At 46.9% G+C, this 1,030,546-nt stretch overlaps 3 protein-coding genes and 1 non-coding gene across 13 annotated transcripts; 3 read left to right on the top strand and 1 right to left on the bottom strand.

Moving 5' to 3' along the window:
• The first annotated feature begins 5,387 nt into the window (after positions 1-5,387).
• LOC119969614 (myosin regulatory light polypeptide 9) lies at positions 5,388-62,126 on the top strand. 2 transcript variants are annotated; one of them, XM_038803481.1, is made up of 4 exons: positions 5,388-5,574; positions 50,582-50,782; positions 52,071-52,232; positions 61,520-62,126. In XM_038803481.1, the coding sequence occupies exons 2-4, from the start codon at positions 50,599-50,601 to the stop codon at positions 61,690-61,692; spliced, it is 519 nt and encodes a 172-aa protein (XP_038659409.1). In that variant the 5' UTR covers positions 5,388-5,574; positions 50,582-50,598; the 3' UTR covers positions 61,693-62,126. The 2 variants fall into 2 exon arrangements, with proteins under 2 accessions (XP_038659409.1, XP_038659408.1); XM_038803480.1 differs by lacking the exon at positions 5,388-5,574 and adding an exon at positions 15,196-15,342.
• A 76,475-nt stretch (positions 62,127-138,601) lies between these two features.
• LOC119969613 (homeobox protein TGIF2-like) lies at positions 138,602-158,454 on the top strand. Of its 5 annotated transcripts, none has more exons than XM_038803477.1 (3): positions 138,602-138,693; positions 140,127-140,368; positions 156,318-158,454. In XM_038803477.1, the coding sequence occupies exons 2-3, from the start codon at positions 140,159-140,161 to the stop codon at positions 156,840-156,842; spliced, it is 735 nt and encodes a 244-aa protein (XP_038659405.1). In that variant the 5' UTR covers positions 138,602-138,693; positions 140,127-140,158; the 3' UTR covers positions 156,843-158,454. The 5 variants fall into 5 exon arrangements, with proteins under 5 accessions (XP_038659405.1, XP_038659407.1, XP_038659403.1 ...); XM_038803479.1 differs by lacking the exon at positions 138,602-138,693 and adding an exon at positions 138,703-138,962 and having other exon boundaries at positions 140,137-140,368; XM_038803475.1 differs by lacking the exon at positions 138,602-138,693 and adding an exon at positions 138,703-138,962.
• Positions 158,455-174,775: 16,321 nt separating this feature from the next.
• LOC119969612 (disks large-associated protein 4-like) lies at positions 174,776-1,022,742 on the bottom strand. Of its 5 annotated transcripts, XM_038803470.1 has the most exons (16): positions 1,022,516-1,022,742; positions 955,002-955,072; positions 871,977-872,072; positions 815,783-815,885; positions 653,669-653,808; positions 524,285-525,301; positions 457,591-457,811; positions 401,967-402,114; positions 386,511-386,751; positions 212,944-212,997; positions 203,136-203,506; positions 201,215-201,306; positions 197,674-198,092; positions 188,599-188,690; positions 183,372-183,524; positions 174,776-176,469 (listed from the first exon to the last, which is right to left on the bottom strand). In XM_038803470.1, exons 6-16 carry the CDS (start codon positions 525,236-525,238, stop codon positions 176,251-176,253), a joined length of 2,964 nt encoding a protein of 987 aa, XP_038659398.1. In that variant the 5' UTR covers positions 525,239-525,301; positions 653,669-653,808; positions 815,783-815,885; positions 871,977-872,072; positions 955,002-955,072; positions 1,022,516-1,022,742; the 3' UTR covers positions 174,776-176,250. The 5 variants fall into 5 exon arrangements, with proteins under 5 accessions (XP_038659398.1, XP_038659397.1, XP_038659400.1 ...); XM_038803469.1 differs by lacking the exon at positions 871,977-872,072; XM_038803472.1 differs by lacking the exons at positions 871,977-872,072; positions 955,002-955,072.
• Positions 890,838-890,940, top strand: LOC119969812. Its single transcript, XR_005461481.1, has one exon. It is a non-coding gene; the product is annotated as a U6 spliceosomal RNA (small nuclear RNA).
• Positions 1,022,743-1,030,546: the final 7,804 nt, after the last annotated feature.

The raw sequence follows: 1,030,546 nt of genomic DNA, 5'->3' as shown, positions 1-1,030,546 counted from the left end.
GAACATAGAACAGTACAGCACAGAACAGGCCCTTCGGCCCTCGACGTTGTGCCGAGCAATGATCACCCTACTCAAGTCAACGTATCCACCCTATACCAGTAAGTAACCCAACAGCCCCCCCCCCCACCCCCATTAACCTTAAAAAAAAATTTTTTTTTTTTTAATTTAAAAAAAAATTTTTTTTTTAATGACTTGGTGGGCCGCAGAAATACCTTTGGCGGGCCGCATGCGGCCCGCAGGCCGTAGTTTGCCCACCCCTGGTCTACCCCTATGTCCCACATTCCCATCAGACCCCAGTCATAAAATTTACCCCCTGTCATTGCAAAACAATCCAGTTTGGTTTTATGCTCCAGAGTCCCAAAACTATGCTCACTTTTACTATGTGCTACTCGAGTGCCTACAGGTTACTTAACTGTGGAGGAGATAACAGTGAAACCAATCTTGCCTTCATCCTAACAACACTGTAGATATACCTACATACACTGCATGGACTACAGTGGTTCAAAAGGTGGATCACCATCACTTCCTGAAGGGCAATTACAGATGGGCATGGACTTAGTGAGCCAAACGGCCTCCTGTCCCATAGTAATGGCTCTGAAAGCTGGATTTTCTGGCCCTTCCTGCTGGCGGGATCTTCCATTCCTGCTGAAGGTGATACCCAGGGCAGGCAAGGCACACAGAACGGCGTAGACTTTGGCAGGTCCAGAATATCCCATGGTGGCAAATGGTGAGCTGCCTCCAACAGAAAAAACGCTTGGGGGGGGGGGGGGGGGGGGGGGGGGAGGTGGGCGGGGGGGAGTGGAAAATCCCAGCCTATGACTCTAAATGCTGACCTTACCAAGACGCTCACAACCAACAAACAAATACCTTGCTACAATATATTTTAGATACCCATTAACTGCAATTGTCCATGATGCATATGTGAGTCTTGAGTGACAATAGACATCATGGCCAAGGCAACAGTGTACTCAGACTTCTTCCAGACTTGTGCACTTTAGCAGAAGTGAATAGATGATGGTCAGAATTTATCTCTTGATTTTATCTCTTCAACATTGGTGTGCTGCGGGTGATTGACACAGTTTGCGAACTCCGGTTGAGATTTTTGTGCTTAACCCGAGATTCTTTCATCAACGCAGCAGAGCTATTTCTTGGATAAATCTATTGAGTGGCAAGCGAAGCCGATGGGCGCAATTCCCCGGAAAATTTCTAAGTGTTGTAGAGAGCACGAACAGCCATGAGCTTCCCAACGAAAAGCCTAGCCTAGCCAGGCCGGCCACGCTATTCAACACCAATTGGTCCACTTTATGAGGCCTCACGGGCTTCTCGCCACAAATGAAAGCTCGCCAGCTGTTCACCGGCACCATGCGCGCCAGCCCCCTGCTAACAAGGTCAAGCAGCACTTAGGCAGTACTTGCTCAGCCAACCCCAGCCAGCTCGCAACAGTGGCGCTGAGGAGACCGGCCCCAAGATTCGAGGACGCAGACCTGGGGAGGCTGCTGGACGCTGTGGAGGCCAGGAGGGATGTCCTGTTCCCCCGAGGGTCCAGGAGGGTCTGCCACAGGGCAGCCAGTGCTGCTTTGGACAAGTTGGTGGCAGCTGTGAGCGCCGAGAGTGTGACCAGGAGCACTAGACTCCAGTGCAGAAAAAAGTCAATGACCTTCACCGGGCAGCAGGAGTGAATAGGCACCAATGTACACCCCCCCCCCCCCCCCCCCCCCCCCCCCCCCCCCCCACCCCCCCCCCTCCCTCCCTCCATCTCTCCCACCGAGACCTTTCCGGCCCCACGGGAGCATTCACCCACCCCAACTATGAATGCGACCCAACCCTCCCTCCACCCCCTCCCCCTTCAACCCTTCCCAACCCTTCCTTCACACCCCCTCGCCCCACCACCACGAATCACTTATGTGGCTAACAATGCCCTCTCTGCGTCTCGTCGGGAAAAGCTCTCCCACAATCGCCGGCAGAGGGCCCAGACTGGCGGTGGTGTGCCTGACACCAGAATTCTCACCACGTTCGATGAGCGTGCCCTGGAGGTGACCATTGTGGCCGAGGACAGGTCGGTGACCAGAGCAGAGTTGGCAGACGCTGCAGAGGTGAGGGACCACTGGGACCCACTCAAGGGACCTGTCAAACATGAGTTGTTATTGCCTTACTGACTGACCCATCCCTTCCACTGACCACATCTCCCGCAGATTCTCCAGCCAACGGCGCCGGCCCATCCCAGGTGGTCCCCTCCCCAGCCTCCCATGAGACTACCTCGGAGATCTCCGAGGATGCCACCGTAATAGTCGCGTCACAGTCTGTCATCCCCACCCTCCACCAGTGCAGATACCCTCACCTCAGTGGAAAATGTTAGTGGTCAGGCTTCTTGGGCACAATCTGGTGAGCACCACACAGCTGCTGACGTACATCAGGTGGAGGAAGGAACCCCCAGGCGAGACACCATGTCGGAGGTCTGCTGAATCCCAGGACTGATCCCAGCCTGATGCTGAGCCTGTGGAAGAGGTCACCCCGGAGCTGATGGAGATGTTAGGGTGTGGCTGGGAAATTCAAAGGAAGATGTCAGCATCACTCTAGCAGATTGGAGGAGTCCCAGAGGCTACGGGTGCTGGAGCTGACACCGACAATGCGTTGTACATAGGCCAACACTGCTAGGGTGACAACTACAGTGGAGAGCCTGGTGCACAACATTGGCACCATTAGTGACGGTGTCGAAGGCGCCGCACAGTCGGTGACGGCCATGGCTGAGGGTCTCGGCAGAATGTGTAACTCGCTGGGGGATGTGACCCAGGCTGATCTTGAAGAGGTGCTGTGAGACATGTCCTGCTCTCAGATGGAAATGGCCGAGGCGTTGGGGAGCTTGTCCCAGTCGGAGGTGGGCATTGCTGAGGCACTGCAGAGCATGTCACAGTTACTGAGGAGCATCGCCAAGAGTGCCAACACGAAATGTAGACCATGGCGACCTGCCAAGGCTGGCAGAGCCAGATGATGCAGGGGCAGCTGGGGCTCAAACCAACTACCCCTCTGTCCCAAGGCGAACCCCAGGGCCCTATGGGCACCGAGCAGGAGGTGGGGCCCATTACATGGAGTGGCAATAGTGGCCTCCAGCTCCCCCACATTCCACCCCACTGATGAGGCCACATCTCACAGCCAGCACACGGGCAGTGCAGCGTGGCTGTCCGTGTGCTGCCGACAAGTGAGCTGGGGCCCTCCAGCCTCAGAGCCCCCAGTGGATGTCCACTAGGGGCAACAAAGGCCACGGGAGGTGGCCAGCAGCTGGCTGCCTCCACCTCAGATGTGCATCCTGGGGACACACCTGGACGTAGTGGTAGAGATAGGAAGCAATGCACATTGAGGATCACTGAGGGCACCGGGGGAGGGGGGGGGGAGGGGAAGGGGGGTGGGCCGTAGGTGGAGGTGAGGGGCTGGGTGTATGGGAAAGGCAGCACCATCGTGGGGGGGAATTGTAAAACACAATAAACACCTTTGTGCACAACTAGTATGATGCCTCTGTCATTTTCTTCCGAAATGCGCGCTGACCTCCAAACTCTTGACCCATCTCTCCAACATCCCCCCCCCCCCCCTCCCCCTCCCCATCCCATAGCACTCACCCATCCTCTGCCTGTGGACATGTACCGGAGCTGTGTCCCATCCCCTGTGTATTCAGATGTTGGCTGAGTATGTGTGGAGTTGCTTCCCGCAGTGTTCAAGCACAGTGTCCAGGCATCATGGTGCTAGGCAATGACTCCCACATGCTACAAGACCCGCCCACCCACAGGAATCCATTTGGATTGTGTGAAGTGCTTGTCGTGTTGTTCACCCTGGGGTAACACGGACTGCACACAATGCAGTTAAATGATCAAGCATACACCAAACATAGGCATTGGCTCAATAAGATTTACCGAGCCTCAGTAATGAAGCACACAGCTGCCTATGGGTTGACTCTCTATCACTCTAAGTAAACTTCCATTAACTATCTAGACCAGGCTAGCTCTGATCCACGTGTAGAAGGTGTTGAATGATTTGTACACCCTGCCTGTCACTACAGCTATCACCAGTGGAAAGAGGCAGAGTGCTGATGCCTCGTGTGTTTTATAGTTAGAAGCCCCCCTCTGGTGTTCTGTCTGGTGATTGGTCGTGTTCTGTTCTGTATGTTGATTGGCTCACCTGGGTGTCTATCACTGCCTGCTTTTACCTCATGATGTGCATGGGTGCATATTAGGACAGTGCTCACTTTAATTTTTTTAAATAATCTTTATTGTCACAAGTAGGCTTACATTAACATTGCAATGAAGTTTCTGTGAAAAGCCCCTGGTCGCCACATCCCCCGCGCCTGTTCGGGTACACAGAGGGAGTATTCAGAATGTCCAAATTACCTAGTAACACATCTTTCGAGACATGTGGGTGGAAACTGGAGTGCCCAGAGGAAACCTATGCATAGATAGTGACGCAAGCCGGGTATCAAACATGGGACCCTGGCGCTGTGAAGCCATAGTGCTAACCACTGTGCTACCATGCCGCCTTTAAGCACGATTGCCAATTTCCTATTAGCAACAGCCTTTAGGCGCATGCCCAGAGCCCTCAGTAGTCAGTGGGGTTTATGGGTGGTCAGTGGGGCTCACGGGCAGGGATGTGAGTTGCCCCTGGAATGGGTACATACGATCCAATGGTCGGCATCGTGGTGCCACGCGCAGTTGCCCTCGGTTAACCCTCGAGAGCCTCCCCCCCACCCTCCCAATGCGGCCCACCACTGCGGTGAGTCCCCCTCTCCCTGCTGAGCACTGGGGTGGCAAGCCCAGTGCCCCCGGGCTCTTTGCCTGTGAGCAAAGATGGCTCCTCACCTCCTCGGCTCCCCCACAGAAGCCCTTCCGCCAGGTTCAGGATTTTGAAAAGGAGTACTAATCGGCGCATTGTGACCACTTGCTGGGGAGCATGCTGAATGACTGTTTGGCGCCTGCCGCCCTTCTAGTTTTCTGCCTCTTCTGCAATTCATTGACCTCGTTTCACTTGAGCGAGAACGTAACAAGGCCGGAGAATCGCGCCCTGTGCTTCCATTTTAATCATATGTTACAGCACAATCATTCCATATAGTTTGGAAACCAAATCTGGATCATTTTGACCAAACATTTAAAAATGAAGTGAGGTTGGTTTGTAGCAATTTGGTAATCGTGAAAATCATGCAAATGTGCTTTCAAAAAAGTCCTATCAATTCCTTTTGTACATACTGTACTTTGTAGGTTATAACAAAGATATTGCCAATGGGTGATTCTAAAAGCACCTTTCTCAAAGCATGTTTAATTGCAGCATGTCATAATGTTTCCTGGCTTGTTAAATTTGAAGTTGAAAGTCTGAGAGGGCAAAGCTCACTGAGATGGCGGTTGATTGCTTCTGCTCTGATGCTGTGCCGGAAAGGGTGGAAACGTCGTTCCACTTTCGGTTACTCAACCTACCAAATTAGTCCATCATTGTAACCTCCGGCTGGCTGAGAGACTGGGTTGTAACATCAAGATTTGAGAAGGGAATCCGGCCTTCTGCGCTGTTCAGTGGAGGCGAAAGTGTAGTCGACTCTTCACAGTAAGTCTTTGAACATGGCTTTTTGAACGTCCAGCAGTTAGCAGCAGAACTGCCCCGCTCGATCCATTCCTGTCAGTCGCTGCGAGCTCAATGCTGCACGGTGGGCTTTACCAGTCTGTGTGTGTCTGCGTATGCACAGATCAGCTTCTAGGCTCCCGCTAGACAAGGGATCTGTCAATCAGACAGCGTTATTCTGTATTTTGGGAATATCAAGGGGCACATATTCTAGTTGGATCATCCAGTCTGAATCGCACAAGGTAGTTTGAGATTGAGAGAGGAATGGGGTGATTTTAAGACAAAACTCAAGTCCATTCAGTGATGAGAAGCTTTGAGTGTGCACTCGTTTGATGTCAAGAAAGGGCGAATCTCAATGCTTTCATGTCATAGTTTCCCCCGTTATTTCCATTCCTTAAATGGAATCACATGTCACTTTTTATTCATATGTATTTAAATTCACTTAGCATAGGGGAAGAGAAATTCATGTTCCCTGAACTGGTATTTTTAAACTTTTCAGCCCATAAACTTGAGTTTGAACAAATTAATATATTATAGTAAAAGTACTCCTCTGAAATCAGCTTTAACCCTGCACAAAAAGTAAACATAATCGAATTTTAAATTTTTATTTTAGTCCACAGATGTACAGGCTAGGTGGATTGGCCATACTAAATTGTCCCTATAGGTTCAGCAGGGTTTACAGGGATAGGGAGGGGGCATGGGCCTAGCTTGGGTGCTCTTTTGGGGGATGGTCCCAACTTGATGGGCCAAATGGCCTCCTTCTGCAGTGTAGGGATTCTATTAAATTCCTCTCATAGAATCAGAGAATCACAATAGTACAAAAAGAGGCCATTTGGGACTTCCAGTGGTGGCTATGAGGGAGTAGGTCGTACATTTGGTGGCTCCCGTCTAGGTTGGACTTTTGGACCTTTTCTCCTGACTTTTTTGCTCTTTTGAGTGCGGAACTGGAAAGCAATAGTACTCAGACACAGGACCCATACAGAATTGTATGGACCTAAGAAGCCGGAGGGACCGTAAACAGCAGAAGAAGTGGTCGAGTAAGGGCACAGTGGAGGCTGTGAGAGGGACCAGCATGGCTGGTGCTCAGAGCAAGGAGCCGACAGCCCAGCCCACAATGGAGCAGCTGCTGCAGACTATGCAGGAGGGCTTTTTGGCTCTGATGCGTGACAACTTGGAGCCGCTACAGAAGTCAATTGACCGGATGGGAAAAAGGCTATATGATCAGGCTGAGAAGCTCCAGCAGCTGGAGAAGTCAGTGGAGGAGCAGTCTGACTTTCAAACGGTGGCGGATGTGGAGATTCGGAGGTTGAGGGACCAGCAGAAAGTGCTTCTGGAAAGGCTGGAGGACCTGGACAACAGATCTCGCCGGCAGAAAGTGAGAATCGTGGGCCTCCCAGAGGGGGCAGAGGGGCTGGATGCTGCCACGTATGTGGAGGGTTGTTTCAGAAGTTGCTGGGGAACGAGGTGTTCCCGTGCCCGCCGGTGGTGGACAGGGCACACAGAGTGCAGGTGAGGCAGCCGCGACGAAGGGGTCCCCCACGGGCGATGGTGGTACGCTTTCACAGGTACCTGGACAAGGAACGGGTGCTGCAATGGGCAAAGAGCACACAAAGCTTTACTTGGGAAAATACCACCCTGCGAGTTCAGCAAGATTTGAGCGCTGAGGTGACCAGGAGGAGGTGACACTACAAGCAGGTGAAGGGGATACTGTATAAAAACAAGGTGAAATTTTGGCTGCTTTTCCGGTGCGACTGTGGGTTACGTATAAGAGTCGGCACCACTATTTCGAGGAACCCGAAGAGGTGATGGACTTCGTTAAGAAGCAAGGGCTGGCCCTGAGCTGAGGATGTTTGGACTCATGTTAGAGCTTTTAAGTATATGTGGTGTCTCTCCCGTTTTGAAAATAGTCTGTATGTTTGGGTCTGTTTTTGTCGTTTCTTTTTTCAACCTTTTTAGGGGGTTGGAAGGTGGTAGGGATGTGTTTTTTTTGCGTGGTTTACCTGAATGTTTCCGTTTTGGGCTCTTTGCTTAGTAGGCGCTTGGCTGGGGGGAAAATAATAAAGAAAACAGTTAAAAGGGTTGGGTTAAGATGGATGCTTCAGGCGCACTTTGTGCAATCTTTTTCTCTGTCTGTATGGGAAGGACTGAGAGTGCCTGTTACTTTTTATCTCTTTCTTTTTTTGTCTTGTTTAACTTGAATTGTGCTATTGTGCTGTTGTTTATGACTTGTATAGAGTGTTTGCTTAAGTAGGGCTGATCTGGGGAAGTGGTATGGATGGTTCGAGGGAGGGGTGACTGGGAACAATGGGTGGGAGACGCGCTGGTGCCTAGGCTGGGAGCCCCAGGCTAGCTGAGTGGGACTAGTCAACGGAAGCCGAGGTGGAGGATATAGTTAGATTAGAGCAGGGGTTAGGTGATAGGATGGTGTTGCTAGGGGGGGGAGTCGTACTCCTGATGGGGATGGAAACTGGGCATGGCAACAGTGAGGAGGTCATGGGTGGAGCCGGTCAGGAGGCGGCCCAGATGAGGCGCGACACATGGCTGGGGGCTGGCTAAGGAAAGGGGATGGCTGATTGGCAAAGAGGGGGGGGGGGGCAAAGTGCCCTCCAACCAGGCTGATCACCTGGAATGTTAGAGGGTTAAAAGGGCCAGTGAAGAGGGCGCGTGTGTTTGCGCATTTGCGGGTTCTGAAGGTGGACATAGTCATGCTGCAGGAGATGCACCAGAAAGTGGCAGACCAGGTTAGGTTAAGGAAGGGCTGGGTCAGTCAGATCTTTCATTCGGGGCTTGATTCTAAGACGAGGGGGGTTGCCATCCTGATTAATAAAAGAGTACAATTTGAGGCGGAGGGCACAGTCATGGATGGGGGTGGCAAGTTCGTTATGGTGAGGGGTAAGTTCGAAGGGGTGAGAGTAGTCCTGGTCAGTGTGTATGCCCCTAATTGGGATGATGTGGAATTTATTAGGAGGACGCTAGGGAAGATCCCCAACTTGGACTCGCGTAAGCTGATCAAAGGCGGGGACTTTAATACAGTCCTGGACCCGAGCCTGGACCGGTCATGTTCAAGAACGGGCAGGTTGCCAGCTATGGCAAAGGAACTGAGAGAGTTCATGGAACAAATGGGGGGGGGAGCAGACCCATGGAGATTTAGCCAGCCGACGGCGAGGGAGTTCTCGTATTGCTCCCACGTCCACAAGGTGTATTCCCGAATTGACTACTTTGTTGTGAGTAGGGACCTGCTGGCTGGAATGGTAGGGGCAGAATACTCGGCAATTGCCATATCGGACCATGCTCCGTACTGGGTAGACCTGCAGTTTTGTAAGGACAGCTTTCAGCGCCCACCATGGAGGCTGGAAGTTGGATTACTCGCGGACGAGGCGGTGTGTGAGAGGCTGAGGAAATGCATGCAGAATTACCTGCAGGTGAACGATACTGGAGATGTCTCAGCAGCGGTGCTCTGGGAGGCACTGAAGGCAGTGGTGAGAGGGGAGCTGATTTCAATCCAGGCTTACAGGGACAAGACAGACAGGGCAGAGACGGACCGACTGATTAAGGAAATTCTACGGACGGACAGGAGTTACACGGAGTCCCTGAGGCCAGAGTTACTCAGGAAACGACAGGCTGCAGGCCGAATTTGGGGTGCTGACTACAGGCAAGGCTGTAGAGCAGCTTAGAAAGGTAAAAGGCGCGATTTATGAGCATGGGGAGAAGGCCAGTAGAATGCTTGCACAACAACTAAGGAAGAGGGAAGCGGCTAGGGAAATAGGGAGGGTATTGGATGGGGAGGGTAATCTAGTGGGTGATCCGGCAGGGCTGAACAAGGTCTTTAGAGACTTTTATAGGAAGCTGTACACTTCGGAACCCCCTCAGGGGGACCGGGGGGAGGGATGAGGCGATTCCTGGACAGACTGGCCTTCCCAAGAGTGGAGAGGGGGTTGGTGGACAGACTGGGGGCCCTGGTCAGGATCAAAGAGGTATTGGGGGGCCTGAAGGTCATGCAGTCGGGTAAAGCCCCGGGGCCGGATGGGTATCCGGTGGAGTTTTACAAAAAATTTGCCGGGATAGTGGGGCCAGTGCTGGTCAGAGTCTTTAACGAGGCAAGAGACAGAGGAGTTTACCCCCGACGATGTCGCAGGCCACCATCTCGCTTATTCTGAAACGGGATAAGGACCCGGAGGCTTGTGGATCATAAAGGCCGATCTCTTTGATCAACGTAGATGCCAAGTTACTGGCCAAGATCTTGGCGACCAGAATTGAGGACTGTGTAGCAGATGTATTTGTGGAGGACCAAACCGGGTTTGTAAAGGGGAGGCAGCTGGTGGCCAACCTAAGAAGGCTGCTCAACGTGATTATGATGCCCCAGAGAGTAGGGAGGTAGAGATAGTGGTAGCCATGGATGCCGAAAAGGCTTTTGACCGGGTCGAGTGGGATTATCTGTGGGAGGTATTAGGACGATTCTGGTTTGGGGCGGTGTTCATCGACTGGGTTAGGCTATTATATCAGGCCCCGGAGGCGAGTGTAAGGATGAACAGGATGACATCGGACTACTTTAGACTGCACCGTGGGACACGACAGGGCGGCTCTCTCTCCCCACTGTTGTTTGCGCTGGCAATAGGGGCTGGAAAGGGCTCGTCCGGGGGGGGAATGGAACACAGAGTCTCGTTATACGCAGACGATCTGCTATTGTATATATCGGACCCAATGGTGGGGATGGACGATATTATGGAAATCCTGAGGGAATTTGGCCGGTTCTCAGGATATAAATTGAAAATGGCTAAGAGCGAGATGTTTGTAATTCAGGCGAGGGTGCAGGAGAGTAGGCTGAAGGGGTTGCCGTTCAGGCTAGTGGTGGAGAGTTTCTGATATTTGGGGATTCAGGTGGCACGGGACTGGGGCAAGTTGCATAAGCTCAACCTGTCCCGACTGGTGGAACAAGTGAGGGAGGAGGTCCGGAGGTGGGATGCGCTCTCGCTGTCATTGGCAGGGAGGGTGCAGACTGTTAAGATGACGATTCTCCCGCGGTTCTCGTTTGTTTTTCAGTGTCTCCCCATCTTTATCCCGCGGTCCTTCTTTAAGAGGCTGAATAAAATTATTCTGGGATTTGTATGGGCAGGGACATCCCCGGGGGTGAAGAGGGTGATGCTTGAAAGGAACAGAGGAGAAGGGGGGCTGGCGTTGCTGAACTTCAGCAACTATTACAGGGCGGCCAACATAGCGATGATAAGGAAATGGATGGTGGGTGCGGGGTCGGTTTGGGAGCGGATGGAGGCTGCTTTGTGCAGGGGCACTAGCTTAGCAGCCCTGGTCACAGCACCTCTGCCGCTTCCGCCGGCACGGTACTCCACCAGCCCAATAGTGGTGGCGGTTCTTCGGATCTGGGGCCAGTGGAGGAGACATGTAGGGGAGGTAAGAGCATCAGTGTGGACCCCAATCTGCAGCAACCACCAATTTGCCCTGGGGAACATGGATGGGGGGTATCGACTGTGGAGGAGGATGGGGATTGTGAGGATGGGGGATCTGTTCCTGAAAGGGAGCTTTCCGAGCATGAGGGCGCTGGAGGAGAAGTTTGGGCTGGCGAGAGGGAACGACTTTAGATACGTACAGTTGCGCGATTTTGTACGTAGACTGGTGCCATCCTTCCCACGTCTCCCGTCGAAGGGGAGGCAGGACAGGGTAGTTTCTAGGGGAGAGGTGGGAGAGGGTAGAGTCTCAGACGTCTACAAGGAACTAATGGGAGCTGAGGATACGCAGACCGAGGACCTGAAGCTTAAGTGGTAAGAAGATCTCGGGGGAGGAGATGGAGGATGGTATCTGGGCTGAAGCCCTGAGCAGAGTAAACACGACCGCAACATGCGCCAGGATCAGCCTGATCCAGTTTAAGGTCGTGCACTGGGTGGCCCACATGATGGGGGTCCGGATGAGCAGATTCTTCGGGCTGGAGGACAAGTGTGCTCGATGCGCCGGAGGGCCGGCTAACCATGTACACATGTTCTGGTTGTGCCCTAAACTCAGGGGGTATTGGCAGGGATTCGCAGATGTCATGTCCCGGGTATTGAAAACTGGGATGGTAGTGAGCCCTGAGGTGGCAATCTTTGGGGTTTCGGAGGACCCAGGAGTCCAGGAAGAGAGAGAGGCCAACGTTCTGGCCTTTGCTTCCCTGGTAGCCCGGCGACGAATACTGTTAGCATGGAGGGACTCAAAGCTCCCGAGGGCTGAGGTAAGGCTATCGGACATGGCGAGCTTTCTTGGCCTGGAGAAAGCCAAGTTCCCCTTGAGAGGTTCGCTATTAGGGTTCGCCCTAAGGTGGCAGCCATTTATTGACTTCTTCGCAGAGAAGTAAGCATCAGGTGGGGGGAGAGTAGAGTAAAGTAGGGGGATATTAAGGCAGGTCTGTGCGTGAACAGACCCGTGGTTTGCACTATGTTTAATTTGTGTCTTGACTTCTTTTTTGTGTACTGCGCAATGTCACTTTTTCTATATGCCTAAAATACCTCAATAAAATTGTTTGTTTTTAAGAAAAGGCCATTCGGCCCATCGGGTTTCAGTCTGCACCCAGCCTGTGAAAGACCACCCTACCTCCTACCCTGTAACCTCACCCTAAGTGGCAATTTAGCATGTATAATCCTTATTAGTGTCACAAGTAGGCTTATATTAACACTGCAATGTAGTTACTGTTAAATGCCCAGTCCACCTAACCCGCACATCTTTGAACTGCGGGAGGAAACTGGAGCACCCGGAGGAAACCCACACAGACAAGGGGAGAAATTGCAAACTCCACACAGTCACCCGAGGTGGGAATCAAAACCAGGTGCTGTGAGGCGGCAGTGCTAACCACTGTGCCACCGTGCCGTCCCCTATTTGGAAATTAGCAATTTTGAAATTTGTCTTGGAAAAGTCAGAGCAATGTGTTAATGTGTAATATGTTAGTGTGTAGGCATCCTACTAACATCAGTATAAGATGGGATTTGATTAATTAAAATGGTATTTGATTGCACACTGAGGATACACAGCACAAAAATGGGTTATTTGTCCCAATTACTCTATGTTGGCTTTCATGCTCTGCCCCCTCTCATCCGTCCTCATTTATCTGTTTCAGCATAAATTACTATTCTCTTCTCCTTTATATGCCCCATTGCTTCCCCAAATCTATTCACCTCAACCACCCCTATGGTAATAAGTTCCACATTGTCACCACTTTTTAAGTAAAGACGTTCATTGGTTGGTCAAAAACTAGCTACAAAACATTTTCGGCTAATGCAAATCTATAAGAGTCGGAATCGATTAAGCACGTAAATAATCATGAACAACTTTGACTTTAAAAATGATCACTGCTGAATGTCCTCATTGATGGCACTTGCAACCAAACATATCCTGAAGAATTAACACGGCGTAACTTCCCCTTCGCAGTTCAAAGATTAAGAAATGTAATACAAGTACTGCCAACATTTCTTAAATTTCAGATGCTAAAAAAAAGTTACAAAAGGTTTGAATAGCAAGCACTCTCAGTTGTGTGAATTAGACGTTATTGAACATGTTTTAATCTGTGGACGCATCTTGTTTAAATGGGAAATGGGAGAAGTGAATTGCCTAAAAATATCTGGTGACTATTTCTGTTGGTGAATATAAACAATTTGTAACTTTTTGGTGAGAGCTATGATTATTCTGAGTGTACAAGATTGCGAGCTCATAGTTGCCAATGGTAAGTAATTAAACATTTTCCCACTTTCTGGGCCCAATATTACCATTAAGCCTGGTGAAATGTAGCATGTGTCAGATAGAAAGTAAAAAGCATTTAATTCTGCATAACACAATAGTTATCCCGACTTCAAGAATCATCTATCCAGCTGCGTGTTGCATTTCTGACGTTAACTCCATGTTGACCTAATACCAGGTATTGAAATCAAAATGTGCTGTCTGTATTGTGACTTAAATTGCCATAGTCATGCCACAAGGTGTGCACTACGGACGGAGACAAAAACATACTTGGCATGTACGCTGCAGACCCGCACAGCGTATGAATTTCCTTTATTTCTTACTTCATCATAAATTTCCTTGCTAATAAGGATGCAGACCCAAACAACAATTGTGATCATTGGAAAATGGATACATGGCTACTAACAGCCAGGTTACAGTGGTTTTACTTTGTAGCCTCACGTCATTATAGCGAGGATATATTTTTTTCATCCATAGATTCCCGACTGTGCAGAAGGAGGCCATTCTGCCCATCGGATCTGCACCGTCCCTCTGAAACAGTACCCTACCTCAGCTCACGTCCCCCTCCTATCTCAGTAACCCCACCAATTGCATTACTCTTAATGGGATTCAACAACCACTCCGGAGGTCAGAGGGCAGCATCCTAATGCATTGCACTATGAAATTATCTTTAATCTCATAGGTAGAGGACAGTTTATAGCTTTATAAAATATTTTATCTGGCATTTCAATTGCAAGTACTTTCACACTTGCACAGAATAATGTTTGTTTTGTCTTTTTTCAGACAGAAGGAAATTAGTTTGATTATTCAGCATTCAGTCACAGATTCAGTCATCAATGATCCATCTAATACTTTCAATTCACCTAATCTTTTTGAAATGGAAAAGGAAGGTTTTCTGCCCTTTATTATAGTTTTATTAGATATTGAGTACTTGCATGGAATCATGAGGAATTGGGCCTTTACTGTTGATCAAAGTGTGGAGGTAAAAGATTAGATGTTGCATCTCCTGCATTTACATGGGAAGGTGCCGTGAGAAGGGGAAGTGATTGAGGACTGCACCAGGGTGTTGCGGAAGGAATGGTCCCTTCAGAATGCTGGAGCGGGAAATGAAGGTGTGTTAAGTAGTGGCAAAATTCTGGAAATGGCAGAAATGGTGAGGGATGATCCATTGAATGTGGAGGCTGGTAGAGTGGAATGTGAGGACAAGTATTGTGGATCTGGGAGGGAGGGGAAGATGTAAGAGCAGAATTGTGGGAATTGGGACTGACACGGTCGAGGGACATGTCAACCGTGGTGGAGGGGAATCCTTGGTTGATAAAGAGGAAGATGGTATCGGAAAGAATGGTATGTAAGATGGCAAAATCAAAACATTAGTGACTGGGAATGTGACATGGATGCATCTGATTAGGAGTTTGCAAGTCCACCCCGTGCCTGTGTGGGTTTTCTCCCACAGTCCAAAGTTTTGCAGCTTAGGTGGATTGGCTATGACCAATGCGCGGGGAAGTGGGCCTAGGTAGAGTGCTCTTTCGGAGGGTCGGTGTTGACTCGATGGGCTGAATGGCCACCTGCACTGTTCTATGATTTCTAGCATTTCATGTTTTTATTTCAGATATCCAGCATCCAGTTTGTGTTTATAATCAATCCATATCCTTTTAAAGCAAATAAAATACTTTGGTATTATGATAGTCTGCGAAACATAACTGTCTCGGTGGTACATTTCTAGGTTACAAGTGCTGATTTGGCTTTACTGAATAGTTTCAACTATATAAGGCATCTTATCTATTTGTGTGGATTTCCTTGTGCTAATAAGCCAAAATCCATTGTACAACAAGCTATTTGGCAGCAATCCAGTCAGCATTTTATTGCCTTGTATGGACAAATGCCTGGAATGGGAGGGGAGGGAACTTAAACAGCTGTCAGTAGACATTGGATGGTGTGAACACATGATCTGGACATCAGCTTAGACAGAGCATATACTGGCATAGCTCTGAGACTTTATACTGAAGAAAATTCGGTATTTCTCATCCTTTTTGAATAGAGGTAAGATTTATACATATATATATATAGTGTCAATGTATATAGTTGTAAATGAACACATAAAACTTTATAGCCATTAGAGTGAATCGGGAGAATGTTTAACTTTAGGAACTGCAGTCCTCTTCTGTCAGTTCGCCAAAAATGTATCTTTAGAGGAAGTAATACCAAAAGTTAACTTTACAGGACAGCACATAGCCATAAGAAAGGACTATAGCAGCAAGGATACATATAGAGAGATGAATAAAGAAATAAAATGGCAGAAGTCAAATATTTTTGCTGCACCACCAGATAACTGGTTTACACTTTAAAAATGCTTGGAAATCTATTCACTGCTTTTGGCAAAGGTTTAAAAAGTACAAATGATTGAGAAGTTTGAATATCTTTTAAAACTGTTCATCGGAGTAAACTGTGCATGAATTCAGATTGATTATTAACATCTGCTTTCCACTCTGTGAAAGCTATTCATTTTAGAGAAACATTCCGCTCCTCCTTATATTGTTGACATCATAAAGACAGCAGGAAGATTTTTCTTGTGATAAATGGTTAACTTGTCTCTGATCATGTTAGAAACTATTACCAAATACCCTTTCTCCATTGTTTACAAAGTTATTGACTTTTTTCCCCCCATTGAAGACTGCAGATTTTTTTTTAATGAAAAAAAACCAAAAGGTTAATAACTGCTTTTGACATGGTATCGACCCCTACTGCCTAAATACTGGAAAACTTTGGTGTGTAGCCCCATGAGCCTGCTCCATGTAGTCAGTAATCACTACATTCTTCTCTATATAAAAACTCTCCACATTTGACAACGATTACAGCAATGTTATCTGGAGGCACTGGTCTGGTAATCAGTTTAAAGCCAGAGACTATTGCTTGCATTCCTGAGCTTCTGAGTAGCGTAAAGACTTCATTGCAAAACTGGTTAGCTTGTCAAATGAACGGTGAACATTTGGGCAAATAGGGCCGGGCTGGGATGGTTTGCATACTGGGTAAACAAGATTTCAAAGTGGCGAAAAAGTGTAAAAGCTTTCCTGGATCTGACTAAAAACCTACTAACTTTACTTAAACATGGTGATTTGAGCAAAGGTTCAGATGAGAATGTTAGCTGAACAAAATGGAGTCGGTGGGATTTGGTTTAAAATGCTTGAGTCAGAATAATAACAACAACCTACACTTGGACTGATGTTGTTTTCGAGCAATTAAAGCAGCAATGTTCTACAATTTAAAAGATTCCACAAGTAACCAGAAACGCGAAAGATCGAAAGATGTCCTACCATGGTCTTTTTTCACCACAACTCCCAATTTTTTCTACAAAAGCAAAATATTGTGGATGCCGGAGGTCTGAAATAAAGACAGAAAATGCCAGAAATACTCAGCAGGTTCGACAGGATCTGTGAAAACAGAAACAGCATTAACCTTCCAAATTGATGGCCTTCTCTTTGAAAGTGCTGGATTGTGCTAAGCTGCAGTTTCACAGACGCCAGCCATGCTCAAGTACTTTACCCAAGTGACCATTCCCAATGTGTGGAGCTATCCACCTGGGTATTTGGCTAAAAGAGGCCATTCGGCCAAACCCAATCATGATGTCCATGCAAACTCTGTAGCACAAGGCATTTAAATCTTTACCCCATTCATAAAATTACAAAGCCAGTCCACAAAATGGACAGGGCAAGCCCTTCATCTATCTCGTTACTTTCTCCAAAAACAAATTCAAGTTCTAATTGAAACCAGTTCATGGTCTCCACAACAGAGACACAAGATCCAAGCTGACAGGAAAAGGCATTGCACCTCATCTTAGGCTTGATCTGACGCTTGATCTTAGACAAAAGGTCGTAGCATTCAGGTCTGATGGGTCGTTTTTATTTCCCTTTTCTCTTGCCTGCATTTCTGTCAAGATTAGCACGTGTGTTATAGATTGCATTTCAAACCTTAAACCTGGTCTATATGGTTCAGTTTCAATGGCGTATTTTCAAACCGAGCAATTGGGAGGCTGTCAGACCCTCTTTTTTCCTTTATTCTTCCATGGGATGTTAGCGTTGTTGGCAAACCCCATCTCCAATTTTCTGGAGATGGTAGTGGTGAGCCACCTCCCTGAATGGTTGCAGTCCATATCGCGTTCGTACATCCACAATGTTGCTTGAAAGTGAGTTCCAGGTTTTTGAAGCAGTGACAGAGACAATGGCACTATTCCAAGTCAAGATGTTGTGTGGCCTAGAAGAGAACTTGAAGGTAGTGGTATCCCCGTGGATCTGCCGCCCTTATCCTTCTACACAGTGGCAGTCATGTGTTTTGAAGATGTTGTCGAAGGGGGCTTGGCGGGTTTCTGCAGTGCATCTTGTAGATGGTTTTAAATCAGTTTTAGTGTTGGATGCTTTTTTGTATGTGTGACACTCATTCCTTATTTTGGATGAAATGCAAATGCATACCTAACATATAAGGACTCATAGTGTCGCCGACTTGTCTCCACCTTCGTAACTTTGCCTAACTTCACCCGGCTTCAGCAAATCTACTGCTGAAACCCCTTTGTTGCCTCAAGGCTTGACTATTTAAATGCTCTGCTGGCTAGCTTTCCATGTTCCACCTTCTGTAAATTTGAGCTAGTCCGTAACCCTGCTGTCTGGATCCAACCCCTAAGTCTCATTCACCTGTTACCCCTGTGCATGTTGACCTGCACTGACTCCCAGTCCAGCAATAGTTTAATTCTAAAATTCTTAGGGCAGGATTCTCTGTTTCTGAGACTAAGGTGTTGACTCCGATGCAGGATTTGTGGACTTTCGCGACAGCAAAACTGTCGCCAAACCTGGATCGATTTAGCAATTGTTGAGGGGCTAGCACAGGCGCCACGTGGAACACAATCGATTCCAATGGAAAACAGTGCAGGATTTGCCGGGTCCGTGATTGACACTTGGGAGGCTGACAAGTTGCAGACGCATATATACTCTTCACTCCCCACACACACCATCCCAGCCAACAAGATGGCACTGGTTGTGCTGGAGCATGTCCATACAGCTGATGAGCCAGATGCCATCCATATGACCTGTGGCCCTAAGTTCACAGTGTGCGCAGCTGCATAGCTGTCTAGCCAGCCACGGCAATGGTGTTCCGCTCCTGTCCACCCTGATCCCACAGCCCATCTCCTGGCCACCCCCCAGCCCTGGCAGAAGCCCCCCTGTCAGCAAACTATGGCAACATTGGACACTTTCCGTATGCCCTCTCTCCCTCAGCAGCCACGATACCGGTTTCACAATATTTTTAAAGAGAACTGAGCCATCGGGAACTTGGCCCATCAGAGGAGGAGCATCGCGGAGGCCCCGGAGAATACAGGGTTGGGCCCACTAATGACATGCAAACATGTTTGCTGTACGTGCGTTCCAGACTGCATTGACGCCTCTTTCGAGGTGTCGGAGAATTGGGATTTGGCATCACATCGGCAGCCACTGCGATTTTGGCATCGGAATCTATTTTCCTCCCAATCGTGCTTCACGATTTCGGCGTCAGCTAACGGAGAATCCCGCCCTTATTCTTTCAAATCCTGCTGTGGTCACACCCCTCCCTAGTTCTGTTATGTCCTCCATCCCTACAACCCTTTCAAGATTTCTGAGCTCCTCCAATTTTAGCTTCTTGTGCATCCCTGATTTTCATCACTCCACCATTTACAACAATGCCTTCAACTTTCTAAATTCTGCAACTACCTCCCTAAACCTCACCAACTCAGAAATGTTCTTCTCTTTAAACTCTGCATCTTTGACCAAGCTTTTTGGTGACCTGTCCCAATATCTCCTTCCTGCGGTGGTACTACATTTTGTTTGATAATGCTTCCATGTACTGTCTTGGGACTTTTTACTACTTTAAGGGACTAAATATATGTGAGTTGTTGCACTACATTTATACCCTCATTAGTATCGCTCCAACCTAATTAGCATATATTGAAAGTGAAAGTTGCCAGATCATCAGCTGCTCTTCCCTTTGAGAGAAATAGTTAACCGCTGGTGATTTAACCTAGCAAGGGGCAAGGTTGAGAAGGCAAGGCCTTCATGGATAATCTCAATCGGTACAGGAATTGAAGCCATGCTGTTGACATCACTCCACATCATAAACCAGCCATGCAGTCAACTGAGCTACTTGTTGAATACACACTGGGTAAATCTGTAGAGACCACATCCTCTCTTATTATGAAACTGTATTTGCTATAAGTACCTGTATTTGCTATAAATTTTCCTATATAAGAATATAATTCCTTTAATTGAATGCCATAATAAAAACAGTACTGGAACAACTTAACAGGTCTGGTAGAGTCTGTGGAGAGGGAAACAAGAATTAACTGGACTCGAAATGTTAACTCTCTTTCTCTCTCATAGAATCCCTACAGTGCAGAAGGAGGCTGTTCAGCCTATCAATTCTGCCCCAATCCTTCAAAGGACCACCCTACCTAGACCCAATGCCCCTCCCTGTAACTCCAGCCGAAGGGGCAATTTAGCATGTCCAATCCACCTAACCTTTGGTTGCTGCCAGGCCTGCTGTGTTTTTCCAGCACTTCTGTTTTTAATTCAAATCTCCATTATCCACATTATGTTGCTTTTATTTAATTGCATGCCATAATTATTTATGAGTTAGAGAAACCCACAAGTTACTCTTGTGAAATTTAGTACAGGTACTGAACATATTGGTAAAAGTTATGATCCTGAGTAGATTTCTTGAACTACATACAGTTCTACGTAAGTTAATGTAGACTTTCCTATAAATTGCTGAAACCTATTTCTTCAAGAGTAATTGGAGAAAATACTTCTTGAAAAAAAAATGACAGAATGCATTGAGGAACCGTATACAGTGCAATGGTACGAACAGTACACGTTCAATTTTCTCTCCTTCCCACTGTGTTCCAGATTTCAAATCTGCTACGGTGGGAAGGCAACAATGATGCTTTAAGACCATTGACAGTGAAGCGAGAGATTCAAAGGGAGAGTCATGCCCAATTTATCCCCTTACTCATCTCCCAAGCGACCTTAAATTAGATTGATTGCTTGTTTTCCTTGCTAGGCTTGATATGTGACTTGAGGAGTAGGGGAGGGAGAAGATAGAGAAAAAAATTGAAGGATTTTGGTGCAGTCTGAAAAGTGCAATTCTGGACTTCCGGTGGCGGCTATGAAGGAGTAAGTCACACATTTGGTGGCTCCCACTCTGGTCGGACTTCTGGACGTTTTCCCTGTTTTTCTACCACACTTGAATTGTAAAACGGATGTTAGTGGCAATTGTTTACTGAATTCCCACTTCGATGCATGGAGAGAAGGACTAGGAGTGTTCGTAAGGGCAGAAACAAAAACATAGAGAAGGCTTGGGCTGTAGCTGCAACAGAAGACAGCATGGCGGAGGTTCGGACCTCTGGCTTGTCGACTCAGCAGTCTATAGAGCAGCTGATGCAAGTCATTCAGGAAGGCTTTGGTATGCAGAAACGGGACTGCTTGGACCCGATAAAAGAGTTGATTGAGGGATTGGAGCTTAGATTGGACACCCAGGATCAGGCGATCCAGAAGGTGGAGAAGGCGCTGGCTGAGCAGGCGGAACAGCAGACTGCGGTAGAGCTGGAGGTGGGGATGCTGAGGGACCAGCAGAAGAAGCTCCTGGAGAAGGTGGAGGACCTAGAAAATAGGTCCCGCCGGCAGAACGTAAGAATCGTCGGGCTCCGGAGGGGTCAAAGGAATGGACGCTGGGGCACACATCGTGGACATGTTTGTGAAGCTGCTGGGGGATGGGGCATTCTCCCGACCCTTGGAGGTGGATAGGGCTCACAGAGCACTCGCGAGGAAGCCGCGAATGGGAGACCCCCCGAGGGCGATGGTGGTGACATTCCACAGGTTCTCGGATAAAGGAGCGCATTCTACAGTGGGACAAGCAGACACACATCTGTAAATGGGACAATAGCATTCTGCGGATTTCCCAGGGCCTGAGTGTAGAGGAGGTCAGGAGGAGAGCAGGCTTCAACCAGATCAGGTCGATCCTTTTTAAGAAAAAGGTGAAGTTTGGACTGTTATGCCCATTCCTGGGTCAAGCATGAGGATCAGCATTTCTACTTCGAGTCACCTGAGGACGCGTTGGACTTTGCGAAAAAGAAAGGGCTGGTGATGGATTGAGAACTTGGCTGCAACATTCATGTTTTTGCTTTTTCTTTTTGTTTCTCTGTTTTTGTAAAAAGTTTCCTGTTTAATGGAAGATGTTTGTGATGCAGTTTGCATTGATTTGGAACCAGCAGTAGAGCTGAGTGAGTTAAGGTTTTCATTTGCACTGTTGGGGGATGGAGGGGTGTTTGTTTTGGGGCAATTGTGTGGGGATTGTTTGATGTTGGAGTTTGTTTGTATGAGCGGGGTGGAGGGTGGGGAGGGAACAATAGGTCGGAGACTATCTTGCGCCGGGGATGGGGCCCACCAAGCTAGCTGGGTGAGCTAGCTCTTGGAAGCGCAGGGGAGGAGGGGGTGTGTGCATATGTTTGGTTTAGTAAAGGGGTAGGGTTACAGGGTGTTGTTACTGGGGGGGAGGGGGGTGAATGTCCTGCTGACGAGGGAAGGACTTGGGCTGAGGGACAGAGAGGTGGTTGGGGGCGGGGCTGCCTGGGGATGGACCGGTGGAGGCACGGAGCACGGGCTGGAGGCGGGCCTAAAAAGGGGGATGGCTGATCCGCGGAGGGAGGGGGGCAATGAGCCCCCCCAACTAGGCTGATCACCTGGAATGCTCGAGGGTTAAATGGGCCGGTCAAAACAGCACGTGTGTTCGCGCATCTTAAGGAATTGAAGGCGGATGTGGTAGTGTTGCAGGAGACGCACCTTAGAGTTACGAACCAAGTTAGACTGAGGAAAGGCTGGGTCAGTCAGGTCTTTCACTCGGGACTAGATTCAAAGACTAGAGGGGTCGCAATCCTGATCAATAAGCGGGTGGTGTTTGAGTCGGGTAGAATAGTCTCGGACGTGGGAGGTCGGTACATTATGGTCAGTGGGAAGCTAGAGGGGGTGCAGGTGGTATTAGTAAATGTGTATGAGTTTATAAAGAGGATGCTGGGGAAGATACCGGACCTGGACTCGTACAGGTTGGTCATGGGAGGGGACATCAAGACAGTTATTGACCCTGGTTTGGACCGGTGAAGCTCGAAAACAGGCAAGGTGCCAGCAATGGCAAGGGAACTGAAAGGGTTCCTGGAGCGGATGGGGGGGGGGGGGGGGGGGGGGGGTGGATCCATGGAGATTTGGGCAGCCGAGGGTGAAGGAGTTCTCCTTCTACTCACATGTGCATAATGTACATAGTGTATTCCCGGATTGATTTTTTTATTTTGAGCAGTGCCTTGCTGGCTGGGGCGGTGGACACGGAGTACTCGGCGATTACAATCTCAGACCATTCTCCGCACTGGGTTGACCTGCAGATTAGTAAAGACAGTAACCAGCTCCCGCACTGGAGGTTAGATGTGGGACTTTTAGCTGACGAAGGGGTGTGCGAGCGGCTGAGGGAATGTATTCAGAACTACCTGCAGGTCAACGACACGGGGGAAATTTCAGCAGCGGTGGTCTGGGAATCACGGAAGGCGGTGGTCAGGGGGAGCTGATCACGATCCGGGCCCATAGGGAGAAGGTGGACAGGGCAGAGACGGACCGACTGGTAAAGGATTACTACAGATTGATAGGAGGTATGCGGAGACCCCAGAGGCAGGGCTTTTAAGGAAATGGCGGAGGTTACAGGTGGAGTTTAGCTTGCTGACCACAGGCAGGGCGGTGGAGCAGCTGAAAAAGTGAGGGGGACGATCTATGAACATGGAGAGAAGGCCAGTGGAATGCTTGTACAGCAGCTGAGGAAGAGGGAGGCAGCTAGGGAGATAGGGAAAGTAAAGGACGGAGATGGGAACCTGGTTGGTGATTCAGTAGGGGTGAATAAGGCATTTAGGGATGTTTACAGCAGACTGTACAGGTCGGAACTCCCTACGGGGCCAGAGGGGATGAAGCACTTCTTGGAGGGGCTGAATTTCCCAAAGGTGGACGGGGAGCGGGTAGAAGGGCTGGGGGCCCCAATCGTGCTGGAGGAGATAGTGGAGGGCTTGAAGACCATGCAGGTGGGTAAGGCCCCTGGTCCGGACGTGTACCCAATGGAGTTTTATAAAAAGGTTTTTGGGGATATTGGGGCCGGTGTTGTTGAGGATGTTCAATGAGGCAAGGGAAAGAGGGGCGTCGCCCCGACAATGTCACAGGCAACGATTAAGCGGGACAAGAACCCGCAGCTGTATGAGTCCTACAGGCCAATCTCCCTGTTGAAGGTAGATGCCAAGTTGCTGTCCAAATTCTTGTCCTCCAGGATTGAGGATTGTATTCCGGACGTTATTGGGGAGGACCAGACGAGGTTTGTTAAGGGCAGGCAGTTGGTGGCCAATGTAAGAAGGCTGTTCAATCTGATCATGATGCCCCCTGAAAGTAGGGAGGTGGAGGTAGTGATCGCAATGGATGCAGAAAAGGCTTTGATCGGGTAGAATGGGACTATCTGTGGGAGATACTGGGACGGTTCGGATTCAGGTGGGGCATTATTGACTGGGTCAGGTTACTGTATCAGGCTCCTGTGGCAAGTGTACGGACGGATAGGACAACATCGGACTATTTTAGACTGTATCGGGGGAGGAGACAGGGATGCCCCCTTTCCCCACTGTTGTTTGCGTTGGCTATAGAGCCGTTGACAATTGCTCTGAGAGCCTCAAGGGGCTGGAGAGGACTGGTCTGGGGGGGTTGGAGCACAGGGTGTTGCTCTATGTGGATGACCTGCTTCTGTATGTTTTGGACCCAATAGAGGGGATGGAAGAAATCATGAGGATTCTAGGGGAATTTGGCCAGTTTTTGAGGTATAACTAAATGTGGGAAAGAGTGAGATGTTTGTGGTCCAGGTGAGGGGACAGGAGAGGCGACTGGAGAGCTGCCGTTTTGGTTAGTAAAGGGAAGCTTTAGGTACCGAGGTATCCAAGTGGTGTGGGAATGGGACCGGCTGCATAAATTGAATCTGGCCCGGCTCGTGGACCAAATGAAGGACGATTTTCAGAGATGGGACACGCTTCCGTTGTCTCTGGCTGGGAGGGTGCAAATGGTGAAGATGAAGGTCCTCCCAAGATTCCTATTTGTATTTCAGTGTCTCCCCATTTTTATTCCACGCTCCTTTTTTAAGCGGGTCAACAGAGTGATCACGGGCTTCGTCTGGGCAGGCAAGACCACGTGAGTAAGGAAGGTAATGCTTGAGTGGAGTCGGGGAGAGGGCGAGCTAACGCTGCCAAATTTTAGCAACTCTTACTGGGTGGCTAATATAGCCATGATCAGGGAGTGGGCGATGGGGGAGGGGTCGGCTTGGGTGCGTATGGAGGCGGCTTCATGTAAGGGCACCAGTTTGGGGTCATTGGTAACTGCCTCTGCCCGTTCCCGCCGGCATGGTACTCCACCAGTCCAGTGGTGGTGGCGCCCCTGAGAGTTTGGGGCCAGTGGAGGCGGCATAGAATATAGAACAGTACAGCACAGAACAGGCCCTTCGGCCCTCGATGTTGTGCCGAGCAATGATCACCCTACTTAAACCCACGCAACCCGTATACCCGTAACCCAACAATCCCCCCATTAACCTTACACTACGGGCAATTTAGCATGGCCAATCCACCTAACCCGCACATCTTTGGACTGTGGGAGGAAACCGGAGCACCCGGAGGAAACCCACGCACACACGGGGAGGACGTGCAGACTCCACACAGACAGTGACCCAGCCGGGAATCGAACCTGGGACCCTGGAGCTGTGAAGCATTGATGCTAACCACCATGCTACCGTGAGGCATCTGGGAGCAGTGGGAGCATCGGTCTGGGCCCCAATTTTTGATAATCACCGGTTTGCCCCAGGGAGCATGGACGGGGGGTTCCGGTTATGGCGGAGAGCAGGGATTGAGAGGATGGGGGATATGTTCATAGAGGGGAGCTTTCCGAGTATGAGGGCGCTGGAGGAGAAGTTTGGGTTGGTGAGGGAAAGTGAATTCAGGTATCTGCAGGTGCAGGACTTCCTTCGTAAACAGGTGTCAACCTTCCCATTCCTACCGCCAAGGGGGATTCAGAACAGGCTAGTTTCCAGACGGTGATTAGGAGAAGGGAGCATCTCGGACATTTATAAGGAACTTATGGGGTCGTAGGAGACGCAGACCGAGGAGCACAAGTGAGAGGAGGAGCTGGGAGGTGAGATGGAGGATGGTCTATGGGCAGACGCATTGAGTAGAGTCAACACGTCTGCAACATGTGCCAGGCTCAGCCTGATACAATTTAAGGTTGTTCACCGGGCTCACATGACAGTGGCCGGATGAGCAGATTCTTTGGGGTGGAAGACAGGTGCGCAAAATGTGCAGGAGGACCAGCGAACCATGTCCACATGTTTTGGACACGTCCAAAGCTTAGGGAATTTTGGCAGGAGTTTGCGGACGTCATGCCCATGGTGTTAAAAACCAGGGTGGCGCTGAGTCCAGAGGTGGCGATTTTTGGTGTGTTAGAAGACCCGGGAGTCCAGGAGAAGAAAGAGACAGACGTTCTGGCCTTTGCTTCCCTGGCAGCCCAGAGACGGATACTATTAGCTTGGAGGGACTCAAAGCCCCCGAAGTCGGAGACCTGGCTATCGGATATGGCTAGCTTTCTCTGTTTGGAGAAAATCAAGTTCGCCTTGAGAGGTTAATTGTTAGGGTTCTCCCGGAAGTGGCAACCGCTCGTCGACTTCTTTGCGGGAAATTAATCGTCAGCAGACGGGGGGAGTAGTTTAGATTCTAGTAGGGGGTCAATAAGGGTGGGACCTGTACAAAAGGTAAATGGCTTTTGCACTAAGTTTATGGTTTCATGTATATTGTTTATTTTCTTGTTGCTACTATACCAAAAATACCTCAATAAAATGTTTATTTTAAAAAAAAATTAAAAGTGCAATTCTGGTCAGAGGGTGAGATTTAAATACTTTGAGACACTAATTCCCATTGCTCAAAGGTATGCTTTAGCAGATGTTTATATTGCAGGCCACAGGTACATTCTTCACCCATCTCTATCCCAACAATGCAACCAGTTTATTGTATTTTAGCTGCAGTGGTATTTTGTGAATGCAGAGACTGGCTGTGATAGTTTGGCCATTTCGATGTGTGTAATGCAACGGCATCACGATATGCCCCAAATATGGCATCACCATATCAAAACCAAACTGGATTATTCTGGTGCTGTCAGAGCGGTGTGGCCGCAGGCCTCAGTTACATTCGGTTTGAGTTTAACTGCTCGTTGTAAAAAACTTGTACGTTGGCAGCGCAGAAACCTATAAAAGCAGCTGAATTGAGATTAGATTTTGCCATGGCAGGTAATAATTGATATTAATTTATTTAGTTTGAAAGTAAATGAGGCAAATTTTATATATTAAATAATAGACAGCAGGATTATGCAGGCATGCAATACAGAGGTTAGTTGGGGATAACATTCAGAACTTAAAACCAATTAGGATATGGAGACTCTTTTTGTAATTAACCTAAATGTACGCCTCATTAATTCCAACCAATGCGGACATGCATGCGTAGTATCACAGTTTGTGTATAATAATATGGAAGTTGATGGTTGCGATTTAATGGATTCAGTGGGAGTGGTGGTAGCATACTGCACTGTTAAGATTTTTTTTTAAATTTAGAGTACCCAATTCATTTTTCCAATTAAGGGGCTATTTAGCGTGGCCAATCCACCTAGCCTGCACATTTTTTGGGTTGTGGGGGGGAAACCCATGCAAACTAGGGGAGAATGTGCAAACTCCACACGGACAGTGACCCACAGCCGGGATCAAACCTGGGAATTCGGTGCCGTGATGCAGCAGTGCTAACCACTGTGCCACCGTGCTGCCCTCTGTACTGTTGGTAAAAATGAAATGATAAATCATAGGTTCCCCTGTATAATTCCCCACATAATAAGTGAAAATCTGTGAAACTAGGCCTGAACATATATATGCCAGATTATTCCCAGTGGAGGAAGATCCTGGATTGAATCTACTGTGGAATGTACTCTATGTCCTTGTAGCAGATACAATATTCAACGACAATTTAAGATTGTAAAGCATCCCCAGATGCTTCACAAATGATTATCAAGCCAAGTTTAACATTGAGGCATATAAAAAGATATTAGGACAGATGGCCAAATGCTTGGTGTTCAAGGAGAGTCTTAAAGAATGAAAGGGAAAAAAAGCGGCGGAGAAGTTTATAAGAGGAATTCCAGAACTTAGGCCCTCAGTAGCTGAACGCATGGCCATTAATAATGGATCAATTAAACCTGACTAAAATTTGAAGCGTGCAGCTATCTCATTGGATTGTAGGACTGGTGGAGATAATGGATACAGGGAGAGGCAAGGTCATAGATAGACTTGAAAACAAAGATGATGATGACTTTGTGGAGCCAGGAGCCAAAGTAGTCAGAAAGGTTGATGGGTGAACAGGACTTGGTGTGACTCAGGAAATGAGAGTAGGGTTTTGGATGACCTCAGGTTTATGGAGGATATAATGTGGAAGTCCAGCCAGGAGTGCATTGGAATAGTCTAAGTCTCGAGATAAACAAAAGAATGGATGCGTGTTTTAGCAGCAGTTGAGATGGGACAGGATGAAGTTAAGTGCTGTTATAAAAGTGGAAATAGGCAGTCTTAGTGATGGTTCAGATATGTGTTCAAAAGCTCATCTGAAAATTAATATGACACCAAAGCTGCGAGCAGTTTGATTCAACATCAGATAGTATGAGGTATTTATGTAGAAGGGGTCTTCATGAATCCATGGCACAGGAAAATCTAAAATCAAGAATATTTTAAAAACAATAGGATACAATAACTTGGTTTGTTGAATTTCATTGTCTATCCATTTTACAGTTGTCCTGCCACCATGTTCCAAACTCGAATCTCCTTCTAAGCCCATAATTGAATATTGGGAAGACCAAAGCTCTTGCCCTTTGCTACAAACTTTGCATCCTCAACAATGATTCAATTCCCCCCCCCCCCCCCCCCCCCCCAGTGATTATCTCAGATTGAGTCTGCCTGTCTTTAATTTGGCATTCTATTTTATCCTAATATGAGACTCTGACCCAATCAATTCTCAATTTCAAAAGCCAGATCCTTCCAATTCCATAACCGCCCATATCTGCCTCTGTCTTGAGCCATTTGTTGTCAAAATCTTCATCTGTGCCTTTGTCACCTTCAGACCTGATTGTTTCAATGCTCTCTTTATTGGTCTTCTATTCTTTTCCCTCCATAAACATCAACTCAGATAAAACTCACAAACCAGACCAGGTCCCAGGGTAGCACGTTGGTTAGCACTGTTGCTTCACAGCGCCAGGGACCCGGGTTCGATTCCCGACTTAGGTCACTGTCTGTGCGGAGTCTGTAATCTGCACATTCTCCCCGGGTCTGCGTGGGTTTCATCCGGGTGCTCCAGTTTCCTCCCACAAGTCCCGAAAGATATCCTTGTTATGTGACTTGGGCATTCTGAATTCTCCCTCCGTGTACCCGAACAGGCGCCGGAGTGTGGGGAAAAGGGGGTCTTCACAGCAACTTCATTGCAGTGTTAATGTAAGCCTATTTGTGACACTAATAAAGATTATTATTATTACTTGCCCTCTAACCCAGTGCACGCTAATCCACGTTGCCTCTTGGTCCACGAACACGTCCAATATTGTATTCCAACCCTTTGTGTTCAGATCCTTCACAGCCTCATCCATCCATATCTCAGTAACCTCCTCCAGCATTATAAACCCTCAAGAACACTGTGTTCTTCCAATACTGGTCTCTTGCGCATTTCTAACTCTTCTACCCACCTTTAGTGGACTCATTAAAGTGAATTGTTATTATTGTTCATGTATGAATTCAAATTGTATAAATTGTTTTTTTTGTTAGAGCAGGCACGAACATGATAGATAGCATATATTGTAAGAAAATGTGAAGTTATCCACTTTGGTGGAAAAAATAGAAAAGCAGTGTATTTCTTAAATGGGCTGAGACTGGGAAGTGTTGATGTCCAAAGAGACCTGGGCGTCTTGTTCACAGGTTACTGAAAGCTAATAAGCAGGTGCAGCAAGCAATTAGTAAGGCAAATAGTATAGTGCACTTATTTGTAAGAAGATTATATAGAGCCTCGGTGAGACTGCACCTGGCATTTTAATGGGCGCAATTTAACGGGTCAGAAACAGAGTCCCGTTTTGGGTGCGTTAAGCGGGGTGTTTCTTGGCACCTGCGGTACAGAGAATGACGCCGCTATTTAGCGGCATTTTGCCAGCTTTTTGGGTCTCTGTGAGGAACTGCTCACTGAGGCCGCACTTACATCCTTTCCTGCACTGGCGAGCTGATCTCCTGAGCTCACCAGTGCAGAATCAGTGCCCTGATCTTTCGGCAACCCCATTACGGTCTCTGGACCCCTCCACTGCACCCAATGTACCTCTTACGCGGTCCTTGAGTCCCCCCCCCCCCTCCTCACCCTTCCTCTTAAGGGCAAGGCACCCCCAGGCCTGACCCCTGGCACCCAGGCACCTTGACACTGCCAGCCTGGCACTGTGGCAATGCGCCAGCCAGCCTGGCAGTGCCAGCCAGACACCCTGACAGTTCCAGGGTGGCACTACTAAGGTGCCCGCGTGTCAGCGGAAGTACAAGGGTACCACCCTTCCCAGTGTTAGTCCACCCAGGGGTCCCTAATGGCTTGGGAGACCCCCCCCCCCCTCAGGTGCCATTACACTGGTCCACGTTTGTGGAAACCAGTGCTAAATGCTCATGATGAGGTCTCCCAAGCGAGGCCGTTAGTTCCCGGACCTGGAGGAATCTGGCGTAGACATACTTATGTGAGTCTAATGGGTCCTCGGCGCCATGAAGATAATCCCTGTGATGGCCAGAAGGGCAGCACGGTAGCATAGTGGTTAGCACAATTGCTTCACAGCTCCAGGGTCCCAGGTTCGATTCCCGGCTTGGGTCACTGTCTGTGCGGGGTCTGCGTGTTCTCCCCGTGTGTGCGTGGGTTTCCTCTGGGTGCTTCGGTTTCCTCCCACAGTCCAAAGATGTGCAGGTTAGGTGGATTGATCATGCTAAATTGCCCTTAGTGTCCAAAATTGCCCCTAGTGTTGGGTGGGATTACTGAGTTATGGGGATGGGGGGAGGTGTGGGCTTGGGTAGGGTGCTCTTTCCAAGAGCTGGTACAGACTCGATGGACCGAATGACCTCCTTCTGCACTGTAAATTCTATGATTCCTACGAGGAGAGATTGAAGAAACTGGGCCTCTTCAGAAGAATGAGAGGTAGGGGGCAATCGAGCAGATCGCGTTGCGCCTGAAAAGCAGTGCGTCCCGGCGCAACATAACCGATAGAAGCTGGAAGACGCAGCTCCAGGGATCTACCTGGCTCGCAATGCCTTGCGTGCTCTAAAGCGATCTCGCAAGCTGGTGTGATGTGAATCCCACCCAGTGTGGGCAGGATTTCGTTTTGGCAAAGCTGCATATTAGAGCAAGACCGCTAGTCTCACGTTAATATGCAGTTTCCCGAGGCATTGGGATCTTATCCTTCACCTTGGAGACCTCGGGCGAGTACCGTTCAATACTGGTCTCCACAAAGAGGGGCCAGGTGGAATGGGACTCCTGGGAGTCTCCCAGGGGATCAAAGGCCCCGAGGTGCAAGCCCTTTGGGCAGTGTAGTACCCTGGAACTGCTGTTGCCACTGCCAGCTTGGCATTGCCCAGGTGGCAGTGCCAGGGTACTAGGGTAGCAGTGCCAAGCTGGCATTTTTTTGCGTAGCGGTGATTGGGCCCTGGGGGGGATCTGTGGACCCTGTCATAGCGAATTGGGTCTTGGGCAGATGGGGAGGAGGGGGGTGGGGGGGGAGGTTGCAAAGGGATCTTGAGAGGTATGGGCGTCCGGAGCTCCTCAGTCCAGAAAATAGGGTTATGTGCGGCCGCTGAGGTCCCCTATCTAACCTGAGTGACATTTGATAGCCTTGTGTTTCTCGGCGCTGCAAGTGCTAAACACGCTCGATATGGGAGTTTGTTCCCATTTAGTTAAATCGCGCACGTCATCTCATTAATGTGTACCCAATTCTTACAGGGCTTGACAGGTCAGATGCAGGAAGGATGTGACTTCTGGTTGGTGGGTCTCGAACCAAGAGGACACACTCTCAGAATAAGTGGTTGGCCATTTAGGACCTAGGTGAGGAGGGGTTTCTTCAGTCGGGAAGTGGTAACTCTTTGGCTTTCCCTACCCCGGAGCGCTATGGAGGCTCAGTCATTATGTATGTTCAAAGCAGAGGTCAATACATTTCTAGATACCAATGATATCAAGGGAAACGGGGATAGTGCGGGAAGGTGGCATTGAGGCAGAAGATCAGCCACGATCCAGTTCAAATGCAGAGCAGGTTTCAGGGGCCGAATGGCCTATTCCTGTTCTCATGTTCCTCTGATACATGTTCCATAATTATCCATCTGGCACTTTGTTATTTCTATGGTTTAATATTACAATATGAAGTATGTTGGAACTGGGTGCAAATAGCTCATTTAAGCATTGCTTGATTCAGGGGCACACATACTAGGACTTTTGCAGCAAAGACCAAACAAACCACTTTTAATAACACGTGTGGTAAGTTATAATAGCTGTTACAAGCTCATCTATCATGTGATTTAATTATTCTGGACTTCATGTAAGCAGGATTTTACCGTGTTCATTAACTACTCTCAGATTCATCTTGATCAATACAAGTATGAATGTCCTGTTGTGTAAGAATTAATTATTTTCATAAACTACAGAATGTTATAAGTCACAAGAAATAAATTGTGGTTTACTCTCATAGCAGCAGAATGTAAAAATGGAGGGCTATTGATTAACCAGTTGTTTTAAATCATTCGCAGTTCATAACGGTCTAAGTGTTCCTTTAAGCACAAGGTTCAATGAACAGAAGAGCAGAATTGCACTTTCCGGCAGCGGAATGATTATTGCCTGGCCACCTTATGGCTCAATGAGCTTAACAACTGAACAACTCAGCTAAGCAGACCATGGGAGGCCTAAATTAGTTCATCTCAGCCTGGATATCAGTAGAGGGACAGATATCAGGAGAGGGACAATGTCCAGAATTCCAATTCCTGACCAATGTCCGCTGATAAATTCTGGATCTAGTCTAGTGTACAGCTCAGAATTAAAAATAAATAAATTTAGAGCACCCAATTCATTTTTTCCAATTAAGGAGCAATTTAGCATAGACAATCCATCTATCCTGCAGATCTGTGGGTTGTGGGGCGAACCCACGCAAACACGGGGAGAATGTGCAAACTCCACATGGACAGTGACCCAGGGCCAGGATTCGAAGCCGGGTCCTCAGTGCTGTAGTCCCAGTGCTAACCACTGTGCCACGTGCCACCCAATGTAGATATTTATGAGTTCATTGTATAGTCCTCTATGATGAGGATGGGACAGTGGTGCAGTCGTTAGCATTGCTGCCTCACAGCCTCAGGGACCCAGATTCAATTCCAGCCTTGGGTGACTGTCTCTATGGAGTTTGTACATTCTCCCCGTGTCTGTGTGGTTTTCCTCCCACAGCTGAAAGAAGTGCAGGTTAAGGGTTTTGCCATGATCAATTGCCCCTAAATGTCCAAACGTTGGGTGGGTTTACAGGGATAGGGGTAGGGTGCTCTTTCGAGGGGTCAGTGCAGACCTCCTTCAGCACTGTAGGCATTTTCATCTATCATTTAATGACAATGATGTCCACAGGGCAGTAATGGAACCTAGATATTTGTATCCAACGCTGTGACACCTTGGAGGCTGGATTAAATTTAAGGAAGCATCTTAGGTTGGGAAACTATGCTTTATTTACCCTGAGCTGATTTTGCAGTTTTGAAGATTTCGATATATTAGTGGAAGCAAAGCACTCTGTTGTCCAGCACAATTATCTTAATGACTGTGGTTTTCAGGCAGCCAGTACACAGCTTGAGAACTACAATTGGAGAAGCAATGTAAAGGAATGCTTCTCAATGATTCTTTAATTAACTCTTACCAACAGTGTAAGAATGAGATGTACAGACTTAACTACATCATGGCACTGCTACAGTAAGGATGAGACTGTTGAACGAGTCAAGCAGCTGAAATTGTCACAGATAAGTTTTCATGTTTTTAATACTCATAGAATGCCAGCTACACTTCCTGTTGGAGGCTTTCGTTATCATTCAACATTGCTTATTACATGATAAAGACTGATTCTGAGCTGTAACTGTTTGTAGATTAGGCGTAATGCCATAGGAATTCCAAAATGCAGCATTTCCTATTTCACTCCAAGATACTAAAACTCGAGACATATCTACATGTTGGTTATTCAATAAGAAAATGCATTCAGGTTTTGCTTTACATTCTCTTTAATTTTAGATTGACTCTGCTTTACGGTGCAAAATAATGTAAGAGAAATATTCAAACAAGGATAAGGGGAAATAACATACAAATAAATGGGTTTTCCTCATAAACCTTTCACTCAAAAATAAGCGGACAAGTATGATTGCGACCTTTGTGCCGTTAAGAATCAGGGAAGGAGATAGTTTGGCCCATGATCATTGTGTTGGTATTAGCGCTACAACAAAGGTAGGAGCTGGCTACTTTCAGGGCTGGATTCTCACATCCCGCCCGCTGCAAGATCACCACGGCAGGACGCGGACCATGCAACGGTCCATCAACCTCGGGCGGGAATTTCCTGTCGCCGATGGGCACAGCCGGAGAATCCCGCCCTCGGTCTCTTTGTACTTTGTTTGGACCCTTTGAAATATTTTTTTCCAAGAGTTTATATTATTTCCTCAAGTACACTCTTAATGGCCCTAATAACCTCAAACTGAAATCTCTATTTTCCATCAGCCACTATATTGTTATCTTAAAATAAAACCGTGCCAAAGAAAGCAGTACATACGTTCCCCAACAGGAAACCATGGCTCAATCGCGAGATTGACTCCCTACTGAAGGACAGGTCTGAGGCGTTCAAGGCAGACGACGCTGACCTATACAAGAAATCCAGGTACGACCTCCGCAAAGCCATCCGAGATGCCAAGAGAGATTATCAAACCAAGCTAGAGTCACAGACAGACTCTCGGCGGTTGTGGCAAGGACTAAACAACATAACGGGCTACAAAGCAAATCCGAGCAGTATCTCTGGCAGCACTGCACCCCTCCCCGATGAACTCAATGCATTCTATGCTCTGTTCGAGAAGGTAACCAACAATCCGCTGTCGAGTGCCCCAGCAGCCCATAATTCACCATACCCACCATCACAGCTTCCGAAGTCAGATCGGCCTTCCTGAAAGTGAATCCTCGGAAGGCGATGGGCCCGGACGGGATCCCTGGTCGTGCACTCCGAGCCTGCGCGGACCAGCTGGCAGAGGTGTTCGCGGACATCTTTAACCTGTCCCTACTCCACTCCGCAGTCCCCACCTGCTTCAAGACGACCACCAAAGAAAACCACAAAGAAAAAACAGGCAACGTGCCTCAATGACTAACATCCGGTGGCCCTGACTTCGGTCGTAATGAAGTGCTTCGAGAGATTAATCATGAAGTGCAGCACCTCCATACTCCCGGAACGCTTTGATCCACTGCAATTTGCATACCGTTGCAACCAGTCCATATCAGATGCCATTTCCCTGGCCCTACACTCATCCCTAGAGCATCTTGAAAACAAAGACTCCTACATCAGACTCCTATTTATTGACTACAGCTCCGCCTTCAACACCATAATCCCAGTCAAGCTCATATCAAAGCTCCAAAACCTAGGACTTGGCCCCCCACTCTGCAACTGGATCCTCGATTTTCTGACCAACAGACCACAATCAGTAAGAATGAACAACAACACCTCCTCCACAATAGTCCTCAATATCGGGGCCCCGCAAGGCTGCGTACTCTACTCCCTGTACACACACGACTGCGTGGCAAAATTTGGTTCCAACTCCATCTACAAGTTTGCTGACGATATGTCCATAGTGGGCCGGATCTCAAATAACGACGAGTCAGAATACAGGAGGGAGATAGAGAACCTAGTCGAGTGGTGTAGCGACAACAATCTCTCCCTCAATGCCAGTAAAACTAAAGAGCTGGTCATTGACTTCAGGAAGCAAAGTACTGTACACACCCCTGCCAGCATCAACGGGGCCGGGGTGGAGATGGTTAGCAGTTTCAAATTCCTAGGGGTGCATATCTCCAAAAATCTGTCGTGGTCCACCCACGTTGATGCTACCACCAAGAAAGCACAACAGCGCCTATACTTCCTCAGGAAACTAAGGAAATTCGGCATGTCCACATTAACCCTTACCAACTTTTACAGATGCACCATAGAAAGCATCCTATCGAGCTGCATCACAGCCTGGTATGGCAACTGCTCGGCCCAGGACCGCGAGAAACGTCAGAGTCATAAACACAGCCCAGTCCATCACACGAACCTGCCTCCCATCCATTGACTCCATCTACACCTCCCGCTGCCTGGGGAAAGCGGGCAGCATAATCAAAGATCCCTCCCACCCGGCTTACTCACTCTTCCAACTTCTTCCATCGGGCAGGGTATACAGAAGTCTGAGAACACGCACGAACAGAGTCAAAAACAGCTTCTTCCCCACTGTCACCAGACTCCTAAATGACCCTCTTATGGACTGACCTCATTAACACTACACCCAGTATGCTTCATCCGATGCCAGTGCTCATGTAGTTACATTGTATATCCTGTGTTGCCCTATTATGTATTTTCTTTTATTCCCTTTTCTTCCCATGTACTTAATGATCTGTTGAGCTGCTCGCAGAAAGATACTTTTCATTTGTTAATTTGTGGCAGGTTTTTCAGGGAGTTTCTGGGCTCTGCTGGCGAGTTCTCCACCGATATGTGATGACATTTAGTCACTTTGGGCCATGAGGAGTTTCTCACCGGTTTAGCCCACACTTAGAATTTTTTTCAGCACTGGGGCGCTGAACTCCGAGATCAGGCCGCTATTTTCAAAGGGTGTCCTGATCTCGAAGTAAGCTTGTGGGTCCCCCACACCCACAAGTGAGCACATCCTACTATGGGGCCCCTGAGCGCCCCCCCCCCCCCCCCCTCAAGCCCATTTACAGCACCTCCTCCCTTCCAGGACCCCCACCATTCACCCCTCCAACCTCCCAGAGGCCTCTACGTGCCTGCCCTGCACTCCCCCAAACCCACCCCCTCCACCCTCATTTCATGGGCATGGCCCCCTCTCATCCCCTGGCCCTTGGCATTGCCACCCTGGCACCCAGGCAGTGCTCCTGTTGGCTTGGCAGTGTCATACGGGCACCTTGGCTGTGCCAGGATGGCAGTGCCAAATTGCCAGCTGGGCAGTGCCAAGGTGCCCACGTTCTGGGGGAGGGGTGCAGAGGGCCACCCTGTACTTACCCTGACCACCCAGGGGTCTCCGATGGCCCGGGAGATCCCCTGGGAGCCGTTCCGCCTGATTGACATTTGGGCGGACCAGCACGTATTGCAGCCTCCCTGGGGAGGCCGGTGAATCAATGGGGGGTGGTGGATCCCGGGTGAGTAGGTCGGAAGTAGGTTTACGACCTACTTCCGGGAGTGGCATTTGGTCATGCCCATTTGGGGCGAGGCGCGGAAACTGTCGGGAGGCTCGCTGCAGGCCTCACCCGGCATTTTTAGGCCACATTGTGCTCTCGCTTGAGCACAACGCGGCCAGAGATTCGCGCCCTGAGTCGTAATCTGAAACTTTCTTCATAAGCAGATAAAGAGAGTCTCCTTTCTTGAGAAGCAAGCCCTGAACTCTGAAAATGAAATTGGGGGTGTGTGTCAAAGGGGATTTCTTTGTTTTCCTGGGACCAGGCAGGGGGGAGGGGATGGGAGGGGAAGGAGACCTGGGCAGTGGCCTCCACACTGGCTGGTTTAAACCGGCCAGTGAAAGGGATTGAGGTGGGGGAGGGGCTGCAGCCATCAGAGCCTGGTAGAACAGGTTTCGATGAGTTTAGTCGGGGTGAAAAGTTGGGGGAAGTGATCGATACTGGGTGAGGTGTTTTCGAGAGGAGGTGGAGGGAATGAGTCTGGGAGAGGGGGTAGTGGGGTTTTACAATTCATGGGTGTCATGCATTGTGCACTTTCGGGGAATGGACGGCCTTGAATATTAGCGGGATGGGGTGGACTATATATATTAATGGTGACTCTGGGCGGTTCCTGATTCCTTTTTGTTTTTTTATTTGATGTTTATATTGTCATGCGGGCTGTTGTTTGAGGGTTGTTGAGAGGATGGGATCGTTGTTGTTCAGAAGGGGATTGATATTGTATTCGTTACCATTTACTATTTGTTGGTGGGTGTAAATTTTGAAGAAAATGTGAAAAAGGAGAATCAAAATATTTTTTTTAAAAACAAAAAAAAGCTGGAAAGGAGCAAACTAGGTTATATCCAGACTCCAGGCTTCTCCAGGGTTCAGGGTGCCATAGACTGCACTCACGTTGCCTTGGATGTTCCCATCTCAAGTTTGAGAACCCCATTAATAGAAAAGACTACCACTCTGTCAACATGTACGTTGTTTGTGAGCACAAGCGACCCACCATGCTAGTCTATGCCTGGGTCCTTGGGAGCAGGCGCAATTCATTTATCCAGCACCACCTTCATGTCAGCTTCACTCCAACGGAGCCAAACATCTGGGCACAGATACACAGCTGACAGATGAGAGCCATGCCGCCACCAGACAGCCCATTGCCAATCATCATTGGGTCGGTGAAATGTTTCCATTTTAACCATATGATTGGAATTTTAGCAGAATTAAGATCGAAATGTCAAAGCGTAAAGGCAATAAAGAACTCCGCAAAAGTTTACACTTGCAGGAGGAATGGGAGGAATTGAATGGTTGTGGCTGCGAGCCTGTCGACTGGCTGGAGAGCCAGTGGCAACCTCCTGCCAGCCACCTCCATGAGCGTCATCAAGATTCATTCCCGGGGAAGGCACAGTGGTGCAGTGATTAGCACTGCTGCCTCATGGCGGCGAGGAGCCGGGTTCGACCCCGCATCACTGTCCGTGTAGTGTTTCCACATTCTCCCCATGTCTGCGTGGGTCTCACCCTGACAACCCAAAGATGTGCAGTGTAGGTGGGTTGGCCATGCTAAATTGCCACTTAATTGGAAACATTTTTAAAAAATGATTGATTCCCAATTAGGCCACCCGCTGGCTACCATTGGGGTTCACATTTTCTGATGCGGGTGTCCCACCTCAGCAGCTCTCCAGTGCAGGCAGTGGCACAGGGAGCAGGGACCATGCCAGAACTGCAGGAGTACCCAATTCATTTTTTACAATTACAGGGCAATTTAGCGTGACTAATCCACCTAGCTTGCCCATTTTTGGGGGGTGGGGGGGGAAACCTACACAAATACGGGGAGAATGTGCAAACTCTACACGGACAGTGATCCAGAGCCGGGATCGAAACTTGGACCTCAGCGCCATGAGGCCGCAGTGCTAACCCACTGCGCAACCGTGCTGCCCGGAGGCCCGTAGTTGAAGATTGCCACCGTAGCCACTTAAGGGCCTTTAGGCAGGAAGTCTATCTTTGACTCTTCCTGCCCTGGCCCTAATTGAAATGAAATGAATGAAAATCGCTTATTGTCACGAGTGGGCTTCAATGAAGTTACTGTGAAAAGCCCCTAGTCGCCACATTCCGGCGCCTGTCCGGGGAGGCTGGTACGGGAAGGCGCTGGAATGTGGCGACTAGGGGCTTTTCACAGTAACTTCATTGAAGCCTACTCGTGACAATAAGCGATTTTCATTCATTTCATTTCATTCATAATTGAGGGGAGTCAGGAAGTGATGGTGTCTTCACCCTGTCCCATAATATAGTCCCTCCATCCCCTTTCAGGAGAACATTAAATTCTGTCCTATAATTACAAGTGGAAGCATACAACCAGATGATTTTTGTTTGAACATTTCCCATCACCACATGGTGTCTCGAGACAGACATTGAAATAAATTTGATGGGCTAAATGATCTCCTTTGTGCTGTAACCGTTCTATGATTCTGTGACATACTTAGTGAAAAACATTCCATTTGGCTCGAGGATCAAACAACAGTTTGGTTACTTGTTGTATAGAGTATTGTGATAACATCAAGCCATAATTTGAAACAATAACAAAGCCCTTGAATGTAGTATTTTTCAGTAGGATTAGTTGCTTGCATAATTATAATAATTCCTAGGGAGCTGTATCCTTATGCTGACTTTGCATAGAGTGCGCACAAAATAACAAGATTGGGTTTTTTTCCTGAATCAATTTTTGGTTCGCAAATGAAGGCCTTTTTTCACAGATGGTTTCACCTTCACCAGGTGCTTTTTGATAGCTTGCTCAAGTGGTTGCTCTTCACATGTGAGACCAAACAATGAGAGTCATCAGGATGTCCAACTATATAAGGTGCATCACAGCCAGATTTGACATTGTTTCTACCTGTTTTCCACACAAGTACACTTCCAGCAGAGATTAGCAGAGAATGTTTCAGAACAGAAGCTGTGCCCAATTATTATTTGATTTATTTTTCCTCCTCCCTAGCCAAGTGAGACTGAGACTAATTGAAGCATTCTACTGGGCGGCACGTGGCACCGTGGTTAGCACGAGGACTGCGGCATTGAGGACCCGGGTTCGAATCCCGGCGCTGGGTCACTGTCCATATGGGGTTTGCACATTCTCCCCGTGTCTGCGTGGGTTTCACCCCCACAACCCAAAGATGTGCAGGTTGGATGGATTGGCCATGCTAAACTGCCCTTTAATTGTGAAAAAAATAATTGGGTACTCTAAATTTTTTTTAAATTGATGCATTCTACTGCTATCCTCCTTCAGATCAACGTACACGTCATGCACTAAATATGGGTGGTATATCTGAGTACCGCACCATGTGATACCCACTTAACCATCAAGGGAATGTCAGAGGCTGTTTATACTAAATTTAGAAAAAGCGTTGAAGATTTTGGTAATAAGGTTATAGTTTTTATTTAAAAGCTGACACTTGATTTAATTTGGCAAAGTAAGTATGTCATTTTTTAAATATAAATTTAGAGAACCCAATTCATTTTTTTCCAATTAAGGGGCAATTTAGCGTGGCCAATCCACCTACCTTGCACATCTTTGGGTTGTGGGGGCGGCACCCACGCAAACACGGGGAGAATGTGCACACTCCACACAGACAGTGACCCAGAGCCGGGATTGAACCTGGGACCTCGGCGCCATGAGGCAGCAGGGCTAACCCTCTGCGCCAACGTGCTGCCAAGTACATCATTGTTAACAGAACTTAGGGCAGCACGGCGCCAAGGTCCCAGTTTCGATCCCGGCTCTGGGTCTCTGTCCATATGGGGTTTGCACATTCTCCCCATGTTTGCGTGGGTTTCGCCCCCACAACCCAAAGATGTGCAGGATAGGTGGATTGGCCACGCTAAATTGCCCCTTAATTGTAAAAAATGAATTGGGTACTCTTTAAAAAAAAAATTTTAATTGTTACCAGAACTTTTGAAATCCGACTTGTTCAGTTTGGGGGTTTCAAAATTCAGTTACGCTATAGTAAAAAAAAATGTATTTATGTTTTATCATTTATAATGGACGTTTTCAATCATGAAGAATGAAGAAAGATTAAGTGAATAAGAGTTTCTTTCTGTTTTTCTTTCTGTCTGCCTTTCTTTCTGGTGCAGAGATAGCTGATTAATGTTTGATCCTTCTAGACAAGAGAGAAGCCACTCTTTCAAAGCCTCTTGTAATGGGAGACAGCTGTAGAATTGCAGTGAAACTAATGCTGTAATAAATAATCCCGGCAATTTCATTTGAAACAAATTACTGTTAATGAAATGTGCAATTGAGTATGATTGAAAATGGAACTCATACTCATTCAGGGTCCAGAGCTGTTGCCTCACTTGACATTCACAATGAATGTTCTTCTTTTGCATTTTGAACAACTTAAAGAGGGGGGGGGGAGAATTCATTTTTAATTCATTGAATATAAATTTAACAGCAGCAAAGTAGACTTGGGAAGCATCCATAAATGGCTGAGATGTAATGTAATGTGATGATGTATATTTTTCAGTTCTCTAACTGCTTTGGCCAACACAGACCAGGCAGTCCCATGTTCAGTCCCAAGTTCAATGTGGTGGGAGACCACAATGTCCCAAGCCTAGAACGAAACAAAGGACCAGATATCCTACCTTGAATGTTTCCCACTCAAACTGGACATATGAAGGATTGGATTAAGCTCATCCAGGTTGGCATCTCAACCTATAGTTTGCTGGCACTTGAGTCCAGATGGACATGGGAGGGAGGGAGGGATAGTAAAGGGTAGATGAGAGCTGCTGTGAGCCATAGGACCACATTTCAGTCTGGTCACTGTTGTGATATCATGGTTGTGTTGTAATTCACAGACTGACCATTAGGCGTCTCATTTGTATATAAATGAATGATAGAATCAGGTGACCTTAAACTGACCAGGAAGCTGGGAGAGAGGTTGCTTGTGGATGTTCATACTGTTATTCATCTGTTGTTTTGTATATATTTTACCCACAGTTAATGTTAATAAATCGTTTATAGCTTTAGCTACAAATGTGCTTGTAATATAAATCAGGTTAGGCAATCCAACAAGAACATTACAGTCATTAATTTCAAAAGAACTCAAAAAAACAAAAATGGGAGAAAGAGGAAAAATTCAAAACATCACAACTGAATTCTTTATTTTTTTTCTCTCCTGGAGAGAGTGGGGCAAGGAGGATATTTTGTCATAACATTACAGATGACCGCAAAGTGAAATGGGTTCCTTCCATAACCACTATTAGAAATCAGTTGGAAGAGCATGGTGGCACAGTGGTTAACACTGCTGCCTCACGGCACGGAGGTCCCAGGTTCGATCCTGGCTCTGGGTCACTGTCCATGTGGAGTTTGCACATTCTCCCCGTGTTTGCGTGAGTTTCGCCCCCATAGCCCAAAGATGTGCAGGGCAGGTGGATTGGCCGCGCTAAATTGCCCCTTAATTGGAAAAAAGTGAATTGGGTTCTCTAAAATCTAGCTGCAAGAGAGTGCTAAAGTAACAAAGCATTAAAGCAGATAAGGACCTGTCAGCGTAATACAGCCCAAGTCTTGTTCCTTTCCTGTGCTGTCAAACATCATCTAATTAAAAACAGAGCCAAATTATATGAAGTGTATGAACTGTTCTATTTCCTGTGAGTTGCTATTTAAAACATATTATAATATTTCCTGAACAGACCAACTCCAGGAGGCAAAGCAACTGTACTTTATATAATGGACATAAATTTTCACAAATATGACACGAAAATGGACACCAATCCTCTTGCAATAAATGTATCCTTTTGCCCACTTCCAATTTTCTTATTTTCCCTTCCTTTCCTGAATGTGTTAAACTCCTTCCAGGCATCTAGTTCCAGAGGGAGCAGTCACCTTTCAGTGTCTCACCTATGTTGCCTTTTATGCATGCATCATGATGACATGTGACAGCAGGTTATTTGACTGTGGCAGGGAGGAGTCAAACCTGTTCCTGTTCTCACCTGATACCTACCTGGAGTTATTGCATGAACCCAATAATCTATATATTTTTTAATTTAAAGTACCCAATTTATGGGCAGCATGGTGGCGCAGAGGTTAGCACTACAGCGCCAAGGTCCAAGGTTCGATCCCGGCCCTGGGCCACTGTCCGTGTGGAGTTTGCACATTCTCCCCTTGTTTGCGTGAGTTTTGCCCCCACAACTCAAAGATGTGCAGGGTAGGTGGATTGGCCACGCTAAATTGACCCTCAATTGGAAAAAACGAATTGGGCACTCTAAATTTATTTTTTTTAATTACCCAATTAATGTTTTTCTAATTAAAGGGCAATTTAGCGTGGCCAATCCACCTACCCTGTACATCTTTGGGTTGTGGGGGTGAGACTCACGCAGATACGGGGAGAATGTGCAAACTTCACACAGTGATCACATTGATGTCCAAACTCGGATCGAACTCGGGCCCTCGGTGCTGTGAGGCAGCAGTGCTAACCACTGCGCCACTGTGTCTTCTGTTTACCCCAATAATCTAGATGCACTGGAGAGTTCCTCCTTCCCTCGGCCAGGGGGCTGCAGCCAGCTGTCTGGCATCTTCCACTGCCCAGCTGACATCAGCTAACAAAGCAAAGCCTAGCGATCAAATCTGGAACCGCGTTGGGAAGCGTCACTCAGACTTCAGCTCAGGGCACTCCAGGAAGCACAAGTGTACAACTGAATGTGTCTCCTGTGAATATTAAAACCTACGGGAAACTGATTGTAGAGAAATAGCCCACCTCCGAATTTCAGACAATGCTAGTTATTATAAAACTACAAATTCTGGTGATGAAGTAGATAAAGACAATTGAAGTAATTCCAATATTATTCTCAACTATAAAAATGTAGCATGAAAAGTTCCAGTAATGTAACATTAGTCCTCAGGAGAGTTATCTTGTACTCATCCATATTGTAATTGTGGTGAGCCACGTATGACTATTGTATACTCACTGTTGTTCTAGTATTACTATTGTCGGCAGCACGGTGGCCTAGTGGTTAGCACAACCGCCTCACGGCGCTGAGGTCCCAGGTTCGATCCCGGCTCTGGGTCACTGTCCATGTGGAGTTTGCACGTTCTCCCCGTGTCTGCGTGGGTTTCGCCCCCACAACCCAAAAATGTGCAGAGTAGGTGGATTGGCCATGCTAAATTGCCCCTTAATTGGAAAAAATAATTGGCTAATCTAAATTTATTTAAAAAAAAGAAAAAAGTATTACTATTGTCATCGACATCCACTATTGTATATACTTACTGTTGCTGTTGAATTATTGTGTTGATGCTGCTGTTGGCTCCGCCTGTGGCTCCGCCCCTCTGAGGGGGTATATAACCGGCTGATCTGAGACAGGCTCTCAGTGCGGGAGAAGCTACAGGTTGGCACACATCTAGTTGATTAAAGCCACTGTTCTTTGGTACAAACTGTCTTGACTGAATTGATGGTCATCAATTTAATCAACTAGTTTTTTTTCATAATGGACGCCGCTCTGAAACCTGATCGTCTTGAACTCGAGCCGCAGTCAGCTGAAGCTACGGCTACCTTCAAGCATTGGCTCAGTTGCTTCAAGGCTGACCTCGACTCCTCAGCCGCTGTGGTATCCTCGGTACTCAAGCAGCGTCTCCTCAATGCCCGAGTGAGCCACAGGATTTTTCGGCTAATCAGGGACGCGGCCTCATACAAGGAGGCAGTGGAGCTGTTCAAAGGACAGTTTGTGAGGCCAGTGAGCGAGGTACTCACTCGACACCTCCTGACCACGCGGCGTCAGCGCCAGGGTGAGTCGCTGGCTGAATATCTGCGCGAACTGAGGGTACTCGTCCAGAGATGTAACTGCCAGACGGTCACGGCAGTACAGCACGCAGAGCTTTTTTTTAATAAATGTTTTTATTCAGTTTTCATATTTTATATTGAACAAATGACAAATTGTTAGGAGAGAGAAAAAAAAACAAACACGCAAAAATTAACATACATATTTACAGGTAAGCATCTTCGTAGTAGTAACTGCGCCGCCCCCCCCCCCCCCCCCCCCCCCCTCTCAACATGTTTATTTAGTTTGGTTTTGGGCCTTAGCTAGCCATCGAACCCCCGTACCGAACCTGTAGCCCCCCACCCCCTCCCGCTACCTTCCCCCGACTATTCTTCCTCTTGTACATTGGCCACAAATAGGTCCCGGAACAGTTGCATGAATGGCTCCCACGTTCTGTGGAAGCCGTCGTCCGACCCTCGGATGGCAAATTTGATTTTCTCCATTTGGAGAGATTCCGAGAGGTCGGACAGCCAGTCCGCAGCTCTGGGCGGTGCTGCTGACCGCCAGCCAAACAGGATTCTACGGCGGGCGATCAGGGAGGCAAAGGCAAGGGCGTCCGCCCTCCTCCCCAGGAATAGATCTGGCTGTTCTGAAACCCCGAAGACCGCCACTATCGGGCATGGCTCCACCCTCACTCCCACCACTTTGGACATAACCTCGAAGAAGGCTGTCCAGTACTCCACGAGTCTGGGGCAAGACCAGAACATGTGGGCGTGGTTGGCCGGGCCTCTTTGGCACCGTTCACATCTGTCTTCCACCTCCGGGAAGAACCTACTCATACGGGTTCTTGTTAAGTGGGCTCTATGTACCACTTTTAGTTGCGTCAGGCTGAGCCTTGCGCACGTGGAGGTGGAGTTGACCCTATGCAGTGCTTCGCTCCAGAGTCCCCACCCTATCTCCATCCCCAGGTCGTCCTCCCATTTCCTTCTTGTTGCGTCCAGTACGGTGTCGTCCCTATCTACCAGTCGGTCATACATGTCACTACAGTTCCCTTTCTCTAGGATACTTGCGTCCAGTAGGTCTTCCAGTAGTGTCTGTCGTGGCGGTTGTGGGTACGTCCTTGTCTCCTTTCGTAGGAAGTTTTTGAGCTGCAGGTACCGTAGCTCGTTCCCCCCAGCTAGCTGAAATTTCTCTGTCAGTTCGTCCAGTGTTGCGATCCTGTCGTCCGTGTATAGGTCCCTGACTGTCAGCAGCACGCAGAGCTGATGATCCGGGACACCTATGTGGCAGGAGTCAGGTCCAGTTACATCCTGCAGCGGCTCCTTGAGAAAGGGTCCCTCGACCGCGAGGAGACGGTGAAACTATCTACTTTGCTGGAAGTGGCCTTCCAGAGCCTGGAGGCCTTTCCATCCGACCACGCGGCATCCTGGAGGGCGTCGGAGGCGCAGCCATCACCTGACCCGGGCGTGTCCCATACCTGCGCCTCGCAGCAGCTCTGGAGGGCCGTATTGTTACCTCTGCGGGCAGGGCCAGCACCCCAAGCAGCGTTGCCCAGCTCAAAAAGCAACCTGCAACGAGTGGCAAGAAAGGGCACTTTGTTAAGGTATGCCTTTCCCGACCTAAAGTCCAAAAATCAAAAGCCTGCCAGGCCCGGCCTGAGGCTCACAGACCCCGCAGCGTGGCATCGTGCCTGCCGTGCCCGCCCTCTTCTGACGCGTCATCCGCCTCATGCGACCAGTGGGGGAGCCACCTTGGTCGCCATCTTTGACGCCGCCCGCCACGTGCGTCTCATCGGGGCCGCCATGTTGGGACCATCCCACCACAGCCGCTACCAGTCGCCCGCAACTCGGCTCGATTCAACTCAACCAGTCCCGGCCTTATCACCTTCAAACCTTCATGACCGTCCAACTCAATGGACAGGAGATATCCTACCTCTTCGACTCCGGGAGCACAGATATCTTCGTCCACCCGGATATGGTAAGGCGCTGCTCCCTCCGGGTCCTTCCTGTCTCACAAACCGTCTCCCTTGCTTCCGGATTACACTCCGTGCAGATCGGGGGTATTGAAATGAAATGAAAATGAAAATCGCTTATTGTCATGAGTAGGCTTCAATGAAGTTACTGTGAAAAGCCCCTAGTCGCCACATTCCAGCGCCTGTCCAGGGAGGCTGGTACGGGAATCGAACCGTGCTGCTGGTCTGCTTGGTCTGCTTTAAAAGTCAACGATTTAGCCCAGTGAGCTAAACCAGCCCTTATTGCATCGTTAACCTAGTGATACAGGGCGTTGAGTATGCCGATTTCAAGCTTTACGTCCTCCCCCATCTCTGCACCCCGTTGCTAATAGGTTTAGACTTTCAGTGCAACCTCCGAAACCTGACCTTAACGTTCGGGGAACCCCTGCCCCTTCTCACCGTCTGTGGCCTCACGACCCTGAAGGTCACCTCTCCCTCGCTCTTCGCGAACCTCACCTTATATTGTAAGCCCGTCGCCACCCGGTGCAGACGGTACAGTGCTCAAGACAAGGCCTTCATCAGGTCAGAGGTCCAGCCGCTCCTGAAGGAAGGGATCATTGAGGCCAGTAACAGCCCCTGGAGAGCACAAGTGATGGTCGTCAGGACCGGGGAGAAGAACTGGATGGTAGTGGACTAGAGTCAGACGATCAACCGGTACACACAGCTAGATGCGTACCCTCTCCCCCGCATATCTGACATGGTCAATCAGATTGCACACTATCGAGTCTTTTCCACGGTAGACTTGAAGTCTGCGTACCACCAGCTCCCTATCCGCCCGGAGGACCGCCAATGCACTGCTTTTGAGGCAGACGGCCGCCTCTTCCATTTCCTCAGGGTTCCCTTCGTCGTCACCAATAGGGTTTCGGTCTTCCAACAAACGATGGACCGAATGGTCGACCAGTAGGGACTGCGGGCCATGTTCCCGCACTTGGATAATGTCACCATCTGCGGCCATGACCTGCAGGACCACGACGCCAATCTTAGAAAATTCCTCCGCAGGGCAGCACGGTGGCACAGTGGTAGCACTGCAGTCTAAAGGCGCCAAGGTCCCAGATTCGATCCCGGCTCTGGGTCACTGTCCGAGTGGAGTTTGCACATTCTCCCCGTTTTTGCGTGGGATTCGCCCCCACAACCCAAAGATGTGCAAGGTAGGTGGATTGAACACGCTAAATTGCCCCTTAATTGAAAGAATTAATTGGGTACTCTAAGAAAAGGGAAAGAAAATTCCTCCACACTGCCGATTCCTTAACTTGACGTACGATAAGGAGAAATGCGTTTTCCGCACAATCCGGCTAGCCATCCTCAGCTATGTCGTGGAAAACGGAGTCCTAGGGCCTGACCCCGATCGCATGCGCCCCCTCCTGCAGCTCCCCCTTCCCCACTGCCACAAGGCCCTGAAGGGATGCCTATGGTTCCTTTCTTGCTATGCCTAGTGGGTCCCCAATTACGCGGACAAAGCCCACCCACTTATTAAATCTACTACTTTTCCCCTGATGGCTGATGCCCGCCTGGCCTTCAACCGTATCAGACCCAACATTGCCAAGGCCACGATGCACGCTGTGGACGAATCCATCCTGTTCCAAGTAGAGAGTGATGCGTCAGACTTTGCCTTGGCAGCCACTCTTAACCGGGCAGGGAGGCCGGTCGCCTTTTTCTCCGGTACCCTCCATGCCTCTGAGATTCGACACTCCTCTGTTAAAAAGGAGGCGCAAGCCATTGTGGAAGCTGTGCGACACTGGAGGCATTACCTGGCCGGCAGGAGATTCACTCTCCTCACAGACCAATGGTCAGTTGCTTTCATGTTTAACAACACACAGCGGGGCAAAATTAAGAACAAGATTTGTGGTGGAGGATCGAGCTCTATGAGATCTTGTATCGTCCTGGGAAGCTCAGTGAGCCCCCAGATGCCCTGTCCACAATGACTATGATCCGGGGGTCACCCGGCTTCTCCAATTCGTCAAGGCCCGCAACCTGCCCTACTCCACTGAGGAGGTCAGGGCCATGACCAAGGACTGCCAAATCTGCGCAGAGTGTAAACCACACTTCTATCGGCCAGACCTGGTGTAGGCCTTCCGCCCCTTTGAACGCCTCAGCATGGATTTCAAAGGGACCCTCCCCTCCACTGATCGTAACGTGTACTTTCTCAACGTTGTTGATGAGTACTCACGTTTTCCCTTTGCTATCCCATGCCCCGACATGACCTCTGTCACTGTCATCAAGGCCCTGCGCAGCATCTTCACCCTGTTCGTCTTCCCTACCTACATACATAGTGATCGGGGCGCCTCTTTTATGAGTGATGAGCTGCGTCAGTACCTGCTCAGTAAGGTCATCGCCTTGAGCAGGACTACCAGCTACAACCCCCGGGGAAACAGGCAGGTGGAGAGGGAGAATGCTATGGTCTGGAAGGCCGTCCTTCTGGCCCTACGGTCTAGAAGTCTCCCAGTCTCCCACTGGCAGGAGGTCCTCCCCGATGCGCTGAACTCCATCCAGTTTCTCTTGTGTACTGCAACATATGAGACCCCTCACGACCGGCTATTCGTCTTTCACAGGACGTCAAACTCCGGGGTCTCGCTTCCGTCCTGGCTAACCAGACCTGGGCCTGTCCGCCTCCAGAAGAACATGAGTAGCCATAAGGCCGTCCCCATGGTCGAGAGGGTCCAGCTCCTCCATGCGAACCCTCAGTATGCCTACGTGGCACACTGCGACGGACGGCAGGACACAGTCTCCATCCGGGACCTGGCTCCCGCGGATACCCCCGTGCCCACTATCACCGCACTCCTTCTGTCTACCTCCCCATTTACACCAACATCCCTCCCTGGATCCATTAGCTCCGCCCCTGCGCCATTGCTCTGTCCGGGACCCTGTTGTGAGGACGACATGCTCCCGGAACCGAAGGTCTCGGCACCAGTGCCCACACCGCAGCCGGGGCTGCAGCGTTCGCAGCGGACGATATGGGCTCCTGTGAGACTTAACCTATGAGCCCGCTTCACCCCCGCCAGACTTTTTTTTCTTAACAGGGGATGAATGTGGTGAGCCACGTATGGCTATTGTATATACTCACTGTTGTTCTATTATTACTATTGTCATCGACATCCACTATTGTATATATTTACAGTTGTTGCTGTCACTGTTGCTGTTGAATTGTTGTGTTGATGCTGCTGTTAGCTCCGCCTGTGGCTCCGCCCCTCTGAGGAGGTATATAACTGGCCGATCTGAGACAGGCTCTCAGTGCGGGAGAAGCTTCAGGTTTGGCACACATCTAGTTGATTAAAGCCACTGTTCTTTGGTACAAACTGTCTCGACTGAATTGATGGTCATCAGTAATCTTTTGAAACTACGCCAACAAAAGGCCAGAAAATAAATTAACTTTTTGATCAGAATCACCTATCTGCACTTCAGTAAAGCTGAGACAAAGGTAACAACAGAAACATTTTTTAAAGAAGAAATGTGCTCTTGCTTCAAATATTCTGGCATAATTTAGTTTTCCAAAAACAATTGGTGACCGATTTAGCTGCAAAAAAGTTTTTTTTTAAAAAGTGAACGTTTCCTCTGATAACACAGGAGCTTAACAATGAATCTAAAACGAAACAGCTTCACTACCTTCAGTAAAATCTTTAGTTTCCGAGGGAGATAAAAAGCTATTTATGGTATTTTGCAATGTCCTGATTTTAATATGGTGTGTTTCACCTTATCCATGCTGTAGGATTTGCCTAATTAAGAGATTAATCCGAGTAATTACCTTCCGGGGAATGATGCTGAAAAAGATATGAGCATGTTTAACTCCTTTCTGGGTTCAATGACTCGGTGGCATTCACAAATTAACTCTCTTCTACTTGTCAGATGGGCCCAGACTTGCTAAACATGAGTCAGACGTGTCTCGCAGCCTGCCTGCTACTTGTGGTGCAGTTCTTAAAATAAAGCTTTTAACTTGTGCCCTTTTTGTTTAGGCCCCTAAGACACCAACATGTCCAGCAAAAGAGCAAAGGCAAAGACCGCAAAGAAGCGCCCTCAGCGCGCAACTTCCAATGTGTTCGCAATGTTTGATCAGTCTCAGATCCAGGAGTTCAAAGAGGCTTTCAACATGATAGACCAAAACCGAGATGGCTTCATTGACAAGGAAGATCTGCATGACATGTTGGCTTCTCTCGGTAAAACCATAAAATATCTACTCAAACGTACAGCACTTCCATGAGGGTTATGGGCCACATTTTATTAGTTAATGTTTTCATACAAGAATGTTTTTAAAAAGCATAACTAGTCATTTAGAATTCCGCCTGTGCTCGTTCTTGCAGCACATTATCAAGAGCTCAGTGGTATAAAATAGTTGTCAAATGAAGAGGTCAAATATATTTATTCTGGTGTTAGTCACAACCACCTCAATGAAATTGGCGGCACGGTAGCACAGTGAATTGAAATGAAATGAAAATCGCTTATAGTCACAAGTAGGCTTCAAATGAAGTTACTGTGAAAAGCCCCTAGTCACCACATTCCGGCGCCTGTTCGGGAAGGCTGGTACGGGAATTGAACCGTGCTGCTGGCCTGCCTTGGTCTGCTTTCAAAGCCAGCGATTTAGCCGTGTGCTAAACCAGCCCCAGTGGTTAGCACTGTTGCTTCACAGCTCCAGGGACCCGGGTTCGATTTCTGGCTTGGCTCACTGTCTGTGCGGAGTCTGCACGCTCTCCCCGTGTCTGTGTGGGTTTCCTGCAGGTGCTACGATTTTATAGAACAGTACAGCACAGATCAGGCCCTCGATGTTGTGCCGAGCAATGATCACCCTACTCAAACCCACGTATCCACCCTATATCCGTAACCCAACAACTCCCCCCCTTAACCTTACTATTAGGACACTACGGGCAATTTAGCATGGCCAATCCACCTAACCCGCACATCTTTGGACTGTGGGAGGAAACCGGACACACGGGGAGGACGTGCAGACTCCACACAGACAGTGACCCAGCCGGGAATCGAACCTGGGGCCCTGGAGCTGTGAAGCATTTATGCTAACCACCATGCTACCGTGCTGCCCCCTCCCACAAGTCCCGAAAGACGTGCTTGTTAGGTGAATTGGACATTCTGAATTCCCCCTCTGTGTACCCGAACAGGCACCGGAATGTGGCGACTAGGGGCTTTTCACAGTAACTTCAATGCAGTGTTAATGTAAGCCTACTTGTGACAATAATAAAGATTATTGTTAAATGTAAAATATATAATTACATGTTACAAATATATAGTTTCCTCAAATGTTAATTTTTCTTTTAAAAGATGCTTAGAAAAAAGACTGTTTTGCTACGTTAAGCTGTGTATTTTTCACCATTAATGCTGCAAAGCCTCTTAAAGAATGACTCAGTCACGACATAATCAGCTACTCTCTACTGTACAGAGCATTCGATGAAATAATGTAGGCTGCTCACTTTAAACTTTAACCCTTGTGAACAGGAAAGAACCCTACAGATGAGTACCTAGAAGGGATGATGAATGAAGCTCCTGGTCCCATTAACTTCACCATGTTCCTGACCATGTTTGGTGAGAAGCTAAATGGCACGGATCCAGAGGATGTCATTCGAAATGCTTTTGCTTGCTTTGATGAAGAAGGAACAGGTAAACCCGCTTTTAATAAGAGGCAGTAATCTCCGGAATCTATCCTAAATACATAAAGAGAAAGAAGCCCAGTGCTGCCAGGAGTTCTGACTGATTTGGATTAGTGAGCATCACTGGGCTCACAGCAGATTGCACACAATTTGATTAATGTTCAGGTTGTATTTTAAGTCCGTTCAGCTGGACGACATCGTACTCGTATTGCATTATGACATTTGCTAGATTCTCCACACTTCACGCTTCGCATGGGGAGGCAGTGGCACAGTGGTATTGTCACTGGCCCAGAGACCCAGGGCGAGATCTGGGGACCTGGGTTCAAATCCCACAATGGCAGGCACAGTGGTTAGCATTACTGCCTCACGGCTCCGAGGTACCAGGTTTGATCCCGGCTCTAGGTCACTGTCCGTGTGGAGTTTGCACATTCTCCCCATGTTTGCGTGGGTTTCGCCACCACAACCCAAAGATGTGCAGGGTACATGGATTGGCTATGCTAAATTGCCCCTTAATGGAAAAAATGAATTGGGTACACTAAATTTATTTTTTAAAACGCATCTGGCTAGGGGTGGCGCAGTGGTTAGCACTGCTACTTCACATCGCCAAGGACCTGGGTTCGTTTCCGGTCACTGTCCATGTGGAATTTGCACATTATCCCTGTGACTGAGTGGGTTTCAGCCCCCCCCCCCCCCCCCCCCCCCCAAAGATGTGCAGGGTAGATGGATTGGCCATGCTAAATTGCCCCTTAATTGGAAAAAAGAATTGGATACTCTAAATTTATTTTTAAAAAACAACCCAAAGATGTGTAGGTAGGTGAATTGGCCACTCTAAATTGCCCCTTAATTGGAAAAAAAAATAGAATTGGGTACTCTAAATTTAAAAAAAACCCATCTGGTTCAATAATGTCCTTTAGGAAAATCTGCGTTTGTTACCTGGTCTGGGCCGACATATGACTCCAGGTCCACAGCAATGTGAAAATGGACGGCTGATAAGGATGTACAATAAATGCTGGCCCAGCCAGCGATGCTCACGTCCTTATCACTATCACGACTATCACTGTTTTAAAAGCTGCTTAAGTATTCACCCCAGTTCGAGAATACTCTAATTAATTGCTTCCCAGAGTTCTGCTAACTCACGTGAATAAAAAAAAGTGCAGATATGATTCAGCAGCTATGTATGATTGCAATGATGACTAAATGCTGGGAAGTTCACATTGGGAAACAATATCCCTGATAATAAGCACCCCAATATGGTCAAAAGAAGGTCGGAGGAGCAGTTAAAGGCTTAAACGCAAGACTGTGCGGCCAACACACTGTGCTCACCCCCCCCCCCCCCCCCCGCCCTTCGTATGATAGCAGTTATTGGGTATTCTCATGTCCCACATGGAAAGGCACGACACTTTGTTAGCATATTTAAATTGGGCTGCCCCAGTGCATTTGGGAGCCTAATGTGAAATTCACGGCCTCTGCGCGGGTTTCTCAGGGGTTGGGAAACCCAACAATGCAGTTAAAGTGGGTGCTGCAGTCCCAAAAGGCTATTGCATGTCCTTCACACCCCGTTCCCATTGTCAGCCTCCAGGCCAATACCGGGCCCCATATAATTCCTGTTTGAGATGGTTTAAAAAGAATACCTTACTAGTTAAAAGATTTGGAAGCTGTGTTTACCGTGGCCTTGGACAGGCAATCAAGTCACTCATTTGCAGAGCAGCACAGTGGAGACATGATTCTTTGAGAACCTATTGAATAAACCTACGATGTTACAATAGATTAACTCAATACGGTATCCTTTGTGATCGCGTTATGTATGTCAGCCTCCTGAACTGTGCTCCTGGATTCATAAATTACATGCATTAACTGAATTGGTTCAGAAACGTGGAATTACTAATACTCTGTCCCTTACCCTACTCCTAACACATCATCAGAATGAAAAATGGGCTCCCTGGATTCTGTGGGAGACAACCAAATTTCTATTTTTCTAACTCTCTGCATTTAACCTATCACGGGGGTTATTATTTACTGCCATTTTCTTCTGCAATCATAATATGTTTTTTTTATCAGATAGCACACATCGTCATTAGAAAGTGTTGGAGAGTACTTGCACATTTGGGAATCCTTCTTGCAAAAATTATTGAAAACCACTCGCAGAATGTAGATCATAGAATTTACAGTGCAGAAGGAGGCCATTTGGCCCATCGAGTCCGCACGGGCTCCTGGAAAGAGCACCCTACCCAAGGTCAACACCTCCACCTTATCCCCATAACCCAGTAACCCCACCCAACACTAAGGGCAATTTTGGACACTAAGGGCAATTTATCATGGCCAATCCACCTAACCTGCACATCTTTGGACTGTGGGTGGAAACCGGAGCACCCGGAGGAAACCCACGCACACACGGGGAGGATGTGCAGCTGGAATCGAACCTGGGACCCTGGAGCTGTGAAGCAATTGTGCTATCCACAATGCTATCGTGCTGCCCACATATAAATGCATAAAACAAAGCTATTTTGCTATTGTCCATATCGTTCAGACTTTTCCAATTTAAAAATTGTAATGGTTTGGATATTATAAAACAGGAGTGGTGCATCCCCATTCATCCAATTTTTAATTTTTCAGGGGATGTGGGCGTCGCTGGCTCGGTCAGCATTTATTGTCCATCCCTAATTGCCCTTGAGAAGGTGATGGTGAGCTAGCTATTTTGAACCACTGCATTCCACGTGGTGTAGTTACACCCACAGAGCTGTGAGGGAGGTATATCCAAGAAATTGGCCAAGCGACGGTGAAGGAATGGTGATATATTTCCATGTCAGGATGCAAATGTGCACGTGGTGGTGTTCTTTGCATCTTCTGCCTTTGCACTTTTAGTCATGGGTTTGGAGGTTCTGTCGAAGGAGCCCTGGTGAGCTTCTGCAGTGCATCTTGTTGATGCAATATAATGTGGCTAAATGTGAGGTTATCCACTTTGACAAAAACAGGAAGGCAGATTATTATCTGAATGGTGGCAGTTTAGGAAAAGGGGAAGTGTAACGAGACCTGCGGGTCACGGTGGAACAGTCGCTGAAGGTTGGCATGCAGGTACAGCAGGCGGTGAGGAAAGCTAATGGCCTGCTGGCCTTCATAGTGAATGGATTTGAGTGTAGGAGTAGGGATGTCTTGCTGCAGATATACAGGGCCTTAGTGAGATCACACCTTGATTATTGTGCGCATTTCTGGTCTCCTAGTTTGAGGAAAGATATTCTTGCTATCGAGAGTGTCCAGCGAAGGTTCACTAGACTAATTCCCGGGATGGCAGGACTGACATGTAAAGAAAGACTGGATCGACTGCGCTTGTACTCCGAGGAGTTCAGAAGAATGAGAGGGGATAACATAGAACCGTATAAAATCCTGTTGGGACTGGACAGGCTAGTTGGGGGAAGAATGTTCTTGATATTGGGGACGTCCAGAACTAGTCACAGCCTAAGAATAAGGGGTAAGTGATTCAAGACTGAGATGTGGAAGAACATCTTCTCTCAGAGAGTTGTGTACTTGTGGAATTCTCCACCGCAAAAAGCTGTTGAGGGCCAGTTTGTTGGATATATTTAAGAGGGAGCTGGACGTGGACCTTGTGCCTAAAGGAATAAGGGGTATGGAGAGAAAGTGGGAGTGGGATACCAAATAGGTATGATCAGCCATGATCATAATGAATGGTGGTGCAGGCACAGAGGGCCAAATGGCCTACTCCTGCACCTATTTTCTATGTTTCTATGGTGCACACAGCTGCCATGCGTCAGTGGTGGAGGGAGTGAATCTTGAAGGTGGTGGATAGGGTGCCAATCAAACCCTTGCAGCCACGGTATTTATTTATTTGTTTATTTTTTATAAATTTAGAGTACCCAATTATTTTTTCCAATTAAGGGGCAATTTAGCGTAGCCAATCCACCTATCCTGCACATCTTTGGGTTGTGGGGGTGAAACCCACGCAGACACGGGGAGAATGTGCAAACTCCTCACGGACAGTGACCCAGGGCCGGGATTCGAACCCGGGTCCTCAGCGCCGAGCCACGGTATTTATATGGCTCATTTCTTTTGGTTACTGATCAATGGTCACCCCCAAGAACTTAATAGTGGTAGATGCAGTGATGGTAATGCCATTGAAATCATTGAAATCAACCCAAGAAGGTTATATTCTTTCTTGACAGAGAGGCCATTGCCTGGCACTTGTGTGGCGTGGATGTTATTTGAGACTAGTCGCCCAAGTCTGGATATGGTCTGAGTCTTGCTGCATGTGGGCACAGACTCTTTCAGTATCTGAGGAGTCGTGCGTGAGTGGTGTTGAACATTGTGCAGTCATGAGCAAACATTCCCAGTTCTGACCTTATGATGGAAGGAAGATCATTGATGAAGCAGCTGAAGATGGTTGGGCCGAGGCCATGACCCTGGGGAACTCTTGCGATGATGACCTGATTGAGATGATTGACCATCAACAAACAGCATCACCTTTGTGCTCGGTATGACCTCAACCCGTGGAGAGTTTTCACCCTGATTCCAATTGACTCCAGTTTTGAAAGAGCTCCTTGATGCCATACTCGGTCAAATGCTGCCTTGATGTCAAGGACGGTCACTCTTGCCTTAACTCTTGAGTTGAGCTCTTTCGTTCAAAGTTGTAATGTGGTCAGGTGCTAAGTGGCCGTTGTGAAACCCAAACTGAGTGTCCATGAGCAGGTTATCGCTGAGCAGGTGCTGCTTGACATCACTATCATTGACACCTCTAATGACTTTACTGATGATCGAAGGTAGACTGGAAGGTTAATAATTGACCAGGTTGGAGTCGTCCTGTGTTTTGTGGTCAGGACATATCTGAGAAAGTTTCCACATTGCCTCATAGATGCCAACGTTGTAGCTGTACTGGAACAGCTTAGATAGAAGCACAATTACCTCTGGAGCTCAGGTCTTCCGTACTATTGCCAGAATGTTGTCAGGGCCTATAGCCTTTGCAGTCTTCAGTACCTTCAGCCATTTCTTGATATCACTTGGAGTGAATCAAATTGGCTGAAGACCAGGCATCCATGATGCTGGGGAACACGTGGAGAGGCCCAAGATGGATCATCCACTTCCATTTCTTCTATTGATATGTTTTCCCTCACCATTGTCCCCCCTCCTCTCCCCCACCCCACTTGGGCCATCTGTTCCCTGTTCCTCGTTGCACTTTGACACACTGTTCACCTTTGTTCTGCCACCCACACGTTCTAATCTCTTTATGAGCTACTATCAGCAGCCTTCTTAGTCTTAATTACCTCCATTTACATTCCTTTTGTTTTTCTGTCGATCTCCACCTATCGCTGACCCTCTATCCAGCCACACTCCCCACAACAATCTAAATCTGACCATATTTCCAATTCTCGTCAGTTTTGGCAAAGAGTCATCTAGACTTGAAACGTTAGCTCCCTTCTCTCTCCACTAATTCTGTGAGACGTGCAGAGATTGTCCAGTATGTTCTGTTTTTGGATCATCCGTTTGATGCTTCTGGCTGGAGATTGTTGCAAATGCCTTGTCTTTTGCACGGATATGATGGGCACCCCCCATTATTAAGCGTGGGGATATTGTGGAGCCTCCTCCTGCAGTTTGTTATTTAATTGTCCACCACCATTCAGAATGGATGTAGCAGGACTACAGAACTTAGGTCTGATCTGTTAATTGTGGAATTGCTTAGCCCTGGCTATCACATGCTGCTTCTGCTGTTTGGCATGCAAGTAGTCCTGTGTTGTAACTTCACCAGGTTGACACCTTAGGAACGCCTGGTGCTGCTCCTGGCATTCCCTCCTGCATGATTCATTGAACCAAAGTTGATCCCCTGGCTTGGTGGTAATGGTGGAATGGGGGATATGCTGGGCCATGAGTTTACAGGTTGTGGTTGGACACAATTCTGCCGCTGCTGTTGGCCCACAGCGCCTCATGGATGCCCAGTTTTGAGTTGCTAGATCTGTACAAAATCAATCCCGTTTAACACAGTGGTAGTGCCACATAACGCAATTGAGGATATTCTCAATGTGAAGACAGGACTTTGTCTTCACGAAGATTATGTGGTCAATCCAAATGCTGTGCTATTTAGCCTGTAATGTACTTCTACCTAAACCTGATTGAGCCAAAGCAGTGTAGCCTCTTGTTTTCTGTGCAACTAAATATGCATCACCTAGTTCTGCTATTGTTTTGTTTGTCTGTTGAGGTAATGTTCAGTAGGAAGAAGCATTGTACCAATAATCTGTGAATCACGGAAAAAAATGAAGGGAGCGGTGCATTTGTAAGCTCAGGACTATGGTCTCACCGTCTGCCCTGAAGAGGGAGTGGTGTATTAATACAGTTAAGGAGTGACTTCCGGTGACGGCAGGCGGGAGGCAGCCGCATATTGGAGGGGTCCCGCTCGGGAACGGCATTTTCCGGATCTAACGACTGGTCCCAGCAGTAACAGAGGCGGCAAAAGCAGGGAGAAGGCACAGGGAAGAAGGATGTCGAGAACAAGTGAAAAAAACAGCTGAAAGTCCGGCGGGGAGTGGAAAGGTCACCGCGGGGACGGCAAGGAAAATGGAGGCTGGGGCATCAGGGGAGGTTGCATTGCCCATGGCTGAAGAAATGACTAAGGTGATGGCCGCGGAATTCGAAAGGCAGTTTACAAAACACATGGAGGCAATGAGGAAGGAGATGGCAGCGGTATTGAAAGTGCTGGTGGAGGAGGCGATTGCCCCGGTGAGGGCGGCGGTATTGAACGCAGTGGCAGAGGTACAGGAGCAAGGCGAGGCGCTGAAGGAAGTGGAAGAGTGTTACAGCACAGCGATCAACTTACCTCGATGGGGAAGGAGATGTGGAAGGTGATAGAGATCAACGAGGGTCTGCGAGCCAAAATGGACGACTTGGAAAACAGATCCAGGCGACAGAATCTGAGGATTGTGGGTCTTCCGAAGGAGTGGAAGGCCCGAGGCCGACTGAGTATTTTGCCACGATGTTGGCGAAGCTATTGGGGAGGGTGATGACCCCTCCCGATATGAACTGGATCGGGCTCATCGGTCGTGGAGACCTGTACCAAAGGAGAGTGAGCTGCCAAGAGTAGTAACTCTGTGTTTTCGTAGGTAGTGTGAAGGAGAAGATCCTGTGCTGGGCAAAGCAGAAGCGGGTGGTGCAGTGGGCTGGAGCTGGTATCGCATATATCAGGACTTTACGATGGAGCTGGCGAGGAGGCGGGCTGCCTTCAGCCGGGTGAAGAAGGCACTGTACATTGTAGAATTTACAGTGCAGAAGGAGGCCACTCGGCCCATCGAGTCTGCACCAGCCCTTGGAAAGAGCATCCTACCCAAGGTCAACACCTCCACCCTATCCCCATAACCCAGTAACCCCACCCAACACTAAGGGCAATTTATCATGGCCAATCCACCTAACCTGCACATCTTTGGACTGTGGGAGGAAACCGGAGCACCCGGAGGAAACCCACGCACACACGGGGAGGATGTGCAGACTCCACACAGACAGTGCCCCAAGCCGGGAATCGAACCTGGGACCCTGGAGCTGTGAAGCAATTGTGCTATCCACAATGCTACCATGCTGCCCCCAAAGGAAAGGTGCGGTGCTGCATAGTATACCCAGCTTAGTTGAGGGTGACCTACAAATCCAAGGACTTTTATTTCGGGACGGCGGAAGCAGCGGAAGAGTTTGCGAAGGCAGAAGGACTGTGGCTGAATTGAGAAGTGGTCATGTACTGATGTAGCCTCATGTAACTGTATTTTTTCACTGTGGCGGGTGTATGTGCTAAATGAGTATGGCAGGTTGGTGGTCCAAAATCAGGGAACATCCAAAATCTGGCACGGCCTCAGTCCGAAGGGTGCTGGATTTGGGGTATTGTACCACCTAGTAACTTCTACACCAAATATAGACTAATTTGGACAAAGCAGTACCAATGATATGCCATTTTCATTTATTCATGGGGAAAAATATATTTGCCCCAATAAATTATTAATTTGGTTGCTATTCCAATCGTTCAGTAAGTTTCTGAGATGAACAACTGAGAAATATTGGGCAAGGAGGATGTGGTTTGATTTCCAGTCTGCTGACTGACCTGATATCTGCTAGAAAGGAAGAAAGAGACTTCCTCTAGCAAGGGTGCTACAATTAGCCATCATTACAAAAGGGGAAGAATAGCCTGGTCCTGTTAGTATCTGACATCATTCAGTGGAAGGGCAGCATGTAGATCGATGAGAGGCGATGGTGAGGAGCAGATTGGGGCCTCAACTATAATACCCTTCACAGCTGATTAACCTGTTTATACTACAAAGAATCACTCAAGAATAGGGTATTCTGAACAAAGTGAACAGAGCTTCACTGTAGCAAGGACTCCACGGGGAAAGGACTGAAAATAGAAAAATTGGCCCAAGAAAAAGGAGGAGAATAAATTGTCATGGTTACATTTGGAAGGTTTTGTAGATCGCCCTCTCTCTGGTAGGGTGAGCAAGGCATGTCGGCAGCGATCGAGAATCTAAATCTTTTCAAAATCTATTTGCACTTTATTACGTGGCCTGAAGATTAACATATGCCTGTCTAGCAGTAACCTGTTTGCTGAATCAGATATGATCTAATGCTATGCCGCAACACACTCGGGGCGGGATTCTCCGTCGGCAGGATTCTCCATTTTGCCGGCGTCTGGGGTTTTCCCGACGTCGTGGGGCTGCCCCACAATGGGAAACCCCATTGACCGGCCAGTGTAACAAAGAATTCCACCAGCGGGTCGGGGCAGAAATGTGGCGTGGCGGGGCGGAGAATCCAGCCCTCTGAACTTGGAGTTTTTATTTATTCTTTGCTGTGATGTGGGCATTGCTGGCAAGGCCAGTATGCCTCGCCCTTCCCTAACTACCCTTGAATTTAGACGGCAGTTAAGAGTGAACCACATTGCTGTGGATCTGGACCTAGCATCACAGGTAGGCCAGAGCAGTTAAGGATGGAACATTTCTTTCCAGAAAGGGCACTAATGAACCTGGGTTTTTAACAATGATAATTGATGAGTTTCATGGTCACAATTACTGAGGCTAGCTTCCAACTCCAAATTTTGTTAATTGAATTTAAATTCCACCAGTTGTAACTTGGGATTCATGTCTCCAGAGCATTAGCCTCTCTGGATTACTAGTGACAATGCCACCATCTTCCCTCCAATGTTGTTCAATCGAGACTGGGTTTTTCACATAATGCAAGCGTAACAGTTTTCTGTGATTAAATATAATGTGACACTCAAACGTTGAGCAAATAATACAACTACGATATATAAACAAGTTCAATTTCCTGTAGGATTCATCCATGAGGACCACCTCCGGGAGCTGCTGACCACGATGGGAGATAGGTTCACAGATGAGGAAGTCGATGAACTTTTCCGGGAAGCACCAATTGACAAGAAAAGCAATTTCAACTATGTGGAATTCACCCGCATTCTGAAACATGGTGCCAAGGATAAGGACGATTAAAAATACATATTGTGTCTGCTTCTAATTTCACGACATTTCACTTGCAGCGCACACCATTCGCCACTGATGCGTTTAATTTACTCTTAGCAGCAACTTTGTTTCCCAAATGTTCTGGATGAAGTTTTACATTTGTTTAGGCTAGTATCACGTTGTATGGATGTAGGAAAAGGTGGCAACCCAAATAGGATGAAAATCCAAAAAAGGTGGTGAACATTCCAGTAACTTCACATATACATTGCATTTAAATTGATTACTCTGTCATGACAATAATTATGAAAACTCCTGCAAAGGAATAGAGCAAAAAGTGCTAAATGCACAACTTTTATAGTGGAAAGCAAGAACAGTATCTTCTATAGGATTTGGTGCTTGCGTTTTATATGGAACTTTGTACTTCTGAGTATTATGTGACTAAATAAAGTCCCCATTACACTTGACGTGACTCCGTATTCTGTAATTATGTATTTCAAAATGGGATGGTCATGGATGGATCCATTTAGTTATCTTATTGTTAGTGGTGTTACCCAATACCTAATATTTACTGAGAACTTGGGTTATTTGGGCTTTCCCAAACTCCTCTGAGTAGCTGGTCTTAAAACCATATGAAGCAGAATTATATTAAAAACAGACAAAATGTTATGGACAGGAGAGAGAGTGACAGGCAAACAGAACCTCTTTCCTCTCACCAGCTGACCGTAAAGAGTACCTGGTGGTGTATTTTCCAGCTGTAAGGAACTTGTTAAATCCTTGCCTTTTCCGGGTTTCTCTTTTTTAATTCCTGTCCTGCGCAATATTACAGACTTTTGGTTTTGAGCCGCTTTTTGGACTAATCCGGCGGATCCCTTTGATTCAGTATGCTTTGTGGCATAGCCCGTGATGTCATTCTGATGGACTTGGCTAGCAGCCAATCAGCTCTATTGCAATTCCAGGGCTAAGCAGATCCCCAATGCAGGTTCGTTTTCTTTCTTCTGGAATCCCCTGCTGGGTAATTCTGAGTTTTTGGTTTCAGTTTTCTTTTGGAGCTGCAGAGCTAAGCGGGTTCCTTTTGAATCTCTCTCCTGGGAGGGGTGAAATTCTCGCTCAAATCTTAGATGGAACTCCAGTCAACCACACAGATCAGTTGATGAGCATTCAAAACCTGAAGATAGAGCTGGGTTTGGGGAACTTTGCGGTTTTGTCATCCATTAAAGTTACTAGACCACTCAAAGGCCCCATGAAAACTGCTGCTCTGATACTCTGTTTAATGGAAACAAGCTGTTGCTGAGTTTGCTGAAGCTGACCACATATCGGAAACTGAGCAGATCTGGTGCATCTTCCGAGGGGCCAAGGGTAAGGCTCAGCCCAACACAAGTTAAAGTGTGTCTCTGGAGGGTATTCCCACAGCCTGAAAATCCGGCCTGTGTGGCCCAGCTGGACGATCCGAATCAACCGATGGTTCAACACCTCATATTCTGAGACTGCCTTCAAAGACCTCAACCTCAGCAGTGAAGATCCTCAAATCTCTCATACCTCTTAATCCCTGTTATTTTTTAACCTTTCCGACCCCTTTACTGTGTGTCTATCATGTGTGTTTGTGTCTGGTTGGAAGGTGGGACGGGATTTTTGGAAGAGTTAGACTAGTAGGCCATTGTTCTAGGGATGGTAATAGGGACGGAGGGGGCTGCTGTGGCATGGAGACTTAATCTTTCTTTGTAAAGCCTCGGTGGAAGCTTCCTGCTCCTCTTGGCCCCACAAGAGAAGTTTAAAAGTAAATTAATAAGCCTCTTTATAATCCCAACCTTTCTTTCTGGGAAACCTGCAATGGTTTCCCCATTTATGCCACTAGTTAAAATAGCATTTGACTCCTGATAATGTAATTGGGGCTCAATCTGCATATTAAAAGAACACGACTGGTTTTCATCAGCGGTTCAGAAGAGCGTAAATCGAAGACTGCAGGAAGGGAGCATAATGTTGGCAGGTCAGCCTTCCAGCCAATTTTAATTGCTAGCCGACCCAGTTTCTGCCAGCAGGGCAGGATTAAAATCATCCCAGTCTTCCGAGATTATGTTGGGGCTTTACTATGTACTGGTATAAACTTCACTTGCACTGTCATACACCAGTCCTGGTCACTATACTCCAAAAAGCAACACCAGATCCATTCGCATGTTGCCCTCTGTAATTGTTCTGTATTTGTTTCCCCGGTGTCCAAATGTATATGTAGCTACCCTACCAGTTATTTTATTCTAACTTTTTTTTGTTGTTGTTTGTTTTGTTTTTTGTGCATGTTCCCTTCTATGTATATATCTGTATTCTATTTTGTGTACATAACAGTAAATGTACTTTATTCCAAAACCCAATAAAAAACATTTATAAAAAAAAACATACTCCAAAAAGAATAGGCATGTACTTGAGCATGTTAAAAGAAGATCAAGATGTGAATGTACAGGCCTGAAGATTAGTGAGGTATAGTTTAGAGGGAATGTTAAAGGTACTACCTCAGAGGTATATGATGTCCTAAACTGGAGAGATAAGCTGGACCTACAATGTCCCTGCAAGGTAAGTCAGGCCAGTTCTCTACTGACAATTTCTTTGAATTCTTTAATATCCCTTTACTCAAAGAGAAGTAGATATTTTGAATAATGCATTAGGTAAAACAGTGAAAATAAATGCAACAAAGGGAGTTCAGAATGTAGTTGGACATTAGGCAGAGTAAATTGTAATTACAATGCTCTAAGAACAAGTTTCATGTCTACATGGCCCCTCTTATCCTTGACCTAGAGTTCAGCTAATACCTTTCAGTTTGGCAATGTTACACAAGATGGCCTTTCTTCTTTGTTGGAAGCTAAGTGTGTGTCCCTATGCTGAATAAATAATAATAATAATGAGTTGTTTCATGTTATTTTTGCAGAAAGCATCAAATTCTTAACCATTTTCTTTGCTGCATATTCAAGTAAAGTACCAGAAAACCCTTGCTGATTGCAATTCTTTGGTTGTTCCCTCAATGGCTATGTTTGCCAATCAGTTGAAAAAGTCACGAACGTCTATCTCTCTATAAAGTTTTCACACTGCGGCCATTTTAATTTGAACTGTGAATCTAGGAATCAACTACCATCCTTACTGATGCTAAATCTGGCTCTCGTATAGCCAAAAAAATGAGGGTCAAATTGAGCCAGGTACTGCCTCCTTTATTTTAGAATTAGAACAGTACAGCACAGAACAGGCCCTTCGGCCCTCAATGTTGTGCCGAGCAATGATCACCCTACTCAAGCCCACGTATCCACCCTATACCAGTAACCCAACAACCCCATTAACCTTATTTTTTTTAGGACACTAAGGGCAATTTAGCCTCGCCAATCCACCTAACCCGCACATCTTTGGACTGTGGGAGGAAACCGGAGCACCCGGAGGAAACCCACGCACACACGGGGAGGACGTGCAGACTCCGCAGAGACAGTGACCCAGCCGGGAATCGAACCTGGGACCCTGGAGCTGTGAAGCATTTATGCTAACCACCATGCTACCGTGCTGCCCACTACTTTTGGCACTACTCAAATGACAAAGACACAGAAAAGAGGCTGAAGATAGATGTGCACCTTTCTGGTTGTGCTTTGTTCTACATACTGGTAAAGAGATTGGTAGGTGTTGGAACCATCAATTCAGTGAACACGTGTAGTTAGATCTGAACAGAGGCTTTAATACACTTTCAATAGAGCCAGCCTATTCGTCGTTGAACTTCAGGTGAACTGGCAGGCTGGCTCTAAGGCACTGATCTTTATACATCGGTCCCAAGGGGAGGAGTCCTGGGCGGAGCCAAGGGAGGAGCCCAGTACAAACTCTTGCGTACTCCCAGAGCGACTCCCCCTGGTGGTCGGATAGTGCAACTGCACTTACAATGGGTAGATAACGAACATATATACATGGAGTGATATTGGCAACTATATATAGTGTGCACCACATTCACCCCCTGTTAAAAAAATCAAGTCCGGCGGGGGTGATGGCTCAAGGAGTCAGTCTGTCCGGTGGACGAATTGTCCGTTTTAATCTGCGGAGCACCGGGGTTGCAGCCTCTTGCGGTGGCTGGGCGGGCGTCGAGTTCTGGGGTACGGTTGCCGGCTCCGGGGCGAGTCTTGTCCGAGCCTCATACACCTCCTGGTCGAATGGAGACTGGGGGCATGGGGGGCGGGCTGGTGCTGGCGCTCGGGACTGGTGGGTGAGCTCGCAGAATCGGGGGCGCAAGGGGGTGGCCGCATAGGGAACAGGGAAAGGCGTTCCTTGGTGGGGGTAGATGGGGGGCTGGATCCAGCGGGTGCCAGGTCCCAGAGGGATACTGTGTCCTGGCGACCGTCCGGGAACCCAACAAATGCGTACTGTGGGTTGGAATGAAGCAGGCGCACCTTTTCAACAATGGGGTCGGTCTTATGCGCCCTGACGTGCTTCCTTAGGAGAACCGGGCCTGGCGTCTTCAGCCACGCCGGAAGTGTGACCCCTGTGGTAGTGCCCCTGGAAAAAATGAAGAGCCGCTCGTGGGGGGTTTGGTTGGTAGCTGTGCACAGGAGGGATCTAATTGCGTGGAGCGCGTCAGGGAGGACTTCCTGCCATTGGGAAACTTGGAGCTTCCTGGACCTGAGTGTCAGTAGGACGGTCTTCCAGACCGTCGCGTTCTCCCTCTCCACCTGTACGTTCCCCCTGGTGTTGTAACTGGTAGTCCAGCTCGAGGCGATGCCCTTGTCGAGCAGGTACTGACGCAGCTCATCACTCATAAAGGATGCACCCCTCTACGAGGAACTGTACCGGTCGGAGCCACCGATGGTGGGGGTGGGGGGGGGGGGGGGGGGGGGGGGGGGGATGGAGAGCTTCATGAACAAGCTACGTTTCCCAAAGGTGCAAGAGGAGTGGTGGAGGGGCTGGATGGAGGCGCCGATAGAATTGGAGGAGCTCATCAGGGGGATTGGTCAAATGCAGTCAGGTAAGGCGCCGGGGCCGGATGGGTTCCCGGTGGAATTTTATAAAAAGTATGCAGATCTGGTGGGCCCCCTGTTGGTGCGAGCCTTTAATGAGGCATGGGAGGGCTGGGCTTTGCCCCCGACGATGTCACGGGCGCTGATCTCTCTGATCCTGAAGCGGGATAAGGACCCCTTGCAGTGTGGATCATACAGGCCAATCTCGCTCCTCAATGTTGATGCTAAGTTGCTGGCGAAGATCCTGGCCACCAGGATAGAGGACTGTGTGCCAGGGGTGATACACGAGGATCAGACAGGATTTGTCAAGGGAAGGCAGCTCAACACGAATGTGCGGAGATTGTTAAATGTGATTATGATGCCGGCGGTGGAGGGGGAGGCGGAGATAGTGGTGGCGCTGGATGCAGAGAAGACGTTTGATAGAGTTGAGTGGGGGTACCTGTGGGAGGTGCTGGAGCGGTTCGGATTCGGGGAGGGGTTCATCAAATGGGTGAGGTTGCTTTATGAAGCCCCGATGGCGAGTGTAGTTACCAATAGAAGGAGATCAGAGTACTTCAGGCTCTACCGTGGGACCAGGCAGGGGTGCCCCCTGTCCCCCTTGCTTTTTGCACTGGCGATAGAACCTTTGGCTTTGGCGCTGAGGGAGTCGGGGAGGTGGAGGGGCCTGGTGCGGTGTGGGGAAGAACATAGGGTATCGCTGTATGCGGACGACCCGCTGTTGTTTGTGGCATACCCAGAGGGGGGAATGCCGGGGGTGATGGAGCTGTTGGCTGAGTTTGGGAGCTTGTCGGGCTATAAGTTAAATCTAGGCAAGAGTGAGGTATTTGTAGTACACCCAGGTGATCAGGAGGAGGGAATTGGGAGGCTCCCATTTAAGAGGGCAGTGAAGAGTTTCAGATACCTGGGGGTGCAGGTGGCCAGGAGTTGGGGGACTCTCCATAAGCTTAATTTTACCAGGCTGGTGGAGCAGATGGAGGAGGAATTCAAAAGGTGGGACATGGTGCCGCTATCGCAGGCGGGTAGAGTGCAGTCAGTCAAAATGACGGTTCTCCCGAGGTTCTTGTTCCTCTTTCAGTGTTTGCCCATCTTTATCCCTAGGGCCTTTTTTAGGAGGGTGCCTAGCAGCATTATGAGCTTTATTTGGGCGTATGGGACCCCGAGGGTGAAGAGGGTCTTCTTGGAGTGGGGTAGAGATGGTGGGGGGCTGGCGTTACCCAATCTCTCGGGGTATTATTGGGCGGCCAATGTGTCGATGGTGCGCAAGTGGGTGATGGAGGGGGAGGGGGCAGCATGGAAACGGATGGAGAGGGCGTCCTGTGGAGATACAAGCCTGGGGGCCCTGGTAATGGCGCCGTGGCCGCTCCCTCCTACGAGGTATACCACGAGTCCGGTGGTGGCGGCTACCCTCAAGATTTGGGGGCAGTGGAGGCGACATAGGGGGGAAGTGGGGGGCTCGATGGAGGGTCCGTTAAGGGGGAACCATAGGTTCGTCCCGGGGAACATTGATGGGCGGTTCCAGGGTTGGCACAGAGCGGGCATCAGACAGCTGAGGGACCTGTTCATTGATGGGAGGTTTGCGAGCCTGGGGGAGTTGGAGGAGAAATTTGGGCTCCCCCCGGGAACATGTTCAGGTATCTGCAGGTAAAGGCGTTTGCTAGGCGGCGCGGCAGGTGGAAGGATTCCCTTCGCTTCCCGCGAGGGGGGTGAGTGACAGGGTGCTTTCGGGGGTCTGGGTCGGGGAGGGGAAGATATCTGATATCTACAAGGTAATGCAGGAGGTGGAGGAGGCGTCAGTAGAGGAGCTGAAAACTAAGCGGGAGGGGGAACTGGGGGAACAGATCGAAGATGGGACATGGGCTGATGCCCTGGAGAGGGTTAACTCTTCCTCCTCATGTGCACGGCTTAGCCTCATCCAATTCAAGGTGCTGCACCGGGCCCACATGTCTGGGTCTAGGATGAGTAAGTTCTTTGGGGGCGAAGACAGGTGTGTCAGGTGTTCGGGGAGTCCAGCGAACCATGCCCATATGTTCTGGGCATGCCCGGCACTGGAGGAGTTCTGGAAGGGGGTGGCGAGGACGGTGTCGAGGGTGGTAGGATCCAGGGTCAAGCCAGGCTGGGGACTCGCGATATCTGGGGTTGGGATGGAGCCGGGAGTGCAGGAGGCGAAAGAGGCCGGTGTGCTGGCCTTTGCGTCCCTAGTAGCCCGGCGGAGGATCTTGCTACAGTGGAAGGATGCGAGGCCCCCAAGCGTGGAGACCTGGATCAATGACATGGCTGGTTTTATTAAGCTAGAGAAGGTCAAATGCGCCCTGAGAGGATCGGTACAAGGGTTCTTTAGGCGGTGGCAGCCCTTCCTCGACTTTCTGGCTCAACGATAGTGTACTGGGTCAGCAGCAGCAGCAGCAACCCGGGGGGGAGGGGGGGGACTTGACTATGTTTGCTTATTTAATTTTAAGTTATTCTTAAGTTCTCTTGTTGTTTACTGGGTTTGGGGGGTGTGATACATGCGTTGATACAGTCTTGGGGGTGTTACAGTTATAATGGTGTTTCATTGTTGCTTTTTATTGTTTGTTGTTATATTTTCTGTAAAAAATTCCAATAAAAATTATTTTAAAAAAAAATAAAGGATGCACACTGGTCGCTGTGCACGTGGCTGAGGAAACTGAACAGGGTGAAGACACTATGCAGGGCCCTAATGACTGTGTGGGAGGTCATTTCGGGGCATGAGGAATCGGCGGAGGGGAATCGGGAGAACTCGTCAATAATGTTAAGGAAGTAAATGTTTTTGTTAGTGGAGGGGAGTGGCCCTTTGAAATTGATTGCAAGGCGTTCAAAGGGCCTAGAAGCCTTGACCAGGTGGGCCCTGTCTGGTCTAAAGAAGTGCGGTTTGCTCTCCGCACAGATCGGGCAGTCCCTGGTGACCGCTTTTACCTCCTCGTTGGAGAAAGGCAGGTTTCAGGCTCTGATGTAGTGGGCGAGCCGGGTGACTCCTGGGTGGCAGAGGTCATCGTGGATGGCTTTTAGGCGGCTGATTTGCGCGCTGGCGCATGTCCCGCGGGATAGGGCATCCGAGGGCTTGGTGATCTTCCCCGGTCGATATTTGATATCGTAATTGTAGGTGGAGAGTTCAATCCTCCACCGAAGAATTTTAGTCATTTTTAATTTTGCCCCTTTGCGAGTTGTCGAACATGAAGGTGACCGACCGTTGGTCGGTAATGAGGGTGAATCTCCTACCTGCGAGGTAGTGCCTCCAGTGTCGGACAGCCTCCACGATGGCTTGTGCTTCCTTCTCGACTGAGGAGTGTCGGAGTTCTGAAGCGGATAGGGTACGGGAGAAAAATGCAACGGGCCGCCCTGCTTGGTTTAAAGTGGCTGCTAGCTCTACCTCTGAGGCGTCGCTCTCAACCTGAAAAGGAGTGGATTCATCCACCGCCCGCATGGCTGCTTTGGCGATGTCGTCCCTGATGCAGCTGAAGGCCTGGCGCGCCTCAGCAGATAGGGGAAATAGTGTGGCCTTGAAGAGTGGGCGGGCTTTGTCCGCATATTGGGGGACCCACTGGGCGTAGTACGAAAAGAGCCCCAAGCACCGTTTGAGGGCCTTGGGGCCATGGGGGAGGGGGAGTTCTAAGAGGGGGCACATGCGGTCCGGGTCTGGACCCAGGACTCCGTTCTCCACGACGTAGCCGAGGAGGGCTAGTCTGTTTGTGCGGAACACGCATTTCTCCTTGTTATATATGTAAGGTTTAATTTTTGGGCCGTCTGGAGAAAACGGTGGAGGTTGGCGTCGTGGTCCTGCTGGTCATAGCCGCAGATGGTAACATGATCCAAATACGGAAACGTGGCCCGCAGCCCATACTGGTCTACCATTCGGTCCATTGCTCATTGGAACACCGAAACCCTGTTAGTGACGCCGAAGGGAACCCGGAGGAAATGGAAGAGGCGGCTATCGGCCTCGAATGCCGTGTAGTGGCGGTCCTCCGGGCGGATTGGGAGCTGGTGGTATGCAGACTTCAGATCCTCCGTGGAAAATACCCGATATTGGGCGATCTGGTTTGCCATGTCTGCAATTCTGGGGAGGGCATACGCGTCTAGGAGCGTCAAGCGAATGATGGTCTGGCTATAATCGACGACCATGCGGAATTTTTCCCCGGTCTTGACGACCACCACCTGAGCTCTCCAGGGACTGTTACTGGCCTCTATGATCCCCTCACTGAGCGGTCTTCGGACCTCCGTTCTGATAAATACCCTATCCTGCAGGCTGTACCGCCTGCTGCGGGTGGCTACCGGTTTGCAATCCGGGGTGAGGTTGGTGAAGAGAGGAGGGGGGGCGATGCGCAGCGTGGCGAGGCTGCAGATAGTGAGTGGGGGCAGGGGCCCGCTGAGGGTGAGACTCTTGAGGTTATGTTGGAAATCCAAACCTAAGAGGAGTGGCGCGCAGACGTCGGGCAAGACATACAGTTGAAATTTGGAATAGCTAGCGCCTCGAATCGTTAGCGTTGCTGTAGTGCGGCCTTGCATTTGGATGGAATGGGAGCCCGAAGCGAGGGCGATAGTTTGGTTGACGGGATAAATAGGGAGGGAACAGCGTCTTACCAGCTCTGGGTGTATGAAGCTCTCTGAGCTCCCGGAGTCGAAGAGGCACGACGTGTTGTACCCGTTGATCTGGACCTCCGTCATCGAATTGCTCAGATGCTTGGGGCGAGATTGGTCGAGGGTGACCGCGTTGAGTTGCAGGCCGCGAGGTGGGTGCCCAGGGGAGTCGAATTCTTCCGATCGGGCGTCCTGTCGAGTAGATGCCGCTGTGTTCTGGCGAGCTTGATGCAGGAACATGGCGCTGAGTTGCGGGCCATGTGGTGACTGCCCGGGGAGGTTGTACTCCTCCGATGAGCTGTTTGAGTCTGGGGATGCAGCTAGGGCCCGTGGATCGCACGTGGGGGGTGGTGATGAAGATGGCGTCCAAGATGGCGGCCCCCATGAATCGCACGTGGCCGGCCGCATGGTGGAGTTTTGCCAAGATGGCGGCCCCCATGGATCGCACATGGCGGGAGGGGGCGAAGCCTGAGCGTAGGCCGCAGCGTTTCGGGCCCCGCGGGCCTGCTGGTGCTGGGGACGATATTTTTGGACTGTTGGGGTGTTGAGGGCTGGGACCCTTCTGCCGAGGCACACTTTAGCATAGTGGCCTTTCTTCCCGCAGCTGCTGCATGTCGCGGATCGGGCTGAGCAGTGCTGCCGCGGGTGCTGGCTTTGTCCACAGAAGTGGCAGGCTGGAGCAGTTGAATAACTGGTTTGGGGAGCTGAATAGTGGCAGGCTGGAGCAGTTGAATAACTGGTTTGGCGAGCTGAGTAGCTGGCTGGGGAAGCTGAGTAATTAGCTGGAGCAGCTGAATAGCTTGAGTATTTGACTGGGACAGTAGGGCGACCGGCTGTGGCAGCGCGATAGCTGGAGGGCCTTGCGGCACAGGCTTGGGGGGTCCTCAGGTCGGGGTCCCATGCGGGGTTAGCGGGGTCCGCGGGAAACGAGTTGAGGCTGCGGAAGGAAACTTCCATTGTGATAGCAGCCTCTATGGTAGTCTCTAAGCCCTGGGCCCCATTTTCTAATAGTCTCTGGCGTACATAGTTAGATCGAAGGCCCGCTACAAAAATATCCCGCACAGCAAGCTCCCTATGTTCGGCCGCGGTTACGGCCTGGTAATTGCAGTCATTTCAGAGATTGGTCAACTCGTCTGCAAATTCAGCTAAAGTTTCAGTAGCCCGTTGTCGGCGAGTCGTGAGCACATGGCGGGCAAAGACCTCGTTCATGGGCCTAATATACATTTTGTCCAAAATCGCCAGCGCTATGGTGTAGGAATTGGCTGGATTTAGTTGTGTAGAAATTCTGTGGCTTACCCTCGCGTGCAGTAGGCTGAGCTTTTGTTCCTCCGTAGTTTCAGCGGTGCTGATTTCGGCCAGGTCGGCCTTAAAACATTTCAGTCAGTGGCAGAAGGTTTCTTTCGCCTCTGCATCCTGCGGATCAAGTTCTAGACGTCCTGGTTTTAGAGCGGACACGTGTAGTTGGATCTGAACAGAGGCTTTAATACACTTATAATAGAGCCAGCCTATTCGTCATTGAACTTCAGGTGAACTGGCAGGCTGGCTCTAAGGCACTGATCTTTATACATCGGTCCCAGGGGGAGGAATTCTGGGCGGAGCCAAGGGAGGAGCCCAGTACAAACTCTCGCTACTCCCAGAGCGACTCCCCCCTGGTGGTCGGATAGTGCAACTGCACTTACAATGGGTAGATAACGAACATATATACGTGGAGTGATATTGGCAACTATATATAGTGTGAATCACATTCACCACAGTAGGCACATATCTAACCATCAAGAATGGCATGTAGATTCGTGAGTCAGTATGCAACACTGATTTGATGTCCTCACTACCATTTTGAAATTTCACGTTCCAACTATCATAATCTTCCTTATGCAGCTGAACTCAAATGTTAAATGGCATAAACCCCACCATTCCAACCAGTGCAGTTTAAAGAGACCATGATGATATTACAGATTAATTACATGATCAGTTCCTTTACTGGTGCAATTGTACATGTTTTTCAAGGACTAACGTTAGTAATCTACAGGGAGCTGTTTAGTTGGTCAGTACTACAGTCATTTAGCATTTTGTTGCCTCCAAACATAGTTGGCCGAGTAAACTTTCCTCTGGGAATTGAACGTGACTGGGAAAATGAAGAGAGGACCACACATTGCTTCCCCATGGCGGAGGGTGCCTTTGACTGCACACAGACTACCCAGTATGTTCTTCATCTAAACTCGACCATATTCATCAACTGAAAGAGATTTCAATCCCACAAAGCAGCTGTCTGTGGTCGCACACCATTCCAAAGAGTGTGGCATTGCAGACTCCGAGCTGGTGGCTGCCATGATATGCAGACATGCACATAATGAGATACAGACAGGCAGCTAATGAACACAGAGAACAGGACCTAACCAATCAGCAGGCAGTACACTTGGGGGTGGTTTCCCACTATAAAAGGCACGAGGCACTCACATTCTGCCTCTTTCTACTAAGGACATCCAAAGAGTGAGTCCAGCGTATATGTCACGTAACACCTACAGCACGTGGCTAAGAGCTAGTCTGGTTCAGTCAGAGTAATCGCACTTAAGTTAGCAAAGAGTCGAACTCACAGAGAACTGTGCTAACTGTGTGATAGGACCCGGATTCGGATCCCGGCCCTGGGACACTGTCCGTGTGGAGTTTGCACATTCTCCCCGTGTCTGCATGGGTTTCGCCCCCACACCCTAAAGATGTGCAGGTTAGGTGAATTGGCCATGCCAAATTGCCCCTTAATTGGAAAAAATAATTGGGTACTCTAAATTTATTAAAAAAAAGAAAACAAAAAACTGTGTGATAGGTTCAATAAATCAAATTGAACTAACCTCAAGGTCTGGAGCCTATTTCAGTTACAGCTGCATCCAGTTGCAGCCCGTGTTATCTCAGTGTGCTTAACAAGACAGTGGCTACAAGCGAAAGACCGAATAATGGGGTCTCTTCATTATTGCTGTCGTCTTTCTCTTCCTTCCGTGACGGGAAAGGTTCCAATGCTTGAGTATTTGAAGTAGAAAATGGGCAAGGATTGGGTGAGGGAGAGAAAAAAGTGCATGCTTACACTATTTCCAGCTTATGATTCAGAAGAGAGTGTGGAGTGGAGGGAAGAAGAAAGCAAGGAGGAGGACTTGGTGTGCAAAGTCCAATAGCAGCACGGTAGCATAGTGGTTAGCACTGTGGCTTCACAGTGCCAGGGTCGCAGGTTCGATTCCCTCCTGGGTCACTGTCTGTGCGGAGTCTGCACGTTCTCCCTGTGTCTGCGTGGGTTTCCTCCGGGTACTCCGGTTTCCCCCCACAGTCCAAAGACGTGCAGGTTAGGTAGATTGGGCATGCTAAATTGCCCTTAGTGTCCAAAAAAGGTTGGGAGGGGTTGTTGGGTTAAGGGGTTGGGGTGGAAATGAGGGCTTAAGTGGTTCGGTGCAGACACGATGGACCGAATGGCCTCCTTCTGCACTGTCTGTTCTATGTTCTACAACAACCCGTATTTGTGTAACGCCATTAATGAAATAAAATATCATAAGAACATAAGAACATAAGAACTAGGAGCAGGAGTAGGCCATCTGGCCCCTCGAGCCTGCTCCGCCATTCAATTAGATCATGGCTGATCTTTTGTGGACTCAGCTCCACTTTCCGGCCCGAACACCATAACCCTTAATCCCTTTATTCTTCAAAAAACTATCTATCTTTACCTTAAAAACATGTAATGAAGGAGCCTCAACTGCTTCACTGGGCAAGGAATTCCATAGATTCACAACCCTTTGGGTGAAGAAGTTCTTCCTAAACTCAGTCCTAAATCTACTTCCCCTTATTTTGAGGCTATGCCCCCTAGTTCTGCTGTCATCCGCCAGTGGAAACAACCTGCCCACATCTATCCTATCTATTCCCTTCATAATTTTAAATGTTTCTATAAGATCCCCCCTCATCCTTCTAAATTCCAACGAGTACAGTCCCAGTCTACTCAACCTCTCCTCATAATCCAACCCCTTCAGCTCTGGGATTAACCTAGTGAATCTCCTCTGCACACCCTCCAGTGCCAGTACGTCCTTTCTCAAGTAAGGAGACCAAAACTGAACACAATACTCCAGGTGTGGCCACACTAACACCTTATACAATTGCAACATAACCTCCCTAGTCTTAAACTCCATCCCTCTAGCAATGAAGGACAAAATTCCATTTGCCTTCTTAATCACCTGTTGCACTTGTAAACCAACCTTCTGTGACTCATGCACTAGCACACCCAAGTCTCTCTGAACAGCGGCATGCTTTAATATTTTATCGTTTAAATAATAATCCCGTTTGCTGTTATTCCTACCAAAATGGATAACCTCACATTTGTCAACATTGTATTCCATCTGCCAGACCCGAGCCCATTCACTTAACCTATCCAAATCCCTCTGCAGACTTCCAGTATCCTCTGCACTTTTCGCTTTACCACTCATCTTAGTGTCATCTGCAAACTTGGACACATTGCACTTGGTCCCCAACTCCAAATCATCAATGTAAATTGTGAACAATTGTGGGCCCAACACGGATCCCTGAGGGACACCACTAGCTACTGATTGCCAACCAGAGAAACACCCATTTATCCCAACTCTTTGCTTTCTATTAATTAACCAATCCTCTATCCATGCTACTACTTTACCCTTAATGCCATGCATCTTTATCTTATGCAGCAACCTTTTGTGTGGCACCTTGTCAAAGGCTTTCTGGAAATCCAGATATACCACATCCATCGGCTCCCCGTTATCTACTGCACTGGTAATGTCCTCAAAAAATTCCACTAAATTAGTTAGGCATGACCTGCCTTTAACGAACCCATGCTGCGTCTGCCCAATGGGACAATTTCTATCCAGATGCCTCGCAATTTCTTCCTTGATGATAGATTCCAGCATCTTCCCTATTACCGAAGTTAAACTCACTGGCCTATAATTTCCTGCTTTCTGCCTACCTCCTTTTTTAAACAGTGGCGTCACGTTTGCTAATTTCCAATCCACCGGGACCACCCCAGAGTCTAGTGAATTTCGGTAAATTATCACTAGTGCATCTGCAATTTCCCTAGCCATCTCTTTTAGCACTCTGGGATGCATTCCATCAGGGCCAGGAGACTTGTCTACCTTTAGCCCCATTAGCTTGCCCATCACTCCCTCCTTAGTGATAACAATCCTCTCAAGGTCCTCACCTGTCATAGCCTCATTTCTATCAGTCGCTGGCATGTTATTTGTGTCTTCCACTGTGAAGACCGACCCAAAAAACCTGTTCAGTTCCTCAGCCATTTCCTCATTTCCCATTATTAAAACTCCCTTCTCATCCTCTAAAGGACCAATATTTACCTTAGCCACTCTTTTTTGTCTTATATATTTGTAAAAACTTTTACTGTCTGTTTTTATATTCTGAGCAAGTTTACTCTCATACTCTATCGTACTCTTCTTTATAGCTTTTTTAGTAGCTTTCTGTTGCCCCCTAAAGATTTCCCAGTCCTCTAATCTCCCAGCACTCTTTGCCACTTTATATGCTTTTTCCTTCAATTTGATACTCTCCCTTATTTCCTTAGATATCCACGGTCGATTTTCCCTCTTTCTTCCGTCCTTCCTTTTTGTTGGTATAAACCTTTGCTGAGCACTGTGAAAAATCGCTTGGAAGGTTCTCCACTGTTCCTCAACTGTTCCACCATAAAGTCTTAGCTCCCAGTCTACCTTAGCTAGTTCTTCTCTCATCCCCTTGTAATCTCCTTTGTTTAAACACAAAACACTAGTATTTGATTTTACTTTCTCACCCTCCATCTGTATTTTAAATTCCACCATATTGTGATCGCTCCTTCCGAGAGGATCCCTAACTATGAGATCATGAATCAATCCTGTCTCATTACACAGGACAAGATCTAGGACCGCTTGTTCCCTCGTAGGTTCCATTACATACTGTTCTAGGAAACTATCGCGGATACATTCTATAAACTCCTCCTCACGGTTGCCTTGACCGACCTGGTTAAACCAATCGACATGTAGATTAAAATCCCCCATGATAACTGCTGTACCATTTCTACATGCATCAGTTATTTCTTTGTTTATTGCCTGCCCCACCATATCGTTACTATTTGGTGGCCCATAGACTACTCCTATCAGTGACTTTTTCGCCTTACTATTCCTGATTTCCACCCAAATGGATTCAACCTTATCCTCCATAGCACCGATGTCATCCCTTACTATTGCCCGGATGTAGGGCAGCACGGTGGCCTAGTGGTTAGCACAACCGCCTCACGGCGCTGAGGTCCCAGGTTCGATCCCGGCTCTGGGTCACTGTCCGTGTGGAGTTTGCACATTCTCCCCGTGTCTGCGTGGGTTTCGCCCCCACAACCCAAAAATGTGCAGAGTAGGTGTATTGGCCACGCTAAATTGCCCCTTAATTGGAAAAAATAATTGGGTAATCTAAATTTATAAAAAAAAAAAAAAAAAAACTATTGCCCGGATGTCATCCTTAAATAACAGAGCAACACCACCTCCCTTACCATCCACTCTGTCCTTCCGAATAGTTTGATACCCTCGGATATTTAACTCCCAGTCGTGACCATCCTTTAACCATGTTTCAGTAATGGCCACTAAATCATAGTCATTTACGATGATTTGTGCCACCAACTCATTTACTTTATTCCGAATACTACGAGCATTCAGGTAGAGTACACTTATGTTGGTTTTTTTACCTCTGTTTTGAATCTTAACATCTCCAGTTTTATTCCTTTTGTTATTACTGGGCCTATTCACTGTGCTCCCCTCAGTCACTGTACCTTGTACTGTCGCCCTTATGGATTTCTGACAATGTCTTCTCTGCCTTGCACTTTTCCCCTTACTTCCTTTTGTTTCTGTCCCTGTTTTACTACCTTCCAACTTCCAGCATTGGTTCCCATCCCCCTGCCACATTAGTTTAAACCCTCCCCAACAGCTCTAGCAAACACCCCCCCTAGGACATCGGTTCCAGTCCTGCCCAAGTGCAGACCGTCCGGTTTGTACTGGTCCCACCTCCCCCAGAACCGGTCCCAATGCCCCAGGAATTTGAATCCCTCCCTCTTGCACCATCTCTCGAGCCACGCATTCATCCTATCTATCCTAACATTCCTACTCTGACTAGCTCGTGGCACTGGTAGCAATCCTGAGATTACTACCTTTGAGGTCCTACTTTTTAGTTTAACTCCTAACTCCCTGAATTCCGCTTGTAGGACCTCATCCCGTTTTTTACCTATATCGTTGGTGCCTATGTGCACCACGACAGCTGGCTGTTCACCCTCCCCCCCCAGAATGTCCTGCAGCCGCTCAGAGACATCCTTGACCCTTGCACCAGGGAGGCAACATACCATCCTGGAGTCTCGATTGCATCCACAGAACCGCCTGTCTATTCCCCTTACGATCGAGTCCCCTATCACTATAGCCCTGCCATTTTTCTTCCTGCCCTGCTGTGCAGCAGAGCCAGCCACAGTGCCATGAACCTGGCTGCTGCTGCCTTCCCCTGGTGAGCCATCTCCCTCAACAGTATCCAAAGCGGTATATCTGTTTTGCAGGGAGATGACCGCAGGGGACACCTGCACTGCCTTCCTACTCTTGCTCTTTCTTTTGGTCACCCATTTTCTATCTCCCTCAGTAACCTTCACCTGCGGTGTGACCAACTCGCTAAACGTGCTATCCACGACCTCCTCAGCATCGCGGATGCTCCAAAGTGAGTCCATCCGCAGCTCCAGAGCCGTCAAGCGGTCTAACAAGAGCTGCAACTGAACACACTTCTTGCACGTGAAGGAGCCAGGGACAGTGGACGTGTCCCTGAGCTCCCACATTGCACACGAGGAGCATGACATGGGTCTGGGATCTCCTGCCATGTCTTAAACCCTTGGTAAACTTAAACAACTAGAATTTCAAAATAAAAATAAATAAATTAGACAATGAAAAGAAAAAGAGAGACTACTTACCAGTCACTTACCAGGGTTAAAAAGCACCTCCTCACACTCTGCACCGAATTACCTCACTGCACCAAATTACCAAGTTTAAATCTCTCACTCTGTATGAGTCTCACTCCGGATGTGTCTCCTGGAAAAGTGCTCGCTTACTGTGTGCGCTCTCTGTCTGTCTTTTATACAGACCTCAGCTAACCGATGACTCAAAAAAAACCTTACCTTCAAAGAGAATAATACAATGTGCCCCTAAACAGGCCTCAACAGGCCTCAGGTGATTGACAGATAACTGCCTCTCAGCAATTAGGGTGGGGGCAGCTTCAACCAATCAGACACTAAGCTCCACACTGCACTTTTAACTGAAAAACAGCAGAATTAGATTTTCCACTTACCTTTGCTGATTTACCTCACTGCACCAAATTACCAAGTTTAAATCTCTCACTCTGTATGAGTCTCACTCCGGATGTGTCTCCTGGAAAAGTGCTCGCTTACTGTGTGCGCTCTCTGTCTGTCTTTTATACAGACCTCAGCTAACCGATGACTCAAAAAAAACCTTACCTTCAAAGAGAATAATACAATGTGCCCCTAAACAGGCCTCAACAGGCCTCAGGTGATTGACAGATAACTGCCTCTCAGCAATTAGGGTGGGGGCAGCTTCAACCAATCAGACACTAAGCTCCACACTGCACTTTTAACTGAAAAACAGCAGAATTAGATTTTCCACTTACCTTTGCTGATTTACCTCACTGCACCAAATTACCAAGTTTAAATCTCTCACTCTGTATGAGTCTCACTCCGGATGTGTCTCCTGGAAAAGTGCTCGCTTACTGTGTGCGCTCTCTGTCTGTCTTTTATACAGACCTCAGCTAACCGATGACTCAAAAAAAACCTTACCTTCAAAGAGAATAATACAATGTGCCCCTAAACAGGCCTCAACAGGCCTCAGGTGATTGACAGATAACTGCCTCTCAGCAATTAGGGTGGGGGCAGCTTCAACCAATCAGACACTAAGCTCCACACTGCACTTTTAACTGAAAAACAGCAGAATTAGATTTTCCACTTACCTTTGCTGATTTACCTCACTGCACCAAATTACCAAGTTTAAATCTCTCACTCTGTATGAGTCTCACTCCGGATGTGTCTCCTGGAAAAGTGCTCGCTTACTGTGTGCGCTCTCTGTCTATCTTTTATACAGACCTCAGCTAACCGATGACTCAAAAAAAACCTTACCTTCAAAGAGAATAATACAATGTGCCCCTAAACAGGCCTCAACAGGCCTCAGGTGATTGACAGATAACTGCCTCTCAGCAATTAGGGTGGGGGCAGCTTCAACCAATCAGACACTAAGCTCCACACTGCACTTTTAACTGAAAAACAGCAGAATTAGATTTTCCACTTACCTTTGCTGATTTACCTCACTGCACCAAATTACCAAGTTTAAATCTCTCACTCTGTATGAGTCTCACTCCGGATTTGTCTCCTGGAAAAGTGCTCGCTTACTGTGTGCGCTCTCTGTCTGTCTTTTATACAGACCTCAGCTAACCGATGACTCAAAAAAAAACCTTACCTTCAAAGAGAATAACACAATGTGCCCCTAAACAGGCCTCAACAGGCCTCAGGTGATTGACAGATAACTGCCTCTCAGCAATTATCACTAGGCTCTTTACAGTAACGGTATCAAACAAAACACAACATCATGTCATAAGGAGCTATTAAGGGAGATGAACAAAATGTTGATCAAATAAGTAATTTTAAGAAATGTTTTTTTGAATAAATTTAGAGTACCCAATTCATTTTTTCCAATTAAGGGCAATTTAGTGTGGTCAATTCACCTACCCTGCACATCTTTATGTTGTGGGGGCGAAACCCACGCAAACATGGGGAGAATGTGCAAACTCCACACGGACAGTGACCCAGAGCCGGGATTGAACCTGGGACCTCGGCACCGTGAAGCGGAAGTGCTAACCACTGTGTCACCGTGCTGCCCAAGAAAGGTTTTAATAGAGGTTGAGAGATGGAGAGAGGAAATTCCAGAGTTTAAGCCCCAAGCAGCTGAAACTGCGGCAACCAATAAAAAGCAAGGATTCTCAAGGGGCAAGAATTAGAGGAAAACACGGATTTTGGATGGTTGTGGGGCTGGAGGAGTTTGCAGAGATAGTGAGGGTGAAGCCATGGGGAAATTTGAAAACAAGGATGAGAATTTTAAAATGCAGCATTTCTTAACCGGGAGTCAATTTAGATCAGCAAGTATGGTATGATGAGTGAACAAATGTGTTGAGAGTTAAGACAAAGGCAACAGACTTTTGAATTACTTCAAGGTTACGGACCCTCCTAAATTGTCCTTCCAGAGACGGCACGGTGGCGCAGTGCTGCCTCACGGCACTGAGGACCCGGGTTCAATCCCGGCCCCGGGTCACTGTCCGTGTGACGTTTGCACATTCTCCCGATGACTGCGTGGGTTTCACCCCCACAACACAAAAAGATGAGCAGAGTAGGTGAATTGGCCACGCTAAATTGCCCCTTCATTGGAAAACACACAAAAAAAATGTTTTTAAAAATAAGTAAATAAATTGTCCTTCCAGCACTGCAATGGCGAGCATCGTCTCCTCCATGGGGTTAAAACATGCAGGTGCACTTGTCCCGTCTCTTATTGCTGGCTCCTGTTACACACTATGTTATCCATTAAAACAAAAGCAAAGTGTGACTGTTGGTGTCGTTTGGGTAAAGTGGCTGCCATGGTTGAATAGTTGCCATGTGAACCGTGAGATAGGGATGTGAGGCTCGTAACTGCTAAATGTGTACGAGTGAGGAAAACGGTGTGAATTGAACGGGTGTGTGCTGATTGAGATTGTTGATAGGTGGATGATGAGGGCACAGTGAATTGATAAGATCAGACATGCAGTTGGCAGGATGTACCTTTTCAGAATTGTACTTACAGATCTTCATAGCTTGTGTCATATCATTAAAGCTCTTCTGTACTGGACCCATGATTATGGAGGTACACTCTGGCAATGTCCTCCTGCACTACCTTTCCTGCCCTCTGAGCACATGTATCAAGCCGTTGCTGCCTTTCTTTCTCCCCGGAGTGTTATCAGAAAACCTCGCCGCACTCTTTCTGACCAGTTGAGCTTGACCTTGTTATGAACCCTGTTGATGTTATCTTAAGAGTGTCTCAAAACCCCGAAGGATAAATTGAAACAACTTGAAACTATTGGTTTGGAATAATGTGAGGAACTAGACCAGTCGTTGTGTAACCAATTAATAAACAATATTTCTTAAAGTATCGGGTGGCACGGAGGCACAGTGGTTAGCACTATTGCTTTACAGCTCCAGGGTCCCAAATTCGAATCCTGGCTTGGGTCATTGTCTCTGCGAAGTCTGCATGTTCTGCCCGTGTCTGCGTGGGTTTCCTCCGGGGGCTCTGGTTTCCTCCCACAGTCCAAAGATGTGCTGGTTAGGTGGATTGGCCATGCTAAATTGCCCTTTAGTGTCCAAAAAGGTTAGGTGGGGTTACTGGGTTATGGGTATCGAGTGGAGGTGTGGGTTTAAGTAGGGTGCTCTTTCCAAGGGCCGGTGCAGACTCGATGGGCCGAATGGCCTCCTTCTGCACTGTAAATTCTGTGATGTTCTATGATATCTATGAAAAGAAAAGAAAAAAACACAGAACAAAAGACTAATAAACATTATGACACTTAAGTAGATTAATAACTAAATGCAGTTTTATCTGAAAATACCTCAACATTCAATTTTTAGTGACCCTGTATATAATTCAGCTAACAGTTACCACACAATACTGCTCAGATGACCAGATCTGGGAAAGCATCTCCTGGTTCAGCGAAGGCACAAAACTGTGTCTTTTAAGGGGGACTGTCTGCAATCTGCTGTGGCTCTAAATCTTAGATGGAACAAGCCTCTGTGGCTCAGATCATAGATAGAATTGGCCTGTTGGATGGCCTGACTGTTGGATAGAGAACTAGCCTACTTTCCCAATAAGGGTGCTAGCAGTTATACTGTTCAGTCTCTTAGAAATCCCACCCTGTTTCCGACCTTGGAGGCACCAGAGGAGTAGTTTGAGTTGCCGGGTTGGAACAGATTCCGGTACCTTCAGGCGCGGGACTTTGGACGGAGGCAGGTTCCAAGCTTTCTTCGCCTCCCCCTGAAGGGACTACAGGACAAGGTGATGTCAAAAACAGGGGTTAGAGAGGGGAGGGTTTCAGAGATATACAAGGAGTTGATGGAGTGGGAAGGGGCCCCTATCAGAGAGGTGAAGAGGAAGTGGGAAGAGGAGCTGAGAGGAGAGCAGGAAATTGAACTGTGGGAAAAAGTCTTGAAGAGTCAACTCATCCTTGTCGTGTGCCAGACTTAGCTTGATCCAGTTTAGGGTGGTCCCCAGGGCCCACATGACGGCGGCCCGGATGAGCCGGTTATTTGAGGAGGTGGAGGACAGATGTGGGCGGTGTGGGGTTAGCCCGGCGAACCATGTACATATTTTTTGGGCATGTCAGAAATTGAGGGGGTTCTGGCAGGGATTTGCGGATGTTATGTAAAAAGTCCTGGAAGGGAGAGTGACTCTAAGTCCAGAACTGGCAATATTTGGTTTATCGGAAGTTCCGGGGGACAAGGGGGGAGGGAAGGCCGATGTCCTTGCCTTCTCCTCCCTGGTGGCCCGGAGACGGATGTTGCTGGGATGGAGGGACTTGGAGCCCCCGAAGTCAGGAGTGTGGGTCAGCGATATGGCGGGGTTTCTCAGTCTGGAAAAAAATCAAGTTCGCCTTGAAAGGATCAATTCAGGGGTTCGTCCCGAGAAGGCGACCATTCATCGATTTCTTCAAGGGAAATTGAACATCAGCAGTACGTGGGGGGGAGAGGAAAAGGAAGGGGGAAGAAAACAGTAGGCATGGCAATGTTAGATAAGGAGAGAAAATTTAATATACGGGTAATTCAGGAACAGGGCGGGGGTAGTAGGGGACATTGTTTTCTGTTTTTTGTTCGTTAAGATGTTTTGCGTGTGTCGGCCCACGCGGTTGTTTAAGAAATGTTAATGTGTTAAACTGTGAAAATTACAAATGCTTCAATAAAATATTTTTCAAAAAAAAGAAATCCCATCCTGTGGATTCGGCTGTCTACGTCTCTCAAATTCCTTGCCTTTGGAAGTTATCAATTGTATAGGCTAACTGTTTCTGATATGACCATTTGTACCTCAACGGGGGCGATCTTTCCAAAAAGGAACAAGATTCCCTCGCAAGCACATTTAGCCGCGGTTTTCCCAGCACTCGCAGTGCCGAGAAAATTGTGGTTATTCAACGCTGCTCATGTTGAATAAGGGGCCTGAACGGGGAACGCGTGGCCGAGGCTACACATAGCCCCGGTTTTTACAATGGGGAGCTCCGTTTGTCGGAACTTCCCGTTGTAGCGAGATCGTACGCCATTTTTAAATGCCGCCCCATCCCCGACCTGCCCCCAGCCTCAATGCAACAAGGCCATATCCCCTGTTGAATCTCGCGAGGCTTTGCAAGCCCGGTGGATCCTGGGAGCGGGGTCTCCAGGTCACGCTGCACCGCAGTGAGCTGCTTTTCCGGAGCAGTGTGGCCGGAAGATCACACCCAATGTCTCTAGACACCTGCTAATCTTGTCACTGGGCAAATCACATCTCATTATTCTGCTTGGCATCTGCTCGTCATGTTACTTGTCTGTTATTCTGTTTTCATCTCAACTTCAACTGTTAACCTCGTTAACTTCCCAAATTCCTAACCAGCTTGACTGAAATGCTTCAAAATCCATTCACTTCCTGACACCACTTCCAGCAGCCACAATTAGCTTTCCTTTTGAGGTGCAGACTACCTTTGAATAACTCCAATCAAAGGTGCCAATGGGCACCCAGTTGATTTGTGCAGCCAATGAAATGAATGCATTGTATTGACTGCACACAGAAATCAGGGAAATCAGCTGGCAGAACAAATTTAACATGCTGTTTGCAGTGTAATGAATGGATGCAGATTAATTGCAGACTGCCATTCCTACCCCCATTTTTGGCTTATTCAATTTAACTCCCATAGCCACTAATGTTTTGAGGATCTGCAAATCTACAATTGGGATATGCAAACCAGATGTTGCAATGTTTAAGAAGAGAGAGCTGCTTCACTGCTGCACGTTCTCTGGAATCCAAATTAAACAGTCAGTGTACAAGGAGCTTAAGAACGGCTACAGTTATAGCTCTGGCTTGATATAATTTAAGACAGAGATGAGATGAGGGGGAATTTTCTCTCTCAAAAGGGTTGAGAGTCTTTGGAACTCTTCATTAAAAAGAGGACAGTAAGAAGTCTTACAACACCAGGTTAAAGTCCAACAGGTTTGTTTGGAATCACTAGCTTTCGGAGCACAGCTCCTTCACCTGAGGAAGGAGCTGCGCTCTGAAAGCTAGTGATTCCAAACAAACCTGTTGGACTTTAACCTGGTGCTGTAAGACTTCTTACTGTGCCCACCCCAGTCCAACCCGGCATCCCCACATCATGGCTTAAAAAGAGGAAGCAGTGTTTTTGAATATTTTTAATATAAATTTTGAGTACCCAATTATTATCACTTTTGTTTCCAATTAAGGGACAATTTAGCGTGGCCAATCCACCCAGACACGGGGCGAATGCGCAAACTCTGTGGTGATATTCATCACTGTAAATACACTAGGGGTTAATGTAAGTACACGTAGACTAGCTAGACACTGAGGGAGCACCAGAGACATGACACACAGACACTCAACCAATAGGTCAGTTAGATAGGACACGACCAATGGGCATTCATGATACACACAGAGGTGACAGTACCACAGTGGGGCATTACACCGAGCCATATATAAAGGACACAACACACATGATCTTCCTCTTTCCAGTGGAGACACTTAGTGAGTACAGACCCAGGGTTGATCACACCCACCACGTGGATTGTAGCAGACTGGTTTGTCAGTCTGAGTAGCTATAGAAGGATTAATAGCCGTGGTGAACCCGAGTAGGAGAATTGTAAATAGTTTAATAAATGTGTTGAAGTTATCTCCACGTCTGAACCTTTGTCAGAGTGAACATCAAGGAAGCAGCTTATGCTACGCCAAGAGCATAACAAGACAAACTCCACACGGACAGTGACCCAGGGCTGGGATATAGTTTTGAATATTTTTAAGGCGGGGTAGAGGAGCCAAGGGGTGAAAGGTTATCGTGGGTAGGCAGGAGTGTGGATTTGAGGTTACTATAAGATCAACCATAATCTTATTGAATGACAGAACAAGCTTGAGGGGCCAAATGGCCCACTCCTGCTCATAATCCACATGCTTGTATGATCCTGAAGGAATGATTAGAACATAGAACATACAGTGCAGAAGGAGGCCATTCGTCCCATTGAGCCTGCACCGACCCACTTAAGCCCTCACTTCCTCCCTATCCCTGTAACCCAATAACCCCTCCTAACCTTTTTGGTCACGAAGGGCAATTTATCATGGCCAATCCACCTAACCTGCACATCTGTGGACTGTGGGAGAAAACAGGAGCACCCGGAGGAAACCCACGCAGACACGGGGAGAACGTGCAGACTCCACACAGACAGTGACCCAGCGGGGAATCAAACCTGGGACCCTGGCGCTGTGAAGCCACAGTGCTAGCCACTTGTGCCACCGTGCTGCCCATAGATTCTGGCCCCATAGTGTGAATAAGTTATTCCATTTAATTCCACATAAATGTTGGGTCTTCCTTAGTTGAGTGGCTTTACCTTCTCTGAGCTGAAAGAATGTTTCCGCTCTCACTGGAGGCCGAACTGGAAATCAGAAAATTCCCCGAGTGTCCCCACGAAATGGCTCTCCTTTGCCCCTGGAAATTGAGTTGTTAACTCAAGTTGAGTTGAACGGAGGTGGAGCTCCCACAGCCGCACTGTCATCCTGCAGCAACCAGATAGGAGCATTCCCGAAACCACCAACACCCTGATTGATGAGCTCTGTGCTCTCTCACTACTTTGAGAAATCAAAGCCGGTCAATTCTTGAAAACTACAAACAAAGGCAGAAAATACTTGAACCATTCAGCAAATTGGGCAGCATCTGTACTCCAGAAGGATCGGCAAGTCTGCCACACACAGAGTTACACACAAGCACTGGGAAATGAAGAGTGAGGATTTGGATTCCATTTCACCCACCACCCTAATGAAAAATTACAACAGGGGGGAAACAAATATTCACAGAGAATAAGAAAGCCCAGCAGTAAATTCCAATTAGTCAGTTCCCAGACTCGTAGTAATAATTTTTTTTTTTTTTTTTTTTAATTTAGATTACCCAATTATTTTTTCCAATTAAGGGGCAATTTAGTGTGGCCAATCCACCTACTCTGCACATTTTTGTGTTGTGGGGGCGAAACCCACGCAGACACGGGGAGAATGTGCAAACTCCACACGGACAGTGACCCAGAGCCGGGATCGAACCTGGGACCTCAGCGCCGTGAGGCGATTGTGCTAACCACTAGGCCACCATGCTGCCCCGACTCGTAGTAATAATAATAATTGTCACAAGTAGGCTTACTTAGAACTGCAATGAAGCCACTGTGAAAATCCCCTAGTCGCCACACTCCGCGTCTGTTCAGGTACACTGAGGGAGAATTCAGAATGTCCAAATTACCTAACAGCACATCTTTCGGGAGGAAACCACGCAGACATAGGAAGAATGTGCAGATTCCGCATAGTGACGCAAGGATCTAGCATAGAAAGGGTTAATGTGGAACAGGGCACAGTACCAGTGATGTAAAGGAACACATGGGCCAGGAATCTCCCCTGCCCAGCAGAAGGGGAGTCCCGGTGTGTTGGAGTGGCATGAACCACTCCGGCGTCGGCTGGCCCAAATGTGAGGAAGTCTCCGCCCGTTTAGGGGCCAAGCCCTCACATTGAGGGGCGAGGCCCGCGCCGGAGTGGTTCCTGCTCCGCCGGCTGGCATGAATGGCCTTTGGTGCCATGCTAGCCAGGGCCGAAAGGACTTCGCCGGCCGGCGTAAGTCCACGCATGCGCCGGAGCGCAGCGGCTGCTGACGTCATACCGGTGCATGCGCAGGGGAGGGGGTCTCTTCCGCATCCGCCATGGTGAAGACCATGGCGAAGGCGGAAGAAAAAGCGTGCCCCCACAGCACAGGTCCGCCCGCCGATCGGAGGGCCCCGATCGTGGGCTAGGCCACCGTGGGAGCACCCCCCGGGGTCAGATCGCCCCACGCCCCCCCTCAGGACCCCGGCGCCCCCCGTGCCGCCAATCCCGCCATTAAGAGAGGTGGTTTAATCCACGCTGGCGGGAGAGGCTTGTCAGCGGCGGGACTTCGGCCCATCGCGGGCCAGAGAATCGCCGCGGGGGGCCCACCGACCGGTGCGGCACGATTCCCGCCCCCGCTGAATCTTGGGTGGCGGAGAATTCGGGACACGGCGGGGGCAGGATGGACGCCGCCCCCGGGCGATTCTCCGACCTGGCGGGGGATCGGAGAATCCCGCCCATGATCCGGGGAAGAGAGCTGATGCCTTTACTTGTGCTTCCTTAATCGCCCGCCGGAGAATCCTGCTCCGGCTGGCGATCAGCAGCGCCACCACCCACAGCTGCAGACAGGCTGGCAGTCCTGTCAGAATTTCTCCACCTGGAGAAGATCAAATTCACTATCCGAGGGTTAGAGGATGGCTTCCAGAAAGCGTGGAGGCCATTCACCAATTTGTTCCAGGACCTGTTCAAGGCCTAGAGCCAATAGAGCGAGGGGCGAGTGGGAGGACACACGGGAGCCAAAGAGACTGCAGGGAACAGACAGGAAAGGGAGGTGGGCTGGGAGATGTCAGAGAGACAGGAGGGGTAGGCTGGAAAACGGTTGGTGCAGAATCAGAGGGCCGAGAATAAGGCCACAATAAACGGAATGCCCAAAGAAGCGGGGAATACAAGATGGGGGGAGGAGAAGGTGGGTGATGCCAATCGACAAGATGGGGTAGGGAAGGGGAAAACACGCACAAATGCAAATAGAAGATAACAGCCCATTGTATAATAAGCGGCCCAGTAAAGGACCCTGAAGCAACAAAATCAGGGAGCTGCGGGTGATGAAGGGGGGTGGGTGGATGGATACAGAAGGAAATGACTGGTATAATGTAACCAACGCATATACCCTCATTGAATGTACAGTGTATAAAATGTTAAAACTTAAATAAAGACATTTGTTTTAAAAAGGAACACATGACCCCAGTCTAGAGGGTGGTCTTGGACGTGTGTAGAAGCAAGCATGGAGCCATCTCCTAGCCTAGACCTATAAACACAGGGTGAGATTTTCCAGCAGCTGCAGCAGTGCATGTGGTTCTCCATTGGCCGCCAGCAGGATCTTCTGGGCCCGTCAATGTGTACAGTATTTTGCATGCATCGCCCTTCCTGTTGCCTGAGAACCCTTCAGTGTAGCCACCTGGGGTGACCACTGCCCAAACACAAAATGGAAGATTGCAAGGAATGCAGGGAAAATGGACATGTTGTAAAAAGCAAGCAGCTTCCAGAGCGCTTGTATATGGACTGCTGCAGAAACCAGTTTGGTTGTTGCAGAAACCAGACAGCACTATGAAAAGAAACAGTTAGCATATTAATGAGGCGATACCGGGCGATCCCCAGGCACAAAAGAAACAAGTTAACACTAATCGATACATTGAATGAAAGGCCAGACTTTTCGGCGCCAAAGAAGCCCAAAACAATAAGTCCCAAGAACCGCCCCAGTGATCGAGCAACTGCCCCGCTATTGGGGAATTCAAATCAATCGATTGGGAAGAGACCCAATCGATTGCGAGAGTATAGAGGGTCCGCCCAGGTGGACGCAAGACCCTGAGAGGAGTATAAAACCGAGACCTCGACCCCAGCTCGTTCTCTCTGTCAGCCTCTCCTTGACCAGCCAGCCCTCCCAGCAGAACACCGTTGCAGCAGAAGAACCTTGTGCAGGAGAGGTCTGGACAGAAGCCGCCAGCAAGTAAGTCACAACGCATGCTACGGGAATAGACACTCCTGACCCCTTTAGACCATAACCACTGGAAGCCTGCGGACCCTGGACAAAGCTAGAAGCCGTTGTTCCCTGATCCAGCAGTCCCCTTATCCAGATAAGTATTTGGCCTAGTAGTGGTAAGATTAGCCCAGTCTTATAGTTTATATGCATGATTAGTAGATTACTGTAATATAATAAACGTGTCTTGTTTGAACTTACTAATTGGTGTATGGTTTTATTGCTTTGAACTTGACCTTGAAACTTGTGGCGGTATCGTTATTCGGCAACACCAGATGGTCCTGCCAGCAGGAAGTGCTCAAAAAACCCACCCTGGTGTTAAACTACAGAAGACTCAGAATCTCTTCATGGCCCAACTACACACAACATCTTACAACATGGTGGCAGCTATCGGAACAACCCAGAAAGCCTCACAAGCTGGAGAAGAAATTCAAAATCTGGAAGATTGAAAAAGCAGCATTCTGACCTGACGAAAAGCACCAGAAGCCAAGGCGCAGAAGGAGATTGCCAGAGAAACGCTCCAAAGCTGGTCTGGAAGCAGAAGGCAGAAATAAATCTCCACACTGCAGCAGAAGACTCCATTGAATCCCATGGAAGCCCTGCTTCAATACTCTGAGAGTGCAGTCAGAAGGCCTAGCAGGGTGAGCTAAAAAGAAACTTCAGTTCTTCGCCTGAAAAGATTTTACAAAGCTTTTAAGTCACCAAGTCAGAATTGCTGTTTTAAAAAGGACCACGAACAATCCCAAGTTGCCTGAACACATGGCGACCGAACTTTTTCCAAAGGAATTTCCTTTTTAAATATCGGCATTTCAGGCCTCAGCAAAAGCTGGGAATTGACAGTTTCAAGATCTGAGCACCCTCAGATGGTGTGGGGAAGACCCAGAACAGTCAACCTAGGGAGTCATTGCTGAAAATCTAAAACATAGAAGTCACAAATGCCATTACTGATGGGTGGCTGGGCAAGAGGCAGGTGAATGGATAAAATAACCGATTGGAATGACAAAATTACTTATCTAAAGGGTGGTTTATCTAAAGGGTGTTTTAACCAACAGTCGTTAGCACTGCTGCCTCATAGGGCATGGGACCTGGGTTCAATTCCAGCCTTGGAAGGCTGTGTGGAGTTTGCACTTCCTCCTTCTGTCTGCGTGAGCTTGCTCCGGATGCTCCAGTTTCCTCCCACATTCCAAAGAAATGCAGGTTAGGTGAATTGGCAATGCTAAATTGCTCCTTAGTGTCCAAAGATGTGCAGGTTAGGTGGGGTTATGGGGTTACAGACGGGGGGGTGGGCAGAGGTAGGTGCACTTTCAGAGAGTCCGTGCAGATTCGATGGGATGAATGGCCTCCTTCTGCACTGTAGATATTCTATGATTCTATGACAACAAAAATACAGATTCTAGGAAGGAGATAATAGAACCATAGTTAGCCAAGGAAGTGAAGGATAGTATTAAACTAAAAGAAAAAACATATAGGTGGCAAAGATTAGTGGTAAACCAGAGGATTTGGAAAGTTTTAAAAACAAACAAAAGATGACCAAAAAAATCAATAAAGAGGGAGAAGATAAACTATGAGGGTAAACTAGAAAGTAATATAAAAATGGACAGCAAGAGCTTCTTTAAATATATAAAAAGGAAGAGAGAGGTCAAAGTGAACATCGGCCCATTATAGAATGAGACTGGTGAATTATAATGAGGAACAAGGAAATGGCAGAGGAGTTAAACAAATATTTTGTGTCAGTCATAACACTCAAAAATAAATAATCAAGGGGCAGAAAGTGGGGAATAAATAATACAATAACAATCACGAGAGAAAATTACCAGGGAAACTAATGGAGCTGAAGGCCAATACGTCCCCTGGACCTGATGGGATGCACCCCAGAATATTAAAGGAAGTAGCTACAGAGTTAGTGGATGCACTGGTCCAAGTGTCCTCAAATTCTGAAAAAGTTCCAGAGGATTGGAAAACTGCCAATGTAGCACCTTTATTCAAAAAAAGGAGGGAGACAAAACACAAGTAACTATAGGCCAGTTAGTTTAACTTATGTCTTTGGGGAAATGTTAGAGTCCATTATAAAAGATTTAAAGCAGAGCATTTTGAAATGCACAATATAATCAAGCAGAGTCAGCATGGTTTCATGAAGGGGAAATCATGCCTGCAAATTTATTAGAATTTTTCGAGGTGGTAACAAGCAGGGTAGATGAAGGGAAACCAGTAGATGTAATATACTTGGATTTCCAACAAGCATTCGATAAGATACCACACAAAAGGTTACTCAATAATTATGAGCCCATTGTGTTGGGATTAGTACATTAACATGGATAGAGGAGGACTTCTGGTTGCGGCTATGCGGAGCTAAGCCGCACGTTCGGCAGCTCCCGCTACTTAAGGACTTTTGGGCCGATTTGAGGGCCCCAAACGGCGCTGTTTCGACGAATCCCGGTGGGGGAAGGTGTCTAGAGGAGCATTCCCCATAATTTATGGTGCTCACCCGGAGTGGGGCAAAGGAAAAAGCTGCAGCAGCTCCCCAAGAAAAGCGGGGGAAGAAGGACAAAATGGCGGCCGGCGGAACACCCGAGGACTGGTGGAAGTGGGCGCAGGAGCAGCAGGCCTCTCTTCTGCGCTGTTTTGCGGAGCTGAAGGCTGAGCTGCTGGACTCCCTGAATGCGACTACCAACAAGCTGCTTGGGACCCAGGCGGCCCAGGAGGCGTCCATTCGGGAGTTGCAGCAGCAGGCCGCTGAGAGGGAGGATGAGGCCGTGGTCCTCGTGGGGAAAGTGGAGTTGCACGAGGCACTTCACAAAAAGTGGCAAGACCGCTTGGAGGAGCTGGACGAGGCGAAAGAATTTGAGGATCCTGGGCCTGGCGGAGGGGCTGGAGGGGTCGGATCTCCCGGCATATGTGACCGCGATGTTGAGCTCGTTGATGGGGGCGGGGTCTTTCCATTTGCCCCTGGAGCTTGAGGGAGCTCACAGAGTGCTGGCCAGGAGGCCTAAGGCAAATGAGCCCCCGCGGGCGGTGCTGGTGCGGTTCCATCGATTTAGTGACCGGGAGTGTGTGCTGCGCTGGGCCAAGAAAGAGAGGAGCAGCAAGTGGGAGAATTCGGTAGTGAGAATCTACCAGGACTGGAGTGCGGAGATGGCTAAGCGGCGGGCCGGGTTCAACCGGGCGAAGGCGGTGCTGCATGCCAAGCAGGTCAGATTTGGAAAGCTGCAGCCTGCGCGCCTGTGGGTGACATATAAGGACCGGCACCACTACTTCGCGTCCCCGGAGGAGGCGTGGGCCTTTGTACAGGCGGAGAACCTGGACTCGAACTAGGGTCTGGGGACACACTATGGCCGTTGCTGTTTTCGCTGTTGCTGTTCTTCAACTTTGACATGTGTGTTTTTTATGCTAGTTTTCTTTTTGCTCTGTTTCCGGGTGGGTCTGTCTGTTGGGTATGGGTGTGGGGTATGTGGGGAATGTTGGGGGTTTGTATTTAATATGTTCTCTTCTGTACGGGGCTGGGGGTTGGGGTGAAACTGGATTTTGGGGAGCTGCGTCAGAAGGGTGGGGTGTGGCAGTATGAAAGCGCGGGCTTTCCTCTGGTTTCCCGCGCTGCGGGGCAGGGGCGGCGGAGCTGGCGGTGGGGGCGTGGCCTCTACTGGTTTTCTTTCCCGCGCTGAAGCGGTGCCAAGTAGGTGTGGCAAGAGGGGGATGACCCCATGCCGGGAGGGGATGGGTTTTGGCGGGAGCTGCCGGGGTCAGCAGAAGTCAGCTGACTCACGGAAGTACCATGGAGGGTGCGTCGCGGCTAGGAGGGGTCCTAGCCTGGGGGGGGGGATACCAGGTTGCTGCTGGAATGGCCAGGAAGGAGCTGGTGTGGGCCGGGGGGTAGAGGAGAGGCGTTATCGCCATGGGGAACGGGTCGGGCGGGGCGAGCTGGCCTGGGGCGAGCAGTCGATAAGCTATGGCTAGCCGGCGGGGGAGGGGGGGGGCGGGTTGCCCTCTGATCCGGCTGATTACCTGGAACGTGAGGGGGTTGAATGGGCCGGTTAAGAGAACTAGGGTATTTTCTCATCTGAAGGGGTTGAAGGCGGACGTGGCTATGCTCCAGGAGACCCACTTGAAGGTGGCGGACCAGTTTCGTCTGAGGAAGGGGTGGGTGGGGCAGGTTTTTCACTCAGGATTGGACGCGAAGAACCGGGGGGTGGCGATTCTGGTGGGGAAGAGGGTGGCGTTCGAGGCAGCTGAGGTGGTGTCGGACAAGGAGGGCAGATATATTATGGTGAAGGGTAGGCTGCAGGGAGAGAAGGTGGTGCTGGTTAATGTATATGCCCCGAATTGGGATGATGCTGGCTTTATGAGGCGCTTGTTGGGCCGCATTCCGGACCCGGAGGCAGGGGGCCTGATCATGGGGAGAGACTTTAACATGGTGCTGGATCCGGTTCAAGGACGGGTAGGAGACCAGCGGCGGCCAAAGTACTGAGGGGATTCATGGACCAGATGGGAGGGGTGGATCCCTGGAGGTTTGGGAGACCGAGAGCGCGGGAGTATTCCTTTTTCTCTCATGTCCATAGGGTTTATTCCCGAATAGATTTTTTCATCCTGAGCAGGGGATTGATCCCGAGGGTGCAGGAAGCCGAGGATTCGGCCATAGCGATTTCAGACCATGCTCCGCACTGGGTTGATCTGGAGATGGGGGAGGCGCGGGACCAGCGCCCGCTCTGGCGCCTGGATGTGGGGATGCTGGCTGATGAGGAGGTGTGTAGGAGGGTCCGGAGAAGCATTGAGGGGTATCTTGATACCAATGACACGGGGGAGGTGGGGATGGTCTGGGAGGCTCTGAAAGCAGTGATCCGGGGGGGAGCTGATCTCCATCCGGGCCCATAGGGAAAGGAGGGAAAGGAAGGAGAGGGAGAGACTGGTGGGGGAGCTCCTGGATGTGGACAGGAGATACGAGGAGGCACCGGAGGAGGGGTTGCTGGGGGAACGGCGTAGTTTGCAGGCCAAATTTGACTTGTTGACCACCAGAAAGGCGAAGACACAGTGGAGGAGGGCGCAGGTCGCGGTATATGAGTATGGGGAGAAGGCGAGCAGAATGTTGGCGCATCAGCTCCGCAGGCGAGCTGCGGCTAGGGAAATTGGTGGAGTGACGGATGGGGGTGGGAATGTAGTGCAGAAGGGGACAGAAGTAAATGGGGTCTTTAGGGACTTCTACGAGGAACTGTACCGGTCGGAACCTCCGATGGGGAGAGGGGGAGATGGAGAGCTTCATGAACAGGCTATGTTTCCCAAGGGTTCAAGAGGAGCTGGTAGAGGGGCTGGGAGCGCCGATAGAGCTGGAGGAGCTAGTCAGGGGGATTGGACAAATGCAGTCAGGTAAGGCCCCGGGGCCGGACGGGTTCCCGGTGGAATTTTATAAAAAGTATGCGGATCTGGTGGGCCCCCTGTTGGTGCGAGCCTTCAATGAGGCATGGGAGGGGGGGGCTTAGCCCCCGACGATGTCGCGGGCACTGATCTCTCTGATCCTAAAGAAGGATAAGGACCCCTTGCAGTGTGGATCATACAGGCCTATCTCGCTCCTCAATGTTGACGCCAAGTTGCTGGCGAAGATCCTGGCCACCAGGATAGAGGATTGTGTGCCAGGGGTAATACACGAGAATCAGACAGGATTTGTCAAGGGACGGCAGCTCAACACAAATGTGCGGAGACTGATAAATGTTATTATGATGCCGGCAGTGGAGGGGGAGGCGGAGATAGTGGTGACGCTGGATGCAGAGAAAGCGTTTGATAGAGTTGAGTGGGGGTACCTGTGGGAGGTGCTGGAGCGGTTCGGATTTGGGGAGTGATTCATTAAATGGGTGAGGCTGCTCTACGCGGCTCCGATGGCGAGTGTAGTCACAAATGGAAGGAGATCGGAGTACTTTAGGCTCTGCCGTGGGACCAGGCATGGGTGCCCTCTGTCCCCCTTGCTCTTTGCACTGGTGATTGAACCTCTGGCTATGGCATTGAGGGAGTCAGGGAGATGGCGGGGTCTGGTGCGGGGTGGGGAGGAACATCGGGTATCGCTGTATGCGGACAACCTGCTGTTGTATGTGGCGGACCCAGAAGGGGGAATGCCGGGGGTGATGGAGCTGTTAGCTGAATTTGGGGGCTTCTCGGGCTATAAGTTAAATTTAGGCAAGAGCGAGGTATTTGTAGTACACCCGGGAGATCAGGAGGAGGGAATTGGGAGGCTCCCGTTTAAGAGGGCAGTGAAGAGTTTCAGATACCTGGGGGTGCAGGTGGCCAGGAGTTGGGGGACTCTCCATAAGCTTAAGTTAACCAGGCTGGTGGAGCAGGTGGAGGAGGAATTTAAAAGGTGGGACATGGTGCCGCTATCGTTGGCGGGTAGAGTGCAGTCCATCAAAATGACAGTTCTCCCGAGGTTCTTGTTCCTCTTCCAGTGTTTGCCCATCTTTATCCCTAGGGCCTTTTTTAGAAGGGTGACCAGCAGCATCATGAGCTTTGTTTGGGCGCATGGGACCCCGAGGGTGAAGAGGGTCTTCTTGGAGCGGGGTAGAGATGGGGCTGGCGCTACCCAATCTCTCGGGGTACTACTGGGCGGCCAATGTGTCGATGGTGCGCAAGTGGGTGATGGAGGGGGAGGGGGCAGCATGGAAACGGATGGAGAGGGCGTCCTGTGGAGATACAAGCCTGGGGGCCCTGGTAATGGCGCCGTGGCCGCTCCCTCCCATGAGGTATACCATGAGTCCGGTGGTGGCGGCTACCCTCAAGATTTGGGGGCAGTGGAGGCGACATAGGGGAGAAGTGGGGGGCTCGATGGAGGCTCCGTTAAGGGGGAACCATAGGTTTGTCCCGGGGAACATTGATGGGGGATTTCAGGGTTGGCACAGAGCGGGCATCAGACAGCTGAGGGACCTGTTTATTGATGGGAGGTTTGCGAGCTTGGGGGAGTTGGAGGAGAAATTTGGGCTCCCCCGGGAAACATGTTCAGGTATCTGCAGGTAAAGGCATTTGCTAGACGGCAGGTGGAGGGATTCCCTTCGCTTCCCGCGAGGGGGGTGAGTGACAGGGTGCTTTCGGGGGTCTGGGTCGGAAGGGGGAAGATATCTGATATCTACAAGGTTATGCAGGAGGTGGAGGAGGCATCAGTAGAGGAGCTGAAAACTAAGTGGGAGGGGGAACTGGGGGAACAGATCGAAGACGGGACATGGGCTGATGCCCTGGAGAGGGTTAATTCTTCCTCCTCGTGTGCGCGGCTTAGCCTCATCCAATTCAAGGTGCTGCACCGGGCCCACATGACTGGGACGAGGATGAGTAGGTTCTTTGGGGGTGAAGACAGATGTGTCAGGTGCTCGGGGAGTCCAGCGAACCATGCCCATATGTTCTGGGCATGCCCGGCACTGGAGGAGTTCTGGAAGGGGGTGGCGAGGACGGTGTCAAGGGTGGTGGGATCTAGGGTCAAGCCAGGCTGGGGACTCGCGATTTTTGGGGTTGGGGTGGAGCCGGGAGTGCAGGAGGCGAAAGAGGCCAGTGTGCTGGCCTTTGCGTCCCTAGTAGCCCGGCGAAGGATTTTGCTACAATGGAAGGATGCGAGGCCCCCAAGCGTGGAGACCTGGATCAACGACATGGCGGGGTTTATTAAGCTAGAGAAGGTCAAATTCGCCCTGAGAGGATCGGTGCAAGGGTTCTTTAGGCGGTGGCAACCTTTCCTCGACTTTCTGGCTCAACGATAGGGTACTGGGACAGTAGCAGCAGCAACCCGGGGGGGAGGGGGGGAAAGGGGGAGGGAAAAGGAGGGGGGGGATGATGACTATGTTTGTTTATTTAATTTTAATTTATTTTTAAGTTCTCTTGTTGGGGTTGGGGGTGTGGGGGGGTGTGGGGGGATGTGATACATGCGTTGATACGGTCTGGGGAGTGTTACAGTTTTATGGGTTATTTTGTTGCATTTCATTGTTTGTTGTTATATTTTATATTTTCTGTAAAAAATTCCAATAAAAATTATTTTAAAAAAAAACATGGATAGAGGATTGGCTAACAGAGAATTGGGAGAAGAGAGGCATTTTCAGGATGGTAACCCGTAACTGGTGGAGTGCCAGAGGGATCTGCGCAGGGGTCACAATTATTCATAATATATATGAATGACTTGGACAAGGGAAGTGAATGCGCTATTGCCAAATTTGCAGATGACAGAAAGGCTGGTGGGAAGGCAAGTGCTAAGGATAACACAGAGTCTACAGAGGGATACAAACACGTTAGGTGTTTGGGCAAAAACTTGGCAGATGGAATATAATGTAGGAAAATGTGAAGTTCTGCACTTTGGCAGGAAGAATAAAGGAGCTGAATATTATTTAAATGGAGAAAGACTACAGAAGACTGTAGCACAGGGAGATTTGGGGGTCTTTGTGCATAAATCACAAGAAGGTATCATGCAAGTTCAACAGGTAATTGGGAAGGTAAATGGAATGTTGGCCTTTATTTCAAAGAAAATCGAGTACAAAAATAGGGACGTCCTGCTGAAACTATATAATACACTAGTTAGGCCACACCTGGAACACTGTGAACAGTTTTGGTCCCTTTATATAAAGAAAGAAAGACTGGCATTGGAGGCAGTTCCAAGTAGGTTCGCTAGGTTGATCCCGTGTATGGAGGGATCTTCTTATGAGGGAGGTTAAGTAGATTGAGCCTGAACACATTTGAGTTCAGAAGAATGAGAGGCGACCTTATTGAGACATCATGGGCGGGATTCTCCAATAATGAGGCTATGTGCCCACGCCGGCGTGAAAAGCGGTGCCAACCACTCCAGCGTCAATGGCCCCCGAAAGTGAGGAATTCTCCACTGTCTAGAGGGCTAGGTTGATGCTGATTTGGTTCCCTCAACTCCAGCTGGTGACAAAGGGCCGGCGCGAGTTCGCACATGCGTGGAACGGGTGCTGTATTTCTGCGCATGCGCGGAACGGGCGGCGTATTTCCACACATGCGCGGGGTGTCCCTTCTCCGCACCGGCCCCCGGGCAATTTGGCGGAGCCCTATAGGGGCTCGGCGCAGAGGAAAGAAGGCCCACACGGAACCAGCCCGCCCAACGATCGGTGGGCTTCGATCGCGGGCCAGGCCACCGTGGGGGCCCCCCCAGGGTCAGATCCCCCAGCCCCCTCCCCCCACCCCCCAGGATGGCCCCCGCACACTTAACTGCCAGGTCCCGCCGTGTGTGAGTTGAGTAATTCACACCGGCGGGACTGGGCAAAACTTGTCGGCCACTCGGCCCATCGGGGGCCGGAGAATCGGCAGAGGGGCCGCTGTCAACGGCCCCCGTCCAACGTGGCAGGAATCCCGCTGGCGCCCAAAAAATGGTGCCGGAGAATAGGGAAGCCGGCATCGGGCCGGGGAGGCGGGATTCGTGCCTCCCCCCGGGGATTCTCCGATCCGGCGCAGGGTCAGAGAATACCGGCCATAAGATTCTCAAGGGTGGAGGGATGTGGGGGGGGGGGGGGGGGGGGGGGGGGGGGGGGGAGGGGGGGGGAAGGGGGGGCTGCAGTGGTGTCAGGGTAGATGCTAGAGGTTGTGGGAGCATCTCGGACCAGGTGGGATAATCAAAACATAAGAGGTCGCCCATTTATACAGAGATGAGGAGGAATTTCTTCTCTCAGAGGGTAGTGAATGTGCAGAATTTTTTGCCACAAAGAGCTGTAGAGGTTAGTTCATTAGGTTTGTTCAATGCTGGGCAGCACGGTGGTGCAGTATTCAGCATTGCTGCCTCACGGCGCCGAGGTCCCAGGTTCGATCCCGGCTCTGGGTCACAGTCCATGTGGAGTTTGCACATTCTCCCCGTGTTTGCGTGGATTTCGCCTCCACAACCCAAAGATGTGCAGGGTAGGTGGATTGGCCATGTTAAATTGCCCCTTAATTTGAAAAAATGAATTGGGTATTCTAAATTTTTTAAAAAAGGGACCATCACCCCAACACAAAACATAGAGCTTCCCCACCCAAGCACATGGGTCATAAATAATACTTGGAAAGTGATCAGGAATAAGAACATGCTGATTACGATTCATCCAATTTGGACCAGGGCAATGAGGCCAATAGCAACATCTAAACTACTACTACACTATTTCAACATAGAAAAGATCAAACCTTGTACCTGTCCCTCTTTAACTTGTAAACTTAGAAACCCTAACCTAGGCCTGTATTAAGAAGGTGGAAATTGGGCAGCACGGCGGCGCAGTGGGTGAGCACTGCGGCCTCACGGCGCCAAGGTCCCAGGTTCGATCCCGGCTCTGGGTCACTGTCCATGTGGAGTTTGCACATTCTCCCTGTGTTTGCGTGGGTTTCACCCCCACAACCCAAAAGATGTGCAGGGTGGGTTGATTGGCCATGCTAAATTGCCCCTTAATTAAAATCTATAAAAAAAAGAAGATGGTAATCAGAAAGGGTTCCCATTTCTGATTAATGTCCGGCACATGTCGACAGCAGGTAAGAACAGGATCAGTTTTTTAAAATAAATTTAGAATACCCAATTTTTTTTTCCAATTAAGGGGCAATTTAGCATGGCCAATCCACGGAACTTGCACATCTTTGGGTTGTGGGGGTGAAACCCATGCAGACATGGGGGAAATGTGCAAACTCCACAAGGACAGTGGGCCAGGGCCGGGATTCGGACCCGTGTCCTCAGCGCCGCAGCCCCAGTGCTAACCGCTGCGCAACATGCCGCCATAGAACAGGATCAGATTTAGCTGTGGTGTCCCAGAGGTTGAATAGCTGACGGAGGTAACAGGTAAAAGGAATGTTCTAGTTGTTTATATTGACAATTCTTTAGGTTAAAAGTTGCCTCCTGTTTGACTTTGTTAATAGCAAAAATTCCATGTCAGGTTGCTATCAAATATCCAGTCTGACTGTTTTCATCAATTTTTACAGAACGTCACCCCCACGTGGTGGATATTTAATCTCCCTTGGCAGATGAATGCCACCAGGCAATTTCAGTGTACAGCTCAGCCTGGCCAGGAGATCGCATTAACTTCAGGTCATCCTGGTGTGATGTGAAGTGACTTCGCTCTCAATAAGGACTCCATGTTCTCGAACCATCTCCGGTAAGGCCAAGTGCTTCACTCAACCAGCTCCAAGCCCCAGTGGTTTAATATCCGATTAAATGTGAGAGTGGGAGAATAATTTGTAATGTTAATCTGACTCCGGAGATTTACCGTGATTGAACTGTGCCTCCCTTTAGAACAGATTAACATGAGAAATTCTCTTCAATGATATTTTGAAGTAAATTGGTACAGATTCTATTTTGGAGTGAACCCTTCACAGCAGTGTGAGGCCAGTGCAGGAAGTTACTGGTCTGGCTGCGGAAATCTTGTTCTTTTGACAGACACGAGGGCTGGCGGATCATAAATCTGGCCCTGACAGTGTTTTTACTTTAGAAATTATGTGTTTGTTTTAAACTGTAAAATATAAAAGATGAGAGGATTTCACCGATTTGCCAATCTCACCATTTTGGTACATTGAGTTTCTAATGACCACCTGAGCCAATAGTGCGGCTAGGGTGAAACACGTAAACAAACGTTTTTGTTTCTGCAGCTTCATTTGACAAAGCATAACCTTGAATCCATACATTACAACAAAATCGAAAATGTATTGTCCCTTTCCCTTTATCCTTTGTGAGCCAACTCAGCACGGTAGCATGGTGGTTAGCATAAATGCTTCACAGCTCCAGGGTCCCTGGTTCGATTCCCGGCTGGGTCACTGTCTGTGCGGAGTCTGCACGTCCTCCCCGTGTGTGCGTGGGTTTCCTCCGGGTGCTCCGGTTTCCTCCCACAGTCCAAAGATGTGCGGGTTAGGTGGATTGGCCATGCTAAATTGCCCTTAGTGTCCTAAAAAGTAAGGTTAAGGGGGGGTTGTTGGGTTACGGGTATAGGGTGGATACGTGGGTTTGAGTAGGGTGATCATTGCTCGGCACAACATTGAGGGCTGAAGGGCCTGTACTGTTCTATCTTCTAACTGCAGTGGACTGTGTTTGGCAAACTTTTTTGATTTGCTTATAAATACAAGGTGCAAAAACAGAAACTGCTGAACTGGATCATCCTGTCACTTGCATATGATGTGGCGTTGACAACAAAGACAGACAAGCCTTTGGTTCTTGCCCTTGTCTGATCACAGAAATGTTGATGACAGTGCCCCTTTAAGTGTTAAAAGTGCTTTTGTACTTAAACAGCAGTTCCTAGGACTCTCTGTTTCTGGACAATGATTCCATCGTTCTCCTGAAACTGGATCCTAGAGGCACTCTACTCTCCCCCTTTTACATTTCACATGGGAGCTGGTTGTTGTCAGCGCCTTAGGCCCCAGTGCTCATGCAGGAGCTTAGACAGCAAATATGTGGGACTGGCTCCCTGCGCTCGCTTTATTTCAGGAGGCAGCCTAAACCTAAGGACAGAATCAAAGACCCATATTTAAGTGGATTTATGACATTTCCTGGAATGCAGCCTTGTTTACACAACGGAGTACAACTGACAGAGAAAGACCCGCCCACCTGTGTTTGGCTGCACTTCTGCTAAAGTGCTTTAACCCTCAGTGTTCCCACTTTAGTCCAGATGAAATGGCAAAGTTGGCCTTTGTCTTACAGTGAAGGAGTGTAGCTAACTACAGACAGGAAAATGTGCCTCCACTGACATGCTCCCGAACTTTAATCCAAAATAATGCTTTGCCGTGCTGAACAAGTGCAGCACTGCCACTACATCTGTTTAACATCCACATTTACAGTAAATTCTTTAAAATTCCATTATTTGTAGGGCACGAATATGGCATAGGACTACAATGTGCAGAAATGGTGACAGAATCAGAAATGTTGGTATTCAGCATTTGAAGGGGTCTGGCCCTTGCATACAAAGCAGAGAAAGTTAACAGACAAGTGCAGCAAGTAATTAGGAAAGCAAATGGTGTTTAAGTAAGTCGTTATGAAAAGAGATTGGAATTTAAGAGTGAAACGGTATTGTGAGACATATCGAAGCTTTTTGTCTTGCAGTCATCAGGACACTTGCAAGAGTACCAAAATGAGGGGGAAACAACAATTTATGTTGTATGAGAGTGCTGCTTGATTGACGAGCCACTGCAGACAGAAAGATCGCATACACACATTGCACCTGTTTCAGCTAAACAAAACAAGTGACAGCCATTTGCTGCCTCATTTCTCAGGTCAATGCCTTGACCAATCAGGTTTGAATTTCAACCAAATCTTGGCAGTTAACTGTTAGTCATCATTAACTGGTGCATTCTTTATGCCGCTACCAATCAGAGTCCACTTGCCAACCATTCAGCAGTGTCTCATCTCATACAGTATAAACTGTTGTTTTTTTGGCCTTTTTATTCTATACTTGCTTCAATTATATGGAATCTTGGTGAAGTCACAACCTGGAGTACTAGTTACAGTTTTGGTCTCCTTACCAAAGGTAGGATGCGTTACCTCAGAGGAAATGCAATGAATGTTCGCGAGACTGATTCCTGAGATGAGGGGGTTGTCCTGTGAGGAGAGATTGAGTAAAACTAGGCCTATAATCCCTTGAGTTTAGGAAAGTAAGAAGTGATAGCATTGAAATATATAAATTCTTAAAGGGGCTTGGCAGAATAGAGAATAATACCCCTGACTGGGGAATTAAGAATTACAGTCTTAGAATAAAAGGTTGGCCATTTATTCCGGAGATAAGAAGAAAAGGACCTTTGGAATTTTATGCAGGAGTGGGCTGTAGATGGCAGCACGGTGGCGCAGTGTGTTAGCCTTGCAGCCTCACGGCGCCGAGGTCCCAGGTTCGATCCCGGCTCTGGGTCACTGTCCATGTGGAGTTTGCACATTCACCCCGTGTTTGCGTGGGTTTCGCCCCCACAACCCAAAAATGTGCAGGATAGGTGGATTGGCCACACTAAATTGCCCCTTAATTGTAAAAGAAAAGAATTGGGTACACTAAATTTTTTAAAAAAGGAGTGGGCTGTAGATGCTCAGTTGTTGGGTATATTCAAGTCAAAGATCAACAGATTTTTGGATGCTAATGGAATCTAAGGCTAGTGTGGGAAGGTATAGCTGAGATTGAAGATGCTTGAAAGGTGAAGCAAGTTCAAGGGGCCAAAAGGCGTCCTCCTGCTTCTGGGGTAATTTGTGCAATGGTGACAGAGGTCACAAATACTGTGCCTGCCTCTAGTTGGGGCAATTTTTGGTGTGATACACATTGCACTTGAATGAATGTCAGACTAGATTACAAACAGGACAATAACATATCTGGGGAAAAAGGAACATTTAAACCAAAGTAATGTTTTGCACTGCAAAATAAACATGGATCAGAGCAATACTCCCTTTCAGCCCCCCCCCCCCCCCCCCCCCCCCCCCCCCCCCCCATAAACAGACTAAAACTTGGTCATCACTTTTCCCTGATGATGATTTTCATAGAGTTTACAGTGCAGGATGATTGATTCCTTGTCAGGATATGAGCAAGAGCTTGCCCTCTGATATCACGCTAAATTGTCCATTCTTGGTCTTCTGTGAAACTTAGTGATTGTTGGCAAATGATATGACCATGGGGGCGCCACAACCAAATCTGATCCTCTGGCTGTTCACACAGGCGCGCGCACATTTTGGGATTTCCAAAGGCTTCAACCCATCATGAACACTGAAGCAAACTGGATCACCCAATCCGAGATCAGCAAACACCAGGGTTTAAAAAAAAAACACGAGACATTCCTGGTCTGTGCGCTCAGATACTCATTGGACAATCCTCTTGAGCCATCAGTGAGGTTTGAAATGTTTTTTTAAAACATAATTTATGTGTTAGTTTTTAAACTGTGTTTGGGGTATGGGGCGGCCTCTGTGCTGGAAGTGCTCTGCTTGACAGGTCGGCGGGGGAGGGGCAATTGAAACCAGCCTGTTGTCTTTACAGCAATTTGAAGGAACACAATTAAAATGTGAATACTCTGTCTATTTGGCCTCTTCATTTCGCTCTGTCTAAAATCAGACTTCCCGGCCTGAGCTCCAGGTTCTTTTGCCTTCAGACCTACGTTGCAACCTGCCTATCAAAGGTGCTTTTCAATCATGCTGTTTTTTTTTGAAGCTTCCATTTTCATTAGCTGCTGGTGCTATTGATTCTGTATACTTTTAACACTAATGCCCTATTTATAGTCTCCTACCTTGTCTCACATAGGGTTTGTTTCATCATCTGCTACTCCTTTTAGCATTGGTGTTCACAGCAGGAATTCGCACCATGTTATCTGCAATCTGTACATGCCCAGAAAATCATCTAATCGCACGTGCATTTTCCAAAATAAATAGCATTCAGATATTTTATCCTTTTGCCATTCTAAATGGCTTTAAGCTTCTGCTAAACTCGCCGAGCAAAGAATGTAATATGGACATAACGAATTTGCTGGAAGTACTCAGCAGGTCAGGCAGCATGTATGGAGAGTAAACAGTTAATGTTTCCGGTCAATTTCCTTTTGCCAGAACTGGGGAAAGTTGGAAATTTAATAGTTTTGAGCAACTACAAGCAGGAGAAATGTGGGCGAAGGGAGAGAACAAAAGGGGAATTCTGTGTTGAGTGGAAGGCATGAGAGATTAAATGACAGAAGGGATAATGGTGCAAAGCAAAAGGAAATGATAATAGAACAAGTAAAGAAACAATAGATGGACCTAGAGGAGGGCCAGATGGGACAGCAGATACCATTGCAACTCCTGCTGTCCAAAATCAGTGGGTTCAGAGGTTCGGTCTGGTAAGTTGTAGAGTGTCTAATTGAAAGATCATGTGCTGTTCCTTCGTTGAGGGCTCAATAGCAAGGGACAGGGGGGCATAATTTTAAGGCCAGGGGCAGGAGGCTTAGAGAGGATTTGAGGGAAAAACATTTCAGCCAGAAGGTGTTGGGAGTCTGGAATGTATTGCCTGGGAGGGTAATAGAGGCAGGAATCCTCACAACCTTTAAAAAGTACATGGATGAGCATCTGAAATGTCATAATATTCAAGGCTATGGGCCAAATGCTAGAAAGTGGGATTAGTGTAGATTTTTGTAGTTTTGTCGGGGCAGACTCGATGGGCCAAAGGGCCTCTTCTGCACTGTATGTCTCAATATAACAGCGTAGGAGACTGAGATCACAGTTGGAGTGAACATAAGAATTAAAATGATGAGTCAATTGTTGGAGGATAGAACCGGAGCCAATCTTTGCACATTTTTATATTTATTTTGAGTTACACATAAGAAGCAAATAGCTTGCAAATTCACAACCAGAATTTTATTCTGTGGAAAGGGTGCTTGGAGCTCTGGGCCTGGTCAAATGGGAGGAGGACAAAGGCACAAGTTGTATCTCCTACGTCTGTGCAGAAAAATGTGATGATGAGCGGTTGTCGGCAATGATTTGAAGAGTGGAGCAGGGTGTCGTGGAGAGGATGGTCCCTTCGAAGAGCTGAATTGGAAGGAGAAGGGAAGAGGTGTTTGGTATTGGGAGCATGCTGGAAATGGCAGAGGATATTGGGATGGAAGCTGAGAAAAAGTGGGATCTTATTGTGACTCTGGGAGGGTGGGAAAAGAGAGCGTGCAGGAATGCAGGAAATGGAACAGACACAGTCAAAGACCCTGTTGACCACAATGAAGGGGAATCTTCAATACTATGGAAACAGTGATATGGAAGGTGTTATTGTTAGAACAGATTTGACAGAGAATGCAATTGTGTAGTCAAGGCAGCTGTGGCAGTCCGTGAGGTGAGAGTCGAATTTGTTGGATCACACTGAATATGAAGCAGCAATATTCTGCTTTCATAAAATATTCCTCACAATATTTCCTGGCTCTACTTCACATGAATTTCAATTTCCCCAGAACTCCACAAATTTTATCGCAACTTGTACAATATCCCAGGTTCGATCCCGGCTCTGGGTCACTGACCCTGTGTCTGCGTGAGTTTCGCCCCCACAATCCAAAAATGTGCAGAGTAGGTGGATTGATCGCACTAAATTGCCCCTTAATTGGAAAAAATAATTGGGTAATCTAAATTTATAAAAAAACAACTTATACAATATCCTGGACTGCACTCTTCCCCAACATTGCTGTGTTCCATTGGCTCCCTCACTGTGTCTGTGCAAAAATATTGGGGACGATTCTCTGAGCCCCGTGCCAGGCCGGAGAATCGCCGCGACCGTGCCACAACGCCCCGACGCCGGCGCGCGATTCTCCGAGGTGCGGTGAATCAGCGTCATTTGCACCGGCGCGTTTGCCGCGGCAGCGGCCGCTGGAATCGGCAGGGCCGCCGATTCCCTGGCCCGAATGGGCTGAGCGGCCGCGCCAAGACGACAGAGCCCCGCTGGCGCCGTTCACCTTTGGTGGCTGCCGGCGGGAACTCTGCGGGAACGGTCGGGGGCGGCCTGTGGGGTGGGGTGGGGGGGGGAGGCTCCTTCACTGGGGGGGGGCCTCCGATTAGGTCTGGCCCGCGATCGGGGCCCACCAATTGGCGGGCCGGCCTCTCTCTCTCTCTCTCCCCCCCCCCCCCCCCCGGCCTACTTCCTGGCGCGGCCGGCCCCTGAACACGACCCCATGTTGGGTCGGTGCCGGCACGCAAAGAGGTCCCTCGCGCATGCGCATGTTGGCGTGGCCCAACTGCACATGCGCAGGTAGGCACAGCGCCCATTTGCCGCCGTGAAGGGCAGCACGGTAGCATGGTGGTTAGCATAAATGCTTCACAGCTCCAGGGTCCCAGGTTCGATTCCCGGCTGGGTCACTGTCTGTACGGAGTCTGCACGTCCTCCCCCTGTGTGCGTGGGTTTCCTCTGGGTGCTCCGGTTTCCTCCCACAGTCCAAAGATGTGCGGGTTAGGTGGATTGGCCATGCTAAATTGCCCGTAGTGTCCTAAAAAGTAAGGTTAAGGGGGGGTTGTTGGGTTACGGGTATAGGGTGGATACGTGGGTTTGAGTAGGGTGATCATGGCTTGGCACAACATTGAGGGCCGAAGGGCCTGTTCTGTGCTGTACTGTTCTATGTTCTATGTTCTATAAAGGAGGCTGGAGCGGCATGAACCACTCCAGCGCTGTGCTGGCCACCTGTGGGGGCCAAAATTGGTCGTACCAGGGCCCTGTTCGCACCGTCGTGAAAAGCGACGGCGTTCACACTTGAGTTTCATATTGGAGAATCGCCCCCATTAATCTTCACTCTCAAATGCACCTGCAACTTCACTTCTTATCCCTATCGCCGCAACCTCCACCAGCATGTGTTAAAGTCTGCATTGCCTGCTGTCATTTACTGAGTATTCTTTCTTTTCTCCCTCTTTCCCCACCCTGCAGACATCCTCTTCCTCCCTCCCTCCCAACCATCTTGCCCTGGCACTCTGGAGCTTCCTTCTATAGTCCTACCCTCTTGCTTTGTAACTTCTCTCCCCATCGGGAAAGGTAAACCTATCACTTTATTTGGCACTTTCCTAGTCCCCCTTACTGTTGTGCAGGACTGACCCCAATTGTGAAGTATCTTGGATATTTTGCCACATGAAAAGCACTTTAAATCAAAATTGCTCTTTGGATGAATTGTTCAGAGATCACTGGTTTTAAGCTTTATTTGGCTTTTACACTATAATGCCAGTTGGATAATGAACTGGCTAACCGATAGAAGTCAGAGAGTGGTGGTGGATGGCAAATATTCAGCCTGGAGCCCAGTTACCAGTGGCATACCACAGGGATCAGTTCTGGATCCTCTGCTGTTTGTGATTTTCATTAATGACTTGGATGAGGGAGTTGAAGGGTGGGTCAGTAAATTTGCAGATGATACAAAGATTTGTGGAGTTGTGGATAGTGAGGAGAGCTGTTGTCAGCTGCAAAGAGACATAGATAGGATGCAGAGCTGGGCTGAGAAGTGCCAGATGGAGTTTAACCCTGACAAGTGTGAGGTTGTCCATTTTGGAAGGACAAATATGAATGCGGAATACAGGGTTCACGGTAGGGTTCTTGGCAATGTAGAGGAGCAGAGAGATCTTGGGGTCTATGTTCATAGATCTTTGAAAGTTGCCACTCAAGTGGATAGAGCTGTGAAGAAGGCCTGTGGTGTGCTAGCGTTCATTAGCAGAGGGATTAAATTTAAGAGCCGTGAGGTGAAGATGCAGCTGTACAAAACCTTGGTAAGGCCACATTTGGAGTACTGTGTGCAGTTCTGGTCACCTCATTTTAGGAAGGATGTGGAAGCTTTGGAAAAGGTGCAAAGGAGATTTACCAGGATGTTGCCTGGAATGGAGAGTAGGTCTTACGAGGAAAGGTTGAGGGTGCTCGGCCTTTTCTCGTTAGAACGGAGAAGGATGAGGGGCGACTTGATAGAGGTTTATAAGATGATCAGGGGAATAGATAGAGTAGACAGTCAGAGACTTTTTCCCCGGGTGGAACAAACCATTACAAGGGGACATAAATTTAAGGTGAATGGTGGAAGATATAGGGGGGATGTCAGAGGTATGTTCTTTACCCAGAGAGTAGTGGGGGCATGGAATGCACTGCCTGTGGAAGTAGTTGAGTCGGAAACATTAAGGACCTTCAAGCTGCTATTGGATAGGTACATGGATTATGGTAGAATAATGGAGTGTAGATTAATTTGTTCTTAAGGGCAGCACAGTAGCATTGTGGATAGCACAATTGCTTCACAGCTCCAGGGTCCCAGGTTTGATTCCGGCTTGGGTCACTGTCTGTGTGGAGTCTACACATCCTCCCCGTGTGTGCGTGGGTTTCCTTCGGGTGCTCCGGTTTCCTCCCACAGTCCAAAGATGTGCAGGTTGGGTGGATTGGCCATGCTAAATTGCCCTTAGTGTCCAAAATTCTATGATAATCTATGATTAACCACGGACAAAAGTTCGGCACAACATCGTGGGCTGAAGGGCCTGTTCTGTTCTGTATTTTTCTATGTTCTATGTTCTAATGCAAGGCTATTAAATAGCACAAACTTTGTCAACAGAGGTATTTTTCTTGATAATCAGCTTCAGATTCCCCTCAATTGCACATGGGACATGCTAGCTTGGTTTGTGTTTCTCTGAATTTATAAACACAGCCTCTGCTTCCTTGTTCCAGATTCTACACAATGAACTTGTCTACTTCTACAAGTTAAAGAGCACTTACCACTGGTACCAATGAACTGTTGAGCTTTTTTCTTATTGTTATTCAAATTTACCTTTCAGGAGCATGGCATCCAGACTACCGAAAGTGATTTAGCAACATGTATACCAAAATTAGGCTCTGTGAATCCTAATTAGCTATTGTGTCAACACATTCCATGTATGATATCACAACCTCAAATTATCCCAAGAATAACAGCAGGTCTGTAACCACCGGTACTTAATCCTAGCATTATAACGTTTGCAACTCTTGCACTCTCTTTCTCTCTCCAGACAACTCTATAATTGTACTCCCGATAGTCCTTCACAAGTGGACATCACATGGGAAATCCGCATGCTTGCTATTCTGAAATTCTAGTGACAGCACTTATTTCTTCATCTTCAGGGTGGAATGTTTGGGTGGCATGGTAGCACAATGGTCAGCACTGGTGCTTCACAGCACCAGGGTCCCGGGTTCAATTCCCGGCTTGGGTCACTATCTATGCGGAGTCTGCAAGTTCTCCCTGTGGTCGGTATGGGTTTCCTCCGGGTGTTCCGGTTCCTCCCACAAGTCCCGAGAGATGTGCATGTTAGGTGAATTGGACATTCTGAATTCTCCATCTGTGTACCTGAACAAAGCTGGGGTATGGCGACTAGGGGCTTTTCACAGTAACTTCAGTGCAGTGTACAAGTAAGCCTACTTGTGACAATAATAAAGATTGTTGCTATTATTATTGCGGCAAAATTAAGCATATTGGTCTGAAGTTTAGTTGGGGTCGGCTTTGTTAAATTTGTCACTGTGAACAAAGAGTTAAAGACGAGCTCCACTCTCAAGATTTCTGTCAAACGCCTAACTTGCTACAATTGTTTGTAAGATTGGCAAAACAAGGTCCAGCTTCTACCCCACTCAGTCTAGGTTACCACATTGCCTTTGGTATATGACGTGACCATCAATTCACAGGACACGTGGTTGGAAGTGAACAGTGGTTTTAATAGTCTTACAACTGAGCCTGCCTGCGACGAGATGAACTGGCAGTAGGCTCACAACTACAGGTCTTTATACTTCCAGTTAGTGGGAGGAGCCATGGGCAGAACCATGGGCGGAGCCAAGGGTGGAGCCCAGTACCAACTCCTGATCTCCCCCTATGGGCAGAGCCTCGCAACTACTCGTATACCGAGCTTACAGAGACACAACACATACAATATAACACAGTGTGAATTACTAGGATTGTGATTCACCACATTCACCCCCTGTAAAAAAATCAAGTCCGGCGGGGGTGATGGGTCTACAAATTCAGTCGGTCCGGCGGTCGAGTCGTTCTCTGAGATCTACGAAGCACTGGGGTTGCAGCCTCTTCTGGTGGCTGGGTGGTAGTGGTCGGCGAGGGTACCATGGCGGACTCCGGGGGTGATTCGGTCCGAGCTTCGTACCCGACTGGTTCGACTGGTGACGGGCAGTGCCGGAAATCCGTAGGCGCGGGGGCGCGGAGCACGGGCAGTGGACCTGCAGGCGTGGGGGGCGCGGGCGCGGGGGGTTGGGTGGGGTGTAGTGTGAGGGGCGCCTCGGCGGTAGTAGTGTTGGAGTTGGATCCTGCAGGCGTCAGGTCCCGGAGGGAAACAGTGTCCTGACAGCCGTCAGGGTATTCGATGAACACATATTGGGGGTGCGAGTGGAGTAGGAGCACTCTCTCCATGAGTGGGTCAATTTTGTGGGTCCGGACGTGCTTCCGGAGGAGAACCGGGCCCGGTGTCTTCAACCATGCTGGGAGCGAAACCCCCATGGTAGTGCCCCTGGAAAAAACAAATAGCCGCTCGTGAGGGGTCTGATTGGTGGCAGTACATAGGAGGAACCTAATAGCATGGAGTGCGTCGGAGAGGACCTCCTGCCAATGGGAGGTCGGGAGCTTCCTGGACCTGAGGGTCAGTAGGACGGTCTTCCAGACCGTCGCGTTCTCCCTCTCCACCTGCCCATTCCCCCTGGGGTTGTAGCTGGTAGTCCTGCTCGAAGCAATGCCCTTGTCGAGCAGGTACTGACGCAGCTCGTCGCTCATAAAGGACAAACCCCTGTCGCTGTGCATGAAGCTGGGGAAACCAAACAGAGTGAAGATGCTGTGCAGGGCCCTAATGACTGTGTGGGAGGTCATATTGGGGCACGAGATAGCAAAGGGGAAGCGGGAGAACTCGTCTATGACGTTTAGGAAGTACACATTCCGATTGGTCAAGGGGAGTGGCCCTTTGAAATCGATGCTCAGGCGTTCAAAGGGCCGGGAGGCCTTTACCAGGTGGGCTCTGTCTGGTCTATAGAAGTGCGGTTTGCACTCCGCACAGATCGGGCAATCCCTGGTGATGGCTTTTACCTCCTTGGTGGAGAAAGGCAGATTTCGGGCTTTGACGTAGTGGGCGAGCCGGGTGACCCCCGGGTGGCAAAGGTCATTGTGGATAGCTTTTAGGCGGTCGTCTTGCGTGCTGGCGCACGTGCCGCGAGACAGGGCATCTGGGGGCTCGTTGAGCTTCCTCGGTCGGTACATGATATCGTACCTGTAGGTGGAGAGTTCGATCCTCCACCATAGGATCTTATCGTTTTTTATTTTGCCCCTTTGTGAGTTGTCAAACATAAAGGCAACTGATCTTTGGTCGGTGATGAGGGTGAACCTCCTACCTGCAAGGTAGTGCCTCCAGTGACGTATAGCTTCCACGATGGCTTGTGCTTCCTTTTCGACCGAGGAGTGTCGAAGTTCCGAAGTGGAGAGGGTTCGGGAGAAAAAGGCGACTGGTTTCCCTGCCTGATTTAGAGTGGCTGTGAGAGCGACCTCTGAGGCATCGTTCTCTACTTGTAAAGGGACGGATTCATCCACCGCCCGCATGGCCGCTTTGGCGATGTCCTCCTTGATGCAGGCTCCCTGGCGAGCCTCATCTGATAGAGGAAAGAGTGTGGCCTTAAATAGTGGGCGGGCTTTGTCCGCATACTGGGACCCACTGGGCATAATATGAGAAAAACCCCAGGCACCTTTTGAGGGCCCTGGGACAATGAGGGAGGGGGAGTTGTAAGTTGCATACGGTCCGGGTCGGGGCCCAGGACCCCGTTTTCCACGACATAACCAAGGATGGCTAGCCTGGGCGGAGCCAAGGGTGGAGCCCAGTACAAACTCCTGATCTCCCCCTATGGGTAGAGCCGCGCAACTGCTCGTATACTGAGCTTGCAGAGACACAACACATACAATATAACACAGTGTGAATTACTAGGATTGTGATTCACCACAGTATAAAACAACACTGCTGAGGTAAACCCTGCCTCATTCTATATATGGCTTTCACATTGTGAAAATGCATTCCCTTTGGGAGCAGGTGACTCACTGTAAACACTGTTCTTGGCTTCAGCTGATTTCTGTTTTTCTACAGGCAAGCTTTTTTCACTGTGAACACAGAATCTGCAGACTGGAAACCTTTTCACGTCTTATTGAACATGAGGAAGCACAGTTTCATAGCTCAAGTTTTTTAAAAATCTGTCAGCGAAAACCTGCAGGACAGTTCATTTCCAGCAGTCGGGATATCACATTCCGGAAGAACTCAAACTCTTTAGACAAGTGGAATCACGATCCCTTTACTTCCATATACATTGTGGATTTAAAAAAAATAAATTTAGAGTAGCCAATTCATTTTTTTCCAATTATGGGACAATTTTAGCAAGGCCAATCCACCTACCGTGCACATCTTTGGGTTGTGGGGATGAGATTCACACAGGCACAGAGAGAATGTGCAAACTTCACATGGACAGTGACCCAGGGCCGGGATCGAACCTGGGTCCTCAGCGCCGTAAGCAGCAGCGCACCACATGCCGGCCCGATATTGTGGATTTTTAAGATAGTTATCATATTGCATTACACATGATAAGTGCAAGTATAATAGCACTACTCCAAAGTGTACAGTATTACTAAGGGCAATGCAGAGCCTGGGGGCTTCCATTAATAGAGGCATGTGTCTGTGTGGAGTTTGCACATTCTCCCCGTGTTTGCATGGGTTTCACCCCCACAACCCAAAAGATGTGCAGGATAGGTGGATTGGCCACACTAAATTGCCCCTTAATTGGAAAAAATTGGGCACTCTAAATTTATATTTAAAAAAAAATTAATAGAGGCATGCACTTGTTTATAAACAAAGGACACACCACAAAGTATTAGAGATTCCTCACTGGCAGTTTGCATTTACTTGTGAAAATGTGATACTCTTGGGTATTGTGTATGTTTTTACTTATGGTGAAGGCATCATAAGATTAGTCACCGGTGGTTGTGTATTGTAAAATTTGCACTAAGCCTAATATTAAAATTATTATATTCAGATCTAACGTTACAAATCAGAGTTTTTTTACCATTCCAATGCTCTCCCGGTTGACCCCCACTTTACATTCTTCTTAAGCTTGAGCTCACCCAGAATTCTGGTGCCAATCTTAACTACATACCCACAGGCATACCATGGTCAGGTACCGCACCCATTTTAGCATTCATTAGCTGGTTTTTATATCTCAGATTTTTATGTCTCTCCACGGCCTCATCCCTCACTCTCTCTTTGAGGTTGTATGGGCGGCAGAGATAAAAGATCTCTGCTCTTCTCCAGTTCCCATGTCCCGTGCATCCCTGGTTATCACATCTCCACTGTTCTTAGCTGTGCCAATTTGACTCCCTAGACTCTTAAGATCGGTAATTCCTAAATCTCTCTCTGCCTTCCTACCTCCACTCTTCTTTCGCCTCTCTGCTCAAAAGCTACATCTTTGACCAAGCTTTTGGTTGCCCGTCCTAATGAGGGTCGGTCAGCTCAATCGGCATGGACGACTGGTTCGTGATGCAGAGGGATGCCAACTTTGGAGATTCAATTCCTGTAACAGCTGAGGTTATCCATGAAAGTCTGGCATTCTCAACACTGCCCTCGCCTGAGGTGTGGTGACCCTGTCACCAGTCATCCTCTCTCAAAAGGGGAGAGCAACCTATGGTTGCCGGGGACTATGGTGACTTTCATTCCATGCCTCAGCGTCCAATTTTGTTTGATAGCTATCCTGTGATATACCTTGATATATTTTGCTAATTCAAAGGTTCGATATAAATGCAAGTGGATGCTTTTCCCTTAATATTTCTGCAACTAGAGATAGAAATGTGGGGAGGGGGATGGGCTAGTGGTATTGTCACTAGACTGGTAATCCAGAGTCTCAGGGTAATGTTCTGGGGACCTGGGTACGAATCCCACCACGGCAGATCGTGAAATTTGAAGTGAATAAAATCTGGAATAAAAGACTATGATGACCATGAAACCATTGGCGATTGCCATAAAATCCATGTGGTGCACTAATGTCCTTTAAGGGGAGGAAATCTGTCTACCTTACCTGGTCTGGCCAAAATGTGACTGCAGATTCACAGCAGTGATTGACTCTTAAATTCCTAGTAAGCCTGTCGTTCAGGGCCAATTAGGGGTGGGCAACAAATGCTGGCCCAGCCAGCGACACCCACATCCCATGAATAAATGTTTAAAAACCTCCGTTGCCACTGAAATAAAATTTGATATTCTCCTGCAAATGTTTTTCTTCCCTGCTCCTTTGAGTAACCCTGAAAGGGTAAAACCTCTGAGAACGTTTAAAAACAGATTGAATGGAAGAGAGCAAACGATTATTACTCTGCCACCTATATTTTATCTGTTTGATAATGTGCGGGGCCTGCAGCAGTCCCCTAACAGCAATGGCACGCATGTAACACTCCCTCAACAAGGATTTTCCTGATCTGTATGGCTCACTATGTTTTCTCAAGTAAGTGCAACACAGGATCAGGAAGATTCTTACTTAGAACTGTGATGTGTCACGCTGCTCATGCGGCGAGCCAGCACAGATATGGTAGGCCAAATGGTAGCGATTCAGTGTCACGTTAGCTCATTGCAGCACAGTGGTGATTGAAACAATACCTTTATCCTCAGTTTAAAGCTAAGTATCAGCCCAAATTCCTTCTCTTAATCAAGACTGCGACGCCAAGCTTGAAAATTTTACATGCGAATGTCAGATCCAGACTCGAATGCAGAACACAAGTCAAAGTGCCTGCAAACAAGCACTGTTGTTTAGCTCACACGTGAAGAGTAAGTACCCCTTTCGACAAAAGAGTATCAGGGCTCAGCGAGAATAATCAAGAGGAGTTGAGAGAAAAATAAGTTTTAGACTTTTTCTTCGCTATTCATGGTGTGTAAATAGTGTTCACTTTTACTGTAGTTTACGCCATTTGACAATGTTCATTTTCCTCTTTGCAGTGGGCGGCAGACTTATTTAGCTGAGGACTGACTAAAATAGACTTTTTTTTAATATCAATTTAGAGTACCCAATTATTTTTTCTTTCCAATTAAGGGGCAATTTAGCACAGCCAATCCACCTACCCTGCACATGGGGAGAATGTGCAAACTACAATAGACTTCACCACTATTTCTATAAATTGGATCAAACAGGCAGTTACAATAGAGCATATATATTTGATGAGTAAGAAATCCTGAAGTATTTTGCATTTTTATTTTGAAATGCATTTATTTGGAGGTGGTGGCATAGTGGTATTGTCGTTGGACTAGTATTCCAGAGACCCAGGATAATGCTCTGGGACATGAGTTTGAAATCTGCCACGACATTTGGTGAAATTTAAATCCAATAAAAACCTGGAAGTAAATGTTTGCTAACTATGAACCATTGCCAATGTCATAAAAACCCATGTGGTGGTTCACTAATGTCCTTTTTAAGGAAGGAAATCTGCCATCTTTACCTGGTCTGGCCTACATGTGACTCTAATTCTTCAACAATGCAATTGACTCTTAAATGCCCTCTGAAAGAGAGCAATTAGGAATGGGCAATAAATGTTGGCACAGCCAGCATGCCCACATTCCATGAATGAATTATAAAAGATAATGGGACCAAGTTTAACAATCAGCGACTGACCATTGAAGTTCAACGTACCAGTCACCTGAACCTGCTTATGGGAAGCCATTTTGCGAGCTGAACATCATTACCATGCTGCCATTGAGCTGAAAATGCCAGAGGGGTATCAGATTGCAGCTTGTCGTATCATGCCAAGCACCAACCTTCGCCCACATTCCCTTAAGGAAGCAACGGTGGCGCAGTGGTTAGCACTGCTGCCTCACGGCGCCGAGGTCCCAGGTTCGATCCCGGCTCTGGGTCACTGAGTCGAGTTTGCACATTCTCCCCGTGTTTGTGCGGGTTTCGCCCCCACAACACAAAGATGTGCAGGGTAGTGGATTGGACACGCTAAATTGCCCCTTAATTGGAAAAAAATGAATTGGGTACTCTAAATTTAAAAAAAAGAAAACAAAAGGAAGCAACTCAGCTGTTGTAGCACTAACTGGTGTGCCACCAGTAAAAGGGAACAATGTAGCTATGGTGTGCATGCCTCCTTGTACCAATGCTGCTGGAAAATACACATGGTTCTGATACCACCCCTTCCTGACCAAATAACTGCTGAATCCTCACTGTCTAGGCTCTCAAGTATGAAGAATGGTAATTTGGACAAAGTACAGGAGAGCAGACAATAGGGGTAATTCATATGTAGCCTGAGTCAGCACCTACTGGCAATAGGGAGAAAACTGGAAATTATTAACATCACTCGATTATTGATTAAAATTGTATTTTCGTCTCTGAAGATGCTGACTGAGAGAAGGGGATTATTTTCACATCATTGCAGAAATGAGCATTTCACTGCTTCCAAGTGTTTCAGCAATGCTTTGTTCAATCATTGAATTTGGAAATAGCAAGTTGTTTTTACCTTCAGTAACGCAACACATGGCATGCAATCAAACTAGTTTTTTTTAGGAATTTCGAGTACCCAATTATTATTTTTCCAATTAAGTGTCAATGTAGTGTGGCCAATCCACCTAAGCTACACATCTTTGGATTGTGGGGGTGAAACCCGCGCAGACACGGGGCAGCAGGGTAGCATGGTGGTTAGCATAAATGCTTCACAGCTCCAGGGTCCCAGGTTCGATTCCCGGCTGGGTCACTGTCTGTGTGGAGTCTGCACGTCCTCCCCCTGTGTGCGTGGGTTTCCTCCGGGTGCTCTGGTTTCCTCCCACAGTCCAAAGATGTGCGGGTTAGGTGGATTGGCCATGCTAAATTGCCCGTAGTGTCCTAATAAAAGTAAGGTTAGGGGGGGGGGGGGGTTGTTGGGTTACGGGTATATGGTGGATACGTGGGTTTGAGTAGGGTGATCATGGCTCGGCACAACATTGAGGGCCGAAGGGCCTGTTCTGTGCTGTACTGTTCTATGAATGTGCAAACACCACACAGACAGTGACCCAGAGCCGGGATCGAACCCGGGTCCTCAGCGCCGCAGTCCCAGTTCTAACCACTGCGCCATGTTTTTAAAAAATTAATTTAGAGTACCCAATTCTCTCCCTCCAATTAAGGGGCAATTCAGCGTGGCCAATCGACCCACCCTGCACATCCTCGGGCCGTGGGACGGGATCCACGCAGACATGGGGAGAATGCCCGAACTCCACACACACACTGACCGGGGAGGGGGCTGGGATCGAACCCGGGCTCCCGGCGCTGTGAGGCAGGAGTGCCAACCACCCCGCCACCGTACAGCCCCAATCAAACTAGTTTTAATTAAATACACACAAATCTGATTCTGCATTACTGAGGTTTGAAACGAATAGGACTGTTTCCTGGTGTCCTTTAATAAAATGTAAATATTATGTTAATATTTCTCCAGGGTTTCAAATTCTATCAGTATTGATTATTTACTTCCCATTATGCTAATGATTCACATGTTAGGATATATTGGTGTACATACAGTAATAAAATGTTTTCTGTAAAGACGACACTGACACTCTTTTGGAATAAAAAGACAATACTGAAAATACACCGATCTGTAATGAGAGAAGGCAGAGGAACATTTCGGAAGATGTTTGATCGGAAATAAAGGCAGGGATGTTACTAGCCCACCTGATACGGAATATGTGAAAGAGTCTTCCAGCTTCATTGAGGCAGGCTCCAAGTGGCTGCCCAGGGCGAGGGGTTGGGGGGGGGGGGGGGGGGGGGGGATAGCTTCCTTTCTGCATGTTCAATAGCCCACAAAGGCAGTGCCCTGCTTGCAATGGCAATGGCGCCCTGCTCAAAGGTTCACCCTTCTGATCGCCAGGGCCTGCTTGCCTGACCCCAGCATATTTTTTTTAATCCTTCCAGCCTTTTGAAGGCTCTTCAACATGGAGGCCTCCTCTCCTTCCCCTGTACCTCACCAGGGGTCACTTCTCTTGACGAGGCTGCAGAGCTACTAAAACTCCAATTAGTATGGTTGCTTTGGAGAAGCAGGCCGCCATCCTTCATTGGATGGCAATCCCGGCGATTGCCTCTTAATTGGTCTCCGCTCTTCAAACCTCTTCCGTGGTCCTAGCATTCACTTGTGCAGGCTCTCGGGCTCCCACATATCATTCCAGTGACGGGATCCAACTTGCCAAATTCCGGACAAAATTCCTGTTAAGGTATTTTTTTAACCTGAAATCTCGATACATTTTCCCCTCGCAGGTGTTGTATTTTCTGTTCTTATTTCAGGTTTTACAGCATTTGCTGTTTTTTAAAAAAAATTACCTATACAATCTCTTCCAAGTTAGGATATGTATGTCCAGTCATGTGTCAATAGATGCAGGTGTTCTCTGCAAACAGAAAATCCTGAAAGCTACAGTTTCAAAGGGATGATCCTGATTAGTCAAACTCCAGAATGTAGCAAATTCTATCCAAACAATGTCCATTGTGTTTTATGACCTTGATAGAAGATACTGCAATTGAAAAGGAAATGGATCCAAACAATTGATGAGCAACTGTTTAAATGAGAATTGCCAAATGATGCAATTGTATGCAAAAATCAGGAGACCAGATTATATTTTTACAACTCAATAGGATGAACAGACTCATAAAGGCTATTGGATAATTACTTGTGGACTGACTCTTGAAGCTGCCACATAAAGTTACTGTGATAAGATCTTAGGTAGATACAAGCTTTTGTCGCCTCCGATCTCTTCATTAAGTGAAAAGGCTAAAGAAAAGGAAATGAAGAAAGATTTGAAGAAAGTGGGTTTCTTGTTTCCCCACTTCTCCATGATTGTTGAATTGACCCAGAATTAGCTGAAGATCTAACATGATAAATTTGATTGGATTATTGTCATTGGGCTGTCCCACTCAGGTCCTCTACTGTTGTTAGAAAGCCAGTAAAAATGGGAGACAGATTCTTTCACTCTTTTGTATAGCAATAATATGACACCCCAGGAATTGATACCTTCGGGCTGCTTCACAAACAATATGATAGTTGCAGTCAGAACATGGAGAACAGTCGCATAGTGGTTAGCACTGCTGACTCACAGCGCCAGGGTCTCGGGTTCGCTACCAGCCTTGAGTGACTGTGTGGAGTTTGCACATTCTCTAATGTTTAGAGATGTGCAGGTTAAGTTACGCGGATGAGTGGAGTGGGAAATGGACCTGGGTAGAGTGCTCTTTCAGAGGGTTGATGCAGACTCGATGGGCCGAATGGCCTTCTTCTGCCCTGTAGAGATTCTATGAAATGTTTGTGTATTTACTTTTTTTGAATAAATTTAGAGTACCCAATTTTCCTTTCACAATTAAGGCGCAATTTAGCGTGGTCAGTCCACCTACCCTGCACATCTTTGGGTTGTGGGGGTGAGACCCACGCAGACACGGAGAGAATGTGCAAACTCCACATGGGCAGTGACCCGGGGCCAGGATTGAACCCGGGTCCTTGGCGCTATGAGGCAGCAGTGCTAATCATTGCGTAACAGTGCTACCCTTGTTTGTATATTTACATGGACATTTCTAGAAGTCCAAATAAGAATTGATAATGCAATAAATATGAAATATTCCAAATATGAAAACAAATGTGGAAATTCTTGACTAACAACCAAAATAGAAAAATCGAGATGGTCTCCAGTAATGAACACACGTCACTAATTAATGATACTGAGTCTGAGCAATTTATGTTGCATTATGTTTTTTTTAAATAATTTTTATTGAAATTTTTACAAAATATAAACAACTCAACTCTATTAACAAAGCAACCACGGTAACACCCCAAGAACAATTCCCACCCAACTTCAAAAGCAACTACAAACAAAAAAAAAACAAAAAAACAAAAGAAAACCCAACAACAAAAGGGGAAGAGATAGCACCCGCCACATCCCACAGACCCATGTACACAGTTCTCCCTCCCCCTGGTCCTACCCCCCCACCCCCGGATTGCTGCTGCTGCCGGTCTATTTCCCTACCGTTCCGCCAGCAAGTCCAGGAAAGGCTGCCACCGCCTAAAGAACCCTTGTACTGATCCCCTCAGGGCAAATTTTGCCCTCTCCAATTTAATGACCCCCGCCATATCATTGATCCAGGCCTCCACGCTTGGGGGCCTCTCATCCTTCCATTGGAGCAAGATCCTCCGCCGGGCTACTAGGGACGCAAAGGCCAGAACACCAGCCTCTTTCGCCTCCTGCACTCCCGGCTCCACTGCAACCCCAAAAACTGCGAGTCCCCAGCCTGGCTTGACCCTGGATCCCACCACCCTTGACACCGTCCTTGCTACCTCCTTCTAAAACTCCCCCAGCGGTGGGCATGCCCAAAACATATGGACGTGGTTCGCTGGGCTCCCCGAGCACCTAGCACACCTGTCCTCGCCCCCAAAAAACCTACTCATCCTCGTCCCAGTCATGTGGGCCCTATGCAGCACCTTGAACTGTATGAGGCTAAGCCTCGCACAGGAAGAGGAGGAATTCACTCTCTCGAGGGCATCCGCCCACGTCCCCTCCTCAATCTCCTCACCCAGCTCCTCTTCCCATTTACCCTTCAGTTCCTCCACCGAGGCCTCGTCTACCTCCTGCATTACCCGGTATATGTCCGAAATCCTCCCTCCTCCAACGCACACCCCCGAGAGCAACCGATCCCGCACCCCTCGTGGGGACAGCAAGGGGAACCCCTCCACCTGCTGCCTGGCAAACACCCTCACCTGCATGTACCTAAACATGTTCCCGGGGGGAGCCCAAACTTCCCCTCTAACTCCCCCAAGCTCGCGAACCTCCCCTCCACAAACAGGTCCCTCAACCTCCTAACCCCTGCCCTGTGCCAGCCCAGAAATCCGCCATCAATTCTCCCTGGGACAAACCGATGGTTCCCCCGTATCGGGGCCTCCATCGAGCCCCCCACTTCTCCCTGTGCCGTCTCCATTGCCCCCAAATTTTGAGGGTAGCCGCCACCACCGGGCTCGTGGTATACCTCGTTGGAGGGAGCGGCAACGGCGCCGTTACCAGTGCCTCCAGGCTCGTGCCCACACATGACGCCACCTCCATCCTCTTCCATGCTGCCCCTTCCTCGTTCATTACCCACTTATGCACCATCGCTGCGTTGGCAGCCCAATAGTACCCACAGAGTTGGGCAATGCCAGCTCCCCCCTATCCCTGCCCCATTCCAGGAACACTCTTCTCACCCTCGGAGTCCCATGCGCCCACACAAATCCCGTGATACTCCTGTTGACCCTCCTAAAAAAGGCCTTCGGGATAAGGATGGGGAGGCACTGGAACAGGAACAAAAATCTCGGGAGCACCGTCATCTTAACGGACTGCACCCTCCCCGCCAGTGACAGCGGTAACATATCCCACCTCTTAAACTCCTCCTCCATCTGCTCCACCAACCTTGTGAGGTTGAGCTTGTGCAGGGCCCCCCCAGCTCCCAGCCACCTGGACCCCTAGGTACCTGAAGCTCTTCCCTGCCTGTTTCAATGGGAGCCTACCAATCCCCTCCTCTTGATCCCCCGGATGTACCACAAACAACTCACTCTTGCCCAGGTTCAACTTATACCCCGAGAAACCCCCGAATTCACTAATAATCCTCATCACCTCCGGCATCCCCCCCACCGGGTCCGCCACATACAGCAACAGGTCGTCTGCATACAGCGACACTCGATGCTCCTCCCCACCCCGCACCAGGCCCCTCCAGTTCCCTGACTCCCTCAATGCCATGGCCAGGGGCTCAATCGCCAACGCGAAGAGCAAGGAGGACAGGGGGCACCCCTGTCTCGTCCCCCGATGCAGCCGAAAGTACTCCAACCTCCTCCTATTCGTGGCTACACTTGCCATCGGGGCCTTGTAGAGCAGCCTCAACCACCGGATAAATCCCTCCCCAAACCCAAACCTCTCCAACACCTCCCACAAATACTCCCACTCAACCCTATCAAAGGCCTTCTCCGCATCCAATGCCACCACTATCTCCGCCTCCCCTTCCATGGCCGGCATCATAATGACATTGAGGAGCCTTCGCACGTTCGTATTCAACTGCCTTCCCTTCACAAACCCCGTCTGGTCCTCATGAAAGACCCCGGGCACACAATCCTCTATTCTAGTGGCCAGGATCTTTGCCAGCAGCTTAGCGTCGGTGTTCAGAAGCGAAATCGGCCTATATGACCCGCACTGCAGAGGGTCCTTGTCCCGCTTCAGGATCAAGGAAATCAGCGTCCGTGACATAGTTGGGGGCAAAGCCCCCCCCCCCCCCCCTCCCTTGCCTCGTTAAAGGTCCGGACCAACAGGGGGCCCAACAGGTCCAAATACCTTTTATAAAATTCCGCCGGAAACCCGTCCGGCCCCGGCGCCTTCCCCGACTGCATGCTCCCTATCCCTTTGACCACCTCCTCCAGTTCGATCGGCGCCCCCAGTCCTTCCACCTGCTCCTCCTCCACCCTCGGGAATTGCAGCTTGTCCAAGAAGCGCCCCATTCCACCCCCCTCCACCGGGGGCTCCGACCGGTACAGCTCCCCATAGAAGTCTCTGAAGACCCCATTAACATCGACTCCCCTCCGCACCACCTTCCCAGCCTTATCCGTCACTCCCCCAATCTCCCTGGCCGCGTTCCGCTTTCGGAGCTGGTGTGCCAGCATCCTGCTCGCCTTCTCCCCGTATTCATACACCGACCCCTGTGCTTTCCTCCACTGAGCTTCCGCCTTTCTGGTAGTCAATAGGTCGAATCTGGCCTGAAGGCTACGCCTCTCCCCCAGCAATCCGTCCTCTAGAGCCTCCGTATATCTCCTATCCACCCGCACCATCTCCCCTATCAGTCTCTCCCTCTGCTCCCCCCTCTCCCTCTGGGTTCGGATGGAGATTAATTCCCCCCTCATCACCGCCTTCAATGCCTCCCAGACCGTCCCCACTCGGACCTCCCCGTTGTCATTGGCCTCAAGGTACCTCTCGATACACCCCCGAACCCTCTTGGCCACCTCCTCATCTGCCAGCAGCCCCACCTCCAAGCGCCAGAGTGGACGTTGGTCCATCTCTTCCCCCAGCCCGAGGTCCACCCAGTGCGGGGCATGATCTGAAATGGCAATGGCGGAGTATTCCGCATCCTCCACCCTCGAAACCAACCCCCTACTCAGGGCAAAAAAAATCAATCCTCGAGTAGGCCTCATTTACGTGGGAGAAAAACGAGTATTCCCTGGCCCTATGCCTTGCAAACCTCCAGGGATCCCCCCCCCCCCCCCCCCCCCCCCCCCCAATCTGGTCCATAAATCCACTCAGCACCTTAGCTGCCGCCGGCCTCCTACCCGTCCGGGACTTGGATCGATCCAATGGGGGATCCAGTACTGTGTTGAAGTCCCCCCCCCCCATGATCAGGCCCCCCACCTCCAGGTCCAGAATGCGGCCCAACATACGCCGCATAAACCCCGCATCGTCCAAATTTGGGGTATAAACATTCACCAACACCATGGCCACATCCGCCTTCAGCCCCTTCAGGTGCGCAAATACCCAGGCCCGTTTGACCGGCCCATTCAGCCCCCTCACATTCCAGGTTATCAGCCGGATCAGAGGGCTCCCTGCCCCCCTCCCCTGCCGATTAGCCATACCCCATCCCTTGCCCACCCCCGGCCAGCGTCCCCCGCTCTGCCAGTTTCCCACGGCGGCGACTCCCCCCCTCCAGCATCCCCTGCGTCCTCCAGCTCCTTCCTGACCGTTTCAGCAGCAACCCGGATACCACCCCCCCCCCCCCCACCCCCCGGCTAGGACCCCTCCTAGCCGCGCCGCTCCCTCCATAGCACTCCCATGAGCCAGCTAACTTCTGCTGACCCCGGCGACTCCCGCCCTACCTCCGACTCCTCCCCATGTGGGACTACCCCTCCTCCATCGTGCCCGTCAGCGGGTCCTCCCTCCCCCCCCCCTCCGGCTCTTGCGCGGGAAAAGAAAACAGCCAGCAACGACCCGTGCTTCTCCGCCCCGACCCCGCCCCCACCATCTCCCAGCGCGGGAAACCCGCAGAAAGCCCACGCTTTCGCCCTGCCCGGCCCCGCCTCCTCCAGGACTACTCCCATTGTCAGTCCCCCCCCCCCCCCACCAGCTCCCCAAACTCCCTGTTTACCCCTCTGCCCGAACCCATCCACCCGACCCCTGCAGAAAGACCCATACAAAAAAGACAAATCGACATCACCCCACCCACCCTAAGGCCAACACACACCTTACATTAAACCAGGAAAATACAAATGCAGTATTATACAGCATTCCCCCCTCTTAGACCCTCAGTTTGAGTCCAATGTCTCGGCCTGCACAAAGGCCTATGCCTCCTCCGGGGACTCAAAATAATGGTGCCGATCCTTATAAGTGACCCACAGACGCACCGGCTGCAACATGCCGAACTTCACACTCCGTCTATGGAGCACCGCCTTCGTCCGGTTAAACCCGGGCCTCTGCCTCGCCACCTCCGCACTCCAGTCCTGGAAGATCCGCACCTCCGTGTTCTCCCACTTGCTGCTCCGCTCCTTCTTGGCCCACCGGAGCACACACTCACGATCCACGAACCGATGGAACCGCACCAACACCGCCCGCGGCGGCTCGTTCGGCTTGGGCCTCCTAGCCAGAATTCTGTGGGCTCCCTCTAACTCCAGGGGCCCCTGGAGGGACCTAGCCCCCATCAGCGAGTTTAACATAGTCACCACATAGGCCGCTAGGTCCGACCCCTCCAGCCCCTCCGTGAGGCCCAGGATCCGCAAATTCTTCCTCCTCGACCGGTTGTCCAGCTCCTCGAACCGCTCCTGTCATCTTTTGTGGAACGCCTCGTGCATCTCCACCATCCCCGCCACGGCCACGACCTCATCCTCCCTTTCGGAGGCCTGCTGCTGCAGCTCCCGGATCGCAGCCCCCTGGGCTGTCTGGGTCTCCATCAGCTTCCTGTTGGTTACTTTACTTCAGCGACTCCAGCAGCTCCAACTTAAGCTCCTGGAAGCAGCGCAGCAGAGTCGCCTGCTGCTCCTGAGCCCACTGCCTCCAGTCCTCCGGATCTCTGCCGGCCGCCATTTTGTCTTCCTTCCCCCGCTTTTTCAGGGGTGCTTTCTCCGGTTTTCTCCTTACCCCACTCCTGGTCCGGACTATAGGACCATTGGGGTCGACTCCTGACCTCTTCCCATGTCGGGATTTTCCGCCACAGCTCCTTGGGGGCCATGAAAAGAGCCCCAAAGTCCGTTCTCAGCGGGAGCTGCCGAATGTGCGGCTTAGCTCCTCATTGCCGTCACCGGAAGTCACCTATGTTGCATTATGTTAATGGCAGGGCACTTTGAAAACAGTTACAGGATCAGATCTAGTCAGCATGGATTTACAATAGGGAAATCATGCTTGACAAATGTACTGGAATTCTGGAAGGATGCACCCAGTAGAGTTTACAAAAAAAATGACAGGACCCAAATTTTTTTTTTCCCAAATAAGGGTCAATTTAGCGTGACCAATTCACCTACCGGGCACATCTTTGAGTTGTGAGGTGAGACCCACGCAAACACGGGGAGAATGTGCAAACTCCACACGGACAGTAATCCAGGGCCGGGATGAAACTGGGACCTCGGTGCTTTGAGGCAGCAGTGCTAACCACTGCACCACTGTGCCACCTTGTACCTAGTAGAGTTGACAAGGGGGTGCTAGTGGATGTGGTTTATTAGGACTTTCAGAAGTCTTTTGACAAAGTCCCATATAAGAGATTAGTGTGTAAAATTAAAGAGGGTCGGATTGGGGGTAATGTATTGAGATGGATAGAAAACTGGTTGGCAGACAGGAAACAAAGATCAGTAATAAATAGGTCTTTTTCCAAATGGCAGGCAGTGACTAGTAGGGTACCGCAGGGATCGGTGCTGGGACCCCAGCTATTCACAATATATATTAAAGATTTAGATGAGAGAACTAAATGTAATATCTCCAAATCTGCAGATGGCACAATCACACTGAAGATCTCTGTAGCCTCCTCACAGCTCAACCTCCCACAAAGCTTTGTGGGAGGTTGAGCTGTGAGGAGGCTACAGAGATCTTCAGTGTGATTTTGACAAATTGAGTGAGTGGGTAAATGCATGGCAGATGCAGTATAATGTGGGCAAATGTTAGGTTATCCAATTTGGTAGCAAAAGAAGGCGGATTGTTATCTGAGTTACTTTAAATTGAGAGAGTGGAATGTGCAATGAGACCTGGATGTCCTTGTACACCAGTTGCTAAAAGCATGCAGTTACAGCCGATGGTAAATAAGGCAAATGGTATGTTGGCCTTCACAGCAAGAGAATTCAAGTGCAGGAGCAGTGGTGTGATGGATATCACACTAACCACAGAATTGAAATTAGAATAAAGTTGTAAGGACCAGAAACTAATATAAAATTTGCTTTAATCCAACTAAAGTAAAATCACTAGAGCAGACATGTCTTTTTAGAAGCCATTAGGCACATGAAAGAAAATTAGCTCACCATTAGATCAATTAAGTCACCTTTGACAAACAAAGTGCCTGCGTTAAAGATTCTTGGTTTGAAAGAACATAAATCCCTTTTAATTACTGCAGTTGTAGTTAGAAGCCGAAACGAAGGAAGCTATATCAGAGATAACGAACAGAACTAATGAAACAAATTCCTGTCCAACTGTATGACTTTTGACATACGATAGTGACACTTGTAATAGAAACTACCTGACCAACTATATATTTAAAATCTTGACATACAAGAAATAAACAAAATATAGAGCTATTCGCATAATGGCTTTCTGTCCGACTATATATTTAAGAAGTCTGACTGACAGAACTAATATCAAAACCATTGGTTACAGATTATCAATAAACCACAAACGTAGCTGTTTAACTCAAAGAAATCACTTAGTAATGAAGATAAGACACAAAACGGCCATTCACGGAATAGGAGTAAATATGTATAAAACAGGAGACAGATTCACAGGATCAGCACAGTGGTTAGCACAGTTGCTTAATTGCTCCAGGGTCCCAGGTTCGATTCCCGGCTTGGGTCACTGTCTGTGTGGAATCTGCACGTTCTCCCCGTGTCTGCGTGGGTTTCCTCCAGGTGCTCCGGTTTTCTCTCACAGTCCAAAGATGTGCAGGTTAGATGGATTGACCATGCTAAATTGCCCTTAGTGTCCAAAAAAGGTTACGTGGGGTTACGGGGATAGGGTGGAGGCATGGGCTTAAGCAGGATACTCTGAGGGCAGCACGGTGGCGCAGTGGGTTAGCCCTGTTGCCTCACGGCACTGAGGTCCCAGGTTCGATCCAGCTCTGGGTCACTGTCCATGTGGAGTTTGCACATTCTCCCTGTGTTTGCGTGGGTTTCGCCCCCACAACCCAAAGATGTGCAAGTAGGTGGATTGGCCACGCTAAATTGTCCCTTGATTGGAAAAAAAAAGTAGGGTGCTCTTTCCAAGGGCTGGTGCAGACACGATGGGCCAAATGTTTTATAAATAAAATTACCACAAAAAAATAAACTGTGTAGTTTTACTTTAAATAAGTTTTAGATCCTAGACACTCATTTCGGAAGTCTTAAATGACAAAGGATCCACGACCAAAAGAGGTAGGCGGTTTAGGTATGAGTGACTTATTCGAAAATTTCCCATTAGGAGGTAATTGAAATCTGGTTAACTGTATAAGAAATTAGATCAGTAATCGCCCTCTAGTGAGAGTTGATTCTGTGACTTGCAGGAAGATAGTTTTCCCTCCTCTAATGGCTTAGCCAAAAATAGGCTAGCAAGCTTAATCATCCGGGTCTGGGAATTCCTAAATCAACCGCAAGGATGTCTTGCCACAATTATACAGGGTCTTGGTGAGACCACAGCTGGAATATTGTGTGCAGTTTTGGTTTCTTTGTCTGAGAAAGCAACCTTTTGCTATAGAAGGAGTGCAGCAAATGTTTACCAGACTAAATACTGGAACGGTGGGGACTGGTGCGATTGAGTCAGGTAGGATTATATTCCCTGGAGTTTAGAAGAGTGAGGGAGGATCTCCTAGAAACCTATAAAAATTCTAACAAGACTAAACGCGGTAGTTGCAGGAAGTATGTTCCCGATGGTGGGGGAGTCCAGAACCAGAGGTCACAGCCCGAGGATGCGGGGTAGGCCATTTAGGACAGAGAAGAGGAGAAATCTCTTCACCCAGAGAGTGGTGAGTCTGTGGAATTCACTGCCACGGAAAGCAGTTGAGGCCAAAACATTGCATGCTTTCAAGAATGGTTAAAGGGATCAAAGGATCTGGGGGGAAAGCAGGGGAACAAGTTACCGAGTTGGATGATCAGCCATGATCATAATGAATGGCAGAGCAGGCTTGAAGGGCCAAATGGCCTCCTCCTGCTCCTATTTTCGATGTTGCTATAATTTCTCATACAGAAAAAGGGACAAAAAGAATTATGTCAGTGAACAACAGGAATTAAAGCATACCTTGACATAGTGCATAAATTATATATTTAATTATCACCATCTTATATAAGACTGAAATCTAATATATTGCAGTACATCATTCCCTGAACATTACCCACGCCTTCGGTGCATTCTAAATATAGCAATTGTAGGTTTTGAGTAACAGGCAGCAAGGCAATTTTGCAATTAACCCAATTTGCATAGGCAAATCAGGTCTCATTATCCTATCCCATTAATACATTAGTCTCATGATTCCACCATTCAGGTTCATAACGGTAAAAATTATGGATTATGTGTTTTTAATGGAGACGTGAAGTCGTTTACATTGTCAATTCTTTCTCCTTGTAACCTCTGCTTTTGTTCTGTTACACTATAAGTATGAAATATGCTGGGCATACATTGATCCTGCCATGTAGATTTTTTTCTTTCTATGTCAATAGTTTTTCTCATTGCCCAAATGGAGAGAATGTAACAGTTAATGTGAAAAATTCTGAAGCTCGTCAAGGCCTTAAAAATGCATTTTTTTCCTGACTAAACGTTCTATTGAACATAAAGCCACAAATTCCACCTGTAAATCTGGGGCCGCATTTTCTGCCCCTCACAAAGATGCACTCTCGACTCTGGTCAGGTTTCTGGCCTTGGCGTCATTTTTATAATTAGAGCATATTCCCCACTTTCTGTGGTGAATCGACCTGGAGGGGCATTGAAAATTTCTCCAGCAGTCCTCAGTAGTTTCAAAGACAATTGATATCTATGGCACCTTTACCATGGTAAAACATCCCAAAGTCTTTCACAGGAGCAGTATCAGACAAGGGCAGCACGGTAGCATAGTGGTTAGCACTATAGCTTCACAGGGCCAGGGTTTCCTCCGGGTGCTCCGGTTTCCTCCCACAAGTCCCGAAAGATGTACTGTTAGGTTGGATATTGGACGTTCTGAATTCTCCCTCTGTGTACCGAACAGGCGCTGGAATGTAGCAACTAGGGGCTTTTCACAGTAACTACATTGCAGTTAATGTAAGACTACTTGTGACAATAAAGATTATTATAATAATAATAATAATTATTATTATTATTAAAGCATTTGAACCAGAGAAGACATTTTCTTGCTCATGTGGGTAGGTTTTAAGGAGTGTCCCCACGCAGCAGAGAGCTGGTGATGTGTAAAAGGTTTAGGGAGGGAGTTCCAGAGTTGGGGACCCAGACGGCTAAAGCCACACTCCCAATTGTGGGACGAAGGAAGCGAGGTCTCCTGCAGCATTGTGTTCCAGGCGGCTGAGGAGACCTTTCTTATCATGAAACATGCATCAGATTCTGGATCATTTTAACTTCACCAGGTCCCTCTCCCACCCATAGCAATGCCAGATACCTGGGGACAAACGCCCCTCCTGAGGCCCAGCATTGCTATTTTGTAAATTATGAAAATTGCATTTGATTTCGCATTCTAAATTCTCCGTCAGTGTATCCGAACAGGCGCCGGAGTGTGGTGACTCGGGCACTTTCACAATAACTTCATTGCAGTGTTAATGTAAGCCTACTTGTGACACTAATAAAGATTATTATTATTATTGTTACTGTAATTTCAGAATGTCTGCCTTTGTATAAATGGACATGGTGAAGCTACTCTTCACATCCAATAGAAATGCAGAGGGGTTTTAAATGGATCAGGACACAGCAAAGAAAACATCTCTCGGGTTGGATTCTCCATTTGGGAGACTAAGGTCATGATTTAATGGAAACGTTTTGTTGTGTGGTAGCGAGTGGGAACTGTTGCGAGGATCCCGATGCTCGACCTGCCGAGGCTGCCACCGGTATCAAACGTTAATTGGACAACTTAATGAGGCCCCACGGGCTTCACGCCGCAAATGATGTCCCGCCTGCTGATTTGCCGGGACTGCACCCAACAGCTCTCCACCAACAAGGGGAAGCAGCACTTAAACCGATCCTGCCAGACAAATCCCACACAGCTCACAGCCATGACACCGAAGAGACTAACTCCACCATTCGGGGGTGCCGACCTGGCCAGATTGTTGGACGTGGTCGAGTGCAGATGGGATGCCCTGTTCCCCAATGGGCTCAGAGGGTCAGCCACAGGGCAGCCAGCGTCGCCTGGGAGGATGTGGCACTGGCTGTCACCTCGGGTAGCGTCACCAGGGGGACCGGCACCCAGTGTTGTAAGACGATCAACAACCTCTACCAGGCCACACGGGTGGGATGGCACTGGCCCCCTGGCATCATCCGCCGCTTGCCACCCCATTACCCCCACCACCAACAACCAATGCACCTGGCAGCGCCCCTGTCCAGCTCCATACTGTGCCCAGGCCCACCCATGCGCAGCAGAGCCGCCCAAGCCGACTCTCAACCCCCATTCCCCCCTCCCTCCACCCACGAAGTATGAAGCATGCGGCTCATGATGCCCCCTCTGTATCCCTGCAGGAGAATTTGGCCCACAACAGATACTGGACATCAGAGTCCTCACCTCCTACGAGGAACTGGCCCAGGAGTTCACGGGGATGGCCGAGGACAGATTGATCACCGATGTAGAGGTTTGCATACGGCGCAGAGGTGAAAATCCACCGGATCCCACCCTGCTGACCTGTCACACGTGAGTTGTTAATGTCATATAGACTGAGCCGTTCCTTTCATTGACTACATGTCCATAATCCAGCAGGATCTCTATCCGATGCTGCTGGTCCAACCCAAGTTGTGTCCCCCCCCCCCCCCCCACCACCCTGGTGGACCCACATGCGCTGAGATACCTACACCCCCCCCCCCACCCAGCCCAGGGCAAGCCCCCCATCGATGGCATCCCCCCCCCCCCCCCCCCCCCACACGGACGAGGCCACCTCCGCCCCTGAGCACTGGGCCCTGTGCCCCTGGGCTCATTGCCTGGGAGTGAAGATGGGTACTCACCTCCTCAGATCCCCACAGCAGCCCTTCCACCAGCCTCACGATTTAAAAAAAAATGTACTATTCGGCACCCACATAACCACTTGCTGGGGAGGCGGTTGGATCATGGGAGGCTGTTCCTGTTAATTGTATGGAAATTGGCTTTAAATGGTAATTTTTGGTTTCTAGCCATGGCGGAACCCTAATTACGCCAATGGGAGCGGGTCGGTTAGATCGAAGACTGAGCGCAGTTCTCGATTTTGGCCTCTCCCCACAATCTAACAGTAACGTCGCACTCAGGCTCAAGCGTGATGTGGCCTTAAAATCGTTCCCTAAATGTTCCCGCCAGAGCTGAATCGCATGCAAATTGCGTTCCCATTGGGGACAGTGTTAGAATCAAATTCAGGAAATTCAAACAGACCAGCACTCTGCGAATGTGAAATGTCAGCAATTCCATCTCCACTGGCATTGGACTTGCTGGGGCTGGAATTTGCGTTAAAGAGCCTGACAAACTGGATAAAAACAAATGACTGTGGATGCTTTAATCCGAAACAAAGACAGAAAATACGAGACAACCTCAGCAGATCTGACAGCATCTGAGGAGAGAGAAGGGAACAAACATTTCGAGTCTGGTTGACGTTTTCTCAAAGCTGGAGAGAACTAGAAACAGGGTCAGATTTATTTTATGGGGGGGGGAGCGTAGAGCAGTGGGGCTGAATAGAGGGCCAAAGATAGGGGGAAATTGTCAAAGATGCCATGGACAGAAAGACAAAGGGAATGTAAATGGAGGTGATAATGATGAAGAAGGGTGCTGATAGTGGCACAAAAAGAGATTAGAATGTGTTAATGGCAGAACAAAGGTGAGCAGTGTGTCAAAGGACAACCTGGAACAGATGGCACAAGTGGGGTGGGGTGGGGGAGGGGGACAATGGTGAGGGGAAAACAGATCGATGAAAGGAATGGAAATAAATTGATAGAAATGGAAAATGGGGTGAAGGTGCAGGATAGAGTTCACAGTCTGAAGTTGTTGAACTCAATGTTAAGTCTGGAAGGCTGTAATGTGTTAAATTGGAGGTGTTGCTCCTCCAGTTTGCACTGGGCGTCACTGGAACATTGCAGCAGACCAAGGACAGACATGTTGTCATGACAGCAGGATGGTGAGTTGAAATGGCAGTGACAGGTCTGGATCCTGCTTGTGGACAGACGGAAGGTGTCTGCAAAGGAGTCACCCAGTCTGCGTTTAGCCTCTCTAATATAGACTGGACCGCATTGGGAGCAACAAATGTAATAAGCCAGATTGAAGGAGGTGCACGTGAAGCGCTGCCTAACATGAAAAGTGTATTTAGGCCCTTGGATGCTGAGCAGTGAGGAGGTAAAGGAGCAGGTGTTACACATTCTGCAATTGCACAGCAAGGTGCCATGGGAAGAGGGTGAGGTGTTGGGGGTGATGGAGGAGTGGACCAGGGTATCCTGGAGGGAATGGTCCCTGCGCAACGCTGACAGGGGTCGTGAGGAGAAGATGTGTTTGGTGGTGGATTCATGCTGGTGGTTGGCAGAACTGGCAGAGGACGATTCTTTGAATGCGGAAGCTGGTGGGGTGAAAAGTGAGGGCCCTATCCTGGATCTGGGAGGGAGGGAGGGTAAGGGGTGAGTGCAGAGGTGCAGGAGATGGTTCTGACACGGTTGAGAGCCCTGTCAACCACAGTGGGTGGGAACCATGATGAAAATGAATGAAGACATGTCAGCAGCACCATTTTGGAAAGTGCCATCACCAGAACAGATGCGACGGAGGCAAAGCTGTCAAGCTGGAGCTGCTTATAGTCACTCCACTCACCACAAGGCGGCACGGAGGCGCTGCTGCCTCACAGCGCCAGAAACCTGGGTTTGATTCCCACCTCGGGTGACTGCCTATGTGGAGTTTGCACATTCTCCCCGTATGTGCGTGGGTTTCCTCCAGGCACTCCAGTTTCCACCCATAGTCCAAAGATCTGGAGGTTTGGTAGATTGGCCATGTTAAATTGCCCCCTAAGTGTCCAAAGGTTGGGTGGGGTTACGAGGATAGAGTGGTCTTTCGGAAGGCCGGTGCAAATCTGATGGACCGAATGGCCTCCTTCTGCACTGTAGGGATTCTATGATTCACGCAGTCTCATTCCAGCCAAAATGATGGTTTGAGAAGATCAACCTCCTGATTTCCCTGGGGTCTGAAGTGGACCGACTGCTCAACTGCATTGAGTAATGGAGGGCTACCCTCTTTCCCTGGGTGGGCCACAGACTGAAGCCCACCCTCTTAAACAGCACCTGGGTTGCAGGAGCAGCGTCAGTCAGTGTCGTCAGCCACACCAGGAGGATTACACGGAATGCCAGAAGGAAATGAATAACCTCCTTCGCCCGGGCATTCTAGTGGACCTGGTCCAGGTTGAAGGTGATGTAGCCTGATGCCCAGGCACAAGAGGGCATCCAACACAGTAAGGATGCAGGCCACGTTTGTGAGATCCCACACAAATCCCCGCTCGAGCCCTGAATGAGCCAGAGGCATAAAGGTTCAGGGCCATTGTCACCTTGACAGCAGGTGCCTTCCTCCACACCCCCGCGGTATCAAGTGCGCCCCATCTGGCACAGGTGGCTCATGGTCTCCCTGGTGAGTTGGAGTCGACATTCGAACTGCCACAGGCGGCCCGGCAGCTCCTCGAAGGACAAGTGCAGAAGGTATATATATATGTGCCCTGATGCAGTGGCTCCTTCACACTTTCTCCTCGGCCATTGAACAGCTGGCACTTGAGCCTCACTGACTGGCCCCTGCTCTTCTGGGATAGGCTTCTCTTGTGCAGGGTCCTCCTAGGGCTGGCCCTGACACTCTAACCTCCATGCATCTGCAAATACAGCAGTGGCCAGGTAGATAGCGAACATAGCTGGCTGTACTCCAAAATCATGTCTCTGCTGGGATATGGAGACATATTGGGGGGTGGGGGGTGGGAAGAGACAGAATGTTAGCAAGATGAGGATTCCCTTGACCATCAAAAACCACTACTGCTACACCACCCTCATCAATTCCCTCCCCCCACCCAGCCCCTTCGATATGTTGTCGTCCGCACTGCACCCCTGTCCCCATCAGAGTGGCATCTGGCATGCGCCGTGGGGAGCCTCTATCCTCACCACCCATCCCTGTCAACAGAGGTACCGGTGGCAACCCAACCCGTGTCAGCGATAGGCTCTGTGGCCACTGTCCTGTTTCCCCCAGTGGGGTTTACTTTGGGTCTCTTCACTGGTGGGTCGTGAGTTTTACCGCCAGCAGGTTGGCAACTGGTTGTGTGGTGGAGACGGTCAACGTGTGCTGCTCGTTGCTTAGAGGCTTGTGTAAGGGCAGGTCCTACAAATGGGGGTGACTGAGGGAAGTGGTGTTTGCTGGGACCTTAGCTGCAGTGGAGCATGGGTGCACAGGTTGTGACAGAGAGCTGGTCAGGTTTTGTGGCCGGGGCAGGCTGGATGGGAACAGGGGCATGGTGGACAGGCAGTGCTTGGAGACATCTCGCGATCCTGAGGGGTGGGCTAGCTGATCATGTCACTGGTGCTTTGAGAGGGGCAGTGCGCCAGGGAGGGTGCCAAAGTCCACGGTGCATGTTTGTTTGGAGTGAGCTCTGCTAATATCCTGCTTCCTCTGCAGTGGGGCTGTGCATCTGAGGAGTGCCAGCACCTGGTGGGCCAGTGATTGAGCATAGCCACACCCATCTGTTGATCCGGTCTCCCCTGATTGAAGGAGCAACAGTCCCAGTCATTCCAAATAAAGCTGTTGGACTTTAACCTGGTGTTGTAAGATTTCTTACTGAGCTCACCCCCGTCCAATGCCGGCATCTCCACATCCTGTGTAGATGACACTGCTGGGAACTGAGGGTTTCCAGAGGGGCTGGCTGGGTGGGGTCACATGCCCAGAGGCTCTCTGAGCATATACAGGATACAGTGAGCAGTTAGCAGTGTGACCAACCAGGAGCCTGTAAGTTCTACCAAAGGGGTGGATTTAAATAACATACTGCAGCGATGTTGGGTGGTCTGAGCCAGGCCAACCTGATCCTGAGGGGAGATACCCTGAGTGCACGGACTTGGCACCAAGTTCATCTCCGCCACTGCCTGAGGCCCAGACAGCCACCCCCCAGCAGGCCCGACAAGTTTAGAAAGTTTTCTTACCATCTTGCTCCCCTCAGCAGACATGGCGCCCAGGCCCCGCTTGTAAATACTTGCACCAATTTACGCCCGCATGACTCCCGCCTCAGAGGGGTGAAGCATTGCAGAGGGGTTGAGCATTGCAGAGGGGTAAGCATGCAGTATCCAACCTGCTAATGACATTCAAATTCATGCAAATGACAGACATGCATGGGCTCGCCGGCTTGGGACGTGAACCTCACTAATGTCGCCAGGAGCATCATGTCGGAAACGGCATCAGGCGCAAATTCCGATTATTGCTTGACACAGTATTCTCCGCCCGGTCGTGATTCTCGCTGTCGGCAGCAGCAGTGGCGAATCCAGACCCTGGTCTATTTACTGTTGCTGCCCCTGTAATTCTGCCAAAATTGCCAGAGAGGGCGGGAAGTCCAGCCTTAATACATTGTGGTAAAATACAATACAAATGAGGAGCCTGAGTAGGCCATTCAGCCCTCTGAGCCTGCTCTGGCCAGAGCAGTTATTTATACTCTCCTACACAACAGTGTTACAGAAATGGGGTCAGTGGTTCAATCGCCCAAATCACCGAGGTCTCAGCTTTACTACCGCAGAAAGAAGGTGGGGGTGTGGGGAAAACTAAGAGAATAAAATCTGCAGCAAGCTAATCATCCTGACACACAACTGCCAGGAGGGAGGAATCGGAGGCACCGTTGGAGGTCTTGAAGCTCAGCTACTGCAGGACATGTGGATAACTTTAAATAAAACATACATTTTAATTGAAAAAAAGAAGTTTACTGCTGGGGAGAGCGAAAGTTTGTTCGTTATTTTAATCAAAATGACACCATGTGCAAGTGATAACAAACACTCCCGCACTGCTTGTTGCAATAGCATATACCAAATTCATTAACACGGCGTTGACCCCTTTATTTTAAATGCTCGATTTTTGAAATATCACACACGTTAAGCATTCATCAACCATCCTTTTCTATGTTATCATTTGGAAATACAGTATGCACCATGTGTATCATGGTAAACATTTTTAATGAAGACTTTACTCCTTTCAAAGGCGCATACATCATTCGAGGCTTACGTTAAGCTGCGATTTAGACAAATTTCTTTAAAAAAAATATTTTATTAAGGCATTTATGATTTTATAACAACAAATACAAATGTAAACATAACTCAGACTCCCCGTGTTTGCGTGGGTTTCGCCCCCACAACCCAAAGATGTGCAGGCTAGGTGGATTGGCCACGCTAAATTGCCCCTTAATTGGAAAAAATGAATTGGGTACTCTAAATTTATTTTAAAATAAACATAACTCAGTAAATAGCACCCCCCAACCAACAACCATACCCAACCAACATGTCTTGTACACACAATTCGCCAGTCCTTCCATTTCGACGAATTTCTAACATATTTGGTCTGCAGAACAAGCCACCCTCAGTTCCCTGAATCGTTCCAAAGAGGATTCGGCGTGCAACAGTGGCCAGACATGATTTAATAATGGTTGCAAATGATTGCCGCTCGCAGTGACGAGGGAACTGCGTGGAAGTTGTGACAGAGCTGGAGCCCTGTGTGTGTATGTGTGAGTGAGTGTGTGTCACATTACTGTTTGTTGGGTTGCAGCTCCAGAGCGGGTTGTGATTTGAGGTGACGTCAGTGTCAGGTCGTTTCCGGGGTGAGCTGTCAGGAGTTGTCAGGAGTGGGGGAGTCAGCAGCATTACAAGCAGCAGGTACAGAGAGAGAGAGAGAGGAGCTTTGTTTAACTGCGCCACGCTGTCCTCGCAGGGGGAAGACGAGAGCACCAGCAGCGTTAGCAGCAGCAGCGCCCCACACACACACACACACCAGACAACACAGAGACAGACGCAACGTGCTCTTTCCACCCCCTCCCCCTCTCCTTTTTACACTTTTATATGAAGCTGCAAAATCCAAACTCCATCGTCCGGCACAAACGCTAAAAAAAAACAAAAGTGGGAGAGGATGAAAGCTGCAAAGAAAGGTAAGTTAGGTGTGACCTTGCTGCAGTCTTAACTGGCACGTTGTCAAAGCGCAGGCGTCCTGAACAATAGGAGAGAGCTGGAGGTTGCTGTTAGGTGTGTTTCCACCACCAACAACCCCTCTTTTTATAAAAAAAAAAAATTTGCTAGTTGCATTGAGGATTATTAATCCCCCCCCCCCTCCTTTCCCTCCGGCCCGGCTGTGAATCTGGTAGGGAACCGTTTAAATCTTTTGTGTGTGTTGGGGAAATGCATCAAGTCCCATCTGTGTGAATGAGTGAGTGGCCTTGTTATGCGGAATGGTTCACTCCAGATGCCCTGGCTTGTTATATTTATATATTTTTAAAAAACGGTGGGGTGAGCATGGCCTCTTTCTCAAGCCGGCGTGGGTTCGGCTCCTTTTGTTAGACGAAGCACGCGTCCCAAAATCTATTGTGTGTGTGTGTTTCATGATCAGAAACAGAAGAGTTTGTAAACTGGGATTTCTTCACACGAGGGCGAAACTTTCTTTTTTTTCCCTCCTTCTCTTGCAGACTTACCCCCCCCCCCCCATCCCCCCCGCCACCAACACACAAAAAAGTTTATTTTAAGTTAGCCAACTTCCTCTTGGGAATGCGGGTCTGACAGATTGGGGGGGGGGGGGGGGGGGGGAGTTTGAGCTGGGAATACCCTCGCCAGTTCCTGTTTCACATCAACAAAAGGGACAGTATTCAGCCACTTGTCAATGGCGGCAAAGTTTGTTCCCAAGTTTTTATTGTCCTGTTTTCCCCTCCATCTACGTAGATTTTTAAAAAAATGTGTTCTGTCGTTGGAAAGAGTGTTTTTTTTTTTGAAACGGGTTATTTTGAGTTCATTGAAGTTTTTTTTTCTCTCTTCCCCCTGTGATCAAAGAAAGGAGCATGTTTCTGACTTTCTTTTTGTTTAAGGGAAAAATTGTGGTTTGAATGAGGGACTTCGTTCCGCTTCACTGCCCTGCCTGCAACTTCTAAACTTGTTTTTCTCCTCCCCTCCCCCCTATTTTGTGTTTTTTTAAATGGGGTTTGGGGTTTGTGATCTGCCCGAGTGGCTTTTGTGTTGCAGTTTGTGATGTGTGAGTAATGCCTGGTAACTAACGCTCTGCTGTTGACGTTGCTCCCTCCCTCCCTGTGTGTGTGTGTCTCTCTCAGCCTTCACCAGTAGCCAGAGGAGACCAGGGGACATGACCATGTCAGACAGCGAGACGGGAGAAGACGACGGCAGCTTGTCTTCCGACATGGCCCATTCCAAGAAGAGGAAACGACATGTGATTTTTTCCAAAGAGTCGGTGAAGATCCTGCGGGACTGGCTGTACGAGCACCGGCTGAACGCCTATCCATCCGAGCAGGAGAAGCTCAGCCTGTCTGGACAGGCGAATCTAACAGTATTGCAGGTGAGGGAAATGGTTCAGTGTGGCCTTGAGGCTCCTGACTGGTTTCAGTGGCAATTCGTCGCCTTTACAAACCCTGGTGTGTGTGTGTGTGTGTGTGTCTGTCTGTGGGTTTAGCTAAACCAACAGAGCAGTGGTCAGAGTTTGGCTGCTTTGCTTGCTGGCTCCATTTAAGTTCCTAACCCTAGCATGTGCCATGGAGGCAAAGCCAAGAGGAGTGTAATCCTCAGATTGCTCTTGTGTATCTCCTTGGCGGTCAGCTTTTAGAGTGGCAGAGAGAGAGGGGGAGGCCTGGAAGCAGCCTGTCTGTCATGGATGACATGCCACACAGGAGAAACGAATTCTGGGGGTTGGGGAAAGATGAGTAGAAGTAGTGTTAGAGATTTTAAGTGCATTAAGAAGCCTGAAAGTTAGGATTTGTGCAGGATATTTGGAATATGCCTGAACCTTGGGGGATGACATTAAAAAATTTAGATCCAGGTTTACCTAATTTGCATGTAGCTCAAGTAGTGGAAACCAACAGATTTCAATGTTACGGTTTTGGAGTTATTTGCCGATTAAACCACCCCTTTACAGTCCTGCCGCTCCATGAAATTCTATCAGGGCAAATAAGAAATCGGAATGCAGATGGGGTTAGGTTACCTGGCCTTCAAGAGTCAGCCTGAGCGCCTCAAGGGTAACAGTTTGGACATCCCTGCTGTATGATCATGTGCTCTGAAGGACATGTTGGCTGGGGAAGAGATTAGTTTAAATCGTTCAAGCAAGGGTGACACAGTGGTTAGCTCTGTTGCTTCACAGCTGCAGGGTCCTGGGTTAAATTTCGGCCTCGGGTGACTCTCTGTGTGGAGTTTGCACTTTCTCCCCCTGTCTGCGTGGGTTTCCTCCGGGTGCTCCGGTTTCTTCCCACAGTCCAAAGATTTGCAGGTTAGGTGGATTGGCCACACTAAATTGCCCCTTAGTGTCCTAAAGGTTAGGTTGGATTATGGGGATAGGGTGGAAGTGTGGGCTTAAGTGGGATGCTCTTTCCAAGGGCTGGTAGAGACTCGATGGGCCAAATGGCCCCCTGCACTGTAAATTCTATAATTCAATGTATCATGAATCACCACAGTCAGGGCAGCATGGTGACACAGTGATAGCATTGCAGTCTCTTGGCGCCGAGGTCCCAGGTTTGATCCCGGCTCTGGGTCACTGCCCGTGTGGAGTTTGCACTTTCTACCCGTGTTTGCGTGGGTTTCACCCCCATAACCAAAAGATGTGCAGGTTAGGTGGATTGAACACGCTAAATTGCCCCTTAATTGGAAAATGAATTGGGTACTCTAAATTTAAAAAAAAAGAATAACCAGTCTAAAGCTTGCTTAATTGCCTTAAGGATGGGAGACGTTTCCTGAGCCCATTTTAAAAATCTTCCCCACAGTTAGTTTTACTAAGAGGAGACGCGCGTAGTTGTGCATTGCAGTCGGGTCGCACCTTTGTTTTGTGTTCACATCTATGTAACGAGGGGAAATTTAATTTAAAGAAAAAAACCTCCAAACGTTTGTCGGGTTTGGGGTATAACCTCCTCTTTTGTCACACCATTGACAGATCTTAGCCATTGAGGTACATGCTCTGAATAACCCCAGCCCGTCCACATTATCTACTCTGCACCTCACTCGTAGATCTTGCTTAAAATCTCCTCTTTGAACTGGGACTCTCTCTTTACTTTTTAATGACATCTCACTTAGCTTGGGGTGCATTTTTTTCCTTTATCCCTCTGCAAATGAACTTGAGATGTTTTCTTGTGTTAAAGCTGCACTATAAATGTTGCAAGTTTTTTTTGAAGCTGTGGTAGTTTTTACATATATTAATGTGGCTTGGATTAGATTTTATTCACTCGAGTGTTTTCTAACATGAGTTTCTTTTAAAGAGAGGTATTGTAATATGGTCCTGGCTGAGCTCCAGCCACTAAGTGTGACTGTGTTAGGGTAGTTTGGGGACATACAGCTGATTGTTGAAGCTGTTAGTAAAAGTGAAACCAACCAGTTCCTACATGGAGTTCTGTCGCATGGCCATAGTCTTTGTGATTTTTTTTTTGTAATCGATCTGAGCTTTTTTCTTTCATGTGGTCCTATTAACTTTACAGAGAGCTGTGACTGAGACTTAATGGACATTTTATTACAGACGAAAGCAGTAAAATAGATCTTTAACCTTGTTTGGAGGCATGTTTATAACCAATTGACTGAAAAGCATGGGATAAAAGCAAGCGATTTGTACTCTCATGTTGTTTCTGACAGTCAGTGTACAGCAGTCAAAATAGTCAACATGCCCATCTTGGTCTGGAACCTTGTTATGAAACCCATTTCCTGTCCGTGTTTCTTGCCTGTGGTCTTATCTGTCTCACAGGAGTTAGGACGAGTAACTCCTTTTGTGATTTTTGCTCTCGGCTTCAGTTGTCTGGAAAAGTATTTGCGTTTCAAGATATAAAATCCAAACAGCATTTTAAATTTCAACATTTAGTTGCCTAAACTTGTTAAGGGTCCATTTCACTGGTGAATTTATGAGTTAGGCACCCTTGACAGGCATTGCCAAAATATTAATTACATTGTACTGGGGATTGAAGGGTAGATTCATCGGTGAGATTGTCTTTTTGTACTTAGCTTGTAGATTAACAAGCATCATTTTCACCTCTTAAAAACAGTGTATATTCCTGTGGAAACAGTAAAAACCAACTGCATCAAATTCCTGCAGTATGTCCAGTGTGTGCAGATTCCAAGAGCCATACTGAATGCAAATGTTATAATCGAAGGCTGACTCCCTAAGTAAATGAGTTGTGAGTGGCAGATGTTGGGTTTGGGTATCTAGTATTTCCTTGTAATTAATGAAGAACTAAGCCCTTACATTCACCACATGTCCTGGTTACAAAGGGCTCATTTTAATCAAGCCCAACTTTCCATTGGGTACATCTCTAAAGTATGTAAACAAAAATGACTGCACATGTAGTAAATGCCAGATAGATGTTTGGTTTAAAAATAGTAGATTACTGCCTTTTATAGGGTTGCAAAGCAACAAGCAATCGACCTTTAAACCAGTGTATCAGTTTGCCTTTCATGATGATGTCAGTTAACACAATTGATGCTGTTGTAAGTGGAGTCGGCCTTGTTAATCGCCATAGAACCTCTACAGTGCAGAAGGAGGCCACTCGGCCCATCGAGTCCACACCAACCCTCGGAAAGAGCACCATACCTAGGCCCACGCCCCTGCCGTTTCACCATAACCCCACCGTCCTGCACATCTTTAGACTGTGGGAGGAAACCGGAGCACCCAGAGGAAACCCACGCAGACTCTGGGAGAACGTGCAAACTCCACACAGTCACCCTGCCGTAATATTTTCAGATGGACCTAGTAGATTCTGAGTACGTTTTTAATAGTCTTGCGTTGAAATCATGTCTGTATCTCAAAACATTGAAGTAACTTGTGTAGACAAACATTTTATATTTTATCAAAAGCTCTTGGGTCTATTTTGTGCCAGTTGCACATCAGAGTTGTAGATGCCTTTATACAATAGGAAGAAAAGAGCAAGTGTGGCAGCTGTTTCTCTGACCTTGATACACTACCCTTCCTTGATCAGCAGGAGCTGGGAATTTACAAGTAGTTGTTAAACAGCAAAAAAATTAGACCAGTTCACCACAAACAGTACCTAGGCAGTGCCTTAAAATGGACAGGCAAGTTTAAACATGACTGCATCTTAGCAAGTTCACATTTGTGTTCCAGACTTAACCTTGAGCCATGTTTCGGCTCCGCGAGTGTTCTTGTGAAAAATAATTACTTTGCCTCTGTTCATGTTGTAACATTGTTTAGTGTGCAGCGCTATTATCTTCTTGCAGACACCTAATGTAAGTGGCAGCAGCCACACCCCTGAGTCAACATAAAAGAAAATCATTCATGGGACTTGGACATCGCTAGCTGAGCCAGCATATGTTGTCCGTCCCTAACTGTCCTTGTACCGAGTAGGCCACTTCAGAGGACCCGATTCTCCCCCCCCCCCCCCCCCCCCCCAATTAAGGGGCAATTTAGTGTGGCCAATCCACCTACCCTGCACATCTTTGGGTTGTGGGAGTGAGACCCACGCAGACACGGGGAGAATGTGCAAACTCCACACGCAAAGTGACCCGAGCTGGGATCGAACCTGGGCCCTTGGTGCTGTGAGCAGCAGTGCTAACCACTGCACCACCATGCTGCCCCCTTTCAGATGACATTTAAGGGACAACCACATTACTGTGAATCTGGAATCGCATCTAGGCCAGACCAGGTGAGGGCAGTAGATTTCCTTCCATTAAGGACATTGTCATTACAAAAAAATCAGATTCACCAATGGACAATGGTTTCATGGCCATCATTAGACCTTTTAATTCCAGATACTAATTGACTTCAAATTTCACCATCGGCTGTGGTAAGATTTGAACCTGGGTTCCCTTGGCATTACCCTGGGTGTTCGGATCATTAGTTCAATGACAATGCCACTACGCCACGACCTAGGCTAGGTGCAGAATTATGGGAATGCTGCACTGTCAGAGGTGGTGTCGTTCTGATGAGGCAACAACAAAAAGTTAGATTGAGATGGTGCTTTTAACATAGTGAAACATCCCAAGCCACTCGTGGGCTGGTTATGAAACTAAATTTGACACCAAGCTACATAAGGAGACAAAATAGGAACAGAGATTTTTAGGAGGATCAGAAAAGCAGGTAGAGACATGGGGGGAGCAGGGAAGGAATTTCCGAGCTTTGGGTAAGGCAGCTGAAGGCATCGCTGCCAATAGTGGGTGGAGCATTTAAAGTCAGGCGTGCACAAAAGGGCAGTATTAGAGGAGTGCAGGGATTTCTGAGGGTTGTGGGGCTGGAAAAGGTTACCAAAATAGGAGGCGATGGAGCGACTTGGAAAATAAGGTTGAGAATTTTAAAATTGAGGCACTGCTGTCCTGGAAGTCAATGTAAGTCAGCGAGCACAGGAATGTTGGATGGACAGAATTTGGTGTGGGTTAGGATGTAGGCAACAGGTGTTTGGTGGTGCTAGGGTTTATGGCGGCTAGAAGGTGGGAGGGTTGCGCCTTAATTGGAAAAAAAATGAATTGGTTACTCTGAATTAGGGCTAGAGCTTTTTTAAAAAATAAATTTAGAGTAACCAATTCATTTTTTTTCCAATTAAGGCGCAATTCAGAGTGGCCAATCCACCTAGCCTGCACATCTTTGGGTTGTGGGTCGAAACCCATGCAAACACGGTGGGAATGTGCAAACTCCACATGGACAGTGACCCAGAACCAGGATTGAACCTGGAACCTCAGCGCTGTGAGACAGCAGGGCTAACCCACTGCGCCACCGTGCTGCCCTAAATAGGGCTAGAGTTAACAAATAGTGTGACGTATCAGAGACAGTGAAGCAGCCGAGAGGTGGTGGTTAGGGAGAGCTCAGTGTCCTCCACATACATGTGGAACTTGATCTGTTGTCACCAAGTGTAGCATGTGGATGAGACGTAGGAGACGAGCCATGGAGCGTGCCCCCGCGGGGACTCCAAAGGTAACAGTACTTATATTTACCCAGCTTACCTGGATAAATAAGAACAAAACCAGTCGAAGGCAGGCTCACCCAGCTGCACAATGAAGGAATGGTGTTACAGCAGGAATAACATGGTCAGCTGTGACTGAGGCTGCACACAAATGGCGGACCGGAGGCGCAGTGCTTAGCACTGCTGCTGCATGGCGTCGAGGACCCAGGTTCGATCCTGGCCCTGGGACACTGTCCATATGGAGTTTGCAAATTCTCCCCGTGTCTGCGTGGATCGCACCCCCACAACCCAAAGATGTGCAGGGTAGGTGGATTGGCCATGCTAAATCGCCCTTAATTAGGGGGAAAAAAAGAATTGGGCACGTTAAATTTATGAGCACAGTTTGAGAGGGATGAGGAGAGTTATTAATAAAATCAGTAAGTTGCCATTTTGTTAAACTGATGCCATGTCTGCCATCTCGGGTAGTTGTAAAAGGCCCCAGGGCTTAATTGAAGAACAGCAAGAGTTCTTAGTTTATCACAACTAAAACTTAAAAACCAGGTGATCTGGTAACTTATTTAATTGCTAGAAGTTTGTGCGCATCTTGACTGATATGTTTCCTACATTACAATATCAACTAAAATTCAGAAGTCCTTAATTGGCTATAAAACGCTGAAGAGCCACCTGAGTGTTTGAAAGGCGCTGTATCAATGTAAGGCTGTCTTCTAGACCTGATTTTCTTGCCTGTCACGCTTCCAGTGACAACATACATAGTGGGTTGTACAGCTGGTCTCTCTCAAAATTTGAAATGGAGCATAAAGTGTCTTTTTAAAAAAAAAAAGATTTCTTAAGTGTGAATTTTAATTTTAATTTCTGACTGTTCTTAAAGTCCCGTTCATTGTTGTTATGTCATGGAGTCACCTCACCTCTTTGTCCCCACAATCATGATGATCTACATACAACTTAAAATTTGTATTGTTTGCCTTTCTTCCCTATTCTTTGTCTGTTCTCCAAATGCAAAATATATCACACGGGGCTGTTTTAAAGTTGTAACAAAGTCACTGCAATACAAATTGTGACCAGTGGTCAAAAAGTGACCGTTTGGTGGGGAAGCATTTGCGCCTAAGACAAGTGCAAATACTATACATACCTTGTGTCAAGCCTAGTTTCCCAATACCTGGCCTGCAGTGCCTTCTATTGGAAAATGTAGCATTTTGAATTCAGGATACAAACTGATTTTATAGCTGTGGTTGCTTTTTTAAATACCTCACATGTGACGGTGCTGCAAAGATTGGCTTCCAAACATACTTGACCCGAAAATCAAAATTTAAAGTGGCTTAGAAAGAACTCTGCCTTCGCGTGGATTCATGCATGGGCATGAAAATGGTGTCTCTGATATCGTGGGGAAATAAATTGAGTATATTTGCTCACTGTAGTTTATGCATAAACATCCAAACCCTTATTAGCTCTCACTGATGAAATAGGTATGTGAACCAGCCTAAATTTCAACGTTTGCTCTCTGTAGAGTCAGCACTAATCTCTGTTTGGGGTGTAGTGGTACAGACAATACGAAGGGCCTCGATGAGTCCACACGAGGGAGGGGAAAGAAAGTAAGCTGGGGTCTCCATTAGTGATTGCTATCCCCAGTGATTTACTTCTGGAAAGTGCACATCTGGGGGTCGTCGTGCTAAGACAGAATTGTCCTGGGTAGTGTTGTCCCCCCCGCCCCCTCCACTCCCCCCAATTCCCTTGATTTGAGTTTGCATGTCAGTACCACCTTCTTTACTTATGAAGGAAAAGTCATTTGCAGCCAAGATACGAAAGAGCTGATCTGGGAAAGAGAAAACTCTTTTAAGCGTTCTTGTGCAAATCTTTTTTAACCAATATACAAGAGTTAGGGCAGTGTGTCAGTCACTACAATTAGGCATGTAGAAGTAAGGGACGCGGTGAAGGTGATCTGCCGGTTGTCTCTTTTTCTCCCCTCTCTTTCTAAAACAGCATTAAACATAAAAGGGCAGTTTCACCAATGGGAAGGAGGAACTGCAAATCCTCAGAGCCACTTTTTCAAAGAAGTCCGTTATATAAAAAACAGTGCGATTGGAGGATCTCAGCAGGGTGGCTGTTCTGCTGTCCAGATGGGTCTGTTCTTTTGACGTATATTTCTATGTGTGCACACACACACACACTGCAGCCTGCTATGCATCTGTGTCCCTGTGATAGATTACTTCAGACAAAAAGTAAGCTGCTGGGAAGTAGACGTCAGAGGTGAATCCACATCCTGTTTACCCTACAATTCCCAAAATTCATTCTCGCACAAATCCTGCCCTTGATGGCGTATCCGTTCCTGTTTGGATGCATTTAAAACGGAGAATCGTAACGTGGATCGTATCAGAGGTCCACTTAATTTCAGCGTCTGGTCAACGTAGCAAAGTGCACACCACACTGGACCTCCTTCAAATACAGGAGTTCAGACGTGAGTTTGAGTTTTATGGTGGATTAGGGCTCTAGCGTGCACTCACCTGAAAATCCTAATCCTAAATGGGAGGCTGACTCACTCAGTCTAATCCAGTGAGTGAGACTGATTCCTAATCCAGTGTTTTATGTTGTTGGAAACTGAAGTTGATTCATGTTTGAAAAATAGTCGTTTTGAGTAGGTTTGTTCATGGGTATTCCTAAAGATGGCAGCAATTTAAATAGAAAAAGGAAGTTAGGAAAATGGGTTGAAACAGTAAATGATTGGTGCAGTTTAAACCAGCCTAGTTTGCAGCACATTATTTTTAGAATGTGCTGATGGAGTATCCTTCTTCGACAGAAATCGTTTGGGCCCTTACAGCAGGTATAGGAGTCAAATATTTGTCCCTCAGTGTGACCACTGGGCGGGGGTGGAGGGCACAAGGCCACCAGATTTACACACTGGATGACTCAGTGGTACTTTGTTGTTCCTGCATATATACTCATTGAAGGTGTTTTCTGGAATGAAAGCACTGTTTCCATTTTGAGGCCCCTGTCTCTGTCTGTCAAAATTTGACGAGGTCCACTGGGAGGGTATAAGTCATAAGGGGGGGGGGGGGGGGATCCCCACGCAAGCATAAAATTACTGCCTTTGTGACCTGTGCCATCCCACACACTCATCACAACGTAAGTGCTTAAAAATAGCGTGAAAAGAGGTACTTTCCTTCTTGACACCTATTTCCCCAGTTTGCTACCAGGGTTTGTGTGACTCTAGACAGTGACTGTTGGCAGGCTGTTCTCCTCTGGGGTGCGTCACAACCGAGTCCTGTCACCAGATAATGGTCAGGAAGGGGTGTTCTTTATTTATTCATTCACCATTTTTCAATTCTCTGCCTGAGATCACAACGTGGACTGTAGAATCATGGAATGGTTCCTTTCTAAGCTCTGATATTTTAAATTATAGCAACTGCACCAGTACTCTTTTTTCCTCCACCGGCCCAAAAGCTACCAAATCCTACTCTACTTGTTTTGCATGTACTCTATGAGGGTTTTTTTTTTCCAAGCCACCATCTAGTTGACTTTAGAAGATAGAAGCAAGAAAATTGCATGTGCTGGAAATTGAAACGCTTCTGACGGAAGGATCTATATTGGAAACAACAACAACAACTTATATTTATGCAGTGCCTTTAACATAACGTTGAGACTGCACAGGAGAATTTTAAAACAAAGCATGAAACCGAACCATGCAAGGAGATATTAGGTCAGATGGTCAAAGCGAGACGTTTTAATCAGTGTCCTGAAGGAGGACAGCGGAGTGGGTTAAATGTCGGGAGGGAATTCCTTGTGGCTTGTTTCAAAGTTGATCGTTTTCACTTACTTGACAATAGTAGTTAACTGCTTTGTGTGAGACTTATTTGCATCCATTTGTGGAGAGTCAGAGATGTCTGACAGTTTGCAGCTATTGTTCAAAGCTGCTTTTGGATTGAGCAAGATGCCACTGGAACTAGCTCCACCCAGCGGCAAAACCAACGTAAAAGGCCAGAAACCAGTAGTGATATTAAGTGTTAGAAATTTGAAGTCCTTTGTGTATGAAACCAAGTCTCTAAATTCAATTTTGTAATTTTAGAGAAAAAAACAACTTGTACAATGTATTGTGTCCAGTGCTAGACAGCACACTTGAGGAAGGATGTGATTGCAGTGGAGAGGATGCAGAATAGATGTTCCAGAATGGTTCCAGTGATGAGAAGCATTAGTTACGTGGATAAATTGGAGACAACGGGGTTGTTCTCCTCCCAACATTCTTTCCTCTGAAGAAAATTTGATAGAGATGTTCAAAAACACGAGGGTCGTAGACCGAGGTAGATAGGGAGAAACTGTTCCCATGGTGGAAGTTTCGAAAACCAGAGGACATAAGTAAGAAAAAGCAAATTACTGCAGATGCTGGAACCTGACACAAAAACAGAAAGCACTGGGCAACATCAGCAGATCTGACCGATTTTGTGGAGAGGAGAACGGAGCTAACGTTTTAGGTCTGGATGACTGTTTGGATTGGCCCTGCTAAATTGCCTCTTTGTGTCCAAAGATGTGCAGGTTAGGTGGATAGGCCATGATCAATGCACGGGATAGGGTGGGGAGAGTGGTTCTCGGTCGGGTGGTCTTTCGGATGGTTGGTGCAGACTCGATGGGCTGAAAATCCTCCTGTAGAGATTCTGTCGATTGTTTTTGCAGATTGTTGATGCATATTTGATGGCCTGAACAGCTTCCTCCGGTGCTGTAACCAATTCTGTAAATATTGGGAACACTCTGCAAGTGGGATACCAACTATATACAAGTGTTGACATTTCAGACCTTGATCAAAACAAGGGTATTTCGAGGTGGCACGGTGACGCAGTGATTAACACTGTTGCCTCACGGCGCTAAGGACCCACGTTCGATCCCAGTCCCGGGTCGCTGTCTGTGTGGAGTTTGCATATTGTCCCCGTGTTTGCGTGGGTTTCAACCCCACAACCCAAGGATGTGCAATGTAGATGGGTTGGCCACGCTAAATTGCCTTTTTAATTGGAAAAAAAGATAATGGGTACTCTAAATTTATATTAAAAAAAACAAGGGTATTTCTCTTGAAGGCTACATTGAAAAATCATTGAATTATAGAATGATACAGCACAGAAAGAGGCAATCAGCTCATCATGCCTCCGGCTGCTCTGTTGTAGAGTTAGCCAATTGATCCTATGTCCTGCTCTTTCCCTATTGCCCTATGTTGTTTTCCCTCCTAATTACCTCTTTGAATGTTTTTTTCCCCCTTTCTTTGCATGCGCTGCTTGACTTGCTGAGTCTTTCCAGCATATCCTGTTTTTGTTTGCAAATATAAAGGCTGCCAGGATCCAGCTGCTAAATGTACTAAACAAAGAAAATGTACACCTGCCGTTCACGCTGTCACTTAGTACTGCTGGCAAGTTTTATCTTATCACATTTCCTTTCATTGTGAAATCAAAGGGTTGGGCAAGGTTAGAAAGAACGCATATATTAATACCTGTCTGTCAGAATACAGACAGAAACAATAAGTATGGGGCAGCACAGTGGCGCAGCGGTTAGTACTGCTGCCTCACGGTGCCGAGGACCTGGGTTCAATCCCAGCCCCGGGTCACGGTCTGTGTGGAGTTTGCACATTCTCCCCGTGTCTGCATGGGTCTCACCCCCACAACCCAAAGATTTGCAGGTGGATTGGCCACACTAAATTGCCCCTTAATGGGAAAAAAATGAATTGGGCACTCTAAATTTATAATAAAAGAAAAAAAAACTATTAGTATGTGGACCAAGTTAGAAACAGACCCACTCTCCACTCTTGGTATTACTTAGAAAGTGGATTTAAAGAAAGTGATTGGTGTAATATGTTGGATGTTAGCTCTCCATCTCTAGATTCAAATCCAGAGCAGAATAAATTGTTGAAAGTCTTCTTGGTCTGTTAACTGCAAAGATCATATGTGAAGTTGGTTTTCTTAATGTGTTTCGTAAAGGTCATGGCCTGCAAGAATTAAACTGTATGCAATTTTGTATCTAACAGAAAATCTAATTTAGAAGCTCAGACTTTCAGGTTAAGGAATGGAAAAATGGCACATTGACTGTGAGCAGTTTTGGTCCCCTTATTTCGGGAAAGATATGCAGGCGGCTAAGAGAAGGTTCACTAGGATGATCCCCGGTATGGAGGGATTGTCTTATGATTGGCACCCCTTAGTTCTGTGCCCTCTGGTCCCAGACTCTCCCATGTGGTTGAGATTCTACTCATTGGAATTTAGAAGAATGAGAGGTGATCTCATTGAAATCTATAGGATTCTTACGGGGTTTGAGAGGGTAAATGCCTCATGGGAGTGTCTAGGACCAGAGGGCATAGTCTCCGAATAAAGGGATGCCAATTGAGATGAGGAGCAATTTCATCTCCCAGAGGGTTGAGTGCTATTGGAACCCTTTGCCACAGAGAGCTGTGGGGGCAGAGGTCTTGTATATTTACGGCTGAGATGGACAGATTCTTGATCAGCAAGGGAATCTAGGGTTGCGGGGAAAGGGCAGGAAAGTGGATGTGAGGAATGTCGGATCAGTAATGATGCTAATGAGTGGCGGAGTCGGCTTGAGATGCCGAACGCCCTACTCCTGTTATTTTTATGGACCCTCCCGTCCAATGTCTACCATTGGCAATGCAGGTCCTAAGCTGTGGAATTCCCTCTCTTAACCTCGCTACCTTTTCCCCCTTTTAAAACCTACTTCTTTGGCCAAGCTTTTGGTCAACTGTCCTCATATCCCCTAGTTTGGCTCAGTGTACACGGTCCTCTGAAGTACCGTGAGATGCTTAACTATGTTAAATGTGCTATATAAATGCAGGTTGTTTTTGCTGCAATTAACTATATTTTTGGGAGGGAAGAGGAAGACATTTACTCTACACTCCAAACATACTGGGCGGGATTCTCTGATCCTGAGGCTAAGTGTTGACGATGTCGTAAACGGCGTTGTGTTTCATGACAGCATCAACATGCCCCCAGGATCAGTGATTCTGACCCCTACAATGGGGCCAGCAGGGCACTGGAGTGACCCACGCTGCTCCATCTGCCGATACTGACGTCAAATGGGCGCCGCGGGTCTGCGCATGCGCGCTGCAACCGGCACGTATGCGCACATGCGAGATGGCTCCCCTCCGCGCCAGCCCCGACGCAATAGGCGTATGGCTACAGGGGCCGGCGTGGAGCAAAACAGGCCCCCAGCCCGAGAGGCCGGCCTGCCGATCGGTAGGCCCCGATCATGGGCCAGACCACAGCGGAGGGCCCCCCCACTCCACCAGGCCGCCACGGATGGATGGAGAATCTGCGGACCGGCATCAGGGCGGCGTCACACGATTTGCGCCCGGCGTAAGCTGAGAGAATCCTGCTCACTATACCCGACCTAGGAGTAATTGATATTGGCACTAAGTGATCAAAATGGCAGCTCAGGCACGGATTTAGGAGGTAAAAGCATCCTGCGGGGGATGCTGGAAACCTGAAGTAAAGCAAAGCGCTGGCAGCATCTGTGGAGAGAAACAATTAATGTTTTGAGTCAAATATGATTTCTCCAGAACACAAACTGGGTTCTGAAGCTGAGTCACATTCGGCTCAAATTGTTAATTCTGTTTCTATCTCCACAGATGCTGCCAGACCTGTTAAATATTACCAGCGGTTTCTGTTTTTATTTATGGTTTTGGAGGTACAGATTTGCTTAGCATGTGGACCACCTTCCACCCCCTCGCGGGGGGGGGGGGGGGGGGGGGGGGGGGGATGAAAGCCTGGACCTTTAGTTGCAGGATTTGTCGGAAGGTGTTTTCTTTAAGGAAACACCAAACCCCCAGCCACCTAAAGCGACTCCACTCCCAAAAATCAAAATGGAAGGAAACTGTTTCTCCAATAGTAAAATCCCATCAGTACGTTTGGAAATAAAAGCCACTTTTTTTTTTAATATGGGAGATTGGGGGTGGAGGGGTAAAAGGGAAAGACTTCATCTCTTCCATTGAAGCCACTTTGTTTTGTTCGCTTTTGTTGATGAATCTGTCCCACGGTTAAAAAGGGCTGTTTCAACAGCAGGAAGTGCTGTTTTCAAAAGGCAAGGCCTGCTGAATGCATAGGTTTGGTGTTAAATTTCCCTCTAATTCCAGCACTAACTGTAATCAATACTGTTAATTATGCCTCTGCTGCTGGGCTGAAAAGTAAGAGGAACCCCCACAAACTTGCAGGGAATGTATCAAAGTAAACATTTCAAAAATTCACCTTTCAAATAGGAGGTCGGATGGACAGAATTCAAATGTATAGAACCATGCTTAACATTAGATTTTCTTTGTCTCTGTAAAATCAGTAATGGGAGTTAGTAGTGGACTCCTTTTGCCTTTTTTATACGATTCAGTGGATTTTAAATACTGCTTTTCTCAGCTGCAATCAACACAATGGTAAATATCTGTTTAAGTGCCTGGAACTGGAGGTTAACAAGTAAAAGGGTTCCCCACGTGTTAAATCAAGCGGTGATCAAAGCCTGAATCTTCCTGTTACCGTTTCTGGTTGGCAACTGGGGCCAGCATCCAGTTTTGGCCAGTAAACTAGAATCCACTTTAGTTGCCTTCTACGTTGCAATTCGGATTCCAAGTCTTGGTTTCTCCTGCCAAATCAGCTTTCTGTAGCCCAGCAGCAGACTTGATGGCCCAGTTTGGATCTGTGAGCCTGCCATTGGAAAAACAGCTCCCAGAATCTAACTGAACGGAACAATCTGAAAGCAACTAAAATGGTGCCCCTGAAGGCAGAAACATCCCTGCCCCCACAGCCACTGCTGCTTATCTTTGACGTGTACCCATTCTGTCTAATTGCATGTTGGAAAAAAATCCACTCTCTTGATTTCCAAGTTTCAAGCACAATATCTCATGCTGTGCACAATTTCTTTTTGTTTGACTTCCAAATATATTCAGACGTTAGGTGCTCAGATATCCGATTGCAAACTTTTCATGAGGATCTCTACAATGACATAGACTTACGAGAATTATAAAAGAAGGCTGAATATTCAAGCAAAAATCAAGGATTTCTTCAAGAAAATCAACGAGGCTGGCCATTTCTTTAAAAAAAATGAAGAAAAGATTTACTTGTTTTAAGTCATTTCAAAATGTTCAATTCTCTGAAGCAGTACGCTTTAATGGCACAGCCTCGAAACTATAATTTGGTGCCTTGGATCGCTTGCATACTTTAGGCAGTCTTGTATTCAGTTTCCACTCATTCTGCCTTTTCTATTTGTGTTTGGATTCCTTACAAATGCCTACTCTAGCCAACCCCCCCTCTCCCCACACTACTAACTGAGTGTGCTTTGTGCTGCACATTTAAGTTGCTCAGTGCACATTCGAAAGACCATAGCAGCAATTCCTTCAGCACTGGTTTCAAGTTACACAACTTGATCAATGTGTAGTATGCACCCATGCTGTCATGTGTTCTGGGGTAGGCAAACTGCTTTCACATCAGTGCTTGTTTACAAAGGCTTTGTCCTGGCTACAGCAAATGGCATTCGAGCACTCTCGAATTGCCGTTCCACTCCTCAAACTTTCTGCACCTTTTTAATCCAAACCGTTGCAACTCATTTTGTAAATGGAGCTTCCTCATCTGTATGATCTCCCTCCAAACACTCCGATACAAAGCCCGCCTGATCAATTCTGTCAGCAAATAAAAGCAGGGGCTTCAAACTGCAGCAGTATTAAGCCAGCAGGGAATAGAAAACCTCGGAGGGCACACGAAGGAAAGGGAAATCAGGCTGATGAAGAATGACTCTCCACAGTGAGGCCTCAAAATGGATTGACTTTTAATATTCGCCTTTTAAATAAAAAAAATTCCAACTGAGGGGCAATTCAGTGTCTACTATGTGCGTACTGTGTACGTTCCTCGGTCGCAGAAAAATACTTTTCACTGTACTTCGGTACGTATGACAATAAATAAAATCAAAATCAAATTCAGCGTGGCCAATCCGCCTACCCAGCACATCTTTGGGTTGTAGGGTACAAGGGGAGAAGCCTTTTCAATTTAAACTAGTTCATGGGCAACACACAATTAGGAACTTCTAAAGTGACGGTTAGTCATCAGGTGTCCAGATAGGTTCTGTAAATGAGAAAGCTGAAGTGAGAGCAGTAAACAGCCTCCATGTCTGTGTGTGTGTGAGACTAGATTAAGTGAGTGAAGGTTTCAGGGTTGCTCAACTTTACAAAGAATGTTCTTTTTTTTAAAAAAAAATCCGGAACACTACATTAATTCATATGGTGTTAGGCTGCAGAAGCTTGTGGTATTGTCTGAGGGTTTCCAACTAGCTGGACTTCATAGCATGGAAAAGTCTGATTTTTAAATTTTCACATTGCTGGCGGGAATTTTCTTGTGTGTTAATGATTGTGCTGTTGTGAGAAATCGGAAGAAATGTGTTAAATAACTGCTTGCTCTTGTTTTAAAATTTAAGGTTTCCAACTGGTTCATCAATGCAAGGAGAAGACTTTTACCAGACATGCTGCGGAAGGATGGCAAAGACCCTCTTAAATTCACCATTTCTCGCAAAAGCAAGTCCTCTGAATTAAACCCATCTCGAAGCGTGGGTGGGCCAAACCCATTGCAGAATTCCGCTTTGGCTACAAGCTCCACTCTTTTGTCTGCATCTGTTCGGCCTTCTGTCATCTGCCATGCTACAACATCGATGGTTAAAGATATGCCTTTACTATTCTGCCCAGACTCTGGCATTGACAGTAAGAAAACCTCAAAACTGATTGACCAAGAGGTAGTTCGACCCCTGATTAACACTAATAACCCCACTACTTTGGTGACGTGCACAGATTCAATTAGTCCTAACAATGGACTGTTCAACACACCACCTCCCACTCCACCAGAACTCCATCAGGACTTCAGTGGTTTCCAGTTGCTGGTGGACGTTGCACTCCAGCGGGCTGCTGAACTGGAATCTCAGAAACAGAATATTAAGATTTCATCTTAGACACACACACACCAAGGAGTTTGGTGAATGGGAGTAGAAGTGTAGATATCTGAGAAACCTTTCGGTTGGTTCCAGTCTGTGAATGGGCAGTAGCGCATTACTTAAAATCCACTCTGGAGAAATGATTATCAAAATGCATTTCTTCTGGCTGGAGAAACACCTTAAAAGTCTGTCCACTTGAACTTGAGGTTAATCTCTCATGGCTGTCCGATTGATTGTAGACCCTTGGAATTGGAGGGTTGCAATAATTATTTCTAGTAGTATTCTCAGAAACTCCATTGTAGCTTTGCACTCTGCAAACTGTAGGTTCTGGGACTGCAACGTAGTAAGCATTATAGCATTCTGTACTTTTGACAGCAAACATAAATGAGCTGTAATCGTAATTCAAGGAACTGCAGATTACCTAATTCGTTCAGGTTTCATGTTGACTGACCAATGTGTCTTTGAAGATTTGGTCTCATAGTTGTTTTGCTTAAGTGACGCTGCTCTGCTGTTGTTGAAACAGATGTATTGAGTACAAATCAAAAGTGCAGTGTCAAGGTAACCCAAAGTAGTGTGGATAACCGGGACGGGAAATTCTCTTGCACATTCTTTAGTCCTCAATATGTGCAAAGTGTCTCAATCATAAAATATTAGGAGAATATTTTTTCATTTGTATATAATGGATCTTTACTACTGAGCTGAAGAAATGTAACTTTAAATTGTGGTTATGTTAGAGGCAAATTATAAGATAAAAGTGGAACATCCTCTAATCACTACTCAATAGATTGATATAGCAATGTGACATTAGCTCTGAGGTATTCATTTGTAACTTGAGTACAGAACAATTAAAAAGGTAAACTAATTTCTATTTGTTAGTTCTATTTGTGAATGTAGCTATCTGATTTTTAATTTTTTTTTAAAAGTGTACATTGTTAAAGGTGATGTGAAACTTCCTTTTTAAACAGTAGTGCTAAGATCATTATCTGAGGCTGGGATTCACAAGTTTTCAGATTCTAAAACTTATTTGATAGATGACATTCAGGACGGTTACATTAGAAAATGTATTGTTGGGGGGAATCTGATTTAGGAAATGATGACCCTGAAATAACCAAAATACTGCTTGCTTCCAGTGTGTGGCAGTGGTACAATGCAAGATTGGGACTGAAACCAGTAACTTGAACTGTCTTTCAAACAAGCCATTCCTGCAAACTGCATTTGGGATAATGCATGGATTTGTTTTCAGACCATTTACTTTTGTCCTTTCAGCTGTTTCGTACATCAGCCCTTTATTGTAAATCTTATACATGACCAAACTCTACCTGGGGTTTTACAATGGAGTTTTACATAAACGCTACTTGTGTTGGAAGCTTTAAACAATTTGGTTCAGTGTTAATGCAAAAAGGGGCTTTGCAGATCATGTATATAAGTGAGATAAATGCAAATGTGCCTTATATGACGGTGGTTTTTTTTGTTATTTGAAGGGACCACCCAACTATTCAAGTCTTCAATTTCAATCTGTGCAATATTTAAAGGAGTTTTTTCAACTCCATTCTTTTGTCTTACAGGAACATTGATCACATCTGTGAATTTTTTTTAATACCACTCTAATAAAATTCTTGACGTTTGATAATTTTGAGTTATGTAATTATTTAACCTTAAATTGGTAACAGAATATTCAGTTTTTGATGTGTGACATAATTTATTGAACTAATAACTGCACTTTTATGATGAACAGAAGTGACCTCCTGGTCATGACTTCATTATGATCAAGTCATACAGGTTCCCTCGGCATCAGCTGATTGGCAATTTCCCTGTGAGTCACCATGGCTGAACAGATCACCTTGTGTAAATACTCAGTGCCGTTACCAGACTTATTTAGTGAACTGATACCAGTTTGCTAAAATCAAAATCATATTTGAGCCAAGATGCTTTAGTGCAGCATCCATATGCTGCGATACTTATAAGCTGCTATTAGAATAGATTTGCAAAGGCTGTAAACAGGAAGACCTGTTTCCACATCAGGCCTTCTTGGTAGCTTGCCTTAGTGAATCTGACAAGCTTACCTTCAGGTTAGAGCTTGCAATGCAAGCCACATGCATTGGAACTGGCAGCCTCGGTGTGAAAAGAGCTTTCCTTTGTCACCTCTATTTGCAGTTGCCAACAGTAATAAAGCGGCAATAGTTGTGTTGTATAGATGAAAATGTTCTGTCCAGAAACCACCCAATTTGGAAGACAATGGGGGTTAAATTGATCTACGTCAGCGGTGCTATATCGTAATGAATTAGCCCCTTATTTTTTTAGGGTGCTCGGTAGCACAGTGGTTAGCACTGGTGCTTCGCAGCTTCAGGGTCCCAGGTTCAATTCCCGGCTTGGGTCACTGTCTGCGGAGTCTGCACGTTCTTGCCGTGTCTGCGTGGGTTTCCTCCCACAAGTCCCGAAAGACGCGCATGTTAGGTAATTTGGACATTCTGATTTCTCTCTCTGTGTACCCGAACAGGCACCGAAATGTGGCGACTAGGGGCTTTTCACAGTAACTTCATTGCAATGTTAATGTAAGACTACTTGAGACAAAGATTATTATTATTTTTTTTTCCATTGAATTGGATGAGTCCAAAAATCACTCTGTTGCACTTCAGTGGAAAGAAGGTTGTGCTTGGTGAGAAATTAGCTGCTGAATCTGCATTGTAGGAATTCTATGTTTTATGAATTACGTCTAGTTCCTTTTCATTTGCTGACACACAGACACGGGGAGAATGAGCAACCTCCACACGGACAGTGACCTGGGGCCGGGATCGAGCCCGGATCCTCAGCGCCATGAGGCAGCAGTGCTAACCACTGTGCCACCATGCCACCCAAAAAATAACCCCAAGCTAAAATGAATGTGCCCATTTTGATGTACTTTGTTTTCACAAGAACCTTTTTTAAAAAAAAAAAACCTGGGTATAAAGATACTCAATAAAGGCAGTGTTAAGAAAGATGCAGCACTATAATGGAAAGTCAACAGTTCTGGCAGCTTTACTTATATACATGAGAAATCTTCAACAAAATAATTAATCTTCAATACTTAACTAGTATTCATACAGAAATTAGAGATGGTAACACATTTTGTACATTAAACTTTCCTTGTTAATTTAAATTTATCAATGATAGGATATAGTTGAAATAAGATTTGGCAAATTAATTTTACATTTTAAAAAATATATATTTTTGTCTGATGTAAGCCGATATCTCTGGTAATGTGATCAGGACTGTAACATAGAACATAGAACATAGAACATAGAACGATACAGCGCAGTACAGGCCCTTCGGCCCTCGATGTTGCACCGACATGGAAAAAATCTAAAGGCTATCTAACCTACACTATGCCATTATCATCCATATGCTTATCCAATAAATTTTTAAATGCCCTCAATGTTGGCGAGTTCACTACTGTTGCAGGTAGGGCATTCCATGGCCTCACCACTCTTTGCGTAAAAAACCCACCTCTGACCTCTGTCCTATATCTATTACCCCTCAATTTAAGGCTATGTCCCCTCGTGCTAGCCACCTCCATCCGCGGGAGAAGGCTCTCGCTGTCCACCCTATCTAACCCTCTGATCATTTTGTATGCCACTATTAAGTCACCTCTTAACCTTCTTCTCTCTAACGAAAACAACCTCAAGTCCATCAGCCTTTCCTCATAAGATTTTCCCTCCATACCAGGCAACATCCTGGTAAATCTCCTCTGCACCCGTTCCAAAGCTTCCACGTCCTTCCTATAATGAGGCGACCAGAACTGTACGCAATACTCCAAATGCGGCCGTACTAGAGTTTTGTACAACTGCAACATGACCTCATGGCTCCGGAACTCAATCCCTCTACCAATAAAGGCCAACACACCATAGGCCTTCTTCACAACCCTATCAACCTGGGTGGCAACTTTCAGGGATCTATGTACATGGACACCGAGATCCCTCTGCTCATCCACACTACCAAGAATTTTACCATTAGCCAAATATTCTGCATTTCTGTTATTCTTTCCAAAGTGAATCACCTCACACTTCTCCACATTAAACTCCATTTGCCACCTCTCAGCCCAGCTCTGCAGCTTATCTATGTCCCTCTGTAACCTGCAACATCCTTCCGCACTGTCTACAACTCCACCGACTTTAGTGTCGTCTGCAAATTTACTCACCCATCCTTCTGCGCCCTCCTCTAGGTCATTTATAAAAATGACAAACAGCAACGGCCCCAGAACAGATCCTTGTGGTACGCCACTCGTAACTGAACTCCATTCTGAACATTTCCCATCAACTACCACTCTCTGTCTTCTTTCAACTAGCCAATTTCTGATCCACATCTCTAAATAACAAAGCTCTATTATTCCCTTAGGATTAAAACTTTGTCTTATTTTTCAGTCAGTGGAGGGTCAATGCTCACATAAACAATGCTCTTTTTAGACCAAAAATTAAAAACAGCAAGCATTTGCACTTGTACATATCCAATTGGGTTTTGTTAACAGTCCAATTAAGGCATTAATAAATTTTAAAAGGAACACCACAAACAATCAAATCCTTTCGAAGGGGTGGCTAATGATGGGGAGGGAAGAAAGAGAAGAGAATCTAAGCATATTGTTAATTACAAGTGTAACAGGCTTTTGTTGTAATTTGATTATTTAAATGTTTTATCATGGTAATCTTTCTCTCTTCCGCCCAGCCTTCCAACAGCTGAAATATGATTGTGGATTCCTGATGCAGCTGTCACTTAACTCTATGTATGCCCGATGGAGTAAGGGATATGCTTTGGTAGATTGACACGCTGCTAAAAATGATGTAATGGCAGCAGTTAGCGGCATTTAAACCATCTGACAGACGTTTATTTTAAATCTCATAGCAGGAAGTAATGGCTCAGGCAACAAATTGCTTTTGAGAGTTTAAAGGTCTAGGTGTGTTGAAGGACGAGATTTCCAACGGTCAAGCATTGGTCGGTAAAGATTTTGGTTAAAGGAGGAATGCTGACTCTATGTCAAGTCTGATAACTAATGAATCAGCAACAACTATATGATGCACATTTTGGTTAGTGAATTTACAGACGAGGTATGTGTTCTGTAACACAACTCCACTCGCAGCCAGCAAGAGTGCTGAAGCAGTTGTAAATATTTTTTCCCCCAGTAGATTGAAAGCTCGTCAATTTGGTGCTAATGTTCTTTCAAATAATTTTGTTACTTATACAATTTATAAAGGTCATTAAAAAAAAAAAATCAATTCTCTTTTATGTTATTTGCTTTTTTCCCCCCTATTTCAGCAGGCTTGTCATCCAGCTATGGTAGTATGTGTTTCACGTATAAATTTCTAAAATGCAAATCGAGCATGAAAGGTCTGCCGTTCCAACTTGTATGTTGTTGCTGCCTCCTGGAAGCGCATATTAGGAAACTTCAGGCCTATTTCCTGTAATGTTCCATAGTAATTATAGAACAGAAAATCACAGAGACTGTACACATGTGGGAAGGTTGCCTCTTATGACCTGAGGGGCTTCCAGCAAAATGTTTTACTGATACCTTGTGTATAAGGCAATTTAGTGGTCTGATAACTGGGACGATTTGAGTGCAACACCGCAATAAAACAATAACTCGTGCCACCATAATGCTCTTCCCTGCTCCAGCTCTATATCCTGCCCAAGGTTTTCAACTTAGTGGCCTCAATTCAGAGACTGGGGGAGAATAAAATAATGAAATGTTTTGCCTATGATGGATTATTTGTCATTATCAGTGCACCCAGAATTACAATTCATTTGTTTCTGCAAATTGAAAAGGAAACATGCTGGAGACTGGTTGATTTGGCTGGACTGGTTCTTGCCATCTCCCTTAGATGAGGATCCGTTTCAAACAACATTCACAACCATCTGGGGAAATCACACATCCCTTTTTTTAAGGATAGATCAACAACAAAAAAGTGCTATAGAATTCCAGGTGACCTCTCTCTCTCATGCTGGACGAAAGGGTACATTGAAACTCACCGTGCATAAGGTGGCTATAAATGGACCGTATCAACCATCTGTTGTATTATGACATTTCTTCATTCAGACTAGGTCTTCTGTTTGGAAAAAGGGCACTGAAATTGTGGAAGTTACATGATTAAATCATTTTTGCAGTTTGCTTTTTTGCAGAGAATTAGTTCCACTGAAAGCTATCAAATTAGCTGCAATTCATCCAAGCAGCTGTGGTAATAAACAGCAATACCCATAACCGAGAGCAGGACCCCCAAACTGTTCCAGTCAAAGTTCACCTGAGAACCAACCTTCTAGAAATTAGACATGATCCTTGCCTTGCCAATCCCTCACTTCAACTTCAAAGTGTTGAGACCATCCAAGAACCTCTATGCCTGCCTGGTGGGGCACATATTAGTGAGTGATAATTAAAATTTATAACAGTATATTACCTGCATCTGTATCTAATCTTTATGCGAGAGAGAGATACATCAAATTACAGGTAAGTGTGATAATACCTTCCTTTATTTTTAAACTCACAAAAAGCTTGTTGCTGAATTATATAATTGGGCACACTCCAAGAGTAAGAATAACACCCCCTTCCCCCTCTTACACATGGGTGAAACCAAACAAATTCTATCCATGACAATATGCATTGGAATGGGTGGAAGACATGTTAGATGTATTTGAGACCAAATACCATTTTGGATCAGTAAATAATGGATTAACAGAAAAACAAATAGCATTGATATAGCACTTCAAAAATAAATTCCAATTTGGGGGCAATTTAGCATAGCCAATCCATCTACCTTGCACATCATGGGGGTGAGATCCACGCGGATACGGGGAGAATGCAAACTCCACACGGAGTGACTTGGGGCTGTGAAGCAGCAGTGCTAACCACTGCGCCACCCTTATATGGTACTCTACTGTTGTAAAATGTTTCAATGCACTTTATAGAAGTGTGATTGGACAAAAGCAGATATTAGGACAGGTGACCAAACATTTCCTCAGAGAAGCGCCGAGGCAAAGAGGTTGATGGAGGCAATTTCTGGGCCCACTGCCTGGACAGCTAAAGGCACAACCACAAATGGTGAGGTAGAGGAAATGGGGAATGCAAATGAGCATGAGTTGAAGAAATGTAGGGCTAAAGAGGTTATGGAAGCAGGGTGGTGCGGCCAATGGAAGAGCACAAAATGAGAATTGTTACGTCAAGGCATTGTTGGTCTGGAAGCCACAGTTGATCAGCAAGCATAGAATCATTTCATATCATTGAATCATGGTGTTAGGTGCATTACTTGCAACCTGGGTTCCTGGAGAAAGGCATAATTCTATGAATATAACAATGTTTATCATAGAATTTACAGTGCCGAAGGTGGCCATTCGGCCCAGAGTCTGCACCGGCCCTTGGAAAGAGCAGCCCACTGAAGCCCACATCTCCACCCAGAGTAGCACTGGGCGGATAGATGGAAGTATATTTTAGTTCAACCATAATGCAGCTTTCATGTATGAGAGTGGCTACTACTGTACAACTCTAGAAACAACAGAGGCGTAGCCAAATTAAAAAGTTAGGCCGGTAGCTCTGCCTCTGAGGCTGTCTGAAATTTCTGTCAGTAAGAAATGGGTCTGAATTATCCTGGTTACCCACCAGCTTTCAGCTTTATTTTGTTTAATGGAATTCTCTTGGAAAGACTCTAATCCAAAACACTGGTTGACAATTAATATATAAATTTGGAGTACCCAATTATTCTTTTCCAATTAAGGGTCAATTAAGCGTGTCCAATCCACCTACCCTGCACATCTTTTGGATAGCTGGGGCGAGACCCACGCAGGCATAGGGAGAATGTGCAAATGCCACATGGAGAGTGAACTGGGGCCGTGATTGAACCCGGTTCCCCAGCACTTTGAGGCAGCAGGGCTAGCCACTGTGACACCATGCTGCCCACTGATCAACAAATTTAGGTTTTACACACAAGTAATACCTGGGTTTTTATTCTCGATCAACCGTGACATGACTGCAGGCATTAATGTTATTTTCAACAATTTGTCAACTACCATTTCTGTGTCTCTGTTAAGTTCACACAAAACCTGATGTTATCAGCAGCCACATGTAGGGATTTTGCCGCAGCGAACTGTAAAATGGGATGGAGCTTCCTTTGCTCTGCACAGTGTGATACAGCCAACAACACATCAAGTCAAGGTTGTGACACCAGGGCAGCACGGTGGCCTAGTGGTTAGCACAACCGCCTCACGGCGCTGAGATCCCAGTATCGATCCCGGCTCAGGGTCACTGTCCGTGTGGAGTTTGCACATTCTCCCCGTGTCTGCGTGGGTTTCGCCCCCACAACCCAAAAATGTGCAGAGTAGGTGGATTGGCCACGCTAAATTGCCCCTTAATTGGAAAAAATAATTGGGTAATCTAAATTTATTAATATAAAAAAAAGTTTGTGGCACCATGGAACGTAACAGATACACTAGTCTTCCTCTTCCCTATCGCCTCCAATGGTATTGGATATTTGCCAAAATCGATAACCGGGTGGCACGGCAGCGCAGTGGTTAGCACTGTTGCTTCGGAGCACCAGGGTCCCAGACTCGATTCCCGGCTTGGGTCAGTCTGTGCGGATTCTGCATGTTCTCCCTATGCCTGAGTGGGTTTCCTCTCACAAGTCCTGAAAGACGTGCTCTTAGGTAACTTGGGCATTCTGAATTCTCCCTCCGTGTACCCGAACAGGCGCTGGTATGTGGTGACTAGGGGCTTTTCACAGTAACTTCATTGCACTGTTAATGTTAGCTGATTTGTGACAATAAAGATTATAATTATATTATAATTAAGACCCACAGACAGGTTATATGTTTGTACCCATTGAGTACAGAATGCCATCAAGTTGCCTAAATTTGGTTAAAAAAATTACAGGGGCAGCACGGTAGCAGAGTGGTGAGCACAATTGCTTCACAGCTCCAGGGTCCCAGGTTCGATTCCCGGCTGGGTCACTGTCTGTGCGGAGTCTGCACGCTCTCCCCGTGTGTGCGTGGGTTTCCTCCGGGTGCTCCGGTTTCCTCCCACAGTCCAAAGATGTGCAGGTTTGGTGGACTGGCCATGCTAAATTGCCCTTAGTGTTGGTTGAGTGGGTTATGGGGATAGGGTGGTGTGGGCTTGGGTAGGGTGCTCTTTCCAAGAGCCGGTGCAGACTCGATGGGCCGAATGACCTCCTTCTGCACTGTAAATTCGATGTAAATGTCTAGTAATAAGAAACAAACACAGCTCAAGTATTGTTAAATAATTTGTTTTCATTCTTTTTGATCACAACTGTCAGCCCCCAAATTTTTCCAATGCTGACAGTTCTGCTTAACAAAACCTAGTTAAGTTTTAGTACTGGGTGCACAATGAAATGCAGTACTGTACTAAAAAGTTAAATATAACAGCTTGAACTGCCAAGTAACCACCAGGAAATAGAATTGCAATAGAGTCAGCAGGATAATAGTATATAGCGGTTGCGGAGCATCACCAAACTGATTTTGCACCTCATTTGGATGAAAGATACTGCAAAGGGCAGCACGTTAGCACAGTTGCTTCACAGTCCCAGGTTCGATTCCTGGCTTGGGTCACTGTCTGTGCGGAGTCTGTACATTCATCCCGTGTCTGCGTGGGTTTTCTCTAGGTGCTTCGGTTTCCTCCACAGTCCAAAAATGTGCAGGTTAGGTGAATTGGCCATGATAAATTTCCCTTAGTGTACAAAAAGATTAGGTGGGGTTATTGGTTACGGTGATAGGGTGGAGGTGTGGGCTTAAGTGGGGTGGTCTTTCTAAGGGCCGGTGCAGACTCAATGGGCTAAATAGCCTCCTTCTGCATTGCACACCACCAGAACATGATCGCATAAAGCCACCCTTTCATTAAAACATTATGTCTTTGATGTGTGCAATAATAGGTGCATTCTTGGAATATCAAAACAACCTAACAAGTGATACTAGATGACCTTTCATCAACAATGCAAGCTTAAAAATGATCTTAGACTTATCTACGCTCAAACAAGAATTCAACATCATGGTCACTGTGTATGTGGAGTTTGCACATTCGCCCCGTGTCTGCATGGGTCTCACCCCCACAACCCAAAGATGTGCTGTGTAGGTGGACTGGCCAAGCTAAATTGCCCCTTACTTGGAAAAAAAAAGAATTAGGTACATTAAATTCAATTTGACATTTTTATTTCTGCAATTGTTGTAGGTTGTTCTTCGTTTGCACCAAATACTATTATTATTCCCATCAATGGTTCTTAATTCAAAAACACTAACATGTCCAAAATTGATGTTACTTTCATATCTAGAATCAGCAAAGTAACACCTGTTTCTCTACCTCTTGAATGGGATACAGGAAATTGTTTGTTTCCAGACTTGCGCTCATGTACCCAACTCTTCCCAGTCTAAGCTTTTCTTGACTCTACGTTTTAAGTATTCCTCTGATCATGGAATCATGCAGCATTGATGGAGGCTCATTCAGCTTATCAAGCAGTATGCGGCTCATTGTTAGAACAAATTAGTTAGTCCTATTCTCCGTAGCCCTGCAAACGTTTTCCATTCAAATTTTGATCTATTTTCTTATTGAAACTTGCTACTGAATCTGCTTTCGCCACCCTTTCAGGCAGTGCATTGCAGATCACATTCTTGTTAAGAAAATATAAATTCCTCTTGTTGCCTTTGGCACTTTTCCCAATCACCTTAAACCTGTGTCTTCTGGTTACTGAACCTTCTACCACGGCGTGTGGTGAGGGCAGGTTCAATTGAAGCATTCAAAAGAGATTTAAGATTGTTAACTGAAAAGGAAGAAAGTAGGATTTATGGGGAGAAGGTGAGAGAATTACACTCAGTAATTACCCATTGAGAGCTGTACAGATATGATGGGCCGAATTGCCTTCTTCTGTACTGTACAATTAGGTGCTAGTGTAATTCCTTAGAAAATGCAACTGCCTCAGTTGCAGAACAAAAAACTACAATAAACTCAAGATTCCAAGTTTTTTTTCTTTTTTTAAAATTTAGAGTATCCAATAATATTTATTCCCAATTAAGGGGCAATTCAAAATAGAAAATCCACCTACCCTGCACATCTTTGGCTCACTCAAGATTCCACATTGAGAGTAGCCAAAGATATAACTTTTCTGCAATTACAAAAATGGACAATTAAGTACAAATACCAATTAGATGTCTTCACACCAATTTATACTACATCCTGTCCCTTTAATTTGGATATCCGGTGTCACAATATAGTTCTACCTGGAGTTGAAACTAAGTGAGTGCAGCACTTTGTTCAAGTATTGTTTGGAGCCATTGATTTTTCTGGGCTGTACCTTTCCTCTCTGTTCCAGCATATTGACTTGGCCACCCACAGCACACATTGAAAGCCCAGCGATTGAGCCGCAGCCGCTGCTGTACACAAACTCTGGGGGCAGTAACACCCGGTGCAAAATCCAGTTCCTTACCTCACGAGCTGGTATTAAAGCTTTCTGGTTGAATAAACTGTGATGAGCATTATTTATTGACGGCAAGACCGCTTTTTGTCAGATTTAAGACCCAAGGCAGAACTGCTTTGAGTGCACTTTGAACAAACGGAATACCAGATGAAAAGCAATTGCGCAAACAGCTTTCTGGTACAGTATTACACATTCACAGAAAAATACAGTGCAGAAAAGGTCCTTCGGCCCATCAGGTCTGCACCACTACATGAAAGGCACCTGATCTGCCAATCTTAATCCCATTTGCTAGCATTTGGTCCATTGCCTCGACTGTTAAGACATGCCAAGTGCTCATCCAGGTGCTTTTTAAAGGATGTGAGGCAACCTGCCACCCTCCCAAACTGTGTATTCCAGACCATCACCACCCTCTGGCTAAAAATGATTTTCCTCAAATTCCTCCTGAACTTTGAACTTGTGTCCCCTCGTAACGGACCCTTCAACTAAGGGGAACCAGCTGTTCCCTATCCACCATGTCCATGCCCCTCATACTCCTGGACACCTCAATCAGGTCACCCTTCAGTCTTCCTGCTCCAGCAGAAAGAACCCAAGCCTATCCAACCTATCTTCGTAACTAAAATGTTCCATCTCAGGCAACTTCCTGGTGAATCCCCTCTGCACCCACTCCAGTGTAATCACATCCTTCCTTTAATGTGGTGACCAGAACTGCACACAGTACTCCAGGTGTGGCCTCACCAATGTTCTATATAACTCCAACATGTCTTCTTTGCTTTTATAATCTATACCACAATTGATAAAAGGCAAGTGTACCATATGCCTTTTTCACCACCCTATTGACCTGTCCTTCTGCCTAAACAGGCCAAGGTCTCTTTGTCCCTCAGGACTTCCCAGTGGGGAGCCATTCATTGACTGTTTCCTCGTCAAATTGCTCCTTCCAAAGTGTAACACCTCACACTTTTCAGGATTAAATTCCATCTCCCACTTTTCTGACCATTTCATCATTCTGTCTATATCTTCCTGTAACGCAAGACTCTCAGCTTCACTGTTAACCACCCGGCCTATCATTGTGTCATCTGCAAACTTACTGATCCTACCCCCCACATGGTCATCTAAGTCACTTATATAAATGGCAAATAATAGGGGACCCAGCACAGATCCCTGTGGGACTACACCACTGGACACTGGCTTCCAGTCATTAAAGCAGCCGGCTGTCATCACCCTCTGTCTCCTACAGCTAAGCTAGCTTTGAACCACCTTATCAAGTTCCCCTGTATCCCATGTGCATTTGCCTTCTTTATGTCTCCCACGTGGGACCTTGTCGAATGCTTTGCAGAAATCCATGTAAACTACATCAACTGCTCTACCTTCATCTACACACTCAGTCACGTGCTCCAAAAATTAAATCAAATCCCTCTGACAAAGCTATGCTGACTATCCCTGATCAAATCTTGCCTCTCCAAGTGGAGATCAATTCTCTCCTTCAGAATTTTCTTCAATAGTTTCCCCACCACTGACTTGAGATTCACTGGCCTGTAGTTCCCTGGCTTATCCCTAGCCTTTCTTAAATTGTGGGATCACATTCGCGGTTCTCCAGTCCTCTGGCACCTCTCCCAGAGAAGAATTAAAAATTGGATCAGGACCCCTGCAATCACCTCCCTCACTTCTCACAGAAGCCTGGGACACAATTTGTCCAGACCTGGAGATTTTACCACTTTTAAGCCTGCCAACACCTCCAATACCTTGACAACTTTGCTTAATTATTTCATAGTCTCTCGCCCAGAGTTCCATATCTGCCTCCTCATTCTGTTCGGTGAAGAGACGGATATGAAATATTCATTTAATACCTCACCTCCACCCACAGTCTCCTCAGTATTAGAGCATAAACAATGACCCAGCCCTATCAATAGTGACAACTTGTATTTAATTCCCTGGCGGAGGCATTATTAGACAAAAAGGGTTTCTGGAGGAAACTCCAGAATGCAGGGCCTGAAAGCATTGCTATCTATGGTAAAGCAGTGATGTGGAGATGTCAGCATTGGACTGGGGTGAGCACAGTAAGGTCTTACAACACCAGGTTAAAGTCCAACAGGTTTGTTTCAAACACTAGCTTTTGGAGCACTGCTCCTTCCTCAGGTGAATGATTCACCTGAGGAGCAGTGCTCCGAAAGCTAGTGTTTGAAACAAACCTGTTGGACTTTAACCTGGTGTTGTAAGACTTCTTACTATGGTAAAGCAGGACGCACAACACTGACAAAACAGAACTCTACAAAAGGAGTGAGATTTGTAAACTGGAGAAGGCTTGAGGTGTTATTTTAAATTAAAACTGTTGGGAGAGGCAACAATGAGTCAGGCTAAGAGTGATAGGTCAGCAGAACTTGGTGCAGAACAAAATACAGGCAGATTTGGATGAGCTAAAGCTTTGGGCATAGAAGATGAGAATTCAAGGCATAGACAAAATTTTCAGCTGCTGATGAGACAAAAACAATGTTGGAAGAGCAAGTGCAATTCTTGAGAAACAGAGGCTTAAGGGGTTAGATGCTCATCTCAGGGCTGAATTAAAGAGGTTAACAAGTTCATCCTGAGACAGTAGCTGAGAAGAGGAATGGTATTGCTGCGAAGGGTACACAACAGCAGGGTCAAAAATGATGGCTTCAGTCCTCTTGATGCTTTAGCTGGTGGAACCTGTGAATTCATCGAAGTCTAGATGTCAGGTAAGTGCTGGAGCTGGGGATCATCAGTGTGCATGTGGAAACTTCAAAACAGAGATGATTACAGCTATATTCAAAGTGTGGCATATAACAAGAGATGACTTATAGGAGACAATTACAGAGGTGTTACCAAAGATAGTGTCAGTGCTATCTGGGACAGAAAAATGGAGACCAAGTTCAGAAACAGACAAAAGACAGAGGAATAGACAAAGAATTAGGGTAAACCAAGTAGATTATGTGAAGAGAGATGATACACAAATTTTTATTTTATTTTTGTTTATGAGCAATGCCACAGAAGAACAAATAATTTTTATAAAAAAGGTTTCCAGTAGTTAATATTTCATGTATTATGGGTACAGAATATAAAACTTTCCTCAAAATATGTTAATTAAATCATAATTATTTGATTAAAGTTAATAATTGGTTAAATTAGTGTACAACTAAGTGGAAACCGATTGGCATTCAAAATGTTCAATCTATTTCAAATCATGGTGTCTCCTATTAAATGGCCCATTATGCATATTGCTGAAACTCCACATTGCTATACAGGAGTGCACACCTGTCTTAATATGGTAATGTTTACCATATTTATAGAAGGTCACTGTCAAAAACTGCTTGTGTAGCTGATGTTAAAATTGATTCAATTACCATCTTATCCAGTGATTACTTGCAGAAGTTGCTGGTTAAGGATGGGGGAAAAGGGAACAATCACTTTAAAGATTACAATTTATTACACTGGGGTGAATTTGATGAGAACTATTTCTTAATTTATGAAGGGGATGTCAATTTTTCAGTAATGAGTAAATACCAACACTGAACTAATCAGTGAAAGTATGTATTTGATGTACAAACTAACCATTAGATTTCCCCTCGAAAAATCCAGGTACACTATTGTTTTCTCTAACCCCAAGAAGTTGTACAAGAGCAGCAACAGTTCTAACAAATCCTAATCAAGGTGCATCAGCTCTAAATATATTATACCCGCAAGTCCTTACTTGGGAGATAAATTCATTAATTGTTCAGATCTGACTGTTTACCTTTCAACATGAAATTATATTGAGCAGTTGATTCTGCATGCATTACAGATAAGTAACTCGCATCTCTAATTGGCCACTTTATAAACAGAAACTCACCAAAGTAGGAATTTGCAACAGATCAACTGCTTGAAAATGAAATGTTACGTGGCAATTAACATGGTAACAGATGATTAACAGACAATAATGTAGCAAAATAAAAATTGCAGACTATGCCAAAATCAAATTTCTATGGACCATAAAATTTTATAGAAATTTTACTATGATACAGGGATTTGCTTCTTATGCGTCGATAGAAAAATCAAAATGGTACCTTCGTCTGGGAATGCTGATGTCATGCTCTTACAGTTTGAAGTATAATAAATTTTAGTAGTGTGATATTCAGTATTGAAACTTTAAAGTGTGCTGCAAACTATGGTCCTCAAAATCTAATACACAGCGCTTATCAATATTATTTACAAACACTTTCATAAAAACATATTCAGAGCAATTCATCAGTTAGCCCTTACTGTGGATCTTGTTGAGAATGTACAGCAGAACACTTAAAAAAAACTGTGAACTGCCTAAGCTTGATACTGTTGACTAGTTGCATTACAATAATGTTGCATTTGCAGGAATGATTGTCAAATTAAAATAAAGTGCCTATGCTGAACATACAATGGTTATTCACTAACACAAAGGCTGAGATTACACAAGCATTTTTTGCTTGCATTGAATCTAAATACATCGAAAAATATGAAGCAAATCAGGGGTGGCATGGTGGTTAGCACTGCTGTCTCACAGCTCCAGGAACCCAGGTTCGATTCCGATCTTGGGTGACTGTCTGTGAGAAGTTTGCACATTCTCCTGTGTTTGCGTGGATTTCCTCCGGGTGCTCTAGTTTCCTACCAGTGTAACGATGAGCAGGTTAGGTGAATTGGCCATGCTTAATTGTCCCTTAGTGCCCAAAGGTTAAGTGGGGTCATGGACCTGGATGGAGTGCTCCGAGGGTTGATGGAAGCTTTTATTTTTATAAATTTAGTGTACCCAATCCATTTTATTTTCAATTAAGGGGCAATTTAGCGCGACCAATACTCCTACCCTGCACATCTTTGGGATGTGGGGGCGAAACCCACGCAACCACGAGAAGAATGTGTAAACTCCACACGGACCGTGTCCCAGAGCCGGGATCTAACCTGGGACCTCGGCGCCGTGAGGCAGCAATGCTAATCACTGTGCCACCGTGCTGCCCTGGGTTGATGCAAACTCGATGTGCCGAATGGCCTCCTTCTGCACAGGGATTCTATGATAGCATCGGGACTTTGATAACACCCATTATTCAAATTTTATCCCAAGTCTGATTGGAGGCATGTTGGTGGCTTTTCATCGGTCAAATAATTTTAATTTTGAAATCATTCATTGGTGTTGGTGGCATCACAGGCGAGGGCAATATTTATTGCTCAACCCTAATACCCTTGAGACGCCTGCCTCTTTGAACTGCCACATTTCATGTGCTATATATGAGTATCATGTGAATTTTTTTTCCATTCTGCTGCGGGGAAGTGGGTGATTGGAAAACAAAGTACCAGATAAAAAAAAGTGGAGTAGTGGAGTATAGGTCACCTTTACTCTTTTTGTTGGTCTACTAAAACTGTACTAATTAGAGGCATCTACAAACATTGCAACTTTTTGTGCTCAAACTCAGGCAGTGTTGCTGGGGAATGGAAGACTTTCAGATTTTGTAATTCAGCTGTAGCATCAGGCAATCCCAGATCAGAGAGTAGTGCAGTGCCTTTTACTTTGTCCTAATGGTATGCAAGACCCAAAACTTAAACAAGTACTGTACTTCAACTTCTTCAATGTGCATTCTTCTTTCCTTAGTACTTCCTGGTGGCCATTAGTAGGAAACAACAGATTAGATATTATTTTACAGAATTTCCTTAATTCATTGTCACCTTATTAGCACATTAAAGACACCAATTAAATTGGTGTAAATCTAAGATTAATTTTCATCCCAACAAAACCAGCCAAACATTTTTTAGAGCCCTTAATAATGGTTAAAATAGACCAGACTGTTATCCCAGTATTCTGGGTAGAAGTAAAAACAAAAAGCAGTGACTCAACCAACATCCATCACCCAGTACCCACAATCTCAGTTGCCAAAGTCTTTACGAAAAGTTAATCTAGGTTATAGTTTTTCAAATAAAGATGTCAGTTACTAGCATTGCGATCTTCTAATTATACACAATGTTTGAGTATCACATACTTCTATTAAATACAATTAAAGCAGACCAACAAAAATATTACCTTGATAGTACAGTTTCATAAATTAGGAATGATTTGTATTTAATCATTTTCATCCACATCCCCTATGTATTGTGGAATGTGAAGCATCTGTTCTAAAATGATTAACGGCCCCCACTCCTTTGGTATTCTTCAATCCCAGCAAAATGGCAGCTGTTTAGTTTCTTCTGCACAATTGTAGGTTTGTACAAATTGGGTATATGTAAGGTTTTGAAAATTAGTTGACTTAAAAGAGCAGAGATGAGGAATGTGATTGAGAATTGGCAGAACAGTTGTCTTGATTTTAGAGACATCAGAGTCAGGAGTCAGAGAGCTACATACTGCATTCTGGGGATTTCTTTCGTAGATAGAAAATTATAGTGAGCGTTATCTATGTAAAATTATGGTGTTCTATGGGTGTATAGTGAGCGTTATCTTTGTAAAATTATGGTATTCTATGGGTGTATATTTTATCTGAAAGTACCATCACTCCTATAAAAGAAAGACCATCACAAAGAAACTCAAGCTAGAAGGCAACTTTGCCTCCAGACATCTCTTTATGGAAAATATTGTTTTTTAAAAAACAGTTCACCAATGATAGTTCAGTGATGAGTAACAAATCTCATCCATCTCTAATAAAATGTGATCTTGTCCTAATGCATTTAAACTTGGGCACAAGTGCAGATAATCAATTCTTCAGATGGAAAAATGCATAAGTAATCGTTCAAAGCAACAAATACAGATTTACCATAGTTGCATCATAACCAAACAAGATTTTAAATAGTGAATCTTTGAAATTAAAATCTTTTGTTCACAGGTTTAATGTTTAAGTAATGGCATCTTGAATGCTCAAAAAGTAATTATTTCTTCTATTAAAAGCCATTGAAAGAAACAGAATGAGAACATGGTTGACAAACATTTGGCAATCCTCTAAACACGACACTGTGCAACACGAAGATGAAATAATGGCGACGACTACACAATAGAAAGTATATTTGGACAAAAGCTATTAGGTAGTGCTTCTTTCATGTTTTTATGAATGTTTACCAACTTTTTTTGAACAGGACACTTGCACCTAACAGGATTCTTAAGTCAATCAAAACACTCAATGGTTCTCTCCATAATTTATCTTCATTTGAATGCTTAAAATCTTAACTAGTTATCTACATATAAACAACCACTTAAAGCTACTACTAGATTCAGGAAGTAACCATAACAAATGAGACAAATACTTTAAAATTTTGGCTGCAAAATCCAAGAACACATCTGAAAAGGTTATTACCAGATCGGTTTCGATAAAACCTTTTTTTGTTGTATGTGCTTCTTTCATAAAATGATTCTATGGTTCTGAATTTCTTTTGCGTCACTTCTGTACATTTGAAAAAATGAGAACATTGAAATGCTCTATTGCTTTGCTCTACTGAATGGTAGAGGGGTTTTACATCATTTTACAGCAGCACTCCAAATTTACAGAGCCAATGGAAGCATATTCTGAAAAGCTATCATTTCTGCAGATGAACTACTTGAACACATTCCTTAGAACAAAAGTAGCAACAACCCAATAAAATTGAGCTCAGGTTTGTTATTCAAAGAAACTTCATCTTCCTTCAAATGTTCAACAGTTAAATTAATGAAGAATTTATGATGTACTTTTTCTAGTCCTTTTCCTGTATACACTAGAGAAAACACCATTTTCTATTGAGGCGTGAATAATACACAAAGCAATTTGCTTACTGTACAGAAAAAATTGACTTGTGATGGATAAGACAAAGCCATGCAAATGATAGAGAAGCATGGCAACCAATATACACACTGATGAGATCAGGTTTAACATTTAGAAAGAAAGGATTTTAATAGACTGCTGTTGAATAGCAATGCTATATATACTAATAAACATTGCATTGTATTACTTGATGCTAAACGTTGCTTGTAGAATAGCACAGATTGCTGAAGTTTTAAAATTAGCCCAAAATGTATACAAAAGATCTACTCCAATTCACAGCCGGGTCTGTGCTTCAGGAACATATATCTCAATACTATCTGCGCTCTCTGTTGCAGAGTTCTGTCGTACAGATGCAGCTCGCTTAGCTGCCATTAATCGCTTGCGAGCTTCCTGTCGTTGCTTGTCTGCTGAATCGGATAGTTTCTCACGATTTAAAGGAGTCTTAGCCTTTGCTGGTTTCTTTGGCACAGGAGGGGGCAGCTTTTTCTCTTCCTTATGGAGGTAAACAAAACACAAATATTAGAATAGATGCTATTAACCAAATCAACCGTAGGGTTTTCTGTAGTAAAGTTATGTACCAAAAGATTAACCAGGATTTTGCATTATTCTCAATTCTATTAGAAACAATGAAATCAGGAGCAATTCTATAATATAAAAGATCAGTGCCAAGGGCTGAAGCAGCAAGCACTACCAAAGTTGGCCATTTCAAAATGTACATCACACTGTAATGTCCTCCAACCTCACTGCCAATACCAGAGGCAAAGGCAGAAAATAAACAATGCCATCACCAGGTAAGACTATGTTGTGAAATTGCTTTTGCTACCACTTATCTACAGAGTTTCACCAGCAAAATTGTAGAAAATATCCAATCAAAGAAATGGAACTTCACAATTTGCACATGAGAAAAACTGATGTTGTCGCATCAATTATATAGTGGTATTGTCGCTGGGCTAGTAATCCAGAGACCCAGGATAATGATCTGGCGACCTGGGTTCGAATCCTGCCACGACAGGTGATGGGAATTTAAACTCAATAAAATATCTGGGGTTAAAAGTCTAATGATGACCGTGGAGCCATTGTTGTTTAAAGGGGCAGCACGGTAGCATTGTGGATAGAACAAATGCTTCACAGCTCCAGGGTCCCAGGTTCGAATCCCGGCTTGGGTCACTGTCTGTGTGGAGTCTGCACGTTCTCCCCGTGTGTGTGGGGGTTTCCTCCGGGTGCTCCGGTTTCCTCCCACAGTCCAAAGATGTGCAGATTAGGTGGATTGGCCATGATAAATTTCCCTTAGTGTTAGGTGGGGTTACTGGGTTATGGGGATAGAGTGGAGGTATGGGTTTGGGAAGGGTGCTCTTTCCAAGAGCCGATGCAGACTCGATGGGCCGAATGGCCTCCTTCTGCACTGTAAATTCTATGTATCTATGTAAAAAAAAACCCACTGCTCCCCCCTTGGAAATGGCTGGGTTTGAGAGTGGGACTTCAGGATTCAGACCTCTGGAGCCATTTTCGAAAGGAAAGAGAGCCTTTTCGTCTGTGCAAAAACTCTGGCTGTAATTCTTGCCAGGGAGGTGGATGGAACTGGTCGTAGGCAACACACTTTGGAACAGGCACTGAAAACAATGGCTTCAGTGTTCCCAATATTTAACTGGAGGAAATCTATGCTCATTCAGAACTGGGTATAACTGTAATGTCCATGTCTTGAGATTAAGTGCCTAGTATTGAAATAAAAACAAAAATGCTGGAAACATTTCAGGTTGATGCCTTTTATTGGCCTGAAATATTGTATTCCACAGATGCTGCATTTTTTGTTTTTAATAAATAGAATATTTGTCTTTCAAAGAAATTTGAAAGTATAAAAATCAGGTGTATGGGATTAATTGCGACAATTTTATCAGCTGTATTGTTAAAAATAATTATTCAATGGATATTATGCCATACGTCTGGAAACCAGATGCCAGATCCCTACTATGAGACTTCTGTACAGACAAGATGAAAAATCATGCTTTTTATATCAACCTAACTATTGGTTTTCAAATTTACAAACAGGTTAAAAACGCAGAATGAGAAACTAAATGGAGATATTTATTTCAGAACTCCAGATGTAAACTATTTTGCTACAAGTATCCAGCCAGTAGTTATTCAAATAAAAAAAAAAGAAACCTTGCATTTAAAAAGCACCTTTCGCAAACCCGGAAATGTCTCAGTGCTTTGCTGCAGTCACTGTTGTAATGTAAAAAATGAAGTCAATTTGCACATAGCAAGCTTCCACAAACACAACATGCTAATGGTAAGCTATTCTATATTAATAATACTCTTACTGCTGCTTAAGGGGGTGCTTGCTAAAAAAAGGGTGATAGCTAGTTGGTGGTTGGGGGGGGAGCCCCCGTCCAGGCTGATGACGTGGAACGCGAGAGGTCTGAATGGGACAGTTAAGAGAGCACGCATTTTCGCGCATTTAAAGGGACTAAAGGCAGACGTGGCAATGCTTCAGGAGACACATCTAAAAGGTCACAGACCAGAGATTAAGGAAGGGTTGGGTTAGTCAAGTGTTCCACTCAGGGCTGGACTCGAAGACCGGGGGGGGGGGGGGGGGGGGGGGTGGCATTTGAGGCTGGGAGAATTGTGGCTGATAATGTGGGTAGGTATATAATGGTGAGTGGGAAGCTGGAGGGTGTCCGAGTGGTGCTCGTGAACTTCTATGTCCCGGACTGGGACGACATGGATGTTATGAGGCGCGTGTTAGGCAAAATCCCGGACCTTGAGCCTCGAGTCACACAACTTGATCATGGGGCAGCGTCCGCTGTGGAGACTGGATGTGGGGTTGTTAGCTGATGAGGCGGTTTGCGGACGGGTAAATAAGAGTATCCAGAACTACCTGGAAACAAATGACACGGGAGAGGTATCGGCAGCGACGGTCTGGGAAGCCTGAAGGCAGTTGTTAGAGGGGAACTAATATCGATCCGATCTCATAGAGAAAAGAGGGAAAGGGCAGAGATGGAGAGATTAGTGGAGGAGATACTTCAGGTGGATAGGAGTTATGCGGAGGCCCGGACGAGGGGCTTCTGAGGGAGCGGCGTAAGCTACAGACGGAGTTTGAATTGTTGACCACAGGGAAAGCGGTAGAACAGCTGAGAAAGGCTAAGGGGGCGGTCTATGAGTATGGGGAGAAAGCGAGCAGGATGCTGGCTCACCAGCTTAGGAAGAGAGAGGTGGCCAGGGAGATTGGTGGAGTAAAGAACAAGCAGGGTAACTTGGTCTTGGACCCAGAGGGGGTGAATTAAGTTTTTAAGGAATTCTACAGCAAATTATGAGTCAGAACCCCCGGCAGGAGTGGAAGGGATGAGGCAATTTCTGGACCAGTTGAGGTTCCAGAGGGTGGAGGAGGGCCTGGGGGCCCCGATCGAGATAGAAAAAATCATTAAGAGGGTAGAGGGCATGCAGTCGGGCAAGGCTCCGAGGCCGGATGGCTATCCGGTGGAATTTTAAAATAAATTTTCAGAGCCATTGAACCCACTGCTGATGAGGACATTTAATGAGGCTAGAGAGAAGGGAATCCTCCTCCCTACAATGACGCAGACCTCGATCTCACTCTTTCTTAAACAGGAGAAGGACCCTGAACAGTGTGGGTCTTACAGGCCAATCTCGCTTCTAAATGTGGATGCCAAGCTATTGGGTAAGACCTGTAGCCACCGAAGTTGGCTCAATACAAAATGGAGGAACGCAAAGCTTGCAGGGTAAAATGAACAAAGTTTGCAGCACAAGCAGACTCCACCAAGCCACTGTGTATTCTGTCTGCTAAGAGAGCAGACAGCACCGAAACGAACATTCTGCATACTAATGAGGCAATCTCCGGGACAGTTAACATAGTAATGGAACGATCCCAGGGACAATGGACACAAATAGGGAAGTGATTGCAACATTGTATAGGATACCAGACACTCCGGCACCAGCGGGGTTCGAAGACAAAGCACCTGAAGGCCCGCCCAGTAGCCGAGGGACAGCCTCAGTATTGGGGGGGATTCAAACAAATCGACTGGGAAGAGACCCAATCGATCCCCAGCAGATAGAGGGTCCGCCCAAAAGGGCGCGAAGCCTTGGGACCTATAAAAGACAGGTCCCAAATTCAGTTCGTTCTTCTTGACCAGCCCTCTCGACCAGCTTTTTACCGAAGAAGACCTTGACCGAGAGAGGAGAGGTTTGGGACAGCAGCCGCCAGCAAGTAAGTGTTTCACAACGATCGCTACCAGAGATAGACACTCCTGACCCCTTTTAACCCGTACCAACCTGAAGTCTGCGGACCCAGTGCAGAGCAAGAGGCCTTGTCCCCTGATCCGGCAGTTCCCTTTAAGATAAGTATTGGTTTATTTAGTGGTAGGAATAGTTTAGTCATCTTAGCGTGTGCATGAGTAGATTATAATTGTATTATAATAAACTCATTTGTTTGAACTTACTAATTGGTGTATGGTTTTATTGCTTTGAACTTGACCTTGAAACTTGTGGCGGTATCTTTTTTAAAAAATAAATTTAGATTACCCAATTATTTTTTCCAATTAAGGGGCAATTTTAGCATGGCCAATCCACCTAATCTGCACATTTTTGGGTTGTGGGGGCGAAACACACGCAGACACGGGGAGAATGTGCAAACTCCATACGGATAGTGACCCAGAGCTGGGATCGAACCTTGGACCTGAGTGCCGTGAGGCGGTTGTGCTAACCACTAGGTCACCGTGCTGCCCTTGTGGCGGTATCTTAACGATACCTGTCGACCCCAGAGCTAAGTAACGAAACAGAGCCAAATCGAGTGTTAAGCACACTCACCCAGAACGAGAAACAGACCTTGGCCACAAGGATAGAGGATTGTGTCCCGGGGGTGATAGGGGAAGGACCAGACTGGATTTGTTAAGTGCAGGCAACTTCATGCCAATGTGCCCTCGGAACGAGGGGGAGCAGAGGTTGTGGCAGGGATGGATGCAGAGAAAACTTTCGATCGGGTGGAGTGGGAGTACCTGTGGGAGGCGCTGGGTAGGTTTGGGTTTGGTGAGGACTTTATTTGGTGGGTGCGAATGTTGTACCAGGCGCCTGTGGCTAGCGTGCGTACAAACCGGCTTAGGTTGGGGTATTTTAAATTGCACCGGGGGACGAGGCAAGGATGCCCCCTCTCCCTGCTATTATTTGCTCTAGCCATTGAGCCGCTGGCCATGGCTTTGAGAGCCTCAAGGAACTGGCAGGGGCTGGTCCGGGGAGGGAGGGAGGGGGGGGGGGGCGTGTGGAGCACCGGGTCTCGCTCTACACGGATGATCTCCTCCTGAATATTTCTGACCCACTGGAGGGGATGGGGGACGTCATGCGGATCTTTAAGGAATTTGGCAGTTTTTTGGGGTTTAAACTGAACATGGGGAAGAGCGAGCTGTTTGTGATCCAGGCTAAAGGGCAGGAGAAGAGACAGAGTGAGCTGCCGCTTAGAAGGATAGAGAAGAGCTTTCGCTACCTGGGAATACAGGTGGCTCGGAAGTGGGATTCGTTGCATAAGCTTAATTTGACCCGGCTGATGGAACTAATAGAAGGGGACTTTAAAAGATGGGTCATGCTCATGCTGTCACTGGCAGGGAGTGTACAGACCGTGAAAATTACGGTCCTCCCCAGATTTCTATTTGTATTTCAGTGCTGTCCCATCTTCATCCCTAAGGACTTTTTCAAGTGGGTGAATAAGATCATCTCGGGATCTGTGTGGGCAAATAAGACCTCGCGAATAAAGAGAGTGCTGCTGGAACGCAGTCAGGGGGAGGGTTGGCTGGCGTTGCCGAACTTTTGCAATTACTACTGGGCGGCCAATATAGCCATGATTAGGAAGTCGGTATTGGGGAAGGGGTCGGCTTGGGAGCGGTTGGAGGCGACGTCATGTAAAGGCACCAGTTTGGGAGCGCTGGTAACGGCACCTCTGCTGTTCTCGCCAGCCTGTTACTCCACAAGTCCGGTGGTGGTGGCGGGACTGAAGATCTGGGGCAGTGGAGGAGACACAAGAGGGTGGAAGGCACGTTGGTCTGGACCCCGATATGGATCATGTGCTAGGCTCAGTTTAATCCAGTTTAAGGTGGCCCACCGGGCACACATGACGGCAGCGAGGATGAGCAAGATTTTCAGGGTACAAGACAGATGTGAAAGGTGTGCGGGAAGCCCAGCAAACCGTGTCCATATGTTCTGGGCATGCCCGAAGCTTGGAGGGTTCTGGCAGGGGTTTGCCAAGGCAATGTCCACGGTGCTAGGTGGTGCCGAGTCCAGAGATGGTGATCTTTGAGTGTCAGAAAACCCGGGAGTTCAGGGAGTGAAAGAGGCTGACGTTCTGGCCTTTACGTCCCTGGTAGCCCGGAGATGGATCCTTTTAACGTGGAGGGACTCGAAGCCCCCGAGTGTAGAGACTTAGGTCAATGACATGGCTGGGTTTCTCAGCCTCGAGAAAATAAAGTTTTCCTTAAAAGGATCAATGCCAGGGTTCTCCCGAAGGTGGCAGTCATTCGCCGACTTTCTTGGAAAAAATTAAAATGTTGGCAGTAGCAGCTTTCCGAGAGTGGGGGGTGGGGGTAAGTTTTATTTTATGTTATTTCATGTAGTTTGTGAAGATAGAGCCGATTGGGGAAATGTCTATTTTTTTACCATGTTTATGTTTAATGTTTACTGGTCTTTTTCTGTTATTGTTATAAAATTTTACAAATAATTCAATAAAAAGATTTAGAAAAAAAAAAATCTTTATTAATGTCACAAGTAGGCTTACATTAACACTGCAATGAAGTTACTGTGCAAATCCCTAGTCGCTACACTATGGCACCTATTCGGGTACACCGAGGGAGAATTCAGAATGTCCAATTCACCTAACAAGCACGTATTTTGAGTGATGTTGATTGAAGGATAAACATTAACCAGGAGACCAGGGATATCTATCCAGCTCTTCTTTGAACTGACGACAAGTAGCTTAGGCCTGACATCTGGTAATGAAAAGGACATTGCTCTTTTTAATTGCTAGTTGACAAGCCCAGTACTTGCTGCGCATGAACAGACCTCATTGCAACCTAAAGAGACAATTCTTCTGTGTGTTACAGTATGATATTCTGCAAGTCAATATACAACCAATAATGTCTGGTCATTTAGTGCAAACTAAGCCAATTCCAAGACAAACCACAAGTTTCAGTAAACCCTCCCCCCACCTTCACCTGAAATTAGAGGGACATACAGGCCAAGTTAAACTCAAGTGTACAAATTCATTTGCAGTTCTTTTCATCTATTAAAACATATTATAAAACTATTTATACACTGCTAGAATATTGCTTCTCACAGAAATATTATCGCAGTCTTCCATTACTTTCTCATTCACCGAATTTTTAGATAAAACTAAAACGTACCTTCTTTTCCTGCATTTCAACTAGTTGCCAGTCATTTGTTTTAAGATGATAAAGTTCATCAAACTTCAAGCTAATGTCTTCAATGGAAAGTTGCAGCATGTCCCAAAAGCCAGCTAAATCTTGTGCAGTCGGTCGTGGATTTGTATTTTGGTTCTACAAAAGCATAAACAGCATAAGAGACAATCAGAATTATTAAGTGAGAGGCTGCTTCTCTCCCCCTTTGATTAATTTCACTCATTCTTTCCTGACTAATGCTGTAGTGCAGCGCCAAGAGCTCTATCTCCAAACCTTGCCTCAATGCATCTTTATGACATGCCTCGGAGTGGGTAAATAGAATTTGATTGTGCGTGTTTTGCACTCGAGTCAAATCTATACTCAACATATATTCATACTTGTGCTTCAGCAGCAGAGGGAACTGCACAGCATTCAAGAGAAGTCATAAAAGCTGATTTCCCCCTCTGTAGCCAGTGATTTATGGTCGAAAATTTAAAACTATTAGAAAGAGGGAGGATTTGTTGGAGCATGGAATGTTTTGTTATAGGATGTGGTTGAGGCAGCAACCATTGCATTTTAAATTTTAACATTTGAGGTTAGCAATAGCAACCGTACTATTGCCATGACTGAAGTCAGGAATCAGAGGATCCGCCTTCATCTCCCCAACTCTCAGAATCACAGAATCCCTACAATACAAAAAGAGTCCATCTGGCCCATCGAGTCTGCACTGACCCTTCAAAAGACCACATGACCTAAGCCCCACCCCTCACCCTGTAACCTTACCCTAAGGGGCAATTTAGCATGTCCAATCCACCTCACCTGCACATCTTTAGACTGTGGAGGAAATTGGATCACCCGGAGGAAACCCATGCAGACACAGGAAGAATGTGCAAACTCCACCAGACAGTCATCCAAGGTGGGAATTGAACCCAGGTCCCTGGCACTGTGAGGCGGCAGTGCTAACCTCTGAGCCACTCAGGATCAGGTCAGATACTGAATTTGTCTACTATGCACTGATGCAGCTGGGTTTGTTGGTTTTAATCACTCTGCATATACAATACTTAAAACCTCTTGGAATAACATTTCTCTCTTCAAATTAAGAGATCTTTGACTCATCATAGACAACTTAATAATCTCATGGGTAGAGTCAAAACAAAAATTAAATCGCCCTTTCTGACGACAGAGAAAATCCTCCACAGAATTGGTGTCCAGTTTTCTAACTAAAATTACTGTAGTTTGAATGTGTAATACACAATCTTAACAGAGAACATTTTATGCTTAGCAAAAACCCCCGAAGTTGGAAAAACTAACAAAGAACTTCAAAATTAAACCATGAGGAACCAATACATCTAAAGATCTACCTTAATTCATTCTCAAAATGTCACAAACAACATTCCCACATAGGGCTATTCAGGAAGATGAGAGATCATTCAAATGGTCATTGGATAGACATATGGACGATAAGGGAATAGTGTAGATGGGCTTTAGAGGAGTTTCACAGGTCGGCGCAACATCGAGGGCCGAAGGGCCTGTACTGCGCTGTAATGTTCTATGTTCTATCTAGTCACTTGGGTATTAAGGAAGCTTGGTTTGACCAAAGTGTTGTTAAGTACCACAAATATCCTGCAGGGGGTGCTACCTAACATATTTGCAATTCAGTCACAGAAAGGCTGTTACTGTACAAAAGACATTGCAGAGGGGAAAGAAAGATGTGAATGCAAAGATCATTCACTGTAGCAATGTGAAGAAAAGTTCATTAACTTCAGTAATCCTTCTGCTCAAAGTCTGTACATTGGTTCCAAGAGTTTTTCAGAATTAGGAATAGTGAGCCTGCTTCACAGGAACATAAAATGCCATTGAAAAGTGGAATAGTGCAGCACAGGAGGCCAGTGAGCCCATCCAACTGTACCAGTCATTGTCATTACTGTATACCTCTTGTACCTCTCAGTAATTTCTTTGCAAATCTTTTCCTCTACATTCTCCCCACTATTTGGTAGCCTATAAAATATACCAAGAAGTGCAATAACTCCTTTATTGTTTCTTAATTCCAACTAAATGGTTTCTCTCTTTTGGGCACTCATTCTACTTACTAAATATATGTTAATTTCATGATGCATTTACACAGAGCAGGAAGGGGAAAAAAGGTGCTGGATTCCAGAACTGCTCTTCATTGCAGAACAGGCAGTGGACAAAATAATTAGAATATCACCACTGTCTATATCTGTAACTTCATATTAATTACAGGCACAAAGTGAACATTCTCAATGCCAGATTCAGGTTCTATATTGAGATGGCCTACATGGTCAAGGTTCATAGAAGTCACTGGCAGCATTATATCAGCCACTTATTGCACATCCTGTCCAAGTACATCGAGTTCCCTTCTCAAACATGAGAAAAGAGGAGTGCGTTTGTAATGAGCCATTAACCTAAACAAAAAAATCTGGAAATATATAGCATAAATTGGCAGAAACCAACCATATGGTCCTTTGATATGGAAAGGGCATTAACGTGGTTGGGAGATAATTTGTTTGTCTATCCACTGGATTATTTGAACAAAGAACAATGCAGCACAGGAACAGGCCCTGCTGCCCTCCAAGCCTGTACCGGTTTGATTCATGCATTGCCTGTCAAGGCCGTTGATTTAAATAAAATACACTGTTTAATTTTTTTTCAATTGCACAAATATTTCTGCACTCCCCCAAATAGATTTCCTGCCCAAGCTTCCAAAATTTGTGACGTCATCCAAGTAGCCATTTATCCTGCACAATAAACCCAAATAAGAATTAATGCATTCCTGTCCTCGCCCAAAAACTATCATAGAATGATTAAAGTACAGAAGGCACGCTACTCAGACCATTGCGTCTGTACTGGCTCTGAAACAGCAAATTCACATATAACTAGTTCACCACCTTCTCCTGTTTCCCGGCACATTTTTCCCTTTCAGATGTACTGCCCACTATGTCCCTGCTTGTGCATATGTACTGCTCCCAAAGCCTTTCCAGTCAGCAGCAGGAGTTTGGATCCAGGAAACAAAAATAATGCAGGCCCAAAATGCATCGGAACCTGCAATGTAAGCATTTCCAACGGGATTTCCAATGTTAAAATTCAATACTTCTAGGTGTGCATGATGCCAGTAATACCACAAGTGCCATTTTGTTTTCTTTTTAAAATTTTAGAGTACCCATTAATTTTTCCAATTAAGGGGAAATTTAGCGTGGGCAATCCACCTATCCTGCACATCTTTTTGGGTTGTGGGGGCGAAACCCACGCTGACACAGGAAGAATGTGCAAACTCCACACGGACAGTCACCCAGGGCCGGGATTCGAACCGGGGTCCTCAGCGCCGTAGGCAGCAATGCTAACCACTGTGCCACCGTACTGCCCCACAAGTGCCATTATAATGGAAATTCCATTGTAGCATTTCAGGTAGCTCTGTAGCACATAGAAAAACAATCAGCCAGCAACAATCCATCACAGTTTTCATCAAAATACTTGATTTTTACCAAAAAGCTTTCTTAACTTAATTATCACAATCAATTCTCCACATTGGAAGTTGAGAATCTCATTTTTTTTTTAAAGTTGGAGATGTATCTTCATCAAATATTGAAATGGCAGAAACATGTTAACAAAGGGAGCAGTTGATAATTGATAGCAGGATTAGATGTTGCAATTGGTTAAGGACGGCAGAGACCTAAAAAGTGGTTAACTTGAAATTTCCAGGGCAGCACAGTGGTTAGCACTGCTGCCTCATGGCACCGAGGTCCCAGGTTCGATCCTGACTCTGGGTCACTGTCCGTGCGGAGTTTGCACATCCTCCCTGTGATTGCGTGGGTTTCGCCCCCACAACCTAAAGATGTGCAGGCTAGGTGGATTGGCCACGCTAAATTGCCCCTTAATTTGAAAAAAATGAATTGGGAACTCTAAATTTATTTTAAAAAACTTGAACTATACAGATAGTGTGTGAAGCCAACTTATTTGTATTAATGCACATAGATGGCATTCTGACACTATGACTGCAACTACGCATGTCCTGTAAATGCTCTCCCTAGTGTTGCTGCACAAATAAACACAGCCTTTCAGATAAGAAATTCCCTCTTGACTGCCTCGCTCAAACCTGCCTTCAACCACAGTAAGGCAGTGCATTCCAGATCCCGAACACTTGTCATCATTGCTTCTTTTGACAATTACCTTAAATCTGTTCCCTCTGGTCCTCGATCTTTCCACCACTGGAAACAGTTTCTCCCCAAGTACTCTGTCCATGCTCATGATTTTGAATACCTGTTTCAAATCTCTTCTTAACTTTTTCATCCCCAAGGAAAAGAGTCTCAAATTCTCCAATCTGCATCCCTAGAACCATTCGCGTGAATCATGCACCCTCTTTAATGCATTCATCTAATTCCTAAAGTATGGTGCCTGAACTACACACACAGTTCAGTTGATGCTGAACCAGTATTTTATGCAGGTTTCACAAAATGTCCTTGCTTATGTACTACATGCCCCTATTGATAAAGCCTAGGATACATGCACTTACTTTGTAGCAGGTTTCACTGATTGACAAGTTACAGTGGGAATCTTTACTGATTTTTCCCTCTGCCAACCTAGACATGAGGCAGAAATTTCCTTCTCTCCCCAACCCTCTGCCGAGACAGAATAACATAATTCCTACAGTGAAGGAGGCCATTTGGCCCATCTAGGCATACTCCACCGCCACTCTATCCCGTAACCCCACCTAACCGACACATCTTTGGACACTCGGGCAATTTAGCATGGTCAATCCACCTAACTTGCACTTCTTTGGACTGTGGGAGGAAACCCACGCAGACACGGGGAGAAAATGCAAATTCCACACAGATGGTCACCCAAGGCCGGAACTGAACCCGGGTCTCTGGCACTGTAAGGCTGCAGTGCTAATCACTGTGCCACCTTGCCGCCCTTTAGTCAATACAGATTAGTCAATACAGTAGAGAACAAAGATTCTCTTGCTCGGTATTGCTCAGTACTATGATGGGTGTGGGATTTACCTCCTGAGCCAATGCAAAAGCCTATAAAGAATGTTACTAGATTATTGAAGTTTGGCACTTGCCATTATTGCCACTGTACTCCGACTTAGATATTGTAAATGACAAGTTATTTTGCATTCTATCCTATTTCATTTCATTTTTCATTACCTCCAATTGAAAACGCATGCTAATAATTACTATAAAGTTGTTCCTGATAAGCAAGATGTATATACCAGATTTTGTTCGCACAGACCATGGAACTGCTGTAATTTCTGATTCATCAAAAGCTGTGCACTTCCTACTGCACTCCGGATTTTTCCTAGGACTAAAGAAAGGAACAAATGAACATTTTCCATGTGCAGCATCAAATACATTCTGAACTATAATGAAATAATTTATCCTAGACAATGAATAAAGGATAAAATGAAAAATTTGAAGGATAAGGCAAGAAAACAGTGGGCAAGTTAAAAGGAATTAAAATTATTTCCGTGAGTTACATAGCTGTAGCAAAATACAACTCCCTCACTTGAAGTTTTCTACTTTTTCCCTTCAACATCTGAAGACTAGTCAGCAAATTCTGCTGTTCTACCTACCTTCCATTCTACATAGCTTCCTGTTATGTTCTTTTCAAATGTACATTAAAATACTAAACATCTTCCTGTCACTTTCTGCAATGTGTTAGAGGATGAGAACAGCTATGAAGTAGTTCCAGAAATACTCTTCATTCCTTCAGCCCTATGCTTAGACCTGAAGACATCACCTACTCAAAGGTAGTTGGGGTGACACTGATCCAGGTTCCTTCTAGAGAAAGTGAACACAGTTGTAAGTAATCTGAACCTGAGTGCTTAATAATATAATGTAATAGTGGTAAAAACAAACAGTAATATATCAAAATTGAACTGGTAGCAAACTAATACCATCTGCAAATTATTTTCTTGCCACTTGTACAGTCAAGATCAAATCCGTAATTTAAAAAAAAAAGTCTAAATTAAAAACATTAGTATCAGCTGTGAAGAATGTCCAGACAAAGGTCTGGATTCTCTGGTCTCTCGGCCACGTGTTTCTCGGCAGTGGGAGGTGTGCGCTGTTCGCTGGGATTCTCTATTCCTGCCACTGTCGATGGGAATTCCCATTGAAGCAACCCCACACCTTTGGGAAACCTACAGGCGGGGATGCACCGCCAGCAGGACCAGAGAATCCCGCTGCCAGCAAACGGCCAGAGAATTTATGCCAAAATCCAGCATGCAGTTATCCCAATATATTTGTGTTGTTCATCTCTTCTCAAATCCAAATTCTGGCTGCGGGCAACAGGGTTCTAGAATACAGAACAAGTTTACAGTGTAGGTACACAGTACACTTAATTTTGATCTTTACCATGGGGAAAACTATACCTTTGCACTGATCGTAACATGACATACAAGTTAATTGCTTTATTTAATCGATAAGATATGAATATATAATTAATATATAATACTGAATGTGAACTAGGATGTCTAGCTTCCATTTTTTTTGTTTTGTCAGACTAATACAAATGAATACTGTATTATAGCATTTGAAAGAAAATTCTAAAGGAATAAAATTCCAATAATAAAAACGTTACTTGCAACAACTTCACACCTGCAGAAAAATACAGCAGTGCTACATTACATGAAAGGTTTCAGACATACCTGTCTTTTCTGTGACCAGCATTATAACCTGACAAAAAGATCAAAAGGAATTCTGCAGTTCCATACAGTGAGGTGTGCAAAATCACAGAGCTCCTACAAATAGCAAAATTTGTTGGACAGGGGGTCAAACATGTTAATAGAAATTTTCCAATTGGTGCTATTTTGATGCCAGAGTAAACAATTTACAGTGCTGCTGACATTTCTTCATTCTTCCTCAATTGTGGTTTCCCATCCAGTGGTCGACAGGGCTCTTAACCATGTCTGACCCATCTCCTGCACCTCTGCTCTCACCCCTTCCCCTCCATCCCAGAACCAGTATAGGGTCCTTCTTGTCCTCTTTTACCTCACCAGCTTCTGCATTCAAAGAAAGATCCTCTGCCAGTTCCGCCAACTCCAGCAAACCACTACCAAACATATCTGTGCTCACTCGCCATCAGCATTTCACAGGGACCATTCCCTCTGGGATACCCTGGTCCACTCCTCCATCCCCAAACACCTCACCCTCTCCTATGGCACCTTCTCAAGCAATTGCAGACGGTCTAACTCCTGCTCCTTTACTTCCTCCCTGCTCATCATCCAAGGGCCTAAACACTCTTTTCAAGTGAGGCGGCGCTTCACATGCATCTCCTTCAATCTGGTCCATTGCATTTGTTGCTCTCAATGCTGTCCAATCTATATTGGAGAGACTAAACGCAGACTGGGTGATTGTTTTGCAGAACACCTTCCTTTCAGTCTGTCCACAAGCTGGAACCAGACGTTCCTGTCGCTTGCCATTTCAACTCACCATTCTGTTCTCATGTCCGTCCTCGTTCTGCTGCAATGTTCTAGTAAAGCCCAACTCAAACTGGAGGAATAGCACCTCATCTTCCGATTCGGCACAATACAGCCTTCTGGACTAAAATGGAGTTGAACAACATCCGACTGTGAACTCTCTTCCACCTTCATCCCATTTTTATTAATTTTCTTTTTGAAAACATTTTAATTAAATTTACAACATTTTATACATAAACCCAAGGCAAAAGAACCCCAAAAATACAAAAAGCAACCTCCCTCTCACCAACACCCAGAAACCAGAAACTAAACCCCCGCCCCCCAACAGCAGCTGATGGAGGCCAGTTCCTTAAAGTGAGAAATAAACAGGTGCCATCTCTCACAAAACCCTTCCACATTCCCTCTCAAGGCAAACTTAACCTTCTCCAAATACAGAAACTCCATTAATCCCCCAACCACACTGAGGCACTATGTGGAGAAGCTGACCTCCACCTCAACAGGAGCTGCCTACTAGCCACCATTTTTATTTCTATCAATTTATTTTCACTTCTTCCATCAATCGGTTTTTCTCACCATTGCCCCCCTCTTGCCCGACTCCCCTCAGGCCATCTTTTCCCTGTTGTCCTCAACACATGGCTTAGCTTTGTACTGCCATTAACATATTCTAATCTCTGAATGTGTCACTATCAGTCCCTTTGCTCATAAGATATGAATATATAATGAATATATAATACTAAATGCGAACTACAACTCATAGAACATAGAACATAGAACAGTACAGCACAGAACAGGCCCTTCAGCCCTCGATGTTGTGCCGAGCCATGATCACCCTACTCAAACCCACGTATCCACCCTATACCCGTAACCCAATAAACCCCCCCCAACCTTACCTTTAAGGACACTACGGGCAATTTAGCATGGACAATCCACCTAACCCGCACATCTTTGGACTGTGGGAGGAAACCGGAGCACCCGGAGGAAACCCACGCACACACAGGGAGGACGTGCAGACTCCGCACAGACAGTGACCCAGCCGGGAATCGAACCTGGGACCCTGGAGCTGTGAAGCATTTATGCTAACCACCATGCTACCGTGCTTAACCATAGCCTTGCTCACCTTCATTTACATTCCTTTTGACTTTCTATCCCTGACATATTTGTCAATCACTACCTATCACTGGCCCTCTATCCAGCCCCACTGCTCCCCCCACCCACAACAGTAACAATCTAACCCTATTTCTAATTCTCTCCAGCTTTGACAAAGTGTCATCCAGACTCAAAACGTTGGTTCCCTTCTCTCTCCACAGATGCTGTCAGACCTGCTGAGATAATATTTTCTGCTTTTGACACAATTTACCGATAGCATTTAAATAGTTTAGAAAATCCAGTCCATTGATTCACAAAATCCCGTCCAAGATCCAGAGTGTCGGCAATCCTGGAACTCCCTTTCGAACAGCACCGTGTGTATATCTACACCAAACGGGCTGCAATGTTTCAAGAAGGTAGCTCACCACCACCTTCTCAACAGCAATTAGGGATTGGCATAATACGCTGGTTTAGATACCAATGCCCACATCAGAAGGATAGTTTTTTAAATATACATCAGATATTTACCTCATCTTTCCCAAAGTGTATACACCCTGGAATGAATATCAGCAGAAAAGAAGCTTTAAGGAACTAAAAGCCACTGAGTTCCAAGGATCTGACGGACTGAAAAAGATTGTGTATGATCAGAAAAGTCAACATAGAACTTCTGGTGGTGGCTGTGGTGTGAGTGGTCGCACATTTGGCAGCTCCCGCTCGAGGCGGTTTCTTTGGTCCTTTTCCCCAGTTGTCTAGTGGATGTTTTGGAGGAAAAAAGGGGCAGAGGTGGTGGAGAAAAGCTATACTCCACTGCTAAGGTCAGTGGATGGGTCCTCAGACCAGAAGTGGTCCGACAGAGCAGTTGGTTGACTTTCTTAATGAAAGGTTCAGCCAGAGGAGGGAGGCTCTGGAGGACCGGTCAAAGGTGGTGGCCCGCCGAAAGCTGGGATCGACCTTCTGGCTCTGGAGACCCAGAGCCAGATGATCCAGAAGGTGGAGGAGGCGGTGGGGGAGCACGGGGAGCAGCTTACCTTGTTGGCAGCCGAAGTTGGGATGCTGAAGGAGACTCGGAAGCGGCTCAAGGAGAAAGTGGAGGATTTGGAGAACCGGTCTCGGAGGCAGAATCTGAGGATAGTGGGGATGCCAGAGAGCATCGAGGGAGTGGACACAGGCTCTTATGTCGCCAAGATGTTGGAGAAGCTAATGGGGAAGGGGGCCTTTGAAGATTGGGGACCAGATTCGGGTGAGGAAGGAGTGGGCTAAACAGGTTTTCATTCGGAGTTGGATTTGAAGATGTAGGCAGTGGCGGTGCTAATAAATAAGCGGGTAGCTTTTGAGGTGGGGAAGGTTTGTGATGGCGAGTGGGAAATTGGAGGGGATACCAGTGGTCTTGGTGATTGTCGAATTTATGAGGCAGGTTTTGGAGACGATCCCGAACCTGGACTCGGAACCTCTGATTATGGGGTTGTGGGGTGGGGGAGAAAGACGAGGACTTTCTGAAAGGGTTCATGGAGCGCATGGGCGGTGGACCCATGGAGGTTTGGAAAGCTGTGGGCGAAGGAATTTTCATACTTCTCCCATGTGCACATGCTGTATTCGCGAATTGATTACTTTGTGGTGGATAAGACTTCGCTGGAGGGGGTGGTCGACTTGGGGTATTCATCGATTGTAGTTTCTGATCACGCGCATTGGGTGGACTTGCAAGCGGACGGGGAGGGGGCGTATTGGATCTTCCAAACAGTGCATCACCTCACACTTGTCCGGATTGAACTCCATCGCCGCCCAAGACTCCAACCACAGTCTATATCCTGTTGTATCCTCTGACAATCTTCTTCACTATCTACAACTCCACCAATTTTTGTGTCGTCTGTGAACTTACTAATCAGACCAGTTATATTTTCTTCCAAATCATTTATATACACCAAGAACAAAGGAGCCAGAACTGATCCTTGTGGAACTCCGCGAGTCACAGCCTTCCATTCAGAAAAGCACCCTCTACTGCCACCCTCAGTCTTGTGCTCAAGTCAGTTCTGCATCCAACTTGCCAGCTCTCCTCTGATCCCATGTGACTTCAATTTTTGTACCAGTCTAAAGCCTTTGTCAAAGGCTTTACTGACGTCCATATACACATCTACTGCCTTTCCCTCATCTATCATCTTTGTCACTTTCTCGAAAAACCCGATCAAATTAGTGAGGCACAACCTTCCCTTCGCAAAACCTGACCTAATTTTAGGGCATGAAGCCGGGCAGGTCGAAGTGCCCGTCGGGAATATTTCAGTGATCATGACTGTAACTCAGTACGATTTAAGGCAGTGATGGAAAAGGACAAAGATGGACCGGAAATAAAAGTTCTGAACTGACGGGGGTTTGGGGGGGACCCTTTTAACGGGATAAGACTGGCCAAAGTGGACTGGGAGCAGCTACTTTAGAAAAATCCACAAGATGAAATAGAGAGAGTACAAGGCCAACAGGCTCCCATAATGAAATGAAAATCGCTTATTGTCATAAGTAGGCGTCAAATGAAGTTACTGTGAAAAGCCCCGAGTCGCCACATTCCGGTGCCTGTTCGGGGAGGCCGGTACGGGAATTGAACCGTGCTGCTGGCCTGCCGTGTTCTGCTTTAAAAGCCAGCTATTTAGCCGTGTGCTAACGGTAGTGTGGCATCAAAATGTCCAGAGAACCCTGGATTGTCAAAGAAAATACAGGCTTAGATAAGGAAAAAAAGATGTTTATGCTCATTAGGGAAGAAAGCAGCAACCCGAGTGTGGAACCAAAAAATGTAGGTGAGGTTAATTATTGGCAAAGAGGATGAAGGAATGGAAATCAGGGTGGGGGACTGTCATATAATTGAACACATTAGCATTGAGAGGGAAGTGTTAGCGGTTTTAGCAGGATTAAAAATTGATAATTCCCCAGGCCCAGATGAGATGTATCATAGACTGCTGTGTGAGACAAGAGGGGAGATTGCAGGGACTGACATTAATTTTCAAATCCTCTCTTGCGGTGAGTTGCGAGAGGACTGGAGGACAGCTAACGTGGTATGTTTATTCAAGATGGGAAATAAGGGAAAAAACGGGTCATTACAAGTCAGTGAATCTAACATCAGTGGTATGGAAATTATTAGAAAAATTCTGAGAGACAGAATTAATCTCCAATTGGAGAGGCAAGGATTAATCGATGATAGTCAGCATGGCTTTGTCAGGGGGAGATCCTGTCTAATAAATCTGACTGAATTTTTCGAGGAGGTGGCTCGGAGTGTAAATGAGAGCAGTGCAGTTGATGTAGTCTACATGGACTTCAGTAAGGCTTGCAACAAGGCACCACAAGGTCCCGCATCAGTGCTGGGTCCCTTGTTGTTTGCAGCATACATTAATGATCTCAACGGGAATGTGGTGGATACGATCAGTAAGTTTGCAGACGACAAAAATTATAGGTGTGATATACAGTGAAGAGGAAAGGCTTAGATTACAGGGCATAACCAGGCTGGTAAAATGTGAGGAGTCGCATTTTGGAAGGACTAACAAATCAAGGGAATACACAATGAACAGTTGGATGCTAGGAAGTACAGAGGACCAGAGGGACCTTGGGGTGCATGTCCCCAGGTCCCTGAAGGCAGCAGGATAGTTGATAAGATAGGTTAAAAAGGCATATCTGATATTTGACTTTATTTGCCGAGGCAGGGAGGTTATATAAGAGCAGGGAGGTTATGATGAAGCTGCACAAAACTCTCATGAGGCTACAGTGAGAGTGCGGTGTGCAATTTTGGTCACCGCACTATAGGAAGAATGCAATTTCACCAGAAAGGTATCAGAGATTCACCAGAATGGGCTGCAGCGTTTCACCTACGAAGTGAAGCTGTTTTGGCTGGGGTTGTTCTCCTCACAGATAGCGCAGATAGGAAGGAATCTTTCTCCGACTAGAGGGATCAATAATCATGGGCATAGATTTAAGGTAATGGACAAAAATTTAGAGGGGATCAGAGAAAAAAAACTTTCACCCAGAAGGTGGTGGGAATCTGGAACTCACTGCATGAAGGGGTGGTAGAGGGAGGAACCTGCAACATTTAAGCACCATTTAGGTGACACTTGAAACACTGTAGAATATAAAATTATGGACCAAGTGCTGGAAAATGGGATTAGAGTAGATAGGTGCTTGATGGCCAGTGCAGACACAATGGGCCAAAGGTGCTGTGCTGTAAAACTTCTATTGCAAAGTGAACATGCAGGTAACAGCCTGCAATTAGGAAGGCAAGCAGCAGGCTGGTTTTAATTGCAAGCGGATCAGAATACACAAATATGGAAGTTTTGCCCCAGTCTCATAGGCTACAGTAAGACTGTACTTGGAATACTGTGTGCAGTTTTGATCTCCATGTTGGAGGAAAGATATACATGCCTTTATAGTCAAGGTTCACTAGATCAGTTCCTAGAATGAGAGGGTTGCCCCATGATGAGAGGCTGTGTAGATTGGGCCTGAACTCTCCAGAGTATAGAAGAATGAGAGGTGATCTTATTGAAATGTACAAATTTCCAAAGATAACGGACAGGGTGGACAGAGTTGTTTCCCCTAGCTGGGAAACCTAGAACTTGGGGGCACAGTCCGGATAAAAGCTTGATCATTTTGGACTGAGATGAGAAGAAATACGTTCTCTGAAATGGTTATGCATTTTTGGAATTGTTTAGCCGAGCTGATTGTGGACACTCCATCGTTGAATATATATACGTTCAAGACACAGATTGATGGATTTTTGATCTCGGAGGGAATCCAATGATGTGGAGTAGGTGGGAGAGCTATGCTGTACTGAATAGTGGATTGGGTTGTGAAGCTGAATGGTCCATTTCTGCTCCTATTTCTTATGTTTCCATATTCAATTGTCTGGAGTGTCATGAGACTGTCTACTTACAGGGGGTATCATAGCTGAACTCATCCAACCCAATGCCCAATATTGACAATTAATTTGGGGCAAAAGTGGGAAGCTGAGTTATTGATCAACAGTGGAAATTGTGGTTCATGTTTCCCTTTCACCCAGGATTGAGGCCATCTATAGTGCTTCTTTTGACGACTAAGCTGTGATTAACTCAGCACAGATCAAACCTTGGACTTTCCTCATCTGTATCACGTAGATATGTACTGTGCTGAAGAGGGCTGACAAAGCTTCAGAAAAATCCCATTTAAAATTTTGCTCACTTGAAACATACCATTAAAAAAAAACTGAGCAGATCTTTGTTTCCACTACCTCATGTTCAACTGTCAAGAAACATAATTGGATATGTAGAATTGTTTGAGGGGAGGAAGTGGCAGCAATTTAATGGAGTTATCAAAGTTCAATGCACGACATGCCCTAACCTTTCCGAGTCTCATGTTCCAACCCTAGAATCCCAGTTAGAGATACAGTTCTGCAGGATAGTTAAAACAAAATAATGGAGTCACTTTTGTCTCATGCACCCAAGAATAAGGATCTTAATTTTTATTGTGAAAAATGGTAACTGATATCCTTTTAACGATGTTATTTGTTCCTTGAACAAAACACTGGTTAGAAACTGCATCCACTGAGTGATGGTCCGTATCATTTCTAAACCATCTCATCACATCTTGCTGATAATTAATATTTACTATTTAAATATATTAATAGTTAATAAAAATCAGAAGTGAACTTCAAAGGCAGTTAAAAAAAACATGGGCTATAAAATGGAATTTGATGACAGGACTATATAAACATTTTTATTTAATTTAGTAAATTCTAATAATAATGGTATTTGGAGGGTAAGTATTATTTTCTTGTCAATGTACCTTCTTCAGATAGGTTATTTTCTTTGGTTTCTTTCTCCATTTGATGGCACCATCCTTCCATTCTTTCTTTCTCTGCTTGCAACAGTTTCAAGAACCAGTAACCATCCCGGCGACATGAAGTAGCATGCACTGGTTCAACAGGAAGATTGTTAGTAGATTCTAACCATGGCTCCGGCGGTGGTAAAGAGGATGGATCTAGGGCTGGATCTAAGTTATCTCCATAAGAAGAAGCTTTATTTTTTGTCTGGGAGCTTTTCGTATGCTGCCGTACTGCAGGATCAGGGTTTGAGGTGTTGTGATGCTGAGTTGAATCCAAAAGCTGACTGCTTTTGTCCTGGGATCCAACAGTAGAATTACTACATTCCTGCGTATCAGAGTCAGTTTCTTGTTTTGACGTCATGCTGCTGGAGCGGCTTATGCTGTTTTAAACGAGACAATGTTTAGAATTAATTTGGTCCTCCTTTTAAGTGAACCAACTGTAAAATGCAATGCAAGTTGATCTCAAGCAAATGCGTCATAAAGGATATAAGCAAATGCGTCATAAAAGGGTATAACATCCGTGAAACACAGTCTCACAAAAATATCTGGAAATAGATTACTTGTTAATCACTGCAATAGAAATTATGCACAGATCCTAGCCGACTACAGATCAAAAGTTGGCATTTATTTTCTTTAAAATGAACATAAAACTCCTTGAAACATCGAAGAATGCATCCATGCTAATCTTCCTCATTTTTTAGAAAAAGTTCAACTTTCACAAACAAACAGGTTATTGCCACGTTTAGACTATGCCCTGATCAGGTCAGTAATCGTCTCTCAGCACTGCCATTTGATCATGTAATTTTTCACTCTATTGCACAATGGACCCATTTTGAACTGTAGACCTAATCATTTGAGAAAGATAAACCTGACAGGTTAAAAAGCAATAACAACAAACTAAAATATTCTTTCAGTCTTCACGTAATAATCAAAATTGGCAATGGTACTCTCAGGCCAGCTTCAAGAGGAGAATGCATGTGTAGTTCCAAACTGTCAGGTCAGGGCAATAACACTTTTTGAAAAGATGATGGCTTAAGCAACCTGTGCAATATGCACCTTCAAGAGAAATTCTCTGTTTCCCCAAAAAGTGGCCACTGCACTAAATTTCAATTTCTGGATTTACTTTCTCAGGCTCTAACACATACAGATACGCTTTATCCATTTGGTAGTTTTTATTTAGTGGTGGACTTATCTGAGCTTTTTAAATTTATAATACTTTTGATGTAGAGGGAAATGTATTTTTGTGAAAGCTCTGTGCACACAGGATACTGAACAAAAACTCTTAAATTATATATTTTTTCCACACATTGCTCCAACTTGAGATGATATCCTATTTATATGTGAAAGTTAAATGTTCTGATTCAATAAAAGGTGGCATCCAAGCTATAGTGCCTCACCAGAATAGCCAGACCATCTTGTGTTAGTGAATATTCAATAGGCAAGCAAAAGGTGAGGCTTATTATGAGCACACTGAATACCAAGACATGCATATTTCCAATGAGATACATCAATTAGAAATCAATGAGCGCATTTACCAATTATTACCCTTCCTATTCCTCAGGTTGCTTAACATCAGTTGCAACAGTGGCCCATTAGCTGTTTAGCACACTGGACTAAATCGCTGGCTTTGAAAGCAGGCCAGCAGCACGGTTCGATTCCCATAACAGCCTTCCTGAACAGGCGCCGGAATGTGGCGACTAGGGGCTTTTCACAGTAACTTCATTGAAGCCTACTCGTGACAATAAGCGATTTTCATTCATTTCATCTCATTATCCTGACGAAAGTGAGTTAATTCAGTGTAGAAGTGACTGAGTTTAGAATTTTCTGATCTACTGGCCACGGTGAATTTCAACATTCTGGTGCTCCCTTGGTATTGCCCAGAATTGCGCTATACAAATGCAGTCAACATATTCCGTTAACATATTTAGTTTTGAAAAAAACACATAATGGAATAGAGTTGCAATTTAAAGGCTAGTCCTCCTTCTGGCTGTTTAACATTATCCTTCCAATTTTTTATCTTCATTGCTTCTTGTTTTTGCTGATGCTATTTGAAAGCTGACTGAAACTAGATGGGGAGAAAGGCATACAAATAATCATCCTGCAATTTTCAGAGCTTGTTTTTTGCCTCAGAATCTTAAGCAAGGAACACTTTCAACAACCCACTGTCCACATGCCAATATTATAAATTTAGAGTACTCAATTTATTTTTTCCACTTAAGGGGCAATTTAGCGTGGTCAATCCCCCTACCCTGCACATCTTTGGGTTTTGGAGCGAAACCCACGCAAACACGAGGAGGAAAGGCAAACTCCACACGGACAGTGACCCAGAGCCGGGATCAAACCTGGGACCTTGGCGCCATGAGGCAGCAATGCTAATTATTGTGCCACAGTGCTGCCACCAATAATATTGTTGAACTGCTTGAAATATCTATGTATTAGTGAATATTTACTGTGACAGTTTTCATTCAATCTAATATAACCATGTCACAATTAAAGCATTGAAAAAGCAAGTTCACTTGGCATCAGTCTGAGATTAAGCCAGTCTATTTGTAACCTTGATGTCACATTTAAGTTTGAGATGAGCAGCCAACCTCATATTTGTGTCATCATGAAACTTGTCATTTCCACCTCTGCAACATCACCTGACTTTGACCCTGTTTCAGCTCATCTGCTGTTGAAATCCCCATGCCTTTTGTTCCAGAATCAGAATCACAGAAACCCTACAGTGCAGAAGGAGGCCATTTGGCCCATCGAGTCTGCACCTACTCTCCATTAAGAGCACTATACCCAGATCCATTGTCCCGTCTAGCTGGCCCTATGCCCGTAACCCGATAATCTAACCTGCACATCCTTGGACATTACCTCGAGACGCGAGTATTCCAGTGCACTCCTGGCTGGTCACTTATATTCTACCTTCTGGAATCTTGGTCACCCAAAACTCGGCTGCCCGCCTCAACCTGCCGCAAGAACTGTTGCCCCATCAGTCCTGCGCTCGCCGACCCCATTGGCTTCTGGACAATCCCTCCCTGGCCCATGTGTAATTTCCTTATGCTCCATAACCTTATGAGTTAATCACGCTTCTCTAAATCTGGCCTCTTGCGAATTCTCAATTTTCATCACTCCTGGTGGCTGAGTTTTCAGTTGCCTGGGTCCCAAGTTCTAGAATACCATCCCTACATCTCTCTACCTTGCTTTTCTCCTTTAAGGCACTCCTTAAAACATGCCTCATGGACCACATTTTTGGTCATCTGGCTATGGTGTCATACTTTATTTATAATGTTCATGAAGTTCTTTGGGATGTTGCTGTATAAATAAAGTTCTTGTTCATTATTCCAGATGTCAAAAAGGAAAGATCAGACAAGCGCGCTCAAAAGGCAAACACGGCATATTTCCAGGAAGTAGGTACCTAGGAGAAGGTTAATCAGCAAATGGGGTGGGGTGTGCAAAAATGTGAAGTTTAAGAGATTAAATCTATTCATTTGGTTGAATTAATTGCACTCACTGCCACTCGTCTTCCACTTGTATTCCAATAGATTGGAATTTGTTGATAAGTTGAGAATCTTGTTCCTTAATTAAGTTCTGCGAACAGTCAACCTAAAAAGAAAGAAATCTCTACAAGTCAATGATAACATTTGGCAATTGTCTATTCCAATTTTCCTGCAATTCTGTCCGAAGCATTAAAACAACGCAACTAAATGAACCACACTTAAATTAGTCCCATAAATCACCTAAAAATCTATTCAGGAATGAATACAATGGCCCTCTTAGGAAAAGCGCTAAACTGGTATAGCCATCTTTATACAATTACCACTAGTCAGTACCGTACTGAACTAATCGACAAAGAAAGTTTCCTAATTTCCAGCACAAATTAACGCACTAACAGTTGAGAAGGCTACAGATTTCCCTTATTTTATATATCTTAATTTGAACTTCATAGAAAAATGTACTACTGCAACTGTTTTGATGGAACTGCACTGAATGCTGACTGACGAGCAATATGACACATTGGCGGAAGGAATACCAACTCAAAGTACACCTCAAAGAGATTGCACACAAGAGAAAGCACACTCTCAAACTTGCTTACTGGAGGCATAGAATTGTAAAGCTATAACATAATGGTAACAATAAGTATTCAGACAGTCAAAGGGGGACGGTCAAAGGAAAATATGAACACAGAATTATTGAAGGAAAAAGCGAATACTAAGCTAAAGAACGTTTCCCCAGGATAAACAATAGGACAATTGCTTTTGATAGGAGTTTTTTTTGAGGTACATAGTCATAAGGTAAGTCCTTACAGAGTCCAGGCAAGGAATTGGGGCAGGGAGGATAGAAGGGAAAAGTATTGGGGCATCACATAGGTTGCTTGGTCTCTCTAAAGATGAAAGCTGTTGAACAATAACCCACCCATATTTCCCACTTTTGGGTGATTTTGAGGAATACAATTAATAATAACAACGAAGGAACAATCCAAGATAAAACAGGAACGGTAAAAATTGCAAGATTTTATAGACCTTTAATTCTTTGAAGTACAGCAAAGTACATGGTACATTAGACAGCTGAACAGTAAAAAAAGGTCATATTTTGCAAATAGCAAACAAATCAACATGTGTAGAGAGAACCCTGCAAATATGATCACTGTCAAGGCGTGCTAACTTGTGAAAGGCACAACTACCCAAAGTAATTATGTGTTTTCAGAAAGCATTATTAATATGCATGAGAAATAATTTGACAATATATCAATTACAGAAACTAAAATATTATCCTAGCGTGGAATAAAATAAGTTCTGAGAATAAATTTGGGAATCTTTCCAAAATCACAGGGAAACTGGCACTTTGATTTGGTATTTGCACTGGCAGAAATGCAAGTTAAAGAGTAATTATTTGAAGTTTTGAGGCAGGCTGGGGTTATAATGCTCTTAGATAAATTCAAGCTCATGAGGAAATAGTTTTTTTTTAAAAAAGGGTTCTCCCAGAAAAGGAATTTAATGTTCTTGTTAATTCCGCGGAATGGAACCGCTATTTTTACAATGATGCAAATTTAAAAGCACTTCGTACTGTTAGCATTGCTGCATTCTTACAAAAACAGAGCAGCACATTGTTAACTAAATCCAAACTTGCTTGTAGCATTCTAAAAAGATAGTCCTTGACCAACAGGGTGCAATGACAATACTGTCTTCATGCCACCACTGAAAGCATGATTTGCCCTCACATTTGTTTTTCACGCATCGACAATTAGAATCCAAACTTTATAGAGTTTAGATGGTTTTCCCACACCATCTATCAAAGTTTTAACATTCCTGTTAAATCTTCCAACTGACATCAAGACCTAAGACACAATAGGCTGCTTGAAAACTGCACAAGTCTGAATTTTCTGAATACCATGTAACACACTTTTAACCTACAAAATATCTGGCAGAAATTACCTGTATGCCTATAGAAGAGAGCTTCCTTTTTGGGGGAGGTTCCACCTTTGGGTCCTCAGTAACAAGTGGTCCCTTCTCAGTTGTCACTGTAGCATTTCGGTGTTGGTTTTGGTTGTCTAACTGTTCTCGAACTGGAGCACCAATGCTTCCTGTTATAGTAGTATTCAGAGCCCTGGCACTATCCAAGCTGTCTGAAGAATTGCTGAGACCAGACTGACTGTTTAGATCACTCTTGTGGTCCTGATTGTCGAGGTACGTATCTTGTGCCGATTCTGTGCTGCTCTGGACTGTAACTGAAATAAATGGTTTAGATGTGGTTCGCGGTGGAACTGGTGGAGGAGTCTTCTTATAAGTGGTTATACACGATGACACTAGAGAGTGGAAAAGAGGAAAAAACAAATAAAATTTAACAAATTTTTATAATAAAATTTTCGAATTTGCTAAAAAATGTTCATTCTGGAGAATTCCTTTTCATGCTCCATTTCTATACTTTGATATGATGGCATATTTTGAATTATACTGGAACTAAGTGGACAGAGTTGGTAGTAACCTTATCAGATGGGTTGGTAATTTGTTAGGAGGCCAGAAACAGTAATGGAACATTATTTTATTAGTGAAATGAGAAAAGTGGTGCTCCCTAGAGGCAATGGTGCTGGAAACTCAGTTCTAACTTGGATGAGAATTGAATATCAAAGTTTGCAGATAGCATTCTGTTGGGAGATACTAAGCTGTTTAGATGGCCAGATGACATCACGTTAGGAGGTACACTAAGTTGTGTAAATGGGAATAGGAAGTTATAAAAGGACACAGGCAAATTAAGCAAATAAGCAAAAAGGAGTGGCAGGTGGAATGAATGAGGTCACACAATTTGGAATAGAGAAAAACAAATATTTTCATAGCATGGAAAGACAAGAATTGTGAAGGAGCAAAGGGATTTTGGTATCCATGTGCATACATGAGGAACAGGTAGTAGACAGGTACAAGAATAAAGACAACTGATGTGCAAGGAAGAGGGTTGGGCGGAGTTCTAAAGTGAGCATATAAAGATATCCTGCTTACCCCCAATAACCTATCACCCCCTCGCTTATTCAAGAATCTACCTACTTCTCCCTTAAAAATATTCAAAGACTCTGCTTTCGCCACCCTTTGAGGAAGAGCTCCAAAGGCCCACCTGAGAAACAAATTCTCATTTGTCTATATTGGGTGACGTCTTATTTTTGAACAGTGACCCTTGTACTAGATTCTCCCACAAGAGGAAACATCCTCTCCACATCCACCTTATTAAGACCCTCCAGGATCTTGTGATTCAATCAAATCACCTCAATCAAATCAAATCATGGGCAGCATGGTAGCAATGGGCAGCATGGTAGCATTGTGGATAGCACAATGGCTTCACAGCTCCAGGGTCCCAGGTTCGATTCCAGCTTGGATCACTGTCTGTGCGGAGTCTGCACATCCTCCCCGTGTGTGCGTGGGTTTCCTCCGGGTGCTCCGGTTTCCTCCCACAGTCCAAAAATGTGCAGGTTAGGTGGATTGGCCATGATAAATTGCCCTTAGTGTCCAAAATTGCCCTTAGTGTTGGGTGGAGTTACTGGGTTATTGGGATAGGGGGAGGTGTTGGGTAGGGTGCTCTTTCCAAGAGCCGGTGCAGACTCGATGGGCCGAATGGCCTCCTTCTGCACTGTAAATTCTATGATATCTATGATATCATCACCTCTAAACTCCAGCAGATACAAACCTTGCCTATCCAAACCATTCCAGGTATTAATCTGGTAGACCTGCTCAGAACTGCTTCCAATGCATTTCTACCCTTCCTTAAATAAGGAAACCCGTACCTTACATATAAATTAAGATGTGGTCTTCACCATACTTCTGCATTCAATTCCCCTTGCAATGAACAATATCAATCTGTTCACTTCCCTAATTACTTTCTGTACCTGCATTCCAACTCTTTGTGATTCATGCACTAAGACACCCAGGTATGCTTCTTTTTTATTTTTCCTGCCAAAAATGTATAATTTCCCATTTGCCCATATTATACCCTATTATCCGGATCCTTGGCTATCTATTACCTGCTGTAGCTTCCCTATGCTCTTAGGAAGTGTTAATCAAGGTTTACATAGATCTGATCAGAACCACATTCGAACAATGCATTCCATTTTGGGCACTAAACCGTAGGAAGCATATATTGGCCTTGGAGAATGCGCAGTGCAGATTCACAAGAAAAAAATCAGGCCTAAAAGAACACAAATTGTGATGAAGGGGCAGCACGGCGGCAGTGGTTAGCATTGCTGCCTATGGCGCTGAGGACCCGGGTTCGAATCCCGGCCCTGGGTCACTGTGTGTGGAGTTTGCACATTCTCCCCGTGTCTGCGTGGGTTTCACCCCCATACCCCAAAGATGTGCAAATTAGGTGGATTGGCCACTCTAAATTAACCCTCAATTGGAAAAAATAATTGGGTACTCTAAATTTTAGCTCACTGGGCTAAATCGCTGGCTTTTAAAAGCAGACCAAGCAGGCCAGCAGCACGGTTCGATTCCCGTACCAGCCTCCCCGGACAGGCGCCGGAATGTGGCGACAGTAATGTGGCGACTTTTCACAGTAATTTCATTGAAGCCTACTCGTGACAATAAGCGATTTTCATTTTCATTTCATTTTTTAAAAAATAATAAATTGTGATGAAAGGAATGCAAGCTATAAACTTGGTTTGTATTCTCGGGTGTTACATGGATTAGGGGCAAATTAAATTAATAAAGAACGTTGACAGGACAGATGCAGAAACTGTTTCTACTGGTGGAAAATCCAGAACTGGAGTGAACAATCTTAAACTAGAGCTAGGTCATTTAAGACTGAAACAAGGAGCTCCTTTCCATAAAAAGAGTCGTAGAGATCTGGGAACATTTCCACTGTGGATGTGGATGCCGGGTCAACTTAAAATTTCAAGACTGAAAGAGTTTTCTTTTAGGCAAATCAAGAAAATGCAAATAAATGAGGTTGAGGTATAGATCTGTCATAATCCAGCGGAATGGCAGAATAGGTTTAAGTGGCTAAATGGTCTCCTTTTGATCCTGCAATTTCAAAGTAAAACTTGAGCCTCCAGGATAAACATGTTGTGGATTTTTAAAAAAAAATCTTGATCGACAGATTTCAGGACAGTACAACTTGCATGAAGCATCAACCACCTCGGCATGACGAGCAAGAGTTATACAAGTGAACAGTTACAGCAACATAAATCACTTAATCAGTTTAACAGCTGTTATATTTAGGAATGTTTTATCATGCTAGTTTCATAAATAAATACATTTATTGTATTGACTCACATATGGGTCTTTGTTTTATAGACTATGTCAATGCTTAGGGGAATGACCTTGATACAAACTCATTAATACCAGCTGCACCCCTCAGGGTGAAGTACTCTCTTTATATACAGATGGTCCATATGTAAATCAACAGATGAGAAAATAATCCTGTCAGGTGAGAAATCTCAAGTACTGTCAACCAAGCACAGATTGCTGAACCATAGCTGCAGATCATCACAAAATCAATGTCAATTAATTACCAAAAAACCTTGTTACTGAAATAAGGTCACCACCAAATTTAAGGCACATTATAGTTAGGAACTTGTCCAATTGGACAAGTTTATTTTGCTACACATGGTTGTCGCAGCTTAACACAGTGTAATTAATTACTTGGGTAATACCATATCAGTATAAAACCACTGATTAAAGGGACTGACAAAAGTTCAGTCGGTGGCCACTTCATCAAGGATCTCAGCAGAGCGAGTAATTTCATAATGGTGTATTTTTATGTATTTCCTGAAATATACCCAAGTATAAAATAGGCTATATAAATTATAAGCTATAATTCCAAGTGATTTTTGAAGTGCTATATTCACAATTTTTCATAAACTAAGGACCAAATGTGAGCTCCATTGCACTTTATAATCTATATGAATATCAAGAGAAATTTCCAGCTACTTAGTTTCTTAATTGCATATCTCCTCAAATAGTCACCGTCTCCATAAACTCCACAGAAAGCCACGAGTTGATTCACAGAATAATGGGCATAAAACTGGTTGCTTCTTGCCAGCCGATGATAAAAGCTAATTCCAGAACAGATCTATGACCTGGGGGAAAAACGGCCTGACGTATCAACTGACCTGAACCCATCCAAAATCTCAACTTCACAGAACATTATTTTAAAATATTTGTTTATGGGATGAATGCGGGCATCGCTGGCTAAGCAAGCATTTATTGCCCATCCCTAACTGCACTTGAGAAGGTGGTGGTGTGCTGTCTTCTTGAAGCACTGCAGCTAATGTGTTGTAGGAACACCACAATTCTGTTACTAAGAGAATTCCATGATTTTCACCCAGCGAGTGAAGGAATGGCAATTTAGCTCCAAGTCAGGATGGTGTATGGCTTGAAGGGGAACTTGCAGGTTGTTCTCGTGCATCTTCTGCCCTTATACTTCCAGCTGGTAAAGGTCATAGGTTTGGACTTTGGTGTAGGTACCTCAGTGAGTTGCCACAGTACACACTGCTGCACTGCTACAATCAAGCAGGCTGCTTTATTCTGGATGATGTCAAGCTAGTGGAGTGCTTTTAGAGCTGCACATCTAGGTAAGTGGAGTATATGCCATCACACCCCTGATTTGTAGATAGTGGACAGGGTTTGGGGAGTCAGGAGGTCAGTTACTCACTGCAGCATTGCAAGCCTCTGACCTGCTCTTGTAGCCACAGTATTTAAATGGCTGGTCTAGTTAAATGTCTGGTCAATGGGAACCCCCAGGAGATATCTGGGCAATTTTCTATATTGCTGGGTAGATGTCAGTGTTGTTGCTGTTTTGGAACAGCTTGGTCAGGGACATGGTTAGTCTTTGCAGTATTTTGCGCCTTCAGTCATTTATGAGGAGTGATTCAAATTTTCCGAAGATGCTGGGAACCTTAGCAGGAGGCGGCAATAGATTGTCACTTCTAGCTGAAGGTGGCCTCAAATGGTTCAGCCTTATGCTTTGCACTGATGTGCTGGCTTCTCCATAATTGAAGATGTGGACACCCTGCTGAGGTCCCAGGTTCAATCGAGGCTCTGGGTCACTGTCAATGTGGAGTTTGCACATTCTCCTCGTGTTTGCATAGGTTTTGCCGCCACAACTCAAAGATGTGCAGGGTAGGTGGATTGGCCACGCTAAATTGCCCTTTAATTGGAAAAATTGAATTGGGCACTCTAAATTTATTAAAGTAAAGATGGTGACATTTGTGGAGCCTCCGCCTGCAGAGAGATGTTTAATTGTTCACCACCATTCACAACTGGATGTGGCCAAAATTCAGAGCTTAGATCTGATCCTCTGGTTGCGAGATTGCTTAGCTCCAGCTATCGGATGCTATTTCTGCTACTTGGCATGCAAGTAGTCGTAGCTTCACCAGGTTGACAACAAATTTTTAAGTATACCTGATGCTGCTCCTGGCACACCTTCCTGTATTCCTTGATTGGAATGGGAGAGTGAGGGATATGCTGGGCCATGAGATTACATATTGTGGTTGAATATATCTATGCTGATGGCCCAGTGTTTTTTGGGCACCACCCAGTTTTAAGTTGCTAGATCTTTTTTGAGATAGATTTAGACTACCCAATTCTTTTTTCTTCCAATTGAGGGGCAATTTAGCTTGGCCAATCCACACAACCTGCACACCTTTGTATTGTGGGGGTGAGACCCACATCGTCATGGGGAGAATGTGCAAACCCCACATGGAAAGTGACCCGGGGCCGGGATTTAACTCGGGTCCTCGGCGCTGTGAGGCAGCAGTGCTAACCAGTGCCCCACCGTGCCGCCCCTGTAAGTTGCTAGATCTGTTCAAATCTATCCCATTTACACAGTGGTAGTGCCACACAACACAAATGGAGGGAAGCCACAATGTTAAGAAAGGACTTCATCTCCACAGGATTGTGCGGTGGTCATGCCAACACAGTCATAGACAGATGCATCTGCGACAGGTAGGTTTGTGAGGATGAAGTCAACACAAGCAGGTTTTCCTTCTGGTTTATTCCCTCACTACATGCCAAAGACCCAGTCTAGCATCTATGGCCTTGAGGACATGGCCAGTTCAGTAGTAGCGGTGCTATCGAGCCACTTTTGGTGATGGACATTCAAATCCCCTAACCAGAATACCTTCTGTGCCATTGCCACCTTCAGTGTTTCCTGCAGGTGGTGTTCAACATGGAGGTGTACTGATTCATAGGTCAGAATAACCAGTGGGAGGTTTCCTTGCCCATGTTTGACCTGTGCCATGAGACTTCATGACATCCGGAGTCAATGTCTGAGACATTGCCCAGGGCAACTCCCTACCAACTGTACACCAGTGTCCCACCACTTCTGGTGGGCCTGTCCTGTTGGTGGACAGTCATGACTCTGGCATTGTCAGATATGATGCCGTGAGTATGGCTATGCCTGGGCTGTTGCAGGACTGGCCTGTGGAACAAATCTCCCAATTTTGATACAAGCTCCGATAGGTTGTTAAAGAGGACTTTGCAGGGCCAAGAGGGCAGGTGTGCCATTGTCGCTTCTGGTGCATTGGTCAATGCTGGGTTGCATTCTTTTTAGACTTTGTCACAATATGACACAACTGAGTGGCCTGCCAGGCCATTTCAAAGGATATCACCCACATTTCTGTGGGTCTGGTGTCACATATAGGCCAAAGCAGGCTAGGACATTAGATTTCCTTCCCAAAAGTACATTAGTGAATCAGATTGGTTTTTACAACAATTCAGAATGGTTTCATGGTCACCATTAGACTAGCTTTTAATTCCAGATTGATTAATTAAATTACACCAGATAGTATGGTGGAATTTGAACCAGTGCCCCATGAGCATTGGTTCATATTACTTATCCAGTAACATCACCATCATACTACCATCTCCCTTACGTACGAGTGTTTGAACGGCTCAAACACGCACCATTGCCAAACATGATAGGTTACAGAGGGACATAGATAAGCTGCAGAGCTGGGCTGAGAGGTGACAAATGGAGTTTAATGCAGAAAAGTGTGAGGTGATTCATTTTGGAAGGAGTAACAGGAAGACAGAGTACTGGCCCAATGTAAGATTTTTGATAGTGTGGATGAGGAGAGAGATCTCGGTGTCCATGTACATAGATCCCTGAAAGTTGCTACCCAGGTTGATAGGGTTGTTAAAAAGGCATACGGTGTGTTAGCTTTTATTGGCAGAGGGATTGATTTTCGGAGCCATGAGGTCATGTTACAGGTGTACAAAACTCTGGTGCGGTCGCATTTGGAGTATTGCGTGCAGTTCTGGTCGCTGCATTATAGGCAGGATGTGGAAGCATTGGAAAGGGCACAAGAGGAGATTTACCAGGAAGTTGCCTGGTATGGAGGAAAGATCTTATGAGGAAAGGTTGAGGGACTTAAGGCTGTTTTCGTTCGAGAGAAGAAGGTTAAGAGGTGACTTAATTGAGGCATGCAAAAGATCAGAGGATTAAATAGGGTGGACAGTGAGAGCCTTTTTCCTCGGATGGTGATGGCTAGTACGAGGGGACATAGCTTTAAATTGAGGGAAGATAGATATAGGACATATGTCAGAGGTAGATTCTTTACACAGAGTAGTAAGGGCGTGGAGTGCCTTGCCTGCAACAGTAGTGGACTCACCAACATTAAGGGCATTTACATGGTCATTGGATAAACATATGGATGATAAAGGAATAGTGTAGATGGGCTTTAGATTGGTTTCACAGGTCGGCGTAACATCAAGGGCCAAAGGGCCTGTAAGTTCTATGTTCTATGATTCATCTAAACAAAAACTGAGATTCCAGACTGAAACAAACAGACTTGTCTGATTTGCAGCCTGGTCCAATTTATTTGTATGATTAAGTGATGATAGAGTAGATAGATATGTTGTTTTCTCTGATGGACAAATCCAGAAAATGGAAATTATCTTAAAAATTGGAGCTCGACCACTGAGTTGTGAAATCAGGAGGAATATTTTCAAATGGACTGTAGAAGAAATATGTAATTGTATTCCACCAAAAGTCTGTCGTTGCTCTGGTTAAATGCAATAGGTTCTTGGAATGGAAAAGCATGCTCCTGTACTTAATTCAGTGGGTGTAATCCAGAATGGCTCGACTAAGTAACAACACTCAATACAAAGATAAATACGTTACAACGGTTAATTCATACTTAATTTTGTTAACTGCTGGCTAGGTCCAAGATAAGTGGTCACTAGATGCAATTAAGTGCAAGTATACATTTAAACTACGTTAAATACTTACACATTACATATCAACAATCGAGTCATCTGCACAGCTTTAATCTGTAACAGCAAATTTGTCATCTTCGAAGCATGAATTTCTTTTGACTTAAATTGGATGGCGACAGGAATGGTAACAGTAATTTCATTTTGAATTTCTGACTGACAGTACAACCAGTTACACAGAGAACAGTATCAGATTGAAACAAAATCAATGTTGAACAAACAATTTTTTTGGAAAAAACACAAAGCAAGCTATTGGAATAAGATTAAATGATGAAACTAAAAATGCAACGCCACCAGAAAATTCAGTTAGTATAAATAAAAATCCAACACATGATGTTTTACAGTGCATGTGCAACACTGAATTGCATTTACTGAACATGTAACAATTATTCCAACGAGAAAACCAACAGTTTTAGTAAATATTTAGCAGATTTCAGTATATTAGCTATTGTAGATACAGTAAGTACACAGAACAGGATGTCCTCTGCTGCCATTGAAACACAGCGAAACTGAGTCAAATTATATACATGTATAACATAGTTATGTATACGTACAGTTCATAAACAAACTTACAGCGAACTAGTGCACTTGCACACAAATGCAGAAAACAGGCTAGCTTTAACACTTCCCTCCCCGTCAATTAAACACTTCAGAAAAATATTTCTTCCAATGCAAATTCCACCCTTTTGGCTATTATGGGTAGGGAATGTTAAAGTACAAATAATCTTGAAGTTTCTGCTTTAACTGCACGTAACTGTGCCCTGTTCCCTGAGCAGACAGTAGGATGAAACTAGTGAAATAGATGACTCTATGCACTAAATTCTGTCAGAAAGTACAGCAAATAAAATGCTGTAAAAACATTTAGGATCGACTTGCTGAAGAACACTTTGCTTGTTGCTGAAGCTGCATTTATTAAATTGTACCAATTTTCTCCAGGCAAAAAGCATAACTATTTCCTGAACATCACATCATAGCAGCGCAATGTACAGTACAGGGTGCATGCACAAGCAGAGTACCCAGAAAACAAAATTTGCATTATGTGCCTGCATCATGATGCAAATGCACGTTTCCAAGATACGTCATGGGCCAATTGGACAGGTATTCCATTAGTGCAATGAGGAAACATGAACACTGCCAACATTCTGTTTAAAAATTAAGTGCTACACTGCAGCTGTGCTGTTATGACCATTTCACACTGGAAACATTTTTGGCACAGTTGCACTGGAATAAAGCATCCAGTGTAAACAGGGCATCAGTGAAGAAAATACAAGTCAGCAAGGACAGAATTAAATAAAGACAACACAGATAGCATAAATTGGAAGGAATCAAAGAAAAAATTAGGTAAGACAGAAAAGAGTGGTGGGTACAAAAAAAGGACAACGAAACTTGATTTTTTTTTAAAATTTACAAAGCAGCATATTTTTCACATTCAAAAGCCCAATCATCAGACGAAGCACCTGCTGCATTCTTGCAGCCAAGAATAAGTTGGTTCTGAAGCTCTCGTACGTATTACATCGTACATCACAAACACAGTATATCTTACCAGTAGACTCAGAATAGTTCCTCTTCAGCACATAGTTTGTGGCCGGGTTTTTATCTGTGTGCAAAACGAAAATTTTTTAGGCAGCTGTTTCCAGGGGTGGAATAATTTGGAAATGTGCACCAATATCCCTTGGCCTGGTATGAGAAATCATCACTGGTTCAAGTTCTCGGCAGCAAATTATGGAGTCAACCGCACAGGCATATGGACATCCCTTCACATCCAACTTGATTGCAGCACTTGGTTTTTGTGGCATACAGATTCCAAACACAAGTCTGGGCTTAACACAACGAAGAGAGACAGACAAGAAGAAATCTAGCCTCATCTAAATTGGATTTGAATCACTTAAGTTCCCAGTTTTCTCTGCAGAAAATCAACTCCATAGAATACTACACATTAGATCTATACCAGAATTTAACAGTGGATCAAAGGCCCTTGCAACTGAATATATTGTGTGGAGTGCAAGCTTAAATAGAATCTTCTTTCTGATAAAGACAGGCGTTATATATTCTGCAACATACAACAAATACTTTCAAGGCTGAAGTGAAAAGAACATGCTGAATGACAAGTTTATTGTGCACCTCCTATTAAAACCATCCCTTGGGCACCACTATCCCAAATTAAGTCTGGCCTACAACTGTATTTCAATTACAAAGAAGCATTCTCTCATATGTGGAAGAGAACAGGAATAAGTAATCACAGCTGGAATCCAGTCAAATCACAATTCATTTCACTAAATGTCTGGGTTTAAAACCCAGTCTTGTAATTTCCCACTTTTGTAGTCATCTATCACTCATATTTCTTTATTTTGAGAAAAATAGGCTCCCAAAACACAATACCACTGACCTTGGACTAATACAAAAAATGCGCTCAAAATTATGTGCACGCAGTAATTTGCTTTTATTATGTGCACGACGACTGTCTAAAGAATGTAATCAATGGTTTAGCAAGTTGATCTAGTAACTGTCACAATCCTCAGCTTGTGATCCATTAGTTGATCACCAACAGGGTATGGCAAGAGTGCTACAATTCGGCTTCCTAGTGCCAAGGAGGGGGAAACAAAATCACGGTGTTTCTTTTCCTGAGAGCTATTAAAGAACTCCCGGTTGAAAAAGTACATGTTCACAGATTCAAGTGAGGCCAGCAACAGGCTCATTGTACAATTACTAAATCCCCCTACCTCCTCACTGCCACCCCAAACAAGTAAACAGCACTGAAACCATCAACAAGGCTCACATAGGATAGATAGCGATTTCGTTGAAGTTCTGAACAGGACCAAGCACTCAGAACCCAAATGACAGCAAGGAGTCAATACCTGCAGCTGAGATGAGGGGAGAAATCAGGCAAAAATAAGGTGATGAATTAAGTAATCTTTCAGCAGATCAGCGCTCACTGTGGATTATAAAATGTAATAAATGGGCAGAAATCCAGTTTACCAATGTTAAAATTGGCTTCAGCTTAAAAATTGACTCAACATTATTTCAGGTACTTTTTTTTTATTGAATAGTGCACACAGACCATGTTTTGCAGAAATAACTGTGATGGCGGTAAGCGTTAAGTAACCACTAATAAGAGGCATTGATAAATACTTACAACTGAATGAGTAACCTCAAATCTTTTTTGGTGTGGCAAGTCCTGTAAATTGCATTCTTCTATGTATATGAATAGAGTCTCTCGGCGAGATGTTGTTGGAGCAAAGCTTCTGGAGCAGCTGAACACAACTTTTACACCAGCCTCCTGATATCCACTTTGCACGATGCATGTGTGAGCTCCAGACATTAATGCTCAATCAGCTCCTTAATAGGGGTGAATGCTTATAGCCTTCACAAATATTTCTATTGAAAAATATGGTCTCTGTAATTTATACCACATTTGCAGTATTTAAAATGAGTTTGAAAATTACATTTCAAAAACTATCAGTACGCAACTATCATTTACTTTTCAGTTTTGGGACAAATAATAATACAGACAATTTACAATGTTTGCAGTCTGCATTTCGAACAAATGTATGATTTTCATTTCTGTAATTACTTCAGAATTTCCATTTATACAGAACTTTTCACAATCTCAGGAGTTCCCAAAGCATTTATAGTTACTGAAGTGTAATCACTGCTGTAATTTAGGAAGCATGTAGCCATGATAGCAATATTTCAAAAATGGTGATGAAGTAAGAATTCATATTTTGTGGAGGACATTGGGATAGATACCCTTTCTTCTTTGAATAGTGCCATAGGATCCTTTGGGTCCAAGTCAGAGGTAAGATGTTTAATGTTTCACCAAAATGAAGGCACCTCAAACAGTGCAAATATCCCTCAGTAATGAACTGAAGCATTAGGTTGGAACACAGACTTAAGCCCATTCTGATTCAGAAGAGGGCGTGCTACCACCGAGCTAAGGCTAATGCCTGATCATATTTCATCACTGTTTCAAATCCAAAAATTGAAGGTGTAGCATGTTAAGCTCTGATGACAGAAGTTTATTACCCTGTGGATATATTTTATAAGCAAAGCAACAGCTGGGTACTCCACCCAAATTTTCAAATGATTTTGTATGGCAAACAAACACCAACTTCCATATAACAAACTTTTACATCTTATTCAAATGCAGGTAAACTATTTTTAACAAGCCTTCAACAATTCTGAAATTATCACTCATTTTTGTACGTTTATGTACTTAGTTATTTGATTCATTTAAAAAAAGACAAATGCACAAAAAGATTTCTGTAGTCTTCATATGTGTGCATACCAACAACTTGCATTTTTATAAGTGTACTTAAAATAGTATTACAAAGCCATGCTTTACACTGCAAATAAATGAATTGGGCTGAAATCACTGGGCGAAGACTGCATTTTAGTTTCTCACGACTGAGCCGAGTCTGAAACCATCCAAGGTATCATTCTACCAAATCAGTGCAGAACTGACTTTTCTAGACTTCTAAAAACGGTTTAATCCAACCTTTCACTTGGTAATTTACGTGAGTGTGTAATTGCGTGCATTTGAGTGTCAGTGCTTTATGATTTCTGTTTCGTTTTAAAAATTAATTTAATTTAATTTAATCCTTGGGGCGGCAGCGGCATAAGTGTCATTGTTGCTGGACTAGTGATCCAGAGACCCAGGGTAATGAATGCGCTGGGGATCTGGGTTCAAATCCCACCAGGACAGATGATGGAATTTGAATTCAATTAAAAGTCTAATGATGACCATGAAACCACCGCTGTCAATTGTCGTTAGAAACCTATCTGGTTCACTATGTCCTTTAGGGAAGAAAATCTGTCATTCTTACCTGGTCTCATCTACATGTGACTCCAGACCCATGGCAATGTGGTTGACTCTTAAATATCCTCAGGGATGAGCAATAAATGTGATACCAACATCCCATGAACAAATAAAGAAGAAAAAAAACACTATTCTCTTTGAAAAAACTTACAAGAAAACTTGTGCCTTTTGCAGTCACAGTATCTAGACAACAAAACATTCACTGAACTAGCAAGCGCACTCTTTAATAAAGAAAAGCCTGTTGTGGCCAAATGACAAGTGGGAAAGGAGCAGAGCTAGCCTACCTCTTCTTTTGGGCAGGGGTGGTGGGTGAGGTGCGCAGACTGTGCCAAACACCGGACCCGAGGGCCAGGGGGCTGGCACATGCTTGGTGTTTTAAACCGATTTCAAACTGAGCAGCAGACCTAAAAATAAATCGGATGAAAAATCAAAACCACCAACCTGACTGTTCGGATTTTTTTTAAAAAGTGTCTTTCAGGAGAGTTTCATCGACAGCAGTTGTGAATAGAAACCGCCGCTTCCAACATTTGGGCCGGTTAGTGGTTCGCTTTGAAAAGCCCGCCAGAAAATCACAGAGCCGGTCTAAACGTCAGCATCAGGAGTTTCTATTTGCAGCTACCGTCAGGCGAGTGCTCTTGGTTGAATATCTGCTTGAAAAATGGAATGTCCCTGTAATAATTTTAAGGATAATTTGATGGGGGCGGGTGGAGGGAAGAGATGAGTGGTTAGATGCTGGGATGCAGGGAGGATCACTAAGGTTCAGTATCACTAATGTTACGATCCCATTTGATGTTATAACTGAATGGGAAGATCCCAGGATGGCAACTGGACTCACGAGACCGTAATTTTTATTTAAAAATGTGGAAGAGTCACAGGAGCGCTAATGAGTTTTAGCAAGAAAAAACATTTTATTTTCATTTTCCAATTAAGGAGCAATTTAGGCGTGGCCAATTCACCTACTCTGCTCATATTTTTGGGTTGTGGGGGTGAGACTCACGCAGACATGGGAAGAACATGTAAACTCCACACAGACAGTGACTCGGTCAGGTATTGAACCCAGGTCCTCGACGCCATGAGGCAGCAGTGCTAACCACTGAGAAAAAAAAACATTGAATATGAAAAGCAGGATGATACAATACTCCTTTATTCCCTCCTATACTCCCCCTTTAGCTTAACAAATAGACACAGATTTAAATAATTAACATGGATTACAAAGTACATCTTAAACTACAATGGTCTCATTAACATAAAGTCCCTTTTAAGCACACAAGATGTCTGTGGCCAAATACAGAGTACAATCTGAACCTCAAGTTAGCGTATGTGGTTTTCTCCTCAGAAAACTACTGATTATCACATGAGAGTTTCCAAAATAAGTACTAAAATCGACTCTCCTAATAATGCTTTCCCTTGGCGGGTTGCATTCTGAAATCCAGTCCAGGTTTTAGAAATTATACTTTCAAATAAAGCTTCCGCTCCACTTTTAACAATGAATCCTGTCCAGGATTTCACACCAACCCATTTTCGATTTGTCGATTTGCTGTGCAAACTGCTCACAAAATTGTTTTGATTTTCGATTCCCAGACGGTTTTAAAATTACATCAAATGTTTCATGTAGCTTTGAAGTCTGCTGTCAAACTTGCAATCAACAACTGTCTCTTTAACTCAGAGCATTTTGTTGATTCTTCCTTGGATTCTCTGAACAATACCCTGGTCTCTGTTCAGTTAACTCCAGACTTCTCAGACACTTTCTATCCCAATTCCCTGGTTATCAGGACTGCAACATGTACTTTAGGAAGCCTGTTTCTTTGCAGCTCCCGTCCTGACCAGTCTTTCGTCTGACAGAGTTGAGATGCTCCCTCCCAATTGTAACTCTAACTACTCTTAAATTACCAAAAGTAAAACTTAAAACCAAGAACAAAGAAAGCTTTCTCTCTCTGGGAAGTGGCCGCCTCATAGAATCATTGAATTTACAGTGCAGGAGGCCATTCGGCCCATTAAAACTGCACTGGCCCTTGGAAAGAGTGCCCTACTTAAGCCCATACCTCCACCCCCTTGGAAAGAGTACCCTACTTAAACCGATATCTTCACCCTGCCCCCATAACCCAGTAACCCCACCCAACCTTTTCTGGACGCCAAGGGCAATTTAGCATGGCCAATCCACCTAATCTGCACATTTTTGGACTATGGAGGGAGCCGGAGCACCCGGAAGAAACCCACGCAGGCACGGTGAAAACACAGTGTGAAACACTGTACTGGCATGCCACCCCCCCACATTTCGAACGTTTACCCATACAAATATAAATCCCTTAAAACTACCCTTTTTTAGGGCAGCACGGTGGCCTAGTGGTTAGCACAACTGCCTCACGGCGCTGAGGTCTCAGGTTTGATCCCGGCTCTGGGTCACTGTCCGTGTGGAGTTTGCACATTCTCCCCGTGTCTGCGTGGGTTTCGCCCCCACAACCCAAAAATGTGCAGAGTAGGTGGATTGGACACGCTAAATTGCCCCTTAATTGGAAAAAATAATTGGGTAATCTAAATTTATTTTAAAAAACTACCCTTTTTTCCTAATACTAAATTAAATTCTGCACACTTGTCAAAATTCTGTTGAACTTAAACTAGCATATAAATACCAGCCTAAATTTTCATTATATCCAAAAGTAGACAAAAGTTTGATGACATGCTGTGTTAATGTACCAGAAGTTGAAGAATGTTGGGACTCATCAAAATAAGTGTAAGAAAATAAAAACTACGAGTAATGCAAAACAGATGTTGACTCACTTTAGTCCATTTTATGACTCTTTCACAGTATGGGAATTAAATCCCTATTTGTCACTTGGCGTTTGCTTAAAGAAACACCATTCTAGGGCAGCACGGTGGTGTAGTGGGTTAGCCCTGCTACCTCACGGCGCCGAGGTCCCAGGTTCGATCCCGGCTCTGAGTCACTGTCTGTGTGGAGTTTGCACATTCTCCCCGTGTTTGCGTGGGTTTCGCCCCCACAACCCAAAGATGGGAAGGCTAGGCGGATTGGCTACGCTAAATTATCCTTAATTGGAAAAAATGAATTGGGTACTCTAAATTTACATGAAAAACAGAAACACCATTCTCGGTTCACCCCAGATAGTCTTTAAATTCGCAGCATACAACACAATTTGTATGGCAGTTACTAGGGGTAGGGGGAAAAAATCCAGTTGAGTTAAGGCCATACCGAATTTTTGTACCATGTACTCGCCTCTGAAAAATTCACAATAACAATTTGATCTACATTTTCCCCATCAAGCTGCTGGTAGATGCCTGACATGACAAATTTGGGGATAATGTCTTTTTATAATTTGTTTAAAAGTAGCAGGTATAATTGATGGTATATTGTTGGTTGGCGCCAGATAAGTCATGACAGGAGTGCATTTATAGGCTCATAATGTATCAGTTAACCTGTTTTATATTGCACTTAATTCTCAAGAATATTTTCCATCAACTTTAATCTTGTCCTTTTGTCTGGTTACCCATTATCGCACTCTTCAGTTTTTCTTTTAGGTATTGAAATATTGTGATTACGTTATGCTGCATAGTAGATATATGAAAAAATATAGAGAAACATCAATCAGCAGAGCTTCAGAATAGCTGATAAAGAAAACACAGATTACAATGGTGAACCATTCAGTCTTTATCCTCTGGCCTTTCCTGCTCAGAAATTATTTGATCTTTCTATCCTATATTATTGATAAAATAGAATCCAATTACACCCTTTGCATGAAATAAAAATATTGAATATCATATATCCAGGCAGGACACTGTCAAGTGAGAGTACCTTGAAGAAATGGGTGTTTAGCACAGGGCTAAATCGCTGGCTTTGAAAGCAGACCAAGCAGTCCAGCAGCAAGGTTCGATTCCCGTAACAGCCTCCCCAAACAGGTGCCGGAATGTGGCGACTCGGGGCTTTTAACAGTAACTTCATTTGAAGCCTACTCATGACAATAAGCGATTTTCATTTCATTATAGATTGGTGTGTATAGAAATATCTGTAGTGAGAGTACCTTTAAGAAATGGGTGTTTACTACTGCAGTGATATCAGAGAGTGGGTGGAGCTGGGGTGTCTGTCAGCTTTTACTTTCGTTTTAGGCTGTTTGCTGCAAGGTGTGTTTTAGTTTTGTTTTCAGTGTTGGAGTTGAAGCCAGACCAAGCAGGTGTACTGCTGTTCTCTCTGCCATCAAAAGACTATCTCTGGATCATTTGGTAAATTCAGAATTATAAATGTTCTCAGTGGTGAAGTTAAGCCTGATGTCTTTCTGTTTTGAAGGTTTTTTTAAAAGTCTTATGGATGTTAAAAGTACAGCTTAATCATTACTTAGTGTTGTATTCTTTGGGGGTTGTATTTGAATTGATGGTTGCTAAGATACCCACTGTATGTTTCAAAAAGGTTAACTTGAGTTCATAGAATAAACATTGTTTTGATTTGAAAATTACTTTTCCATTTCTGCTGTACCACACCTGTAGAGTGGGTTGTGTGCTCCCCATACCACAATCTATTAAACGTTGTGGGTCAGGTGAACTCCATGATATACTTTGGGGTTCTCTAAACCCTGGCCCATAACAAATTAGGGGCTTGTCCGGGATAAAAGTCTATATACTGGATTGGCTTAGTGAACTTAAAGACAGTGAGGGGTGAGCATATTGTGGTTGCTTTTCAGGTGTGGTATTTTAGTTTGTTGTGGACAATAGCTCTTTCAGAGGCTCTGAAATATTTGGGGGTGGAGATGGTCACACGCAGTACCTTACGGACAGAGACTAAAAGCAGACTGTTAGATTTGGCAAAAACATTGCAGTTAACATTACCTGACACAATGCAAAAAGGTGAGGTAATTATGGCGGTGGCTAAGCATTTAAAGATGCCTGAGATACAGTTTGACCCATTGGAAATGGCAAAAATTCAGCTACAAATTAAACAAATGGAACAGGAGAATGCATTAAAGCAGCTTGAATACAAAAGAGAAAGAGGCAAGAGAGAGAGAGAGGAAAAAGAGAGAGAAGAAAGGAAAACAGAAAGAATAGCCTGAGCAGAACAAAAAGAAAAAGGGAGATACAGATCAGGGAAAAAGATAAAGAGAGAGTTTGAACTTCAGAAAATGGCCATGAAATATGACAGTCAGTTAAAATTGGCAGACGTAAAGGGAAATGTACAGTTGGTTGATAGTGATGAGGATATTGAGAAAGAGCATCAAAGTCGAAGGCTTGGTGGGAATCTATTTAATTATGTCCAAGCATTGCTAAGGTTTGACGAGAAAGAGGTGGAACCCTTTTTCATTTCATTTGAGAAGGTAGCGAAACAAATGAAATGGCCACAGGACATGTGGGTATTACTGATTCAAACAAAGCTCATAGGTCGGGCTAGTGAAGTGTTTGCATCACGACCGGAGAAGGTATTTGGGTATATGAGGAAGTGATAAAATCCATCTTAGGTGCCTATTAAATAGTGCCCGAAAACCTACAGACAAAGGTTTAGAAATTTAAGGAAAGAACATGGTCAAACATACATGGCGTTTGAAAGGATCAAACAGAGTAATTTTGAAGGTGGATAAGGGCTTTGAAAATAGACCAAACCTATGAAGCTCTCAGAGAAATTATACTTTTGGAAGAGTTTAAAAATTAAATTCCTGATGTAGTGAAAACTCATGTGGCAGAACAGAGGATTAAAACTGCAAGGTTAGCATCAGAAATGGCAGATGATTATGAATTAGTTCATAAATTAAAGCTTGGTTTCCGACTTCAGTTTCAGCCTGTGAGGGATAGCAACTGGGGACATGAGAAATACTCAAATGGTAAAGGTGATCTGATGGGAGATAATAATAAGAGTGTACCTCAGATTAAAAAAGAAATCCAGCAGGGTGGAAAAGAAATGTAAAATTTCAAATGTTTTCACTGTAATAAACTAGGCCATGTAAAGTCAGAGTGTTGGTGGTTGAAGAAAAGCACTGGGAAGGCTGATGTGTTAAAACAGGATAAGACAGTGGGGTTTGTTAAAGTGGTAAAGGAAAGCCCAAGTGAAGCGAAGGAGGTGCAAAAGATTGTACAGCCTGATCAAGAGGTGATTGATAAGAAGGTGCCAGATCTCTTTAAAGAATTTACTTGTGTGGGTAAAGTTTATTCATTTGTATCAGGAGCAGGTAAAGAAGTCACAATTTTAAGAGATACAGGAGCTAGTCAATCTTTAATAGTAAGAGATAAGGAGTCATGTAGTTTGGGAAGAATATTGCCAGAAAAGGTGGTAATATGTGGAATTCAGGATGAGAGGAATAGTGTTCAATTATATAAGGTAAGGTTGGAAAGTCCAGTGAAGAGTGGTGAAGTGGTAGTAGGAGTAATAGAGAAAGTATCTTGTCCAGGAATAGAGTTTATCTTGGGTAATGATATTGCTGGAACGTAGGTGGGAGTAATGCCTGTGATTGATAAGCTAGTGGAAAATCAGACAACTGAAGTGTTGAAGGACGAATATCCTGGGATTTTTCCGGATTGTGTAGTAACAAGGTTGCAAAGTCACAGGTTAAGACAAGAGGAGAAATCAAAGAGTGAAGATGAAGTGGAAGTACCATTATCAGAAACGGTTTTTGATCAGGTGGTTGAAAAAGAACAAGAACAGGTGGAGGATAAGGTGGATATTTTTAGTTCAGGAAAATTGGCGGAGTTACAACACAAAGATGTAGAAATAAAACGGATGCATCAGAAAGCATACACGGAAGAGGAATCTGAGTCGCTACCAGAGTGTTATTACCGTAAAAATTATGTCTTGATGAGAAAATGGGAGATCTTTACATATGCAGGCGGATGAAAAGCAGTATTGCCAGTAGGGTACAGAAAGGAGGTGTTGCAAGTTGCACGAGGTACCAGTGGGAGGTCATTTGGGAATAAGGAAAACTCAAGCTAAAATACAAAAACATTTTTATTGGCCTGGACTACATAAAGATGTAGTAAAAAATTTGTCAATCATGTCACACATGTCAAGTGATAGGGAAATCTCAAGCAGTGATAAAAACAGCGCCCTTAATACCCATTCCAGCATTTGAGGAACCTTTTACACGGGTCCTAATTGATTGCGTAGGACCGCTTCCTACAACGAAAAGTGGAAATCAATATCTTTTGACTATAATGGATGTGTCTACTAGGTCAGGCATTGTCAAACTCAGGCATGCGACCTGCGGGTGGGTCGTGGAGCCGTCCGTCGCAGCGCTCCCGATCGCGCAAATCTATGTGCAACAGCCACAGCAGCCGGTTGTTAAAAATGCCAGCTGCAAGCGGCCTTCAAAATGGCCACGAACATATAAAGAAAATGCAGCCACACTGCACGGCACGCATGAGCAAAACTATGCGTGCCGATGATCAGGCATGCATGCGCAGTGTGCCCATTTTTCTTTTAAATGGTCGCAGCTTTTTGTTTTACAAGTTCGGGGGGGGGGGGGCTTTATTCATTTTATTCCTTAAATTTTTTTTCCCATTTATTTTATTCAGTTTTTTTTACAAGTTTGGGGGGGGGGGGTTTTGAAAAAATGTTACCTGAAAAAAATGCAGAACTTTGGACAGATGGAGACTCTATACTTTCCGACATCGGAAGGCTTCACCTTCATCCAACAGGTTCCATTGCAGGAACGTGTACGAGGGTCAAAGGGACCCAAAACATTTTTCATTTTTGTCAGCAGCAAACAAGCTAAGAGAAAATGGTGGGTCGCGCAGGTCGGGCCGGCGCGGGTCGCGCAGGTCGGCCGGCGCGGGTCGCGCAGGTCGGCCGGCGCGGGTCGCGCAGGTCGGCCGGCGCGGGCCGCAAAGGTCGGCCGGCGCGGGCCGCAACGGTCGGCCGGCGCGGGTCGCAACGGTCGGCCGGCGCGGGTCGCAACGGTCGGCCGGCGCGGGTCGCAACGGTCGGCCGGCGCGGGTCGCAACGGTCGGCCGGCGCGGGTCGCAACGGTCGGCCGGCGCGGGCCGCAACGGTCGGCCGGCGCGGGCCGCAAAGGTCGGCCGGCGCGGGCCGCAAAGGTCGGCCGGCGCGGGCCGCAAAGGTCGGCCGGCGCGGGTCGCAACGGTCGGCCGGCGCGGGTCGCAACGGTCGGCCGGCGCGGGCCGCAAAGGTCGGCCGGCGCGGGCCGCAAAGGTCGGCCGGCGCGGGTCGCAAATGTCGGCCGGCGCGGGTCGCAAAGGTCGGCCGGCGCGGGTCGCAAAGGTTGTGGAGGAGTTCCTCAAATTCTTTACTAGATATGGACTACCAACAGAAATACAATCGGATCAAGGATCAAATTTTACCTCAAGGTAATTCAAAGGAGGTATGGATAGCTTCGGAGTAAAACAATTTAAATCAACTGCATACCATTCAGAATCGCAGGGAGCGTTAGAAAGGTGGCATCAGACATTAAAGAGAATGTTGAGGGCTTATTGTCACGATTATCCAGAGGATTGGGATGAAGGAATTCCAGTCGTACTGTTTGCAATTAGGGATGCACCTAATGAGTCAACCAAATTTAGTCCTTTTGAACTAATTTTTGGTCATGAGGTAAGAGAACAACTTAAATTGATTAAAGAAAAATTGGTGAGTGAGAAATCGGAAATTCCATTATTGGATTACGTGTCAAATTTTAGGGAATGATTAAATAGAGCAGGTGAATTGGCTAGACAACATTTAAAAGTTGCACAAAATGTGATGAAACGGGTAGCAGACAGAAATCCAAAGTTCGTAGTTTTGCCAGTGGAGATAAAGTTTTAGAATTGTTACCAGTGGAAGGGGAACCTTTAAAAACTAGGTTTTGTGGACCTTATCAGATTGAAAGGAAATTAAGTGAGGTGAATTATGTGGTAAAAACACCAGATAGATGGAAGACTCACCAAGTGTGTCATGTGAATATGCTTAAAAGGTACTTCGAAAGGGAAGGAGAGAAAAAGGAGGTTTTAATGATTCTAACTCAAAGTGACGAATCAAATCCAGATGACTGTGAATTTGTTGGAAAATGAGGATGTTCTTAAAAATTGGGATAAATTGTTGAGTTACCTTCCAGATGAAAAGCGGACTGACCTGAAAGAGTTATTGATTTCACAGGGGCAAGTTTGTAGAGATAAATTGGGAGGTACTAAAATGGCTATACATGATGTAGATGTGGGAAATGCTGTTCCGATCAAACATCTATATAGACTTAACCCTTTAAAATTGGCACAGGTTAACAAAGAGATTGAGAGTATGCTTACAAATGGCATAATTGAAGTGGGTTGCGGCCAATGGAGCTCACCCATAGTGATGGTACCTAAACCAGACGGTACCCAATGGTTGTGTGTGGACTATAGAAAGGTTAATAGTTACAAGAACAGACTCTTATCCTATCCCACGTTTGGAGGATTGCATTGAGAAAGTGGGACTTTATTCTTTATAAAATCCAAACTGGATTTACTTAAAAGTTACTGGCAGTTATCTTTATCCGAAAGGACGAAGGAGATTTCAGCTTTTATGACTCCAGATGGTATATACAGATTCAAAGTTATGCCATTTGGCATGAAAAACGCCCCAGCCACATTTCATCAGTTAACTAACAAAGTCTTTTCAGGATTACCCAATTGTGCGGTATTCATCGACGATCTGGTAATTTTCAGCGAGACATGGAAAGAGCATTTAAAACATCTGATGGAGTTATTCAATTGACATCAGGAGGTGGGTATGGTGGTTAACCTAGCTAAAATAGAATTTGGAAAAGCCCAAGTCACTTTCCTCGAGGAGTTTTCGATACCCTCGAGACGAAGGGAAATAATGTGATTTCTTGGCATAAGTGAATTTAATCAAACACTTGTGCAATGTTTTGTAGCGTGGTGGCTCCACTGATGGACTTGCTAAAGAAACATCGAAAATTTCAGTGGACAGCGGACTTTCAACAGGAATTTGATTGCCTGAAAGCTGTGATAACTAATGCTCTTGAGTTGGAGAATTACAAGGCACTCTGTGATCAGATAGAACGGAAGTATTTGACTTTAAAGAGAAATGCCGATGCGTGGAGAAATGGACAGATCATGCAGAGACCTTCTTGTTCAAAGAGACTGTCAATCGAGAAGGATTCCAGTTGGAGGAAAAACAAAATGGACAATATTGGTCTACCTGTTTGCATGTGTTGTTTTTTTTTAAACTGAAAAGTATATTTACTGTGTGCATTTCTGAAAGGATAATGAAAAGGTGAAAAATTAAGCCATCTTCAAGTTGATGGTTTATTTTTTTCTTGGCGGGAGGTGTCATGTGAGAACACCTTTAAGAAATGGGCGTTTATAAATGGGTGTGTATATAAATATCTGTAGTGAGTGTACCTTTAAAAAATGGGTGTTTACTACTGCAGTGATATCAGAGAGTGGGTGGAGCTGGAGTGTCTGTCAGCTTTTTACTTTCGTTTTAGGTTGTTTGCTGCAAGGTGTGTTTTAGTTTCGTTTTCAGTGTTGGAGTTGAAGCCAGACCAAGCAGGTGTACTGCTGTTCTCTTTGCCATCAAAAGACTATCTCTGGATCATTTGGTGAATTCAGAATTATAAATGTTCTCAGTAGTGAAGTTAAGCCTGATGTCTTTCTGTTTTGAAGGTTTTTTAAAGTCTTATGGATGTTAAAAGTACAGCTTAATCATTACTTAGTGTTGTATTCTTTGGGGGTTGTATTTGATTTGAAGGTTGCTAAGATACTCACTGTATGTTTCAAAAAGGTTAACTTGAGTTCATAGAATAAACATTGTTTTGCTTTGAAAATTACTTTTCCATTTCTGCTGTACCACACCTGTAGAGTGGGTTGTGTGCTCCCCATACCACAATCTATTAAAGGTTGTGGGTCAGGTGAACTCCATGATGCACTTTGGGGTTCTCTAAACCCTGGCCCATAACAAAGCCAAGTTTTCCACTTGTTCTGCAGAATGGAAAATATCTTGTGCAGTTTATCTGGATTGCAAGCACTGAATCTTTCTCCCAAACGGGAATTTACTGTCACCGTGTCCATATGGTGCAATGTGCAGAACTTGTTAATGAGGGCTGAGGCAATCACCAAAATCAGCGTTATCATCTGTGCAGTTTTATAAATAATTAATGGGATATTTTCCTGCCAAATTAACAATACTGCTGAAGTAAAATTTGTACTCTAGTTTATTTAGTAATCGCAATGGGATCACACCTAAAGGGGGCACACAAACTAACACTATCACATCACAGATTAAAGAATAATAGTGCAGCAAAAGGCCCTTTGGCCATCGAGTCTGCACCGATGCATGAAAAACATCTTACCGGCCTGCCTAATCCCATTTGCCAGCACTTGATACGCCAAGTGCTCATCCAGGTACTTTTTAAAAGGATGAGAGGCAACCGCGTCTATCACCCTCCCAGGCAGTGCCTTCCAGACTATTAACACCTCCTGGGAAAAGGATTTTCCTCATTTCTCCCCTAAACCTCCTGCCCCGCACCTTGAACCTGTGCCCCCTCGTAACTGACGCTTCAACTAAGGGGAACAGCTTCTCCCTATCTATCCTGTCCATGCCCCTCATAATCTTGCACACCTCGATCAGGTCGCCCCTGTCTTCTCTGCTCTAGCAAAAACAACCCAAGCCTATCCAACCTCTCTGCATAATTAAATGTTCCATCCCAGGCAACATTCTGGTGAATCACTTCTGCACCCCTTCTAGTGCAATCACAACCTTCCTATAATGTGGCGACCAGAATTGCTCACAGCATTCGAGCTGTGGCCTCACCAAAGTTCTATACAACTCCAACATGGCCTCCATGCTTTCGTAATCTATGCCTCGATTGATAAAGGCAAGTACCCCATATGCCCTTTTCACCACCCTATCAACCTGCCCTGCTGCCTTCAAACATCTATGGACAAACACGCCCTTTGTTCTTCAGAACTTCCCAACGTAAGGATATTCATTGAATACGTCCTTGCCACATTACTCCTTCCAAAGTGCATCACCTCACTTTTCAGGGTTAAATTCCATCTGCCACCTTTTTGTCCATTTAACCATCCATCTATATCTTCCAGTGACCCGAGCCACTCAACCTCACTGTTAACCACCCAGCAAATCTGTGTGTTATCCGCAACTTTACTGATCCAACCTCCCCAAATAGTCATCTACATCATTTATATAAATGACTAACAATAGGAGACCCTGATGTGGAGATGCCGGCGTTGGACTGGGGTGAGCACAGTAAGAAGTCTTACAACACCAGGTTAAAGTCCAACAGGTTTGTTTCAAACACGAGCTTTCGGAGCACGGCTCCTTCTTCAGGTGAATGGAAAGGCTTGTTCCAGAAATGTTTATATAGACACAGTCAGAGATGCCCCGGAATGCGAGCACCTGCAGGCAATCAAATCATCAAAGATGCAGAGAGAGAGGTAACTCCAGGTTAAAGAGGTGTGAATTGTCCCAAGCCAGTTCAGTCGGTAGGCCTCTGCAAGTCCAGGCTTGTTGGTGGGGGCCGAATGTAATGCGACATGAATCCCAGATCCCGGTTGAGTCCGCATTCATGCGTGCGGAACTTAGCTATAAGTTTTTGCTCAGCAATTTTGCGTTGTCGCGTCTCCTGAAGGCCTCCTTGTAGAATGCTGACCCGGAGATCAGAGGCTGAATGTCCTTGACTGCTGAAGTGTTCCCCAACTGGAAGGGAACAGTCCTGCCTGTTGATAGTCGCACGATGCCCGTTTATTCGTTGTCGCAGTGTCTGCATGGTCTCGCCAATGTACCACGCTTCGGGACATCCTTTCCTGCAGCGTATGAGGTAGACTACATTGGTCGAGTCGCACAAGTATGCGCCGCGTACCTGGTGGGTGGTGTTTCCACGTGTAATGGTGGTGTCCATGTCGATGATCTGGCATGTCTTGCAGAGATTACCCTGGCAGGGTTTTGTGGTGTTGTGGTTGCTGTTCTGAAGGCTGGGTAATTTGCTGCAAACAATGGTTTGTTTGAGGTTGCACGGTTGTTTGAAGGCCAGTAGTGGGGGTGTGGGGATGACCTTGGCAAGATGTCCATCCTCGCTGATGATGTGTTGGAGGCTGCGAAGAAGATGTCGTAGTTTCTCCGCCCCAGGAAAGTACTGGACGACGAAGGGTACTCTGTCATCTGCTTTTTTGCATCTTTGTAGAAACTGAATGTCAGTGTCTATATGCGCGATCTTCCTGGAGATCCTCTCTGGACATGCCAGATCATCGACATGGACACCACCATTACACGTGGAAACACCACCCACCAGGTACGCGGCGCATACTCGTGCGACTCGACCAATGTAGTCTACCTCATACGCTGCAGGAAAGGATGTCCCGAAGCGTGGTACATTGGCGAGACCATGCAGACACTGCGACAACGAATAAACGGGCATCGTGCGACTATCAACAGGCAGGACTGTTCCCTTCCAGTTGGGGAACACTTCAGCAGTCAAGGACATTCAGCCTCTGATCTCCGGGTCAGCATTCTACAAGGAGGCCTTCAGGAGACGCGACAACGCAAAATTGCTGAGCAAAAACTTATAGCTAAGTTCCGCACGCATGAATGCGGACTCAACCGGGATCTGGGATTCATGTCGCATTACATTCGGCCCCCACCAACAAGCCTGGACTTGCAGAGGCCTACCGACTGAACTGGCTTGGGACAATTCACACCTCTTTAACCTGGAGTTACCTCTCTCTCTGCATCTTTGATGATTTGATTGCCTGCAGGTGCTCGCATTCCGGGGCATCTCTGACTGTGTCTATATAAACATTTCTGGAACAAGCCTTTCCATTCACCTGAAGAAGGAGCCGTGCTCCGAAAGCTCGTGTTTGAAACAAACCTGTTGGACTTTAACCTGGTGTTGTAAGACTTCTTAATAGGAGACCCAGCATAGATGCCTGTTGTACGCCACCGGACACTGGCTTCCAGTCACTAAAGCAGCCGTCTGTCATCATCCTACAGCTGTCTCCTCTAGCTAAGGCAATTTTGAATCCACCTCAAGTTTCCCATGTGGGACGTTGTCAAAGGCTTTGCTGAAATCCATGTAAACTACATCATCTGCTTACCCTCATCGGCACACCTGATCACATGCTCAAAGAATTCAATCAAATTTATTGGGCACGACCTCCCTCTGAAAAGCTATGCTGACTATTCCTGATGAAACCTTGCCTCTACAAGTAGAGATAAATTCTCTCCTTCAGAATTTTCTCCAATAGTTTCCCGAGCACTGATGCGAGGCTCACTGGTCTGTAGCTCACTGGCTTATCTCTACAACCTTTCTTACAGCATCCTGGGACAATTCATCCATACCTGGAGATTTGCCCACTTTTAAGCCAGCTAACACCTCCGGTACAGTGTCACTCCCTATGACAATTTGCTCAAGAACCTCAGTCTCTCTCCCAGAGTTCTATATCTACCTCCTCATTCTCTCATGTAAAGACAGATATGAAGTATTTATTCAACACCCTATCAATGTTCTTTGGCTCCACCTACAGATTTCCCATTGGTCCCTAATGGGTTATTCCCTGGTCATCCTCTTCCCATTGATATCTTTATAGAATATCTTGAGATCTTCCCTACTTTTACCAGCCAGAGCTTTCTCATATTCCCTCTTAATTGCTTTCTTAAGCTCCATCCTGCACTTTCTTTACTCCTCCAATGCCTCTGTTGATTTGCTCCCCTTGTACTTGCTAAAAACCTCTCCTTTCCTTACCATCATATCCTGAACATCTCTGGTCATCCATGGTTCTCTGGGCTTGTTACTCCTTCCTATTTCGCTAGAGGGACCTTGTTGGGCCTGTACTCTCCCCATTTCCTTTTTGAACATTCACCTCCCCCCACCGCACTCCTTGTTGCTGCTCTTAATATTAATGGCCCCTGCTGCATATATTATCAGACAATATATGTACATAGATGGCGACAATGGGCATTATCATTTTATTAGGGCCCGTGATTATTTGCTGAATCTTAAAAGGGGAAACAATATCATGCATGATTGAGGGGATGAATGGGGAATAATGGACCCGGAAACAAGAGAAGCACCAGGTCAAATGATTTTGCTCCCTGGTCCCGACTGCAACAATACATAATATTTTTTTTAAATAATACCTCGGAATCAGTTATTGGTTTGTAAGCCACAAATAGAACTAATTTTGTATGCAGAATGAGAAGACTCCACCTGCCTATCTCAATGCAAGCATTTTGGGTAATCATACACCAGTGAGTAGGAAGTGTATATTTTATTTTAATACAGAAATACTTCAAAATATCACTCCCCCACCACCTCTCCCGAAAGAGAAAGTGAACTTCATTTTTATGTCAAAATCAAAAGTACACAAGATACATATTTTCTAAATATTTTTATTTTAGGATAAAAGATTTTTTTCAAAATGAAACACATCAGACTCGAGCACAAACCATTAAGAGAAGAAACAGTGGTAGAAACGTCACACCAATATTGTTTATCATTTGTTTAAGTTCTAAAATTATACAAGAGAACACAGTCACACCAACTTTGGATAGTTTGTAATTAAATAAATTTACTGAGGAAATTAACTGAGGCTACAAATTATCTGTGGAAGCATAAATGCATAGTACAAAGTGGGTGTATAATAATATCCCTTATAGAGCTCACTGTTAAAAACACAAGCTGCCCAGTTTCCATTTCTAGTCAGTCCCAAATACTGTACATTTAAAAGGGGAAAAAAGGATAAAAAGCGATGTATTAACTTCTGAAGTGAAATGTCAAAGTCTGCAGAGATGGCAACCATAATCGTGATGTCTCCCTTTCTAAAGAATGGTTAAATGCTTATTGCAGTAAATGCCACTTCTAAACTCTGCTTCTTATACTACAGAACTGATAGCACTGAGGGGCTGGTTTAGCTCACCGAGCTAAATCGCTGGCTTTTAAAGCAGGCCAGCAGCACGGTTCGATTCCCGTACCAGCCTCCCCGGAGGCGCGCCGGAATGTGGCGACTAGGGGCTTTTCACAGTAGTTTCATTGAAGCCTACTCGTGACAATAAGCGGTTTTCATTTCATTTCAATTGCTTCGAATATTCTTTGGATACTTAAATTCTAAGTATGTTCACCATTTAAGTGGCTAGTAAGGTAAAATGCTAGCTATTGATGGATGGGGGCTGTGAGGCAGAAGAGGAACAGTTTGGCATTTGGGGTAGGGGCCAAACATTTAAATTCCAAGCTGATGAGGTGGGTGGTACAGTGGTTAGCATTCTTGCCTCCCAGAACCAGGGTCCTGGGTTCAATTCTGGCCTTGGGCGACTTGTCTGCGTGTAGTTTGTACTTCCTCTCTGTGTCTGCGTGGGTTTCTACCGGGTGCTCCGGTTTTCTCCCACAATTCAAAGATGTGCAGGTTAGATGGATTGGTCACGCTAAATTGCCCTGTGTCCAAAAGGTTAGGTGGGGTTATGGGGATAGGGTGGAGGGATGGACTTAAGTAGGGCGCTCTTTCCAAGGGCCGGTGCAGACTCAATGGGCCGAATTGACTTCTTCTGCACTGTAAATTCTATGATCCAAGTCAATCTCCTTTATTCCTTTGCTAAGCTGCTGCAACATACTCCATTTTGCCAGTTTTTTGTGCTTCAATTTTTATCTGCCTCATCCCCACATCTTTCAGCTATTCACACATTTCCATCTTAGATTTTTTTCATGCCGCCCATGTCTTACTTTTGCCATTTAACTATTTCATGTTTTCTATGAAAATACTTTTTCCAAAAAAATACAACCTTTTTTGTGCATATGCTGATTCCTTCCCATAATTCTGATTTTTTTTTAAAAAATGCTCAGAAAACAATATAGTGGAAATCAAAAAAGTATCACAAAGTACTGGAAACATTCAATGGATCAGACAGAATTTCTGTTATGAACGGGTATTTTGAATATGAATTTTTCAGACCATTTAACACATGGCTTAGACGTGATCTTTCAACTTTGACAAAGGTCGAATGCCCTCATCTCTGTCCTCCCTGAAGCCAAGGTGTGTTTCCAATATTGTGTGTTATTTCAGATTTCTAGTTTCGGTAAATGCAGCTGTGGAGAAGTGGAAGAGAACTCTTTGGGATTCCAATCACTGAAGAAACAGCTGTTATTAAGTGTCGTCAATAAGGAAGGTTAAGCTGTGATAAACCCGAAAAACGATACTGCCCAAGGAAAATGAAACAATTTGAGTTGTCATATGCATGTTTCTGCATCAAGTGTACATTACCATTATTGCATAAAATTCATATAGAATGAATCAAATACATCCAGTACCAACATGCTGATGCATGGTAACTGGTAAAACAAATGTTGATAGAAACCTCAATAATGTTAGGATTCCCAGCAAGAGGCAGTTACTGCAACGTATCTAAAAATCACATAAGCCACAATGACAAATCAAAGAGCAACCTTTAAGTGGCATAATGGAATCAGGTGAAATATAATTATTGCTGGAATCCAATTTTATGTATAAAACATCATAAAACAGTGTAAAGCACAGAAGGGACATGGCGCTGGAGGAATTGTGATGTTAGTGGAAATTCTAGCTTCTACCACCCCTATATTAAAAGCATTACTTACCTAATGATGTTCTGAACAAGTTCAGAGCCTGAACAAGAAAGCCAGTGAGCAATAACAATGGAATTTACTCACACTCAGCTCTTGCATGCAATTCACCATACAGCTAGGAAAGGAGGGACATTATATCACAATAATTCAGAAATCAAAAAACATGAGTACAGCAGCATAAACAAAAGGATTGAAATCTTATTGTGTCACAGCAAGGTTATAATCCAGTTGTGGATTTTAGAAGAATGCAAATCCTAGTTGCCCACGCAGATGCGAACATTATTTGAACTCTTAACGTTATCCAGTTTTACAGGATAGAGGCTAAACAAATAGGGAAGTGCATAGCTTTGAAGGAATTGAAACACAAGGATGAGCATTTTAAATCGTAGCAGTTGGGGACTGGAAGCAAAATCAGATAAGCGAAGAGGAAGGTGAGCAGTGAGTGGGACTTGGTGCAAGAAAAGTACAAGTCGTAGAGTTTTGCACGAGTGGAAGACTGGCCTCGGCATGTAGTGGAATATTCATTCGGGAGATTTTGTCACTGCGGTATCAGCAGCAGATGCATGTAGGTAGTGATGCTACAGGTGGAAGGAACTGGTCTTGTGATGGACGCTCTATGTCAGAATTACAGCTCAGGCTTGAATAGACGGCAAGACTTCAAACAGTCTGAAATAACAACAGAAAACACTGGAAATCCTCAGCTGATTCATTGGGGAGGAACAGTTATGTTTCAAGCCATTTTGTCAGAACTCACCTACTTGCACAACATGTTCGGTTTTTATTCCAGATTTCCAGCATTTGAGGGATTTTTTTTCTGCAGTCAGAATCAACACGAGACGGTGGCTAAGCAGGTGAATAAAACTGGTGGAAAAGGTATGGATTCCATGTTGGGAGCCGAGGTGGATGGTTTTGGCCTTATGAAGGTCTAACTTTAAAAAAAAAGCTAATTTAAAACTGGATGTCGGACAAGTAGCCTGACAGCAGTTAAGATTTGTACGGGGTGTTGGTGATGTACAGCTGTTGGCTGTGAAGAGTGCACTGATGTCACTGGGCCAGCATGTAAATAAGGATTATGCGGCCACGGTTAGATCCATGGGGACTTCAGGGGTAATGGCACAAAGGAAAAAGAAAAGAAAACCATTGCTGCAGCTACTCTTGCTACAATCAGCTAGACAAAAGTGGACCAAGCAAGGGCTTCCTCGGAACTGGACAATGAGTTGCACTGTTGAATGAGTGGCTTGGTTACTTTATCAAAGGAGGAAATATAGAAGTCAATCACAAAGGATATCATATGTGATTTTCATTCAGACATTGAATTTGAACTGAGGCAGGACAAAAAAGAAACAATCAGAGAAATCAAACAGATTTGCAGGAAGGATTCAGTTTGGGGTGGTTTTGGGCACGAGTTGGCAGGAGAAAGCAGTTGAGGCTGCTGAATGGATTATCCAAGATTTAGTGACAAAAAGTCAATAAGTTTCTCAAAGTGCAAAAGAAAAGGAGAAAAATAGAATAAACTAGCCAGGAATATAAAAACAAATTGCAGGAGTTTATGCAAGTTCAAAAAAGTAGCTGAAGTAAATGCTGGTCCTTTAGAAACAGGGAAAGGAGAATTTTTCATGGAGAATGAGGAAGCGACAAAGATATTGAACAAATTTTGTTTCTGTCGTCACAATAGAAGACACAAATAACATACCAGGAATAGACGGTAATCTAGGGTTAAATGGGAAAGTTATGACAATTAATATGAGAAAAAGTAGTGGAGAAATCCAAGACTATAATGCGACAAAACCCAAGGACCTGATGGCCTATATCCTAGGGTTCTAAAGGAGTTAATTGCACAGATAATGAATGCATTTGTTAGGATTTTCCAAAATTCAAGATTCTGGAACAATTCCAGCAGATTACAGGTCAGAAAATCTAAAATGTAACACTGCAAAACAGGGAACTACAGGTCAGTTAGTCTGACATCAGTAAAGTGCTGCAACTTATTAAGGAAATATTAAGAAGGCATTTAGAAAATCATAGTACGATCAAAGTCAACATGATTTATAAAAAGGAAAAACCTTATTGTTCGATAAAGCTATTCAAATCTTTTGAGGCTGTAACTAGAGGGTAGATGTAGTATATTTGGATTTTCAAAAGATATTCGATAAGATGCCACAGTTGGTTATATATTGGCATGGATAGAGTTTTGGTTCACAGACAGGAAGCAAGAACAGGTGGCGAAAAAATGGGGCATTTTCAAGCTGGCAGGCTGTTAATGGAATAGTGCAAGGATTGGTGCCGGGGCCTCAGCTATTTACTATCCATATTAATGACACAGACAAAGAGACAGAATATCCAGGTTTGCTAACTATACAAAACTCGGTGCAAATGCAGGCTGTAAGGAGGACATAGAGACTGCAAAGAATTATTTTTTTTTTTTATATAACTTTTATTGGAATTTTTTACAGAAAATATAAAACATAACGACAAACAATGAAATGCAACAAAATAACCCATAATAACTGTGACACCCCCAGACCGTATCGGCGCATGTATCACATCCCCCCACCCCCCCAACCCTAATGAACAACAAAAGAACTTAAAAAATATTAAAATTAAATAAACAAACATAGTCATTGTCGGCCCCCCCCCTTTTCCCTTCCCGGGTTGCTGCTGCTGCTGTCCCCGTACCCTATCGTTGAGCCAGAAAGTCGAGAAAAGGCTGCCACCGCCTAAAGAACCCTTGTACCGACCCTCTCAGGGCGAATTTGACCTTCTCTAGCTTAATGAAACCCGCCATGTCATTGATCCAGGTCTCCACGCTTGGGGGCCTCGCATCCTTCCATTGTAGCAAGATCCTTCGCCGGGCTACTAGGGACGCAAAGGCCAGCACACCGGCCTCTTTCGCCTCCTGCACTCCCGGCTCCACCCCAACCCCAAAAATCGCAAGTCCCCATCCTGGCTTGACCCTGGATCCCACCACCCTCGACACCGTCCTCGCCACCCCCTTCCAGAACTCCTCCAGTGCCGGGCATGCCCAGAACATATGGGCATGGTTCGCTGGACTCCCCGAGCACCTGACACACCTGTCCTCACCCCCAAAGAACCTACTCATCCTCGTCCCAGTCATGTGGGCCCGGTGCAGCACCTTGAATTGGATGAGGCTAAGCCGCGCACACGAGGAGGAAGAATTAACCCTCTCCAGGGCATCAGCCCATGTCCCGTCTTCGATCTGTTCCCCCAGTTCCCCCTCCCACTTCGTTTTCAGCTCCTCTACTGACGCCTCCTCCGCCTCCTGCATAACCTTGTAGATATCAGATATCTTCCCCTCTCAGACCCAGACCCCCGAAAGCACCCTGTCGCTCACCCCCCTCGCGGGAAGCGAAGGGAATCCCTCCACCTGCCGCCTAGCAAATGCCTTTACCTGCAGATACCTGAACATGTTCCCCGGGGGGAGCCCAAATTTCTCCTCCAACTCCCCCAGGCTCGCAAACCTCCCATCAATAAACAGGTCCCTCAGCTGTCTGATGCCCGCTCTGTGCCAACCCTGAAATCCCCCATCAATGTTCCCCGGGACGAACCTATGGTTCCCCATTAACGGAGCCTCCATCGAGCCCCCCACTTCTCCCCTATGTCGCCTCCACTGCCCCCAAATCTTGAGGGTAGCCGCCACCACCGGACTCGTGGTATACCTCGTAGGAGGGAACGGCCACGGCGCCGTTACCAGGGCCCCCAGGCTTGTATCGCCACAGGACGCCCTCTCCATCCGTTTCCATGCTGCCCCCTCCCCCTCCATTACCCACTTGCGCACCATCGACACATTGGCCGCCCAATAATACCCTGAGAGATTGGGTAATGCCAGCCCCCCACCATCTCTACCCCGCTCCAAGAAGACCCTCTTCACCCTCGGGGTCCCATGCGCCCAAACAAAGCTCATGATGCTGCTAGTCACCCTTCTAAAAAAGGCCCTAGGGATAAAGATGGGCAAACACTGAAAAAGGAACAAGAACCTCGGGAGAACCGTCATTTTGACGGACTGCACTCTACCCGCCAACGATAGCGGCACCATGTCCCACCTTTTAAATTCCTCTTCCATCTGCTCCACCAGCCTGGTAAAATTAAGCTTCTGGAGAGTCCCCCAACTCCTGGCCACCTGCACCCCCAGGTATCTGAAACTCTTCACTGCCCTCTTAAATGGGAGTCTCCCGATTCCCTCCTCCTGATCACCCGGGTGTACTACAAATACCTCACTCTTGCCTAAATTTAACTTATAGCCCGAGAAGCCCCCAAATTCCGCTAACAGCTCCATCACCCCCGGCATTCCCCCTTCTGGATCCGCCACATACAACAGCAGGTCGTCCGCATACAGCGATACACGATGTTCCTCCCCACCCCGCACCAGACCCCTCCATCTCCCTGACTCCCTCAACGCCATAGCCAAAGGTTCAATCGCCAGTGCAAAGAGCAAGGGGGACAGGGGGCACCCCTGCCTGGTCCCACGGTAGAGCCTAAAGTACTCCGATCTCCTTCCATTAGTAACTACACTCGCCATCGAGCCGCGTAGAGCAGCCTCACCCATTTGATGAATCCCTCCCCGAATCCGAACCGCTCCAGCACCTCCCACAGGTACCCCCACTCAACTCTATCAAATGCTTTCTCCGCATCCAGCGCCACCACTATCTCAGCCTCCCCCTCCACTGCCGGCATCATAATAACATTTAGTAGTCTCCGCACATTCGTGTTGAGCTGCCGTCCCTTGACAAATCCTGTCTGATCCTCATGTATCACCCCTGGCACACAGTCCTCTATCCTGGTGGCCAGGATCTTCGCCAGCAACTTAGCGTCAACATTGAGGAGCGAGATAGGCCTGTATGATCCACACTGCAAGGGGTCCTTATCCCGCTTCAGGATCAGAGAGATCAGTGCCCGCGACATCGTCGGGGGCAAAGCCCCCCCCTCCCATGCCTCATTGAAGGCTCGCACCAACAGGGGGCCCACCAGATCTGCATACTTTTTATAAAATTCCACCGGGAACCCGTCCGGCCCCGGCGCCTTACCTGACTGCATTTGCCCGATCCCCCTGACTAGCTCCTCCAACTCTATCGGCGCCCCCAGCCCCTCTACCAGCTCCTCTTGAACCCTTGGGAAGCATAGCCTGTTCATGAAGCTCTCCATCCCCCCTCTCCCCATCGGAGGTTCTGACCGGTACAGTTCCTCGTAGAAGTCCCGAAAGACCCCATTTACTTCTGTCCCCTTCTGCATTACATTCCCACCCCTATCCGTCACTCCACCAATTTCCCTAGCCGCATCCCGCCTGCGGAGCTGATGCGCCAACATCCTGCTCGCCTTCTCCCCATACTCATATACCGCGCCCTGCGACCTCCTCCACTGTGTCTCTGCCTTTCTGGTGGTCAACAAGTCAAATTTGGCCTGCAAACTACGCCGTTCCCCCAGCAACCCCTCCTCCGGTGCCTCCGCGTATCTCCTGTCCACATCCAGGAGCTCCCCCACCAGTCTCTCCCTCTCCTTCCTCTCCCTCCTTTCCCTATGGGTCCGTATGGAGATCAGCTCCCCCCGGATCACTGCTTTCAGAGCCTCCCAGACCATCCCCACCCGGACCTCCCCCGTGTCGTTGGTATCAAGATACCCCTCAATACTTCCCCGGACCCTCCTACACACCTCCTCATCAGCCAGCAGCCCCACATCCAGTCGCCAGAGCGGGCGCTGGTCCCGCGCCTCCCCCATCTCCAGATCAACCCAGTGCGGAGCATGGTCTGAAATTGCTATGGCCGAATACTCTGCATCCTGCACCTTCGGGATCAATCCCCTGCTCAGGATGAAGAAATCTATTCGGGAATAGACCCTATGGACATGGGAGAAAAAGGAATACTCCCGCGCTCTCGGCCTCCCAAACCTCCAGGGATCCACCCCTCCCATCTGGTCCATAAACCCCCTCAGTACTTTGGCCGCCGCCGGTCTCCTACCCGTCCTTGAACTGGACCGGTCCAGTGTGGGATCCAGCACTGTGTTAAAGTCTCCCCCCATGATCAGGCCCCCTGCCTCTAGGTCCGGAATGCGGCCCAACAAGCGCCTCATGAAGCCGGCATCATCCCAATTCGGGGCATATACATTAACCAGCACCACCTTCTCTCCCTGCAGCCTACCCTTCACCATAATATATCTGCCCTCCTTGTCCGACACCACCTCAGCCGCCTCGAACGCCACCCTCTTCCCCACCAGAATCGCCACCCCCCGGTTCTTCGCGTCCAATCCTGAGTGAAAAACCTGTCCCACCCACCCCTTCCTCAGACGAACCTGGTCCGCCACCTTCAAGTGGGTCTCCTGGAGCATAGCCACGTCCGCATTCAGCCCCTTCAGATGAGAAATTACCCTAGTTCTCTTAACCGGCCCATTCAGCCCCCTCACGTTCCAGGTAATCAGACGGATCAGAGGGCAACCCGCCCCTCTCCCCCGCCGGCTAGCCATAGCTTATCGACTGCTCGCCCCAGGCCAGCTCGCCCCGCCTGACCCGTTCCCCATGGCGATAACGCCTCTCCTCTATCCCCCCGGCCCATGCCAGCTCCTTCCTGGCCATTCCAGCAACAACCCGGTATCCCCCCCCACCCCCCCAGGCTAGGACCCCTCCTAGCCGCGACGCACCCTCCATGGTACTTCCGTGAGTCAGCTGACTTCTGCTGACCCGGCTGCTCCTGCCAAAACCCATCTCCTCCCAGCATGGGGTCACCCCCCTCTTGCCACACCTCCTTGGCCCCGCTTCAGCGTGGGAAAGAAAACCAGTAGAGGCCACGCCCCCACCTCCAGCTCCGCCCCCCCTGCCCCGCAGCGCGGACAACCAGAGGAAAGCCCGCGCTTTCACCCCAACCCCCAGCCCCGTACCGAAGAGAACATATAAAGCACATGCCCCCAACGTTCCCCACTTACCCCACACCCATACCCAACAGACAAACCCACCTGGAAACAGAGCAAAAAGAAAACCAGCATAAAAAAAGCACGTGTCAAAATTGAAGAACAGCAACAGCAAAAACAGCAACGGCCATAGCATGTCCCCAGACCCTAGTTCGAGTCCAGCTTCTCCGCCTGTACAAAGGCCCACGCCTCCTCCGGGGACTCGAAGTAGTGGTGCCGGTCCTTATATGTCACCCACAGACGCGCAGGCTGCAGCATTCCAAATCTGACCTGCTTGGCATGCAGCACCGCCTTCGTCCGGTTGAACCCGGCCCGCCGCTTTGCTACCTCCGCACTCCAGTCCTGGTAGATTCGCACTATCGAATTCTCCCACTTGCTGCTCCTCTCTTTCTTGGCCCAGCGCAGCACACACTCCCGGTCACTAAATCGATGGAACCGCACCAGCACCGCCCGCGGGGGTTCATTTGCCTTAGGCCTCCTGGCCAGCACTCTGTGGGCTCCCTCAAGCTCCAGGGGCAAATGGAAGGACCCCGCTCCCATCAACGAGCTCAACATCGTGGTCACGTACGACGGGAGATCCGACCCTTCCAGCCCCTCCGCCAGGCCCAGGATCCTCAAATTCTTTCGCCTCATGCGAACGTCCAGCTCCTCTAAGCGGTCTTGCCACTTTTTGTGAAGTGCCTCGTGCAACTCCACTTTCCCCACGAGGACAACGGCCTCCTCCTCCCGCTCAGCGGCCTGCTGCTGCAATTCCCGAATAGACGCCTCCTGGGCCGCCTGGGTCCCAAGCAGCTTGTTGGTAGTCGCATTCAGGGAGTCCAGCAACTCAGCCTTCAGCTCCGCAAAACAGCGCAGAAGAGAGGCCTGCTGCTCCTGCGCCCACTTCCACCAGTCCTCGGGTGTTCCGCCGGCCGCCATTTTGTCCTGCTTCCTCCGCTTTTCTTGGGGAGCTGCTGCAGCTTTTTCCTTTGCCCCACTCCGGGTGAGCACCATAAATTATGGGGAATGCGCCTCTAGACACCTTCCCCCACCGGGATTCGTTGAGACAGCGCCGTTTGAGGCCCTCAAATCGGCCCAAAATTCCTTAAGTAGCGGGAGCTGCGGTGCCGCACCTACAAAGCCGATTTTCTGACCGCTCCACTCCTAGTCCAGGCCATCCACCGGTGGAGAATCTGAGAAGGAGTGTTCCCACACGGGGAAAAGCCCAAACAGCACCACTGCGAGCCCTTAAAAGAGCCCCAAAGTCCGAAAATAGTGGGAGCCACTGAACGTGCGGCTTAGCTCCGCATCACCACTACCGGAAGTCCGTCTCCGCTTCTTCAATGGCCTTGGTGAGATCTTTTCACAGTTCTTCCCTCTGCTGCTGGAATTCAGCTTTCATAAAGGCCCTCAGGTCAGCTTGAGACCTATAAACTGGCCCTTCCCCCGCTAGCATGCTTGCTTTTGTTTGTTGCTGTTCAGACAAATCCTGCACTGTTTCTAAGGGTCTGATAACCAAGAAACATCCTATTCCTGGGGGAAAATACTCCTTGAACCTTCACCCACGCCTTTTCATCGAAATTCCAACCCGTGCTGCCCAAAAAAGAGCTCTTTTCTGCAATATTAGGCAGGAGCTGCCTCTGTGTGCACACTCACTCCATAATGCACACCCGGAAGTCGACTGCAAAGAATTATAAGACAGGTTAAGTGAGTGGGCAACAAAGTGGCAGATGCACTATGACATGGGGAAGTGTGCTGTTATTCACTTTGGTCAGACGAATAGAAAAGCAGAGTTTTTTTTTTAAAAAGGTGCGAGATCAGAGGGTCCCATACAAGGAACATAAAGTTCCAGGTACAGCAAGCAATCAGAACAAAGAACACAGCACAGCAACAGGCCCTGCAGCCCTCCAAGCCAGTACCGGTCATGATACCAACCTTGCCAAAACCCTCAGCGCTTCCCTGTGCCATGTCCCTCTATACTCATCCTATCCACTTGTTTGTCAAGATGCCTTTTGAACGCCGTTCATGTATCTGCTTCCACAATTTCCCCAGGCAATGCGTTCCAGGCACTCACCACTCTGCGTAAAAATCTGCCTCGCACATCTCCTCTAAACCTATACCCACTGGTGAACCCCTCCACGCCGGGAAAGGGTGCCTGCCCATCCACTCTATCCATGTCCCTCATAATATTGCAGACCTCTATCAGGTCACCCTTCAACCTTAGTCTTTCTAATGAAAACAGCAGTCCAAGTCTATTCGGCCTCTCCACATCGCTACCCTCCAGACCAGGCAACATCCTGGTAAACCTTCTCTGCACTCTCTCCAAAGCGTCCACATCCTTCTGGTAGTGTGGCGACCAGAATTGTGCACAATATTCCAAGTGCGACCGTACCAAAGTTCCATACAGCCTTGGTTGTATAAAAAGGCAAATAGTAAGAGGATTAAAGTATAAGAATAAATAAATTTTACTACAATTGTACTAGACTTTTGTGAACCCACTGCACGCAGTTTTTGTCTCCATATTTAAAAAACAATATATTTGCATTGGAAGCAATGCAGCACGGCATGGCGACCGGTATAGACCAAGGTCCATGAGCGCAGTGGGCATAGCAGCAACAGGAGTTCCTTACGGGGGCCGCTTTGCTGATCTTAAAAAGGACATGCTGGCCCCGATAAAGGCATCAATAGACCAAATGATCGCAACTCAGGCAACACAAGAGAAAGCGATTAAGGAGATGGAGGAAAAACTATCCGACCATGAGGATGAGTTGGTTGCATTGGCCCTTAAGGTGGAGATGCAGGATGACCTCCACAAGTGACAGGAGAGACTCGAGGATTTAGAAAACAGGTCCAGGAGACAGAACTTGAGAATTGTGGGCCTCCCCGAAGGTGTGGAGGGGTCGGATGCGGGAGCATTTGTATCTAAGATGCTGGAGACGCTGATAGGGACGGGGGGTATTCCCGCGACCCCTGGAGCTGGACAGGGCGCATAGAGCCCTCGCAAGGAAGCCCAAGGCGAATGAACCGCCGAGGGTCATGGTGGTGAGATTTCATCGCTTCTCGGACAAGGAACTTGTCTTGCGGGGTGCAAAAAAAAAGAATGGACCAGCAGGTGGGAGAACAGCGTGATACGCATCTACCAGGACCTGGGTGCGGAGTTGGCCAAGAGGCGTGCTGGATTCAACCAGGTGTAGGCGACCCTCTTCAGCAAGGCCGTGAAATTTGGGATGCTACACCCAGCGAGGCTATGGGTCAAGTACAAGGAACGGCATCACTATTTTGAGACGCCAGACAAGGCGTCGTCATTCGTCAAACAAGAAAAGCTGGACTTGAAATAAAGAACAGTTAAGCTTTGGTGGAATGCGGCGGTGGGCTGGGTAAGACGGTACCGTTTCTAATATAAGATTGTGCACAATGTTGGGTGCATGTAAGGGCTGTGGTGGTGGCTGGTGGGTGCAGTGTTTTCGGCAAAGTTGAGATACGGAGGGGAGAGGGGGCCCTGTACTGAGTGCGAATTTTCACAAGTTGGAGCCTTGGTTCAACGAGTGTCTCCTCACGGGGCAATGTTAGTGTCTTCTGTTTATTTTTTGTTTTGTATTACTATTTACTCACTGGGGCTATAGAGGTAGTTTAATTGGTTTATTCATGTGGGGAGAAGGGTCCCAACAATGAGGCGACAGTCTGATCGGCGCCAGGGGCGGGAGCTGCCAGGGTCAGCTGACTCTCGGGAGCGTAGTCGGGGATGAGCAAGTGCCCAGCTGGTACTTGGCGGGGTGTTTGGGTCATGGGGCTGTTGGGGAGCAGAGGGGGGGAATGCTGCTTTGCTGACAGAGAAGGTATCAATTGAGGGGTACCAATTGAGGGTCGGGGGCGACGGCTCCCTGTGGGGGTGCGCGAGGAAGCCAAGGGAGTGGGCTCGAGGTTGGCCAAGAAAGGACGATGGCTAGTCGGCGGAGAGAGGGGGGGGGGGGGGTTTGTAGCCACCTGGGTTGGCCACTTCCTCACACAAAATGGAAGAACGCAAAGGTTACAGGGAAAAATGGACAGTTGCAAACAGACAAGCAGTTTGCAGAATCCCCTGTGTATTCTAGCTGCCAAAGAAACCAGACAGCATTGTAACTAACGAGCTGCGCATATTAAGTGAGCGATTCCCGGTGATTCCCAGGCACAATGGACACAACAATTAGAAGAGATTCAAACATTCTATAGAAGGTGAAACAAAGGACACAAATAAGGTGGAAAGAACCGCCCAGTGATCGAGGAACAGCCCCGTTATTGGGGAAATTCAAATCAATCGATTGGGAAGAGACCCAATCGATTGCAAGTTTATAGAGGGTCCGCCCAGATGGGCGCGAAACCCAAAACAATATAAGACAGAGACCCCGACCCCAGCTCGCTCTCTTAGCCAGCCTCTCTCAGCCAGCACTCCGCTCTCTCAGCCGGCCCTCCCAGCAGAACACCTGTGCAGCAACTCTCCAGGACCGTGAACATGAGACAGAGGCCAGGCCAATTGCTACACCAACAAGTAAGTGTCATACAACGCACGCTACGAGAGTAGACACTCCTGACCCCTTTAGTCCACACCAACTGGAAGCCTGCGGACCCAGGACAAAGCAAGAGGCCACTGTTCCCTGATCCGGCAGTTCCCTTATTCCAGATAAGTATTGGCCTGTTAGTGGTAGGAATAGCCTAGTCTTTTAGTGTTATATGTATGAGTAGTAAATAACTGTGTAATAATAAACGTGTCTTGTTTGAACTTACTAACTGGTGTATTGAGTTATTGATCTGAACATGAAAATGAATCTTGTGGCGGTATCATAAGGATACCTGGCGACTCTAGAGCTAAGGAATAAAACAGAGCCATTTGAGTGTAAAGCACACTCACCCAGAACGAGCAACAGGTTAGCCCCCCTGTCCAGGCTGATCATGTGGAATGTGAGGGGCTTGAATGGGCCGGTCAAAAGAGCGCGTGTGTTCGCGCAACTAAAGGGGTTAAAGGCAGACGTAGCAATGCTTCAGGAGACACATTTAAAGCTCGCAGATCACACAAGATTGAGAAAGGGATGGGTAGGCCAGGTGTTCCATTCAGGGCTGGACACGAAGACCAGGGGGGTAGCAATTCTGATCCGCAAGGGTGTGGCATTCGAGGCTGGGAGAATTGTGGGAGATAAGGGGGGCAGGTATATAATGGTGAGTGGAAAGTGGGAGGGGGTCGGGGTGGTGTTTGTGAACGTCTATGCTCTGAATTGGGATGATGTGGAATTTATAAGACGCATGCTAGGCAAAATCCCAGACTTAAGAGTCACACCACCTGATCATGGGGGGGGGGGGGGGGCTTTAGCACAGTCATGAACCCGAACTGGACCAGGCGAAGTCCAGGACAGGGAAGCAACCAGCAGTGGCTAAGGAACTGAAGGGTTTATGGAGCAGATGGGGGAGGTGGATCCCTGGAGGTTCCCGCAGCTGAGAGCAAAGGAGTTCTCTTTTTTCTCCCACGTTCATAAGGTTTATTCCCGCATGGATTTCTTTGTCTTGAGCAGGGCGTTAATAACAAAGGTGGCGGGGACAGAATACTCAGCAATCAGTGTCAGACCATGCCCCGCACTGGGTGGACCTGCGGCTTGGTGAGGAGAGAGGGCAGCACCCACTCTGGAGACTGGATGTGGGGCTGCTGGTGGACGAAGAGGTTTGCGGGCGGATTAGCAGGAACATCCAGGATTACCTGGAAACAAACGATACGGGTGATGTAGCAGCGGCAATGGTCTGGGAGGCTCTGAAGGCAGTTTTCAGAGGGGAACTCATCTCAATTCGATCCCAGAGGGAAAAGAGAGAAAGAGCCGAGAGGGAAAAACTGGTGGAAGAGATATTCTGAGTGGACAGGAGATACGCGGAGGCCCCCGAGGCGGGGCTACTGAGGGAGCGGCGGAGTCTGCAGGTGCAGCGGCGGAGTCTGCAGGTGGAGTTTGAACTACTGACCACAGGGAAAGTGGTAGCACAGCTGAGGAAGGCAAGCGGGGGCAGTGAATGAGTATGGGGAGAAAGCGAGTAAAATGCTGGCACACCATCTGCGAAAGAGGGACGGCCAGGGAAATCGGGGGAGTAAAGAATAAGGAGGGTAACACAGTCTTGGATCCGGAGGGGGGGGGGAATGAAGTCTTTAAGGAATTCTATAGTAAACTATACAAGTCGGAGCCCCCAACGGGAGCGGAAGGGATGAGGCAATTTTTGGACCAGTTGAGGTTTCCAAAGGTGGAAGAGGACCTGGTGGAGGAGCTGGGGACCCCGATTGAATTGGAGGAGATTGTCACGGGTATAGAGGGCAAACAATCAGGTAAAGCCCCGGGGCCCGACGGTTACCAGGTAGAATTCTATAAGAAATTTTCGGAAATATTGAGCCCACTCCTGATGAGGACCTTCTATGAGGCTAGAGAGAAAGGAACTCTCCCCCCAACAATGTCACAGGCTTTGATTTCACTCATTCTTAAACGAGAGAAGGACCCGGAACATTGCGGGTCATACAGGCCGATTTCGCTTTAAAACATGGATGCCAAATTGCTAGCTAAGATTCTGGCCACGAAAATTGACGATTGCGTCCCAGGGGTGATAGAGGAAGACCAGACTGGGTTTGTTAAAGGCAGACAACTCAATACCAATGTCCAGAGACTTTTGAATATTATGATGCCCTCAGAGGGAGAGGAGGCGGAGGTGGTAACAGCGATGGACGCAGAGAAAGCCTTTGACCGGGTGGAGTGGGAGTACCTCTGGGAAACGCTGGGGAGGTTCGGGTTTGGTGAGGGCTTTATTGGCTGGGTGAAATTGCTGTACCAGGCGCTTGTAGCAAGTGTATGTACAAACCGGCTGAGGTCGGGGTACTTTGAGCTTCACCGGGTAACGAGGTAGGGGTGTCCCTGTTTTTGATATTTGTGAAAATCTCAATAAAAATTTTTTTTTTTTTTTTTTTAAAAAGAGGCCCTCTCCCAGTTACTGTTTGCCCTAGCTATAGAACCACTAGCTATGGCACTAAGAGCCTAGAGGAACTGGCGGGGACTGGGTGGAACATCGGGTCTTGCTATACGCAGATGATTTGCTCCTGTACATTTCGGACCCGGTGGAGGGGATAGGTGAGGTTCTGCGGATCCTGAGGGATTTTGGTAGTTTTTCAGGGTACAAACCGAACATGGGAAAGAGTGAGTTGTTTGTGATCCAGGCCAAGGGGCAGGAGGAGAGACTGAAAGAGCTGCCGCTCAGGATGGTAAAGAAACGTTTTTGTTACCTGGGTATGCAGGTGGCCAGGAAATGGGATGCCCTGCACAGGCTCAACCTGACAAGGTTGGTGGAGCAAATGGAAGGGGACTTTAAAAGGTGGGACATGCTCCCGCTGTCACTGGCAGGGAGGGTGCAGACTGTGAAAATGACTGTCCTCCCCAGATTTTTGTTCGTCTCTCAGTGCCTCCCCATCTTCATCCCTAAGCCGAAGAGTAGGATCATTAAGGGCTTTGTGTAGGTGAATAAGACCCCGCGAGTAAGGAGGTCGCTGTGGGCACAGTCGGGAGGGGGGGGGGGGGGGGGGGGGGTTAAGAGAGAGAGAGAGAGAGAGAGAGAGGAGAGAGAGAGAGAGAGAGAGAGAGAGAGAGAGAGAGAGAGAGAGTGTTGCCGCTGCCGAACTGTCGCAACTACTACTGGGCGGTCAATATAGCTATGATTAGGAAGTGGCCGATGGGGTGGGGGAGCAGCGTGGGAGAAACTGGAGGTGGCGTCATGTAAAGGTACTAGTCTGGGAACTTTGATTACGGCTCCTTTGCCATTCTCACCGACCCGTTACTGCACAAGTCTGGTGGTGGTGGCGACACTGCGGATCTGGGGACAGTGGAGGAGGTACAAGAGGGTGGGGGGAGCGTCGGCCTGGACCCCGATATACAACAATCACAGGTTTGTCCCGGGTAGGATGGATGGTGGTTTCCAGAGCTGGCAGAGGGCAGGCATCAGAAGGATGGGAGATCTGTTCATAGACGGAAGCTTTCCCAGTTTGAAGGTGCTAGAGGACAAATTTAATCTGCTGCCAGGAAACGCCTTAAAATATCTGCAAGTCGAGCCTTCCTGAAAAAACAGGTAGTGGCCTTTCCGACGCTGCCGCCACTGAGGATACAGGACAGGGTGGTCTCCAGCACCTGGGTGGGGGAGGGGAGGGTGTCAGATATCTACCAGGGACTACGGGAAGCGGAGGAAACCCCGGTGAAGGAGCTCACGGGCAAATGGGAGGAGGAGCTAGGTGAGGAGTTGGAAGCGGGTCTGTGGGCAGAGGTCCTGGGCAGGGTTAATTCCTCATGTGCCAGGCTCAGTCTAATTCAATTTAAGGTGGTCCACCGGGCACACATGACGGCAGCGAGAATTAGCAAATTTTTTGGGGTAGAAGTATGAGGTCCAAGGGCAGCCCTGCAAACCATGTCCACATGTTTTGGGCATGCCTGGAGCTTAGTATTCTGGCAAGGGTTCGCGAGGGCAATGTTCAAGGTACTTAACACACGGGTGGTGCAGAGTCCAGAGATAGCGATCTTTGGAGTGTCAGAGGAGTGTCAGGGGGCGAAAGAGGCCGACATCTTGGCCTTTGCCTCCCTAGTAGCCCAGAGACAGATTCTATTAATCTGGAGGGACTCGAAGCCCCCGAGTGTAAAGACTTGGGTTACCGACAAGGCTGGGTTTCTCCGTCTCGAGAAAATAAAGTTTGCCTTAAGAGGGTCTACGCTCGGGTTCTCTCGGAGGTGGCAGCTGTTCGTCGACTTTCTCGGGGAAAATTAAAATGTCAGCAGCAGCAGCAATCCGTGGGGGTGAGTGCTTCATTGGGATGGTGTGGGAAGACTGGGTCACCTGGGGTAATGTCTATTTAATTGTCATTGTATATTCTCTTTTTGCACTATGTTAATGTTCACTCGTTTGTTTTGTTATTATGGTTACTACTGTTTTATTATGAAAAATTCTGCAAAGCCATAATAAAAATACTTTTAAAACAAAAGCACTTTCAGCTTGCTCTGCCATTCAATGTGATCAGTTTTCGTTGAGTTGCACATTTATCTACCCCCAATAAGCTTTGATTCCTTGGCCAACAAAAATCTATCTGGCTCTGCCTTAAAAATATTCAGTGACCCCGCTTCCATTGCTCGAGGCAGGGAGTTCCAAAAACGCACAATCGTTGGAGAGAAAAACATCCCCTCACTCCTAGAAGGGTGATCCTTAATTTTAAAACAGTGCCCCTTTAGTTCTGGACTCACCCACAAGAGGGAACATAATTTCTGCAATTATCTTGTCATTAACATTCAGGATCCTATATACTTTCATCAAGTCACCCCTCACTCTTTTAAACTATTGTGGAAACAAGCACAGCCTTTCCAGCCAATCTTCCTCAGTCAATCTGCTTATTTCATGTATCAATCTAATAAACCTCCTTTGAACCGCTTCCAGTCCATTTACATCCATTATCAAGAGATTGTTCTGGAAAACACCTTCACACTAGGAAATTGCAATCAAGTTGGTTGCTGCAGCCCTGTGGTCTCCACTGGGTATCTTGTGTATGATAATGTGCCTCTGCTGAGACTTGGGTGCATTGAAGCAGAATCACTAAACAGCAAACATTAAATATGCACTAAACACAGATGCATGTGGTTAGGCAACAACTGCCATTAATACTTCTAATTCATGAATGAAAGCAGGGAGCAGGGGCTGAGCTCAGAGGGGGTAGCATGCACGTGGAGGCTCTACTACTATCAAAACTACCTTTACATGCAACAATTGAAATATTTTGGAAAGTCCAGAACTTGGCAGAAGGCGGCCCTTACCAGAGTACTGGAAAAAAAAGAGGACTATTGGGTGAACGGCTAAAGAATTGTAAGGGAAGACAGTGCCAGACGTGCGCGGCCCGACTTTGCGAGTGGAGGGCGGCTTGGAGTAACAGCATCGTGGGTGGCTCCTGCAATGGTGCCAGAAGTTCGGACTTATCAGCCCGATCGAAGGAGAATCCAGTCTTTTTGGAGGTTTTTTTTCTCTTTTGTTTCCTCGCGTGGGTCTTTTCTCTCTCTCTCGTGAGGTCTTTCTTCCCTTGGTCTTTTTTTCCCCTCTCATTTTCGTTTATTTTTCCTTTTTTTGCCTCATGGGTCTTTCTCGGGTTTTCTTCTTTTTTAGCTTTTCTCGCTCTCTCGGTGGTTAGGGTGAGTGACGGCTGCATCATGGGTGCCACCAGCGCAGGTGCCAGCACTTTGGGCTTAGCAACCCGATCAAAGGTGAACTCCAGTTTTTTTCCTCTTCCTTGTTTTTTTTTATAAAGACACTGTTTTTTTTTAAAGAGGGGTGTTGTTTTCTCAGTTCTCTTCTTTTCCTTTTTTTTCCCCTCTCTCCCTGGGGGTCCTTTTTTTCCTTCTCTTTTTCTCGCTCTCCTCCCACAGAACCGTGAAACGATCACCGATCTGTTCCCCGAACATGAAGGACACAGGAGACGAAAGAAGGAGAAAGAAAACGACAGGAAAAGGCTACGCCAGGAGCCGCACGGGGGCCAGACGTGGAAAGGGTCTAGAGCGGAGGCAATCGGACGAGCGGACCAGTGCACGAGGCAGTGGAGCGCAAGTCTCGCTGGAGCGAAAAGGGCAGACCAGCCAAGTACAAAACTCTCCCTCACCAGGAGGGAACTGGACAGCGGCTTCCAACTCGGAGGCACTGAAAGAGCACCACCAAGAAATTAAAACAGACATACAGGCCACGATGAAAGATGCGGTTGCTGAAACTCTGGTGCAAATACACATTGCTCCGAGCATGGCCGATAAGAAACAGGAGGGGAGTGCCAGGAAGCGACCATCAAAGATGTTGAAAGAGCTGCAATCAGCCAAAGTGACCGGATCGTGGCACTGGAAAAGGAGGTGGAGAGACTGGTCACGACGCAGGGTATTTTGAGCGGGAAGCTCGAGGATCAGGAAGTTCAATCATGGAGGCAGAACCTGCGGATCGTGGGCCTACCAGAAGAAACCGAAGGCAGAGACCCCATGAACGACATGACCGAAATGCTGGGCAACCTGGTGGGAAGGGTGCCCTTCCCATACCCACTAGAAATCGACAGGGCTCACTAGTCGCTGCGACCAAAATTCAAGGCCGGGGAACAACCAAGGGCCATCAGAGCCAAATTATACCTGTACCAGGACCAGGAAATCATCCTGCGCTGGGCCAGTTGGGAAGGACACAGACTCCGAATTTATCAGGACATTGGGGCTGACCACAGGGCAAAAGCAGTCCTGTACGAAAGTGGCATACGCTTCTGAATGTTGTACCCAGCCAAGGTCTGGGTCACATACCAGGGCAAAGAACTGTTTTTTACGGCCCCGGCTGAAGAAAATAAGTTTGTCGCAGAGTGCGGGCTGGGATAGCAACAACAGGAGAGGTGGGGAAGGCCCAGACAAAGAGTGGCAGCATGGTAGCAAACCAACAAGGGGGGGGGGGGGGGGGGGACGAGCAGCGGGGTCAGAGAAGCAAAAGTGGAAAAAGAGCTGCCGCAAGGGGGAAAGGGACAGGAACGGAGCGAAACGGACAATATGGCTACATAGAACCGCAACCAGGGGCTCGGAACAAAGAACCACGGCAGACAACCACCCAGGGCGATCCTAAAGTACAGAGGCCTACCTACGTAGTGGACGCACTGTTGACAGCCGTGTTGGGTGCTCCTGGACAAAGGGACACCCCGGGGAGCAGGGACCCGACCACATGGGGAAAGCAGTGACAGTGGCCATCTTGGATGGCCCCCTAACAAAGGGAAACCCCGGAATGCAGGGGCACGACCACCACGTAAGTATGGTTAATCCCACAGGAGGAGCAGGGGGACAAAACCAACCCACCAGGATAATCACCTGGAATGTCAGAGGACTTAACAGCACAGTGAAAAGATCCAGTGTCTTCACCTACCTAAGAAACATGAGAGCCGACATAGTCTTCCTCCAAGAGAAATACCTGAGACAGTGGATAAGGAAGGGCTGGGTGGGATAGACTTACCATTCCTGCCACGGGACGAAGTGGTCGCGATTTTGTTAAATAAGAGGACGATGTTTAAGCTGACAAAGACGGTAATGGACACAGGAGGACGGTACGTCATGGTCAGCGGTGTCCTAGACGGGGCACCGGTTCTACTTGTCAACATGTACGCTCCCAACTGGGACGACATGAAATTCATTGAAAAGACCATGGCGGAAATCACCGACATGGCGACATAACTGCATACAGGACACACAGAGAGACAGGTCGAACCCCAGAATGGGGAAGACCTCGAACATGTGAGAAAGAACTCGATCGCTTCATGGGGCAGATGGGGGCATTGGACCTATGAAGAATCACAAACCCAGGGGAGAAGGAGATCTCTTTCTTCTTCCCAATACACAACGTATACTCGAGGATTGACGTTTTCGTTGTCAGGAAATCGGCGCTCCCAGGGCTGGTCAAGGCGGAGTACTCTGCAATCATAATCTCCAACCATGCTCCACATTATATGGATGCAAGGTTGGAGACAGGGAGTACCAAATGCCCCACATCAAGGTTGGACACCGCCCTACTGGCCGACAAGGCTTTCTGTGAGAGGGTATCACTGGCCAAAGCGGAGTATATGACAAACAACCAAAACGGGGAGGTGTCATCCTCACGTTCTGGGAGGTGCTAAAGGCCGTGATTAGAGGGGAAATTATTCCTTTAAAGCATGAAGGGATAGAGAGGAGAGCGCGGCTCGGCAGCTGCTGGTCGACTACTGGAGGTAGACTTAAGTACTTCGAAGCCCCGACCATAGAGCTCTTAGCGGAGAGGAAAAAGCTACAAATGGATTCTGACCTGCTCTCCACGAGGAAAGCAGTTCATCAACTCCACCAGGCACGGCGGGGCCCTATGCGAACAAGGAGAAAAAGCCAGCAGCAGACAGCTACCAGGGAGATCGCGCAAATTAGGGACAACAGAGGCATGCTAGAAACAGACCTGGACAAGGTTAACACAACCTTTGAGGACTTTTACCAGGGGCTGTACACCTCAGAGCCCCCAACAGGGGACTCAGGGTGAAACAGTTCCTCGATGGACTGTACATGCCAGTTGTGCGGAAAGGACAGAAAACGGGGCCTAGGAGCACCGCTAGAACTGGGAGAGATCATGGAGAGTAAAAGCTCCATGCAGGCAGGGAAGACGCCGGGATCAGACGGGTTCCCGGACTTCTACAAAACATTCGTGGTAGCACTGGCCTGGCACCAGCGGGAGATGTTCACAGAACATTGAACATCAGGTGCCCGCTGAACATGATCATGACCCCATTCGGGGACAGAGCACCTGAGGGTTATTGGCTCCCTGGACGCAGAAAAGGCCTTCGACAGAGTCAGTGGAAGTACCTCACAGAGGTGCTGGAGCGGCTCGGGCTCGGAAAAGGATTCACCTCATGGGTGAAGTTCTTGTCCAATGCTCCCATGGCAATCGCACATTCAAACCACCACCAGCTCCGAGTACTTTCAGCACCAGGCAGGGATGCCCGCTGTCCCTGCTGCTGTTTGTCCTCGTGATCGAACCATTAGCGATCGCGCTCAGAACAGCAAGTACTGGAGGGGATCCAAAGAGGTGGCAGAGAGCATAGAGTCTTGCTCAAAGCGGATGACTTGCTCCTCTACATCTCGAACCCACAAAGCAGCATGGAAGAAATCGTTGTGCTCCTGAAAGAGAGAGTTTGGTGCCTTCTTGGGCTACAAACTCAACATGAGTAAAAGCAAGATTTTCCTAGTGAACCCACAAGGGGGAGTGGCAGCACTGGTGGGACTGCCCTTTAAACAAGCCCAACACAAATTCTGCTACCTGGGGATCCAAATCGCTTATGACTGGACGGGGATCCACAAATGGAACCTGACCAGTCTGACAGAGGAAGTCAAAAAGATACAGAGATGGAACACTTTCCTACGTGTGGAGAGTACAGACAATCAAAATGAACATACTGCCCCAGGGTATCTCTTCCTCCGAAGATCTATCCTGATCTATATCGCCAAGACCTTTTTAAACTCACTGGACAAGTTAATCATGACGTTTGTATGGGGGGGGGGGGGGGGGGGGGGGGGGGGGGAAATAGAGGAGAGGAATGCTAGGATCACAAAGAAGGTCCGACAGAAAACAAAATCCAGGGGAGCGCTAGCCCTCCCAAACCTGCAATTCTACCACTGGGCGGAAAGAGTGATCGGATGGATAAAGGAGCCAGAAGCCGAGTAGGTGCGCGCGGAGGCCTTCTGCAAGGGGACCTCTCTCCGGGCCCTCGCCACGGCGGCACTCCCACCCACGCCCAAGAAACACTCCAGCAGCCCAGTGGTGATACCCATCCTCCAGACGTGGAACCAACTAGGGCAGCAATGCGGACTGACCAAAATGTCCGACAATAATCACAGGTTCACACCAGCACTCACCGATGCCACCTTCATAAGGTGGATACAGGAGTGGGGCACATTGACAGTCAGGGACCTATACACTGATGGTAGGGTCACAAACACTGAACGAACTGACAGAGATTCCAACTAGCTAAAGACAACAAACTCAGATACCTGCAGCTTAAAAACTTTGTACGGAAGGAGACAAGCACATACCCCCCAACCACCACAACAGACATTATTAGAAGAGCTATTGGAGGGCAGCACGGTGGCCTAGTGGTTAGCACAACCGCCTCACGGCGCTGAGGTCCCAGGTTCGATCCCGGCTCTGGGTCACTGTCCGTGTGGAGTTTGCACATTCTCCCCGTGTCTGCGTGGGTTTTGCCCCCACAACCCAAAAATGTGCAGAGTAGGTGGATTGGCCACGCTAAATTGCCCCTTAATTGGAAAAAATAATTGGGTAATCTAAATTTTTTAAAAAAAAGAAGAGCTATTGGACGCAGACATCCCAGGCAGAGGGAACTGTAGTGACATGTACGAGCGACTGCTAGAGAGGGCACCGGACTGGACACCAGAAGGAGGAAATTGGAGGAAGATTTGGGGTTCAAATAGGATGGGATTCTGGAGCGAAGCACTGCACAGGGTCAACTCTACTTCAACCTAACGCAGCTCAAAGTGGTACATAGAGCCCACTTGACCAGAATCCAAACGAGTAGGTTCTTCCTGGAGCTGGAGAATAGATGTGAACAGTGCCAACGAGGCCCGGCCAACCATGCCCACATGTTCTGTCTTGCCCCAGACTTGCTGGCTACTGGACAGCCTTCTTCGAGGCAATGTCCAAAGTGGTGGGGATGAGGGTGGAACCATGCCCGAAAGTGGCGATTTTCAGGGTGTCAGACCAGCCAGATTTCTTCATGGGGAGGAGGGCGGGCGCCCTTGCCTTTGCCTCTCTGATCGTCCGCCGTAAAATCCTGCTCAGCTAGCAGTCAGCAGCATCGCCGAAAGCTGCAGGCTGGCTGTCCGACCTATCGGAATTTCTGCAAATGGAGAAAATCAAATTTGTCATCTGTGGGTCGGCAGAGAGCTTCCACAAAACATGGAAGCCATTCACCCAACTGTTCCGAGACGTGTTTGTGGCCAACACATAAATAAATAAGTAGCCAGAGAGAAATAGTCAGGACAAGAAAGAAAGAGGAAAGTGAGAGAGGACCAGGGTGGGGGAGAAGCAAGGTTAGGTAGCAAAACCCAGCAAGAAAGAAGGGGGGGGGGGGGGGGGGCGGGCGGCGCAGCAGTGAAGGAGTGAGGCGGGGGGGACAAAACAGGGGAAACAGGTAAGAGAACAAAAATGGGGGGAGCAGAGCACAGGGGAAGACAACAGTGGCAGCAACACGGCACGACAAGGAAAAGCGGGAAGGGGAAACGAGCAATGGCCCAGTTAGATGATTGGTAAAAAAGGAAAGAAGAGATGAGAGGGGAGGAAAGACACCTCCCGTCTGGGTATATTTCCTACAGCCTATGTGTTTTGCTTTGCAAGGTATACACCTGTATCCATAACTTGTACATAACTGTATTTTAAAACATTTATTCAAAAAAAGGTTTGAAAATGCCAATAAATTTTTTTAAAAAGTGAATGAAAGAAGCAATTCTAAATTGTATTTTAGTCTGCATTGGTATTTCTACGGTGATTCAACAATATCCATGGATTCCAAGCAAAACTCTTGAATAGGGCAGCACGGTAGCATTGTGGATAGCACAATGGCTTCACAGCTCCAGGGTCCCAGGTTCGATTCCGACTTGGGTCACTGTCTGTGCGGAGTCTGCACATCCGCTCCGTGTGTGCGTGGGTTTCCTCCGGGTGCTCCGGTTTCCTCCCACAGTCCAAAGATGTGCAGGTTAGGTGGATTGGCCATGATAAATTGCCCTTAGTGTCAAAAATTGCCCCGAGTGTTGGGTGGGGTTACTGGGTTATGCGGATAGGGTGGGGGTGTTGACCTCGGGTAGGGTGCTCTTTCCAAGAGCCGGTGCAGACTCGATGGGCCGAATGGCCTCCTTCTGCACTGTAAATTCTATGATAATCTATGATATTGTTAATTCTTTTTTTTTTTTTTTTAAATTTTAGAGTGCCCAATTATTTTTTCCAATTAAGGGGCAATGTAGCATGGCCGATGCACCTATCCTGCACATCTTTGGGTTGTGGGGGCGAAACCCACGCAGACACGGGGAGAATGTGCAAACTCCACACGGACAGTGACCCAGGGTCGGGATTCGAACCCGGGTCCTCAGCGCCGTAGGCAGCAATGCTAACCACTGTGCCATCGTGCTGCCCTTGATATTGTTAATTCTTTAAGGATTTACCAGTTCAGAGAAGTTATTTGAATTAAGATGTTGAAAGAAAAAAAAATCCAGAAGTATCTTCAAGTGAAGCAGTCCCGGCTTCTATTTTTGAATACGACATGTTCTTATGGGATGGGGCCAGAGGAATACGGACCCCGGAAGTGTAGAAGATTTTAGTTTAGACGGGCAGCATGGTCGGCGCAGGCTTGGAGGGCCAAAGGGCCTGTTCCTGTGCTGTTCTTTGTTCTCAGCATATCACAACCAATACCTATAATGTTTTATTACAATGTCTTACTATGTTAAAGGCAATATATATGTTGCATGTTACTTTTTAATCACAGTTGCACTGGAATGGTGAGCACATATTAAACCTATGCAATGTCTATGGTTCTACATAAGGACAATTAGACCATCAAACCAGCATCAAGATGAAACAGTTTGTTTCACAACAATGGAAAAGTGCCAGCATAACTCTGGAACCTGGTGTCAATTTGATGCCAAGCGCAATAATGTGAGGTGGGAGAGAGGGTCTCGCACCTTATGCGCTTGACATAATATAGAACATAGAACATAGAACATAGAACGATACAGCGCAGTACAGGCCCTTCGGCCCTCGATGTTGCACCGACATGGAAAAAAAAACTAAAGGCCATCTAACCTACACTATGCCCTTATCATCCATATGCTTATCCAATAAATTTTTAAATGCCCTCAATGTTGGCGAGTTCACTACTGTTGCAGGTAGGGCATTCCACGGCCTCACCACTCTTTGCGTAAAAACCCACCTCTGACCTCTGTCCTATATCTATTACCCCTCAATTTAAGGCTATGTCCCCTCGTGCTAGCCACCTCCATCCGCGGGAGAAGCCTCTCGCTGTCCACCCTATCTAACCCTCTGATCATTTTGTATGCCTCTATTAAGTCACCTCTTAACCTTCTTCTCTCTAACGAAAACAACCTCAAGTCCATCAGCCTTTCCTCATAAGATTTTCCCTCCATACCAGGCAACATCCTGGTAAATCTCCTCTGCACCCGTTCCAAAGCTTCCACGTCCTTCCTATAATGAGGCGACCAGAACTGTACGCAATACTCCAAATGCGGCCGTACAAGAGTTTGGTACAGCTGCATCATGACCTCATGGCTCCGGAACTCAATCCCTCTACCAATAAAGGCCAACACACCATAGGCCTTCTTCACAACCCTATCAACCTGGGTGGCAACTTTCAGGGATCTATGTACATGGACACCGAGATCCCTCTGCTCATCCACACTACCAAGAATTTTACCATTAGCCAAATATTCCGCTTTCCTGTTATTCTTTCCAAAGTGAATCACCTCACACTTCTCCACATTAAACTCCATTTGCCACCTCTCAGCCCAGCTCTGCAGCTTATCTATGTCCCTCTGTAACCTGCAACATCCTTCCGCACTGTCTACAACTCCACCGACTTTAGTGTCGTCTGCAAATTTACTCACCCATCCTTCTGCGCCCTCCTCTAGGTCATTTATAAAAATGACAAACAGCAACGGCCCCAGAACAGATCCTTGTGGTACGCCACTCGTAACTGAACTCCATTCTGAACATTTCCCATCAACTACCACTCTCTGTCTTCTTTCAACTAGCCAATTTCTGATCCACATCTCTAAATCACCCTCAATCCCCAGCCTCCGTATTTTCTGCAATAGCCGACCGTGGGGAAACCTTATCAAACGCTTTACTGAAATCCATATACACCACATCAACTGCTCTACCCTCGTCTACCTGTTCAGTCACCTTCTCAAAGAACTCGATAAGGTTTGTGAGGCATGACCTACCCTTCACAAAACCATGCTGACTATCCCTAATCATATTATTCCTATCTAGATGATTATAAATCGTATCTTTTATAATCCTCTCCAAGACTTTACCCACCACAGACGTTAGGCTCACCGGCCTATAGTTACCGGGGTTATCTCTACTCCCCTTCTTGAACAAAGGGACCACATTTGCTATCCTCCAGTCCTCTGGCACTATTCCTGTAGCCAATGATGACCTAAAAATCAAAGCCAAAGGCTCAGCAATCTCTTCCCTGGCTTCCCAGAGAATCCTAGGATAAATCCCATCCGGCCCCGGGGACTTATCTATTTTCACCTTGTCCAGAATTGCCAACACTTCTTCCCTACGCACCTCAATGCCATCTATTCTAATAGCCTGGGTCTCAGCATTCTCCTCCACAATATTATCTTTTTCTTGAGTGAATACTGACGAAAAGTATTCATTTAGTATCTCGCTTATCTCCTCAGCCTCCACACACAACTTCCCACCACTGTCCTTGACTGGCCCTACTCTTACCCTAGTCATTCTTTTATTCCTGACATACCTATAGAAAGCTTTTGGGTTTTCCTTGATCCTACCTGCCAAAGACTTCTCATGTCCCCTCCTTGCTCGTCTCAGCTCTCTCTTTAGATCCTTCCTCGCTTCCTTGTAACTATCAAGCGTCCCAACTGAAACTTCACGCCTCATCTTCACATAGGCCTCCTTCTTCCTCTTAACAAGAGATTCCACTTCTTTGGTAAACCACGGTTCCCTCGCTCGACCCCCTTCCTCCCTGCCTGACTGGTACGTACTTATCAAGAACATGCAATAGCTGTTCCTTGAACAAGCTCCACATATCCAGTGTGCCCAACCCTTGCAGCCTACTTCTCCAACCAACACATCCTAAGTCATGTCTAATGGCATCATAATTGCCCTTCCCCCAGCTATAACTCTTGCCCTGCGGGGTATACTTATCCCTTTCCATCACTAACGTAAAGGTCACCGAATTGTGGTCACTGTCTCCAAAGTGTTCACCTACCTCCAGATCTAACACCTGGCCTGGTTCATTACCCAAAACCAAATCCAAAGTGGCCTCACCTCGTGTTGGCCTGTCAACATATTGTGTCAGAAAACCCTCCTGCACACATTGTACAAAGAACGACCCATCCACTGTACTCGAACTATATCTTTTCCAGTCAATATTAGGAAAGTTAAAGTCTCCCATAACAACTACCCTGTTACTTTCGCTCTTTTCCAGAATCATCTTCGCCATCCTTTCCTCTACATCTCTAGAACTATTAGGTGGCCTATAGAAAACTCCCAACAGGGTGACCTCTCCTTTCCTGTTTCTAACCTCAGCCCATACTACCTCGGAAGAAGAGTCCCCATCTTGCATCCTTTCTACCACCGTAATACTGTCCTTGACTAGCAGCGCCACACCTCCCCCTCTTTTGCCCCCTTCTCTGACCTTACTAAAGCACCTAAACCCCGGAACCTGCAACAACCATTCCTGTCCCTGCTCTATCCATGTCTCTGAAATGGCCACAACATCGAAGTCCCAGGTACCAACCCATGCTGCCAGTTCCCCTACCTTATTTCGTATACTCCTGGCATTGAAATAGACACACTTCAAACCACAGACCTGAACACTGCCGCCCTCCTGCGAAGTCAAAACTGTGCTCCTGACCTCTCTACTCTCAATCTCTCGCACCCCAAAACTACAATCCAGGTTCCCATGCCCCTGCTGAATTAGTTTAAACCCCCCCAAAGAGTACTAACAAATCTCCCCCCCAGGATATTGGTGCCCCTCAGGTTCAGATGTAGACCATCCTGTCTATAGAGGTCCCACCTTCCCCAGAAAGAGCCCCAGTTATCCAGAAATCTGAATCCCTCCCGCCTGCACCATCCCTGTAGCCACGTGTTTAATTGCTCTCTCTCCCTATTCCTCATCTCACTATCACGTGGCACGGGCAACAACCCAGAGATAACAACTCTGTTTGTTCTCGCTCTGAGCTTCCATCCTAACTCCCTAAAGGCCTGCCTGACATCCTTGTCCCCTTTCCTACCTATGTCGTTAGTGCCAATGTGGACTACGACTTGGGGCTGCTCCCCCTCCCCCTTAAGGACCCGGAAAACACGATCCGAGACATCACGTACCCTTGCACCTGGGAGGCAACATACCAAACGTGAGTCTCTCTCGCTCCCACAAAATCTCCTATCTGTGCCCCTGACTATTGAGTCCCCAATTACTAATGTTCTACTCCTTTCCCCCCTTCCCTTCTGAGCAACAGGGACAGACTCCGTGCCAGAGGCCCGTACCCCATGGCTTACCCCTGGTAAGTCGTCCCCCCCACAAGTATCCAAAACGGTATACTTGTTACTCAGGGAACGACCGCAGGGGGTCCCTGCACTGACTGCTTCTTCCCAGTCCCTCTTACAGTTACCCATCTATCTCCAGTCTTTGGTGTAACTACTTCCCTGAAGCTCCTATCTATGACCCCCTCTGCCTCCCGAATGATCCGAAGTTCATCCAGCTCAAGCTCCAGGTCCCTAACACGGTTTTTGAGGAGCTGGAGTTGGGTGCACTTCCCACAGATGAAATCAGCAGGGACACTGACGGCGTCCCTCACCTCAAACATTCTGCAGGAGGAGCATTGTACTGCCTTCCCTGACATCCCCTCTAGATTAAAAAACAAACAAGAAAAAGAAAAAGAAAGGAAGAGCTTACCTGATATTACCTCAAACCCTGCTCCCGCTGAAAGGTAAGCAAATTTAAAGGCACTCACTCACCTTCACGACAGGCCCCTGCTCCCGCTTCCCAACCACCGTGGGGTGGGGGGGTTGGTTAGAGGAGGAGGTAGGGTGGGAAACACTCACAAAGTGTTTTGGGTTTAACTGTCACTTGCCAACAGCCCCTCCACTAACCACCTTCAACTTAGGCTGACCGCACTGCACGTATGCAAATTTCCCCAGAACAGCTGATCAGTAGCTCTGCTCCCCTCTGCTGGTTGCTTGCCTTTACTCAAACTCCTTGGGTCTTCTTCGCAGGTTCACCTTCAACTTAGGCTGACCGCACTGCACGTATGCAAATTTCCCCAGAACAGCTGATCAGTAGCTCTGCTCTGCTGCCCTCTGCTGGTTGCTTGCCTTTACTCAAACTCCTTGGGTCTTCTTCGCAGGTTCACCTTCAACTTAGGCTGACCGCACTGCACGTATGCAAATTTCCCCAGAACAGCTGATCAGTAGCTCTGCTCTGCTGCCCTCTGCTGGTTGCTTGCCTTTACTCAAGCTCCTTGGGTCTTCTTCGCAGGTTCACCTTCAACTTAGGCTGACCGCACTGCACGTATGCAAATTTCCCCAGAACAGCTGATCAGTAGCTCTGCTCTGCTGCCCTCTGCTGGTTCTATATTATAGAACATAATACCACAGCAATGCCACGCTGCCTGAAAAAAAAGGTCACAGGGCCCACTCAACTGACTGGCGCAAAGCTAAAATACGGTGCTCAAATGATTATGAACCATTCACAAAAGCTTTCAAACAGAGATGCCGTATAAAAGGAGCAACAGACTTTGATTCTAGATTTGCACTGGACTTTCAGCAGAATTTAAACTAGAAAACATTACTTTCACTGTAGTCTGGAATAAGATAGCCACTGTGGAATGATTATTCAATGAAAAAGGTTACTTCTCATGTGCATATGTTCTGGGCATGTCTGAAGTTGAGGAGATTCGCAGATGTCATGTCAGAGGTCCTGGATTGGAGGGTGGTCAGAGGTCCTGGATTGGAGGGTGACAAGAGTCCCGAAATGGCAATATTTGGGGTATCGGAAGATCCGGGCCTGGGGCCGATGTCCTTGCCTTCTCCTCCTTGGTGGCCCGGAGACTGATTTTGCTGGGATGGAGGGTCTCGGAGCCTCCAAAATCAGGCGTATGGGTTAGCGACATGGCAGAGTTTCTCAGTCTGGAAAAAAATCAAGTTTGCCTTGAGAGGTTCAACCCAGGGGTTCGCCCGGAGGTGGCAGCCGTTCATCGACTTCTTTAGGGGGGGGGGGGGGGGGGGGGGGGTAGCAAAATGGGAGGCATGGTAGTGTAAAACAAGGACAGGGATATATACGGGTCATCAGGAGGTAGGGCAGGGGGTAGTAGGGTATGTTACTTTAACGTTGTTGCGCTTGTCGGCCCACTCGGTTGTTTAAGAAATGTTAAATTGTTAAACTTAAAATTACAAATGCTTCAATAAAATATTTTCTACAAAAAAGAAAAAGGTTACTTCCATTACCTAGCATCACAAGAACTGATAGGAAAGAGGATCTATTATGTTCTAATTACAGTAAAATTGCTATAAGGATCTGTTCAAGTCACTTCCCTGCTGATAGTTTTTATATTCACCACAGTTCATTAACACCTCCATAAGACGTTCATAAAAAGCTCATCATTAACAAAGAACAATGGTATCCCACAAATAGTTTTTTCTCCCACACACAAATGATAAAAAAGCCCAAACATTCACTGCAGATTTATAGGAAAGAAGCAAGGTTTTAAACCTAAAAATATTTTGGCTCTTGATCTTGATACAAATGCAGTATTTACAAATACAATAAGCTGGGGCACGTCAAGCTCATCTTCAGAATTAAAATCTTTTTTAAACATCTGTACTGAAAAAGAACTCTCAAGAATTACAAAATCGTCATTTAGAATGCAGAGGAGAGTTGTCATTGATCTTTACCAATATAGAGTATTTTAGGTACCAAATACTAACTAAAAAGAGATGGATTAATAAATAACATCCCACATGGATATATGAAAAGCAAATCATGCCTGGCAACCTCATTTACCAAAAAATGAAAACGTTTTGATACAAGAAATATCATGTACCTTAATTTTGAAGATTTTGATTTGGAGTTTAATGAAATATGGCCAAGGAGGCTTGCTTGAAATCTTAGGGTGCATGGTGCAAAGGAAACATAGGAGCATTATTTAAGGTTGGCTAAAGAACAGAAATAGATATGGGGAACATAAATGGTGGTGTATCCCAGAGATCAGTGCCGGGACCACTCTTTTATGCATATATCAGCCTGAAATTCAGCATAATACACAATAGGGAACACATCACTGAAAATGATTGAAAGCAATGCCATCGACAAGGTAAAAGACTCAATCCTTACCGTATGTATACTGTCTAAAAAAGTAAGATAGGACTCAAAGATCAACAGTTAATAACAGAGCAAATGTTCCTTGCCCCGACAATAGCCTGACTGTTGCCCTGTGCTCAGTAACAAGCTGTGTCTCTAATGAAACTATTCCAGTACAGCTACATTAATATTTATATAATGTACAAAATTGCTCAGGTATGACCTACGCAGACGAACAACAGTGTAAACCCAATCCAGGTTACCCTATAAATGAAAGAAATCGCCTGGCCATTTATGTTGTTTGAGGGACAATTAGTCAAGCCAGAGCAAAATCTTTCTTGCAATTAAATATCCAACCCTATGTACACTCCCGCACAAGTTACAAAGTAGAAACCACGATTTGAAAACACAGCCGATTTCCACGTGTCTCAACCACTGAGCCCAATTATAGCAGACCCCTCTGTTTATTTACTAAACCAGTCTATGCTGAACCTTTTCAAGGGTCAAACATGAAATAATTCTAGAATATAACTCAACACCATGTCAAGCAATGAATTAACCCAACAATCAATCAGAACAGGTGAAAGCTCAAAAGTTTTCAAATAGTAATTTGCCACTTCAAGCGATGCTGCTTTTATGAGTAGCTGTGCAAGTTCTTTAATAAGATGAGATATTGGGAGGTGAGGCACAGGGCCAGAAATCATTCGTGCCTTTCTGGTGTCATCATGAACCAGAACTCAACCATTTATAAATGCAGAACTCAGATTGAATTACAGATTTTGAACTAACTGCTAGTTGTTGTAAATTTAACAAGATTAAAGTTTCATTTAAAATATACAACATACAAGACCTAAAGCTACCATGGAGCTTAGGGATTTTGGTGGGCAGATACCAGTAAATTGTGCAGTTGGTTTCTCAGACCTGCAGTTAAATAGCCAGTCATCAAGAAGCTTTTAAAAATGTATTTATTCATGGGATGTGATGTCACTGGCTAGGTCAGCGTCTACTACCCATCACTAATTGCCTGCGGAATAAGGTGCGGGCCTTCCTAATCCACTATAGTCCCTGTAATGTATGTGTACCCAGTATAGTGAGCTCCACTATTTTGGCCCAGTAACAGTGAAAGAACGACAATATATTTCCAAGTCAGGATGGTGAGTGGCTAGGAGGGGAATTTGCAGGTGCCGATGCTCCCATATGTCTTCTGCCCTTGTCCTTTTAGGTGGCGAGGGGCTGCGGATTTGACAGATGCTGTGGAAGGAGGTTTGAGGAGTAGTTACAATGCATTTGGTAATAGTGCACACTGTGGCCATTGTGCATCAATGGTGGTGGTGGACTGGATGTCAATCAAACGGGCTTTGTCCCAGATGGTTTGTGCTTCTTCTCGAATATAGGTGGCGATATACTCATCCAAACAAGTAGAGAGTATCCACCACACTCCCATTTGTGCCTTGTAGATCAATCATTTAGTCTCAGGTCATCACTGCAGTACTTCCTCAGGATAGTGTCCTTAGCCCAACCATCCTCAGCTGCTTCATCAATTACTTTCCTACCATAAGGTCAGAAATAAGGGCAGCATGGTGGTTCGCACAATTGGCCTCACAGCTCCAGGGTCCCAGGTTTGATTCCCGGTTTGGTTCACTTGTCTGTGCGGAGTCTGCACGTTCTCCCCATGTGTGTGTGGGTTTCTTCCGGGTGCTCCGGTTTCCTCCCACAGTCCAAAGATGTGCAGGTTAGGTGGATTGGTCATGCTAAATTGCCCTCAAGTGTCCAAAATTTCCCTTAGTGTTGGGTCGGGTTACTAGGTTATGGGGATAGGGTGGAGGTGTGGACTAGGGTAGGGTGCTCTTTCAAAGAGCCGGTGCAGACTTGATGGGCCGAATACACTGTAAATTCTATGAAATGGTTATGTTCATTGATGATTGCACAATGTTCAGCAACATTCACAATTCCTCAGATACTGAAGCAATATGCGTTCATATACAACAAGACCTAGACAATTTTCAGGCTTGGACTGATACATGCTGCAGGCAATTCACCTCCAGACTCCTACAAAGCACATCCACCATCTACAGATGGAATACTCTCCACTTGCCTGGATGGATGCAGCTCCAACACCATCATCTTGGACAAAGCAGCTTACTTGATTGGCACAATAAACATTCACTCCCTACACCATCGATGAGCACCATCCACTAAATGTAGTGTAACATATTCAAATTGTAACAGATGGATTAAATGATTAATAATAGCCCTTTTAATTAAAAAGTAGTGAGAAATTGGAACTTTTAAAAACACACAAAAGTTGGACCATGATGTTATACCACTGTGAATTCATGCCCAATTATACATCTCATTTATGTGACAACAGCATGAATAAAACATTAACATGAAAACAGATTGGAACTCTACATTCAGATCTGAAATAACTGGTGTAATACAGCGTGTCACTGGGGTTTACAAAAATGGTTTGAACATTGTAAATAATATTTTAACAAGTAGTCAATATTATTTCTCACAGTAACAGTACTTATGTGATAGGCTAGAGTGGAGTATAAACACCACCGTGCACTGGTTGGGCCAAATGGCCAAAGTCTGTGCAGTACGTGCTATGTAATTTTAAGTGATATACACTGGAGATTAAAAACTAGAGAATGTTTATGCTGGAAACACAACAGGGTCAGCCAGCAGCTGCAGAAAAGGAGATTAAACTGGTGATCCACATCGCTTGGACTGGTACACGCAGCCTAATCAAAGGTGTTCAACTAATCATTGTTTCGCCAAATGTTGCTCATGGTAGAGTCACCTCTGCAAATACTATTAGATTAAAAGCATACAGAAATTGTTGTCTGAAGCAAGAATATTTGGGTCTCTAAAGTGTGGTAGAGGAAAAGGTGAATAGGATATAAACAGAAAATGCTCAGGAAGACTGGCAGCATCTTTGGCAAGAGAACACCGAGTTAACACTGCAGGTTGATTACTGCTCATAAGAACGGGTAAAGTTTAGAAATATAATCTCCAAGTAAAAATGTTTGGGTATGGGCTGAAAAAAAAAAGAAAAAGGAAAAGTCTGCCAATGGGCGGCCAAGCAGGAGAGATTAATGACAAAAAAGAGTTGATACTGCAAGGCCAAAGTGGGTGGTAATGGGTCAAGTGTCCAGAGGAGAGTCCTCATAGGAAGCAGCACATGAGCAAGTGCAGTCAAGGTAGCTGAATGTTAACTCTTTCTTCACAGATGCTGCCAGGCCTACTAAGCATTTGCAACAGTTTCTGCTTTTATTTCAGATTTCCAGCATATGTAGTAATTTTGCTTTTTTGAGTAGGAAGATGTTGTATGCTAAGCATTTGAACGTGAAGGTGCAGAGTAATGGCTGGCGGAAGTTGGGATGAAAGCGCCATGGTTAAAGAACTCTGGGGACAAGGGTTCAAATCCCACTACTGCGCTGGTCGAATTTAATTCAATCAATAGAATTTGGAGTGAAAGGCTCGCCTCAGTAATAATGACTAGAAACTATCATTGTTGTAAAACCCCATTTGGTTTACTAGAGGTCCTGAAGGGAAGGAAATCTCCCATCCTCTCTTCTACAGTGGGAAGACCAAACACGCCAGGGTGATTGGTTTGCTGAACATCCCTGTTCAAACTGCAAGCTTCTAATTCTCCTTACTCCCATACTGACCTTTCTGTCCGTGTTATAGTGTCCAATGAAGCTTGAGGAGCAGCTCCTTACTTTTTGACTCAGTACTCTACAGCCTTTTGGACTTAACATTAAGTTCAATAACTTTAGACCATTACTTCTGCGTCCAACTTGTTTTGTGTTTTTTCTCTCTTTTTGTTTTGCTAGGTTGGCCTTGTCTCTTTAACCCTTCAGGTTAATAGGGGCTGGTTTAGCACACTGGGCTAAATCGCTGGCTTTGAAAGCAGACCAAGGCAGGCCAGCAGCATGGTTCAATTCCCATACCAGCCTCCCCGAACAGGCGCCGGAATGTGGCGACTAGGGGTTTTCACAGTAACTTCATTTGAAGCCTACTTGCGATAATAAGCGATTTTCATTTTTTTTCAGGTGTTTTTTATGTAGCCATTCACGCCTTATTCAGACACAACCTTTGTTTCTTTCCTATATCCATCACTGCTCTTGTTGGCTGTCGCATGATCAAATCTTTTACTTAATTTCTCCTACTCTCCACCCAATCACGATATTTTTTGCTCTTCCTGCCACCTGCACCCTACTACTGGCTTAAAAACTTTTGCATTTCTATTTTACTCCAATTCTGATGATATTGACCTGGATGCTAACTCATTCTATCCACAGGTGCCTCACCTACTGAGTTTTTCCAATAATTTCCAATCAGGTTTCCATGATATTTTGAATCTGCCGTCCTTACATGGTCTGTCCACATGTGACTCCAATGTGGTTGATGGTCATAGAATCATTACAGTGCAGAAGGTGGCCATTTGGCCCATCAAGTCCACACTGAATACCCAAAAGAGTGCCCTATCCCTGCAACCTCATAAACCCACATATCCTTCGGACACCAAGGGCAATTTAGAATGGCCAATCCACCTGCACATCTTTGGACTGTGGGAGGAAATAGAGTGCTGGGAGGTAACCCATGCAGACACGGGGAGAATGTGCAAACTCCACACACAGTCACCCAAGGTCGGAATCAAACTTGGGTCCCTGATGCTGGTGATGCAGCGGTGCGAACCACTGTCACCGTGCCACCCCAGTTACCACCACCCGTGTCTTTTGCAATGGTCTCACAAACCACTCAGTTCAAGGGTAATTCGGGATGAGCAATAAATGCTGGCCACGCCACGACACCCACATTCCATGAAAGAATAAACAAAAAAGGTGAGGTTGCAAATGGTCTGTTTCAGCCTCAGTTACAAGGGAGATGAATGAAGGGATGGCTAGGGAACTGAGTTTGTGGCAGGGGACCCAAGACAATCACTTGCTTCTCTTTCCTGATACTGTGTCAGAGGAAATTTCTGCTCATCAAGTACTGCAAGCAGTGGGACAAATCAGAGCGGGATTGAGAAGCACTGTAAATTAAAACGGTCAACAATGTACATGTGGAACCTGATGTGTTTTCAGTTTATGTCACGGAGGCCAGCATGTAGATGATAAATAGGAGCCAGCCAAGAATAAATCCTTGGGGGATCCAGAGGCAACAGTGCAGAAAAAGGAAGAGAATTCATTGCAGGTTATTCTCTGGCTACAGCTGAGGAGATAAGAAAGGAGGGAGTATGGATGAAAAAGGCATAGGTAACAAAACTCTCAAGATTAGTGTGAAGGCAAGAGGTTGAAGGCAAGCACAAGTTCAGCTAAGTGGTGGAGGTGCTGGTTGACAATAACTGGTTGGGCTGCTGTTCAAACAAAAAAGTGGAATATTTATAGGGTGCTCAGGATTAAAATAGAGGGAATGCACTTAATATTTTTAAAACTTGTTTTGACTGTGATATTCACAAAGTGGCCCAAGACAACCTTGCATTCATACCCCTCACACATCAAAACCTCCCAAGACCCACTGCTCAGACAGCATGTATTCAGCAAATGATTCAGACATTAATCACATTTAAGACAAAAGACTACTCGCAATCATATTTAGGGCAGCACAGTAGCATAGTTGTTAGCACAATTGCTTCACAGCTCCAGGGTCCCAGGTTCGATTCCCGGCTTGGGTCACTGTCTGTGTGGAGTCTGCACGTTTTCCCCATGTGTGCGTTGGTTTTCTCCGGGTACTCCGGTTTCCGCCCACAGTCCAAAGATGTGCAGGTTAGGTGGATTGACCATGCTAAATTGCCCTTCGTGTTGGGTGGGGTTACGGGGATATGGTGGAGGTGTGGGCTTGGGTAGGGTGCTCTTTCAAAGAGCCGATGCAGACTCGATGGGCTGAATGGCCTCCTTCTGCACTGTAAATTCTATGAAATCTATACCACAACCGCATTTTGTCACAGTTCATTGTTTTGCAGCATTGGCTTTTGTTGATTCATCTTTTCCAAAGCTATGACTTATATGCACTGACTTGGCCAGTTGTTGAGAATCACAATGTTACCCATGGCATTTGGCTGTATTGTCCAATTACCAGAATCATAGTCTATTGTTTCAGCAAATCAAAGAATTGGGCCATTTATTTACATAAATCAACTGTGAACAAATTGCTAGATTTCGTGCCCACCTTGAAACACATTAAATTAATCTGTATTTACAACTAACTGAGGTAGAGCTACTTGCTGCTCAATGTCCAATCTGCCTCACCACATCCACCCTTGAGCACTGATGCTCTCCTTCTTCCTGCCCCCATTACCACAGGAAGTTCTTTAAAAGGTGCTCTACTGAGTGAGCAAGAGAAAATGCTCTTAATACACAGCAATCAGTTGGTGTTTCACTATCAATACTGAAATAGTGGCACAGAATCCGAGGCATCTCAAAGGAACAGTATACAAAAATCTGGGATGATGAGGTTCCTCTGCGTAATCAAATCTGGACCTATCCAAAACTGAAACCAATGTATTACATACAGAAACATGCAACCACAATACTCCTACTGCTTCATTATCATTTCAGCAAAAATGTTTGGACCATGACTTCAGGCTGCTGGTGCACACTGCACCTCATTGTTCACAGGAAAAGTACAACAAATGCTGAAGGCCTAAAACCTTACAAACGATTACCACCACCCTTTCATGGTCACCACCCTGCATTACAATGAAAAGGGTGGAAAAGCATGAAGTTTTTTTTAAAAGTTGGCCATGGATGAAGTTACATGTTCAACCCGCTGCCAACAGTAAATTGCCACCATGAATTTACAAGCAAATTCATCACTCCCCCCCCCCCCCCACAAAAAAAATCCCCCGTGAAGTTATTCCCTAAGCAAGGATTACACGGTAACGAAAAAATGTTAACGGTGGAAGAGGGTGGGGGAGGGGGGGGGGGGGGAGAGAGAGGAGGGAAAAAAATCAGAAAAATTAACACTCAAACCTGGCGGATGTTCTTGCAAATCAATCACATCGACAACTTGGCCGGGTGAACAGAATAAGGGGCGGTCAAGAAAGATAAGGAGAGGATCGGAGAGAGGAAAGGAGTGAGAGAAGAGGAGAGGGAGGAAAGGGGTGGGATAGGAGAGGGAGAACAGGAGAGGGAGGGATTCAAGCCACGTAAGTGGTCATGAAACAACTTGACAACTACAAAGAGAGAGTGAGAGATGCAGACAAGGCAAAGTGGGAGTTGACAACATCGCGTCCAGTAGTTTCCCGTCTCTTCAGCGCCTTCACTGAAGTTGGCCCGATTTAAAGGGGTTTGTGGTGAGGAAAGGAGGGGAACTCGGAGCACCCTGAGGCCGGGGTGACTGAACACACGGGGCTGGGGTGGGAACGGTCTCGCCGGTTGGCTCAGGAGGATCATCATCAGTGCACCGGGGACGGTGCGTTAATCCGAACCCGCCCCTGTTCACATTTCAAAGATGCATCTGAAACCACCCCCACTCCCCAAAACAAAAACACACAAAAGGAGCGGGTCAGAGGCGGCCGCCGCCACCGGGAGTAAAGAGCAGCGGCGACGGCAGCCGGAACGCCCCATTCACTCACACACACACACACACACACACACACGGTGCTGAGACAGGCAGGCCGCGGTTTAAAGGCACTCCGGGCTGAGGGGTCATGTTCTCTCTCTCACTCACTCACCTGCCGGCGCCGTCCGTCTCCCAGGGGGGGTCCCGCCGTCTCGTGCGCGTCCGTTACACTGAAAATTCCGCCCAGCCGCGAGCCCGCCATGGCCCCCGCGCGTGCACACACAGACAGACAGACCGGAAGTGACGCGAGGCCGGGGAGGACCCTCCCCTCCCCTCACACAGCAGCCAGGAGGGCGGGGCTCGCTGGGCGGCACGAGCCCGCTGGGCAACAAAAGCCGCGCGTATCAGCTACTCCAGCCGGCGTTCCGGGGAAGGGGCACCCTGCAGCCAAACAAACGCACCCCTGTCCCATCGGACCTGCAATTCAGCTAAACTCACCCACCCCCCCCCCCGAAGGGAAATTCAGCAAACTTTCAATCTTCCGATCTCCCCCATCCAGTCAGTCCTGACCAAAGCGCCCCCCCTCCCCTCCCCCGTATAACTCGTTCCGATTCACCCCTCTGCCCGTCGCTCCTGTCCAAAGCCACCCTCCCGCCTGTGTTCGTGAGCTGACCAACCGGGGAAACACCACAGGCGTGGTTGGTAGTACTCGGGATCTCAGTTACTACGATTTTAAAGCACAGTCAGCATGTCATGTGGAGCCCCAGGCACTGGAATTTAACCATGAAGTGGAGATGCCGGCGTTGGACTGGGGTGAGCACAGTAAGAAGTCTTACAACACCAGGTTAAAGTCCAACAGGTTTGATTCAAACACGAGCTTTCGGAGCGCGGCTCCTGAGGTGAATATACCTCGCCATTCACCTGAGGAAGGAGCCGCGCTCCGAAAGCTCGTGTTTGAATCAAACCTGTTGGACTTTAACCTGGTGTTGTAAGACTTCTTACTGGAATTTAAAGCAAGAGAGACAGACAGCAGCCAGGAGCAAATGCACGCACAGGCTCCGATGTCAGAGTTTTAAAACACAGCACAGGTGAGCAACACAATCCCCAAGTCGCGAGTGCCGAACCCCAATCAACGTTCAAGGCGCAGGTAACAACAACTTGCATTTAAATAGCTCCTTCAGCAGGATGAAGGGCTGCAGGGTATTTCACCGGCCTCGTGTTAGAACCAGTCAATGATACCCTGAGGTCCTATATGGCCCAGTGAATCCCTACAGTGCTGAAGGAGGCTATTCAGGGACTCCCTGAAAGAGTATCCTGCCCAAGTACTCTTCTCTCTCTCTCTCCCCCCCCATTCATTCCTAACCTTTGGGCACTAAGGACCAATCTAGCATAGCCAACCCACCCAGCCTGCACATCTTTCGTCCGTGGGAGAAAACCCACACAGAAGCAAGAACATGCAGGCTGATTTAAAAACAATTATATCTTAGAAACAGAAACACTCCCAAAGTCCATATCCAAAACATTGTGGGCAGCACAGTAGCACAAGTAGATAGCACTGTGGCTTCACAGCGTTAGGGTCCCAGGTTCGATTCCCTGCTGGGTCACTGTCGGTGCTGAGTTTGCACGTTCTTCCCGTGGGTTTCCTCCAGGTGCTCCGGTTTCCTCCCACAGTCCAAAGACGTGCAACTTGGGTCGATTGGCCATGATAAATTGCCCTTAGTGACCCAAAAACGGTTAGTAGGGGTTATTGGGTTACAGGGATCGGGTGGAAGTGAGGGATTAAATGGGTCGGTGCACTCAATGGACCGAATGGCCTCCTGCACCATATGTTCTATGTTCTATATGGGACTTGTATCCAGATGGAATTGCTGATTAGCTGTTATATAGACTCCAACTCAATTGTGGTGGTTTCCTGGCTTTGGCAGGGAGTGCTGCTGCATCCTCAAGGATGGAGGGAAGAGTAGTAGATGGTGTGTCCACAAGTTTGGGAGATGCAGTTTCATACCTCTGGGTTTATAGAATGGAGCAGAGGGTGCAGAGAGGATACAGTTTATACAACGCCCTCTGCCAAATTAGTCATACAGCACAGAAAAGCCCCTTCGGCCCATTGAGTTTGGGCTGGTCAAAAAACAACCGAACGATTCTAATCCCTAATCCCATTTCCCAGCAGTTGACCCAAAGCTTTGTTTGCTGTGGCATTGGAAGTGCACGTCTAAATACTTCTCAAATGATATGATAGTCTCTGCCTCCACCACCATTTCAGGCAGCGAGTTCCAGACTACCACCACCATCTGAGTTAAAACGTTTTTCCTAATTTTGTACATCTCAATCATTCCTCCTCCCCCTCCCCCATCTGCTCTGAGGAAAACAATCCAAATCTATCCAATCTCTCTTCATAGCTAAAACTCTCCAGCCCAGGCAACATCCTGGTAAATCTCCTCTGCACCCTTTCAAGTGCTATCACATGCCTCCTATAATGTGGACTCCAGAACTGCACATAATACTCTAGCTATGGCCTAACCAATGTTTTATCCAATTTAACAGCAAGAACCAGTGAGAACAAGGGTGGACAGGAATTTATTTGAGTTAGGATAAGGCAACAGAGTTTTGGACGAGCTCAAAGAATGGGTCAGAATGTGTGCTCACAGTTCCAGTTAACAGAGTTTGCACATCCCCAAATATTACTAATTGCAATTCTACACCAGCTGACCGATAGGTAAAGAAAGCAGTGAAACAGGATATTGCACAGAAACAACATGTGCAAAGCTCAGGTACACAATAAACCCTAAATGCTGCTATTGAAGAGCACACAGAAAGCTGTACAACAGACATTGTTTGTGTCGAGACTCCATTACGAACTTTACACACGCACAGACAACAATGCAACAGATACCAACTTGCATTTATACAGTGTCTTTATCAGAGAGGAACAAAGGAGTGGGTGTTAAGGCTTAAGGCAAGATGATCACACACGGTTGAAGAAACAGGCTTTGAGGAAACCTATAAGTTAGCAGGGAGGGAGAAGGAATTGGGTAAGGAGTTCTGAAAAATAAGATTAAGGCGACAAAAAGATCTGCCACCAAAATTAGATCGGAGGGAAGGTAATGTGAAGGAACCAAGACCAGATGACACAGATAATAATTTACAATGGAAGAGATTACAGTGGTAAAATGGGGCAAGATCACACAGACTCAATCAAAAGCCATTCGCTTCCACAGAGTTTAAAATTACACCAATGTGTAATTCCCGTACCAGCCTCCCCGGACAGGCGCCGGAATGTGGCGACTAGGGGCTTTTCACAGTAACTTCATTGAAGCCTACTCGTGACAATAAGCGATTTTCATTTTTCATTTCATTTTCATGTTTTCTCCCTGGGGGAACTGGGAGCCAATTTAAATCGATTAAGGTGGGGTGACAGATGAGTGGTTAGTGCAGAACAGAATATTGGATGATTTGAAGCTTCTGAATGGCACAGCCTGTGTATACAAAAGCCTAGAAAATATGACTTAAATCAAATAGTGACACAGGTTCACTGGATAAAGTGTGTCCAACCATTAAAAAAAAGTAAATTAATAAAAATGACCAGAGTGTGGGAGGGTCAGAGTGTATGTGCCAAGCTCACTCCCAGACTCAGGGCGCTCTCTCTCTCACCCTCACCTAATGTGAGAGTGGGTGTGTGAATGTGTTGGTCTGTGGTGGTGAATGAGTGAGAAACCTGAGACTGGGAGTATCCCTCACTCCACTCACAGTTTGTACCTGTGAAGACTCGCATTCCAATCATTCCACACATTTCAATTTGCAATTATCTTTCAATGTCTCTGCCTATATATGCTGTGTTTGAGAACCTACCTCCACCTCATCTGATGAAGGAGCAGTGCTCCGAAAGCTTGCGATGTCAAATAAACCTGTTGGACTTTAAGCTGGTGTTGTGAGACTTCTTACTGTGCCCATCCCAGTCCAATGCCGGAACCTCCAAATCATCGGGAGTAAGGCAGACACACACTCACTGGGTGAGATTTCTTGGCCCTGCCCACCATGTGAACAGTAGCGGACAAGACTGGCCGATTTTTGTTGGAAATTCCTGTCCACATTCCCATGCCCACATACACACAGACTTACTCGCTCCCATGCACTTGCTCACTCCCACATATGCATGTACTCACTCTCTCATTCCCACACATGTACACACTCTCACTCCCACACATGTACACACTCTCACTCTCACACATGCACTCAGTCTCACTCCCGCGCATGCATTAACTTTCATTCCCATGCATGCACTCACTCTCTTATTCCCACACACATTCACTCTCTCACTCCCACACATGCATGCACTCACTCTCTCACTCCTACACACATGCGCACTCTCACTATCACACATTCACATACTCTCTCATACATGCCAATCAGCCTGTCCACCATCACCGACCCAGGGCTCTGCTGTGACTCACTCCTGAGATTCGCAAACGGCCGCCACTCCTTCCCGGGGCCTCTGGCGCTCTCACTGCCCACCACATCTGAACAATCTGACATTGATTCAGCCTTTATAAAAGTTCATAAACAATCAATACTAATCTGACTTCAGATGGTGTAATTTGGAATGAGAATGATTGCAGATCATTAAAAATCTCAAATAAATGTTCAAAGATCACAAAAAATGTTCTTTTTAATGAGTATAGATCATAGTTCACATGATCCTACCCTGCAGGATTCATCAAGTGTACTCAAAAATGCTTGAGGCTGTTGACACTTGTCAAGGTGGTGGAAGTGATTTTCCTTCAGAGGTGGCCATTAGTGATTGGAAGCATTTGGGAATTCAAGGGATAAATGGGCGGAATTCTCTGAAAATGGGGCTATGTCCCCACGCCTGCAAGAAAACGGGCGCGAATCACTCTGGACTTTGATTCTCCGTTTTGAAGGGGGCTTGCAGGGCCCCGGAGTAGTGTCTGGAGTACCCGCACACGTGTCTGGCGGCGATTCTCCAGTCCGCGGAGAATCGTGAGAAGGCATCGGACCCGATCGTTGGTCTGACGCCCCATTCTCCGCCCCCGCGCTAAGCGCGATTTCGCTGCAGAGGCTCGGAGAATCCTGCCCAATGTCTTTACCAGCTCCGGGGGGAAACATGGACACTTTGCAGAATGAGGAAGATGGCAGGGTAAAGAAACAGTCAACAATACAAACAACAAAGTAAATGTGGCACCATTGAGAAGTAACAGTGCAGTGGAATTACATTTAGAAGTATATAATGAAATAAGAAAGCTAGCAATTTACCAAGGCTTCTCAACAGCACCTTCCAAACGCACAACCTTTACCACCTAGAAGGACAAGGGCAGCAGATGCATGGGAACACTAACACTTGCAAGTTCCTCTGCAAGCTACACACTGCCCTGAATCACTATTCCTTCACTGACACTGTCAAAAATCCTGGAACCCCCCTTCCTAACAGCCCTGCCTATTTGGTCACTGTTCTTGAGTACATGATTGCTGAGATCCAGGAGCTGACGGGCATTGTGGCCCGGGACAAGAAGATGCTCATTATCCTCCGCCAACTGAAGCTCCAACAATGGCAAGGAGCTCAACAAGCTGCCGGGAATAGTCACCATAGCCAAGGGGTCCCTCCCCAACATCTAGGGCATGCTCTCCCTCGGAGAAGGGGGGTGGGGTGGGGAAAAGGGGTGGGGAGTAATGGGGGTTTGGGGTTGGGATAGGTTCCAAGATGGGTGGGGATACTGTAGTAGGTATTGAATCAGGGTCAGGGGCTGTGAAAAGGTTTTGCAGTGAGAAGAGGAGTTAAAGGGGGTGATGAATAGAGGGATGGGGGTAAAGGAGGGGTTTGGGAAGATAGGGGACAGGGGTGTTAGGTGTAGGTGGCAGGGTGTGGGGTCCCACTAGTCTTTAGTCTAATCCGTGTCTGAAAAAAGCTTTTTAAAATTCAAGTTTAATTCAAAACACATGAAATACTGCCTTTAATTACATTCGGCGCTGTTCCGATCAAAAGGATTTTAGCCTTGTCCTGTCTGTAAACAAATTGTTACCATTTATTCAATTTTAAAGTATAAAGATCCTACTTACATATGAATTGTACCTAATATCAATATTCCGCCTTACTGTATCTCTATATTCCATGATACTGGAAATTGGGAAGTGGATGTGTTCACTATCAGGCTGCTCTATATTCCATGATACCGGAAATTGGGAAGTGGATGTGTTCCCTACTAGGCTGACCCAAAGTAATTACTGGTACGCACACTTAACTACACTGCAGGGACACATTTCCAAGTATGGGCTGCAATTGTTAATTTCCAACAATTTCCAACTGAGCATTTAAACAGGCCAATGTCCTTGCTGTAAGCACACTTGAATCTAATCACTAATTCAATATCATTCCATGTCAGTTCAACATCAAGATATCAGCTGAACGGTTGCTGTTTACAATTGATGTGGTTTCACTGCTTGCAGGCAAATAAATGTTTGCAATTGATATGGTTTCAGGTCAGTTCCTTCATTTGATCACTTTCAGATGTCAAATGATCACTTAAAAATGGCTTCTGAATGTCGAGTATCGCACCCAAATGCAAGTTAACACTGTTGCGTGCAGAATTCGGCCAAGTTTTCAGTTAGGGACAGCTCTCATTCCTCTGTAACACCTCCCTCCCCCAACGAAAACTTATTTCTCCGTAGCAAACTCACTGCCGCTGGTATTCGCTCCTCCTCCAATCGCAGACCGTTTCTCTCCTGCGTTTGCTATTGATAGGCTTACTTAAGCAAACTCCTTGCAGAATCTTCCACTATACTTAACTGTTTGGCCAACATTTTGGAAACTGGCACCAGAGGCCACAGGGAGGGGCTACGGGAGACCGATACGACCTGTGGGCAGTGGGTTAGACAAGCAAACGGATAGGAGTACAATGGAATGTAATGAGAGCAGGGTTGAACATGCATGTGCAGAATTAGGCAACCAGGCCAGTACTCAATACACGTGTATTCAGAGTCACAGCAAGCTTATAGAAACAGTAGAACTGTTCTATAACATTGTGAAATAAGGTCTGAAGGAAAGGATTCTCCACTGTTAATTGTAAAGTAATTGAGTATTTAACTGCGCTCAGGTGATGGTCGAAGGGCTGAATTGCCTACTTCTGCTCCTAATTCCTATGTTCCTATTAACTGAGATTCAATTGTGTCCCTATATACAGGAGTAGACTTAAACTATGATTGTTGTGTTAGAAGGTGCATGTCTGTAACGGATATCTCTGTAAATAAAAGCTTACATAGTATGTAAAAATTACACACCAGTTCTATCCTTAATTACCTGCTTTTGTGGATTACATCATCTTTTATTCTGCCTGGTGTTATTTCTATTTGCAGTTATACTAACATTGGTGGCCAGTCTAAAGAAAGAAGTCTTACAACACCAGGTTAAAGCCCAACAGGTTTGTTTCGAATCACTAGCTTTCAGAGCACTGCTCCTTCCTCAGGTGAAGGAGCAGTGCTCTGAAAGCTAGTGATTCGAAACAAACCTGGTGTTGTAAAACTTCTTGCTGTGCTCACCCCAGTCCAACGCCGGCATCTCCACATCAAGTCTAGAGAAAAGTCAGTGACCAGTTAGTCTTAAAAAGTAGAGGCAGACTTCTCAGGAATCAAATTAAGAAATACTTCTACACACAATGGGCAAGATTGGAACTCTCTTCTGCAAATAGCAATTATTGTTGGATCAACTGTTAGTTTTAAGTCTGAAAGATTTTTCTTAATCAAAGCTATTATTAAGGGATATAGGACCTGGGATCGTATATGGAGTTGGGTTGCAGATAAGCCATTATCCCATTGAATGGTGAAACAGGCTTGAGGAGCTAAATTACCAACTTCTGTTCCTCTTCTCTTTTGTTTTGCACTTGACAGCTTCAATCTTGAATTAAAAACCACATCTTAACTTATGACAAAATGTATGTCTTGTATTGGAATTCTCTCTACTAAAGAACAATCATTCCATATGGCTTCAGCAAAGATTCTGGGAGTGAGTGAGAGACGATTTAAAAAAGTGAGCAACAAAGTTTGTGAAAGTGCGAAAAAGTTAGATCTGTACATCTTGACCATGCACATGCACCCAGTCCTTTGTTCTGCTATCTGTGTGTGCTGTTAAGCTGTGCAGACTTGATAGGTCCTTTGCATGGGAATGTCTGTTAATTAAGACCCTGTACACATATATTTTTGTGCATAAAGTATGACAATTGAATGGTGAGATACTCACTGGGATATTTTGAGAGGGGGGAGCAAGAAAACCAGAAAGCTAGATTTTATAAATTGAAGCTCCCAGCAAAAACATAAAGAGAATTTTATACGGCCTGCTGACCTCCATACCTGAATATCTAATTGATGATATTTGCACGTGATGTTTCACACTGTGAATGGAACACCGTAAAGCGTACCCCGTATCACTGTTCACAACCACACAGTGTAGTCTATTCATCTACAGACCATATATTAAAAAATAATTTTCATAATTAGATGCAAAATTGCAGATCTCATTTCCTCTCGCGTCTCAGTTAATATTGTCAACATAGAACTGAGCCAAACAAACCAGAACGTCTTTTGATCGATGGTGAGTTGGTTGATTGCAGCTGGGCCAGCGAATAGTACCATTCGCTTCTACAGCATTCAAGCTGGAAAGATGACTTCACGCTCCTCACAATCAAATTAACCTCATGAAAACATGATGGCCAGGCAAGAACAGTTTTGGCATCAGCTGCAATCCCCTGAAGTCTGCCAGAATTCACTGTCTGGGCTCACAGAAGCATAATGGCAGATTGCGGAGGCACTGGACAATGGTCAGCACCCATGGAACCCATATGCCAGCAGGGTCAAAACCTGGGAGATTGCATGAAATAAATTGGCAAGAAATACCTGTGGGATATCTCACCGCTCGGATGTTGTTGTAGTCACAAACTACACTACTCCTAAGAACCCGACAACCTGTGAGTGTTTTTTGACTCCCTTAATCATTGTTTGTGGCTCTATTTCCGAATTCTGTCTGATGATAATGTTCTTGGGATCATGTGTAGTTTGGTTCCTAGCAGGGCTGTGTCTGTATTTTTTTCCTTACCCATACTGTGAAGCTACTGACATTTGATGATCTTGAAGTAGATAGCGGGTGAAGGAAAGAAGGAAGCTGAATACAGTGGAAGAGAGACGGCAGTGCGAAAGTTAGGAGATAAATTTGTGCAGTTAAGCAGGTAAGAATGATTACCCAGCTGTCCTTGGAAAATTGAACTTGCAAAAGAGTGTAAAAAGTGCCACACTCCTGAAAAGAATCAGGGCAGCTGGTCGCTGAGATTAAAGATGGCAATTATTGCACAGCCCGATTAAATTAGGAAGCATTTTCATCTGCATCACCAATTTGTCTGACAATCTCATTCTTAATCTAACCTCTGTAACTAGGCAAATAAGAATTTGGGCCCTGCCCAGCGCACAAAGTGTTATCAGTGTAACAGGTCCTGGCATCTTGCAAACAATATTTTACTTTTCCCAAACAAAGCCCGAGGACAGTGGCAGGGAGGCCTGGCCAACCACACACACGTGTTCCAGGCCTGCCCCAGACTTGTCAGGTTCTGGACAGCCTTCTTTGAGGGGATGTCCAAGGTTGTGGGGGTGAGTGTGGAGCCGTGCCCAAAAGTGTCAGTCTTCGGGGTAACGGACCAATCAGAACTATTCATGGGGAAGAAGACCGACGGCCTTGCCTTTGCTTCTCTAATAGCACGCTGGAGAATCCTGCTCGACTGCCGATTAGCAGCACCACCCACAGCTGCAGACTGGCTGGCAGACCTGTTAGAATTCCTCCCCTGGAGAAGATCAGTTTCACCATCTGAGGGTCAGAGGATGGCTTCCACAAAACTTGTTCCAGGACCAGGTTGTAGCCAACAGTCACTAGAACAGGGGGAGGGGCGCATGGGAAACAATGGGACCATTGGGAACAGACAGGACATGGAAGGGGAGGGGAAAGTGGGGTGGAGGCTACCGGGAAAAGGAGGAGGAGGCCAGAAAACAAATGACGCAGAGGCCAGAGAGCCGAGAACTCACAAGAAAAGGAACCCCTGACGGAAGGCCGAAAAACAGATGGGGGAGGGGGAAGGCCCAACAACAAAGGGGGGCACCGCCCACTTGTAAATAACGGATAACTACCCATTGTACAGTGAAGGGCCCAGGAAAGGACCCTGAAAAAACAAGTGAAGGGGGTGGGGCAGGACGGGGCAGGGGAGACGAGGAGGGAGGGGTGGGGAGGGGAAGCGAGGAGGGGAGGGGGTGCCGACACAAATTAAATGGATATGTATATTGTAATCAGCACAGTTGAAATGGATATATACATTGTAATCAGCACTTATTGCCTTCATGGTGTATAATATGTAAAAAAGAATCTTCAATAAAACCATTAAAAAAAAATCAAAGCCTGAGGAACTTTGGCAAAGCACCTCCAGATCTAGCTACAGTTTATTTACTACCTGTATCTCTTACTTTCTGGAGGAAAGCTGCTAAACAGCTAAACTTTTTGTACAAATTAAACTCTTATTTCCTTTGTCCCCCAGTAGTTATATAATACGATAACAAACTCATGGAACAATATAAAACTATTTGGCTTACCGGAGGAAAATAATAGATTTGATTATATGCAGGTTATTGAGCCCATCTGTTTTTTTTTATAAATTTAGAGTACAAAATTCATTTTTTCCAATTAAGGGCCAATTTAGCGTGGCCAATCCACCTGCCCTGCACATCTTTGGGTTGAGGGGGCGAAACCCACGCAAACATGGGGAGAATGTGCAAACTCCACAGGGACAGTGACCCAGAGCCAGGATCGAACCTGGGACCTCGGTGCAGTGAGGCAGCAGTGCTAACCCACTGCGCCACCGTGCTGCCCGTGCCCATCTGTTTTATTGTTTTTACAATCGCCATTCCAATTATACAAATTGTGACTTCATAAATTAATATAACAGCATGTCCTGAATAATGCTGGCAAACTAGTGATCCCAGATAATATGATAGTGATCTATGTAGAAGGATTAGATGAATTACCAATAGCAACTGCTTAAATGCCCCTCCCTTAACGGCCTTCATCCACCTTGTCTCCCTGCCAACATCCCTGGCAATATCAGTCTCTCAATCTCTTGGTTCACCTTCATGATTTATCAACCATCTGAACTTGAGTGCACTTCCAAACCTTGCAAAATAGCCAGGTTCAACGTGATAGTAAGAGTATATTTTGTTTCCATTGGAATTTTATACGCTGTCATCAATAGGTAGTATGCCTTAATGCTTCAGCAAGTGTTTATGCTGTGGAAATGCAGGAACCTGAAGACAAATGCATTGCATGATCTGTCACAGTTGGCTCTGTGCGCAGTAAGAAAATACATAGTCCAGCTGGAGCACATCCAACTCTTGCCACCATGTAACAAAGACAGAGGGTGCAATTTAACGGAAATGAACCAGAGTCCTGTAGCGGGTGCATTTCGACGGATGTTTCCCGTTGCTTGAAGTGCCGAAAACAACCCCACTATTAAACGGAACTCTGTTTCATTTCTGGGCCTCGGCGCGGAACGCCTGCTGAGGCCACACTTAGTCCCATTTCCTGCACAAATGAGCTCGGCTCGTTTTTAAATGGCGGCCCAATCTCTAGACATTCCACTGTGGCCTTCTGACTCCCCAAACACCCCAACTCACCAATTAGAGGGTCATTGAGCCTCCTACACCCCACCTCATAAGGGCAGGGCATTCCTGGGTTTGATCACTGGCATGGACAAAATGGCACCTAGGGTAGCGCCTAGGCAGCGCTGCCAGGGTGCCAGGCTGGCAGTGTCATGGTGCCAGGATAGCACCGAGGGTGCCAGGGTACCATTCTTCCCAGAGCCCAAACTCCCAGGGGCTCCCGATTGCCTTAGTGCCTGTATGCCTGATCCACGTTTGTGGAAGCTAGTGCTAAATGGCGGCCATTCGATCCCGGGCACTGGGTAGACATATTCAAGTGAGGCTAAGTGCTCAGTTGAAAATGTAAATCCGGACACTGACCTCAAATGGGCGGGATTCAGATCATGACGCCTCGCGAGATTTTGTTAGATTTTGCGAGGCGCGACAAGGCCGATAGGTGTGACAAGGCCAATAGTGCCCAGAGACAATAACTGTGGGTCATCTGATCATTGAGTGAGCATCGCAAAGGTTGCACCTGAAGTGGAGAATCACCACAATGTTTGAGCCTCTGCATCTTGACTTCCCTTTCTTCCAATTAATTTCACCCTCCACTTTTACAACAGCACAATTCAACCTTAAGAGAATCAATAAAAGTAGTCAACAACTTGACATTTCCCTTCAATATGTTAATAAATACCCAAAGCCAACTCCTTACTGTTTCCAACTATTTTGATCAACATAAATAACCAAGTTAACTAAATCAAATAAACTGAGGGACAAATGAAAGGGACGGTGTCTTAGAGGGAAACTGCCTTCACGAAAAAGCAAATCACAAATGAGACTTAAGAAACAGCCTGGGGCGTTTGCGAGCGGGTCGGCCGCATCGAGAGGAACTCCCGCTGGTGGCCACTATTTGCAGTGCTTTCGGGGGTTTCCACGATTCTTCGTTCCCCCCCCCCTGATTATTGTCGGCCTTTGGGGCCGTCCCGGGCGTCAAGCGGAACCAGTTCGAAAACCGGCGAGGAACCCCGTGTGGGTGTGGGCGGCTGGTGCTGAGGCTTTGGGCCCAGCGCGCGTGGAGATCAGAGCAGCAGGGGCGGAGCCAAACGGAGGTCGAGGTGGCAGGCTCGAAGCCAGGGCGCAATGTAGGTGAGATGTCCCACATCGGGTGGCTCTCGCCTAGAATGTTGTAAGAAGACTGAAGTCCGGTCCCAGGGAAATTCTGGAGGAATACAAAAAAGAAGAGAAAGAAGTTTTAAAGAAACTTGGTGAAAGTTTTTTTTTCTTTTTTTTGAAGGAAGAATTTTTTGTTTTTCTATAAAAGAAAGATTGAAGAAGGAAAGAAGGGTGAAAAAAAAGGACAAAAAATAAGTCGTTAAAGGATGCGAAAAGCAGCGTAGAAGAAGGGAGGAAACGCGGGCTCGCCATTGAATGAGAGGACCAGCAAGAGTGCTGACAAAATGGTGGATGCCAAACTGCATGGTGGGGCCGCACTGCTTACGGTGGAGAAGATGACCGAGGTGATGGCGGTGGAGCTGGAAAAGCCACAGAAGAGGGGAAGACAATCCGTTTGGTCGACCCCCTCAATTGGCTGCTGCCTGGACCTGTTGATGGCAAGTTTGGCCAGGTCCAGGAGCAAGTTCACAAGGAGGTCCTCCTCCTTCCCCGCCCCTCTCCGCACCAGGTGTCCATAGATCAGGAGCATGGGGCTGAAGTGCAAACAACATTGCAACAAAAGTTTTTCAAACAACTGAAAACAACAAGCGCAGCCTCCTATGATCACATGACAACAATCAATGTCACTCCAATTTCCACTTGATTTTTTTTCTGTCCTTACTGTTGAGTGATGTCACCTCAATTATGTCATGACTCATTCATAATGAAATTCGCCAACAGGTAGCAAAGCTGATCCAACCCTGTTGAAATGGAGTAAGAACAATTCAGTTCCTTGATTTAAAATTTCTCTGCAAGAGTGGGGAACATTAACAAGGGTGGTGATGTGTTATCTGTGTTGGTCTAACATCGACTGCAACTGGAAGCAGTAAAACGAGAACAGGATTCTGACACAGGAGATGGTCCAACACTGTTTTATTGAACCTGTTGATTGCTGTACATAATCTGCTGTGGGTTGACACTCTATTAACCTAACTGATAACCTCCTACTGGCTTGACCAGACTAGCTCTCTATCACACGGTGATGATGTTCATTGGCCTGTGCACTGTGCCTATCTCCCTGGCCGTGTCCTGTGAGAGAGGGCGAGTCTTAATGCCCTGTGGGCTTTATAGTGGTGGTGTCCTGTCTGGTGATTGGTTGTTTTGTGTCGTGTGTGTTCTTTGGTTATCCTGTGTGTCAATCACTGCCTGTCTGCATCTCATGATATACATGAGTGGATATTATGACATCTCCCCTTTTGAAAATAAGTTTTGGAACGTGGCTGTATATATATATGCATAACTATGTACAAGTGGAGAATGAATGAACATATGTACATGGGAAGGTGACTATCGTGCAGATACAGAGCAAACTGAACAAAATTTACAAGATTTAAGTCTATAGATTCAGTCTTTGTGGCGGGCGACGAATTCTCGACGATCGCCGCAGAGGTGGAGGGGGGGACGCCGGCACCTGGACAGGCAGGATGGCTGCCATCTCGGTCGCCTTGTGGACAGGTGGGATCGCTGCCAGATCGGTGGCCTCGTGGTGCAAGACGTCCGGAGGAGGCATGATGACATGCGGAGAAGTGCGGTCAGGTGATGGGCAGGGAACTTTACGCAGCGCCCTCCTGTTGTGCCATAAAATGGAGCCATCAGCCATTTGGACAACGAAAGACCTGGGAGCAGCCTGTCTGACGACAACAGCTGGGGCTGACCAACCTCCCTCAGGCAGCTGAACGCGAACATCGTCTGGAGTCAGCGCAGGCAGATCTGTGGCATGAGCATCATACGTGATCTTTTGCTGGTCCCTGGATCGCTGCACTTTCTGTAGCACCGTGAGGTGGTCAAGGTGTGGAACATGGACGGCTGGAACAGTCGTCCTCAGGTTGCGGTTCATGAACAACTGCGCCGGAGACAAACCAGTTGACAGAGGGGTTGCTCTGTATGCCAATAGCACAAGGTTGAAATCAGAGGCTGAGTTTGCAGCCTTGCACAGCAACCGCTTGACAATATGGACCCCTTTCTCGGCCTTCCCGTTTGATTGCGGGTAATGGGGACTGGATGTGATATGACTAAAGTGGTACGATCGTGCAAAGACGGACCACTCTTGGCTGTAGAAACATGGACCATTGTCACTCATTACCGTGAGTGGTATCCCAATGCCTAGCAAATGTCTCCTTGCAGGCTTTGATGATGGACTTGGACATGAGGTCCGACAGTTTCACCAATTCCGGGTAGCTGGAGAAGTAGTTGACCAGGAGCACCTAATCACGCCCATTGGCGTGAAAGAGGTCTATCCCCACCTTGGACCACGGAGAGATCACGATCTCGTGCTGTTGCAGCGTTTCCTTGGGCTGAGCTGGTTGAAACTTCTGGCATGTTGTGCAGTTGAGGACTGTGTTGGCAATGTCCTGGCTGATGCCAGGCCAGTAAATGGCCTGCCGAGCTCTGCGTTGACATTTCCCAACCCCCAGGTGACCCTCATGGATCGATCTGAGCACCATGTTTTGCATGCTTTGGGGAATGACGATTCTATCTAGTTTGAGAAGGATCCCCTCAACAACCGTCAGCTCGTCCTTAATGTGGAAGAACTGGGGGCACTGCCCCTTTTGCCAGCCATGGGCAAGGTGCTTCATCACACACTGCAGTAGGGGATCTTTGGCAGTTTCTTCGCGTATTTGTATAACTCGTTCATCAGTGGCTGGGAGGTTGCTGGCACACAACTGCACCTGTGCTTCAATGTGGCGAATGAAGTCGCCCTGTTCTCACGGTGTGGTGACTGACCGGGATAGGGCATCCGCGACGATCAGCTCCTTACCCGGTGTGTAGACGAGTTCGAAGTCATATTGGCGGAGACAAAGAAGAATACGCTGCAGCCGAGGTGTCATGTCATTTAAATCCTTTTGGATTATGTGGACTAAAGGCCTTGGTCTGTTTCCACCGTGAACATTGGCAGGCCGTATACGTAGTCATGAAACTTGACTATTCCTGTCAAGAGATCCAAGCACTCCTTTTCGATCTGGGCATACCGTTGTTTGGTCGGAGTCATGGCCCTGGAGGTGTATGCCACTGGAGCCCAGGATGAGGAGTCGTCTCGCTGGAGGAGCACCGCCCCAATGCCATCCTGGTTTGCGTCTATGGATATCTTGGTATCCTTGGATGGGTCAAAGAACGGCAGCAATGGGGCTGTGGTGAGCTTCGCCTTCAGCTCAAGCCACTCCGCTTGATGTGCGGGAAGCCACTGGAACACTGTCGACTTTTTTACGAGATGCCGGAGGGCTGTGGTGTGGGATGCCATGTTGGGAATGAATTTCCCGAGAAAATTCACCATCCCGAAGAAACGGAGGTCCGCCTTTTTGTCCTCTGGGGTCTTCATGGCATTGATTGCCAGCACCTTGTCAGCGTCAGGTTGCACACCCTGCTGTGAAATGTGGTCACCCAGAAACTTGATAGCGGACCTACCAAATGAGCATTTGGCCCTGTTGAGCTGGAGGCCGTTTTCATGAATCCTCTGGAAAACTTGTTTGAGGCGAGCGATGTGATCCTCGGGCGTCGTGGACCAGATGATCACGTCGTCCACATAGACTCGCACCCCCTCGATGCCCTTCATCATTTGCTCTATTATGCGATGAAATACTTTGGAAGCTGATATGATACCGAAAGGCATGCAGTTGTAGCAATACCTGCTGAACGGAGTGTTAAATGTGGACAGCTTCCGACTGGACTCATCCAGCTGTATCTGCCAGAACCCACGGGAGGTGTCCAGCTTGGTAAAGAATTTGGCATGAGCCATCTCACAGGTTAACTCTTCACGCTTTGGGATCGGGTAGCGCTCGCGCATGATGTTGCAATTTTGGTCTTTGGGATCAATGCAAATGCGGAGTTCACCAGAGGGCTTCCTGACGCAGACCATGGAGCTGACCCAGTCTGTTGGTTCCGTGACCTTTGAGATGATACCCTGGTCTTGGAGCTCTCGTAGCTGCGTTTTCAGGCGATCTTTGAGAGGGGCCGGCACTAGGCGCGGTGCGTGGATGACTGGGATGGCATTCGGTTTGAGCAATATTTTGTAACGATATGGGAGCTTGCCCATTCCATCAAACACATTGTGGTATTGCTTGAGAATGTCGTCTATCTCAGCCTGGAGATTTACATTGGGCGAGGCAGTCGCCGGTGTCGAGGACATGGCATGGACGCGCGGGGCCAGATTTAGGAGTTTGCATGCGCGACCCCCACGGGGAGGAGGGTCGGAGAATTCCGCCCAGGCTTCCGACACAGGAGATGGTCCAACACTGTTTTATTGAGCCTGTTGATTGCTGTACATAATCTGCTGTGGGTTGACATTCTATTAACCTAACTGATAACCTCCTACTGGCTTGACCAGACTAGCTCTCTATCACATGGTGATGATCATTGGCCTGTGCACTGTGCCTATTTCCCTGGCCGTGTCTTGGGAGAGAGGGAGAGTCTTAATGCCCTGTGGGATTTATAGTGGTGGTGTCCTGTCTGGTGATTGGTAGTTCTGTGTCGTATGTGTTCATTGGTTATCCTGTGTGCCAATCACTGCCTGTCTGCATCTCATGATATACACGAGTGGATATTATGACAAAGGGTTCATATTCCTGACAAATATCCAGCAAGCACCAATGCAAGCTGGTGCGTGCATGGGTGGATACACACTCACATATATGCGTGGATAGCAAATGGGGAAAAGATCAGGTTGATGTTTCCCTTTTGATTGAATCATAGAATCACAGAATCATAGAATTTGCAGTGCAGAAGCAGGCCATTCAGCTCATCGAGTCTGCACCAGCCCTTGGAAAGAGCACCCTACTCAAGCCCACACCTCCACCCTATTCCCCGTAACCCAGTAACCCCACCTATATAGATCATTGCTCTTCATTGTCCTGTCTTAAAGCACTTTTATGTTTATGTTCAAGTCCCAGGTGATCAATGCTCAGAGACGTCCACACCGACTGTGCACTTTTACAATTTTCACACCAGTACTAGATCCACGCATCTTTATGCATGACGGAGAAATGTCAAGCATGTGGAAAGATGAGGGAAATTTTCACAGGCAAGGGTTTTGGTGCAAGTCGAGAGTTCACTACCCTAAAAGTGAAGCTGGGTCGGGATCCCATCATCATCCCACCCATGTCTGGATTTCACCCAGTTGGGTTGCAGGCAAGGGGAAGTCCCTTTTGAATTGTCAGGAAGGTAATTGGATTATGCAAGCAGGCAATTAAAGCCTCTTTAACTTAGCATTTAAAAAACACATTCCGCTCTTAAACTTATTGGGCACGATTCAGCAGACTCAAGTTAGAACAAAAGTAATCTCTCGGTGTAACAGTTCCGTGATACTTAAATGAATGTTATTTGTGAGAGGAACTAGGGTGGCATGGTAGCACAGCAGTTAGCACTGTTGCTTCACAGCACCAGGAACCTGGGTTCAATTCCCGGCTTGGGTCACTGTCTGTGCGGAGGCTGCACGTTCCCCCCGTGTCTGCGTGGGTTCCCTCCGGGTGCTCCGGTTTCCTCACAAGTCCGAAAGACGTGCTTGTTAGGTGAATTGGACATTCTGAATTCGCCCTCAGTGTACCCGAACTGGTGCTGTAATGTGGTGGGTAGGAGATTTTCACAGCAACTTCATTGCAGTGTTAATGTAAACCTACTTGCGACACTAATAAATATTATTATCATCATTGTCAGTGGAACAATACCCCAGTCTGATTCACCGTCTGCATGTGAGGAGTAATAAGATTAAATGAAAGAAAAAAATGAACAAGGAAACAGTATAGAATGAAGAACCCTTTTGTTTCTAAGTTAAATCTATTGCATATTTTGTACAAGTTCTCTATTTCCAAGTGCCTGAGATTTACCTGTCTGAATGCTTTTGAGGATACATTTTTAAGGGCACGTAGCAATATTAGAAGTGGTAAAGGTGGGCAGTCAGCCTGTCAAAATCCACAAGTAGACAAAAAGCATGTAGCCACCTAAAAAATCCCAAGAACAAGAATGCGGACAGCACAAACTGAATCCGCAGCCACCGCCTACCGTTACCGACAGGCAAAATGTGGTTAAAATCACGCCGTCGGGAACTCGGCCAGTTTTCTTTGGTGAATCGAGGGGATCCTCTGTCAATTGCCCCCTACCAGTGCTGCGTGGACCGCGTGAGTGAGATTCGCGCCAATTCTCCGGGGACTGGAGAATCGCAGGAGCGGAATATCACCGTTTTCAGCATCAACGCCCATTCTCCGCCCCTGCACCGATCGTGATTTCGACACGGAGGCTCGGATAACTCTGCACCAGGTTCTTATGGAGGATAACTGGGCTGGATTCTTCCCAAATGGAACTATGTACCCATGCCAGCATAAAAACACTGGAGTTTTACTCTGGAGATTCCTCAAAAATGAGAAGCTGATTCAATGACCTGCAGGGGGCTAGCAGGGACTCGGAGTAATTTAGGCAGCTTTAGCTGCGGGTATAAATCCCCGCACTTCCGTTTTTGAGTCCGCGCATGCACACGGCGGCGGCCTTCAGCGGCCGCGCTGAGCGTCATGGCAGACCCGGACCGCGGAGCCACACATAGAAACTAGATTCCCCGATTGGCCACGCAGATCTGTCTCTCGGCCGCCTATACAGCCCCCTGGTGTCCGATCCCCCCGCGCCCCCCCACCAGGGTGGCCGCGGACAGAGTCTGCAGCTGCCACGCGAGCATACCGATCGGCAATAACAGGTTAGTTCCACGCCGTCGGGAACTCGGGCGGTCGGGAGCGGAGGATCGCTGGGCGGGCCTTTGTCAATGGGCCCCCCGCCACGTGGCGTACTCCGCGATCAAGCTGATTCTCGGGTCCTGGAGAATTGCCGGACCGGCGCCGGGCCCGATTTCGGCGTGAAATTGGATTCTCTGCCCCTGCGCCGAACGCGATTTCGGATTGGGGCTGCGGAGAATCCTGCCCCTAAAATATAAACTTGTTTTTATTATCTCTTTATAGATGCTGACTGCCGTGCTCTTTACTTCCATCAAGCTCTGTTACTTCAGATTTCTAATGTTTACAGTTTTTGTTTGCTTCACCTACAGGTTTTAGCTGAGTACTTTTTGTCCAATCAAAGGAAAACTCATACGTTCCTGAGCGAGCAGGCTTTAAGAAAATCAATTTCTCACTTACTCTCGGCAGGTGTCGGTATCAGGTGTTAGTAGGCCAGGATTGCATGCTTTTCTGTCTTCCTCAGTGTATTTATTGTCAATATAAGCTGTTTCATTTCCCTTGTCACAGCACAAGAACTAAAGCAGGTGACACTGACAATAAAGTGCCTCTCAGTGCAAGCAATAAAATATAAACAGAGGTTTTTCCATTTTTCAGCATTTAGCAATAGAAAGGAAGAACCACATTGTTGGCCAGCCCCTAATCAAGCAGTATCAATCAGGGCCCATTGTTGCACATTTCTCTCTCCCGGCACCCCTTCCACCTCCACACACTTTTCTAATCTTAACCTTCCTCTTCTCAGGCAGTGAATAATAGCGGGGATCGGTTCTGTGCACAGATGTTCCCTTTCATCCCTCACCCAAATAGCTATCATTTACTGTTTCCTGTTTTAATAAGCATCACATTTATTTGCGCTGAAAGCTATTGGTCATTCCTGGGCCAAGTGACTTAATTATTTCTGATCTTTGTGACTGCTGTTCATGTTGCGTCGATTTGTCAGCTGCAAGTTCATGTGCAAAAGTGGACAGCGAGTTATAGTAAGCTGTTTAGTAGAGTAGCAGTGCCTGGTCATATTCTCATATGCACGCAGACACACACACACACTCGTAAATAGATAGGCATAGGAAGACTGACTAGCATTTCGCAGTAGCTCAGGCATGCTGAGATGGAACATTGCAACAGTAGCTCAGATCAACCACCACAGCATATGGTAAGGATTTGAGAAGAGCCCTTCTGACTTGCACAATTCAGTCCCATTCTACACAATGGACCCGACTTCCACCCAGTGCTTTGCCAGCCTATGAACCCCTATCCAAATTCTCAGGGACAGAATCATTTTAATATTTGGTGTATGAATCTGTCAACGTTATGAAAGGCATATATCCCACCTTGTCGTTATTGGGGAGAGCCAGAGGCCATTATTGGCCAAAGGTTAAATTGGGCCAAATTCTTAACTGTTTACAGGAAACCAAGAATTGTTCTCGCCTTACTGTCTTGGGCTTTGAGGAGGTTAAGAACAGGAACCAAGGTGGAATTTTGCAGACTTAATCCTTGGCCAAACCGTGCAAACATTTGTGTGTTAGGACCCTGAATGGTGAAGGACGTTTCCATGTCCCTTTAACTGAATCGTGGCATTATCAACCTTTCCCTGGGTTCCCTATGCAATTAGGCAGAGCAGGCAAGATGATCTGTCAATTCTGTAAAATAAACGCTTTTTAATTAAAGGGACACCAGCATGGGTTGCAATGGATTTTTGAGGCTACAGTAATCACAGAAATGGAAAGGAGACCTGGGGAGGCTGCTCTTTCACTCTTAGTTGGAGGTCCTATTGAGGTTTCTGAGGGGCTGCAGTGAGCTGAGCTCTCCTAACGATGAGAGAAACCAGGCATGTTGTGGTGATATCTACCACTGTATATATGTGTGTGCTTGCATTAGGGGATGTATGACAGTACCTGTATTACAGGTTTTCCAGTAAGCCCCTGCCGGCTAGCTCCGCCCACAGGGAGCAGTATAAATATTCATAAGTTTCCCTGAGATGCCATTCTACAGCTGCAGATGAAGGAATAGCATCTCACTGTAATAAAGCCTCTCTTGTACCGTATCGAGTCTTTTGTGTGCAATTGTTAGCGCCGCAATTTATTACAGTGAGATTGTCCAACATCATGGACATCAGAATTAAGCCCGATCACCTACAGCTGGATCCGCAGTCGCCGCACGCCAGGAAAGACTTTAACCACTGGCTGGCTGTTTTCGAGGCCTACATCTCCTCAGCGGACCCTACACCATCGGAGGCTCAGAAGGTACAACTCCTATACTCAAGGCTGAGCTCCAACGTGTTCCCGCTGATTCAGGATGCGCCTACCTACGCCCAGGCCATGGAACTGCTCAAAGAGAATTACGCTAAGTCGACGAACACTCTGTTTGCGAGACATGTACTCGCCACTCGTGTTCAACAACCGGGTGAGTCAATTGAGGACTTCTGGTGGGCCCTTATCCCTCTAGTACGGGAATGCGACTGCCAGGCCGTCTCGGCCATGGAACATTCGAATCTACTCATGCGGGATGCATTTGTAACGGGTATTGCATCGGACCCCATCTGGCAACGACTGCTGGAAGGGGCCACTCTCGATCTTGCGGCAACAAAGACCTTAGCGCTCTAAATGACGGCCTCTTCCCGTAATGTGCAATCCTACCCCGCCAGCCGCATGGCCCACCCATCCTAACCCTCGTGGACCCTGCAACCCACCCCGCCAACTGGGGCTGCTCCCGCGCAGTATGCCTGCGCTGCTCGCCGCACCAAGCACCCTGGGGATCCCCGCTGCTACTTCTGCGGTCAACAGAAGCACCCCCGCCAGTGCTGCCCGGCCCGAACCGCGACCTGCAAATCTTGTGGCAAGAAAGGCCACTTTGCAGCGGTGTGTCAGTCCTGCGCAGTTGCCGCTATCGTGCCCGAACTCCCCCCCCCTCGCCACAGCCGATCGCGCAACGGGCCCTGCCATCCGCTGCCGGACGGCAGGGAATGGCATGTATGGAAGCGCCTGAGGAAGTTAGCAGTAGGGAGGTCACAGGAAGTGCTCAGAGCACTCTACCTGGCTTTTACCTGGCCATGGTTGCAGCCCTTTGTATTCACAAAACCTGATCCAGTGTCCCTTTTAGGGCGCTTAACTCCCTGCACTCACCCAACCCCACCTCCCTTTGTTTGGGAAAATTACCCTTCCATGTCCGCATCCAACAGGCAAGGAATCCACTAAATATCTTTTTTAAATTTTGAGTACTCAATTCTGCTTTTTCCAATTAAGGGGCAATTTAGCGTGGCCAATCCACCTACCCTGCACATCTTTGGGTTGTGGGGCCGAAACCCATGCAAACACAGGGAGAATGTGCAAACTCCACATGGACAGTGACCCAGAGCCGGAATCGAACCTGGGACCTCAGCGCCGTGAGGCAGCAGTGATATCCGCTGCGCCACCGGGCCGCCCCTGGGATCCATTAAGTATAAACGGGGCAAACTAGGCTAAATGACTGAAGTAGAATCGGAACATGCCCAAAATCAGTGCAGGTTGGAAAGGGGGAAAGCTTAAGAAGGCAATTGTGCAATTCCCAGGGACAGATTCATGGAATGGAAACCTGGTAGATCTATGTTCCATCTCCAATTGCAACCCCTTGGCAGGATTTATAGAACCTTCTCATTCTTCCAGAATTTCTGATCCAGTCCATCGAACAATAGGGAAAACTTGCCCACATCCATATTCCCAGCACACTTATCTGGTCCATTTAGTAAATCTGACTGAAAGGACATAATTATTTTTCACACCAATCATTCAGTAAACTCAGCTACAGTTATTTTATATGCAAGAACTGTAGATAACATTTAACAGTGCTGTACTGGCGTGATGTGTACCAGCTGTTTCTCCACACTAGGGAGAATCTTTTTTTTAAATTGCAACCTTGGATAGATAGTGAACAAAATTCTTAAAATGTGCAATCTATTCTCTCTCCAAAATTACATCAATTCACACAAATGCTGAGAGGTTTCATGTAAATGAATGACCTACAAATATTTATTGTGCACATTTGATCACAATGACCTCTTACTTTCTAGAGTCTACATCACAAGAGCACCGCTGCACCTTTCAGTATGCAAGTGGTCTCAAACATTTCAACAAATAAGCTATATAAATACAATACTGTCTAATGCTCTTTAAGATTTAAATTCTTCAATTTCCTGATCATTATTTGGAATTAAGAGTGAAGAGACACAATCAGTTTTCCACATACCTCTGTTCTTATTTTGAGTTGCAGGAAATCTGAACCTAAATAAAATACTTCACCAAATAAATGCCTCAGTTTATTCTGTTGTTCAGTTGTCTGGTCTGTCACTTGACTGGTACCAGGTACCCCCACTGCTTTCCCAGAATCCAGTCTTAATCATTGACAATTTTGTCCAATAGAACCCAGAATCTGGCAACAACCCCAACCTCCTTATTCTGCTCTATGGAACACATGATCTGGCAGCAATCCCAATTTGCACAATTAAAGAGTAATGCAGATCAGACAGGAACTCGGAGACAAAGAACAGATCAAAGATGGATTTAACTTCCTGTTGTAACTGTTAAATATGCACATATCTTGCCAGATAATTGCTTTTGTTGTCTTGTCCATCTTATCCTCTCATAAATGTGTGCACGTCCAGAATAAAAATTTGAGATTCATTTCAAACAAAATTTAGAACGCTACTTATTGGGTGTAAGTGCACCTGAAGTTTTCTTTCAAAATTTAGAATTTAAAATTTTTTATCACTTCATAAATTTAATTAGCTGCAACCATCACAGATCAAGTCTGTGATTCTTATTTGTGGCTTTCCTCTCGTGAGTGAAAATATGCAAAGTCTGATTGCAGCCAATGCTGTTTCCATAGCAGCGAGATTATACATATGGTCTATTCCAGTCAAACCCTGTGGTGTGTTGATTCCTGGGGAGAGGCATCACTGATGGAATAAATTACATATGTACACAAAGAGACAACCAAACAAGTGCAGGCAATAGCTAAAAAAAGACAGACAAGATTGTAAAGCCTGGAAGCTAAAAAAAAACAAGAAGAAAATAGCATGAGAAAGTTGGAAAAAGCAAAGATGTACCATCTGTCATTAAATCTATTTTTGTTCCCACATTTTATGCTTTAAAGTGCTTTATATGGTTGAATCATACAATCGTGGAATTTACAGTGCCGAAGGATTCGGACCATCGGGTCTACACCGGCCCTTAGGAAAGAGCACCCTACTTAAGCCCAGGCCTCCACCATATCCCCGTAACCCAGTAACCCCACCTAACCTTTTTTGGACACTAAGGGCAATTTATCATCACCAATCCACCTAATCTGCACATTTTTGGACTGTGGGAGGAAACCGGAGCACCCGGAGGAAATCCATGCAGACACGGGGAGAACGTGCAGACTCCGCACAGACAGTGACCCAAGCCAGGAATCTAACCTGAGAACCTGGAGCTGTGAAGCAACTGTGCTAACCACCGTGCTACCCTGCTGCCCTTACCTCCAGTCATATTATGAGTAAAGATCATTGACTGTGGGCAAGAATTTTGTTGGCTCAGGGTTTTTCTGGTAAAACAGGTACCTGATTAGGAGATGGCGGGCACAATTCAGCGGCCTTGTTGCGCGCAACTTGGTGTTGGGGCAAGACCGTGAATCTCGCAAGGGGTTGTGATCTGGATCTCGCCCTCACTGGCCGTGACCCAGATCAATATATTTAAATGAGCCGAACATATGTTTGCTGGATTCTCCCGGTGTCAGGCACTCAAATGTTGTACGTCTGAGATGCGTCTAGCACTGGTCCACACAAACATGGACCAGGTGTAATGTCACCTGGGGGTGTGGGGGGGGGGGGGGGGGAATCTCACCATTAGAGACCCCCAGCTGGTCGGGGACAGGGCAGGGTGCCAACCTGGACACCTTGACACTGGCATCCTGGCAGTATCACCCCGGTACTGCGAGCGTGCCCAGGTGGCACTACTAGGCATTTCCAGGGTGCCATGCTGGCAGTGCCTGCGTGTCCAGGTTGGCATTGCCAGGGTTCGTGCCCAGAAGGCCTTACCAGATAGAGGAGGGGTGAGTGGGGGTTCCTTGGGGCCTCCCCAAGGTTGGATGGTGAAGGGCGGTCAAAGGAGCTCATCAGCAGGAAATCCCTCTGAGTGCTGTCTCAGTGGAGGGAAACTTACCCTTTGTGAAAGCCCTTGGCAAGCCATTTGATGGTCACTCCTTAGGTCAAGTGCCATCCACCAAAATACCATGCAGCATCCTTAATGAACGTGGGCAGGTAATTTAAGTGGCAATCAGCCCCACAACAATGTTCTAGCAGGTTGTTGCTGTCAGAAGCTTCAACTCCTTTACCAAGGTGGCGCCTTGCACTAAATGTTTGCGAAACGGATAGCCACACCAGCTTTTCAGTGCCCAATGTATCTGGGGAAAATTTCACCCTGAAGGTTTCATCAGAAGGTAGTATTGGCAGAGAACAGGAAAAGGAAGTGGCTTCGAGATAATGAGCGATAAAAACACAATCAGCACAGAGAAAGGCATACCAAAAGAGTAAATGAGAAAATAATGAAAAATTAAAATGGGGAATGAAATGAGCGAAGAATTGGAGTCAGCTTTGAATGGTTTGTGTCATGTTCTCTAAACAGGCTGAAGTAAATGATAAATTACAGAACATTTAATTTAAACAATTTATAATTTAACAACTATATGATTAAGATAACTAAGATAAATAAAATAATGAACTATTAACACTAATTAACTATTGTTGAGCTACTGCAAAATGCGTCTGTCTCCCAGCTCGACCTGCTCCCACCTCCGTGAACCAGAGTCACATGGTGGGTTAACACTGCCACCTCATGGTCGGAGGTCGTGCATAACATTATGTACATAACTGCTTTCTGCATATCATCATAGTTTGTATCCAAATGAGAAAACATCCTTAAAAAGCTGGCAAGTTGGAAAAGAAGCCCCATTGATGTAGTGGTTATAGAAGAGACGTGGCGTACTTTTAGACAGGACTGGAAAACTTAAAACTTATTACTGATAATATTTCCAGGAGCAACAAAAATGGAATATATGAGATGGGGTAGCATCTGTAAAAATACTGTTGGAGGTAGTGTGAAGACAGAATACATACGGATAGAATTACAAAATAGGGCACAGATAGGGTACAATCCTTGGTGTGCATTATAGGCATTATAGATCAGCGGACCTTATAAAAATTATGAAGAGTTTTAACACACTGGACAGAGAGGGACATAATAGAATCATAGAATATACACTGCAGAAGGAGGCCATTTGGCCCATCGAGTCCACACCGGCCTTTAGAAAAAGCACCCTACCTAAGCCTATGCCTCCATCTTATCCCCGTAACCCAGCAACCCCACCTACCCTTTTTGGACACAAAGAGCAATTTATCATGGCCAATCCACCTAACCGCACATCTTTGGACTGTGGGAGATCATTCTATAATCCATCTTCAAAAATATACATTGTGGAAAATTATTGGGAAATCTTCTATCTCAATATAATGGACTTGGCAAAAGAATAGCAATACCAGAGGATTTAGCAGAAGATTATGCGATCAACCAAGTAGAAACCGGGGGCTGAATTTTTAAATCCTCAGCCAGACGTGCTTTCGGCGGGGGTGCACATCAAATATTTTGGGTGGCTAGGCTACCACCCTCCCATCCACCCAGACCCAGTTTCCATAATACGGTGGAATGGAAAAGGCACCCACTTACTCGCCCGTCCTTAGGCCATTTGATGGCTTCAAGTGGCCATTTTAGGCCCACAATCTCCAGTGCCATAATATGCTGGGTAGTGACAAGTGGGTGAGAGTGGGACGGCCATTTTTAAAACAACTTTGGTGAAAAGGCAGGAAACTTTGGGGTTAGCACCTCTCATCCCCCAAAGATGTGGGGCGCGATTCTCCCATATGGGGAGAAATCGTAAGGCTGGCGTCAAATCCGGGTGGGTTTGACGCCAGCCCCCCCCTTCCCGACCAGGAACCGATTCTGGTCCCCAGTCGGGGCTAGCATCCCGACGCCGTAAACTCCGGCATCGCGGGCTTAACGAATTTCGTTAAGCCCGTTTGCCAGAGTTAGCGCCGGCTGACGCGTCATATGACGTCAGCCGCGCATGCGCGGATTGGAAGACTCCAACCCGCGCATGCGCGGATGACGTCATCGCGCATTTGCGCGAAACCCGCGCATGCGCGGGCCGGGATGCCCCTCAGCCGCCCCGCGAATGGATACTGCGGGGCGGCGGAAGGACAAAGAGTGCGCGGGCATCGGGCCCGCTGCCCGCGATCGGTGGGCACCGATCGCGGGCCCATGGCACCCTTGGCACGGCCGTGGTACTGCTGTGCCAATCGGTGCCATGGTTTTAAAAATCGACAGTTTACGGCCGTTTTTACAAACGGCCAGACCAGGTGTGTTTGCCGTTCGTAAAAACAGCCGTAAAGGGCTGGGAACTCGGCCCATCCATCAGCTGAGAATCGCTGCCGGCCGTAAAAAAACGGCGGCAGCGATTCGTATTGGGAGTCGGGCGTGGGGGGGGGGGGGGGAGAATAGCGGGAGGGCGTCGGAACAGCGTGGCCGTAAAATTTTACGAGCCACGCTATTCTCCGCACCGTCGGGAGTGCGGAGAATCACGCCCGTTGTTTAACCATTGTGCCATCCTGCCTAGCCTCTAAATTCCGCCACTCCCGACCTGTTAATAGTTTCGTGATTATGTTCTGAAGGTAGTGGGCATTGTTTGGTTAAGGACTGGGATAACATATAAAAACAATCAGCCAGGACACATGGGTGCTAGCTAGGAGGTAGAGAGCCATAAGGCTGCATCCTGTAAACAAACGTACCATCAAGGAAAATAATTGTGTCTTGTTTTGTACTTCACCATCTGACTGGGATCCATTTAACACAACACCCTTGGCCCCTCCTCCCCCACCATCCAGGGCACTTCATCCCGCCCCACCCTAAAAGCCTGGGATTTACCTTGTGAAATCCAGCCCAGGAAAGAAACAGAAACAGCCTCAACTGCAAGTATGATGCATTTTTAAATGTCATATAAATGAATTTTAAAATTACTGATCACAGATGCAACCATTCAAAACTGAAATAGAACATTTGACAAGACTCTAATTAGATGGAAATTGGGAAACATTTGAATAATTTTTCGAATGAATCCATTTCTGCCTTTTAATTGACTAGTCATTTGGTAGCACAGACCCTGAGTTTTGCTGAAAAAAATCACTCTGTCAAAGATTTCAGCTTGCATATGTTAGGACAGTCCCAAGAAAACCAATGTCAGGGAAACAACAGCTTGGTATTGAATGGGAAGAGGGTGCTGATTGGTTGGAAGGTGGACTCTGACTGGTAGAGGAATTGCCATGAATATTGCACCAGTTAACTGCAAAGCATTGTTTGAAAATTTAAACCAGGCAGCCTGACTCTGATTGGAGTGTGAGTAATGACTATTGCTTAATTTGGTTAGTTGAAACAGGGCCCTGTGTATTAATATATGTAGTCTCCAGTACATGCAAATGCGCAAACTCCAAGCCCGACCGACAAGCTTAAATTGATTGTCAGCGCAATTTTTAACACACTGAGGATTATTTAGCAAATGTTGTCCCATCATGCAATCACATCTAATGTTGGACACTGTGCTTTGAGTTTTGCAAGCACGCCCTGGTACAGCCTGCACCTTACCCTTTGCAAACAGCGGAAGGGACATGCTATTGATATGATCTGCCATTTATTGGTACGTCAGGCCTACATATGTAGCATCTCACTGACACTGAAAGGGTGGCACGGTAGCACAGTGGTTAGCACTGTTGTTTCACAGTACCATGGTCCCAGGTTCGATTCCCGGCTTGGGTCACTGTCTATGCGGAGTCTGCACGTTCTCCCTGTATCCACGTGGGTTTCCTCCGGGTGCTCTGGTTTCCTCCCACAAGTCCCAAAAGACGTGCTGTTAGGTAATTTGGACATTCTGAATTCTCCCTCAAGGTACCCAAACAGGTGCCGGAGTGTGGCGACTCGGGACTTTTCACAGTATCTTCATTGCAGTGTTAACGTGAGCCTATTTGTGATAATAGTAAAGACGATTAACCACCTTTTTGGCTTTTCGGCAGCATCCTGTTAGTGGGAAAGTCACTCGTTTAGCTCCTGCACAGTAGCAGCGTGAAACAGCTAGCTTTACCTGTTGTTCAAATTTAGAGCTATCTTGCCCTCCAGAGTAATCTGAGGTAAACTGGGCACTTTTCAGGACCAAAATTGACAGTCTGAAGTCTGTTCATGAGATTGCCGGATGTACAGCACAAAAGTGATCTGATCAGGGTAGCATTATCCTGCAGGATGTGCCAGAAATTATGCTGACAGCCAATTTAAGACTGTCAGTGAAGCTTACAGTGTGGCACATTTGCCTGTACTGGAAGCCATATATATTAACACATAGGGCCCTGTTGTGATCCAGTCATTTTCAGATATGGAAAAGCAATCTAGATGATTTTTCTCCATATTGGGAAGCTGCTAAACTCAACAGAGACTTAAAATTGCACTCTTCACTCAGAAATGAAGGTTGGAAGGAAATGAATTATGGGTTGCAGCAGCATTTTACGAGTTAGGTTGTAAATCAATATGAGACCATTCACACGTTTTATAAAAGTAATCAACTGAATACTTCTTCTGTAATGGAGGGAGAACATCTAAAAGGGATAATAAAATGTTCTGTATCTAGGTTGACTATCTTTTCATGATATTACCTATTCAGGAAACTTCTATCAAAAACTATTTCATTCTGCATCATAGCAGCAACAGATACATTAATTGGACTATAGTCATAATATGCTCAAATACCAGTTTAATTAGTTTAATTTCCTTCAAAATAATTATGTTACGAAATACGCAACAAATAAATAATTGCACTGAAACCTTCCTCTAGATATTCAGTAAAAATGATCTTGAATTTCATTTTGTAACAAGTGAGATGAACTACAGATTGAAGATTAGAGTAGCTGTTTATTGTGGGTTGCAGATGTTTCACAATTTCTATCGGGGAAAGTTTCCCGAAGTCCTGCTGCCCTTCTACTATAGTTACAACGGAAAACCATTATAATCCCAAGAAAACAGCGTAAACCAGATTTAAGCCTGGTAACAGGGCAGCACATGAGGAGAACATCCACGCGAATCCATCTCCTTCCCTCATCAAAAGGGTTGTGGCAGGTGACAGCTAAGAACGTGTAATATACTTTCGGAAATGCTTGAAAGTCTTTGCAACATACTTAACCGAAATCAATCAATTCACATGACTATTGTGATTATTTCTGAATTGTACATTAGCAAAGCAAGTTTGCACAGAGCAAATCTGAAACAGCTTTCAATGCATTATCCAAGCACACAGATGGGCTGGCTTGATAAGATGATTAACAATAATCACTGCAATATTGATGGAACCAATCCTTTTGTTATTTTCCACCTTCATTCATGTAAAAACCATCGCTTCTCGGCCTTTTGGCTAAGATTGAGCGTAGATTGAGCCTTTTGGCTCAGATCTGGTACGTCTCCTTTATGGGGATCATGAATTGGATTCAATTTGAATTGATTTTTGGAGCAGGCAAGGAGCTGGATTAGGGGTTTGCCTCTGTCCACACACTGAGCCCTGGCTTTGTAACTCAGATAAAGTAATTGTAAAAACCTTGTGCACTTCATGGCAAAGTTACTTGACAGGCAGCGTCACTGTCTTGTTTTTTTTTGCCTTTAGAACATAGAACATAGAACAGTACAGCACAGAACAGGCCCTTCGGCCCTCGATGTTGTGCCGAGCCATGATCACCCTACTCAAACCCACGTATCCACCCTATACCCGTAACCCAACAAATCCCCCCCCCCTAACCTTACTTTTTAGGACACTATGGGCAATTTAGCATGGCCAATCCACCTAACCCGCACATCTTTGGACTGGGGAGGAAACCGGAGCACCCGGAGGAAACCCACGCAGACACGGGGAGGACGTGCAGACTCCGCACAGACAGTGACCCAGCCGGGAATCGAACCTGGGACCCTGGAGCTGTGAAGCATTTATGCTAACCACCATGCTACCGTGCTGCCCCACGGCTAACACTAGTTAACACTGAATAATAATAATCTTTATTAGTGTCACAAATAGGCTTACATTAACACTGCAGTGAAGTTATTGTTAAAATACCCTAGTTGCCACACTCCGGCGCCTGTTTGGGTACACAGAGGGAAAGTACAGAATGTCCAATTCACCTAACAGCACGTCTTTTGGGACTCGTGGGAGGAAATCGGAGCACCCGGAGAAATCCCACGCAGACACGAGAAGAACGTGGAGACTCCGCACAGACAGTGACCTAAGCCGGCATTCGAACCCGGGTCCCTGGTGCTGCGAAGCAACAGTGCTTACCACTGTGCTACCGTGATGCAAGCTAAATTTTCAAACAAATCAAAGATTCATTCTTTTATGCATTAGGTTAATTCCCATCACTTTACTCTGCTCGGTTTTGATGAATCTGGCATTAAGGTCCTAAAATCAGTCCCTGGTTAGCATATTGGTAGGGTCATAATTTGCAGGACGTTTGATGGCAAATTGTCAGTGTCTGCCACCATGCCCTCTCAAAATCTAACCATAACTTTAGCACGAGTGTAGATTTATGTAGAAACCCTGAAGTGTTTGTTTGTCATTCACTGCTTTGCCACACTGGGAACATCTACAGGGCCTGGAATCAGTTAAATTAATTATTATCCCCATAAAGAATAAATAAATAACCTTTATTGTCACAAGTAGGCTTACATTAACACTGCAATGAAGTTACAGTGAAAAGCCCCTAGTCGTCACATTCTGGCGCCTGTTCGGGTACGCAGAGGAAGAATTCAGAATTCTCAGCTGGTAAGGGAATTGAACCCGCGCTGCTGGCCTTGTTCTGCATCACAAACCAGCTGTCTAGCCCACTGAGCTAAACCAGCCTCATTCATGGAGGTGTCACTGGGTTTTTAATGGCGACTGGAGTAATAACTACTGTTAATAATCAATCTGGACTTCCAGTGGCGGCCATGGAGGGAGCGGGAGCCGGGTCTCTTTTGGTCTTTCCCCTGCCCGGAAGGCAAAGTTTTTGATGGCAAGAGGTGCGGGAGACCCAGGAGAGGCTGAAGGAGAAGGTGGATCATCTGGAGAATCGTTCTAGAAGATCAATATTTGAGGATCGTGGGGATGCCCGAAGGCATCGAAGGTGCAGAGGCCGGCACGTACGTGGCCAAAATATTGTAGCAGTTGATGGGGGAGGGAGCCTTTGACCGGCCCTGGAGCTTGACCGAGCGCACAGGGTGCTGTTGAGGAGCCTGCACGCGGGGTGCCGCCAAGGGCGATGATAGTGTATTGCACCGCTTTCTGGGTAAGAAGATCCTTCAGTGGTCGAGGCAGATGATGAAGTGCACTTGGGAAGGGAATGAGCCGCGGGCGTATCAGGACTTGGGCGCAGAACTGGCGAAGAGGAGGGCCGGGTTTAACCGGGTCAAGGCTGCCCTCTTCAAGGAGGGGGTGAAGTTCGGAGTGCTGTACCTGGCCTGTCTCTGGGTGAATTTCAGAAGCATAGGTACTATTCTGGCATGCCAGAAGAAGCGTGGGACAATGGTCTGGGAGGAGAGCGAGGACATTGAACTGTGGAGGGGTTTCTGTGAGTGCCTCTCTGTTTTTGGAATTTTTTTTCCCTTTGAAGTTTTCCTTTTGTGGTGATGGCACGGTTTCTGGCGGGCAGGCCTTCAATGGGGGAATATCGAGGGTGAGTGCACCTTTTGCTGCTTTTTGGGGGAGTGTAGATGGGGGAGGGGAATTGGGGGGGGGGACGAAGGTTGGAGGCCTTTGGCGGGGGCCACGATGCTAGGTGGGCGGGCTAGTTGTGAGTGGAGAGGGGAGTTGTCAGGAGCTAGGCACAGGGGAGGGGGATGGGGTTGATATTTTGTTTAAGGGTGGGGAGGAAAGGAGAGGGTTGCTGACAAGGGTGAGGTTGATGTGGCGCAGTTGGAAAAGGATCGATGACGGTGGACATCCGAGGATGGGCCTGGACGGTCGTGTGATGCGGGCCGGGGGCTGCCCCAAACCCACCCCCCTCCCCCCTCGGCCAACCTGGCTGGTCAAACGGTCATATGTGTTCGCGCACCTGAGGAGTCTGAAGGCGGATGTGACGTTTTTGCAGGAGACGCACTGAAGGATAGGGGACAAGGTTTAGGAAAGGATGTGTGGAGCAGGTGTTCTATTCGGGACTGGACATGAAGGTGAGGGGGGTGGCGGTGTGGTGATAAGCGGGTACCGTTCGAGGTGGGGAACATTGTGGCAGATCCGGGGGGGGGGAGGTTCGTAATGGTGAGTGGGAAGCTGGAGGGGATGTGGTTGCTTTGGTAAATATTTATTCCCCAAATTGGGATGATGTAAACTTCGTAAGGCAGGTGCTGGGAAAGATTCCTGACCTGAACTCACACCAGTTGATCATGCGGGGGTGTGGATTTAAACACAAATTTTCAGCCAAGTTTGGACCGGTCGAGCCCGAGGTCGGTGAAAGTGCCATTGGTGGCGAAGGAACGGAAGGGGTTTATGGAGCACATGGGTGGGCGGGGGAAGGGGGGGGGGGGGGGGGGGGGGGGGGGGGACCTGTGGCGTTTTGGGAGGCCGAGGGTAAAGGAATTTTCATACTTTTCCCACGTGCACCGGGTGTACTCCCGGATTTACTTTTTTGTGATGGATAAGGCGTTGCTGGCGGGAGTGGTGGACCACATGCCTCATTGGGTGGATTTGCAAGTGGACGGGGGGGGTTGCCCAGCGCCTGCAGTGAAATGAAAATCACTTATTGTCACAAGTAGGCTTCAAATGAAGTTACTGTGAAAACCCCCTTGTTGCCACATTCCGGCGCCTGTTCGGGGAGGCTGGCACGGGAATTGAGCTGTGCTGCTGGCCTGCGTTGGTCTGCTTTCAAAGCCAGCGATTTAGCCCTGGTGAGGCTGGATGTGCGGCTGTTGGTGGATGAGGAGGTCTGCAAGTAAGTGAGGCCAGCCATTCAGGGGTCGGTCGAGCTAAATGACACGGGGGAGGTCACGGCCGCCACGCTGTGGGAGGCACTCAAGGCGGTGGTCAGGGGGAGTCTATCTCAATTCGGGCACATAGGGAGAAGGCAGAATGGGTGGACTTGGCAAGGTTAGCGGATGAGATCCTGAGGGTGAGACCCCTGAGGCAGGATTGTTGAAGGACGGGCAGAAGCTCCAGATGAAATTCGGATTATTGTCCACAGGGAAGGCTGTGGGGCAGCGATGGAGGGCCAGAATATGAATACGATGAGAAGGTGAGTAGGATGCTGGCCCATCAGTTGAGGGAGCAAGAGGCGATGAGGGAGAATGGCAGGAGGAGATGGGTTGGGCGGTGTTGGACCCGGAGGGGGGGTGAATGGAGTTTCTGAGGTGTTTTATAGGAGATTATATGAGTCGGAGCCCCCTGCTGGGTGGGGGGAGGGAATGCGGCGGTTCTGGACGGGCTGGAGTTTCTCAGGGTGGACGAGGAGTTGGTGCAGGGTTTGGGGCTCCCACTTGGGCTGAGGGAGGTGATGGAGAGTATGGGGGTGATGCAGGCAGGGTGGGCCCCAGGTCCGGACAGGTTTCTGGTGGAGTTTTATAAAACGTTTGGAGGGGAACCTGGGGCCACTGCTGGTGAGGGCACACAACGAGACTAGGGAGAGGGGGAAACTCTCCCCTACACTATCTCAGGCTTCCATCTCCCTAATATTGAAAAAAGGACAGAGCAGTGCGGGTTGTACTGCCCACATCGTTATTGAACATAGACGCCAAGTTAATAGATCATAGAATTTACAGTGCTGAAAGAGGTCATTCGGCCCATCAAGTCTGCACTGGCCCTTGGAAAGGTCACCCTACCCAATCCCACAGCTTCACCCGTTTCCCGTTACCCCATTTAACCTTTTTGGACACTCAGGGCAATTTAGCATGGCCAATCCACCTAACCCGCACATCTTTGGACTGTGGGAGGAAACCGGAGCACCCAGAGGAAATCCACGCACACACGGGAAGAACGTGCAGACTCCGCACAGACAGTGACCCAAGCCGGGAATCGAACCTGGGACCCTGGAGCTGCAAAGCAACTGTGCTAACCACTATGCTACCGTGGTGGTAGCGATGGACGTGGAGAAAGTGTTTGACTGGGTGGACTGGGAATATCTGTGGGAGGTGCTGGGGTGGTTTGGGTTCGGGCAGGGATTTGTGGAGTGGGTCCGTTTGCTGTACAAGGTACCGGAGTGAGTTTGGGTATATTGAGCTGGATGGGGACAAGGCAGGGGTGCCCGCTCTCCCCATTGCTCTTTGCTTTGGCAATAGCGTCACTGGTAATGGCGCTTAGGGCGTCGAGGGATTGCAGAGGGATTGTGTGGGGGGGCACCGAGCATAGAGTTTCGCTGTACCTGCCGTTAAACATTTCGGACCTATTAGGTGGTATTAGAGGCATTATGGGGATTTTGGCTGGTTCGCTGGGTATAAGTTGACCATGGGAAAGAGCGAGGTGTTCCTGATTGAGGCTAGAGGGCAGGAGAGGTGATTAGGGGAGCTGCCATTTAAAGTAGTGGGGGCGAGTTTTAGATATCTGGGCATCCAGGTGACGCGGGGTTGGGTGCAGTTGCACAACTTGAACTTGACGTGGTTGTTGGAGCAGATGAAGGGGGACTTTAAGAGGTGGGATGCGCTGCCATTGTCGCTGGCGGGATGGTTGCAGACAGTAAAAACGACAGTGCTGCCAAGGTTTCTGTTTGTGTTTCAGAACATCCCAATCTTTGTCGCGAAGGCGCTCTTTAAAAAGGTCAATGCACTGATTTCTGGATTTGTGTGGGTGGGGAAGACCCCGTGTGTCAGGAGGGATTTTCTGGAATGGGGGGGCGAGGAAGGAATGGGGGGGGGGGCTAGCGTTGCCGAATAAAATGAACTACTACTGGGCGGTGAACATTGCTATGGTCAGAAAATGGGTAGTGGGGAGGGGTCGGCGTGGGGGCGGATGGAAGTGGCTCCGTGTAGAAGAACGGGTTTAAGGGCATTGCTAACAGTGTCTCTGCTGTTCTCGCCAGCCAGATACTCCGTGTGCTCAGTGGTTGTGTTGGCCTTAAGGGTGTGGGGGGCGGTGGAGGCAGCATTTGGGATGGAGGGTGCCTCGGTGTGGGCACCGATTTGTGACAACCATAGGTTGGGGAGGGGCTGGATGCGAGGATCTTGCTTGGATGGAGGGACTCAGAGCTGCCAAAAGCGGGGGTGTGGGTAAGTAATCTTGCAGAATTCTGGAGGCTGGAGAAGGTCAAGTTCACCCTGAGGGGGTCAGTTGATGGGTTTGTTCAGAGGTGGAAACCGTTTATTGACTCCTTTTAGGAGGATTGAGGGGTCAGCAAAGGTGGGAAGGGAAGAGGGGAAGATGATTAAAATGGGAAGGCAGGATGGGAGAAGGGGGCGATGGTGGGGAGCAGGGGGTGAGTGGGTGTTGGTTATTTATAATATATAATTTTTCTTCTGCTTTGTTTTTATGAAAATGCCTGAATAAAATATTTTAAAAAAAATTCAATCTGGCCATGAAAAATAATTCTTGGAATGTTGTTAAATATCTGCCTTATGATTGATTACAAGATTTTTAAAAAGCAATTAGTTTTGATTAATGTTTGATTTCAGCTTCCATGTTAACTCCTTACGTATGTCCCAATCTCTGTTTCGCTCACTATAATTCTTGAAAAAAGTGATTTGATTATTCGTGCATTCCATTTCCTTGTTGGCTGTTTGTGACGATTCTTTAAAGGGACTGGCTGCTTGGTGTGGTAGTCACCACTGATGTATATATTAGGTGATTTGTGGTAAGGCCCTGTACTACAGGTACGGGGGTAGTTCCCTGTCTGCTGGCTCCGCCCAGTAGGCAGAGTATAAATATGTGTGCTCCCTGTACAGCAGCCATTTCACCAGATGCTGTAGGAGGCCACACATCTTAGTGTAATAAAGCCTCGATTGCATTCAACTCTCGCCTTTGTGTAATTGATCGTGCATCAATTTAATCCACTAAAGTTTTCAGAATATGGACCTCCGCGTCAAGCCGGATCACCTGCAGCTGGATCCGCAATCAGGCAACGCCAAAAAGGACTTTGAACATTGGCTAGCCTGTTTAGAAGCTTACATCAGGTCTGCACCAGACCCTATCCCGGAAGCTCAGAAGATTCAAATCCTCTACACACGGCTGAGCTCCAATGTCTTTCCGCTTATCCAGGACGCGCCGAAACCATGGCGCTACTGAAAGAAAACTATGCTCAGAGGACTAACACGCTTTACGCCAGACACATCCTCTCCACCCGTAGTCAACTCCCTGGTGAGTCAGTGGAAGATTTCTGGCGTGCTCTAATTCCCCTAGTCAGAGACTGAGACTGTCAGGCCATCACGGCCACGGAACACTCAAACTTGCTTATGAGGGATGCTTTTGTTACGGGGATAAGGTCAGATTAAATCCGGCAGCACCTCTTAGAAGGGGCCACGCTCGACCTCGCGGCAACCAAAAAGCTTGCGCTCTCACTGACGGTCGCCTCACGCAACATCCAGGCCTACACCCCCGGCCAAGCGGCCCCCTCCTACGCATCTTGGACTCCGCAGACGCCGCCCCATCGGGGACCCCACTCAGCGAACCCCACGCCCGACCAACCCCGGGCACCCCAGATGTTACTTCTGTGGGCAGCCAAAACACCCCAAACAATGCTGCCCAGCATGGAGCGCCCTTTGTAAGGCCTATGGCAAGAAGGGGCACTTCGCTGCGGTGTGTCAGGCCTGCTCAGTTGCTGCTATTGTTCCGAACCCCCGATCCTACGGCCAGTGGGCGCCGCCATCTTCCCTTCCGCGGACCACGCACGGCCAGTGGACGCCGCTATCTTCCCCTCCTCGGACCACATGCGGCCCGTGGGCGCCGCCATCTTGTTCAACCCCCACCACGTGCGGCCCGTGGGCGCTGCCATCTTGTCCTCCCCAGGAGCATCAAGCGCCGCCATCTTGTCTTCCCCATGACACGTGCGGCCCGTCGGCGCCGCCATCATACCAGGACCCATGCCCCCCGGGCAGCCCATCGCCTTCCACCATCGACGACCAGCCGCATCTCGCCTTGGTCACGATTGACCAGTCTCGCCCACACAACCGCCTCTACAAATGTGAAAATCGATGGGCACAGGATAGAACATAGAACATAGAACAGTACAGCACAGAACAGACCCTTCGGCCCTCGATGTTGTGCCGAGCAATGATCACCCTACTCAAACCCACGTATCCACCCTATTCCCGTAACCCAACAACCCCCCCCTTAACCTTTTTTTTTAGGACACTACGGGCAATTTAGCATGGCCAATCCACATAACCCGCACATCTTTGGACTGTGGGAGGAAACCGGAGCACCCGGAGGAAACCCACGCACACACGGGGAGGACGTGCAGACTCCACACAGACAGTGACCCAGCCGGGAATCGAACCTGGGACCCTGGAGCTGTGAAGCATTTATGCTAACCACTATGCTACCGTGCTGTCCATATCTCTTATCTGCTGGACTCAGGGAGCACCGAGAGCTTCATTCATCCTGATACGGTAAGGCGCTGCTCCCTCGCGGTACACCCTGGCAATCAGAGAATCTCCCTGGCCTCCGGGTCCCACTCCGTGGCGATCTTGGGGTACTGCACAGTCACTCTCACTGTCCAAGGCGTGGAGTTTACCGGTTTCCGCCTCCACGTCCTCCCCAACCTCTGCGCTGCCCTGCTACTCGGCCTGGACTTCCAGTGTAACCTCCAGAGCCTAACAGTGAAATTCGGCAGGCCCCTACCACCCCTCACTGTGTGCAGCCTCGCGACCCTAAAGGTCGACCCACCTTCCCTGTTTGCAAACTTAACCCCAGATTGCAAACCTGTCGCCACCAGGAGCAGACGGTACAATGCCCAGGGCAGGACCTTCATCAGGTCCGAATTCCAACGACTGCTCCGGGAAGGCATCATCGAGGCCAGCAACAGCCCCTGGAGAGCCCAAGTGGTAGTGGTGAAAACTGGGGAGAAACACAGAATGGTCGTGGACTACAGCCAGACCATCAATCGGTACACGCAGCTCGACGCGCACCCCCTCCCACGCATATCTGATATGGTCAATCAGATTGCACAGTACCGGGTCTTCTCAACTGTGGACCTAAAATCCGCCTACCGCCAGCTCCCCATCCGTAAGGCGGACCGCCCATACACTGCTTCGAGGCAGATGACCGCCTTTACCACTTTCTCAGGATTCCCAACAGGGTCTCGGTTTTCCAACGGGAAATGGACCGAATGGTCGACCGGTATGGGCTGCGGCCCACCTTCCTGTACCTTGACAATGTCACCATCTGCGGCCACATCAGCAGGACCATGACGCCAACCTTGCCAAATTTCTCCGCACCGCCGCTCTCCTCAACCTAACTTACAACAAGGAGAAGTGTGTGTTCAGCATGAACCACTTAGCCATCCTCTGCTATGTGGTCCAGAACGGAGTTTTGGGACCCGATCCCGACCGCATGCGTCCCCTCATGGAACTCCCCCTCTCCCACTGCCCCAAGGCCCTCAATCGTTAACTGGGGTTCTTTTCTTACTACGCCCAGTGGATCCCAAATTATACGGGCAAGGCCCGCCCACTCACCCAATCCACTCTTTTTCCCCTAACGGCCGAGGCTCACCAGGCCTTCAACCGTATTAAGGCCGACATCGCCAAGGCCGTGATTCACGCAGTCGACGAGACGGTACCAGTTCAAGTCGAGAGCGACGCATCAGACGTGGCTCTAGCCGCCACCCTCAACCAGGCAGGCAGGCCCGTGGCATTCTTCTCACAAACCCTTCATGCCTTCGAAATTCGACACTCCTCCGTCGAAAAAGAGGCCCAAGCCATCGTTGAAGCTGTGCAGCATTGGAGGCATTACCTGTCCGGCAGGAGATTCACTCTCCTCACTGACCAACGGCGGTAGCTTTCATGTTTAACAACACACAGCGGGGCAAGATCAAAAACGATAAAATCTTGAGGTGGAGGATCGAGCTCTCTACCTACACTACGAGATTTTGTATCACCCCAGTAAGCTCAACGAGCCCCCCCCCCCCCCCTCCCCGATGCCCTATCCCGAGGTACATGTGCCAGCGCACAGGTGGACCGACTCCGGACTCTGCACGGCAATCTTTGTCACCCGGGAGTCACACGTTTGTACCACTTCATCAAGGCCCGCAATCTGCTCTACTCCGTCGAGGAAGGCAGGGCAATCACCAGAGACTGCCAGGTCTGTGCGGAGTGCAAACCGCACTTCTACCAGCCAGACCGTGCGTGCCTGGTGAAGGCCTCCCGCCCCTTCGAACGCCTCAGCGTGGTCTTCAAAGGGCCCCTCCCCTCCACCGACCGTAACACGTACTTCCTCAGTGTGGTCGATGAGTCCTCCAGATTCCCCTTCGCCATCCCATGCCCTGATATGATGTCTGCCACCGTTATCAAAGCCCTCAACACCATCTTCGCTCTGTTCGGTTTCCCTGCCTACGTCCACAGTGACAGGGGATCCTCATTCATGAGCAATGAGCTGCGTCAGTTTCTGCTCAACAAGGGTATCGCCTCGAGCAGGACGACCAGCTACAACCCCAGGAGCAACGGGCAGGTGGAGAGGGAGAATGGAACGGTCTGAAGGGCCGTCCAGCTGGCCCTATGGTCCAGAAATCTCCCGGCTTCTTGCTGGCAGGAAGTCCTCCCCGTAGCACTGCACTCCATTTGGTCGCTCCTATGCACCGCGACTAATGACACACCCCATGAACGTCACTTTTCCTTCCCCAGGAAGTCCACCTCCAGGGTGTCGCTCTCGACTTGGCTTGCAGCTCCAGGACCCGTACTCCTCCGTAAGCACGTACGACTCCACAAGGCAGACCCGTTGGTTCAAAGGGGACAGCTACTCCATGCCAACCCACAGTACGCCTACGTAGCGTACCCCGACGGCTGCCAAGATACTGTCTCCCTCAGGGTCCTGGCGCCAGCAGGTTCCCCACACACACACCCCTCTGGCCCGGCGCCACCCTCCCCTTCCCCGGCGCACCCAGCTGCAACTCCCGCCCCAGGACAATCCATCCTCCCCCTGCCCACGCCCGAGGATGACGAGAAATCCGGCACGCTCCCGGAGTCACCGAGGACCAGACTGACATCGGAATCGCCGCCACCACTGCGGTGCTCCCAGCGGCAGATCAGGGCTCTGGACCGACTGAACCTGTAACTTGATCGGGACTCTTGAAACATCATCCTTCTGTATAATTCTCCTCCACCCCGCTGGACTCAATTTTATTCTCTCTGTATTTTGAAACATGTACTTGTATATAATTCTCCACCACCCCCGCCGGACTCAATTTTAACAGAGGGTGAATGTGGTAGTCACCACTGATGTATATATTAGGTGATTTGTGGTAAGGCTCTGTACTACAGGTACGGGGGTAGTTCCCTGTCTGCTGGCTCCGCCCAGTAGGCGGAGTATAAATATGTGTGCTCCCTGTACAGCAGCCATTTCACCAGCTGCTGTAGAAGGCCACACATCTTAGTGTAATAAAGCCTCGATTGCATTCAACTCTCGTCTTTGTGTAATTGATCATGCATCACTTGGACAGCTTGATGACAACACCGTAATTCCACACTGGGAATTCCCAATAAACTGCACGACAATCAATTACATGTTGAGAAAGCTAAAGGTCTCACCACAGAGATCATCCGATCTCTCACTGTAGCTTTCTTTGAGGTCAGCGGCAAGTGCTCCTGTTTTGTCGATGACCCAGAGTCTGGGGCCATTGGAAATGAAAAGTTCCCTGCTGCCAATTTGCATTTCTGCATTCTACAAATGCACCTGAAGATTGATCCTCTTGAATGTGAATGTTACACCCCAAAATACATACAAATACAAATTTGTTCTTAATTCTCTTGTGGATGACCTAAATGCCTGCCTGTTTGATATGAACAAAAACATCATTAACGGTTTGTAATTTACAGAACAGTTGGTTGAAGTCTGGAAAACAGAGTATTGCACGGAGTGTAATGACTGATTTTTATTATGATTAAGGCCGAGTATTGGAACCTTGTTAAATGTCTTCCTTAATATTCATCACCCGACAAGAAATTTAAACGCAGACTTTGACAACCTTATGGGAATGGATAGTGGAGACACCAAAGCAGGGAACTCACATCGAAAACCTGCAAATAAGATAGATTCAGCAACATCGAACTGGAAGAGTTAAATAAAATCTGTGCGAGTGCGTTAAAAATCTGCAACATATTGGAAGGGTTGAAATGACATTTACAAATTGTTGAAGCTTCCCACTACCAGCCATATGTTATTCTCTGTATAATTGTTTACTTAAAGGTCATCGGAGTGTTTAAATAATTATTTCACTGATTTATTTCCAATATGCATACTCAAAATATTAACTGTTCTGGAATGAATAAATTCAGCATTTTAATTAAAAATCTGTATACATAGTCAAGACTAATTCTGGCAGCTTCCACTACCCTTCTGAAATTTGAATAATGAGTAATTAATCTTCAATTAATTGACCTATTTGTTGTTTTTACTAATACATGGAAAACTCCAAGTTTTGAAAAGTATCCTGTGTCAGAAAAATCAGCTTTGCTCTGCTCGGAACTGTTCACTAGTTCTTTTGGTGTTGAGCACTTATATTGCAGTATCAGAAAGCTGGACTGCGGGGGTGGTGGACATGGGAACAATGGAACCCGCTTTGATCCTTGATGGGCCACATGACTTTATCTTATCTGTGCCTTATCTTCTTGGACTACCCTTTCAATATGCTAAGAACTGTGGATCTTTTCTTTTGCACACTCTTCAAAACTCACAGAACGCAGATATGCAAAGTCACAATGGTGAAATGTAGTAAAACAGCATGTTTTGTTCTCGAGGAAGATGATTGAATTAGATTAGATTAGGAAGTTGCACAAAACAGCTTTTGACAATTCCTGTGTGGTGAAAATGTGTGCAGGCTGAATTACATTCCCAATGGACTGTGTTTATAATACTTCTGAAATGAGAAACAAAGTAACCGTCCTGGACTGATAAGTGGTGCACAAATGACACTGCAGCATTGAGTGCTGGATTCGGCATTTTGGGATGAATTTTCTCAGGCCTTTGGTGGCAGAAGCAAGCAATTCCTGGAAAATAAGTGCCAACAGTTTGCCAATGTGTCCATGTCTCCAACAGGCTGAATTTTCTTTCCTTATTCTTTGAGGAGATATGGGCATCAGTGGCAAGGCTAACACTTATTGCCCATCCCCAATTGTCCTTGAACTGAGTGGCTTGCTAGGCTATTTCAGAAGACAGTTACGAGTCAACCATATTACTCTACACGCAAGGTCACATGTAGGCCAGACCAGGCAAGGATGACAGATTTCTTTCCCGAACGGAGATTAGTGAACCAGATGGGTTTTTACAACAATAAATGATGGCTAACCTGGTCACGGAGATTAACTTTCATTGAATTTAGGCTCCACCATCTGCCATGGTGAGGTTTGAAGCCCTGCTCCCAGAGCATTTGCCTGGGCCTCTGGATGACTAATCCATTGACATTGCCACCACGGTACCACCTCCCCTGCCAGGATGATGTCAGGAATCAGCACGTCTGCGACGGGATGCCAATTAAGGTTGCTGAATAACTAACCATCATCAACTTTCACACCACACTCTAATTCTATCAGCACCATGTGGGTCTGCTGCACCACGGCAACTAAGAGGAGGTGGCTTAAGTAGGAGGATGGACCTGTTTAAGAGCTGAAATAGTTTTAATAGGTACGGGCAGAAACTGGCAAGGCTGTCCATGCCACAGCTTTACCATTGACTAGGATTTCATTGAGAAGGATGTCTCTAATCTTTATGGATTTAATGAGATTTTACTTGTTCCCCTGATATAATGGGTGCCTACAGTGCTACCCTGGCACTCCTGCTATTTGGACTCCATCAGCACTCCCGCTAGTCACACGGAGGGCGCCAGCCTACCTCGCAGTGGGTCACAGTGTCCTGAGCACCTGTCTCTCAAACCCACCTGCAGTCCCTAATTGGGCGGTGAATGCAGAAGAGCCAACGAATTGGCCACTTCCCATAAAATGCAGCGGGAATGCCGATGTTTGAGTAGGTTAATGATCCAGAAATGATCCTGATGTCGGATTTGTGATGCTCATGGCAAGGTTCAGCCCAACAATGAAAATCATGTGACATCTGGGGCGCAATTCTGCCATCCCTTGCGCCCGGCGCACCTCCCGCTATTCTTGGAGAATAATGGGAGAGTCGCTAAATGGGGTTCGCGCCTGGCGGCGAAAGGTGCACAATGCTCCTGGCCTGCAGCACCTGACAAGATCTGGTTCATGACCTTGCTGAGCGTGAGCTAGACTTGTATACCTAAATGAGTTTTTAAACTCATTTAAATATGCTCAGCCCATTCGAAGCCAAAGTCTCCCAGCTCTGGAGATTCTCTTCTCTCACTGGCGCAGCATGAGGCTGGCGTGAATCACTATTGGTGCTGGATTCTCCTTTCTGGAGGCTAAGTGTAGAATCACGGGAACTGTGAGCGCTGACCAGGAGAAATTAAGGTCATGCAAGTGGCGTAGCACGCAGCCCACGTCCAGCCCGCAGGATTCCCGGCCCGACTGGCATCGGGATTCTCATTCAGAGCCTGACAAGCTGGAGCAGCTTTTAAGCGCTTCATTCAGCACTGACTGTCATTTCAGCCAAGAAGGTGGCTGCTAAAAAACCTGCTCCAAAGTTCCTGGAGTCAAAGATTGACCAAATGCTGGATGCCATTGAGGAGAGGAGGGGCCTCACCTTCCCCAGGGTGGAAAGGAGGCCCAAGCCTGCTATTCTGAACAAGGCTTGATATGAGGTGGCCAAGGCAGTGAGTACTGCCAGCTGTTAAGAGGACCGGCATGCAATGCTAAAAGATGATGAATGACCTCCATAGAGCAGCTTGGGTGGCAAGCCAGCTCTGTGCCCCTGGCATCAACTCTTGTCCCTCATTTCTCACATATGCCCCAATCCCCGAGAGGCTCACAACACCCCACCTGCATGCATCTCCCTTACAGCCCACCTTCCATGAACCCCCCAAAGCATGTATTGCTTCTTTGGCCAGGAGCCTTGCACACACCTGCCACCAGTTACAAAACACCCACAAAACCCGCATCCCAACATCTCACTGTGTCCTTTCTGTGTCTCCAAGGATAAAGCGACCCATAATCGCCAGGAGCTCTAGAGCCTGGGAGGGGGCTTCCCAGATATTGGGTCCACACTCCCTATGATGAAAGAGCCTTGCAACTCGCAGGAGAGGTCGAGGAGAGGGCAGTGGCTGTAACTGAGTGAGAGTCTAATGCAACGCAGATGTTGCTGTAGCTGGTGAGTCACCCCTCTCCCACGGACCAGTCCTTCCCAAGATCTCACCGCATGTCTTTTGTGTTGCAGGATCACCATCGGGTGAAACCAGCCGTCTGGCTTCACAGCTCCCCGTCAAGACCCTCAGAACATTCCAGATCACCACTCCGGGAATGACACAATCATCTCGACATTGCTTTCGCTTGAACCATCCACCATCGCAGAGATTATCACCTCAGTGGGTAATGTTAGAGATCAGGCTCCTGGGCCACCCTCTGGTGAGCACCACAGGCATGCTGCAGCATATCATGGGGAGCCAGGGACTCCCCAGGGAACGGTTGCTTCGAGAGCGTCCCGATCCCAGGGAACAGCTGTCACCCAGACAGATGTTGCGCTTCTGGAAAAGATGATCCCATTACTAGTGCAGAAGCAGAACAGGAGCAGGTGTCAGCAACATTTCTGTGCCGGCAAGTACAACTGTAGGAGCCCAATCATCTTCAGGCGCAGGAGATGGTGCCGGCAATGTAGCAGCCAGGCCAACACAGAAAGGGTGGGGATCACCCAGGCGGACAGCGGTGTGTTATCTTAAAGACACGAGTCAGACTTTGAAGGACACAGAGGAGCAGCACAGCTCATCTCACAGTGAGTCTGCCTCATCCTCCGCCTTATGGACAAGACTCGCTGATCCTGCAAACCCAGGACCAACACTCTGTGTGATGCTGGGATGATGCTCGGAGGGGGGAGAAGGAGCTGTGGTAGTGGGAAGGGGTGGAAGGCTAGCGGGAAGGTGGAGTGATGGACTAAGGGAGAGGGAAGGGGCAAATGGATGAAAGGAGAGGGAAGGGGTGGATAGATTAAATGAGAGGGAAGGGGTGGATGGACTAAAGGGGAGGAAGGGTTTTACTTTGAGAAGGGCTGAGTGCCAGGAGGGCGTTTGAACTGCCATGGTGCATGTGTCCTTTGGGGTGAACTCTGCTAATCCCCTGCTTCCTCTGCTGTGGGGCTGCACTTCTGAGGAGTGCACTGGGGAGTGCAAACGCCTGTTGGACTGGTGATTGAACATGGCCACACCCATCCCCTTGATGACACTGTTGGGGTATGAGGGTTTCCCGATGGGTGGGCTGGGTGGATTTCCACATGACTAGAAATTCTCAGAGCATTTGTAGGGTATTGCAAGCCAGCAGTCAACACTCTCAACAGCCAGGAGCCTGTAATTTGCAGCTAGGGGGTGGGTTTAAATGATTTTATGCAGCAATGGGAATCTAAGAAGGGCACCGCAATCCCATGGAGAACATCCTGAGTCCTCATTCTTGTCACCCAATCTTCCCGAGGTCCATGTTTACAGCCCCCAGAAAGCCTGAAAAGTTTGGTCACCTATTTGCTCCCCCTCAATGGCCATGGTTCCTGGTACCGCCTGTAAACACTTGCACCAATTCATGCCTGCATGACTCCTGCCTGAGAGGTCAGGAGCATCATGGGGTGTGGAGATTCGGGCTTCCAGCCCGTTAATCAGATGAAAATAGTGTAAATCACCGATTTGCGTGGTGCCACCGCCGTGGGGCGCATAGCTCGCTGCTGCCAACGGGCAACTGGAGCCGCGGATCTGGGTGCCATTCCTGTTTTTTGGCCGGATCGGGAAACCCGCTACTGGCGTCGGGCAATGAAGAATCCAACCCCTGGTTCCACAATGGAAACCAGTTGTGATAGTCATGCTATGGGCTTGGACGTCAATAGAGCCCCAGAAGGTCAGGCAAAGGGCAGGGCAGCCCTGGCACTACCCTCTGGCACCCTTGCAGTGCCAAAAATACCAGGGGGTAGTGCAAAGACGTGTGGCCTGAAATGGGTCATAGCCACGAAGGGGGGGAGGGGTTGAGGGGGGCGCATGGAAGAGGGTGGCTTGAAAAGGGGGGCCTGAAAGGGGACGCCATTGATTTCCTGATAGCGGGCTATCACTCACTTGTAGTGGGGGAAGGCCCAGTGCACCAAGACTGGCAAGGATTGACAGGGGAGGAGTCACCCTCATGCCTGCGTGATATGGGAGCAGGGTGGGGGGAAGGTAGCCCAGATATTTACTGATGGGGTGGAGGTTGCTACTCCGGGGCCAAGGGTTGTGGGTGTTGCCCATGTCTGCGGGGTGGGGGGGGGGGGGGGGCATGTGGCGCGGTGGTTAGCACTGGGATTATGGCGCTGAGGACCCGGGTTTGAATCCTGGCCCTGGGTCACTGTCCATGTGGAGTTTGCACATTCTCCCCATGTCTGCGTGGGTTTCACCCCCACAGCCCAAAGATATGCAGGTTAGGTGGATTGGCCATGCTATATTGCCCCTTAATTGGGGACAAAAATAACAATTGGGTACTCTAAATTTATTTATTTATTTATTTTTAAAATAGATTTCGAGTCCCCAATTCTTTTTTCCAATTAAGGGGCGATTTAGCGTGGCCAATCTACCTAGCCTGCACATTCTTTTGGGTTGTGGGGGTGAAACCCACGCAAACACGGGGAGAATGTGCAAACTCCACACGGACAGTGACCCAGAGCCGGGATCGAAACTGGGAACTTGGCGCCCTGAGGCAGCAATGCTAACCACTGCACCACTGTGCTGCTTCTGGGTACTCTAAATGTATTTATTTAAAAAAAATGCCTGCAGGGTGGGAGGGAGGGGGTTTGTGATGTCCGTCCAGGGGGGACCGTCAACTTAACTTTGGAGGAGCCGCCTTTGCCGGCGTCTTTATGTCCACACTCCAAAAAAATTCTAAGTGCGGGAGAATTCATTGAGAATTTCCCCAAGCTCCAAAGAGAATCACGCCGGAGCAGTCAGCAGGATTCTCACCTGTTTCCCGCCCCCAAATGTCACTTTCGGGGGGGGGGGGGAATTTTCCGGCCTCCCAGCTGCGTGTTTCTCGGCAATGGGAGGCGGTGCACCGTTCGCTGGCGGCGGGATTCCCTGTTCCTGCCGCTGTCAATGGGAATTCTCATTGAAGCCACCCCATATTGCCGGGAATCCCATCAGCGGGAGTGCGCTGGTGGTGGAATTCCAGCCTAGTTGTTTTTTTGGGAGAATCGTCTCCTCTAATCTTTGATGGCCTGCAATAATCATGAGCGGGTTTCTCCGTCCCCCACACCATCGGGATTCTCCGTTTCGTCATTTGGTCAATTGGGAATGGGGTTTCCCATTGTGGGGCAGCCCCGCACCGTCAGGAAACCCCGGGCTGCCGGCAAAACGGAGAATCCCGACGGCAGAGAATTCAGTCCCATGTTCTTGACAACTTAACTCCACTCTCAAGTTTACGAATGGCAACTGTTTCTATTGTTAGCACTGAAAATTAATCAATTTGTGCAGCTTTGTTGGAAATGTTAAAGTTTGAAATGTAATTAAACCGGGTTACTTTAACAAGGACACGGGGAGTTCAATCCGAGTAAAATAAAGAACTTAGGTTTATTTATAATAACGGTATTTACTCCACCAGGTAGATCCCAATCGGGGGCGAAAATCTCCGCGGACCGACGTGACGCCCATTTCCGGCGGGAAAAAGCGGTGTGCATGACTCCGGCGTCCGGGCCTTCTTTTAAGCTGGCAATCTCCGTTCCCGGAAGGGCCAGCAGCGGACTGACGCGATAGGCGTCAGTTTCACCAGCTGCGGAAGTGGCGAGTCCCGGCGTTTGTGTGGTGGGGAGAGAGAGAGACCCAGTGGGGTGGGGGGGGGGGAGAGAGAGAGACCCAGTGGGGTGGGGGGTGGGGGAAGAAGAGAGACCCAGTGGGGTGGGGGGAGAAGAGCGACCCGGCATGGGGGGGGGGGGGAGGAGAAGAGCGACCCGGCATGGGGGGGGAGGGAGAAGAGCGACCCGGCATGGGGGGGGGGGGGGGGAGAAGAGCGACCCGGCATGGGGGGGGGGGGAGAAGAGCGACCCGGCATGGGGGGGGGGGAGAAGAGCGACCCGGCATGGGGGGGGGGGAGAAGAGCGACCCGGCATGGGGGGGGGGGGAGAAGAGCGACCCGGCATGGGGGGGGGGGAGGAGAAGAGCGACCCGGCATGGGGGGGGGGGGGGAGAGGCGAAGAGCGACCCGGCATGTGGGGGGGGGGGGAGGAGAAGAGCGACCCGGCATGAATGGGGGGGGGAGGAGAAGAGCGACCCCGGCATGGGGGGGGTGGGGGAGAAGAGCGACCCGGCATGGGGGGGGGGGGGAGGAGAAGAGCGACCCGGCATGGGGGGGGGGGGGGAGAAGAGCGACCCGGCATGGGGGGGGGGGAGGAGAAGAGCGACCCGGCATGGGGGGGGGGGGGAGAAGAGCGACCTGGCATGGGGGGGGGGGGGGAGAAGAGCGACCCGGCATGGGGGGGGGGGGAGAAGAGCGGCCCGGCATAGGGGGGGGGGGGGAAGAGCGACCCGGCATTGGGGGGGGGGGGGGGGGGGGGAGAAAGAGCGACCCGGCATGGGGGGGGGGAAGAAGAGCGACCCGGCATGGGGGGGGGGGGGAGGAGAAGAGCGACCCGGCATTGGGGGGGGGGGGAGGAGAAGAGCGACCCGGCATGTGGGGGGGGGGGGGAGGAGAAGAGCGACCCGGCATGTGGGGGGGGGGGAGGAGGAGAAGAGCGACCCGGCATGGGGGGGGGGAGGAGGAGAAGAGCGACCCGGCATGGGGGGGGGAGGAGAAGAGCGACCCGGCATGATGGGGGGGAGGAGGGGGGTAGGGGCGTTGGAGGGAGGTAGGGGTGGTGAGGGGGGGGTGGTTGGGGTAGGGGGTAGCGGCGTACAGAGGGGGGGGGGCGACGGTGCGTTGGCCCCGGGCATCCGTCGCGCCCCCTCTCTGCACGCTGCTGCCCCCAAACCCCCCCGATGCCGCAACCCCCCCCCCCCCCGATGCCGCAACCCCCCCGATGCCGCAACCCCCCCGATGCCGCAACCCCCCCCCCGATGCCGCAACCCACCCCCCCTGATGCGCAACCCCCCCCCCCCCCCCCCCCCCGGTGCCGCAACCCCCCCCCCCGAGTGCCGCAACCCCCCCCCCCGGATGCCGCAACCCCCCCCTCCCCCGATGCCGCAACCCCCCCCCGATGCCGCAACCCACCCCCCCGATGCCGCAACCCACCCCCCCATGCCGCAACCCACCCCCCCCGATGCCACAACCCACCCCCCCGATGCCGCAACCCACCCCCCCCGATGCCGCAACCCACCCCCCCCCCCCGATGCCGCAACCCACCCCCCCCCCCGACACTGAACGGCGTCAACCATCATCAATGGTTGACGACGTTTTAAAGCAACTGTGATTTCGCCGACGTGACCCGTGGCCACGTCGGCGGGACTTCGGCCCATTCGGGCCGGAGATTTGTGGACACTAAAAAAAAAATGAAATCCCGCCGGCGCCAGCTGTTTTCAGAGGCTGCCGGCGGGATTTGCACAACGCCGGTTTTTGGCCGGTGGGAGATTTAAAACCCTGCGGGAGCGGAAATAACGCCGCTGCCCGCCGATTCTCCGACCCTGCGTGGGGTCGGAGAATCCCGCCCCGGGTTTCTTTTGTTTGTCGGTGCCTTATTGGCCGACCTTTTATACTGAGGTTAGTAAGGTTCCCCCCGGCCCTAGCGGGAGGGCTCGTACTCCGCAAGGGCCACGGGGCAGATAAGCATTCCCACCCCATAGGTCCCGTGAGGGATATTCATTTTGTTTCATTTCTACATTGCCCGGCATGTGAAAAAAGAAACATAATGACTTGATTTACAAAATCTGTCCTCGCCGTAACACTTCCTGCCCTACCCAGTTGCTCTGAGGTTGTAACATCCCATCCATGCACTCCCATGGCTGCAATAGTGACTCACATTTCCAAACTTCTAAAGCTGGCTTGAGTACTGTTTCTCTTCTCCAGGCAGCCTGACTTGATTGTAGAAACTGCCTGGGCTGTCACTCCTTCCCCCCAGGCCATCATAAGATCTCCTTTATCTGTCATCCACCTACCTCAATTACAAAAGGGGAAATACACACCAATCATAACAGGGAGGAGGAATTGTTATTTTGAAATGCTTCAATAAAGCGTGCCCTTGATAGCTCAGTGAGTTAATTGTATAGTATGGTGTGGCATTTAGCCAAATAATCCAGGAAATGCACTTAATCAAATAGACCAGGTTTAATGCTTGAACTGTATTGATTACAGATATTCACACATGCACACTTCCCAGCAGATCATCACCAGATTGCATCGGGTGGCAGGAACCCTGGCTGAATTTTCCCTTTTGTCAGTTCAAGTTCACTGGCATCAAGAGCTTAACGCTCAAAACCAATGACTCTTCAGCACGGGGTGACCAACCGTATCGTATTTTACAGGATTGTCCCACAGTTTCACCTTTTCTCCCATGTCCTTTCGTCTACATGTTTCAAAATAACTGTTCCTCCTCCGTTTGCCATTTGTCTTGTATCGCTCAGGCAGCGACTGGGAAACAGCTGCGGAGTCGCCTCTGAGCCCCTACTCTTGTGTGCTTGCTTTTTGTGTCTGCACTGCCGTCGGCCCACTTGGCCATGATGTGGAGAGAAAGTAGAAGGAGAGATCGAGTCAGTGTCTGAGAGAGAGCAGAGCAACAAGCATAAGCGAGAGAGACACACGGGGAGTATATTACAGCTGCAGACAAGAACACACAGGACAGGGGTGAGCAACTCCAGCTCCTTTGTCCAACATAATGGAGAGCGACTATGTGTGATAGTGTATAAAGGATGACGGCGAGTTGTCAACCAGTTTGACACATCTGCCAATTTTTATTTCCACTGCTACAACATCAAGACAGTTGACATAGCAATATTGAATGGGAAACGTTTACACAGAACTTTAAACATCAGAAGTTGGCAGCAAAGACTGACACAAGCACACATCAGGATTTATGTCCACGATCCAATTGTGCAGAAAGGCAATCAAAACCTGTTGTTATATTCTTTGTTGTAGCCGCAAAGTGAAAGAATCAGAGATGGCTCACGTTGAGGTTGTAAAACATAGTGCAAGGGGTTTATTTTACAAGATGCTGCTCAAACAGGGTACAATGGTGAACCCCACAAATGCCCATGAGGGTCTGATGAGGTCTTTGCATAACACATGACATTACAACAGCCAATGGTGTTATTCTGATACAATACACTCCTCCCTCTTTACTTCTTTAGTGTCCCTGGTGCTTTTACTTCAGCAAACATTTTAACACAGATCTGCTGCATTATGCCATAACTAACATTGTTATGTTACGGATACATATGCACATTTATAGAATCACAGAATCCCGACAGCATAGACGGAGACCATTCGGCCCATCAGGTCTGCACCGGCCCTCTCAAAGAGCAATCTACCTAGGCCCCCACTCCCTCGCCCTATCCCTACAATCTCTTAACCCCACCTTTGCACATCTTTGCATACTAAGGAGCAATTTTAGCATGGTTAATCCACCTAAACTGCACATCTTTGGACATTAAGGGGCAATTTAACATGTCCAGTCCACCTAATCTGAACATCTTTGCACAATAAGGGACAATTTAATATGGCCAATCCGCCTAACCTGCACATCTTTGGACTTTGGGAGGAAACCCACGCAGACTTGGGGAGAAAATGCAAACTCCTCACAGTTACCCGAGGCTGCAATTGAACCCGGGTCCATGGCGCTGTGAAGCAGCAGTGCTAACCACTGTGCCATCGTACTGCCCCTGAGTAAGACAGTCTCTTGGGTGGACGTCTGTCTTGTTTTGGCAGAATACGGAGTTTAGGAACTTGACTGTTAGGGGTGCTCGGAATGTATTTCTCTACACTGGTTGGTGTTACATCTGGCAAAACCAACAGGAACTGTTGTAACAGATTCTGAAATTTTAACAGTTGTAGTCCTCAAATCTGCATGATATTTTCCAAAAGTAAGCGAAAGATACTGAAACCGACCCTTGTGTGTTACTATGGTCAGTAACGGATGAGACTCAATAGTTACGTTCATTTGCAGATAGGCTCGGGAGAGATCAATGTTTCTAGATTTTTGATGACTTGAGAGTCCTGCAAAAAGATCTCCGATAAGTGGTAAAGTGTGTTACATAGATACATAGAAGATAGGTACAGGAGAAGGCCTTTTGGCCGTTTGAGCCTGCTCCACCATTCATCACGATCATGGCTGATGATCCAACTTAATAGCCTAATCCTGTTTTTTCCCCATAGCCTTTGATCCCATTCTCCCCAAGTGCTATATCTAGTCGTCTTTTGAATGTATTCAAAGTTTTAGCAGCAACTACTTTGTGTGGCAATGAATTCCACAGGCTCACCATTCTTTGGGTGAAGAAATGTCTCCTTATCTCTGTCCGAAATGGTTTACCCTGAATCCTCAGACTGTGACCCCTGGTTCTGGACACATCCATCATTGATAACATCTTCCCTGCATCTACCCTGTCTAGTCCTGTTAGAATTTTATAAGTCTCTATGAGATCCTCCCTCATTCTTCTGAACTCCAACGAGAACAATCCCAACCTAGTCAATCTCTCCTCATATGACAGTCCCACCATCTCTGGAATCAGTTTGGTAAAACTTGGCTGCACTCCCTCGAGAACATAAAACATCCTTCCTCAGAGAAGGAGACCATAACTGCACACAATACTCCAAGTGTGGCCTCATCAGAGCTGGGCTGAGAGGTGGAAAATGGAGTTTAATGCAGAAAAGTGTGAAGTGATTCATTTTGGAAGGAATAATAGGAAGACAGAGTACTGGGCAAATGGTAAGATTCTTGGTAGTGTGGATGAGCAGAGAGATCTCGGTGTCCATGTACATAGATCCCTGAAAGTTGCCACCCAGGTTGAAAGCGTTGTTAAGAAGGCGTACGGTGTGTTAGCTTTTATTGGTAGAGGGATTGAGTTTCAGAGCCATGAGGTCATGTTGCAGCTGTACAAAACTCTGGTGCGGCCGCATTTGGAGTATTGCATGCAATTCTGGTCGCTGCATTATAGGAAGGATGTGGAAGCATCGGAAAGGGTGCAGAGGAGATTTACCAGGATGTTGCCTGGTATGGAGGGAAGATCTTATGAGGGAAGGCTGAGGGACTTGAGGCTGTTTTCATTAGAGAGAAGAAGGTTAAGAGGTGACTTAATTGAGGCATACAAGATGATCAGAGGATTAGATAGGGTGGACAGTGAGAGCCTTTTTCCTCAGATGGTGATGTCTAACACGAGGGGACATAGCTTTAAATTGAGGGGAGATAGATATAGGACAGATGTCAGAGGTAGATTCTTTACTCAGAGAGTAGTAAGGGCGTGGAATGCCCTGCTGCAACAGTAGTGGACTCGCCAACATTAAGGGCATTCAAATGGTCATTGGATAGACATATGGATGATAAGGGAATAGTGTAGATGGGCTTTAGAGTGGTTTCACAGGTCGGCGCAACATCAAGGGCCGAAGGGCCTGTACTGCGCTGTAATGTTCTATGTTCTATGTTCAAGGCCCTGTACAATTGCAGCAACCACATCCCTGCTTCGATACTTAAAACCTCTCGCAATGAAGGCCAACATAACATTAGCCTTCTTTACCGCCTGCTGCACCTGCGTGCTTACCTTCAGCGACTAGTGCACAAGGACACCCAGGTCCCAGCTACACACTCCCTTCTCCCAATTTACAACCATTCAGGTAGTAATCTGCCTTCCTGTTTTTGCTTCCAAAGTGAGTAACCTCACACTTATCCAAATTATACTGCATCTGCCATTGATTTGCCCACTCGCCCAGCCTGTCCAGATCATGCTGTAGGATCCCTGCATCCACATCACAATTCATCCTTCCACCTAACTTGGTATCATCTGCAAACTTTGAGATGTTACATTTTGTTCCCTCATCCAAACCATTTAATATATATATTGTGAATAGCTGGGGTCCCAGCACCGATCCCTGTGGTACCCCACTAGTTACCGCCTGCCAATTTGAAAAGGACCCATTAATCCCTACTCTTTGTTTCCTCTCTGCCAACCAGTTTTCTATCCACCTCAATACATTTCCCCCAATCCCATGCGCTTTAATTTTGCACAATAATCTCTTATGCGTGACTTTGTCAAACGCCTTCTGAAAGTCCAAATATACCACATCGACTGGCTCCCCCTTTGTCAACTGTACTGGTTACATCTTCAAAGAATTCCAACAAATTTGTCAAGTATGATTTTCCCTTCATAAATCCATGCTGACTCTGACTGATCCTGCCATTGCTTTCTAACTGTTCTGCTATAAAGTCCTTGATAATGGATTCAAGCATTTTCCCCACTACCGATGTTAGGCTTACTGGGTTATAACTCCCTGCTTTCTCTCTACCTCTCTTTTTGAATATCGGAGTGACATGAGCTACCCTCCAATCTGCAGGGACAGTTCCAGTGTCTATAGAATCCCGGAAAATTACCACCAATGCATCCACTATTTCCAGAGCCGCCTCCTTAAGCACTCTGGGATGCAGATTCTCAGGCCCTGTGGATTTATTCGCCTTCAATCCAATCAATTTTCACAGCACCATTTCTCTACTAATATCGATCTCCCTCAGTTTTTCCCTCTCACTAAAGCTTTCATTCTCCAACATTTCTGGTATCTGATTTGTGTCCTATTTTGTGAAGACAGAACCAAAGTATGTATTCAATTGCTTAGCTATTTCTTTGTCCCTTATTATGCAGTCCCCTGTTTCTGTCTGTAGGGGGGCCTACATTTCTCTTTACCAATCTCTTTCTCTTCACATATCTACTCGAAACTCAGTGTCAGTCTTTATATTCCCTGCAAGCTTCCTTTCGTACTGTACTTTCCCCTTCTTAATCAATCCCTTAGTCCTTCTTTGCTGAATTCTAAACTGCTCTCAATCCTCAGATGGCCAATCCATGGCTTATAAATTTCTAATTTCCTTTGTAAGCCATGGATTGGCCCTCTTACCCCCTTTTCTTTTGTGCCAGACAGGACTGAACAGTTTCTGTAGCTCTCCCATGCATTTCTTGAATGTTTGCCATTGTCTATCCACTGTCATCCCTTTAAGTAACTCTCCCCAATCTATCAAGGTCAACTCACGCCTCATATCTTCATAGTTCCCTTTAGTAAAATTCAGCATCCTAGTCTCCGAATCAACTACTTCACTCTCCATCTTGATAAAAAAATTCTATCGTGTTACGGTTGCTCACCCCCAAGGGGTCTCGTACAACCAGATTGGCAATGATTCCCTTCTCATTACACAGTACCCAGTCTACGATGGCCTGCTCTCTAGTTGGTTCCTCCACATATTGGTCAAGAAAACCATCCCGTATACACTCCAGGAATTCCTCCTCTACGGCATTGTGGCTAATTTGATTTGCCCAATCTATGTGAAGATTAAAATCACCCATGATCACCGATATTCCCTTGTTTCATGCATCTCTAATTTTTTGTTTAACGCCATTCCCAACCTCCCCACTGCAGTTTGGAGGGGGTCTATATGACACCTACTAATGTTTTTTGTCCCTTGGTATTTCTCAACTCTACCCATACAGATTCCACATGGTTCTCACTATTGTGTTAATTTCCTCTTTAACCAGCAGTGCCGCACCACCACCCTTTCTTTTATGCCTGTCCTTCCTAAATACTCAAAACCCTGGAAATTCAGTTCCCATCCCTGTTCACCCTGCAGCCATGTCTCCGTAATCCCAGTTATATCATACCCGTTTATATCTATCGGCGCGATTAGTTCATCCACTTACTACAAAATCATCCGTGCATTAAGGCATAGAGCCTTTAAGTTTTTCTTTTTCACAATGTTTGTCTTGCTCCCAATATTTTTCTCTATTGCCCTGTTTGAATTTTGCCCTAGGTTTCTCCACTTATCACTTTTCTTCTTCACTTTTCTACCTTTTGCTTTTGGCCTTGCTCCCTCTTTCTCTGACTCCTTGCATAGGTTCCCATCCCCCTGGCATATTAGTTTAAACCCTCTCCAACCGCTCTGGCAAATAGCCCCCCTCAGACATCAGTTCCAGTCCTGTCCAGGTGTAACCCGTCCATTGATCAGCATGTAATACAGTAATTTCATTGCAGTGTTAATGTACTTGTGACATTAATAAATATTATTATTATTATCATTATAGTTGTTTTGAAATCCCTGCATATTTGTACTGAATCATCCTTCTTTAAGATTGGCATGATTGGGGTTGCCCAATCACTGGTGGTAACAGGCTCAGTGATTCCTGTCCTCAGTAACCTCTTGAATTCTTTTTCCACTTTAGGTCGAATGGCATAGGGTATGGTACTCACTTTCAAACACATAGGCACGCTGCCTGCCTTTATCTTGAGTTTCACTTTGACCCCAGTCATGGATCCAAGTGACTCCCCGAATACCTTTGCATACTTTCCTAGAAGTGATTGAAGATCATTTGTAGAACCAAGAAGTTGGTTAACGACAGCCCGGTTTAGCAGATTTTAATGCACTTTCAGTCAACAATTTTGTTTAGGTGGCTTTATTCCAGAGGCCACAAACTAATCGGTCGCGAATTGTATCATCCAAAGCCTGGCCAAATTCGCAGTAGTTTACTAGCTTTTGCTATGATGCAACAAATTGTGAAATGTTTTCCACTTCCTCCTTTGCACGATGATGAAAGCGGAATCTTTCAGCTGTTAATAGAGGATGGGAGAGAAATTTCTTGCAAAATAGTCATGGCTCCAGGTTTAGCTGGGTGCATTAAATTCTGTAGCAACATTAATACTTTCCTCCCAATTGAGCTGATAAAGGTCGTAGTATGCAGGTCTGCTGGCGTCTGATTGGTTTTAAGGAACCACTGGAACCTTTTTTCATCAGAGTTCCATGTCTCCTCCTCCTCATCAAATGTATCCATGGTGTCTTTTCTTCATGCTATTTTTGGATTGCAGCTCCCTAATCTGTGCTACTCAATCTTCAGCTGTCTTCCCTGCTGCTTATTTTCTCTCTGTTTAAAGCAAACTCACAGCGCACAAGCAGTATGGCTGTGTCTGTGCCCCGCTATCAATTCCTGGGCAGGAGTTTGCAGAGTTGCAGCCCCATAGGTTCGCGTTCCCGTGATCTGTATCAGTGCCTCGTGTGTGGTCTCCGCAGTTCTATCCACTATAATGGTAAATGTACTGAAAACTTCCATCCTCTGTTTGCAGTAAGCCCCCAGTAACACAGTTGTCCGATAGGTTTTTTAAAAAAAACCCTTTTACTTGCATTTGCGGCTGTAGCAGTCGACTGGATGATTCGCCAACCCCCCGCTCCAAACAGTACAAAGTCCAAATGTTTACTTCAGAGTTGTTTTTGCTTGCCACAATGATGATTTTGCCTTGGAAGCCGATGATATTTCTCCCGGTTTAATGCCCGTGGTGTATGATATACCATTAATTGAACGCGAGACGAGTTGCTGAACAAAAGTATGGCTTTAATCTACTAGATGTTAGCCCTGCGGTCGATTACAGTAGACGGACGACCGCCGGGCGTACTGGGTATTTATACCCCACCCTGGAGGCGGGGTTAACTCAGCCTCTCGACCAACCGGTTGAGAGGCACATGACCGACCAGGGCCAATGGTAAGCCGGTGTTCTGCACCAATGGCAGGCAGCTATGCTAATCATACCACCACAGTGTATAAGCCTGAATCTGCGTCGATGATTCCTTCTTCTGGCTCACAAAATCATTGTTGAAAGTTGTTTTATTCCCTTTTATTTTATGGCCTAGATCTCACCGCCACTTTCTCTTCAGTTATATTGTTATATTCTTCATTGTAGCCGCAAAGGGAAAGAATCAGACATGGCACACGTCGCGTCCGTACAACATAGTGCAAGGGGTTTAATTTACAAGATGCTGCTCAAACAGGGTACCATGGTGAACTGGTGTTACTCTGATACATAACGCTTGTAAAACATTTTCCTTGTTTCTGCTGTTTAAAAACTGGAGGCAAGACTTTTCACACACCGTCCGCCCTCCCCCGCCTCCTCCCCTCTTCCCACCCCAACCGCACAGCATGTTTTCCGGTGGCAGAGGCGGCTCACCATTGGCCGCTGGGGGGATCTTCTGATCCCGTTTATGTCTATGGCGTTTTGCATGGCTTATCCGCACTACTGCCGGGGAACTCGCCGTGGGAGGGGGAGTCGTCTTCGACGGGACCGAATGAATTGGCGGGAAAGGCCGGAAAATCCATCTTACAATGTTGTGCAATTTGGAACTTTTGAACTTTCGCAAAAGCAAAATATCTAACAAACCTCACCCCAGAAATCTATAAATTATGTTCCCAAAAGATACTGGCATCATTGTCGGAATTCAAAAGAACTTTCCGACTACAATCAAGAGCAGGTTGTTTTTCGATTCCTTAAAATGGACTGTGGCTACTTGCTTCTGAATCTTCTTAAAGCTTTTTATCAGTTACAAGGACAATGCTTTTCTATTAGCCTACTTAAGATGCAATAACATTTAGCATTCAACAGCGAGTACCAATACCTTAAATACTCTTTAAAATGCTATTTAAATTAGCTTGCAGTAATAGTGAAATCTGGAGTTCAGCAAACTTCAAAATAAATATCTCCATCTCTTTGCGGCTGTAATTCAATACTTGTTTACTTTATTCAAAAGAATTTCATTGGAAATGGTTTCGACTGAGTAAATAAGAAGGAACTGTTTCTCGTTATAGAAGGGTTGGTGACGAGAGGGCACAGATTTAAGGTGATTGGCAAACAAACCATAGACCCATAGAATGGTTACAGCACAGATGGAGGCCGTTCAACCCGTTGATTCCATGCTGGCTCACTGCAAGGGCAGCTCAGCTAGATCGACTACTCCATCCGTTCCATGTGGCCCTGCAATTTATTCTCCATTCAGGTGCTTAACCAATTGCCTTTTGAAAGCTCTGATTCAAAATGCCTTCACCCCCCCCCCCCCCCCCCCCCCCCCCCCCCCCCCCCCCCCTCAGCAGTGCATTCCAGATCCTCGCCACCTGTGGTGTAAAAAAGATATTCCGCGTGCCATTGTTGGTTCTTTTCCTAATCACTTTAAATCTGTTGTGACTAGTTCAGGACCCTTCTACCAATAGGCACAGTTCTAACTACTCTCTCCAGACCCCCTTGGTTGTGAACATCTCCTCTTACCCTCTCTCGGCCAGTGGGAATCCCATTTCTCCAATCTATCCACCCAACTGGAGTCCCTGGAACAATTTTCGGAAATCGATCCTACACCCTCTCTGAAGCCTTCACAGCCGACTAATAGTATGACTTCCAGAATCGGACACAGTGGGTGCAATCTAGAGTGCGAGGGGTGCCTCTGTCACCTGCTTGAACAGACAGCGGTTGGCAGCCTGACCGGGAACAGTGGTCACTGCCGATACAACATTCAGGCCTGTAGGAGGGATTGGCCATGGCTTCCCAGACAGAGGCGAGTGTGGGCAGGATGAGGGTTGCTGGCAGGGTTGACAGTGGGGTTGAGGGGGGGGGGGGGGGGGGGGAGGGTGGTTGGAAGCAAGGGCAGGGGACTGCCTTTCAGCAAGTTAATTCCTTCCTGACGCTGGGTCCATTTTTATATAGAGTGCCTCTGAATGAGGTAATCTGCACCCCTCTATGCTGGGCAGCCTCCATGGGTGGTGAGCCCCCAGCCCCCCAAAAAATGGAAGGTGGCCTTCCTGCTTGCCAGCCAGTTGAGGGCCTTATCCGTCCATTGGTTGAATACCAGCAATGGTGGGATCAAGCCCTAAACCGGCTGCAAGCAGGAAGGCCACCTTCCATTTTTTTTGCCTGGAGCTTGATTGTGTTGGGGAAAGGCAGTGGAGTTCCTGTTCCCAACTGATCAAATGACATCGCCATCTCCAAACTCACTTTGGCCGAGGGGCACATTGACCTCAATCCAATAGTCCAGTTGAGGATAAACCAATGCTTTATATGGGTACATCATAACATTCCTGCTTTTGTACTCTTATGCTTCTAATTATAAGGTCTAAGAGTTTTTATGGCTTTTTAAGCACTTTCTCAACTTGCCCTTCTACCTACACGTGCCCCCCCCCCCCTCCAGGTCTCTCTGTTGCTATACTCCCTCTTGAATTATATTGTTTATATTGCCTTTATCGTTCTTCCCAACAAAATTTTTCACTTCACACTTCATGACATAAAATTTAGTCTGACACTTATCTGCTCATTCTACGTCCTCTCTATGTGCTCTTGAGGTTTCTCACTATCATCCTCACAGTTTACAATGTGTTGTGCCATTTGCACATTTTGAAATTATGTCCTTTACACCCAAATCTAAGTGAATAGTGTTTGTCACGATAAAAGTGATCCAAAAAGTCCTGGGAAGCCATGGCATATATTCCTCCAGTCCGCAAAACAACCATTCACGTTCATTCTCTTTCTTGACACAAAAGCAACCTCCTCTCCATGCTCTCACTGACCATTTTATTCCATGGACTTTAACTTTGCTGGAAAGCCCATTTTGTGGCACTTTATCAAAAAACCACATCAACCGCATTAGACATAGAATTTACATAGATATAGAATTTACTGAGCAGAAGGAGGCCATTCGGCCTATCGAGTCTGCACCGGCCCTTGGAAAGAGCATCCCACTTAAGTCCAGGTCTGCTCTATACCCGTAACCCAGCAACCCCACCAAACCCCTTTGAACACTAAGGGCAATGTAGCATGGCCAATCCACCTAATCTGCACAGTGGGTAGCACTGTCGCTAACCCAATCAATTCTCACAATTGATTAACTAATCCATGATGGCTTTTGTTAATTAATCTGCATTTGCCAAGGAACTTCATCTCATCCCAGGTTATTATTGCTAAAGTTTTTCCCATCACTTCTTGTCTGTAGCGGCTGGCTTTACCCTTGACTGAATAAGGGTGCAAAATTTGCAATTCTCCAGTCCTCTGGCACAACCCTGTATCTAAGGAAGGTTGTAAGATTATTGCCAGTACCTCACAACATTATCTTTTACACAGCAAGTCATAGTAATGTAAAATGCACAACCTGAAAGTGTGGTGAATACAGGTTTCATATTAACATTCAGAAGAAAATTGAAATTTGAAGGGAAAACAATTCATCGGGCTGCAGAGAAGATGTAGGTGAGTGGGATTAATTGGAGGTCTGTACCAAAGAGCCAGCACATGCATGATGGTACAGACTCCATGTGCTGTGTTTTACACTGGGAGTGGGATCCCCATGTCAAATGTAAATGTCAGGGGCAAGGCGTTCATTGGCTTGAGGTGGGTCATATGATAATATTCTTTATTAGTGTCACAAGTAGGGTTACATTAACACTGCAATGAAGTTACTGTGAAAAGCCCCTAGTTGTCACATTCCGCCGCCTGTTCGGGTACACGGAGGGAGAATTCAGAATGTTCAATTCACCTAACAAGCACGACTTTCGGGACTTGTGGGTGGAAACTGGAGCACCCGGAGGAAACCCACGCAGACACGGGGAGAACGTGCAGACTCCGCACACACAATGACTCAAGCAGGAATTGAGGAATAGGGGCTGGTTTAGCTCACCAGGCTAAATCGCTGGCTTTTAAAGCAGACCAAGCAGGCCAGCAGCACGGTTCGATTCCCGTACCAGCCTCCCCGGACAGGCGCCGGAATGTGGCGACTAGGGGCTTTTCACAGTAACTTCATTGAAGCCTACTCGTGACAATAAGCGATTTTCATTTCAATTGAACCTGGGACCCTGGGGCTAACCACTGTGCTACTGTGCCGCCCTCCCCATTAGGGAGGAAATGCTGCTTCTGAGAGCTGGCAGCCAATCAAATGTCTGGGAGGCGGTGGCTAGGGAGATTGTGTGGATGAATGATTCAGCAGGGTAGGGTGGTCACTGAGTCAGGGCAGGTGAATGGGGTATTTGAGGACTTCTACCTGGGGATGTTCAGGTTGGAACCCCGTGGGGTGGGGGTTTGGGGGGGGGGGGGTGGGAATCAGGCATGAGGTGGTTCTTGGATGACCTAGATTTTCCAGATGTGGATAAGGGGAAGATGCAGGAGTTGGGTGTCCCAACTGGCCTTCCCAGAAGTGAAAGGGTGTTCAATGCAGTCTGGGAAGCCACGGATCCAGACGGGTTCCCAGCTTAATTCCATAAAAAAAATTGTTATAGAATTCATGCCCATTTTAGTGGAGATGTTCAACGAGTTGGCTGGTAAGGGCAATTTGAAGGAGCAATCCCACCCAATTTGACACAGGCGTCAATTTTGCTTCTTTTGAAGAAGGATAAGGACTCAGAGGAGGGCAGATCTTTTCCGATTTTGTTGTTAAATGTGGACGCGAAGCTATTGGCTAAGGAGGTGGTGATGCGCGTGAAGGGTTGTGTGTCGAGGGTGATAGATGAGGACCAAGCGGGGTTAGTGAAGAGGCGGCAGTTGTTGTCTAACATTGAGTTGGGATAAAAGGTTCTTTTTCGGAATGGCAGCCGGTGACCAGCGGTGTCCCACAGGGTTCAGTGTTGGGGCCGCAGCTGTTCACCATATATATTAATGATCTGGATGAAGGGACTGGGGGCATTCTAGCGAAGTTTGCTGATGATACGAAGTTAGGTGGTCAGGCAGGTAGTGCTGAGGAAGTGGGGAGGCTGCAGAAGGATCTAGACAGTTTGGGAGAGTGGTGCAGGAAATGGCTGATGCATTTCAACGTGAGAAAATGTGAGGTCTTGCACTTTGGAAAAAAGAATCCAAGCATAGACTACTTTCTAAACGGTGAGAAAATTCATAATGCCAAAGTACAAAGGGATCTGGGAGTGCTAGTCGAGGATTCCCTAAAGGTAAACATGCAGGTTGAATCCGTGATTAAGAAAGCGAATGCTATGTTGTCATTTATCTCAAGAGGGTTGGAATATAAAAGCAGCGATGTGCTACTGAGCCTTTATAAGGCTCTGGTTAGGCCCCATTTGGAGTACTGTGTCCAGTTTTGGGCCCCACATCTCAGGAAGGACATACTGGCACTGGAGCGTGTCCAGCGGAGATTCACACGGATGATCCCTGGAATGGCGGGTCTAGCATATGAGGAACGGCTGGCGTTCCTGGGATTGTATTCATTGGAGTTCAGAAGGTTAAGGGGAGATCTAATAGAAACTTACAAGATAATACATGGCTTAGAAAGGATGGACGCAAAGAAACTGTTTCCGTTAGGCGAGGAGTCGAGGACCCATGGGCACAGCCTTAGAATTAGAGGGGGTAAATTCAAAACAGAAATGCGGAGACATTTCTTCAGCCAGAGAGTGGTGGGCCTGTGGAATTCATTGCCGCAGAGTGCAGTGGAGGCCGGGACGCTAAATGGCTTCAAGGCAGAGATAGATAAATTCTTGATGTCGCGAGGAATTAAGGGCTATGGGGAGAATGCTGGGAGGTGGAGTTGAAATGCCCATCAGCCATGATTGAATGGCGGAGTGGACTCGATGGGCCGAATGGCCTTACTTCCACTCCTATGTCTTATGGTCTTATGTCTTATTAGGAGGCTGTTAACTGTGATTATGATACACCTTGAGGGTCAGGCAACAGAGGTGATAGTGTCGATGGACGCGGAGGTGTTTTTGACCGGATTGAGTGGGAATATTTGTTTGAAATACTAGGAAGTTTTGGATTCAGGCAGAGGTGTCCGCTGTCTCCGTTGCTTTTTACTTTGGTGATGGAGTGGTTGGCAATGTTGCTTAGGGCTCCAGGGGGGTGGAGGGGTAGTGTGGGGTGGGGGGGCTCGAGCATCGAGTTTCTCTGTATCCGGATGATCAGTTGTTGCATGTTTTGGTCCCGGTGGAGAGTATGCAGAGGATAATGGGGATTTTGATGGAGTTTGGGTCCTTCTCAGGGTATAAGCTCAATGTGGAAAAGAGCGAGGTATTCCCGGTGAACTTTCGGGTGTAGGGGAGGGGCTTGGAAAAGTTCAATTTCGGCTGGTCAAGTCGAGTTTTCGATATTTGGGTGGCGCATTGTTGGGCCCAGCAGCATAAGTTGAATTTGGTTAACTTGGTGGAGGGGGTGAAGGAGGACTTTAAGAGGTGGGTTGTCTGACTGCTTTTGCTGGCTGGGAGGGTCTAAACAGTAAAGATGATGGTACTGTTTATTTTTCAGAATCTCCTGATTTTGTGCCCAGATCTTTATTTTGGAAGGATGTATAGGGTGATTTCTGAGTTTAAATGGGGGGTAAAGCTAGGAGGGGGTTTTTGGAAGGGGACAGACGGAGTTGGTGTTGTCGAGCATGTTGAATTATTACTGGATGGCGAATGCTGAGAAGGTCAGGAGTTAGACGGTGGAGGAGGGGTCGGTGTGGGGGTAGATGGAGGAGGCCTCGTGTAGGGGGAAGAGTTTGAGGGAACTGTTATTGGCACCTCGTCCATTCACGCCTGTGAAGTACTCCACAAGCCCGGTGGTGGTTGCATCGCTCAGAGTGTGGAATCAGTGCAGGCAACACTTTCAGATGGAGGATGGGTCATAGTGGGTGCCAATCAGATTTGTCCTGACAGGGCAGGACTCTACTTTAGGGTTTAGAAGGGGGCGGAGATAGAGCGTTTTAGGGAGTAGATCATGGGGGGTAGATATGTTGAGGTGGGAGTGTTGGAGGAGGAGTTCCAGTTGCCGAGGGGTAACGGATTCCATTATCTGCAGGTTGGGGCCTTTATTAGAAAGGAGGTAGCGACATTTCCCAGGTCTGAAAAAAATCCTGTCTGAGGACGAGATAAGAGGGGTAGGTTCTCAGACACAAATGGGAGCTAATGAAAAGGGAGCGGGCATCGGTGGAGGACGTAAAGTGAAATTGGGAGGATGACCTGGGGATATTTGAGGCCGTGTTATGGAGTGAGGCCCTGCGTAGGGTAAATTCCACCTCCTCATGTGTGAGGCTGAGTCTCATTCAGTTTAAAGTGGTACGTAGAATGCACATGACAGTGGCATGGATGAGTTGTTTTTTTCAGGGGGTAGAAGATAGATGTGGATGGTTCTTAGGGGGCCCGGCCAAACACACCCATATGTTCAGGGTGTGCCCAAAGTTGGGGGAGCTCTGGAAGTGATTTGCGGGGACTGTGTCAGAAGTTCTGGGGGTGAGGCAGGCTCTGAGCCCGTGGGTGGTTATATTTGGGGTGTTGGAGCATGCAGGAGTGCAGGTGGGGGGAGAGGCCGATGTATTGGCCTTTGCCTCCCTGATAGCCCGGATCTTGTTAGGATGAAGGGATCTGGAGCCATCTAAAGTGGCAGGGTGAATGAGTGACTTGGCGGAATTCTTCTATTTGGAGAAAATTAAATTTGCCGTGTGGGGATTAGGGGAGGGGTTCCTTTCGAGCTGGAGGCCGTTCATTGCCTTCTTTAAGGAATCGTAAATATCAGTGGGGGCCGCGGGTGTTGGGTTGTTGTTTTTACTGTACTGTGGGTACTTCTTTGTATGTTTTGGTTTAAATGGGTGCTTTGTGTTTGGTAAAAAATCTGGAAATGCTTTGAATAAAAACTTTTAAAAAAAAATCTATTTTCTCTCTAGCGACCACACACACTTTGCACAACTTTACTGACTGATCAGCTATCAACCCCACGGCTGCAATTCTCCAGCCATTGGGATTCTGTTTTCCTGATGGCAGCACAACCCCACCCGTGGGTTTCCTGGCGGCATGGGATGGCTTTAATGGGAAACCCCTTTGACAAGCGATGGGAAGAGAGAATCCCGTCGCCAGCGAACGGCGCACCGCTGAGGAACACGAGGCTGGGGATCCAGAGAATCCCACCCCAGGTCTCTTTCTTTATACCTTCAGGTCTCTCTGCAGTACAAATATACCTGGAGTTTGCTAACGCTAAATGTGTGCTTGTGTTTTTGTTCACAATAAAGGACTTCAAGCAGACATGGGCATATTCTCTTCAATTGTCTAAATCAGCCTGCAATTCATCGATTTAGTACAAATGATTGACACCTGTGGACTGATTTATATCATTAGTAAAATTAAGAATGATTCAATTACTGCCCACACTCAGATTATTGATGAAAATAATGAACTGCAATGTTCCTGTTCCAAAGCAGGAGTGAATAACACACATTGTGACTGGATGTTCAGGATCACTCTCCGGGATAGATCCAACAACATCATCAGCTTTAAATCCGAGCTAAAATGATTGCTGCAGTTATTTCTATTGAACAATTTTAGTTGTGCATCTGTCTGTAATGCAGGGACAGATATAATAGATTACTGAGGGCACCTTTTTCTTGCCCCAGAATAAGAAAACTTCTGTGCTGTAAGTTTTTATGATCCAATGGCTTATATGGGAAGGGAATTTAAACAAAAATAGAACTGAGCAAAGACCATTCAGAAACGCCCCAGTGAAACACATGGAAGAGTGCATTATTGTTGTACCTACATGATAGACACCCACCAAACTTGGCAGAATGGGTTATGGCCATCCAGGACAATGTAAGATAAAAGCAAATTATTGCGGACGCTGGAATCTGAAACCAAAGAGAAAATGCTGGAAAATCTGAGCAGGTCTGGCAGCATCTGTAGGGAGAGAAAAGAGATAATGTTTCGAGTCCAGATGACCCTTTGTCAAAGCTGATAAAGGGTCATCTGGACTCGAAACGTTAGCTCTTTTCTCTCCCTACATATGCTGCCAGACCTCATGAGATTTTCCAGTATTTTCTCTTTGGTTTCAGGACAATGTAAGCATAATTTTAATGGTGTGGTATGACTTAAGTATTGCCCCAACAACTTCTCTGGCACTGAAAATTACTTTTTACAAGTCTGGAGTTTCATTCTTTCAGATTTTAATGACTTCTGGAAATGTAAAAATGTAAATATTTAAAAATGTTCTTTTCATAGAATTTACAGTGCAGAAGGAGACCATTCGGCCCATCGAGTCTGCACTGGCTCTTGGAAAGAGCACTTTACCCAAGGTCAACACCTCCACCCTATCCCCCAAACCCAGTAACCCCACTCAACACTAAGGGCAATTTTGGACACTAAGGGCAATTTATCATGGCCAATCCACCTAACCTGCACATCTTTGGACTGTGGGAGGAAACCAGAGCACCCGGAGGAAACCCATGCACACACGGGGAGGATGTGCAGACTTCGCACAGACAGTGACCAAAGCCGGAATCAAACCGGGGATCCTGGATCTGTGAAGCAATTGTGCTATCCACAATGCTACCGTGCTGCCCATCTCCCTTTATGAATTCTGTTTTTCTTTTACTCTCTTTATTTCACTTTCTGCTTTTGATTTGGCATATTCCTTTCCACCAACTTCCATTTCGGTCAACATGGGGGCACGACATATTTGATTAAGTCAGGTGTAGAAAGCGGATTTATTTAACAGCCTAAAATATGTCTAATAGCAATCATAGCATCATCAAGTTCAATGCTGTGCTTGAAAGGGCAAACATGAAACAGCTCATCAGATTCTAGATTTAGGTCAGGCTGAATTCAATGGGATGAGGCCGAGATTACCCAGAGTAAACTGGGCAAATCTGGAAATGAGTTAAATGATATAGATCAGTGGGAAGTAATTAAAGAAGAATTTGTGATACAGAACCAGTTTCTACCACTAAACACCAAATTCTACTTGCTAGAAAAGACAGAAATGGACAATTAAAGATGTAAGAGAGAACATGAAATCAAGAGAAAAAGCAAACGGAAATGCAAAAACACAAAACACAGATCCTGGGGGGTTGACAGGATACAAACAAAGGTAAGGGGTGACAAACAATAAGAGGAACAAAAAGGAAGCAGAAAGAGAAAATTGCAAGTGTTATCAAAATCAACACAAGCCATTCTTTCAATTACATTCGTTTATAGAAAGGCCAGGACCAATGTGGACCCCTTTATAAACTGAAAGCAGAGGTGGAATCTTTTTTAAAATAAATTTAGTGTACCCAATTCATTTTTTTTTTTACCAATTAAGGGACAATTTAGTGTGACCAATCCACCTAGACTGCACATCTTTAGGTTGTGGGGACGAAACCCATGCAAACACGCGGAGAATGTGCAAACACCACACGGACAATGACCCAAAGCCAGGATCGAACCTGGTGTGGTGATATGCATCACTGTAGATACACAAGGGGTTACTGTAAGTAACATAGACTAGCTAGACACTAGAGGGAGCACCAGAGACATGACACACAGACACTCAACCAATAGGTCAGTAATATAGGACACGACCAATGGGCATTCACGATGCACACACAGGTGACATTACCACAGGGGGGCATTACACCAACCCATATATAAAGGACACAGCACACATGATCTTCCCCTTTTCAGTGGAGACACTCAGTGAGTACAGAAACAGGGTTGATTCAAGATCACACCCACCACGTGGATTGCAGCAGACTGGTTCGTCAGTCTGAGTAGCTATAGAAGGATTAACAGTAGAGGTGAATCCGAGTAGGAGAATTGTAAGTAGTTCAATAAACGTGTTGAAGTTATCTCCACGTCTGAACCTTCCTTTGTCAGAGTGAACATCAAGGAAGCAGCTAATGCTACGCCAAGAGCATAACAAGACACCTGGGACCTCGGCGCTGTGAGGCAGCAAGGCTAACCCACTGAGCCACTGTGCTTGAGAAAGTGTCAGGCTCAAACTGAAAGCTGGTGTGTAACTCTCCAGTCACACAGACTAGTTTTCTCTCCAGACACTGAGCCTCTAAAAGAAAAAGGATTGAGTGGGCGTGATTTACGCTGTTATTCTGGCAAGATGGGGCAGGGCCTGTTCGAGCCGGCAACCAGCTCCACAGAGATCGGGGCACCCTGATCAGCAATGAAACCTAACTGGTATTTCCATCCTGACAATCATCTCCAGCACCAACCCCCCCCCCCCCCCCCCCCACCCCCCCCCCCCCCCCCCCCATGACAACCACCACGCAGGTTTTGCTGGCACTCCCCCCCCCCCCCCACCCACCACTAGTGCTGCTCTCCACCCCTACCAGGCATAAATGAATCCTCCCCATGGGGCTCCCATGAGGGCCTGCCCCGTCACTCTCCTGGCACTTCCAGCCTCTGTCCCCCCCCCCCCCCCCCGGCTATACCTCTGTGTCACCGGAGGGAACCCCCCCCCCCCGATTCTTCTCACTTGGACAAAGCTGTTGTAAACCAGGACGAGGTTTGAATATTTAGTGAGGGGCGATCATATGGCAGGGGCCCATTAATCATACCATTACAATCAATTTAAATGAGCTTCCCGCCCATTGTGGGTGCGAACCTTGTAATGTCACTGGTGAGAGGTGGGAAAAATCAGGAAACCCGATCTCTCCGGGCAGAATCACATTTTCCAGATTTTGCGTCCGCAATGCCGATCTTAACGCACAGCTATTGTGGGCTCAACATCACCCCCAATGTCAACGCCACACAAATGCCAGTGTTGTCTGTAAATTATCAGACACTTCGAGCAGTTTATTATGAAACCGTTTTACCCAGGTGTCCTTATTTGCAAGATAAACAGAGGACAAAATACAGGTCATGATTCAACTCAAATTTATTCACAAGCACAATAAAACAATATTATCTGTCCAAGAGTTTAATACCATCCGTGCAGATGAACTTGATTAAGCTGCGGTCCAACCACCTGAGTTCCGTTGTCTCGAAGGTGGTTCTCGCACGCCTCGTTCGGGAAGGTGGTTCTCCCACGCCTCTTCCAACCATCTCTGGTTCGCCGCTGAGTCTAGTCGAAGTCTCTATGTTGAGCCTTTGCTGGGGAGGGTTTCTGGGTGGCCCTTCTTATCCCTCTCTTCGCACCCTTCCAGAGATTTCTCTGGCCCTCAGTCAATGAGGCCATTGGGCGGGGCTCACAACACCCAATGGAGTTCCAAATTCCAACTCTGCTGGACACCAAGAACTCCTCTCGTAGATCCATCCTGAGGTGCATTGTTGGCACGGAAACATATCCCATATAAGGTAATGGTAGGAAATCAAGGTGCCAGAAAGTCTGGCTCATCTGGGTTATCCACGACAATCGATTGATCTAAACAGGACCGATTATCTCCAATCTCCTGTTTACAGGACAAGTCCAGACATGCCCTCGCTTGCCTGTCTCTGACCAATTTATTCAAATTTGGCTGTATGAATTCTCCTCAGGCCTGTCTGTGGATCTAACCGTGGTTTGATTTAAAGTGTCCAATTTTGTTTGGGCCTAAGATTCAGGCATTGGACATTTTACCACACCAACAATGACCATCTTCAACAAGAAAGAATCTAACAATCTCCCCTTGACACTCAATGAGATTACCGTCACTGAATCCGCCACAATCAACATCCTGGGGGTTACCATTGACCAGAAACAACTGGATTAGCCATATAAAGACTGTGGAAATAAGAGAAGGTCAGAGGTTAGGAATCCTGCAGCAAGTAATTCACCTCCTGACTCCCCAGTGTCCGCCCACCATCTACAAAGCACAAGTTAGGGGTGTTATAGAATATTCTCCATTTCCCTGGATGAGTGCAGCTCCAACAAGCCTCAAGAGGTCGACACCATCCAGGTCATAGCAGCCTATTTGATTGGCAACCCTTCCAGAAAAATTCATTCTCTCCACCACTGACGAAGTGGCACATGTGTGTACCATCTACAAGATGCACTGCAGGAATTCACCATGGCTCCTCAGGCAGGACCTTCCAAACTCACCACTATCATTTAGAAGGACTAGGTTGGAAGACAATTGGGAACACCACCACCTGGAATTTTCCCTCCAAGCAATTTACCATCCTGGCTTGGAGCTATATAGCCGTTCATTCACTTTCACTGTGTCAAAATCCAAGAACTCCCTCCCTAATAGCACTGTGGGTGTACCTACACCACAGGGATGTAGAGGCTCAAGAAGGCAGCTCACCATCATCTTCCCAAGGGCAACTAGGGATGGCCTGACCAGTGATGCCCACATCCCGGAAATTAATTTTTAAATATCTGTATTTACAGGAAAGTTTTGCATGCCAAATAAACTATTAGTTGAAGGTCAGGGTCCAGCCAAAGTTAACATAAAGAAAATAGATCATGACTTCCATTCACGAATCCAATGGAAGTAAGTGAGAAGTTGCCAATGTCCCAACTCTAATCTTCCAACATTCTCTCTATTCAGGAACTGTTCCTTTATATTGGAAATTTACACAAGTCACTCTGCTCCTCAAGAAAGGTGAGGGGAAGCCAAGGAATTACAGACCAATTGGCCCAATGTCTACCGTTGGCAAATTATTAGAATTTATAACAAGAGTAGGTGACTGAACACCTTGAAATTTTTCAGCTAATCAGAGAGAGCTCGCATGCATTTGTAAAGTTAGGGAATGCTTGACAATTCTGAATGAAATTTTTGAAAAGACTGCTCGCTAAATTTGACGCTCATGTAATTAAAGGCAAATTGTTAAGCTGTTTCTGAAATTGGCTGAGTAGCAAAGAGATTGGGGGTTAAGGGCAGGTATTCAAATTGGGAGGATATGACTAGTGGTGTCCCACAAAGATCTGTACTGGGGCCGTGACTATTGGTGCTGTAAACACAGATTTAAAGCTTTGGCTTTCTAGCCCTGTCCAGTGTCTTTGACCCTAATAGGACCAACCCACATCTCTTACTATCCATTTACTATTTACGTGTCTTACAACCCAGTCGATGATTTTTGTGATCTCGTTTATGTTGACCACCATTCTACTCTCGTATTCTCTCTGCCAGTCTTATTTTTCTGTTCACTTACTCTCTCAACTTATCACATTTGATCTCTTCTTGCATGAATAGTTCACATGACATGCATCTCTTTTTTGTTTCATCATATTCTTTATCTCCCTTGTCATCCTGGCTTTGGCTCTCCTACCATTCACCCAGGAATGTACTTGGCCTATCTCTGAAACATCTCCTTAACGGACGGGATTCTCCGTCCCACCAGCCCCATTTTCTGGCGCGGCATGCGGGATTCCCATTGGCAGCGGGATTCTCCATTCCCGCAGCCGACCAATGGGGTTTCCCATTGTGGGCTACCCCTAAGCTGTCGGGAAACGCGCGGGCGAGGGTGGGCTGCCAGTGTGGCGGAGGATCCCGCCGACGGAGAATCCCGCTGCGCATTTTGTCTGAGACAGATTTTCCTCTCAGACTTCAGTTCAGTTTTACCCTGTGAGATACCCTCAATTACGACACAGGAGAGAAGATTGGTAATTCAAAGGCTTTAATCATCAGAGAGCTGAACAGCCCGCGAGAAGTGTGCTCACCACATGCTGCCGAGGGAGCCTCATCTTATATACCGTTACCTGGGACCGGAGCCAGAGACGGAGTCCCCCAGGGTGATCGGTGCCGGCGCCGGATGGGGGGCAGGGGTTGCTATGGGGGGGGCGCTGTCGGGGTCGGCAGTCAGTGCGGGGAGGGGAGCGTCGGTAGGAGGGGGGGGGGGGGTGGTGGGAAAACCGGCGGGGTCGGTGGGCGAGCCAGTGGGTGCCAGATCTCGCAGGGAGATGGTGTCCTGCCTACCGTCAGGGTGCTCGACGTAGGCGTATTGAGGGTTCGCATGCAGCAGTTGGACCCTCTCGACTATTGGATCTGTTTTATGGTCCTCACGTGTCTCCGGAGCAGGACTGGTCCCGGAGTCGTCAGCCAGGGTGGAAGCGAGACCCCAGAGGTGGACATCCTGGGGAAGACAAACAAGCGATTGTGAGGGGTCTCGTTCGTGGCCGTACAGAGGAGCGACCTAATGGAATGTAGGGCATCGGGTAGGACCTCCTGCCAGAGGGCGATTGGGAGACTCCTTGACCGTAGGGCTAGAAGGACAGCCTTCCAAACTGTCGCGTTCGCCCTCTCCATGCGGGTTATAGCTCGTTGTTCTGCTCGAGGTGATGCCCTTGCTGAGCGGATATCGACGCAGCTCATCGCTCATGAACGATGTACCCCGGTCGCTGTGGATATAAGCGGGGAAACCAAACAGTGTGAAGATACTGTGCAGTGTCTTGATCACGGAGGCCGAGGTCATATCGGTGCAGGGGACAGCAAAAGGAACGCGGGAGAACTCATCGAAAACGGTGAGGAAATAGATGTTGCGGTTGGTGGACGGGAGGGGCCCTTTGAAGTCCACACTTAGTCGCTCAAAGGGCCCAGTGGCCTTTATCAGGTGAGCCCTGTCTGGTCGATAGAATTGCGGTTTGCATTCCGCACAGATCTGGCATGCCTTAGTCATGGCCTTGACCTCCTCTGTGGAGTAGGGTAGGTTGCGGGACTTGATGAAGTGGGCAAGCTGGGTGACCCCCGGGTGGCAGAGGTCATCGTGGATGGCTTTCAGGTGGTCCTTTTGCGCGTTGGCGCACATGCCGCGGGACAGGGCATCCGGGGGTTCGTTGAGCTTCCCCGGGCGACATTTAATATTGTACGTATAGGTGGAGAGCTCTATCCTCCACCTCAGGATTTTGTCATTCTTTATTTTGCCCCGTTGTGCGTTATTGAACATAAAGGCGACCGACCATTGGTCGGTGACGAGGGTGAACCTCCTACTGGCTAGGTAGTGCCTCCAGTGCCACACGGCCTCCACTATGGCTTGTGCCTCCTTCTCGACTGCAGAGTGCTGAATTTCTGAGGCGGTGATGGTTCGGGAGAAGGACGCTACTGGTCTGCCCGCCTGGTTGAGGGCAGCAGCCAGGGCGACATCTCATGCGTCACTTTCTATTTGGAAGGGAATGGCTTTGTCCACCGCGTGCATGGCGGCCTTGATGATGCTGGCCTTGATACGGTTGAAAGCTGACTGGGCCTCAGCCGTCAGGGGAAAAACCGTGGTCTTAATGAGTGGTCGGGCTTTGTCCGCATATCTGGGGACCCACTTGGCATAATAGGAGAAAAGCCCCAAGCACCGTTTGAGTGTCTTGAGGCTACGGGGGAGGGGGAGTTCCTTAAGGGGACGCATGCGGTCGGGGTCTGGGCCTCGGACCCCGTTTTCCACGACGTAGCCGAGGATGGCTAGATGGGTTGTGTGGAACACGCATTTCTCTTTGTTGTACGTGAGGTTGAGGGCCCGGGCAGTCTGGAGGAACTTCCTCAGGTTTGTGTAGTGGTCCTGCTGGTCATGGCCGCAGATGGTGACGTTGTTCAAGTACGGGAAGGTAGCCCGTAAGCCGTACTGGTCCACCATTTGATCCATCGCCCTCTGGAAAATGGAGACTCTGTTTGTAACACCAAAAGGGACCCTGAGGAAGTGAAACAGCCGACCGGCTGCTTCGAAAGCCGTGTAGGGGCGGTCCTCTGGGCGGATAGGGAGTTGATGATAGGCCGATTTTAGGTCAACCGTGGAGAATACCCAATACTGGGCGATTTGAGTCACCATTTCCGCTATGCGGGGAAGTGGGTACGCATCGAGTTGCGTAAAGCGGTTTATGGTCTGGCTATAATGCACTACCATTCATGGCTTTTCCCCGGAGTGAACTACCAATACTTGAGCCCTCCAAGGGCTGTTGCTGACCTCTATGATCCCCTCTTTTAGTAGCCGCTGAACCTCTGACTTGATAAAAGTCATGTCTTGGGCACTGTACCGGCGACTCCTGGTGGTGACGGGCTTACAGTCGGGAGTGAGGTTCGCGAAGAGGGGAGGTGGCGCAACTTTGAGTGTCGCCAGGCTGCATACCGTAAGTGGGGGCAGGGGTCCGCCGAACTTCAGTGTCAGGCTCCGGTGGCTGCACTGAAAGTCCAGACCGAGCAGCAGGGGGGCGCAGAGGTGAGAGAGAATATAGAGTTTAAAACGGGCGTATTCAGCGCCTTGAATTGCGAGGTCAGCGACACAATAACCCCTGATTTGTACCGAATGGGACCCAGAGGCGAGGGAGATAGTTTGGGAGGCGGGGTGGGTGCGCAGAGCACAGCGATTTACCGTATCTGGATGGATAAAGCTCTCCATGCTCTCGGAGTCGAATAGGCAGGGAGTGTAGTGGCCGTTGATTCGCACCCGCATCATCGAGTTACGCAGGTGTTTCGGCCGCGATTGATCGAGCGTGATCGCTCCTAGGTGCGGGTAGTCAGAGTCCTCGGTTAAGTCGGACTCACAAAATGGCCGCCTGGAGTCACAGAATGGCCGCCGCCGTCGGTCGCACATGTCGGGTTTCGAAGATGGCCACCGCCAAGATGGCTGCTCCCATAACTCGCACGAGGTCGATGATGCGGGGAAGTGGGCGTGTCCGGCCGCCGCACGGCTGTGTTGCGAGGCCTGTGAGGCCGGGAGCTTGATTTCTGGGCCTGGTGAAGATTTTGTTTGTCGCCTTTGGGCCTAGCCAGGCAGACTTTAGCGAAGTGCTCTTTCTTCCCGCAGTCGTTACAGATCGCAGAGCGGGCCGGCCAATGTTGACGTGGGTGCTGACCTTGCCCACAGAAATAGCATGGGGAACCCCCGAGTGAGCGGATCGCCGCGCAGCGCACGCCTGTAGCGTGGCTGAGTCTGGAGGGGATCGAGAGGGGTTTGCAAGGTCCGCGGAGTATGTACGGAGGTTACGGTGGGCCGTTTCTAGAGAAGAGGCGAGCATTACCGTGCCTTGGAGGTCCTTTGCCCCGTCTTCTAGGAGCTGTTGCCGGATGTACGAGGACCTGATACCGGACACAAAGGCATCGCGAATATGCAAGTTCATGTGGGCTTCTGCCGTCACTGCTTTATGGTTGCAGTTCCTCGCGAGCGCAGTGACTCTCTCCACGTATTCGTCCAGAGTTTCCCCGGAACGCTGGCTGCAGGTTGAGAGCAAATGTCTGGCGTGTACCTCGTTAATTGGCTTTACGAAGCGTTTCTTCAGTATCTCAACCGCAGTTTCGTAGGTTGTAGCGTTCCCGATCACAGAGGAGAGTCGGTGGCCCACCCGGGCATGTAGTAATCTCAGCTTGCGAGCGCCGTCGACATCAGTTGATGAGGAGATAGTCCTCAAAGCGCAGGAGCCAATATTTAAAGATTTCCGAGGCTTCCAGCGACCGAGCGTCCAGGTTGAGTTTCTCCGGCTTTAGAGCGCTGTCCATCTTGATGCATCTGATGATTAAATTGAGATACCCTCAATTACGACACAGGAGAGAAGATTGGTCATTCAAAGGCTTTAATCATCAGAGAACTGAACAGCAGCCGAGAGGTGTGCTCACCACATGCTGCCGAGTGTGCCTCATCTTATATACCGTTTCCTGGGGGCGGAGCCAGAGGTGGAGTCCCCTAGGGTTCCAAGCCCGGTCTTAAAGGGCCAATGTATTAAAGGTAAGGTACAGTTACAGCAGCTACTGATACCATTCATCACACCCTGGCTATGTCTCCTCTCATCCTATTTATTGAAGGTAGCCCTCTTCCAATTTAGAACATCTACTTTGAATTCTTTCTTGCTCTTCTCCATTATTAATCTTATGATAGGATGATGACTCTTATCCAAGTGTTCGCCCACAGACACTTGCTCCACCTGTCCAATTTCATTCCCCATACCAAATCCAGTAATATCTCCTTCCCAGTTAGACCAAGAATAGACTAGCCAAGGAAGTTCTCCTGAAGACATTTCAGTAACACCTCCCCCTTCTTTGCATTTACTCCCACATGATCCTAATCAATATTTGGGTAATTAAAGATCCAATGTCACCTCTCTATGTTCCTTGCACATCAGTGTGATTTTTGGCAAATTTGTTCCTCCATCTCCCTCATTATTTGGAGGCATTGTAATATTACATAATAATAATCATTATTATGTAATATTACAATAATATATGTGGAGTCTGCACGTCTCCCCGTGTGTGCGTGGGTTTCCTCCGGGTGCTCCGGTTTCCTCCCACAGTCCAAAGATGTGCAGTTTAGGTAGATTGGCCATGATAAATTGCCCGTAGTGTAAGGTTAATAGGGGGATTGTTGGGTTACGGGTATACGGGTTACGTAGGTTTAAGTAGGGTGATCATTGCTCGGCACAACATCGAGGGCCGAAGGGCCTGTTCTGTGCTGTACTGTTCTAATTCTAATTCTAATTGTCACAAGTAGGCTTACATTAACACTGCAATGAAGTTACTGTGAAAAGCCCCTAGTCGCCACATTCCGGCAACTGTTCGGGTACACTGAGGGAGAATTCAGAATGTCCAAATTACCTCATCGCATGTCTTTCGGGACCTGTGGGAGGAAACCGGAGCACCCAGACTCTGCACAGTGACCCAAGAGGGATTCGAACTGGGACCCTGGCACTGTGAAGCCACAGTGCTAACCACTGTGCTGCCGTGCCGCCCAAGCTACCGTGCTGCTACGTGTCATCTACACTGTTTACAAAGAAATATTGATAGGATATGTGGATGGGCAAAAGTCTGGCTAATGGATTTCAATGCAGACAAATATGAGATCATCTGTTATTGAGCTAAAAGGAATAAAAAAGCATACTTTCTAAATGGTGGAAAGCTAAAAAGACAGTGAAGGTCCGAAGATATATGGGAGTTCAGGTACATCAATCATTAAAATGTCATGAACAGGTACAACAGATAATAAAAAAGGCTAATGGAATCCTGGCATTTCTGTCTCGAGGATGAGAATACAAAAGAGTAGAAGTCATGCTTTTCTTCGATACTGCCTTGGTTTGACTACACTGGGGGACTGTACACAATTCAGGATTCTACTCATCAGAAAGGACACACTGACCTTGTAGAGTGTACAGCACAGATTTCCCAGAACGATACCTAACTCCAAAGGTTAAATTACAGAGATATTTACACAAAATAAGGTTGTATCCCCAGAATCTAGGAGGTTAAAGAGTGACTTCATCTCAGTTTTCAATTTAGTAAGGGGGACAGATAAGGGCCTGGATTCTCTGACCCCACACCGAATGGGAGAATCGCCGGTGACACCGAAAATTCCCGCCATGCCACTCTGATGCCGGGAAGTGATTCTCCGGCGACTGGAGAATCGGCGGCAGTCGCGGACGCGCGGTGCCGGTCGGGGTCAGTTCAAACAGGCCCCCGCGGCGATTCTCCGCGATCGACCAGCTGAGTACCCGGCGGGAACTCGGACCCGCGGCCATGGTGGCTGTCCTGGTGGGGGGGCAGGTGGGTGGGGGGATCAGACTCGCCACCTGCGAGCCCTCCTGCTCTCCCAGCCACCTGTATATAACCCCAATCCTACCCTCCCCTTCCACATCCGGGAGCAGCAGCCACTGCAATAAGACCCCGGGCATCAAACCGTGCGGATCTAACCCTCGGCTGCTTGTAAGCAACCCCCCCCCCCAACCTTCCCGGTGTCTAATTCTTCCGCCCCCGACCAGGTTGCCACGGACTGAGTCCGCAGCTGCCACGCCAGCATCCCGACCGGTGGTTAGTTCCACTCCGTCGGGAACTAGGCTGGCTGAGACCAGAGGTTTGCTGGGTGGGCCTCTGTCAATGGGGCCCCAGCCGCAGAGCATACTCTGCGGTCCCGCCGATTTTCAGGTCCCGGAGAACCGCCGGACAGGCGCCGGGCCCGAATACGGCGTGAAAGTGGATTCTCCGCCCCAGCGCCGGCCGCGATTTGGGAGTGGGGCTGTGGAGAATACAGCCCAAAATATTTCTGCCTGTGGGGAACTCGAGGACTCAAGGGCACTGTTTGAAATTTAGAGCCAGACCTTTTCGGAGGGAAATTAGGAAATATTTCTAAATACATTGGCTGGAATTCTCATCCGCAGAAGGCAATTGATGCTCGATCAATTGCTAATTTTAAAACTGAGATTTATAGATTTTTGGTAACCAAAGGTATCAAGAGATATGTGCAAAGCTGGGCAAATGCAATTGAATCACAGATGAGTCATGATCTTATTGAATGGCAGAACAGACTTGAGGGGGTTAGATGGCTTATTCCCCTTCGCATCTCCTTTAATGTGAATTTTGTGGCGTGCTTTGAAGTAATAATCGAGATTTACATTATCGGTACCATTTAGTAATTCTGTATATATTACAGTGAGATTCCCCTTTCAACTGCTTTCTTTCTGGATTATAAAGTGATTGCTTCCCTGCTATTTCTTTGCAGCTCGTTCCTTATATTTGGAATCAGTTTGTTTCTCCCTATCATTAAGTGACAGTGAAATCTGACCTAAGACCCAGTTGAATTGGCATTATTTCCCCCTATTGACTTCCGGTTGCGGCTATGACCAGCTAAGTCGCACATTTGGCAGCTCCTGCGACAAAGGTGTTTAAGGGCCGATTGGAGGGCCCCGACGGTACTGTAAAGACGAATCCCGGTGGGGGAAGGCTCCCTGAGGAGAGTGAGACCAACTTTATGGTCGGTACTCGGAGTGGGGCGACAAAAAAAGCGGCAGCAGCTCCCCGAAAAAAGCGGGGGAAGAGGACCAAAATGGCGGCCGGTGGCGCACTAGAAGATTGGAGAAAATGGGCGGAGGAGCAGCAGGCTGCTCTCCTCCAGTGTTTTACGGAGCTGAAAGTGGAACTCTTAGAGTCCATGAACGCGACGACCACAAGGCTGATGGGGGCCCAGGCGACCCAAGAGGCGTCGATAAGAGAGCTGCAGCAGGAGATGACTGCAAGGGAGGAGGAGGCCACGGTCCTCGTGGGAAAGGTGGAGGTGCACGAGGCACTCCACCTGAAATGGCAGAGCCGCTTTGAGGAGCTGGACACTCGAATGAGGCGGAAGAACTTGAGGATCCTGGGCCTAGCAGAAGGCCTGGAGGGGCCTGATCTCCCGAAATATGTAGCGGAGATGCTGAGCTCCCTGATGGGAGAGGGGGCCGGTCCATCGCCTCTGGAGCTGGAAGAAGCATATCGGGTCATGGCTAGGCGGCCTAGGGCGAACGAGCCCCCGAGGGCGGTGCTGGTGCGATTCCAGCGTTTCTGTGATCGGGAGAAAGTGCTGAGGTGGGCCAAGAGGGAGAAAAGCAGCAAATGGGAGAATTCGACGGTGCGGATATATCAGGACTGGAGTGCGGAGGTGGCAAAGCGGCGGGCCCGGTTTAACCGGACGAAGGCGGTGCTGCACGCAAAGAGGATCAAGTTCAGAATGCTGCAGCCAGCGCGCTTGTGGGTCACCTACAAGGACCAGCACCATTACTTTGAGACCCCAGAGGAGGCATGGACTTTTGTTCGGGAGGAAAAGCTGGACCTGAACTAGAACTTGGGAACGCCGGCGGTCGAGGCCGCCCGAGTACCCTTGACTGATCAAGTGGCCCATGTCTTTCTTAGGCCAGGTCGGAACTTGGTTAAAGTTGATGGATCGTTTGGTTTCTTTGAAACTTGTGTTATGGGGGGTTTCTTTGTTCCTTTTTGTGTGTCTCTTCCCGTTGCCAACTTCCCTTAATTATTGTTGTTGTAGGGGGGGCTTTTTTTAACTGTTTTTTGATCTGTTCTTTAAGGGTTATGGTTACTGTTCTGTTCGATGGAGGGTGATGGTTAAATACGTTATTATTGGGTAGTTATTTAGTTATGCAGGCATAGTTATGTATTTATGTATTTATTTGAGATTTGTTATTTATATTGTTATATTGTTAAGTTGGGGAGGCGGGACGGGGGGGGTGCAAGTTGGTTATGCGGGTTTTCTTTTTCTCTTTTTTCTTCCTCTCGTTTAAGGGGGCTTTTTTATGGGCTTGGATGGGGACGGGGGTGGAATTGAAGATGGCGGGGTAGGGTGTGGCCGGGCAAAAGCGCGGGCTTTCCCCTGTTTCCCGCGCGCGGGACGGAGGAAGGGGGAGGAGAGAAGAGTGGGGTGTGGCCAGCAATGGCGGCTTTTCCCGCGCTGAAGCGGGGTCAGAGAGGGATGGCAAGGGGGGGGGGGGAGGCCCCTCCCCCCCCACATCGGGAGGAGTCGGAATGTGGCAGGGGCAGCCGGGTCAGCGAAAATCAGCTGACTCTCGGGAGTACGATGGTGGATACACCGCGGCTAGGAGGGGTCCTAGCCAGGGGGGGTGGGGGGGGGGGGGGGGGGAAGGGGGGTTAGGGGGGGATACCGGGTTGCTGCTGGAAAGGCCGAGGACGGGAAGGGAAGAACGGGAGGAGAGAGGGGGGGGGCCATCGCCATGGGGAACGGGTCAGAAGGGGAGGGTCGACCCGGGGCGAACAGGGGGACAGGACATGGCTAATAGACAGGGGAAAGGGACAGGTCGCTCCGCGACCCGGTTGGTTACTTGGAACGTGAGGGGGCTGAATGGGCCGGTCAAGAGAGCAAGGGTTTTTTTCACACCTAAAGGGACTGCAGGCGGATGTGGCAATGTTGCAGGAGACTCACTTGAGAGTAGTAGACCAGGTACGCCTGAGAAGGGGGTGGGTGGGACAGGTGTTCCACTCAGGCTTGGACGCAAAGAACCGGGGGGTGGCGATTTTGGTGGGAAAGAGGGTGTCGTTCGTGGCGGCGCAGGTGGTAGCAGATAAGGAGGGTAGGTACGTGATGGTGAAGGGTAGGCTGCAGGGAGAGAATGTGGTGCTGGTGAATGTGTATGCCCCGAATTGGGATGACGCGGGTTTATGAGGCGCCTGTTGGGCCTCATTCCGGGTCTGGAGGCAGGGGCCTGATCATGGGGGGGGACTTCAATACAGTGCTCGACCCTGGGCTGGACAGATCGAGTTCCAGGACGAATAGGAGGCCGGCAGCGGCAGAGGTGCTAAGGGGGTTCATGGAGCAGATGGGGGGGGGGGGGTAGACCCTTGGAGATTTGGCAGGCCAAGGGCGAGAGAGTATTCTTTTTTCTCCCACGTCCACAGGGTGTACTCCAGAATAGACTTTTTTGTACTGAGCAGGGGGCTGATTTCGAGAGTGCAGGACACGGAGTACTCGGCCATTGCGATTTCGGACCATGCACCACACTGGGTAGAGGTAGAACTGGGGGAAGCACGGGACCAGCGCCCGTTGTGGCGCCTGGATGTGGGGCTGCTGGCGGACGATGAGGTGTGTGGAAGGGTCCGGAAGGGCATTGAGAGATATCTGGGCACGAACGACACGGGCGAGGTGAAGGTGGGGGTAGTCTGGAGGCCCTGAAAGCAGTGATCAGAGGAGAGCTGATCTCCATAAGGGCACACAGAGAAAGGAAGGAGAGGCAGGAGAGGGAGAGACTGGTGGGGGAACTTATAGAAGTGGACAGGAGATATGCGGAGACACCAGAGGAGGGGCTGTTGAGGGAGCGGCGCAGTTTACAGGCCCAGTTTGACCTACTGACCACTAGGAAGGCGGAGACGCAATGGAGAAGGGCACAGGGCGCGGTTTATGAGTACGGGGAAAAGGCGAGCAGGATGCTAGCACACCAGCTGCGCAAGCGAGATGCAGCCAGAGAGATTGGGGGAGTGAGAGAGAAGGGAGGGAACGTAGTGCAGAAGGGGCAAGAGGTGAACGGGGTCTTCAGGGATTTCTACAGGGAATTGTACCGGTCTGAGCCGCCCAGGAGGAGGGGGGGAATGGAGAACTTCCTCGATAGATTGAGGTTCCCAAAGGTCCAGGAGGAACGGGTGGAGGGGCTGGGGGCGCCGATAGAGCTGCAGGAGCTAGTTAAAGGGATAGGCCAGATGCAGGCGGGGAAGGCGCCGGGGCCGGATGGGTTCCCGGTGGAATTTTATAAGAAGTATGTGGACTTGGTGGGTCCAGTGCTGGTGCGAGCCTTCAATGAGGCGCGAGAGGGGGGGGTTCTGCCCCCGACAATGTCACAGGCCCTGATCTCCTTGATCCTGAAGCGGGACAAAGACCCTGTACAGTGCGGGTCCTACAGGCCTATCTCCCTCTTGAATGTAGATGCCAAACTGTTGGCAAAGGTCCTGGCAACCAGAATAGAGGATTGTGTGCCAGGGGTAATCCATGAGGACCAGACGGGGTTCGTAAAGGGACGACAACTTAACACAAATGTCCGGAGACTGTTGAATGTGATTATGATGCCAGCAGTGGAGGGGGAGGCTGAGATAGTGGTAGCACTGGATGCGGAGAAGGCATTCGATAGGGTGGAGTGGGAATACCTGTGGGAGACGCTGGAACGGTTTGGGTTTGGGGAGGGATTTATCAAGTGGGTGAAGCTGCTGTATTCGGCCCCGATGGCGAGTGTGGTTACAAACGGGAGGAGGTCAGAGTATTTTGGGCTCCATCGAGGGTACCAGGCAGGGATGCCCCCTATCCCCCTTACTATTTGCATTAGCGATCGAACCGTTGGCGATGGCACTGAGGGGTTCAGGGGGGTGGAGAGGACTGACAAGGGGAGGGGAGGAACATCGGGTATCACTCTATGCGGATGATTTGTTGTTATATGTGGCGGACCCGGAAGGGGGAATGCCGGAGGTAATGGAAATACTAGCGGAGTTTGGGGACTTTTCGGGATATAAATTAAATGTGGGTAAAAGTGAGGTCTTTGTGATACACCCGGGAGATCAGGGGGAGGGAATTGGGCGGCTCCCCTTTAAGAGAGCAGTAAAGAGCTTCAGGTACTTGGGGGTGCAGGTGGCAAGGAACTGGGGGACCCTCCACAAGCTGAACTTTTCAAGGCTGGTGGAGCAGATGGAGGAGGAGTTCAAGAGGTGGGACATGGTACCGCTGTCGCTAGCAGGGAGGGTGCAGTCAGTCAAAATGACGGTCCTCCCGAGGTTCTTGTTTCTGTTTCAGTGCTTGCCCATCTTTCTCCCCAGGGCCTTCTTCAAGAAGGTAACTAGCAGCATTATGGGCTATGTGTGGGCACATGGCACCCCTAGAGTGAGAAGGATTTTCTTGGAACGGAGTAGGGACAGGGGAGGATTAGCGCTACCCAATCTTTCCGGATACTACTGGGCGGCGAACGCATCGATGGTGCGCAAGTGGGTGATGGAGGGGGAGGGGGCAGCTTGGAAACGTATGGAGAGGGCGTCCTGCGGCAATACAAGCCTGGGGGCGCTAGTAACGGCACCATGGCCGCTCCCCCCCACAAGGTATACCACGAGTCCGGTAGTGGCGGCCACCCTGAAAATCTGGGGGCAGTGGAGACGACACAGGGGGGAAGTGGGGGGTCTGATGGCGGCGCCACTGAGAGGGAACCATAGATTTGTCCCGGGGAACACTGGCGGGGGATTCCAGAGCTGGCACAGGGCGGGCATCAGGCAACTGAGGGACATGTTCATAGAGGGGAGGTTTGCGAGCCTGGGAGAGCTGGAGGAGAAATTTGAGCTCCCCCCGGGGAACACGTTTAGATACCTGCAGGTGAAGGCATTTGCCAGACGACAGGTGGAAGGATTTCCCTTGCTTCCCGATAGAGGGGTGAGTGATAGGGTGCTGTCAGGGGTCTGGGTCGGAGAAGGGAAGGTCTCGGACATCTACAAAATAATGCAGGAGGTGGAGGAAGGTATCGATAGAGGAGCTGAAAGACAAGTGGGAAGCGGAGCTGGGAGAGCAGATAGAAGATGGGACATGGGCGGATGCCTTAGAGAGGGTCAATTCGTCGTCGTCGTGCGCAAGGTGGGCCTCATCCAATTTAAGGTGCTGCACAGAGCCCATATGACGGGGACTAGGATGAGTCGGTTCTTCGGGGGTGAGGACAGGTGTGTTAGGTGTTCGGGAAGCCCTGCGAACCATGTACATATGTTCTGGATGTGCCCGGCACTGGAAGAGTTCTGGGAGGGGGGTGGCGGGGACGGTATCGAGAGTGGTGGGAACCAGGGTCAAACCAGGGTGGGGGCTAGCGATTTTTGGGGTTGGGGTGGAGCCAGGAGTACAGGAGGCAGGGGAGGCCGGAATATTGGCCTTTGCGTCCTTGGTAGCTCGGAGAAGGATCTTGATTCAGTGGAGGGACACAAGGCCACCAAGTGTTAACACCTGGTTAAACGACATGGCAAGCTTCATCCAATTGGAAAGAATCAAATTCGCCCTGAGAGGGTCGGTACAGGGGTTCTTCCGGCGGTGGCAGCCCTTCCTTGACTTTCTGGATCAGAGATAGGAACTGGAGGCCGAAACAGCAGCAACCCGGGGAGAAAGGGGGGGGGGAAAGGGAGGGGGGGGGATAGCAACGAAGGGAGCACGTCAGCGGGGGGTCGCGGGCAATGACTGCCCGAGGCCATCGGCAGAAAGGGAAAAACGGTTTGGTTGCTAGACTGGTAGCGCGGGGGGGGGGGGGGGGGGGGGGGGAGGGTGGGGGGGTGCGCGCGGGGGAGGGCGTGGGGAGGATTTTCCAGGGGGGATTTGTTGTGTTATAATTTAAAATGTAGTAGGGGTAAATGTTTGTATCGAAAAATTTCAATAAAAATTATTTAAAAAAAAAAAAAAAAAAAAATTATTTCCCCCTATTTGGATGACTTGGAGAGCTTCCTCCAATGCAGGACTCCTAAGAAATCATATTGGACTCCAAAGGTTAACTCTCTCCACAGATACTATAAGAGCTGCTGGGTTTTTCTGGAAGTTTCTTTTTCTTTAGATTTCCCACGTCAGCAGTATTTTGCTTTTATTATCCCTCCATTGGCAATTTTCATCATTATGATAATAGCTAGAAGATGTGCAGGTTAGGTGGATTGGCCATGATAAATTGCCCTTAGTGTCCAAAATTGCCCTTAGTGTTGGGGTTACTGGGTTATGGGGATAGGGTGGAGGTGTTGACCTTGGGTAGGGTGCTCTTTCCAAGAGCCGGTGCAGACTCGATGGGCCGAATGGCCTCCTTCTGCATTGTAAATTCCATGAAGTCCAACACGTTATCCGTTGCGCCATAAAGCTCTTGGCAACTTCCATCATAATAAATTCAACACCTTTGATAGTCTGTGTGTCCACTGATTTGCAAAACTGAATAAAAAACCTCTGTACTTGACTCTTAAAATAGGAAATCTTGTTGTGTATTTCTTTGCATTCAGCACTGGAAATTCATAACTCTTTTTAGAACTTATCAGTTTCTATCCAGCCTGCTCCTAACAACTTACTTATTCAGTGATGTGATTGTTTCAGATTTATTAATAGTTGTTGAGGCCTTGTAGCAGACATTAATGATCTATTTTTAAAAATATATTTTATTCCAAACATATTCAAAGGTTTCAAAGGTACAAAATATAAATAAATCAAAGAGCATTCTCCACTCCTCACAGTTTGTGCAAGTTTTCCCCCAATTTTCATCCCCCCCTCCACGCCAAATAGTTCCTCAAAATGGTCATGAACAGTCCCCATTGTGTCTCAAAGCCCTCCCCCTGTACCCCACAATTCAAACTTAATATTTTCCAGCTGGAGAAAGTCGTCCAGGTCCCCCAGCCAGGCCGCCACCCCCAGTGACGTTGCCGACAGCCGTTCCAACAAAATCCTTTGCTGGCCAATTAGAGAGCTGAAGGCCACAATGTCGGACTTCCTCCCCTCCATCAGCTCCGACATTTCCGATACCCCAAAAAGTGCCACCATTGGGTCTGGCTCGGCCCCTAGCCCCACTCTCTTCGATAATGTCTCAAACACCCCTCCCAGTATCTCTCCAACTTCTCAAAGTCCGACAACCTAGAACATATGCGCATGATTTGCTGGCCTACCACTCCCTGGAAGAACCCACTAATTCTAGCCCGAGTTATATGCACCCTGTGCACCACCTTGAACTGAATCAAACTCATCCGCACACATGAGGAGGTTGAATTCACCCGACGCATCATCTTACTCCACACTCCCCATCCTATCTCCACCCTCCCCCCCGCTTCTCCTTCCATCTCTCCATAATCCTCACCACCTGCGCTCCCTCTTGCTCTCCCAGCCACCTGTATATAACCCCAATCCCACCCTCCCCTTCCACATCCGGGAGCAGCAACCACTGCAATACGGTATACTTCAGCAACTTGGGAAACCCTCTCCATACCTTCCGCGCACAGTCCCTCACTTGCATATACCTGAATTTTCTTCCCTTCCGACGCTCCACTCTGTCCCGCAGCTCTTCCAGACTTGCAAAACTCTCCTCCAGATATAAATCCCTTGCCCTCACCAGACCCACCTCTCTTCACCTCTTATACTATTATGCTATCCGTCTCCCCCACTTGAACCCATGGTTCCACATGGCGGTGTTCGCACCAACATCCCCGCCATCCTAAAATGTCTCCTCAACTCGTTCCACACCCTAATTGTGGACTGTACCACCGGACTCTCCGTGTACTTCCTCAGTGTCTGTGGAAGCACCACTGTCACTATGGCACTCAGGCTGGACCCCCTACAGGACTCCTCTTGCATCCAAACCCATTCTAACCCCTCACCTACCCACCACCACCTTACCTTCTCCACATTCGCCGCCCAATAGTAATGCAACAAATTTGGTAACATCAACCACCTTTCTGTCTCTGTAGCAGGGCCCTCTTCACCCTCTTCCCCGCCGATATAAACTCTGAAATTGCGGCAACCAGTTTCTGGAAAAAGACCTTTGGAGTGAAGATTGGGTCTGGAGTACAATCAGGAACCTTGGCAGAACGTTCCTTTTTACATCTGGACCCTTCCCGCCAGTGTCAGGTGTAATGTATCCTACCTCCTAAAATCCTCCCTAACCTCCTCCATCAACTTTGTTAGGTTCCACTTGCACATCGTCACTCACTCCTCACTCACCTGAACCCCCAAATACCTAAACTTGTCCCTGGCAACCCTAAATGGCAACACCCCGAGATTGGCTCCCCGACCCACCGCATTCACCAGAAAGAAGTCACTCTTTCCGACATCCAGCTTATAGCTCAAGAAGGTTCCGGACCGCCCAGGAATGTCCATAATTCTCCCCATACTCTCCAATGGGTCCGATACAAACAGCTGCAGGTCATCCACCTACAGCGACACCCGGTGTTCCCTACTCCCCCTCACAATCCCATGCCATTCTACTGCCCTCTAAGGGCCATCGCCAAGGACCCTATTGCCAACACTAACAACAGTGGTGACAGCAAGGACCCCTGCTTCGTTCTCCTGAAGCTCCGTGACTAATCTTGTTTTTACGTACACTCTCCACCGGGGCCATGTACAGCAGATGCACCCACACCACAAACTTCGGCCCGAATACAAACCTTCCCTGAACCTCAAACAGGTACCGCCACTCCACCCGGTTGAAGCCTTCTCCGCGTCCACAGAAACCACTCCCTCCGGTAGCCATCCCTTTGACGGAGCCATGATCTCATTTAATAATGTTCCCAGAAAGTTGCTTGCCTTTCATGAAAACCGTGGTCCCCCAGAACACATCATTTCGTCCTCCTTGCCACTAACTTAGCCAACACTTTCACATCCATGTTTAACAATGATCCGGGCCTGTATGACCCACACTCCAACGGTTCCTTTCTCTTCTTTGGGATTAACATGATCGACGCCTGGGTCAGTGTTTCCAGCAGCTCCCCCTTTGCCTGCGCCTCGGTAAACATCCCCAATAAATGTGGTGCCAACTTTGTCGCAAACGCTTTATAGAACTCTGCCGGGTAACCCTCCGGCTCCTCTCTAATAAGCGGCATCAATTGCTCCATCTGGAGTTTTCCAACTTATGACAACCCTTCCCCCTCCGCTATCTTTCTACCACAGGTCTACTCCAGTTCCTTGGCCAGGTCTTTAACCTTCTTCTGCCGGGTCTGATAACCAGCAAACATGCCGCTCCTGTGGGGACGTCCTCCTCCACAACTTCAGCTACACTTTCCTGCCGGAATTCACCCGCTTTCGGTTAAAAATAGCTCAAATTAACACCCTCGAACCGGAGCCGCTCTGTGTGCGACCACTCACTCCATGGCCGCCACCGAAAGTCCAGATAATGCTGAGGGAGACATAAGAGGATATTTGTGGGGCACTGGCATTAAGAAGGTACATACACCTAATGAAGATAACTGGCCTGAAGTTATCTGGATCAGGCGTATCAAAACATAACTACTATATATTCATAATTCTAGTTCTGTTGAACTTCAGTAAATGCTCAGTGATTCTGACATAACGATAGCCACAAATCTCCTGCCTTGTTTTCACAGGGTTCTCTTTAACAAAATGTAATGGACCTAGAACAATATAATTATTTTCAAAGAGGTCTGAAGGTCAAATCAAAAAGATTCCATTAGCATTTCTTTAATTGACCTACCACCATGAATAGGTAATAGACTTCAAAATGAGCTTCGTGCTGTTAATAAAATATTAAAAACACTGAATTTTCCACCCCTCATTTGCTGTCAAAACTACTTTGGCTGGAATTCAAGGTCTAGACATTAGTTTAAAAAAAAATAAGAGTAACCAATTCTAATTTTGCAACTAAGGGGCAATATGGTGTGGTCAATCCACCTATCCTGCACATCTTTGGGTTGTGGGGGCGAAACCCATGCAAATATGGGGAGAATGTGGAAACTCCACATGTACAGTGACCCGCGGCCGGGATCGAACCCGGATCCTCGGCACCGTGAGACAGAAGTGGTAACCACTAAGCCATAGTGCCGCCCTAGATCTAGACATTAGTAGCAAGATCTTGAAGTTTGGTAAATAAAATGGTCTACCGATTTTGCCAATCATTGGATTGGATTGGATTTGTTTATTGTCACGTGTACCGAGGTACAGTGAAAAGTATTTTTCTGCAAGCAGCTCAACAGATCATTCAGTACATGGGAAGAAAAGGGAATTGAACAGAATTCAAGAAAATACATGAGAATACATAATAGGGCAACACAATATATACAATGTACTACATAAGCATTGGCATCGGATGAAGCAGACATGGGTGTAGTGTTAATGAGGACAGTCCATAAGAGGGTCATTTAGGAGTCTGGTGACAGTGGGGAAGAAGCTGTTTTTGAGTCTGTTCGTCCGTGTTCTCAGACTTCTGAATCTCCTGCCCGATGGAAGAAGTTGGAAAAGTGAGTAAGCCGGGTGGGAGGGATCCTTGATTATGCTGCCTGCTTTCCCCCGGCAGCGGGAGGTGTAGATGGAATCAATGGATGGGAGGCAGGTTCGTGTGATGGACTGGGCGGTATTCACGACTCTCTGAAGTTCCTTGCGGTCCTGGGCCGAGCAGTTGCCATACCAGCTGTGATGCAGCCCGAGAGGATGCTCTCTATAGTGCATCTGTAAAAGTTGGTAAGGGTTAATGTGGACATGCCAAATTTCCTTAGTTTCCTGAGGAAGTAAAGGCGCTGTTGTGCTTTCTTGGTGATAGCGTCGACATGAGTGGACCAGGATAGATTTTGGTGATGTGCACCCCTAGGAATTTGAAACTGCTCACCATCTCTACCTCGGCTCTGTTGATGCTGACAGGGGTGTGTACCAATCATCAGTATCTCAGAATGACTTTTCATAGAATTTAGGTGATTTTCGAAGTTAGGCCGCTATAAAACTTACATGTAAATTCGCAAAAAAACCAATCTCATTGAAATAGAAGACTTTGATACCTTATCAGAGCAAGAGACGGCTTTTTGGCCTTTTGCACCTGCTCCATGTTATCACAGAATATTTTTTCCCCTTTGCATATTGTTGAAAACGTGGCTTGCTTCCTTACATTACTTTTAGCAAATTACAGAAGTATACAAGTATTAAACAACATGGTAAGGTACATCCGGAGCATGACTTTTAAATAGATAAGGAAGCTAGGACAAATTTGGTGAATTTTGGGCAGACAGAAAGATTATTTTTCCGAGTCAACACTTCCGGATTGGACAATGGAGAAAAAAAAAAGGTAGGTATATTTCAGAGAGATGGTACGGTGGGGCAGAGCAATCTTCTTAAAAATTCTGAATTCTAATGACCTGAATGTCCTTCCTCAATTGTGCCAATATATCACCTGCGACTGTGCACCAAAAAGTAAAATACTCGGGTGATCCTGAAAACAATAATGAGCAATCATGAATGCAAGTGTGTTCTTTCTTTCTTCATTTGCTTGTTCTATTAAACTGGAAAATTTGGTTTGCACCATGGCTTGGTTCATGCCTGCAAACATGTTTACCGTTACTCCATGTTCTGGGCACCATTCAACGGTTTATCAAACAAAAAACTGTCTGTGGAGTTTGTATGTTCTCCCTGTGCCTGCGTGGGTTTCCTCTGGGTGCTCCGGTTTCCTCCCACAGTCCAGTAGGGTACCCTTTCAGAGGGTCGGTGCAGACTTGATGGGCCGAATGGCCTCCTTCTGCACTGTCCTGGTTCTATGATTCTATTCTATTAAAATGATGAATATTGCATTAATGGCATCTCTGTGGGATGTTATTGGGAGAGAATAACTGCTTCTTTGGCCAGTAACAAATGTCTTAGCATCCCAAAACGAGAAATTAATTTTGCAAAGCACTTCGACACATTTCAACAGTGGAATGAGTCCCCATAAAATTGTGATATTTTTTCTCTTTCAAAAACAGGGTTGTGTCATTAATCAAGCCATGATTTAAGTCACATATATAATAATAATAATCTTTATTAGTGTCACAAGTAGGCTTACATTAACACTGCAATGAAGTTACTGTGAAAAGCCCCTAATCGCCACAGTACGGCGCCTGTTCGGGTACACTGAGAGAGAATTCAGAATGTCCAAATTACCTAACAAGCATGTCTTTTGGGACTTGTGGGAGGAAACCAGACAAGGACCAGTATTGTGTTGATACTGAACAACTTTATTGTTGTGGCGGCATTTCAGTGAAATATATGAACATGATATTTTGATATGCTGTGGACTGGGGTGAAATTCAGACACCATGCTCAGCAGCCCAAGCTGTATTGTAGGCCAACATTGAGCACTTCCATGGTTGGGTGTGAATGGAGCTGATCTCCGTGGAGCTTTGCTTGTTTCAGCCTTGTTGCTACTAGCGTCACCATCTCAGGGTACAGTATTCTCCTTCTCAGGCTGTTTGGAATGACCACCAAAATATTCACCAATCCCTTTCTGCCACTTTGGAGTAGGTCTTGGACACACTGGGTTCCCGCCAGCATGTTTGCCTTCCTTTCTCCCAGAGATGTTAGAGAGATGTTGGCTGTACATCCAAGTGTCTTCCTTGATGCTCTAACAGCCACATCCATCTTATAGGAATCGGTGGAAAAGGACAGGCCATCAATGTTAGTGTGAACCATGTTTGTCAATGAGGCTTTGGGATTTCAGTCACATAAAAGCACCAGCTAATGCAGTAACAAATATCTTTATATGAGTATGTTTACCAATGCATGTGGTTGCACAGGCCAGGCAAAGAGGACCGAATAAGACGCTACATTTTTTGCACTATCCCAATGGAATAATCTGGCTATCACTGAAACGCATGCCAGATAGGGAACAAAAAAAGTTAGAAATCATATTTTGCAACTGCCTGTGCATTTTTTGTGGGATGGAGTCCTTGTCTGGGCTCAATGTAGCTACACAGCGGCCAATGTAAAGCTTCAGGGACATGTGGTTGGTCACTGAAACAGAGGCCTCAATGTAAATGAAGTCACCCAGGTAGCAGACTGTTTGTCAAATGACAAACTATCCAAATATACCCGTTTCCACAAATCTAACATTGCGTTAAAGCTATATCAAAAAGGTATACCACCTTCCAACTTCAGGTCACAAAAGCTGTGGAAAAGTTGTTGACACCTTATAGCAAATAGCCGGCCAACACTGCTCCCCTCCCACCCTCCCTCCAGCTCTGAGGGGAACCCAAGAGGTGGTGCAAGTGCCTAGGTGCTTCCAGTTACCTGTAAATAAGGAACCCTCCTGCTGACCCTTTGTACGTAGTGGGGTATTTGTAGAAGCTTCAACTGCAGTCAAGCAGAAGGGCCCTGTGGAGGGATTCCCTCACCACAGTGGCACAGTGGCGGCCTGGCTGCGAATGCCTTTTTAAATTCAAGATTTAAAACAAGTCGGAGAGACTTTTGCCACACTTACCTGTAGGGCGTCCTGCTGCTGTTTGCCAGCTATTGGTTGGCCAACTCAGAGGTGAGTGACTGCTCTCCTCACAGTGCCAGTTTCTGACCCGCATTTACCCCAAGGTGGGATCCTGAAGGTCACTAGACAAACCCTGCCCGATGATTATTCACTTGAAGCAGACACCCAAAATATATCAATATCAAAAATATTTATATCAAAATATTAACTTTATTTCTGTTAAGTCTCATGGAACTCTATTGGCTGTGTTTATTAGGTTGTGTGTTAGTTCAATAATTACCTCATGCAATGTCATGCTGCAACAACTATTTAAGCTTAACATAGAACATAGAACATAGAACAGTACAGCACAGAACAGGCCCTTCAGCCCTCAATGTTGTGCCGAACAATGATCACCCTACTTTAAACCCACGTAACCCGTATACCCGTAACCCAAACAATCTCCCCCATTAACCTTACACTACGGGCAATTTAGCATGGCCAATCACCTAAACCCGCACATCTTTGGACTGTGGGAGGAAACCGGAGCACCCGGAGGAAACCCACGCACACACAGGGAGGACGTGCAGACTCCACACAGACAGTGACCCAGCCGGGAATCGAACCTGGGACCCTGGAGCTGTGAAGCATTGATGCTAACCACCATGCTACCGTGAGGCCCCTTGTTGACGGCACCATGCTACCGTGAGGCCTACTGCTTGTTGGTGATAAGCTCACCAAACTACACTGAAGTTATTTGATTGTTCTAATTTACTTAATATCATCTGTTACCCACATTTAAAAAAGTTTAGTCCATGGTGAATCCATAAACGTTCACAGAGCTCACGCCTAAAATAACATCAAAGCAAAAACCTTACCAGATTCACCATAGATTTCTGTCAGCGTGAAAGTATAACCAGAGCAACACAAACATGCATGTACTGGTGGTTCTGAAGTTGCCTGGCAACAGAAGAGCTAATGGAGCTTCAGCAGTAACTGATATAATTTTCTTAGTTCCCTTTATACCCTCAAACTGTATGGGTAGGCATAACCTGTTCACAGTAATCAAAGATACTTCAAAAAGCATGTAGCATAAACAAAGCAGTGATAGACATTAAAAGTGGACTTAAATACATGTGTTGATGGTGGCATAATGCCACACACTACAATATTTGTGTCCATGCATAGAATCACACAGCAGAGAATGAGGCTATTCAGCCCATTGTGCCTGTCCTGGCCCTTTGAACTTATTACCCGATTAGTCCCTGCTCCTTCCCCTTAGATCTGCGAACGTTCCTTTTCAATTGTATATCCCATTCCATTAGGAGAGTTAATATTGGGCACAATCTAATGGAAATGAAACAGAGACCTGTGTCGGGCGTGTTTAGCCAGATGTTTTCTGGTGCTTGCAGCCTAAGAAAGACTCTAACGGGACTCTTTTATTTTGGGGCCTCAGTGGGGAATGCCCAGCTGAGGCTGCACTTAGTATTAATTCCTGCACTGAGGTGCTCTGCTTGTCAGTGCAGGAAGAGATCTGGGCACCATTTGTAAATGGCGAGCCTCCGTAACATTATCCCCCAACCCCCCCCCGCAATGTTCCAACTCACCTATAAGGGTGTCATCGACCCCACCCCCCCCCCCCCCCCCCCCCCCCAAACCCCACCTAATAAGGGCAGGGCACTCCCAGCCTGGCACTTTGGCAGTGCCCCTGCCAGCCTGATCCCATTGTGGATGGGATCCATATCGCAACATCAAGCGAGATCCCGTTAGATCTCGCAAGGCGCGTCGAGCCAAGTAAATCCCAGAAGATGCCTCTCCCGTGATCTCCCAGGCACATTGCATCCCGATTCAATCTGCAGCTGGTAGATTGCGCCCTTTGAGTCTGTTTCCACCTTTATTTATACAGTGCTCTTAACATAATAAAACACGTCAGGCCACTTAACAGGGGCATTATAAAACAAAATATGACACTGAACCTTGGCCGGGATTCTCCCCTACCCGGCTGGACGGGGGGGTCCCGGCGTGTCGGAGTGGCGTGAACCACTCCGACGTCGGGCCGCCCCAAATGTGCGGACTTCGCCGCACTGTTAGGGGCCAAGCCCTCACATTGAGGGGCTGGGCCTGCGCCGGAGTGGTTCCCACTCTGCCAGCTGACGTGAACGGCCTTTGGCGCCAAGCCAGCCAGGGCTGAAAGGACCTTGCCGGCCGCCGCAAGTCCGCGCATGCGCTGGTGCGTCACCGGCTGCTGATGTCATACCGGCGCATGCGCAGGGGAGGGGTCTCTTCCGCCTCCGCCATGGTGAAGGCCATGACGGGGGCGGAAGAAAAAGAGTGCCCCCACGGCACAGGCCCGCCTGCCGATCAGTGGGCCCCGATCGGGGGCTAGGCCACCGTGGGGGCACCCCCCGGGATCAGATCGCCCCGCGCTCCCCCCAAGGATCCTGGAGCCCGCCCACGCCGCCAATCCCGCCGGTCAGGTAGGTGGTTTAAACCACGCCGGTGGGAGAGGCCTGTCAGGGAAGTGAGAGAGAGAGGAGGAGAGATGTAGGAAGAAAATTCCAGAGGTTAGGATCTGAGGCAGCTGAGAGAATAGCCAGCAATGGTGGAGCGGTTAAAATCAGGGATGCTCATGAAAAGAGAATTGGATGAGGACAGATACAGCAGAGGACCATGGTGCTAAAGGAGATGAAACGGATAGGGATGGGTGAGGCCATGAAGGGATTAGAAAAGATAGCTGACAAGTTTACGATCAAAAGTCACGATTTAGTGGTCACGCTAGCTGCAGGCGCAAATATCGAAATGACCGCTATATCTCACGAGAGGCAAGAAGTGGGATATGTGCCGGCAAGATTTCTATTTGGAATCAGCCGCATTATCCTGAATGATGCACCCTTGCCGGCAGCGGGACCCTCCATTCCGGCAGCTGGCCAATGGGATTTCCCATTGTGGCAACACCACGCGGACAGGATACCTCTGCGGAGCTGTTACTGGACAGCTAAACCTAAGAGAAAAGAAAGGCGAACCACAGGAGAAAGCGAGGGGGGAGGGGAGAAGGGGGCAGAAGGGGGGGGGGGGAGAAGAGGGAGGAGACAGGGAACAATAGAGGGGAACCAGAGAGGTGGGGGGGGGGGGGGGGAGGCAAGGGAATGATAGCCGGAAGGAGGGTGTCATGATATGCACTCATACACATAATGAGATACAGACATGCAGCGACAGACACCCAGTACAGCCACTCAACATACAGGACAGAACACAACCAATCACCAGGCAGAACACTGGAAGGTGGTTTCCCACTATAAAACACATGAGGCATCAACACTCTGCCTACTTTCAAGTAAAACTGCATCCAGTTGCAGTGTGTGTTGCCCCAGGGTGATTAGCACGACATGGTAACAGTAGTCTACTATCTCGAAGTGGTTTACCTCGAGTGATTCCGTGACGACCAGCAAGTGCCTTCCAACGGCATGGAGAAGATCGAGGCCCCTCCACAGCTACGGATCTCTGGCAATCTCGGCGCCAACTAGCGGGTCTTCAAGCAAAGGTTCCTTCTCTACATTGAGGCCTCCGACCTCTAGGATGCGTCTGATGCCAGAAAAATTGCGCTGCTCCTATCAACAGCAGGGGGACCAAGCCATCCAAATTTTCAACTCGCTTAATTTTGCGACGGCCAGGACAAGACCAAATTCAAGACCGTTTTGGAGAAGTTCGATAGTCACTGTGAAGTCGAAACAAACGAGAGCTTTGAGCACTATATCTTCCAGCAACGCCTTCAGGGTAAGGGTGAACCTTTCCAATCCTTTCTAACTCATCTCCGTATATTAGCGAAGTCCTGCAATTATTGTGCAACCGCTGATTCCATCATCAGGGATCAGATCGTGTTTGGGGTGCACGCCGATTCCTTGCGGGAGCAACTCCTCAAAATTAAGCACATGACCCTGCCAGTCGCAATCGAGACGTGTATAGTGCATGAGCATGCGAGAAATCGATACTCACGTTTCAAACCGGCAGAATACGAAAAACCTGCCTCCCACGAGACAGAGTGTACAGGTCATCGCCCGGATGCAGTGCCTCAGTATCGATGAAAGCGGCCATTTCGAGCGCTTTCCCCGGGGCCCCACGCATGCGCAACACGAACGGGAGAACGAAGCGGCCGAAAACCAAACTGCGCAGGTGCGAATGTCGGCTGACTGCACTGCGCATGTGCGACAACGCATGGAGCGTACCGACGTCAATGTCATGATGTGCCCGAACTGCGGCACCGCCCACTTAAAGCGGCAATGCCCTGCAAAAGGCAGGTGATGTTTAAATTGCGGGAAGCCCGGATCATTGTGCAGCCTTGTGCAGGGCTGCACCACCAGTCAAGGGCCAGTGATCCCAATTCCAATGCAAGCGTATTCGATGTGTACAGCAAGGCTTACTTGATTCTGATCCTGGTAGCACTACGGATCCAGAGGACAACAGCCTGGAGTCCCCCTATCGTGTGGGCATCATAACTACATGCGTGTATGCCTCCTCAAATTCAGCAAGGCGCCTATCTATCCTCAATGTGGATTCCGCGGACGAATGGCGTGCTGTCATACAAGTAAATCAATGCAGTTCAAGCTGGACACTAGTGCTTCTGCCAATCTCATCTTTCAAGCTAGATCGTATCATTATTCCTCACAGTCTGCAGAGCCTAGTGCTCAAACAAATCCATGAGGGACACCTAGGTGTCGAAAAGTGTAGGCGCAGGGCTCAGCAGCTGTCTATTGGCCGGAATCAGCCAGGACATATCCAACATGGTCCTCAATTGTGGCGACCTGCCAGCGTTTCCACCTGCTCAACAAAAGAAGCACTTCAGCAACACAAGATGTGACCTCTCCATGGTCCCAAGGTGGGAATCGACCCTTTTCACGCCACTGGGCGTGACTATGTGCTCATAATAGATACTTTTCAAATTACCGGAAGTTGTGAAGCTGTCAGACCTCACATCAAGGACAGTCCCAACGCTCCCATGGCGAGTGTACAGACCAACAATACCAACTCCCAATACTTCCAGCTGCACAGGGGCACCAGACAAGGATGCCCACTGTCCCCGCTGCTGTTCGCACTAGCAATCGAACCGCTAGCAATCGCGCTCAGGGCAGCAAAAAATTGGAGGGGGATCCGAAGGGGAGGTAGAGACAGAGTCTCACTCTATGCGGATGATCTGCTCCTCTATATCTCGGACCCACAAAGCAGCATGGACGGGATCATCGCGCTCCTGAAAGAGTTTGGAGCCTTCTCGGGCTACAAACTCAACATGAGCAAAAGTGAGATCTTCCCATTACACCCGCAAGGGGGGGGGGGGGCAGCACTAAAGGGGCTGCCGTTCAAACAAGCCCGACATAAATTCCGCTACCTGGGGATCCAAATAGCCCATGACTGGAAAGGGATCCACAAATGGAACCTCACCAGCCTGACGGAGGAAGTTAAAAAGGACCTGCAAAGATGGAACACACTCCCGCTCTCCCTCGCGGGGAGAGTTCAGACGATCAAAATGAACGTACTGCCCAGGTTCCTCTTCCTGTTTAGATCCATTCCGATCTACATCCCCAAGGCCTTTTTCAAAGCGCTGGACAAACTCATCATGGCGTTCGTATGGGGGGGTAAAATGCTAGGATCCCAAAGAAGGTCTTACAAAAAACAAAAACCAGGGGAGGGTTAGCCCTCCCGAATCTACAACTCTACCACTGGGCAGCAACAGCCGAGCGAGTAAGGGGATGGATCCAGGAGCCAGAAGCTGAGTGGGTGCGTGCGGAGGAGGCCTCCTGCATGGGAACCTCCCTCCGGGCCCTCGCCACGGCAGCACTCCCATCCCCACCCAAAAAACACTCCAGCAGCCCAGTGGTGACAGCCACCCTCCAATCCTGGAACCAACTGCGGCAGCAACTTGGCCTGACCAAAATGTCGAACAGGGCTCCCATCTGCAACAACCATAGGTTCAAACCAGCACTGACCGACGCCACCTTCAAAAGGTGGAGGCAGGACGGGGGGACACTGACAGTCAGGGACCTGTACACGGACGACAGGATCGCAACACTGGACGAACTGACAGAGAAATTTCAGCTAGCTGGGGGAACGAGCTACGGTACCTGCAGCTCAAAAACTTCCTACGAAAGGAGACAAGGACGTACCCACAACCGCCACGACAGACACTACTGGAAGACCTACTGGACGCAAGTATCCTAGAGAAAGGGAACTGTAGTGACATGTATGACCGACTGGTAGATAGGGACGACACCGTACTGGACGCAACAAGGAGGAAATGGGAGGACGACCTGGGGATGGAGATCGGGTGGGGACTCTGGAGCGAAGCACTGCATAGGGTCAACTCCACCTCCACGTGCGCAAGGCTCAGCCTGACGCAACTAAAAGTGGTACATAGAGCCCACTTAACAAGAACCCGTATGAGTAGGTTCTTCCCGGAGGTGGAAGACAGATGTGAACGGTGCCAAAGAGGCCCGGCCAACCACGCCCACATGTTCTGGTCCTGCCCCAGACTCGTGGAGTACTGGACAGCCTTCTTCGAGGTAATGTCCAAAGTGGTGGGAGTGAGGGTGGAGCCATGCCCGATAGTGGCGGTCTTCGGGTTTCAGAACAGCCAGATCTATTCCTGGGGAGGAGGGCGGATGCCCTTGCCTTTGCCTCCCTGATCGCCCGCCGTAGAATCCTGTTTGGCTGGCGGTCAGCAGCACCGCCCAGAGCTGCGGACTGGCTGTCCGACCTCTCGGAATCTCTCCAAATGGAGAAAATCAAATTTGCCATCCGAGGGTCGGACGACGGCTTCCACAGAACGTGGGAGCCATTCATGCGACTGTTCCGGGACCTATTTGTGGCCAATGTACAAGAGGAAGAATAGTCGGGGAAGGTAGCGGGAGGGGGGGGGGGGCTACAGGTTCGTTACGGGGGTTCGATGGCTAGCTAAGGCCCAAAACCAAGCTAAATAAACATGTTGAGGGGGGGGGGGGGGGGGGGGGCGCAGTTACTACGAAGATGCTTACCTGTAAATATGTGTGTTAATTTTTGCGTGTTTGTTTTTGTTTGTTTTTTTTTTTTCTCTCTCCTAACAATTTGTAATTTGTTCAATAAAATACGAAAACTGAATAAAAACATTTATAAAAAAAAAAACAAGGCCTGCAAGGAGACATTTGCCAGGCATGGTATTCCACTCACTGTCATGAGTGACAATGGTCCCTGCTTCCACAGTCAAGAGTGGTCCAATTTCGCCAAGTCGTACCAATTCAACCACATTACCTCAAGCCCACAGTACCCGCAGTCCAATGGGAAGGTTGAGAAATGGGTCCAAATAGTGAAGCAACTGCTCTGCAAGGCTGCGGACTCTGCTTCTGACTTCAACCATGCACTTTTGGTGTACAGGGCAACCCCTCTGTCCACCGGTATGTCTCCGGCTCAACTCCTCATGAATAGAGACCTGCGGACGACTGTTCCAGCCTTATACTTACCAGACCTGGATCACCTCCCAGTGCTGCAAAAGGTGCAGCAACTCAGGAACCGGCAAAAGCTGACATACGATGCTCATGCTACCGATTTGCCTGTGCTATCTCTGGAAGATGCTGTTCAGATCCAGCCACCTGATGGAGGTTGGTCAGCTCCAGCTGTTGTTGTTCAACAGGCTGGTCCCAAATCGTTTGTAGTTCGTATGGCTGATGGTTCCATTGTCAGGCGCAACAGAAGGACACTGCGCAAAGTTGCCTGCCCACCACCAGATCCTACTTTTCTATATGCTGTTATGCCTCCTCTGGACACCTCGCACCACGAGGCCACCAATCTGGCAGCAATCTCACCTGTCAAGGCGCCGTCGTCCCCACCTCCACCTCTCAGGTGGTCGACAAGGATCAGACGCAAGCCGCAAAGATTGGACTTACAGGCATTTATCTTGTAAATTTTGTTCTGATCTGCATGCTAGACACCTCTTATATATATATTCATCCACTCGCTTTCATCCACTCGCCATTTAATGTAAATAGTTCTACATGTCAATACAATTGCATATGCTCCAAGCAACCAAAATTTTTTATAAAAAGGGGAGATGTCATGATATGCACTTATGCACATAATGATACAGACAGGCAGTGACAGACACCCAGTACAGCCAATCAACACACAGGACAGAACACAACCAATCACCAGGCAGAACACTATAAAACACACGAGGCATCAACACTCTGCCTCTTTCCACTGGTGACAACTGTAGTGACAGTCAGGGTGTATATATCAGTTAGGACCTTTTCGACGTGGCTCAGAGCTAGTCTGGTCTAGTTAGTTATAGTAAGCACTCATAGATTTGTAGAGTGTCAACCCACAGCAAACTGTGTGCATTGCTTAACAATTCGATAAAGCGTATTGAACAAACATCAAAGTTTGGAGTCTACTTTCAAGTACAACTGCATCCACTTGCATCCATGTTACCCCAGGGTGATTAACACGACAGAGGGCACGGGAAACAATATCAAACTTGGCAAATACAGGAACAGAGAGCAAGGAAAATACGGGCAAAAGACGGGATGAACGGCTGAAGTGGAGGTGAACGCGAGACAACGGCAGCGAAAACCGTCCGGAGAAGCAAGTAACAACACTAACACCAGATCCATTCCCATATTGCCCTCTCTGTATTGGACACAACTAATGTAAGGGTTTCTCCAACACCCAAACTCATATGTACCTCAGTTTTACACCCCCTCCCCCAACCAACAGGTGCCTACTTACATGTTAAAAACAATACTGCCAACTGTACGGAGTTGCTGTTGTTGCGCTAGTGCACAATATCATACCTGTCTTTTTTTGTGTTTTCTTCTCTTCTATATATATATATATATTATACTGTGTACATAACTGAAAGTACACTTTGTTCAAAAACCCGATAAAAAACATTTATAAAACAAGATATTTATTTGGAATTATGAATAATAACCTATGAAGTACTGTTTGTGATTATAATCACAAAAAAATTATACCACATTTGCATGAGATTCCTTTTGTCTTCTGCTTCAACAAAGAGATTAATCCATTTAATGTATAATGGTTAATACCTTTCTTACAATTATGACAAAGACTATTCATAACTAATATAAATTTGTCATAATTGATATCACGGAACTTGCTAGGTTAGTATGCAGTAAAACACTAAAATTCAAATGAAAATAACATTTGACAATACAATAGTAAAGTGTTAATGAATGTTCATAAAGTTAATGACAAAGCTGTGGAAATGCTAACTGAAGACACATAGTGTGCGATCTAGTGGCCCTGTTGCCCAAGCGAGGGCATGGACCCAATTTCCATAGATCTAAATAAATGTTAATACAATTAAAGGGTTGACGCTGTAGTGCCCGCCAAGGATGTAACCTCTCCCTTGGCGTTGTGACTTTACACCAGCGCCAATTACTACTGGTTTTTAAAAGTGAAAACCAGTTGTGATGACCATGCTGGGGGCACCGAGGTGTCTCTAGGCCCCGTAGGTTGAGGGACAAGGTTGGGCATTGCCGCTGGTACCCTGGCAGTGATCTCTGACAGTGCCTCCTGGCATTACCCAAACGCTGCAGTGCCAACGGGGAGTGTCCAAAGGACAGTGCCAAGGGGGTAGTGCCACGGGGCCTTGGCAGGGGGTGATCGCTCTCATCCTTTGGGGGAGGGTTCCCCTTTTATGTGGTATTAGGGAGAGACCTGATGTCTGCAAAGGGGTGGGAGGAAAGAGAAGAGAGTCCCAATGCCTGTATAGATAGTGGTGGGTGGGGGGGTGGTACAAGGTGCCCCAATGTTTGGGGAGGGTCCCGATCTCTGTGAGGGGTGTTCCGATGTCTGTGAACGGGATGGGGGGGGGGGGGGGGCCTTAATTTGAACTTTGAGACCTTTAAAAATGGTGCCCTCATCTTAGAAACCCGGCTTTGCTCCCGACATTAAACCCCCCTTCCACTCCCCAAGCTGGCTATGTGATCCTCACCAGCACTTAGGAATTACAAGAGTGTTGTTAAATCAGACGAGTAAAGGTGTCTATGAAGCTGTCGTGTTTCACAAAGTTTTTCACACCTGATCTAACACATGGCAATTTTGGGACAATTGCCCAGAGTGTTGGATCGGGCGTGCTTTTAGAAAAATTGCACCCTTAAATGCCAATGTCTGTGGCTAAATATCCAAATTTCCTTGGCTCAACTTATTTCTAAGTTTTATTCAAGAACGCAAATAAACATGCTTGGTTTATTTGTATCTTTATCTCAGGTCTGAAAGACATTTACAGATACTAAAAGTAGGGTTAACGTCAATGAATGACACAAGGAAAAGGGCTTGATGAATCTTATATGGTAAGGCTGTCAGAACACATTAAGTAGTACATTAGGAATGTAATTGGTAATGTCACCATGAATCTCATCAATTCTTCAGCTTTAAAAATAAAGATTTGATGTGACTCCTGGTTCAGATAATCAGTATTAAACCCGTAGCAAGGAGCATCGACAGATCTAATGAGAATTGTTAAGGATGAATTAATTGCATTCTGTCTGCCACCAATTTAGAAATTGTAAAATTAGTTCAAGAATTTAACATTGCTGAGAGCTACAAGAACACCTGGGGCCCAGCCATAATGGACATGATATTTCACGATAAATTGTACAGGAAAAATAAGAACTGTCAGATCTCATGCTTCTTGTAATCTGTGACATTGTTCAACTCAAATGTCATTTTTACAGTGTAACGCTTTCAGCTTTATTTTGATGTGCAATCCATGCAGAATGTAACTGCTACACCAATCAGCACTTATTGACAAGCTTGCCTGAGGGAACGAATACCAACTTTTTACAATGAACTCATCCATTTGCTCCTTAAATTGGAATCTTAATGTAGCATGGAGAAATGATGAATTACGACTGATCAGTTCTTCAGCGTCTCCAGTATCTCACTGGTATTATTCATTTCATTTTTACACAAAGGGCTGATCATGTTTATCTCCAGCCTGTTCGATGAAGACTCGCTTAACACTAACATGTTTAAGTAACTTTCTTGTCTGTCAGAACTATCGCCCTTTAACCAAACACTGCTAGGATTGTGTTAACATTTCAGTGCAATGCTGATAGAGTACTGTTCTGCCAGAGTTGCTGTGTTGTGCCGAAAGGCAGCTGGTCAATGCTGAACATCCCTCTTCAGGAATCTACTCTGCTCGCCACGACTCGCGAGATCTTGCGAGACGTCGCGATGTGAATCCCGTCAATTGTGGGGGGAATCACTTTTCTTTAGCAAATCTTCATATTAGAGTGAAACAGCTAGTCTCACTCTAATATACAGTCCATCATCTCACCAAGGCGTTGATCTAATCCCTTTGCTGTGGAGACCTTGGGCGAGGACTGTTCAGTGCTGGTTTCCATAAATGGGGACCAGATGGAACGGGGGTCGCCCAGGGGATTGGAAGCCCCCAGGTGCTTGCCATTTAGGTAGGGTGGTACCCTGGAACTGCTGGTGCCACCTGGGTACCCTGGCACTGCCAACCTGGCAGTGCTATAGGGTGCCAGCTTGGCACTGCCAAGGTGCTCAGGTGACACTGCCAGCTGGAAGGGGCACTGCAGGCTGGCAGTGTCAAGATGCCAAGCTGGCAATTTTCCCACAATGGCAATCGGATACGGGGGGGGGGGTGCCCTGTGTGGGTGCAGGGAGGCCCGAAGACATCTTTATAGGTGAGTTGAGACATAGGGGTTTTCGGGGCCGCATCCGCGGGTGGGGGGGGGGGGGGGGGGGGTTGGGGGGGGGGGTGGCATTGAGAGATCAGGATGCTATTTAAAAATGGTGCCCCGATCTCCTCCTACACTGAGGAGTTCTGGCGAACGGATCTCCTCGGTGCAAGAAACGGGACTAAGAGTGGCGTAGTTGGGGAGTTCCCCGCTGTGGCCCCAAATCTATCCAAATGGGTACAGAGTCTCATTTGCTAACGTAGGGTTTTTCAGTGGTCTGAGTGCCAGGAATCACCTGGCTAAACATGCTCATTATTAGACTGTGATCCCATTTAGTTAGATAGCGGCTGCTGTCTTTCAAGTGTGATATCAAACCAAAAGCCAATTTAAACAGACATTAATAATCCTTCAGCATTATTTGAAGAAGTCAGGGACTTGTGTTTTGGCCAGCGATCCTTCTTCAACCAAAACCCTAGAAACAAATCATCACACTCCTATTTGGAGGGCCTTGATGGAGCTTCTTCGACCGTGTTGCTCCCAGCGCAAATTCTGCTATGTCAGGGGCAGCACGGTGGTGCAGTGGTTAGCTCTGCTGCCTCACGGCGCCGAGGTCCCAGGTTCAATCCCGGCTCTGGGTCACTGTCAGTGTGGAGTTTGCACATTCTGCCCATGTCTGCGTGGGTTTCACCCCCACAACCCAAAGATGTTCAGGGAAGGTGGATTGGCCACGCTAAATTGCCCCTTAATTGGAAAAAAAAAATGAATTGGGTAGTCTAAATTTACAAAAAGAAAATTCTGCTATGTCGGGAGAATGCAATAAGAGGCCCAAAATGAGATTTGTTCCGGGCACTAAACAGTTTCCGATGCTCCTGTGCTCTCCCAGCAGATTTAATTTGGCTCACACCCTCACTGGCTGTGAACCAGATTAGCAGCACGGTAGCACAGTGGTTAGCACAGTTGCTTCACAGCTCCAGGGTCTCAGGTTCGATTCCCGGGTTGGGTCACTGACTGTTTGGTGTCTGCATGTTCTCCCTGTGTCTGCGTGGGTTTCCTCCGGGTGCTCCGATTTCCTCCCACAGTCCAAAGTTGTGCAGGTTAGGTAGATTGGCCATGATAAATTGACCTTGGTGTCCAAAAAAGGTTAGATGGGGTTACTGGGATAGGGTGGAGACGTGGCCTTAAGTAGGGTGCTCTTTCCAAGGGCCGGTGCAGACTCGATGGGCCGAATGACCTCCACCTGCATTGTAAATTCTATGATGCTATGATATTAAAATTTGCATTTAAATATGCAGGATCGGCTTTAAGCCGAATTCTCCTGAAGTTCTCTCCCCGACCGGCACAACATAAAGCCAGCACGAATCACTACAGGTCTCTCCAAATGGAGACCTGGCATGATGACCATGCCAGAGGGCAGGGAAGCCATTGTAGACCCCAGGTGGTAGGGAGAACATGGGGGGGTCGGGTCACCCTGATGCCTGTATGGTGTGGGGGTGGGGTGGTTGGGGGAATCGGAACACTTAGTTGTGGGGGTAGGTTGCCCCTTTGTGATCAAGAGTTTGGGATGTTCCCCTTGTATGCGGGGATCATGATGTCCATGGGGGGGGGAGGGGGCATGCGGGAGGGTAAGGAGGCGTAGCACCATCGGGCACCATGATCTCTGAGAAGCCGGGCTTGCCGGTGGCTTTCGGACCAGCACACCTCATTCATGGTACAAATCACGGCAACCTCCAAAACAATGTCTGCGTGTGGGTGGATTGTGATTGAACTGCCGGAGACCACACTTAGAAAATGATAGATTTGCATCCCTTATGTGGAAAATGGCTATCTAATTTAGAAATAAAATAAACGACTGCAATACTTATATAAATCTATGACGTGCTTCAGAATGTTTCTGAGGCACCTAATAAAGGACAATTCTTCCACTTGGAGATAATGTAAATAAATACAGTGGGCGGAATTAGCGGGCCTGTTCGCCATGGCTGCAAATCCTGTTATGACTGCTAAATCCTGCAAGAGGGCTATAATGGGATTTGTACCGGCGAGATTATGGTTTGAGAATTCCCCCCCCCCCCCCCCCCCCCCACCAGTAATGTGATCAGGTTCATACTGATTTCCATGAATTTTAATAAATTTAAATATACTTAAACGGCTTTAGGCCATAGCATCCGCTCACGCTGAATCCTCTCCACACTCCCCCCCCCCCCCCCCCCCCCCCCTCCGGAGGCATGACGTCCTGCTGGCATGAACCATTATTGCTTTTCAACAGGGAAAACCAGTCGTGGTGACCATGCCAATGGCGCAGAGGTGAGTATAGCTCTTGAGCGGTGAAGGACGTGGCTGGGTAGTGCCTGGCACCCTGGAACCGCTAACCTGGCACTGTCATTTGGCATGCCCAGATGGCACGTTCACGTTGGCACAGCCAGAGTGCGGGGAAGTGCCAGGCTGGCAATGCCGGGGGCAGGCCGTCTGGAGAGCGCCACTGGGGCGTTTGCTGTATGTGCAAGGGTGGCTGTGCATGCATTGGGGTGGGGAGGCAGAGTCTGTGGAAGGGGGTGAGGACGGTGCAAGTGACAGGGAGAGGGGGTGATGCCAGTGACGGGATAGAGCCCCGATCCTGGTGGGAGCTATCGGGTCTCCCAATGCTTGTGTGGTGTGGGGGAGTGTCATTAACTTTACATGGTGGTGGAGAGTGCGGGGGGGGGGGGGCTGATGTTTGCCCTTCTGCGTGTGGAGGTTGTGAGGTGTTTCTCTTATCTGCTGTGGGCAGGTGGTGGGGTGGGGTCCCGGTCTCCGTGGTGGCGGGGTGTGTTCCAAGCTCTGTTGTTGGGGAGGGCAGGAGGTTTTTATATAACTTAGAAATTGTGTGTTAAAAGTTGTGCCCCAATCTCAAAATCCTGACTTTGTCAGCGTGTTTAAGCCATGGCCCGCAGCACTCACCTTGCCAACACTTTGAAATTGCACAGAGTGCTGGTTCATCAAGCAAGAAAAGGCACCTTTGAAGCCAGCTTTTCCTGCCTGATCCAGCACTCTGTGCAATTTTGGGAAAATTCTGCCCAAAGTATTTTGCACATCTCATTTTTGACCACCTGCGCCTCTTGTCAGGTGCACAGGCCTGATTGTCCTCCATGTTACAAAAGAATGTGTGGACATGTGGGCACAACTGACGGGGGTGAGAAAATTGGCAGACAGTAAACACATCGAACGGTTTATACAGATAGGTGAAAAAAAATGACATTTATGAAAAAGCTATTTCACATTAAGATATTAAAATCTACCCAAATCCTTTATCTGACTCTCAGAATTGAACATGAAGAAAAGAGATGATGGGAGGGTCTCAGGTAATGTTGTCTTGCAGTGCCATACCATAATGTTATTGAGGAGACTCACCTGCGGAATATTGACTTTAGACAAGATAAGAGGCATTGTGAGATGACTGAACAATTAAGAAGCTACTCAGGCCAAACGGTCTCTTCTTAGATCTTTCCCACAGGAACATTTGTCAGCTACTGGGTCATAAAAGAGCAACAAACAAAACGACAACAACGGCCTCGAGGAGGATTGAGGTGGACTAGCTTAAACCGATTTGGATAGTGTTTTTCTAAAATGGAAGATTGGAAAACAGCGGTTGGATGTCAAAATCCTGCATCTCATAATCCAGCTTTAACTGCTGCGACACTGCCTCGCCAACACCGAGATGGTGCTGGTGCTAGTAAGGCCCAAGGAAGAATCGGATTCCCATTAGTGCTAATTTGTTTGCCTGCCAGGAATACTGAATTCCCCATCATGTCTCCTCATGATACCACATGCGGCAATCACTCACGGTCCTGCCACTGACACACCAATTAATGCTCAGGATACCTTTTTTGTTTGATGAAATTGAACTGTGAACACTTAAGAAGCTCATACTGCATTCCGTGTCCACTCTATTAGCCAGGCACTCACTATTGCATTGTAAATAATACAAAAACGAGTGTAACACAAGTGCAGTAAATGTTAACGTGTGACCTTCAGCAACAGAGAAATAAAAATCATTCAATGTGAATTTTTTTGATCGACAGTTTTAACTGCGAGTGAGCACAGTAGCCATTCATTTTCAAAGTACTGACTTTGTGTTCATCAGCTGGAGCCACTATTTTCATTGTGCAACAACAAGCTTACAAAAGATTTTTTGAATGATTTGGGGTTATTACCAAGTCATACTTGGCAAGGACATGTAAGGCGTGGACACACTTAGATTATAGAACTGAGACAGTTCATTGACTCAGACCTGTTTCGGAGTATGGTTAAATATCTGGTTACGCAAGTGAACCACCCACAGTCAAAAATTCTACTGCATTTCATTAACAACGGCAATACATAATTGCAGAAACATTCGAGGCATTTAGCTTGTATTGCACTTCCTACAAACTTAAATTAAACCGACAACGTTTAACATTTGAATGCAGAAAAACACACACGACCTGCTATTCAACCCCAGCTCTATGCCGAAGTAGATTGGAGTGCACTGGCGATTAAGTTAGGAGCAGAGTGGGTACTTCTCCATTTGTGTCAAACTCATGTTTGGCTATCCTTCCGAGTCCAATGCCATTTTAACTCTGGACCACGTGAGGTCTGTACAGTATTAATCATATGGGACAAAGCTGACAGCAGATCAGTCCATGACCAGAGGAGGCCCCAGAATTAAGATTTTGTTGCTTTCCTTGCAAGCCAGGAGGATTAGCATGTTGCTCTGGGCTCCATAGAGAAGCTGTCAGTAACTCTTTACCCAAGTATTCCTCCTGCCCATCTCTTCCAAAACCACACTGACTTGGATTAGTGTGGGGGCCGTGCATTCAGCTTCCTCCTGTCTAAAATCCTGCTCCCACTCATCAGCCAGATAGTGATCCCTGTAGATTCAGGCCAGAGACTTGGTTCCAGATGAGGCCTTAGACTGCCTAACAGTTTTAATAGATTTGTCAACACTCCTGAATTGACCTGGAATCTCCCAAAATTAAAAATCTAACTCCTCAACACTGCTGAGAGCAACTTGGGAGAAACATTATTGGGGTATTTTCTTCCCTCATTTCACTTCAGACAACCTCACAAAGAATAGGGCCACGATGAGCACAGCATGCACCATAGCCCTGAGCTGTGCATAGAGCAGTTTCTGGAGCACAGTGGATGGTGAGTACTGTAGCTGTTCTAATTGTTTGGTTAGTATGAGTATTGATCTGACGGGTGACCACTACAAGGACTCTGGAGGCGCTGCCATTGGAGGTGGAGATTATGTTACAAAACTGTCTGGTATCCAGGCGAACCAGAGTTGGCAAAGTTAGATTAGAATATCCCAGCCTCACATCAGCGTAACCACATGAATTTGTCCCCTATGCCTCACTCACACCTCCAGTTAAAATTGGACCTGTAGTCAAATTCTACATTGAGAGGGTTTTTTTTTTCTGATTCTTTAAATGTACTCGTGGTTCTCCCATGTTGATGCACATTAAGTAGATGACGCACGGGAGCAATATACCATATCAACAATATCAATATGTTTGTATGTGTACAGACGGAAACCTCTTTTGTCAAAATTTCCTATTCTCAGCTCATGGCATATTAAACATGCATAAATCTCAAAGTTATATATTTTAACACAATCCTAGCAAACACGTTGAGCGTCTAACACAGTCATTTCAATATAACTAATTTAGTTCCAGTGGGAGACTCAACATTTTCTTTTCTTGACTTCGACTTGGTGAATGTGATGTTGTTCTCAATGATCTCCCTTTTCCCATCTTGCCAGGAATAAGTGATTCCTAAATGTTATTGTGCTTAGAGTACATGTAATCAGAGTAAGATCTTTTAAAAAAAGTAAATATTGAATACATTACAATCGCAATGATGGAAGTTGTTGTGAATAAACTCCATTTGTTACCAGAAGCAGTGCATAGTCAGCAATTTAATGACAGGGTTGGCAGCTTTTGCTAATTTAAGAGGGCTATTTCCTGCTTGTGGTGACGTTTTGGAATGCAACTCAACGTACACAGACTACTCGATAAAGTATTACCTAGTACTACAATTCACAGTTATTATTCATGCTGAACTGTGCAATATGATCCTTGTCCCATAAGTAAGATGAATCATTTAAACTTATGGGCAACTCAGATATAAATAAGTTGGGTCACATGTAAATTAATGCTGCATTTCATAGTTTGGCTGCAACAAGTATTGGCCCTGGAAATCTTCAATGGGAGTCCACCACATTGGCTGAAAATGACCGTGGGTAGGAGGTGGCTGAGTTCTAAACCCTCATTACCTACAGCCAAGGAACAGAAGTGGACACCGGGGATTCCAGGTGATGGTGAGAGTCAATAATATATTTTGTTTGGGCCTCTCAACACTCCACTTGGATGTGCCACCCTTAATATTTTTCCGAAACCTCTATTACGATTGGCAAGCAATCAGGGGACTTCTCTCTGACCACAGAAACGTCAGGCTCAGTGGCTGAGGATCAAATGCCAAAATATGCCCATTTTGGATTTTGAGAACCACTATTTTCAAATGACAATTGTTTTGATCATCAAGGTGAGGGCCATTGGTACTGAATTGTATTTGGGCATCCACTATCAGCATCAAGCATTTTCATCTATGCATTAGATGCTAAAGAAAATCCCTCATCTTATTCCAGCAAAGTGCTCTTTGTAAGCCCTCTACTGTGGCAGTTCCCTTTACCACACCAACCATCCTAGACTGATATTTAATGCAAACAAGTGACAATTACAGCAATTTTATCGAGTGGGACCAATGTCCAACAGGAACTGGTTGAGTACTTCCCAACTAATTTCACATATGGTGCTTATAACCTCCAGAAAGAGATTTGAGTCCATCTGTCTGGCTGAATTCAGATGCAGGTCCCGCAAAGGTAAAGGCAGGGGGTTTGACTTTTGTCTTCATCACCCTGGCAATAATCTGACAAGAGTGGATTGCCTGTCCATTATACAACTTGCCGAGTCAAATCAGGCGGGTCCATAAAAGGTTGGTGAGCTGCTCTACCAGAATACCAGCCACGCATGTTAACCCACTGCTCCATTGTTGAGTGCAGTTTCACAACACAGTTGTAACAGTGTTTAGCTGGAATTATGCCAAGATCAACATTTGTTCATATTATTTTTGGACCTTTGATTGGTGCTTAGGCAATAAAAAGACACACTAGCGCTGACATCAAAATAATGGCCCAGGCTGACACATCCAATGATATTCCAGATCTCTTTGTAGGAAAGTAGCTGGTATCCACTTGGTACTTCTGTCCGATGGCATGGGTGAGGTCGAAAACTTGCGTGATTCATCATCCATCGTCGCCACTACCCCATCACCTTTCAAACATGAAGCTTTTGTTGTGATATGTCATGACAACTTTTTGTATTTTGCTATAACAAATAATATGCAAATATATTGTCCAATAGAAAAACAATAACTTACTCTCCGATACAAATAGAAATTCCACACGATTAGCATTATAAGTTCCACAAAAACAGAATTTGAGTAAAGCAGAGTGGATGATATTAATGGCCACTATGTATAACATTTTAATCACTGATTTCAGGAGATCAAAAGAAAAATATATTTAAAACACTTTTCTCATCTTTAAAAAAAAACATTTTCTTCACGAAAAATGAAATGTTATTATGTCACAAAATCAGTCTCACATTTTACATGTGACCACACAAACCATTGATTGCACTTTGCAATGCAGCAAGTGACTACCATCTCCAGCATTATTCAAGCACTTTTAAACCACTACCAAACTTAAGACCCAATGACTTGCAACACAATCTCTTCAAAACCCAATTGACATGGCACATTCAATGGCAGCACAGAGGGCAAATCATCATGCACAACTGTAACATTTTCTCTGCCGTGACCTACATCCATATTAAAATAGAGCATCAGAAATTTAAATTATTTTTTATACCACAAAATCAGTACTGCATTTTCAGCTTTCTTTCACTGATACAAATGTTTAAAAATGAAAATGCATTTTCTTGGTACGTGCATTATATAACTAGAGTTGTGCAAGTACTATATTCAGATTTTATATTCACCTCAGACTATCTGAATGACCACAACAAACATTCTAAACCCTCAGGCACAGAAAATAACATTTTAACATTTGCACAATTTCCATTTTCAGTGGAACTAAACCATAGACATTATTAAAAACCACTTTTTAAAAAAACCTTGACCTCATTAATTTTTAAAAAGATATAGGCATAAATTAAATGAATCATGGATGCTCTTAGATATGATTTATAATCTTTTGGTGATGCTGGCCATAACTCACTACAAACTATACCTCATCATTGAAGGATCAGGTCAGCTCACTATTATGGTGTAAAGATACACCAAGGACCTTCCTAACGTAATAATCTCTATCTGACGGCATAAAATGTTTTCTTTGCAAGATGCCTTTAAGCAGCTTTTTTCTGCCCCTTCAAAGTACCATTGCTTACAGAATGGGAATTAGAGACTGTTTCTGTGGTACTTACTGGTGTTGGTTTGCATGGTTCTAACGGTGGTTGCTATAGGTGGAGGAGACACCGAGCGGATGGATACATTGTCCTCGTCCTGAGAACAGCCAGCCTGGATAGCTCTTAGGTAGCTGTGACTTCTTGAACGGAAACAGCCGGGTATGGGCAGGTCCAGTGCATCCACTGCTTGCGAGTCCACCTCGTTGAAGACCGACTCACAGATATTTTCATACTGGTTGCTGAAATCCATTTCTCTCTCCTTTGAACGGAATAAAGAAAAGTGATATTGAGCATGGATTGACCAATGAAAGAATTACTGAGGCCAGTTGTTTTACATCACAGTTACAGTTGTGCAGCCGTTAGAAATTTAGTTAAATCATGGGCACACTTCTGTTGGAATAATAATACAACATCACTGAAGATATTGGGCGGGATTCTGTGATCCTGAGGCTAAGTGCGATGCCGTCGGAAACGCCGTCGCGTTTCTCGACGGCATCAACATGGCCTCAAGGTCAGCAATTCTGGCCGCTCCAGCTGCTGATCCTGGCATAAAGGGTGCCTTTATGGGTGCCACGGGTCCTCACAAGTGCAGTGGCACCGGCGCCAACGCACGCATGCGCAGTGGCACCCTTGAACGCGCAAGCCCCGTCGCAACATGGCGCAGGGCTACAGGGGCCGGCGCGGAAGAAAGGAGCCCCCAGCCAGAGAGGCCGGACCGCTGATCGGTGGGCCTCGATCGTGGGCCAGGCCACATCAGAGCCCCCTCCCCCCTCCCACAGGCCGTCCCCGGACCCTTCAACGCTGAGGTACCGCCGGCTGAGAGCAGGTGTGAACGGCGTCGGCGGGACTTGGGTTTTTTATGACGGCTGCTCGGCCTATCCCGGGCCGAGAATTGACGCGCGGCCCCCGACCGGCGCCATGTCATCCATCCCGGCGCCAATGGTGCCGAATCTCCGCTCTGCATTAGGAGGGATGATCAAAAGCTTGCTCAAAGAAACACATTTTAAGGAGATTCTTAAAGAGGACAGATAGATGCTGAAGAGTTTTGTGTGGGGTAATTTCAGAATGTAAAGCCCAGGTGGCTAATAGGAGGCTTCCAATGATGGACTGAAGAGGAACTAAAAGATCAGTGAGGATGGGGCAGGGACGGGGGCAGGGAGGGTGGTGGTGGAGCATTGGAAGAAGTTCTCAAAATAGAGAGGGCCAAGGCCACGCAAGAATTTACGCACAAGAATTTGTTTTTAAAATTTCAGGCTTTGGGAGACCAGGAACCAATAAAGATTGGTGTCGACAGGCGATGGGTAATTGGTCAGAATAGAATATGGGCAGCAGAGTTTTGGGTGAGTTGAAGCCGGCAGAAGGTGGAAGATGAGAGTTTGGCCAGGAGAGCATTGGTGACTTTGCTTCTCTACTCCTTCACACCAATGGGATTCTCCATTCCCATTGCAGTGAATGGAGATTTGGCTGAGTGCCAAATTCTCCATCCATGCTGGCAGCAGCAGCGAGGCAGACACACAGTGGAGAATCCCGCCCGGTATTACTACCGAGTACGCTGCAATCAACATTTTTTTAGCCAGAGTCACCTTTAGCCAGAATTTTAACAGGAATATCAACACTGTGGCTACAAAGGCTTAGCAGAGACTGGGTCCATTGGGAAAAAGTGGCTCACTTTCTGATCATAAAGGGCCATCTGTCACCTACAAGGCTCAAGTCAAGAAGGCGATTGATTATTGACTATAAACCTGGATGGATGTAATCACATTTGAGGAGCTCGGCGATATCCAAGTCAGAGCACTTTGCTTGATTTGCACCAGGTTCAATATAATTATCCTGCTATTGAAAGATGATAGTGTGAGATGAAGAGAGGTGAGGGCAGATTTTTAAAAATTCCTTCATGGGACATGAGCATCGCAGGCTGAGCCAGCATTTATTGCCCATCCCTAATTGCCCTTGATGGGGCTGTTAAGAGTCAACCACATTGCTGTGGATTTTGTGTCACATGGAGACCAGACCAGGTAAGGACAGCAGATTTCCTTCCCTAAAGTGCATTTGTGAATCAAATGGGTTTTTAACGACAATCGACATGGTCATTATTAGACCTTTGATTCCAGATTTTATTGAATTCAAATTTCACCATCTGCAGTGGTGGGATTTGAACCTGGGACCCCAGAGCTTTACTCTGGGTCTCTGGTTTACTAGTCTAGTGACAATACCACTATGACACCACTTCCCCGGGTGAAGCATAAATGTTGGCATACATCAATATAGCCTATTGGCCTGCTCCTGTGTGGTAGATTCCATGGCCTGAATTTTCAGAAAGACAGAAGGGCTCTGCGGGCTAACCAAATTGGCACTAGAGTCAGGATCATGAAGCCCCACCAACACTGCGCCTCCCCGCAACCACCGTGCCTGACATCCACTATTTTTCTCGGGTAGGAGGAATGTTAGGGGAAGAGGAAAATGGGTATTTCACACATGTACAGTTTATGGAGACAACAGCATATTTTAAAATGTCTTTGCTCCATTTTTAAAAAATAATATTGTGAAGTCTGCAACAGATATTTTGGCTGGAACTCTTCAGCAGGTGGAGATTCACTTTTACCACCAGCAGCAGACCCCTGCCTATGGGTTTCCTCATGGCATGGGGTGGCTTCAAAGGGAAATTCAATTGATAAACAGCAGGAGTATAGAATCCCTTGGCCAGCAAACAGCAGGTGGCCAAGAAACACACGGCTGGGAGACCAGAGAATCCCGAATGAATAGATGAACACTAAAAGTTGTTTATTCCTACTTGGCGCAAGAGTAGAAAGGGAACTGGGGCCAAACCATGGCTTACAAAGGAAATTAGAGATAGTATTAAGTTCAAAGAAGAGGCATACAAATTAGCAAGAAAAAGCAATAGACCTGAGGATTGTGAACAGTTTAAAATTCAGCAAAGGGAGACCAAGGGATTGACTAAGAAGGGAAAAATGCAATTTGAAAGTAAACTAGTGGGGAAAATAAAAACTCTGTAAAGTTTCTATCGGTACGTAAAGAGTAAAAGATGGTCAGAAAGAGGGGAATTTATAACAGGAAACAAATAAATGGTCGAGGAACTAAATTTGTACTTTGTTTCTGTCTTCACAAAGGAAGACATGAATAATGTACTTGAAATTGTGAGAAATACAAGTTTTAGTGAGGAGCTGAAGAAATTAGTATGAGTAAAGAAATGGGGCGGAATTCTCCGCTCCCGGGAAAAATCCGGAGGGCCGTCGTGAACTCAGCCGAGTTTCACGATGGCCTCGGAGGCTGCTCCTCGCCCCCTATTCTTCCCTCCCGGCGGGGCTAGGAGCGGCGCTCCGTAAATCTTGGCCGCGGGGGCGTTGCGCCGAGAATGACGCGGCCGGCGTGCCTAATGACATCAGCACCGCATGCGCAGGTTGGCCAGTTCCAACCCGCGCATGCGCGGCTGACGTCATGACGCTAACAGCACGAACCCGCGCATGCGCGGTTGCCGTCTTTCCCCTCAGCCGCCCCGCAAGACGTGGCGGCTTGATCTTGCGGGGCGGCGGAGGGGAAATAGTGCATCCGATTTGGATGCCGGCCCGACGATCAGTGGGCACCGATCGTGGGCCTGTCCCCTCCCGAGCACAATCGCAGTGCTCTTTCCTTTCTAGGCCACCTACAAGCCCCAAACAGGCTTCTCACTCCCGTTTCACGATGGCAGCGACCAGGTGTGTTTGCTGCCGTCGTGAAACGGTCGCAAACGGGCTCGGCCCGTCCGGGTCGGAGAATCACCGTTCACCATGAAAAACGGCTAGCGGCAATTCTTCCGAGCGGTGGGGGGGGGGGGGGAGAATCGCGGGGGGGGCGCGAATTTTGTCGGGGGGCCCACCCGCGATTCTCCCACGCCGCGTGGGAAGCGGAGAATCGCGCCCATGGTTTTGGGGAAATTAATAGAATTGAAGGTGGACAAATCTCCAGGGTCTGATAATCCCAGAGTACTTAAGGAAGTGGCCCTGGAAATAGTAGATTCATTGGTAGTCATTTTCCATAATTCTTTCGACTCTGGAATGGTTCCTACAGATTGGAGGGTAGCGAATATAACCCCACTATTCAAAAAGTGAAAACATTGAACTATAGACCAGTGTGCCTAACGTCGGCAGGAGGAAAGTTGCTGGAGTCCATTATCAAGAATTTCATAGCGCAGCATTTGGAAAGCAGTGGTGTAATCAAACAAAGTCAGCAAGGATTTACAAAAGCAAAATCATGCTTGGCAAATCTACTACAAATATTTGAAGATATAACTGTTAGAGTTGACCAAAAAGAACCAGTGGATGCGATTTATTTAGACTTTCAGAAGGCTTTCGACAAGATCTCACATAGCAGGTTGCTATGTAACGTTAAAGCACATGGGATTACGGGTAGTGTCTTGAGACAGATAGAAAGCTGATCAGCAGACAGGAAGCACAAAATTGGAGTAAATGGGTCATGTTCTGATTGGCAGGCAGTGACTAGTGGGGTACCGCAGGGATCTGTGCTAGGATCCATCTGTTCACATTATATATTAGTGATTTGAATGAGGGAACTAAATGTATCATCTCCAAATTTGCAGACGATACAAAGTTGGGTGGGAGGGTGAGCTGTGAGGAGGATGCAGAGATGTTTCAGCAGGATTTGAACAGGCTGAGTGAGTGGGCACAAGCATAGCAGATGCAATATAATGTGGATAAATGTGTGGTTATCTGCTTTGGTAGCAAAAATAGGAAGGCAGATTATTATTTGAATGGGTGTGAATTGGGAGAGGTGGATACTCAGCGAGAGCTTGGTGTTTATGTGCATCAGTAGATGAATTTAAGTGTGCAGGTACAGCACAGGTACAGCAGGCAGTAAAGAAGGCAAATGTTATGTTGGCCTTCATAGCGAGAGGATTTGAGTATCATAGAATCATAGAATTTAGTGCTGAAGGACGCCATTCGGCCCATCGAGTCTGCACCGCTCTTGGAAAGAGCACCCTACTTAAGACCATGCCCCCACCCTATCCCTGTAACCCAGTAACCCCACCTCACCATTTTGGACACTAAGGGCAATTTATCATGGCCAATCCACCTAACCTGCACATCTTTGGACTGTGGGAGGAAACCGGTGCACCCGGAGGAAACCCACACAGACACGAGGAGAACGTGCAGACTCCGCACAGACAATGACACAAGCCGGCAATCGAACCTGGGACCCTGGAGCTGCGAAGAAACTGTGCTAACCACTGTGCTACCGTGCTGCCCCACAGTATAGGAATAGAGATGTTTTACTGCAATTGTATAGGGTATTGGTGAGGCTACACCTGGAGTATTGTGTGCAGCTTTTGTGACCTTTTCTGAGGAAGGATGTTCTTGCTATGGAGGGAGTGCAGCGAAGGTTTACCAGGCTGATTCCTGGGATGGCGGGACTGTCTTTTGAGGAGAGACCAAGTCGGTTAGGATTATATTTATTGGAGTTCAGAAGAGTGAGAGGAGATCTCATAGAAACTTTCAAAATTCTAACAGGATTAGACAGGGTAGATTTAGAAAGAATGTTCCTGATGGTGGGGGAATCCAGAACTAGGGATTTGAGTTTGAGGATAAGGGGTAAACCTTTTAGAACTCAACTGAGGAGAAATGTCTTTACTCAGAGAGTGGTGAATCTGTGGAATTCGCCACCATAGAAGGTAGTTGAGACCAAAACGTTGAGTAATTTCGGGAAGGAATTAGATATAGATTATATGTAAGGATGAGAAAACAAAGTTCAGTTGGGTCGCTTGAGGGTTACAAGGTAGCAAGGAATGAGCTAAAAAAAAAAGGGCTCAAGAGAGCTAGGAGGGGGCATGAGAAGTCCTTGGCGGGTCGTATCAAGGAAAACCCCAAGGATTTTCACTCTTATGTGAGAAATAAAAGAATGACCAGGGTGAGGGTAGGGACGGTCAAGGACAGTAGTGGGAACTTGTGCATGGAGTCAGAAGAAATAGGAGAGGCGTTGAATGAATACTTTTCTTCAGTGTCCACCAAGGAGAGGGGCCATGTTTTTGAGGATGAGGTTGTGATGCAGGCGGGTTGGCTGGAGGAGGTAGATGTTCTGGGGAAGGATGTATTAGCAATTTTGGAAAACCTGAGGGTTGAAAAGTCCCCTGGCCCAGATGGGATATATCCAAGGATTCTTTGGGAGGCAAGGGATTGCAGAGCCTTTGATCTTTGAGTTCTCACTGTCCACTGGGATAGTGCCAGAGGACTGGAGAGTGGCGAATGTTGTTCCTCTATTCAAAAAAGGGAATAGGAATGACTCTGGTAATTATAGGCCAGTTAGTCTTACTTCGGTGGGTAAGTTAATGGAAAAGGTCCTGAAGGATAGGATTTATGACCATTTGGAAAGATGCAGCTTAATCCGGGATAGTCAACACAGATTCGTGAAGGGTAAGTCTTGCCTCACAAATTTGATTGAATTCTTTGAGGAGGTAACTAAGTGTGTAGATGAAGGTAAAGCAGTTGATGTCGTAGACATGGATTTTAGTATGGCGTTTGATGAGGTTCCCCATAGTCGGCTCATGGTGAAAGTAAGAAGGGTGGGATAGAGGGAAATTTGGCCAATTGGATAAGTAACTGGCTATCACAAAGAAGACAGAGGGTGGTGGTGGTTGGAAAATGTTCAGACTGGAGACCAGTTACCAGCGGTGTACCACAGGAATCAGTGCTGGGTCCTCTGCTATTTGTGATTTTTATCAATGTCTTGGAGGAGGGGGCTGAAGGGTGGGTCAGTAAATTTGCTGATGACGCCAAGATTGGTGGAGTAGTGGATGAGGTGGAGGGCTGTTGTAGGCTGCAAAGAGACATTGATAGGATGCAGAGCTGGGCTGTAAAATGGCAGATGGAGTTTAACCCTGATAAGTGCGAGGTGATTCATTTTGGTTGAAAAAATTTGAATGCGGATTACAGGGTCAACGGCAGGGTTCTGAGGAATGTGGAGGAACAGAGAGAATTTGGGGTTCATGTCCACAGATCTCTGAAGTTTGCCACTCAAGTGGATAGAGCAATGAAAAAGGCTTATAGTGTGTTAGCGTTTATTAACAGAGGGCTTGAGTTTAAGAGCCGCGGGGTTATGCTGCAACTATGCATGACCCTGGTGAGACCACATTTGGAGTATTGTGTGCAGTTCTGGTCACCTTATTATAGGAAGGATGTGGAAGCATTGGAAAGGGTGCAAAGGAGATTTACCAGGATGCTGCCTGGTTTGCAGGATAGGTCTTAGGAGGAAAGGTTGAGGGAGCTAGGGCTTTTCTCTTTGAAGCGGAGGAGGATGAGAGGTGACTTAATAGAGGTTTATAAGTTGATGAGGGGGATAGATAGAGTGGACGTTCAGAGACTATTTCCTCGGGTGGATGTAGCTGTTACAAGGGGGCATAACTATAAGGTTCAGGGTGGGAGATATAGGAGGGATGTCCGAGGTAGGTTCTTTGCTCAGAGAGTGCTTAGGGTGTGGAATGGGCTGCCTACTGTGATAGTGGAGTTGGACACTTTAGGAACTTTCAGGCGGTTATTGGATAGGCACATGGAGCACACCAGAATGACAGGGAGTGGGATAGCTTGATCTTGGTTTCGGACAATGCTCGGCACAACATCGAGGGCCGAAGGACCTGTTCTGTGCTGTACTGTTCTATGTTCTATATAGATTTTGGGACAGAAGGAATCAATGGATATGGGGACAAGGCAGGATCAGGGTATTGTACTTGATGATCAGCCATGATCATAATGAATGGTGGAGCAGGCTCGAAGGGCTGAATGGCCTCCTCCTGCTTCTATTTTCTATGTTTCTATACTTGGTGACAGAATTAAATATTACAGCCACATGGCACTCAACACTCATTCCTGTTGATTTGATTTCAGCAGCCATTGAAATATGATGATCTGCATTTTGATTTGTTGACTTTGAATCCTTTCACCCTGTCAGTTCTAATTGATGTCTTACGTCTCCCACAGGTCCTTCAAGCATCACACGGAGCTTTAATGGAAGAGGACAAAGAATCCTCAGAGGATGTCACGCTCTCGAAGGAAACAGTCATACGCATCCTCCACCAGCTCAGATACACAAACCTTGGTGGGGCCTCCAGGCAGGTAATTGAGTTGTCACATGGTGAACCACGCGTCACAAGTGAACAGGAGCAGGTGTTGGAGACAAAGCCTGCAGTGAAGATTCCCTATCAGAAGGAACAGGACCTTCGAGCTCTGCTCAGCTGGATGTAGGTGGGTCTTAATAATAGTAATAAAATAATAATCTTTCATTGTCACAAGTATGAAGTTGCTGTGAAAAGCCCCTAGTCGCCACGTTCCGGCGCCTGTTCGGGTAAGCTGGTATGGGAATTGAACCCGCGCTGCTAGCCTTGTTCTGCGTTACAAACCAGCTGTCTAGTCCACTGAGCTAAACCAGCCCTCCACTGAGGTAAACCATCTCTTGGGAAATTCACTGGCAAAGGGGACTATTCTTTAGCAGCAGCAACAGAAATTGTGTGAAGTTCCATCAGCATTTCCCGTGGCACAGCACATGATTGGAGAGAGATTGGAAAAGTCCATCTCCACCATGACCGGCATGATGTCTCAGCCTTTTTCACTGGTGTCTGCCTCCATGGAAAGAGTGATCATCTCCTTGGTGCATCATACTGTCCCTGATGAATGGCCTGAGCACTCAGTCTGTCAGTTTAAGTAGGATGGAGGAAAGCCTCAATCTGGTAATTCAGTGCCTCACTGAAGTGCAACAAAGTGCTCTCCAGTTCTTGACAAACAGGTAAGTGCAAGCAGACCATGAGAGCGAAGATGGAAAATCGGAATCCTGATAGCTGATTCCGCCCCTGTGCTGGTGGGGCAGTCTTTGGGAGGGCCCTCAGAGGCTCCAAAACCCAGTGGACATCAGCCACAAGTATCTCAGGAGTTGGAGCAGGGGAATGATCTGTCTGCCTCTAGCTCTGCAAAACAAAAAGCAAGAAAAATAACTTTCACAAGGGAAATCCCTGGAGTAGCACGCATTGGCCTGAGTAGCAGGCATGTTCGGCACTACCTCTTGTCCCTGCAGCCATTGCACTCCTCCAACTGCCCCTGCAGGTGCTGGATGGTTACAGACAACCCCTCACATGGTCTCCGGCTCTTTGTCTGCACCTCCAGCATTGATGGGACCGCCATTTCCAGAAATCGGGACGGCAGCTAGTCCCTGGGGTCAGGCCGCCCTCCTTACGTCTGCCCCTTCGGGGGTTCCTACCTGCACCTGCTATACCGCTGCGTGTATGTAGTGCCCACCAGACAGTGACCCAGGAGCCTCTTCACTAATGTGCCATAGGGTCACTGCAACTCAGTGGGGGCTCACTTGTTTGCCCTATGCCGACCTCTGCCTTGGCGATTGCCTTCTCTCTCTGGGCCCACGGACTAGGTCCAGTGCCTGCTGCTTCACAACAATGAGGGGTCGCAGGTCTGGCAATCCTTCTCCAGTCTTCTCTCTCTCCCTGCGGTTATGTGCCGCCTTCTCCGATTGGGGGGGGGGGGGGAGAAAGTGCAAAATATTAGGCAGTCAGATGCATGCGGCACAGGGGGTGGGCAACTGGTGTCCTTTGTGGCCAGGCACCCAGCCATCTCAGGACTTCTGCTTTCTTTCAGGTGTTGCAGTTTAAACAGGGAATGACTTGGGAAATGGCTCTTTCAGTTGCAAGGAATTCCTGGGTTGTGGAAGAGGTCACTCTGGTTGGTTTACAAAGGGTGGCTCAAACAAAGCTTTTAGATTTAGCAGTCAAGCTGCAGTTGACTTTACCTGAAGGGGTGAGGAAGGTGGAGATAACTCAAGTGATAGCTCAGCATTTAAATCTGCTGGAGACACAGCCTGAATCATTAGAATTAGTTAGAATTCAATTAGAAATTAAACAAATATAAATGTGGGAAAAGAAAGAAATATAACTGAAGAAATTAGAAATGCAAGTAACTGAGAGAATGGCAATAGCAGAGGCAAAAGAAAGAAAGAGAGAAAGAGAGGCAATGGAAAAGTGCACAGAGTGAGAATTTGAACTTCACAAAATCGGAAGTAGGAGAGGACCTTGGAAAGGAAAAGAGAACATCAACATAAAATGTTGGAGTTAAAGGCAGAAGCTGAGGAAGTCCAGAGGAAGGATTAACACCACCTGGTCAGAAGCTTAGTGGGGGATATGTTTAAATATATTCAAGCACTGCCAATGAGAAAGAAGCATAACTCTTTTTTAAAAAGTCCCTTATGGGAAAGTTGCTAAACAATTGAATTGGCCAAACATCATGTGGGCATTGTTGTTTCAAACATAGTTGGTGGGTAGAACTATTGGAGTGTTTGCATCACTACCAGAGGAGGTATCGAGGGATTATGATGAAGTGAGAAAGCTATTTTAAGTGCAGATGAACTAGTGTCAGAAGCCTGCACACAGAAGTTTCGACATATATAGAATTTGAAAGAATTAAACAAAATAATTTTGATAAGCGGATAGACCAAACATATGGGGCGGGATTCTATCGCATTTCACACGATGGCCCAATGCCTGCGCCAATAACGGCGCGAACCACTCCGGTGTCAGGCCACGCGGAAGTTGCGGAATCCTCCGCACGTCCGGGGGCTCGGCCGGCGCCAGAGGGGTTGGTGCTGCGCCAACCGGCGGTGAAGGGCCGCCGTGGTCCCGCGCATACTTTCTTTCTCCGAGCCAGCCATGGCGGAGCCCTACAGTGCCCTCACGGCACAGGCCCGCCTGTAGATCGGTGGGCCCCGATTGCGGGCCAGGCCCCTGTGGGGGTGCCCCCTGGGAACGGATCCTCCCGTGCACCCCCGAGGACTCTGGTAGATGGCCTACCAGCCAGATCCTGCCGTGATGGACCATTTACATTTCACGCCGGTGGAATTGGCCGAAAATGGGCGGCCGCTCGGACCATTGGGGCCTGGAGAGTTGCCAGGGGGCCCGCTGCCAATGGCCCCGACTGGTGGGGCGTGAGCCCCGCCAAAAAAACGGCGCCGGAGAATTTGGCAGCTGGCGTCGGAGCAGCGGGGCAGGATTCACGTAGTCCCCCGGCGATTCTCCGACCCAGTGGGGAGTCGGAGAATCCCGCCCAAGATGTTCTTAGGGAAACAATTATTTTGGAGGAATTGAAAGATTCACTTCCTGCGGTATTGAGAACTGGGGCGATATTCTCCGACCCCACGCAGGATCAGAGAATCGCCCGGGGCCGCCGAAAATCCCGCCCCCGCCAATTCCCGGGTGGCGGAGAATTTCTGCGAGAATCCCCCAGCGCGCATGCGCCGGTGGTGATGTCAGCGGCAGCTGCCGCTGACGTCACCACCGGCGCATGCGCGAACCGGCAAAGGCCTTTCGGCCAGCCCCGGCGCCGGGCGGCGGACGTGAAAGGCCACTGGTGCCGGTTTTGGCGCCAGTCGGTGTGGTGCCAACCGCTCCAGCGCAGAGCATTCCGCACCTTTGGGGAGGCCCGACGCCGGAGTGGTTGGCGCCACTCCCTTACGCCGGGACCCCACGCCCCGCCGGGTAGGGGAGAATCCCGCCCCTGATGTGAAGAGCACATGGTTAAAACTGCTAGACTGGCAGCAGAATAGGAGATGATTTTGAATTAGTTCATAAATCAAGGTCTGGTTTTCATTTCAATATCAATTTCAATCTGTGCAGGATAGAAACTGGAGAAATGAGAAATCCACACGTGGGCCAGGCAAAGAAAGTCTAGTTGCAGATATTAAGGAGAACTTGCCTCAGGTTAAAAAGGAAACCTATGATATTGGAAGAGAAATAAGAAAACTTACTGTTTTCATTGTAATAAAGTTGGGCACTGGGGCGACATGTGGCGCAGAGGTTAGCACTAGAACTGCGGGGCTGAGGACACGAGCTCAAATCCTGGCCCTGGGTCACTGTCCATGTGGGGTTTGCACATTCTCCCCATGTCTGCATGGGTTTAACCCTCACAACCCAAAGATGTGCTAGTTAGGAGGATTGGCCTTGCTAAATTGCCCCTTAATTGGAAAAAGAAAAAGAATTGGTCCATTCAGGTCAGACTGGGAGGGACGGTTGGGTCAGACTGGGTGCCAGGGGTGGGGGGGGGGGGGGGGGGGGGGGGGGGGGGGGGCGCATGTCAGACTGGGGAGCAGGGAGAGAATCAGACTGGGGGGTGTTGCTTGAGTCAGATCAGGAGTTGGGATGGTTCTGGCGGACAGGAAAGGGGGTAGGTGGGGGAGGGGGTGGCGGGAGACATTGCATTGGACTGGGGGGCAGGGGAAGGATCAGACCGGGGTTGGGGGAGGTGGGGGGGTGGGGGGCTCTGTCCGGGGGGCGAAAGGTCGGACCAAAGGAGGGGGAAGAGGGTATATTTCAGATGGGAGGGGGAGGGGGGGGGGTGGTCAAGTCAGACTGCGGATGGGGGGTGGGGGGGATGGTGGTAGACCAGACGGGGAGGTCAGACCTGAGTGTGGAGGAGGTGGGGGACGAGGGGATCAGGTTAAACCGGGAGGGGGTTTGGACTGGAGGAGGGAGTCAGTCCAAAGTGAGGGGGGGGGAGGGGTCTGTGGAAGGGTTGGGGGGAGTAGGGGTCAGACTGGGAGGGTCAGGTCATCTTCACAATGCGTTTTTGACTTCTTTAAGCTCCCACACACCATCACTCATTTCCCTGTCAGGTTAAAATGGCACCCCTCCTCCCACCACCCCGCACCATAATCACTTTTTAATGCATTATGGTAATATTTTTTCAACAGTTACTAATTGCATTCATTCTGTATATTTAATAATAGATATATTAATCTGCTCTCACCCTAGATTTTCTAAAGTTCTACCTCCAGGCTTGTGACCACTATATATTACTCAACCAGGCAGTCTCAGCTCAGGTCAAGCACAGTTTAATTGCAAATAAGAGTACGCTGCACTGTCCCATCAAACAACCAGGTCTGAACAATAAGTAAAGGTCCCTCCACAGTACCTCAGTTAGTGTTATCAGGCCAGGACAGCACAGATTAAATGCAGAGTAAATACCTTACTACAGTATTCAATCAAGCACTCCCATGACTACGGCACGGGAGGCTATTTGAAAAATGCACCAGAGCTTGCAGACTGTCAGAATAAAATAAGAATATAATAATACTTGAGAACTTAAGAATAAAATTGTTATGATGGAAAGTGCCTAGGTTCAAGGCAGTAGAAGTAGCTGGAATTTATTATGTTTCAGAAAACGATAACATAAAACATGAAAGCTTCAAAATTTTCCTGAAGTAATTTTCTTGTAAATACAATTTAGATCACAGTTTTGAAGGCAGGGCCAATATAATTTTAAACAGCCAAATTTCAAATGATCTTTCATGTATTGTGTTATATTTTGGTTTCATAGAACATACAGTGCAGAAAGAGGCCATCGAGTCTGCACCGACCCACTCAAGCCCTCACCTCCATCCCATCCTCGTAACCCAATAACCCCATCTAACCTTTTTTGGTCACTAAGGGCAATTTAGCATGGCCAATCTACCTAACCTGCATGTCTTTGGACTGTGGCAGGAAACCGGAGTACCCTGAGGAAACCCACGCAGACATGAGGAGAACGTGCAGACTCCACACAGACAGTGATCCAGCGGGGAATCGAACCTGGGACCCTGGCGCTGTGAGGCCACAGTGCTATCCACTTGTGCTACCGTGCTGCCCCATTGGTTTGGTGGCTGGCATTCTTTTGCTTGTTTGTATGAAAAACAAATGGTGTTCATGATTCAGGGTTGAAGGGATGTTTTGAATAGAAGTCTGAACATAAAATACTTACGGATGCTAAATACTGATTTATTTAAGTAACCATGTCATTCACCCATTATCACAATACCTATGTAACAGATATCTACAATAAATAAGAAAAACATTATTCATCTAATTTTCAAGATGCAATCAAAAAACACTGGCTGTGAGGCACATTACTTATTCATTTTATTGAATAAAGATGCTCTTTGTTCTCTGACCGCCACATCTTTGCCACAGCATATCCTCTGAGTCAGTGTGAACAATGTCACAGGGGATTTCCAGAATACTTCAATAATTAACTGGAAAATCAGTTGATTATTTCTGTTTTTTAATTCAATTTTTTAATGCAATATGGGCATCGCTGGCTAGGCTTGCACTTATTGCCCATCTCTGGTGTCCCTTGAGATAGTGGTGTTGCGCTGCCTTCTTGAACCGCTGCAGTCTCTGAGCTGTAGGTACACCCATGGTGCTGTTAGGGAGGGAGTTCCAGGACTTTGACCTAGTGAGAGTGAATATGATGTTCAATTCTGGTCGCCACGCTACCAGAAGGATGTGGAGGCTTTGGTGAGAATACAGAAGAAGTTTACCAGGATATTGCCTGGTATGAAGGACATTAGCTATGAGGAGAGGATGGACAAACTCAGTTTGTTCTCACTGGAAAGATGGAGGTTGAGGGACGACCTGATAGAAATCTACAAAATTATGAGGGGCATGGACAGAGTGGATAGCCAGAAGCTTTTTCCCAGGGTGGAAGAATCAATTACTAGGGCGCATAGGTTTAAGGTGGGAGGGGCAAAGTTTAGAGATGATGTGTGAGGGAAGTTTTTTTACACAGAGAGTAGTAGGCGCCTCGAACTCACTGCCAGAGATGGTGGTGGAAACAGGTACGATAGTGACATTTAAGGGGGACTTGCCAAATACATGCATTGGATCGGAATAGAGGGTTACGGGCCCCAGAAGTGTCCAAAGTTTTAGGTTAGACAGCATGGTCAGCAAGGCTTGGAGGGCCGAAGGGCCTTTTCCTGTGCTGTACTTTTCTTTGCTCTTTGAAGGAGTGGCAATATATTTCCAAGTCAGGATGATGAGTGGCTTGGAGGGCAATGTCCAGGTGGTGGTGTTCCCAGGTATCTGCTGCTCTTGTCCTTCTAGATCAGGGGTGGGCAAACTATGGCCCGCGGGCCACATGCGGCCTGCCAAAGGTCTTTATGCGGCCCACCAAGTCATAAAAATTTTTTTTAAAAAAAATAATTTTTTTTTAAGGTTAATTGGGGGGGGGGCTGTTGGGTTACTTACTGGTATAGGGTGGATACATTGACTTGAGTAGGGTGATCATTGCTCGGCACAACATCGAGGGCCGAAGGGCCTGTTCTGTGCTGTACTGTTCTATGTCTATATGAGGCGCCCAGAATCATAACCGGGTGAAGTAATTATTTTACTTAATATACTATGCGGCCCTTTAAAATTGTGAATTTCTGAATGTGGCCCTTGCACGGAAAAATTTGCCCACCCCTGTTCTAGATGGTAGGGTTTGTGGATTAGGAAGGTGCTGCTGGAGGAATCTTGGGGAGTTCTTGCAGTGCATTTTGTAGATGGTCTACCCAGTTGCCACAGCTCATCATTAATGGAGGGATTGTGGTTCTGTTTGTTTTAAGATATTTGACGACAGCTTCAAAAGGGCATTGTTTATGTCAAAAGATGAAAATTATACACACCTGGTTAATCGGGTTGGACTTGAGGGTATCTGAGCTTCCCATGTAGTCCTCATTCCATCCATGAAAGCTGGGTGAGTTCAGTTCCATGGTATCCAGGCAATCAAGACTCCTGTGGATGGATTCACTCACTGATGCAAGGTAGCTGTGGCTGTACAATATGAAATATTGAAGATTATTAACTAAAACATCTTTGAATTCAGTCTGCTGATTCACATTTTAAAATCTTTTTTTCAGAATGAAATATTTTAAGAATTACATCAAATGTACAGCAGCTTAGAAATACTGAAACAGACCAGCGAACCCACCGTTCCGTGTTGGTATTTCTCGTTAACTTTATCCTTTCCTACTCATCTTCATTTTAATCTATAGTATTAGTTCAAGTGTATGTTTGTGATTGGAACTTAACAAAAAGCAATTTTCAAATTGTTTTTTCAGGCAACTTTTTCAGGCAACAAAATGTTGATTCTAACAGACGCATTTAGAATGCATTAGGATCACACATAAGGCACAGTTTATGTCATTTTGTATATATTCAGGGTTGTACAATTAACTCAACACCCAAACATTAGCAACATATGTTTAAATTCTAATTCAAGCAACATACAGCACATCCGCTTCACAAAATCGTGGAGCAAAAATGCTTCAAAACTGAAATTGATATTTTTGTAAAATGCAGTATAGCTACAGAAACAAACACCAGTTGCCTGTGGTACATCTCATTTTGAACGAAACGGATTTTACACTCCCCGCTGGCAGGGTTTGAAGGCAGGGGATGGGGGAGGCTCATAAAATACAGTGGGTGACCATCCTGCCCTTTGGCCTATCAATGACCTTAAGTGGTCAATTATTGGCTAATTAAAATCCTCATCCTGCCCATCAATGGGGAGGTCCCTACCACATAGGTAGCCTGGCAGCTTGAGCTGCGCAGGCTGCTATTGGGCCAGGGGCAGGTAGCACCTCCTTTGTGGGTCCCTGGGCCCATTGGAGGCACGCTGTTGAAGTGGGTTTCCTGGGGCAGAGGCACCTGTGATTAATATTACGTAACTCACAAGTATTTCTGTATAAAATGTAAATATTCATATCTAACAGTTTGTATGCCATCAGGGAACATGGGAATGTCGCTAACCGACTTAACCACATTCCTTATATGGGCTGCCTCACACAGATACACCCAAAGGCTCACTCAGCAGAATACACCCTCTCAGGTAGATGTTCTTGTGGAATGCTGATGACGCCAACCTGTACAAGGTTAAGATAAGGGAGCTACGTATGCCTGAGACCCAAGGGCGGCAGATAAGGTGGTCTGGAAGATGGCCTTAAGGCCATGAGTAACCCCTCCTAGTTGTTCATGAGCCGAACATACAGTCCCCTGATGTCCAGTAATCAATTTCATTGATTCGAAAAGGTCAATTGATGTAATCTATAATCATTATGGTTGCATTATGTCCAGCCAGGATGGGCTGAGTAACTCTTTGAAAAGGTCTAAATATTGATGAATTTCCTTGTTTGGTGGAGGAGTATTTGGATCACCCAGATCACCTCTTCCCGCCGGTGTAACTTCAATAAACCGATGATTGGAATAGACCCGATTGTCGAGTGATGCTTTCGGATTCATTCTCGCTAACAGACGGGAAGATTATAACCCCTCTCCCCTTTATCCTCACCCTGGCCTCTCCAGCGAGGCTCCCATGCCCCTCACCTCCCTTGCAAGAGCCTGGCGATAAGTCAGACTTATGTTTGAGTCCAAGCTCCTCTTCATTGGGACTGGCTAGTTCCAGGGGTAGCCACCACCCCTGCCTGGCGCTGCTTGTACTACCGAGCTGCTGATTTTTCTGATTAGCTTGCAGCTTTGTAAGGTGGGGTTTCCTCCCGAGGTAGGGGTGGATTTCTCGTCTTGGTGCAATTACCGCTGCTCCCCCCATTAAATTGGTGCAAAGCAGCCAGTGGAATTGTGGGCACAGTTGCCACTAAATTTCTCGCGGGGTGTGGGGTCACGTGCGGAGTAAATTCAAGCCCGTTATTATTGCGAATCGTGTGCATTTGAACTTTTTTTGTGCATCATACAAATAATAATGAAATGATGATGCTGTTGTAGTACAATCAATAGGTTCACATATAAAGCACAAAGAAGCATAAAAGCATTATTATGCCCTAAGGCACACATACAGCACATACAGGAGTGGATTTTCCACCCTCTTTTTGTGTCAAGCAGATGGAGAATCGAGGGCGGGGTTCCCCGTTCGATTGTCCCTGCACCCCCCCCCCCCCCCCCCCCCTCCATCAGTGACGCAATGATGGGAACCTTCATTTACATACATTTCAAAATACAATTTGCAGGCCTCCTTGCTGTAACATACTCCCATGTAGGAAAGTCCCTACCCGGCGATGTGACTTCACGTCAACTGGGTTTAAAACAGGTTTATAAAAATGGGGAACTGGCGTACAGAACCCACTGGGGGTGCACAGATAAGGACTGCCCCCAGGAGGAAGAGGGTCATGTCCGGGAGGTACCCTGGCACTGCCCACTGGCACTGCTCGGGAAGTGCTGGTGTATGGGGGGGAGGGGACAGTGGAGGAGGTGTCAGGGGCTCTGCGTGTCCGTGGGGTGATGAGTTTTACCATTTTTTCAGAGTGCTCTTCGATTTTTCGGAAACAAAGGATGCTGGCAGGGAGGGCTCATACAGAGCCGGTTCTGCCAGCATGATGTCATGGGACCCGCCTCCTTGATTTCTTTTGGCAATGTGTCACAAGATATGGCAGAAAAGGCCGGCAGTGCAGCTGGCAGCCTTCGACCCATATTTCCTGCTGAATTTACATATTGTTAAAAAATGAGAAAATTCCACTCATGGATTACATTAAAAAAGTTCCCAGGTTTTAACTGGACAAATTTAAAAATTGTGTTTGCACCACGATCAGACTATAGCTGTTGTGGAACAAACTATTGGCACTTCAAGTGCACTTCAAGTTGATTTGTTCACGAACTGGCTGCCTAGTTCAATTATTGCAAAATGGAAGATGCTACTCATTGACCACATTGTATAATCTGAACCCTGTAATTAGGATGAAGATTTCCACAAAGTTTTCCACAAAGCATGAGAGTCTATCACTTGTTCCATTGGTCTTGAGGAGCCCAATGACCAAGATCTACATACCTAACATGATGTCAGGAGTATTATTGTTGAAATGCGATTCATTGCTCATGCACCCCTAAAATGATGGCAGCAGGGGCAATTTGAACTTTTATCAACAATTTAAAATGGTGCCTCATCCAATTTTCCTTTCCATGAAGTTAATGAATTGGAAAACGAGACAAAATGTGTATTGGACAGCTTTTCTAAATTTGTCCATTTGCCACTATAACCAGTAGTTACATCACCCCTCCCCTCGCCCCAGTGTACTGCCTCACAGCGTTTTAATCTTTACTGCAGTATTTCGCAAAAGTTTGAATCTTGATTTTGACAGAAATTCCTATTTGCGTCTATTGTAACAGTTCCCAAACTGTGGTTTTGGGGTTCGCAAAATGTTTCAGGGGATTTGTTGAAAAAAATCCAGTAATGGTGGAAGTAGAAGCGTTTGTGTGCCAAACTTACAGGAAAAGGACAGCTGTCAGAGCCCGGAGTCCTGTGGCCCTGGCCTTGGCCCTTCTCGATTTCTTGTCTAAATCCTGAAGGAAGACTTCAGGATTTAGAGATGGAGTGGGGAGGAGAAGGGCCCTGAGTCACAGAAAGATACCACGTCTGTGGCCCAAGACCCTTCCCCTCTCTGAATCCTCCCCCAGTTCCTCGATGCATTGTTGAGGGACTGGGGGAAGATGTCTGTACATCGGAATGGTCGGGTGCTGCTTTTCTCGCCGGTAGAAAATCACATCGAATTTGTGTCAGGTAGCTATCCTTCAATCATTGCACTTTGCTGCAGAAATAATCCTGCTGCACACTGCTTCTTTATTTAAGAACGGAGAATCTCCCAGGATGTGCACTGCCTCAAATTTGCAAGCTGGCAGAGTGAATATTCTCTTTGAATATTAACATAATCGCGTCCCTGTGTTTTTGGATGTGGTCAACAGCCCGGACACCTGGCAGACAGGTTTCTCCCCTTCTCACTTCTTGTGGCAGAGTGGTACCCAGCAGGAATGGGCACATACTCAAAGGTACAATACTGCTCTTTTCTCAACAGTGCACCCAACAATATGTTTCAACTTCCGATTTAATGACAATTTTAGGCTCAGTCAAAACTATATGAGTTATGAAAGTGAAATTGTGGAAGAGCGCAGCTGTTTTCATCATGTAATACATTCAATAATGTAATAAATAATGTAATTATTAATAGTGTGCAATAATGTGTCACAAAAAATGATTTTTTAATTTCCAAGATTACTGCTTTTATCGTTTATACTCATATAAGGGAGAAACTCTCTGGAAAATATTTAGTTTTAGGAGGGAATTTGCAAGGTATGGCATTTTCATGAGGGGTTCATGGGATGTTAAAGTTTGGGAATCACTTGTCTATTGGAATGGACAAGAGTGAGTGTGGCATACGGAAAATGATTTTGGGTGTTTTTCACTTGGTTCATGTTTCTTCTTTGTTCAGCATTGTCCATTCAGATAAGAGTAGAAAGGAAGAAGGAGATTCAGGTGGAGGATTGCCTTGTAGCAGCTCTTTAACACCCACAGAGAGGATGGATTTGCCAAATGTTATGTTTAGGGAAGTCAACAGATCCCACAGCAGTGCTTCATGGATGTGAGAGGATTACTCCTAAGAACAGCCTTGCAAATTAGCCCAATGGACAATGGATGAAGGGAAACCCAGAACATGACATCTGGGACTGGATTCCACAAGTCAGTACTCATGAAGAATGCACTGTATCATGGGTTTAGCTGTCCTAGTTTACTTCACATTCGTTAACTTAATGTTTTACTTCCATGGGAAATTAAATCTCCCATGATTAATGGAAATGTTCTGCGCATTTGAAATAATTTATAAAGCTCTGTAAGTAGCTAGGTAATGGATAAAATGTGTTGAGGTGGAGGAATAACATCACAAATCCAAAATGAAAGTGAGAGTTTACATTGTGTGATAAAGCAGGTAGGGTCGTAAGCATGAACCAGACAACAGTCATGTTGAAACAAGTGCAATTAGTTTTCAGGGAAGGAAATTAAATTGCAGGAACTCTTAGATTTAGATGAGTCAATCGTTATTGCTGTAAAATTACATATTTGCAAGTAAATGAAGGCCAGATATCCTGAGTGAAATGGGAAACCGACAAATGATCCCTCAATGAACTGGAATATAAGGGTTTATGACAACGTAAACTTTACTAGAAATGAGCTTCAGTTCAACCACAAACAAAATGCCAATACAAAATAAACATCACATGAAAATATGGTAAACAGATTATCTATAACATCAAAACACAAAACCTTTGAGCTTGTTGTTATAAACTTAGGAAGTAGGCGGTTGGTGAAGAATGGAAGTGATGATAGAAGTGTTGAAAGGGACAGGGGAAAAAAAATGTAAAATATCTGCTGGCCAAGTGAGTAATAATAATAATAATCTTTATTAATGGAGTCAAGGATACATTTTTTGAAACAATATCAGGGATTCTGGGTGTTGAGCTGGAGCCGTGCCCGTTCGAGGCCATTTTTGGAGTGTCGCCGATGCTGCAGGCAGAGACACAGGCAGATGTCTTACCCTTCGCTTTGTTAATAGCCCGAAGGCCAGTCTTGCTCAGTTGGAGGTCTCTGGTGCCTCCTGAGGCTTCGGCCTAGTTAGGGGATCTAATAGAATGTCTGTACCTTGAGAAGATCAACTATTGCCTTTTTCCCGGAGCTAATTACTGTAATTTGTTAGGGCGAAAGGAGCGGGGCGGGGGTTGAAGTGCATGTTTGAGGAAAGTCAGGGCCATATCAATATTTAAGATAAGTCAGATAGGTAGATGAAGGGAATAAAATAATACAGGGATATTGGAACAAGATGAGTGCTTGGAATCAGGGAATACATGGAGGAGAAACCCTGGGTCAAAAGGCTTAATTCCAGGTTGTGTAATTTCTATTTAATTCGACAACAGCAGCAATGAGCTGATTTGAAGAATCTTTCCACTCACGTTTGCCAGAAGGAAGCAATGCGTTAACATTCGCTGAACAGTGAGTGAACGTTGTTAGCAAGTGGAGAGCATTCACTTTAAAACCTGTTTTTAAAATGTATTATGCAAGTGAGAAATGAAAACATGAAGTTGTTTGGCACTAGTCAATAAAGGGTGTCCTTTGTATTAAATATACATTGCCAGAGCCCAGTGTTTTTCCTTTAAGGTGCCATTGGATGCCGAGTAATAGCTTTATGAAAGCTCATTACAGTGGCTTTTCGGAGCCATTGAAAAACAGCTGTTAAAGGAAAATCGATCGTCATTGATTATAATTAATAAATGGCCTACAACAGAGGTAACAAAATAGTCACAAATTAAAATTTGACCCGTGTAAATGCATTTATGATAAGCACCACTTCCTCGACCTAAAGTACATAATTGGATGCTGCAGCATGATGGATGTCTGTGTGAGGTGGTTCCTAATAACAGATTTGAAGAGTCTGCAGAATGTGATACTGAGAGGCATCAAATGAAGCATTCGTAGCATTGCATATTTTATTAATCTAATTGAGTTCCATTTCCAGACTCTTAAGATTTGTAAATGACTGAAATGGAACCTTCAGAAAGGAAGGAAATAAAAACAGAAAATTAATTACCAGGAGCAGACCTCCTAAATGCCCTACTCAAATCATTAATTCAGGAAATGCACGGCACGATAGCACAGTAGTTAGCACTGCTGCTTCACAGCGCCAGGGCCCCAGCTTCAATTCCCAGCTTAGGTCACTGTGTGCGGAGTCTGCACATTCTCACTGTGTCTGCGTGGGTTTCCTCCGGATGCTCCGGTTCCCTCCCACCAGTTCTGAAAGAATTGCTTATTAGGTGAATTGGCCATTCTGAATCCTCCCTCCGTGTAGCCGAACAGGCGCCGGAGTGTGGTGACTAGTGTTTTTTCACAATAACTTCATTGCAGTGTTAATGTAAGCCACTTGTGATAATAAAGATTATTATTATAAATGCTGACAGACCTTTCGTGAGAATTTTAAAAAATGGGGATTTTCCACATCAAACCCTCAACAATTTCAATAACTAGATCTGCTTACAAACTGGAGGCTAACTTTGGACTGAACTTAAGACAATGCCTAGTTTTAGATATTTGATGGAATCGTATATTTCGGCTTCAATGGAGGAAGTATTGGCAACCTCGTCTGTTGTTGGCTGGAAGGAAGATTCATGGAAAATATTATGAGAGATAAATATTGGATTGTTAATATTAGCTATTTACCTAGATGGCTTAGAACGTATGTGTAATGAAGAGTCAGACTGCGTTACACCGTAAGAGTAAAATCAAAATTATTTTCAAATGTTATATGAATGCCAGGCTCACATCGCAGTCCATTTTTTTTCTTTCTTTTAAAAAAAATTTTTTTTTTAATAAATTTAGAGTACCCAATTATTTTTTCCAATTAAGGGGCAATTTAGAATGGCCAATCTACCTATCCTGCACATCTTTGGGTTGTGGGGGTGAAACCCACGCAGACACGGGGAGAATGTGCAAACTCCACACGGGCAGTGACCCAGGGCCGGGATTCGAACCCGGGTCCTCAGCGCCGTAGGCAGCAATGCTAACCACTGTGCCACCGTGCTGCCCTTTCTTTCTTTTTTTTAAGTAGATTTAGAGTACCCAATTCATTTTTCTCCAATTAAGGGGCAATTTAGCGTGGCCAATCCACCTACCCTGCGCATCTTTGGGTTGTGGGGGTGAAACCCACGCAAACACGGAGAGAATGTGCAAACTCCACACGGACAGTGACCCAGAGCCGGGATCGAACCTGGGACCTCAGCAGGGCTAACCCTCTGCGCCACCGTGCTGCCCCATTGCAGTCCATTGTTAAATGATATCACAGATCTTATTATTTTTAATGGTGAGACATTTGCTTTCTCGTTTTGAGTAGGTGTTAATGTTTTGTGGTATTTGGATGGATTTCTGTGAGACTGAATGACATTCAGGAAAAGATTTGGTATTCTTTTGTGACATTATTAATGCAATCTTAAAGGAAAATTTAGAATACAGACACCTGGGAATGTCCTTGTCCATGTCACAACTGCATTCCCCACACCGGCTCTTTTCAGTTTTATCATTTTCAGTCAGTACCACCTGTGAGAACAGATGAGAACCTCAATGTGGGGCTAAATCTGCACTTGAAAGCTGACAATGTGAATCAGAGTTGGCCTCATGGGTGGCAATATGTTACTGCTGGCTGTGACACTTGCTTAAGATGTTGAACTGTGAACAAATTTACATTTTCTTACTTCAATTTGATGGAATATTTTAGAGCAATGTAACACATTAAATTGTGTAATCAGTTGCTCAGCTCTCTCTGGGGGGGGTCACAGAATTATAGAATCCCTACAGTGCAGTAGGCCATTCAGCCCATCGAGTCTGCACCGGCCCTCAGAAAGAGCACCCTACCCAGGCCCACTCCCCCACTCTATCGCCGTAAATCCACCTAACCTTTTGGAGGTGACTACTTGACTTATATGGTATTAACTCTCAAATTGGATAGAACTTCAGCATTGGTCTCCACTAAATTACTATTTTCTTGTGGACTGGGTAGGATGCTACAAATAGCATCAGTTTCCCTCGGCTGGGGAAGGAAAACATTGACTCGTCTTCCCAGTTCTGCTAGTTGTACAGATACTTGCTGGAATTATACAAGCTGATATTGGCCTTGGCTTTCAGGTTTGATTGATTTGATTTATTGTCACGTGTACCGCGGTACAGTGAAACGTATTGTTGTGCGTACAATCCAGACAGATCGTTCCATACATGAAAAAAAAGGACATACACAAATACACAATGTAAACACACAGACACAGGCATCGGGTGAAACATACGGAGTGTAGTACTATTCAGTCCACATAATTGAGTCACTTGTTAATTTCACTGCCCACAATAACAAGGGAAAATAGTCACTGGGCCACCACAATTCCCTGTTGAATTGGTTCCCAGCATTAGCTACTCCTTCACAAGAATCTCTGCCTCACCACCCTAAGTACGCTGCTGGAGGTATGTAATGGGATCTCGAACAGTTGTTCTGCTATTGTTGATTTGGATAGAGCATTCAGGGAGAAAAGGCTGAAGCTTGTCGCACAGGCTATCTAATAATTGTAGGGAATTTGAATCTTCATATGGACTGTATAATCAAATGGGCAAAGATAGTTTGGAAGATGAGTTTGCAGAATGCAATAATGACAGCTTCCTAGAACAATATATTGTGGAAGCAACTAGGAACAAAGATATTTTAGATCTAGAATTGTGTAATGAGGCAGGAATAATTAGTAATCTCACAACAAAAGATTCCCTGGGGAAATAAATTATCATAATACAATTGAATTCCATATTAAGTTTGATGCTGGTCAAAATCCTGGAACTCCCTCCCTGACAGCACAGTGGATGTACCTGCACCACACAGATCCCAGCAGTTCAAGAAGGAAGCTTGTCATAATATCCACTCATGTATATAATGAGGTGCAGACTAGCAGTAATTGACACACAGGATGACCTGTAAGCACACAGCACTGTGCAGCCAATCACCAGACAGGACACTACCACTATAAAGCCAGAGGGCACTAGGTTTCCCGCTCTCTCGGGACCCAGCTACTGAGACAGTCAGAGTCCACGAGCTAGCAAGTGCAAACACCATGCAGTAGCTAGTAAATCTGGTCAGGCTACTACTAGGTCTCCAGTCAGTTCAGTATAGTGACGACCCACAGCTGAATATGTTTATGTTATAACCCTACCTGCTTACCACTGGCTGGGGACTAATGTCAATGAAAAAATGAAAATGAAAATCGCTTATTGTCACAAGTAGGCTTCAATGAAGTTACTGTGAAAAGCCCCTAGTCGCCACATTCCGGCGCCTGTCCAGGGAGGCTGGTACGGGAATCGAACCGTGCTGCTGGCCTGCTTGGTCTGCTTTAAAAGCCAGCGATTTAGCCCAGTGAGCTAAACCAGCCCCTAATGACAATCCCACAATTTTATGGGAGTATGAGCTTCCCCAATGAGGGGGAGGGGGGGGGGGGGGGCGGAGAAATTATTAACAGACTCCCTGCATAAATAGAGCTGGCCAGTTTGGAACCAGCAGAGAGAGAGAGGAGCGAGCAGCAAGGGATGTTGCTGCTGCTGCTGCTGCAGCTGCATAATAAATGTCCTTTCTTTGTATCCTGAAAACTCGTGCTGGATTCTTCGTGGCCCTCACAAAAGTTTATCAGTTCTATCGTTGAATAAAACAGTGTTGGATCTTCTCCAGCGTTTGTTTCTAGTTTCCCTGCAGCAGTCCACTTCAAACCAACCTGCCTAACACATCAAAGCTCACCACTATTTTACTCAAGGGCAATTAGGGATGGGCAATGAATGGTGGTCAAACCAGCGATGCTCATATCCCGTGAAAGATTAAAAACAAAATGGCCTACTCAGTTCAAAACACGTATCTTAAACTTCAACAATGCCACAGCATAGGTAGGAGGGGAGAGCTGGCTAAGGTTGATGGCTAAAGAAACAAAAAGGTATCCTGGTAATTAAATATTTCAAGAAATGATTCCAAATGTTGAAAAAAAGACATTGCATTATGAAACAAAGGCCGGAATTCTCTGGCCATTCGCGGGAGGCGGGATTCTCTGGTACCAGCGACAACGCACCCCCGCCTGCGGGTTTCCCGGTGATGTGGGGTGGCTTGAATGGGAAATCTTCGGCTCGTCTTCAGGTTACCTCCAAGGACAGAGACTATTATTTTGATGCCGAAGGAAGCAAGTAACCTCGTTAAGAGATACAGTTTGGGGGGAACTGAAGTGCTTGAGGACTATGATCTTTGCTGTTTGTTCTTTGTTAAGTTCTTCTGTATTTGTATTTTTGTGTGGGATTGTTGTAAAGTGGGGGAGGGTGCAGTGTTGTTTTGGGACATGTAGGTGGGGGTTGTATCTGGGTGCTTTTGGGGGTCGTTTATTGTATTGTTGGAGATGCCTGGGGGAGGGATTTGGGTGTGGTTCTCTTTTCTTTTCTTCCTATGATCATATGGTATTAAAGTTGGGTATGGGTAGAGGGGCTGATTGTTGATTCAATGTTTGAAAGACTTTGAATTTCACCCTGGAAAGGGGTCACCCTTCTAGCAGTATAACTAGTTAATGGGAGTGGAGAGGGGGAAATGGCTGCAGCTGGTTACCTATGGGGTGGGGGGGGGGGGGTTATTTTATTCTAGGTAATGATCTTAAGTTTTTTTCTTTTTGTTTCATTTGGGGCGAGAGGGAGGGGGCTTTTGGCTCTCAGTGGGTTGTTTGTCTAGTGGGGGTGGGGGCGGGCAGCTTGCTGTCAGTGACGGTGCCTTTGTTTTCGAACTGGCCAGATGGGGGTGATGACGGCCATCTTGGGTGGGCCTGGAGGTGGTGCAGGTTGGGGCCCAGCTGGAATACCTCATGGGGGTTTATGATTGATCCTAGGCGGCGGAGGGGGGAGATGGCCAGAGGCCCCCTGTGCAGTTGGTTACGTAGAATGTGAGGGGGTTAGATTGCCCAGTTAAAAGGTCCCGGTGCTTTTCCACCTAAAAAGTTTGAAAGCGTATGTGATGTTTCTACAGGAGACCCATTTGAGAGTCTAGGCATCAATCAAGGCTGTGGAAAGGATGGGTGGGGCAAGTGTATCACTCGAGTTTTAATGTTAGGACACGGGGACCACTGTACTGATTAACAAGAGAATGGATTTTTCTGCGGTTAACGTCTTCGCAGACTCAGGAGGGAGCTACATAATAGTTGGCCGTTAGTGGGTACGTCGGTGGTTTTGGTCAACGTGTATTCACCAAATTGGGATGACATTGAGAAGGTGCTCTCTTTATGCGGGGGGGGGGGGGGGGAATTCAACTCTGTCTGGATGTTAGGCTAGATAGACCGAGTCCCAAGTCCTTCACTACATCGGGGTTGGCAAAGGAGTCGTTGATGTTCATAGAACAGATGCGGAGGGCAGACCCGTGGAGATTTTGGTATTCGAGCGATAAGGAGTTTTCTTTTTTTCCCATGTTTATTGGATTTACTCCTAGGTTGCTTTTTTGGGGGTGTGTAGGTCTCTACTCCCTGGGGTTAGCAGGGCTGGGCACTCGGTGATCATTATATTGGATCATGGCCCACATCATGTGGACCTGTTGTTGGAGCTGGGCGGATAAGACCCTTGGGGTTCATAGGGCATTTCTGCAAAGGGATAGACAATCAGGAAAGGTGGGGGGTGGTGGTCAGGGTGTAAATCCAATCCCCGAACCACCCCGCAAGCCACAACTCACTATAAGGGGTCTCCCGGCCTCCCCACGCTTGCGCAGGGCACACCCTGGCCCAATCACTGCCATGCAAAAAATTCCAGCTTGGCACCTTGGCAGTGGCAGCCTGGTACCTTGGCAGTGCCCCTGCCAGCTGGCAGTGCCACCTGGGTACCAGATTGTAAGTAGCCGAGTCCACAGCACTGATCCGCACTCTAATACTTACAGCCTGGTAACTTGAAAATGTCCCCTTTGTCCCCACACTGTGCTTCTTGTCCAGTAACCATCCTTCATAGAAAGCAAAGAGTGGGGATTAATGGGTGTTTCTCTGGTTGGCAATCAGTAGCTAGTGGTGTCCCTCAGGGATCAGTGTTGGGCCCACAATTGTTCACAATTTACATTGATGATTTGAAGTTGGGGACCAAGGGCAATGTGTCCAAGTTTGCAGATGACACTAAGATGAGTGGTACAGCAAATAGTATAGAGGATACCGGAAGTCTGCAGAGGGATTTGGAAAGGTTAAGTGAATGGGCTAGGGTCTGGCAGATGGAATACAATGTTGATAAATGTGAGGTTATCCATTTTGGTAGGAATAACAGCAAAAGGGATTATTATTTAAATGATAAAATATTAAAACATGCTGCTGTGCAGAGAGACCTGGGTGTGCTATTGCATGAGTCACAAAAAGTTGGTTTACAGGTGCAACAGGTGATTAAGAAGGCAAATGAATTTTGTCCTTCATTGCTAGAGGGATGGAGTTTAAGACTAGAGAGGTTATGTTGCAATTGTATAAGGTGTTAGTGAGGCCCCACCTGGAGTATTGTGTTCAGTTTTGGTCACCTTACCTGATAAAGGACGTACTGGCGCTGGAGGGTATGCAGAGGAGATTCACTAGGTGAATCCCAGAGCTGAAGGGTTGGATTACGAGGAGAGGTTGAGTAGACTGGGACTGTACTCGTTGGAATTTAGAAGGATGAGGGGGGATCTTATAGAAACATATAAAATTATGAAGGGAATAGATAGGATAGATGCGGGCAGGTTGTTTCCACTGGCGGGTGAAAGCAGAACTAGGGGGCATAGCCTCAAAATAAGGGGAAGTAGATTTAGGACTGAGTTAAGGAGGGGGCTGGTTTAGCTCACCAGGCTAAATCGCTGGCTTTAAAAGCAGACCAAGCTGGCCAGCAGCACGGTTCAATTCCCGTACCAGCCTTCCCAGACAGGCGCCGGAATGTGGCTACTAGGGGGTTTTCACAGTAACTTCATTGAAGCCTACTCGTGAAAATAAGCGACTTTCATTTCATTTCATTTCAACTTCTTCACCCAAAGGGTTGTGAATCTATGGAATTCCTTGCCCAGTGAAGCAGTTGAGGCTCCTTCATTAAATGTTTTTAAGACAGTGATAAATAGTTTTTTTAAGAATAAAGGGATTAAGGGTTACGGTGTTCGGGCGGGAAAGTGGAGCTGAGTCCACAAAAGATCAGCCATGATCTCACTGAATGGCAGGCTCGATGGGCCAGATGGAATATAAAATGACGAAGTATTGGTCGGGATTCTTCATTGGCAGGGTCCTCTGCTTCGCCAGCATCCCACTGCGCCTGTGGATTTCCCGATGGGGTGGGGGTTACCACAATGGGCATCCTTATTGGCCAGCTGCCAGGATGGTGGATCCCGCTGCCGGAGGGACTGCCCTGCACCGCAGGGCTGGTGGGATGGAGAATCTCGACCAAGGTTATTCTCTTTGCTCAGAACAGAAAAGCAGAATTTGTTTTTAAAAAAAACGTGAACATTTTAAATATTATCGTCCAGGAAGACGTGGTTGCACTTGTACAAGGAGCACCAAATTATTATGAGATTACAACAATGAATTTGGAAGGTAAATGGCATGTTGGTTTTCACTGCAAGAGGATAATGTCCAAGAACAAGGAAATCTTGCTACAACTGTGTAAGGTTTCGGTGTGCAGTTTTGTGTCTGTTATGAGCTCAAAGCTCGACAGTCTTTCTAGTGAAGTGTCTTTATTGAACTAAATCTATCATGTCTGCCTGTACAGAGTTCGTTGTGACAGAGATCACACGACCATGCCAAGCCACGTAGGACAAGTAATAATGATGCCATTTTAAAACCCAAAGAGTCTCCCTATTTATGGAAGGAAATACTTGCAGTAGAAACAGTATAGCAAAGATTTGCCAAATTGGTCTGTGGGTTGAGAGGGTTTTCCTGTGATGAGATGCTGAGTAAATTGGACCTAGACTCTCTGGAGTCTCGAAGAATGAGAGGTAACCTACTGAATCGTACCTGATTCTAGTGGGGTTTGTCAGGGTAGACACTGACAGGTTGGTGCCACGGCGGGTGAATCCAGAACACAGGGGCACAGCCCCAATATAGAGGGGCGATCATTTGGGATTGCGATGAGGAGAAATTTCTTCCTTGAGATTGTTGTGAATCTTCACAATTCTCTATCTCCAAGGGTTGTAAAGACTCCATTGTTGAATACATTCAAAGTCGGGATGGATAGAGCTTTTTGTCCAGGGAATCACAGAATATGGGGTGCAGGTAAGACAGAAGATGAACCATGATGGTGGTGAATGGTGAAGCAGGCTTGAGGGACTTTATGGTCCATTCCTGAACCTAAACGTTACATTCACATGTTCTCAAGTAAAACAAGTTCGCTTGCAAAATAGAGCTCGGGGTGACACGAAGACTGCAAATGAACGTCACTTTTGTGTTTCTGCTACAGAAATACCAACCAGTACCCAAATCAGGGGAACTCTGCTGCAAACAAACAGTTGCAGAATTACTCTCTATACAAACATCCATGTCCTTTAAGTGAACCACAATGGGAATGAACTTTGCTCCTCATAGTTCCATGACCCCTGGTGGTAGCCTCTGCTCAGTGCATGAATGCCTTTGTTAAATGCATTTATTCACGCATTTGGTCGACTGCCCACTTAATTTACAACGTGAAGGATTGATATCTAACTTTACAAGTGATCTCACCACAGTGCAAAACACAGTATTAATTCTTTGTCCGTCAACTTAAATAAAGATCTACATTTCACCAGGACTATACCACTTTAAGTAAAACGATCGACTTCATATTAAAATCAATTGAGGGGCCCAGAGCAAGAAAATCCTTTTAAGACCATAAGACCATAAGACATAGGAGTGGAAGTAAGGCCATTCGGCCCATCGAGTCCACTCCGCCATTCAATCATGGCTGATGGGCATTTCAACTCCACCTACCAGCATTCTCCCCGTAGCCCTTAATTCCTCGCGACAGCAAGAATTTATCTATCTCTGCCTTGAAGCCATTTAGCGTCCCGGCCTCCACTGCACTCCGCGGCAATGAATTCCACAGGCCCACCACTCTCTGGCTGAAGAAATGTCTCCGCATTTCTGTTCTGAATTTACCCCCTCTAATTCTAAGGCTGTGCCCACGGGTCCTCGTCTCCTCGCCTAACGGAAACAGTTTCTTTGCGTCCACCCTTTCTAAGCCATGTATTATCTTGTAAGTTTCTATTAGATCTCCCCTTAATCTTCTAAACTCCAATGAATACAATCCCAGGATCCTCAGCCGTTCATCATATGTTAGACCCGCCATTCCAGGGATCATCCGTGTGAATCTCCGCTGGACACGCTCCAGTGCCAGTATGTCCTTCCTGAGATGTGGGGCCCAAAACTGGACACACTCCAGTGCCAGTATGTCCTTCCTGAGATGTGGGGCCCAAAACTGGACACAGTACTCCAAATGGGGCCTAACCAGAGCCTTATAAAGGCTCAGTAGCACATCACTGCTTTTATATTCCAACCCTCTTAAGATAAATGACAACATTGCATTCGCTTTCTTAATCACAGATTCAACCTGCATGTTTACCTTTAGGGAATCCTCGACTAGCACTCCCAGATCCCTTTGTACTTTGGCATTATGAATTTTCTCACCGTTTAGAAAGTAGTCTATGCTTGGATTCTTTTTTCCAAAGTGCAAGACCTCACATTTTCTCACGTTGAATTGCATCAGCCATTTCCTGCACCACTCTCCCAAACTGTCTAGATCCTTCTGCAGCCTCCCCACTTCCTCAGCACTACCTGCCTGACCACCTAACTTCGTATCATCGGCAAACTTCGCTAGAATGCCCCCAGTCCCTTCATCCAGATCATTAATATATATGGTGAACAGCTGTGGCCCCAACACTGAACCCTGTGGGACACCGCTGGTCACCGGCTGCCATTCCGAAAAAGAACCTTTTATCCCAACTCTCTGCCTTCTGTCAGACAGCCAATCCTCAACCCATGCCAGTAGCTCACCTCGAACACCATGGGCCCTCACCTTACTCAGCAGCCTCCTGTGTGGCACCTTATCAAAGGCCTTTTGGAAATCTAGATAGACCACATCCACTGGGTTTCCCTGGTCTAACCTACTTGTCACCTCCTCAAAGAATTCTAACAGGTTCGTCAGGCACGACCTCCCCTTACTAAATCCATGTTGACTTGTTCTAATCCGACCCTGCTCTTCCAAGAATTTAGAAATCTCATCCTTAACGATCGATTCTAGAATTTTACCAACAACCGAGGTTAGGCTAATTGGCCTATAATTTTCCATCTTTTGTCTTGATCCTTTCTTGAATAAGGGGGTTACAACAGCGATCTTCCAATTGTCCGGGACTTTCCCTGACTCCAGTGATTTTTGAAAGATCTCAACCAACGCTTCCGCTATTTCTTCAGCCACCTCTCTCAGAACTCTAGGGTGTAGCCCATCGGGGCCAGGAGATTTGTCAATTTTAATGTTAATGTTAGCGACACTCCCGTTCAGAATTTAGGAAGGTTACGGATGTGATCAATGTGAAATACTGGGATTCTTTTATTCTGAATCATGACTCGCACACACTGTATTGTCAAATGCTTGTTCATAGTGTGTGGGAAGCTAAGATAATTAAGGAGGCAATTAATGCAAGGGATGGTTGTGGCACTGAGGTAAAACTGGATCAACTCTTTTTCAAAAATATTTTAATTCGGGTTTCAATTTCATAACATACTTAATACAACAAGGCAAAATCAATGCTTGTATCGACAAGAACTTACAACCACTATCATTCAGGAAATAATTTACAAACAAACTGAGAAAAACAGAAGAGAAAAAAGGAAGCTATTGAGCGCTTGCTGGGCCAGGCGATGGCCTGAGGTGTGCCCACACTCTCCCCCTCCCACCTTTACTGGGCGCTGGCTATGAACAAGTCTTTGAACAGGTTGATGTGTTGGATGCTCTGGATCCGTGGAACATATACAGGCTACCAACACTTAAAATAGTACAACACTATTTTATTAAGCTAGAAACTGTTGAACATACTTTTACTGTGGGTTAACATGATGTTAGATTAAACTAAAGACCTATGCCTATCCTAACCAGTCTCTGCACTCAGCACATGGTGAAGATCTGTGCCGTAAGCTGTAAGCTCTGTCTTTCTGAGAGGCTGCGTCCTGAATGAGCGGGAAAACTGATGCCCTCTGTCTTTATAGTGAGTGTGCTCTAACTGATGATTGGCTGCGGTGTTGTGCGTGTTGATTGGTCCTACTGTGTGTCCATCAGTGTGTGTCTGCACCATGATATACTGGTGTATATTATGACACAGGTTGGTGAACAGCCTCCACATTTTGTGGAAGCCTTCCTCCGATGCACGGATGGCATACTTTATTTTCTCTAGCCTGAGAAATTCTGCCAGGTGGGACAGCCAGTCTGCAGCCTTGGGTGGTGCTTCTGGTCGCCAGCCAAGCAGGAGCCTCTGGCAGGCGATCAGGGAGGCAAAGGCTCGGGTGTCCGCCCCCCCTTCCCATGAATAGCTCTGGCCACTCTGATAGCCCGAACACCGCCACGAGTGAGTGGACACGGCTCTAACCTCACTCCCACAACCTTGGACATGGTCTCAAAGAAGGACAGATTTGGGGTACGACCAGAACATGTGGGTGTGGTTGTCTGGGCCAGGCCTCCCAGGCACCGTTCACACTTGTCCTCCACCTCCGGGAAGAATCCGTTCATTCTAGTTCTAGTTAGGTGTGCACTGTGCACCACCTTTAGCTGCATTAGGCTCAGCCCTGCACACGTGGGAGGTGACGTTTTCCCTGTGCGGTGCTTTGATCCAGAGTCCTCCCCCTATTTCACTGCCTAGTTCTTCCTCCCATGTCTTTCTTGTCTCGTCCAGGGGTGAGCATATCTCTTCTAATAGTTGTCCATACATGCCTGCACAATTCCCCTCCCCTCGTTCACCTGCATTCAGTAATCTGTCCAGAAATGAATGTCCTGGTATCTGGGGGAATGTTGTCGTTTGCTTGCGGAGTAAGGTTTTGATCTGTACATACCTTAGTTCATTCCCTTTCGGGAGTTGGAACTTGCCCGTGAGATCCCCCAGGGTCGCTGCTCTGCTGTCCATGTCCCTAACCGTCAGTATCCCCTCATCCTGTCGCCACCATTTGAAGGTGGCATCCACTGTTGCGGGGATGAACCTGTTGCAGATGGGGCCCATGGTGGACATCGTGGTCAGTCTGAATCACTGTTGCATTTGGTTCCAAGTTCAAACTGTGGCCATCACCACTGGGCTTTTTAAGTATCTGGCTTGGGGGGGGGGATGAGAGTGCAGGTATGGCCAGCATTCAGAGTCCCTATGCAAGCATGGTCCTCCATTCTGACCCACTGCTCCCGTTTCCTTGACAAATCCCTGTACCCTTTCTAGGGTAGCCGCCCAGTGGTAGAGCTGGAGGCTCGGGAGGGCCAGTCTTCCAGCATTTCACCTTCTCTGTAGGATCTTCGTCCTGCTCCCCGGGCTTGCCCCCACCACACAAGCGTCATCATTCGTTTGTCGACTGTGGTGAAAAAGGCTTAGGAGGGATCTGAACAGGAAGAGGAATCTGGGCAGCACGTTCATCTTGATCATCTGCACTCTCCCTGCCAGGGAGAGCGGGTTAGAGTCCCATCCCTGCAGGTCCGTTTTAACTTCTTCCACCAGACTTGCTAGGTTCCATTTGTGGATCTGTGTGCAGTCGTGGGCTATTTAGATCCCCAGGTAGCGGTATTTAGCCAGGGCCGGTTTGAACGGCAACCTCTCCAGCTCTGCTTCTTCAACCTGCGGGTGCATAGGGAAGATCTCACTCCGACTCAGGTTATGTTTGTAACCGAAGAAGGCTCCAGACTCCTTCAGGAGTTCCATTATCTCTTCCATGCTGGCCAGGGGGTTTGAGATGTAGAGGAGCAGATTTTCCACATAGAGCGAGACTCTATGGTCTCTGTCCGCCGCTTTGGATAAATCTCCATATCTTCGCCGCTCTGAGGGTGATCGCTAGTGGTTCAACTACCAGAGCGAACAGTAGCGGGGACGCCTTGTTGGCAAGGAGGGCCACATCCAGCCTCCATGGGGGGCATTGGGCCTGGCCCGTCTCCAATCCCACATCTACGTAGTAGAAGCGTGGGTGGAGATTATGATGGCGGAGTACTCCACTCCTACTATCCCTGGAAACAGGGCCGGCCCAAGGCACCGGCAACTCGGGCAGTCGCCCGGGGCGCCATGTGCTAGGGGGCGCCAGAGACTCGGGTCCCGTGCATGCGCAGTTGGACCGGTGCCAAATGCGCATGCGCGGTGGCCGCCCTCCCCAGGGCGGCCCCCTCCGCCCCCGCGCCTCGGGCCCGCCCCCCTCGCCTTGGGCCCGCCCCGGGCCCGACCCCCCGCCTCGGGCCCGCCCACTCCGCCTCAGCCCCCCCCCCCCCCCGCGACCCCGCCCCCCCGCGACCCCCGACCCCCCCCTCGACCTCCCTGGCCCCGCCCCGCCCCGAAGGGCGCCGAAGTTCAGCTTGCCCGGGGCGCCAGCAACCCTAGGGCCGGCGCTGCCTGGAAACACTGATTTCCGCACTACGAAGAAGTCAATACTAGCGTAGATCCTGTGGAACTGGGAGAAGAGGGAGAACCCCTTCTCCCTTGAGTGTGTGAGTCCACTGCCCCCATCTGGCCCATAAAGGCATTTAGTTTTCTCGCCATGTTTGACTGTTTCGGTGTCTCTGGGTCCTGTATGGAGTTAAAGTCCGCCCTCATAATGAGTCAGTGAGAGTCTATGTCAGGGGTTTCTGTCGTTTTCTTTATGAGGTCAGCATCTGATGCGACCATCAATTCAACCAGAGACACGAGATGGAGTAAACTGTGGCTTTAATCGGTTTACAACTGAGCCTGCCTGCGACTGTGCTGAACTGGAGGCGGACTCGCAGGACCGCTGCACTTATACTTCCTGAAGGAGGCGGAGCCCTGTACATGCTCCTCATCTCCCCCTGTGGGCAGAGCTGCGCAACGACTCACAGATGAAGCCCACAGAGACACAGTAATGTACAGTGTGAATTATAGTGGTTACACATTCACCACAGCATCATCTCAGTTGGAACCGTATACATTAACAAGCATCACTGGTGCTTCTTCCAGGACACGGCTATCCATGACATACTGTGGGTGGGATTCACTGACCCCGCGCCGGTCAGAGAATCGCCGGTGGGCCGCGCGCATCGTGCCACGCCGGCGGCATGCGATTCTCCGCAGAAACGGCACCACTGGTGCCGGCGTAGTTGCCGTGGCGCCGGTCGCTGGCTATTCAAAGCGGCTGGTCCGCCGATTCGCCGGCCTGTAAGAAAAGAGCTGAGTCCTGCCGGTGCCGTTCTAACCTGCTCTGGGCCGGCGGGATTTCTGCGTGTAAGGGTCGGGAGGCGGCCTTTGGGGGGGGCCCTCCGATGTGGCCTGGCCCACGATCGGGACCCACCGATCGGCGGGCCGGCCTCTGTGGCTGGGGGATTTCTTTCCTACGCGCCGGCCCCTGTAGTCCTGCACTATGTTGTGTCGGGGCCAACACGTTGAAGGAGGCCACTGCACATGTGCGCGTTGGTGCCGGTGCCACTGCGCATGTCCTTGTTGGCACCGGTGCAACTGCGCATTCGTGGATCCTGCGGCGCACAGTTTGCGCTGGGATCTGCAGTTGGAGCGGCGCGAACTGCTCCAGCGCCATGCTGGCCCTGGGGCCAGAATTAGTCCTGGGAGCGGCCCTTTCACGCCGTCGTAAAACGCAATGGCATTTACGACGGCGTGGACACTCTGCCGCGGGAGGGAGAATCCCGCCCTGTGTGTCCCCCCTCTCCCGCCAACCCCGGGTCCGGAACCGTCTTTGTCACGGTGAATGCTGTCCTCATATTGAGCAGTATGGTCACCCTCCTAGCCCTTGTCCTGTAACATGATTGGTATGTCTGTCCAGCTCTTTCTTGCCCTCAGTTGGTCCTTCTCCCTGAGGTGCGTTTCTTGGAGGAAGATTACATCGGCCCTCAGGCTTTTCAGATGGATAGGGGAAGAGATGGATGACATGGTGGCACTGTGGTTAGCACTGTTGCCTCAGAGTGCCAGGGACCCGGTTTCAATTCAAGCCATGGGTGACTGTCTGGGTGGAGTTTGCACTTTCTCCCTGTGTCTGCGTGGGTTTCCTCCCACAGTCCAAAGATGTGGTAGGTGGATTGGCCGTGCTAAATTGCAATGTCCAACGGTTGAGTGGGGTTACTGGGTTATGGGGATAGGTTTGGGTCAGGGTCTGGGTCGGAGTAGGGTACTCTTTCCAAAAGGCAGGGCCGGCTCAAGGCACCGGCAACTCGGGCAGTCGCCCGGGGCGCCATGTGCTCGGGGGCGCCAGACTCGGGTCCCGCGCATGCGCAGTTGGGCCGGTGCCAACCAGCGCATGCGCGGTGGCCGCCCTCCCCCAGGGCGGCCCCGCCCCTCCGCTCGGTCCGCTCCCCCCGCCCCCCTCCTCGGGTCCGCCCCCCCCTCGGGTCCGCCCCCCCCTCGGGTCCGCCCCCCCGCCCCGCCCTCGGGTCCGCCCCGCCCTCGGGTCCGCCCCCCCAGGCCCCCATTCGGGTCCGCCCCCCCTCGGGTCCGCCCCCTTCGGGTCCGCCCCCCCCTCGGGCCCGCCCCCCCCTCGGGTCCGCCCCCCCTTCGGGTCCGGCCCCCCCCCGCCCCGTCCTCGGGTCCGCCCCCCCCTCGGGTCCGCCCCCCCTTGGCCCCCCCCTCCTCGGCCCCCCCCCCCCCCCCCCCCATGGCCCCGCCCCCCCCCAAGGGCGCCGAAGTTCAGCTTGCCCGGGGCGCCAGCAACCCTAGGGCCGGCGCTGCCAAAAGGGTCGGAAGGCTCAATAGTTTATGCTTTATTAGCTGCTCTCTGTATCTGTCCTGCTATTTTCAATTATATATTTATTGTTAAAACAATAAAAAAAATTGAGGAAGACCCTGTGTCTGGCATATTAAGTGATTAAGGCAATCAATTGGTACAATCATACTCCTGACTGGAAAAGTTGTCTGTACAGTTTGTAGTGGTGCTGACCTGAAGCCTGAGATCTTTGTGTGGGCAGCATGGTAGCACAGTGGTTAGCACTATGGCTTCACAGTGCCAGGGTTCCCGGTTCAATTCCCGGCTTGGGTCACTGTCTGTGCGGAGTCTGCAGGTTCTCCCCGTGTCTGCGTGGATTTCCTCCGGGTGCACCAGTTTCCTCCCAGAAGTCCCGAAAGATGTGCTGTTAGGTAATTTGGACATACTGAATCCTCCCTCTGTGTATCCGAACAGGCACCTTAATGTGGTGACTAGGGGCTTTTCACAGCAACTTCATTGCAGTGTTAATGTAAGTCTACTTGTGACAATAAAGATTATTATTATTATATTTGAATTCAGAAACTACCTTCGTCTTTGGCAATTACTCATTAACGAGTATAATTGCCTGCATAAGAAACTCAGTGTTATTGATCATGGATTCTGTGGGTTCTTGTAAGACCGATGAATCCGATCCTTGTGCCGCAACTTTGACTGCACTTGGCTGGTGATTCCGGACGGTAGGATCAATCCTTGAACTCTAGATCGCAGGTATTCCTTTCTCAGGCTCCTTTTCCGGGCCTCCTCTTGCCGTTGGGTGTCCTCAAAGAATTGTGTTCCTTCAATCAGGAGGTTTCTTCAAGTAGGTCTCTAAGCAAGGGTCTTCCAGGTGTTGATATCGATGTTGCATTTCTTGAAGTAAGCCTGCAGGGTGTCTTTGAGGCATTTCCTTTGTCCCCCTCTTGTTCGGATGCCTTCTTTGAGTTGGACAAAGAAGATCTGCTTTGGCAGTCAGGACTCTGACATCATATGCACATGGAGGGTGCCAGCGGAGTTAATTTTGATGCTGGTGATCCTGGCATATTCAAGGACACTGATGTTAGTACCTCTGTCCTCCCAGCTAATTGGAGAATCATCTCCAGATACCTCTCTAGGGCCTTAAGGTGATATCTGTACATAGTCCACGTTTCTGAGCCATATAGAAGAGTTGGGATGAGGACCGCCTTTTACACTCATATCTTGGTGTCAGCATGGATATGACACCAAGATATGAGTCCGAAGGAAGCACTCGTAGATTGGAAACGATGTTGGATCGCTGCATCAATGTCGGCCTTAGATGAGAGGTGGCTCCCCAGGTGTGGGAAATGTTCCACGGTTGGTAGGGTTTTTCTGGTGATCTCGATGGAGGGAGAGACTGGATCTTGCCCTGTGGTGGGTTGGTAAAGTTCTTGAGTCTTCTTGAGGATGAGGCCGAGAGCGATTCTTTGGTACGCTTCTGCAAAGGTGTCAAGCATGTCTGGGAGATTTTCTTTTCAGAGAGAGTGGAGATGGCGATGTCCTCTGCGTACTTGGGTTCCATGAGCAATGTCAATGTCATTTTCTTCCTGGATTTCAACCGATTGAGGTCGACAACTTTTCAGTCCATCCTGTAGATAATGTCCACTCCACTGGGAAGCTTATTCTTGACAAGATAGCAGCAGTGAAGATGGAGAAAAGGGTGGGGGTGACTCCAGTCTTGACCTCAAAGGTTTCAGTCTTATTTCCATCGGTGAGGACTGTCCGTGATATCTTGTAATGGAGAATGTTGATGAATTTCTCTGGGCAGCCGGCCTATGACAGAGTTTTCCATATCACTTCCCGATTGACTGAGTCAAAAGCCTTGGTCAGATTGCTTAAGACCATGGAGAGTGGTTTGATGTTTCTCCTGTCATTTCTCTTGAAGTTGTCGAACAGTGAAAATCATGTCTGCTGCTCCACGGTTTGGTGGAAGTGGAAATATTTCTTCAGAGATTGGGAGAAGGCGGTGAGTAAGGATTCGAGCGATAATCTTCCTAGTGATGGAAAGTAGGAAGATTCCTCAGTAGTTCCCACAGTCCACTTTGTTTTCTTTCTTAATGATGGTGGCGATGACGGCATCCGGGAGGTCGGCTGGAATTTCTTCTCTGTCCCAGATTTTCTGCAACAGTTGATGGGTGATCTCTTCTCCTCCAAGTTTGAAAATCTCCGCTGGGATCCTGTCCGCTCCTGCGGCTTTTGTGTTTAATGGCAGCTTTGACTTTGCGCATGTTTTATGGGAGTCCAGGATCAGATTAGATGGGGAGTTGGGGGATTTTCTCAAACATGTCATCATCTATTGATGTATCAGAGTTTTGGAGTTCTCTGAAGTGTTCCCTCCATTGAAGGCCGATGTTTTCTCTGTCTCTCATGAAGTTTCGTTCTCACTCTGCACCGGTTTAAGGCCGAGGGTATTAGGTCCATATATTGCGTTGGTGGCACTGAAGAAACCCCAGGTGTCATGCTTGTCAGCGAGGACTTCCAGCTCCTTAGCTTTCTCAGTCCACTATTGGTTCTTGATTTACATAGTTCTTCTTTGTACCTCTGCCTTGGCTAACTGATGAATTCTCCATTTTGCGTTGCTGGTTATGCCATTTTGCCAGGTGCGGAGAGCTTTCCTCTTGTTGATGAGGTCATAGATGGTATAATCATTCTCATTGAACCAGTCTTGGTGTTTCCTGATCTTCCAGCCGATCGTACTTCACAGCTCGAGATGATGACTGTCTTCAGCTCTTTCCAGTTTTTCTCCATTCCATTAGAATGGATGCTGGAGATTTTGGAGAAGGCATTGTTGGAAGTTCACTAGCATGCTTGGCTCTTGAAGCTGCTCAACGTCTATCTTTTTTCAGAGCTGTTTTTTCATCTTCCGCTGCTTGTGGGGGAGTTTGATGGACATAAGAGGAGTGGATAGCGGAACAGTGTGTTAGTGATGACAAGCTGGTGTTCTATGGATTTGGCGAGTAGGAGTAGGGCAGCACAATAGCACAGTGGTTAGCACAAGTTGTTTCACAGCTCCAGGGTCACAGGTTTGATTCCCGGCTAGGGTCACCGTGCGGAGTCTGCACGTTCCCCCGTAGCTGCGTGAGTTTCCTCTGGGTGCTCCGGTTTCCTCCCACTGTCCAAAGATGTGCGGGATGGATGGATTGGCCATGCTAAATTGCCCTTAGTGTCCAAAACGGTTAAGTGGGGGTTACTAGTTTACAGGGATAGGGTAGAGACATGGGCTCAAGTGGGGTGCTCTTTGTAAGGGCTAGCGCAGACTCGATGGGCCAAATGGCGTCCTTCTGCACTGTAAATTCTATGATTCTATGAACCCCGTTGAAATTGCAATTCCAATTCCTTTTCCAATGATTCCTTTCCAGATTTGTGAGTCATTACCGAGCTTGGGTTGAAGTCCCCAAGGAGGATGATCTTGTCTTCCTTAGGAATGTTGCAGAGTATGACCTCCAGGGTGGAATAGAAGCCTTCCTTGGACTCATTATTGGCAACAAGGAATGGGCATACGCACTCATGACTGTTGCCTGCTGGTTCTTGGTATGTTGCAGATGGAGGGTCATGAGGTACTCTTTGATGCTGACAGGGAGTTCCGAGAGTCAGTTGACAAGTTCGTACCTGTTGGCAAAATGAATTCCCTGCATCCTGGGCCGATCCTCGGGTTTTCCTCTCCAGAAGAAAGTGTAACCACCGCCATCTTCCCTCAGTTGCATTTTGGCTGTTCTCGTGGTCCCTTGCAGGGCAGCGATGTCAATGTTGAAGTGCCCGAGTTCACGGGCAAAAAGTCAGTTCTCCATTCTGGTTGATTGTTTTGATCATTAATCAGTGAGGGTTGGTACATTCCAGGTTCTGAAATGGAGTTTCACTTTGATTTTCTGACATCAGGTAGATGAACCTGCCGGATGCGGTTTTCCAGCCAGATTGGGGATGGAACAGAGTATTTTTAGGACACCGTTTCTAGCTCTTGCCCTATGCAGGGTGAGCAGAATATATCCTGAAGAGGGATGCTCAGTTGTGATGAATGCTGCCGAAACGCTCTCCTGTTCTTATTCCAAGAGCGAGACGACTGAATCAAACTCCACCTCCTACCTGCTGGTCCGAAGCTGGAGACTTCCAGATCTCACGGTCCTGTCCCCGTCACCTCTCACCGATCACTGCAGGGCTGGTCTGTGTTGGAGGGTGTGCTGGTTTTCTCTAGGTAGACGGTTAGTGAAGGACATGCTTTAACGTGGGTATTCCATTGTGCATCAGCAGACACACGGTCCTTGGCAGAGGGTAGGTCCAGTTCCAGTGGCAAGGGAACAGTGACAACTGGGGATTTCCCCACTGCTGCAGCCTTCATCCACGATCCCAGCCATTGATACCATACGAGTATCATCCGCCTGATCCTCCGTTGAGGGTTTGTTTTGGATTGTTCCTCCTCTCCAACCTTATCATCATGGGTGACCCTGCCAGGAGTTTAAGACTCCTGATTGCATTGCTCTCGGGATCAATGGAATGTGCAAGCCTCTCCACCACAGTAAAGTGGCAATTCAAGGAAACGAGGTAAATAAGACTGATAATTGGAGATAAAGGCTTTATAGTAAATATCATGTTATTGTCTTGTATTGTGTCCTTACTGTTGTTCGAAATCAGTTTTAACAATGTGATCTCTATTTCAGCCTGTTTCACTCAGTGTTTTAAGGATCACAAACGTCAGGTCTATACATGGGGGTAGAGCAAATGCACACTGTAATATATTGAGCAACATGGAGTTATTGCAGATGATAAATGGGTAGCAGTTTTTGCTCCCATTTTATGTTTAAGTAATGGCTTTTGAAAAGTAATAAAAGAAACAGGGCTTGCCTTTATGTTTTAAAATCTCATTTGATCGGCTCTGGTCAGTCAGCATGGTACTTAACTACCAAAGTGAGTGCATATGTAGCTGATATTTCCAGTTTTAAAGAAGAAAAATGGACAAGAGAGCTTTGTTACTGAAGAAGAATGGGGACAAAGAAATACTTAATCCATATAACGGCACTGTGTTTTTTATCTATGCAATTGCCTCACGTCAATAGCACTGAAGCACCCCAGAGGCGATGCCAAAAAGTCTTGGGATCACAAATTGGTGTCAGAACGTGAAGCAGGTATAATGCTTCCACAGTGGCAGTCCCATTAATCCATCTATGCAGAAAGTGCAGAAATGGTGCTCCTGCAGGCAAGACAACATGCTGGGAAGTGTAAGATTTTGATAACACTGCTAACTTTTAGGGTTGGTCTGTCATATCTATGAATTTTACTGTTAACCTCTTTTTAAATCGTTCAGTTTGAATTTCTGCTTGTTATAGTCATAGACGTTTACAGCTTGGGGGTCAGGGAGGCTGTTGCTAGTGAGAATTTATACTTAGTGTTTTTTTAATGATTTTTAAGTTGCTTTATTCAACAGCTGTGTGTGAAGAAACGGTTGAGAAGTAACTTGAACCTGGGATGACACTGTCGTTAAACAAAACCCATGCATCGATTTAATTGATTAACTATATTTGTAGGGCAGAACATTTATATTCGAGAGAAACTTTTCTTATTTTTCTGACATTATGATAGGAAGTTTATTAACATTTGTGCTTTATTTTTTTAGTATTTGTGGCAATGGGCTAGACAGAGTATGCTTACGATAGGTAAAGGAAATGTAGCATTTGTTCACTATGGGATGCAAACTCTGGGGGCCCAGGGGAAAAAGATGGACATGTCTTTAGTCTACTTGGCTCTAGTCACAGAGGTGGGGTGACACCAGATGTGCTGCACCCTAAGCCAGTGGAAGCGGTGAATTTGGACTGTTTTCAAATAAGGGATTCTGAAATAGTAGGGAATGGGGATAAACATTGGAATCTTTGTTGGCGCAATGTTACCATGGCTTCTGTGGTATGATTCTTCAGTTCAACATCACCTCAGAGGCAAAAGAAGGGAAAGGCATCACCTGTGCTGGTAAACCTCAAGGAAATCGAGGAATCTGAGGGATAAGGAACTTCCATGTTGTCTTCACTGTTATTTTTTTGTTCAGTATATGTAAAATCTTGCTTGAAAAATTCTACTTGGTTCATGAACACCAATTATTCATACCCTGTTAGGTCAGGCATAACTGATGCTCCTCGTATTAAAAATTAAGAATTCGGAACTTGGAGATTTTAATTATACAATAAAATCTTGAAATGTACACAAGGTAGCGAAACCATTTGAAACCACTTTGAATTAGTCCCAATAGTAGTCCTGCACATTTCCTTGTGCTGGCGCTCAAAATATCATCAATACCAGTAAGGACAAATAAAAGGCAACGTGCATTTATATAATGATTTTAACATAGAATAATATCCCAGGGTGTTTCAAAGGGTGAAGCAAAAGTAGATGCCAAGCCAAAGAAGGAACTTATAGATGGGGTGACAAACAAAAATGGGTTGAAGAGGTGGATACATGGTGAAGATGCACAAGAGGAAAAAGTTAGATCAGCATCAAGTTTGGAGGTGGACCTATGGGTCAAAGAGAACTATGGAAGTGTGGAGTGGGGGGTTGGAGGGGGGAGGGGGTGAAAGAATACAAAACCACCAATGAGAATTTTAAAATCGAAATGCCTGGTGACCCAGCAGCCAATGTAGGTTGGTAAGGATAATGTGCAGGGGGAGTAGAAATGACTGGAGGATAGGGCAGTAGAGATTTGGAAGAAGACATAGAATTTACAATGCAGAAGGAGGCCATTTGGCCCATCGAGTCTGCACCGGCTCTTGGAAAGAGCACCCTATTTAAGCCCACACCTCTATGCTATCCCCGTAACCCGGCAACCCCATCTAACCTAAGGGCAATTTAGCGTGGCCAATCCACCTAACCTGCACACTTTTGGACTGTGGGAGGAAGCCGGAGCACCCGGAAGAAACCCACGCAGTCATGAGTATGGAATGTAGGGGATGGGTAACAGTCAGATGAACATTGGAACAGTCGAGTCACGAGCTAATGAAGGCATCAATAAGGAATCAGCAGCAATCGGGCTGAGAAAGATGTTGCTATGGAGGTGGAAGTCAGCAGTCTTTGTGATAGGGAGGATATAGAGTTGGAAGATCAGCTTGGGGTCAACTAGGAGTTGCAAACAGTGAGGTTCTTTTTTGAGACAGTAGCCAGGAAGGGGAATGGAATTAATGGTAAGGATATGAAGTTTGTGATGAGGTTGAAGACAGTAACTGTGGTCTTTCCAATGTTTACATGGTGGAAATTGTGAATCATCCAAGTTTGGATGTCAGGCAAACAATCTCACAAATACAGGCAGTCGTACAGGGTCGAGTGAGGTCATGGAAAAGTAGAGTTGGATGTCACGAGTGTATCATATGGAAATCTACATCTGTGGCTAATGCTGTCAAAGGGCAGTACGTAAATGTAAAAGAACATGAATTAGGGAAAGATCCCTTCGTGACTTTCCCAGAAATGGTGCAAGGGAGGGAAGAGAAGCCATTACTGAGAGTGCTTTGGTTGCAATTGGATTGGTGGAGTTGAACCAAGGAAGAGCAATCCCACTGAACTGCAGAATGGAAATGAGGCATTTGAGGATGTCAACAGCGGTCAAGAAAGGTGAGCAGATATACAACATCCTGGGTACAGTTCCAAAAGCTATTAAATGTGAATTAACCCCCCCCCCCCCCCCCCCCCCCACAGTGCCCCCAGTCCCGAACAATGCCCCTCCCTGTCCACGGATCAGCACTCCCCCACCTGTGGCGGTGAGTCCGCAGCCGTCACGCTGAGTTCCCGATGGGTGAAACCACATGTGTCCCATGTCGTCAGGACCTCGGCTGGTCAGGGACGGAACATCGCGGGGCGGGCCTCAGGGAATGGCCTGAGGCTGTGGATGTGGCGTGCGGCATACTCTAAGAGTACGCCGCTTTTCAGGGGGTGGAGCATTGCGAAAGCGGCGCTGCCCCTGAATCTGTCATCATTGGGGATTCTCCGCCTCGTTGCCAAACGCGATTTTAGTGTCGGGGCTCGGAGAATCCAGGCCCTTGTCTAGAACCTGAACACATGACAAAACAGAAACCAGGGGCTGAATCTTTCAATAATTGTTTCAGAGTGTCGTCTTCAGCGGGAAAACCGCGTGTAGCTCCCGAGCAGCCCAGCCAAGTTTTCTCACCAGATCCTCTGGCACTCTGTGCACAGAGAATCTGGGGCATTGGTTTCCGTTGTCATTCTGGCAGGGTAGGTGCTGATAAAACTGGCAATGCCAGCTCTACAGAGATTGGGGCACCATCTTTAAAGGTCGTCCTAATTAGCATCTGAAACAAACTCCATAATTCCCGCCTTCGGATATGGGGGAGGCTACTCTCCCAAACAGGCATCGGGATGACACCCTCACCACTCTACAAGTATCAGGCAACCCACCCCACACATGAGGGGAACACCTTTGATGGATTCCCTGTGACTGCTTCAAGTTTTAAAAAGCCTGTTGTAAACCTCACTGATGTGACTTATGAATATTCAGTGATGGGGAAACATATTGTGGGGAAGCCCTTTAATTATATTAAAATTTAGTGAAGCGGGAACTTTGTTACGCCATCAGCAAGGGGTGGAAAATTGGAAAACAAGATCTGACCGGCAAGATTCTTGTTTTCTGACTCTTGAGATTTGGGGTCTCCGTCGCCATTTAAGCTGATGGCGATATGTGGGCTCAAAACTAGCCTCCAGGAGTAATCACTGAAGTCTGAGATTATCCGTGAGAATTGAATGGTGCTTGACATGTTCCAACTAACTCCGGTGATGGATGACTAAAACAGTTGTTTATGCCTCTTTGATTTCAGGGAATAAAGATGGAATATGTAGGAGGAGGCTGGACCAGAAAATGACTGAACAGATTTTCTAGTGTAAACAAGGACATCAAAAATGACTAAAACAATTGAACAAATTGATAGCTGCTCAGCTATAGTGGCAAAATTAGGTCTAAATAATAGCAGGAAAATGCCATTGTAAATGGCTTGGAGAACTATTTCTTGTTGAGGTGGATACTCAGGGAAGTGGATTGGGACTTGTGGATGCGGAAGGATAGAAGGAAGTTGTTGGAGATTGCCTTGCCTTTGATAAAGGCCATATCTTGAGAGGGGCCACTTAATTGCAAGGCTGAAAGGGTGGCTATGAATCTGGATGGAGGGATTCCATATGAAAGGAGGGGTTTAAATAAGACAGAAGGGCAGTGAATCATAGGAGAGATTGCAAGGCGAGTTGAATTGGAGATTTAAACGACCAAAATAAGTTTATATGCTGAGAGGAAAGGAGTGATATCGATCTTCCTGATAATTCCAGGTGGGGTGATAAAGAATAAACATTTTAAGGAAATTAGGAGCAGGTTTGACATTTGTCAGTGATAAAGGCTATGCAATCACTCTGATAGTTTGGGTGGAGCAACATACCAGGACAGAGAGGCGTAAATAAGGGACAAGATGTCACCCCATGAGTCCAGCTGGTGAAAGCTAGGATGTTAATGTAACCATTGACAATAATATCATGGATGGCAAGGACCTTGGTTGTGAGGAGGGACAGTGATTGTTAATTTGTTAGCAGAGTCTGAGGGGAGGGCCGGCGGTGGATAGGATGAATGAAATGTGAAGTAGGTTAACGAGACCGTGTGCTTCAGCTGCTTCTCTCACACAAAGGCAACAACAGGTGTCTCAATTGTCTCTTTGGAGAATGCTGAGGAAGGCACAGATTGCAGCTGTGAGCATATCAAAGGTGTTACATATAATGCACATATGTCCAGAATGCCCGACATATGTTTTTGATTTATGTTCATGTATGATAACATTGGTGCTGTGAGGTTCAGAGGGAGCCAGATGATATAAAATGGGGCACCATTATACGCTTGCCAGGGTACATTCAGACATGACCCAATGAAACAGATTTCTGCCAATGGATAAGTAGTTGTCATTAAGGCATGACACAAAACTCAGTGGCTTCTGGCCAGCCTATCAATTTTTTATAACCTGGATTGAAAATTCATCTATTGCCAAACCACCAGCTTGTGAAGACATTGCCCTGATTGGCACAGTGAAAAATGTCCTTCCATCTGCTGGCCTATCCTTCAATTTTAATGTCACATTTAACATCAAAGGGACCTTATTGTCACAGCAAATCAGACATAATGAGTATTGCAAAAGGCGGCAGTGGTCCAGTGTCATTTTTGGGTCCCTGATTTTCAAGCAGGTAATCAGGAACTGAACAGTTATATTATAATTCATGAGATATAGGATTTCTTAGACCAATATGCAAAATAGACCCCAGCCGCCCTGTGCACAGGCCTATTGACCTTCGAAACAGCCTTACCTCAATATTGACTGATAATGAAAGTGTTTTAAACATGGGTGACATGGTGGCACAGTGATTTAGCACCAGGGACCCGGGGTCGATTCCGACCTTGAGTGACTGTGTGGAGTTTGTACATTCTCCCCATGTCTTTTTTTTTCCTGTTTTTTAAATAAATTTAGAGTGCCCACTTAATTTTTTCCAATTAAGGGGCAATTTAGCGTGGCCAATCCACCTACCCTGCACATCTTTGGGTTGTGGGAGCGAAACCCACGCAGGCACGGGGAGAATGTGCAAACTTCACACAGACAATGACCCAGAGCCGGGATCGAACCTGGGACCTTGGCACTGTGAGGCAGCAGTGCTAACCACTATGCCACTGTGCGTTCTCCCTGGGCGGGATTCTCCTATCCCGCGGCAGAGTGTCCACCCCGTCGTAAACGCCGTCGCTACAAGGGGCCAGCATGGCGCTAGAGCGGTTCGTGCTGCTCCAGCTGCAGATCCCGGAGCGAACTGGGTGCCACGGGAGCCGGTGCCAACAAGGACATGCGCAGTGTCGCCGGTGCCAATGCATGCATGAGCAGTGGCCTCCTTCAACGTGCCGGCCCCGACGCAACATGGCGCAGGGCTACAGAGGCCATGCATAGGAAAGGAGGCCCCCAGCCACAGAGGCTGGCCCGCCAATCGGTGGGTCCCATTCGCGAGGATTCTCTGGCCTGGTGCGGGGCTGGGAGAATGCCGCCCCCCATCTCTGTGTGAGTTTCCTCTGGGTGCTCTGGTTTCCTCCCAAAGTGCAAAGGTATGCAGGTTAGGTGGATTGGCCAAGCTAGGGTATATTTCAGAGGGTTGGTGGAGGCTCGATGGGCCCAATGGCCTCCTTCTGTTCTGTAAGGATTCTAAGATGCAGAATACAACATACAGGAGGGTGGCCAAGTTAGCAACACAGAGGTTGAGATGAGATTAGAGGTTAGGACTTCTGATGATCAGAACACTTAACACATCAATATTATAAGCTTGTTTGTATCATTTAATCATAGGCACTAACCTAGGCTTCCTGAATGAAGTGTGTATGGTGAGAGGCTCTGCCCTTATGAGGTTACGGTAACCCTTGATTGTGCATTGCAACAGTACAGATTCTGTCACCCACTCTGTAACAGAGTGAATAGAGCAGTGGCTGTGCTGTATGAAGACTCCACTCAATTATTCAACTTAAATCCACCAGAGGGCAACCAACTTCATAATTGTTGATGAGGAACAGGAGATGTACTCCCAGTATCGCGTAATAAAATATAAAAGTTCGGAATTTGTTCAAATTTCTGCCTGTTTCCAGATTTAAATATAACACTTCTTATGAAGAGAAAGAAAAAACACTTGAATGAGAATTTTTCCTTTGACCATTTTCTGCAGCATCTTGTGCTATTGAACCCAGGGAGAGTGCAGATTCTGTCATCCTATCTGTAACAGGCAGAACACAGCAGTAGACCGAGGGACAAAATCCATTCTACTGTCCCTTGTGTGCTGCAGGAAACTGCAACATATTACTTACAAAGAGAGTGTTTTACTCCAGAGAAGCATTTGTGTTCCGTTGGTGCTGGAGAGAACGACATTCTTGCTCAGAGGAACTGTGTTCATTTTTTTAAAAGTGCAAAGATTTTGACTATGTTTGTGGAGGGGAAAGAGCTGTATTTCACTTGTCACGTATAAAGGATCTGGGGCTGGACGCACCGGACCCCCGGCTACGTTTTGTGGCAGTGCGCCATTTGAAAAATGAAATGAAATGAAAATCGCTTATTGTCACTAGTAGGCTTCAATTAAGTTACTGTGAAAAGCCCCTAGTCACCACATTCCAGCACCTGTTCGGGGAGGCTGTTACGGGAATTGAACCGTGCTGCTGGCCTGCCTTGGTCTGCTTTAAAAGCCAGCGATTTAGCCCAGTGTGCTAAACCAGCCCCTGTGGTGACATTTGCTGGCGGGATTCTCTATTCTTGCCGCTCGTCAATGGGATTTCCCATTGAAGCCACCCCACGCCGTCGGGAAACCCATGGGCAGGGATGCTCTGTCAGCGGGAAACGAGAATCGTGACGGCCGGAGAATTCTGGCCCTGATATGTTTTTAGACTATTTAACTCGGTGTCATCTGCCTGTAGATAAAGACAACTAAGTTTTTAATAAATCCAATCGGCTGGATCCTCCATTTCGCCGGCAGCGCACTCACGGCCGCGGATTTCCCGAAGGTGTGGGGGTGCCCACAATGGGAAACCCCATTGGCCGGCTGCTGGGGCGGAGGATCCCGTTGCCGGTGGGAGCGTGGGGCGGAGAATCCTGCCCAAGGTCTCTTTAGGAAAGCTACTGTCACAGTAGTCTGCTGAAGCACATGTTTGGCTCTGCATTTGTAGGTTTAGGTGAAAGAATAATCTCCTTTACCAGGAGGCCATTCCATTGGTGGGAGTAATATTGATTATGCTCTCTGGTTACCTTAGGTAGCCTTTTTCAGTTCTAATTGTGACTACAGGTGAGATGCAGAAAATGGCCTTTAGTAATTGATGGCAGGTCCACTGATGTCAAACATTAATGACTACTTTGTGAATGGACCTTTCATACCTTGGTTTGTCTGGAAATCAAAGTTGGCATTCAAATGTGAATCAGCTGCCCTTTCCCCAGTGGCCATGAAACTGCTGTTAGTACCAAAGGTTGCTGGTTAGGAAGACAGAGTGAAGGAAAATGACCCACTGGTTTAATTGCCCACATCCTCTTATCAACAGCTCCCCATATTGTGCAGCATTTCTCTCTCTCTCTCTCTCTCTTCCATCACAAACCCCAGCCAAGTGCTCGGGGGTTGTCTGAATAACTTATGGAAGAAGCTTACATTATTATAGTACCTTGTCAAATCTTCAAATGTCCTGAACTTATTCCCAATCCAATTAATTTTTTTTGAAGTAAAGCTGCTGTCATTCGCTAGGCAAACACAATTAGCACAAAGCGAGGTCGCACAAACGGAGGATGAATGAATGACCAAACAATGAGTTCTTTGTGGAGCGTGCTGAGGGTGCAGCCTAGCCCAGGGCATCAAGTGAACTATGTTGTTGTTTGAAATGTGCCATGGTCAGGCTCGGCAACCTTTTTTTTAAAAAACCTGAAGAGCCTTTTGAAAAAACATTTCCTGAAATAAAATCTATTGGGAGCCACAAAACGAAAATTTGGCATTTCTAAACCAAATACTTGGCAAATTGCCAACTGTCGATGGTAGAATGCATAATTTGCATATATAAATAAAACAATTTGTTTTTAAAAAAAATTTTTTTAATATTTTTTTTATAAGGTTAATGGGGGGGGGGGCTGTTGGGTTACTGGTATAGGGTGGATACGTTGACTTGAGTAGGGTGATCATTGCTCGGCACAACATCGAGGGCCGAAGGGCCTGTTCTGTGCTGTACTGTTCTATGTTCTATATGAGGCGCCCAGAATCATAACTGGGTGAAGCGCCATTTTTGAAAAGTAGAGAAAAAGAGGGCTAAAGGCAGGATGCCGCCGGGGGAAGCGCTGAGGTATATGTCGCACGCTAATTGGTTACAACCGGGACTATTAATTAATATACTATGCGGCCCTTTAAAATTGTGAATTTCTGAATGTGGCCCTTGCACGGAAAAGTTGCCCACCCCTGGATTATGGAGTGCCACTTCAATTGCATGGAGGGCCCACTGACCGACAGATCAAACCCCAGAACAGGGAGAAAGACTGGCATGGCTAGGGAACTGGGAGCATTTATGGAGCAGATGGGGGCGGTGGAGACATGGAGGTTCCTGCACCCAGGAGAAAAATAATACTCACACTTCTCACAAATGCACAAGGTGCACACCCGTATTGACTTCTTTGCAGTCGGGATATCGGTGCTTCCAAGAGCCACGGGGGCGAAATACACCTCGATCGTCATCTCCAACCACGCTCCACATTATATGGAATGGTTTGGGCTAGGAGCGGGGTTCTCTGCCTGGGTGAGACTCCTGCACAAAGCGAGCGTTTGAACTAGCACCACCAGCACTGAATACTTCCAGCTACAGAGAGGAACAAGACAGGGCTGCCCGCTGTCTCCACTCTTGTTCGTGCGATCAATCGAACCGCTGGCCCTGTGGGATGCGTATAGCTGGAGGTGCATCCGGAGGGCAGACAGAGAGCACAGAATTTCACTCCATGCAGATGGCCTGCTCTTCTATGTCTCAAAGCCACAGGAAGGACTGAAGGCAATACTGCAGATCGTGAGAGTTTGAACCTTGTCAGGCTACAAACTTAACCTGGGCAGAAGTGAGGCATTCCCAGTGAACCCAAAAGGGGGAGGGACAGAGCTGGAGGGGCTCCCGTTTAAAACAGCCCAGAACAGATTCCGATACCTGGGGATCCAGATAGCCAGAGACTGGACACAGATCCACAAGTGGAACCTGACCAGCCTGGTGGAGAAAGTTCAAAAGATCCTGTAGAGGTGGGGCCCACTCCCACTCTCCCTGGCGGGGAGAGTGCAGACGAACAAGATGAACGTACTGCCAAGGTTTCTCTTCCCATTTGGATCCATACCGATCGTCATCCCCAAGGCCTTTTGCCAAAATGTACATGGTTTAATCATGGTGTTTGTGTGTGGGGGAACCCGAGAATTCCCAAACCGACACAGCAAAGAAGGAAAATCTGTACCGAACCTACAACACTATCACTGGGCAGCAACGGCAGAAAGAGTGAGGGGATGGGTACACAAACCCGACTGAGAGTGGGTACAAATAGAGGCTACCTGTAAAGGAACGACCGTCCAGGCCTTGGCTACAGCAGCACTCCCATCCTCCTCAACAAGAATCACAACGAGCCCAGTTGGAGCGGCCACACTGAGAACATGGGCCCAACTGAGACAGCACTTCGGGCTAACCAAGATATCCCCCATGGCCCCCATCCGCGGCAATCACAGACTCCCCACAGCCATGCTGGACACCACCTTCAAAAGGTGGAGACGCGACAGAGGCACACTGACGGTCAGGGACTTTTATGTAGGGCATAGACTGGCGACACTGGATGAACTGACGAAGAAGTGGAAACTACCAAGAGGACAAGAAAGGAGGCACCTTCAAATAAAATACTTCCTGCGCAAGGAGACAGTAGGGTACCCCGGGACCAGAGAAACCACACTGGAGAACCTGATAGGCACAAGCAGCAAGGAGGGGGTGCTATGTGGGAAAATATACGGGCAGTTACTGGACAGAGCTCAGACACCACTGGACGAGACTAGACGAAAATGGGAGGACGAGCTGGGGACAGAAGTGTGGTGCGGACTTTGGAGCGAAGCACTGAGCAGAGCTATCTCCACCTCCTCCTGTGCAAGGCTAAGCCTAATGCAGCTCAAAGTGGTGCACAGAGCGCACCTGACCAGAACCCGAATGAGCACGTCCTTCCCGGAGGTGGAGGACAAATGTAAGCAGTGCCAGAGGAGCCCAGCCAACCACACCCACATGTTTTGGGCCTGCCCCAAACTTGCTGGGTTCTGGACAGCCTTCTCCAAGGCAATGTCCAAGGTTGTGGGGGTGAGAGTGAGGCCATGCCCAATAGTGGCAATCTTCGGCGTATCGGAGCAGCCAGAGCTACATATGGGGAAGGGGGCCAACACCCTTGCTTTCGCTTCCCTAATCGCACGCCGGAGAATCCTGCTTGGCTGGCGATCGCCAATACCACCCAAGGCTGCAGACTGGCTCGCTAACCTTTCAGAATTTCTCTACCTGGAGAAGATTAAGGACGCCATCCGAAGGTCGGAGGAAAGCTTCCTAAATACAGCTTGTCGGCCTGTTCCAAAACCTGTTCAAGGCCAGCAACGAGGAGCAAGATAAGAAAACGGGAAAGAGAGAAAGAAAGCTGGCTTTGACAAAGTGTCATCTGAACTCGAAAATTGAGCTCTTTTCTTTCCCTACAGATGCTGCCAGACCTGCTGAGATTTTCCAGCATTTTCTCTTTGGTTCTACATCTTAATCCTATCTTACCAATGCAGTGATTTTGTCCTTTAGTAAGAGTGCTACTCCACCTCATTTTCCTTTCCGTCCACCCCTGCTAAATGCTGAATATGCATGGATATTCAGTTCCCAATCTTGGTCACCTTGTTGCCATGCCACAGTAATAGCAATTAAATCAAACCCACTTACCTCAATTTGGGCATTCAAATCACCAATTCCTTTGCAAATACTACATGCATTCAGATAAAGGGCCTTCAATTCTGATCTGATTTGATGCTTCCCTATGCTTTATCTGTCTTCTATTTTTGCTTTCTATTTCCTTTCACCAGTTTTACTTCCATCAAATCTGAGCAGCCTCTCAGGTTCTTACCCTACTGCCATTCTAGTTTAATAATCCTCAACAGCATTAGCCAATCTCCTTGAGAGGATATTAGTCCTGGTCCTGTGAAAATGCAGCCCAACCGTCTTGCACAGGTCTCATCTGCTCCAGAACAAGTCCCAATGTCTCAGAAATCTGATGCCCACTGTCCTACGCCAGTTCTTCAGTCATGTGTTCAATCGCTTAATTCTCCTATTTCTATGCTCACTAGCACGTGGGACTGGGTGTAATCCTGAGAGTATTGCATTAGCTGTTCACTCTCCTCCAGAAGAATGTTCTGCATCCGCTCCTTGATCCTGGCATCAGGGAGGCAACATGCTATCCTGGAGTCAAGTCTACAGCCACAGAAACACCTATCTGTTCCTCTAATTAATGAATACCCTATCACTGATGCTTTTCCCCTATTCTTCCTGCCCTCCTGAGCTTCCCAATCCCCAAGTCACTCTACCTTCCATTCTCACCAGTATCCAAAACAGAAAACCAATTCGTGAGCAGGATCTTACGGGACGTCTGTACTACTTGTCTTGTTCTCTTGGACTGCCCGGCAGTCAACCATTCCCTTTCTGCCTGCCTGATCCGAGCCTGCAGTGTGACCATCTCTTTTGAATGTGCTAACCATGTGCCTCTCAGCCTTCCGCATGTGTCACAGTGACTCCAATCACCCTTCGAACTTTGAGTTCAGGTTTCTGACCTGGTAACACTTTCTGAACACATAATCGTCTAGGCCACAGGTTGCATTCGCAATTTCCCACATACTACAGGACATGCATTCCACATAATCGAGCTGCCCTGCAGTGACATGGGAGAGTGTGAAAAGGGAGGTGGCCAATGCAGGATTGAGGGTGTTGTACTTAAATGTGTGCAGTATACGGAACAAGGTAAATGAGCTTGTTGCACACATTGAAATTGGACGGTACGGTGTTGTGGGCTTCACAGAGACGTGGCTGCAAGGGGATCAGGGCTGGGATCTAAATATCCAAGGATATATGTCCTATCGAAAGGAGAGGCAGATGGGCAAAGGGGGTGGGGTTGCATTATTCGTAAGGAATGACGTTAAATTGATAGCAAGGAACGATATAGGATCAGAAGGCATATAATGTCTGTGGGTAGAGTTGAGGGATTGCAAAGGTAAAAAGACCCTGATAGGAGTTATGTACAGGCCCCCTAGCAGTAGTCAGGATGTGGGGCAGAAAATAAATCAGGAGATAGAAAAGGCATGTAAAAAAGGCAATATTACAATAATCATGGGGGACTTCAATATGCAGGTGGACTGGAAAAATCAGGTTGGTAGTGGATACCAATAAATAGAATTTGTGGAATGTCTAAGAGATGTTTCTTTGGAGCAGTTTGTGACAGAGCCTACTCTGTCAGGCAATTCTGGATTTGGTAATGTGTAATGCGGCAGACTTGATTAGGGCACTTAAGGTAAAGGAACCCTTAGGCAGCAGTGATCACAATATGATGGAATTTACCCTGCAGTTTGAGAGTGAGAAGCTGCAATCAGATGCAACGGTTTTACAATTAAATAAGGGTAACTACAAAGACATGAGGGAGGAGCTGGCCAGAGTTAATTGGAAAAGGAGCCTAGCAAGGAAGACAGTGGGGGTTATTAGGGAGGCACAACAGAAATTCATCCTAAGGAGGAGGAAACATACTAAGGGGAGGACAAGGCATCCATGGCTGACGAGGGATGTCAAGAATAGCATAAAGGCTAAAGAAAAAGCATACAAAGTGGCGAGGATTAGTGGGAAACCAGAGGATTGGGAAGCCTTTAAAAGTGAGCAGAAGGCAACTAAAAAAAGCAATAAGGGGGGAGAAGATGAAGTATGAGTGTAAGATAGCTAGTAATATAAAGGAAGATAGGAAGAGATTTTTTCAATATATAAAAGGTGAGAGAAAGGCAAAAATAGACATTGGACCACTAGAAAATGTGGCTGGAGAAGTAATAATAGGAAACAAAGAAATGGCAGACAAACTGAATAGTTACTTTGCATCAGTCTTCACAGCGGAAGACACCAGTGGGGTGCCAGAGCTCCAGGAGAACCAGGGGACAGAGGTAAGTGCAGTGACAATCACTAAGGAGATGGTTCTGGGGAAACTGAAAGGTCTGAAGGTGGATAAATCACCTGGACCAGATGGACTACACCCTAGGATCCTAAAAGAGATAGCTGAGGAAATTGTGGCGGCATTAGTGATGATCTTTCAGGAATCACTGGAGGCAGAAAGGGTCCCAGAGGACTGGAAGGTAGCTAATGTAACACCACTATTTAAGAAGGGAGGGAGGCAGAAGACGGAAATTATAGGCCGGTTAGCCTGACTTCGATCATTGGTAAGATTTTAGAGTCTGTTATTAAAGATGAGATCGCGAAGTACTTGGAAGTTCATGGTAAAATAGAACTGTGTCGGCACAGCTTTGTCAAAGGGAGGTCGTGTCTGACAAATCTGTTAGAGTTCTTTGAGGAGGTAACAAGGAAGGTAGACAAAGGAGAACCAGTGGACGTGATTTATTTAGATTTCCAGAAAGCCTTTGACATGGTGCCACATAGGAGGCTGTTAAATAAGTTAAGAGCTCATGGTGTTCAGGGTAAGATCCTGGCATGGATAGAGGATTGGCTGACTGGCAGAAGGCAGATAGTCAGGATAAAGGGGTCTTTTTCAGGATGACAGCCGGTGACTAGTGGTGTGCCTCAGGGGTCTGTGCTGGGACCACAACTTTTTACAATATACATTAATGACCTGGAAGAAGATACAGAAGGCACAGTTGCTAAGCTGGCAGATGATAGAAAGATCCGTAGAGGGCCAGGTAGTATTGAGGAAGCAAGAGGGCTACATAAGGACTTGGATAAGCTTGGAGAGTGGGCAGTGAAGTGGCAAATTAAATACAATGTGGAAAAATGTGAAGAAGGAATTTAAGCACAGTCTATTTTCTCAATGGGGAAATGCTTCGGAAAGAAGAAGCACAAAAGGACTTGGGAGTCCTTGTTCAGAATTCTCTTAAGGTTAATGTGCAGGTTCAGTCAGCAGTTAAGGAGGCAAAAGCAATGTTAGCATTCATGTCAAGTGGGCTAGAATACAAGACCAGGGATGTACTTCTGAGGCTGTACAAGGCTATGGTCAGACCCCATTTGGAGTATTGTGAGCAGTTTTGGGCCCCGCATCTAAGGAAGGATGTGCTGAGGATTTTGAGGACTCTGGGTCTGTACTCGTTGGAGTTTAGAAGGATGAGTGGGGATCTTATTGAAACTTACAAGATACTGCGAAACCTGGATAGAGTGGACGCGAGAGGATGAACCAGAGGATACCATCTCAGACTAAAGGGACGATCCTTTAAAACAGAGATGAGGAGGAATTTCTTCAACCAGAGGGTGGTGAATCTGTGGAACTCTTTGCTGCAGAAGGCTGTGGAGCCTAATTCACTGAGTGTCTTTAAGACAGAGATAGATAGGTTCTTGATTGATAAGGGGATCAGGGGTTATGGGGAGAAGGCAGGAGAATGGGGATGAGAAAATATCAGCCATGATTGAATGGTGGAGCAGACTCGATGGGCCGAGTAGCCTAATTCTGCTCCTATGTTTTATGGTCTTATTTTTACTTCATTTATGCTAGTTTTATTTTACTTTGGTTTAATTACATTAATTATTCTTGGCCTTAACCTAATAAACCTTCCAACTATTGATAAACCTTACTAGTTACTGTTGTTCATGGTGACTAATACTTAAACAACCTAAAAGTTGAAATAAAGTTTACTAAAAGCACTGTTTTCCCCCCCCATGATCGATTTCCCACAAGATCACCATTTGTTACTCTCTCGGTTTATGTCCCTCTGACACTTATTTAACAAGGTGGTCTAACTTTTTTATTAATAATAACCATAATAATCTTTGTTGCCACAAGTAGGCTTACATTATTGTCACAAGTAGGCTTACAGGGGCTGGTTTAGCACAGTGGGCTAAACACTGGCTTGTAATGCAGAAAAAGGCCTGCAGCGCGGGTTCAATTCTCGTACCGGCCTCCCCGAACAGGTGCCAGAATATGGTGACTAGGAGGTTTTCACAGTAACTTCATTGAAGCCTACTTGTGACAATAAGTGATCATTATTACATTAACACTGCAATGAAGTTACCGTGAAAACCCCCTAGTCGCCACACTCCGATGCCTGCTCGGGTACACTGAGGGAGAATTCAGAATGTCCAATTCACCTAACAAGCATGTCTTTCGGGACTTGTGGAAGGAAACCAGAGTACCCAGAGGAAACCCACGCAGACACGGGGAGAACGTGCAGACACCGCACAGACAGTGACCTGAGTTGGGAATCAAACCCGGGACCCTAAGCAGGGTCCTATTTAGAGGTTGTTGGTTCTAAGTCAGAGACTGACTCTTATTCCATATTTAAACCTGAAAAAGACTTACCAGAACTTACCACGTGAACTTAATTTGCTAATCACTCGGTCTATGTCTCACTCAGGCATAGTCTCCTGTCTGTGCATCCCTGACTGGCCATGAGGTTTGAAAAGGCTGTTTCTTACATAGACTCTCTGATGAGTCATTATCTAGTTTAGAGGTGCTGTTAGAAGAGTTTTGTGGGACCAGAAGGGTTACAGTTATTAATACTAATTGAACCAACTACTTTCAGCTGATTGACAGGTAACTGCCTCTACCAGGCAGTTCCCTGTTTAACAAAGTAGTCTACCTTGAAGTTTTTTGTTCTGTGTTACAGCTTGATTCTTAATCTATATTCAAACCTAAAGAAGACTTACCAGGTGAACCTAATTCACTACTCACTTGGTCTATGTCTCGCTCAGGTGTAGTCTGCTGACCATGCTTCCTTTACTGACCTTACTCTGAGAAAAACTTTGAAATAAATGAGTTTGTGGGACCGGTAGAGCATGACTGCCCCTTCTGGTCCCACAAAACTCTTCTAACGGCCCCTCTGCACCCCTCCTCTAACTGTCTTTAACCTCATCACTTCCTGCTCTGCTCCGTGAATGGGAGTTGCTGGAATTCCTGCCTGGTGCGTTGATCTTTCCTGAATGGTGAACTGCCTGTGACACTGGTCCAGCTCTCACAGTTCACTGTGACGATTGAAACAAGGCCCAACCATTGAAATGGTTCAGGTTTCCAGCAAGGACATTGGGCCGGCAACGTGAGCACACAACCTGCCCACTTGCCTAATGGTTCCCAAAGTTAAAATTGACCCCACTGTATCGGGGACAAACATACAGTGCACTTTGGCATGGCATTTTATTACTGAATCAAAGAGCCAAATTTTCCTGTAAATGGCAATACCCAAAACTTGGAATTTTATATTTAGGCCCCGGTGGGGGCAGAAGTGTGGGTGGACTCGCAAAGTAGCCCCACTGACCAGTGTGCCAGTTCCGCTGCTCCATCCCACTCAGGGGTCATTTTGTGGAGGTGGGATAGCCACTTAAGGCTAAGTCAACGAAGCTGACTGGGATTTTTCAGTTGATTCCCAGATCCACATGGGCACCAAGGGCCTGATTTATCTGCTTGGAGGCCTAAATGCCGGCTGTAGTAGCAGCAGCAGGCCGGCTTGTCGAGCTGCTCCCCCAATACTTCCACTCTCCCCAACCAAACAGTGGTGGCCCAGGCACAAAATAAATTTTCAATGTTAATTTACGAATTTGGAGAGAGGCTGCCTCCATTTTGCAATGCCCTCTTGTAATTTCTTTTTCTTCAATTTTTAAAAAATAAATTTAGAGTACCCAATTATTATTATTTTTCTCTAATTAAGGGGCAATTTAGCATGGCCAATCCACCTAACCTGCACATCTTTGGGTTGTGATGGTGAAACCCATGCAGACATGGAGAGAATGTGCAAACTCCACACGGACAGTGACTCAGGGCCGGGATTTGAACCCGGGTCCTCAGCACCACAGTCCCAGTGCTAACCACTGCGCCACACGCCGCCCCGCCCTCTTGTAATTTCAATTGCAGTTCACTGCTCAATCCAAGCTGGAAGGCCTCTCGTTGGTCCTCCAGCTTGGAGAGCCTGCCCACCAACTTAATTGGATGGCATTAAGCCCCGCCGTCTGACTATTAATTGGCTGTCTCGTTGAAACTCAGTTTCCCAAACAATGTTGCACATAAAGAGCCGGACAGCAGGGCTCAGAAGCTTGGAGGGAAAATGCTGCCGTCGCACCATCTTGTCATTAGCTTTGAGAAAACTGCTTCTTACCCACTGCATCATCATTGAAATGCTCTAAAGTGTGAAGTTTCAGTATTTGCTTGGTAGATGCAAACCACAAAAAATCACCACAGAAAGTTAAATCTTGTTAGTACAATCACAAGTAATTGCTAAGTTTGCAATAAGTGCCAATGCACCTGTTGTTGGAGATATTAAAAAAACGGTTTTAAAATGTTTAATAATTACTCTTTCTTTCCGTCTTTTTTTCTCCCTCAATCCAATCTTTCCCTCTCATTCTCTGTTTCTCTTTTTGTACCGGATTTAATTTACCCCTTTACCCTGTCATTCTGCTTGTTTCCCCTCAATCCTTCATTTTGATTGGTTAAGGAGATACCCTGTTGACTCCGGTCTCAGATGTTCTGTGTCCGCCACTTTCAGCTCACATTTTCAGCAAATTTGCGGGAAAAATGCTTTGAGCTGAAGCGTACGGGGCCAAATTTAACTAATGGCAGATGCTGTTAGGTGCCCAGTCACAGCAACATCTGACATAATGTACCTTAGAGGTAGGGGGCAAGAGCTTCTGGCTGGTCAGGCCGGTGGGATCTGCCGGTCCGGCCGATAGCCCATCCCCATCGCGGGTTTTCCGGCAGCGTGGGGTGGATTCAATGGGAAATCCCATTGACAGTGGCAGGACCAGAAATCCCCCCCCCCCCCCACCGGCGAAACAAGCTGCTGAGAGGCCAGAGAATCTCGCCCAGGAACGTTGTATAAGTGAGGGAAAGACGGATTGCTTCTTAGCAATATATGAACCAGCAGGTGGCAACATCTCCTATGGTCAGGACAGTGGTTGCATAGCTCCATTGTTATTGATGTCCAGTTATTTGTTTTTCCAGCTTCATCATGTGCAAATCTTTGAAATTTATATATGTATTTATATAAATTTCAAATTGTAATGGGAAACTTAGCTGTAGGCTTCTGTTGTTCAATAGAATAGTGTTCTTTAAAATACATTGTAAAAGAATATTTCCAACCAGCTAATGAGAAAATAATCAGATTAAAACACTTCTGAAGGAAATTGAAAGTAACTATAACTTGTATTTTTTCATAGAATTTACAGTGCAGAAGGAGGCCATTCGGCCCATCGAGTCTGCACCGGCTCTTGGAAAGAGCACCCTACCCAAGCCCATACCTCCACCCTATCCGCATAACCCAGTAACCCCACCTAACACTAAGGGCAATTTGGACCCTGAGGGCAATTTAGCCTGGCCAATTCACCTAACCTGCACATCTTTGGACTGTGGGAGGAAACCGGAGCACCCGGAGGAAACCGACGCACATACGGGGAGAACGTGCAGACTCCACACAGACAGTGACCCAAGCCGGGATTCGAGCCTGGGACCCTGGAGCTGTGAAGCATTTGTGCTAACCACTATGCTCTGCTCCGAAAGCTAGTGATTCGAAACAAACCTGTTGGACTTTAACCTGGTGTTGTAAGACTTCTTACTGTGCTCCAACGCCGGCATCTCCACATCTTATATTTATATAGCACATTTAATGCAACAAAATAACCCAAGGCACTTTCAAGAGTGTTATCAGTAAGGAATTTTGATGAAGAGCAGATGGCCGAAACCTTTGTCAATGAGGTAGGGTTTAAGGAACATCTTAAAGGGGCGGAGAGGTTTAGCGAGGGAATTTCAGAGTTTACGGCGAACGGAGCTAAGCACATGGATAAAAACAAATTATTGCGGATGCTGGAATCTGGAACAAAAACAGAAAAATGCAGGAAAATCCCAGCAGGTCTGACAGCATCTGTGGAGAGAGAAGGGAGTTATCGTTTCGAGTCTGGATGACTCTTTATTAAAGTTTTGAAAACAAGGATGAAAATTGTAAATGGGGCCATTGTCTAACTGTGAGCTGGTAAAGGTCAGCAATCACAGGGGTGATGGTTGAACAAGATTTGGCGTGAGCTAGAATATGAAGAGTAGTGTTTTGGATGGGCTCACGTTTTTTAGATTGGAAGTGGGAGGCTGGCCAAGAGAGCATTTAAAAAAATTTAATGTACCCAATTCATTTTTTCCAATTAAGGACAATTTAGTGTGGCCAATCCACCTACCCTGCACATCTTTGGATTGTGGGGGCGAAACCCACGCAAACACAGAGAGAATGTGCAAACTCCACATGGACAGTGACCCAGAGCTCGGGTCAAACCTGAGACCTTGGCACCATGAGGCAGCAGTGCTAACCACTGTGCCACCGTGCCGCCCTCAAGAGAGCTTTTTAATAAATCCAGAGGTAGCAAGTTTAGGGGTGATGGCTTCAGCACTAAATGAGCTGAGGCAGGGCCGGAGTTCAGTGACGTTACAGAGGTAGAAGTAGGCAGTCTTGGTGATGGGGCAGATATGTGGTTGGAATTTCATCTTGGGTTCAAACACAACATGGATGTTGGAATGGTCTGGCTCAACTTCAGAGAGTTGTCAGGACGAAGGCTGGGAATAGTTGTCAGGGAACAGAGTCTTGAGCAGGGACTAAAGACAATGGCTTCAGCTTTCCTAATATTTAAAGTGAGGATATTTCTGCTTATCTGATATTGGATGTTGGACAAACAACGGGTCAATGGAGAGGGTCAATCAGATAGAGGAGATGATGGCATAGTGATATTGTCACTGAACTAATAAAACCAAAGACCCAGAGTAATGCTCTGGGGACCCTGGTTCAAATCCTGCCAATGCAGATAGTGAAATTTGAATTCAGTAAAAAAAATCCAATGATGACCATGAAACCATGGTCGATTGTTGTAAAAACCCATTTGGCTCATAAATGTCCTTTAGGGAAAATAATCTGCTGTCCTTACCTGGTCTGACCTGCATGTGACTCCAGACTCACAACAATGTGGTTGACTCTTAACTGCCCCATCAAGGGAAATTAGGGATGGGCAATAAATGCAGGCACAGCCTGCGATGCTCATGTCCCATGAACGAATAAAACAAAAGGTGAGTGTCATCAACACACACATGGAACTTGATCTGTATCCAGTCAATGCTGCTGAGGGACAGCACTTCGAGGAAAGGGTCAAGGATAGGACCTAGGGGATCTCCAGTTGTAACGGTGCAGGGACAGGAAGAGAAAACATGGTATGTTATTCTCTGATAAACTGATGCCATGCATTCAGATGATGTCACTGAGGGGCAGCATGCAGCATGCAATTGAGAAATTGGAGGGGGCCAAGGAAAGATCATAGTCAGAAAGCAAGTAGGCGTAATGCTCTTATTAGCTTCCCGAGCTACCAGCATTTTAAATGTTGGCCGTTTGAGTTCACACAACTGCACAATTGTCGCTCTCCTGCAGCCTGACTCGGTTTCCTCGCCTGTTTGACATTGACGGATGCTTGTTATTGAAATGAAAAAAAATGCAATGAAAATCGCTTATTGTCACAAGTAGGCTTCAAATGAAGTCCCTAGTCGCCACATTCCAGCGCCTGTTGGGGGAGGCTGTTATGGGAATTGAACTGTGCTGCTGGCTTGCCTTGATCTGCTTTCAAAGCCAGCGATTTAGCCCTGTGCTAAACAGCCTCTTCTGTTGTGTCTGCCCCTGCAGTTGACTTGGAGGTGTTCTATTAGAGGGGTTGGGCCAGCTGAATTATGAAGTCAATTTCCAATTATTTAAAAAAAAACTTTTAAATTAACCAAAGAATGTCTTCTTTAAAATAAGGCAATTGTGAACTTATCGATTTTAGAAGAGGGCAAAGCCGAGAAGTCAATTCGAGACGGGTAACAGAAAAATATTCACAAAAAGATTGATCAATGTATCTATTGATTCAACTTGCTGGAACAAAATTCTCAACTTCATTCAAGATCCAGCTATAGATTCTGACTCACGTGTGAAAAACATATGCCAGAAATACATTACATTTACATGATATTCAGCAGCATTAAGGTTTTGTAATTTTGTCACAATGGCAGCTGAAAACATGCTCTTAATCTAAAAAGCGTCATCTTGCTTTGTTTGGATTGAAATAAAGAACTTTATTACATGAAGGCTGAAACTGTCTAAAACCATCAATCGGCTATATTTTAAAATACATGGAAATATTGAATACTAGGTTGTGGAATGTCTGTTTAGCTTACCTGTGTTTATTCTACATTGGTAATTTAACTATTGTCTATGGGGTACAAACCTATTGTTCTTGCTTGTTATCACCTCCACAAGGAAACCATTGTTGATCTCACTGTGGGACTCATGGCGGCACAGTGGCATAGTGGTTAACACTGCTGCCACACAGCGGCAGGGATCCGGGTTCGATACCAGCCTTGGTATCGAACACAGATACTGTCTGTGTGGACTTTGTACGTTCTCTCCGTGGGTTTCCTCCTGGTGCTCCAGTTTCCTCCCACAGTCCAAAGATGTTCAGGTTAGGTTGATTGGCCATGCTAAATTTCCCCAATATGGTTAGGTGAGGTTACGCGGTTAGGGTGGGAGATTGGGCCAAGATAGAGTGCTCTTTCAGTTGGTCAGTGCAGACTCGGTGGGCCAAATGGCCTCCTTCTGCTCTGTAGTGATTGTAAGTATGAGCTTCCCAGGTAAGGGGCAGAGGCCACCAATCTGGTGCTTGTTACAGACTTACATAAAAGCCAGCCTAAAGCAAGGCCTGGTGTGGTTAGTTCTCCCTGTGAGACCTGGATTGGGAGCGAGTTACTGCCTTGAGCAGAATATTGTATATAGTTAAATATCTGTTCCACTACCGATGGCTTCCTCGGGTTACTAAATTGTCATAACCATAGACAAACAATGGCCCTGAGTGTTAATTATGAGTTCTGTATTGCTTTGTTTTGTGAGTGAAATAGAAAATGAAGCAAACTCCAAACAAAATTTTCATCCTATTGATGTGGATGCTGTACTGGTGCCCAGTTGATAATGAGGGTTAGTCTAATCAAATTGTTTCATCAATACCAGGAGTTTATAGTCTCTGAAAATAAATGAAAGAGGTTTTCCTATCCAGGCTCCTTGTGTCCTCTGCAGTTTCTTAGTGGGCAGCCACAGATTTGCAAAGGAGCTGCAAGGGGCGATTGCCTGGTCGATGGGATGCGACTAATTAAGATTGAGCTGAGCTGGCATTGTCCTATTCAAGGCAATGTTCTATTGGATTGCCAAGCGATAGTGTTCTGGTTTCTCTTATTGTTGTGTCTGCAGTGTGATGTAACAGATGTGTTAAAATTCAGGCTTTCTCAAATGCATTTGAAAAGAAAGGCTTGTATTTATAGAATACATTTCACTGCCTCAAAGATGTCCCAAAGTGCTTGACAGCCGAGGAATAATGCTGTAATGTGGAAAGACAGCTGCCGATGTTTGCAAGGCAAGCTCCAGCAAATATAAGCAACCAGGTAATTTGTTCTTGTGATGGTGATGGAGGGATGATGTTCGGCCAGGACACTTGGGATAACTCCCTTGCTCCTCTTTGAAATAGAGCCATGGGATTTTTTTTTTACATTGAGGACCTCAGTTTAGCTCCCTTTTACAGGCCTTCAAGCCGGCGGGATATTCCAGTCGCGCTGAAGCCGACTCCCACTCCCCGCCTCCCTGGCAGGTTTCCTGGCAGCGGGATGGGCGAGCCACACAAAACATTGTGGACAACGGCGAGACCGGAATATCCTGCCAGCGGCCAATAGCGAGCCGCCTCCCACGGGGGAAACTGGAAAACCACGTCCAAAAGATTTCCATGTTGCAACAAATTGGAGGCAAGAAAATAACAAGCAGTTGGTATGCTGATGGCACAGCACTACTCGCAGAATCCAAAAAAGCCAACAAAATATCTTAGATCAAGTAAAGTCTAGAAGTTTTGAATATGCCTTGAGTATGAACACTAAAAAGACAATGGTGGGAAGGGGGAGGGGGGGAGGATTTTCCACACACCGTGTGGCGTCCGGTGGCCCGCTATTGGAGGGATATTTTGGTCCCAACGCAGGCAATGGAATTATCCATTGAATCCACCCCATTCCGCTGGGAAACCCGCAGTGGGGATTCATTGTCGGCAGGACTGGAAAATCCTGCTGGTGAGAACGGACTGAAATCTTCCCCCAAAAAAAGGTGGTAGTGAGGAGCAATACATTAGAAGAAAGTAGAGTGAAGGTTAAAGTGGATGGTGTCACACTGGAACAAGTAGATAAGTTTGTTGATTTAGGGCAAGTGATAACAGAAGATGGGAGATATGATGCCAAAATTAAGAGAAGGATAGAAACAATTTTGAGAATGAGAAGGATGTGTCAACAACAATAACACTCAACCTTGTAACAAGGAAAAACTCATAAGTTGCCATACTCTTTACAGGCTAGTGAGTGGGCCACATGAGTGACCCTCCTTCATCTCAGTGGGCCACAAGATGGCAATCAGGCTTTTTCACGAACCGTAAGCATTTGAATAAGATTAAAGACATTTAATACACTAAATATTTCATAACGAGTTATGGAAAATGCTTTAATCATTTATTCATTAACAGAACCGTCATCAACTTCAAATGTTAAGAACAAAATAAATAGTTATACTTTGGAAGCACAGGGAGTGCATGGCTCCCACAGTCAATGCTCTGAGCAATCAGCAAGTACCTCACGTAATTTGCCCTTGCTTTATGTGCGTATCACGTTTGTCATACCGGTGGGGAAAAAAATTGCACGGACGGAATTGAGCAGAATGGGACAACCCTGCACATGGGGAGTGAACCCAGATGCACTGCATGTGGCCCCCGCGTCGTTGCTTTCCCATCCCTGTTTCATACACTTTCCTGTATGCGTTTGAAACATGGGCAATAAATAAACATCTGTGGAAGAAAATAGAGCCCTTTGAAATGTGGATGCTAAGACTTATGATAAAAAGCCCATACAGACCAAAGGACTAAGGAAATGGCAAGGACAAATATAACTCTTAAAATGTGACATCCAGCAAGGAAAATGTCAGTATTTTAGACGCTTATTCAGAGGTGAAAAGCTGCAGAGTTCTCTCCTGGAGAGCAAAGTGGAGGGCGGCAGAATGTGAAGACGACCTCGGCGTAGTCGAATGACGGGCATTATAGATGTGCTACAGTGGATGAGTGAGGATGGCACAAGACTGACAAGCGTGACTTACCATGACAGCACATCTCCTGCTGGGAGCAGCGACGAGCCGCAACAACAAATCTTGAATTGATTAAATCTAAAGTAGCCCTGACTGTGTCTTCTACACCAGGACTTGCTGAGGAGCTGACACGAGGACCAATATACCATTGTGTGTCAAAATATCATGACTTGCATAAACATAGCTTTTTAAAATCTATCTGTTTGCACAAGACAAGCACTTCAGGTTAACAGGGGATGTGCCAAATGTGCCACACCTCTTATGGATTTGATCGTCTGGTTGCCTTTAAATGTCAGAGAAATCGTAGCTGGTAAATTTAAATGACAGAATAATTCAATTATGTTCTGCAAACAGATGCCGCCTTTGAATTATTGATAGTATAAATGTTTACAGATGCGTTATTGATGTTGGTCCCAGAAAATCATCCCTGCCTTCGACGGGAAGGTTTGCAGTTCTGAAAGAAGCCTACGCTGTTACCAGAGGAGCATTTTTCCAGATCACCATCCCTTCGGTAGGCCACCAGCAACCTGGACTCAGCATTGGCTGGTATGAAATGCGAGGGAAGCAGGATTCAGGTGAAGGGAAACCTGAGTAGCCAGCGCAAATACCAGTATAATTTGGCACGTGTAATCGAGGTGACCTAACTCAATATGCACATTCAGAGTTGGGACTCAGAGCGACAGACTGAACAATGCAGTTATAACTAGGGAAGAACTCGGAACTAAACGTAAAATCCAAATCAAATTTAATTGGGAGGATTTTAATTTGGGCAAATTTGAAGGAGTTGGACAATTTCCTCCACACGTGGTCAAGTTGCCATCTTTTGCTGTGGCGTATTTAGCACACATAATGTGTGCTAGGGGCAGCACGGTAGCATTGTGGACAGCTCCAGGGTCCCAGGTTCGATTCCGGCTTGGGTCACTGTCTGTGCGGAGTCCGCACATCCTCCCCGTGTTTGCATGGGTTTCCTGCGGGTGCTCCGGTTTCCTCCCACAGTCTAAAGATGTGCAGGTTAGGTGGATTGGCCATGATAAATTGCCCTTAGTGTCCAAAATTGCCCTTAGTGTTGGGTGGGGTTACTGGGTTATGGGGATAGGGTGGAGGTGTTGACCTTGGGTAGGGTGCTCTTTCCAAGAGCCGGTGCAGACTCGATGGGCCGAATGGCCTCCTTCTGCACGGTAAATTCTATAATAATAACAATAATAGCTTCTGGCAAGTGAAGGGCTGGAGCATTCGAAAATCTTACAAGTTGAGAAGGATCATAATTAGAATAAACTACCTGACATTTAAGTGTTCCTGATATGTGCTCTTGCGGCCAACACAATCACCTTATCCAATATGGTGGGTAGCATGCTTTTAGCTGGGAATGTCAATGCACTGTCTGCTGAGCATGTTTGAAGTTTAGGAGGACAGTTAGCATCTGTTAAACATGCACTGTGTGGCTAATTGTCGAGGCACCAGTTTTATGAGTAACCTCCAGATCTAATGTTGATTTTTCATGGAAACATGAGCCTTGCTATCGGAGCCATGTGCCAACGGTGATGAATGCAGAAATGATTATATATTATATTTCTTATTTGTGGTAGTAATGTTATTAATAAACCTGGTTTAAAATACATACAGACAGTGTCTACTAAAGCTGTAATTATGGAGTTGTAAAAGTTGAGGTAATGATTGATTTTAACCATTTACTTGTTTACAGAGGAATGGCTAATGGGATATTGTTTTGATTGCTGGAGATTTCAAGGAGAGTAGATAATTTACGAGGGATTGTATTTAGTCCTAGCTAAGCAAGTGATAGGACATCTTAGTGGGATACAAATGAAGTAATTAATGGAAGGAGCCAGGTCTGTCTGTAGTTTGTAATATTTCCAAATGCTGTCAGGTTGAGCAAAAGAAACTGACAAGACAGAAGGTTGCCTTGGTGCTTGTGGGGAAGAGGTAGGGTGGGGGAGGGGGTGTTGCCCTGTTGCTTGTGGGGAGGTCCCCTGTGTCTGTGTGTTTTTTTGTTATAACGCAGATTGGAACTCCTCAATCTCTGTTGAGCAAGTGTTGCTAGCTCTATCAGCCCCCACCCCACCAGTGTGATGGCAGAAACCATGCCCCCAGATTTTCTGTACATAAGAGTGCCTGGGAATCTGGAGAGAAAACTCATTATCTGCATGCCGCTTTTCTTGATAATCCAGCACTCTGCATAGAGTGCAAAATTCAACCGTCTGTGTGTATCTGTGAGAGAAAGTGTATGTGTGTATTTATGTGAGAGAGAATGTGAGTGTGATTGTGTGAGATAGAGAATCTGTGTGTGTTTGTGTGAGAGAGAGAATGCCAGTGTATGTTTGTGTGAGAGAATTTGTATGTGTGCGTACTTGTGTGTGAGAGAGAATGTGAGTGTAGGTTTGTGTGAGAGAGAGAATATGTGTGTGTTTGTGTGAGAGAGAATGTGTGTGTGTTTGTGTGAGAGAGAATGTGTGTGTATTTGTGTGAGAGAGAATGTGTGTGTATTTGTGTGAGAATGTGTGTTTGTTTGTGTGAGAGAGAGATTGCGTGTGTGTTCCCTTTTTATGCCCACTTGCTAGTAAAATTTTAGAATTACTCAGGCAGCAACTTACATTATCGCATCATGTCACACATTTCAAATTGTTACCCTGGGTTATGGATCCTCGCTGCACAATGCTTTTTTAAAATCAATGTTACGGTTGTCATAGTAGAAATATCACAATCTATTGTCCACTGAAACGTGTCAACATCTTAAATGGGCAGGCGGCCAGCAAGATGTGACATGCCATTTAAGAAAGATGTTGATGTAATTCTCTATTTCTGAGCTGGTTTCCAACTGAAATCTCTTGATGGAAAGGACAGCAATTTGATTTATTTGAACTATTAAACCATGAGTTCCACTATGAAAGGATCTTTGAATGAAGAAGATCTCTCTTGCACTAAGCATGTTTTCCTAAAGATCACTTTGTGGTTGTTGGTAACAGTTGATTTCTTGAATCCAGCACAGCAATTCACAAATCCTGGATTATAAAAGCTACTTAATCATTTAATGATTTCCAAACGGAATATGAAAGTGGTGATAATGAAACACTGTCTACCATAAAATAATAACAATCCATTTTCTGCAACAAAACAGCAGGACGTACAGGAGAAATGAGCATGGAAACTTACTTCCGCTGACTGATCTGCTCACTGAGTGACTGTTGTGTGGCCTTGAGATAGCTTTGACGTCTTGCTGCAGTCTTTGGGGATGGTTTAGGGCTCATTTCAGAGTCCTCGCTGTCATCATCGCCCATCGCCTTTATGTAGCTGCCACTCCGCATGCGTCGACAGGGAATTTCTCCCACTTTTCCACGGGAAAGAGTGCTAGTCCAGTCATCATGGAGAGGGACCTGCTCAAGATGGAGTAACCTTCATTAGACTAAAAGTTTTTCCACTTCATTTGTTTCAATGATGGTGAAAGAATAACAGCATTGTATTGTTCCATGGAGATTAGATATGCATCTTGATAAAATATACTGGTGGTTTCAACATCCATTTATGACAGAATTATTGTTGGCCCTGTCATATGACATATTGCACCTGTGGACCATTCATCTTATTTGTTATTATACTCATTTGTCCCTCACCTGGCATTACAACCACCGTTACTCTCAAAAAACTATCATGGAGCAAAATAATTGTTTTATTCTTTCCTGGTATGTGGGCGTCTCTGGCAAGGCCAGCATTTGTCACCCATCCCTAACTGCCCTTGATATCATAGAATCATAGAATTTACAGTGCAGAAGCAGGCCATTCGGCCCATTGAATCTGCACTGGCCCTTGGAAAGAGCACCCTAACTAAGCCCACACCTCCACCCTATCCCTGTAACCCAGTAACCCCACCTAACCTTTTGTTTTTGGACACTAAGGGCAATTTAGCATGGCCAATCCACCCAACCTGCATATCTTTGGACTATGGGAGGAAAGTGAGAATCGTGCTGTTTTGATATAATTTCAAGGTTCAGATCACATTTATCAATATACTAACCTATTATTTTGTAAGTCTTCTTTATCGCCTGTCATATATATATTGCATTATATGCATCAATATAGTGACACCATAGCTCTTGAAGTTTTATAAGCTGCTTACATCTGGGATGAAAGACAAGTTTCAAACTTCAGATATGTAAATTTTTTTCCTTTACTTCATCAATATTCAGAGCTTTAAGGGACAAGCAATATTTCAGGATGCTATTGCCAATGGACCATGTTCTGCACAAAAACGCCTTCAGCTTATCTATAGATATCTCCAATGTCCAGCTTGCAGTTTAAAAACATAATTAATAGCTTCACCAATCAAAGGGCAATTTTCAGACTCTAGTTTGAGTTTTTCTGAAGAAATTTGAATATAATTTATAAAGGAAATCATTGTTAACCATTGAATTTGCAAACTGCGTGCATTAGAAAATTGCCTTTTCTGCAAGCGTGATTCGTATAATCATCCAACACCGAAAAGACCATTTGGCCCATTGTGCTGGAGTTAGACCTTTGAAAGAAAGATTTAGTTTTCCCCACTCCCCTGCCAACACTGCGTAGCCATGTCAATTTTTCCCTTTGTCTCTGTACGGGTTTAAATCAGCATCTCAGCTTCAAAAACTCAGTCCTTACTGCAGCAATTACTTTTTGAAGATTCTACAAATGCCAGATTGCAAACGAAAGCGCCCCCATCAATATCAGCCAATGTTGGCACCACCTCATTGTGAACTAATTTTGGTACATTCAGGATGCTACTCTGAGCATTTGGACACTCCTGTGCAATATGATGGCCTGACATATTCATGTATGATAATGAGCTCCCAGCAGCTTTGTCACTCACTCAGATATTTCAGACCTGACGAGAAATGGCAGCACAGCTATCACAGCCCAAAAACCTGTGGAAATTGGATTTATCCTAATTTGCAGACCACAAAACTCATTTGAATGCCAAAGAGCCGTTGAAAATATTGAGCAAATTTGGCATCATGCATGTCTCTATTCCATGCTGTTGATTTTGAATATTAATAGTTAAAGCCATTTGTCACATCCAGCAGAAATAAAGTATTCTGATTTTTTTTTGCTTTTCTAATGCATACCAATGCTATATCATTTTATTCTCTTGAATACTTTGAGCTAATAAGACCATAAGACTATAAGACATAGGAGCAGAATTAGGCCGCTCGGCCCATCGAGCCTGTTCCGCCATTCAATCATGGCTGATATTTTTCTCATCCCCATTCTCCTGCCTTCCATAACCGTGCCTCCCCATGCTGCTCTTGCTCATGTATTTGCTTTGTTTGGCCCCTTATTCTGCACTGTAACCAATCACTGTTTGTCGATGTACCATTTGTCAATGTATTCTTTTGTCTACTATGTACGCACTGTGTACGTTCCCTCAACCGCAGAAAAATACTTTTCACTGTACTTTGGTACATGTGACAATAAATCAAATCAATCAAACAACCCCTGATCCCCTTATTGATCAAAAACCTATGTTTTAAGACACTCAGTGATTTGGACTATCCCAATGGAATAATCTGGCTATCACTGAAACACATGCCAGATAAGACTATTAAGACATAAGACATAGGAGCAGAATTAGGCCACTAGGCCTATCGAGTCTGCTCTGCCATTCAATCATGGCTGATATTTTTCTCATCCCCATTCTCTTGCCTTCTTCCCATAACCCCCTGATCCCCTTATTGATCAAAAACCTATCTATTTCTGTTTTAGACACTCAGTGATTTGGTTCCACAGTCTTCAGTGGCAAAGAGTTCCACAGATTCACCGCCCTCTGGCTGAAGAAATTCCCCCTCATCTCTGTTTTAAAGGATTGTCCCTTTAGTCGGAGATTGTGACCGCTGCTTCTAGTTTTTCCTACAAGTGGAAACATTCTCTCCACGTCCACTCTAACCAGGCCATGCAGTATCCTGCAAGTTTCAATAAGATCCCCCCTTAACCTTCTCAAGTCCAACGAGTACAGACCCAGAGTCCTCAACCGTTCCTCATACGACAAGTTCTTCATTCCAGGGATCATTCTTGTGAACCTCCTCTGGACTCTTTCCAAGGCCAGCACATCCTTCCTTAGATACGGGGCCCAAAACTGCTCACAATACTTCAAATGGGGTCTGACCAGAGTCTAATATAGCCTCAGGAGTACATCCCTGGTCTTGTATTCTAGCCCTCTCGACATGAATGCTAACATTGTATTTCCCTTCCTAACTGCCGACTGTACCTGCACGTTAACCTTAGGAGAATCATGAACAAGGACTCCCAAGTCCCTTTGTGCTTCTGATTTCCCGAGCATCTTCCCATTTAGAAAATAGTCTATGCCTCCATTTCTCCTTCCAAAGTGCATTACCTCACACCTTTCCACATTGTATTCCATTTGCCACATCTTTGCCCACTCTCCTAGCTTGTCCAAGTCCTTCTGTAGCCCGCCTGCTTCCTCAATACTACCTGCCCCTCTACAGATCTTTGTACCATCTGTAAACTTAGCAACCGTGCCTTCAGTTCCTTCCTGCAGATCATTAACGCATATTGTGAAAAGTTGTGATCCCAGCACCGCCACCTGAGGTACACCGCTAGTCACCGGCTACCAACTTGAAAAAGACCTCTTTATCCCCACTCTCTGCCTTCTGCCAGTCAGCTAATCCTCTATCCATGCCAGGATCTTACCCGTAACACTATGGGCTCTTAACTTATATAACAGTCTCCAATGCGGCACCTGGTCAAAGGCCTTCTGGAAATTTAAATAAATCACGTCCACTGGTTCTCCTTTGTCTAACTTGCTTGTTACTTCCTCAAAGAACTCTAACAGATTTGTCAGACATGACGTCCCCTTGACGAAACCAAGCTGACTCAGTCCTATTTTATCATGCACTTCCGAGTACTCCGCGATCACATCTTTAATAATGGACTCTAAAATCTTACCAATGAGCGAAGTCAGGCTAACCGGCCTATAATTTCCCGTCTTCTGCCTCCCTCCTTCCTTAAACAGTGCTGTTACATTAGCCACTTTCCAGTCCTCTGGGACCCTTCCTGCCTCCAGTGATTCCTGAAAGATCATCACCAATGCCTCCAAAATCTCCTCAGCCATCTCTTTTAGAACCCTGGGATGTAGTCCATCCAGTCCAGCTGATTTATCCACCTTCAGACCTTTCAGTTTCCCCAGAACGTTCTCCTCAGTAATGGTCACTGCACTCACCTCTGCCCCCTGGTTCCTCACCTCTGCTCCTGGAGTTCTGGCATCCCACTGGTGTCTTTAATCAATGTGCTATTGATTAAATAATGACAGTTTTATAGTATGGGGGAATAGTGATGCAAGATCACCCCAAACCTGATCAAGGTGATGCATACATGGAGATGTATTGTTGACTTCTTGTCCCCTTGAATGCAGCATGCAGCCCAGTGCTGAACTCACCGCTATCTGGTTTCATGTTCAGCAGCGGCTCCAGGTGTATGTATGGCTATCTTGCACTTCTTAAAGGCAACCTGTATTTTCTAAAAGGGATGTAGGTGGTAAAACTGTCTCCAAAGGTGTTTGAGAAGGATGGACCAGAGACACGGGGCAAGATCTTCCAGCTGTTCACCCTGGCGGGGTCTTACAGTCCCACCTATGGTGCATTCCCGCCACTGGTTTTCCATTGACAGTGGTGGAAACAGAGGATCCTGCCGCCGGCCAACGTTGGGTCGCTTCCCACCACCGAGAAACACACCACAGGGAGGCCAGAGAATCTTGCCCAGGTCCCCCAGGTTCTATGATGTGGTGCTGAAGGCCTTAGTTGGCTCAGAGCTTGGAAAGGAGGAGAGACACCATGTTTCTGAATGTTGCTGCATCGCAAAACGAATGGGAGCTGGTAGCCACCAAGGTCAATTCAAGGATTCTGGCCTTGAGGAGCTGGCTGCAATTCTGCAAAAAAGTTCAATGACCTCTCACAAGTGGTCAAGGTCAGCAGATACATCTTCAAATGCTATCGCCCAGCAACCACACTAACCTCGCTTTTTGCTCAATGCACCACACCTCCATCATTGATTCTTGTGTAACCATCATCTCCAGCTCAAACTGACACACTTACCAATGCTGCAAGCCTCATATCCACATTTCACAGCTTCCACATACTTTTAGCTATTCTATCATTGGCACATCACTCAACAAACTTACTGCCACTCTCTCTTGCACATTATTAATAGGAGAGAGGAGCAGAGCACTGGCAGGGGGCAGATATCTCTTGGGCCCTTTGGAGGGGACAGTGTTATGAATCGTTTTGTCAGCAGCCACTGGGACAATCTTTGATAACATCCGGGTTGATGGTTTGTTCCTGTCCATGTCCCATCCAAATCCCCCAACCCCCCTCTTCTGCATTTATGCTTTCAGATACCCGGGACTACTTGCTGCTTAGCCAGCTAGTGGTGCCTTTCCATGAAGGGTGAGGGCAAGAGCAGACGTCAAAGGAAGAAGTGGAATCCATAGAATAGAATCCCTACAGTGCAGAAGGAGGCCATCTGGTCCATCTAGACGGCACTGAGGGTGTAGGCTGCTTGCCAGCTGCCAGGAGGGTTAGGACAAGTAAAGTTCTGTTGCAGAGGACATATTTTTCAGTGTAGAAATGGTGGCCGATTCCATGAAAGCAACTTGTGAACTCAACGTGATGTAAGCTGGTGGTTGATGTTTCAGCTTCCTTTGCAGCACCAAGTCTGAGTGTATATGTAATTTGGGAAATGTTTATGTATAAAGTTGTCATAGATTTTTCTTCTGGTGGTGTTTTGGCTGATAGTCCGTGGCAGAGGGATTGTAAGATAAGGAATTGTGCAGCAACAGTGATGTGGTCGGGAAAGCTACACTCTGATCAGATAGACAGGGACAGCAATATTGTCCCCCATGCTTCCTCCTTTCCTCTGTTCATCATCTCAAGGTGCTCACTGTAGGACTGGTAGACCACCATGAACTTCGAAATATGTTCCGGCAAATATTGTAGAGTTCCTCAGGTTGTCCGAGTAGCAGAGCTGTTGCCACCACTGTGAGAATTTTCTCCCTGAGGCGTGGTAATTGAGGGCAACTGTGATCTCCTTGGTCTCTCGTCACACCACCCACGCCCTGTTCTTTGGCTGTAGGTCAGGTTGGAGGAACTGGCAATGTTTTGTGACAATCTCATTGTGGATTATAGTTGCCTCAGACTCTGTCCCTGTCTGAAGCGAAGGTAGACCTGCTGTCTGAGAGCCCTGAGTGGGTATGGCCGTTTATTTGGAAAACTCCTCCTCTTCTCTTCAAGCACAGGTTTTCCCTCTTTCTGCCACATGCTCCATCTTCCTGTGGAGCCACAGCCCAAGAGGGATTGAAACTATCGCCTTATGAGTGAGAGTAAGCTTTCTGTTCAGGAGCCTTTAACTTCCACTGAACTCTTTGTGCAAGCCCAGCACTGCTCCCCTCTGACTCTGAATTCAGAGCTCCACAGGACACAGTACTTCCATTAATATTGCAGCAACAAAAGCAAGTCAGAGGCATCTCTCCCAAATGTCTCCTGCTGATGCCTTTAAATGGCGCGAGTCAGGAGACCATTACCTGCCTCTGTATGGACAACATAGGAGATTAGCCCAAGTCAGCATTAGACACTGGGTGACATCATAACCTGTCCATTCTGTGTGGTTCTTGTGCACATCAGGCATGTCCGCACTTGCACTGTTCCAAGCATGGGGTACTAGAGTGGCCAAACCAGAAGTTGATCATCCACCGGCATGGATGCACAGTGGTTAGCACTGTTGTCTCACAGCCCAGGGACCTGGATTCAATTCTAGCCTTGGGTGACTGTCTGTGTGGAGTTTACACATTCTCCTCTGCCCGCGTGGGTTTCCTCTGGGAGCTCCGTTTTCCTTCCACAGCCTTCCTTCAAAGTCGAGGATTTCCGCCATGGTCTTTCTTCTGTGTCATCCCAGTTGGGCACGTACACATTTACCAGAACTACCGGTGCCCTGTCAAGCTACCTCGACCTGCTCTTTACCTGCCAAAGCCAATCGAGTGCAACTCTTTTTTCTCATCCTGTTTCCTACGTATCCCTTGTTCCCCCCGGGCACCCCCATCCTCCCTCCCTGTATTCCCCCCGGGCACCTCCATCCTTCCTCCCTGTCTCCCCCTCCCCGCCTCCCCTGCATTCCCCCTCCATACCACTGTGATCCCCCCTCCTCTGGCTAAGCACTCCTCCCTCCTTCGGCCCCACTTCCTGCCTGTCTTCCCGTGCTAGCCCTCCCTTCTAGGACGGTGGTTCTCCTCCCAGGGCTGGTCTAGCCCTTTGCCTATGCCCGCTGACTGTCCATTTTCTCTGCCTGCCCCCTCAACTGCATTTCCCTGTCATCGCTCTCTCCTGTGACACGGTCCCTCGAGCCTGTTCCGCCATTCAATGAGATCATGGCTGATCTTTTGTGGACTCAGCTCCACTTTCCCGCTCGAACACCATAACTTTTTAATCCTTTATTCTTCAAAAAACTATCTATCTTAACTTGAAAACATTTAATGAAGGAGCCTCAACTGATTCACTGGGCAAGGAATTCCATAGATTCACAACCCTTTGGGTGAAGATGTTCTCCCAAGCACAGTCCTAAATCTACTTCCCCATATTTTGAGGCTATACCCCCTAATTCCGCTTTCACCCACCACGTGCCTGCATCTATCCTATCTATTCCCTTCATAATGTTATATGTTTCTATAAGAACCCCCCACATCCTTCTAAATTTCAACGAGTACAGTCCCAGTCTACTCAACCTCTCCTCGTAATCCAACCCCTCAACTCTGGGATTAACCTACTGAATCTCCACTGCACTCCCTCCAGCACCTTTCTCAGGAAAGGACTCAGTGGAGACCAAAACTGAACACAATACTCCAGGTGTGGCCTCACTAACACCTTATACAATTGCAGCATAACCTCTCTGGTCTTAAACTCCATCCCTCTAGCAATGAAGGACAAAATTCCACTTGCCTTCTTAATCACCTGTTGCACCTGTAAACCAACTTTTTGCGACTCATGCACTCGTACACCCAGGTCCCTCTGCACAGAAGCATGTTTTAGTATTTTATCATGTAAATAATAATCCCTTTTGCTGTTATTCCTACCAAAATGGATAACCTCACATTTGTCAACATTATATTACATCTGCCAGACCCTAGCCCATTCACTTAAACTATCCAAATCCCTCTGCAGCCTTCCAATATCCTCTGCATTTTTTGCTTTACCACAGAACAAGGCAGTATTGTCCCATGCGAACATGTTAAATTGTTCTCAGAGTCTCTGTTTCTTTTGGCAATCTTCCTCTGACCCACCTTTAAAACTGCCTCGCTTGCCCTTCGCCCAGGTCGTTGGCCCATACAAAGTCATTTGCCTCCACTTTGATATTGAAACAATACTCTTTGCTCTGGTGTGTGACCCAGAGACTAGCTGGGACTAACATGCCAAATTGCACCCCGTTTTTATAAAGCGCTGATTAAACTCGGGCCTTCTTTTTGCCAGGTCTGCCCTAATGTCTTGATAAATACAGATGCTGTGTCCTTCCCATGTGCTCGCTTTTGTTTGCCTTGCCCACTGCAGGATCCTCTCACGGTCCCGGTATCAGTGCAGCTTCGGGATGATCACTCTCGGCTGCTCTCCTGCCTTCGGTTTCGGTGTGAGCAACCTGTGTGCTCTGTTGAGTTCTGGGGGGGTTCGGTCGGGAAGCTGTCCCTCCCAACTAAGTTGCCCAGCATTTGGGCGATGTAGCCTGTCGCGTCTCTACCCTCGATGCCTTCTGGCAGGCTCATATTCCGCATGTTCTGTCATCGGGACCTATTTTCCTGATCCTCGACCTTCCCCTTCAAGCTCCCTTAGGCCGCTACCAACATTTTCACCTCTGCTTCCAGAGCGACAATCCTGTTGTCCTCTCCTGCGCCTCCACTTTCTTCCTCAGTCCATCAATCGTCTTTTGTAGGGTGACCATTGCCTCCGTCACCACCACCTTAACCGCCACCTGGATGTCAAATCTGATCATCTCTTTCATGGCGGCCAGCTCTTTCCTGAGTGGGAGGCTGAGGCTCAGGTCGATGGTCTCCCCCTCTCTTGGGCGGCCCCCCTCGTCTCGTGAGTCTGCCGGTTTGTCCGCTCGCTGTTCGTGGCCCTATCCACCACTTCTGCCATCCCTTCGGCTCCTTGAGCTCCCGTTTGTTGCCATTATTTTCCAGTTGCTCTCTGTCTTCTGCTGGGGTTATTTTGTTCTTGATTTTTCGTGCAAAATTGGCCTAAAAGTGCCTTTTTGATTCTGGTTGGGAGGAGAGCCACCTGATGTGCGTTTTCTTTGCATGTCACCGTCACATGAACATCTGATTTTTTTTATGGGCAGCTGCCTCAACAAAACAAAGGAGATTATCATCGCCTTTAGGAAGTGTAGTAGAGAACATGCCCCTGTCTACATCAATGGGAACGAAGTAGAAAGGGTGGAGAGCTTCAAGTTTTTAGGTGTACAGATCACCAACAACCCGTCCTGGTCCCCCCATGCCGACACTATAGTTAAGAAAGCCCACCAACGACTCTACTTACTCAGAAGACTGAGGAAATTTGGCATGTCAGCTACGCCCTCACCAACTTCTACAGATGCACCTTAGAAAGCATTCTTTCTGGTTGTATCACAGCTTGGTATGGATCCTGCTCTACCCAAGACCGCAGGAAACTACAAAAGGTCGTGAATGTAGTCCAGTCCATCACGCAAACCAGCCTCCCATCCATTGACTCTATCTATAATTCCCGCTGCCTTGGAAAGGCAGCCAGCATAATTAAGGACCCCACGCACCCCGGACATACTCTCTTCCACCTTCTTCCGTCAGGAAAAAGATACCAAAGTTTGAGATCACGTACAAACCGACTCAAGAACAGCTTCTTCCCTATTGCCATCAGACTTTTGAATGGACCTACCTCGTATTAAGTTGATCTTTTCTCTACACCTTGCTATAACTATAACATTATATTCTGCAGTCTCTCCTTCCTTCCTTATGTACGATATGCATTGTTTGTACAGCATGCGAGAAACAATACTTTTCACTGTATACTAATACATGTGACAATAATAAATCAAATCAAATCAAATCCATGAACCACAGCATGAAATTTGGCATCTTCCCCCATTCTTCACCCCACTCCCACCTCCGACAAGCGCTGTGAAACTATTCATTAATGTGTTTGGTGCAGGACGTCTCAATCCAGGCCTCTGCAGCCATTTTCATAATGATGGAGAGGCTCTCCGTCTTTATAAATATTTGGGCCCAGATCCCTGGGCAAGGTAGATTTCATGGTGGATATGGATTCTTGCATTATCAAGGCTATTATTTTGTAAGGTTGCAGTTATTGCTATTGTGATATTGCTATGTTTGGATTTGTTTTTATTGTCACGTCTACTGAGGCACAGTAAAAAGTATTGTTCCGCGTACAATCCAGCAGATCATTCCATACATGGAAAAAAAACATAGGACATACATAGACACAATGTAAATACATATACACAGGCAATGGTAAGCAGATGGAGTGCAGTTCTACGCAGTGGAGAAGATGTGTGAAGAGATCAGTCCAGTCCAGAAGAGGGTCATTCAGGAGTCTGGTAACAGTGGGGAAGAAGCTGTTTTGTAAACCTGTTAGTGTGTGTTCTCAGACTTCTTTCTCTCCTGCCCGATCGAAGAAGTTGGAAGAGTGAATAACTCGGATGGGAGGTGTCTTTGATTATGCTGCTCATTTTCCCAAGGCAGTGGGAGGTGTAGACAGAGTCAATGGATGGGAGGCAGGTTCGCGAGATGGACTGGGCTGTGTTTATGACTCTCAGTAATTTCTTGCAGTCTTGGGCCGAGCAGTTGCCATACCAGGCTGTGATGCAGTCAGATAGGATGCTTTCTGTGGTGCATCTGTAAAAATTGGTAAAAGTCAATTTGGACATGCCGAATTTTCTTAGTTTCCTGAGGATGTATAGGCGCTGTTGTGCTTTCTTGGTCGTAGCATCGACGTGCGTGGACCAGGACACAATGTTGGTGATGTGCAAACCTAGGAATTTGAAGCTGTCAACCATTTCCACCTTGGCACCATTGATGCAGTTAGGGATGTGTATGATACTTTGCTTCTTGAAGTCAATGACCAACTATTTAGTTTTGCTGACATTGAGGGATAGATTGTTGTCTTTACACCATTCCACGAGGTTCTCTACCTCCCTCCTGTACTCTGACGTAGCGTTGTTTGAGATCTGACCCACTAAGGTCGTGTCATCAACAAACTTGTAGATGGAGTTGGAGCCAAATTTTGCCACACAGTCATGTGTGTACAGCGAGTATAGTAGGGGGCTAAGCGTGTAGCCTTGCGGGACCAGTTTTGAGGACTATCGTGGAGGAAGCGTTGTTTATCCTTATTGATTGTGGTCTATGGATCAGGAATTTGAGGCTCCACTTGCAGAGGAAGGGACCAAGTCTTGGATTTTGGAGCTTTGTATGAGCTTGGCTGGGATTTGGTGTTGAAGGCGGAGATGTTGTTAATGAATAGGAGTCTGATGTAGGAGTCCTTATTGTTGAAATGCTCCAGGGATGAGTGTAGGGCCGGGGGGTAGTGTCTGCTGTGGACTGGTTGTGGCGGTATGTGAATTGCAGTAGATCAAGGCATTCTGGGAGTATGGAGTTGATCTGTCTCATGACCAATCACTCAAAGCACTTCATAATGATCAATGTCAAGGCCACCAGATGATAGTCATTGAGGCACATTGCCCGTTCCTTCTTTGGCACTGGTATGGCGGTAGTCTTCTTGAAGCAGGTGGGGACCTCGGATGGAGCAGGGAGAGGTTGAAGACGTCCTCGAACACATCCGTCAGCTGGTCCGCACAGGATCTGAGTGCCAGTCCATGGACCCTGTCAGGACCCGTCGCTTTCTGAGGGTTCACTTTCAAGAAGGATGATCTGACTTTGGAAGCTGTGACTGTAGGTATGGGTGTGTCCGGCGCTACTGGGGCAGTTGACAACTGGTTTCCTGCTTGAACCATCAGGGAGGAGTGCGCTGCTGCCAGAGATTCTACTTGGCGTTGCTCTATAGCCCATTATGTTGTTTAAGCCTTGCCACAACCCACGAGAGTCCGTGATTTTAATACAGATTTTAATACAGAGTCTGTGATGTTAGTCGGCGATTCGTTTCATACAGATTTATAAAGTCTCATGCACTTGTGCAACTGCCATGCACTGATGAAATGCTTTCATAAGATCATAAATATAATCTTTCAGCCATTTACATCTACTTAGTTGCTCTTGCATTCAAAATTTGTTGTATCACACTGGGTCGCTGTTAGATGCTGCTGTGCAGCCTTACAATAAATGCTCAGGGAAGTTGAGGGAAAGGAAGCCACTTTGGAATCACGCTCTTGATTAATGTTTCCCACTTTTCATCATTAAAAGGCTCACTCAGGTAGTTCGACAAGCAGCGTGTTCACATCCCTACAAGGGACCACTTAGATGAGTTAAATGTGCACATGCAGCGCGGGATCAGTAATTGCAATACGATAAGGTTCAAGGTCCAAGCTGAAAGGGTAATGCTGGTACAAGAACAAGATTAGAAAATGACTGATGAGGAATGAGCTAACTGAGGTGAGGTGGAACGACAAAGTGGCAAACAAGTTTGCTGGTCAGCGAAGGGATCTTTTTTAAAGGAGATTGCAAAGCTGTGGAATGAATATTCATTTAAGAGCGAATCTATTTTAAGTTTCTGACTACTATGGGTACATTAGATTCAAACTAAAATTGAAGAAGAGGAGATATTTGGTCTTTTTTTAGTCAATAGCTACAGTGTCAATACAGATATAATAAAATAAATAAAAATAAGATGAAGAGAAAATTGTAAGAGTCATTAGATAGGCAGCCAGAGTACTCGCCAGGTTGGTAATAATAATCAAATTGAGTTCCCATGACAAACATAAAACTTTGATTTCAATTTAAGGTACAAATGGCAAGAATGTGTACATTCTGTCCAACCGGCATTTGGTGGCCTAGCTAGCAATCGTTAATTAATGCATGGTGATTGTACAAACGTGTAGACTTCATTGAATCTGCATGCAACATATGGATAAAAAGTCCCAAAGGCAAGTATAAAAAGACACAGGAGTAGGATTAGACCACATGACTTGTTAAACCTGCTCCGCCGTTCAATACGATCATGACTGATTATCAACTTCAACTATGCTTTCTTGCATAATCCCCATATCTCTTGATTCCACGAGAAACAAAAAACCTGTATATCTCAACCTTAAATATATTCCATAATCAAACATCCACAACCCCCGGGGTAATGAGTTCCAAAGATTCACAACCCTTTGAGTCAAGAAATTTCTCATCTCGGTCTTAAATGACCAGACCCTTCTTTTCAGACTTTAGATTTATGGACCAGAGGAAACAACATCTTCCCTGTCACAATTAAATCATCTCTCATTCTTCAGAGACTATAGGCCCAATTTACTCACCCTCTTCATTGGATAACACCTTCAACCCAGGTACCAATCTAGTGAACCTTTGTTGCACTACCTCCAATGCAAGTACATCCTTGTTTAAACATGGAGGCCAACACAGCATACGGTCCTCCAAGTGTGGTCTCACCAAAGCCTTGTGCAATTGCGGAAGGAATTTTAGCACTCCAGTCCCCTTGAAATAATGGTCAACGTGCCATTTACTTTCCTGTTGGTTTTCTGTATCTGCACACTAACTTTTATTGTTCAGTGCACGTATATATCTGAGTTCCTCAAAACATCAACATTTACAAGTTTCATGTCTTTTCAAGAGTATTCTGCTTTCCTATTCTTAATACCAAAGTGAATAACTTCACACTTTCCATATTATACTCCAAACTTCTTGCCCACTCACTTAACCTGTCTATATCTCTTTGTGTCCTCTTCACAGCTTGCATTCCCACCTGATTTTTTATCATCAGTAAACTTAGATCCAATGTCTCTGTCTAAATTATTAATATAGATTGTAGATAGTTGGATTAAAAGATCATAAAAAAATAAATAAAATTATAGACCCAGCACTGATCCTTGCGGATCTCCACTAGTCACACACTGTCAACTTGACAATGTCCCATTTTTCCTTCGGGGAAGAACCTCCATTGTCCGACACCAGTATTGGGATTCATTTAAAAAAAAATAAATTTAGATTACCCAATTATTTTTTCCAATTAAGGGGCAATTTAGCGTGGTCAAACCACCTACTCTGCACATTTTTGGGTTGTGGGGGCGAAACCCACGCAGACACGGGGAGAATGTGCAAACTCCACACGGACAGTGACCCAGAGCCGGGATCGAACCTGGGACCTCGGCGCCGTGAGGCGGTTGTGCTAACCACTAGGCCACCGTGCTGCCCCAGTATTGGGATTCCTGATCGCGTGGTCAATGGCGGTCATCCGAAAAACGGGATCGGCGCCCGGCCGCCAAACCCATTGCAATGCTCCGCAAAGATTTGCATGTATTTTAATCTGATTAACCGGCTGGAAGTTCGACTCTCCACCTGCCCCCGCATTATGCACCATTCCTCATAGCTAGCAATCAGACTGGGCGTGATTTGGTACAAATATTTACAAGTGGGGCCCAGGTGCCATGGCCATTGAGGAGGAGCAAGGAATTAAGCAAACATTTAAAACTCTTCGGGCTTGTTGGGAGGTGTTTGTCTTGACCTCTGGGAATAGCCGGAAAGATTGGGTGACATATACGTGAATTGGGGGTGTCCCCTTTGGTATCAGAGTTCCCCGAGACCCCAATGTTGCATAAATTCATGTAAACCTACCCCCTGGCTGCAACTTACAGGCTCCTGGTTGTTGAGAGTGTTGACTGCTGACAGTACCCTGTGAATGCTCGAATGCTTCTGGTCATATAGCAATCCACCCGGCCTGCCCATCTGGACACCTTCAGTCTCCAGCAGCATCATCGAAGGGGTGGATGTGGCCAAGCTCCATCGCCGGCCAAACAGGTGTTGGAACTCATCAGTACACTCCTCGGAAGCACAGTCCCACAGCAGAGGAAACATGCCTTTCTTGAATAGCAACATTACATTCATTAATTTTCAATCTGTTGGGAATGTCTGAGAAGATAGCGAATTTTGGGAAAGCATAACCAGCCCATGCGCTATCTCTACAGCTACCTCTTTTAACAGCCTAGGATGTAGGCCAACAGGTCCTGGGGATTTGCCGGATTTTAATTCCACAACTTTCTCCAGTACTTTTTCTCTGCTGATATTAAGGACCCTCAATTCCCCACAATCTTATTAGCTCCTAGTTTAACCTCCATTTCAGATGTGTGACTTGTGTCTTTTACTGTGAATTAACATCCAAGCTTTTATACGACAAAATAAAGCCTAGAAAATGTGAGACTCCCCTTCCAGAATGGAGAGGGCCTCATCTGAAAATTGGTTGTGAAATTCATCAAGAGGTGATTTGTGGTTCACATTTCAGGTCGCTTTCATCATGAAGGAGAGAGCTTGTGCCAGGTGTCTCAATTTTAGAACTGTAATATGCACATCCTGACCACTGGAGACCACAGTAAAGAAATGCCACAAAAGCGTTCCTGAATTTTAATTCTGCGGAGGCGGGAGGATCTTTCCTGCTCCTCTTGCCTGCATAAAAAAATACTCTCGCCCTTCCTCTGGATTACTCTTTCCAGAACTGGATGCTGTTGAAGATTCAGGGGTTTGTAATTAGGTAAGGAATAGTCGATTTAAAATGTCTTAAAAAAAAAATCCTATTGCTTGTCAACAACTTTGTGCAAAATTGGTCTTTTCATTTCATGTCTCCTCATGTTATATTTCAAACTCATTACTTTCCCCATCTGTTTGGACCTTGACGTTTATGCTGTTGCAGGTACTGCTCCAGAACTGCTCGCCTAGGTATAACTCATCCACCTGGCCAACAAAATAAATGCAATAATTGTACTTTGAATGGTGAAAGGAAAGAAAGTTTTGGGGGTTTATGTTCACAGACATTTAAATAATGATTTAAAAAAAGTAAATAGAGCCACAAAATGGCTGTGGAATAACAGGTCTTATTGCAAATGACATGGGTAGCAGTTGAGATTTTCCGCTCCCAATTTTTTTGGAGGGGGGTGTGGGAACATCTTGCCCATAGGTTTAAATTGTATACAGTATGGGTTGGATCACTCCCCTTCACGCTTGAGTGGTCTTGAAGTGCTGAGCTGGAAAGTGACAGCACTTAACTCTCTTTGATGTGGTTGATGTTTGTAAATATTGTGGTTACAACACTTAGAGTTACTTATCCATGATGGAAGATGAATGAAGCAAGGCTGGCACCTGTGTTTGTGAAAGCTGTTAATCACAGCCCACTAAGGGAAATGAATGAATGGTTTGCATCAATAGGATCTGAGGGGTTTAAAAACAGATCAATGCTTTTCTCTTTCCAGGAATTAACACATGTTGCTTCATCTATCTGAGCCAGCAGGTGTATGTCCAAGTGACAACAGTGATTATTTTTTGGTGGGGGGGGGGGGGGGGGGGGTGGGGGGGGGGGGGGGGGTGGGGGGGGGGAATCTGGGGGGTCTCTTTAGTTAGGGCATCTCTGGGGGTCATTTAGTTGGGGGTCTCTGTGGAGGGTATCACTATTTGGGGAGTCTCTGTGGGGTCTCCCTATTTATCTGGGGGAGTGGTGGGGGGCATCTGGTAGGAGTGGGGTGGGCAGGCCGTGTATTGTGGGGAGGAGGGTGGCCCTCAGATGAACTTTGGGGGCAACTCCCTTGAGGAGTTACCCCTCGGCCACTGCGAGGTCCACCACGTCAGGTATAATTGTTGTTGCGAATCCTGCCCACTTGATTCGCAGCCCAGAGGACCGGAGTATTACAGGGGCCCAGAGACTCTGGTGCCTGGCCTGCTAAGTGGGTGCAAATGGGTTATCTGTCAACCTTACCTGGTCTGGCCTACATGTGACTCCAGATCCACAACAATGTGGTTGTCTCTTAACTGCCCTCTGAAAAGTCGCTCAGTTGAAGGGCAATTAGGGATGGGCAGTAACTGCTGGCCCAGTCAGCGCCACTCACATCCCATGAATGAATAAAAACAAAAGATTTGGATGGACACCAGCCCACACTTGTCTGGGATCAGGTAGAGTTCCACTGTTCATGTTTGGCCATTTCACAAGGTTAAATGCTATCATAGATAGACTTACTACGGGAATTTGAAGGATTTAAGTCGTTTCTAACCTTATAATTTGTGGTTTTAACTGTTAACTTGATTAACAAGATGCGCTGAAAAGTTGGCAGATGAAGAGGTGAAAGTACATGGGCACTTTCTAACCTTCCAGCAGTACAATCAAGATGGCAATGGAAGAGGAGGCATCTGCCCTTTAGGCTCATTAGACAAATGCAATATGAAATGACAGATCGCAGTCTGCTTATCTTTCGAAACATTAGAACACTAATGCTATTGGCAAATGACCATTGCTATGGTATCCTGTTGAGTTACAACAGCCCCAGAGGGTTTGCTTTTTATCGACCATAAACTATGGAGGTGGTAATATCCCTTGATTTTGTTGAGGAAGAGTACTTTACTTTATTCACAGTGCTCACAAAGTCATTACTCACCATGTTAAAGAAGATTAGTGATTAATCAGTGACAACGTGGTTTCATAATATTGTATCTAATTACTTCCATTTTCTCAGGAAGTCGTAATATGAGATTTCATTAGTTATGCAGAGCTCAGTAATGTGCCTTTGAAAAAAAGCCACCGTGAATTATAACGGTTGTTGGTTTTAGTTATGAAGAAAGATTGGAGCAGAGGAGACTGAGGGGGCATGATTGGGATGCATAGAATTATGAGGAGCATTGATAGAATAAAGAAGAAACCTTTCCCCTGGATGGAGGGATCAATGACAGGGGTGATAGATTTAAGGTGAGGGGCAGGTGGTTTAGAGGGGATGTGAGGAAAAGCCTTTTCACCCAGAGGATGGTGGGAGTCTGGAACTCACTGTCTGAACGAATGGTGGAAACAGAGACCCTCATAACATTTAAAAAGTATTTAGATGTGCACTTGTGATACCAAGGTATACAAGGCTATGGACCAAGTGCTGGAAAATGGGATTAGAATAGTTAGTTGTTTTTTTTAACCAGTGCAGACATGATGGGCTGAATGGCCTTTTCTGTGCTGTAGAACTCTATCACTCTAAATAATAAGCTAGAGGGTTAATTTTTAAAATTCATTCCTATTGCTTGCATTGATTGAAGTAGGATTTGGGAGGGGAGAGAAACAGTTATGAACAGTATTAATCACAATAAATCTGTAATTTGGAATATCTGATTAACATGGCCCCACGTCTTCTGAGCAGTGGCAGTGATGGTCAGATTGCCTCTGTGCTCCTGAATTCCCCCGGTTTGACACTGCTTCACATTTCTTCAGGACTTTCTGATCCCCGCTTTCACCCAAACGCTGATTGCATTGTCCCTCAGGGAACTTTATCGGAGCACAGTAAAGTTGGAGTTTGGGGGGAGAGGAGAAGGGGGGGGGGGGGGGGGGGGGAGGAGGAAGGGGAACAGGAAATGTCCCGTTCTTATGGCATAAGCTGCCTTAAAGTGCAGTGTTTGAATGTTAGTGAGTGGATGGGTTAGTGTGTGAGTGGGTGAATGGGTAGGTAGGTGAGTGAAGTGGCTCAGTGGGTGAAGTGGTAAGTGGTTGAGTTGGTTAGGGTGGGTGGGTAGGCAGATGGGTGAGGTGGTAAGATGGTTGAGGTGGGTGAGTGGGTTTCAGATCGGAGGGTAGTGGGGTCAGGGATGGGCCGTCTCGCAGGTTGGTCTGTAGTTACCCGGATGTTACCTGTTTAACATTCTCTGGTTAACTATTCGTCTCGATAACGTGGAACTTTTGCAAGTCTCCGAATTGGAGCCATTCACGCAGGATCCCGGGGAACAAGGGGAATTGTCATCAGGGGTTTAAACTTTCCAGGAAATTCTCACATAGGTCTGCGTGTCAGGACTTCCACATAGTCCCAACGCTGATCATCAGTCATACAGGTCTCCGATGATCCGGATAAACTGAGGTTTTGGTGATCAATGTACGATCAAATGAACCCCAAAGCTATGTAGGACAGCAATGTAAATGATATGCGTAAACAAATGGATCTCATTGTCACAAAAATATTCCTATTGTTCTTAGAGCTGAAACCCAAAGGAGGTAGCAGTACGTATACGGAAAGGCTGTCCACTGATCGGCTCATTAGCAGGTCCCAGCATTGATTGCCCTCATTTACTGCACTGATATCTAAATTTCAAACCGGGCCTGTGAATCACTACTCAGATAAATGCTGTTTCGAGCTGAGGCGGCCTTGAGTTCTGCACCCAAGTTAGGACGATGGAACTATTTCAGCAGGCTAAACTCGGGAAGAGGGTCTGGAGTCAGAGGTGTAGATTTTAATTTTCATTAACAGTCAGAAAACTGGAGGTAGTGGATCAGCCACCCATCATAGACCCTTCATCAGATTTCTTCCCATTATTTTAGTAGTTGTTACAACCCCCATGGGGAAACCATTGTCGACCTCCCCATGGGACCTGTGGAGTATGAGCTTCGCAGGTAGGGGGCAGAGGCCACCCAGTTGGAGCTCGTTAAAGACTATACATAAAAGCCACCCCGAGCTGAGCCCGGTGTGGTTGGTTCTTCCATTAAGTACTGGATTGGGAGAGAGTTACTGCCGTGGGCAGGATATTGTACATAGTTTAATAAATCTTTGTTCTCCTTCCTCTGGCTTCCTCAAATTACTAAAGGAGTGAAACTATTTTTAAAATTTAAAGTGTCCAGTTCATTTTTTTTCCAATTAAGGGGCAATTTAGCGTGGCCAATCCACCTTCCCTGTACATCATTGGGTTGTGGGGGTGAGACCCACGCAGACACGGGGAGAATGTGCAAACTCCTCACGGACAGTGACCCGGGGCTGGGATCGAACCTGGGACTTCGGCGCCATGAGGTAGCAGTGCTAACCACTGCACCACTGTGCCACTCAAAGTGAAACTATTTTGTCACTATCAAGCAAATTTAGAACGACTTCCGGTTGCGGCTATGCGGAGCTAAGCCGCACATTCGGCAGCTCCCGCTTTAATAGGACTTGTGGGCTCTTTTAAGGGCCCCAAACGGCGCTGATTCAACGATTCCCGGTGGATAAAGGGGTCTGTGGCAAAACCCCCCGGGATTTATGGTGCGGACTCGAAGTGGGGCGAGGAGAAAAATGGCAGCAGCTCCCCTGGAAAAGCGGGGGAAGGTGGACAAAATGGCGACCGGTGGAGCCCCTGAGGAGTTGAGGCAGTGGGCTGAGCAGCAGCAGGCGGCCCTTCTGCGCTATTTCACGGAGCTGAAAGGGGAGTTGTTGGAATCCCTGAAGGTGACGACGAGTAAGCTGCTGAAGACCCAGACAACCCAGGGTGCAGCGATACTTGAGTTGCAGCAGCAGGCCTCTGAGCGCGAGGAGGAGGTTTCGGTCCTCGTGGGGAAGGTGGAGATACACGAGGCGCTTCATAAAAAGTGGCAAGATCGGTTCGAGGAGATGGAGCTTCGGTCACGGAGGAAGAACCTGCGGATCCTGGGCCTCGAGGAGGGGCTGGAGGGGTCGGACCTGCCGGCCTATGTGGCCGTGATGTTGAACTCGCTGGTGGGGGCAGGATCCTTCCATCTGCCCCTGGAGCTGGAGGGGGCCCAAAGAGTACTGGCCAGGCGGCCTAAGGCGAATGAACCCCCACGGGCGGTGCTGGTGCGGTTCCATCGATTCAGTGACCGGGAGTGTGTTCTCCGATAGGCCAAGAAGGTGAGGAGTAGTAAGTGGGAGAATTCGGTAGTGCGTGTCTACCAGGACTGGAGGGCGGAGGTGGCCAAGCGGAGAGCCGGGTTTAACCGTATGAAGGCAGTGCTCCATGGAAAGCAGGTGAAGTTCGGCATGTTGCCGCCTGTGCACCTGTGGGTCACCTACAAGGACCGGCATCACTATTTTGAGTCCCCGGAGGAAGCGCGGGCCTTTGTGCAGGCTGAAAGGTTGGACTCGAACTAGAGATTGGGGGCTGTGGGAGTTTTTTTATTTCTGTACCATTGTTTATGCTGTAGCGGGTTATTCTGTTTGTTTCTGTTTTTTCTCTCGCTTTCGGACGATGTGGGTTATGGTTTTGTGTTCTAAGTGGGGTACTGGGGTTTGTGGTTGATCTGTGTAGGTGTTGGTGGTTGGGTTGGGACTGCTGTTTGGGAGCTGCGTTGGTGGGGTGGGGCAATGTGAAATCGCGGGCTTTTCTCTGGTTTCCCGCGCAGCGGGAGGGGGTGGAGCTGGCGGTGAGGGGCGGTGGCAGAGGAAGCTGAAGCGGTACCAAGGAGCTGATGCAGGAGCGGAGGGGGGACCTCATATCGGGAGGGGTCGGAGTTAGAGCGGGAGCTGCCGGGGTCGGCAGAAGTCAGCTGGCTCACGGGAGTACAGCGGAGGGAGAGTCGCGGCAAGGAGGGGTCCTAGCCTGGTTGGGGGGGGGGGGGGGATGGGGGATACCGGGTTGCTGCTGGATTGGCCAGGGAGGAGTTGGTGCGGGTCAGGGGGGTCGGGGTGAGGTTCAATCGCCATGGGAAACGGGCCGAATGGGTGCTGGCCAGGGGGCGAGCAGGTCGATGGGCTATGGCTAGTCGACGGGGGAGGGGGGGGCGGGGTGCCCCCTGATCCGGCTGATTACGTGGAATGTGAGGGGGTTGAATGGGCCGGTTAAGCGGGCCCGGGTGTTTTCACATCTGAAGGGGCTGAAGGCGGACGTGGCCATGCTCCAGGAGACCCACCTGAAGGTGGCGGACCAGGTCCGTCTGAGGAAGGGGTGGGTGGGGCAGATTTTCCACTCAGGGCTCGACACGAAGAACCGGGGGGTGGCGATCCTGGGGGGGAAGAGGGTAGTGTTTGAGGCGTCTGAGGTTGTGGCTGATAGTGGCGGCAGATATGTGATGGTGAGCGGTAAGGTGCAGGGGGAGAGGGTGGTGTTGGTTAATGTGTACGCCCCAAATTGGGATGATGCTGGTTTCATGAGGCGTATGTTGGGCCGCATTCCTGGCCTGGAGGTGGGCGGCTTGATCATGGGGGTGGACTTCAATATGGTGCTGGATCCCCTACTGGATCGTTCTAGTTCAAGGACAGGCAGGAGGCCGGCGGCGGCCAAGGTGTTGAGGAGGTTTATGGACCAGATGGGAGGAGTGGATCCCTGGAGGTTCGGGAGGCCGAGGGCTTGGGAGTACTCTTTTTTTCTCCCATGTGCACAGGGTTTATTCCCGCATTGATTTCTTTGTTTTGAGTAGGGGACTGGTCCCGAAGGTGGAGGAGGCCGAGTATTCGGCTATTGCGATTTCGGACCATGCTCCGCATTGGGTGGATCTGGAGATGGGGCAGGTGCGGGACCAGCGCCTGCTTTGGCGTCTGGACGTGGGGTTGTTGGCTGATGAGGAGGTGTGTAGGAGGGTTCGGGGATGTATCGAGAGGTACCTCGAGGTCAATGATACTGGGGAGGTCCAGGTGGGGATGGTGTGGGAGGCTCTGAAGGCAGTGATTAGGGGGGAGCTGATTTCCATCCAAGCCCATAGGGAGAGGGGGGAGAGGAGGGAGAGGGAGAGACTGGTGGAGGAGCTGTTGAGTGTGGATAGGAGGTACGCGGAGGCCCCGGAGGAGGGATTTCTGGTGGAGCGGCGTAGCTTGTAGGCCAAGTTTGATTTATTGACCACCAGAAAGGCGGAGACACAGTGGAGGAAGGTGCAGGGAGCGGTCTACGAGTGTGGAGAGAAGGCGAGCAGGATGCTGGCGCATCAGCTTCGTAAGTGGGACGCGGCTAGGGAGATTGGTGGAGTGAAGGATAGGGGTGGGAATGTGGTGCGGCAGGGGGCAGAGGTCAATGAGGTCTTTAGGGACTTTTATAGGGAACTGTACCGGTCGGAGCCGCTGGTGATGGGAGGGGGAATGGAGAGTTTTTTGGACAGGCTTCGATTTCCAAGGGGGCAGGAGGAGCAGGTGGAGGGACTGGGAGCGCCGATCGAGTTGGAGGAGCTGGTCAGTGGGATTAGCCACATGCAGTCGGGGAAGGCACCGGGACCAGATGGGTTCCCGGTTGAATTTTATAAGAAATATGCGGACCTGCTGGGCCCCCTGTTGGTTAGGACCTTCAACGAGGCATGGGAAGGGGGTGTTCTGCCCCCGACGATGTCTCGGGCGTGAATCTCCCTGATCCTGAAGCGTGATAAGGACCCCTTGCAGTGCGGATCATACAGGCCAATTTAACTGCTGAATGTAGACGCCAAGTTGCTGGTGAAGATCTTGGCCACTAGAATAGAGGACTGGGTGCCGGGGGTGGTACATGAAGATCAGACGGGTTTTGTGAAGGGGAGGCAGCTGAACACTAACGTGCGAAGGCTGCTAAATGTGATAATGATGCGGGCAGCAGAAGGAGAGGCGGAGATTGTGGTGGCATTGGATGCGGAGAAGGCCTTTGACAGGGTTGAGTGGGGGTAGTTGTGGGAGGTGTTGGAGAGGTTCAGGTTTGGGCTGGGGTTTATTAAATGGGTGAGATTGCTGTACGAGGCCCCGATGGCGAGTGTAGCGACAAATGGTAGGAGGTCCGAGTACTTCAGGCTCCACCGTGGGATGAGGCAGGGGGTGCCCCTGTCCCCCTTGCTTTTTGCATTGGCAATTGAGCCTCTTGCCATGGCTCTCAGGGAGTCGAGGAGGTGGAGGGGTTTGGTGCGAGGTGGGGAGGAGCACCGAGTGTCGCTGTATGCGGACGACTTGCTGCTGTATGTAGCAGACCCGGTGGGGGGAATGCCCGAGGTGATGGAGATTCTTGCTGAGTTCGGGAGTTTCTCGGGATATAAATTGAACCTGGGCAAGAGTGAGCTGTTTGTCGTACACCCGGGAGATCAGGAGGAGGGGATTGGTAGGCTCCTGCTAAAAAGGGCAGTGGGAAGTTTTAGGTATCTGGGGGTTCAGGTGGCTAGGAGCTGGGGGACTCTGCACAAGCTCAATTTTACTAGGTTGGTGGAGCAGATGGAGGAGGAATTTAAAAGGTGGGACATGCTGCCGTTGTCGTTGGCGGGTAGAGTACAGTCCATTAAAATGACGGTGCTCCCGAGGTCTTTGTTTTTGTTTCAGTGCCTCCCCATTTTCGTTCCGAGGGCCTTTTTTAGGAGGGTGAACAGCAGCATTCTGGGATTTGTTTGGGCGCACGGGACTCCGAGGGTAAGGGGGGTCTTTTTGGAGTGGGGCAGGGATAGAGAGGGGTTGGCGCTGCCCAACCTCTCTGGGTACTATTGGGCGGCTAACGTCTCGATGGTACGTAAGTGGGTAATGGATGGGGAGAGGGCAGCATGGAAATGGATGGAGATGGCGTCCTGTGGAGGCACAAGCCTGAAGGCACTGGTAACGGCGCCGCTGCCGCTCCCTCCAACGAGGTACGCTACGAGCCCGGTGGTGGCGGCTACCCTCAAAATTTGGGGGTAGTGGAGGCGACACAGGGAGGAAGTGGGGGGCTCGGTGGAGGCCCCGCTCGGGGGGAACCACCGGTTTGTCCCAGGGAACATGGATGGCGGGTTCCTGGGGTGGCACAGGGCGGGCGTTAGGAAGTTGGGAGACCTGTTCATTGACGGGAGGTTTACGAGCCTGGGTGAACTGGAGGAGAAGTTTGAGCTCCCCCCGGGGAATATGTTCAGGTACCTTCAGGTCAAGGCGTTTGCTAGGCGACAGGTGGAGGGGTTCCCTTTGCTGTCCCCGCGGGGGGTAAGGGATAGGGTGCTTTCGGGGGTGTGGGTCAGGGATGGGAAGGTGTCTGACATCTACCAGGTAATGCAGGAGGTGGGGGAGGCGTCGGTAGAGGAGCTGAAGGCTAAGTGGGAGGTGGAGCTGGGGGAGCAGATTGAGGAGGGGACATGGGCGGACGCCCTGGAGAGGGTGAACCCCTCCTCTTCATGTGCGAGGCTTAGTCTCATCTACTTCAAGGTGCTGCACCGGGCCCACATGTCCGGATCTAGGATGAGTAGGTTGTTTGGGGGCGAAGACACGTGCGTCAGGTGTTCAGGGAGTCCAGCGAACCATGCCCATATGTTCTGGGCATGCCCGGCACTGGAGGAGTTCTGGAAGGGGGTGGCGAGGACGGTGTCGAGGGTGGTGGGATCCAGGGTCAAGCCAGGCTGGGGACTCACGATATTTGGGGTTGGGGTGGAGCCGGGAGTGCAGGAGGCGAAAGAGGCCGATGGTTTGGCCTTTGTGTCCCTAGTAGCCCGGCGGAGGATCTTGCTGCAGTGGAAAGATGCGAGACCTCCGAGCGTGGAGACCTGGATTAATGACATGGCGGGATTCATTCAGCTGGAGAGGGTCAAATTCGCCCTGAGGGGGTCGGTACAAGGGTTCTTTAGGAGGTGGCAGCCTTTCCTCGACTTTCTGGCTCAACGATAAGGTACTAGGTCAGCAGCAGCAGCGACCCGGGGGGGGGGGGGAGGGGGGGGAAGGGGGGGGGGGTTTAGGGGGATAGTGTTTAAATTAATTTGCTTATTGTTAATTTATTTTGTTGTTTATTGGGGTTGGGGGGGTGGGGGGGTTTGTTATATGCGTTGTTACGGGTGCCAGGGGGTGTTTATTACTATTATTGTTATTGTTATTATTGTTCTGTTGATATATGTTTTTCAAAACATTCCAATAAAAATTATTTTTAAAAAAAAGCAAATTTAGAACTAAATTCATTATTTCGTAACATAGGCCAGAATTTTATGGAGCTTGAACAGGGCGCTTGCCCAACCTCAACCCGCATGAAATCTTGTCAAGAGATGTCATGGCACTCTCCCGCGATATTTCGGTCGGTGATCGCATGCAAGAGTTGGAAGCGGCCTGCCGACAATTGAACGGGCAATTAAGCCCATTAAGCATGCATTTGGCTCCTGTACACAGGCTAATCTGCCAGGCGATTCTCATGCTTCTTTTACCAAACCTGATCCAAGGCGGGTTAAAATGTCCTTTATGAAACAAAATGAAAGAAAATGTTTGAGGCTATGTGTTGCGCTGCCAGTTGCTTGATTCTGCATGACAGAGAGAGTTTACAGCAATGCTTTGGCAAAAATGTCTTTGGAAATACTGCCGCTCCCCGAGGCAGCTGCCAGTCTTCAGGGGTCTCCTTGGAAACGCCTGCTTGCACCGTCACCTCTCTGTGCACTCTTCCTGCCCTCCCCGACAGCGCCCAGTCGTTCAGAGTGTGTGTGTTAGACTGGCTTGCCATTGATTGGCTAGCCAGCATGAAATTGAGTTCTGGAAGCGCATTTCGCACCCGCTTTGGACCCACCGAGTGCACGTGCCCGACCAGTGAAAGATTCAGGCCATAGAAATACCAAAATGCAGGAGAACTATTCACTGGCAGCAAATTATCTCCATAAAATGAATTTGGAGGTGACAAGTTGATCAAATTTCCACCATTTCACAATGTCCATCACATGTCAGACCGAGCAACGTTTTCATACATATGAAATTCAAAACAAAGCTCCAAGCATCTGATAGCAGAAAAATACATTTCATCTTGAATATAACATGACATTCGGAATAAATTGCATAGATCTTTTTTGTTGCAAATCACTGCAGGGTAAAGTAGTGATTTATATACATTGGTTCCCATACTGTATAAAGTAACAGATATATAGCATGCCAACATTGTACATCTTTGTACAATGCCGTGACAAGTAGTATGAAAATAATTGTGCAATGATGCAATCCACATCACTTCCTTCATTGATCTACAAATCAAGGAAGAGCCTTTCAAATGTTAAGGGATTTGAAAATCTACATTTGGCAGCTGTAGACCAGCATGCTGTGCTAAATTGGGGTTCAGATATAACAGGTATTGTAAATGTGATGAAAATGTATTGAGATCAAATGCAAATCACAGGACAGCGGCTGAATTTTTGCCTGGGTGCGGAGGTCCATTTCGGTGTGCGAATGTCCGCAGTTTGTTTTTGGAAGAAATCCAATTTTCCTCTGCATTCCTGACGCCGTGCTACTTTCCTCATGACCTTTTTTGCAGGTCTGCAATGCCGAGTGTGCAAAACGGATATCAGCCCCCGCCTCTGTCCCTGCTGAGACCATGTTCCCCCATTTTAAATGGGGGACAAAAATCAAACTTCCTCCTGCATACCACTTTCACCTGATGGTGAAGGGTTTTGAAAACCCATTAAAAGCACACCAGGTTTGAGAGCTTGTGAAGAAATTTGAAAGCTTACTGTGGAATCAGGAACATTCTGAAAGATAAGTGGAAAGTGTTTTCACACCTTCAGTGTCACTGTGCTATATTATAATGTAGACTTGTTTTAATACAGGGATTCATCATGGAGATCTGTCCTTTAAAAGTAAATTGACCCTCACATTGACCAGCCTTGTGCATTTGTTCCCCTGCATTACATTGTCTTTCAAGGAGAAATAAGTATAATGCAGTGAAACATTTACAAAATATCCTGAGTCGATATGGGAATTGAACCCACGCTATTGGCAGCGGTGCAGATCGCAGCCAACTGAGCTAACCAACCCCGACGTAGCTATTAGATGCTCCAATGACCAACTAATGGTTAAGGGACCAACACTCGTCACATAGGACTATTCAGTTATAAAAGGACTTTGCAGACATAATATATTAGGAGACATTGTGGTAACAGCCTGGAAAAAAGGGATTGGCATAGAGCAGCAAGGATGGGGAATCAAAGGCACTGGTGATGAGAATGGCTGAGAGGTTTCGTAGAGTGGGTGGTGGCAGGATAGGTGAAATGTGGTTGAAGATTTCAGAGAGCAGGAACATTGTGCATAAACAAGTGCTTAATGGTGAATTCGAGGAAGTCAGAGATGAGGACATAGATAGGGAAGAACAATATGGGGAGTGGGGTTGCAGCCACCCCAGAAACCAAATCAGCATGGGGCCGAAACGCTCCACTCTGACCTGCCCTACAGCCATAAAGCACTGTAGGGTGGAGGGTGGAGTGGGACTTCTGCCAGTCGTCGGGGTGGAAGTCCCACCCTCTGGAGCTGCTGGCCAATCTGAAGGCGTCAGTGGCAGCTTCTGGGACTGCAGCTGAAGAGAGGAGCCCAAGCATAGGATCCCTGAACCAGGTAAGTATGAGTTCTTGGGCCAGTTGGGCATGGGTATGTAAGGGAGAGGAGCAGTGGGAGGGTAGGAGATAAGTTTAAGGAGGGAGAGAGCGTGTATGAAGGAAAGAGGAGCTCAGCCTATGGGAGGCTGCCCCTTATTATGGGGTTGAGCTCAGGGGTGTTCAGGGGGGTGGTGAGATGCACTCTTACCCCATTTTATGTATTCCCCCATCTACACCAGGAAGTATAAAATGAATGCAATATAAAAATAGGGAAGTCCTGCTAAAACCAAGGCAATGGTTAGACCACATCTGGAAAACTCTGAACAGGTTTGGTCCCTAATCGAAGGAAAAATATACTGGCATTGGAGGCAGTCCAGAGAAGGTTCACTAGGTTGATCCTGGGTATGGAGGGATTTTCTTATGCAGAGATGTCGAATAGGTTGAGACTGTACCCATTGGCGTTTAGAAGGATGAGGGGTGAAACATAATAATTCTCAGGGGGTTTGACAGGGTCGATGCTGAGAGGTTCTTTCCCCTTATGGGAGAGTCTAGGACCGGAAGGCATAATCTCAGAGTAAGGGGTTACCCATTTAAGACAGAGGTATCGAGGAATTTATACTCTCAGAGGGTATTGAGTCTGTGGAATTCTTTTGCCGCAGGGAGCTGTAGAGGCTGGAACATTAAGTATGTTCAAGATTGACAGAGACAACAGAGACAGAATTTTAATAAGTAAAGGAATCAAGGTTTATGGGATAAAGCGGGAAAGTGGAGTTAAAGATTATCACACCAGATCAGTCATCTCATTGAATGGCAGAACAGACTCTACGGGCTGAATGGCCTATCTCTGTTCCTAAGTCTTATGGTGTTGTGATCTTTTGGATAAGTAAAATTCAGTCCCTAGTGTCTGAGGACCAGACGGTGCATGCAGTGTTAAAAGGCAGACGCAGATCACCAAGGTGACTCCTTTCTCATTTGAAAATGGTGCAACCATTACACCAAACACCTGTTTGGTGTATGTTTACCTCTCAATTTTGCCTAGTAGGAGAAATCGTGGGCCTCCATCCCGGCAGCTGGCCAGTGGGATTTCCCATTGTGGCCATCCCACGCCGACGGGAAACCCGTGGGCATGGGTTCGCCTCCGGCGGAGCGGAGGATTCCGCTGACGGAGAATTCCGCCACGTTTCTCTGATGATACATCCAGGTGCATAAATGAGACCACATTTTGTACCAGATTTTCTTCTTTTCCTTCAAGGATAGCAATAATTTTTCTTTTCTGGGCAGGTGGCTGTGTAGTTACACTTCAGCTATTTAAAAAATATAATAATTTTTTCTATGGACTGAACTAGACATTTTCCTTGTGCCTTTCCATCCACTCTGTTATTTACTTACCGGGAAAAAAAAACATTATAATAGCATCAGCTGAATATTAAATTAAAATGAAAAGAGAAGTCCGTTAAAGAGAAAGTCAAATCCATTACAGGGACTTGTAGCATCACACAGTGAAGACAGTGATGAAGAAGAGCAAGAGACAGTTCAAGATATAGGAGAAAAGCTGACAGTGCAGAACAAAATAGGCCTTTTGCTGTGCAGAAGATCGTTTCGCAATAGAGAAACATTTACGAAGCAGAAGCAACTCCCTGAGCTGCATAGGACAAATTTGTAGATTTGTAGAAGGTCAAGAGTGTCTGGTTGAGAGCTCAAGGCATTAGGAAACACAGAAAATGAAATAGTGAGCTTGCCACCAAAATGTCAAAACTTTCTATTGGAATTAATATAATTATTGCTGCCAAAGTAAGCTCTTATTGTCCAGCTCCTACAAACTGCAGCCCACTATACCAGTGACAATGACATTCTAACCTTCATCTTTAGACAGATTCCAAGGTATGCCGGTAAATTTTAGATGCACCATGTTGAATAAGCGCAGCTCCAAGCTATTAAAATTATTTTGCTGAAAAGAATAACAGTGAGTTTCAAGGTTAAACTGTATGAGAAAGTATAAAATAAATTTAATTTTGTGGTGTGAAAGTGCGTTGAAAATCTCTGTTCAGTTTTCCAGCAGTATTCTTGTCAGTTCCTTCATTTTTCATTCAATTCCTTTCATCCCAGAATCTCAACTCATTTATTTGACAGATTTTGAGAAAAGCTGCATTGTCTCATGAAACTTAACTGCGAATGGATATTTATTTGATTTACTGAATGCTGAAGAGTTTCTCTGACAGTTGTCCCATTATGAATGCACAATCATGTACATTCAAATGATAGAAGGACTTCAGCTCATAAATCAGCAAGAAATGCAGGTCAGCAATGGAAAATTGAACATTTTCCGTTGTCTGACAACATTCTCAGTACAGTTCATCTACATGTCACTTGTCAAATTCAATTTGGCTCGAAGGATTGTATTTTTTTAGAAGAGGGAGAGTGAGGTGTACGATTGCTCAGGAGTGTAAGCTGTATAATGTGATAAGCTGCTTTTCGGCAGAATAAACTATTACATTTTCACTCTTTGAATCATTTAAAATGTTCTACTTCTTTTGGCTCTGTTATCCAACCTAACGCCCGTAAGATATGGGGTGGAATTCTCCCAAGAATTCCTGATGTGTCTGTTGGAAGTCGCAGTGGGAGAATATGGCGGGAGGACCAGAAATTGGTTTCACGCCAGCGTGAATTTACCGCGGGATCTTCCACATAACTGACAAGCAGGTGATTTATTTGGTAAGAATTGGCAGGCATTTTGTTTCTGTTGTACAACAGACTCCAATTTCTTTGTAACTGGAGATGAAACGTTAATGTTTTTCGATACTGAAATGGGTTCAGAATGTAACAGCATCCAAAAGCAACACTACCTGAATCACAAAGGAGTTGAGTAATTGAAGATAAGTAACTAGGTAAAGACATAACTATTGCAGAAATTTCTGGAGTGGACTGGCATGTTGGCTGTAACGAGCAGTGCCACAGAAGGTTCGAATGTGGACCGAGGAATCAATTCGTACCTATGGCTCCTTATTCTAATTTCCCATGTAACCTCAGTAGCTTCTGAGTTCAGAATTATGTAAGATGTAAGGCTGCCATGTTGCAGTTTCTAGCACAAAGCATAAACCTCTTCAATTCCTTACCAAGTGCAATTGGTGTAAAGGCACACCAGTAAAACTTAACATGCAATAGTTACAGAAATAAATCAGCATTTCCTTCATTTAAAAAAAAAATTTTTTATTCTCCATTTTCACATTTTCTTCAGAATTTACACCCCACCAACAAACAGTAAACGGTAACGTATACAATGTCAATCCCCTTATCAACAACAACGAGCCTATCCTCCCACCCCCCAAACAACGACCCACCTGACAATATAAGCATCAAATAAAACAAACCCTCCCAAGGTGGAAAAAAAGTAAAAGGAATCGGGAATCGCCTATGGTCACTATTGACATATAAAGTCCACCCCCCAACCTCCACCCCTCTAATATTCAATGCCATCCAGTCCCCGAAAGAGTACCGTGAATGACACCCATGAATTGTAGACACCCCCCCCCCCCACCCCCCACCCCCAGACACCTCCCCTCCACTTCCTCTTGTAAACTCGTCCCCCCAACCTTGGTTCCTTTCCCCAACTTTTCACCCCAGCTAGACACACCAAAACCTGTTCTACCAGGCTCCGATGGCGGCAGCCCCTCCCGCCACCTCACTCCCGTTCACTGGCCAGCATAAACCGGCCAGTGAGGAGGCCCCCGCCTGGGTTTCCTTCCCCCTTGCCCGGTCCCATGAAAACCAAGAAATCCCCTTTAGCACACAACCGCCGCATACACACCCAAGCCACAAAGAACCACCATTGCAATTGAAAGTCCCATCTCTTCCATTGTCCAAATATATACAGTGTCGACTCATTTAGTACATACACCAACACGCAGTGATAAAATTAAGTTACATGAGGCTACATCGGTACACGACTATTTCTCAATTCTGCCACAGTCCTTCTGCCTTCGCAAACTCCTCCGATGGTTCCGCTGTCCCAAAATAAAAGTCCTTGGATTTGTAGGTCACCCTCAACTTAGCTGGATATACTATGCCGCACTGCACCTTGCTGATGTACAGTGCCTTCTTCACCCGGCTGAAGGCAGGCCACTTCCTCGCCAGCTCCACCGTAAAGTCCTGGTGTAAGCGTATACCAGCTCCAGCCCATATCTGTCATCTGGATCTGTTTTCCAGGTCTTCCATTTTGGCTCGCAGACCCCTGTTAGTCTCTGTCACCCTCTGCAACTCCTTCCCCATCGAGGTAAGTTGATGACTGTGCTGTGATAATGCCTCTTCCACTCCCTTCAGTGTCTCACCTTGTTCCCGCACCTCCGCCGCTGCGCTTGATACCGCCGCGCTCACCGAGGCAATCGCCTCCTCCACCAGCACTTTCAATACCGCCCCCATCTCCTTCTTCATCGCTTCCATGTGTTTTGTGAACTGTTTTTCAAGTTCCACAGCCATCACCTTGGTCATTTCTTCTGCTGTGAGCGATGTGGCCACTCATGGTGCTCCAGCCTCCGCTTTCCTTACAGTTCCTGTGCTGACTTTCTCACTCTCTGGTGGACTTCCGTTAACCCCCTTTTTCACGGTCGTTTTTCTCCCAAACTTGGAAATTTCTCCTCCCTGTGCCTTCTTACAGCCTTTTCAGCCTCCGTTGCCCCCAGGACCGAGCGTTAAAACTCCAAAATTCCTATTCCCGAGTGGGAGCCCTCCAGTGTGCGGCTGCCTCCCGCCCGCCGTCACCGGAAGTCAGCATTTCCTTCATGTTTAAGTTTCTATTGTTTTCTCGTCATATGTTCCCTTGTTTGCTGCCATTTGCTACATTTTACAGGAACCATTAAAAAAATGTCACTGCCGATGATGTTTTTGGCACTTACTTAGAACTGGAAACAGAACAAAGAAAATCTATATTCCCAATTCGGAGGAAAATCCAGCATTGGCCAAAAAGTAGGTTCGGCACCTGTTCCAATGCTCTGGTCCTCTGTTGGCGGCGGCATTGAGGTTTTCTCCCTCCTATCCCACCCCAGCGGGTGGGTGCGAATGTCAAGAAGGCATACGGCATGCTTGCCTTCATTGGTTGGGCATTGAGTATAAAAATTGGTGAGTCATGCTGCAGCTATACAGAGCCTTGGTTGGGCCACATTTGGAATATAGATTTTTAAAATTCATTTATGGGATGTGGGCATCACAGGCTATGCCAGCATTTATTGCCTGTCTCTAGTTGCCCTTCAGAAGGTGGTGGTGAGTTGTCTTCTTGAACCTCTGCAGTCCCTGAGATGTAAGTACACCCACTGTGCTGTTAGGGAAAAGGTTCTAGGATTTTAACTCCGTGACAGTGAAGGAACGACAATATATATCCAAGTCAGTGTGGTGAGGGACTTGGAGGGGAACCTCCAGGTGGTGGGGTTCCCAGGTATCTGCTGCTCTTGTCCTTCTAGATGGGTTTGGAGGGTGCTGTCTAAGGAACCTTGACGAGTTACTGTTCGTCGGTGGTGGCGGTTATGAGTGTTTGTGGAAGGGGGAGCAATTAAGCAGGCTGCTTTGTTAGGATGGTGTTGAGCTTCTTGAGTGTTGTTGGAGCAGCACTCATCCAGGCAAGTGGGGAGTATTCCTTTACACTCCTGATTTGTGCCTTGTAGATGGTGGACAGACTTTGGTAGGCCAGGAGGTGAGTTACTTGCCGTAGGATTCCTAGTCTTTGACCTGTCCTGGTAACCATAGCATTAATATGGCTAGTCCAGTTCAATTTCTCATCAATGGTAACCCCCAGGATGTTGATTATGGGGGATTCAGCGACGGTGATACCATTGATGTCAAGGGTGATGGTTAGGTCCTCTCTTGTGGGAGATGGCCTTTGCCTCGTATTTGTGTGGCGCAAATGTAACTTGCCACTTGCCAGCCCAAGCCTGGATATTGTCCAGACCTTGCTGCATTTGGACATGGGCTGCTTCATTGCGTGCAATTTTGGTCGCCACACTACCAGAAGGATGTGGATGCTTTGGAGAGGGCACAGAATATGAAGTATACCAGGATGTTGCACGGTCAGGAGAGCATTAGCTATGAGGAGAAGTTGGATAAAGTTGGATTCTTTTCACTGGAATTTGAGGGGTGACCTAACAGAGGTTTACAAAATTATGTATGACATGGACAGAGCGGATAATCAGACGCTTTTTTACAGGGTGGAAAAGTCAATTGCTAGGGTCATAGGTTTAAGGTGCGAGGGGGAAAGTTTAGAGGAGATGTGAGAGTAAAGTTTTTTCACACAGAGGGTGGTGAGTGCCTGGAAGGTGGTGGAAGCAGGATTAGGAGTTATGGGGAGAAGGCAGGATGAGAAACATATCAGCCATGAATCGATGGGACAAATGGCCTAATTCTGCTCCCTTATGGTCTTATATGATAGCGCCGTGGCATCTTGACCAATACATGAATAGGATGGGACTAGAGGGATATGGGCCCCAGAAGTGCATAAGGTTTTAGTTTAGACAGGCACAGGCTTGGAAGGCCGAAGGGCCTGTTCCTGCACTTTACTGTTCTATGGGTCAAATTGTCCCATTTGCATCCTATTAACCGGCTGGGAACCGGATTCTCCACACCCATGTGAATCTCCAGTCCTCTGAGCCAGGATTCAAGTGGATGAGAATTGGTGTAGTGGACCTCACAGTGGGCCAAAGGGCTAACACTTTTAGGGAGTTGCCACAAGATCCATGGGAGGGCCACCTTCACTCCCACAATGCAAATCCTGCCCACCCCACCAGAACCCCCCCATAAGAGATATCCATCCACCAGAGAGACCCTGATCAGAGTCCCCTCTTAAGAAAGAACCCCATCAGAGACCTCCCCATTACAGAGACCACTGCCTCGAAACCCCCCCAATTACCGAGATCCCTGCTGGGAAGTCTCCCATTATCTCCAAATTTGTAGACGACAAAGTTGGGTGAGATGTTTACCAGACTGATTCCTGGGATGGTAGGATGAATGTATGAGGAGCAATTGAGTCGTTTAGGAATGTATTCGCTGGAGTTCAGCAGAATGAGGGTGAAAATCTCATGGAAACCTATAAAACTCTAACAAGGCTGGGCAGGGCAAATGCAAGAAATATGTTTCCGATGGTGGGGCTGTCCAGAACCTGGGCCGGGATTCTCCCCTACCTGATGGAGCGGGGGGTCCCGGCGGGACGGAGTGGCGTGAATCACTCCGGCGTCGGGCCTCCCCAAAGGTGTGGAATTCTCCGCACCTTTAGGGGCTAGGCCCGCGATGGAGTGGCTCCCACTCCGCCGGCCGGCGCGAACGGCCTTTGGCGCCCGGCCAGCTGGGGCCGAAAGGCCTTTGCCGGCCGGCGGAAGTCCGCGCATGCGCCGGTGCATCAGTGGCTGCTGACGTCATATCTGCGCATGTGCAGGGGAGGGGGTCTCTTCCGCCCCCGCCATGGTGGACCCCGAACGTGGGCCAGGCCGCCGTGGGGGCACCCCCCGGGGCCAGATCACCCCGCGCCCTCCCAGGACCCCGGCACCTGCCCGCGCCGCCAATCCCGCCGGCACCAGACGTGCTTTGATTCCCGCCGGCGGGAACGGCCTGTCAGCAGCGGGACTTCAGCCCATCGCGGGCTGGAAAATCGCCGCGGGGGGCCCGCCGACCGGCGCGGCGCGATTCCCGCCCCTGCTGATTCCCTGGTGGCAGAGAATTCGGGCCACAGCGAGGGCGGGATTGAAGCCGGCCCCGGGCGATTCTCCGACCCCCGGGAGGTCGGAGAATTCCGCCCCAGGTGTCACAGTCTGAGGATATAGAGTAGATCATTTAAGACAGATATGAGGACAAATGTCTTCACCCAGAAAGTGGTGAGCCTGTGGAATCCGTTACCAGAGGAAGTAATTGAGGCCAAAACATTGTGGGGTGCGATCTTGTGTGTTTAGCCGGTTGTTTCTCGGCATTCGCAGCGCCAAGAAACATCACGCTATGCACCACGACTCTCAGCTTCATTGCAGGAACTCCTCAGTGCAGGAGGAGATTGGGGCACCATTTTTAAATCGTGTCCCAATCTCTCGGCCCCCCAGTGCAACCCCCTGAAACCCCAACCCACCTATAAGGGGGTCCTCAGGCCCCTGCGCACCCCACCACACCCGCACCTGGGCCCCCTCCCCAAGACGTGAAAAATGCCAGCTTGGCATCTTGGCACTGCAACTGCCAGTTCCAATTGGGCACCTTGGTACTGCTAGGCTCGCAATTGGGTGGCATTTCCAGGGTGCCAGGCTGGCAGTGCCAAGGTGCCCGGGTGCCACCATATGTGCCAGTGTGCCAGCCTGCCCAGAGGGCAACCACCGAGGGTCTACAACCCCCTGGGAGACTTTCACAAATGCTGTTCCGTCTGATCCCTGTTCACTGAATATCTCCGAGGCAATTAGGCCACACTGGGGGGGGGGTTCAGATTGTGACATCTCACAAGATCGTGTTAGATCTCACTAAATTTGACGGGTTGATCCCAGAAGAGGGATCCCCCGGCATTTACTGTCCACACCGCGCTGCCCTTTGGACGCAACACGGGTGGTAGATCGTGTCCTGTATGTTTTCACGAAGCCGTTAGATATAACACTGGGCGAAGAAGGTCAAAGAATATGGGGGGAAGGCAGGATTAGGCTATTGATTTGGATGATCAGCCATCGTCATAATAAATGGTGGAGCAGGCTCAAAGGGCAAAATGGGCCTGGATTCTCCCCTACCCGGTGGGTCGGGGCGGTCCCGGCATGTTGGAGTGGCGTGAACCACTCCGGCGTCGGGCCGCCCCAAAGGTGCGGAATTCTCTTCCAATCAGGATCCTCTGTAATGGAGGGCTTCGAGGCAGAGGCCTCTCTTATGGGAGGGGTCTCAGGTGGGGGTCTCTGGCGGTAGTCTCTCTTATGGAAGTGTTTCTGGTCAGGGTCTCTCTTTTGGAGGGGTCTCTCTTATGGGGGTTTCTGGTGCGTGTGTCTCTCTTATGGGATGCCAGGGTGGGATTTCTGTAATTGAGGGGGGGGGGGGGGGGGTTCTGCTGAGGGGCTCTCTTACAGGGGTCTCTGTTGGGGGATGTCAGGTCACCCTTATACTGTGGGGGGAGGATGACCCAGAAAACCCCATGGTGACGGGGGGGGTTGCTGATTGTGTTGTGTTGCGGGGGGGGGGGGGGGGGGGGGGGGGAGGGGGGGGGGGGGGGGTGGAAAGGGGCAGGGGGACCAGCCACCAAATTTCACCATCGGGCTGCCCATTGAAGATGGCGGCCTGATGACAGGATTTGCGATGGAATCCCTCACAATCCCCACTTTGCATAAATTTGCATGGCAAGGTTTGATGAATCGCCTCTGATTTGCACTCCCAGCACAAGCGCAAATCAGAGGTGATTAATCTCCGATCGGAGAACATAATCCCCCAAAATGGAGAGTTCCGGCCTTGTTGTTTGTGCTTGGCAGAGGGGCAAATGATGTGAAGCTACCATCTGTGGGATTATGACTAATTGCCTCCAAGCAAGAATCCCTCCTAACGGCCATGGGTCTGTTCCCAGTGTGACTGGCGACCAGGGTGCGCTGTCCTCAATGCCCCAGCTGTGTCTTGCCACTGAGTTGAAAGGGTCACAAGCTAAATCATCCAATCAAAGAAATCTTAGCATTTCGGCTTGCCAAATGGTGGCAAACTACTGTTACTTGTCAAATGATACTGGGCGAGATTCTCTCGCCTTCCCCCGATGTGTGTCTCGGAGGGAGAAGGTGGCTCCCCCGGTGGCGGGATCTTCTGGTCCTGCCACTGTCAATGGGATTTCCCATTGAATCTATCCCGTACCACGGTGGCGTGACAGCGGATGTTCTCACCCAGGTAATCAATTCCAGGAATCTCTGTTCACTGTTTCATCTCATGATAGTTCAACGTGACTTCCGGTGACGGGGACGTGCTGAGAAGTCCCAAGTACCTGAAAAATAGGCTCTTTACGCCTGAAAAAGCCCGCTGACACAAAAATAACATCCCCACACCACTACCACAACATGACAAGACAGAAAAATGCCAATGGGGAGGTCTCACCCTGCACGTTCTGGGAGGTGATGAAGTCTGTGATCAGGGGTGAAATTAGTGCTTACAAAGCACAAAGAGAGAGGGACGAGAGGGTGGTTAGGCAACAGGTAGTTGACTCCATACTGGAGGTATTCCGGTGATACTCCGAGGCCCCGACCGGAGAGTTCTTGGCGGAGAGGAGAAAGCTACAGATGGACTTTCACCTGCTCTTCACGAGGAAAGCTTTGCACCAACTCTGCCAGGCACAGGGGACCCTGTACGAGCACGGAGACAAGGCTAGCCACCTGCTGGCTCATCAGCTGAGAAAGCAGGTAGCCACAAGGGAAATAGCCTAGATTAGGGACAGCAAAGGCAACTTATTAGCAGAGCAGCTTAAGATCAACTAGGCATTCGGGGGGGGGGCTGTACACCTCTAAGCCCCCAGCAGGGGACTTGAGGATGAAGCAGTTCCTCGATGGAATGGACATGCCAGTCGTGGGGGAGGAGAGGAGACGGGGTCTGAAAGCAATGCTAGAACTGGGAGAAGTCATGGAGAGCATTAGATCCATGCAGGCAGAGAAGGCGCCGGGACCAGACGGTTTCCCAGTGGACTTCTACAAAAGATTTGCGACAGCACTGGCCCCGCACCTGCAGGTGGTATTCAGAGACTCCCTGGCGAGGGGCACACTGCCGCCTACGTTAGCACAAGCCTCAATCTTACTGATACCTAAAAAAGGACAAAGACCCAACAGAATGCGGGTCCCACAGATCCTTCTTGCTGCTAAAAGTAGACGTGAAAATACTGGCCAAGATCCTTGCCAAAATGTTGGAGGACTGCGTACCATAGGTGGCAGCAGAAGACCAGATGGGCTTTGTCAAGGGTAGTCAACTAACATTGAACATCAGGCCAGAGGTGATTGTCTCCTAGGATACAGAAAAGGCCTTCAACAGAGTCGAATAGAAGTATCTCATATAGATGTACTGGAGCGGTTCAGGCTTGGAACAGAGTTCACCGCCTAAGTGAAACTCCTGTACAATGCTCCCACGGCGGGCATACGGACAAATACCACCAGCTCTAAGTATCTCCAGCTGCACAGAGGCACAAGGCAGGGATGCCCGTTGTCCCCACTGCTGTTCGCCCTGGCCAGCAAACTGTTGCCGATTGCGCTTCAGGTGGAAAAGAACAGGAAGGGGATCCGGAGAGGAGACGGAGAGTACAGAGTCTTGCTCTGTGTGGATGACCTGCACCTCTACATCTCAGACCCATGAAGCAGCATAGAAGTATCCATGGCACTCTTCATAGAGTTCGGAGCCTTCTCCGGCTACAAACTTAACCTGAGCAAAAGCAAGATCTTCCCAGTGAACCCGCAAGGGGAAGGGGCAGAGCCTGAAGAATTGCGATTTCAATAGGCCGAACACAAAATCCACTATCTGGGGATCCAAATCTCTCATGACTGGAGAGGATTCACAAATGGAACCTGACCGAAGAAGTAGAAAAGGACCTGCAGCGATGGAACACACTCCAGGGAGAGTTCAGTTGATCAAAATGAACGTACTGCCCAGGTTCCTTTTCCTGTTTAGATCCACCCGATCTACATTTTCAAGGCCTTTTTCAACTCACCAGATAAATTGATTATGGTGTTTGTATGAGGGTGAATGGGGGGCGGGGGGGGGGGGGGGGGGGGGGGGGGGGGGGGGGGGGGGTGGAGGGGCAGAAGATGCAAGGATCCCAAAGAGAGTCCTGCAGAGAATGAGGTCCATAGGTGGCCCAGCCCTCCCGAACCTGCAATATTACCACTGGGCGGCAACCGCGGAAAGGGTAAAGGGGTGGATAAATGAATCAAACTCCAAGTGGGTGCTTATGGAGAAGGGCTCCTGCACAGGGACCTCCCTCCGGACCCTCGCCATGGCGGCACTCCCATCCCCACCTACCAAATATTCAACAAGCCCAGTGGTGGCAGCAACACTGGCCGTGGAACCAACTGCGTCGGCCTTTCGGGTTAACGAAAATGTCCAACAAGTCCCCCATCTGCAGCAACCATATGTTCACGCCTGCGACTATGGATGCCACCTTCAAAAGGGGGACACTGACAGTTAGGGCCCAACAACAGACTGACAATGCTCGAGGAACTGACAAGAAAATTCCCATTGAAGGGGAGGAGCGAACTAAGGTACCGATAGATCAAAAACTTCCTACAAAGGGAAAAGAGGACGTATCCATGACCACAACAATCACTGCTGGAGGACCTGCTGGACGCGGACATCCTCTGGAAATGGAACTGTGCAGACATTTATAGGCGACTACTAAGGGGGGTGGGGCAACGCCCAACTGGACGAGAGGAGGGAGAGGTGTGGGGAGGACTTGGGGTTTGAAACAGGGTGGGGACTCTGGAGCGAAGCACGGCACAGGGTCAACTCCACCTCCACATGTCCAAGGCTAAGCCTAATGCAGTTAAAAGTGGTACGCAGAGCCCACTTAACCAGAATCCAAATGAACAGATTCTTCCTGGAGGTGAAGGGTAAATGTGAATGGTGCCAAGGAGGCCCAACCAACCACACCCACATGTCCTGGTCCTGCCTCAGACTTGCTGGGTTCTGGACAGCCTTCTTCAAAGCAATGTCCAAAGTGGTGGGATGAGGGTGGAACCTTGCCGAAGAGTGGCAGTCTTCGGGGTATCAGAACAGCCAGATCTCTTCATGGGGAGGAGGGCAACGCCCTTGTGTTTGCCTCCCAGATCGCCCGCCATAGAATCCTGGTCGGCTGGTGGTCAGCAGCACCATCCAAATCTGCAGACTGGCTCCATGACCTATCGGAATTTCTCCAAATGGAGAAAATCAAATTCGCCATCCGAGGGTCAGAGGAGGCCTTCCACAAAACGTGGGAGCCATTCACTCGGTTGTTCCAAGCTGTAGTGAACAGCTAAAAAGTCAACGAACAGGAGAGGGTAGTCACGACACAGCAAGGAAGAGGGCAGGGTGGGGGGGGAGGAGGAAGGGCCAGTGGTGGGGAGGCAGGGGGACATGGAACCCAACCATGCCTAACAAAAGCAGCATGAGAAGCAGTATCACACCAACAAAACAGAGGAGAGTACAAGAAAAGATGAGGGAAGAAGGGAAGATAAGTGACCAAGGGGGGGCGGGGGCGGGAGAAGGGGGGAGGGTCGGGAAAGCATAAGGGGAGGGGGAGACAGAGGAAACAGCCAGAATCGAAAAACTACTGGGGAACGAAAAACAGGAAATTGTAACCACCATTATAAGTAATGCAAGAAGAAGAACAACGATGTATGTATGTGAATAATAGAACCCGACTGATGTGTAAATACTTTTCTTTATCCTCTGTCTCCTAATGTTTGTCCACGCTTATCCTTGCTATGTATGCCACACAAAACGCAATAAAAACATTAAAAAAAAAATGATGGTTCATTGCATGATGATAGAGGAACAGGGACGGGATTCTCCTGTCGCCGATGCCGAAGTCGCATTCGCAGATCGGCCGGAGAATACCTGTTTGCGACCAAATTAGGGGCAGCACCGCTTTCACGATACGCCACCCCCTCCAAAGTGACCGATTCTCAGAGTACGCTGCGCGTCGTATCGACGTTGCTTGAGGCCCACCCCCGATACTCCGCCCCCGACTGGCCGAGTCCCCGACACCGTCGGTCACGTGTGCTATCATCTGCCAGGAACTCTGGGCGGCCGCTGCGGATTCAGTCCATCGCCGGCACAGGCAAGGGAGGGCCGATCCGAGGGTAGGGGGGACTTTGTCAGGGGCTGGGGGCATTGTTGGGGGATGGTACGGGGCTCGTGAGCCGGCCAAAGGGGGGGGCACTATTTTTCAGGCCGGGTCCGTGAGCGACCGGCGCCATGTTGCACGGCGTGGCCACTGCAGGCCGCCGCCGTGCGCATGCGCGGCCACGGACCCGGCAATTCTCTGGGCCGTATCGGCAGCTACAGCTGGGTGCTCCACGCTGCTCGGCTGCTAGCCCCCAGCCAAACGGAGGATCGATGGCTGTTTTGCCCCAAATTTCGGCTGTAAAACGCCACCGTTCCCACGTTGGTGTGAGGACGTAGCCTCAGAATTGGAGAATCCAGCCCCAGGTCTCAGACTGATTTAATGTTGATAAACCCCTTGGGTTTCACACTCCTCATTAAAAGGTATCATCTTAACCATGTGATATATTACAGCCTTTCAACACATTACTGACTGTGCTTTGCACTGTACTTCCTTCATTTTACCTTTGTACACTGTCGCCAGTGTTTTGTTGAACAGACAAATTCAGAAAATGCTGCTGGACGTCAATTCCGAAACATGATGGGTTGATTTTGTTATCTGCTGTCATTGGCATGCAGCAGGGACATGCAACAGGAACCATGCTGACTGATGCACCATTTAACTTCTCTGTATAGATGGCCTACAGTTAAAGATAGATTCTGTTCTAAACTATAACTGGCAGATGATAAATTTAGAGGAGAATAATATGGATCAAAGCAATTTAACCAGATTGTAGAGTCACAGATCCTAGACACAAAAGTCAGGGTGGAAGAAATAATTGGGAAGACGTAATTAGTTTGTGACACTTATCATTGATAATTCATTTAAAAATGCACAATGAAGCAATGAACCAAATGACTGCGCTCTTTATTTGTTTAAAAATACACTTTCAGGAGGCTTCAAATAGAGCAACAGATCAGTAAAGTCAGATGATCAATGACTTTGCAAGAGCACTTGTAGCTATTTTGCGATGTGTGTGTGATATTTACAAATTGGATGACATTTTAATTTCAAATTAACATCTATCTTTCAAGTTGTTCGTGCTCATCTCATTACACATTTCTTTGAAGATCGAAGTAGGAAAGAACAGACAATTTAAATATGAAGAATTCTAGTATTCAGACTTCTGCTTCGCCCTCTGAAGCCACTCTACCCCCATCTGGGCTCCTGACAGGATTTGTATCTACAAGACGGAGCCCACCGTTGCAAAGGTAGAGAATCCTGTTTTGCTGCAGTGGAATTGCCAATTCAGCACCAGACCATCAAGGGAGCTCTTCAAAGGGGCTGGAGCACCGTGAAGAACTGAACCCAAATATTCTGAAGTCTTCAGGGCCTTTCAAAGGGAGGGTATTTGGCATGTACTGGACGAAGAGGAATCTTCTAAAAGGTCCACCCTTAGGGTATCTCAGAATAACTCCCACCACTAACTGGGAGCTGGACACAACTTAGGCAGCTGTAATATGGAAGGGGGAGGGGGGGGGGGGGAAGAGAAAGAAAATTCAACAAGACCCAGCTCCTTCCCCTGGCCACCACTGCAGGCAATGAGAGGGGAAGAAGCCAGGCAGCGATGGTGCTGGCAGAGACAATGGGAGGAACTTGTGGATGCAAATAAATGCAGAGCACTCTTGATGACAAGAGAGATAGAGGTCAAGATGAAAAGAAGAAGTGCACTTTCAAGAAAGGTAAAGAATAGAACGGAGAATCAGGCCGAATATAAAAAGATCAGAGGGAACATGAAAAATTAATAAGAAAAGCAAGGAGAGAGCATGAATAGAGACTGGCAACTAACACAAAAGGATATAGCATATGCATAACAAAAGGGTGGTAAAAGAAAGAGTAGGGGAGATTAGGGGCTTGCACGTGGAGGCAATAGAAATAGTGAAAGTATTAAAGGAATACTTTGCACCTGTCTTTACAATGGAAGAAGGTGCTACTCAGGCAGAATTGAGAGGGAAGTTAACTGGTACACTAGGAAAATGTACAATTGGGAAGGAGGAGGTGTTAGAAAAGCTAAAAATAGAAAAGGTACCAAAACCGGATAAGATGCACCCAAGGGCGTTGCGGAGGATATTGCAGAGGCATTAGTGATGATCTTTCAGTCTTCCTTAGACATAATGTGGAGATGCCAGCGTTGGACTGGGGTGAGCACAGTAAGAAGTCTTACAACACCAGGTTAAAGTCCAACAGGTTTGTTTCAAACACGAGCTTTCGGAGCACGGCTCCTTCTTCAGGTGAATGGAAAGGCTTGTTCCAGAAATGTTTATATAGACACAGTCAGAGATGCCCCGGAATGCGAGCACCTGCAGGCAATCAAATCATCAAAGATGCAGAGAGAGAGGTAACTCCAGGTTAAAGAGGTGTGAATTGTCCCAAGCCAGTTCAGTCGGTAGGCCTCTGCAAGTCCAGGCTTGTTGGTGGGGGCCGAATGTAATGCGACATGAATCCCAGATCCCGGTTGAGTCCGCATTCATGCGTGCGGAACTTAGCTATAAGTTTTTGCTCAGCAATTTTGCGTTGTCGCGTCTCCTGAAGGCCTCCTTGTAGAATGCTGACCCGGAGATCAGAGGCTGAATGTCCTTGACTGCTGAAGTGTTCCCCAACTGGAAGGGAACAGTCCTTCCAGTTGGGGAACACTTCAGCAGTCAAGGACATTCAGCCTCTGATCTCCGGGTCAGCATTCTACAAGGAGGCCTTCAGGAGACGCGACAACGCAAAATTGCTGAGCAAAAACTTATAGCTAAGTTCCGCACGCATGAATGCGGACTCAACCGGGATCTGGGATTCATGTCGCATTACATTCGGCCCCCACCAACAAGCCTGGACTTGCAGAGGCCTACCGACTGAACTGGCTTGGGACAATTCACACCTCTTTAACCTGGAGTTACCTCTCTCTCTGCATCTTTGATGATTTGATTGCCTGCAGGTGCTCGCATTCCGGGGCATCTCTGACTGTGTCTATATAAACATTTCTGGAACAAGCCTTTCCATTCACCTGAAGAAGGAGCCGTGCTCCGAAAGCTCGTGTTTGAAACAAACCTGTTGGACTTTAACCTGGTGTTGTAAGACTTCTTACTGTCCTTAGACATAGACATAGAATTTACAGTGCAAAAGGAGGCCAATGGCCTATTGAGTCCGCACCAGAAAGGCCAACCCATTTCAGCCCACACCTTCACCCTACCCCACAATCCAGTAACCCCACCTAACCTCTTTGAACTCTATGGGCAATTTAGTATGGCCAATCCACCTAACCTGCACATCTTTGGACTGTGGGAGGAAACTGGAGCACCCGGAGGAAACCCACACAGACACAGGGAGAGAGTGTAAACTCCACACATTCAGTCACCTGAGGCTAGAATTGAACCCCGGTGCCTGGGCTGTGAAGCAGCAGCGCTAACCACTGTGCTACCGTGCCGTCAACCCCCTCCCAGCCTCCCAGAATCCCCTCCCCCTTCCTCTTGTAAACACCTCATCAGGTATCGATCCCCCACACCCCCAATTTACATCTCCCAGGTCCATCAAAACCTGCATGATCAGACTCCAACGACCATGGCCCCTCCCCATCACACTCAAAATTTCAAAATGATGCGATGATTGGAAATGTTGTCATGTGTGGCGAGGATAGTCTTGAACTTCAAAAGGACAGAGGCTTGTTATTGGATTAGGCACTCAGGTGGCAGACAAGGTTCAATGCAGAGAAATGTGAGGTGATTCATTTTAGAACGACAGAGCCGTAGGATCCTTACAATGCAGAAGGAGGCCATTCGGTCCACAGAGTCTCCACCAACCCTCTGAAAGAGCACCTGATCTAGGCCCTATCCCCATAACCCACATAATCTGCACATCTTTGGACACTGAGGGGCAATTTATCATAGTCAATCCACCTAACCTGCACATCTTTCGACTGTGGGAGGAAACCGGAACACCCGGAGGAAACCCACGCAGACACAGGGGGAGAGTGTAAACTCCACACAGACAGTCACCCAAGGCTGGAACTGAACCCAGGCCCTTGGGAGCTATGAGGCTGCAGTGCTAACCACTGTACCACTGTGACAGGAAGAACATGGTGATATAGTATAAAATAATAGGGTAAACTCTAAAGAAGGTGCAGGAACAAATGGAGCTTTGTGTATATGTACAGAAAGAGGGGCTGATTTAGCACAGTGGGCTAAATAGCTGGCTTGCAATGCAGAACAATGCCAGCAGCGCAGGTTCAATTCCCGTACCGGCCTCCCTGAACAGGCGCTGGAATGTGGCGACTCGGGGCTTTTCACAGTAACTTCATTCAAGCCTACTTGTGACAATAAGCGATTATTATTATTATTATTTTAAGTCACTGAAGGTGGCAGGGCATGGTCAGAGAACAGTTAATAAAGTATATAGGATGGGATTCACCGTCTCAGAAACTAAGTGCTGACGGCGGGACTGAATTGGTGAATTTTTATGACAGTTAAATTGGCGCAGGTCCTGAATCAATTCATGATCCATTAGTGTGCTAGCAACGGCGCCCCGTGGAATTCGATTGATTCCAATAAAAAATGGCGTCCTATTTGGTGGAGTCGGGATTGGCACTCGAGATGCTGACAAGCTGCAGCTGCATATTAGCACTCCATTCCCCATACACTCATCCCAGCCAACAAGGTGGCAGCCCGTGCTGGTGACCCCCGCAGGGGAGGAGTCGAAACACCTCAGCGCCTCGGCTTCGCCCCTCTCCTATCACTGGCGCATCCAGTGGGCAACAGATAGAACAGAGAGGCACCACGCTACCTAGGACACCTCAGCAACTGTTGGGCCCATCCAGACCTGGTCACTCCAGAGGACGGCTGCCAAAGGGGACACAGGTCACAGGGCGAGAATCTCATTCCGCCTCCACCCTTGATGTACCGCTCGGGCATCCACCTAGACATAGCCCTCAGGCCCAGAAGGACAGAAAGATAGACCAGATAAATTGGCATGGGTGTATCTTAGGCTTTATTAATAGGGGCATTGAGTACAGAAGTAAGGAGGTTATGCTGAACTTGTATAAGCTACTAGTTAGGCCTCCTCTGGAGCACTGCATTCAGTTCTGGGCACCACACGTGAGGAAGGATGTGAAGGCATTGGAGAGAGTACAGAGGAGATTCATAAGAATGATTCCAGGGATAAAGAACTGTCGCTATGAGATTGAAGAGGTTGGGACTGACTGACTGGCCAGTCTCAGGATAAGGGGTAGACCATTTAGGAGTGGGAGGAGGAAAACGTTCTTCGCTCAGAGGGTAGTGAACCTGTAGAATTCTCTACCATAGAAGGCTGTGGAGGCCAAGTCATTGACTGTATTCAAGAAAGAGATAGATAATTTTAGCATCAAGGCGTATGGAGAGAAAGCAGGAATATGGCATTAAGATAGAGGCAGTGCGGGCTCAAAGGGCGAATGCCCTCCTCCTGCTCCTAGTTTCTATGTTTTCCTTGGAGAAAATGCTGAAAGGATAACTGATAGAGATATTCAAGATTCTGAGGGGTACATAGTGAGAAACTGTTTCCACTCAAGGGAGCATCAAGAACTAAAGGGTGCTGAACTTTAAAAAATTGACAAGATGAGTAAAAGTGAGGAATTTATTTTTCATCCAGAGGGTGGTTGAGGTCTGGAACAAACTTCCTGAGCAGGTGGTGGAGGCAGGTTCAATCAAGGTATACAAAAGGAAATTGGATGGCTATCTGAAAAGGTTTATGGGGATAAGGCAGGAAAGTGGGACTAAGTAGAATGCTCTTTCACAGAGCTAGCACAGACTTGATGGACCAGATGGCCCCCTTCTGGACTGTGAAGATTATGTGATTCAGTAATGAGGTAGCAGGATGCTTTGCTGCCTTACTTTCTTGCTATTTCCAATATAGTCCCACCAGAGAAGATTTCAGAGGAAAAGCCATCCAATAGAAAGATGAGAAGAAGAAAAGGCCTTTTCCGAGAATAGAGTTCAGCCTATCATGCACTGCAGCAGTGAGCTTCCTCAGCTTATTTTCATTTTCCTCTTGCCTTGATTTGATTTGATTTGATTTATTGTCACATGTACAGATGTACAGTGAAAAGTATTTATCTGCAGCCGAGCAACGAATACAGTAGGTGCACAGTAGACAAAAGAATAATCAACAGAGAACATTGACAAATGGTACATCGACCAACAGTTATTGGTTACAGTGCGGAACAAGGGGCCAAACAAAGCAAATACATGATGCAAAGTCTATAGGGCGCGATTCTCCACAAATGCAGAGAGTCGTGAAGGCTGCCGTGAAACTGGCCGTGTTTCACGGCAGCCTCCGCGCCCCCTCCCGGGACCCGATTCTGCTCCCCGGTCGGGGCTAGCAGCGGGCCCCCGTGAACCTCGGCATCGCAGGCTTAGCGAACTTCGCTAAGCTCGCGCGCCAAGGTTAACGGAGGCTGACGCAAACGATGACGTCATCACGCATATGCGTGAAACCTGTGCATGCGCGGGCCATTATGCCCCTCAGCCGCCCTGCGGACTGATCCAGCGGGGTGGTGGAGGAACAAAGAGTGCGCGGGGTTCGGACCCGCTGCCCTCGATCGGTGCCCACCGATCGCGGGCCCACGGCCGTGCCAATCGGTGACATGGTTCTCCAGAACGGCAATTTGCGGCCGTTTTCACGAACTGTGAGAGCAGGTGTGTTGGAGTTCGTGAAAACGGCTGTAAAGGCCTGGGAACTCGGCCCATCGGCCAGGGGAGAATCGCTGCTCGCCGTAAAAAACAGTGAGCAGCGATTCGTGTCGTAGGGCGCCCGTGGGGGTGGGGAGAATAGCGGGAGGTCGGGAAAAATGTCGGGAAGGCCCTCCCGCTATTCTCCGACCCGTTGTGGGGGGTGGAGAATCGCGCCCATTCTTCTATTCTCTATCAAGTTTGAACTTGATTTTTTTCCCCACAATTTTACAATATTTCCAGTTGCAAATTTAAAAATGTTGCAGCACAGATGTTGGCCGTTCGGGTTTCTTCCATAAGTTAATAGTTCTATACATCCACCTCAACTGAGAACAGTTATATTTAAATGCAGTGTAAGTGTAGTTGTTATCTGAGTTATATTTAATTTTTTTTCCAGATTCCCCGTGAAACGTTTCCACCAATCATCCATCAATTTGTAGTTACCTGAATTGATGGCGAACTCACCACAGGCCTGCGACCACTGATTGATTCAGCCTGTGATTATCCTGACCTTTTTGGCTCAGCGCTACACCACAATTCATTGGCAGGATTCCAGTCAAGATGATATTTGCCATTTTTAACCTTGTTGACCTTTACTCTGTTGTTGATTGAGCATATACAGTTAGTAAACACACACGTAAGTCTACCACAGTCATTTCTCCCCTCTTCTTGGAGGAGAAGGTCATGGGGTCCATGGGGAGGCACCCGTTTTTTGGGAGAAAGTATCAGTACCAGTAACTGACTGAGCCTCTTCACTGATGTCCTGTTTGAAACACCACTCAGGCACAATCTTTGCCTATGATGTTCACCTATACTTGCTGCCTTTTCTGCAGGTCCACAGCTGTCCAGGCCAGACCTTCAGCTGTCCTCTGGTAACACTAAATCAGTGGCATGGGAGAGGCAACACTAAAGCTGCCAAGGGTAAAGTTGCCATGAGACAAAGTCCAACGCAATCCCACAAGTATTTTGCAGACAGTGATTAAAACAATCACCTCTCAGGATCCGGGCCTTAAAAAGGCCTCTCGAAGAAGCACAAGAACAGAAGGAAACTATAGAAGACACATGTCGGCACTTGGGAGAAGCTCAATGTTAAGATTACTCTTTGGAATTCATCATCATAAAATGGAATGAGCAGCAACATAGTGCTTTGTTACTGAGATATTCACTTCAGTGATGATGATCAGCTTGGATGTAGGGGCAAAGAGGGGTGGTGTCTTCTCATGTAGTAAGGCTGAAGGAATATTCCTTAATTCAAAAGTGAGGGAGAAAGAACAAATGTTGTGGCATCTAAGCTAGATTTTCTTCCACAGAAAAAAAGTTCCAGTGATGATATGCACTAAGAGTTCTCTTTCAATAAACATTGTTGGAATCTCCTATGGAGGGTAGGCCTGACCCCATGAGAGACAAGTCCAGGTGTTGGTCGGCAGAATAGCAAAACAAACCTTTACCGATTCCTGCAGCTATGTGCGTTTGAAGATCATCAGACTCTTGTGTGTCAGGAACTTTTCATTTCCGCTTTGATCAGCTGGTGCATCGCAGAGAACTGAATGTAACTTACCTGAATGTGCAGCTGTGGTCAAAACCCTGGGAACGTGGAGCTGCTTCACCACTGAATCTCATTTCAATGTTTGCCAATGAGGCCAGTGGCTGCTCAGCAGTGGATCAATCGTTAGGGAGTCGGTGAAGAGCAAGGAAGCCTGCGGGAGGCCTTCGAAAGGCTGAAATTGCTGCTTCCGTGTGAAATTCCATAAATAAAGAATAATCCTGTCATTGCTGAAATTGAAAGAACATAGAACATACATTGCAGTAGGAGGCCATACGGCTCATCGAGTCTGCACCGACCCACTTAAGCCCTCACTTCCACTTTATCCTCATAACCCAATAACCCCTCCTGACCTTTTTGGTCACTATGGGCCATTTATCGTGGCCAATCCACCTAACCTGCACATCTTTGGACTGTGGGAGGAAACCTGAGCACCCGAAGGAAACCCACGCAGACACGGGGAGAACGTACAGACTCCGCACAGACAGTGACCCAGCGGGGAATCGAACCTGGGACCCTGGCGCTGTGAAGCCACAGTGCTATCCACTTGGGCTACCGTGCTGCCCTTGTGCTACCGTGCTGTCCTCGTCGGAATCAAAGAATCAAATCAAATCAAAAGAAAAGTAATTGAAAAAGCCTTTCTGATTGGCTTTAGACTGAAGTTTGTCCCCTTGCTCATATTAGCTGATTCTCATGAACTCAAATCAACATGCAACGCCTGTACCATTGGGCTGACTTTTATTAGGACCAAGCTCATTAATAAATAAATTACTGCAATTTAAATTATGTTCACATCCTCAAGCAGATTGTATTAAGTGCATCATATGCAAAGATGTTCTCGTACTGGCCTTAGCTGTTAATGGTTCAACAAGCATAAATGCCTGACTGCCTCATAACATTAAACTTATTCCCATTTAACCTATAAAAGGAAAGGTAAAACATTTACACAATGAAAACAGAGGCAATTCTGGAAAGAAAACTAGTTGGTTTCCTGTGCCACTGGTGCGTGGAGTCAAGAGGGTGAGGGTGGAAAGGATAAGTGGAGGGAGGGGGAACGAATGGCAACTCACATACATACATGAGAGAGGAGAAAGGGAGGCAGACAAAATATGGAAAGGGGAAAGGTATCAAGAAGAGGCTAAGGAGAGTGAAGAAAGGGAAAGGATAGAAGGAGGGAAAGAGCAGAAAAATAGTGCAGGAGAAGCTGAAGAGAAGCAGGGTAAAGACGGTGAGTGTAAATGAGAGAGATCAGTGTTGCTGAGAGGCCAGAAAGATGCTCAGTACAAGCCACTGAAGGGCAAAGATGTTGTTCAGTGAATTGGTCCTTGGAAGGATGTCATGCTCCTTAATGAGTTGGGATGTTGGGTCTTTGTGATAAGATTGATTCTCTGTTTGCATTAGAGGCTTTCTAAAGATAGAATGCTGTTTTTATATGTATGGAAGTGGTTCAAGGCTCAATGTAGCGATAGAATCATAGAATTCCTACAGTGCGGAAGGAGGCCATTTGGTCCATCAGGCCCACACCCATCCCTAAAAGAGCATCCTACCGAGGCCCACTCCCTGCCCAATCCCTGTAACCCCCATAACCCCTCTTAACCTTTGGACACCAAGGGGCAATTTAGCATGGCCAATCTACCTAATCTGCACATCTTTGGACTGTGGGAGGAAACCAGAGCACCCGGAGGAGACCCACGCAGACACAGGGAAAATGAACAAACTCCACACAGTCTCCAAGGTCAGAATTGAAGCTGGATCCCTGACGATGTGAGGCAGCAGTGCTAACTACTGTGCCACTGTGCTGTCCCCAGTGATCAGTGCTGGTGCAAGAATGAATGCTCGTTATGATGAGAGCGGAATCAGTGACAGTAATGTGTTGAGTTCCAATGAAATGGGAAGAAATCCAACACTGCGCGTTCAAAACTTTATCCATATTGATATTTTTTTTAATGGATTTCCTAATGAGCTAAAAAGATGGCTGTTACAAGTCATCTGACCACAGGGTTAGTCCTTTGTCTGGAAGCTAACCCCAGAAGTTACAAGAACAAAATATGTCTCTGCTCAGCTTTTGGAATCTCATAAGACATTGTACAGATCCCTTTCAATCGCAAAAGAGTAGGAACATTGGAATGCATTATTCCTCCTGAACTGCTAACAGACTCACATCACACCTGAGACCAACCAGGCCCATTTTCAAAAGGGATTTAATTTGCAACTGATAACCTCAACTTGCTGGTGGTGTCAGTGGGACTGCCAAAGCAAAAGCCTGCCAACATCACACCCTCAGTATGGATGGTAGCTCTTTCAACCAGAAATAAGTGTGACATTACCAGTCCTGAAGTCAAAGCTAATTCCAGATTATGGGTAAACATCCCTTTGAAGTCAATGTGGAGAAGGAAGATCTCATGACTCAAATGACCATTTTGAACTCCCTATATTCCTTTACGAACTGCAAAATAGTCAGGCTTCTGTTTTGACATCCAACTGCTGAGGCACCAAGAAGCAAGTCCCTCCAGACCGAACAACAGCCTGTACCTTGAAGCCTGTCTCTGCTGGGAGAATTTGTACTGTCGTCTACAGAACTGGCCCAGTCCCTGCACCTATGTTATCTTGCAGTATCAGCCCCAACCGAAAAGCAAACACGACAACGAAAATTCCTCATTGGGCATCTGGAAATCTTGTGAACTAATATTAATTTCTGGACTCTTGTACCATTAAACACCTTTTTTTTCGAACCCCCATTACTACATGCGAATGTGTGTGTTTGGAGTGGGACATTTGCGAACACCCCTTTCCCCGGGATTTTGAATGTGAAAATAAAGTAACCTTCTGAATTAATCCCAAACTGAATTTGCTGTCGACTATTAGAAAATTGGATCACGAAAACTGATGGATTGGAAAAGAAATGTCACCGCATATTTTACAAAAATAATTCGAAACACCTTCTGCTTACGGATACGTGGTGATGGAAAATCAGTCTGTTGCTGTCCTGTCAGTAACAACTGTCACAAATGTCAGTACCGAGATTCAAAATGCTGAGTCACCATTCACAATTTTAAATGTACAATGGGTATTAATCTTGGTGTGGAGATGCCGGCGTTGGACTGGGGTGGGCACAGTAAGACATCTTACAACACCAGTTTAAAGTCCAACATGTTTGTTTCAAACACTAGCTTTCGGAGCACTGCTCCTTCCTTTGGTGATTCACCTGAGAAGGAACAGTGCTCCGAAAGCTAGTGTTTGAAACAAACATGTTGGACTTTAACCTGGTGTTGTAAGACTTATCATAGAATTATCATAGAATTTACAGTGCAGAAGGAGGCCATTCGGCCCATCGAGTCTGTACCGGCTCTTGGAAAGAGCACCCTAACCAAGGTCAACACCTCCACCCTATCCCCACAACCCAGTAACCCCACCCAATACTAAGGGCAATTTTGGACACTAAGGGCAATTTATCATGGCCAATCCACCTAACCTGCTCATCTTTGGACTGTGGGTGGAAACCGGAGCACCCAGAGGAAACCCACGCACACACGGGGAGGATGTGCAGACTCCGCACAGACAGTGACCCAAGCCGGAATCGAACCTGGGACCCTGGAGCTGTGAAGCAATTGTGCTATCCACAATGCTACCGTGCTGCCCCTTCTTACTATTAATTTTGGCTCAGTGGTAACTCTGTTGATGTTGGGCCAGAAGGTTGTTGGCTCAAGTCCTATTTGAGCACATGATGTTCACCGCACCCCAGTGCAGGCCTGAGGGAGTGCTGCACAGCCAGCGTTGCCATCTGTTGCTTGAGACATTAAACTGAGGTCCTGTCTTCTCTGTTGGACTATTCAAACAAGACTGCCAGGCAACATTTACCTCTTCACCAACCTCATTGCAAGCACAAGTTCAGTTGTTCATTAATCTCATTGCTGTTTATCTGGAGCACTTTCCTGCATTACAACAATGACTACACTTTAAAAGCACTCACTGACTCTAAAGTGCTTTTGATATCCCCGAACCTGTGAAAGATGCTACATAAATATAATTTATTTCTTCTTATAATACACAAGATTGCAGAAAAATCAGGTAAAGTGGAGCATCAAATTAATCAAGCTGCTTGATGATGAATGTTATTGAAATTCTTTATTATTATTGTTTCTCTAGCATATCTTGTAGTTAAAGCTAGGTTTGATACAGGAATTATTTATGTGCAAAGGGGACTTACTAATCAACTGTTAAAAATGGAAATCTTAATATCAGGTAATGTCAGCAAAAAAATTCCAAATGCAATATACGTCACTAAAGCATATTGTTAGAAAAATAGGACTTATGTTTTATTTACAAAGCACCACCTGGAGACAAGTACCCTCATTTTAATTCAGGGAATTTATTCCACTCAATTGATCAAGGGGCTCCAATGCACTGTTTATGTTGCCGCTGTGGAGTAAGAGGGAAAGGAAATCAGTATATATCAACCCAAATGGACCGCGCAACTCATGCACCCAAGTGACCTTCTTTTGCTTTCAGAGAGCCAAGACAAATGGCCAACTAACGTGACAGAATGTTCAATGAACTGTGACTCCAGCTGAATATGTTCTTCGAAATGCCACACTGTGGGAGGAAAATGATCAAGTATTATTGAAGTATTATTTTCGGCTTGATTTTGCCATCTCCTCCCTCATCATAACCATTGTTAGAATGGAAGAGTTTAAAATTGAGATTGTAATGGAGTAATTTGGGTTCTCTGTTGATTTAACTTTGGATTATAGAACAGAAATTGAAGCCTTAAAGAGAGTCCAGTACAGGATTTAATGTTTTTCTAAGTGTTAAAATTCAGGCATTTGGACTTGTTTTCTTTTGTAAATTGGGCTGGTTTAGCTCACTGGCTGAATCGCTGGCTTTGAAAGCAGACCAAGCAGGCCAGCAGCACGGTTCAATTCCCGTACCAGCCTCCCCAGACAGGCGCCGGAATGTGGCGACTAGGGGCTTTTCACAGTAACTTCATTGAAGCCTACTCGTGACAATAAGCAATTTTCATTTAGGGGCTGTTTAGCACAGGGCTAAATCGCTGACTTTGAAAGTAGACCAAGCAGGCCAGTAGCACGGTTCGATTCCCATAACAGCCTCCCCGAATAGGCGCCGGAATGTGGCTTTTCACAGTAACTTCATTTGAAGCCTACTCGTGACAATAAGCGATTTTCATTTTTTTCATTTTCATTAATAGTGCCTGTATGCCAATTAGCTTACAGTTGACCTATATATGCATGCATTTGTGAAGGACTCATTGCTCACACATCTTTTGTGTTATTTCAAGTGTGAAGCATAATTCACAGCAACAGGAATGGTTTCAAGGAGGTGGTGAAGAAAATGTATCATATCATCGTCAGTAAAAGAACTGTTTTCCTCCTGCCTATCATTGGGCGATAATTTGATTATTTTCGTCCCTCATTACAGAATACTTGGCTGAGAGGCAAAGAGTACGACATGCATGTTGTGTTAAAGCTTAATAAACACTGGCTAGGCCACAGTTGGAGTACTTTGACCAATTCTGGACATCACACTATTGGAGAGGGCCTTGCAGGGGAGAAGCGGGTTATGAGTATTGTTAAAGTTGTTGTGGAATACATTATTTAATTGCAGACTGTTAAACTGATAATTGCAGTGGTCTTTCAGTGAGTGGGTAGTGTAAGAAACTCCAGGTTTAAGTTCCACTTTAGGACTCTTTGACCGCAGCAGAAGCACTCATGACGAGATCAAACATGTTGATCCAGCTGCACGTCCATGGCAGGTGGTTAGTTTCCTGAGGACGTATAGGCGCTGTTGTGCTTTCTTGGTGGTAGCCTCAACATGGGTGGATCAGGACAGATTATTAGTGATGTGTACCACTAGGAATTTGAAGCTGCTAACCATCTCCACCTCGGCCCCGTTGATGCTGACAGGGGTGTGTACAGTATTTTGCTTCCTGAAGTCAATGACCAGCTCTTTAGTTTTGCTGGCATTAAGGGATAGATTGTTGTCGCTGAACCACTCCACTAGGTTCTCTATCTTACTCCTGTATTCTGGCTCGTCGTTATTCGAGTACCTTCCCACTATGGACATATCATCGGCAAACTTGTAGATGGAGTTGGACCCAAATTTTGCCATGCAGTCATGTGTGCGCAGGGAGTATAGTATTGTGGTTTGTTGGTGAGAAAGTCGAGGATCCAGTTACAGGGTGAGGAGCCAAGTCCTAGGTTTTAGAGCTTTGATATAAGCTTGGCTGGGATTATGGTGTTGAAGGCGGAGCTGTAGTCAATAAATACGGAGTTTGATGTAGGAGTCCTTGTTGTCGAGATGCTCTAGGGATAAGTGTAGAGCCAGGGAGATGGTGTCTGCTGTGGACCGGTTTCAGTGGTATGCGAATTGCAGTGGATCAAGGCATTCTGGGAGGATGGAGGTGATGCGCTTCATGACCAACCTCTCGAAAGCAATTCATTACGACTGACGTCAGGGCCACCAGATGGTAGTCATTGAGGCATGTCGCCTGGTTCTTCTTTGGCACCAGTATGATGGTGGTCTTCTTGAAGCAGGTGGGGACCTCGGAGTGGAGTGGGAACAAGTTAAAATTGTCCGCGAAAACATCTGCCAGCAGGTCTGCGCAGGCTCTGAGTGAACAACCAGGGATCCCATCCGGACCCGTTGCCTTCCGAGGGTTCACTTTCAGGCAGACTGATCTGACTTCAGAGGCTGTTTGGTGGATTTGAGTGTGCTTTGGGCTGCTGGGGCACTCGACAGCGGATCGTTGGTTTCCTGCTCGAACTGAGCACAGAATGCATTGAGTTCATTAGGGAGGGGTGCGCTGCTGCTGGAAATACTGCTCGGCTTCACTTTGTAGCCTGCCACTTTAGGCAATTAGGCCTTGCCATGATTGCCGAGAGTCTGTGACGTTATTCTGTGACTCTAGCTTGGTCTGATATTCTCTCTTGGCATCTCGGATGGCTTTGTGGAGTTTGTATCTGGATTTCTTGTATAGGTCAGGGTCGCTTGACTTGAACGCCTCACTCCTGTCCTTCAGTAGGGAGTCAAACACGTGATTGAGCCATGGTTTCTGGTTGGGGAATGTATGTACTGCTTTTTTGCAACTTCTATGTGCCTTATCATTTTCCAATGTTCGCTGAGGGAACTAAAAAAAAATTTTAAAAATGGAGAATTACCACTAAAAATGTCTAAATCTGAGCACCTCAAGGAATTCCAAGTATTTTTTTCTAAAACACTCATATCGCTGGTTTCCATTCTGTGCTTATTGAGGGGTTCTGTGGATTTCTAGGTAACAGAATGGCAACTAATAAACCCAGACTTTGAGTGAATTTGAACAAAGAACGTTATGATTTGTACTGGCAGCTGTACAGATTAGTTCACAATATGTCACAATCTGTAAGTTGACATGGATATGTTTCTGAACAGTTATTGGTCACTGATCATTTATTTTACTTTTTAATTGCCTTAACAATATTGTCCATAAGGTGTATGTGGTGATTAAGGATGGACATTTTGGCTCTTGGTGTTTTATGCTATAATACTCTTGAGGTAGTAATTTTAATTCCACCTCAAAAACTATGCTATGAAACTTTGACAATTCTAGAATTGCACCGCAGTAAATACTCTCCATGAATAAGAGAAGAATTTAGGATTTAATAGATCCACATATGAAGCAGTTTAATGATGATAAAGTCTGCTGTCAAGCAGAGGATTTGCAATGTGAGCATACTGGAAAAATCAGGATTCAGCATAGTAATGCACAGGAATCTCTCTACTCCAGCCCTGAACCAGAATCTGTTGGAGTGGGACAGCTCATGACATGCACATTATTCAGATTAATTTGCCTCACCTTCAGCTTGAAACATTTGTGCAATGCAATGTGCTGGAATTTGTGAGTTGTTAACAGTATGGTAAGGGCAATGGAGCATCTAGGACCTTGGTGAACGATGAGACCAACAGTGTATTCTCTTTAACCATTGCGATTTAAGGATTAGGAAATAGAGGATGGGACTTTAGGGCACAGAAGTGGAGAGCAATGCAGGCAGTGGAGATCGGGGTGCCAGAAAATTGCGTGGGATGGCGTTGGATTGTGCCCACAACATCAGCATGCTGGGTTGCAATTTTACAAGTGGCACATGGCAACCGCTTGGGGAAGCCACTCATGATTCCAAATTGAGAGGCAATTGTTTTAAAGAGGTCACCAAACCCGATCTTACCAGAAACTCTTCAATTCCTTATATGTAAGAAGTCCAACAGCATTCAAAGCATTGTCTTGCATCTTTGACTTTGTCTATGTTTCTGGAACCTACCTCTTCCTTCACCTGCGGAAGGAGCTGTGCTCCGAAAGCTAGTGATTCGAAACAAACCTGTTGGACTTTAACCTGGTACTGTAGGACTTCTTATTGTGCTCACCCCAGTCCAACGCTGGCATCCCCACATCATTCCTTATATGTGCATGGGTGACACCGGGGGAGTGGAGAAGATGGGGGCTCAGAGCCTAGCGTGCTTTTAAGGGGCAATGCCATGGTGGCAGCTATTGGTATTGCTGCACTTGGCAGCTGTGATATGAGGCTTTTTGCTTTCTTTCCCAGGAAGGAGATTGGTCTTCTGAATGTTGGGGGAGCTGGCTGGATCCTTGGTGTTGGAGTTGGTCATGGGCAGCTGGATACTTGCTGGCCTGGTATTCTCTATTGGGCTGCAAGTAGGATTGCTGAGGTAAAGATTATTTGGGCCAGGGCTCGGGTGCTGGCAGCCTCCACAATTCTGGCGGTTCCTGCATGGGCTGGAGAGATTGAGTGGCATTACAGGATCATAATTCATACCAGCGAAAGCGTCTTCATGTTGTTTAGCAAGGCGAAAGTTGGAGCAGCACAATTCATCCGGCAATTTGTAGTGTTCTTCAACTATCTCTACCTCGCCCCAAATTTTAGCACAAGTAACAGTGTTTCAGTTTTTGGATGAGCAGCATTGGGGGCCTGGGGAGGATGTCTTGAGCATGAGAGTATTGACACCATTGTGTCAGGCACCAAGGTTACACTTTGTCAGCTCATGAATTGGAGGCAGAATTATGGCAGCTATCAAATAGTCCAACAGAAAACAGGAAAATAAGTAAAATGCCGCAGATGCCGGAATCTGGAGCTAGAAAAGCGAATGCCGGAAAAATGCAGTAAGTAGGTCCAGCAGCATCCGAAGGGATCGAAAACAAGAGTTAACGCTCCAAATCTGTTTGACTCCTCGTCAGAACGGAAAACTGAGCCTGTTTAGACAGCGTCTTAGCAAACAGTCCATGCGTTTTTTACAAAACCAGAACTACAATCTCCTTGATTAAAAACAGGGTGATTTATTTCTCCATCAAACTACAGTCAACAGAGAACAGTTACTTAATCCCAGTAAATTACACCAATGTGGACTCCAGACATGATTTACAGATGAATGACCCAGAAATTTTCCATTCTGGCCAGGAATAGTGAGGTCACTGTCTGTAGCTACTGCAAATTAACTCCAGCTTCAATGGTGGCTCCTTTGGAAGCATACTTTCCTCTGAATCACAAAGGTTCAAGGTTCAAATTCCACTTCAGGCTTGTGCAAATAAAATAGGACTGATACTCCAAGCGGGGAACATCCAGGTGTTGGAAATGTAAGCACCTGGAGTTCCCTCTCTAGGCTACCCACCATCCTGACTTGGAACTTTGGGTGGAATTTTAGCAGAATTTGGCAAAGTGTCAGGCAGTGATTGAAAACTGTTGAATAACTCTCCAGTCACACAGACCCGTTTCCTCATCAGATCTTGAGCCTCTTTAAAGAGTAGGCATGATTTACGCTATCAGTATGGCAGGGCAGGGCCTAATAGAACTGGCAACCTGCTCCACAAGGATTGGGATGCCATCTCTAAAGGGCACCCCGATCATCAGCACTGAAACCTAATGACCTCAGGCCCCCACCACTGAGGTAGTAGGGGATCTCATCCCTGATATTCTTGCCACCCTGCATCCTTGAAAATCATCACCGTCAATCCCTCCCCACATCAACCCTGATAACCATCGCAGGAATTTCCTTTCCCCTCCCCAGACAATCATCGCTGGCATTTCCTTCCCCCTTCCCTGACAATCATTGCTGGCATTGCGATGTAAATCATACCAACTGTGGGCGGGATCGCCTTTGAACAAATCTGCATATTAAAGCGAGACAGCCAGTCTCACTTTAATGTGCAGATTCCCGAGGTACCGGAGGCGTGGGATCTATCTCCTTCGCCTCGGAGACCTCGGGCGAATGACGTTCAATTCTGATCTCCACAAATGGGGACAAGACAGAATGGCACTCTTGGGGTCCCAGGGGATTGCTGGTGCCAGCTGGGCACCCTGGCATTGCAAGGTTGGCACTGCCAATGTGTCAAGCTGGCATTTTTTGCATGGTGGAGATTTGGCCGGGGGTACCGTGGATGGGTGTTGGGGTGGGTGGTGGGGGTTAGGGTTAGGGTGAGTGTTGGGGGGGGGGTGAAGCAACCCCTCCCCCTCCCATAGTGCGTTGGGGCTTGGAGGAGGGAGGGATTGCTTCAGGGGCTCCAGAGTTCAGGATGTCGTTTGAAAATGGCGACCCGACCTTTTGCTACACTGAGGAGTTCCGGAAAATGAAGCTCCTCAGTGCACAAAACGGAGCTATGTGCGATTCTTTCCGGATTTTGTGCCCATGAAGCTGATCCCACGCATGGCTAGGATAGGCTCAAAATCACCCCCTGTATCGCAGGTCCTTCACTGTCACAGGATCTAAGTCCTGGAATCCTCGCCCTAACAGCACCGTGTACCTACAGCAGATGGACTGCAGTGATTCAAGAATGTGGCTTCTCAAGGGCAATTGCGGATGGGTAATAAATACTGGCGACACCCACATCCCTTGAATAATTTTTTAAAAAGCTGTGCAGTGATCATGGAAGGAATTATATAAATGCAAGCCTTTCTTTCTTTCACCTGTACCGCCTGCAGGGTTGGTACAGTGTTGTGTCTGCAATGTAGATTTCAAACCTCTGGATAACCTTAACATGTTTTTATTCAGTTTTGTTTCAAGGCAGAGGTTGCTTTTGTTTAAGATAACAAAGGAGGTATGGAATGGAAATATATGTTTCAGGAAAAATGAAAAAAAGAAGTTATTTTTGGGCCGTTTGAGTGGAAATAAACTTAATAGTTAAATGAAAGCCTCTGCTCACAAAATCAGATCACATAAACCATGTTATTAATTTTAAAGAGTAGTTCGGGTTACTTGCATATATTTAAAAAAAGTTTTGCATGAAATGAAACCTAATCAGTACTTTTTCTCCAAATAGTGCTTCATGGACTACACTCCATTTCTTTTTCAGATTTTAAATACCTTTTAATTTAATGATTTCGGAAAGAAGGTTTAAGGTGGACAGTCAGGAAATTTGTATCACTTCAAAAAAAGCTTAAAACTCAAAAACCACCTGGTTCATTTTCCATTTGGGTATTTAACCTAATTTCAAAATGCATGTTTCAGCCCAAACAGCTTGTTAATTTATTCAGCTACAAACGCAGTGATGCAAATGGGAATGTTTGTAAAAATCCCAGGCTGGGCCTCTTGCTTTTTTAATTGTTGCCGACTTGCCAGCAACTGCATGACTGTTTGAGAGAACAGGTTGCGGAAAGTGTTGACTCCAACTTTGCCATGTTTTTATTCACTTTTGGGAAAAATTGGAACCGTGCTTCCATTTTCTTTTTCAAATGCAGACGCAGAAACCTGATTTTTTAAAAATGTTATTCCATAACCGGATGCAGATTCATTTTTATGTGACATAATATTGGGATTGGCATGGAGCTGCAACCTTATTTTCATTCTGGAAACCCTGAACACCAGCAATGTTTCTCATCCTTGGGGCTGGATTTTTATGGTCCCAATTGGGCCCAAAAAGAGGCAGGGCCAGGGAAAATGGCTGCCTGTTCAGTCCTGCCCCTGTTTTTGCCTCAGCCATTTTCACAAGGTTGGGTAGACCCCGGAACCCTCCTGTTGCTATCCATCAGGCAAGTGATAGTATTTTAGGCCCATTAAGAGCCAGCCCCAGATACATTTTTACATTTTCCTGGAGGTGGCCGGACTTAATCTTCTTAACATCTTAAGAACAGCTGTTGGGGTTTGCAAGGTTGCATGGAGGTATGAAGCGTTGATTGTAAGGCAGGAAGCGTTTAAAAGTAAAGTAAAATGTTTTTTTCTCATTTACAGTTCCTCATTAAATGATGGTTTTTGTGTTGTAACTATGTGCATTTAGGTGAGTTATGACAGTGCTGTGATTGGGAGATGTAGCTACCCCTTAAACATGGCCAGGATTCTTTGTTCTGGAGCCTAAGTGCTCCCACAGCAGAGAATCGCTACTAGTCACCGCTGGCACTAGGAACAGGGTTTGGCATGCGGGTCTCTCTCCTTTACCATGTTAATTTATACATGGGGGAGAGCTCCCCGGTTTCCACTGGTACTAAGCTGCCAATTTGAGCCTGTTCACAATGCAAATCTTGCCTCCCTCTCCACTGACAAGTAGGGGCATCCTCTCCACCCATCACGGGACTAACAGGTCACCCCCACAGCATGCATGCATGAGGGTGACCCAACATTCCCCCTCCCCCATCGACCAGTCCAGCCCCCCCATCAGACACCCCCCCATTAGAACCCCCATCGGTCACCCCTGCCTGAAAGCTGAAGAGCAGCCCAGGCAGGACAGTAAAATATCACTGCATTGTCGCTTACCCTTCCCTAACATCTGCTGCCTCAGCCAATAGTGTTCAAAGTAGCAGCTGTTACAAGTGTCAGAGACTTCCTCGAAAGCCAAGTACACTTCAAAGGGCTTTAACTCCCTTGAAAGCCTTTGAAATACAAAACCCCCATTCAATTTCACACTGCAATATATTTCACTGGCCAGTGATTGACAGTTTTATTGATCCAGACACAGTTAATTAGGCGGTTTGTTTATTTATCTTTCCCATCACTCTTGAATGCATCTCAAGAACCCTCCATTGATGCGAACCACAATGTTTATAAACACTCCTTGCTATTATTGACTGCTCCTCACCACATCAAAAGGAGTTTTTGTTTTAGCAGAAAGCACAGATTTAAGGTAATTGTCAAAAGAAGCAAGGGCGACAATGAGAGTTTAGGATCTGGAATGCACAGCCTAAGAGTGGAGGGTCAATTGAGGCTGTCAAAAGGGAATTGGCTCATTATTTGGAAATGAAAATATTTTGGGGCCATTGGGAAAGGGCGGGGGAATTGTAGTCGGTGAGTTGTTCTATCAGAGGGCCAGCAGAGACAAGATGGGTCAAATGGCCTCCTTCCGTGTTATAACAAACATACAAATTGGGAATAGAAGTGGGCCTTATGGTCCCGGAACCCTGCTCCGCCATTCAATCATGGCTGATCTGATTGTGGCCTCAACTCCACATTCCACCTACCCCTGTTAACCTTCGACCCCCTTGTTAGTCAAGAATCTATCTACCTCTGCCTTAGAAATATTTAATGAGGGCCTGCCTCCACCACCCTCTGGGGAAGAGAGTTGCAAAGGAATTCCCGCTGCCTCGGAAAGGCAGCCAGCATAATTAAGGACTCCACGTATCCTGGACATACTCTCTTCCACCTTCTTCCGTCAGGAAAAAGATACCAAAGTTTGAGGTCACGTACCAACCGATTCAAGAACAGCTTCTGCCCTCCTGCTATCAGACTTTTGAATGGACCTACCTCGTATTAAGTTGATCTTTTCTCTACACCTTGCTATAACTGTAACATTATATTCTGCAGTCTCTCCTTCCTTCCCTATGTATGGTATGCATTGTTCATACAGCATGCAAGAAACAATACTTTTCACTGTATACTAATACATGTAACAATAATAAATCAGATCAAAAATAAATGTGTTTAATCTCCATTTTAAGTAGGGGATGGAGGCCAATTAACTTATTTGGCTGGACAGCTGGTTTGCGACATGGAGCGGCGCCAACAACACAGGTTCAATTCCCGTACTAGCTGAGGTTAATCCATGAAGGCCCTACCTTCTCAACCTTGCCCCTAGCGTGAGGTGTGGTAATGCTCAGCTTATATCACCACCAGTCAGCTCTCTCTCAAAAGGGGAGAGCAGCCTATGGTCCCCTGGGACTATAGCAAATTTCAAATAGGAGCCCCACTGTTTTGAAACTCTATCCCCTAGTTTAGTCTCTCACACAAAGAGAAACATACTTTCAGCATTCTGTCAAGTCCCCTCAGGATGTCTCCCAAATAGAGAATATCGCCCCTTATCTTACGCATTTACTGAAATGATAAATATATTCTGAAGTAACTAACAAATGTCATGAATATTCATTCATCAAGTTATTAATAGCCAACAATCTGCAGAAAACACATAAAACTCTGAAATGTTCAATTGCCAAAGTTTGCTCACATTATATCCACGTGAAATCATTCACTTTTAATGATATTACATACACCACTGTATGGATTTCACACCTGTGCACTTTCTTTCCTTGCTCACGGGTGGCATCCCGATTCTCAAAACATCCGTGGGACAGCTGCTATCGTAAAGCCAGAATCTTTCAAATATAGCGAATCCAATCTTTAAGATATGTTCAATAGGGGGAATATTCAGCCTCCCCAGCCGTGTGTTCCTCGATGACACGTCATTACCGGCAATGGAATTCTCCATTCCTGCCGCCGATTAATGGAATCCCACGGGTGGGGGTGCACTGCCAACACAACAAAGAATCTTGCCGGCGGAGAATTCACCCCAATATAAGCCCAACTGTAGGTATGTGACATTCAATCAAATATCACGCGATCAAACCGCCAAGAAGGTGTCCAACCAGAGTTGGTAATCCGATAGACTGTGGATGGTCGAGACGCTTGGGCAGCAATTTTCACTTTGGGCCTGTGTATAAAACTGGAGCTTGCAGATTGTCTGAAATCAGCACACGGGAAAAGTTGTTGGTTTGAGAAACGGGGGGGGGGGGGGGCAGGATTCTCCGCCAATCACTCCAGCGTTGGCCTAGCCCCTGAAGGTGAAGAGGATTCCACACCTTCCAGGCGGCCCGACGCCGGAGTGGTTCACGCCACTCTTTGGCGCCGGTACCGCCCGCCCGCCGAAAACCACAGAATCCCGCCCGGGAAGTTTATCCATTATCACCAGATTCTGCCACTGTTAAAATTCGAAGTGAAGCCCTCAGATGAAGGTTGGAATTCTGCGTATAATCTCAGCATTAGCTCCAAAGGGAATCTTTTATGTAAAGGCGGTTATTACACATAAATTGCTGCACTCTGACCAGAGTGCTCTGTAAACCATAAACCTGAACTCTCGACGGCATTCTGTGCAGCCATTGCATCACTGCACCTTAAACATTAGTGTGAATTCAGCCCACAGATTACTTTAGAATCACAGAATCCCTACAGGGCAGAAGGAGGCTATTCAGCTCATCGAGTCTGCACCGACGATAGGTGAGAACACTCCACCCAGGCCCCACTACCCCGCCCCATCCCAGTAACCCCACCCAGCCTGTCCATCTATGGATACTAAGGGGCAAATTAGCATGGCTAATTCATCTAACCTGCACATTTTTGGATAGTGGGAGGAAACCCACAGACACAGGGAGAATGTACAAACTCCACACAGGCAAGGCCGGAATTGGACCTGGGTCCCTGGCCCTGTGAGGCAGCAGTGCTAACTACTGTGCCACCATGCCTTTGTAATGAAGGACTCCTGCATTTGAACTGATATCACATCATCAAGGAGGCAATGCCTTCAGTTGGAGGGAAAGGAGAAACCTGTAGAAAAGGCAGCACGGTAGCATTGTGGATAGCATAATTGCTTCACAGCTCCAGGGTCCCAGGTTCGATTTCGGCTTGGGTCACTGTCTGTGCCGAGTCTGCATATCCTCCCCGTGTGTGCGTGGGTTTCCTCCGGGTGCTCCGGTTTCCTCCCACAGTCCAAAGATGCGCAGGTTAGGTCGATTGGCCGTGCTAAATTGCCCTTAGTGTCCAAAATTGCCCTTAGTGTTGGGTGGGGTTACTGGGTTATGGGGATAGAGTGGAGGTGTTGATCTTGGGTAGGGTGCTCTTTCCAAGAGCCGGTGCAGACTCGATGGGCCGAATGGCCTCCTTCTGCACTGTAAACTCTATGAAAATAAGGGTTTTGGGGGAAGTTGTGAGGGTTGAAAGTTGCCACGCAGAACTACCTCCTCCTTCACCAGTGTGTAGGGTATTAAATTACAATAACTAAGAAGTGATTTCAGAGCAAACAACGTCACGCATTACAATTCTGTTCCGTTAATTTTTCTTTTGCAAATTTCTAATGAGTATTTAAACTGCCATAAAACTGTCGATTACCTGGAATAAGTGTGGTTGGTTTGCGGTTATGTTTGAGAAATTATGGAACATTAAACAAATTCTGCTAAATTGCAACATCGACCCTCTAAAACCACCCTGCTGTGAATTGTTCTTAGTACAATTTTTGCGGACTATGCCATACATTTGTCAAATGAAAGGTGCACTTTAAAAGTTGGATGTTCTTCAACAGCCTTTAACTTCACATGCATGGCACCTCCTGGGTCCCCAAGGAAATGTAATTGGAATGTGTAATGTGATGTAAAGTACAGCTAAAGGTTGTAAAGCTGCAGTTCGAATAAAAGATATTATGGGATTTGCTTATGGGATGTTTGTAACACACCAAGTTTCAAAACACGACACCTACCTTCAGGTACTGAGAAGCAAGATCATGATGATATGACTTGGATTTCAATAGTGCTTTGTCCATAGTTGCGGATGATTTTTGGCAAACTTCTCGAGTCTGGCTTAGAGTTAGTGTGGACCAGGAACCCCTCTTTATGTACTTTGAGTCAGCGTTTATTGGTATATTCACACATGGAGAACATTTCAAGTCATTATTGCTCTTTGAAGCTTTAAGGGTATGTTCACTGATTGTGTTGTATGCATTCATGAAGTACTTGGCAGGTCCATGATCAGTGCGCCTCCCAAGTGTCATTAAACTCATTGGATTCCGATAGTTGCAGTTGTCACTATCCAGGTTATCATCCGAACTCCACCAGCCTGAAATATTTGTTCTTGTTCTGCGTTTTGATTCCAATTTTCTGTCTTTGCTCTTGCTTCTCTTGTTCTGCTTAGAGTCCTCTGTGCCATATTTGCTCCCATTCAAACTTCCTTTACCAGTGGCCTCAAGAGATTGCGATTTCGCAAATAGCTTCTGCACCGAGTGCATGAGATGGCGTATCCGACCTGGACTTTCACTCCGGTGTTTGTTGTCGCCCCTCTGGAACTGCAGGGTGTGGAATCCATCCCTGTGAATAGGCAACTGCTTCTCAAACTGGTCCAGCAGGTTAGCAGGAATGCGATTGATTTTGGTTGTGGAAGTATTCGGGGTGAAACCACAGTCATCTTGCAGGTCGAAGTGTGAATTATAGTGGATCCTGGGGAAGGTGCTGCTGGCAATCTGATTGTTTAAGGGGAGGAGGCAGTCCGCCTGGATAGCACTGGAAGCTGGGAAGCGGTGATGCTCCATTTGATACGGGTCCGCTGGACTGAGCAGATAGGGATTCCTTTCTGGGGTAGAGCCTGGGTACATCTGGTCATTTGTAGGTTCGCAGTTGTCAGAAAGGTGACGGCTTCGATTGCCTCCTAACCCTTTCATGGCTCTGCGTGTTCAAATATCATACCTCAAATTTCAAGGACAGATGGCAGTTTCCAGGTCAGTCTGCGAAGAAAGGAAACCACACAAAGAAAGCACGTCAATAATCCGCTATTAAAACCAGTAAAATTTCAAGCATCCTTTTTTCCCTTCATATTTTGCAGTTCATTAATTTTCTTTGTATTGAGTTACGGTTAGCTATAAAAATGAGTTTCTCAAATCAAGGTAACTGCTGAGCAAGACGATATGGAAACAGAACAGATACTTGGCTGGGAGGTGGGTTGTGTGGGAGGAGGACCTCCTTGTGAACCTGTTCCTGGGCCTGGCCAAACTTGCCATAAACAAGTCCAGCCACTGGGGGGGGGGGGGGGGGGGGGTCGCAGGACCCGACTATCTGCCCCTCTACCTCCATAGCCAGGTGTCCTTGGAGAGGAATCATGTGGTGTCCACAGGCACCATCGAGGCCCTTCCATGCCCAGTGGGCACTGCAGGGTCTGGGGTGCTTTATTGACCCTTTTAATCACATTTTAGTTTGATGTTTTAAGTTTCATTTGTGGTTTGTTTTTGTTTGATGAAGTATCCCTTTAACGGGCTGCCCCTTTCAATTTGTCCCTCAGTTTTGGTTAACTTAGTTTCATTGTTTTCCATCAAAATAGTTGGAAACAGAACAGCTACAGGAAAATCTCTGTTATCCGACATCTTCCAACAATAGGAGGTGGCAGTTAATCAAATGTGCCGGTCAACTAAGATCTAAGGTGCGTTGTGTGTTTACAATCTATCAGAAAGCTCCAGAGTGATTATATGGGTGTTGAGGTCATGAGAGGGGCAGGAATGGGCTAATAATGAGTGACGCCACGGTGTTGGAGAATAGCGGGAGGCAGAGAACGGAGCAAGGACAGGCCGCTGATAAAACCACCGGTGAGTTTGACACCACTAATCAAAAAAAAAAACAGACCCGACCCCAGAATTCCACTTAATGGAGAGATCCGACTGGTAGACTGACGGTTCACAGACGTTCTACTGTACTCAGGAAAGGAAAGTACATGTTAACATTCAGCAACGTATGTTAATTCAAGAAGAGAAATTGCTTCTCAAGGTCGAAGGTGTTTGAATTCCGCTGTGGTAATGAACAATTTTATTTAATTATGAAATGCAGGTAGAACCACCAAAAGGAAATCATTAGTTAAGTGACTTTCTGCCATGTATTGGGAACCCAAACTTAAAACACACTGTCTAATTTCCTCCCCAGGTACAAGGCAATGAATTAAAGACAAGCAGAGCGTGACATTCAGACGGCACGAATGAAAACCCCTGTGTGAGATGGTCAAAGGCCTGGAATTTGAAATTTGTTCTGCTACTTTTGTGTGCAGGTCACATTTTTTTGAAAGTCATTTGCTGTTTTTCCTGCTCATTATTTTCCCTCCACTCTTCTCCACTGTGCAACAGAATACTGCCCAGCCCCATGCTTTCTTAGTAAGGGCGAAGGGGTCAGGATTCAGATCACGGACGCAGATAAATACACTAAATGAATTGTAAGCCAAAATATTGATTTATTTTTAATTAATTTCTGAACAAACAAAATAAAGCCTAGTGTATTTCAATTGATTTCATAACACATCTCGTGACCAGGAAAGCAACAAAACATACCGCACCACTCCCTCAGCGGATTACATTTATTTTTTAGTAACAGACAAATCTGCAACTATAATAATAATAATCTTTATTGTCACAAGTAGGCTTACATTAACACTGCAATGAAGTTACTGTGAAAATCCCCAAGTCACCACATTCCGGCGCATGTCCGGGTATACAGAGGCAGAATTCAAAATGCCGGGCAGCACGGTGGTGCAGTAGGTTAGCACTGCGGCCTCATGGCCAGGTTCGATCCCGGCTCTGGGTCACTGTCTGTGTGGAGTTTGCACATTCTCCCCGTGTTTGCGTGGGTTTCGCCCCCACAACCCAAAAACGTTCAAGCGTGGATTGGCCACGCTAAATTGTAAAAAAAAAATTGGGTACTCTAAATTTTAAAAAAATAATAATAAAAAGAAAAAAGAATTCAGAATGCCCAATTCACCTAACAGCATGTCTTTCGGGACTTGTGGGAGGAAACTGGAGCACCCGGAGAAAACCCACACAGACACAGGGAGAACATGCAGACTCCACACAGAGAGTGACCCAAGCCAGAATGGGACAGGATCTTGGGATTAGGTAGTGTGGTATATGATTATCCTGCTATTTCCTTATATGTTCACCTTTTCTTCTTTTTATTAATAAACAGTTTATTAATATTTTACTTAAAAGTCTGTAACTCATTGGAGAAGTCAAGGGTCAAAGATCTTTGGAAAATGCTAACTATTGGTTAATTCACTTATGTTGGGAATCCGAGGTCTGTGGGGCTGGAATTGACCGCGCAGTCACCCAGGGAGTCGTTAGAAGTTCAGTTAGATTCCCTCTCAGTCTTCTAAACTCCAGCGAACACAGTCCGAGGCGACCCAATCTCTCCTCATATGGCAATTCTGCCATCCCAGGAATGACGTTGGTGAACCTTTGCTGCACTCCCTCTATGGCAAATATATCCTTTCTGTGATAAGGAGACTTTCTTTTCTTTTTAAAAATCTATTTATAGTACCCAATTATTTTTTTCCGATTAAGGGGCAATTTAGTGTGGCCAACCTACACATCTTTGGCTTGTGGGAGTGAAACCCATGCAGACACGGGGAGAATGTGCAAACTCCACACAGTCAGTGACCCAGGGCCGGGATTGAACCCGGGTCCTCAGTGCCGTAGGCAGCAGTGATAACCACTGCACCACCATGCCGCCCCTGTGCTAAGGAGACCTGAACTATTTGTACAGCTGCAGTAAATCATCCTTGCTGGGGGGAAGGGGGGTCACATGATGTAAGCACGGGAGCATTTTTGCAAGGTCTTCTCTGCTCATCTTTTAATCCTTTTGAAAGGGCGTTGTTTTAGACATTATATTGGAATTAGTTTTAAAACTCTCATTATCCACTAGGTGCTGAAGGAATTAAAATTCTTTGGTATCGATCTGTGCCACGTAAGCTGCTTAGCTGTCGGAAACCACCCAAGGACACATCTTGTTGGTGATGGGACCCCAGGAAAGACAAGCAACAGATGGTCATTATCAAGGATGGCAATAAACAATGTGGGATCGTTCACCATTTTTCTCTGATGCCAGATTGTCTGGAAGTAGACAGAAGGGAGGCATAATCCCAATTAATTGCTTATTGCTGTAACATGTTTACAGGAGCATTATAAGTTAGAGAAGTCACACATGGAGGTGATTGATTCCCACAGGCCTGATAATGAGAAACTGGTGCTAAAAATTAGAGGACAGCATGTACGTGTCTTTGTATTGACTCGATATTATAATTCAGTAGACATGCCTATGTTATGGTTGGTTAATTGTTCTCATATACTATGCATGATGTAACGCTAATTGATAGTTGTGGCGCACATAGATAACTAGCAACAACTGATTGGTATATGCTAATTTCTTGTCATCAAATTTGAAGTATAACTGTAATCTTTGAATCAGGGCTCACTGACATGCCTATTTCAAACTTCACTAGCCTGTGCTATCCCTCTTAAGCACTCTCTCTGTCCTCTTTTGCTAAATACTGAACTTCTCCCAATCCTCAGGCTCACTACTTTTTCAAGCAACTTTTTATGACTCCTCTTTGGATCTATTAATTTCCTTAATTTCTTTTGTAAGCCATGGCTGGGCAGTTTTACTTGTAGCGTTTTTACACCCAGAAAGGAATGTATAACTGTTGCAACATGTACATTTGTCCCTTAAATATTAGCCATTGCTTATCTACCATCATACCTTTTAATGAAGTTTCTCAATCCATCTTAGTTAACTTACACCTCACAGCTTCGTAGTTTAATTTGTTTAAATATAAAACCCAAGTTTCAGATCAGACTTCTTCACTTTCCACCCAAATTAAGAATTTTATCATGTTATGGTCACTGTTTCCTAAAGGACACCACACAACAAGATTATTAATTAACGTTATCTCATTTCAATATACCAAATCTAGGATAGCATGTTCCGTAGTTAGTTCCTCAACATACTGGTCTAAAACATGCTCCAGGAATTAATCTCCCACCGTATTGTTACTAATTCTGTTTGCCCAATTTATATGTAGAATTTCTCTTCAGGCTTGAAGGAATCTCAAATACCCTGCTGTTTAACTAACCGTAATGTTTATAAACATCCAGCAATGATTGACAACTTTTGGATCACATAAAAAGCGGTTAAATGCTTTCTGCAGAAATAAATAATTGAGAGCGCTTAAAAGTGGTATTGAGATTCGCACCAGCGGGGACCAGACCATCAGAACAGGATCAGTGCCCTTTTGACGATGGTAGATTCTCCGCTGCACCGGCAACTACGTTATGGGCAATGGTGGTGGAGAATCCAGCCCGAGATTAGACCCTTTGCGGTCCCGCTTATTAACTTATTCCCTAGTTCACTATATTTGGCTTTCAGGACCTCAATCCTTTTCTTACCTATATTATTGGTACCAATATGGACCACAAACTCTGGCTTTTTAATCTTCAGAGATGTCCGTAACCACTCAGTGACATCATTGATCTTGGGACGAGGGAGGCAATATACCATCCTGGTGTCACATCTGCAGCCATAGAAATGCTTATCCATTCCCCTTACGATAGAATTCACAATCACTATTTCTCTCCTGTTCTTCCCCACACCCCCACCCCAACCCCCATCCAGCTGAGACACTTGTGGTGCCACGGATCTGGCTGTTGCTACATTCCCATGAGAAACCACATCTTCCAGCTGTATCCAAAATGGAAAACCTGTTAGAGAGGGAGATGGACCCAGAGGATTCCTGTCCTCCTGCCCAGTGCTCTTGCTCTATCTGGAAGTCACCCATTCTCCTTCTGACTGTGCATTCTTTACCTGAGGTGTGCCATTCACGAAGACCTCAACCTTGCAGATGCTCCACAATGACTCCAGTCACAGCTCCAGCTCTGAAACGCAGATTTTGAGTAGCTGCAGCTTGAGACAGTTCCAGCACACATGGACACCCTGGACACTGGAAGTGTCCTTGACTTCTCACATCGCACAAGAAGAGTATTCCATAAGGCAGAGCTTCCTTCCATTAATTACCCTTAAATTACTCCCTTTACTTTTACTTCATCTCGTTTAGTCTGCACTAAGGACAGTAGAAATATTCATCAGGTCCTACTTTCCAAGAGCACTGCACTATTTTCTGAGGAAAGGTAGAAAAGGATCAACTGGCTCCCTCCTTACTGAACTCCCTCAATTGCCAACTCTCAACTGTCACACTCTACTGCATCCAAGGCGCACACCAGGGAAGACAAAGGCAGCCGTTTAAGATCGCCTACGTTTATATCCAACTGAATCTAGCCTTTAAAAGTCTGTTTAAACCAGTTGCCTAATGAATTAGTTACAGAGGCAAGCAGAGCTTGTATCAGCCCTGTTTAAAAGGTGGCCTAAAACTCATCCTCTTCCAACTACAAGGGCAACATCAAGTTCATTTCTAAATTTAAGAAAGACTAGACTTCAGACAAAAATTAACCCTTAATATAACCTGTAAATTCCCTCGGTCACCAAACTCCAACTGTCACATGTTACTGCAATCCAAAGGCGTACTCCAGTGTCAACCCAGTTCCTGGCCTCAGCACAGTAAGAAAACTAACTTACCTAGTCTTCGAGGGCATATCAGAATTGAGGTGCATTCTCCTTCCTCCTCCAGTTTCAGGATTGGCCATCATGAATGGTGGAGCAGGTTAGACAGCCGAGCTGCCAGTTCTGTGATTGGGCCAGCTACTCTATACAGCTGTCCCAGTGGTGGCCGATTAACTGGCTACCATTGGTGCAATGCTGCACCAGGGTCTCACTGTCTGCCGAAAGCAGGAGGTGGGTCCTACCTTCAGCCGTGGCGACAGGACTTCAGTCCTGGTGGAAAAATCCAACTCTTTGTGTTAAACTATCCGGAGCAAAAAGAACACATGCCCAGTGATAATACTCCAAATAGGCTTGATCCTCCTGTTCCCTGGTTAGGCCTCGTGGAACTCATGGAGCTTTTGAAATTCAGGCACAGGATTCCCTCCATAGTGGCGCACAGCACGCAGGAAAATAACATGACTCCGGATTGACAGCAAATGCACTGTCAGCAGGTTTGATACTGGAACAGAGAATTCAGAGCTGCCCAATTAGCATTAATTTAACAAAGAACGAAATAGTTCCACAACAATGACTATATTATTAAAATTGGGAAAGAGTTTTGCTGTAAGTTTTATGATATTTTCTTGCCTCCCTTTCTTCAGATTTCTCCTGACAGTGTAGGATATCATCAACAGAAAGTCTGGAAAGTGACCTGCTCCCAGGCAATGTTTTCTGTAATATGTTTTTGCTGTGCGCAGCCAGTGTATGGTGTCATTAAATATTATTTGAGCTGTGCATGCGGGTATTTAACCTGGAACAAGGCCTGGGTAGTATTGGCCAAGCTGCTACTCTGCTGCACATCTTTGCTACCAGGCCTGTGCTAATCCTGCACCGTAACCAGCTACTGGGTGATGGTGCATTGGATGGTCTGGTGTCATCTTCCCCGAATTCTTTGTTCTTTTACTGTTGACGAAAGCCTGGTCTTTGCTCGACACCTCTGACGGCACAGCCCAGTGAGCAACTAATGGCGTGAGAAAATGTAACCGCAACCCCACATGTTATTATTCCTATCTCGGAAAATATGCGGGACAGAATAACATTCTGAATCTCATTTATGTCAATCAACTTCCTCTAGTGAGGATGCTAGATTCTGCTGTGTCAATAATACCATTTGGTAGATTCAGCAATTATTGCACATGCTGGACAAGCACCGTTGTGTCTTAATTGCCTGAAATGGCTTTTATTCCACTGTACAGGTGGAGAGTTGTGCTCCGACACTTTGGCCATTGGCCATTCCCAGTGCCTGAGAGAAGACTTGTGCAGGCCAACAATTCAAAAAATATATTGCTGGCCTGTACGAGTATATTGACACCTTAGTCTGACGAACAATAAATGGGGACAATAGTTCCTCTGCACAATATTGGATCAAAAAAACAACCTGTGTCCAAAGAATGTGTTGATATCATTACATGAGGCACACGGGGGAGGAAATGTTCCCACTGGTGCTCAGAAAGAAAATGCTACTTTCAATCGAGGCTGGAAACAACAATGTGGAAAACCAATGTCAGCACGTCTAAGGTGATGGTCTGAAACAACTGTGAAAGGATGGTTGGAAGATGATTAGGATGCACGGCAATCCATTGATGTGCTTCATTTCTCACCAGTGATTGCCACTGTAGCAGAAACAGCTGTTCTCAGCAGTTGCTGTTTCATCTAAACTGAAAAGACTAAGCAAATTATGCCTTTATTGTCCAGATGGATCCCTATGGGGATCTGTATTGAGCGCAGCCCATGCTGTTAATATGACACAAAGTAAACTTCAGAAATCCCACCTCGGAGCATCAAGTGTAAGCACCCAATTGGCAACATTCCCAAACAATCTATTTCAAATAATTTATTCCACATATGCATATTGCAAATCTAATGCATTCAAATTCACCAAGTAAATGCCCTGATTTACCCAGTAAATTTCATTTGTTTTCCATTTCTTCTGCCAGCAGAAAACAATAACACAGCAGCTGCATTGATATTGAAGGTGAGTCCTCTGTGTGTTAAAAGAAAAAAAAAGGCTCCCTGAAGTTGTTGAGGAAGCCTTCCAATGAATGTAAAATATGTTCTTAAAGACTGTTTTTTGACTTTGTTAGCAGTAGAGTTTTGAATGAACTAGTCTAAACCAAGACATTGTTACACAGGCATAAGCATGCATGAATACTAACTGCCTACTTTATAAAGGAACACGTCATTTTGAACGTAAAAACGTCTTTGATTTGATTGAATTGCAGCCATTTTTATAAAGGTTACTACTGTCAATTGTAATAGGTTCTTTGTGAAAGCAGAGAGTATTGTGATAGCAGAGTTTTTTGATGACTAAACAGTCATCACATATGGATCTGAACAGCCATGAGAAAACACTGAGGTGACATCCAGGAGAGGTAGTGCTAGAACTGCAATTAACCTACGGGGTGGGAACAATTCCCCGTGGTCCTTTCAGAATACAAGCTACTCTGCAAGGGGCCTCTAAACAAGGTACAGCCATGTACAGAATTGCCACAGTGCAAAAGTAGGCCATTCGCCCATCAAGTCTGCACTGACCCCTTGGAAAGAGCACCCCACCCAGACCCACCGTATCCAGTAATCTCACCAAACCTTTTGGACACTAAGGGACAATTTAGCATGGTCAATCTACCTAATCTGCGCATCTTTGGACTGTGGGAGGAAACCGGAGCGCCGCAGAGGAAACTAACACAGCCACGGAGAGAAAGTGCAAACTCTACAGAGAGAGTCACCCGGGGCCGGAATTGAACGTGGGTTCCTGGTGCTGTGAGGTAGCAGTGTTAACCACTGTGTGCCACCGTGCCGTCCCATAAATAAAGCTGGCCAGTTAGCCACCGGCTAGAGTTGGACCCATTTTGTGTGGAGTTTGCACATTCTCCCTGTGTCTGTGTGGGTCTCACCCCCAAAACCCAAAGGTGTGCAGGGTATGTGGATTGGCCACCGTAACTTCCCTTTAATTGGAAATTGTTTTTAAAAAGGTACCCAATGTTGAACCAATTCTTGTCTTTGTTTCTAAAACTGTAACATTGACATTTGACAGAACTGAATGAAACAATACTAACAATACAGTGGAACTCTGCAGTAATTAGTTTATTCCGGTTGAAGTCACACTAACATACTGGGCTAAAATTCTTTTCCTAATAATCAAGTCCCGGCATTGGGGCTGAAAGCAGATGCTGATCCCATTCCAGCAGGTGGCGGGAATCTGGGGTATCGTTTTGCCAACAATGGCCAATCAGCAGGCCAGTTAGCGCAGCGGCCCACCTCCAAGACCTCCGGGCAAATCAGAGGGCCAGTGGCTCCAGGGGCATCACCATTAGCGGTGGCCATTGCAGAGGTTGCAGCTCCAGGATGGTAGGACCTCAATGCCAAGGCGTCCTCAAAGTCGCTTCAGTGTTTTTGGGGAAGCCAGAGGCAGGCAGGCAGATTAGGGGTGGGGTTAGTGGGCATTATGATGCACCAACGGCCATTTAGGTCCAGAGTGGCCATGGCGAACGGGTGCCTGTCCTTGGGCCATGGAACGCCCATCAGAAAAGACCCACCCCGACCCTGGGGAACCCTTGAGGCGGCACCAGGATTCAACTAGCGGTCTTCCCATGCAGCAGCGACAGCTTCTGATGTGGGCAAAGTGAGGCCACTGAGTTGCCTGTCACAGGCAATGGCAGCTTAAAGATACAGTATTGAACTTACCTCCTGATGCCTTCCCATGCCATATTGTCAACCCTTCCACCTCCCCACCCCTTGGTCATGGGCTGGGAGAATTCATCCTAATGGAATGGGGAGGTGGGGTGCCCAGGTGCACACAGGAAACTTGGAGGTCAGGGTTCGTCCCCAACTCCACACTGTGCAACCAATGTCACTCATATGTTACACATTTGCAAGTCAGTCTGATTGTAAGGCTTGGCTTCTAGGCGAGGAGGGAACATGATAGTTTTGAATTCTGACCCAACTGGAGGGGTGGAGGAGGTGGGGCAATATGATCCTTGACCCTGGGAAGACTGGGGGGGGGGGGGGGGGGGGGGGGGGCGGGGGAGTGGGAAAATTTTGATCCTGAATGGGCACCGATCCCTGATGGGGTCAGTTTCCTGATCAGGGATTGGGTTCCCCTGATGGGGAAAGCTTTAGGACCTGGGAGGAATGATTTCTTCTTCTCTTGGTCCACATGGAGTGCTCTCTGAGTCTATCCTTGTCTTATTGCAGCTGCCATTCAGCCCACGGCCCAGAAAACCCACCCAACCACAGTTAAACCTCCTCGTCTCATTAACATATTTAAAATGTCAAACATACCTTAATCTGTGTAAAAGACAGGTACTGGCCTCCCAAATTGCTCCCATTTTTTGGGCTGCTTAACACCTCACCTCCTCCCAAATCTACTCTCTCCCTATCATTGTGACAAATATCTAGTTCATATCAGTATGTCAAAGGGTTCCTGTTTAGTTCTGGGAAGATTATTGTTGTGAAGGTAAAGTAATCAAAATACTGGGCATAAGAGGTTGCTGGAACACCTGAAAGAAAATGGCAATTCAGACGGATAGCTATGTTTGTTTAATAGAGTCAGAATAGAAGAGAGGGAACCATAAAACAGCTGGCGGAGTTACTTAGCTGGAGAACTGGAGGCACGATGTCCCTACACTGCTTGAAAAGAAGTGCCTTCCAAAGAGATGTTCTGCTTTGGGAGTTAGAGCTGAATTTGTTCAAAAGTATTTAGGGAACCTTAAAAGGACACATCATCTGGGAGATGGGTGGAGTTTAAAAAGGTACTCTGGCTTCAATTTATCCGTTGTTTTCTGGGAGATGGGTATGGTTGCACTTTGGACCTCATGTAGTTTGCAGCTCACAGAGAAGCCCTGGGAGCTGAGAAGTGGCCTCCAGGCAGTTAGGACTTAGCGAAGCCCTGAGAGCCATCTATAGCCCGGTGCAGTTAGGAGACTGGAGTTGGGAGAAACCCGGGGACAATGCTAGGTTAGGGAAGTTGGCCGTCTGCGAAAGAGCTGTAATTGTGTCGCTAACTACAGGCTTGAGTGCAGCTTTGTGATTTTTGACCCAGCAAGAGTGAATGGTGAGTGGCTTAGAGGGGAACGTCCAAGTGATGGTGTTCTCATGCATCTGCTGGCCTTGTCCTTATAGATGGTAGCAGTTATGGCGTTGGAAAGTGCTGTCAAATGAGCTTTGGTGAGCCCCTCCACTGCATCTTGTAGGTTGCACACACTGCTGCCACTGTGTGATGGTGGTGGAGAGGGTGAATGTTTGTGGATGGGGTCAAACAAGCAGGCTCCTTTGCCCTGGATGATATTGTTGGAGCTGCACTCATCCAGGCAAGTGGTGGTCATTTAATCACACTCCTGTCTTGTGCCTTGTAGTTGGTGGACAGCTTGGGGGGGGGGGGGGGGGGGGGGGGGTGGTCAGGAGGTGAGTTACTCGCTGCAGGATTCCTAGCCTCTGAATTGCTCTTGTAGCCACAGTACTTATATGACTAGTCCAGTTTAGTTTCTGGTCAAGGGTAACCCCCAGGATGTTGACAGTGGGGGATTCAGTGAAGGTAATACCTCTGAATGTCAAGTGGCAATGGTTATAATTTCTCTTACTGAAGATGGTCATTGACGGCACTTGTGTCGCGTAATGTTACCTGCCACTGGCCTGTCCAAGCCTCGGCAGAATCGCCGAGCAGAAACTTATAGCCAAGTTCCGCACACATGAGTACGGCCTCAACCGACACCTGGGATTCATGTTGCATTACATTCATCCCCCACCATCTGGCCTGGGCTTGTGAAATCCTACCAACTGTCCTGGCTTGAGACAATTCACACCTCTTTAACCTAGGGTTACCCCCATCTTTGGATCTAATTAAAGATTGAAGATGGGGGCAGCAGGGTAGCATGGTGGTTAGCATAAATGCTTCACAGCTCCAGGGTCCCAGGTTTGATTCCCGTGTGGAATCTGCACGTCCTCCCCCTGTGTGCGTGGGTTTCCTCCGGGTGCTCCGGTTTCCTCCCACAGTCCAAAGATGTGCGGGTTAGGTGGATTGGCCATGCTAAATTGCCCGTAGTGTCCTAATAAAAGTAAGGTTAAGGGGGGGGTTGTTGGGTTACGGGTATAGGGTGGATACATGGGTTGAGTGGGGTGATCATGGCTCGGCACAACATTGAGGGCCGAAGGGCCTGTTCTGTGCTGTACTGTTCTATGTTCTATGTTCTATTTCTCAACAATTTGATCCAGGACACATTCGGACCCCAGAGCAAAGCTCACGCTCTGAAAGGAGAGGGTGTTAGCATTAGGGATCCGGGTAACAGGAAATTAGGAAAGGATGACAAGGAGGTTCGAGAGACTTGGGGCCTATACAATGGCCAAGATGTACGAACCTCTTGTGAGGATAAGGAGAAAGGTTATGGGGAGGACAACCACAATTTAGACCACGACACTGGGGCTAGGAAGGAGGGAAGAGCAGAATAGAAATGTGTTAGTGATAGGGGATTCCATAATTAGGAGCACAGACAGCATCCTGCCTGTGGTTGTTGGGTTATGGGTATAGGGTGGATACGTGGGTTTGAGTAGGGTGATCATGGCTCGGCACAACATTGAGGGCCGAAGGGCCTGTTCTGTACTGTACTGTTCTATGTTCTATTTAATTACCTGCAAATGCTTGCATTCTAAGCATTGTCTGGCATCTTTGAATTTGTCTATATATATGTTTCTGGAACACACCTCTTCATTCACCTGAAGAAGGAGCAGTGCTCCGAAAGCTAGTGTTTGAAACAAACATGTTGGACTTTAACCTGGTGTTGTAAGACTTCTTACTGTGCCCACCATTACTGTAACATTGGTGCTGTGAATCCAGTTGTAACCTATTAAGAGTGTGCAGTGGTTCAAAAACAATAAAGAACTGAAGTATTTCTGATACATTGTTGTGATGTGGGATAACAAGGCAGACAACCTCTGTACAACAAGGTCTCACAAACACAGTGAGAGAAGTAACCGGATAATCTGGTTCAGCAATGTTGGTTGTGGTATAAATATTGGCCAGGGAATGCTGGCACTTTTTTGAGGAGTGCCATGGGAACTTTTCCACTCAGCTGAGGGAGCAAGCAGGACTTCCACTTCATATGTCATCTGAAAGAGTTCATCAGTTATGGTGCAAAGTGATAGCTTTATGCACTACTGTTAACTCATGTTAATGAATAGCCTTCATAACATGACTCCAGTGAGATCATTAGAAAATGCAAGACTTTCATTTTGCGCATAAAAATAAATCACTTTGTGGTCTGCTGACAGACAGATCTTCTCCAATGACTGATGGGATGGCACATTGTTGGTTTAACCTTCACTCATGAATCCTTAGGAATATTGTGCGCCATATCTTCAACAAAACACTGTCATGGGACATGGCAATGCTTCCGGTCAATGTCATCTGATCGGCAATCAGTGTTATCTCCTCTTTTTACAGACCACTGCAGGGAGGGAAATGAGGGGGACATGCATCTTTTCAGAAAATGTTCTGTTCCGTCTCCCTATTTTGCACCCCCTTGCTCCAAACCCTGGAACGGTCCCCCAAATGCCCTCAAGTCTTCACATCTGGTGAATGTTGGAGAGAGGTTATGGCTTTCTTTTTCTACAGCATCCTTTGAAGTTGATAATTGAAGATAATAAAGTCATTCACAATAAGATCACTCCTTAGATGTTTCTGGACATATATGATAAAAACAATGCAGCATTGAAAGTGGCGATTGACAATGATAAATTACATTTTGTTTTAAAGGTACAAAACATTGCGGTATTTTTTTCCAGCGGGCTTGAAGTTAGATTTTCACCAGTTTAAGACGTAATGATGACTGGATTTGTTCTTGATGCTTAAGTTATAAAAAATAATAGGGGTAAGTTTCCGAATCTGTGGCGCTGGTGGAATGCCTTGTCCATCAACAGCACAATACGCTAATTCAGGAATGCACGGCACACTATTTCAAAATGAATGGTTGGCAAGGTACAGAGTCTGCACCCGAATTAACAATTTGCAATCCTGATGGGCGAGGCAGTTTGCCAGCTGTGCAAATTCAGTAAATTGTCCTCAATATCTGCCTGTGAACCATTTGAAGTATCTGTCATAATCCCCATGAGGCCAACAAGGAAACCATTATCGATCTCCCCATGGGGCCCATGGAGTACGAGCTTCCCAGGTATGGGGTGGAGGCCACCCTGCTGGGGCTTTTTAAACCGAGCAAAAACGTCGACCCGAGCAGGGACCGGCATGTTGGTTGTCCCACCGGGGCCTGTGATTGTAGATAGTTAATGCCGTGGGCAGACCTTATCTTAAAGTAAAATAAATCTTTATCCTTCCTACCGCTGGATTCCTTGGTCATTAAACTGGCGATGAGGAAAAAAGGAAACTCCGGACTTGGTTTTCAATATGCCCAGCCACCCCGGACGGCTACAGTAACGTGAGGATTTAAGGTTCAAAAATGCCGCTGTTTGGTAAACTAGAGGCCTTTGACATAGGCCTGGAAGATTGGGCCCAATACGGGGAACGTATGAGGTACCTTTTTCAGGCCAATAGTATTTTGGGGGAAGACCGGCAAAAAGTGATTCTCCTAACAGCCTGCCGGGCCCGGGCCTTCGGAATTATAAAGAGCCTTACCTACACTGCTGTTCTGGATTCCAAGTCGTTTGATGCATTGGTTGCAGTAGTGGCTAAACACTATGATCCGAATGAAACCTTCCATTATAATGCAATGTTACAGGTTCAACATGGCTGTGCGGTCTCCGGGTGATTCAGCAACTGACTTCTTGACCTACCTCAGGTAGTTGGCAGAGCACTGTGAGTTTGGGCCACCCTTTTCGGTAATGTTGAGGAATAGACTTGTTTGTGGAATAAATAACATGGCCGCACAAAAGAAGCTGTTGGCATGTGATTGGCAAGGTTCCTTTTCAATTACGGGACTACGCTGCACATGACAACAGGGGTGGCAGCAGCAGAGCTGCTGATAGGCGGTGGGCTCAGAACCCAGTTAAGCCTATCTTTCCCAAACCTGGGTGGGAAAATGGAAGTACAGCAAGAAGCTCAGAGATGATACCATGACCACGGGACATCAGGGCGGGAGTTCCAATCAGGAGCCAGGGTCTATGCCCGCAATTTATGGAGACGGTGCAGTCTGGTCCCCAGGAGTCATATTAGAGAGAACAGGACCAGAGTCAGACAAAGTCAAGGTCCAAGGAAAATTCCAATGTAAGCATGTGGACCACTTTAATGAGCGGGACTCTACACTACAGGATCCCTCACCAAGGACGTCGATACCTCCGCCTTGCCAGGAACCAGCCAAGGAACACAACTGAGCGTGGCCCATCGACCGGACCAACACGGCAAAGATGACTCCGGCTCAGACATGGACACAGAGGCTTTTGCGCAGACAGTCGATGTTGTGTCCGGGGCCAAGATTCCGGCAATATCCCTCCAGAGGTCGGGCAGGAAAAGACGGTTGACCAATCAGTACACACCACCTCACCCAGACCCTCCGCAAGCAGAACCTCAGCTTCAGGCAAAGCGCTCAGAAGGCCTCCTCAGATAAATGCTGAAGGGCAACTTGCAGATGGAGCCGGGAGGGAGGGTTCTCAGAACCTCCACGAGGTCCACGGGGAAACCATTACTGATCTCCCTGTGGGGCTCATCGAATTCGAGCTTCCCAGGAAGGGGCAGAGGCTCATTCATCTGGGGCTATTTAAACTGAGCATAAAAGCCGGCCCGAGCAGAAACCGACATGTTGGTTCTCTCAATGGGGCCTGTAGATAGCTACTGCTGTGGGCAGACTTTACGTTAAAGTAAAATAACTCTTATTCCTTCCTACCGCTGGCTTCCTTAGTTATTAACGTAGCTATAATAGACAAAACATCTCACAACAACTAATATTTATACACAGCCTTTAAGGTAACAAAATAACTCAAGGTGCTTTACAGTAGCTCAAACAAACAAAAATGGACACTGAACCAAATAAGGTGATGATGGAGGGATCCACAAAATCTCAGGCCGGACGTTGACTCCATCTCTGCCGCAGTGGCCCCGGAAAATTCCGGGCTTGGTCGCTGATGTTTACTTAAAGGAGGATATTAAAGGAAGAGACGGAGTGGGAAAAACTGAGGGGTGTTAGGGAGTGAGTGTGGGGCCTGCTGTTTATGGGGTGAATTCAGGAGAGATGTATAAGCCCATAATCAGAGAAATGGAGTGTTCTCATGATCTCATTGAAGAGCAATAGGGATTTTTCAAAGACTTGCGAGGATTTAAACACATTGGACAGGAATTTGCACCCCCCCCCCCCCCCCCCCCCCCCCACTCTCCCCCCCGGTAGCGCGAGTTGCAGTGGCAGAGGTGGAGAGGTGGCCTGCCATTGGCCGGTGACAGGATCTTCTGGTCCAGTCACAGTCAATGGGATTTCCCATCGTACACACCCTCCGCTGCTGGGGACCCGTGGCAGGAATGGCTGGAAAAGTTTGGATTGTTGCAAATTTTTAATTTGGGCTGCCGGTGCGCCAAGTGCTAATTTAAGTCGGCATGGACACGGGCGACAGTAAGTGAGATAGTATGTAAGCAACAGCATTTCAAATGAGTTGACGTCTACAGGGAATCTCACAGATGGGCGGTGACTCAGACCTTCATGATATTCAACTTATGGAAACTGTGCCTCATTCAAATCGATGTTGAACAAGCAGTCTGACATCACAGAGATAGTGGAGGGGTTGGGAGAGATGGTGCAGAGAGAGAGAGCTGGTGCTGTCATCTTAATGTGAATGCTCACCCACCATGTCCCCGAGGCAGAGCACTTGGCTGAGGAAGAAGTCCTTTGGCCTCGATTCTATGGCAGGATGAAATCCGATTTCACTGATTCATTCATGGAGCTGCAGCAAAATAAAACCCACCAATTTCAGAGGCAACGGGCCAGATTCTCAGTTTGGGAGATTGTTTTCCTGCAGGAGGTGAATTGCTACCGATTTACGATCCCACTGGGAGCGCGAATCAGGAAGCAATTCAGTATCCCTCACAATGCAAATTTATGCATGGTGAGGAATAGAAGGGATTCGCGAGGAATCCCACTATTGGGCCACCATTTTGAGCAGGCGGGCCGATAGAGAAGTCCTGTGGCTCGCCACCCACCCCCTGCATAGCGAATTAGCCCCCCTCCCCAGCATCACAAAGCAGCCCCCCCTTCCCCTGCATACAGGGGTGACCCGATGACACCCCTCCCACAAAGACCTCCTTTATAGGGAGACCCCCCCGAGGTAACCCGTAACTAAAGGAACCCCCCAGAGAGACCCCCTAACTAGACATACCCCCACAGAGATGCTTTAAATAAAGGAACACCCCACAGAGACCCAATACATAGTGGGACCCCCTAACTAGAGCGACCCCCCCACAGGGACCCAACCCAATTAAAACGTCCTGTCTGGAAGCTAGAGGGCAGTCCTGATAGGGGCAGTGACATAAATTACAGCTGTACCTCTTAGCTGGAAGCACCACGTGCCCATTCCTGCAAAGAGAACAGCTATGACCTGTGTTTAAACCTGATCAGATCCTGTAGCTGCAAACCATTCATTAATTTCTCGTTGTGGGCTGTAATTGACAACTTCCCCAAAACCACAGCAGCCTTGATTCATTCATCTCCCTTCATAGCTGAGTGACTCATGCTGAAAACCCAATATTTACAAACTCTGACCATATCAAAGAGAGGTAAGTGCATTCCATGCACTAAGTGCATTCCAATCACTCAATGCCCCTGCCTTGTTTCAGCAGGTCATGGAGGTCCTGGACTAATAGACACACTGCATCTCTGCAAAGAGAACCGGGAATCCTGTGCCATCTGGGTGAATATCCATGTGCAGAGAGATGAGCAGCCTGTGGCTGGAGAGCATACGCCACAGGTGAGTCATTGGCCAAGGCACACGTAGAGTTGACAACTTTGACTGGACATATTCCTGGAGGTTTCATTATGTGACCTCTAATAGCCCTGATACAGTCTCTTATCCAATGTCCAATTTTGCAGTGGTTAAAGGAAAGGTAAAAGAAAACAAAATAAAGCATGTATTCTTTTTAAGGTCCTTTTGGTCACAGCACTGCCCAGGAGACGAATCCTTCATCTGTGGAGGCTCCAGGACATTACTGGAGATTGGGTTACATGGGGCACGGAGGAGAAAAGGATATAGAGATGTCACAGCTGAAGCCTGGTGGGGAGTGATGCATGGGGTTAAAAGTGTTAAGCCCAAGTAGAAATCTAGAATATAGGTGGTGATTGAATTGCTGGCAGAGACATTGCACCATCTAAGTGACTCAAGGCCTTTTATTACTCCCAAGGGTGGTTCTAATACTGTCATAATTTATGAATCACTGCTGTTCAAATAACTAGGACAACGTCATGCTACACTAGCTGGTGAAGCTAGAATGCAGTAAAATATGCTGTCACTCACAGCTAGGGAAATTGGCTTTTAAAGTGTTCCACTGATTTTCCAAGTGCTACTGTGTACTGTGTTGGAATAAAACATTGCAAATGCTGGAAATCTGAAACAAAGGCAGAAAATTCTGCAAATGCAAAGCAGGTCAGTCAGCCAGCAACTGTGAAGAGAACGGAAATCGTTGGAACCCTTTATCACAACTGAAAAAAATAACAGAGCCAAGGGAAAGGAAGAAAGGGTTACAAAAAATAAAATATATACACAGGACAAGTATCAGTAGAAAGGCCCATCATCGGTTTAAAAGATAAACAGGAGATGGTTAGATGCTGAGATGACATCAGATAATAGGAAGCAGTATGAAAGAATTAAAGGAAACAAGGAATGTGAGGAGATGTGAGGCAGTGTAAGGTAAATAGCCTGATATTGAAACGGAAGCTAGCAAAACAGCACAATTGCCTCATAGCGCCAGGGACCCAGGTTCAATTCCGGCCTTGGGTGACTGTCTGTGTCGGGTTTGCACGTTCTCCACATGTCTCAGTGGGTTTCCTCCAGGTGCTCTGGTTTCCTCCCACAGTCCAAAGATGTGCAGGTTAGGTGGAAAGGCCATATTAAATTGTCCCTTAGTGTCCAGGGATGTACAGATTAGGTGGGGTTACGGGGACAGGGCGGGGTAGTGGGCCTAGGTAGGATGCTCTTTCAGAGGGTCGATGCAGACTTGCTGGGCTGCATGGCCTCCTTTTGCTCTGTAGTAATTCTATGGTTCTAAAACACAGTGAGATGCAAAAACCTGGGAGGAAAAATAAAAGCAGACGAAAGGCATGGGCTGGGATATTCCGAGCCTCTGCGTCGCAATTGCACCCGGCGCAGGGGTGGAGAATGGGGTGTCGGACCTGTGACGCCTTCCCACGATTCTCCGGCGAACGGAGAATTGACGTCAATCGCGCGCGGTCGACGAGGCGGCGGTCGGGGGCCGTTGAAAGAGGCCCCGGCGGCAATTCTCCGCGGACGACTGGCCGAGTTCCCATCGGGTGGTTCACACATGGTTCCACCCGGCAGGAGCTCAGGGTCGCGGCTGCGGTGGCCGTCTTGGTGGGAGTGCGGAGGAATCCGTCATCGGGAGGGGGGGCCTCCACGACAGCCAGGCCCACGATCGGGGGCCACTGATCGGCGGGTGCGCACAATCTGAGGGGGGGGGGGGCTACTTCTTCGGTGCTGGCCCGCTGTGTGGGTCCGCCATGTCGCACAGGGCCAGCGCCGAAGGTGGCCACCGTGCGCATGCGCGGACCTGCGGCCAGAGGTGCAGGGCCCCGTATTGGCAGCTGGAGCTGCGTGGATCACTCCGAGGCCCTGCAAGCCCCCTTAAAAATGGAGAATCACCCGGACTTTCAAGAAAAAAGTCCGGAGTGATTCGCACCCGTTTTCTCGCGGGTGTGGGGGTCATAGCCCCATTATTGGAGAACCCCGCCCATGGTGTCCCTTGTCAGCATAGGGTTTTGATGAAAAAGAAACCACACCCCCAAGCACCAATCCGCGCTGCTCACTGATGCTGACAGATCCATTCCACATCACCATCATTCTCGCTCATAGAAAAGTGAAGGTTTTCACTGAGGCCTGACTTTATTCAAGTCAATATTAAAGTGAGAGGGAAGGCGTTGCGGGTCCGACGCCCCATTCTCCGCCCCCGCGCCGGGCGCGATTGCAACGCAGAGGCTCGGAGAATCCCGGCCCATGCTTTTCGTCTGCTTTTATTTTTCCTCCCGTGTTTTTGTATCTCACTGTGTTTTAGGACCAGAGAATTACTACAGAGGGCCAGTTCTGCTTCTGGAATTTGAACAATGTGTTGAAAGCCAAAGACAGATCACAGAAGGACTGAGACAAAAAATGGCAAAGACAGGGAGCTGAAGGCCAAACTTTATCAGGTTATACAGGAGGTCATTCGGCCCATTATGTCTGTGCCAGCTCCTTAAAAGTTGCAGGCAGCATAAAGGCGTTCAGCAAAACAATGCCTTGTACTTTGTCTTTTCAACCTAGAGCTGACTGCACCAGGCGCAGTGGATACAGTTTGCTGTGTAGCAGAAGGACATATCAATGATATTCTTCATTATAAAGAATCATCATTTGTTTTCTTTTTTATAAAACTGCAATAAACAACCAAATTCCAATTCCAGTTCTCTTCCTGCACCTAGTGGTTCACTAAGGCAGACTATCATATCTTTCAATAGCTAGTTAGTTATTCCTGGAACAGGTCACTAATCTGTCGCCAGAGGCTTAGAGCTGGATGGGCCCCACTCCGCATCAAGCATGGTTGACCGGGCGTCTCGCCCGCTCTTACCACCAGCCACTGGCATTTTGGAAGTCTTTTCGGGTGTTTGGCCATGTTATGAACCATCAAGTCCTGGGGTGGGACTCGGATCCCCAGACTTTCTGGCTGAGAGGCAGAGACGCTACCCACTGTGAAACAAGATCTCCTAAACAGCCAAATTACTGTCTGACAATTCAAGCAACTGCTTTCAGAGATGGTTATGTTACAGAACAGTTATCTCATAGAATAGTTCGTATTCAAACCAGCATTCATCAGGGGCTACTGAGTCAATAACCGGTCACATGTTGTACAAGGCAGAATCCCATTTTTAGGGGGAATCATGGGCGGAATTCTCCGACCCCCGGGGGGGGCCGGAGAATCGCCCAGGGCCGGCATCAATCCCGCCCCCGCCGTGGCCCGAATTCTCCGGGAATTGGCGGGGGCGGGAATCGCGCCGTGCCAGTCATCGGGCCCCCCGCGCCGATACTCCGGCCCACGATGGGCCGAAGTCCCGCTGCTGGCAGGCTGTTCCCACCGGCGGGAATCAAAGCACATCTGGTGCCGGCGGGATTGGCGACGCGGGCGTGCGCCAGGGTCCTGGGGGGGGGGGGGGGGCGCGGGGCGATCTGGCCCCGGGGGGTGCCCCCACGGTGGCCTGGTCCGCGATCGGGGCCCACCGATCAGCGGGCGGGCCTGTGCCGTGGGGGCACTCTTTTTCTTCCGCCCCGCCATGGCCTTCACTGTGAAGGAGAGTTGAAGTGAAGGAGACCATGCCCCCTTTTTTTAATGATGCTCACTGAGTAACTCTTGGTTTAACTCTTGGGCAGCACGGTAGCATAATGGTTAGCACAAGGACTTCCGCCGGCCGGCGAAGGCCTTTCGGCCCCGGCTGGTGGGGTGCCAATGGCCGTTCGCGCTGGCCGGTGGAGCGGGAGCCACTCCGGCGCTGGGCCTAGCCCCTAAAGGTGCAGAGAATTTGATCTCTCCAAGAAGTATTCAGATAATACTTGCACTACAATTGGGAAGAGGCTTCAAAGGCGATCAGTACCAGAATCTCAGCTCCCGCAATGACATGGCTGCAATACCAAAATAAATCGAATGATTTTACCAGAGTTGCCAAGGTAAACACTGCTTTCTCATTTTCCGCCCCCTCCTCTAGATGCAGGATTTACAGCACACCCCTTTCCCATTTCCCTTCACTCTCTGACAATGAGTGCACCACATCCCACACTAACTACTTCTATTCATACTGTTAGGATACCTGACCAGACCACAATTAACTTAAACTCTATACCTTCACTATATATATTCCAACCAAGCAATCCAACACAGTTCAAAATCCACTCATAAACAAAGTTTGCAATCAGGGTTACTTGCTGTTCTGTGTGCAGACCTATGGAGGGAGACTCTTTCAGGAACAACCTGAACCTTGCCAAACTGAAATCCTATGGCAAAAAATTGCCAAACCTAGATGGACCTGGTTCCTCCCATTAATTACATCACCTGTACTCCACTAAGATTTCCCATGGCTAAGACTAAACACCACTCCCTCATAAATTATCTACACTCCAGGGAACCTCCAAAAACATAAACAATTTTCCATATGCCATCTCTCTGTAAACAACTAAATGGCTAAAATCAAGGATTACCTCACCGTTACAACTCATTGATCACAGCTCTAGCAGACATACTGTCTGTATGTATTTGAATCCAGAGTTTTGAATAACATTACTACAACAAAATATAAATATAATACATAACAATTTCCTGCATTGATCACAATACTCACATGCTCAACACCATGACAATCCTCGTTCCATCCCACCTTTCATCTTATTGCAAACAAACTACTCAACCGTAATAGCCACATTCTCCAAATACTTCAGAAGCCTTTTACTAATAACCTCCTCTCTTACGAGAGAAACATAGAAACAAAGAAAATTGCTGCAGGCGTTGACCATTTGGCCCTTTGAGCCTTCACCGCTATTCAATATGATCATGGCTGATTATACAAATGCAGTATCCCACTCCCGCTTTCTCTCCATACCCCTTGATCCCTTCAGCCGCAATGGCCATGTCCAGCTCCCTCTTGCATATATCCAACAAACTGCCCCCAACAGCTTTCTGGGGTAGAGAATTCCACAGGTTCACAACTCTCTGAGAGAAGAAGTTCTTCCTCATCTCAGTCCTGAATGGCTTACCCCTTATTCCTAGGCTGTGACCCCTAGTTCTGGACGCCCCCAACATCGGGAATATTCTTCCTGCATCTAGCCTGTCCAGTCCTATCAGGATTTTATATGTTTCTATGAGATCCCTTCTCATTCTTCTAAACTCCAGTGAATACAAGCCCATGTCGATCCAGTCTTTCTTCATATGTCAGTCCTGCCATCCCGGGAATTAGTTTGGTGAACCTTCGCTGGACACCCTCAATAGCAAGAATGTAGGTGTTGTACCGTTGGCAGCCACTGACTCCCTGCCGGTGCTACCATTCAATAGAGTTGCTGGCTGGCAGCTCTCAGCAGGCAGGGCTTCCTCCTCAGTGCTGGGGGAAAGCCCGCCACTGTCCAATTATGTGCCTGATGGACACTCAATTTGGCTGGCTATCCACAAAGGAGGAGGCATGAGGATTTCGCTGGCAGGTGACACCCTCATTAAATCCAGCCTGTTGTGTCAGAAACATTCCGTGAAGTCGAGGATCAGGCAATGAATAATTACGTGAACGGACAATGGGAAATAAAGAAAGGCTCAGCCAGCTTCTGATGCAAGCTCCTGCGCCAGGGTATGGGTTGATGAGCAATAATATCGGCAAGGTTGACATTCAAAGCGCTGTAAAAGACAGAGTTATATTCAGACAATTTGTGACAGCCTGCGGTTCTCGCGCTATCTGACAATGACAGTCTCAGTGATGTTGAAGCTGTGTATGTTATTGAAAGGTAAGCCTGACAAATAGTATTAGCTTTTTATCATCTGATGAATTGAAATTGATAAATTAAGACTGACATACAAGTGATGTACTTCATATCCTAATTAGAGTTAGAACATAGAACATAGAACAGTACAGCACAGAACAGGCCCTTCGGCCCTCAATGTTGTGCCGAGCCATGATCACCCCACTTAAACCCACGTAACCCGCATACCCGTAACCCAACAATCCCCCATTAACCTTACACTACGGGCAATTTAGCATGGCCAATCCACCTAACCCGCACATCTTTGGACTGTGGGAGGAAACCGGAGCACCCGGAGGAAACCCACGCACACACGGGGAGGACGTGCAGACTCCGCACAGACAGTGACCCAGCCGGGAATCGAACCTGGGACCCTGGAGCTGTGAAGCATTGATGCTAACCACCATGCTACCGTGAGTTGCAGTGTGGTATTTTTATTGGGTAATTGAAACTAGTTGTTAAAGAAAATGGACAAATATTTCTCTAATCCCATTGCTAACTCAAGAAACACAGAAGCTGCTTCACCATATTTATTTAAACGACACCCGGACAGTCATTCACTCTTCTGCTCCACTTTTTCACTCCCCCAACACCTCGTCCCCCCCCAAATCCCCCAGTTCTCGCTCAGTCTCCCTCCTTCGCTGTGTCCAGCCTTGACGCAGTGTCTGCTACAGGCAGCCGGTAGCTCTCAGTGATGGCGAAAGCAGCGCCACTGGCCTCCAGCTCCAGGAACAAGTCCACCTCACCAATTGCATCTAACTTTATACTTGTGACAATAAAATATTATTATTATTATTATTACTTAAGGGCAGTTGTGGAACTAGACGTTCTAAGTTCCTACTGGTGGGGCGCTACATTTTGAGGGAATATAAGATTCCAGTGTGTTGGGCTTTTAATGAGTAGTTTGCAGGTGCAAATGGGGTTCCCAACATATCTCTGTGGGACACTCGATCTGCCTTTAAGCTGCAAACACTCGGTCTGCCTTTATGCTGCCCGGAAAGTCAGGGGAACAAGGTTGCAAATTAATTTACCGCTGTTGGTAAATTGAGAGTAGGATTCTACGTGCAACCCATCATGTGCTTCATGGCAGCGGACGTGACCCGCCATTGGCTGGTGGTGCAATCTTCTGTTCCTGCCATTGTCAATGAGGTTTCCTGCTGAATGAACCCCACGCTACCGGGAAACCCGTGGCAGGGGCGCACCATCAGTGGGACCGTAAAATCAGCAGGACTGGAGGATCCCGCCACTACTGACACCCAGAAAATTCCAGCCTGAATTTCTGACTCACACCAAATTTTGTTCCCCCACGATCCCTTTCTGATGGGAGTGGAAGATTACACGCTGTCTTATTGATATAGTTGGAATTTTCTGTCTTAAGTTCAACACATAAAAATGATAAGATTCTGGTTTGTTGCAGAGTAGCCTATTTAGTGAGAACAATCATGATAACGGCGCTGAAATAAACAACATTTCAAGGAACCATTATTGTGAACATTAATTGGAAGACCATCAGAGCTGAGAGACTACAGAATAAGACAAGGCCCATTAAGCTCATTTAGTCTAAACAACTGGTTGTGAATGCAGCATTATTATGATGCTGTACTTTAAATTTCAATCACTCTTTTTCACTTGAACATAACACTTGTACTGCCAGCAGGTCTACTGTAACGATCCTGGGCTAGAAATTATTCCCACAAAATGTTGTGACAATGCTCCTCTGTGTATCCGAGTGTGGCAACTGGGGGATTTTCACAGTAACTTCATTGCAGTGTTAATGTAAGCCTACTTGTGACAATAATAAATATAATTATTATTAAGCACAAGAGGACCATAAGAAATTGGTCTTGTTGCACTGTCAGGCCACGACTGGTATGTTAGACTATCAATGAGGGGGTAGGGGGTGTGTGAAAGAGGGATCTCTGGTTGAAGGAGAAGACAGGGAGAAGCATGTCCAGAGGTCTGGGGGAGGTCTGAATTGGGAGTAATATGGGCAAATATGTCAGAGGAGAGGCAGCAAGGTTTGGTGGCGATAGGAGTCGAGGAAGAAGAAAGGAGTCCTGAAAGTGAAGAGAGAAGTCGCAGAGCTTTCTACCACTTGGACGTTGCATTCAACAGTATCTGCCGGCAGAACAAATTAAAATTTATGTTTATTAATTTTTTTTAAGAATAAACACAACCGTACAAAACAATTAACCAAAGTTACACAATAAAAGAACAAGACAGACAAGCAAAAGCACCTCAAAAAACTAAACTAAACATGGTAGCACAGTTGCTTAGCACAGTTGCTTCACAGCTCCAGGGTCCCAGGTTCGATTCCTGGCTTGGGTCACTGTCTGTGCGGAGTCTACACATTCTCCCCGTGTCTGCATGGATTTCCTCCAGGTGCTCCGGTTTCCTCTCACAGTCCAAAGATGTACAGGTTAGGTGGATTGGCCATACTAAATTACCCTTAGTGTCCAAAAAGTTTAGGTGGGGTTTCTGGGATAAGTTGCAAGTATGGACTTAAATGGGGTGCTCTTTCCAAGGGCCGGTGCAGACTCGATGGGCTGAATGACCTCCTTTTGTACTGTAAATTCCACGATTCTATGATACTGGAGTCAAGGGGGAACATAATTAGAGGTTGAAGTAAGGAAGTTGCATATGGTTGGAGATTTGGAGATTGGGGCGGGGGGGGGGGGGAGGGGGTGGGGGGGGGGGGGGGGGGGGTAATAAGGTGGTTTGAGGCTTCCTGAAATAAATTTAGAGCTAGGAGGGAAGGTGGATAATAGGATATGACTGATCTGGATTAGACCCTGGAGGGAGGGGACAAGAGGATGATCGAACATTGTAAGAGAGAGAGGAAAGCTAGACGCTTGAGAGATAAGAAGAGAATGAATTGTTAGAGTAGATAAGGAGTCCAGAGGAAAACAACACCACAGCTACCAGCAAAAAGATTATTGTAAATCTGGCCACAGCATAGATAAGAACATGGATACATGGGGAAAATGAGGAAGAAATGGCTAAGTTAGGAAGGTGTGATGAGAGGCAAGGGTAAAGGAAATAGTATGTCAAGGTGGCTGACAGGATGTGGAAGAGGAGAAGGGATGAAAGGAGATGGGGTGGATCAGGCAATAAGAAGAAGAAAGGAAAGAGGGGAAAAAGGAAGAAAGGAAAAATGTCTATACATTTGCTGAGAGAAACGAGAACAGGCAAAAAGAGGAAGGATGGGAAAGAATTGGGAGGAAGGGGAGAGGGAGAAGCAGGGAGGATGGGAAAAGAAGGGGAAGAGAAGAGATGGAGCATAAGGGAAAGAATGGGGAAGGGTGGAGGATGGGAAAGAGGGATCATTGTTTGAGCTGATTTATTATATTCATTTAAAAGTAGCTTATATATTGTGTAAGCACTCTTAATCGTAATATTGTTCAATTCTATTGGGGAGGACGGGTGGGGGCTAACAGTGGGGCAGCAACAGGAATAGAAAGTGGTGTTAACCAAATCAGCTACAAAAAGTCAAGAGCTCTGGTGGAGGCACGGGGAGGAGGGGGGGGGGGGGGGGGAGAGAGGGATTGTGGGGAGGGGGAGGATCTTGCCTGTGGCTATCATAGAACATAGAACAGTACAGCACAGAACAGGCCCTTCGGCCCTCGATGTTGTGCCGAGCAATGATCACCCTACTCAAACCCACGTATCCACCCTATACCCGTAACCCAACAACCACCCCCCCCCTCCTAACCTTACTTTTTTTTTAGGACACTACGGGCAATTTAGCATGGCCAATCCACCTAACCCGCACATCTTTGGACTGTGGGAGGAAACCGGAGCACCCGGAGGAAACCCATGCACACACGGGGAGGACGTGCAGACTCCGCACAGACAGTGACCCAGCCGGGAATCGAACCTGGGACCCTGGAGCTGTGAAGCATTTACGCTAACCACCATGCTACCGTGCTCCCCAAATCAGGGGTGCAATGAAACAGGTCTGTGAAGTGACAGGAGAGAGGTTCGGTATCAGGCTGGGGCTGGTATCCAAACGCTCCTTGAAAGTTAGATCTGCAATTGCTGTAGTTGGAAAGAGAAATGGATCATCATCTGTTGGCCAACCACGTTCTCAGTCTGTGAATGACTGGTAGGGGATAAACTTTGGATTAAGGCTCAAATATATATACAGCCCTAGCTTGAAAGATGTGAGCAGGTGTACATCAGGTTTTTCAGTTAGCAAACAGTCAAGGTGTTTTCTATCAACCAACATGCGACCTCAGATCACTGACCTGTGGAAGCCCTCTTACAGCATCACCTACTGGCATTGCAGACAATTGTGTATGTAACAGGTCGGTGTGCTTATAATTAACATTGAACACTCTGTGGTAACTGTTTACAGAGGAGAAAAATATATTGGTCAGTCTCCACGGTGTTTGGCATGCAAAGCCAAGAACAGATGACCAAAGCGAGGTTGAGGGAATGGAAATAATGTAACCAGGATGTAATAATAATAATTGCTTATTGTCACAAGTAGGCTTCAATGAAGTTACTGTCAAAAGTCCCTAGTCGCCACATCTGGCCCTTGTTCGGGGAGGCCGGTATGGGAATTGAACCCTGCGCTGCTGGCATTGTTCTGCAGTACAAGTCAGCTGTTTAGCCCACTGTGCTAAACCAGCCCCTGTGCAGACATGATTGAGTCCAGATTTTATCGTCAGACATTGTCTTTATTTTTATATTTCTATTCGAAATTTCTATGTCTACTTTTATAATGAAAACTGCTTATGTAATTATACTATCGCACCCACGTTTGAATGATCTGCTGACGGACTCATAGATGAATAGTCACGCAGAAAAGAAACAACTTCAGCATCAGTCAGGCACCTAGTCAGGTTATAAATGAAACAAAGTTGGAGGAAAGGATAATATATGTTATCATCTATGTAACATTCCAAGTAAATTCAAAGTGGGAGATATCCTATTTAAACTACTTAGCCACATGAAATTACCAAATGTAACAGTAAAAACTTGCAATAACAGAATTACATAAAACACACACTGCATCAGTTCATGACAATGCTTGTGCTCCAAATGGGCCTTCTCCCATCCTTCCTCATCTCAGTCGATCAGCTTAACACTCTATTCCCTTCTCCCTCATTTTCTTACCTAGCTTCTCCATAAAGGCATCTGCACTATTTACCTTGACTACTCTCTGTGGTTGCGAGGGAGCAGGGAATAGAGGGTTAAGCTAAGATCCTGTGACAGAACCTTGGAACTCACTCCCTCCCAGCACAGAAGCTGTGACGATTCCAGAAGGCAGCTCATCACCACCTTCTTGAGGGAATTCATGGGAAGGCAATAAATGCTGGCCTTACTGGTGACATTCACATCCCATGAATTAATAAAAATATAGGTATGAGACAAATTTCTCTATTTATCAATTATATCCCTCTTGAAAGAAACTCGAGTGCTTGATTTGCTTTTCATTATAGTTTATTGACCTGCAGAGCAAGTTTCAGTGAGGTGACGATTTATGCTGCCAGTTCCTTATGCTCTGCAAGCCCATTTCGATTCTTATTTTCCAAGTTAAGCTCCTTACTTTTCTTACCAAAATATAATCCCTATCTATGTTGAAATTTATTTGTCTGTTCTGCAAGTTTAAAGAACAAAGAAGAACAAAGAACAATACAGCACAGGAACAGGCCCTTCAAGCCTGTGCTGACCATGGTACTTGCCTAAACTGAAACCGTATGTATTTACGGAGTCCGTATCCTTCTATTCCCATCCTATTCATATATTTGTCTAGATGCCCCTTAAATGCCACTATTGTACCTGCTCCCACCACCTCACCAGGCAGCGCGTTCCATATATTTACCACCCTTTGTGTAAAAAACTTGCCTCGCACATCAGTTCTAAACTTTTCTCCACGTACTTCAAACCTATGTCCCCTAGTACTTGACCCTCCTACCCTACGAAAGAGCATCTGACTATCCACTCCATCCATGCCCCTCATAATCTTTTAGACCTCTATCAGGTCTCCTCTCAACTTCCGTTATTCCAATGAGAACAGACCGAATTTATCTAACTTCTCATAGCTAATGCCCTCCATACCAGGCAATATTCTAGTAAACCGCTTCTGTACCCTCTCCAAAGCATCCAGATCCTTCTGGTGGTGTGGCGACTAGAATTGTACACAATATTCCAAATGAGGCCTAACTAAGGTCCTGTACAGCTGCAACATGACTTGCCAATTTTTACATTCAATGCCCCAACCGATGAAGGCCAGCATGCCGTATGCCTTCTTGACAACCTTACCCACATGAGTTGCTGCTTTCAGTGATTGGTGGACATGCACCCCCAGATCTCTCTGCCTGTCAGTATTCGCAAGAGTTCTACCATTTATTGTGTAATTCCTACATGCATTGGACCTTCCAAACTGTATTACCTCACACTTGTCAGGATTAAACTCCATCTGCCATTTCTCCGCCCAAGACTCCAACCAGTTAATATTCTGCTACATTCTCTGACAATCCTTGTCACTATCTGCAACTCCACCATTTTTTGTATCTTTTGTAATTTGATGCTGTCCTCCTCAGTGTCTACTATCCTATACAGGAAATGTTCACAGAAATCTCCTAGTCCAGCTCCTGGGTAACTAAATAATTGATCCTCCATTCACACTCACACACCCCAACCCCCTATGCCAACTCCCCACTTGACCTCCCGCCTGAATCTGACCCGGCCTTCCTTACCCAGCCCCACCACCTGACTCCTCCCTCACATCCTCTCCTCACCGCTTTGCCTCTCCCTCCACCACGCCCAGCCTGACCTGTCCTTACCCAACCCCACCACCTAACTCCTTATGTCGCACCCCAACTCCCCCCATTGCCCTGACCCCCTCCCCCATTCCCAATCCGAACTGATTTGACCTCACTACCCATCTACCCCAAATCCCCAACTCTCCGATGATACCTCCTACTCCCCCTGACTCGACCTGACCCAGCCTCACCACCCTCATCAGCTGCCACCCTGACTCCTTACCCACTTTGCACTCTTATCTTGTCCACTAAATCCCTTACCCCTTAACTCACCCACCCTACCCCTATCCACTTACGCATCCAACCTCCTTACCTTACCCACCCAACCCAATAGCCCCTTACCCACTTACCTTACTGTCCCTATCCACTTACCTCACCCACCCTACTCTCTTACCTCACCCACCATACACTCTTTCCTCACTCACCCTACTCTCATACCTGACCCACTCTCCCTGTTACCTGACGTGCCTACCCTTTACCCAGCCGACCCCCTTACGCACTTACCTTCTGTCCGTATCTTTTTAAAAAAGCTTTGGGACATTTAAGCACTTTACTTCCCCGAATATGGCAGCTGGTGCTACAAAATGGGAGTGTGGCTCATTTGCCCCCAATGAACCAGCGGTATGAAGAAGCAGCTCTCTTTCAGGTATGCTCTGCATTTATGGAGAAGCTGGGATCAGAAGTGTTGGCCAGGAATGCGGTGCTCCAACATTGTGCAGTAGAGAAGGAATCATGATGCATCAGTGATTGCCACTCCTCAGAAGATCTGGGCCTATGTTTGATACTCATTTCCCCAACATGTTGCCAAATAAGTTCCTCCATCTCCTGGGTGGTCAGTAGGCTACACCATTAGGGTGATTGATTCGTTTTTCAATCTCTGATCTCTATCCATATGGATTCTATTTCTGCCTTACTGATAGCACGACTACTTTTTTCTACTGCCATTGTTATCTCTAATTAGTATAGCTATTCCACCTCCCTTTACTCCTAGACTCTCTATTCTGAATCAATATGATTTATCCTGCATTGTTTAATTCCCAGTTCTAATATTTTTGCAGCCATGTCTCCAGTAATCCCGACAAGATTTGGTCTGCTGCAATATATTACGACCTCTAGTTCCCCTATTTTATGATAAAACACGGGCGGAATCTTGTAGAGGGGGTGGGGATTTCTTGTACCAGCTGGAGAACTTGGAAGAGTCCCACTTTTCAGGAAGGCCCACTGAATCCTGTTCCATACAGGCACTTGACAGGCCAGTGCTGGGCCTACCCAGGGATTAAGGACTCCGGGCGCAAAAGCCCCGCTCGCCGGGAGCTGCCAGTCAATCAGAGGGCAGCAGCTCTATTGAACAGTGATGCACTATCAATTACGACGAAACAAGAGTAGAATGTAATTGAGGCTTTATTACACAGAGACGTGTGGCCTCCTACAGCAGCTGACGAAATGGCTGCTGTTCGGAGAGCACACACATTTATACTCCACCTACTAGGCGGAGCCAGCAGGCAGGGATCTACCCCCGTACCTGTAGTACAGGGGCCTTACCGTAATACCAATATATACAATATAATACAACAGTGGTGACTACCACATTCACCCCCTGTTAGAAATGATATATATATATATATATATATATATATATATATATATATATTGGTTTTAAAATTACAGAGTAGGTTACAGATTTAGACGATCGGGCGCCTTGATCGGTCGTTGAGAGCGCCGCAGTGCTGGTGGCGACTCAGGCGTCGGCTTGGTCTTCAGTGACTTCGGGAGCGGTCGAAATCCTCTTCATCCCTGGTGGGAGCAAGGGGAGGACGGATTGTCCTGAAGCGGGGGCTGTGGTGGGGTGTACTGGGGGAGGGAGGGTGGCGCCGGAGGCAGGAGGGGGGGGGTGTGTGGGGACCCAGCTGGTGCCAGGTCCCTGAGGGAGACTGTGTCTTGGCAGTCATCGGGGTACGTTACGTAGGCGTACTGTGGGTTTGCATGGAGTAGCTGTGCCCTCTCAACCAACGGGTCTGCCTTGTGGAGCCGCACATGCTTGTGGAGGAGAATGGGTCCTGGAGCTGCCAGCCACGTTGGGAGCGAAACCCCAGAGGTGGACTCCTGGGGAAGGCGAAGAGACGTTCATGGGGGGTTTCGTTAGTCGTGGTGCACAGGAGCGACCGAATGGAGTGAAGTGCGTTGGGGAGGACCTCCTGCCAGTGGGAGGCCGGGAGATTTCTGGACCGTAGGGCTAGCTGGACGGCCTTCCAGACCGTCCCATTCTCCCGCTCCACCTGCCCGTTACCCCTGGGGTTGTAGCTGGTCGTCCTGCTCGAGGCAATGCCCCTGTTGAGCAGGTACTGCCGCAGCTCATCGCTCATAAATGAGGATCCCCGGTCGCTGTGGACGTAGGCGGGGAAACGGAACAGAACGAAGATGGTGTTAAGGGCTTTGATGACGGTGGCAGACGTCATAGCGGGGCATGGGACGGCGAAGGGGGATCAGGGAATACTCAACGACTACAGTAAAAAAGTACGTGTTGCGGTCGGTGGAGGGGAGGAGTCTTTGAAGTCCCACTGAGGCGTTCAAAGGGGCGGGAGGCCTTCACCAGGCGCGCATGGTCTGGCCGGTACAAGTGCAGTTTACACTCCACACAGACATGGCAATCTCTGGTGATAGTCCTGACCTCCTCGATGGAGTAGGGCAGATTGAGGGCCTTTATGAAGTGGTAAAAGCGGGTGACTCCTGGGTGACAGAGATCATCGTGCAGGGTCCGGAGTTGGTCCACTTGTGCGCTGGTACATGTACCTCAGGACAGGGCATCGGGGGGCCCGTTGAGCTTACTGGTGCTGAACACACACTTCTCCTTGTTGTAAGTTAGGTTGAGGAGTGTGGCAGTGTGGAGAAATTTGGAAAGGTTAGCGTCGTGGTCCTGATGGTCGTGGCCGCAGATGGTGACATTGTCCAGGTACGGGAAAGTGTCCCACAGCCCGTACCGGTCAACCATTCAGTCATCTCCTGTTGGAAGACCAAGACCACGTTGGTGATGCCGAAGGGAACCCTAAGGAAATGGTATAGGCGGCCGTCTGCTTCAAATGCAGTATATAGGTGGTCCACCTTAGTGATGGGGAGCTGGTGGTAGGCAGATTTCAGGTTCACTGTCGAGAAGACCCGGCACTGTGCAATCTGATTGACCATATCAGATATGTGTGGAAGGGGATACGCGTCGAGCTGCGTGTACCGATTGATGGTCTGACTGTAGTCAATGACCATCCTGTTTTTCTCCCCGGTTTTTACCACTACCACTTGGGCTCTCCAGGGGCTGTTGCTGGCCTTGATGATACCTTCCTGCAGCAGCCGCTGGACCTCAGACCTGATGAAGGTCCTGTCCTGGGCGCTGTACCGTCTGCTCCTTGTGGCGACGGGTTTGCAATCCGGGGTGAGGTTTGCAAACAGGGAAGACGGGTCGACCGTAAGTGTCGTGAGGCCGCAAACAGTAAGGGGTGGTATGGGCCCGCCAAATTTCAGGGTTAGGCTCTGGAGGTTGCACTGGAAGTCCAGGCCAAGTAGCCAGGCAGCGCAGAGGTTGGGGAGGACATAGAGCCGGAAGCCGCTGAGCCCTAAGCCCTGGATGATGAGGGTGGCGATGCAGTATCCCCTGATCTCCACGGAGTGGGATCCGGAGGCCAGGGAGATTCTTTGGTTAACGGGGTGTACCGCGAGGGAGCAGCATCTTACCGTATCAGGGTGGATGAAGCTCTCAGTGCTCCCGGAGTCCAGAAGGCAGGATAACTCGTGCCCATCGACCTTCACCTTTGTCGACCCGGTCGCGAGGTTGTGTGGTCGAGACTGGTCGATGTGACCGAGGCAAGACTCGGCTGGTCGTCGGCTTGGCAGGCGATGAGCGGCCCAATGAGTGCCCGACGGGCAGGGGTCCTGAGACGGGTAAGATGGCACCGCCCATGGGCCGCACGTGTCCTGGGGCAGGCAAGATGGCGGTGCCTCATTGGTTCTGAGGCAAGCAAGATGGCGGCGCCCATGGGCCGCACGTGTTGTGGGTGGAGCAAGATGGCGGCGCCCATGGGCTGCACGTGGTCTGAGGAGAGGAAGATGGCGGCGCCCACTGGCCGCACATGATGGGTGCAGGGACAATAGCGGCGATTGAGCGAGCCTGGCACATTGCAGCGAAATGTCCTTCCTTGCCACAGGCATTGCAGAGCTCGCTCAGCGCCAGGCAGCGCTGCCGGCGGTGTTTTGTCTGTCCGCAGAAGTAGCACTTGGGTCCCCCGGGGTTGGTTGGCTGCCACGGTCGCTGATGGGGTCCATGATGGGGTGGCCGTTGGAGGGGTCCACGATGCACGGGCGGGGGGGCCGTGCAGTCGGGGGCATAAGCCTGTACGTTGCATGAGGCGACCGTGAGCGAGAGCGCTAGTTTCTTGGTCGCCGCGAGGTCAAGCGTGGCCCCTTCTAAGAGGCACTGGCGGATGTAATCAGACACTATGCCCGTAACGAACAAGTCTCTCATTAGCAGGTTCAAATGTCCAGTGGCTGAAACGGCCTGGCAGTAACAGTCTCTCACCAGGGCGAGCAGGGCACGCCAGAAATCTTCCACAGACTCGCCGGGAAGTTCGTGCTGCGTGGACAGGATGTGCCTGGCGTAGATCTTGTTGGTCTGCTGAGCGTAATTCTCCTTCAGTAGCGCAATGGCCTCTGCGTAGGTAGGCATGTCCTGGACGAGGGGGAAGACGTTGGAGCTCAGCAGCGTGTACAGAATCTGGAACTTCTGTGCTTCTGAGATTGGGTCTGGCGCAGACCCGATGTATGCTTCAAAGCAAGCTAGCAAATGTGCTTTTTGGTGTTGTCTGCTTGAGGCTGCAGCTGGAGGCGATCCGGCTTGATGTGGAGGTCCATCTCTGAAATGTTTCTGTGTAATGAATTGATGCACTATCAATTATGATGAGACGAGAGTAGAATGTAATCAAAGCTTTATTACACAGAGATGTGTGGCCTCCTACAGCAGCTGATGAAATGGCTGCTGTTCGGAGAGCACACACATTTATACTCCACCTACTAGGCGGAGCCAGCAGGCAGGGATCTACCCCCGTACCTGTAGTACAGGGGCCTTACCATAATACCAATATATACAATATAATACAACAGTGGTGACTACCACAAACAGCAGGTCCACCAGGTGGTTGCTGGCAGGATGACAACCATCCGAGACCTAGGATCATCTTTGGATCCCAGGCCGGAGGTGAGTGAGGAGGGTTGTGAGAGAGGTGGGGGTAGTGAGTGTTGGGAGTAAATGGCAGGGAAAAATCAGTGACCCCCCCCCCCCCCCCCCCATCTTCTTGCCGATGCTGGGTCACTTGAACAGGCACTGAGTTCCTTTGAATGAGCGACTGCTCCTGGGAGCAAGCAGCCTCACACACATTTACATGTCGTACTCCCTGCATGGCAGTGGGATGAGACCTTTAAATGGCCATTAGGAACCTATTAGCGGTGGGGTGGGAAGGCCGTCCACAGGTCTTAATTGTAGTGGTGGCAGGAAGGTGACAGGATCCCACCCGCCATTCTCCTGCTTTGTTATATTAGCACCATGGGGGAGGGCACAAGATTCTGCCTGCCGTGTGCATTGCTGTGATCCAGAGGTCATTACCCTTGAGTTCTGCTTTTTAATTTACTTACTAACTCATTTACTTACTAACTCCTGACACTTCCTCATCAGGGCCTGCTCCCTAATCCTTCATAATTTTTAATTCTTCCTTTATGGGGTACGGGTGTCACTGGCAAGGTTGCCCATCCCAGAATCCCCTGTTAGGCCATTTCAGAGGGGAGTTAAGACTCAACCACATTTCTGTGGATCTGGAGTTACATGTAGACCAGACCAGGTAATAATGGCAGATTTCCTTCCTTTAAAGGATGTTAATGAACCAGATAGGGCTTTGTGGTGAAATGCATCATTGTAAATACCCAAGGGGTTAATGTAAATACACTACAACTAAATAAACACTAGAGGGAGCACCAGAGACATCATGACACACAGATATTCAACCAATAGGTCAGTAAGATAGGACACGACCAATAGGCAGTTAAGACACCCAGAGGTGACACTACCACAAGGGGGCAACTGGCACTGGCTAGGCAATGCATCCTTTGGGACTTTTGTTTGTAGTTGCAGAGGATGCTGTCTGTGCTCCTAATTATGGGATCCCCTATCACTAACACATTTCTATTCTGCTCTTCCCTCCTTCCTAGCCCCAGTGTCGTGGTCTGAATTGTGGTTGTCCTCCCCATAACCTTTCTCCTTATCCTCACAAGAGGTTCGTACATCTTGGCCATTGTATAGGCCCCAAGTCGCTCGAACCTCCTTGTCATCCTTTCCTAATTTCCTGTTACCCGGATCCCTAATGCTAACACCCTCTCCTTTCAGGACGTGAGCTTTGCTCTGGGGTCCGAATGTGTCCTGGATCAAATTGTTGAGAAATGATTCCCCCCCCTTGTTCATCTTTCAGAATGTCTCTAACTCACACGCAGCTTAATGACTGAGCTGGAGTCACTCAAGGAGGAGACATGTGCTCCAGGAATCCTGGACAGTCTCACTATCCACAAACTCCCGTATACAGCAGACTCAACATGGAGTCCCTGGACTCGAAACAACGCTGTTTCTCTCTCCACAGATGCTGCCAGACCTGCTGAGTTTATCCAGTCTTTTCTGGTTTTATTTCAGATTTCCAGTGTGCATGTACGTAGCCTACTCTGCCATCTCTGGTTCTTTTTTATTTACGCGTTTATAGATAGCCTGAATTAAAATGAAGTAGGCAGCCTTTGTTGAAAAAACTAATTTATACTGTTTACTCACTTCCTCAGAGCTCCTTCTCTGGGTTTGCTGGGGTGGCACTTTTCCAGCTTTTCTCTTAGTCAGTGATCATTAACTTAGACAATATATAACAATCAGTACATGAGAAGCTACCAAACCGAATTGTTCTTTCTGCTTTCTGATAATCTACTTTGATATTGCTACATTATAAATGCGAATAAAATGGTATTCAATTTGAAATAGTTATTTGCAACGGAGACAGTTAAGTGAGGTTTAGCAGAGAAATTGCAATTTCAGTAGTTGCTGGTACATTGCACACTGAGGGACGTATTCATTAATTAATAAGTTCAGAGACAGCCCGATACTGCCACAGCCATCCATAAAATATACAGATTTTATTCTAGATAAATTACTTTTAAATGACGGTGAGAAACTTAAAGTGTGGTAAATGAGTCATCCATGTAAAACTTCTTTCACAAATCTGTCATAGAATATGAACATTTTTCATTTGGGCATGATTTTCAAAGGCATCATACATTTTACTGGGATGAGCGTTGCATGGACGAGTCATGTTAATTGGATTCAGATGGCTGAAAGCTGGAAAAATCCTAATTTGATAGACTAATGGGATTTGCACTATTTACTTGGTACTGACTATATTTGCATATTTTTTGTGCTTCTGCATCTTTTATGAGTAGGTGCTTTGTATTTTTTCCTCAAATGACAGATCCCTAATTTGACACTGGTTCTGTAGAGGAACTTGATTGAAAGAAATTCAATTTTTACAGCACTCATTGATTTTGACCAGGTTTCTATTCTATATTGCACCATCATTATCAGGAGGGGTGCCATAATGTCGCCCAAACATCTCAATGCTGGAGGAACAACCACGTCTCTATTGAGGGATGGATTCCAGACCAGCAGAAAAAAAAAAGCACACTGTCAGATACTTAGTTTCATTTTTGTCGGCAGCTCCACCTTCTGCAGCGGGTTTGCAGCAAACTTCTATGGATACTATGGAATTGAGTGACGGCTCGAAGAGGTAGCAGCCTATAAAGGCACCATATGAAAGCTGCCTCTTCGGTCCTAGCTCCCTCTGCAATGCTGCCTTCATTACTTTGCAGAGCTTCCACTGAAGTCATGACCACAGTATTGTAAAAATAAATGATTGGTGAACTGTGATTCAATCAATCCCAAACTGGCCAATCTGCCCATCCCCTCTTGGTTTTTCACCACCCCCCCCGCCCCAATCTGTTCTCAGCTGTGCTACCATTGGGAAATGTCAAGTGCAGGCTTAGTGCCGCTAGAAGTGGTGAGAGAAAATCGAAGGTATCACCATCCAGGGATATACTTGCCCACGTCTCAGTGCTTGGTTTCAAGGCAGCCTTGGTAGAGTCCTAGAAGCAGGTTCTCCACCATTGGCAGTGTAATGGTGCATGTTATGAATTGACGAAGCGAGAGGAAAGAAAATGTTTCTAATAAAAGTACTTCCATCTTTCAAAATAAAAAAAACAAACAGTTGAGAAAATTTATATAGAAGCAGTTACCAGTAAAAAAAAATGTTGGTGAAGAAATTCATTGATGTAACCATTATAGAGTGTGTCTTTTATGGGTGGAATTATACATTTATAAATGTACATTATACATTTATGCGTGATACATTTATTTTCAAATGAACTACAAGAATACTTCCCGCAGTTCAGTTAAAATGTTGCCTATTGCTCATTTTAAAATCCAAATCTGCGGATAAAGGACTATGCGGTTGAAAAGAAAAGCTGACAGTACTTGAACTGATAGCTTGGTGATTTCTATCAAAATAGCAGGTGATCAAGAATTGGAAGAGGATCTGGAGAAGAGACAGAGAGCACTGAGATTTGCTCTACACGGATGACCTGCTCCTCTACGTCGCAGACTCACAAGCAGCATGGAGGCAATCATGGCGTTCTTGAAAGAGTTTGGAGCTTTCTCGTCCTATAAGTTCAAACTGAGCAAAAGTGAAATCTTCCCAGTGAACCCACAAAGGAAAGAGGGGCAGAGCTAGAGCGACTGCCAGTTAAACAGGTCCAGAAACAAATTCCCAACTTGGGGATCCAAATCGGCCACGAATGGACACGGATCCACCAGTGGAATCTGGCCAGCCTGGTGGAGGAAGTAAAAAAGAACCTGCCGGGATGGGACCCACTCCCCTCTCCCTGGCAGGGAGGGTGCAGACGATCAAGATAAACGTACTGCCCGGATTCCTCTTCCTGTTCAGATCCGTACTGATCTACATCCCCAAGGCCTTTTTCAACTCATGGTGGTTGTGTGGAGGGTGGGGTGTGTGTGGGATGGTGTGTGTGTGTGTGTGTGAGGAAGAACCCAAGGATTCCCCAAAAAGTCCTGCAAAGAACGAGAGGCATGGAGGGCCTAGCCCTCTCAAACATGCAATATTGTCACTGGGCAGCAACAGCAGAAAAAGTAAAGGGATGGATAAAGGAACCAGAAGCCAAATGGGTAAAAATGGAAAAGGGTTCGTGGACACAGCAGCACCCCCATCCCCACCGGCCAAGCACTCTATAAGCCCAGTGGTATTAGCCATGCTGCGGTCGTAGAACCAGCTAAGACAACACTTGGATCTGACCAAAACGTCCATCAAGGTCCCCATAAGGGCGACTAGGGAAGACACGCTCCCCACTGGACGAAACAAGAGAAAAATGGGAGGAAGAGCTCAGGTTTGAAAATAGGATGGGATCTCTGGAGTGAAGTACTGAATAGGGTCAACACCACCTTCACATGCACATGGCTAAGCCGAATGCAGCTGTAAGTGGTACATAGAGCACACTTTACCAGAACCTGAACGAGCAGGTTCTTCCTGGAGGTGGAGGACATATGTGAACCATGCCAGGGTAACCACGTCCACATGTTCTGGGCATGCCCCAGATTTGTTGGGTTCTGGACAACTTTCTTCGAGGTGATGTCCAAGGTTGTGGGCATGGGGGTGGAGCCGTGCTCGAAAGTGGCAGTCTTTGGGGTATCAGAACAGTCAGAACGTTTTATGGGGAGGAGGGCCGAGGCCCTTGCCTTTGCCTCCTTAATTGCTCGCCGAAGAATCCTGCTCGGCTGGAGATCAGCAGCACCACCTAAAGCTGCGGACTGGCTGGCCAACCTGCCGAAATTGCTCCATCTTCAGAAAACCAAATTCACCATCTGGGGGAATGAGAAAAGGGCTTCCACAAGACAAGGAGGCCATTTAACAATTCATTCACCAATTTGTTCCAGGATCTGTTTGCAGCCAGCAGCCAATAAGCCAGGGGGGAAGGGGGACTCCCAGAGGGACCACAGATGCCAACGAAAAGCAAGAGGGGGGGAGTGGGTGTAGGGGGGTGGGGGGGGGGGGGGTAGGGAGGAAGGAAACAAGGATGCGCAGAACCCAACCACACCTCACACGGTATAAAAAACCCTAATAAAAACATTTTCAAAAAAGAAATAGCAGATGATCCTTGAAGACAGAGGATTCTCAAAATCTCTGCTTCATATCAGTTATGTCCCTGGTAATTCTCGTCCGTCCTCAGATATTGTTTCACACCATTCATTATCTTTTTCAACTTTAACCTTTCAAGTCAATCACTTTTGGTACCAGCCTCCCCGAACAGGTGCCGAAATGTGGCGACTAGGGGCTTTTCACAGTAACTTCATTTGAAGCCTACTTGTGACAATAAGCGATTTTCATTTCATTTCATCTGGATTGTGATAACACACAATTAACAATAGGACAGCTCTCAATATACTGCTTTTCTTTATATGCTTACAAACTCAAAAGCCCTTTTATGGGGAATTTTAAGTTGCTGGTCAGATGGAAATATATTGGCCATGCAAACAAACAGGGCTTTCCGCCAGGAAACATTCAAAATGTGAACCACTGTGCAATAAAAGCACTAGCAAGTAAGTAGGTCAGTTTCTGCAGAGATTGCCGCTGTAGTTCAGTGCAGATTTTGACTGTATTGCCCATTTAGAGAGAGCTGTGCAGATTTACCTCTGACTGATTGAACAATAGGGTAGATAACCAGAATGTAGCCAGATGGAGAGAAATCCTTGAATTTGAAAGAGACAGATCCTGCAGCCAGATCATTTAAATAATGGACAGCAATTCTCCCGACAAGTCATTCCTTCGAAATTCTTCCAGGTCTGACAACAATCAAAATATGATCAGAGATAAACAGCTTACAACAAAATCTAATGGTAGAAAAGAAGGAATTAAGCTTTTATTCAGAATTATACTGACATGGAGCTTTACAAAAACTTATTCCCGGGATGTGGCCGTCAATGACAAAGCCAGCATTAATCATCAACAACAATAGAAAGATGACAGACGGGTGTTCGGGCACCTAGCTTGTCTTCAAAAATAAGTAAGCATTGCCTGTGAAAAGGGTGACCAACATACCACAATTAAATGATAATTTACTGAAATGAAGCTCAACATGAAAGGGCTAAGGCCAATAGGGACAAATGGCGATAATTGTAATCTCTGCTATACTTCTCTCTGGTTATTTATCAAATCCTCACTGACAACCAATATTATTTTTAATAACATTTAATGCTCAAATAGTACTTTCCTGTAATAAACTACAGGAATAAACTACATGTTTAATCCCAGAAATTGTCAATAATTTTAAAATATAAAAATATTTTAAGGCCTTCGCACAACTCTGTATAATACTTAAGCTTTTTGTCCCAGTTTGTAACATGCACATACGCACTGTTTTCTATTTATATTGGACTTTGCTTTGAAAGGAGCCCCTGTTATCGTTTTTATCATCTCAGTTCTTTTAATGCGTCAGCTCGTTGTAATTTAATGGCTCATTTTAAATGATCCGTCCAATTCAATTAAACTTGTACAGATTGCTACCAGTGTTCCAGTTTGATAACTCCATCAGGGGGCATTCAATATGCCAGAACTAAGGATTACCATGCTTATGAGCCACGGCTTTACATGTTTTAAACCTTATCTGCCGGTTCAGTTTCATTCTGAATGCGCTCAATCCCTGTTTTATTTACGTAGCTGAACAAAAGCTTAATGGTCAGTCAATGCCTATCAGTCACACAATATATTGCAGAAACTGTTCAAATAAAATAGGATTAGTATTTCAGCATTTTTCTTAGGCTGCTGCTATACCATGTGCACCCTGCAGTTATACTGCAGGCTGTATGTCATTGGGGCTTCTTGAAGCTTTATTTTCTGGCTGGTACAATTTTTATGTTTTGCGCGTATGGGTTCAAGAGAGTCCACACAGTCCCCAGAGCAGTCTTTTAATCTTTTAAAAAAATATCCCAGCCGTCGAGTGAATTATGTGTGTAGTGTTTTAAAAGTGTCTTTGCGTCAAATGGTATTACACCTGGTGCAAAATCATGAGTGTGAAACTACATAATGCACGAGGTTAGAGAGATGCATAATGCTGATCTTGAATTGTTGGGAGGCAGAAACTGAACTGTCCTGCATTGACGCACCATATCAGGGGGCAACAAGTGAATAATAAGATTACTAAGAAGTCCTGAGACTGGATACATTTTTTTTCAGAATAAAAATCATGCTGCCTCATTCCCATTCCAGTTTACAACACGATATATACACAACCCGGTAGATCCCTATCCCTGTCCTGGTCGGTATCTTGCTGGCAGACCTTTTATACAGAGGTTCATAGTGATTACCGCCCCTCGTGGAGGAGGTCGTACACTGCAAAGCTTACGGGGAGGATAATCATTCCCACCTCCTGGGCCCCGTGCCAGCTATTGTTATTAGCATCTTTGAAACACACATGGTAATATGTCCCTTTCAACCTGGTCCCCTCACATGAATGCCATTGACCATGAATGAGGCACCAAGATGCCAATTGGACCAAGCCATTCCCACAATGCAGATATTGACACAAATAAAGACGTACACTCCTTTCTGCATGTATAGGGGTTTATGTTGCAGATCACAGATATGGCATCTTGCCCATAATGATTTGACAACTGCTCCGTAAGAGCCAATTTAAATAACTTTTGCTGCATCCATTCCAGCCAATGATTCTGGTTAAGAACTGGGCGCTGCATGAATCAGTCTTGGCTTATGTATACCTCTGCAAACCACCCAAACCGCACCCTGTGATACTGGAAATGACAATGTAACCATTGCAGTGGCAACAGCAAACAACCTATATTAACTGAACAACATGTGGCCTAATGCCCACACCAAGGTCAAAGTGCAACACTGCAGCACTGATGAATGTCCAGCACCCAATGCTTTGCTTCAAATGCGCTTTTTGGCCAGCATTTTATCATGGAGTCAGTTCATTAAACCTTCCTTAAAATCACACTTAGATGGAAACTGAAAGAAACAATATGCATCTTAGTGTTTGAGCATTTGACCTCTGGAGACCTCACATTTTTATCATTCCTTTCCAGCCTTCCATTGCACATGCACACACTGAGTCATGTAGAAGTGAACAGTAATGGGCGATGCCGGCTTCCCCATTCTCCGGCGCCAATTCTCGGGCGGCCGCGGGATTCCCGCTACTATGGCAACGGCCCCACCCGGCGATTCTCCGGGCCCCGATGGGCCGAGTGGCCGATGAGTTTGGACGAGTCCTGCCGGCGTTGGTTACTGAGGTCCCACACGGTGGGACCTGGAAGGTGAGTGTGCGGGGGCCGTCCTGGAGGGGGCGGGGGATCCGATCCCGAGGAGGGGAGCATGGTGGCCTGGCTCGCGATCGGGGCCTACCGATCGATGGGCAGGCTGGTTCCGTGGGGGCCTACTTTACTCCACATCGGGCCCTTATAGTGCCCTGCCATATTGCCCGGGGGCCGGCGCGGTGAAGGGAGCCCTGTGCATGCGCGGAAATACACCGGCCGTAGCGCGCATGTGCGGTAAGACGCCGGCCGTTCCGCGCATGCGCAAAATCAAGCTGGCCGTCCCGTGCCGGTTGGAGCTTCGGGGACCACTCCGGCGCCAACGTAGCCCCCTAGAAGGGGGAGAAATCGCACTTTCGGGAACCGTTGACGCCGGAGTGGTTGGCGCCGGTTTTCACGCTGGCATGGGGACATAGCCCCATTATTATAGAATCCCGTCCCTTAGCCCTTGACCTATATGTTAGATTTCTAAATGTTGTAGTGTAAAGGCGATTAGCAGCACAATCACTTGCAAAACAAGCCAATACCTGATGAACGTAAATAACTTTGCAGTAAATCGCAACTTACTGCTATTAAAAAGGTAATTGTTGCTATTCACAAACAAATTTGTGCCTTCAATGACTTATGGTTTGGATGTTAATAAGCTCATACCAGTCAAAACTCAGAAGTTTGCAAAGATTTGTATCTTATAATTAAATTGATTGAAAATTTCATGCCTACAAATTTGAAGAGCCTGAGATCTATTTATAATTTTCCTGGATTGAGTCACAGTGTGATAACTGATAACCTTGAGAAGAGAAAACTGTTATGGTTGCTTTAAAAGTTCCACTATATTCCTGACTGGACCACTGCATCAGGAACATTTTTTTCATATTTGTTGTTGGGTTGTGGGCGTCACTAGCTGGGCCAGCATTTGTTTGCTCATCCCTAATTGTCCTTGAACTGAATAGCTTGCGAGGCCATTTCAGAGGGGGGCAGTTCAGAGTCAGCCGCATCATTGTGTGGATCTGGAGTCACATGTAGGCCAGACCAGGTAAGGATGGCAGATTTCTTTCCCTGAAGGACATGAGAGAACCAGATGGATTTTTAAGACAATGGTTTCATGGTCATCATTAGACTTTTAATTCCAGATTTTTATTGAATTCCTCAGTGGTGGGATTCAAACCCAGGATCCGAGAGCATGACCTTGGGTTTCCGGATTACAAGTCTAGTGGCAATACCACTATGCCATCGCCTCCCCCCTCCTACCAGGAACTGCAAACTAAAAGAAGTTCACCTACTACAAGTGCTGGTTTGGTTCACTTGGTAGCCCCCTTCCCTTTAACTGAGGAGGCTGTGAGATGAAGCCCATTCCAGAGATTTGGAATGGTTTTTCTAGGCATCAATGCAGTACATTTACCCAATCAGGAGGTAACCATATTCAAGGTCCCCCCTGATCAGGTGTATGTAAAAAATAAAAAAATCCCAAGGCAGTTTTCAAAGAAGAGCAACAGAACGTTATTATTGCTCTGGCTCATATTCTTGTTTCTTGTCATGTGCTGCAAAGTCACATTTGCAGTGACTATGCAACAACTGCTCCATTGTAAATGGTGAGGAACTATTTACTCCAATAATATTTCCAAGTAAATTCTTCCAACTTTTCCCCTCAGTTCATGAACTATGAGGGAGGATCACACTTAGGTCAAGCCATTATGATTTAGAATAAATATAGCTTTGAAGGATAAGTAGACACAAGTTTTTCATGAGATGCACTTTAACTGAGGCAGTTCAAGCTTCAGTGTGGTGTCACAAATCTCGCTCTTCTCCTGTAACTGCATAATGGCCCTGTCTTCTCTTATACACACAGCCCCTGAGCAAAAAGCAACTAGCCGGAAGCATAAACAGCAATGACAGCCAAGCGAGCCATAAAACTGCCTCAGCTTCCAGCCTGATTAATCTCCACTGCATCTGCCGTTACCGGGAACATTATATATAGTTATCAACATTGCTTTACAAGTTTCTGTATTATTTTCATTGGTCTAAAATTCTGAGGATGTATCAGATACTGTGATAATGGTATGCATGGCATTATTCTGCTTTTGGAAAAAGTAAGTTCCTGCTCACTAACTGAAGTGCATCAGCAGGAGCTGCTCAGAGCACCAATGTCAGGTATTCTTTAATTTGCATATTGAAAGGCTGTATCACGCAATTTAAATAACGCAGGTGGATGATTTAGCAAAAAAACACCCAAAGATTTCCTCTTGAATGAAGCTTTCATAGCATAAGTGACATTCTTTTGGGTGACTGTTAAGATCCAGTTAGGGACCGTCAACATTTAAAAAGAAATTGAATACCTTGTTTTAATCAATAGAGCTACGCCAGAGGATTTCACTTTTCTTTCGACAAAATACAAACTTTGTTATGTATTGAACAAACTGAACAAAGAAAATACAAGGAAGTTAACACCAAAGCTTATAACGAAGTGTGTTATGCATTCAGCTTTACCTTTTAACTCCACCACCCCCCCCCCCCCCCCAAGAATTCTCTTCTAAATCACATCAATCTTAAAGTTGTTTACAGATGCAGGGACCATCCACAATCAGCTCCAGCTATTCTCAAAGGTACAACTTTCATTTATCATCTCTCAACTGTGGATACCCTTGTATCTTAATCTGGTTACAGTTCAATATTTCTAAGTTAATTTTCTTGTTGTTTACTTTAGCACAGGACTCTGTAGGCACCACTGTAGATTCTCCCACTAGTTTCAAACTAGGCAATCTTTAAGTTTCTGTTCCCTCGCAAAATTCAAACTATGATTAAGCCTTACCCGTTTTCCAAAGGATGAATGATGATGTTAGTTCTTTACTATGTTTACAGTCTAACTGCCATTTCCTTTGGCTATCTTCTCTTGGTGTGCAAACTACACACACCAATCCCATGCAACTAACTTTCTCAGCAGCACTCAGATAAATTGAAACCAGAGAACCTCCCTAAGCTTCACTCATCCCCATGAAGACTTTAGGCGGTCCTCAAATTCATCTTTAGATTAGTTATCCCTAAATTTCGGCTAACCAGGGGGAACGAGCTACGGTATCTGCAGCTCAAAAACTTCTTACGAAAGGAGACAAGGACGTATCCACAACCGCCACGACAGACACTACTGGAAGACCTACTGGACGCAAGCATCCTAGATAAAGGGAACTGTAGCGACATGTATGACCGACTGGTAGAAAGGGCCGACACCGTACTGGACGCAACAAGAAAGAAATGGGAGGAGGACCTGGGGATTGAGATAGGGTGGGGACTCTGGAGCGAGGCACTGCATAGGGTCAACTCCACCCCCACGTGCGCAAGGCTCAGCCTGACGCAACTATAAGTGGTACATAGAGCCCACTTAACAAGAACCCGTATGAGTAGGTTCTTCCCGGAGGTGGAGGACAGATGTGAACAGTGCCAAAGAGGCCCGGCCAACCACGCCCACATGTTCTGGTCTTGCCCCAGACTTGTGGAGTAATGGACAGCCTTCTTCGAGGCTATGTCCAAAGTGGTGGGGGTGAGGGTGGAGCCATGCCCAATAGTGGCGGTCTTCGGGGTTTCAGACCAGCCAGATCTATTCCCGGGGAGGAGGGCGGATGCCCTTGCCTTTGCCTCCCTGATCGCCCGCCATAGAATCCTGTTTGGCTGGCGGTCAGCAGCACCACCCAGAGCTGCAGACTGGCTGTCCGACCTCTCGGAATCTCTCCAAATGGAGAAAATCAAATTCGCCATCCGAGGGTCAGACGACGACTTCCACAGAATGTGGGAGCCATTCATGCAACTGTTCCGGGACCTGTTTGTGGCCAACGAACAAGAGGAAGAATAGCCGGGTCACCATGAATCAGGGGAAAAGAGTCGGGGAAAGGTAGCCGGAGGCATGGAGGGGACAGATGGACTGGGAGGAAGGGGGGGATGGACGGCTAAACCTGAGGAGGGAGGGGCGAACCACGGGGGAGGGGGGGGAAGACAGCTAAACCTGGGGAGAGGGAGGCAAACCGTGGAGGGGGGGGGGCAGGGAAGCGGGAGCAGGAGGGAGGACACGGGATGCCAAAATGTTCATGACATCTCCAGGAGGGGGGAATGAGGAAACTGGAGATGGAGGACGGGAGGAGCGGCAGAAGCGGGGGCGAGCGTGGGACGGCAGCGAGACCCGTCCGGGAAGGGCGGGCGACAGCAGCACAAAGCACAGCCAAATATCGCACGCTGTGATTTTCTCCCCGGCACCCAAAGGTTGTCTTGCCCCCCCAGTTCCCGCCCCCCCCGCAGGCAGTCGCCTACTTCTGTGGGGTGGGTAATTCTGCCAGATGTACAGAGATGCCGCTGTCGAGCTGGTGCACAATACCCCACCAGTTATTCCATTTCATATGTTATTGTATTTTTTTTTATGTTGGGGTGTGCCCGTCTCCTCTAAATGTGTGTGTGTATATATATATATGTGTTTCTTATTCTGTGTACATAGCGGTAATTATACCTTGTTCAAAAAAACCCAATTAAAACATTTATAAAAAAAAAGATTAGTTATTCCTCACTTACAATTTTGTCTTTGATCTGATGAAGTAAATGGAATTTTAATAACCGTTCACGGTTGACTGAATACTTATAAATTAATTTAGCCCTACCTGCCAAATCAAAAACTTCTCTCTGCAAGCATTGCAGACATTGCCGGTGCAGATTCGATGGGCCGAATGGCCTCCTTCTGCACTGTAAATTCCATGATTCTATTTCTATTGTTCTATGATTATATCTCCAGATCTTTAGCTAAATAAGCCCAACCTGTGTTTTATAGCCATATCTCTTTTATCCTGACATTATTAAACAAAGGACATGGCAGTTAGATAGACACTTTTGTGAACTGCCTTTTCTTGAGGTAGTCTGGCAATCTCTAAAGCACAGCACTATAATTATCATTGTAAGTGTCCTTCCTGTTTATTTCCTTTGTTCTCATTTTCTATTCTTTTATTTTATTATTGATGGTCTGTGGACCCATATTCAGAATGTGCCTTTAAGCAGAGGACTCAAGCTGAAGCAGCCTGCTTGACAGCACATTGTGCCTCCGGTCTCATCAGTGTCCAGTGAATCTTAGGAAGCAGCTTGGGAGGAAGATGGTTCGATTGGTTGGCTGCCAGCTAGTGGGTTGGCCAAGGGCAGTGTTCTGCCTGACAACAGTCAGTGATTGTTTCCTGTGTGATGCTTTCCAAGAGAGCTTGGAAGAAGCGTTTAGACCTTAGAAGAGGAAGAGACAGTCTCTCTCTCTTGCTGCTGACGTACAGAATTGCTTCATTGTTCAAAAGCCAGTGAATGCCTGGTACATCTCTGCTGTAAACTTGAACTAATCCTGAATCTACAGAGAAAGTGGACAACCTTGACAGAGAAAACCATCTCAAGCCTAGAAGGAAGAAGCACCGAAAGGAAAGTTTGAACTCCCGAAAGACATGAACTGGAAGCTATCCTAGTCCATCAAAGATCCTTTATCCTTTTACTTTTATTCATATTTTCTCTACCTCTCAATCACCCTTTTCCCTCCGTGTTGTTTGTCTGTGTGTATGTGTAGAGAGTTGGGGTAGTTAGAAAGAGGGAGGGTTGGAAAAGGGCTATCAGATAGTCAGTTATATTTTTCTGTCAGTATAATTCTAATACTGTGTATACTAAAAGGCTACTTGTGTTAAAGTTACAAACCTGGTGACTGCAGCTTATTGGGGTCTCAGCCGAGGACCTCAGATACTTTAACATATCATCTAATTTCACTTGTGTCGCCACTCCAGGTCAAGTGGACCTGAAATTGACCGTTCACCACCCCAGGTTGTCATGATACCTTTCCTTTCCAACTATTGGCCTTTTAGGACAACATGTGCCCAATATTTTGAAGTGTAATAGGTTCCAAGCTTGCTTTAGTTGCATTTATCCCACTTTCTACAGTTAAAACTTGAATTGCAAAAATTGTGCTCTAACACACATGATCCATGATATTTGCAACACTGCAATGCAGACAATGTTCTCTCATGATCGAATGACCATGTTACTAACAAGTAGGAAAGCAGTGCCCCTATGGCACAGGCCCGCCTGCAGATTGGTGGGCCCCCATCGCGGGCCAGGCCACCTTGGGGGCCACTCATGGGGCCAGAACCCCCCGCGCCCCCCCGGAGGATTCACCTAGCGGCCTACAAGCCAGGCCCTGCCGTGATGGACCATGCCCATTTCACGCCGGCAGGACTGGCCATGAATCGATGGCCGCTCGGCCCATCGGGGCCCGGAGAATTGCCCAGGGGGGAGGGCAACGGCCACCGACCGGCGCGGCGTAAACCCCGCCCCCGCCCAAATACCAGCGCCGGAGAATACGGCAGCCGGCATCGGAGCGGCAGGGCAGGATTCACGCCGCCACCCTGGGGATTCTCCGACCCAGAAGGGGTTGGAGAATCTGGTCGGATTCTCAAATCCCGTGGCAGAGTGTCCACGCCGTCGTAAACACCGTCGCGTTTTACGACGGTGTGAACGGGCCGTTTCCACGACTAATTCTGGACCTTCCAGGGGGGCAGCACGGTGCTGGAGCGGGCCCTGACGCAACATGGCACAGGACTACAGGGGCCGGCACGTAGGAAAGGACGCTCCCAGCCACAGAGGCTGGCCCGCTGATTGGTGGGCCTTGATCGCAGGCCAGGCCACATCGGAGGCTGCCCCAGGGTTGGACGCCCCCTGCCCCCCCAAAGGCCGCCACCCGACCCTTACATGCCGAAGTCCCGCTGGCCCAGAGCAGGTTAGAACGGCGCCGGTGGGACTCGGCTCTTTTCTTACGGCCGCTCGTCCCATCCGGGCAGGAGAATCGGTGGGCCGGCCACGTAGAGCGGCCCGTGACCAGCGCCGCGTCAACCACGCTGGTGCCAATGGTGCCGCTTCTTCACTCTGCGGAGTATCGCGTGCTGGAGTCCGGGCTACGTGGCGTGATTCACGAATCCCACCGGCGATTCTCCGACCCGGCGCGGGGTCGGAGAATCCCGCCCTCTGTCTTTCAGAGGCACAGGTTTACTAAAGCATGTACTAACCATGCTTGTAGCTGTGGTCCCTGTTGAGTATTCGCTCAGCCAGCAACATGTTTGTGCAATACCCGCCTCAACAGGACTGAGAGTGAGCTAGTTATGAATCATGAACCTTGTGCCCGAAAATGGGATCAATCCAATTTTTATCTATTATCTACATGAGATATTCTATGTCAATTCAAGTTGTTGTTAAATTTTCTGTGAGCAACAGTGTAAAATGGCTATTTTACATGTCTTCCCAGTTTTAATTTGGAAATACAGGTCAGAGTGATCTGTAACAGGCATCTAATTCAATATCATCTCCTTTACACCATCAACCAAAGTCAAAATTAGCCTCATTGTATCTTCAGAGAAATTAGCTTTGCTTTGCATTTGGTTATCCTGACACTGACGGTACATTGCAACTTTCAGCTGTTCTCCTCCAGGCTACTGTCACTGGCCATTCTGCGGTCATTATTTGTGGGGAAGGCCACGGGCGGGATTCTCCGACCCCCCGCCAGGTCGGAGAATCGCCGGGGGTCGGCGTGAATCCTGCCCCCGCCGTCCTCCGAATTCTCCGGCCCTCCAAATGTCGGCGAGGCTGAATCGCACCGCCCGCCTGCCTCAATGAGCCCCGGGGCTGACCGAATTCTCCGGCCCGCAATGGACCAAAGTTCCGCTGGTCTTTTGCTGGTCTTTTGCTGGTCCCGCCGACGTGGATCAGACTAGGTACCTTACTGGCGGGACCTGGCAGCGCGGGTGGGCTCTGAGGTCCTGGGGGGGGAGCGGGACGATCTGGCTCCAGGTGGTGCCCCCACGGTGGCCTGGCCCGCGATCGGGGCCCACCGATCCGCGGGTGGGCCTGTGCCGTGGGGGCACTATTTTCCGACACGTCGGCCGTGTCAGCCTCCGTGATGGCTGACGCGTAGGTGAACCCCCACCCGGCGCATGCGCTGGGCTAACGTCAGCAGCCGCTGACGCTCCCACGCATCCGTGGACTCGCGCCGGCCGGCGGAGTCCCTTTGGCCCTGGCTGGCGTGGCGCCAAAGGCCTTCCACGGCAGCCGGCGGGGCGCAAACCACTCCGGCACCGGCCTAGCCCCTGAAGGTGCGGAGGAATCCGCACCTTTGGGGCGTGCCGACGCCGGAGTGGTTCACGCCACTCCGTCCCACCGGGACCCCCTGCCCTGCTGAGTACGGGAGAATCCCACCCCACTTCTACTTTCCGTGATTAAGTAGCTTCTCAGAATGCAGAGATGGCATTATTGCCAAACAGTGGGTTTCGATTGACTTGCAATGTGACACTTTCACAATACTGTTGGCAAGTGCCAGTCTGACACTGACAACCTGTGCCGGGGACAGTGCCAGGGAACTGCCTGGGCATGTCCCCTGATGGTTATGCCCACCTCTGTGCCCCCCTCGACTGATTCTTGTTTGGCCAAGCCTGTTGTGAACCTTGCCAACGTGACGTCACATCGGGGAGGTATGACTTTTCAGTCAGGGGGGGGTCATGTGGTGGGGGGGCCCCGTTGTTAATATTTAAACTCATTACAATCTATTTAAATGAGGCTCACACCCTTTGCAGACATGAACCTTGTGACGTCGCTGGCAAGGGGCGGGAAAATTGGGAAATGCGGCCTCTCTGGAGAGAATCACGTTTCCTGATCCTCTCAGGAAATTGCGCCTCCATCGCCAATCCCGCGCATGGCTAGTGCGGGTTCTAAATCACCCCCACAATGTGCAGCAAACTGCCATCCAACATCTGGAGGTTCTGGGAAGTGAAAATTATTTTGGAGAATGTCTTCTTGCTCCAAACATTTCCTTTATAAATGTTTTCTTGAAGTAATGGGTCAACCCGTGCTTCCAGTGTTTTTGGTGCCTGTAGGGTTTATGCTGTGCACCTCTGGTTTTGCAGTTTTTTTGAGATGAATTGTTTTAATGAGTATTCAGATGCAGTCATGCATCATTGACATATAGTCTGGCATGTTAAGTGCATTCATTACAAGAAGGATGTGTTTGATTAGTTGTAAATTGAGTTGCTGCATCTTGCGTTAGATTATACTGGATTGCAAATTGTCTCGGGAAAGATTTGCCTCACATCATACTGGTTCAAATAAAAGGGTCACAAAATGGGTTTGAAACACATTGGAAAAAACAGTTTTCATGAAAAGATTTGGAATGCTTCTCATAGTTGCAATGAAAATTATAGGGAAGCCGCTTATTTGATATGCTGTGACATTGAATCAATTAAAGTAACATCAAATTAAAAAGACAACATAAGACAAACAAAGATTCCAATGTTATCACCTGTCGTACAATTTAATGTAAACGGATACATGTGCATCATTATACATAGCATCACATCGCATGTAATGAATAGAAAAAGAAAATTGGAAGGAAGACAGGGGCCGGGATCCTCACCTACCTGGCGGGGCAGAGCGTCCCGGAGGAGTGGAGTGGCGGGAACCACCTCAGCGTCGGGCCGCCCCAAAGATGCGGTTTTCTCCGTACCTTTAGGGGCCAAGCCCTCACCTTGAGGGGCTAGGCCCGCGACGGAGTGATTGCCGTTCCACCGGCTGGCGTGGAAGGCTTTTGGCGCCACGCCAGCCAGGGCCGAAGGGACTTCGCCGGCCGGCGGAAGTCCGCACATGCGCGGGAGCGTCATCCCTGCGCATGCACAGGGGGATTCTCCGCGCCAGCCATGGCAGACGTTTACACTGGTCGCGTCGGAAGGAAAAGAGTGCCCCCATGGCACAGGCTCGCCTGCAGATCGGCGGGCCCCGATTGCGGGCCAGGCCACCGTGGGGGCACCCCCCGGGGCCAGATCTCTCCCCCCCCCCCTCCAGGACCCTGGAGTCCGCCCGCGCCGCCAGTCCTGCCGGTAAGGGAGGTGGTTTGATTCACGCCGACGGGACAGGCATTACAGCAGCGGGACTTCGGCCCATCGCCGGAGAATCGCCGGGGGGGGGGGGGGGGGGGGGGCGCGCGGGGGGGCGCCGACCGGCATGGAGAATTCGGCGGCCGGCGGGGGCGGGATTCACGCCGCCCCCCCTTCCGGTGATTCTCCGAGCCGGCGGACGGTCGGAGAATCCCGTCCAGGATTTCATCTCTGCAGGTCCCAGCTAACATAAAAGTGAGATGAATGAGGGATTTGAAATCACTTTTATTTTGAAGGTGACCTATTACATTGGTGAATCTCAACAAGCTGCTGTATGAACTATGCTGAAATATACTGGAGAATGTTAACTGTCAGCAGCAATAAAAATACTCGACTAAACCTCACTGTCAAAATAGACTACTTGCACCCGCCATTATATATGTGCTGATGATGTAGCAACTTCAGGCCAGGCACAGTTTGTAACCAGTATCGTTGCTGTCTGAATGGAGTGAATTTACTGTATTTGGCTGAAGATGTGAGTTAAACCTGCCACAGAAAGTTAAATCTTGTCATTTGATGCTACATTACACATTTAATAAGAGGGTGCAGAATTTTACAGCCCTGCGGGAGTGAGCTGACGGGTACTGGGGCTATACAAGCAATTCAAGCAATCTTCCAAATAGGCCCTTTACAGCCTTCTGGGCTTAACATTGAGTTCCATAACTTCAAACCATGAACTGTGTCTTCCATTTTGATCATTATTGTGAAGTGAAGCCACCCCTTTAACATATAACAGTACAAGATAAAGATGGTGACAAGGATATTTTTCCAATAAAATAGTTAGAAGGAACACTTGTTGCACTGAGTGCTGAGTTTGGGTGCATTTGAGTGCTATAATGAGAGTTTGGTGACTGAGGGAGTTAGGTAAGGAGGGAGTAAGGTGGTCCTTTCATTTCATTTCCTCGAAGAGCGAGAAGGGTGCCGGGGGTTTACAGAGAGTGCAGCTGACTGGGAGCAGAGTCGGAGGGCGGAGTTCCAGTTGGTCCACATGGCAGCTACATTCTGGAAGGCAGTGTCCTTCAAAGTCGGGGGCGGGTGTCGGGTGGGTCGCGGATCGTTGTCCGCGGCGCTCCCAATCGTACAAATCCCCGCGCAGCAGCCGGCTTTTCATAACGCTGGCTGCAAGCGGCCGCGAACATGTTGAAAAAAAAATTTGGCCGCATTGCGCATGCGTGCATGACAATCGGTGCGCATACGCATTCCGCGAACATGTTAAAAGAAATTCAGCCTCATTGCGCATGCACGCCGATAATCGGGCATGCATTCGCAGTGCGGCCGCTATTTTTTTAAACGGTTGCAGCTTTTTGTTTTACAAGTTCTGCAGTGGTTTTTATTAATTTATTCATTTATTTAATTCATTTTATTTTTTTTACAAGTTCGGGGGGGGTTTATTCATTTTAAAATTTATTTTACTCATTTTATTTTATTTTTTACAAGTTTGGGGGGGGGCGGTTTATTTGATAAAATTTTACAGGAATAAAATTCATAATTTTGTACAGATGGAGACTTCATACTTTCCGACACCAGAAGGCTTCACATTCATCCAGCAGGTTCATTTGGAGGAGCGTGTACGAGGGCCAAAGGGACCCAAAACCATTTCCTCCATTTTTGTCAGCAGCAAACAAGGTAAGAGAAAATGGTGGGTCGCGCAGGTCGGCCAGCATGGGTTGCGAATGTCGGCCGGTGTGGGTCGCGAAGGTCGGCCGGTGTGGGTCGTGAAGGTCAGCTGGGTTGGGTCCCGAAGGTTGGCCGGTTGGTAAAAATGGGTCCCCGGAAAAAAAGTTTGAAGAACACTGCTGTAAGGTAAGAGGGGATGGAGGCTAGGGCAGTTGCATGCTTCTCCTGTAGGATGTGGGTGGTGAGGGATACCACCGGTGTCCCCGCTGACTATGCCTGCAGGAAGTGCACCCAACTCCAGCTCCTCAAAGACCGCGTTGGGGAACTGGTGCTGGAGATAGATGAACCTCGGCTCATCTGGGAGGCAGAGGGGGTAATAGAGAAGAGTTACAGGCAGGTAGCCACACCCAAGGTACAGGACAAGAGTAGCAGGGTTACAGTTAGGGGAAAGAAAACAAACAGACAGACAGTGCAGGGATCCCTCGTGGCCGTTCCCCTTCAAAACAATAATACTGTTTTGGATGCTGTTGGGGGGTATGACCTACCAGGGGAAGGCCCTAGCTGCCAGGTCTCTGCCACTGGCTCTGTGGCTCAGAAGGGAAGGGAGAGAATAGAGAAGCAAGAGTGATAGAAGACTCAGTGGTTAGGGGAATGGATGGTAGATTCTATGGTCACGATCGAGACTCCTGGAAGGTATGTTGCCTCCCGGGTGCCAGGGCCAGGGATGCCCGGGATCGAGCTTACAGGATTCTTAAGGGGGCGGGTGAGCAACCAGAAATCGTGGTGCACATAGGCACCAACAACATAGCTAAGAAAACGGATGAGGATCTAAAAAGTGATTTTAGGGAGTTAGGTTGGAAGCTAAAGAGCAGGACAAGCAGAGTAGTAATCTCAGGATTGCTACCGGTGCCATGCGCAAGTGAGGCAAGGAACAGAGAGCGAGTGCAGCTGTTTACATGGCTACAGGGCTGGTGCAGGAGGGAAGGCTTCAGATATGTGGATCATTGGGATATCTTCTGCGGAAGGTGGGACCTGTACATAAAGGACGGATTGCACCTAAACTGGAGGGGCACCAATATCCTGGGTGGGAGGTTTGCTAGAGCTCTTCAGGAGGGTTTAAACTAGTTTGGCATGGGAGCCAGAGCTAGGGATCAGAGGATAGGATAGCTGTTGAATAGGCAGAAATAGTATGCAAGTCTATGAGAAAGCATAGACAGTTGATCGGGCAAAGTTGCATTCCGTGGAATGGGTTAAAGTGTGTCTGTTTCAATGCAAGGTGTGTCAGGAATAAGGGAGATGAACTTAGAGCATAGATCAGTTCTTGGAACTACGATATTGTGGCCATTACGGAGACATGAATTTCACAGGGGCAGGAATGGTTGTTAGATGTTCTGGAGTTTAGATGTTTTCAGAAGAATAGGGAGGGAGGTAAACGAGGAGGGGGAGTGGCACTGTTAATTAGGGAGTGCACCTCAGCTGCAGAGGTAGTTGAGGAGGGTTTGTCTACTGAGTCAGTATGGGTGGAAGTCAGAAACAAGAAAGGAGCAGTCACTTTATTGGGAGTTTACTTTGCCTCCCCCCCCCCCCCCCCCCCCCCCCCCCCCCAATAGCAGCAGAAAGATAGAGGAACAGATTGGGCGGCAGACCTTGGAAAAGTGCAGAAGTAACAGAGTTGTTGTTATGAGTGACTTAAACTTCCCTAATATTGGCTGGAACCTCCTTGGTGCAAATGGTTTGGATGGAGCACATTTTGTCAGGAGTGTACAGGAAGGATTCCTGACTCAATATGTAGATAGGCCGACTAGGGCGGAGGCCATATTGGACTTGGTGCTCGGCAACAAACCAGACCAGGTGTCAGATGTCTCGGTGGGAGAGCAATTTGGTGACAGTGACCATAACTCCTTGACATTCACCATAGTCATGGAGAGGGATAGGAACACACAGTATGGGAAGGTTTTTAATTGGGGAATGGAAATTATACTGCCATTAGACAGGAGCTGAGGAGTATAAAGTGGGAACAACTGTTCTTGGGGAAATACACAACAGTAATGTGGGGATTGTTTAAGGAGCACTTGCTGCGAGTGCTGAATAGTTTTGTCCCACTGAGACGAGGAAGGAATGGTAAGTTGAAGGAGCCTTGGATGACAAGAGAAGTGGAGCTTCTAGTCAAGAGGAAGAAGGAAGCTTACGTAAGGTTGAGGAAGCGAGGATTTGACTCTGCTCTAGAGGGTTACAAGGTAGCCATGAAGAAACTCAAAAATGGACTTAGGAGAGCTAGAAGGGGGCATGAAAAAGCCCTGGCAGGAAGGATTAGGGGAAACCCCAAGGCATTCCACACTTATGTGAGAAATAAGAGGATTATCAGAGTGAGATTAGGGCCGATCAGGGATAGTGGAGAGAACTTGTGCCTAGAGTCTGAAGAGATGGGGGGAGGCCCTAAATGAATACTTTGCTTCAGTATTCACTAGAGATAGGGACCTTGTTGCCCATGAGAACAGAGTGAACCAGGTTAATAGACTCGAACAGGTTGATATTAAGAAGATGTGCTGGAAATGTTGAAAAGCATCAGGATAGATAAGTCCCCTGGGCCTGACGGGATATACCCAAGGTCACTACAGGAAGCGAGGGAGGAGATTGCTGCGCCGTTGGCGATGATCTTTGTATTTTCACCCTGCACTAGAGTAGTACCAGATGATTGGAGGGAGGCGAATGTTCTTCCCCTATTCAAGAAAGGGAATAGGGAAATCCCTGGGAATTACAGACCCATCAATCTTACATCTGTGGTGAGCAAAATATTGGAAAGGATTCCGAGAGATAGGATTTATGATTATTTAGAAAAACATAGTTTGATTAAAGGTAGTCGCATGGCTTTGTGAGGGGCAGGTCATGCCTCACGAGTCTCATTGAATTCTTTGAGGATGTGTCGAGACACATTGATGAAGGTCGGGCAGTGGATGTGGTGTATATGGATTTCAGTAAGGCATTTGATAAGGTTCCTATGGTAGGCTCATTCAGAAAGTTAGGGGGCATAGGATAGAGGGAAATTTGGCTGTCTGGATACAGAATTGGCTGGCCGAAAGAAGACAGTGAGTGGTAGTGGATTGGAAGTATTCCGCCTGGAGGTTGGTGACCAGTAGTGTCTTGCAAGGATCTGTTTTGGGACCTCTGCTCTTTGTGGTTTTTATAGATGACTTGGATGAGGAAGTGGAAGGATGGGTTAGTAAGTTTGCCGATGACACGAAGGTTGGTGGAGTTGTTGATAGTGTTGAGGGTTGTTGCAGGTTACAACAGGACATTGACAGGATGCAGAGCTAGGCTGAGAAGTGGCAGATGGAGTTCAACCTAGATAAATTTGAAGTGATTCATTTTGGAAGGTCGAATTTGAATGCTGAATACAGGGTTAAAGGCAGGATTCTTGGAAGTGTGGACGTACATAGATCCCTCAAAGTTGCCACCCAGGTTGATAGGGTTGTTAAGAAGGCATATGGTGTGTTGGCTTTTATTAACAGGGGGATTGAGTTTAAGAGCCATGAGGTTTTGCTGCAGCTTTATAAAACTAGTTAGACCACTCTTGGAATATTGTGTCCAGTTCTAGTCGCCTCATTATAGGAAGGATGTGGATGCTTTGGAGAGGGTACAGAGGAGATTTACCAGGATGCTGCCTGGACTGGAGGGCATGTCTTATGAAGAAAGTTTGAGAGAGCAAGAGCTTTTCTCACTGGAGCGAAGAAGGCAGAGAGGTGACTTGATAGAGGTGCACAAGGTGAAGAGAGGCATGGATAGAGTGGATAGCCAGAGACTTTTCCCCAGGGTGGAAATGGCTGTCACGAGGGGACATAATTTTAAGGTGATTGGAGGAAAGTATAGGGGAGATGTCAGAGGTAGGTTCTTTACACAGAGAGTGGTGGGTGTGTAGAATGCACTGCCAGCAGAGGTGGTGGAGTCAGTCATTAGGGACATTTAAGCGACTCTTAGACAGGCACATGGACAGCAGTAAATTGAAGGGATGTAGGTTAGGTTGAACTTAGATTAGGATAAATGGTTGGCACAACATAGTGGACTAAAGGGCCTGTACTGTGCTATACTGTTGTATGTTCTATGTTTTATGTTCTATGTTCTAACAACTCAGTCTTGGAACCCGAGACAAGGATCTATTTTCAGGAAACCACTCCCCCATTGGTCGAAGTGCGGTAAATCTGCCCATTGGAAACAGGATTTTACTCGTTGCTAAGGATATATTTTAATTTTTAAATTAATAGAGAGCATTCCTTAAATTTTTTTAAATCGTCGGTGACTCGGGAGTACTTGAAGAGCTGGAGGTGGGAAATGAAAAAGAAATTTCAGCCAGTGCGTCGACGGTAATGCTAATCGAGTAAAATAATTGTTGGGCTCAAAACCGCCTAGAAAATGAACAAAGCAAAGAAATAAAAGGGGTAGGCTGTAAAAAGGCAAGTTACTCATCGAAGCTGGGGAGTCTTTTCCAGCTGTAGGCCTTTGCTCATGATGGGCTGCACCATCGGATCCTCGAAATGGGAGATAGAGAGAGAGAGACCTGCTTTTGGGAAAAGCAACAGCTTAAAAAAGGAAAAACTAACCCGATAGTAACCAGGAATGTTTGTGGAAGGGGGAGCATTCAAGCGCGCTGCTTTGTCCTGGATGGTGTCGAGTTTCTTGAGTGCTGTTGGAGCTGCACTCATCCAGGCAAGAGGGGAGTATTACATTACACCCCTGACTTGTGCCTTGCAGATGATGGACTTGCTTTGGTGGGGGGGGGGGGGGGGGGGGGGTCAGAAAGTGAGTTATGGGAGAGATGGGGAAAAGCTGAACGATCGCTCTTTCGTATGCTTCCCAGAAGATCACAGGGACCCTGATTATTTAATTGCTAATGATTAAAATGTTATATGAGTAACATGGTTAGTATCCACTTTGGGATTCATTTTTCACTTTTTTGTGTTTCACATTGCATGACTGCATATCATGATCCTAGTCATTAGCTATGAGACATCTCAGTGGTGGTGTTTCCATTCCAGTTGTTTCCTCTATTAAGCCTAGCTTTCAGCTGATGTTAATGTTTTGAGTCACTAGCTCCAAGTCAAGAGAAAACACTACTTAGAGCGTGTTCTGCTCTTACAGTTCCCCTCATTAGAGCTTCAGAGGCTAAGACAGCGTAAAGCTTGGCATGAATGCAAAGTTGAAAATGGTAATGCAAGATAGCATAAGCCATACAAAAACAGTCTGGTTGCATGTAAAATGTCCTTCCATTTTATCGGCAGATAAACATTTGATTGGAAATTGTTGTAAATCCCCTTCAGGCTACAAAGTGCTGATTGGGTTCAATCAATTTTACTGAGTGGTCAGAGATTTGCACTTTCTTCTGATAATTAGTCTTGCTGCACTTTTACTTACCATTTGCCCTTTAAACAATCGCATTTTATATTAACTGGGAACTGGAAATGGCTCCCCAATTTTAGTAGCAGGTTGATCTATTCCGGTGGATTTAAGAAACCGATCATAAATATTTATGCAGGAATTTAATTCACTCGTACACTGTGAACATGTCCAAGATTTGGAGTAATTCAAAGGAACACATGTCAAACAGCTCAGCCTGAATCGGAATTGGAACTAGGCACAGCAAATAAGAAAAAATACTATTCCAATTAAGAAAGAGGAGTCCACCCTTACTTATTGCAGACGGCATTCTCTTGCTCTGTATTTTTTCCAATGCGATCTCTATCTTTAAAATAAACTTTTTTTCAGTCTTCTACTCGGCCACCATAACTTCATTTGAAGTTTGGTGCAAATCCTCTTTAAACATGTAAATCTGCTCCTCCCAAAGTTAAAACTGTGGAACGGGATGAGCCCTGAGAAAATCACCCCCTTGTTCTTCATCAACTAAACGACTAACCTAGGGCAGCACGGTAGCATTGTGGATAGCACAATTGCTTCACAGCTCCAGGGTCCCAAGTTTGATTCCGGCTTGAGTCACTGTCTGTGCAGAGTCTGCACATCCTCCCCGTGTGTGCGTGGGTTTCCTGCGGGTGCTCCGGTTTCCTCCCACAGTCCAAAGATGTGCAGGTTAGGTGGACTGGCCATGCTAAATTGCCCCTTAGTGTCCAAAATTGCCCTTAGTGTTGGGTGGGGTACTGGGTTATGGGGATAGGGTGGAGGTGTGGACCTTGGGTAGGGTGCTCTTTCCAAGAGCCGGTGCAGGCTCAATGGGCCGAATGGCCTCCTTCTGCACTGTAAATTCTATGATAATGTTTTCTATGTATGGAGGAAGCTCCTGATCATGACAATAAATCAAATAGGATTCTGCTACAGCCAGGTGAGGAAGGGTAGAATGGCTGCCCTCTTTCCTACCTCCTGATTTGACTGCAACAGGTTTTTTGAAAAGGCCAAACTTTCCAATCCAGTTTAACTGTCTGTGCGCTTTTATCATCAAAGAAACAATCAGACTGATTCCCTTGGGTTTTAACAAATAAAAGAGAATAGCTTTTATTGTACTTAACTCAGTCTATGAAAAATATACTCGAACTTTCATGCGCACACACAGGCGCAGACTCGAAGTTTGATATAGAATAATAGAGGAGGGTTTCCCACTGCAGAGGCCGGTAGGAAAACATGCCAAATCTTCCAGCCCCAACCTCATTAATTATGCATCCAGGTGTTTCACACCATATTGTGTGTCAAAATAGGCCTTGGTGGCATGTAGTCCGTCATCATGTCCTGGTGTTATATTGAAAAGGCGCCGAACATCACTGCCACACCATTGAAGGAAGAAGGTGGACCTCCAGAAAATGGAGGTGGATCTCCGAGAGCACTCTAAGGCTGGACGATGGACCTCCTGAGAATGAAGATGGATCTCCACGAACATACTGAGGCTGGAAGGTGGACAGCCCTCCCAGACACCTACAGATGCACCTTCCACCCACTGCTGTGGTGTTCCCCGATCCAGGGCTGCATGTAGCCTCCACCCTGAACTCCGGAGGGAACCCCAAGTGCTTTTTGGGTGAGTCTGCATTCCACATTGTTCCAAGAATGTTTTACGCCGGCATGTGTTCCCAACGGGATCGCACAGAATCTGGTGGGATCTTTCCAGGGCCTTTCTCTGCATCGCATTTGCGGCTTGCAAATGAGTTTCATGCTGGCCTCTGACGGGTTTTCTAACCCGCAATAGTGGGCACCAGTGGAAGATCCAGCCCACCATTGAATTCATCGGTATGGGTTTGGGAGAATTCCACCCTTTAGTTACAATACATTAAAAACCTCAGAACCTACAGGGTATCCAGTACACATGGGATGAGATCATCTGGCTGTTTACGCTGGAGGAATATTCCGGTTCCACTGACGGTGCACCCCCATGGCAGGCTTCCCAGCAGCACGGGGTGGATTCAATGGGAAATCTCATTGACAGCAGCAGGACCAGACGATCCCACCCCCAGCCAACAGTGGGCTGCCCCCGGCCACCGAGAAACATGGCACGGGAGGCCAGAGAATCTTACCCATGGTCTTTTCGGCAACATTCTCAGTCTGTTGTCAATACTTAACTCACCAGCTCCACTCACAGGCAATCAAGCAAGTGTACAAGGATCAGTGAACCAGCCTAACCAATCAAACATAGAACAATTAAACCACTGAACACTGCTCTTGGATGAAAATCGCTTATTGTCACAAGTAGGCTTCAAATGAAGTTATTGTGAAAAGACCCTAGTTGCCACATTCCGGCGCCTGTTCAGGGAGGCTGGTACCTGTTGCTGGCCTGCCTTGGTCTGCTTTAAAAGCCAGCTATTTAGCCCAGTGTGCTAAACCAGCTCCTGATATTGGAAGCCATTCGGAGAAGGTACAATAAGCTGATTTCTGGGATGTTTTATGTGGAAATGTTGAATAGGTCAGGCCTATGCTCATCAGAGTTTAGAAGAATGAGAGATGATTTTATTAAAACGAAGATTCCGAAGGGGTTTGATAGGGTAGATGCTGAGAGGATGTTTTCCCTCATGGGGGTCTTTAGAACTAGGGTGCAGTTTGAAAATAAGGACAGGACTGTCTTATCTAAGATAGAGATGAGGAGGAATTTCTTCTATCAGAGAGTCATTAGACTTTAGAAGTATTGTCCACAAACAGCAGTAGAGGTTGGGATATTTAATATATAATCAAGGCTGAGTTAGAAGATTTTGATTGACAAGGGAGTCAAGTGTTAAGCGGACAGGCAGAAAAATGCATTTGAGGCCATAATCAAATCAGCCATTATCTCATTGAATGATGGAGCAAGCTTGAGGGACCAAACTACCTACTCCTGCTTGCATTTCTTGTGACGTTATTACAATATGACAGATGGCAGAAGCTTAGTAAAAGAGGTGGGTTTTAAAAAACAACTTTAAGGATGTGAAGTAGAGAGACCGAAAGGATTAGAGAGAAATTTCTGGAGCTTAAGTGTGGTGGATAAAGGTTTGTTACATTCTCTTAAGTGTAAGTTGCTAAGTCGATGGAATTATCAGCAGTGATGAGCTCCTACACCTGTCTCACTTGGTCCAGGGCAGCCTTGTCCAACCTGTGGCCTATAGGCCATTGTGCCTTTCTATCTGGCCCAAGGACCCCATGGTTGAAATGCTGGTAAGTAAAGTAGAAGATTCTGCTAGTTTCTGCTTTTACAATCACAGGCCATTTCCCCTGTTTATAGGATCACTAGTTAGTTTTGAGCAGCAAAGGGTGAGGTAATCAATCTCTGATTGGAGGAGCAGTTTCCTTCATTCTAAGGCCTGAAAAATGGTTTGACGGCAGCGATGGGTGGTGGAGCTTTTCTGGGAGGTAGGAGAGAGAGTGGCCATGATCAGAGCGAGAGGGAGTGACCACTGAGCGGGGGTAGGCAGTGACTACCGAGCAGGGGGAGACAGCGACTACCAAGCAGGGGGAGACAGTGACTATCAAGAGGGGGGTAGCGAGAGACAGCTGAGCAGGAAGAGACAGTGACTATCGAGTGGGGGGAGACGGTGACTATGGAAAGGCGGGTAGAGAGCAACAGCCGAGCGGGAACAGACAGTGACTATCGAGAGGGGGTAGACAGCGACTATCGAGAGGGGGTAGACAGCGACTACCGAGCGGGGGTAGACAGTGACTATCGAGAGGGGAGAGACAGTGACTATCGAGAGTGGGTAGACAGCGACTACCGAACGGGGAAAGGCAGTGACTACCGAACTGGGAGAGTCGGTGACTACCGAGCGGGGAGAGACAGCGACTACCGAGCGGGGAGAGGCAGCGACAACCGAGCGGGGAGAGGCAGCGACTATCGAGCGGGGAGAGGCAGCGACTACCGAGCGGGGAGAGACAGCGACTACCGAGCGGGGAGAGACAGATTATTGCCCTGATAATGCTCTATTTTCGCTCAGCAAGTTTCTTTTCCTCAAACCGCAATATATTTTTGAAATTCATGTTTAATATTGCACCAAACCTTTCCAAAATTTGCTCACCGGACCTTTGTGTGCGATGATAATTAAAAAGTTGGCTCCTTGCACGAATATGAGAACCTAAGAACTAGGAGCAGGAGGAGGCAATTCAGCCCCTTGTCCCCACTCCGCCATTTAATACCATCACAGCTGATTTCCTCTCGGCCTTAACTCCTTTCCTGTCCATTGAGTAAATGTAAGGAGATGGGCAGATTTTAATTGGTAATGGGTGGAGGGTTATGGACAAAGTCCAGGCATCCACTGCACTCTGGGGTTAATTAATTCCACAGATTCATGACCCTTTGAGATAGGTAACTTCTCATCTGCTTTAGATATGCTGTCCCTTATCCAAAAACTATGACCTCTCATTCTAGAATACACCACAAGGGGAAGCATCCACTCTACGTCTACTTTGTCAATACCTTTTATCATCTTACATACCTTAATCAGATCTCCTCTCATTCCCCTAAACCCAAGAAGAAATTGAACCAACTTGCTCAATCGTTTCATAAAACAAACCGCTCATCTCTAGAATCAATCTCGTGAACCTCTTCTGAACAGCTTCTAATACAACTACATCAATCTTCAAATAAGGGGATCAAAACTGTCCACGGTACTCCAGGTGCGCTCTCCCCAATGCCTTGTTGCAGCAACAACCCTGCTTTTATACAGGTTGGAAAAGTCTGGTCTGGGAAATCAGGGAGGAATTTCCAAGACTTTTTTCCTGAATTGCCTGCAATTGTTTTCCCTCTGGTTTTTTGCAGTTCCTGCAAGATTGTTTTTTTAAAAAGAGTTGGTCAGTGCTACAGGTGTGGTAAGGTGGGGAGGGCTTGAAGGACATGATGGTCCTTTCCAGTTCTTTTTGTCCAATTGTATGCAAATTCAAAACAAATACCTCAGTCCTCTGTCACAGACTTTTTCTTAAAAAAGACGTCACAGGGCAGCACGGTGGCCTGGTGGTTAGCACTGCTGCCTCATGGCGCCGAGGTCCCAGGTTCGATCCCTTTGTGGCCCATTGAAGGTGATCGTTAAGATTGAAGAAGCGGGATTGAAGCAGGATTGAAGAATTCATTACAGTCACTGATGTCCAAATTTTCACAATAATTTCATTGCAGTGTTAATGTAAACATACTTGTGACAATAAAGATTTTTTAAAAAATTGATTAAAAACAACATAAACGGGCAGCACGGTGGAGCAGTGGGTTAGCCCTGCTGCCTCACGGCGCCGAGGTCCCAGGTTCGATCCCGGCTCTGGGGCACTGTCCGTGTGGAGTTTGCACATTCTCCCTGTGTTTGCATTGGTTTCGCCCCCACAACCCAAAGATGTGCAGGGTAGGTGGATTGGCCACGCTAAATTGCCCCTTAATTGGAAAAAATAAATTGGGTACTCTAAATTTATATTTAAAAAAACAACATAAACCACACACAAAGGGCAGCATGGTAGCATTGTGGATAGCACAATTGCTTCACAGCTCCAGGATGCCAGGTTCGATTCCGGCTTGGGTCACTGTCTGTGTGGAGTCTGCACATCCTCCCCGTGTGTGCGTGGGATTCCTCCGGGTGCTCCGGTTTCCTCCCACAGTCCAAAGATGTGCAGGTTAGGTGGATTGGCCATGATAAATTGCCCTTAGTGTCCAAAATTGCCCTTAGTGTTGGGTGGGGTTACTGGGTTATGGGGATAGGGTGGAGGTATTGTCCTTGGGTAGGGTGCTCTTTCCAGGAGCCAGTGCAGACTCGATGGGCCGAATGGCCTCCTGCACTGTAAATTCTATGGTAAATTGAATTATGGAAATTATTTCCCCTATTTGTGGGCAAGCAAAAATAAAATCATACTTCACTTACATGCTTAGCACCATGTAACTGGTTACAATATACTTCCATTTATTGTTTGAGGTGATTGTTCTCCTTTTCTAAAGCTACACATCAGGATAATTAGGAAGATTTTCGAAGTGTGAATTTGAAAGCGCTGCAAGCTGTCTGTGTTTTAAACATAATTTTAAAAGTGCAGAAGGTACAAATCATTCACCTCAGAAATACAGAAAACATAGGAGTCTGCACGTCCTCCCCGTGTGTGCGTGGGTTTCCCCCGGGTGCTCCGGTTTCCTCCCACAGTCCAAAGATGTGCGGGTTAGGTGGATTGGCCATGCTAAATTGCCCGTAGTGTAAGGTTAATGGGGGGATTGTTGGGTTACGGGTATACGGGTTACGTGGGTTTAAGTAGGGTGATCATGGCTCGGCACAACATCGAGGGCCGAAGGGCCTGTTCTGTGCTGTACTGTTCTATGTTCTATGTTCTATGTTCTATTCCTGCCATTGATAATTGTAGGGATTGTTCTTCACTGGAGTCTGTGTATAATACAAAAATACCTTAATCTAAGGAGTTTCCTGTTGAGAAAAAATTGTCTCCCCCAAGATCCTTGCTGATTCTCAGACAAATTTATTTTAAAAAATCTCTACAGGATACATGAAGAGTGACTCAAGACATACACTGCGGAGGTTACTCTTTATTGGTCTCCTCCCACTGCTCTTATAGTGGCAGGATTCTGTAAAATCAAGAATGGAAGACATGCGGTAGAAGTAGGTCTTGAATGTTGGTACAAAATGGGCAGCATTGGAGTTGCTGCCTGTTATATGCAGAACCTTATATTCAGTTTCTCTGTAGTTAATGGAATTAAGTACCAGGTTCTGCAAGTATTTGGTAGCCGGTCCGATATGACGTACGTTTTGCCACCAGCTAAACCAACGTCTACGCTCTGTCAGCCTAGATAGCTACACTGACAACAGCAAGTAAGGACTTCAGCCCTAACAGCACTGTGGGTTTACCTACACCACAGACTGCAGCGGTTCAAGAAGGCAGCTCACCACCACCTTCTCAAGGGCAATTAGGGATGGGCAATAAATGGTGGCCTAGCTAGCGACGGCCACAACCCGTAAATGAATAAAATAAAGCTCTACCCTCCACTATCTCTCCCCAATCCTCTACAACGCCATACTGTTCATCCAACGTCCACTCTTAGATAAGCTATAAATTTATCTAATTGAACAATGGGAATTGAAAGCCATCATTTTCTACCCCTATCATAACGCTATATAATTGTCATCAATTTTCAACCTCCTTCCCCAGCCAGTGCTTTAGATTGAACTGGACTGTTCATTACCTCATTTTTCTCTTCAGCTCCAAGCAGAACAACCACATTTTGCAATCCTCAGTTATCGCAAACTCTTTTGCTTGCATCCAATTCTGGACCCACTCACCGTCTCTTGCTGAAATTACTCCCAGTGCCCCAAATTCTAAATTTTTACCTTGTTTTTAACCTTCACGACCTTGTATATGTCGCTTCAACTCTCTCTCTTCCTGCAGGTCTGGTCCCGAGCATTTCTCCCATTACCCCACCATCGTCTTCTCCAGCATCAAACTGCGCAATTTCCCCACTGAAACCTTTCATTTCTCTCACTTCCTCTCCTCATTAAGAATCAATCAATTTCTTTGATCAAGGAATTGGTCACAATTCCTAATATATCCTTTCTTAGGCTTAGTATCGATGTTTTCTCTGATTGCACCTTTGTGATGTACTTTGGGATATTGTTCTCAGGTAAAGGCACTGTACAAATGTAGGTTGTTGTCGGTCAGAAGGAAAACAGACAGTCCCTCAGTGGGAATCATTAACGTGGCCGTCACACTTCAAACAGCCTACATTTTTGAATTTGTATCGCATTTCACTCAATTGTAAGCATAACCTTCACAGCTTAATCATTGGTGCACTTCAGAAAGACTGTATCAATAAAGTAATAAAAATAGTTTTCCTGATGCTATTGAGTGCCCTTTATTTTCATAACTTCAGAAAATATCTAAAATGCCAACTGTATTGTGACGGACAATTTCATTCCACTATCATCTAGAAGCACGTAATCTGTTCTCTTGACAGCACTGATTATGAGATGACAACCCCATCAAATTTATATTATTGGACAAATTAGAATTTTATCTCATATAACTTTCAACCAGGACAAGGCCTTACCCATTTGAAATCAGGAGGTTGAGTTAAAAAATGTAAGATGTGGCACTAATTTGAAAAGATAAATTCATCTTTCTATCTTCCAGTAGATTTTGAATCCATTTTGCTTTCTGCAACTTCACAATCCTAGACCATTAATATGCGTATCTTGGAAACAAATTTTTTTGATCAAGTATAGATTAGCCTGAGCAATGTTTAATTCCAGTCTAAATTAAAATGAGATAGATAGTAAGCTGCTATGAAATTGCACCGAATTTTTAAATTAATGTGTTCATGCGTATAAAAATAGAAGCTTGAAACTGAACCTGCATGGGTTTTGCCAGGAAATACCACAGAACATCAAATTATTTTTAAAATAAGGCTTGATTACTCCTCTGAATAAAGAAGAATAAACTTCCCAAGTTGAATATGTACATCCTCAGCGAGAGCTAATTAAATATGTGGTAAAGCAATTAGATCAGACCTCAAGCACCTGGCTCATACAAAGTTTGCAGCATGTCTGTAATTCATCATTGACTGCATTGTTCAACCAAACTTCATGGGCGTGATTTAACCAAAACATTTTAAAATATCATTTTGGGCGGGTTTGGCAGGGTGTTTATCGCCGGCATTTCGGGAGATTTCCACACCGCTACTCAACCACACACGGTGCGATCGGCCGGCAGAGTCTCCCCGGAATTCCCGACAGCCCTTATGCCTCGCGAGATCTTGTTAGGATCTGGATCCTGCCCATTGTTGGTGGGATCCAGTCTTGCATGGTGAAGTGAGTTTAAGAACCCATTTCCGGCAGATCGAACAGCCACCTGGGATCTAGTGGCCTCTCTGGGGAGACCCCAGCCAGGAGCCATTCAGTACTGGCACCCACAAATGGGGACCAGGCAGAATGGTACCCAGGAAGGGGGGGGGGGGGGGGGGGGGTCTCCCAGGCGATCAGAGCTCCTTGGATGGCCAGCCTCTGGGCAGGGTGGTACCCTGGCACTGGTGTCACACAGGCAGCTTGGCACTGCCAACATAGCACCCTGGCGGTGTCACTCGAGTGTCACCCTGGCATTGTCTGGCACTGCCAGGTGGCAGTGCCAAGGTGCCAGGCTCATATTGTACATGGGGATCGGGCCTAGGGGTGCACTGCCCATGTGAGGTGGTGTACAGCGGGGCTTGAGGACCCTCAACAGGTGAGTTGAGGCGTTGAGATGGTCCGGGGGGCACGTCGGGGCTTGTAAATTCAGGGCGAAATTTAAAAATAGTGTCCCAATCTCTTCCTGCATGGAGGAGATCCGCTAAATGCAGTCTTAGGGTTGAGATGGAGGTTTCTCTGCCAGGCAACCAAAAAAGAGTACCATTAGATAGTGGGGTCATTCCCGGCACTTCTGCTAATCCCGCCCGGAAAGGACTCCATATTCCATAGTTAGATGGTGCCTTTAGTCATTTTTTGGGCCATGGTAAGTTTCTCCCGGTCAAGCCCACACTTTGAAATTTTTCCAACAGTGGGGAGTTGAACTCGCCGGCGACCTTCTCTTCAGAGATCGGGCCACCATTTTCAAAGGGAGCCCCGACCTCAGTCAGCTCGCGGAACCCCCACACATCCCCACCCATGGGCAATGTCATCCCCTCACACATGAGCATTACTACCCACCAAGTGAGGACACCCGCTATGGGGTCGCTGAGGGCCCCCCCTTTTGGGCCCTTCACCCATATCCTCGCCAAGGCCCCTTCATACCTGACTTTCGCCTCCCCACTCTTCATGTGCCCCCTCATCCGCCCTATCATGGACATGGCTCTCTGACTGTTACAGTGCCACCCTAGCACCCAGGCAACCTGTCACTGCTGTCCTGGCTGTATTTCTGCCAGCCAGGCAGTGCCACCTGGCTACCTTACCAGTGCTCCGTCTAACAGCTTTTTTTCCTGCTAGGGTTTCCTCTGTTCTGAAGTGCTTCCTTGAAAGGTCAGCTGCTCTGTCAGAGTGCTGCCCCCTGGCCTCCTGGCAGTGCCAACCTGGCAGTGCCAACCTAGCACTGGCAAGGGGCAGGGCTTGAAGGGGTGACTGAGGGGAGGGGTCTGAAGGAGGGTCCCTGAAAGGGTGGGGGCCTTTGACAAATCCTTAGCAGTGTGTTGCTCACTTGGTGGGGGGGGGTCCTTTCCAATGATTTGGGGGGTGCCTTGCTAGCGATTGGGGGAGGAGGGGGGCATTGCCAGCAATTGAAGGGGGGTTGCAGTGTTACTCTGAGATTGGGTTGCCCTTTAAAAACAATGCTCCGATCTCTGAAACCTTGCTGGCTTCTCTGTGGCATGAATCACTCCCGGCTCCAAAACAATTCAAAGTGTGGGTGGATTGCAATCTGGATCACGCTGATCCACCAAGAGGTTGATCACACCTCAATTCCCGGTGGAGGCCGCATCTAGAAATTTTTGGGAGCATTGCGCCCCTTATATAATATGGGTGATATATGTAAACGTCTTGGCAGATCTTTTGCCAAGTTATGCTGTGTCCTCTCAGCGGCATCCCAAAATGATATTTCAAAAGTTGCTAATTGCAGAAACAAAGATGGGAAATTCCGATGGGGTCAAGGTGTAATTCAACGTTTTGTGTCGAAACAATACATATTCCAGCAAAGGACCAAATATTGCTGCTGAGTTGTCGCAATGAACATTAGAACCACATCGTTTAATTCTCCTGCAGCACAACTGCAAAAACTTTAGTGCCACAATCCTGGCAAGAGTGAATTTGGACCACACTGCAAACCTGCTAGAATACAAATCACACATTAAGAAAACTGTCTGCAACACAAGAGTTCAATACAAGCTCTGGGTGATAGCTAACCTGGGAGTGCTTGCTGCTGTAAAGAGTTGCAAGAGAGCAATTAAATCTCACGCTATCCTTCACTTTCATGATCATAAAATGCACTAAATCAAATAAACCAAATCCATGAGGGCAGATATAGTGCAAGGCAATACTAAGAGATTGTCTCTGTGCGTCAAATTCACAAAATTACATTCTCTCACTGTGCCTTCCCCTTTGTTATTCTGCATCATTCCCCTTCTGTTTTTTTCATTCTCATCCAGATTAGGTTTCCACTGGATATTCTTAATCTGTATGGGTCGGCTTTCTGTTGCTGTTTAATTCAATAATGGAAGTGATTGGCACTACAATAAGCAGATATGCAACCTCCGTTTTGCCCAATTCCTCACCATCGCCAGTTTAATGGCCTTTTTTATATAACGTAAAGTGACGGGAAGGGGGGTCACGTGATGCTAATATGTGAGTAGCTGCTGTTCCACTGGCTCTGGCACCACTCGCTTATAATTCGTCATTTATCCTAATTGCCCGATGTTTATCGACCTAATCCTAGAATTGATATTTGCTGTTACGTCGCTGGAAATCTTTGGGATTAGTATCGGTAAGAATGTGCTGGAAAACGTCAAGAAACCCGTAGTTTCTTGTAAAAGAGGGCAGCCAGATTCAGCGGCGGTGGAACCGTCCTTTCAATATGGCGGACTGATTCTCAGGAGGTCTCTCAACCCCACGCTCTCCAGGGCTCTCTTAGAAGTGATGAAAATGATGACTGTCGACTTTATCTGAGTGATGGACCCAGGGCTGAGGGTGTTGACCCAAAATCTATGTGCTCATGAGGCCGAGTTGCAAAGCACCATTAAGAGGCTTGATGATACAGAGGAGAGAATCCTGCACGTTGAACATGGTGCTTCCTATGTGGAGGCAAGAATTTAATCCTTGGAAAACCTGCTGAGTGGCACGGTGAAGATCATGGAGGGCTGGGAGAAATCAGATCGCAGAAAGAATATCCAAATCGTCGGTCTGCTGGAAGGTGCAGAGGGTAAGACTCCTGTTAAGTTCTTTGAGGACTGGCTGCCATGTTTTTCAAGCTGGATGAGAAGGCTGGGTGTTTCAAATTAGAAACAGTGCATCATATCCTATCTTTGAGGCCAAGGGATAGTTTTCATCCCAGGCCCTTACTCATTCGCTTCCTTTAAAGACTGCCAGAAGGTCCAGGAGATGGGAAGGTGAGGTGGGACCTGGCTCCACAAGGGAGTGAGGATTTCTTCCTTCCAGAACTTCTCAGCGGCGAAGCAAGCCGAATGTCGGAGCTCAAAGGCAAGTCAGGCTGTTGGAGTGAATTGTGCTATGCTTTCTCCTGCGACCCTGGATTGGCAGTTGTTGAAGGAGGTTGGTGCAGCAAGGGCGGCTTTGGACTCCTTGGTGACTCAGCAGGCTGCTAAAAGCTTAATGTTTACGAGGCAGATGTTGTACAGGTGGCACAGTAGCACAGTGATTAGCACTGTTGCTTCACAGCGCCAGGGACCCTGTTTCGATACTAGGCTTGGGTCCCGTGTCTGCGTGGGTTTCCTCCCACAAGTTCTGAAAGACATGGGCCGGGATTCTCCAAGCCCGCGCCGGGTCAGTGAATCGCTGGGATCTGGGGGGGGAGGACTCGAGAATCCCACCACGGCACTCCGACGTCGGGCGGGGGGGGGGGGGGGGGGGGGGGGCTCGAGAATCCCACCACGGCACTCCGACGCCGGGCAGCCGATTCTCCAGCGACCGGAGAATTGGCAGCAATCGTGCCCGCACGATCACCGCAGCGCCGATCGGGGGGCCACTGAAATAGGCCCCGTGGCCATTCTCCGCGGGCGATGGGCCAAACTCCCGCCAAGTTCCGCTGAGTCCCGCCGGCGTGGTTCAAACCTGGTACCACCCGGCGGGAGCCCGGACCCGCGGCCGATGTGGACGTCCTGGTGGGAAGGCAGGGCGGGATCTGACTCCAGGGGGGCCCTCCACAGGGTCCAGGCCTGCGATCGGGGGCTTCCGATCGGTGGGCGGCCGTGATCTGAAGACGGCTTACCTCCTTCCGCGCGGGCCCGCTGTTTGGTCGGCGACACATTGCTCTGTGCCGAGGTGGAGACGGCAACCACGTGCATGCGCAGACCCCCACCGGCCGTGAATGGCCGGCTTTCGGCGCCAGAGCAGCGCACAGCACTCCGGCACCATTCTAGCCCCCGAAGAATAGGAGAAGTTTTGGGCCTGGAGGCCCGTTGACCCCGGCGTCTCTCGCGCCGGTTTTGACGCCGGTATCAACACTTGCCCGTGATATTGGAGAATCCCAGCCATGGCGTTAGGTAATTTGGACATTCTGAATTTTCCCTCTCTGTGTACCTGAACAAGCGCCACGACTAGAGGATTTTCACAATAACTTCATTGCAGTGCTAATGTAAGCCTACTTGTGACAATCAAGGTTATTATTATGATGATGATTATTATTATGAGTTTGGGAATGAACCGAGCAAATACTTAGCCTGCTTGACAAAGAAAAAGGCTGACTCCAGGGCGATCTCCTCTGTGCGGCTTGTGGGAGGGAAAATATTTGCGAAGAGAAAAATGGAGCATTCAGGGAATTCTGTGCGGGATTATACAAGTCTGGGCAATTGGGTTGCAAGTTGGTGGGTACGGAGCATTTGTGCTCTTCCTTGAAGCTCGGGAAGAGAACATGGGGCTTTTAATGCTCCTCTTTCTAGGGAGGAGGTATCAAAGACTATTAAGAGCTTTAGATGGGTAAGGTGCCAGGATCAGATGGCTTTGGGTGTGAGTTTTGTAGGGCGTTTAAGGATTTGTTGTTAGATCCATTGGCGGGTATGTATTGTAACTCCTTTGAGTCGAAGATATTGTGGCAATTCTACGTGTGGCTAATATTTCTTTGATACTGAAGGCATGTAAGGACCTGGAGGAGTTTGCCTCCTGTAGGCCAATATCTCTTCTGAATGTTGACCTGAAACTGTTGTCTAAAGTTCTGGCAGATGCAGAGAAAGCGTTTGACCAAGCTGAGTGGAATTATCTGGTTTATATGTTGTGAGACTTTGGGTTAGGGGAGAATTATATTAAGTGGATTCAATTATGCAATCAGTAGTGCTCATAATGGCTTAAGGTTATTGAACTTTGGACTTCAGTGTCATCGAATCACTGGTGGAGGCTATTAGATTGGAACCCTTTTTATCAGGGTTGGAATGTGGGATAAAACAGCATAAGATTACACGTTATGGGGATGATTGTGTCAAATCCTGGTGTCTTGATCTCTGCCATTATCGGAGTGGTGGACAGTTTTAGTGCCTTTTCTTTACTAAGTCAGATGCCATGCCGGTGGTGGAGGGAGGGGGCGCGGCTGAGGGGTAAACCACCGCCCATCCTCATTCTGCAAAATAATAATATTCCACCCATTGAAACAGGCTTTACTGTTGGTGGTTGTGGTTATTTATGAAGGCCCACCTTCTCAATCTGCCCTTCGCCTGAGGTGTGGCGATCTTCAAGTTAAATCACCACCAGTCAGCTCTCCTCCTCAAAGGGGAAAGCAGCCGATGGTCATCTGGGACTATAGCGACATTACCAAGATTTAAAGAACTCTCTAAGACCTAAAGAAAGTGCCTGAGGAGGATTACTTGAAGTTAATACCCTGTGACGTGGAGATACTAAAACATAGGAAGCTGGTAAGAACTGTGGGCTATTTGCTATAAGGACTGAAATTGTGTGGAGGTTGCAATTTGTGATGGGTATAAAAGGTAAATATTCCTCTCAATAGTTTAAAGTATAAATTACCTATGGAAAGAGAATAGTGTTTGGTCAGCACTTGTTAATACTGGTACTGGTAGTACTAGTACTGGTCTTAGTCATTTGTTACAGCAAAGGTTCTTGTCATATCATTCTTTTAGCTAGTAGCTGGAAGTTTAAATATTTTTAATAAGTTTTCTGTCTCTACAGAGATTATAACAGTAGCCACCTGCAAGAGATTCCATTCTCGCTCCCGTACTACTACATTTGGTGTCTATCCTTCTCTTTCTGAATTCTGTTTCTTCATTTTAAAAATTTCTCATCTATACGTTGCGCCTCAACAACATCGTCTAAAGTCACATGCATCATTTTCCACATGTACACCGATGACACCCAGATTCACCTGACCACCAACCAACTCTCATGATCCTTCCACTATCTCGAACATTAAACTGCTTGTCTAACATCCTGCAGTGAATGAATAGAAATTCCTTCCAGTATTGGAAACACCAAGGCCATTGATTTTGGTTCAAGCCACAAGCTCCGTTCCCTAGCCAGTAACTAGAACATAGAACAGTACAGCACAGAACAGGCCCTTCGGCCCTCAATGTTGTGCCGAGCCATGATCACCCTACTCAAACCCACGTATCCACCCTATACCCGTAACCCAACAACCCCCCCCCCCCCCTAACCTTACTTTTATTAGGACACTACGGGCAATTTAGCACGGCCAATCTACCTAACCCGCACATCTTTGGACTGTGGGAGGAAACCGGAGCACCCGGAGGAAACCCACGCACACAGGGGGAGGACGTGCAGACTCCACACAGACAGCGACCCAGCCGGGAATTGAACCTGGGACCCTGGAGCTGTGAAGCATTTATGCTAACCACCATGCTACCCTGCTGCCCCTAACTCTATCACTCTTCCTGGTAACTATCTGAGGCTGATCAGGACAGTTTGCAACTTTGTGACAGAGCTAATCCAAGATGAGTTCCTGACAACATGTTCGTGCCATCATCAAAACAGTTTATTTCCACCTTTGTAACTTCTGACTTAGCCCATCTGCTTTGGAAACCCTCAACTATGCCTTTGTTACCTCTAGACTGGACTATTCCAACAAACTCTTGGCTGACTTCCCATGTTCCCAAGTTGCCATAGTCCCAGGTGACCATAGGCTGCTTTCCCCTTTGAGGGGGAGAGCTGACTGGTGGTGGTTTAATCTGAGGATCACCACACCTCAGGTGAGGAGCAAGGTTAAGAAGGCAGGGCCTTCATGAATAACCTCAGCCACCAACAGTAAACTTGAGGTCATCCAAACTTCTTCTGTATCCTAACTCGCACCAGGTTTCATTGGCCTATCCTCCTTCTTCTCAGACAGTCTCTTGGGATCAAGGATGACTTGCTTCCACTTGGACTCAATGGGTTCTGAGCTAGATGGTTATTCAGTGTGTGATCTGAAGACTCTGTCACATGAAGGGCAGGTGGTGCTGATGGGTTGGGTGGATAACTTGATTGGAAATTTGTTGCTCCCTCTGACCCCGCAACTCTGTTCCTGTACATTCCTGACAATGTCTATTGATGTGCTTGGTGCCTTCCTGAATGAGCCTTCTCTATTTTGGTCGGCCACAAGCCAGGATCTTCCATGAGTTGACATATATGTTTCACCTCTTGACCAATGCTTTGAGCACATCCCTAAAGCATTGATGCTGACCTCCCAAGGCTCTTCTGCTGTGACTGATTCTGTGTGGAGTCGGTGCTTTGGGAGTCTAGTGACAGGCTTATGAACAACATGCTCTGCCCTCGAGTGCTGGGTTTGAGTGATTAGTGGTTCGGTGTTGGACAAATTGGCTTGGGAGAGGATGCTGTTGTTGGCCTTCCTCACCTCTCACCTTTGTTCATGCTGACCTGCACTTAATTTAAAATTCTCACCTTTGTTTTTATGACTTCCATATCCTTGCCTCTCCCTATCACTCCCTACAATCCTCCGGGTTATTTGCCCTCCGCTAATTCTGGCCTCTTGCACCATCCTGATTTTTAATTATTGCATTATTGGAGGCTGTGATTTCAGTTGCCAAAGCTTAAAGGTCTGGAATTCCCTCCCTCAACCTTTCAGCCACTCTTCCTTCTTTACAATACTTCTTTGAAAAGGTTCCATATCACTCTCCTGGTAGAGACACATTTTGTTCCATAACACTCTTGTGAAACATCTTGAAACGTTTTACTATGTTACTTGGAACTATGTCACCTACGGGTTGCTAAAAAAGGACTTGTGAATTACTGACATAAAAGGATAACCATCTATCTGGTTTGCCTTCTATCATCTTGATATTTGCATGATACAACAATAATGGGGTGGCTGATTAATCAATCTCTATCAATTGGTCCACACGAGGTGAGGAAAGACCTAGTGATGGAGAGCTTTGGAAACCAGAGCTACAAAGTCACCTGTTCCCCCCTGCAGACTGCACTAACCATAAATAAATAAAAACAGAAAATGCTGGAGTGCCACAGAAGATCAGTTAACGTCTGTAAAAAGAATAGTTTGGTTCATGCTTTCATAGAATCCCTACAGTGCAGAAGGAGGCCATTCGGCCCGACCTAGATCCCAATCCGCTGTAACCCCGTAACCCCATCTAATCTTTGGGCAATTTAGCGTGGCCAATCCACCTAGCCTGCGCATCTTTGGGCTGTGGGAGGAAACTGGAGCACCCAAAGGAAACCCACGCAGACACAGGGAGAACGTGCAGACTCAACACAATGACCTGACAGGGCCGCATCAAGGCACCGGCAACTCGGGCAGTCGCCCGGGGCGCCATGTGCGAGGGGGCGCCAGAGACTCGGGTCCCGCGCATGCGCAGTTGGGCCGATGCCAACCAGCGCATGCGCGGTGGCCGCCCTCCCCCAGGGCGCCCCCCCTCGGTCTGCTCCCCCGGTCCGCCCCCCCCTCGGTCCGCTCCCCCCCCCCACTCGGTCCACTCCCCCCCCCCCCCGCTCGGTCCGCTCCCCCCCCCGCTCGGTCCGCTCCCCCCGGCCACCCCCCTCGGTCCCCCCTGCCCCCCTCGGCCCCGCCCCCCTCGGCCCCCCCCCCCGCCCCCCCCCCCCTCACCCTCGGCCCCGCCCCCCCCCTCGGCCCCCCCCCCCCCCCTCCCAAGGGCACCGAAGTTCATCTTGCCCGGGGCGCCAGCAACCCTAGGGCTGGCGCTGTGACCTGAGGCTGGAATTGAACCCGGGTCCCTGGCACTGTGAGACAGCAGTGCTAACCACTGTGCCACCGTGCCGCCCCACTGTATATGTTTTGTTAAATTTAAATATATCAAACCTATCTGTTCTTCTCACAGATCCTGACCTACTTGCTGCCCATTTTGAGCACCTTCTGTTTTTATCATGGGCGTCCAGCGTTTGTAATTATTTCTTTTTGATCTGCACATGTAAAAAGAGTTGGGAACATGATAGCAACACACAGTTTATGTACGAGCTGTGTTTTGTTCAGATATTAACATAGCCAAAAGTTGGAACTCCTCTGCCATCTGTGGGAAGAGTCCAAATTGGCTGACATAATGAGACCTTAGTCTTCTTATTCCCATCTCTGAGATGAGCCTACAGGTCCAAGATTCTTGTTTACAATCCAGTTTTAATGATCAGAAATTACTTATTGCATTGATAGAGCACAGCTGTACTTGGCAGCTACAGCGGTGAGAAATGGCTCTATTCCTCACGCGCTGTGATATTTAAGCAGCAACTCTCCCTCCTAGCTTTGAATTCTATCCAACTGTAGTTGCATATGTTAACCAAATAGATAAATATATTGGGACTATTGTTTGAAAGTAATAAAAATTAATGCATTATTCACAAGGGAATTATGCAATGACTTCTTTCAGATTTAAAATGGATATTCAAGTGTGGATAAGAGTAACATTAGAAATAGGACACAACCACAGGGTGAAGGATTGCACTGTTGTAGCTGCAGATTGTTGCTGTAGATCGCCAAAAGTGGAGATAAGGGCTGGATTTTCCTGGTTGGGCTGTAATTAGCTGCCTCTGGGATACCTGACCAATTCAGGGTAATGGGGGACCATGGAAGCAGGAGGCACAGTATGATCCCTGCAACTCTGTCCAGTAACTCTGCGGCGTTGGAATAATTTAAAAATAGATCACACACGGCCAGAGCTGTCAGGCCATAATTATGAAAGAGGAACACCTCCATAGGATGCCTTGTGGCTGTCACATCCCAGTGGGTCTGTGCTGAGATCATCAAGCAGCAGCATTGATGGACCCCAAGCTATTGCCGTCCACTGTGAGGAAGATCGACATTAATGGACTAATAGGTTACCTGCTGCCAACAGGTGGGCGGCCTCTGCTGCCTTGACCGTGCTTCAAAGCAAGATCGCTCAGAGGTGGGGTAGTTGCTTCGCCTATTTTAGAACTTTGTCACCAGTCCCACAGAGGCGGGAGTAGGAAAAATCGGCCCCAAAGCTTTACATGTTGAATGCTTTGTTCAATTTCCTATAGTTACATATACTACACAGCTGAAATAACATTTCAGGGTGCCACCCAACCAGTTAGCTAGCTGTGCAGCTACTTGGAAGGCATAACATTAGCTTATTAGGCGTAAGGCACGATTGGGCTGATAAAAATAATTGGGCTGAAGGAAAAATGCCCAGAGAGAATGGATCTCAGCAACATTTTAAATCATTGACTTTTAAATAAATTGAGGAGATTTAAAAAAAAAAAATTTAGAGTCCCCAATTAATTTTTTCCAATTAAGGGGCAATTTAGCGTGGCCATTCCACCTACTCTGCACATCTTTGGATTGTGGGGAAGAAACCCATGCAAACACGGGGAGAATGTGCAAAGTCCACACAAACAGTGACCCAGAGCCAGGATCGAACCTGGGACCTCGGTGCTGTGAAGCTGCAGTGCTAACCACTGCACCACCGTGCTTAAATATGAGGAGATTATAAGCATTCTTAATATAATCAGCCTGATTACAGTTGTTCAGCGGCATTTCCATGTTGTTAAATACCTCTACTTAATTGTTATCCATTTAACTTCTACGTCATTCAGTCATCTGATTTATTAAACCACCCAACTAAAGAACATTTACTTGTTTTGCATTCATTTTATTCACGCCAAGGGCATTTTCGTAAACTCCTTTCTCTTTCTGATTGCCAATGAATTTCATTCCAAACCTTCCATACGGCCGGCGTATTTCCATGTATGTGCAGGCCGGCTGGCGTATTTCCACCCAGGCGCGGGGGTTTTCTTCTCCGCGCCGGCCCCCGGGCAATATCGCGGAGCCCTACAGGTGCCCAGCGCTGAGGAAAGAAGGCCCCACGCAAACTGTCCACCCGCAGGATCGGTCGGCCCCGATCGTGGGCCAAGCCACCGCGGGACGCCCCCCCCCCCCCCCCCTCCCCCAGGACCGCCCCGGCAGACTTATCTGCCAGATCCCGCCATGTGTGAGGTGAGTAATTCACGCCGGCGGAACTGGCCAAAACTGGATGGCCACTCAGCCCATCGAGGCCTGGAGAATCGCCGGAGGCGCCACTGTCAACAGCCCCCGACCGGCGTGGCAGGTATCCCGCCAGCCCCCAAAAAACGGCGTCGGAGAATGGGGCACCAAGCATCGGGGCGGCAGGGCGGGATTCACGCCTCCCCCCCCCGAGGATTCTCCGACCCGGTTGGGGGTCGGAGAAACCGGCTCCCGTGTCCTCAGTAAAGGTGGCCCGGTTGAAGTGCCCAGATTCTTAATTAGGTTAGCACCACTTTTGATAAGAGAAGACAGTTGGACTGTAGCAGCACAAAAATAGCATCAGGTCACTTATGGTCCCAAATAATTTTTTAATAATAATCTTTATTGTCACAAGTGAGCTTACATTATCCCTGCAATGAAGGTATTGTAAAAGGTCCCTGGTTGCCACACTCCGGCGCCTGTTCGGGTACACAGAGAATTCAGAATGTCCAAATTACCAAACAGCACAGCTTTCGGGACTTTTGGAAGGAAACCGGAGCACCCGGAGGAAACCCACGAAGACACGAGGAGAACGTGCAGACTACGCACAGACAGTGACTCAAGCCAGGAATCGAACCCGGGTCCATGGCGCTGTGAAGCAACAGTGCTAACCACTGTGCTACCAAATTGCTGCTTATTTAGTGGCCGCCATCTTGTTTAGGTACCAAAATGGTGGATCATAGTCTCCAGCTATTCCAGGTGGGAGGCTCCAAATTATTTGCACCTCATAAGATCCTGACTGCAGTTCTGAGGTACAAACAGGCAGAGTGTGAACCTTACATATGTCACCCATTTGCATCAGTCATTGCACAGCTTAAACAGTCTTTCTTAACAGGAGCTGCTGCAAGCCATTTGCAAAGTTGCCCTGGAAATAGTGGCCGGAATTCTCTGGTTGTTGGGATTCACTTTTCCCGCTGGCAGTGCACCCCCTGCCAGCGTGTTTCGCAACGGCATCAAGTGGTTTCAATGGAAAATCCCACTGACAAGAGGCGGGAGGATAGAATCCCGCTGACAGCGAACGGCGCGCATCTGAGAAACAAGGGGCTGGGAGAACCAGAGAATTCCATCCGTAACCTTTATCAAATGGGCAAGAGGGCTCCTTCTAGGTCCACAGAGGATTGGGTGGCGCTGGCCTGTTTGACATACCAGAATCCACCTCACTCAATATTAGACCAGAATTTCCGAACTGTCAGACTCCAAATACTGGACAATTGATCACCCTCCCAGAACTGGCAAGTTGCAGCTGGACACTTGTTTGGTACCAACATGGTTGGGAAATGTAAATGAAATCTGGTCTGTACATCGATCCAGATCTCATGCAAAACCGGTCTGGTGGCAGTAAAAAGAAAAATTGTTCAGGTGACTAAGGTGAATCAAGAAGAAGAATTGTTTGGATGACTGATAACTCTTTCAGCTTCAGCGGGTGTTAGAGAAACGACTTTCAAACACTGGAGAGAAGAGGTTAAGTTTGGCAAAAAATGTGTCCAATTATCAAATTCAGAAGTGGCCATTTTGACTTTATAATGAATACAATAGCTGTCTAGAAATCTGCATTGCCACTAACTACTTACAAACTTCTGATTTTCTGCTGAGGAAGGGTGTAAATATGGCAATAAATACATGTAGGGTGAGAATTAGGAAAATAAAGAGTTGCGTTTTGGACGTGTTTAGCGGGATGTTTCTTGGCACCTGCAGCACCGAGAGTGACCCCGCTATCAAACAGGACTCTGATTTTTTTTTATCTCGGTGACAAACGCCCCACCTAAGCTGCTCTTACCTTCATTTCCTCCGGCTGCTCCGGTTTCCTCCCACAGCCCAAAGATGTGCAGGTTCGGTGGATTGGCCGTGCTAAATTGCTCCTTAGTGTCCAGAGGTTAGATGGGGTCATGAGGTTAGCGCGGGGGAATGGGCCTAGGTAGGGTCAGTGCAGACTTGATGGGCTGAATGGCCTCCTTCTGTGCAGTAGGGATTCTACGGAAACAGCTCGTCAGTGCAAAAGGAGAACAAAGATGGCATCCTGATCTCCTCGATCCTTGGACCACCTCCACCCCCCCCCCCCCTCCCCACTGCACCGTGGTCCCTAGATCCTCTTGCACTTATGAGATGGGGCTCAAGGACCCCCAAGGTCCTTGAGCCCCACCTCATAAGGGCAGGGCACCCCTGAGCCCAAATCCCTGGCAGTACGAACCTGGCACCCAGTAACTTTGACACTGCCAACCTAGCATCCTGGCAGTGCCCCTGTCAGCCTGGCAGTGCCATAGAGGCACCCTGGAATTGCCAGGATGCCCATGTTTTAGTGCCAAGGTGCTAGGTTGACAATATCAAGGTTCCCAGGTGCCAGAGGGAGTGCCACGGTATCACCCTGTGCAGAGCCCGACCCCCTGGGGACCTCCTATGGCCTGGGAAACCCCCAGGTGACATACCGTGATCCATGTTTGTGTGTATCAGTGCGGCACCATTGCATCCTGGGCCTTGGGAGAATCTAACGCAGATATATTTAGGTGAGCCTAACTGCAGTGAGGACGAGATCCAGAGTGTGCCTTCATGAATAATCTCAGCCGGCATGGGAATTGAACTCACGCTGTTGTTCTGTATCACGAACCAGCTGTCTAGTAAACCAGCCCCCAAGCGAAAAAGTATGTGGCTGGGCTCCAAATACTGAAGTAAATAAAGTTTATGCCCTTGCACATTGACTCCCTGTTCATACATGCCAATTGTTGAGCATTTTTATTCATTCTAGGGGTGTGGGCGCCACTGGCTGTGCCAGCATTTGCTGCCCGTCCCTAATTGCCCTTGAGGGGGCAGTTAAGAGACAACCACATTGCCGTGGGTCTGGAGTAAAGTAGGTAAAGTCAGCAGATTTCCTTAGTGAAACAGATGGGTGTTTACAACAATCAACAATGGTTTCATGGTCATCATTAGACTTTTAATTCCAGACTTTTAGTGAATTCAACTTTCATCATCTGCAATGGTGGGATTTGAACCTGGGTCCCCAGAGCATTACTCTGGGTCTCTACTTAACTAGTCGAGTGACATTACCACTATGCCACCACCTCCCCACCATACTGTTGGCCATTGTTCTGTGGGCCTGGTCAATAAATCGTCCTGGCCAGCCGTGTTTCCCTCAATCACGTTGCTCCATGTCGGGCTGTTAATGCACTGCAATAGGTTCCTCTATCGTATCAGTGCTACACTCCAATCTAATGACACGGATTGTCAAGGATGGAAGTGGATAATTGTAACATTGTGGGGCTGTGTACAAATGACAGCAAGGACTACAACTTCAATCGTTTACTGTAAAGATCTTCAGCAGCACTTACACGCCATGCTTGTGGCTATGCTGGTGAGAACTCCTGCGCAACCACATCACTTCCAGGGCACAGGTCATGGCATAAAAAGCACATTCTACAATAATGAAAGACAAAGTAGTTGGTTGTGAAGGGAAAGGAAATAATTTGCAATGGTGGGGTGTTGCCCGGGGAAGGGGGGGGGGGGGGGGGGGAGTGGGAGCGGGTGGCAATATTGACTGATGGTGAGTTTGGGGAGGCTTAGCTGGGAGAGAAAGTGTTCATTTGAATTGGAGAGGGGCAAAAGAACGACAGCATGATCAGAGTAGGTAAGGATACTGGGGGAGTGGGGGGGGGGGGGTGCTGCAGGAGGGGAGAAGATAGAGAAAGTATTGATAGTTTCAACTGAGGGAATGGAAAAAGTCTATATTGATGCAGCAAATGGGGCAATGTCAAGTTGAAAGTGGAGGTTGGAAAGGAGAAAACGATCACCATAATTGATGAAGGCAGTGGAGATTAGAAATATTTTTTCTTTAAATGGAACTGACAAGCTTGAATTGACAAAAAAGTGCAAATAAAAGCTTGAACAGAGAAATAGCATTTAATGTTTTAACTAAATCAGGTGAGATAAGAGGAACGAGCCACACTTTCCAAGATTGGAATGAGCTAAGATGAGAATTGATTTAATTTCTAAGTACAAGTCGGAGTGTCCTTGCCATGTGGTTCCTGCAGAATTCCTGGTTCTAACTGACTGCTGCACTGCCTACTGAAATTCTTACTCCACAGAGGAAGCATTTCCCTTTCCATCTTTAGCTGACAAGAGAAATAGATATGGACGAGGAATGGCAAGTTACAATTTGATGGCAAATTTACCAACATATCACGCTGCAAAAGCATTTACAGACACCGTTCGCAGTATGCTGATATGAAACTTTTCATGGATGAGTTCCATGGAATAGTTTAGAGCACAGAGATTAAAATGCTCACAGAGCCAAATGCATACTCTGTATCCACTGCAACACCTAACTATTGGTGTAATGCAACACACCTAAACCTCCTTAAACTGTATTTAGCCTAACTGTGAATCACCTTATCATCTCTGGCAATAGGTTAGCATGTGGCCACTCTGCTGTGATCATTCAGTTAATCCTTTAATCCTTTAACACGTATTTGTAACATTTATCAGTGAGCTCTCTTCTCTTTAATTTACCTCCTGACAGTATGACAGTCTTTTTGATTTGCCTCAAGTTCTTTTCAGTGCATCTTAAATCCAGATTCTTTTCACCTCTAGAGGAGTTTGCATGTAATGTTCAACTTGTTTTGTATGCAAAACAATATGCATTAATGTGTGCCCACTTCATTTGTTTGAATAGAACATCTGTTTGAAATATGTATGGCTTTGCGCAACCTTGGGATATCACAAAACGTTTTACAGTCAATTCTGACAATTAACTAGCCATCCATGAGCCTTCTTTGGGGTTCAGGATGTGTGGAAGTGGTGGACGTCCCACCCAATCAGAGGCCAGGAGCTCCTCATTGCCCTCAGTGCCACCGGGAGTAGTGACAAGTGCCAGAAATACATCCACTAGGACTGCCTGGGGCCCAGGTCAAAGGTGAGTGAGGGTTGGATGGGGATGGCGGGATGGGGGTTGTGGGAAGGGGGTGGGATTGTGAGGTGGGGATGTGGGGGTTGTGTGATGGGGCGAGGTTGGAGATAAGGGCAGGGCCAAGGCTTCCATCAGTCCTTTCCTGATTCTATGCCTCTCAATGTGACACAGAATGCCTGATAATGAGGGGACCTTCCCCCGGAAGGCCATTGGCAAACCTGACAAGGTTTGCAGGGAAGCCTTCAGGAGGCATGGAAAGCTCTGCATGTAATACCTGAGCCACCAATGAATTGTGGTGGGCTGAGGGATAATGGGTATCAATTGCCTATATATACCTTAACGGCGGCGGCTGAAAATCCTGCGCCAGCCCCTTTCACGCTCCGACTCAATTGGAGGCAGTTTTGCCGTTGCCAGGGGACCGATGCAGGGCTTCCACTGTGATTATATGGATATGGTCACCATGGTTCCTGATGGAAAAGGCTGAATTTTAAATGCCACCTGATAAGTGTAGGGAAGGCAGATCCTGGATATGTTGCGGCTTCGCCTAATATTCATGGCCGTTTAAATTCTAGTTTAGATGGTGGTTATGAATGGAGCATTCACTGATCCTGCTTTTCAAGAAGATATGTCAGTCGAAACACACAGACGAGAAAGGTAAGACACAGGAAAGGTGGTGGGGTATCTCTGTCAATTAAGGATGTTGTTCGTACAGTCGTGAGAGATGACCTTAGCTCAAAAGAACAAGATGTGGTATCAGTTTTGGTAGATATAGGAAATGGGAAAGATAAGAGGTCACTTATGGGAGTTGATTACGGGCCCCCTAACAATAGTTTCACTTTCAGGCAAAGCATACAGGTAGAAATGAATGAGGGATGGAAGAAAGGCACTGCAGTAATTATACATGACTTAAATCTACATATAGGGTGCGATTTACCCACCACGCCGGAATCAGGACGGGAAGTGGTCGGTAAATCCCGCGAGAGGCTTCTTCCAGGATTCCCAATGATTGTTACACCCTGCGAGACCTAGCGAGACCCTGTCTATGCCGGGACTAACTAGCCCCCAGAATCTACCGGCCTCGCTGAGGAGACCGATAGATCCTGAGGGCTGGTTAGTTCTGGCCTAGACGTAGTTAAGTGACCTTAACTGCATACTTAACTGTGCAAGTTTGGATCCTGCCCTTTGTGGGATGGAATGGCACTTGGGGTGAGGGGGGGGGGGGGGCGCTCCCAGGCGATTGGAGGCCCCCAGATGGTTGGCCTGACTCTGCTTTTTAAAAAATGTTTAGAGTACCCAATTATTTTTCTTTTCCAATTAAGGGGCAATTTATTGTGGCCAGTCCACCTAACCAGCACATCTTTGGGTTGTGGGGGTGAAACCCACGGAGATAAGGGGAGAATGTGTAAACAGTGATCTCAGGCCGGGATTCGAACCCGCGTCCTCAGTGCCGTAGTCCCAGTGCGAACCACTGCGCCATGTGCCGCCCCTTGCCTGTGACTGCTGATACCATCCATGCACATTGGCACTGTCAGCCTGAGTGTGGCCTCGGCGGGGCGTCCCCACCAAGGCCCGAAAATATACCACAGTCCCTTTCAATAGTGGGGTCGTTCCTGGTGCTTGCAGGGCCTGGAACGACCCTGCTAAATCTGCCCAAAACTGAACTTTTTTTTTCCTCGTTAAATCTTGCCCATAGATTAGGTGAATCAGACTGGCAAAGGTAGCCTGGAAAACAAGCTTAAAATTGTAACTGGAACAATTTATTAGAGTAGTACATTCTGGAGTCAACCAGGAAGCAGACTACTCCAAATCTGGTAACATGCAATGAGATACGACTAATCGATAACCTCATGGTAAAGGAATCGTGAGCATAACATAGTAGAATTTCATGCTCGGTTTGAAAGGGTGAAGTACGGATTCATGACTGGTCTAAACCTAAATAAAGTAACTATAGGGCTATGAAGGCAGAGCTGGCTGAAGTAAACTGGGAAACTGGGGGAGTAGAGATGCAGTGGCAGACTTTTAAGGAGATTTAATAACCCTCAGCAAAGATTTATCCCAGTGAGAAAGCTAAGGCTCTTTGAGAAGGATGCATCACCCGTGGTAAAATAAGGAAGTTGAAGATTGTATCAAATTGAAAAGAAACACTGCACAAATCTGCCAAGGTTAGTGGTAGGTTAGAAGATTGGCATATTTCTAAAACCAGCAAAGAACTAACAAAAGGAGAGAGAAAGTTGGGTGAGAGAGAAAGCAAGCTAATAATATAAAAACAGCTAGTGACAGTTTCTAGAGGTATTTAAAGAGGAAAGGAGTAACTGAAGCTAGGGTTGATCGCATGGAGACAGAATCTGGAGAACTGATAAAAGGAAACAAGGAAATTGTGGAATCATTGATCAGATATTTTGTGGTTGACTTAACGATATAGGACTTAGAAAACTTCCCAAAGGTACTTAAAAACAAGAGGTGTAAGGGAAGGAAGAACTTATAATTGTCACCAATACCAGGCAAAAGGTACTGGGCAAATTATTAGACCTAATGGCTGATAAGTCCCCAGGATCAGATGGTCTAAAATAAACATCAACTGAGAAAGTAACTGTCTTGGTTAGAATCTTCCAAAATTCCTTAGATTCTGGAAGGGTCACAACGGATTGGAAAATAGCAAATGTAACAACTCAAGAAAGGAGGGAGATAGAAAGTAGAAGACTGTAGGCCAGTTAGCCTACCATCTGTCATTGGGAATTACTAGAATCCATTATTAAGGAGGTTACAGCAAGGTACTTAGAAAACCATAATTTCATCATGCATACTCAACATGGTTTTGTGAAAGGAAAATTGTATTTCACTATTTTATCAGAGTTTTTTGAGGAAGTAACAAGAAAGGTGGATAAAGGGGAAACCTGCATGTGGTGTACTTGGCTTTCCAAAAGAGATTTGATAAGGTGCCACATTGAAGCATACTACACAAGCTAAGAGCTCATGGTAAAGTGAGTAAGATATTAGGAAGAATAAAGGATTGGTTAGCTAACAGGAAACAGAGAGGAAGGATACATTGGTCTTTTTCAGGTTGGAAAGCTGTAACCATTGCTGGGGCCTCAACTAATTGCAATCTGTATCAATGGTTGGGATGCAGGGACTAAATGTAATGGCAGCTAAATTTGTAGATGCCAGCAAAATAGGCAGAAAAGCAAGCTGTCAACAGAATGTAGAGAGTATGCAAGGGGATGTAGATAGGTTAAGTGACTAGGCAGAAATTTGGCAGATGGAGTACAGTGTGGGAAAATGTGAACTTGTCCACTTTGACAGGAAGAAGAGTATTGAGGAGTCCCGAAAAGAGTCAAAAAAAAGTTTATTTTCGACTCTCACCAGGAAATAAAATAACAAAGCAACAGTACAAGTCCCAGCCGGGACAATCCTGAGATGCCGGTTCCTTCATGGGCCTGCTTTTATCTCAGGGAATTAACCAGCCCGCTGTTGGGTCTCCGTTCCTCAGTGGGGGGCGGGGGGCTCGTACTCCACGAGCCCCATGGGGAAATCAATCAGGTCTTCCCAGTGGGTTTTGTGGGGGTTATAACAAATAGAAAGGCGGTATACTGTTTAAATTGAGAGAGATTGAAGAACTCTGTGGTACAGAGGGATCTGACTGTGCTGGTGCGTGACACTCAATGTTAGTACGCTGATACAGCAAGTGATAAGGAAGGTAAGTAGAATGTTGATGTTTATTTGCAAGGGGAATTGAATATAAAAGTAGGGAAGTTTTACTGCAGCTCGACAGTGTGTTTGTGGCATCATGTCTGTGGTACTGTGCACAGTTATAGTCTCCTTATTTGAAGCAGTTCAGAGAACTGCTCTGAAGCAGTTCAGAGAAGGTTCACTCGACTCATTTCTGGAATGAAGGGCTTTTCTTATGAAGAAAGGTTGAACAGGTTGGGCCAAAATCCATTGGAGTTTAGAAGAAAGAGAAGTGATCTTATTGAAACATGCAAGGTCCTGAGGGCATTTGACAGGGAGGATGCTGGAATGATGTCTCGTCTTGTCGGGAAGACTGGAAAGAGGGGTCAGAGTTTAAAAATAAGAGGTCGTCATTTTAAGATGAAGGTGAGGAATTATTTTCTCTCGGAACGTTGTTAGTTGGTGGAATTCTCTTTCCCGGAAAGCAGTCGAAGCTGGGCCATTGAATTTATTCAAGGCTGAGTTAGATAGATTTTTGATAGACAAGGGAGTAAGTGTTTGCAGGGAAGACAGGAAAGTGGAATTGAGACCACAACCAGATCAATCATGACCCTATCAAAAGCAAAGCAGACTCGAAGGCTGCAATGCCGACTCCTGATCCGAAGTCCAATGTTTCTATTTTTCTCTGATTTATTCGCACCCTCGGAAGGTTGGCTAATCTGCCAATACCCACAGCCCAGGCGCACACACACATGGGTCAGATGTTAAAGGCTTTTAAAGTTTTCGGCCGAATGTAAGTCAACAGGTTAGGGCTGGAAAGGAGAAAGACTTGCAATTATATGTCTTTTTTCATCATCACTGGCTGTCTCAAAGCACTTTACAGCCAATTAAGTATAGGTGTAGATGTTGTTGTAATTGAGGAAACAAGGCAGTCAATTTCTGTACAGCAAATTCGTACAAACAGCAACGTGATAATGACCAAATAATCTGGTTCTGTGATCCTGATTAAGGAATGATTATTAGCCATGACACCATGGATAACTAGAAATAGCACCATGTTTTATACACACACAAACTAGCAGATGGGACAATGGGTGAGATCTAACAGACGCACCTGACTCGGGAAGCGACACAGCCGGAAAATCTCGTGAGAGGCCTATCTCAATGGGCGAGACCCAGATTTGCATATTCAAGTGAGTAGTTAGCCTCACTTGAATATGCTCTCGCTGGATCTACCCACTGCCCAAGATCTAATTCCCTTGCCTTGGAGACCCCAGCTGGGCGCAGTTTAACATGGGGGCGGGGTGGAGAGGGAGGCAGGTAATCAAAGGTCCGCTGGTGGTCGGCCTCTGGACACTGATGGTGCCACCTGTGTACCTTGGCACTGCCAGCCTGGCACCCCGGCAGTGCCATCTGGGTACCATCCTAGCTGCCAGGGTGCCCAGGTGGCACTGCCAGCCTGGTACCATAGCAGTCCCCCTGCCAGGCTGGCAGTACCAGTGTGACCGGGGTGCATTTTTCTCGTGATGAGGATCAGGCCCAGGGGTGCCCTGGCCTTATGAGGTGGATGCGGGGAACACAAGGCCACCATCATTGATAAGCTGGGGCATTGGGAGGGCCAGAACGCTGCGGTGGAGAGCGTTCGGAGCTCCGGTGCCATGTAAAAATGGGATTAAGTGCGACCTCGGGAGGGCGATCCTCAGTGAGGCCCCAAAATAAAGCAAAGTCTCATTTGATAGCCGGGTCGTTCTCGGCACTGCCAGCTCTGGGAACACCCGGCTAAATGTGCTTGATGATTGATCAATGACTCCAGAAGCGAGATTGGATGACAATTGAAGGCTTTATTGTACTGGATGTTTCCCCCAGCAGCGCAGGTACAGAATGCAGCTGTTGGGGAGACACAGGCTCTTATACTCCGCCTTACTGGGCGGAACCAGCAGACAGGCTTCACCAATGATATAGCAGTCTCAGGTACCTCCCACACCAATGGTTTTACAGCATTGTCCAGGGTACCGTAATACCCCTAATACCGACTACCACATTCACCCCCTGTTAAGAAAAAGTCCGGTGGGGTGGTGGTCTCACGTTATACAGTGGTAGAGGTTGATGTTATGGTGGTACCCGATATACATTAGCACAGTGTTTTGCCTCGTTACATGTCGCAACTATTTACAGTATTTATTTACAGTCAGAATGAAGCAAGTCGCCCTCTGCGATCGTCGTAGCTTCGGCGGTGATGGAGGTGCCGGCTCGGGCATTCGTGGCTCCAGGAGCATGGCTTCTTCGGCATCTTCATCACCCCTGGATGGGACTGGTGGGAGGACCGATCCACCTGGGAAGGGGGCGGCTGTGGGGTGCGCCGGTGGGAGGGAGGAGGTGGTGGTGTGGGTGGGGATCCAGTGGGCGCCAGGTCCCGAAGGGAGACCATGTCCTGTTGGCCATCAGGGTACGCCATGTAGGCATATTGAGGGTTAGCGTGAAGGAAGTAGACCCTCTCGACCAATGGGTCCGATTTGTGCGCCCGCACGTGTTTGCGGAGCAGGATGGGTCCAGGAGCAACCAGCCAGGTTGGGAGCGAGGTCCCGGAGGAGGACTTCCTAGGGAAGACAAGGAGACGTTCGTGAGGTGTTTGGTTGGTCGTGGGACACAGCAGTGATCGGATGGAGTGGAGAGCAATAGGAAGGACCTCCTGCCAGTGGGAGACTGGGAGATTCCTGGACCGTAAGGCCTGTAGGACGGTCTTCTAGACCGTTCCGTTCTCCCTCTCTACCTGTCCATTTCCCCGGGGGTTGTAACTGGTTGTCCTCCTCGAGGCAATGCCCTTGCTGAGCAGGAAGTGACGCAGTTCGTCGCTCATAAAGGAGGACGCCCTATCGCTGTGTATGTAGGCGGGGAAACCGAGCAGTGTAAAGATACTGTGGAGGGCTTTTATGACGGTGGCTGCGGTCATGTCGGGGCAGGGGATGGCGAATGGGAACCGGAAGTACTTGTCAATCACATTCAGGAAGTACGTGTTGCGGTCGGTAGATGGGCGGGGCCTTTTGAAGTCCATACTGAGGCTTTCAAAGGGAAGGGAAGCCTTTATCAGATGCGCTTTCTCTGGCATGTAGAAGTGCGGCTTGCACTCCGCGCAGATTCGGCAGGTCCTGGTAGCGGTCCTGATCTCTTCGATGGAGTAAGGCAAGTTGCAGGTCTTGATGAAATGGAAGAATCGAGTGACCCCCAGGTGGCAGAGGTCCTCGTGGAGGGCCTGGAATCGGTCCACTTGTGCGTTGGCATGTGTGCCGCGGGATAGGGCATCAGGAGGCTCATTTAGCTTCCCGGGACGATACAAGATCTCATAGTTGTAGGTGGAGAGTTCGATCTCCCACCGGACGATCTTATTGTTCTTTACCTTTCCCCGCTGTGCATTATCGAACATGAAAGCAACCGACCGTTGGTCAGTGAGGAGAGTGAATCTCCTGCCGGCCAGGTAATGTCTCCAATGCCGCATAGCTTCTACTATGGCCTGGGCCTCCTTTTCAACTGAGAAATGGCGGATTTCTGAAGCGTGGAGGGTGCGTGAGAAGAAATGAAAATGAAATGAAAATCGCTTATTGTCACGAGTAGGCTCTAATGAAGTTACTGTGAAAAGCCCCTAGTCGCCACATTCCGGCGCCGGTCCGGGGAGGCTGGTACGGGAATCGAACCGTGCTGCTGGCCTGCTTGGTCTGCTTTAAAAGCCAGCGATTTAGCCTGGTGAGCTAGGCCACGGGTCTGCCCGCTTGGTTGAGGGTGGCTGCCAGAGCTACGTCGGCGCGTCACTTTCGACTTGGAAGGGAAGGGGTTCATCGATTGCGTGCATCGTGGCCTTTGCAATGTCTGCTTTGATGCAGCTGAAGGCCTGGCGGGCCTGTGCCGACAGGGGAAAAACCGTGGACTAGATTAGTGGGCGGGCCTTGTCCGCATAGTTGGGGACCCACTGGGCATAATATGAAAAAAATCCCTGGCAGTGTTTCAAGGCCTTGGAACAGTGCGGGAGGGGAAACTCCATGAGGGGGCGCATGCATTCGGGATCTGGGCCTATATCTTCATCGTGCACTACGTAGCCGAGGATGGCTAGACGGTCGGTGCTGAACACGCATTTGTCCTTGTTGTAGGTTAAATTAAGGATTTTTGTGGTATGGAGGAATTTTCGGAGGTTGATGTCGTGGTCCTGCTGGATGTGGCCGCAGATGGTGACGTTATCGAGATACGGAAACGTGGCCCGCAAGCCGTACCGGTCAACCATTCGGTCCATCTCCCGTTGGAAGGCCGAGACTCCATTTGCGACACCGAAGGGTACCCTTAGGAAGTGGTAGAGCTGCCCATCTACTTCAAATGCAGTGTATTTGCGGTCGCTAGGGCGGATGGGTAGGCGGATTTCAGATCCACTGTGGAAAAGACCTTGTATTGTGCAATCTGATTGACCAAATCAGATATGCGGGGGAGAGGGTGCGCGTCGAGCTGCGTATACATTTTGATGGTCTGACTATAATCGATGACCATCCTATGCTTCTGACCGGTCTTTACAACCACTACCCGAGCTCTCCAGGGGCTGTTGCTAGCCTCGATAATGCCTTCCTTCAGTAACCACTGGACGTCCGACCTAATGAAGGTCCGGTCCTGGGCACTGTACCGTCTGCTCCTGGCGGTGACGGGTTTGCAATCCGCGGTGAAGTTCGCAAAAAGGGAAGGCGGCTCGACCTTGAGGGTCGCGAGGCTGCAGACAGTGAGGGGGGTGGGGCGGGGGGGGGGGGGGGGGGGAGGGGGGGAGTTTAGGGCCGCCAAATTTAAAAGTTAAACTTTGGAGGTTACGTTGGAAATCTAAACATAGGGGCGTGGCAGCGCAGAGGTGAGGAAGGACGTAGAGGCGGAAATTTTTTAATTCCCTTCCCTGGACCATGTGGTTCGCTACACAGAACCCTTTGATCTCTACAGACTGAGACCCGGAGGCCAGGGAGATTCTTTGATTAACTGGGTGGATGGGAAGAGAACAGTGCCTTACCGTGTTGGGGTGTATGAAGCTCTCTGTGTTCCCGGAGTCGATCAGGCCCATTGATGAGCACGGTCGTCGTTGCGGTCGAGAGCGTTTGGGGCCGAGACTGGTTCAGGGTCAGGGTCACCGAGGCAAGTCGTGGCAAAAGCTGGAAGTTTTCTTCGGGCGATGTGTGGTTATCCGAATCGGGGTCCTGAGACTCCAGCCAAGATGGCGGCGCCCACTGGTCGCACATGGCTGGGGGTGTGCAAGATGGTGGCGCCCATCCGTCGCATGTGGTCCCTGGGGAACAAGATGGCGGCGCCCGGGGCCCGCATGTGGTTCTGGGAAAGGAAGATGGCGGCATCCGCTGGCCGCACGTGGCTTGTGGAGAAGGTTGGGGTGGCGGTCCCGGTTCGACCCCGGAGACCTCGGCGACCGCCCGGGCCTGGCATACCGCCACGAAATAGCCCTTTTTGCCGCACCCTTTGCAGGTGAAGGAGCGCGCTGGGCAGAGCCGCCGGGGGTGCTTGGCTTGCCCGCAAAAATAGCAGCGGGGCCCCCCCGGGGTTGCCTGGTAGTCATGCAGCACAAGTTTGCGGGGGGATGGGGGATGCATCGGAGTCGGCTGCAGGGGGGGGGGGGGGGTTCCATGCTGCCCAAGGGGCTGCCGGGGAGGTATGCGCGGGCGTTTCGGGAGGCCTATCCATGGAGCTAGCAAGGGCCCGTGCCTCCTTGAGGCCTAGTGTCTCTTTTTCTAGCAGCCGCAGGCGGATATGGGAGGGCAGCATACCTGCAACGAATGCGTCCCAGATCAAAAGTTCTGTGTGGTCGCAGGCTGAAACTTGTGGGCAGTCACAGTTCCTACAGCAGAGGGCAGCAGAGCAGAGCTACTGATCAGCTGTTCTGGGGAAATTTGCATACGTGCAGTGCGGTCAGCCTAAGTTGAAGGTGAATCTGCGAAGGGGACCCGAGGAGTTTGAGTGAAGGCAATCATCCAGCAGAGGGCAGCAGAGCAGAGCTACTGATCAGCTGTTCTGGGGAAATTTGCATACGTGCAGTGCGGTCAGCCTAAGTTGAAGGTGAATCTGCGAAGGGGACCCGAGGAGTTTGAGTGAAGGCAATCATCCAGCAGAGGGCAGCAGAGCAGAGCTACTGATCAGCTGTTCTGGGGAAATTTGCATACGTGCAGTGCGGTCAGCCTAAGTTGAAGGTGAATCTGCGAAGGGGACCCGAGGAGTTTGAGTGAAGGCAATCATCCAGCAGAGGGCAGCAGAGCAGAGCTACTGATCAGCTGTTCTTGGGAAATTTGCATACGTGCAGTGCGGTCAGCCTAAGTTGAAGGTGGTTTGTGGAGTGGCTGTTGGCAAGTGACAGTTAAACCCGAAACACTTCGTGAGTGTTTCCAACCCTACCTCCTCCTCTAACCAACCCCCCCACCCCACGGTGGTTGGGAAGCGGGAGCAGGGGCCTGTCGTGAAGGTGAGTGAGTGCCTTTAAATTTGCTTACCTTTGAGCGGGAGCAGGGTTTGAGGTAATATCAGGTAAGCTCTTCCTTTCTTTTTCTTTTTCTTGTTATTTTTTAAATCTAGAGGTGATGTCAGGGAAGGCAGTACAATGCTCCTCCTGCAGAATGTTTGAGGTGAGGGACGCCGTCAGTGTCCCTGCTGATTTCATCTGTGGGAAGTGCACCCAACTCCAGCTCCTCAAAAACCGTGTTAGGGACCTGGAGCTTGAGCTGGATGAACTTCGGATCATTCGGGAGGCAGAGGGGGTCATAGATAGGAGCTTCAGGGAAATAGTTACACCAAAGACTGGAGATAGATGGGTAACTGTAAGAGGGACTGGGAAGAAGCAGTCAGTGCAGGGACCCCCTGCGGTCGTTCCCCTGAGTAACAAGTATACCGTTTTGGATACTTGTGGGGGGGACGACTTACCAGGGGTAAGCCATGGGGTACGGGCCTCTGGCACGGAGTCTGTCCCTGTTGCTCAGAAGGGAAGGGGGGAAAGGAGTAGAACATTAGTAATTGGGGACTCAATAGTCAGGGGCACAGATAGGAGATTTTGTGGGAGCGACAGAGACTCACGTTTGGTATGTTGCCTCCCAGGTGCAAGGGTACGTGATGTCTCGGATCGTGTTTTCCGGGTCCTTAAGGGGGAGGGGGAGCAGCCCCAAGTCGTAGTCCACATTGGCACTAACGACATAGGTAGGAAAGGGGACAAGGATGTCAGGCAGGCCTTTAGGGAGCTAGGATGGAAGCTCAGAGCGAGAACAAACAGAGTTGTTATCTCTGGGTTGTTGCCCGTGCCACGTGATAGTGAGATGAGGAATAGGGAGAGAGAGCAATTAAACACGTGGCTACAGGGATGGTGCAGGCGGGAGGGATTCAGATTTCTGGATAACTGGGGCTCTTTCTGGGGAAGGTGGGACCTCTATAGACAGGATGGTCTACATCTGAACCTGAGGGGCACCAATATCCTGGGGGGGAGATTTGTTAGTGCTCTTTGGGGGGGTTTAAACTAATTCAGCAGGGGCATGGGAACCTGGACTGTAGTTTTAGGGTACGGGAGATTGAGAGTATAGAGGTCAGGAGCACAGATTTGACTTCGCAGGAGGGTGCCAGTGTTCAGGTAGGTGGTTTGAAGTGTGTCTACTTCAATGCCAGGAGTATACGAAATAAGGTAGGGGAACTGGCAGCATGGGTTGGTACCTGGGACTTCGATGTTGTGGCCATTTCAGAGACATGGATAGAGCAGGGACAGGAATGGTTGTTGCAGGTTCCGGGGTTTAGGTGTTTTAGTAAGTTCAGAGAAGGGGGCAAAAGAGGGGGAGGTGTGGCGCTGCTAGTCAAGGACAGTATTACGGTGGCGGAAAGGATGCTAGATGGGGACTCTTCTTCTGAGGTAGTATGGGCTGAGGTTAGAAACAGGAAAGGAGAGGTCACCCTGTTGGGAGTTTTCTATAGGCCACCTAATAGTTCTAGGGATGTAGAGGAAAGGATGGCGAAGATGATTCTGGAAAAGAGCGAAAGTAACAGGGTAGTTGTTATGGGAGACTTTAACTTTCCAAATATTGACTGGAAAAGATATAGTTCGAGTACATTAGATGGGTCATTCTTTGTACAATGTGTGCAGGAGGGTTTCCTGACACAATATGTTGACAGGCCAACAAGAGGCGAGGCCACATTGGATTTGGTTTTGGGTAATGAACCAGGCCAGGTGTTAGATCTGGAGGTAGGTGAGCACTTTGGAAACAGTGACCACAATTCGGTGACCTTTACGTTAGTGATGGAAAGGGATAAGTATACCCCGCAGGGCAAGAGTTATAGCTGGGGGAAGGGCAATTATGATGCCATTAGACATGACTTAGGATGTGTTGGTTGGAGAAGTAGGCTGCAAGGGTTGGGCACACTGGATATGTGGAGTTTGTTCAAGGAACAGCTATTGCATGTTCTTGATAAGTACGTACCAGTCAGGCAGGGAGGAAGGGGTCGAGCGAGGGAACCGTGGTTTACCAAAGAAGTGGAATCTCTTGTTAAGAGGAAGAAGGAGGCCTATGTAAAGATGAGGCGCGAAGTTTCAGTTGGGGCGCTTGATATTTACAAGGAAGCGAGGAAGGATCTAAAGAGAGAGCTGAGACGAGCAAGGAGGGGACATGAGAAGTCTTTGGCAGGTAGGATCAAGGAAAACCCAAAAGCTTTCTATAGGTATGTCAGGAATAAAAGAATGACTAGGGTAAGAGTAGGGCCAGTCAAGGACAGTGGTGGGAAGTTGTGTGTGGAGGCTGAGGAGATAAGCGAGATACTAAATGAATACTTTTCGTCAGTATTCACTCAAGAAAAAGATAATATTGTGGAGGAGAATGCTGAGACCCAGACTATTAGAATAGATGGCATTGAGGTGCGTAGGGAAGAAGTGTTGGCAATTCTGGACAAGGTGAAAATAGATAAGTCCCCGGGGCCGGATGGGATTTATCCTAGGATTCTCTGGGAAGCCAGGGAAGAGATTGCTGAGCCTTTGACTTTGATTTTTAGGTCATCATTGGCTACAGGAATAGTGCCAGAGGACTGGAGGATAGCAAATGTGGTCCCTTTGTTCAAGAAGGGGAGTAGAGATAACCCCGGTAACTATAGGCCGGTGAGCCTAACGTCTGTGGTGGGTAAAGTCCTGGAGAGGATTATAAAAGATACGATTTATAATCATCTAGATAGGAATAATATGATTAGGGACAGTCAGCATGGTTTTGTGAAGGGTAGGTCATGCCTCACAAACCTTATCGAGTTCTTTGAGAAGGTGACTGAACAGGTAGACGAGGGTAGAGCAGTTGATGTGGTGTATATGGATTTCAGTAAAGCGTTTGATAAGGTTCCCCACGGTCGTCTATTGCAGAAAATACGGAGGCTGGGGATTGAGGGTGATTTAGAGATGTGGATCAGAAATTGGCTAGTTGAAAGAAGACAGAGAGTGGTAGTTGATGGGAAATGTTCAGAATGGAGTTCAGTTACGAGTGGCGTACCACAAGGATCTGTTCTGGGGCCGTTGCTGTTTGTCATTTTTATAAATGACCTAGAGGAGGGCGCAGAAGGATGGGTGAGTAAATTTGCAGACGACACTAAAGTCGGTGGAGTTGTAGACAGTGCGGAAGGATGTTGCAGGTTACAGAGGGACATAGATAGGCTGCAGAGCTGGGCTGAGAGGTGGCAAATGGAGTTTAATGTGGAGAAGTGTGAGGTGATTCACTTTGGAAAGAATAACAGAAATGCGGAATATTTGGCTAATGGTAAAATTCTTGGTAGTGTGGATGAGCAGAGGGATCTCGGTGTCCATGTACATAGATCCCTGAAAGTTGCCACCCAGGTTGATAGGGTTGTGAAGAAGGCCTATGGTGTGTTGGCCTTTATTGGTAGAGGGATTGAGTTCCGGAGCCATGAGGTCATGTTGCAGTTGTACAAAACTCTAGTACGGCCGCATTTGGAGTATTGCGTACAGTTCTGGTCGCCTCATTATAGGAAGGACGTGGAAGCTTTGGAATGGGTGCAGAGGAGATTTACCAGGATGTTGCCTGGTATGGAGGGAAAATCTTATGAGGAAAGGCTGATGGACTTGAGGTTGTTTTCGTTAGAGAGAAGAAGGTTAAGAGGTGACTTAATAGAGGCATACAAAATGATCAGAGGGTTAGATAGGGTGGACAGAGAGAGCCTTCTCCCGCGGATGGAGGTGGGTAGCACCAGGGGACATAGCCTTAAATTGAAGGGTAATAGATATAGGACAGAGGTCAGAGGTGGGTTTTTTACGCAAAGAGTGGTGAGGCCGTGGAATGCCCTACCTGCAACAGTAGTGAACATGCCAACATTGAGGGCATTTAAAAATTTATTGGATAAGCATATGGATGATAAGGGCATAGTGTAGGTTAGATGGCCTTTAGATTTTTTCCATGTCGGTGCAACATCGAGGGCCGAAGGGCCTGTACTGCGCTGTATCGTTCTATGTTCTATGTTCTATGTTCTACCTAACACCAGGAGCGCACGGTAGAATTCCTCCAGTGATTCTCCAGGGATTTGTCGCCTTGTCGCTAGCAGATGTCGGGCGTAGGCCGGTTTACTGGGTGAATATAGTGTCCTTTCAAAAGGGCCATCGCGGCCTCGAAATTGTCCGCATCTTCGATGAGGGTGTAGATCTCTGGGCTCACCCTCGAGTGAAGACCATCTTCTGGTCCTCCGTGGGTGTAGCTGTGGCCGTCCTGAGGTACCCGTTGAAGATTGCCAGCCAGTGTTTGAAAGTTGCCGCTGCGTTTGCCGCGTGGGGGCTGAGTTGCAGACACTCTGGCTTGGTTCGGAGCTCCATTCATTAAAATCTAGTACAATAAATTGACGCTCGATCAATGACTCCAGAAGTGAGATTGGATGACAATTGAAGGCTTTATTGGACTAGATGTTTCCCCCAGCAGCGCAGGCACAGAATGCAGCTGCTGGGGAGACACAGGCTCTTACACTCCGCCTTATTGGGTGGAACCAGCAGGCAGGCTTCACCAATGATATAGCAGTCTCAGGTACTTCCCACACTAATGGTCTTACAGCATTGTCCACGGTACGTAATACCCCTAATACCGACTACCACAGTGCTCAACAAGGGACAAAGAACAAAGAAAAGTACAGCACAGGAACAGGCCCTTCGGCTCTCCAAGCCTGTGCCGACCATGTTGCCCGTCTAAACTAAAATCGTCTACATTTCCGGGGTCCATATCCCTCTATTCCCATCCTATTCATGTATTTGTCAAGATACCCCTTAAACGTCACTATCGTCCCTGCTTCAACCACCTCCTTCGGTAGCGAGTTCCAGGCACCCACTACCCTCTGTGTAAAATACTTGCCTCGTACATCTCCTCTAAACCTTGCCCCTCGCACCTTAAACCTATGCCCCCTAGTAATTGACCCCTCCACCCTGAGAAAAAGTCTCTGACCATCCACTCTGTCTATGCCCCTCATAATTTTGTAGCTCTCTGTCAGGTCGCTCCTCAACCTCTGTCGTTCCAGTGAGAACAAAGCGAGTTTATTGGATTGGATTAGATTGGATTGGATTTGTTTATTGTCACGTGTACCAAGGTACAGTGAAAAGTATTTTTCTGTGAGCAGGTCAGCAGATCATTAAGTACATGAAAAGAAAAGGAAATAAAAGAAAATACATAATAGGACTGATTGTAAGTTAAGTAAAAAATGGATCTGTTAGGGAGAGCTCACAGGGAATCGCCATGCTCCGGCGCCATCTTGTGCTACATTATTTAACCTTCCTGTAATTACGCACGAACTATTATTAACATTTTTAACTTGTCTCATCCTGTTGGAAAGCATGGAAGTGAGCTTAACATCCAGTTGCGGTACAATGTTGAAGTAAAATATATTCATTGTACAGCAGTTAACCAAAATATTTTACTACACTTTTACTTTGGTAAAACAACACCAGGAACAAAAATAATTCTTGCAAGAGCTGCTTTCACAAGGAAAAGTAATTAACTAGTCATTATTATTCAACCTCCCCTCGTAGCTTATGCCTTCCATACCAGGCCACATCCTGGTAAATCTCTTCTGCACCCGCTCTAAAGCCTCCACATCCTTCTGGTAGTGTGGCGACCAGAATTGAACTCCAAGTGTGGCCTGACTAAGATTCTATACAGCTGCAACATGACTTGGCAATTCTTATACTCAATGCCCCGGCCAATGAAGGCAAGCATGCCATATGCCTTCTTGATTACCTTCTCCACCTGTGTTGCCCCTTTCAGTAACCTGTGGACCTGTACACCTAGATCTCTCTGACTGTCAATACTCTTGAGGGTTCTACCATTCACTGTATATTCCCTACCTGTATTAGACCTTCCAAAATGCATTACCTCACGTTTGTCCGGATTAAACTTCATTTGCCATCTCTCCGCCCAAGTCTCCAAACGATCTAAATCCTGTTGTATCCTCTGACAGTCCTTATCACTATCCGCAATTCCACCAACCTTTGTGTCGTCTGCAAACTTACTAAGTTACATTTTCCTCCACGTCGTTTATATATACTACGATGTGGAGATGCCGGCGTTGGACTGGGGTGAGCACAGTAAGAAGTCTAACAACACCAGGTTAAAGTCCAATAGGTTTGTTTCAAACACGAGCTTTTGGAGCACTGCTCCTTCCTCAGGTTCACCTGAGGAAGCAGCAGTGCTCCAAAAGCTTGTGTTTGATATATACTACGAACAGCAAAGGTCCCAGCACTGATCCCTGCGGAACACCACTAGTCGCAGCTCTCCAATCAGAAAAGCACCCTTCCATTGCTACTCTCGGCCTTCTATGACCGAGCCAGTTCTGTATCCATCTTGCCAGTTCACCTCTGATCCCGTGTGACTTCATCTTTTGTATCAGTCTGACTGTCAGGGACCCTGTTTCATTTCCCTTAAATCATGCCCATCATCTCTGATCATGCACTAGTGGAGTTGCAGTTGAGCGTCAGTCTTGATTTGTGTGCCGAAGCGCTGGAGGGGACCTGGAATCTCTAACCTTGTGACTCATGGGTGAAAATGCTACGAACTGAACCACATTAATGAATCATAGAATTATAGAATTTACAGTGCAGAAGAAGGCCATTCGGCCACCGAGTCTGCACTGGTTCTTGGAAAGAGCACCCCACTTACGCCCACATCTCCGCCGTATCCCTGTAATCCCCACCTAATCCTTTTGGACACTAAGGGCAATTTCCTATGGTCAATCCACCTAACCTGCACATCTTTGGACTGTGGGAAGAAACCGGAGCACAGAAAGTGACCCAAGCCGGGAATTGAACCTGGGACCCTGGAACTGTGAATCATCTGTGCTAGCCACTGTGCTATGTGCTGCCTCCCAATGCCACTGATGCTTAGGCAAGGCAATGGTATAGTGGTATTGACACTGGATTAGTAATCCAGAGACCCAGGATAATGCTCTGGGGATGAATCCCATCACAACAGATGGTGAAATTTGAATTCAATAAAAATCTGGATGCAAAACTCTAACGATGACCAAGAAACTGTTGTCCAGTATTGTAAAAACCCATCTGGTTCACCATGCCATCCTTACCTGGTCTGGCCTACATGTGACTCCAGATGCCCAACAATGTGGTTGACTCTTAAATGTCTCCGAAATGGCCTGGCAAGCCACTCTGTTCAAGGGCAATGAGGGATGGGCAATAAATGCAAACCCAGCCAGTGAGTCGCACGTCCCATGAATAAATAGAAAAATAACTGGAAAAGGACATCGCTAATGGGTGGGAATATGGACTTCTGCTGACTGATAGACACTCACTTAAATTGGTGACCCCTTCAAAAATAATTAGCTTAGTTCATGGGATCACAAAGGGATCAAATCAATGTTTCTACTGCTCCTTTACGTCCTCCCTTGTTGTAACCCCTTGTTCATCATTGTGATGAAAAGTGAAGGCAACTATGCTCAGCTCCTTCGTGACCTTCAGCATTAATGTTGCTGTGGGGCTCAGCTGGGAGGAGGGCTGTTTACTTCAGTAGCAGATGAACTGAGTGATCATTTTATTTCCTAGAGATAGGAGATTCTATCAACTGGGTTGCTGAAAATCTGACAAAAGTAAACCATATCATTTGCAGAATGAATATCTGGTGCCACTGGAAGTCAATCTCACGATGATTAAGAGTCTGGTGCAAGTGAGCATTTAATAACAAAGCCAGCCGTGCACGATACACTTTAATGTAAAAGCGAGTATCTGTTCGGTCTGTGAGAATGAAAGCCTCTGCTGCAGAGGCAATTCTGGAGAAACCTTTCTGAAGTGGGCTTTTGTCGAAAATAAATGAGGTAGCCCAGGTGGTGGTGATTTCGAGACAAATCACAGCAGGCTGGGTTCAGAGGTAGCTGCTGATTCTCAATGACAGAACATGACCTGATTCTGATTGAAGTTGCGGGGTCAGTATTTTCTCTCTGCCCTGCTTTTCCGGGTGGAACTCTTTTGAGGCAGCAAATCTTTGCTCCTGCGAAAAGTCACAAACTGCATTGAGATTTTTATCCAACGAGTTTCAGCTCAGCACATCGGGTGACAGGTTTCGTTGAAGGGCGCATAATGGCCAACTTAAACCAACCTTATTTTTCCACTTACTGAAATAAAGAATTTGAATTAAAGAGATGGCATAGGATACCTACTTTTGGTGGCTGGATAAGCAATAGGTGCAATCAATTATCTATCAAATCTATTACTTCAACAATGCATAGTTACTTCAACAATGCATAGTTACTTCAACAATACATAGTATGCTCACTGTAAAATTAATTTATTGTGAATACTGTTAGCCATTAGAAATACTGAAGGAAGATGGAAAGTTAAAAGTGATTTTGCCCATTTAATTGAAATTGCACAGAAATACAAATGTCTGACTCTGTAATTCCAGAAAGGTTAGGATCCATGGAAAAGGATATCTTCAAACATAGCCTCAATTATTAAAATCTGTTGGTATGTTATCAAAGTGCTACAATTTTAATAAGACATCACTTATATAGCCGAGAACGGAAAACCACTGGGATATAGATTTTGAATTAAATATGCCGAGTATTATGTGAACGGCATGACGATATTTTCTGCCTTCGTTCAAGTTTCATGTTAAATATTCCTTTGTGACTTTGTTCATTTTAGTCTCAGGGAGCAGTATTGTAAGCTTGCTTGCCAAAGACCAGATGGAGACTACTGTAAGGCTGCAAAAAACAAATCTCAAGCCATACTGTGACCAGATGGTTATAACGATTTGCAATTTCGACTAAAGAAAATTACACTGGTCACTTTTTAAGTCCCTACTCGAGGTAGGTATTTTTCGAAGATATTCAATAAAAATCAACACTCTTTGAGCATTTTGCTCAACCAAGCTGGAGCAGCCGCAGTTTGATGTAAAGTCAACGATGGCACTCAGAAAACAACTGCAAACATGGCCTGACATTAATCGGTGAAGGGTCAAAAAACAAGCTGTTAATAATCTGCTTTGCTCCAGAACTGAAGGTTGACAGCTGATGTCTGGTACGTTGTGTTCCTGAAGTATCTTATCAAACAGAAAAATAGCACTAGCATCCATCAGCGGTTAATTTTTACTAAGGAGCCCAATTCACGTTTCGCACTAAGGCAAGACCAAAGCAGCAATCATTTAATTAATGGTCAAATCTTGTCTGCGGTTTCACCACAAAAATAAGCTGTATGGCAACGTACCTCATAGATTATCATAGAATTTACAGTGCAGAAGGAGGCCATTCGGCCCATCGAGTCTGCACCGGCTCTTGGAAAGAGCACCCTACCCAAGATCAACACCTCCACCCTATCCCCATAACCCAGTAACCCCACCCAACAATAAGGGCAATTTTGGACACTAAGGGCAATTTATCATGGCCAATCTACCTAACCTGCACATCTTTGGACTGTGGGAGGAAACCGGAGCACCCGGAGGAAACCCACGCACACACAGGGAGGACGCGCAGACTCCGCACAGTCAGTGACCCAAGCCGGAATCGAACTTGGGACCCTGGAGCTGTGAAGCAATTGTGCTATCCACAATGCTACCGTGCTGCCTTGTGGGTTACCACATTTAATTATTTGTATATATGAGTATCAGACCTAAACCTTCTCAGAGGCGGAAGGTGTCTTCGGCTTAGTGACGCCTGATTCTGGAAGTTCTGCCCCAAAAGCAGGCACCTACCATTTTCTGCCAGGTGCAGGGATTGCTAAGAGTAGACAGGAATGTGCCGAAGAAGTGGATGAACTCTATAGAATTGTCAAGTTTCTGAGACATTAAAATCTCTGTGCATTTTTAAAAGTTTCTACAGTTAAAAAAATACGTGTTTTGCAATTTCACTCTGTCTGTTGGCATAGGTCTGAGGACTATAGGATTAGTGCTGAATGACTGATTCCATAACCTATCATTATCACAGTAGGGTATCTGTCAGTTCACAGTTTGAATGATAGTTCCAAGTGGTTCTAAAGTCTTTTGTGGGGGGCAATTAATACAAATGTGTGTTATCATAAACGAATAAGTACTTCACTGATACGCTTGCTTTTATGAGGGATTATGCAGTTGAAGGAATTTCAATGTAGTTGTTTCATAATACTGGACAAATTACAAATTTAAATGTATTGAGTGAGTTTTTATGAATGAGTGTTTTTTAAATAAACTCTGCAATAGATACAACTTTGCGTTGTTTTATCTCAGCATTTGTCCTGAGGTCTACACATGGTGGATAATGGATGGCTAATATAGAGGGTATAACGATGGTTGATGGGGTAGGTGGGATTGGCATGAGTTGGCACTAAGTGGCATAGGGGGTATAAAGAACTATGGAGGTGTCTTGAGGGGCACAGGATTACATAGGAGATAGGAAAGGCTGGGGGTAAGTAGAGAGCCATATATTGCCAGAGGAGCTATGAGTAGCCATGAAACAATGAATACCCCATTTGGAGTATTGTAAGCAGTGTTGGGCCCTGTATCTAATGAAGGAACGTATTGGCTTTGGAAAGGGTCCAGAGGAGGTTCACAAGAATGATTCCTGAAATGAAGAGCTTGTCATGTGATGAATAATTGAGGACTCTGGGTCTGCACTCGGAGTTTAGAAGGGTGAGGGGTGATCGTATTAAAACTTGTAGGATACTGCGAGCTCTGGATAGAGTGGACATGGAGAGGATGTTTCCATTTGTAGGAAAAACTAGAAGCAGAGGACACCGAAGGGACGATCCTTTAAAACTGAGAGGAGGAGGAATTTCTTCAACCAGAGGATGGTGAATCTGTGGAACTCTTTGCCGCAGAAGGCTGTGGAGGCCAAATCATTGAGTGTCTTTAAGTCAGAGATAGATAGGTTCTTGATTAACAAAGGGATCAGGCATTATGGGATGAAGGGGATGAGAAAACTATCAGCCATGATTGAATAGTGGAGCAGACTCGATAGGCTCTAATTCTGCTCCTATGTCTTGTGGTCTTATGGGTAGGGGCATAGGTTGGCATGCAGGGTATGAATGACCAGAGGGGGTGGATGAAGGGATACGAGATGTCATGAGTTGGCATGGATGAGGCATAGAATCCCTACAGTGTAAAAGGAGGCCATTCAGCTCATCAAGTCTGCGCCGACCCTCTGAAAGTGCACTCTCTTTAGGTCTGCATGTCAATCTTATCCTCTTAAACCCACGCACTGATCATGTCCAAATCACCTAACCGGCACATCTTTAGACTGTGGGATGAAACCAGAGAAACCAGAGGAAACCCATGCAGACATGGGGAGAATGTGCAAACTACACAGACAGTCACCTAAGGTCGGAATCGAACTCCAGTCCCTGATGCTGTAAAGCAGCAGGGCTAACGACTATGTCACCGTGCTGCCCATGACTCGTGTGTGGGGGATGAGGGGTGGTGAGGGGTGAGGGCTAGAGGGATGTGTTTTAAAAAATTATTCTTACAAATCTCAGAGAAATGAGGCAGGCCTTTCACACAGCATGCTTCTGCTCTCGGCAGCTCCTATGGCTGCCTCCAAACTCTTTCCAAGGATGGTAGGTCAGACTCCCATTAAAACCCACTGACGTTGGAATGAAAATTAGAACATCTGGGGCATTTTCTCCCCAGTTGGATTTGTGGAGAGCAAACGTTCAGCCCTAAATTTTTGAGATGAAGCTGTTGAAATTCTGGTCTTTTCACCATCGGAGCCGTTAAAAATGCACCAAGAATGACATAAACCAATTTGTTAAAACACTTATGCAATGGTTAGTTTTATTTGCCCCAGGGCCACTTAGCTTCTGACGTCATTACAGCCTTGGTCCAAACATGGACAAAAGAGCTGAAGTCGAAATGAGGTGAGAGTGACAGCCCTTAACATCAAGACAGCAGGTGACTGAGTGTAGCACCAAGGAGCCTGAGCAAAACTGCACTCAATGGGAATCAGGGGGAAAGCTCTCCACTGGCTGGAGTCATATCTAGCACAAAGAAAGATGGTTGTGGTTGTCGGAGGCAAATCATCTCAGTCCTGAGACATCGCTGCAGGGGTTCCTCAGGGTAATGTCCTATGCCCCGCCATCTTCAGCTGCATCGTCAGTTATCATTCCACCATCATAAGGTCAGACGGGGGAATGTTCGCTGATAACTGCACGCTGTTCAGCACCATGACTCCTCAGACACCGAAGAACACTATGTCCATATGCAACGCGGCCTGAACAATATTGAGACTTGGGATGACGAGCAGCAAGTGACATTTGCACCACAAAAATACCTGGCAATGATCATCTCCAACAAGAGAGAATCCAACCACGTCCCCATAATATTCAATGGCTTGACCATCGCTGAATCTCTCCGTCAACATCCTAGGGGTTACCATTGACCCAAAACTCAACTAGATCAGCCATATAAGTACTATCGCTACAAAAGCAGGTCAGAGGCATGGAATTTTGTGGAAAGTAACTCACCTCTTGACTCCTCAAACTCTGTTGACCATCTACAATGAACAAGTCTGGAGTGTGATGGAATACTCTCTTTTGGCTGGATGCGTGCAGCTCCAACCAATACTCAAGAAGCTTGACACAATTCAGGACAAAGTAGCCTACTTGATTGGCAGCCATCCACCACCTTTTCACTCCCTTCACTGTCAATGCACAATGGCAGCAGTCTGTACAATATACAAGATGCACTGCAGAAAATCACCAAGGTCCCTTCATCAATATCTTCCAAACCCACGACCCCTACCACCTAGAAGGATGAGGGCAGGAGATACATGGGTACACAGCATCTGCAAGTTCCCCTCCAAGTCACACACTGTCTTGGAAATTTATTGCTGTTCCTTCACTGTCACCGGGTCAAAGTCATGGGTGTTATTACACTACATGGGCTGCAGCAGCGCAAGAAAGTGGCTCAGCACCGCTTTGTCAAGAGCAATTGCAGAAGGACAATAAAGTCTGGGTGAGCCGGCGACGCACATATCCCATGAACGAATAAATTGAAAAATACAAATACAAAAAAAAATCCTTATTTTCAAGTGAAGCAGAAGCTGTTGACGCCAATCTAATGCCTATTTACAATAGAGTTAAAATACTTTTACAGTTTTGGTTGGCTGGACAACAGCTCAATCGGATAATTTTTAAAGATATAAGACTTTCTACATAGCTTCTGGAAATGCAGTAAGATTTGCCCTTGTCTAAGTTAACAGTTTGTTCGAAGCCAACTTCTTTAATCTAGCTGAGTTTTGTTGGCCTCTTCCACCTGGTTGTCTAATTCCACCCACTGGCAGCTATACTTTCCCCCGGTTTCAGGCAGGAAACGCTCCCCCCCCCCCCCCCCCCCCCCTCCCTCCCCCCCAACTTCTCTCCACTTCTCACCACCTCCACTATACCTACACTGGCAGGCTCCAGTTACTACGAGTTCAGACAATTACTACGTATTCAGCCTCCTCCACCTTGCCGGATGAGATTTTAGGTTGGCAGTCACACATTCACAGCTGACACCATGATCCATATTGATGCTGAACTTTGTTGCATGTTGGCAATGGTGATACACAAATCTGCCTTTGTTTCCGCATTGGGAGGATTTCTACATTTTGCAGCCGATGCATTGATTGAAACTTGAATGCGAGAAAAAAAATCAAATGACAGAGCTTCCAGGCTCCTAGGTTGTGTGCTTGACGGTATTCCTGGAATATGGAGTTCCATATTAACATGTTTTTTAGATTGGAAATTAGAGCTAGAAGCAAAAGAAAAATGCCCCCCAAATCACAAAAGAATTTCCTTTTTACAGTTGGTTCTCTTTCTACCATGTCCCAGATGATACAATTAAAAAGATGCTTAATTAACAAGTCCTATTCATGTGGATATGGAGCAAACTAATGAAGCTATAATTATACAATATTCTGTTTCATGTACTGAACCAAAGATCAGAGACCAAAAACATGAAATGTTAAAACGTGACATATATTCAAAAACATTTAAGATTCATTCAATTCAGTGGAAAAATTGTGAGCCATACCTGAACCTTATTTGCATCTATATTATCATCAAGACAAACATTAAGCCTTCTTTTCCAAGCGTAATGCATCAGTGTTGGAAACCGTACTATTAAATACCCTGGGCGGGATTCTCTGACCCTGGACCAGGTCGGAGAATCGCCGGGCCTGCCGCGATTCACGCGATGCCGCCCCGACGCCGGTCCGCCGATTCTCTGGTCACCGGAGAATTGGTGCCATTGGTGCTGGTGCGGTCGGCGTGGTGCTGGTTGGGGACTACTCAATGCGCCCCCCCCCCCGGCGATTCTCCGTGCGGGTTGGGCCGAGTGGCCGGCGAGTCCCGCCGGCGCCGTTCACGTATGGTCCGACCCGACGGGACCTCGGCGTCCATTCTGCGGGGGAGTGGCCTGGTGGGGGGGAGGGGGTCCGGCCCGGGGCGAGGGGGGCCTCCACCGTGGCCTGACCCGTGATCAGGGCCTACTAATCGCGGGCCGGCTTCTCCTTGTGGGGGCCTCTTTTACTCTGCACCGGGCCACTGTAGCTCTACGCCATGTTGCGTCAGAGCCGGCGGCAGCTGGAGCTGCGTGAGTCACTCCAGTGTTGTGCTGGCCCCCTGTAGGGCTCAGGATCGCTGCTCCTGGGGGCCTGTTGACGGCATCGTAAAACGCGACGGCGCTTGCGACAGCGTCAACACTTAGCCTCAGGATCAGAGAATTCCGTCCCATATATAAATGTATTTTTACACCTCAGCAAGTCTTTCTTTAAATTAAAACAATTTAAAAACTTTGTTCTCCAATGCTAAATGTACATTGGCTGGGATTGTCTAACCCCTGCTACAGTAAGTTCCCTCCCGGCAGATGCGGCGAGCCATTTAAACATCCACAGTCTTTGGCATGACCAGAAAACCCCACCGACAGGAGGAGCTGGAAAATATTGGCCACTGTGAAAGACGAGTGAGATTCTACTGTCCAAAGTTTTCAAAACTATTTGCTTTTGTACACTGTCTGCAGTCAAACTCTAAATGTCAAGCAAGTTGTCAGCTTTATCAACTTGCCTCCGGTAAGAAAATAGTTCCAACAGATCTTTTAATTCCAATTATGAAAAGATCAAGGACTGTAATGGAACTGAATTGTAGACGCTGATTCAATACAATTCATTTTGAGCCATTGGCTGAGAAAAATTTCTAGTCTCAAGACTTAACATGACTCTTGCTGTAGATTTCTTTCTCACGCCTATGCAATAAAGGTAAAGGTAAAGTTTCCCTCGTCCCACGTGACCATTGGCTGCTTTTCGCTTTGAGGAGGAGACCTTCTGGTGGTGATTTAACCCAAAGGTCACCACACCTCAGGCAAGAGGTAACGTTGTGAGGGCAGGGCCTTCATGGATAATCTGAGGCGGTACAGGAATTGAACCTGCGCTGCTGGCCTTGCTCTGCATCACAAACCAGCGGTCTAGCTAACTGAGCTAAACCAGCCCATGCAATACAGAACAGCACTCTATGTGGGATATTTTGGTCCCTCCCGCTGGCAGGATCTTTGCTGCGTCTGCTGCGGTGGGACCTACAGCAGCCTGAAAATGCCTACATTCCAGATTGCCTTATTACCATGTTATTTATTACACAGGAGATATTTATAATTTTACTGTTTTCCCAATTTAAAATGTATTACTCGAGAGTACTGCAATGTAGTCATTTCATGTGGTGATATGAGTGGGAGCACTGCCATTGGTGCAGAGCATTGGTTTCCCATTGGCTCTGGCTGGTCATGTGCCTCTCGTCTGATTGGCTGGGACTAATCATGTGACTGCTCACCAATTGGTCGAGAGGCAAGTAGACCCCGCCTCCGAGGCGGGGTATAAGTACCCAGGTTTCCCGGCGGTCGGCCTTTCTCTGTAGTCCACCACCGGGCTAACAACTAGCTGATTAAAGCCACAGTTTGGATCTTCATCGTGTCTCGCGTCCAATCGATGGTTCATCAATTTAATCAGCTAGTATTTTGGAATGGAGCTACGCATCAAGCCTGACTGCCTCCGCACCAGCCCACATGCCTCAAATGAGCCTGCAATCTTTAAACATTGGCAGGCGTGTTTCAACAGTTACCTGACAACTGCAGCCAGCAAGCCCACCAAGGAGCAGAAACTCCACATCCTCCATTCGTGCGTGGGCACGGCGGTATATTCAATGATTGAGGACAAAAGTGCTTATGATGCGGCCATGGATATCCTGAAAGGACACTTTCTCCGGCCGTTCAACGAAGTATACGCACGATATCTCCTGACGACTCGACACCAGTTCCTTGGTGAGTCACTCGACGAATTCTACCAGGCCCTCACAGCACTAAGGAGAATGTGCGCCTGTCCCCAAGTTTCGGCGACTGAGCACATGGAACTTTTAATTAGAGACGCTTATGTTGCCAGCATGCAATCCTCCTCTATCCGCCAACGATTGCTGGAGAAGAATGCCCTCAGCCTAGCTGAGGCACGGACCCTTGCAACCTCCCTAGAGGTCGCCGATCTGAACGCCCGCGCATACGCCCCCGGCCGCGCGGCAACCCCCGGACCTCGTGGCACGCGCCACCCCCGTCCTCCGCTGACCCCAAACTCCCCCCCCCCCCCCCCCCCCAGGCCTGTGCTGCGGGACCTTCCGACAAGCTATCGGGGCCCCGCTGCTATTTTTGTGGCCTCTCTAAACACCCCCGCCCGCGCTGCCCGGCCCGCTCCGCTCTGTGTAAGAGCTGCGGGAAGAAGGGCCATTACGTGGTGGTCTGCCAGACCAAGTCGGTCGCTGCTGTTCTACGCAGCGACCGCTGAACGCCCCCCCGGGCCCCCCCAGGGCCCCGCGCCGACCTCTCCGGCCCACCTCCCGGCCCCCGCAACAGGCCCACGGTCCTCCTGACCCCCGCTCCCGGCTACCCCGACTGGCCTGCAGACGCCACTGACACTGCCCACAGCTGCCTCGAGGTTCCCACGGGCGCCACCACCTTGGGACCCGGACGCAACGTGCGGGTCATGGGCGCCGCTATCTTGGGGCCCCGGCTCCACGTACGGGTCCTGGGCGCCGCCATCTTGGGCCAACACGGAAGGCCCTGCCAGCGATTACTCTGCCACCAAGGATGACCTGGATCGCCACGACTTGCTTCCATCACACTCGACCAGTCGCGACCACGCTCGCTCGCCAAGACTACGACAACGATCCAGTTCAACGGACACAAGACAAAATGCCTATTGGACTCCAGGAGCACGGAAAGTTTCGTCCACCCTGACACGGTAAGACGCTGCGCGCTCCCCATCCACCCAGTTAAGCATAAAATCGAATTGGCCTCGGGTTCGCACTCCGTCCAAATCACCGGGTCCAGGGGAGGGTTTTCAAAAACTTCAAACTCCTCATTCTCCGTCTATGCGCTCCGGCACTCTTGGGCCTGGATTTCCAGTGCAACCTGCAGAGCTTAACCTTCCAATTCGGCGGCCCTATTCCCCCCCTTACTGTCTGCAGCCTCGCGTCCCTCAAAGTGGACCCCACTTCCTTGTTTGCTAATCTCACCCCAGATTGTAAACCTGTCGCCACTCGGAGCAGACGATACAGTGCCCAGGACCGGACCTCCATCGGGTCCGAGGTCCAGAGGCCCCTTAAGGAAGGAGTTATCGAGGCCAGCAACAGTCCCTGGCGAGCCCAAGTGCTGGTAGTTCGGACTGGGGAGAAAAACCGGATGGTCATTGATTACAGTCAGACCATCAACAGGTTTACGCAGCTGGACGCGTACCCTCTCCCCCGTATTTCCGACCTGGTTAACAGGATCGCGAAATACAAAGTATTTTCCACGGTGGACCTTAAGTCCGCCTACCACCAGCTCCCCATCCGCGCGAGTGACCGCAAATACACCGCGTTTGACCCGCAACCTGCCCTACTCCGTTGAGGAAGTCAGGACCGTCACCAGGGACGGCCACGTCTGCGCCGAGTGCAAACCGCACTTCTACCGCCCTGAACGAGCGCATCTGATCAAGGCATCCCGCCCCTTTGAACGTCTCAGTATAGACTTCAAGGGTCCCCTCCCCTCCAGCAACCGTAACACATATTTCTTGAGTGTTATTGACGAATACTCCCGCTTCCCTTTCGCCATTCCCTGTCCCGACATGACCACAACAACCGTCATAAAGGCCCTCGTATCCATCTCCTCCCTGTTCGGTTACCCTGCGTACATCCACAGCGACCGGGGGTCCTCCTTTATGAGTGACGAACTGTGTCAATTCCTGCTCAGCAGGGGCATAGCCTCTAGCAGGACGACCAGTTATAACCCCCGGGGTAACGGTCAGGTCGAGCGGGAGAATGGCACCATTTGGAAGACCATCCTGCTGGCTCTACGGTCCAGAGATCTCCCCATTCCCCGTTGGCAAGAGGTCATCCCCGACGCCCTTCACTCAATCCGGTCTCTCCTCTGTACTACCACTAATCAAACACCTCATGAACGTCTTCTTGTTTTCCCCAGGAAGTCGTCCTCAGGATCCCCTCTCCCGACCTGGCTGGCCACCCCCGGGCCCACCTTGCTCCGGAAGCATGTGCGGGTGCACAAGTTCGACCCGTTGGTTGAGCGAGTCCAGTTACTCCACGCCAACTCGCAGTATCCCGACGGTCGGCAGGATACGGTCTCGCTTTGGGACCTGGCACCCGCCGGCATGCGGCCTACTCCTCTTCCATCAACACCTCCCCCCCAACCCCCCAGCGCCCCCCGCGCCCCCACGACCCAGCGCATATACCCCCTCTTCCCCGATTACAGCGTCTCCACCACCGGCCCGGGGTACGGAGACACATCTACGACCGACGCTCCCGGAGGCAAGGACGACCATCAGCCCAACGTCACCGGCTCCACTGCGACGGTCCACCAGAACACCACGGGCACCCAACAGGCTGATCGTGTCCATCTGATGCAACCATGGGACTTTATTGGACTCTATTGTAATTTTTTTGCATCCTAATGTAGTATGTAGTATTGTTTATTTGGCCACGAGCCAGTGGGCAGCCCATATCTTCTCGATTATCTCTACTCATACCACCAGTCCTCGGACCCCCCCCCCCCTCTCTCTTCCCCTCATACCCCTCCCCCCGCCTTCTTTCTCTACAAGGGGTGAATGTGGTGATATGAGTGTGAGCACTTCCATTGGTGCAGAGCATTGGTTTCCCATTGGCTCTGGCTGGTCATGTGCCTCTCATCTGATTGGCTGGGACTAGTCATGTGACTGCTCACCAATTGTTCTATGAATATCAGCCATGATGTGGAGATGCCGGCGTTGGACTAGGGTGAGCACAGTAAGAAGTCTTAAAACACCAGGTTAAAGTCCAAGAGGTTTGTTTCAAACACTAGCTTTCGGAGCACTGCTCCTTCCTCAGGTGAACTGCCTTCCATGGCATTCACCTGAGGAAGGAGCAGTGCTCCGAAAGCTAGTGTTTGAAACAAACCTCTTGGACTTTAACCTGGTGTTTTAAGACTTCTTACTATGAATATCAGAGCAGAGAAACTTAAACCACTCTGTTTACACTGTCAGTCCACATACCACCATTTCTATCAGGGCACATGCAGAAGCAGGAAACAGGCACGGACCTCAGTGAAATATTACGACTGGAGTTCGATGATGGCAATAGTATCCCAATTCCCTTTCAAACACTTCAGTAAGGCATAGGATAAGGCAGTTGCTACTGTAGTATTATCTATTTCAGAACATTAGAATCAATAATTACTATTGTTTTGGAGATAACAGGTTCCATGGAAAACATAGAATCCCTACAGTGCAGGAGGAGGACATTCAGCCCATTGAATCCACACCGATCCTCCGAAAGTGCACCCTACCTGAGCCCAATCCCCAGCACTATCCCCGTAACCACACCTAACCATTGAAGACTAAGGGGCAATTCAGCATGGCCAATCCACCTAACCTGCACATCTTTGGACTGTGGAAGGAAACGCATGCGCGCATAGGAAGAACAAAGAACAATACAGCAGAGGAACAGGCCCTTCGGCCCTCCAAGCCTGCGCCGACCATTGTACCTGCCTAAACTAAAACCGTAAGAATGTCCAAACTCCGCACAGTCACCTGAGGTCAGAATTGAACCGGAGTCCCTGGCTCTGTGAAGCAGCAGTGCTAACCACTGTATCAGCATGCATCCCAATACTGGTCAATACTTTTCTTTTCTAAGCAAAATATAACTTGTGATTGGCCTTTAAAGAGATTTTAAATGTTGATCCCACAGTGTGTATGTTGCAAGTGATTCATTTACTCTATTTTGATCCAATACATCTTTTCACTTAAATAAGTGGATATTTTTCATGCTTGGGCTTCTGCAATGGGATCTCTTTGGAAACTTAACAGAACCTGCTCTGTGGAAAAGTTGATAACAGAGCGTGTATTAATTAAAAGTGGAGCTATATTAATGTGTAATAGCAACATGGTATTTAATTTTCATATCCAATGGCAGACATCATTGTGCCTTTATTGGTATCAACGGTATAATTGAAACTATATATTGCAGTATAGAAAATTTTATAATCCATGGGTGGTATTAATAGTTTTGCTGACTTGTGGTTAAAGACTGCAAAGATGAAATGTAAATCATAGAATAAATCGCATACCAATCATTTTCTTTCCCCTTTGCAGAAGGCAGTAAAGCAAACCTTCAAAATTATAGGATCCAATACCATATGAGAACACAACTATGTTCAATGAAGTGTGGTGACCGGACATGGCCTCGTTTTCGGCCCGATTAAATTTGATGTTTTAAATTAAAGAATTGGGCACCTTAACTTATACTGCAGTCAAACCTCAGGCAGGTTAGGAATTAATACTTGGCCAAAAAGTCAAATACTCAATACTATCTAGTGGAATATTGTTTAGGCTTGAAGGACCCCTGCGGTGTAGATCATTTATGAGGGGTATTGTGTTTGATACTGGCTAAACAAGTCAAGTGACATCTTGTAAGGAGAGACAAAAGAATGCCTTATGCTTTGGGTACAGGTGATGTAGTTGAAGGGAGGAGACAGGTCTGTCTGAAGAGTCAATATGTCTTAGAACTCTAATCTGAACAAAGGTGTTTCAGTTTGGTCCTAAACTGTTCTCTCTCTCCAAAGGTTCTGCATAGAGAAAAGCAAGTAAACCCTGGTTGTGACTTTATTTATGAATGGTATATAATACATATTGGTTTGCTTAATTGGAACATAGTAGCAGACTTAGGAAGTAAGTTAATGTTTCTTCTTTTACTTACGAACTATTGTAGCTGTTAACTGTAAAACTATATTGTTGTTGCTAATGTGGTTAATTCTGTGATTGAATTAAAGCTTGTTTTAACATAAATATACCTATTGGTCAGTGTTTTTATTCCTGTAGTGCAGTAACATTTTCTCACCGTTTTACAAATTGAAAATAGTGGAGTTCTCATTTCGGATTCTACCATATTGGTAACTCTATTGTATTATCAAAAGGTAAATGATTGCATATGGGATGAGAACATCAGGTCATTCTTTACTTCACTTTCACATCAGCCAATGGGGCAGATTTTAGTTTCACTATAGTTTTAGTCCGCTCAATTTTGAAGGCCGTTTATGAAGGAAAGTGCAAAAAAATGTCAGTTCTGAAGATGAGAGCAATATTGAAGATGAAGTTACATACAGAGTAAGCTTTTCCACACTGAATAATGGCGGGGATTAGGGTGAGGGTCAATTTCCAGGGGGTAAAATGTGGATATAGGTTGGCATATATAAAAATTCCACTTAATATGTTTATCAATGTCAGTATGTAATATCACTCAAGCATACACCAAGCTGACATTATCTATGTTATCAGCTGGACTGAAAAGGTGTATATTCAAATTAAATTTAATTAGCTACAGATTAATTATCCACAAAGCAGAAAGAAAGGCATTCCCTGTTTTGCCAGAATCCACTTGTCCTGTTTTACGATTAGTATTAAGTACATTTGTGTTTTGACACTTGTCTTATATGTGTGCACTGTGATGATTGGAAGATATTAGGAAAATTGGTTTATAAATGTAGTCGGCAATTTAAGGGTTAAAAGCCTGGGGGTATAGTGTGTGACTACAGTGATCATGGTTTCAAAAAGGATTTTGTTTAGCTTCTAGGGAATAGCAGATGAAATTGATGAAGGAATGTGTTTTTCAGTCTAGGCTAATGGACTGGTTTGATTGGTGAGGTCCCTGGGGCATTAATGTGCTTTTGCAGCCTGCAGAATTTTTTTTTATGTTGTGGGTGATGGATGAGGTCATTGCTGGGTGGAGGCAGAGAGGCAGTGAGTTTGGAGAAGCTTTGAGAGAGAGAGAGGAGCTGAGATCTGATCTGCCTGACAATGTGTCCACAATTCTTTCCAAGTAGGATGATTTCAAAAAAAGAGTAGTAGTATTTTAAAACAAAACATTCTTGTCTGAAGAAAACAAGTGAGTTGAAACAGCTATTTGATGACATTCAGCCAGAGTCTGAAGGGGTTCTAACAAGAGCCAGAATTTGTTCTGGACTGCAAGTATTAATCTATGGTCTGCTAATTTTAAGATGGATTAAGAGCTGTATGTTTATTTTCTTTTTGTTTAATGGGAAATTGTACAGTTGTGTTAAGGGGCAATTATAAGCTGTTCTTTTTCAGGTGTGAAGTTAAAAGTTTAATATTGTATTTCTAATAACATTTGTTTGAATAATAACCAATATTTTTTCATGCAATCTCTCCTTGAGTAATTTTTTCTTGCCGCACAGTCTTTCAAATAAACTAAAATATTGGGGTTTTGATCCAATATATTAGCCACTATTGAGGTATGGTCTGAATCGTAATAAAATTGGGGGTTGGTCCGAGATTCTGAAGTGTAATTCCTTGTTCGGCTTGGGATTGTTTGTTAAAGTACAGTAAAGGTAGGTGATGGCTGTTTACCTTAACTCTTGTCCACCAAATCAACTATGTATGTGACAGGAAGATGTGTCAGTTATGAAATCTGACCTTGCGGTGTATTCTCACATTATTTCATCATTGGCAGCAAGGAGACTGAAGAGTATATTTTAGAAACAGAAAAACAGTTTGAGCCTGCAGAAAAAGACAAATAAATTGTTTGCTCAAACGTTTGGACCTTTAAGCAGCTTCACAATGATGCCTTGCAATGTAAAGGATAATAAAGAATGATCCTCAGGAATTCTCACAAAGACGACCAGCTGGCAGGTGACAAAAAACAAAGTCACAAATACAGAAAAATTAGCTGCTTTTGGCAGGAGGTTTGGGTTAATGGACGACCCACACATCTAACCAAGTGAGTTAATTATCTGAACTCTCCAACTTATGGTGACTGCTTGTCTGTGTTGATGTGTATCACAGACATGATGACAATAAAGTAACAGCATAACATCACAGGCAGGTGTGCTGAAAGCACTGAGACTACATGGCACGGGGCATCCTGTAGGAGACCATCTCATGCCACTTGTGCTTGGCAGCATAATAAACTTAACCTTACTCCCATGTGGGGTTGTGATAATGAAATGCTTCATCAGTCTTTAGATTTCCGAGGTAGTTTATAAACTTTGCTGTCTCCCAACATAATACTGTTACCACCAGTGGAGAAAGGCTCTCAGCACTTTTTCTTTTATTGTTCATTTACGGGATCTGGGCGTCGCTGGTTAGGCCAGCATTTATTGTCCATCCCTAGTTGCCCTTCAGAAGGTGGTGGTGAGTAGCCTTCTTGAACCGTTGCAGTCCTTGAGGTGTAGGTACACTCACTGTGCTATTAGGGAGGGAGTTCCAGAATGTTGCCCCAGCGACAGTGAAGGAACGGTGATATTGTTCCAAGTCAGGGTGGTGAGGGACTCGGAGGGGAACCTCCAGGTGGTAGGGTTCCCAGGTATCTGCTGCTCTTGTTCTTCCAGATGGTCATGGTCGTGGGTTTGGAAGGTCTTGTCTAAGGAAACTAGGCGAGTTACTGCAGTGCATCTTGTAGATGGTACACACGGCTGCCACTGTTCATCGGTGGTGGAGGGTTTGACTGTTTGTGGAATGGGGAGAAATCAAGTGGGCTGCTTTGTCTTGGATGGTATCAAGCTTCTTGAGTGTTGTTGGAGCTGCACACATCCAGGCAAGTAGAGAGTATTCCATTTCACTCCTGACTTGTGTTTTGTAGATGGTTGATAGGTTTTGGAGGGTCAGGAGGTGAGTTACTCGCCATAGGATTCCTAGCCTTTGACCTGCCCTGGTAACCACAGTATTAATGTAACTAGTCCAGTTCAGTTTTTGATCAATGGTAACTCCCAGAATGTTGATTGTGGGAAATTCAGCAATGAAAATGCCACAGAATGTCAAGGGGCGGTGGTTAGATCCTCTCTTGTAGGAGGAGAAGGTCATTGCCTGGCACTTGTGTGGCGTGAATGTAACCTGCCACTTGTCAGCCCAAGCCTGGATATTGCCCAGATCTTACTGCATTTGGACATGGACTGGTTCAGTATCTGAGGAGTCGCGAATGGTGCTGAACGTTGTGCAGTCATCGGCAAATATCCCCACTGCTGATCTTATGAGGGAAGGGAGGCCATTGATGAAGTAGCTGAAGATGGTTGGGCCTAAGACACTACCTTGAGGAACTCCTTTAGTGATGTCCGGGAGTTGATTGACCTCCAACCACCACAACCATCTTCCTTTGTGCCAGTTAAGTCTCCAAACAGTGGAGAGTTTCCCCTCTGATTCCCATTGACTCCAGTTTAGCTAGGGCTTCTTGATCCCATACTCAGTCAAATACTGCCTTGATGTCAAGGGCAATCACTCTCACCTCTCCTCTGGCATTCAGCTCTTTTGCTGGGTAGATGCCAGTGCTGTAGTGTACTGGAACAGCTTGGTTAGGGATGCGGTAAGTTATGAAGCATGTCTTCAGCACTATTGCTGGGATATTGTCGTGGCCCATAGCCTTTGCAGGATCCAGTGCCTTCAGCTGTTTCTTGACATCATGTGGAATGAATCGTATTGGCTAAAGACTGACATCTGTGACCCTGGAGACGTCCAGAGGAGACCGAGATGGATCATCCACTCGGCACTTCTAGCTAAAGATTGTTGCGAATGACTCAGCCTTGTCTTTTGCACATATGTGCTTGGTTCCTCCGTCATTGAGGAAGGGGATATCTATGAAGCCTCCTCCTCCAGTGAGTTGTTTAATTGTTCACCACCATTCACAGCTGGATGTGGCAGGACTGCAGAGCTTAGATCTGATGTGTTCTTTGTGGAATCGCTTAGCTCTGTCTATTACTTGCTTGTGCTTTTTCAATAATAATAATAATCTTTATTGTCACAAGTAGGCTTACATTAACACTGCAACGAAGTTACTGTGAAAAGCCCCTAGTCGCCATATTCCGGCACCTGTTCGCACAGACAGAGGGAGAATTCAGAATGTCCAATTCACCTAACAGCACGGGCGGAATTCTCCGCTCCCGGGAAAAATCGGGAGGGCTGTCGTGAACTCGGCCGAGTTCACGACCGCCTCGGAGTCCGCTCCTCGCCCCCTATTCTCCCCTTCCGGCGGGGCTAGGAGCGGCGCTCCGTAAATCTCGGCCGCGGGGGTGTCGCGCCGAGAATGACGCGGCCGGCGCGCCTAATGACATCAGCCGCGCGTGCGAAGGTTGGCTGGCTCCAACCCGCGCATGCGCGGCTGACGTCATGACGCTGACGCATGAACCCGCGCATGTGCGGTGGCCGTCTTTCCCCTCAGCCGCCCCGCAAGATGTGGCGGCTTGATCTTGTGGGGCGGCGAAGGGGAAATAGTGCATCCGATTTGGACGCCGGCCCGACAATCGGTGAGCACCGATCGCGGGCCTGTCCCCTCCCAAGCACAGTCGTGATGCTCTTTCCTTTCTAGGCCACCTACAAGCCCCAAACGGGCTTCTCACTCCCGTTTCACGACGGCAGCGACCAGGTGTGTTTGCCACCGTCGTGAAACGGCCGTGAACGGCAGGCCACTCGGCCCATCCGGGTTGGAGAATCGCCATTCGGCGTGAAAAACGGCGCGAGGGGGGGCGTGAATTTTGTTGGGGGGCCCTCCGCGATTCTCCCACGCCGCGTGGGGAGCGGAAAATCGCGCCCCACGTCGTTCGGGATTTGAGGAAACCGGAGCACCCGGAGAAAACCCACACGGACAAGGGGGGAACGTGCAGACTCCGCACAGACTGGCACACAAGTAGTCCTGTGTTGTAGCTTCACCAGGTCGACACCGCATTTTTCAGAATGCCTGATGTTGCTTCTGGCATGCTCTCCTGCGCTCTGCAAGCATGGTTACTTGCATGCTTGCCTGTACTCATGCAGAACTATCTCCTTACTTCAAAGTGTAATGAGTACATATGGACTACAATTGTCATGCCTGTGCAAACTAGTGGCATTGCAATTATCACATAAATACAGCCGGAGTCTGGATTCAGAATTTGACCTAGACGAGGGCATCTCCCTCTTCTTTGGAGTTTGAGCTTTCACAGCCATTTTACAGTTTAAGTGTAGCATGGATGTTATATTTTGGTTTCATGCTGATGCTACACTTCTGGATTGTGAATGAGTTATGAGTAACGTCACATCATGGCATAGTTTTAGTTTCTGCTACCTCGTCAGTAATTTATTGGAACCGAATGTCCAGAATGAATGGAATAAAAAATGAGTTCCAGAATTCATGGTCAATGTTCCCTCGAGTACCATCTCGGGGATGAAAAGGGAAATCTCCCTTAATATAATTACGGTCTTGTCTATTTTGTGTTACATTTTTTAACTACTGCTCTCAGACAGATTCTACAATTTAAACGTTATTGTTTACCAAAAATAACCAAATAGCCAAAATAAGATATTTCCCTGAATTCATCCAATACTTTGAACTTTCTCTGTTGTTGACCTTCTGTTATACTAAAAATGCATATCTTTCTGGATTTTCTCAGTTCCTCTTATTCTGCAGTGCTACTGCACTGATCACCACAAACCAGTTGCTTGATCACCTTCCACTACATAAATTCAGCATAAATGCGCAAAGAAAATGCTTGCACGCATTGTTCTTTTTCTGCATTAATGGACAACAGAAAAAGCACAGAACCTTATGGAATGGACACAAATTAAAGATACATTCAACTTGCTCGGCCTTGCTCAGTTTTCAAATCAACCTTCGGAAAGACAGCCTATTTTGCAAGCAGGTCAGGTTGGATTTATTTTATTTGTGACTTGGCGTAAAAAGCAGTTTGAAAGCTATTAACTGCTTTATATGCGAACACCATGACCCTTGTGTTTTTCAGCATTAAATTGGAACCAACATTCTTTAATGAAGAGTGTGCAGGCGATGTCAGGGCTGCAGCTGGTATGTGAAACAGGATATACATTGAGGACCAGCTGTCGATGAGATTCAGTGGTACATCTATTACTGGGCCCAAGTTACACTTGTGCCTGAAAATTGATTCCAGGATAAAAGTCACTCTCAAAATAAGGAGAGTTAAAAGAAAGAGAGCACCGCGAGAGGCCTCTCAGAGATTTGTGACCCTGGAGATGTCTCGCGAGATTCATCTGAACCTAGTGAGTTGCAATGTGGATCCCGTCCGAGTTGGGCTCATTTTAAATATGTCTGCGCCGCATTCTCCTGGCTCCAGGGAACAAATGGCCTCCCCAGCAAGGCCTGGACTGAGTGCCATTTAGCACTGGTCCGCACAAACGTGGACCAGGCCTAATGGCACCTGGGAGAGGTACCAAGGCCATTGAAGACCCGTGGGTGGTCGGGAACAAACGTGGCCCCCTTTCTCTCTGGCATCCAGGCACCTTAGCACTACCAGCCTTGCACCATGTACCGCCAGTCTGGCACTGCCAGGCTGGCAGGCACACTGCCAGGATGGCAGTGCCGGGGGGCCCAGATGTCAGGGTGGCACCTCCAAGACTGAGGGGGCCATGCCCATGAAATGAGGGAATGATGGGGGTACGAAAGATGAGGTGGGGGGGGGGGGGATAAAGGGTGGCTATGAAAGAGTCTCATAAAGGTTGAGTGCATAAGGTTGGGGATCCTGAAAGGTAGGGGTGGCAAAAGGGAACATGGGGAGGCCTGTAAAGGGACTGGCCCTTGTGGTGGTATGATTTGCATAGCTGTCTGCCATTGGTGCAGAACACCGGCTTACCATTGGCCCTGGTCGGTCATGTACCTCTCGACCGATTGGTTGAGACCAGTCATGTGACGGCTCTCCGATTGGTCAAGAGGCTGAGTTAACCACGCCTCCATACTGAGGTATAAATAGTCGGAACGTCCGGTGGGCGTCCATTTTATTGTAGTCAACCGCAGGGCTAAGTTCTAGCTTATTAAAGCCTAACTTTTGTATTCTCTCGTGCAATTGATGGCTCATCAGCCCTCAGTAACCCCATAATGTGTTGTCCTTACTTGGGGGTGTGTGCGGTAATGCCCACATGTACGGGGTGTGACATTGCCCGTGGGTGGGGGATCCCCAAATTCACTTAGAGATCAGGGCATCCATTCAAAATTCGCTGAGGAGTGGGTCTCACCGGCGGGTTCAGCTCCCCAGTGTGGGTTTGACGGGGACAAACTCCCCAAAGCCCCAAAAATGACAGTGTGGTTGAATAGCGGTATGAATCTCACCCAAAACAACGACGGGAAACGCCCTTCCTAATTCGCCCAAAATGACAGTTAGACATTTTTTAGTTGAATCGCGCCACAAATTACAAATTGATTCCTATGTAAATAAGTGTTGTATTTGAACTAATTGAAAACTAATGTCCTAACCACACTACATCCGGGACCCCCAATTGTACTTTGCCAAGATTCACTTACCTCAGTCATCAGTTTTACTTAGCTCCACAGTCCACTTTTAGTAGCTTTTAGTTATTATTATTCCCATAATGTGCTCTTTCGATCCAACAGATCTGTTTTCACTTGGTACCCCCACAAAATCTTGAACTTCAATGATACCTGTTGCTTTATTTTTTGGGCAGGACAGATTTATATGTTGTTATAATTGAACCCACAGGGCTGGAACAGGCGAGATAAGATGGCTCAGTTCGACCTACTGTCAAAGGACAAATCTCATGTGAATGATCAGCACTCTGCTGTATTTGAAAGTTGTGATCGAGAGCTTGAGTACCGCCAACAGCATGTTTCACTTCTGACTGGCGGAACATGATTGCCAGTCATTACGCACGTTTGCTCATGAGTGATAACTGGCTAGTCCGACGTGGGAGAGCTCCATAGCACGATAAACGTTTCTTGACAAGATCCTCATTTCATAGAATCCCTACAGTGCAGAAGGAGGCCATACGGCCCATCGGCTCTGCACCAATCCTCTGAAAGAGCACCCTAACCTAATCTCTATTGGCAATGTTCCTTTATACCTACATGGTATTCCATCTGCCACTTCTTTGCCCACTGTCCTAGCCTCTCCAAGTCCTTCTGTAGCCTCCCTGCTTCCTCAATACAACCTATCCATCTGCATATCTTTGTATCATCTGCAAACTTAGCAACATTGCCCTCAGTTCCTACTTCCAGACCATTAATGTATATTGTGAAATGTTGTGGTCCCAGCACAGACCCCTGAGACACACCAGTAGTCACCGGCTGCCACCACAGAAAAAAAACATTATCCCCAGTCTCTGCCTTCTGCCAGTCAGCCAATCCTCTAACCATGCCAGGATCATACCCTTAACAGCCTCTTGTACGGTACCTTGTCAAAGGTCTTCTGGAAATCTAAATAGATCACACCCACTGGTTCTCCATTGTCTAACTTCTTTGTTACTTCCTCACAGAACTCTATCAGATTTTTCAGTCATGATCTCCCCTCGACAAAGCCATGCTGACTCAGTCCTATTTTCTCATGCACTTCCAAGTACTCTGCAATCTCTTCTTCAATTATGGACTCTAAAATCTTACCAATGACCAAAGTCAGGCTAATCGGCCTATAATGTGCCGTCTTCTGCCTTCTTCCCTTCTTAGTATGGGTGTTACATTGGCCATTTTCCAGTCCTCTGGGACCATCCCTGACTCCTGTGATTCCTGAAGGACCACCACCAATGCCTCCACAATCTCCTCAGCTATCTCCTTTAGAATCCTGTTATGTATTCCATCCGGTCCAGGTGATTTATCCACCTTCATACCTTTCCGTTTCCCCAGAACCTTCTCGTGAGTGATAGCCACTATGCTCACCTCTGCCCCCTTCTCCTTAGTGATGACCACTACACTCACCTCTGCCCCTGATTTTCTTGAAGTTCTGGTACCCCACTGGTGTCTTCCACCGTGAAGCCTCATGCAAAGTAACTATTCAGTCGCTCTGCCATTTCTGAGGATAGATCCAAAATACTTTTCAATGTGGAAACCAAGCCACAAACCTTGTGGTCCATTATTTGACAATTTTTTCAGCATGGGGGCCTCACGGTAGCATGGTGGTTAGCATCAATGCTTCACAGCTCCAGGGTCCCAGGTTCGATTCCCGGCTGGGTCACTGTCTGCGTGGAGTCTGCACGTCCTCCCCGTGTGTGCGTGGGTTTCCTCTGGGTGCTCCGGTTTCCTCCCACAGTCCAAAGATGTGCGGGTTAGGTGGATTGGCCATGCTAAATTGCCCGTAGTGTAAGGTTAATGGGGGGATTGTTGGGTTACGGGTTACGTGGGTTTAAGTGGGGTGATCATTGCTCGGCACAACATCGAGGGCCGAAGGGCCTGTTCTGTGCTGTACTGTTCTATTCTATTCTATTCTATCCACATCATTCTAGTTGTTTCTGGTAGCATTCCTTGTCCTCGTCGACTGTTCATCAACTATTTTCCCATTGTTTGACTGCAGCAAGTCATGAGATCAATGTAGGTTAAGTGCATTAAGGAATGCAGGCAAATTCGTCCACTATCAGCATTTCACATTGACAGCAAAAATGGATTTCAATGTGAGTAAATTCCAATTTGTCATTTCTCAACTTGGCGATTTTGCTTGACCCAGCTTCTCTGGGTATGCAACCTACAGGGTTCTGATCCCTAAGCCTAGTTTACCGGATGTGTTTTGCTCCATCCGCCTCATGTCACATACTGGGAGCTGAATATTCTTCTGGTTGAATTCAGCTTGTTATGCCATCTCCCCATTCGCCGCCCCACAGCTGGTTAAGTGGCTGATAAGCTAGCTTCACTTGCACAGATGTTGTTTGATCAATCAACCTGTTATACTTTGATGGCATGAGACGGCAAGCAACTTTGGGGGTTCCTGACAGTTTGTTTATTTTAAAAAGCACAAAATAGTTTCACTATTATTTAATATAAAATCTCAATTTAAACCATCCACATTGAAATCAGCAAATAGCGCAATCCACTTGCCATTAATCATTATTGTTGATGACAAAGTTGCCCCTTGCGGTGTTAAATGTGCTGGCTATTTCAGGCAGAAACAGGTCGCTCAGTGGATTGTTTGCATCTCAATAAAGTGTGATTGCCTTTTATATTTCTCAGGTATGGCACCACAAGAGGATTTCAGCTAAAGAGAAACTGGGCAAAACTAAATGCTTACTGTGGACAGTATCAGTGTGACAGTGCAAGTGAGGAGTTCTTTGTCACACGTTCAGTCAATGCGAGAATCACAAATAACATTGCACTATTATTATGATGTACATTGAACCAGACAAAAGTGCAAACAGGTCAGATTTATGGGGCGGGATTCTCCCTTCTGGGGACTAAGTCTCCACGCCCGCCGGAAAACGGGCAAGAATCACTCTGGACTTTTTCCTAGAAAGTCTGGGGTGATTCTCCGTCTTCAAGGGGGCTAGCAGGACCCCGGCATGGGTCCCACAGCTCTGGCTACCGGCATGGCCCTGCAGTTACGCCCGCGCGACTGCGCATGCACACGGCAGCCGTCTTCACGCCTGCCCCCACGCAACATGGCAGAGCCCTAAAGGGGCCCGGCGCAGAGGATCATAGCCCCCCCCGGAATGAGCGCGCCCACCGATCGGTAGCCACCGATTGCAGGCCTGGCCACCCTGGAGGCCCACCCCAGAGTCGGATCACCCCCCCCGCTCCCCCCACCAGGATTGCCCCCGCAGCCAGAATGCCAAGGTCCCGTCGGGTGGGGCCACATCTCGCCCATGGAGTATTGAGTTCCAGCAACTCCTTTCATGTCCCTGATTAGCACAGGACATTTCATGTGTAGTCAGGGAAGGGGGAGATTAATGGGCTTTAAATGGAAGTCTTTGAAATACTAGTTGTAGAAAAAATATTCCAGTCAGGGTTATAGATTGAAATAAATTTTCCATTGTGAAAAACAGGCCTTTCACGTTAGTACCAATGATAAGCAGTGTGAGCTGTATTGACAACGCACCAAAAGATTACATTCACCTAGGCTCAAGAGCACTTGCTGTAACAGCACCCCTATAGGCACAAAATGCAGCATTTTACAGAGTTCCATAGATTTTATGAAGAATGGTACCAACAGCTTAAAAAGACAATGTAGAATTTAGATCAATTATTTTCTTGTCACATCTCATTAGGTATACCTGTACAGTATTCCTCGAGACCCAGAGCAGACCAAGCTCAGTGGAGCAGCAGCGCTAAACTAGTTGTTTCATTTTCTCATCATCACCTGTACACGTCTGTGCATGGCAACTGCCAAGTTGTTGCTTGGGGGTGAAGAAGTCCATTTACAATGGTGATGTGGTTGGTTTCACAGGCAAGGGAGTTCATTTGCACTCACCTGGCTAGTTGCGACACTGGTAGCAGGTTTTCTGTTGGCTACAGTGGGTTACTCTGTCAGATGACTTCAATGTAGGACTGCAGTACTTCCAACAGCACGTCAAACCGAGCAGGCACTTGATGCCAAATGAGGCCAAAGGCCTGAAAAGTAAATAACAAAATAGCAATGTAAATTTATGCTGGCTAGTAAAGACATTAAGAATTACATTTTTAAATCAAACTTGCTTAACTCTTAATGTGTGGTTAAGTTAATGAGTACTGAGGAGCAATTTATGTTTCTTTGCTAAAATTATTTCAGAGCTGAATTTTTTTAATTGATTTGAAAACATGGCTGTGAATGAACTTACATTACTGGGTGCCAGTCTGGCAGTACCAAAATGCCTGGATGCCAGTTTGCCTGTTCTGGGAGCCAATTTGCTCAGGGGTGCCGTGTCCAGATGAGATGGGGTGATGGGGGGGGGGGGGGGGGGGGGGGGGGTTGAGGAGCCTCTAATCAGTAAGTTGGGGCATTAGGATGTCCATGGTTGGGGGGGGGGGGGGGGGGGGGGGGCTCAAGAGATTAGTGCAGCATTTAAAACTGGTGCATTTATCTGTTCCTGTCAGTTCAGGAAGTGAATGTAAGTGCGGCCTTGATGGGGCATTCCTCAGGAGATTTACGACGTTTGGAACGTCTCGTGGGATCTAACGAGATCTCGCGAGATGTCGTGATCTGGATCTTGCCCTCACTGGGCGGGATCCAGATCTGCATATTTAAGGCAGCAGTTAGACCCACTTGAATATGTCTGCGTCGGAGTATCCCAAGACCTGGGATCAAATGTCCAAGCCTTGGAGACCCTGCCATGGCACCGTTTAGCACGGGTTTCCACAAAGGTGGACGTGGGGGGAGGGGGGGTGTCTACCAGGCGATCGGAGGCCTCAGGTGGTCCGGCTCTGGGCAGCATGGTACCCTGGAAACCCAATGCCACCTGGGCACTGCCAACTTGGCACCCTGTCAGTGCCACACCATCAGTGCCAAGGTTCCCAGGTGGCACTGCCAAGTGCCAGGCTGGCACTTCCACGGTGTCAAGGTGCCAGTTTGCCTGTTCCAGGTGCCAGATTACCCAGCGGTGCCATGCTCTTGTGAGGTGGGGTGATGGGGGGGGGGGGGGGCTTGAGGGCCCCCTAATCGGTACATTGGGGGCATTGAGGGGTCCAGAGGCCGCGTTTGGGGTTTTGAGAGGTTGGGGAGCATTTAAAAATGGTCGTCAGTGCAGAAAATGAATGTTCGTGCAACCTCGGTGGGGTGTTCGTGACTTTGAACCAGGAAGAAAACAGAGTCCCATTTAATAATGGGTCATTCTTGGCACTGCAGGCAGTGGGAAACACCTTGCTAAACACGTCCAAAACAGGACTCTGTTTTTCTTGTTAAATCGCACTCATAGTTACTGAAAAACTGTTCTTCAAACTACCATCTGGGACATGTGCATACAACGTCTTTAACATTTACCTGAAATTTGTTTGTCTGCTGTTACATCAAATTGTTTAATGGAAGCAAAGAAATTTCAGATGAACCTTTCAGGCATTGACACATTACCCTAAAGAGGTAACATCAAGGGCAGAATAACATTGGGAACAGAATTAAGTCATTTAGCACATAGCCACTCATTTTTATAGCCAGCTTTTAAATCCAAATCTCATGCCTTTTCTATATATTCCACAATATGCTTACTGGGAAGTAGCCAGCCCAAATTGATGCCCAAGCGGTGTCCATAACCTGCCGGCAATATACCTACGAGGCCAATCAATTTCAGGCGAACATGGGGCTTCTGGTTTTTGGTATGGACTGTCAGTGCACCACTTACTTCAAGTTCAAAAGTGAGCTCAAGTGAATTTTCACTCCATATATTTCTTTTGGCTAGCATCACAATTGCTAGACCGACTTGTAGTTTTACTGTTCAAAAAACAGGACTGACATTATTCTTTTTGTCGAAACATTCTCTTTGGAAAAACCAAATTCTGGTCTTTCACAGTGTCCAATTTAACAAACCTCTCAGAAACCTATTTATGTGTGTTGGATTGGCCTACATTCAATGTTATGAATCCATTCCTGATTCTCAATGATGGATGATTTCCAGCATAGACCTTCTTTTCTTAAAAGCTTTCCAAAATATAATGCTGCCTCTCCAAGTTCCTGTTCAATGCGGAGCTAAAGTTTCTTCATTCAAGTTTAAACATAGGCCAGTGACACATATTATACTGGAATATTGCTAATTGAACACAGGAGAGCCACCTGATGCGAGCAAGCATATTGTTGCAATGACATTATGGGGTCCCCTCGTGCTGAATGCTACAATCACACGGAATGTTCCAGAGAGTGGGAAACAAAAGCTGCTATTGCTTTGAAATACCAACTGAGGTTTCACTGAACACAGCAACCTTGAAATTAAGTCTTGTACAATATAAAGAAAAACTGCTCACAAACATTACATCTGTGGTCCATTATTTGAATGGAATTGTTAGGCCTCAGTCAAATTTACCAAATGTAAGCATTCATTCACTAATTTTATTTTAAAAATCATTCATCGTGGTGGCACATGGCATAGCGGTTAGCACTGCTGACTCCGGCGCTGAGGACCCGGGTTCAAATCTGGGCCCTGGGTCACTGTCCGTGTGGAGTTTGCACATTCTCCCCATGTCTGCGTAGGTTTCACCCCCACAACCCAGGTTAGGTTAGGTGGATTGGCCACGCTAAATTGCCCCTTAATTTGAAAAAAATAATTGGGTACTCTAAATTTTAAAAAAATCATTCATGGTGTGTGGATGTTACTGACAAGGCCCAGAATTTATTGGTCATCCTAGAGAGGGGCTGTTGAGTTGCATTATGGAGTCCATGCTGCAGGTATGATGTAGGTACAACCACAGTGTAGTTAGGGAGGGAATCCAGCATTTCTACCCAGCGACAATGAAGGAACAGTGACATAGTCCCAAGACAGGATTTCATGTGACTGGGAGGGGGTCTCGTAGGAAGTGTTGTTCCCATTAATCTATTGCCATTGTTCTTGATGGTGGCAGATGTCACAGGTCTGGAATATGTTGTCAAAAGAGCCTTGGTGAGTTTCTGCAATGCATCTTGTAAATGTACACATTGTGCGATGGTGGTGGAGGGAATGAGTGTCTAAAGTGGCGGATGGGGTGCCGGTCAAGTGGGCTGCTTTCTCTTTGATGATACAGGCAAGTGGAGATTATTTTATCATACTCCTGACTTGTGCCTCGTAGAGGTGGACAGGCTATGCGGAGTCAGGAATCCCAACCTCGGATCTGCTCTCATAACCACAGTATTTATATGGCTGGCCCGGCTCAGTTTCTGCTCAGTGGTAGCCCCAGGATGTTGAGAGTGACCATTGATAATGCCATGGAATATCAAGGGGAAATGGCTAGATTCTCCCTCATTGGAGATGGTCATTGCCTGGCACTTGTGTGGCATGAATGCCATTTGGCACTTATCATGCTACATGTGGACACAAATTGCTTAAGTAGCCGAGGACTCATGAACGGTGCTGAACATTGCACAATCATCAGTAAACATTTTCACTTCCGGCCTTCTGATGGAGGGAAGGCCATCGATGAAGCAGCTGAAGGTGAATGGCTCGAGGACACTATTGTGAGGAACTCCTGCACTGAGGTGTTGGGACTGAAATAATTGACCTCCAACAACCATAACCATCTTCCTAGAACTACATGTGACTCCAACCAGCGAAGAGTTTCCCCCTCAAATTCATTAATTCGACTTTTGCTCGGTCTGCCAGCCACTTGGTCAAATGCTGCCTTAACGTCAAGGTCAGTCATGCTCAGGTCACCACTCAAATTCAGTTCTTTGACCAAGTTTGGACATGGACTGTAATGAGGTCTGGAGCTGAGTGGTCCTGCTGGGACCTAAACTAAGCATCGGTGGGGAGGTTATTGGTGAGGAAGCCCTGTTTTGATAACAGTGTCAATAAAACCTTTGTTCATAATATTGCTGCTTGGAGGTTTGTTCGCTCCCAATTAAGTTAAGTGAAGTTAGAAAAAACATATATACATGTATCGAGTTTGCTTGTTAATACTGTGAAAGGTTAAGGTCAAATTGCTTAATTACACAAGAAAAGATAAATATGGACATGCACCCATGTATATGGATGCAGGCAGCCACACACACAGACGTTTATTTATCGCCTTCCATGACCTTGATCCCAGACAATAAAGTACTTTTAAAGTGTAACTATCATTGCCATATAATAAACTTAGCATGGAGTTTCTGTCCAATGAGATTCCACAAACAGCAAATTGATGATGGCCAAATAATCCATTCTTTAAAAGACATCGGTTAAGGATGAAGATTGACCAGGGCAAGCAGGAGAACTCCCCTACACTTCTTGATGGAAATAGAAAATCCCGTTCTTATGCAATTCTGTTGACACACAACTGATTTCCATTATGGCCTGAGTTATTGCCTTATCAATATAGCAGCATTCTATTTATTTGATGAATACTTTCAATTATGTTTTGCGATGTAAGTTATTACTCCTGAAACAGTAAAAAGAGAAAGAAATAGCAGAGATGGGTTCTGAAGGAAAGGCAGCAGCACTCAGGAATATGCTGACAGTGGACAGGTTGCAGAATTTGCTATTCATTGCTTCTGTCCTAGCTGGTGTCCAGTTAGAATTCTCAGGCAACACTCAGTAACAACCAATCAACGACGGCTGCGCAGCTGAAGAATGTTCAGTGTTGTGCAATGCAGTGGATATTTCTTTTTATAAAAAAAACTTTGCATAACAGCCGATCAGGTAAGTGAGGCACTTTGAGATAAAAGAGGGTCGGGAAAATAAACCAAAACTGGCTCAACTATCAATTCTAGGAGGGCACAATTCTGTCACTTTTAAAATATGTTACCCTTTGTGATGAGTTCTTCTTAAAAAAAAGGGCAGCGGTAACAGACAGTCACTTTTGTCCTATTAAACAGAAAGCATGAATACAGGACATTGACAAGTCTTGACTTTTACTGCAGTGCAAAGCAGCATTTAGTTATTGCAGCCTAACCTTCAACTTGTCTAACCTTTAGATTTGCTATCGTAAAGCCGCTGGAGTGTGAATTAATGTCCAGAGCAAAAGAAAAAATGTACTGGGAAGCTGTCTCATTCTGACAGCTGACAAGAAGGCTTATAAGGCTCTACAAGCGACTGAAAATGTGAATTACTTTGTAAATCAAGATGTGGAGATGCCGGCGTTGGACTGGGGTGAGCACAGTAAGAAGTCTTACAACACCAGGTTAAAGTCCAACAGGTTTGTTTCAAACACGAGCTTTCGGAGCACGGCTCCTTCTTCAGGTGAACCTGAAGAAGGAGCCGTGCTCCGAAAGCTCGTGTTTGAAACAAACCTGTTGGACTTTAACCTGGTGTTGTAAGACTTCTTACTTTGTAAATCAAGGCAGGCTTCTACTGATCATTTCTACTGTGGTAAATTATGGGCTTGAGTCAGGAATTTAACACAGATAGAGAAACTCGAAAACATTCCTGAAATGGAGAATCAGCTCCAGTTATGGAAGGCCTTTTAACTCAACAGTTGACCTTCTTAGAGATGGGGTACATTTCCCTTGGAATACAGTCAGAATATCAATGACTATTTTAGACAGCTAATAGCAACGGTACCATCAACCTGCAGCGATTTAGCCCTAGTTTGTAAATATTTTACAGACAGTTGTGTTTGATGTACAGATCTGGAAAGCTAATTAAAGCGGCTTTTTATCCACAACCTTTTTAATACTCAATTTTAAGAAAGAAACAGAATCGTTTCATCACAATTTTTTAATTTGTTTGAATTAAAAATTTTGAGTTAATGTACCCTAACAACCCACTGGAAAGTGGAAGAGTAAGGTACAGCAAGCTGGAGAAGAGGACAAAGGGCATTGCAGTGTCACAGGGAACCCATCAGTGCCAGGAACTATCAACTAGCAACATAAATATGAGAAAAACACATGAAATTAGTCAATCCAGCTTCCCCAGAACAATGGTTTGATTGCCCTGTCTTCTGCATGTGCTCTGCAGTTATAAGCATTGCTTGAAATTGATTATAATGTCAATGGCAGTCAACAAACTAGCTTTGGCTGTTCTGATAAAAGGCTACCGACATGAAAGGTTACCTCTGTATCTCTCTTCATAGATGCTGTCTGACCTGCTGGGTATTTACAGCATTTTCTGTTTTTATTTCAGGCTTCCAGCAGTAGGGAGTATTTTGCTTTTGATTAATAACTGATTCAGTCTGGAATCTAACAAACCAAGACCTCGACCTTCCCATTTCTAATGTGCCTGCCCTAATTGAGTTGTGAAGACTATTCGATAGGATACATTGATTATTCATGTGATAACGGGTAAAAGTTACTCTTGCCAGTTGTCTAGCAACCGACTAGTCACAATATTGGTCAGGGGAAGAGAGGTCAGCAACGTTTGATATGGCTCTAAGGTGACCTGCCTGTGGTAATTTTTAAACTCAGATAGGCTTTTGTTCTAGTTAAAGGTATTAAGGAATATAGAGCAAAAGTGAGTTTATAGAGTTAGGTTGCAGATCATCAATCATCTCATTGAATAGTGGAACAGGCTTGAGGAGCTAAATGGTCTCCCCCTGTTCCTATGGAAGCTTGCGAAGGTGCCATGTCACTCATTGGAAGTTGACCTTCAACAATTCCATAGATCAAATAGGGTACTGTTGAGGCCCCCGTGGCGATTCTCCGATGAAAACTGGGCGAGTTCCTGACGGCGTGCTTCTGACCACGTTTTGCCTGTCGGGAACGGCCAGAGGTGGCTGCGGAGTCAGTCCGCCGCCACCCTGGTGGGGGGGGGGGGCGGGGGGAACCTTCAGCGGGGGGGGGCCTCACGGACAGCCAGGTTAGTGATCGGAGGCCATCAATGTGTGGGCGCGTGCAATCTCAGGGAGGCCTATATCTTCGGGGCCGGTCCGCGGTGTTAGTCCGCAAGTCACGCGGGATGGCCACCGCCGTGCGCATGCACAGACTCCCGACCGGAAGTGCAGGACCCGATATCAGCAGCTAGAGCTGCTGTGCTAGCCCCCTTCAATTAGGAGAATCACTCTGGACTTTCCTGCGTTTTGCAGCTAGAGTGGGGACATACCCCCATTATTGGAGAATCCCACCCCCGGTCTGTGCAGTTGGAGAGTTACACGCTAGTTTTCAGTCTGAACCGGACACTACGCCAAATTCTGGTAAGATTCTACCCATTATCTTAGTCCTCGCATTCAATAATACGCATTACTACTTAGTAGGATTTGCAGGTCAAGTGGAAAAATGAAACCAATTTACCTTCATTGCGGAAGGTTTGAAATATTAGAGCAATAAGACTGCTGGAAGCATCATAACCTCTTTTCTCGATAACGCAGCAATGTAGATGTTAAATGTACTGATTTAAATGGAGCTGGGATTATATAACACAATGACAGACAGAAAAAGGTTGTCTTAGAAAAACAATGCTAGAAGTAATGAGGCTTGACAGTTCTGGTTCAAGCACATCCCATCACTTCAAAGAGCCTCTTCCACACCTGATGATACTGAGCTGAATATGATTTAACAATGACTACTTGAATCATAGACTTTCTACAGTGCAGAAGGAGGCCATTCAGTCCATCGAGTCTACACCGACCCTCTAATAGAGCACCCTACCTGGACCTGCACCACTGCCCTATCCCCATAACCTAACCCATAGATCCTTGGACACTAATGGACAATTTAGCATGGCCAATCCACCTACTGCACATCTTTCGTCGGAGGGAGGAAATCGGAGCACCCAGAGGAAACCCACGCAGATACGGGGAGAACATGCAGACTCTGCACGGACAATGACCCAAGGTCGGAATGGAACCTGCGTCCCTAGCGCTGTGAGGCAGCAGTGCAAACAATTAATGAAGGGGAGTCAGTTCCTGGGGGGGGGGGGGGGGGGGGGGGTTGTTGAGGGGGGGGGCTAGTTTTGAGAGAGATGTGGGAGTTTTTGGGGAGGGGGTGCTGGCTGGGGAGTGCATTTCACTTTTTAACACTTTATAAGCGTTTCTCTTTTTATCCGTTTACGTCGGGGCACTCTTTAACAAGTGCGTCCCGATCGTTTGCGAACCCATGCTGCTGCCGGGGTGGGTTCAATCAGAGCCTGCTCTGCTGGCCTGGCATTGTGGGATTCCCCCCTCCTTTCATTTTTTTGCCAAAGTGTCTAAGCAATACTGCGGGTAAAGCCGGCAGTGCAGCCAGCAGGGTACCCTCCACTTTCCTTGCCCAGATGACATTTGTCAGAAAATGGCTAAATTCCACCCTTTGATTTTGTATTTGCATGCGCATTGCAAATGACACAGCATTGAACAATTAAAGAACAGCAACTAAAGTTATTATGAACTTGATTATATCCAAGCCACACAAAGTGACTCCAGCCATTACAACTTTCTTCTTCAGAGTAACTAGTCCGGTTGTTCAATTAAAATTAAAATGTTGATGTTTGCTGGTCTCAATCCCTTATGTCATAGTTCATGGGGATGGATTCTCCGCTGTCAGGATTCTCCGTTGCGCCAGCAGCACACCCACGCCCGGGGATTTCCTGGCAGCGTGGGTGCGCTGCCCACAATGGGAAAGTCCATTGGCCTGCTTGTGGGATAGATGCCGCCGGAAGGGGCACGCTGCACCAGAAAACTGGTGCGGCGGGACGGAGAATCCCGCCCCAAGTGTCTAGAGGTTGTAGCTTTTTAGTTTTGGGCATTTGAATTTTAAATGTAAATTCAGTGGGAAAGAGAAACCCTAGTAAACAGCCAGTGGCTGACAGACCACACAGCTTTAAGATAATTACCATTTTAAAAGTAACTTGCGTATAAGGCAGAGGACGGAATCTTTCCAAAAAGTGGCAAAGTGTCAGCTTTGCTGAGGTAAACGGTATGAATTCCACTGACACCATCGGCGGAATTACTCATGGAAATGTGAGTGTCTTAAAGAAAAGTGTTTTTCGCCGCATGAATCTTGGTGACCTCCTGTTGATTCACTCACCCCAGGGAAACTTAATCAATGCAGTCGCTGGGGAGCTCCATTTAAACACCTTCCCAGCACACATCGCCTGGCCATTTCCCAATCTCTCCTCCATTCCTTGTATTGGGCTATTGAGTAGATGCATGGGACCCACGTCTGCATCCTAATGGGGCACCTCAAAGAAGCTCCACCCCCACTGTCATGGCCTGTTACAGGCTGAGTGATGATAGACTTTACCATGCAGCCTTACTTCAGGGTTCACATCAGTGTATCCTGTGTGGTGAGGTTCAGTGCTTGGGACTCAAATCGGTGGCAGTGACCTTTAGCTCTGCATACTTCATTGGCACAATTGAGTTGTCAATGAAGGGTGAAATTTCATTTCAAACAATTGAATGCCCATTATGACTGATGAGGCACAGTTCATCAGAGTGAAACCTGCGAAGAGCATGACAAGCACACATCTAAAGGGCATGGTGATATGCATCACTGTAGATACACAAGGGGCTAATGTAAGTACACGTAGACTAGCTAGACACTAGAGGGAGCACCAGAGACATGACACACAGACACTCAACAAATAGGTCAGTTAGATAGGACATGACCAATGGGCATTCATGATACACACAGAGGTGACACTACCACAGGGGGCATTGCACCAAGCTATATATAAAGGACACAGCACACATGATCTTCCTCTTTCCAGTGGAGCCACTCAGTGGGAACAGACACAGGGTTGATACAACGTCACACCCACCACGTGGATTGTAGCAGACTGGTTTGTCAGTCTGAGTAGCTATAACAGGATTACCAATAGTGGTGAATCCGAGTAGGAGAATTGTAAATAGTTCAATAAACATGTTGAAGTTATCTCCACATCTGAACCTACCCTTGTCAGAGTGCACATCAAGAAAGCAGCTTATGCTACGCCAAGAGCATATCAAGACAGAGGGTACCCTCATTCTCCCATTTCACAGCCCTACACACTTATTCCTGAGACACAAACATGCTAGGCAAGTGGAATTTATATTCAGTGGAGCTTAACCCTTTGGTCCTCAGAGTTCTGCCTGAGTGTCATAGGTCAGTTGTGCTTTCCCAAATGAGAGGGTCTTCATTCCTCATGAGGCAGTGACGCAACCCATTCCTGAGAACCCCATTCTGCCCTTGCAGTCTGGCCTCCAATGGGACACCACCCAGTAATCTCACTGTTGCCCCTAGTGCTTAACCTGAGTATTCACCTTCACCCATCCACTTTCCAGCTCCCACTAAGGACGGGCACTCCCTCATGAGTAATTTGGCTACATGTCCAGCAAGGAGGACACAGGAAGCGATGTCTGCATGTCAGCCTCCAGACCCCCTTAAAGCAGGGGGCACCCTGAAGTGAATGGGTGGCAAGACCTGCTAGCAACACCTCCGCCTCGAGATTGAGTGACTCAATCCTCAACCCGGCCTAGAGCTGAACTTATCTGTGTCCTCCACATCCTCTCCAGTGCACCTTGAGCAGTGAAGAGCCTGGAGAATTATGGCTGCCTGAGCACTTACTGCTGACATCCCCTCCAAAGTGGGGCCATCAAGGTCACGCTTTGTAACCGTGACACCGGCATGACGTCACGTCAGTGCCCAATGAATATTCCATGAGGAATGGCATGTCTGGAGAGAGTGCTCGCTAATGACATGCTAATGTATTAAAATAAGTTCTTGGGTTCCAACAATGCACTTTGCCCCATTCCACTGGTGAGGGTGGCGGGGAGATGGAAAATTGCAAATCCGAATCTTGCTGGAGAGAATCACATTTTTTGATTCTCTCCAGAGTTTGAGCCCATGCTGAGTGTCTCACGGGTGGAGGGTGCAAGCTCAAAATCACACCCTGAGAGTCATAAAATGGTAGGTGTGGCTTACTTATCTAAAGAACTGGAGACATGACATCTGCAGTTATTTCAATAAAAGATATCTGTTAAGCAAGTGGCTTGAATGGATCTCAAGTACCTAGCTGTGAAACTAACCACAATGTTTATGAACAACTAGTTATGATTGACAGCTCTTGGAGCACATCAAAAGCAGTTTAGTGCTCTCACTTCCTCTGAAGAAACCTAACTGCTGTTGATGCTGCCAAAAAGCTGTCAATCATAGCTAAATGTTTATAAACATTGAAGTTAGTTTCACAATAGGGTACATGCGATCCATTGAAGTGTAGAGGAAAATTAAATTAAGCAATCCAGACAGCTGGCCATGTGAAAGCTGTCAGTCACAACCTAGTAAAACCAATGTCATATTGATCTGAATGAAAATCTTGCAGATCAAAGATCTGAGGGGGTTTAAACCCAGCTCATATGTCTTAGCTTTCTAGGAATTTGCAGGTGCTGCTTCCTCTGCCTGAGCCAGCAGGTGTATGGCACAGATTAATTTTAAAGCAGTAATTTTTTTCACTGTCTCTATCTGGACAGCTATCTAGCTTCCAGGCAGGGGTCTCTTTAATAGGGGAGGGGGGGAGGTCTTTGGTGGGGGTCTTTGAAATGGGGGGGGGGGGGGGTGTTCTTGTGCAGGTCTCTATTTTGGGGGCGTCTATTTATCGGGGATCTCTGATGGAGGGGGTTAGGTCTCCCTTGTACTGTGGTCCAGGGGAAAATCAGGGCAAAATATTTGTTCATTTTCTTTCTGAAACTGGTTGTTCCTTGGCATTTACCTGGTACGATTGTTACGTACAAATTTCTAACAGAGCCTGCATATTTTGTACATGTTAGTGGATCCTGACATTGTTGGGGGAGTAGTGAATACAGCTGAACACTATAGAATCAGTACTGCACAGCCCCAGTCCTCCAGATACCAGGGGAGATCAATGGTTAAGCAGTTGAAGGTGGTTGGGCTAAAGATATGCTGCCCTATGCTGCAGCTTTACTGGATTAGTTTTACTTGAAGTATACCTGGTGCTCTTTCTCCACTTCCACACACCCCACTGTACCAGCACTGATCTCCCAGCTCAATGGAACATACTAGTCAATGATACGTCGGACAACGAGATATGAATTCTTGATCTATAAATGCTGACGATGACCCTTGGATATCTCGAAGTGGGCTGTTAGATCTATTTCACGTCTATCCCACTTTGCATGATGGTGGTGGCACACGCCATGGTGAAAGGTAATCTCAATGCGAGGATGAGACCTTGACTTCAAGGGGCCACTTCTACCAATGTTATCATGAATAGACTCGTTTGTGACGTGCAGTTGGGTAAGGAAAAAGTGAGGTCGGCCAATCCCGCTACTCGGTCTCTTCACCAACTGACACACGCTCAGTCTGACAGTTGTGGCTGCACATTCAGCCAGCTTGGTGAGTGGTGGTGTTCCTGAGCCTGGTGTTCCTGAGGGAATTAAATATTCCCTCCCTGGTAACTGATGTTTAACTTAGGATATTTCAGCGGTTAAGAGAGTTGCTAGGAGGTTGTTTTCTGAAATTCAAGAAATAAATTGGCCAGAATAACATTTGTGAATAAAATATGAGGCACATGTCCTCCTTCTGCACTGTAAATTCTATGATTCTATGATTATATTTAAATTGATACTCACCTCCTGGGAGCACTCATCCCACCTCCATTAAAGCTGGAAGTGGGCAAATTTAGAATTGGGATTCCAATGTTTACAATATTAACCACCCACCAACCCATCCATTTTTTTTTTTTAGGTCAATATTCCCCGATAGTGTCATATTGTGAGATTGGAGTTGTGTGTAGACCAGACTGGCTAGGGCAAACAATGTTCCTCTCGGACATTAATAGTGAATTAAGTTTTTTTTTTCATCTGAAGCCTTCATAGTATTTTTTCTGATGCAAGCTTATAAATAACTAGATCCTCTGATAACTTAACCAGCCTGTGTGATGACATGCTCTGCTTTTCCTCACATAAAATGACAGCCTGAAGGAATTCATGCATAATTCAGTCAGGTTTTCACCAATGCAAGTTTTGTGATAACAAATAAAAGGATATCTTATTTCTGGAACTTGTGTCTCTAAGACCTGATGATTCCAAGGCACTTCCGACCAAACTCCCACATTCTACCTTACATAAACTTGAGGTTATCCGATATCCCCTATGTCCTTATTAGCATCTGCGAGCTGACTTGCACTGGTTCCCAGTTGCGCAATGCCCCAATTTTTGTGTGCTCGTCTTTGTTTTCAAACCCACCTTGCATCTGTTATCTCCTGCAGTCCGGCGACTCACTAAGACCTTTATGTCCCTCCAATTCCAAACTCTTAGGCATTCCTGTTTTAATCGCTCCATCACTGGGGCTATACCTTCACTGCCAAGTATGTGGATTTCCCTCCTTAAACCTCTCTGACTCTTGGCCTCTCTTTCCTCCTTTGAGACACGCCTTAAAACCCTTGACCAAGGGTTTGGTCATTTGCTGCAATACCTCCTTATGTGGCTTACAGTTAAATTTTGTTTGTTAATGCTCCTGTGAAGTGCCTTGGGTTGCTTTACCATAATCCCAAATCGTAAATTATACTAAAGGTTTTAATAGTACTGCAGAGAGAAATCTGTTGTTGTTGTGGAATTGGTCAGCATATTTTCATTCAAATAACACAGTCAAAATAAAATTAGGTAAATGTCATTTCAATTATCAAATCCCATCTTAAATATTTAGATAGTATGGGTACCCGCATGGATGTGGGAGGAAATTGGAACACTCGGAGGAAACCCATGCAGATTTTGGGAGAACGTGCAAACTCCACACAGTCACTCTAGGTTGGAATTGAACGCTGGTCTCTGGCACTGTGAGGCAGCAGTGCTGACTGCTGTGCCGCTTTGCTACCAAAACATTATTCCCATAGAAACCCAACAGTGCAGAAGGAGGCCATTCAGCCCAATATGTCTGCACCAGCCCTGAAAGAGCACCCTTCCTCAGCCCACCTCCCTGCCCTATCTCCATAGCACCACCTAACCTGCATTTCTTTGGTCTGTGGGAGGAAACCGAAGCACACGGAGGAAACCCACGCAGACTTGGGGAGAAAGTGCAAACTCCACACAGCAGCCGCCCAAGGCTGAAATCAAACCTGGTTCCTTGGCGCTGTGAGGCAGCAGTGCTAACCACTGTGCCCCCGTGCCGGTAATAACAAGATGATGAAGCTACCAACCCTTTTTTCAGGTGATGGAATTGAAAACTGACCACTTTATCTTTTTAGCTAAGGTATTTCCTGTCCGCAAAGGGGCTATTGGACTGCAAACCAACCAGCGTCTGAAACCAAAGACTTTTTCTAGCATTTATAACTAGTTTGAAATGATGTACCCTTGGTGCCACTGAACGCAGGCAGCATATTAAAAATGTCTTTGGTTTCAGTGTACATTGAAGAAAACAATGGTGGAACAGCATTACTAGTTCTCAAAGAATTAACACAGTCATATAGTAATGATTGAATTGTACTAAAGTTTAGGCAAGATTCTGCCAACAAAATCATGGATATATTAAAACTTAGTCAGGTCTGCAGCTTTGCCTTTTATCTATGTTATTCATTTTAACTAATGCATGAATTTCCAGAATCCACCTTGCTGATAGACACTTACAAATAACTAAAAGATTAATTCAAATACTCTTAAATGTTAAGTACACATTGATCATTGATGGAAGCTGGAAAAAGCATGAATCCAGATTATGCAGATTAGCCCATCTTTCTCAGGCGCAATACAGTGATCACAGGAAAAAATACAGCAGCACCAATCAACAAGAGCACCACAATTCTTTGGTCTTAACAGGACTGCACCCTATGTTTCCTGTAATGCTTAATGCAATGGGTATCACTTGCTGTCATATCATTTTGTACAGCAATCGGATACTACCCATGTTGCCAGCTGAATATTCCTTATTCTGTGCCACATCAGAACCTGCATTTTCGAGGCAAAATTTGATCTTGTTCAAAGCCAACTTCAATGAAATATGCATGAAGATGTAAGCCTATTCATACGGAATGATGATTATGGAAATGATCTTTTGATTGCGTCGCACTTGTTTGCAAATATTACTAATTCCCTTTCTTTCTTTAAACAAGTGCCCTTATCTGTGAGGTTTCATTTTTCAGATTTTCTTTTCTCTTTTTTTTAACCCTACAGTTGGTTCCTAGAGGTCCATTTTGGATCATAAATTACCCTCACAACTAGACATTTTCACAAGAAAATACTACCACATCCAGTTATCTGAAAGAAAGATTGGGATACATTAACACACCTAGTGTTGTGATCCTAGACCAGTCCCTCAAGTTTTTGGTAAACTGTTTGGAATAAATAGCATTTTGTTTACAATAGCCAAAGTTTGAGATTCAAGGCACTCGCTAAGAATATAACGTCACAAGATCCCACAGGTTTTGAACAAACAAAAATAAATTTTACACATCCCCCCCACAGGGCACCCTTGGTCCGATCACCGCCCTGCAAAAATTGCCAGCCTGGCACCCAGCTGTGCCCCTGACAATTGCCAGTGCGAGGTTAGCTCACAGTGGCACTGCCAGGGTGCCTGACAGCGCCCGGCGCGGAGGGAAAGAGTGCCCCCACGGCACAGGCCTGCCCGTAGATCGGTGGGCCCCGACCGCGGACCAGGCCACCGTTGGGGTCGCCCCCGGGGCCAGATCCCCCCGTGTCCCCCCCCCCGAGAACTCCGCAGGCTGCCCGCAGAGCCAGGTCCTGCCGTTACAAACCTTGTCTAATTTACGCTGGAGGGACTAACCGAAAACGTGCGGCCTATTGCGGAGCGGAGAATTGCCGGAGGGGGGGGGGGGGGGGCACAGCCAACGGCCCCTGACTGGCGCTGCACAATTCCCTGCCCCCGCCAAATAACTGGCGCCAGAGAATTTGGCAGCTGGCGTTGAGGCGGCATTCACGCCGCCCCCCCCCGGCGACTCTCCGACCCGGCGGAGTGTCGGAGAATCCCGCCCCAGAGATCCATAATTTAAGGATTTCTTTTTTAAAATCAAAATGAGAAACATCGCACCCCCACAGTGCAGAAGGAGGTTATTCAGCCCATCACGTCTGCACCGACCCTCCGAAAGAGCACAGTACCTAGGCCCATGCCCCACCCTATTGCCGTAACTCTGTAACCCCACCTCATCCTTGGACACTGAGGGGGAATTTTAGCATGGCCAATCCACCTAACCTGCACATCTTTGGACTCTGGGATGAAACCGGAGCATTCAGAGGACACCCACACAGCCACCGGGAGAATGTGCAAACTCCACACAGATAGTGACCTGAGGTCAGAATCGAGCCCAGATCCCTGGTGCTTTGAGGCAGCAATGTTAACCACAGTGCCACCCTGTTCTTATCCATTAAGGCATTAGGCTGGATTTTTATGACTGAGGCACAAAGCTCGAGAAGATCTGTCTTGCGAAAAACCAGCCCGATACATCCATTTTCACTCAGGGTTTGGGATGCATGGATATAGTCGGGGCTACAAAGAGTAGATGACCACACGGATGGGCACGTGTCAAGTCCAACTGATCAGAAGGTCCATTTCAGATTTCCGGGATTTTGTTCAAGTTGCTTTGCGAGCTGTTAGGCTCACCTTTCACAACTCCCAACCTCCAAACCAACCCCCCAACCCCATGATCCCTCATACCCTCCATGCCAACTGATCACTATAAAATCCCTCCTGTCCACCCCATGCTCCCTCATAGCCTTCATGTCAACTCAATGCTAACTCATGCTCCCCACTAACTCCCCCATGCTTCCTCATACCGCCAAGCCAAATTTAAAGCTATCACCCTTTATCCACCATAGGCAGACCTTAGGAGCCATATGGAGGTTTAAAAGCTAACCTTATAATAATCTAATCTAGCTCTCAGTCATACACACTTGATAGTGAAAGAAATCCTTTCATGAATTCATTCAAAGCTTTTAAATCTCAAGCTGTTAATCTCTTAAAAAAACAAACTTCTCTGCAGACTGCACAATCAAAAACAACTAATCTTTTATAGGAACTTTAAATTTGTAATCAAACGGTGACTCAGAACTCCCTATCGAGTTAATTGTAGCTTTTGAAACACACCCAAGCATTCATAATGACATAATAATAACCCATGAGGAAATGCCAACAGAAAGCTTAATTGAAATTACACGAACAGATGCTAACATCTTTTCTAACATTGGATGGCCTGTCAATCAAAGCAGTCCAGCAGGGGAGTTTTTTATGAACTCACGAACAGCTGCAGGGCATTTAAAAACCTCCGGTCGTGACACTTAAACAGATCTTAACTGGACTTCAGGAACGTTTGTATCTACTACAACAGTTTGTGACTTCAACACTGTAGGTTACGGCCCTTGGAACGGTCAAAATGGGGTCCTCTTGAATTCTGTTCAGGTAACCCGGCTGAGTTCACATCTACTGAGCCCTTCCTGATTCTGTGAAAATCTGGCAATTATCTGATCCAAATAAACGTTGAAAAGTATCAGTAAAGGGATTTCCAATCATCTCATGGAACTCCACGAGCACCCATGGATGGAATTATTGGACCCTACAGTTTTAAAAATAATATTTGGTGTCCTAAACCTTTCTACTGTATCCTCCATATGATAGTCAATATTTCCCTCTCCTCAGTCTGCTATAGTTCCTTCTCAACTCAAGGTTGCTGCCCCCATTGCAAAAACAGCCATAAAATGATGACTTGGTAATTCTGCTTCTCTGTCCTCAGGCACTGCTTCCCGACTGCCGCTGGTGAATGCCCATAATCCTACTCTGGCTTCTACTATGCTTAATGAACAGTACTAAAATTACGCATTGAGCATTAAGCAGCAGTCACTCAGTGTTTTCAGCTGTATGAGGGAGCCTCTCTGATACTTCCTCCAAGATAAAAGTGGTGGTAATTTCTGTGTTTCAATTTAATACAAATCCCAAGCACAGCATTCAGATGGTAATTATACCATTTTCTCTGTTGAAACCCTGCTGTTGTTGGCATAGTAATTCCACCAATTAAGCTAACCATTTTCCAGGAAAATATACTGCCTGCTCTTATATGCATATTGATCACAGCGCAGCATTTAGAATTCAATTTTGCAGAATTTTCTGGAAACATATTTCAAGTTCTTACACTGTCAAAACACAACACACGCCAGTGTAGTGCGAGCAGGATTTCTATAGCAATGATTACATTGCCCACTCACACATCTACAGAATGGAGGGGGGAGGGGGAATTCAGCACAGCTCCATGATTGTTGATTGAAAAGCACAGATGGAGATTACTTCCAGTCGTGATAACTTTTCTACAGGTTGAGATTGGAGATGAGAAAGTCATTTTTTTTCCTGTATTGGTACACATAAAATGACTATAAAAGTCTGTGTGTTTTCTAAAAGAAAAAAAGTGCTCTTTATCATTAAGCAGTTATTCTACAAATCCAAAATAGTGAGTCAGAAATCCCTTGGAGGTGGATCTTCAAGGATTGCTCAGGAAATTCTAACAAGGCTGCAAAAGTCACAGGTTCTGTCCAGGCTTGAGCAGGAGCCTATTCATACAATTCAACACGTGCTTCTTCTTAATGGATGACACCGGGCTGGATTTAGTGTTCCACTGGTTGGGGAACTAGCAGGAGATGCTGTGTTGCTTTCGTGGGGGAGGCCTGACCAGATTAACTGTTATGTGGCCAGTGTGGGGCCTTCCTTAAGATTCAGGGCGAGGGTGACAAAGTCTTGCCCTCTGAGAGCTGCCAGTCAATCAGAACGGGAATGAAGGCGGGCATCTTGGAAACAGGCCCTGGCAGCCACTTGGGAAGGCCTCCAGACTCACCCTACTTACACGGAAATCCAGCTTTTGTCCTTAATTATAGATTCCAATAGCTTCTCCATAACAAATCTTAGTTTACAATTTTGTTTTTCCATATTCTATGAACTTAAATTTCATCTGCTTGAAAGAGGAACAAATCTTGGGAATTAGCCATTGTCGGTTAGATAAGGCTTATATGCTTATTGTTTTTAAACCCAGTAGTTCTGAAAAATATGTTGGTTAAAAATAGTTTCACGAATGATACTGATAGATTCAAATGGTTGCCTCTAAAAAAATATTGGCTGACGAATAGCCGCTTGAAGGTACAGAGCACGAGTATTGCTGAAAAAAAGGAGACATGCTGTTGAAGCTTTTTGTCTTGCATGCATCAGGACGGTGAAAATTTCAAAGGGAGCAACAATTCATACTGCATGGGAAAAGACTGCTGATTGGTTAGCAAGCCAACTCTGACTGGTCCAAGCATTGCCATGGAGAACATACCAGGGACCTACGTCCCCTACATTTTTAATTCAGAAAGATGCACTACTTGCGTATTTTCTTTCCCTGCTGAAGTTGCTCAAAACAAAGTTTGTTGAAATGCACCTCGTTGAAAAGTGTTTAGAAATATAGCTTCCAGCAAGCACAAGTGAGCCATATTGTGAGCCCAGCTGGTAATCTTAGATTGGTTGCTAGTGTAATTCTTAAACCACTTGGGATAATTCAGCGAGTGCTATCCAATCGTGGAGTCACATCTAATGTTAGTTTTGTGTTTTGCAGGTTCAAATTTTTTGAGAAACCCAGCCTGATCCTTCCAGGATAATTCGAGATCGACTAGGAACTTTTCAGGTTTGAAAGAGGAGGCCTTTGGCCCATTTGTGAGTACGTGTGATATGGAGTGATCGATTAGCTGATCTGATTAGAACAGGTGGAGCTAGCCATTTGACATTGCTACTAAGTAGTAACAAGAGTGTGGTATTTTCCACTGACAGAATACTGCCGTCAAACCATGAAGGCGTTCTGTCGACCACACAAATGAACAATGCAGTATATGAATTTCAATGCCGGTGCGATACAGCACAAGTTACTGCACCCTTTGAAATTTGGTATTCTTGCACCTGTCCTGGTACGTACAATATGAAAATTTTTGACAGCATCTCTTTTTTCTAGCAATACTCAAATGATTCATTTGGTTCTGACTTCAAGTTAATTACTTTGCAAAGTTTTTATACATTTGTTTTCTATCAGTTGTTTTGTTTTGCTTCATAAGTTTCTACCCCGTTAATTCTAATTTATTTGTGACAGAAAAGCTTTGGCAGACAAACTTTGGTTAATAAGAAAAACCTGCAAGACACATACAACACTTTAAATTGATGAAAACATACAGATTGTTTTCTGAGAGGAAATTTATGAGCAATTTTTCATTGTGCAATTTTAAGGTAATACACATTTGTAGCTTTTCACAGCTAATTTATACAATATTATGCAAAATAATAAGGATTTATTGTATTTAGGAGACACATTGACCCTGATATCTAGGGGATTGCATGTGTGGAGCAGAGTGGGGATATGGGGGAAGGAGTTAAAACCAGGAAACTCTGACATATGGGTTTTTTGAATGGCCTGCCATTTTTAACAGCAGGATGTTTTGCAGGTTTTCTCCAGTTTCTCACTTGACAGGCAATCTAATTGTCAAGTTGGATGCCTGTGGTGCAGAAAGCCTGCAGCCTGCAAAGCAGGAGCATGTAGGGAGGCAGAGAGAGATTGCTGATTGGGGTTAAGGTAAGGAGGTGGGAGAGAATGCAAATTATGCAGACGATGGTCACTTTTGGGGTGGGGTGAGGCGAAGTCAATGGGTAGAGGGAAGAGATCCCTGTAAGAGGGATCGTAATGCTGCTTGGGGAGATTCAATCACAAAAGGGCTGGTCAGATATATCACATGAATACACAGGATAGCTTGTTGTCCAGAGAGCTAACAGTCCTGCTGGGGTGGCATGATGGCATAGTGGTTAGCGCTGCTGCCTCACAGTGCCAGGGACCCGAATTCAATTCTGACCATGGGTGAGTGTGTGCGTGGAGTTTGGACTCTCTCCCTGTGTCTGCATGGGTTTCCTCTGGGTGCTCCGGTTCTCCCCCACAGTCCAAAGAAGTGCGGGTTAGGTGGATTGGCCGTGATAACATGTTCGTTGGTATCCAGGGATATGCAGGATAGGTTATGAGGTTATGGGGATAAGCTGGAGTGGACATGGGTAAAGTGCCATTTCAATGGGTCAGTGCAGATTCAATGGGCCAAGTGGCCTCCTTCTGCACTGTCGGGACTCTATGAATCTTCCTGACCCACAAGCTGTGCTGTAAATGCACTGATGATCCAGACAGAAGCCCGGTTTCATACTGCTAAGTGGGCCGTCTGATGCAGAGATCTAGCAGAGGGCCACCCTCCCACTTCCCCCCCTCTTCCCCCCCTTTCCCCCCCCCCCCCCCCCCCCACAGCTCAAATGCTGCTAACTGCTTTGACTTCCTCTTTTTCACAATAGGAAGAGCTTAGCTGCCTTTGATGTGGCAAAGGGCTTTCAATCACAGCAAGTGTTTATAATCATTGCGGTTAGCATCAAAGCAGAGTAACAGATGCATTCAAGTATGAAGGGAAATATCAATGAACAATCCAGCAAGCAACTGTCTCTGGAAAAATAGAACTGTCAAACACTGGTTAATGCAATGTCGTGCTGTGTGAAATTCAATGGAAGATCTGTATTTAAAAGGTTATCAAGGGCATTCAAGCCCTTTGAAGTGTACTGGGCTTTTTAGGAAGCCTCTCACACTTTTAACAGCAGCTGCTTTGAACACTTCTGTCTGAAAGTGCAGATGTTAGGCAAGGGTAAATGAAAATCCAGTGATTTTGCGATGTACTGCCTGGACTGCTCTTCAGCTTTCAACCAGGGGTCTCTGCTGGGATAAGATGGGGGGGGGGGTCTGCATTGGAGGGCCTGATAGCGAGTCTCTGTTGGGGCTGCTGCTGATGGGGGACTGGAGCATTCAAACTGACAAAGAACCCATTTTTAGCCCGACGCTCAATTATCCACTGGATTGTGAATCCCGCTTCCAGCAGCAGACAGTAGAAAATTCACCCCTCCTCTCCTTGTCAAGACCATTCAGGATCTTATATACTATAATCAGGTCACCCCTTACTATTCTAAGCTCCAGTGGAGACATACCACACCCTACCTTCATAAGACACCATTCCAGGTATCAATCTAGTAAACCTCCTCTGAACTGTCTCCAAAGCATTTACATCCTTCCTTACAGAATGAGACCAAAACTGTACAGAGTATTCAAGATGTCAGGCAAAATTCTCTGCCTTGCGATGCGGCAAACGTAAACTGCACCATGATCCAATCCCTCGCTGGTGGCAAAAACCAACATTGCGCCCGCCGGCGGCATGCAAAACTATTTCATTTAAATGTGCTTAGCGCATTTGACCGACTATGCTCTCAGGCCTCCGTGACTCTCCGCCCCTCTCAGGCGGATGTCACGTGAGCGCTGTTTACTACATGTATTTACAAGCGGGGACTGGGTGCCATGGCTGCTGAGGGGGAGAGAGGAGGTAAGCAAAATTTGACATTTTTGTTTAAATTGTACTGTTTGCTGGGGGTTGGCTGCCAGGACTGGGGGTTGTAATGGAGAGTGACTTGCTGACAACTCCGTGCATTTGGGGTGTTCCCCTCGGGATTGAGGTGGCCTGACTCAGGCTGCCATTGCTGCAGTATAATTTTTAAACGCACCCATTTGGAACATGTTACAGACCCCAGGCTGTTCACTCTGCTGACTGCTCACTGTCCTGTAAATGTTTATAGGGCCTCTAGCCATTTGGGAGCCCACCCCGGCCACCCCTTCAGAAGCTCTCAGGCCCCAGCTGACCCATCAATGGGATGGGTGTGGCCAAGCTCAATCAGTGGCCCACCACGTGCTGTCACTCCTCAGTGCACTGGTCAGAAGCTCAGCCCCACCTCAGGGAAAGCAGGGAAATAGCAGAGCTCACCCCAAAGAAAGGATACAAGCAACGTGGCCTTTGGCACCCTCCCTAGCACACTGTCCCTCTCAGGGCAGAGGCATCACCAGTGACACGATCAGCTAGCCCACTCTGCAGGACTACCAGTTGTCTCCAAGCTCTGTCTGTCCATTGTGCCCCTGCTCCCATCCATCCTGCCCCTGGACAGGTTGTCATAACCTGTGTGTCACACCCAGGATCCACATCACACTGCAGCTACGCTCCCAGCAGAGGTACAACTCCCTGCCTCGCCTCCATCTGTCAGAGCCTCCATTCACTGAGACTCTCCACCGCACAACCAGGTGCCCCCTGCTGGCGGAACAACACATGGCCCACTCAATGAGGATACCCATAGTAGACTCCAGTGGTGAATCAGGACACTGCAGAGCCAATGGCTAACATGGGTTGTGGCAGCCACAGGTATCCCTGTTGACAGGGAAGGGTGGTAAGGATAGTGGCTCTCCACATCACAGGCTATATGCCATTCAATGGTGGGTAAGGGGTGCAGTGTGTACGACCACATATTGGGGGAACACTGGAGGGTGGGGTTTGGTTTGAGGGGAACATGTGGAGGGTGGAGCTGAAGTGCAACTCAGGGTCACCATGTAGCCTGTTGGATTTGGATGTGTAAGGGAATACTCATCTTGTTAGCATGCCTTCTCTTTGCCCCCTGCATAGAATTCATTTCGGAGTACAGACAGGAATGCTCGCTATCTACCTAGCCATAACTGCTGTTGCGGACGCACGGAGGCTGGAGGCACAGGGCCTGCTCGCGGAGGACCCTGCACAAGAAGAGCCTGCTCCAGAAGAGCAGGGGCCAGCTGATGGGGCTCGAGTGCTGGCTGCCAAATATACCGAGGAGGGGGTGCGAAGGAAGCATCACATCAGGGTGTGCACATACCGTCAGTGCCTGTCCTTCAAGGACCTGCCGGACCGCGTATGCCGCCAAAGATTTTGGCTAACCCAGGAGATCATGCGCTATCTTTGTCGGATGATGCCGCACCCGGTACCGTGGGGGTATGGAGATGGACACCCTCTCCTGGTGACTATCAAGGTGACGGTTGCCCTGTACATTTATGCCTCAGGATCTTTCCAGGGGCCAAGCGGGGACCTGTCTGGGATATCTCAGACACCCATACACAGGTACATCTGTGCTGTGACGGATGCCCTATGCACCTGTGCAGTAGACTATATAAACTTTGATCTTGACCAGGCCACCAGGATGCCCTGGCAGCAGGATTTGTCACCATCGCTGGCATTGCCCTGGTCCAGGGGGTGATTGATGGAACAAATGTTCCCCTACAAGCACTGGCTCTTCAGGTGTTGCTGTTCATCAAACTGAAGGGTTTCCACTCTCCCAATGTGTAGTTAGTGTGCGACCACAAGCTGCACATTATGCAAGTCTATGCACGATATACAGGAGCATGTACGCACATGTCTCCTGGAACACTGGTTGGTTCCCGGCACCTTCCAGCAACTCCATTGGGTGAAGGATTGGCTCTTGGGTGGCAAGGGTTTCCTGTTGAGGTCTTGGCGAATAACGCCTGTTCGGAGGCCGCAGACAGATGCGGAGAACCGCTAGAAAGATGCCCATGCAGCAACCAGGAGCGTCATTGAGCAGTGCATCGGCATCCTCAAAATATACTTCTAATGCCTTGATTGCTTCAATATAGCCCTGGGAGGGTCTCTAACATTGTACTAGCCAGCTGCATCCTGCACAACATCATGCAGCAGAGGGGGGACAAGCTGGAGGTGGAGGAAGAATGCCAGGCCTCATCTGACGAGGGAGATGAGTAGAATGGCCATGAAGAACTGGGCATGGAACCTGGGCTGACACGGCAGGCCACCAGATATGTGCTCCAGGGCTGTCGCACACAGGCAACCTCATCAACCCCAGATTTGCCAATGAAGAAGCCTTGCCACTTGCAGGGAATCGGGTTCGATTCCCGGCCTGGGTCACTGTCAGTGTGGAGTCTGCACGTTCTCCCCGTGTCTGCGTGGGTTTCGTCTGGGTGCTTCGGTTTCCTCCTACAAGTCATGAAAGACATGCTTGTTAGGTGAATTCGACATTCTGAATTCTCCCTGAGTGCACCCGAACAGGTGCCAGAATGTGGCGACTAGGGGATTTTTCACAGTAACTTCATTGCAGTGTTAATGTAAGCCTACTTGTGACAATAATAAAGATGAAAAAACCTCCTTTTGTGCTCTTTAAAAATACTTTCATACCTATATTGTGTCATCTGCAAATCTAGCTACTACAGTTCTGGAATGAAAAGTCACTATTTTGTAATTGAGAATTTGTATTATCCACAATACAATATTGATGTTTTTCTTTGAAATTTGAAATTTGATTTGTGCCATTAATAGAGTTGAAATTGAAAACACAAAGCTTGCTATTGCCTTTTTGGAAACTTGAATGCATAGAAAGTGCCAATTTCAGCCAACCTGTGGAAGTCATTAATGTGACAAACTACTGTTCCACTTACTGTGAAAGGAAAAGGTTGCAGCGGAAGGACGCATCCTCCACTGGAGACTCTTTGCAGTACAAAATTAATGTCCTTGATTATAAATAGGAGATGCCAACACCTGCAAATGTGTAAATTTGCAGGTCACTTTGCTTACTGCCTTCATGACAATATTGCTTGAAGGTAATTATTGACATTTGGGAAAATTGCATTCATGAAAAAAATACAAAGATTGGAAGTCAATTTTCCAAACCATGATTCACAAAAAAATCCAATTATATTTTATTTTCTGGTCTGTAAACCAGATCTGTTGACGTGAAATTCTTTATCCCACTTAAGAATAAGTGTCTGCTAAAATAGCGGAGGGGGGCATTTCAAATGTGTTATTTCACAAAGTAGTCATAATTGTGCCCTTTGACTACTTCTTCATTCAAAACATAGGACAGCACGGTAGCACAAGTGGATAGCACTGTGGCTTCACAGCGCCAGGGTCCCAGGTTCGATTCCCTGCTGGGTCACTGTCTGTGCGGCGTCTTCACGTTCTCCCCATGTCTGCGTGGGTTTCCTCCGGGTGCTCCGGTTTCCTCCCACAGTCCAAAAATGTGCAGATTAGGTGGATTGGCCATGCTAAATTGCCTTTAGTGATCAAAAAGGTTAGGAGGGGTTATTGGGTTACGGGATAGGGTGTAAGTAAGGGTTTAAGTGGGTCGGTGCAGACTCAATGGGCCGAATGGCCTCCTTCTGCACTGTATGTTCTATGTAAAACATGTCGAAAGACGAGAAGTTGTTTTTTAGTGAATACAAAAGGTTAATCTCTCGTGTTTGCAGAAAGGACTTTGCCTCCTTTCTGGGTTAGGCATTTTGTCAGAATTATTTTTTTTAAAAACGAGGAATTCCTGGAAGAACAATTTTGCACTCATTCAATGAATCTTTTACCTTGCCAGTAAATCTGCTTTTTAAGTGGCCTTAACTTCAAATGCTCAAATGGGAATCAGTTGTCTCGAAATAAGTCTGCATAGAAAATGAATGCATTAATATTAAAAAAAATGATTTTAGAATGCTTCCAACAGTTACCTCCAACATCGCTCTACTAGAACTGAGCGATAAAAGGGATCACATTCTATCCTACTTGTTCCAAAGATAATGACACTGTACTTATTCCACTGCAGGTAATGTTATCTTCAAAAGCAGTTGAACATTATGTGATAAATATTCTCATAGATACGGAACAGAAGGGATGAGTATTAAGGTTTTAGGATTTCAATTTTAAAGTTCTTTCATTTAATGTTTGAACTCTTGATTCCAGTAAACTATAAACCACAAGCTTCCCTAAGCACCAGGGATAAAATGATAATTCCCAAATTAATTCCCAAATTCTGCATTCCCCCTGACAACTTTCAGATAGTGTGGACATGGACACAGCAGTGGAAATATATCGCCGATGTCCACCCAATCATATGAAAGCGAATAGGCACCACCAAGAGTAACAAGGATTGAAAAAGTTTTATTAAGGACAACCAACATATCACCATTTTAAAACAGTGGTTGAGCCTTCACAATATGTACCAACTGGTTCAGGGCAAATAAGCATTTAGAAAAATTCCACCGGCATTGCTGGCACGATTTATTGCCTAACCCTACTTGCCCTTGGTGGTGAGTGCCTTCTCCAGTCGCTACAGTCCATCTGGTGCAGGTACACCCTCAGTGCTGTTAGGGAGGGAGTTTCAAGACTTTGACCCTGCGACAGTGAAGGAACAGCAATGGTTCCAAGCCAGGATGGTGTGTGGATTGAAGGGGAACTTTAGGTGGTGGTGTTCCCCTGAATCGCTTCCCTTCTCATTGTAGGTGGTAGATGTCACAGGTTTGGAAGATGCTTGATGATTGCTGCAGTGGATCTTGTATATGGCGCACTCTGCTACCACCAGGCATCAGTAGTGGAGGGAGTGAATATTCAAGTTGGTGGGTGGGGTGCCTCAAGATGATTGTTTTGTGCTGGATGGTGTCAAGCTTCTCAAGTGTTGTTGGAGTCATACTCAGCCAAGAAAGTGGACAGAATTCCATCACCCTCTTGACTTGTGTCCTTGTACATGTTGGGCAGGCTTTGGGGAATGAGGAGCTGTGTTACTCCACTCAGAATTCCTACCTCTGACCTGCCCTTGCAACCACTGTATTTATCTGCTTGTCCAGTTTAGTTTTTGGTACATGGTAACCACCCTCAGGATGTATTATCCGCTAATAAGGAGCTAAATAAATTCAACTCGTTGTTCCATCGCACACTGGGCTAAATCGCTGGCTTTTAAAGCAGACCAAGGCAGGCCAGCAGCACGGTTCAATTCCCGTACCAGCCTCCTCGATCAGGCGGCGGAATGTGGCGACTAAGGGCTTTTCACAGTAACTTCATTTGAAGCCTACTTGTGACAATAAGCGACTTTCATTTTCATTATTTCTTCCAACCAGAACGGTCCATCTGCCTCCACATTTCAGCATCTCATTGTTCCTCACATAATTCCATAGCTCGCGCCTCGTCTAATTGCACGTCGTTTATTGCTTTGTACTTGAGAAAGAACTTCCTGATTTTATTTTAAACTTGTCTTTTGCCCGTGTCCCCTTGTCCTACCCCTTTAAGTTCAAATAAACACAATTTAGTTTACCTGTTCCACTATTTCAGCAATTTAAATACCTTTGCAAGATCACTTCCCAGTCACCACTTTCAATGCTAAATGTTAATAAAAGAGAAGCTAGCATTTATGCAGCGACCTTCATGACAACCAGACGTCCCAAATTTTGGCTTTACAGCCAATTAAGCACTTTGCTTATGAAGTGTGGTCACTATTGTAGGGTGGGAAAATTACAAGAGCAACGTGGCAAAGAACAGATATCGGGCGAGATTCAGCAGCCTCGTTGCGCTCGGCCTGGTGCCGGGACGAGGCCGTTGAATCTCGCAAGAGGCCCCTCGCGAAATCTGCAACAGTCGAAGTGTCTTGTGAGATTCAGCTGAATCTCGTGAGACATTGCGAACTGGATCTCACTCTCTCTGGGCCTGGACCGAATTTAAATGAACCACGAGCCTCAAAATCCCTCTACGTGTAGCGTCAGTGGACAGAATCTCCCCAGGGCAAAAAGAAAGCCAAAGTACCATTGAATAGGGAGTTGCTTCTCACTGCTGCAGGCGCCGGAGGATGTGTCTGCTATTACGACAAAAGAGTTGGTGCCGCACCTGTACCAATCCTCCGACCGGTGAGGGACTAGCAGCCGCGCCACGTAAAACGCACAGCCTCCCCGATATAAACCCCTGGAGAATTGCCAGGTCCATGGCCACGCATGTGCACGGTGGCAACTAGCAGTGGGCCCCAATCTGCCAGATAATGCCCCCCGGACCAGGCCACTCCCCACCAGTCCCCCCAGCCCTCACCTGGCTAGCAGCACGGCTCCCGCCCGACTGTGGTGGCGCAGGACACAGTCCACAGCCACCACGCCGGGTTCACGAAAGCTGAGAGCACACGTGCCCCGCACGGTCGGGAACTTGGCCCATTGGGGCAGAGCATTGGGGGACGGCCTTCAGGTAACATCCTGAGGCCGTCCCAAGGGCGTGAGGTGTACGGAGTACTTCTCGGTGATGCCATTTTGGAGGGGGCGGAGCATCCCAAAGCAGGCACAGCTCCCGATTCGGTCGTAAAAAAGGGATTCTCCGCCCGATCGGTGATTATGATATCGGCGTCCGGTAATGGAGAATCCCGCCCTATGTTCTCCCGCTGGAGATGAATCGCCTCTGATTTGTGCTCATGCTGGGAGTGGGGCTCCAGAGGCAATACACCATCCCTAACCATGCAAATCCATGCATAGCGGGGATTGTGAGGAATTCCCTCGTGAATCCTGCTATCGGGCCACCACTTTGAGCGCGTTTTCCGATAATGAGATCTGGGGGTGGGCCCATTCCACCCATCGCAATTCTGCCCCCAGCCATGGGATTTGCCACAACAAAAGCGGTAAGTGCTTTTTCCAGAGAAAAAGAGGATGTGAGAGCACTTAACTACCTTTGATGGGGTCCAAAAGCTGCCAATCGTAGCTAGAGTTTTAGAAAAGTTGTCGTTAATTTCACAGCAGGGTTTTTGATATTTATTCAAGTGTGAATTTGAACTATCCAGACAGCTGACTGCATGTAAGTTGTCAATCACAGCCTCGTGAAACCAATTTCCCATTGATGTGAATGAAAACCTTGAAGGTTAAAGATCTGAGGGGGTTTGAACCCAGTTGATGTAGTTTCTAGGAATTTCCAGATGCTGCTTTCTCTGCCTGAGTCAGCAGGTGTATGGCACAGGTGAGTTTTAAAGCAGTGAGTTTTTTTCACTGCATCTATCTGGACTGCTCTGTAGCTTCCAGACAGGTGTCTCTGTAATGGGGTGGGACTTCTTGTGAGGGTTTCTTTTACAGGGGAGGTCTCTGTAATGGGAGTCTCTGCAATGGTGGGGGGGCAGTTGGGGGAGTCTTTTGTGGGGGTTCTGTAATGGGCGTATCTCTGTAATGGGGGGGGGGGGCTTCTGGTGGGGGTCCCCATAATGGGGAAGTTTCTGATGGGGTTAGCTGTATTGGGGTGTGTCTGGTGGGAGCCTCTCTTATGGGGGTGTTTCTGGTGGGGGGGTCTCTGTAATGGTTTTTTAGGTGGGGGTCTCTCTTATGGTGGGGTTTCTGATGGGGGGGGTCTGTTACAGGTGGGGTGGGCAGGATTTGCCTTGCGGGGAAGGAGATCCTCCGATGGACTTTGGGGGCAACTTCCCGAAAGAGATCTACCGCACCAGGGGTAATACCTGCACCAATTCTCATCCACATGACTCCCGGAGAATCACGCAGGCTTGTGTGATTGTGTGCCAGTCCATTGTGTGGGGTGAAAATCTCGATACCGCTGCCAGTGGGGGACTGGAGCATCAGAACGGGATCGGCGTCCGGCGAATCCAACCCAGGGTTTTGATGCAATTTTTCATCTGCAAGGTGACTCCTCTGACAGCGCAGCATTACCTCAGTGCAACACCAGAATGCCAGCCAGACCATTGTGTTCAGGTCCTGGAGTGGGATTGAACCCACAATATTATACGCAAACCTCTTTATTTATTATGCCAATATCTAAAGAAAATGTGAAAGAACAGTACTAAAATAAATCATTAAGATAATTTAATTTTTAATGTTGTAAAATATGTGAACGTGGTTTAAAATTGAAATAAAGGCACTTGGTACTGAAAAGTGCTCGGGTTCTAATAAATGTTCACTATCAGTGAGTTCTTTATTGCCTTGAAAGTGCTGCTCATTTACTGCCAGTGAAATGTGATCTTTTACACCCACCGAACTAATGTTTAACATGGGTAAAATCACAGATATTGGCCATTTGGCATGATAGTGGAGCACAAATGGCCTTTCATCACCAACACTACACATTAGCTACAATTTCCAATGATAGGAGAGAAAGGGCGCCTACAGTACATGACTGCAACCACGGTGATCATGTGAGAGAGAAACCTCACAATGTGGGGCTGGATTCTCCGTTTGGGAAACTATGGCTGGAATCCTCCGGCGGTTACGATTCCCTTTTCCCGATGGCGGCACACTCGCAGCCATGTGGGTGGCTTCAATGGGAAACCCTATTAACAAGCAGCGGGAGTATAGAATTCTGCCGCCAGTGAACGGCACGCTGACGTGAACCACGCAGCTGGGGATCAGGAGAATCCAGCCCGCTATGTTCTCCTGCCGAAGCTGAATCACTTGAGGTTCGCGGTGGCGTTAGGAGGTAGGACCACCACCAGTGCCCCCCCCCCCTCCCCCATATCAGAGACCCCCACCAGAAGCCTCCCCATATCAGAGAATCCCCATTCCGCGAGCAACACGGTGGCACAGCAGTTCGCACTTCGTCAGCGTCAGGGGTCCGAGTTCAAATCCGGCCTTGGGTGGCTGTCTGTGTGGAATTTGAACATTCTCCCCATGTCTGCCTGGGTTTCCTCCGGGTACTCCAGTTTCCTCATGAAGTTCAATGATGTGCAGGTCAGGTGTATTGGCCATGCTAAATTGTCCCTCAGTGTCCAGTGATGTGCAGGTTAGGTGGGGTCACGGAGAGAGGGTGGGGTAGTGGGCCTAGGTAGGGTGCTTGTTCAGTGGGTCGGTGCAAATTCTATGGTCAAATGGCCTCCTTCTGCACTGTGGTGAGTCTGTGTGAGCTGGAGCATCACAAACGGATCGGCGCCCTTTTTCTTGCACTGACACAGGATTCTCTGCCGCATCGGGAAGTCAACTACCGGCAGCGGGCTGTGGAGGATCCCCTATGTGGTTTCCAGGCTTCCTCAGTGAGATGGACAGCCCGATGCTGTATCAGTAATTGTAAAAGGTAGGTTAGGTAACACTGATTAAAGTCGCATTGGTCAAAAGTGACACAATTTGTCGCAGAAGTGGAGAACGAAGCAAGCCGGAAAACAGAATACCGCAGCTGCTGGAAATCTGAAATAAAAACAGATGCTGCAGGACCTGTTGTGTATTTCCAGCATTTTCTGATTTTGTTGGAGGACTGTAGAGTTGGCAACTAAATATGATATCACACTATGTGGTATGCCATTATTATTAGAAGGAGAAATATCGAGTTTAATGCATGAATGTAAAATTGCGCAACCTTCGGACCAAGCAATGATTAGTTATTACACACAATGGCCGGAGTTCTCCTGCTGTTCCCATTCACTTTTCCCACCAGCAGAGCAGCGCCGCCTGTGGGTTTCCTGTTTTGGCATGGGGTGGCTTCATGGGAAATCCCATTGACAAGCAGTGGGAGTACAATATCCCGCTGTTAGCGAACGGCACACAGCCGAGAAACACACGGCTGGTGAACTGGAGAATGATGCCCAATACCTGAAGAGAAGGATAGATCACTCAACTAGGAGGTGGTGCAGATTGACAGAAATAGCTCCTCTATATATAGCGGATTCGCTTTTATGCAAACACAGATGGCGCTTTAAAGCCAAACGACACCGAAAGAAATGAAAATGCACAGATGGCAGAGATCGAGGAAGTGCAGGATGTCGACTGCACTGCGGTGTAGAAACAAGTGAAATGAATGTAGAGCTGCAATGCTACAAAACAATTGACGAAGGCTGGCTATGATGATTACGGGCATCAGCGCAAATTTTAATCCTGCCGCCGACCTGCTTGAGGACAGCCAATTCTCGCAAGAGAATACTTGTGGTAAGATGTGCAGGGAAGCACTGTCCACAACCAGCTAACACAGCTTGAAAAGCATGGTTCAACTGAACACAGATGCATAGCAGGGCCAAACATGCTGGCTCATTGTTACACAGTGAGTAACAGAGTGTTTCTCACCAGTGATTTGCAATAGTTCAAGCTTCTAGTTTTAACCAGGTCACCAGGGAAATACTGCATGGAGGCAAAATACTTCACACTGCACGGCAGTTAGCTTGTTCAGCTCTTCTTTAATTCTCAGTGATTGGTCACAGGATGGCAACGGTCTTTAACTAAACTAATTTTAAGAAAATGCAAAAAGTGGTTTGGCATTCAATTATTCCAAAGTGATACACAGAATTACACAGAGAGAAATTACAGCATGGATGTACGTCATTTATTAGTCGGAAATTAAGGCCTGCACTGATGTCATTTATCCATGTGCGGAGGCTGAAACCTACCTCTGCTGACTTCACCACATATTCCCCTATTTCTTTCACTCCCAAACACTTAACTCTCTTTCTCGGAATGCCATCTGTGTTATTTGCCTCAACTGCCCCATGTGGTACTTAGTTCAAGATTCTAACCGTGGCAACCTTTGACCCTTTTGCAGTACATTAAGGAGCATGTGTGATTTATTTAAATTGTCGATGGAGTCTGCAATTTTTTAGTAAGAATGTTTGCAAGGGACTTTTAACAGCTTTCATCAATCGTAAAAGGACCAACTGAAAATTTCTTGGATAATAAGAAATACTGGTCCGTCAGTAACCAGGCAAATCTGAACCTGGAAGCAGTACCAACAAAAAGGAAGACAAAGTCAGAAGCCATGTGGCTGACAGGCAAAAAAGAGAGCTATTGATGTAAAAGAGAGCTGGCAGCAGGAGAGCTGGGGATGAAGGCGGTCAGCACACAGATGGAGACCCATGGCAAAAGCTTTGTGAATCGCTCCAAGCCACAAAAGAGTTGGGTATTTTCTCAGATGTTTGTGAATCATAAACTGGGGCATCATTTGTTAGTCAGGTGAAGAGGAACTCTGGATAGCTACACCACTCAGACTCATGGGGCAAAATTCTCCCCTACCTGGCGGGGTGGGGGGTCCAGGCGTCGGGCCTCCCAAAAGGTGCGGACTTCTCCACACCTTTAGGGGCTAGGCCCGCGCTGGAGTGGCTCCCGCTCCGCCAACTGGTGCCAACGGCCTTTGGCGCTACGCCGATCGGCATTGGGGCTGGCCGAAAGGCTTTCGCTGGTCGGCGTGAGTCCGCGCATGCGCCGGAGCGTCAGCGGCCGCTGACATCACCACCGGCACATCAGCGGTGGAGGGGGTCTCTTTCGCCTCCGCCATGGTGGAGGCCGTGGCGGCGGTGGAAGAAAAAGAGTGCCCTGACGGCACTGGTGGGCCCCGATCGCGGGCCAGGCCACCGTGGGGGCCCCCCTGGGGTCCGTTCACCCCGCGCCCCCCCCAGGACCCCAGGGGCCCGCTTGCGCCACCAATCCCGCCGGCACAGAGTTGGTCTAAACCACGCTGGATGGAGAGGCCAGACAGCGGCGGGACATCGGCCCATCGCGGGCCGGAGAATCGCCGCCGGGGGCCTGCCGATCGGCGCGGGGAGTCCGCCAGCCTGCAGGGCGTGATTCCCACCTCCGCCGATTCCCGGGTGGCGGAGAATTCCAGCCACGGCGGGAGTGGGATTTACGCCAGCCACGGGCGATTCCCCGACCCTGCGGGGAGTCGGAGAATTCCACCCTTGATCAGAGGGATAGAGGAATCATTGAAGTTTGCCTTACAGATGATAATTGTTGCTGTGAAACGTGGAAGTGCAAACTTGTCGGAAGGGCTTGTGACCTACCCTGCATGAATGCAGAAAAGCACATTGTGGAGCTGTGCAGCCACATGTCTGTAGGGATTAATGCGGGTGCTAATGGTTGGGTAAGACTTATCTTTGCTGGATCAATTATTTGAAGTAAAATTTACCTTTTTATTTGAGGTATCATTTACCCGTTAATTCATATTTAACTTACATTGATTCTGCTTAGTCAGTAAACGTTACACAAAGTGAAATTTTGTTAGTAATTTGAGGATCATTTGGTAAATTTGGTTTATGGTTTCCCATAAGGATTGCGACACTAACCACTCCACCAAAAAGACGTTTCTCCTGAATTTCCGATTTATTAGAAATAATCCCATTTTTATTGTGCCTAGTTTTGGGCTCCCCGACAGGTGGAAACATTGGGTAGAACTTCCCCACATGCGACAAAGTCTTGTGGCGGGGGCGGGCGTGTGGGGTGTTTCCTTCTGCTGGGGCTGGCGGGAAACCAAGCAATATATTCTGGCTCAGACTTCATTAATTATGCGACCGGGTGTTTTGCATTGTATTCCGTGGCAAGGCAGGCCTGATGGCGGGTAGTCCGCTGTCATGTCCAGATGCCATCTTAAACAGTTGCCCAATATTTCACTATTGAAGAAAGAAGATACACCTCCTGAAAATGAAGATGGCTGTCCAGCAACACTCTGAGGTTGGAAGTTGGATCTCCTTGATGGCACTGAATCTGGATGATCCACCTGTAGATGTCCCCGCCGATTCCCCCCCCCCCCCCCCCCCCCCCCAGCAGACTGCTATTGCGTTCCGGAGTACAGTTGTGCTGGCGGCCCCCAATCCGAACTCAGGCGGTAGCCTCCAGGAATTGTTTAAGTGAGTCCCGACATCTGCATGCCACATTGTTCGAAACATGTTTGCACCGGCATGTTTTCCCACTGGTCGTGGGTGGCAAATTCCGGTCAGGCCTCCATCTACATCCCATTAGTGGGATGCAAATCCCCTGCATTGCAGCACACAGTGGGCTTTCCGATCCGCCATGGTGTGCGCCAATGGAAGGTATATTGGGAAATTCATGCCGACATGAAAACGATTTTTGCATTCTTGGCCCAAATCCTACTCCCCTGCCCGCCATTGAACCCATCAGTGGGGCCATGGGAGAACACACCATCATCTCACTTATCAGCCAAAGCCTGAATGTTATGGACACACCATGGGCTGGATTCTCCATTTGGGAAAATATATTTTCGTGCCGGAGATAAATCGCCTCTGATTTATGCTCGCGCTGGGAGCTGGCACCCCGAGGTGACTTGCAAAATTATGCCTGGCAGGGATTCCCTCGCAAATTCCACTGTCGCGCCACCATTTTGAGCGGGTGGCCTGATTTGCAAGGCCCGGCGGCTCAGCCCCGTCCTTACAATTCCCCCCCCCCCCACCGCAATTTGCTGGGTCACCCCCCCCTCCACTCCCAACAGTCTGAGGGTGACCCTACCCCCGACCGGAGACCTGCATTAGAGAGACCCCCACCAGAAACCAGCTGTCTGGAATGTTTAATTTCAGTTCCCTTCACGCTTGAATGGATCTCAAGTGCCCTGCTGTGAAACTAACCGCAATGTTTATAAACATCTAGCTATGATTGACAGCTCTTGAGCCACAACAGAAGCAGTTCAGTGCTTACTGCAGAGAAAAGGAGAAAGTGAGAGCACATAAAAGAGTTACCTCCTTGGCCCACTGCGACGTCCACTGCTGCAGGGCCATGCAGGGAAATTCCTGCATTAACTCTCACCCACATGAATCTTGGACCTGAGGCCCAAAGAATCATGCAGGCTTGGAAATCCAGAGCCCAGCCATTAATACAATGTTCTACTGAAGTGGGGTGTGAACCACAATACCGCTGCCAGTGGGGGACCGGAACGTTGGCCGCAAATTTCATTTTTTTGACGACGCTGGATTCTCCGCCACATCTATGGTGGCAGAGAATTCAGTGCCAGATGTTAATTGGTAAGAAGCCAAATGCTGGAGGAAACTTGACTTATGAACCTTTAACCATGTTTTTGTATTCTGAAAACAGGAAGGAACCTATTGATTTCATGTGCATAGAATTCCTTTATAGTCGTACTTTTGGGATTAAAAAAATTAAACCATATGTTAGCAAGAAAAAAAAATTTAAGCACACAAGATTACAGTTACACAGTTAAAAATCGTCTCAGAAAACATTCCCCGCAAGAAACCCAGTTGGGCAGACCTTCCAGGCAACACGCCCTTTGGATGTTTAACTATAAAAATCCAGTATTATCAAAGGCAAAACTTCTGTGGCTATATTAATAGTATACAATAGGACTTCTCATCCTCACTTCCACTCCACTCTGCTGTGGAAATCCAAGAAACTTCAGAAACAAGACTGTTTTCTGCAAAGAAGACCCTTCTTTCTTGACTATATGGCTAATTCAAAATTCACATCTTCTCCCAGCATAAGTCTGTTCCCTGGAGATCTTCCCCACTCAGCCAACACAACTCAGTTCAACATGTTTCCTTGAGTATCCTTTTCCTCTTTCAGCTTTGATTTTATTATTCTCAGCACCCCTTTGAACTTAAGTTTTTCAAAATATAAAAATCTTTCATGCTGTTCGTATTGCCTCCCATTTCAGGTCAAATAGAATTGAATAATCTTTCCTGATTTATTTATGAAACCCTTCACAAACTGTAAAAGTCTTACTCCCCATTGAAATTTAACCGCTCATAAAAAAAAACAGGTTTCTCCCTATCTCCTAATGCAAATTTATAAATTCTACTAATTTACTTATAAATCCACTTGACCAAAGCTTAATTACAAATGCATGCATTTAATACCTCTACTCCTTTCATCTCTCAGTTCTCCCAGACAAACTATCTCAATTAACCTTTCCCTAGCTTAATCATATCATTTATACACATACAGCCTTCTTGACAGAATAACATGCTATTCCCCGAAATGATTTAAAATCTAACATCCATCCTCACAGTCGGCAGAGACTGTTTCAGTACTTGAGGAGTCAGGTATGATGCTGAATATTGTGCAACCATATCGGAACATCCCCACTTCTGACCTTATGATGGAGGCGAGGTCATGAGCAACCAAGCTGTTGGACCGAGGACACCATCCTGAGGAACTCCTGCGTGGAACTGAAATGATTGACACCCAATCATCTTCCTTTGTGTTAGGTATGACACCACTGGAGCGTTTCCACCAATTCCTATTCACTCCAGTTTTGCTATGGCTCCTTGATGCCACACTTGGTCAAATGCTGTCTTGATGTCAAGGGCAATCACTCCCACCTTGCCTTGTGAGTTCACCTCTTCTGTCCATGTTTGAATCAAGGCTGTAATGAGGTCAGGAATTGTGTTGCCCTGGTGGAACACAAACTGAGCATCAGTGAGCAACTGAGTAAGTGTCACTTGATAGCAACGTCAACGGCAGCTTCCATCACTTTGCTGACAATCAAGAGTAGATTGATGGAGTGATAATTGGTTCTTGGATTGGTCCTGCTTTCTGCGGACAGGACATATCTGAGCAATTTCCCATATTGCCGGGTAGATGTCGGTATGGTAATTGAAACAACTTAGCTAAGAGTGCAGCTAGTTCTGGAGCACAAGTCTTCAGTACCATTGCTGGTATGTTGCCAGGACCCATAGCTTTTGCAGTATCCAGTGCTTTCAGCAATTTCTTGGTATCACATGGAGTGAATCAAATTGGCTGAAGACTCCCATGTGTGATGTGAGGGAACTCAGGAAGAGGCGGAGATGATTCATCCACTTGGCATCTCTGGCTGAAGAGTGTAGCAAATGAGGAGTTTTTTTTGTGAAGCCTCCTCCTCCTCCAGTTAATTGTTTTATTGTCCACAACCATTTAGGGTAACACAGTGGCACAGGGATATGCAGGTTCGGTTATGTGGATAGGGTGTGGTGGGTGGGGGAGAGGACCAACGCAGAATGCTCTTTCGGAGGATCGTTGCAGACTTGATGGGCCAAATGGCCTGCTTCTGCACTGTAGGGATTCTATGATTCACTATTAGATGTGGCAGGACTGCAGAGCTTAGATCTGATCTATTGATTGTGGGATTGCTTAGCTCTAGATATTGCATACTGCTTTTTCTGTTTGGCATGCAAATAACCTGTGTAGTTTCACCAGGCTGACACATCATTGATAGGTATTCATGGTGCTTTCCGTGACATTGCTTTCTGCACTCTTCATTGAGTACTGATATTGTGCTTACTTAAACAGATAGTAAGAGTTTTTGTTAGTGTTTAACAAGGAAAAGAGTAAATAAAGTGAGTGTTGCTTCCTAAGAGGTTGATTCATAGAATCCCTACAGTGTAGAAGGAGGCCATTTGGTCCATCGAGTCTGCGCTGACGTTACGGAAGAGCACCCTACCTAAGCCCACTCCGCCACCCTACCCCCGTAACCTCATCGAACCTGCCCATCTTTGGACATAAGGGGCAATTTGGCATGACCAATTGACCCAACATGCACATCTTTAGACTGTGGGAGGAAGCCAGTGCACCCGGAGGAAACCCACACAGACACGAGGAGAATGTGCAGACTCCGCACAGTCACCCAAGGTCAGAATTGAATCCGGATCCCCAGTGCTGTGAGGCAACAGTGCTGACCACTGTGCCACCGTGCTGCACGAGACATATAAATTACTAATGGGAAACAAGGAAATGGCAGAAGAATTTAACACATATTTAGCATCGGTCTTCACTGTAGAAGGCACAAAAAACACGCCAAGAATACTTGAAAATAAAAGCGAAGGAGGAACCTAAAACCAATTACAATCACTAGTCAAAAGGTACTGTGAAAACTATTAGAACTAATGATTAACAAGGCTGATGTACCTGGAGGCTTTCACCTTAATGGCTTAAAAGTAATGGCTGCCGGGATAATAGATGCATTAGTTGTGACCTTCCAAAACGCCTTAGATTCCGGAAAGGTCTCAGCAAATTGAAAGATTCCTAATGTAACACCTCCATTCAAGAAAGGAGGAAGGCAGAAAGCAAGAACATATCAGACAGTTAGCCTAATGTCTGTCATCGGGTACTGGGGAAACTATTAGAACTAATGGTTGGCAAGTCCCCTGGACCTGATGGCTATCTGTTTTTATATTTCTATTTCTAGCTTGCCATTCTCAGACTCAAATTTTTTTTAGAACATTACAGGCCCTTCGGCTCTCGATGTTGCGCCGACCTGTGAAACCAATCTAAAGCCCATCGACACTATTCCATTATCATCCATATGTTTATCCAATTACCATTTAAATGACCTTAATGTTGGCGAGTCCACTACTGTTGCAGGCAGGGCATTCCATGCCCTGACTACTCGGAGTAAAGAACCTACCTCTGACATCTGTCCGATATCTACCTCCCCTCAATTTAAAGCTATGTCCCCTCGCGCTAGCCATCACCATCTGAGGAAAAAGGTCCTCACTGTCCACCCTATCTAATCCTCTGATCATCTTGTATGCCTCTATTAAGTCACCTCTTAACTTTGTTCTCTCTAATGAAAACAGCCTCAAGTCCCTCAGCCTTTCCTCATAAGATCTTCCCTCCATACCAGGTAACAGCCTGGTAAATGTCTTCTGTACCCTTTCCAATGCTTCCACATCCTTCCTATAATGCGGCGACCAAAACTGTACGCAATACTCCAAATGCAACCGCACCAGAGTTTTGTACAGCTGCAACATAACCTGATGGCTCAAAATCTCAATCCCTCTGCCAATAAAAGCTAATACACCGGTCGCGGGCCAGACCCCTTCGGAGCCCTCCACCTCGGCGAAGGTGCCCCCCCCACAGGCGAACCCCCCCCCCCCCCCCCCCCCCGAGCGTTTCCGCAGAATTCCCGCCAGCAGCGACCAGGGGTGGACGGCGCCGGCGGGACCCTGTCGAGTCGGAGCGGCCGCTTGCATCTAGACCGGAGAATCGCCGCTCACCGTTTGCAGCGATTCTCCGAGCAGCCCGGTGCGATTCGCGCGACGCTAGTTTCGCGTGAGGGGGTTGGAAAATCGTGTGCAGGGGTCGGGGCGGCGTGGCGCAATTCGTGCGGCGCCCCGGCAATTCCCGGGGGGGGGGAGAATACCGCCCCCCTATCTCTTATGATCCTTTCCAAGACTTTGCCCACAATAGAAGTAAGGCTCACTGGTCTATAGTTACCGGGGTTGTCTCTACACCCCTTCTTAAACAAGGGGACGACATTTTCTATCCTCCAGTCTTTTGGCACTATTCATGTAGGCAATGCCGACATGAAGATCAAAGCCAAAGGCTCTGCAATCTCCTCCCTAGCTTCCCAGAGTATCCTAGGATAAATCCCATCCGGCCCAGGGAACTTATCTATTTTCACACTTTCCAGAATTGCTGACACCTCCTCCTTATGAATCTCAAATCTGTCTAGTCTAGTAGCCTGTATCTCAGTATTCTCCTCGACAACATTGTCTTTTTCCTGTGTGAATACTGACGGAAAATATTCATTTAGCGCCTCTATCTGTGAGGACTCCACACCCAACTGTCCTTGACTGGCCTGACTCTTACCCTAGTCATTCGTTTATTCTTGACATATCTATAGAAAGCTTTAGGGTTATCCTTGATCATATCTGCCAAAGGCTTCTCGTGTCCCCTCCTGGCTCTTCTTAGCTCTCTCTTTAGATCCTTCCTAGCTAACTTGTAACCCTCAAGCACTCTAACTGAACCTTCACGTCTCATCTTCACATAAGCCTCCTTCTTCCTCTTGACAAATAATTCAACTACTTCAGTAAACCACAGTTCCCTTGCTAGACCACTTCCTCCCTGCCTGACAGGTATATACTTATCAAGTACACGCAGTAACTGTTCCTTGAACATGCTCCACATTTCAATTGTGCCCATCCCTTGTAGTTTCCTTCCCCATCCTATGCATCCTAAGGCTTGCCTAATTGCATCATAATTGCCTTTCCCCCAGCTATAACTCGTGCCCTGCAGTATAAACCTATCCCTTTCCATCGCTAAAGTAAACGTAACCGAATTATGGTCACTATCACCAAAGTGCTCACCTACCTCCAAACATAACACCTGGCATGGTTCATTACCCAATACCAAATCTAATGTAGCCTCGCCTCTTGTTGGCCTATCTACATACTGTGTCAGGAAACCCTCCTGCACACATTGGACAAAAACTGACCCATCTAAAGTACTCAAACTATAGGGTTTCCAGTCAATATTCGCTCCAATCCAGAATCATCTTTGCAATCCTTTTCTCTACATCTCTGGAACTTTTTGGAGGCCTATGGAAAACTCCCAACAGGGTGACCTCTCCTTTCCTGTTTCTAACCTCAGCTCATACTAACTCAGTAGATGAATCCTCATCAAATGTCCTTTCTGCCACCGTACTTGACTAACAATGCCACACCTCCTCCTCTTTTACCACCTTCCCTGAGCTGACTGAAACATCGAAACCCTGGAACCTGCAACAACCATTCCTGTCCCTGCTCTATCCATATCTCCGAAATGGCCACAACATCGAAGTCCCAGGCACCATCCCATGCTGCAAGCTCACCCACCTTATTCCGGATGCTCCTGGCGTTGAAGTAGACACACTTCAAACCACCTTCCTGCCTGCCGGTACACTCCTGCAGCCTTGAAACCTTACTCATGGCGGCACTACTCTCAACCTCCTGTACACTGGAGCTACAATTCAGGTTCCCACCCCCCTGCTGAATTAGTTTAAACCCTCCTTCACCCTGCTTATTTTTTTTCAAGTCATTCTTTGTTCTTTCTAAAACATGGCCAATATTCTGAACTGCCATTAATCTTCCCAAATTGTACAGTCTTCCTTCCAATTTGATACTGCCTTTAATTTTCTAAGTTAGCCACAGATGATGGATCCTTCTCCTCGGGTTTTTTTTCTCAATGGAATATGTCTTTGCTGTGAGATATGCAATATTTCTTCAAATGTCTACCATTTAACCAATTTTGCCAGTCCACCTTTGAAAACTCTTGTCCTCTCTCCCTTGTAATTGGCAATATTGAATTTAAGATACTAATCTTAGACCCATACTTCTCATCCTTCTCTCCAATGGAAAAATGTTATGATCCATTATTAAAGAGGGAGAAGCGGAACATTTAACAAAACCTAATGGAGTCAGGCTGAGTCAACATGGTTTTGTGAAAGAGAAATTGTGCTTGTCTAATTCACTAAAATTTTTTAGGAAGTAACAAGAAATTTGGATAAATGGGAACTTGTGTTTCCAAAAGTCATTCGACAAAGTACCACATCAGAGGGATGATGGATGTAAGGAATTACCCGAACAGTCACCGGAGTGTGGCGACTAGGGGATTTTCACAGAAACTTCATTGCAGTGTTAATGTAACCCTACTTGTGACAATAATAAAGATTATTATTAAATTGTCAGATTTTGTATTTTTTTGCAGTAATGTTAACACTTGGGTTAAGATGTACACAGACAGGATGACTGCTAGAGCTGTGATTAAGGTGTTGTAAAGGTTAAGTAATCATTGATTTACAAGTGGATTGTTCTGCTAATAGATCTTGAGAACTATTACCAGCAATGAATCCAAAAGAATCACTTGATACTTGGATCTGTTCCAATCACCAAGCAGTTTACTGAAGTTACACTGGTGGGGTCTCTGAGTGATCCAGATACTTCTCTCCAGCGAACAAGGAAAATCATTGATCTTTGTACCATTTCAAACAGTTACTGAGCCCATCCTGGCTGGACACAATCCAATCATAATGATTATAGATTACATTTAGAACCAATGGGATTGGTTACTGGGCAGCAGTAATGTGTGATCATTTCATGGACACTTAGGGGTTACTCATGGCCTTATGACATCTTCCAGACCCAGTCATTGACCGTCTTTGGGCCTTTATGCATATGTAGTTCCCTTATCTTAATCTCAATGTAGGCTGGTATCATTGTTAGCATTCCACAAGAGAGTCTGCCTCAGGACTGCTGATTAGGAGCATCCTTGCTGAATGTGCCTTGTTGTGGCTGCTTCTGGTGAAATAGTCCATATAAGGAATGTAGTCAAGTTAGGTAGCCTGATGCCTTGCAAACATCTCATCGTTATTTGCAAATATATATACTTATATAGATATATTTATGTAGGAGTACATGTGGATTACATAATATTTATTGCAGGTGCTTTGCCTGAGAAAACTCACTTTAACAAGAAAAATTTACTTGTTTACAGCTAACGAGCGAATGAAATATTGTGTATGTTTTAAGCCCCCCTGGGGAGTAGATCATTTATGAGGGGTATTGTGTTTGGTCCTGGCTAAACAAGGCAAGGGGCACCATGTAAGAAGAGGCAAAAACATGGCTTATACTTTGGGTACAGATGTTGTAGTTGATGGAAGGAGCCAGGTCTGTCAAAAAAGTCAGTTGGTCCTAGAACTCTCATCTGAACAGAGGTATTTCAGTTTTGTCCTGAAAGGTTCTCTTTCTAAAGATTCTGCATAGAGAAAAGCAGGACAAAATCTGGTTGTTAATTTTATTTCTGAATGGCATTTGTAAAATTTTGGTTTGTTTAACTGGAATATAGTGTCAGGTCAGGACAAGTGTTTCTCTATTTCTTTATTGTTAATGTGGTTAATTCTGTGTTTAAATTAAAGTTTGTTTTAACATGAAAGGTAACTATTGGCCAGTATTATTACTCCTGGGGTGCAGTAACATTTCCTCACAGTTATACAAATTGAAAATAGTTGGGTACTCATCTGGTATAAAACAAGAGCTTTTACTGTAGGTGTAACACATTAGCATGAACAAAAGATTGGCTAGCTAATGGAAAGCAGAGAGTATGGATATGGGTCATTTTTGGGTTGGCAAAATGTTACTTGTGGAGTACCACATGGATCTGTACTGGGCCCCACCTGTTATCAATCTATGTCAGTGACATGGTTGAAGGGGCAAAAGGTATGGCAGTTAAATGTGCTGATGGCACAAAGATAGGTAGGATGGTAAGCTGTGAAGAGGACATAAAGTATGTAGAGAGGGATTTAGATAGGTTAATTTTGTGGGCAAAATTTTGGTGGATGGAGTATAATATTGAAAAATGTGAATTTGTCCACTTTGGTAGGAAGAATAGAAAATAAGGATGTTATTTAAGTGAAGGGAGAGACTGGAAACTCTATGGCAAAGATGGATCTGGGTGTCCTGGTACATGAATCCCAAAAGGTTGATATTCTGATAAAACAAGTGATGAGGATGACAAATGAAATTTTGGTGTTTATTGCAAGAGGGCGTTATATTGCAGTTGTAAAGGCAATTGGTGACATCTCATCTGGAATGTGCACAGTTCTGGCTACTTCCTTAAAAAATATTTTAAAAGCAGACTGGACAAAGAATATCTAATTGCATTAGAAGCTGCGCAAAAAAGGTTCACTTGATTGATTCCTAGGGTGTAGAGATTAAAAAAGTAAAGCAGACTGGACAAAGAAGTGGGCGGGACAAGTTACAAGTCGTCACGTGTTATGTTTACTGTTATGGGCCAGGGTTTAGAGAACCCCATAGTGTATCATGGAGTTCACCTGACCCACAACTTTTAATAGATTGTGGTATGGGGAGCAGATGGCCCACTCTATAGGTGTGGTACAGCAGAAATGGAACATTTTCTTTAAAGAAAAACAATGTTTATTCTATGAACTCAAGTTAACCTTTTTAAAACATACAGTGAACATCTTAGCAACCATTAATTCAAATACAACCCCCAAAGAATACAACACTAAGTAATCCTTAAGCTGTCCTTTTAACATCCAAAAGACTTAAACAAAACCTTTAAACAGAAGCACATCAGGTTAAAGTCACTACTGAGAGCAGTTATTAGCTTTAAAGGATTGATTTACAGTTTTTAGATTACACAGAGAGAGGGATTAATACCCCTTCTGGCTATGACTGCAGCTATCCAGCTCTGAAAACAAAACTAAAACACAACCTGCAGCAAACAACCTAAAACGAAAGTTAAAAGCTGACAGACAGCCCAGCTCCACCCACACTCTGACATCACTGATAAACACCCATTTCTTAAAAGGTACATTCCTTAAACACTCATTTCTTAAAGGTACTCTCACATGACACTACATGTGTGCTTTGGGCAGCACGGTAGCATAGTGGTTAGCACAATTGCTTCACAGTTTCAGGGTCCCAGGTCCGATTCCCAGCTGGGTCACTGTCTGTGCAGAGTCGGCACATCCTCCCCATGTTTGCGTGGGCTTCCTCCGGGTGCTCCGGTTTCCTCCCACAGTCCAAAGATGTGCAGGTTAGTTAGATTGGACATGCTAAATTGGCCTTTGTGTCCAAAAAGGCTAAGTGTGGGTTGCTGGATTGCGGGGATAGGGTAGATACATGGGTTTTAGTGGGTTGCTCTTTGTAAGGACAAGTGCCGACTCGTTGGGCCGAATGGCCTCCTTTTGCACTGTAAATTCTATGATCTATATGTACCTGAATAGTGATTGGATGTTATAATCACATGTACTCACTTGGAATATAAGGAAGTTATCTAGCCCAATATACTCGAATAGACATAACTGGGTAGAGATAGCAGAACGCCACCGTGTAACCTCATGATTAAATGTATCACTTTAAAACTGGTGTTTTGTAGTTTTTCAGGGAATTTATACTCCATCTTGGATGGGTTTGAGTTCCCTCGCATATGCCAGAATAAACCGGCTTAAGGAAAAGGAAACCAAAGTCTTCTTCTGTCTTTGTGGAACTGGGAAAGATCCTTATCTCCCTTTCAAAGTTCACCTGAGGATGGTTTGAACAGCTTGGGCCTGTACCCATTGGAGTTTAGAAGATTGATAGGGGAACTTTCTGAAACCGATCCTGAGGAGACTTGACAGTGGGGATACGGGGAGGATCTTTCTCTCTTTGGGGAATTCTGGAACAAAGGGACACCATTTAAAAATTAAGGGGCCTCCCAATTACAACTGAGGTATGAAGATGCTTTTTTCTCGGAGGCTCCTTCGTCTGTGGAATTCTCTTCCCCAGAGGTCACTGGGGGCTGGGTCATTGTTGATGTTCAAAGTTAAATTAGATTGATTTTTTGGATCAACAAGGGAGTCAAGGGTTATGGGGCGGGCAGATGGGGGGGGGGGGGGGGCAGTTTCTATCAGTAAGCTAGTCCCACTTGCCCGCATTTGGCCCATATCCCTCTATACCCACCCTGTCCATGTAACTGTCTAACTGCTTTTTAAAAGAGAAAATTGTACCCACCTCTACCACTGCCTCTGGCAGTCCGTTCCAGATGCTCACCACCCTCTGTGTGAAGAAATTTCCCCTCTGGTCTGTTTTGTGTCTCTCTCTTCTCACCTTAAACCTAAGCCCTCTAGTTCTAAACTCCTCTACCTTTGGGAAAATATGCCAATTGTCTACCTTATCTATGCTCCTCATTATTTGATAGACCTCGATAAGATCACCCCTAAGCCCCCTGCGCTCCAGGGAATAAAGTCTCTGCCTATCCAGCCTCTCCTTATAACTCAGACCATCAAGCCCTGGTAGCAATCTCGTAAATCCTCATAAATGGGCAGCACGGTAGCACAGTGGTTAGCATTGTGGCTTCACAGCGCCAGGGTACCAGGTTCAAATCCTGGTGGGTCACTGACTGTGTGGAGTCTGCATGTTCTCCCCATGTCTGCGTGGGTTTCCTCCAATTTCCTCCCACTAGTCTCGAAAGATGTGCTGTTAGGAAATTTGTCCATTCTGAATTCTCGCTCTGTGTGCCCGAACAGGCGCCGAAATGTGGCGACTAGGGGCTTTTAACGGTAACTTCATTGCCGTGTTAATGTAAGCCTACTTGTGACAATAAAGATTATTTTTTAAAAATCTCTTCTGCACTTTCTAGTTGAACAATATCCTTCCTATAATAGGGTTACCAGAACTGAACACAGTATTCCACGAGTGATCTTACCAATGTTTTGTACAACTTCAACAAGATGTCCCAACTCCTGTATTCAATATTCTGACCAATAAAACCTAGCTTGCTAAATGCCTTCTTCACCACCCTGTCCACCAGCAACTGCACCTTCAAGGAGCTATGAACCTGCACTCCTAGATCTCTTTGTTCTGTAACTCTCCCCAACTCTCTACCATTAACTGAGTAGGTCTTGACCTGATCGAATGTCATAGCAGGCTAAAGGGGCTGAATGGCCTACTCCTGTTCCTTGTTGTGTGTTGTTTTGTGTTCTGCCAATCTGAGTAACTACTTATAAACCCATTAGAATCATAGAATCCCAACAGTGCTGAGGGAGGATATTCAGCCCATCGAGCCTGCCATGAACTTTCAAAAGAGCACCTCACCTCGGCCCAAGCCCCCACTCTATCTCCGTAACCCCAGCTAACCTTTTGGACACTAAGGGGCAATTTAGTGTGGTTAATCCACCTACCCTGCACACCTTTGGGTTGTGGGGGTGAGATCCATGCAGACATGGGAAGAATGTGCAAACTCCACATGGACAGTGACCCGGAGCCAGAATCGAACCCGGGTCCTGGGCGCTGTGAAGCAGCAGTGCAACCACAGTGCCACCCTGTCGCCCGATTGTTTAAAAAAATTCTTAAGGTTATTATAAATAACAAAGGTCCTGAAATGTTTGAGGGTCTGCTTCTCCATAATGTGCAAGTGAAGTGGAGCATTGGAAAATCCATTTTATTTTTTACCATCGTGATTCTTTGTGATGCTGAGAATGCGGTATTTGAAATAACATAGCAAAGAATTGTGCAATTCTCTAGAAAATCATTAATCTTAGTTAGACAACTGACTTTTGTGTGATTTATATCAGGGTTCCCTCTTCTTGGGAGATGTAGATTGTTTTTTGATACTTTAGTTAAAAAAGCAAGCTTTTCCAGGCACAGGGAACCTTGAGTCAGGTCTCCCTGGCTGCTTGACCATTAATGTGAGCTTCAATCCGAGGAAATTGAGCCAGAGCTTGGAGTTGCAGATTTCACAGGTGAGTCATGGTTTCTTTTTCACAAGTAAAAACGTGCTCACAGAAAGCTGCAATGTGGAGGAAAAGGTTATGGGCGGGATTCTCTGATTGGCGATTGGCCGGTGAATCCCCGTTTACGCCGGAATCGGGGTTGGCGTCATTTTGCGATGCTCCAGACTTCACCCGAGGCCCGACCCGATGCTCCGCCACCGATGCGCCGAGTACCTGAAGGCGTGGGATATGTGTGCTCACAGCGTTTGGGTCCTCGCATGGCGGCTGCGGTCTGAGTCCAGCGCTGCCACAGTCGGGGGGGGGGGGGCGAGCCGTAACGCTAGCAGGGGGGCTTTCGCCGGGGGCTGGGGGGTGGCACTAGTGGGGGGTGGTCCGGGGTTGGTGAGGCTGGTCACAGGGGGGCAGTATTTGGCACACCGGGTCAGTGTGCGGCCGGCTCCATGTTGCACGGCATGGCTGCTGCCATGCGCATGCACGGCCACGGACCCGGCCATTCTCCGGTCATATCCACAGGTAAAACCGGGCGCTGCCTGGCTGCTAGCCCCCCCACCGGACTCAGGATTGGCGCCGACTTTCTGGTCATAAGACCAGAAGGATCCTGCGGCTATAAGAATCCAGCCCTATATCTGTTTAAAACGTAATAAAACAAGGAATTTAAAATCAGCCATGATCAGATTGAATGGCGGAGCAGGCATGAAGGGCTGAATTGCCTACTTCTGCTCCTAATTATATGTTCCTATGTTAAGCTTAAATCACTGGCAGAAAATGGATCCCTGGGGCGGGATTCTCCGACCCCCCCGCCGGGTCGGAGAATTGCCGGGGGGGGGGGGGGGGGGCATGAATCTCACCCCCGCCGGCCGCTGAATTCTCCAGCACCGGGGAATTGGCGGGGGCGGGAATCGCACCGCGCCAGTCGGCGGCCGCTCACAGCGACCCCCCCGGCAAATCTCCAGCCCGCAATGGGCCGAAGTCCCGCCCGTTCTATGCCAGTCCCACCGGCGTAAATTGGAGAAGGTCCCTTACCAGCGGGACCTGGCGGCACGGGCGGGCTCTGGGGTCTGGGGTCCTGGGCGGGGGGGGGGGGCTCGGGGTGATCTGGCCCTGGGGGCTGCCCCCACAGTGGCCTGGCCCGCGATTGGTGCCCACCGATCCGCGAGCGGGTCTGTGCCGTGAGGGCACTCATTTCTACGCGCCGGACATGTGGGCCTCTGTGATGGACACCCCCCCTGGGGTTGACGTTGTTGGAGATGGTCATTGCCTGGCATCTATGAGATACCAAAGTTGCTTGTTACTTATTAGCCCAAGCCAGAATGTTGTCCAGTTCTTGTTGCATATGGACACCGACTGGTTCAGTGTCTGATGGTCATGGATGGTGTTGAACATTTTGCAATGATCAGTGAACATGCCAACCTCTGACCTTATGATGGAGGGAGGGTTGGAGATGAAGCAGCTGAAGATGTTTCGGCTTAGAACACTACCCTGAGGAACTCCTGCAGTGATGGCCCGGGACTGAGATAACAGACCTCCAACGACCACAACCACCTTCACTTGTTCTAATTATGACCCCAAGCAGTGGAGAGATTTCCCCCGATTCCTATCGACTTCAGCTTTGATTTTGGGTTTCTTTTTGCCGCACTCAGTCAAATGTAGTCAAGACTGGGCAAGGACAGCGGATTTACCTCCTTACTCTCACTTCGCACTGTTTGACTTCTTATCTCTATCTCAACAATTGATCTATTGCTTTGACACGACAATGGGTCAGCACGGTGGCACAATAGTGCTGCCTCACTGCGATAGGGACCCGGGTTCAATTGCACCCGTGGGTCACTGTCTGTGTGGAGTTTGCACGTTCTCCCCGTGTCTGCATGGGTTTCCTCCGGGTGCTCCAGTTTCCTCCCACAGTCCAATGACGTGCAGGTTAGGTGGATTGGCCATGCTAAATTACCCCTCGTTTCAAAAGGTTAGATGGGGATACTGGGTTATTGGGATAGCGTGAACAAGGTGGGTTTTTACGGCCATGGACAATGGATTCATGGTTACCATTGCGGAAAATCGTTTTCAATTCCATACTTATTAATTTAATTTGAATTCCACCAGCTGCCATGGTGGGATTTGAACCCGTGTCCCCAGAGTATTAGCCTGAGCCTCTAACTTATGAGTCCAGTGACATGACTACCACTCCAGCATCTCCCCCAATCCTTCACTATTCCTCAATATTTGCCATGATTCAGACAAATATTTATAATGTGCGCAATGTCAAAGAATTGCAAAGCATTTCACACAAGTAATTTTCTTTCTGGAATGCAATGGCTGTCATCATGTCAGTAAACACAACAATTATTCTGCAATAACAGCAGCTCATAGGCAGACCAGGAATGAATGACCATACAGTGTGGATGTTGAATCTATTGATTCAGGGTGGAACTTGCACATCCTGGGACTACCCTATTCTGCTTCAAATACTGCCTTTTGACATATTGAAAGTGGATCTGAATCATATGGAGGGGCTTTGCAACTTGGTTTCATCTCTGATGAAATATGTATGGTACCTCGAACGCTACAAATTTCCTACACTCCACTTCATTTTAATGTTGGTGTTGATTGGGCAATGGCTGTATCCACTTTGCCTCCAATTGCCACACTTCTCTTGCCTTCACTGATCAATCTCTGACTCTTCCCTCCCTTTTTTGATCTCTCTGTCTCCAGTTCTGGGGATAGGCTATCAGCTGATATTCTTTAGTATCCCACTGCCTCCCACAGCTACCTTGAGTACATTTCCTCACACCCAGCTTCATTTTGGGACTTGATTTCATTCCTCCAGCTTTTTTTCTCTCTGTCACATCTATTTGAACGATACAACTTTCCCCACCAGTACTTCAGTTATGCGTTCCCCTTCTTCCTCAGTTGGGGACTCCCCTCCTCCACATGTGCCATGGTGGTGGGCCCACAACCACTTCCATTCTATTTCACACTTCTGCTTTCACCCCTGCCCCCACTCCCTCCCAAATCTTTTTCTTTTTAAAATCTTTATTGTCACAAGTAGGCTTACATTAACACTGCAATGAAGTTACTGTGAAAAGCTCCCCGTCGCCACATTCCGGTGCCTGTTCGGGTACACAGAGGGAGAATTCAGAATGTCCAAATCACCTAACAGCACGTCTTTCGGGACTTGTGGGAGGAAACCGAAGCACCCGGAGGAAACCCACGCAGACACAGGGAGAACGTGCAGACTCCGCACAGACAGTGACACAAGCCGGGAATCGAACCTGGGACTTGAGCTGCGAAGCAACAGTGCTACCCACTGTTTATTATGTATCCTGATAAATATTGGATCAATGTCTAAAATTGTGCAATGTTAATCTGGTTAAAGTCCAACAGGTTTGATTCAAACACGAGCTTTCGGAGCGCAGCTCCTTCCTCAGGTGAAACTGCGCTCCGAAAGCTCGTATTTGAATCAAACCTGTTGGACTTTAACCTGGTGTTGTAAGACTTCTTACTGTGCTCACCCCAGTCCAACGCCGGCATCTCCACATCAATGTTAATCTGAAAATCGGTGGAAAATGATTGTTGTGCATCACAAATTTAATTCGACACACTGACCCTCAGATGACAAAATGTATGAACAGATTACTTCTTTGAAGCAAGGGATGTCCACTTAAAAAATATTAGCTGCTGATACTGATCATTTAAAAACAATGCCGGCCAGAATGAGTTTGCCCATCTGCATGTGCTGAGCAAGAACTATAAGAGAAGGTACTATAGGTGAGCCCAGCGCTGCATGCATAGGATGGAATAACACCAACATGGGCAAAGATGACCTTAATAGTATCAATTCAAATTATATTTTAGTTTTCAAGGATCAGCTTGGAGACTTTGGATTGAAACATTCTAAAAACAACGATTTTAAAACAGTTTCTAAAAGGCTTATATTGACCAATCAGTTTCAGTGCATTAATAAGTATTATACCACAGAAACAGGTGAAGAGGAATAACACTTTCACAAAGGGTTAACCAAATGCTAAAATCTGCTCTGATCAGAAATCGGAAATAAACCGAGTCATACTTCTCCTTATACTTAATCCTGCTTCTGAGTCATATGTTCCCATTTAATCTAAGAACAAACATTCCTGACATCCTGACTGTCAGCAGCACGGAGGAGAGAGAGGCATGTGGGAGTTGTGGGAGGAAATGGCAGGTTTAATGGAATAGAGGCCGACTCCAATGGAAGTAAGATTGGGGTCACAATATGAACTGACCTTTGCGTTAGGAAAGCTATGTGACCACTCTGCTGATCTGCTTGATGGCAGACATGTACAGAGTTTACAGTAACATTGTGAATTGCAAGATGTCATACACCCATGTGCAGTCACTGCTTTGTAGGTTCACTGAAAAAACTGCAGCTAATTTGGGTACAGGGTGGTTCTAGAAACAGTAAATGGCAAAATGACAAGATATTCTGCTTTAGGTGCTGTGTGTGTGTGGTGATATGCATCACTGCAGATACACAAGGGGTTAATGTAAATACACGTAGACTAGCTAGACACTAGCGGGAGCACGAGAGACATGACACACAGACACTCAACCAATAGGCCAGTAAGGTAGGACACGACCAATGGGCATTCACGATACACACAGAGGTGACACTACCACAGGGGGGCATGACACCAACCTATATATAAAGGACACAGCACACATGATCTTCCTCTTTCCAGTGGAGACACTCAGTGAGTACAGATTCAACATCACACCCACCACGTGGATTGTAGCAGACTGGTTCATCAGTCTGAGTAGCTATAAGAGGATTAACAGTACAGGCGAATCCGAGTAGGAGAATTGTAAATAGTTTAATAAACGTGTTGAAGTTATCTCCACGTCTGAACCTTCCTTTGTCAGGATGAACATCAAGGAAGCAGCTTATGCTACGCCAAGAGCATAACAAGACAGTGTGAGAGGCCAATGCTAACAGGGAGAAGTTGTGACGCATTGAGTCCACAACAGCAGACAAAACAGGGTCTTGATTGTTGTTTTGTGTCTTCACATAATTCATTTGGCAAGTAATTTAAAGTAGTGGAGGAATTGATGAATTGAGCAAGACTCTAACAGGCCATAACACGAATGCTCCTTCCAGGGCCATAGCCCACCTTTGGTCTCATGATCGATGTTCCAGTACCTTAACAACAATGCAACCATACTGAAACTGTCCATCCCACTAACCTGACTGTGTCTTATCTTCTTCAATCTTTTTTGCAGTTTACCATGCCCCGAAGTTGATATCTGCAGACCTTGATGTCATTCCTCTTATGCCTATCCAAATCATTTATATGCAATGGAAATAAAACAGACCACAACACTCATTCCTGGGAAATGACTGCAAGCCCAAAAAACAAATGTACAGCATCCACATTTTTCTATTTATGTATGCACATTGTAATTTCCTCAATAAAATGCACCAACTTAATTAAGCAAATCCTGCTCTTCACCAGTCTGTCCTTGATTCCCTGTGTCTCAGTATACATAAATTTTATCTTTTATTATTGACTTTGATGTTTGATTTTATGAATGCATCTTGCGATAAGGAGCATATAATGGTAAGCCACTGAGGCCAGTGCACCCATCCATTCATTCTTGATATGCAAGGTGGGCGGGTGAGCCTTAACACTGGCAGAGTGATTTCACAAAATAAATTCTTGGAAGTTTACGCTTGAACAAATAAGACAAACTAGTTCAGTCTTTTCCTCTTTTTAAAAAAAAGGTGTAATATTTGCCACCCACTCATCTTTTGTACTGTACCTACTTACAAAGGCTTACGGAAAATTATAGTCCGTCCTTTATGACTTGTTAGCTTCGCTCCAAATTCTGGGATGCGTAGCCTCCGGGCTCCTTTACTTCCAATACCATTAACTTTTTAATGCACATTTAATGTGGTTTATCTCCAGTAGTGGCTCTTCTAACCACATTAGGTACTTAGCAATTCCATTTCCACTTTCCTCTGTACAAATTCAGGCAAAATACATATTAAGCATCGGTACTACTTCTTTCCTTTCAATTACAAGGTGCTTCCTTTTGTGTTAAAAATGGTCTCAATCGTTCTTGGATTATCCTTTTCTACCTTGTATGTGCTGTTACTGCCCAATGCTGCTTGCCTGTCTTTACCTCCTCATAGGGGATTATTGAGCTAGTTTTTACTGAAAGTGATCTGAGCATCTTGCATCTGTGAGAGTTGACTGCACAATGGTGTAACACTTGTAATCCAAATTGTACATTCATGTATTATTTTTTATCTTTCATCAATCTCTCTGTTGGGTGACTGAGGAAACATTTGGTGAGATGAGGCGAAGATAAAAGCAAATTACAGCGGATGCTGGGATCTGAAGCAAAAACAAAATACTGGACAATCTCAGCAGGTCTGACTGCATCTGTGGAGAGAGAAGGGAGCTAACGTTCCGAGTCTGGATGACTCTTTATCTCCCTTCTCTCTCCTTAGATGCTGTCAGACCTACTGAAATTGTCCAGTATTTTTTGTCTTTGTTGTAAATTAATCGTTTTGTTTCACAATAATGTGAATGTACCGTCATGATCAGACTTATTTAAAATTCCTGCTGTACAGCAGGAGGCTATTTGACCCATCAAGTCTGCATCAACCCTCTGAAAGAGCACCGTGCCTAGGCCCACTCCCCTGCCCCATCCCCACAACCCCACCTCCATATCCCTGGACACTAAGGGGAAATTTAGCATGGCCAATCCACCTAACCTGTACTTCTTTTGGACTGTGGGAGGAAACTGGAGTACCCGGAAGAAACCCAGGCAGACACGGGGAGAATGTGCAAACTCCACACAGACAGTCACCCAAGGCTGGAATTGAATCTGGGTCCCTGGCGCTGTGAGGCAGCAGTGCTAACCACTGTGCCACCGTGCCTCCCCAATTCATTCAATAAGTACAACTTATTTCTTTGTAATAGTGCATAATCAATAACAACCTATGCACCTGTACATCTGTGGGTCATCGTCCAGGATTTCAGATGGTTAAAATCGAACTATTCTCTCCTGCACTTCAACATTCTCACAAATGTTGCAAATAGACTCTCACTTGGCACTGTTTGACTTCTTATCTCTATCTCAACAATTGATCTATTGCTTTGATACGACAATAAGGCAGCACGGTGGCACAATAGTGCTGCCTCACTGCAACAATTCTATTCAATTCTACCCTTGGGTCACTGTCTGTGTGGAGTTTGCACGTTCTCCCAGTGTCTGCATGGGTTTCCTCCGGGGTCTCCAGTTTCCTCCCACAGTCCAATGACATGCGGATTAGATGGATTGGCCATGATAAATTACCCCTCGTTTCCAAAGGTTAGATGGGGATACTGGGTTATTGGGATAGGGTGGGGGCTCTTTCAGAGGGCCGATGCACACTCGATGGGCTGAATGGCCTCCATCTGCACTGTAGCGATTTTATGAAAAGGAATTTAAAACTTGCAACAGACTGAGAGGTAGACATTTTCCAATTGCTCAGAAGTATCAGATGCATTACATATGATTGCAATCTATAACAACTTCAATTAGCATCATAACTACAGATAATCATATTTAAACTTGTGTGAATATAATTTGCTTCCTCCAAATACTTTGCGTAAAAGTAGTCAAAAGGACCTAATACATGACAACTTCCTCATCTCGCTTTCACTTTCTTTCTGTGCATTCTAATATTCCTTGTGGGTTTCTTCTGTATTATTACCACAAATTTTATTATGTGCCTGTTTTTTTCTCCAGTCCCTGTATTTAATGATGAATCAACCAAAGCATTTGATGTACTTCTTTTATTCTGAGCCAGATTATATTTATCCTTTATATTATATCGGGCAACCAATGGATGGACAATTTTTGTTTTAATCGTCTGTGAGCCACCATTTTTACATTGGAGCATAAGGTGGGTGGCAAGTGAAAATCACCCCACTGTCTATTATTACTTTTACTTGACACATTTGTTCATACGTTGCTGAATATTTTCTATACACTCGGAAGACTTGTTTAGCATCAAGAAAACCACTACAGAGGCTCATTAAGCTGACTACAGCACTCAAAGGACAAATAAGTGATTTCCTAGCAGTTTTATACTTCAACCATTAATGGCAAGCACATGATAGCTTAATTTACAGATATGAAACCCCTTTCCAAATGAAAATTAGGAATGTTAGGTATTGCTGAAAAAAAAAGAGACGTGCTGTTGAAGCTTTTCGTTTTGCACTGATCAGGACAGTTCTCAAGAATACCAATGGTAAAGGGAACAGCACGTCCCTTTGGCTGTTCACAACAGGCAAAGTGCAAAACGTACCCAACCAACCTGTGCTTACAAAACTCAAGACATAGAGTGGGATTTTAAAGCCCTGCCTGCCACTGGGGTTATCTGCTTTGGCCTAAAGTCAATGGACTTTTGGCGGGACCACAAAATCTCCCGCAACGGATCCCACCATTGCGGAGCTGGAAAATATTAGATGTGATCCCTCAAATGGACAGCATTTGCTAAATAATTCTGAATTACACCGAAAACCAATTTAACGTTATCAGACCGGCTTGCAGTGTGAGTTACTTATATATGCTGGAAGCTACCTATATTCACATAAAGTTCTTTCTTTGAAGACAGAAGAAACATGTCCACGCATCGCACCTTTTACAGCAAAACGAATCTTGGTGGCAGCTATTCCTTGGTTCATTCCTCATGGCAATGTGTGGCTTAATCAAAATCTACCCGCCTGGTTTGAATTTGAAACAAACCTTGGCAGTTAACTGTTCCCTGGTGCATTCGCCATGGCAACGACTCTCCAAATCAGAGTCCACTCGCAAACCAATCAGCACACTCTTCTCGTGCAGTATAAATTATTGTTCTCATTAGTATTGGTATTCTTTTGAACTATCATGTTGAGTGCAAGATGAAAAACTTTGACAGCATGTCTCTTTTTTCCACAATATTCAAGTCCTATGCTACCAAACGACTATTTAAAAATTAGGAAAATTAAGCAGTACATTCAATGTGCATTTAGAATAAGCATTTTGTCATGTGAGAGTACCTTTAATAAATGGGTGTTTATAAATGTGTGCGTATATAAATATCTCTAGTGAGAGTACCTTTAAGAAATGGGTGTTTATTACTACAGGGATGTCAGAGAGTGGGTGGAGATGGGCTGTCTGTCAGCTTTTTACTTTCGTTTTTGAGCAGGCTGCAGGGTGTGTTTTAGTTTCGTTTTCAGAGTTGGATAGCTGCAGTCACAGCCAGAAGGTGTATGAATCTCTCTCTGTAATCTAAAGACTGTAAATCAATCCTTGTGATTTAAAACAGTAGTGACTTTAACCTGATGTCCTTTTGGTAAAAGGTGTTTTAAGTCGTATGGATGTTAAAAAGGAAAGCTTAAAGGTTTACTTAATGTTGTATTCTTTGGGGGGTGTATTTGATTTACTGGTTGCTAAGATGTTCACTGTATGTTTTAAAAATTTTAACTTAAGTTCATAGAATAAAATTGTTTTGCTTAAAAAAATGTTTTTCCATTTCTGCTGTACCACACCTGTAGAGTGGGCAATGTGCTCCCCATACCACAATCTATTAAAAGTTGTGGGTCAGGTGAATTCCATGATACACTTTGAGGTTCTCTAAACCCTGGCCCATAACAATATAAAAACAGCAGTCCACTTAGTTCAATCAGTATTTCAATAGAATTGCATCATGGAAATATCAGTTGAATCAATACTATTCAAGAGTAATTCAAAACATTTAAAAAAATTACAGTGACATCTTAAGATAAACATTGATAATTTAACCTCCATTGGTCAGATTACCAATGCGCCAAAAATAAATCCTTCCAGAGTCATTTACACCCCACCTCCCGAATGATCTGGTTTAGCACAGTGGGCTAAACAGCTGGCTTGTAACGCAGAACAAGGCCAGCAGCGCGGATTCAATTTCCATACCGGCCTCCCCGAACAGGCGCCAGAATGTGGCGACGAGGGGCTTTTCACAGTCACTTCATTGAAGCCTACTTGTGACAATAAGCGATGATTATTATTATCTCCTGGCTTATGTTGTAGGATGCTGTTTGTGCTTGCATGCCGTTGTGCTGTAAAGATGCTTGGCAGAGTAAGGATTAATGTGAAAAGCACCAACCACAATATTGTGAGAACCCAGATCACAACAGCCTACATCCTATCTACGTCCGATCTGATGCTTGGATTTTGTAAATCCCTCCAGCATAATTTTCTTGACTTGGTGGCAGGGGTCTTAAAGATTTTGGTTTCATCTTCTGCCACTGCTTCCTGAACTTCTCAGCTTTTCTCCATAACTATTTTTTTTTAAAGCTATGCCTTCAGTCAACTTTAAATCCTGTGCTGCTTATTACATCTCTCTCCTACGAGAAGCACCTTGCTGGCTTTTATTATATTAAAAGTGTTACATAATTGTGTTACTGTTGACATTTACTTCCCATGGTTTTTCTAAATCAACTGACTAGCCTTTTCTCACTCCATATTTTGAACTTTTTTTGAAAAGAGCTGGCTGAATCTGCCAGTGAAATAGATCAGAGAAATATAGATAGATAGTCCACAGAATACAGGAATTCTAGTTAGGTTGGGACACTGGACTGGCATCAGATCTGTCACTACCCCTTTTGGGGCCAAGAACTGTGCTCTTTACGATTCCCCCATTACACGACTGAGAATGTGCACCCCTTAACAAGGGGGAACCACTCAGTATAAAAACTCTAACCTGAGGATGGCCCTTCGGGCCGGGGAGAGGATTGTAGTTTTGTTATTTGTGTATACCGTAATGAACCTTCTGTTAATTTCTACCATGCGTTCCTTTTCTCTCTGCCGTCGGATTCTACAAGTTCAATACAACTGGTCAGTGTTAGATGATGTAGGTTATATTGGTAGATGACGGCTGCAGTTTAACGTGATATGGAAGTCAAATCAACCTTCAAAGCGACCTGATGTTGCTCACTCATATCTCACAGGTTAAATAAATTGTGATGAATAAGTGGCCAGCTGAAAAGATGAATTGAATGTTTTTTTTTGCATATTTTATACTCTCGTATGCAGATATTGAAAATTCATTGTTTGAATATAAGGATACAGAAAGTATATCAATGTGATCTTTGGGGCTGAGACTGGTATTAAAGACTTATCATTACTAACCCCAGTTTAGAAAAAAATGAACGTATTCCACAAACAACTTTTGTTCACTTCTTCCAATGTCATGATGTGGTGATAAGTTTCTGTCAAAGCACCTCATAAAAGCCTCACTGGGTCACTTGCGCATAATGTCACCATGATGAAAATGTCACTTTTGTAATTTGACTGATCTCCCTCGGGTGATAAAATATATGTCTTCTTCAACAGCTTTATAATTATTTCTGCTCTCCTATTTTTAAACATTGCGTGATCATGACATCATTAACTTGATTTACAAGAGTGACTGAGCCAACAGCTCTTGAAGGAGCAAAAACAACAGGATATGCATAATTAAGGCAAATTACTCCAGCTGCAGCCTCAGTTATATATGTTGCTTCAGTTCCCTCATAGTCATGGGCTTAATAACCCCTCGCCAGGTTGTGCTCTACCATTAAATGGTCAAGAGGATGGCAGCACTGACAATGTCTTCACCTTTCAAAAAGGTGTTGATTTTGGTCTGGACCTGAACTGGGCCCACACCCAGGGATGCAAGACCAGAAGGTACCCAAAATAAGAGGCCTGCGGTTTGACGGAAATTGGTCCTCGGGCCTAAACGGCATACATGGATATGAGATGCCAGCACAAATCTCAGCTCCACAGCTATCCCAATTAGATCAATGTCGGGCTGCCTGCCTCGCTGCCAGCAACCATCAGGTAAGTGCAGGGATTGGGACATTGGAAATGGTCACGGGAGGAGGGGGAACAATCAGGATTCTGGAGAGTCAGAGATGGGTTGTTGTTCCTCCTGATTCAATGGAATTGGTTTATTTTTAAGAAAAAATTAATTTAATTTTCACTGGCCGGTAATGGGACAACTGAAAAATCCTGAATGGGGGCTGCCAATGCTTGCTCCACGTAAGCTTATTTCTGCAATGGAGTTCATCAACTGCTATTAGATCTCTCTGTTGTATCCCTTAGAGACCAACACAGTTCTATCGAAGAGCCAAAAGGGCTCAAAACTTTAACTCTACTTTCTCTCCTTACAGATGCAACCAAACCTGCTGAGATTTTCCAGCATTCACTATTCTTGTTTTGGGTACCTGCCACAGCAGTGAGGTCAACGCCTGCTGCGCTTTGTGCCCATTTAACATTGAAAAATGTGAGCAATCCAATCCAATCTCTCCCCTAAGATTGCTCTGTAGCTCTACTAGTGAGTCATATTGACTTTTGTTTCATGTGATGGTAGGTTTAAAAAACTTACCCCGCATTCAAAATGACTACCAGCGCTCAAACGATTGTATCCCACACCAACAGTTCTGTCGGACTTGTGATTACAAGAAGAATCTGTAGTTCCTGATTAATTCTACAACACATTGCTGCATTTCTTACCTCCTACCAAAAGAGCCGGAAACATTTTGCTTTGTCTTTCATCTGTCACTTGTGATGACTGCATTCAACACTTAGCTTCAAATCAATATTTTCTAAGCACTCAATTCCACTGCTACCCTTCCTGTTTATTCGCTGTCTATCCCCTTATTTCCCCTTTCTTTTACTTTGCTGTTGTACTTTTGATCTTTGGATGATTGATGGACATCTCACTTTAAGGCAAGTAGCCAGTAAGAAGCGTGTACCTTTCATTCAAAATGCTTTTAGCAAGTTTTGTGAGCAGATGCAGGAATGAAGCAGGCCAGAGGGAACAAGTTCTATGTCAGAACAAAGTGGGACAGGCCCGCTGCACACTCAACTCTAACTGTAAATGACTATCAAATTAACAACAACTTGCATTTTCTGGTGCATTAATGTAGAAACATCTTTGCAAGGAACTTCACAATTGGATGCTAAGCTAAAGAGGAGGACAGTAAGAGGTTGCCATGAAGCTCGATCAAAGAGTAGGTTACAATGATTAAAGGGACATCACAAAGGGATTCAAACCAGATTACAAGAAAGTTAACTTGAAGAATGGGAGTCAATACAGTACGGCCTCAACAGGAGTTGATGGGTGAGTAGGATCAGCGATAGATACTGCTGGATACTGCACTGATGGTATAATTTGGATGCGCTTATTTTTAGAGGGTATTGATGTTCAGAGGTCAGTGCACCCACCCATTCATTCTTGTTATGTGATGTGGGCAGGTGGAATAATTGAGTTATGGAGATGACAAAGGCAGGATTCAAGTTTCATCAGTCATTGGACCGAAGCAAGGGAAAGCAGAGGGTCTTTGCGATACAAACATGGATGTTCAGCTTGGAGTTAAATGCAGTGCGGAGGCTGGAAACAGTCCAACCCAACCTGAAATGGTGGGCAGTGAGTGGGGTGGAGTTGATGACATGGGTACAGAATGTGTGGTGGGAGCTGAAGACAGAGGCTAGCCTGATGCTGTCATGTGAGAGTACCTTTAAGAAATGGGTGTTTATAAATGGGTGTGTATATAAATATCTGTAGTGAGAGTACCTTTAAGAAATGGGTGTTTATTACTGCAGTGACGTCAGAGAGTGGGTGGAGCTGGGCTGTCTGTCAGCTTTTTACTTTCATTTTAGGCTGTTGCTGCAGGGTGTGTTTTAGTTTCGTTTTCAGAGCTGGATAGCTGCAGTCACAGCCAGAGCGGTATTAGTCTCTCTCTGTGTAATCTAAAAACTGTAAATGGTTCCTTTGGTGATTTAAAACTAATAACTGCTCTCAGTAGTGACTTTAACCTGATGTGCTTCTGTTTGAAGGTTTTTTAAAAAAAAAAAGTCTTCTGGATGTTAAAAGGACAGCTTATGGATTACTTAGTGTTGTACTCTTTGGGGGTTGTATTTGAATTAGTGGTTGCTAAGATGTTTCACTGTTTGTTTTGAATAGGTTAACTTGAGTTAATAGAATGAACATTGTTTTGCTTTAAAAATACTTTTTCCATTTCTGCTGAACCACAACTGTAGAATGGGCCATACCACAATCTATTAAAAGTTGTGGGTCAGGTGAACTCCATGATACACTTTGGGATTCTCTTAACCCTGGCCCATAACAATGCCTTCCTGTCACCATGCCTTTTTGCCAGGTGTGGAAAAGGTGGCAAGATAGCCCACCCACCAGAGCCCAATTGAGTCACTTGTGGCTAATTAAGGGCCTTTTTCTTCTCCACTGTCATTTTTTCCAACAATGGGCAGATGGTGCGAGATGCGGCCCTCCACCACATGGGGAAACAGGCAGATAAACCATCATGGCCTCCCAGTAGACTGCAGGAGAGACTCTTATTTTTGCGTATTCTTAGACTACCACTCACATAGCATTAACATCATCTGCCCTCACCAAAGTTTAGCACCATTCCACATACCTCTGGGGCCTGCCTGCCTGGCCTGACGCCCCCACTTAAATAGTAAGAGTGCACATCCTTTGATGCATCCTTTTTCTTCAGATACAGTGCCTGCAAGGGCCACCACTCCCTTTGAAGCTCCTTAAACTGCTGAGCTGACAACACACTGATTGGGCCTGGAGCTCGCTCCGCAGCAGCTGCTTCATTGGCGGCCACTCGCAAAACAAGGTCCTGGACCTTACCACCCACTAAAGTGGGATCGATAAACGAGAATAACAAATAAGCTATTCTGGCTGGAGTGACAGTAACAACAAAATATTGTTGATGCTTGCAGCCTGTTTTGTTGTGGAATCATGAATCAATAGACCACCTTGCTGACAACACAGATATCCACTACATTAATCTATCTACTAGTTTGCATTGGTTTTGCGGACTAAAATGGAACGTTGAACTTATGCAGTGATTTAGCAAACTCCAAAGTATATTAATGGAATTATTGGGCCCGATATTCACAAAAGGGAACAAAGTCTCCGAGCCGTTTAACCGCATGTTTCCTGGCACTGCATGGCTATTCAAAGCGACTCGCTTTGAATAAGGGGTCGAAACGGGGAATGTGCAGCCAAGGCCACACCTAGCCCCGTTTTTATAATGGGGAGCTCCGCTCGCCAGAACTCCCCATTGTAGCGAGAGAGGCCCCGAAAATGAACCCCAACCTCCCCTTCCCCACCTGAATGCAACAAAGGAGGGGCCCCCGGTGCCCCCCAACAGCGGGCAACCCTGGCCTGATCACACGCACACACGCAGCCAGTTTGACACCTTGACAATGCCAACCAGGCTGGCATCCTGATGGAACTGCCAGTGTGCCAGGCTGGAACTGCCAGGGTACCCAGGTGTCATCAGCAGTGCCAGGGCGCCACCCTGCCAAAAGGGCATGCAGCTGAGCACCTCTCATCCACTTGGAGACCCCCACGAGTGCCGTTCCATCTGGTCTCGATTTGTGAGGACCAATACCAAACGGTCCCACCCGAGGTCACTGAAGTGAAGGGATTGAATCCCAAAGCCTCTTGGACCCTGGGAATCTGCACATTAGAGAAGGCTCACTGCTTTGCTCTTATATGCAGGTTTGATAAAAAGTGATCCCGCCCATTGTGGGCAGGTTCCCCTTGCAACATCTCATGAGATTGCGTTGAATCTCACGAGGCATTGCAAGCCGGGTAAATCCCGGGAGTGGGGTCGCCCAGCTTTCATTGGATTTTCTGCAACGCGGCGAGCTGCTTTTCTGGCGCAGCGTGGCTGGAGGATCACACCCATTGACTCAGGTATTTTGCTTTTGGGGCAAAACGTTGGCCTACATTTTACTTCACCTAAGTTGAAACAGTTTGTTCCACTGGGTGGATCTTAAAATCCGTGTATATTATCAGAGATAAGTGCGTGCCACTGTTTAACTACATTCCTATGTTCATGATTATTAGTTCCTCCACCTCACATAATATCCACCTCACCCCAATATTAGAACTGACCATCACTTCTAACACAGGAGTTGAATTTTATTCCTCCGACAGGAAACTGTGCACTTCAGCGGTTAAAATCAAGCGGGTAACTAACCTACCAAGGGCCCACAGGGATCTTGCCATCTTTCATTTTTGCCTGATCTTCCAAGCAAGCAGTGAAAGCACCCGTCTAAAGCTGGTGGGGTTTCTTTAACTATGCAGCGCAGGATTCAATGTTGCCATTGGGCCCTGACTGCAATTTGAATTGTGGTCACAGCGAGGAAGACACTCCAGCATCCCTGCCAGGGCACGGCAGTGAGAAGCTGGTTGGGCACAGAAAAGGCCAGCTGAGATAAGTTTCTGTTTCCAACTTTCTTTGAGCCCATAATCGTATGACACGAAGGTGAGAATGTTACCCATCCGAGCTAAATTCCCACGGGCATAGTTTAGAGCACAAACCTCTCCTGCTGCAGCAGTCAAAGCTATTCCATATTTGGGCAGCAAGCAATGTGAATGGCAAACAAGATGTGGAGATGCCGGCGTTGGACTGGGGTGAGCACAGTAAGAAGTCTTACAACACCAGGTTAAAGTCCAACAGGTTTGTTTCAAACACGAGCTTTCGGAGCACGGCTCCTTCTTCAGGTGAATGGAAAGGCTTGTTCCAGAAATGTTTATATAGACACAGTCAGAGATGCCCCGGAATGCGAGCACCTGCAGGCAATCAAATCATCAAAGATGCAGAGAGAGAGGTAACTCCAGGTTAAAGAGGTGTGAATTGTCCCAAGCCAGTTCAGTCGGTAGGCCTCTGCAAGTCCAGGCTTGTTGGTGGGGGCCATTGTTGGACTTTAACCTGGTGTTGTAAGACTTCTTACAATGGCAAACAAAGTATTGTTCTGTGTCTGGTCCTGCTCCTCAAAATGGACAGCCTTGCTCCAGGGCGATATTCCAATTGTCCTGACAACAAATGATGAGACTCACCCAACCGAGGTAAGCATCGAGTTGAAGCATTAGACAACCTTTCAGAATCAAACCTGGCTGGCTGGGATCAGAAATTTCTGCCAGTTTGCCTTTTCAAAAAACAAGCAAGTTAAATATTGTTCTTTTCAACATAGTCTGCAAAACGGCCTCTTGATCAGACAACACAAGCAATTTCAAAATATTAATTTGTTTCAAAGATGATGTTCATAATGAAAAATAATCATTGTTGTACCTCATGAAACAAACCTCAAAATGCTTTCTCAATCCTTACAACATCCAGGTTGTGGGGAATGCAACATTTGGGGTGTGTAGATCATAAAATCGAGTTGTATTAAAACAATTTTTTTATTTTCAGGGCCCTGCTCGTATGCTTTCTGTATTTAAATGATCAAACTATATATTTTCTGATCTCAATAGGCAATGTAAATTGTTAATGGAAGTTTTCTATAGATTGGGAACTACTTGTAAGTCCCTAGACCCTACTTGCCAAGAAAAGAACAGGCTACCAAGGTCAGGGGATCTGCTGAAAAATACTAAAGCAAAATCCTGCGGATTCTGGAAATCAGGCCAGTTTTAATGTCAGTTCTGCTTTGGCAGGCTTGCTGAGCACTTCTAGAAATTTCTATTTTTGTTATAGCTGAAAAGTACGGTCTTCTTTCTCATCATTTTTGTGCCTTGGGGCTCGATGGGGATAAAAGTCTATCAATTGGATTGGCTTAGTGAGTTTAAAGACAGTGAGGGGTGAGCATATTGTGGTTGCTTTTCAGGTGTGGTATTCTAGTTTAAAGTAGGGAGTGAGTTGTGGACAATGGCTCTCTCAGAGCCTCTGAAGTTTTTGGGGGTGGAGACGGTCACACGCAGTACCTTACGGACAGAGACTAAAAGCAGACTGTTAGATTTGGCAAAAACATTGCAGTTAACATTACCTGACAAAACACGAAAAGATGAGGTAATTATGGCGGTGGCTAAGCATTTAAAGTTGCCCGAGATACCATTTGACACATTGGAAATGGCAAAAATTCAGTTACACTTCTTAAACGAATGGAACATGAGAAAGAATTAAAGCAGCATGAATACGAAAGACAGGAAAAAGAAAGTGAGAGAACGGAAAAATAAAGAGAAAGAGAGAGAGAGAGAAAGGAAAAAGAAAAGGAGAGAGAGAAGAAAGGAGAAAAGAAAGAATAGCCCTAGCAGATCAAAAAGAAAGAGAAAGGGAGATACAGATCAGGGAAAAACATCAAGAGAGAGAGTTTGAACTTCAGAAAATGGCCATGAAACATGACAGTCAGTTAAAATTGGCAGGCGTAAAGGGAAACGTACAGTTGGATGATAGTGATGAGGGTAGTGAGAAAGCACGTCATAGTCGAAGGCTTGGTGGGGATCTATTTAAATATGTCCAAGCATTGCCAAGGTTTGATGAGAAGGAGGTAGCAGCCTTTTTTGTTTCATTTGAGAAGGTAGATAAACAAATGAAATGGCCACAGGACATGTGGGTATTACTGATTCAAACAAAGCTGGTAGGTGGGGCGAGTGAAGTGTTTGCATCACTACCGGAGGAGATGAAAAAATCCATCTTGGGTGCATATGAACAAGTGCCAAGTACAGAAAAAAGTTTAGAAATTTAAGGAAAGAATTTGGTCAAACATACATGGAGTTTTAAAGGCTCAAACAGAGTAATTTTGATAGGTGGATAAGGGCTTAGAAAATAGATCAAACGTATCGTATGAAGCTCTCAGAGAAATGATACTTTTGGAGGAGTTTAAAAATTCAATTCCTGATGTAGTGAGAACTCATGTGGAAGAGCAGAGGGTTAAAACTACGAGATTAGCAGCACAAATGGCAGATGATTATGAATTAGTTCAGAAATCAAAGCTTGGTTTCCGACATCAATTTCAGCCTGTGAGGGATAGAAACTGGGGACATGAGAAATACTCAAGTGATAAAGGTAAAGGTGATCTGATGGGAGATAATAAGGTGAGTGTACCTCAGATTAAAAAAGAAATCCAGGAGGGTGGAAGAGAAATGAAAAATTTCAAATGTTTTCACTGTAATAAACTAGACCATGTAAAGTCACAGTGTTGGTGTTTGAAGGAAAGCACTGGGAAGGCTGATGTGGTAAAACAGGATAAGACAGTGGTGTTTGCAAAAGTGAATTTGGAAAAGCCCAAGTCACTTTCCTTGACGAGTTTCTGATACCCGCAAGACGAAGGGCAATAATGCGATTTATTGGCATTAGTGGATTTGATCAAACATTTGTGCCAAAGGTTTTGTAGCGTGGTTGCTTCACTGATGGACTTGCTGAAGAAATGTCGAAAATGTCAGTGGACAGCGGACTTTTAACAGGCATTTGACTGCCTGAAAGCTGTGATAACCAATGCTCCTGTGTTGGAGAGTTACAATGGACTCTGTGATCAGATTGAGCTAAGTATCTGACATTAAAGAGAAATGCCGAGGAGTAGAGAAATGGACGGATCGTGCAAGGACCTTCTTGTTCAAAGAGACTGTCAATCGAGAAGAATTTCAGTTGGAGGAAGAAGAACAAAAATGGACTATATTATTATATCAGTTTGCATGTGTTGTTTTTTGAAACAAAAAAGTATATTTACTGTGTGCATTTCTTAAAGTATGGTGAAAAGGTGAAAGATGAAACCGTCTTGAAGTTGATGTTTTTTTTCTGGGGGGGGGAGGTGCCATGTGAGAGTACGTTTAAGAAATGGGTGTTTATCAGTGATGTCAGAGTGTGGGTGGAACTGGGCTGTCTGTCAGCTTTTTACTTTCATTTTAGGTTCTTTGCTGCAGGGTGTGTTTTAATTTCGTTTTCAGAGCTGGATAGCTGCAGTCACAGCCAGATCAGTATTAGTCTCTCTCTCTGTAATCTAAAAACTGTAAATCGATCCTTTGGTGATGTAAACTAATAACTGCTCTCAGTAGTGACTTTAACCTGATGTGCTTCTGTTAAAAGTTATTTTTTAAGTCTTATGGATGTTAAAAGGACAGTTTAAGGATTACTTAGTGTTGTATTCTTTGGGGGTTGTATTTGAATTAATGGTTGCTAAGATGTTCACTGTATGTTTTAAAAAGGTTAACTTGAGTTCACAGAATAAACATTGTTTTGCTTTAAAAATTACTTTTCCATTTCTGCTGTACCACACCTGTAGAGTGGGCCATGTGCTCCCAATACCACAATCTATTAAAAGTTGTGGGTCAGGTGACTCCATGATACACGTTGGGGTTCTCTAAACCATGGCCCATAACATTTCTAGATGCTGTTCAAACAGGGTACAATGGCGAACTCCACAAAACCCCACAAAATGCTCTGATTATGTCATTGTGGAACTTGTGACATTGCACCAGCTGATGGTGTTACTCTCATACATAACAGAATGACTTAGAAAGTTTTAAGATTTATCTGTCTTTATATTTCAATTTTGCCTCGAGTGTAATTTGATGGATATTATCTTTTTGAACCATTTTACTTGCCTGATAAAACAGAAACTCCTGCTCCTGTGTCTAATTTTAAAACTTTGTGGCATGTCTATCCATCTCACGTTTAGTCCTCCAGTGTTTGTTTAAGAATAATTTACCTTCCCTAGGAAGGATACTTCTTTTTTACCATGGTTCGTCCGCTTCTTTATGTGGCTATGCTTAAATAGTTCCTCCCTCTTTTTATAGGTGGTCAGCATTTGTAAGTGACAGACAGTTTTGTTCTGGCCTTTTCCCCCTACAGTTGTGGCACTCTGCTCACCCTAATAGACATTCTTCTCATTTGTGCAGTTTTCTCCCAGCACATTTAAGACAGTTCAAGATGGAGACTGGTGGCCTTTTCCCTGGTTTAGCAGGGATTTTGACACAGTTTTTCTCTGGTGGCCTTCAAACTCAATCTTCACCATGGGACCTCACCTTCTCCATGAACAAACGTCTGATGTTCTTTTCGAAGCTCAGTTTGCCTCGCAGTTTGTATTGACTTAGCAAGTGTTAAATCATTTCTTGTCTGCGAGACTGAGGGCGGGATTCTCCAACAACCCCCCGCCGGGTCGGAGAATCCCCGGGGGGAGGCGCGAATCCCGCCCCAACGCCAGCTGTCGTATTTTCCGGCGACGTTTTTCGGACGGGGGCGGGGTCAATGCCATGTCAGTTGGGGGCCGTTGGCAGCGGCAATTCTCCGGGGCCCAATGGGACAAGCAGCCGTCCATTTTTGGCCAGTCCCGCCGGTATGGGTTACATATGGGCCCACACGGCGGGACCTGGCAGGTAGGGCGGCTGTGGCGGTCCTCATGGGGGTGCAGTGTGATCCGACCCCGGGGAGGGAGCCCACACGGTGGCCTGGCCCACGATCGGTGGGCGGGCCTGTGCCATGGGGGCACTCCTTCCTTCCCTGCCGGCCCCTGTAGGGCTCCGCCATGGCTGGCGCGGAGAAGAGGACTACCCGTGCATGCGCCAAAACGCGGCGTTGGTTCCACGCATGCGCGTGATCACGCCGCCCCTTTGGCGCATGCGCGAACTCGTGCAGTCCCTTTGCCGCCGGCTGGGGCGGCGCCAACTCCTCCGGCGTGCACCTAGCCCCCAAGACTGGTGAGAATTCCTCACCTTGGGGGCCCATGACGCCATAGTCGTTGGCGCCAGTTTTCCCGCTGGTGTGGGAACTTAGGTCCCGGAAAGGAGAATCCTGGTGCTGATATTGCTTCATCTTGAACCCCCCGGGGTCCGATCGCCCCCCGCCCCCCCAGGACCCCGGGGGCCTGCTCGCGCCGCTGAGCCCGCCATTCCAGAGGTGGTTTAAACCTCGGCGGCGGGAGAGGCCTCCCAGCGGTGGGACTTCGGCCCATCCGGGCCGGAGAATCGCCGCAGGGGCCTCTCCGATCGGAGTGGCGAGATTCCTGCCCCCACCACTTCCCGGGTGGCGGAGAATCTCTGCCATGGCGGGGGCGGGATTTTAGGCACCCCCAGGCGATTCTCTGACCCTGCTGGGGGTCGGAGAATTTCGCCCCTGGTCTTATTGGTCATTTTTGTGAAAGCCGGAAGCAGTTCTATATCATATGAACCTTTCTCTACAGTGATCCCAGTTCTGGCCTGTTCCAGTCCATCAGCGCTCTGAAATGGTTCTGGATGTATTCCACTCTTCTACTGAGCCTTGGAATTGTTGCTGCTTCACCTGTGCTGCGTGTTGCTTCAGGTCTGTGCTCACTGCTGTTGGGTCTATGCTGCAGTTTGCATCAGCTGCACCCATGATGCTCTGACATTTTACTGAGTCTTGAACCTTTCTTCCTTCTTCCATTGATCTCCTGACTTGTCATGTCTGTAGCTGCTTCTTCAAATTTTCCTGGGTCATTTACTTGCTGTCCGCTGCCACCATATTTTGTCGTGTGTTTGGGGTCTCGACCAGGTTCTTTGGGTCGATTCTCCCAAAGTAAGCTGCTCGAGACTGTAGTTGGTTTAAACCATCACTCTTTATTTACAGCTACTTTGTACATATTGGGAATGCTGCACAATGTTGGAACTTCTCCTCTCTTCAGATCTCTGTTACTCAATCATATGATGTTATTACATCACCATTAAGTTAGCATCCTGTGCTTCTGATGTTAACCCTTTACTCTGCACAGACTACCTCCTGATGTCACAGAGGCAACTCCACAGGCATAATTCATACCTCATTGGACACTGCAGAAGTATTTTAATCTTCCTGGGTGAGTCCGACCATCACTGCTACACCTGCACTGGACAAGTGGGGGTCAAGGTTCGCTGGAGCATAGGGAAGAAATGTCCAGTTTTTGGACACTGATAGTTTTCGGGTAGCTGGACTTGAGCTTCGGTACCTGTATAATCTTGTTTTGGGGTGAACAAGAGACTTTTGAATCTTTATTATTGGTACAGCAAAAGGTGTTATTTCCCGGACAACCTGACTCTCAAACAGTGCGTGGTTGTTAAACATAGGATTTTTGTTTTTACAAATTTAACAATAATTATGCTGAGTATCCAGAAGAAGTGTATGATACTGAATGGAATACAATTCTTACATCAATTTATGTGTATGCAGACAAAGAATATGATATTTAGGCTGTCGGGACTCTGATAGGAATATGAATGTTGACATGAGACATAATAAATAGATCAGTGATTTCAATTGTATCAATAGAATATTTAACAATATATTGTGCTCGGTATCTGGATAAATGCCTATTCTTGCCACAGAACTGCAATTCTGTATTGAATTTTGATGCCGTTGAAGTCACCCACATAGAAACTCACAGGCTTAAATGCAAACATTGAACCTGATTCCCAAAATCCTTTATGTTCCCTGGCATTGGCTGCCTTCTTGCAGTTGGCCCAATTCAGTTCAAAGAGAGTTATTAAACTGCATAATTTTGCAAGAATAATAAAACAAACAGTTTTCAATTACAACTACAAGGTAGTTTCAACATCGCTCCAATTTGATTCAGATTTTCTCATTTAAACAGGTTGAGCAGATGTAGGGAAATGAAAGAGTTATTAAATCCAAGGCTTGAGGAGTGAATTAATATCAGCAGTGACACGGCCATTCAACCAACCTTCCTTGCAATCACATCGCTTTGTTTTCTTGTGTCACCCATTCGCTGAATTACAATTCCCCCCCCCCCCCCCCCCCCCGACATGCAGCAAGTTCTGAGATCTGTCATGATTTCAGTCCTGAGGTTGCTGGATTTGAGATACTCGATCTGTAGTGAGTACTTATTGGATTGAATTTATTGGATTGAATTGTCAGGTGGATATTGATCATTTATTGGGCATCTCCCATTTTTGTTTCACACATAAGGTACACACACTGCTCAAGTGGTGCCTGAATGGACTTAAATCAAACTATGACAACAGCAGGATATTTAGTCACGCCGGATTTGATATAATTTTATTATTTGCCCATGGTGAATCAATACTTATGGCAATATATTGTTTAAAGCGGCTGAATCTGGTACCTCTATTGCAAATAAAGCATAAACCACTTTGGATTCAAAGCAATTGCTGTATCCACCCCCCCCCCCCCCCATCCCTCCCCCACTCTGGTTTTGTTGCGCATCTTAAAAATAGCTGGCAACCATGCAAATCAAGTGGAAGCACAGAAAGGAAAGCTTTGGGCTCTCTTTGGAGTCTCTCATAGAGAGGAAGAGGAAAATCAGAATGAAAGCCAACCCTGGACAGCTTGTGCATTGCTCAGTGGCTTTATGCACGGACTGGCAAATAACAAAAGGTCGAGGCAGGTCACCTGATATCTCAGACACGGGAAGCAGCCTTGACAAAATGCGGAATTGAAAAAAAAACAGTAAACAAGCTCTCAAAACTGAACAAACATACTGCAACCATGAACAAAATATTGATTTGTAATTTTACGTTGATCCCTGGAGTTCCCCTTTAATTCTTTTCATGTAATAGCTCATCACCGTAACAGAGAAGCAGGTCAGGGTTGCACCATTTTTTGTATTTCCTTTGTACTCCATTAGGATTTCTTGCTGGGTAAAGAACCAGTCACTCAGAACCTGAACGTACATCCTGTGTAATACTGTAGGCATCAAAATATCCAGCTACATCAGGAAACTTCTTTACAATTTGCATTAGATGTTCCAAACAAATTATATACAATTCCATGTAACTGTAGATGTTCTATTCCAACGTACGCTTTATAAACCATAAATGAACTGACAAGCACCAAAGAAACATTCGCAGACCATACTTGTTTGTTTCCTCACAGTTATAATTTCTTTCCAGCACGGTAGCATGGTGGTTAGCATAAATGCTTCACAGCTCCAGGATCCCAGGTTCGATTCCCGGCTGGGTCACTGTGTGTGTGTGGAGTCTGCACGTCCTCCCCGTGTGTGCGTGGGTTTCCTCCGGGTGCTCCGGTTTCCTCCCACAGTGCAAAGAGGTGCGGGTTAGGTGGATTGGCCATGCTAAATTGCCCGTAGTGTCCTAAAAAGTAAGGTTAAGGGGGGGGGGGGGTTGTTGGGTTATGGGTATAGGGTGGATACGTGGGTTTGACTAGGGTGATAATTGCTCGGCACAACATCGAGGGCCGAAGGGCCTGTTCTGTGTTCTATGTTCTATGAGACTGTAAATGGCCATGCAAGTGAGGGACATTAAATGATGATGGAGGACAAGGAAAATTGTGTGCGACAGTTTTCTCTATGTTACGAAATACCATGGGCTGGATTCCCCGACCCGCCGCGCCAGTCACGTGAATTGCTGTTCATTCCGGAAATCCGGCACGACAACCCTTCTGTGATTCTCCCCAGAAGCCCCACCTACCTCCGTCGAGGGACAACTAAATTGTGTAACGATGGTGAAATCAAAACCCATTAAATTATCCATAAGGTTGAATGGACATCCCACGCTGATGGAAGTCGACACTGGAGCAGCCGCATCAGTGATAGGGGAAACAGTATTCAATAAAATTCGCACTGGACCCCAACCTTGATTGCTAACCAGGACCTCGGCAAAACTGAGGACATTCACAGGGGAACCACTGAGAATGTTGGACACAACACATATAACTGTGGTTTATGGAGACCAACTGGTTGGGCTGCTTGTAATGGTAGTGAAAAGGGTGAGCCAAGCTTATTGGGATGAAAATGGCTAAAGGAGATCCAGCCGGATTGGGTAAACATTTTCCAGCTGGAAAATGGCCGTCTGAGCGAACTTCTGTGCAAATACCCAGAGGTTTTCAGAGAAGGGCTCGGAACAATAAAGGGAGCAAAGGCGACATTGCATGTAGATCCAGAGGCAGTCCCAAAATTCTACAAGGCCCAACCGGTACCTTTCGCATTAAGGCAGAAAGTCGATATGGAAATAAAACGTTTGGTGCGCGAGGGAATAACAAAACCGGTCCAGTTTGCAGAATGGGCGACACCCGTAGTGCCTATCCTTAAGCCGGACGGCTCAGTCCGCCCTTGTGGAGATTTCATATAAACAATTAATCGCTACTCACAACTGGACAAATACCCAATTCCCCGGATTGAGGATTTGTATGCAAAGCTGCCTATTCTCAAAGTTGGATATGAGCCACGCATATCTACAGTTGAAGCTGGACGAAAAGTCCCAAAAATTCTCAACGCTAAACACCCTGAAGGGCCTTTTTCTGTATACAAGATTACCCTTCAGCGTATCGTCAGCTTGTGCGATATTCCAGAGAACAATGGAGAATATATTGCAAGGGCTACCAAAAGTCACCATTTACCTGGACGACATCCTCATTACTGGAAAAACAAAGGCAGAACACCTGCAAAATCTGGAGGAAGTCCTTGGGAGGTTTTCAGCAGCAGGCGTGCGCCTTAAGAGGGAGAAATGTGTTTTCCTAGCACCTCAAGTAACCTATCTGGGATGCAAGGTTGACAAATCAGTGCTACACCCTTTGGAGGATCGGGTGAGGGAGATTTAAAGATGCCCCAGCTCCCACCACAACCCAGGTGTTAAGGTCTTTTTTAGGACTGGTGACATATTATGGAAAGTTCATACAGAACAGAGCTTCCATCTTGGACTCCCTCCACCAATTACTAAAAAAGGGTAAGCCTGGAAGTGGTCCGCCCACCAAGACAGGGCTTTCAAGAAGATAAAATAACAGCTTTCCTCAGAGAGCACCTTGGCACACTACGACCCCAGGAAAGAGTTGGTGCGTCTCCATATGGCGTTGGTGCAGTTTTGGCACACAGAGAGCAAAACGGACAGGAGTGACCTATAGCGTTTGCTTCCAGGACCCTGGCAGCAGCAGAACGAAAGTACGCCCAAATTGAAAAGGAAGGACTGGCTGTGATCTTGGTGGTGAAGAAATTTCACCAGTACTTGTACGGGCGGAAATTCACTATAATTACAGACCACAAGCTATTGCTGGGTTTGTTGAAGGAAGACAAAGCAATACCACCAGTAGCTTCAGCCCAGATCCAACGCTGGGCCCTACTACTGGCGGCGTACCTGTATCAACTGGAGCATCGGCCAGGAACCCGTGTAGCAAACACCGATGCACTAAGCAGGCTGCCATTACCGGACGTCCCGCCATTAATACCCAAAATAGAAGAAGCGATAATGACGTTACATTTCCTGGACACCCTTCCAGTGGCCGCACAAAACATTCGTTTACGGACCCAAACGGACCCGGTTTTATCAAAAATAAAACATATGGTGTTAACTGGGGAGATGGAAAGACCAATCCAGGCGGAATTTTGCCTTTACTGGAGCAGAAGAGAGCAGATCACCGTGGAAGACGGAATCCTGCTACGGGGGGCTCGAGTAATAGTCAAGGCCGTCGAGCCATATCGGCTGAATTCCATCATGGGCACCCTGGAGTCTCAAAAATGAAGATGCTGGCCAGAAGCTATGTCTGGTGGCCGGGCCTGGCCACAAACATAGCAGCATTGGTAGGTCGGTGCCAAGTATGCCAACAATGTCTCGTACCAGCCTCTCCGGACACGCGCCGGAATGTGGCGACTAGGGGCTTTTCACAGTAACTTCATTGAAGCCTACTCGTGACAATAAGCAATTAAAAATTAAGGGCAGAAGGTGCCAGCCATGGGAATGGCCAGGTAGACCATGGTCGCGACTTGATGTTGATTTTGCGGGCCCGTTTATGGGTTCAATGTTTTTTATAATATGAGACGCCCATTCCAAATGGCTGGACGTCTACAAAATTAACTCTGCAAATTCAACAACTACCGTTGGAAAAACTCTGCGCCTCGTTCGCAACTCATGGTATCCCGGGAGGTGTTAGTTTCGGATAATGGATCGGTTTTCACAGCCAGGACTTCACAAAATATAGGAAGTCGAATGGCATTCGGCACATAAGGACGGCACCATACCACCCGGCATCGAATGGTTTGGCGGAGAGAGCCGTCCAGACCTTAAAAGTCGGGTTGAAGAAACAGTCAGCAGCATCATTGGACACCAAACTGTCGCGCTGGCTATTTGATTACAGAACAACACCACAACGGGAATAGCACTGGCGGAGCTACTCATGGGCAGACAACTACGAACCCGGCTGAGTTTTCTATTCCCGAATTTAGGTGGCAGAATAGAGCGACACCAAGGGGCTCAATGCTGGGCCACGACAACACTCGCCAAGAAAGGCAGTTCAACACGGGTGAAAAGGTATGGGTCAGAAATTATGCGAATGGCCCCACATGGGTAGCAGGAACAGTTAAGGGCAGGACAGGACCCGAGTCGTATGGGATGTGTGGAAAAATATGTCACAAAGAAACACCTGGACCAGGTATGGGCCTCAGATTCGTTTTCTCCTCCGGAGCTGACTCGGACCAGTATACCAAGGACCATGGAGAGTCCACCCCGCAAACTATTCACGCCCCTCCGACACCACTGGTGAGGACATCGGACTTGGATATGGACACCGTGGATGGTGCCGCAGCTGTACCCCTGCCGCAGGAGGAAAGGGGCGAACCGCCCTACAGGCGCTCACATCAGAAAACACGGGCGCCGACCCGTTATACCCCCCCACGTCGGAGGCCGAAGTGGAGGAGCCGAACTCGGCATAAAAACGAAGCAGCAGACCCGTGAGTCACGAGGACCATGGGGGCTCCTCGGATTTTGTGGGGGGAGGGGTGTAATGACTTTGGCCAGGCCTTTGAGATTGGCCAATTTGAATACGAGTTCCCTGATTAGTGGCCCAATCAGGGAACCCCTTTCTGTGTATATAACAGGGAGTGCCAGATCCTCTGCACTCCCGGTGCAGACAGCAGACTGAATGGTCATGTTTGTTCAGCTGTTGGGTTTGTAAATAAAAGGAATTCTGGTGACGGAATTTCTGCCTCCATGGACTTATTACAGGGGAAACCAGAGGAAACCCATGTAGTCACGGAGAGAGAATGTGCAAACTCCACACAGACAGTCACTCGAGGTCAGAATCAAACCCGGGTCCCTGGAGCTGTGATGCAGCAGTGCCAACTACTGTGCCACCGAGCCGCCCACTTCTAAATAGTAAGGCCCATTTTTGACGTGAAGAAATCACATTCTTTTCTGATGATGAGCAGCTGTAATTTACCAAATGACCTTTTGGGTTCAATTTGCTCTGAAGCTGTCTAAACAAAATGGCATAATTATTGTTAATGATTAAAATCTGATCATTAGGGTTTCAGTTTACAAGTTCATTAAATTCACTAAACTCAACGCAATTATTCATTATTACAAACAAGTGGAAAAAGCATTTGTCATTATGAAGATGACACGTGACTGAGGATTGAGATCATTTTCTAATAAAAGATGAGCTCTCGCCAGAGCCACAGAAATAATCAGCGATTTGTAACTCTAGTATTTTGGATTCCAAACTACCATCATACAGGTCTATTTTGAAATAATATATGAAAGATGTATAACATGGACATCTTGTAAATGTCACTTTGATTTCTTGCAACACTTTCCACAACACAATGATGTGCCATTGTTACCTTGCATCCAAACCTTACATGCAATGCTGCATGTTCTGCTGGTATATTAACAAGTGATCCTTACCATTCAATCAAAACAATGTTTTTTAAAAAAATGTATTTTATTACAAACATGTATCAAAAGAGGTTACAGTGAACAAATACCCCGGTAAACATGCTTCCCTACAATCAACTATACAGTATGTACAGAATTTTCCTCTTTTTCACCCCCCCTCCCCCACGACGAACAGCTCCTCAAACACAGTCACAAGCATCTGCCACCTTTCCTCAAACCCCCCTGAAGAGCTCCTTAACTCATACTTTATCTTCTCCAATCGCAGGAAGTCTTCTCTAATCGCAGGAAGTCGTACAGGTCACCCAACCAAGTCGCTACCCCCGGTGCCGATGCCGATCGCCACTCCAGCAAAATTCGCCACCGTGCAATCATCGAGGCGAAGGCCAAGACATCGGCCTTCCTCCTCACCATGAGTTCCGGCTTTTCTGAGACCCCAAATATCGCCACATCCTCCTCCACTACGCTGACTAAGACTGCCAACACTCCCGCCCAGATTCTTCCCAATTTTTCACAACCCCAAAAAAAGTGCGCGTGATTCGCTGGCCCCGCCCACACCTCACACACTCATCTGCTACCCCCTGAAAGATCCCACTCATTCTCGCCTGAGTCATATGCACCCTGTGCACCACCTTAAACTGTATCAGGCTCATCCTTGCACACGAGGAGGTCCCGTTTACCCTATGCAGTGCCTCACTCCACGCTCCCCAATTGATCTCCCTTCCCAACTCCTCTTCCCATTTCAATCAAAACAACGTTGTTTGAAATGAACATAATGTCCGCCAGTTTGCACCAGTGTTTGCCGTGCGAGCAAATGGCAGCACGGGTGCAAATTCGCACCAGAGTCAGAAAGCGAGAATCTCGCTGACGACAATTCTGATTTTCCCCGTCTCTCGTCAGGAAGGCCATGGGCCTAATTTTAATATCTTTAAATATCATTACCGGGCTGCCCGCGCTATCATTCACCCCACATTACAAAATCCCCCCTCGCCAGCACGACTTGACGCTGGCGAGGTTTACAACTGCTATTTAAAACGTGAATGGGGCAAAGGGAACATGCCGGGGGCTCACAGGTAATTATAGCCCCCTGCTGGAGAGGGACATGCTCAGGCACTCTGGTACTGCCCCCTGGCATTGTGGTCCCTGGCCTCCTGGCAGTTCCGGGGGGAATTACCAGGGGTAAGTGCTGGGGGGGGGGGGTCACCTTATCAGTGTGGAGGGCCCCTTTGTTGTGGGGTGGGCAGAATTGCCCACGTACGGGACGGGGAGCCACGCCTCCTTTTTTTTGATGTGGAGATGCCGGCGTTGGACTGGGGTGAGCACAGTAAGAAGTCTTACAACACCAGGTTAAAGTCCAACATGTTTGTTTCAAACACTAGCTTTCGGAGCACTGCTCCTTCCTCAGGTGAATGAAGAGGAAGGTTCCAGAAACATATATGTAGACAAATTCAAAGATGCCAGACAATGCTTAGAATGCGGGCATTTGCAGGTAATGAAGTCTTTACAGATCCAGAAATAGGGGTAACCCCAGGTTAAAGAGATGTGAATTGTCTCAAGCCAGGACAGTTGGTAGGATTTCGCAAGCCCAGGCCAGATGGTGGTGGGTGAATGTAATGCGACATGAATCCCAGGTCCCGGTTGAGGCTGTACTATGTGTGCAGAACTTGGTTATAAGTTTCTGCTCGGCAATTCTGCGTGTCGTGCATCCTGAAGGCCGCCTTGGAGAACGCTTACCTAGAGATCAGAGGCTGAATGCCCTTGACTGCTGAAGTGTGCCCCAACTGGAAGGGAACATTCCTGCCTGGTGATTGTCGTGCTATGTCCGTTCATCCGTAGTCGCAGCGCCTGCATGGTCTCACCAATGTACCATGCTTCGGGACATCCTTTCCTGCAGCGTATGAGGTAGACAACGTTGGCCGAGTCGCACGAATATGTACCGCGTACCTGGTGGGTGGTGTTCTCACGTATAATGGTGGTATCCATGTCGATGATCTGGCACGTCTTGCAGATATTGCCATGGCAGGGTTGTGTGGTGTTATCAGGGCCGGCTCAAGGCACCGGCAACTCGGGCAGTTGCCCGGGGCGCCATGTGCTGGGGGGCGCCAGAGACTCGGGTCCCGCGCATGCGCAGTTGGGCCGGTGCCAACCAGCGCATGCGCGGTGGCCGCCCTCCCCCCGGTCCGCCCCCCCGCTCGGTCCGCTCCCCCCCCCCCTCGGGTCCGCCCTCCCCCGCCCCCACCTCGGATCGCCCCCCCCCCCCACCCCCCCCCCCCCCCCTCGGGTCCGCCCCCCCCCCGGGTCCGCCCCCCCGGGTCCGCCCCCCCGGCCCCGCCCCCCAAGGGCGCCGAAGTTCAGCTTGCCCGGGGCGCCAGCAACCCTAGGGCCGGCGCTGGGTGTTATGGTCGCTGTTCTGAAGGCTGGGTAGTTTGCTGCAAACAATGGTTTGTCTGCGGTTGCGCGGTTGTTTGAAGGCAAGTAGTGGGGGTGTGGGGATGACCTTGGCAAGATGTTCATCTTCATCGATGACAGAGGATGCAAAGAAGATGTCGTAGTTTCTCCGCTCCAGGAAAGTACTGGACGACGAAGGGTACTCTATCGGTTGTGTACAGTGTTTGTCCTCTGAGGAGGTCGGTGCGGTTTTTTGCTGTGGCGCGTTGGAACTGTCGATCGATGAGTCGAGCGCCATATCCCATTCATACAAGGGCATCTTTTAGCGTCTGTGGATGTCTGTTACGCTCCTCCTCGTCTGAGCAGATCCTGTGTATATGCAGGGCTTGTCCATAGGGGATGGCTTCTTTAATGTGTTTAGGGTTGAAGCTGGAGAAGTGGAGCATCGTGAGGTTATCCGTGGGCTTGCGGTAAAGCAGAGTGCTGAGGTGACCGTCCTTGATGGAGACGAGTGTGTCCAAGAATGCAACTGATTTTGGAGAGTAGTCCATGGTGAGTCTGATGGTGGGATGGAACTTATTGATGTCATCGTGTAGTCGTTTCAGCGATTCTTCGCCTTGGGTCCAAAGGAAAAAAATGTCATCGATGTATCTCGTGTATAACGTCGGTTGAAGGTCCTGTGCGGTGAGGAGGTCTTGTTAAACTTGTGCATGAAGATGTTGGCGTATTGAGGTGCGAATTTGGTCCCCATGGCTGTTCCATGCGTCTGGTTGAAGAACTTGTTGTTGAAGGTGAAGACGTTGTGATCCAGAATGAAGCGGATGAGTTGTAGAATTGCGTCTGGAGATTGGCAGTTGTTGGTGTTGAGTACTGAGGCTGTTGCAGCAATTCTGTCGTCATGGGGGATGCTGGTGTAGAGAGTGTCGAGACGTCCATTGTGACGATGAATGTTCCTGGTTCAACTGGTCCATGGTTGCTGAGTTTCTGTTGGAAGTCCGTCGTGTCACGACAAAAGCTGGGTGTACCTTGTACAATGGGTTTTAAGATACCCTCTATGTAGTCAGAGAGGTTCTCACACAGGGTCCCATTACCTGAAATGATAGGACAGCCTGGTGTGTTGGCTTTGTGTATTTTCGGGAGGCAGTAGAGATCTCCAATGCGGGGAGTACGTGGGATGAGAGCACGTAGGGTGCTCTGAAGGTCTGGATCCAAGGTCTTGATCAGTCTGTTGAGTTGGCGTATCTGCGGGTAACTGTCTATAGTGTTCCTGGTTGTTGAGTTGTCAGTATACTTCTTTGCAATAGTCAGTTCTGTTCAGTATGACAGTGGCCTCTCCTTTGTCTGCTGGTTTGATGACGATGTTGCGGTTGTTCTTGAGAGTGCAGATGGCGTTGTGTTGTGCTTGGGTGACGTTCGGGGCTGTCTTGTGAATGCGACTGATGAATCTTGCATTGATGCGACTCCTGACGGCTTGAGCATACATGTCGAGTCTAGGGCAGCGGCCTTCCGGAGGGGTCCAATTCGACTCTTTCCTCTTCGGTTGCCGCACCGCAGATCTCTCGGTCTGCTGTTCCGGCTCATTGGTAGTCTTCTTGGGTTCGCTGTCGGCCTCTTGGAGTCTGTGGAAGAATTCCCGGAGCCTCATTCGCCTGATGAATTCTTCCGTGTCTGCCGCGAGAGGGGTCCATTTTGGTGGTGTTGCAGAAATTGAGCCCTCTGCTGAGGACTTCGATTTCGTCTGGTTGAAGGGTGTAGTCTGACAAGTTGGCAATAGATTTCCCTGTATTGTTTTCTACTGTGGTACTGGGGGAGGCTTAGTTACTGCTGGTGGTGATGCCGAGTTTCTCAAGCTTCCTGTTCTTGGTGTGCATATCGGTGGCGCAGTATCGTTTTCTCATCTGTTTGGTGGCGTTTCGCAGCTGGTCTGCTGCGTCCTGAGTGCAAGTTGAGAATATGGCCTCTATCTTGGTTTCCAGGTTGCGTTGTCTGCTGTAGAGCTGGTGTACGAGGTGGTTGAGGAGTGTGAGAGAGGTGCGATGGCAGAGTCTCTCAGCGTAGTCTGTGTTGTAGGTCGACTTGAGTGGGTTTGTGATCTGTAGCCCTTTCGGGATCTTGTCTGCTTTCTTGCATCTTTGTAGAAACTGTGAATTTGTAAAGATTCAATTACCTGCATTCTAAGCATTGTCTAGCATCTTTGAATTTGTCTATATATATATGTTTCTGGAACATACCTCTTCATTCACCTGAGGAAGGAGCAGTGCTCCGAAAGCTAGTGTTTGAAACAAACATGTTGGACTTTAACCTGGTGTTGTAAGACTTCTTACTGTCCTTTTTTTTTTTTTGCACAGAGTGCTGCAAAATGTGGTGAGAAACGCTGGCTGTGCAAGAAAAAGGGAAAACTCCACCCAATGCTGTTTAGATTTGTGATGCTACAGTGCGATACTTTGAATTAGAATCAAACAAATCGACAAGATAAATAAACGTCTAATTTAACTAGAATTGTTTTTGTCTCCCGCTATCCTTTCTGCCCTCACAGTTTTACTTCCCTCAACATATTGAGTCCCATAGGCACTTCCGACTCTGTGCATTCCTCGGTTAACCAATCAAAAAGCAGCTCGGGTTACCTGACATCTGATTTCCCTTTCCATGGAAAGATGGTCAGATATCATTTGGCTGGTTGGATTAAACCATTTCCCATTACTTCCTAACGAGAAAGATTTCTATCTCGGAGAATTCTTGAACAGCGTGTGACAGTTAAATCTGGATTGTTAATTGGAGTGCCCTCGCCTCCAGGTCATAAAGTTGTTTGATCAAACCCCATTATGGATTTGAGCACAAAATCTAGACTGACACTTGGGGTTGGATTTTCACGATCGATGCATGTAACTGGAGTGGGGAAAATTCCTAATTTGGCAGACCCACATTGGTTTCAAGGCCCAATTTTCACTTCAGGGAGGGTGGGCGGGAGGCATGGGTGGCGGACATTAAAACCAAAATCAGGGGGCAAGGTTTGTGTTGTCTCTCTGGCAATGTGGGCTCATTGGAGCTGCCAATCCCGGCTCGACAGAGATTGGGGCAAAATCTTTAAAGGGCATCCTAATCTGCAAGAAAAATAAATCTCCTCTCAGCCCCCTCATGGCCCTGGATGACCCGCCCCCCCATCACAAGCTTTGGGGTGACCCGCCCCTCCACAGAAGTATTGGGAGACACTAATCCCCCACTCCCGCCGGCCCGTTTGTCGCAGGCACTCCTCTCCCCCATACCACACATGGGGCAGCCCCTCCCCAAATGGAGGAGAGTGATCCCCCCCCCCCACCCCCCACGGCAGTGTCCACACTATTGCACACCTCAGTGGCCCCTGGCACTGCCCCATGGCACTGCCAGGGGGCACTGATCAGTGGCACTGCTAAGGTGCCAGTGGGAAATGCCCAGCCTTGGCCCTCAACCCCAGGGAATCCAGGCAACTCCACACCGTTGGCCTGGTCATCACGACTGGCTTCAGTTTTCGAAAACCAGTAGTGATTCGCACCAGTGTGATGTCACACTGCCACAGGGTGCATCCACGTTGCTGGATGCTATGGCGTAAAATCAATTAATGATATTTAAATACATGTTAATTTAAGGGAATCAGGTTTGCGGCCTTTTGAGCCAAGACAAATCCCGTTTTGGCCCTCTTGTGAGATTTAGCAGCCATGATCAGATTCAAAACAATCATGCCCATGGTTTCTTACCTCTCATCGACAGCGTAGGCCAGTTTTTTAGGTTGACAACCAAAACATATCAAAACATATGACATATCTGGGCAACACGGTGGAGCAGTGGGTTAGCCCTGCTTCGTCACGGCGCCAAGACCCCAGGTTTGATCCTGGCTCTGGGTCACTGTCCGTGTGGAGTTTGCACATTCTCCCCGTGTTTGAGTGGGTTTCGCCCCCACACCCTAAAGATGTGCAAGGTAGGTGGATTGAACGCGCTAAATTGCCCCTTAAATGGAAAAAAATGAATTGGGTACTCTAAATTTATTTTAAAAAAACATATGACATATCAAAATCCAGAAAATTGGCAACACTAACCAGAGCATTACAATTTCTGACAAGCGACATCTGCCTTCTGTGAAGGTTCATCTCTATCATTGAAAGCATCTCTGAAAATGCCACTGCTACTTAACACTTAGCTAAACAATGGGCGGAATTCTCCCATTTTGAGATTAAGTCTTGTGGTGAGGGTGGGAACGTGGAATGTTTCCCGCTGTGGAGACTGGCGGGAAAACACACCAAATCCTCCCACCCTGACCTCATTAATTATGCACCCAGGTTTTTTTACGCTGTATTTAGTGGTGGGGTCATGTCCGGGCACCATATTGAAACGGCGGCCCAACTATACTGACCACCCGGTATTGAAGAGAGAAGGTGGACCACCTGAGAATGAAGATGGATCTGCAGGTGGATTCTGAGGTTGGAAGATAGTTCCCCTCCAGGACCTCCTATCTGGAAGGTCCACCTGCAGGTGTATTCCTGGCCCACTGTTGTGGTGTTCCAGGGTCTCCCGATGCACCGATTGGAAACTAATGTTGGCAGTCTCATTTTCTACCCTATTTTGTAAAAATGGTGTTTCAACTTAAAACAGAAGGACTAAATTCACAAACTATGCTCTGCAACCTTTGTTCACTCTGTTAGAATAGTTAATTTTCAATCCTTAGACAATGCTAATGATGCCCAAGTAATAAAGAGCCCTCAATTCTTCTGAAAAAAATCAGCGGTCATTTACTATTATGAAAATAAATTCCATAAAGCATGTCTTTCTTACATCTGAGTTCATACTGCACTGATTTTCATTTCAAATCATTTCCGTGAATGTTAGGTGATCTGTGACGCGTGAGCTATGTAAAATAAAACAATATCTGGCATCCATATCCATGCCTACTTTACATTTATAAGCTTCAATCCAATCCTCCTCGCTTCTTGATTCCAATATATTTAACAATGGTTTGAGTTTCTTGTCACATTGTCCAGCAAAGTTGTGAGAAGGAACGGCATGTATTAAAGAGCTTGCTACCGTTGCTATCTGCCCATCGTATGATTGTTCCCATAGAAACAAGCTTTAGCCATCTGCAGCAGCAGAACGTGACTCTGCACTGCTGGCATTCTCTCAGGTTATCAGAATGCACAGGGCTCGGAAGCCTGGTGAGGAAATAACTCTGTTTACCAACAGGAATGTCAGAGCTTTATATCTCGAGAATCTTGTTTTAGTATTTCAAAAGCAGAATGAATTTTCAGTGAAGGCCATGGTCTGATCATTCATAATGCAACAATTCTGAGCTGTGAAAAATCTTTACAATCTTATTTTTTCATCCCACATCTGCCCGACGTCAAGGTTTAACTTGTGCTTTAATAAGCAACACAAAGGCAGAGTGGAGAGTCTCAGGTATGAATGATTTTCCATTCGATTTGATCCAGATTGTTCCACAGGTAGCTGCGTTACTAGCTGCTGACGTGATGTGCCTGCATCTTATCTCATCTTCAGGCCAAGGGAAGAGCCTTTCGAAATTTGCCACTTGTTGTGGGTCAGAGTGTTTGATGTCAAACCCACTAGGCCATGAACAAAAAAGCAAAAACTGCCCCGACACAAATAAGCTCATTTGTAGCAGCATGATTTCAGCTTTTTTTTTGCACATTGGCTGCTTGCCAAATGACCATAAATTTGTCTTCTGCTTCATAGTAGTACACACTAAGGAGAGATATTTTAAACATCTGTTCAATGTTACTATTGGATGATCAACGGCCAGAGGAGACTGGTTAAATTATTTATTTTCTTCTCAGGTTATCATTTGACAACTGCTTCAGGAAAAAGAAAACGACATTTTTTTTCAATGAAACAATGGATCGAAAACAGTGCTTTGTCAAGTCAAGAAGGTAGAGATACACTAAACATAGCAAAAGGACAAAATGGGGTATAGGCTGAAGTCAAATATCTATGTTTCTAGAGCCCTTGTGGGGCTGTCCTTGAAAAAGATGCCCGCTGAGAGAAAGGATTGTGGTTCACCTGCTTTAAATTCAATTTCACAACTTGGCCTAGTAGCATATGAACTCAAGGTGGGGCGAAACTATTATGCATTGCATCATTTTCCTGGTACAAGGCATTGCAATTTAGCACTGGAGCAGCCTGTTCCCAATCTGCGTAGGATTTGGTCCCACTGCTGAATTCACAGGGGCCATTCTATCGGTATCTTGGGCAGATACCCAAAACATCAACTCCTGAAATATATTCATGCGGGGCCTAACTCTTGCTGAGGGACTCTGCTACCATGTTTCTCGCTGATGAATGGGGCATGAGGTGGGTCCTGTGGCCATCAACAAAAGTAAGCGTGCTCACACTTAAACAATAAAGCAAAACCTCTGTCTTGTCAGGAGGAGACTCCACAGTGCTATAGCCAGGCTGATCCAGTAACTCCACCCAGCCTCCCCAAATTTACCTCAGGGCTAATGCCAGTGCCCAAAATTAATTTTTCCAAAGGTGCGAGCTGCCGTAGTGGCACATGGCTCACCCTGAAAAGTAGATCAGACTAGCTATGCAAGTTAAGGATGGTATTAAATTGAAAGTAAAAAATGCACAATGCTGCAAAAATCAATGGTAGGCTAGAAGAATGGGGAAAATTTGATGAAGGAAGCAAGTACAATATGAAAGTAAATTAGCAAGTGATATAAAAACAGACAATAAGAGTTTGTGCAAGTATATAAAAAGGAAGAGAGTAGCTAAAGTAACTTAGAGGACACGAATGAGGAATGAATCATGGGAAACAAGGAAATTGCAGAGATATTGAACAAATACTTTGTGTTTGACTTCATGGTAGAAGACACAAAAAGCATCCCAAGAATAGGAGAAAACCAAGGGGCAAAGAGAGAGAAGGACGTAAAGCAATCACTATCACTGGAGAAAAAGTACTCGCAAAAATATTGCAGCAAAAGGCTGACAAGTCCCCTGGCCATGCATCATAGGGTTTTAAAAGAAGTAACTGTGAAGATAGTGGATGCATTGGTTGTAATCTTCCAAAATTCCATAGATTCTGGAAAGATCTCAGCAGATTGGTAAATGGCAATTGTGAAGCCCCTATTCAAGAATAGAGGGAGACAGAAAGCAGGAAACTATCAAAGGGGATTCCCATAGTCTCCCAAACAAAGAATTCCTGCCCACAAAAGTACTCAGGAGCCTCTTCAAGACATTCAGAAAATTTTCTGATCGCAAACCTTTTTGTATCTGAAACAGTGATGATCAGATTGTTACCGTTTTTCTCTGCCGTGTTTTTAAAATGTCACTGGTTTTTGCAAAGTTAGAACAACATAAGAGACAGGAGCAGGAGTAGACCATTTGACCCGAGGAGTCTGCTTTGTCATTCAACTCTACTTTCCTGCCTGCTGCCCCCTTGCTTCTCTCAGCGGCTAAATATCTGAGTTTCTCAGAGGAAACCCAAGATTCACAACCCTAAAATCGGAGTATACTCATAAGGAAGCTTTGTGACGGCAAAGTTGATATATTTAGTGGATGCTGCGCAAGTGCAGCATTTTATTCTATGGCCAGGATTTCCACCCCCGCCCCCTCCCGGGCCCGGGCTTTCCCATGGCAGGCGCAGCGATTCATTGGCCACTGGAGGGATTGTCTAATCCCGCCAAAGTCTATGGACTTTTTGAGTGGCCTGTCTGTCCCGTCACCAGGTAACCCACTGCCAGCAGCTGACTTCGACTGGACCGGAAGATCTCGCCAGCGGGAAGGGCTGGAAAATCCCTACCCTATGCTTCTGCTAGCTACACTGAGCAGATTATTTGCAAAAGTTACAATGGGCTTTTGCAACATTTCATTTCAAAGCAAGACAGACAGAATGTACTGTTGCAGCATTTTATTGCCTTTGGGTTTGAGAGCATTGATTTAAAAAGTCCTGTAATGGTCACAGTTTAAATAAGAGGAAAGTCAGTCAATATGAATCACGCTGGGACTGATTTTCCAGTTCAAGCATCAGCATAATGTTTTTTTCCCCTCTTTTCACTAAAGTGCTCTTTAGTTTATATTTTAATATACTTTCTGCTGCGCTATTTAAATATATTAACTGCTTAATTTGTTTTTGTTATTTAAATTATGTCAATTATTATCATTGTATCCTGTTCCCACCAGAGAGCAGAGCTATTCATGCTTTCAAAGGAATAAAATGAAATATGATCATTTGGAAATACCTTCACTTTGATTTTAATTCCATGTTGTAAATTATACATTTATTAAAATAATTTGTAACATATATGACAATATAAAATGTCTGTAGCATCTCTTCTCTCATGAGTGTGAGTAAAGACATCGCAAAAGATGACATTACAGATACTGAGCCATTAAAAGGCCTAGATTTATTCCCAGATTGTGCGAATGTATCAATCACAGCTGGAAGGGAAGAGAAGAGTAGAGACATTGGGCAGGACCTTATGATTCCCCACCAGTATGTTTCAGGGCAGCACGGTAGCACAAGTGGATAGCACTGTGGCTTCACAGCGCTAGGGTCCCAGGTTCGATTTCCCCGCTGGGTCACTGTCTGTGCGGAGTCTGCACGTTATCCCCGTGTCTGCGTGGGCTTCCTCCGGGTGCTCCGGTTTCCTCCCACAGTCCAAAGATGTGCAGGTTAGGTGGATTGGCCATGCTAATTTGCCTTTGGTGTCCAAAAAAGGTTAGGAGGGCTAAATGCGTTACGGGGATTGGGTGGAAGTAAGGGCTTAAGTGGGTCAGTGCAGACTCGATGGGCTGAAAGGCCTCCTTCTGCACTGTATGTTCTATGTTCTAAGGCAGTGGGGGTGAGCAGGTAAAATTCAGTTGGTGCCCTCCCTGGTACCACTGCCCTGTCTGAAATTTTGCAGGGTGGGTTAGGGGAGGCATCAGGCAGCCCAGCTGCTCTTGGGTCTATTGATATTCTGAAGTGTCAAATTAGTGGCCACTTACGAGCCATATCCCACTACCCCGGTATTTTACTTGTGGCGAGAGGAGGCCCATGCCATACGGGAAGCCCAGCAGTTTTAGCTGTGCAGATCGACATCATAAAAGGGGGTAACACCTTTGCGGGTCACCTGGGCTAATCAGAGGCGTTCCCATATATGTGGTCCCCTTGAAAATGAAGAGACATGGGGCGCGATTCAGTGGACTCAAGTTCAAGTCCACCGGACACCGCATCTAGTGGGGTGTTTCACAGCGGCTGGATCACCGGGAAACATTCTGCCATCCAACGGCACTTTGCTGGTTGTCTTTGGCCTGGGGGAGATTCTCTCTGCCGAGGGCGCACTTAGATTGATTTCCAGAAAAGGCTGCTGGCAGATTGGGTCACCATTTTGTCTGGCAGCCCTGATCTCTCTCCCGCATCTTTCAGGCATCCACCCCCCGCCCCGGCTCGTTTCACTCCTCCTTACCACCCCCAATCTTTGGAGGGCCAAAGAGCCCCCCTTGCCCACCCCAGTTTGCTGGCAAGTCACCTCCGGGACTGATTCCTGGCAGTGCCAACCTGACATCTGGGCACCCTTATACTGCCAGCCTGGCACTGTGGCAGTGCCCCTTGCACCCTGGCAGTGACACATGGGCACCCTGCCAGTGCCACCCATGTGGCACTGTCAGTATTTCAGGCTGGAAATTCAGCCTGTAAATCAGGAAATTCGGTGAGTCCCGGGCACCAGGTGAATCCAGCGTCCGGATACTTAAATGAGCCGCAATGAGGTCCAGATCGTGCCTGTCGGAGTGAGCCTAGTGACTCGCAATCAGCCTGGTGCATGGCCTGGAGTCCGATTTGGGACCCAATTCACCTGTTGCACCCAGATCCATGCTGGGCGCAACGGGGTCCCTGAATCACACCCATACTGCCAAACATGAATATAATGACATTACTTTTCACCTTGCACTGGACAGGACAGTTGCAAGAATAATTCGGGCTCATTCTTTTCTAGTCAAACACTACAGAGGATAAAGATCCCAAGCATACAAAATAATACTTCGAAGGGTACAGCACTTCATACTGCATAAGAAAAGGGTGTTGATAGATTAGCAAGTTGACTCTTATTGGTCAAAGCTAAATGAAATAGATTCAGAACATGAAGTAGATTCGGAGCATTTGAGGTAGCACGGTGGGGCACTGCTGCCTCACAGCTCCAGGATCCCGGGTTCAATTCTGGCCTTGAGTGACTGTCTGTGAGGAGTTTGCACTTTCTCCCTGTGTCTGTGTGGGTTTCCTCCGGGTGCTCCGGTTTCCACCCACAGCCCAAAGATGTGCAGATTAGGTGGATTGGCCATGCTAAATTGCCCCTTATTATCCAAAAGGGTAGGTGGGGTTACTGGGTTACGGGAATAGGGTGGAGGCATGGGCTTAAGTAGGGTGCTCTTTCCAAGGGCCGGTGCAGACCCGATGGGCGGTACGGCCTCTTTCTGCACTGTCGGGATTCTATGATGTCACTTCACTTGTTTGCAATAGACAGAGTACTGGCCGCACTCAACCTGCCTGTGCTTGGAAAAGTCAGAGCATGTTTCTGATATTTTATGTGATTCCACAATTGAACAGAATTTGCTGAACGACTGAGTGTTCTAAGAATTCCAAAAACAACCAATTTAGGAATACTAGTCAGGCTCACTTATGTCTGCTAGAATTTATGGACAATATTTTCGCACTGTCGGGCCCGGCTCCGCACCACTCGTGAAACACCGCACGAATCACCAGATTTGTAGCGCCCAGCAATACCAGACCTGGAATACGCTCTCGCTGGGAATGATCCAGATAATGATATTTAAATGAGCCATTAGGTTCAGTTAAATATCGAAATGCCATATTCCCCGGGGAGTCGACGGCCGTGCCTGCGAGGCCTAATCCGGGTGCCGTTTAGCACTGGTTTCCACAATCGCTAACCAGGCATGGTGGCACCTCGGGGTTCTAACAGGCAATTAGAGCCCCCCAGGTGGGTGGGGACAGGACCGAGTAGTAGTCTGGCACTCTCCCTGGCACGCAGGCACCGTGGCAATGTGAGGGTGCCAGGCTGGTAGTGCCCAGGTGCCAGGTTAGCACTGCCAGGAGTCAGGGTATGGGTGGCCATGCCCGTGAAAGATGGGGTGAGGGGAGTTTGAAGGGGCCAAAGACAAATTGGGGGGGGGGGGGGGGGGGGGGGGGGGGGGGGGGGGGGGGGGGGGGCGCGGCTAAAGGATGGGAGAGGATTCTGAAAGCAGGAGGACCTGAAAGGGTGGGGGGGCGGGGTTGTCAAGAATTATGCAACCATTCTAAATGGCACCCCGATTTGTGAAGAACTGGTCCAGCTGGCGAGCTCAGCTCCGCAGTGCAGGAAACCTTCCTAAGTGTGGCCTCGATGGGGCAAAACTCTGAGGCCGAAAAAGCAGCTCAGTGCTGTTGAACAGCAGTGACAATCTTGGCACAGTAGCCACGGAGAAACACCGCACCAAATGCACCCCGAACCGGACTTTGACATTTTTCGGGTGAATCGTGCCCTATGTAAGCAAAAAAAAAATGTCCAGGCAGTGCCTTTTTAAAAATTAAACAAGAGTGAGGGATAATCTTGTGCATTTTCCACGGAAATGTCTCTACCAGATGTGACTTGCCAACCAATCGGCATTTTTTTCTCATGACGTATGAAGTGCTGCACGCTTTGAATTTTGGTATTTTTGTATCTGTCCTGGTGACTGCATTATATAAAGCTTCATCAGAACATCTCGAAAATTACCAAATTAAATATCAAATCAGTTAAGAAGGAAAATTAAAGAGAGAGGGAAAGAATGCATGGAGAGATAAAAAAAAAGAAAATGTTGACAATAAGGCAAATGCAAAATTTGCCATTTTAAAAGCGGCAACAATTAAAGTCCAAAGGAACAAGAGACTCCATGGGCTGGATTCTCCGGTCGTCGATGCCGAAATGGCATTCGGCTACGGGCCGGAGAATCCAAATTCTCGTTGCTCCGCCCCCTCCAAAGTGGCGTGCTCTAGGAGTACACTGCGCCACGTATCCATGGTCTCTGGCCATTGCCTGAGGCCCCCCCCCCCCCCCCCCCCGCCACCCCCCGATGATCCGCCCCCGAGCAGCCGAGTTCCCAAAGGCGTGGGACACGTGTGGTCTCACCCGTCAGGAACTCGCCGTGGTGGCTGCGGTCTCAGGGGGGAGAGCCAATCTGTGGGCAAAGGTGGACATATTTGGGGGGGGGGGGATTGTGGCGGGGCGGTCTGGGGTGCGCCAGCCAGCCAAAGGGAGGGGGGGGGCTATTTTGCGAGGTGCATCCGCCATGGAGCACGGCGCGGCCGCTGCAGGTCGCAGCTGTGCGCATGTGCGGCCATGGTCCTGGAAACTCTCCGGGGCGTATTGGCAGCGAGAGCCTGGTGCTCTGCGCTGCCTTCCTGCTAGCCCCCAGCAAAATGGGGAAATCGGTGGCCATTTTGCGCCAGTTTTCCTGCCACCGTTCCCACGCTGGCGTGGAGACATAGTTTCCAAATCGGAGAATCGAGCCCCATATTTGTAATAGTTTTCAGTGACAGAGAGGTTCTCTGACACCAATTAACATTACCATGTTGGGCAGCACGGTGGCACAGTGGTTAGCACCGATGCCTCAAGGCGGCGAGAACACGACCCCTGGGTCACTGTCCGTTTGGAGTTTGCACATTCTCCCTGTGTCTGCGTGGGTCTCACCCCCACAACCAAAAGATGTGCAGGGCAGGTGGACTGGCCATGCTAAATTGCCCCTTAATTCGAAAAAATGTTTAAAAAGAATTACCATGTCATTAAGAGGGTACTTAGAGTGAAACAGTCAAGACTTAACTTTTTGTGGTGGTTGTAGTCTGTATCTGCCATGCAAATACAGCGACTTCACATTTTAATGGTGGGGCAGATGGAGAAATGCTGTTTTCATGCAAAAGTATCAAAAGTTACATTTAAAAAGATTTTCTGTGCACATTCCCATGATATGTAGACATGCACACAATGAGATACAGACAGGCAGCTAATGAACACAGAGAACAGGACATAACCAATCAGCAGGCAGTTCATTTGGGGGTGGATTCCCACTATAAAAGGCACGGGGCACTCACACTTTCCATTGGGGACATCTACAGAGTGAGTCAGGGTGTATACATCACATAACACCTCCAGCACGTGGCTAAGAGCTAATCTGGTTTAGTCAGACAGAGTCAGCAGAGAGTCGAACTCACAGAGAACTGTGCTAACTGTGTGATAGGTTCAATAAATTAGAATGAACTAACTTCAAGGTCTGGAGTATCTTTCAGTTAAAGCTGCATCCAGTTGCAGCCCGTGTTATCTCAGTGTGCTTAACATGACAGACATGACGCTTATTGGTTTGTAAAATATTAGTGACCGTAAAAATAAAGGCCCTTAGACTGAGTCAAGAATCATTCAATCGGATGACAAGAGTGTGTTTGCTTTCCAGCCGATGTAGGAAGTTGGTGCAGTGTGAAGATGGACAAAAGGGTGACAAACTGTGGGAGTATGGGGCAGGGTAGTTATAGGCACAAGGCCACGTGATAAAGAAATATGTTCAACCAGAGTTGTCAACCTAAGCATCACACATTAGGTACACAGTTTAGTACTGTAGCAAAGCATTTTAAATTGATCCCCAAGGTGTAGCCTGAGAGGTCTAACAAAGAATACACTGGAATTTGGAAATCACAAAGTAGCAAGTGATGCCTCATTTGATGAGGATAAACACAATGGCAGAATAAGGGAAAAATTGGTATGATTGAATGTAATTTAAACTCATTCAGAGCCTAGAAAATGATTGCTGTTTCTGTTGGCAAAAGCTTTAGAACTATGCAAAATAAATCTGGGTAAAATCTGACAATTAGATTTACAAGACCCTTATATTAACATGAAAATCCACAAATACAAGGAATGAATAGTTTGCACATTAGGTCTCTTCTGAACATTTATACTTTTTGGGGCAATCGACAGATTTGCTTTTTGATATCTCAATCCTGACATGCACTTACTTGAAATCTCAATGGTCATTACATTTGATCTTTAGGTCTAAATAGCTGGCTAACCGTAGTAGACAGGACATACCTGATTCAGACTGCAAGATAGATGGTCATTTTAAGTGACATGGCAGCCATTTCATTCAGTTTGTTCGTGCCAGTGGGGCTAATCGCCATCTTAAATGTGGCAGCGTGCCTAAAAAGTACAATTTACGACTGGCAAAAAAAATATATAATTGAAGACTAAAATCTATTAAACAATTTTTGAAATTGAATGACTTCCAGGCAAAACAATCAATTATTTTGCATCTGTAGAAAAATTAAGCATGCATTTTCAATTAGTCTGTGTCACTGTCACTTAAGGTGCTTCATGTTGATATGTTGTATAAGAGGCATTAGAACCATACTTTTAAAATACACATTCCACTTTTATCTTTTCTTTAAAACTACAAGCATGAAAACACTGGGGGGAGGGGGGTGATTTTGAGCCCGCGTTAACCATCAGCGTAAATGGCAACACAGGCTCAAAATATCACAAAGGTCGGAAAACCAGATTATCGCCAGCGAGATCTGGTTTTCCGATCTTCCCTACCCCTCACCGGTGATGTAACGAGGTTCCCGCCCTTTGTTTAAATAAATTTGCATATGGGTAAACCACTTTCCAACCCTATATTCCCCCCCTAAACCCACCAGGTAAGAATCCCCCCCCCCCCCTTGCTGACGTGGTGTCATGTCGTGGTAGCATTGTGGATAGCACAATCGCTTCACAGCTCCAGTCCCAAGTTCGATTCCGGCTTGGGTTACTGTCTGTGCGGAGTCTGCACATCCTCCCCGTGTGTGCGTGGGTTTCCTCCGGGTGCTCCGGTTTCCTCCCACAGTCCAAAGATGTGCAGGTTAGGTGGATTAGCCATGATAAATTGCCCTTAGTGTCCAAAATTGCCCTTAGTGTTGGGTGGGGTTACTGGGTTATTGGGATAGGGTGGAGGTGTTAACCTTGGGTAGGGTGCTCTTTCCAGGAGCCGGTGCAGACTCGATTGGCCAAATGGCCTCCTTCTGCACTGTAAATTCTATGTCGGGGAAGTTTACAACAGGTATGGAAAAATGGGAAGCAGTTGAGAGGAACCTGCTTAGGGGGGGCAGAGGTAAAGGGGGGGGGGGGGAGAAATGAGGTGGGGGCAGGTGGCTTTTCAACAGTGAGTTTTTCACGCCATCTTTAGATATTGCGCATATGCATAACGGGCAACTACAGCTCCTACCAAACACTTTCAGGACAGAGCCCTGTTCTTGATTCGATGCTGAAGGTCACTCTAACTCACTTAGGCTTTTCATTCTAAATGCAAAATTAACAAACTAATTTCACATCACTATTTGCATATGGCTGCTGGCATCTTAGTAAGCGTGTTTAAAAGATGCCAAGCAAGGTACAGTTGACATTCAAGATGCAGTGCAGTTTTGCAAACATGTAGCTGTTGTAACCACATCTCACCACTGGAAGGCAAGACTGAATAGAGCAGATTGACAGCCCTCCATCTCAGCAGGGTAAATGACAGCACATCACAAGAGGGAAGCACTGCAATTGCAGACCTGCTTTCAAATTTGTGATTTTTTAAGATTGAGAGAAACTCCCCATCAGGGAATTTGACTGCAGTCTCCCGCGTGACAGGGGGTACTACCCACTATTTTGACTGTCAGCAGCCTTTAGCTTCACAGCTGAAGGCTTTTGCTAATGAGAAATTGGCCTTGTTAGTTTAGTGTAGTGGTTATCACATTCACCAAACACGTGAAAGGGTCCAGGTTCAAAACCGGACAGAAGCATTTGCTCAGGTGGATTCTCGTTGGTACACGCACCAGGGGTGGGATTCTCTGATCCTGAGGCCAAGTGTTGACGCCATCCGAAACACCGTCGCGTTTCTCAACGGCGTCAACACGGCCCCAGGATCAGCAATTCTGGCCCCTACAGGAGCTTGGGGCGATTCGTGAGGCCCCCCAGCGATTCTCCGACCCAGTGCGGGGTCAGAGAAGCCCGCCCCACATCTCAAACGATGATTATTGCCTCACATTTCAATCAAACTTTGAAGCCTGAACAATTTGGCTGAACTCTACAAGCATCAGCACCATAGAGGCAGCAGCCAACAATCAAACGCTCAAAAACTGGGCTTCAGCACTGGGAATATACTCGCAACCAAAGGGTGAACACGAGGACCGGGAGGCACTTGAGCACAATCTCCCTAATGTTCCCGGGGGTCTGGGGTCTGGGGGCTTCTGCTGTGGCTGGGGGTGAGTATGCAGAGCAAGGTTTTCCAGCACAACTGGCTTCGTGGATGGCACTCAGAGAGAAGGCGGGACACCTAAGGATCAGGAAGGTTTGGGGAATTTGAGGATTCTGGAGTGGAAGTCGCAACTGATTGTCGGTCTCCCTCCTTTTCCAATTCCTTACAGATATAGTAATATGGCTGGTGCTGTCGGTTTCGCAGAGGCTGTCCTCGTGGTTCTGGTGGCAGCCAAGGCAGGCGGATGCTGGAGAAGGCAGCAGCTGCGTCGACACAGGCTGGAGGCAGCACCCCATGTGCAAGGGACCGCCACACACCCTGAAGACCCGGCCACCCATCAGGCTGAGGAAGAACCTAGAGGGAGATGCCAGAGATTGCCCGAGGTGTACAGGCTGTTGTTGGTCTTTCAAGCAGATGACGGACAGCATGTGCGGCAGGAGACTCCATCTCAAAAGAAGACAGTGCTTCATGTTGCCTTGCTCACACCTTCACCGATTACCCTGTTAAACCCTCCAAGGGTCTGCGTAACATCACCCAGGGTGAAGGGCCTGTGTTGGCACTGTCAGTGGGTCAGTATAAAAGGCAGGAGAGTGATGATCACTCGCTGTCAGTGAGGTCAGCTCTGGTGCGCCTCAGTTCATGCCACAGTCTGACTCCTGACAGCATGCTCACACCCATCCTCTGAACGGGGTCTGCATCGGAGGCATTTGATCTTGGACCACTGCGTCGGGGGGTAGCTGGGGATGGGGGAGCAGATAGCAATAGGGGGTGGGAGTGCAGGCCCGCTATGAAGATTAACATGACAGTAACTTCACATGTATCAGCTGTAACATGTTTTAATAGTGAACATTTGACATTTCCATTCCCCCTAGCTACAGATAGTGCCCCCTACCACGTGCCTAATCAGTGATCCTCTCTCTTTATCTTTTGTCTACTGTTACGTTTAGGTGGGTCCCTAAGATGCACATCGGGGGTGGAGACAGTCTGCTGCTTTCCATGTCCTGTGGTCTTTGATGCCCTTGGTGGACGTCCTCTGGAGGACCTGGAGCTGGAGGGCTCCGCCGACTTACTGGTGTCACCGTCTTCACTATGCCACTCAGTTCTGCCTGTTGTCCTTGAGATATGTCGGTATCAGGAGGGAGGTTTCGAAAGAACTGGAGACCACCATCGTCTCACTGGTAACAGGCCCCAGGTTGGCCTCCTGCGCTTCCTCCCCACTGACAGTACCTATAGAGTTCTGAGGGTCTCCACGGGCAGAGCGAGCTCCAGAGGCCTCGGAGTCTTCTGGCTCCGGTAGTCCTGGCGGTTCCCCATTGTCTGCACAATGGTTTTGATGCCTTCAAGGATGCTCCTCAGTGACTGCGCCATGCACTGCCGTGCCTCGGCAATGTCCATCTGTGTCTGGGACATGTCCCTCATCGACTAGGACATGATGTTGAGGTCCTCAGTCATTGCCATCACACACTCAGCCATGCCTTGGACACTAGCACTCAAGATACGGACGTTGTGCTCCAGGCTTTCCACTGTGGATGCCATCCTAACAGTGTTGGCCTCAGTGACACACATTGTAGGCATCATTTCCTGTGCCCATAGCCTTTGGGGATCCTCCAATTGGCTATGCACTAGCTGGAATGTCGCTGACTATTCCGGATATCCTGGCCTACATTCTTCACTTAACCAACACCATGACAATGTACTCTGGACACGGTACTTCAATGTCCATCATCAGGAACGTCTCAATAACACTACCAGTGACCAAACTGATTGAGTCCCAAAAGGACAAAGCTGCCGGACTGGATCGGCAGTGGAGGGAAAAACCTCCTTGATCTCACCCTCACCAATCTAGTTGTCGTAGATTGCATCTGTTCATGACAGTATTTGAGATGTGACCACCCCATAATCATTGTGGAGACACTTCACACACTGAAGATATCTACCCATATGTAGCACCATCACGAAAGATAATAGATTCGGAGCAGATCTCGTGGTTCAAAACTGGACAACTATGAGGTGCTCTGATCCTTCACCATCTTAAGAAATAATTTCCACCACTAATGGAACCTAATGCCCAGCATAATCCGAACTCTACCATTACCATCAGACTAGTGGACCAACATTGGTTCAATAAGGAGTGCAGGAGCATCTGAAAGCAGCAGTATGAAACAGGCATAGCAAAGCTAATGGATCAGATCAGATCGGAATTCTGCAGCATTCAGTCATGAGTAGTGTTAGTTAATTGAACAGCTAACGGAGGAGGCAGTTCTACAAACATTACCAGCCTGAATTATGGTGGAGAACAGCAAGTCAGTACAAAAGTCAAGGTTAAAGCATTTGCAAACCATCTTCAGCCAGAAGTGCCAAGTAGTTGGTCAGATCTCAGCTTCCTCCTGAGCTTTCCATGGATGCCAGACCCGAACCAATTCAATTCACTCCAAGTAAATCAAGAAATCATTAAGTTCACTGGCTAAAGCAAAGGCTCTGGGCATTGATAACATTTTGACATTGGTGCTGAAAGCATGTGCTCCAGAAGTTGCCATGCCACTAGCCATGCTGTTCCACTATAGGTATATCACTGGCATCCACACAACAACGTGGAAAAGTGCTGAGATGTCCTGGCCACAAGAAACGGAGCAAGTCCAATCCAGCCAATCACCACCATCTTCCAATCGTCAGCATAGTGGTGGAAAATGTCACTAGTAGTGCTATTAAGCGGCACTTATTCACTAACCTGGTCACCAGTGCACAGTTTGAGTTTTGCCAAGGTCACTCTGTTCCATATCTTATTAAAGCCTTACTACAAATATAGGCAAAAGAGCAGAATACCAGCAATGACATCAATGCAGCAATTGGCTGAGTGTGGCATCAAGGAGCTCTTGTAAAATTGAAGTCAATGGGAATCAGACAGAAAGCTCTCTACTGGCTGGTGTCACAACCAGTACAAAGGAGTGTGGTTGTTGGAGGTCAAACAACTCATGCCCAGGGAATCACTGCAGGAGCTCCTCAGGTAATGTCCCAAATTCAACCATCTTCAGCTGCTTCATCAATGACCTTCCCTTCATTATAGATCAGAAGTAGAGGTGATTGCTGATGACTGCTGTGTTCAATTCCATTTGGAACTCAGATAATTAAAAGGTCAATGCCCACATGCAGCAAGACTTCGATAACATTCAAGCTTGGGGTGATAAGTGGCAAGTAACATCTACACCATACAGTGCCAGTCAATAAGCATCTCCAACAAGGGAGAATCTAAGTACCTCCCTTTGACATGGAGCAGTATTGTGACCCTTCCCGACCATCAACATCCTGTGGGTCATCTTTTATTAATTATAAGCTCATTATATTTAATTGTATTTAATTATTTTCAGGCGATAGACATTAATTGAGGATTTATTAGTGTCCCTATAAATAGAAACAGACAGAAAGACTTGTTTGGTGAGTAGATACATGTTTGTAATGTGTAACCCTGTAAATAAATAGTAAAATGTGTAAACATGGGATCCAGTGCTTTCCATCAACTGGCTTCCTGGATTATAACACCATTGGCCAAAAACTTAACTGAACCAGTCACAAAGGTACTGTCGCTTCATGATGGTTAGCATAAATGCTTCACAGCTCCAGGGTCCCAGGTTCGATTCCCGGCTGGGTCACTGTCTGTGCGGAGTCTGCACGTCCTCCCCGTGTGTGCGTGGGTTTCCTCCGGGTGCTCCGGTTTCCTCCCACAGTCCAAAGATGTGCGGGTTAGGTGGATTGGCCATGCTAAATTGCCCGTAGTGTCCTAAAAAAAAAAGTAAGGTTAAGGGAGGGGTTGTTGGGTTACGGGTATAGGGTGGATACGTGGGTTTGAGTAGGGTGATCATTGCTCGGCACAACATTGAGGGCCGAAGGGCCTGATCTGTGCTGTACTGTTCTATGTTCTATGTTCTATGAGTAGATTGAGAAGCTGACTTCCCAAAGCTTTCCCACCATTTACAAGGCACAGGTCAGGGCCGTGATGGAATATTTCCACGTGGTTGGGTGAGCACAGCTCTAACAACACTTGACGCTAGACATGCAGGACAAAGCAGCTCACTTGTTTATCATCTCGTGAACCACTTTAAATATTCACTCCCTGCACTACTCAAGATGCACTGCAGCAACTCATTAAGGTTTTTTAAGTGCAGCTCCCAAACCCGAGACTCTACAACATGGCAAAACAAAGCAGACTCGTGGGAATACCACCACCTGCAAGTAGCCCTCCGAGTCACACCCAATCTTGACTTGGAAATCTATCAACTTTCTTTCGTTGTTGCTGGGTCAACATCCTGGAACTTCCTTGCTAACAGCACTGCGGGTGTACTTACACCACATGGACTGCAGTGGTTCAATAAGGTACCCTTTCCAAGGGATTTAGGGATGGGAAATAAATGTTGGCCGAGCCAGGGACAGACAGACAGTCGGACGCTCACATTCCGCAATCTAATTAAAAACAAAACAAGGGCCCCCTTGGCCCACAGCAAGGTCCACCATGCCAGCTATGCTGGTAGAAACTACAAATGATCCCTGCTCACGTGATCCTGGCCACGGGGAGCGGAGAATCCCAGAAGGCCGGAACATTGGGCACTGGGTCTGCTAACTAGATGCTTTCCTTTTATTTATATCCCCCGCCGGCACGTATCGTGGACCTCATTCACGCCTCCAGGGCACTGATTCCAATTTTGCACTGATGCACGGTTCTCCGGCCCATCGGGGAATGCATTCGGGGGCCGTAGGATGGAGAGTCCTGCCCTAAGTGTTGTAGCCGGGACTGAATTGCGTGTGATTTGCATTCCCCTTGGGAGTGCTATTCGGAAAGTGAGTCAGGACATGCAAACGGGCCAGCACTCTGCCAGCGTGAATTCAGAGCAATTACCGGCCCAGCAGGAGTTCTAACCGCTGGGGCCAGAATTGGCACGACAGAACCTGACAGCTGGAGCTGATTTTAAGCTCTCCACATACCACAAACTCACTGCAGTCAGGACGATGGCTCAGAGAAGGCCTGCCCCCCAAGTTCGGGCATTTGAGGTGTACCCATAGCTTCATGGTATCTGACTTTGTTTAATGGGGGGGGGGGGGGGGGGGGGGGGGATGTAGAAGCAAAGTTGAATTACATAGAGTATCAGTAACTATGTTCATTGTATGGATATACTCTCAAAATTGACAGTCCCAGGACCGAAACTGTGCCGGGTTTTGGATTTTGCCAGATTTCAGGTTGAGGCAATGGGCAGTTCCAGCCAATCTGAGTTGGGTGGGGTTAAGAGTCAGGACGCTCCGTGCGCCACAGCGCATGCGTTGTGTGGTTGAACGATGTGTGCACCTGCGCAGTTCGGTCGTCGGCCTCGCCGTTCCCTCAATCATTGCAAGCATGCGCAGGAGCCCGGGAAAAGCACGCGAAATGGCCGCCCTCATCCAGACTCAGGCCCTGGAGCTGTTTTACAGTCTGCATCCGCTCTGCATCATGGGGGCCTTGCCGCGCCATCTCTGCCGCCTTGATATGGGAGTACCGGTTATTAGCGTGCTCATGTAGGACACAGGTCTCGATGGCGATGGTAAGGGTGAGCTGCTTAACTTTAAGGAGCTGCTGGCGAAGGGGATCGGAGTGGACCCCGAAAACGATCTGGTTGCGGATCATGGAGTCGGAAGTGGAGCCGTAGTTGCAGGACTACGCGAGGATACGGAGATGGGTTAAGAAGGACTGAAAAGGTTCATCCTTACCCTGAAGCCTCTGCTGGAACACATAGCGTTCAAAGCTCTTGTTGACTTCGATGACACAGTGGCTGTTGAACTTCAGCAGGACTATTTTGAACTTTGTCTTGTCCTCACCTTCAGCAAAGGTAAGGGAGCTGAAAATATGGATAGCGTGGTCCCCGGCTGTAGAGAGGAAGAGAGCGATCTTCCTGGCATCCAATGCGGCTTCGAGGTCGGTGGCTTCAAGATACAGCTGAAACTTCTGCTTGAAAATCTTCCAGTTGGCACCGAGGTTGCCGGCGATGCGGAGCGGCGGGGGAGGGCGGACACTGTCCATGTTACCGGATGGCTGATCGCTGGTCAAAGGCAGACTATCTCAAGGTAGGTCCGTCAAACTCTAACATGACTCACTGGTACCGTGATGTGTTGGGTAAGCTGGGTCTGCGAGGACTGCGTTTACTGTAGCAGTGAGAGAGACAGGCCTCCAACACTTGAAGAAATGCAACTCTATTTTATTGAACTCTTAACTATCATACATACTTTAACTGTGGATTGACACTATGCTGAGTTGACTGGAGACCTGAGGTTAACCTGACCAGACTATCTTACTACCACATGGTGGATGTTCTAGTTGTTGCTCACGGGCTCTGACTGTCTCAGAGGCTGGATCCCGAGCGAACGGGAAAACTAGTGCCCTCTGTCTTTATAGTGGCCGTGTCCTGTCTGGTGATTGGCTGCTGTGTTCTGTGTGTTCATTGGTCACCCTGTGTGTCAATCAATGCCTGTCTGTGCACCATCATATACTTGTGTGTATATCATAACAAAGGATGCATGGCACATTCCAAAAATGTTTGGTTTTCAGATAACTCCAATTTTTAGACAGCTGATTTTGAGAGAACGTTTTTCTATGTTGCCGTAACTTCCAAGCTCCCCAATGGCGGAATGTGGTGGTGGGGTACCCAAAAGAAGCTAATGCCACTCTGAGGAAGTTACAGAAGTTACATAACTGTCGAGTTAAGGTAGAATGTATAGAATCCCTACAGTGCAGAAGGAGGCCATTCGGCCCATCACATCTGCGAAGCCCAATCCCATGTCCTTTCCCCGGAATCCTGCCTAACCTTTTGGACACTTAGGTGGAATTCAGCATGGCCAATCAACCTAATCTGCACATCTTTGGACTGTGGAAGGAAACCGGAGCACACAGAGGAAACCCACACAGATACGGGGAGAATATGCAAACTCCACACAGGCAGTCACCCGAGGTTAGAATCGAGCCCGGGGCCATGGAGCTGTGAGGCAGCAGTGCTAACCACTGTGCCTCCATGACATGTAATTATCAGAATTCACGTTCTTTGATATATGTGCAGTAAAATTCTTCGGTTTTAAAGATTGAACTTTGTGGATTCATTGTTTTAACAAATACCTGGATTTTTGGGTTTCCTAAACATAAAATAAATAAAAAACGTACTGTCCTCTGCTGAGATCGTAATAACTGCTGGGAATAAATTAATCAAATAAGGAAGCATATTTGATTATGCTTTTACTTGGTTAACATTATTTGGTTAACTTTTACTTGATATAGTCATTCTGTACATAATAAACAATTGCGTGGGTAACGTATCTGCTCATAGTAAATAACTTCATATGATAATATAACAAGTGTATTTTGGAAGAAGCTTGATGAATCGTGACCAAACCACATTATTAAAATAAGCTAAAACTATTGTGGACATCAATAAATTGCTTCATTTTAACTCGGCATGCTTTTCATGGCTATGATAATTTAGAAGAAACGCTTGCTCATTTTTTCACAGCAAGCTTTGTTAATCGGAAGAGTTTGCTCAAGGGAACCTTTTACTTTCCACATGAATTTCCCCATAAATATTACTTACTTTGAAGTATTTAAAATGGTTTGCAGTTTATCCATTTCATTTTTCCCTGTGTAAGCATCAGCAAGTTAAATGGAATCACTGAGGCAGAGTTGCAGAGGTAGGTGTTGCCCATACTGTGGGAGAGACGGCTGTGAAGAGCATGAAGTGAGAACCACTTTGATTGATGTAAAGTAAAATACAAAGAGATATTTCAAACCCGTCAAAGTATGTGGAGGGTTCAACAAGCGCGGCACAGTATGTAATATGTCAGATTCAAGGCAGCACGTGAGGAACACATCAAATCTGATGCAGTACATGGAGAAAACCCCAATGGAGAATGCACCCAATTCTCACCTGGGACTACAGTGACTTTACCTTTACCTTACATCAGGTATATCTGGTTGAATAGGATGGAAGGTTCATTAGGCCTGGCACTATACATGGAGGGCTCATCCATCCTGGAGAAATTTGTGGAGCACCTATGAAGCCTGGCAAAAAGCATGGGGGCACAAGGAGCTAATTCTAATGTTACAATCCATCTTAATAAGGTGTAATCAAATTACACACAGATGCAGATAAGTCAATGGTTTCATTCTATTGACTCCTGATAGAATGCTCTTTCCAACTGGCTTCTGGTACCATGTAAACCATTCATTTCACTAAATGGCTTTGCCATGGGTCAGGTATTAATAATAATAATCTTTGTTGTCACAAGTAGGCTTGCATTAACACTGCAATCAAGTTACTGTGAAAAGCTCCGAGTCGTCCTATTCCGTCGCCTGTTCGGGTAAGCAGAGGGAGAACTCAGAATGTCCAATTCACCTAACAACATGGGCTGGATTATCCGATTCTGGGGCTATGTCCCCACGCCGGCATGGGAACGGTGGCATTTTATGGCAGAAAAACTGGCGTAAAATGGCCACTGATTCCCCGTTTTGCTGTGGGCTAGCAGGCTGCTCCAGCTGCCAATATGGCCCAGAGAACTGCCTGGTCCGTGGCTGCGCATGTGTACGGCAGTGGCCTGCAGCAGCCATGCCGTGCTTCATGGCAGCGGCTGATCGTGGACCCGGCCTGCGAAATAATCCTCCCTTCGGCCGGCTCGCGCGCCTCGGACCACCCCCACAGTACCCCCCAGCCCCCGATGAAGGCCACCCACTGCCCGCGGATCATCGTCCCTCCCCCGACTGTGGCGGCGCTGGACTAAGTCCGCAGCTGCCACGCTGAGTTCCCGATGGATGAGACCACACGTGTCCCGTGCCATCGGGAACTTAGCCAGTCGGGGGTGGAGCATTGGGGGCGGGCCTCAGTCCAGAGGCCTTCGATACGTGCTGCGGCGGGATGGTGTGGCGATTTGGTCAGCGTGGCGATTTGGTCGGGAACTTTGATTCTCCTGCCGATTGCCGTACGTGATTTCGGCGTCGCCAACCATTGAATCCAACCTCACGGGCACGATTCTCTGCCCCCCCACACCGGGTGGGAGAATAGCAGGAGGGCCTCCCGACATTTTTCACGCCCTCCCGCTATTCTCCCACCCCCCATGCCTGACCTACGCCACGAATCGCTGCTCCCCGTTTTTTACGGCGAGCGGCGATTCTCCGAGGCCGATGGGCCGGGCGGCTGGGCCTTCATGCCCGTTTCAACACGGCAGCAAACACACCTGCTTTCTGCCATCGTGAAACGGGTGGCAGATGCCCGTTTGGGGCATCTGGGGGCCCAATTGACACGGCAGTACCACGGCCGTGCCGAGGGGGGCATAGGCCCACGATCAGTGCCCACCAATCGCTGGGCCGTGCGTCCTTAACGGACGCAGTCTTTTCCCTCCCGCCGCCCTGCAAGATCAAGCCGTCACGTCTTGCGGGGCGGCTGAGGGGAAAGACGGCAACTGCGCATGCGCGGGTTGGCATTGTCCAACCTGCGCATGTGCGGCTGACATCATCGGCCGCGTCAGCCGGCGTGACGCTTGACGTGCGGCCTTGACGACCGTCGTCAAGGCCGCGGCGCCGTGACGCACGGGGCCGCACTCCTAGCTCCGCCCGGGGAGGAGAATCGGCCCCGGAAGTGGGCGTGAAGGCTGCCGTGGGTCGCGGCCTGTCCCACGGCAGCCTTTACGATTCTCCGCATTTGCGGAGAATCTCGCCCCACATCTTTCAGGACTTGTGGGAGGAAACCGGAGCACCCGGAGGAAACCCACGCAGTCACAGTGAGAATGTGCAGACCCCGAACAGACAGTGACCCAAGCCGGGAATCGAACCTGGGACCCTAGCGCTGTGAAGCAACAGTGCTACACACTGAGCTACCATGCTAATGTTATCCAACATTACAAAAGATGTAGTGATGAAGAGACAGAAACCATGTAGTTAAGAGTTTTTATGAATATAACAATTTGTATGCTCAGATCTGACCTCTGAATAAATTAGCCGGTCTATAGGATTATATATTTGGTCGCTATTGATATTAATCTGAGACATACAGCAAGAATAACAGTACTATGATGATATATCGCAGCCTGAAAAAATATTTCACAGGCAAGCATCTTCAATAAAAACGTGACAGACAAATTGTCATATATTCACAGGAGAGAAGCGTTTATCCACTAATCTCACCAACAGTAATTTCTACCCATCTTATCTTAAACAATTCACACCATAAGGAAATTAAAAGCACTTAATATCCTTCACTTTTAATTTAAAATTTCACTTTGTTAAATAAACAATTATGACTGGATTAAGAAGCTAAATGAAAGATAAACGCGTTCCTTTTAAAAAATGTGGAATTTATTATTATGGAGAATTTTGACATTTTACACATATAAAATTATATTTTGGGGACCAGTAGGAGTGTTGAGCAGGAATTCAGAAGTTACGACCACAGTAACATCTCATTAAACAAGGTCTAACTTCTTTTTAAGGGTCTTTCATAGAATCATAGAATTTACAGTGCAGAAGGAGGCCATTCGGCCCGTTGAGTCTGCACCGGCCCTTGGAAAGAGCACCCTACATATGCTCACAACCCCACCCTATCCCAGTAACCCAGTAACTCCACCTAACCTTTTTGGACACTACATTACATTTCTAGTCCACTTATGTGCTAACATTTTCTACACTTGATTGTCAATGATATTTGAGTGGAAGAGGCAAGAGAAAAATGCTTGGCTGAGAAGGAACTTCAATTTTCTCTCCTTTAAACAAAAATGTAAATCTCACACTGACTTCTCTTTACAAAGTCATATGGGTTTGTGCATCTTTTCTTGACATATGGAGCTCTGGCCTTCATCGCATCCCACACCTGATTCACAATTTTCCACATCACAATGCATGACATTTTAGCACCTTGCTCACATTTTATTTACATTATACTGCAAGGCCTGATAAATGTCCTGCTTCCTTCTTGATTTGCCTAATTTCACACATTCCTATTTTTCAGTGCATTCTTGTGTTGAACTGGCAGCTTTAATACTGAGTGATGCCGCAATCTCAAGCAAATATATGTGACCTCAGGAAGGCTTCCTGGATTCTGAATGTACTCCAAGGGCTGGAATTTGGTCTGCTTCAGTTTTGTTTTGCATCCAGGGCCTCTGGTTCAAGGGGTGGACTTTCAACAGCCCTTGGGAGACAAGCTGGGTTGAGGGAAAGCTGGCAAAATGGAATGGGAAAGCATCGAGTAGTGCGCCCGAGGTCATTACACTACTTTGTAATTTTGCCAAAGATGGCAGCCTGGAGCCCAATTTAGCCACTTAAGTGGCCAATTAAGGGCCCCCTCCCGCCTCAGCTGCTGGCATTTTATTAGCGCAGGGACCTGCCATGTGTGAGGACCACCATTTTAAATCTTTGCGGCCTCCCAGCAGGCTCTCGAGGTGACCTAATTTGTTTGAAAAATGTATGATCCACAAGAGGTGTTCCCTGATGCCAATGGCCCCCCCCCCCCCCCCACCCCGTGGCAACATTGCCACCTACCCTTAGCGACTCCACGGCCCGACACCCACTCCTGGGGCTCGCCCAACTCTTCTTGGTACCCCCAGATCACACTTACCAGACTTTGTGGGCTCAGGGCCATCAGTTCACCCTCAGCCTGCAGGGCTAGCCCCAGAAATGGCCAACGCTCCCAGTGACTTATCAGGCTACTAAATTGCCGACCCTCTGACTGGCTGTCAGGCGCAACATGTGGCCGATGTGGGTTCATCTACTTATTTTGCCCTCCCAGAAGCGGGAAGCCAGAAGCCAGTGGGAGATCCAGGCCAAGATGTGCCTGTTGTTCAGGTGGAGGTGAGCAACCCGCAGAATTTGTGTGCCGATCCACCATAGACTTGAAACGTTGGCTCAAATTCTTTCGGTTAAACTGCCTGGCCTGCTGAGTATTTCCAGCAGTTTCAGTTCTTATTTCTGATTTCCGGTACGGTGCTTCCAGCCTAACCAATAGTTCATTGAAAGAAACCTTACCTGCAACTTGTAGAGTGGCTTTTTAGTTAGTATGTGTCCAGGTCCCATCTTGAACCAACAGGCCCGATGTTTGGTGTGTGACGCAGGGACTCGTGGGCAGGTCCTGTGTGGTCCAATTTTCCAATCCTGTCGTCACATCAGCCAGTTCAGCTTTGTCCATTTGAGGTTTCCCCACACTGCTGCATGTGTCGGCTGCGCAAGAAACAGCCTTTGGCCCATCACACCCCAGGAAGTAGTGGGGTGATCTCTGTAGTGCTGCTCAAGGCTTTGCGACATCAACCAATTTCTAGCCCTAGCTAGTGTCTGGTTGACCCTCGCGGCGGATAGAACCAGGACTGGCGATCCCATGTCTCAGTATTAAATCATCCGGAGCATCATGGTTTTCAAGCCAGTACACGGCAGGAGAATTGCAGCAGAGGCCTATATCCTTGGAAAACCGACATCAATCTACCCCAAGGGCACACTTTCAGTTTTAACAGAGGGGAGTTAGGGGGAGGCAACAATCTACTCTCCTGGGGTGTGGCATTAATTTAAATATTCTAACGAGGCTGTTTGTCTCAAACTTTAGCGCTGTTTTAGTTTGAATACATTTGGGCATGCTTTGGGCTTGGGTAAAGCAGGCAACTGAACCGCTGAGAACAGCTGGATTCCTCAAGCAAGTGCCACTCCGGGGGATGTGGGGAGTCGCAGGAGAGCTTCCTGTTGTACCACCAAGCAAACCGATTAACCTCCCTGCAACTGGAACCCTCACAGTCGGCTATGCCCCCTGTGGTAGTATGACTAGAGGTACTACGGTACCTGGGAGTGTGAGCTGCTATTGGTGTAGAAGGCTCGCTGCCCATTGGCCCAAGTGGTGTCTTCTGATTGGTCAAGAGGAAGGTAGCTCCGCCTACGAGGCGAAGTATAAGAACCCATGTTTCCCAGCAGCCATCGTTCTTTCTGTACTCCTGCTGCTGAGCCACCCTCTCATATCCCTGACCCAGCCCCTCCCTCCCTCCTCTGAACTCCTGGTTTCCACTCAGTGGCGTGGTCCTTCCCATCCCATGGCCTGCCAGCCTCGCCATCTCGTAAACAAAGCCCATAAATTTAAGTCAGCTCCTGCTCTTAAATTCACAGGGCCTGCAGGAAATTCATACCTCTGGATTTCCCAGTCGCTGCACCTTGCCCCTGATCTCTCCCCTAAATAGCAGGGTCATTATGTTTTTGTGCTCCGAATTGAATCCTGCAGGGCTTTCTTTCAAAAATGTACACCTGTCAAAAATGTACATTTGTCAAGTGTGATGGGGAAATAAAACACACTTTCGCTTTCCAACCATTCGTTGACAGATTGAAATTGGCATAAACAGCTCCCTCTTTGTTACCTAGGTGATACATTTTAACCCACTTCTTTGTCGTGTCATTTGAAATGCTAGTTTGCCACTGGTGTGACACCTTACCCTCTACAATTTATCTGTTACTACTCTACAATTAATAGTCTCTACAATTAAACAGAAATACTAATGACTGCTGATGACGCTGCTTTCTCAGTAGCTGTCCCAACATTGAATCATGCATATTTTTCTTTAAAGTTCTTTTGACTCCCTTTCATTTTTACAAAACATCGATTCGATAAACATGCATATTGGCTTCTAATGCGGAAGCAAAATACTGTGGGGGCTAGAAATCTGACAAAACAGCAAACGCTGGGAATATTCAGCATTTGCGGAGAATTAATAGCTGTAATTTTCCGGCCCTTCACGCTGGTGGGATTTTCCAATCTCGCCGACGTGAACGTAAATTTCCATGGCTGCGCGAGGCTGAAAAATTAGGGCCAATATTTCAGGTCAATGATGACCCTCAACTGAGAAAAGATGGAAATGTAATAGGATTTGAGCAAGTGAAAGAGAGAAAAACCGAACAAGCAAAAAGAAAAGAAACCAGGTAGAAGAAGAAACTTGTTTACTTTTTCTCCTTTTCTTTCCTACTTCACTTTGTTTTCAGATGGATGCTCTCTAGCCAGTCTGGACACTTTATCTGGATGCATCTTTTGTTTTTTTACTTTACCTATGGCCACAAAGCCTTTTGTCATTTAATCACTTCCACCGTGTACCCAATCATATACCTTCCCTTTAGTTCTTTCCCCCCTCCCCTCCCCCATTTCACTTGCTCAAAATCTATTACATTTCAGTCTTTCCTCAGTCCTAATGAAAGGTCACCATTGACCTAAAACGTTAATTCCATTTCACCACACAGGCACTGCCTGACCTGCTGAGGACTTCCAACATTTCTTGATTCCGTAACACATATTGACCTCATGTTTCCAAAGCACATTGAGGAGGGAAATAACAATTGCAATGTTGTGTCATTCTCCAGGGAAATTTCAATTAAATGTGACAACATATTTAAAATCGAGAATTGAGAAGAGACCAGAACAAGAAAGGGTGCAGATATCTTGGAGCTGGAAATGTTTACAGAGGTAGGGAGGACTAATGCCACGGCGGAATTTAAAACAAGGATGAGAATTTTAAAATCAAGGCATTGCTTGACCAATATGGGTCGGCAGGCATAGATACATTTCCTTTAAGTTAGTACTGCTTGTAGGATTTTAGAAAGAAATCTGGGATTTTAGATTTAGCTCAGAAAATTATCCAATTAAGTGACAAAAAGCTTTCTATTCAGGCTTTATCATTGCCACACTGGGTTACATTCCTATAGTGCTATCATCAAATCTCGTAGATGCATCCCAAGGGTCTTCATGCATCAGGAATTGCTCTGAAATACAATTCAGACCCACCAATAGCAAGGTAAAAGTGGGAACATGGCCCCACAAACTACAATGGGATAGATGACAAGTTAATCGTCTTTTGGCTAATAATTAGTCAATTATTAAGGAGTGAATTAATTAGCTTTGAGAAATAGTGATTTTCTACTTTAATTAAACCCTTTTGCCATAGGGAGAATTTTGATCTTCGCCATATTTAAAATCGGTCATCTGTAGAACAGATTTTTTTTTGTTTTCATTTCATTTTCAACACAGTGACGACTACAACTCATATTTTGTCAGTACTAGTATCACTGCATTCCGAAGAAAGAATTTGACTAATGTTGCAGTCATTATTGGACTATATTAGTCTTTTGAGCTTTGTTAACCCTTTGTTCATAGGAAGGAGGTCTGTCTGGTAGCTGGCATCAGACACTTTCCAGGGGTAATAGTTTGTGAGTTAATTAACAAATGACTTATTGTTTTTCTTCATTCTGAGGTATTCCCCCAGGATTGAGGACAACTCCAATTGAAAGGGTTCTGAGATAGCAGCTAAGTCCAACATGCAATCGGCAGTCTCGTCATAGGTGGGGCAGCTGGTGCTTGAAGGACTAGGCTGATACTTGCTTGCAGGTTTGTGCATTCTCTCTAATGCCTCAACTTAATCTGTTATTGTTTACAGCGTTTTGGGAGTAAAACCTCCATCTGCATAGTCAACATATTTTATCTGGGTGCACTGATCAAAACAAATCCTGGATGAAAGGTCGGGTGGGATATTAACAGGACAGGCCTTCTCACATAGGGGTGGGGAAGAAGTGGGTGAGGGGCAGCAACTGATAGCATGTTTGGAACCCATTTAGCTCAGTCATCACATCATCATCCAGCTGGCAGGTTTCCTAGCCAATCCCAAGCGCGACGCGACCAGTATATCTCACCCAATAGAACAACATAGAACATAGAGTGCAGAAGGAGGCTATTCGGCCCATCAAGTCTGCACCGACCCACTTAAGCCCTCACATCCACCCTATCCCTTTACCCACTAACCTTTTTGGTCACTAAGGGCAATTTATCATGGCTAATCCACCTAACCTGCACGTCTTTTGACTGTGGGAGGAAACCGGAGCACCCGGAGGAAACCCACGCAGACACGGGGAGAACGTGCAGACTCCGCACAGACAGTGACCCAGCAGGGAATCAAACCTGGGACCCTGGTGCTGTGAAGCCACAGTGTTAGCCACTTGTGCTACCGTGCTGCCCAATATATATTAATGACTTGGAAGAGGAACATGAGTGCACTATTGCCAAGTTTGTGGATGACACTAAAGTAGACGGGAAGGCAAGTGCTCAGGATAACACAGAATCCACAGAGGAACACAGACAGGTTAGGTGAGTGGGCAGAAGCTTGGAGGATGGAATATAATGTACGAAAATGTGAAGTTCTGCACTTTGGTAGGAAGAAGAAAGGAGCTGAATATTATTTAAACGGAGAAAGACAACAGAACACTGCAGAGAGATTTGGGGGTCCTCATGCATAAATCACCAAAAGCTAGCATGCAAGTTCAGACTGTAATTGGGAAGACAAATGGAATGTTGGCCTTTATTTCATAGGGAATGGAGTATTAAAATAGTGAAGTCCTGCTAAAACTATACAAGGCATTAGTTAGACCACACCTGGAATACTGTGAACAGTTTTGGTCCTCTTCTCTATGGAAAGGTATACTGGCATTGGAGGCAGTCCAGGAAAGGTTTACTAGATTTTCTTATGAGGAGAGGTTGAGTAGATTGGGCCTGATCTCATTGGAATTTAGCAGAATGAGAGGTGACCTTATTGTGACATAAAAGATTCTCATGGGACTTTATAGGGTCGACATTGAGAGGATATTTCCTCTTGTGGGAGAGTCTAGGACCAAAGGGCATAATCAAAGTGTAAGGGCTGAGACAGAGATGAGGAAGAATTTCTTCTTTCAGAGGGTAGTGAATCTTTGGAATTCTTTATTGCAGAGGGCTATAGAGGCTGGATCATTAATATGGTCAAGGCTGAGGCAAATAGATTTTTAATCAATAAGGGAATCAAAGTATATGGGCGTATGGCGGGAAAGTGGAATTGAGGACTATATCAGATCAGCGATGATCTCATTGAATGGTGGAGTTGACTCAATGGGCGAAATGGCCTACTTCTGCTCCTATGTCTATGGTCTTATGGTAATGGTCTCAAGTGAAATGAAATTTCATGAGGAGATATCAGCTTGTATTGGCAATGCCCCCAAGCTGTGGATTAAATGGCTTAAGTTCTCAAGCTTTTATCCACACGACTATGGAACGCCACAGTGCACAAATGCACTTCTCCAAACATTTCCCTTTTCACAAAGAAGAAAACAAAAATCCTTCTTAGACTATCATTTGCAGTTGCAAGTTGCGTATGCCCATGTTCTACAAGAAAAATCGTCAAGCATTTACATTTGCTCATTCTAATCTGTCTTACATTCAACTTTCCGTCCACCGGCATTGCACACACTAAGTGGTGGGGATGGGAATGTAGAATGTTTCCACTGCAGTGGTCGGCAGGAAAACATGCCAAATCTTCCAGTGCTAACTTCATTAATTAAGCACCTGGATGTTTGGCACCGTATTCCATGGCAGGGCAGGCCCGATGGTGCATAGACCACCATCCTACCTTGGTGCCATTTTGAAAGGGCATCCAGCCTCACTGACCCATTACTGAAACTGAAGATCTATCTCTGAGAACATTTTGAGGCCAGAAGGTGGACCCCGTCCAGGCCGTCGAACTTAGAAGGTCTACTGCTCAATGCTCCCTCAATCCACTGCTATGATGTTCCAGAGCGGCCTCCATTTTGAACTCCGGAGGAAGCCCCACATATTGTTCAGGTGAATCCTGACATCTGCACACCACATTAGATGTCCCAATTATGCACCGGCGTGTTTTCCCACTGACATCACGGAGAATCTGGCTTGGAGGATCGGACCTCCAACTGTATCCCATTAATGGGATGCAAATTAGGTTCATGCCAGCCTCCAGCAAGTTTTCTGACCTACCATGATGGACAGCAGTCGAAGACCCGCTGAAAATTCATGCCGGTATGAAACCGATATCTGGGCTTCCTGCCATATAGTCTCCCATGCCTGCCACTGAACCCACCAGCAAGGGCATGGGAGAACTCTGCCTATATTCTTTAATGCGTTCAGATCCCCTAATATTACACATGTGGGCTATTATTGGCCATTTGCCTGGTATCCTCTTATTCCTGCTGTTGTGGCTTTTGGAAAGCTTCAGGTAAGAGCCTGGCAAAACCTCAAATTCTCAATTGCCATAAGGGTAAGAATCTCTGTTGCGTGCGTGTTAGGTAAACTGCTGTAAACTTGGATTATATAGAAGGAAGAATGCAGATTAAACTACTTTCATCCACATTGCTTGAAGATTCATTGGCAGCGTAGAGTCCCAAAAACAAAAGTAGTGCAGCTGTCTAATTGGGAAAGTGTTATGGCAATGCTCAAATGACAATGATATGCTGGCTAAGCCATGTCGATGGGATGGATGATGACTACTTACCAAAAGTTGTACTGTCTGGAGAGCTCGATGGTGCCTAGTCCAATTAGAGGGCATAAACTAAGATACAAGAATATTACAGTGAAACGTTACTTCAGGCCTGACAGACCTCAACAACTGGGGATAATCTGCACATGACCTAGCACGTGGGCTGAGGTATCCACACTGAGGCAAGGAAATTGGATGAACTACATTTTCAAATTTCCTCAGAAAATCACGACTACAGGAAGGAACATGCAACAGTCGACCTGCATCAGTGAATGATGATGTATGATGCTCCCACTGCAATGCCTTTCTTAAATTGGACTTGTACTCTCACTTGAAGTCTCACAACAGATTAACAGCATTGCGAATGGTCGGCAATGGTGCAAAACCAATGGCCTGCCATATCTGAAGAGATAAAATGCAGCGGTTTCTCTCATGCAGTACATATTATATACTTAAGAACCTTGTAGAGTTCCAGGCGAGCGACCACATGGCTGTAAGAAAATTTTATATTTATTTTACCCACTATAATACAACTCCTGCTCCCCGAAGGATCTCTGGCACCCAGTCCACACTCGGGCCGGTGTATTTACGTCCCATGGGGTCCTTTGCTGAAGGGTGTAGCTCCGTCCCTCATCTGGGGAGATCATATTAAGGGGAGGCCACAGGGACTGCTTGAGCTATAAAAAAAACCTATACCACTCTCAAGCAGTCCATTTTGAAAGGGTGTCCACTCTCATTGGAGTATAACCCCACAAGCACCTTTCAGAACCTATCTTTGACCTGTTGCAGACTAAAGGCATTTGCTTCGTGGACCAAAAATACTTTCAGTCAACCCCAAAAATGTAGTCAGTTCAACACAAAAATAACAGATTGTGCTTAAGCCTCAGTCTGAGTACCAAAACTGTATTGCACCAAGGAAATAATAAGAACATTCTTTAAAGATAGTCAGGAGTCCCCGCTCCAGGTGACAGCTAATTACACAAGTTGTGATGATGTAGCCCTTATTCAGATCATGGCTTCCCAATTTTGAAAGCATCTTCTCCATGCTGTATTTTAACTGCAGCTTAACCAGTTTCTCTGGGATGCAGTGACCATTTTAAACCTTCTCGTGTCACGCATTTAAATGAAGATAATGGCCAGAGTTTTTCGGCCCCTCCTGCTGGTGGGATCTCCCTGTCCTACTGAAGTAAATGGAAGTCTGATCGGTCCAGCCGCATCCATCGCAATGGGACCTACTGAGCGGGGCTGGAAAATTCAAGCCATTAATTCCAATTGACCATCCTCACAGCACAATGGCCTAATGTATCAAATACCTTTGGGGGGATATGGCCACGAAGGTTTCATGCACCAATCTCATTATGAAATGGAAAATTAATTGAATATCTTTGCAAATTAACTTAATGCAATTGAAATGAGCCTTAATATTTTAATGATTAATTATATCATAATGCAGGGGCATATTCAAAAGCCATGATGGGTCCCAAGTTCTCTTCTAATTTCATTTTTATTGAATTTGGGCCATTCATATTGCAAGTAAAACAGTTTTTACTTAAAAGCATTTGTAGCATATTCCTCTTGTCCACACTAAATAATATTAAATGTCACTTACATAATCCCTTTAATCAACATTTGCTCCTGTGGCATATTTTGACTTCCCAAATTTGCTTTTTAGTAGATCTACCTGATGGGCTATTCCTGTAAGTTATGGAAAATGGTGGTTGAACAGCGAATTCCTGAACAACTCTGCTGGCTACTTCAGCCTCTCCCACCCTCCATGGACACGGGGCACCACCCCACAAGCATTGGGCGAACCCACCCCACAAGCAATGGGATGATCCCACCCCCCTTAACAGGCATCATGGCAACATACCCGCCCCCATCCTCCCCAACAATGGGATCCCCAGAGGGCCCGCCCCTGACACTTCCAAGTTGGCACTGCCAGGGCACTTCCCACGCATGTCCCTGTCTTCCTTGGGGTTACATTTAGCTTTGCATCCCTAGAGAGTTCCCCCCAGAAGCTTCCTGTTTAGCTAAAGATGCTGTAAACCTTGCCGATGTGATGTCACATCGGTGAGGGGGAATCCCTACTTGGGGGGTGGGGGGACATATGGCAGGGAAGCGCTTTAAAAACAATTGCATTTATTTAATTGTATTGAAATGAGGTTCACCTCATTTTGCGAGATGGGGGAAAAATCGAAGAACGAGATATTGCCACCGAGATTCACGTTCCCGCGGTCGCATGGGATTTTCCGCTGGCATCGCCATTTTCACCTGTGGCGAACGATAGCTGAAAATCTAACCCCACCCCCCACCCTCAGCTGTACATTAATCAAAAAAATCTGCCGAATGCATCCTTGAATATGACCCAGGTGCTCAGTGGTGGAGAGAGCACCAAACAGTAATGACCCTCTGAGAGAAGAAATTCCTTAACGTCGCTGCCTCAACTTATTTCGAAACTGTTTCCTCCTCGCTCCTCATGAGCAGAAGCATCCTCACAGCATCTAATATGCCACGTGCCCTAAATCTTACATGTCTCTGTGAGAGCCCCTCTCATTCTCCCAACTGCTAAGCCCACCCTTTTCAACCTTTCCTCATAAGACAACACTTCATCCCAAGAGCAGCCCAGTGAATCTTCTCTGAACGGCCTCCAATACAAGTGTATCCCTACTTAAATAAGTTGATCAAAACTATACAGAGTATTCTAGGCGTGGACTCATCAATGCCTTGTGCAGTTGTATCAAAGCTTTTCTACTTTTCTACTTCAACCCCCTTGCAATAAAGGCCAACATTCCATTTGCGTTCCTAATTTCTTGCTGTTCCTGCATGTTGACTTTGTGATTCATGTACAAGAACATGCAGGTTCCTCTAACTGTCAACATTCTGCAGACTCTCTCCAGTTAAGTAATCTGCTTTACTATTTTTCTGGACAATCTCACATTTTCCACATTATGTGCCACCTGCAATTTTTTTGTCCATACCCATAACCCATCTACATCCCTCTGCAGACTCTTTGTATCCTCATCACAACTTGCTTTCCTGCCTATCTTCGCACCATCAGCAATTTGGCTCCAACACAATCAGTCCCTTCATCCAAGTCAGTAATATAGATGGTAAATAGTTGGGCCCCATCAGTGACCCCTGCGGCACTCCATTACTTACAGTTTGCCAACCTGAAAATGAAAACGATCCATTAATCTTTACTCTATTTGTCTTCGATCAATGCTATTATATCACCTCCAATATCACATGCCCATATCCTGTTTGTAGCCTTTTTATGCAGCACCTGATCTAATGCTTTACATAAATCCAAATTCACTGCATGTACTGGCTCCCCTTCAGCCACCCTGTTGGTAACAATAAAATAAATCTAATAAACTTGTCAAACACCCTTTCCCTTTTGCAAAACTGTTTTCACTCTGCCTGATTGTATTATGATTTTCTAAAGTGGGTTGGGAATGCATCTGCAGGTGGAGCGTCCATATTTGGTGTCCTGAAGGGGGTAAATCTTCCAGCCTCGGAATGTTCCTTAAGATCCATCTTCATTTTAAGGAGGACCACCTTCTTTCTTCAATAGTGGGTCAGTGATATTGGACACCTTTGCAATATGGAGTTTAATAATGAGTTCTAGCGTTTTCCCATTGACAGACGTTAGCCTAACTGATTTATAGGGAAAAATTCTGCCAAGCTACCACCAACAGGTTTGATGGCGGGCATGGGGGCAAAATATGATGGGAGGCCCAGGAATCGGTTTCACGGTGGCCTGAATTTACTTCATAATCTTCTGCTGTTGCCCGCCCCATGGCTGGTCGAAAAACTGCCAGAGTGCAGAGTGAACCTCGTTTGCATCCCGTTAATGCAGATGAAAGCCTGACGGCAGATTCCCCCAGATGCCGGCAGGAAAAAGCGCCAGTGTGAAACATGTTTGGAACAATGTGTCGTGCAGGTTTTTCACCTGAAAAATGCCTGATACTGCCTCTGGAGTTCAGGGCGGAGACCGCTGGCAAACCTGGAATCCGGAACCTCACAGCAGTGGATTGGGAATGCATCTGCAGGTGGAGCTTCCAGATTTGGTGTCCTGAAGGCGGTCCATCTTCCAGCCATAGAATGTTCCTGAAGATTCATCTTCATTTTCAGGAGGACCACCTTCTTTCCTCAGTAGTGGGTCAGTGATATTGGACACCTTTCCAAATGGCATCAAACACGAGGGCAGACTGCACACCATCCATGCCTGCCCTTTCACTAAATACGGCATAAAACATTTGGGTGCATAATTAATGAGGTTGGGGTTGGAGGATTTGCCGTGTTTTTTATTAACCTTTACAGAAATCACTCCATGTTCGTGCTCCCACCACGGCATTTTGTCTCAAAATGGGAGAATTATGCCCATAGTTTCCTGCTTTCTATCACCCTCCTTTCTTAAACCAAGGTGTTACTTTTGAAGTTTTCCAATCCACTGGCACCTTTCCAGAATATAAATATTTTGGAAGGTAGCACCAATGCATCCAGTGGTTAGTACTGTTGCATCACAGCGCCAGGGTCCCAGGTTCGATTCCCGCCTTGGGTCACTGACTGTGCCGAGTTTGCACGTTCTCCTCATGTCTGCGTGGGTTTCCTCCAGGTGCTCTGGTTTCCTCCACAAGTCCCGAAAGACATACTTGTTAGGTGAATTGGACATTCTGAATTCTCCCTCAGTGTAGGCGTGGAGTGTGGCAACTAGGGGCTTTTCACAGTAACTTCATTGCAGTGTTAATGTAAGCCTACTTGTGACAATAATATAGAGTATTATCATTGGAGCCACTTCTTTTAAGACCCCAGGATACAAACTATCAGGTCCAGGGTACTTGTCAACCTTAAATCCCATTAGCATTCACAATACTTTTTCTCTAATGAGGTCTAAAAGATTATGAGGGGCATGGATAGAGTGGATGGGCAGGCACTCTTTCCCAGGGTGGAGGGGTCGTAGGTTTAAGATCCGTGGGGCAAAGTTTAGTGCAGATGTCTGAGGCACATTTTTTACGTAGAGGGTGATGAGTGCCTGGAATGCGTTGCCAGGGGAGGTTGTGGAAGCAGATACATTAACAACGTTCAAAAAGGCATCTCGACAAACACATGGATAGGATGGGTGTAGAGGGATACGGCACAAGGAAGTGCTGAGGGTTTCGGCAAAGTTTGGTATCATGATCGGTACAGGCTTGGAGGGCCGAAGGGCCCGTTCCTATGCTGTATTGTTCTTTATTCTTTGTTCTTTGTTTGATAGTCAATGTTCTATGGTTCACCCTTCCTTTGGCCTCTTGATTTTAATTGTTCTCGGGAAGCTTTCTATGTTTTCTACTGTGATGACAGATACAAAATTATTATTCAAAGCCTCTGCCATTTCTAATTTCCAATCATTAGTTCCCTATTCTCACCCTCTAAGGGATCAAAGCTCACTCTCTTCTTTTTTATGTGTGTAGAAGTTTTAATTGTCTGTTTTTATATTTCTTGCTAGTTTTCTCTCGTATTCTAATTTCTCCCTCTCTATTTTTTTGAGTCCTCCTTTGCTGGTTCCTAAAAATATCTAAGCTGCTCTTCCAATAATCTTCACGATGTGGAGATGCCGGCGTTGGACTGGGGTGAGCACAGTAAGAAGTCTTACAACACCAGGTTAAAGTCCAACAGGTTTGTTTCAAACACGAGCTTTCGGAGCACGGCTCCTTCTTCAGGTGAATGGAAAGGCTTGTTCCAGAAATGTTTATATAGACACAGTCAGAGATGCCCCGGAATGCGAGCACCTGCAGGCAATCAAATCATCAAAGATGCAGAGAGAGAGGTAACTCCAGGTTAAAGAGGTGTGAATTGTCCCAAGCCAGTTCAGTCGGTAGGCCTCTGCAAGTCCAGGCTTGTTGGTGGGGGCCGAATGTAATGCAACATGAATCCCAGATCCCGGTTGAGTCCGCATTCATGCGTGCGGAACTTAGCTATAAGTTTTTGCTCAGCAAAGAGCAAAAACTTTGCTGAGCAAAAACTTATAGCTAAGTTCCGCACGCATGAATGCGGACTCAACCGGGATCTGGGATTCATGTCGCATTACATTCGGCCCCCACCAACAAGCCTGGACTTGCAGAGGCCTACCGACTGAACTGGCTTGGGACAATTCACACCTCTTTAACCTGGAGTTACCTCTCTCTCTGCATCTTTGATGATTTGATTGCCTGCAGGTGCTCGCATTCCGGGGCATCTCTGACTGTGTCTATATAAACATTTCTGGAACAAGCCTTTCCATTCACCTGAAGAAGGAGCCGTGCTCCGAAAGCTCGTGTTTGAAACAAACCTGTTGGACTTTAACCTGGTGTTGTAAGACTTCTTACAATAATCTTCACAGCATTGCATGCCTTTTTCTTTCAATTTGATACCATCTTTAACTTCCTTAGATAGGGCGGCACAATGGCACAGTGGTTAGCACTGCTGCCATTGGCGCTGAAGACCCGGGTCCAATCCCAGCCCCAGGTCACTGTCTGTGTGGAGTTTGCACATTCTCCCTGTTCTGCGTGGGTTTCACCCCACAACCCAAAGATGTGCAGGTTAGCTGGATTGGCCACGCTAAATTGCCGCATAATTGGACAAAAAAAATTAAAGAAAAACTTCCTTAGTTATCCGTGAGTGGTGCAATGTTCTGGTTGAGTCTGTCTTCCTCATTGGGCTTCACCAAGTTTTTTTACTGGTACTATCATCTTTTACCTTCACTTCTTGTATTTCATTAATTTCTCTGCAATGCAGTTTTTAAGCTAAGCTGTCGAATGTACACTGTATAATTCTTATTTAATAAAGGATTGATGTCTCACTCATAAATCATGTTGGATTTCATTCATGATAGTTGCTTAGGTCAAATATCTGCAAATTGTATTTCTTGGTATTTAATTTGCAGAAATATGCTCAGACATAGTAGGACAGTGTATATTTCCAAAGATCATATGGATTGCACGTCAACAACATAGCCTGCTTCTATTCTTAGCATACTTTTACACTTACCAAAATCATTGTTGATGACTTCAATACCTCTTTTTGAATGCTTCATGAACAGGGGTGAAATTCTCTGCAGACCGTCGTAACGCCGATTTCCGGCGAGCAAAATTGGTGTAGATGACTCCGGCGTGGGGGCCTTCTTTTAGGCGGCTATTCTCCGTTCCCGGAGGGACCAGCAGCGGACTGACGCGATACGCGTCAGTTTCACCAGCTGCGGAAGTGGTGAGACCCGGCGTTTTTGGGGGGGGGGGGGGGAGGAGGAGGAGGAGAGAGACTGACCCGGCGTTTGGGGGGGGGGGAGGAGGAGAGAGACAGACCGGCATTTTTGGGGGGAGGGGGAGGAGGAGAGAGACAGACCGGCATTTGGGGGGGGGGGGGGGAGAAGAGAGACAGACCCGGCATTTGGGGGGGGGGGGGGGAGAGAGAGAGACAGACCGGCATTGGGGGGGGGGAGGAGGAGGAGAGAGACTGACCCGGCGTTGGGGGGGGGGGAGGAGGAGAGACACCGACCCGGCGTTTGGGGGGGGGGGGAGGAGGAGAGAGACAGACCGGCATTTTGGGGGGGGGGGAGGAGGAGAGAGACAGACCGGCATTTGGGGGGGGGGGGGAGGAGAGAGACAGACCCGGCATTTGGGGGGGGGGGGGGAGAGAGAGACAGACCGGCATTGGGGGGGGGAGGAGGAGGAGAGAGACAGACCGGCATTTGGGGGGGGGGGGGAAGAGAGAGAGAGACAGACCCGGCGTTGGGGGGTTTGCGGCGTTGAGTTGAGAGGCGAGGGGGGGGGGGGGTTGCGGCGTTGAGTTGAGAGGGGGGGGTTGCGGTGTTGAGTTGAGAGGGGGGGGGCAGCGTTGGAGGGGGGCGGCGTTGGAGGGGGGTAGGGGTAGTGGAGGGGTAGGGGTGGTGAGGGGGGGTTGGGGTAGGGGCAGCGGCGTGCAGAGGGGGGGCGACGGATGCCCGGGGCCAACGCACCGTCGCCCCCCCTCTGCACGCAGCTGCCCCTACCCCAACCCCCTCCCCTCACCACCCCTACCCCCTTCACCACCCCTACCCCCCTCCAACGCCGCACCCCCCCCCCCACTAACGCCGCACCCCCCCCCCCACTAACGGAGGAAGGAAGGGGGGGAGGAGGAAGGAAGGGGGGAGGAGGAGGAAGGAAGGGGGGAGGAGGAAGGAAGGGGAGGAGGAGGAGAGAGGGGGGGTGTGGGTACCGGCCTTCAGAGGGAGGGGGACGGGGTGTGGGTCCCGGCGTTGAGGGGGTGTGGGTACCGGCGTTGAGAGGGGGGGGACCCGGCGTTGAGAGGGGGGGGACCCGGCATTGAGGGGGGGGGACCCGGCGTTGAGAGGGGGGGGTTGCGGCGATGAGGGGGGGTTGCGGCGTTGAGGGTGGGGGGTTGCGGCGTTGCGAGAGATGGGGGGCGGCGATGGAGGGGGGTAGGGGTGGTGGGGAGGGGGGTAGGGGTGGTGGGGGGGGGGGGAGGGGTGGTGGGGAGGGGGTAGGGGTGGTGGGGAGGGGGGGTAGGGGTGGTGGGGAGGGGGGTAGGGGTGGTGGGGAGGGGGGTAGGGGTGGTGGGGAGGGGGGTAGGGGTGGTGGGGAGGGGGGTAGGGGTGGTGGGGAGGGGGGTAGGGGTGGTGGGGAGGGGGGTAGGGGTGGTGAGGGGGGTAGGGGCGCTGAACGGCGTCAACCATCATCAATGGTTGACGCTGTTTTAAAGGTACTCTGTTTTTCGCCGACGTGACCCGTGGCCACGTAGGCGGGACTTCGGCCCATCCGGGCCTGAGATTTGTGGAAACAAAAATATAATGACATCCCGCCGGCGCCAGCTGTTTTCAGAGGCTGCCGGCGGGATTTGCACAGCGCCGGCTTTTGGCCGGTCAGAGAATTAAAAACCCTGCGGGAGCGGGATTAATGCCGCTGCCGGCCGATTCTCCGACCCTGCGTGGGGTCGGAGAATTTCGCCCCATATCTTCAAGGACCATCCTCCAAAATCTCCAAACTGCCCATCATTGTGTAGTGTCTATCCTGTTCCACAATAAGCGGTAGGTTTTCCTCTGCAGTCTCACCAATTTCACCAAATGATGAGGTAAAAATTGATTGCCTCTCCTGTGGGGCAATCTCATCCATCCCTTCTTTGCCAACCCAATTGCCAGTGGGGCATAGGAGTGCTGGCAGCAGGTGAAAACCTGCATCACATCCTGCTTTCCTCCTGTCTCCCTTTTCTCCCCAGAAGCGTTAGATGAAACATGACAGCAGGCCCGGGGTGGCAATGTTAGGCTGCAATCTTAGCCATTGGAGAAAAAGGATCTCAGCGAGGTCTTTTCTCCCTCTAAATGGACCCTTACAAATTTAGCTTGCTGAGGTTTACGAAGCTAATAATTTTCTAGATTCTCAAGATTCTTCCACCTCTTTACATTTCTTGCTGCCTCTTCCAGAGCTGCAGCAATTGTCCTGATGCAAAGTTATTATGACTTGCAATGATGGACTCCATTTTCTGGCATGAGCCTTGATGGATGGATTGATCAGCACTTCTAAAACATTATGGGACCCAAACAGTCAAATGGGCAGTGTTTTTCCTTCAAGTAGCACAGGAAAGATTAGGGATGCCCACTCTTGCAAGAAGCATCTGACTAAGAAAAAAACCCATAGTACTCTGCCAAATGCATTACAAAAATACCTTTGTAACAAATCCACTTGCTTTATTGGTAGAATAGCAGACAAAGCCGATGACAATGACCCCCCTTGTTGTTCATTATTATGCTAAAAATGAACCATAACATCATACAATTGTGTCAAGTACCTTATCCTTTAGAGATTAGAGACTGGGCTTCATTTGCATTCACTTAATTTAGCACCTTTGAGGATTTCAGAAGAATAAATTGTGTAACACCTGTGTGTCCTTTGCCTATTAGTGTGAGTCATGTTTACTTTCTTGCTAACCATAAGACCTTCTGGTTTTCTTACCGAGACTCTTGACTGGTTTTAACCAACACACTAAAAATCCAATGAAAGATTTGCATTTAATAATGCAGATTGTTACAGATTCTGTAATGGAACAGTTTTGTGATGGTGTGCGGTTTGAGTTTAGGTCTCCTTGGGTGAGAATGGTTTGTGAGCATGAGTAATGGTATTTTGAGCTCAGGCACATCATCCTATCAATTTGAAACTTAAAAAAAATAAATTTAGAGTACCCAATTCATTTTTTCCAGTTAAGGGGAAATTTAGCATGGCCAATCCACCTAGCCTGCACATCTTTGGGTTGTGGAAGCGAAACCCACACAAACACGGGGAGAATGTTCAAACTCCACACGGACAGTGACCCAGAGCCTGGATCGAACCTGGGACCTCAGCGACGTGAGACAGCAGTGCTAACCACTGCACCACCATGCTGCACTGGAATTTGAAACTTTAATGTTTAATGAAACCACTTGAGGACACAAAAACAGAAAGTTGGGTAACTTGATTTTAAAAAAAGAACTCCATTCCTAGCCAGCGACACCCACACGAGGTAAAGATTTTTTCAAAAACTGCCTGCTATTTAATTATACCTTTGTACCATTAGATTGTCCAATCAAAACTATCATCTGCTATGTTACTGTTCTTATTTCATTCTTTCATTTAAATATGCTACAAAACCCACAAAAATAATACATCTTGGTTCTTCTTCCCATCACTGCACTAAATGGCACACAGCACTTTGATGTAGCAAGAAACATCAGTTTGCACGTCAATTACAAATATGCTCATCACAAGATCTAGATATCACAGCCTCCCTTTGCTAACTCCCATCACTGCCTGACAGTTAATCCTCTTTCAATTACGTTCTCTTACGCACAGCTCCACCATCTAAGCTTTAATCTTCCATGATATTCTATGTTTATCTTATCCATTCATGTAAGTTACTGCATACTTTTCCTCATTACTTCGGCATTGTTTACTTTCTCATTTTAGCTGATAACCAAAAGTATTGTTAAGTTCACCAACCAGGAACTTTGACTTTGTTTCTCACAGATGCTTGCTGAATCATTTGATTATTTCCAGCAGTTTCTATTTTTTTTTTCATCCACTGTGTTTTTCAAAAACCCTTGCCCTTTCGCCTCTTTGACAAGGCCCAACTTTCTGCCAAGTGCAACCTTAACATTCGTCTCATAATTTTACCCTTTCACTGTCCGTGATGTCTTATTTTCGCAGAGTGGGTTTCATAGTCATCCAGAAACACTTTTATTGCACTGCAACTCTTCATTTCTTTTTTTCAACCACCTTCTGTGCCACATATATATTGCCTGTCATTTGCCTTTGGAGAATTCACTAACATCAATGGAATGGAATTCTGGGAAGTTCCACAAAGAACATGATATTGGCCAGCCAGACTACTACCTAGGTACATCTACCCTTAAGTGCTAAGGTTCAACTGGCTAGTCTTGCCTCCCTCAGACACAATAAAGCTGAAGTACGCTTTTGTTTGTGCTGCTGAATCACAGCATTGTTACACTGCAGAAGAAGGCCATTCGACCCAGTGAGCTGCACCAAATGAGAAGTTCACTGAGTGCAATTCCCCTGCCTTCTCCCCATAATGATCTTCCTTTTCAGATAATAGTCTAGTGCCCTATTGAATGTTTCGATTGAACTTGCCTCCGCCACACTATCAGGCTCTTGTCATTCCCTGCCTGAAAGAGATTTTCCTCATGTCACTTTTGCTTCTTTTATAAATTACTTTAAATATTTGCTCTCTCATTCTCAATGCATTCAAGAGTGGGATCAGTATCTTCCCTATCTACACTGTCCAAACCCCTCATGATTGCGAATACCTCGATCAAATTTTGTTTCAGCCTTCTCTTCTCCAAGGAAAACAGCCCGAACTTCGCCAATCTATCTTCAGAACTGAAGTTCCTCATCCCTGGATCCATTCTCGTGAACCTAATAATAATAATCTTTATTATTGTCACAAGTAGGCTTACATTGACACTGAAATTAAGTTACTGTGAAAATCCCCTAGTGGCCACACTATGGCGCCTGTTCACTGAGGGAGAATTCAGAATGTCCAAATTACCTAACAGCGCGTCTTTCGGGACTTGCGGGAGGAAACCGGAGCACCCGGAGGAAACCCACGCAGACACAAGGAGAACGTGCAGACTCCGCACAGACAGTGACCTGAGTGAGAATCGAACCTGTGACACTGGTGCTGTGAAGCAACAGTGCGAACCACTGTGCTACCGTGTCATTGTCCCAATGCCTTCACATTTTCCGAATGAGCAGTGCCCAGAAATAGATGCAATACTCTGGTTAATAACAAACCGGTGTCTTATACAAGTTCAACAAAACCTCCTTGCTTTCATACTTTAAGCCACTGTTAATAATGTTTTATCAACTGCTCTAAACCTGCCCTGCCATCTTCAATGACTTATGCACATATACACCAGGTCTCTCTGTTCCAGCACTCCCTTTAGAGTTGTTCCCTTTATTTAATATTGCCTCTTCATATTCTTCCTATCCAAATAAATTGCTTCACATTTCTCTGCATTGAACATCATCTGCCACTTGTCAGCCCATTCCATCAACTTGTCTACATTCTTTTGAAGTTCTTTTCTATCCTCCTCATAGTTCACAATACTTTTAAGTTTGTATCATTCGGAAATTTTGAAATTGTGACCTGCATATTAAGGCCAAGATAATTAAAATGTATTGGGAAGGGCAAGGTTCCCAACACTGACCGCTGGGAAACTTCACTACAAGTCTTCCTCCAGTCCAAAAAGCATCTATTAACTACCAATCTCTATTTCCATCACTCTGCCAATTTTCAATGCATGTTGCTACTATCCCATTTATTCTATGAGCTATAACTGCTCACAATTCTCATGTGCATCACTGTGCCAATGCCTTTTGAAATTCCATGTACACCAATCAGATCAACAGCATTGCCCTCAGCAACCTTTTATGTAATCTCTTCAAAAAACTCCAGTTTAGGGCAGCACGGTGGCACAGTGGGTTAGCCCTACAGCCTCACGGCGCCGAGGTCCCAGGTTCGATCCTGGCTCTGGGTCACTGTCCATGTGGAGTTTGCACATTCTCCCCGTGTTTGCGTGGGTTTCGCCCCCACAACCCAAAGATGTGCAAACTAGGTGGATTGGCCATGCTAAATTGCCCCTTAATTGGAAAAAAATGAATTGGCTACTCTAAATTTACAAAAAAAACCCAAAAAAAACAAAAAACTCCAGTTTATGAGTTAAACACGGTTTTACCTCAACAAATTCATTCTGGCTCTCCATTATTTCTTTCCTGAATTATTCTTTCGAGATGTTCCACATTGCCAAAGTTAAACTGACTGGTCTGTAGTGGCTGGGCTTATCTTTACACACCGTTTTGAACAAGTGTATTACATTTGGGATTCTCCAGTCCTCTGACACCACCCAGAGTGTAAGATAGATGAGAAAATTATGGCCAATGCCTTCGCAATTTCCATTCTCACTTAGCTCAATATCCTTGAATACATCTAATCTGGTCCTGGTGCCTCATCAACTTTCATTATAGACAGGCTATCTAATACTTCCTTCTTCTCAATTTTAAATCCTTCCAGTGTATTAATTGCCTCGTCTTTCTCTGTGGCCTGGGAAGTATCTTCTTCCTTGGTAAAAACAGATGCAAGATGTTCATTTCCTACCTCAGCTGTTCCCTCTGTCTCCAGGAATAATTCCCCTTTTTGATCTCCAATTGATCCTACTCCTCCTTTCACTACTGTCTTGCTATTTATATGCTTATAGAAGACTTTGGAATTCAGTTTTATGTTAGTTGCCAGTCTTTTATCATTATCCCTCTTTGTTTCTCTCATTTGCTTTTTCACTTCCCTTCTGAACCTTCTATAATCAGCCTGGTTCTTCATTTGTAAGGGCCCTTCCTGTTAATTCCCTCATTTCCTATTTCTTTTACTTTGCCATTATCATTTTTGGTCCATGGATATTTAATGGACATATACCTTTAAGTTGAACAGGGGAAGTGAGGAACTCAAAAGTTGCACAATAGTACACTGTGCTATGAAGATTTAGATTTTGAATAGACAAACTCAGACATTATGGGCTGGATTGTCCCGTCGGCCGCAAGAATGACACGGGCGAGCCGCGTGGAATGGAAAAATCAAGTGGCCTCGGGCGGGATTCTCCAGTCACCTACCGAGCGGCCCAAGAATCCCGCCCTATGTCACCCTGAGAGATTGGAGGGATTCGGTTCTATTGGTTGGCTGGTAGTCAATAGATTGGCCCAGGACAGTATCCTGCCCAGCAACAGACAGTGATTGGGTTCTGCCAGGTGGAAGTTTTCAGAGGACCTAGCTGAGAAAGCTTCTGGCCACTGACAGGAGAGGTTGTGTGTTTGTTTGTCTCTCTCTCTCTCTCTCGCTCTCTCTCTCTTTCTCCCCGATGTTTCCTGCCTGTTAGTTCTGTCTCTGCAGAAAAGTCTCAAGACTCTGATGAATCCATAGTGAAAACCATCACAGACTGAAAACAAAGACATCCAACCAGTGACCCAGACTGAAGAAAAGTCTAACTGGAAGACATCCACCTGAAACAGAGACTTTTATCCTTTTGATTTTAGTATTTTTTACACCCCTTTCCCATAGGTGTTTGTCTGTCTTATGTGAGTGTAGAGGCTGGGTGAGTTAAAGGGAAGGGGTTAGGAATTAGATAATAGTCAACCAGTTGTATTTGCTGCATATTTATTTCCAAGAGCCGGTGCAGACTCGATGGGCCAAATGGCCTCCTTCTGCACTGTAAATTCTATGAATTCTATGATTACCCAATATGCCAAAATCATCCCCTCCCAACACAACCTGAAAAAAAACACAGTCCAAACTCAGTTCAGTCCGTCTTTCACAAACACCTCTGCCTCCTCCACCAACTTTAAGGAATAGTCCTTGGAGTTATGCGTAACTCTCAACTTCACCGGGTTCATCTTGTACAACGCTGCCTTCGCCCTGTTGAAGACCACCCGCCGTCTAGCCACCTCCACCGTGAGGACTTGGTATATACAAAGGTCTTCCCACCTCACCTCTCCATTCTGCTTCGCCCATCTCAGCATCTTCTCCTTCACCTAGTAGCTATGAAAGCAGAAGATCACAGCTCCTAGTGGTTCATTCGCCTTTGGCTTTGGATGGAGTGATTAGTGAGTCCTATCCAGCTCAAAGAGGGAGGCCTCCTCCTCCTCCCCCCAACAACTTGGGGAACATCTCCGCAAAGTAATCCATTAGCCTCCGGCCCTCCAACCCCTAAGGCAGTCCCACCATTCGCAAATTCTGCCCGTGACCTTTTCTCCTTGTCCTCAACTTTGGCTGTCAGCCCTCACTATTGCTCTCCTCCACCCTCTGCAGCTCCCAGTTCCTCTCCCATCGAGGTGAACTAGCCACTATGGTGCAACAATGTCTCCTACACCCCTTTCACTCCTACACAGCTGTTGACATCTTTCCAAGAGCCTCCTTAATTGGGACCAGCGTTTAATCCACCAGCTAAGTCATCATCTCTTTCCTCTGCCAACTGCCACGCAAATTCCACTGCCATTACCTGAGCCAGTTTATCCTCTGTAATGGGCACAGCCCCACCCAGCGAGCTTGCTCCAGCCAACTTTCCACCAACAGAATTCCGCACCAAACTCGAGTCACCGAAAAGGTGGACTCTCACTCGCTCATTGTTGTACTGTATTTTTTAGTTGGGTTTTCAACGTCCTTTAGTTCCCACAACTTGATTGCAGATCAATCAGATGAAATGCCCCCCAAATCTGTATAAAAATGGCCAAAAATCGAAAGCTGTAGCAGGAGCCACCCAACATGCAATCTCCACCTACATGTTGCCACCGGGAGACCCCTCACAATATTCTGGCAATAATACTGAAAACATATCCTCCAAGGCTTGCCGTGCTCCTAGCCAAGTTGTTCCAATACAGCGACAACACTGGCATCCAGCGGGCAATGTGGAAAATTGCCCAGGTAATTCCAGTACACAAAAAGCAGGACAAATCCAACCTTGCCTATTACCACTCTATCAGTCTCCCCTCAATCATCAGGAAAGTAATGGAAAGGGTCATCAACAGTGCTGTCAAGCAGCACTTATTTATCAATAACCTACTCACTGACGCTCAGTTTGGGTTCGGCCAGGGTCACTCAGCTCATAATCTCTCTACAGCCTTGGTTCAAACATGGACAAAAGAGCTGGACTGCAGAGGTGAGGTGACGTCAGGTGAGAGTGACTGTCCTTGGCATCATGGCAGCATTCGAACAAGTGTGCCATCAAGGAGTCCTAGCAAAACTGGAGTCAATGGGAAACATGGGGAAAGTCTCCATTGTTTGGAGTCATACTTGGCACAAAAGAAGATGGATGTGGTTCGGGAGGTCAATCAGTCCCGGGACATAACTGCAGGAGTTCCTCAGGGTTCAACCATCTTCAGCTGCTTCATCAAAGACCTTCTTTCCGAAAGGTTAGATGTGGAGATGTTGGCTAATGATTGCCCAATGTTCATTGCCGTTCACGACTCCTCAAATACTGAGCCAGTCCACATGCAAATGCATCAAGACCTGGACAATATCTAGGCTTGGGGTGACAAGTGGCAAGTAACATTTGCACCACACAAGTGCCAGGCAATGACCATCTCCAATAAGAGAGAATCAAACCATTGAGCCTTGACATTCAATGGCATTACCATCACTGAATCCCTGCTGTATCAACATCCTGGTGGTTACCATTGAACAGAAATTAAACTGGACTAGCTGTATAAATAATGTGGCTACAAGATGAGGTCAGAGGCTAGGAATTCTGTGGCAAGTAACTCAGCTCCTGACTCCCAAAGCCTGTCCATCATCTACAAGGCACAAGTCAGGAGAGTAATGGAATATTCTCCACTTGCCTGAATGAGTGCAGTTCCAAGAACATTCAAGATGCTCAAAACCATCCAGGACAAAGCAGCCCGCTTTATTGGCATCCCACCATAAACATTCACTGCCTCCACCACTGACTCACAGCAGCAACTGTGTGTAACACCTACAAGACACACTGCAGAAACTTGCCAAGGATCCTTCAGAAGCACCTTCCAAACCCTGACCACTAGAATCTAGGAGGACAAGGGCAACAGATACATGGGACTCCAACACCTGGAGGTTCCCCTCCGAATCACTCACCATTCTGACTTGGAAATATATTGCCGTTTACTTCACTGTCACTGGGTCAAGATCCTGGAATTCCCTCCCTAATAGCACAGTGAGTGTACTGACACCACATGAACTGCAGCAGTTCAAGAATACAGCTTGCCACTACCTTCTCAATGGAAATTAAGAATGGGCAACAAATGCTGGCCAAGCCAGGGAAGCCCTCAACCCGTATAAAATTAATTAAAATATAAACACGCACAAGGATCTCCGCCCCGACTCTATTTAGGCGATACCTGTCCAACTGTTAGAGGCCCCATCTCCCCCAGAGCCAGTCCCAATGTTGCAAGAATTTGAAGCCCTCCCTCCTGCCCCACCCCTCAAGCCATACATTCATCTGCATTATCCTCCTATTTTTATGCACACTTGCTTATGGCACTGGGAGTAATCGCTAATTTCATTCCTATCTCTGTAAATTCTGACTACAGCATCACATCCCTCTCTCTGCCTATGTTGTTCATACCAAAGTGGACCATGACTGCTGGCTGTTCACCTTCCTTGCTCAGGGGTGCTATGTAGCCATTCAGTGGCACTCTTGACCCTGGCAATAGAGAGGCAACATACCATCCTAGAGTCACATCTGCAGTCACAGGTACACCTGTTTATTCCCCTAACTACTGAATCACCCATCAAGCTCGTCCAGTCTTCCTTATACCCCACCCCAAGTGCACCCTCCCCCATGACCTCCATCCCACCCACCCCTCCAGTTGTAAAGCTGAGTCATCCATGGTGCTCATGCACTTAGCTCCAGCTGCACACCTTAGATGAACCATCACTCTCACCAGCAGTCAGGCAGGTTGCATTCAGAGGACTCCTGCACTAGCTGCCTGGTTGCGAGTCATTCACCAAAGTTCCATTTGACTGCCTGTTGGGGAGTCATTCACTCTCCTTCTGCGTGTTCCTAAGCTACGAGGTGACCACACAAATGTCCTACCCACAATCCTCTCAACCTCCTGGATGCACCACAGCACCAACTGTCGCTCAACTTCTGAAACCCGGAGCTCAAGCTGCTACAACTTACTGCACGTTCTGCACAAATACTTATCCACAAAGCATCCTGGTGTTCCCACGCAGTACAGGAGGTACTGCCACCCCTCTCCCATTTAGTTATAACCTTGCTACTGCTAATAAACCACAACAATACTAATAAACATACTCCTATTATTAAACCTTATAAAATACCAATGAAGCTTACTAATACTGATAATCCCGAATTATACATAATACATCTGATGATATACTTTACCTTAAAAGAAAAAACAGAAAGAAAAGTGCTGTTCCTTGGAGGCAGATGCAGATTTATTGAGTTTCTTATAAGTTTTCTCAAGCTTCTTTGTCTCAGATATTTTTAAGTGATTTGCTTTGGTTTCTGTATAATTACCAGTTAAACTTGTCTTGGGGGAGTTACTAATTTCCATCTGCTAGCTTGGTTTGAAGATTAATTTATGCAAGTGTGAAAACCCCACGGAAAAAGGTTGTTCTAAATAACCAGCTGTTTCAAAACATCAAACTTACCATGTATGTCAACACTATTCACCGTTCTGTTAAAAGAACAGCAGTAAAGTTAATTTTATCCTGTAAAAAAGGCAAGAATACAGTGATTCATATCCATTAAAATGCTTTATTCACTTCTTGGAATATTGACAAAGTCTGGCAGTGGTCGAATCAGTCATAAATCTGTGACAAATTTATGGTACCTTTATCCTTCCGTTGGGCATTGGCTGACCTGTCAGAAATATACTTCCTAAATTTTATAAATCAATAGTTTTCCCTCTTACTTAAGTATAAAGCTAGGGGCATAAACAGCGATAGCACGAGGTCACGGGAACCCAAGTTGGACCTGGCAGTGATTGCTCCCCTGAGTCAAAAAGCCCGTTCAAACTTAGTTTTGAGGCTCACACGTGAATAATAACGTGTGGCTGTCCTATATCTTTGGAACAGTAGCCCAACAGTGAGTTACCTTTTTCAAGGCAGGGAGAGGACTTGGAATGGTAGGGGTTGGTGGGAGAGGGGGCAGGAGAAATTCAGAAAAATTGTCACCAGAGAAGAAATTTGCATGATTCTTGAAACTACTTGAACTGCAACCGTAAAGGAGTTGTTGAATGTTGTAAGTGCTGTATACATTACCCTGAATACACAAGAAATAAGCAAGAAACAGGCACACAAATGCTGAGGAGGGCTCACAGGAGTTATCTTCTGTGAATGAGTGGGGACATTACCATCACTGCTCAGAGCCACAGGGTGGAACTTTTCCAGGCAGCGTTCCAAAATATATTGTTCATTCAATAAAATTCATCAATGCTGTTCCTTATTTTCTCTTTCCCAAACATGTCCTAGTGACTTTGTATACTGCAGGTTCAAAAAGAATGCATCCATTTGGAGTTACCTGGAGCAAATATGTCCAACTTTTCTGACAGAACGTGCAAACCATAACGAGCGTATTTGGCCGCATGTTTCCTGGCGCTCGCAGTGCCGAGAAACATATGACTATTCAAGGCGACTCGCGTTGTATAAGGAGCCGGAATGGGGAACACACAGCCGAGGCTACACCTAGCCACATTTTGTAGAGTGGGGAGGCCTGCTTTGAATAGTGGGGAGCTCCGCCCGCCAGAAGTCGCCAATGTAGTGAAAGATCGGAGCACCATTTAAAAATGGCGTCCCGATCGTTGAGGCCCCCAAAGCGATCCCTGACCTCCCTCCCCCAGCCTGAACGCACTTTGGGAAGGGTCTGCAACGCTCCTCCCCCCCAACCCCCACACAGAGAACCCCCACCCAATGGCACACATGCATAAAATGCCAGCTTGGAACCTTGGCAGTGCCAAACTGGCAGTGCCCATGACAGCTGGCAGTGCCATCTGGGCACCTTGGCCGTGCCAGGCTGGCAGCACCAGGATACCCAGGTTGCACCAACAGTTCCAGGCTATGCTAAAAGAGCATGCACTGGGGGAGTCTGATCCCTTGGGCGAACCTCATGGGGGGGCGTTCCGTCTGGTCCCAGTTTGTGGGGACCAGTGCTGAATGGCACTCACCTGAGGTCTCCAAGGCAAAAGAGATGAATCCCAAAGCCTCAGGTACCTCAGAAATCTGCACATTAGAGTGAGGCTAGCTGTCTCACTTTAATATGCTGATTTGCCAAAAATGATCCCACCAATAATGTGGTTACCCCGATCTCTGGATTAAGCAAAGACTTAATTACCTGCAAAGGCTCGCATTCAAAGCATGTCTTGCATCTTTGACTTTGTCTATATATATGTTTCTGGAACCTACCTCTTCATTCACCTGAGGAAGGAGCAGTGCTCTGAAAGCTAGTGATTTGAAATGAACCTGCTGGACTTTAACTTGGTGTTGTCAGATGTCTTACTGTGCTCACCCAAGTCCAACGCCGGCATCTCCACATCATTTGAGAATGCTGATTCAGAAAGATACTGATGAATTTCAGCTATGTATCTATCATGCAACAAATGTCCCTGCATAGTTAGTGTATTCTGACTTCCAAATGATTTGCTGGCCAACAAACTTCCTGCTTCTATCCAATCATATGCAGTGTGAAACTGCTTTCAGTTCCTCACTAAAATTGAGGCCAAAATATTTCCACACAACAGATCCTGTTCTAAAATGCTTCTACAGTGGAGAGAGCAGTAATAGCAATAAAGACATGGGGGGAATTCTCTGGCCTTGTTGCACCCGGTGCAAATCCCGCTATGTTGGGAGAATAGCGGGTGAACCAATAAATGGGATTTGTGCTGGGTGCCAAATAGTGCGCGATGCTCCAGACATGCTGCAACTGACGTAATCTGGTTCACGTCCTCACTGGGCATGAATCAGATTGGCATATTTAAATCAATATTTCAACAAACCGGGGCAGTTTGAAGCCGGATTTGCCCTGCTCCCAGTATTCTCCCCCTCGCCAGGACAGCGTGAAGCCGATGGGAATCACTACTGGTCTCCACCACCACAGACCAGATGTGACGACCATGCCAGGGGGCTCTGAGGATATTGGAGCCCCCAGGTAATCGGGGTCATGGCAGGGTAGTGTCAGGTTGGCACTGGCATGGGGTAGGGCTGAAAGGGGCCCCATAGTGGAGCTCAGCTGGGGGAGGGGGGTTGGTACCATCGATTGGGGTGGCGGGGGGGGTCGGAAGGTAGATGCATTGTGACGGTTCTAATGTCCCGGTGTCAGTTATCCTTGGCAGAGGTGGGTGGATTGATGTCGGTGAGGATGGTGGGATGTCAATTGGGGGAATGATGCTGGCCAGATAGGGAGAGTTCTGAAGGGAGACATATTGGGAGGGTCTTGATGTCCTGATGCCAACGATCAATGAGGGGGGGAGCACTGAAGCCCCAATGCCAGAAATGTTGATGTGGAGATGCCGGCGTTGGACTGGGGTGAGCACAGTAAGAAGTCTTACAACACCAGGTTAAAGTCCAACAGGTTTGTTTCAAACACGAGCTTTCGGAGCACGGCTCCTTCTTCAGGTGAATGGAAAGGCTTGTTCCAGAAATGTTTATATAGACACAGTCAGAGATGCCCCGGAATGCGAGCACCTGCAGGAAATGTTGAGGGGGGGGGGAAACTTACTGTACTTTGAGCCTTTTCTCTGTGAAGCCATCGTGTTTAGGCCTTGCCGCTCTCTATGAAGAAATAACTATGTGCGGGAATATTGCGATGGGAATCGCGTCTGACCAACCGTAAGCAGTACGGTTCGTGCCAATTTTATCGCCTGAAATGACACCCACTGATTTTTTTGGGAGAATTCCACCCCTGATAACAACCGTGAATCTTTGCAATGATAGAAGTAAAGATAAAAGAAGGCTTCCTGCCAATTTGGTTTATAATTTCAAAGGCAGCAAATGTAGGTTCATGAGAGTCATGAATAAATGATTCAAGAATTGACACAACAGTATTAAAAGCAGCACTACCAGACAAAGTTATTAGGGCTTTTGGATAATTGCTGATGTTGCCAGAGAATGGCAGCAACAGAGAGACATTTTCATGGTAAAAGAAAAGGCAGACTGTTGTATTTCACATGCCTCAGAGCTATGCAGAGATGGTACCAGTTTCAACAGGTTTTATTCACAGTGCATAAGATGTCTGCTCCACACTTTCAGCTCTAGCTTCCAGCAAGTTTTACAGTTTGTTTCTTTTTCTTGGAGTCCACACCCAGTCTTAACTAATCAAACTCAGTGGTCACCGATTGTAATCAGACTCACATAATCTTACACAGAACAATTGAACACTGCAAAGAAGTGCATTCAGGACCACAGGGCACAGGGTTTTAAAGCCAATGAAAGTGTCGTCACTGTTGAAATTTAGGTAATGCATCAGCCCATTTGCACATGAGAAACTCCCACAAACAACAATGTGACAGTGACTAGATAATTTATTTTTGTGGATGTCAATTGAAAGATAAATATTGGCCAGAATATCAAGGATAAATCCCCAAACCTTTCTTCAGAATAGTGCCATGGGATCTTTTACATCTAACTGAAGAGTACAGACAGGACCTTGGTTTACCATCTCATCTGAAGGGTGGCATCCCCAATAGTGCATCAGGTGTTTGTGTTCAGGTCCCTGTGTGGGACTTGAGCCCTTAACCTGCTGACTCAGAGGTGATGCCAGGGGTAATCTTTTCCTTACATTATCTAAAAATGTAAATGTGAGTTAAAAAAAGGGTCCCAAGGAGTCATGTTCGACTCAAAACATTAACTTTGTCTCTCTCTCCACAGATGCTGTCAGTGCCTTTTCCCAGCATTTCCTGTTTTTAATTTCAGATCTCCAGCAGTATTTTGTTTCATCTTCATTGTAAAACTTATAATATGAAATTTACCGATGCAAGCTAAATTATATTGGCTCATTCGCATTGACCGGTTCCGCAACGTGCCACTTTGATGGAACAGAGGTTTGTAGATTCATCATCTTTCTGCAACAGGAGACCAATAAAAGAATAGATGCAAATTTGATTCTGCTTGTCACTGAGAAGAAAGATTTGGAAAAATAAAAGAATTTTACTGGCGTCCTACCAGGTAAGTCACAGGTTTCCAATAGTTCCATGTGCGTGTTCCAGCAATCAAGGTTCTTTCATCAGGATATTGAGTGATATCAGAAGTGGCAGTGATACATCCTGGAGCTCTATAGTCTGCTAATACCCGCTGACAAAGTGCACACATGAATAATGGCCAGTGGGGTGAGATAGAACATAGAACATAGGACAGTACAGCACAGAACAGGCCCTTCGGCCCTCGATGTTGTGCCGAGCAATGATCACCCTACTCAAACCCACGTATCCACCCTATACCTGTAACCCAACAACCCCCCCTTAACCTTACTTTTAGGACACTACGGGCAATTTAGCATGGCCAATCCACCTAACCCGCACATCTTTGGACTGTGGGAGGAAATCGGAGCACCTGGAGGAAACCCACGCACACACGGGGAGGAAGTGCAGACTCCGCACAGACAGTGACCCAGCCCAGATACTGGAGGGAAATTAGCATCTCTGGAACTGCAGTCCAGAAAAAAAACGGCAATATCAGGGGAGGAAGGAGGTGGACTAAACTGGCAAGAAGAAGACGAAGAAGAAGAAGAAAAGATGCTCCCAGCTAGCTGGTACGACAGAAGCTGCAAAGCCAATGAAAGTTGGTTTGATTACTGCACACATAAATGTATCAGTTTGTCAAAAACTATCCACCTGTCATTCTTCTTTTTATTAAGGGGCAGTTTAGCATGGCCAGTCCACCTACTCTGCACATCTTTGGGTTATGAGGGTGAGACCCGGACTTCCGGTGTGGGCCATGGAGTAAGTGGTCACATTCAAGGCAGCTCCTGCCCAGGGTCACAGAAAAGAGCTTTTTTTAACCTTCACGGGGTGGAATTTTGATGAAAAGACCAAGGTGAATGTTGGAGTACTTTCCCCCAGGAATGGTATGTCTCTTGGTTACCAGACTCGGCAGAGATTTGGCTGAAGAATTGCAGCAGACGTCTGCAGCAAAAACAAAAGACATGCAGGCGGGGGAGGGGCCAGACCAGGTTAAAAGGCTTCAGCTTGACTTATAGAACATAGAACATAGAACAGTACAGCACAGAACAGGCCCTTCGGCCCTCAATGTTGTGCCGAGCCATGATCACCCTACTCAAACCCACGTAGCCACCCTATACCCGTAACCCAACAACCCCCCCCTTAACCTTACTTTTATTAGGACACTACGGGCAATTTAGCATGGCCAATCCACCTAACCCGCACATCTTTGGACTGTGGGAGGAAACCGGAGCACCCGGAGGAAACCCACGCACACAGGGGGAGGACGTGCAGACTCCACACAGACAGTGACCCAGCCGGGAATCGAACCTGGGACCCTGGAGCTGTGAAGCATTTATGCTAACCACCATGCTACCCTGCTGCCCCTTGATGGCCTTTATGAGGGTGAGACCCATGCAGACATGGGAAGAATATGCAAACGTCGCACAGACAGTGACTCGAGGCTGGGATTGAACCCGGGTCCTCGGCGCTGTGAGGCAGCAGTGCTAACCACTGAGCCACTGTGCCATTCTCCACGTGTCTTTCTAAATCCCTGCTCAAGCAGCAAGTGTGTTTTTGATTCATCCTTCATTATTTTACGACTTGCATGGTTGCAATCGTAAATCAAAACTTCAGAAAATTAAGCCCCTTCTTGCAGGGTCACACAATGCTAACATTGAAATCCTGTCACAATGAAGTGCACGCTCCAACTGTAAGTGAGAGTGGTTGTTACTAATTGGGGAAAGGTTAGGGCATCGTCCTTCAGTATATGTGAAAACCAGTTTTCACCTGTGTGGGGAGAGGAAAAGCAAGTTTGTGCCTGTGTTTGCTGAGTTCTGTGAATAAACCTACGTTAAAGAGAGGCTGGCTCCAGATTCAGTGAATGAACAATGAATTGTAACATTCACCCACCACCAACTTACCCTTGTTAAAAGGGGCTGAGTTCATTCCAATGGTTACATGCACTAGTGTTGATTCTCAGCTGTGTATAAATAGCAACTAAACTTAAAACATTTCTAGAAAATGTACGAAAGGTTCCTTCTGCATCTCAGAACTAAATTGTGTTAAGTTTACAAGTTTATGAATTCATATCACTAATATGCACTCCTGTAAATGCTGTTCTGCCAATATAAACCCCTACAATGTTGGCCCAACAAAATGGTGCACAATCTTTCTCTACCATTCAACTTTTTTTGATTAAACAGTAAACTGTTTTTCACTCAGAGAAAAGCAAATTACTGCTGGAATCTGAAACAAAAACAGAAAATACTGGACAATCTCAGCAGGTCTGTGGAGAGAGAAGGGAGATAACGCTTTGAGTCTGGAAGACTATTTTTCCACACCTGGATTAAAATTTGTTTCCTGTTTCTTTGTTTGAACCCATAACAAGTCAGTTTATAATTTAATAACAAAATACTGCAGATGCTGGAGATCTGAAATAAATAAATCAAAGTGCTGCATAAACTCAGCAGGTCTGGCAGCATCTATGGAGAGAGAAAAACAGAGGGCGCGATCCAATGGAAAAGTTTCTAAGTGTAATTTGTGGCGGGTTTCACTGGAAGTTTCTCCCTTGCTCTGTCGGCGAGTTCCCAACTGCTATGTAACCACACATAGTCACTTTTTTGGGCCCTGGATAATTTCTCACCGGGCTAGACCACACTTAGAGGGGGGGATATACCGGTCACATTGCGCCCAAAAGGCAGAGTGGCAGTGCCAAGGTGCCCGTGTTCCAGGGGGAGGACCAGGGGGCCACCCTGCCCTGTCCCTGACCATCCAGGGGCCTCCAATGGCCTGGTAGACCCCCCTGGAGTGCCGTTCCACCTGGTTCACTTTTGTGTGGACAGTACCGAATGGGGTTTCCCTGGGGAGGCCAGTAGATGCCGGGAGCCTGACAGATTCTGGATCAGCATGCTTAAGCAGGCTTTAAACTTACTTAGGCGTGCGAGGCTTCATCCTGCCCACAATGAACGATCCTGATCGCGACGTTTCGTGAGGTCTGGGTAGATTGCATGAGGCGTATCGGCTGTCAGGGATCCCGCTGGAGGCCTCTCCCAGTATCTACCAGCCGTGTCGCGCTGTCGTTCACGCCCAGGGTTAATGCTTCAAGTCTAATATGACTTGGTCAGTTTATAATTTATAGTTTATTTAATTTAATTTATCATTTAGTTCTTCATACAAATATGAGAGAAAGGAGAATGTGCAAAGATCATTTGGTCAACCAAACCCACTTCTTCATAATCTTCCGTCATGGACTATACTCATTTACTTAATATTAAGGGAAAAAAATGCACCAGGTTTTTCCTGAATCACAAAGACAGCAACTACTTAAACTTTCATTATTCAAACCTGCTTAGTTGATTTCCACTGTGACATGACGAGTCCTTTGGGTATTTGCACACAGTTTGTTCCTCATTTCCATCACCACTCCTGAAGGAGCTTTGTCCACAGCTCATCAGGTTTGTGCGTCTTGGGGTTTTCAGATTCACCTTTGCTAACAGGGAATGAAGACAGCCAATTGTGTATAGAATTCTATGAGAATCTAAAGACCCTATATTCAAACTGCTCTCAGGTTGCAAATGTGCCATTCTGTATTTGCTGGATCCCAAAATGAGCTACAGTCAAAGAATGAGCCAATGTAAAATACCTCTGAAAAACAGCCTAATATTGCTTTTCTGTTTGTTAGTAGATACGTTTACTATGAGATTACTATGCCTGCAGGATATCCTACAATATTATGCTACTGTTTGGCAGAATCTTCTTCTATTTTTTTTCCCTGTGCCTGTGAGAAGTACAAATTAAATTAAATGGGGGTTAACCCAAGGGTCTTGTCGGCCGGTTATCTCATTTGACTGGACGGCTGGTTCGTGATGCAGAGCGAAGCCAACAGCGTGGGATCAATTCCCGTATTGGCTGAGGTTATTCATGCAGGCCCCACCATCTCAACCTTGCCCCTCACCTGAGGAGTGGTGACCCTCAGTTTAAATCACCACCAGTCAGTTCTCTCTCTCTCTCAAAAAGGGGAGAACTGCCTACGGCCCTCAGGCACTTTGGTGACTTTCATTTCATTTCAGAATTGCCTCGATTGCTAATTTTAATGAGCAAGTTAGTATGAGAAAAAAACGAATTAACTTTTTTTTATTCTTCCTGATTTCATCACGAAAACTAATGAGAAAAGGAAATTTGCTCTCTGCTTTCAATAAAACACTTTGTGCAGGCCTCTAAACTAGCTGAAATGTTTTTAAATTCTAGAAATCTCTTCTGCACTTTATCAGACTTACCAACCAATTTTCTTTGAAGGGAAATATCAATATCCTAAATTTGTACGTCACTCACAGTTGGAAACACACCATTTATTTTTGAACAAAATAGAGAAAAAGGGTCACTCTTAAGGACAAAAACGAAAAAGTTTTATCTATGTCAGCCTGAACAGGAATTACCAATAACAGAGAGAATTTCTCATATTCTTGTCCACAAATATATGAATTGTCAATATCTGAAGAAGATAAAGTCTGACTCGACTCAAACAACATGCTCAAAGGACTTTCAGATGATATGCTGGTAGGCAGGGGACTGGTAATCAGCTGCTGTCACATCGCTTGGTGGCCATTTTGAGTTTGCTATTTTAGCTGAAGCAGACCAAATGCTGACACCCTCCAGTAGGCATGAGCAGCATGCAGAGTACTTTGTCATTCAAGCAGGAAAGAGGAAAGCAAACCAAAGATCCATTCAGCAAAACTCTTCATAACTGGCAGTAAATTTAGATTCCTTACGTATTAACTGCGAGCTTGCTGTGCAATGTGGAATTCTGTTCAAATAGGTCAGTATTTTAACCCTTTTGCCCACTCGCAGTGGAAGAAGTCAGCAGCCTGTAGGGAACCTGAAAGATTGCGGAGTGGGCTTTGCTGTGGCTGTTTAATTCAGTCAGCGGCTTTTTCCCAGGGTAGAGAGGTCAATTACTGGAGGGGCAAGGTTTAGAGGAGATGTACGAGGCAAGTTTTTTACACAGAGGGTAGTGGGTGCCTGGAACTCGCTGCTGGAGGAGGTGGTGGAAGCAGGGACGATAGTGATGTGTAAGGGGCATCTTGACAAATACATGAATAGGATGGGAATAGAGGGATACAGACCCTGGAAGTGCAGAAGATTTTAGTTTAGACGGGCAGCATGGTCGGCACAGGCTTGGAGGGCGAAGGGCCTGTTCCTGTGCTGTATTTTTCATCTTTGTTCAGTGTTGTTGGCACTGGCTTCCTGCTTCTGAGTTTCCTGATCAATTGGAGCAGACAGATGTGATCCTGATCCACACCTGACTATTCGAGACACAGGGTGGGATTTTCCAGCTCCTCCCCCGCGGTGTGTTTCGCGACAGCGGAGGCAGCTGGAGCTGTGAAGCAATTGTGCTATCCACAATGCTACCGTGCTGCCCTTAAGAACAAATTAATCTACACTCCATCATTCTACTGTAATCCATGTACCTATCCAATAGTTGCTTGAAGGTCCCTAATGTTTCTGACTCAACTACTTCCACAGGCACTGCAGTCCATGCCCCCACTACCCTTTGGGTAAAGAACCTACCTCTGACATCCCCCCTATATCTTCCACCATTCACCTTAAATTTATGTCCCCTTAAACCGTATTGATGGGAGTCTCAGTACTGGATGGCTTTCCCCTCATTCCACATGGTTCACAGAAGCTTCAGTGGAGGTCAGTCTGTGGACAATAAGGGCTTCCCAGTGGAAGACAGGAAGTGGGAGGGCGTGATTGGGGCCTCGGGGAACAGATCAGGAGGGAGGGAGGTCCAGAGCCCTTGGGCCCATAAGGGGTTGGATGTCACATTGGCGAGGGAGGGATTTCAAATGTTGCCGGGGAGGGGGATATGGCAGGGAAGCCAACTAATTATGTTAAGATTTATCGAAATGAGGTTCCCGCCCAGGAAAGGGGAGGGATCTTGTTACATCACTGGTGAAGGAGGGGCAGAGCATATCGGGGCGCAAAATCACGGCTTTTGTGGGTTTGCGTTTCTCCTCTCCGAGAAAATATTGGTTTTACTCTATCCAACTTGTCAACTGACTGGACAGTGTGAAACAAAACTGGAATACTGCTCTGCAGCCTGGCCTGTAACTGATCCCGGTTAAAAAAAATCTTAACGCAATACAATCCTACATTCTATTTTTCACAACAGTATTTTTCTTGACTTTACAAAACAATGCATCCATCTCTCCTTGTAAAACAGCACAGGCACTCACTTTACCATGAGCAGAGAGGTAAGGGAGGTCGCTGGGGGTTTTCTTGTCTTTTCTGTTTTGGTTTTATGTTTTTGGAAGGTTGTGGGATGGGTTTATTTGGGGTTGGGGTTTTGGTAAAGGTATTTGTTTGTATGTTTTGTAATTTTGTACGAAATGTTAAAAATGCAATAAAAACATTTCCAAAAAAACCAGAAAACATTTAAATTATGTTTTTCAACCACTTTTACTCTGCTACACTTAAAGACCTTTTGCTTGCTCCAGGTCCTTCATTTGTGATTGTCTACCGGCTCCATGGCACTGTTTAATTTATTGGCTGCATGAGTTGGCTCAAGTCATTCTCGTCCAGACGTTGACAGGTTTACGTCCCCAATAAAATACATTATATGAAGTAGCAAATATCTTGTCGGGATGTTTGGCTGTAATTTAATAGATAGAATTTTGATGGCCTCGTAAACAGAGAGTAAAACCTGACTTGCAAAGTCATCAGAACTTGACTGATTAAAAAAATAACTATAATTCATATTTGTACCTTTATTGTTCTTACAATTATACCGATCACAAATGTCGAGGAAAAACAATGGTTTATTCTCAAGTCCAGGTCGGACTATGAAAATCCATGACAACCGTACAGCATACGTCAAAAACTGATACCATGAAATGTAGGCTCATACAATAGTCCCAGAACATATTTTTCTGAATTAGCAACTGAAAATTTTGAAAGGCTATAATGGCTGCAAAGGGTTCAGGCATGGCACCCAGATCTATGATGCTGCATCGAGGGTCCTCGTCCAGGCAGTGGGCAAGAACAGGGAGCTCTGGTACCCCCTGTCCATCTCACCCACTCCAAGCAGTAGAAATCCCTCCAGGCAACATCTCCTCTGACAGTAGAATGGAATTGCACAGAAGGTGCAACCTGGAACCTATTTTTCAGCACATGGTTGTAAAGGTTCAAGGGATTCAATGACAACATCAGATGTGTCAATAGGGCTCTCACGCTTCCAGCCTCAAGACGCACAATACTCACCTTTCTCACACTCCTTCTCTCTCCTACAATCATTACTGCACCTCCTTCTTCTCAGACTTTCATACTCACCACTACATTCCAGCCATGGCTTACCTAATTATAATAATCTTTCTAATAATAATAATCTTTATTATCACAAGTAGGCTTACATTAATACTGCAATGAAGTTACTGTGAAAAGCCCCTAGTCGCCACATTCCGGCGCCTGTTCGGGTACACAGATGGAGAATTCAGAATGTCCAAATTACCTAACAGCACGTCTTTTAGGACTTGTGGGAGAAAATCAGAGCACCCGGAGGAAACCCACGCAGACACAGGGAGAACGTGCAGACTCCACACAGACAGTGACCCAAGCCGGGAATCGAAACTGGAGCTGTGAAGTAACAGTGCTACCTACTGTGTTTCCGTGCCGCCCACTTTGTGCCTCTCTCCCCTCTGAGTCTGAAGGTTTTAGATTTAACTCGCACTGGGCATAGTGGTGTGATTGGACTACTAATGCTAAAGCTTTGGGTGGCATGGGTTCAAATCCCATTATAGCAGCTGATGGAATTTGAATTCAATTAATAAATATGGCATATTAAATTACTCTTAGTAATGGCGACCATGAAATTATCAGCAATTGTGGTAAACATACATCTGGTTCGCTAATATCCTTCAGGGAAGGAAATGTGCTGTACTTGTCCATTCTGGCCTACATGTGACCCCCAGACGCACAGCGATGTGCTTGACTCTTAACTATCCCCTGAAACAGCCTAGCAAGTTACTCAAGTACAATTCGGGATGGGCAACAAATGTTGGCCTTGTCAGTGATGTAAACTTCCCGTGAGAAAATAAAGAAAAAAAACCTCCAGACACTTCAGCAAAAAATCTAGGCTCACGCTCCAACGCAGAACTGAAGGACTGCTGAATTGTCACAGGCTTTCAGATGACATGTTAAACCAAGGCTCGGGTAGAAGTATTAGATCCAATGGCTCAAGAAGAGCAGGAGATTTAGCCATAACATCTTGGCCAATATTTATCCTTCAACCAACATCACAAAAGAAATTGTTTATCTGATCATTATCACATGTTTCAATCAAGTTGCCTGTTAGTCTTCGAAACTCCAGTGGGTACAAGCCGAGCATCTCCAACCTTTCCTTATGAGACAATTTGCCCATTCCATGTATTAGTCTAGTAAACCTTGGGCGCGATTCTCCGTTCCCCACGCCGGGTGGGAGAATCGTGGAGGGCCGGGTGAATCACGACACGCCGCCCTGGCACCCCCCGCGATTCTCCCACCACCCCCAAAATGGCGTGTCGCGTTTTGTGTGACGCCGCTTGGAGAATCGCTGCTCGCTGTTTTTCATGGTGACCGGCGATTCTCCGGCCCGAGCGCCCTGACGAACCCGACCGGTTCACGCCGGCGCCAACCACACCTGGTCGCTGCGGCCGTCAATATCGCGCGACAGATAAGTGTGGGGCCTGTGGGGGGCGGAGAGAGGATTGAGCTCCACGGGCGTGCTCAGGAGGTGACTGGCCCGCGATCGGTGGTCACCGATCGTCGGGCCGGCGTCTCTAAGAGACGCACTCTTTTCCTCCGCCGTCCCGCAAGATCAAGCCGCCATGACTTGCGGGGCAGCGGAGGGGAAGACGGCAACCACGCATGCGCGGGTTGGAGCCGGCCAACCTGCGCATGCGTGGCTGATGTCACTTAGGTGCCGTCGGCCACGTCATTCTCGGCGTGCCGCTTTGATGCAAGCATCAAGGCTCGGCGGCCAAGTTTCTCGCAATGCCGCTCCTAGCCCCCGGGGGGGGAGAGAATAGGGGGCGAGAAGCGGCCTCCGACGCCGAAATGAAACACTCCGGGTTTCACTCCGGCATCGGCACTCAGTCTCCCTTTGGGAGAATCGTGCCCCTTGTCTGAACTGCTTCTAATGTATTTACGTCCTTCCTTAAATAAGGTGATTGTCTTCAATATTCTAGATGTGGGCTCACTAGTGATATATAAGGTCGTAAGATATAGGAGTAGAATCAGGCCATTTGGTTCATCGAGTCTGCTCCACCATTTGATCATGGCTGATCTCATCCTGGCCTGAACTCCACCATCCTCCATAACCCTTCAACCCATTACCAATTACAAATCTGTCTAACTCCTCCTTAAATTTACTTATTGTCCCAGCATCCACCGTATTCTGGGGTACCGAATTCAACAGATTCACAACACTTTGGGAGAAGTAGTTGCTCTTCAACTCTTGTTTTAAATTTGCTCCCTCTTATCCTAAGGCTATGACCTCTCGTTCTAGAATGCCGCACAAGAGGAAGCATCCGCTCCACTTCTCCTTTATCCATACCTTTTATCAATTTGATCTCTCCTCATCCTTCTAAACTCGAGAGAGTATAGGCCTAAACTGTTCAATCTCTCTTTATAGGACAAACCTCTCATCTCTGGAATCAACCTGGTGAACCTCCTCTAAACTGTCTCCAATGCCATTACATCTTTCCTCAAATAAGGGGACCAAAACTATGCGCAATACTCTAGGTTCGGTCTCACAAATGCCTTATACAGTTCCAACAACACTTCCTTACCTTTATGTTCTATTCCTTCAGTTTTAAATGCCAACATTCCATTCACTTTCTTTATTATCTGCTGTAACTGCATCCTAGCTTTCTGTGACTCATGTACAAGGATCCCCAGATCTCTCTGCAACGGAACACCCTGAAATCTCTCCCCATTTAAATAATGAGTTGCCTTCCCATTTTTACGACCGCAATGCATGACCTCACACTTATCCACGTTAAACTCCAGCTGCCACATTTTGGCTCACTCTCCTAACCTATCTATATTCATTTGTAAGGTTCCTCATTCCACCTATCTTTGTGTCGTCGGCAAATGTGGCTATATAACCTTCTATCCTTGTATCCAAGTAATTAATATAGATTGTAAATAGCTGGGACCCAAGGGCCGAACCCTGTGGCACCCCACTAGTTACATCTTGCCATCCAGAAAAAGACCCATTTATCCCGACTCTTTGTCTTCTGTCCATCAGCCAGTCTTCTATCCAAGCTAATAAATTACCTCTAATCCCATGTGATCTAACGTTGTGTATTAAACGTCTGTGTGGCACCTTACCAAACGCCTTCTGGAAGTCCAGATATACTACATCTACAGGATCCCCATTATCCACTTGGCTTGTTACATCTTCGAAGAACTCTAGCAAATTAGTCAATCATGATTTGCCCTTCATAAAACCATGTTGACTCTGATGGATTGCGTTTTGACTTTCCAAATGTCCTGATATCACTTCCTTGATAATTGATTCCAACAGTTGCCCAACAACAGATGTTAAACTGATCTGTAATTTCCCACATTCTGCCTCCCTCGCTTTTTGAATAGCGGCGTCACGTTAGAAATTTTCCAATCCAATAGAACCTTTCCAGTGTCCAGGAAATTTTGGAATATTATATAACTGAAGCACAACATCCCTTCTTTTGTATTCAATTCTCCTCACAATAAATTATCTTACTTAATGGTGAAGTGGGGTGAATTGGGCAGCATGGTAGCACAAGTGGGTAACACTGTGGCTTTACAGCGCCAGGGTCCCAGGTTCGATGCCCCGCTGGGTCACTGTCTGTGCGGAGTCTGCATATTCTCCCTGTGTCTGCATGGGTTTCCTCCGGGTCCTCCGGTTTCCTCCCACAGTCCAAAGACGTGCAGGTTAGGTGGATTGGCCATGATAAATTGCCCTTAGTGATCAAAAAGATAGGAGGGACATTTATGTTATGGGGATAGGGTGGAATTGAGGGCTTAAGTGGGTTAGTGCAGACTTGATGGGCTGAATGGCCTCCATCTGCACTGCATGTTCTATGTTCTATGAGCAACAGTGAGAATCAGTCTTTCCTCATGTGAGTAAACATGTTGCATCATTTATCCCCTATGATGTGTTAATACCATCTCCCTTCCCTTGCTGGGCAATCAGATGAGCGGCCTGGACCACCCTTACCCCTGCTGGAAACCACAGAACTGAGCAGCTAAGAGGGGGAATTCTTAGACATCACATTGACAAGGCATCACATCTGTCACCTGCACCCTCTACCGGCGCAAATACTCACACTTCGGTGGGTCTGAGTAGTAGGCTGGCTTCTGGGTCATTCACCTCACAGCTGAAGATCTACAGCAGGTGGAGCCAGGGACGTTTGGAGCGATGCCGGTGCCTCAACGCGGCTGAGTCCCTGGCCGATGATGTGCCCCTGGGTCTGGTCATCCCCTAGCAGAAGGAGCTGCAAAGGCAGAACGCCAAAATCAGGAGGAGGTGACAGCATCCAACCTCGGCCTGAAAGGTCGACTGAAGGAGTCCAATCGCCTTCTGACCGAAGAGATGGTGGCGTCAATGCAATGGAGGCGAATACTGTGAATGAGGCATCCGCAGTAGAGACCTTGGTGGATGACGCGCACTCCATGGCGGATGATGTCCACTCTATGGCTGGGGGTATAGACTCCATGGTGCAGGACTTCAACTGCATGGTGCAGGCACTGGTGGGAATCCATGAGTGTCAGTGCCAGAGGATAGCAGGGATTTTGGATCACACTCCAGCTCCCCCCCTATCCCATGGAGGTGCACAGGGACCCCTGAGCTGCCAAAGGGAAGAGGAGTGGCAGGAGCGTAGCCCAGGGTCCCTCCATTCAGTGGACCCGGGGATGTCCAGTACACCTGAGATATCATTTCCTATGAGCGACACACCTCCAACTCCTAACACCAAGGAGGGGAGCACTGCAACATCCGTGCAACCCGAAAGTACTCCTGGATCCTCAAGGTCCAGGCCCACAGGGGGACGCCCACTAAAGTCATCTCAGGCAACGGGGCATGAAAGTGAGCTGACCAAATCAATCTCAGCTGTGGATCCTGGGGAAGCACCGAGATGAAGTGTGAAGGTTAAGAAGTGTAAGAAACTGTAGACACAGCTGAGCAGAGGTATTAGTTAAGATAGGTCACCACTATAAAAAAGCAGGTGGACAGCAGCAGTTCCTCCCCCCTGCCATTTCATGGCGCCATGCTCCACAGACCTCCGCGCACACTTGGCGCTTCATCCCCGTGCTGTGAGAGAGTGGCAAGCTATTTCTCTGCCAACTCCCACACTGATGACACAATGAAGACACACTGCTGCCCCCCGCCACCCTGTGGTATCAGGCCTCTTGTTGCAGTCACAATTCTCCATTGTTGAGGGTGCCATGGGCTGACAAAGTGTAGAGAGGCTGAGCCACCCGAAGGTGAGTTCGAGGAACACGCTAGAATCCCTGACCTCAAAGGGGGCTGTTGCAAATGGGAGCTCATCCTGCATCGCTAAACCCAATGATAAGCCCTTTCCTTGGCAGCACGTGCTCAGCCCTCTGTCAGGCAGGAGTCAGGCATATTGCTGACGAAGTGAAGAGCATCGCTCTGTGCTCAATGCAAGCCATCATCATTCTCCTACAGAGTCCGGCCAATGGCTTTAGCTCCATGGAATCAGGCACCATCACGGAATCCTACCGTTGGCACCACACTAACGATGAGATCAGACCCCTCATGGTTGGAGATCTCCTCACCGCTAGTCCTGCTCGTCCCCAAACCTAGAGGCTATGAGGGTGTCGCTAGCCTGAAGGCCCAGGTGTGTCCTGACCTTGACCTGAGGTCCTTCCTCCTCCACAGGTTACCCCTTACCGTCCTTCATCTCCTCCTGTTCCAGGTGGTCTCCCCTCTGCAGTACCATGTTGTGGAGAGCGCAACAGACCACAATTATAGAATATGTACAGTGCAGAAGGAGGCCGTTCAGCCCATTGAGTCTGCACCGACCCTCTGAGAGAGCACTCACCCAGGCCCACTCTCCCACACGATCCCCATCTAACCTTTGGACTCCAAGGGGCAATTTAACATGCCCAATCAACCTAACTTGTACATCTTTGGACTGTGGGAGGAAACTGGAGCACCCGGAGCAAACCCACGCAGACACAGGGAGAACATGCAGACTCCACACAGTCAGACACCCAAGTTCATAATCGAACCCAGGTCCCTGGTGCTGTGAGGCAGCAGTGCTAACCATTGTGCTACCATGCCGCCGCTATTATGGGGCACCCTCTGGGGGCTGTACTTGATGATCTCACATCATGTGGTCATAAGCGATCTGGACACTGAGGGAGTGGAATCCCTAGAGGTTCACAAGTGACACTTCATAATGCCATGGTGTGTGCAGGCCACGTGGGTGCAGTCTATCACATCCTGCACCTGGTGCATGCCAGCTAAACGGGCAAAGCCCATTGCTCTGGCCTCCTGGTCCCGGTCTAAGTTGATATACATGTGGGACATTGCAAAAAGGACATCTGTAACCTCCCTAATGCACTTGTGTGTGGCTAAATGGCAGATGCCACGCAGATCACCAGTACTGCCTTGAAACGAGCGGCTTGCGTAGCCATTCAGAGCAGCGGTGACTTTAAGGGCTACAGACAGTGGTGTCCTCTGATTCCATATGGTGCGAGCTCTTGTAGGACATGGCAAAGGTAGACCATCATCCCCCGGGATAAGCACAGTCCTATCCGGCACTGTGGCTCTGACATCTGTAGATAGATGTCCGAAGACCCTTTGCCAGTACAGTCTGAATTGGGGTTGTTCCCCTCTGTGGTGCTGCTTCTCCCTGTACAGCTATGGACCCTGCTTCCCCCTCCTCTGCAAGGCACTGGTCCTGGCCACGAGAATTATGTTTTCTGTGATTTTTGTGCCAAGTTTCTCACGGATGGAGAGTGCAGGACCAAAATCGCCCCCTATAGGCCAATGCTCACTTTGTTAATTTGTTTCTTTTAATATATCTATAGAAACTTTTACTGTCTCTTTTTATATTTCTGCCTAGCTTTCTCTCATACTCTAATTTATCCCTTTTTATTCATCTTTTAGTATTCCTTTGTTGTTCCTGATATTCTGTCCAATCTTCTGACCTTCCACCTACCTTTGCACAGTTATATGCTTTCTCTTTCCATTGGATACTATCTTTAACCTTTCTAGACTACCACGGATGGGATGTCTATCACTTGGACCTTTTCCTCACTCATACAGCATTAGTGACTGTCTTTATACTGGCATCATTTCTTTTGCTCAGCTGCATTCAACAGTACCCTATTGTAACTGTTGTTAAACAGTTATAGCACTCAAAGCTGCTCTCAACTGGCAATTGTACCTCAAAATCTGAGGAAATGTTTATGGGATTATCAATTCTGATGGTCTATGTGTCCATTATAGATTTATTCACAGAGCCCAACCGGATGCAGGGGGCTAAAGATTGAATTGCATATGTTTGAAAAAAAACTAGACCGGGTAGCAGGCAAGAGGTTAGGTGAAGGGCACTACAGAAGAAACACACTGGGCCCCGAAGAGAGCTCACAGTCTCAAGGAGCGAGAAAGTGATGAGTGGCTGTTCAGTGCGATCAGGGAGTAAGCTATGTTTAGCAGCTTGGCTGGGTACCTGCCTTCAGAGCACTGGCTTCGATGCTCAATGAGAGGGCCAAGTTACTAAAATCATCTGCTCCTCTGAGTGAACAATGACAGTGCCCTTTCATAAATGGCAATTGATATCTCCATCCCCCAGGTATTTTGATGTTTTTGGACATGAGGAATTCAATTCTGAATGGCAATGAAAATGGTGAAACTGTCCCCGTGCTAAGAGCTTATCTGGGATAACTTGCTCATGGTGGGATAACTTTCCCGGTCCCGTCATTTAAACTGCTGGACCGCAGAAGAGTTTCATGCTTGCCAAATTCATACTGAACCAACCTTGCTGAATTTCACAAAGTTTTTATTAATTATTCCCGATGAGTCCCCGGCCTTCACCAAGCTGTGGCTGCTATTTATTGGGAAACCTTGATTCTTGCTGGGCATATGAGGCTGCTTTGGCGATGCTTGTGGAAGAAATACAACAATGAAGGTTTGCTTTGTTTATCCCCTACATTACGCTACATTATCCCCCCTCATCAATGTGACATCATGTCGTAGAGATTCACAACAGGTTTTATAAGACAGGAAACAGCCAAGGGTGTCCCGCTGAGGGTGCCAAGGTATGTATGGCCCCCGATGAGAGAGATACATGCCAGTTGGCACTGCCAGCTTGACCCAGATTGGCACTGCCAACTCCTGGGTTGGGCCCTGATGTGCACTGGGAGGTTTGATGCCTGTAAGGTGGGGGACGGGGGTGGGGAGGGGAGAGCCATTGGAGAGACGGGGGAGATTTCCCTGAGTCTGCGGTGGCAGGGAGAAGGGAAAGCCACCATGCTTGCAAAGTGGAGGGAGGAGTGGATGTTATATGGTACAGTGCTGTTGATAGTGCGGGAGGTGGGAGTGGGGGGGGGGGGGGAGGGGGTGGGGTGGATGGGGGGGGGGGTTAGAGGGCAGGGGCGATGCTTGTGAGGGAGGTCTTATCTATCAAGGGTGGGGTTTGGGGTGCATTTATTTTCTGTGCTGATTGGGGCATCCTTTCAATATGGCGCCCCGATATCTGTGGAGCCGATCTTGCTAACTTGCTAACTCTATCAAGTCAGACTGACAGCATAAACCTCGCACACTCATTTTTGTTTGTCAAAGAGTGCCTGAAAATCTGGACTAAAAACTCGGCTATGCAACTAGAGAGCTACACGCCAGTTTTCTGTCAGGGCCCAACACTCGAAAAAATATTGGGAAAATTCCAACCACAGTTAACAATTTTTTTCATTTGAGGGTTTTTAAAATTCATTTCATGAAGCAGTTATGTTGATGAAGGTAGATAAAGCACATCTTCCATCTGTGTTAAATGTGCAATGAATCTAAACAGAAATGCGAATGCAGATGACGAGGGCTGACAATAATGATCATGGCCTGCAATAAAAGCAATATAATGGTCCTTAATGTTGAATCTCAGAAAAATCTATATGACTTAATTATCTTGATACCAACAAATCCTCTATAAACTATAATAACATGCCACTTGAGATCAGGTTAATAAAACTTCAAGTGTGCTCAGGTAAAGCCATCAGTGTGTAACTACCATTCGTGCCTCATGTTCGCATTTCTTCAGTGGTTTAATGTGTGGGAAGCAATGTTGGACAGAATTCTCAACTGCAAGATAAATCTGCATGGAATCACAAAGTGCCCTGAATGCACAGGAGGAGGAAGGGAAATGAACATTAAGGATAGTAATGGCAATATCAATTTTACAAAATAGAAATGTTATGCAAATGATATTGAAAAATGTCAAATATGTTTAAATCGAGAAACCACACCCTCCACCCAACACCCCCCCCCCCCCCAACTAATTCACATCTGTGGGATCATACTTTCCATACGTTCTATATTTAAAAGTTACTGTTGTAGCTTTAGCCAAGCCTAGACCCTCAGATAAATCCCACTTTCATGAAGTGGCAAGCCAGGATCCCCATTTTCATCCAGCAATGATTTAACCAGCTACTGAGATGCCAGACATTTGGGTCTCCCAGACAAGAAGTCTTTACTCCAGTTTTGGCTTTGTAAGGGGTGGGCGGAGGCTCCAGCATTGGACCAGGATCCTGCAAATCTAAGTCTCCGCTATTTCCTTCTTAATGTATACTGTTGCAGATGGAGGCAAGGACTCCACAAGAGGCCAGGTTGACAGGATACTCACACGAGACACAACAATCACTCCTCTCCACTCCCCACATGGTCACCTTCCCCGACCTGCTCCCAGGTCGGGGTTTATATCCTGTGGGGAGTTCCTCCAATTGGGAGGGCGCTCCGCCCCCTAGTCACCTGGGTAGCTCATACTCTGTTGTGTAGGAGAGGAATCAGGTGCAGTTCAAGTTCTGTCCCCGTAGGGGATCGTAACATATACCTGGTGAAGTTATAACTTGAATTTGTTGGAAGGGCCTCGGATTGTTTATTCTTGTTAAGATTTACAGCTTACATGTGCTCATTGCATTTTCTGACAAGATCTGTGCATATTGAAATAGCACCAGTAGGAAATAAATTGGAGGTGACTGTTTTTACAGAAAGGTGGTGGGCGGGGATTGTGGATCAGTTGGCAAATATATGTATGGCTTGATATCCTGCATTGAAGTTCTTCCCCCGGATGGGAACTGCTTTTTCAACTGATTTCTCCTTGGCATAGGGCGCACATATTTTGGGTGCTGATGGAAAGGACTGAAATAATCCGAATGCCACAGCATGTTCTCACTCTCCGACAAGTAAGCTTTCTGAGCTCAGAGCAATATCATGGATGGGGTGGGCAGAAGGATTATGAGATTTCATTTGACCATTTTCTGCTTTGTCTGTACTTAAGACAGTGTTCACAACACGCTGGGTAACAAGACTACACTGTTTTACCATGAATGAATGTTCATCATGTTTGCCCCATCCTGTTATCATTTATTTACAACAAAGTAACACTGGCACCAAAACAGTAGAGGTAAGAATTTCAGACAAATGGATTAGTATTCCATATTCTTATTGCATACTTGTATCATTTCAGGGTCAGAATCCACGACTTGCACTTTCTTAAGAATGTAAATTTTACCCAGCGAATAAAACAAAAACGCAAGTAAATAAAGTTGTCACTTTTTTTAAAGTTGTCTCTTGGTGTTAATTTAGGATGTACTTTACAATTGAGTGTTGGTCTAAAAAGGATTCTTGCATCTTGTATTTTTATTTTATTCCCTCAATGCTGGGCCAGCATTTGTTGCTCACCCTTGAACTGAGTGGTTTGTGAGGCCGTTTCAGAAAGAATTTAAGAGTCAACCACATTGCTGTGGATCTGAAGTCACAGGTAGGTCAGATCAGGTAAGGACAGCAGATTTCCTTCCCTAAAGGACTTTAGTGAACAATCAACAATGGTTTTGTGGTCACCATTGGACATTTAATTCCGGATTTTTTTATTGAATTCAAAAGTCACCAACTGCCACGGTGGGATTCAAACCCAGGACCCCAGAGATTTGCCCTCGGCCTCTTGATTACTAGTCCTCCCCGTATCAAAGTGATGATTAAGATGAAAAGGCAACCTGAATTAAGTCAAGGTCCAACAAATACTGGAGCAAAGCCCAGAAAGCTAATGCCCATTTCTGTTTTTCACTTCAGTGTCAGTTTGTATTATAACAGCTGATGTGTACCACACAAGATCAGAATTAGAAATAAGTAGAACTGCTTCACACTGATTGAAAAGGAGAAATGCTGTCTAGCAGAAGATCCCAGGTAGGTGGGTGGGAGGGGCGGGGGGGGGGGGGGGGGCGGGGGGGAGGAATGGAGGTTGCTGTGGAGGAGAGAAATGCTGAAGTGGAAAGGCTACCTGACATTATCAGTATGAGGCCGGGAGGATGTTAACTGTCAGACGTCAGGCGCCTGATTGCCGAGTTGCCCAGCCTATTGTGTCAGAAATGGGCAACCCACCCACTTTGGTTTAATAACTGTGACACAGAATTCTGTGCTGTTCCAGCTCTTGTGGCTTTGTTGTGATGGCATCTAAACTGTCCTGATTAGTGAATTATTTTATACACTTACGAACAGCAAAATGGGGATGGAGGAAATGTTCTTTATACATCCTTGGATAATCCAGAGACAAGCTAATTTTATTGCCGCTGGCAATTCACGAGCACGTGATCCAGCAGGCTAAAGATCTCACTGAAGGAGATTGAGGGAATTATCCTCTAAAATGCTGCCTCACATGGATGGAATTATTCCAGAAATCGGCAATGTCCTATGTTGGGTGGGGAAAGTGGTGTTGAACCCGCTGACACCAGTGGTGGGTTTTTCCTGCCATATTGTGCAGCACTTAGTGCAAAAACTGAGCAGTCACAGGTTTAATGTTAGATCGCTGGTGGGTGACCTTTGATTCGCCCATCCCACCGTGACTTTAGAGCTTCTGTAATCCAAACGCTATATCTGAAGGGTGACCTGCACACTGTTGGCACTCTTCCAAGTGATAGGAAGCTGCCAGAAAGTCTTGGCCCACCAAAGGGATGCCAATTCTTCAGTTTGTTTGATGCCTGACCAAAATGCCACCCACATCCACCGCACACCACATGAGAGAGCGGTGGCAGCTTTGACCACTAAATTGCATCCCATGCTCTCAGCACAGTCTCAAGTGTGAGCCTAACCTACACTTCCAGGCAAAGCAGGTTGAAGCGACCAAGAGGGTTAATGTTCCATGCTTATTTAGCTGTCATGGTGGGTGTTCTGAGTGCCACCGTTAGTGAGTGATCCATGCCCACCTGTCGCCAGAAGATCCTCAAAACTGTCCAGTCACCCAATGGTTCTGCAGCTCCATAACACTCGGTCGATTTTGAAAAGTGACTTGATTGGCTAATAGAAAATCTGTGCTAAATTTGAAAAACAATTTTAATTACTGTTCAGAAGTTTCTCTCAGATTGAGGTCATAAGGAGAGATATAAAAACAGTTGAAAATTTAAAAAAAACTAATTTAAAACTAATTAAATAAAATAAGAATGGAGGGCCAGGTAATGTGTTGTTCCTGCATGGTATGGGATCTGGTAGACCCCATTGTGGTTCCCAGTGAACACATCTGTAGTAAATGTTGGTTGTTTGAGGAACTGCGGCTCAGAGTTGACGAGCTGGAGTCAGAGCTAAGAACGCTACGCCACATCAGAGAGTTGGGGGGACATACCTGGACACTTTTTTCCAGAAGGCAGTCACACCCCTTAGACTAACTAACTTAAATTTGGCCAGTGCTCAGGGGCAGGAGGGTGTGACTGCGAGTGAAGCAGGTAGAAGGATCCAGGCGCTAAGGTTGCAGGAGCCTCAGCCCTTGGCCTTGTCCAATAGGTTTGAGATTCTTGCTCCCTGTGTAGACGGGACCGCAGGGAGGGTGGGCAAACTGACCACAGCACCGTGGTACAAGGAGCCTTTCAAGTTGGGGGAGAGAAAATAAATGTTGTTGTAATTGAGGATAGTATAGTTTGGGGAATTGACATGTTCTCTGTGACCAGGATCGAGAATCCCAAAGGTTGTGTTGCCTACCTGGTACTCGGGTTCGGGATATCTCACCTGGGCTAGAGTGGAACTTGAAGTGGGAGGGTAAAGTTCCAGTTGTCATGGTCCAGATTGGTAGGGCAAGGATAGGTGATCTGCTAAGGGAGTATGAAGAATTAAGAGCTAAATTAAAAAGCAGAACCAATAAGGTAATAATCACTGGATTACTATCTGAGGCATGAGATAATTGGCACAGGGTCAATAAGATTAAGTAGGTATATACGTGGCTCAAAGATTGATGTGGGAGAAATGGGTTTGCATTTATGAGACATTGGCACCAGCACTGGGGAAGAAGAGACCTGTTGCGATGGGATGGTCTTCATCTGAATCATGCTGGGACCAGAGTCCGAGCAAATTGCCTAACTGGGGCTGTAGATAGGGCTTTAAACTGAATGGGGGGGGGGGGGGTTCAGTTGCAGGGGAAAAAGAAAAACCCAAATTAACGGAGGAGGTAAGAGTGCAGGTTGGCGATGTGGCAGATGGCCACTAGAGGGACAGAATGGGTGAATTTCTTTATGCACCAAGGAATTATTAAAGACTAGGGAAATTCAACAGTGGAACAAATTTTATAGCTTTGCAAACTAAATGCACAAAGCATTTGGAACAAACTTAATGAGTTAACGGCGCAAATAGAAACAAAAGGGTATGATATCATGGCGATTACTGATACATGGATACAGGGAGACCAGGGGCGGGATTCTCCCCTACCCGGCGGGGCAGGGGGTCTCCGCACCTTTGGGGGCCAAGCCCTCACATGGAGGGGCTAGGCCCGCGCCAGAGCGGTTGGCACCATGCCGACTGGTGCAAAAACCGGCATAACTGCCTTTGACGCCGGCGCCTGGCGCCGGGGCTGGCCGAAAGGCCTTCGCCGGTTCGTGCATGCGCCGGTGCGTCAGCTGCCGCTGACGTCACCACCGGCGCATGCACGCCGGGGGATTCTCTTCCGCTTCCGCCATGGTGGAGGCCGTGGCGGCAGCGGAAGAAAAAGAGTGCCCCCACGGCACTGGCCCGCCGGCCGATCGGTGGGCCCCGATTGCGGGCCTGGCCACTGTTGGGGCACCCCCCGGGGTCCGATCGCCCCACGCCCCCCCAGGACCCTGGGGGCCTGCTCGCGCCACCAATCCCACCGCCACCAGAGGTGGTTCAAACCACGGCGGCGGGAGAGGCCTCCCAGTGGTGGGACTTCGGCCCATCGCGGGCCCGGAGAATCGCCGTAGGGGGCTCGCCGCGGCGCGATTCCCGCCCCCGCCAATTCCCGGGTGGCGGAGAATTTCTGCCACGGCGGGGGCGGGATTTTTGGTGGCCCCGGGCGATTCTCCGACCCTGCGGGGTGTCGGAGAATTTCACCCCAGGTCTGGGAATTGAATGTCCAAGAGTATGCAGTATTTCGGAAAGATAGGCTGAAAGGAAAAGGCGGTGGCATAGCCCTGCTGGTGAGGAAAGGGATCAGTGATGTAATGAGAAACGACATAACAATGGAGATCAAGATGTGGAATCAGTCTAGGTAGAAATAAGAAATAGCAAAGGGAAAAAGTCCTTGGTCGGAGTAATCTATAGGTCCTCAAACAGTAGTTCTGCAGTGGGGCACAGTACTGTATAAACAAGGAAATACTGGGGCTTGTAAAAACGTACGGCAATAATCATGGGTGATTTTAATACACACATAGGCTGGAAGAATCAAATTGGCAAGGGTAGCCTGGAGACAGTATTAGAGATTGTTTTTTGGAACAGTATGTTGGTAAACCAACCAGGGAGCCGGATACTCTTGATTTGGTATTGTCTAACGAGGAGGGATTAATTAATGACCTCATAGTTAAGGATCCTCTGGGGAGTAGTGACCATAGTATGGTAGAATTCAAAATTCAGTTTGGGGACAAGAAAGTGGATTCCCACATTCTGGAATGAAATAAAGGAAATTACATAGACATCAGGACAGATTTGGCCTGAGTAGAGTGGGCAGGAAGGCTAAAATGAGCAATGGCAATTGTTGAAGGAGATGCACAATTTCTCACAACTAAAATATATCTTAGTGAGGAAGAAAGATGGTAAGAGGGGTAAAAAACATCCATGACTAAACAAGGAGGTCAAGGACAATATAAGGACAAAAACTGAGGTATATCATATTGCAAAGGGCATGGCAGGCTGGATAATTGGGAAACTTTAAAACATAAAGGGACACTAAAAAGTAATAAAAAGAGCTAAGGTAAATTACAAAGGAAAACTAGCGCAAAATATCAAAAGGATAGCAAAAGCATCTATAAGTACATAAAAGGGAAGAGAGGCGCTATGGTGAATGTTGATCCCGTGAAAGATGAAACTGGTGAGTTAATAGTGGGGAATGCAGAAATGGCAAAGATGCTAAATCAATACTTTGCCTCAGTTTTCATGGTGGAGGATACTAGTATCGTTCATAGAGGAACAGGCAATTCAGAGATAATAGAAAGGGAGGAACTCAGAACAATTAACATCAACAGGGAAACGGTACTCAACAAAATGTTGGGATTGACGGCAGACAAGTGCCCCGGACCTGATGGCTTACATGTTAGGATGTTAAAGGAAGTGACAGCGGAGATAGTGGATCCATTGGTTAGAATATTCCAAAATTCCCTAGACATGGGAAAGGTTCCAGTGGATTGGAAAACCGTTAACGTAACACCCTTATTCAAAAAGGGAGGAGGCAGAACGTGGGAAATTACAGACCAGTTAGTTTAACATCTGTTGTTGGGAAATTGTTAGAATCAATTATTAAGGAAATAATATCAGGACATTTGGAAAGTCAAAATGTAATCCATCAGAGTCAGCAAACGTTTATGAAGGGCAAATCATGTTTGACTAATTTGCTAGAGTTCTTCGAAGATGTAACAAGCAAAGTGGATGATGGGATTCCTGTAGAAGTAGCATATCTGGAGTTCCAGAAGGTGTTTGATAAGGTGCCATACAGAAGGTTCACAAGGTTAGATCACATGGGATTAGGGGTAATTTATGAGCTTGGATAGAAGATTGGCTGAGGGACAGGAGACAGAGTTGGGCAATATGGGTCTTTTTCTGGATGGCAAGATGTAACTAGGGGGGTGCCAGAAAGTTCAGTCCTTGGGTCCCAGCTGTTTACAATCTAAATTAATGACTTGGATACAGGGATAGAAGGTTATATAGCCAAATTTGCAGACGACACGAAAATAGGTGGAATGAGGATGTTACAATTGAATACAGATAGGTGAGGAGAGTGGGCCAAAATGTGGCAGCTGGTATTTAATGTGGGCACTTTAATGAGATGCAACTTTATTATAATGATGTTTCCAGCGTTGGAGGTTGGGAAATGCCGCCCGCCATTGATGGGGGAAGGGGGCAATCATGTCCTGTATTTACATCTCTGAGAAACGCATCCGTGGTCTTCTTGTGACATTTTCCAGTCACATTGCCAAACCCGCCTGCCTCAAATGTGAACAGTAAATCCTGCCCAATGGTCCATACAACCAATCCAGCTAGCTTTTACTCAGCGAGTTCAATACTGGGTAAGAATTCTATTAAAATTGCCCTGGTACCTTAATGACTATATCCATGTGGGTGTGAGATTTACACCTAATCGGCACCTCGGGTGTCTAAAAATACCATGCAGTTAACATGGCAATGAGTCCAAATGGAAAGGTATTGCCCATTGCAAAGTTGACTCTGAGATCAGCCCTTCCAAACAGACACAATAAGTAAAAATGCTCCGTGTGGTTAACAGCATGAAATAACGTTGTGAAGCAGTTACACTTCACATTCTGTTTTCCTGACCCATCAATGAAATAAAACAAAGTTGTCCTATTCCCTTTCTAACAGACACAATCAGTAAAATTGCTCCTTGTTGTTAACAGTATGAAATAAAGTTGTGAAGCAGTTATACTTCACATTCTGTTCTTCTTAACCATCAATGAAATGAAACGAAGTTGTCCTATTTTCGAACAGCACGATGCTAAAATATTTTTTTGATATTCACTGTGATGTATTCAACTAGTGCCATTTATTAACCAATATCACATCAGTTCATTCACAAGCCACTCTGGTATCATCCAGGATGCATTAAACTGTTATAACATTAAAAAACAATCAAAAACTGAATTAAGTCATACGGCCTACCTTGTGTAGGATGTTATTATTCAGATGCCACGTCAATAAACATTCTTTGTGGTCTGCTTGCAATTCGTTAGTCGATGCTGCCGCCTTCAAGTTCTGCAGGTGTCTGAAAACAGAATTCATAGTTAGAATGAAATTGTCGGAGATTTATAGTGCTGGGCTGCAGCTAGTGCATACTTTCAACAGTGTGAATGGATTTATTCAAACAACAAATATCTCCTTCACAATGTCAAATCAATGTCATCTTCAAAAACGAATGAATTTATACAAACAGGAAACAAATAGCCTGATTTGAATGTCTGTTGACCTCCGAGTTTGCTCGATGTAACAGGGCTGCACACCATAAGCAAATTGATGCTGTTCAGATCCTGCTTTGCAACAGAGGGAGGAAGTGATTTAAATTAATTAGCTCACTTCTGATTGTGCTCCACACGTTTAGGGCAGGACGTGAGAGGAGACATCTGTGGAGTTGTAATACACAAAGAAACCTACTGATACAAAAACAACTAAAGAAAGGAAGTGACAGTAAAACTCTCCAGTTTGATACTGGTGGTAAATGTTTTTGAGGCAGGTCAATTAATATGTAGGAAAACCTAAACTCTGATATTCATTTACTCTCAGCATCTCAGCAATGTAGGATGCCCATATTGATTTCACATTCTGGCAACCAGGAGCTGGATTCTCTGGTCCCCCAGCCGCTTGTTTCTCGGTGGCGTGCCGTTTGCTGGCGATGCCCCCAGCCTCCACTCCCACTTGTCAATGGGATTCCCCATTCAAGACACTCCACGCCGCGTGGGAAACCTGCGGGAGGGGTGTGCTGCTGCCCGAAACAGTGGGCTGGATTCTCCGATTTCAGACTATGTCCGGAGGATCCGTGGCATTTTACGTCAAAATAATCGGCGGCGCCCCAGCACCGATCCTCCGACTGGTGAGGGGCTAGCAGCCACGCCGCGTAAAACGCCCAGCCGCCACGATAAAAAACGGCAGGAAAATTGCCAGGTCCGTGGCCGCATACAGCATGGCACCGGTGGTGTGCGGACCCGACCTGCCAGATAGTGCCTCCCTGGAAACTCCCTCACCACCCCCCACCAGTCCCCCCCAGCCCTCGCCGAAGCCCCTCTGGCCAGCAGCATGGCTCCCGCCCGACACAGTCCGCAGCCGCCACGCCGGGTCCCCGCACTGCTGGGACCACACGTCCCCCATGCTGTCGTGAACTCGTCCCATCGGGGGCAGAGCATTGGGGGAGGGCCTTCAGGTGACGTCCTGAGGCCGTCCCAATGACGTGTGCCCTGATCCTCGATGACGCCGTTTTGGCGGGGGCAGAGAATAAAAAAACAGGCGCCACCCCCGATTCAATCTTAAAACGGGATTCTCCGCCCGATCGCCGATTATGAAATCGGCGTCTGGGAATGGAGATTTCCGCCCAGAGAATTTCAACAGCTGGAAAATTCCATCCCTGCAGATCTCTAAAGTTACGCAGCTATCACATTTTCCAACACAAAAACTACAATTAACCAAAAATGCACTCATCAGGAATTTTTCCTGGTTTTAACAAATCACAAACTGTTTGGGCAAATTTCTCTTTCTTTAAAATGTCTAGATTTCATTTGACACTGAATCTGTTGTCAGCCCCATCTTCTTATAATACTGTTAGCCATGACAACAGCATTGGGATGACTTCTGAGGTTCTCCAGAGGCTTTCTGATTTCTTGTTCTCCGATGCGGAGCTCCCCATTATTGCCTTTTTTCCTTTAACTTTCCTACCGGTTACCCCTCCCTAGACCCATCTGAGTATGAGCCTGTTGGTGTGAATAATTAATCGTTCTCAACAGAGAAATGGGAACTGTTCATATTTTACCCTTTGATTGGAATTTGCACCAGTCTTTGACCTGAAGATGAAAGCTGGCCCAATTACATTTCCGCTTGTGTGTCGCACTGGATCGCTAGCCCAATTCAACTACTGGTGTTACCCACATGTCCTCCAAAAATATCCCTGGAATATAGGTCAGTCTTGATGAGGGATCATTGTATTAAACGCTTCCTGCACAGAAATAAGATGTAACTAGCTACAATGCCTTCCACCTTTCATAAAACATGTGTGAAGAAAGTGGGCGTGATCTAATGGAAATAAAACAGAGTCCCGTGTCCAGTGCGTTCAGCCGGCACTGTGACCCCATTATCTAACGAGACTCTGTTTTATTTTGGGGTCTCGATGGGGAATGCCTTGCTGAGGCCACATTTAGCCTCATTTCCTGGAATGAGGAACTCCGCTCGCCAGTACAGGAAGAGATCAGGGCGCCACTTGAGACCCTCCAATGCCCAACTTGCCTATAAGGAGTTCATCTAGCCCCCCAGACCCCACCTAATAAGGGCAGGGCACCCCCGGACCCGATCACCATTAGGGGAAAAATGTCACCCACACACACTGCCAGCCTGGAAGTATGACCTGGGCACCCTGGCAGTTCCAGGGTGGCACCCAGGTGGCACTCTCAGGGTGCCCAGATGGCAGTGCCAATGCCAGGGTGCCCAGGTGGCATCGAGCCCAGCTACCCAGGAGCCCCCATTAGATGTTGTGAGGCGTGAAGAGCTGAGTAAATCCCGGAAGAGGCCTCTCCCAGGATCTACTGACCGCGTCCGGTCCCAATTCCGGCGGGACGTGGCCAGTAGATCGCACCCAGTATTTATTTTTTGTGCTGAATGGATTATTTTGGTAATTGGAGATTTGAACATAGAATGCACTATTTCTGAAGATTTCAGACAGTTGCAATATTTATCAATGCAAAATGTCTCAATAAAATCCCGTTAATCCCGATAAAGCGAAGTCATTTGGCCGCTGCTACTGCTCCTGTTGAAAAGCTTTAATTTCACAATGCAGTGATACATGGCACACAGTAGTAATGCGCATGAGGAAAGGATAAACACAATTACTTGAGTCAAGGAAAATAATACTCATTTTCAGAAACTTAGGAGATACAACTAATCAGTCTAAACAGATTTTTTTTTTAACCACATAGTTTAAATTGTACTGGCAAGTTAGAAATTGGGGCTGTCCTGCTTTCTAATAACCAAATAATCAATAAAACTGGTCATAACTTTACAAATCATTTTGGGGGCCTCACGGTAGCATGGTGGTTAGCATCAATGCTTCACAGCTCCAGGGTCCCAGGTTCGATTCCCGGCTGGGTCACTGTCTGTGTGGAGTCTGCACGTCCTCCCTGTGTGTGCGTGGGTTTCCTCCGGGTGCTCCGGTTTCCTCCCACAGTCCAAAGATGTGCGGGTTAGGTGGATTGGCCATGATAAATTGCCCGTAGTGTAAGGTTAATGGGGGGATTGTTGGGTTACGGGTATACGGGTTACGTGGGTTTAAGTAGGGTGATCATTGCTCGGCACAACATCGAGGGCCGAAGGGCCTGTTCTGTGCTGTACTGTTCTATATTCTATATTCTATATTGTTTCCCTCACAGGATGCCTCAGGCAACAACATTAAAAAGGGTGCCGAATGTTCAACATGAAATTTAATTGTGGTAGCAACAATAAACTGAAGTTATGGCACAGGTTGTTTAAAGGGCTTTGGAACTAGTGTTACCCTTGTATTAAACAATATAACGTATATTAAGTGCTTTGGATGACTTTTGAGAAACATAAATCATTGTTATCATGTGGAGCACTTTGGGGCACAATCAGCTACTTTCCAAATGCAAGTATTTATTTTACAAGTTTGCACTCAGTATCAGAAACAAATACTTTATGCAGCAAAAAATAAAAAGTTCCCGGGTCCAATCTCTTCCTGTTATGTCACTGGGAGTACTTATGAGGGAAATTTAGGAACTGAAGGAAATCAGTATTAGTAGGGAATTGGTGTTGGTGAAATTGATGGGACTGAAGGCTCATAAGTCCCCAGGGCCTGATTATCTATATCCCTACTCCTTCCAGCTACTTAAGGAAGTAGGCCTATAAATAGTGGATGGTCATCTTCCAAGATCCCACAGACTCTGGAACAGTTCCTACAGATTGGAGGGTAGATAATGGAACCCCACTATTTAAAAAGGGAGATGGAGAGAAAACAGGGAATTATAGACAAGTCAGCTTGATTTCGGGTGTGGGGAAATTTCCAGAGTTCATTATAAAAGATTGAATAGTAGAACAGTTGGAAAACAATGGCAGGATCGGACAGAGTCAACAATAATCGCTTATTGTCACAAGTAGGCTTCAATGATGTGACCGATGATGGAAGCCTGATTCACCTGAGGAAGGAGCAGTGTTCTGAAAGCTATTGATTTGAAACAAACCTGTTGGGCTTTAACCTGGGTGTTGTAAGACTTCTTACTGTGCTCACCCCAGTCCAACGCCGGCATCTCCACATCACAGCTGTTTTATGGTATGGGCAGTGTATTATAGGGGTGATCTGGCTCGGTAAGATACCTAACTGACCCTTCATTTTTATTTAAATATGGCAGACAGGCTGCCGATTTATGAAAAAATCCCCCCCCCCCCCCGTCTTATGAAAGTGAACCCAGAGCTGAGCAGGGAGATGGTGGCTTGGGCACCCACCCTCTGCCAAAAACATGCCCAGCGAGGGAAGCAAAATGCAGTCCCATGTGCGTAGAATATCCTGCAAGCTCTGAGATGTTATAAAGTTCGATAAATAAATGTTTGGATTTGCAACTGCAGTCATCTCTGCATTGCTCAGAAATAAACAAGAAAAATAGCAAATCGGCGCACACGGCAGCAGGGTTATCCAAAAAAAGCAGATGAGTGGGGCTGCATGGTTGCTCTTTCAGAGGACTGGCAGAGTAACAAAGGGCTAAATTGCCTTGTTTTGTCCTTGATTGCAGTCAGAAATCCAACAACCTTTCACAAAGTTGTTACTCTTTATAATCATAGTGGCGCAGGTCTTCTGGTCTCAAGAAGCTTGGAAATCAGATGTCGCCTTTAAGATAGGCACTGGGGTCCCAACACGCTGACTCAGTGGAAACGGCACAGCAAGTTTGAACTTCCAGTATTCAATTTCCCTGCACCCTGGGATCCTCTGAAAAAGTCTGTGCTGAAAAACTGAGTGTCAACGTACTTACCCAGATAATTAACCAGGAAATGGCCAAACATTAAACAACATGCAACAGTACAAAAGGCACCAGCAATATACACGGCCTCCAACTTGAAACAGAAAACAGTCACCATCACACCAAATCTGCCAACATCCTTCAAAGACACATCTTCACACCTCCGACGTATCCAGTTGAGGTGAGCCACCATCCTCCTCCTCCTCCTGCAGACAGAAAGTCTTTGTTCTAACTCCTGAATAGCCATACAACTGATCCTCCTCAACCCCCTGACCCCTAACTCTCTCCTATCCCGACCTCGCCACCCAACTCTCTCCAGATCACCCAGCTCCCGATTTATTTAGAAACTCTGAAAGACCGCCTTGCTCCGTTAATCGGACTTGACCCGAGCTCACCCCCAACTCCTCCAACCACTCGACTTCCCTACAGCCTTACCTCACCAGCCAACTACCAGTTGACTCTTCCGCTGACCCGATCTCTCATAACCTTACCCACCTACTTCCCTATCCACCGACAAGCCTATCCGTCTAACACCCTACCCGGCTCCCTACCTACCTAACACCCTATCCATCTCCCATTACACCCACCTGCCACACTATTCCTATCACCTCATCTGCCTGCCACTCTACCACCTTACCCAGTTCCCTCACCCATTACTATCACCTTGTCATCAACTCTTGCCACTTAACCACCTACACATTTACGTACCCACGCACGCATGCATTCATACACTAACACACTGAAAAGCTGTTTAACTGCCCCAGCTTTTCAGAGAGTTAGTGAACACTTACTAGAATACAGCAATGAGTGCTATAAAAAGGGGTCATGGCTTGACTTCCCCTGATGGTCCACCATTATGGAAAAGTTGTACTGTTTGAAGTACGTTCCGTATTTCAGGGGAAGCCAGGAACAGATTCACAGCCAGAAATGCAGAATTCTGGCATGGTGCAGAAAAGTCAGAGCTATGTGGCAATTTGACAGCAATTGCCGCATCTCTGAAAATTCAGGCCAGTATATTTTAATTGTCTGATACAGGTATACACAGGAAACTGCCCTGTGTGGCGTCTGCCCTTGAAGTGACTTGGAAGGAGTCAATAAAATGAGCGCTTCATGTTGTGGTCTCCTTCTGTTCAATGAGAACCACCATCCACGATCCAGATGTTGTTGGCAGATAGGTAGCTACTAGGCAATCTGTCTTGTGAAATTTAGGATGCATAGACAGGTCACCTTGAACTGCTAAAGGTACAGATGGAGGAGTTGTAAATGGTGTCCTGGGGTCACTATAGGTGTGAACAGAATGCCTCATGGATCACTGTACCTCCATTTTATGGATCCTCAGAAACTCCTCTTGTATAATAATAATCTTTATAATAATCTTTATTGTCACAAATAGGCTTATATTAACACTACAATTAAGTTACTGTGAAAAGCCCCTAATCGCCACACTCCAGCGCCTGTTACGGTACACTGAGGGAGAATTGAGAATGTCCAATTCACATAACAGCACATCTTTCGGGACATGTGGGAGGAAACCGGAGCACCCGGAGGAAACCCACGCAGACACGGGGAGGACATGCAGACCCACGCTGACAGTGACCCAAGCCGGGAATCGAACCTGGGACCCTGGAGCTCTGAAGCAACAGTGTTAACCACTGTGCTACCGTGCCACCCAATAATAATCTTTACTGTCACAAGTAGACTTAAGTTAACACTGCAATGAAGCTACTGTGAAAAGCCCTTAGTCGCCACATTACGGCACCTGTTCGGGTACACAGAGGGAGAATTCAGAATGTCCAATTCACCTAACAGCACATCTTTCAGGACTTGTGGAAGGAAACCGCAGCACTCGGAGGAAACCCACGAGGAGAACATGCAGACTCCACAGAGACAGTGACCCAAGCCGGGAATCGAATCTGGGACCCTGGCGCTATGAAGTAACAGTGCTAACCACTGTGCTACCCTGCCATATATCTGCAACCTCCATATTCAGACACTGGCAATGCTACTCTTGTGCAATTCTTTCAGCAGTGCACTTACACGTAGCCATGGATACTGAAGAAAGCTGCCAGTAACAATAAAATACGGAAATGAAATAATGCCAGAGTTTGCAGCAAAAAACAACCAATGCGCAGGGCGAAGATGCAGCAATGGTTGCTGGGAAATGCAAAGAAATATTTCTGCAGATGATGCTGACATTGATCTAACTTTGAGAAGCCTGCCTGAGCAGGCCTAATCTCAAGATCTCCAGTGCACCTATTTTAACTGGTGAACAGCGTGTCACAAGCATTCCTCACCACATTCAGAAGCCGAATCTCCCAGTTCAGCAGCCTCACTTTGAGCTCTGGAATTGTTTTGGGACAGATCTGGGCCAATTTTCTTGTGCCTGCCTATTGCCTTCAGGAGTTTTACTCCAAATTACACATTTCCATCAAAGATCTTTACGTTGATTTCAGTTACTGTAAAATAAATTTATGGCAAACAACTCAACTGCACACTGAAAACACGTATATTTGAGGCTCATCTTAATGCGCCAGCTAAAATCAATAGTTAATTTGAGAGTGTTACAGATTAAGTAGATCGTGGCACTCTCAGTTAATTTAGATTCACAGAAAACATTTGCTGAAGTTCCATTCGGATATTTAGTTAAATAAAAGCAACATGAGAAACTATTTTTTACATAGCATGTGGTTAGGATCTGGAATGCACTGTCCGAGTGGGTGATAGATCAAGGTCCTAGCTTTTATTTATATACGTGGGTGAACAGAGTCACAGGTCTGCCAGTGAACTTGTAACAAGGGATAAACATTTATTACACAAGAAAATATCAACTATAATGCACTACACCTTCACCCCAGCTACATCTTTATAGGCATAGGGGGCGATTTTTCTGCCAACCTGCTTAAGTCTGCTGGGAGGGCCCGGAAACATTGCAAACTGTTTTGTACCCATGCCGCTATGTCAGAAGAATTTCGCGAGGGGCCTGAAATGGAATTTGCGCTGGGCACAAAACAGCTTGCGATGTTCCTGGGCCCTCCCAGCAGACACAATCAGGTCGACGTCCAGTGAAGGCGTGACCTGGTTACCGTTTATTTTAGAATATTTTAATATTCAAAATCTTCCAGGAATGTGCTTTGACCCACTTGCCAGAGTGACGTGGTGCTGGTGGAAATCACGACTTGTCTCCACAAACAGAGACCAGACGTGATGACCATGCCATGGGGCTCGAAGACCATTGTGGTTCCCGGGCGGTCGGGGACATGACAGGACAGTGCCCTGGCACTGCCAGAGGTGGGGCCTGAAGGGTAAAGCGTGAACCATTGGTAGGGCCCCAATGCCAGTGGTCTTTGTTCGGGGAGGGGAGGGGTTCATGCTGGCGATCTGTGTTTGGGGATGTTGTGGGGGGAAACATGCCATCAAGACTGTGGGATCCCAATGTCCATGGGGGTAGGGTCTTTAATTTCACTTTGAGTAAGAGCGCCCCGATCTCTGTGAAGCCAAGCTTGCCAGCACGCTTCGGCCCCACCCTTCACAACGATGGTGTAAAACACAAACTCCTTCAAAATAGTGGCAAAATATGGGACGATCTCGTTGGAAAACCTGCCTGTTTGACTGGGGAGAAACCGCAGGGTTTTGTGACTGAATCTGACACTTCCGCCCTATACAGATTTAAAAGGACAACACAATTACAAAATCTATCCTATACTATAATGACCACACGCCAAGTGACAGATACCCACAACAACTTCTGTGGATTTCTCATTAATTCCGCCCAGATGCGTGTCATGCTGTAAGCAAAGTGAGCTCACTGGAATTCTGTCTTTCACACCAGGACCTCCAAACTCCACTCTCGAAGAACAAACCTTGAAATCTTCTCCCAAACAATGCTTTCTCTTGGATAGCTTCGCCCATGATCCACTTTTAGGATTTCGATCTCTGGTATTCTTTTTCCATGGATCACCATATGCATCCAAGCTTCGCCTTCCACAGACTCTCTCAGTACCTAGCTGTGCCAACAGATACAGGTCGCGATTCTCCAAAATGGAGACTAATTCTTCGCGCCGTCGTGAACGCCGTCGCGTTTCACTACAGCGCAAAACGGGCGCAGGGACTACCGGTTCTGGCCCCCACGGGGGTCCAGCAAGGTGCTGGAGCGGTTCCCGCCGCTCCAGCCTCCCTTCCCGGCACCAAATGGGCACCGTGCCAACCCGCAACGGCGGCGGCGGAACTCTGCCGTTTCCGCGTGGCTGCTCGGTCCATCCAGGCCGGAGAATCGGCGGCCCAGCCGCGGACAGCAGCCCACCACCGGCGCCGCGCCAAATGCACCGGTGCAAATGGCGCCGATTCTCCGCACCTTGGAGAATTACGCGCCGGCGTCGGGGCCATGTAGCGCGGTTGCGGCGATTCTCCGGCCCGGCGGGAGGCTCAGAGAATCACGCCCACAGAATCACCAAACTTCTGATTAGCTCAGATGTCTGGCTTCTTGCAAGCTGACTTTAAATGTGGTTGCTGCACCTGTCCCTTTAATTCATAGCCCTTTCTCTTTTTTGTTAAACTTTAAGTTCCAATTTTTTTTCAATTCAGGGGCAATTTAGTGTGGCCAATCCACCTACCCTGCACATATTTTGGTTGTGGGGATGAGACGCATGTGGACAGAGGGAGAATGTGCAAATTCTACATGCACAGTGGGATCGAACCCGGGTCCTCGGCATCATGAAGCAGCAGTGCTAACCACTGGGCCACCATGCCACCCCATAACCCTTTCTCTACTCTTTAATTCACTTTCCCTGAACATGACATAGAACATAGAACAGTACAGCACAGAACTGGCCCTTCGGCCCTCGATGTTGTGCCGAGCAATGATCACCCTACTCAAACCCACGTATCCACCCTATACCCATAACCCAACAACTCCCCCCTTAACCTTACTATTAGGACACTACGGACAATTTAGCATGGCCAATCCACCTAACCCGCACATCTTTGGACTGTGGGAGGAAACCGGAGCACCCGGAGGAAACCCACGCACACACGGGGAGGACGTGCAGACTCCGCACAGACAGTGACCCAGCCGGGAATGGAACCTGGGACCCTGGAGCTGTGAAGCATTTATGCTAACCACCATGCTACCATGCTGCCCTAAACCTTGTTGACCTTGTCAAGACCTTGTTCAGATTCCTGTTCTTGTTCCTTGAATAAACTGTCTTCGTGGGACATTCTTTTATCCCCACTCCTTGGCTTCCGGTACTTTCTTTGAGAAATATGGGGCGGGATTCTACGAGCCTCCGCGCCGAAATCGCGCTTGGCGCGGGGCTGGAGAATGGGCGTCAAACCCGAGATCGGGTTCGACGTCGCTCCCGCGATTCTCCGGTCCCCGGAGAATCGCCACCAATAAGGCAGGCGCAGTCGATACGGCGCCGGTCGGGGCCAGTGAAATAGGCCCCCGCGGAGATTCTCCAAGTACAGCTGGCTGAGTTCCCGCCGGCGTGGTTCTCTCATGGTTCCACCCGGCGGGCACTCGGGGTGGCAGCTGCGGACTCAGTCCGTGGCCGCACTGGTGGGGGGATCATTCATGGGGGGGCCTCCAGGACGGCCAGCCATCAATCGCGGGCCACAGATCTGCAGGCGCGCGCGATCTGGGAGTGGCCTATCTTCGTGGTGCTGGTCCGCGGGGTGGGTCGGCCATGTCGCGTTGGGTGGCTGACACAGGCACGAACCCCCGGCCGGAGGTGCAGGGCCCCGTATTGGCAGCCGGAGCTGCGGGGAGTACTCCAAGGCCCTGCTAGCCTCCTCCAGGTAGGAGAATCACTCTGGGGTTTGTTCAGAAAAAACACACGCGTGGGGACATAGCCCCATTATTGGAGAATCCCGTCCATGCACTCTGCAGTTTCCTGTCCCATGCCCGGCGTCTCCTGCCATGAACCTACAATTAACTCAAATGCTCTTGCTGTCTCAATGCAGCCCGTGGTTGATAAGCAACACGTCATTCTTTAAGCCGTTTGCTTTAATGTTGTAAACCCTCATTACAATGCAGACATCTGAGCCAAACTGAAGTTTCCCTTTATTAATACAGAAAAACAGAAACACAAATGTAAGCTCACTTAAAGCAAGATCTTGGGCGGAATTCTCCCCTACCCGGCTGGGCGGGCGGTCCCGGCGCTGAGGTGTGGCGTGACCCACTCTGGCGTCGGGCCGCCCGGAAGGTGCGGAATCCTCCACGCCTTCAGGGGCTAGGCCGGCACCGGCAAGGTTGGCGCCGTGCCAACCAGCGCGGAAGGGGCTTGGTGTCGCACCAACCGGTGCTGAAGGGCCTACGCTGGCCAGCGCTAGTTGGCGCATGCGCGAGAGCGCCAGCGTGTGCTGGCGTCATCCCAGCACATGCGCAGGAGGGTTCGTCTCCGCACCGGCCATGGCGGAGGTCCACAGCAGCCGGTGTGGGGGGAAAGAGTGCCCCCACGGCACAGGACCGCCCGCGGATCGGTTGGCCCCGATCGCGGGCCATGCACCTGTGGGGGCATCCCCCGGGGCCAGAACCCCTGCGCCCCTCCAAGGCCGCCCGCAGAGCATTGTCCCGCTGGTAAGTACCAGGTCTAATTTAAGCCGGTGGGACCGGCCTTAAACAGGCGGTCGTTCGGCCCATCGTGGGCCGGAGAATCACCGGGGGGGGGGGGGGGGGGGGGCGCTGCTAGCGGCCGCCGACTGGCGCAGCGCGATTACTGCCCCCTCCAAAACCCTGGTGCCGGAGAATACGGCAGCCACCGGGGGCGGGATTCACGCTGCCCCCGACGAATCTCCGGCCCGGCGGGAGGTCGGAGAAAACCGTCCCTTATTTCTAATACTCACAAAAGCAAATATAAATTACTTAAAACTGTCTCTATTTCCTGACACAGACGATGCAGTTAACTGCTTGCAAAAGACAGCTTAGACACATTTTGTTTGATGCTGATAAATGCAAATGCACTTAGAAACCAGAGGCTGAATTTTCACAAGAGAGGCAGTAACAGGAGCTGGGTTTGTTTCCATGTCAGATACCCATCTCTGGAGGAAAATAAATTAATGTTATGAGTTTCGGACTGGTGAGATTTTATTGACATGGATACAAGGTTCCTGTCCAAGTAAGAACAGCTGGGAGGCTCTGGAAATTGCCTGCTTACAATACAGAATGGACAGCTTCAGAGGAACACCCGGCTGCATTATAAGAGGGACACTTCAACGAGTGGCGCTTTCAGCCACTTTTTAAACATTTTAGTAAAAAAAACCCCAGAAAAGTAGCCTGGACACCCCTGGGGTGGCAATTGGGGGGCTGTGGGGTTGAGGGTTGGTAGTCCCCCTACAGAAAGGCCTCTGGCCTTTCAATCCAGCTTTCAGAGGGTCCTAAAAGATCAGTCCGTTTTAGAAAAAAATAATCTAAAAGGATTAAGATGATGCAAAGCGTTAACACACAGGATAATATTTTGGTCGAAAAAAACTTGATTCTCATAATTGATTGTTCAGCCTTCTACTCTGTTTTAGCGGTTAGAATGACACTGGGTTGTAAGAACATTATAATTGGGGGCAGGCAACAATGTCATTCTGAGGGTGTTTACATGGTGCTGTCTTTAACAAGGGAACTAAAACTAGAAAATATTGGAATGTAGATTAAAATATCAAAGATAGCTAAAGATAGCTTTTAACAGATAGCGTGTCCTGTTGTAAATAGATCACAGTTCATAATATGCTATAGACTATGGGCTCGACCTAACCAAAATAAAATAGAGTCTGTTCTGGGCGGGATTAGTGAAGTCATTCCTGGTGTTCCATCTAACGCTACCCAGTCTTGTTTTTGTGACCCGGCAGGGAACGCCCCCTCAGGCCGCACTTAGCATTATTTCCTGCACTGAGCAAGAAGAAATTGGGACATCATTTTTAAATGGCATCCAGATCTCTCGACTCCCCCAACGAAACCCCCAAACGCCCCAACTCACCTGTTGGAGGAATGTAGAAACCCCGTACCCCACCACATACTGTCAGGGCACCCCCAGCTCAATCCCTGGCATGGGCACAATGCCAGCTTGGCACCCTGGCATTGCCAGCCTGGCACCTTGGAAGTGCCGCATGGGGACCCTGACCGATGATGCGTTAACACCGTTGAAAGGGTGTGTGTCACGCATCACAATGACAGCAGTTTGGAGGGGGCGGACCAGCGTCAAACCGGCACCGGCCCTGATTTTGGCTTGGAAATCCATTCTCCGCTCGATTGCCAATTACGATTTTGGCGTTGGGCTACGGAGAATCCCGCCCCCTGTTCTTGATAAATGTTTAGATCGTACTCGTCAGTTGCAGTAAAGAAGGTTAATACCACAGACATACACAAGCCACAGACACAAAAGTTGAACTGTTGAATACTTAATAAGAAACATTTATAATTTGCAATAAATAAAGTAAGATTGCAGTTGAAGCACTGACTCAAGTAGATGATGAATTTGTTAGCCACAGCAGGAGTGACTAAGGTAATAATAGAGTTCGTAAATTATTCTGCTGTTGACAGAAGTGCAAATGGAGGTTTAATCAGTTACAGTTACCAAGATGGAAAATGCAACAGCTTCACTGCGGATGACTAAGAATGAGCCAGTATAATAAAATTGTCAAGTGAAATTTTCATAGTGACTGCAATGTTGAGCAGTGATAATTATTTTCTCAAACCAAAATAAGGTTGTTACCAAGATAGAATCTCTTTACATTACACGACCAAGGACATGCGTGTAACACGAGGCTGCACATTGGTCTTTAATGGCTGCAATGAATGGTCATTTAGTTGACTCCTTGTGAAGATCATCATTTACAATCATTAACACATGGTAACCCCTCATTATCACATTGCACAAACGAACTCTGATACTTTGTGCTTTATTCTCGCCCTCTCACGAATATCAGACTTTAAAAGCACCTGCTTGACAATACATGGCTTTCCTGTCCACTTCTCGCAAGCTTTATAACAGCAAGAGGAAGGCATTATGTTGGAAGGTACGTTTCTGCAATTAAGGTGAGTATTAAGAAAGCTGGATTTAAATGACATGAAATGAATGAAAATCGCTTATTGTCACGAGTAGACTTCAATGAAGTTACTGTGAAAAGCCCCTTTTGTTCCCCATATGTTCCCCATATGTTCCCCATTGAACAAGAAAATAATTGCGTAGGTCATCCATGAAGAAAAACTAAAGAGAAAAGTTATCATTTCAGTCAAAATATCGGGTGGGATTTTCCTGCCGCCCTGCGGCATGTTCGTTGGTGGCGGAGGTGGCTCGCTCCTGACTGCCAGCGGGATCTTCCGATCCCAGCGCTGTCTACAGCATTTTGTGTGGCTCGTCCGTCTTGCCGCCGGTGAACCCGCCGCAGGGGGTCACCTTCAGCATGACGGGAAGATTATGGCACTTCTCCCGGGAAGGGCTGGAAAATCCTGCCCTTAAATTTGACACGGTGATTGTGAATCTGTGGAGTGTGGTGGCTGCTGGGATAGTGGGTAAATTTAAGCAGGAGTTAGACAGATTTTTAACTGGCAATGGGTTGAAGGGTTATGGAGAACGGGCAGGACGATAGTCTTAAGGCCAGGATGAGATCAGCCATGGCAGAGCAGACTCGATGGGCCAAATGGCTTAATTCTGCTCCTATATCTTTTGAACTTAAATAGAATATTGGTGCTCATTAGTTTAATATAAGAAATATCGCCAGGTTCTCATCTAAACACAAGAGGCGGGATTCTGCCGGCGTGGTGAGGCAGAAATATGGCTCGGCGGAGCAGAACATCCCGCCCACTATATACCAATGTTTTACTTTCATACTCCATACAAAATCTGATTCCACTCAGATTTCAAAATCTGGCAGATGACACATTCAGAGTAAATAAGTCAAACATATTAGATCAAATCTACCTGGAAATATAACAACAAATTCATAACGCATGCCATTATTAACGTGCAGATCATCCAGCAAGTTCAAGGGAAATAAAGGTCACACTTTGATTTGTGTATCTTCCGAACTTATTGATTGATTGATACTGCTGTTAAGACCTCAGTGGACTTCAACAAAACAAAAGAACAACATTTTACCAAAAGACCCCAATGATAAAACCGATTCTTAAGATATCACTTTTCATACCATTTACTTTAACAAATCAAATCAAAATCAACATAAATTAAATGAATTGTAGTCAATATAAACTCTCTGTTTCTGAGTCTAAACGCTGAGCCCAATGGCGAATCCGTAGACTTTCACGTCAGAAAAATCGGAGCCAGCCTGCACCGATTCTGCTACCGGTGAGGGGCTAGCACCGGCGCCACGTGGAACACCATCGAAACCCACGGGAAACGGTGTGGGAATCGCCGGATCCGTGATGGAAACTCGCAGGGCTGACTAGTTGCAGCCGCGCTGAAACTATACACCACCCATTCACACACTGATTGAGGCTGAAAAGATGGGACAGGTTGTGCTGGAGCGTCCATACAGCTGATGGGTCGGATGGGACCAGAGGGCACCCAGGGGAGGTGCCCCAGAGAGAGGGGGAGGTCACCTATACAACCCAGGGCACCAGATTTAAATCCCACCTCCTGGCCACCCCCACTACTCCCCCCCAGCCCTTGCAAAAGCCCCCTGGCCAGCTGCATGGCTGGCAGCGAAGCATGGCGGTGCTGGACACTGTCCATACGCCCTACTTTCTCTCTCAGCAGTCACCAGGCCAGGTTCACGATTTGTCAGACCACACGTGGACCACGCCATCAGGAACTCAGCCCATCGGAGGCGGAGAATCATGGGTGGGCCCACTAATGAAACGCGAACGGTGTTTCAACTACAAGCGGCATTCTCCACAATGTCACCGTTTTTGGGGAGGCGGAACATCGCAATTCGCCGTCAAACCAGTGCCTGCCGCGAATTCGACATTGGCAGCTATTGTCCGCCCGATCGCGCACCCCGATTTTGGCGTCGACCAACGGAGAATCCCACCCAAAATACACATTAAATATCAGGCACAACAAAGATAAATCTCACAGATTTACAAGCAGTTCATTCAGCATGCATGGCACCAATTTCAGCCACAAAGCCACTCCAGACCCACCGATCTTCCTCAAGCAGAATTGCAGCTCCTTTTCTGAAAGGATTTAATCATCAATCCTGGTGTGACAGTAGCTCCTAATCAACGCATGTTTCAGGTGAATGGACTTCATCAAAATGGTGCACTTCTCCGGAATCTCCTCAGCCATGTTCCCAACAGTTTTGAGCACAGTAAGAAGTCTTACAACACCAGGTTAAAGTCCAACATGTTCGTTTCAAACACTAGCTTTCAGAGCACTGCTCCTTCCTCAGGTGAATCTTTAACCTGGACTTTAACCTGGTGTTGTAAGACTTCTTACTGTGCTCACCCCAGTCCAACGCCGGCATCTCCACAACATAACCATTTTGATGGCATGGATCCACCAGTTTTACCCTTGACTGAAATGACAACCCTGTGCACTGTTGTGGTTGAGTCTGGTCCATCAATTAGAAACAGCTGCAGCTACCTGTTGCCTGTTGCCTGCTGACGGATCCAGTCTTTCTTTCCTACAGCCTGCCTACACTGTAACACTGGGTGATGAGAGCTCAGATGGCTCAGTGACTTTGTGTGATATCAAAAAGTTTCAGTTTGCCCAGACCTTTGAAACCAGCATCAGTGCACCCAACAGAACATTCAACATGTTGTCTGATCAGGCAATAGCTCGTAGCATAAACCACAAATTCCTTACTTGTCCTTCCTGACTATTTTCCTTCTTCCTTAAAGTAGTTTTTTTTGCACTCACTTCATTTCTCTTTCTTGTCCTGTTTTAACGCAAATTTACACTTGCACTGCGCGGGTCCCATTATTCACTGTCGCCCTTGCCATGCTATCATCAGCTCACATTTCCAGAATGCTTTGACGCAGATTACATTCAAACCAAAGTGCACAGGAATAAGTCAAACAAATGATGGATAACAAAGGATTCCGTGCCCGAGCAGGATTTGAAACAAAATATTTTCTGCATTCCTTGTATAAAATTTTCGAAAGGAATTAAATCTAGAAATTAGTTTCAACCCCTATTCTTGCAGCAATGCAGTGTAATATCAATACCCAAAATTCTGGTTGACTTATTTCATCTAAGGAGATATTTACTCAGAGTTTAAGCTTTGGCCTTGTACTTGTTGGTAATTTTAATCTCTCCAGCCTTCCACCCTATCATACACTTTCCCTTTACTTATTTTCCCCATCCTCATCCACTTACTTAAGACGCATTACATTCCTAAATGTTCCCAGTTCTAATGAATGGTCATTAACCTGAAATGCTAAACTCTGTTTCTCTCACCATGGATGTTTCCTGATCTGCTGAGTATTTCCACCATTTTCTGTTTTAATTTCAGATTTCCAGTATCTGTAGTATTTTGCTTTTACTTCATTCAAGAATGTCTTTGGTACATTGCTAATATCAGTTGATTTCACTGTTAATTCAAAACACAAGCAGCCAGAATGACTTTGTAACATATTTTGCTAATTATTGAACCACAGTATACCATCTCCACCTAGCATCAGATTTGCACACCACTTGTGTACATGTGTGATGATAGCTTGTTCCCGCTGACAGCAAAGACCACATACAGGTTTTTGCTATAGTTGGAGTTTCCAGTACAGAGGACTAAAATGAGAGCCTGAATTACTGAGATGAGGGTTCCAGCTATGTTATCGATTGACAACTACACAATCACACCATGGGTTTTAATTGGCTTGGAGGTGCCAGGAAGGCTGTGTATATTGATACAGAACAATGTATCAGCTTTCAGCAGACAGATAAAAACTAACATCTAATAATAACACATCTTTCTGAGAATATCTTTGCATATTATATTGAACGTGTGAATGGGCTTACACTGTAGCTGCACAGCTCTGCATGTGAGGCTGGCCAGCATCCACCAAAGCTAACTAAATGAAAATTAAAATGTTTGAGTGCTGATATTTGGATTCGTAATGGTGATGCTGAGGTAGACACTGAACTTGCCACAGTGTGAATAGTCCCACTCTTACTGGCTAGTCCACTCATTGAATATTTTACCTTCATGAAATGCTAACATGAGAACAATGGGCCATTTCTTTTAAGGTACGTACTTAAGTGAGCATTCTATGCCTTTGGCACCCATTATCAATTATCAGCCTTAGCGGACACCCCTCTTTGCATCCAATTCTGAAGATATAAATACTGAAAGTGAATCCTCCATAACTACATGTGGCCATCTTCATGCCAGTGAAACGTGGCCACCGTAACTGCAAAGCTTATGCGCTCGTCAGGTCCCATCAGATATGAGAGAGGAAACTCATCTGCATAATTAAATCTTTGTAAAGTATTGAATGTGAGCCATTTGTGGTTATTAGGAAATGCATCGCCAGACGTTAAGCTAATATTCCAAAGTGCGACTAGGTAGTGGAAATTGAAAGAGGCTTGTTTCTATGACTACCTGCTTTATCTGGTTTTGCTTTATACTGTGGAAGCAAGGCATTTAAAATAATTGATTTCCATGTAAAGAGATGGGGGGGGGGGGGGTGACAGTGGTGGTAAATTGCCATGGAGAATCTCTCACTGGCCCACTGCAACTCTCGTTGACGAAGTTTGGAAACCCTAGAAAGATGCTGCTTACAATTCATCCGACAATGTTATATTGAACAAACAAGAAAATTCCTGTGGAAATTCCACCTCCCTGAAAAAAATGAAATGGTATTTCATCTTGCAATTCCTAAATCAATTCAAGTTTACTATTTCCTACTTAAATTTCTAATTTTATTCTTTTACTTAAGAAATATTTTTCTTGAAGGCATTTTTCATATATACAAATGTACAAAAGCCAAACCTTGTCAACAGGTCTAATTTTATTCTTATCTGTAAAACTATAAATGTTTCACTCACCATTCAACAGGCTGACAGAGATTAAATTCAGTTAAATTTCAACACATGCAGTTGAGATTTGCTTGGGATTGTGTGGAAACTGCCATTGCTTGCCATCGAGCCTACAACCACGTGGAATAATGGGAAGTCCTCATGTTGTTGTCTGTGATCCTACCTTCCTCAAGCAGGTGCACTATTGAGGTCATCCCTGTCAGTGTGCTAATCAAAACTTCCACTTCTATGCTGTTAATCATATTGTAAAAACACTTCAAAAAGTTTAATCTTGTTGAATGAGGCATGTCTGAATTTTTAATGGTGTATTTATTTCATAATTACTCAATCATGTCAGGAAAAGAGATAGTTTAAGTAATCTATATTTGTATGTGTCCATTAGAAATAAGATATAAGTGTAAGCTTAAGTTTAATTTGTGTTTCTCTATTTGTGTGCTAAGAAAGGGTTAAAACTTTAGCTCATGTTAAACATGGGTGCCTGCGTGTCTATAATTTAGTTTCACTTTAAACTTTCCCTGAATTATAATTAATGGTTTGAGACATAAAAGCAATTACAGGGGTAAAAAATACTACACTGCTGCTTCGCAACCAGGAGCCCACACTGAAAAGCAGAAGAAGTTCAGTTTGAATCAGATAACGCAGAAGAAAGCAGCTCTCACAGAAAATGCCAATACAAACAGGGCATCACAGGGGGCCAGAAAGCAAGTTCCAGAAGTTAACGGGCAGTCAGAAATCAGGGAATGAGTGTTCCAGGAAGTTAAGAGTGTCCCACGAAGAACAGAAATCTGGAAAAAGGTTCTGTTCAATGAAGTCAGGAGCAGAGAGAGAGAGAGATACTCCCAGTAATAGGCAGAAAAGGACCTGAAGATGTCAGCTAGTGAGAGCCAGACATCAGAGGTGAAAAATGTTAGTAACACCTCAATATAGCCTGTGAAGCAGTAGTGTTCTGTTGCTGTGGCTGGGTAAATTGTGTGGAATCGAGGGCAGAGGAATACATAACGGACAGGTTGAAATCCTGGGTGTGGATTCTTGCTGAAAGCACCCGAAAGAAAGAATTGTTTGGGAGAAGATTCCAAGCATGATCTCAGAGAGAGGAGTTTGGAAACCCTTGTGTGAAAGCCAAGATTTCAGTAAGAGCAGTTGGCTCACAGTGTAACAATCAAGGGGGGGGGGATTTGATAACAAACCCAGACAAGTTGTTTTGGGTGGCATCTGTCATTTGATTTCAGAGTATGGTGCATCTGACCACATTCCACCTATTGATTTACATGGACTTTAATTGATATTTATTGTCACATGTACCAAAATACAGTGAAAAGTATGTTTCTGCGCCGAAAGGAATGTACACAGGATGTACATAGTAGACAAAAGAATAATCGACAGAGTACACTGACAAATGGTACATCAACAAATAGTGATTGGAGAGCAGCATAGGGCATCATAAATAGTGTTCCAGTGTACTTGTTGAGAACATGAGAGCATAAGGTAAAGTTTGAAACTTTTATTATCATTATAAATCTGTATACAACTGTAAAGGTATGGCTGGGATGAAGAAGTAGTGTACTAAAGTTAATCTTTTCTTATTTAATAAATGTTTTTTTTGGTTAAAATTTAATTGGCAGCCCTGCAAGTCAATGAACAAAAAAAAAGTTACAATCTATCGAGCTGGACTTCCTCTCAGAGACCTGACTGACCAGCTGGGATCGTAACACATCATAATTTAAGTGAATGTTAATCAGGGCTTTTAACTTCCCAGTTTGCTGACTGTGAGAATACTTCAATATGATTGGATGCTCACTCTTGCTTGAGCACAATTTAATGATCATGGCGGTGAGCCTGTTCGCTGCTGAACAGCCAGTGGCATTATGGCCAGGGGCAATTCAGGTGCCATTTAAGTCGCAATCAGGGAGCCCGTTAGTTACAATCAGGGTTGGTGGATCCACCAGGGGCAATTTCCCGCTGGATTTCCAGGTAAGGGAGACCATCCCACCCTGAGAGCTGCCGGCCAGTTAGAGATTGACAGCTGGCAGCTATCCAGTACCAGCGTCCCTGCCAAGGGCAGTGGCCACTGATGGTACTGCAGCAAGGCCAGGGTGAAAATCATCACTGGATCCCTGGAGCAAAGATGAATGGGATGGGATCATCATTGCCACTGTGGGGTGGGGAAATGAATTATTGTCAAGGTTAACATAAAGGCTTCCGGAGGATCCTTTTTTTCCTAATGGTGCATCTCTCCATTGGACTCTGGTTTCAGGATAATGGGGACCCCTCCCCCAGGCATACCCGGCAGGAGCTGCCCCCAGCACCACAGTGGTGGCAGGCATCTTAAACGCCTCAATGGCATTTGGGAGGAAATATTCCTGATGCTACCCTCCCTAAACTTAATTAGGGAGAGTCAGAAATGCGATGGGGTCTCCTCCACCACACCTTTCCCTTCACCATATGGGCAGCACGGTAGCACAGCGGTTAGCACAGTTGCTTCACAGCTCCAGGGTCCCAGGTTCGATTCCCGACTTGGGTCACTGTCTCCGTGGAGTCTGCACGTTCTCCCAGTGTGTGCGTGGGTTTCCTCCGGGTGCTCCGGTTTCCTCCCTCAGCCCAAAAATGTGCAGGTTAGGTGGATTGGCCATGATAAATTGCCCTTAGTGTCCAAAAAGGTTAGGTGGGGGTTACTGGGTTACAGGGATAGGATGGAGGCATGGACCTAAGTAGGGTGCTCTTTCCAAGGGCCGGTGAAGACTCGATGGGTCGAATGGCCTCCTTCTGCACTGTAAGTTCTGTGATAACTATGATCATATGGCCCCCATGCCTCCCAGAACACCTGCAGGGGAGCATTAATTTCCAACTCACTGCTGCTGCATCCCCTTGACTTGGCATCAGGTTTAAACTGACATTGGGAAATGGGAAATCCATACCACAGAAATCATTAGATCCTTGTGGACAGTTTTATTTGAGTCAATGATTAGTCCATTCTTTAATCACTGATGGCAACATTCAATTTATTTTCGTACAGTTGAGGCTTAGCAATATGTTCTGATAAAACAGATACTACTTTGTAATAAAATGCTTTCAAAACATTTATAAGAATTGCAAGCAATCTGATAATTAAAGCAACTTAACAGCTGACAGCCAATCAACCAGGCATTGCACGTTCCTTGCCTTGACTAAAAATCATATCGGTACATTTTTCGGCATTGAGGAAATGTTCGTCATGTTTTAATCGAGCTCTTAAATGGAATTAGGGGAAGGAAATGAGGGGGAAAAAATGACGCCATCTGCTTCACGCTGTTTGAATCATATCTCTTGACAGCTAAACAGAGCACCATGGTTTAGACTGATGCACTTTACTGAATAAGTGGTTGCAAGAGACAAGTGCCCAGATAAAGAGAAAAATTGAAAGCTGGTACTGTATAAATTACATATTTTGTGACTGGTCAGCTTGGCGTAGCTTAGGGTGTCTAATTAACACATAGAACCAAAAGGGGTAGGGGAAATAAATTTAAAAAAAAATAAAAAAAAAAAAAATATATATATATACATATATAGATATATAATAATAAATAAAATAAAAATAGGGTGCGGAAAAGGGGGAAAAGAAGAACAAGGAGAGAAGAAAAGATGAAGGGGAAGGGGGAGAAAAAAGTGCCAGAAGGGAGCCAAGAGAAAGGGGGCACCGGAAGTACACGGGGCAAAGGGCAAGCCAGCTCGGGCGAACGAGTCAACACGCGAAGCGGCGGGAAGGATGTTTCGCCGCATCCAGAAGAGCTGGACGGGCGGGCAACCTCTCCCCTGGGGTTAGAGGGGGGCGTGAATTGGAAGGAAGCCTTTGCCGAGGTGGTGAGGGAGCAGCTGCAGGCAATCAAGGCAGAGTTAAAAGCAGACGCAGAGGCCGCAGCACAGGCAGCAGTGACCAGGGCCATGTCAGGGGTGCAGCAGGTTCTGACCAGATTGGAGAAGAAAGTGGATGCCCAAGGGAAGATACTGGAAGCCCAGGGGGCAACCATTAAAGAGCTGGAGAAGGCAGCGACTGACGCGAGCGACCGGGTCATATCCCTGGAGAGGGGAATGGTGAAACTGAGTGCAACACAGGGGAGCCTGAAGGGCAGGGTAGATGACCAGGAGATCAGCTCGAGAAGGCAAAATATTAAGATAGTGGGCCTGCCAGAGGGGATAGAGGGTAGAAATCCCACAACATTCGTGGCTGCGATGCTGGGCTCCTTAGTGGGGCGGGAAACTTTTCCCACCCCACCGGAAATGGACAGAGCTCATCGGTCACTGCGCCCGAAGCCCAAGGAAGGGGAAAAACCGAGAGCAGTTATAGCCAGACTGCACCGGTACCGGGATAGGGAGACAATCCTGCGCTGGGCCAAGGAGAATAGAGCCTGCAATTGGGACGGGCACGCCATCCGAATCTACGAGGATTTTGGAGCGGACATAGCTAAGAGACGGGCGGAGTTCAACAGAGCGAAAGCAGCTCTCTATAAGAACAAAGTACGTTTTGGTATGCTGTACCCAGCAAAACTCTGGGTCACATACCAACACAAGGAATATTTCTTTACAGCCCCTGCCGAGGCGAATAGATTCGTCGAGGAGCACGGGCTGGAAAAACGCCATGGGAAGTAGGGACGAGGGGCCCATGGCAAGAAGATACGTCATGCCGACGGGGGGGTGGGGAGGGGCGAGGCAAAGCCAGCCCCCTCCCCCCTGGCAGGAACACCCAGAACGGAAAACAACCCAATGCCCAAGGGCCCGCTCCAGGTGGGAGGCCAGGCCCCGGCACGAGGGAACGGGAGTACTGGAGAGGGGAGAGGGGAAGCGGGACAGCAACCTCCGAGAGGGGAGCCACCGTGCTAGCAGGAAAGCTAGCGAAGGGGGCGCGCAACAGAGCAGGGCCGCAGCGCACCCCCAACAGGGGGGAAGGCGCCAGGCAGGGGAGGGGGGGGATCACCCATCAAAGGTGGGAGAGCAAATGGGGACAGGAATGGGGGAGAGAGGGGCAATGGAGGGGTATACAGGGGTATCCCCGAAAGGGATAGAGCGGGGGGGGGGGGCACTCGGGGGGCGAGAGACCAGGGAGGGGAAATGCAGGGACGAAGGGACAAAAGAGGCCAGTAAGGGAATAGGGCCACAAAGTGCCACAGACAAGGGCTCGAAACAGGGAACTGCTGCAAGCACCCACCCAGTACGGTCTGTGGGTGAAGGGGCCCCCCGGAGTGCAGGGGACTACCCGCGTGGCGGACACACAGTGGACGGCCATGGCGGGTGTCCCCGGGACAAGGGGGAACCCCGGAGCGCAGGGACCCGACCGCATGGGGAGAGCAGTGATAGTGGACATCCTGGACGGCCCCCTAACAAAGGGAAACCCCAGAGGGCAGGGGCGCGTCCACCGGACAAATATGGTTAACCCCACAGGAGCAAGGGGGCAGAAGCCCCCCACCAGAATAGTCACCTGGAACGTAAGGGGACTTAACGGCCCAGTGAAGAGATCTAGAGTCCTCACCCACCTTAGAAACATGAGGGCCGACATAGTCTTCCTCCAAGAGACGCACTTGAGGGAGCAGGACCAACTGCGGGTAAGAAAGGGCTGGGTGGGACAAACCTATCATTCCTGTTATGGGGCAAGGGCCAGGGGGGTGGCGATCCTGATTGGCAAGAGGACAATGTTTAGGGCGACAAAGACGGTTACGGACCCAGGGGGACGGTATGTCATGGTCAGCGGGGCCCTGGATGGGGCGCCGGTAGTTCTAGTTAACGTGTACGCGCCCAACTGGGACGACACGAGCTTCATCCAAAAGACCATGGCAGAAATCCCGGACATAGCGACGCACCGACTAATCATGGGGGGGGACTTCAACTGTGTACAGGACCCAACGACGGACAGATCAAACCCCAGAACGGGGAAAACCTCAAACATGGCAAGGGAACTCAGCCACTATATGGAGCAGATGGGAGCAGTAGACCCCTGGAGATTCGCCCACCCGGGGGAGAAAGAATTCTCTTTCTTCTCCCCAGTACACAACGTGTACACCAGAATTGACTTCTTTGTGGTGGGGAAAACGGTGCTTCCAGAGATAGACAAGGTGGAATACTCCGCAATTGTGATATCAGACCACGCTCCACACTACATGGATGTGCGGCTAGAGACGGGGAGGGCCCAGCGCCCCAAATGGAGGTTGGACGGTGCCTTACTAGCTGACAAGGCCTTCAGCGAAAGGATAGCGCAGGCCATAGCGGAGTACACTGAGATCAACCAAAACGGGGAGGTCTCACCCTCCACGTTCTGGGAAGCGCTTAAGGCCGTACTAAGAGGGGAAATCATAGCCTACAAAGCGCAAAGAGATAGGGAGGAAAGGGTGGCTAGGCAGAAGCTGGTCGACTCCATACTGGAGGTAGACCATAAATACTCCGAGGCCCCGACTGTAGAACTCCTGGCGGAGAGAAAAGAATTACAAAGGAACTTTGACCTGCTCTCCACCAGGAAAGCAGTACACCAACTCCGCCAGGCACGCGGGGCCCTATACGAACACGGAGACAAAGCCAGCCGCCTGTTGGCCCACCAGCTGAGAAAGCAGGCAGCCAGCAGAGAAATTGCGCAAATCAGAGATACCAGAGGCACGTTGGAAACAGAACCAGAGAGGATTAACAAAACCTTCAAGGCCTTCTACCAAGAGCTGTACACCTCAGAGCCCCCAACGGGGAAGGCTGGGATGAACCGGTTTCTTGACGGACTGAACATACCAGTTGTGGGAGAGGGCAGAAAACGGGATCTGGAAGCACCACTAGCACTGGGAGAGATCATTGAGAGCATTAGCTCCATGCAGGCGGGGAAGGCGCCGGGACCGGACGGATTCCCGGCGGACTTCTACAAAAAATTTGCGACAGCGCTGGCCCCGCACCTGCGGGAGATGTTCACAGACTCGCTAGCTAGGGGCACGTTGCCACCCACGTTAGCACAGGCCTCAATCTCGCTGATACCTAAGAAAGACAAAGACCCAACGGAATGTGGGTCATACAGACCCATATCTCTGCTGAATGCAGACGCCAAAATACTGGCCAAAATCCTAGCCAAAAGGCTAGAAGACTGTGTACCTGAGGTGGTCACAGAGGACCAGACGGGCTTTGTCAAAGGTAGACCGCTGACCGCGAACATCAGGCGCCTGCTGAACGTGATAATGACCCCCTCCGGGGAGAGAACACAAGAGGTGATCGTCTCCCTGGATGCAGGAAAGGCCTTCGACAGAGTCGAGTGGAAATACCTCATAGAGATACTGGAGCGGTTCGGGCTTGGAACAGGGTTCACCGCTTGGGTAAAGCTCCTGTACAACGCTCCCATGGCGAGTGTACAGACCAACAATACCAACTCCCAATACTTCCAGCTGCACAGGGGCACCAGACAAGGATGCCCACTGTCCCCGCTGCTGTTCGCACTAGCAATTGAACCGCTAGCAATCGCGCTTAGGGCAGCAAAACATTGGAGGGGGATCCGAAGGGGAGGTAGAGAGCACAGAGTCTCACTCTATGCGGATGATCTGCTCCTCTATATCTCGGACCCACAAAGCAGCATGGACGGAATCATCGCGCTCCTGAAAGAGTTTGGAGCCTTCTCGGGCTACAAACTCAACATGAGCAAAAGTGAGATCTTCCCATTACACCCGCAAGGGGGGGGGGGGGGGGGGGCAGCACTAAAGGGGCTGCCGTTCAAACAAGCCCGACATAAATTCCGCTACCTGGGGATCCAAATAGCCCATGACTGGAAAGGGATCCACAAATGGAACCTCACCAGCCTGACGGAGGAAGTTAAAAAGGACCTGCAAAGATGGAACACACTCCCGCTCTCCCTCGCGGGGAGAGTTCAGACGATCAAAATGAACGTACTGCCCAGGTTCCTCTTCCTGTTTAGATCCATTCCGATCTACATCCCCAAGGCCTTTTTCAAAGCGCTGGACAAACTCATCATGGCGTTCGTATGGGGGGGTAAAAATGCTAGGATCCCAAAGAAGGTCTTACAAAAAACAAAAACCAGGGGAGGGTTAGCCCTCCCGAATCTACAATTCTACCACTGGGCAGCAACAGCCGAGCGAGTAAGGGGATGGATCCAGGAGCCAGAAGCTGAGTGGGTGCGTGCGGAGGAGGCCTCCTGCATGGGAACCTCCCTCCGGGCCCTCGCCATGGCAGCACTCCCATCCCCACCCAAAAAACACTCCAGCAGCCCAGTGGTGACAGCCACCCTCCAATCCTGGAACCAACTGCGGCAGCAACTTGGCCTGACCAAAATGTCGAACAGGGCTCCCATCTGCAACAACCATAGGTTCAAACCAGCACTGACCGACGCCATCTTCAAAAGGTGGAGGCAGGACGGGGGGACACTGACAGTCAGGGACCTATACACGGACGACAGGATCGCAACACTGGACGAACTGACAGAGAAATTTCAGCTAGCTGGGGGGAACGAGCTACGGTACCTGCAGCTCAAAAACTTCCTACGAAAGGAGACAAGGACGTACCCACAACCGCCACGACAGACACTACTGGAAGACCTACTGGACGCAAGTATCCTAGAGAAAGGGAACTGTAGTGACATGTATGACCGACTGGTAGATAGGGACGACACCGTACTGGACGCAACAAGGAGGAAATGGGAGGACGACCTGGGGATGGAGATAGGGTGGGGACTCTGGAGCGAAGCACTGCAAAGGGTCAACTCCACCTCCACGTGCGCAAGGCTCAGCCTGACGCAACTAAAAGTGGTACATAGAGCCCACTTAACAAGAACCCGTATGAGTAGGTTCTTCCCGGAGGTGGAAGACAGATGTGAACGGTGCCAAAGAGGCCCGGCCAACCACGCCCACATGTTCTGGTCTTGCCCCAGACTCGTGGAGTACTGGACAGCCTTCTTCGAGGTTATGTCCAAAGTGGTGGGAGTGAGGGTGGAGCCATGCCCGATAGTGGCGGTCTTCGGGGTTTCAGAACAGCCAGATCTATTCCTGGGGAGGAGGGCGGACGCCCTTGCCTTTGCCTCCCTGATCGCCCGCCGTAGAATCCTGTTTGGCTGGCGGTCAGCAGCACCGCCCAGAGCTGCGGACTGGCTGTCCGACCTCTCGGAATCTCTCCAAATGGAGAAAATCAAATTTGCCATCCGAGGGTCGGACGACGGCTTCCACAGAACGTGGGAGCCATTCATGCAACTGTTCCGGGACCTATTTGTGGCCAATGTACAAGAGGAAGAATAGTCGGGGGAAGGTAGCGGGAGGGGGGGGGGGGCTACAGGTTCGTTACGGGGGTTCGATGGCTAGCTAAGGCCCAAAACCAAACTAAATAAACATGTTGGGGGGGGGGGGGGGGGGCGCAGTTACTACTACGAAGATGCTTACCTGTAAATATGTATGTTAATTTTTGCGTGTTTGTTTTTTTTTCTCTCTCTCCTAACAATTTGTAATTTGTTCAATATAAAATATGAAAACTGAATAAAAACATTTATAAAAAAAAAACACATAGAACCAGATTATTATTTTGGTTTATGTGGCTGAATTGAATGGAGGCAAAGGGAGTCTCACCATTGGACAGCCAGAGGGGCCCCGTGTCCCCTGTTATAGGGAAGGCCCGTCTGACAAATCTGTTAGAGTTCTTTGAGGAAGTAACAAGGAAGTTAGACAAAGGAGAACCAGTGCAGCAATGTAGCATAGTGGTTAGCACAATTGCTTCACAGCTCCAGGGTCCCAGGTTCAATTCCCGGCTTGGGTCACTGCCTGTGTGGAGTCTGCACGTTCTCCCCGTGTGTGCGTAGGTTTCCTCTGGGTGCTCCGGTTTCCTCCCACAGTCCAAAGATGTGCAGGTTAGGTGGATTTGCCATGCTAAAATTGCCCTTAGTGTCCAAAATTGCCCTTAGTGTTGGGTGGGGTTACTGGGTTATGGGGATAGGAGAGAGGTGTGGGCTTGGGTAGAGTGCTCTTTCCAAGAGCCGGTGCCGACTCGATAGGCCGAATGGCCTCCTTCTGCACTGTAAATTCTATGATTCTATGATTCAGTGGACGTGATTTGTTTAGATTTCCAGAAGGCCTTTGACAAGGTGCCGCATATGAGACTATTAAATAAGTTAAGAGCCCGTGGTGTTAAGGGTAAGATCCTGGCATGAATCGAGGACTGCCTGACTGGCAGAAGGCAGAGAGTGGGGATAAAGGAGTCTTTTTCAGGATGGCAGCCGGTGACGAGTGGTGTGCCTCAGGGATTTGTGTTGGGGCTACAAATTTTCACAATATAAGTTAATGATCTGGAACAAGGAACGGAAGGCACTGTTGCTAAGTTTGCAGATGATACAAAGATCTGTAGAGGGACAGGTAGTATTGAGGAAGCAGGTGTGCTGCAGAAGGACTTGGATAGACCAGGAGAATGGGCAAAGAAGTGGCAGGTAGAATACAATGTGGAAACGTGTGAGGTTATGCACTTTCGAAGGAGAAATGAAGGCAAAGATTATTTTCTAAATGGGGAAATGCTTGGGAATCAGAAACACAAAGGGACTTGGGATTCTCTTAAGGTTAACGTGCCGGTTCAGTCGCAGTTAGGAAGGAAAATGCAATGTTAGCATTCATGTTAAGAGGGCTAGAATGCAAGACCAGGGATATACTTCTGAGGCTATATAAGGCTCTGGTCAGACCTCATTTGGAGTATTGTGAGCAGTTTTGGGCCCCGTATCTAAGGAAGGATGTGCTGGTCTTGGAAAGGGTCCAGAGGAGGTTCGCAAGAATGATCCATGGAATGACGAGCTTGTCGTTATGAGGAATGGTGAGAACTCTGGGTCTGTACTCGTTAGAGTTTAGAAGGATGAGGGGAGATCTTATTGAAACCTACAGGGTACTGCGAGGCCTGGATAGAGTGGACGTGGAGAGGATGTTTTCACTTTTTGGAAAAACTAGAAGCAAAGGACACAATCTCAGACTAAAGGGACAATCCTTTAAAACAGAGATGAAGAGGAATTTCTTCATCCAGAGGGTGGTGAATCTGTGGAACTCTTTGCAGCAGAAAGCTGTGGAGGCCAAATCACTGAGTGTCTTTAAGACAGAGATAGATAGGTTCTTGATTAATAAGGGAATCAGGGGTAATGGGGAGAAGGCAGGAGAATGGGGATGAGAAAAATATCAGTCATGATTGAATGGGCCGAGTGGCCTACTTCTGCTCCTATGTCTTATGGTCTTATCAAATTTAATGGCACTCAGACACTTAACTGGACAGCATGGGGTTATCCTGGACCAAAGATACTGGGGGTGCAAGTGCCACCTGCCAAGAGCTGTTAGGCAATCAAAGGGCAGCGGCTCTATTGACCCTGCAGTGCCACTGGGGTGGTAGTGGCTGCTGTTGGTACAACACCTGCCTGAAGTCCATATCATCAGTGGATCCCATGAGTAATGGCGAGAAGGGGATTATGGGATGGGGGTCACAATGGAAAGAATGGGGAAGCGAGTTGGCAGGAAGGTAGCTCCCAACCAGGTCCCTCGAATTCCGTGTTCCCTGATCAGGCATTGAGTAGCTTAGAATGAGGGAGACCACCCCCCTCCCGCCCTCCCTACCCCAGGAACTCGTGTGAGGGTTTGCTTGTTGTGGTTCCGGCATGACAAGCCACCAGCTTGCTGCTGGGTCAATACCAGAGGTGGCAGGATGAGGTCCTTCAGTGGGCTTTAATTGTCCACTAAAGGGCCTCAATTGGCAACAGGATGGGAAGGTCATCCATGGGCCTTCCCCCACGGACTTAATTGGGGAAGAGACAGGAAGGAGACGGGATCCCCAACTACCATACTCCCTCCTGATCAAATGCCTCCAGCAAAGAAACTGGCAGGAGGCATTAAGTTCCACCCATAATTTATGTAGTTAATTGAATTTTAGGTCTAAATGATTCTCGTGGTGGCTCCTTCAGATCGTGTTACTGAGGCAACCCAGTGTCACCGTTATTAATGAATTCAAAATAGACTGGAAATACTATAGTTCGAGTACTATAGATGGGTCAGTTTTTGTGCAGTGTGTGCAGGAGGGTTTTCTGACACAGTATGTAGACAGGCCAACAAGGGGCGAGGCCACATTGGATTTGGTACTGGGTAATGAACCGGGCCAGGTGTTAGATTTAGATGTAGGTGAGCACTTTGGTGATAGTGATCACAACTCGGTTATGTTTACTTTAGCAATGGGCAGGGATAGGTATATACCGCAAGGCAAGAATTATAGCTGGGGGAAAGGCAATTATGATGCTATTCGGCAAGATAGGATGGGGAAGGAAACTGCAGGGGATGGGTACAATCGAAATGTGGAGCTTTTTCAAGGAACAGCTACTGCGTGTCCTTGATAAGTATGTACCTGTCAGGCAGGGAGGAAGTTGTCGAGCAAGGGAACCGTGGTTTACTAAGGAAGTTGAAGCACTTGTCAAGAGGAAGAAGAAGGCTTATGTTAGGATGAGACATGAAGGCTCAGTTAGGGCACTTGAGAGTTACAAGTTAGCCAGGAAGGACCTAAAGGGAGAGTCAAGAAGAGCGAGGAGAGGACACGAAAAGTCGTTGGCGGATAGGATCAAGGAAAACCCTAAGGCTTTCTATAGGTATATCAGGAACAAAAGAATGACTAGAGTAAGATTAGGGCCAATCAAGGATAGTAGTGGAAAGTTGTGTGTGGAATCAGAGGAGATAGGGGAAGCGTTAAATGGATATTTTTTGTCAGTGTTTACACTGGAGAAAGACAATGTTTTCGAGGAGAACACTCAGGTTCAGTCGACCAGGCTAGATGGAATTGAGGTTCAAAAGGAGGAGGTGTTAGCAATTTTGGAAAATGTCAAAATAGATAAGTCCCCTGGGCCAGATGGGATTTATCCTAGGATTCTCTGGGAAGCCAGGGAGGAGATTGCAGAGCCTTTGTCCTTGATCTTTATGTCGTCTTTGTTGACAGGAATAGTGCCGGAAGACTGGAGGATAGCAAATGTTGTCCCCTTGTTCAAGAAGGGGAGTAGAGACAACCCTGGTAATTATAGACCTGTGAGCCTTACTTCGGTTGTGGGTAAAATGTTGGAAAAGGTTATAAGAGATAGGGTTTATAATCATCTTGAAAAGAACAAGTTGATTAGCGATAGTCAACACGGTTTTGTGAAGGGTAGGTCATGCCTCACAAACCTTATTGAGTTTTTTGAGAAGGTGACCAAACAGGTGGATCAGGGTAAAGCTGTTGATGTGGTGTATATGGATTTCAGTAAGGCATTTGATAAGGTTCCCCACGGTAGGCTATTGCAGAAAATAAGGAAGTATGGAATTGAAGGAGATTTAGCGGTTTGGATCAGTAATTGGCTAGCTGAAAGAAGACAGAGGGTGGTGGTTGATGGCAAATGTTCATCCTGGAGTTCATTTACTAGTGGTATACCGCAAGGATCTGTTTTGGGGCCACTGCTGTTTGTCATTTTTATAAATGACCTGGAAGAGGGTGTAGAAGGATGGGTTAGTAAATTTGCAGATGACACAAAGGTCGGTGGAGTTGTGGATAGTGCTGAAGGATGTTATAGGATACAGAGGGACATAGATAAGCTACAGAGCTGGGCTGAGAGGTGGCAGATGGAGTTTAATGCGGAAAAGTGTGAGGTGGTTCACTTTGGAAGGAGTAACAGGAATGCAGAGTACTGGGCTAATGGCAAGATTCTTGGTAGTGTAGATGAACAGAGAGATCTCGGCATCCAGGTACATAAATCCCTGAAAGTTGCCACCCAGGTTAATAGGGCTGTTAAGAAGGCATATCGTGTGCTCGCCTTTATAAGCAGGGGGATTGAGTTTCGGAACCACAAGGTCATGCTGCAGCTGTACATAACTCTGGTGCGGCCGCACCTGGAGTACAGCGTGCAGTTCTGGTCACCACATTATAGGAAGGATGTGGAAGCTTTGGAAAGGGTTCAGAGGAGATTTACTAGGATGTTGCCTGGTATGGAGGGAAGGTCTTACGAGGAAAGGCTCAGAGAATTGAGGTTGTTTTCGTTAGAGAAGAGAAGGCTGAGAGGTGACTTAATAGAGACATATAAGATAGTCAGAGGGTTAGATAGGGTGGACAGTGAGAGTCTTTTTCCTCGGATGGTGATGACCAACACGAGGGGACATAGCTTTAAATTGAGGGGTGGTAGATATAGGACAGATGTCAGAGGCAGTTTCTTTACTCAGAGAGTAGTAGGGGTGTGGAATGCCCTGCCTGCAACAGTAGTAGACTCGCCAACTTTAAGGGCATTTAAGTGGTCACTGGATAGACATATGGATGAAAATGGAATAGTGTAGGTCAGATAGGCTTCAGATGGTTTCACAGGTCGGCGCAACATCGAGGGCCGAAGGGCCCGTACTGCGCTGTAGTGTTCTATGTTCTATGTTCTATGTACGTGCTTCGTAAGTACTCCCACATCCTCTTTCCATTAACTTGCTGATGTGAACTATGCACATTAAATATTGCTGCTTCATTTTTACTGGCCATGTTGTTCTAACAACATACAAGCTGGAACCTTAGAGAGCCACATCACACTGTCATGCCAAAATATAGCTGATTGAAGCTGTGTAAGGATGCTCAGAGTTTCGGAGGAATCAAGGCCTCCTTCTGCATGCCACCAGTTTCACTTGAGCACATAAATGTTGTGGCAACCTGCGCCTCTGTTCTCATGTAGGCAGAGGAACTGAATCTGGATTGGTTGAATCAGCAGCTCCAATGATAATTATGATGTTGTGACATCATGGTATACAATAGCGCATGGTGCTATCAGTTTCTGCTGCCTGATATCCACATGCCAACTGCCTACCTAAACTGTGATTTAATGGCATTCACATAACTGTTTCTGATTTGGAAGCCTTACTCTGTGAGACAGTGACTTCCAATGAGAAAAATGCATCCTGAAATTCATCATGCGAGATGTGCAAAACACCCCTTGTTGAAGTGAGCCATCTGCTACCACACCCACCCCCCATTTAGATGTGATAGAGAACACAATACCAATAAGTCACCATAGTCAGAGATGACCATAGGCTACTTTCCCCTTTGAGAGGGAGAGCTGGCTGTTGGGGGTTTAATGCGAGCATCACCACATCTCAGGCAAGGGGCAAGGTTGAGAAGGTGACAGGAATTGAACCTGCTGCTGGCCTCACTCTGCATCACAAACCAGCTGCCCAGCCAACTGGGATTGCAATGACCCTCAAGTATCACCTGAAATAGTACCTGTTGGATCTAATTCTCACCATCCATTTGAGCAGAGCTGTAGGTTACTTCATTTATTTTGTTAATTTTGGTCACATATAGTCAATGAATTATATTCCTTCAGAAACAGTCAAGCAGCGAACATCAAACATTAATACAAGGCGTTATATACTTTAATGGCTAGTTTAGTCATTAAAGTCTCAGTAAATTTAACAAAATATTAGTTTTGATGACTAATGCACAGGATTAAATCGGGCGAAACACACATCATCCACTTCCTTTAGCAAAAGAAAAGTGCTCTGGCTGAAAGACACCTTTACATATCATTCACAACTATTGACCTTTGCTAACCGTTTGGTAGTATTAAGAGCGGGACTGTGTTTGAAAAATATATTATGCATTATTTATAATACAAAATTGATTGACATAGTGACAATATTGAAGTGCCTGAAGAGTTTGCTCACTTAAAATCCAACACTGGCTATTCTCCTCTATAATCAAACATTATATTGCCCACACCTTTTCGTTCAACATACAGTGATTCATTGGCACTTTTATGTTTCTGTGAAGCAAGACACAAGAGTATAGGACGCGATTCTCCGATTGCAGTGCCCGCGCCATTGTGAACGCTGTCATGTTTCATGATGGCGCGAAACGGGCCCAGGCAGTAGCGATTCTGTCGCGACGCGCCAACCCGCGCATGCACGGTGGCCTTACTGAATGCTCTAGCCCCGACACAACATGGCACGGGGGTTCTGGGGCCGGGCGTGCAACAAAGTAGGCCCAGGTGGGGAGAGGCCGGCCCGCCGATTGGTGGGCCCGATCGCGGACCAGACCCCATCGGAGCCCCCCCCCGGGTACGGAGCCCCCCTCCCCCCATCACAGGCCAACCCGACCCTTCGCGCAGAGGTCCCGCCGGCAGTGACCAGGTGTGGACGGCACCGGCGGGATTCTGCTTTTTCCGCACGGCCGCTCGGTCCATCCGGGCTGGAAAATCGGCGGCCCCGTCGCGTACAGTGGCCTGCGACTGGTGCCGCATCAAATGCGCCGCGCAAATGGCAGCGATTCTCCGCACCTCTGAAAATCGCGCGCTGGCATCGGGGCGGCGTGACGTGGTTACGACGATTCTCCGGTCCGGCGCGCGGCTGGGAGAATCCCGCCCACAATTCCAGTGTTAGATTAGTATATGAAGTTAATGACAATTAATTCAATACGAATTCTACATAACATTGCATAGCTTAATCAATCTTTAGAACTTTGCATTACCTATTTGACAGCACGCGATTGAACCTCACCATGAATCGTATGTCTCACAAAAGGGACGAGGGAATCTATTCCTCCTAATTGGGATGTTATAAAACCAAGTAAAAAAGATATATTTTCACAATATAATATGCCACATCAGCAGTGAAGTACTATAAGGATCCCCCCTTGCTCATAACTTTCTTGTAAATTATCCTGTCAGTCTCCCTTGTGTTGGTGCTCATTATATTTTACTGATTTTCACAAATTCCTTCAACAAGGAACTGGGAGGCTTGTGTCCAGTAGTTGAGATAGTTAGAATCATATTTCTAAGGGTTTCCGACATATCTTAATGTTCTCTGATTCTCATGCAGAAAATTATTCAACTTTTCTGAAATCAGCTGCTGGAGGAATCTAAGAATGACCTTGAGATGAAAAGCTTTTGGACTTCTACCTCTTATCTCTCCATCAGATTGTCCTATCCTTTGGCCACTCAACATGATACAAAATGTAGATGGGAAGAAGGGAAATCTGCAGATATAACCCTACCCACTGTACGCAATCCTTATGAATTTATTCATCCACCTTGAATGTATAATGAGCAAAATGTTTCCAGTTCTTTTCCCCATTTGCATTTTGACATCATTAGATCACCAGTAATACACTGGACTGCATTCCTACAGCATAGTGACACTGCAGTTCCGAAAATACCCGAATGTACTAAAATGACAAAAGTGCCTTTTGTCCCTGATTTGCATTTTCACACTTTTGATAATAATATCTCTAATAAACTCTAATAGGCTACGTAAATTCTACTTAATCAAACTGGGCTAGATGCTGAAGATACAGAAAATGAATTTCCTGATGGTATCATGCCGAGGTGTTTTGTTCAATGTGAAACTGGAGCACATTGGTGACAAACATCCCAAGTGCAAACCCTGGTCTGTGTGGATAGCTCATTTCAGCAGGTGCAGTGAGAGTGATGCAGCATTTATTTTTCATGCTCATGATTTAAAGAGGGAGGTTAAATCAATAAAATAAATAAACTCAGGGGGCGGGATTCTCCCCTACCCGGTGGGGCGGTGGGTCCCGGCTCCGAGGAGTGGAGTGAACCACTCTGGCGTCGGGCCACCCCAAAGGTGTGGAATCAGGGGCTAGGCCGGTGCCGGAGTGGTTTGAAACACGCCGGCCGGCGGGGAAGGGGCTTGGCGCCACGCCAACTGGTGCCGAATGGCCTCTGCCAGCCAGCGCGAGTTGGCGCATGCGCAGGAGCGCCAGCGTGTGCTGGTGTCATCCCAGCACATGCGCAGAGGGGATCATCTCCGCGTCGGCTATGGCGGAGGACCACACCAGCCGATTCGGAGGAATAGAGTGCCCCCACGGCACAGGCCCACCCGTGGATCGGTGGAACCCGATTGCAGGCCAGGCCACCGTGGGGGCAACCCCTGGGGCCAGATACCCCCGCGCCCCCTGGAGGCCGACCGTGTCGCCAGGTCCTGGCAGTAAGGAACTACTCTAATTTACTCTGACGGGACCGGCAAAAAACAAACGGGCGGCCACTCGGCCTATCGCTGCTAGCGGCCGTCAACCTGCACGGCGCGATTTCCCGCCATCGCGAAATCTCCGGCGCTGGAGAATTCGGCAGCCGGAGGGGATGGAGAATCCCACCCTGCATCTTCCCTCTTTGTTATTGCTTTCCTCTGATAGAAAATATATATGGACATAGGATGAGGGCAGAATTGGGCTTGACAGAGAAACCTCTACTCACCCCCCATCTTTCTCCCAGCCCCAGAAGCTCAATAGCATGCCTATCTTTACTTCCTTGGTTCACAAAACATAAGTTGGTCAATTGAACAACACTCCAGTTGGTGGTCATTAACTCATAGAGTCATTTCGAGTCAGAGTCACTTAGAATCATGGGTCGAGGTTTGCACTTGGGATGTTTGTCATCAATGTGCTCTAGTTTCACATTGAACAAAACACCTCTGCATGATAACATCAGGAAATTCATGTTCTGTATCCTCAGCATCTAGCCCAGTAGAATATATGTAGCATATTAAGAGTTTATTAGGGATATTATTATGACTCTCTGGGGACTGCCATTAGCACTCTTTCCCCTTGCTTTCTGTGGCTATTAAAACCCGGTTTCCCTGGGTTTCTGTGGCTTTGACTCATCTTTCATTCTCACTCCACAGTATAAATATTTCCCACTTTCTCTGTCTTTAGCTTTGACAAAGGGTCATCTGTACTCAAAACGTTAGTTCTTTTATCTCCCAGACCTGCTGAGATTTTCCAGTATTTTCTTTTTGGTTTCAGATTCCAGCATCTGCAGTAATTTGCTTTTATATATATGTGTGTGTGTATTAACTAGGTTCTTCGAATAAAGCATATTTTGATTAAAGTGTCGAGGAAGACTGGTGAATCACACCTGAAGTTAAGGCTCTTGTACTCATCCTAGCCAAATTCAACAGAAAGGTTGTAGGTCAGGTGGACTTCACAATATACTTTGGAGCCTCTAAGCCCTGGCCCATAACAGGATGTAAAAGTCTCCGAAACTGTCAAGCTGTCAAGTTGTTAAATTTGCCTGAGCTTTAAATTTTTTTAAAAGCCTGCCTGTGCCTACGAGTCAAAAAATGTCTGTGCGTTCAATTTCAATAGCATAACCCGAAACGCTACCTTTACAATATCATTACTGCTTGACTACTTCAACAACCTATCATTATCACAGTGGGGAGCTGTTTATTCACAGTTAGATAGACAGCTCCCAGTGTTATTAAAGGATCAGCTGTTTTGAAGTGGTCCTATGAATAAATGTTTGTTTTTATCGGGGAATAAATACTTAAAGGGATTTAAATGTTTTGCATGGGCTTTCATGAATGAGCGCTTCAATACAGTGAAGAGGTATTTAGCATTATGTTCCTTGAGATGGTCCATTGTGAATATTGAGTAAGTTGGGATGAAGAGTGTGAGGGAAAAGGGGGGGGGGTTCATAAATTGGCATAAATTGGCATTAAGTTGATATAGGTGCTATAAGGGGCCATGAGGGTGAGTGGGGTGCATGAGTTAGCATAAACGGGCTTGGAGAATAGGTAGGAGGGTGAGGGGTCAGGTCTGGAAGGCCAGGGGCGGGATTCTCTGTTTTAGCGGCAGAGTTTTGACGCCGTCGTAAACGCCAGAGCGTTTTACAACGGCGTCATCTGGACGCTCGGAGCAACGATCCCCCAACCCACAGGGGGCCAGCATGGCACTGGAACGCTTCATGCAGCATAGCTGGCGGGTCCACGCATGCGCGCCAGGCAGGCACGGGTCCACGCATGCGCGTGGGTTGCCGCCTCCACGCCGGCCCCCACGCAACATGACGGAGACCTACAAGGTCCGGCGGGGAGGAACATAGTCCCCCCCCCCCCGGAATTAGCCTGTCCGCCGATCGGTAGCCCCCGATGGCGGCCTGGCCACTGTAGAGGCCCCCCGCTGAGTCGGATCCCCCCACCAGAAAGGCCCCTGCCGCCAGAACGGCAAGGTCCCGCCGGGTAGGACCACATGCGAACTATGCCGGCAGGACTTGCGGGCACTTGACCTGTCGAGCGTGGGGATTCGCCGGGGGAGGGGGCCGCTTTTAGCAGCCCCTTATGGGCACTGTGGCGACTGCGCTGGCGCCATTGCCGCCGATTCTCCGGTCACCAGAGAATCGGCGGCCCAGCGTCGGATCAGCATGGTGATATTCGCACCCCCTCCTGGTGATTCTCCGGCCCTGCGCGGGATTGGAGAATCCCACCCCTAATATTTAAAAACTGGGATGAAGTCCCAGAGAACGATGTGGGCCTTTAACGAGCCCACCCCACCATTTGACAACCCCTGTGGCAGCATCTGATCTACATCCAGGGGTGGCGGGCCCAACATTATCCTGCACCCCACCTCTCACACGCAGATCCCACAATTTGGGGTACGTTTTTCTGTGATGGGTGCGGCAAGCTGGGAGATTTTCCCGACTCCAAGCGCTTGCCTCAGGAACATAAATTCAAGCCATAGATTCATTCACAGCACAGAAGGAGCCTATTTGACCCATTGAGCTCGAGAGCTATATCTCAGTATGAAAGAATATCATGTGGAAAGAAAGTAAATTGACAGGGCTGTTCTTTAGACATCCATGCCAGACGGATATTCTTGAATTGCTACACATTGAACTGGATTGAAAAAAAACTTAAATGATCTTAATAAATTTGACACGTTGGTGTAAATTAATATGGGAGCCTTTTCCACAGCAGCACAATAACTGAGGCATTCAGCAATGCACTATACCAGGTCCTCACTATTGCAGTGTGCCAAATTTACAACTAGCACTGGTGATGAGCGAGGCTCCCCACTGGTACATAGACTTGTAAAATTGCCTGCTTCGAACATTAAGTGCTTTAGAAATTTGTCAGTTCCAACTCAAACGCAATTGAAGTAAAACCTCTGAAATACAGGTAGCAATAGATGAACTGGAAGAGTGTCATATTTATGACATTATTTTATGAATATTAGATTTACCTTGACGATAGTTATAAATATCAGTGTCAATCATCAATTATCTTGATGATCTTCATTTGCTCTTCTGTCTTCCTTTGACCTCTTTCTCCTCTTTTTCCTCTGTCGGAACCATTGCCTTGCTATTCTTCACTGAGCATGCTCACAGTAGAATGGAGCCAGAACTGGCTTTTCTGATTCATCATCCTGAAATGTCACCAAGTCCATATTTGTCCCTTGCTTCCACTCATTCCGTGTCTCGGATTTTGATCATTTCTTCTCTCAGAGTAAATGAGTCACCAGCATTCAAGGACAGCGCTCAGACAGAAGCAACAGATAATAATTTCCAGCTCCCTGTTCTGGGCTTCCATGCCAAGCAGCATCTTTCCTGACCAACTGCATTAATGACACAGGAGAGACAGCTGTGGCTCCGTGTTTTACAACAGCAGCAGATGTGAGCAGGTTACTTATTAGGTAAATGAAATTATGAATGAAAGGCTGGTAATATTGTGTGACTCATACCTACCGAACTGATCTGGTGTTCAGGATTGGCAACAGCGCTTTGTTCCCCTGTTCTCCTCTTTCCAATTAAAACTCAACATCTATTTTTGCACAGAAAACATTTTTTCAATATCATTTTGTTGCATTGCTAGCAATGGTGCATTGCATTCGGTTAGGACTTGAAGTCAGTGATGTGGTTACAATCCGAGCCCAAACTTGGAGACTGGGACTGGCAGAAAATAGGGCCTCAGGTCTCATTAACAGTAATTGGCTGAGCTGCCGGCGCCTGTCGCATCTTCACAGGGAGCGTGTCTATTTGAAGAAATTAATTTTGGGCTGCTTGGCTCTCCGGCAATAAAGATCAGTCCCAGTGGCTTGAGAGGGGATGTGGAAGACTATTGGAGGGAGAGGCAACAAACAAACTCTGGACTCCTGCCGCTCCTGACTCTTCACAATGACTTATTAGTATTTTTCTCAACGTTCGCCGAGCTGTCGCCGACAGCCACACAACAACTGATTAAGAATGCCGAGCAGAGCAGGCCCATCTCCTTGGTGACCACAGCTATCAGTGAGGGGGTCTAAAACAGGCAGTCATTCCTCATTTCCCATGTGTAATTGCTATACAATCAATTACGACATGAGAGTCAGATCAAGTGAATGAAGGCTTTAATACGCAAAGAACTTAGCTTGCCAGAGACTTTAGTACAAACTGAGTGCCACCCACTGGACGCAACATTATATACAGCCCCGGGGAGGTGGAACCGGAGGCGGAGCCCACTGGGGTTCCAACCCAAACTTTAAAGGCATATGACACCAAACCTTAAAGGCATATCACCTATCTGGTGAATATATTCACCACATTCACCCCCTGTTTAAAAAAAAGACAAAGTCTGTCAGGGGTGACGGGGGGTCAAATGTTCAGTCTATCAGGAGGCCTGATTGTCCTCTTTGACCTTCTCAGCTCAGGCGGTGGTAAGGTGGGCACAGACGTCATCGATGATGGTATATCCGGGAGCACGGCGGTCAGAGCTTCCATCTGGCGTGTCGAAGAAGGTTGGGGAGCAGGGGCCGGGTGGGTGGCTGGGAGTGGCAGTGCAGGCGCAGGGGGATAAATGGAGGCGCGGAAGGGGCGCGGTTGGTGGCGAATGGTGACGCGGGGATGCAGGGGAAACATTGGCGGGGGAACTAACGGGCGCCAGATCCCGTAGGGAAACCGTATCTTGCCGTCCGCCAGAATGCGCAACATTATATACAGCCCCGGGGAAGCGGAGCCAGAGGTGGAGCCCACCGGGGTTCCAACCGAAGCCTTAAAGGCATATCACACCAAACCTTAAAGGCATATCACGTATCTGGTGAATACATTCACCACAGAAAGGGAGGTGTGAAAAACCGGCAGGCGCCATATTGGATTAACGATCTTTCAGGCATCTGTTGCGCAAAGGCACTCGCCCCCAATACTAGCTCCAATCGCAGCTATTTAATACCCAGAAAATGGGTCCCACAAAGCTATGACTACTACAACATAATTTCATATTGATTTTATGTTCTTAAGCAGCAGAAGTATTTCTGGGCCACCTGCTAATTTGAAAATGCAACTCAATGAATGCTTCAATATTCACCTCTTAAATTTACTCGCGCTAAAAATCAACCACTGCTTTTTTGGCATGATATAATAATAGATGCAACTCTGTAGGCAATGCTTAATTACAGAATTATTTGGCAAGATGATCTGCAACACCATGGACAGCCCACTGGAGGTGAAGATTCAAATTTATAATGTTCTTCAGCACCAGGGACAAATCACAGTACGTATGCTTCTGCAATTAGCACATTTGACTGCTCGGTACCACAAAATAAAATGTGCAAACGTCCTTCATTATTACATTCATAGCTTTAGTTGGCAAATAAAATGCTTGTTGTGACAACATTTTAATATTTTCTAATAAACCACTTGCTTGTGCTTCATTACATCTGAAGCAAACAGATTAGATTATGCCTGTAAAATGTTTTTCTCAAAAAGACACTTGAATTATTCCACGTTTTTTGGCATTCTACCTGCCCGTCCACGGCAAGTGTTGCTTACTTTGTTACACGATGCAGGTGGGAAGTGAAGCTGATTTCGCATTGGTCAGCACCATTCACAACCACTCAGATACTAAAGAAAACCATGCCGCCTAGGAGCAATACCTGAACAACAACTCAGGCTAGGGCAGGTAAGTGGCAAGTACCGGTCTTGCCACAAAAGTGCCAGGGAATGATCATTCCACAACTATGGAAAATCTAACTATCTCCTCATGATGTTCAACAGCATTACCATCATCATACCACCCTGGGAGAGGGGGATTATCATTGACCAGAAATATAACTGGACCAGATTTATAATGACTGTGGCAATAAAGAGCAGGTCAGAGCTGGGGGGCGCGATTCTCCGACCCCCACGGTGGGTGGGAGAATCGCGGGAGTGCCGGGCGATTCATGCCACGCCGCCCTGGCACCCGCACGCGATTCTCCCACCCCCCCCCCCAAACGGCGTGTCGCGTTTTACGACACGCCGCTCGGAGAATCGCCGCTCGCCGTTTCTAACGGTCGAGCGGCGATTCTCCGGCCCGGATGGGCCGAGCGGCCTGCCCAATCCGACTGGTTCACGTCGGCGCCAAGCACACCTGGTCGCTGCCGGCATGAACAGCGCGCGAACACTGCGTGTGGGGCCTATGTGGGGGGGGAGGATCGAGCACCAGGGGGGGTGCTCAAGAGGGGTCTGGCCCGCGATCGGTGCCCACCGATCGTCGGGCCAGCGTCTCTAAAAGATGCAGTCTTTTCTCTCCGCCGCCCCGCAAGATCACTCCGACATGTATTGCGGGGCGCCCGCAGGGAGGACGGCAACCGCACATGTGCGGGTTGGCGCTGGCCAACCTGCGCATGCGCGGGTGACGTTATTTAAGCGCTGCCAGCCACGTCGTTTACGCGGCACCGCTTTGACGCGGGCTCCAAGGCCCAGCGCACGTAATTGACGCGGTGCCGCTCCTAGCCCCCTGGGGTTGGGAGAATAGGGGGCGAGGAGCGGCCTCCGATGCTGGAGTGAAACACTCCGGTTTTCACTCCAGCGTCGGCACTTTGTCTCCCTTTGGGAGAATCGCGCCCGGGAATTTTGAGGAAAGTAACTCACCTCCTGACTCCCAAAAGCCTATCCACCATCTACAAGGCACAAGTCAGGAGTGTGGTGAAATTCCCTCCACTTTGACCGGATAGGTGCAGCTCGAACAACACTCAAGAAGTCCACAACCTCTACACGTATAAAGGATAATGAGACCAGACACATGGGAACATCCAGCAGCTGCAAGATCCCCTCCAAACCTCACCTGGCTTGGAAATATATTGCCATCCGTTCATTGTCACGATAAAATCCTGGAACTTCCTTCCTTAAAGTACAGCCAGTGCAACCACACCAGATGGACTGCAACAATGGTTGTAGATAGCGGCTCAGCACCACCTTCTCAAGGGCAAGTGGAATGGACAATAAATGCTGGCCCTGCCAGTGATGCTCACATCCCAAGGTCAGGTAAGAGCCTTTTCATGTTAATTGGAAAGTTACCTTTCATTATTTTCAAACATTTTCGTAACTATCTGGCTTGCCACAACTTAACAAGATGAAAGTGGAACGTCCACCTTTCAGGGGAAAGATGTCCACTTAATCTGATTGGTCAGCAGCCATGTAGTCCGTGGAGCATCACAACAAGTGGGGGGTGTTTCTGGGATTAAAAGCAGCCCCAAGAAGATAATCCATGGATGCTGGATTTAAATTAAATCTGGGGTTATTGATTGGGGAGGGGCAGGGTTTGTAGGCCAGGTGGGAAGAACAAGATGGGGCAGGTGGGTGAATGATGATCTTGGGGCGGTGCTCCCGATGGGCACAGATTCCACCTTTTAGCCTCAGTTGCAAAAGTAGCAGTCTGGCCTCCTTCCTTCTGCCTTTCTCTGCCACGTGTATTACTGCAGCAGAGGCGGCATGAGGCATCAATTGGTCTCAGAGAGGGGAGTGTGGCGTTTACCTCATTCACTGTTTAACGGGAGCAAACTCAGGAGTGGGCAGGAAGGCCGACGGACAGCCTCCCATTTTATTTGAAGTACTCCCTGTCTGCAAAGACATCGCTGGGGGAGATCATAAAACCTCCCCCTAGATTTTGGTTGTCAATAGTGCTTATGCCAATACTCAGCACGAGGATCCCAGTAGCACAACGGTTAGCACTGTTCCCTCACAGCACAGGGATCCCGGTTCGATTCCCGGCTTGGGTCACTATTTGCGTGGAGTTAGCACATTCTCCCTGTGTCAGTGTGGGTTTCCTCCGGATGCTCCAGTTTCCTCCCACAAGTCACGAAAGATGTGCATGTTAGGTGAATTGGACATTCTGAATTCTCTCTCAGTGTACCCAAACAGATGCCGTAACGTGGCGATGAGGGGATTTTCACAGTAACTGAAAATACACAGTTACACAGACAGTAACTGTGAAAATCCCCTAGTGGCCACACTCAGGTGCCTGATTGGGTACATTGAGGGAGAATTTAGAATGTCCAATTCACCCAACAACACATCTTTCGGGACTTGTAGGAAGAAACCGGAGCACCCGGAGGAAACCCACTCAGACATGGGGAGAACATGCAGACTGCGCACAGACAGTGACCCAAGCCGGGAATAGAACCTGGGACCCTGGTGCTGTGATGCAATAGTGCTAACCACTGTGCTACCGTGCTGAGCTCAAATCTCTCCAGTATTTCCTCATAACTCAGTTCTCTGACTTCCATCACATGTCTGTCCTCTAAACCACCCCTAGGCCACTCGAGTGTGAGCTTGGCTCAATGTCTCACCTCAGAGTCAGGATGCCATAATAATAATCTATGCCAATATTTCAGTGCAATCATGAGGCACTGCTCTTTTATTGGTCTTTTTGATGCACTGCTCAACTCAGGCTACCTATTCAGGTGGATATAAAAGACCCGTTGGCACTATTTAAAAAGAGCAGGGAGTTCTCATTTATCCCTCAACCTACACCAACAAAACAGATTCACTGCTCATAGATGACATTGCTGTGACCAGCTTTGGGATATTCTGACTTTTGCTATATAGATACATATTATTGCTTCAATATTTAAAGTTTGTGTGTGGGTAGATGACTGCACATGATTTCAGAGTATCATCTTTCAGAAAGGTTTGCTCCAACACTGTTTTGGGTATGTAGTTCAGCATTGTATTTATTTTGTGAATAATCTATAGGGTCTTCTGACTGATTTCTCAAATAAATGGTCATCGTTGTTTTTTTTAGCCATTTCCTGGTGTTACCGTGACAACTTTAAACTTGAGCAGATAACCATCATTTGGAACACAGTCAAGGCCAGTTTGGAAGCTACATGTTCACACTATAGAGCTCATCACTGGTCACTCCGGAATCTCTCCCTCCTGGATTGTTTTTATTATTTTACAGGCATTCCTCAATATGTTAATGGTCCCATCACCATACCTTCTTTGGTAGGAAACTGATGGGTCTGCAATCTTGCAATGTTCTTAATTCGGTTGGAAATGTTACTCATTTTGAGACTTCAATCATTCCTGTATTCTCCCTCCAAATTTCTGTTCTTCTGTCCCCAAGGTTGCCACCTTTACACTGAGGAATGGTTAGATAGATGCTGGCCAACGTCTGGAGTTTCATCCAAGTGACCACATGTGAGCTTTGCTAGTAGGTGTTATTTATCATCGGTGAATCCCAACTGGACTTCACCATTCTATCACCTGAAGTCCACACAGTGATCATTGCATAGCAATAAGGGGAGAAAACCGTTGATTTTTCTCCCTCTCCCTGACCCTCCTCCCTCTCACTCACCACCCTGTCTTGGAAAATATCGCCGTTCCTTCACTGTCGCTGGCCGTACCTACACGTCAAGGACTGCAGCGGTTGAAGGAGGCAACTCACCGCCACCTTCTGAAGGGCCACTAGGGATGGGCAATAATTGCTGGCATAACCAGCGATGCCCACATCCCATAAATGAATTTTTTAAAAAGATGAGCGTGGAAGCCAATTGAACAGCCTGACCACTACTCGGGCTCAGATCAGCTGGTGGGGATGAATGTTTAACATGGGGCTGGTTTATCAAAGTGGGCTAAATAGCTGGCTTGTAATGCAAAACAAGGCACGCAGCATGGGTTCAATTCCTGTCCCGGCTTCCCCAAACAGGTGCCAGAATGTGGTGACTAAGGGCTTCACAGTAACTTCATTGAAGCCTACTTGTGACAATAAGCGATTATTATTATGTTTGCCCCCATTCCATAGAAAGCAGTGAACTTACAAAGTGAACCATTGAAAGAGTGACATCATACATTTTTGATGAGAATATTATGTTGCACTCACCTTCAGTCAACATAGCATTCTGTCATGATTATTTTACTGTTGGAGAATCTACCATGACAGGAAGGTACTGTTAACTTGATGGAATGTGTGAGTTAGATCAACTCAAATCCCACTTCTACTGTATCTCCGAGAACTTCATTGTGCATGATGCATGTAAAAGATTTCTTTATTCCAAAGCCAGCAAGGAATGTGGTTGCATCTATTCAAAGTGCACATGATTACATAACCCAAAATAAAAAAACCATTAGCAGCTTCAGTTTGACAATTGTTGAGTGGTTCTTCATTTGTAAATAGGCTAATGGTTCTAACTATTATATCTACGAAGCACAGTTTCCTTTCTAGTACAAAATACATGTCTATTGAACAACTCTTAAAACTCCATACAGCCAAGCTGAAGATGGTGTGAAAAAAATCTTGTCTGAAATTCTTTTCTGAGATTAGATTCCAGACTTTCTCTCGGTCTCTCTGTTTCTCTCTCTCTCAATCTTTCGGGCCTGTGCTTTTCCAATACCACCATAATCACCATTCCTTTCTTTTTCCAAGTCATCCCAGTTACAGACTAGGCCTATGTTCTGTACTGAATGAGTTGAAATCAAGGACAGAATTCTCCAGCTGTTCGCTGGTGGCAGGGTTCTCTGGTACCGCCCCTGCCGCGGGTTTCCCGGCAGTGTGGGGTAGTTTCAATGGGAATTCTCATTGACAGAGGCGGGAGCAGAGACTCCCACTGCCAGCAAATGGCTTGTCGCCGAGAAACGCGCAGCTGGGAAGCCGGAGAATTCCACCCCCAATCTCATCACACTATTTCCCATCTCCATTTCCAAGTAAAATAATTGCTCCTTTTCAACATTTTCCCCCCACAATCTGTTAACCACTAAAATCAAAGTTTGACATTATCAAATCACAACTCTTTGATTTACCTTAAATATTCCTTTCAGTCATGTGGTTATTTGCAGTGTCAGCCTCTTCACAGTATTTTTTTAATAAGCTAGGATAAACATGTAACCTCTATTTTCTGGTAAATAAGTGAAACTCCAATCTTGAAATGGTTAAACCCTTGAGCGATGAAAATAACTCACCACAGTACAGTGCAGATGTGTTGAGTTACAGTTTTAGCCAAGTTATACTTAGTGTCATGCCATGGGTCCAGACCAAAATCCCAATTTTGTTAAGATCCTGGATTAGAACCCAACTATTTGTGTTTGGTTAAACTGTGAGGAAATGTTACTGCACCACAGGGGTGATAAAACTGACCAGTACACAGCTTTTATATTAAATCAAACTTTAATTTGAACACGGAATTAAGCACATAAGCAACAAAGAAATATATTTACAGTTAACAGGTATAACAACGTAACTTGCTTCGTGAAACCTTGCTTGCTACATTCCAATTAAGCAACCCATGTATTTCAAATACCGCTTATGTATAAAGTTAACAACTAGGTTTTACTTGCTTATCTTAGTGCAGAGTCTGTGGAGAGAGAAACCATTTTTTAGGACCAAGCTGGATACCTTTTACTCAGCTTATAGCCCTGGAAGCAATTCCTTTGTCCAGACATGCGTGGCTCCTCCTGTTGGTTACACCAGCTGCACTCAAAGCAACCAGCATTCTTTTGTCTCGTGTTACAAGGTGTGCCTTGATTTGTTTAGCCAGACTGAAACTTACAATATTACATTAGTTCTCTATCTGCAAACAAATATAAATAGATTTTAATACCTATTAGCAAAACACTTCCCCTGCAAAAATCACAGATTATCTTATTTACTGTTTGCAAGCAAACTATGAAGTATGACAATTTCTTACATCATCATAATAATTACAGTAACATTGCAAGCTCCTTTTTAATATTTGTCAACCAAAGGGACTTTATCAATTTGATTTATTCCACATGATATCAAGAAATGCTGAGCACACGGGATACAGCGAAGACTTGCAGCTCACTAAATGGTGGCTACAGTGCTGAAGACTTGTGCTCCAAAATGAACTTTACCTCATAATATCTACCTGTCAAAGTGGAAAATTGCCCAGGTATGTCGTGTCTAGCCAATGACTTCCCCTGATTGCTATCAATTTGCCATCAAGTGGCATTTGCTCATCAATAACCTTTTTTCCCCCAAAATTTAGAGTACCCAATTCATTTTTTCCAATTAAGGGGCAATTTAGTGTGTTCAATCCACCTACCTTGCACATCTTTGGGTTGTGGAGGCGAAACCCACGCAATCACGGGGAGAACGTGCAAACTCCACACGGACAGTGACCCAGAGCCGGGATTGAACCTGGGACCTCAACACCGTGAGACTGCAGTGCTACCATTGCGCCACCATGCTGCCCTTGCTCATCAATAACCTGATCACCAATACTCAGTTTGGGATCTGCCAGAAACAAGTAGCCCCGGCCCTCATTACTGCTTTGGGCCAGAGGTGAAGCTAGATTGAGTGCCCTTAGCATCAAGGCAGCATTTGACTGAATGTAAGTTTGAAATAAATGGAAATGAAGGGAAAAGCTCTCCAATGGTTTGAGCCACATCTCACACAAAGGAAGATGGCTGCTGGATGGTGACTGTTGGAGGCCAATTATATCACTCCCAGAGCATCCCTGCAGACGTTTTTCAGGCCTGTGTCCAAGGTCCAAGCATTATCCGCTGCTTCATCAATGACCACGCAATCCACCATTAAGTCAGAGATGGAGTTTGCACAATTTGCTCAAGATTTCACAGTGTTCCATTCAATTTGTAGCTGCTCAGGTCCAAGACCAGTCCATGTCGACAGGAACAAAACCTGGACAATGCTCAGTAGGCTTGGGGTAATAAATGGCAAGTGAAATGTAAAGAAATGAAATGAAAATCACTTCTTGTCACAAGTAGGCTTCAAATGAAGTTACTGTGAAAAGCCCTAGTCGCCACATTCCGGCACCTGTTTGGGGAGCCTGGTACGGGAATTGAACCGCACTGCTGGCCTGCCTTGGTCTGCTTTAAAAGCCAGCTATTTAGCCCTGTGCTAAACCAGCCCCGAGTAACATTTTCACCACAGGAGTGCTGAGCAATGACTAACTCTAACAACAGAGTCTAGCCACCTCCCATTAACATTCCTTAGCATTCTATTGGGAAATCACCTGCTATCGACACCATAGACCAAAATATTAACTGGACATAAATTATGTGGCTACAAGAGCAGGAGTTACTGACCCCCTGACTCCTCAAAAAATATTCAACCATCCACAGGGCGTAAATCAAAAACATGATGGAATCCTCCCCACTTGTCTGGATGAGTGTAGTTTCCACAAAACTTAAGAAGCTCAACACATTCCAGGACAAAGCAACTCGTTTGGTAATAATAATAATAATAATAATAATCTTTATTGTCACAAGTAGGCTTGCATTACAATGAAGTTACTGTGACAATCCCCTAGTCGCCACATTCCGGCGCCTGTTCGGGTACACAGAGGGAGAATTCAGAATGTCCAAATGACCCAACAGCACATCTTTCGAGACTTGTGGGAAGCAACCGGAGGAAACCCACACAGGCATGGGGAGAAGGTCAGACTCTGCACAGACAGCGACCCAGCCGGGAATCGAACCTGGAACCCTGGCGCCGTGAAGCCACAATGCTAACCACTGTGCTACTGTGCTGCCCATGGGATGAGAGGCATCCCATCCAACACCTTAACATTAATTTCTTCCAAAACCAGCACTCAGTGGCTGCAGCATGTACCTGCATCATAATGCATCACAACAACTTGCCAATGCTTCTTTGACAGCCCTTCCCAAACCCACAACCTTTAGCGTCTAGAAAGACAAGGTATCAGGCACATGGACATACCCCTGCCTTCAAATTCACACATCATCCTAACTTGGAAATACACCACTGGACCAAAAACCAGAACTCTCTCTGTGACAGCACTGAGAATATGCCTCCACTACATGAACTGCAGCATTTCAAGGCAACAGCTCACTACCAAATTCTGAAGCGCAATTAGGGATGGGCAATAAATGCTGCCCTTTCTGACAATGCTCACATCACCTGAAAGAATACAAAAATACACTCAACATCCTTGTAAATGGTTGGACCAAAAAATATTTTTATTTTTGTGAAACAAGTTACGTATATTATTTTCATTGCCTTGCCCAATGTAAGGAAAGCTTTAATTCTTTGCTTGCAATGAACTATGTACCATTTTGCTGTTATAAGCCAACTATTTGTTTTGAATGTGGAATGGCTTATCAGATTCCAGCTTTCTTAAAGTGTGCAGCTCACCTGAAACATGAAGACATTTGAAGTTTTCTTTAAGTTGTGTCCAAAGTGCAATGGTGATAGAATTTATGAATGGCACAGTTTGAATGCAGAAGTTGGATTGCACGTTTTTACACCCGACAGAATGCAGGGAACACCTTGGCCCTGGGATTGCACTGTGCGAATATTACCGTTTCAAACCAGCAATTAACAACTTAATTCGAGTTACAAGCAAATAAATTTAATACTGGTTGATTGTTACTTTGCCAATTATTGTTTAGCGTGATTCTACGGCCCTTGCTTTTGCTGCTCTGCAGTGAAAACAAACCTCTGCAGCAATTGCCTGCAAGGTGCACTGACACCATTATCAAAATGTGCGTGTTTGCCGGTGCTCAGTCAGGAAGTTTGCACTGATACGATACAAGTGCCTCTCCTGGATTCCCTCTCTATATTAACACTTACAAACCACATTTAGCAAAGAGTTCTGCATACAGTAAGTGCACTTGGTGCACCATTGAGAATGCAAAATTATTTGGGGGCACATTATAATTTTTGCCTACTGCACGTGTACTAGTGAAATACTATTGTGGTAGCAGTAAAGGATCACCCACAGGGACATTTATGTATAAACACCAACAAGCAAAGAAGGCATTGACAAAATGTTTAATGATGCGTTGAGTATGAATGAGGTTGTCAGATAAAAAGCAGTTTATTTTCCAGTAACTACGAGTGTAAGTACTTGCCGACATTTTGCATTATAAGAAAAACCTAGGGTTTGCGATCAAAATATTCAACCTGTAGAAATTTAAGACACCCAAATATAAAACAGCACATCCAAGCATCGCACAAAGCTAGAAATTAAGGGCTGAATTTTCCCGACCCCATGATGACAGTCTTGGAGGTGGGGAGCTGGGGATATGGCAGGGAGCTACATCAGGATGGCTTCCTGCCAAATTCCTATCACTGGGAGAATTTTCACAAGGAAGGCTGGGAATCAGATTGGCTGCCTGCTTCATGGAGCTGAACAGTCAGTTATGCAGGTTAAGACTCCTCAAACAATATTCAACCATCCACAGGGCGTAACCATCCACAGAGGCATCCCGTCCAACACCTTAACCATTAATTTCTTCCAAAACCAGCACTCAGTGGCTGCAGCATGTACCAGCATCATAATCCACCACAACAACTTGCCAATGCTTCTTTGACAGCCCTTCCCAAACCCAAAGGCTGGGAATCAGATTGGCTGCCTGTTCATGGAGCTGAACAGTCAGTTATGCAGGTTAAGGCTCTCGGTAGGGGTGATTTTCAGCCTCGCCAGCCTCACCATGAGGCATCATAGCCCGCCAACTCAATGACAGAGGCCTCCCTGTGGCAGCCATGGGGGTTAGTGGAGCCAGAAGTTCCAATCCCCATTGATTGGGCCTTGAAAATCGAAGGCTGAAATCTCATCCATGCCCTATCTAGTGGAGGTGTGGTTTCCCCTCAATCTAATTCTGCTGGTCTAGATCTTGTTTATTTCTTCACTACTGTTCAGGCAAACCGAGGCACCTCTATGTTGAGGTCCCCTCGCGATTCCCAACCTGCCTCAGTGATGTCCATCCCTTCCACCGGGGCTGCTGAGGCTTCAGAGTTGCCAGTCTCCGGCTTGAGTCGATAGTATAAAGAGTTCATGTGCCCTTAAAAGGACAGTAAACGCAGATATGGCCAATTAGGATGCTGCTTCCCAGAAGATTACTTGCTGCAAGCAAGTGCAGGTTTGGGACCTCCAATTGGTCTCTGGGTCAGTGTCCTAAAGTCTGTGAGAAAATCAAGTCATTAAATCCTTCACATCCATCCAAAGGTGGAGATAGAAGACAATATATACAGGCTGGTTAGGTGGGCAGAGCAGTGGCAAATGAAATTTAACCGTGAAAAGTATGACGTGATGCATTTTGGGAGGACTAATAAGGCAAGGGAATACACAATGAACGGCATGAAGCTAGGAGGTACAGAGGACCAGAAGGATTTGGGGGTGCAAATCCATTGGTCCCTGAAGGCAGCAGGAGATATATGTAATACGTGCCCTTATTAGTCGAAGCATAGAATATAAGAGCTACGTCGTTATAGTGGGACTGTATAAAACACGCGTTACTCGACAACTAGAGTACTGTCTGCAGTTGAGGGTGCCACATTATTGGAGGAATGTGATTGCACTAGAAAGGGTGCAGAGGAGATTCACCAGGATGTTGTCTGGGCTGGAGCATTTCAGCTATTGAGAGAGGCTGATTAGGCTGAGGGGAGACATGATTGACTAGTACAAAATTATGGGGGGCATCAATATGGTAAATGGGAAGAAATGTTTCCCTTAGTAGAGGGGTGAATAAGCAGGGAGGCAAAGATCTAAGTTAAAGGGTAAGAGATTTAGGGGGGGATTTGAGGAAAAACCATTTCACCCAGAGGGTGGTGGGAATCTAGAACTCACTGCCTGACAGGATGGTAGAGACAGGAACCGTCACAGCATTCAAGAAGCATTTGGATGAACGCTTAAATGCCATAGCATACAAGGCTCCAGACCAAATGCTGGAAAATGGGATTAGAATAGGTAGGTGGCTAATGGCTGGTGGAGACACGATGGGCTTTCTTCTGTGCTGGAAATCTCTATGACTTGAAGACTCTTGTAAGGGTCTTTCCTGTTTGTTCTGCTTTATTCCCTTATTTCCCCTTTCTTTTATTTTTGCCCTTACATTTTTGATCCATGGATGATTTATGGACATGTGTCTTTAAGGCAGCTTGCACCTTCAATTCAAATAGAAGTGATCCAGAAGGCTGTGTTGTTTCAGACTGGCTGATATCAGTGATGTCTCGGTTTGACCGTTGGCCAATGAATTAGCCCAAAAGACCGTGCTCTTCCCAGTAACAGGCGGTGGTTGGATCTGATCCCACTGGAATGCTTCAGAGCTTCAAGGGTTGAGTTTTGATTTCAGGTTGACTCCTGGCAGGACTGAGGAAGGACTGTTATCCTTTCCCCTCTCTGTCTTTCTCCAGTTTCTGAACTGGTAGGGAGCCTGGGTGAATGAAAATTCTGAATTCTCCCTCCCTGTACCCGAACAGGCACTGGAATGTGGCAACTAGGGGCTTTTCACAGTAACTTCATTGCAGTGTTAATGTAAGCCTACTTGTGACAATAAAAAGATTATTTTTTTTAATTGTTATTAATCTGTGTACAGAGAACCATTACAGGCTGTGCAGGCACAGGGGACAACTCTCTCTGAAGAAAAGGCTGATGCAAACCGACCAACTCTCACTCTGGGAAAGGCAGAGGCCTGGAAATAAACCACAAAACAGCAGAGTTTGATATGAAGCAAAGGGCCTCTCCAGGGAAAACTGTGAGCAATACATTTATAAACTACAAATCTGGGGTGAAATTCTCCGACCCCCAGCAGGGTCAGAGAGTCGCCTGGGGGCGCCTAAAATCCCGCCCCCGCCGTGGCAGAGATTCTCCGCCACCCAGGGAGTGGCGGCGGCGGAATGGGCCGAAGTCCCGCCGCTGGGAGGCCTCTCCCGCCGCCGAGGTTTAAACCACCTCTGGAACGGCGGGCTCAGCGGCGAGAGCAGGCCCCCGGGGTCCTGGGGGGGCGGGGGGCGATCGAATCCCGGGGGGGTGCCCCCACGGTGGCCTGGCCCACGATCGGGGCCACCTCTCAGACTCCGGGCCAGTGCCTTGGCTGCACTATGTTCTTCCGCGGCTGCCACGGCCTCTGCCATGGCGGAGGCGGAAGAGAACCCCACATCGCGCATGCACCGGCAGTGACGTCAGCGGCCAGCTGCCGCTGACGTCACTGCCGGTGCATGCGCAGACCGGCGAAAGCCTTTCGGCCAGCCCCGCTGCCGGGGGCGCCGGTTTTTTGCGTCGGTCTTCTGGTGGCAACCGCTCCGGCGTGGGGCTGGCCCCTATGGGGAGAATTCCCCACCTTTGGGGAGGCGCGACCCCTGAGTGGTTGGCACCACTCCCCTACTCCGAGACCCTCTGTCACGCCGGGTAGGGGAGAATGCCGCCCAAGATCATTACAGGCTGCAAACCAAGGACTTTAATCTACAAGCTGGCTGTGAGGAAAGCATGCTGAAGAGCCACAGTTTGAAGCAAAGACTCTTATCTTTCATACTTATTATTTTTACCCCCCCCCCCCCCCCCCCCCACCCCACTATGTTTGACTGCCTTCAGTCTGTGGGAAAGTTAAAGAGGGTAATATGTTAGCTGGTTGTTAGCCAGTTGCTTTTACGGCATCTAGCATGATTAGGGCAACACGGTAGCATGGTGGTTAGCATAAATGCTTCACAGCTCCAGGGTCCCAGGTTCCATTCCCGGCTGGGTCACTGTCTGTGCGGAGTCTGCATGTCCTCCCCGTGTGTGCGTGGGTTTCCTCCGGGTGCTCCGGTTTCCTCCCACAGTCCAAAGATGTGTGGGTTAGGTGGATTGGCCATGCTAAATTGCCCGTAGTGTCCTAAAAAGTAAGGTTAAGGGGGGGGGGGTTGTTGGGTTACGGGTATAGGGTGGATACGTGGGTTTGAGTAGGGTGATCATTGCTCGGCACAACATTGAGGGCCGAAGGGCCTGTTCTGTGCTGTACTGTTCTATGTTCTATGATTATTCTGTTTATAGATAAACAGTAATTATGTTTCAACTTACAAACCTGGTGACTGTAATTGTTGGGCAGCCAAGGGCCAGAAAACTGGAATTTTTATCAGAGTTATTAGTTAATTCACTTGTGTTGCGACTCCGGGATGAGTGCGGCTGGAACTGACCCCGTGTGTACCCAGATTGTGATAACATTCTAAATTCTGCTAAACTAACAACCTGACAAATGTCAACCAAAGTGAGAGTTTGAATGTTTGACAGGGCAGCTACTGCCAAGCATGATGACGGGTTCAGAACCATGGGGATCAGGCAGTACAGTTCAATATTCACAACAAGAAGAGCTGTGCTGTTCCAAGCCATAAAATGTACCCCGAGAAACCCTGCATTCAACCCACCTTTTTCCATGTGCAAACAGAAAGAAACATTACTTTCCTAATCTATCGCTGGCTTCTAATGACAGCGAATGAGTCTTTCATTTCTATCTCACAATTGAAGAAATTATCCTCCCTATGTCAAACTACAGATGACCAACAAAATCCAACTTACCATGGCACAGAATTCACAACTGCAATACTTAGAGATCTGGCTGGTTTTCAGAAATGCGTTGTTTCAGACATATTTGAAGGTTTTCCATTTTTGACCCTATTAATAATATTACAATATATCAATGATACCCTTCAAGAAAACATTGATGCATACATGAACGCACATCACTTAAAACAAACATATTTTTTGCTTATCCATGTATTGTCAAAATGTATCTCTGTGGATATGCAATTGGAAAGGTGAATGCATCTGCCCAAATTTGTTATTGCTAAGCACGTGTCTTCTGGCTCAATCAGAAGGCACATAGCAATTTAAAAAAAAATCAAACCACGCTCAGTGGTCCAACTGTTTTCTCAACTTCTGCATTAAGATCATTCAAATTCATGTATTATTTGCCACAGGATTCAGCATGACAAGCAAATGAGGATGATCTGGGCAGAATTACTGCAGTTTGTGTGAGTTGTGACCTACTCTAGTGGCACTTGTTCTCCAAGTTAAGAATGCCCAACCAATTTTGTCAAAATCCTGCACCTGCTGCACAGTGGCATGGCTGGACATGTTTGTGTCTGTGGTGAGCTGTCCAATGCCTTTGGAGTTACTAGCAGCGAAAAGCAAGTATGTGTGGTCCCTCCTCAACTCTTCCATCTCTTCTTTGCTGCAACGCTTAAGGAAGCCACCACAGGGACATACCTGCAGGCATCAATAATAGGTTCAATCTAGGGAAGGTCTTTAATCTCCTCCAAACTGCATACCTCCACTGAAGTCACAGAGGCAGTAATCAAAACCTTAGGTATACTGATGGCTGTGCGCTCGCTGCTCACAACAAGGAACAAACCGAGACTATGACAAACAAATTCTCACGCATAGCCAAAAACATTGGTCTCTAAATCAGAGCAAGGTTATATTTCAGCCAGCACCATGCACATGTCAAGAAGCAGCAGATATAACCATTGATGGCACCGATCTCAACACTGTAGAAAACACTCATGCCCTGGTAATATTTTTTTCTAGGAATGCGACTATTGTTGAAAATGCTTGTTCCCATGTCCAGAAAGCAAGTTGTGTCTATGGCCAACTCCCTCCATCATCATATCTGGAAGCAGCAGTGAAGACTAAAGACTAAAATCAAACTCCACCAGACCACTGTCCTCACCGCTCTGCTTATCACACAGAATCCAGGTTCTGCTAAAGGTGCCACATCAAAGTTCTGTAATGCTTCCACCAAAGCCAGCTGAGGTCCAGCTCTCTTGGGTTAGGGTTAGGGTTAACACTGCAGCCAACTTGCCCATGTGGAGGCAAACACTGCAATTTGGTTCCGTTTGCTTTGAGAACCATCTATGTTAAAGTCTCATGTGTGCTGAGGAAGATCAGAGGTGTCGGAGCTGCATAGGTTCCCCCAATTATCAACGAGGACAATATGAACTGCTAGTGCTTCAGACATCAAGGTCGCTCCTGCATCAGGCATGAGAGGAGACAGAGGAATTAAATCATTTACATTTTTGGCATACTCAACAAGGAATGTACCTTGACAAATGACAGACACCTGAGCAGGAGATGGAGTTAGATGTAAATCGATTAAGCATTCAGTCAAAGGACATTATTAAGCCAACAGATATTTAACAAGAAATGAAATATTTTAAAGCGTCGCACAGATCAAAGACTGAAGATCATGCTTTGTTCCTCAATCATGCAATACTGATCTTTTTTTTGAATAGAATTCCTAAAGTGCAGGAAGCCATTTGGCCCATCAGGTCTGTAACAACCCTCCAAAAAAGCACCCTAACTAGGCCCACTCCCCTGCCCCACCCCCGTAACCCCACCAAACCTGCACATTTTTGGACTGTGGGAGAAAGAGGAGCACCTGGAGGAAACCCATGAGGAGAACATGCAAACTCCACAAAGACAGTCACCCAAGGCCGGAATCGAATACAGGTCCCTGGCGTTGTGAGGCAGCAGTGTTAACCACTGTGCCAGCATGCCAATGATCTCTTAAATGAAATTTAGACCAATCTATATAAATTTCTCATGGTTAAAGCTGATTTGTGGACTAACTGGCACCCTTAACTCCAAAGGGTCATGATATTCAAATGGTTTGACACTATTTACAATTGAAGACTTGTTAGAGGTGAAATATACCATTCATTGTAATAATAATAATTGCTTATTGTCACAAGTAGGCTTCAATGAAGTTACTGTGAAAAGCCACTAGTTGCCACATTCCAGCGCCTGTTCGGGCAGGCCGGTACGGGAATTGAACCCGCGCTGCTGGCCTTGTTCTGCATTACAAGCCAGCTGTTTAGCCTACTATTGCCACAATGGAGCCACTCTTAGAAGATTGAATGAAAGATGATGGCAGTTCACGGTGAAAATTCAATCTTGGTCATGTCCTGCTGAAGATTATACCTGCAAACACAAAAGTGGAATCTTGAACCTTTACTATCAGTCTTTCAGGATGTTATATTTTGCTTTATGTCACCTGTGGTAGTTGCTCCCAACCCTACAAATCAGAAGGTCGTAGTTTCAAATCTGACTCCTGACCTGAGCACAACAATCAAAGCTGATACTCCACAGCAGTATGAAGGAAGGGTTCCATTGTCACTTGTCTTTTGGATGAGACCTTAAACCAAAATCCTCTCTGCCTTCTCAGGTGGACATAAAATAACCCAGGCACCATTTCAAAGAGCTTGCAGTTGTAGTGATATGCATCACTGTATATGCACAAGGGGTTAAGGTAAATAACTACAACTAAGTAACCACTAGAGGGAGCACCAGATGTGTGTATATATACATAGACAAACAGAAAGTCAGCCTCTCTCTCTTCACAGGATCGGCAGCTGGTGAGCAGAACACAGACAGGCAGCTCAGATGTACCATAGTATAAAAGCTGGAGAGAGAACAAATTCATAGAAACAAAGCATCTACTTCAACTGGAAGACTACGAGATTTATTCAGACACAAGGAATAATACAGCAGTTATCCTTAATCAATGGTCCTGACCAATATTTATAACTGAGAAACAGGTTTTCTGGTCATTATCAGATAGCTATGAACAAGGTGGTTGCCTCGTTTCTTACATTGTCATGGTCTACCTCTCAATTCATGGATTAGTTTCTGCCATGGGTCTTCATTTGACCAAACTGGCTGATTCTTAACCAAAATATCTTTCAGGGAAATGGGACGGGAAATCCCATGAGGTAGTGGGATCCAGAGTGCTGGATTTGCTTCCCTTTCTTTCCTTCCTGCAACAGCTCTGCCTCATCTTTAAAATGTTGGGACTTGAAGCATAATACAGCTTAATGGACAGTCTGCCACCATTTTGAACTACTGGTAGCAAGCTCCTCCCAGACATTAATGTCAATGCTGCCACTGTTCAAGGAAAGCTCCAGAGTTTCATTGCATTGTTTTCTTTGCATTCCTCTGGAACTCTGGCCTTTAGAGAGTTGAGTAAACATTACCTGGCGGTGTTTTGGAGCAGCTGGACGCAGTGTCCAGTCCATTATAGCTGATATTTCGGCAAATGTTTCCTGAATGTTTGTGGACCTGCTTCAAGTAGGACAGTAGCATTTGTTCAACAGTCCTCCATTGAATTGGGAGGATGTGGAGGAGGCAATGCGGGTGGAATTCTTCTGGTGTCACTGATATATAGACCAGCTCTCACTGGAGTACAGGAACGTGGTGGCAATAACTGCTCTGTACTCTGTGACTTTTGTTGACTTGCAGAGACTTTGCTATCACACACACATTGAGCCTGTGTGGCCAGTATTCAATCTCTTTGTCAATAGTGGTCTTTGGAGAGAGGTAGCTGTCAAGGTATGGGAACGTAACATATTCCAGAGTCTATCCTTCAACAATTATAGGAGGTGGAATATATTACTGACCATATCTGGGTTGTCATATCGAGTTTTGTTTTGGAAATATTCAAGGACAGGCTGAGAGTTTCTTTTACGCAGGATTGAAGAGATCAAAAGGGACTTGAAAATCTGGTTTGCTAGGATCCACCAGTCATTGGGATGCATGTCTGGGTTGGTTGTAAAGCCTTGCAACGCCACCAGACATTCATACCGCACATGAAAATCAGACAATTCACTGAGTATGCTGCAATATGCATGTGCTAGCTCAGCTGGGCATACTTTCAAGGACTCAATATTTTCATTGGACTCTGGTTTGTGGCAGGATAACTGAGAAATAAAGACTTCAAGCTCTACAAATACCAAAAAGGCGTTCTGCCTACTGCACAAATTAGTAGGTGGCATATGGATTTCATTGCCGGTGCAATGCCAGGCACACAGGCTGCACGTCCCAATAACTGGTGGATTGGATCAAACAGCACATTCCTTTGGCTGTCAACAAAGTCACATTTGAAAAGCTGACAACATAATGTCTAATATTTGTTGTGATTCCCTGATTGGGCAGCATTGCTGCACAGTCCTGAGTGCGCTAAAAATTATACCAGTAACCAATTTAATTTTATCTGTGCAATGTAGTTCACTTATGCTTTTGAGAAGCGACATATTTTCATATGCAGGGACCATTCCTTTGCAGCCAAAAGGACTATGTCCAGGCATTGCATCTATTTTGAATAAACAAAAGCATGTGGAAACAATAGCTTCCCGGTGCATTAACCATGGCAACATTTGAACCAACAAGAGCTGACTTGTCAATCAATCAGCATTCCTTTTGTCATGCAGTATATCTTGCTGTTTCTTTTGATATTTGCTATTCTTGCCTATGTCCTAATGAGTGCAAGAAGAAAAGTTTTGGTAACATAATTTTTCAGCGTTACTTAAGTTTTGTGCTGCCAAGTGCCTACTTCTAAAGTGCTTTATTAGCATTAAGTTCTTTGGGTATTCAGTTATTGTGAAGGATGAGATATAAATGCAAGTCTTTTTTTTGTTACGTGGACCTCAGTGAGGGAAATGGCAGGGAAATAGCACAAAGTCATGTTGCTCTTTTGGAGAGATGACACAGACAAGATAAGATGGGCCAAATAGCCTCCTTCTGCACCATAACAATTCAGTGATTCTGAGAACAGCCTAGGCTGCATATGTTAAAATACAATAATTCCTTCACAACTGATACTCTAATGTCAGGATAGCAGTATCCTATGTCTCTGTTAGCGTGCACATAGCAAAAACTGAGGTTGATAAAAGAGAAAAATCACTGTGGTACAAAGTGAAGAATTAACGTGTGCAATAAATTTATAGTCTGATCGTTTGAATCATTTCTGAATAAAAATATTCCTAACCTGTATACTAAATGACCCGCATGAAGCATTCTCACTTACATTATGGATAATTTGTAGACTGGTGTTAATGCTTGTGGTTAATGTTTTATGTGATTATTCGATATAACTCAAACTAAACACATGGTGGACCATACTTATTAAATACATCAATTTCCTTTGCGACTTTTACATTCTGAGAGATTTTTTTTAGTAGATTCGTACACTCAACTGTTTTAAATCAATTCAGGTGTGCTCTGTTTTAAATCTGCTTGCTTTGAATGGACTGAGTCGATGCTGGGAGAACAGCTGTTGAAATCCCTCCATTTCATGATGTGCATGTGTTCCTCTTCAACTTACCATACAGCAAAGTTAAATTATTTTATTGGGGAATACAATAAGCACTAATTAAACAACTAATTTTGGTTTGGCAGCTCACTGGTAAACTCAATCATTGAACACACAATTCACGCCTATTGGAGCTCAACTTCAACCATGTATGGATATCACAAACAACTGCTTCAACACAGACACTCCAACCACCTCCCCTTGCAGTCAGCAACCCTGTTTGAGGCACATTCATTCTTAATAGCCAGTCATGCTTAGGGACTAAGGAGTTTAACAATAACCAGTCTGCTCATGCATACATAGTTGATATTTCTTTATTCTTTGCTGGGGTATGGTGTTGCAGGTTGTGGATCTGGAGTCAGGCAAGGATGGCAGAATTTCCTTCTCGAAAAGGCATTCATGATCCAAATGGGTTTTTAGAAATAAATCACTTGCTGAGGCTAGCTTACAATTCCAGATTTTAATTAATTGAATTTAAGTTCCACCAGCGACCATAGTTGGGCTTGAACCCATGGTGGAATTTTCAGTGACACTGTCCAAATCTTGAATGTTAATTTGAGCCTCTTGATGACTCGTCGAATGACATTACCACCAATCCACCTTTATCCCTATACTGATGTAATAAGGAAGTGGAGACTCATGGTCAAAGTACAGCATTGTACTATTGGAGGGGGACATATTCAAATATGTGAGTAGTCAGTGATGCCCAGCACCAATCAAAATCATCTTGCATGTCGAATTTTGCTACCCTGAAAATAACCTTTAATTTTCCCTTTCGAAAATTAATCAGCACTAATCACGAATAATCATTGCCTAAACACTAACTGCACACAATCTGTCATTTTGCTTTGCACAGTGCCGGTATAATATCTCTCAAGAATTTGAAATGCAAAATGACAAAAACAAAATGAGAGGTGTTGTGATATTCACTGGCACAGGAGCAATGGCGGACTTTGCAGAGATCTTGAACAATCAAGTCACATATTGTCGTGATGGTTTCCATCTTTATTAAAAACATAATCACAAACTGCTCCTCAGATAGAATCACAGGATTGTGATCGGACGGCACAGTGGCGCAATGGTTAGCACTGATGCCTCACAGAACCAGGGACCTGGGTTCAATTCCACCCTTGGATCACTGTCTGGGTGGAGTTTTCACACTCTGCCCATGTCTGCGTGGGTTTCCTTTGGGTTCTCCGGTTTCTCCCGCAGTCCAAAGATGTGCAGGTTAGGTGGACTGGCCATGATAAATTTCCACTTAGCGTCCAGGGATGTGCAGGTTAGATGGGATTGCAGGAATAGGGCAGGGGAGTGAGCCTAGGTTGGGCGCTCTTTCAAAGGGTCAGCGCAGACTCAATGGGCTGAATGGCCTCCTTCTGCAATGTAGGGATTCTATGATAATAATAATTTGAGTAATATTAACAAATAGAACAGCTAACTTATCATCAACCCATAAATCCTTCACTTCAATGGAATATCCTCCTCTTCTGTACTTTGACCCATCTTACATTCTTGACTCCTCAAGAATACTCCATTCAAAAAGTGGCAAACCAGAAGGAGTATGTTTTTTAAACCTAATCTGGGCCAGGATTCTCCCCTACCCCGGGGGGCCAGCGGAAGTCTGCGCATGCGCCGGAGCGTCAGCAGCTGCTGACGTCATCCTGGCACATGCGCGGGGGAGGGGGTCTCTTCCGCCTCCGCCATGGTGGAGACCGTGGTGGAGGCGGAAGAAAAAGAGTGCCCCCACAGCACAAGCCCGCCCTCCGATCGGTGGGCCCTGATCGTGGGCCAGGCCACCATGGGGGCACCCCCCGGGGCCAGATCGGCCCGCCCCCTCCCCCCCCCCCCCCGAGGACCCCGGCGCCCGCCCACGCCACCAATCCCGCCGGCACCAGACGTGCTTTGATTTCCGCCGGCGGGAAAGGTTTGTCAGCGGCGGGACTTCGGCCCATTGCGGGCCGGAGAATCGCCGTGGGGGGCCCGCTGACCGGCGCGGCGCGTTTCCCACCCCCGCCGATTCCCGGGTGGCGGAGAATTCGGGCCATGGCGGGGGCGGGATTGACGCCGGCCCCAGGCGATTCTCTGACCCTGTGGGGGGGTCGGAGAATTCCGCCCCTGGTGTAGTTCTGCTGATGCCAGAAATTACATGCACTTCCCAAATCATGTTTTGTTTAATTTAATAGTTTTACAGAAATTGCTGACTATAAGTTTCAGGCAGATTATATATGGGACACAGAATTTGCTTTGGCAAAAAAAAATCAATTGAGAAACTGATTTCTGCCAAAATTCCAATTTTCCACTCGACAGATAATCAAGTAGGGAATATATTTAAACTTGAAAAATAGCCCAAGGTGCTACTGGTCAAACGAGTGATACATTTTCCTCCCAAACCTGTTATAATGAATGTGTAATTCACTGAGTATGTTATTTGCCAGGCAATTTACATTATCCATACAGACTTGCATTTTCTTTGTCACTTCTGCCTTGCACATTATTTCCCTGCTACCATCTTCACAGTGGAGTCAGACACAGCAGTAGAATATTTTGCATGCATATTGGAAAGTCTTCAATGGATAATAAAAAAAACAGCAGATGTGATAACCGCTGATGAGTCAATAAAAAAATGAATGGCTGCTGTAATTGCACCGCATCGGAATAGGTGACAGGATAGTTTGGGAAATGTCAGCTCCCTTGATATTTTAAGATAGCCAAGTCAAATGTCACAAATGAGATTATTCATTGCCAACTGCTTAATTCATGTCCTTAGGTAAGGAGCACTGGCAAACAGATTTGCTTTGAATGACAACATAGCCTTTGCCTGCATGCAGATTGAAAGGCTGATGTCGGCTAGAATGGTCCTTTTTTGCAGCAACACCCCCATTGTTACCATAAATGCATTCACAGCTTAGGCTGATACATACAAAGATGTGAAATGATGGGCAGAAAACGACCAGCAGGTCCATCAAGCCAACCACATACCACAATGGCTGGACCATCAGAGCTAAACACTGCTGGGAGAGGCATAGACACATGATACAAACAGGGCACATTGGAGGGAATAATACTCTGACCCCCCCCCCCCCCCCCCCCCCCCCCCATTGATTGAAAACAGCACAGGAAATCACATGGATCAAGTATTCCCGATAAAGCCACATATAAGACCATAAGACCATAAGACATAGGAGTGGAAGTAAGGCCATTCGGCCCATCGAGTCCACTCCGCCATTCAATCATGGCTGATGGGCATTTCAACTCCACCTACCAGCATTCTCCCCGTAGCCCTTAATTCCTCGCGACATCAAGAATTTATCTATCTCTGCCTTGAAGCCATTTAGCGTCCCGGCCCCCACTGCACTCCGCGGCAATGAATTTCACAGGCCCACCACTCTCTGGCTGAAGAAATGTCTCCGCATTTCTGTTCTGAATTTACCCCCTCTAATTCTAAGGCTGTGCCCACGGGTCCTCGTCTCCTCGCCTAACGGAAACAGTTTCTTTGCGTCCACCCTTTCTAAGCCATGTATTATCTTGTAAGTTTCTATTAGATCTCCCCTTAACCTTCTAAACTCCAATGAATACAATCCCAGGATCCTCAGCCGTTCATCATATGTTAGACCCGCCATTCCAGGGATCATCCGTGTGAATCTCCGCTGGACACGCTCCAGTGCCAGTATGTCCTTCCTGAGATGTGGGGCCCAAAACTGGACACAGTACTCCAAATGGGGCCTAACCAGAGCCTTATAAAGGCTCAGTAGCACATCGCTGCTTTTATATTCCAACCCTCTTGAGATAAATGACAACATTGCATTCGCTTTCGTAATCACAGATTCAACCTGCATGTTTACCTTTAGGGAATCCTCGACTAGCACTCCCAGATCCCTTTGTACTTTGGCAGTCATGAGTCATCGTATAACTCTATATCTTCCATATAGAGTCATAGGGCTGGATTATCCAGCCTCCCAGCTGCGTGTTTTCAGCAGTGGGAGGTACCACGTAGTTTGCTGGCAGTGTGATTCTCTGTTCCCACTGCTGTCAATGGGAAATTCCACTGAAGCCACCCCACGCCACCGGGAAACCATTCGCAGGCAGCGGGATTCTCTGATCTGCCAGTGGGACCCAGAGAATTCCGCTGCCAGTGAACTGCCAGAGAATTCCGGTCATAGACTTTTACAGCACAGAAAAAGGCCCTTCGGCGCATGGCGGCTATGCCGGTATTCGAGCACCTGTCTATTCTAATCCCATTTTTCAGCACTCGTTGCGTAGCCTTGTATACTATGGCATTTCAAGTGCTCATCTAAATGCTTCTTAAATGTTATGGATGAGATCTCGGTCCCAGTCAGGAACTCCCCTTGAAGGCATGTAGTGCCTGTCATTGTATTCCAGAGTCTCTAAATGTATTCCAGAGACAAATAATCTTATGGGAAAAGAAAAACTGTTTAACATCCAGCCCATTCCTACATTTACATTATTTAAACTCATACTGGCCTTTTCCAATCAGTTGAACGGGCATTAACTATCAACTGGGATTCTATTCAGCACTTTAATTATTTTATAGACCTATGTAAAGACACAAGCCTGGATTCCCCATTGGCGGGATCCTCCATTTCGCCGGCACTGCACTCACGCCCATGGGTTACCCGATGCCATGGGGGCACCCACAATGGGTAACCCCACTGGCCGGCTGCTGGGACGGAGGATCTGCCTGCCGACATGGCGCACCACACCAGAAAACGGGTCCAGAGGGATGCAGAATCCCGCCCACTGTGTCTAAATCTACACTAAGCAATTAGACCATGAACTTAAAGCCATTCTGAGTAGTGTTTTTGAAAACAAAGCCTTGTGTTTACATTGCACTTTTTATGACTTAGGCAACCTAGAAATGCATGAAATCATGTGAGAGGACATCAGGCATGTATCTCGAAGTGATCGCGCCCTCATGTTACATTCTGGTCAGCCGACGCATGCACAAGTTGTAACGGCACTCAATCACAATCACAGCGCCCATTTTAAATTAATGAATCAATTAACGAGGACTTTACATTGCCCATCTGCCTTTACGGTTGGTGAGAGACTGGATTGGGTAGGCGGACTTTACATTTAAACTGTAATCCCAATCGAGGGCAGGGTGAAACATCAAGGCTGAAATAAAACTAACAAACGCATCTGGAGACAGATGTCTGTGTATGATTGTGTTGCCTAGCACTTGTGGTATAATTCAAACATCCATATTTATTTTTCATTGATCAACAGCTCCCCGAAACTGATCAGCAGTGACTGTCCCCCTGATGGAGCGCATTGGAGATGCCAGCCCCGACCCTCCCTTTTCTCAGTGCCCACCCTCTTCCCTCCCTCCCTGACTGCGCTACGTCTTTCCCAGTGCGTGTTTCATGTTGGATGGCAGTTAATTTGCCAGTCATTGTGGAATTGCACTCCAGGGCTGACCATGATCAGAACACATTTCGTGCCAGCTTCCAGTGTGCGCACCTGAAGGGCGAAGAATTCAGGCCCATGCAGAGTAATGGGCCAAGGACCAATATCTGGAGAACTGGTAACAAATCTCCCGATGAAACATATCCATTAAGGGTAACTCTAAAGCTGTGGGATCTGAGCTATTTGAAACATTTTTCTACTGATACCACACAATTTATTTTGTGAGGTATTTGAGATACTTGGAAAGGCTTTCTGCAAGTTAAAGTTGATGATGTCTATGGGCTCTCTCATCCATTAGCGACTTCCTCAAAAACACTTTATCAAATTTGATAGGCGTAAATTATTTTTTCCAGCTTCCCTGTTGAGATTTTCTAATGGCCCATCCCCTTTCGAAGTGATCATAAAAGACATTTTATGATCCCTTCTCGTGTCTTCACAATAATGAATATCAGGCCGAAATGCCTGTAGTTTTCTGGTTCTGATGTATCCCCTTTTCTGAAAATAGCAACCGCATAAGCTTGCTTTCAATCAAACAGAAATATGCTGACTCTACCGAAATATTGAAGATACTAACATAGAGCTCACAGAGTACCTGTCCCATCTTCTTAATCACCCTTGAATGGATATTATTTGAATCTGGAGCCCTAACAATTTTCAGATCCCCTAATCTTTCCAATTGAAATGATCTATATTTTGCTATTCGACCCTGAGCACCTCTCATCCAGAATTTAAACGTTATTTTTAGGAGTCTTCTCCTGTAATGGAAACCGTCAATCTACATCTGTGCCCTAACCTGTCTCTCATCACTTGACTTATGTCAGACATGGATTGCTGCCTAAATGGACTAACAGACATTTAAATTAATGCAGTGTTGTGACAAATTATATATTATTGTTCCTGTTCTCATGTGAAAAGTGGCTGAATGAACTTAACTGTCCATATGAATTGATAATATTTGGAGTAAATTTAAAGCGAAGGATAAAAGTAGCCAGTATTTTTGACTTTCAGCTGATGGCTTTTGTTACTAATATCTACACTGTGCTAATATGTAAATCAATTATGAAAGGCATTTTGTAAGACTGTACAGAAAGACTGATTCACTCCAGGAGTGATTGCATAAGAAATAGGGCTTAGTTATTTTTACAAACAAAAATTTATTAAAACAAAAGAAAAACCATATTTAAGCTTTCAAACTTCAAATCTAACAAGAGCAGCTCACATGTATCTTTTAACACCAGCACACAATTTCCCATTAAACAGCACGGAAAATGGACATACAGCTCTCAACTCCACTTAGACAGGTAGGCACGCAACAATGATATTTGCATTTCAGAACATATTCCTGTTGTTGGAATAGCTCCTTCAAACTTGTTTTCGAAAGCCAGTCTCTGTGGGAGCTATTCATGACCTCTCCCGATGGCTTTCCAGATCCTTTGGCTCGCACCTGTTCCAGCAGGATTCATTTCTCTCTCTGAGCTCAGCCCAACCCCTCAAACAATGGTTCTGTCCTGGCGGCCCAGACTTGAACTTATCATTGCTATCTGGGCTATTGATTACCCACCCCTGGTTACAAAAAAGAACAGGGCCATGCTATGAATATGCAATTACCATCCAATTTACAGACAAAAGAGACCATCAGACTCTGTAATGGGCTAATAGCTGGTCAGATCAGTGTGTCCCGGAGGGCAATGGATCTTGAGTGAATCAACCCGGCTGAACAGGGGTATCATGTGTATCCCCATTAATGAGTTTAAGTCTGAATGGGACAATGTAACTCAGGCTAGGTGTGGACATATACCTCTGACTCAGTGATAGCAGTTTTACCCTCAGTCTGTTAACCCCTAAAATGCCTACTACATTTTCCATCCCATTTTGGATCCAATTTTCAAACAACTCTCTGTTGTAGCACAATGGATCATGCAGCTTGGAGTCAGGACTGTCAAAGGAGGCATTAACAAGCATTTTTGTTCTGTCTATAGAATATGACATACATTTTAGGCAACGACTGATGAGATGTGAATGACAGAAGCCAGAATCGTCTTGGGTGAAATTGAACTGAAAGTGAGTGCTGGACCAGTTTCAGATTGTGGGTGAACAGACTTTGATTACATCCACTGCTGTGAGGAGTACAGTAGTTTTAAATGATCAGGCCATTGGCTGCTGTCATTGCTCAAAGCTTGTGCTGTTCCGTATTTTCCCTACTTGCAAATATTACATCTTCCGGAACAGCTCAGGGAGAATTAAAATGCATAGTTATTACTGAGGGCAGTCAGCGTCTTATAGGATATAAGATTTCTGCTGGGCAGGAAAATGCAGGGATCTAATTTCAGACTTTAGGGAATATGTGCAATTTACTTTTGGGAAGGGCAAACAATTCTGCTGTTAAAACACAGATTACAAAAATGCCAAAATGAATTGGAGCAGCCACGAATGGGAATTGCTATCCCACTGCAGTCTTCTTCAAAGTTGCTCTGCAAAAATATTTTGAAAAATTTGCAATGCTCTATTTTATTTTGACAAAGAACGTTACCTTGACAGATAGACATCTCCAACTTCCACAAACACAACCAATCTGTGAGCAAACCCTTCTAAATCATTTCCGAGCCAAGACTAATCACAGATTAAAATGTGAGTGAATATATCCAACCAGGGTGGATTCAATATAGCAAGGCCATGTTTGATACATCGAATAAAAAGTCTACGGCTATGGGGCAGCAAGGTGGCGCAGTGGATTAGCACTGCTGCCTCACAGGGCCAAGGTCCCAGGTTCGATCCCAGCTCTGGGTCACTGTCTGTGGAGTTTGCACATTCTCCCCGTGCCTATGTGGGTTTTGCCCCCACACCCCAAAGATGTGCAGGTCAGGTAGATTGGCCATACTAAATTGCCCCTGAATTGGAAAAAATGAATTGGGTACTCTAAATTTATTTTTTAAAAAGTCTACGGCTATGATACCAATTAGGTGAATAAAAAGAAAGTAAAACTTAAACATATTTGCGGAGGGTGATCAACAATGGGCGACATCTGTGCGTTGCACTGGCGGTGTCATGCTAAACCGGCATTTACATGCAGTTAAATGTGATTAGCAGGTTGGATGTAGAATGCTCCACCCTTCCGCGATGCTTCTCTCCTCTCAGGCGGATGTCCCACAGGAGCGAATTACGACAAGTATTTACAAGCGTGGACTGCGCGCCATGGCTGTGGAAGGGGAGGTTGAGGCTAGAAAAACACTGAAAAACAGTTGAAAACTATCGGGCTTGCTCTTTGGGTGGGGAGAGGGGGGTGGGCTGTCTGGGATCTGGGTGGCCTTGCTCAGACCACCATTGCTGCAGTCTGATTTTTAAACACGCACCTAGTGCTACAAGCTCCTGGCTGCTCACTCTGCTGAGTGCTGCCTGTATCCTTTAAATGCCCAGAAGGCCTCTGGTCATCTCGGTGCCCATCCAGGCCACCGCTCTGGACACCCTCATACCCCAAATTTATCATCGGGGCCAAGCGCAATCAGGAGCCCACCAGATGTTGTCACTCCTCAGAAGCCCTGCCCCAATGCAGAGGGAGCAGGGGGTCAGCAGAGGACACCCCAACCAGGTGACACCTGCACTGCAGCCTTTGGAACCCTCCCTGGTTCTCTTCCCCTCTTGGGCAGAGGACTCAACCCCTCTGGATCACCAGCTGTCTCCTCCTGGTGAGAATGGCAGCACTGACTGCCTCTGCAATCCCTTCCAGGCTGTCCTCAGGGGGACAGGCTGGAGTCTACGGCCCACGCTGGGTAAGGGGTGTCCCTCCGCTTCTCATTGGCATAGAGCTGTGGGTCCACATTGGACTCACGTCCCCGGGGTCAGGTCTTCTCTGAGCTATCTTGGTGGCTGCAGTGAGTGTGTTGGAAGTGGAGCGCTTAAAAACATCCAGGCTCCTTGGCGCTAACTCTGACCCCAATGGTTAGAACGTCTGTTGGTCCGGGAATTGCTCGGAATTCACGACAGCAGAGTGCTGACACATTAGCATGTCCTGAGTTGCTTCACAAATAGCGCCCCCTATGGGAACGCCAACCACAAATAGTTCAGTCCCGGCATCATCATTAGGTGTGATTTAACGATAACAATGGCCACAATTTAACAAAAAAACAGAGTCTTATTTTGGGTGCTATTAGCGGGGTGTTTCCCAAGCCTGCGCCGCTGAGAACGACACTGATATCAAAAGGGGTCTCTGTTTTGTGCGAGGCCTCTGCAGGGAACTCCCCGCAGAGGCCGCACTTACCTTACTTCCTGTCGTCAGTAAAGGGAGAGATCGGGGGGCCCCGATCTCTCAAACTCCTCACCGCAGCTTCTGGACACCCTTCCCCACGCCCATTCTTACCAATTAGGGAGCCGTCGAGCCCCCCTTCACCCACCTCATAAGGGCAAGGCACCCCTGGACCCGATCCCTGGCACAGGCAATCTGGCACCATGGCACTGCCAGCCTGGCACCCTGGCAGTGCCCTGCCAGTTTGGCAGCGCCAGGATGGTACTGCCATGATTACATTCTGGCAGTGCCAGAGTGCTCGGCTGGCATCAGGAGTGCCAGGATACCACCCAGCAGGAGGTTTTCTGATTTCCTGGGAGACACCCCCAAGCGCCGTTATGCCTGATCCACATTTGTGGAAACCAGTGATAAACAGCATGTTTGATCCCGCACCTTGAGATTCTCCGGTGCAGAAATATTTAAGTGAAGCTAACTGCTCACTTAAATATGCAAATCTGGATTCCACCCAGTGATGGCGAGCTGCAGATCGTGACGTGTCGTGAGGTACCCCGAAAACTGTAAATCTCACAATATGCCTCTTGTGTGATTTAATAGCCTTGTCGCGTTAACGAGTCAGGTAGGACGATGCCATTAGATCGCGCCCTTAGTAGGGGCCCAGGAAAACAACAAAAAAGATTAACAGGCTTAAGGAAAATAGGGAAGTTTGCAGAGTGGTCAGACAACTATAATTTCATGTTGATAAGTGAGAGGTGTGTATGGAGTAATAAGGAAAGGCACGATACTCTGAATGGAACAATGTGGAAGGTGTGATTAAGTACTTTCATTTTTGGATTGTAGCCATCACTGGCAAGGCTGACCTTTATTGCCCAGCCCGACTTATCTATTGGTGGTATTGGAGACTTCTTGGACTTCTGAAGTTGGTGTAACATAACTGTTGGGTAAGAGGTTCCAGGATTTTGAATCAGTGACAATGAAGAAGTCTCAGTCAAGTCACATGTGATTTTTGATGGGAACATAAAGGTTGTCAGACAGACCAAAACTTCAAGTACATCGTTCCCTGAAAGTATGACTCCAGACAGATGAAGCCATTAAAACTGCCAATAGTATTTTGGATGCCATTTATGGGGCATAGTGTACAAGACAAGGAAGCAATGATAAATTTGTACAAAACATTCATCAAGTCACAGTTAAAAGAGTGCTGCGTGTTCCTCTGGGCTCCATGGGAGAGTTTCGACCTCTGTTTCTCTGGATATTCGATTCCAAAACTCCAGGCAGTGAAGGATAGAACTGGAGCCTAATATTTGCGTGCTTTCATAAGGTTTTATTTACAGAAATAGACATTTCAAATATGCATCGCTTAACCCAACAACTACAGTTTCAGATTTCTGTACACTGGAGTTCAAGTGTCTTCACACTTAATGCCCACTGCCTGACCATAATTAAATTCTCAATTGCTATACTTAACAGTGGGCTCCCTCCCCCTTCCATAAGACCCATTGCCCCTTTCCAGTCCCCATGACAAATTACCTGAGTGCCAGAAGCAGCATCCATTCTGCCCAATTTGTACCTGCCAACAGCTGGTTAGTTGCCTCTTCACATCTGTTTGCAGGCAGGCAGGTACCCAACTTTTTCCACTGTGGTTCAACTCTTATTGTTGGCCTTCCCTCCCATTAAGCCTCCCAGGCAGGCAGATTGTGGCCCTACCAGCTTCCCATCCAAGAGTTCAAGCTCTCCCCTTCTAAGTTTGGATCCAATCCCTGGCCTTTGAGCCCAACCACCTTAGATCATAGATCATAGAACATAGAACAGTACAGCACAGAACAGGCCCTTCGGCCCTCGATGTTGTGCCGAGCAATGATCACCCTACTTAAACCCACGTAACCCGTATCCCAACAATCCCCCCATTAACCTTACACTACGGGCAATTTAGAACGGCCAATCCACCTAACCCGCACATCTTTGGACTGTGGGAGGAAACCGGAGCACCCGGAGGAAACCCACGCACACACAGGGAGGACGTGCAGACTCCACACAGACAGTGACCCAGCCGGGAATCGAACCTGGGACCCTGGAGCTGTGAAGCATTGATGCTAACCACCATGCTACCGTGAGGCCCCTAACCGTGGCCTTCTTCAGCCAACTTTCGCTGATAGATCAAAGAAAATGCAAATGAATCACGACAGAGAAAGAAAAGCTGGCAGTTCTCCCTTTCCCGAAGTGAATCGCCTGTTGACTTATTATAGAGGAAATATGACAGGGTGAGGCATTTATGAAAGCATCTAATGGGAAACTCATTAGAGCAAAACCCACTTAGACAGCTGTGGTTTTGAGGCAACAAGTCTCTCAGTTATAACAAACGATCAAAAAAAAGATCTCTTCCCACCACTGATTGACTAATGAGCTATCAAAACACCAGCAACTTTCCAGTAACACCTAATGTAGGCTGTACATAAAATACAAATGTTGCAGTGGAAGCAAAATCACTGTCAACTTTATGAATTCATCTGGATTTGTATGCATTGATCTCATGCTGTGTAATGGGTGGAAAGATAAATGCACACATAGCTGGCAAGGAGCGGTTTCATTGACAGTAATAATGTAAATGCTTTTTTACCATAAATCATTAATTGCAAGTTGGAGCTCGACTCGCTCAACCTTGAAATGAGAGTGCAATTCATTTAATGGCAACTAATATCCATTATGACGTTTCTGCCATGACAAAAGTTGAGCTTGATGAAATTCCCATTCTTCAAAGACCTATCTGTCTGCACACGGTACGACCTGGTAATGGATCAGAGTTCGACTTTGCTTTCTGCTCATATTTCAAATGAGCACATAAGTTTTCATGAGAAAATGGGTTTTGCTTTGAAACCTGTGTGATTCCTCTTCCATATCGTTGTTTAATTCCGTGCTTCCTAAACTCAATGCACGAAACACACTATCCTGAACACTTCAAATCCCTCTCCAATACATGTAAAAGCTATGGCTATAAATAAATGGTTTGATAATAAATTCTCAGGGTGGCAGCTCTGCAAATAAGAAGGCAGATGGCAAATTAAATTTAACACAGCCAAATGTGAAGTATTAGGCATTGGGCAGAAATGAATGTGTGACAGAAGTACAAAATTAATGGAATCACATTAGCACAGAAAGAGAGACTCAGGAAGGGACCCAAATCTTACAGTGGATTTGTCATTGTGGACGTTCATGAAATTAAAGTAACAAAATAACTTTTTAGACAGTGAAAGAGGAAGGAATAAGCAAACGGAGCATTGTGAGACTCTCAGGAAGAATATTGAAAATCGGCAGCAAGAAGTTTTGCAGCAACTGGATAGAAAGCAGAACCGTGTAACAGCAGCCAGAATCTTCAACCTGCAGGATATGGTGAAAGGATCTGCTAACTCTGAACGGTGTCAACAATCTTTCACAAAATTAGCACATCCAAGCCTATTTACATCGGTGACGAATGAACCATTACTATACAGTCAAGTGTAATTATTTTAATATAATTACGTGAATCTGTAACTTTTAATTACAGTGAAATATAAGCCACTTGTGCCTTCCCAAAGATCGCTGCATATGCTTTAATCATCCAGATTATTTATCTGCATCATTTATTTGTGTAATTCACTCTGGCAGCATAGATACTAAAATTTGGAACGATGCAGAGATTAGCATGACCTCTGCATAGAGATGACATGAAAATTTGTAAAACTATCCATTTGTTTAAAAAATGGCAAATTAAATTTAATAAATGGCTGGTGGAAATGTATACTTAAAATGCAGAAAATAGATCTGGTGAAACTGTAGAATTCATTGATTAGGTAATACTTAGTATTTAAGGGTAGATTTAGCAATGATGTACACCAAAGCACAGGAGAGTCAATTTGGAAGGTTGATTTTGGTTCCATATGATGTTCTATACTTTCGTGTTAGAGGGCATGCACCCAATTTCTATTCCAGATATGATGCCAAGTTCTGTTAAATATGCTTCACATGCTTCTGGCTGAAATGTCACAGGATGAAACCTGACCAGCCATGAAGATCAGCAGACACCAAGACATGTCTGCAGACTAGTCAAAGGGGAAGACAGCATCTTCAGCTTATTTCAGCTGAAAGCCAGCTTTGAAACTTTGCTCCCTGTCACAAAGACATGTGCAGCCAAATGTGACTTAGGAATGGTGCCAATGATTGGCAAGATCACTGCCTCCAGCACTTTTTCCAGGTAGCACGACATTATCAGCAATTGTACCACTGACATACACATAGATAATTTAATTTATGTATAGATCAGCACAGTCAGCACTTTCATTTTCTTTGCCTCCAGAAATCATGGGTGGAATTTTACATTCATCCACTGGCGGGTTTGAAGGCGGGGCAGGAATCATAAAATGCAGTGTGTGTCCTTCCTACCACCTATCCGCATGTGCCCAACCTGTCTCCCATTTTACAAGGGGTGGTGGAAACGGCAGACAATCTCCCCAACCTTGGGCCTATTGAGACCATTGTGATCAATGAAGTGTGGCTCACCCCCACTGCTACTTGATCCACAGCAGGGTGGGAGATCCATGTCAACTGGGTAGCTGGCAGCTTTAGCTGCATGGGCTGGTGTCAGGTAAAGGGGGGTAGAGCAGTGGTGGTGGTGGAACCTCCTTTGGGTGTTTCCTGTGGCCATCAGAGGCATCACCCCAACCCACTCGCCCTCAGGTCACTTTTGCCCTTCCCTGCCGCCAGCTTTGCCAGCTCAGCCCTCCACCAGCTTCTTCTACTCACCACTGAGGCCTGTCAGCCAGAGCCTTGCTACACAGCAGACATAACTTCGGTCCGGCCTCCATAACTTCCTCTTCTTCTCAGGACTGTAGTCCGTGCGGCGACCACTGCTTGAATCTGGTGGTCCACCCAATTGGCCAGAAACTCTCTAAAATGGAACTTCCTCCCCACAGAGGGGCGGAAGCTTCTACCTGAGCCAATTAATGCTTCGCTGAACATTAAATAGCTGATGGTCAGCCAGTATCAGTGGGGATGGGCGGCCAGTATCAGCAGGGATGGGCGGCCAGTACCTGCGGGGATGGGAGTCAGGTATCAACGTGATCAACGTGGATCCCTTCCCCACGACTCTTCAGGTGGCAAAGTGGGAAACTCTGCCATTCGAAAAATCCTGCCCCATGATTTGGCTGCACAATGTCATCGCGTTGTTATAGTTCTCAAATCAGTGATCGCTGGAATCAACGCCAGGGAGTAAATGTGGGCGGAATCAGAGTATCATGGAATCTTTACAACAGGCCTGTCATGACAATGCTGACTCTCCTAAACTCTCTGCCACATCCCCACCCTCTCCCCACATCCCTGCAAATTCCACCTTTTCAGATATTTAAAAACATTTAGAAAATGTAGAAAAATGAACATCCCAGGGAGCCACCCTGACCAGCGGGACTGCACCAGCCGAAAAACAAGATCATCCACAACCACCACCCAAGCCTAAAAATATTTTCCTGGCGGTTACAGGACTGCAGGTGCATATCCAAACACCTTTTAGACAATAAGGTCCGGACACTTACCACCCTCTGGCTGAAAAAGCTTTTCCCCATCTCTCGTCTAATACTTCTACTAGTCACTTTAATTCTATGCCCCTTAGTCACTGACCTCTCTGCTGGGTTAAATAGGCCCTTCCCATTTACTCCATTCAGACCCCTCGCAACCTTCTACACCTCAATCAAATCTCCCCTCAGTGTCCTCTGTTCCAATGAGAACAAACCCCAGCCTGCCCACTCTTTCCTCAGCTGCAAATTTCTAGTCCTGGCAACATCCTCGTAAATCTTGTCTTTACTCTCTCCAGTGCAATTACATCCCTTCTGTAAAGAAGTCACCAAAACTGCCCACAGTACTCACATTTTGGCCGAACTAATGTTTTATATAGTTCCAGTATAACCTTCCTGCTCGGATAGTCTACGCTTTGACTAATAAAGAAAAGTATTCCATATGCCTTCTTAACCACTTCATTGGCCTGTCCCGCTACTTTCAGGGATCTTGCGAACACGTACTCACTTCCTCTACACTTCTCAGTACCGTCACATTTATTTTGTATCACTTTGCCTTGTTTGACGTCCCCAAACGTCCTCTGCACCAGAGCAAACCAAGTGACACCCCACCTCCAGGCTCTCTGACCTCTTACCAGGGGGTGGGCAGCATGATGTTGCCCATTTTGTTAAAGGAAACATTTACGATGAAGAGGCCATGACAGAGTGGGAGAATTTCACCGGCACTTGGATCCTTGTGGCTGCAGCAACCATAAGAATTGAGAGGAGATCTGGGAACGCTGCCACCCACCCACTCAATGTTAACTGGAGCTCCTGCTGAGGGATCTGGGAGGCTTCAGTGAGGTAATCTTTCCCAAAGATGGAAGGAAGAGGATAATCTCGTCAACCAGGCACACACCTCGTCAGCACACACCCCGGGTGACCAGCTTCTGCAAGTGTTTCCAATGTGTCAAGTGCACTGTCATCCTTGAGGTTCCTCCACTTGACTCCACAAACCTCAGGGACGCTGGCGGCAGAGTGGCAATGACAAATCTAAGCTTGAGCATTAATGTCAAGGGAGCACCACTACAGATGTTCAGTCAAATATATACCAAAAAAACAATCAAGTATTAGAAATAGGGTGTTATTAAAATGTCACTATTTCAGCCACGTGCAATTTAAGGCTCCAGTTCCTGATTATAAAACCAAATTGGTACACACTGGGAAGCAACTGTGCTGTTTGGCATGTCACTGACCTTGTTGGGCTGGAATTTGTAGAATCGGACAGCTAAGCTAATAAATATATACTCAGTGTTCCATTTCTGGTGAGCACAAGGAATGCATGAGCAGTTGGTAAAGTGAACATCCATCTCAGGCCAGCAATGGTTGCTGTATATAAAGGGCTAAATTCAAATTTTCTTGAATCTGCCGTGGTATGTTTTAGTGAAGACTGACGATGCTTATAACCTCAGTGAGAATTGCACCTCTTGGTGAAGATAACCTGAAGATGGTGCTGGAGAAGGAATAGGGCAAGAGGTTGGCAATATTTGGGATCAAAGAGCAGTCTACTGCCCATGGAACAGACAGGAAGCAGGGCAGGAGGCTGACATCTCGAATAAGAATGGTTTTTGTTTTCACTGAATCCTGATGTAAAATCCGACCCAAATTATCTCGGCTGGCTGTAAAAACTCTGCGTTGAAAGAACTTGGGACAATAGGCTTGAATTCACAGCATGCAATTGTGCAGAATTCAGCATTAATTGCTAAGTAAGTGGAAAGGGTCACTTTAAGACGCCGTGATGAATGATGCAGGAAAATGATTTGCCAGCTCTTCTGCAAATATCTCAAATTGTGCGCAATATTTGTGCTGGGAGCTCTGTGAGCGACCAAGCGTGCAATGAACAGACATCCTCACTTGGTGTAAATATCCAGAGCAAGTAGCAGAATTAGTTTGAGGGAAAAAAAGCACCCATGACTGCTTGAGAATTACTCTTGCTTACGCAAATGGTTTTGAAAATCTGATCTCTCCATGGAATTCATACAAACTATCCTGTCTCTACAGTGTCACTGCCAACCCACAAGGGATTGAACTGCAGACTCAGACTATTTTTTCGTGAAACTAGTCCAAAAGGAAAATACATTGTCAGCTGGAAATCTTAAATAAAGCAGATGCTGCCTGACCTGCTGAGCATTCCTCGCATTTTCTGTTCTTATTCTATACTTTTCCGACTCTGTTATCTGAACCATGATAAACCAACGTTTATTGACAACTGTCACTCGTTGATTCAGTCCAGGATGCAGTGTCTGAAATACACGCAGCATTGAAATGGTTTTGTTTCATTAAAAGATATAACTTTCAAACTTCTTTGCCTCCTTAAATCCTTTGGATGAAAATCTTCTTCATCAAAATGAGGGGTGTTAGCCCTGGTAAATGTTTTTCTACCACACAAGGTTAACCTCATACGCTCCAGGGCACACATTTACACTGCGACATACAAAGATTTCTCTGCCGCAATCCAACATTGTGTCTCAGCTGCATCCACAGAAAAGAAACCCCAAAGCACTAATATGACATTTTCCATTTCCCACACCAGCCATCTTATGCTCATTCTGAACAAAACGGTCAACTTAATGCGGATTTGTGTTGTTCTTCGTGCCAATTAGGTACTGGGTTGAGTTCACCATAATTACTGAATTATCGCTTTCGTCTTTAGGCATTTACGGATCCTGTGAGGACAGCATCTGACCTGGTTACATGCCCAATTTTATATCAGTATATCTCTTAAATATCAAATGGTAGATATTGCTGGACTGAGGGTTTTGAGCTGGCGAATTTTAGAAAGCAGCCCAGCAAGATCCTGTACCAAAAATGCGAAAGCAATAGCATTTTTACTGATGAAAGGGTTTTAGTGGAAGAAAAATGTACCACAATGTTTCACAGAACTGTATTCAGATGAATGCTGAGCCAAATAGGAAAGTTATTGGAGGGGTGGCCAAAAGATTAGTCATGGGTTCATAGAATTTACAGTGCAGAAGGAGGCCATTCAGTCCAGCACCGGCCCTTGGAAAGAGCACCCCACCCAAGCCCATGCACGTAACACAGTAACATCACTTAACCTTTTGGCCGCTAAGGGGCAATTTAGCATGGCCAATCCACCTAACCTGCACTTCTTTAGATTATGGGAGGAAACCGGAGGAACCCACACAGACACGGGGAGAAAGTACAAACTCCACACAGTCACCCAGGCTGAAATTGAACCTGGAACCCTGGAGCTGTGAGGCAACAGTGCGAACCACTGTGCCATCGTGCCACCCGTCAGCGCTGCAGACACTCAGAAAGACCCCTCTGTACACACCCAAAACGGGACTTTGCTTTTTGAGCATTAAATCGCATCCATCATCTTCTTCCATGAAATTGTAGCTATTGCCTAGCCGAAATATCCAAACTATTTAAGAACAGAATCGATGTTAGAATGGACCCGATTCTCCAGAAATATTTCTAAGTGTGGTACTGGAACTGCTGCAAGCTTCTGGACGTTTGGCCTGGCAAGGTAATTCAACATTAATCGGTCCTGTTAACAAGTCCCCATGTGCTTCTCGCCGCAAATGACAGCTCGACTTGGCACCACTCCCGCCACCCCCCCCCCCCACCCCCCCTGTTAACGAGGTCGAGCAACATTTGCTCAGCCAATCCCAGCCAGCTCATAACAATGGCACCTAGAAGACTGGTTCCAAGATTGGGGGATGTAGATCTGCGGAGATTGCTAGACACAATGGAGGCCAGGAGGAATGTACTGTTCCCCCGGGGGTCCCAGCGGGTCCGCCGTAGGACAGCCAAAGCTGCTTGGGACGAGGTGGCGGCAGCTGTGACCAGGAGGACTGGCCTCCAGGGAAATGGTCAACGACCAACACCGGGCAGCACGGAGACCTCTCCGCCCCCACACGAGCAGTGTTCAGGCAGTGTCCAGGCATCAAGGTGTGATTCGGATGCTGGGCAATAACATATGCTTCATGGCCCACCCACCCACGGGGTTGTGTGAAGTGCTCACTTAACATGACTGCCAATTCCCTATTAGCAATAGCATGCAGCCGCATGGTCAGTGGCTTCGGCAGTCGGTGGGGGTTGTGGGTGGTCCGTGGGGCATACGGGCATGGACAAGAGTTGCCCCCAGAATGGGGACACATGATCCAGGGATTGGCATGGTGGTTCTGAGCGTGGTTGCACCCCCCCCCTCCCCCCGCAGCACCATCCCACCACCCTCCCATGTCGCCCACTCCCCACAGAGGGTCCCCCACTCCCCGCTGAGCACGGGGGTGGCAAGCCCAGCATCCCTGGGCTCTTTGCCTGTGAGCAAAGATGGCTACCCACCTCCCGGCTCCCCAAAGTAGCCTTTCTGCCAGTATCACATTTTTCAAAAAGAGTACTAACTAATCAGCGCCAGTGTGAGCACTTGCTGAGGCCACTTAATGACGGGAGGCCTTTGGATATGGCTCTGGTTAATTGTATGGAAATAGGGCTGAAGTGATAATAATTGGTTCCTCGCCACGCTCCGGTGAGAGGCCGACCTCGCCTACGGGGGGCGGGTCGGTTGCATCGCAAACTGTTTGCCGCCTGCCGTGGACCTCATTTTTGGTCTCTCCCGCTTTTCATCGGCCTCGTCTCTATTGAACGAGAGCGCAACGAGGCCGGAGAATCCCGCCCTAAATATATATTTTCAGATTAGCCAGAGGAAAGAGTATGTTTGTGCCACAGATTTGTACTTAAGCTTGTAAAATGCAGTGATTAACTGTAAATTTCTAAATTCAAACTTAATTCCTTGCTTTTTAATGCTGAGAGATATAAAAACGCCTTCGGGTTCCTGCATGATCTGGATGTTATATATTCTTTCAACTTGAAATTAATCAAAGCATGCTCCACACTCATGCATGCGTCAGGCTTGACTGTGATATCCGAATCTGTAAGGCAATGGAATTCTAATTATTTTCTTAAAGGGAAAGCACCATCAACGAGAGAGATACAGGCCCAAAAAACATAGCTCATAACCATGCTGACTAAAAAATTTTACAAATCAAGTGGCTTCATTGCAATCAATCTCTTTTGACAGTCTGAATAGAAATTATTGGAGATGTTGATTTTAAAAATTCCGAGCACCAGCAGCATTTCATAAAAATATAAATGTGCTGTATTGTTAGAACTTCAAGGTGACTGCAAGGTTCCAATGATTGGTTTGTCAACGATTAAAAGTACCAAGCCAACTAAACTGAAGAGAAAAACTGCTTTGAAAATTATCATTTGAATAGAGGTATCCAAAACTGTGCCTCATTACCGTATACATCACTGTCATCTCAGCAGTCTGTTGTTCCCTGTAAGAAAATAGGCCATCGTAATCATGCTGTATGCAGGTCCTGGCTGCTTACCTCAGAATATTTACCTTAAAATCTGGTTGATAAAGGACACCAGAGTCTCAATTACAAACCTCCACTCTCAACTGGGTGCTTCACGAGCAATAAACACAATGATGCAGCACCGAATAGTATACCCTATTGTAATTGTTTCCACTTTGGCAAAAGCTCAAACTTGCACAAATCAAGTGTATCCGTTATTTCATTATACTTCAACATGATAAAACCACATCTGAAGTGTGACTCATATAGACTTTGGGAATAAAACCACAGATTAATCGAGCAATACTTTTTTTTTCTGAGTCCATGCAATACAGCTTTTTCTGCAAAATTATCATGAACATAATCTGCCTCCTGCTGTTCGTGAACCGGTTTCCGCTCTCTTCATTGATTGGAAATCAGACAATACAATCATACAGGTCAAATCAATTCTGAGTTTAAAGGGAGAACGTCCATATATTCTCTGATCAAGATGCACGTTTTGATCCTTTTTCCTCGTTCGGTTTGAAAAGCTTAAATACTCAAGTATATTCAAAATTAAAAAGACATGTTGCATCCAAATGTTAGGTTAATGTACATGTCAACACCACGGCATTGCCAACCCACTCAAGTACTCAAGGGTGGATATCGCTACGTCAGACAGCATAGAACAGTGGTTGGCAACCTGTAGCCTGGGGGCCACGTACGGCCCATCTGGGTTCTGAGTGCGGGACAGGTCAGGTCACCCTCATTCATACGCCCTTTTGTGAGGGGGTGCCCTATATGTCAACGGGGGAGGTGTAGGATTCGAACTGTTGGGGGAGGGGGGCTAGTTGCCGAACATTGGTATCGGGCCGCCCACTCAGAATCTCCGACATGCATGAATTAGATTGGTACGGCAGAGGGAATTGCGTGTTGCTCCTACCGTTAGCGCAGCCAGGAGCGATTCACTTCCAGCGGGAGAACATGGGCCGGGTTTCTCTGTCCCATGCTGCCGAGATGCTCCGTTTCACTTGCTGGTTAATGGGGTTTCCCATTGTGGGGCAGCCCCACACCGTCCGGAAACCCCCGGGCTTGCCAGCAGAACGGAGAATCCCGACGGCAGAGAATCCAGCCCGTAGTCTCCCAAACAGAGAATCCTGTCCTAGGTTAAGCAAGCCATTTCACACTTCTACTGTGCAATGGAAAGCACTAACAGGATGTTGCTGTCAGCCTACACATTTTGATCAATGTTGTGCTTGAATTTCAGTGCCGGTGTGATGCCAGGTTTCTAGGCAATACATCCCAATGATTGGCTAATTGACAACAGCATATTCCTTCCGTTGTTCGGAAGAGTAATATGCAAGTTCTGTAATGCCAATCAACTACTTAAATGCAAGCTTTTGTTTTTGTCTTTCTAATTGCCATGACCTGTATTTGACCAAGTTTGGATTCTGTAGAGCCTGCCGCTTCCCTATCTGCTCAAAGTACTTTTTCCACTGTACCATAATCGTGTTAATTGGCTCAAGTAGCCAGAGCTAGGATAAGTCCAATTATGTCATCATTATTTCATTGTTTGGAATGGACTGCAGAGGAATAAGTGTACCACTCTCTCTCTCTCGCACATTTATACTATCTCTCTCTCTCTCTCGTGCACACTTATACTCTTTCTCTCTCACGCACACTTATACTCTCTCCCTCGTGCACACTTAGACTCATGAACCGATCTGCATACAACAGCGAGGCCATTGGTGGTTTGAAAACCATTTTGTAATTGAAGCGAGCTTTGCTGTGGCTTTTGAACTCAACCATGGCAATAACATTCATGTCCATGTTTCTCAGCCAATTACAGCGTGCAAATACAATGATGACCTATGCTCTGTCAATTAAAACTCCCGATTTAAAGGGACTCCAGAAGCGGTCAGAATGGCTGAAAGAACATTTACTTCTGAAACAAATTTTAGGCAAGAAGTTAGAAGGAAGACAACAGAATTCAGGCTTTCCCAGTCATCTTACTCTTTCCTCAGTGTCACACTGGATGTGATGAGAGCTATGTGTCCCTCTGTCACGTGATGTGGCCTACGGTTGTGGAAAAGGCAAGTGCTGTTGCTGCTCCTTGTGCTGTTGTTGCTGCAGCTGTTAGCGTGGCCACTCCTGCTGCTGCTCATCAGAAGCCCAGGTGACTGCCGCAGCAGTTGCTGGCATGCTACTGTGAAGGCTGGCAGCAAGAATGTTGTGATAAAGGTGAGAAAGCTCCAAGGTAGTTGCAAGTACTTCCAAAAGGTTGCAATTGACCCTCAGAAGTGCTAAATTCAGCATATCAGGACAAACTCTGCAAAGCTCAAGACTTTCATTGGGATAGGTCGTAAGCCTTGCAATGTCACCTTTCAAAAGCTTCCCAGCAAGTCACTTTTATTATTCTGTTGTGCTCTAATTTTGTTGACCCTGGCAAGGTGCCCAGGAAATCCATGTAATGGCTGCTAAAGCCAGAGAGCTGGGTTAAATCCTGAGATATTTGCCTCTGCATACTCCGTCAACTGACAACTGCAAGCGTGTTCCCCAGTGCAGCACGATAGCACAGTGGTTAGCACTGCTGCCTCACAGTATCAGGGACCTGGGTTCGATTTTGACCTCGGGCGATGTGTGGAGTTTGCCCTTTCTCCCCGTGTCTGCATGGGTTTCCTCCGGGTGCTCCGATTTCCTCCCACAGTCCAAAGATGTGCAAGTTAGGTGGATTCACCATCCTAAATTGCCCCTTCATGTGCAGGTTAGGTGGGGTTACGAGGATAGGCGAGTGAGTGGGCCTCGGTAGGGTGGTCTTTTGAAGGGTCGGTGTAGACTGGATGGGCCAAATAGCCTCCTGCATCATAGGGGTTCTATGATTCTATGTGCCTGAAAACATGTCTGGATTAAACACAGAACTGGCAGGGTTCATGTCAGGTTTCCAACCCATAGCTACCTCAATGCCGCTGCCAGAGGGGGACCGAAGCATCACAACGATCCCATGTTTTGCGCGACGTGAGATTCTCCGCCACATTGAGAACTCCGCTATCCGCAGTGGGCGGCGGAGAACCCCAGCCCTACTGTTCAAATTTGTGAAAGACTTTGCTTCTCCAGGTGTTTTGAGGTAGATGGGGCACTTTTCAGATCTGCAAATGATGACCAGTGCCCTATTTGAAAGTTTTTGTGTGATACACAGCGAGCAATGATCTGATCGGGATGGCCATGGTGCTATAGGGTAACTTAGATGTGCTCTACCCAGGAACTTAGCAACTCGCACAGTCAAGCTTTAATGACACCATGTATGCCCAAATAGATGGTGTGGCCATGGAATCCCCTGCAAGTACAGCGCTCACTAATATTTTTGTTTGTTTCCACAAGAGATGCATTTTCTAGCCTCCTATCGGGTGTATATTTCTGATACATAGACGACATGTTCGTAATCGTACAATCTGCAGCAATGTGTAAGGATTTCCTTACATACCTTAATGCCACGCTCAAATTCACTTTTGAGATACAGCAATTTAAGATGCTCCATTTTCTCAACATGATAGCAGAGAAATCTGTTATGTATTCTCCACTACTGTCTACCACAAGCCTACGTTCACCGGTCAACATACACATTGAGATTTGGATAACTCTATGCTTTATAAAATTGGATATATCAGCAATCTTGTAAATAGGGTCCTAGCCATTTGCTCACCTTCACTCACATGCAGGGACCCACTGTCTGCAAACAAAGAAATATGTTCAAGCCTTGATCATTCTTTGAATTACCTTGCAGCATGGGGAGCTTATAGTTCCCTGTTGCCTTCTGCATGGCAATGCCTCGGCCAATCAAAGTCGACTTGCTAATCAATCAGCGCCCTTTTCTCCTGTAGTTGAACTTGTTGTGAGCGTTTGAAATTTGGCATTCTTGTGTTTGTCCTGATGAATGCAAATTGAAAAGCTTCAGAAACATGTCCCTCTTTTCAGCAATATTCAACTTTTATTTACATAGCCCAAAAGCAAAATGCAGTGAGTGGTGGAAATTTGAAACAAAACAGAAAATGCTGGAAGTACTCAGCAGGTCGGGCAGCATCTGCGAAGAGAGAAAGAGAGTTAACCGGGGGGTGGCGGGTGCTTTTCCACTCCTGTTTCCGGGGTATGGGATTGACCGGAGGGGCACACTATCTACAGCAGTCACAAAATATGTTCTACACCGGCAGGAATATCCATTGCAATTGTCCCCACCACTGACACAACGGGTATCCTGACATTGAACGTTGGGATCCCCATTTGAACATATTTCAGTATCACTATTGGGCCATTCCCCCTCCCCATGTAAAATTCTCCATTGATATTGGCGTGTAGACACACTGACTTAAATCAGAACAGGTCCCCCATGACGTGCAGCTGGCTAGCAGAACCTGCTGGAGGCACACAGACAAGTACAGCCCCCGGGGGACAGATTCACGCCCGTGAAGTACCTTGGCACTGGCCCCTGGCACTGCCCGGGTAGTGCTCCATAGGGAGAGTGTTGCGTGGATGGATGCTTTGTGTGATGGGGAGGGTGTGTTGCCTGTCTGGGGGGCAGGGGCTCCTTGGTGGGGGGAGGATCTGGGGGAATGGAGCTGGGGGGTGGGGTGCGATGTTCCAGCAGGAGCGGGCTGGGTTTCTTATTTTATTTTTTTTAAGATCGGGGCATCCTTTTCAAAAAGGCGCCCTGATCTTTAAAAAACGTAAGTTGTCCATTCAGAGCCTACCCCGCCAGCGTGACATTATTAGTCCCGCTCTTTGACCTTTTATTCCCCACTGAGTGTCCTTGGGGCTGGCAGCTTCCACCCCATTTTTGTCGCCCGCTGCGCCACTCTACAAAAAAAAAGAAAATTCCACCCAATGTTTCAGATCGATGACCTTTCATCAGAATTGAGAAAAATTAGAGAATTTCCGGAAGTCATTTGGTCAGGTGTCACATCCAAGATTATTGCAGAGAACAGAAGCTCATGGTGTTGGGGGGTAATAAATTAAAATGGATAGAAGATTGACTAGCAAACAGGAAATAAAGAATAGAACAAAGAACAAAGAAAATTACAGCACAGGAACAGGCCCTTCGGCCCTCCCAGCCTGCGCCGATCGAGATCCTTTATCTAAACCTGTTACCTATTTTCCAAGGTCTACTTCTCTCTGTTCCCCACCCGTTCATATATCTGTCCAGAAGCATCTTAAATGATGCTATCGTACCCGCCTCTACCACCTCCGCTGGCAAAGCATTCCAGGCACCCACCACCCTCTGCGTAAAAAACTTTCCACGCACATCTCCCTTAAACTATTCCCCTCTCACCTTGAAATCGTTACCCCTTGTAATTGACACCCCCACTCTTGGAAAAAGCTTGTTGCTATTCACCCTGTCCATACCTCTCATAATTTTGTAGACCTCAAGTAGGTCTCCCCTCAACCTCCGTCTTCCCAATTGAAACAATCATAATCTACTCAACCTTTCTTCACAGCTAGCACCCTCCATACCAGGCAACATCCTGATGAACCTCCCCTGCACCCTCTCTAAAGCATCCACATCCTTCTGGTAATGTGGCGACCAGAACTGCACGCAGTATTCCAAATGTGGCCTAACCAAAGTCCGATACAACTGTAACATGACCTGCCGACTCTTGTACTCAATACCCCGTCCGATGAAGGCAAGCATGCTGTATGCCTTCTTGGCCACTCTATCGACCTGTGTTGCCACCTTCAGGGTACAATAGACCTGAATTCCCAGATCTCTGTACATCAATTTTCCCCAGGACTCTTCCATTGACCATAAAGTCTGCTCTTGAGTTAGATCTTCCAAAATGCATCACCTCGCACTTGCCTGGATTGAACTCCATCTGCCATTTCTCTGTCGAACTCTCCAATCTATCTATATTTTGCTGTATTCTCTGACAGTCCGCCTCGCTATCTGCAACTCCACCAATCTTAGTAGCATCTGGAAACTTGCTCATCAGACCACTTATACCTTCGTCCAGATCATTTATGTATATCATAAACAACAGTGGTCCAAGCACGGATCCCTGTGGAACACCACTAGTCACCTTTCTCCAATTTGAGACACTCCCTTCCACCACTACTCTCTGTCTCCTGTTGCCCAGCCAGTTCTTTATCCATCTAGCTAATACACCCTGAACCACACACGACTTCACTTTTGCCATCAACCTGCCATGGGAAACCTTATCAAACGCCTTACTAAAGTCCATGTATATGACATCTACAGCCCTTCCCTCATCAATTAACTTTGTCACTTCCTCAAAGAATTCTATTAGGTTTGTAAGACATGACCTTCCTTGCACAAAACCATGCTGCCTATCACTGATAAGTCTATTTTCTTCCAGATGTGAATAGATCCTATCCCTCAGTATCTTCTCCAACAGTTTGCCTACCACTGACGTCAAGCTCACATGTCTGTAATTGCCTGGATTTTCCCTGCTACTCTTCTTAAACAAAGGGGAAACATTAGCAATTCTCCAGTCCTCCGGGACCTCACCCGTGCTCAAGGATGCTGCAAAGATATCTGTTAAGGCCCCAGCTATTTCGACCCTCGCTTCCCTCAGTAAACTGGGATAGATCCCATCCGGTCCTGGGGACTTGTCCACCTTAATGCCTTTTAGAATACCCAAAACCTCCCCCTTCCTTATGTCAACATGACCTAGAGTATTTAAACATCCAACCATCAATGGGTCATTTTCAGGTTGTAAAGATGTAATGAGTGGCGTGCCACAAGTTTCACTGCTGAGACCTCAACAGAAGGCATGGGCTAGTAAATTTGCAGATGATACAAAGGTAGGTAGGAAAGTAAGTTGTGATGAAGACACAGGAAGATGACAAAGGGACACAGATAGGTGAAGTGAGTGGGCAAAGATCTGGCAAATGGAGTATAATACAGGAAAATGTGAATATGCCAATCTTTGCAAGAAAAATAAAACAGTATGTTATTTAAATGATGAAAGATAGCAGACCATTGAGATGCAGAGGGATCTGGGTGGCCTGGAGCATGACTTGCAAAAGGCTAATTTATAGGTACAGCTAATGATTTCATTGTGAGGGGAATACCCATAGAATCCCTACAGTGCAGCAGGAGGCTATTTAGCCAATCGAGTCTGCACTGACTCTCTGAAAGAGCATTCTATCTAGGTCCACTCCCTTGTCCTATCCCCTCGCATTGTTCATGGCCAATCCACTTAACCTGCAGATCTGAGGCACCCACAGTAGCATAGTGGTTAACACAGGTGCTTCGCAGCTCCAGGGTCCCAGGTTCGATTCCCGGCTTGGGCCACTGTCTGTGTGGAGTCTGCACGTTCTCCCCGTATGTGCATGGGTTTCCTCCGGGTGCTCCAGTTTCCTCCCACAGTCCATAGGTGCAGGTCAGGTGGATTAACCATTCTAAATTGCTCTTAGTGTCCAAAATAGTTAGGTGGGGTTACTGGGTTACCAGGATAAAGGGGATAGGGTGGAGGTGTGTGGGGCTTAAGTAGGGTGCTCTTTCCAAGGGCTGGTGCAGACTCGATGGGCTGAATGGTCTCCTTCTGCACTGTAAATTCTATGATTCTATGATCTCTGGATTATGGGAGGAAACTGGAGCACCCGGAGACATGGAGAGAAAGTGCCAACTCTACACAGACAGTCACCTGAGGCCAGAATTGCCCCCGGTCCCTGGCGCTGTGAGCCAGCAGTGCTAACCACAATACAAAAGTAGATAAGTTATGCTTCAGTTATGCTTTGGGGAGACCACATATGAAGTACTGTGTACAGTATTGATCTCCTTATTTAAGGAAAAATGTAAACATGCTGAGAGCAGTTCAACCAGTTGCAACCAAACGCACCGGTGCAAATGACGCCGATTCTCTGCACCTCGGAGAATCGCGTGCCGGCATCAGGGCGTCGTGGCGCGATTGCGGCGATTCTCCGGCCCGGCGCGGGGCTCGGAGAATCGCCCCCAAGGTTGCAACCAGATCAGTCATTATCTTATGGAGGGTGTAGCAGGCTCATGGGGCTAAGTGGCTTACTCGGGAGGGGGGGGGGGGGGGGGGGGGTGGTGGTAAGAAACTTCTATGATAGGGTGGAGGACAGGAGAGGTTGAATGGTGGTTTAAGGTCAAAAGGAAGTCATTCCTTTGCTGAAGATATCCCAAATCACTTCTCAGCCAATTAAATCACTCTAAATTCCTACCTTGGTGCTTGTTTAAATCTGAAGTATTTTAGGTGTTTATCTTGATTGACAAATAATGTGCTTGCTTTACACCATTCCACTGATTTGACTTACACTGCACTTTTCCTGAAGCTTGCTCCGAAACTTATGTTCTACTATTTAGAATGTGCTTCATAATCAGTCAAGTATTTTCATCTTGACACCAAATTCAAAGGCCAGGGACATCGACAGTTATCCAATTATATTCACAGATTTTCAGTTGCTGTGTGCAGCCTTAACCTTTCCCCTGGCCAGCTCGGGGTATCAGAATGTGAATACAAGCAAGAAGTTGAAAAATGAGAAGTCTAAATAGCGGTTAAACCCTCAAGCTGTAAGAATAGGAAAGCTTAAAAGTCTATGCACAGCCTACCGCCCCCCCCCCCCCCCCCCCCCTTCTTGGCTGCCTTCCATTTTTCACCCATGAACATCACCATTCCCACCCTGCCACTCACACCCAATCTTACCCACACGGCCATGATAAAATTCTTCACACAAGTTCAATAAACTATCTTTTGTGTATTGTGCCAATGATTCCTGGGTTCTGAGTGCGTGATTGGCAGAAACCTTCTGACAAAGAGCAGAGCTCAGCGCTGCAAAAATAAAGTACACTGGATATTCCTGAAATTGATTCAAGTAAAATATTTAAATTGATAACATTTTTCAACTATGGTGCATTGTAACTTTAAATCTCAGGCACAATGAGATGATAGAGATGGAAACAGGATTTCTCATCAAATTTCTCTCATGTACTGCACGTTTCAATGATTTGGGGTGGATCCTCTACTCAACATTGCTCCGGTTGGGAATTCGGATTGTGCGGAGAATGGAGCGTCGAGAGAAAAATGGGTTTGGCGCCATCCCCTGCCAGCGGCTTCAGTGTGCTACCCACCCTGGCGGGAGGATGCAAATCAAGCATTTAAATCAATTTTGATGTATTTAATGGACTCAAGGGACAAGTCTCCTCCTCCACCCCGCTTATGCTCTGACTGCCACAACAGGAAATCCATCGGGCAGGCTTTGGTGCACGTTTGCCAAAGTGTGGCCCTAACGGGATGGACCGCAAGGTCGATCACGGGGGGTCACATCATAACTGATGTGCATCCAAAATTCCATTGGATAGCCCCCTTCCCCGCACAACACAAATCCTGCCACCTCCTCGCTGACAGGTAGAGCTTTCCTTCCCCACAACAAGAGTAATGGGTCTCCAACCCCCCCACAGCACACAAGCATGAGGGTGATGTGACCCCACCACCCAACCCCTCAGTACCCACCATCAGAGACACCCCCCCTCCCCCCCACCAGTCAACCTCATCAGAGACCCCCATCAGAGATACCTACCTGAAAGCTGAAGAGCAGTCCAGGCAGTAGAGTGAAAAATCATTTCATTTTCACTTAACCCTTCCCTAAGATCTGCCGTCTTAGGCAAAAGTGTTCAAAACAACAGCCGTTACAAGTGTCAGAGGCTTCCTCCGAAAGCAAGTACACTTCAAGGGCTTCAAATCCCTGGACAGCCTTTTAAGTGCAAAACTCCCCTTCAATTTCACAGAGTAATACATTTCAATAGCCAGTGATTGACAGGTTTATTCGCCCAGACAAAGCTGCATCGGGTTTAATTATCTTGCCATTCACGCGCAAATGCACCTCAATTACCCTAACCACAATGTTTCTCAACACTTTTGCTATAGTTGACAGCTCCGCACCACATCAAAAGAAGCTAAGTGCTTTCTACTGAGAAAAAGAGGGATTAAAAGCACTTTGATGTGGTAAGCAGCCATCAATTACCAGATTGGCACTGCCAGGATAGCAGGGTCTTTGACCATCCAGTAGCTACAATGGCCTCCATGGCCCCCGGCATGATCATCATGTCTGGTCTCTGTTTTTGGAGACCAGTAATGATTCCCACCAACTTCCCGTTTGTTACAGATCCAAAACAACCTTTAAACAGGACCAAGTCCAGCCGCTTCCGACAGCCAAAATCTCACAAGCACTTTCCAATCTCACATCCCAAACACTCAAAATTAATCATTTAATTTAATAGCAATTTACTGTTTAAGTGGATTCTGATGTGCCTTAACAGCAGAATTATACATTATACATTAAGTGAAACTTGCCTAAACCCGACAAACACGGTGGTTTTTCAAGAACGCACAGAAGGCCAGAAAACGGCTCAGATGGAAGTGATAGGAATTGATCTAGAAGAATTTGAAGCTCCATGTTAGCCCAAGGTTGCATTATGTTGGAAACTAGAAGCCAGAAAACCTCCTAAGAAGCACAGATTGAAGGTTTTCTCTTGGCCTTCGAATGTATTGTGAGAATTATTTTGAGCAACATTGCAGAGCAATCTGCCAATTCATTTAGGAATTCAACTTGTGTGGCACAAAATCCACTTGAAAAGATTTATTAGGTATAGAACATAGAACATTCAGTGCAGAAGGAGGCCATTCGGCCCATCAAGTCTGCACCGACCCACTTAAATCCTCACTTCCACCCTATCTCAATAACCGCTCCTAACCTTTCTTTTGGTCACTAAGGGCAATTTATCATGGCCAATCCACCTAACCTGCACGTCTTTGGACTGTGGGAGGAAACCAGAGCACCCGGAGGAAACCCACGCACACACGGGGAGAACGTGCAGACTCCACACAGACAGTGACCCAGCGGGGAATCGAACCTGGGACCCTTGGACTTGGTATAATGGGTATGTAAACTTGCTGGAACTGAATGAGTAAACAGAGCTTTGCATTGTACAAATTGTCAAACTAGGAGCAATATTTTGGGTCTATTAGTATAGTCATTGCAATGCAGCATTACATTTCACAATCACAAGCTATGATCACATGATATGTATCTGTAGAATGACAGTTTGCAGAGCCATCAAAAAGTCACATTTTAAGACCAGAGCTGTGAGGGAATGTGTTTTACTTACATAGCTTTTGGTATACAAACAAAAGCCATGACACCATCAGACGATGTTCAGATGGATCATCGTTAATCCAGACATTACATAGCCAGGTGAACCCTTATCACATCCAAGATGGCAGTGGACCTAAAAATTTATAGAAGTCATTTTGGGAACCCCCATTAACTTTCCTGATTATACGCTATGCATGCCTCCCATTCAAAAAAAAGGGTCGGTACATAGGCGCAATAGTTAGCACTCATGCCTATGGTGCCGAGGACCCGGGTTCAATCCCGGCCCGAGTCACTGCCCATGTGGAGTTTGCACTTTCTCCCCATGTCTGCGTGAGGCTGTAATTTCATTGTAAAAACGAGTCACAGTTCACTCTCTTTAAGCGTTGTCTCTCTTTTCTTTAAATCTGCTATTGTCTCTCTTTTCTTTAAATCTGCTGTCATGACCTCTTAAAAAAAACAATTCAGTGAAATTGTGGTGCGCCATTATGTTCATTATAACACAAGAATCACAAGTTCAATTTGAATTCACCTCCACATTTAATGTTAGCCAATATTGGTAAAGATTATCTCTGTTAAGATGTAATCCCTCTCTCCAAGTCAGAAAGATGTGGGGCGGGATTCACCGACCCCCTGCCGGGTTAGAGAATCGCCGGGGGGCGGCGTGAATCCCGCACCCGCCGGCTGCCAAATTCTCCGGCGCCGGGGATTTGGCAGGGACAGGAATCACGCCACGCCCCCCCCCCCCCAAACGATTCTCCGGCCCGCGATGGGCCGAGTGGCCGCCCGTTTTCGGTGGGTCCCGCCGGCGTATATTACAACAGGTACTTACCGGCGGGACCTGGCTCCACAGGCGGCCTCTGGGGTCCTCGAGGTGGGGGGGAGGGGGGCGGCAGGGGGATCTGGCCCCAGGGGTGCCACCACGGTGGCCTGGCCTGCGATCGGAGCCCACCGATCCGCGGGTGGGCCTGTGCTGTGGGGCACTCTATTCCTCCACGCCGGCGGCGGTGTAATGGTCCGCGATGGCTGGCGCAGAGATGAACCCCCCTGCGCATGCGCTGGGATGACGCCAGCACATGCTGGTGCTCCCGCGCATGCGCCAACTTGCGCCGGCCGGCGGAGGCCCTTCGGCACCGGTTGGCGTGGTGCCAAGCTCCTTCCGCGCCGGCCGGTGCGGCGCAAACCACTCCGCCGCCGGCCTAACCCTTGGAGATGCGGAGGATTCTGGACCTTTGAGCGGCCCGATGCCGGAGTGGTTCATGCCAGTCCTTTGCGCTGGAGTTACCCGCCTCGCCGGAGAATCCAGCCCGTGCAGGTTAGGTGGATTGGCCATGCTAAATTGACGCTTAATTGGAAAAAAATAATTGGGTACTCTAAAAAATTTTTTTTTAAATGCATGTCAATCTCAGTGATTGTTTAGCAGTCCTAATTTCTCAGTATTCCCCTCCATGTCCTCATCATTCTCAGGCATGTGCTGCTACCAAGATCAGTGCCAGAGGGAAGATCAAATGTTTCCCTCACTGTTGCAATGGTGCATCAGTTATTGCCCCCTTTGTGAGGAGGAAAATGAACAAATTCTACATTTAAATATCCTCAAAATCTTTTCATTGTAAAAACGAGTCACAGTTCACTCGCTTTAAGTGTTGACTCTCTTTTCTTTAAATCTGCTGTCATGACCTCTTTAAAAAAAACAATTCAGTGAAATTTTGGTGCGCCATTATGTTCATTATAACACAAGAATCATTGAGCTGTCGCATACTATTTGAAAATAATAGCATTTCACAAGTTCAATTTGAATTCACCTCCACATTTAATGTTAGCTAATATTGGTAAAGATTCTCTCGCTTAAGGTGTAATCCCTATCTCCTTCAAGTCAGAAAGGTTACTTTGACCTCCCTCCCATGTGACCTCTAGCAACAAGATCGGCAAGAGTGGCCAAGTCTTAGGAACATCATTGCCTTTATATTGTCCCTCAAAAATCACACAATATCTTGAATACAAAATGTATTGTTGTTTCTTCACCATCACTTGGTTAATGTTGTGGAAAGCTCTATCTAAAGCCACTGTGGGTGCACCACTGCCAGAAAGAGCTGTAATGGTTCAAAGAGAAAGCCCCCGCCATTTCAGGTAACTAGGGGTGGGCGATGAATTTAACTGTTACCTACACCCTGAGAAAAAGTAAAAGGATCAAGCAGCTGTGAATTCAACCTTTGTCCTCGCTGCTTCTACTTTCTACCATGTTTTACCATAAGTCTACATATTCCTTGATATAGACCCAAGACTGAATTCTGAGCAGAGGATTGTTCAGCTCCTGAGAGTGACACTGAGCGGCATTATTGAACAATTGCTCAGTGCGAGGATCAATTTTTATAGCTGATCAGTAAAATGCTAACAGCTTCATCCTGTGGTTCTTCCAGGCTGAAGCTGATAGTTTTAGACTTTACTGATAAGTTGTATAAACTGATGATCAGCACTGAGCAGGTGTTCAATAACATTGCTCACCAGTCACTTAACGCTGCTCAGAGTGAAGCTCCAGGATTAAATTGAGGAAAATAAAAACTGATCCGTGAGTGAAACATGTTTTTTCAGGGCGGAATCCGACAGAGAGCAGCTGCTTATGGTGCTCCTCAATATAGATGGACAGCAGAATTGGGAAATGCATTAATCATTTGGGAGCAATATTCCCGTAACATGAATTTCGGGGCTCACACCTTTGAAAAATGAAAAGAAACAATATTTTAATGATTTTATAGAAGGCACAAAGGAAAGCAAGACACCGTAATTCAATCATTGCACTGAGAGCCTATTGGAATTTCCAAGAACTGAGGGGATCCAATCTAAAAGACATTCATGGATTTAAAATGAAATTAGTAGAAGAGTAGATGTGCTTTGACGATGAGCGATCATTGAAACAGAAAAAGAAACGAGAGCGAGAGAGAACAGGAACCGAGGAAGGCTCCACATTAATGGCAGCTGTGTCAGAGAAGAAGCCAATAGCTACAGTATTGAAACAGATTTGGCAAGAAACTGCATATTCCTGAACGTAACTTTAGTGAATGACCATGTGATGGTAAGTTCAAAGCTTTAGCAGATGCCCATTTTACCAACAGATGATTCACTAACATGTTGAATAGCAGTACTCAAGAAACAAAGGGCTGGATTCTCTGTTCCCCGACGCCAAAATCGTGTTCGGCGATGGGACGGAGAATCCGTTTTGACGCCAATATCGGGGGCGACGCCGGATTTTGTGTCCTTCCTCCCCTGAAAAGCGGGGTACTCGGGCCTCAGGCCATTGCCCCACTCCGCGATGCTCCATCCCCGACCGCCCGCGTTCCCGACAGCGTGGGTTACGTGTGCTCACACCGTTCGGGAACCTCGCGTGGTGGCTGCGGACTCAGTCCGGCGCCGCCGCAGTCGGGGAGGGCCAATCCACGGGCGGGGGGGGGGCTTCATTCGGGGCTGGGAGTACAGTGGGCGGGTGGTCCGGGGCACGCGAGTGGCCAAAGGGGGGCATTACTTTTGTGGTCCAGGTTCATGGGCTGAGTCAACCATTAAGCATCACACGGCCGCTGCAGGCCGCCAACATGCGCATGCGCGACCATAGAACCGGAAATGCTCAGGGCCGTATCAGCAGCTGGAGCTGCGAGCTCTACCCTGCCTCCCTGCTAGCCCGCAGCAAAACGGGGAACGGGGAATCCAGCCCAAAGACACAAATGAGACAGCTCTGCTGAAAATCACACTGTTGAACGTGGATTCACAATGGCAAATCATTTGAAAGCAAACAGAGTTTCCATGACTTTAAAGCATACAGATGTAAGGTAAATTGTTCTCCCCATGTCTGCGTGGGTTTCCTCCAGGTTCTCCGGTTTCCTCCCTGTCCAAAGATGTGCAGATGCGATGAATTAGGTGAATTGGCCATGCTAAAATGTCCCCTTAGTATCCAAAGATGTGCGGATCAGGTGGGGTTATGGAATGCAGGGGGTAGGGTAGGGGCCTGGGTGGGGTGCACATTCAGAGGACCGGTGCAGACTCGATGGGCCAAATAGTCTCCTTCTGCACTGTGGGAATTCTATGATTAAAAAAGATGAAATGGGTGACTATTTTTACAGACATGAGAAACACAATTTTATTTCAGGAAATGTGAATGTGGAATGAGACAAATGAGACCATAAGTCAGAAGTATGCATTTTCAAAATGATGGAAGCCAAGCCAGAGTTCTTACTGGAGTGTGGAAAGCAGCAGATTTCGCAGATTAGAGCAGGCCTTTATCTCGACGTAACTTCACGGAGTTTTGAACAGCACTCCACATTTTACGGCCCCACCCCAGATGCAACGGTAAGTTCCACCCTTGACATCAATTGGACTATTCCCTTACCCGCTGAGGTTATCCATGAAGGCCCTGTCTTCTCAAACTTGACCCTCGCCTGAGATGTAGTGATCCTCAGGTTAAATCAAAGGGAAAAGCAGCCTATGGTCATCTGGGACTATGGTGACTTTATGTCTGATGTAAAAACGGAACGTAGGAACAGAGTAGAGCAATGAAAGAGTTTTAACATGTCCAGACTAGAATTGGAAAAAAAAAGTAAGGCAGAAACTGGAGTGATATGCAAAAGCAATTGTACATGCAAATATGTTTGACCTCCGCCCACTAGGTGGCAGGCAAGTTATGCCATGTGACACTCTACCCTAGGGGGAGTCTGTTTGAGAAGTCGTTGTGGTTAGTTGTGTTTGTGATTGTTCCAGTTTGTTAGTATTAGTTTCCAACCCACAGTTTGTTATACAATAATAAATTTGACTAGTCTAGAACTAGAGGTTCTTTGGTACACTGACTCAATCATTGTCACAGTACTAGAACATAACAGAAATGTTGGGCTGGATTCTCCGTTTCTGTGGCTATGTCAGCAGGATCAATCTGGTCGTCGGTGCCCTGCACAGATCCTCCTTGTGGTGGAGAGCTACCAGCTGCGCAGTGTAAAGCCTCGGCTTTACCTGCGGATACGGCTGCAGAATGGCCCGGTCCATGGCCACGAACGTGGCTCGTGTGGCTGCGCCATACAGCATGGCGCAGGTCGCGCGCGGACTCAGCCTGCCAAAGACTTCCCTCCTCACCACCCTCGGACTACCCCACCAGTCCCCCCAGACACTGACGAAGGCCCCCCAGCCAGCGGAACGGCTCCCCCCTCCCGACTGTGGCGGCGCTGGACACAGTCCACAGCTGCCACACGATGTCCCCAAATGTTGTGAGGACACATGCCCCACACCGTCGGGGACTTGGCCCATTGGGGGCACAGCTTCGGGGGAGGGCCTTCGGCCTTCTTGATGGTGTGCGGCATAATCGAGTACGCTGCTTTTGAAGAAGCGGAGCATCATGAAAACGGTCCCGCCCCCGATTCCAGCATAAAAGTGGATTCTCCGGGCGATCGCCGAACGCGATTTCGGTGTTGGCAATCAGAGAATCCAGCCCGTTGCCTTTTTTAAAAAAGGAGAATAAGCACCTGTAGCATCAGAATGGAAAATGGATAGTTTGCCACAGTTCTGAATAGACGCAGCTTTTTTGAGGGACTTCAAGGAGCTCATGTGGGTGGCAGGAGACCAGCAGTTGACTTTAATAACCTTTCAAGTTCTGTTTAACAGCTGTGAAGGTAGATTGGAGAACAGAAATGAACTTTGTGCAGGATGCTTCAGATAATCAAGTTGCAAGGGCAGATAGGGAGAATGCTTATGATTCTCATTAGAACCATAGCAACAATTGAACTAAGATCCGTTAACTAATACAGGAATCATGGAACAATAAAAATTGAAAGCAACAAATGGATCCGCAAGGCCACACATTTGGGAGGTTTACAATGCCGAACAAAGGTGGGCGTGATTTAAGTGCCTCGTCGCACCTGGCGAGAATCCGTGCGAGCCCGTTCGATCGCTGGAGCAGCCACGAAGCTCGCCAGGCGCCATGCGTTTGCGATCGAACCTCCATTGGCTGAAGAGTTACGGCTGAATTTAATGATGGTGGCGATGGCCTCACCCACCATCCGGAAAGCTGAATACAACCCTAACAGCTAATTTTTGAAAGCCTTGACACAATTGCATAGTCATCAAGCAATGAATTGCCTGGCCTCAGAGCTTCTGTCCATTTAAGGACAAAGATCACGCCTCTTGAGTGCTGTCAGCCAACCAGATGGCATGAAGCTCTTCAGTCCCAGCAGTTCCACTTGGAACGTTGGCTGCTGCAGGCCAGCAATAATGGAGCAGACTCCAGAACCTAGGTAAGCAGGTCAGCCTCTCTGGGTTCAGGGTCAGTCAGGCCAGTCCTGGCAAGGAGACACCCTGTTGTTGAGGATTTGGGGTTGGGGGTGGTAGCAGGGAAGAGAGCTTGTGTGAGGACCTTAATGTTGAAGGTGGGGGTGTATGGAATCTTTCCATGGCCCTTGCTGTTGGGGGGGGGGGGGTGCTCTCAATGGATCATTGGGTATCTGGTGAGCAGGGACTGACCCCATGAGCCTGCAAGTGCAGGCAGAATGAGGCACTAACATTCGGGCATCAACAGGCCTGCGGACATGGTGGCCAACCTCCGCCATCCGATGCAGCCCCTGAATTAATGAGAATGTGTGGGGAAGGCAACAGGTTCTCCAGCCCCATCTCCGCTCCTGATTCTACGCCCCCAACAACCTGCTCCCGAGGGACAGAATACATTTTACCTTTGAATTGCAAATATCTATCTAGAAGACGACCATTTGGTTTGTTTTACAGATTGTTTTACTGCAGGGTAAGACAGCATGTCTTTCTGATTCGACAACTGGCTTGGTATCAAGCACTGCTTCTAAAGAACCTGGCAATGTCACTCAGACTTGGGCTTTGTTCAGTACAGTGTGAAATTATATCAGGCAGACTTAAAGTGTTTCTGCACTTTCCTCTTAATTTCACACAATACATACTTGGCACACTTATGGCAACCCAACCAGCAAATTTACTGATTGCGGATTGTCTTAAACGCTGTTTATATGAAGATTCAGGAAAACGCTTGAATCCATGAACTTTTATCTCTGTTCTTTCTGATTTCTCTGCTTCATGATCAACACAGCCACCGATATGAACAGCAGTGAATTTTTCAAAATTGTCCTGGGTGGTGCATTTGTAAGCATGGACTGTTGCTAATTTCAAAGTTGATGTGCATCACAATGCTTTATAGAGCTGTTTTGCCTGAGAGCAAAAGACCCAATTTCATTCACCACCCCGCCTCCTTCTCACCCTGCCGGGTCATGCTCTGTAATTCATACTGAAGAGCAAAGTAAGTGATGGTGTAATTGTTCTGTTTCAAATCAATTCAATGCCATTTCACACCAGCTGGAAAATTTTACATGTATTGTACACTAAGCTGAGCGGTAATTCACATTTTGTATTACTGGCAACCCTGTGCAAACTCTGAAAAATAATGGATCCCTGTTGAAATTATCATTGGTGATTTAGATATTTAATTCATGAGTAGATATCACACCATCTAGTTTGTAAAAAAAAAATCGCTTTTTGAATATTACTGGGTGATACTATGAAGCAGGCTATTGGGAACTGTTTGTATGTTTGTCCATATTACTAACTTAATTAAACTGAAGACAGTCAGATTGCAAGGTGCAAATTGCAAAAAGGCTAGTTGGAAAAGTAGGCATTTGAAGTGGAGATGAGCAAAGTTAAGATGAGACGCAAATAAAGAACATGAAATAGAAATTTGCATTAAGGGATAAGTGAAGATTTGGACGATTAGCTGTTAAATGTCAAACAGAAATAAAAGGGGACTTACAACTGGCAAAGATCATAAATGAATAAAGTTATTGAGTTTATTTTTCCCTGAAAGTAATGGGCAATTAAAAAGATGCAAGATTTTTATATTCTGGGAAATGTAACTTCCAAATAAGGTTAAGAACAATGGGTTTAAAGATGAAAGAGAAAAACATATTTAAGTAAATATTGAAAGCTGTATTGGAAGAGAGGCCATGTGATCTCCTGAAGAGTGTGTTGTGCAGGGACAGACCTGTGAAGTAAGCAGCCTCTAGCCACCCCAGCAAAGTTTGTTCCAGGAAGCAAGATTTTGTTACAAGCCATTGTTGAGGGAGAGAGAAGAGATGCAAAAATTCTCAACTAAACCAACAACAGGTGCCTTGTGGTAATATTACTGGATTTTTTCAATAGATTAAGGATCTAAAGGACGGTTGTCTGAAAAGGGGTGTTTATTTGTGAGTGTAACTAAAAATATTTTGGAAAATGTTTAACTGTGCAAATGTGTGTGTTTAAGTTTTATTTTCTTTTGTTATTAAATCTTTTAATCTAATATTTAAAATCTCCAAAAGTGGTACTGGAATTTTTACTCCTGACTTGAGTACTTGTTAGAAAATGCAAATTCTTCTGATAGCTTGATCAAGTTACCTGTTTGGGTTTGGTCAGCCTGGCAATTGCCCCCTGCCATATCAAAACATTTATCCAAGTTGATTGTCGTACAAGTGTGTGGATTTAATTTCTTGGATTGCTGCAGTGACAACATGTTATTTAGAAAAAGAACTACTGGGTAAAATGTGACAATCCCAAACTCAAACTTTAATAGAAAGCCTTAAACATTGCAGCAAAAATTTAGATCCATTTAAGAAAGTATAATATAAAATTAAGACGAACAAAACAAGAACTACTAAAGAATTACTAATTTACTGTTATGACTGTCATTAGAAACAGCTTACCTACGTTTTAGCCCAGGACCCATTTTCTACCAATCCTTTGAGACCCAAAGGGTGTTTTTACAGCCTTGATTATCATCCCTGTATTATGTGGCAACTATATGCTGGTTTTAATTTATATATTTATTTAATTTGGATGTTGTTTTGAGAAACGAGCTAGTGGTAAGGAGTTCAGGGATGGTAGATATATTTTGGCACAAGCAATGTGTTCTACATAAACTGCGTGCGTGTTTAGAGGTTCATATTCTTAACTGTCTGAAAGAAATTCTGTTTGTGTGTATTTGCCTTTCTGCCATTTAATAAATAGTCTTTAATAATTATTATATGACTGCTTATTCTCACTGGGGGTTCACTTCACTTCTCACACCATTCCAAAAACAAAACCATACACTCCCTCAAACCAGTGTTCCATGTTCATAGATTTCATAGATTTTCATAGAATTTACAGTGCAGAAGGAGGCCATTCGGCCCATCGAGTCTGCACCGGCTCTTGGAATGAGCACCCTACCCAAGCCCATACCTCCACCCTATCCCCATAACCCAGTAACCCCACCTAACACTAAGGGCAATTTAGCCTGGCCAATTCACCTAACCTGCACATCTTTGGACTGTGGGAGGAAACCGGAGCACCCGGAGGAAACCCACGCACACACGGGGAGAACGTGCAGACTCCACAAAGATAGTGACCCAAGCCGGGATTCGAACCTGGGACCCTGGAGCTGTGAAGCATTTATGCTAACCACTATGCTACCGTGCTGCCCTAAGTTGCCCTATGTTGGAATACCCTCACAGATAAAATCAGTGTGGTTCAGAACAATGACAAACAGGAATTAATTTAGCTGCCCATAAACAATAAAGCATGAGAAAATGTTGATGATATAATTTCTCCCTTTAACAAACAAGAAAAAAAATAACAATTATTAGTGAATCTATTGTTTTCTAAAGGCTGGATTTATTGCACGACATAATACATAATATTTTATGTCATTTCTAGGAGCCTTAGGGCGAAAGATTTATTGACACCCTTTTTTCGAGGCAATCAGCCCAATGAGGCATGCAGCATGCAATCCTTGTGCTCCCTTGGGGGTCCTATGACTTGTGCATGCATCCCAGTGTGAACTGCCCTGTTAGTTGGCTGCATGTAGAACACAGCACCGAACAGCACAATTCCATCTAGATTACAATTCTTAAAGTCAGTCTGTCCCTTTTAAGAGGAAGCTTCATTGCATGACAGACAGCTGCACCTGACTGTCAATGCTGCAGTTAGAGAGATGGGAAGAGACCACGACAACTGAAAGAGGGAACCGCGGTTCACAGATACAGTGTTGCAGGCTTTTGTCACGGAGGTGAACAGGAGGAGGGAGGGGCTATCAAGGCAAACCCTCAGAAGGGTTTGGGAGTGGGTATCCAAGGAAGCCCTCTCCAGGGGTCCAGCACCGGGGACCTGGCAGCAGTCCTGGTTTAATGATTTCATGAAGGTGGTAAAGGCCAGTGAATGCACATTCACAGGATGTCTTATACTCACCGCGTCCCAAATCTCTGACAATGATAAAGCACCGGATCACCATTACTCAACCATCAAGACACTGGGTGGAAAGTGCAGAACTCAAGCCTGACATTCAGATACTCCACCTCACCCTTACATACCTTCTAATGAGGCAATCCTCAGACCCACCCACTCTGCCTCCACAAGCCTTCAGCGATTCAGCTGGCACATCACAAACACAATGCGGAATAATCTACCTTCTACCTTTGTCCCTGCAGGATAAGGCTGACTGAAATTATGAAATAGGAAGAGTCAGGTACGCCTTCATCTCCTCAGCCGAACAGCGGAACTAATCTTGCTCATCATGGATTCAGGCTGTGACAAAGTTCATAGCATCTGATGTCAAGGTTATTGAGGATGATAGTGTGCTGCTGACGTACGCCCCTTCTAACTCCCACCTCACCCTCACTCTGCGATACAAGGGAATCAGTTTAATTGTCATTGTGATGCTGTTGTTAACCCATACTCCTTTAAGTGAGCTCACAACTCCATAACAATTGTTAAGTCCAGTTTGAATTTCTTTGGTAGACTCTGCATCTTCTGTAATGAGCGGAACTCTGTTAATCAGAACCTTGCAGGTCATTCCACCCCACCTCCCATCACCTTTGTCTCATCAACAGTGATCAGGGGACTGTATTTCCAGTTAACTTGATCTAGACAATCCACTAACTTCTGTAGCTCCTCCACGGAGTTAGCCCAAGGTAGCTTCTGGATTCCTGGTGACAATAGCTATATCTTCAAGGTTGCAATGATATGGAAGACACAACAGACCACTGAAAACGTAAAACACCTGTTCCAGCATGTACAGGAGGGGCCCCAGAAGGAAATGTTGTTTCAGCATGTACTTGGGGGGGGCTTCACTGGGTGGCCCAGGCTTTGATTGTATTGTTTCTGCGTGCCAATAGTCTGTTTCACCATGCTCCTGTTGACTACATGGTTCTCCTTATATGTGCATTGTCTTTGTATGATTGGGTTGTGGAGGGGAATCATGAGTCATATTTACAGAGGGTAGCCTTAGCCCCCAAGGAGTCATCATCATCTTCTTTCTGGAAGCACAAAGATAGCAGTAACAGCAACAAAATGAAGATGTCACAGCTGCTGCCAGGATAACATGCACTCACTGACATGATGTGCTGTCCGTGGTCACACGCCAACTTCACATTTTGCGAGTGGTAGATCTTGTTGTTCCTGTACCTCTCCCTGTTGAAATTGGAAGTGTGCAGAGCCACATTCATGCACTCAAAGACATCCCGTGCAATGGGGAATCCTGATACCCTGGCAAAGCCACGTGCTTACTCATCCTTCCTCTCCCTCCCTTTCCTGACTGAGGTGGCATCTATCACTTCCCAAAAGGATTCATGGACAGAGTGCAGGAAAACATTGGTTATGTCACTTTCTCCAACCTGGAAAGATGTGGATGCAGAGATAGGTTCGGTTCAGTGGAATTGTGACCTTTAGGGCCACTGGCAGTATGATCCTTGAGCTGGTGAATGGCTCCAGGTTGTGGTGAAGTTCTGTGATGACTTCCTTGTTAAACCGGAGTCTCCTCAGGCATTGCTCTTAAGTGGAGGCAAGAGAAGTGTTCTTGCAAAGTCTGTGGGGCAGTGCAGCCTTCTGTGTAGAGCTGCCAAACTGCTTTTTAAAAACAAGGATCAGTCCTGGGGTTGCCTCGGGGGTGGGGGTGGGGAGGGGGGGGGGGAACAAAGGTACATATAGCCCCCGAGGTGAGAGGGACATGTCTGGAACAGGTTGACATGGGCAGGTTGGCACTGCCAATCTGTGTCAAGGGGCAGTGCCAGGAGTGTGCCCTCATGGGAGCCTCATTGGGTGGGTGTTCCATTTCTCTATGATGGAGGGTCGGGGAAAGCAGGCACCGAGGATGGAACTTGCAGGCACATTTGGGGGGCACGATACTTCCATGGTGGTGGGGTGGGTAGCCTGACACGTTGAAAAATATATACTAAGATTCTGCCCAATATTTCAGAATACTACATCCTTAGTTGCGTTGCTAATTAGAAAAAAAAACATTCCTCTCTTTGATAAAGAGGAAATCCCTTCATTGAAAATAATTATGGCTAATACCTCAATGTCAGTATGAAGTAAATCAGACTGCAACCACATATGCAGTTAACCAAGAAAATTAAGAAGTTGTTGTCCAATTATCTTGTTCCTCCAGAATGCCGCATGATTACATTACCTCACAGATAGATTTTGCATTGAAATTGAAGTATGGATGTGAAGATGCGATACTCACAGATACCCACTTAACATGCCAGAAAAGGTTGAGGTCTGTGCATTCAAATTTACAGAATTTCTACCAGTGCTATAAGTTTTAATTACGACCAATTAATATCTTTGGCACTGGAAATTGCCTTTTGAAAGAAATGTGGAGCCTCATTCCTTCGGATTTTCATGACTAGGGATTCCTTTTACAACATTATATTTTGTAAATTTTTACTTTCTGCCACTTTTATTTCTCTTCACCCAAATTTCTTTCCCTCTCTTTATTTTACTTTCTACATGATTTTACACTGAATCAAATATTTTAGCTACACTTCCTAGTTTAGACTCCACATGGCTCAGTGAGAAGTCTTTAATCTGATTGCCGAAAAGACACAAAGTTACTTATTCATATTTTCATAGAATTTACAATGCAGAAGGAGGCCATTCAGCCCATCGAGTCTGCACCAGCTCTTGGAAAGAGCACCCTACCCAAGCCCATACCTCCACCCTATCCCCATAACCCAGTAACCCCGCCTAACACTAAGGGCAATTTGGACCCTGAGGGCAATTTATCATGGCCAATTCACCTAACCTGCACATCTTTGGACTGTGGGACTGTGGGACTGTGGGAGGAAACCGGAGCACCCGGAGGAAACCCACGCATACACGGGGAGAACGTGCAGACTCCACACAGACAGTGACCCAAGCCGGAATCGAACCTGGGACCCTGGAGCTGTGAAGCATTTGTGCTAACCACTATGCTACCATGCTGCCCACGGCTCTTAAACGTCCTAGACTCCCTATAGAAGATATCACACTGTTGCAGATGCCTGAAGACCATAACTTGCTGCTCAAACACCTGTGACATGTCCGTGGGCGACAGTAAGCGCAATGATCTACGATGCTCTACTTTTGCTATTGACCTCAAACTCTGGGTCTGTTTGTTCTGGTAAAATGACTTTCAATGCAAGTGTTATTGCTTTTTTCAGAAAGTGTGACATTGCTCTCGGTCTCAATGCTCACATTATTGTGAAAATGACCCTGCTTTTTTTGTGCTTTGTTATTTAATTCTCTGCAGAGATGCACAACTGGCCTTCCACTACTGTGGAAGAACTTAGGAACAGAAGTAAGAACTTCTTGAGCCGTTTCTTTTATTCAAGTAGATTGTGGCAGATCTAACCAAAAAAGATTCCACCTTAGCCTTGAAACCTTCATTGACCCAGAAACTACAGCACCTGGGATGAGAGTGTTTCAGATTTCTACCACCATCTGTGTGATGAAATGCTTCCTGATTTCACTCCTCAACAACCTGGCTCTAACTTTAAGTTTAAGCTTCCTTGTTTTTGATACTCCAATTAGGGGAAATAGTTTATCTCTATTTACTTTCTACCTTCTAAATATCTCAGTTAGATCAGCCCTCAACAAGAACATGGGAACAAAGAGCCGAAGTAGGCCATTTAGGTTAACAGGGCCTGCACCGCCATGTTAACCTCAAATCTGCATCCTGGTTAGCACTGTTGCTTTGCAGCAGCAGGGTCCCAGATTTGATTGGGTCACTGTCTGTGTGGAGCCTCACATTCTTCCCGTGTCTACGTGTGTTTCGTCCGGGTGCTCTGGTTTCCTCCCACAAGCCCTGAAAGACATTAGGTAATTTGGACATTCTGAATTTTCCCTCAGTGTACCTGAACAGGTGCCGGAGTGTGGCGACTAGGGGATTTTCACAGTAACGTCATTGCTGTGTAATGTAAGCCTACTTGTGACAATAATAAAGATTATTATTCAATAACCTTTGAAAACATCCAAACAACAATACAAACACTTCGACATATTCTGCATTTAAGGGAATAAATGCCAAGCTGATACATCTGCCCTCGTAATTCTTTCCTTTTAGCTCAGCACCATTCTACAGAATCTGTATTCCACCCATTTCGAGGCCAAGTACATCCATTCAAGATGCAGAGGCCAGAACTGAATGCAGCACACCAGATGAGGTCTGGTCAAAGCTCTACATAACTGAAGTATAACTTTCTCCATTTTCTATTCTGCTTCCTTTGAGATAAAAGCCAACATTCAATTTTTGTCAATTTTTGCCATTTGGAGTGTATTCCGTATCAATGTTCTAGCTTTTAATGGTTGTGCACATGGACACCCGAATGTCATTGCCGATACATTTCTCCAGCGCATTCCGAGCAACAGTCACAATCACTTCCTTTCCAGCAGGGGACCTCACTGAGTCCTACTGTTTAAAAAAAGAGTCAGAACTAATTTATCTGTTCAAATTGATTTTTTGATTTAGGGTAATTGTCTTAAATCGATGCAAAACACATAGTGCACAGTGAGCATTTGAGCCTTTATCAGTGTGAATAAATTACCAAAGAGAGTGACTGTGGAACTGGTTTAACCTTTAAGAAACCAGTTGCACGCCATGAGTAGAGAAAGAATAGAATGAAGCAAAATTCATTAAAGGCCATAAATAGAAATGTTTAAAGCGATAAAGGTCCAAAAGGTAGACTTGAATTACAACAAGCTGAAAGGCTACAAATATGCATTGCAATGTTAACCTGTATTTCCATTCATGGATACTTACTTATCTGCTGTATTTTTACATTTCCAATTGACAGCATTGACTATTTTCATCCTCTTTTTGTCTGGGTTAAATGGCCTTTTTGTGTTCTTGCATGCTGTGTGAATGGACTACAAACTATAGCCTTCAAAATAAAGGAACTAATACATTTAAATTAAACCTTATCAATACTTAATAGACACGCACATAAGTGGAAGAGACAGCCCATCTTCAGACTGATAAGGGTAATCCATTCCATTACCATCGTTCACTTCTTTACAGGATAAATTTAGTACATGAAGCAAACTGAACTGCCTCACTTATCTGCTCCTGATAATCTTAATCTGCTGCAAAATTGTCTTTCCACTGGGTTAATTTTCAGTGCCTCCATTCAGTAGTTGGTAGTGGAGGTGTCTGATGTATCGAAGAACCTAAAACACTCTGTGAATGTAGTGTCCATTCATTCACAACTCAACATTAATGTTTTTGAACATATCTGTTGTTATGTTGCACTCTGCCTACACATGCTCAGGTGCAGGCAGCCACTATTGAACTAACTTTATTTACACTCCCCCAACAGAGAGGGCAGCAGAGAGGCCAATATAACAAAATGCTCAGCTCTTGCAATTTACATTCCCTCCCCACTTAAATAAAATATATTGGAGATTTAGAAGGAACTGATAGAGTGGGAGGGAGCACAATAGGAGAGATGAAGCAAAAGTGGGAGGAAGAGCTGGGTGGGGAGTTGGAGACTGGGTTGTGGGAGGACGCCCTGAGGCGAGCCAATGCATCCTCGCCATGTGCCAGGCTTAGCCTGATACAATGTAAGGTGGTCCACAGGGCGCGCATGACTGGGGCCCTGATGAGTAGGTTCTTCAAAGGGGTGGAGGATAGGTGTGGGCGGTGTGTGGGTGGGCCTGCAAATCATGTCCATATGTTTTGGGCATGACCGATGCTTAGGGGAATCTGGCAGGGGTTTGCTGATGTCATGTTGTCATTGCCAGAGGTAAGGGTGGTTCCGAGACTAGCGGTGCCGATTTTTGGTGTGTCAGTAGACTCAGGAATCCAGGGAGTGCGAGAGGTGTATGTCTTGGCCTTTGCCTCCCTGGTAGCCCGGAGACGGACTTTCTTGACATGGAGGGACTCGGAGCCCCCGAAGTCGGGGGTGTGGGTTCGTGACATGGTTGGGCTTCTTTGGCTCGAGAAGATTAAGTATGCCCTGAAGGGATCGTTCTAGGGTTTGCCCAGAGGTGGCAGCCGTTTATCGACTTCTTTGGAAAAAATTAAGCTGTCAGCAGCAGGGAGGGGCGGGGGGGGGGGGGGGTAAAAAATGGAGGTATGGGGGTTGGGTACGGTGGGGAAGGTTAGTGGGGAAATGGGAGTATGGAGTTGTTTATGTAAGCCACGTTGGCTGGGTTTTGTTGTGTGTGTTGTTCATCTTGCTCTTTGATACTATGTGGTTAAAATTCTAAAAATTATAAATGCCTTAATAAAAATATTTTCAGAAAAAAATCTTATACGTTAAAATGTAAAGTGGTACATGTTCCCAGAATACAAATGACTAAAGCAACATCAGCAGTACCCGAAAATTTAATAGGTTGGGTTGTCTACTTGCATTTATTGTAATCACAACCAAAGCATATATAACTAATGCTACCATATATATACATCCAAAAGGCTATTTTTTCCCTAACACCAGTATCATAGAATTTACAGTGCAGAAGGAGGCCATTCGGCCTATTGTGTGTGCGCCGGCCTTGGTAAGAGCACCCAACCTAGGCCCACACCCTCACTCTATCCCAGTAACCCAGTAATCCAACCCAACCTTTCTGGATACTAAGGGCAATTTAGCATGGCCAATCCACCTAACAGCACATCTTTGAACTGTGGGAGGAAACCGGAGCACCCGGAGGAAACCCACGCAGACACCGTGTGAAAGTGCAAACTCCGCACAGTGACTCAAGCCGGGAATAAATAGTATTTCTCCTTCCTTCCTATTTACTTTCAACTTTCCAACTGGCTTCTTTCCCTTCTGGTTCCGGCGGGATTTAACGGCCTCATCTTGCCTAACCTGGTGTCAGGACGAGGCTGTTGAATCGCGTGAGAGGCATCTCACAAGATTTGCAACGCTCAAAATGCTTCACAAGAGGGAATCTCACGAATCGTCGCAGTCTATTTACATATGCATTTGCAGGATTCCCCCAGTACCCAGGACCTAATGGCTGTGCCTGGGAGCCCTCGCCAGGGTGCCATTTGATATTGGCTTCCACCAACATGTGCCAGTTGTAATGGCACCGGAGGGAGGGGAGGGTCTTCCAGGCCATTAGAGACACCAGGCTGGTCATGGACAGGGCACGGTGGCACCCTGGCACTCCCTCTGGCACCCAGGCACTCTGGTAGTGCCACCCTGGCAAGATTCTCCGCTCCCACCACTGTCTATGTGAATTCCCATTGAAGCCACCAGTAAGCCCATGGGCGAGGTTCACTGCAGGTGGCACCAGTGAATCCCTAAGCCAGTCATTAGTCACTTTTTTGGAGGATTCCAGCCCTGGAGTCAGATCTAGTAATCAGAGACCCCTGCACATCTGGCGTAACATGTCAGGCAGACCAGGTATGGACGGTAGATTTCCTTCCCTAAAGGGCAGTGGTGAACCAGATGGGTTTTTACAACAATTGACAATAATGTTGTGGATACCATTAGACAAGTTTTTAATTTCTGATTTATAAACTGAATTTAAATTCCACCAGCTTCCCCATGGTATTAGCATAGGCCTCTGAATTACTCGTCCAGTGACATTACCACCATGCCACAGTCTCCCTGGCACATAGTTTTAGTGGTATTGTACAGCTGCATATCTTACTTGTAACTTGTTTTTACTTTTATGCTCATTTTCACCTGTAGATATTGCTGTCCATCTTTCCACAAGGATTCTGTGTTTGCACAGGATTGCAGGGAGATGATTGAAAGAGCTGACCTTGCGTCATAAATGTAAAATGTGGCCTTTTGTGCAAACGCAGAAAACACAGAATATAATTGATCAAAAACAAGCACATTAAAGGGCAGGAAAAACCACGTTGCTCTGAAAAGAGTTAGCCTTGTGTGCACATTCCTGTTTCTATTATTTTCAAAGTTCGATTCCTGAACAATGAAAGAATTCCCTAAACAAAGTAAATTCACTGAGCAAACTGGTTACAATAGTGTTTGTTACAAGATGATTGACTGAAATATAAACACTGGAATCTTTGACCAATCGCAAAGGACGTTTGCAGAGCTCACACCTTTATGTTTTAGATCTTCCCACGGTACTTAATCTCCACATATTGACCAAATATTTCTTTAAAAGGAAGGATATGTCTTTCAACACCCTTCCCTCAAACCATGGCACAGACTTGCTGCAACTTTGTCAATTAAAGCAACAACTTCTTCCTCATTTATTTATCTTGCACAAAATGTGTGACCAAAGTTATATTTGCAGCCACAAGATGCCAGGTTTTACCTCACTGTGCAAATGGGTGGGTTTTGAGTGAATTAAAATCTCACCCATTAATTCTGCACATGGGGAGAACAAAATTATGGGAAATGGTTCAAAAGGGACTTTAAAAAGTTCTCTTTGCTGAGCACAATACTAATTTTCACTAAGATAATGTCTACAGCAATCAACATAAAAACATTTTATTTTCAAATTTTCAATTTGCTAATAACGTTCAATTTTACCAACAAATACAGTTTAATGTCTGCTTTCAGGCTGAAGTTTGATGCTTAGCGAGTCATTTGAAGATAGCAAAGCAGTTCCCTGGGAAACTGTAATTTTCTTGCCTATTAGAATACACACTGTCAAAACATGTCCTGTGTGTCAAATATTCATTCTAACTTTGTTTCTAACTCTCTATACTTCCTTTCTTCAAATTCGATCAAATAAGGTGAAACTAAATAATTATTTACACTCTAATTTGTTTGCTGTTTGGAATTTTGTGTCAATTATTTTGGAGCTTTGCCTTTGCTTGATAGCTTGGCTGTATTGAAAGTCTTCGCTAGCTGAGGTGTCGATCAGCATCATGCCATGACAGAACTGTCCTCGCTTCTAATTGTTGTCACACCATTTACTACGATGTCACTCAACAAACTTGACATTCATTCCAAATTCAGCAATCAGTGGCTGGCACTACAGCTGAGACAATTGTGTTCCAAGATCAACTGGACACTTCTATTTATAGCAATGTACTCATTTAGCTTTGCAGAAAAGACAGTCTTTGCTCTCCCTCTCAAACAGGTAATACTTTTAAAACTTCTATATTTTTGAAACAGAAGCAATTTCTAGTTAAAAATATTGTAATTATCGTTGCATAATTGCTATAATTATTACTAATAACACTCATAATTGGAATAATTTGTGCACATTATTAAAATAATTGGATGATCCAAAATCATTTGGGATGAATGTATAAATACAGCAAGTTACAAATAAGGCAAACCTTATTAAACAGTCACTCGTGGAATTGTTAAGATGATTAAAATGGACACGATACATACGATTTAACGCCCAAAAAACAGAGTCCCATTTTGGGCGCGTATAGCAGGGTGTTTCCTGGCACCCCACTTTTGAACCGTTTTTTTTGGCCTAGGCGAGGAACGTCCCACCAAGGCCACACTTACCTCACTTCCTGCACTGACTAGCAGAAAGAGATCGGGGCACCATTGTTAAATGCTGCCTCAATCTCTCAATCCCCCTTGAACTCTATTCCCCCGACTCTGAACCGTGCCCCCCCCCATGCCCCCCTCACCCACCTGTTAAGGGCAGGGCCTGCCCGGCAAAGGAAGCCTGGCCCCCAACACCTGGCAGTGTCAGGACAGCACTGCTAGGCTGCCTGGGTGGCAGTGCCAAGATGCCAGGTTGGCAGTGTCAAGGTGGCAGCAGGAGTGCCAGAGTACCAGCTTGCCTAAGGCTGAACACGTGGGGGCCTCCAATGGCCTGGGTGCCCCCCCCCCCCCGTCCAAGTTTGTGTGGACCATGACTAAATGGTGTCAAGGCGATGTGTCCCAGGCACAGGTATTCATTCCCGGGCCTAGTGAGAATCGGGCACCAACGTTTAAATTAGCCTAATGGCTGAGCGAGGGTGAGATTCAATATGTTAGATCTCGTGAGATGTTCTGAACATTGTAAATCTCTCGAGGTGTTCCGAGTGTCGTAAATCTCGCGAGGGGCGTGACGAGGCCGTTCGATCGCGCTCATACATTCAAGAAGCAATCAGGTGCATTTCTGAAAGGACAATAAATGGAAGAATACGATGTATCAATGAGAGGTCGCAGACTATTTCTACACTGTTTTGAGCCGTGATACAAAATAGAATACATTACATTTTAGATTACGTAGTACTCACAGGTATTTTCTCTGAAAGTCTTATGTTGGCATGTAAATATTGAGCAATAATTGATTAAGAGGCAGAGGAGATCCAACGGCCTCTTTTTGTTCCTAAAAATTCTTATGTTCATAAAAAAATATTTTAAAGTTATGCAAGAGAGGGATTTATTACTATGTTGTATCATCTATATATCTGTACTGTGGTAAGTTTATAACAGTTTCATACGATTTGTATATATAAGAAAAGCTTCAAAAAGTGCAGAGCTGCTTTCCGTTGATACAGTTTAGGTAACATTTCTTTGACAATTTATTTGCTGCCCCACATCCAAAGGAATCTGGATCAACTTACTGGAGCTACCAGTACCAGCACCCCACAAACCTCCTGAACTGACTCTCCCCTCTTTGAACCCAGCAGATGGTGAAACAACTCTCCCACCTCCTCCTATTTTCCTTACCGAGAATGCCACCAGACCCTTCAATAATTGCATGCAGCAAACTGTGTTTGATTTTCAATAGAAGTTCCCCCAAACATCAAGCAATCTATAGCATACTGAGTGTTCTGTATCGTACTGGGACCTAAAAGGCTGTAGAAACCTTGTCCAACTTCATTTATTTTTTTTTAAACAGACTCACTTTGAACATTTACATCAATAGAGATGATTACAATAAATACAAAGCATATACCTGGGAATTTTTCACTTGCTGCTCATGTGAAGTGTAACATTTTAATTGCATTTGAAATTGAACTGATGGAGTGGAGGATGGAAGCAAGTATCAGGTATTGATTTGATGTCAGTGGATGGAGGTACATTAACTCATGGACATCTCTGTCGGCAGATTGATCATATTTAAATGCGAAAGATGGAAGACTAGTTTTTGGCACAGAGAGAAGAATGACAAAAGGCTCAATTGAAGTCACAGCCGCAGGGAACTGAGATTGTGAAACTGCAATCGCGTGAAGTGTCACAGAGAAAAACAGCAGCACGGAGACAGAGTGGCAGAACCATAGAGACAGAGGCAGAATATAGAAACCCTACAGATCGGCCTCAATGGGGATGGGCAATAATCCAGTCTGTAATTAACATCCAAATACTGCCTGAACAAAAATCGAGAAAATGTGTCATTCAAGCAACAATTCCATGCATGCCAACTCCCTTTCCCTAACGTGCTGTGTGATTTGCTGAATGACAGAATATTACCATTTCTTCAAACACAATTCTTTTTGCACTACCTGCAGAATCGCTGGCAACCTTTCACTGCAGCATTCACCATATCAATGGCGGTTATTCTGGCTTTGAATACAAAACTCTGCAGAGTATTTGAAGAAGGCTGTGGTTTGTTGAAGGTCAGGAGGAAGACAGGATGGGAAGTAAAATAAATACTTCCAGCGTTAAAGCGCATGTTGCATGGATTAAGGAGCATGGCAGCGCATCTCCTAGCAACAGAGGTTGTATGAATAGATATAACATTTTGAAGAATAGTGTTTATTTTTAAAACAAACAGTGCAGGAGCATTATCCTCTTCTCATTATTTCACCTTAACATGCTGTGTTTTTGTCTTTCCCGCAGCCCGATTTTGCACGATTCACATTACAGTTCACAGTCTTGCCTGTCGCAGGGCATGAGGTCATTAGTTTGTTGTGCAGACCACTTTATAATGTGTTTAGAACTTGGGATTAAAAGGACATAGGTCCTGCAAAATAAGCCAAGCAAAAAGTTGCAGCGGGTTATTATATTCTAATATTGTGCAATGCTGCGGATGGGAACGGCCTATATGTTATCGATAACTATTCCAACATAGTTCTACAATAACCAGACTCTTTGTGTGATCGTGAAAGCACCATCTTGAAACAAAGAATGTGAAAAAGTATGCATCTTTGCTTGGTGGATAACTCTTAAATTCTAGTCTCAAATCACCTGATAATCGACAGCAGAAATAAGTTATTTCCACATTTGGCTGCACAGGAAATTATTTTAATTGGAACCCACTGCCTCATAACCATAGTGAAGTTATTATTCTGCACTTGATGCAACTGCAACTCAGTGTATGATGGCCTCTTCAAGGAAGTCTCCCTCAACAATGCTTTAGGACACTCCCGTATATCTCCCCTTTGACATCGCTGCACACCAAAATTGCTTGCCTCACTGTAACGGTGTGTACACAGTTCCAAACCATGTGACTCACAATGAAAATGACCAAACTGCAATCGCATGAGCTGCACACCAAGATTAAGAAAAACAATTTTTGTTTTCATGGCACGGTACCAAATATCTTGAATATCCCCAAATGCTTCACTTACTTGAGAATAGCTTGAGAAATAGCAATCATTGCTATAAAGATACACAGTGTAGTGATCTGTATATCTGATGGTAGATGAAGGGTTAACAACTGCATCATAGTGTTAGACAACCACTAGATGGCAGCACTAGATTCAGCTATATAAACTGAACCTGGAAGATCCTCCCTCTCTTCGATCCAGGAGTGACTAGACAGCAGAGTGTTACAGACATATAGCTTAGTTGGCACGTGCAGTTAAACATCATAATTACTTCTTCTGATTTACTTTATCATAAGTTATAGTTGTGTAGAGTGAACAAACTCACTAGTATTTATATTCGTTATTCATCAAATGTTATTTGCTTTAATTTGAAGATTGGTAGTTTCATTGAAATCTAACCATCAGACCATTCTGGGAGTAAAGCAAAGAGTAACGTTTTATGATCACGTAATATAACACTGCAGCCTATGATAGTAATACCCACTAAGGGGGTGGGGGAAACTCATTTAACATTTTATATAATGTTGGGCTGGTTCTGGACCGGCTGTCTCAGACCCGGCTGGATACCACCGGGACCAGGAGCAATGTACCTTAAACCTTGCAAATAAACCTAAGTTTCTTTTGATTCAATTCGGTGTGGACTCCCCATGTCTTCATAAAAATGAACCTGTGGAATTCTCAACCACGGAAGGCAAAGGGCACGATTTTCCGCTCCCCACGCGGCGTGGGAGAATTGCGGGAGGGCCACCCGACAAAATTCACGTCCCCCGGCGCCCCCCGCGATTCTCCCCCCCCCCCCCCCCCCGGCTCGGAAGAATCACCGCTCGCCGTTGTTCACGCCGAACGCCGATTCTCCGACCCGAATGGGCCAAGCGTCCTGCCGTTCGTGGCCGTTTCACGATGGCGGCAACCACACCTGGTCGCTGCCGTCGTGAAACGGGTGAGATATGCCCGTTTGGGGCTTGTGGGGGGAGTACAGGGGAAAGAGCACCACGACTGTGCTCGGGAGGGGACAGGCCTGCGATCGGTGCCCACCGATCGTCGGGCCGGCGTCTCAATCGGACGCACTAGTTCCCCTCTGCCAACTCGCAAGATCAAGCCGCCACGTCTTGCGGGGCGGCTGAGGGGAAAGACGGCCACCGTGCATGCGCGGGTTTGAGCTGTCAGCGTCGTGACTTCAGCCGCGCATGCGCGGGTTGGAGCCGGCCAGCCTGCGCATGCGCGGCTGGCGTCGTTAGGCACGCCGGCCGCGTCATTCTCGGCGCGACGCCCCCGCGGCTGAGATTTATGGAGCGCCGCTCCTAGCCCCGTCGGGAGGGGAGAATAGGGGGTGAGGAGCGGCCTCCGAGGCCGTCGTGAAACTCGGCCGAGTTCATGACGGCCCTCCCGATTTTTCCCGGGAGCGGAGAATTCCGCCCTAAGTATATTGAAAAAAGAAATAAATAAACTTTGGTGTCAAGGGAAGAGAATGGGAGTATAGGGTTAAGATAGAGGATCAGCCATGATTACATAATAATAATCTTTACTGTCACAAGTAGGCTTACATTAACAATGAAGTTACTGTGAAAATCCCCTAGTCACCACATTCCGGTGCCTGTTCGGGTACACAGAGGGAGAATTCAGAATGCCCAAATTACCTAACAGGGGGCGGCATTCTCCCCTACCCGGCGTGATGGAGGGTCCCGGAGTAGGGGAGTGGCGCCAACCACTCAGGGGTCACGCCTCCCCAAAGGTGGGGAATCCTCCCCACCTTTGGGGACCAGCCCCGCGCCGGAGCAGTTTGCACCAGAAGACTGGCGCAAAAAACTGCGCCCCCGGCAGCGGGGCTGGCCGAAAGGCTTTCGCCGGCCGGCGCATGCGTGATGTGGAGTTCTCTTCCGCCATGGCGGCCGCGGAAGGAGAAAGAGTGCCACCAGGGCACTGGCCCGGAGTCAGAACGGGGGGCCCCGATCGCGGGCCAGGCCACCGTGGGGGCACCCCCGGGGTTCGATCGCCCCCCGCCCCCCGCCCCCCCCAAGGACCCCGGGGGCCCGCTCGCGCCGCTGATCCCGCTGTTCCAGAGGTGGTTCAAACCTCAGCGGCTGGAGAGGCCTCCCAGCGGCGGGACTTCGGCCCATTCGGGCCGGAGAATCACCGCAGGGGCCTCTCCGATCGGAGTGGCAAGATTCCGCCACCGCCACTTCCCGGGTGGCGGAGAATCTCTGCCATGGCGGGGGCGGGATTTTAGGCGGCCCCAGGCGATTCTCCGACCCTGCTGGGGGTCGGAGAATTTCGCCCAGGATGTCTTTCGGGACTTGTGGGAGGAAACCAGAGCACCCGGAGGAAACCCACAGCGAGAACGTGCAGACTCCACACAGACAGTGACCCAAGCCGGGAATCGCACCTGGGACCCTGGCACTGTGAAGTAACAGTGCTACCCACTGTGCTGCCATGCCGCCACTAGCACCCAATTTTGAATGGCGGGCAGACTCGAAGGGCTACTACTGCTCCTATTTTCTAAATTTTTACGACTCGTTAATGTGTATTTAGCTTTGTTGGTTGAAATAACACCTAGAAACTTTCCTGCTTTTCCACAAACAGTGCTATGAATTCCTTAGGCCCTCTTCAATTGGCAAATACTGCCTCATCTCAACATCTCACCTGAAGGACGGCATTAGGTCGAAGATGGCAAAATTAGTGTCCCCTAGGGGAATTTGTAGAAAACTGTAAGGAAAGAGGAATTAGTTTTCACCTGTGCCGTGCAATTAGATATTCTAACAATGTAGCAACAAGTGTTGTTCGTGCTAACTAGGTCAATCATTATCTAAATTAAATTGACTTGTTGCTCCACGGATGGATAATGTTTCACCATTATCTGGCTCTTTTATACCAAAAAGACTTTCAAACCTTCACATCACTTTTATTATCACTTTATTTTATTTAATATCACGTGACATTTTAACAGCAAAGGGAAGTGAAATGGTTGGAGAGGAGATGCTGATAATTTCAAATACCAGATTAAGTCATTGTTATTTAATTAAAATGCTTTTGTAGTCATTTCAAGATAACAATGGGATTACATGAAACTCTTTATTCGTGATCATTATTTTCTTCAAAGAACTCATATTAACCTGAAATTAGTTAAAAGGAAATACAGAGTTTTGATATAATTCCTTTCTTTTGAGACCGTGCAATTGTTAGCTTCCATCTCGTATTTATTCCCTCACAATGTCATTCTAACACCATAAATACAACTGCTCTGCATCTGAAAGTGGCTTAATCTTCTTCTGCAAAAACATTTATTTCATGAAATTATATTACAGTGAAAATTTGCCAATACATCAAATGCGATATATATCAGTTTCTTTCAATATAGTATATGAGGTGCCTCATTACACATTATAGTTGCAATACTGCATATAATCATTTTTCATAACATAACTTGCCCCGGTGCATAGAGCCCGGGTCGTTTTACATGGCTACCAGCCCATAAGAACCGAGGCAGAAAGATCTTCGACATTGGCCTTTCGCAATTGAGTTTTGTTGCCTCAAACTTAATTCCCACTGCATGTAATCCTGCAACTTGGAATGTACCAGTCCATGGGGGTGGTTTAGCACAGGGCTAAATCGCTGGCTTTGAAAGCAGGCCAACAGCATGGTTCAATTCCTGTACCAGCCTCCCTGAACAGGTGCCAGAATGTGGCAACTAGGGGCTTTTCACAGTAACTTGATTTGAAGCCTACTTGTGACAATAAGCGATTTTCATTTCATTTCATTTCACAATACTCAGTTGTCAACGTGTCTTTGCACTTGGAAGGTGTAATGAACTCCAATTGGCTTTATTGGTTGGCCAATTGGAGTATGAGCTCCCTCAATGATAGCTCATTGAGGGGGCCCATATAATCACCTGTGTAGGCTTTGAGAGCAGTCTTAAGTTGACTGGACTGCTAGCAGCACTGTTTGTAGCTGCTCCTGTAATATCGTTATTGTAAATAAATATTGGTGTGGTGACGGAACTCCTGCCTCCTGTGGATTACTACAGAAGGCAAGTTAGTTTTGGACGGACCAAAGAGCGTCCTTCATTTGACTTTCATTAAGGCAGCTTATGTTTCTTCAGTTTAGAAAAGCCAATACTTTATTCTGACATAGGTCCAGATTTTTTCCCCTGGTCAATTGCGCACAGGAGGTGGGAGATCACGTGGCCATGCGAACCACACCTTTAAAAATTGCCACGTAGGTCTGGCTTTTGGCCTCCAGGCAGGTGAGCCTGAAAGTGGTGATGGGTGAGAAGCACATCTGGTGTTCATCCAGTGACTCAGCCATAGATAAGGTGTATTACAGATGCCTGGTCAGCTCTCAACAGTGGCTAAGAAACTGAACCAGGACCATAACTTTTTTAAGTTTTAAAACGGTGGTGAAAGATCAATTTGGCCCAGAAGTAATAATACAAGAAGTAGCTCTTGGTTACTTTATAAACAAACTTTATAAAAAGAAAACAATATTTAAATTTCAATCCTAATAATAATAGATTATATGCAGTTTCTTCACCTTAACACACTAGTTCCCATTAGACGTCACTAACAGAACATACAGCTCTCATACCACTTTCAGAGGCAGACAAAGGCAATACTTGCATTTATAAAGCAATTTATCATCTGGTAGGGACATTTACAAAGCAATTTTTTTCTGGTAGGGGCATTCGTTCTGAACCCTTTTTCCAAAGCATGCCTCAGTGGCAACTTTCATGACTTTACCGGTTGGTTTCCAAAGCCTTCTTCTCTGTAACATTTCAAAACAGCATTCCTTCTCTCTATGCTCCGCCCAGCCCTCAAACAAAGGTTCTCTGCTGGGGTTTCCAGGCTTGAACCCATCAGCGTCATCTTGGCTGTTTGATTGCCCTCCCCAGTTTATACAAAAGAACAGAGCCAGGCCATTGATATGCAACTAACTTCCCATTGACGGACAAAGAGGCCATCAGACACTGTAATGGGGTAATACCTGGTCAGAGAACAATGGATCTGGGGGCATCCTGTGCATTCCCACTAACAAGTTTAAGTCTGACTGGGACAATGTAACTCGGCCAGTGTAGCCACTGTAGCCACCTAAAATGGACACTGGACTAACAAGATGGAGAATTGCTAAGACTGCAGGGAAAAAGCAGTTTAGCCAAGACAGCAGTCTGCAAAGACTGATTAGCATTTTGCAAGCAGCAAAACTAGTTTCTGGCCAGGTGGAAGATCTCAAACCAAAGGTGTTAATGGCAAAACGCTTTGCATATTAATGAGGCAATCCAGATCTGGGCACACACAATGGCAACATTTAGGTTTGAATAGATACTTTAAGTGGATGTCCAGACAGAGCGGCACCAGAAGTATCCACTATAGAAACCGCCCCCTCCATCAAGAAGAGACCCTCACATTGGGGGAATTCAAAAAATATCGATTGGAATTTGGTCCAATCGATACCTGAAGGTAAAGCCCGCCTCAAAAGAGGCACGGACATTGGGGTCCTATAAAAGATAGACCCCACACATGGTCCTGTCTGTTTTGTGCTCCGGCTTGAGCTGTTGTTTCGTGCTCCGGCTTTGACTTCGACCAAGAACTTCGAATTGTATCCTGACTCCAGCCGTTGAGCACCAGCCGCCGAACCGTAAGTGACAATACGACGCTCGCTACGCGAACCAGGCCCACTTGACCCCCAGCGACCAGCACACTCTCTGAAGGTTGCAGACCAAGATCGGAACGAAGGCCTCGCTCCCTGACCTTGCCTGTTCCTGTTTAGTTAAGTATTCTGATCGCTTAGTTTAGTTATAGCTTAGTCCCTTAGCGTGTGCATGCGTATTTATTATATTTGTATAATAAATATTGATCGTTTGGAACTTACTAATCGGTGTATCGTTTTATTACTTTGAACCTGACCTTGGAATATTTGTGAGGTGTCTAGATACGGCACCTGGCGACTCCCGAGCTGAAAATACATACATAGAGCCTAGCAGTGTTAAGCACACGGCCTTTAAACGGAGGCGTGTTAATACACTCCAATAAACGCGAATTACACTCAAGTAAAACGTGCAACAGCCAGGCGTGGGCATATCCCTTTGACTGTGATAGCAGGATTTGCCCTAATTGCCTGCAACATTGGGGTCTCATTTCTGGACCCAATTTCCTAATATCTCCCTCGCGCAGCACGTTACTTCCTGAGTGCAGCATATCTAGAACTTTGGGGCAGATGTTACCGAGTTGTCAAATGAGCATCAAAACTAAATGTTGCCCATCTGTTCGATCGGATAGTCCACCACGGCCATTCCCAATGGGAGAATTATCATTGATGTTTCCTAATCAAACGTGTGCTGAACTAAATCACTGAGTGGATTCTCAACATGCAGAAATTGAGATAGTATTGTCTTGTCACTACTGCTTGATGCAGATAACATGCAGTGGTTTTGTAAGCTGGCTATACTCAGTGATGAATGAACAATGTTTCTCTTCTCATTACCCCTTCCACTGTCCTATTGCCCTCGCCTCTCTGAATATGCCCACATTGTGGCCCCTTGACCAGGCCCTTCACTTTTACACAGATTAGCAGCATGCAAGTTTTTAATAAAATGGAGTATGTCAGTTGGGTTGCCAGTTGTCCTTAGAGCACAACATTTTAGCTTGAAGTGACAGTAACAACAAACAAAAAACCAAATGAATACGGAAAGACATCACTCAACCACATCATGAAGTGTATTCATAGATAAGATAATGTAAACACACAGAAGTGAATTGGAGCAATATGTTTGAGTTGTTCATGACACTTCCCACTTTATATGTTAATTAATTCATTCATTCATACAATTTTGCACAGACCAGCTGAGTCTGAAGGGATGGGGCCCGCTGCCCAAAACGTTTTTGACTGGGACCCAGAGGTTCGGGTAGAGGAGGTGCAAAGACAAAGAAGCACGATCTACCTAACTAGTCATTGCAAATCCCTAGCCATGACCGAGAAGGCATGGATTCAGGCTGTGGCAGCAGTGAGCGCCATCGGCAAGCATAGGACATTGTGGATTCAGTGACCTTTTGCATTCGTACGTACCTTGGCTCAGATACAGTGGTCCAAGGGAAGGGTCCCATCAGCATGATGCAAAGTAAGTATGAGATCTAGCAAACACAATTCTCAGTGGTGAAGTAGAGGAATGTGTTTGCAGTTCATTTAGCTGCATGCAAGCAGATGTGAATAGACACCACGATGCACAGACACATTGAAGAGCAATATCTCTGCATTGACTATGCATGCATGAAGGGCTGCACGTGGCACAGTAGTTAGCACTGCTGCCTACGACAATGTGGACCAGGGTTTGAATCCCCGCCTTGGATCACTGTCCATGTGGAGTTTGCGCAATCTCCTCATATCTGCATGGGTTTCGCCCCCACAACCCAAAGGTGTGGAGGTTAGGTGGATTGGCCACGTTAAATTTTCCCGTTAATTGGAAAAAAAAATAATTGGGTACTCTAAATTTATTTTATTAAATGTACTATGTATGGGGGCAATATACATTCTTGTTGTGGATTCAGAACAAAAGGGCAAAGAACACAAAACAGATTACCCCCGACTGGGAGGGCCCACCTGAGGACAATGTGCCCCGCGGGGCAGGTGGCCATGGTGATTTCTAGAGTGCTGGTGTAGCTGGCTCTTGGTGAATCTCCAGTAGAGGGTGATGAAGGAGATGTTGAGATTGTCTTGGCATATGCTGGTAATGGTGGAGGTTGTGCTGTCATTTTGAGAAGATAAGAGGATACTGGCATGAGAGTGAATGAGGGGATTGAGTCATAGTATGAGCAAGGTTAACGCAATAGGGTGTAGAGAGTGCATTCACTGTGAGAATATCTCATTTTGTGTCTCTCACAGGTCCCAGCTTGAATGGCTCTCACCCCAAGTCCATATCATCCTTTAGGCATCATAAGTGGAAGAGCTGTCTGAGAACACAGGGACACATTACACAAGCTACCCCCCCTCAATGCAGTTACAGCCACATCGGAAGGACGTAATGAGTGTTTGGAGTTGTTGAAACAGGATGAAAGTTACTGCACCAATGGGCAGGAGGAACTGTTAAAGGCAGAGACATCTGTGCAGAATTCACTTCAGAGGAGGATGGAAATTCACAATGATGTTCCAGTGGGCAGGAATATGGAGCCTTGGGAGTCTATTTTGGGGCACAGTATTTGTCTGTTACGAGAGGAAAATAATGGAAAATTGAGTCCAGAAATGGGATTGAAGATGAAGTAGGTAATTTAGGGGTGAAACAAATGGAGGGAAAAATGGCTAGCATGGAGTCAGAGGGATATGTCCACACCTGGCCTGAGTTACAATGTCTCATTAAGATTTAACTTGTCATTGGGAATACACAGGATGTCCATGTTCAGCCAGGGTGATTCACTCAAGATCCATTGTCCTTTGGGACACTCTTGTTTGACCAGCTGTTAGCCAATTACAGAGTCTGATGGCCTCTTTTGCCCGTAAATGGGAGGTTAGTTGTATATCAATAGCATGGTTCTATTCTTTTATATAAACGGGAGTTGGAAATCAAACAGCCAAGATAACGATAATGGGTCCATGTCTGGACAAACCAGGATAAAATCTTTGTTTGAGGGGCTTGGCAGAGCTCAGTGAGAGAGCCAAATAATCCTGTTTGAACAGGTGGGGGAGAAGGATGAGACAAGCCACTGAAATAGTTAATGGAAAGCTGCCCCAGAGACAGGCTTTCAACAAGTGTTCTGAAGGAACTTCACTTAGAGCAGAAAAATTGCTTTGTAAATACAATATCACATTTGCCTGTCTGTGTAACTGGAATGAGAGCTGCATGTTCCTATGAAGTGCTGTTTAATGGGAACTCATGTGTTAGGGTTAAGAAACTACATGTAATATGTTATTGTTAGGGTTGAAGTTTAAATATTGTTTTTTCTTTTGTTTGAAGAAAATTTGTCATCAGTTCTGGAATGAATCGATCTTTCCGCACCGCACCTCCTTAAAACTTAACAATATTACGGTTCTGGTCCGGCTGGAATTGATGCAGCAAAAGTTATTTAAATTGGCTCTTACGGAGCAGTTGTCAAATCATCACGGGCAAGATACCATATCTGTGATGCAACATAAAACCCTGATACATGCAGAAAGGAGTGTACATTTTTATTTGTGTCATTATCTGTATTGTGGGAATGGCTTGATGGTCCAATTGGCATCTTGATGCCTCATTCATGTGAGGGGACCAGGTTGAAAGGGACATACTACAATGTATGTTTCAAAGATGATGATGACCATGTTTATGATGGAGAGGGTAGCTGCAGTTTGATTGTAACGGAATCAAACTAATTGACATTGATTCACTCCCTTGGGAGGGATGGGCAGTTCCTTCATAGACTGTGGTGTCAAATACCTGGATACTTACATGAAGGAATGTCACCCGGGACTGTCTGATAGCCATTGTTATTTTGAAGAACTTTATGAAAATCTGTTCTAAACAATATCCCATCAGATGTCCCATCTGACCCCTTCCTGAATGGTAACAGCCCTGGATACATGTCCTTGCCTCCCTGCTGCTCTACCATTGACGGGCTCATTACCCTTATCTGTTTTGGAATGGCCTGGATGTGCATGTGCTTCCACCTCCTCCTCCGCATAGATTTACATAGAATTTACAAATTCAGCCCATCAGGTCTGCACCGGGCCCTGGAAAGAGCACCCAACCCAAGCCCATACCTACACCCTATCCCTGCGACCCAGTAACCCCACCCAACCTTTTGCGACATCAAGGGCAATTTAGAATGGCCAATCCACCTAACCTGCACATCCATGGACTGTGGGAGGAAAGCGGAGCACCGAGAGAAAACCCACGCAGACACAGGGAGAACGTGCAGACTCCACACAGACAGTGACCCAAGCCGGGAATCGAACCTGGAACCCTAGAGCTGTGAAGCAACAGTGTTAACCACTGTGCTACCATGCCTCCTCATCTTCTTCGTCCTCAGAGTTGGAGCTCTGCCCATCATGAAGGCTCCTCTGCTGCACGGTGTTGTGCAGAATGCAGCAGACAACAACTATTTTTGAAACCTTTGCTGGGGCATAATGGAGAGCTCCATCTTAGTGATCAAGGCATCTGAACCTCATCAATGTAAATGGCCTGCTCAATATGCTCCTGGTGATGGCTGCAAATGTAGTTTCACTCTGCTTTGGATTGCGAGTTCCTAAAGGGGATCATTAGCCAAGGGGCCATCCTCAGATTTGTGTAGATAGCTAAAATAGATTGGGGAAGTGCGGATTTCTTAGTATGAAGTAGTCATGGCAGCTGCCCAGGAATCTTGTACAAATTGAAAGAGGGCATTAGTCACTTCCTTAATGAGTGTGTGTGCTGCTGACTGGGAAATAGCAGCCGGGTCTCCTGTTGATCCTTGGAAAGAGGCAGAGGCTGAGGTTCAGTGTGACGGTTAACTTCACAGCCAATGGCAGTGACTGAGGTGGAGGGTTCAATGGATTCTGGTTCTAGTTGCTGTTGCATCATGTGACAAATGTCTGTCATAACATCGCAGCTCAACCCGGTTCCTCTTCAGCACCAGTTTCCCATTATGTTGAGTAATGTGGGCCGAATGGCCTAATTCTGCTCCTATATCTTATGGTCTTATGATGACCTTGGTCCGTACACCCTTCCCACAGGATACAACCTGGTTGTCCTCCCTCTCCTCCTCCACCTTCCTGCTGCTTGTGCCGTACCTCTTCCTCCTGAACTGTGGCCCTCCCTCTGCGCTCCGGCTGCTCACTTTGACTGGCTTCTACTGCCTCTTTGAGAGAGGTGCCTATCCTCCATGCTCCCTCAGATGAAGAAGGGGAGGGGGGCTTGAAAAGCATACTTTCCACAACATACAATTATTTGATGCAAGATAAATCTGTCAGCCTGTCACAGTAGTTTTTCAACGTGATGCCTGGGTGTAAAGTAGGCATGCCTGATCAACTGGCCGATTGTCAATATTACCTCACGTTCATTTTTATTGAAAATTAACGGAGATTAAAACCAAATGGATTCTTTAACACTTGGCAGACCTGCAACACTAGTTTTATGTTTGAATCTACCTCTTCATTTCCATAGTCTAGAGAATGTTGCCTTTGTTAAAATAGTAGTAGTTAGATTTTTGTGCAAATTGATCTTTTCCTTTCCTGAAGTAATTTTTTTGCCCACAAATAAAACTTATTGGCACGCTTCCTTTACAGCACCCCCAAACAGCCATAAGATATGCACCACTGTGGGTAAACAGCACTCCAATAGCCACCAAGATGCGTAATACTACTGTTGGCACCTGAGTACCGAGCTCTGCCTGTATGCCCAGTCCAAAGCAGCCATGCCCAGAATTTCGACAGCAACACACAAAATGGTTCTTGCGACAGTGCTCAAAATGGATCTTCTGAGCATTACAAATGCATATGTAATGTTACTGGGGAAGAAATACACAGTGAAGCTCTTATACTTGAACACAAGCAATTTGTATTCGTGTTTTCGGTACACAGCCAGTTGATCTGATGATAAGCTCGTGCAGGTCAACAAGCTGTAACTTACACTGACTGCTGTAACTGAGGGACTGTCCTGCTGTGTCTGTGACAGCCACTGGTTATACTGGCTTTTCAGCTTCAGTTTGTTCTCAGTTAGAAACACACTCCCATTGGGCAAACCCCTGTTGGCTTCTGGATTTTATGGTGATCTCCTATTTCGCCATGATCTTTCTGCAACGATCTTTCTGCAACAGATATGGGCATGACAAGGCAGAACGTGGTTCATTGAGCGAGTGCCAAGTGCAGCTCTTGACAGTTCATTCCCACACAAATACCTCCATTAATGTATCTCTGATACTCTTCTAAAAATGCTTCTAGGCTTTGCTCGCTTCACCTGTGTTTGAACTCTGAAGGAAACTAAGCTGAGGAGTAATAAACCTTCCCTCTAAATGAAGCCTCGCTACTTGGTCACCAGGTGTGAGGCTCTCTCAGTTTTGGTGTATGTGGTGCAGGGCTGTCCCATTCCTCACACCTGCGCTGGGGCAATTACCATTTTCCACATCATCTGGGGGTCAAAAATGAACTACGTTTGAAGGGGTATGGCATACCTCTAGGTAAGGGGGGGGGGGGAGGAGGAAATGTGCCCAACACCGCCCTCATCTTGATGGCCACCTTTGTGTGTGGTTGCATCAAGCTATGTGTAGATCATCAGTATGCAAACACCAAGTGTCACTATGTGTTGCGGTTCTACCTGTCCCCAGTGTTACGATGGATGCAGCGGAACGCTCCATACAGTTGGATGGTATCTTACCACCTGTCCCTCATGGAAAGATTTATGCAGAGAAACACCTTCTACCACAAGTCCATCAAGCAGTGGTCTGCACGCAACAAGGTAGAGGCCCTTTGGGAAAAGAAGATGGTGGATTCTACCGGATGATTCTCTGAGCAGACTGTCAAGGTCATTTGGCAGATTGCCTCATCACCATAACTCTCAAACAAAAACTAAGGCCTAGCTTGGTTGGTGGTGAGAAAGACACTCACCGTCATATCCTTCCTACATGCCCAGAGTCATATCTCATCCGCACATTGCCTCAAAGTGACTGTGGTGGGGAAGAGACCATTGTCCACCTCCTTGTGGAATGTGACTTTACAAAGAAATTCTTGAGAGAGTGGAGATGGTTTTTGTCTAGGTTCATCCCGAGCAGTTCCGTGAAACAGGAATCTGTGCTCCACGGTCTTTTCCCAGGGACGCACACCAAGACAAATATCAGCTCTTGCTGGAGGATCATCAACTCGGGAAAGATGCTCTCTGGTCTGCCCAAAACTTGTTGGTCTTCCAGCGCAAAGAGTTGTCCCCAACCAAGTGTTGCAGACCGGCACATTCCAAAGCTCAGGACTACGCGCTGGGGGATACATTAAAGCTTGGGGCAGCCGCCGCACAGACGCAATGGGGGAAGACAGCTGTCGAAGACCTTTCAGCCACTGTGAACTAAGGGGAGGGGAATTGTGTAGAAACCTCTTTGGGCTGTATGTCTCACAGTGAACATATACAGTGAATATTACAAGAATCACAATTGCATTGAAGCACCTCAGAGTGCAATTTGATCGAGGCAGACAACTTAAATACCATTGCACTGTTTGTAATTGTGGTGATATGATCTGCATACCTGTCTGCCATTGGGGCAGAACACCGGCTTACCATTGGCCCTGGTCGGTCATGTGCCTCTCGACCGATTGGCCGAGAGGCTGAGTTAACCACGCCTCCATTAACGAGGTATAAATGGACAAACGCCCGGCGATCGTCCATTCCATTGTAGATGATCGCAGAGCTGTGTTCTAGTCTATTAAAGCCTGACTTTTGTAAAGCACATGTCTCGCGTACAATTGATGGCACATCAGTAATGACCATTTTGAAATGTGTGCGATGTTTGTTTGACTTTATTGAAGCACTACAGAGTGCAATATGACGCATGCAGAGAACCTGAATGTTACTGAACTTTGTGTAATGGCCATTTTGAAATGATTGTAATGTTATTTAAGATATTTTACAAATAAAGTATATTTTTGCAACAAAAAAAGTCTCCCTGCTTGACTTTACTTTCCACCACTTGCCCACCCAGACTGTATGGTGGTTATGCGGCACTTCTGACCAAATTACATGTGGCCTGACTCCTTACTCTTAACCTTTCCCCTCCTTTGAGCATATAATTTTATTCCACCCCTCTCAAACCTAATTTTAAATCCTAATTTCCTTCCACCCAGCCAAGTACAGCATGATTAAAATTTTCTTAATGAGATACTTCACTGCAGCCCCTGCACAGAACAATTTCTCATGCTCGGCAACGTCAGCCTCCATCTCAAATCACATTCTCTCTGCCCTCAGAGTTCAGACCTCTTATCCTCCCTCATGTAAACGTCCCTACTCTTATTCATGTCCACCCCTTGGTTTTGTCATGTCCTTGCTATTCCAGTAGTATCAATCACATAAGGCAATTTATTTTTCTTTTAAATTTAGTGTATCCAATTTTTTTTTCCCAATTAAGAGGCAATTTTAGTGTGGCCAATCCACCTAACCTGGATCTTTGGACTGTGGGAGGAAACCGGAGCACCCGGAGGAAACCCATACACACACGGGGAGGATGTGCAGACTGCGCACAGACAGTGACCCAAGCCGGAATCGAACCTGGGACCCTGGAGCTGTGAAGCGATTGTGATATCCACAATGCTACCTTTGGGTTGTAGGGGGTGAGGCCCATGCAGACACGGGAAGAATGTGCAAACTCCACATGGACATTGACCCAGAGATAGGACCGAACCTGGGTCCTCTGAGCCGTGAGGCAGCAATGCTAACAACTGCGCCACCATGCCGCCCTACATATAGGTAATTTCTGATCATTTGCTTAAACCAATTTCAAAACCATACACCCCATTCGCATTGAAAACCTATACCTTACCCTATGCCCACCCTTTCAGAAGAAATAACCCCAATTTACTTACAAAATTCACTTTCAAAACCCCAACTAACTGGTCTTTAACTCACCATTCACAACAAAATTTCTACAGCTTCTAAAGTTGCTCACCCACACCCTGAGGCTGCTGATGCTGATGAGGTGGTCAAACCTATAATTGGTCTGCAGATCTTAGGGGTCACTGGTGATACCGCTGCAGATTCCAGGCCAGTATCTCTGCATTGTGCATATCTTCACAGCCTCTCTAATGTGTAAAGGACTAAGGTGTCTGTGCTCTATAAAAAGGCAATTCCTCTGTACCAGGCAAAATGTTCGGCTTATCATCGAAAAGAAAGCCTCTGTGCCGTTAAGTTATGAAAACAAAATTCTGTTCACGTCACTCTCCAGGAATCACCATTCCAGCAACCACCCCCTCCCCACAGTCATCCAATTCCAACCATCTCACCAAAGCTCTTTACCAAGATCCCCCCCCAATGACATGTCTTTCAACCTTTACATGTCCTTCTGCTTACCCCTTTCCAATTGTTTACTCTTGCCACTCCAATTCTCCTTTTTTCCTCTCATTCCCATCTTTTAGTTCTTCCTTCCCTTTTCTGTCTTTGGCCCCTCTTCCTCCTTCTCCTGTTTCGTCCAGTTTTTCACTATCCTGAAGGCAGCACCAGATCTTAACTAACCATGTACAGCTGCAGAGATCCAACGAAGAATTTGGTCCATCGCACATCAAGATGTAATCATTCAGAATGTCTCATTTTGTTACAAATTCGAAACCATCTTCACAGAATGGTTTTAAAATAGGAAACACATAATCCTTTCTCTTTGGCTTTTTCAGCTAGTCACATCCATGCCTCTTCTCAGGTGCAGGGGCTGGGCCTTTAGAAGCAGCTGCCGATCTGCAGAAACATCCCACAGCTATTAGCCTTTCGTTGACCTCAAGTTGAGCCTACTTAGACCATATCTACAGAGGCAACATCTCAACAATGGCCTTAAAGGTCGACTTTATCTCAGCAATTAAACCTCACGGCCGTGCTCCACGTCCCAGGTGACTTAAAACAAGTGTCACTGGAGACTAGCAAACATCTGTAAAATAACAGATTTTTATTGGGCCAATTTAGTAGTAGATGCAGTCAATCTTGAAGAAAATATGTGATATTAACAGAGGTTAAACAGAGATGCAGGTTAAATGGTCTATGATGTCAAGTACTATTTATCCCTTAAAGAATTGTTCATACATTTTATAGCAGAAAATCTAATGGCTTTATGCACATAAAAGAAGTGTTACTTATCCTTTTCACTGCTTTTGCTTTTAATTTTTCACTTGGTTGGGGGGGGGGGGGTGAGTCAGACATGCTGCAAACTGTCGACATCAATACACATTATGTGAGCCACATGTTCATCCCATGTTTACACGTTATTGCATCAGAGTAATGTAATAGTATTTACTGCACAGAAATCAGTCATCAGCATAAGTGGTCTGCGCCTGTGTTAATTGTTCCCCATGAGACTCCTCCCACTCGATTTACTTAATTCCTCTGTGTCAACAAGTTATTGAATGACTAATATTAGACCCAGAACTTCCGATCTTGATGGGATGGTCATACCCATGAGTTACTGCAAAAGATGTACTGGGATATTCTCCGGAGGACCCCAAGCAAAGACTGCATGGCAATTATCCAGGAAGTTCAAACTTCCGCTAGGCAGTTACCCTGCAATGGGAAGCATCCAATTAAATTGGAGACTTCAGATGACTCCAATTGCCTCAGCAGAATATTTGCAAAGGAAAAGTTAGAAGGATTAGAAGAACTTCTAACTCCTGTATCAATAACCTTCTGACGCCCCCAACCTGCACCACTGGACTACCCAGCCACCTCACTACTCGCCAGACACCCTGGCTGCCCCCTTGATTGCACCCTCCGACTATTCTCCTCTCCCAACTACCCTCCTGACCTGCCAACTGATCACCCAGCCCTCCCAACACATCCTTACCCCCCTTTCCTCCAACCCGTTCTACCCTGCCTCCCGCAGATCCACTTAATTGCCACATAAGGGCCCTTTCCCGCCCAGGCTCAATTTTCTGGTTGATGGGTGCTAGATAACTCAGGGTGGCAAACAGAATTAGTTGGCATCCTCTATCTCGGGTGGGAAAGGGGGGGACAGCGGGGTATGGGGAGGGGGAGGAAAGAGTGGGTGAGTCTTCATCAGAAGCACCTTCACAGATCGGACACCTTGGACCTATCTCCACTCTGATCTGTCTCCAGATAACCTAATCACCCCCTTACGACCCCCCATGCACAGGCATTGTCTGCCTTCCCCTCCGCAGGATTCCTGCCACTTCACACCGGCTCCCTGCTCTGCAATACCTCTTCCAGCCACTGCAGTGCTGTGCCCGGATGGGCTGGAGAATGTTGGCCAATCTGACTGGCCGGCAGCTCTCCAAGGTAGGACTTCCCTCCAAGTGCAGATGGAAGGCCCACCTGCTGCCAAACAATGCTCATTTTTATGTAAAATGTCAGCAAGCCTGTTGGAGTCGGCAGGGACATGTTTCTCGCTTTCGCTATGGATGGTGGGGATCAAGCCGCCACATCCCAAAAAAACTCAGGCCATTATTTCCTCTCAAGTTAACACATCTACAATGAATAATTAGCTCAGTTAATCCCCAAACATGCATCAAATTGACAAATGTATGTTTTGAAGAGAAGGACAGCAATTTAACAGGAGATTTAAAATGAACAGTATGAACAGTATGCAAATGGTTGGATCTAATGTTAACAGCAAATCCCCAACCATCAGCTTCATCAACGTTTTCCTGCTTTGTTTTTCCAGGTTATAGAAGATTGCACAGCTTCAGCTGTGACATTTATTATGATTGGTTGACTCCTAATATATTCAAATTATTATGATGCCGGATGCAATCAAAAAAAAATAAACACACAAAGGATCAAGAGGGCAATATTTTGAATACAGTTCCAGTCAGCTGCCCAAAACCTGGAGGATTTTATTCCTACTTTATTTTTAAAGGGGTATGGCTGCTGGATTGTGGAGTCTATGCACACATTCAGTTTCTGGAACAGCCGACTCTAATTATATATCTCAAACATCACCTTGTTGGCAATCAGGGGAATGTTTGAGCTTCAGCAGATGTTACATCTGCAACAGCGTGGCCTTTCACACTGTGGATTTGCGCCTCTATAATTCAATTTTAACTGATGCTGCAATAAAAGCTCATTAGCAGTAGCAGCTACTGTATCAACACACGCAGTTTCCTCATCATCTAGATGAATGTATAGCTGTGCTATGTGCTTAGGTTCCATGGCAATGCACAGAGCACTTTAAGGCAAAGTTAAAACCTGGAACTATAAGTTGTCCCATAGCATTCCTTAGAACTTTGGATGTCTGAGAATAATATAGTTGCAATAGTAGACATCATTTAATTTAATCTTGATTAAAATATTTGTTCTTTAAATGTTGCTCATAAAAATAATTGAGATTGTTGCTTTGATATTTATCTGAAATTATATCAACGTTTAGCAATGTTAAAATGTACAGCTGTGTTGCTAGTGATGTCAATGTCATATTGGAATTAAAGTGATTAACACCGATTTAAATCGGTCTCAAGTTCTGGGTAACAAAACCCATTAGAAAGTGGATGACTAGAGCCCCCGCCATCAAAGCAAATATTAAATGTCAGACTTTCTTAGATTCCATTTTAAACCTTTAATAATAATAATAATAATACTCGCTTAGTGTCACAAGTAGGCTTCAATAAAGTTACTGTGAAAAGCCCCTAGTCGCCACATTCCGGCGCCTGTTCAGGGAGGCTGGTACGGGAATTGAACCCGCGCTGCTGGCATTGTTCTGCATTACAAGCCAACGTAATGTGCTACCTTTACCACTTGACAGAAAACTGGTGGCAGTTGATTGGTGGTCTGCCATACGCTGCTCCAAGTTTTCCGTTGTGGGAGGCTTAACAGGCAGTGGATGTGGTGAAGCACATGGGAACAAACGTAAGACAAACATTAACTCAAGGAGGTACAATCCAACGCCTTCCTCGGTTCTACATCCAACAGGTGCTTTCTTTCATTTTCTTTAATGGGCTGAGCCAATTCTGAGAAATGTGATAAATTGCACAAAGGGGCAAACATGGTAGAGTTAGAGGGAGAGAGAGGAAGGGAAAGATCACGTGAAAGAGATCAAGCGCAAGGGAACATGAAAGACAAAGGTGGTAAGTGTGTGAGAGTGAGAGGGTCATAGAAGACAACCCATGAGAGAGAAAGCAAGAGGGGGACAGAGAGAGAAAAAGAGAAAGCGAGAACATGATCGAATGCACAGAAGAGTACACACAAGGGGGAATATGCATGAAAGAGCAAGGACGAGTTAGTGAGAGAAAGAGTGTAAGAGAGAACAATTGAGAGAGAACATTGCAGAACAAGTAAATGAATGTGGGAGGTGAGAGAGTGAAAGCAAGAGGGATATGAAAGGGTATAAAAGAGAGCACAAGAGAAGCACGCAGTGAAATTTAATGGCCTTTGCTGAGACAAATTAGAGGCAGGAGGGAGCATTTAATCAGACGCGAGGGTGGTGGGTAGGGACCTGGCTGCCTTGTCGCCTATGGATTATGCCCGAGGTGGGTAGGCTCGTAGATAGCCTTATCGCCCTGCTGCTAATCGAGACCCTTAAGTGGGCAGTCAATGCACCCATCCTTGATTCCCATCTCACCCTCGCTCACCTAAAACTGGAGTCCCTCACTGATTCCTCTAGTAAGTGCATTACTGGTCACTGGTGGCACTGACAGCAATGAACAGCAGCCAGCCTCAGATTGCTCGGCAGCTCTTTGGGGGGAGGAGAAGTTGATTTTTGCCCATGGGTCCTTGATGCTGGCATACTGAATACCTATCTCGCTTAATATAGCAGGCCCTCCCAAAAGGGATAGTGCAACGCTCTCACCAGCTCTCCAGCCAGTGGGTGAGACTGTCATCACCTTCGAATAAATGCCACCCATGAATGGAGAGAGGGCACAAGAGGCAGCACAAAGGCAAGCAAGAGGAAGGACATAGAAGAGCAACAGATAATGTATGAGAGGCAGCATAAGAGACAGAGGAAACACAAACAAGAGTGAGAAAGAGAGAAGATGAAAATGAAATATGTCATGTGGCAAACATTTCTTTGTGATTTGGCTAGGGCCTTGAGTAAAGTTTCAGAAGAGCGTTCACAGGAGAGTAAATGGTGTTTAAATCTCAGACAGATATGCTTGAGGTTATGAAGAGTTAAGAGCCGTTCAGGGCAAAATAATCAGTGTTCCCAGATCACTTTAAAATGCATTTTTTTTCTCTTGTACAATTCATGAAGATGTGTCACAATAACCAGAATAGACTCTTGTCACTTTTGAATTCAATGATAGTCTTATGTTTTTTGCTCGCCCTTAAGAGTTTTGATCCATAACTTGTAAAATTAGGCAGAAAAACAATTTAATCAAACTTTGCTCAATTGTTCATTTATAATTATTCCTTGACCACAGAAGCAAATTCCCAGAATTTGCAAATAAAACAATGAATAGAACTCATTTGTCATTAATATACAACTCGTTTCACAGTTTCTGGTGAAGGAAAGATACTCTGTGAATTGTCACACTTATCATTTGCCTCACAAAAGTTATAGATCACACTCATCCAGTACTGAAGCACTCTCTAAATTTCCACATTAAACTAGAATTAAACTTACCACTGAAAGTTAAGCTTGCACTTAACAATAGCATAAGTACCTTTTCAACAATTGTTAATGCAATGCCAATCAATCCCTCCAGCAATTCAGTCTCATTCCCGCAGGTGGGTGGCATGGTGGCACAATGGTTAGCACTGCTGCCTTGCTCCAGGGACCCTGGTTCAATTCCAGCCTCAGATACATGCCTATGTGGAGTTTGCATTTTCTTCCCGTGTCTGCATGGTTTCCTCCGGGTGTTCCAGTTTCCTCCCACAGTCCAAATATGTGCAGGTTTGGTGGATTGCCCAAAATTGCCCCCTGGTGTCCACAAGGTTAGGTTGGGGTTCAGGGATAGGAATAGGAATGCGCTTAAGTAGGGTGCTCTTTCTAAGGGCCAGTGCAGATTCGATGGGCCAAATGGTCTCTTTCTCCACTGTAAATTCTATGATTCTTCATTAGAGATTTTTTTTTAATTTCCACTTTTAATTTGTATTCTTTGTTCTTACTTTTATTTCTTCCTCTTCTATCAAACCTTTCTTTCCCTCACTATTTCATTAGTGGATCTGACTCTAATTCGGCCAGGTTCTCCATTGTTTCTCTTTTTTTTCAATTCTCAATTCTCATTGTTGTTGGTCCATCAGTCACAGAGGTTGCACAATCCACACTTTCCTTTGCTGTGCCGTTACCCAAAGATGATTATTGTTATCTATTTCGCAGATCAAATTTCCACCTAGTTACATGACATATCACCTTCAATTTGAAGGCCAAGTGAAAAAATCTAAAAGGGACAAGATGCCCAGCTCCAGCAAGATCAGAGCCAATAAATCTCAATGATATTGGTTGACTTTTTCCCCTTGTTGCAATATTTTCAAATGTTATTTTATCCAATGTTATTGGATAAATTGGCACTTTATTCTGAATGAGTGAGTAAATTAATTAATAATGCACAACTGCCAAAAAATTAACACATCTGCAATGCAACATATATATTCAATTTGATCCAAAATGGCACTGTGTTTGATTAAAGTTGACAGCAGCACAATTACTGTGTTTATGTGTGAAGCAATTTCTATTAGTATGCAATCTGATTATATTGGAGTGGTGAAAAAGCAGATTTCAACATCTATATATATATATATATATATATGTACCAAGACCTGGTATACGAGGAACAAATTAAAATGTGCTGATCTGCTACACAAATGCATTCCTTTGATGTGAACTACTGATCTTTCCTATTCCGAGTTCATGTAAAATGTCAAGTAAAAATAATTGTAAATTACACTTTCATATGTGCAGAATAATGTATAGCTGCTTAAGACGTAAAAGTGTCTTATCTCTACAATGATAGATAGCGAGCAGTGAAGTATCAAAATAAACAAACACAATTTATATTTATGGGCTGTTTACAATGATTTGCATTTTGATGCTGATCCATTTAACGGAACAATGATCAAAGCAACATGTAAAATCTAAGCATAAATATGGCTTGCCAAACTATGTAGCCAACTGGAAATCACCTCTTGACGATTGTTGTTTATCAGGTTAAATTTACATTTACTGACGGGATACATGTCACTTTTTATCCTCACATTATGCAGTGTGGACGTGCTACGGATACACACTTCAGTTGTGCAGAGTACACTCAGAATTTATTCCCATCTAGATGGTAAATGCAGCGACTCAATTGGTAATTTAAAATAACAATGGCAGAAAGCTTCAAATTGCATGAGGTCTAATTGAACGGAGGGCTACTTGCCATTTATTATCTGAAGCTTTGTATCACCATCATCACTATTCAGGGTGCCTTTTTCTTTCAAATTACAGGTAAGTGAACATATTCATTGATTTAATAATAGCCCAGTGTGCTTTAAATGTCATGGACCCTGCAATAGATTTTGTAACATTGCTCACTCCCATTTACTTCTCCAGGTCTTTTTTTTTGCCTTTCACGTGCACATATCAATTGGAGAGTGCAGGCATGAAAAATATTAGGATGTAATCACACAGGATGTGAGTTGAGCCTCAGAATTTTGCTTTACAGGGCATATTCTACCAGGTACATGATGCAAGTTCATTGCTAAAAACACACATTTAGTGACGTTAGGGATCCATTCAGTAAATTAAACCCAGGGTCTCCTGAGTCAGAAAGGAAAAACAAGGCATCATAAAACCATGAATTATTCAACACAACACACTCATCGATTTGGATTCCGTGTGTTCAAAGCCGATGAGTCAATAATGGTTACACTCTCAGTTCTGAGAAGATTGTGCATTCACCCAGACTACTGGACTTCAGTGTACAATCGTTGCTGATGCTCAAGTGCATGCTGCGGGGTATTAGCATTGCTGACGGTCACGTGCTTGAGGTGAGTTGTAAAACCAAGGTCTGATCTGTTTGTTCAAGTTAATGTGAAGGTTGGAGGGCACTGTTCAGAGGAACAGGGACTTCTCCTGCCATCCTGGCCAACGATTCCCCCTCCATTAGCTGGTCAATCACATCATTGCAAGTGGGAAGTCGCTATGTGCTTTATGGTCGTGGATCAGCCTACGAAGTGGTAACTGCACGTTAGATTAACTCACTGGGCGCGGGATTTTCTGCGCAACCCGTCACGTGTTTTTTTTGGCGCGGGAGGCAGCCTGCTGGCGGGATCTGCTGGTCCTGCCATTGTCAAAGGGATTTTCAATTGAATGCACCTTTCACAGCCGGGAAACCCAAGGCTGTGGTACCGGCATCGGTGGGACTGGAGAATCGGCCAGCATGAATAGCCGGTAAATTCTGACCACTATTTGAAACCATTTAAATGTTTTGGATGTGATATTCTAATGTCTTTCTTTTTTTTGGCAAAATTAACCTAAAAGCATGCTGTGCTCGATTCAACAGAATTGTACAATATCTTGAAGCAACTGAGCAAGTACAAATTTAAAAAGTCCACTTACTTCAATCTAAAATGCACAAGAAGCAGTTTGTTTTGGAAAGATTCTTGAACTATCTTGGACAATTCAATCTCCTTTAACAAAAGAATAAAATAGAGTCAACAATTGTGCACCATAGTCAGCACAAAACAGACGAGAGAGAGTGTTATACAATTACATTGTCCTTCCCCTTACAATCAAACGTTAGCTCTAACAAATCTTATTCGCATCTTTTTCACCAAACCGAAGTATAAATAGGAATATGCTTTCCCTCTATTGTGGAATATAACTGACAGCTCTCATAATTTTGAAAGCATACTAGAGTAAATTGCAACATTAAAATCCCAAATAGAGACGTACTTCAGTGACACTACGTAAGGTTGATCAGACAATAATATTCACCTTGAGAACAGTATCCATTTGGAAAAGCAGCACATGCCCTTAGCGCTGACATAAATACTTTATATTAATAACATCCGGAGTTGTTTGATGTGTTCACCTCCAAAATAGACAAATTGATTACCTTACTGTCAGAACATACTGGAACAAATTGGCCATTTTCCTCACACTCTTTGTCACTTCATAGAATTTTCATAGAATTTGGTAGTACAGAGTTTGAATATTGCTGAAGAGTGGCATGTTGCTGAAGTTTTTTCCCCCCTTGTACTCATTAGGACAAACACAAGAATGCCAAATTTCAAACAATCGTGACAATTTATATTGTGGGAGAAAAGGGGAGGTTGACAAATCGACTCTGATTGGCTGAAGCATTGGCATAGAAAAAATAATGGTGAACTAATGGCTCTTTTGTTGATAGAAAATCTGTTCCTATGTGGCAAGGTATGTCACTTATACCAAGCATAAATCAGCCATGTTATGAGCTCGACTGGTTATCTAAATTGGTTGTGAGGGAAGATATTAGCTATCCGGATTGTTCAGCAAGTAGGAATCACATTTACCAGCAGACATTTACTTTGAGGGGGAGGGGGAGGGGGGGGATGGGTTGTATTCTGCCTATTGCGACCAACTGAACATGCTGCTTGATTTGATCAGCAATCACTAGGACGTACAGCCTACGTACCTGGCATCGCCCCGGCAGTAAAATTCTCACAGGATATTGCTCAATTGTGTTTGAAGCAGATCTTTTTGAACTGATGGCAGCATCTTGATGACAGAAAATATCACTTGTGTAGCCATTGCATAGCAGCAGCATGTTTAAACGGCTTGTTTAACCCAGTGTTCCAATATCTGGGATACTTTGGACAGGATTCTCTGGCCTTCCAGCCATGTGTTTCTTAACGGCGTGCCGTTCACTGGTGGTGGCATTCTCACTTCCCGCCGCTGCCCATGGGAATTCCCATTAAAGCTACCTCACGCCGCAGGGTAACTTGAGGTAGACCGGATACTTATCAGGTCCAAAAGTGGTGGCCTTTGTCCCGTTTGCATGTTCCTTGAACTACAGTTGAAACGGGTCACTTAGGTGCAATAGTTGCATTAACTCCTTCATTGGTAATGTAATACTTTCACAAATGATTTACCAATTAACAAGACATTTTGATTAAAACAGCTATTTTTGACAAAGGCATGGATTGACCTTAAGAAAGGTTTAAGTAAAATTAGGCAAAATACCAACATTCTAAAGTCCCAAAAGAAGTGCTTATTAGCTGAATTGGACATTCTGAGTTCTCCCTCAGTGTTAATATAAGCCTACTTGTGACACTCAAAGATTATTATTATTATTATTGAAGCCTACTGTTCCATTAAAACATGTTCTGGGATTATTAATTGGCCTCCAGTTCCCTGATGGGGTTGAGGAGGTTACAAATGAACTGCCTGCAATGTCAGGTCAGGGTTCAAGTGCTCCTATCAGGTCCACAAGGCCTCCCTCCCTGTCTGGTTGGGGGTACAACAAAGACCATCCTGTAGAGGGGATTTCCCACAACCCCCATCTCCAACACTGGACAGTGGCAAGCTGGATGATTTTTTAAAAAAAATCATGTTTTTTTATAAGTGCCTGAACAGGTCCCTTCTTGTTTAGGTGCTGCCTCTGTTATTTACTTTGTACTGCAGATGGGTGCTGCTCTGAAGTTTGAAGACCTCTGATTATCCATAAGCTCTAACAGCCTGCTTCTGCCCTGTATTGGGCAGGGAAACATGCCCATTGGTAGGTGGCATGGTAGCACAATGGTTATTGTCGTGTTGTTCATCCTGGCGTAACACGGATTGCACAAGATGCAATTAACTGATCAAGTACACACCAAACATGGGCATTGGTTCAATATGAGATTTGTTGAACTCCAGTAACGAAACACACAGCTGCCTGTGGGTTGACTCTCTACTACTCTAAGTAAACTAAAGTTAACTATCTAGACCAGGCTAGCTCTGATCCACGTGTAGGAGGTGTTGAATGATTTGTACACCCTGACTGTCACTACAGAGAGGCAGAGTGCTGATGCCTCGTGTGTTTTATAGGTGGAAGCCCCCCTCTGGTGTCCGTGAGAATTGCGTCCCGGCATCGGGGCAGCGTGGCGCGATTCGCGCGGTGCAGCGCCGATTCTCCGACCCGGTGGGGGATCGGAGAATTCCTCCCCTTAATTTACTTCCTAAACATGCCACTATATTCCAGTTAACCAAACTAATATATATTAAATACCACTCATTTTTTTAATATAAATTTAGAGTACCCAATTATTTTTTTTCCAATTAAGGGGCAATTTAGCTTGGCCAATCCACCTAACCTGCACATCTTTGCGTTGTGGGGGTTAAACCCAGGCAGACAGGGGAAGAATGTGCAAACTCAACACGGACAGTGACCCAGGGCCGGGATTCGAACACGGATCCTCAGCGCCGTAATCCCAGTGCTAACCACTGCGCCACATGACCCCCCAGGACCACTCGTGAATAAAGGTAACAACAAGGGTTTTAATTGCTTTTCTCTGTGCAAAATTCTTTGGAGTTCTGGTGGCGGTCATGAGCTGAGCAGTCATGCAAAAGGTGGCTCTCATCTAAGAACATCATCTAAGAAAAGGCCTAAGACCTCAGGCATTTTAAGGGCGCGGCACAGTGGTTAGCCCTGGCTGCCTCATGGCGCTGAGGACCCGGGTTCGATTCCAGCTCCGGGTCACTGTCCGTGTGGAGTTTACACATTCTCCCCATGTCTGCGTGCGCTCCACCCCCACAACCCAAAAAGATGGGTAGGTAGGTTGGCCACGCTAATTTGCCCCTTAACTGGAAAAAAAGTATTGGGCGCACTAAATTAAAAAAAAAAATAAGGCCTTTTAACCCCAACAAATGGATACAAAAAGCATAGAAAATCTCCCAAACTAACGCCCATCGGCCGCACTGCCATCTAAGATGGTAAAGAACCAGCCGCCCAGCCAAAAAGCCAGCAGAGACGAGGGGGACCTCTGCATCGGAACAGCGAAGCACACGTGGAGGCACAGAACTGGCGAGGGTTGACCCTACAGATTACCCAGCAGTCCCGGGCGCTGATGGAACAAATTAAATGTTTTATCACCTCCGAGCTCCAGAGACACAGGGAGGAGATAAAAAAGACCTCATGATGGCCATTGAGGTGGCAGTGGGGTCACAATGGCCCCCACAAAGTAGAATGGCGGTCAGAGGCCCAGAGGTCAACGATACAGGACCTCGACAAATCCAAGGGGATGAGATCACAACACCTGAGGCCGAGGTGGTGAGGCTGGTCAAGAACTAGAAGGGGTTGAAGGACAAAGTCGCGACCAAGAAAACAGGTCATGTCGACAAAACGTTGTGGGGCTGCCGGAGGAAACAGAAGGGAGAAACCCCACAGAATACATAGCAGAGATGCTCAGGAAACTGATCGGCAAGGAGGGCTTCGCCCCTTAAGGTAGACCATGCCCACAGGTCACTCCGGAAGTGGCCCAGGGCTGGGGAACCACCAGGGCCGATAAACATAAAGTTCCACAGATACCAGGATAAAGAGCGGATCCTGAGGTGGGTGAAGAGTGTGAAAGTGTGCAAGTGGGAAGGACTTTCTATCAGCTTGTACCAGGACATTGGAGAAGAACTGGCCAAACGCCGATTTGAATTCAGAAATGTCATATCTGTGCTCTAAAAACGTGCGATGTGGTTTGGCATTCTATACCCTGCCAAACTGTGGCTCACATACCAGGGCAAAGAACTCCCGGAGGAGGCCAACAAGTTTGTCTAGGAAAATGGACTGGACAAGCAACAGTAGACGGCAATGGCCAGAACGCAGGCTGTAAGGCGCGCAGTCGACAAACTAATTATATCTGGGAGGGAATAATCCGTTTACAGCGAGGGTGACACATGGGAGGCCTGGCCCCATAAAACCTCCTATTCTACCACTGAGCCGCAAATGCGTAGAGAGTGAGGGTGTGGCTGAAGGAGCCGGTGGTGGACACGGACACACACACACACACACACATATTTGGGACATGCAGGGAGGACAGACGGACGCTAAGACCTGTATGTGAACAGTAGACAGGCAGCCCTGGGGGAATTTTCAGAGAAGCTCCAACTCACGAATGGGAACAGGCTCAGATGTCTGCAAGGAGAACGTTTCCCCAGCTACCCGGACGCACACTCTTGGACACAATAGTTGGGCCGGACTGATGGGGGGGATGACAAATGTGGCGACATTTACAGATGACTTATAGAAAAGGTCTGGACCCCATTGGACGAGACCAGACAAAAATGGGAGGAGGAGATGGACATGGAAATAGGGGGAGGACTCTGGATAGAGGCACTGCAAAAGATCAACCAACTTCATCTCTTCCTGTGCCGGGCTTAGTGTGATGCAACTCAAGACACGCATGAGCGGGTTTTTCCCGGAGGTAGAGGATAAGTGCGAACGGTGTCAGGGGGCTCGGCCAACCACACCCACATGTTCTGGTCCTTCTCCAGACTCAGGACGTTCTGGCTGGCCTTTTCTGAGGCCATGTCCAAAGTTGAGGGGGTTGAGATGGAGCTGTAGCCGTGAGGCAGTCTTTGGGGTGTAAGAGCATCCAAAGCTCTGGACAGGGAAGGGTGCGGACACACTGGCCTTCGCCTCACTGATTGCCAGGCGGAAACTTCTGCCAGGCTGGAAGCCAGCAGCGCCTCCTGGGGCCTCGGAGTGGCTCTCAGACCTGGCCAAGTTCCTGAAATTAGAAAAGGTAAAATTATCGATCGGGGGTCCGAGGGGAAATTTCACGACACTTGGAAGAAGTTCACCATCCTCTGAGTACCTGCTCACAACCAGCAGCTAGCGAGGGAGTGGTAGAAATTAGAAAGGGGGGGCAGAAAGAGAGAGGGGGTTGCAAGAGGGTGGGAAGGGCACAGAGGGGGTGGTGGGAGCTGGGAGCACCAATGGGACAGAAAGGCGCTCTCGTGCAGCACATGAGAGATAGGGAAGGATGCCATTAGCTGGGAGATGCAGAACGCTCCCCCCCCCACTCACCCACACACACATGGAAAATCGGGAGGCGGATTATCCTAACCTCACTCGAGAACACAATAGGGGAACAGGGCTCTTCCCCCATCAGAACAAGTCCACACATAAAGAAAGCCAAGAAAGCTGATGGGGACCTGTAAATTTGAATGTAAATAACAGAACCCGAGCACGGAAACCTTGGTCACAGGCAAAATCGTCTGTACAAATGTATGTGCAACTATTGCCGCCTAGTTTCTTCATTTGTGTGTATGCCAATGGCGCTGTTTTATTTTTACTGAATGTTAAAATCCCAATAAAGATGTAATCTCCATTTCTGCGGCTAAGTGCCGGCGCCAATGTGGTGCTTTGTGACAGGAAAATTGACGCGAATCCCTCTCCGATACTGGTACCAGTGAGGGGCTAGCACAGGCGGCATGTGGAACAGCCCCGATCGTGTAAAGAACGACCAGAGAATTGCCGTGTCCACAGCTGTGCTTGCGCAGTGCACGCCTACACCTCCACTGGTCGTGCCGGGAAACATGTCACTGGCCATGCTGGACCGCGCATCCCAACTCCACAGCTCACCCCCTGGTCACCGTCCACCACTCATAGATTACACAGAATTTACAGTGCAGAAGGAGGCCATTCGGCCCATCAAGTTTGCACTGGCTCCTGGAAAGAGCACCCTACCCAAGGTCAACACCTTCACCCTATCCCCATAACCCAGTAACCCCATCCAACACTAAGGGCAATTTTGGACTCTATGGGCAATTTATCATGGCCAATCCATCTAACCTGCACACCTTTGGACTATGGGAGGAAACCGGAGCACCCGGAGGAAACCCCCGCACTCACGGGGAGGATGTGCAGACTGCGCACAGACAGTGACCCAAGCCGGAATCGAACCTGGAACCCAGGAGCTGTGAAGCAATTGTGCTATCCACAATGCTACCGTGCTGCCCTCCACTCCCCCCTAGCAGAAGTCGCTTGGCCAGTGGCACGGATCCCAGCCATGTGTGGCAGTGTTGGACACACTCTACAGCCGGTGCGCCAGGTTCCCGACCTCTGGGATCACACGTGGCCCGCGCTGTCAGGAACTCGGCACATCGGGGGCAGAGCGTCACGGGTGGGTCAGCTGATGACGCACCAGTGGCGTCGTGGCCTGATGACATTGATGGGAGGGGGCAGAGCATTGATAACCGGCTTCAAACTGGCGCCTGCCCCGATTCTGGCATCGGAAGCCGCTCTCTGCCTGATCGCCGATCCCAATTTTGGCATCGGGCTATGGACAACCCTGTCCGTCATTTTTAAAAATTAAATGACAATTGGAATCCTATGTACATTGGCTGCTATAAACACAACACTTTATTGCAGGACAGGATTGCCAATTAAAAGGGATTACTTCTGGTTTTAGTCTGATACTCTGGCTATCCAATGGCGTATTCTTGGGAATAGAGACTGTCATCCATCTCATTGACAGGAATGTGGCAGGAAAACAAACCCTACTATTTCTGGGGAACTTCTGTCATTACAGAAGACCTCAAAAGATTTCCTCAATATCACTCCAATTTGTGTGAAGACTGTATGCTGTAACTAACAAATTATGAGGAGAGGTAAACAATTGGATCCCATCAGGCAACGTTATCAGTCACATCTTAGTACCGCTTGTCACCATATATAGAAGGTAATTCATTTAACATTTGTTTTTTTGCTTTAATCCATTGTCCCAAGAACAATCCCTCAGAAAGTTTGCCATCATCTCTACAAATGTGTCTCCATATATTAGCTGACAAGTCTGCACAATTATCTTGGGTGATATTATTCTTATGCTCACCTGCATGGATATTTCACTAATAAAGAATACATTTGAGATGTTTTAAATGAAATGAAATGAAAATGAAAATCGCTTATTGTCACGAGTAGACTTCAATGAAGTTACTGTGAAAAGCCACATTCCGGCGCCTGTTCGGGGAGGCTGTTACGGGAATCGAACCGTGCTGCTGGCCTGCGTGGTCTGCTTTCAAAGCCAGCGATTTAGCCCAGTGTGCATGCAAATATCTATTAATTTTCCTGTGTAAAATTGAAGGGCAAAAACTCCAGAAGCATGCAGGAGACAAATTGTTGAATTTTTACCACGTTACTGGTAGGTGACTAACTTTTTTATCCATGTTATATATCTGCACTCTAAAGCAACGGGTCTGTGATCAGCTTCTACCATCCTAACATTACGGAGCGAGAAGAGATAACATTATGGGCTGGGTTATGACATTAAGGATTATAATATTATGGGCTGAGACAAAGTGTTGACGTCGGGGCAGAATTTGTGGACTTTCACAACAGCAAAACCGGCGCGGAACCTGGACCGATACAGTGACTGTGGAGGGGCTAGAACCGGCGCCACGTGGAATACAATTGATTCCAATGAAAAATGGTGCGGGATTCGCCAGGTCCGTGATTGACACTAGGGAGGCTGACAGGCTGCAGCTGCAGTTACACGTTACAATCACCACACACATTCATCCCAGCCAATAAGATGGCTCTGGTCGTGCTGGAATGTGCCCAGACAGCCGATTTGTTGGCTGGGGTCAGAGGGCACCTAGGGGGGTGGATAGGGGAGGGTGGATAGGGGGGAGGGGGGGGGGGGGGGAGACCCATACAACCTGCGGCCCTAAGTTCACAGTAGGCTTTCAGTGGCTTTCATGGTTCCTTTTCGGCTGTGGCAATGGTGTTCCGTGCCCGTCCACCCTACCTCAAAGCCCACCTACTGGCCACCCCCAACTATTCCCCCGGCCAGTGGCACAACTATCGGCAAATTATGGTGATGTTGGACACACACCGTAACCGCTCTCTGTCCCTCAGCAGCCATGACGCCGGTTTCACGATTTTTAAAAGCACAAGTGAACCACGCCGTTGGGAACTCAGCCCATTGGCCTATCGGAAGGGGAGCATCATGGAGGCCCCGGAGAATACAAGGTCAGGCCCACGAATGACATGAAAATAGTGTTTGCTTTACATCAGTTCTGGACTGCATTGACCCCCATGTCGAGGTGACGGAGGATTGCGATTTAGCATCAAATCAGCGGCCGCTGCAAATTTTGTTGTCGGAACCTATTCTCTGCCCGATCGCCTTTCCCGATTTCGGCATCAGACAACGGAGAATTCCACCCTATATCTTTAATATATACGTAATGAATTCGGCGAAACTCATCAATTGAATTTGGCAAATCTGAGTTTCCCGGCACTGTGAGAAAGTAGTGATAACCACTGTGCCATCGTGCTGTCCAATTAAGGATGATGGGCTCTTTCAACATCCGAGAGCCAGTTGGAGCACCTGAAGCTCTGAGCGGCTGACAGCTTCATCGGCAGAGTTGGCCGCTCTGATATTAAAACAGATAATCTGCTCATTCATTTTACTGCTGTTTCGAGGGGATGTGCATCTATAGAACAGTACAGCACAGAACAGGCCCTTCGGCCCTCGATGTTGTGCCGAGCAATGATCACCCTACCCAAACCCACGTATCCACCCTACACCTGTAACCCAACAACCCCCCCCCCCCCCCCAACCTTACTTTTTAGGACACTACGGGCAATTTAGCATGGCCAATCCACCTAACCCGCACATCTTTGGACTGTGGGAGGAAACCGGAGCACCCGGAGGAAACCCACGCACACACGGGGAGGACGTGCAGACTCCGCACAGGCAGTGACCCAGCCGGGAATCGAACCTGGGACCCTGGAGCTGTAAAGCATTTATGCTAACCACCATGCTACCGTGCTGCCCTAATCTAGTGGCCTCATTGTCCTATGTTTTTCAAAAGTACTTCAATGTTTGTGAATCAACATTACAATAAATAAAACAATTTATTGGCTAATTAATTGGTTAATTGGCTGGAGATGCGACTTCCGCCTCATTTAGGCAGAGCACCCAGGACAGAGAGCTGCCAGCCAATCTGATTGGACTGCAGTTCTGTTGTCCCAGCAATGTTATAAGTGGCTTGGACTGGGACTACAAGCTGACCAGAGTCCTGGACCAGGTCAGCGAGGTGGTTCACGGTGAAGAGGGAAATTCCAGGTTGTTCAAAGGTGTGGAGTGGGGGCAATGTGGGTTTTGTTGGAGAGGCCACGGTGGGAGGGGATGGTGCAGGTGGGGGTGACAGACCTGCGGGGGGATTGGAATGATGTGGAAAGAGGACAATTGAGCGAGGTGCAACCTTCCACCCCCAACCCAGCCACCTGGCATCGACTGAGAAACCAGTGTTGTCTACTTTAATTTCCCTCACACCTGGAGTCATGATTGTCAGTGTCACAGCTGCAACCACTGGCCATGCAATGGAGGGGTTCTCTCTCCATAACTGATAGCCAGGCAGCTGTGGTGGCCATATTATATATTTTAACTTTCTAAAGTCTTCAGAGGGTTTCCCCAACTTACGGATCACTCTCATTCTCCAATCTACATCAACAGTTGGGGCTGCTGGGCTCCTAAACCCTTGGGTGTCCAGTTGCCTCTTCCAGCTGTGGAGACCATCCACTGTCCTTACTTTAATGGGTCTCTCAAAGGCAGTCGCTTAATTGGCCGCCTCCTCCAAAATCTCCTCAGGGTCCCATCACTGGGAGGGTCCCATCACTGAGATGCTCGCAGAAAAATACTATTCACTGTACCTTGGTACACGTGACAATAAGCAAATCCAATCCAGTTGCAGGTTTCTGACCCACATTTCACCTCAATCGCAGGATTGGGAATTGGGAATATAAATCCAGCTTAGCTTTGGCAAATCAGTGCGAGCATAAAGGTATCAGACAATAACCCTGTTGACTTGGCATTACAAAGTTGCACTTTTTCCAAAACTTTGCATAACTAAAATGCCTTCTGGTAGAAACTTCCACATACTCATCATTAACTTTTTAAAGAAGTTTCTGCTGAGTTCCCTGGATTTATGAGGGACAATCTTGTATTTGTATTCCCTTGTTTAGTTTGCTTCAAAATTGAAGCATCTTCTCTACCTTTCCCCTTTTATAATCTTTAAGTTCTATGTCAGGTCAACCTTTAGTCTTCTCTGTTACAGAGCAAAGAGTCCCAACTTGCTTAATCTTTACTGATTGGTCTGACCTCTCGGTTCTGCTATCTTTCTAGTAAATCTGTTTTGCACCTCCTTCAGTGTTTCTCTGCTCTTTTCATATTGGGGAGACCAAAATGGTTCACAGCACCCCAAGTATATTCTAACCATTTTGAAGAGAAAGAGGCAAATTAGATATGTTATCCTTCTGCTGAATGAACCTTCCTTTTAAGAACATTCCATTGAAAAGACATTTGGCAAATCCAATCCCCTTTAGCTTCTGTTGGGGATAAGGCTTGAACTAAAATAGTGGAAAGTAGGCTCCTTGAGCTCCTCCGGATTGGGTATATTTATCGCACAATAGCACTTATTGTGCCAGTTATAATTTGTATGTTTCTGAAAACTTTAATCAGCATCCATCTCAAAGAGTCACAGCACTGGGGGAACTACATGTAAATTAATCTCCATTGCGTTTGTTTGTGGTTCTTGCATCTAATAATTCAGTAATAGATGATTTGGATGATTTGCAGAGCTGCCTAAGAAAAGGACACATTTAAAATGCCAACTTTAATGTAATTTTCATGAATGATTCATTTCACCTTTGGAAACTCATGGCAATCAATCAAGAACCCAGTGCATATTCCCACTAGAAATATCACAAAAGTATGGCTGATTAGAATCTGGTAGGTGGTATCACTGCAGAAGTGATTTTATTTTTTAAGATTTGTTTTGATTTTGACCAGAAGTGCTCCCAATGTGTTGTGGACAATAAGTTGGAGGATGTGGAGGTAGAATTGGAGGTAGAATCAGAGATTGCCTGATCTATTGCCACAACTTGAGTGAAGGATTGGTAGAAACCCCCGAGGAACGGCACAAACAACTATTTGCAACATTTCTCTTGACATTTCATTGAAGTTACTACAGGAGATCAGAAGAACACCCATGGAAAATTCAATTTATCTACATGTGGATTTAAAACAAAATCTTGTCACAGACAAATTCCACTCACAACTAATCCACCATTTTCATATCAGGGGAGCAAAACGCATGACGCGACAACCATCAAGAAAGGCTGAGTAGACTGGGGCTATTGTCTCTAAAAAAGAGAAGGCTGGTGGGTGACTTGATAGAGCTCTTTAAGATTATGAAAGAAAGAGTTCAATAGAATGTACGTAAAAAAGACATTTCCAGTTACTTGTGGAGATTGGGTCCAAAACTTCGGTCCATTGGTAGTCACCAATTCATTGAGTAATTTAAGGAAATTTTCTTTATCCAGAGTGGTGAGAATACTGAACTTGCCTTCAGATAGGATCAAAGCACTGGATAAAGGCAAATTACTGCGGATGCTGGAATCTGAAACCAAAGAGAAAATGCTGGAAAATCTCAGCAGGTCTGGCAGCATCTTTAGGGAGAGAAAAGAGCTGACATTTCGAGTCCAGATGACCCTTTGTCAAAACAAAAAGACAGAGAAAGTGGGAAATATTTATACTGTGGAGTGAGAATGAAAGATGAGTAATAGTCACAGAAACCCAGGGAAATGGGGTGCAAATAGCCACAGAAACCAAGGGGAAAGAGTGCTGATGGCAGTCCCCAGAGAGAACAAAAGGTGTGAAAGGGCAAACAGCAGAGAAACTAACATCAGAAGGTAAACTGTGACAGATGTAGATGTGGGGGGAGGGGAAGGGGGGTAGCAAAGGGGTGAAAGGGTAAGGAAAGGTGGATAAGATGGGAGGTAAATATATATAAAGAAACACAAGTAAGAAAGAAATGGTAAACGACAGTTAAAATGAAATGGGATGAAAACAAATGGATCGAGGTGGGGTAGAGCTAATCATCAGATAGGATTGTTGCGCTGTATAGCATAAATGCGTTTAAGGAGGAGCGGGGTAGATACATGAGGGAGAAGGAAGTAGAAGGACACGCCGATAGGGTATCGCAGGCTGTGCCAGCATTTATTGCCGACCGCTATTTGCTACTTGGGGGAGTAGTTAAGAGTCAACCACATTTCTGTGGGTCTGGAGTCATATGTAGGACAGACCAGGTTAATGGTGGCAGATTTCTTTCCCTAAAGGACAGTGAACCAGATGGGTTTTTGTAACAATCGACAATGGTTTCATGGTCATCATTAGACTTTTTACTTCCAGATTTTTATTGAATTTTATTGAAGTAGATTGGAAGAAGGCCTGTGTGGAACATAAATTTTGATATAGACCTTTTGGGCGAAACAGTCTGTTTCTCTAAGTTCTATGCAATGCATTTATTTCTAAAATTCCAGACGACGTTGTTTTATAAAGACAAAAGAATTATATCATGTTGCGCACAATGTATTATTTGGCTGCTGTGGTGAAACTGCCTGCAATTTCGCCTGCCCCTTTAAGAAGAAGAATTGATCACACTCTGAGTACAATTGGAGGCTAAGCATATCTGGAAATGAATTAGATGTTGGTGGTTTCTCTGCAGCTTGACTTCTCACCTCCTCCTCAAGTTTAAAGGGTATCGGCAGGAAACGAGTGACTCTCTTTAATTTAATGTAAATTGTGATAGAAATTTGGGTCCAGCAAGTGTGGTCTTTGTAACATTTCACTTTTATACTGTGCATAATTAATTGAAACATTGAGTGCTGTACCATATTACAACCTTGGATATTACACTGAACTGCAAGGTAAAGCATGCATCAACAAAGGCTCTTGTAGATTTCCCCCTGGAAATATATTGTTCAGCTACAATACTCTGGCATTTAATCAGGTCTATTCCACCTTACAAGTTAGCCCAGTAATGCTCCAGAACAAAACAGTTTGATAAGCATGCTAACATTGGTAATGGTCTAACAATTGTTACATAATAAAAGGAAGAATTATACACAGTCTATTAAGCTGTCAATACCCAGGCGTTTAAACTGTCTTTTATTTCAGAATTATACTCAGATTTGCTATGAAATAGTTTAAATTGCATAATTCTGTCTTCAATAGATGGGTGCAGAATATTTCTGAAACTGTGAACTGCAAACCCTTTTATGTGTAATAGCTGAATGATAAATTGCCGATATTATTAGAGTTCCTTTATCAGCTCTAGGTCAGAGTTGACCAACGTAAGCTGTAACTATCAGACACACAGAAATGACTGCCCTTCTGAGTGTTATGAGAACTTTGGTCTTGGTGGGAAGTGCATTACCAGCTCCTGGTACCAGTGTTACACAATCACAAAATCAGTTAGGAAACAGTACTACAATAATTGCACAATTTGAAAGCTAAAACAGGCACCGTTAGTTTAACGTCCCAAAGTATTTCAAAGGCGCGTTACAGAACAAAATTTTACATGACGTGATGTTAAGGCAGATTTCACTGTTTTTTAGGTTTAATGTAAAGGGAGAACGAGGGATAAAGAGGTGAGGGCAGGGCCAGGGAGAGGAATCATGGGCCCAGGTCTTTCTCCTGTTTCCGGACCATTTTGTCCCTAACAAACAGCAATCAAGGTATTGGCATTTCTGCTTCCTAACAAAATTACAATCAGAAGCAAAATACTGTGTAAGCTGAATGCCCATTAGTTGGATACAGATGATGGTTTGGAGCTTCTATCAGGTTTCATGCATGAAATTTACAAGAAAGACTTTGATAGATTATGAAACACAGGTAGTCAGTCCATACAATAATATATCATAGATTTTAACAGACTGTACAGAAATTCAATCTGGAGATTACTCATTCAGTGCTCGCATTTAAATTGTTGGATTGTGCTGGGGCATCACAAATGAATAGACCTCTGGTCTTAACTGGCTTTTGGTTTGGTGTGTTGCTTTAAAAAATCATGGAAAAGCAGATTATTTCCAGCAGCTATGATGGTGCAAAGCGTGGCATTCTGCGATGTCAAATTCCGGCCGGGGGAAGAGTCAGAAAATCTGTCCTGTTGTCTCCAGTGAGATACACCTGCTGCTGAGGAAGTTCTCCATGAGAAAAGCACAAATGAAACTGGACATGGAACATGATTAAAGAATTGGCGACATTTTCCGAACAAATTCCAAGTTTCTGCTTCTGACTGAAAACCAACGTATTTCATCGCAGAGAGGGGCTGGATTCTCCGCACCCTGATGCCGAAATTGCATCCGGCGCCGGGGCGGAGAATCAGTTTCAAGCATGGAATCGGGACTGGTGCCGGTTCTGCGATTCTCCAGCCCCTCAAAAGTGGCATACTCGGGGACTACGCCATGCCGCATATTCCCCACCTGCAGCCATTGCTTGGTGCCCGCCCCGCTATTCTCTGCCCCCGATTTGCCAAAGTCCCGATGGCGTGGATCTAATCTGGTCCAGCCGTTCGAGATACTCATGAGGCGGCTGCGGACTCAATCCACGGACGCCATTCCCAGGGGTGGGCCGATCAGAGGTCAAGGTCGGGGGGGGGGGGGGGGGGGGGGGGTCGTCATTCGGGTTGTGCTTTAATTGTGCAGGTGGTCCAGATCGGGTGCGCGGCCGATCGGGAGACTATTTCCACAGTGCAGGTCCACGGTCTGAGTCCACCATGGAGCATGGGCGCATGCGCGGCCTGTGACCCGTAAATGCAGGGGGCCGTATTGGCAGCTGGAGCTGCGGGCTTCACGCCAGCTGCCTGCTAGCCCCCTGCTGGGCTGAGAATCTGTGGCCTTTTGACGTCAGTTTTCTGGCGTAAAAGACCACAGTTTTGATGATGGCGTGGGGACATAGTCCCTGAAACGGAGAATCTAGCCCAAGTTTTCTGACTAGACCTTCTGCCACTCTGTCAAAAGAAAACGGTAGTGCCGGCGTCCCAATCTTAAAATGCGTCCCAATCTTCGAAAAAATAAACTTTCTCCCACTCCCACACAAACATGGAGGGCCCCCACCCTTCCACAAGTTTAAGGCGATTTCCACCCCCACCCCACCACAAAAGCATCAGGGAGGCACCTTCCCACCCCCGCACTGTCGTCGGCACCCCCTCCCCCCCTAACTCCACCAGACAAAAAGGGAACGGCCCCAAGAGGAGTGTTATCCCCCTGGCAGTGCCCCTGGCAGTGCTAAGCTTTGTGCTCCTTGGCAGTGCCCCCTAACACTGCTACCCTGGCACTATCCCCTGGAGGGCAATGCCCAGTCTCAACCCTCAACCCCAGGGCCTCTAGGCATCTCCGAACCCCCGGTGTGGTCATCGCAGCTGGTTTTCATTTTCGAAAATCAGCAGTAGTTCACGCTGGCAGGACGCCATGCCATCGAGGGGGAGCGTTGCACTGATGTAAAATCATGCAAATCAGGTTCACACCAATCTAGGAAAGCCCCACTGAGGCCACATAAAGTTCCATTTCCTGCACTCACCAGTGTAGGAAAAGATCGGTGTATCATTCCACTGCAGCCTCCGCACGCACCGCAATGCCACAACTCACCAATAAGGGGGTCATCAAACCCCCCAAACCTCGCCTCATTCGAGCAGGGCAGCTCCGGACCCAATCCCTAGCGCGGGCATGATGCCACCTGGGCACCTTGGAAGTGTCAGCCTGGCAGTGCCACCTGGGCACCCTGTCATTGCCAGGATGGCACCCGGGTAGCACTGCAAGAGTGTCCAGGTGGCACTGCCAGGGTGCCAGACTAGCAGTGCCATAGTGCTCAGGTTGCATTTAGGTGCTAGCGCACCATCCTGCCCAAAACCCACCACCCAGAGGCCCGCGATTGCCTGGGAGGGGAGGCCGTACGATCCCGGTCCCAACCTCCATGGCCAGGATCCGGATCATGACGCCTCATAAGATCTCGTTAGGAGTGACAACTCCTGTGAATCTGGCGGGAGGACGCCTACGTGATTTAACGGCCTTGTTGCGTCCTGAGTCAGACGAGGCTGATGGAGGCTGAGACTTTTGAGAGAACAATCATCAATGAATTAAACTGATTAGAAGCGTGAAAAGCCCACTGTAACTAAAACAAAACATTAGAAGGAAACTTAACTAACCAAACCAAAATATCTTTCCAGGGTGTGATGGTACACCCCAGCTTCCCCCAGTCTCAGAAGGCCGGAAGCGCGCCAATGGACACCGCATGCTTTCACTCCAAGGCCACCTGGCCGTGAATGTAGCAGCGGTAGATGGGCAGACAGTCAGCTTGGATGGCCCTCCTCAACTGCCCACTGCCTGGACCTGTTAATGGCCAACTTGGCCAGGCCCAGGAGCAGGCCTACGAGGAGGTCCTTCCCGCTCCCTCTCCGCACTGGGTGACCGAAGATTAAGAGGACGAAGAGAGAATTTCGGGCCACAAGAGTGGGTTAGGAAGGAGGCAGAAATACACAATGCTGTAAATTAACCTAGTATTAAATAAAATATTAACGTCTGTTTTTTTTTACTTCACTGGCGGCAGAATGGATTAACAGAGAGAGAGCAAGGGATGTCTCAGGAATGGAGTTTGTGACAGGCATTGAAGACGATGGATTTGTTCGTCCCCACGAAGGTCATTTCTACTCATCCAGTACTGAATCTCAGACAAGCAATTTAGAGAGAATGAAGAGTTTATGAAAGGTGACGGCACGGTAGAGCTGAGTGTCATCAGTGTGCATGTGCAAAGACACAGTGGATTGGATGTTCTGGCTGTTCTCCCAGCGGGATACTCCAGTCCCACTAACAGCAAACCCCCACCGTGAGTTTCCCAGTGACAGGGAGTGGATTCAGTGGGAATTTTCATTGATAGCGGCAGGTCCAGAAGGTCCCGTTGCCGACCAACTGCAGGCCACCGTGAAACAGCCGTGGGGGTGTGCAGAAAATCCACCCCATTGTGTTTCCAGATGATGCGGCTGAGGGGCTGCATGTGAATGGAAAATAGGAGAGGGTCAACTATAGATCTTTGGAGGATGCGAGAGCTAACTGTTAAAGAGTAAGAAGAGAAATCTTTGGCTACAAATTGATAGATAAGAATGGAACGTCAGTATGACAATGCCCAACTGGAGGAATGGAGAGGTGCTGGAGGATGATGCTGATGTCATAGAAGTGAGGAAGTCATAGAAGTTACAGTGCAGAAGGAGGCCATTCGGCCCATCGAGTCTGCTCTGGCTCTTGGAAAGAGCACCCTACCCAAGCCCACACCTCCACCCTATTCCCATAATCCCATAACCCAGTAACCCCACCCAACACTAAGGGCAATTTTGGACACTAAGGGAAATTTGACATGGCCAATCCACCTAACCTACACATCTTTGGACTGTGGGAGGAAACCGGAGCACCCGGAGGAAACCCACGCACACACGGGGAGAACGTGCAGACTCCACACAGACAGTGACCCAAGCCGGGAATTGAACCTGGGACCCTGGAGCTGTGAAGCAATTGTGCTAACCACTATGCTACCGTGCTGCCCTGTTAAAGGCTGCAGATAGGATGAAAAAGGAGTGTTTACCTTCATCGCAGTCACACAGAACCTGCCTTTGTTCATAACACTCCTGAGGAATTTTATTTTGGATTCAGAAGCAAATTTCTCAAGCCATCATGGTCATCTTGTTTATCATCATCAAATTTCTAAATTGCCTTGTATTTGTTGACCAGAATGCTATTTTTGTAGCTGTTCACGAATCAAAAGATTTTGCTGCAAAGACAGCACTGTTTTCATCTGGGTAGCTGGTAAAAATATCTTTCAGAAATTAGGACAGGAAGCCCCTGGGATTGTGTCAGTATTTGCTGGGTGGTGACTAACACAAAAGAAAGTTTAAAGAAAAAATTGTTTCAATGGAGCACTGACTTCACGGAAATGTTGTCTGGCAAAATCTTTTCCGGGTTGCTTGAAAAATAAAAGATAGTTACATAAACAATAGCAAAATGAATGAACATTTTAACCTCCGCCGCTGAAGGTAGTCTGTCAACAATGCGGAAGATAGTCTGTAACCAATGCGGGGGGGATTTCTGCCCTGTTTTGCCAGGGGGGAGGGTCAGGGACAGCAGAGGGGGCAGAGAATTGAGCTGGAGACCCAAAGTGGCTTTTGCGCTGGCAGGATTTCCCCGCTTCATTCTCCCCGCCCCTTCGTCAATGACATAATGGAGATCCCAACTTTAAAATTTGGAATTCCCATTTCCATCTAAATGACAATGCAATTGTCCATTTGCATGGACTCGTCCAGCTGTATCTGCCAGAACCCACGGGAGGCGTCCCGCTTGGTAAAGAATTTGGCATGAGCCATCTCACAGGTTAACTCTTCACGCTTTGGGATCGGGTAGCGCTCGCGCATGATGTTGCGATTCAGGTCTTTGGGATCAATGCAAATGCGGAGTTCACCAGAGGGCTTCTTGACGCAGACCATGAAGCTGATCCAGTCTGTTAGCTCCGTGACCTTTGAGATGATGCTCTGGTCTTGGAGCTCTCGTAGCTGCATTTTCAGATGATCCTTGAGAGGGGCCGGCACTAGGCGCGGTGCGTGGATGACTGGGATGGCATTCGGTTTGAGCAATATATTGTAACGATATGGGGGCGTGCCCATTCCATCAAACACGTTGTGGTATTGCGTGAGAATGTCGTCTATTTCAGCCTGGAGATTTACATTGGGCGAGGCAGTCGCCGGTGTCGAGGACATGGCATGGAAGCGCGGGGCCAGATTTAGGAGTTTGCATGCACAAGCACCAAGCAGGGATGCCTTGTCAGGCCGGACGATCTCGAATCGTAACGTCACTTTAATTGCCTTCTGAGATACAACTAGCTGACACGATCCACTGGCAGCTATTGCATTGCCATTGTAGTCAAGGAGCTGGCAGGCTGGTGGAAGAATGCTAGGTTGGTCTCGATTACTGCTGAGGTCCGACTGTGATATGAGGTTTGCAGATGCACCAGTGTCCAATTTAAATTGGATGCGAGACTGGTTGACTGTGACGACAGCACGCCACGCGTCATCAGGATCCACAATGAGGACTGAAAGGCGGTTTGCAGGCACGGTGGAGGCCAGCTCGCGCGTGGTGATTATGCCTACCCGGTATGGAGACTCGAGGCAGTCACCTTCGGGGTCCATTGGGCTGTCGGGATCCGAATCCTGCATGCCTTGTTGTGCGCAGCGGACACGTCTGCGCTGCAGCTGGGATCGCTAGCTATTGGTCGGTGGAGCGGACCTGCATAAGGCCGCGTAATGCCCAGGCTTTCCACACTGTAGACATCGCCTTCCTTTGGCTGGACATTGCCGCTTTAAATGGGCGGAGCCACAATTTGGACACGTCATGACGCTGACATCAGCGCGTTCCATGCGCCATCGTGCATGCGCAGTCCGGTCGGCCGACGTTCGCACATGCGCACCGGGGCTTTCGGCCTCGTTGTCCACCCGGTCGTGGCGCCCATGCGTAGGGACCCGGGCAAAGCGTGTGAAACGGCCACTCTCCTCGATGCTCAGGCCTTTTTTTGATGGCCTGCAACCTTTCTGCCTCATGGGAGACTGGTTTCGCATTTTCTGCCGCCCTGAAGCGGGAGTAACGATTCCTAGCATGCTCATGGACAACGCACGCTTCGATGGCGACGGAGAGTGTCAAATATTTGATTTTGAGGAGCTGCTCTCACAGGGATTTGGACTGGTCCCCGAAATAGATCTGATCCCGGATCATGGAATCAGCTGTCAAATCATAATTACATGACTGCGCTAGGATGCGGAGATGGGTCAAGGACTGAAAAGGTTCATCCTTACCCTGAAGCCTTTGTTGGAAGATGTACTGTTCAAAGTTCTCATTCACCTCAATGTCGCAGTGGTTGTTGACTTTCAGCAGAACCGTCTTGAAATTCGTCTTGTCTTCACCATCGGCAAACGTGAGCGAGTTATAGATGTGGATGGCGTGGTCCCCCGCAGTCGACAGGAACATCACGATCTTTCGGGCATCCGATGCTGCCTCGAGGTCGGAGGCCTCGATATACAGGAGGAACTTCTGTTTGAAGACTTTCCAGTTGGCGCCGAGGTTGCCGGAGATCCGGAGTTGTGAAGGAGGTTGTATCTTTTCCATGCCGCTGGATGGCTGCGTGCTGGTCGTTGCAGATTTACTCGAGGTAGGTTTGTTAGAGTTAATAGGTCTCTGGTACCATGATGTGTTATCTGTGTTGGTCTAACATCGACTGCAACTGGATGCAGTAAAACAAGAAACAGGCTTCCGACACAGGAGATGGTCCAACACTGTTTTAGTGAACCTGTTGGTTGCTGTACATAATCTGCTGTGGGTTGACACTCTATTAACCAAACTGATAACCTCCTACTGGCTTGACCAGACTAGCTCTCTATCACATGGTGATGATGTTCATTGGCCTGTGCTGTGCGACTATCTCCCTAGCCGTGTCCTGTGAGAGAAGGAGAGCCTTCATTCCTTGTCGGCTTTATAGTGGTGGTGTCCTGTCTGGTGATTGGTTGTTCTGTGTCGTGTGTGTTCATTGGTTATCCTGTGTGTCAATCACTGCCTGTCTGCATCTCATGATATACATGAGTGGATATTATGACACCTGATACACAGATAGGATATGGCTCCAGAACTAATTTGTTTTTGACAAAGTGCAGTTAACACAGAAAAGGTATAATGCCCTCTTTACTTGTTAATACTGTCGTGTCAAAAGAGTCACAGAATCTTTTTCATCCCTTTAAAAAAAATTGTCAAGGTTTTTTCATGAAGATAACCTCCCTTTAAAATATATTTCAAAATTTCTTTTCAGGATGACGGTGTCACTAGTAAGGCGAGCATCTACTGCAGATTCCTAGTTGTTCGATGTATGTGATGATGGGCTAACTGACTGGCTTGCCGTACTAAAAATAGAAAATGCTGGAAAACCCGAGCAGGTCTGGCAGCATCTGTGGACAGAGAAACAGAGTTAATGGGCTGGATTCTCCGATTCTGAGGCTATGTCTGGATTAAACCTCTAGTTTTACAATGAGAAAGTTTGCGCTGATGCTCTGCCTGGTGTGGGGGGGCTAGCAGCCGCGCCACGTAAAGCCCGGCTTTACCTGCTGCTATGGATGGAGAATTGCCAGTCTGTGGCCATTCATGCGCACGGCGACCTGCGGCGGTCACGCCATACAACAAGGCGCCGGCCGCGCACGGATCCGGCCTGCCAGATAGTGTCCCCCTGTAACCCTCCCTCACTACCGCCCACCAGACCCCCCAGCCCCCGCCAAAACCCCTCAGCTAGCGGAACGGCTCCCCCCGACGGCGGCGGCACTGGACACAGTCCACAGCCGCCATGCAAGGTCCCCACAAACTGAGAGGACATGCGACCGACGCCGTTGAGAAGTCAGCCTTCTCTGTACGTCTACTGCCGGGCACACATCTAGTGTATTAAAGCCTGTTGTTTGGAACTACCACTCGCCTCGTGTCCAATTGATGGTGCATCAATTTAATACACTAGAATTTTGAAATGGACCTACTGATCAAGCCAGAATGCCGCTGAATCAGCCCGCATGCCGCAAATGCGTCAGCAATGTTTAAACAATGGCTGGCGTGTTTTAACAGCTACCTCACCACAGCAGAAAACCGCCCGACAAGGGAACAGAAACTCCACATCCTCCACTCATGCGTGGGCACCGCCGTCTACTCTCTGATTGAGGATGAACTCGACTATGACGCTGCCATGGACCTGCTGAAGGAACATTTCATCAGGCCGGTGAACCAGGTCTACGCGCGGCACCTCCTGGCTACGAGGCAGCAATTCCCCGGTGAGTTACTCGACGAATTCTACCGGGCCCTTATTATCCTGGGGAGAAATTGCGCCTGCCCGCATGTCTTTGCAGCTGAACATACCGAACGTTTGATCAGAGACTCTTTCGTTGCGGGTATGCAATCATCCCAGATACACCAGAGACTCCTGGAAAAGGACACTTTAAGCCTCGCTGAGGCACGGACCCTCGCATCCTCCTTAGAGGTCGCTGACCGCAACGCCCGTGCGTATGCCCCTGGCTGCACGGCGGCCCCTTGGGCAGCATGGCACGCGACCCCCCCCTCACGCCCACCGACTCTGACCCCCCCCCCAGACCTGCGCCGCAGGGCGACCTGATAAACCCACGGGGCCCAACTGCTATTTTTGCGGTCAGGCCAAGCATCCCCGCCCGCACTGCCTGGCCCGCTACAGGTTGCGGCAAGAAGGGCCACTTTGCGGCCGTCTGCCAATCAAAGTCGGTCGCTGCCATCCCGAACAGCGACCGTGGGTCCCCCCCCGCGCTCCTCTAGGGCCCCGTGCGGCCTGCGGACCTCGCTGCCCCCACCGCCACGAGTGATCCCCGGACACTGCCATTTTGGGCCCCCGATGCTACATGTGATCCCCGGGCGCCGCCATTTTGGGCCCCCGACTCCACGTGCAACCCCCGGGCGCCGCCATCTTGTTCAACCCCCACCACATGCAGCCGACGGGCGCCGCCATCTTGGGATGCACCATCAATTGGACAAGAGGCCAGGGCCGGTGCTAGGAATTGCGGGCCCAATTAGAAAAGTGATGGCAGGGCCCCTACTCTACAAAAGTAAAAATTTATGTATGTTTATATTTCGTGTAGTATGCTCATCTTTAACCAAAAAAAAAACATTAAATGCTTGATATACTAAAATTTTTAAACTTACTTACCCTGGCGGAAGGATCTGGCGGCGCAGGGCTGAAGGATTTGTCGACGGTAATGCGGTGCGTTCCCCAAAAGTAAAAACTACCCTATAGTTCCTCTTAGAATACAGAAAAGGCTTCAAACGGTAACTCTCGCCGCTGGCGCGGGGCGGGGCCCAATTTGATGAAATTGGTCAAATAGGCTTAAAACCGGCCCTGCACGAGGCGAGTGGTAGTTCCAAACAACAGGCACTAGATGTGTGCCCGGCAGTAGACGTACAGAGAAAGGCCGACTGCCAGCCGGTACAGGTTCTTATACCGGAGCTACCTAACTCTCAGCCAATCGGCGGCGAGTCACATGACTAGCCTCAGCCAATTGGCAGAGAGGCACATGACTTGCCTGGGCCAATGGACAGGGAGTTTTCTGCACCAATAGTAGCTTGGTTCTTGGGTACCGTAATCTCCCTAGTCATACTACCACAGGTGAGTCATGCGGGCTTGAAATGTTAACTCTTGTTTCTCTCTCCACAGATGCCGGCAGGTCTGCTGGATCTTTGCAGAATTTTCTAAATTTATTTCACATCTCCGGCAGCTGAAGTATTTTGTTTTTTTTTTAAATGGCTTTCTCGGCTATTTCATGGAGCAGTTACGAGTCAACCATATTGATGTGGGACTGGAGTCAGAAATAGGACCGAAGGTATAAATGAAATGAAAAAATAAAAATTGTTTATTGTCACAAGTAGGCTTCAAATGAAGTTACTGTGAAAAGCCCCTAGTCGCCACATTCCGGCGCCTGTTCGAGGAGGCCTGTACGGGAATTGAGCCCTTGCTGCTGGCTTGGTCTGCTTTACAAGCCAGCTATTTAGCCCCCGTGCTAAACCAGCCCCAATAAGAGTGGCAGGTTTTATTTTCACAGCATAAGTTACCCGGGTTCAATTCTGGCCTTGGGTGACTGTGAGGAATTTTCATGTTCTCCCCATGTCTGCGTGAGTTTCCTCCAGGTTTCCTCCCACAGTCTAAAGTAGTGCAGGTTAGACGAATTGGCCATGCTAAAATTGCCCCTTCGTATCCAGTGTACAGGGTTAGAGTGGGGTGATGAGGCAGTGGCCCTGGGTAGAGTGCTCCTTCAGAGGGCTGGTGCAGACTCGATGGTCCAAATGAACTCCTGTAGGGATTCTATGATTATTTGATTTGAGGAATATGAGTGAACCAATTAGATTTTTATACCCGTCCGACAGCTTCATGGTCCTTTTTACAAATTGTAATTTTTATCTTAAAAAAAAATGCAATGCTATTCCTGAAGTTGCCTAGGTGAGACTTAAACTGATGTTTTCTGAATTATTAGCCCAGGTACTACAAGTCTTTATGCTGTTATAAAGTGGTTAGCTTTGTGCTGCTGCCAACATTACTCTTCACTGTAATTAACCTTTGCTTGAGCACTAATCTTAGTCTTTTGCAAATTTCATGAGGTGGAAGGGGCAAGAAAGGATTTAATAACATTTCACACCTCGAGATATCTTGTTAATCAAATATAGACAAAAAACAGATACAGCTCAGTGTAAAGTTCAATAAAATCTGGGGAATTTAATACTAATAATTAATGAGTAAAAAGAAACATTAAGCTAATTTCCTGATCAGAACATTATGTTTTATAGAGAGCAATTGTAATATTACAACTGGTATATAAAGGAATATGATTAAAATAGCTCCAAGTAATTTCTCTGAGAAATCTTTTTAATTAGATCTAAATGTTCATGCCTGCAAAGAACAAAATATTAGTCAAGGATAAGACTGTGATAGATGGTCATTTAACGTTCCCCAACTGTTGGAAGCTGAATACATGGAGGGACAGCGGCATAGTGCAATGTTTTTCAAACTGTTTTCCCCGGGACCCATTTTTACTAACCGGCCGAACTCGTGACCCATGCCGGCCGACCTTCCCAACCGATGGTGCCCGAACCTTGCCCACGCCCCCTGAACTTCCCCACTGTGGTAGTCACCACTGTTGTATTGTGTATACTGCATACGAGGGTATTAAGGTAAGGCTCCTGTACTACAGGTACGGGGGTAGATCCCTCCAATAGGCAGAGTATAAATGTCTGGGCTCCGAGCTGCAGCCATTTCGGCAGCAGCTACGGGAGGCTCCACATCTCTTAGTAATAAAGCCTCGATTACTCTTTACTCTCGTCTCGTCGTAACTTACAGTGCATTAAATTATTACGCAGAGATTTTAAAACGATGGGCGCGATTCTCCGCTCCCCACGCCGGGTGGGAGAATCACGGGAGGGCCGGGCGGATCACGACACGCCGCCCTGGCACCCCCCGCGATTCTCCCACCCCTCCAAAATGGCGTGTCGCGTTTTGCGTGACGCCGCTCGGAGAATCGCCGCTCGCCGTTTTTCACGGCGACCAGCGATTCTCCGGCCCGGATGGGCCGAGCGGCCTGACGAACCTGACCGGTTCACGCCGGCATCAACCACACCTGGGGCGAAATTCTCCGTGGACCGTCGTGACGCCGATTTCCGGCGAGCAAAAGTGGTGCAGATGACTCCGGCATCAGGGCCTTCTTTTAGGCCGCTATTCTCCGTTCCCGGAGGGGCCAGCATAGGACCGACGCGATACGCGTCATTTTAATGCGCTGCAGAAGTGGCGCGTCGGGCGACATCATCAACGGCGCCCGGCGAGCCAGGAAATAAATAGCGCTTTCGCCCACCCCCAGCAAGATCTACAGTCATGGCGTCTCGAAGATCTGCGCCCTGATTTCAGGACCGCGACCTGGAAGCGCTCCTGGACGCTGTAGAGGCCAGGAGGGAGGACCTCTACCCCCGAGATGGGCGCAGGCTCGCCCCGCGACACCGAAGTCGCCTGTGGAGGGATGTCTCAGACGTTGTCAGTTCGGCGGGTATCACCCCAAGGACAGGCACACAGTGCCACAAGAAAATCAACAACCTCGTCAGAGCAGCCAGGGTGAGTCCCCTCCCCGTGACATTGAAAACCAAACCTGACCTTCAGTCTGAACATGACCTTGAACCTTACCTTCAGTCTGAACTTGACCTTGAACCTGACCTTCAATCTGAAGTTGACCGTGAACCTAACCTTCATTCTGATCTTGACCTTGAACCTGACCTTCAGTCTGAACTTGACCTTCATTTTGATCTTGACCTTGAACCTGACCTTCAGTCTGAACTTGACCTTGAACCTGACCTTCATTCTGATCTTGACCTTGAACCTGACCTTCAGTCTGAACTTGACCTTGAACCTGACCTTCATTCCGACTTGGTCACCATCCCTAATGTGTCGTGACCTTTGCCAGGGGATATGGGGTGGTGACTGATATGGACCGACCCAAGGACATTGGGCTGATTATGACTGCTCTGATGACGAATCCTTGGAGTGGGGCCCGTGGCGCTGAACCTCTGAACACTGGCTGGTATCTGTCCCCTTCCTTGTCCAGGGAACAGGTTGTCCCAACTCTCCTGCATGGCATTCAGCTGTGTCTGTAGCTCTACAGTTGCGAATGTCGGTGCAACTCTTTAAGGTCCCATTTCCTGGCTCCCCAAGTGTGTGGGGAGAGGAATGCTTATAGGCAGTACAAACTAATCAAGCTCTCGGGTGCCAATCAGGACTGCACCAAATTCAATGTTTGCTTTGGTTAGAATAGCTCGAGTTCCACTGGGCACCGGTGCTGGCCCCTTTGCACGTCCTTAGAGGCTCCGACACTGGCGCTTCTATCAGGACACTACATCAACACCAATTCAGTTCCAGCATCTGCTTTTAGACCCCAGGATGAGGTTTACATTGCAATTTATATTAATGAGGGAAGTGAAATCGCTTCTGCCATAATCGTGGACGACACATCAATTGGTGTGAAGGCACAAGTCTACAAAGGAATTTGGACAGATTAAGTTAGTTAGCCAAAAAATGGCAGACGGGATATAAAGAAATAAAATATTAAGTTCTGAACTATGGTAGGAGGAATAAATGAGCTGCATATGATTAACATGGAGAAAGAGTGCTGAAAGCTGCAAAACCGTTGGATCTGGGGGTCTCCAAGCATCAAAGAAAAAAAGCTAGCATGCAGTAAACTAGATAATTGGGAAAGCAAATTGAATATTGGTTTCGTGTCTAACACTGTTGTTGCTACATCTGCTACCCACCCTCCAACAGGACAAGTTATCGTACAACAGGAGGTGTCGAACGAGTGGTGGGGGCAGTGCAGAGGTGAGACCACTCACGGTCCATGAGGAAAGGGCCCTGGAAATGGCAGGAGGACCCGAGGACCGGGCGGTTGCCGAGGCAGAGGTCGGGGGCCCGCGAGCAAGTGAGCCACCCACGGCCCTTCCCCCTCTCCCATATCCACCCTCCCCCATATCCCCTCTCCCCATATCCCCCGATCTGAGTGTTTAACCATGCATGCTGTCTTGTGTATTGAAGGTCCAGACATCGAGGCACCCGTCACCGCGGATGCCCCCCGCCCGCAGGATGCCCCAGTGCGGCCACGGGAGAGGGAGCGACCCGGCCCCTCTGGCCTGCAACGGCCACAGGATGCCCCAGTGCGGCCACGGGAGAGGGAGCGACCCGGCCCCTCTGGCCTGCAACGGCCACAGGATGCCCCAGTGCGGCCACGGGAGAGGGAGCGACCCGGCCCCTCTGGCCTGCAACGGCCACAGGATGCCCCAGTGCGGCCACGGGAGAGGGAGCGACCCGGCCCCTCTGGCCTGCGACGGCCACAGGATGCCCCAGTGCGGCAGAGGAGACGCGTGGCGAACCTCCGGCGACGCTTGCTGAAAAGACGCCGCGATGAGGGGAGAAGCCAGAGGCCCCCGTCGCACCTAACAATGGACACCCAAAGCCAGGACACTGCCACCCAGGACAATGGACGGTCCGAGCAGATGGGGGAACCCCAGGCGACCGCAGACACCGACTCGGACATTGCGCACAGCTTACCGGCACAGCTTTCTCCAACACGCTCCACCATCACAGAGACACTCACCCCGGCTGGGCTTTTTAGTGACGATTCATTAGGGTCACTCGCTGGTGAGCACCACACTGTCGTCCCAGTACAGCAGGTGGAGGTAGGAGCGGCAGAGGGGCCGGGTGGTCGGAGGGCATCCTGGCGCAAGCAAACATCTGCCGCCCAGACTGGTCCCGGGTTCCTGGAGTCAACGGACCCACCCATAGACCCGATGCAATCAACAAAACTGGGTCCAAGGAAGAGGGTGACGGCCGCCTTGCAGCTGATGCACACGCAGGTGGAGGAGTCCAACCGTGTCCAGGTGCAGGAAGTCGTGCCGGTCATACGTGCCACCCAGGCCGAAACCGCACGGGTGGCGTCCGCGGTCGAGGCAATGGGTGCAACGGTGTCCGACATGGGTCGCAGTATGCAGGCTCTGGGGCTGTCCATGCAGGCGGCGTCCGTGTCCCAGGACGTGGCTTCCCACTCACAGGAAGCCATGAGCCAGACCCAGCGGATGATTGCAGAGGCATTAAACGTTGTGGCCCTGTCTCAGCAGGCCATGGCGCAGTCTCAGCAGGCAATGGCCCTGTCTCAGCAGGCCATTGCTGAGGGTATCGGTGCCATTGTCAATCACCTCTCTGGCGTCGCCGACAAACAAACAGGGATGGTCAACTCCCTCAGCTCCATTGCTGCAGATCTGAGGACCCTTGTCAGTACCAGCACGGGCCTCCAGGACTGGCAGCGCCAGGTGCCGGGGATGCGTCGGATGGCCGGTCCAGATGCACCCCCGACCCATATAGAGGCCCGGGGGCCATCGGGCACACCGAGGGAGGAGGAGGTGCTGTGCTCTGTACCGGGTTCCCCCTGTAGAGGAGGTCCCGGAACACCGCGCTACCTCGGACTCCCCCCCTTCCGTCCCAGGTGCATCTGGTGGGCAGCGGGTAAGACAGGCTGGCAGCTCGCCATACCAGTCACCCGAGCCGCGGCCTGGCCCATCTAGGCCGGGCCGCCCCAGGAAACGTCCGCTAAACAGATCAAAAGTAACAGGGCTTGAATCGCAGGAGTCCACCTCCAGTCCTGCTGTACTGTCTGGGGAAGCACCTAGACATAGTAAAAGGGTCCGTAAGAGCAAGAATGTAGACACTTAGTAAGTTGGCACGGGTGAAGGGCACAGTAGTTTCAGGGTCTAGGGCACATGTTTGAACTGTTTGTCATTAAAATCACTAACGCACCTACAGAGGCTGCCTTTGTGTTCTGTCCGAAGCGTGTCATGTAGGTTGAGTGCCAGTGTGTGTGGAGGGTCTGATGTCGGCCTCAGGTGAGTGTGCCCCCCCTTCACCTGGCCCGCCCTCTCAATCCCTGTGGGCAGAGGATGTGACCGAGCGCTGCAGTGTGACGGCCGCATGCAGGGATGGTCCGGAAGGTTGGTGGTACTGTGGCCATGGGTCAGACATTGTACGACGATTTGGAGCCAGGAGCTCATCGCAGTGCGTGACGTCATCATCCTCCATGGACTGCAGTAGACACGCTTCCATCGGCAACCGTGTGATGACTGCCCATTGTGTCGCAGTGGATGTGCAATGGAGGGGTGTTGTGCTTTCAGGTGGTGTGGGAATGGTTGGTGAGGTGTTGGGACTTGGTGCATGGTTAGTGAGGGGGAGTGAGGGTGTTGGGCGGGTGAGGGGGAGTGAGAGTGTTGGGTGGGTGAGGGGGGGTGAGGGTGCTCGGATGTTGCAATGGTGTGTGGAACGTTGCCATACTTGCAGAATCGCTACCACCCTAGTCTGTGAACCGGCCGGCTATCAGCCTGTCCCGTGCTCGCTGGCCCAGACGGTGATGTCGGGCAGCCACCCGCCAATGATCTGCCCGTCTGCCCTGACCATTGCCCCCATCTCCCTCGTCTGGGGAGGTCTGCGGCTCTTCCTCCCGCTCCTCCACTCCCCCCTCCTCTGTCTGCGGCACATCACCCCTCTGCTGGGCGATGTTGTGCAGGACACAACACACCACAATGATGCGGCCGATCCTATCTGGCGGGTACTGGAGGGCCCCCCCCAGAGATGTCCAGGCACCGGAATCGCGACTTGAGGATCCCGAAGCACCTCTCAATTAGACTCCTGGTCGCTGCATGGGCATCGTTGTATCTATTGTCCGCGTTAGTCTGTGGCCTCCGTAATGGCGTCATCAGCCACGACCGCAACGGGTAACCCCTATCGCCCAGAAACCAGCCCCTCATCCGGCGGTGGCGTCCCTCGATCATTCCAGGGATGTTCGACCGCGACAACACGTATGAGTCATGAACACTTCCCGGGTACCGTGCGCAGACGTGCATGATTATCATGTGGTAGTCGCAGACCACTTGGGTGTTCATTGAATATGTCCCTTTCCTGTTTGTGAAGACGGCCCTGTTGTCTGCAGGTGGCCGCACGGCTACGTGCATCCCATCGATCAACCCTTGGACCATGGGAAAACCAGCCATGGCAGAGAACCCCATGGTCCGGGCATCCTGGTTTGCCTGGTCCATGGGGAAGCGGATGTAGCGGTCCGCAATGGCATAAAGGGCGTCTGTCACTGCCCGGATGCATCGGTGCACCGATGCCTGTGAGATGCCGGACAGGTCCCCACTTGGCACCTGGAATGAGCCCGTGGAGTAAAAGTTGAGGGCCACTGTAACCTTGATTGACACGGGGAGAGGATGTCCTCCCCCAGTGCCACACGGTGCCAGGTGAGCCATCAGGTGGCATATGTGTGCCACGGTTTCAGGGCTCATTCGGAGTCTCATCCTGTATGCCCGTGGTCTGTGAGTTCCAGGAACGATGAACGGGATCTGTACACACGGGGCCTCCTCGGACGTCTCCGTCGATGTGCCGCCACAACGTCCTCCACCCTCTCCTCGTTCTCCTCCTCCTCCTCCTCCTCGTTCTCCTCCTCCTCCTCCAGGGCGACTTGTACAATCGCGGATGCAACTACGGCGGCCAACATCACAGGCTGAACGGAAAACATGATTGCCTGCGGGGGGTGGGGGGTGGTGGCAGGGAAGACAACATGTCATCATTGCCCTCATCACCCACCCCAACCACAACACCCCCCCCCCCCCCCCCCATCCATCCCCCCCAATCTAACAGCACTAAAGTAATTGATTGATCTCTCTCTCTTCACAAACACCTCCCCCCAATCTACCGGAACTAAAGTAATTGATTGATCTCTCTCTCTTCACAAACACCTCCCCCCAATCTACCGGAACTAAAGTAATTGATTGATCTCTCTCTCTTCACAAACACCTCCCCCCAATCTACCGGCACTCGAGGTAAGTGATTGATCTCTCTCTCTCTTCCCAACACCCCCAACCCACTACCCTCCCAACCTACCCCCATCCCCCCTACCTCCCCACCCCTCTCTCCCCCCTACCTCCTCCCCACCCCCCCTATCCCCCCCCACCGCCACCCCACCGCTCTCCAATGCCTCCACCACCGCCCCCCACCGCTCCCCAATGCCCCCCACCGCTCTCCAAAGCCTCCACCAACCGCCCCCCACAACGCCCCCCCACCGCTCCCCAATGCCCCCCACCGCTCTCCAATGCCTCCATCACCGCCCCCCACCGCTCCCCAGTGCCTCCACCACCGCCCCCCCACCGCTCCCCAATGCCTCCAGTGCCTCCACCACCGCCCCCCCACCGCTCCCCAATGCCCCCCACCGCTCTCTAATGCCTCCACCAACCGCCCCCCCCACCGCTCCCCCACCGCCCCCCCCACCGCTCCCCCCACCGCCCCCCCCCAACCGCTCCCCCACCGCTCTCCAATGCCGCTACCCACCCCACGCGCATTCGCCCCCCGGTCACTGAACGGTGATGGTTGACGCCGTTTTAAAGCTATTCTGTTTTTCGCCGACGTGACCCGTGGCCACGTCGGCGGGACTTCGGCCCATCCGGGCTGGAGATTTGGTGAAAGAAAAATATAATGACATCCCGCCGGCGCCAGCTGTTTTCAGAGGCTGCCGGCGGGATTTGCACAACGCCGGTTTTTGGCCGGTCAGAGAATAAAAAACCTTGCGGGAGCGGGATTAACGCCGCTGCCGGCCGATTCTCCAACCCTGCGTGGGGTCGGAGAATTTCGCCCCTGGTTGCTGCTGGCGTGAACATCGCGCGACAGGTAAGTGTGGGGCCTGTGTGTGGGGGGGGGGGGGGGGGGGGGGGGGCGGAGAGGGGATCGAGCACCACGGGCGTGCCCGATCCTCTGACTGGCCCGCAATCGGTGCCCACCGATCGTCGGGCCGCCGTCTCTAAGTGACGCACTCTTCCCTCCGCCGCCCCTCAAGTTCAAGCCGGCATGTCTTGCGGGGCAGCGGAGGGGAAGACGGCAACCATGCATGCGCGGGTTGGAGCCGACCAACTTGCGCATGCGCGGCTGATGTCACTTAGGCGCCGCCGGCCGTGTTGTTCTCGGCGCGCGGCTTTGACGCAAGCGTCAAGGCCCGGCGCCCGAGATTCACGCACCGCCGCTCCTAGCCCCCCCGGAGTGGGGGGGCGAATCGGGGGTGAGGGGCAGCCTCCAACGCCGGAGTGAAACACTCCGGGTTTCACTCCGGCGTCGGCTGTTTCTCCCCGTTTCGGAGAATCGCGCCCAATGGATCTCCGCATCAAGCCTGATCGCCTGCAGCTGCACCCTCAAGTAGACAACACCAAGTCGGCCGTCGCACATTGGCTAGCTTGCTTCGAGGCATACATCGGATCCGCGACTGACCCACCCTCAGAGGCACAGAAGCTCCAGATCCTTTATACGCGGCTGAGATCAGACATCTTCCCCCTCATCCGGGACCCGCCGACATACGCTGAGGCCATGGCTACTGAAGGAGAACTATGCTCAGCAGACTAACAAAATCTATGCCAGGGACCTCCTCTCCATGTGGCATCAACTCCCTGGTGAGTCTGTGGAAGATTTCTGGCGTGCCCTGCAACTCCTAGTGAGAGATTGCAATTGCCCTGCCGTTTCGGCAGCTGAACATTTTGACCTGCTACTTAGGGACACATTCGTTACAGGCATAGGGTCAGCCTATGAGGCACCCTCAATTACGACGTGAGAGCGAGGTCAGTAATCAAAAGGCTTTAATCTATAGAGAACTAAACAGCATCCGAGAGAAGTGTGCTCCCCACATGGAGCCTTATCCTATATCCCGTTCCCTGGGGACGTAGCCAGAGGCGGAGTCCCCTAGGGTTCCAAGCATCTTAAAGGGGCAAGGTATTAAAGGTCAGGTACCGTTTACAGCAGTTATTAATACTGTTCATCACAGCCTACATCCGGCAACGACTCTCAGAAGGGGCTACCCTCGACCTCGCGGCTACCACAAAACTAGCGCTTTCGCTCTAAGTTGCCTCATGCAATATACAGGCGTATGCCCCCGACCGCGTGGCCCACCCCTCCTGGACCTCGTGGACCCCGCCAGCGAACACCCTACTGTGCACACCACCAGCGACCTCCCCCCAGCCAACCCCAGGCCTGCGCTGCGCGGCAGCCACACAACCCCGGGCGAGACAAGTGCTACTTCTGCGGACAGTCAAAACACCCCTGACAACGCTGCCCGGCATGGAGCGCGCTCTGCAAGGCCTGTGGTAAGAAAGGACACTTTGCTGCTGTGTGCCAGGCCCGCTCGGTCGCCGCTGTTGCACCGGCACTCCCCATGTGCGGCCCGTGGGCGCCGCCATTTTGCTCGCCTCACACGTGCGGCCCATTGCCACTGCCATTTTGCTCGCCTCAGGGCATGTGAGGCCCGTGGGCGCTGCCATCTTCCCCGCCTCAGGATCTTCGGACACTTCATTGGGTCGCTCAGCGACTGCAACTGCCGCCAACCAGCCACGTCTTGCCTCCGTCACAATCGACCAGACACGACCGCAGAACTTCGCGACTGCGTCGATGACAGTCAAGGTCGACGGGCAAAAGGTTTCCTGCCTTCTGGATTCCGGGAGCACTGAGAGCTTCATCCACCCCGATACAGTAAGGCGCTGCTCCCTCACGGTCCACCCTACCAACCAGAGAATCTCCCTGGCCTCCGGATCCCACTCCGTGGTGATCCGGGGGTACTGCACCGGCATCCTCGCCATCCAGGTCGTAAGAGTTCAGCGGCAGCAGCCTCTACGTCCTCCCCAACCTCTGTGCTGCCTTGCTGCTCAGCCTGGCGTTCCAGTGCAACCTCCAGAGCCTAACCCTGAAATTTGGCAGGTCCTTACCACCCCTTACTGTATGCGGCCTCACGACCCTTAAGGTCGACCCACCTTCCCTGTTTGCGAACCTCACCCCGGATTGCAAACCCGTCGCCACCAGGAGCAGACGGTACAGCGCCCAGGACAGGACCTTCATCGGGTCTGAAGTCCAGCAGCTGCTGCGCGAAGGTATTATCGAGGCCAGCAACAGTCCCTGGAGAGCCCAAGTGGTAGTGGTGAAAACTGGGGAGAAAAACAGGATGGTCGTTGACTACAGTCAGACCATCAATCGGTACACGCAGCTCGCGTGTACCCCCTCACTCGCCTATCTGATATGGTCAATCAGGGTCTTCTTGACAGTGGACTTGAAATCTGCCTACCACTAGCTCCCCATTCGCAAGGCGGACCACCAGTACACCACATTTGAAGCGGACGGCCGCCTTTACCATTTCCTTAGGGTTCTCTTCGGCGCCACTAATGGGGTCTCGGTCTTCCAATGGGAGATAGACCGAATGGTTGTCCGGTACGGACTGCGGGCCACTTTCCTGCACCTGGATAATGTCACCATCTGCAGCCACGATCAGCAGGACCACAACGCTAACCTTTCCAAATTCCTCCACACCGCCAAACTCCTCAACCTAACCTACAACAAGGATAAGTGTGTGTTCAGCATGGACCGATTAGCCATCCTCAGCTATGTGGTCCAGAACGGAGTTCTGGGGCCCGACCCCGATCGCATGCTCCCCCTCATGGAGCTCCCCCTGCCCCACTGCCCCAAGGCCCTCAAACGATGCCTGGGGTTCTTCTCGTACTACGCCCAGTGGGTCCCCAACTATGCGGACAAGGCCCGCCCACTCATCCACTGCACCGTTTTCCCACTGACGGCCGAAGCTCACCAGGCCTTCAACCGTATCAAGGCCGACATCGCCAAGGCCGCGATGCGCGCGGTCGACGAGATGCTACCCTTCCAAGTCGAGAGCGATGCATCAGACGTCGCTCTGGCCGCCATCCTCAACCAGGCAGTCAGGCCCATGTCATTCTTTTCTCGCACCCTCCATGCCTTCAAAATTCGGCACTCCTCCGTTGAGAAGGAGGCACAAACCATCGTAGAAGCTTTCATTTGAAATAAATGATGCTGATACATTATAATACATGGTAAATATTCATTATCCTGTTTTCAACAGAAATGGAAACTTTGCCAGCTCATTTTCTGACTAACATACCACGATACTGGGAGATTAGTATGGCAGAGTTCTCTGGAAAATGGCTAAATGCATGAAGAGAGTGAATTGAAATAAGTAAAACTAAACAAAATAATGAATAAATGACAACAAATTAACAAAATAATACGAAAAACAATCTTCTGAAAAAATAAGTCTGGTAATTATAGGTTCGGTTTCTCATACCTAAGGTGGGTTGCCATGGCATTTATTTGTCTCCCAAGTCCCAGTACCTATATTACATAAACTCAGTTCTTCTGTACTGCTTCCTCCCTATGGAAACATTCACAATTCAATGAGGAAGAATTAGACTGAAACAAGAGAAAGCATTTAGACAGCCATTTGAAAACTGAATAATTTTAAATGAGCTTCTAATTAAAACCATGAAATGCCTGGTCAGACAGAAGGGTCCCATTTACATATATCGACGATAAGAACGCTGACAGGATTTTAATCTAGATTAAAGATCATCATTTGATATTGTGTAATGAAAAGGGTAATTTTTTTTCAGTGGATGCTGGATAGATTTATAGCATCTTAAACATAGAAAATCTCTCCTTGAACACTGAATAGAAAGAAAAATAGGAAATAATTATTTCTAAAAAAACCTTACTTATAAGGCCATTTATATCTTACAATCCCGAATGAGAACTATTAAAATTGATTTCAGTACATTTAGCCTGGGATAAAAGCAAAATGGATATCCTATTTAATGCACACAAATGGGCTCACTGAGGTAAAATTAACACAAATTATGAGAATTTCTGATCATTTTAGAATTATTTTGCGATAAATACTGAGGAGGGGGATGAATTTGAGCCACGCCAGGTTCAGGAAGGAAGGTAAAAATTATGGGGGGAAAATAATTGGATTTAGAGAAGGAAAGAAAAGAGGTAAAATTTAAACGATCAAAATTCAACATTCTTATGAGACTCAAATGGTTCCATTTTGGGGCCAAACAGATTGATTAGTGAAGCATTAACAATTAACATGCCATTGAAAGAATACTTAATTATGAGCACCATCATTTTGTGGTGAGTTCAATGTGCAGTTAACAAGAAATTTCAGCAAGTTCTTAAAAAGATTAGGCCAGCTAAGAGCAAGATACCACTTCTGTGAGGCAAATTGACCACCAATTTCTGAAGACTGACAATGCACAGCATATTTCTCTATCCCTTGAACCTTTTGGCCAAATTGAGCATTAATAATTGCATGTACTGTTGACATTTTCTTCCAGGGAGGTTTGCTTCAATATCTCATCCAATGTTTGCTTTAAACAGTCCAAATCTCTTCCGACGAATGCATTAGCTTCAATATTCTGAAAGCTACTTTGGAATCAGATAAAAGGGAATAATTTAACTTGCGCTGTCATCAAATATTAAATTGCTCAACATAATTTTAATTGTACTCTGCCCTAATTTCTCTTCAACGTCCTATGCTTTTTATCACGCCAAATGATTGGAAGATAATTTCGGCCATTATGTACAGAAATATAATTCTTATCCCAAAGTCCTATATTAATAGAGGATTACAGTTAATTGTTTATTTAGTAATGACTAATGGTCAGTAATGTCCCTAACAATTTTATAATTTGACATCAGCATAATGAACACACAGGAAAATAATCTTGGGAAGGCTATTGGATTTGTAGGCATTTACAGCTGTATTCTGGCTAATAATACAATCTGAAGTTATCCAGTATGAACCCCAAAACAGTTATTTTTCCTGTCTACATTTACTTTCGTACATGTAATTTATTTATATGTATAGAAGTAATTGCCGTGCTAGGTCTCACACAGTACAACAAAAATTGTTCTATTTGGACCCTCAATTCATCTGGGAATTTGCACCGAGGATATAATTTTCTAATTTACAGATTTTCCCATTTGTGCATTATGCACACATTCACCTGCGTAAACACAGTTCTGTAGCCAAGTCTCTCCATCATGCTTCCTTTATTTTCCATTCATGCTTGCAGTATTGAGAGGTAATGTTTTGATCACAGGAAATAAAATGAAAAAAACAATGGTGCAGGTATTTGCTTGCTTTGAGGTAAGGCACGTACAAAGGATCATGCAGAGTATATTCAATACCTCAAGTCATTTGGAAAGTCAGTTGGCAGTACCAATGATTGTGTAGACTATGGGGAAATAATTATCTTTCAGCAGTTGAATGCAAACTCCAGGAATGTGCTGGAGAAGAATGAGATCCACCCTCACTTTTGGAAAGCAACTGAGTTTCAGCAACATTAAAAACATAGGGCGAGATTCTCTGTCACGCTGACTCTGTCCCGGGAGTCTCTGTTTTGCCAAACGACCAATGGGGTTTCCCATTGTGGGCAGCCCCAAGCCATCTGGAAATCCACCGGCTGAAGGCCGGAGAATCCCGACAGCGGAGAATCCTGCCCATTACGTTTAAAACTTTTCTTCAACATCTTGGGGCCATATCCTGACCTCCACGGGTGAGTCCTATTCCAAACAGCTGCACCCAGATATGCCTGGTGAAACCTTGTGCACTTGGCCAAATGCCACACTGGATCCAGCTGAGGGTTTGCGGTGTGGAATCAGTCTGGGGTGCTCCTTCCTTACACCAATGTTTTTGTCCTGACAAGGTCATTTCAGGTGAATGTTTGTCCCTGAATCCACACAATCCCTGCAGTGCAGAAGGAAGCCATTCGGCCCATCGAGTCTGCACCGACCCTTCTAAAGAGCACCCGACCCATGTTCATTCCCCTGCCCTATTCCCGTAATCCCACCTAATTAAGGGGCAAGTTAGCATGGTCAATCCACCTAACCTTCACATCTTTGTACTGTGGATGGAAACCAGAGCACCCGGAGGAAACCCACCCGGACACGGGGTGAACGTGCAAACTCCACACACATTGGCATCTAACGCCCAAATTGAACGCGTGTCCCTTGTGCTGTGATGCGGCAGTATGTTTAGTAGGATGTCCCTCGGTGCCTGCAGCGCTGAGGAAGACCCTGCTATCCAACGGCATTTGGCTTATTTTTGGCCTCGGCGAGGAACGCCCCATTGAGGCTGCATTTTTGTTATTTCTTTCACTGGTGAGCTCAGCACAATGGCCGAGGATAACCCCCCCCCCCCCCCCCCCCCCCCCCCCGGTGCTGTTATGACTAGTCCATGTTTGTATGGACCAGTTCTAAACAGGCACTGGCAAGGTCCCCGAGGCATGACCGATGAATCCCAGGCCCTGAGAGAATCTAGTGAGTCCATATTTAAATTGGGCTAATGGTTCATTTAAATATGCATATCTGGATCTCGTCCAGAGAGCGAGATCCAGACCGCGACATCTTGTGAGATTCCATGGAACCTCACGAGACGTTTCAAGCATTGTGAATCATGTGAGAGGCCTCTCCCGAGATTCAACAGCCTCGTCCCAACACCACGTTGGGCGCAAAGAGGTCATTGAATCATGCTCTATATCCTTCTAAACTCCAAGGAGAACAGACCCTGTTTATTCTTTCCTCATGTGGCAGTCCCTTCACACCCGGGATCATCCCAGGAAACCTCTTCCGTACTGCCTCCAATGATATATCTTTCCATCAATAAGGGGACCAAAACTGGGCAGCACGGTAGCATTGTGGATAGCACAATCGCTTCACAGCTCCAGGGTCCCAGGTTCGATTCCGGCTTGGGTCACTGTCTGTGCGGAGTCTGCACATCCTCCCCGTGTGTGCGTGGGTTTCCTCCAGGTGCTCCGGTTTCCTCCCACAGTACAAAGATGTGCAAGTTAGGTGGATTGGACATGATAAATTGCCCTTAATGTCCAAAATTGCCCTTAGTGTTGGGTGGGGTTACTGGGTTATGGGGATAGGGTGGAGGTGTTAACCTTGGGTAGGGTGCTCTTTCCAGGAGCCGGTGCAGACTCGATGGGCCGAATGGCCTCCTTCTGCACTGTAAAAAAAAAAAATTCTATGATCTATGTACACATTATTCTAAATGTGGCCTGTTTAAAAATGGGGCTAGTTTAGCACAGTGGGCTAAACAGCTGGCTTGTAATGCAGGACAAGGCCAGCAGCGTGGGTTCAATTCCCGTCCCGGTGTTCCCGAACAGGCACCAGAATGTGGCGACTAGGGGCTTTTCACAATAACTTAATTGAAGCCTACTTGTGACAATAAGCGATTATTATTATTGTACAGTTGCAGCAATACCTCTTTACATTTACACTCCAGCCCCCTTGAAATAAAAGTCAGCATTCAATTGGCCTTCCCCATTATCTTCTGCACCTGTATGTAGATAAAACCTTATGGGTTGAATTGAAGATTAAAAAGGGACAATCACATTATTGGAAATGTGCTTATAGATCCCCAAACAGTCAGAGGGAGATAGGACAGCAAATAGGTCGGCAAATGTCTGTTCAAAACCAATAATGAAGGGATTTCATCTACCCTAATATTAACTGGGATCAATTGGAAAGGCACAGAGCAATCAAAATTCTTAAAATGCATTGAGCAGAATTTTTTTCTCCAATACTTAGTAAACCCAACAAGACCTGGGGAGGTTCTGGACTTTGTTGTGGAGAATGAAGCTGGCAAGTGAATGGGGGCAGTTTAATGGAAGTGATTATAATTAAGTCAGTTTTAGAGTGGGTATGGAAAAGGACAAAGATATATCAGAAATAAAAGTTCTCAATTGGGGAAAGGCTAATTTGACTGGGCTGTGATCTGATTTAGCTGGCGTGGACTGGAAACAGCAACTGGAGGGTAAATCAATGTCGGAGCAATAGGAGGCACTCCAGCAAGAGATTCTGAGGGCTCAAATCAAGTCTGCACATTTAAGGAAAACAGCTTGGACTGACAAATCCAGAGCCTCCTGGCTGTCACGGAGTTAAGGAAAGGATTTAATGTGTGTGAAAGATACTAAGGGTGCAGTACTGCAGATAAACCAGGAGGAGCAGGGGGTAAATTTAAAGAAGGAATTGAGAAAGCAAAGAAAGGGCAAGAAAAAATATTGGCAAGAGAACTCAAAGAAAATCCAAGTTTTAAAAAAATGAAGAGAAAGAGGATATCTTATAAACAAAAGCAGGGCCTGTTCAGAACCATAAGATATTGGAATCAGAGAGGAAGGGCGTGATTCTCCACAGATCTAAGTGTGGTAGTGAGTGGCAATTGCCGCGAGCTTCCCGGTGCTTGGCCCAGCGAGGCCGGGAACGCAATTCAATATTAATTGGTCCACTTAACGAGGCCTCATGGGGTTCTCATCGCAAATTAGGTCTGGCCACCTGATTCGCCGGGACTGCATCGCCAGCCCCCCCGCTAACAAGTTTGAGCAGGACGTAATCTGCACTTACTCAGCCAACCCCAGCCAGATCGCAATAATGGCACCCAGGAGACCAGGCCCAAGATTCGGGGACGCTGATATAGGGAGGCTCCTGGACATGGTGGAGGCCAGAAGGGATGTCCTGATCTTCTGAGGGTCCTGGTGAGCCACAGGGCAGCCAGTGCTGCTTGGGATGAGGTGGCGGCAGCCGTCAGCTTGGGGACTGGCCTTCAGTGCTGGAAACAGGTCAACAACCTACTCCGAGCAGCACGAGTGAGTAGACAGCAATGCCCCCCCCCCCCCCCCCAAGGCAGCATCCACTCACAGCCTTCCCTCTCAGCCCCCATAACGCCCCCTCTCCCACAGCAGTGAACCACTCCTGTGGCTAACGATTCCCCTCTGTGTCTCCTCAGGAAAAGCTTTCCCACAATTGGCGGGAGAGGATCCAGACTGGCGGTGGGGTGCTGGATATCAGAATCCTCACCTCCCTCGAGCAGCAGGTCGTGGAGGTGACTGGTGTGGCCGAGGACAGGGTGGTCACCAACGCGGAGGTTGGCGGATGCCGCAGAGGTGAGGGACCACCAGGCCCCGCCCAGAGGATCTGTCAAACGTGAGTAGTGATTGCCTTACTGACTGACCCATCCCTCCCACTGATCACATGTCCATTCTCCCGCAGGTCCTCCAGCCAATGGTGCCGGCCCATCCGGGGCGACCCCCTCTCCTGACTCCGAGGACAACACCTCGGAGGAGAGCTCCGAGGATGCAACTGTTTCAGTTGTGGCACCGCTGTCATCCCCACCCTCCACCAGCGCAGATACACACACCTCGGTGGAAAACACTAGTAGTCAGGTGTCTGGTGCACAATCTGGTGAGCACCACACCGATGATGATGTAGATCTGATGGAGGCAGGAACCCCCAGGCGAGCCAGCAGTGGGAAGTCTGCTGGATCCCAGGACCCAGCTGGGTCCCAGCCTGATGCTAAGCCTCTGTAAGTGGATTATCTGGAGCTGATGGAGATGATAGGGAGCGGCCGGGACGTTCAGAGGGAGATGTCATCGTCGCTCCAGCCGATCCATAGCCACTTGAAGGAGTCCTAGAGGCTATGGGGCGCAGGAGTTGTCGCCGGCAATAAGTGATACTGAGGCCAACACTGCTGGGGTGCCGACCGCAGTGGAAAGCTTGCTGCACGACATCGGCAGAATGAGTGAACGTGTCCAAGGCATCGCGCAGTCGGTGACAGCCATGGCTGAGGGTCTCGGCAGAATGTCTGCCTCACTGGGGATGTTACCCAGTAGCAGGCTGACCTTGATGAGGTTCTGCGGGACATGTCCTGCTTTCAGATGGGAATGGCCGAGGCGCTGCGGAACTTGGCCCAGTCGCAGGTGGGCATTGCTGAGGTGCTGCAGAGCATGGCCCAATCACTGAGGAGCATCGCCGAGAGCGTAGAAACCGCCGTGCAGACATTGGGGAACCGCCAGGGCTGGCAGAGCCAGATGATGCAGGGGCAGCCAGGGCCAGAACCAGCTGCCTCTCCATCCCAAGGTGAACCCTAGGGCCCAATGGCTACCGACCAGGAGGAGGGGGCGCCGAGTGCCAACGAACCCATCCCATGGAGTGGCAACAGTGGACACCGGCTCCACCGAGTTCCACCCCTCTGATGAAGCCATGTCTCGAGGTCAGCACACGGGACAGGACAGCAGGGCTGTCCATGTGCCATGGACAAGTGAGCCTAGGCCCTCCGGCCCCAGAGCCCCCAGCCAGGAGACCTGCCAGGGACACCGAAGGCAACGGGCCGAGGTAAGCAGCTGGCTGCCTCCACCTCAGATGTGCATCCTGGGTAAACACTGAGACGTAGTGGTAGAGTTAGGAGAGCCAAGCACGTTGAGGTTCTTTGAGCGCACCGGAGGATGGAGGGTGGAGGGGAGTGGGGTAGGTAGGGGTTGGGGGGGGGGGGGGGGGGTTGGTGGTTGGGGGATGGGGGGTGTTTCACAGCACATTAAACTCCTTTTTGCACAACCATTACGATGCCTCTGTCAGTTTCTTCCGCAATGCCATCTCTCCAGGCAGCCCCCTCTCCCCATGGCATTCATCCACCCTCTGGCCGTGGACATGTCCCCAGAGGTGTGTCCCGTCCCCTGGGTGTTTGGTTGTTGGCTGTTGCGTGTGTGGTGTTGCCTCCTGCAGTGTTCAAGCACAGTGTCCACGCATCAAGGTGTGATTGGGATGCTAGGCAATGTTTCCCACATGCCAGATGGTCCGCCCACTGACGGAAATCCAGATGGCATCTGTGAAATGAAGTGCTCACTTAAGCACGATTGCCAATTCCTATTAGCAATAGCCTTCAGCCACACCACCAGAGGCCTCAGCAGTCGGTCGAGGGAATGGGTGATCATTGGGGCAGACGGGCAGGGACACGAGTTGTCCCCAGAACAGGTAAATACGATCCAGGGTTGGCATGGTGGTGCTGCGAGCAGTTGCCCATCTGGGTTATTCCCCCCCCCCCCCCAGGCCACCCCCACCCCACTTCCCCTTGGCAGCACACCCCTGTGGACGGTCCCCCACCCCCAGTCGAGGCTCGCCCGCCAAGCACTGGGGTTGCAAACCCAGTGCCCCCGTCTCTTTGCCTGTGAACAAAGATGGCTACTCACCTGAATGAAAATGAAATGAAAATCGCTTATTGTCACGAGTAGGCTTCAATGAAGTTACTGTGAAAAGCCCTTAGTCGCCACATTCCGGCGCCTGTCCGGGGAGGCTGGTACGGGAATTGAACCGTGCTGCTGGCCTGCTTGGTCTGCTGTAAAAGCCAGCGATTTAGCCGAGTGAGCTAAACCAGCCCCAGAGCTAAACCTCCTCGGCTCCCCACAGAAGGTTCATGTTTTTCAAAAGGAGTACTAATCAGTGCCGTGTGAACACTCGCTGGGGTGGCCGCTGAATGATGGGAGGCCGTTGGATATGGGGTCGTTCTCGTTAATTGTATGGAAATGGGGCTTAAGTGGTGATAATTGGTTTACCGCCACGCTATGGCAAGATACCGATTTTGCCTAAGGGAGTGCATTTGATGCATCCTATATGGATTTTGGCAAGGCTTCTGATAAGGCCCTACATGGCAGACTGATTACAGAAGTAAAAGCCCATCGGATTCTAGGATAAGTGGCAAATTGGGCTTCATCCAAGATTCACAGAGGGAGAAAGCAAAGGCTAATGATCGATGGCCGTTTTTGTGACTGAGAAGCTCTTTCCAGTGGGATTCCGCAGGACCCGTTGCTAGATCCATGCTCTTTGTGGCACATATCAATGATGTGGACTTGAACGTCAGGGATACAATTCAGGAGTTTGCAGATGTTACAAAAAGTCGGCATGTGGTTGGTGATGATGAAAGTTGAAAAGTGCAGAAAGGTATCGAATGAATTAGTCAAGTGGGTGGAACAGTGGCAAATGGAGTTTTATCCAGAAAACTTGGAGGTAATGCATTTGGGTAAACCTAACAAAACAAAGGAACACAAAACAAATGGTTGGATACAGAGAAATATAAATGGACAGAGGGATCTTAGAATGCATGTCCACCGATCCCTGAAGGTGGATAAGCATGTCGATAAAGATGGTCAAGATATAGGACACGGCCTTTAATAGTCAAGGCATAAAACATAACAGCAAGGAAATTATGCTGTAACTGTATCTGGAATACTGTGTGCAGTTCTGCTTACCATGCTATTAGAATGATGTCATTGCATTGGAGGCCAGAGAGCAGATTTATGACGATGTTGCCTAGACTGAGTAATTTTAGTTTTGAGGAAAGATTCGATAGGCTAGGCCATTTGCTTTCGATCAGAGGAGGTTGAGGGAAGACATAATTGAAATCTCTAAAATAATGAGGGGTCTGGATAGTGCTTATTTAAGGGGTCCATGTCTAGGGGCCATTTATTCAGGGGACGAAATAGAGGTTTAGAGGGGATCGGAGGACATATTTTCTCACCAGGAGGATGTTGGAGATCTGGAACTCTTTGTTTGGAAAATGTGGCAGACAGCTATCCATGAACATTTAAGAAGTGCTGTGTAACCATTCTGTGATTCTGTGGATGTGCATGTAAAATGTTAAACATGAAAGGCTCGGAAGCAAGAGCTGAAAAGTGAAGCTCGGCTGACTCACACATGATGGGTCATATAGTCTCCTTCCACGTTGTAAATGTTTAAGCGTCTACGATTTGGAATCTTCTCCTTCTGGTACAGTTATTCCCACATGACCCAATTCAAACAATGCGAGAATTTAGGCTAATTCAGACGTGTCATTTAGATAAAACTGGTTCAATAACAAATTGCAGAAAATTTGCACAAACAGAACATGTCATTATCATTTTAAATGTTCTGCTCAAATTAGTGGGAAAAACGTTACTTGGGGCTGAACCTTATGCTCTACTTCTGGCAGGTTTGACGGCAGAAGGGCTTATACAATCCAGTGGGTGGCCTTGCCACTACCCGACTCATTCCCCCCCCCCCCCCAACATGGACACTTGAAGAAGATAACATGGAGATAGAGGCTCCCCAAGCACGGGTCTCTGCAAACAGAGGAATATGTTCAAGCCTTGTGCCTTTTTTTAAATTCCCCAGGAATTTGGTGAACCTCTTGTTCCCTGTTACTTTCTCCATGGCAACACCTCAGCCAATCAAAGTTGACTTGCCCACTGATCCTATTTTCCTGTCTTAGAAATTGCTGGGATTGTTTGAAGTTTGACATTTTTGTGTTTGTCCTGATGAGTTCAAGGCGAAAAGCTTCAGCAACATGTCTCTATTTTCAACAATATCCCAATTCTTCCCAATATGCTTGTGACACGTTGCTTTCAGGTATTCCATGGTGGTTTTGTGAGTATTGAACTGAAAGAATAACATATTTTTCCTGTTCAATTTGATGATGGATTTCAATAGCTTCTTCCAAAAAATTCAAGTAATTTATTTGATGCAATTAATTAATTTGAACATAGAAATATAACGTTATGTGACCAGGAGTTATGAAAAAGATTGAATAAGCACTTGCCTAGCAGTCTGTCTGTTCACCTGATAGGCCACCAGATTAATTTAAGGTGTTGCTGTTGGAGCAGTAAGCCACACAGATCAGAAATGTACATGTTTGATTCTTCGGATCAAGTTTTCTATGTACAGGGGTGTGATGGTTGTGGAGCTGTCTTGGCCTTATAGAATATGTTTCAATGGTTCCGATGGCGACAATGAGTGAGTGAGCCGCACATTCGGTGGCTCCCACTCCGGCGGGATTTGAGGACCTGGTTCCCCGGTTTTGCGGATCTGCGGAACGCTGGAAAGACGGCTACGGAGGTGCTGAGGAATGGGCAGAGATGCATGGAACCGCGGGAGAGCAGAAAGCAGCGAAAAGGGGAAAGGAAAGGACAAAGGCAAGGTGCAGGGGAAGCTGACCCGGGAGCAAAGATGACGGACCTACGGACCTCGGACCCGGCGATCCAGCAAGCTCTGGAAAACATGCTGCAGGTGATGAAAATCAGTTTTGAATCATTGAAGTGGAATAACTTGGACCCACTTCAGAAGGCAGTGGATCAATTGAACCAGAGATTGGATGCCCAGGACGAAAAAATTAAGGAGCTGCGAGAGGTGGTGCAAGAGCAGGCAGATGCGCAGATGATTGCTGCGCTAGAAGTCGATGGGTCGAAGGAGAGACAAGAAGACTGCTGGACAGAATAGAGGAGCTAGAAAATAGAGCCTGCAGACAAAATCTGAGGATCATTGGACTCCCGGAGGGGGCTGAGGGAGCAGATGCCACAGCGTTTATGGCTGAGCTGTTGATGCAGCTGATGGGGGCTGACGCCTTTCTGCGACTGCCGGAGCTGGAGGGGGCACATAGGGTACAGGTGAGGCAGATGCATCCGGGGGGTCCCCCCACCCCCCGTCCGATGGTGATCAGGTTCCACAGGTTTGCGGAGAAGGAGCGGGTGTTGCAGTGGGCAAAGAGCGCTCAGAGCAGCACGTGGAATAACAGTGTTCTTCGCCTTTATCAGGTCCTAAGCCTGGAGGTGGCCAGGCGTCGAGCAGCCTTTAAAAAAGTTAAGGAGGTTTTATTTAAAAAGCACATGAAGTTTGGTCTGCCCTTCCTGGCTGTCTTGGGTCACGCATCAGGGCCAACACCACTACTTTTCCAAGCCCGAAGAAGCGATGGATTTCGCGAGGGATCAGGGGCTGGCCCCGAAAAAAGGACCCATGGCGCAAGCTAGGGTCCGAGAGTTATTGTTTGGGGGGATGCCTACTGTGCCTGGACTGACGGTCGACTGTTTACTGCTTTAAAGGTGCCATGTGTTGTATTTTTGGCAGCTTTTGCCTACGGGGGGGGGGGGGGGTGGGGGGGGGGGGGGGTGGGGGGGGGGGTGGGGGGGGGGGAGATCCCCTCTCGTATGCACTTTTTTTCCCTCCTTTTTTTCTTTTTTTTTACTGTTGTTGGTACCTTTCATCGTGTTCTTTGGGTGTGTTGGAGCCTTCATTGTAACATAGAGGTGGCCGGTAAGCAATGGGGATTAAAGATGTTGGTTGGGGGTTTTTATGTCTTTGGTTTTTATGTTTGTTTTGGGTGAGTGATATACAGGTACTGTATTACTGTGCTGCTATTTTATTAATGCTCAGAAGGGGACGTGGGTAACACTTATCTGTGGACACAGCTGTAAATGTATTGTACCCGGAGCAGCCTCACGGTGCTGTTTGATGTCTCCATCTCCATGATTGATGGGGAGGGGAGCAGAGTGGAGGACCCGGCAGGACTGAATAAGGGACTTCTTTAGTAAACTTTACACTTCAGAACCACCGGAGGAGCCGGAGGAGATGAAACGGTTCCTGGACGGATTAACCTTCCCAAAGTAGGCGGGGGGCTAGTGGACGGGCTGGGGGCCCCGATTAGAGCGGAGGAGGTACTGGGGTCGCCTAAAGGCCATGCAGTCAGGGAAAGCCCCAGGACCGGATGGATACCCAGTAGAGTTTTACAAAAAGGTTTTTGGAGATAGTGGGACCGGTTCTGACCAGGGTTTTTAATGAGGCAAGGGACAGAGGGATCCTGCCTCCGACGATGTCGCAAGCCACCATCTCGCTGATATTAAAGCGGGACAAGGACCCGGAATCCTGCGGGTCTTACCGTCCAATCTCCCTGATTAATGTGGACGCCAAGCACCTGGCCAAGGTCCTGGCGATTAGAATTGAAAGACTGCGTACCGGAGATGATTAGGGATGACCAAACAGGGTTTGTTAAAGGCAGGCAGCTGACAGCCAACGTGAGAAGATTGCTTAATGTGATTATGATGGCCCTGACGGGCAGGGAGGTGGAGGTAGTGGTGGCAATGGACGCTGAGAAGGCCTTCAACCGGGTGGAGTGGGACTATCTGTAGGAGGTACTCGGACGGTTTGGGTTCGGGGAGGGACTGGTTAACTGGGTCAGACTATTGTACCAGGGCCCAAAAGCTAGCGTAAGGACGAACAGGATAATGTCAGACTATGTCAGACTACATCGCGGGACAGGGATGCCCACTCTCCCCGTTGCTGTTCGCGCTGGCCATAGAACCGTTGGCGATTGCGCTGAGAGCTGCAAAGGGGTGGAAGGGAATGACGAGGGGTAGGGTGGAGCACAGAGCCTCTCTCTACGTGGATGACCTGCTCCTGTACGTGTCAGACCCACTGGCCAGGATGGAAAATATACTAGAAACATTGAGGAAGTTTGGCCGGTTCTCAGGGTACAAATTAAATATGGCCAAGAGTGAGATGTTTGTAGTGCAGGCAAGAGGCCAGGAGAATAGACTGAAGGAGCTGCCATTTAGGCTGGTTGGGGAAAGTTTCCGGTACTTGGGGATACAGGTGGCACAAGACTGGGGCAGGTTGCATAAGTTAAATTTGACTAGAGTGGTGGAACAAATGAAGAGGGAGTTCCGGAGATGGAATGCACTCCCGCTATCACTTGCGGGGAGGGTGCAGACGGTAAAGATGACAATCCTCCCTCGATTCCTGTTCATTTTTCAGTGCCTCCCGATCTTTATCCCACGGTCCTTCTTCAAAAGGACTGGCAAAATCATCATGAGCTTTGTCTGGGCGGGAAAATCCCTGCGGGTGAGGAAGGTGATGCTTGGAAGGAGCCACAGCGAGGGGGGACTGGCATTGCCGAGTCTGATCAACTACTACTGGGCGGCTAACATAGCCATGATAAGGAAATGGATGGTGGGTAAGGGGTCTATCTGGGAGCGGGTGGAGGCGGCTTTGTGCAGGGGCACCAGTTTGGCAGCCCTGGTCACCGGTCCCCTACCGCTTGCGCCGGCCAGGTACTCCCCGGTAGTGGGGGAAGCCCTGCGGATTTGGGGCCAGTGGAGGAGGCATGTAGGAGAGGTGGGTGCATCGGTCTGGGCTCCAATTTGTGATAACCATCGATTCGCCCCCGGGAACATGGATGGAGGGTTTCGAACATGGCGGCGGGCGGGAGTGAAGAGGGTGGGCGATATGTTCCTGGATAGGAACTTTGCGAGTTTGAGGGAGTTGGAGGAGAAAGCTGGGCTGGAAAGAGGAAATTACTTTAGGTACTTACAGGTGCGAGACTTTGTACACAGACAGGTCGCATCCTTCCCACGCCTCCCGCCAATAGGGATTCAGGACAGAATAGTCTCTGGAGGAGAAGGAGGAGAGGGTAGAGTTTCGGATATTTACAAGGTGCTCATGAAGGGGGAAGAGTCCCAGATGGAGGAGCTGAAACTCAAATGGGAGGAGGAACTCGGCGGGGGATGGAGGACGGGGTATGGGCGGAAACCCTGAGTAGGATAAACTCAACCGCAACATGTGCCAGGCACAGCCTGATTCAGTTTAAGGTCGTTCACCGGGCCCACATGACGGTGGCTCAGATGAGCAAATTCTTTGGGGTAGAGGACAAGTGCGCTAGATGCGAGGCAGGACCAGCGAACCACGTTCACATGTTTTGGGCATGCCCTAAGCTTAGGGGGTACTGGGAGGGATTTGCGGAGGTCATGTCCTGAGTGCTGAAAACGAGGGTGGTGATGAGTCCCGAGGTGGCAATTTTAGGGGTTTCAGAAGACCCGGGAGTCCAGGAGGAGAAAGAGGTCGATGTTCTGGCCTTTGTTTCCCTGATAGCCCGGCGACGAATACTGCTTGCATGGAGGGACTCAAAACCCCCGAAGACTGAACTATGGCTTTCGGACATGTCAAGTTTTCTGGGTATGGAAAAAATCAAGTTCGCCTTGAAGGGATCTGTATTGGGGTCTGCCCGAAAGTGGTAACCATTCATCGACTTCTTCGCGGGAGAGTGAACATCAGCGGGGGGGGGGGGGAGAGAGATTAGAGTAGAGTAGGAGGGATAAATAGGCGGGTAGTATCTATGGGAGAGGAGCATTATGGTTTGGTTGAAGTGTTGGTTTTCCGTTGATGTTTGCATATTTCTGTAATATGTAACTTTTAATAATGCCAAAAAATACCTCAATAAAATTGTTTGTGAAAAAAAAGGAATATGTTTCAATGCTCCTGCGCAAAGTAGGAGCATCAAAGTCATTAAGGGCTCTGACAATTAGCCAAGGACCTCAGTTGTGTTGACATCAGGGAAAGACAAAATTAAGTCAAAAGTGATGAGCCCGCTGACACTCAAGGCTAGACTGTCAGTCTGTACACATGGATTGACCACTTGAGCAACACACTACATCTGTCAAACTATTCCTCAGTATGATTAAGTCCCTCAGGCGAGATTAAGTAAAATTTAAGGCTGAGTGCATGTAATTCCAAAATAAATACTTGTGATAAACATGCATTTAATCGTTAATCTTCTGCTTTGCATTCGGAGGTACATAAGTTGAGAGTTTTATAAAACAAATTCCTTTAATGTCTACGTTATGAATTTATTCCACCAATGGAATAGGCCTTGAGGGATCAGATTACTAGCGTATGGTATCCTGGCGGATATGGCACCGGACTAGCAATATGGTTGAGAGTCAAATCTCACTGAAGCTGAATTTAATAAATATGGTTAATGGACCAACACCAAAAGGTAATAAGGAAGTGGGTAGGTTATCAAAAATAGCCAACTGGTTCACTAATGTTCTTCAGGAAAGGATCTGGCTTACATGTGAGTCCATTCCCATACTACATTATTGACTGAATATCCTCCAGGAAACTAGGGATGGGCTAAATACCGTCTTGCCAAAGTTGTCCATGTTCCAAGAAAGCCAGACTTAAATCCCATCATTGGGATGCCTCGGATCGAATGAATACTCAACTTAGGTAAAAACGTATTTCAGATTGTGAAGTAACTGAGCTTTGCTGAGGCAGATGTGTTGACCACAGCACCCCTGTGAGGAAAGGAAAACCTGTTGATGCTGCTGCTGACTGTCCAGTCACGTCTGTTGGATAGTGTAAATATCTGAATTAGGTAAGCGGAGGGCTGGGCTCAGCCGTGATGATCCACATGCTTGAAGAGATGACATGATGGACAAGCGCTATTACTTTTTTGTTGCTGAATGTGATGAGTCTAACCAGTCACTCTCAAGCTGCTGCCATGAACTCTTCTTTCCTCAACTGGGATAGTACACTTCCCATTTTCCTTCCTTTTAAAAAAAAAAATTAGTGTACCCAATTCATTTTTTCCACTTAAGGGGCAATTTAGCATGGCCAATCCACCTAGCCTGCACATCTAATGGAATCTTCCCCATTCCAATAGTAAAACAATGGAATTAATTTGCCAGAGTGACATTATAATTGAGTGACAACACACAAACATGGGGAAAATGTGCAAACTTCACACGGACAGTGACCCAGAGCCGGGATCGAACCTGGGACCTCGGCACCGTGAGACCGCAGTGCTAACTCACTGCACCACCGTGCTGCCCCATTTTCCTTTGTTCCGCAAAGGCGCCTTACAACCCTCTCCCAAATATGAATGCAGTATTTTGTATACTCACTGATTATCTTACTTCTGTAAAATGTTTTTAAATTTACATTCGAATAGCGCCTTTCAGCACCTCAATATAATAATTACGGCTCAGCTACTCTCAGTATTCTGATACCTCTGACATATTGCAGTACATTCCAAAGATTCCAAAAGACTATGGTTGTGCTGTAAATGTAATGCCACGTTGAGTATAATATTATCTTCACCCGCAGCCTGGTGTAAAGGTCTCCCCTGCAAGGGTACAGGATTCTCATGAAGAAAGGAATTGCCAATAATACTGCACCCTGAACTGTTCACAGGAGCATTTGGGAAATATTTCTTCCTATTTACAGGTCAATCCCCTCCCCTACCCACTTACCATAGATTATGGTAACCCCTTACTCGCCCCCATAAGTTCCAATGCATCTACGTCAAGCAAATATCCAAGATATGTGTCTTCAAAAAAAAAACAAAGTTTCAAAACAGCCAAACAAATCAGGATGCGTGATTCACCTTTGAGGGATTTATAAAATGCATGAAAAGCAGCATCCATTTAATGTCATGAGAGCATTCCTTAATTACAAGTATTATACATAATGGCAACAAATTATTAAGGAAGCTGAATGAAAAGGGAGCAAACTGCACAAGGCAAAATATTAATGGTTGCGAAAAGTAAAATGACATGAACTAAATTATCAAGTAGCCATGACAATGAAGCATAAGTTCAAGAAACAGATAATATCCTGGAAGATCCACTTCATCAACTGAACTCCCATTTAGTAAGTCCCCATAAATCTGGAAGCAAACCACAGGAGAATGATCATGCCTCACCGCCAATGAACAGAATTCATTCCACCACGGGCCACAAATCATACCCACCCTAATCAACACAGAATTTAAGTCGCCATAGTCCCAGATGACCATAGGCTTCTTTCCCTTTGAGGGGGCGAGTTGATACAGGTGATTTAACATGAGGATCGCCACACCTCAGGTGAGGGCAAGACTGAGAAGGCGGGAGATGAATAATCTCAGCTGGTATGGAAATTGAACCCCTGCTATTGGCATAGCTCTCCATCACGAACCAGCTGTCCAGCCAACTGAGCTAAACTGTGGAACCATTTGCAGTGGGAGTCAGGAATTATACCCTCAATGCACATAGATCAACGCACCATCTCGTCCCCCACACCACTGATCATCCTTCAGTCAGATTATAGCAAAGCCGCCATCACCTCTGCTAGTCACAATCTCTCCCACAGACCCCTCCCCGCCCCACTGTGCAGAATAGATTTACAACCCTCCTTCCCCATTTTAGCTTAAACCAGAAACATCCCAATCTCCTTCTACCCTGTCTTGTGGCAGTCACTCAGCAACTTCCTGAACTAAAAATCCATCCTCTGTAACGTTCCACCCGCCCAAAGATGTGAGTCTAACTCACCTAAAAAAATTAGCAATCTTTGAAGTGACTGGCGTTAATCTTCATGGATACAGGCCTTAAGGAGACTGTGGGTGGTGCTGTTTATGTGTGGAGGAAAGACCCTCTCCCTGTTTCAGATGTGGGGAACACACAGAGTGAGTTTGCCACTCGACCATTTGTAATACCAGCTGAGGAGTATTCAATCTTCTCGCTTCTCCATGGAATTGGTCCAGAAATATGGTGAGAAATTACCTGGGATAACCTAAATGTATTCAAATATTCATTGCTCGGAGAGGTCAAAGAAAGGTCTATTATGTTACCTTGGTTTTCTGCTTAAAGATTACACCAGTCAATTGTGAAATGACTTTCTGCCATAGAAAATGAACGTTGTGTGGGTGCGGGGGTAATAACATTCTTACTAAGTCAATAGGAATGATTTAAATTGATTAAAGATACATGGGGAGACTCGGAAAGTCCAGGTTTGGGATGCAGTAATTAAACCGGTTAATTTGCTGTGAGAATATAATCAGAAGCCTTATCTGATACAAATATTGTGAAAAATACTATCGGAGCAGAAAGGTTGCAAACAGGCTAGATGTAGAGACAAAGCAAAGCACTGTTGTACACATGCATGTGATCTCACCAAATGTAATTTCAAAAACAGAAAAAAGAACAAGAGTCAATGTTCCAAAAAAAATGGATTGACTGCATATGAATCCACAAAGCATCTTAAACAAAGTTAGAAGCATTAATACCAGTGGCAAAGTTGACATGGTACCTATAATGGCTTAGATTTGGACCGGACTGGGAAGATGTTATAACCTGCCTGCTTACCATAGGATTGTGGGATTGTCATTAGTCCCCAGCCAATGGTAAGCAAGCAGTTAATAACAGAAGAATATTCTTGATTATAACGTCTGTAACAGGAAAAATGAGAGTGGAAGAGAAAATAATTGTGTGGCATTATTACTTAAGGATCCTATCACAGTGCTACAGCATTAGGATATCCTAGCATATCCATGAATCGCACAAAGTTGGCATGCAGGAACAGCATATAATTAAAAAGACAAATGGAATGTTAGCGTTTATTGCAAAAGGACTGGAGTATAAAAGTAGAGAGGTGTTGTTGCAATTATATAAGGTGGGTGAACTTAAGGCATGGATCGATACTTGGGACAACGATGCGGTGGCCATCACGGAAACTTGGATAGAAGAGGGGCAGAAATGGTTGTTGGGAGGTTCCTGGTTATAGATGTTTCAATAAGATTAGGGAGGGTGGTAAAAGAGGTGGGGGGGGGGGGGGGTTGCATTGTTGATTAGAGATAGTATAGCAGCTGCAAAAAGGCAGTTCGAGGAGGATCTGCCTACTGAGGTAGTATGGGTTGAAGTAAGAAATTAGAAACGAACAGTCACCTTGTTGGGAGTTTTCTATAGGTCCCCCCAATAGCAGCAGAGATGTGGAGGAACAGATTGGGAAACAGATTTTGGAAAGGTGCAGAAGTCACAGGGTATTAGTCATGGGTGACTTCAACTTCCCAAATATTGAGTGGAAATTATTTAGATCAAATAGTTTGGATTGGGTGGTATTTGTGCAGTGTGTCCAGGAAGCTTTTGTAACACAGTATGTAGATTGTCTGACCAGAGGGGAGGCCATATTGGATTTGGTACTTGGTGATGAACCAGGGCAAGTGATAGATTTGTTATTGGGGGAGCATTTTGGAGATAGTGACCACAATTCTGTGACTTTCACTTTAGTTACGGAGAGGGATAGGTGTGTGCAACAGGGCAAGGTTTACAATTGGGAGAAGGGTAAATACGATGCAGTCAGACAAGAACTGAAGTGCATAAGTTGGGAACATAGGCTGTCAGGGAAGGACACAATTGAAATGTGGAACTTGTTCAAGGAACAGATACTACGGGCGAAATTCTCCGACCCCCACGACGGGTCGGAGAATAGCGGGAGGGCCTTCCCGACATTTTTCCCGCCCTCCCGCTATTCTCCCCCCCCCCCCCCCCCCCCGCCCAACTCCCGACACGAATCGCTGCCGCCGTTTTTTTATGGCCGGCAGCGATTCACAGCTGTTCGATGGGCCGAAGTCCCAGCCCTTTACGCTGTTTTTACGAACGGCAAACAGACCTGGTCTGGCCGTTCATAAAAACGGCGGGAACAACTCGCTTTTTATAACCATGGCACCGATTGGCACGGCAGTACCACGGCCGTGCCAAGGGTGCCATGGGCCCGCGATCGGTGGGCACCGATCGCGGGCAGCGGGCCCGATGCCCGCGCACTATTTGTCCTTCCGCCGCCCCGCAGTATCCATTCGCGGGGCGGCTGAGGGGCATCCCGGCCCACGCATGCGCGAGTTTCGCGCAAATACGCGATGACGTCATCCGCGCATGCGCGGGTTGGAGTCTTCCAATCCGCGCATGCGCGGCTGACGTCATATGACGCGTCAGCCGGCGCTAACTCCGGCAAGCGGGTTTAACGAAATTCGTTAAGCCCGTGATGCCGGAGCTTGCGGCGTCGGGCTGCTAGCCCCGACCGGGGACCAGAATCGGTTCCCGGTTGGGAAGGGGGGCGCTGGCGTCAAACCCGCCCGGGTTTGACGCCAGCCTTACGATTTCTCCCGTTTTGGGAGAATCGCGCCCAACGTGTCCTAGATATGTATGTTGTAGCCACCTGGGGTGACCACTGCCCAACACAAAATGGAATATTGCAAGGAATGCAGGGAAAATGGACATGTTGTAAAGCAAGCAGCTTGCAAAGCGATTGTATATTGGGACGACTGCAGAAACCAGTTTTGACTGTTGCAGAAACCAGACAGCACTGTGAAAAGAAACCAGTTAACATACTAATGAGGCGATACTGGGCGATCCCCAGATACAATGGAAACAAGTTAAACACAGATCGATACATTCTATGGAAGGCCAGACCCTTTGACACCAGAGAAGCCCAAAACAATAAGTCCCAAGAACCGCCCCAGTGACCGAGGAACTGCCCCATGATTGGGGGGTTCAAACATATTGGTAGGAATAACAGCAAACGGGATTATTATTTAAACGATAAAATATTAAAGCATGCCGCTGTTCAGAGAGACTTGGGTGTGCTAGTGCATGAGTCACAGAAGGTTGGTTTACAAGTGCAACAGGTGATTAAGAAGGCAAATGGAATTTTGTCCTTCATTGCTAGAGGGATGGAGTTTAAGACTAGGGAGGTTATGTTGCAATTGTATAAGGTGTTAGTGCGGCCACACCTGGAGTATTGTGTTCAGTTTTGGTCTCCTTACTTGAGAAAGGACGTACTGGCGCTGGAGGGTGTGCAGAGGAGATTCACTAGGTTAATCCCAGAGCTGAAGGGGTTGGATTATGAGGAGAGGTTGAGTAGACTGGGACTGTACTCGTTGGAATTTAGAAGGATGAGGGGGGATCTTATAGAAACATTTAAAATTATGAAGGGAATAGATAGGATAGATGCGGGCAGGTTGTTTCCACTGGCGGGTGACAGCAGAACTAGGGGACATAGCCTCAAAATAAGGGGAAGTAGATTTAGGACTGAGTTTAGGAGGAACTTCTTCACCCAAAGGGTTGTGAATCTATGGAATTCCTTGCCCAGTGAAGCAGTTGAGGCTCCTTCATTACATGTTTTTAAAGTAAAGATAGATAGTTTTTTGAAGAATAAAGGGATTAAGGGTTATGGTGTTCGGGCCGGAAAGTGGAGCTGAGTCCACAAAAGATCAGCCATGATCTAATTGAATGGTGGAGCAGGCTCGAGGGGCCAGATGGCCTACTCCTGCTCCTAGTTCTTATGTTCTTATGTTCTTATATCGATTGGGAAGAGACCCAATCGATTCCAAGCAGGTAAAGGAGTCCGCCCAAAGGGGCGCGGATCCCCTGGGACCTATAAAAGAAAGGTCCCACACATGGTTCAGTCTCCTGCTCCAGCCTTCGGACAGCAGCCACCAACAAGTAAGTGCCTCCCAACGACCGCTACCAGAGATAGGCACTCCTGACCCCCTTTTTAATTGATACCAACCTGAAGTCTGCAAACCAGAGCAGAGCAAGAGGCCTTGTTCCCTGACCCAGCAGTTCCTTCGAGATAAGTATTAGTTATTTAGCGGTAGGAATAAGTTTAATCCTTTTAGCGTGTGCATGGGTAGTTATTATAATTGTATTATAATAAACTCTAGTTGTTTGGACTTACTAATTGGTGTACGGTTTTATTGCTTTGAACTTCACCTTGAAGCTTGTGGCGGTGTCTTAACGACACCTGGCGACTCCAGAGCTTAGAACAGAAACAGAGCCAAATTGAGTGTTCAGCACACTCACCGCAGAAGTAGCAACAATGTCCCTGTCAGGCAGGGAAGAGATGGTCGAGTGAGGGAACCATGGTTTACAAGAGAGGTTGAATGTCTTGTTAAGAGGAAGAAGGAGACTTATGTAAGGCTGAGGAAACAAGGTTCAGACAGGGCACTGGAGGGATACAAGATAGCCAGGAGGGAACTGAAGAAAGGGATTAGGAGAGCTAAGAGAGAGCATGAAAAATCTTTGGTGGGTAGGATCAAGGAAAACCCCAAGGCCTTTTGCACATATGTGAGAAATATGAGAATGACTAGAGCTAGGGTAGGTCCGATCAAAGACAGTAGTGGGAGATTGTGTATTGAGTCTGAAGAGATAGGAGAGGTCTTGAACAAGTCCTTTTCTTCAGTATTTACGAATGAGAGGGGCCATAATGTTGGACAGAACAGTGTGAAACAGACTGGTAAGCTCGAGGAGATACTTGTTAGGAAGGAAGATGTGTTGGGCATTATGAAAAACTTGAGGATAGACAAGTCCCCCGGGCCTGCCGGGATGTATCCAAGGATTCTATGGGAAGCAAGAGATGAAATTGCAGAGCCGTTGTCAATGATCTTTTCGTCCTCACTGTCAACAGGGGTGCTACCAGGGGATTGGAGAGTGGCGAATGTCGTGCCCCTGTTCAAAAAAGGGAATAGGGATAACCCTGGGAATTACAGGCCAGTTAGTCTTACTTCGGTGGTAGGCAAAGTAATGGAAAGGGTACTGAGGGATAGGATTTCTGAGCATCTGGAAAGACACTGCTTGATTAGGGATAGTCAGCACGGAGTTGTGAGGGGTAGGTCTTGCCTCACAAGTCTTATTGAATTCTTTGAGGAGGTGACCAAGCACGTGGATGAAGGTAAAGCAGTGGATGTAGTGTACATGGATTTTAGTAAGGCATTTGATGAGGTTCCCCATGGTAGGCTTATGCAGAAAGTAACTAGGCATGGGATAGTGGGAAATTTGGCCAATTGGATAACAAACTGGCTAACCGATAGAAGTCAGAGAGTGGTGGTAGATGGCAAATATTCAGCCTAGAGTCCAGTTACCAGTGGTGTACCGCAGGGATAGGTTCTGGGTCCTCTGCTGTTTGTGATTTTCATTAATGACTTGGATGAGGGAGTTGAAGGGTGGGTCAGTAAATTTGCAGACAACATGAAGATTGGTGGAGTTGTGGATAGTGAGGAGGGCTGTTATCGGCTGCAAGAGACATATATAGGATGCAGAGCTGGGCTGAGAAGTGGCAGATGGAGTTTAACCCTGAAAAGTGTGAGGTTGTCCATTTTGGAAGGACAAAAATGAATGAGCAATACAGGGTTAACGGTAGGGTTCTTGGCAATGTGGAGGATCGGAGAGATCTTGGGGTCTATGTTCATAGATCTTTGAAAACTGCCAGTCAAGTGGATAGAGCTGTGAAGAAGGCCTATGGTTCATTAGCAGAGTGATTGAATTTAAGAGCCATGAGGTATGATGCAGCTGTACAAATCCTTGGTAAGGCCACATTTGTGCAGTTCTGGTCGCCTCATTTTAGGAAGGATGTGGAAGCTTTGGAAAAGGTGCAAAGGAGATTTACCAGGATGTTGCCTGGAATGGAGGGTAGGTCTTATGAGGAAAGGTTGAAGTTGCTAGGCTTTTTCTCATTAGAATGGAGAAGGATGAGGGGCAACTTGATTGAGGTTGATAAAATGATCAGGGGAATAGATAGAGTAGACAGTCAGAGACTTTTTCCAATGGTGAAACAAACCATTACAAGGGGACATAAATTGAAGGTGAATGGTGGAAAGTATACGGGGGATGTCAGAGGTAGGTTCTTTACCCAGAGAGTAGTGGGGGCATGGAATGCACTGCCTGTGGAAGTAGTTGAGTCGGAAATATTAGGGACCTTGAAGCGGCTATTGGATAGGTACATGGATTACGGTAGAATGATGGGGCGTAGATTAATTTGTTCTTAATCTGGGACAAAAGTTTGGCACAACATCGTGGGCCGAAGGGCCTGTTGCGTGCTGTATTTTTCTATGTTCTATATAGGGTATTGGTGACACCACTTCTGGTGTATTGTGTCCAGTTTTGGTCTCCTTATTTGAGGAAGGATGGGTGGTATTGGAGGCAGTTCAGAGGAGATTCACCAGATTGATTCCAGGGATGAAAGAGTTAATCATAATCTTTATTAGTTTCAGAAGTAGGCTTACATTAACACTGCAATGAATTGACTGTGAAAATACCCCAGTCGCCACACCATGGTGCCTGTTCTGATACACTGAGCAAGAATTCAGAATGCCCAATTCACCTAACAAGCATGTCTTTCCGGTCTTGTTGACATCAGAGAGATTAAACAGGTTGGGTTTACACTTGCTGGAGTTTAGAAGGATGAGAAGGGATCTGATCGAGGTATATAAGACACTAAAACAGATTGATAAAGTAAATGTAGACCAAATGTTCTCCCTTGTTGGGCAATCAAGAACAAGAGGTCACGGATATAGGTTGAGAGGCAGTAGATTTAGAACTGAGATGAGGAGGAACTTCTCGCAGAGGGTGGTGAATTTGTGTAACTTGCTGCCCCATAGTGCAGTGGAATCTGAGTCATTAAATGGTTTCAGGAAGGAAGGAGCTATATTTCTGATATTATAAAATGGTTAAAGGGATATGGGGTACAGGCATGGAGATGGATTTGAGACCAGGAAAGATCAGCCATGATCTGATTGAATGGCGGAGCAGGCTTGAAGGGCCTGCTTCTGCTCCTGATCCCTTTGTTTACAGACCAAATCCATTGGTTGGATTAAGGATTAGGATAGAAAAATTATACAATTCTTGTTGCTACCTCAGGCCAAGAAACAGTGGAAATAAATTAAAGGTGAACATTTTCAGAAAGCTCAGTGAGATACACAAAAACAACAAGAAAATAGCACTGCCAAGTTTTAATGATGCCCAGCTAGGCTGGAATAAAAGTAATGCTTGTAGTTGAAGTGGGAACACATTTTAGAAAGATCCATTCTCGATTTGTACATTTCTTGTCCAGCAGAGAGAGAACCATTCCTTCATTTAGCTCAGTGAAATTATGGAAATAATGTGAAAATTGGAGAATAGTTGCAAAATAGTGACCACAACATAGGTAGGTTCAAAGTTCAGCGAGATGAAAGAGAACCTGACTGAACTAAACAGGGCAGAAAGGTTCATAAACAGGTCAACGGATCAGCAGCAGAAATTCTTCAAATAAATGCTCAGGGAGTAGATCTAAATCCCCTGAGCCAAAAAAATGGGTGCATTTAAGCATAAAGTTCTGAGGAGAACTAGATTAAAGTTAAACTGAAATTTAAACAGGGGCATTAAGAAGATGGAGCAACAATACTAGAGATTACCACGAGGTATATAGCAAATGTTCTGAAAAGGTGAAAAGTGAGATTAGAAGGGCTGAAAGGAATATAAATAAAGACTAGCAGATAATATAAACTTAAACAGTAGAAGCTTTTATAAACATATTGAAAGTAAAATGATACTTTAGATCAGGAAGAAAGGAGGATGTCAAATTGTTGAAGAAGCATGCGCGGTGGTAAGAGTAAATAAATGTTTTGCATTTGTTTTTACAAATGATGGTGGAAGTAACGATAAATTTGTACCTGAGCTACATATGGAACTCTCATTAGAACTAACAGTATTTTAAAAAATGGTTCTAATATTAAAATTCAAGGTACAGAGGCAACTGGGCCCTCATGGGATGCAGTCCAGGAGAAAAGTTAGAGAGGAGACAGCTGTTGCTCTTTAAATATGGAAATTGTGCCATAGGAATACTGAGTGGTCAATGAAACTCTTGTTCAAAACGGGATAGAGGGATAAACAGAGTAACCAGGGACCTGTTAGCCAAAAGACAATTGTGAAAAAACTCTTAGAATCCATATTTGAGACAAAATTACTAAATAATTAAAAGGAAAAAAATAATTGACAAAGATCTGTTCAAGGTGTGTCTAACAAATATTATCTATTTTTTACAGAAGTGATTGATTGAGTAAATAAATAGAATGCAGATTATATGTAAATGGATTTTCAGAAGGCCTGTGTTAAAGTGTCACACAAGAGGATTATTAGATACCTTCAGGCTTGCACTATAAGAGGGAATGTTGGTTGGTGGATAGGAAACAGAGTTGGGATAAATAATTCAGATGTCAAAGGGTTGATAAGGAACGCTGGGCAAAATTCTCCCATCTGGGACTATGTTCTGTGGTGGGGGCAGGAATGGTGAGTGTTCCCCTCTCCAGAGACCGGTGAGAAACCAGGCCATATTTTCAGGCCCTGATCGCATTAGTTATGCACCCAGGGGTTTAGTTCTGTATTCTGCGGCATGATGGCACAAGTCCTTCCATCAGATCTGGGTGCCAGATACAAAATTCACCCAACATCACTGATTCACCATTGAAGGAAGAAGGTGGATCTCCTGAGAAAGAAGATGGATTTCCAGGAGCACTCCGAGCCTGGAAGATGGATGTCCTCACTGACACTGAAGCTGGAAGATCCACCTGTAGATGCTGACCTCACCCAATGCTGTGGTGTTCTGGGGTCCGGGGTTTTTGGCGTCGTCCATACTGATCTCCAGAGGTAGCCCAGGCATTGTTCAGGTGATTACCGACTTCCCATGCCACGTTGTTCCAGACATGTTCTGGACCAGCGTGTTTCTCCGCTGGTGTCACAGAGAATTGGGTATGAGTGGAGGATTCCAGACGGGCCTTCATTTGCATCCCATTAAATCAGTTGTAAATCAGTTTTACGCTGGCCTGCAGTGGGTTTCCCAATCTGTCGAGCACCATCATGGCGAACACTCGCGATAGATCCCACGGGAAACTTATGCCAACATAAAACCAATTTTGGATTCCTGCTGAGTTCTGCTCCAACCGGACCTCCCCCCCCCCCCCCCCCCCCCCCCCAGCCAATACACATTGGACCCACTAGTGGGGCCATGGAAGAATTCCAGTAATCTCTAAAGTTGCTGATAACAAAACTAAGAGGTTTGACAAACGGTAAGAGGGACTGTTCTGGTGGGTTCAAAGAGTTGGCACCATGTCCCTCTGTTCAGCAGTACTGAAGAGTATTGAAGATTTTACTCCTGAATACATAGCTGGATCTTTTCCATGGAGATACAAAAAAGTACAATAATTCAAGCGTTAAGGTCTAACAGTAGGTATTAAAAGTGACACTGATTGCACTGTGCTCAAAGATAAACATTAGTGGAGCCCTTTTATTGTTTGTTTCAAATGGGAGAAGTAAAAGAGGCCAATTTGAAATGTCTACTCGTGTGATGATGGATTCTACTGTCGCTTTTGCAGATGAGTGTTCAGCAAGTAAAGTAAAAGAATGCTTTACAGTCTAGATTGATGTTGTCTTACGATTGATGTGAGGTCAAGTCTTGATTTCAATAACCAATAGCAAATACTGCATTTGAAGTCACTGTTGGAGGGATGGATGGAGGCATTGGCTTTTTGCCAAGCTCACTGGTCCTGAAAAGCATTTGACTGTGTTCTCCTCAAATGCCAAAATTGCTTGATGACAGAAACTTCACCATTTGGGTTTGTCCAAGGTTGTTTTGTTCCATGTCTTGAGATCCAGCTGGCAAGGCCCGAGGTTGGCTTTTTATCGAAGTGTTGGACATCCTGTGGTGCTGGTTCCCATGTTCAGCTGGCTGGAGAGTACTGGCTTTGGAATGCGGGAATCCTCTATATGAACCACATGACCCATCTAGTTGGATGCCAGGTGCAGAACACTTTGCAAGAATGCTGGTGTTGGGTATTTTGTCCTGCAACCTGATGTTGCAAATAGATATAGGTTTTCCATGTCTCACACTCATAATGAAGTGATGTACAAGCCACTGCCTGGTAGAATTTGACCTTTACTCCGAGATAAATTCTGTGCTCTTTTCAAAGTCTGTGAGTGAGCTTGCCAATCGTTAACTTGTTTTCACCAAGCAATTTCGTCCAGGTTGATTTTGTCCTCCAGCATAGTGTTTTTGGAGAGGACGCTCGCCAAGACAGCAAAACATCTGTACTGAGCGGAGTGGGGTGTGTTGTCAATAGTGACTGTGTGGTCTAAGAATATGTTGACAGAGGTGGTTTGATACAAGCTCAGTCTTATTGCCAGGTTAAAGTGTTCCGAGGCTAGAGCAAAGCAATCAACAAGCAGCTGAATATGCTGCAGAGGAGGTGCTATAAGAACAATTGTCCTCAAACAAGAGTTCACTCAGTAACTGTTCAGTAATCTTTCTGCATACCTTGAGTATTTGCAAGTTAAAGGGGTTGCCATCCACCAGGAATTGAATGTGCCGTCCTGAGCCAAGATATTGGAGTGGGTATTGGTGCATGCTGAGAGGTGTATAGCAAATAGAAATGGAGTCAATGCACAGCCTTGCTTGGTGCTGTTGATGGCAGGAAAGTCACCGGACGATGTACCACTTTTCATCACACTGGACATCATGCCATCGTGAAACACACAAATGTGCCCACATACAACAGGGTATCATTTCCCCTTTAACTCTTGTGAGGGTATTTAAATTTTCCAGTGGTTTTAACTGAGAACGTGAAGCTTGCCCTGAGAAATTTGGTTAGTTTCGCTTAGCCCTAATTATCAGAACAAATTGAGGAGAGCTATGCTTCTCTACTCTGGCATTAAAACAAAAGTTCGAACCCAAAGGGATGTGTATTCCAGCCTGCTATAATAATGTAGAACAGTTCACTCTTCTCTTTTAATCTCTGAATTTTTAGACTTTTATTATGTTTGGCAATTTAAATAAAGATAATTTTCATTGAAAAAAAAGACATAAACAAATCTGAGTTTAACTGAACCATTCACAGCCAGCATGGATTAAAAAAAATAGGTGACCCAATTGTTTCACTTCTAGATGCCAACTGCTTGAACACTGGAAGCTAAGATAAATTGTGTCAAATGCCCTTCCTCATTCGCTAAAGCGACGATTGTAACCATCAAACAGAAACCAATGTGAGTTAGAATAAATCTATTTTCCAAACCGACCTTAAGTAACCAGAGTAAGAACTCAGTTCCAAATTTGATTCATTTTATCTCTGAATTAAATACTTAGTACCCATGTAAATAGTCATTGTCAAATTACCTCAGAGATTATTTACTGCACTAGCATAATGCGCAGTCCCTTTCCTTCTTTGAGTGGCTGGCAATTTTTAACCATTATTATCTGTCAGAAAACAGCCACACTTCCAGTGTACTGGGGAGTCTCTGCCTGTCAGCCAGCTTCATGGTAAATTAAATTTGTCCAAGCCAAACTTTTCTTTGTGTGCAGGGCAAATATGTGCACTTTATATTTGGTACTGTTTTTTTGGGTACACATTTATTGAATTTTGTTTCTGCGTTCAATTTCAATGTTTCTTTCTCCAACTCTTCCATTTTGCAATACAATTTTTAAATATGCAGTTAAGCATCCCAAAACAAAAAAAAACATTATAATCAAAGTAATGCACTGTTAGCAATTCGGCATTTACCCTGTTTTATTTTGAAGTCTAAGTGCTGGGGTCACTGAAGGTGAAAGACAAGAGAGGAGATTACGAGAGCAATACTGTGGTGATACAAACAGCATGTTATTCAGAAGGAAATCCTGTGATGGGATTTGTATTGGTTGCATGATTATGTTTAAGCACAATGCTCTGTGTTTGGTTTACAGCAGGGCATTCTAGCTGGAACCCACTAAAGCGGATGTCCATCGCAACACATATTCCCATGGTTGGTATTAATTAAACAATTAAAACGAGATGCTCTGTCCAATAAAACAAACCAGAATTATCAATTCAAGCGGTGGCAGAACGATGCGTCCATTCGTTCAAACATTAGACAAGAATTGCATTTTTAGTTTTGACACGCAACTTTTTTTGGTAACTGATTCTCACATACAATTGAATTGATGTTTACGGGGATTTGACAACAAATTCCCTGGATATAATCAGAGTAGACATTTGTCCAGGAGCTTTCCGTCAGGGAAAGTCAAGAGAATATCCACTGATGGCAGCAATTGTTTTCCAACTGCACATTAAAATTCAGATGGTTCGAGTGGTGTGCAGTGAGGAGGCTGCAGTGACAGCGGGAAGACTGTGTCAAGCTGCAAATTCTGCCACTGCTCTCTAGTTTCCTGGTGTCAACACGTCCCTTTGAAAATTGGGGAGGGGGATTCGGAATGATTTCTTTTGTTGTTGATGTTTCAAGTCAAGGTGGGGGCAGGACGTTTGGCCCGTCATTTGGGGTGCTGTTCAAACACATGGAGTAAGTCAATATCCTAGCTATAGCTGAGAGTCTCGGAGAGCCCGGAATCGCAGTCGGCTACATCTAAGGCTCCCTTTCACACATAGGAAGGATCGTGTTACGGGCGCACCGATAATACTTCCGTTTCCAACCACACATTCGGCTAGTGATAAAGCTGAGACTTGTACAATCGCTTTACACCACGCTATCAATTCACACGCCAACAAAACTGTCCTCCTGTGAGATCAGCCGACACTCCGATCGATTCCCTCTTCCCCACCTACTTTGTAAGACAACAAAACGATAGGGACGGCGTTGATGTCACTGTAGGCTCGCAACGCCGCTGAATTTATTCTACTGACAAATTATCATCAGAGGCTCATTAACTCAGCTTTCAGACACCATTGTAAAGCCGTGCACAGAAAATATGCGGTGAATGTTAAACGAGGGGCGGTGTGTGGTCATCAGAGTGCGAAGGGAATGGTCACATTGGGAGACCGCGGCGCGACTGGGAATAATACAGAATTGTTATTAATATTGTTCAGAATAGGAATAAATCGTTGTCACGTCCTTTTATACGCCCCCCCCCCCCACAATCTTTATAGTCCTCATTTAAAGACATGGCTGCATTATTTTATGAGACTTGTCAATTTATTATTTTATGAGATTAACAATTTTTGCTTTATCCCATCCTTCAAGTTACAAAGTCAATGGGCAGAGTGGACAGGGCAAACCCTCAATCTGCCTCATTGCTTGTTCCAAAAACCAATTCAAATTGAAGCCAAACAAGAGAGACACACAAGATCCAAGCTGACGAGAAAAGGCACCTTATCTTGGGCTTCTGATGCTTGATTTTAGGCTTATTCTGGAGGCTACAGTTGACAACACATCAATATCAGGTATCCCTTGTCATGACTCTGACAATGATTTCCCCGACAGTCTTGCAAGGTTAGAATGGGCATCAACTTTTAAATGTTATGGCAACTCCTGAAATAAGTGCTTGCCTCTGAATAAAGGAATTGGACATTGATAAGACTAGATAATGCTCCATGTGAGCATTAAATTTAAAGACCTGAATTTAAAAATAAATCATCTGGAACTAACATCAGCTCAAATATCACCTTGGGAAAAAAATTCGCTGTGGGAAAATGTAATCCCCACTTGTAATGAGCTGCCAATCTATTTCAAAGCACATTTGCCGTTTAATAAAAACTTACAGTCTTTGCAAAGGGTCATTTTTGTTCCTTTCTAATCTCGACGTGAATGTAGAGATTAAAATCAACCCAATAACCCAAAAGATGTCGAGGCACAGACGGATGTTTAAAACCTTTCGCTGAATAAACTGATGCAAATCTGTGATTGGTTGTCAATTGCAATGGAAAACGCGGAACGGGAGCCCATACCCAGAGGCGCAGGTACAACATGTTTGGCAGGAGACCCTTTGACGATGCACTTCTTAGCATGAGGGTGATAGTTGCAATTTAATGCACTACTTTAGGTTTTTTGGGGGGGAGGGGGGGGGGCACAAATCAAGTATTGCAAATAGCAAGAGACAGTTCTGAACTGCTGCAATTCAAATCAAAGCAACTCAGCACTGTATCATTTATTAGGCTATCGTGGATAAACACCCGGCCGCCAGTATTCATTTTTTGCGTCATTATTCTGCTTCCATCTCGAAGAATACCACATCTCACGAAGTGCCTCATTCACAATTCCTGCTCACCCGCAAAGCTGCCCTTAAAACCAGACCAATAAAAATTAGCATGGCTAAATTCAGAACTGTCAACAAATGCCCAGCCAGATTTACTTTAAGGACCAGAGAGGCTTTGTTCCGAAGCTGAATATCTGGGTTTCTGAAACATCATTTTATTCACATGGTGAAATACTGGACAACTGTGCGTGGCATTTGGCTCGATAAAGTTGGAATTGGCTTTGGGGTTTTTTTTGTAAAACAAAAACAAGAACAGTCGGCGAACCTCTCAGCTCAGTCTCAGAATAGAGTTGTAATGAAAAATAAGCCACTCACCACGTCTGAGGAGATGAATCACTGACGAGGCCCAGTTTCCTGCTCATTTAATCCTTGGTATCTGTTTGACCAAAAATAAAAGCGGTGTTTCCTATTCTGAATATTTAGAATTATTTTATTCAAGTGACTGTTAGCTCCGTGGTGCTCGGCATTATGAAGCACAATTCTTGCAAGCACCACAGCCTGCTGGAGGCTGAGAGTGATGCTGCGGCAATGAGGACCTCTTGAGAGCACAGTAATACATGCAGGAGTGAGAGAAGCAATGCAGGCTGCTGCTAACACCAGGCATGGATTCCTCCCTCACAGGGATTTACATTAACCCCCCTCACACACACACACACACACACACACACAACAGCCTTCCCCCCGCCCCCTCAGTCGCTTTGCACGCTCTTGGTACAGTAGCTATAGAGAAACCTTTTGAAAGTTACTGATATATGTCGGATTTGCTCATTTTCTTCTCTGGTGAATGGATATATGGACAAAAAAAATCCAAGGCAGAGTAAACAGCTTGTTTTTTTATGCAGTAAATGCTTCAGTGTTGTCAGTGACAAGCCCCATTTCCGCACTCCCCAGTAATCCATATGAAGCATTATCTTTTTGATGTTACTGGTGCGTGCTGCCTTTTTAAAAGGGCAGTTGATGTGGGACATAAATTTGAATGGCAAGTAGTAATTACGGATTGATGAGTCAGTAACTTTTTTTTTACCAGACAGGAATGAATCAACGAGAATCATCACTTTCAGGATTCTAAAAAAAAAGGGTAGAACGATATGTACAAAACAATTTAAATAAATCAATGGACTAACGCAGAAATGCTTCTTGCTCGAAGCTACAAGCCTGACCCCACACGGTTCGAACGGGCTGCAGAGCATCAAAAGGAATCGAGGTAAACTGTGCATCACTGTCAGGCCATGGCGCCAAAAAGCATGCAGACATCTGTCAATACAACACTGTAAAGAAGCCAACATCCAGAATGAATAGCAAAAAGAGATGTTCAGGAAACCTGGACAAGTGCACATACATATTTGAAAGGATTTCTATCCACAGATTGTGCATCCACTTTGTCACTTAAATATACCTGTGACAATTAAAATAGCCCTTCAGAGAAAGATACTTCAGCCAAATTACAAAGATAAATTCTGAAATTAATATGAATGCACCAACCATATCTTTGGTCTTCCCTGTTGTTACATAAATCACCATGTGTGTGTGTGCTAATTTTATCCAAGTATTAACCAGCACAGTTTGAATATTTATGTATATTAGTTGCTTGTACATAATTGATTTCAATAATAATCAATGAAATGCTTGTTTTTAATTAATTCTAACTAGTCAAGTGTGCTATGTTTACCCATCATACAGAGTGATACGTTTCACCTGAATGCATTTTTGGCCAAAAGCAATGGTGAGGTTTGTTTCTGCATCAAATTAAAAAGTATATTTTATACCGGGATGATTCTCGGTTGAACTTTTAAAATGCAGCAGACACTCCTAATGAAAGAGGAATCTAACAGCATGTACTAATTCCACTTAATTGATTATTCGTAGCATTCAAATAAGATAGCTTTTTCATCCACCCAAGTCTTTCCTTGTTGCAGTTGTGCCTTTACCAAATCATGTTGCTATGCTGAATGCATTGAAAAGGTACATTAAGCACAATTTAAAAATACATATTTGAAGTGATTGCCTGAATCCTTTGAGACAAGGCAAATAACCATTTCATGCTGAAGGGCTTTGCTTTGTGACTTGAATGACAAACGAACATAAGAACTAGGAGCAGGAGTAGGCCATATGGCCCCTCGAGCCTGCTCCGACATTCAATGAGATCATGGCTGATCTTTTGTGGACTCAGCTCCACTTTCCGGCCCGAACACCATAACCCTTAATCCCTTTATTCATCAAAAAACTATTTATCTTTATCTTAAAAACATTTAACGAAGGAGCCTTAACTACTTCACTGGGCAAGGAATTCCATAGATTCACAATCTAATTCCATAGATTCACAACCCTCCAAAGGACTCCAATACTATTACAAAGCACTATTTATAGTTTTTGATGGTCCAGTTGAGGTTAGGAATTATTTATTGATACCAATGCTTGGCGTCGGTCATTTAACAGCCATCAACAGCCCTGATAGGAGGTGGCACAGTGGCTAGCACTGCTGCTTCACAGCTCCAGGGACCGGGTTTAATTCTGGTCTCGGATGACTGTCTGTGTGGAGTTTGCACTTTCTCCCTGTGTCTGCGAGGGATTCCTCCGGGAGCTCCGGTTTCCTCCTACAGTCTAGAGATCTGCAAGTTAGGTGGATTGGCCATGCGGAATTGCCCCTTAGTTCCCAAAAGGTTAGGGTGGGTTACTGGGTTTACTGGGATAGGATGGGCTTAAGTAGGGTACTCTTTCCACGGACCAGTGCAGACTTGATGGGCCTCCGTCTGCATTGTAAATTCTATGATTCTATGATCCCTGGGATGAATGTAAGCAGCACACCAGTTTCCTATTCCCAATCCAAAATACAGCCCATTCAATAGATACTGTGCACAATTTTGAAATTAACCACATCTTATTTTCTGATGGAATGACAAGTTCCTGGAAAAGGTTTGCTTCTTCCGTCTGATGAATGTGGCAATTACAGGAACATGCAAAAACCCCATGACTTGGTGTCTCTCACCTAGTCTGATAATATGTCATGTAAAATTCTCATGTTCATCATGTGAGTTATAATTCTGCCAGAACGGGTCACCTGCACGTGTGATTTTCATTCCATTGATCCTCTCCACCAAATGACTATCAATGTATTAAAGACAACAAATCACCTGTCTTGTGAGATATTGGAAAAGATTGCTGTCACCCTGTGAACATGATGAAATCACCTCTTGGCAACATGATGGTAATTGTTTTTTGCATAGGAGTTCCTCCCACACAAATCAAGTTGCACTACTTGATATTGTCGCCTGCTGTCCTTAAATTCTCCTTCCTAGTTCCACTCCACAGAACATCGCTAGATTTCCTGACTCCTGCCAATCAGCAAACTAATTGCCGGGTCTGATTAATGGTAGCAAGTCAACAATTTTACTTAGATGTGCTCCGATTGCCAAAATCATCAGGTGAATGGTGAAAGCATTGCATTCACCACCTGTCTGTACACGCTCTCCGAATAGTTTTCTCTCCCCACACTGGGAAGATGAGAGTGTTACCTGTACCAAGGAGGCTGCAGGTGTTAGTGTAATGTCCCTCTCAAGTTGACTTAAACAAATGTAGGTCCGCTGAATGTGATTTAGAGCATTTAGATATGCCGCAGCTTTAGAAGAGGAATTACAAACAATGCCAGGAAAGACATTATCCTCACTGTGTGAATACATTTTAATTAACATATAATATGTGAACCTTCTACCATACAAAGTGTTGCCATGTGTATGGAAAAAAATCCATTCATGATCAAGCCCAAGAGCGAAGCCATTTCCAAGAGTTTAAAAGTTATGTTTGAAACACCTGGTAAAAATGTCAACTTTCTGCCTTTTGAAATCCGAGCACCTCTTGTGCACGCCCTTTTCCTCTCTTTGCCCCACCATTGGTGGCCATACCTTCAGCTACTTGGCTATGCATTCTGGAAACCCCTGTCTAGCCCATGGGCTGCTCCTCCCTCTTCTTTTTCATGTCCCACCTTAAAATCCCACCTCTTTCACCAAGTATTTGGCAACTCCTCCTAATGTCACCTCCGTTGGCCGATCCATCTTTTTCATCTTGCTTTTGTGAAGCACCATGGGGTGATTAACTCAAATACCTGCAGTTAAGTTAGGCATGCTGATTTGCTAAAGTACAAACATGTAACAAACATTATCAATCAGGACCCAGGCTCCACATAATTCCTACCAAAAGCACTCAATTCTCTTACCAAAGAGATCAGACTGGAGCCAGCAACACCCGCAAAACATTCCAATTCAATCATTCAGGCAATTGTTTTGTCAATGGAGGGCATCACCATGACTCCTCTGCACCCCCTCCACGCACCCTCCCTGTGGGGAGGCCGGTAACCTCATGAAACTGGCCTCTTTGTAGCAGCCCAGTCGGGCATTGAGTCTCCATGGCTCAAAGAGGGGGCTCAAGAACAGAGAAGGAAGTCCCCATTGCCTTACAGGCATGGATGAACTTCGATCGCATCCCAAGAACATAAAATGAATATTCCCCCCTAAACTGTTCAGAAATGGGATGCTAAAAGACGATCAGAGAAGTCTCATCTGTACCTGCAACTAGGCAAAACAGCCAGACTCATCCCCAAAATCAAACTGACAAGGATGCATAAAGCCCAATTTTGTAACACGAGCTGCCAGTGGGGAACCTCACCTACATACCATGTTCAACATGCCTGAGCATTCAAACAATCAGTCCTTCAGTCTGGACAATATCATAATGCCAAATAGATACAATCTTACAAAAGTATCCATAAAAATGATATCCGAGGCAACAGTCAAGTGCATACTCAATGGATGAAAAGAACAATTGCTTTATATAACTTAATTTAATAATTGAAATGGGAAAATGTCGGAGTTTCTTTAAAATATATAAATGCCCTAAGATGCTTCAGAGTTGGGAATCAATCCTAAGCAGAAGGAAGAGAGTTCAGGAGGATGACTCAAAAAAACAATAGACTGGAGCTGGAGAATTTGAGTATGAAGGCAATGGAAGCTAGATAGGTCGTAAGGGGCTTATGTATAGGGATCTGAAGACAAGGATACAGATTGCAAAAGTATGAGGAGGATGGTTAACTAATGGTGCTCAAAGAAGATTAAGGTATTATGGGGGACGGGGACCCAGTTGGATTGTGCTGAAGCTCTGGTTGAGCAGTCTGCAATATCTCTCCTATATTTTCCCATTTAGACCATTAAATTAAATAGTCAGCTCTAACTATGACCTAAATGAGACATGTTAATCTGGATATTAACATGAGCTGCCAGTTTATTAAGGGAATCAAGGTTTGGGGAGGGAGGAAAGTGGAGTTGAAGATTATCATATCAGTTCAGTCACAATTTCATTAAATGGCAGAGCAGACTCTTTGGGCTGAATGGCCTACTTCTGTTCCTACGTCTGATAGTTTTATGGGAGGTTACTTAGGTGGGAAGGGGATTTACAGACTGGAAATCTGTAAGGCTGACTTTCCTTGCATACTGTGGAGTTTTAACTATATCTGAAGTTAACCTGATCAATAAGTTTGTTTTCAGTCAGGAAGGAAAGATTCTGGAACATGCCGCAAGAATATGCTACAGGAGCATAGGTAGAGACAATTCACAGTCTTGGAGGTGGTGTGACTCCAGGTGGGGTGGTCCAATCTCAAGTTGTGGTTACGCAAGAGGGGTGGTGCTGCTGAAAGAGTATCTTGATCCTTGGAGTCTTTAAATTGGGGAACTATCAGATGGGAGGATAGGGGAAGCATTCTCGTTCCTTCTGACCCCCAAGCAGTTTAGTAAAGATATTTCCATTCAAAGCTGTTCTCAGCTCCTTTGAAACTTCAGGTCTGCTGACCCCTGTGATTCCAGGTTGAAATTGGGTTTCAGATTTTTAAAATTTTAACATTTGACCCATTTTTGCCTGTTAACATTCAGCCTATTAGATTAAATCAAATAGTATGTCCAGCCTAAATATACAAGGTGCATGGAGTTGGTTAGCTCAATTGGCTGGATGGCTGATTCATGATGCAGAGCGGTGCCAACACTGTGGGTTCAATTGCCATATCGGCTGAGTGCCCTGCCTTCTCAACCTTGCACCTCACCTGAGGTGTGGGCATCCTCAGGTTAAATCATCAGCAGTCAGCTCTAAAATAGAAGAGCAGCTCTGGGACTGGTGACATTTATATTTAAAAAAAATGCATGTTCATTTACATAATCTGCAATAGACAATGCAGTGAGGTGGGAAGGTACATTAATGAAAGGAAAAGAACAGTTGTCGCCTTAAAATTAAATCGAAAACATAATTAGTACATGGTGGGGTTTCACAGGGGCCTTTTGTGACGGATGTAGCAAATCCTTAGTATGGTACTGGTGAGAGCCCAGGTGTGCATGTACTAGTGGCACGCTCAAACACAGCATAAAATGACAGTGTAACAATGCTTTTCAAATGGAAATGCTTAAAATCAGTCCAACTATGAATCTGCTTCAAACACTCGCTGTTCCCATCAACAGAAAACCAACTAATAGCAATAAACACATCATTTCAACTTATCTTCTCATGTAAAGATCACACAAATTCCTGCGCCCTGCAAAATCCCGGGCTCTTTAACCTCTGAAGTACCTTACATTTGATTGCCCTTTTCTGCACAGCTAATAATGGCTGGATGTCCTTGATGTTTTAAGGTGATCAAATTGTTCACAGTGCCCCCAGATGTGATTGTATTAAAGCCTCACACAGATGCATTATCACCTCCTGGGATTTATGAACTACCCTCTTGGCTAAAGATCCCAAAGCTGGCTTGCTTTCCAGAAACAGATCAGCTAACATCATCTGAAAAGCATTCATTGAAAATCGTTATCCACTGCAATTCTTTAAGATTCAGGGCACCAAACGTGGAAACAACTGAAGTTATAAAGGTTACTAGGAAACGGTTAGATGACAGGCAACAGTGAAGCAGTGTGAAAAAACCTTCTACATGCACGCACACTCTGATCTAAAAGGTCATTTCATCAGCAAGAAACAGACCAAGAACAATATGACTCATAAGTACATCAATGAAGCCTGATTTGCCTGACAATATATTGGAGATGGTTTGCATCGGCACTCATAGTTACATTTACATAGCAGAAAATGGTGGCGGGGCATTGGGGGGAGGGGGGGCGGGCAGTGGGGAAGAGATTTAAAAGAGCTGATAAGGAAAGGCAATAGAGAACAGTGTAGCAGAACCAAAACAGATTCATTTCACATAAATTACAAGGGTTCTCAGTGTGTTAACAAAGTATTGCAGACCTGCCTCTCTCTCCAGGAATATAACCCTATAAAAGGCAACTTGGAATGATCAGTAGCTTCTCGTGACTCATGCTCCAATATTCCTTCCTTCACCATGGGTAATGCCTCCTCCAGGTAGTCCAGCTGAGGATAACATTCAATGTTTTTCTATTTGGGAACTCATGGAGAATCGTCCCACTATTCTGAAATAATTTAAAGTATATATTTATTACCCGCTACTATTTTCTCAAGAAAGTTGATCATTCAAGTGAACATTTCTCATAGCAACACAGACATTACAACTGTGCAAAGTTGATGACAATTAGTTTCGGTTTAAAATTTTGAAGTCAAATTAATGAATGCTGTTGGCTCAGTATATGGGAATGAATAATGTAAAAAAAGTGAAAGGGTTAATGGAGACAGTTAACAAATTACAGTTGACTGTCAAAGCAACCAGAATTCGGCAAACTTTTCTTCTTATTTATTAATTCTCAGGATATAGACCCCTCTGGCAATATGGCATGTATTAGCCATCACTATTTGTCCTACTACTAATTATTTGATTTGATTTATTTATTGTCACATGTACTGAGGTACAGCAAAAAGTATTGTTCTGCGTACAGTCCAGGCAGATCACTCCATACATGAATACATAGAACATATTACAAATACACAATGTAAATACATAAACATAAGACATCGGGTGGTGCATACGGCGTATAGTGCTACAACTGTAGAGAAGAAGCATAGAAAGATCAGTTCAGTTTATAAGAGGGCCATTCAGGAGTCTGCTAACAGCAGGGAAGAAGCTGTTTGTGAATCTATTGGTGTGTGTTCTCAATCTTCTGCCTGATGGAAGAGGTTGAAAGGGAGAATAACCTGAGTGGGAGGGGTCTTTGATTATGCTGCCCACTTTCCCAAGGCAGTGAGAGGTGTAGACAGAGTCAATGGATGGGAGGTAGGCATGCGTGATGGACTGGGCTGTGTTCACAAATCTCTGTAGTTCCTTATGGTCTTGGGGCGAGCAGTTGCCATACAAACCTGTGATGCAGCCAGATAGGGTGCTTTCTTTTGTACATCTATAAGAATTGGTAAGAG

This window comes from Scyliorhinus canicula, chromosome 7 (assembly GCF_902713615.1).
Source record: "Scyliorhinus canicula chromosome 7, sScyCan1.1, whole genome shotgun sequence".
NCBI lineage: Eukaryota > Metazoa > Chordata > Chondrichthyes > Carcharhiniformes > Scyliorhinidae > Scyliorhinus > Scyliorhinus canicula.
The sequence above is the reverse complement of the archived record's forward strand: the minus strand, read 5'-3'. Positions and strand labels throughout refer to the sequence as shown.

Coding starts and splice junctions, on each gene's coding strand:
- LOC119969614 (XM_038803481.1), top strand. CDS start 50,599: ATGTCCAGCAAAAGAGCAAAGGCAAAGACCGCAAAGAAGCGCCCTCAG. Junction 50,783..52,070: donor TGACATGTTGGCTTCTCTCG/GTAAAACCATAA, acceptor CCTTGTGAACAG/GAAAGAACCCTACAGATGAG. Junction 52,233..61,519: donor CTTTGATGAAGAAGGAACAG/GTAAACCCGCTT, acceptor AATTTCCTGTAG/GATTCATCCATGAGGACCAC.
- LOC119969612 (XM_038803470.1), bottom strand. CDS start 525,238: ATGAAAGGGTTAGGAGGCAATCGAAGCCGTCACCTTTCTGACAACTGC. Junction 203,507..212,943: donor GAACTATTCTGAGTCTACTG/GTAAGATATACT, acceptor TCCACTCTCTAG/TGTCATCGTGTATAACCACT. Junction 176,470..183,371: donor TTGAAATGCAGGAAAAGAAG/GTACGTTTTAGT, acceptor TACCTCCATAAG/GAAGAGAAAAAGCTGCCCCC.
- LOC119969613 (XM_038803475.1), top strand. Junction 140,369..156,317: donor CGAATCTAACAGTATTGCAG/GTGAGGGAAATG, acceptor TTAAAATTTAAG/GTTTCCAACTGGTTCATCAA.